General features: G+C 39.1%; 18 protein-coding genes and 3 long non-coding RNA genes across 64 annotated transcripts in view; 9 read left to right on the top strand and 12 right to left on the bottom strand.

Annotated features, from left to right (window-relative positions):
* LOC141950999 (uncharacterized) overlaps window positions 1–4,128 on the bottom strand; it is a 13,082-nt gene extending 8,954 nt beyond the window's left edge. Inside the window, exons 1-2 of the long non-coding RNA XR_012631236.1 lie at window positions 4,007–4,128; window positions 3,643–3,716 (exon numbers count right to left, since the gene is read on the bottom strand). This is a non-coding gene — a long non-coding RNA (uncharacterized LOC141950999). The remainder of the gene's footprint in view (window positions 1–3,642; window positions 3,717–4,006) is intronic.
* Window positions 4,129–166,940: 162,812 nt separating this feature from the next.
* GRIN2A (glutamate ionotropic receptor NMDA type subunit 2A) lies at window positions 166,941–359,359 on the bottom strand. 2 transcript variants are annotated; one of them, XM_074885902.1, is made up of 15 exons: window positions 359,048–359,359; window positions 357,954–358,212; window positions 356,060–356,482; window positions 255,824–256,416; window positions 242,168–242,282; window positions 228,986–229,191; window positions 226,861–227,029; window positions 226,583–226,736; window positions 221,836–221,961; window positions 219,003–219,232; window positions 212,440–212,600; window positions 195,693–195,880; window positions 180,921–181,159; window positions 177,688–179,348; window positions 166,941–174,128 (listed from the first exon to the last, which is right to left on the bottom strand). In XM_074885902.1, exons 3-15 carry the CDS (start codon window positions 356,462–356,464, stop codon window positions 174,113–174,115), a joined length of 4,263 nt encoding a protein of 1,420 aa, XP_074742003.1. In that variant the 5' UTR covers window positions 356,465–356,482; window positions 357,954–358,212; window positions 359,048–359,359; the 3' UTR covers window positions 166,941–174,112. The 2 variants fall into 2 exon arrangements, with proteins under 2 accessions (XP_074742003.1, XP_074742002.1); XM_074885901.1 differs by having other exon boundaries at window positions 166,941–179,348.
* Window positions 359,360–408,938: 49,579 nt separating this feature from the next.
* Window positions 408,939–430,920, bottom strand: EMP2 (epithelial membrane protein 2). Of its 3 annotated transcripts, none has more exons than XM_074886421.1 (5): window positions 430,698–430,920; window positions 414,705–414,816; window positions 413,645–413,738; window positions 412,109–412,255; window positions 408,939–411,522 (listed from the first exon to the last, which is right to left on the bottom strand). In XM_074886421.1, exons 2-5 carry the CDS (start codon window positions 414,780–414,782, stop codon window positions 411,338–411,340), a joined length of 504 nt encoding a protein of 167 aa, XP_074742522.1. In that variant the 5' UTR covers window positions 414,783–414,816; window positions 430,698–430,920; the 3' UTR covers window positions 408,939–411,337. The 3 variants fall into 3 exon arrangements, with proteins under 3 accessions (XP_074742522.1, XP_074742524.1, XP_074742523.1); XM_074886423.1 differs by lacking the exon at window positions 430,698–430,920 and adding an exon at window positions 422,807–422,825; XM_074886422.1 differs by lacking the exon at window positions 430,698–430,920 and adding an exon at window positions 418,147–418,165.
* Window positions 430,921–433,608: 2,688 nt separating this feature from the next.
* On the top strand, window positions 433,609–497,149 carry LOC141950918 (uncharacterized). Its single transcript, XR_012631202.1, has 3 exons — window positions 433,609–433,691; window positions 434,371–434,464; window positions 497,026–497,149. It is a non-coding gene; the product is annotated as an uncharacterized LOC141950918 (long non-coding RNA).
* A 445-nt stretch (window positions 497,150–497,594) lies between these two features.
* Window positions 497,595–523,344, top strand: NUBP1 (NUBP iron-sulfur cluster assembly factor 1, cytosolic). Of its 4 annotated transcripts, XM_074886413.1 has the most exons (12): window positions 497,595–497,672; window positions 516,648–516,735; window positions 517,720–517,824; window positions 517,921–518,057; window positions 518,332–518,400; window positions 518,928–518,960; window positions 519,742–519,832; window positions 520,181–520,335; window positions 521,434–521,544; window positions 521,668–521,770; window positions 522,510–522,593; window positions 523,176–523,344. In XM_074886413.1, the coding sequence occupies exons 1-12, from the start codon at window positions 497,610–497,612 to the stop codon at window positions 523,226–523,228; spliced, it is 1,092 nt and encodes a 363-aa protein (XP_074742514.1). In that variant the 5' UTR covers window positions 497,595–497,609; the 3' UTR covers window positions 523,229–523,344. The 4 variants fall into 4 exon arrangements, with proteins under 4 accessions (XP_074742514.1, XP_074742515.1, XP_074742516.1 ...); XM_074886414.1 differs by lacking the exon at window positions 518,332–518,400; XM_074886415.1 differs by lacking the exon at window positions 521,434–521,544.
* TEKT5 (tektin 5) lies at window positions 513,032–513,607 on the bottom strand. The gene has a single exon (XM_074886425.1). The coding sequence runs from the start codon at window positions 513,605–513,607 to the stop codon at window positions 513,032–513,034; it is 576 nt and encodes a 191-aa protein (XP_074742526.1).
* Window positions 523,345–523,797: 453 nt separating the features above from the next.
* Window positions 523,798–536,082, bottom strand: TVP23A (trans-golgi network vesicle protein 23 homolog A). Of its 2 annotated transcripts, none has more exons than XM_074886417.1 (7): window positions 535,734–536,082; window positions 535,571–535,650; window positions 530,817–530,961; window positions 529,766–529,855; window positions 526,665–526,790; window positions 524,878–525,007; window positions 523,798–524,461 (listed from the first exon to the last, which is right to left on the bottom strand). In XM_074886417.1, exons 1-7 carry the CDS (start codon window positions 535,740–535,742, stop codon window positions 524,400–524,402), a joined length of 642 nt encoding a protein of 213 aa, XP_074742518.1. In that variant the 5' UTR covers window positions 535,743–536,082; the 3' UTR covers window positions 523,798–524,399. The 2 variants fall into 2 exon arrangements, with proteins under 2 accessions (XP_074742518.1, XP_074742519.1); XM_074886418.1 differs by having other exon boundaries at window positions 530,925–530,961.
* Window positions 524,421–528,435, top strand: LOC141950917 (uncharacterized). The gene is made up of 3 exons (XR_012631201.1): window positions 524,421–524,503; window positions 525,621–525,732; window positions 527,677–528,435. It is a non-coding gene; the product is annotated as an uncharacterized LOC141950917 (long non-coding RNA).
* Window positions 534,402–584,093, top strand: CIITA (class II major histocompatibility complex transactivator). 3 transcript variants are annotated; one of them, XM_074886410.1, is made up of 26 exons: window positions 534,402–534,968; window positions 535,252–535,429; window positions 536,513–538,649; window positions 547,903–548,106; window positions 548,777–548,902; window positions 549,186–549,494; window positions 558,606–558,749; window positions 560,463–560,591; window positions 561,023–561,082; window positions 562,163–562,246; window positions 563,110–563,169; window positions 566,114–566,263; window positions 568,600–568,740; window positions 568,879–568,935; window positions 570,987–571,052; window positions 571,508–573,215; window positions 573,329–573,502; window positions 574,381–574,452; window positions 575,946–576,026; window positions 577,462–577,554; window positions 577,895–577,978; window positions 578,782–578,865; window positions 579,355–579,438; window positions 579,525–579,566; window positions 580,130–580,222; window positions 581,932–584,093. In XM_074886410.1, exons 6-25 carry the CDS (start codon window positions 549,194–549,196, stop codon window positions 580,200–580,202), a joined length of 3,687 nt encoding a protein of 1,228 aa, XP_074742511.1. In that variant the 5' UTR covers window positions 534,402–534,968; window positions 535,252–535,429; window positions 536,513–538,649; window positions 547,903–548,106; window positions 548,777–548,902; window positions 549,186–549,193; the 3' UTR covers window positions 580,203–580,222; window positions 581,932–584,093. The 3 variants fall into 3 exon arrangements, with proteins under 3 accessions (XP_074742511.1, XP_074742512.1, XP_074742513.1); XM_074886411.1 differs by lacking the exons at window positions 534,402–534,968; window positions 579,525–579,566 and having other exon boundaries at window positions 534,984–535,429; XM_074886412.1 differs by lacking the exons at window positions 534,402–534,968; window positions 535,252–535,429; window positions 536,513–538,649; ... (1 more) ...; window positions 548,777–548,902; window positions 579,525–579,566 and having other exon boundaries at window positions 549,161–549,494.
* Window positions 584,094–585,957: 1,864 nt separating this feature from the next.
* DEXI (Dexi homolog) lies at window positions 585,958–595,160 on the bottom strand. Its single transcript, XM_074885903.1, has 2 exons — window positions 594,172–595,160; window positions 585,958–586,617 (listed from the first exon to the last, which is right to left on the bottom strand). Exon 1 carries the CDS (start codon window positions 594,700–594,702, stop codon window positions 594,421–594,423), a length of 282 nt encoding a protein of 93 aa, XP_074742004.1. The 5' UTR covers window positions 594,703–595,160; the 3' UTR covers window positions 585,958–586,617; window positions 594,172–594,420.
* Window positions 595,161–596,555: 1,395 nt separating this feature from the next.
* On the top strand, window positions 596,556–972,848 carry CLEC16A (C-type lectin domain containing 16A). Of its 5 annotated transcripts, XM_074886665.1 has the most exons (26): window positions 596,556–596,766; window positions 607,379–607,507; window positions 608,825–608,958; window positions 609,668–609,816; window positions 610,487–610,592; window positions 612,495–612,618; window positions 613,529–613,703; window positions 615,305–615,358; window positions 616,959–617,072; window positions 622,322–622,550; window positions 623,929–624,058; window positions 628,149–628,249; window positions 632,533–632,655; window positions 634,277–634,386; window positions 634,878–634,922; window positions 636,362–636,412; window positions 638,669–638,797; window positions 642,725–642,845; window positions 655,735–655,886; window positions 656,598–656,802; window positions 657,673–657,843; window positions 667,677–667,823; window positions 673,601–673,720; window positions 677,937–678,101; window positions 970,156–970,169; window positions 972,772–972,848. In XM_074886665.1, exons 1-26 carry the CDS (start codon window positions 596,687–596,689, stop codon window positions 972,796–972,798), a joined length of 3,105 nt encoding a protein of 1,034 aa, XP_074742766.1. In that variant the 5' UTR covers window positions 596,556–596,686; the 3' UTR covers window positions 972,799–972,848. The 5 variants fall into 5 exon arrangements, 4 of the variants coding, with proteins under 4 accessions (XP_074742766.1, XP_074742764.1, XP_074742767.1 ...); XR_012631237.1 differs by lacking the exons at window positions 970,156–970,169; window positions 972,772–972,848 and adding an exon at window positions 681,893–684,776 and having other exon boundaries at window positions 677,937–680,110; XM_074886663.1 differs by lacking the exons at window positions 970,156–970,169; window positions 972,772–972,848 and having other exon boundaries at window positions 677,937–684,776.
* Window positions 748,675–751,825, bottom strand: SOCS1 (suppressor of cytokine signaling 1). Its single transcript, XM_074885787.1, has 2 exons — window positions 751,585–751,825; window positions 748,675–749,662 (listed from the first exon to the last, which is right to left on the bottom strand). Exon 2 carries the CDS (start codon window positions 749,585–749,587, stop codon window positions 748,964–748,966), a length of 624 nt encoding a protein of 207 aa, XP_074741888.1. The 5' UTR covers window positions 749,588–749,662; window positions 751,585–751,825; the 3' UTR covers window positions 748,675–748,963.
* On the top strand, window positions 780,855–783,961 carry RMI2 (RecQ mediated genome instability 2). Its single transcript, XM_074886673.1, has 2 exons — window positions 780,855–781,143; window positions 782,264–783,961. The coding sequence occupies exons 1-2, from the start codon at window positions 780,873–780,875 to the stop codon at window positions 782,410–782,412; spliced, it is 420 nt and encodes a 139-aa protein (XP_074742774.1). The 5' UTR covers window positions 780,855–780,872; the 3' UTR covers window positions 782,413–783,961.
* Window positions 786,287–875,499, bottom strand: LOC141950919 (uncharacterized). Its single transcript, XM_074886424.1, has 74 exons — window positions 875,463–875,499; window positions 873,708–873,868; window positions 872,104–872,174; window positions 869,935–870,100; window positions 868,825–868,962; window positions 867,790–867,979; window positions 866,631–866,758; window positions 863,274–863,377; window positions 861,588–861,753; window positions 859,979–860,161; window positions 859,285–859,437; window positions 858,036–858,180; window positions 855,055–855,213; window positions 854,215–854,333; window positions 852,862–853,143; window positions 851,906–852,061; window positions 851,266–851,450; window positions 850,444–850,626; window positions 848,941–849,032; window positions 848,593–848,762; window positions 846,143–846,302; window positions 845,004–845,083; window positions 843,606–843,786; window positions 842,385–842,540; window positions 840,274–840,407; window positions 839,124–839,282; window positions 837,844–838,024; window positions 835,806–836,017; window positions 833,880–834,068; window positions 832,857–832,996; window positions 831,290–831,452; window positions 831,093–831,179; window positions 830,463–830,597; window positions 829,953–830,072; window positions 828,936–829,153; window positions 826,969–827,162; window positions 825,995–826,297; window positions 824,976–825,205; window positions 823,767–823,928; window positions 822,888–822,965; window positions 821,235–821,591; window positions 820,313–820,669; window positions 818,908–819,258; window positions 816,816–816,947; window positions 815,745–815,894; window positions 815,155–815,271; window positions 814,394–814,489; window positions 813,326–813,553; window positions 812,410–812,620; window positions 811,028–811,194; window positions 809,530–809,642; window positions 808,383–808,464; window positions 807,620–807,757; window positions 806,731–806,890; window positions 804,783–804,933; window positions 804,142–804,238; window positions 803,722–804,039; window positions 802,570–802,683; window positions 802,039–802,167; window positions 801,388–801,549; window positions 799,324–799,485; window positions 798,066–798,231; window positions 796,575–796,759; window positions 795,891–795,983; window positions 795,416–795,620; window positions 794,285–794,472; window positions 793,504–793,601; window positions 792,918–793,102; window positions 792,467–792,669; window positions 791,787–791,976; window positions 791,017–791,126; window positions 790,074–790,193; window positions 789,494–789,633; window positions 786,287–787,261 (listed from the first exon to the last, which is right to left on the bottom strand). Exons 2-74 carry the CDS (start codon window positions 873,717–873,719, stop codon window positions 787,246–787,248), a joined length of 11,775 nt encoding a protein of 3,924 aa, XP_074742525.1. The 5' UTR covers window positions 873,720–873,868; window positions 875,463–875,499; the 3' UTR covers window positions 786,287–787,245.
* LITAF (lipopolysaccharide induced TNF factor) lies at window positions 886,670–902,627 on the bottom strand. Of its 7 annotated transcripts, XR_012631097.1 has the most exons (7): window positions 902,472–902,626; window positions 897,272–897,382; window positions 892,925–893,086; window positions 888,971–889,174; window positions 888,416–888,572; window positions 887,862–888,088; window positions 886,670–887,646 (listed from the first exon to the last, which is right to left on the bottom strand). XR_012631097.1 is itself a non-coding variant. In XM_074885690.1 (6 exons), exons 4-6 carry the CDS (start codon window positions 889,167–889,169, stop codon window positions 887,980–887,982), a joined length of 465 nt encoding a protein of 154 aa, XP_074741791.1. In that variant the 5' UTR covers window positions 889,170–889,174; window positions 892,925–893,086; window positions 897,272–897,382; window positions 902,472–902,625; the 3' UTR covers window positions 886,670–887,979. The 7 variants fall into 7 exon arrangements, 6 of the variants coding, with proteins under 6 accessions (XP_074741791.1, XP_074741792.1, XP_074741793.1 ...); XM_074885690.1 differs by having other exon boundaries at window positions 886,670–888,088; window positions 902,472–902,625; XM_074885691.1 differs by lacking the exon at window positions 902,472–902,626 and adding an exon at window positions 902,267–902,375 and having other exon boundaries at window positions 886,670–888,088.
* On the top strand, window positions 968,854–980,733 carry SNN (stannin). 3 transcript variants are annotated; one of them, XM_074886676.1, is made up of 3 exons: window positions 968,890–968,979; window positions 970,034–970,169; window positions 977,944–980,733. In XM_074886676.1, exon 3 carries the CDS (start codon window positions 978,020–978,022, stop codon window positions 978,281–978,283), a length of 264 nt encoding a protein of 87 aa, XP_074742777.1. In that variant the 5' UTR covers window positions 968,890–968,979; window positions 970,034–970,169; window positions 977,944–978,019; the 3' UTR covers window positions 978,284–980,733. The 3 variants fall into 3 exon arrangements, with proteins under 3 accessions (XP_074742776.1, XP_074742777.1, XP_074742775.1); XM_074886675.1 differs by lacking the exon at window positions 970,034–970,169 and having other exon boundaries at window positions 968,854–968,979; XM_074886674.1 differs by lacking the exons at window positions 968,890–968,979; window positions 970,034–970,169 and adding an exon at window positions 972,792–972,925.
* On the bottom strand, window positions 980,174–1,009,367 carry TXNDC11 (thioredoxin domain containing 11). 5 transcript variants are annotated; one of them, XM_074886667.1, is made up of 13 exons: window positions 1,009,140–1,009,367; window positions 1,005,070–1,005,144; window positions 1,004,566–1,004,782; window positions 1,003,724–1,003,821; window positions 1,001,656–1,001,785; window positions 994,228–994,321; window positions 992,877–992,989; window positions 991,474–991,674; window positions 988,252–989,035; window positions 985,750–985,895; window positions 984,396–984,505; window positions 982,416–982,496; window positions 980,174–981,388 (listed from the first exon to the last, which is right to left on the bottom strand). In XM_074886667.1, exons 1-13 carry the CDS (start codon window positions 1,009,283–1,009,285, stop codon window positions 980,761–980,763), a joined length of 2,823 nt encoding a protein of 940 aa, XP_074742768.1. In that variant the 5' UTR covers window positions 1,009,286–1,009,367; the 3' UTR covers window positions 980,174–980,760. The 5 variants fall into 5 exon arrangements, with proteins under 5 accessions (XP_074742768.1, XP_074742769.1, XP_074742770.1 ...); XM_074886668.1 differs by lacking the exon at window positions 1,005,070–1,005,144; XM_074886669.1 differs by lacking the exons at window positions 1,001,656–1,001,785; window positions 1,003,724–1,003,821.
* A 485-nt stretch (window positions 1,009,368–1,009,852) lies between these two features.
* ZC3H7A (zinc finger CCCH-type containing 7A) lies at window positions 1,009,853–1,040,063 on the bottom strand. Of its 2 annotated transcripts, XM_074885438.1 has the most exons (23): window positions 1,039,882–1,040,063; window positions 1,033,281–1,033,384; window positions 1,032,070–1,032,109; window positions 1,031,006–1,031,203; window positions 1,030,328–1,030,486; window positions 1,028,600–1,028,680; window positions 1,028,471–1,028,512; window positions 1,027,630–1,027,660; window positions 1,026,825–1,027,105; window positions 1,024,828–1,025,035; window positions 1,023,816–1,023,880; window positions 1,022,869–1,023,061; window positions 1,021,016–1,021,177; window positions 1,020,188–1,020,384; window positions 1,019,854–1,019,951; window positions 1,018,610–1,018,791; window positions 1,016,488–1,016,564; window positions 1,015,800–1,015,933; window positions 1,015,334–1,015,439; window positions 1,014,719–1,014,827; window positions 1,013,727–1,013,860; window positions 1,013,226–1,013,389; window positions 1,009,853–1,011,882 (listed from the first exon to the last, which is right to left on the bottom strand). In XM_074885438.1, exons 2-23 carry the CDS (start codon window positions 1,033,346–1,033,348, stop codon window positions 1,011,693–1,011,695), a joined length of 2,919 nt encoding a protein of 972 aa, XP_074741539.1. In that variant the 5' UTR covers window positions 1,033,349–1,033,384; window positions 1,039,882–1,040,063; the 3' UTR covers window positions 1,009,853–1,011,692. The 2 variants fall into 2 exon arrangements, 1 of the variants encoding a protein (XP_074741539.1); XR_012631059.1 differs by lacking the exon at window positions 1,009,853–1,011,882 and having other exon boundaries at window positions 1,013,251–1,013,389; window positions 1,013,727–1,013,876.
* Window positions 1,040,064–1,040,103: 40 nt separating this feature from the next.
* PLA2G10 (phospholipase A2 group X) lies at window positions 1,040,104–1,072,288 on the top strand. 3 transcript variants are annotated; one of them, XM_074885458.1, is made up of 6 exons: window positions 1,040,104–1,040,850; window positions 1,042,168–1,042,266; window positions 1,056,331–1,056,670; window positions 1,065,445–1,065,601; window positions 1,068,350–1,068,456; window positions 1,071,544–1,072,288. In XM_074885458.1, the coding sequence occupies exons 3-6, from the start codon at window positions 1,056,643–1,056,645 to the stop codon at window positions 1,071,687–1,071,689; spliced, it is 438 nt and encodes a 145-aa protein (XP_074741559.1). In that variant the 5' UTR covers window positions 1,040,104–1,040,850; window positions 1,042,168–1,042,266; window positions 1,056,331–1,056,642; the 3' UTR covers window positions 1,071,690–1,072,288. The 3 variants fall into 3 exon arrangements, with proteins under 3 accessions (XP_074741559.1, XP_074741560.1, XP_074741557.1); XM_074885459.1 differs by lacking the exons at window positions 1,040,104–1,040,850; window positions 1,042,168–1,042,266 and adding an exon at window positions 1,053,223–1,053,459; XM_074885456.1 differs by lacking the exons at window positions 1,040,104–1,040,850; window positions 1,042,168–1,042,266; window positions 1,056,331–1,056,670 and adding an exon at window positions 1,059,546–1,059,951.
* A 161-nt stretch (window positions 1,072,289–1,072,449) lies between these two features.
* Window positions 1,072,450–1,084,343, bottom strand: BFAR (bifunctional apoptosis regulator). 8 transcript variants are annotated; one of them, XM_074885453.1, is made up of 10 exons: window positions 1,083,688–1,083,772; window positions 1,082,560–1,082,678; window positions 1,082,046–1,082,194; window positions 1,078,465–1,078,795; window positions 1,077,420–1,077,621; window positions 1,076,890–1,077,059; window positions 1,076,088–1,076,232; window positions 1,075,665–1,075,835; window positions 1,074,912–1,075,114; window positions 1,072,799–1,074,005 (listed from the first exon to the last, which is right to left on the bottom strand). In XM_074885453.1, the coding sequence occupies exons 4-10, from the start codon at window positions 1,078,728–1,078,730 to the stop codon at window positions 1,073,813–1,073,815; spliced, it is 1,350 nt and encodes a 449-aa protein (XP_074741554.1). In that variant the 5' UTR covers window positions 1,078,731–1,078,795; window positions 1,082,046–1,082,194; window positions 1,082,560–1,082,678; window positions 1,083,688–1,083,772; the 3' UTR covers window positions 1,072,799–1,073,812. The 8 variants fall into 8 exon arrangements, 7 of the variants coding, with proteins under 7 accessions (XP_074741554.1, XP_074741555.1, XP_074741550.1 ...); XR_012631060.1 differs by lacking the exons at window positions 1,082,046–1,082,194; window positions 1,082,560–1,082,678; window positions 1,083,688–1,083,772 and adding exons at window positions 1,072,450–1,072,577; window positions 1,079,885–1,079,985 and having other exon boundaries at window positions 1,073,680–1,074,005; XM_074885454.1 differs by lacking the exon at window positions 1,082,046–1,082,194.
* PARN (poly(A)-specific ribonuclease) lies at window positions 1,084,307–1,146,436 on the top strand. Of its 9 annotated transcripts, none has more exons than XM_074885441.1 (24): window positions 1,084,307–1,084,470; window positions 1,085,069–1,085,146; window positions 1,086,002–1,086,081; window positions 1,087,891–1,087,958; window positions 1,088,053–1,088,134; window positions 1,088,876–1,088,936; window positions 1,089,652–1,089,817; window positions 1,090,067–1,090,132; window positions 1,090,910–1,090,948; window positions 1,092,854–1,092,896; window positions 1,093,551–1,093,631; window positions 1,095,669–1,095,725; window positions 1,096,774–1,096,851; window positions 1,098,035–1,098,078; window positions 1,098,569–1,098,611; window positions 1,100,310–1,100,385; window positions 1,102,540–1,102,650; window positions 1,102,734–1,102,803; window positions 1,108,841–1,108,896; window positions 1,113,614–1,113,700; window positions 1,120,869–1,120,943; window positions 1,135,883–1,136,072; window positions 1,142,773–1,142,966; window positions 1,145,491–1,146,436. In XM_074885441.1, exons 4-24 carry the CDS (start codon window positions 1,087,897–1,087,899, stop codon window positions 1,145,541–1,145,543), a joined length of 1,734 nt encoding a protein of 577 aa, XP_074741542.1. In that variant the 5' UTR covers window positions 1,084,307–1,084,470; window positions 1,085,069–1,085,146; window positions 1,086,002–1,086,081; window positions 1,087,891–1,087,896; the 3' UTR covers window positions 1,145,544–1,146,436. The 9 variants fall into 9 exon arrangements, with proteins under 9 accessions (XP_074741542.1, XP_074741544.1, XP_074741540.1 ...); XM_074885439.1 differs by lacking the exon at window positions 1,084,307–1,084,470 and adding an exon at window positions 1,084,580–1,084,672; XM_074885448.1 differs by lacking the exon at window positions 1,084,307–1,084,470 and adding an exon at window positions 1,084,641–1,084,659.
* Window positions 1,146,437–1,153,433: the final 6,997 nt, after the last annotated feature.

Raw genomic sequence — 1,153,433 nt, 5'->3', positions numbered from 1 at the left:
CTGTTTGGGAAAGACCATTACTACCATCTAACCTGGCTGCTCCTCAAGAAGATGAGGAGCTGTTTCAGCTTTTCATTCAGACACTTTTAAGAACGCAGGATTTACAATTTCCTTATCTGACATTTTACCACTAAATTTTGAGATTCAACATAGCAGTACACGTTATCCAAGAGTTATGTAGTTTTATACACAGAATCAAAGCAAAGAAGGATTTGGGAGATTTTAAAAGAAATCTGACTATATAGTTTCTTGCCAAGAAGAACCACAAGAACAACTTTGGAGCAGCTACATGTTCCACCTGAGACTCTCAGTGTTCCAACAAGAGTCTCTTCCCTGCTCTGCCTTTACTCTCTGCTGGCTCTAAGCAGACCTGGACACACAGCAAACCCTGTTGGCCAACAATTGATGGATGTCTTCATCTGATGAATTCAGCAAATCTGTTTTGGTACCTTGATTCTGTGCCTTAGATTCAGTCCAGTCATATGATATCCCTCCCTCCTGCCTTGCAGTGAACGATGCAAGACAGATACAGACTTTACAACACACTGCTCCCCACTCGAGAAGAGGGAAGACGTTTCACTATCATTTAATCCAATACCAGTTGGACCCACTTCAATATCAGTTAGTCATTAATTGGAGGCTTTCCAGCACGAGACGGAAAAATTCTGCTCCCGCCATGCACCTCTTAGCAAACACAGATTAGAAATGTGATCTACCTGAATTAGCCTTCCCAGAGACAATTCTGCACCTCTTTACTTGTGCAAGACTGGAAGCAGATGACCAAACTAAGCATCCCTCGGATAGCAATTCCCACAGCGGCCAACAGCAAGACCTGCACTGGGAGGTGGTGGCAAGAAGCTAAAAAATGATGTTTGACAGCATGTTGAGCAGTGCCCAGCCTGTGGTACAGGTGCTTGCTCTAAGGCAGGAAGGGAGCAGTGGAGTCGGAAGCGATGCACCCAACAGCAGGGAGGGCTGCGGCAGTGCCTAGCGCTGTGGCGTCTTCCCACTTTCCTTACAACAGTTTGTGTCTGTTGACAAGGAAGTTTATTCACACTCACACTAAAGCCTTTACTACTGTTCTGGGAGATAAAAGCATCTTAAAATGAGTGGATATCACTATTCCACCAATTTTAAACCACTTTTGAATCTCAGAGTGGTATAAAGGAGTTTTAGTGTAAATAAAAGTGTGGTAGTAATCTGATCTCGTATCCGTAGGGGGGCTGATTCTCTTCTCATTTACATCAGTTTTATTTTCATATAACTCCATTAGTTTCAGTATTTAGCTTTGCATGAGTGACAGTAGAATTATGCCCAGCATAATCACACATGAAGTGTAAAAATCCAACTTGACTAATTTCTAAGTATTAGCCACAAATGCTAGAAGCCAAAGCAGAATTGCAATGAAGTAGTCTCTCAGTCTGCTCTTATTCTTTTTTTCCCCTTCATATCCAAGTTGGACATGCCTCCGGCCTACAGAAGGAAGTATGAGGAGGGAGCCAAGGAAAAGTAATTACGACAACTTGGCTTCTACTCAAATTTAGCCTTTGAATAAAACTAGATTTGAAGAGACCTCTTGGGAAATTGTATATTCTCTGTGGAGTTCTGCCTTGTTCAAAATGAGAAGGAATAATGTTAGCAGTCTAAGAACACCTTGCTAAGGTGAGGAGTTAGACAGTTTTTCAACCTTTAAAATGATGAAACACTCACAAGCAACAATTTGCCCCTCTCTGGTTGCTGTTGGTTGGGTCGAGTTTTTATAGCTCTATACATGATGAAGAAAGCTCAGAAAAGGGAGAAGTTTTGAAGAACTTCTCTCCAAGAGCTGTTATCATGCATGACAGCAAGTGATGGAACTACTGGTTAGGCATAAGGGAGGCGGCCACAGCCACATTTTGGTACTCCTGGGAATGAGAGGAGACCAGGAACCATGGTGTACCACATGAGGTAGGGCTCTGACCTTCCTCCTCAGATCACAGCTTTGTAAGTGCCAGTCTCAGTCTAAACTAGCAGAAGCAGCAATTTCTCATGAGCTAGTTATTGACTGTCCCCTTTACCTAAAGTTTTAGGAAGCAGGTAAATCTGGATAAAGTTGTACCATAGAAATAATCTTGCACTACTGACTCAAGTAATGATATATTTTCTTTAAGAGAGTGTTTTTGTTTCTTTCTCCTTTCAGTTTTTAAAGAAAAAGCAATGAGTCCCTCACACAAACAGCAGTTACTGTAGGCCACAGAGCACAGACCCAGGACAGATTTTATGGGCTTTACACTTTGAACAACCCGCTTTTCTCTCTTTTACTTGTGAAATAGTTGTCCTGCCACAATAGTATTCCTGAGCTGGCACATGTCTGAACCGTGCTGTCTGATGAGGTATCCAGCAGTCTTTATGTCTAACAATGATCATTGCTTTCAAAAGCCTGCCTTTCTAAATAATAGATAAAAGAGATGAACCATGGTGTGGTTTCAGTTTTGAGTGCTTGATACACTGGAGCAACAAGCATTATGTTTTCAAGAGTGTCAGAAAGAAGCAGGTAATACAAAACAGGAATGGAGGAAAATGGCAAGAAAAGGAAAAAATAGAAGATGGGAAAGAGCCTCACCAAGCAGAAGGCATGGAATGGAAACTCTGGAAAATATTAAATTGCATTGGTACACACTGGTGTCCTGAAAGGCAACAGATAGTTCTGCGATGAGTGCAGAATCCCAGTGACTCACCTAATGGGAATGACTGAATCCTCATCCCCTCCACCTATCTCAGCACTTCATTCCAGCTCCCATTTATATTCCTTGTAAATGCAATCACTGGACATCCTTGAAGTGTTACAAATTACATGGCACTTCTTAAATCAATCCATTAGGATATTAGCATTTTCCCTGCCAAGGCAGTAACAAGCAGTGCCTTGCTCTCTTGGTGAAATTTACTTTATAACTGCCTTGTAGCACTTATTAATACAGCTATTTGACAATTTGTCATAAACTTTTCATAACAAAAAACCCCAGCTATTTCTCTAAAATCAGGATTTTAATTAAACAATTTTCTCAATAGCTCAGGAGGGGGGTTGAATGCAGAACATTCCAATTTGGTTTTCATCACTTTCATTTTACATTCACTTTTCACATTGTAATCATAATAATCAGAACCTGGCAGGCTTTCTAAAATCAAACATAATGAAAATTAATTACTAAAAACGTGTTTGATTACAAACTTGAAAAACTCCCATAGCTATTTTATGGATTTTTAAAATTCAGAATGAATCTATTTTTTAAAAGGATGTAAATTGAAATTTAAATTAACAATTAAAGAAATTTTAACAACCTTTTTTTCTTTCTCACTCAGACCCACAATTTTATATATATATATATATATATATATAAGAAGAGATATAGATGGTAGGAAATATGTATTTATTTCAGAAAGTTTAGAAAAGCACATCTGAATTTGTGAGTCCTTCAAACATCTTGGCATTTCATTCTTTGGTTTGCCTCTTCTTTCCTGCCAATAGCTTCTCTATTGTTTTTGAGAACAGTAACAAAAATAGAATTACTCTTTAAAAATTAGCTATTTTAAATGTTTTATTAATATCTACCAACTCTAGTCCTCTCTTTCTGGCATCTGAAGTGTCAAGATTGCTCTGCATACCTCTGATAGCAGACATTCTTCTCTCCAATACACCGTTGGGTGGGGTTACCAGCAAAGACATGCCTTTATGATATCTGTGAAAGATTTAGAATGGTAAATTTCATCAGTCTTTGAAACCAAATATATGCAAAATGCTTCAATAGTCAGGGGAACAAAGACTAGTTTCTTGTTCAGATAAGAGATTTCAATTTTTCCCTTTAGAAAACATTGCATGAAGTAACTAGGTCAGAGCTATGCTAAACCCACACTTCGTTTGTCTGATATGTGTGCTGCATAACAGTTCTGTTTAGTAGTTTAGATTTGACCTGAATTAAATATGAAGCTCAAAAATTATGATGAAACAATAATAAGAGATCTGACTTACCATGAAGCCAAAGCTTCCACGCTAAATATATGGCTATCTTCTCGCTGTTCAGTCCAACACAGCTCGTGGTATTTGTGTCCGCAGGTTCTGCAGCTGCTGGAGTCCTGCCCTCAGCTGCAGAGACCTGCAGCTGGAAACAGCAGGCTGAGACAAACACATCATGTTTGTGAGCAGGAATAGTGGTTTCCCCTCTCTGGGGTTTCTGCACCATAAAATTTAAATCCAAAAGCATACTGAAAAGAAAGTAATAAGCCTCAGTATTAGCTTTATTTCTGTAAGACTCACATCTGTTATTATCTCTTGCAATTCATGAGGAACGTTTATGCAAGGATCTTAACGCATGGGCTAAGAAGTGTGGCAGCAGCCATACAACAACTAAGAGCTCAGGTGTGGTGATGGCATTGCCCATTTGAAGTCACATATATGAAAAGGATCTACATGGAGACATGCCATCCCATTTGGAGAGCTGGAAGACACTTGGGTCAGTAAATGCAGGCATGTCCTGAGGATGGCCAACATGACCCCAGGAGGTCATCCATCCCCTCCAGTAGGAAGGTGTCCCTGAACTCCATCACTGTAATGAGCCATTGTCAGTGCAGTTACCCAGAGCCCACTCTCCTGCTGAAGAAATAACACTTAGACTTGTAATTTCCAAAGCAATCAAAGGGTGCTTGGAGAAGAATTATAACCCTTTCTTTGGACCAAGATACAAACAGGGACTCATATGAGGTACACAGCTCTTTATAGAAATTTCTTGAGGTAGATTCACACCAAAGGTGAAAAGTAAATTAAAATTGCAAGTCTCCTAGTGCGGATCATTTCTGAATGTGTACTTGTACTTACAATACCCAGAAAAGCAGCCAATTCTTTCCTTTCTCTAATACTGTGAGGGGCAACCAACCCTAAGGCAACAGACAGTAAAAAAAAAAACAAAAAATGAACTTTTCTTTGGAGAGTGATTTCAAAATCTTTAACAGAAAGTACAAAATGTTTTGCCGTGCATGGAAGTGGTATGAAAAAAATGTAAGTAGTTTATCACATTAATTATAATACCTTGTATACTAGGATGTTATGTGTTTTCTAGGTTTAGTAGCTGTAATAAAACTTTTCTGTGCCTTATAGACGGTTCTTACAAGGTATTTCCTTCCCAGCATCTCTCATTAACCTACTGCTCCAGGTCCTGGACTGTAAAAGACTGCAAATCAAACTCAACGGACCTTTTGTAATTAATACCTTTGTGCAAGAGAATAAATGGGGTGTCTTTCAGCTGTCAACCTGGACCTTCCATGTCACCTCTTTTTTTATTTCCTCTAGATTTTAAGGATATTTCAGAGATGTGTAAATCAAGAGGAGGGTGGATGCGTGCACTGACTGCTTGCATTAACATATCTCTGCTGTGCAAAAGGGATAGGAGTGAGAGCAGCTTTGCCTGCTTACTAGAATTGGGTTACCAGTGAACAAAAGACCTATGCAAATGCAAAAGACCTATGCCAGGGCACAGGAGAAAAGCTGGGATGAGCCCACCAGGCTCCTTATGTGCTGCCTTTATTTGTCTGCTTGGCCACACTGCCCAAGAACCTTTTGCAATGGCCTTCAATAACAAGCAAAGAAATCTACTTGTTGGCAAGCAGGTTTTGCTTCTCCAGATCTTGAAGATCTGAGCACAGCACTGTGGACACAAATCTGCTTTATGTAAGAGGAAAACTGCAGTAGTGGCATTTTCACTTTTAATGCATCATCTCCAAAATGAGGAAATAAGTCAAGTTGCTAATGTCCTTTTAAATGATATATGCTTATGTGTGATATAATGTATAAGCATTAGAAAACACTTTCTTTTCCATTTTGGGAGGAGGCAGACAGTTTTTCTTGTATTTCAGACAAGTTTACAGTTTCTTCCCTAACACTTAAAGTAGGAAACTGCAGCTGAGAGGAAGGGGAAAAAGTGTTCTTCATATTTTGTGATGAGACATTTCTGAATTAATCAATCTCCATTGTGGTTTTGGGGGATTGGTTTGTTGCTTTTTTGCTTATAATTAACTGAAGGTTTGCCAGTTAGTTCCCTGAGTCCTAATCTACCAGTCTCACCAAAGGAGACTAATCAAATACCTGGGAACTGAAATTCAGCACTCTCCCAGGCACTAAAACCCACGGAGCCAGCAGAGACCACGGTCTGGTGGTACAGCTTTCCCACCTGCCCTTTCCCAAGAGCTCTCTCCACACTTCCCCTTCCCTTACCCTGGCCTACAGAGGCTCGTTAGCTCATGACCTTTTGTTGGCATATCCAGATGCTCCTCTATGGCTAAGGAGTTAACCTTTTCTCTGCCTAATTGTCTAGGTGATTATCATAAGTTAAACACTAGAGTAATTTGTTCACAGGTTGGGCTAAACTTGAAGTTTATTGTTTTCTTTGACAGTAGAAGTACTTGCATATTTGAAAGCATGTCCTTTTTTTCCAAGCTCTATTAGCTGGTTGCATAAAAGGTATTAGCTGTTTTTTCAAATCTGGCCTTATCATTTTCTTTACTCTGACAACTCAGGCTACATCCAGTGGTCTAACTGTCAGTTTTTGCCCACTGTTTCCTCTTTCTTGCCTTAAGGTGGTTTTCTGCTCTGTGACTGCTATTCTGAGACCTTCAGAAGTTTCTTCATTGATTAATAAAACCTGGACTGAAGGTGGACCTTCTCAATATGACCTTTGAAGCCCACACATAGAATAAATTTTAATTACGATGTATGACTATGAGCAGATTATGGTAGTAGCATTCAAGCTTGCTCTGTTGACATGTCATGATTTCTTCTTTCCAGTTAGTAGTGACTATTCAAAAGTCAAGCTGGATAATTCGTTGGGGTAGTACATGTTGTTAAAGTATTTGTTTCTTCACTGAATAAGCACCATCTTAATTAGATCAAATCCCTAAAGACTTACCTCAGCAACTTTCTTAATGAAATAATTATGGGCATCTCCTTGCAGTGACAGGAACCAAGAAGTTGTAAGACTGATGGACCGTTAGACTTGAAAGACTCAACCGCCCACCCCACCCCTCCAAAAAAAGAAAAAAGAAAACCTCCCCAGGAATTTAGGTATTCTCCTGCAAAAAGGTAAAACACCAGGAAACAAAAATTTTTACATAAGTCAACAGGTGATTAATCATTGGTACAAATGACCAACAGAACAGGAAGATGTAATGTCTCTCTGGAAACCCTACTGTAATCAAACACAAGATGCTTCATTAAATGCAGAACTGCTGGAGTGAAACAGGTAAGATCATATGATCCTGTGGTTCTTTCTAGTTATAAATGCAATTCATTTTCTTATATAAGATCTATCTGAGGCATTATCCTAGAAAAATACATCATTGTCAAATTAGCCAGGTTCAGCACTGGAATTTAATATTCTCGTCCTCAGGATAAGTGTGATTCTCAACATGTGGGAGTACTCCAGAAATTTCTAAATCAGTGCCTGAGTGATAAAAATTGTGAACACTTATAACATATATAGGATTCTTCATCAGGAAATACCAAATGGTATTCATGAAGGAAATATGCATGGTTAACTCCATCTTATAGATGAGGAAAAAAGAGGTCCAGGCAAGTGTAGTGACTTTTTAATGGCTACTCCCACCCCACCAGAGCTACTGACAGATCCACTCCCTGTCCACTGCTCATTTTAGTCTCAGAAGATCATTCTTTAAGTTCACAAAAAAGTAAGAACAGTCATTGCCCAGTGATGGCAAAAGACACCAGAGAATCACAGTGAAATGAAGATGTGTGAAGATGAACAGCAAGTGAGTACTTAGGAAAGGTCAGTACAGGCTTTCTCATAATATTTTTGACAAGAAAGAAAATCAGCTGTCTACTCCCCCAGTCCTTAAATCTGATACTACTTGTTCCCAATTCAAACTCCTTCCAGGATATTTGATTCAAACACTGTTGGCACACTGCTGCATCGCCTGAAGCACATCCACTTTCCAGCTCCCAGTCTTCAGATTCCTTCATTGCAAATGAAATTCATTAATGATGGACATTCCAGTTTATCATTTTTTCTGCACAATCATTTTACTCCAAGACAACGTCTGGCATGTTGCACACTTCTCAGATGAGAAGCTGTTATAGGGGTTTCCATTTCTGCTTGTGTACCATCACCATGGGACAAAATCCATGTATCCAAACATTCCTAATTCAGGAACCCTAATTTTAATCTATTTCTTTTCTGGGATGTGAGAAAATGGGAACCATCTATGGCTCTCTGGGATCTGTGAGTTGTAAGAATGTCTACAGAAAAGACACTGCCCTGCCCTGTTACTTTGGTTTCTATCTCTGGAGGAAGCTGAGCTTCCAAGGGTTTCTCTGGCTTACACTGTAAGTCTGACTGTGTAAGAAAACAGACTTCTGTTGGCCTTGAACCCAGTATTATCACAAAACCTAAAGCTGGAATGTCAGCTGAAGTAAAATCCCAGAAATTTTTCTTCTGGAGAAGCCATCAGCTCCCTGTCTCTGCTCGTATCCTGATTCATGTTGCTGTAACTGAGCTTATTTCACCAGCACATGTGAGAGGAGTTTCAAAAGCAGGGAAGAATAGACTAAAATAAAGCAGAACAGGGCTCCCAGCTGAGAAGCTGTGCATGTGAAAGACAGGGAAAGAGATGTATGCAATTAAGTAGCTATTTATTCACAATAAATATACTTTAAAACCATCAACTAGAGCTTGTCATTACAGGGTTCCTGCATCAGATGCATTTCAGGCAACTAACAAGTATTAAAAACCTGCTTATTGAGTTAAGTTACTTTTCATTAAAATGTTCTCACGTACTGGGCATTTAATTAGCACACAATAAATTATCCATTTAAACAGCAATTACTTTCTTTAGTCAAGTGCATCAGAAGCAGTTATTTATGGACTCTTGATTATAATAGATCCAAGAAACTCACAAAACTACAGTGTGTGCATGAGTGTGTGTATATCATCACTGCTAAAGTAACGGCAATTACAGGAGGCCAGTCAGCAAAATGCGCAAGCTGGGCTGAAGTTCTCTGAAAGACTAACAGCTACAAGAGCTTTCTTGATGGCACATGACCGGCCTGGATTGCTGGAGGATTGAGAATTGAGGGACCAGCCACTGAGGTGCTGGTAAGGAATAAGTATCTGTGCTCTTGTGGGATGCCAGTCCTTTGTCATTACTAAGTTTGCGAGTGGCTGCCATCATCAGCTCTTTCTTAAGTGAACTCCAAGCACAGATCTGCACAGCGTTAGCTGGGGTGCTTCTGCCATGAGGAGCTGCCAGACGTACCATAAGGCTAGCACAGGAGGTGACATCCTTGCCCCAGGAGCTGGCCTGCTTATTGGGAGCACCACTGCATGCTATCCTGAGTGCCCAAAAGTGCCAGGCAAGGGGACCAGTGCTGGCTGTCCCCTGCCATTGCTCACCACGCAGTGCCAGCCTCCGCCCGAGGTTGGGAAGCTGTGGAAGTCTGTGCCACAGAGAGCTGCTGAGCCAAAACTTCACTCTTGCTGTCAACTGTTCTTGTCATCCTCTTCTGCAGCCCTCTACAAAAAAGAGTAAAGTACTTATATATTAATTTCTGATGAAAAGCCGAGGCTATAATTACCTTTATCTATACCTCTACTCCAAGCTGAAATATTACAGGCTCTCAGCAGGTGCTCTGTTTAGAAGACGCAAAGCAGGAAGCACTCTGAAGCACAGAAGAGTACCAAATGCACATGAGGAGAAGAGATTATGTGCGCAGAAACAGGCAGATGGTGTTACGGGCCAGGGAGGCAGTGGACGGATGATGCTGGCAGCCTTGATGGGGCAGGAGTGTCTGAGGACAGCCTCACCAAACACGAGTGAAACACAGGCAGGCCGTGTCCTTGGAATGACTGCATTGGTTTTGTGGCCACAGCAGATGCTTTCCCAACTGGCAGGCAAGGGGAGATGGCATAAGAGAGATTTCTTCATCTGTTTTAATAAAAGATGGCCATGCTAAGGAATGGGAGGAAACGCCCAGCCCACCAATGGCACGAGGGACACAGGGAAGCTTAATGGCCCTGTGACAGCACAGCAGGATCTGCAGGATTCAGCACGGCTGTTTGCAGGTAGTTCAGAGAGACTCCTAACATCTCCATGGAGATGAGCATCATCCTGAGAAGTAGAAAGCTTCAAGTGAGGACTCCTAAAGTTTTGCTCCTAGAGCACAATGTCAGGCAGAAAACCTTCACAGCTCATGCGAGGAACAGTTTGACGTACATCAGAGATGATAACAAAAAGTGCCCTTAGCTCAGGGATTCTCATAGAAATTCTCTTTTTTTTTACCTCTTGCCCAAGTTTAAAAAACTCATCATGATGCTCAGAAGACAAAATCAGAATACTTAAACCAGTGTAACATCCACCAGTGCAGATGAAGTTAAACAGGTTTATACATCTGTACCTTGTCACCAACTCCATCCTCCATGCTTCGAAAGCCAAACTAAGCTCAGTATATACCCTATTTGCACATACAGGGACAGCATGTCTTGTCTCTTCCTTTAACCCAACACCCACCCAGCCGGTCCTGGGCTACCAGTTACCAATAGCTGGTAGCACACATGGCTCTATGCTCTCTTATACCTGCAGGAAGCAGGGGTGAAAAAGCAGCTGGTACTAGCTATGACCAGAACATCCTCTGACCTGCGGATGGGAAGACCCTTTCGTCTTAGTTGTCTGCTCATGTTTACTTGATGAAGTTGTAAAATTTGATCAGACTAAAACACCCTCCTGGAACAAATGCAAAGTACAAAAGAGCACAGTTGCCAAGTGTCGTATAAACAATGTACAAACAGATTAGCATGTAAGCAATTTGGTGAAGAAGAGGATTTGGAGATCTATAAAAATAAACAGGCCCAGAACAAGCCGCAGACATAATTAAATCAGTGAAATGAAATATCAAATGCTGGCAACCCACAAACACTTTGATGATGATAATAATAACAGGGACTCAGTGGGTGAAAAGCAAGAGAGAAAATTGGTCCATTAAAAGTAATGGTGAACAAAATGAGGACCACGTGATGGAGAGAAGGGCATGTTGCACAATAATTTTAAATTTTGTCTTTTTGTGAAAGGGAGAGAGACCTTCTAAGGCAGTCATTTCTTCTGCATCAGTGAAGGGTAAAGTGCCAGCCTTGGAAAATTCAACATCTCTAGACAATAAGCCAGACTCTCAGCCAGGCTCTGAATTTGGCATGTCTCCTTCACTCACTTTCAAAGAGGTACATTAATCTGAAATAACTGGGGAGCTGCATCACTATATAAAAATCCAGAATATGAACCGTGTAATACAATACCCATTTATCCACTGAACAAGCAGTTCATGGGCATTTTCCCAGCTGGGAATAAGTATAGATTGAAGTATAAATTTTATTCCATTATAAATATACAGGGAATAAGTATAAATGCATATGACATAAATTAGGGATAGGAACAATGTATACTTCCTAGCAGGGTCAACTGAAAAATCTGCAAGTCCAGAAATATCAACATTGTATGAAATTTATCCCAGTGAAGCACATAACTAGATGGAAATATTTGTATGAGGAAGTATAGAACTTTGGAAGTCTGTGTTTTATTGAAGACTGATGATGGAGTCAGGCTACCTTGCTTGGCTAACACCCATACACATCCTTGAAATACCCTGGCTGTTGCTTCCTCATATTTATAATATTTCTCTTTCCTTTCACGGGTTTTTAGCAGCTGCTTGACACACTGCCCTGGGAAGCAGCTTCATCATCGGCCATGAGAGACCACAAGTGGGGCAGGGTAGGAGGGCTTTATCTCAAGGGGTGCACACATACGCCTCTCTTAAATCAAGTACCGTGATAATAAAGAGCATGAAAACATAATGCGTGAACATCTTTCTAAATTGACAAGGAATATACATCATTTAACCTGGTACTTTGTTTTATTCAGCTCATCTACCATTTGGGATTTGCTTGGTGTTTTTGATAACACAGAAAATAAATACAGAAGAGATTCTAGTTTCCCTGCTAACATACTCAAAACACCATATCATCACCAGTGCGCTGGGGTGAATGCTGTTGTTAAGAGGTCAGGATGGAGATGAACAACTCAGATTGCCATTGTCAGCTGCAGTAGAAACGTAAAAGGCAAGTTCTGACTTCTGCATTCCTGTTCATTTCTGCTCCTTCTGTAACTTTATCCTCCCACTCGCAGCTATTGGTATGTAAATCATGGCATCGTGTCTGACATCTGCAGCTGAAATGTCAGCCAGCATGAACTGCTGTTGCTCCTCTGGGCCCAGTGGAGACACACTGACTGACACTCCTTTAGGATCTGGGGTTAGTCTCCAAGAGGCACCCTCCGCTGTGCTAATTACCTGTGCAGAGCCTCGTACAATGGAGCACAGAGCTTTGATCCTCAGTTAGGAAGGCACCAACATATTAAAAATGTGAGTAATGTTAATGTATGTGATACGTTATCATGGAATACTTGAAATCAGCAAAAAGATGAAACAACATCTGCTTTATCGAAGAATGAAGGAGCTCTGTGCAGAGCAGCTGTTTAATTATCTGGCACTGTGTCATGTAATGATTTATACACCATACTCATAAATCCCAAATTTGCTCAGGAAGAAGAGTTGCTTTTAGGAACTAAGAAATAAAACTAGCACAGACATGTCTTGAATTGTCAACTTTAACGTTAATAAATAAATAAATCTAAATAACACCTGCATTTCCTTCCTACCTTCCAAGGAAGATACTCATCCTGAAAAATCCAACACATAGCATTTTCACTCAAGCTAGTCAAACCAAAGCAACAACATCTTTGGGAAACAAACTTGCAGTGAATGCATTTATCACAACATAATGAAGGCTATAGCATTAAAGTACCCTTTGCAAAGTTCATAACAGTAATTGCACTAGCTCTGAGTTCAAGTTTCTGAACTGATGATGAAAAGGCTTGATGAAGTCTGACTCCAGAATGCCCTCATAGGTTTTTAAATAGTGTTTGGTACAAGGAAGAAACTATCATTGATTAATGATCTGAGGAATTTCCAAGAAGAGATAATTATTAAGAATCATAATATTTTTATCATTTTTCAAAATATTTTCTTAAATTTCAGTGAGAGTAAATGGCAAAATAGGTCTATACAGCAGTCTTATGTGACTGATGTAAATGCAAGATGGGTATTTTTCACGTTCTGAAATATTGCATATGGTCAGTTTGGAACAGTCAGAAATTTACTTGATGAAAATCTTGTTGAAAGTCATGGTCAGTGAGTCCAAAATATTCCATGTGAAGATTTCTAGATAGGCACACTGTTGTGAGATCCACACCAGCCAAAAGGAGGATCTGCATCTCTATGGCAGACCAGCCGCAAAGACCATCCTGGCAATGCAGCCACACAGACAGCTCAGGTCTGGTGCCTGGGAACGTACCTTGGCACCATTTAATTTATTAGTAAGAAAAAAGCTTTTGAGTCCAAGAACTGTATCGCACAGGACTTCGATTTCCCAGGTTATTTATAAACACTTAGAAGCTGCCATTCATCCTGTATTTGACCCGAGGTAGTTGAAATTGGTCTAGGGGATAAATCATGTAGTAATTTGAAATGCAACTGCTTTTGGCTTCTGTGAAGTCATATGAGCTCACTGAAATGAAGTCTTAACCAGGAGGCTGCAAAGCAGTGACCCATCAGAGCGCCTAATGCGATTCAGTCTTTCTCCTTGCAGAGTTCCCAGGCTGCCTGAACGTGGGGGATGCAGAACCAGGTTTCCAAAGCTAATGCAGGCCATAGAGTCAAGTCCCTCAGCATCATGTTTACCATATTAATTTTAAAAATATCTGCCTGGTTTTGTCTAGTCATGCATTTTTCAGTTTTTACAAATTTATGGACTAATTTTCTCTTCAGTGTGCTGTCTCTGTTGCCCACATGTATTTATTTCCTCCCTAGATCTTACAGTCTTCTCATTTCAGCCCCTCTGTACTGTTTTTCCTGTCCTGTCCCCCTCTTCAATTACTCTTATTTTACTTATTGTCATTTGTGTCCCCCTTATCTAAATCCACATGAAAATAGCATGGAACTAATATGTTTACCTGAAAATATTTACTGTAAATATGCCAAAAGGATCATATTCCCTGTCCTGCCTGTTCCCTTGAGGAAATGTACTTATTAATTTGATTTACAGCTTTCATTTTTTTAAAGGGAACAAATGACAATTATTGTTTACTTTGAAGTGTGATTTCAGCATGAATAATTCCCCTAAAGAAACATCTGTTTTGCAGATGAGTTGTGACAGCAGACAATATGCTTCCATATTTTGTATTCATACTTTGGTGGCATGAGCTGGGACTGGGACTGACTGTCCAGCATCACAGTGCTGTCCCAGGAGGCCAAGATCACTCTGAAGAGTGTTTCTTGCTTTTAGGAGTAATTTGTAGCATTTTCTGGTGTTTTGAACTGTGGTTGGCCCTGACGCAGTATCTCTGGGCCTCAAGGAGTGTCCATGCACATGCCAGCTATTAAACATTTCTTGGCCTCTTGAGAGGTGCCCAGCCCCAAAATGACCTGCTTGTATGCCCAGGGACCCTGAACATAGATGTTTGAATGCATTTTGTCTTTAGCTACATCATGCACTTTCTATTCAGCATGTGAAACAGGTTTCTGCCTATGCCCAGTAAAGCTTGGCTGGCAGCCCGTCAATCCAGCTTGTTAAAGCTACTGTCTGCACACCAAAACGGATTTTAGCAACAGCTGGTCCTGGGCCAAAACTTATCATCGAAATTCAAGTCCAAAATTCTCCAAACTTTCAGGCCTTTTAGCATCCTTGGCTGACACTTTTTGAGCTGACTGGTAGATCAGACTGTTTTCATATCCTTACTGGTAGACACAATGCATTGCAAAATAAAGATCAGAGAAAGATCAGGTGTGCTAAATTGTGAGCTCTTTGTGGAAGGAAGGAAGGAATAATCTTTTTCTTTTTTATGTCAAATAGAGTAGTAGTACACAGAATATTCAAGATACATATCAAGAAAAACCTCTCATGGAAAGGGATATGGAAGAAAGATTACCTGAAGGCAAAGTGGTCTCCATCACTAGAGATCTCCGAAGACAGGTTAGACAGACAGCTGTCAGGCCAGGTGCAGTTTTCCCATTTGGACGAGGAGCTCTGGATCACCTCTTGAGCCTGGAATTTTATGATTTTATCCTTTCTAGCAGCAGTTCACCCTGTGCTGACACTGGAGGAAGAAGCTCGTACTGGAAACATCCTCCTGCAGGAAACTCCTTATCTTTCCTCCCTTTTGCTTTACCATAAATCCACTGCTGACCCTTGGAAGCTGGTGCTATCTCAAAACTGAACAGATAAGGAAGATTTGTCATCATATAGAGCAGAAGTGAGATTTAATCTCTAGCACCTTCAGCAGCCAGCCAGCCCCCAGGTCATACAACCTTCCCATCCCACCCTGTCTCCTGAAAGGGGCCTGGCAGGGGATTACAGATACAAATTTCGATGTAAAAAAAGAGAGAGAAAGAATACATGGCATCTATCATATGCTCTTTCCTTTCCATTCATACTCTTCCTACAAAAGAAAGCAATGGATATTTTGTCTTAAATATTAAGCTGTTTTATGTGACCGTGAGTACACTACCTTAGACTACCTTTATGCAAAGTGTTGTAGTTAGTAGTTTAGATTCCTTATGAAGCTATTTTCCTTGACATTTCCCAGCACTCCATATATAACTCTCAGCAACCACAGCACATCTCCAGGACCGTGCAGTAAAGGAGCCACCAAGCCCTACAGGTTTTACTGAGAATACACGAGAACTGGAAAGCCCTCAGCTCCCAAGGAATTTGCATGGGAGTTTGCAACACATCCTGCTTCACCAGCAAATACTCAACATTTTTTCTGGTAGTTTTAATACTTGTTATTATTCTCCTCACTGTTACTGAGAAGTGGCTATATTTATGTCCTATTACATATGAAAAATAGCAACATTTAAAGGTAGAAAGAGTAAATAAAATGAGAGGCATACAATATACAAAAGCACACTCTTACCCTTTATTAACAAGATGGAAATTGTGCAATAATGAAATATTCCTTATTGCCTGTAACAGGGCACAAATCTTACAAATTTTTTTTGGCTGCATTTAATTTTTTTTTTCTTTAAGAGTCTAGGAAGAAAATCTAAATCCTGGTGGTTTGTAAAGTGCTCTACCAACACAGGGAATTGCAATGCTATTTGAAATACACATGAGCAATTAGAAAGATGCTGAACATGCAGATAAGAAAATGTCTTCTTTTTAATGATCCCCATGATCCACAAAAGCCCATTTTCAATACAAAGCCACCATTAACTAGATATTTCAATACACTCGTAGCATTGTTAAGAGGTGTGTCATGGAGCTGGATGTTCTTTATTAAACTATGAAAATGAGCATCTCTCAGAAAATACAAGCAGTGCAAGAAAAACACAAACCATGTTTACAACCTGATAGCAGAGCAATTTATGAGATTCATCTTTATGAGATTTTGAAATTCAAATGGCTAAACTGTTGCGCTGTCTGAATATTTGATGTTACAGCAGATGCTGTAGGAGTAGATCCTCATGTAGCTGGTGTAACTCTACATTTACAGTCTCTAAACGTACTTATTTACTAGCTGAATTATTTACTTATATATTATCTGAAGATCTCAGAAGCTGGTATAAGATAACTAGCGCTGTTCACATCAAAACCGAGTGAAACTCCTACTAATTTCCCTGGGAACTGAATCAGAAACAACTGGCAAAGCTCTCTGTCCATATCATCATCTCTCTATGAATTCACTGTCCTGGTTCCACTTTTCTTCTATTTTGTTAAGCTTATTTTGCATAGTTTTATTTATTTAGTCATTTAATAGAAGTACACGTTCAAAATGAAAATGAAATCGCATGAAAAATATTTTGTATCTTTAACTACATACCAGGGGTTTACACATAGTTAAAGCTAGTCCAAATTGTTCACTGATGTGTACCCAACAACAGAGACCTGATCCAAGGCTCAGTGAAATCTTTCTAATGTCTTTTTCAAGGTTCAAATCTGTCTGTGTAGGAACTACACTATCCTCTGCATCTTATCACATTTTGATCACAAGAGAAAGAAAGGGAAAATCTGAGCTGATCAGAACACATTTGTATAAATATGTACATTTGTATAAATACGCCCTTTTTTAAAGCCATATTTTCTACAGTTTTATCTGTGAGAGGAACCTGACTTTGGGTTGCTATTCATTTTGATAAAATCCGAGCTGGAAAACTGCAGAGAATTAAAAGTTCTTTAAGGACATTTGCAATTGTACAAGAAATAGAGAAACTGTCTTTGCAATGTGACTAAGATCAAGTTTTCGAGACCGTTATAGATACCCTGAGCCAGAATGGCCTCTCAGAACCTAATAGCATGATGCTGAAATTTCACTGAGTCTTAGGGGGGAAAAATAGTGTTTACAACTCTAATAGAAAGTACTGGGACACTTTGTGCCTTTAAGCAAAGTAATCATTTAAAAACAGAAGAAATCTGCAGTGGGATAAGCAATCACATCTTTACCAGTGAATAAATCTAGTAAGAATTAGACCATCTTCCATGGGGAACTGAACTCAGGGCACTACCAAAAAATAATTGTGATCAGAAGCTGCACTTCAGTACTTATACAGTCACTTTATTGTTTCATCTACCAGCTATGTAAATATAACAAGGCTCTGTCACCGAATAATCTTTAATCACCTTGACTGTGATTAAAGATATGCTCCAGAAAAGGGACAGAAAAGCATCAAAGCCAACTGGATAAAGAACTAGTGTGGACCAGTCCTAAGCATTATAAATGACAGTACCATGGGAAAAAGAGATCTGGGGTAATTCATTTTACCTCTTTGTGTTTCAATTTCCTGCTCTGTAAAACTGAAGATAGTGATACTCATCTCTGCATTGCAGCTCCATGGCTCCTGGATGAGAGCTGCCTTGGGACCAGCCAGCTCAGTAAGCAATAGGAGCAAATGTGAAGGTGTGCATCTGCCTACTGCCTCTGCAAGGGTAAACAAGATGCTTGGTCATATTCCTACCACTGAAATATCTGAGTCTTTTTAGTGTGAGAGTAATAGATACAATAGCAAGCAACACAGTGATTTTTTTTCTTTTCCTGTGCCACATAACCATTTAACTACTTCAGTTATAATATTGAGTTTTGCAGCTCTTTGAGGGTTTATTTGTTCACTCTGTTTCTCTAGAGTGAAGAATATGACCAGTAGCTTTCAGGTATTTCCTGGGGAGTGCAATAGTGCCACAATGGACTGTAGACAAGCATGAGCTGATTTTAAAACAGCCAGCTCTAGTACCTATTAGAGGCTAACATAGCATAGAGACCTCAGCATCTTAATAGCAAGTACATTTTATTTTGCCTTTTGAGCAGCTTTTGTCACCCATATTGAATTCCATCGCTTCAATTATCCAACCTAGCTAATTTATAGCACATTGCTGCAATACAGAGATACCCTATGGGAGCTACAGAGAGATCATTAAAAATCTCTCACTCATGTTTTAAGCAGAAACGCAACTCTTTTCCCTCTCCCAGTCTTCCAAATTCTCCAGGGCTGTGTTTGATAAATATTTAAGTAAAACTGGTCACTTGGTAAAATTTATAAGGCTGAATCTCAGCTAAAACTGTCCAAGTACTTTGTTACTGGCTTTGAAATCACTCTCACAAACAAAGTAAGTTGCTTGTGGCAGTGACACAAGGAAATGTAGTCAGAACTGACTTATGAAAGGGTTATAAAAGTCTTTACTAACGATTATATGCCACAACTGGTTTTGGCTCTTGTTCCCATAGCATATTTCCTGCAAAATCAAATGTAGACTCCTCTGAGCATAAGTTGAAAATCATCCTGCCTTACTGAGCCTGGACCTCTCTCTTAAGTAGGACAGGACTCTGTTAAGACCTTGTGCCTGGAAATGACTGTGAGCAATACTTTCAAAGAGCCTTCAGAGATTTATTTGTATAGTTAGTGTCTCTTAAGAGAGATGAAGTTAATTGCTACAACTGCTTTATTTATGAATTTTAGAATTAATTTTAATCCAGGCTTTTAACAAGCGTTTGAGGCATTTTATTTATGGTTTTCAGGTCTTGAACCCTAGAGAAAGAGATCTATTTTTGAGTCCTGTCACTTCAGTCATGTCACAATCTGAATAATACTGCTTAAACAGGTAATTGGTGGAAGTAACAGGTCACAGTAAATCCCAGCAGCACTTACTAAAAAACAAATGATGCAACAAGCAAAGACAAGGCTAGTCAGGTAAGTAAAGACAATTGGAAATTAACTTTGGTGGAAAGAAAAAGTGGTTTGGTATAGTGAAATTGCAGTGCTTTGTAAGACTTAAAGTGCAGTCTATCACAAAAGAGTGATTTACTATATTACTGCTGGTGAATAACAGTACAACTTCTGTTCTTTAGCATCAAAGCTGTAAAAAAAACTTTTTGAATGGCCATTTACTGGAATTTTCACTATTTTTACTATGCTAAAATTGGAACAACCAGAAAGGTGAAGACCAAAAAAGGCTGAAAGAGTGAAATATTTTGCAATTTTGAAGTGTTTGATGTATTGAAGGTTTAACACCTTTTATTATCCCTGTACTCTGCAAATATTTTCTTTCATTAAGAGACTGAAGCAATCAGTCTTTCCAACCAACTCTAATACAAAGCATCCATGGGCATTGACATGCAAGTAAAATGCATATGAGAGAAACTGTTTGACATCTGTACCAAGTATCTCTCCAGTGAGGACTCTTTTTGCGAGACATCATATGCTTGTCTTTCATGCAATAGCTGGGAATGAAGCACCCTGATTCAGCTGAAGTTCAGATCCATACTTGATCTCTGCAGCTGAATTTGACATGCAGAACTCTTAAGCCTCCACTGCCTCTTAGACAGGACAAGTAGCTCATCAGCCCCAAAGAATATTGACCCTATCACTGAAGAATTATTTGTGAAACCAGCTGTTCTGGAGGTTTTAAACTGTACCATACTTTCAAAATAAGTTATGAGAAAGCACAATGAGGCAAGCAACAGGAATAAGGACAGACAATTATTTGGGAAAGTGTTAGTAAAGGTGGCAATGGATAACCAAAGAGGTCCTTTGAGGGACAGGGACTGCACCAGACAAGGGAAGAAGAGTAGCAGCCCTGTGGTCAGACAAAGAAAAGGGATGGAGGAAGGTGCTGCAGGTCAAGGAAATTTGCCAGCGTCAAGTGGGAATAAGTATCTGCCTGTGTGTGAGGCAAAACCCTGTAGAGGGGAAACGCTGGCATTTTTAAGGCAAGAGCAAGGCCTGTGAAACAGGTGACAAGCTAGGAAGCTGTAGAGTACTAAGAATACGTATGTGGAAGATATAATCAGAGCAGCAAGGAAGATAATTTGAGCTGGGGGAGATGAAAAGCACGGAGCTGACAACTGGCTCTCAATTCATTCTGTGTTTAAAGTTAAATACATGCTTAAGTGCTTCGATGAACTGAGCCTTCTGGAAGGATAATCTTCTGAGTAGCCAGTAAGAAACATCAGACTCCCTTTTATTATATATACACAATCCCAGAAGGATAAAGAAACTAACATTTCTTTCTAAGACTGATTTTATTCTCTTGAACATTTCAGTGAAGTTGCTACAGCTGTCATGTCCAAGCCACAGAAAAGTGGAAGACCAACAAAGTGCCAGGGCATTAATGTGGAAAGAGTTTTAGCAGACACAGAAATAAGTCTTGACTATCAAAGAAAGGGCTACTTTTGATCATGGCTACTCTCACCTGTAGGTAAGCTTTGGAGGCCAAGAATCATGTAGGAAGATGAGATGCCTTTTCACTGCAACTAAATCTTTTAAACCGTTTTTCCTTTTCCTTAATATTTTTCAGACATTATCCTTTGTGTTTCAATAGTCTCAGATGCTATTCTGAGCATATCACTTCCTGTTCATATCAGAGCAAGAATGAAAAGGAAAAAAAAAAAAATCACACATGAAAATGATACTGTATAAAAAGTGATTCCTAGTCAATTAAATAGTATCTAATTAAGATTAGGTTAAAACTTCAGAGATTTAGATTCAAACTCTTGCTTTACCACAACCTTCCAGTGGGCATATCACTTCAGTAGAAGGAGGAATTTAGCCAAGACAAAACATGCACCTCAAGCATAGGATGACAATATATTACAGGTGGCATAGGACCAGAATCACACAGGGAGACTGCACAGACACCCTGCACAGGGCATATGCTGCACTGGCCATGCCACCCACGCAGACCGGAGAGCTGGTCCTCCTGGGCCCACGAGCCTTGGTCTTAGAGATAACGCAGTGAAATACTGTATTTAGACACTGTTTCTTCACTGGAAATCTCACAGTAGTTCTTATAGCATCTCAGGATAGGCTCTTTAGTAGCTGCCAGTAACAGCCAGGAACAGTATTTCCATTTGCCTTTGCAGTCACAGTGTGAGCGAGAAGCACATCTCCTCCGTGGTTAGCCTGCAAGTCTTTGCCAATATGAGTGATCAAGTGCCAAACCTGTGAACATGCTGATTGGTGAGGAATTATCTTCATTGTGCTTCATGAGCAGGCAACACTGCTTGGAGCACACCTGTTCTATACACTAACAGTGGATTTTTTGTATTATTTTGAAATAGTTCTGTTAATTCTTCCCTTAGAGATATCACTTCAATAACCTACTCTCTGCCTGACCTCCAGTCTCAAGCAATTCAATGATTTATTCTAAATCTTTTGCATCCTGACTGAGGGCACTTATAAATTAACCCAGCATTGTGTTTAGAATACTTGAGTTGATTTATAAAGATACCTACAAAATAAATATCCTTGCAGACAGACTTTTTTTTTTTTAATGTATTTTCATATATCAAAGAAATGAATTGTGATACTTTAGAAAACACAGCAGTGAAACTCCAATCAAAAGAAATAATGGAGAATAAAATAAGAGGCCCATTTACCAGACAGCTCAGATGTGCAAAAGATTTGCTTCTGTAGATTAAAAATATAGGTTAAACTTTGAGTTCTAGGCTTTCTATCCAGTAAGACATTGTGATGTTAGCACACACAGGGTATATCTACTACACACAATATACACATTATAAAAAAGTACTTTTTAAAACCTTTCAAGATCTGAGACTCAGTCACAAGCAGAGAATTCATTTGTGTATTTAATAGAAGGTCTCGCTTAAGTTGGGCCAGTTGATCCTCAGAGAGCCACTGTTCTCTGTAAAGATGAAAAAATAGAGAAATGCCAAAATGAGTATGATTTTAGAAACATGACTACCATAACATTGCTGAGTTTCTCATGAATGACAGCACTATAGGACTGACATTTCATGTGCTTCTGCAATGTATGCTACATTTCTATTTAGAGCCCTTATAGAAGTTAGTGATGGAGGAAATGATCCAGAAACTATTCCCACTCCCCCACCATTCTCTTCAGGTTTAATATACCAGAGCACAGAATCAAGTGTTAGAAATGAGCTGAAGTGAATAGAATTGCATGGGCAGAATGTCAAAATGTTTTTAATGATTCAGTGGCTAACGTTGCATATAGAAAAAGACTCAAGCTACACCACTCAGATCCACACTCAAATTTCCCCAAAGTTTGAAAATTAGTTTCTGTCAACTGCAACTCACAATGTGCATTCGCTTCCCTGTAATAGACTACAATATACTAACAAGTAAATAACACAACCACTGAAAGCCCCTTCCCTCTTGCTACATATTGCCTTAGACTGCCAGCCTACGCTTTCTTAATTCACATATATCCATTGGTGATTTCTTTATATACTGAGTGTAGAATCAGCCCCAAATGTAGCTTTTGCATCATCTGAATGCATTACCCTCTCTTGGGGCCATTAATCAGTCTGACACCTGGTGAAACACTAGGAGAGGAAGAGATTTTTATGCCTAAATGTATAAGGACGACTCAGACTTCTCCTGTTATATTTTACTGATGCCCTCTATACTAGCAGGCAGAAGAGGAGTGAAAGGAATTCGGAGGCAGGGCAGCCCTACGTGGGCTATCTATAAGCCAACCCTATTCTGGACTTTAAAAAAACTGAAGCACACAGATAGTGTGGTTAGTACCCAGCATATTGAAATACATCTGTTCTTGTGCAGTGAATCCATAGTAACCATTTCCCTCTCTCAGTAGGAGATGGGAGGGCTGAGCATTTTTGGAAGTCAAGCAGCTGCTTTAAGGAATTTGATCTATGTTGGAGTGAGGGGTGAGAGAGGGAGAGAAACCAGCAGAGATAAAAGGAGACATTGCTCAGGTTTGCTTTTGCAGTAACCCCTTGCAGCATGCCTCCATGCCCTAGTTTGCAAAGGCTGGCCTTTCTGAAAACAATGTTGTCTGAAAGTCCCTATTCACAATATTACCTTCCTAAGAAGAGATGAACGCTTACCGCATGTGAAGGAAGATCTCATTCTGTACACTGGGACACACAAAGAGAGGTACTGTATATGCGAGGGCTTGGCTGGGGCTCCCTTTTTAGTTAGGTGTTTTGTACAAGACATTAATGATATTCAAGTTACAGGTCCCTGGGCAGTTGTTTTCTGATGCTATTCCAGCCTGGTTCATTTTCCACATTTTGTCTTCCAAGACTGCTCTAAGGAAAACTAGATAGGAGGTTTCTATTAAAAGCAACTCTCTTCAGTTCAGTTTAAAGATCTATTATAATTTATTTTGCTAAGAACTCATGTTCTGAGCAACCAGGAAGTCTGCTGTGGCTTGATTTAAGAAGATACTTTTTAAAACAAAGCCCCTATGACAGATAAGATTACAACATCAAAATATCCGAGTATTTGTGTTTAGATAATGAGCCATATAACATGTCTTATATTATTCTCCGATATCAGCTGAACCAGGGAAGAGATTAAACAGAAACCAGACAGTGATTAAATCAGCAATGAAGTCTTTCAACAGAAAAACATACCAAATAGACGTTCATTAGGTTTTTATATCGGTGGACCATAAGTTAATTATTGACTCGAAACAAAGCTTGGTGGTTAAAAACTATAATTCCTACTACTTTCATAATACGTAGCAAAAAGACACATAATAATTAAACTTCCAGTTAAAGATTGCTGCCTGGATAAGCGTGCCTTCAACTGGTTACTAATACAAAAATTCAGTGATTTCTAAGTGTTGAAAGCTCTCCATAAACATATTGAGGCTTAAGGAAACACAGGAAGAAGCATCCAGAGGCTCACAGAATTATACTCAACTTCTAGGGAAGTACTTGCTAACATGGACTTGAGCATATGCATATCTCTGTGTCATATCTCCACAAATTCTACATTCAGATTTCTTAGATTCCACATTTTACCTTGTCTTGAGGAAGCAGAGACCTTATGCATTCCTTAAGCACACTAAGACACCACTACACGAACCATTATATTCTAAAATATAATTTGTGATATGTGATTAGTAGACCTTTTATTTAGTCATACAGCTCTGTCAGAGCCCCAAATATTCCATCATTGGCTATTCACAATACCAAGACAATGCACATTAGACCAAATGGTGGATTTAAAGATGTATAATGCATCTCAGTCCATGCTTTTAATTTGTAAAGGAATACAGTGAGGGCATGTTGGAGAAAACATGTTTCTCGCACTCCTTGTCAAGAATGTACATGAATGAAATCCCATTTTGAGAGGAATAGATAAAAACTCTCCAACACAAGTTTTACCACTACCTGGTACTAACTCAATAACCTAGAAATATCATTCATTCATTTATCCTAAATCCACAGATTGATGGAGAGTTTTGATAAAGACCAGGATCTGGCAGTTTATTTAATTGCAAGTTGGGTACCTTGGAAAAATAAAAACCCCTTGCTGACTTGCAAGCTTGCAAAATTTATGTTCAAAATCGCTCTAAAAGCTTGTAAGCTCAGGGCAGATATAATTAATGCAGCAAGTTTAGCTGGAGCATCAGTGCGGCTGCACAGATAAATTAATTGTTTGGGACAAGTGAGCAGCACCGAAGGTTTGGTTTGCCACCAGCTTCACATGGAAGGGCAGCTCCCTCAGCACATACAGGCTGCTACACCGAACATGCTTCTTGTGCAGACTCTATGGACTAGGGTTCCTGTTGTTGTTAAACCATACTATATTTGTGTATTTGGTATAAGACTAATGAATATCCTACTCTGACCCCAGGAATATTTAAAAACAGCTATATAGAACCCAATTCCACAGGAAAATGTAGAGAGCCAAAGTAGAAATTATTTTAAGAGTGATTAAACAGATTTGCTAGGTCTATAACTACTTCCTAAAAGTTAAGACAGTCTGTAGCCCAAAAGCTCTACTTGGCATGATTTCCCTGAAAAAATCTCAATCAATCAACAGAATATCATATTAAAAACCAGAAGAAAGAATCACACTACAAAATCCTCGCCTTTTTATACTCATAGCAATCACTTCTGGCCATCATTAGGGACCATCCAGAATAATGTTGGTCAAACCTCAGTCTGAGCCAATACATTAGACACAGATCTGGTTCTGCTCACAGCCAAAGACAACTTTTTTAAACAAATGTTCCAACTCAGATGAAAAAAAAAAAATAGATTAAGCAGTAGAATAAAATATATTTGAGACAAAGGGAATCTGGAACAAAAAGATCAAGTAGACGACTAACACCTTCTGTAAATATGCAAGACATCTTTCTTTAGAGACCTTCACTAGACTTAAAATTCTGGAGGTCTCATTAATGGTACAAATGAGATGCTGAACAGTGAAAAAAGGAATTGTGTATCTCAATCCCAAACTGGCCTGTAGCATGAAAACCCTGTCAAGCACATTTTCCCTTCAAGTACAAATACATCAATGGAAGTATTTAATTTACTATTCCCAAAGAAATCAATCCAGCCCAATATAGTGTCTCAGGTCATAGCCAGCATGGAATACTATAAAGAAATAATCTCTAATCTATACAATAAGTGAGCATTATGGGAGCAAAATTGGAGAGCTGTTTCTTGGACAAAAGGCTATATTAATTTTCATTCAATTTAACTGTGTTTTGTTTTTCATTTGATTGTTTCTGTTCCCATCATAGAGTCAGAGAAATAGGCCTATAGCATTGTTCATTTACTTCCTCGTTTTAGCAACTTTCTACATTATTGTCTCCTCAGTACAGCCTGCTCCCTCATTCCATTTTAATTGTTCTTTTACCTCTGCTTATTCAGCAAAGATAACTAAGTGGTCCACGACAATATCACACCTTTTTTTTCAAGGTTTGCAACAATTTTGAACACAACCTTATGTACAAACATTTTAAAACTTCTTTCTCCCAATACATATTGCTATGGATTTGCCCACCATGTATTTCATCTAGCATCAAAAAAGATGTATTTTCTCTCTATAGCATGCAATAACCTATGCCCTCCACACTTAAATTCTAAAACAGATAAACTTACTGAGGCTGGACTGAGAGACCAAGTTGTTACCTCAATTCAATGAAGAGGCAGCAGGGTATGCATACTATTCCTGTTCCCTACAAAGCATTAATTTTCTAATTTGATGCATTAACAGCATTTCTGTAACTTTTACAGCCTCTGTGTTTTCTCTACAGAGCTGGTCATGGTTTGTTATTAAGTTTTTCATTACAACTGAAGCCCCAAACTAATAAAAGCTAGAAATTGTGAAAATGTTTCACGTTACCATGTTTAAAGTATAACACCAGAATGTGATTTCCTTCACACTCTTCTTCTTCCCCTAAATGTCATTTCATGCCAGGATAAATTTTTACTCATAACATGATCAAAATTTAAAAACAAATATTTCTTTATGTTCAGGAACTTGAATTCAATTAACCAATTCCATAAATATTGTTGAGTTTTACAAAGGCATGGAAGATCTCAATTCTCAGATATTTAAAAAAAAAGGTCGGAGTAAGGAAATCCTTTTTCTACTGCTCACTGCCCCTCTGTTTCAAGTTTCTTCAACGTCTTCATGTTTTCAAAGTGCTCCTGCACATTCAGAACAGGTTGTAGTTAGAATTTCATGTAGATCTCCTGGATCTTACTAGATGGCAGATGTTTTCAGGCTTTCATATTACGTTAGCGTGCTCAGGTGTAAATCCATCTTTCAGTACAAGATTTTCAGAGTCTTTTCCCCCTCTAGAGACCACCCGTTTGGCATGCAATTCACAGTAAACTGTCAGATTTATATTTTAACAGCCTATGTTAGGATTTACAGGTTTTGATAGACTGTGCGTGAAATGATGAAGCACAGAATACAGAATCACGGGATAGAAGGGACCTCCAAAAAAATGCCTAGGCCTTTCCCAAATCCAAAGCAACCCTACCTAACCATTCCCAATAGAAATTTGTCCGGTCTTTCCTCTAGCAAAAGATCTGTAATCTCTTCCACAGTAACACACTCCACTGTTTTGATATCATCACTGTAAGAAAGACAGTCTTGTTTCTTTCTGATCCTGAATCCAACCTGAATTTCTAACCTAATTTCTTTTAGGGGTAAACCCTGAGTAGTACAAATGCACTCACAAGTGTTAGCATTTGATTTCTTCCAAACATGGCTATACACTATGTCTTGGTAGCAGTGACCATGGGAACATGAGCACTAATGAAGAGGCTGTAGGATGTTCCTCTAAGGGATTTGGTCCATAGACATCCACACCCACATTAAGGACTCAGTACAATAAATGAAGAACATTTCAAACAAGTAAGAGTGATATGACAGGTATTATCTTCAGCAGAGTCACACTTTGATAATGCTTCTAAGTCTTTTTATCACAAGAAGGACTTCATGGCGTTAAGAAACCACCAACCCTTCAACAATGGGATCATGAGAAAATGAAACATGAGAGAATAACAAGAAGAAGAATGTGAGAAAATATCTGGTCACCAGAAAGGAAGCTGAAGACACAAATGAGCACATCTTGGGGACTCAGATATCTGTGAGGTGATAGCTTCATACAGTTCAATGTATCACATACAGTTAGAAATTATAACATTAAACCATGCAGACTTGCTACCTAAAAAAATCTTGCTCCTGAGGATATTTGTCTAATATCATTTGTTTCACGCGATATATAGCACGGATAACAACAGCAGACAAAGCGGCATGAAGATCACAACCATAGTACTTTACATGTACGTGAAAGATATGCACTGAAAGTGTGATTTTCTGGCAAATCTGTCTTGTCAGTAAAATCCTGCAACATAGACATGAAGATATCTGGTTGCAAAATGATCCAAGAGTTAACAAAGACTCACACTGTGGGCCTGACAGCGTTAAGCCCTTACCTGTCTGAGGTTTCCCAAAGCTTAATTTGCTGAGACAAGAGGATAACATGGCGTCCACTCTAAAAGCCAAAGAAAAATTAGAACATCACTTTCTCAGAAGCATGTGGGTTGTGGGTGCTTCTGTTTTCAGTTAAACAATCAACAAAACTGTCAATATCCAGGTACAGCCCTTTCCTTTCTGGTGCTGGAAATAATGTTTGCATAGACTACACAGGGCTCTGGCCCAGGGCAGGCAGCTTGTGCTCCCACGACTCACGGCTCCCAGCCCTACCTCTGCGCACGCTCTCATTCCACCACCCAGCCATACACATTTAGCAATTCTCTGCAGTACCACGTAAGGCCCCAGCCCTGCCAGCTCACTCTCAGATGGTTAAACTTGAGCTCTTCAGCAGTTCTTTCATTGTTTTTTTGTGCTCCCACTTTCACCACTGTCCAGCAGCCCTGGCTCCACAATCCCAAGCCTCACACACATGCCTTGGTGTTGTCCCTTCCCATCTCTCCTCTTCCTGCAACAGATTATCCTCATTTTAGCCCACTGAAAACAGGATGAGCCATGAAGTCCTCAGAGCACCAAAGCCCAGACAGTCCAAATACCTCATCTGCCACTGCCTGTCCTGATTGCTGGAGCATCCATCAGCTCTCATTTGTCATCTGACAGCTTTTACAGGGACAGCACAAAGCCAGGCAGAAACAGGGCCCCTGACACCTCAGGATTTCCTAGAGAACATCATCAGGGTGCTAGGCACGTCAGCAAGCGTGGCCAACAGAGGAGCCAGTGTGGCCATTGCAACCTGTGGAGAGCTGGCTGCCGAGGAGCATTGCTCCACAGAGTGCAGGAACCTTTGTTACCTTCAAACCACTCAGTTGCTTGTTTGACTTGATTAATTAATTCATTTGTATAAGGGCATGACTATGTAAATACTTTGCAGCAGGAAATATATAATACAGCACCTTCCCTTCATGATGTATTGCTCAGCATTTTAGAGGAGCCAATGTTCTTTTGGGGTACAGCAAGTGCAAACTCACACAGGAGCTTGTGTCAGTAATGCTATGTAGTCTCCAATAATTTAACTGCCTTCTTATTTGTGATGGTGTTTGAGCTACAGAAGGTACCTAATAGTGCATAGAGAACGGGAAAAACAATTTTCCTTGGTAGCAAGTGAAGTCACTCCACTAACAAAACACATACTGTGGGAAAAATATTTGAGGCATTCACATTTTATATTGTCTGGCCCTTGAATGCCAGCACTACAGGAAAAACATACCTAATCGCCTTCTCTGTATCAATTATTCTGATACTTGTTGGGGGTGGAGTTGTTGAGCTACTGAAATAAGTAGAAGCATAGAATGTTTAACTATACGTAATAACCAGGAAATACAAAGCACTGGCTTTCCCAATTATCTTGATAGTATTAGATGTATAATTATACAGTTCATCTGTGATGCTGGAAAGAGGGAGATAAGATTGGAAAAATGACAGAAGAGAGTTATTTTTTATGGTTAATACGTTCCAGATAAAAATTAATGGAATGGTAAATTGGTCCTGCAGTCCAAGAACCTTGTCTAAACATTTACATGGTAATGGTTTACTCCCAGCTCACCTCCTACCTCTCTCAGGTGGGGAACATCTATGGACAGGCACATGCACTGCAGTATTCAGTACGACATTGTGCAAGTTCTCTCCGAGTGGGAAATTTGAGGGATCTGTTGCAATAGTTTGAATATTTGAATGGCAGAATACCAAGTGGGTTGTTTCTTCAGAAATGCCTTACAGACAATAAACACAATGTTTGGCTTTTTAAAAACAAGTTTTCCAAACATTTTTCCAGCGTTCTTTATATAGGAAGAAAGTTATTTATTTCATATTCTTTGTGCAGTCTGCCAGATAAGCATGATGTCTGACAGCAGAAATAGACCCTTTCAGCAATGATAAATTTATAATGGCATACAAGACTTTTTGACTGCTTGTGAAGTTCCCTAATTAATTCTTATATAGAGTTCCACTGGCAACAAAATTTATATTTTGAGATAAAATGAAGCTCAGAGGAGTTAACTGAACACTCTGTTCCTTTTTGCAGATCTCACGTTTAATGTCATGTATTGTTAATCTCTTTGCTTACTAAGGGGGTTATTGTTTATCACTCTGATGACACAAACTGGCTTTTATTATCAGAAGGAATAACCCTCAATAAGGCTTACAGCTGCCAAGTGGCTGCACACATTTTAGATATGTCCTGAGGCAGCAACCTAAAGGTTGTCATTAACCCCCACCTGGATCTTATTTCAGGAAAATCACATCTCATGGATTTTCTTTATCTTCCTTTGAAATTGGCCTGGCAAATATTGCAGCCTTGATTTCACAGCAGATAGAGGCCTAACACAGCCTGAGTTGTGTGTAATTCCTGATATTACTCTAAAAATCATGACAATGAACATTTGGTCTATAATATTTACAGGATGTAAGTGGCCCAATTGCACTCTGTAAATAAAAGATCTAACACTGCCCTTTGACAAGGCTTGCTGCGATGACTCCAGTAATGCCTGTACTACACTCTGAAAAAGCAAATCACCAGCATTCCAGTTTAAAATCTTAAAAGTTTCTTAAAGAGGTATTTTAAGTATGTAATCTGATCTATAGAAATTGTGCCTTTCCTAACTGTCTCCTATAAGCCATGAAAATTGCACAGAAAAATGGTGTTCCAATCACTTTGCTCAAGGAAATTCTAGCTAAGATTGACATACAAAGAAGATATTAATATCACATGCATTTAGTGGGAATTGTATCCTGAAATGATCAAAGCTATTTTTGGTGCAAAGAGATTAAGAGCTTGACAAGTTTTTAGTGTTCAGTTGTAAAACAGGGAAAAAAAGTATCCATGGCCACTAATTCACAAGAGGATACCAAATGCAAAGACTTAAGTCTGCAATGGCAAACATATCAAAGAAGGTTGATGCTGAAAAGAAAATGATCAGACTAGCATATCCCTGCTGAAGGGCTACAATTCTTCTTTAAGCTTTTAGCAATTTGAGCAGTTTTAACCCCAGCTCTATCAAATTAAAACTTGGAAAATAATTTCTGAACCAGTCAGGAACATCACTCTTCAGTAAACATTTTTCTATGGACCACTCATCTACATTTTCAAAGCTCATTCTCCTTCCAGCAAAGCAAGTATTTGGTTTAAAACACATAAGCAAACAAATTTTGCAAATTTAAAGTGACTGATCCCCATAGCCTGATCCAAACTACAATGAAATCAGAGACTTCCCACTGACTTTAATGGAGGCACTATCAGACCAGATAGCCCCTCTTCTCTGTCTCCCAGAAGAGCTCTGGGATTTGGGACCATCTTGAAGGATGGAAAATACCTCCAAACACAGAGCAGGGAGAGGCAGAAAGGTCTGGGGGAGAAGGCTAGGAATTTCTTGATCAGTTTGAGGTTTTCCCTTTTGTTTTTGATGAGTGGATTTAAACGTGATCTGGAAGGGTTTCATCAGAAACTAGTACAGATAAAACTGGTAGTGACTAGGGCCAGCAACCAACACTGATGGTCCAGGGAAGAGTACAACAGAGAAAACATGTGGTAACACAATCCCTGGATACCCATCCATAGTCCAGCAGTCTGCAGCTAAACTTTCTTGAACCAGAAATGATGCGTTTAAAGGAAGAAAATTTAGCAGAGAGGTGTCCAATCCATTTTGAAACCCATATAAAATTTTAGCATCCACAAAGTGTAGGGCAAGAAGTGTAAACTCAGAAAGGTTAAGAGTAGAAAAGTAAATAGCTGAAGACTCAGAAATATTGTTAAATGACCTCTAATGCTAAATTTAAATGTCCACATTCTCCCCAAAGGTTTTTTTAAAAATGCAGCAATTTGATGACTGAAGCAATGAACACAAAGATGAAATCCAGCAGAATGCCAAGTTTCATATAAGATGACGATGCAAATATCAAGATAGCATCCTTTTTATACTATTTTATCCTCATTGCCTATGCTATTCAGCCTGCTTGACCCAACCTACAAAATCTGCCCAAAATATCTGTGTACTTTTACATACAAAAAGTTAAGGAAGAGCTAATACAAGAAAATTAAAGTGACCTGGAGGTGGTATACCAAATTCTCAAACTGCAGCCTAGGGTTTTTTGGTTTGTTTTTTGCTGGGGTCTTTCTTTTCTTCTAGCAAAGACAGTGAAGTCAGTTCTAAACTTTTTCCATTGCTGTATGAAAGAACAGCAGAGTTAATAAACTTACGTTTCCTATAGGTTTTGCCCTCTATCAATTTATTTTGCCATTTTTGCACCACCATTATCCCAATTCTTTCTGATTATGATGTCCGCTAATATTTCTAGTTGACTCATGTTCTTCCCCTAGCAACAATATTGTCATCTGCTTAGCACATCCCCTAACTATCAGTCAGGCAAGTGCTGCAAAACCTATAGATCATTCCAAGCTACATTTATACACTGACCAGTTGGATGCACATGCTTGCTTATTAACCAGTGGAGAGTGCTCCAGGCCATTTAAATATTGCAAGGCATTAAAAAGAAAAAAAAATTAAAAAAGATCTTTCCCCAAGAAGCCGTAATCTTCAAATAGAAAATAGAGAGTGAGGAAGTAAAGAAGGATGCCTCAAATAAGGGAGGTAATAGAGAGAGTCATCAGGTGCCTGATATTGGCATGGGTGGTATTTATCCCTATCTTTTCCTCAGACAACAGACTGAAGTCTGCCACTTTCTTTCACATCCTCCATCAAACTTCTCACTAAAATGAACAGAAGCAAGTGAGATATTCAGCAGGGAAAAATCTTAGACCCAACAAGTCTGACACATGAAGTTCTCTTTATCTCCCACTTTCTAGCAAGTTGCCTGAAACTGAATTGAAGGGAGTATGTGTGTCCATCCACGTGTGTTACTTGCTGAAGCACTAAGATTTCGATAGGTGTGCAGACCAGCAAACTGCTTCTTCATCTGCTGTACCCTCAAAAACTATTTTGATAGAGAACATGAGGGTACAGTTGTGCCTGTTATGTTTCTATACTACACTCTATAAAATGTGAAAGCTCTCAGAGCCTGCATGGGATTTGTCATCAGTAATCTACCTCGGATAAATAATCTAGAGATCTATTTCTACAAGAGTAATAATAAAATTCCAAAACATTGGGAACTCTCAAGGAACTGACCATACTTGATGCAGTCAGTCCTGAGATCAGGCAGTGAACAAGTAGAGTTTCTGCAAATGGGCCAAAACAGGGGTATTTAGGTCACACTGGGTTTCGTAGCTCTGCCATGACTCCCATTCTTATGAGCTTAAATCAGGTCTCCTGGGCAGCACGTGTTAAATCTGCTCAGACCATGCATGCATGGGGAAGGAGACATTACCCGGACTGCAGTGGTACTCAGGTGGGAGGGATGCACCTCTGTCCCAGGGCAGGCACCGTTCCTAAGCACATCTCACATTTCCAGCCTGAGAAAGAAGTCAAATTTCACATGACACTGGAGAATAAGCTTTCCATGAGGCTTTCTTTGATACCTACACTCTGCTGAAAAGTCTCTCATTGTACCTCATGTGCACAGTGAGGCCAATAACACCTCCTTTACTGCAAAGGGGACACAATATTTCATAAATCTGTTCAGGACTGATTCATCAGTGGTGGTTAAGATGGAGGATGTCCAATACAAACATATCCGACACCTAGCCACTGATGGCAGCATGTCCTTCAGAAGTTACTTCAGGCTTGCCCTTCACTTTCCTTGTGCTGCAGAAGTAGAACATTACTCACATTTCTTTGCAAGGTACATTGAGATCTCTAGATAGAAAACATTTTATAGGTGAGAACTATGCTATGCAGACACACACATTTACCTGCCATTGTTCATTTATAAAGTGAAATGCATTTGCTGTTAATCAGCTTTCTTTAAATTGAGATTGTCCCGTTAGCTTTCCTGCCTGCTCAAGACTCATCGGCAGTGTTTATAATATAAGCGCAATTTGAAGGATTTGTCTCATCTTTTTAAGTTGCTTGGAAAATGGGAGCAGAAGAGATGAGACTAATTGAATGGTTATAATGGGGGGAATGGGGTTTGCTTTTCAACACAGGAGATATAAAAGGCATTTGTTGCAACAAAAAAAAGCAACAGACAAATACAACTATTTCAAATTATTTTTTCCCCTAACAAAGCAACTACAACACCAAGTTGTAAAATATAAGCTCTTACTAGTCGTCCTTACAACTCCTAATACTTCTTTACAACAAGGATGTCAAAAATACAGCCCATGAGCCAGACTGATCCTTCCAAGTACTTTAATCCAGCCTGCAAAGTCCACAGAGCATTGTAATCTGGATCTGGCCTGCCAGTCAGCTCCGAGGTGTCTGTACTTGCACAACTTCACTGAGAGTAACAGAGGCAAGTCAGAGCGGGGCAAGGATCCAGGTGCATTTGAAATGGTGAGTACCTGTGAGGGCAGCACACAGAGCAGCATGACATCATCTCTGTGCAGTCCAGGACCCGGGAAACACAAGGGGTGTTCCAAAGGGCTTCCTGGAGTCCTACTGCTCAACATTCCTGATTCCCTGGGGAGGACTGGGAAGCAGCTTTCCTGTGCTATATAGCAGCCCAGTCTCCTTCCCCACACAGCTTCACTGTGGAACAACTGACAAGCAAACCATTAAAAAAAAAACCCAACCTCCAGTGCTTTAACAAAACTCCTCACCTGATACAGATTTCACAGCCCTGATTAAGTCCAGTGCTGCATGAACAAATACACACCAGCAGAAGCTGTGCTACGCAACAACATAATCACTGCAGGAATAAGCATTTCCACCCTTGAATGGGTGTCACTACACAATGTTAATTGCCACTGGTACTTCTCTAAATTAGCGGTCTATTAATAGATTGCTGCTGAAGATAGTTACACTGGAAAAGCTTTGAAAGGAATCCTTGTGCCTACCAGCTATTTAAAGAGTCAGCATTCTAACTTCAGACACCTAAATTCGTGATTTCTCACATGGTCTCAGCAGATCTAAGACCTCGGTGCTGCTGAACAGGCAGGCCTGCCCTCCCTGTACTGCACAGGAGGAACCTGCAGAGCACCACCTCTTCCCTTGCATGGCGGTGAGTGATCACTGAAAACAAACCCAAAGCACAGGTTTATTTTCAGCCAGATCGTTGAGCTGCCCTGACCCACTTCAGAATAATCCGGTCGCTAAAGCAACATGGATGATGGGATAGGAGTAACGGCCAGTGCAGAGCTGTACCAGACTGTCCCCTTCCACAGTACCATTTAGACTGGCTTAAGCTGACTGGCAAATCCTACACCAAGTTAGAAGCTGACATGGGATCATGCACCTTTCCCTCCCTAAGGTAACACAGTGTTGACGGAAGCAGAACTCAAAACCATCACTCTCACTGGAGCTTGAGGTTCAGCATGCACATCTGAAACACAGCAGAACATTTCTGTATCTAGCAATGCCATACTTCTACTTCCCCAAGTACTTACGCAACATTATTCAACCTTTTCTCTCCACTCTCATTTAGAGGATGCAAAGCTAGGATTGAAAAGTAAGGCAGAAGTAAGTGAAGTCATCTGACACTATCAGCCCTTGATTTCATAAAATATGTCAGAGAGTGGGTTATAACTAACAATAGGTCTTTTTTTTTTTTTTTTTTTTGGAGGTCTCAGGAGACGTCATTTGGAGGTGGTTAAAAGAAATAAAATAGGTTGTCTCTCCACGGGCAAAGTAGGAAAAGTAGGTTTTCATGTGGGGGTGCTGCAAAAAGAACAAAGGCAGAATATCTGCTGAATCACCACAGTCTATCCACTACACTCAAACAGCTCTAATTCTCCTGAATTTGCAGTACCCAGCAATCAAGCAATAGTGCTGCTGAAAGGAATTTTAACCAACACTATAGCAGTCAAACAAAAGCAACTCCACTGCAAACTAGCTCTTCCAGATGACATCTACTGCTATTATTCAGCCCCAAATAAATTTGTTGGCATGTAATAATAATGATGACATGCATCTGCTGAAAGTCAACACAGGGGTCTTTCTGCTAATGGAGTCAAATGATTAATTTCACGATAATCACTATGGGGAGTCACTTGAGAGATATATCAAGACAAATCTCCTTGGTCAGCATTCTTAAGAAGATAAAAAAGGAATAAAAATAATGAGTGTGGTCAGGAAAACAACTGTGACGGGGAAAGAAGAAAGCAGAGGGACAAAAGGGAGATATTTGCCATTACTTACAAGTAGTTAATTTTTTAGATATCAGCTATGCAAAACAGCAAGGGATCTCACAAGTTTCCATCCAGCCTGATAAACTGAGTTACTCTTTTTACAGACTTTACAATAGGTACAAAAACATGCAATTTATTTGGTTAACCTTCAGGATTAGGAGTGTTTGTATTACAATATTTAAAGACATATTTTACTTCCCTCTGGCTATAGAATTACATGCATCAAGGATTTTTGCGATTTTTTTTTTTTTAAAGAGGACAATATTGGTAATTAAACACCTCCTCCTTTTTGAGAGGAGGAGAAAGTCTTGCATGCACTGTGAGCAAGCACCCACATCACAAAGTTTATAATTTTTGGAAATAATCACTGCTAATTCCTTGCACCTTGTAAAGGTCTTGGTCTTGCAAGGTGCCAGCTGACATGAACTTCCATTGACCTCAGGGAGTACAAGTTTTCACTCAGTGCCACGAAAGTTCAGAATTTTAATTACCAAACAGAAATAACACATATGTAACATGCTGCTTAAAGTAATCATGCGAGACAACCTCATTCTTGGGAATTACCAGATTTATCTATGCAAGGGTGTCAGATTTTTGCCTCCCTGCCCCAACTTTGACAGAAGACACACCTGTTCTCAACTTTGCACTCTTTCATGGCTGTCACCACTACCTGTGTCCAGCCACATCCACATGGACATGCAGTTGTTAGTGCCTGCGTTTTCCACCCTTGAATCAGACCTGATGTGCAGGCACACTAAGGCTGACTTTAACTAAGTCGGATAATGATGGCAAGAAGTTCAGCCTAGCCTTTATAAGGATGTTCAGGACAAATGCAGATTCATTCTTCCAGCTTGAAACATCTGAGCAGAAAACCTAATTTAGGAGAACAGTCATTTTGTGCTCCCTCAATAGTAAATGCAGATAGGCAAACACCTCCAGAAAATTAGCAGATTGGAGACTGAGTCATACTCCGGGGGTGTTTGTCTCTCCAGTGACATAAAGGAAACCAAGGCTTTCACTCCTAACTGGCACAGCAGTGACTGCCTGATCGATAAGGCAGGACAGGCGTAGGTTGTGATGCAGAGGGTCAAGATGAACTCACCCCGCAGCTGGGATGGCTGAACTCTGTTCCCAGGATTTAACTGCTGTTGGTATCCAAGATATCAGCACAAGCCTGTCCTGGATGGTCTGTCCCAACTGGGGAATGCTTTCTCAAAGACACAAACAGCATAAAAAGAGACATTTTCATTACAACCCTGTAATGGATTTTCAGAGAAGATTAAGACGACTGCGAAACAGGCAAATTACTTTGTGAGAATTGTTTTTATTTCCTACCTTCAGCAACACTCACATTTGAGTATTTTAGTTGCCTGTTTTATAAGGTTTTGCAAGTTATTGTACATGGGAAACAAGGTAGCTGTGAGCAACAATGAGGAAATATAGCTTTATATTAAGGTACTGATCCCAACATGGTAGAAACTGGCTTTTAGTGTTCTGTTTGTTTGTGAAGAAAAAGTTGAATTCTGCTTTACAGTTCTCCACAGGGAGGTTTCCACCACAGCTGGCCAAGTCCCAACCAAAACCTCAAAAATATCTACTCATATTTGCATTGGACACATTGCTGAGGAATCCTTGCATCATGGTTTCTGTGGGTTTTGATAATGGTAAAGTGACAGTATTTACTTGTCCAATTTCCTTTTTTTTTTGCTATTGTTCTTGTTTAATACAAAACACATCTTTTTATGCTACTACAGCAGAGTCATTCCCAGCACATTCATCTGATCACACATAGATATCACACACAAGGGGAAATTTTGTGACTGCAAGTGTTGTTGGTGATATGCTACCGATTTTTACAGAGTCAGAAGGTCCCCACTGAATGCTATCCTTACAATAGCACCAAAAAAAAAAAAAAAAAAAAAAAAAAAAAGAGGTAACTACCAGACTGCAAAAGCAAGCACACTGATCCTGCTATAGCCCCCTATCCCAGCTCTTCTAGGACTCATTTTTCTTACTTTCACAGACCTTAGCTCAAAAGAATAACTGTCCTAGGAGAATATAATTGGATCTCTTCCTAACTATCTTTGTTCAGTACCAAAGGCTGTATTTTCTTTTCTAGAGGCAAAAATCAGATAATACTGAGTTTGGTGTCTCTCTTGCACATTTCCCACCTTCTCCCCAGTCATTGTCCAGAGGTGTGTGAACATGACCAGTAGCCTGCTCCTGCCAGGTATGGATTTGCACACGGCTGTTTTCATAACAGTTTGCATTAAAATCCTCTTCTACTACACAGCTGGCAACTTGCCACAGAAGAAAAGCCACTTTTTACAGAAGCTCCTGCTTCTTGTTTAAATGAGTTACCACTACACAGTCATGAAAGTGGTGCAAGTATAGATCACATATAATTAATAATACATCACAAATAATTGGTGATGTAGTAAAACAGTAGCAGAAGTCCAGGGGGAATCTGAAGTGCTGCTAACAAAGCAATAGACTTTGTGATTCAGTAAAAAGGAATTAATGACTTCAAGCCTGAAATAGAAATGTGGTCAGCTGGCATTAAGAAAAGTTTGCTCCTCCTTTTTATCTAACGGCAAATGCTCTATAAATGCACAAAAACTTCAATAGTATAAAACTTTGCTATGCAATTCAGTAGAGAAACAAAGTTTAAAACTTTTGTAAATTTTACTGAAAATTTTACACATTATTTTGCAAATAGATTCCTAGCTAGTGCCAGGCTTCCATTCACAGCAGCTGTCTAGTCTAGCTCAAGACATTTGTAAGAGACCATGGCTGTAAAGCCAATGGAAACCAGAGACAACTATTTGTCCTGTATATTGGAACATGGCCCCTTTGTTGATGCTTTTACATACTACAATAATACAAATAGTTAATAATAATTATAGACCCATCTTGATTTAAGTAAACTGTTTTTCTAGATTTTATTCTTCAATAACTAACTGAAGTGTTACAATAACAACCTTAATCTTTGCATTTCCAGTTTTGGAAAATTCACGACTATATTAAACACTATTTTCCATTTGGTATTTCCAGAAGATGTATAATAGATTTGTAGTATCATTTAGTAAATAAATTCATTATGCTTTTCATTAAACTGTACTAAGGGGAAGAGGGAACGTTTCTCTATTATTGATTCTCACGGGCAGTCTAGCATGAAATTTTTGGTGCGGTTTTTTTGAGGATTAAAGAGTTGAGCATAAAAATGTATTATTGATTGCACACTGCAAAGTACAGTAGCCTGCTCATCCAGCTCATATATTATTGATTAAAACACTCAACAGTTCTAACCTTTCACTCAGTTGCTCCAGGGTAAATTTTTTCATGAGGATGTCAAGGTGCTGTGTTTACAGATTGTACTTCTCAGGGAGTTTGGAAAACTCATGGAGCAGCTGCTGGACTTGTTTAAAACTGCTTTGTTGATAATCTTAGAGTCCATACATTCAAAGAAAGGACTCGTTGGGGTGGAAAGACACTTTGCATCTCACTCGCACCTTAGGTAGCTGATGTAGCTGATGGAGCACCTAATCCATATTAGCCAATAGAAACTTTGTAACTGGTTAGACACACAGGTGTCAAACGTGGGTCTGCAGATACCAGTCTGCATGCTAAATACAAAAGCAAAAGTTGCCTGACTTTGCCATTGCTATGCCTGGAACAAGAGTAGAATGTAAAGGAGATTTATGACTCAGGAAGCATCTCTGGGATCAGCATCTCAATGGCTTTTCCCAAAGCCTGGAGCATGTTATGCACCAGCAATTTGTCAGAGCAGAAATTGCAAGTATGACTGGCACAAATGAGGTCAAATCCTGTGGTTGTCTCCATGTTGCTGAATTCTTATACCTCACAGATTTGTCTTTGGAGCCATGGTTAGATTTTGCACACTGCATTCATCTCCTTTGCAGAAGTATTTAAAATAAAGTATATATATTTATACCATTTGGTACAAGGAAATAAAATACTGGATGATAAAATTTAAAACACAGAGTTACTACAGAGAATCCCTTCCTGAACTGGTCTGAGGCTTAGAAGCAGCAGTGGACAGGAACGTGACCTTTCTGTCCTGTGATCTGTAAGCAGAAAAAGCACCCTCTATCCATAGAAAATCAGTGGAGATATATTTAACAAAAACTCCTTTCCACAGCTATTAATACCTTACTCACAGAAATCATATTGGAATATTCTAGTCTGACATCATAATAAAAATTTAGTTCTACGTAATGACAGAAGTGACAAAGATAGCACCACCAGGGTGATGGCTACTTGATGGATTTCACGAAATGATTAATCCAATGAAAAAACCTGAACATTGCAGAATTGATGAAGAAATCTCTTTCTTGAGAGTATCAATTCACAAATGTCTCTAAATAACATAGGCTAGCAGCTCGCTCACAAAAAGACTATAAAATATTCGTCATGTATTTCTTGAATGATGTGAGCATTTTAAAATAAACTGAAAACTTCTTTTCAAATCATTGGCCTTAGTAAGAATTTAAAGATAGGTCTATCACAAAAAACAAATTAGAAATCCTTAAAATGCAACTTTAAAATGTCTTTTGTCTACATTTGGCATTATGACTTACGTTGGTGGAAAAATGCCAAGATGAAAAAACAGAAAAAAACCAGTTTCCCAAGTACCAGGCCAGCACCACAAATCATCTCATCATAGACTCATCAGTGGGACTTGACTTGCATGGATGGCTTTGCTGTTCAGGAAAGATTACTCAGATGCAGGGCCAAACTACCCTGCAGATATAAAGTTAAATTAGAAAATTCATTGAAGTTCAACTGCTTCATGGCCTGGCTACAGAACTATTGCAACTTATATCTGGTAATGACTTTGGTGTGAGTGCTCTGGCATTCAGTGATCCTTCCTCTCTGCTTAGCACTGGTGAGGCACATCTGGAGTGCTGGGCCCATTTCTGGGCTTCCCAATACAAGACAGACATGGACATACCGGAGTGAGCCCAGCAAAGGGCCACCAAGGTAGTTAAGGGTGTGCATCACCCCTCATATGAGGAAAGTCTGAGAGAGCTGGTACTGCTCAGCCTGGAGAAGCGAAGGATTGGGAGGGTCACTTTAATGTGCCTGAACAGCTGATGTGGGAGTGTAAAGATGACTGAACCAAACTCTGCTTGATGGTGCCCCATGAGAGGACAAGAAGTAACAGACACAAACTGAAACACAGGAGGTTCTGTTCAAACATGAGAAAAAACCCTTTTCAATGTGAAGGTTATCAAACACTGGAACAGGTTGCCCAGGAAGGTTGTAGAGTCTTCATCCTTGGAGATACTCAATACCTGACTGGACCTTGCCCTGAGCAGCCTGCCCTAGCCATCCCTAGACAATTTTCCAAGTCCCTTCCAGCCTCAAAGATTTTGTTATCCTGTGATTTCACAGGTCAAGCAAGCAGCACTGAAGATGCTGAGGCAAGCAGAATGGAAGGAGAGGGGTAAAAGGAGCATCAGACAATGAAAATAAAAAGCAGTTAAGAGTCCATGTCTTCCTTTACACTGATGTAAAACAGGACAACCTCAGCTGCAGCTGTACTGCTGCAGCAAGCAGAACAGATGCAAGCCCTAAGAGATTAACCAGCTCCCGGAACAGCACATTAATATCTACGCTGACTGATCTGCAATTCCTGCTTGTTTCAAGGACAAGGTACCCAAAGACCCACATTTCCTTAGACTCTCTGTTTCTAGATGTGGCTGGAGAGGCGGTGGAGGCACCTGAACAGAGAACACAGTGATCCAAGGCGTGGGCAACCCTCCTGCCTACTGCATGCATAGCTCAGCTACGAGAGGCTGCATTAAGCATTGAGTGCAGAGGCACCAACGAGGTTACAGTCTCATCCAGCCAACTATCACTTTTCTTTTTCCACCTCTCAGGTTCTCATTTATTTTTGCTCAAAATTATGCTTAAAGAACCCCTCTGTGTCCCGTTTGGAAGTGCACCCTTGCTGCTGCTGGGCTTTGACCAAAGTACCTATTTTAAAGTCAGGAGGGAATTTTGCCAACCAACAATCTGGACTGGCTTTTCACCCCTCCACTTCTCTCATGTCAGAGAGGCACTGCTGTGTTAGCAACAGCAGTATAGCACAGGTTGCCATAAGACAGGCAAGAAAGTCACTCCTCAGAGCTTGCAGCCTGATGTAGTAGAAACCTGAATGGGACAACTTCCAGAGAGAGGCAATAGCAGGGTTGCTCTGGCAGCTGTAGGAGGGGGGGAGACCTGAGATTTTCATAAGGAGATTTATCTACTCTGGCTACTTCTGCTTCCCAAGCCCCTCACACACACAGGGAGGCAAACAGGGGAAGGGCAAAGAGGATCCATCTCACACAACTTGCCGAAATCAGCTTTTAACCTCACTGAAACTAACTGAATTGCCAGACTTGGCATGTGTATACATGTAAAAATAAAGATGATGTAACTAGAATGGCAGGACATGCATACACCCCATCTGCCATGTGGCTGTTCCCCCTGCTCAGTTCCAGACAAGCTACAGGGAAACCAGAGCAGGATGTAACTGGATAAACTGGGACTGGGTGACCATACAATGACACTGTGAGTGTGTCTCCAAACTAACCAGGAGATCTTCAGTGAAACATGGATGGAGACAACAAACAAAACTATCTACAGTATTATTTCCTGTAGTGAGCTCAGACCATCTTCCCACTCCCTTTCATCTCAGCCTTAATAAAGAGATGTCAGATTTACAGGATCATCTCTCCTGCCTCTGCGTCAGTGAAACTGTACTACATTTTGCAAGTGAATCTCCCAGATAAGAAATGCAAATCAATTTGTCTCTTTTTCTTCATTGTGCCAGTACCCAAAATATGTTCTCTGGGATTAAGCAAAAGATTGGCAGGCTGCGCGAAGGCTGCGGGGGAGGAGAGAGGGGGCAGGAAGGGTGAAATAAGGGGTAAAGAGAAGAATCTGCAAACCCAAAGCAGTCTGTGAGAATGAACAGTGCTTCGTTTCTTCACAACATCTTGCAATGGAGATGAAAAAGCAACTGTTGGGTGAGCACTGACAGCAACATAAAGCAGCAGCCACCACCTAAAATACCCAGGTGGCATTTGCACTGTTCTTAGTTTATTTTTCAGTAGTAAAATCTCTTCTTTGTGATTCATTACTGTTCTTTGAAGTTTGAAGAATTATTTTCACTCTAACAGTCACTGAGGAAATCTTCCACAAGAAGAAAGAGAACAGGATCCAAAGGAGAAGCAGAGCAAGAGATTCACATATACTTCCAGATAATTTTTTTCTAAATATATATGTTAAAAAAAAAAAAAAGCCAAACCACAATAACTTATCTCCTCTGAAACAGTTTCTGCTTCCTGCTCATTTGTCTTGCAAAACAGCAGGACACCTTCCTCTTACTGAAGGTGTTTAGTGGCTCCAGACATAAAAAAAAAAGGCTCAAAAATCAAATGTGATGCACCAGCCCACAGCACTGCTTTGCTTGTTGTGCAATCTGGTATGGCCAAAGAAATTACGTCACCTAACACAAACTAAGAACTCAGCTAAACAAGGTTAGAATGATGGTAAGGTTGAACCACAAAAGGCACCCACACTCTTCTTCTCACCATCCCTTTCTTCTGGAACAAACCAGAACCAGCTGCGATCCTAAAAGCCTTATTTATTGGCAGTTATTCACTGCTATTGTACTGTGGCATTGGGAACTACCAGTCCGGGGGTTATTTCATTACAACCTTGTATAACTATATAACAAGAGAAAAAATATAGTTGGAATTCAATAACAAAAATATATTGGAACAGTTTTGATCATCATGAAAAGTAATAGGCAAATGTTTGGTATGAGAAGAAGCTGGTAGAAGAGAAGGAAGGCAATGGGGTAGTTTTCAGTTTGCAGTGTATAACATTCCCATGCATAACTTCTCTTTTCCCTTTTTTTACTTTCTGTGAGAATCACTATAGCTTCTCTCTCTTCTGGATACTTGTTCTGTGAGGACATGACAGAAACTTCCAGTACAATGTGAAGCACACACAAGCAGCTTAGAAATTATTGCTAGAAAAATACAGGTATAAAATATTTTTTAGCATCCTTTGCTTCTTTAAGCAAAATGAAATCCACAGGTTTCTCATTGGCATGAGCCTGCATATTATGCAGCAGGAATGGTAATTTTTATCCACTCACGGAACCAGATTTATATCTACAATCACAATAGAAGTTTGTCATATTAAAGCTGTCACTTATTCCATCTCCCCGCCCTTCCCAAATATCTGCTTTAGGGAATGGGTCAGACTCCTGGATCAAGTTGACTGCCTTAGTCTGCATTTCTAACCCACTTCCTATCATATCCAAATGCTTGGTGCTCATAACTTCTATGAAAACGGGGCGGGGGGGAGGGAGAAAAAAAACCAAAGCAAACAACCAGAACTACCTAGAGCAGCATTACCATCCCAGCTGCCTTAATGATGCAATACAAAACACTGGGGTTAAGAGAAGGTACATCAGCCAGAGACATAGCTACAGTGATAAATTGGCTTGCTTCTATCCCATGCTGTAACTATGGGGAAAGTCTGAATACCAAGGGAATAGGAAAACTGCCCTATTTCCCACCATACCTGTGTGAAGTTTCACTGGCTACTGACAACTGCCCCATGGGTTTGGAAGGGCCAGGAGCACTGCAGATGGTGGCAGTCTGGGTGCTAGCTGGCCAGAGCTAAGATAGGAAAGGGACTGATCTGGCTAGGTCTGCCTTCAGCTGCCAGCACCCAAAGGTATGAGCAACACAATACTGTGAAAGACCATAAGCGTTAAGTATGATCTACTCTTGCACTTACTGGCAAATTCATTATATAACTCCTACAGCTCAATTAAACAGCAGCGGCTGACTGATTTGCATGCACCACCACTCAGTCCATGATTACTGCTGACATGACATGAGCCATATAAAGGGCTCTTTCAAGAAAGGATTGTGTAAACTGAATAAAGGCAGTGGGCTTTTATTCTAGAGAAAATGCTGTGCATCAAGTCTATTAGATTTGCATTGCACAAGAATTACTCCAAATAACGGTTGAATCTTTAATACTGCTACTGAAAAAAAAGTATTTTTCTACCAAACAGAAAGGTAAGGCCAAGTGAGAGGGTAATGGAGATTTATTTTTATTAATCAGGATTCAGAGAGCAAAGCATAGGTTTTACTAAAATACTGCTTATTAAAATAGTTTTCCAATCAAACAGTTCATTGTATTTACCCAGCATTGCAAAGGTGCCTTCTCAGGTCAGCCTCACCTGGAAAACAGGTTAAAATCTTCTGACTAGTCCAGGCTGTCAAAAAAAAGCTTTGCACCTAATCTAACATCTTTCAAAATAAAGGGTACAATCCTGAGCCCACTGAAGTGGGCAGTAATAGTATTAGCCATGCTGGGCCAGGCTTTTCATCTGTTTTTAGACACTGGTAAACAAATACTCCTGTTGGATACAGAGTACTCCAGAGAAACAATAGGAATAAGCCCAGTGCGCTCTCAGCTCCACAGTGCAACATGCAGTGGAGATAATCCTAACCCCTAAGCAAGGAAAAAGCAAACCATGATACAAAATAGCTTTTAAGCAGTCAAATTAAATAATGCCGATTTAGGGCTAATTTGACAACATCCCTAGACTGTAAAAGCCCAGAGGGGAACTTTGAATTTGGAAGGGTTCTTGATACGGTTTATAGACAAGAGAGACATATAAAAATCTTAATGACTTAAAATGACATTTTGGATGGGCAATGACACTAAACAACTAAGCAAAGGAAAATTCTCATTAATTAATAGTAATTTTTCTGCAGATACCTAAGTCAAAACAAAGCACACCCCAAAACAGTGGACACGGATACATGCCATATGCTTGCTGAGATGTTATCTTAAATATATGAGGTGAGGCTGTAGGTGAGGGAATAGGAGAGAAGCCACTGCAATCAATTCATTTCTGACAAAAGCCAAGTAGGAAGAAAAAGAAGAGACACCCTGTTCGGAAGTAGCCGAATAAGCCTCCTACAACAGAGACAACTTGCAAAATTTTAGTCTGATTTTTGGCTGCATGTTCTGCTGTAGTCTCCATGCAGAAACCCATGATGGCATGGGCATTCAGGATGAAATAGAGGAAAGAAGTATAGAGTCAGTATTATAACATGGTATTTTAATTTCAAGCCAGTGCTCCAAACAGACACAAATCTCAACCAATTCTAAATGCTTAAAAATCATCATACATTTAGCCAAAACAAACTAATCACTGTCAGGGATTAATTGGGATGAATTGCCTTCAGGAAATGTTTGTCTGACTCCACTGACTGGAGGAATATTCTGTAATAAATCCCTATGATTTAAACAAATTGTCGTCAGAGTTATACTGGCACAACCTGTTGGGAAAGGAAACCAGCAGCCACTGTCAGCATTATCAGGACAAACATCAGCAGATCTGTGGTCTCAGATAAGCCACCACCAAGAGTGTCAAGAGAAAACAGCTTCTGATATTATAGTTCCTCAAGGCCACTCATGGCAAGATTCAGTACAGAACTATCAGCCAGTTTTATCAATAGGGGAAATGAGGTATTGAGTACAGGAAGGTTGATGTGGTGCTGGTAGAGAAATGAGCCTCCTGACCACCAGTCCACTGTCCTAGTTTTCCCTTTTATAGGATAGCTTAAGAAACAGAAAATAAACCAAACCAAACCCAAAGATATGCAAATCTTAAAATTATCATCAAATCAGCAGTGGCATTTAAAATAAAACCCACAGGATTTCCTGTGTTCCCTTCTCCCTGGTCTTTTAATTATTCATACCCAACATCAGAGAAGAGACAGAGCTAAACATTCAGAAGCTGAAAAGGTCAACAGGGACAGCAGCTTGCAGGAAAATTAAAGGGATTTCTTGTTCTCCTTCAGCTGGAAATACAGACGCTGGGACCCCATCCAACAGGGAGGACATCTGGGCTAAAGAGAATAGGCATATGGATTGATCTATGCAGGAATGGGCACTGCCAGCGATGAAAAACAGCTAAAAAGAAGGCAGAAGAGCATGAACTGGTTTGTTACTGTCCATAGAGATATATTCCAGGAAACTTAGGTTTTTGCAGTTGTCTGTCTCTTACCCAACACAGTAGGTATGGGAACACAGGTACTTTTTTGCAGATTGGGACACATGGGAAGCTTATGGTTCAGAGGGTCTTGATACCTTCAGCACCAGTGAGCTCAGAAAACCTGAGAAAAACAAAGTGGGGACATGCAGCATAGTGGGCTTGAGCTTGACTGCCCTTCCAGTACCCAACCAAATTAAACAGGAGCAGAATTAAGACGGTATTCCTAGCAGTTCAATCTTCTCACTCTTCCCCTTTTGCCTATTTTTCCTTTTCTAAAAAGGAAAAATTCTTAACTTAGAAAAAAAAAAGAAGCCCTTGTTCAATGCTTAACACACTGCTACCCACTCTACTAACACATGCCATCTCCTGCACCCTCCTGAGAGTCTGTTTCACAGTTCAGACAAGTGTCTGCTGACAATCCCAGCACCCAAAAAAATCATGAGTCAAGCATTAAAATCTATCAGATTTTTGATAGATATATTAATGGATTTCTATTTGACATTTAGATATGGATTTATTTCGGTTGTTAAACTGCTTAGAAAACATACCTTCGATTTCATTGCCTTAAACAGAAGATGGAAATCTGACCCACCATTTGATACCAAGGTTGACCAGACCAGGAAAGGACTCATAAACCTCAATAAAAGTCATAGCAGTGGGCTGTGATGGTTGCTCGGTGTAAGGGGTGCTCAGTCACTCCTAGCAGCTAGGCAGCTTCAGGCCTAACTTACAAACTTTTTGAGGTTATATGCTTGTGCCTTTTGACAAAGGACTTTTCTGCCTATCTCAACACTAAGATAATGAAAAATTATATGTAGCCCATCAATTACTTATGCATTCTCTATTAATATTTCAAGGTTTGTGTGCATAAATAAACCAAATTAATTAGAAGCTTGCAGTCTTTTTTTCCCCTCGATATTTTCCTTTGACACCAACCCTACTTAGAAACCCTCACATATAGATCTTTATTTGTCTGCCATAAATCATTCAATGCAATGTTTCAGGAAATAGAATAGCTTTCTCCTTACATTCAGTAGTATCAAATACACACGTTGAGAAATCAGCCATAGACATGTGGCTTAGCAGAGCTGCCAATGCTGTACCTGAGCTTTGGCAGGGAAAATTCATCACTTGGTCACCAGCATCCAAAACAAAGCCCAGGAATCATTCTAGTTACACTAGATACCGTGGTGGAAAGCAGACTCAAAGGTGTGGCTGTAGGACAGTGGCACCTCTTTGGTAATCATGTACTTCTATCTGGTACCTGGCATCTTTTATATATACACAGCTCACCATTATTTGATTCACAAAGACAAGATTAAAGCATGACCTACCAGCCAAATGAGTCATGCAAGCGAAGGCATTTATGTTACTACTTTCTCTCTGTGCTAACTATACGTCTGCCTGTTTCCTTTTTTATTCTTGAATAAAATTGGTTTTATTCTCTTACTTTAGATCTCTGCTTCCCTATGCTTGATTTTTTCTTCCATTCTTCTCTTCTTTCTTTTTTTAAATTTTTATATTTGTAATTATCAGTGCTCAATGCCTTCGTACAGATCAGCTTCTAGCCATGCATAACACACTCACTGTGCTCTCTAAGTCAAGTTGATAAGATTTGTTTCAACTCAGTACTTACTCCATAATTCTCCTTCACCCCAGGACTTGTATTTTGTCCCCTGTAAGCCCACTGGGAATTATTTTATTGTTCTCTAGGTTTTACACACATCATGCTCTGGTCTGTTCCCATACAGTCTTTCGCAGGGCAGAAATACAAAGTTACTATTGTTTCAGTATGAACTCCCGGTCCTCTTTCTATCTCCAGTTTGATAAGCCTTAGCCACTGAGGGCCCTGTCCCAGTCCTTAGAAAGCTCCTCCCTTGGGTTATCAGTTGCTGCTTCTCCCTATTTTCTTTTTCCCAGGCAGCTGAGTATCCCTAGCTCTTTCCCTTTCCTTTTAGTGTCTTTGGTTATCCTACCTAGCCAGGTAGGAACAAGACTCTTCCTTCTCATTTCCATATATAAACCCTCCAAACCACCATAGAAGACCCCTTTTCTGGCAGGTCACCTCTGTTGCAGAGCAGCAGGAGCAGGGCTACCCCAAGGATGACCCCGTGTTGCCAGGCACAGTCCCCACAGTACCTGAGTGGAGCTCACACAGCAGAGCCAGCAACAGACCCACCCTCAGCAGATACAACAAGGGAATGAGCCAGATCTCAAGTTAATCCAGGAAACCCAAACAGCAACTCAGGAGACCAGGCTGGAGACAGCAACCCCACAACAGAACACTAAACAAGCCCTAAGCTCAGCTGGAGCACCTGGATGGTGAGTAGGGAGTGGGGGATCCAGGTGAGGCTGCTCAGGGCAATTAAAGCCCATTAGTGCCCTCGGGCCCCTGACAATCTCCTTCCCATTTACAAAGCAACCAAAGTTTTTTTCAAGTTGTCTGTGGCAACATTATATATGATCAAGTACCATGCCCACAGCACAGTGACAGTATGCATGGCAGTGACACCTCTGAGTTATGCAGCTTGGGAAGAATTCACTTCTAAATTACAGCCATTGATCACCAGCTGTAATGTTTTCTATTGAAAATTTAATCAATAAAAGGGGGAAGTACAAAGTTTTATTAAATTGGGTCAATAAAGGCAAACATCAAGAGTTTCATTAAACTCACTGCAAAAAGTGACATTTTTGAGAGTATTATCTTTTCAGAAGGTTTGCCAAACAATTATTCTTTTTGACAACACATTTCAAAAGGTGCATTACAAAAATGACAGTGCTTTATTATACCACTCTTTGAAGAGAATATAAGTAGTCCCCTCTCGTGAGCCTTCTGACTGAGAGTATGTAAATTGCAAAGTATATAGACTACATGAGCATTCAGCCTACAAAAATGCCTGTCCATGCTTATTTTTTTTCTTGCATAGGCTTTTATTAGGGCAACTGTTTGAGAAGAGCCAGAGATGCCAGCCTCCCTAGCTAGAATGTTGGGTAGAGCACTTTTTACATCTCTGAGATCTTGTCGGCTTCAGTGTGTTAGTCTGTATAGCTCTGGACAGTTGCTATTAAATTAGACGAACTATCTAGTCTATCATCCTTTTTGGAAAAGTATTAAATAATATCTCCATTTTTAGAACATAAAAGTTAATATTACAATTAACTTTTCATCAAAAAAATCCCTGTGAATCCACTACAAGGGGAAAAAAATACTTGAGTATTTCTCAAGCCTTACTCCTTGTTGTTACTCATCTTCTTTTCTGCTTGTGGGCATATTCATTAACATGTAGAGGAGCGTTCTCCCTTTTTTCCCATTTGTCCCCCTGAAATGCCTTTAACTGTTTCTTTTTCCTTCTTTGTAAATTAACTTAGTCCAGTCCTGCTCAATAACTCCATGCTCCTTGTCTTTTAGCCTGTTCCCACCAACTGCAAACTTCTCTCCCATGATTTTCACATTCTTTCCCCAAAGTGATACTTTCCTAGCCAATCTTTCACAAAGCTCCCCTGCCTCACCCCCATATCCCCTGCCTTCCCTCTCACTTTGCTTTCTCTCACTCATGTATTCTACTGCATCCCTGGAGAGACATCAGCTTCCTCTGACATCCTTCCCAGGGGGAAATCTATGGCAGTATGCATGTAGAATGGTTGTTAACTGTTTTTTTCTCCATTAGAAAGACTAAAAATAAAGACTAAAATCTTGTGAAGATAGAGCATACAGCTTTGTTTATCAGTAGAAATTATTTTTATCCCAAGAGGTTTGGTCATTCTCTGCAGAAAAATGCTCTGCAGTTCTCACATTCAGAATATGTCAGTGTTTAATAACACTGCACAGAAATGAATCTGAGATGAAGTTTTAATGGTTCTCTGCAGATTTTAGCAGTTCCAGCTAGAATAATTGCATAAATGGAGTTATGAAAGGGAAATGCAGAGTTTATGACTTTGCAGAAGAAAGATATTTTTTAACTTGTAAACATTCATCCTAAGGCCCTCCACTTTCATTTGCTTCATTTTCCTTCCAAGTAATTCACATCCATGTAGTTTTATATTCTGTCTCCAAAATAATTCACTGATATTGTGTTGGTTTTGTCTGAGTACAAATAAGGTGAGTGTGATGCATAATTACAACTCTGCCCTTTGCCTGACTAGGATACTGAAATGTAAGGATCAAAAATCTCTGTAGAAAGATATTGGTTGTAACTACACTGGGTAATTATTTTAAATTATTGTTCCCTTTTTCATGCACTTCATGGGCAAATTTATAAGAAAAATAGGGTGTCAGTAGGATGTTTCTCTTATGGTGCTGAGTGTGCAGGCATCCATATGATTCACAATCAGCTACACATCTTTGAATTCCCTCTTTTCCGCTCACAGTCCCACCTGAGACCACAGCTTCTCCAAGACACTGCATTAAGCAAGATGGTATAAACAGAACTCAGCAAAAGAGTGTCCTCTAACCTGTGTGTCTAAAAAATCCTGATTTTTTAAATCAAAAGGAAAAAACAGAGCTCCTACCACATCAAAATATTTCTTAAAACGTGCCCCCTCAAGACTTAGATTATTTGGCCATGAACATCAGTCTCAAGTGGGAAAGTAGATATTTTAAAAACAGAATTGGAGAGAATCCACCTAAGGAATAGGGGTCTGCCAGTTAAATACAGAATATAGTTAACTAAGTATCATTAATGTCTTTATAGCCTTCTGTTTAAACATCAATAGCCAGGGTTGCCTTTGCCCACAAGTATAAAACTGAGAAAGTTGGATAGATATACTAATGTAAAGAGTTCATTAAATATGAATGAGAAAGGAAATGTCTGTAAAAAACTTCTCAAGCATTATAGAAATTAATTTACTAGGATTTACACTGCCAGAGCAGTAAAACATTGAAATTAACTACCACATGGATTATCCCAGTGTAACTTCTTAAATGCTAATTCAGTTAGGGCAGCCTCAACTATCAGAAAATGCAATTCTCATGGGGTTCATTTTTTTAGCTACTTTCTCCAACTACTAGTAGACCTGTTATGCATGCTAACAACATTTGGTCCCTTGTAGGGAGCAAAGCTCTTGTATCCAATGTGCAGGATTATGCAATATAACTCAGCTGAAGGATGTTAAAGTTACTGAAGTTCCCCAATATCTTTCAAAGCCAACACCCACAGCCTTTAGCTTCTGAGGTGGTTGCAGTTTAATCCTCTGCATGTCTCCAGAAGGAACAAATTGCAAATTCGAAGTGGGCCATTTTCAGTGCATAGTCTAAGTGACCATGTTAAGAATCATTAATTCCTGCTGCTGAAGGAGACTGAATCCCTGTGTTGTGATGAGTGGTCTCCCAAAGAGCTTGTGTGCTGTAGGGCACTGGCTTCCCAGGTTCCGACACGCTGTCCCATGCAGCTGATAACCAGAACCCCGGACACAGACGTTTCCGTCAATGGCAGTGCTGTCACAAGCTGCTCCTGTTGCCTCTAGCCTCCAATTCCTGTCCCAGCCCACACAAGTACAATTTGATGAGGCACATCAGGCTTATTTTTATCCTGGATCCGTTCCCCAGCTTCATTCACCATGTGGCCCTGCAAATGGCTGTCCTGGCAGACGCAGCAGCTAGAGCAGGGGACGGGTTTGGGGCCAGGCGGGTGCCCATGCCAGCACCACTGCCAGCCCAGCACTGGCTCCACTGCGTTGTAGTTGGCTGCCCAGAGCTGACAAGAGGCATGGTGGGAAGGCTGAGCCCCTTGATATTGTTCCTTGAGTTTCCTGCTGTAGCTCCCTCTGCCCCAGAGATGTTGGTGGCCACTAGAGAGAAGTTAGCTTAGGACTAGGGTAACCACTCGACATTGTAGATACCTGATGCTGGCAACATCAGGCCCCAATTAGGACTCTTCTTCCCGCAGAAATGGGGTGGGAAAAGGCCAGAAGCAGAGACTTCAGCTGATGCTCATGACTCCTACCACTGCCAGGCTTGAACCTTGTTTTCTGGGCTTTTACACAGGCAGTGCAGGCAGGAGCTCGTCCATACCTCTCTGCCCCAGCAGTCATGGCTTGGATGACCTGCCTGCATGTAGAGCAGGTACCACTGCCCTCAGCCTGCACCGAGCCCCATTCCCATCCTGCTCAGAAAGATACTCTCTCTGTCTGTGCTACGTTTGCCTACTGGAGAGGAGACAGATAGACAAGGGACAGAGGAAGAGAATCATCCAGGGGAAAACAAGCAGGGATTTTAGACTTCAGTCAGACTTGCAGCAATGTATTGAAATATAGAAAAATTACATTTACAGCCTCGTTAATTGTATTGTGTAATTTGAGTAGCATGAAGTGAATCAATGATAATATGGCTGGTTTATTCCATTTCTTTTTTTTGTTCTTACTGACTGAAACTTTTCAGTATTAAAAAGAATTTTAGCACTGAGTATTCTTGTCTTTATTGTTTTGGATTTTTTAATAAATTAATGAATGTACTAGAACTACCAGAGTCTAAAATTCAAATCCACAAAGTTTGTGCAGTGTGGTACTTCAAACATTGCTGGTTTACAATTCTGTGAACAAATAACTTCAGAGACAAGCACAGTGAAGCCCGTCAGCCCTTTGAGCATATGTTACCTGTTTATAGCCAAGAATGAGGAAATGCCAGTGGATAGAAGAAACAGAAGTAATGAACAATAACCCTTAGCAGATTTAAAAGGAAAGCCTGTTGAGCAGTCCACAAATAGCTGTTATTCAACACTCATACACTCCTATTTATCAGAATATATTTAAAATAGATACTTTGAATTCTTAGTTGCTTTTGTTATGTCATTAATTAAGCATGAGTTGCATACAAATGCCTGCAAGCATTCAATTGTAGTGTTCTACATTAAGTGGTATCTATTTACAGTTACCAGCAAGCCAAGGGTTTTTTGACTGGCTCAGCTAGATTTTATTTTTGTAGCAAAATGCCAGCTCAAGCTGGAAACATTACAAATAAAAACTAAAGGCCTGGCTCACCACTGTACTATTTCCAAAATATACCAAGATAACAGTATGAGCTAGATCCTGCCTTAGCTGCACATTCACATGTATATTTGTTTTGGCACTCCTATAAGGTAAAATGACTCTTGATAAGATTCAAAACATGCAATTCTCTAGATAGAAGGGTCCTAAGGTGATCACTCCATATCTGAATATCAGACATCTTAATAAAAGGGTCCCACCTTATTGCCACGTTATCACCTTTCCTGAGGTCCGTCATGCATCATTATCATGGAAGTGAAAGAAGCTGTTGGTGAAAAGCTATTTTTACTTTCTGTTTTCCTGTAGGAAACTACCAGCATGGAGAGCATCCTTGGGTACCCATGGCAGATGGCTTTAAGTCATCTGAACAACTGATCATCACAACAGCTCCCATGAGAGCCGAGCTAATGCATGGTGCAATGTTGTCTCTCTTCCCTGACTTTAGGAGAGTCATGTTAATTTTAGCATGTATCTCCTCTCATGTACAGGGATCGGAGTTATTTGATGAATATAGGTGATTGACAGGTCTCAGAAAATTTTATATCCCACAGAAGAAAGAGTCAATGCAGTCGAAGCACTATACAGTACTTGCGTATCTCAGAAAACTGTTCTTGAGTCCATTTTAAGAAGCATTACAGAGATAAAGCCATCAGGCAGCTTGAGGACAATATTGTCAATACTCCTTCTTCCATTGCTCTTCAGTAGAACTGAAACAAATAGTGAGAACAAGAAAAATCACAGATATTTTGTTGGAAAGACATCAGGCAGTGTATGACTATTTGGTTGTTAAACAACTTCTGCTATTACATAAGTTCGGCCTGTTTGCATTCTTCATCTCAATATTCAGGTATAATATTTCATTGACAGCAGTTTTGCAGAAAGGAAATGCAGCTCTTGTATCAGTGGAAAATTACATAGACTAGATTTCACATTTCCACACGCAATATTTTACCCTAAAAGTGCTATTACACCAATAAAGAAATGAAAATGACTGCCCTATTTTTAAACAATAGCAGCCATTCAGGTTTAAACTTGGATTTCAGAATAATTCCTTTTCTAATCAATGGCAACCTTTTTAAAACAGACAAAATTGTTTGAATTTTTATTATTTCCACACAAAAATTTATGCTGGAACAATATTACTTGAATACATTTGATTAAAAAACCTAATTTTCTTGAAACTGTGACATGCTTATGCCTATTCAGCCAGCAGAAAGAAAAGGATCAAAATCCATCAGATAAAAAATTTAGTGCATATCTCCAACCTAAAAGTTTAAGAGGTTTTTTTTAGAATTCCCATGAATAGAAGTTGTTAAATGCAAACAACTTCCCATGGAGTTCCCAGACAGATTCATCACTTAAACATTCAGTTTCTTTCCTAAATTTTCATTTTGCTAGCAAATTATGCTCAAGCCTTACACAATCCACATGGAGAAGTGATGTGCATTTGTATGTCTTTGAACCTTGTACACTTTCCAAATGAGAAGATGTGTATTTAATTTATGTTCTTGATTTTGAAAGATAATTTTTTAAGGGTCTAAAATAGCAATGGCCCTGATTGACTTCTGCCTGCCAAATCTATGAATCACTCTCATGTCCAATGATAAAAATAGAAAAAAAAAAAAGAGATCAAAAAATATCTCAGGAAATTCCAACTAGTCTCCAACATGCTACCACAAGTAAAGGTGTAGGAAAAGAGTCCTTTTCAGAGATGGCAGTTTGGCACTACTAATGCATTACATTCACTATGCAATAAGTTCCTTTGCTCTAAAACCTCCTCCATAGCTCAAAAATTAAAATAATATAACATAAAAGTGAATACAGCATAATCAACTCTAGCCCTAAATCCAGTTTTCAGTTAGATGCTTCCCGTTCATTTTGGCATCTCAACTGTATTACTGCCATGATCTCTGTCTCCTGCTACAACTCGCTGCTCCTGGAAGCAGAGCCAGACTCATTCCATGCATCCATACCGCTCACTGGGGGGGATTTGTAGCTGATGTCCCACTACCCATTCACACTGGGAGATGGGGTTCACCACCCTCCGCCCTGCAATGTCAGCATCCTGCCTAGCTTTAGGTCATTGGAGAAAAATCTGTGCATCTGGTGAATAATTCTATATACACTTTAGGTACGTACCTTTAGATGAGATGTATGATTGTGTAGAAGAGGAGCAAATTTCTTTCTGTCAACTGAAAAACGTGTTGTTCCTAAACTGATTGTCCTTTGGTGACATTATCCATCCACCATTGGACATTGCTGCAAGGATGAGTGGCATCTATGTGCCCATTCACACATAGCGTCCAGTGTAAGGCTGGTATTTCCAATCGACGAGGCTGGATTTTCTGAACACTGGTAGTCTTTTGCTGGGGTTTTAGTGCCTTTCTGCTCCTTCTTGCTGTTCCAACAGGTACAGTTTGAAGGTGTGTAGCTGGTTTTTCCAGTGTCTTCTCTTTGAAATCTCTTTTGCCTTTAGACTACTCAAAGCAAATTACAGCATGGAAGTAATATTTTACTTTGGAGGACTTTTTCTGCGTTTGTAACTTGTAGGTAACAGATAGTTTATACAAAACTTTTTTGGATTTCCTCCCTCAGGCACTTCAGGTATATAAAATCAGTAGCCCAGAGCTCTGATTGTAGTGGAGCACAACTGACAGCAGAACCCACCTAGCATCTCTCAGATGTTTTAAAAACATCTCTCTATCTCTCTTCTCTCACCAGATACTAAGTCTAGATTCAAAACCAGTGCCTCTCCTCTTGAAAGCTTACACATGATGCAAGAAAGGTATTTGACATCTCAACAGAAAAGCAGATATTTCTATTTCCTTTATAAACTTGCAGCTGGCATTTACCACCACTCATCTCCTAAAGCAGTTTCTGATGGGCATTATATTGATAAAATCTGTTTGTCCACATCAAGATGTTCCAATCAGTTACTGTCTAGTCATGAAAATCCAAATGTGCAGGAGAGAGACCTGAATTATAGCTTTAGTTAAGCACAGAGCCCCAGTGAGCCCCAGGGCTGAACTCCCAAAGGGTCAAACCCAAGGCTTCAGGCTGAATCACGGCCCTTGGGGAGCCCCTGGGGTTATGGCCATAGTTTAAATTTCAGGAGGCTGAAAGAAGCACAAGTCAAGGGAATATTTGCTCATCAAAGTCAGAATCCTGATCATCTAACTACTCTTAAGTCTTTTAAATAATAATATTCCTAAAGTAATTTTGCCCTGAATCCAAATGGCAAAGGGATTTTTTTCCTTTCTAGCAACTCTGGCAGATTCACATCTGGCTGCATGTGAGTAAATTTTCCCCGGGGTAAATGGTGTTTTACAGACTAGTCAAAAAGAGAAATTGTTCAAAGCGTCAGCTGGCAGGGCTTAGTTTTGAATTACACAACACAAGGGGACAGCTGCTGCTTCAGGAATATAGGTGAGCTGCTTCAGTAACACCTGGTGGATCCGTAACACCCATAAGCCTTGCAGCAATAATAATCAAAGAAAACAGTTAAATAATTAACTATTAAGCAGGGAATTTTTCAATAATGTTGAAGATGTTGTTTCTGCTACTCATAATGGCTGAAATTATTTCTGGTAACAACCCTAGTTCCCTTATTTCTATTTTTTTTGCTTCTGTAATAATTTCTTCTCTCTGTCCTTTCCTAAGCTTTCTCTTTCAGAGCTTCTTGACAACAAAACCTCATTGGGGAACAACATTAGTTTTTATTCATGGCAGCACTATGCTTTTGCCTGCCGTAGTTCTACTGTTTTGAAAGAAATGTCAGTCTATGAAGTTCACCAGACCATGAAAGAGAAGATAAGCAAGTTCCATTTAAATTTATACAGCCCCAATTTAGAGGTTTTATTGAAATATTTAACTATATTTAAAAGCCTACATTTTTGTCAACCATAACTTCACTCTCATGTGACAATATACACTGCAAACCATAAACTTCAAATAGAACAATATATTTTGCCTGGTGAATTTCTGAGAAACAGAAACGTTTACTTCTGTATTTATATCCCAGTTTAATGACTGCTCTAGCTTTACTGACTTACATTTCAGTTTGCAAACACGTGTAGGGGAGTGCATTATTCTCATGTGTGCTATTTCAGTGCAAAATTCAAATGCAGGTTTCACCGGGTCCATGTTATAGAAGCACATACAGTCCCTGCTCCCAGGATTCTGCCCGTTTAGAAAGCCAACTATCAGGAAGGAATACTGAGAACAGGGAGAAAATCTCATTTATCCAGGGCTGCACAGCAAGCCTGTGGCAGAGACAGAAAAAGGACCGCCTTTTCTACTGCTATATTCTTTATGCTAGACAACATTCCTGGATATTTTTTTTTTTTTTAATTCTGCTATATAAACAAGAAAAGGTCAGTAGGCAGGGTCTGTAGTTGGTGCATGATGTGTGAAAACAGACAGGTTAAACTTTGCAATCCATAATCATCCTACCATGGCCTCCTGCTACCTCCTGCAAAGAACTCAGCTTCTGCAAATATTGGAGGAGCCTCCTGTTCCCTTCGCACTTAAACTACTTTGTCACTTTTCAAAATTGTCAATGGCAGGCAACAAATATCACACAGAACATGAATAAAATCATAGTATTAAATTAGATCCAAGTCCTTATGCTTACAGAAGTTCCTTGGAAAACTTATTTTGGCCTATAACCTAACTAACCTTATCTACACAAAAAGAAATGACAGCAATCAGCATTACTATCACTAACCCATTTGTGGTTCTAGCCCAAAATGCCCAATCCAAATCCCACTACAGATAACACCAATAAATACATTCTTGGCAAATGCTACAACCGTTGCAGTTAAGCACTGACCACAATTCCTCCAGCTGCCCTCAGCCATTGTACTCCCAGGGGACAAGCACTGGCTGTTAAAGCATGTCATCTTTTATGGTCATGTTCCTACTAGTTAGATATGTTTAACTGTTCCTACTAGCTAGGCATGTTTAACTGACTGTTTACCTGGTAACTCTCAGAAACAAGTATCATTCAGTATGCATAGCGATTGCAAGGGAGGTTGTGCTTTTGAGATGCAGGTTACAGATCCATAACTAAAGTCACAATGAGCTTAATTATATTTAAAATATATTCTTTGTTAAACAATGGCTGACCCTCTAAAGATGATGGATTTAATTCACACAGTTGCTGCAGGTGCTTCTCTGTGAGATAGACCACTCAGCTGAGAAAGGGATGCAGGGACCAAGCATGTGTTTTATAGCACAGAGAAGCAAAAAAACCCCCCGCAAGTCTACTGTGATCAGGGGAATAATTCTGTTCTGATGTTACCTTTGAGGAACACTGTTGTGCCCACTCTTTGGCGGAGCATGGCAAGGACTTTGGTACAAGTTTGAAAACAACCATATGGCTCGAGCATACTTTTGACTCCCTCATCATCAGTGAGTCTAAAAAACTTGTCTTGGAAAACAAGCTATTTCTGTGCAAGAAAATCTGTTAAAATATTGATTTAAGCCCTAGGTAAAGACTTACAATTTATACTACAAATAAACTGAATAATAAAATCCACAGTTCAAGGGAAAAATCAGCGATAAGAAGTAATAAACTAAAAATAACAACCAGGTCATCAGCTTAAAACAAGCAAGGATCAGAAATTAAAATGGTGACTGTAAGTTAAAGAGCATGGCTGATTTTCAGCTACATGTGGCTGTGCCCAGGCAATGTTTACCATTTAATGTTTGTCCTGGGTAGACAACACAGAAATCTTAAGTCTTTTTGATTTAGAAAATTTAGTCATACTGAGATGTGACACTCCTTATATCTTTGTGAAACCTTTCCCTCGGCTTTATAATTTTAAATACTTGATGCAACTTGGTTTAAAACTCTTAGCTTCTCTTTCCTGAAAGGTCAGGTCTTAGCAAAAATATTTTACAAAACTGTTGACAACTAGGAATTTAAGGCAGTATTTGCCACAAATCTGGGCGTGCACATACTATCCCTTTAACCAATGCCATTTTTTCATGACTGAGGTGATGTACTGGCAGGAGACTTTACTACTGGCTGGGGAAGGAAGGGTGATATCATATATGTAATTTTCTACTTGCAATTCCCAGTATGAGCTTTACTAGTAAGACTCCAGTGGTCCCCTCTCAACTGCAATTCACTCAGGGACCTTCATGTCCCCTTCCCCAGAGCACTCGCCTAACCTGCTGTTCCCCAACCTGTTGCACGGATAATCATTCATCCCCAAGTCTAGCACTTTTTATTTGTCCTTACAGAATTGCAAACTAGTTCTCCCACTCATCAAGTTTTTTCTAAATGTTAAACCTTCTTCATACAAGCCCTACTACATTGAGTAGTACCTGAGCAGCCCACGGCAGAACTCACATGTTACAGCCTTTCCATTCTGACAGTCAATCATTTATAATTGTTCCCTGAGACTTGTTTCACAGTAAGTTTTGATCCCATCTAACTTTACTGTTATCAAACTGTGTTTCTCTATCTTGCTTACAAGAAGTCACAGGAGACAGTATCAAAATCTTGTCAAGATATGTGACATCTCCTATCATCTTGTTATAGTAGAAAGTTAAAGAGGTTTGAAGACCCATTGCTCTGTGAATATCTATGTTGACTTTTACTCAAGTTCTTATTGACTTTCATGCACTTTGCGAATAGTTAATCTGTTTCCCTGTTCAAATAAAATATTTTGTAAGCATCTGGGAACACTACAGATCTATGTACAGAATCACTTCAATTTTTATCCTGTGTATTAGAACACACAACAGACATGCACTCCAACGTCATGAAATACCAGACCTCGAAAAGAAAAGCTTTCCAGTGCAGTCTGACAGCCATCTCCTCCAGTCAGAGATAGCTTAAATTCTTTGAATTTCCAGTGCAATGTTGTCAATAATGAATCTCCTTGCCATTGCTGTTAATTCTCCCCATTCATACCTCTCATATTTTCACAGAGTAAGCATCTTGGCCTCCCTTAGAATATTAACAATTTCCTTACCAGTGAAGAACAGGAAAACCACAAAAGACTTTGTTTTGTTATAATCAAATAAATGTCAGCTTCTAAAACCAGGTTGTAGCTAGCTCTGTTAATATAATTCTTACCATAGTAAACCACTATGAGTTTGCTATCCAAAAGAAAAGAAAGAAAAGTTTTATGATTGCCTGTGGTAATGGATATTTCACTGGGCTGGTGTTCTTCACAAGAGCAGGATTATGTCATTCACAGGTATCCCTAGAATATTAACAAAATCAATCATTCAAAATGCCACAGGTTTGGTATTACAAATCACAATATTCAGGCCAAGTAGATAATACAGCATCATACCAATATCGATGTTTTTGACATCAAGAAAGATTAGATCCAATTGTTACAGTTACAGAGGAGAGCATCAGTGGCAACCAGAAGAAAGGAGATTCTAACTTACATGAACAGCAAAGCTGGCAAAGTCAAGGCTAAGAAAGTGATAGCAGACAGGGGAACAAAGGACTATAATCTAGTCATTTAGATTGGACACCTGAAATAGGTTTCCAAACAGCAGGATGGTATGGCTTTAGAAATAGTGACAGTGAAAAGAAGAAACAGCTTAGGATGGAGCTTGAGAAATCTGTTACCAGTGAGATGTGCCAAGCATGCCTGTAAAAGCAGGGGCTAAAGATGGTAACAGAAACACTCTGTGTCCACATTCCTCTCATCCAACTCTCTTTTCTTAGGATATATACTTGGCCTCCATGGATTTACAGTAATTTACACAAGCTTAAGATCCAGAACAAAAATGTTTGTTATGAAGGAAAGGTGGTATTTTTTATTTATGTTGACAACTGAGGCCAAATTCCCACGAACAGAGTTTCAGTTCTGTTAACCTCACTGAGTTTACAACAAATGCAAATGATGCTCTTTATGCTGAAATAGTTTCTTGACATAATTTGGATATACTAGTTACAACCAACAAGCTAAATGCCTGAACTCCTATTCTGCATACAACTACACCTTAATTTATATCATACCAAATTTAATCAATTTGACAGTTATATAATTTGCTAATATTTTTACACTACAGTTACCACTGTACTCTGCCTTTGCTCATTACATTTAACATCTTCTATAAAACATTCACTACACACAAACAGCAACTTTACCTCTTAATTACTCAGCACACATAGAACCTTACCATATAGCAGAAATAAAAAAAATTGCTTCAGAACAGGTTAAGTAATGAAGAGGAAGCCACGGTAATGCAAACTTCAAGAACAAGCTCATTCTTCATGTCAACTGTTTCAGGAGCATTTGTTTCTTAAATATTTTTTTAAATATTAATGGAGATCAGATAAATTGGTTACAGGTTTAGATGCAAAAATATGTGACAAAGTTCTTACCTTTAAGTGCACATGTGCACACATGCATTGTACATCACCTTCGCAAAGACATCACAGACATACTTTTCTCATCCATTTGCTTGTTACAACTGCAATATTAGGAACATTAATCCTACCATACTTTTAAATAACACTTTTAACTCCAGCAAAACATAACTTTTCACTTTGTGAATGGGAGGCAGAATATGTAACGTTCTTGTATATACTTTTCTTTGTGATACAAATCGTAACTGGAATATAGGTCCAGCTCTCAGATGCTATAGAGAGGAGATGAACTAAGAACCTGCATAAACAGAATTCCTTCACGAAATCACTAAACAAATTGCATAAAATGTTTCTTTGGGACACATCCAAGCATCTGATTTGCTAATAAATAGGAACATGAGTCAACCATAGCTCTCAGAGACATACAATCAACATCTGCAGCTGTATTTCACTGAAATCAGAATTCTAGCTTCTTTTCCTGAGAAATAAGAAAAATTTTATGAAAATAATAAAATTAGAGAAAACAACATTTCTTTCAGCAGTATTCTCCATGTAAAGAGCTAGCATTGCACTTATCAGACTGATGCTTAAAATTAACAGCAGTGCAAGTCTAAAACTCTTTTCTAACCATTTGCAATTATTCTGTCTCAGCAGTAATCAATGAAGTATAATTAAAGACTACCAAACATTGCTCTAGATTTTGGTATGTTTTAAATAAAATAAAGGTGCTGATAAGTTTTTGGTTTAGTACAACTTAAAGGCTTGAAGGATTTGAACAAGACTATATTGCCAATTAGTATATAGAGATGCCCCTACAAAGTATATCAGCTCATTTCTGAAATCCCCAGGTGCCTGGGAGATGAAAAAGAAATACCACTATTTAATATATTAATTAAAGAAAGCACACTATTCAGGTGTGTCCCTGCTCTCTCCCACATCATGTACCAATGAATGCAGTGAAACATGGGAGATGCAGCTATAAGTGGGAACCTTGTCTAAAGGAAGAACTGCAGTTGGAAACACTTGAGCTACAACACCCTGCAGTAAAACACAAAGCATCATCATCATTTTATGGCTAATTTCAGGAGGAAAAATAAAAGTTGGTTTTACATATACGTGTGTTTATATACATATTTTTGTATATACAATTATACATTTTTGAGGAAAGGAGGATCTTGGAGTTTTGTTCAGATCACATTTTAAATACTACAGAAGGAAGATAGATGGTATCCCAGATAAGAAATTTCTGCCTGATAAAATAGTGAAAGACAGACTGTGTGAATGTATGTCCTCTTTCCGCTTAACTGCTTTGAAGAAACACTGGTGAGTGTCAGCTGAAGGATGAAAGCTGCTCTTTTTGGTGAAATATTTTCATATTTATCATACCTGTTTGCCCAGGATGCTTTAAAGGGGTAAATTACATCTTTATCACTACATATACTTCTACCTAACTGCCTGAAGGGTAGACTGCCTGCAGCTACACCTAGATTTACAGGGAGGGCAATATCCCTGCATACATCCAGCATGATCCAGAAGGGTAAGTAAAAACTCTCCGGTCACTTTGGAGAGGTATGAGTTCCCCTCCCTGCAACCCCATACTGAGGCTGACCCCAGTTCGGAGGCTTCTCTCCAAGGGATATTGCACATTACCAAGGCAGCTGGCTTTACAGAGCTGCTGTTTCTGTAATATGCCCAGAGTATATAGGGTAGGTTTTCAATGGGATTTGAGCTGCTAATGCTCTTAGATTCCCTGGAAAATTCCAGTCCAGTGTCTTGACATTTACAAAATTGATTTCATGCCATGATGGTTTTAGAGCCCAGGGTGTTGGGTTTTTTTCTTTTTTTTTTTTTTTTCTTTTTCTCTCCAGAAAAAACATGATATATGCTAAACTAACAGAATCATCTTCATGCAGTTTGCCTCATTACAGTTTGCAGGACTGGTTGGAGCAGACCCTGTACCCTGTAATGCTGTATCCAAGAGTAACAGAGCCAGGAGCTAAGGGGAATTTTACGGTCTACAATTAAAACTTCCTAAATGCTATCAATTCAGTATATTAAAATTAGAGCTACTAAGCTCATCTCTTCCTACAAAAATGAAATCCATGCTAAGTGAGTATGGCACCTTTGTTCTGAAAAACACTTTTACTCTCCTGCATGTTTGTTGAGACTTGTGGACCATAAAAATAGACAGTAATTCCAAGCATTTTATTGAAATAGTCTTTTAGAACATTTAATACAAATGCACACAGATGTACCCAGCTCAAACTGCACTCTGCTAATTATCAGCTTTTTTCCACAAATTTGCAGATGGTGGAAACTATCCTTGTATTTTTTACATCTTGCCTATTTACCCAGGATGCTGATATGAAGTAAATAACATCTTTTTTCTTATGACACTATCACTATCATTGCAGCACAAGCTTTAATCAACTTTTATTAATTAAGCAAGGGACCAAATTTTCTGCCTAGTAACATTGCTTCGAAGTCTATGATCAAAAAAACCGTGATGACTTAAAAGATCAGAGAAAAAGCTAATAACTAACACTTCTGCATACAAATACAATTTAAAATTTCCATAGGAAGCCTCTCATGATAGGAACCACAAGACTCAGTTTACTGTTGCTCAGGTTTCTGCATTTGTTTTATTCCAGTCCAAGGTTGATTTTTAAATCTCAGCATGTCTCATCATCAGGGACATATCTTAGTGGAGATAAACTAGAAAGGTTTTGGAATTGAATGCCACACGTTGGAAGCATGCTGAGGATGGTAGCCAGTGCCCAGATGAATTTCAATAAACCTTCATACGAGACAAGCCTTCCTAGATACTAACAGCACTCACAGCTTGGGTTTTTCCTTACAAATATTTAATTGATCAGGCTTGCATAGGATGATAGCCTTGATACTGATCCTTGAACTTACTGTTTCAAGCAGGTTTAAAAGTAAGCTGTATTCACTGACACAGTAAATTCAAATAGATTTTAAATAATTGGTCTCTAAATAATAAATTATTTCTCAATCACTTCTTTCATGTATCATAAATCAATGTCCTCATTACCAAAATGTCTCATCAGGGTCTTTTCTGTACATTTACAAAAGTCTTAACTGACACAATGAGAAAACTGACACAGCTAACCAGATTTTGAGTTTGCATGTGTCGATCACCATTCTCTACTTGAAATGCAGCACTTAAAAATGTTAAATTACTTGTTTGGTTATTTACAGACTAGATCCTTCATACCAAAGGTTATTGCTATATATGTAGCACAAAATATCTCTACCCTTAGCTAGCTCTATTATAATAATTAATAAATAAGTTGGATATGCCAATCTTCTCATTATTTGTTACTCACCTTATACCAGTTATGTGTTTATATGGTAATACTCAATTCTTAATGGCTCTCCAGCATTTTGTCACGTGGGATTTAGCGTCACAGTTTATTCATGCCATAGGCAATGCAAAATATGTCCTTTTCCCCAGTCAGTCCAGCCAGAAGTGGTTCTGTAGCTTTATATCCCCTCTTTAAATTCACTCTCCCTGACATTTCAGTGTCCTTTACTACAGTTGTCTCAGGAAAATATCCTCCCTGGAACATGGTCTGAAATTTATATTATTTTATACCTTTTCATTAACAACTGATTGTAGATCTAGCGTAATGTGGTACCCAACTATGACATATGCACCACAGTAGTAATTTGTATTCCAAAAATATCTGGTAATATTACGTTTTTCAGTAGAAAAATTCCAAGGCTAGAAGACATACTCTGTTAAACTACCTGATCAGCTCTTTCTCTTCTTAGATAAAAAGTCATGTTGCCTTAGTCTGCAGAATCTCCTTGTGAATGAAATTCAAAGCTAACTGATCCTTTCCTGATTCGGGGCACAGGTGGAGAAAGGAAATTCTCACAGGTCTCTCTAGGCTGCTCTGTCCCCATCCTGAGTCCCAGTCTTAAAGACAGAGGGATACACACAGCTGGAAATGACAAATCCTGATCCAATGACACTAATGTTAAAATTCACTTTTTCACAGGGTTACAATCTATAATGTGGACGTTCTGCAGGACAGAAAGTGATTTTGATAGGATGTTGTTTTTTTCAGAGTAATTCTGCATCTTTCTCATTTGCCATCTCACTCTCAGGAGATCATCCCACCACCTTGACTTGACTCCATGCCTGTTCTATTTTAACCTCCTTTCTTTAGGCTACTCTATGTCTCACTAAATTACCTTCATCTGCAAAGGGATTTTTATGAGGAAAGGCTCACAACAGACAAAAAGAACCCATACTGCACAAAGCTACCTAATCCTACCTCTTCTCACGCAACCTAACCTCACCTTTGCCATGAAGAGTCAGACTCCCTCCTTTCCGGTCTTCTGTATCTTACCACCACTTGCTTTGTGGCCCACTGAATTTAGCTGTCTGAAACTACCATGTCTGAAAAATTGGCTATAGAGAGAAAACATTTCAGTTCAAGGTAATGTTTTTAATTTCCCTTTGGTGCATGAAAATCATTAGGAAAGGGACATTTAAAATATCATTAATGAAATCACAGAGATACATATAAAAAGTAAAATGAAGTCCTTTAATTAGATATTAGATTAACAACTCTTAATAAACTTGCATAAAGTTAGTCAATCAATGCTATTCTCTCTCAGTATTCCCAGAGCAATTAAAATTCAGTACTCTGTAAGATCCATTTAATGATTTGGCAAGGTCTCTTTTGGAACCATGTGCACAGTATCAGAACATTGTACAGGAGCCTATATACATTATACAAGATTCCTACTGCATCAGGTTTGTGGGTCCCTCAAGCAAAATGACTCACCAAGAGACCTATCTATTAGATCCCAGATGTTAACAAGAGGTACGTCCAGCAGGTCACTCCGTATAAATGACATAATGTGAACAAGATCATTAGAATATCCATCAACTGTATAATCAGCCTGACAGTGTGGATGTTGCGAGAAATATGGTTGTGAAATCTAAAATAAGCATGGCTTTTCTTTGCAATCAGATACATTCTCAGAGGTCACAGGACTGCAACATGTCATTTTTCAATTCTTTACTGAAAGAGGACAAAATAATTCACAAACATGCTTATTTTATCTGTCCCTCCAGCAGCTGCTGTATGTGTACAGCAATTACTTTGCAATATTAAAGTGCTTACAGCAGTATTCATCAGTACACACTGGTCCTTTTTAAAGCAGGTTTGAAGATAAAAAGTTCTTGAAATTGATGTAAAGCCATAATTAAAAACAAACTTAAAGACTAAAGTAGTTTTAGAAAAATAATTTTTAACAACCTTATTCTTGCCAGGATGTGTACTTGCTTATAGTCATTTGCTGTGACTGCATGAATGTGATTATATTTTGTAATTTTGTCTACATTCATTTACTGCCTATTATAAGAAGTACTCAGCAATTATTAAAAAAAACCGTAAGCTTTATGTGAAGAACGTCTTATCTGTCAGTTCAGCTCACAGGAAGCCTGTAAAGTTCTGTGGTGGTCTGTGATGAAGAAACACTTTTCTAGCAGCCCAAAGTCAAAAGATGTTATGGCAAAGGAAGCCTGAACTTACACTTTAAAATTTGTTGCTCTCCCTCACGAGGCCAGAACTAACAGAAAATTTGCTCCCTAACAAACTAATTTGAAAAAAAGTGAAGAGTTTGACAATCAAAACCATATCATAATCTGCCAGTAGGAAAATGCTGGATGCATAGTTAGTATTGTCCATGCCCCAGCGCCACTGCAGCTCCCTCATTTCTGGTGTAAGGAAGGAAGAGTGCCATGGTTATGAGGAACATTTATTTACTACTGAGAACAGTGACTCTGAACTGAAAAATCAAGGTAGGAACTTAGAGATAGTTCAACTTCCTCCATAGTAATATGCAGAATTGTTTGGTTTTAGGGTTGCTGTTGGGTTTGGTTTTAGTTTAAACAGCATAGTGGATGGAATCTGAAGGCTTTCTACAGCTCTGAAGCCTTATTAAAGACTGAAGTCTGTGAAGAACACATTGCACCACAGAATCTAATGGCTTCTAGATGCAAGGGAAGAAAGAATCATTGGGTATTTTCTAGCAATAAATCATGCTAAAATATTTCAGCATTTAGTCTAACCTCAAGAGATAAGCACAAATGGTGATTTGTTGATGCTTGACCCAAGACACAAGCCATAGAATGTATTTCGGAACTTCTGGTTCTGCAAAATAAGCAGCTAAAATAATCTAGAGAATCACACGTAATAATTTTGTGCTTTGTCAGGCTCATTTGAGTAGTATTTTCATAATGGCATATGAAAGCCCATTTGCCAAAGGGGCTGTTGTCCTAGTTCTAGAATTAACTGAAAAATTACTTCTTTTTGAATAATGCCTATAGTTTAATTCAAATAGGAATGCGCTTCAGGTCTACCGTTGAGAACAGAGAACATATGAAGATGCAACAGTAGTAGACAGTGGGTCTGTGGTAAAACTATAAATTGATTCATAATTTTGAAAGCATGGGTAAACAGATACGCCATCCATACTGTCATTGTAAGGACTGCTTTTGTTGGACTCTTGGAGCTTTGTCTCTTTAGCTGATTCAGACTCAGAGACCCATGGGTCCAGCTTCTCTTGTTTCATCTATACTATATCCACCTAATCCCTCGAGCACTCAGCCCACACTCTCTGTGTGATCCAGCAAGAGCATTGTCATTTTGTAAGCCTTAAAGCTCTGTGGTTTCAGTAATACATAGTCTCTCTCCATGAAATAAGAGTATGGGCAGACATTCCTTAAGATCCAACACATCAAATCAAAGAAGATATTTTAAATAACAAAGATCTAAGATTGCTGTGCACACAGCTGGAACTCCTTCATAAGAGCAGAAGTATACAAAACAGTATATTGTAGTTTGATATGTGTGCAGTCACAAAAAATAAACCACAGACCAGAGACTATTTTCCATTACATTCAAATCACTCTAACAGAGATACAAATTAAAACACATTTTGGAAGCTCCCTAAAATAATAGAACCTTTTTATCCCTGTTTCAGGTTATAAGTGCAATCAATCTCTGCTATGAATCTTTATATTTTCTCTAGCTTTACTCAATTTAAAAAAGATGGTCATTTAACTTCAGAAAAGATCCCACCATTTGTCCCCCCTATTTAAAATAAATGCTTTAGGATAAGGATGTTTTCCTCTGGTCTGTGATCAATGTCTAGCATAACAGACCCAAGATCTCCACTGAGATCATAAAGCATTAGGTAAGAATACTAACACCACATGAGTGGGTTAGCGTACAAGCCATACAAGCAGTAATAATTTATATGACCTTCTTTTCTGCTGATACTGTTAGCTCAGTTCTCGCCCTTTCCTCTCTCTTCTCTGCAGGGAACTTCAGAAGTTATTCAGCCCCAACAAGTTAAAAAAACCTTGAGCTTCACTCAAATTCATCAGGGGATCTGTGAAAGTTTGTCACAGATTATGTGTTGATGTAGGCACTGTTACTTAGAGGGTACATTATTGATAAAAGCTAAATATTTCATCTTTCTGCACTGTCTCTAAACAAAACTGGCATTTACTTACCAGGAGGCTGAAAGTTCAGCCTTTCCAATATTATAACAAGGAAACATGCTGGTAATTTCCCCTCTCAAGAAAACAGATGCCATGGCCTCTCTACAGCTATAACAGAGGAAAGTCACAGCATTCACTCCCTTCCCAAACAGAGGTCTGGAAATCCAGAGGGGTGTCCCAGCAGCTGTGTCTTGCAGCATGCTCAGCACACAGTCTGGGGTACACCCAAGTGGGAGGAGGGACAGCTACAATTCTACATTTCTATCACTCTTATAGGCCAACCCATCCTATTAGCTGCATGCAGGTGTTTCTGCGTGTGTTTGTGCTTTAATTATTCACAACATCAGCTTCATACTTTATGGATTATTCTGCATCAGTTCTGGTACTTGCCTCATGCATTATGCATGCACCTGAATCTGTTCTGATAGTAGGCATAAAAGACACAAAGCATGTCTCTCACCTGTGGGCTTGTGATTAGAAAAGAGCATTTCTAACCCTGAGCCTGAATTGAATCCCAAATGTGTCCTCCTTTGTCCCATAACTGCACATCCTCCAATGAACAAAAGGTAGAATTTTTTTCTCTTGTCTCTCACCCAAACTCTCCTCATTTTACTTTTTGGCCAATGTCAGCTTATAACGGAACAATTTCCCTTATATAATGCACTTTTTTCTGAGTGCTGGTTCAGAAGTACTGTCTACTAAAAAACATAGCAAAGACCTTTTTTAAAATAATGTCTCTGAATGAACCAAAGTCATCAAATCTGAAGTCTCAAAACACAAGCATTGCATAGTACATTGCTGTTTTACTCTAACAGGCATCAGAGAAGACAAGGGGATACACTGTTTTGATCATGCTAATGCAGCTTACTGTTTAAAAGATGCGACAAATTATTCATAAGTTTGAGTAGAAATCCAAGTGAAAGTCATTGGGTTTTTTAATTGCTAACTGCTTCATTGTGCCACACACCTTGTAAGCGATGCTGCATTCCTTTCTTCTCTTTTTCGTTGTAACTAAATGACAGACCTTCATTCCCACAGGGCCCTAACTTTTCAAAAATCAAAGACATTTTTCAAAGTTGTCCTAGACAAGAAGGAAATGGTTTTATGGCACAAGGAATACTCAGGTTGGATGGGGGAGACATGGGCTGGCGTTGCTCCTGCTCAGGCTGGCGCCCAGGGAAGGGCCATGCCACCTCCTCTCACTTGCCTCCAGGGAATGGCTCTGACCCCCACCAGCCCAGTGTCACACAGGAGGTCCTTTTCTATTTCCTTGAAAGCTAACTTTTCAGTAAAATTGCCAAGATAGCTCTAGTGAAGGATAACCCAGGAACGAGTTCTTCAATCACACAGAAATATTTTAAGAAAAACATAGCAAAATTATGTAAATAGATTTAAATAGCAGCCTCCTGCATTCTTGGTAATTGTTTTGCCTCCTACACCCAGAGCACTGAGTTCTGATCATGGAGAAGAGCCTGAAGCTAATTATAACCAATCGACATCAGCCCTTGGTCCAAGTAGACACTAATCAGCAACCTACATTCAAAATACTATGGGTATTCAACATGGAGAGAGCACTGTTTGATTTGGGGTGTTATTCTTCCCCATTGCCTTCAGCAGGACTGTTAGCTGCCTGCACTGAGGTGCCTGACAGGTTTTCTCTGCTATCGTAGCTGCTCTCCAGACAAAGAGAGAATTTAGCTGTTATATGTGTCTGCAAACCATAAGGAAATTATGTCACCCAGCAAATTTCAGATCCTATTTTTAATCCAGTTTAAATAAACTAAAAATCCCTTACCGGCCTTCTCTACTCATGCTCCCCTACTTGTTAGGTTGAAATGAACCTCAATGTGGCTGTCATCAAATTATGATTTTTTTCCAATCACACTTAGGAGACCAAAAAAAAATAAAATCTGTGCTTTTACTCATGGCAGACTTGACTGAATACCCTCCTTTATCCCCTTGCCACAACACAGTTGTGTGCTGTCTCATTTCTGTTAGCTAATGTGCACAGTCTTGCTCTAAAGGTGGCAGTGGTTTGCGCCAGTCTCCACCAAAGACAGCAGCTCTCTTCTCTGCATAGCCACAGTTCAAGCACACTATCAGCAACTCCATGAGATTCAACCTGATCTCCAGCCTTCCAAGGCAACCCTGGTCTCTTGCTGAACTATGTTACAATTTTTTTTTTCCATTTCTGTATTCTGCAATGTTTAGATATTCCCACCCTACTAGTTCTGACTTTGGGCTACCAGCTCCTATTTTTGTCTGTAATCTTCCTTCCTATCACTCTGGACTGCGCTTTGTTAGTCTTCTAGACATTCACCAATCCAGGGAAATTTGGGTCTGAAAACCCTACACAAATGGACACTGTACTCTCATTAAGCAACTTCACCATGTGGAAGAGGTCCATTGCACATACAATTTGATACAGGCTTCATCACTTTGATAGGCCTGTTTTAAAACACATCCATACCTTTTTAGCAAAAGTTTCAGAACTGGGGAGATTTATGAATAAACTCAAAGGTAAACACATGTTTAAGTTATTTTGCGTAATATGTTTTGATACTTGTTTGCAAGAAGAGAAAGGTTTTCAAGCAGAGAGTTTTAGGGAGAACATGACCTCTTCTAGATGGCAAAATCTAGGATCTTACCAAATAAACCTTCTCCCAGAATGTATGAATTGTATATTTTGACCCCAAATTTTCTAATGGCTGAGGAAAGTGCTATGTGCCAGCCAACAACTGAGAATTCTATTGACAAGAACGACACCTAAGGAAACAACTTTTGCTATGTTTCATCTCTTAGTTAAACCTGAACAGTTCCCATAGCACACAGGTACAGAAAGTAAAAGGAGCAAGTGAGACACGAGAGAAACAAACATTTTTCTTCTGCGGAGTTCATCTCACCCAGTGATTACTTACGTCTAGACTCAGTGGAGTACTCATGTACACAAGCTTCTTAATCATTCAGTAATGGTTTCATAAGTTGCCATTTAACTCTTGCTAACCTGTCCAAAAGAAACTCTTCAATAAGAAGGAGGTAGTTAATGGAAGGTGACTGCAGCTCACCCATCGCTTAAAAAGGGCCATATTGATCTTTTTTTAGCAATGCTAACATGCAGGAAAAACGTGCGCTTGACTTTTTTTCTATAACCATCCTCTTTCCTCAGTCCCTCATTAGACAGCAAATGTTCATTTATATAACTGCGTGAGGTAACAATGGCATCTGCAGCACCAATTATGACATGTTAATTAGCTGGCCAAATGTTCCCAATCCTGGTTCTAACCTAATTAGTATATGTTGCGGTTTGAGCTGTATACTCATTACCATACAAATGTTTCTATAGCGCAAACTTCCAACACAGGTTGAAGTGAATGAAAAGACTGTCACAGAGCTCAGTAAGTTTGGATATTTTACACCTCATATCAGAAGCATCAGGTACCTGCCTTTCCAGATAACGTGAACTGGTTCTCAGCCCTCCTGTATCCAACTAAGATAAAGCAAGGAGTAAATATCCTACATTTAGATTTATAGAGCACTTCTTATCTCTAAAGTGCTTTGCAGACATTAACCACATAATCATTAATACTGATATTTGCATGATTAATGCTTTGCTGTTACATTATATGAGAAAAAGATACAAATGTTGGGAGAAGTAATCTGCCTTGGAAGCAAGCCATGAATTTGTGCATAGTAACCCTGTAACTTGTGTTTCAGATGTGCTCCTATTAAAATTCTGGCAGCTTTAGAAATAGACTGAGGATGTTGTGATCCTGGTGTAATATCCTCAATTTACATGTCATCCTGTATCAATAATTTGGCTGAAATTAAAACATTATGCCTAGAAGAACTATTTCCCACATTCTTTGAGGATTTATGCAGCACTAAGTCTGATGGATCTCAGGTCAGCATCCTGGTTTGGGGATTTTATGGCCCCCATCTGCATCACATCTGTAACATTTCCTTTTGTACAGTAAAGGAAAAGGAGAACAACTGCTAATGAGACATTTTTCTTCCCTCTGAGTTTACTCATTCCTTGCATGTTCTATTTGGTGACTGTAGATGTGGGGTTTTTTTTTAGTCCATTGCTTACAGAGGGAAAAAATATACATATCAAAAATAGCTTCATTTGACTAATAAGTTGCTTCCTTGTTACTTAAAAAAGACAAAACTTAGCTGTACCAGGTAGGCAAAGTATAAAAACCAGATCCTCAGGTGTTATAATTTAGTACAACTTTGATAGAGTTATACCAATTTACCACAGCTGAGGATAGGGTCCTAGAGGGTCTCCTTGTTATTTATTTCTCTCTTACACATCTCTGCTAGGTCAGAAGGTTCCTGGTTTTCATTAATACAGTTCTTGCAAGAGTTACACAGAAGTAATAAATGAAACCAAAGAAGATTCTTTCTAATCTAGTTGACCTGCTTTATCCAGCTTCTTTCCCCTCCTTCTAATATTCCTCCTACAACTCAGTGTATGAAGAGCCCATTTCAGCTAATCACCACTTGAAGAGAAGCAACGGACAAGATTTTTTTTTTAAACTTAGTTTTTAAAACTCCACAGGAAGAATGCTAATTGTGAAATACAAGTGATTGTGCTGGTATTTTTAATACTTGGCCAGAAAGAAAATTGTTCCATCTTCTTCTCAATGACTTTATAATAGATTCTGAAACTAACAAGAACTACAGAATGCAGGAAAGTGAAGAAAAAATACAAATTTAAAGATTATTTAGATACCAGGTCATTGAGTGTTCCTATCAGAAATGACTAGGACTTTTTGCTACACTCAATCTGTAAATAGCCTGCTGCCTTACCCAACCCAGAGATTGCTCTTCCCTGGGGAAGCTCAGAGGTGTCTGGCTTAGCTTTGGGACTGCATAAATGGCAAGCCACAGCTCCCAGGAGGCCCTGTTGCATGACAAATACTTGTCACAACACAATAAGGATGGCTTTTACATTATTTCTAACATGAACTCACTTGCTTCTGTTTTTATGCATCATCCCTAAATATACCCTCCAAACTCTGGATAGAGGTAACAGACATATTTTTATGATTATGATAAACCATTAAAATGTGGCACAGCTAGTAGAGGGCTAGACACAGCCACTAAAATAATCCAGGAGAGGGATGGTAGCCAAGACATACTAGCTCTGTGACATATTATTCTTTAAATACTCTCTGATGCAAAATTCTTACGTTTCTTTCCTTTCTCTCTTAGCTTTTGACCTGCAGGATGGCAAGTGGCTTATGAGCAAATTACAAGCTTCCACATGCTGTTGGAGAGGTGTTAGCTGGTATAAATAACAGGGGTTTGAAGAGCAATTACAACAGTCTCTGATCTGTGCAGTAAGGAGGCATGCAGTAAACATGCCTGGCAAGTAGAAAGTCCAGTACTTTCCTGGTTTTACAAGCACTATAGAGTAGAAACTAGTGCTCAAAAAGATTTATCTCAGGTCAGAATAGAAACCCTGCTCATCCACACTGAACAGCTGCATAGAATGAACTTGTGACTACATTGGAAGAGCAACCCAGATATGTAACATTCTTTGAGACACACAACAAATTAACAGCCAGTCCACACTGATGGTTAAGTCAACGCAGGCTGTTGAATGTATTCTCTCTACTTATGTCCTTTCAGGGCAGCAGAAGACTTGCAATGATTTTTTTCTTTATATTTACATATTTTTAAGCAACACACAGGTTTTTTAGTCTCCACCATCACACATGGAAGCCTTACTCTTAACAAAGGCTGTTACCTGTACCAGCTCTGCCACTGTGATTTGGTTTTGTGATGATGCCTATTAGGAACTGTCCTAAATTGTATTTACAAACACCCCAACAAGTTTTGCATTTGGTAAGGAGATTTCTAAATGCAAACCAACATCTCAAAAGTGACAAGCTAGTTACATACTCAGGGAGTTCTGAAGGACACAGAACAACACTTCTCTACTGTGCAACCACCACCAGCACCATCCAAACAACTATTATTGTCATTCTTATTCAGAGTCACAGCATCAATTTCCCAACAAAACATGTCATTATAGCCTGCTACAATCTTGGCACCACTAGATTTTGCTGATATTATTTTTGGCCTGATAATGAGGGCCAAGGACAGCTGTAGCACACTCCTGATCTTGCTGATATTGGTGACAGGACCCCAATCTGTTGGAATGCGAGATGGAAGAAGCCTTTGCTACCCACAAGCAAACAGCAGAAAATGAAAAAGAACGGAAAAGCCCATCCTATCATATATTTTGGGGGTCTTGGCTGGACCAGTGTAATCAAATATGAATATTACAGTGTAACATTTTAATCAAAATACAAAATTTGTAAGAATTTCCTTATAAGAGTTATGGCAGACTTCCATTCATGCTCCTGGAAGAAGGACTAGTCAGCAGCATGTTCACACTGATACACTGTAAAGTGCTGTGGCCAGCAAAGGGTTAGTAGGACCCTGTTCACCATATGTTCAGGTTGAAATATCCTGTAAATAGGAATGTGAATCTGTTTGTAAGGGCTCTGCAAAGGGCTCTGCAAAGATGAGGTGAGAGCGATGCTAGACAAATGTGTTTATTCTTTAACCTTTGGTGGGGATTTGTGATTATTTTTTTTTTTTAATGAATAGCAAGCAAACTTTGAGGCTTTGAAAAGGCTGCAGTTTGAAGCATAGTTTCCCTTCCCAGAAAGAAGTGTAAGAGGAACAAGTACCAGTTTGTCAAATCTTGGTGTTCAACCATTCCTTTATTCCCCAAATAAGGCACTTCCTCAGAACCCTACATAGGTCAAGGCTGCTGAACATATTTTTCTAACCCATCTCAGATACATACAACATGCAAATCATCCCTAGAGCTCATAGAATTAAGAAGACAATAAATGGCAGGACAAGAATGCCAGCAACACTGCAAAGTTTAGCCGCTCAAGGAATATTATCCAAAATATGCCTCATATTAACGTCAACAAGCTCTACTTAAAATCTAGTTCTAAACTTTCAGAGGCTTGTTTTGATCAACAGTAATTAGCATTCATTCATTAAAATTCATTATTTACAAATACGCATGTTATGAAAGCAAGAAAGTACTGCACATAAAAGGAAATAAAATATTTCAATATGGAAGAATATTTGTATTTGTTGTCTACGTTTGACTTTATATTACAACTTTATTCTGTTATCTTGTTTAAGCATAGTGTTTGCAGCACACCATATAATCAGACATCACAGCTGTGGGAATCTGCTTCATTGCTACAGATTTACCCTGTGGCTCTCTACAAAGACTTGGGAGTGTAATGCCAGGATTTGTTCTACCCAACTGCTCTGTTTGACAAAGATGATACTCTTGTGACATGTGAGCCTAATAAAGAGATTTTAGCAAAAAGATTGTTTGTTTATTTGTTTATTTATTTAGCCTTGGATTGAAACATTGCTTTGGATCCCAAATATTTTTAACGATTATTTTCATTCTGGTCACCACTTCCAGGTTTCATTATGAAGAAATTAAAACTGGATAGTGCCTTTTACCTTCTGATATCTCAAAAAGCCCCACATCCGTAATTTTATTAGAAAAATATTGGTTAGGGAAATATATTCTAGTTTCCTGAAAAAAAACTGTTGACATTTTTACCATCTACAGTGATTATGTAAAGTTCTTTAAATCAAGTTTTATCTGGTTGTAACGGATTTGGTAGTCTGTCTACTATCTAAACAGCATTTTAACCTGTATTCCACAATCTATCATCCTTTTACAATTTATAGATTTTTAAATGCTATTTTTTAAAAGTATTTCTTCACAGCTTCTTTAATTGGACCTGTACTATAGTGTTTACTGCTTGCTGAAAGTAAAAAGTAACAGCAAATAAAGGTGAGATAAAACCCTAATATTTAAAATTTCTCATAAACTGACTTGAGATGAACATACCTCTGTAGGCATAGTAGAACAGTACATCATTAGGACCTCATTTTGAAGGACTTCGTTGTTTAATCTTTGAATTTCAGTAAAATAAATTATGTTTATATATGCCAAAGCAATTATCCCATCAAATGAAGGTGCTTTCATACAGCTCAAGTATAAGTAACAGTGGTAAGCTTTTCATATTTTTAATACAGTTGGAATCATTAATTTTAGTAGCTATTCAACAGGAAAGAAACACTTCATGCTGCCATTTCCAACATCCTTAAAGTATTATTTTTAAAACCACCTAAAGAATTCAGAAGAGGGGGCACAATTCTCTGTTGATTACATTTTATAAATTGCTATAAATTTTTTATAGAAAGGAATTGCTTGCTATTAAATACTCCAGGGTTTTAAAGTTATTTCTATAGAGCTATTTTTAATTTATACACACACACACACAAAAATAGCTACATTAAAGGACGCAGCAAAGTCACCCAATTGAAAGTTAGCACATGCCAGAATTAGAGAAGCCCAAGAAATCTTCCCTCTATCTGTTTCTATGTGCAACGTCTCTACTGCAAATAGCACCACAAACACAGGATACCATTATGGAGTTAGAGATTGGATCAGAAATGCTGGGGGAAGAATTAATGTTCAGTGGGAAACCATAAATCTAGAAATTTCTAACTTTTGAGGGTACAATGACAAATCCATTGGTTCTCAATTTACAATACTGTGGTTTTTTTAAGTGAGAAATTAATAAACAATCAGATCATACTGTTACAATTCTATTTCCTTAGCTACTTCCTTCACTTCAACTGTCCCCACTGCCACTGGAGGACCTCACAGGTGTCAGACTGGTGGGGCATGTGCACCGGGCAGGAAGCGTGTGTATGGGACAAGAGCCCAGCAGCTTCCCCTCAAACTGGGATTGCTACTCTGGTTCTGTGTTATGTGCTTTTTGTAGCATGCAGTGTTACTGCTGCTACTTTGGCTAAATTAAGTTTTAGCTCTTCAGAGTGTTTCATATTCATATATTAATTAGGCTAGATACCATAATTTTCTTGGGGAATACAAGAATGTGGAAGAGAAACAGCAACTTGTAATAGATCATAACCCAGTTAACTGGAATACACGGGAGAAGGAACTATGACTTTTTTGTAAACCCAGGGGCTTCCAGTTAAATATCAAACAATTCCTATGAAAGTCAATGACATTAGACATAGTTTATAAAAAATTTAAAAAGTCTTCTCCACTGGAAAAGGGCTGGGCAACCCCTGTCAGCAAGATGTTTTCTGCAGGTATTAACTTCACTTCAAAAAATTCTGAGCAAGTTTCCGCATTCCACACCAACTGTTACATGCTCTTGCAGAAGAACAAAAAAAGCCCAGACTGTGAAGATCAACTGCATGAAAACCATCTCTAGCTGAATTCCCCCCACATGCGGAGCATGCCAAGACCTGGCACAGTAGTCAAGTTGCGATTAACATGTACCATGACTGCAACTAGATTAAAATCAACGTGAAGGAAAACTGAGTTCAGCTGCACAAAGCAAAGTGCCCTATCACATACTGCACACCAAGGAAGAGCACAGTGCAGCCTTGAGAAAAGAGAAGTCAGACCTTTAGTTTTATGAACAGGAGTATGCATAAGATTAAGATGTAAAAAAAAAAAAATAGCCTTCTCCCCCTTCTTTTCCCTCTTTTCCTCTTTCCTTTTTTTCTTGTTTTGCCTTTTCTGTTCTAATTTATGGTGTTCTGCAGAAGACAAAAGCCCAGAAGAACTCAGTACACTGGCACCACGCCTGGAAAGGTGACATATTGCACATATATTTTTCATATGTTTTCAGAAATATCTGTGCGGTGGTTTCTTTGCATGAATTACTGTACAAGTTTGGCAGAGCAACACCCCTCCCTTTATGCTGGGCAACTACACAAGGACATTCTGCCTTCAGTCCCTGCTGAAACTTCCCACAGAAAGAGACTCCTTCAGAAAACCATCCCTTGCTCAGAGCAGCTCTGAACTATTCTTGTAACTGCCATCAAGAGCTTGAAAAGTAGCAGTGGGAACGTACTTATTTATAATAGATTGTGACCCAATATGAAGCAAAAAACAAGTACAGATTTCAGGGTATAGTTCAAATCACAAGCAGAGCCACCAAACAATACAGATCATGGATACAGAGTTCCTTATCTGAGAATTATCTTATCTTATCCTTATTCCTAACCTGCCTTGATGTGTTAGCATTAAAAAAAGGCCTTTCTTGAATAATAGTTGCATCCAACCTCTATCACCCAGATAAAAGATTTTTAAGCAAGTGAAGTAAAATCTACCTGGACTTGAACATTAATCTAAAACGTATCTGTGTAATTTTTTCGCAATTCTGTATTTGTCCTACTGGCACTCAAGTTATCTGAACACTTGCCAGGTTTCATCCAAAGACATTGTGCTTTAAGGCAGCTTTGTAAGCTTGTTCAAGTGCAGCGCTGACACATGACTGCATCCTCATGGACTCCACCTTGGAGCTGGCCAAGCTGTGCCGGGTCTCTACAAGATGCTGCAGACAGGCTGAACCCTCATCACACAGCTGCTTGGTTCCTCAACTCATGGGAAGGTGTGAAATGCTCATTTATTCAACACAGTAGTTCAGAACTTACATTTTACATCTGCCATTTTGATGCAGTGAGTACAAAAAAGTAAGTCAAAAATCCAGCACTGAACATGGGCATTTAGGAAATTCTAAGACTCAGTTTCTGTTCTTTGAAAGTCTGAAAACACATTCTCCTGAAGGAGCTTGTCTACAGTTTTCTTTGTTCAGTCCTCCTTCAGTTCACACTCCAGATGCTGGAGATCTCTCTATATATATCCCTCTACATTTCACTTAAGAGCCAAGATTGATATTGTTAAGGATATTGCCCTCTAATCTGACAGTGAAATTGAAAGCCACCACTAAGGTGTCTGAAGGAGAAAACAAAGTTAGTGTTGTAGTAAGTTTCATGAAGACTTAGTGGAGTCTAAATTTAAGTGCATGTAATGTCAATGGCTTTTTCCCCAGTGTCCAGGATTTTTATCCATAAATGCATGAGATCTGAAAGTTCTTGTATTAAACCAGTAAGAACAAATGCAATTTCCTTTTTGAAGTTCAGCTTTATGAATCATTGAGTTGTGGTTCAACTACTGCATAATACCTGTAGACAGAAGACATGGCAGACATAAAAGTACTGTTTGTGTCTCCTCAGCTGTCCATTAAGACATTTTTTCTTCTAACCGTTGGAATTATTCTTCAAAATCAGCCTAGAAGCCTGTACTTTCATATTTTTGTGTATATGCAAATCCCTTTTCATTGATGGCAAATATTCCCACCCAGATCAGTCAGTTTTGGATCAGACAGTACAGACCTCAGCAGATACATCCTGAAGGCAAGAGAAGAACAGTCAATGACTTAGAGCAATGGTAGATCATACCCTTTACAAGCAATAAGGAAGAAGACGGCTGCAGGGTGTAGGACTGCAATCTGCAAGGTTTGCATGCTCCTATAACATGATCGCACGTGGAGAGAGCTCAGTGTATGCTCCTGAAGCTCCAAACTCTCTCAGACTCATTCCACCCTGAAACCAGGCTTTCACTCCCAAGTTCTGCTCATCCCACTAGACAGTCCCTTCCCAGGCAAGGAGCCCAGTTCGAATGGCAGGTGCCTGACATGTCTTCAGGAGAAACCACCTTCCTGCTTGCCTTCCCCTTCAGAGCCATCTGCACAGACACAGGAAGGAGACTGAGGAGTAGGAGGTTTTTAGTTAACACACACAGAGATAAAGCAAAGGTAATGTTTCTTTCCCATGTGAAGATGCTTCCCATTTTCACATTTGCTCACACTGAATTTCATCTGCTATTTTATTGCACAGTCAATCAGTTTTATTTGCTGTACCCTCATAAGCCAGGTCCTGTATACCTGTTATAACTCTTGGTATAACACTGGATAATTTAAGGCTCAGGAGAAAAATAAGAAAAATATTTAAAAGTGTCTCTTTTCTGAGACAAGCTTTCCTAAGTGCACATGAGAATGATGGATAACCTACACCTACTGCATCCAGTGTCAAGGTCAGAGTGCTGAGGAACTAGCCCACAGCAGAAAATACTGCTCTGAGTTTTATTTACTGGGACATCGTAGTTACTCTACCAGTTACATCTTGCTATACTTATTTACTGTGCACTCTTTCTATTGCTTTATTTAATCTTCTTCATACTGATAGCTGTTCCATAGCCACTAAAGGTCAATATTAATTTTAAAAACAATATTGTATGAAACCAGCCAAATGAAATAAGGAAAACGTATTATGTCATCACCTGTACAGCTCTGGATTTTAAACTGTTGGAAACAAAACCAATTTATTTTTTTCTCACTAAACCAGCACCTTTGGGCTCACCAGACATAACTATAGAAATTGTCCTTTTTTGTTGTTGTTTTGGCTTTCTGTTGCAGCACTGACAAAGCCAGGGAAGTGTTTAATAATGAAAAAATACAAATTAGTGCAAGTATAACTTTTTTTTTCTCTGACATACACCTCTTTTGAAATTAGTCTGTACTGTAGAGTTTGCAGTCTCTGTTTCATCAGCATCATACAGGTATCTGAACACCCTGCCTTCAAGGAAGTAATTTATTTTCCTGAGTTGGCATGAAGTGGTTGTTAGAGGAACCCACCACACAGCAAACAGAAAAAGGAAAATTATGTTGACCTAAGAAAACAAAATAGATCACAACTTGTGTATAAAGAAAATTAATTCAAGACCCCAAACAGCTGAAAAACAGATTTCAAGTCTCTGTGTGTGTGTATATGTATATATAGGGATTGTTGGGCCTCCCTTCCCCCTGCTCAAAACACTGTATTAAAATAACTCCTGGCATGGACCAGCAGAAGCCAAATCAGCCAAAAGAATTACTACTGAGTGAGACAAGAGCCAATCTTTGGTGAAGCATGAGAAACAAAAGTGGAACAACTGGACAAAGTGATGGGCAGAAAGCTGGTCTTCCCTTCAGACTGCATTTTTTTTAAATTTTTTGTTGTTGTTTGGGGCTTTTTTACAACTAGAGATGAATAAAAACAGTCTTTGTTCATGGATTCACTGTGAACACCATCTGGCCATACAGATTTTTATATATAATTATCATTAAGCACCTTAGACCCATTATATCCTTATCCAGGTGGTACACCACAATTTTAAAGGATCAGTGCTAGAATCACTGACAAAATGTATATTCATCCCCTCCTATTCAGCCTTTCTTTTTACTTTCCAGCACAGATACTGCTAATCATGTAAATTTGGGTAGTTCATAGTTGAAAAAAGGCTTCAAAAATGAAATCACAGACTTGGAAAATCTATATGAAATAAAACAGAACCTGTGAAATGTCTTGTGCTGACAGGTTATTATTACTATTAATGGGGGAATAGGGGAAAAAAAAGTACATCTTATATCAACCCTGGACTATATCCCTATTAGGCACCTACTATAGTCCTAAAAGATTTAGGACAGGACATAGGGATACTGAGAGAGGCATATTGTTCATAAAAATGTTACAAAAATTAGTGTCTCCACAACAACTTCCTCAGTTCACCATGCCCGTAACAGCACATCCACCTCTGGAGACATGACACATGATGGTACATGATAGACCAGGGTCACTAAAAACATGGGCAGAGTTCAGAAACAGACCTTACATGAATCCTGTCAAAGGTTTATCACTGTTTCAGAGAGGTAATATATTCCTCATTCCCAGGGAGATTTATATTTCTTACTAGTGTCCCAGTATCTAAAGCACCACTCGGTCTAGCAGAGCCAAAGCTAGCACTCTACATTTTTCTGAATGCACCTTGATAAAAAAAGTTGACTGGATCCAAATAAAATCATTTTGGTAGCTGTGGACCCCAAAAGGCAGTAATAACTGATTTGATACTGTCCTGAAAAGGCACGTCATAACTTTTGCTGACTTCATCGAGAACTGCCCGACAGTGAGTACAGACTCTCAGTGAGTACAGCCCTACTTTTTCCTTACTGTTTACATCAACACTTCTCTGGAGAGCATCTTCCAGGTGTCTCACATGGCTGGTCCTGCTCATGAGGTGGTGCACTCCAAGTGTGCCCCATGGAGGGGCAGTGGGGCCATGGCACTATCAACCTTCCCTGGCTTTGGCACTACCAACCCTCCCACAGGTGTTCAAACAGCCACATTGCTGAAACTGTCAGCCACTTCGGGGTATTCTAGTTCACAAGTACAAAATATAGAAAATTTAAAACATGGCAGGGAGAATTCATACCAACATATTGGCCTCAGCTTGAACAGCAATTTATTTACACAGCTGAGGTAGTGTAGGTTAATGTTTCCAAAGGAAATATGGTATAATTCAGCCCAAATTACCCCTTCTTTCTAACACCATCTTCACAAAGATGTGCAGTTCTCTGATCTGTTCTCTCATCTGGAAAAATGCAGGGAATACTTATTTAAATCCTCTAGAAACTACATCCTTCCGCCATTTACCCAAAATGCAGCCCAGGATGTCAGTGATGTCATTTGAGAAATAAGTTGGTTCTGACAAAACCATTTCTACCTTCACCTCCTGCAGCATGCAGGATGCCTAATGGAGACAAAACAGAAGTTGACTGGGTGGGGAAGAAACAAAACCTTTATCAACAAGAGCAGAGGACCTGGTAAAGCTCCATCTGAATTTTTCACTGATAAGTCTTTATTCCCTAGAGATTTTGCAATTTCAATTTCCATTTTGAGAGACAGACATTAATTTTCATGGTATATTAATAACCACTTTCATATTAGGCTTATTACCAGTGTTTGCTATTCTTATCTGGCTTGAACAATATATGTTTATATGCAAACAAATATAACAAGCAGCCACATTTTGTAGTAACTGGTTTGATGATCTTAACGTTTTGTTTTTCTATAAGGAGGAACATACGGCACTAAGAAAATAAGTGCACCATTAAAAACATCCTATGCATAGTAAAAGCAGTGATTTTAACACATTCTGACAATTTAAAATCCTATTAGAGCATATATAGCCAAAAATACCCATTTCAAACATTTAATTGTTCCAAAAGTAAATAAAGCAGATCTCATTCTCCTCTCATGGCAATTTTCAGAGACGTAATTCTCCTTACTTAATTGAAGTCACTCCTGATTTATATTGATGAGAGTGAGTGAGAATTTGGGTCCATTATTCTTACAAGACAAATTTCCTGACTGGGTGACACTCTACTATTACGGCTCACACTGAGTAGTCTATTAGTAACCTTGATGACTTCAATATGATTGACTCATATTTCAAGTTTAAGATTCAAGACTTAAAACTTCAAGCTTTTGAATTTCAAGAACAGCAACTGAATGCTGAGACAGAAATGCTCTAACAGATACAAGATATATTACATATATTTTTATATATTTTTGTGCAGAAGTAAATTACACGCTAAGGGACTGACATACAGCTTTGCAAAATGCTCTTTTGTGCTCCTTGTCCTTGCAGGACTCAAAGCTCACTGTGGACTATGATAAATTGCTTCTGCCTTTCCAGGTCAGTGGAGACCTCCTTCAAACACATGCATTGTCAGTTATAGGACTGAATCAAAGGTAGAAACAGAAGTACCAAACAGACCTCCTATCACAGCTTCTGTGACCACAGGGGGTTATCACAGAAAAAACAAATCTGCTTTTTTTTTTTTGCCCTTTTTTTTTTTTTTAAAGACATATGGCATACTACAAGAGTCTACGTTTCCCGGTTCAGTGGAAAGTTCTCTAAATCATGCTTTTGTTTTCTGTAGAAAAAAAATGAGGAAAACAAAAAGATGATTATGCCTCTGTCATCTACAGTCAAGTAAGCAAGTCCTCTGTGGTAAGAGACAGCAGCTGCTCTAGATGTTTTGAACAAGAGCTTCCTGAGAAGCAAAGAGGAAATGAGACAGGCCTTGGCTGTGAAGAGAAAGGCAGGGCTTTTAGTCGCAGGCTCTGTTGCTAAGAGGAACAAATGTTTCTGTCCGTGATGCCAAATATGAAAAAGTTTGACAAAATACAAAGCCCTGAAATATCATATTCAAGCAGTTTAAAGAAATATTTGTATTAGTTCTAGATTTACCTTTCAAGATTTCGATTGTTTATAATTTAGGAGCCTTAAAAATGTGTCACAAGTACCTGATACATAGCTAATATGTGTCTTACTCACTGCTCCTAGCCAGAGGAGCAGCTGCTTTTTGCTCATTTTGCAGGGATTTCTACTGACAGGTGAGTCTAGGGCTCTAGAATCGGGCAAGACAAACACGAGCCCTCCACACAGGTAATTATGAAGATAGGAAGTACACAGTAATTTGGGGAGAGCAAACTAGTGCATTACTGCATTACCCTTCCTCCTCGGAAACATTTCCTTTAGGGAAGCCTCCTATTGCTTTTGCTTTTCTGCTTTTCAACTTTTGTAGGCAGAAAACCAGACACAGTTACATGCAGGAGAAAACTGCACTGAGATGTATCATGCTTGATTTGTTGATGCTGTCATGGAGTTAAATACCCATTTGCTGTTCTTTGCATCTGATTTGTTTGTTAAAAAAATGAAGGGCTATCATTCTTCTAAAATAATAGTCTATTTAATAGGAGACAGTGGTGTAATTTTATTTTCTTTTTAAAAATATAGCAACAGCTATGCCTGCCTATACTAGCATAGAATTTGTAATGATTAGAACCCTTTTTTCACACACTCAGCTTCCAGTGAGCATCAAGGGCAGAACTGTGTTCCAAGGACAGGTGGTAGTATCCCAAAATTTCTGATTTGGAGCTTTCTGCTTTTCCTTATGCTTCCTAATCTTCTGAAGGAGAAAACAAAACCCACAAACCTGGAAGAATGCAATTGCAATAGGGAGGACTTGAATGCACTGAAAGTCCCTTAAATCCCTTGGTTTATATTCTTATGTAAATAAGCGTGAGGTACATTCTGCTTTTTCTGTCTTGTCTTCTGTCAGTAAATACATCACCCCAGTCCCCACCAACACTCAGGCTACAGCAAAATTCTCTTTTCAGATAATCAGTTTTCATTTTCATCAGAGTTGAACATTAAGCCTGCGATACTGTATCCTGTCTACAAAACCACCAGGAGCTGATTCTCCAATTTGTTTACCTGATGCCTGCACAGCCCTTTGGAGGGGCTCTGCAAAGCACAGCACACACATTGCTATATGGTTTCTAGTCATAGCTTGAGCACTAATATATGTGTATTTATCTTTTCCTGTAATTCATTCTACATTCAGCCCAGTTTTTAAAGTGTATTTGTAGTCGAAGAACATAGAGTTAGACTACTAGGCTTTCTGCTCTTGTGAGCTAAATGTGTTTTGGCTGTGAACCCCAAGCTGACATTTGCCTATGTCACACAAATGCTATCTATCTGTCAAGATGGGCACCAGATTGTATTTTGATAGCTACCGCGTCGGTGGAATACTCTCAGCCAAAAATATGGGTGTCTGGCAGCTTGTTTCTCCTGTGTCCAGTTCACAAAATTGTCAGCATTTACCCATAAATCTCAAACTTTGATAATGTATTTCAAAAGCAGAACTAGATTTTGAGTAATTGAACTAGCACATAAGCAGTTTTCTGGACTGTATAGCAGGCACAGAGAGAAAGCCATTAAACTAGAATGACCAGGCAGGACTGGGACTGGTTTATCTGATGAGGGTCTGTTGGGTTGGTTATTTCTGTGTGTTGAATTGGATGCAGATGAATTTAAGGTATTTTCTTAATCTAATGTGTTTAATTTAAGACATTAATCCAGTAAATGGAGTCCAAAAGTACATGCGAATGGGCTATGATTACTGTCAAATTTTCCAAAAGCAAAATTAGGCAAAAGGAAACACAGCTTTTTGTTATAAATGGCTCTTAAAACTTTTCAGAGTACTACCTATCACAAGGACTGGGAAGTTTCTAGTTAGAGCAAAGCAAAAATGTCACACTGAAGCCTTGAGATGATGCTGTTTTACCCATTAAAGTCTTCTGGTGATGGAAGAACAGTGATTCTTCTCATAATTTGTCACCATGTTAATATATGACAGTGGTAGCCTCCTGCTTCTTATTATAAATATATGCCAAATGTTTACCATCAGCCATTAATTATGAAAGTGATCAATCAAAAAAAAAAAAAAAAAAAACACAAAAACCCTTTGGTTTACATTTTCATTTTGCCTTCATTCACTCTCAGTATAAGAGCATATGGTATCCTCCAGAGTAAGGCTACTATCTGTTCCCAGTGTCTTGATTAGAAGAAGTATTATATCAAGGTACCAAAAGAAAAAAAAATTAAGGATAAAAATAAAGAAAAACAAAGTGCTCAGTTGAAGTGGATATCCTTTCATTATTTATGATGGCCAGAAAATTTATTTACAGTTTCTGGGTGAGAAGGCGGCAATGTCAGTTGGAAGCCAATTTTTAAAAATAGCAAAAATCACACTCTTCCTTTTAATATCTTTCCTAGCATGAGAAATCCTGCAGTTATTTACACTAAAATAAATTGAAATGGAAAAACTGAAATAATTTAAATTTTTCCCCAAGTACCCCTGTTCCTGTCTGAAAGTTCAAGCAGAGGCCAAAGCCATCAGGGATCCAGGAATATACATCCACATATTTAGGAATCTCAGTGCATATTTCATAGAATTCTTGAAAAAAACATACACATAAATTGGGGTTTAGTTACGTACAAGAATGGAGTATGGAGCAATAGTATGGCACTAACTCAAAGCAAGCACATGTCCCCAGTATTTTTGCAATATTAATTACTATAACAAATCCATTTTCTCTGCATCAGAGGATACCAACCTATGCCTTTTCACTGAATCACAGAACCATCTAGGTTGGAAAAGACTTGGAAGATCATCTAGCCCAACCATTAACCTAACATTGACAGTTCTCAACTCCACCAGATCCCTCAGCGCTGGGTCAGCCTGACTCTTAAACCCCTCCAGGGATGGGGACTCCACCACTGCCCTGGGCAGCCCATTCCAACACCTGACAACCCGTTCTGGAAAGAAATGCTTCCTAATATCCAGTCTAAACCTTCCCTGGCGCAACTTGTCCTATCGCTTGTTACTTGATTCAAGAGACTCGTCACCTCCTCTCTGCAACCTCCTTTCAGGTAGCTGTAGAGGGCGATGAGGTCTCCCCTCAGCCTCCTCTTCTCCAGACTAAACACCCCCAGTTCCCTCAGCCGCTACTCATCAGACCTATCCTCCAGACCCTTCACCAGTTTTGTTGCCCTTCTTCGAACACGCTCGAGTAATTCAATGTCCTTTTTGTAGTGAGGGGCCCAAAACTGAACACAGTAATTTTGAACTGCTTGTGCCCATTAGCAGCTCCTGGGCAGCTCCTATGCCAGGGCTACAGCACGTGATGGTGGACTGGCAGCAGGGCTGAACTGACACAGTGGCTCCTGCTTAACATATCACCTCTGCTGGAAAAGAAAATGACCCAGAGGAACTTACATTAGCAGGATCTCTTAAGCATTAGCTTTCTTACCCTTGTACCCAACCTAACCTCACATGAAGCAGCTGGTGTCCTGACAAGCTGCCAGCTTTTTCCACCTATGAGTTATCCCTGTATTTCTCCTTCAACCAAATATGTGAAATGCAGATCTCTTCCTCTGCAGGTTACAGATACAGCCAAACCCATTTCACACTGCATACCCTGCCTAGGAAAACGGCAATCCCAAACCAAAAAAAAAAAAACCAACCAGTGCTGACTCATAACATTCATCACAAACAAACGAAAAAGTGAACAAGCTAAAGCTGTATAACCTCGTGTCAACTTAGTGCTGGTAAGGCAGATCAAACCATTTTTGATTCAGTATCTCTAATCTAAGTCAGCGAGCACAGATGTCGTCTAATACGTCAGTGAATCAGACTTTGCAGTTCCTTCTCCAGGAGGCTGACACATAGCACCCCAGGGAAGAGTCTAAAAGAAGTAACTGTAAACTTTAATACACTACCACATTAAGTGGCATCTGTGCTCCCTGGCTGGGCTTGTTTATTTATTTATTTATTACAGCATTCTAATGTTTGCAGAACTACGTGTTAAAGGAAATTCTTTTCTTTTAATCTAATTGAACCTAAATAGCACAGCTGCACTTGAAATTGGCAAAATTTGGGTAATTTCAATATTAAAGCTGCCATTTGTTTGCATTCCTACAGCTTGGTTTTATGTTACTTGTTTATCTCAGAAAATTCAGCATTCACTTTTTCACAGAACATTTTATTTGCATTGTCTGGCTTTGGTTGTTTTGTGTCATGGGTGCAGCACAGTTTAAAACTGAGAATTTCAAGAGCTCTCTGGAATCAAGGGCAATGGAGGATTCTCCAGTTTAGCAGAGCACAGTTAGACCCATAGCTACTACCACTACATTTTCCATCTCTAAATGATGTATCATTAAAGCAGAATATGTTTTCAGGCTTTTAAAGGCACCATTCAAAGCAGAAGTTACTTAGCCAAGGCATCCTCAGGAGTACAGCTGTGGAAAGGCAATATATCTTGTACCATCCCATTGATCATTGTGCCTCTTCACTAGAATTTGAGACAGATGATGTGCATGAAGATCATAGCAGTGTTGAAGAGATTTCTGCTCTTATTCCTCTTAGGCAATATCTCAGAGACTTTATCATCTCTGTAAACTGAACAACACTAGAGAAATTCTTTGTCACCTACCATGAAGTATCTTTGTGCCAGCAGTGCCTTCAGTGGTACTTCAAAACTCCACATTCAAACATGCAGAGTAATTCTGTTTCTCTTGCTACATGTGGTAAAAAACATTGTTCACAAAGACAAGAAGTGAGATTGCTCCCTGAACTACTACTTCATGAAAGGACAACTGGTCTGAAGATTACAACATCAATTATGTATACAGCACCAATATTATTTTTGAATTCTCTCCAGTACTCTGTGAATGACACCAATAACAGTGCCATGTGTCATTTCAATTTGTTGTTCCTTTATTATCCGCCTCCATTTTCATGGAAAAAATAAACCATTTCCTAAGGAGCTATGAGAGGATACCAAAGTATGGAGAAAGCAAAGTTGTTCACCCAAGCTGACAGAGTTGAAGCCAAATGTTGGTCTTTAAATCTGTCTTAAATACCATCTGCTAAATATCCTGCAGTGCTTCCCATTCTCTCCAAGGTAGCACCTTCATGCTACATGTTTCCATTTTACAGAAGTGTACTTGACCTCTAGGATCCACCAAAGTGCAGCAAATTACATTAATTTGAAATTTATTTTCACTATAAACAGATTTTTTTTAAAAAGAAATCAACATTTCCTGCTCTAATTTTTAACTACTTCAAAACAATTATTTATTTCTTGGTTATTTCCTGGTTACTTTTAAGTCAGATCAGTGTCTTTGAACCAGTGTATAAGCGTTAATGCTTAAATTATGAGACAGGACAGGACAAAAAACTAGCATCTTTGGATGTGCAATGAGAAGGGTGCAAGGGAAGAGCACTTCCACTGCGACCAAGACAACTTGCATTGAAGCCTGATCCAATGCACTCCATGTACCCATATTTCAGGTATATCTTCCAGTACATTTTACATTTCAGCACATATTATATTTCAGTAATATTTAATGTACACATGTGAAAGAAAAGAAGCTTTGATGTCAATGACAGTGACAAAAGAAAAGCAAAGTCTGCATTTCCATGGGCTCAGCTTTTTAAAAATACTTATGAAACAGTCACTGGTTTATTCTTTTTAGCTGAAAAAAACATAAAAGATATTTTATACAATGTTATCTGCAAATGGGGAGCTAACCCACTGAGATTAAATGATTCACCCAAGGTCACATAAAGGAGACTTTGGCAGAAGATAGAAGTGATTTTTGATCTCAACCTGATTCCAAAAGGCCATTCTCACACCTTGGGCCCAGGCAGCATTAACACAAACAAGCAGGATCGGGAATGGAAAAGCAGGAATTACTTTGTGTACTGTAAGAGCTAGCATTGGCCCATGAAATCACTTTATATGAACATTAAGTGTATAGCTAGAGATATTTCCAAGCTGACACTAATGCAACCAGCAATATCATTCATAATCTGAGCTGTGCAAAATACCCCAAGAATAAAAAAGTATCTTCACTTAATTTTAGCTTGCGCATTTCATGATATGAACCCAAGTCTTTTTTAACAGAAAAATACACTTGAAGTTGAACAATGTTGCTTAGAATTTTTTTTTTTAACATTAAATAGCAGAGAGGTTTGCAGAGAAATCTCTGCAAGTGGTTGTCAGACTTAATATGCAACACAAAAGAATAGCAAGTACTATGGGTTTAGATTCCTGGTGGTTTTTCACATTAATTAGATGTGAATCTTGTAAATTATTCAGCGTTTTTTCAGAAATACGTTATCCAAAGAGAAAATGGCCCTGAAATTAAGGTAGAACACTAACCGTTGCAAACAATTAATATAAACTCTGTGTGACCATGTACGGTACTGGTGTTTTCTTGTGCACAGTGTGGTGAGTGGTTCTTTGATATGGTAATATAGACAGCAACAAAAGCAAGTGTCAAAATAATCTGCTTAATAAAACCTTTTCCAGGAAATCTAAAATAAAAGGTACTCTCCAACTATATGATATAAATCAAATTTTCTAGAACATGTTCATTACCATGGAAATGAGAAGATTCTGTACCCACAGTTACCTCATCACTTCCAGTAGGAAAAATAACTAACATCTGCCATCAGCCCTTTCCAGGGGAAGAAATGTGAATTGTCTTTTAGAGTTCTTTTTCTTACCACTCACTCAAACATATGTGCACATGGACACAAATACAGAGACACTGCTGTAGGTATATCTAAGCAAAGACCAGTCAGAGAAATACACTGCAATCCTGACAGTGGTTAGTTCAAATCTTCTGCAATGCTCACCTCTCAGAAAGGCTCGTCTCCTCTTAGATAGGGATGCCAGCGAAGTAAAGCGTAGCATTTAGCCCGGAATTTCATTGGCTTTTTGAAATAGGACAGGTAAGCATAAAAAAACCCAAAAAGTAAAGAACTGTCTAAATCAACAACCACCATATAAACAGGCTATTTATTGAGATATATGCTTCATCAGGGGGAAAACAGGCAAACTGGTGACAGAAAAGACACACATTTTTAAATGCTCCTAGAAGAAAAGCTGTCAATTCTGCCCAGTGAAATTCCACCTTCTGAACAAAGTTAGATAAATGGTAAATTTTCAGAGGTGGGTTTACACTGCTTAATTTAATGCACCTAACAACAACTGTTAAAGCTAGGGAACTAGCCTTCCTGGGGTTCTTGCAGAGAGGAAGAAAGCAGACTCTCCAAAGAATGATTGGAAGTGATATGCTGACAGATTCTTACCTGCAGGTGGTGAGCCTGGGAGTGCTTTTCCTTTTAACTGCAAGGGTTTCACCTCCCACATCGTTCAACATTCACTTATTCACCACTTTCCAAAATCAATATTCCTCAACTTGGAGGTAACTGCCTGGTTTCCTAAGGAAGTTGTGTGCACCCTTTGATATGAAACAAGTTGTTCATGTTGACAAATTCAGCAGAGGTCTCAAAGCACTGAATTTCTACAAATACTGTCAAAGCACATGTCTAGGTAAAAGAGAGTGCCCCTACTACACTACATGCTGTGGCACGAGCACCAACTTTCTTAGGCATTAAGGGATCCATGCACAAACTCCACCTCCAAAGCAAACTCATAAGAATCCAGGGTTTGTTTTTTGCTGTTAATAAACCCAGTGCAACCAACAGAGCTGGACTTTTCCTCCACAAGGAGAGGAAATACAAATCAAACCTCAAATTAAACCTGAAGACTCTGTCTTGCTTTATCTTATAGGTTCTTTCTTTTCCTTATCATTAATTTTGCCTTTCAGTTATCTGGGATTATTTCTTTCAAACAGTACTGCCTATCTGAAGTAACACAGTCCAATAAGAACTTCAATGCCTATTTCCAAAGAACTTCAATCCTAGTGAATATAGGTTTACTTGACAATAAAATGTCTCCCAGCTAACCTTAAAACTTGGAATGAGAGCTTGTTAAGTTGTGATTTATTTTATATGGCAGTTCGTCTTAAAAAAAATTAGAAAACCGACCCTGGCCAGGTGAATTAACAACATTCAGTTCAAAACCTTACAAACTGCTAAATTTTGTCTTCCACCAAAAAAAAAAAAAAGTTTTATCTAACTCAGTTTGGAACAAAACCATCTCCTCTCTTTATCAGTCTACAGAACAAGCCAACAAAGCAGTAATGTAGCTGAACAAATTGAAGACATTTTCTTAGGAGATTCAATTTTCAGTTAATATCTCTTCTCTCTACCCTGCATATGCTCAATAAGCAGTTGAGGCCAAAGACTATAATGGCTGTGTTTAGCATCTTTTGCCTTTGTCTTAAGCTTCACTTCACTTGCTCCCTTGCAAGTACATCTGCCTGCTTCTATCATGAAGACATCCCCTTTCAGAAAGGACACAGAAAAGCCATTTGTCATCCCAGAGGGGCCTGTATCTGGTATCTAGCACTGTTCTCTCACTACTATTAGATCCCAGATTAAGTGCAAGTTATCAGCTAACACAAATGATTTTTTTTTCCTTCACAGCCTGTGTCTTCCTGGAGCATGGTGAGAGGACAGGACTCCTGCAGCCCTTCACTCCCAGGAGCTGTAAAAGGACTCGACGTTGGGATGCTTTATGGTTAGAGGCTTCTTTAGCTCCATAAAGCTGTAAATGTTTTTACCCTCAGATTTCCTCAGCAGCTCCTTGTCATGTTCTTTCCTGTCAGTATTGCTCAGTTTGTTGCTGTCTGGGGATGGGTGAATGCAAGAGCTTTCTACTACTTTTCAAAGTTTTCCTCCTGAGTGAAAGCAGATTCCCTTGTCCTCCTCTGACATTTCAGTAGCTTGAGTTGAATCTGGAAAGCCTCTGAAAAATTGGTTCATTTCAACTAATCACTCAAAAGATTGGAAACTTTTTGAGGATTATCCCAGACCGCAGGGTTTAGCTTTTTCTCCTCGGTATTTGAGACTTTTTTCTCCTAAACAACTCTCTTTCCCCTTCCACCTCATCTGTTTTCTTTCATCTGAGCTCTGCAGCAAAGACAAGCCTACAGCTTCCTCCATTCCTATGTGCCATATTCATTTCCAGAAGGAACCCAGGTACTCTGGTGTTTGTGTTTAACAAAGCTTCATGTGCTCTGCCTTGGAGGGAAGCAATACTGGTAAAACCTCAAAGTGGGCAGAATTTGATTTTTCAGCCACCCCCACAAAAGTCCAACCAAAACAATTATCAGCAGCAATAATGCAAATCAAAGAAGCTGAATTAAATTGTTTATCTGCTGGGAAAGACTGTTACATGGCAAAACATTGCTTGCTTCCTTTACCTAAGAAAATGCCCACTGATGGGCAAAACTGTTGAATAACTATTGATTTTTTTTTTTTTATGCAAAGAATTAGGGATAAGCATGCATTACTAACCCCTTAAACCCATTATGAAAAATTATTGTCTTCTTACAATCCAAATAGTTGGAGGCCTAATTAAATTGTCAATTTCTTTTAGCTGACATTCAATGTAGAGGCCTCGAAGAGCTGGTAAAGAAAATACCTTGTCACCCTGCCAGAAGCTCGTGCTGCTCAGCATGTCCTGTTATATGTCTTTAATCAGGAATGATGGCTGTTATGTCCCTTTTTATAAGAGAGTCAATGCATTAGACTACCTGTGATTTGGGCATTAGTCTTGACATTGTGGGATGTCAGATACAGGACAGCCACATACAGTACACATATTCAGGTGAAAACAAGAAGGGGAACATGGAGAAAATTGCCTAAATATAAAGGAGCTACTATCCACCTGGGTTTCTGCCTCACTTCACTGATCTCAGAGGGGCTGAACACTGCACAGGACAGTATGGAATTTGCCATGCTACAGATCCTTATTATACTTTTAAAAAGAAGGATGATTAGGCATGATCCAGGTTAAACTAGAAAGGTTTGTATTTTATTTCCCATATATGTGGTTTAGCAGAATCTTCCTTTCCCCCTCCTGACTGCTACACATTTACATGAGGGGATAAGACCCTTGATTTAACAGCAGGGCTAATGACTGACAAAATGAGGTTTTTCTATCAATATTCCAAAGAAGATGGGCTGCATCAGAAAACATGAACTCCACCCTAAATGTCAAGATTTCAAAAGCTTTCAACATTTTTTACTTAAAATGAAAGGAAACCAGAGATAAAAAGAGTAGGATCTGGAGATTATATTCAGGGCAGGGATCTGAATCTGTTTCCCCCATAGCTTAGTTTGAATATCCTGGGCTGTAAGCTAGCGTCTGTTCTGAGATCTTCCTCCTGTCAGTTGATATGTTTCCACAAAAAGTTTTCATTTTGATGAATTTGCCAAGGAGACAGTTCTGCTGAAAATGCCCTTACCAGGTTTGTATTCATCTCCATGGTAATTCACATGTTTCTAGTTTCCATGCTGGCATTTTTTTGTGCATCCATCACTAGTACCTGCTGCTACAGAAATAATTCCATCTGATCCCAAAGTTGTGATGCTCCTGAGTTACCATTTGTGCTTCAAAAATCAGAGCTCTTCTGTAGCAGGAGTCTGAGAAGGTTTAGCTAAAGCTGGAGGCGTGTGATCTATCACCCTTTCTGAGTCTGATGTTGGGACATGCTTTCCTGCTGGGCTCTGTCAAGCACCAGTGAGTGCACCAAGTAGGCTGAACTATGAATCACGGCATGGGAAATAATAATAGTCAAGACTGTCCAGTTTTCCATCTGCTCCAAGGGCTCAGACAGAAGTTATACTGCAGAAGCAGCATGCTGCTTGCTGTTCCACAGTGAGCAAACAGCAGCTGAAGACACCACCCAAGCCTGTTACCTAAGTTCAAACAGAAAAGAGCTGTCAGAAATTAGGAAGGATAATGACACTCTCTGCACAGTTATCACATAGAAAGGAAAGGATAAGGTCCGAGCAAGAGTGGCAAAAAGATCACAAAACAAAATACTGCAAGAGAAGGCAACTAAATTCCACCTCGGCTGACCCAGCTGCTTTCCCAAGGTAGTGACAACCCTGTTTTTCTCCGTGTCCTTCCTGTTTACCCTTTTCCACATCCCATTAGACAGGGATGTGTAAACTAAACTTCAAAGCTGCACCAAACACAGTCTATCTGCCCACCACACACCCGTGTACCTCTGTAAAAGGGTCAAGTTCAACTGTCATACAGAGCCCTCTCTTCCACACAACTTCTACTGGTATTCAGGACTGATTAAACACTAGTTAGCAGCTCCAGGAGCTAGGCAAAGCAAATATGTCAAGGCTAAAAGGCTTTCAAATGCAGTGAAGATGTGTTAGAAAGTGTCCAGAATTGAGCAAAGAGCACCGTCCATCCCTTCAGCTTTGCATGTTGATTCAGAACTTCCCAGAGCCCCTTTCAGACAAATTACACCTTGTACCCAAAACTGTATTTGGAAGTTTTACAAGTGGATATTAATCAACATGTCAGCTAATGTTGAATCACTGACTTCAAATCAGAAAAAGTGCTGTGCTCCGCACTTCTAAAGGATATTTCCAAGAGCCTTAGATCAAGATAAAAAAAGCTAGAATATTTTTAACTGTTACTGTATTTTCACTGCTAGAAACTAAACTGAAAGTTTGGTGATACAGTAAGAAATTAAATTTATAAATGCCAAGAAATAATAAAAACCAGGGAAATAGGTACCCATCCAAGAATTCTGCCAAAATAAACTACAAAACCTTAAAATTACATTAAGATGCTTGCAACTAGTGTAGGAATATAATGTATTCTCATGTGAAGTTAACTTAATACATGGAGAGCAAGAGATCTTTCTCTCTAAGCTTCATACCAGGCTGAACAAAGATTTGAAATGAGTAGCAATTAGCAAGCATTTTTTGCTTTTAACAATCCTCTTCCCTCCCTCTAAACATTCCTCTTCTAAACAAAAAACTAAATTATTTTGACTGTCAGATCACACACCACAGCAAGTCAATAGAAATGTTTGCTTTCCTCCATTATCTTGCCTTCTACAAAGTGTAGTGATAGGACACTGAATTCACTTATGAAAATAAATGCATCACTTTTAAATGTGTGACTAAAGCATAAAGAAGTTTAATAACAGACACCAGCAAAATATGCAGTGAGGGTTTAGTCATGCACTTTGATACACATGAATCAAGAAGGCTCTTTCTATAGGCTATTACAGCAAGCAGTGTGGTTATAAGTTGTCAAGCCTTAAAACACGGAATCAAGGCCCCAAAACAAAACAGACGCAGAGATGATAGGAGTGAAGAGTAAGAGAAGACACAAGACATTTGCAGCAGGATCAAACAGAAGAAGTTGCACTGCGTTAGAAGGAGCCTCTGTTTCAAGACAAAATATGTAACAATACTCCGAGGAATACAAAAAAGAAAGGCCTGGCTTTTCTTCTGTCCCATTTTACTGCAAAAGTGCCACCAGCATACAATTCAAATCTCCAGACTTTTCTGATATGCATTCTGGCTAAGACTGACACTAGTAGTAAGACTACTTTGAGCCAGACTGGAGAGCGCAGCAGTATGATGTACTTGCAAAGCTTATGAGCAATAGCAACCTACAAACTGGGACACTATTGGTATTAACTCTAAGAAATGTACCCAGGCAGACACAGGCTGGTAGGTTAAATAAGGAAATGGCATTCCCTTCCTCTAGATAACAGTGGTGAGGACTAAATGCAGCATTTCTTATTTAAATTATATACAACTTGTATCTATAAGGGATTTTGGAAGTAGGCCAGTAACAAACATTAAAGCATTAGGCTCATTTATGATAGCTGATAACTGAACTGGCAGTAAACAGTACAGATGATTAAAGGCATAAAGGTTACAGAAACATTAAGGATATACCAAGACTACATTTTAATTTTATTAAGATTTTTGTGAACACCAGCTTTATCAAGGGGACCAATTTTGTGCATTTCTTTTAGCATATGCCTAGACCAGCATATGTCTGGATGAGACAAACACCATGATCAGAGCAAATAGACTGTAGATTTTACAGGGACATGTGAATCGTATTGTTTCAAAGCCATTGTGTTTCACTCAGCATTACAAGTTAAGAATACAAGAGCTGCAAATAAAACACACTGCAAAATTACTTTTCTTGAGCATAGCTGTATAAATCCCTGGGCTATGATTGCCATCTCTGGAAACCATGACCAGTCTGATACAGCCACAATATCTCAGCTAGCAGTTACTGAGCACAGCCACATACAGATCTGTGCCATTACTTTGTGAGACCCACTGAGATCCCAGTGATTTCACACAGATTGTGGCCCTCCCTTTCCTCCTTCCCCTGTGAGCAGTCCTCAAGTTGGGATTTTCACAAAACAGACGTAGCAGAAATGGGCAGTGCTAGGAAATCAGTGTTTCTGTCACTCTTAATGTAAGTCCTGAAACTACACGGTCTTTTAAATGGCAGAGAAAAACAGACGGCAGCCCTCATTCCCAGCCTGAACAGAGATGTAGGTGTCAGAGCATCTACTCTGACCTGTGGGGGAGCAAACACTCTTCTGGGCATAGGCACCTACATCCCTTCACAACCAAAGGAGAGATACACAGGTGAGCAAATAAAAATTAATCATTCATTAAAGTAAGGCACCAAGTCCAGCCGATTCATATGGAAAAGGAAGCACATACACCCATAATTTGGTGAATTAGATGTTTGCATCAGCAGGTCCTTTTCAAAGACCTGTAACTGTCTGACCATCATGAACACAACATGTTTTTCACATCTACATGTCTGTCTGGTGAAGGACCCAAAGCAAAAAAGCAGCATTCAGCACAACAGCAAGACATCTTGGTGTCTGGGAGGGATGTTAATATAGCATGCCCATTACTCCAATTGAACCTGCTAGATTTATCTGAGAAGACTTGTATTCAAAGGAAGATCACTCAGGGAACCAACCCATGCCTATTCCACTGAGCTAATAAAAAATAGGTCTGTGATTCCATGACCATATTTGTTCCATTCAACCTCTTCCAGGTGTTGTGGCAAAATAATGTGACACCTTTTCTGAAAAAAATGGCAATAATAAAAAATTAAGTTATATGCTCAAAACCCCATAAAGCACCAAATATCAGAAGCCAATACAGAATGCATAATACCTACTTCATAGTCCCACGCACTGCCTATCCCCCTTATCCTGCACTTCTCACTTCAAAGAAGCTTAAAATACCTCCCTGACTGAAAATAATTTCCAGACTTTGCACAGAGATTATTTCACCCATCAGTAAAAGGCAGTCATTTCTGAAGTAGCATTTAACAGAGCACGGCAGCCTGGAACAAAAGGTGAAGAATAACTTATTTAAATGAAATGTGGGAGGAAATCTAGAAAGGCAGAACTTTCCTTTCAAAATTAGCTCAGGATATTGCGTTTAAAAAAAATCTGCACGTTGTGAAAATTACAACAAGCCGTTGAAAGAACAAGATCTGAGATGTTTCACGAGTTGATCAGTCCATCTCCCCCCACCATCCTGATATAGAAACTGCATATTAACTCCACTGCTGAAGGGTTTTAGCTAGAAAGCCACCAACTGCAGCTCAAAAGCATTCCTTGGTGACCCCTCATCCAACACTCACTTAGGCTAATTCAAATAGCCTGAGGAAATCAGACAACAGGCAATGCGAAGTATAACAAGGCTGTCATTTATATGGGACTTCTTTCTTCCAGCAAGTTCAAGGCTCATCTAACAGATTTGCCCACCCGATCATGAGTTTGCTGACCTGAAGCAAAACCCCATCGTTTCTTTTTGGGAAGCTATTTGTCATGTTGAAATATGCCCTGGATTCTCTCTAACATGTCCCTCTCAGCGTAGGTGTGGGAGCACACTGTGGGCAGCTGTCTGGCCTGGGAATCCTTCCCTTAATAAATGCACTTACTGCACACAAACAGCATTTCAACAGCTTAGAGTCATTCCCATCTGTCTGGATGGCATTTTTCCCTGCACCCCTATTAACAGATTTTTACTAAGGTATACAGCTACCAGGCTGTTGAGGGACTTTGCTAGTCATCCCGTTGCATACAGAATAAGACATTTCTATTAAAGGCACTCCCTGTGCCAGGAACCAAGGGTTGCTATCACATCCTTTGAGACTTTCTCACACCTGCTATCTAATGTAAAAACCACCGCAACTCAGCAGAGAAGAGGAAGGTACAGAGCTCATGGCCACTGCAGGCGGGCAAGAAGACAGCTTGCATTGCCTCACATGACTAGAAAAGCCATGAAGTTCGAGTCATCAGACTGCCTAAAGACCAACAATAGGAAGGAACACACTATAAAAGGTTCTGATATGAAATTTCATCACATAGCAGCATAAGAGAGACACAAGTTTTGGACATTAGAGTTAACTGTACAGAGCTGATCCCACACAGGAAAAAAAATGAAAGCTACAGCAAATGGACAATCACATGACACGAATATAACACACACTCTTTTTTCCTTTACAAAGTCTCTGTATTCTCAGTATTTAAACAGCAAAGCCAAAGAAAGGAAAGCTTTTCCTTTCAGTGGTAGTTTCTATGGTACCCAGACAATTGTCCATACTGTTATTTTATGAATTCTCTGCCACTTTTTTGTTATATTGAGATTTTGTGGAGTGATGAGGAGTTGCAGGATACAAAGCCTCTGGCAGGAGCTGTTTGATGCCTCATGAGGTTTGCCCTTCTGAGCAGTAAGAGCTCCAAGAAGTTGATCTGTTAATGACAGCTACTTGCTGTCAGTTTACACAGCTTCCCCCAGCTAGGGAGGATGAAGAGGGTTGCCTGGGATTTTGTCCCATGAAAGTTGGAGCTACTTCAGGGGCAATTTTAGGGCAAAGTGAAAGACAGGTGAATTTATCACTCTGTGTTAACAGGAATAGGTGTCTGTCTTAAAGATGTTCAAAGACATCTAATGTTAGAAATATTTTTATAGAAAAATCAAAAAAAACCAAAGCAGTAACAGTCTGCTCAGTCAATAATTCTTTGCTTATCCTGGATATTCTCAGAGATAATTATCCTTGAAAAAGAGGTCATTTATTGAGGTTTTCCCCTCCCAATTAATTTATCCTGACTGCTTTTGCAATGAAATTAAAATCTCTTTCTCTCTTTAGGATTTAAAATAATCTATTTCCTGAAACCAGGCATCAGAAATCCACATTATAATTTTTCTTGAAGAATAAGAGGACTAAATAGAGTTAAGTCCCTTCTTTGGGATACAATTATCTTTCATAGCTTAAAAAAACCCAATGGTGTAAGAAATCACATATTATAAATGATTAAACACTGCAACATGAAAATCAGCCTGTAATAAAAACCCACTCCAGAGAAAATACCTGAATACCAATATCACCACTTTCTCACATGATCAGAATTCAGGATTTGTGCATCCCTCCACATTAGGTGTTAACTATTCTAACTAAAGCTGATAATGTTTCTATCTTGCAGCAATAACAAGAAGCCTCAGGAAGGAACTACATTCCCAAGTTATGATGTTGCAAGTTAATTTCATGACTTTCATGGTTGGAATATAACAATATTATTTCATAATTAATACCATTTGCTTTGTGTCAAAGCCTGGACTGTTTTCCCATAAAAATAACAGGTGAAGAGTTGTTTAAAGGCTTTATTCTTACTGTTGGTGGGAAAAAAATCAGTTCAGTTCCAGCTATCGAATAACATAAACCTCTAACGTCGCCAAAATAATTCTAACATCCTTAACTCAATTGTGATGAAAAGATAAATGTCACAAATCACTTTTTATGAAATCCTTATCTGTGTTAGAATACAGTTCTTTATACTAGGTCTTTTCTGTCCTTGTCTTGGCCTACATAATTCTCTTGGCCTCTAACAGAGAATCATTTTACTTAACTTTAACATACCATTAGAAAGCTCAAGTAGCAGGCATCAAACAGTGGTTTACATGACTGGATTTACTGTATGAGTCCAAGTAGACATAATTCAGTAACTTCCCATAACAAAACTTCAACAGTTACGATACAAATACACATAACATCACTTTAGAATCACAGAAAAAAATAAGTTTGAAGGACTCTTTAGAGGTCTCCAACCCACCCTCCTGCAGAAAACATCTATGTGATTGGAATGGGAAAAATCCCATTTCTTAGAGTTCACCAAGTTCAGTTCTGGCCAGCCAGAAAGAAGTCCCCTGGGACACAAAACCCATCAGCCATCTCTAACACTGACAAAACCAATACAACTGATAAAAATACTAACAAGTGTTTCTTTTATCAAAATTCATCAACAAAGCTAGAATTGAAGCTGGGATCTTTCAGATATTTTATGACAACTATAGCTACTGTGGTTAGCGCACTGTAGTACTCACAACATACCCCTGGCTTCACTAATGGGACATGGGTGTCACTAGTTCTTGCATGTGTCCCAGCCCCATCAGGGTGTCTTATCTATTATAGAGAATCTGAAATGCCACTACTCTGCTATATTAAGTCTGCATCACTGAATCCTGAATACACATAGCGTATTTGTTAACAGCTTTCTTCTTGCTTGGACTGATGGGACAAACTCACCTAACATCCAGCTTTGGAAAACTATAGTTATATTTGTTCAAAAATGTGAATTTCTGACCAAATAGATACATATCAGGGGCTTTCATTATTTCATTTCATAATAATAAGGCAATTAAATCTTAAGTAGATCTTATGTGCAGGCTTCAAATTCTAATGTTTTGCAGAGGGGGTGTTTAGTGCATGGTGGTGTGTGTATCTATTGCAATCCACAGACTCCCTACTGATGATACTGAAAGCGTTCTAAGTGCCCCAAGTCCTTTCCTTCCTCATTTTTTACAAGTGAAAAGCAAAATGTTGTAATAGGCACTTCTCTGAAAGAGCTTCTTAAAATAGCATTTGTAAAATGGCCTTTGGTGGATTGCTGAGGTTAGAAGAGAAATAAATTCGGCAACATGAAATAAAAACCCAGATACGGGCTAGAAAAATTATTTCTATGTCTTTCTTAAATGCAGATCTACACAAAGTTATACATCACTGGGCTGTTTGTATGTAACTTCAAAAACCAAGGAGCATTGAGCTTGTGTGTGTGTCTCCACCAGCTGCACAGAGCCGTTATCATTTTCACTTGGTTTTCTTTCCACTCCATATTCTGGCTCTCAGCCTATTGCGTATCCAAGTCCTCCAGTCCCCAAGTACCTCTGTCATCCTTCTCCCACCTTCCTGGGGCTTCACTCAAAGGCGTGCACAACTATCAGCCAGGGTTTCACATGAACCAGATGGAACCTCTTGTCAAGTTCATGCTGGTGTCACACATGATTCAACTCAGAGGCCAGTAATTAGACCCTTTCCTGCTTCTGCCTGCATTTCTCACTGTCAGACATACACAGACATCTTATATAATACTTGGGCTGCCTCCCTAGAGGGTGTCCCTAGAGAAAAACTGCCAGTATGTACACAGATACCAATAGCCTCTTCATGTTCAGTACAACAATGCAAATTCATACTAGCAAAGGAATTGGTGCAATCACTTCAATCCACTTTAAATACAGAAGCACTTAATAACAAATTAACTCCCTGAACTGCCTTCAGCCCCTTCCAACCATCACTTACTCCTTTGCAAGGGCACTTATTGCTATGGTTTCTTAGCATAGTTTTATATTATCTGAAGACTAAAAATTATTTTTAAAATATTTTGAAAAGGCAACCTTTCTTCGAAGAAGTATTTCTCTTCTCTTGGTAAAACTGCTACTAAATATAAGCAATGCTGTCTTTGAAAACCTACAGAGAGCTAGGAAATGAGACATGATTCCTTAAATAGAGCTTCCTATTTCTGAAGTGTACCTTTACCTAATACGTCCATAATGGCTAGAAAAGAATAGGACTGTGTAGGCACTTGTGCGGTGCTAGGAATGGGGAGGAGGAGGTGTTGCTTGCCTAGACTATTTCTAATAATTAAAAGATTTTCATGCAGCCTTTAACCTACTAGAAATTATATAATACATATTAAATCTCCTTTTTTCAGATCTTCCATCTTCATAATCCATCCAATGAAAGTAATGCTATGATCAGCTGTCATTGTAGAGTTAATGATGAATTTTATAATTTCTTGGATGTTTTTTGAAAGATTATCCCTCACAAAGATGACCATTACTTCCTTCTAACACCATTTGTGGTAGTTCCTTCTTTAAATTGCAAATTCTCCCAGGAGCAGAGCTTAGTTCTGCTGACCATACCTCACTGCTGACAATGACTGTCTCAGAATTGCATCTTTTAGGACTTAATACATCAAATTCATACAAACAGGATTCTGATAGAAAACAGTTTCAAAAAAAAAAAAAAAAGATATTTTTTCATTACTAAATTTTTTTTTCCCCAGTTTTCCTGTCTGGAAGTATTTTGATTGTTAAACACAATATTTCAATTTAGGTCAATTCTACCCAAACTGCACTTCATTAATTGCTGTTTCTTGAAACAAACCATTATAATGCTGTGCTACTCTTACCATACCTGTTAAAGCACTTTGCATCATTAGTTCCAGCAATCAAACAGGTAAGGAGCAGGATCTGATGTGACCACAATCTACAAGCACCAACAGAGACACAAAATCAATATTTCTGACCACGGAGGATATTCTAGCTAACCAATATAAAACACAGTTCTATGGTTGGAAATCAAAACTGGAGAAAAGTCTTGAGGAGAGAGACATACTGACCGATACAGATGGCCCATTTCTTGAAGTTTTTCACTCAAGATTGTGTATCTTTCCAGAAGAGACACTAATTTTGGTATGAATGACCAGGTGGGATTCCACAGTGTGTACAGTACAGGGTGTCAGGGGTGATCACAGTGGTGCCTTCTGTCATTCATATCTCTGACTCATCATGGCTTTATCAGTCTCTCCCCTTTGCAATAAGCTGCCTTCATCTTGAAGACAACTTGACTCATCACACTCAAAGTCACCTGTCAGCTCCTGCACATATCCGTTTATTCAAAAGGGCTTGGCAGAGATGAGGATTTCTCTGAAGCACCAAAGCCACTTATCTCTCACTCCCTCCCTCTATCCTTCTCTCTTGATATCAAACCTTGCTGCCTGAATTGCTATCACATCCTATTATTCTTCCTCCTCTTTTTCAGTTCTTCTCATTTGGCCTTTCACAGAAAAGTGATAGACTGCATTTTTTTATTTATTTATTTTGCCTGAAAGTTAAGGACATGTGAAGTTTGACTGCAGTCTGAATTTCAGACGTGACTTCTGCAAATGGTGTTATAGTTTTTCCCATCCTGCCCAAGTTAAACATATAAGGCATTTGAAACGTATTGCCAATTATAAGACTGCTTAGAAATGCCATATTAGTGTATTCTGAAGCACATTGCAAATAACATTTGTAGTAGATTATATAAAAAGCAGCCATCGTTTTCTCTTTAGCTATACAGGCAAATTCACCTGCTGTTCCCTGTATAGCAATGAAATTCATAGTGATAAACAAAAACTCCCAAGTTCAGACAAGATGTCTCATTACCATGGCAATAATGTGGCCGATACTATTAGAAACTCGGTCTCTAGCTACATCCAGTGACTTCTGGGGAAGGAACAAATTACTAAAAATCAAACAGCTCCACAAAGGTCTATTGAGAGACAGTCACCAACAAGGACCAGATGAAAAATTTTAGCTCTTTTTATCAGTGAAAGACACAAACCCAGAGCTTGCTGTGTTGCTCTGTGATGTCTTATCACAGACAATCTGCTTAGATAATACACACGGTTCAGCTGGTGATTTCTGCTTAGAGGAATCTCCCCAGACTCATGGACTTCTTATTTCAGGATTGAAACTCCTATCTGGAAAGTGTCTGTGTGTGACATTTTGCACACTGCCTTGCACACCTGGCTAGGAGTCCCTGGACTCTGGGATGTGAATATGCAGCACATACTGTGTGCACCTTCTTCATCTTTCAGGGGAATTTTTTTTTCCCCTCAATTGACAGAGTCAATGAGTGCAATGTCTCAAAGAAAACTTGGAACTACATTTCCATTCTAGACAGAGGGGAAATCTGAGTAAGGGAGAAAACATGGATCAACACTCATGGACTTAAATATGACCTCCTAAGGTCCCTTCCAACCAGTTATCCTACAATTCTCTAATTGTTTCTAAATGCAAAAATCCAGGGTAGGAAAAGGCTTCCTTCTTGATTCTAATTTATGACATAGTGGCTGTTGCCAATTATGCTTTTTGATAGTTATGCTTTCTAGTGGTAACTATAAACTGAAAAATCAGAAAAATATTTCTCTCCCTGCACTACCAACTCCAATTGGCTTCCTAAGCTACAGACACTGATTCACACCTGTTTATAGGTCTCTCACTTAGTCCTGTCTGCCTCCATTTGTGTTATCCTTCTGTATCTTCCAATCTGCAGAATAGAGGAGGAAAGAAAATGTCAGTAGTTGAAAAGCCTAGTTATTTGTTTCTCAGTACAATCTTTCTTCAAGGAGAAGTAAGATCTTAGGCTAAAGATAGTCATAGCTTTCATCAAAGTTGGCTTTAAGTAGGAGCATTGTGACAATAACAGTGGATTTACTAGGTTTGTACTGCATGACCTGAAATTTTCTAGAATTCAGTTACTTCATTACTAAACAACTTGTTTTGTCAGTTGTTTCAAGGCACACCACTAAATTTAACCCAAAATACCCATATTCCAGAATGACTTATTTCTTTTGTTGCGCTTTCTTTACAGCAATAAATTCTTAGTAGGAATTATGGAACTGCTGAAAAATCTGTTTCTGCGGATTAGGAACAACCCAAGCCCATAATATGTATGCTACTTTCCAGTGTAATTCTTTTTACAGCTTTGATTTAGGTCTGGTAAGACACAGACTCCCTTCTCATAGACTTTGCCATGAAAAAGACACCAACCTGCTTGTTGGCTGCATCACTTAACCTATTTCAAAGACTTAAGCAGCAATACATGATCTTCAAACTACGGGAACACCGTTTCCTTGTGTTGTAACTGTGGTGCAGTCACTGATCTCACACAGAAACATCATCCTTTTGCCATCCACTCCCTACAATATTCCCCTTGCCCACGTCCCCTTACAAAACACCAAGCAACCTCCCTGCTTCCAGCCTATTTCATTCTTTCCATGAGCACAGGAGGTTTTCAATGATGTGTGTCAGCTTTGGCGTGCAGCAATAGCTCAGCTCTGAAACATCACAACCCTTTAAGTTCAAGAGATATCCCATAGTGAAATGCCACAGTGCTAAATCATGCAGTTTAAATCAAAAAATGAGTAACAAGGTTTCTTTGCATCATACAATAGAAGAAGTCGGTTAAATCCAGACATGGGGAAGGGGAAAAAAGTTGACTTTATGAATAAGTCCTCCTGAGCCAGCTCTGACCGCCCAGCCTAGGGCAGGAGGGCAGTGAGGCAGTGCTGGAGTGTGTGCCTGGCTTGTGCAGCTCTGGGACAGAGCCCTGGGTCACACAGTGCCTCTCCAGGTACACACAGCTCCTGGGGATGGCATAGGAATGACACCAACTCTGGGATTGCCTTTGGGTTGTTTTCTACAGCTCCTGCATGACAGCAGTTCAGTTACACACATACCATAGTACAAAGCTTTTTAAGCCTCTCCTTTCTGCTCTGATCCTCTTATATATGAACATGAGTATATCGAACACACATTGAGAAATTCCCTCCCACTAAATGGGCAAATTTTGAATGATTCAAACTTGGAAGAAAACTCTGCTCAGCCTGCCTGGTAAATTATCTAGCAGAGAAAAAATTTCTCCAAGCTATTTTATTTTTATGTGTTTTCTTCATTTCATTATGTGGTGGTTTTTTTTATTTATAGTTTCTTTGTGATGAAAGATGAGTAGCAAATATATTTTCCCTTTTTATGTCATAAATATCTTAGTAATACGGGTGTATATATCAATAACATAGGTATATGATAGAAGTTGTCTTTGATTTATTGATTAACATTTACCAATGCTTTAAGAATCCATATTCAGAATGTGATTATAGGTTAATTGCTTTCTTTATCATCTGCAAGGACATTGACTCTATATTCAAGTTAAACCTTATTCATACTTGCATCACAGCCTGATTTATTTATGATGTATCAATTTACAGACACAGGAGAGCACTCCATGCGACGCTAAACAAAAATGCCCAAAAAACAAAAAGTGGTTGTACTGAAAATGGCAATATAAGTAGGGAGCTCAAAAATCACAAGAGAAAAGTAGGCAAAAGAAATACAAGCAAACAACAGAGATGAGCTGACCAAAATACTGTACTGCAAAGTTTGTATCAGTCACCTTGAAAAGAAATCTTTTAGGTGAGCTTGTTCCAAAGAAAGGTGCCATGAGCTGAAAAGATTTAGGACAAATGCAAATGCAGATGGACTCCTGAGATGGTTAAGAATTGCCACAACCTTGGTTATCATTGAAGGTACAGGATAATATAAGATTATTCAATGATAATTTCACAATCAGTTTCTAAGATCTAGATTAATATATGCATTTACATAGGTTTTTCCAACCATTCAAGAATTTCAGAATCTTAAAGTGGGGGCAGCTGATACTATTTCACATAGATTTGTATATGCAATTGAAATAGTATACAGAAATATTCCATTCACTAGATGCACATGGATATGGACACTTCAGGAGTTGTAACTGGAACTGTACAGACTCAGTGCATGGTCTTGATCAGAGCCTTTTGAATTCAGTAGGAATTACAGATTTTGGTGTCTCCAAAGAACAGTGCCCTGGCTGCTCTGAGACTCAATTTAAGTTTAGGTTTATGTGAAAAAAACTTCCTTAATTACAGGGTCATTTTGCAGATAAATTTCTTAAAACTGTGATTAGCTAAAATGTTGTGATGATAATTACTAGGTATAGATTAGTTGTGAATAGGCTTCTGAATAGAATCTGCAGCTTCTGATTGGACACTCAGCCCTTTTTCTTCACTTAATTTTAAGGTTCACAAACCAAATTCTTTCTCAGTTGCTTCAAGGTGAATATGGAATAATCCTAGAAATCATCATTTAGTTCCTGAAATCTTGTTCTTATACCAAGTACAGATGACTATATTCAAGAGGACAGCAGAGTGCCTATAGTTGCTAAAGGAAAAAACCCTAAATTTTTAGGATATGAAACATGAAAAGATTCCAAATCTGAAGCCAAGTTAAGTTTTAGAGAGTCTTTCAGAAACTTTAACTCTAAAATTATAAATCTAACATTAGATGCTGGAATCTATATAAGCTACACCAGGTTTTCTTTTATAGAGTTCATAATAAGAAAAATCTGATGAAGATAAGCCAAACAATCCCTATTTAAAGATAACTTCTCCAACAAACATAAGTTCTAAAATTCACTTGTGAGAATTGTCTCATCTGCTTTGCATTCAAACTCTTGAACCAAAAATTCCACCATTGACAATCCTGAGATTGTTGCGGCAATATTTTCTCTAAGCACTAAGAAAGCACTTGACCACATGGACTAGCAGTCCATACTCCTTGTCAAAGAGTCTTGGGTGCAATTTGAAGCATGCGCATTTACTGTACTGAAACCACAGGAATCTGTCAGCAAAGGGTAAGTGATGACACTAGAAAAGGGTAGATTAAAACTATTTCCACAGATAAACTATTTCACTCTTCTCTTCAGATAAACACTGCCAAATATTAATTATTATGATACATTAATATTTTCCCCACTTTCATTACAGAGTTATTAAAACTAAAAGTCCATTTTTGTCAATACACTTGATAATTACTGGTATCAAATTGCAATGAAAAAGCTCAGAACTATTCAAGGGATATACTCTATGGTTTTAACCCATCAAAGTTGATACAAATCTTTCCAGTGAGTCAGATAGTGAATAGTCAAGCTAGAACTACATGAAGGTGATATATTCTTGTTCCATTCAGGCACAAACACATCTTTCAATAGGCCTTGTCTGTTCTCTTAGTCTTACAAAATGATGTATGAACTAGGATAAATCAGAAAAAGTTCACCTAAAAATATGTTATTTCCATAGTACTGGATACAGTGTAAATATTTGTGTACTAGGAGTGAAAAAAAATGCCATTTTTAGTATCAATTATAAATCATAGCATGCTTTAATATCCAAAGAGTATCTGACATCATAGATGTCTCTTTAGTTACACATTTTTCATACTGTGTCAGTTAGAAGAGGTACATTTTTGCATACAATATGACACCATTCACTTACACAAATCAATATGAGCTATGAGCTCTTTGCTTATTATGAAGTCAAATTTAAGGTCTTCTTACACACCTCTGTTTTATGCCAAACATGTTTCTCTTACATAAACTAATAAACTAATAAACTTACTCACTAGGCACAAAAAATAATGTCATCAACTGTTCTCAGCACTGTTTCGAGGTTTTGCACATCACCATTACAAAGAGGAACAGCAGGTTTGGGGCTGAAGAGAAAAAACAAAAAAGAATAAATCTGGTAGCATTGCCTGGTATCACATGCTGATTAGCATAATGCCTTAATCCCTTCTTGCTTATGAACAGTCTGGCTCTCTGCCCACTTGAGCATTTCTTGCTCCACATGGTCACCTAAATCGTTTGATCTTGGAGGTTTCTGGACAGCAACAAACCATAATCCCCAGTATTCTGGGAATCCTGAGATGCAATAATTACTCTGCCTCTGCTACACTGACCTATCTCACCAATTACTTTGGCACATTAATGCCTACTGTTGGCATTCTGCTGATAGAGCAGAAAGATCAAGGTACCATCTTACATGCAGGTTGCTAGTGCAACAAAGCCAAGTATTTATTTTTCCCGTCTCCTCATCAATAGAAATCCATAGTTGCTAATCAATCAGCCAGCTCAGCCTAACACAACTCAACAACCTCTTCCAGTCGTTGTCTCAACAGCACCCTTTATAAAGTAGCTATCATGTAGTCAAATACAGATTTTAGCTGCTGTTCACCCTGCAGCCACGGAGAAGGTTTCCACGATTCAGCCATTATTTGTTCTCACTATGGATTTTTTACTTTTTAAAAACGGAATATAGGTCTTCGTCATTTCTGAATTGAGGCTGCCACTGGCATTGCCAATCCTGTGACCCATGATGTTTCCACCTGAAATTCCCATGTCAGTCATGCATTCAAATCTATATCTAGCCATCCATCTTAATGGCACTTTTTCACTGCTCAGGGGAAAAGTGATTTTTACTTTTCATTTGATTGATGTTGCAATGTTCAGAATGAGAACAAATGATTAGAACCAATTATACAGTGGACAAGGATTCTCTCTCAGCTACCTGTTTCCTGAATACAAAGGAATAGCAACATTCATATGCCATAAAAAGGAGCTATGTCTGCACCATTCTCTGCTGAAATCTACCCAAGTATTATACAGGATAGGCAGCACATCACAAAATATCTATGGTGATATAATCTGCAGAGGCACTCACCCTTTTCAAAATGTTACACATTCCTTGCATGACGAATCGGTTAGAATCTGAAGACAGATGATGAAAAGAAACCTCAGCACCAGCTGTCCTAAATGTGAATAATTTAATTTGAAAAACTGTTTGGTGGGCTTTGTTTGTTCATTCGTTTCAAAATTTAAAAACAATCTTTAATTTGAAAAACATCAATTTTGATACGGTCAGGATTTTCCCCTAAGACTCCACGAATTAAAGGTCTTTATCCTGGAAATATTATCTCCACAAAACAGGCAAGACTGAGCATCACATATATCTGTTACTACCCTGTGTCATACCCTCTCTTCATGGAAGTCTGAAGGTACCATACCACTTTTCTGTGAGAGAATTGTTTTGCTATCAAACAGCAGTTTGCTCGCTACAGACGAACACTCTGCTACTTTGAGCTCATCAGCTAAGATACACATCCTTTTTGGAATATATACTCAAACAATAGCAATATATCAAATTCTTTTTTTCCACTGGCTTAAAATATACATGTGAAGAATCATTCTGCAAAGCTGAGCCTAGTATTGGAAAAATTAAAGCCAAGTAACTGGCTGGAATTAACTAATCCTCTCCAATATCACCAAATAATCTTCTACAATTCCAGATACAGCTATCTTGACAGAATACACACCTTCTTACACGAACTCAGAGTGAGATGAGAAAGACAGAAAGGAATACTTAGCTTTTCTAATTTTTCTTTTATATGATGATCACATAGAAGTTTACAATGGAGAATGAATAGTACTTTGCAGAGGGGGAGACTGAGATGGAGAGCACCTCAGGGCAAAGCCCAGGGTCCCATAATAATCCATGACAGAGCTGTGACATTGCAGTTCTACTGCTTGCACCTTTCTGCTTTCAGATCCAGGATTGTCTAACAGGATTCTGCAGGAGTAAAGTTAATAAACTAGCTAGACACACAAAAAAATATATGTTTTCCCTTTGAAGATACAGGACATTTTAATCACTATTATTATCAAATAGAAGATAAATATTATTAATCGTCCTTCATCCTGGTTGTGATCATTGTCACATAATTATATATGTAAAAGGTATGCAAACATGAAACATACATTAAAAAGTATGAAGATCCTGAAAAACTAAAAACACCACCACGAAAAAAAATCCAGTAAAACCAATCAAAAATACAACTATAAAAACAGAGAGCTAAAATGGAGGACTCACCATTTGATTCCCCCTGCTTCTCGTGTGCTGGCTGCTGCCATATGGACATATTCTATCTACTACATTCTGGACTCCCCACGTTTCATGTGAAGGGTGAGTGATCATTCACTGGTGGAAAATTGTATATGTCTAATACTAAGAAGAGATTCAACACATCCAGAGACTGGGGGGACTTTTTAATGGCCCTTTGAATTGCTCCTCCCTCATCAAAACTCTGACCTTAATGAAGCTGGGAACAAACCAATGCAAAGGTTAGCAGGTGAAGCCCAATTGTATGATTCCAGTGGAGCTACAATTCTTGGAAAATGGGTAAAACCAGGGATCATGGAAAGAACTCCTGCTATCCAGCTGCTTAAGTTTCTGAAACACCATTAAATAAGCCTTTGGCATTCAAATGAAACTTCAGGTCTTTCTAGAAAGCAGCAGAGAATGCAAACACAGTCATACACCATCTCTGCTGAACACCTACAGACAACTCTGTTCAGGAGACTTCTGAACATTTCTGAAGGGGAGGATGACTCAAGGAAATGTATTGCTCAAATAGTCTTTTGTCTTTCTTAACAGGCTGTTACTGCACACAGCAATATCAGCCAACAGCTGTGATTATATCACTGAATGCATGTGTCCATAACCAAGCACATCTTAGCATTTACTAGTCGTTTCTTTTAATGTAGGATTCTAATTCGCTAAAAGATAACTGGTTTTTACATCTGATAATGCCCATTAGTTTGTGAGTGGAATAAAAACACAGATTACTCAAATCCTCAGAGTCATCCCATATTTCTTTTTCTCCTACAGTGAAAAGTTGTTGCAACATCAGAAATATTGGGCCTCAAGACTATCTTCACAAAAGTGTGATTGTTTAGTTTGTGCTTATGGTGACAAGAATTGCCTCAGTACCAGACTTTTCCAGTAGACCAGCAACCTGCAAGTATTTGAGACCCTTTAGGAGTCTGCCTATCAGCTCGACTTGCCCGAAGAGGTCTTTCAGTCTCACCTTTATTACATAAATATGCTTAACCTAAATAAGGGACTGTTTCTTCTATTTCTCTTGACCCTTTCTATGCCTCTCTGCTTTAAGTCAACAGGCTAAAGATACTTTTTAATATAGATCTGTCCAAGGGAGTAATGCTAGAGGGCATATAGATTTTCAAAATCCCTCACCTAGAATCCACCTTTGAGTCTAAATTTTTAAAAGTTTACCACTCTGATGCATACTTAAAATCACTAATTTTGAAGCCAGATGTGACTAATATCAGAATGTACTTTGACCTCTTATAAGGAACAGGCTGTAAAACTTCAACCAGTAATTTCTGCATCAACCTTAGAACTTTCTTTTTTGTCACCTTATAGTCCTAATTTACATGAAACATGTGCCAAAATCCACTCCTATCCTTAAATGAATCGGTTCAATGGTGAATTTTCCTCCCTGTTAAATATTAAAAGATTTTCTATAATGTTCAGCCTTTAGTGGCTATCATTGAAACTTTACCCTGTATTTGACTATGTATGAAACACAATCTTGAGTAGGCAAGCAACATTAAAAATAATGACGTTGACCTAAGAACAAACCACTGTAATTTACATTTCAATTCTGGAGTCTTTCTTAGGGATTTACTAAACTCTAGAAAGAAATTTATTGAGGGAAAAAGAATAACTTTTCCTTTATACCTTCTGATTTTTGGTGTCTTGGTCACCAAAAACTGTTATAAAAACACTGTACTATATTGACAGAAATAATAAATCTATTACAACTATATAACATAACTACGTTGTGAAACTCAGAGTAATGTAGAGAACAAAAGTAAACTGAGGCATAAAAGAGACTAAATACCTCCACAGAGTAGACCACCGTTAAACACAGGGAGTAGCAGGCACAGTGCAAAGTAGCTCAGGAATTTCCTCCACAGGTCTCTGCTGGAAGCAGGGGAGGGAACACTCTGGACATGCCCTGTTCTAAAAAACAAGCACTGGCTGTTGGCTGTTCTTGGGAATGATCCACAGTGCTGGACCTACCTTTGCTCTGAGGCCACTTGGTATGTTTAGACAGACAGATCCTGGGGCAAGACACCAAGATTTGTCCTAATGCACTGACTTCAGTGGACCTTGGCTAATATCATTGCCTTCTGTAAGCTAATAAAATATGGTTCTTCTTTTCTAATACATTAATACAATTCTTACTATTTATATTAATATCAGCATATCTCAGTATTACCATACGTTGGCTTCCACCTCAAGAGATCAGCTGAATAAAGGGAAACCTAATAGCACTCATAATCTTCAGACAGATGCAGCTTGTTAAGAAAAACCATCTGCAGCAATCAGCTCCAATGGGTTCTTCTGTTTATTAAAAATATTTTTGAAAACATTTCCACAGATATAAAGAAAAACAAAGGCCAGATAGCTTTAATAATCCCTCTTTCTTTTCCAAAACATTTGTTAGTTATAAACATCATGTAGCTCACCATGAAAACAAAGGCAACAACAGTTCAACCCATGCCAAGACCACTCCCTATCAGTCTGACCAATTCTTTGCTTCCCTGTGCTCCCTTCCCTACCTGTTTCTCTTGATTTCTACAGAGATTACAATCTTCTGGGGGCATACCCTGTCTTTTTGTTCTGTGTTTGGACACAGCATAACAGGGTATCTAATCTCTTCTGTGAAGTACAGCACAAGTGTACTAAGAAACTTTGCTGAAATAAAAATAACGAGCAATTAGCCCACACTAGGTACAATTCCAATTCAGTGTCCTAGATCAATGCCAGATTTCTTTGTATGTGGAGATATGACATATGCTTAAATATAAGGAGAAAATCCTAAAACATGGACTACCTAACAATTGCAGGTAGCACAGCTAAAGCAACACTTTCAAGAGATGGAGAAACCAACATAGTGTTATCTCATGTTTTGAATTAAGTTATCACATTCCCCATGTTGATTCACTGTCTATCATGATTGGTTTCTTTCTGCTTTGCAGAAGTAATACCTGGATAGGCTTCTGCCTGAAAATTAACATCAGCCTGGTGAAGAGGAGTGGTCCAAACATCAATCCACATCCCTGAAGAACTCCTCCCAAGATGCTCACATTGAAAATTCTGACCTTCACATCCCTATCAAAGTATTTAAGGCAGAAGATAAAGGTGAGTATCAAGACACTAACAGCTTTTACTAAATTCTGTGGAACTTGGAAACGTGCATTATTGCCTGTGAAATGCTGTGCATTTCTTCAAATCAAGCCCTAGTTTAGGACTGGCAAAGAGGACACAGGTCTTTCTTGTGTCCCTAGACTATTTACAGGAGACTGGTTTAATTTTTAAGCAAGTGAAGTAAGAGCAGAGGTTGGCACTACTACATAATTCATTCAAGACTTATTTAACTTTATTCAACAGGGTCCTTGGCTACTGAGGTCAAACTATATGATCAAGGAACAAGCACTGTTCTGCTTAGGGAACCAAAGACTTCAATAACATTTTTGTCCCCTCATTTTTGACATTTGTTTTCTGCCCATGGTTAGATTTTGCTGTAATTTTGTCTCTGAAACAAGGATGATACACATTACCAAGAAGTTTTTTCACAGTAATTGCTTCAGAGCATCTGGGGAAAAAAATAAAGAAAAAAAAGTGCTGTTGTGATAATATTGGCTCAATTTCTCAGTGTTGGCAGATGACTGGAAACATACCCACATTAGTGGAGTGGTTTCTTTTCCTTTAATACTGTGTTCATATTTGTCAAATGAAGAGCCCAAGTTTCTTCCAGATGACAGAAAGTCTTAGTAAAATCAATAAGAAATTCCTAAATAAAAGAATCTGTGCACATGATACCATTTTTTTAATAACTGCTTCATTTCAGCAAGGCACAGACAGATTGATAGAAGATCCATACATCAGAATTTATGTATGCCCAAACAGTTTTGTTAGTTTTTGAGATGTTATTCCAATGAAGCATTTGAAACTGGAGCCAAAAAGTGTGTTGAGTTTACACATCTAGGCCATTCCTCATTGACAAGTTGATTATCTTTTGCCATAAACTTCTCCAAGCTACTACATGTACATTCAACATCATCCAGTGTGATGAAAAAGACAAATTAGTTGCCGTTTTCATCTAAAATATACAAACAATCATCATAATTAAAAAGATGATTATCAAAACAAAAATATATGTATTTTAGAAGCATGTGGCTTATTCTCTTAATACCTTTCTCTTTCTTCCTTGGTCTAGATTTGCTCTTGAAAAAGAAGCTCAAGAATATGGAAATGAGAAGTAGGGAAAAGAGTGAGGGCTTTGTGTTTCTTTTTTTTTTTTTTTTTTAAAAAAGCAGCATTTGTTATAAAGTTCTTTAGGGTTTGCCCCCCCGGAAGTCAGGATTATTCTTCACTTCTTTTCTATGAGTCTGCTTTTGCAAGTGGTTTTTTTTTTTATTTCTCCTTTTTTCAATAAGGGCATGTCCTGGTTTTGGCTGGAATAGAGTTAATCTTCTTCCTAGTAGCTGGTAAGTGCTGTGTTTTGGATTCAGTGTGAGGATAATGTTGATAACACACTGATGTTTTAGTTGTTGCTAAGTAGCACTTACCCTGAGTTAAGGATTTTAGTGCCTGTGTTCTGCCAGCAAGCAGGGGCACAAGAAGCTGGGAGGGAGCATGGCCAGGAGAGCTGACCCGAACTAGCCAAAGGGCTATTCCATACCATAGGGCGTCGTGCTCCGTACAGAAATGGGGGAGTTGGCTGGAGGGGACGATCACTGCTCGGAGACTGGCTGGGCATCGTTCAGTGGGTGGTGAGCAATTGCATTGTGCATCACTTGTTTTTCTTGGGTTTTATTTCTCTCTTTTTTTGTTATATTATTTTTCATTACAATTATTGTAATATTGTTGCTATATTTTAGTTTAATTATTAAACTGTTACTATCTCAACCCATGAGTTTTATTTTTTTTCCCTATTCTCCTCCTGTCCCACCAAGGTGGGGGGAGGAGTGAGCGAGTGGTTGCGTGGTGCTAAATTGCTGGTTGGAGTTAAACCATGACAGGGCATTTTAACAGTGTGCTGAGACCATATTGCTGTCACAAGAATGCTCACAGAAGAAAAATGAGAGTCATAAATCCATTCAAAATTATTTAGCCACTGTTTCTAGAAAAAAATTAAAAACCACCTATTTCCTATGACAATACTGATAGGTATTTGTGTTATCAGTTTCATACCAGTATACCAGTGAACCACACACAAATGGAAGAATTTAGTTGTAAGAATACATTTCTGCCACTGTAATCGTGTCCTTTTTAAGGACTTCTGTTGACAGAATGACACAACATGTCACCTCTGAATAATATCACTTTGCCAACTAAAAGCTGCTGCATATGTGTGGCCTTATTCAAACCTTTGTTTTATTTAAACATTAAATGAAGAAGCAATAATTGTTCTGCCACGAAATCAGTGTGATTAATGAATATGCCAAAGTTTATCAGCAGACAGTTCAGGTGCAGAGACAGAAAAATTGTCTGTGGCAAATACTGTGCCCCATTCTCCTCTCTAGAAATTATATCTCATCATGGTAATAGTAGAAATTATACTGCTACTGAGATTTTGTCACTAGGTTTAGCTGTTATAGTCATCTTAAAACACAAAGGTCAAATCTCCCTTGGAGCAAAACTTTTAGCAGCTAATTGGAGGTTTTTTCCAACAAACAATAACCGGTTAACATATACTGCTTCTACTTTTCACTCCTTGACAGAGAAATAGCTCTTGGATGTTTCCTTCTTGTTAATATGAATTAGAACTTTTTTTAAGGGAACAGGGAAATAGAAACTGTATAGCTCAGAAGTACATATCATCAGGAGGGGGAGAAAGTGGCATAAGAGTAACAGACTAAAGATTTTCTACAAATTTAATTATGGTGAAGGAGTTATAAGGTCATGCTGTTGCATTAACATGTAAAGATCAAGCTTTGCTAGAAGAAAGACCAGCTGCCTGCTGGCAATGCTAAAGAGACACCTCGACCCTCAGGACAGCTGTAATCCAAGAGATGTGGGTTATGCCTAAGTCACCTGCTGTCTCAGCCTCCTATCAGCCAGCAGGTAGGGACAATGAAAACAGTTCCTGGAACACCTGCACACCTTGAGGCTATGGGCATTTCTGGCATACAAAGGAAAAGTCGATTCAGATTACAAACCAATGTACAAGACAATAATCTTGCTCTTGAGTAGAACTGTGTATTTCAAGGAATCAGTGCTAAATCTGAGCCACAGATCTAGAGCTGGGTGATAGGGAAGTGTCTAGGCAAGATCTTCAAAACAGAGAGCACATTCTCATCTCTTACATGCAAAGCAGCAGATACCCAGTAACACCTGTGGAACTGCTTTCCCTGAACTCTGTACCCAGACACCAGATCTTCTATGACCATAGAAGAACTCGTTCAGATATTCCACACATAGTCCAGTACTCGACACACTCTAGATGAAGGTTTCTCACTCTAAAAATCATTTATGTATGATGCACCCTGACACAGTAATCCATTTACTGGTAATACAATTTCAGTGGCATGGACAAATAACCCGCATATAGTCATTTACTTTTGAAATGGTGCAGGGAATTTTCACAAGCTCAATTTTTCAAGGCAGATCCCAGAAAATGCATGCAGGTGTCAGTGGGCATGATGGACACCTTATGAATACATTTCCATGCATTAATGGCCGTGTACCATCTCATTACTTCTTTTCAGAAGCAGTCTTCTTTCCATGAAGAAATATTTCCTCAGTAGAACAAGTAAGCTGCAGTGGCTAGCTGAGAAAATCCTGTTCTGAACAACTGACTACTCATTATTAATTATGCCTTACTTGCATATTAAATTCTAGTGGTCTTAGAAAGGGAGACAAAAACATGACTGTTAACCCAGTCATTAGGCTGTTTTCCTCATTAAAGACTTTGCACACACCCACAGGATGGCAGAACAACTACAATGGCAAAGAAAAATATTGAGATGGATCTCATGAGACCCATCAGAATAACCCTTTGGAGATTTGCAGCCACATCACTCCAACTTCCCCAGCTAACTTGTCCTCTTCGTGACTGACACCCCTTCCTGGAGAAATCTTAGAAGAGTTTAAAATGATAATTCCTAAAAAACCTTCTAGGGTATTCATAGCTCACAAGTTTCAGGATAATGCAGTATTTTATTCAGCCAAAAACCATAAACAACTTTCTTTGATACTCCTCTTAGCCCTTATTTGGAGATTTCAGCATGAAGTTGCTTAAATATTTAGCCATTGGTGGCTTTGAAGATGTTCCAAGGGCTATAGAAGGATGCAATGCAGAAATGCTATTAAGATGCAGATACATCTACAGCTATATCTTAATGTTTCCACCAGCAGCACTGCAGAGAAGAGCTCCACAAGGTGCAGGAGCCATGAAATACATACAACATTTTTCCACTTCAACCTGGTTCTGCACAACCCATGTTGATACTGGCTTGCACAGAGGGGTATGGGCGTAGAGACCAACCTAAACCAATATCTATCACACACTTGTCTACTACACAAAAAAACATTGCATTTCTGCTGGCATTTGTTCTGGTACCAGAACCTCTGGCATGTCAAAAACTTCAATAAAACCAAACAAATTAAATACAATGCTGTCCTGTTTAACTGCCTCAGCGTGCATAATCTCTTACCTGAGGAATCCCTTGATTTTTTCAAAGTTGAATCAGGTCTCTCACCTTTTAGGGTTGGAGGTACAGGCTGGTGAAATCTCATGTAAATGGTTTGGAACAAAAAGATTTAGTGAGAAAAAATTTAGTAAATTAATGAGTCTTCCTTTCCAGAGACAAAAATAAATATATCAGAGGCAACATGAAATAGCTGAGAATAAAAAAAATGTTCTGAAGATATAATGGGCAAAATATTTTATCCCAAGGCCAAAGTTCACCAGTTTTCACTTTGATTTATTTATGCATCACCACTTTGGAGTATGGTAAAATTATAGAGCAACAGTCTTCTGAAATTTGATGAATTTGTCATGTCAACAGATGGGCTGTAAGAACAGAAGCTCTGAACTGGGATTAAGGATGATTTGGTCTTGAATGATTCCATCTAAGTGCTAGTTACAGCTAAAACAGCTAGATATAAACTTAGATCATTATCCATCTATTATAAATCATTCTGTTCATGATGTTGCTTGTTCAGAAAAACTACATATATCTCTCCTTGTAAACTTTCCCCCACTGTTCTGATTCTTTGAAAAAATTATGCTGGACATCAGATAGGGAGATTAATATTGGCTGACCAGAAAAAGGGATGCCTTCCCCTCTTGACATTTCAGCCATCACATTGAGTTATGTTACTTAAATCTAATCATAGCATGCTACCTTGTACCATGCTGTTACACCTGATGCAATAAATCACTAAATCCTGTTAGAATCAATCTATGCTCAGCTGCAGTACTGCTATCATACCCCGCTGGTTTGTGTTGTGTTTAAAAGATCCAGCAGCAAACTCACATTGTGGCAGAGTGCTCCATTTCACGAGTGTTGGAATTGGTTTTTGTTTAAGGGGCATGGATTCAGGTGATCCAGACTTCACTTTGTTTGTATTTTGAGGATGAAGAATTCCTGGGACTAAGGTCCTTGATTGCTCTAGGAAAAGTAGGTAGTACTTAGGTGGAATGGGCAACTTTGGGACCCTCATTGACTCTCATGTTTATGAAATCTATAGTAGGTTTGACCTAAAGCTAAACTTAGCCAAAGATTATATTTACATACATTCATGTATCCAAATACAACTCCCCTGGTTTAGAAAATCATATTCTTCTCCTGCATGAACCAGTTCATGGCTGCAAGCAGACAGACATATGAAGAAAGCTTCCCATACACCATGTCATTAATCTGTATCTCCGACTTCTTCTTCCAGTCAATACAACATTGCCGTGCTCATCTGAAACATACTTGTGCTTGTGTAACACTTCATAAGCTACCATTTCCCAGTTTGGTTTTCCAGAGTGCTTCTGTTGGAAATAAAATGTCATATGTCATACATATGTGTGTATGTGCAAATGCTATTTCAAGTCTAGAAATCTCCAAGTACTAGAATGACCTAGAGAAGAAAAGTTGTTACTTCACAGCAAGCCTAACCAGTAATCACACATGACTTTGGACTGAAGCATCAAAAAAACCCCAAAAACTCTACTAGTCTGTGACCACAGCTACCATAAATAAACCTCCAAAACCAGGCAAGGTAATAAAATTATCACAGCTGGCATTGGGGATTACTAATAAGAAAAATGACTCAAATGTTAATCTGTTACAGTACTTCATTAATTAGATCTTCAACTTGCAGAGCACAATTTGCAGAAAATACTGTGCAGTTATGTACAGTAATTTACACAAAGACTGCCTGTCATACTCCATTTGTTTGGCTCATAATTTTCTTCTCTGCTCTGTCTTATTCACCCATTAACTGTTATAATAATTTCCAAGCATGAATCTACTGTAGCTTTCAAACACTATTTGCACACCTCGAGGTATTCAGACACTGCAAACTGTATGGTCAATACAAATCAGCTTTATTGTATGTCAATGCAAAGGAATAAAACTTAATCCCAGGCTTTCTGAAGCCTGCCATTGAGAATCTCTCCCTAAAAAATAAACAGAAAAAAGCAGGCCAGCCATTAAAAGGAGATAGGACAATTTCCATCATCAAATGTCAAAAGCATTTATTGGAATCTCCTTCCTAGAGCTAACTCTGCCAGTGCTCTTTCGTGTTTTATTTTTTAACCCCCATAAGGGGAAGAAACATGCTAGACTCATCCACCAAATTAGCATATTTGTGTCTCTGAAGAGCCATGAACTCTATTCCTGGTCATGCTCATGTATCTGCAAGCTAGAACCATCAGTAAAACATGCATTACACACACGTCCATCTTCCAGTGCTTGTCCCACCCAAAGAGGATGAGTATGACCAACCACACCTAGGGACCAGGGATATTTAGCTCAAGCTGTAAAGAAATACAGCTTCCTCCTCTAGCAACTGCCACTGGTGAGGCATATGCTACCTCTTATGTTAGAATGTTTCTGGCTATATGCAAAGCTGTAGGCATTCTTTAGCAGAATTCGGAACTAATTTCAGATACTTTCAGTGAACAAAAATTTCAATGAATATGTAGTTTTCAGACCTTTTTTGACACAGGTCTAATCTAAACCATATTTTAAAGCACAACTGAGCCTATCGATAACAGCCTGCTCTTTACTGGAAGAATACTCTTGTGGTTTGCACAATGCTTTGCTGTACTGCCTCCTTTAGCCTTTTAAAGAATTACTTTGCTGCAGATGGTTTACGTTTGGGATTGCCTAATTCTGAATCCTCTAGAGAAGAGAGGACAGAATGGGTGATCCAAATGCTGTTTTCTAAAGCACAGGTCAAAACAACATAATCAAAGCATTCCTTTGACACATTTACACAAAATGCACAGCAGCTTACAAACAGTCATACAAAGTGAGAATTCTGCATTGCATGCAACTGTTTCCCTCTGCTAAACTGATCTCTTAGTCAATGTGGGGATTTTAGTATTACAGCACTGACCTATGACTCCTGTAACTGTATGAGTTTTCTGTCTCCTCATTCCAAACCAACCTGCAGCAAGCTTGCGGTAGCCTTGCCTTCTTAACAATGATCCAGTTAACCAAGCCCCTGGCCCACCACTCTTTGCCATTTGGGAACTGACCACCTTGTTAGCCACAAGTGTCAGAATATGAATTTGTATGGGGACTGTTCAATTCCTAGCAAAACTGCTCCAGGCCTTTCCATTGGATTGTTTCAGACAAGCCCCTTCCCTCCCCTCCCCCAGACACTGGTAGAGCAGCATTTACCTCCAAGGTGCTGGCTTCTAGGGCTCTCTGGAGCAGGTATCCTTCCCTGTCAGACCATGGGTCAGTAGGCTTAAACAAAAAAATGGAGGTCTTCAACAGCTACAGATTGAGTCACAACATGTGTGATCCCGTGTAAACAAACCTCAGAGGGGGATAATGAGTGCAGAACCGCAAAATTTAATTTGAGAAAAACATGATTTCACAAGAGTAGATGAAATCAGGGGCGTTTTTTGATGTATTACAGAGTGAGATGGAGAAAAGACTGGTTGTCTAAAGCTATTTGTTCAGCTTTGGATAATCTATCCTCAAACAGCATGTTCCAAGTCCTAACTCTTGAGCAAGTAAATATGCTGTCAGCCTTACTATACTCATGGGAATTGCCTGACCACAGCTAATAGAGTTATCAACTGAAACATTAGGAACAGAAAACTTTTTAAAAGTTATAAACAAGACCAATAAAAAAAAAAACAACTACTTCTATCCTTCATTAATCAAGTTCAATGAACTTCCAAGTTTAAACAGGAGTGATTTAAGTTGCAGAAATTTAGTACACCTTTAGAGGGGCATCATTGCAAGTAGATACTTTCCTTCCTTGCTTACACATGCCACTTTTCCAACTCATAGTGTTATCAGTGTAATGTCACTGACATCTATAATTCCCATTTTAATCACACTGGACCCCAAAACTGTATTACATGTGGCACTAGAGAGTGCATTCAGTGTATTCCCAATTAAACCTGAAGATTGACAAAGATGTATGTACTTCTCATTACAAAAATACATTACTCATCTATATCTGTCGTGGAATGATTCATGAGCAATTCATTTGTAAGCTATGCAAAAACTGTCCCTGTTCAGAGTTCCTTTCTAAATTTAGATTCCACAGCAGCACACTTTAAAAGAAATATTAAATCAGTGATGGGATGTGGAACAATATTCTTTTAGATAAAAATAAGTGGTTGTCTGGGGATTCTAATTAGTTCAATAAGCTATGAATGAGTATAACCAACTTTAAATACTAAGAATAATTTTGCATCCCTGCTCCACTAATTAAGAAATACCTTTAGTTGTAGCTGAACTGAAGAGCGCTGTTAACTGTAAGTAATAAGCCTAGGCTAGTTTCGATGACAATTGAGACTAGATAAACACATTAAAACTTTTCTCTGCCTTGGAAACAGTAAAGATTTAGCTTCACAGTCTTGCCTCCAGCAATGCTTTACATAACTGCATTTTATAAAATGTCATCAGCTCTTTCAGTGCCTGAGGACCTACCATGAGGGAATGCCATAGTTCTATATATGTCACATATTCTGACTACTTACCAAAATAATAGGAACATCATTAACTTGATTGACTGCATATGGATCAAGAAGGGTTAAAAGGCTCTTTATACAACTTGACCCCAACATAAAAGTTTAGAGAACAACTTTAGTTAGATTCAAATTTCCAAATGGACCTCAGTTTTGCCTTTGAATGTGTGTTGCAGATCTTGCATAAAATTGCGTTTACAATTGAATGTCAAAAAATCTTATTGTTCCTTGAAATTAGTGTATGGACAAATATTTTCTTTCCTTCTGCATACATGAACCCCAATTAAATATTCCCATTCAACAAGGAAATTGTTTAAATTCAGCACACTTTGATGGCAATAGAAGTCTTAAATTATACTTTACTTGCTAGGTACTTATAATCTCCAAAGTGGTAAAATTCCTAAGGATGAACCTGACACCCACTCAGGTTTATGGGACAGATTATGGGCTGTTGATCAGAAACTTCCTGATGACACTAAATCCCACAGAGCAGCTCTAGCATGAGCCTGCAGACATTCAGCATAAAATTGTTTCTGTCCTAAGCTTCTAGGTTTCCAGCTGTAGAACAGGAGCCTTGGCAGTCTTGGAAGATCCATCTTAAATAGAGCTCTCAGTACTTTTTAAAGTTATTTTGGATGCCCTTTCTGGATACAGGATATAGCACATTCCAAAATATCTGACTTAGTACCTCTAAAACAGATGTTTTTCTGCTGGAAGAGGGATTACTTAACACTTCTGGAAGGTAATTTTATTATAACATTTGTACTTTGCACAAATTTAAACAGAAGTGCAAATTAAAGCAAATTTTTAACTATAAATCAGTAATTTGGGAAAAATCTGTCATGATTAATTAATAATTGCACTCTGGTAACACTGTCAAGAAGGCCGTGTAGGTAAACAGAGATTTTATGATTCCATATTTCCAGAAGGGTGTGGAGGAAAAAGACAAAACAGGGAAATTGCATCTGAGAAAGAGACAGAAAAGTGTATTTACGTGGCCTTTCATTTCTGGCAGAAAACATGGTGATCTGGGAATTCACCTTAGCAATCTTACTATTAGCTCACAGCCTGCCAAAAATGCGTGGCAGACTGTGGAAGAAAAAATGCATACAGCTTGCAGAGAAAAACAACATCTTGTTTCAGTAAGATCTATGTATTGCCACAGGACAGTGACATTAAAAACCAGGAAGATAGCTAACAGCAGTCCCTATAGCAAGTTTATGGTAAGAGCTTGAAGGTATGTGAGCAGTAGAGAAATTCAGCAAGTAGCATCTGCTTCTTTGATTTTGTATTAGGCATTTCTAGTAATAAGCCAAATGAATCTGAAAGCCAACCCAAATCATATCAACTCTATGTTTTTTCTCTTGGAAAAAAAATTTGTACCAGGTCAAATATCTCAACCAATTGAGAATAAAATTGAGAACTACGTCAGTGAATAAAAAAAGAACTTCTGTGATCCTGAATAATCCTCTCCAAATGCAGTTCATAAAGCACAGTGAATAAAGCACATCTGCAGTCTATCCAAACTGCTTCCCAAGGCAAGGTGTCTCATGAATCCAACAGATAAATGTGTGCGAAGAGCTGTTTATTCTCACTCTAATTTTTTTTTCATTGCTTTTTTCATGTAATAGAAATGAGTACACTGTTACACTAGGGGACGCAGAATGTTGCTTTCTTTAAACATTTTATTTGAAAAGCTACATATCCACTCAGGAGTCAAAAGTACCAGTCATTGTCTTTCACCTCACAGGGTACAGGTCAAATCCTCTCCTGTGTCATGCCTCAGACTCATTCAAAAATTGTGCCTGAAAAAACCTCCAATTTCTTTCATACACAGCATTACCCCTACGAGCACAAAAGAGCACCCAAAACCCAAGACACTGGAAAAATCACATACTGGTGATATAAGAGTCAAATATTATAAGCTGTTCATAAGACCACGTTGTGATTTAACCCTAGCCAGCAACTAAGCACCACGCAGCCGCTCACTCACTCCTCCCAGCTCTCAGTGGAACAGGGACAAGAATCGGAATAAAGTAAAACTCAGAAGTTGAGAAAAGAACAGTTTAATAACTAAAATAAAATATAATAATAAAATATATTAATAATAGGAAAAGGAATATATACAAAAAGAGAGAAAAATAAAACCCAAGAAAGACAAGTGATGCACAGTGCAGTGGCTCACCACCCACTGACCGACGCCCCAGGAGCGATCCGCCCCACAGCCAACTCCCCCATTTCTGTACTGAGCACGACGCCCTATGGTATGGAATAGCCCTTTGGCTAGTTCGGGTCAGCTCTCCTGGCCATGCTCCCTCCCAGCTTCTTGTGCCCCTGCCTGCTGGCAGAGCATGGGAACTGAAAAATCCTTAACTTAGGATAAGCACTACTTAGCAACAACTAAAACATCAGTGTGTTATCAACATTATCCTCACACTGAATCCAAAACACAGCACTGTACCAGCTACTAGGAAGAAGATTAACTCCATCCCAGCCAAAACCAGGACATACCAGAAAGAGGAACACCTGGTGAGGGAGTATGCTGCTATTGTGCATTTCCCCAGAGCTGACAGACAGACCATGGAGGACGCTTGGTGAGAAGAATCAGTGGTAGAAACTGCATGGCATTACAGGGCAGAGATCTGCACAAAGGCCAAATGGCCTTCAGCTACTCAGCTCCGCCAGACACTCCTGCTAATACCATTTGGTTTCAAAACTCTATAAAAAAAAAATACTCAAAGGATTTTTAAAAAGAGAGCAGGGAGGGAAGCGAATAACCAGGCCAAGCTCATGGCATACTTAAATTGCCAGAGTCCGATGTCTTTAAGGTGCAACAAATATGAAAAAAAATTAAACTAAGAGAGCCTAAATTAACTAACATTAGTACTGTGCCAGAAGAGAATATGCCCATTGGCAAAGGCAAAGAAAGAGTTCATGGATGATGCAAGTACAGCAGCCAAAATATAAATCCCTATTCCCCATTCGAAATTTTTTTTAACAAATAATTTAGTCATGTCATCAAAGGCAGACATATCTGTGCTTCCATACTGGCTGCCCTACAGAGATGAGAGCAGATGATGTTAGACAGGACTAAGCAGAATTCAAAACATCGTGTTGTGTAGAGTCATCAGGAAACTGAAGTGTTTCTGCTCTTTCTGCTTTTGGTGCTGTGAAATCCTCAGAATTTACTGTTGCCTACTCACACCTTTTGCAAAGGGTCCTGAGCAATTTTTATCCCTAAATTATGCTTCCATTTCCCTTTTATCTTTTCATTCTCTCTTTTTCTAGCTTGAGTATCACAAGACAGGAGCAAAACTTTTTCACATTGATCTTCTTTCTAGACCCTAAGGACCAGACACAGGAACTAAAGAATTGCTATAGGAAAGGATAGGCTGCTGCTTTCAGTTCCAGCCTCTCCCTGCAAACACACTCCTCAAAAGAAGTTAATCTGCCTCTAAAGAGCAGCCTTTTTCATGTAAAAGAGGCAGGTGTGAATTTATAGCACAGGATTTCAGTTCTTGATGACAGTGGGTCTGCAACCAAGCTTGGTAGAAATGAAAGCCTGAAGGCTTGATCTTGAATTAACTGAAAGTTGGTAGCAAAACTTCTATTAATAAACACAGCCCTCTAGCTGACTTGCTCAATCCATCCACCAATACCCACCTTACTCCCTGCTTTCTATGCTTGTAGGAAGAACTTTGAACATTGGCTACTCTGTCCCTTTCAATATCATACTGAAGTGTGCAGAATAGCCTGTCTTATCCAACAGGAAGACTTGTTTAACCTGAAATTTATTCCTCAAGGCAACATTATCCAAAGAAAAGCTTATCATCTTAATTGAAAAAGATAAAAGAGGGCACAGGTGTGTTTCTAACGTCACCTATATCCCCCAAAAACCAAAATGTTACATCCAGATTAAGTGAGTTATAGCTTCCGGGCTCCATTTACCTAATGTGCTGTTGGAGATAATTCCCCATTTTCTGAATTGTTGTGCAGGAGTATAAACTCAGGTTTCATAAAAATTCACTCTGATTGCTAAAGCCATTTAAACTGTCTATGGTATCAATGCTACTAATCACATTTCCCATCCATGTCCCTCCCTCTCTTTTCCCTCTAAAATCCAGTGAGATGTTTCTATATCAACATTAAGTGAATTTGTTTGCTGCCCAGAAGCCAAATTAAATGTGTTCTTTTATATCAGCACTCACAGAATAGGGAGAAATAAGAATAAATGAGAGCCATTAATTAAATCTCACAGGGAACCACATTGCTGCAAATGGAAAAGAAAACGTATTTTTCCCGTAACTACTATTTTATGCTAAATGCATCATAATTGCTATTCAAGACCAGATTAAGAGTTTGTTTTTCCAGCATGCACTTTCTTTTTATTTGTGATCAGACTGAAGACTGACTCTTTGCATTCAAACCTAAACATGAGTTTTCTGAGTCATGAGTATATCTGTGGTGCATGTGTGATTGCAGAGACCCAAGCAACAAGGCTAAGCAGTGTGGTGCCGTATGAGCCTCCCAGCACAGGCTGTCATATAGGATACCATTGTTGGTGTCATTCTATGCTCTTAATAATAAGCCCTTTGCACCATGTGCCCCTTCCCAAGTTAAGGAGGGGAGAGTCTCTAGGAGTCAATAACCTGCAACTGCAGTACAAATGTACCTCTTGTTTTGTACACCTTTGGGCACATAGCTTCATAAACAGAGCCTAGGCCAACAGCTCTGCAAGCCTTAAAGTCTTCTCTAGGTCTGGCCTTAGAAAGACCCTTTCCTTGCTAAAAGCCCTTCAAGTTCAAACGCGGTTTTAACTTACCTAATTGCAAGACTTCCCCTTTCTAAGAACTTAGGGGTATATTTTGTTGAAATATCAAAAATGTCAGTTTTGTTTTATGTTCATTTAGGTATCTGTCCCAGTGCAGATCAGAGAGAACATCCTAAACATCTTAAAAATCACACCTTGTGTGAAACAGCTTTTTTTCTTTTTTTATGAAGAGATAAATCCATACAGTTCCAAGCTCATCCTCCTTCATTTTGTTACATTACACATATATGAAAACTTTTCTAAGCTTGCAACACTTTTATGACATAAATTACAGCAGACCATATAAAACCAAACACAAGACATGCTGGAAAGCACCAGGAATCCCACATTCTGAAAAGACAACCTGTGTTACGAGCTAAATAGGTATTTCTCATCTTGTTCTGGGGCAGTGGAATCACTCCTGCTCCCTGGGCCGGGGATCAAACTCCAACCAAAAGCCTGGCATTACTGTGACCTGCACATCCTTGCTTTGCATCACACAGGGATTACTAACAGACAGCAGTTGAAGACAATCTTTTCCCCATGGGCATGCTCAGCCCTTTTAATCCCTGAAAGGCTCAAATCAAGCTCAAATCAAGTAAGAAAGGATCTTTAATAAAGGGAGGATCCCAGATCCCAGCAGAAAGAATGCAATCCTCACATGCTTGTAATCACAGAGAAGGCCTGGCAGTGCCTGTGAATGTCCCAACAGCTGCACAGATGTTATTTCCAAATTGTACTTCCCATCCGAGCAAGTAGTTAAACAGTATGATCGTATCCTCCAAAGCAAATAAGTTTCAAAGCCAAGTTCTAACAGATGACAGCCCAAATGAGATGAAAGAAAATCTTCCACTGAATACACAGCAGAAAGAGACCCCATAGTTTCACAGTGATGATAAGTGACAAGTATAAACCAGTCTGGAGACTCGAAAATAATACCCAGAAATATGTGACTAGCAAAACAAAGATACTAAATATGTGTGTATGCCCCCAGCTATACTCATCTAAAGACAAAGCTCTCTTTCTGTTCACATGCACACAAAGACTACAAAATCCTATCATGAGTCTAACATTGTGTGTATGTGTGCATGCACGTGTATGAATTCTATAACCAATGATGGGTTTTCCCCATAATTCAAATTGTTCCTGTCCTCTCACAAGCCAGAGGACAGACTTTCCTGTTTTCTATTGCCTTAGGGCTTTTTACCCAGAACTTGCTTCTAAACTTCTTATTCAACAGCCCCCAATACAATCACCCCCCATGAATTTCTCTAATCCACTGTGAATCCCTATATATTTGTCTCTACAGCTCTTTACAAGTGGTTCCATAATTTATACCTTGTTTTACATGAAGAAATACTTTCTTTGCTTTGAACTTTGTGCCGTCTTGTTTTCCAGTGCAAGTCACCATTCTTGGTTTTAGAGGCAACTACAGTTTACCCACATACACAGTCTCTTCAAAGCCCAGTTTTTCTATTCAGAATACCTTTACTTTACCCACATACGGAAGCCACTCCATCTCTTTCATCCCAGATATCCCTCCCCTCTTTTCTTCTTGTTTTGTGAGGTGATGAAGTCAGAATAATGTGCTGTATTCTGCATGTGAATGTGTGAATGCGTTCTCCCATAAAGAGACAGAATGCAACTTTTTGTGTTGTTCAACTTCACGTAATGGTTTCTAAGACTGTATTTAGGTTCTGACTACCAAGAAGCTCAGGACTGATGTTTTCAGAGAAATACCAATAATTCAAGATCTATCTCCCTGTGTGTACACCCCATCATTATCGAGGCATTGATGTATTGTTATTTTTCTACCATGCATTAAGTCTGCATTTAGCCCAAGGTTTTATAACTCAGTATTGTGAGATATACATTATAATTAGAAAGCTTGTAATTCAATTAATGACAAAGGGCCACTGATTGTCTTCAGTAATCATTCCCTTCTTGCAGTTACTCTGGAATAAGGAAAGGGTTGATCACAGCATACAAGAAGAAATAACCTTCCATAGCCATCTTCTTTACAGGTCCATAGAATAACCTTTAAAGTCTGGTAAAGCAGTGTTTTACATGACAACATCAATTCTGTCAATACTTAACTGGCCAAAAAGAAAATAATTTCAGTCAATCACAGCTTAGAAAAATACAATACTATATTTCCTGAGCTCTTTTAACCAAATTGTACCAATAATCTTTAATGAATATTCTCAAGCCTTTAAGTGCTGCACAATTTAACAAAAACCAGTGACTTTTCAGTAAGCTGATCTAATTGTTTCTAATAACACATAAAAAGAGGGAATATAACTCCACCAAATAATTATGTAGGACAGTTGGTTGTTTGGTTTTTTTTTTTAAATGTGCAGAAAGAACATTCTCTGCCAAGTTAAAATCAAATTCCTAATAATTTAGAGATTTTAGGGTAATTTCTACTGAATCCTGTTGGGTTTATCCCTCGTAATGTGATTCCAAGGGACTTTCCAACATGGGATGGTAACATTTTTTACACCAACTCTTCTCATAAGTAAGGATGCACAAAAAATTGCATTTATCAGACAGTAATTCACACATTCTCAAACATCACCAGGAGATCATAGAAAATGATATTGTAATGCATTCAAATCTTCTCAGTGCAATTGCCTTTTAAGCAGTAGTTTTATTTTTGGTTTTCTTATAAAGTAGGATTGATAGCACATTGCAGTGCAGCTCTTGGATCAGTAGCCAGCTCCTGGATCGTGCATACTGCCATAGGAGCAAAGATAGGCTTTTCGAGTGCTCAGCACTGACCTAACCCCAAAGCAGCTTTATTATCAGTTTGAATGGAAGTAGCATTATTTTACTACCAGTTTGAATGGAAGTAACATCAGGCCAAGGGTATGTCAGGCAAAATTAAGAAATATAAGTTAGCTGCATCTGAGCACAGGAGTGCTGAAGACAGTGTGGATGCAGAGCCATAAAGTCTAATTAAAGTCTTAAGTACTTAAAGTCTGATTTACTGTACTAGAAATATTTCATTCTCTTAAAATTCTCTGCATTTCTTTTATTCTTATTGCATTTAATTATCATTTAAATATTTTTCCAGGCCAAGAAAACTGCCACTTGCATGTTGAAAATGTTGAAATGAGATGCTCTCAGCAGTTGAAATCTGTTTCTTAAAGCTTTTTCCACAGAAAAAATGGATCAAATCAGCCCTTTCCCACACAATTCCGGTTTTGACAAATTGGCATTTCTAGATGAAGTATGTTCTTCTAAAACATCCTGTTCAGTTCTATTTAAATACATAAAAAATGTGAGCAGTGAAACTATGTGATGAAGTATATTTTATCTGGGGCTCAAATCATGAAATATTGAACATGGCTACAGGAACCTTATTCAATAACAGCTCCAACGAAACAAACCAGACCAAATTGGTTTCTGGAGTTGCGAGATCGCTTAGAGAAAGTACCTGTGTTGCAAACAAAAGCATTTTCATGTCATTACTTCTCTCACAAAGGTGTTCAGAATATCTGACTGCTATTTCAAGTAAAAGGGGGGTAAAATAGTGTGTTTTTAAACTTGATAGTGTGAAGCTCACTGCTGCCCAAACACAGCCAATTTAGGATGGGGTTACTTACACAGAGCTGGGACAATATAAATAATTATACTCAATTTCTACAGCTAATTTAGATCTTATTACATGTTGCACAAAATAACATTCACAATTAGCATAGCACTGGTTATTGTACCTTAATTTTTTGGATGTGAATTATTTCTCCAACATCCAATACTGGTGACTGCCATAAGCTAATCATATCCATGAGGCTTCATGAGGCTAATCAATGAACACTGAATAGGCTGAAATTTTAATTCTCAAGCATTCCTATTTTTTTTCAGAAATGCATAATAGAGAACATAATTCAGTTTTGTAGATCTTCATAATTTGCTACCCTTCATTTAGTTTAATAATCATGTTATTAATTCGTTTTACAAATTTACTTATTTTTTTTGCTTATTGTCAAATAATATGATTAAAAAATTGTAATAGGCCTCTATATTGATGAAAAGATCTAAAAATAAGTAAAACAAGGAGGCGACAAGGAATACAATGCTTAAAATGTAAAATTAAAACATTAATTTAAATTCTTAATAATGTAGGTGACCTATTATGTGACTAAACCAATAGGAGATTGATAAAAATATTGGAAAAAAATGTAAATCAGGTAACTAAGATTCTCAATCATGTCTCAGGTAATAGACAATAGCAGCCTTCACCACAGTCGTTACAGCAATCAATTCTAAAGAAAGTTCTGGTAAAATCTAAGCTGTAGCAGCAGCTGACTAGAGACCAGTTTGCAGCAGTTTGAGACTGGCAATAAACATTTTCTTAAGATTTTTGAAGATTAAAGCAAAAGGCAATCAACAGAAAAACTCAACCCCTATACTGTAGCCACAGCAGTATGATAACAGGCTAAAATCGAGGAATAAATATCCAAGTACAGAAGACACAACCCTCTTAAATTAATATTGAATAACAAGCTTCAGTGCACCTGTTTCTCTCTGTATGCAAACTGCTAAACTTCGTTAGATATCAAATCAATGCACATTCAAAACTAATCTGTGTGTCCAATTGAAGCCAACCCAGGAAACACATCTCCTGTCTCTAGAAGATTGCCCAGAACCAAGGAGAACTAGGAAGAGTCAACAGCATAAAGACAATAGATATGAACTCCGGGCATAGAAACAGTTGGGGAAAAATCATAGAACATTATTGCAGTAAAACTAAATAAATCACTTCTTGGTTGCTTCTAGGTGGCTTCTCAGTGGTTGGTAAACACAGTCCACAACTGATCTGCCCTGATCTCTCTCACATTACTCTTTCCCCATTTTTCTCAGAGTCTAGACAATAGGAAGAAATGCCAGACATATGGGGAAGAACTTCCACATGTCTGAAAAGTGCTATTGATTTGCAATTGATTAACGATTTGTTGCAAAGGTCACATCAATAAGCTGAGATAAGGAGTAATGATACATTGTGTTGGGCCCCTGTTTCAAGGATGAACTCACAGGAGGGGTCAGATACAAGCAGATAATGAAGGACAGGAATGTTACTCCACTCCACATGCCCCCACCCACCCCTGTCACAAAACGTTTTTGCTCCACTTTTGGGACCTGTAATGTCCCTGCTCTAATTAACAAATTGTCATGGGTTTCTTTGACACATTAGCAAATATCCCCTCTAAGTGCATGTATTCTCTATATACCTGCGTATAATTGTATTTTCCTAGCGCATGCAAAGCAGGATCTGAGAGCATAATGTAGCCAGAACAGTGTCTCTCCTGAACAGAGCATCAGGAAGCAGTCTGCATTGCCATCTAACCTGATACAAAACTCACGACACTCATTTTCATATTTGCTGTTCTTTGCTGTGGATTATATTGTAAATGATTAAATTCTTAATTCCTCAAGCAGCGTTGTCTGCATGATTAGTCAGGGAAGTTGCATGGCATCATTTCAATCCACTTACTGCAGCACTTTTTTTTTTTTTTTCCTGCTGCATGTGTGATAGGGATTCAGACTGTGGTGGTAAAATTACTAATATTTACTATCAAGAGGTCTGGCTAAGAAGTTATCTTTACTAAAGGAAGATTCCCTTTGCCTAAAAGCTAACAGTCTGTGATTGTATCCAACAGCCCTGTTCTAAACTAAGTGAATACTGGGTGTGCCAGCCCAGGCTCCACCAAGAGCCATCTCTCCATATTGTCATATTATTAAAATAGTGGCAGTTAGCAAGGTATTTAAGTAGTCCATCCCACCAGGGATGGATACCTGGCTTTGTTAACATTTAAATTATTGTTTTTCCTCTCCTCTTTCTTCTTACTCTGACAGCATATAGGTTGGGTCTGCAATCACTTGGCAGAGAACAGGGCAGCGGGGGCGAGATGCTGTCCGACTGTTCTCTCACAATGATCTTAGTTAATAAAACTTCTGTCTGACCTGTCCTAAATTGCACTTGCTTTATTACACAGTTGGAGTCCCCAGATTCTCAGACAATATGTAATCACTGTTTAGGAATGGTAATGCATGCAATGTTGAAATTCATACATAAATTATTTATACCACAACTGATTGGTAAATTCACCAGATAAACTACTCGTGATTATTATTCTGCTGGTTCTAAATTTTTTCTGAATTATGTACCTCTGAGAACAGATTGCTTGTACTTGGGAGAGAGATCACTGAACCAGTATAATCTTTACTTGACATGTCAAGATATTGCAAGAAGTTTGTACCAATTCTTCTATGATATAGGAGTGTATATCTAACTGAGGACCCGTGTTTAATATTGCCATTAATAAATATTTTGTAAAGTGCTTACAGGCCAGGATGAATAAATACACGTTGCAGCCTATGAAAAAGTCAGATGTGGAAAACAGGCTATAAAATAAAACAATGATATTCATGAGTGGAAATACCTGTCTGCATGTGCAATTTACTGATTTTATTAGTTTCCATATACCTGTAAAATAAGTTTGACCTTGTTCTAGCCCTCACATTATAGTAGCTTGTGTTTGATCAATCATCCTTTTTATATGAATAATTTAGTTCCAGTAATAGCACATTACTCTGAGAAATATAACTGCAGGGATGTCTGTCTGTACTTAAGTATCACAATAACTAATGTTACAAAAGCAAGCTTATTTTCACCTGTTAATATTTTCAGAACTAGCAGAAGATAACAATATATGTAAATTTACATTAATTTTTTTTTCAAAAATATTTTCATAGTAAGGGCAAAAATACCTAAGCTTCAATGATTTTCTTTTTTAAAAAAAACTTACATATGCAAATATCTCTGGCACAGAGGTGAAAAGAAAATCTGGGCAAATCAGCAATATTCCTGTTTGCGGGACAGCTGGAAAACAATAAAACACAAAGCCAATTTTGTTTGGATCAACCTCATTCAAAGAGCACTTGACCCAGAATAAAACAGTAAGTTGCTTCTCATCAATTTCCATTAACATTTAATTAAAGAAGGAGAACAAAATACATAAAAACTAAGAATCAAACTGCTTAGGAGATTTTTATCATTAAAAGGAAAATCAATACTGCAAGGGGTACAATCTGTCTCTTACGATTCTCTAAACAACACACTTCAGTTTGCTTATTCTTCCAACCACGCTTTCATGAATATTGCCAAAGATCAGCAAAATAGTATGACATTTCAGTGGCCATTGCACAAATTTCTCTCTCATTCATCTATTGGGTCTCCCTCTCAAAGGAACCGCCTCATAATTGCTTCGGAACCGTTATTCTGTCATTCAGCAAGTTACTTAGGCCTAACTTCAGCCATTCTGTACTAAAATGTTCAAATGTGCCTGAAGGATGTAGTTCTGGCTCAGCATGACCCAAGCATCTTGCCTTTTACAGGTTTTGTCTAATAGTATCCAAGACTATTTAGCACTGCATTGAACAGGAACAGAGATATCTATCAATCCCACATCCATTTCTATTGCATCCACAGGAACACCAGCGTGGTTTAAAGTTAGCTCAGGATTCTTAGTATCCTTAAAGTTAGAGTCATCTGCTGAGCTCAGACTGCAACAGCAGACAGCAAGGTGGAAAATGAACATGAATAAATCCTTCAAATTAAGACAGAAAAAGCGAATGAAACAAATAGTATCATAGTAAATACACAAAAACCCTGCAGTGCTTCATCTAGCCTCTGCAAAGGACAGTAGATTCTTTAAATGAATTGCTGTATCTAATTGGCACAGCCTGCAGATACTGCAGGGAAAAACACTTCTAAATATATCCACCATTGATCATATTGGGAAAAAAATAAGAGATTCGGTAAAGCAAAACATTCATATGTGGGTTTATTTTTCCAGAAAAAATGACCAGTGTTCTTAATGTGTTTCTAATGCTGTATTACTAATTACCTTGCACACATACACTCCACACGCTCCCGTGAAGTATTTCTTTTACCTGTGACTCTGGAAACACAAGTACTGAGTTGTCTGGGGACTGGACTAACAAATCCTAACTCACCAGGCCTCTCCTCTGGCCCTGCCGCACACTTCTCGGCTCCCTGTATATCCAAGCTGCTCCTTCACATCTCCTCCTCCTCCTTCTCCTCCTCCCCACCTTCCCTGCCTGTTTTTCTGTAGCAGCACTCCAGCCACATCAGCTGGCCTGCCAGGTCTCAGTTACTCTGATGCTTTGTGCAGTTGTGCACCTACAAGTAAGATGAGCCTCCCTGCACCCTGTTTTATCACTCCTGAGGTTTTCCCTGCTCCCATCACCCTGCACCACTTGTTTTCAACCCTGTCCACTTCTACCTCACTTAACTGAGGCCTGTAACCTCCCTCCCACCACTCCTAGTTTCTAGCTCTCCTCAGCAGGCTGGCAGCCAGCTATCAAAGGTGTCCTTGCCCCAGCCTTTTCCAGGTGGATCCCATCAGGAGGAGGCCCCACCTGGGTGCCCTGCCCTGCCATTGACCTCAGGGGGATAAACAGGAGGTGTAATACCCCAGCGCTGGGCAAGCCCTAGCAGCCTTTCCACAGTGGCCTGGGAGCCCAACAAGCCCCCACACACCCCCAAGGGAGCAGGTCCAGGGCCTTGTGCCCTGCAGGGGGGACTCTGCTGCTACCACCCCTCTCTGCAGTGATGGTGTTGGGGTGTGGCAGATTTCACCCCTCAGTGACTACCAGGACACTGAGCGTCTTCTGCAGAGCTGCCTTTCACAAGGGCCAAGCCGCCCCCATTTTGGGATTGTCCATACCAAGCATGGCCGTGGACCTTCCTGCGCAGTGATGGGGGTTCAGGCACTGTCTGCCCAGGGTTCCCACAAAGATCCTGTCAGTCTCTATCCCCCGCCGCTGCCACCCAGCCTGACTGCCTGCTCCCTCCGCTCCTGGCTCCTCACCCAGAGCAGGACCCACAGGCCAGGGGGTCGCCCAGGCCTGCTCCAGCCCATGTGGCCCCCTCCAGCCTCAGGCCATCAGCACCCATGGGCCAAGGCCTCTGATGTGCCGAGGTGGCCATCCTGGCCGGTGCTCAACAATTCCCAGTGGAAAGTGCGGAAGGCCCCTTCTTGTTCTCATTGATTTCAGCGGTGCCATACTAGACTTGGAGAAGCCATTGATTTAGGCAGGAGCTGGGGTATTGAACGCCTTGCAAGATCAGCCTCTTTCACCGCAAAACTGTTTAGAAGAGCTCATGACATTCTCCAACTTCTAATTTGCTGAGGTAGTTTCAGCGAGTTGGCGTGCATCGCATGACTGCATTTACGAGCCACCCCCAACTCAGGGCTACCCAGACAGATCTTTATCACCAGCTGCATAAGCCAACAATATATTGGTCCAGAGATTTTTATTGATACAAATCCTCCTCCAAGGTAATTTGTCTGGATCAAACTTTGCCATGTCAATTTGTAAACTTAATTAACTGTGGTCTCAATAAAAGCCAAGATTAGGAACATAATGATTAATTAGATCCTTTTAGGTAATGCAATGGTTGAATTAGCTAAATAAAAATAGTGGAGAAGCTGGCAAGATAACGCTCCACTGATGGATGTAGGTTTGTCCTACAAAAGCAAATGCAAGAAACATTATGCATTAGCACAATAGAAATAACTACAACATTAATCATTGGAAGTAAGTTATATACAGCTCCTTTTTATATAAAGGCATAACTATTGTAATGATCTTACCCCAGAAAAAAGGGAAGATTCAGCTTCTCCATATGATGTCAGAATTTAATAATTATCTCAGATAAGGAATCAGGGACCAGTCCTACTAACCTAATATTTCTGAGACGAGACGTTACATAGATGAAGATAATTCACAATTTTTTTCTCTTATTTATGTGGGAGTAGTAGGCCTTTAATTAACCAGTATTGCACATCAATACCAATTATTATTGTAATGTTTTAAAGATGTCCTGAGATTGAGGGTTTTTTCTAAATCCTGGATTATTTTTTATTTATATATTTTTATAATATGTTAATATATGAACACACACAAAATAGCAATTCCAAACATTCTGGTCACTGGCAAGAGCTCTGGGAATAATGCAAACACTGACTGTTATAGCAGAAACCCTAGCAGGTCCTTCCTTTCAAGAGTTTAGAATTGCACCAATGCAGATTTCTGTGAACTGTTATCTGAGACACCAGTTCCTTTATAAGTTAAAGCTCTTTCCTCTAGCTTTTGCAAATTTTAGTTTAAAAAAAAAAATGACTCTATCCTCTGCTTGGAAAGCATCTTAAAAACACAGGGTATTATTATGTAGTTATTAGACGAGTTGCTACACAATGGTCAGAATTTCACAGGTGCATTAAGACTGGTTTACAGTAGTAGTGAGGAAGAAGCTTCTAAAGCTTAAATACTTTTGGAGGATTTAATCAAGCCATTGTATATCTTAGCATTTATCAACTGGACTACATTGGCAAATTGGATGGAGAATATTTATTTAGGTCTGCAAGTAATTGGTAGTAACCAAATGGATTTCGCACTGGTCCCAATAGTCTATTCTAGTTCTGCAAAGACCTTGCAGGCATCATTATTCATTCGTCCTTGTTTTCACTCTCTTTTCTCAGTATAGACAGTTAGCTTGAACTAAAAGTCTTTTTGATCTGGGTACAATTAAACTAAGTGTTTCACTCCTAGCAAAATAAGACTTCAGCCTAACTTAAGTTTTCTTATAGTAAGTATAATACAAATCAGAACATAAAAATGACTGATTACTTTCTATATGCAGGTAAGGCGAGTTTAATCTCCTGCAGTATTTCCCTATTTTCCACAACCATTCTTTAAACTAAAAAGATTTAGAGGATGGATATTTCTCATGAGGTTGATTCACAGTGGTATCTGCCTTACTTTGTTGAAGGAAGTCATGCCACTTGTTTTTGTTCTAACTCAACAACATCATCAAGTGAGTTACGGCGGTATGAATTTGGTTCCAGATGATGGGGCTATTCCTTGTGACAGGGATTGTTCTTTTTACTAGCCAGTACTGAAATTTACTGACATTACTGTTGTAGCATAACTATGCCAAGTAAGTTTAGTTGTGCTTAATTGATTCCCATATGCATTTAAATCTGCAATGGTTGTGATAACAGCTAATAAATTGTGAGACTGAATTTTATAGGTAAATTCTAAAATTATTACAGTCAAAAATGTGTGAAATAGATTGACAAAAAAAAAATCAAGAAAATCACAAATTTTGCAGAGCTTTTTAGGAATAGAAAAGTAAAACTATATGTGCTACCTCTTTTCTTTTATTCTCACTACAAAAACAGAACTGCAGCTGAGGAGCTGACTAACTCTATCATTTGCAATGAGTCACAATTAAATGGAGGTTGCCAGACTCAATTAACGTATCAGTTTAGTGCAGATATTGTTCTGTCAAACTGAAAGGAGAACTGTTTTTTTCAGGTCCCAGGAGTTGCCTGTGAAAAAAACATACTTCATTTGAGCATTTCCACCTCCTGTTGCCACTAACAGTATAGAAACAAAAGCCTAAGAACTGCAGTCTATTAAGACTCCACACATTAAAACACGTTGTCCAAAAACAGGCACAATAAAACACCTGCATGTCTGTCCAAAATAAGTCATCTCAATGTGTTTTAAAGTCATTGGCTATTATGCTTTAAAACTGATTAGTGGGGCTTTTGTGTGTGTATTCTGATGCAGTGGTTGTTTTATTTTTTCTTTAAAGCAACTGTGGTAAACAAATTAAGATTTACTGGAAGTATTAGACTTGCCCTTATAGGTGAGCATCTGAGTGGATTTTATTATGTCTAATAGGCATTGAACCAAGAGTCAAATGCACTCTGTAGGCAACCGTAGGGTTTTCCTCCTCCATCCAGCCACATTTCAACAAAACTTAACATTCTTTGCTAACTGTGGTTCAAACTGGCCAGCAGTTTGAATGTGCAGCGAGACACGGGGCCACTGGGCAGACAGAACAAAAGCCCATAACCCTCCTTCCCTCAAGGAATTGAGCTACAACTTGACAGTGGGGAAGGTGGTCAAAAAACGGATGACTCTACAACCATGTGGCTACAGGAGTCGGAAGGTGCCACAGCAACAGTTGTTATGAGGCTTTCTTTCATTCAAAGGCACAGCACGGGACTGTTTTCCCATAATCAATTCCCAGACCAATCCGTCCACGCAGCAGCCCTACTCTTTTCAAAACAGAGGAGTCAGCTTCTCCAGAAAGTTGAAACCCACCTGTTGTCTTCAGCTACAAAATACCCTACTTCCATTTTCATACATCACCTCAAAAATCTACAAGCAGTTTGAGCATACTTATCCTCCTGAAACACGGAGGAGGGGGGGGACGGGGGGGGAACAGACAGACACGGAAATCCATCACTTTCCTAGCTTCTTTTTGTTAGAAATATTTTACAGAATCTCAAGATTACCACATAAAGAGAGGATGAGCTGCCAAACAATCAAGTCCTAGCATATTGAGAAGACAAACTTGCACTCATAACTCACCCCATCAAGCTTTTGGTTCCATGTTCAAGTCAGTTTCATGTCAAGGACATGAGAAACAGAAGGGAGCATTATCTTCTACCCTAGGAAGGGGTGTGGCAGGACTCTAAAGGAGGAGCAAACCCTGATGCTGCCAAAATTTTTTTTTATTAATTTTAATGTGAAGTTGAACTCCCTTTAAGGCAGCCACATACTTGTAATAAGAAAAGTTGATAATTTAGCCGCTTAGCAGCACAATTTCAGTAAACCTGGCACAATCCCTACTCCTGAAGTACAATGACTAGTGTTATGAACTTCAGAAGAAAGCTCCCTCACCAAATAACTGCAGGGATTTTTTATCTTTTTTTTTTTAATCTGTTTTTGTTTACTTTTAACTGGAGAAGGAGTAGGAGCTGTAGCTGATGGCATTATTCTCTTTATCCGCTTTGGCAAAGAAGACACTAGCATTTCAGTGCCACTTACCCTGTCGCTTTTCATTTCCATTCCTCCCAGCCATACAGACTCCTACTGCTTTCCGCTTGCCTTGTAACTAAGGCCTGTGATGCTCTGTAAATAAGTATTCTGTCTCCCAGCTAATGGTCAGACTCCAAAGCTGACAGACAATTAACCGTCTTTTGGCGACTCTTGGAACATGTGCCTTTGCCAACGTTTGAACACAATCCATTAAAACCAGCTCTAGCTAAGCACAGATGTTTTCTTGATTGCTTTCTGCAGACACAAGAGAACAATGAAACTGGCTGCCTGTGTGCAAGTACATTTCCCAAACGTCCACTGGCCTCTCTATATGAACATGAATTTCATATGGGAACAGACATGAATTGCAAAGGTACAATGTATTTGTATTCATTACCCAAAGAAAATCTGGGAAAATAAAAAACAAAACTCACAAATAGAAATATTTTCAAAAGTCTTTAAAATCTTGCTACATTGTTAGTTTATAATTTATTGAACATTAGAAACTTTCAGTACACTGACCTCAAACACATTAACCCTAGGGAATCTCTTAATATTCATAATAATCCTTATTTCTCATTAAGAAACAGATAAACAATTCAGAACATTTTGATATTACCCTGTCACAGTTGGGAAAAGATTTTTACATTAACTGTTTAAATTTTATGGCACTGTCTGCAGTATTTTCTGCGTTGCTACAACAACAAAATTAAAGGACAGAGGAAAAACGATTCTTTCCAGCAGAACTGAATTCCAGACCACGCTTTAAGGCTCAAATATTATGCACTCATGAAAGGATAATAAAAATCTTTAATAACTACATGGAAGTATGCCCTGAAGAAATGAAATTTAGAAGACATGAATAGGTCATCTAAGGGAATTTCTTCGTGTTTGAAACTAGAGAAATGTTGACAGCTGCAAAGGAGTAGTGACTATGCACATTATCCAATGATGTATTTACACAAAATACTCAGACAGGCCTGGGAACAAGGGCCAGAAGATGGGACTAAGCAGCCTCAGGATGCACCTTCTCATTTTCTAACACTCTTTCTTTAGCAAGTTAACTTTGCATTCTTAGCTGTGTGGCCTCAAATGTACCCTTATCTCACTCGCCTTGAACCTAGGGCTAGCAGACTGCTTTTAGAAGCTTCTAAGTCCTAAACTACATAACATTTGCAAAACAATTAAGTGCTAAATTGAATGTTGCTTAGATAATAAGGGAAGAATGATATACATTCACACGTAATTTTTTACCATTTTTTTTCCCTCCTTCGAGAGCACAACCCATATAGTTTCAGTGTTTTTCCTTTTTATTTTGAAAAATTACTTAGAAAATGAGGAAGCAAAACCTCTTTTTCCCTAGTAAAATAATATCTTATCATTAGTTACTAGTAAAGGATTCAGCTAAGACTCTGCTCACACTACCCCCACACAATATATGAGCATACAAGTGGGCACGCACAAAACCACTGTTGGAATGACTGCAAATGTGAACAAGACCTGTTTTTTTTTCTCCTGTTGTGTCTGCTCACAGTGATCCACTGCCATGTTCTTACATAATGACTATAACCAAAATCAATGGGCTTTCCACTTTTTCTTCTATCTTCTGTGATCATTCATATAACCACTAGGCAACACCATCAGTAACAGAACACTCCTGTGCTCCACACACATTAAAGCCTTTTTCAGGTTTACAGAAACCTATCAAATACCTCCACCTGAGAAGACCAACTAACTGATGAACACCAAATTGTTTAAGCAGGATACACAGTTGAAAACCAAGAGGCATGTAAGGATGTTGCACTTGTTCAGATCAAGGGTCCATTTATCTCAGACTCCTGCCTTCAGCAGCGGTCACAAACAGGCCTTGATGTACTTACAGCTTCAGGTGCTTCATTCACTGTCTGGTATTTATTTTAACAAAGCCACGACATATTAGACAGTTTATAAGAATTCAGTCTATTTTCTGGGTCTGACCACAACATGGGAGATGCTTTATAAAACACAAATGTGCAGCATCCATCAACTTCAGTCATATACAATCTCTCCTAGGCCTTGGTGGCCATACAAGAGCCTCGACACAAATATCTTACATGCAGCTCAGGTGTGGTGTAGGACACTTCTGCTCTTACTGCAGGCCTCAGCAGTCACAAGTGCTGGTGCCAAGGAAACCCACTCCATTTAATTTAATTTCCCAGAAACAAGTGCTATTTATGAGAAGTTTCTCTTCCTAGAATAAAGGAAATTTATTATAGGAATGGAGGCCAAATCCAATAAGACCTTGCTATGCAGATCTTCCATCATGGTTCAATGTACCATGGAGTAATCAGTAGTATTTCCATCTTGCAGGATTTTATACATGAATTGATAAAAGGTTTTACTTCTTTTCAGACAGCAAAGATATCAGTCAGGAAACTTATTCAAAGAAAGTTTATAGTTTGAAATTAGTTTTCCTGGCAGTTATTGGTAACAGAGACTCCAACAGCTTGCTAGTTAAAATGTAATTTAAGTAGTATTCATATTTAAACACCAGCACTACTAATTTTGAATGCACATATTGACAAATATCAGCAAATAACTCACTATTGCAGAGAAGTTAATAATGCAGCATTAAGAACAGGTGTGTTGGTTCTAAAAGGTTCTCATAGTGTAGAAAGCAAAAGCTTCAACTAAAAAGAAAAGGCATGTTTTGAAATGCAGAACACTATTGCATGTGAGGTTCATAAGGGAATCAAATGAATGGATACAGCTCATTGAATCAATAGAGTTCATCAGTGGATTTGTCAGAGTATATTCTCACATATCATTAAAAGGCATTTGCAAATGTATCCAACAGAGCAAAAAATTATTTGCTTTTCCACTAATTCTTCAGATTTGTCCTGCTACATTTGGCAAACAATGAAATTCAAACAAAGGTCTGTCTTCACATACCATATTCATTTACATTCACATTTGGCCAGGGTGCCATAAAAATCAGGTTACAAGCTTAACCAGTTATGCACCTGAACATTTAGAATGATCAGCATTTTATCATCATGTATTTCACTTTTAACTTGAAATCAGTTCCATTTTTCAGTGGCAAACTTGGAATATTTTTTTAAAAGGAAGCACTTCTAACTAATTTCTTTTAAAGCATATAAACATGGCATATAACCAAACAATATTCAATTTACAGCAGGATTAGTGCCAAGCCTTCCTGACAGGTATGATAAGGATGGTTGTCTCTTTTTGGCCAGAAGGCTGTTAGAAGATAGAAACAAAGAGAAAACTGGAATTAGTTGCAGGGAGAAAAAGCAGACTAGTGGTATGGTGCACTTGGAAAACTGCATGCTTGTACAATTAGTATCCCAGGGAAGCCAGAGGCTGTGAGAGGATGCAGTATGTTCTGGAGAGAAAAATGCACAGACCTACACAGGCAGAGGCTCCTTGGAGATGACCAGCATGTAGAAGTCAATAGCTTCAGACTCTTACAGGGGTAAAGTCCAAATGAACTGTAATATAAAGCTTTTCTTCATTTCACCCGGTGATTAGAAAATGCTTTAGCATTTCTGGAAGAAGGAAATTCAAACCTGAGTGCAACATAAGTAATAATAAAATATATATGTCCTTTGAAGACAACACTCTTTCTCTTCTGCTTTCCACCCAATATCTCCATAGCCATACATAAAAAAATAAAGGTTTTTTTTAAAAAAATAAGCTGAAAAGCCTGGTAAAGTGATTTAGCATAGCCAATCTGCCTGTGTTACTATGAGTGCATAGAATTTGTTATCAGAAATAGTCACTTTTCCCCTAATCTTCACTGATTCCTAAGGCTTTCTACATGGCCACATCAAAGAATATCAACACTTAAAGACATTTGTATGATAATATTAATTCACACACAATTCACACCATCTTTTGATCAGGATTACTTTGATTATTATAGACAAGATGGTTTATATTACATTTTTCACACTCTCAACATCATACTGTGTAATTGTTTGCTCACCTAATTGCCATGAAAATCACATCAGCTGGAAATAGCACTGGTAAAAATATCTTAAATCTGATTTAAAAAAAAAATCAGTGTTCCTATAGAGTAAGGCTGAAAGTAGATATACATTCATAAATAATTCCAATTATGACACTAATGACATAAAATGCTATGGATTTCTCCTGGCATGTGCCAAGCTGTTAGATTACAGTGAATGGCCTACAGACACTACAACGTCCTAAAACACTATTCTTACAAACTAGAGCTTCACCATATTTTTTAGGATATTAGTCAACATATCTTTAGGATATGGTTCATCATATGTTTTGTGTGCAGGTGAAGCACTGCAACGTAGTGAACGCAGCATAGGACCAGGACTTAAGTTATGGTTTCATTTCTGTTCTTTGACGCATTTGATAAGTGACCTTACAAAAAGTCTTTACAATCACTTTGCACCCTGGGGACAGTGATACTACCTCTGTTATAAATGACTTTGAGATCAACTGACTGAGAAGTGCTCAAAAATTACAATTGTGAGAGACGTGGCACCAGCAATGGGCAGATTTTGTAGTGCCAGGATGGCACACTGTCAAGGTACATCATGACCAAGTGTGACCTTCTGGCTGGAGGCAGAGTGGGAATAGAGAGCCTCTGTTGTCCCATCTGGTTCACAGGATGCTGTAACTATGCTTGTAGGGTCTCCACAGAAAATTAAGCAAGAATAAGGTGCTCTTCCAATCTACAACTGTACCATTTTCCTACTCTGCACACACATGTTCTCATATTCTAGGAGCACAGGGAAAATGGCCTGAAGAAAAGCTTTTGGTTTCTGAGTGTTCACATTCCTGCATGCAGACTTCCAAGATTCATGGACTTAGAAGGCTCAGGTTCTGGACACTCACTCTGCAGACCTGGCCCTCAGTCAGTGCTGGCTGTGAATGCCACTGACCCCAGCTAGGCCTGTAAAAGATTGTCTGTCAACAGGCTAACCCTCATTCACTGTCGGAGATGGACAACACCCCTCTCACAATGCCACAGCCAGCTGGCATCTCAAAGGGCACCCACCAAAGCCACCATGTTCTGTGTGAAGCAAAACCAAGGTTACTGCAGGGTATTCACACCAGTGTAAAATCCTAATGAACCAAACCTCTGCAATACAACTCAACCTCACAGATTTCAAGTCTTACCTCAATAGAAAGCATATAGGCAAATACAATCACAGATCCACTTTAGTATGCCCACATTAAAAGCACCAGTAACACCCAGCAGCTTCACCAGTTACAGTGCATCAAGGAAAGGCAAACAGCTGGCAGATGGTCCACCATGAGGTCTTGCTCTGAATCAGGAGCTGAATTCCTTTGCTGTGGCAAGCATCTGGCACCACTAGAGAACAATCCAAGCGATTGTATAAAAAGTGCCAACAAGATATCCCATCAGAACAGATCAAGCAATGTCATGCGCAGTTCTCAAAGAGCTGGAGCACATCGCATCCCACAGAAAGGGGGACGGGACACCCATCCTGTCACCTCCCAGCACCATGTGCAGAAAATTACCTGTCTCTGCAGTCTGACACAATCTGTAGAAGTTCTCCAGAGGCAGAATGGACACACTGTTGTTATTAAACAAATTAGGGAAGAGACATATTTAAGACTCTTCTCTAATTTTTCCTCTGAAAATCCATAATAAACTAGCAAAGGATTAAGATTTAGTGATTAGCACCTAAATAATAACAAGTAATTATTTTTGAGCCAAACAAGTATAGAGTATCCTAGGTAATTTATAGTGGGTAATTAAGGTAATGAATGCTTAAGAGTCTATCAAATAAATAGTCCCTAAAAGTGTCATTTTAACAGGGGCATGATTATAGGCAGCACTAAAGAGGACTGAAACAGATACAATGTACCTGTTTCAGACGTGTTTAGAAAAGACATGAATCTCATCACTTAAGCTGTCATCTAAAGTCATCGTTGAACAGGGCCTGTTCCTCTAAGCTTGTTTACATGGGCAAATCTACCATCAAATTAACTGGTATAGGTATACCAGAATCACCACCTGTGTGAACACTTATTTTAGATGCTTTTTGTTTGGCTTGTCTTGCACCAATTGGTACATGATATAATTGGATGAAAAACGGGCTCCTGTAGTGTTTCTCCCCATGGACAGGTGAGCAGATGGAGGGATCCCAGTAAAAGAGTTCATCTAATTTGCTATCCCTTTTGGGATACAAAAGTAATATTCTACCTTTCAGTACAGTGACAGGAAAACAGTGCAAGCATGGACTAATGTTTCCAGTACTGCACTTCAGCAGGATAATAAAACAGGTAAAAGCTATTCAAAAAATGTGTCCTGCCACAGAGCTGTTGTGTACTGAATCTAGCACTGAATCATCACAGTTTTATTTCTTGTGTCCTCCAGATAGGTAGGAGTTGCTTAAGCAGCACTCTTTAATGCTCTAACATCCACCATGGGCAGCAACTCATCCTTCTGAATCCATTTGGGTGCCTTGGCCAGAGAAATGAAGCTGCAGTAATGGTGAGCTCTTGTTGACCAGCTCAGTGAGCCCAAATATTATTATGTTTTATAGCTCTCCTCAGCCAAATTATGGCCATTTCTTAGCACATCTTGAAAAGGGGATGACTCTTCCTCAACACAGAGTGAAGGGAAAACACAGCTACAGTGGATTAAGGAGTCAACGTACATGGCCAGGACCCATCCTTGCACCTGGGGCAAGGATAGGCATGTCTCCAAGTCACTATGGTCTGGGAACAGCATGGGTCACATCACCTAGCTCAGTAATATAACAATGATCAATAATCTGGGCTTTGCAAAGATGCAGTATGTCCCCCTGTGGTAGGACTGTATGTATAAGTTTGAAAGTGATAGCATTTGGAGTTGGCAAGTTGTTGGATTTAATATATTCCTCCTGCTAAATTATATTATAAAGTTGAAAGGACGGACTACATTGAAATTTCCTTAATGAAAAGCTAACTGCTCCTAATATGACCTGCTTCACCAGGAGAGTCTTATGTCCTGATTAATGAGAAAGCATTACTCTCATTGGTTTTCAGAGGTAAGATAAACCTTTAATATTTAATGAAATGTCTAACAAATATTAGAAGAAAACTCTAAGAAGCAACAGAATATCCACTTGCATGACCAACTAACCAGTTTGGATAGGTTGCCCCACACTAGCAACAGCCTTACAAAATGAGGGAGAAGGGGTTTACATTGTTCAGAAGCCAATCTTTGGGTTAACTGCAGGTTTATGCAGTTTTGTTTCACTTCTTCATTCATCTTCGTGCCTCAGTTTTATATGACCTCTTGGTATGATGAGTCTGGTCATGACTGATGGTTTGGAAGGTTTCATATATGGACTTTCATCTCTGCTTTAATAAAATGCCGAGTTTGATGGAAAATTAATTCACTAAGCCCCTTCGATCCTTCCTCAAAGACAACATAATTCTGGGTTTTTTATTACATTTTGTTGACTGATCAGAAAACTGGTGCTCCTCACAAAATTTCTCCCTATGTTTGCCACTTCTGTGTTTGTAAGGGTCTGGTTCAAAATTTTGCATGCCTGTTTGAAAGCATAATAAAGTCTGTGATTATCTATTTCTTCCAGGCAGTTCACAAGTGTTGATGAATCCTTACTATTACTTCCCATAGAAATACAGGAGAAAATAATTCTGTTATCTTAGAAAATACCTTACTTTTTCTCACATAAGCACAAGCTATAATACTCAAAGTAATTTATTTCTGTGAAAAAAATCATATGCTAGGAAAATGATTTAATACGCTAAACAATTAATCACTACGGCAACCCTACAAATATTCTTTCCTAACTGGTAATTAATATATTGCTGAATATTTTTCAATTTGTTTCTGGAAACAGTATTGCAGGCTCCACTATTTGCAGTCAGTAGCAGCACTATCCTTCAAGTGTTCATCTCAACACAACCAGTGGAAATGTACTTTCTGCTCTCTTTCTCTCCTTGCCGTGCACTACACTGTGTAGCACTTGCCATTCCACTCACCGTGAGTTTGAATCCCAGCACTTTCTGGTCAGGTGCTAAAATCCTCAGGTCAAATCAAAGGTGAAGGTGGCAAACATAAGTCATCTTAAGAAAAAAATGGGGGTATTTTATTTTCCTCTTTGAAGGAAAGTATAAAGTAGCCTAAAGTAGGAAATATTCCTGTAATTTGATGTTAGGATTTACATAAAGTGAGTGTAGTTTTGGCAGAACAATAAGATAAAATGAACCATGTAAGAAAGCTCCGCTTAGGTTAAATGGCTCTAATCCAATAGGAGCAAGAAGAAACCAGCAGATTGCATTTGGGAAAGAAAGCATGAGCATTCATCTGACAGTGAGATTTCAACAACTTCATCATGAATTGTCCAAGTGTTAAATGTTAGCTGTTTTTGCAGCAAAGTGTGGAAAGTGTTCCTTAGTTAAACAGCAGATTTTTTTGTTTCTTCATTTAATAACAAATAAATTATGAGGAAGCTTTTGTTTTTCATCATCTTGAGAATTGTATCACTGTTTTGCTGGAAATAAGAGCAGTTGGCATTTTCTTCATGCCAGCATATGCATGTGAGTTGAATTGTCTCAATTGCAAGCAATAACAAGATAGTCCTTGTGCCAGAAAGCAATTACTTACTGCACTGCAGCAAGGTTAATCTTGCAGGTGGAAGCCCCTATCCCACAGACACGTGGTAGCCGCATCTTCAGCACTAAAGTGGACTCTAGGGTAATTGCTTAGTCACTTTAAGAAGTAGAGAACTGCCCTCTGGAAATACACCACCTAATTTTATTAAAAAGAACCATCTTTCTAACCATATGGAGAAAACATAGAAATAAAAGGTGCAACCAGAAGACTATAAATGGATTTTCCTAATGTTCAAAAGGATTTAAGCGCTAAGGCGACTTGCCACTCTCATACAAATGACTTTTTGGCAGCTTTTTCTGTCTATTAGAGACTCCAAAATCTGCTGTGAATTGGGATTTACAAGACAGGCACAAAACTAACTTTTCCTAGAAGGTCAAAACCTATTGAAGTACTAGAGGAAACCATTGCAAACGCTCTCAGTGATGAGGCAGGAAACTCCAAGTCCTGCAGGAAACATTGCACCCTCAAAGCAGCAGGCATAGGGAGGGGGGCAGTAGAAGCCTTAAAAAAAACACTTCTGTTTTCACTAAGAGAGTACCAAAAGTTGATAAACTGTCCAATTAACTATGAGGATGAAAGCTTTTGTTCTGAAGCCTGCTAGCAAGAAGCCCTCCATAACTACACACAAACGTACAATGTATCATCAAATGTATGGATGTATCACCTTCTACCTCTTTAGCAATGATGTCATTCGGGTTACATAAACATGCTAGGCACACTGAATTTCACATCACTGGTGCTGCTTGAAGCATGTCATAACATTTTCCAGTCAAATATATACGATCCTCCAACTAATATACATATATCTTGACTATGCAGTTAATGAGATGCAATTATTCACAGCTGATAAGACTCTTGTTCTAAAACCCTTTACATGAAAGCAAGAAAAACTTGAGTTATAGGGAGACTTTTCCCTTTCATCAGTACTGTCACTTATAATTCCAACATCATGTAAGAAACAGGAGAAATTGGCTCTGATCTGGCTAAAGGTTAATAAATGCAGTGGTTCAGGGAACTAGAGCAGAAGAATACTAATGGCTCCTGCACCTGGAACGCAGCTTCCCTCTTCATCCTAATTAGCTTCTCCCACATCAGTGCATTTTCAGCGCATTTGTGACCAATGCATTTATGAAATAATGCAAGTCTTTGGCTTCAGTAAGTCAAGTTCAAGTCAAACAGAAGAAACAGGGTGTTAACAAAAGACTGACCCTGTTATCACTACTTAGATAGCATAAAATAATATTGACAGTTCTTCTGCTCCTCCATCCCCACTTTGTTTGTTTTTTTTTTTTTAAAAAAAGAGGTAGTTTTCTCTGGACTAATTCACAAATCCATTTGTTTATTTCCCTATGTTAATATTTTTAGATTTCTCTGTAAATATTCTTACTTCTTCTCATGCACCAACAGGTGACAAAAGATTTGCAGAAATGCTATATTTCTTGTGAAACCATATTCTCAACAAAATGTGAAAAAACTAAACTCAATCAAAATACTATAGCAAGAGATTTCCTGGCATTGAAGTGGTCAGGAATACACACATTAAATTAAATGTCTAAGGGCAAAGGCAAGGGAGAGACTTGAGGAGTGATGAACCGCTCATCTCTCACAGTGCTGTCAGCAAGTGCAACAAATTACGTGCAAGACATGCACAGGATGAAACACGGCTCCTTCTCCCTGTCAAAGTGTCCTCCCCTGCGGTGGCCTGGGGTCGCTGCCATGCAGCACCACGGAGCTGACAGTCGGCCATTGCATCCCTTGCAGCCGTGAGATGAATGATCTCTCCCAGACTCTGCTCACAAATTGTCACTTAATCAGCCACCTGCTTTTTGTCAAGTTAGTACCTCAACCGAGAGTGGCAAAGTAAACTGGTCAGAGAAGTTCAGACAATGTTTTCATCATGAGGTGTGCCGCATAATTTCTTAATTCTCATTTTGGGTCTTTAGCTCTATAAATGACTCCCTGGAGCAGGAGTGCAAATCCAGCTCTCCTGGCTGACCACCAGGTTTTGGAGACATGGCCTCCACCACTGGCTGAATAGTTTGTGATTGGTGGCACATGTTCAGGAGGAGAGACACTGCTGGTATAACCAAAAGAGGTTAAGGGTATAAATGGCACATTAAATTAGGTATCAGAGGGAAAGCCAGTGGAGAGAGTCTAGGTTTGGTAAACTGCTTTTCTCTGAGCACTGTCAAAGTGCATGAGATGATGCCCTTCAAACCAGGAAACCCTGAGAGGCAGGAGACCTCCCTCCCCGCTCGCTGGGGCTGCCTTGCACCAGGCAGTGACCTGACCACAGTGGGGCCATGGCCAAGGCTGAGGCATCACCCTCCAGCCCTCCAAACCCCCATAAAATGCCTGCACTATAAGTAGGACTGTTGTTTTCTTGATGTGCTTTTTTTTTTTCCAGGACAGGGAACCCATTCATTCAGCAATGGAAAGGGGATTTATTTTTGTAGACAAGATGCAGAGAGCATCGGCTGCTGCCAGAAGGAAATCATATGGAGAAAACCCACAGCAGCAGCTGGTGCAGCTGCCAGCATTCCCCGTCTGCTCACCACTTGGACCAAAGTCTCTCTTCAGGACTGAGGATCTGCCTCCTCTTGTGAAGAGTGCTTCTGCCAGCACAGCAAGCCGATTCCAGAGGCAGAGGTACATAAAGCAGCAATTCAGTGAATCCCAGGCATCTTTTCTAACTCTAACACCAGGGCAGGATATCTGAGAGTGGCTGAGGGAAATGCAGACCTTCAGCCAGTTCCCAGACATGAGCATGAATCTACTGAGCAAACAAATATTTACCTCTACAGTAATTGATTCCATGTTGCAGTTCTATATAAACCAGCAACTGTGGGTAGGGGCTACTTCAGGAGGAACTTCTGACTCTTGTGAGCATGTAATAGGTATTCTTGCCCTCCAAATGGTTTTGTTAACCCTCTGGAAGGGTTTATTTTGGTAAAGTGTGAGACATGAAACTTTACATACCTGGTGTTCCTGTGGCATTTGGCCAGGTATTTTCAAAGGGTTGCAAGCTTGTGGCCAGTGCTATGTAGAACCAAGCTTTACCAGCGACTTAGATCACATCCTAAAACAATGACAAACCTTTGGCAGCATGCAGATGTGTTTCAAACATGCACTAAATATATTTTCCTTTACTTCTTGACTGAAAAAAACCTAACACCTCCTGTCTCTATTTACCTGATGATGTCAGCTTGTGACCTGCCCCATACAGCAGCTGGTTTCTGCCATCTCTGTACCTGAGGTCCTCAGTTGTTGTTCCTCTCTACCTTCTTCCAGGCACATGGTGAGATACAACCATACACAAAAGTTTACTCCTTGCTATGAAATTAGTCACTGCTGCCCTTGACACAGATTCTTCCCTGCATCATAATGTTTAATACCAAGGAAAGATTAATTAAATTTTGTGGAACTATGGCTCAGGTAGCTCATTAGGGACTTGGTTGCTTCTTTTATTTAAGTTTTCATTAGTTCACATTAAGTTACATTACATGTTGTAGACACTTTCCCCTTCTTGCACTTAGCAGATCAAGTTAGACACTTCTAGGATTGTAAACAATGCAAGGTAATTAGCCCAAGTAACACTTGCTGCCTCCGGGAGCGATTTTTTTTGTGGTGTACCTCCTGCCAAAGGAAACCAGCAGCCCCATGAGCTCTGAGGAGGAGGGCCAGGCTGTGAAATTCCTCTTGGAGGCACATATTCACTCTACAGAGTCAGTACAACATGCATCCCTCTGAGTGAGAAATCCACCTCTCCCATTGTGGGAGGTGGTGAAAATTACACATACCACAACTTACATGTTTTAGAAGCCACAAACTCTGGAGACACTTTCATGCAGCTGGATGCAGTTACCAGCATTTGGGCTCTGTGTAATACCACAGTGTCTTTCAGGCTGAGAAAAAATGAGGACCTAGTGCTTATGGCTGTGCCTCCCCCAAGGCCACCTGATGGGGACACCCCTCGCTGCGGCAAAGAAACTCTCTTGCCTGACCTACTGCTTGGGCTCCTCTGGCACACACGTGTGTGCTGCTGAGCAGGCACCTGAGCAACTGTAACTGACTGGGCTGAGAAATAGCTGAGGAAGAAGTTAATGTAGAGAAATACTTCTTTTTTATCCTGAGTACAGTCCATCTGGTTCATGCCAGAGTGCTTCTGCACATGGGCAGGTCAAACAGAAAATCTCCTCAGTCAAAATATGGCAGAAATACAACTGTTCAGTCATGAATGTGACAGACCTGCCATGTTGCTCTTACAAACTTGGTTGAATGTCTTGCTTTTCCCACAACTTGAGGTCTTGATGGCAGACACATTTTCCATCTGACAGCCACAGTCCCAGACATGGCCCTTTGCACAAACAGCTCTCCACCTTGCAAGTTCAGGGTGAACCAGGAAAGGAAAAAGCCTGGCTAAAAGAAATAAGCAGTTTTATTTAGTTTTTGTTTCCTTTGTGAAGACCATCACCTGTATACCCAGTTCTCTGATGGCCTGCACAAGTGTTTGTGCCAGAAGACCAGGAGCTGAACTTTCCCAGATCACAGGGGAGCCTCTTCTCATGCTGCTTCTCCTCATCAGGGTCTCCTGAACTCATGCTGCAGTTCCCCAGGGTCTAACCATACATTGTCTACCCTAGTTTTTTCAATTTCTCTAAATGCTATCCTCTCAGTTTCTCCCATATCTTCTGTTTTGGACATGATGACCTACTACAGGGGTATATGACTCCTTCTCTCTTCAGATACTTCATCCATCTCTTCCCATGCACTCAGGCCAGCCTCCCCAAGCTGGTCCCATCAGTTCTTGTCACCGCCAACTGGACAACTTGAAAAATGTGTTTTGAGTCCCTGCACTTTCTGGAAGGTTTCAGCTGAGCAGGCCGGACCATAGGGCAAGTGTTGGAAAGAAGGATCAAAATGAGTGCTTTGGTTAAGCAGGAATTTCTATCAACTTGCATTTTGGTGGATGGGTTTATGTTATCTAAAATAATGGAGCAGATGGTTTTCAATATGAGAAATCTATGAAATCTACCTGGTGATTTGCAGGGAGCACAGATGAATGGAGAGTAAGAAACATTATTTAGAAAAGCAAAAAAAGAGTCCGTAATGCCAGAGAACAATGGAGGAATGTTTCCAGGATGGGGTGTTAATGAAGAGTTGCTATGAAAAATGATTAAAAGCTGGTAGAAAATACAGGCTGTGCAAAACTGATGTTATCAGGTTCAATTTCATTTTAGTCATTCAAGGTACTCAATCAGAGTTACTATAACAACCAGTCAATGGTCTCAATGGTTTTCCCTGTCTGCATGTTTATTATCAGTTTTTTCAGATTAAGTCAAGAATAGTGAGCAGCTCATGTTAAAATACAAAAATACAAGGTTATGAGCACATTTTTTATAGGTTATAAAAACTGTATTTGCCAGTCTTCCCATTGTCACGTTGCAAAGGAAAAAAATTAGAAAGCGTAAATCCGTTTGCAGCTGCACTTTTTTCCAAAAGTAACCATGTGGGAAAATACAGGACTTTAAAACATCTGCTACATGGTACACTCAACAGATAAGACATCCACACTGGGGAAAACACATTTTCAAAGTTTTTCAACCTGACACAGAAGTCAATGGAGTCAACGGCATCCTTGGTACCTGCCTGAGCAATACACGCACTTTAGCTTTTTTCTTACACTGCACACCCCAGCTGAACACAAAATCTGACAAGGCCTTTCATACCCACCACTTACAACCTACCCTGGCACTGTCTGAACTGGAAGATTTTGTTCTCTGTGCAACTTGTCCTATTTTTTTTTCAGGATCTGAATTTAGTGTTAGAAGAAAGAAAGTAGTTCATTGCTCACAGCTTAACTGAAGTATTTCTGCATCGGTACCTGCGTAGACAGTTTCTCTCAGAAGTATGAAAGGACATAACATCAAGGATGGCTGAATAAAAACCCATCCCTATGATGCTCCACCACAACTAGGACAAACCTGATGTTGCCAACAAGAAAACCACAGGTGAGAGCATGAGTCCCATTGCACGAGGCTGAAATTTAGTATCACATCACCTATGCACAAACCCTGAGGTGGTCCTGCCACCCCCACCTGCTGTTTTTCACCAGGGCCTCATTTCATTAGTTATTGTTGGAGATTTAACATAGAAGAAATACATATTTGAAGGTGGGTGCCAATGTTTTCAAATTATTTAAAGGTCCATGACCTACCTGAAGACAATGTTGCCAGAGTCCACTGCATACATATGGCTCCTAAAAACTTACCATGCTGTCTCTGTCTGTCAGGATACATTAGTCTGTATTCCCAGGAGGAGGTAAAGTATCACAGGAGAAAGGTTACTGGGGAAAATGAAAAAAAAAAAAAAAAAAAAAAAAAGAAAAATTAAGTGTTATTAATTCTGAAAAACTTGGTTCTTCAAAAGAAAAACACTTAATTTCATTGAGAGCTAAACTTCTTGATGACTAAGAAATTTGCCACGTGTCTTTTTCTTCCCCTCTATACATCTGAGGACAGCAAGGTGCCATGTATTGAAACAACTTAGGCCTGATTATATTTTACTTGAAATTATTTTTCACAGAGCTGGGAAGTTTGAAGAGAATTTCCACAAGTAGTTAGACTGCACTAAACCAGCTTCATTAATGTAATAAAAATTCAAAGTAGAGAATTTATTCTACCTGTAGCAATCAAAATGTAAATAAATACAATAATTCAAATAAATAATACAAATATTTGGGGGCATTATATCACTTTTGGGAGCTGTAACACACCGGCACATCAGGGAATGGAAAACTGGCTCATTCACACTCTGGAAATTCATCTGAATCAGACGGCAGCACTATTGAATTAGACGGTACGTAGCAGGATGGCACTACACCTCCCACTATTCAGACCCTAAATCAGTACTGCTGTTGTATAACATGTTCTGCAGCACCTCTTATTCAAAATACAAAAATTTTATTCAGCAGTTGGAAGCATTGATCAGTGTAAGGAGGGCTTTCTTCTGCTAGCTGTATGGGCTGAATGCTATTTTCCTTATTTAACAGAGAAAGTTGAGAGGGCCACTATCGGGTTAGATGCTATACTATGAGCAGCTGCTGTGTAGCTGCTCCATCCTGTCTCCAACACTGTCATGCTCTGACCACTTCTCTTTCTGCACTGGGAAACAAGTTTCAGTAGCAAATACAACTTCTTACTCACAATTTCAGTACTCCTGAATCAGGGTTTCTGCTGGGGATTCTTTTTTTTTCTTTGAAAAGCCATTTAATACTTTATTTTCTGTCAGTGGATGGACGGTTTGCGTCAACCTGTTGAGCTACCCAGTGACACTCGTTCCTCCTGTCTGTTCCTCCTCTCACCTGTCTGTTCAACGATGGGCTCCATGAAAAGATGCATTGTGGGTTTTGGCACAGGTGGTGCAGGGAAGGCAATTAAAAGACATCACAATATTAAAATAGGACTGTCACCATCTTACATCCACAGAGAGGTTTTCAGTTTGATTGGTGGACCATTAAAACGCAGGCCCTTAATGAAGATGTAACTCTGGCACAAAGATGGTTTTTGGAATATGAATCAACTGTTCTGATTAAATCTCTGAAACCACTACTACAGGACTTTTTATAACCTCTCTCATAAAAAAAAATTTGGATCCCTCTTGTTATAGTTAGCTCAAATTCTCTCATTAAGTCCTCTTTTATGCTCATTTTTCTCATGCTGAAGCTATTAAGAAGAAACAAAGTTGTTTCCTCCAAAGGGCTTTTCCTTTGTGCCCTTGTAAGGAGGACAGAGCAATAATGTTCAGGACAGCTGCTCTGCACTGTACACAGCCAACCAGCCAGCAAAAACAGTGAAAAATGAAGCCAAAAAAGGAAACATTTTCATATTCATGGGTCCCTGAGGACACTTCAATGAGTTCACAGGGCTCTAATAAACACCAAATGTCGCAAGCATGGTTCACTGAAAATATCATGTGGAAAAGTCTTTAAACAAAAATGATCTAACAACATAACTTATACAAGGTTAAAGGAAAATGAAGTTTCTGTGTAAGATCAGGACAAACAGTCCAACAAAGTTCAAAAAGACTAGCGTTCTCCATGTGTTGCTGTTAATTTCAGGTCTGCAGCTTTAAAAACGGTACTTCCTCCATCTGCTCACACTGCAAACATGTCTCTTCGGTATGAAGAGCAGCATGGTGTCGGTCCTGTCGAGGATTTGCAGTTTGTCTTGCAGGTAGTTGTGGAATGACACCAATTTGGAGGCTTACCTTTGTTGTTATATGGCTCCAGATATGTGCTCTGCTTTGTCACAACTCTCTGTACATTGGGCTTCTGCTGACCAATGGTCAGATACAGTGAAGTTATGCCAATAGCCTTCAAGGTAGGATAAAAATTAGTAATTGGGTATTTTTAACTATTTTATAGCTGGAAAGGCATTTGACCTCTGCCAAGACTTTAGTGTCTACTTCATATAATAAAATGGAAAGAGACAGTAACTCCAGCAAAGATCTTGCTTGCAAACTGAAGAGGAGATGGAGGAAAACCAAAGAGGTGAAGTGACTCACAAGATCCCATGACATGGCAATGACAGGACCAGCATTAGAAACCAATCTTTGTGATTCCCAGTCTGGCAATCTGTTTTGCTCCCAACCATAAATGAAGCAGGACTTTCATAAAATCCTACAGCCAAGAAGGCACAAGATTTTATATCTTCATCCCAGACCTACTAGCAGCATACAGACCAGACAGCTGTCCCTGGCACCTGGCATTCTCAGGGTCTGTTCAGCACACATAGGCAAAGTTCCTCTGGCCTTACTGACCACTGAGCCATCTGTCCCCCTAAAAATCATTCATATAATTGCTGCTAAAATCAGCAAATAAGGGTCTGTACTGGAAGCATTGCATTTACATTAGAGAGGATTTGAGAAGCTGTTTCTTTAAAATATGCACACACACGCACAAGCATGGGCACACACACACACAGGCACTAAAATATGGGCAGTCCTGACTTAGTTTCAATAACAATCACATTTCTAGACTGCTCAAGCCCTGCAGTGCCTGGTAAAGACTAAGAATCCGGGACCATGTTTTCCCCAGGGTACACCAGTATGATGAAGCCAGTGGGAACACTTTGCAATTAGGAGGATCGAAGGGTTCCCAGGTCGTAATTGGTCTTTGTGCACATCAGCGCAGCCGTTCGTGCACGGGCTGCCGAGCCAGAGTTACTCTGCATGCTCACTGGGGTAATAGACTGCAGTTCACTCTGAGTTAATCTGTATTTAATTCATTATGGGTTGCCCATGTGTAAATAACTACATCTCAACTTCCTATTTAAAACCATGGGATTTTGTTGTTACAGCACTGAGGCAAATATGGTAGCAGTAGACCACAGGCAGCAAGAGGGTACAAGCATCATGCTGCAGATAACCTCACATCCTACTTTCCCTCTCAGCCTCAGGAAGAAGAAATGTTTCCGCAGAAGTATGCAGAACCAGCTGGGGAATACACTGATGTGAGCAATGAGCTGGCATCTCTGGTTCATATACACTCCAATCTACCCACCCACTCCTCTGAGAAATATGTAAAAATACCACGATCAAATAGGGCTACTTTCACCATTGACTCAATTTCACCCTATAAGACTGGTTCTGCTACCTGCATACAGCTCCCTAAAGAAGTAAACCTATGATTTTTTTAGAGTGCAGTGTGAAAGAACTGAAAACATGTGCCATTTTCTCAAGGCATCAATATTTAATACCTTTCTTGATAACCTAAACTCATTCTCTGACTTCAAAGCATTTAATGGTCTAACCCAGTACATCACATTACATAATCAAGACTTTTTTTTTTAATGCTGAACATTAACTCAGAAAGTCCTCAGCACATGGAACGAAATACCACAACACATAGGCATTCAGGTCACTGAAGTATGTAAACCTATCCGACGTCCCTTAAAACACACAACTCCTAGCCCAAGCCCTGGTCTGTAGATGACCTGCCATTTCTTTGCTATTCCAACCCATACTGATTTGAAGGAGATCTAAAATGACCTATCAGACTCAAATATTAAGGAAAAAATATGTTAGTGTTTAGAAATGCCAGAAAATAAATACAAACAAGGAGAAATAATTTAAGCTATCCAAATGTTTTGAGTGCAAAAATAACATCTGGAAAAAAAAGGTTATGGATGTCATTATGCTCTGAATACTGAAATCATCTTCTCATTGCAGAGTAGCAGTGCAGAAATAATCAAAATGTTAGTTTTTATAGAGACAGAAATAGAAAAGAACATGGTGATTACAATGCTTTTAACTAACACATGGAAATGTGCTGACCATGCAGGTCGGTTCAAGGTGCAGCTCACACTTCCATGATGTTCTATCAGGGACAGAAATGGAGAAAACTGTTAGGAGTAGACAGAGGGAATGGGAAATAAGAAGGAAGGTGATAATATCAGAGCTGTTTAGTTCAGAGAAGAGACATGTGAAAGCAAACAGAAGTACAAATATAGTTAAGGTCACATTGGGTGGTCCCATTTGCTAAGATAATAGTGCATCCCTGGAAAGGAACAGCAGTGGATTTAAAGCTGAGCAAAACAGGACCTGATTATCATTCCAGCATTTCTATTTAGGGTAAAAATCTAAGTGGAGTAACAATTTGAAATTTGATTTTTCATTAAAAATAAATTATTTTCTTGGTTGGTTAGGACCTACTGTGAACTGTTCTTGCAGGTGAGGGGCATATTCGAAGAGATTTATGCCATTTTTTTGCAGGATGTTTAGAGTTGTCTAGAGTTGTCTAGCCCTGTTTGAAAGTTTCTCCCACAGCAAAAACCCTCAGCATCCTCCCCACCCCTATTTTTAAATATAAGCTCTTCACACACATTTACATATAAAATAAAAAGGGTAAAAGGAATTAACATGCACTTCAATTTTCAAAGCCCATATTAGGAAACACTCACTGTGGCCAAATCAATGCAACAGCAGTTTTGTTCTTAGAGGAAAATCAAAGTTATTCTAGTCATCCTCATTCCTACTACTTTTATCCTCTCCAAGGTACACAAATGGTTCTTCTTTTATAACTACAGTAAAAGAGCTCGGAGGCATTTCAGCTGCAGGAGATTTACACAATTTGCCATATTTCTCTTGCTGGGAAAGAGGAGGGTAAAATCAGCATCGTGATACTGTGATACCACATAGAAGCTGTTTCTTCATTTGGCAAACCGCTCAACTGATAAAACTATCCCATCTCAGAAATTGTCCAAGAAACGTCCAAGGTCTCTGTTTTCCCTTGAGCACAGAGAAATGCCTGTTATGGTTCCTACTTGTTTTGCTTTTCCCTGTGCTGCTCACAACCAAGCCTCTGAAATGCCAAACATCATCAGTCCCCAAAGTTAATAACGCTTCTATAATGAGAGGGTCTTAGACTTTCAAACCTAGTTAACTGTGGTTTTACTCTCTAGAGTCCTGGGCTCAGATTTTCTGTTCTTTGTATGTTTCATAGCTCTTTACATACAGTGTAAAATGTTACCAGCCGGACTGCCAGTATGCTGCGTATGTGGTCTTTGAAAATGTTCAGTGATCTCACTGACTGTTGCATCTAACTAGCAGGCTAAGGTCCACTCTAAGAAGGGAGAAAGAAACCACCAGACCTTGTGCTTTTGCAGTACAAAGGCGTTTTTAAGGATTATTGCTGTGAAATTACACCTGGAGCTGCATGGAGACCAGCGGAAAATGTCTTTGACCTTGCAGTAACCTTGTGTAAACAATGTTAATCATGACTGTTTTTCTGTGTTACTGTCCCCTGTTGCCTACTCCAAGGCTAAGAAACTTCAGTGCATTAAAATAGTTATTGCCATCACTAAGGAATGATCATCGCTTACTTTATAAACGTAGAATATTTTTAATAAGCAAGATTTGAGCATACTGATTTAAACAGAATGCAGTCCACCTCTGTAATGATCATTCTGTGTAAGCTAACTAGTTGCAAATAAATAAATAAATAGACAATAAATTACCCCCACAGAAAGACTTTTGGGGAACTTCTAGAAAGAAAATATGGAAATCAATGCAGAGACCTTCAGTGTGTGGTACTTCCTTTCTTCAGTGGAAAGAAGGACCCAGTTACAACCTGTGCAGTACATTGGGAAACGCCTGCTGAAGCAGACTGCTAAGTGGGAGAAGAATAGCAGTGACAGAGGATCGCATATTAGATCAATAATGCAATTTGTGGAAGCCATGGTTTGGGTTTTGTACTGCAACAAATCTGCAAGGGGAAACTAATGCTGACTGTAAACTGTTGGAAGAAGCAGAGAGACAAGAGGCTAATGTGATCAATGGGAAAACTCACCATGATAAGTAGGGTGGATGGTGTTTCTGTACATAGAGACGAGCAGACTTCATCTGTTGGCCTTAAAACAGGTGGTTTTGCGTCCAAATTACAGGAAGACACTTGCATTCATACCGGGTGAATTGCTCAGTTTGCTATGAATGCTGCTGGCAGTGCTATGCACAATATGTCAGACTTAAAAAGCTTCTGTTTCCCAGTCGTCACTTAAATTTTATTTTTTTTTAGTAAGTAAAGTCTTAGAGGACTGATAGTTGCCATAGACACATCAGCAAAGACTCAAAAGAATGATCTGGGAGAATATGACTATCTGTGAACTAGATCCCGAAGGGAATCAAAGCTGAAGCTGAGATGACTCATAGACACAGACAGAGAAATCGGCTACCCTGGCAGGTAGAGCCAGCCAGAAGACAGGAGTCACAACGGTGTTTCCAGATTGAGTCACAAGGGCTGTGTCCTGCATCATTCATGTCCTACAGAGACTCCTGTTTCTTTTATGTAACTGAAGGACTTGAATTGGGCCTTTGGTGGACATCACTGCAAGTGAACCAAAGCCATTCAGATTACCATGTGTTATTGTGCAGAACAGATTAGCCTGTCCCTTGCATAAAACTAAAGATTCAAGATCAGATAAATATTCTATAACCTGGGCACACTTAATTTTATTTCATTAAATGGGGATGTTTAGATAAAAATAGAGTGGGGTCCCTTTAAAGCAGCTGTCTAGCAGAGGACTAAGCCCAGCAGTCTTTACTCATTAAAAACCCCATTAAGGACAGAATTCCAATTTTATATCTCATAATATTTGTGCAGTCATGTTTATCTTGGGAACAAATAGACGGGACTGTTCTGCTGTGAGACATCTGTGAGTAACCTTTCACCTCCTGTCATTTTTATGTTCAACACAAAACACATTTATCAAAATGATGCTTTGGATTTATATAATGACTTTCATCCCACTGCCTCAAAGAACATTATTCTACTTGCCAAGGGTTTGTTTATGCCCATTTTGTGGAATAGAGGAAGATTTTCATTAGCTGATGAGACAACCTGGAAAATGGGGTACTACAGAACCACTTTGGTGGTCATGTGAACCTTGCTCCTCTAGCTCCCCTGGCCAGACAAATGGCCAAATCTTAGAAAAGATTTTAATTGCTCCACTGAAACCTCTATTTTTATTTGAGTCTTGATTAACAGATGTTAAACAAGCTTGCTGATATCAAAGTCATAGAAGATGTGAGACATCGCTGACACTTTTCCACCCCCTGCTTTGCTCTCCCCCATCCTCACCTGATTGACCTCCGAGAGCGCTGCCATGCCAGGAGCACCCCGCACCCCCAGCTCTCCAGCTCTTCTCAGGGACGGCATCATGCCTGGCAGGACACCGGCGCCTTCTCCTCCTCCCTGGGCTGGACACTGTCTCCACAGTTGCCCAAAGAGCTCCTGCATTTCTGCAGCCAAGATCACCTCTTCCTGCAGGCCCACCGTGTTTTGTGCATCTGATGTATTTCAGAATAGGGGAAAATGGTGCCACAGGTTAACGAGCCATCCTTCACTTAGCTCCCACGGCTCCCTCTGCTGAGGGACCACCATTCAAAGTAGACTTCTCACACTGAATGAATTTTTCATAAGTTAATTGTCTCCATCCTTTTCATGAATTAAATTAAACTGGGAACATCAAGCATATACTGTCAGCTTTAGCTTCAGGCATCTTCACCTTTAGATAATTTCTAACAGCAAAGGATGGCTCAAAACATGTGGCTGTTAACACCTTTCAAATCAAATCAACAAATAATGAAAAAACAAAGGTAACCCTTGTTCATACAGAACGCTTCATCTTGTACCATTTAACAAGGAAGACGGACAAGAATGATACCATTGTTCATTTTCATATCAATTGGCAGAAATTATCTTTATTAGAAAAATGAATTTTTCATATATTTACAATTTTTACATCATGTTATACTTGGCACATGTGTTTTCCCCAAATAGTTATATACATTTCGGTACACACAGACATTCGAGTCCCCCATTCCCTTAATGTTTTTCTACATATTTAACAAAAATGAAGAACACAATACAATTTGTAAGACAACCATAATAATTATATATTTCTCTATCGTAAAAAGTTTGAAGCAAACATTTTTTTTTAGATATGTTTCAAAATATTTATACAGTATTAGCACTCAGTCATGCACTGGGTTAAAATATGGTCGGGGTGAACTGCTGTGAGACGGTATGCGTAATGCGGGAGAGAAGCGTGTGACTCCCAGCTCCTTCAAGCTGCAACGTGTGCTGTTGGGTAGATCCCACCACCACCAGGATTTCAAAAGCAGGGACAAGGGGGTGCAGGGGCAGCCGGGTGTATGCGTGTCTCTGCAACACAACAGTTAAAACTGTGTGTGTACAGACACTTGGGTGTTAAAACTCATTTCAGTTCGCTAAACCTATCTAATAAAACAGGCAGTAATTGGAATGTCAAAACTGGTTTTTAATTATTCTCTTTTTTCCCCAAACCTTTTCTTTTGAAGAATGCATTAGACTATGAATCGTATAATGAAATTCTGGATTCCCTTAAACATTAATTTATTTCATGCTTGATTCCAATTCACCAATATTCTTTTATTTCTACTCTAACATCCTGATTTATTTCCCCAGGTGTTGAGAGGTCTTCAAACCTCTACTATTCTTTGCTATCAATTGGAAATTTATTACTTACCCTTTGGTTTGAAATATGACACTCTTGAGAGTGTTACAGTAAATTGCACTAGTAAATAACAGAAGTGATAGGCTTTTTAATTTACTGTGTATGGAATCAAATGATTCTAAGATTTCTGGTAAGATGCTATTTATGGAATGCAAATTTCTTCTACTGCAATGTAGATTAGTGCTCTGTGTAACCAGTACAAATTAGTACACTTGGAGTTTTTTTCCTCCCATCAGAACAAGAATACTTTTGCAACTGTACTAATAACTAATCTTCTTTCTGAGCAAAATCCTAAATTAATATTGTGAATTATTACTTTCTCAAGATACAAATGAAACTAAATTAGTCTCAGGATGATGACAGAAGATCCAATACTAATTTTGAGTTACATCTCATTTTTCAGAGTTCAACTGCAAATAACTTCTAACCAAACTCAAAATAGCAATACATTACTTGAAACTGCTAATAAATGGTTGTAAAATCTTTGTCACAATGCTGAATTTTTGCCTTGCCCCTCATTCTCCCCCAAAACTTTATACATATACATATATATAAAGCTTATCTATAGCTTATATATGTACATGTATGTATACAAAGACTAATCAGTACAACACATTAAATTTACATTATTCAAGTAAACAGGTAAAAATATTTTTAAAAGTGTAATTTGAGATTCTAAAATATTTCTGGTGGTTTTTGTTTAGCAGCACAGAAATATTCGTGTTTCATCTAAGCCAGCAAAAATCATTAAACAGGATGAAAGGAAGCACAAAATGCCCTTTAGGCTTTGTGTAAATTTGAATCTGATGAATTAAAATTAACATTATTAACTCACAGGTGAAGCGCTTCTGAGAGAACCTGATATGTATGGATGCAAATTTTGCATAAAAATAGTATACTTAGTTAAGAATCAGGTAGGAGTTTGCCTAACACATTAATGAATTCTGTTTGAACCTTCTGGTTTCAACAGGGAAGACACAAGATATACTGTGCATGTGCACGTGGGTGTGAGGTGTGAAGACAGAGAGATCAAGCTGTTCTTCATCAGTGCAAAATGGACGTTCTGAAATGAATAAGACTATATCAAAATATTATAGCTGATATGAAGTATAAACTGTAAACAGTTCTTATTAAAAATTGCACTAGTTACCTTCCTATCTGCACACAATTTTACATGATGCAACTTTCATACCTTTGCAACATGAGGTTTGGTTTTGTTTTTTTTAATTCTGAGCATGAGCTATACTAAGGATCTGCTCTCTCATCACTTAGACCTCCCTATTTAAGTCAAAAGGTATTTCGCCCAAGTTTGGAATCCAGACCTAGGCCAGGTAAAAATGAGCTAACCAAAAATTTTCTTCTTGCAGATGAAGGACTTGGAACCAAGTTCTTCTCCAAGACACACTTGTAACGAACTGTAGACGAAATTTGACCCTACAGAATTTTCTGTTTCTGGGTTAAGGTGGAAAAATTAATAACTATCCAACTCTCCCTTTGAACAAAAACTCAGGAATTACTTCAAAACAAATGATTTCAATGTATTTTTTGTCATAAGTTTTGGTTTAGAGCACTGTAAATTTAGAAAAGAAGCCGAATACCACAATCATCTCTTGGTCAAAATCTCTACATCACCAGTTACAGCAAGCTCGAAAGCCTGTGCACTGAGAAAAGTGATTGTGACTTAAACACCACTGCTAAATACTGCCTCTGTGTGCAAAACTGATTTTGAAAACGGCACAGTCTGCATGGAAGCATATATGGGTGGCCACTGGTACACACACCAGCTGATCTTTCCTGGAAAGTTTTGGGTTTTGGGTATCCTTCCTCAGCTACCTTAAGTAACACGTTTAATGACCAGATGATCTCATAAGCTGACACAGAATTTTAAAGTCAGTCACCAGGCCAACAGACCCTCTCTGGCCATGAATCTTCAAAACAGTATGAGAAGACATCATTTTCCTATGGCTGTGTTATTTATAGTGAGTATCATTTCCAGCTCTTTCAGACAGGAACTCTCCTCTGACATGTTTTCATGTGTCCTAGCACAATGCAGTCCTGATCCCAGCAAGTCCTTTAGTCTCTGTAATAGGTATCAAACACTACAACAATTTCTGCCAGAGGCTTTGTGGATCTAGGAGGTTTGGAAAAGAGAGAAGAGAATCATTTAAAATAAAGCACTGCTGAAATGTGTCCCACGGCTTTGGGAGATTGCTCACACATGACTAGGTTGGAAAGTGTATGCACGCACATGTGTGTATACTGTATATATATTTAGGTTAACAAGTTTAAACTATTAATAAAGAGCTTCTTATAGTATTTGGTAATTAAAATATCAGGCTTGTATCATTCAAAATAGTGCAACCTACATAGCAATATACAGGAAAATTACACACATTTTTTCCTATTACCATTAATATGCTTGTGCATATCAAGATGACAGGATACCCTTTTCCATAGGATTAACCTTTTGCATATTTAATTGTATTCTTTGGCCCATTTTCCGGTGAAACCTCGTATGACAACGTAAAGACTTTGGCTTTAAAAAAAAGAAAGCTCCCATTTTTTCAGTGACTTTCAGAAACTTAAGTAGAATTCAAATCACTTTAGTTAAAAATTATCATTTCCTCCAGAAACCACACACCCCGCAGCCTGTCACAGACCACCCACTAGTGTAGATAACTGTGAACCTCCAATTTAATTTTTTTTTTCACTTTTGAAGATCATCTACACTTCAAATGTTGCACAACACATCCTCCAAAATTTTTCTCGACTCCTCTAATCTCGTCCCAACAGTGAACAAGAAAGGTCTCCTTCCCCAACAGCACGGGAAGGCACGGCCACATCGTGAGGGCCTTTGACTGCATCACTGAGTCCAAATACAGGGTTTGCAAAGTGAAACAGAAGCCAAAATATATTCCCAAAAGGTTTTTGCCATTAAATGCCATTATTAAATGGGCTCAATAAAAAATTATCAGACTAAACAATCCTGTAGTAATGATGTAACACAAATCCCTTCAAAACAGCTACTCTTATGTACTGCAATGCACAAAACAAATTTTAAAATGTATTCTCATAATGCATTTGCTGAGAAAAACATACCATTTCTTCTAATAGTACTAGAAGTGCAAAACAAGACATTCTCCATTAAAATTTCATGTCACTGTAAATATTACCATTTGCCACATTAAAGCTTAGTACCATTTATGAGAAGTGAGGAAACCTTCATCAATTCCCAAGCAAAGTATCATCTCACTTGGAACTTTACAGTGCACTGAATAAGTATCACAATATTTATTGGTATTTATTTTCACAGTTTTCTAACGTGCACATAGAAATATAATTTTTGAAATATATTAGTAAAAACAAATACTAATACAAAAGGGAAAGGACAAAACATCTAGGAGTATAACTGCTTATCACCACTACTTTTTAAGAGTTGGAGAGTCAAAACCATATCTCTTTTAAATATGTAATACTATATTTAGTGTGGTTATCTACTAATAAAGGTATTGCATGACAATGTTACAGCATGTTTATATTCTCTACTAACTTAGCATTGTTTTCAATACAGGTAAAGAATTAAGCAAAAGGAGTAAAAAGTGTCATTTAAGTGCTAAACAACAAAAACCTGGTAAATAGTGAGGTAACTTAATTTTACTTCTATTATTTCTGGTTCTTAAATTATAGATATGACAAAATCATCACAAAATCAGCAGTGGATTCTTACAGTTGTTAGACTGGCATTCATTTAAAAAAACCCAGTTTCAACCACAGCAGATATATTCTGCAGTATGTAACAAAAAAGCTCAGGAACCTGCAAGAAGAACGAAGTGCATTTTCACTGCATTGCAGGGCGATGCACACTTGTAATCCTGACTTCCAAAGTTGCAGGACATTGGAAGAGCACATATTTTTAGAGAGCGTACTCTGTACACAGGTCAAGAGAAGCAGGGCAAAGAAAAGTTAAAAGCTTGACAGGTGAAATAAATGAGGAGCTTATTTACAAAGAGTGCAGTAACCCTCCCCAGCAGAGAAGAGAGAAGCAAGGCAGGATTTCTGCTCCCATTTAACAGGGCAATAGACACCAGAGAGCACAAACAACCACCTCTCCATCCCACAGACATCACTGCAACACTGTAATGAAGGTGAACATGGGATTAATTCTACAATGAAAGCTGAGCATCAACAAGAATTTTACACTATGTACAGTATGCGCACATCAGACAGAAAAGTCTGCATGATCAGAGGGATGTAAGAGAGGTGACAGTCTTGAGGATACTCCCATTTAACCACAGCTTCACAGGTGACTCCAGCCAGAGCAGGTTGAGCCTTTCCTTTATCATACCATATACCTGTCTGTACTTGCATTCATGTCCACAAATACATATACAGCTGTGATTAAACTGCACTCCCTCCTAGTGATAGTAAATATTAACACGTTGCTAATACATTTAAATAAGACAGTACAGGTGAGTTTGGGCAGGGCAATGATTCATATCACAGATCATACTTTAAAAAGCCTTTATGCTCTTTCAGAAGTTCCTTCAGCACTGTTATATTTTGAAGGCTCAGCCCTCAACAGAAAGGAAGTTTAGATTAAAAAAATAACATTGGTAAAACAAACAATTTATCACTGGAAAACTGCTTTTATGTTGCAAACCAGATTGCCCTACACAGAAAAGATTTCTACTTTAAGAGGACTTTTGAGCTAAGATAGGACTAGAGCTGGGAAAGGAAGAGTTTAGCAAGGGATGTATGACACTCCATTTTGAAAGAAGCACATGATGTGATGATCAACACTTAACACAATCTAGCCAAGCCACAGGAGTTACTGTTCTATATAAACTGAGAGAATTTTGCCATAAAAGGTCTGTTTTCACTAGGTTTTATATATCAAACATCTTAAATGCAATGTAAAACAACAAAAAGATTCACCTTTTGAATTCTTCCTAAATCCAAGCTGACTCTCAGACCCTTAGATTCGTACCAAAATTCTATATTGATGAATTCAGCAAGGGAAGGAATAGTACCAAAATCTTCCCCATCACTAAGATGCATATGCTACACTGCAGAAATAGGAAAATAGCAAGTTATTCTACAAGGAATAGATTCTGACACTTTTATTTCATGCTGGAGAGTCATGTGGAATAAAGAAAACGATACCAACTAGGCTGTGAGTACTGCAGAACCCACAAACCCAGGTGCTACTTTAGTAACTACTTGCATAAGCACAGGAACTTATGTGCACCTGCAAGGTTTAACTTGGTACTCACTTGCAGATTTAACTAGCAGATTTTTGAGGCTGGGGATAAATGGACCATTACTTTTTTAAGCCCACCTAACTGAGGTTTCTAAGTTAGGAGCCTATACTTTCTAAAAAGTCAACAGAGAGGTAAAATCTTTCAGGACACATCACACACACAACTGCTCCCAAGCCTCTGGTGCTCTGAATTACCTTCCAGAGGGAGCTTTCTCTCTCTCTCTCCCCACTGGCAACATAAGGAGCTTAGCCTTCCAGCACAGAAACCCGAAGCTACACACACAGCTTTAGCTTTTGCTTCCTTCAAAACTATGTTAAAAGATTTCTTTTCACCAGGAAAAAAACCCCACTCCTGACTTCCCTTGTGAGCCTTACTTCACCTCCTAAGTGTTCCTGAAAGATCACAGAGAAAGAGACACGTATTTATGAGATGCTGCCAAAACACGGTGAGCTGGCGGTGATTTCATTTCTGTTTGTCCACAGCACTTTTTCTCCTAACCAAGCTTCTTAGATAGCAGAATAATGAATTCTGAGCAAAAGCTGCAAAACATTAAATGAAATTTTCCAGAAATACAAAAACTCTTAATTTTCCTTAGTTTTATCTTATATATTAAAATATCTTATTTCCATGCGTTTAAGTCAGTGGGTGACTACACTGCTCTAAGAAACACAAGCAGAACACAAAATTCATTTCAAAGGAAAAAGGAAAATTTACTGTGGTGAAAAGGGAAAGACAAAAACATGAAGAAATTCTACAATGTCTTTAAAAGAGGAAAAAAGCAAGAGGCAGGTATGTCTATGTAGCTGTTTTTACCTCCATGTACCTACTCCATTCCTCAGCAATTCAATATCCTGCCTCCATAAAAGTTGTCGTCCAGGAGCAGTGTAACACTACAGGACATGCTACCAAGAATGGCCCATATCATTTACAGCCTGATTCAGTTCCAGCTGGAGTCACAGGAAATCTTGGTGATAGGAATGACCAACAAACTGCTAGAGCTGTAATCAGGAAAATGTAACAAGTCACCAGCACCATCCAGAAAGGTACAGAAAGGATGGCCACTTATGCAGGAAGATTCTTTTCTCCTCTTCAAGAATAGCAGCAGCTGGAGTGAGAGAGAGGGAAATACAGAAAGTCTTGATCTCAGTTTAATTGAAAGTCAGTGCAAATATATCAACAAAGCTCAGGCAATAATCCGAACTCCACGCGCTCTATGGCTGAGCCTCACAAGCTGTGGCTTGTGGCTGTACTGTTGAAGATTTTTCTTCAACTTCTCAGCTTCTTCTTCTTTACACATATACATCTGCAACCACACCAGCTACTCGCCTACAACCCTACACTTTAGCCTCTTCTTCCCCCTTTATTCACTCATTATATTCCAAGATCAAAACAACAAATGCATGCAGATTCTTATTCCCTCTACTTTCAGTATCTGGGGGTTTTTTCCTTCCTTTAAGGCAGCATCTTTTATTTCCATGTGAACAACTGCTGTGCAACATTATCAAGTCCTCCCTCTGTCTCTTTAATTTGTTTTGGTTTAGGGGAGGTGGTTGCGTTGCATATTTGCGGTTAATAATAATAAATCTCTACAGTCACCAGAAATCTGCTCAAATCAGAAAAAGCAAACATTGCAATATATTTCTTTGTAGCTAATTTGCTTGTACATTTCACCGAAGGATAAATCCACCTGGGTTTAGGATGTTTACATTTGGATCTCAACAGTTTACTTAGAAAATGTTGTAAATGGGAATTTTTCTTTCCCACAACTTCACATACAGTACTTAAATATATATTGAATTATGTGTGTCTAGTTAGATAGAGATGATACAAAAGACTTGGAGTGATCAGCAAATATTTTGAGAGCTTTAAGATGATGCAAAAGGCAAGAGCCACTGCTGAGTTTTATGATTCACTTGGTAAAATTCTCAATGACTTGCATGGTATTTTTGATATCAAAACTGTCAGTATGCTATCATAGCACTATAATATAAGCAAATACCATATCTGCTGAAACACAACAGATAGTGCAAACTACTTAATATTTTAATACACTATGATTTGGAAATTAGAATTTGCCTGAAATATTTTTATTAAACTCATTACAACAATATTCATGCCTTCAGTGCATTTGCCTTCCTGTAGACCTAAGACAAACAGTATACCTATGTCTTTGGGAAAAGGTTTTGGCTCATAAAAAGTGGTGTTCATCCCATAAACACCCTAGCCCTGCATAGGTCATACATCTATTCCTAAGAAATGTGAATCTCTCTAAGGGCAGGTAAGGATCTTCTGTTTAGAAAAACCACATCCAGTGAGGAATCAGAAAGCATACCATGTGAATTGGGGCCAATAATTGTGACCAAATGTTGAATAAAGAATACTCAAACCATATTTGTTTTGGACAGTGTATAGCTACCCATAGATATGCTTTCTGAACATACTTATAATAAAGTATACTGAGATTTTTGAAATCTGGGAAGGGACTCAGAAGCCCAAATCTCATTACTTTTCATCCCTTCAAAAATATCGTCCTTCACCATCATGGTAAATGTATAAATACATTTGTAAATACCAAGAACTCATTCTGGACTGTTTGGTGGTTAAGTCAGCTTAAATCTGTTTAATAAAAAAATGTAAGCCAAATTCAAGAAGCTATACTTTGTCTATCCCTATACATCTTTTCTGTTATCTCCCATCTTCGGAATGCTATTCCAAATTAAACAACTTGCATACTGTACCTCTGGCATGCAGATACTACAATTACAGCTGACAGGCATGATTCTGTTGAAAAGAGTTTCAGTTTAGAGAAAAGTTGGGGTAATATTCCCATTTTCCAGTTCACAGTGGTAATGGTTTCCCTGCTCAGTGTTCTTCAGTGAAATTGTAGGGAATAATGCTTGAATAATCTAAACTTCCTCTACACAAAAAACCCTAAAGCAATTCTCAGAGTAGCAGAATGGGAGAGCACCACCTGTTGAATGCTTTCAGTATTTAAATATATTAGCAATTGTATTTACTTCTTTAGTTTAAATTAAATTTACAGCTGTACACTCTACTCATGAAAGGCTTCCTCTCTTCTCTTCCACACTCCCTCATGGTTAAAATCTAGCAATTTTTTTTTTTTTTTTTCCAGTGAGGGTGAGGAAGGGTGTGTAGCAGATATTTTATTTGTGAAATAATCTGACTGAACTTTACTAGAAGTAAAAGTCATATAACAATGCATCCCTGTTATGTGAATATCTTTGTATACCAGTAAGTGATAATAAAGATACTGTTCCCTAGTTATGTGTGCATATATTCAATTTATATAACAGACTTGATCAGAGAGTTTAAAAAAAACGGTCTGATGTTTGACAAATATGCACAATATTCTCGAAGGAAGAAGTCCCTCAAAAGGTGTTAATCCTTCACTGTATATGCAAATAAATGGTATTGCACTCCTCACTGATTACACTGAACGTATGGCTGTCGGTGTTCAATACTGTATTAACAGCTTTAATACTATTAACATACAAATAATTAGATGTCACTAATATACTATGAACAAAGAACTACAGTTGGTTGGGATTTGGTTTGGGAAGTGAAGGAATAAAAGAAATACTATACAGCCCTGAGTAATCACCAGTAAGGGGCAAATGCAAACTTACGTACACATTAGGCCTCAAGGTTACTAATAAAGTCCACAGCTCTATAGTAAGTGCCATATAGTGATATCTAAAAATATATACTCTGGATTAGGCAGCTGTGAAATTTCTGAGAAGATGACTGCAGACTTTTCAATGAATTAGTTTGCAATGGTAAGTGCATGTGAAATATAAGAAAAGCATTTGTACATTAACATTAACCAATATCCATGGGGCTTCCTTTTGGTACACAGCAGTTCACATGTTTGGCCCTACAGCCTTCCCTTTTATTTTCTGTTAGTCTAGAGTGAACAGACTAATTTTGTGCTAACACACTGTATCTTATTTATTAAGGTCCTGGGGTTTGGGGTTCTTTTAATTATTATTTGGCTTTGAAAATGATTATGAAGCTAAAATATATTTCGGAAGTCTAGCTTTCTGTTCTCTTTGAGAGTCTTGCTTTTGAAACTGTGCAAATACATTCCTAATTCTTTTTGTCTGTGTCATACTACATGCATACCGTATTGCTTATCCAGTACTAGAAAATCATTAAACATTTCTAAGGACAAAAGTACATTGAATGATAGCAACATAAATTAGAATAACCAAAATAGTAAAATCATTAGATACAAAACAGCATAGTTGCCAACATATATTGGGGCTATTTCAGCACAGCTTGCCATTTATATATAAAGCATACATAAATGGCTGGTTTTTATCCTTTTCAACAACACATATTTTAAAAGGATAGTTAAGAGCATACTAGTTTACCTATTCATGTACAAAAGTACATTGGGAAAGGGAGAGGTTTACTTATCATTTACCATAGCAGGATACAGTTAAAGGATAAATTCTCCCTCTAAGATGGTGGCAACTATTTTTTCCCTATAGATAAAGTGATCATGGAAAATTTAAACATCTGATTCAATGCTAAGCATTTTCTTATACACACGTCTATTGCTACAGGAATTTAAAACCCTTGGAGTTGAGTACAAGCTATTCCTATTTGCAACATAAGGCAAAACATGCTCTGAAATGTACATGTCATTATGGATCCGACCATCCCTGGAACAGTATGATGCTGTAGACTTTATGGATGACCTTAAATAATTATCATTTCTTCCTCTTGTTGGTAATGAATGTTTATAAAGATCAGCTGGACTTCGCCTAAGAGATAAGTGCTGCTCATCACGATACGAGTGCAGAAAGGGATTATCATCCGAGTGAACAGTATACAGGGACTTGCTCCGCTTACTGTCCTCTAGAGTGTGAGTTAAAAGTGAGGCCTTGTTGCTCAACAGTTTGCTTGAGGGAACACTAAACATGCTTGCATATGGACTACTTTGTAGAAATTTCTCTCTTTCTTTCAAGCTTATACTACGAGAAGGCCTTCCACTATCCATTTCCCTGGACTTATCAGCGATATTATCAAAAGAATGTTGCCTGCTAATCCTCAACTTATTTTTTTTATGATATTGCAGAGCATTATTTTGTGACCAACTATGCTGGTATATTTCTTCAGGAAGTGATAAGTTCGTTGTATCCTGCAGCATCTGATCTTCTTCAATATCATAGAGGTTCCCCATCCGCAAGCATGCGTCGCATTTATAGGGAGATCTGGTCGTATAGTGTCCCGCATAAGTGGGCAAATTGGAAAGACAGCTCCTGCAGTGGGTAGAATTCTGTCTGTATCTATCATTCATGTCAACTAGGGAAGTATTTTTTTCTTTTAAAGTGTAGTGTTTTCCATAAAGTTTATACTGGTCATTATTTGGAAGACTGTCTTCATTATGCAAGGGAGTCCTGTTAGCATGTTCTGCTTTCCTGTAGCTGTCATTGTGATCTTGATAAACATCAGGGAACTCTATAGTTTCTGGAAGGACAATGTTTTCAATGTACTGAGGTGTGTCCAAGTGGAATCCTGGCTCCTTGTCAGCTTCAATTGTGTAGATTTTATCCCGTGGAGAGCTCTGTTTGGTTTTCAGATATGTCAGTTCCACTTCACTACAGTCTTTTGGGTATTTTGATGCTACTGTCCTTTTTTTAAAATTGTCCTTGGTTTTGTGGTGCTTGTTGTTGTTTTCAGGTTCCATATGGCAAGTAGCTCGGCTTGAAGTCTCTGATACATCTGAATGGACAACCTCTTCAGGAAGGTATCTTTGGCTTTTCACTGAAAGCTGCCTGTTTTCATCTGACTCATTTTCTCTCTGGGAACCTTGGCTCTGACGTACAGATTCTTGACGTAAAGATTCAACAGATTTCCTCCAAAGCTGCCTGGGTCTGGAGTTCACTTTTGCTTCTGTTGTTACTGCAACTTCTACTGTATTTGGATTGGACTCATTCAGTGTGAGAGGATGCTGGCCTTGGAAAACATAGTTGTTAAGATTGTCCTTGTGTCGATTGCCAGGAAGTGTCTGCAGTTCACTCATGTTGTCACCAAAAAAGTTGTCCTTTGTCTGAAAGGATCTGTTATCAGAAAATATCAAGTTTCCCTTATCCATGACCATGTCCATAATCAAGGAACCCCTCTGAATAAAATCAGCTGTTCTTTTGGGGGAGTTAATTCTTGAAGGATTGATATTGGTCATATTTTTTGCTGTTCGCAGTAGTTTCAACATGTTGGTTTGGGAATTGGTCAAAGTAAAGTCAGGAGACTTCTTTTTTTCTTCAATGTGTACTCCATGAATGCAGCTGTAAATACCCTGTAATGAGAGTAATATAAAACAAATTAAATCACTAGGTGTAAATTTTAAATACTTCCATTCTATTTTTAAGTAGCAATAAAAAACAATTAACCATTGCTTATCTAATGACTGGCAAGATTAAAAGTACATATCTATCCTTTTAGCATTTCCTTTCATCAATATGGAAGAATAATTTCTGCCATAGTGTTGGAACTGTAGAGGAGAAAAAATTGTCAGTATTTAACAAACCAGTGGTTCATGTTGGCTTCCCTTGCTTATTCCAGAAAACAAGATTAGAAGGGACCCCAGAAGGTTCCCTAGTCTCATCACAAAATTTAGCTAACCTTCAGTAACAAAAATTCTATTAACTTAAACCAGTGATTAAGTTACCCCTCTAAACAAGTCTGCAGTCAGGCTATTTTCTTGGAAGTCAAGGTACTCTTCACTTCCACTGAAATAAAAAGGCTTCTAGCCATCATATTTTAGCTTTTCTGTTTATTATCCTAGTACATATGAAATAATCCCAGCTCTTTCTAAAGCCTGAATTTGAGTTCATCTTGAGCCCATCTTTTAACTTCAACCTCTTCGGTCACTCCTGTGAGCAAAATTGATACTTCCGACACTGTGAACTTGTAATTCTCAGAAATTTGCCTTTGAAATAAGTAACTTTTCTCCCCCTGCATTGGTTAGGAGTATTTCACATGTAAAAGGCCAAAAGTTCAAATGTAAAATGTGGAGGGTAAAGTGTATATGCTTTTCTAGACAAACCCCAACAGGGTAGGGCAGAGTATTTTTAATGCAGTTCCAATACGGTTCAATTTACTCAACAGGGTAATTTCAGCACATTTTAAAGATTAGGCATTTTAGTATAATTTTCAATTCTCCTCAGCTATATAAAAAAATCTAGCAAAACCTACTACCTAATGAAAGTAGTATGCGTTCAAAAATAAAAAGACAAAAACCAACGAATTTGTCAAAAATACAACAACAAGCACATACTTCCCTTAATTTACGACAAGTATCAGTCATTTGGATATGTAAATCCACTTTGGGTTAGGTAAAGATGTCATTAAAGCCTGTCGTAGTGTCTAACCAAATATAAATGATACTTGTGTTTGACCTTTTCTCATATAATTTATTCAAGTTTGCTATCAAGAAAGTTTATAAAAATATTCCAGTATATTTTTAACACTTAAAATCCACTTGTTTAATAAATACACAAAACTGAGAGCTATGTTTGTCATCAATTTAGTATTTATTTTGTTTGGATTTTTTTTTGTGGAAAATAGTCCATTTCCTGCATGTGAACAGCTCTACCATTTCTTCAAAATTCCCCTAAATGTATTTGTTTTCAGCATTTGGTTACTGATTATCCTGGCAGATGATAATTCATAACCTAGAATAATCCAATGGAGAAAAGACTTCCCATGGAGTGCAAGTACATCCTAAGCCCATCGACTAGAACATCACACTGATGCTCTAACATGTATTTCAAATGTCCAAGTGGGATTAAAAGGAAAGATAATGTTTTAGGGAGGTAGCACTTATTCTGTCTGTTGCCTGAAGGGGGAAAATGAAAGTAATACTGACCCTGCTGATTGAGAACAACAATCCCGGCCTATCTGAGCAGACTCCAGTGAAGCAGAATCTAAGTTTCCAGTAAAATAAGTGCTCCCAGACAAAGGTTATTAAACTGAGTGCCATGGCTGCTGCAAGCATGTAAAACACTCCTGCCATGTTGTCAATGTCCAGCTGGCTGCTCATGACTTCATTCTTCTCATTGTGGCAAATACCAGTCAGCCACAGGGTTTCTAACTCTTCCATTTCCCCTAGGGAGAGCAAGGAGTCAAACCAGTTAGAATGCAAAAAATTACTGCTCACAGTATTCGAAAATCAGTTTAAAAATACAGCACCATTTAATGCTTCATTTGTGGAGCACTTTAGTCTTACCTACTAAGGATTTGCAAATATAGCAGATTTCATGTCGCAGCACCCTAGTTTCAGATGTCCTCAGATTTCATAAATTACGTGGGAAGCTGGCTGCTCTAGAAAGCAGGATCTGTGATTTGGGTAAAACTTTCTTCTGCTTGCTATAACTAGTATCACTTGTTCCAAAGAGTGGAACTGGAGGGTTCCCATCCCAGGGGATTCCTCCACCCCATCCACGAGAGCTGCAGTTGGTGCACACTCAGACCCAGGAGGCTCCTCCCATCCCAGTCCAAGAGGTGCCACCAGTGCTGCTCCTGTCTGCAGGTCCAGCCGGCAGTAAGCCTGCGTGTGCAGTCCAGAGGTGCCGAGGCACACACAGACCCTCACGGACAGCAGTGTGTTAGAGCACCTACATGGCACTCAGAAACGAATACAGAGGGCCTGATCCTCCTCCTCCTGCCCAGCTGATGAGGACTGAAGTTTGCTAGTGAAACATGCACACACCATCACTCATGTGATTCACAAACATCAGTATTTACAGACCCCTCAAACACCAGCATGGGCTAAATCTGCAATATCTGTGCCCAGACCCTATACACCCCTTACCCAGGCACCAGCTTGGAACTCAGGTCTTTACAGAGCCCCCCTGACAAATCACATCTGCCCCCATACTCATAAACACCAAACAGAAAACAAGATTACATCAAAACCAGCTAGGAACTGAGTTTAGTAAAGGGACAGGCTGCAGCAATTAGACACAGGGCTCAGTCAGACAAACATCCTGACACACAAACAGACCCTTTTATGCCCCCTCCTCTCCATTTTCCTACACTTGTTTCTCCCTGATCCACTCTAACCTCTCCCTTTGGTCCTTCCCTTATACATCACAAAATAAATTTCACATGTTCTCACAATCCCTTTAAAACATGCCATAAGAAGTTTGTTCTTTCTCGTGAGACCCATGATAACCTTATTTCCTCTTTTTGTGTAAGTTGCAACGTTCTGGCTGAACCTCTCCTGACATGTCTGGTCTCTGCTATTGTCTCTGGCATTTTTTGTTGCCTAGGGTTTGGGTACCTGGGGATTTGATTTATTAGTGTTCTGGTCTCTTGTTTTATTTTTTATGTTAAAGAGGCACTAAGCAGATAACCTTACAATCCAGGTATCTACATATCCTTTACATCCACATACCCCTTCCATATTTTGACTTCAGCCTCCCAGTCCAAGATGTTTCTGAATGTTAAAAGACAGACCATCCAAAAAAACAAAGATTAAATGGCAAGTTTAAAAACTCAGCACAAGTTTGGCTGCCCCTAGATGCTGCACCGGGCCATCACTGCAGCAGTCATTAGTCACATTTTCTCTCATAGTTGGCTGCATTTCAGTAATAGGTGAACTGATTTGGAGGTGCAGTTTTAAACCACTTTCTGATCTGCAAGCACTTTAAAAAGAAAAGACATTATTTAATCAAAACTTTCAGGTTTTCTTCCCCATAATAATTTTAATTATGGCAAAGCAATGACGATCACCAACACTGGATATAAAATCACCCAAAGCATTATGTCTGAAGGTTACAGTAATGTTACTTTGGAAATGGAAAGCTTGACTAGCTTTACCCGTACAACACATGCAGCAAGTGAGGAAAAATACTTGTATATGATACAGTATTAACAAAATTTACTGTGTTTCATAGGCCACCTGCTTTTCTATAGAAAATAACTGTCACTTAATGCCTGAATACTTCCAGGAATACAGTATGTCCCCTTTCCTGTTTAAGTTTCTTTTTTAAAAATGTAATTCTAACTAGCACTATCTTTCAAATACAGTTCTTCTCCTGGCTTTCTGCCCCTCTTCATTTTTTGTTTTCCCCAAGAGACCTGGGTAATGCAGTAACTGCAAACCCTTCTGATGCCACATACTGCCTCTCTCTCATGGTCCCCTGGACACCTCCCTCTGCTCCTTCCTGGCCCTCTGGATCACCCGGCCTTTCTTCTTATGGTCTCCTCTGGCCTGCTGCTGCTGCCACTGCCTGCTTCTTGGGCAGCGGCAGAAAAATAAGTAGTATCATCACATGCCTGAAGCAAAGCATCCCTGGCTTCTGGCTCTGGTCATGCCACATCCTTACTGCCATTAAAACATTTCATCTACTTAAAGCTATGGAAGCAGATCCACTCTCTCCCTCTGTTGCACATTGTTAGACTTAGAATCTGTATTTCACCGACGAGATCTGGCCTCAGATGAAGGACACTATCACTTAACAGTGGTTGTTACTGCCAACATGGACAGAGGTGTGCAAGAAATTGTAACTGTTCCTGCCAAGATTGCTTTTTATATTGCATGATATATTAATTTTCAAATGTTTAGTGTTGTTCTTACTGAAACATTGCATGTGCATACATGCCTTTTTACTCTCTTTGGGATATAGTCAGCTGAGTAATTCTATTATTATTTTTAATTACATAAACTTCACTGTTTCTAGAAAATACAGCAGGCAACACAGAGGGCCAGAAAGTACACTATTAACTGGCTTGGTGTGTTTCCCAGTTTAGGACATGGCTTCAATTTGGGGGAAGAATTCCCATGCCACAGATCCCGAATCCTTACCCAGTGATTAGGGAATACATTTTCAGTATTATAATCCCTACATCATTGAAGTAAAGATCAGAAAAAAATGGCTAGGAGCTATACTGACATTTCAGCTACCTTCAAGCTAGACTAGAAGATCATTGACCTGCTGTGCAAGAGCATTTTGCAGGATAGAGTGCCAGGGCACTAGGAAAGCTGCAGCCCACAGATAATTTGGATGTGCAGGTTGAAAGTGGAACACAAGACTGTGATAGAGAAATTGCTTCTCATGGAATGTGAAGGAAAAATTGAAGTAAAACGTAAAGTACTGAAGCACTTTAGCAAAGGCATTCATTTCATTTCAACAAATTTGTAAGAGATTATTTGGTTCCTCGTTAATTCTAAGTTTAGTTTTTCCTTGAAGCATGAATTGAACCTCTAAATCTGAAAAAGACAGTGTATCTTCTCCCAAGTGCTCCCAGCACTCAATCTTCAAAACACCTAAGAGCATCCCCAAAGAAGTAAGTAAATCCTAATGAATCTTTAAAAGTCTTTTAATCCAGGACATAGGGACAATGAATTATTAATTGTAATGGTATAGATATGGCACATTGTTGCTACATAGATAATTGGGGTTCATTATTGCATTTCCATGTCTTAGAACATTTGGATTTCTTTTCTTCTGCTAAACCTCAGTGGACTGTTCCCCTTGATTCTCTTTCAAGTCCTCCCTAGGGTCTGCAAATAAAACTCACAGAGGCTATAGAAAAGAACCCAAGTCCAAAGAGAAAGCAGTATTTCTGGTTTGTGCATTAGTAGCTGAAGCTCTGACAATCAGCCCTCATTACTTCCCACAGGAAAATTCACATCTCCCAAGATTGTCAAACATCAACTTAATTTGACTGCTGTGCCCTTTTACAATTCATAACAAAATTCACAAAGGAATTTAAACCTCTTTTTTATTACTGTTTCCTCTGCATTTCTTTCCCTTTGGCATGTACATCTAAAGTAACTATTGATAATCCACTAACCTTTCCAAAAACATCACTACAGAAACCAAGCAAGCTTGTTTTGAGACAAGATAAATGACAGTGCCCTGACAAACTACAAAGAACAAAACATCCTAGAGTCTCGCAGATCCTGCTGCTGCAATATCCCTTCCATTATATCTGACAATGACAGAAATCACTGTTAATTAATACCCCAAAGAAATCCACAATGTTATAGACCGCAAAGCACTGTGTTGCATTGTCATATTTATGAAATGATATTATCTGGGAATGGACAGATTAGGCTGGTAATTCTGGTCTATATATATAAATCAGTTAACATTTACAGTATATATTTATATACATGTGTGTGTATACACACAGAAACAGGGACACACAGACAAAACGGTTACTAATTTAACTGTAATACCACTTCAACATAGCTGACCCTATAAAACCAGCAAAAATACCCAATCTATTTATTGCTCTTCCTGCCCATTATGTTTTACCCAAGGTATTTACAGAAGGCATAACATTTTTATTACAAAATCCTCAGGTATGAGGAATTTTTAACTGGGGTGTTGATTCATTCCTTATAAAAATCAGTCACTTTCAAACACGGCCTTGAGTTGGAATTCAAAACATTGAACTTTGAGACCAGTTAAACTTCAGTTCAGAAAAAAATATTTAAAAGAATCAAGTCCTTCTGGAAGAATGCTGTTCTTTCAAATCCTTTTGGGTGGTCTAACCTGTGAGGTGAATGTGTAAGGTCATGATACCTATAGCAATATACTAGTCTTGGCAACTGAAAGGCCAATAATTTCTGATCACCAAGCACTGAAGAGTTCAGTTGTCTCCATGTGTGCGTAATTCTAATTGGCAAGTAAGAGCTCCAAACATTCCACAAGAAAGACCTTGGAAATCTGAGTCAGCAACCTCAATATATATAAATGCCAGGCCTCAATGAACCAAGTGTTAATGGAGTTCAAGTCTGCATCTAATAGAGGGGGTCTCAAGTTACTTATAAATATTAATCAGATTTATTTATTGTTTTCACTTCAGGCACTTACTAAAAGGAATGTAACGCCACAGTCATTTTCTGCCTTCATCCATGTGTGGACTAGATTAACGATTAAATGAATAGTTGCAGATTTCAGCAACAAAGTACATCATGACACCAGCACAAGATTAGAAAATGAAAAGTTCCAATATATTTGACAAAAAAATAGTGTTTATTTTCTGTTTAATATGTTCATAGTATATTTAACCTACAAAATTCACAAATAACTGCATGATGCCTACATGAAGATATTTTTAAAATTTCTGTAGCACTGTACCATAAAAAGTCTGCCTCATTGACAGTGTAAGAATCAGTATAAGCAAGTATTTTAAAGATCCATATTTCAAGCAGTGTTGAGCCTCTGCATTATTCACTCAAAACACAGTATGGTCTTCTCTAATAAAATGCAAAATTCTAGCGCTCTCAATGGCAATTCAAGACTATTTACAATGTTTTTAGGTTACAGTGCAAGCAGTACTTGGATCCCTTTGTATTTCTCTTGGGTTTGTTCCTATGGCTATGGTGCTCTCTGCTCTGACTGCTATTTGCACAGAAACGTGCCAGTTAGCCATTCTGACTGAATATCTCAGAAGTGCCTTTCCTTCTACATTTTAGTGCAACATTTCTAGCATATTTCACACTTTATCATTCTGGGAAGAAGTGATAAACTGTCCAGTGTATCCCCTGAACAATTTCTTCACAATAAAAACATCATTATCCAGACACAGAAAAGATACAGATCAAAGGGTAGAATTACATGCTTTTCCTCATCATAGTTCTTAGCAGCTTTTGCAGGCTGTGGTCAAGTGTCATCTGTCCCTGTCACCATCCTCTCAGAGGTGAAAAACATGCTGCCCTTTTGCAGTCTCTGCCATTGTCTCTAGAGATGTGTCCATTCTCAGCGATTCTTTTAATCTGGTGTCCCCAGATTCCATTCAGTTCCTAGGCTCAGCATCTTGTAAGGGTCTGGGATCCTCCCTTGGTTCTCAGCTTTTTCATTAAACCACCTTCCTGAAAGAGGCAGTGTCTTCCCAAGCGATGGGCCAGCCTTGAGGTAATGACAGTTAAAGCTGTCTAACTTATGGGTCATTCCACTGATGCAATTTTGTTTTCTGAGTGCTTTTTTCCTCTATGTCTACACGTGCATCCAGGAAGATGCACACATACTGAAAATTACATGTTATTTATAAAAAAAGAGAAATCTCAAACCCACATAACGCATCATTCTCCACATGTACTTACAGAAAAGCAGTTTGGGGTAAGATTATTTTTTTTTTTTTTGAGACGGAATAACAGTTTTTCAATACTTCCTCATGATTAGTAAAAAAAAATAAGATTTTTCATTATCACCCAAGTATGTCCCTAATTACAAACTTGCCAGAAAGTTTTATAATTACATCCAAAAAGAGAACAAACAGACTAGGATAACCTTCTTTGCTGCTTATTTAAAAAGCAAATAATAAAATCAACTTGCTGCTCTATTCCAGGAAAGAAAACAACACCTCTGAAGCTTGAGTGGCACCTGAGCATCTTCCCCTCTCCCTGAGGATACAAATGTGGGGAAAAGTGAGAGAGATGGGGAATCTAACCCTGTATCCTCCTGACGGCAAAACCAAGAGTGTGCATTGATAGTCGGTAAGTAACAAGCATCAGAAGTGCTGCATGCCTGGTAGTGCCTCCAGCCCCCTACTCCAAGCCACAAGGCTTTTATCCTTCTCCTCCCCACAGCTGCTGACATGCACCAAAGGGCACAGTCCCAGCCAGTACAGTCATGGGTTGAGCTTCATCCTGGTAGAAAAACTCCCCCAAAATCAAACAAAGCCCATGATTTACTTCCTTTGATCTTCACTCTTGGGAAGCCAAGCCTGGGCTGGCTTTCAGTGTGATTTGGGAATACAGCCAGATTAAGCCAGACTCATGACAGTCCAAAATAGCAGTCAGAAGCCTGAGACACCGCTTGGTTTTAAAAGGTGTGCTGCATTCAGCCAGCTCCAGGGGAAACAACACCAGCAGAAGTTTGAACAGGGTTTGATGGAGGGAACTTGAAGAAATAATAACAGAAATATGACTTTGGACCTACCTCTACACATGAAAAATGCCTGTCAAGAAGCTATTGAATAAAAGTTATATGAGGGAAGAATAAGCAGCAAAATATAAATAGGGATTACAGTCAAAGGATTGACTAAGTGAAAAAGGAAACAGAAATGGTCCTAGTGAAGAATTTACTATTTACTTGTGTTTCACTTATCTACATTCTCTGCAAGAACAGTTATCCTATCAGATGAGTAATTACATTAATTTTATCAGATCTGTAATTGGAAAATCAACTTTTTAATTTTGATTCTCTTATTATCCTCCAAATTAAATTGCTAAATAATTTGGTTTAATATTTTTGTAAGCGCTAAAGTCTATAATTCAGAGTTCTTATTTTCCTTCTTTAAAAGACAGGTGGTTTTCTGCTCTACTTTAACCATGTAGGTTAAAGCCATAGGTTCCTGGAGATAATCACTGATGGTTCACAGGCTGCCTCAACTACTTCCTTAGGTACTCTGGAGGGGTATTTTCATCAAGTTCTTACCTTAATTTTAACCTTTTTAATTATTCTCATACATAAAGGGAGAAGAAATCTATTTTATATGTCCCTTCTGGATCCAAGAAAAAGGCGTTTAACAATTCATGTGCTGTTCGGAAATGACAGTTTCAGGGTGGTTCAGAGTACCAGCCTGTACCTTCCCCTTATCGCAAACCAAAACCTGGCACTGAGGTGCCAACAGAACAGAAGAGAAACAGCAAATGTAAAACAAACTGAGGAAAAAGCAATCTAATGGGGGTTTCTCTGGCAGTGGCATTTCTAAAATGGGCTACTGTTCCCTTGAGCATGGGTGAGAGATTGGGTTTACACAGCGAGATCCACCGCACAAAGCCCGTGGAACCACCCGAGCTGTGAAAGCCCCAGTGCCAGACACGCCTGCACCAGTGCCAGGCCCTGCAGCAGGCGCAGCGGGCAACCGCCGCTGCACGGAAAGTCATCCTCCTCTGACTCCAAGACACATTGCCTCGCATGAGTGAGAGCTGTCTGCAAAAACTAATTCTCCCCTATATCGTGTTGCTTTACACACTGCAACCATCCCTATCTAAGTGTAGTCTGCGTATTTCGCAGGAGCATGCCTAGGACAAGCAAGGAAACGATGCTTTGTCCAAGCTGAGCTGCAGCTTGACGTCTTTGTTGTTTTACTGGTCAAGTACAACAGCCCTCTTGTGTCAGCCCATCCCCTAGACTTGTATAAGGTGCAGGGCAGGGGGAGGCCACCCCGCAAGAGGTCACAGTGCATGTGACAGAGCAGAAGGTGCAAAAAGAAACAGGCTGGTATTGACGGCATAAGGGGTGGTGACTCTTGCGCAAAGCGCTAACCTGAGGTTCAGCCTGAGGAGCCACCATGCAAGTAAAGAAAACTGACATATGCAAATTATAGATCTTGAATAAAAGAGTTAAATATATACTTTCAGATTGGTCAGATGTAGGGCATCATCTTAAAAAGACTGTGGCTGCACTAGCAGAATCATCTGCTTACTCAGACTGGACAAACGGCAGTCTTCAAATTTAGGAACAGTTTCCTACTTACTTTGGTGAGAACTCCCACTAAGCAATGGAGGAGGAAGGCAGCACCCCATCACTTGGAGACCCTAAAATAAGAGGGTCTTTCCACTGAATATAGGAGTCGGAAGCCAAATGGGTTACTGTGCATTTGGCTCAATAAGCTCATCAATTTCAATTTGACCTAGTTAAACATGCAGCATGTTTCATAGAAAAGATTATATAAAAGCACAGCAACTTTTTGAATTCAGTCTGGATCCCCCCAAACAATCTCTCTTACTCTTGTTTTCTGAGTTATTTACCCCCGTAAAAATAGCAAGAGGAACACAGATGACTGACAGCAATAAACTTATTGTGAGTTAATGACTGCACTCTAATGCCCCCATTAGTTAAGGATGAATTAACAGAACTGCTAAGCACAACTTTCAATATTACAGTCCCTCTAACTCTTGTACAAACACCCTCCACTTATACACTCACACTCTCCAGTCACATTTGTTCCACCCACTGCTTAAGGAGGACACTAAATATATAAACAGAAATCACTGGGATTGTGGGTGTATTCTGCCTGAGCAGCACGCACTGAAAATATGTCCTTATAATCGCATATGTATTTCCTTCTTGGTCTTTAACAGCCAGCGTGAGTCACACTGCTACACTTCCTTATAATCTAGACAGTGATTTGGAAGGCTTATGTTAAAATATGAAAAAAATAGCAATGAGCTTTCCTCTTACAGATGTAAGGGGGCAAATCTCATTTCCACAGTTACCTATTACCCATAAGGAGTGGGAAGCAATTATCCACCCAGGAAAATAATTCTTAGTGTACTAAGCTATTCTAAAAGCATATAAAGTTTAACCAGAACTGAAAGTTATTAGGAAGGGGATAACAGACTCTCTGTGGAAACTCAAACCAAAACCAGTTTTCTTCTTTACATCTCCGTGTCTCTAATTGCTTTAAAGGATGCAGCTTTAAGGGTTAAGGGCTTAATACAGGTGCCCCTCTTTTCCTGGAGATCTCTTCCAAGACCTTCTAAGCTCAGAACCTGCAAGCAGTGCAATACGTTACAAATACCTCACATGAGTAGATGCTTAACTTGGCCAGCTGGCTGATATTCTCCCACTCCTCCCCAAACTTGCTCTCTTTACCCAGCATTTTTCTGTTCCTCATTTCCATCCATTTCTGCTGTTATGCATCTTTCACCCCTCTATTTCTGCTGCCTCCCCCATAGCTAAAGGCTCCTTATTGTCTTTCTCTCCATCCCATGCACACCCTGAAACCTGCTTACCCTCTTAATCCCAAAGCAGTTTTGTCATTTGCAGTTCAATAATCTCATTTGCTCACAAATGAAACAAAAAAAAAAAAAAAAAAAAAGAGAAAGAAAGACAGGGAGAAAGACAGAGACAGGAAAGGGAAAGGGAAAAAAGGGAGAGGGTGGGGAGGGAGGGAGGGAGAAATTCTTCTCACCTACTAGGCACCAGTGATTCTGCTCCAAATCCCAAAGACGCGATGCTATAGTTTCAGCAATGTCTTTTGAACTACTTTGCAGAATATTTTTTGAAAAGTACCACTCTGCTTTAAATGGCACCATGCAGCCCAAGCCAGGGGACTATTAGCAATACTTGGGCCTTCAGACAGCTGGCCAAAAGTTCCTACTATTGAAGGCTGGAGGAGCATGGGTGCCTTCACAGTATTGCAGTCCAGCAGCTATAGACTGGCTAAATTACACAGGTGGTGTGCCTGTGCGTTCACTGCACTTATCAAACGGCAAGCTAACACAAAAAAGCAGTTGACAGCTGCTAGGGTAACATGCTGGATTCTGGGTATGTCAGCCTGCCCAGCTGCACTTTACAGAGGTTTATAAAAGAAATCAAAGCACGTATCATGCGACTCTTCAGTGCACAGCATTTCTGTTCTGACACATTCCTGTGGCTGTGGGCGGAAGATCCAAACAAAATGATGCTGTTGCTTCTTAGCAGCCATATCATTTCAGTTGCTTTTGAACTCCTGAGTGCTTCTATTTCTCAACAGAAGATTGAGAAATAGTCTTCTGTGTCTCAGTAGAAATATTTTTATTTCTCCGCTAAAAAACAATTAAAGTTTTGTCTTGTGACCACAGGAAGCCAAAAAAAAAGGACAACCACCACTGCGCTTCAGAGAATTACCCTGATCATCAACTATTTTAAACAAAACATCAACTGGAAGTTTTTGCAGATAATGAGATGCGATGTACAGATAACAAGATGTAAAAAGAAAGAAATTCACTAGTAATACACTTATATCCTTTATACAAAAAAAAAGCAACTCCTAACTTTACATTAAAATGATTCAGTGTTCCAAAGCAATTAATCTTATACTAAGAAATGCATATTAATCTCAACTTCCTATGAACTGGGTTATGTATATGAACCTGCAGAGAAGCAGTGATGAAACATTTTGGGGATAATTCTATTTCTGAGACAACTGAGTAGCTATCCTTTAAATTCCTCAGCAACTCCTTCCCATCCTCCTTCTCTCTGTCTCTTTTCCTCTTTGTTAGAGTAACAAATTTGGTGTCTTGTAGCCTGCTTCCTTCCACTGAGACTTCAGAGTCACTTTCATAGTGTAATTGTTAATTGTCAGTATAATTTGTCTACCCAGTAGAACTATCCTCAGGATCAGAACACTACTCATGTAGATATATAAGTCACCCAGTCTAAGCTTAAAGCTATCCCTACCACAAACCTACATCCCTCTGTATTTACCTTATTTTTTTTCCAGTGCCAACAAGATAAAAAAGAGGGTTCAAAGCCTTTGTCTTTAATGCAGAAAAAGCATCATGCTCCTGCATGAACAAGTCATTAATACTTCAACTGGATGTTTTACATTAGCAAGGAAGAGGGAAAAGGTTCCTATCCACTGTACAAAAGTTTCATTTCAATGTGTAAGTGAACTGGCTTTGATAGGCAAATGATATAGAGGAAGCAGGGAAAAATCAAATGGGAAAAATCAAATGAGAAAAATCACAGGAGAAAGACACATGCAGAGGAAATCGAAAGCTCTAAAACACATTTCAAAAGGCTATCTTAGTACTGTGTAAATGTGAAAGAGAGATGAGATCATGGCTTTTTGTAGGTGCAATCAAGTATACTTTTAAACAAATTACTTGGCCTTATCCAAATATCTAGTTTCATCCAAAAGGTTCTCTCCTCTTATTAACATAACACTCATCTGAAGAAATTGTGTTTGTTCAACTCATCAGTACTTTTTTTCTCATGTTTATGAAACTCATTAGATTTATAATCATTCATTGAAATTATTCAATACTGTGATGAATGTTCTATAACATATGCTTAATAATTCAATACTATTAGACACTTTCTGGTTTATAGGCTTAGTCTTAGAGAATAATGAAGGTTGTAGAGGTTGCAATTGGCTATACATGTGAAAGAAGTATTTCTGCCTTCATTTGTGTTTGTCTATTTACTTAAACAACCTCATCCAGACCACACTGAGGTTTTCCCAGGAGTATCATCTTAGGATGAAACTTTCCCCCCAAACACACTTGCTTTTAGTCTAGATAACATCAAAGAGATTTTTAGTGACACGGCAAAGTGATGTTGGTCTGCACTCTAGGTTTATCCCTTCTAATTCACCAAAACAGAGTTATGTAAATTCACAGCTAAAAAGATTACTCCTCAAACTACTGGTTGGACATAGATTACAAAATCAGGTATTGCTAGTTCCAAGCAATCACTCTTTACACTTAATTTGTTGGTGTTTTGTTCCAGTTCACCTGCAATGTACTTTATAAATCAGTAGAAGAAACTTCAACTTCAGTATCATTCTTAGGGGGTTTTTTGGTGTTTTTTGTTTTTTTTTCTTTTTTCTCCCCCATTTGGTTGGTTGGTTTGGTTTTTTGTTTTTTAAATTATCACCTAGATCTGTGACACAATGAAGTGAGACAAGGTAGCAAACATTTCTGGGACTAAAGGAAGCATATCTACAATGATTCCTACACATCGTATATCTCCAACTGTTATTCTCTTTAATAGTGCCCACACCATTTTCTGAATGAACTTATGGATCCTTTACAAGAGAAAATGAACATTTTAGCATTCATGGGTTGTTCAGAGTACCTTCTAAAGGTACTGAAAAATACCACTGAAAAAATGCCATAAAGACATTCACAATCCCCATGGTTTGTGCATTCAAAATTTTTGCTTATCTTCTGAGGTAATATCTGAGCAAGATGAACATGGGAGAAGACATTTCCTGACAAGGTTTCATTCACTTGGGTGCCATCTGTATCTACTGCAATTCTATAAATTATTCATCTGGAATTTTAATACTGAGTTTTGTACACAATTCATTTGTGTTATTTTCAGCAACTATAAATGGGTTAAAGATATAAGCATTCATATGCTATGTAAATCCACAGGTGAAAGTGTAAACAGATGATAAGATTTTTCCCTCTTTCCTCCTATCCATTTTGTTTTTTCCCTGATACTCGAAGTGATGCATAAAAATGCACTACCTTTGGTATTTTGATGAGCTTTTTCTTGAATAGCTTCGCATACTTTCCCTTCTATTTAATTTATTTTCTTTCCCTGTGATTTCATTCCTTTTTGTTGGATGAGAAGTATCAAAAATGATGAAAGAGTAAGCATGAAGAAAAAGCAAGGTGAAAAGAATGAAAAACTTCAGGGATGCTCTGGCAACATCTAGAGGGGCTAGCCCAAAACTGAGAAAGACACCTCAGATCCTCCCTCAGGCTACAGAAGCCTTTTTTTCTTTAGCATGGGACAAATAATTCAGCTTCTCTGATTTAAGTTCCCCATCTAAATATGGGTCAGATTTACAACATCTAACACTTCTTAATAGTATTACACAAATAGAAAAATATTCTATTCACAAAATATTTGCAAATTGGAAAATAAAGCAAATATTTTAGCCAATTGCAACTTTTTAAAACAAGAATATGCAATTGATTGAAACCTGGCTGTTATAGGTCATAGATTCATTCCTTAGCAGAAGTAAGCAATGTTTCTTTAATAAGCCTCTCTAAATCCAACAGTTCAATAATGATGACACTAGTATCTCTATATGTACACCAGACAAAATGCATCAGTCATGATGATTACATCTCTGCCAGTTGTTTACTATTATACTAGGAATAAATCCATGTGCTGGAAGACTAACACACTCACTGTCTCCAGTCTGAAAACTAATGTCTTGGTTTTTATGGAACAGGAGGCCACTATGCTAAGGTCTGCACTTTGCCATTTAAACTGTCCTATTATACAGAAATTTACCACTTAGTCTCAGTGACATGGTATTGGTGACCTTAAGTGCATATTTATTTTTCAATAAAGCCCTCTTTTTCACTGACAGAGAAATGCAAAGTTAACACATATATCTATGTAAAAAAAAAAAATATCAAAATTATCATGTAACACACACCATAATTCCAATCTGATGGAGAATTTTAGTCAGTCATAACAGAAAATTTTTAAACCACCATATTTTTATTTGCATGCACATATGAAAGGCATGAAGTTTCACTGTGGCAAAGACACATTTCTACAATCAAAATGTAGTTGAAACACTACGTGGAGAATGAGTCATTATTACTGTCTACAAATATATCAAAGATGTGCAGTAAGTTTTCTTCTCCTGCAGGGCAGAAGTGCCAAGAGGACATACAATTCTCCTATTTTTGTGTTGGAATGAAAAATAGGTGTTTGAAATCCAATAAAACCAGTCGTCCTACTTCAATTCCGTAAACATTCTTTTACCAGAAGTTTAAATTAATCCATCCTGGATTAGGGATCACTCACACCAGTTCAGAACTGAGCTAAACACTTTTAAATAGCAAAACAGTCATGCTGAAAGATCAGCTCATCTACCAAGTGAAAACTCCTCCAGAATTGCTCAAAGGCAAAAATAAAAAAATAAAATAAATAAATTTAGAAATGCTCTCTAACATTGAGGCCAGTGTTACTTTGTGATGTATATGAAAACACTTTCTGAAAATAGATGTCCGCCGTCCTTGGTGGTGAGGTGAGTTAGAACAGAGTGGAAGAGAATTCCTGTCTCAGCATCGAGAAATAATTTTACTCATTTGTTTCTGTTTTTTTTAAAGACTGTAAGAGAACAGTAGTAAAAGGCGCATAGCTACTAAGATTGAATTAACTGTGCATACATAGAGAACAAAAAGAAAGGAAAAAAGATTGGTCCCTACCATCTCCAACAAACTGAAGGAGGGCTAGATCAATTTGTCTCTTCCAAGGTGATCCTTTCTGAAGTGCTATTCCGTAGCCCGTAGTGGCAAAGATGTATCCACTCCCTATTGTCACAAGTTTGCAGCCTTCATCTCTTCCAGCCTTGTAATTCAGCACCGCTGCATCATAGATGAAAGCATCCAACTTCCTGAAATAAAAGAAAACATTTTACAAACCAAATCATCAGGGACAGCTGTTGTCAGACTTCTTTTCTCCTTGATGTTAGGACCTTGTTGAATATCACATGGATTCTTTGATATCATTAATACATCTACTGCTCCACTGTATCTAAAATTAACAAAAGGCATCTATTTTAGTGAGGGGAAAGTAGGACACACAGTTTTGCATTTCTATTTTAAGGGATGCTGTTAAAAAATACTGAGCAGGAGAAACCAAGCTACAAAAAGTCTTGCCCTGTTATCTTTGTATCTTTGCTCTCAAAATGGATAATAAATATCTTGAGGTGCAAAATGATCTCCAAAAACAACAGAAATGACAACAGAGAATTTAGAATTGAAACAACAATAACCAATTAGCTTATTTAAAATACTGAATGAGACTGAAAATATGACTTCACCAGTTTTACACACACTCTTATTTTATGTCTCTTTCCAAAAATAAACAATGAAGGTGGAGGTTAAGTCCTTGCTAAGACAGATGAAGGTATTGGAGCATATCTGATACAGCTATCTAAATCCTGCTTAAAAATTATAGAAACTATTTCTTTATGATTCGCCGTTCCAAACATATTATTTTTGTACTTGGAGCACGGCAGGAATAAAGGAACTTGTGGAAAAGGTTGAAGCCTTTCAGCCCATCTTTCAACTCCTATCCATCTCACGTTAAACCAAGAGAAACACCAGGAGAGAGTGAGGTTGTTGGACTTTGTCTGCTGTCATGAAAAAGTACTGTAGTTTATTGCTTCCCTACTTACCCCGACAGTCACCATTCAAGTCATCAAATTGGAATTCAGTGAAGTAGTTAATTTAGAGAAAGTACAGGTGGCTCATGCAACCATTAAAAGAAATATCTGGGACACCATTTCCTTTGTTTTTCCACTCTTCCCTAAAACCCAGTGCAATCCTCAGCCTAAAAGTCAGTTTAGCTCCATCAGTGCTAAAAATCTGACTCGCTCATTCCTTTAAACGGGTAATCTAACATAGAGAAAACAATTGCTAAACATCGGTAGGTGATGTGTCACAAATTCAATCTGGAAATAAAATATGGATGGCTACCTAGCACTGAGGGTAACTAAACTGGAACTAGGCAAGAGGGTGCTGGGGTACTGCCCAAGCCTGCAGTCTTCAACACAAGATCAGACAGTTTTCTAAATGATGTGCTTTGATTCAGCACTTGGAGACAATCTTTGGTTTGTGTAGAAAGAACAAAAATCCACATCCTTTGGGTAGGCACAGAAGGGAAGAAAAAAAACCTGCTTGCCATACCCTCAAGCTGCTTATAACATTTCTGATCTACAGCAGACATTTACCATAATCAATACAACCCAATCTCATGCTTTTAGACCTCCACAGTTATCTGTGGGGAAGGAAGGATACTTCCCCTCTCAGTGGCTGCCTTTGGCTCAGGCAAGGGATTGGAAGGTAATACTCCTCTCTGTGGGTACAGACACTGCTGCAACCAGACAACACTATGGAATTTGTCATCTGTTTATTCTGGGATTTATAGTTTTGCAATGTAAGCATATAAAACACATGCTGGTAAACACAGAGAAAATATAAAGAGTCAGCTATTCTTCTGTCAAAACAGACTCCAGTTAGAAATACAGAGGAAAAAGATATCTTTGCTAAAGACTCCAGGGCAAAAGCCTTGTGCTCCCTCAGAAATCATGCTCTTCGTATGCAGTTTGCCTCCTTAGGTATTGGCCAGTGTAATAAAACCTTGTGACAGAAAGACGAGGCACAATTGCAGTTTCACTCACTCACTGTGGACCCACATCCCCAGCTTCCCAGAGAGTCAGGTGTCAGCTGCAGTGGGTACACACAAGGAAAGCAGGTTCTGAAGATGCACAAGGCTTTACTTCTGAGGGTTTTCTCTATACTACTTCTATAAGGTCACAATAAATCTCAATACACAAATCGATTTAAAAACATGAGGTACTTTCTTGACAGATGCTGAGTGCTGAAAGGTTCTGTTATCAGGTGCTGCCCAATGTCTGAACTGTAAATCAAAAAGTTGATTGCCCTGAAAAAGTCTGGCTGTCTACAAGTACAAACTCATATTCAGAATACATTTTCTCCATTTCCAACATAAATCTTATAAGCTCTCAAGGCTTAATTATCTCTTCATCATGTGCTGATTACACAAGTACTCTTCCTTGCAAAGCAAAGCTTCAGAACATGATGTACCCCTGCAGTGTGGGCAGGGAGTAACAAGCCACGACTGAAGCTCTCAGATGTTAGGGCATCCAACTCTTCCACCACTAAGAGGTGAACTTCCCAACACTCTGAATTTTTAAGAAATTTCAGGCAACTTTAAACATTCCTCGATAAGAGTTTCCAAAAACTGAGACAGCAAAATCTGGGCAAGTCTGAAAATTTGACCCCTTCTGAGTTGTTTGCAAAGCTGGCAGTGAGCATAAGCTCTGAAGACAAAGCGGGCATTTGCACAGGCCAGCAGGCTGCTGGGGCCACAGAGGACTTTCCTTCCTGCTATGTCTGCGTGGTGAAAGCCACATCTGCTGTTTTGCTTGGCACTGAGGGAAGAGCCAGGCTGCATGCGTGGCAGGGATTGCTGGACGCAGTAGCACATCCTTGTCTTGTCATTCTCAAGGCAGGACTGGCAAGCCTGGATCTGTGCTCCAGCTCACTCCTTTCTTCTTTCTCTTCTTTCTCTACAGATGGGCTGGCAGGCCCCAGGATCTTTGTTCTTGTGGCAGCAAAATTCAACTGTGCTACACAGCTGAGAAGCTTTGCATTGGTCTGAGTGCTGACCACTCTGCTATTTAAGTTACATATTCACTGTAAAACAGCTTACACACACTGAGTACAGCTCCTCACAGCAAGAAAAGCTCAAAGCCTCTTGCAAACCTTAGTCATGTAAAAATGAATCAATTAACTTGTCATTTCAGTGCAGCCACTTCAGTGGGTGAAAAGCTTTGTCATATTGTGTAGGTTTAAATAAACTGCTAAGAATTATTAAGAAGATGAAAGAGAACTATAGAAACTGGAATGCAGCAAGAAACAAGATTTATAACTGCCATGAACGAGCCAAACGCGCCAGGCATCTTCAATGAATGCAGAGGAACAGGACTACAGTGTTATGACTCATCTGAGCAACTGGCAGGTTTGTAAACTTCCTTGGAACTACTGCAATAATCCTAGCTAGGAGAGAAAATAAACATTTGGAATATTTATATAAGAGAGACCACAAAGGCAAATGTCCTTCATTACCTAGCAAGCACAAAGAGGAAAGGGGGTGGGGAGAATTTTAGCTCACACAGCATAGGAGAACATCAGGTGTTATAAAATTATGAATTGGAATAGTTCTAAAAAAACCCAAAAGAGTACTACTGAATGTAACGATTTGAAGTTGGAGATCTGTGAAAAACAAATGTGGACAGTCTTGTACCTAAACATATATGAGTCACCAAGAAGTATGAGATCTGGAAAATCAGAATAGCTATTGCAAAACCCCATTCTCTGAAGTGTAGCTGTACACATTCAAAAATGCCTGTGTAAAGAAAATTAAAGGTAGAGGAAAAGGTACAGAAAAGCAATTTCAGAAAAGCCGAAAACACTTCCCTATAATTTTCCCCATCTTTATTATTGGCACATACTTTTCATCAAATTCCTATAATGAAAATTGAACAGCAGGATTAGGAAAATGCTCCTTTATTAGTCATAGCTTATTCCTCAACAACAGAAGCATAGTTCGCTTGGAAAAACGGTACTTTGCTTCCTTAACTATATGATCCTTCAGCAATTTTGTTTTCTTGATGGAACAAGAGGGAAAAATCTAAAATGGCAATCTGCTTGGTAGTTCTGGGGACACAAACAGTAATCCAGCACACTAGAAATCAAACTCTTTCAGTTCCTTTGTGTCCGGCTACGACCTGTGTCTTGGTACTCAGAAAATGAGAGAGATGCTTTAATACAGTCCCGTTTATTCACATTCTTCTATTTTACTGTCAAGCACTGGAGTCTACGGAACAAATGATGTGTTTCCATTGAGGATAAGAGAAACTGCAGCATGACTGAAGTCACCTTCCAGTTTTCAACTACCGCAGTAAATCCAAACATACAATATCTACAGCAGAATTAATTTCTTTCTAAAGTGGGTACCATTCAGTGCAGTGTTCATCTGTCAGATCCAGGACATTAACTTCAGAATCCATTTTTCCCACCCTCATTTCTTTATGTTTTCTAACACCCTAAATATGTTCTTTTCATGGCCAGACAAAAGCTGTGGATTATTGCTAACACAGATTTGACTTACACAAAACCAGAATACATGTAATACATGAAGTGGACCATCACAGCAATTTGCTTGCACTGCATTTTGCTGTAAACAGGTGTATCGCAATGACTTTTCTGCATCATTTTTGATGAAGAGTACCTTTTAACTCAAATATGCACCTTCTGGGGCTTGTTCTGAAAAATCAAAGGTCAATAACATATTTAAGAATAAGTATTCATTATAAATTATATAAATTTTATTCTGAGGAAAGATAGTTAATGAAATCTGATCTATTTTTTATATTTGCCTTGGTGACTTAAAAACCTAAGACATGTTATTCCTCAAATTTGATTGCAAATAAATGCAAAAGAGACTACAAAGATTGTTACATATAAAGTGTCATACCTGCTTACCAAGGCTCCAGTCATGTCTTTTGAAAGAACAATATTTGAAATTACTGTTTTATTAAAAATATCAGACAGCAAGTCAGTGACTCCTCAAACAATAATTTTAACACCACCTTTGCCCTCACCTCTTTAGCCCCACTTGCACCATCAAGAACACTTTTACCCATTAAAGCTTTGTCTCCTGAATGTAATTTTGGAGAGACAAAGCTCATTTTCAAAACATTCTGGAAAAAAACCACTACTTTTCAGCTTTTTTGCTTTTAAAAATGAATTGCATAGTCTGCAGAATAGATGCCTTACATGACCCTTAAAGTAGTATTCATAATTTGATATTAGGCAAAAAGCTGGTAACCACTTAAGGCTGAATTAAACACAAGCATGTATTTTAGAGACCATCTATACCATTGTTGGAAGGCAGGAAGCGCAAAAATATTGGTTTTAAAATATGATGGATTTACATTACAGATTGTCAGATGTACTACAAATTTAATAATTTACATTTTATCCCTTCTTTATCCAGAGAAGGAATAAATGAAAATATGTCAAGAGTGCACAATGAGAGACACAACATCATTTGCGCATCTCTAAAACTATGTCCAGGGGATCTAATGCCAACATTAGATGGGATGACGCAGCAATCAAAGGGAAAGAAGGCTGTTCTGAAGATGAGGCTTCAATGAAAATGCTCTAAAGTGACACTTTGATATTGCTGGAGCAAGAAAAGCAGATATTTAACATTTAGCGTGAAGGACTGAGTATTTCTTTTATCCAGTTTTGACTAAAATGCATTTCAGGTTATCTGATGGCACTTCATCACCAGCAGTGACTTTATCTTTTAGCACATATTCAAATAGCTCCATGCAGATCTTAAGTTCACATGCAGTGGATGGATTTCTTGACATTGCCAATTCATTAGGGGAAAATTTAACAACCACCCCCCTGCAACAACGCAGGTTAGCAAAGTTTAACCCAGTTAAATGATGAACTCATTAGCAAGAATGAGCTTTCAACTTTTCTCCCAGCTCAAACTGCCCTCACTTCAATCTTCACACAGAAAACGTAGACACAAAATTCGAAAGAGCAAGCTCTGACAGACATCAACACCATCATGAAAGATTGTGGAGGCTTCACCTCACCTCTCAGGGCAATCTCAGGCTGCCAGAAAAGCCACTGTGAACCCTCCTGCACCGCTTGGATGTGGTTGCCTGAATGGACAACCCTCTTCACTCACAGGAGCTCCCATTCACCACCCCTCTGAACAGCCACCTTCCCAGTCTCTATAACATTTCCCTTACAACAAAATAATGGAAAATTTAGTATGCCTTTGTGATTAATTTATACTATGGAATAGTGTCCCACTTCAGGTCTCAGAAGCCAAGCAATGAAGTACTTGCAAAGCATCAGTTTATCAAAATATAAAATTTGAAAAGTCAAGTAGGGGGAATATATTTTTAGATTAAAGGTTTTGTCCCAGTTACAATAGCATAATGAAGGATAAATTCAGCACATTTCATCAAGCACCTGATCTCATCCCCAAATCAAACAAATATTAAAACTTAGAATAGCTTCTCGAAAGAAGAGGGGTTAAATGGGATATAGCTACTTTCACCTGCTCATTTTATTTCCAGGTATGTTGTAATATTTAAAAACATTAGATAGATAACTGCATTACCTAAAAAACGGTAATATAGACATAGGAGATAAGCTTTTTAAAAAAAAAATAAATTAGAAGAGCACTCAGGTACTGAGTAAAGGAATCAGAAATAAATTACTATAAACCATTTTTTTTTTTCCTAGAGGCAAGTTGCTATGGATCAGCTGAACAGGAAAGACAGATTTTTTTTTTCTTTTTTAAAAAAAGGCGGGAAAAAAAAGCAGCACGTTTATATTATGGCCATGATGAAATTCCTGAGAATTGTGACCCAGCTTAAAAGGACGTGATGATGTCTGGTTCTGTTTATAGATAACATGAAACTATTGAGGTATGAGCTTCCCCAGACATTTCAGTGAGTGCCTTCTTAGATCTCAGTAACCCTCTAAATGCCAATATTAGTGTTCGCCCGTTCTTGAAAGCCTGTAAGAACAAACCTCCCCCAGAAATTCCCCTGGAACAGCACGTTAAGTTCTACCCAGTCCATTATTTATTTAGACTAAACACATGTGGATGAAATATAAGAATGTGAGAATAACTGCATTTCCTGAAAGGACAGTAAGTGACGGGGAAACAGGGATCAGCCATCAGAAAAACTGATGCCAGAAAATCCTGCCACAAATGGAAATGCCATAGGAAGTCTTATCTCTGTGCTGCCAGCTTGTTCACTTGCAGTAAAAGCAGGAAAGCTATGCTGATTCAGGCACACATTTATTTTAAGTTATTAGCTTCCAGAATTGATACTTTAGCGAGCAGATCATCTGAAAAATGCACCTAGATGGAAGAGCAAATTTCAATGGTTTCATATCTCTGCAGTCTTTCGGCACAAATAGTAGTTGCCTAGTTGCAAACCAGCTTTCCAATTCCTAGCTTGGGTGACTACAGTTATAACATCAATTGAAAATCATTCCCCTCAGAGTGCAATACCAAAATGAATCTAAGAATGAACACGGAAACAAATATTAGATTGAAGTCCAAAAGAAACATCATAAGGTAAGTAGAAATTAAGCTACCCCAGCCATCTGATGCCAGACTGGATGAAGCTATTGATTGCAGAAGTTGCCTGAACACAGTCAACCAGGAGAGAAAATACTGAATGGGCCAAACTAGTTTTTTTACAGAATGTCAGAAAGAAAATCATTACTCACATTATTAGCTCCTTCAGATGGTTTTAAGGAAAGTGTATTTGTACAATAATTTAGTACTTATTGTTAATATTGGTAGGGATAAATAGACATTCTGGAGCACAGCAAACATCTTGCTCTCCCAGGTAGTGTTGGATCTTTGTTCAGTGCTGTTTGACTGCTGTTTCCCCAGAGGTGTATATGGTTAGGAACACCCATACATGGGCAGTAGATCCTCACTGGCATAGACTTAGGTCCCAATAATCTATGACACTAGCAATAAATAGATGCTTAAGGAGGAATAAAAGAAACAAGGCATAATATGGATGCTATTGTCACTGAATATATCTTCTTGTCTTCAGATGAATGGGTATTTCATGAGCTACAGGCTGTATTAAGCCCCATCAAGTTTAAGAGCTGCCAAATGATTCACCTTCCACCAATTCCTTCAGTTTCTTTCTGAGCTTGTTTTAATTTTGGTATTCACAACACCTGATCTCTAGAATGTAACTATGCAAATTTAACTCCACAAATGCAATATTCTATCAACCACTACTGAACTTTACAAAGGTCTGGTGCCAACCAAGGAAAAGACACAGACAGACATGAAAAGAGAGAGGAGAGAGTAAAGATGAGAGACCGACTGATGTTCACTTTTACTTCAAAAAAAGTCTTCAAGTATTCTACAGTTGTGATTATTTCAACTTGTCAGAACTAAAGAGTACTACAGAACAACAATTTCTGAAAGTATTTTACATTTCTGTTTCCACTACAGCTATGAGGCATAAAGTATTAAGGCATAAAATATGATACTCCGTATACAATTTATGGCAAAAGTTGCCTGAACTTAGTGCTTCAGATGCAGTCTAGCTCGGTTTCAATTTTCATTTGACTGAGAAAATTAAAGTTTGGTTCAGCTTTTTTCTAAGGAGTTCCCATGGCCCTGTCTCATAGCTCTATTGATTTTTTTATTTTGTCTTTCAGACCAGCTGCAGAAATGGATGCTTCTAAGTGTCAGCATCCAAAAACGTCCAAAAGTTATATCCAGAAAAATGGTCTAATGGGTGCCTTTGTACAGAAGTAGAGCAATCCAGGAGCTAGTTAAAACACTCCTCTAAGTTATTTTATATTCCTGACTATTAGTTATAAGTACCATTGACAGTGAATTATCTGAAATATTAATTTCTCATCTTATGTCACACATTCACATTTTGGATTTATCACCTGCTTGAAGGAATGATCACCTGGCACAATAATTTGCCCTTTCAGGGTCTGGCAAAAATCTTTTAAATTAATACCCTACAGATTTGATGAAAATATGGACAATAATTTTCTTAAACCTTTCTTCTTAATGAAATAACATTTAGAGATACAAATTGGATTCATCACTCAGTACTTTCCTTTAAAAAAAAAGGCTAATTCCTATCTTAGATTTTAAGTTTTGTTGTAATAACAGCTGATGCAGACTCAGAAAATTATTTTTCCTATCACATGTGAATAAACAAGTTTCCAATTCAATAGTTTAAACTGGTGAATTTTGAGTATCCCAAAAGATCTCTAAGGTTTTCATACTTTGAAAGACACCTTGAAAGAGGAGAACATCATTCCCTCTTCATTAAGATCAGTACATAGTTCCATTACAGGCTGCTGTTTCAGTGACATCTTAAAAATGTGACTGGACCAAGGATCACCCATCTAAAAACTGATTATTTCAGTTGCTGTATTTGATTTTTTAAATCTTGTTTTTGAAGCTTATGAGAAACAGGAAACCCAAGCAGGCTCAGAATAGAGAACTTTGATGAGTAGGCCATGAGAAAGCAGAAAAACATCCAATTCTTAGAAGGATAGCTGGATATTAAGGATTTGATACATCATTTTAAAATTCAGTTGCATAAAGTAGTGCTTGTGCTAAAGCTGTCTCCAGCATAGCTTCCGTATTCATGTATCATAACAGGCATCCAACAGGGTTGCAAGCAATAAATTATTACAGACTACAGACATCTCACGCTGCCCACCAACCTTTCCCTTTCTCCCTCAAACATACTTCAGAGTCAACCATCTCTGGCAATTTCTTAAAAATTTGGTAAAAGAATTGCTATATGTACTGCAATTAAAAGTCTAAGAAAAGAGTGAATATTCTCCATTACAAATACTGTAAGGTGTTGTCAATCAGAAACAGCCAAAAAATATTGAGCCACTAGATTAAAAGTTTAAAAATTTATGTCTGCTGAACATTTCTTTGAGTTCTGGTTGCAGGCTGTTATTATCTGCCCACAGGAATGATGAAGAACTTGTGCTTTTTATGAAAAATTAAAATACATAATTTTTCTCGCAAACAGGTAATTTCTCTCATAGCTTTCCCTCCTCTTTTTAGGTGAAAAGGTATGAACCACAGAAAGAATAAAAACCAGAAAGCTTTTCCTTTGATGAAAATTTTTATGACAATTTTTCTGTAAAAATAAACTGAAAATACTGCAAAAAAAATTGAAATTGTTTTTGCATCCAAGTGGAGATGTCAGCTGGTTGCTTAAAAGACGAGTTTGTTTTGTGTTTTACTTTAGGCACACCACCACTTTAATTGACAAACCTAATTAACAGAAGGACCTGCTGGGCACAATCTGAAATGTGTTCCAGCTGACAGAAATGGAGATGTTTGCCTCCTGGTTATGCCTGTGCCACGCTGCGGAAGCTGCCAGCACAGCCGCTGACCAGTTTGTATCTGCTCAGCAAACAACAGAGTGTGCAAAGCTGTGAACTGGATACAATTATAAGCACCGTAAGCACAACAAAAAGCTAATTCAGGCCGATAAACATAAAGACTGAGGGTTAAAAGGGCATCAGAGCCTTCTAGGGTCTTTTCTTGCACTTTCTCTGCTTAGTACCATTAAAAAACCTCAACATGTTTCTCTGCTTAGTGCTATTAAAAAAAATAATTCATAATCATATTGTTGTTTTCACATGGTAGAGTGTGCTTCCAGGGAGGAAATAACTTCTCACGCCATTCACAGTGTTCAGTTAGATACTTTCAGGTGTTTCTTCCAGCATTATTATTTATCATTTAAAAATGCTGAGCATTAGAACTATTACATGTTCCTATCAAAGCAACTAGCAGCTCAGGACACGTTTGCAGGCCGATAGCATCTTCTCAAAGGACAGCTCAAATCTGATAATCCCCTGCATCTGAGGCCATCGCTGCCGAGGCTCCGGCAGGGGAGAAATGCCATCACCACAGCATTCCTTCCGAGCAGCTTCGTACTTCCACCAGGCTGTCACAGACGACTAGGGAATAAGGTATTAAACTTGATGTGTATAAACTACCAAGCACAGCAATCTTTAACAGGAAGGCAGATGGAGTCCCAAGTAAACTTTAGCATCAAATCCCTGAATATATAGTGACAGCTGTGGCTGTAAATAAAAACTGAAAACAACTCACGACAGCAAGGGGGTCTGCAGCTGTACAAGGGGCTGCTTGCCTGTGGAACACAAGGGATTCATTACTGCAGTTTCCATGAAGCAAGTTATATTCTTAGCTTTTTGCAATGAAACTGAAATAAAGTCCTCACATCAATATGCTGCTATAACACAGCATCAGTTAGACCATCTCTTTTCTTGAAACAAGATATACACTGTGTGATACTCAGCTGCAGTCCTCATATCCAGGAAAATTAAGGAAGTGAAGAAAAAATTAGATGGATTCATCAGTGACAGGCTAGAGACAAGTGAAAGTTTCCCATTTTAACTCTATAGTAAGAAGAGACTTTCCCAATTAAATTTTCTAAGTTCAGCCATTAGCAGTTAAATCCCAGACAATATTCCAGTGTAGGTGTGCTGGGGAAAAGGCAGGAACACGAAATGCATTTCCAGTTTACTGCCATTGCATTTTCTCCTCTTGACAGTTTTAAAGCAGCAAACACTCATACACAGAGAAACACTACATGCAAACTCAACTGCTATGAGCTCATACAGCCCACACCAAAGAATTACAACAGGTAAGGTTGTTCCGCTTGCAAAAAGATAGCATTCTTCACTACAACCTCTTCTGGAAAAATATAGCAAGGCAAACAGAAGCACACAAACCCAAACAGCCACTGTAAACATAACATGATAATTAACTACTTCCTATTCAAAGACTTATTCTATCTTCAAAAAGCAAAATCAATAGGATCTGTCTCTCTGGTACACAGAGTTCTAGAAATGTAGATTAATTAAACGCAGCATAGACAGAAATGCTTGCAATGCATTTTTAGAACTTTATTTGATCAATAAACATCTGAAGAACACAGAGGAGCCCCTGCAGCTCTAACAGAGCTGGACTTCACTCACCAAGGATACATTAGCTAATGTCTTACAGACTTTACTCTTCTGAATAATGCTCAGGAAAATAACTGCCATTTCTGTTTTCATTAAAGAAAAGGAAAAGAAACTCTGGAGCATTCCTGAGCTCTTCAGTCCTGCCTAAAGAGCAATCTGAAGCTCTGCAGGTAGCACAGCACATGTGGTTCAGCTGATCCCTTATATGCATGAAATTTAGGGAAAAACACCAGTACATTTTTTGACAAGCTTGTAAAATTGTGATTACTTTCAGTACTAAATTGCATTGAAGGAGGGACAATATTTTGTCTTTTTGAAAAATATTAAGTGTTACTTGAGTAACAAGATGCATGAATTTTGCTCCCTTTTAACAGGCCTGGTTGCAAACTGACACCTTTAATAAATACAGAAAGTTCTGCTGTTGTTCAAATGGTATTTCAGCAGCTTTCTGAGAACTGTATGTGCGAATGTCAGAAATAAGACACTATTGACAAGAGGTAGATATTACTGAGACTTTACAGATAATTCTTTTTTATTATTTTCAGAAAAAAAGGTTGATTTCTTATCAAACAAAGGGGAAAAGCCAATATAGATGATAAATTTGCCTTCACCATTGATAGCAACAAGCCTTCATGAGTAAGCTGCAATGAACCCCCCCACGGGGATTCACCTGAAGGAGTAGGTATATTGTCAATGCCAGTCTAAAGCAAAAATCTCATTTCCATTTTGATTTGCAGTATTTCCTAGTTGATTCCTTTCTAGAATGATCTTAAACATTTTCAATGCTAATTGAACAAGATAGGTCAAAGCCTATTGCCCATGTAGTGAAGTTGTTTGTTCTAATTTAAAAAAAAAAAAAACAAATGCAGATGCTTTCCTGGTAAGTAAATTTTTGAAACACTATTAGCTTCACCTCTCAAAGATGAAAACAAAGGGGCTGGGGATTTTTTTCAAGGCTTCCCAGACACGGATGTGTGCACACATCTCTGCATGTACAGCAATACTCCAACACAAGACCTATCTAACCCCTACACCAGACCAGGAAATAAAGGCAGGAACATAATTTATTTTATGAACATTTCTATCTGTATTTCTGCCCTTGAGGTTTTTCCTGGCCACATTAGCGACTGGACTGAAGCAGCTGACTTTTGACTTCTTGTGAGAAAGCAAGATAAAAAACCCAGATTGTTTTTCAATTTGTTTTCAGAATGAGGAAAGAGACATAAGCATGTCTCCAACAAAAAAGAAATCTGAGAGAAATCTGTGCATCTGAAGGTTTATGTTTGTCTCCTTCCCACCTTCCCCTTTCAGTTCAACTCAATAATATTATGTATTAAACACAATGGTCTCAAGGATCAAGATATTCCCATACATCTCAAGAGGCTAACACTAATTAAAGCTGATCGAAAGACTTAAGAGTTTGAGATACAGCAAAACCAGACTGAACTGTGACAAGAGACTACTCAGTAGTTTGATTCTATTTAGATCAGATGCCACGTGTAGCATTATTCAGTCATTAAGTATTGCCTGATTGCTAGTATTTTTTGCTCCACTTTAAAATTAGAATCAAACACTATATATAACTAATTAAAGGGGACTAAATCTTATGTCTCCAATTAAGCAAAAATAGTTTTAAAAGTGAGATTGGAAATACATACAGGTTATACAAACATTCTTCAAGAATAACACAGGTACTACTTGTTTTGACTCGCAGCAGCCGTTATCAACCGGACAATCTCTGCAAGTCCTTCCCAGGTCTATAGTCTATGACTGTACAACTACCAGGTAGTTCACATGTAAGAAAAATTGCTTCTTGTATGCTACCAATGATGAGGATGAAAAAAAAGACAAAAGTACAGGAATAACTTTAACAACAGATAAAGATGAAAACAGTCAAAATAGCTGTAATAAGGTAAACAGAACACATCCATACTGAAGAGGAAAACAGAAATTACATATTTGCTTAGAAGCAGTTTGAGGAAGGACAGACAGGTCATCCTCAAAACAGAAGTGGCAACATCAGCTCCATGGGGCAAGATGTATTAGAAATCATGGGATCAAGCAAAGTAGGAAAGGTGAAAGCTTGCTCAAGTCTAGATAAGGATGAAAGGGCAAACTTTACATGGAAGAGACACAATCTGATCAAATAAGTCATGAGGGAGAAAGGAAGAAGATACAGCATGGGTATATAAAAAATGAGGAGTATACTGAGGAACAGAACAGAAAATTTGGTAGAAAAAGTGAAAAATTATGGTTTTGAAGAATATGAGTCTAGAGAAGAAGAGGTAGGGACTACCAAATACCTATTCATGCTTTTATATTCTCCTCTCTACAGAGAATGCAAGTTATTACAGTCCCACATTACACAGTCTCACCTCTTTTGCTCATGACACTTTTAGCTCCAGAGATCCCTGAGGTGTCAGTCACGTGAACTGCATCACATCCTCACTAAACATCTTAGCCAAAAGGAAAATGTGGGTGGGCTCAAGGTGCAAATGACAGGTGAGAATGACAGAGCCTGATCGGTTTGGACACCTAAATGAAATCATCTTTCCAGAGAGAAACAACTCTGAGGCAAAAAGAAGGTACAATCCTGCTGCACGATCCGTAACCAAGTTTACTGCCCACAATTACCACATTGATTGGGTCTTTGCACAGTTCTTGCTCTGCAGAAACTGAAGGCAGAAAATATGTAAGCCCACTTGACACTACTCTCCTGCTGGAATGTCCAAACCTGCGATATAAGCAAACACAAAGTGACACTTCTATTGTGGGAAACTGCAGCAGCTGATGGCACGCTGTTTAATCCTTCTGTAGGTGCCATCAGACAAAATACTAAGGAGTGCAGCTGTATGTAGCAGTTACTTATATTGATCTGGAAAACACCGCACATGGCAGCTTATTTGCACCATCTGCTGCAGAAATGTCAGTCACAGGGAGCAAGGCAGACACCTGAGGGTGTCCACACTGAGAAATCACTTAGAAGAGGAAAGAAACTCCAGCAGGGGAAAAAAAAATCTATAAAAAATTAATAGCTTCTGCTGTCAAACGGACTAAAGCTTTTGAGGAAGAGCAACTGGCACAAGAGCAGCCAGCCTGAGTTTTAGTGAATGTCATGAACTCCCCTGCAGTCAGGTAGCAACCTCCCCCCCCAGCCCCTCTTCATGCTTAAGTGTCTGACAGGTGGCCTGATTTTAAACCTAACAGCAGTTTTCCAGGGCTTTCAGTGGCACAAATGGTTGGTGAAAAGTACAAGGAATATAAATGCCCTAAACAAACTATCCATCCAACTGAAGAAGCCCTAGCAATGGCTGAAATTAAGGATATCATCTTCTTTAAAAATTCACAGCTGGAATGGTAGCATTCAGCTGACTATCTATAATGCCTAATCCAGCTGTCACCCAGGAAATATAACTTGCACAGGCTGGGGCAGAGCAGGAGCTCTGCCTCCAGTTTGGAGGACCTTGGCCAAGGTTCATCTCACGTTATGTTACGTGTCTATGTTAGGATAGGACAAACTGTGACTGAGAAATGCCAGTCGAGCATGCCGTGAGCAGTGACGACAGAGGAAGTCCAGACAGCAATATGGAGACAGCAGAGAAGGAAACAGTAGGAAGGATAACTTTTTAAAGAAGGGAACTGCACTCTAAGGAAAGATTTGGGGACTTCAGGGGTTTTTTCATAAGAAATATGTTATAATTCCCTACATGTTTGGGAGAAGGAGAGTAAAAATTAAAAGGACAAGCAGTTACCAAAAAAGGACCAAAAGTGACAGCTTAATTTAGTATAGGAAAAAATGTGTCCTGTGTTCACTGTAAATAATAGCAGGTGAGATGTCCCTGCCTTGAAACAGTCACTAGAGTAGATGTACTTAAATCCACTATGGGTAATTTAGCCTTCCCACTTCAAAAAACCTAAACAAACTATATTGATAAATTATGATTATTGTAATGCAGTATTATTAACAAAAATACAGTCTATTATCAAGCCTATATGTTTAGAAAAGATTACTAGAGCTAACACATTCCTGTCACCAAGATGAATACTGATACAAGCAGTGAGTCACTCTCATACTTTTTGATGATTAAGAATGAAAATTCAGACTCTTTGTCCAACCAGGCAGAATGGGCTATTCCAGAGGGATGGATGGCACTCAAGCCTAAATCTCAGATCTTAAGGAAGAAGGACAATAATATTTGCCTGAATATTTACCAAGATTGCCACAAGCAGGATTAGATCTCAACAGATTTTCTGAAGATCAAAGTCAATACTTCACATGTGACAGTAAATGTACAGGGCCTGCTAATTAGAGGAGGGAAGAAAATGTAAGAGTGGACCTAAAAACATACTGAAGGGATAGGAGGTTGAAAAGAAATAACAAGTAGTTGAACACTGGCTAGACAAACAAGCTTTGTCAGAAATTCACCCTGTGAAAGCACATTTCTGAGAGAGTTCTGCAAAGGTAATGAGGGACTGTGCTGTTGAGCTCCCACCCAAATCCAGGTCCACCTGTATCATCTCTCTGTAAATTTGAGAAATACTAATTCTATCCTTTGAATCTATTTTACATAGGACATCAAAGCTCCCATGAAATTTTAAAAGTCATACGAATCACAGGCAATCATTTTCCTTTCTGATATCCATACAGTGCAGTTGAAAAAAAAAAAAACCAACCCGGTCATGTACTACACAGCATGCCTGACATCAGTCTGTTCTGCATCACTTTAAGTACAGATCAATATTTCTCAGTTTCTGCAAAGTCTACTGTATTCTTTAAAATCCATGGAAAAAAGCTTACCCAGTTTTCAAGCTGACCAAAGCATCTTCAACTCCTTTCTGGTTATACTTCGTCATGTAAAGGTGCATATCAGGGTAGTTGTTTCTGATATTCCTCTCTGTGCTTCCATTTGGGACCGTTCCAAATCGAAAAGGAGGTGAATAATCATGCGGCCTTTGAAACTAGAGAGAAAAGGTAAAAGCAAAGTGTTTAAGGCATTCAAAACGTGAAGAAGGGCAATTTCAGGTTGAAAAAACCCGGAGTTGTATAAGCTGCCTCAAATTTCTTCTAGGCAAATGCTGTGGGTTAATTCAGCAATATTATACCAGAAAGTGTGTCTTCACACTGACTGAACTTACAGAAACATCTACATCCAAAGTAAAAACAGCTCAATTTTGCCACTCTAACGTGACTTTCTCCCACGCATTGTAATATGGCAGGACAGCAGAAACTGGAGCAGATACTGGAAGATGTTCCTCATCCGCCAGCATCTCCCTAGAGAACTCAAACTACAAGCAGACACACTGGTAAACAGCAATCAAAAGAAAACTATTTTGTTGATAGTCATTTCGCGCTACCTTCTCAGTTGAGACATTGTGGGTCCCCACACAAAGAAGGCAAAAGGATCATCTGCACTACTTGAAAGGGACCCTAACCCACTGCTCCCAGAGGGGGCACAGGGTGAGGGCTGCCTTTCCTTCCACCGCCCTGATTCAATGGGAATAAAAGTTCCTGCATCTTCTGAGGGGCTCAGCAGCTACATCACTTGACAAGAAAAGGGTTTCTGAGACCCTCACACTTATAATCCCAGTCCCTATTTATTCCTACAATTTAAAACTACAAATTATTTACTTGAGGGCACACAGGTTTATTCTACAATTTTACTCTCTATATTACTATTGTATCAGCCCAGACAAACACGCCAGGGAATATCTGCAAAGGAATAGCAAGGCATACTCAGATTTCAGATTTGGAAATCATTCAGACAATCTCACATAAAATTTTGCTAACAGACCTGAAAATTTTATATGTGCCTTTTCAATAACTCCCTTTAAATACCAAGTGACACTTTAGGATTAAGTTAAAATGTCTCTTTAAGAAGTAAATGAAAAAGGCCGCTCAAATTAGGGAAACTATTGGCTAATAGTCACCCATGAATTCCACAGTAAAATGCACTCTGTCTTTACTGTTGGTTAGAAGAGCAATCTATATACCCTGTGCTGCAAGAGACAGCTAATATTTATATAGCTGCTGCTTCCTTTGGGCTACATAAGTAACACTTCTCTTTTTAAAGTTTGGTCTAAGGGCATCAAGAATTCCCAGGACTCAGTGCCAGTTTGCAAAGAGAATACAAATAGGCTTATACAAAAACTGGGAGTATTTCAATTCCATCAAACCTTGACTGTGAAATTATTGCTGCAACAATATTTTCATGTTACAGAACTACAATTAAATGCTTCATTTCAATTAAGCATATTTTGACAAAGCATAAAGGAATGAACTCTACTTTTCTCTATTCGTTTAGCTAACAGATGTCTTGCTTTTCTCATTTTCCCTTTTCACAGCTTTACTGTTTAAATTATTACTTTGCTTCTACTTTACACATACTAATTGACCCATGCACTAAAATTACACTGTATACTAGTCATGGTTCTTAGTCTGTATCTGCTATCTCCTTTTTTAAGTTTATTATGCAGCACTGAAATAAACCCTGCTCTTAAATATACGTCCAGAGATTCTACTGATACAGATGTAGCTTGCTATTAACTTTATTTAAATCTACAGATAATTAATCCCTGAAGTAGTGAGATGGCTTCCAATATCTCCCAATATCTGTATCAAATTTGCCAGTCAATAGAACTGGAAAAAAAATAATTAAAGAAACTACGTCTATTTTAAGAGCTGTAAAAATTGCTGCTGCTCATACAGCTGACATTTTTTTGAAATTCAGCTGTGGTGAGGATTCTGCAAGCTCAATTCCTAATCCTGGGGTATATCAGTGGAACTGGGGGAACAGGGATATTATGGTGGAGTACCCTGGTAATTCAGAAATGGAGTTTGGTTCTGAATATTCTCACTTTTCAAGGACATTCATATGAGTTTAAGATTCTGGGAGCAGTTTCCTCCCATAGGAATAGTTGAAGGAGCTGAGGTATCTGACTCAAACTGAACATTTGTGGAACACAAAAATATTTTTGCAGGAGAGCAAAGATTAATAAAAAGTACTAGTTCATTCAAAGATCACAGGGATCACAAGCAGATGAATAGTTCCAAACACCATACACAGACTGGAGTTTCTTGGCACAAGACACCCAACCAAAAAATTTTCAGAGTCACAAGGAGATTGTCTGTTACTACTGCCTGCCCACAGATTATTTGTAAAGAAGAAAGGGTTTAAAAGCTTTTTAGTAACAATGCACTCATATCTAAGGCGTACAAAGTTCTCATCAATAATTTTGAACTTATATTCTGTGAACTGACATGTCCTGGAGAAGCATATAGGCTCTGTGATTGTAGCAAAGGTCTACATGGCAGGCATGAGACAAGAAAGAAAAAAGGATCAAGTCTCTACATGCACTCACTTTCCCTGAAGCCCCATGATGGGAAATAAAATATATCATCACTGCTAGGAAGCAATTTTCTTCCTAGACATTTTCTGAAACTTTTATTTTTTTAAAAATCATTAATAAAATCCTTAAATTGAATGCACAACCCCTGCTTGAATCATAATTGTGGAGATATCTACTGTTATTGAGAAGACTAACCGATTTGTTCTTGTATCCCCATGCTCTGCCAGCTGCTAGACCTTGGCACATGGCAACAAAACTCTGATATTTTGCTTTTATTTTGTTTTACCTATATGCCTTAACAAAACTGACAATTTCATTAAATCAGTAAAGTGATCTTTCACAAACATGAAATACTGACTTAATCTGAAGTTTTGCATGCTTGCCTGAAAAGGTTGGTATTCAGAGCAATTGTTATCTTTCTGGAGTATTTTAAGGAACTGTGGAAAACATTACAAAAATAGTAAATATTAACCCTCTGCTAACACAGATTTTAGCAGGAATTATGGCTGGTTTGGAGTGATAGAAAAGCACCCATATTTGAACTCTTTCCTTTCTTCTTTTACCAGATGGAAAACACTGACAATCTGATCTTTGTGATCCTTGAAAAATATAGCTATTAGTAATTCCAAGACTATTATTATAATCATCATTTACTGAAATGCAGTTGATATTTATGCCTGACAACCCTCAAAAAGCCCTGTAAAGGTCTAATGTTGAAGTGGAGAGATGGACTGGGGCAAGAGGGTCACCCTAACTACCCCATCATCCATGCTGCCCGTTGACCTCAGCCTGCTCTGTTTTCACACAGATGTATTTCTAAGTAACTATAGAACTTGTGACATCTTATTGCACAAAAATATAATGCCAAACTGCAAGAATACGGTGAATCTTGCAAAAATAAGGAACCTGTAAATGGCATAATTAAGGCTTCCTAATAAGGTTGAAGAGAATCCCCTAGACCACATGCATGTGGGGCACTCTTAAAATGTTACTGTGCGGAGGAATCACATCAGATAAACACTCTGCAAGAAAATTCTGTCCACTGCTATCTACTCTCCCTTAGTAATCTTGTCTCTAGTTCATTGCATGAAGGAGGCGTAAGTGATCTCAGAAGTAACAAGTGCTATGAATGCCAGCTTTGCTGGATGCTTTTGGACTCATTTTCTGTACCGTTTTGTGAGCACAAAGCTCTTAAAAATCTTTTACATACACAAGAATGTCAAACTATAATTTTCTTCTCATTTTCTGAATCATTTGAGTTTAGGAACACCCACCCCTAGTAACTCCAGTACATGCTGTGCCATGTACTTCTGGGTGACACATAGATGACATGGCATTCAGAAATTCATTAGCAACATTATGAATGTTGAGGAAACTATCAAGAAGTCTTAAAGTGAAGAAGGGTAAATAGCACGTTATCATGTGTTCAGCAAATCTGGTGAACCACATGCTAGAGCATAACACATTTCCTGAATGGGATGATATTGACTGCTGAGGGTCAGGGATGACTGCTTCAGAGAGAGAAGGGTTTTTTCCTGGCTCCTCTTCTCTGTAGTCTATCACATATGGAGCTGGACTGAGAAACCCCAGTATCTCTAATTTGGAATACTTTATTGCATTCACAATACAGCACTGACAAAAGAGCTTGACTCTTCAGTCATGGCAGTAGGAAAAAGGGGAGAGCAGAAGAAAATCAGGTATCAGTAAACTGATTTACCAGCCCAGAAGTTTTTTTCAAAAATTTATTGAACTCCTAGATATTATTTATTTGAAATTAATCTTATCCATACTTCTGGCCCTTCTCATTGGTCTTTGCCTACTACCGCTTTGCTTGAAGCAAGGATCAGAGCTCTCTGCTGAAAAAAAGTAAAATTGTTGCAAATTCCTGAACTGTTCTCCTACTAACAACACTGCAGCAACAAGGCAAAGAGGGAAGAAAAACAATATAACATGAATCAGATTATATTCCCATAAATTATCCTAAATTATTTGAATTTCTAAAATCCGAGAAACCACGCAAAACCTGTGTATGACAAGAAGAATGTTTTGAAATAGACCCTTGCTTTTCTGGACTTCTGGCTTGTTAAATTTAATCAGAAAAGGCATGGCTCCCCTGATTTATCTCTATATGCTTCAGGCAAAATTTGAAGAACTGTAAAATAAAAACAAAGGTAGCAGATCAAATAAATGATCAGCAGACCACACAAAAACAGATGGTATTTTCTGATTCAAGTATTTTTCTATTTTTGTTTTGCTTTTTGTGTAAATAACATCCTACTTAGGAGAGAGAACAGAAAAATGACAAAAATAAGGAAGTTATTAGCCAAAAGCTACAGAACAAATACTGCCATTTTCCCAGCCCATAGGTGAGAGTGGCAAACAGCCAGCAGAGAGAGGAAGATAAGGGTGCACTGGCAGACCCGAAGGCTAGTGCTGTGCCAGGTGCAGGCCAAATCCTGCCAAAACCTAGACTTCCCAGGAAACGCTCTGTACTTTCTCACAAACATGAGAAAGACATTTCTCAAATTCTTTCTTTTTATCCTCAAGAGAATACCTTTTATCTGTCTCTTACGAAGAATGTTATCGTGAAATAGAGGTATATTTAACAGTCTTCATACTCTTTCAAAGGTTTTGCGACAACACAACTTAATGAAAACAAAACTACTATCATTTTTTTTTCTTTTTATCTGTCTTTCCTCTAGCCATGCTTGCAATTCATGCTTTGATACTTCAGGCAATCAATCAAAGGCTGGTCATAAAAAGCAGTTAAAACAAAAAACAGACTCAAGGCCATCTGAGCTGTTGCCTTCTTTTGAATAACAATTTCCTTTATTTTCTGTCTTTTGAGAAAAATCCCTTTTGAAGTTTTCCCTTGCGCTATACTCAATTTAAATATTACTTCTTAATGTCAATATTTAGTTTCATTTTAAAACAACTGGGTACAAACTTGAAAACAGCATGCCCTTCATGTATTTTGTGCATATCCATCACATCAATAATTTTCCAAATGGACTTCAATCCCTGCATGCAATACCACTATTGCAAAGCAGCCATACAAATGAAATAAAAAAGAAGTGATTGCTGGGTTTCTGACTTATAAGGCTATTGATTAAAATCCACAAGTACAAAGATCTGGGAAGTATACCTTCAGCAAAAGAAAGTTCAGTCAAGCTAGAACACTATGAAAAATAAGCATATTTATTATTTGTTATTTTGTGTGAAACTCAAGTAGGGTTTAAGTGAACTATCAGCATCTACTGCTCAAAGTGAAATTCTCACAAAAGTTCTTGAATTAGGAAAGCATCTTCCACAAACACATCAAAATTCTGTCCCTATCCTATGTAATTTACATCTCACTTCAATGTGATAACACAAAACCTGAACTTTTTGTATGTGTTTATTTTTCCTATTTACTCTTGCCATTTTACAGAAGGAAAACATCTACACACAGTATGTACCACTTTTGATCATTTCTCTCTTTTTTTATTTGTGCTGGCACCACTTTAAATCTGAATTCTTTCTATTACTTCCTTGCACACTACATAGAAAGCAAAAAGACATATTTTCAGGAGATTAACTGGCTTCCAATAATTACTGGATGGTTGCTGGTTTTATGAATATTTTGTCAATTAATATATTATTAATATTCCACACAGAGATGTTCAAGTAATTTTAAATATGCCTTCCCTGCAATCAGACTGACTTTTTCATTTTTCAAGCTTTGGTATATTGGTGAGGCATTCCTTTTAATCAAACAGGAATTGATTGCCGTCACACAAAATAAAGGCACTTTTCAATTAATGGAGTTACTTTTGAAAAGGCAACTCAAAGACTTTGAAAACAGTCTGATATTTGCATGCTTTGGGTTTCAGGTTTGTTAGTAAGGGGTTACACTCAGAATGAAATCATCCAGTTTTAGCTTATTGTCTTGGTCACAGTTTTTTTAGCACAAAGTACAAATTTGTAGAAGGATTATGAAGAATGGACTCTGGCCTCTTTGAGCTGGAAACTTACCTTTTTATCACTCAGTCCAGTCACTTGATCAACAAATTCCTCTTGAATCATAAATGCAGCTAAGTTGGCAGTATAACTGGCCAGGAAAATAACAGCAAAGAAAGCCCAAACTGACACCATGATTTTACTCGTTGTCCCTTTGGGGTTTTGCACAGGCACAGAGTTGTTGAATACCAAGCCCCAGAGTAACCACACTGCCTTTCCAATGGTAAAGGATGGTCCATGGGGATCTGTAATGGCAAAGAACAGTTATTGTAGTTACAGTTAAATCAAAACTTGGCAAGATACCCTACATAATAACAACAAATTACTCACAAAGACACGATTAAAAGATATTTCAAATACATATTCACTGTACTCCCAATGGAAACACAGGATTTACCATAGGGACTCTCTATTGTAATTAATTAATTTCCATATTTGTAAAAAAATAATTCAACATTTTTCTATGTGGTATTTAGTTCAAAAGTTTTAAAATGAAAATGGAAAGCATAGGTTTGGAGGAGAAGCAAACTGGTATGTCTCTTGCAGTAAGGTGTGTGCCATGGTATTGCCCCTTTCAGTCTTCTGTGCCAGTGGACATGGAAAATGGAAAACTGTGGGTTTAAGTCTTTATGCTTCAATTCTAGTACTTTTCTTGCCCAAATTATTTTTTGTCATCTCCAGTCTTCCATTATGTAAACGTATTTAAGATCAAAATGTGTGAATACATCACCTACTTTTAAGCAACTTTGCACTCAGAGGGTAAAGCAGTAAGTCAACACAAAGGAGCTACCTGTATAGACACATAACTTAGAGCAAACCAGACTCTGGTTACCTCACATGTTCAGAGTCAGTTCTGTAGCTTCAAATGTGTTAGCATTACAGGTAAGAACCTATCCCAGCTAGTCCATTCCATAATTTTTGTTATTCCTGTTTTCAGTCCGCTTTCATTTCATCCCAAATCAAGAAGTGGTCAGCACAATGCCCTCACGCCTGCATAGTGGCAGAAGTGGATTAGCAATGCTATTATCCACGTAAAAGGCCTTATTTGTAAGGCTCTATGAGAATAAAGGGAATTTTGTTCTTACCCAGGTAAGTACAGCGCAGTCATCACATATTGCTCGTCATCTGGACTCCCTTTATCCTCAGTGGAGAGAAACAGGCCTCCCCTGACTGTGATTCATTTGACCTTTTGATAAGTATCTATTTTTCAATTAAATGGCAGTTCAGACAATAAACTCTAATGAAGACACCTGTACTATCACCTCCTTCCCCACCCTCTGCCTTTATCCAAGGGGATGCACATTACAAACTCAGATTTAGTTATTAATTTAATTATATTTTATTTTAATAATAATTCCATTATTGTTAAAAGAATAAAACCCAAAGTGGGTATACTCAGTGCATGTTCTCATTTCAGTAGAAATGCTCTCTAATACAGTGCAAATCTTTCATGATACAATCAAGCACATCTTAGATTATCCTCTTCCTATTCTACAGCAGTGCTAAGAAGATAGAGTGCAGTAAAATAAACACAATGGTGCTGACTTTTGGTTTATGAAACTACCTTCTAAAGCCATTTAAGATTGAGCTGATAAAGGGATAATATGTATTTTCTGAGCAACAATGATAAGGAAAGTATATGCCATGAATGCAGTCCAAAGTTCTGTTTATGCTACTTGAGGTTGTATTACCATTGAGCTTCATCCTGCCAATGCGTAAGGAAAGAAATAACCTACATAACGATTCCTGTTCATTTTAAACTTCCCACATTTCAAATGAACAGCAGCTGGATTCATGGCAAGTCTCTAGAGCTAGGTTAGGATGGGCTAGTGCCGTAATATGCCTTTATAGCTGTACGTACACTAAATAATCAATTCTGGAACATGAGGTGGTACAGAAAAGAACAGCCTAGCCCCTAGATCCCCAGTGTCTATATTCACCTTTGATTTCCCATTCCTAAACACAGTGTTTATTTTGGACAGAGATTACACGTTTACCACCTTATGGAAAGGATGACATCACCTGAACATTACAATAACCCCCTTTTTCAGAGAACAAGTCAATCATAATCTAGAAGAAACCATTAACTTGTAAAAGTCTCCAGAACTGTGTTCACTAAGTTGGAAGATCTCTTCTTATAAAATGGGGAAAGTATGATTTAGAAGATAAAACCAGGCTGTACTCTCAACTGTAAGTAAAGAAAGGGAAGGATGATGGCACCACAATACATGGAATCCTCATTCTCAGGTCAAAGTACTGATAATATACAACTGAAGCTTTCACTGAGAAAGGCAAGCTCTGTATTAAATTTTTTGTGCTGGTATATTTTGAAAATGAAGTTTCTATAACCATGGATGCTACACAGAAAAAAGTGATGCCTTTCTGCCACTGCCCTCATTTCAAGGCTGAGTTCATAAGATTTTTTATAGGAACTACATAAAATTTTATACAACGTAACTGCTATTTTTCAGATTATCCACCAAACCACACCACTTTAGCTCATTTTCTCTGAACTAACCATGAATTCATGAGTCAGGAGTCTGTAGAACTTATTCCAATCCTTTTTTGAGCTGACACTCTACAACTGATACAGTGTACTAACCAAACACTGCCTGAATGCGACTCTCTCTGATATCACTTACCCTTCTACATGTCTTTATTTCAATGAATTAGAATACAAACATGAGCATATAAGCCCTCAAGAAATGATATTTTAAATGAAGAGCAAACATAGTTTCATAGCTGCTTTTACTGCTTTATGCCTGTTATTTTAAAAAGATCGAGGGCAAGGGATGGGAAATACATGATTTTTTTATAGCTTTAGGGTTGTGTAAAATGGAAAGCTTACCTCTCCCTTGTGCTAAGTTCCTGTTATATCCTACAGGACTGAAGTACTCAAATATAAAGACAGCCATGGCGGACACAATGAGAAGCATCACAAACATCATCACCCAGACAGAAGCACTAAAAGGCTCTGCAGCAAAACAGACAAGAGAGACAGAAACACAGTTCATTAAACCAGTCGCAGCACAAGAATTCTAATGTCTTTGGCTAGGCAAGCCCAGCAGCTTTCTTTAAATTAGCTTTTACCAACCAAAATGCTAGCAAATAACTAAATAGCAATATATAAAGAACTGCTGTTAGTATATACATGTAAAATTCATAAAGTCAAAATCTTAAATGTAAGTTGCAATTCAAAAACAAAGGCTGCACACTTTTCTTTGACAAAGACTTCACTGACACTGAGTGGCAAATAATTGGTTTGACTCGCTGCTTATTCAGTCTACAATCAGGTAGCCCATTTCTATTCATCCTGTATGTTATCAACAGGATGGTCCAACCATTATGACTGTGTTTCTGCACAGCAAAAGCAATTAAGCATATGTTTAATACATTTGGTAATTCAGTGAAGTAGACTTCTCTCTTGCTTTCTATCCAACAAAATGTGTTAGGGAAAAAAGCTAAATAATTGCATTCAAGCTAATTTTTTTTTTTTTTCCTCTGTGTTCACTTTCTATCTGCAATGAAAATGTTGTTTTTACCAATTGCAAACACATTCTTTTGAAAGTCTCATTCTCATCTAGGAGCACGTTTCTGAAATCAAAAGATTTTCATGGAAAACTGAATGTCAGTTTGAATGACATGAAAAACCATGATTAAGTAAAAGAAGTAGGTTGGAACAGAAAATTAAAAGCAGTTTCAAGTATCAGACTAAGCACCAACTTTTTGAAAGGATTGGATATGGTAACTGTATGGGATAACACAAAGTTCTTAAATGTCATCTTGCCCAATCACAAATTCTCTGTCTTTTCAAGAGTCCCTGTGGTAGCTATCATGGTGTAAGTGTATATGTAAGAAAGGTTTTGTATGGCAAAGTAATATCTCTTTATCAAGGCGGATTATTTGGGGGCATTTTATATCCTAATTTTGGTAGATAATGCAAGTGTGAGTGTGGTTTGAAGTTTGAGAAAAAAATCTTAGTATACTATTTCAAATTAGGACAAAACCAAGAAGCACTTGAAATTACAAGGAATTAGTGTGTACCAATGCTTTGTCTGTTTTTGAAAGCCCTCCATCCTGACTTCTTTGTCTTTGAATTTAAATTAAGATTTGAACTACTGAAAATTCTTCCATCATTGCAGGAAACAACTATGAGTGAGAGTTGAGGTGTGCTAAACCCATATGAACCTTGCCCAACTTAGCACGAATGATTCACCCAGAACTAGAATGAAGTCTAATAATTTGAGCCCAAGCATGGAAATCTCATGAGATCATTTGCCTTTACCAAAAATTTCTTAAGAAATTTGGAACCAAGAAAAGACCAAATTCCAAACAGCCCCAGGTGATTTTGGATGCTAAACTAAACTGGAACTAAAAGGGCAGGGAAATTTTAAGCCACTTTTTATGGAACAGCATATTTATTTTATTTTATTTTTAAGAGAGGTTATGAAGTTCTTTCAATTACTATAATTATTTGTTTGGAAGAGAATAGTAAGTTTGCAAAATAACAGAATTCTTAAAAGGCAAAGAACAGGTAAAGGACATTATGTAGCCAAATAGAGTTAATTAATAAAAAATATTCTATGAATTCACATATTAATTCTATTCAGTTGGAATTAACATAAAACTATCATACAATTTTGACAGCATTCTCATAGAAGAAAGCAAGGCTGATAAAATTTATCAAAAGCAACAGTGTAGAAACAGCAGCAGTAATTTGTCAAAATCTAAATAAGGCAAAGGCCAAAACAAGCTGATGTGAAAAAGTGAGCTATAAACAACAGTTTAAGCGGAATGCTCTTTAATAATTTAAGCAGTCTGGTAATGAGGTGGAGGATTAAAAGGAGCAACAGGAGAATAAAAAGCTATTTAGAATAGCAAGCAGTAAGATTGAACAAGTACAAAATAAACTGAATAACAAAGTCGATCCTCCTGTCATATTAGAGATCAAATTACATATTCAGCACTGTTCTTTGATTCTCAAAGGACAGAAAGAGAACCTCCCTCAGGCAAGCAGCAGGTTTTATAAGAATTTTCAATAAAACTATGATTCGGCAGAAAAATACTAATATATGACTTGCCAGTGTACATTTCAAATGATTGGCAATGGAGAATATTGAGCAATTCAGAAAGATGTCTTACTCCACTAACTTCAAGTTTTACCTCCCACCACCAAAAGTAATGCTTAAACAATACATCAAATAAATGGGGGCATAGATTTCCTATTCCACCATTGCCTTCAAAAAAGAAAACTGACCTCACCTATGAGCTTTCTCCCTCTTAATATATAGACATTTGTATTTGAGGTTTCCCTTATTTTGTTTGTTTAAATAAGGTTGAATCAAATCTCCACAGAATAAAAAAATGTATTTGTGGATCTAGTCTATATGAATGTTAGTATGATATGAAAATGACTTAATGTGGATAAAATTCTCATTTGAAGGAGACACCCACATCAGAATCAGAACACAGCAGATGAGGAAGAGGCTGTCAGCCCATCAGTTACTTAGATCTATTGGATACAACCACCAAATGGAAAATCTAGTTCAGATAAAATCCTGTATTTGTCTACATTCATAGTAACAAATAACAAAACCAGATATTTCATGAACTCTAATCAAGTGCTATTTAAGAAAAAAATATTGTATTTGACAGATTTTTAAAAAAATCTTCTAACAGGATTATGTAAGATGACTCTGTTCTTAGACATTCACTTAATTGAAACAAAAATCAGTCTGTGAATAAATTCAGTTATCTGCCTGATAGTATTTTGCATAACAAAGCATTTTACTACTATGCACACCTCATCGAAACACACAGTCAATTCCAGTAAAGTGGCAGTTTCATCAACATCTAAAAAACCAGAACATACTTCGGAGAGCACAGAGTTGATTTATTGGTGCACTAAATCAGATTTCTTCAAAGTAATGCTATTCTATAGAGCTTTATAAGAAGGGGTTATTTTTACTTTTTGAATTATATGTACACCCAGCTAAACCAATAACATTAAATGCATTTTAGAAATCTAATAACTATGTTGTTGTGAAAAATGCAAAAGCAGCCTCTCTTTAGATGGTAGCTGTAAGCAGATTTTTAAGAGGTAAGCTGAGCCCGTGATAAAAATCAACTGCATTTGCAGCATATTTAGAAAACACCCCAGTACTTATATTTCAAATTATCATTTCAGCATGCTGCGACTGCAATTTAAAAAATGAATTCACTTTACAAGTCAATGACTTATCAAAATGGAAAGACACTATCTGAATATTTTCATTAGAAGTATAGCCTCTTATAATTTCATTTAAAAGTCTTTCATTCAGTAAACAAAAACATTAGCCACCAACAAAATCTGTTTAGGTATCACCATGTTTGGGAAGTTACTTGATTACTCACTGTGTTATATTTATTTGCATCATCTCTGTAATGTGCCTTTATGGAATAGGTATGAGAAATAAGCTCTGTGGCTAATTGATGATTCTTGTGCAAGAAAACCCAATTATTTGCTCACTTGTAGCTGACACTACACCAACAATCTGTTCCTCAATGGCTACAAGTGATTTCAGTGGAACTGAGGAATGTACACTTAGCAAGAGTGTTTCTTAAAAAGAAACCACATAATTGGCAATGCAAAAACGGCATCACTGCTGACCCAATGGACTTAAACGTACTAAACCATTCTATAAGATATCTGGAAAATACTGGGTGTTCTGGGTTTTGGTTTGGGGTTTTTTTTCAATTTCACTTAAATTATTTTAGTGTCACTAGCATTATTTTCCTGTGCAAAATATCTTTAAAAATACTGGGCCCAAATACACCATGAGGAACATAACAGCATTGTGGGCACTTTTGATCCATCTCATGGCTCATTCTCTTTTCAGCTTCAGGTAAATTCAGGCTAACCACCAAATACAGAAGTAAACAATAAGCACTAGAAGAGAAGGAGAGGGAAATAACGGAAGGAGAAGTGAACAATTGAAACAAGAAGCAAACAAGGAAAGAAGACCAAAGTCCTTGTTTCTTTATATCCCACCTCCTTTCTGCTATATCTGCACTGTTTAACTGCATCATCACAACTCCGCTGCTCAGTTGCATCAATGGAGAAAACACTCAGAAGTTCTCCAGTGAAGTATAATGGTGTTCAGAAGCCAGAGGTAACTGTTGTCAAATTAGCTGTCAGATCTCTTCTAACCATAAGGAAGTCTCTTTTGCTTAGCTATTCTACAAGAGTTTTTTAAATTATTTTGTAAATGCGAATGTTAAAAAGATATGAAACCATTTACAAAGAAGCATAAATTAGTTTGTAAAGAAGGAGTTTTTGAGGAAGTAATTTTTCCAGCTGAAGATTTTGGGGGAATTTCTTTGCATATTGAAATCGCTATCATTGGTTTTCACTTACTGCATCTGAAACCAACAGCACTATCTTCTTGTGCTAATAATCATGTTAATCAGCACATCAACACAGTACAAACCTCCTAATGTAAAATTCAAAACTTGACAGAAACATGTCAGTGCACTATATAGCTTAAAGAATAACAAAACCTACCCAACTCTATAGAAATGCAATTAAATGATCTGGATGGGTTGGAGAATCATACCTAGAAAAGCAGATGGTGAAACTGTGCCATTGCTCCGTGACACCATGACACTAATCCCAGTCTCAACAAACGGTACTGAAAAGTCAACCACTTCAGAGCGTTCTTCATTAATAGTGAGAGACCCCACAGCCATAACTGCACGATGATATACCACCTGATCCACAAAGAGAAGACACCACCAATATTACTCAGTAGAGAATACCTCATTTCTCCAAAAGAATTAAAAATAAACATTGCTAGGTTCTTACTTAAGAGCTCTTTTACCTAACAGAACTTACTTCACCAATCATTCCATTCCACACATTATTGACTTTTTTGCCATGTTTCCCATTAGTCACCAAATACAGGTCATATGTGAACTTGACAGTTTTAGACAACTTCTTCAAGATATCAATGCAGAATCCTTTGCAGCACTTCTTTACATTAGTTCCCTCATTAGTTGAGTTGCTGTCAAGAGAGAAGAAAGACATAAACAATTCTACTGGGAAAACAGAAGAACCACAACAGCAAGATTCAGCATACTGCAGAACAACGTTTTGTCATACTTGTGAGTGACCATGTTTTTTCTGAATTGATGGAGAAATTATCCACAGGATGATTTATATGGTGTTTGTAGCTCTTACTAATCATAATGCAGTTGCTTAATATGAAGAAAATGGTAGACCTTGTATAACATTGTATGACCTTGAGTATTGTGTCCAGTTTTGGGCACCTCAATACGAGAGAGATATAGAGGTGCTGGAGTGAGTGCAGAGGAGGGCAACGAAGCTGGTGAAGGGCCTGGAGAATAAATCCTGTGAGGAGCGATTGAAGGAGATGGGACTGTTCAGTTTGAGGAGGAGAAGGCTGAGGGGAGACCTCATCACTCTCTACAACTACCTGAAAGGACATTGTAGAGAGGTTGGTGCTGGTCTCTTCTCACAGGTGATCAGTGACAGAACGAGAGGGAATGGCTTTAAACTGCAACAGGGGAGGTTTAGACTGGACATTAGGAAAAAATATTTCACAGAAAGAGTGGTCAGACAGTGGAATAGGCTGCTCAGGGAGGTGGTAGAGTCACCATCCCTGGATGTGTTTAAGGGTCATTCGGATGAGATGCTGGGGGATGTGGTGTAGGGGAGAACTTTGTAGAGTCGGGCTGATGGTTGGACTCAATGATCCCAAGGGTCTTTTCCAACCTGAATGATTCTATGATTCTGTGACATGCTTTCTGCTGCAGTATCCAGCCTACTGCACTTCACTTCTCCACCAAGACATAGTCTTCTCTTACTAATGTCTCTTTTAGGCTCAGATTAAACATTTATTATTTCTACTCTCAAGACATAAGACTACACGTCATTTAGCAATTGCAGAACTTCCCAACATGTAAGCTATATAAAGGCACAGCAGTTCACTGTAATGAAAATATATGCTGGACCTTTTTCTGCACTTTGAGAAAGCGAATTTCAGGCTGTCCTTGAGTGCAAAGATGAGGGCTTTCCCTTTATTTTTTTCTGAAATGTTCGTTTCATGACCTCTAGAACCTTTTAGAATAAGAGACTTCAGAAGCCAAGGCAATATTTTATGGCCTTTGAAAGAATTCAAAATTAAAATAAAACTAGTTTAGAACTTGACTAAGTACAGTTATGTAAAAAAAAAAAAAAATTCTCTGGACTTCAGGAAGCATATGCACAACCATTTAGCAGAAACAGGCATTATATTCCCTAACACCTGCTCAGTAAAAAAATGTTATTATAGTCAGTTCATAAATACATAGACTGAAGCACAGAATGGGTGAAACAACACTGATAAATGCACAAAGAGAAATTTTCCACTGATTTCTAACGACTGCTCCAAAGTTATAGAGCAATCAAAGCAGGAGACTTTTCTCTAGATGGTACGTCACAGTGATATTTAATGCTGGAGTAGTTTATCCTGTACAAAATTTCAGCATAAACATACATTTTCAACAGGAGACATTCTCAAATTGTTAAAGACTAATTAAAACAGGCATATTTCAACATAACTGGAAACAATTCAAAGAGGACTCATTAAAGGAATCCTATTTTAGAACAAATCTTCTTTCATGTGACTGAAAAGGGCTAATTCTAGTTGACTTTGAATTCACTATAAACTTACTGTGTTGTCCTTAATTCAATGTGACTTACATGTATATAACCAGAACCTTTCAACTTACTAAAAAGGAAGATGTGCAAACAAGAGCATACCATGTGGTAATGGGAAAAAGAAGGAAGAAATGAAATATAGAAGGAAGAGCAAAGATAGGAAGCAAGAGAAAAGGAACAGCAAAGTGTCAGAAAACAATTATACAATGAAAGAAGCAAAGGAAAGAATTAGTGTGAAAATAGGGGAATATATTTTGCACTAAGAAAAAAAAAAAACGAATGCTGTATATTTACTTACTTAATTTTGACAAATTTACGACATGGCACAGTGTTTTTTTGGCAACTTTCCATCAAAGGATCCACATCCTCAACAATGACAAAGGGAGCCTCCTCCAGGGTGACAATACTCAAATGGTTATCATCTGGGTCGCTGTCTGCGAAAGAGCTGTACCTTGGCCAGACAGAGTACTTCAGGCTCAGTGAGTTGTTCTCCCATTTCCCCACCTGAAATGCCAAGACACACAGGCTGCTGGTATCTGCTTGCTTGTTTTCAACAAATGAGATCTAATATTAAATGTGCTGGGATATGGGTACAGGAAATTACATTGCAGAGACAGTTGTCTTGGGGTTTTCTTATCAAAATTATCTTAGAACTTTTTAAGTAATTGCATGAAGTGAGAAAATGCACTGTGGTGCAGACAAATAAGGTGCCATTATTTTAAAAGATAACAGCTTTATAAAGACTGGATAACATCAGGTAACACTATCTACCACCTGGCTATAGTTGCACTGAAATTTGATATGCATCATTTCCATCTGAGCCAGAACCCCAATCAGATACTCCATTTGTAATCAGGACCAATTTGCAGTAATAAGAAATCAGTTCTCAAAAAAATCAAACCAAACCAACTAAACAAAAAACCCTAACCCCACATCCACATACACATCAGACTGATAACCAAAGTATCATATCATTTCTATATCTTCTCAAAATAGAAGACTCTTCTATTATGTTTTGAAAGCCATTGTGAAAGCCTTTACCTAGGGTTCCATTGTACCTGAGTCAGGCCAAACCACGTTTTTAGTAAACACAATTCAACTGTGCATGATTTTGTTTTTATTGGAAATAATGTATTTTATTTTGCTTTAGTTAATGCCAACTGTTTGGGAACTTTAAGAAAGCACAGCTCACTTTAAATTAAAATTGTCTATTTATTATTACAAATTATCCCTTCTAAATTAATGTCCTTTTCTTTCCACTTCCAGAACACCAGAGAGGACATACAATTTAAATATTTTGAAAACTCTAGCATTTTCTTCCTCAGATTATGTTTAACTACTTTGTATCCATAACGCTAATTGCATGTTTTATCCCAGTAGCGATGACAGATAATATAAATGAGCTAGCAATCCACAAAATTTATAACCTAATGCATTTTAATAATTCTTCAGTCGCTTAAGCTAAACAAATTATAACAATCATGAGACTGCTAAAATATTTGTTTTGCAAGGAAAATGGTGGGAATTAACAGTACAATGAGACACTCAGGTCCTAAAAAAAAAAACAACACATAAAAAAATTGTCACCTACCTTCTGTCTTCTAAAGACTCAAAAATGAATCACAAAAATTCCCAAAGAACATGATTTATATCCATTTCTATTTAGGGAAGCATATAAGTACATGCCCTTTGCGGTTTCCTTTCCATCCTGTTTATAAGTCAAGACGTTTTGCTGAACTTTAATGTAGGAGGCAGAAATGTCAAATCTCTACACCCTTAAATTAGGAAATTCAAAATATCTCAAGGGAATTAGGAATTCACACCTAAATCAATGGGAACCAGGCACAGGATTTATACGTACAGTTCCAGTATGAAATTTAACCAAAACACAATGGATGAAGCCTTTGTGAGAAAAACTATTTCATCACAGGGAAATAAATCTACTTAACTCTCTATGAGGCAGTTGCATTGCAAAAATAGTTTAATTGTCAAATTATGGTATATAATCGCATTCACAGCAGAGTCTGTGCTGGTTTACGTTAGCTCACACAGTGTCGTTCATATCTATGCCCTAAGTGCACCATGAAGTTGGCCATCTGGAATGGGGACATTTCCAGCCAGCTCAGTACTTCAGTCAAACAGCAAATGTGCCAAGTAACACAATGAATTTCAGAAGTGGAAAATGCATCCGACCGTCTGCCTATTCCAACCCGCAAGAAGAAATGAAATGTGACTGAGGCCCCATTGCTTTTGGGTGTTCAGGACTATACCAGGGGCACACCTGCCCTTCAAAATCCCTCGCTACAGGATTCCGGGAGGAGGCAGGTCTGCTGGGTCCTGAAGCACTTCCCTCTGCAAGCCACCCCCTGTGTTTGCATCACTGTCACACAGACCAACAGGAACACGAGTTGCCACCACAATGTGAGTTCATCTGATCCTACCAAAAATACAACAACTGTTTTGATGCTGTTTAAAGAGAAATTGTGGTACTCTTTCATACTTCAACTGGAGTAACTGCCATTTTATTGTTCTGAGGGGAATATAACCGGTCATATTTTTAAAACAGCTGAATTCAGAGAAATGCTAATTTCTTTTGACATTTGTATCTGTATGGAAGTGTTACGTGTTGAGCAAATCTCTGAAGTTAGGTCCAAAATCTTCTATCTGTTGCCTTCCATGGAATTATCTTAATATTCACTTCTTGTATCCTTATTTTTAAAAAAATTATTAAAAATTAAAACCTTGCCTTGGGTCTTAGGGGCATCCCTACTTCTCTGTCCAAAGAGGTCTACTGCTGCAGTCCCAGGCTGTCGCAGTGACTTCATCTGGGCTTTATATGGTGCACAAATCACATGTCTGTTGCTGGTCAACCCTGCTACCACCAGTACAATGAGTAACCCACAGTGTCAGAAAGCACAATGAAAAAAAAAAAAGTACAAGAGAATGATACCAATGTCAAGAAGAGTGGTAGAATAGCAAAAGGCAAAAAAGCTCTGAAAATCCTCACTGGTGGGCTGAGAATGGCACATGAGGAAGAGCAGTAATTAGAAAGAATCTGTAGGTCACTCCTTTTGTTTGGGAAATGTTTGTGTTGTGTTTGTCTGTTCTAATTAATAAATGGTTAGCACAGCCGTTGGATTTGCTCTGCTGCTGATGCTGAACTCACAAGTGAACTCACAAGTTCCCATGTTTATTTGGTATTTTGATTTTAAAATAGTTATACAGTTGAAGATTACATGTTATACTTCTATCATTCTGCTACAGTTTTGAATTATCAAAACACTTTTTCATTTAAGTGGAGGGAAAGAATTTAGTTCTACACAATTAAAGCGAGTAGTCAAAATATGGGAGGATTTTTGTATTTGTATTAGAAGCCTTTTAGATTGTGCAGAACTAATTATAGCATTGTTATTAAGAATATGAATGGTATTAATTATTTACACAATGTTTTGTATCTTCATATATTATTTAGTTCTTTCAACATCCTTATGCAATATCTAGTATCCCTTTTTTACAGGGTGAAGGGTTGGAATGACACAGAAAAATTGTAGAATAAGAAAAACTAAAATATGAGCACGTTCACGTCGCAATAAAGAGAATTTATGAAATTGCATCCATATGTAGGTGTCCTGCAGGATCAGCATTTATGTCACTTATGGAAGTCAGATCTAGTATTAGATCCAGTCCATATCTGTTTTGAATACCTTTTAAACTTCAAATGCTTAGGGAAAAAACAGCAGGTTATAACAACTACACATGCTCGCTGTATTTCAGAACATTATAAAGAGGTCTGCTTATGTGCAAACCCAAACGTTAAGTCCTTATTCAACACTGACTGTTAAAGTGGCTTATCTATGACAAGAAAGTGAAATATGTGAGTTGAGAAAAGCATGCCAAATCCTGGTTTCACCTGTGAAGGTCATTATAAATGCTGTAGAATATGAAAAAGTTTATATGTAAAATATGAAAAATAGAATATGAAAAGTTCAGTTTCTGCTCTCAGTAGGAGACAATGGTGATATACAAATAAACCATTTCACAGTGAAATAGTTTACCAACCTGGATAGCTTCAAAATTCAATTACCTCCAGTGTTTTGCAGCACTCATTTTCCGTGTGCTACTTCATGATCATTATAGCTACTGATGAAATCAACTAAACGTGGCATCCTCTGACCAAATCCAAGCATCTAGATTTGAAGTAGAAGGGGTCTGTGTTTGAATTAGCATACTTACCTACCTAGTATTGGTATCCCTGATACAGAAATTCTTTATGCAGCATCTTCTAAATTTAATGACAAAATATTTGAACACTAAAACACATTAACTTGCAGGTGAACCTACAAACCTCCAATATGGAACAGTAGTGAACAGTAACTCTACATACTCTTAGCAGAGACCAGAAACAATTTTCATAGTCAGTCTATCAAAGACTAACAGGTCCACAAAAATAAAATAGTGGTAAATTCACATGTAGGATGGAAACACACTGCCTCTACTGTGAAAATATTATCACTACAGTGAAAAATTACTATCTTATTCTTTCCATCTGCAGCCTAAAACTTCCTACTTGTACTCAATCAATCTCAAGGGAACTCTTTGCCATTCAGAAGCTTTTTCTTATCTCCTCAGACTCCAAGCCATCACTGCTTGGAAAAGGGTAGCCAGAAGACAACAGGGAGTTGAAATACTGCATGGGTCTGCCAGGTTTCCAAAATTATATTTTGACAGAGTGGGAGACGAGTAGAAGAGAATCGTTTCCATTGTCCTAATTTCTTGAAAGAAAACAGTTTAGAAATTGGGCTTTTTACTATTCGAAACATAAAACCACCATTTGAAACAGCTTGTAAACAGAAATAAAGATGTTTTAATAGAGACATTGCACTTATAGCTCTGGACTTGCTATCTAGAAATACATGCTAATTTATCAGAATAGGTAGAGATAAATTTGAGGTGAAAGAATTTCAACTACTCCATTCTATTATTTTGTTTTGTTTTGATTACCGATTCATAGAAATTGAATTTTTAACTTTCTTTTCTCTGAAACAGAATGGAAACATTTTTAAGATTTCAAAACTTTGTGTCGGTCAGGATAACCAATTCCCCTAGCTCCTGGAAACAAGACTACTGCCCCAGAGAGCTCAGCTGAAAGCACAGCTCATTAACAGTACACAGCCAGAGACAAGTTCCTACTGCATTAAGAAGAATCTCACGTATTTGAGTTGGTGTGGCAGGCCCAGCCATCCTGAATTTAAAATTAAGCCAATATAAGATAAAACATTTATACTTGGTGTAGCCACTTCCTAATGACAGGAAATTTAGCTGTAGATAAATCAGGGCAGTTTGCTCAGTCCTACCTGCACCCCTTTCCTCACCTATTCTTTTCCTCTTTCCTGGAAGATTAAAAATATTTAAGATCCCCATCAATCCCAATTTTGGTGTAACACAAAGTCATCTTCATGTTCAACCATTTGCTGTTTCAAAACCTCACGTGGTGAGGAATTGTTTCCTTAGCACCTTTAGGCACACGTAGCACATGGGAAAACTATAGCTATTTTTATAAAATATGTTCTGTAAAGTCTCTTTTTCATTTAGGCAACATGACTTTTTTAGAATGACAGCCATTTAATAGAGCATTAAAAAATGTACAGGAAGAACATTTGGACTTCTGGATTATGCAACCTAAAAGATGAAACTACTGAATAGTTCAAAGACAGGTCTGAAAATTTGATTTATGCTCCAACCTTAAACCCAATTAACTACATTTAGTTACGGTCTATAGCAAGTCAAGCAATGGAGAAGAGAATAGCATGCTTAGAGTGCAAAGAGCACAAAAGTGTGTCTAGAAAGAGAGCTCTCCTGCTTAGACTTCCTAAGAATCCAATTAGTAGAGAAAGTAAGAATCTCCTACTAGTAGAGAAATTAAAAGTGAAAATGAGCTTACTCTCAGCAGATACAATGGAATATCTGTGTTGCTAGATTCAAAAATGGAGGGGGAAGGTAAAATGGCATTAAGAAAGATTTTAAAGTAATAAACACAGTAGTGTGTATTTGTAAACCAAACATTTTTTAAAAAGAAAATTCTAGCTGAGGATAATGCTCAAAAAATGCAGACATGCTCTATTACAGAACTGTCAAAAATCGCATGCAAATACATTTACTCTAGAAATGACACAAAATATCCAGAGATATATGATAAAATTCTGTCATTCCTAGTCAGACTGATAACAATGTGGGCTCAATCCCAGAGAAATACAGAAGATGGCCCTCACTTGAAAAGAGGGCAATAGTACAATTTTTGGGAAAGATCTTCGCCCAATTATAAAAAAATCCTTATTTATGGCCAAAAAAACAGGACTCGCATAAAAAATACAGTCTCAATAGCAAATCAAATCTTTGATTCACTATTGTATGTGCAAACTCAGCTTCAAGTACAGACTTGCAGTGGTACGCGTACCACCATATTTCTTTTGAACGTGTACATTCTTCCCTATTTTCTCCATCTTCAAATGCAGTCTGGAGTATTCCCTTTGGTTTAATCTCTACAGGATACAGGAAGGAAAACAGAAAATAGCTGAGAGCACAGAAGAGCTTGTTTGATGTCAGACCGAATTAGCAATCATAGGATCCTCATCTCATCCACCATTGTCTGAAGCACCTTACAAACTCACTGTATTACATACATCGTTTGACCACCTCATTTATTTGACCGCCTATTTATTTTTTGAAGATTGCGGCTGAGGAGGGCGATAATGAAGTATTTGGTGTGTTTCTGTGTAACAGCTAGATAAATATAGCTAGCCTAAGACAGTCAACTTGCAAAGTTACACATTTCTGTACCTCACAGAGACCCCTCTCCCACTGCACTCTAAAGCAGTCTCTAAATAATACAAGGATGACTGACATAATCCTAACCACACAGCCTCACAGAGACCATCAAATCCAAGAAAAAGAGCAAGGCCAGATCCTGAGCAGAGAAGGAAAAGAACAGAGCATGTTCTCCCTTGCGTGCCAATGCTGGCATGAAAAGAAAGTCTGTCACACCAGCATATCTCACAGAAAACAAACAAATAACTCGGTCCTATCACCCTCTTCCCAGCAGATGGGAAATGTACGCAATACACAGTCATCATCCTTTTGTAAGGAAAAATGTTACATGACAACATGGATACTAAATGCACTCCCAGGACTACTCGACCAAACCTTTGAAAAGAGAAAAATTCGCAGGGATATTCTTTCTACATTAAACACATATTGCAAACTTACTTTTTGAGTTGTCTCACTTTTGTGAAGAAAATAAAGCTGAGCCAATGCAAAATCTAATTCACCTTGATTTAAAGACAAACTATTTATCAATTTTATTTCATCACACTTTTCCACTTACAAGGAAGAGCTACTCTGGCAAGTTTTAAGTCAATAACTAGAAAGCATAAATTGAGTTTGTTGGGCTAGCAAAACCAGGCAGCTGCAGAATAAAACACCAGAGCAAAATTCTTCCTCCAGAAGCAGCATCTGTTGTATACCTTCTGCTGTAAACCTTCGTGTCGCTTCGTGCTTCTGAAGGTCCATATTTCACAATGACACTCTAAATTTAAATGACAAAATATGATGTGAGCACTTTCATGTCTTATTAATAGGGAGTGTTTTACAGTCCTGTGTGCTTTGAAGACGTCCATTTAAAGACTCTGAAGTTTTCAAAATTTGCTGCAGAATCCCATACGGGGTATGCAAATGTATCGCTCTTCCCTCACGGCTGCTCCTTATGCTGACAGGAAGGCACCAATGCTGTGACCAGCAGGGCTCAAAGGCAAACACAGTATCCAGAGAGATTATAAACAAACAGAATGAGAAAGAAAAGCTACCACCTCCTGTAGCCTCATTTTTCAATACAGAATTAGTAATTAGCACTCACCAAATCCTCAGTGACTGGTATAGTTTTGGTACTGGGAAATGTCCCAAGTAACTCCATGTAGCGCAGGAGTTCAAACCCATGCCAGGGAAGCCATTTAAATGTTGATTATGTCATTAGAAAGAAAGAGAGCTAAAAAAATTGACAGCCCTTTCCTCCACCTCCCAGCTATGGAAGACTTTTTGTCACCTCTGCACTCAGTGAAGATCTTACAGCTCTCCAGAAACATCCAGATATCCATACCTTTACCTCCAGAGAGGAAGAGCTGCCCAGAAAGTCTTCCTACTCTTTAATCTCCTCTCTAATATTAGCTGTAAAGAACAGGAGCAAAGCACACTCTACCACTGCTTTCCATGGTAGCCGCAATTCCTGGGAATACAGGATTTAAGAAATGCTGTATAATAATTGGTGTAATTCAAACAATTCAGTATAGTAAAGGCCTTTAGGCTAAGTAAAGGAAACGCATTTAGGCTAAGTAAAAGCTCACTGGTACAGAAACAATACACAATTTTCACTCGACAGTAAGTGTCAGGATAGGCATATTTACAGGAAGACTAAATACACTAAGCAACAAGGATAGAACAAAGAAAATGACAACCCAACAGATGTTAAAGAGCATGCTGTTTCTGCTATGGGCAAAGATAATATACCATGCTAGGCCACAGAGCTACTGACAAAAGATATACCAGCAAATGGATGATTAGATCGTGCAATTTCATCTGTTCTAGTTAAAATATATGCATTTCTTCATAACTTTTAGGGAATGTCTATCATGAGGCATAAGGATCCTTCCACTGTCATAACCCTTGCTCTGAAATCAACAGAGATTTTGTAAGAAACTACCCTGTACCATCTCAGTGACCTTTTATTATCACAGTATTCTGACAAAAAGTTCTGTCAGAAATCTGATCAAGTGTTAGGTTTTTGTCCAGTGAAGTTTCAGCTACACCATTAGATATGATAGCTGTCTTTTCTTGGCTACATGATGGCGGAGTTAGTAGCCAGATGGAGCTCTCTGTGAAGACCTTGGTTCATTTATTCCAGGCAGGAATCACACACCCTCTGCCCACTCATTCCTACTTAGATACAAATGTGTACAGCCTCACACAGAGCTTGTAAATCTGGCATATGCTACATAATCAGAGCAAAATCAAGTTCTACATTAAATCCTGCATTAATAGAAATTTAAAGATGATTCATTACATTTAGAATAAACCTGGATATAAGTAATGGTTCTCGCAGTGGCATTTAACTAGCAATTGTGGTACACAGTACCTGCTACTCTTGCTTCTTGTAAAAATTCATTGGCTACAAAAATGCAGGACACTTATATCTCACAAATTCACCCAGAATATAGTCCACCATGATAATTTTAGCTGTATCTCTCTGGGAGCAGCAGTAAAAATTGTTTTTACCCTGGAATTCATCTTTACACATGGAATACACTCATCTTTAAATGCTATACAGTCCTCCCTACCTTACTTAATGTATATGATATGCACAGCTAATTAAACCACCTAATTTTGCCACTGCTAATTATATACTATTTTAATATTGGATTGATTGGTTTTATTTCCACATTAAAAAACCTAAAAATAAGAAAGACTAACAGACTGTGACGTTCACAATTCAGTGAAGTTAATGGGCCGGGTGAGACACCCAGGTCACACCTCACTGAGATAAGCTTAATGGGGGAGTTGCAGCTGGTACTGCTGGACCTCCGAGGATTTTTTAGCCCTAGCACAGTGCTCCTGCAGTGCTTTGATGATATTTGGGCAACACTGTTAACTCCGGCAAATTTATCAAGTTTCACTGAAACAAGCACATTAAGCTTGTCTTCTTAAAAATCTCTTGCCTGAGAACAGCAGCCCCTTTGCCTGTCAGCATTAGCACCAAGAATATGAATGTTGATGTCAGAAGTTTGAGCAGCTGCTATAGGATCTGTCAAAATATCTTGCTGGATGCCTGATGAACATGCCCAGAAGTGATTTTCAGTCTTCAAACCATTATCATCCAACCAGCTTTTTTCAGAATCTGATATGGGACAAATCCCTCAATCAACCCCATTTACATGTGAAGTTACCACTTCAAAGTTTTGATACTGAATAATTTGAAAAGGAAAAGGAACTTATTTTCCTAGAGGTAAGATGTACGCTCTTCAACTATGGTTGAATGGATTTTCTATAACCTCAAGCCTCAAGTCAAGTATATCAATTTGGAGACCAAGGAAAAATTGTATTTAAGAAAAAGCCGATTATTACACTAAAACTAAAGAGAATTGAGTTTTAATATTAAATCTTGTATTTTCAGGAGAATATTAGGTAAAAAAATCTTCATATAAACCACAATTACTCTTTCTTACATAAAGTAGCTACTCGCAATCTCTATGTACATTAGTTACATTACAAGGATTAGCAGGCTGATGCATTGTGAGTTTTTCCATGAGTAAATCATTTAATTAGATTCTAGGACTTGATGTTTTACATATAAGATTGAGGATGTTTAAGAAGACTTCAATAAAACAATTCTGTGATACTCATTGCAATACTGTAATTGGAAGTAAAAGCATGCGCCTGGCTGGAAACTGAGAGCAGGAAATGTTAGTTCTCAGATGAGTAACTTTGACAGTTTTGAAATTGAGCAAAACAGCGCAGGAAGAAAGGAACAAGGAGACAGAAATTGGCTAAGAGATACGGGGTGAGAAATGCAACTTGGAAAGAATGTCAAGACGACACTGGAGAGATGTTCAAATAAACCAGGGGGTGGGCAAGGGACTTCTCATGTCTCTAAGTCAGAGGAACTGTCCTATTACTTCTGAAGAGCACAGTGACGCTCTGCTGATATAAATGCGGGGTGCTCCGAGATAGCCGAGAGCTACATCCAGCTTGCCAGGAAAATTGATTAGTCAGTTTACTTGTCTTCATCCACAGAGGCAGGGATCAGCTTGTGGTCAGAAGAATAATTCTGGTGGTGACAGCCCGTTCTTGGCCGCAGTTCACTTCTCCCCTCTGACATAATTAAACCTGGCCCCCTTCCCACAGTCCTACGCCAGAGCAGCAGACACGGAAGCCGCAGCTAGGGGCAGGCTGTCTCTGCCCAACTCCTCTGACCTGCTACCAAAAGGGCTCTAAAGCAAAGGGGCAGCTAGGAGCAGATGTATAATTTTTTTTCTGGGCGGGAGCCTTCCTTCAGTCACTCTTTTATTCCTCCTAGGAGTCCCTCAAACATGACAATAAGCAGGAAGGGATTTATCAGATGGAAAATTGTGCTCAGACAACGTAAGCATCGGCCTACTGAGAGTCTTGTAGCCCAGCGCAGCAGGTGGGGCGTGCGCTGCTGCTGTACAACATGCACAGTTAGATACAGCAAACCCTGCACTAAATCTTCCATTCTCTGATAGGGCAGACGCTTGAAGGTTAAAACAGGCTCAAGTTATTTCTTGGAAATAATGCCAGTTCATATATCGGGCATTTCTTAGCTGCTGTTAGCTCATTTTTCAAAAACATCAAACCTATCTCCCCTTGTCCTTTGAATGGTCTCTTTAAAGAAGTTTCAAGGTACAAAATGTATTAAATCATTATACCATAAGCATTGTTGGCTGCCTCTCTTAACCATTTTCTCCCTTTGGTGCCTCATACTAATATTCCCCAAGTAGTATAATATTCTTTTCCAGAACATTATATATATGCAATGCAGACTGCTGAAGAATTTTAAAATAGGGTAAGAAATTTTCATAATGGTTACTGAGCAAAAGATTCCTTCAAAGATTCTGATTGACACATTTGGTTAGGATTAAATTCATCCAGAGAATTAAATTTGCATCAAATGAACATAAAGAATTACATAGCATAATCTAGGACTACTCTCTGTGTTTTTGCATGACTAGCATATTTACTGAGATGTCCTTCAGTAATTCTTATTTTGTCATTATTATTCAACATCATGAAGAGTCTTGTGGTTTTATAAACTGGAGTTTTAAGTTGATTTTATGGGATCCTAAAACTATAAGAAAAAGAGTTTATAGATTTCAGCAGCAATTTAGATAATGCAGCATCATGTTTTATGAATTTAAAATACAACTGGTGGATGATAAAGATGTATTTTTTCCTACAGTCTCATATCATAAACATTTTCTAAGGTCCCCTGTTTTTAAAACATGGGACCACAGATAGCCTGAAAAACTCAGAGCCGAAACAATAACAAGCTGAGGTGTGAGTTTTAAAGAAAAAAATGCTCATGATAAAGTCTTTTCTTTTATTACTCGTATCTGTGATTATCTCTGATATTAAGACACTTTTCCTTCTAGCCTATATAGAGATTTACGGAGATCACTTGCCTACCAGGAGAACACAAGTCAAGATTCTGAAATTTTTAGGCAAATGTTATAGGGACTATCTGTCAATTCAACAGGAATTTCACATTCAAAAAAAAAAAAGTGTACTTTACTGTAAAATCTGCCAAAGAATACAAATCCAAGCAAATAAAAGGACTGGAGGCAATCCCAAGCACAAACACAGGCTGGGCGAGGAGTGGATTGAGAGCAGCCCCAAGAAGGAGGACTTGGGGGTGTTACTGGATGGAAAACTGACTGTGAGCCAGCAATGTGCGCTCGCAGCCCAGAAAGCCAACTGTGTCCTGGGCTGCATCAAGAGCAGTGTGGCCAGCAGGGTGAGGGAGGGGATTCTCCCCCTCTACTCTGCTCTCCTGAGACCTCCCCCTGCAGTGCTGTGTCCAGCTCTGGGGGCACCAACATAAGGACACAGACCTGCTCGAGCAGGGCCAGAGGAGGCCATGAAGATGCTTGGGGGGCTGGAGCACCTCCCCTGTGAGAACAGGCTGAGAGAGTTGGGGGTCTTCAGCCTGGAGAATAGAAGGCTCTAGGGAGACCTTATAGTGGCCTCCCAGTACTTGAAGGGGCTACAGGAAAGGTGGGGAGGGACTCTTGATCAGGGAGTGTAGGGATAGGACCAGGGGTAATGGTTTTAAACTGAAAGAGGGTAGATTTAGATTAGATATAGGGAAGAAATTCTTTACTGTGAGGGTGGTGAGACACTGGCACAGGTTGCCCAGAGAAGCTGTGGCTGCCCCCTCCCTGGCAGTGTTCAAGGCCAGGTTGGACGGGGCTTTGAGCAACCTGGGCTAGTGGAAGGTGTCCCTGCCCATGGCAGGGGGTTGGGACTAGATGATCTTTAAGGTCCCTTCTAACCCAAACCATCCTATGATTCTATGAGTTGTCAAGATATACAAATCTATCCAAATTTAGGTAGTTAGGCCCAAGTTTCTGGACATTTTTCAGTCATCCATTTTATTTTACTAAATTGTAATAATAAATGCAAGCGTGTTTCACAGAAATCTTCTGAAATGCACATGGCTTATCTTCACTGATACGTTGCTTTCCCTTAGACCGACTCAGAATAAGGTAAAATTATCTTTTCTGAACTGTTGTGACAAACCTGCTACAGTAGAATATCATCATTGACATTCATGACATTAATCTGTCTATTTGACATTAATAGGGTTCTACCAAGTCTCTCCTATCTCCTCTCACGTCTCTTACCCAGAGGTCATGCTCACCTTTTCCCATTCACGATCGTTGTTCAGTACTATCACCACCAGCCTGGGGTGTGCCTGATAACCATCTGCTGTGAAGGACAAATCTTTACCTTCCCAAGTCACATTCATCATAAACCTAGAAGGCAAGGAAAAAAAGTTCATTGAAAAATTAATGAGCTGTCCAGCAGTTAATGAGCAAGCTAGTTCAGTCATCAGAACCACTGATGAAATACATGCACCGAATCCTGCTATTGCTGTGAAAAGCCTAGGTTTGCAGCATGGGGACTCAGCATTTCAAGGCAGTCCATAGCAGAAGACAAAGGAAAATACTGTTTACATATGATTTTTAATGCAGACATAATTTTTAAAGCAGCTTCCACATTATGTATGACCTGTACACTCCATGAATAATCTTTCTGGCACATTGCACAAGCTCTCCAGTTTTTCAGGATCATTTTAAACATGTCTACATCAGCTCTGTATGTAACATTATACTATTATCTCACTAGACTAATACATAGAGTAAGTGCATCTCCTCTGGCTTCACCTGCCTATACCTCCAGGAGTCCTGTCAGCCCTTTCCGACACTGTAGCTACACATGGTGTCTTTGTGACACTTGGATAAATTCCACTAATGCCCTCAGCCAAAACCAGACATGAAAACTTTGAGGAAGTTGATAACATTTCAGTTCAGTAATTTCAAAAAGAAAAAAGATACATAAACTTTTCTTGTATTTAGGTTAATTTTCAATGGTTTTCAAAAGATACATAAATTAATTAGCACTTTGAAGAGAAAAAAAATATTAAAGGGACTCAGAATAAAATGTACAGGAGGATTTTTAAATTTTTGTTGAAAATGTCAGTTCAATCCCAAATTTCCTGCCTTTAGACTTAGCAGTTTGAGCATTGAATCAATAAAACTGTTTATTTACCACAGGCTCTTTGTTCAGCTACAAAAGAAAAGACTTACTTAACCAAAAATTTTGTACAAATTTATGACAACGGAAGGAAATTACTCAGTGCTACAACAAGAGGTACCTCTCCTAAGATGTGCTACAGTACTCTTTCTTGCTTTCTCTGTTGTCCTGTATTGCCACGCTAACATGCATGTTCTAAGGACAGAATACTGCTTCTAAGTAATCCTGTCATTAGCAATGATTACATCACCTCTACTGAGTCATTGCTCTGACCTGGGCTGTGCCCTCAAGGGACACTTGTGAACTCGGTGAATAACACCACAGGTGGCTTCATGAACACCAGCCACGGGCCAGAAGTGCTCCACAGCCAGACACTGCCGAGGACCTGATCTACCCTGGGGTAAGGATCTCATTACTCTACTCATCACCTTAAAGACATCCTTCAACTCTGTAGATTCCTACAGCTTTTCTAGCCATAGATTTGCCCCTAAAGGTCTTAAATTCCTTACTGAGTTTATACAAATTATAGTATAGTCTACTTAGTTCTTCCATTTCCTGATTAATATGCATAGTTTTTAATTTCTAATTATTGCTTTCCATTCATCACTGAACCATGTACCCTCCTCTCCAAAGCACTGTCCTTTCATTGATTCAGAAATGCCAGCATTCTGGCCATCTAACAAAATTTACTTTCCTCAAAAATAATTTTCTCTCAAAATTTTCCACAGACTTATAGCATAAATCCATGTTTACGTTTGCTCCAGTTCCACATAGCTTCAGTGTTTCTCAGTGAGAACAGATTGTTTCCACCGCTCCAGGGTCAGAAAGAGTGATGAGAAATTGCAGTTTTTATTTAAAGCACAAATACAGGGAACTTACTGCCAAGAATCTGAACTACCACAGCACACAGGTCAAGCTCCCCGGACTGTGATATTGAAAAAAATCTATCATTTTATACATTATCTGAAATTCTGTCACCTATGAAAATCAGGCATGAAAGGGAAGAGAGTAAAAGGCTGGTATTGGCATTGGTGTTCTTTGGTCATGTTGAAAAACATCAAAACTCTGTCTTGACTGTCAATGTGAGCCTGACAGGGCTATCCTGCGGGTGAGAGGTAAAACTGCAATTCAGAATCTCGGAGATCCCACGACACAACCAGAAGATAATGTGCCCTCCCACCTCACATCCATGGTCTGAAGTTAATTGCACTGAACTGCACTGAATTCTCAGCATATTTCATTGAAAGAAATTCAGTCCAAGTTTTCACCTAGGTGCTCTCCCTTCTGGAATTCAACTCAACACCAATATTATTCAATCCTGTAGACTGATATGTTTTGAAGGGTGTTAAAAGTACTTTAACTGTTCTTCGTACATCTCTCTGTAATATTTTATCCACAAGAAACTGATACTGCTTTACATGTTTCTTTGTTTCATTGTTTTTGTAGCAGTAGTAGTAGCATGGTCTCCTGGTGAATCTGACATAGGCAAAATTCTTCAGCTCCACACTCAAAGGAGAAGGCTTTGAATTGACACGGCTGCCCAAAAATCCCAATAGAAGCAGCACACTAAATAAAACTATATAGACCCAGAAGAAATAATGGCATTGTATCATATCAGTTAATAATTAAATGTGCACTGCCCTAAACAGCCATATTAACATCATTCAGCACTGGTTTGACAGCAATTTGTAAATTCACCCATCGTAATAACTCATATTTTGTGGCAGACTTTCGGCGTGAAAATTTTCCCCTTGGCAGAACTTTGCTTTTCAGTTGAACTAATTTCTCATATATTACATTTTTCATCCAGCACTGAAAGAGCTTGCTTAGGAATAAAAAGCTTGTTTGCCACCTTGAAAGGAAGTGGTGAACCACCGAACAGAATTTGCTTGTGCACACATGTAAGAAACCAGCATAACGTTTGCTCACTTCTGAAAATCAAATGCATTGTGTCCCAAGGAATAAAATGCCCAGGAAGTCACTGCAAGGGGAAAACAAGGACATACTGTGAAAACGTGTACTACTTGTATTTGTACTTTTGCACCCTCCCTCACAGGTTCCCTCCTAATTCATACATGTGGAATAACATCCCCCACAATGAACACATCCTCTTGTGGGGCCAGGCAGAAATCACCTAATTTCAATAAAACTGAAAGCTGAGCGTTTTGTGTCCTCCTAAGGGCTGGACCACAAACACACATGCTCTACTACATCAGGCTTTTGTGTCCAGCTGGGTTTTTAATTACATTGGTGCTTGGACTTCAGTTGAACCCGTCTTTCATGTAGTTTGGTAGGATCACTACCCCAGATTTCAAACACTCATCATACTTTGGGATTAATTTCCAAATGCTCTAGGCTAGAAGCTAGTCAAGGGCCATCACAAGATGCAGTGCTGTAGTTGCAGTGATGCTCAAATGCTGCAAAAAGAAAGATGAACCACAAATCTAAACTGAAAAACTGAACTCAGTATATTTTTTAAACTATGTGAATTTACCAGCCATTTAGTAGTGAAACTACTAAAACTTGCAAGTTAAAGAAAAGTCTCTAATCTGTAAAAGTCTCTTCAAATTGTATTGTCTGAGTCATATACAAAGGTACCAGTGAGTACCAGTGAGTGATGCAGTCTGAGGTACCCCAGTTTCTCAATGTTGCAGCAATAAAATAGGACTTGTTTTCCCAAGCACCCTTCTGTATGAAATCCATCAGCTGCCTGAGTTCTTCAGAAACCAATGCCTACAATCTACATTCCCTTTTAAATTGTCATATTTCTTCCACAAAGGACAGAAGACCTGCTCTGTTTTTACTGGCCAAGATCCTAAACTGCTTGTCTCTACGAAAAACAACCATGTGCTTTTCTGTTTCTGATTTTAGGAAGAGTGAGGAAAAGAAAGTATTTATATTACACGTTATGCTTCTAGAGTTTTAAGTTTGCCCAAGATTAATTCTGTGCAAGATGTCTTTGGCTTCTGAATTGGTCAAAAGGTATTTCTGAAGAAGTTTTCAAATTGCATATTCCTGTTCTTAACTAAATGAGGTGCTTGATTATTTAGGCTTGTTACTTTAAGGGGGCAATTCAGAATACACCTTGGATTAGTAGTTAATCTGTTTTCATACCTCATTAATGCTGTAACCTTTGCAAAGACATGATAGCAGAAAGCCTTGTGATAGTATTATGACACTGAAGTCTTAATTAACTTTTGCAAAGTTTGTGAGTAATATTCCTCAGGTGATACACGTATGAAAAATGAGATTTTTGGGGGCAGAAATTAAGCTACTCTCACACTGAATCCAAAACAGTTTTTTATCATGCAAAGAACCAAGCCTGTACTATATATTTCAAAACACTTTTAAACATTTATACAATTCTTTTTTGCTTGTCACCTTCCCCAACAAAACTGAAAAGATAAGTGTTGAAACACCACAGCAGAACATTTCCATTGTATTTACAGCAAGCCTTTGAAGCACCAAGGTTACAAACCACTCTCAAGGTTTCCAACTTAATTTTTATAGACTCAGAAAGAGTAATTCAGATAAAGCCTCAGATTAAGGCCAAAACTGTGCAATATTTATCCATGTCAAAAGTATGACTATCCAGAAAGACAGAGCATGTTTGAATAAGGTGGGTTTTCCTACCCTGTAAATATTATATTACAACTTAATTGACTCTAATTTCCATTAACAAATGGGGGAAGACTTCGCCAAAAGGATCAGACCTCAGTTTTTAGAAGACCATTTGCTAGGGTACAATATCACTGAAACAGAAGCACCTTTCTGGGCAGTCTCCTTACAGAAGACATGGACTTTCTTTGCCCATAAGGTGTTTGGTGAGGATTTCCCATAATGTGTGAAAACAGTTGAAACCCCAGCAAAACCGTGACCAGTCCTGGAGCAGACTTTCTGCTTCTATGTTATACAACAGCAAACAAGTTTGCAAGCTATGGGATTTCTGTTGATGTTTACCATATATTTTTATATACTTATATGCAAGATACACAAGTGTTCCCCTAATAGATGCAAGGATTTGAGAGCAAAAGCAAGAAGGTTTAGTGGTTCTGTGGTGGGCATTTTTTTAAGGAAAAAACCCAACCATGTAAATTATAAAGATGACTTTGTTTCAAACGAGGATCAGTCCTAGTCCTGGCTTCATAAAGTTCTGTGGGGGATGTGAGAAAACAGAGACAGAACAAAAGCACAACACTGCACAGGAGAGCAATCCTGCAAAGCTGAAGCAGATGCGATGTCACCTCTAGAATGTCACCAGCGATGGTGCTCAGGGAAGTTCCCACCCGGCAGCACCCTCCACTTGCTGTATCTCTAGGATGCAAGGCAGGGAGCATCCTCCCAAATATTCATGTCCTCAGGATGGGCACTCTCACGCCCACCCACCTGTGTCCCAGAAGACCCTGCAGCACTACTTCACAATTTATTTCTCCCTCAGAGCAAGCCAAGCTTACTCCTGATGACCCTTTAAGAGTAGTGAGCCAAGAGACTTATCCCCTTGTTTCTCCCTTTCAGGGTAACTTTTGCCACGGGCAGCAGCATATGAACCAGTCCCTGAATCTACTGGCTTGTCCAGGGGTAAGCCAAGCTGAGGGAAAACCCTGGCCAGAAGACAAGGGGAATGCAGATTTTTGAGATTTGTGGGGCTAGAAATAAGTAAAAAATATGGAATACAATCTGGAACCATCCCTCAGAAGCATTGCACAGCCAGGAGGAAGTGCTGCTGTAGAGACAGGATAAAACTAGTCTACACACTGAATCAGCGGAACTCTGTGCTTGCTGAGGCCAGACAGGTCTACTTATGCTTAAAATAAAACTGAAATACTCTTCTAGAAAGATGCAAGGATCATAACATTAAAAAGATGTCATATGTAAGAAAATACTTTAACAAATGTGTAAAATTTCAGGGCATCTAGAAAAGACCCAGATTTTAAAAGCTAGCAATTGTGTGCATGTACATACACTGACCCAGGAAGTCCTTGGAGCAGTGCAATAAATTAAAACTTTTTAATTAATTGATCCCTTAAAAATAAATACACACAATGTAGTTGTGATAATTATTATACATATGACAAAAAATGCTCTCACCAAAACTAAACAGTAAAAAAAAATTCCCTCTTCTCCCATCCAAACTGTTCATTTTCATGTTTTCTCCACTTTTCTCTATTTCACGTTTATTTTCTTTCCATCTATCCACTGAAATACAAATATGAAACTGCCTGTGCTAGGATCAAGTTGTGCAACTGAACACAATTAGTAACAGCAGCTGTTTTTCCTACAGAAAGCATCCTTTGGTTTCTCCCCTGCCAAGGTTTAAGCCGCCTTCTTCACTAGCCTCTTTTCATAACATTACAGTATCTAGCAATAAATAAATCGCCAGACTAGGCAGGGGGGGAACACGTTGAATTCCCAGGGTTACCTTTAAAACTTTAACTGTGGCGGGTGCAAGTGTGATCATGAGGGAAACCGTGGAAGCAGCAGGGGCACCCCAGGGTGCAGGGGGAGAGCTGGCCAGGGGGCCTGCAGAATGGAGGGACTGCACCCCATACAGGAATTACACCTTTAGAAACCAAAAGGGTCACGCAAACACCCTCAGCAAACGTCCCCGTGGTTTTAAAGCAAGTTCAGAGACAGGAAGCGCAAACTGGCTCAGATGCCCTTTCTTTTGGTTACTCTGCTATTTGCTCCTTCCTTTTCTGCTTTATAATTTTATACAGATTCAGACTTTAAAAGTAGAAATTCAGACTCACTGGGCTCAGGAACAGAGCCAGCTCTCTGATAACAGGCTGGTTTATAATTAGTGTGAAATCCACCTAGTATCCAGCTCCCAAACAGACCACTGCCTGGGAAAAATATAATGGGTGAGGCACAGGCATTAATGAAAACATATCACTCCTAAGCTACCTCCAAAGAAGAGAACTTAGTTACTAGACCTGTAAAATAAAGCATGCAGGCTGAGCTGCAGGGAGCAGAAAGCCTGCGGGACTCCCCATGGCCTTGAGTTGAGACCCACATTTCCTTCCCTCATCCTGCAGCCCAGATCAGATAATCAAACTTGACAAATTCCTCAGGTGCCATCACTGGGGACTATCATTTTTTATTCAGTCCCTTCTTCACCATGGAGCAGTGTTTCAAATCTGTGACAATCACAGGCAATGAACAGCAGAGACTTAGGGAAATACAGGTTTCATAAAAGAAACTCCCCCTTCTCTCCCAAAGAAGGAATTTCCAAACTGAGATTTAAAGCAGATAAAATGCCTCACAAGCAACATGTCATCTGGTGATATTTCTCTTTCCTCCAAATAGTATGAACCAACTATTTTAATAATCTAGACAGCCAGCCTGTCTGGGTTTGGCATTCACCCAGCATCATACCTAAAAAAGCAGGAGTGAATCCAAATTTTGTCTTTTCTTCATCTTGTTGAGGCTCTGAACTACTGAACTTCCTTACTATCATTCTACTGTGAAATTTGAAAGATACTTATCAATGGAAACCCCAAGACAAATTATTTATCATTAAGAAATAGATTTCCTAAAAAGGTCTATAAAATTAAATCAAGAAACCCTGAATGTAGACTATACAATGTGTGGTCTGAAGTCCATACAGAAATAGAGATAGGTCTGAAACTGATCACTTTTAAACAAGGTAGCAATACATTTTTCAAATAGTGAAGCTTTTTTTAAAGACAGTTTTAAACCTTAGGCTATGTAGGACTTTTTTTTCTAAATTCAAATCCTTTGCAGTGATGCAAAGAGAATCCTCTTTCTCTTTGTGCGTACTCCTCCTCCTACTCCACTTCCCCCAGGCCTTGCTCTCCTGAATATAACTCCACAACGATACCCTGCTTTGGAGCTGTATCTCCCTAGGCCTTGAGCCAGCATGGATGAATTAAATTTTGGGAACAATATGCTCAGTGACTGTCAAAAGGGAATGGCATGCCAACTACTTGCATCTCCTGCCAGCTGCTCCTTAAAGCATTAGTTGCCACTAGGTCTGGAAAAGTCATTTTGCCCCAATTCTGCCAGACAAGTGATAAAACTCTTGGGGAGTCCTTCTGAAAGGGAGGCAAGGGCAGGAAGCAAAATTAGAAAGGGCCCAGCCCCCTGGCAGGGTGCCACAGACCAGTGTAACTAAACACCAGAAGGGTTAGTGAGTTAACGTTATTATTAGCAATAACATTTCATAAAAAGCACTAATATGGTTACATTTTGCTACACCACCTCAGAAGCATCCCAAACTCTCCCCCGTGAAGCCTGCTTGGCTTCATGCAAGGGGATGGTGTCTGCAGCAGCTCTGTCTCCCAGAACCTTCACTTATATTTTAAATTTTACATCTTGAATTTCAAGGCCTGCTTTCAGCCCTGCTCAACTCCAGAACAGAGGCCATGCTTGTTCTCTTGTTTTAAATTTTTTTTATCACAAAAAGGTGGAAAATGTTCTAAAAGCCCCTAGTCTGGTAATTGTTTGGTACCTTCTGCTTCCTAAACTGACCTAACCTGGGAGAAAATTCTGATACAGACTTTCCATAATTTCTTGAATCACTTCATCAGTAAACCAGCACCACATTGGGATCTCTTGGGTGGAGTGTTTTCTTCCACAACCCCTCTTTTGTTGCTGGTGAAGTTTAGTTTTACTTTTGAAGGAACATGACAACAGTTTCATAATTCAGTTCCTGCGGTTTAATGTAACTATATGGAAAATGCCCTCATAATACAGAAGGGCAATTACAGCACATGAACTGCAAATATCTAGTTGTTACTGTTTAAAATCTGCTCATCAGCAGTAAGTTAGAATTCGTGTATCCCTATGAACAAATCCAGCTGCTACAATACTCTACTACTGGGTGTCCTAATCAGAAAACATTCCCACACAAATTAATGAGGCTAAGTGGGATCCTGCCACTGATAAAATTTTTTCTTGTCTTGAGTATCTTTTGTCATTCATTTTTTCATGTTGACAATAATAATTTCTTGTAATTCAGGACACCTGAAATTAGTTGTTAACATTAAACCTAGGATTGGCAGCTTGGTCCTCATCTGGAGATGCTTCCCTAAATATATCGTCCTCCCTGGAAATCTGCTGGTCCCTGCATCCCTGTGGCCTCGGCGCTCCATGAAGGCTTGCAGCGTTTAGGTGCATCATCCTCATCTGTTTCCACAGAGCAGCATTTGCAGTAGCGAAGGAGAATAAGCAAATCTAGCAGCATGCAAAACCTGAAACTTCCTCAAGCTTTAAGTTACCAAAAATGAAGTACTAAATTGAAAATATACTCAAATTAGCTGTTTGAGTAAGCAATGTAAGTGACTACTGAAGCTTGGGTTACAGTCTCAGATCGTCACCCTGCATGCAATGCACTCCTGTAAGCACACACTGGTTCCAGTAAAACCGCAGTGGGATCACAAAATGGGAAAGACAAACAAAATATCCTGGAGAGTCTGAAAGTAAATAACATTGTTTTTCTGCACAGCAAGTATGCTACTAGTGAAAAAGCATTTTGCCTCATATATAATTAGTTAAATAATGATACATCTTCAATCATACAATAAAGCAGATCATACTTATTTTTCTCAAGTCTTTTTACAGAACTTAAATGAACAAATCCTCTGTAAATTGGCTGTTGATCTGTATGCAGGAAAAGATTAAACAGATTTGCTGGATTATTCATCAAACTATTGTGTCCATTTAATCCCTGATTTTGCTCAAAAGAAAAAGAGGAAAATTTATCTGTCACTGCTAAAAGCTGGAATCAAAAGACTGAACTTGATGAATGAATATCAGGACTAGAGAGACAGCACACCCTTGCCCTCCGAAGAAGACGCTGTTTCGTAGCCATGCTGTAAACTAACAGCAGCACATCAGCAAGGACAAGAAAATGAACTGTGCGGCTGTCCATGGAAAGACAGGAACATTGGGGAGCACATTTCAAAACACTGTTCCCACCAAGTCCCCAGGTTTTTAAAGGCGGGTGACTCAGGGCAGGATCAACTAATGCATTTGCACCTGGCCTTTTGCACTTCACATTGCTCCTGCTCGGGTGATGACGAATAAAGGAAACTATGCTTGGGAAGGGTATGAAATGACAGCCTGCTCAGAGCAGTTTAGACAGCTTTCTAGCCCTACACCTTCACTACTGAAAGTAAAATGAGTCTCTAAATTGTGCATATTATTTGGTTGCATTTGGTTAACTGAACGTAACCAAATATAAACACGACGTGGTAAACGCCTGACTACCTATGGATAGACACATCTTTTTGCTTTTCGGGATAATGACAATAGAGCAGCAGCTTTGTCATCCCCATCCATCCTTGTTCAGATCAGAGCAGTTGGAAATGTTGTGAAATGTATCTCCCAGGGTTATGACTTCTATACGCAACATGAGTACTCTTCTAGACAAAGTAGAAGCATTTCTATTCACAAAGCAGCAGCATTTTTCATGGCGACTGGCAGGGTTATTTTGTTTTGCTGTTTGTTTGCTTACTTGTTTTCCTTTTCTGAGAGAGAGCAAGCATTTGTTCAACTGACATTACATTAATGAGCTGCTAATTCTATGTATCCTGCTGCGCTAGTGCCAGTATTTCACACAGTAATATTTTCCTGCCCTGGGAGAATCTGGGTCTTACACAGATGGGAGAAGATGATCTGAATCAATAGATATATATATATATGCATGTTTTCTTAATGAATTGAAAATGATCCCTGTATTTTATTTTAAATCCTTTATTCACAGGGAAAAACTAGTTTTCCCATGTGTATCAGAAATAAACATTGATCAAATCATTTCAAAAACTAAAGCAAACCTGATTTTTTTCTGGATCTAGAAAGCCAATAAAAGCATCTTAGAACTGTAGCAAGAGGGGAAGGATAAATTGTGTGCTTCAAAGCATATATATCTTCAAACCAATTTAATACTCAATGGATTTGAGAACGAGGAAGGAGGAGCTTTCACTTCATGGCTTTCTTTACATAGAATTTCTTCATAAATGGAGATGAAAATCACTATCTAGATGTGGGAAGTCACACATAAAGCATTACCATCTTCCATTTACAAGCAAATTAGTTATTATGGCATAGCCTTAGAATACTATACCGGGTTTAAAGATGAATTAGACTGTCATTATAATGGAGTCTAAAAATTCTGGGGTTTGTTCCATTCTTGAGCTTGGTTTTGGTCAAGCATCACCTTATAGAGCCTTTTCCCTGATTTCCACTGAGCTGTCTCCTCCTGAGCTTGCAAGAAGTGTCCCTTTGTGCAACCCTACTTCTATGGCACCGATTTCCAGCATGAACAGGGAGGCACAGTACAGCAGATCCCTAGTCCATAAGCTGTTTATAATTACTTTAGCCCTTTTCACTGTGAGGATGTTCCAAAACCCTTTGTTCAACTTAACTCCGTAATACAGCATCATATACATTTATCTTGTAGTTTAAAATACAAAGCTGCACTACCTGTGACCTGAAACTTTGAAGATTACATTTCAGGATAAACCTCCAATTTAGGCATTAATTTGACATTTAAGGAAGAAACCTACAATTTAGTGATGAGGATAAAAAAAGTACAATGAATTTACGTAATCCACCTTGGCATGGAGAGACTGGTCATCTCCCAGAGATTACTTAGCACTGCTAAATGCTTGTATATACTTGCTTTTCTTGCAGATTATGTGACAAGAATAGTCTTGGAGAGTTATTACATAAGAAGGACTACTTAAAGTTTATTAATTTTAGTGTAATTCTGACATTTCTAAATTAAAACCAGCCTGCTTCTTGTTCTTGTGGTGTCAGAGAAGCTCAACGTATCTCCAGTACGGAAAGTATATTCTCACTTCATAGCTCAGTGTTTCACTTTGGGAAGTGACTTTATTAACCACAGTGCACTATATTACAACTTCTCCTATTAATAATTTCTATGTGCATCATGCACTGCACACTGCAGAATCTCCTGGTGAAGTCTAATTTCACTGCCCTAACACTCACAAGTCATATTCTCGTAGTCGTACGGATTTAATGAGAAAAAAAATGATTGTTTGAAGGAAGACAACTTATGCTGAATCCTGAATACCTAATTCAAGTCTACACTAGTATATTACCCAAAAAATGGGGTAGGAGTCCTTTTGAAAACAGGTTCAAGTTTTTGTGGCCCTTCCAACTGAGTCACAGTATCTCAAACAACAACACCTCTGACAACAGAATACTAAACAGAATTTAACTTTCAGAGAAACTAGTGTTCAAATATTAATAGTGGACTTCTTTGCCACTGTTAAGGCACAGAATTTGGTTAATGGGATGCTATTAGCTTTCACTTTTATCTGGCATTGCCAGCACATGCATTAAGAAGCACTACAGGAGGATCACACACTAGGTGTGGGTAGGACAGTCATCCTAGCAGTGCCTCCCAGCTGCTCTGTCCTGACACGAGTGACCGTGTGAAGGCTTTCCCAGAGCCATGCTGGACCAGAGAGCCACCCCAGTGCTGCCTCCCGGCACTCCCCAGGGGCAACTGGGGCAGCGGGAAAAGAACTGCAGATTTTCTGCAATGCCTCCCATGAATTTGTACAGTTTTAGAGGCAGAGGCTTAGAAAGAGTAAAGGGGAGTCCAAATAGAAGTGGAAATGTCATACCAAAGGCAAGTCCTCTCTAAGGAGAACTGTGCAAGTTTCTGAACTTTGGTCACACTGTTTATAAAATGCATGTATGAAATGTTAACATCTATTTACTTGGCAATATTTGGCTTTTAAGAAAGCTTCTGAAGAATGCTGTGCACAAAGAAGCCATTTTCATGGAAAACAACTGCTCCAGGACATCATATGGCAATCAACTCCTAATCTAAATATGCACGTACATCTCAGAAGATTAAAAATGTTCCACAATCTCCTATATGAAGTCAGCACTGACTTTCCTTCTTGTGCCAATGTCATCCTGCTTTTCTGTAGAAAGCACTTCATCTGCAATATTTGATCAGAATAAATTTCATAAATACTGCTCAGTAGCTTCCATATGAGATATTGTGAGGAGTTATTAAAAAATATGCAAGATTCCCTTCACTTCCTCTCACAAACCAGATAAAGAAATATATTACTGTGTAGTAGTAATCAAGAGTACCACGTCTAAAAGGGATAATTAAAAAGGAAAAAAAAAAAAGCAGCAAAGAATCCTGATACAAACCTTGGCAGTTCCTATATGACAAACTGTTTTGAGAAAACATCCACATCAACTTGGACTAATGCAGATTAATTTTTGCAGTTATTCTAGTACAGGTGACAAAAATAAAGTCCTCACAAGCAGAAGTGACAGATTTTAGTCATTAGGTGACAAAAGCTGCCTAACTCATCTAATACTTCCGTAATTTCCAGGGACACCTCTTTAATGTTGCACATCTCTTGTCTTCTAAAATACTACCAGGTTCCTGCTGATGCGATTCAGGCATCGACTCCAGAGCATTTTGGCAATTCTACCTCAGTTAAAGTAAACAATGGCACAATTTTATTAACTCAGCATCATATTCTCTAAGACCAGTTTCTGTAATCTTCTACATCAGATCCAGACCAGTATTTCTTCTCCACAGCACATGACATCATTTACATGTGCAGAGTTACTAGTGCAACACGTCCTCTTGCATTGGAACACCTGAAAATCATTGCTTAAAAAGGGCATGATGGGATTAACAAAAACCAATATTCTCCTCCAAGAAACATATAATGGCAATAGAATGGAAAATTACCAAGGTTACATATGGAAAAAAACCCAAATCACTAAGCCTTACTTGTGCAAGGTGTGAGATGGCCGGTCATTTTTCTCCAGTTGTCCATAGCAGCTAGTTTTTGCTTCTGGAATGAAGGAGTATTTTTCCAGCATGGCTGATGCAGCAGTGGCAATAATCCCAAGGCCATCGCGTACCCGAGCTTCTAAACTGTAGTCCCATTCATCATAAGATGCTGAAATGAGTCCTGAAGGAAACTCCTTGGGAGTGATTTCTGTGTTACCACTAACAAGGCTGGGAACTATCCAAAAGAAATCATAGCCAGTAAGGCCCAGGGAACGAGCCTCATCCAGTATATAGACAGCTTCATCCTTGGAACAATACAGCAGGATGACAGATGAATGGATTTTCTTCAGCTGAATTTGGGTCTTGGCATCTCCAAAGGCAGTATCGAGTACGATGACGTTCTGCATGTCCCAGCCCACAAAACTATTTTCCACTGTGGTCTTAATGACATTGATGAAGTCTCGATATCCAGGGAATGTGGTGGTCACCAGAGAGAACACATGCCAGTCATAATCTTGCATGATCTTCAGCATGATGATGGCTTCTTGCTGGATGGAAGCCCCAAACTGGAAGAACGTGGACATCACATCCTAGAATACCAAACACAATGAAAGATTTTGTACAAGTCTGAAGGGAACAGAATCTCTAATTCTTCTGCTCTCTTTGGTCCACCATTGCTACCAAACTTATGTTGCATTCCAATAACTTTATGTGCCATATCATATTCATATCATTAATAAACAACACTGATCATAAGTACCACAGCTAATTGAGATACTTGCCAAAAAGTCACAAACAGATATTTACGTAGGAAATTTCTGAGTGCCTGATCACTTGAAGACAACTCAAATCAGTACTTACTGAGGAAGCTCCCTAAAGACAGCCACCCACTGTTAAACAACCCATCTCCAGCAGGCAGCTTTAGATTCATCACACTTATTAGGATTGCAACCCAATAAATTCACACCAATTTTTAGTTACAATGGAAATAAATTGCAATGCACATGCTGCATATATATGAAGAAGCTCTGTACTTCAGGGTCTAATTTCTGCGGGAATACTTCATTTCCACAGGTTCATTGGATTTGGTGGAAGCTGTCAAACCCTGCAGTAGATTTATCATCCCCAGGTACTAAGTTCACTACTATTCCTGGGCTCGCTACCGATCATGCCCCATTCAGAGTACATGGCCCATTGATGCCTGATGTAGAATTAACAGGACAGGACTCCAGGGACAACCAGCAAGCTGCCGGTGTCCTTGTTAAAGGACTTAAATGGAAAGAAATCCAAACAATGGCCTCACAGTCTGTGACTGGTAGCTGCACTGCCTGACACAGCTGTGCTGTCAGTTTGCTAGGAGACTTGTTTCTAATATTTGTCTTAGGCTTTTACAGTATTCATAACATTTTATACAGCAGGTGCCTTTTATTTTTAACAACATCTATCAGAAATAGGCAACACAATAATATATTCTGTTGGCACTAAATTTATGAACATTTTCATTGGTCTATTTTTACAAAATTACTGTAAGATCTAAATTTATTTTTGAATTTTACATTCTAGATTTATATACATCACAATTATTAGAGTACCAAAACTATACACAGGAAACTATATAATTCTTTATTTTTACTTTATTTCAGTATTTATTCCTGACCAGTAGGGGCAACTTATGTGCATCACTTTCAGATAAAGAAAGCATGAACTCCTGCTGAAATAAAAGCTTACGATTTAAAAACTAAGATATTAACCATTCAAGATTTCTTACACAGCATTTACAGGAAAGACACACATGGTGCTTTTAACTTAAAAAGTTTTATGAACATGGTTGCAAACTGCTATCCTATTTTACACATGGGAATAGAAACAGATTAATTGACCTGGCAAGATGGTGTTAAACATACAATTATTAGTGAGAACAGTAACTCAGCTCTACAAGTTCTATATCTTATCTATGGAAACCTATTCAGAGCAAACTGAGTGCCTATTTTTTTTTTTTTTAATAGAAGATGAGGAGTGTTATTACTTTCCAAGTGTTAAGAACCTGACACCAGGATTTTACATAGCTTGACAGCAATAAAAGTCTTATGACTTGTGTCAGACCATGAAGACTGATATCAAAGGTACAAAATACACACTACCTGTGGTAATGAAATCATTTGCCATGGCTTCTTTGGTACCTCAAAGATGTCATTTTGAATGCCAGTGCCAGATCTGAAGTAGGTTTTAGTTAATTACAGATGTTATAAAACATATTTGGGAGATGAATTGAATTAGGAAGATTTGATAGCTGAATCCTTCTAGGAGCTATTTCCTGGTGGCCTGCACTGTATACTTAAACAAAGAAACAAACAAGCTTTTTCTCTGGGGATGCATACAGCTAAAGAAACCCAGCACACAGAAAATATGCTCAGAGTCAGCATTTAATGGTTTAATTACTGATTTACTATTACAAAGTAAATTAGATATCTAGAGACAATGCCATGAAACCAAGTTGGCTGTAGCTTCCTAACTGAACATAAAAAAAAAATTGTAATGAAAAGTCAATCACTTCAGTTTTCTTCTCTAGCTCTTATCCTGATTTTTACTTGATATTATGCTAAATAACAGTAAAAGTAAGTAAAATACCTTACAGTAAATTAAATAGATTATTTCCATCACATCCTTTCACTCTACCTCATTTCTATATGTGGCTTACGGCTACTAATGTAGTGGAAAAATTCTTTCCAACAATACATACACCTTTGGTCCTTCATGCATCACAAGGAACTTCTCCAATAAGGCAACTGAAATGAAGTCTTTTAGCGCAAAAAACAATGCACGTGGACATTGCCAAGTATGACCATTCTAACTAGTAAATACAGATTTTTAACCTAGAGAAGTCGTTGTCTTTCCTGGCAAAGAACAACGGTCTCGTGCACAACAGCCTGTGTTACCATTACAGGAGTCTGAGAACAAAAGAAAAGTACTAAAAATAAATCCTTTCCTTTTGTAAACATTTTGTTAGAAAAATCGTTTACGAAAGGAATTTTATTTGAACATTTTTGTAAAGTTCACACCAATATTACATGAATCCTTTTCACATAATTGTGAATGTGAACTTTAGTCAAAATCAGGCAATTAATATCAATTTGTGATCAGAATGGTGAAAAAATTGTAATTATATGGTGAAAACAAGCTTGCATTCAGGAAAAGTGGAAATACAAATATCACAAGCAAGATTCTCATCTGAAGAAATTCCATATAGCTCCACTGACTTCATGTGATGCTTTTATAGAGCTGAAGATCTGACTATATGTGTTTACAATGAATTTGAAACAGATGGAAGATTACAAGCAAGTTGCAGCCTTAGGAACTTCAGCAGATATTTAAATTCCTATAAGGAGAATATTCAAGGACATATTATCCATTAAGTTTAGGGGAAACAAAATAAGAGGAGTTTAGTGAAGATCTAGCAAATAAATAAATAAAAGTATAAGGGATTCAACTATATATTGTATCCTTAAACGTCTACAGAACCGTTCATTTTGGGGTTTTTAAAGCTCCACATTCTTCCTGAAAAGCATTATCATTCCTCTGCTTTATACAGACTTAGTATTTTGTGACACATATAGAATTTAAATTCTACTTTTCTATATTCAAAAGCAAACTAAATTGATGTTTGTAAAAAAGCAAAATTATTCAGTTATTTTCATTTAACTGCCATCTTGTCATCTATCAAGACATCTAAGTCATTGCTGAAATAGGAACACAGATGTAATATCAGATGTGCTTTAAATGCACATCAGAAATATGTTGTTTTGCTTCCCTCAGTGGCCCCATCTATTGACATTATCCGTGGAGGATGGAAGGAAGTTGTACCACTTATCCAATACAAGAAACTTTTATACAAAGGAATTCCACAAATAAATCTCAAAGCATGAAAATCCCGAGATGTTACACTGATATGAACAAAAATTTAGTTGTAGTTGCAGAAATTATTAAGTAATGCTTTATTTGACTTTTCTGTTCTAGTTTCTTAGCTGGATTCTACCACAGCCATGTAAACAAAAAACAGCAAAGAAAAGAGAAGGAAAAGAACAAATGAAAACTTTTTGTTTCTTTCTGTCTTGTACATGAACACACAGTTTATAGCAAAACATCTCCCCGTATGTTTCACACCAGAAGGAAGTAATCCTTCAATTGCTTCTTGCTTAACATTATTCGTGAATTTTGTATACAATATAAAATTCTGTCATTTCAGGAGAAGAGCACTTCAACGTTCCCATGCTTGTGCACAAAACAGAGCAGCTCTTTCTGGTGTTGTCATTTCACAGATTAATATAACAGAGTAAATTGGTTTTTAACTAGTGTACCAAGTCTATAATCTGTCACTTGTCAGAATTGCACATTTGACTTCCCCAATTCCAACAAATTACAGGAGTATTTCTTTCGAAACCTCAACCTCAGCTATTTTCATGATATCTTCGTTTCCTAGCTCTAGCGTTTCCATGAGACCAGCAGGGCATATTCACAGCTGCTCTAACAGCTGAGGTAAGTCCTGACAGCAGTTTATGCCTACTAGGGAAAAAGCTGCAGTAGCTGGTTAGTTAAGGAAAGAAACATTTGTTATCTAAAATAGTATACCTTTTGTTAAATGAAAATTAAATTCTAAACCAGAACAAAATAGGGGTCAACAGAAGACCAAATTGATTTTTCACTTGGCAGACTTGTTGAGGACAGTTGTTTTGCTGGTAAAACAATATTATGACAGGAAACAAAAAGCAATCCAGAGGATGATTTTATTCAGCTAGAAACAAGCTTATTATGACAGGACTACAAGCAGGACTTTAAAGTTATCTTAATTACCTCATTCTTACTCACTCTGTATCTTCCACAGAGATCCAGCAAAAATTATTTTTCTCTTATTTTAAACCACTGTAACTTAGATATTCCATTTTTATAAGAGATTTAAGGCATGTCGTGCTAGGTCTACATATACAGTGCAAGCTGTTTCCTGTTTAATGAATTATAGTAGTTATTTGGCATTTTAGGAAGACTCAAAAAACTGAAAGCCAGAAATTAGTCATGAATTTAAACTGAATAATTTAGCATCACATCAGAAATACAGAGAAGGAAATTATTTGTACCAATCTCAAATGTAGGTAAATAATGTAACTTGCAGTGTGTTAACTTGGTACCATTTCTCTTGGATTACTTTAAATGATGTGTTGATCCCCTAGTAAACATCAAGTGAACCATTATCTATCAGCAATATCCAGGTTTCAGCCATACAATCTTCCTTTGTGGTACTGTACAGACCCATGCAAAACTTGCAGTAAGCACAAACACTGAGGTGGAGGAGCTGAAAGGAAAACCTTTCCTCCCAAGATACCCTGCACATTTCTAAACTCTTAAGTTATTAGATTCCTGCCTCTATTCATTAACAGTATAGAACATGCAATTCCCAACACAAATATCTCACCGAGGCGCCCAGGGAGAAAACTCCCCCATTATCACCATGGGAGCAATTTGGTGGAAATTAAACAAAATTATGTACTTTCAGGCAAAGCACAGCAACATGTGAGGGTGGAAATAATTTACTAGTTATTACAAACAGCAGAAGTGACTCGCTTCCCAAGGACCTGGCAACTCCCTGGCCTCACACATGGCAAAAACATGCACGATCCCCACTGGCAGGTTTCTCTGCTGCTACCAACCTCTGTTTTAGGAGCTGCCCCCCTGCCCTCCCACATGGGCTACAAGCTGCCTGGACCCCAGGCACCCCCCAACAGTGCCCTGCATGGGACCCCCCAGCTGCCATCACCCGAGACAAGCCCAGCTGCAGTGAGGCCCATGCCCAGCCCCAGTGGACACTGACGTGTTCCTTGTACTCAACCTGGAGCCTGACTCGTCTCCCCATCCTTGTCCAGCATCGCCTGAACCCCCCCATGCCAGCCCCCTGAGGCACGGGCTGAGCTGGCTGGGACGGAAGGAGGGGGCAGCAGGGCAGGGTCTCTGCAGAGGAGGGTGCGTGGGCTTCTGCAGACCTCACCCAACAGGTTTTAAGTTCTCCAAATCTGTCCACATAGACCTGTGAATGTGTTACGCCATTTGTCACTGAGAAGACTAAGGTCTAGCAAAGCTAGAAAAGGGATAGAAATTTTCTTACTTTGTAATTTAACTGGTGCAAATGCAGAACCACAAAATGTATAAAGGTCAACAGAAAGGATGAACCTAGGCCTTACTTTTTATTTCAAAAGTTTGCTCTTGGAGAAGAACATTCAAGTTAGAAAAGGGCAGTAGCAAGCAAGGGAGTACATTATGGCTTTCCAACACCTGACATGTCCCCTTTTATTATTTCAAGGAATAAATATCAGAGAAACATGATTTTGAAAGGTTAGCACCAGCTTAATCAAGCATGTTCTTTCCCATTTCTAGAAGGAGCCTGCAGGGATTCATTTTGCAGAGGCTTCTGTATTTTCAGTTCATGGTTTTATCCTAAGAAATTTGCTAGATAGGCTTTGTGGTTGTTTTTTTTTCTTTAATACATCCATTTAATTTTACACTACCTGCTTGGCTTATCAGGGCCTGCTACAAGAGTTGAAGTTGGTCACTATTTTTTTCTATACCAGAATAGCAATTAAACAAATACAAAGGAATATGAACAGGGTTTCTACAGATCATTGCAGAGTCCACTGGTTTTTGATCCCTTACATTCTTTGAATAACACAGTGTCATGTCTAATGAATTAAAGTAACCCAACATGCCATTACAGTGAAACAACATAACTTAATTATGGAAGACAACTAGCTTTGCACAGAGCTCATGAACCATTCCCTAGGCTGCAGCGCACTGTCTGCGTTTTCAACACACCTGGGTTTTCTTTCACAGATTGTTCAAACATTGGAAATTGTGGTGTCTCAGTCAGAACTCCTATTCAACCAGGACAGGCAAGTAAAAAATGCTTTCAGAGGCTGAAATGACGTCAACAAGCCCGTGACCGAATTTGGTAATATCCTGAAAAGATTCATGCGAACCAGCAGGGATTTTTGTGTGGTCATTTGGTGGAAGGTTTATACATAAAATGCCTCCTTTCTAGATAAATTTCACCGTCCACAGTTTCAGAAATGTCTTACACTGTGAATATTTCAATGAGCAAGGGCAAAATTGCAGTTCTACAAAAAGGCAGTGAGGAGCTGGCTGTACCATAGCTATTTGGATGAATAACAGCTATTGTACAGCTTTTGTGTGAAAGAGAATCGCAACATGTAAGAAGTAGAGTACTGAAGCCTGCAAGAAAGATAAAGGAGAATAAGAAGTATTTTCAGACAAATTATATTTGCTTTATATGTTCAAATATTACTTGAATATAAATCAGTCACTCTTTAACACATACAGGATCATGTGGTGCTGCACATCAGTGTAAAGTGTTAGCATCATCCTAAAATATTTTTCCTTTATGAAGAACATTAGATATGTACAAAAGTTTCTCATTTCCTTTAAGTATTTCACCGTGAAAATAAATATTGAAAAATGTGACCTAATATATCAATTAGCCAGGAGGACAGATTTTATGCCATAGACTATAGCTGAGTATAATTCCTCTTATGCCCCTTGTCATGACTGCAGATAAATGTTTTGACATTTTTCTAAATTTAGGCATCTGATTTCCTCATGGTTTGTACAAGCAGCATCCTTCTGCCTTATTCATGTAATTAGTCAGCACTAAACTAATGCAAGTAAATAGTGTCTTGAAGAGCAGAAAAAGACCTCTTTTTCCATGGGAAAATGACTTTAAATTAGCCATGCAGCACATCTTTCACCTCAAGGAACACCTGAGTTCATGTGGAGAGCTCCTGAGTTTGTCACAGAATCATTCAGGTTGGAAAAGCCCCTCGGGATCATCGAGTCCAACCATCAGCCCGACTCTACAAAGTTCTCCCCTACACCACATCCCCCAGCATCTCATCCAAACGACCCTTAAACACATCCAGGGATGGTGACTCCACCACCTCCCTGAGCAGCCTATTCCACTGTCTGACCACTCTTTCTGTGAAATATTTTTTCCTAATATCCAGTCTAAACCTCCTCTGTTGCAGTTTAAAGCCGTTCCCTCTTGTTCTGTCACTAATCACCTGTGAGAAGAGACCAGCACCAACCTCTCTACAACGTCCTTTCAGGTAGTTGTAGAGTGATGAGGTCTCCCCTTTCACTGTCCTTTCAGTGAAAACTCTCCAAATAGTTGTCATGAATGATGGGGCAGCAATTGGGAAAGTTAATGACTTTTCAAAGACAGAGAAGGCAATTGCTGTGAAGATACTCCAACAATGCTGGTGAAAGTAACTGGCTTTCTGCTGTATGGAAACATTCATCTGCCAACAATTCACATTCGATATATCACAACAAAGTTGTGGTGACAGCATTAGAAGAAAAGGGGATCCTGTTCTTGTTCTCCCCACAGCAACGTGAAAAAGTTTACAACAAACTGATGATGATATCTTCTGTACAGGTTACCTACCTGGATGAGAAAAATTAACAATGAAACAATGCAATAAAATGAGGTAGAAAGAAACCCAAACCATGATTTTACCACAAAACTTTCAAAATGTACTTGTTGGAAGAAGGAAAGCTTAGACTTATTTTCAGAAAAAAAAAAAAAAAAAAAAAAAAACACAAAAAAACCAAACCCACACCATTTTTCAGAATCATAGAAAGCTTTTCACGAGGTAACAAATAAAAAGCATTAAGAGAACAACAGTGAGCTTGTAAATTAGCCCAGTGAAAGGCCGAAACTAAGGAAATCCAGCAGGGATAGACACAGATGTCCAAGGAAAGGAAAAGTCTGGATAACTTTCCTCTCCTAGTACTGGTATTTCATTGTAACTCACATAATTTACCTCTAGAGATAAAATACCACAAAGACATCAGATGGATGAAGAATAGCAGCCAAATGAGCCAGCTGGGTTTCTGGAAAATAAATAAAAATCTTGGTATATAGAGTATTCATCCCCACTATCCTGCTCTCTTATATTCACACTGGGGCTTTATTTACCAATGGTCACAGTTTCATATCAGTATTGAGATACTACATATTTTACTAACAAAACAACATGCTGGGCTATGTGGAATTTCTCACCTTTCTCAAGTTTCAGTCTGCGGCTATAAAGAATTATCTATGAAATCAAATAGTTAATTTACTTTGAACCACATCTGCTCCTGTAAGGCCATCAGAGATGAGCTTCTTTTGATTCACTGGAATTTCACTGGGAACTTTAATGGATATAAAATCAAAGCATTTAGGTTACAGTGAGTTATCTCTTGGAGCAGACAGCTAGTTCTCATCATAAATCTTGAAAACAATCCCACTGTTAACGGCGGGATTACTGAAACACTTGCTGAAAACAACCTTGTATATGGGGTTTAACTGTCCAGTTTCAGAAGGAGTCCCTGATAGCCAGGTTTCGGTACAGGCAGATGGATCTCTGACACAAAGGAAGATTCTAAAATTTCCAAGGAACTCCAAAAAGAGAAGCAAATGAAAAAGCAGTGGTTTATATTCCTCTTTCAATAAAAAGTGAACCTTGCTAATCTGTATTTTTTAAATTTTCAGTAAATAAAATTTCATGCTAATAGTTTAGGCATACATATTTTACTGCCCCGAAGGATTATATCATTAGTCTTTAAAAAGCGCAATGGCCATATTTTGTCTGATTAACAGCTTTTTACAGCACCAGCCTAACTAATTATTTTTTCAAAATCAGTCACCTAAATCAATTTTGCTCTATCCCAGCTATAGGTTTAAACATGCACACAAATTACCTTGAGCCATCCACAGAATATGCTGGAATCCAATCTACTTGACATCTTTTTGGGTATCTGCTAAATTAAAATATGTAGATCCGGTAGTATTTTTTCAGTTTAATGGTAATGGTTTAGCTAAGCAAAATTTCATGTGTTTACATTATTATTGCTGTGGAATTCAAAAAATTATGTTTTTTGAATAGCTTACAGAAATTTTCAAGAATCAATGCTATGCAATAACTCATCCCTGAGACAAATTTTCATTTCAGCTATTTAGTGTCTAACACACTAACCATTTCACTTAACTGTAAGATGACATTAGAGAGTAATTTAGGTATATATTGTATACCCCGACCTATAGGAAAAGTTGTTCAGAGCAAGGATTTAGAGTGGCTGAGGACAAGTATGATTCTCTGTTGAAATTTTCTATCTCATCTAGTACAAGTATTGCACAAGAAGACCCTGCAGTAACAGACTGGTTACAGCTCATGCATCAACGAAATTTGTGAAAGAATTTTCATACGGTTTTTGCCATTAGGAGCTTTAAAACCAACACCATCCAAACTTATGAATCCTGTAAACAGAATCAAAACCCTATTTACCCACAATAATATTTAAATATGCTATGGCCAAGAATCCAGCATTAAATCCAGAATCAGTAGCAATTTATCATTTAATGGCAGCTGAATCAAGCCAAATAGGCTGATTACTTATAGTGTCTATTGCATGTGTGCCTAAATGCCATAAACTATATAGAAAGATATGCATAATTAAATATCAATAAAAATGCCTTAAGACATCATCTCCTTATCTGAAAACATTTGGTCTCAATTGAATGCTAAAATACTTCTCACTTGTATTGATGATGAGAAGCCAGAAAACCATTAACTAAGTCATTTCCATACATCTACACTTAACAAGTAAAAATGAAGGCAACAAACAACCTCCCCCTCCACCCCCTTTCACCAAATGGTAAGTATAAAATATTAAGCAAATAAAAGAAATATAAAGCAAATTTAATTTTTACTGTGTGCTTGTAACTGTGTGCTTTTCCTTTATGAGCCAGGACTCTTGGACTAGTCACCTCTATGTACCCAGACTGCTTCAGCAACACTGGACTGAAGAGAGAAATCCAAGAGCAAGAGGCTAGCTGGGGAGGACAAAGAGATAGACAGATGGGAAGGCAATTTTTTAGGAAGAAGGCTGAACAGAGTTCAAGGAGCCATTCAGAGCAGCTTTCCACAGCAACAGAGATCTATGGGATATATTCAAGTAGCAGAGGAAGTTGATGATAAAATGAGAGATTCAAGATTCCTGACCTTTTCAAGAACACACATGTATTTTGGTTTCCCAGGTAGTTTGGGTGCTAAACAAGATGAGGTGCAAACCTGACTCACCTGCCTTTGGAAGGCAAAGTCACAAAAACACTGTAACTTATCCAAAGCCTGCATGCTGCTTTGAAATTCTTCTAGAAGGAAGCGTTTCAGAATACTTGGTATGCTCCTCTGCTCTTATGTACAATCAGCTGATCTGAAGAACAGAGGGTACTCAAGGGAAATACCATTTATGCTTATCCTTTATATTATCCTCTTTAGGCATCATCTTTGGCCTCTGGGCAAAGCTACAGCTGCTCTTCTGTTATGCTAATAGAAATCACATGCTTCCTCAGAGTGATCTGCCCACCAGTCTAGCAATGAATATCCTTTTCCATTGTACATTTAATAGCAGCAGGTCAGAAGCAAATTCAGTTACAAAATTTCTGATATGTATGATCTATATCAGTATTTACATATCACCCTAGCTCAAGATGAGAGGGTGGATAACTGTATATCTTATCACAGAATCATAGAATGGTTTCGGTGGGAAGGGACCTTAAAGATCATCTAGTTTCAAGCCCCCCTGCCCTGGGCAGGGACCCATCTTAGAATGAATGCTACTGATAAGAACATAGCCCAGAGTACACCAACAATGGATGATATTTCACTGGTATTCATTGCAGAGTCTTTGAATAATCATAGCTGAAATCACAAAACAAACCACATTTGTGTTAAAGGAGTTGCAAAGTCTCCAGTACTCAGAGCTACTGCATCCATATGAGAAGGAAACAGGAAGAATGTGGAATGAGGAAGAATGTGGAATTCAGCTGTAGGAAGATACAACAGTTTTGCAGTATCAATGTGCTAACCAGAGGAGGACATAAGCATTTAACATTGCATTCTGTGACGGATGATAAGTAAGGTAATATAACAGATCTACAGACAAAAAAAACTGTTGCACCTACTTTTTCTGACTCTACCCACACTGTTCCACACCTTTGACTTAAATCTACATTTTCTTTTTGGCATTCTGTTTAAGGATGCATCAACTTATTTAGTCACAAGAATATCACACATCAAGAGATTTGCCAAGCATTACTCCCATGAGCAAATAATATTCTGGGCAGAAAAGTTTTACCAACATATATTCAAATTACTGATGTTTTTATATGGGCAGTAAAACTATTTCTTCTATGAAATAGCTTAGCTCAAGTTACTTTTCCTTATTTAAATAGAGGCAAAATATCTTTAAGCATGCTTCTGATTTACAGTAAATATCAGAGGGAAAACATAACTTCAGGAAAGGAAATGTTCAAAATGCTAAGTTTAGGTCCTTACAAGGCATAGTAATTCTTTCTAGAAATTATTACAGATTTGACAGTCATACTAGATACAGTAAGTACTGCACTGCTATAGCAAACTGAGTATCTCATTTCCAGCTATAAAAAACCATGTTTGTACAATGTGCAGTACAGTGTGAAGAAGACTGAAGCCATCTTCCTTAACATGCAGAGTATATTTATACTTTGAAGAGACACACATAATAACCCTTGTACTGAATACAAATAAGTAACAAAGCATATTATTTGGCTTGATGTTTTTAATGCTTTATTCATTGCATTTGGCAACACTATGCATACAGCTATTTCCTAGATAGGTGCAACACCACACAAATCAATGACTTCTATAGATTCCTATGAAAATATAAAAAGAAACTTCAGAGTTTTTCTAACCTAGGTAGGAAACACACAAGATTTTAACTATTCTCAGTATAAACTACAACAGTTAATAGCTTTCAAGTATCCATAATGCAACTTAATTGTAAGTAGCCTCACATCTAAATTCAACAGGAGTTCAACAGATTCCAAAGGCGAGTATGCTCGGGCAGAAAGGAGCATCTGCCCAGATGGGAGTTCAGCCATGCCCATTTTATTTACGCTAATACATGTGTCCTCAGAAAAGTGTTTAAGTACTCAGCTAACTGAAATAGATTGTCTACCAATATGAAGTGGGGGTACTTGCTCATTTTCATTATGGAACCGTGCACCAAAAGGATTTAGATGCCAATCCTTTGGGTTCCTTTTTTTTTTTTTTAAAAAAAAAAAAAGCCTTTTGTGTAGGAAGGCTAACAAACAAAACACCTGTTCTTACAAGTTGTTAAGTGCCTTCAGTTCCACACATAAAAGATGTGTACTCATTACATTTCAGGGACCTTATGTAACATAGCTTGTTAAGAAAGTTGCAATTGCAGGTTAGATTTCAGTGTAATAGGCACAAGGGATCGTGCTTTGCCTTAAACTAGTGTATCTTGAATTGTCTCCATTTGTGTTCCCTAGTGCTATACCCTAGAACAGCAATTTTAAATTTAGAGACTACAAGATTGCTCTTCTTTTGCAGGTCCTTTAGAAATAACCCATGGACCTTCTGATGTCCACAATCCAGTATGAAAAAATACTGAGACTCGAAAGCAGCATCCTAGCCATTTCAATCTGACACTTGCTATTCACAGAAGGGATAATATTTCACTATGATTAAACTTCTTCTTAAAATAAGTATTTTAGGATTGATCCTCAAACTTGCCATGGTTTACCGTGACACGATGTACTACCAAAAAGGAAAAAGAAAAACCTGTGACCTGATTCTTTGCAATATAAATAGACTCCACCAAAACTCCTGGAAGATGGGTGAAATGTGGAAGAACAGAGGAAGACTTCACTGCACAGCTCTCACTAGGCAGTTCTGGCACTCCCTTCCACGAATCATAATTCTCTATATAAAAGCAATGTGACCTCGAGTTTGCCAGATGATATTTCATGGCCAAGAAGATGAATAATGAAGCTGAACTGAATCTCCCCCTTTTGTGCAAGGAAGATGGATCAGTGGAGTAAGCAAGGATTGTCCTAAGTTCAGGAGCAGATACAGCTTATTTTAGGGAGAAAGGTGTTGATTTTTCAAATCCCTACTAAATTAGGCAGTCTTCCTGCACAGTGTGCATTGAAAATTGGGAAAGAAAAGAAAAACGAGATGCAAAAACTATGCCATATCGCTTGACATGCTCCATTCCACAGAAAGTAGAATTTCTCCCACACATGAAAATCTTCAGGAGATGGATACCTGGCTGGCTGGAAGTTCACATGAGTTTTGTGATTCTTCTCATTGGACAGATGTTTGTTGCTACAATTGCAACAGTCTGTCAGTTCATTAGAAATCTCAGAGAAATAAGCAGAAACAAGCACATGTAGAGAAAAGCTCTGTTCTGATCCTCCCTGATTTCTATGGGAGTAAATGCAGTTGCTGAAGATCAGGACAGGAGCAGGTACTAAGAACAAGAGTGTCACCACAAAACATGGAGAGAACAAATGACCATGTTTGCATCACCAAACACATGCTGCAGGGACTGGGTCAACATCCCACAGTGTGCATCTTTTTTTCTCTACTCAGCTTTCCTTGCACAGGGCAGCCTGTCACAGACCTCAAAATCACTTGCAAGGAATTCAGAATCACTGAGCTACCACAAAGGACCTTGGATAACAGGAGTGGAGGAGGGGAGCAAAATTCCATCCATTGAAAAGTGAGTAGTGCCTCAGCATAAGCCTAGACAAGAAGGGGAGCTGTTAGAAAGCCCCACAAGAGACAAGGAGTTGGGTATGCAAGTACCTACTGACCCATGGGCTGAGCTTCCTGCTCCTAACAGACACCTTGCTAGGTATCCCACAAGTAAAAATTTCATCTACAACACTGCCTCTGAAAGCCATTTCTGGTGACAGATCAGCTATTTCCATCACAACTTATAGCAGTTCTGCTGTCGAGAGCTGACACAGAGCCAGAGAAAAACATCCAGCATGTTGGAAACACCATTAGAAATAGATGAATAGTGCATAACAAATTATTAACTCCCTCATGGGGATCAGCAGATATTTTTTTTCTCTATTTGTGGATTATGTATTATTAATAAATATTTGGACAACCACTGGTCCTTTATAAAAATATTAAGTATAAAAGTTTTACCCAATTTTAAACAAAACACTTTCATTTGAAAACATAAACTTAAAATCCTCTGTCACTTGAATTCGTACTCTCAGAAAATATAAAAAAGCATAGAGCAGAAGTAATACAATGTGACAGGCGACTGGACACAAATCACAAACAGTTAAGGAATACCATTCACAAAAGCCCATTTTCTTAAAGTTAATCATCCTTATTATTAAACAAATACTAAGAACAACATGACTTTAAAGAAAATCAGTGAGGGCCAGTAAAAGTTTAACTCACTAAATTACAGCAGTAATTATCCATTACTCTTAGCAATGCAGTTTAACCAGCAATAATCTATTGCTTCAGACTCTTATTTGCACAATGACCATATCATGAAAAGGCATTTTCACAAAAGCTGCAATTCAACAGCTATCAATTTTCAGAGATACAACAGGTTTCCTTTGTAATAAGAAGTACTGCCTTAGAATAAGGCAGTATAATGCATTTCCTTGTAAATCTGCTCCCTGGAAGACTTACTTATCCCCAGTGATACGTAGTACAAGTCATGTTACAATGTCACACCTCATGAAATGTCTTTAAACCATCCACACAGTAATAGTTTCTAGTCTCCTCTTTCAAGTGACCATAAGTCTGGTCCAAATGTGGTTTTACTACTACATATGGATGATCATGTGTTGCTATACATATTCATAATACAGGATATAACTTTACAATACAACATCACTCATTTTATCTCAGTGTATCAAATGATAACACATTATCTGACTGCAGAATAAAAATTAAAGCTGAAAAAACTGTAACTTCCACGGTAGTCTGATAAAAAATTCAAACCTGTAAAATATACTACGTATAGAATTATGTACACTGAAAGGCTTCTGCACACTGAGTGTTTCATGCCTCTCCAGAAGGTTAAGCAGCACATTTTCCTTTGATTTTTTTTGCCCAACCAATCTCATAAAGGAGTTATATTTATTATTATACAGTCACTTCATAGAAACAAGACACACTAACTATTTCTTGCTTACTATGAAAATATCAAGCAGCTTGTGATGATCAGTTAAAATACTCCATTTGGTTTTTCTATAAAAAAATTGTTTTTCTTACAACCTCACCTAAACCCACAAGAAAGAACAGATTTTATGAAGTATTCATGAGCAAAATTCAACACAAAGCACAGAATTAAGTAGAAATAAAAGTAACATCATTAAAGTAATATACAGATGCTTGGTGCTATGGCAGAAATAAGCATATATAGAAAACTATTGTCTGCTCATAAGAAAGGACTCAAATTATTACTTGAAAATGAGACTACTACATCGAAACAAAAGCTCAACTCAGCAGTGATATTTGTACCTACATTGGTGCATTAGAAATGGATGCATAAGGGATATTCTCATCAACTCATTCATATAAATTGGTATACAATGTGCAGAAGAATTTGAGAAGACAGTGCTAGAACTGATTGTAGTTTCTTCATCAAACAAGCAGAAGAGATACAAATGAGATACAAAATGGGGCATGATTGCTAACACCACTATCTGGGAAGACTTTGTCATCTCTTCAGCTTCTTTCAGAGAATCAGTTAAATGCACACAGGTGCATTATGAAGCCCAGCTAGGTGCACATTCCTACTCATAAATATGAGGTAATTTCCCAAACTAATTAAACATTTTCACAGTTTCTTAAGATGTTTAACACAGATCTCTTCCTACCCCCACCAAGAAGCAGCTGAAGAATGTGTTTATATGAAAACAGAAGCATCTTTATTTACTGCAAAGCTTAGGACAAATTACTGCCCAATTCAGAAAGATGGTGCCCATGCACTTAAACTCTTCAGGATGTCAGACAGACTCAGGGTATTTGATGACTGAGAGGAGCAACAGTTTAGTTAGTGAATGTGATTCAGTTGGCTATATACTCTTAAACCAGTTTCATTTATTCCCTTCACCACACAAATCAGAGAAGTCAACCTCTTATGCTCATCCCCTGGTTTTCGGAGCCCTGTCTTTACACAGAGACTAGTATGTGGTCCCATACTCACCAAGAGCTTAATGTACGTTTTTTTGAAAGGGTATGTTGACCAACTTCTATGTACTTGAGTACTATAAAAAACTGGGAAGGGGAGGGTAGGGATTGCGACAGATAGATGTCAAATCTAAATCATTACAAGTAAGCCATGATCTTTAAATAACTGCTGTGGGAAGGCATAGCAGTCACACCATTACCAATTTATAACTAACTGTAGGACATCTTGGCTGAATGGAACTTTCTACAAATTATGTTAGTCTTTGTATTATTATTTGGACTACCATTACTTTCTTGGCAAGGTATGGGATTCAACCACTAGACCTTCAAAACAAGTCTTCTGGCTTCTAATCAAAGTTTGGGAGAGCACACTGCCCCAAGACCTTCTCAGTAACATGTTTTGCCATTGCACAAGTTCTGTACTCCACGATATATCTTGTAAATCATGAGAACAGAGAGCTTGGCAGACTTTGCTCAGATTTCTCAGGCCAATGAATGATAATCAATATTAAAGCCTGTCGTGTTTAAAATTATTTATCCGATGTGTCCCATCCTTCCCTTTTTACTGACTTCTAATATGTAACATCCCATTGGCAGTAGTCACCCTTGTAGTGCAGCTGAAAGATTCATCTGAATACTCCTTGTTTGCTTTGGTGAAAAATCAGTCAGGTTGTCTTAAACAGGCTCTTGTGTCTCATTCATCTTAAAAATGGGCAACCCTGCTCTGAAGATGATGAGGGGTGTGCAGTGATTTTCAGTGCTGCCAGAGCAGTAACCTCGAAGGAGAGGGATGATACTGCGCACTGCAGGGACTGGAGCAAGGGATGCAGACTAGAGTGAAAGAACTTCTTTCTGCAATTATTATCTGATCATAGACTTAGTCTCCTATTATTGAAATTTATTAAACTAATTACACCTCTAAAGTTTAGGTTAGATTCAGAGATTGTACTGACATTAAAAAAATTTGCTAGTGATTATACCATTACAAATGTCAGATTCTAAATTACTAACTGCAAAGCAAAGCAAAAATTATATCACATTTCAGTTCAAAAAAATCAGATCAGGCAGACTATCTCAAAATCATGTCTGACTATTTAAACTCATATTCAGGATTTATATCTTCTATCTCTGAGCTGTAGCACAAAGGGACTATTTGGAAATATTAAACATATGCTAACACTTTAAATTTAAACAAGCTTTGCATTTATTTAATGCAGTATTTGCAGGTAATGTATTACACATCAGCTGTTCAGCTTCATTCTGCTTTGCACTCTTATTAAGACCTTGAAATCAACAAATAATGATTTCATTTTTGGTTTTCCTGCCCAGCATATAGAAATGACATCCTCTTTTCATATTCTGAACAGACAGTCCAAGTAATGCTGTTACACTAGAAGACAGCACAGGTCTCTGACCATCCCTTGGTATTTCTAATTTGGCTATACAGACCAGCCTAAGAAGTGCCTTTTTTGTTTGGGGTTTTTTGTTTGTTTTTTTTTTTTTTTTTAATATCTCTGCAGAGAGATATGAAAACCAACATTTAAGAACAAATACTAATGATGCAACCAATTAATCAATGTAACCAACTGAACATGCTGCGTGAACTACATGAAAAGAATAAGCCAAAAGAGAAACAAATGTAATTTCCATCAAAATATCACAAAATCCATACACCTTCCAAACAAGTACTGGTGATGGCTGTGACATAAAGTCATGACATTAGGCATGATTAACATACCTCCCTCTTGCATAACTGAATGCTCACCAGTATCCAATTAATTTGAGGGTTATGAGTGACACCAGCTAACTGGAGTTATAGGACTGAAAGTAAAGACTACAGCTACAAGAACCTCTGGAATAATCTGTTCCTCAACCAAGTTCTACCTTCTGAATGGTCACAAAGCTGTCCAATTCCCTGCAGGATACCCTCAGTCTTTTCCAAGTCATGTCATCATATATAACTAGGTACTACTACTACTATTACATCCAGCATTTGGAGGCCATGTAATAAAAGTCTGTTTCAGAACAAATTTGTGGACTCTATTTGTTACATAATATAATTACTGCATATAAAAAATATGAACAATAACACATAATATACAATGCACAGACAGAATCCCTACATATACCCCAAAATACTTGTATGTTTATACACACACTTATATACACAGAGCAACACATATTCCTCCTGTCATACTAACTCCATCATACTAAGTGGTGTCTTAGTAGTTGTTAAGTAATTTGAAGAAACTATGAAACCACTGCATAACCAAAGAAGTTTACTACTTTAGTCATTAAAAGTTTAAGTATCAGACTTTATTGTAATCAAGCAAGCTTTATAATGCCAAAACTACTGGGGTTATTTTCCAGTAGAGGGCAAAACCAGTGATTTCTAGTTCACTTACTACCAGAAGAACATTACCTATAATTTACCATCAGTCAAATTAAGCACTAGAATAGCAATACTAATCTAAATGGATATTTTGAAGACTTGTGATGAAGGTAAGCAGTGATAAAGCATTTTGTTGCTTGCTTGTTTGTTTTTTTTCAGAATCCAGATCATGTTCTGAGCTCTGCATGTATTCCCTCTCCAATGCAGGCCACAAATCCTCTCCATATCCCAATTCCCCTTCCACGACCCTGCTGCCTTCCAAGTTTCTTTCCAGATTACACTTCAGACTTGCCAAAGCCATTTAAAGTTAATGAAGGTGGACTGGCTGAAATTTTCTTCAGGCTACGATTCTTCCACAGTGCTTTCATCCCTGTCTCTCATGTCAGTAATACTCTATCTACTGAGAGAAATTTAACTTAACTTTACTACACTTGCACATAGGCAGATTGATGAAATACTACAGAGGGGAGTAGCAAGTTTCATAACATATCATGCAGATCAAGCATACGAATACACACCTAAGATTGCAGGGATGTTCTTTCCTTTAACACTGGTAAGAAATTAAAGACTTCATCAATTTCCAGAATAATATTTCTAGCAGTTTTTCAGAAGCAAAATCCTAAAACAGTCAAGGCCTGATCCAAGATCTCAAACAGTTCTACAGCTGGTCAACATCCCTGGCCATAAAACCTGCACTTCTAATAGTAAATGGAAAGCGAATACCCGTCTTACTATCTGTTACAAATTATGCAAGCCTTTTCCATGATATTTTAACCTAAATGATTTTTTAATTTCTAGATCTATGAGGGATCCCAGTAGAGTCGTTATGTTAGGAGTATATTTCTCCAAAATACAGAGGCCTTTTTCTTACGATCAATATACCACATTCATCACCAATAACAATATCAGAGGTGTTCAACTGTTCAAATTTGTCTCAGGAAAATATGATCCAAAAGACCAGATAGTGTCATCAGAAGGTGGCAGGGGTGACAGTGGGGACTACTGGAGTTTAATGGCAGAATTATCCCAGAACTGGCATACGTTCATAACAGCTTCCAAACATAACCCAAACACATTCTAAAGTTTCTTGACCAGGAAATGCCATATTATGGTTCATTTATTGAATTAAACTTCAGACAACCCTTTTTTTTCCCAGATTTTTCAAATGCACATGAAAGCTTGCAAAATGGTATATATAAACAATAAGTGGAAAAAAACCCCATTTTTTCTTCATCTGTGCAGATCTGGCATGCCCTGTTTTCCATACATGACAAATCTCAGATTAGAAAAATCTGACATTCCAAACTTAAATTTAAAGCCTTGCAATACCTGAGTGCTTAGCTGGTTGACATTGAGGAATAAGAAAGCATTCACTTTTGCTAAAGAAAAGCAAGTATCTGTCTCTCTGTAACAAAAAGGGTGAAAACCTCTTCCATAAGACTTTAAAAATGTGAATCTTAATTTCCAGATCTGTGAGGGACCCTTTAAAATCTGCTGGCATGATGTTTTCTTGGGTGAGGAACCTTGCTGTTTTGTGGAAGGCATTTTCTTCTGCCATTAAAAGGCTATGATAGAAATCACTTTTGGGCTTTTTGCAAATAATGAAGAGAAAATTAAATTCCTCCTCTTTTAAATGAGTTGTTTTAATTAGAAGTGAAAGAGAGACATAGCTCCCAAATGACCCATAGTGCATGGATCCTCGTTTGAGACAAACAAAAATATCATCTGCAGCAAGAAAAGCCTGTTTGTGGGTGTTGAACCCCACGTGTGCTGAGCCATAACGATGATTTCTGGAGTGCTCACAGCTAATTTCCAGGCTTACCATAAACATAGCATTATAGTGTTTGAATGATTCCTAAACATAGAGGAGTTTATCCCAACACGTCTGTCTGTAATTATCATGTTGAAGGAAAGCAAAGCAGACAGAGTAATCACATATTAGAAAAGTGATTCCTGGGAAAATGCCATATAAACCTTTCCTATTTCTGTCCTCTCTTCCAAAGCCATTTCAAATTTTTTGTTACTTAAAACATATTTAAAAATTTCCACTTATTACAATAAATCCTTGTCTTAAGTTTAAAACCACTTGAGTTTTGGGGGGGAAGCTCATTGTATAGGGAAAGGTCTCGCTAAGCACATCCACCTTAACGATCAGTTTGAATCAGAACCCACATCGCACAATAATTTCTGCCCTCACTTTTGCTTGACCAAAAACTGGCACATGCTAAGTTATCTGTTTCTTGTAGGTTAAGATAAAATGTCTGACTGGAATTGCTAATTTTTTAGCAAACAGGAAACCTTCATTTTTAGATTGGAAAAGCAGTGCTGATTAGATGGCAGTGATTATAAAGTGGCTCAGCCAGAGATGCAGTGTTTGTTGCAGATACATGGAAAAGTCTCTCACCAGAATTTATTATACTAGGCTGTCTGGATCAGCCTGCTCCCAGCCTTGCCAGGCTGTCTAATGGATCCAGAAAAAGACAAAGCAAGTTCACAAGTAAAGATGAGAACGTCCTGTATCACTCCCATCCTACTCCTCACTAACCAGGTATTTAAATTCAGAGGGCATATGTCTAAGCTGCACAAGGCAGCGCTTCGGCTGAAGGGCAGGTACTAGGGGGGTATGAAGCACACCAGGACTCCAGCAGCTGCCGCTCAGCCTCCTCCCCTTGCGAGCACAACTTACCAATGTGGCACATTATCTCTCACCTTCAGAGACAACCCAATCGTGCTCACTACCACAGTGCTCTGGGCAGCATCAGCCTTAGTATACCTCCAGTGAAGATAATTCAGAGAACTGCAGCACAGTTTTTTATTTAAAATTTTTGGGGTTTATTTTTTATTTAAAAATAAACATGTTGGCAGATCTAAATCATATACCAAAAAACTTGACTCAGTTTTTACAGGAACTAAATAGTAGGTAGCTAGGTTTCAACTCCACGTTCTACTTAAAGAAAAAGTTCTCAGCAACTTCAGCATCTGTCATCTTTGCCTCTAGTGTACCAAGGAAAATATATACTCTTTCCATAAACGTGCACTTTTAAAATTTATTTATTACTATTTATTTTATATGACATTATTTAGTACTTTAGTATAGTACTAAATAAAAAGTAACAATAACGTATTATTTATTATAGAATTACTACTATTAACAGAAGCAGTTAGTGTGATTTACTACCTCTGCTATGCACTGAGTTTTAACTATAGCGTTACTGTATCATCACACCTTTGATTTGGCTGCCCAATTCAATATAACAACAGTTCAAGCTGACAAGTCAAGCCAAAAGAAACACACACGCTCAATGCTTAAGCTGTCACCAGGTCTTCAGGCAGAATAGAAGGGATCTCTTGCTAAGAAACACTTGCAGTTCTGTTCTCTTGCTGGCATCCTACTCTTTGGTCATTGCCCTCTTTAGTTCCCTGCTGCTTTCCACTATAGTGGAAAAGATATAAGTAGGAAAAAAAAAAGTAAGGTTTCAGGGTTTGCTGGTTGGTTTTGTGTTTGCATTTTCTCCCCCAATTTTCTATGCTTTCATATACGGTTATCCAAGTAAAGAGGCAAATATAGCCACTTAGCAAAGCACATTCAACAAAGAAAACATGATTTTAAGAATGTACCTGTCTCTTCAAAACTGTGACCAAACTGCTCTCTCCATTTAACATTCAAGATTCTTTACATCAGCTTGGAAAATGAAGAGGAAACAGGCACACAAAATTAATTAGGTTGCATCGAACTTTCATTATGAGAACGTATATAGATGCACCTTTATTCAAACCAGTTGGAAAGTTACTGATTTGCCACATTTTCACATGTGGGAAAAAGCTATTCCATAATACTCTCAATTTCTCTCTCAGGGTCCTCAACCATGAACTTTTCTAATAGTCCACCAGCAAAAATCGCCTTCTTCAAAGCATACATTCCATATATTTACATACATAAACCTTCCCTATATACATTGCATTTTTTGTGAAAAAAAATTCTAATAACAGAATAGATTCTAAAAACAGGTATTAAGCGTCCTTTTATAACTCTAAAACCTTTTTACGACTGCATAAATTAATTTGGCAAGGTCTGTAAAGCAGCCTAAAAATCGATCTCTTAGAATTTCAGAAGACACCTACATATTTATTTGTGCTTTTGCAAAACGCTACATCAATGCTGAACAGTGCAAGAATTTAACATGATATTAGTTTAACATAGCATTGCTCCAATCAATAAATAGAATTAGAATAATTTACTCTCCCATGACTAAATGCTGAATTTAGCAGTTTTTCCAAATACACAGCCAGATGAGACCAGAGATTTAATTTCATTAGGAGTGCTTTTTGCTGTGCTCTTCTAAAACTAAATCTAACTTTTCCATGAATAAATGCAGCCATTAAAACTGCTTTGTAATTTTAGAGAGCAGTGTTAGAGCCAAACTGTCCATCAGAATCAGGTTAACAGCAAATAGATCATATTCACTTTTTGTTTCACAAAATAACATTCAAAATAATAAACATTTAAATAAATAACTCAAAGCATTATTTACTTAGTGTTAAGGAAAATGTCACATTGGCCCCACTTGGCTATGATGGCCCTTGAATGAACCCCATTATCTTAGGATCCACAATACTTTAAATTGCCATCAGCATGAAGCATCACAAGATCAGCTGTGGTTTGAATCAGGGCAAACGAAAGAATTTCTGTGCCACCATTTTCAGCATGGAAAGCTTTCCTCTAAAGTAAGATGTTGTCTGTCACTTGGCACAGCAGGGAGACAAAACTGTCAAAGAAACCATCTATCCTTATCTTTTTCCTTTGATACTTGTAACTCTGTGCTTTGCACTGCTAAAGGCTTTAAATTCTTTTCCCTTTAGGAAAAAAAAAAAAAAAAAGAGTGTTTTACAAGAATAAAACATTATTTGGTTTAATTCACTCTACTGGAGAGAAATTCCTCTGAAAGCTAAGTGCTGTTCTCAAGGCTACATGCACTGCAGGAGTAAAAGGTCCTATGGGCTCAAGGCTCAAATCCTTGAAGACATTTAGGTAGGTGCCTGGTTTGGTTAAGTTCAAAGGGATATTGGAGCCCAAATTCCTTTGGGATGCAGGCCTTGGTATATTCCTAACACATACAGTATTTTCAAAAGTGTTCTATGTTTAATAATTGTCAGTATTCCTCTGAGAGAAATATCACAGTTATCTAACACCATCTACGTGTATAATTTCAATAGAGCCAACAAGATACAGTAACTGTGAAAGCTGGTGTATCCTATGGATTACATTGTAGCATCCAGGGAAGTAAGTGTATAAAGAATACAGATCTTAGGTGAATCCCACAGCTGGCTGCTTTTGTAGTGGAGATAGAGTTTTTGAAAGTTGCCAAATGGCAACTGCAGAGCCTTAAGGTCCTTAGAAACTTCAGAAGAGGGACTGGTATAAACAAAGCTGTAGACTTTACTTTGGAAATCCTCCCCTATTCTTTACTGTTAAGTGTAGCTTTACAGATCATGACATCCCTATGAGAGCCAACTGATATCACATACTGCTATTTATCTTGTACTGGACATACGCTAGAAGCACGACATGATTAATTACAGGTGGTTTTGTACTGCCACAAGGAGTTTTCAAACCAGTTTTAAATATGACAGAGTGGGGCTAGAAGATAAGGAAGCACAAGCCTCAGAATTACAGAAATCATAAGCTGACAATTAATCAGTGCGTATAGAGAGCAAACAACATTCATCTGTTGTGCAGGTATCTCCAAAGACCACCAAAAAGCAGATCATCTTAGTTCACCACTCAACTTGTGTGAAAGTCAGACCACTTGCAGAGAGGGATGGCTGGAAATAAGAACACACAACTGAGGTACCAAGACCTCCTACCTCCACCAAGGAAACTGATAGTATGGTCTTTTGATGTCAAAATTGAATTCATATTAAATCCTTCACTATTAAAACAAGTTGAAAATAGCATTTCTTGCTCTTATGGGAATACAGTAAGCATAAGAGCCATTCACAGGGAGAAATGTTTCAGCAGAAGGTTGGAACTAAGCCAGAGGCAGGGCATAGTCTCTTCCCAGCAGTCAGCAAAGCTCCTACTGAATAAAAGATTGAGTCATGGCTGTACTGGCCAAATCCCTATCACTTCCTTGTGCTACAGGACTGAAGAGCAAGAGAGTAGAAATCCAGCATTCCCCATGTTATGCAAGGAGTCTCGCCAGCTCCTTTGATTGCGTTGTAACCATTGGTTTAAACACTGACAATGCATCTTCGTCTTTGCAAGAACTATCTTGGTCAGCAGACGTTGTGCTAAAGTGAGAGAAGAGCCTTTCTCACCAGCACATAAGCCTCCTGGTATGAAAGTTGGGATTCTTTCCTGGACATGACTCTCCTGTGAGATTGTTAAAAACACTTTAAAGCCCAGGACTGTTGTATGCAAACTCCTCACAAATTAGAATTAGTAGTTGCCAAGCAACTTTGAAAAGATTACCATAAAAATTGTATAGAAAAATAATCACTAATGCATACAAAAAGCACTGGAGGAGTAGAAGAAAACAAGGCAGAGAGAGGAAGGACACCAGCAACACTAAATTTTCAAGCTTGTCTTAAGCATCTACTGTCACTAAATGCAGTTCTGTAAACAAACCACAGCTCCATACCCATCTAAATATTTGGAAATTTTGCCAACAAACAGGAATAGCAAGCTTCTGAACCTTAACTGGAGTTCATGCTTTTGGAAAACAGCTGCTTAGCCTTCTCAGCTACTACTGTCACAGATCTGTATCTTAAACACATATTGAGATATCTCTCTCTCAGTCCATCCCATCAATCAGTCCTTAACACCTGCATTTATAGCCTCATCCTCCTTCCCCCACCCTCTAAGCTGACTTCCCTAGGGAAGACCTGGAATAAACCTAAAGGAAGTTCAGAAATGGCTAACTCAATAACTACAACACCTTTTTTAGAGATTTCTACACTCTTCTTGGAGGTTACTCAAGTTTGAATTACATATATAGGCATTTCTCATCCTCAGCTAAATCCACAACTGTTACTGCCCTATGGCCTCAGCATTACTGCCACTAAAAGGACAAATTTAAGTACATTGTAATGCACAATCTGTTCACTGGTATGCTAAAATGGTTTTAGAATGAAAGACACCATCTCATAAGACAAGGCAAAGGACAATGGGCTTCAAAATGTTACAAACTGATTTCTCATTAAGAATCTTACTAAAAATCATTCCCAATAAAAACCAGTAATTTCTCTTGCAATAAAATTAAAAAAAAAAAAGCTTTTCCTATTCAAAGAAAGGAAATGCTTGAAACATCAAATAAAAGCTAAATGTTAAAATGGAAAGGTTACCTTTCAGTTTAAAGGCGAATCAAGACATGGATACGTACGTGTCTGAGCATGTACAAAGACTCATTGGAAGACAGAGAAAATATACATTACTGACTAAATAGCCAGGACCACAAAGTACACTGTTAAATTACACGCTTTCCAGCCAGGCAGAACAATTCCTCTGGAAGCAATATGAACAACCTGAAGCTTTTATTACCTCATTCCAATTCCTTGGGGCCTTAAAGAGAAAAGAGATACCAAGGAGTGTATCATCTGTGTGTCCTGTTTCTTGGATTTTCTGATCGTTTTGCTAAGCACACTTTGAAACAAGAGTCCATAACACACAAAACGCGTTTTCTAACACTGCAATAGAGGCATATTTCCTTGCTCCCACTTGTCACCATTAAAGTAGCATATGGTCAAAGGGGAAATGACTTTGAACCTGCCACTTAAGGACTACTGCCCTAAGCAGGGGATAATATATGCCTGAAAATAGTCAGATGCAGGAGTGCTTGAGAGCAGCATGATAGAAGAATATTAACCTGAACAAACTTCAGTCACCTCATCTCTGCTTAACTTTTATTGGTGCTGAAATTCAACAGGTTCTGAGGTTATATGGTTACATTAATCTAGATAATTTGTATTTTCACAAGAGGGCACACAAGGAGGTTAATATTTCATGCTACTTTCGGGAGGACCAAATGTTAAAATCTCAAGCTTCTAGGTCCTTGGGGCTGCAGCTGTTACCAGGCTACAACATGTACAACAAAGAGGAGATTCTGCTCCCTCAGCAGAAAGTAGAGAACTCAAATCAAAACAGCACAAATCAAATACAGTACCAAATCTTATTTCTTATCCCTGGCAAGAACTGAAGAATCCAGGCAGTACATTACCAGCTACCCGGGTCTAAAAGGCTATGCTGGTTGCCAACTCTTCTTGACCTGCTTCTTCATAACTTGCCAGAAAAGGAGAAACAGTATGAGGCATCTGATTTACTGTCATGCAGGGTATAAATGTTTGCTGACTGCATAAGGTATAAATTTTCCCTCTGTTCTTCATATATATTTCAAGGTGTTAAACTGAATTATCCTCAGTAACATAAACTGTGCATAAACAGAGCATTTGTGATTATAAAGTCTGAAATAGACCATTTTGCAATGAAATAAAAGGTTGCTATTACGAGTTTCACAAAATCAGTCTCACTTGTCCAATGTCTATCTTTCTAACAGCTGGATGCTTAGAGCAGAAGTGTTTATTCTGCTTTTTCTGCTAAACCTTCTGCAAACAATTTAGCCTCTGGTGTTCTAGTTTATGCAAGAAAGAAAAGTGTCATAATACTGAGATCACTGCAGTCAGAGCTACAGATAGATTGCAGGGAATCAGATCTTTAAATGGAAGTACAGCCTTGGTATCTAGATGGAGAAGATCAAAGAGAACCTGATAAAACAGTAAAGCCATGTAAGTGTGCAAGCCACCTGATCTCCAAAGTCAGCATTGCTTTGAGCAGGTGATTGGACCAGATGACATCCAGAGGCCCTCTTGAAGCTGAATTTTCTTTGATTGTTCAATCTACATATCAACTCCTCAATGACAAAGGAACCCTTTGTGATCAACAGAATTTTGTTAAACTTGGAGACTTATATACAAATGTGTTGAGCTATCACAGTACTCTGTTTCAAAATCTTACAATACTGCCCTATTTTGACACCCGCTGCAGTTTTACATTTACATCATTGAAGAGGGGTAGCTAATTGCAGTGTGCTTACACAGAACCATTCAGAGGACAGCACAAGAAAAATCAGTTCTTAATCAGCTTCAGAAATACTTCCTAAGCAGTCATTCTATTACACCAGAATTTCAAATCATTTTAACAAAGGGAGCATATATCAACAAGAAGTGGTGCAGCATCCATAACTCCTATGAGTTGAGCTAATTTGTCAACTTAAATTTGTGGAAGCCTTTTCAGCGCATGGGAATTTAAATTATGATTATAGCAGCATGCAAGCTCTCTGCAGAAAGTTGCTGTCACTGAGGTGACACACAAGCCTCCACAACTCAGAAGGTTGGTGCTCCTGTCTCATTTCACAGTGATACAGCAATCATCTGCAATGCCAACACAGAATGAAGCCCCAAAGATGATTAGTCCCTATAGACTAAAGCTATTGTATTTGGCTGAAAAATGCTAGATTTCCTCATGCAGTTTTTACAGCTATGTGCCTCCACAGCTTCCAAAGCTCTTCATTCTTCCAGCCTTGGTGCCCAGTTTTGAGGCATGATCAGGAGAATTACTCAAAAACTCTAGCAATTATCACAAAAAATAGTTACTGAACTCCCCAGGACAGCAATGAAATGCATAGATCCTTCCTAATTATTGAGTGATATTCCACCCATCAGCAGACGGTATAAATGGCTTAACACCCATCCAAAAACCACTGGAAGGAAAAATACAACTGTAGCTGAGTTGGGGGTCATAAGACAAAACAGAAAAAATATCTTAGCTGAGAATGCAAAATGGTTCAAAATACTGGTCTTAGACCTTCAAGGATAGCCCGTAATTGTTGAATATATTGTATCAGTATCAAACAATCATGCTCAAAAATAATTACTTTTTCTTAGAATATTCATACAGACACAGAGGCACAGAAACACAGATATAGATCAAAGCACCGAGAAATTTGATGCATTTGGTATCCTGTCACAGGATTTCACACACATGAGCTGCACACGAGTGAACAACGTTTCAGTGACAGGTGAACTCAGCCTCACCCCTTCCAGCTCAGAATATTAAACCGTTCCAGTCCAGTGAACCTGGGCAGTCGAGAGGCTGGCCACAGGCTGCTCCTTGGATCGGTGTCAACTGAACACAAGTATCTGAAAACAGAAATCTCCAACTGCTGCTTTTATACTCTTTTTAGTGAGAAGCAGAACAGTTGTGGACACCAAGAAGCAAGCACTGCCTGACTAATTTTAAAAGTCTAAGCAGGTCTTTTTGGAGTACAGAAGGAGACTGTCTCTAGGAAAGAGCTACAAGGGAGCAATGCTTTAATGAGGAGGGTCAGTGGTAGAGAACAAAGTGGTAGGAAAACAGTATTTTTAAACCAAGTAAAATGTGGACTGGATCAAATGCACAGTATATTTGACTTGTGATGGTATCTATCAACCCACTATGAAAAGCCAAACATAGCATTCAGACATCAGCGCTTTTAGGATTGCTGGATCCTACCAGGCATGGTAAAGAGAAAATTACCATTAGCAATGTAGCATTATTTTTAATTGACCCAAAAAGCCAGCTGTCAAAATGTTTTCAGTCTGCCAAATGAGTTTTTAGGTGTGTGGGAGGACACCTAAGGACTTTAATATGTTTCTTACAAAGAAAATATCCATTATAGTGGAAAATAGAATGAAAACTTAATCAAATAGATGAGAGTGAGGGAAAGCCTCCAGCATATTCTGATAAATTAAAGGTTACATTCACAAGAGTATTACACTGTGTCTGTGATCAATTCCCATATTAGCTATAGATCAAAAAACAAACAAACAAAAACCCAACTCCATGCCTGTGACATACCCCATACAAAGGTACCCAAACCAAGAACCACCAACAATTATTCTGTATGTAATTTCTTCAACTATGAAGCTTAGATTGGTTGAAGAGTTGGGAGGGAGGGTCAAAATCCACCAATATAGTCAAAGATCTAAAATTAAACTATTTCCTCCACAGGCGATTTAGAAACTGGCAGTAACTTGTGACATCAGTGGGTTTTGGCATTGCAGGGTTTTGTGAACATCTATTTTCGTGAGCATAAAATGTTCCAAGAAATTTTCTCAAAATGATGGGGTCATCCTCACTGTTCCCATCTTAAAATTTTCTAGCCTCTTCCTGTAAAACAAGTGAATGAATTCATTGACAGATGCATCCTCATCCAACATTAACCAATTCTCCCACCAAGACAGAGGTCTCAAATGCTTCTGGAACAGAAGAACTTGGGCTTTCATTTTGATCATGTTACAAGTTCATGCCATACACAGGAAATACCTATGTGGGCACATTTTTCCACAGTCATTGCCTTTTGAAATTCATTCATATTTTGGAAAGAGGCCAAATACCATATACTCTTTACAAGGTTGTTTTATGAGCTAGATCAGTTCCTTGATCTGGTTCACGGCACAGCCGTACAAACATTGTGCTGGCACAACAGATGTCTGGGGGAAGGTGAGGAAACAGGCATGCTTCATGTTGTATTGCTATCAAAAACAACTTACCATGAAGTCATAGCCTCTGTATACAGACAATATACAAATAAATCCAAGATGAAGTCATTTGAAAAATTTACAACACCCTACAGACACAAAGAAGCAAAAGTTTTCTAATACCTTCCATTTTCTGTAAAGTCTATTGTTCAAAGATAGTCAACTGACAACAATTAAGAAGATTCCAAATATTAGCTTAAATGAAAAGAAGCTACACTACAAAAAAAACCAAGGGAATCCAAATGCTATCCTATCATTACAGTCAAGAGGAAAAGCACTAGGCATGAAGGCACGATACCAAAAAATCTGACAACACTGCACATAAGAAGTGATTGGAATACAAATCTATTATATAACACTGATATTAAGCAGGGTTCCTTCTAGCCTAAGATCAGACCATGGAATGTGCTATTTTTGTTTTGTAAAAGACATGTCTATCTGAAGCCCAGAAAAGGCCACTGATACCTAGCAGGCTTTCTCTGGCAGACATAGTCCTTCCTTGAATTTATTCCTACTTGGACTACATTACATACTTTGGAAGGAGACGAACCTAGATTCTCACATTTTCAGTGAAGGAGTATCCATCTCAGTCCATTCATCACATTAGTAAAATCTTCCAATAATTAATCACTCTGAGTTAAAAACTTGCCTGTCTTCTGTAAATTTAAACTCAAATATCTTTTATTGCAAATGTTTGTTACTCAACTGAAGAGAAGGCTCTGTTGTCCATTTAATTATGTACTGTGGTCAAGACACCAGCTCACTTTATCTTGGCAAATAAAATATTATCTTTTAATTTATTGCTGAAGCAATGTTTCCAATTTTTGTAAGTCTTATGGTTCTTGTGGGAAAGAACGGTGTGGACTGGTAGCTTTTCCCCCCACCCCAACAGATTGCCTTACTAAAATCACCAGAACTGGACAGGCAGCTCTTAAAGCAGCTACCCTTGGCCAGGAACAGCTTCACTATTTCCTACTCAGAACTCCCTCACTGTAAAAGACTGTCTTTGCTCTTTCACCCATAGCCTTGGAGTTTCTGGTGGATAATCAGCAAATGTAAATTTTCTTAAGAGTCACTGTTCTGAACACGTGCCCATAATTTTGTTCTAGATGCCCAGCTTAATATTTGGTCCCAGGCCTGCTAGAATTACACCTATTTAACATGGATTTCCATTTGGAATTATATTTTGTCATAGATGACTGTAAGATATCAGTGGTGTTAGTCAACTGAAAGTATGACTGCTGGATGCTGTGTAACTTTTGTCAAGAACTCATCAAGCATAACCAAATTAAAGGTCTTACAGAAATATATTTCATCAATACTATTAATTTCATTACAAATTAAAAGTAGCTTATTTTTCACTTTAATTGACACTAATTATGTTACTCTCTTAATTTTCTATTAATAAGTCACATATCAGGTGTTCCGCTATTTTACCTGGAACTGATGTAAAGCTGAGCCAAGAAAACCCCAGGTCCCTCTCTTTGCCCCCTCTGGTACATATTTAGTGCTCCACAATTTATATTATAAAAAAAACCCAACAACAAAAAAAAAAATCTCTCAGCTGTAACACTACAGAGAACAACTCCTTGCCCACTTCTTGGGTGTTAGATATGTGGAACTACTGATTTTAAAATGTCTTTTTAGTAACTGTTATGTAGCTTGTGAATAACTGTATTTCACTATCATTATATGAATTCTTCTGCCATTTCTCATTAAGTTTGCATGTCCCAAGTTTCAGACAGAGGAGTGCCTCTAAAATACTACAATTGCACTCATAACCTAATTATGTTGATTATACTGAGATCAATTTATATAGGAGATGCATTTTTACCAGTCTTCTGTGCAATTACTCAAAATGTAGGGCTACCCACAACATATAATCATCTCAAATATGATTTCTGAGGATAACAGCTATAGAAAAGCATCTATCCTTCTTGCTGTCAACATGCCACAGTTCACAGGGTGCAGGAGCACCTCAGGGAATGGTTTAGCTGCTGTGGATTTTCCCAGCATCAAAACACATTGCTGACATAGTCCATTCCCTCAAAAGTATATACATATAACAGTAAATATACTGTTAATAAGCTATGGCTTAAAACTGCTTATTACTGATACACAGACTGCTGACTAGGAGAGAAGAAAAATATTCTGGAGGGGAACAAAGAAACACAACCTACTTACCCAGCCTGCCTACAATGACAAGCTAAGTAAAAAAAATATCTACAGAGGCATCAGCTCAAGCAGAAGGTTCAGTACAAATTACTTGCTCCTTAACCTAAAATATAAAGGGTTGTACTTTTATTTTCATTTCTGGAATGCTTAAATGCCCAAACGTGAAATACAGAAATTAAACACAGATTAATCTCTTGGAAGCAAAGTCCACCAAGTGATCTCCTTTAGCCAGAAGCAACTGATTGTACCCAATACATGCACTGGTTATACGAAAAACAAGATTTTGACTTAGATGTACTTTATATACATTAACAACATCCTCATGACTAGAATCCTACCTCCTATGTAAACTATTTCACTGCATAAAAATAATCCTGTATTTAGGTGAATATGGCACAGGATTTTTGGACTGTCAAATTGCAGGAAACACTGCTCTGCTTTGCTTCAGGTGCTAGTTATATATAATTGGACCTTTGATACATTGAGACAGTGAAAGCATTGTTCAGATATCAAACTTCATGCCCTTATTTAATTATTCTGCACCCTCAAGCATAAAATGCATTATTTACACAAAGTGCTTTTTATTCTCTATTGATAATTTCCTGATTGTACTCACTGACTACAGCTTTACACCATGAAACCTTGTTTTTAACTTGTCTATTTTCTGCAAAATAGATGTAAATTATAAGTATCCACTAAGAGAACAAACATCTCTTGAAAACTGTGTGTTTGATTACTAATGATAGAAGACTAAAAATATTCCATACCTTCTTAACTGTAATTACCACAGCAACTGTAAATCAAAATCAGCTTCAGAAGGCAGAAGGAATAAACACAGTAGAGTCCCTGCCTGGAAGACCTTATTAAGGAGGGGCAGGAAAGTTTTTGAAGTAGTTTTACTCACCTGATACTCACACTAGTTAGGATCTCTCTTCATGGTATGGCATTGCACTGTGCAGACATGCCCAGAAAGTAGCTGGTCCTAAACTACCAAAATAGATACTGAAAACATACGGATGAGTGGGAAACCCTTTTCCCATTCCATCAAAAACTTGAGGGGAAGAAAAATCCCAGAATTGGTATGAAAAACTAATCTCAAAATTCTAGAGCACCCCAACTGAAAAATTAGCATATTTAAACAGAAGTGCTCTATTTTAATAATTGTCACACATTCCATTTTTACATTTTCATATAACTAATATTCATAAAAGTTATTTAAACTGAATACTTGTGTAGAAAGTGCATAAAAGGTCTGTCTGGGTATTTCTGAAACTTTCATAATTGCCTCAGGAAATCTGTGGAATCAACGCACTGTCCACTATCCAAGTTCACAGCATTTCCACCCGATCAGCACAGAGACCGACTTTGCCATTTTCTGTGCAATTTTTGGAGGATGGAAGGTGGAGAGAAACTGCTATCACTTCCCTTCTTTACATGGTTTTTCATAGTCTCTACCTACACCTGCCATACTTCTTTTGCTACTGCTTTATTATCTTTAAGACAGTTTCCTCTGAAGCACAGATAACTTCTTTATTTTGCCTAAACACTCATCTAACTAGGAGCAAGAAGTCTCCCACTTCAGAAAATGTCTTGAATTTCAATCCTGTGTTTCTCTTCCTCCTATCCATTCAGCACCTTTGTCCATTAATAAAGCCTTAATACAGTGTTTAATCTTTCATGATTTCAGGAGTTAGGAGTGATTCATTCAGACCTGAGGGTTCTTGCTTGTACTGTGCGGTGCACCAAGAATATAAACCCATTATTGTGGTGTTTGGGTTTTCCATCGTCAGATACTGCTACTCACTTACAGCTGAATTCCCCCAAAGAAAACACAGCACTTTTTTTTTTTCCCTAATAAAGAAAATGTCAAAACCCCTAATCTTAACAAGTCATTTTGGTGCAGAGTACTGCACAGTTCTTGTACAACAGCCTGTAAACCAAGTTCTGCTAATTACACGTTTAATTGTCCCCAGAAAGACTGATAGGAATTTCTTCACAAAAAAAAGTTGGCTGCATACTGTAATAAAAGATATCTGAAAGTGTTACTGTAATTAAAAAGTCTTGGAGACACTGAAAAGATCATGTTGTGGCAAGCATCCAGTATACAACAACCAGACGCCAACTCTGAAACTCCTTAATATATAAAAGAATAATGGGACTGAGAGATAAATTACATCCAAACTCAATCAAGCCTAAAATTAAAAAAGCCACAAACCAAAACCAAAATACATACACCCCCCCAAAAAACCCAACCAGACAACAAAACAACAAAATAAAACCCCAGCCTTTTACTCGACTTGTAAACTAAAGTTCTCACAAAAAATCCCCAACATCCCAATGCTCTGAAAAGACAGCTGCTCTGATTATAAATACAGATGAAGACCAGACATTATTTCTTAGCGAAACTATCAGAATGAGCCTTTTATGTTCATCTCATATCGTCCTCTTTTCTGCTGTGCCCTTTTTGCACCAAGTCATGCCCCGCTCTCAGCCACCAATCCTCTCATGATTGCAGTTGATGAAGAGATGAGTGTTTTCACAGCACTGCGAGAGTGAGGTCCAGACAGGACACATCAGCTGACGGTCTTCAGGCTCCACCCAGATGTTTGATACACAACAGCAGGAAATGTACAGAAGCACACCTGGGTGAAAACAGGCGATTAAAACAGATTTCCTTCCTTGCCACTCAGCATCTTCAGTTAGCGAAGACTGTGCACCTCGTTTAAATTTGAAAAGAATATTTCTGGGCATTCACTATCCTTACTTATTGCTTGTCTTTCCCCACCAGCAAATGCCAGCTTATTTATACTGAGACCCTGACAAAATCTGTGCAACACCTGTCACGCTGGAGTCTTCCCCAACTTTTTCTAAGCAGAAGATTCTGATGTGACTTGATATTATACAAAACTCACTTTCTACTCTGCTACTAAAAACTGCCATGCCAGTTAGAGAATTGCCCAGACAACAACAAAGACTGCTTGAAGACGGTAGTTCCCTGAAGAGCCACATTTTTTCACCATTCTGTGCTCCACACTGGATGGCTCTTCACAGCAGTCGCCATCAGATCTGACAACAGCAGCAGTCAGCATCCGCCTGTTACACAGGCTTCCCCTTCAATAAAGCTCAGAGTTTGAGAGCCCATCCTCAACACTGCTATACCAGGTGTGCAGAACATTTAGCTGGTGCCACACCACTAAGTTTATATGTTTTATCTGCAGACTTCCAAAGATGCAAGAGTTTTACAGAAAGTAATGCCCTTTAGACTGTTTTAATAAAATGATACTATTGCTTTTTTTTAGCAGAGAATGAAATAAAGGAAGGAAAGTGGTGAACTTAAGAGAATTTCTTTCAGCATTGTACTTAAAAACACCAATGAAATAAAGACAACTCATGTAAGAGCAAGGAAGAAAAAGTCAGCATTAATCTGAAGAACAGAGGGTTTAAATAACTGACAAATGTGACCTTACAAAACTTCATACTTATAACAGTACCAGGAGCCCAGCACTGCTCATCTTCCACATACTGATCTGACCCCTTGAGAAAGCATCCGCTTTCCAATATTTACATTATTTGTAATAACTCGGGGTTTCCTTTTCCTAAACCTGTGAGTTTTCTGCTCATATCCCAGCTCCTCAGGATAAATATATTTTAGAGAGAGGATTTCAAACAAATGGAGCAAGATGTTAAGAAAATAAGATGATCAAAAAGGAGACTTACGACTAAAAAAGAAAACCACTTTAATGACTGCTGAGTGGGCCTGGGACCCAGCAGATCTGTTTCTTCTCCCAGTTTCCCATCCCATCACATTAGTAACTGCAAATTAACAGCTTCTACATAAATTACTTCTAAGAGCCAGATTACCTGATTCTTTCCTGCTGAGATCTCCACCTAGAAATGCACTGGATGCAAGTGATTACCTGGTACCAAGAACAGCCAGCACTCGTGGCAGCTGCCAGGCCGACAGGGACCAGGGCTAGGGCTCAGGGGGAAAGATTTCACTGCACCATTGTCAACTGGCATGTGCTGCTTTCTCTAAACCAGGGATTTCATGAAATTTTGTACAATGTAGCTCTTGCAAAACAGAAACAGACATCCTGGTCAGGCATTTTCAGAAGCATGGGGAAAAAGCTTCAAAATTAAGAATGGCACTACAACAGACAATGATCACATCTGCTTTTTCTCCAGGATTCCTGCATTTTAAGGGTTTCCTTGTCTAAATTATCTTAGACTGCTGAACAGTAGGGCATATTCTTCTAGACTTTCAGAGTGGGTTTTTAATTATTATTATATTTTTTCCTCAAAAGAAGGCAATGTCAAGATCTTTGTTTTATTATATCCACAGTTATCACTACGGTCATGTGTAACGTCAGTTCTCATTTTCACAAGGCAGTTCTGTGACAGGCCTAAACTAAGAGACATGCCAGTCCAAACAGAAACACCTACTGAGCATAAACAGACCAAATTACTTTGTCAGTGCTACAAAACCATTTCTGGCTATTTAATAAGGCTTTTTAAGAAAAAAGGCACCCTAGGACCAATGTCTTTTCATTCAAAATTCATGAGCTCTATTAATCTATCAAGTATGTATTTTTATTGGATCTTAAATAGCTCCCTGAAGGCAAGGACATTTTAAAGCTAATTAAATAGAAACCGCCACATTCACTGTACTCGGTGCTCAGCTGAGGATACTGCTTCCATTCCTAGTTACTGAGCCTTTTCCATTAACATGCTACCAAACTTTCTCAAACGACACATAAATATACAAACCGATTAACAAATCAGCAGGTACTCCTTAATTTTTATACATCTACCCATTAAAAATATAATAGTACTGATTTAGGTGATGACCAGAAAATGCTTTCCAATATTTAAACCACATTTCCTCTGACATGCACAGCTTTCTAAAAATAGATATAAAAATGCCATTCCAGGGCTGACATGTCATATGAGGTTCCTGCTCTGTGTGTACGTTTATCTGAATTTCTGAGCAAAACCCCAGCATCATTTCAGAAGGTTGAGAGGACACTACTGTCAAACGCTTTCCCAGGAAGATGAATTGAACAGGTGAACTACTGAAACTGCCTTGTTAATAGTACCTATATAAAAGCCTAAAAAACACATCTTGCATATTAAAGGTATGGAATAGCTATTGGCCATTACAGATGGAGAAAATAAAAATAGGTATTTATTATTTATAGATGAGGATGGGGAAACTCATTTTTTTAATAGACACAGCTAGAATTCAAGTTAGTTTCTTTTCTTCAGTGACAATTTCACTGAGAATTTTCACTAAGATTATAAACAATGGACCATTTTGCTATGGAGCACAAGGCTTCGCAAGCAAGATACCCAACGAGGAGAAATTTTGCCTGTCTGAAATCAGTCCTCATGTAATCAGACTAAACCTCAAGGCAGTTCTACTACTTCCAGAAACTCACTGGCTCACTCAAAGGAAAAAGTCATAGTTCCCTAGCACATATTATACGTGAGACAAAAGTGCTAAACAGCTTACCAAGCAGCATCAGGGTAATTAACATCATATCAGCTCTAATTGGAAGCGATTCAGCAGTCTTAGCTTTGTAGCAGAAGTCTCTTCAGGACTCACTGATGTGAAAGGCTAATACTGACACCAGGGAGTGTATAGTTATCTAGCTCTCAAATCCTAGAAGAAAGCTGTGCAGTAATTGTTCACTGGAGAGTGGTCTGGAGTCACCAGCAAGAGAAAATCGAGCAACTGTGTTGCTATTTTTTTCATGTTACTTTATTCAAACACCCTGTTGCAAGCACACAGAACTACATGGGCTGGCTAAGCCATCTCTGTGTCACTCGGGGGGTCCAGAACAGGAACAAGATCAGAACCTCGGCTCCTTCAGTGCTTGGAGGTCCTCTGTTCTTTCGAAGTTACTTCACGCAATCTGCAATCTAAGACACATATCAACTCAACTGTCCATTTCTTACAGAGTAATACCAATCAACATTTTAATTCGTTTAATGAAGACGTAATTAATGCTTGCATTTGTCAGGTCATGCAAACCGTGACCTGCTTCTTTGCACTACTGTGAGTAGTGAGAAACTTATCAATTTGACAAACTAATTAAAGGTAAGTTCTGATAAGAGTCTTTGTCTTGCGTGTGTGCATCAAGGAGGTTGCCAAAATAAGCAAAGAAAAATGAGACACCTTTAAAATCGAAGGAACTTCAGCAGCCTCTTACTGTCTATTTTCTACATGTTACTGCTGTCCAGCTAAATAGAAAGGGATGATGAAGACTAGCAATATAAAATGCTCACCATCATCAATTTATTAAATCATATTAAATTATCCCTTCCTTGCTATCAGATACAACTTTTAGAGGATTTGTTCTAAAGACACATGAAGGACTGAGACCTTTGCACAAACCCATACAAAATCCTTTAACTTACTGTGCTGTGGTATAAACGTGGCAATGCCTACCTTCCTAAATTAGCTGTTCAGTTAGAAGAGTATGTCAGGGTTTTTCTTCCCCATAGAATGCCAATAGATAGTGCTCAGGAAAACTATTAAACAGGATGCAAAACAACTTAAACCCAAACCAGCTTCTAAACTCGAGCCAGTGTGTTAAGGCATGTACTTAAAAGTGAAGGTATCCCACACCTCTTTCACCCCACAGAAGTAGTGCTTAATATATAAAAAAATTGTTCCAGAAGAGAAGGTCCAGAAGCACTAATGGAAGTCTGAGCTATTTTACAAAAGGATTTCTTGCACAGAAGGAGTACACCACTATAAAAATGAGCTCCAAGGACACATTTCACATTTAAGTAGAGTCCATTATCAAGATATAACATTTTCATGCATCATTTTATATTGAGAGAAGCTGTGTAGTCTGAGAAATGGCAGTGTCTAGCTCTTGCTGGCATAAAAGTCTTCTGTGCTGTGACAGTGATACGAGCCACAGATGAAAATTTAGCTTCTCTTTTAGACCTATTTCCCTATCAAGTGTAAAAGTCCATAATTTTCCAATTTATTTCAGAGACAGTAACAAACAGATGGACAAAACCTTGGATTCTGTCATGGTATTCACATGCCCTGTGACAGCCTAGTCCTCCACTGGGGCATCAGCAGCCCTTCACTGTCACACTTACCCAAGGGAAATGTGTCACACTGAGTGACATGTCATCACAGAGCCCCAATTTCCTTTTTCTTCCATCTCCATCATTCCACAGGGGCCTTAAATATCTACATTAACTGTCTTGTTCCCTATTTGATAGCTATTTTAAGCTGTATTTCAAGATGAAGCAGTGACTCAAAAGACTGAGTATTGCACTAAAAATCTAGATCTAAATTCTAATGCTCTGTCACTTAGAGTAATGCCTCTTGGTCCTGGTCTCTACTGCAGTCCATTAAATCACTGTGATGGTAAAATATCTAAAGTAACGAGGAAGCATATGATGTAAAACATGGTCAGAGTAGAAAGATTAGAAAGGAAATATGAAAAAAGAAATAATGTAAGTCCATCTCAGGAGAGACAAACTGTGAAACTGTGAAAGCCAGACTGCCCCACAGAACACGGGTGATTCACAGCCGCTGCACCTTCCTCGTACCGCAGAAGGCAAGCATCACCGCAGTGAAAAGCTTTCCGTTTTCATGCATAAGACTGATACAGCACTGAGGAAACAATGGCAGAAAGCTCTTAATGCCTAAATAACTTAGTACTAATCCTGCTGAAATCATTTGCCATTTTAGGAAATCCCACTCTAATTGATTTAAGTAATTAGCTCTGCTAATATTAGAGGGTTCTTCTTTTGCCTTAAAATGATGCAAGGTATGTAGAGGGAGCATCACGTACTTTAACAGGGCCAGTCCTCTCTCTAGCTTCATTCTGAAATCCTCTTCCCTGTTGTTTCTCTCCTATGACCTTACTTAAAATACTTCAGCCACGCTATAAAAACTGTCTTAGAAAAAGGCAATCACTAGCCCATTGGACAAAAAATAAAACATTTTTGATGCTTACCAGTTAAACCAGAACTTTCCACTGGAAAAATCTGAAGGTCTCAATGCACTTCCAAGCACCTAATCCCTTGGGCTGAACACCTCTTGTTAGGAGATAAAAGGTCCAAAACTGAATGACCCCAGAGGTACTATTATCTCAGAAATTTTAGAAGAGGGCCCTGCAGGTCAGACTTCAGGAGAATACACACGGTTGGATGAGAAAATATGGCCTGTTAATGCTGCTTCTCTATCTGTACAGTATACCAAAAGGGCTTCAGTATGCAGAGTGCATGATGCTGGCTCATTTTTAAACTGACAAATCCAGCTCCCAACTTATGCTCTAAAACTTACTCAGGGTAACGTAGTCTCAGAAGAAAAGGCCAGGAATGCAAATGTTCTGCACCAACATACCTGCAATCACCTAAAAAAAAAAATCTTTGCTCTCCAAGCCAGGAAGTCTTATGCAAACTAAAACGAACACAACAGACTAACAAAAAAAATAGGGCTTATTATAACGAATAAAACATTTCAGATTTTAGCATGTAAATATTAAAAAGTTAACATGACAAGAGGCAACTGAAGTTCATTTCTTTTTGGATTGTGCATTTGTGTCACTTCAACTGTATATAAAAGGTTCTTCCTTAATTCATACGGCTTTTTAGTAGTTTGCATAATGCAGAAACTAACAGCAAAAACTAAGCAGAGTCTATAATATGACTTCATTGCAGTTGATAGAAATGGAACAGTGAATGAAGCATCCATCCAATATCTGCTCTGAAATGAAAGACATTATGACTTACCAAATTATGTTGGATCTAATTTGGCAAAAAAAAAAGTCACTATAAGTTAAATCTTCCCTCAAAATTACTGTCAGAAAGTCCATGTAGGCATCAAAGCAGTACTATGATGAAATCCTAAGTCCTGTTTTATTATTAATACAACTTCATTAACACCTTTTGTAGTAGTGATTTCTACATATCTGAAGAGGGTTTTCATTTTTAATCTCTGTACTTCACTGCTACTCAGTCCGTTCTGTGGTGCTGTGGCAGAGCAGCTGCTATTATATTGATTTTACCTTCATATCTATATTTTGTCTCATTGATTGAAAAGTCACCAAAACAAGTTTATGCTTATTTGAAGCTAATATGTAGGCTGCCTCCCTTGTAAACAAAGGTATAAGCAGACTGTTTAGCATGTTAATGTGCTAGCAAGCCAAGAACATTCCTACTTCATTCTCAGGGAGTCTCATGCTCTAAGCATTTTCATCAGTGATTAAAGTATTAAAGCTTACATTGCAACAAATAATACTTTTCAGGTTTTTGTCAGTCTTCTGACTCTTCTGTCTAGGGTTTCAAAGCAATTTACTGATACAAATAAATTAATTCTCAATACCCTGCAAGGTAAGAAGTATCTTTGTTTTTCAAGGGGCAAAAGCAACGTACTGAGCAAAATGCAGTCATGTTTGGAACTGGCCTAAAGTCCAGACTGCAGACCTGGAGAACTGACAGAATATTTAACTTCCAGCTATGGTTTAGGCTTTGCATACAGTCCATACTTCTGAGGATCAAGACCTATATTTCTCAATTCATACACTGAAAATCAGAAATGACTGAGGGAATCAATCAAATGAATTACAAAGGCATATCGGATTTTACAGCCAAGCATCAATTTTTTAATCATAAAACTCTGACCACTTTCCTATCTCCAAATCCATTAAGCATTATTTCATTTGCATTCTCAACTCTGATACTTCAGAGGAAGTGTAACTGCCAAGGCACAATGATTAAGATTCTCCCTTGAAAATAAAATTGTGTGAATATAAGCGGTCACAAACTTTGAAGCCTGAAAACAGAAAAAAAAATAGCTTCACCTTTTCAGCATTTGTATTTTTTCCAACACACACTTAAGGGTGCAACTTTATGGAGTTATAAGCATCCAAAAGATGCTTCCAAAAGACGCTATAGTGTTTGATAACCCCACTAAGTTTAGAAATAATATTAAGAACACAGTAGTGTTCAGATGACCCAAAAAGCAAACCATGGTTCCCTACCCTCTAGACAGAAACAGATGACACCAAGCAAGAAGAATATAACTGTTTCTTACAAACAGATGACAGGAAAATTGACTAAATGCATTCTGCTGTTCATCATTGCCACCACTAAATGCCGGATGCCAAGCAGAGTCCTGAGTATACATTTCAAGATGAATGAAAAGGCTAATATGAGTGATATAAAGACGACATCTCACAGTATCATACAACTTAAAGGGTCATGCAGCTTTTAAGTAAATATCTAATTAGTCAACTTATTTTAAGCAACAGCTATCACTTCCTATAAAATCTCTTTCCTTGTGCCCTTACAAAATCCTGCAGCTGCTTCATGAAAGACCAGCACAAGATAGAAGCTAAGGTTCAGTGCAGACAAAAAAGGAGTGAGGAAACTAGAATCACTGCAAGGATCTATAATTTCAGTGGACATGATCTGTGGCTCCTGAGTTAGTATGCTATGTTAATAAATAAGTACTCTCTCTTTTCCTAATAAAGCTCATTTGATCCTTAGCAAGAAAAACATCTTAAGGTAGGGGAACAGCATCTTGAAGGTCTAGGATTTTACAATGACTTTCACTATTGCTCACCAAAAAATAGGATGTGTGAATGCCTGAAAACACTAGGTATAAAAGAATTCAGCAGGAGTACACAGAACAATTATGATGCCTGTGATCATATAGTATGCAGAGTTATTTAAGGAGTTTAAGCCAGAAAATCTTTCATAATATATCTAACCAAGAGGACCAATAACTGATCTCATTAATGCCTGCTTCCAGTCTCACAAATAAAATTTATCACGTCCACTTTGAAAAAAATGTGTCCCAATAAAAGTGGAATTTGTAAATTATTAAAAAACTTCTACCTACACTAGCTATAGCATTGAAATGAACCTTAAGTCACTGGACTATGAAGCAACTTCAATTTATTATGTAAGCAAAATGCCAAGTGCTACTTCTATATTTGTATTAAAAAAGCCACTAAGAAAATATGCCTTCAGTTAACTGCTCTTTTGCCACTTTTCATTTGAGAGTGAAAGCAAGTAAGGCCTCATCAATGCTGCCATCTACAGAGCGCCTCTCCATATCAAAAGATATTTTTTATTTCAATTAAGACTTTGAGATGTTCATTGCCTGATAATAAACAGCTTGGAAACCAAATATACACCACCTCAGTTTCTACTTGCAGCAGTCCCAAATAGAGTTATATTCTATTCATTTTTTTCCTGGGGGGGAAAGGAGGAAGAGCCACGAGATAACCATGATTTCCAAACAATTTCAGAGACAGTCACATTCACTCACACTGCTGTGGCTAATGTCACCTGCAGTAGTAATGCACCACGCACTTCAGCAGTTTACAGGGAATATAAAAATCAAGGAAGAACAGAGAAAGATTGGCACAGAAATAGCTGAACTAAAACTAAAAAAGCCTTCAGTGTATCCAGGAACATTTTCACCTTTCTTTTGCTTCTCCACATATAAAAAGTAAATAAACATATGAGTAAGATAAATAACTCATTTTGATAAATGCATTCTATCTCAAAATATAACATTTTCTATTTCATCTACCACTACAACTGCTTCATGTCACAATTTCTAACTTTCAGAAGGTATAAGCAAATCTCTACATAGACAAAGTTAAGTGAAAAATATGATAAAAATTAATATATAAATACAAACAAAAGTAGATGAAGTGATCTCTCCAGCAACTTTTTTTTTCTTGTTTTACAGTAGAGACAATAACCTATATAGTTTGAAAAAGTGTTTTGAATTATATTTACTACAAATTCAGGCAGCTTTCTTTAATATAGACAAATCTCACTGTAGAAGGTACAATTATGGTGAAAACTTTGATTTGTGTTGTCTTCAGTCAGGTCTTCTGTAAACAGCAGGTTTCACTGTGTAAAACCATGTTTCAGCCCCAAATACACTAAATCCCATTTGGTGTGTTCTCTTCTGTAATCACAAAATGCACTCCAGTGAGGAAATTAAGTCATAATTATTCATGCATTTCCAGTGCTAGACCTTTAACTAAATATACAGTGCCAGGTTAGCTCCACAGCCCCAGAAATATTGTTTGTTCTGGCAGAGAGTGCAGGCCCTGCTCCAACACCTCACCAGTCCGTTACAGACATGGTAACTGAATGCAGAAAGGACTCATTTTCTTCTGTGTGTGAGATTCCTCATAAAGTGTATTTGGCTATTCAAGCTGCACACGTTGCCGGGACAGGTTGAAAACCAGGAAAGAAAATTAAGCCTTTGCCATAAAGCATTTCTGAATGCTGCTGGGAGAGCGCAACCACAAGAGCTTGGTGCTGTTTCCACAGCTGCTGCTTCCCCTACGGCACAGCTGACTGTCCTCTCCCTCCCCCAATCCTCCTGCCCAGGGGAGCCCTTCAGAAAAATCGCCCTGCCTTTTCCAAGTCTTCACCGTGTTCACAGCCCTGCCCAGACCAACCACTTCCTGCACTTCCACCATGAGGCACACTCATATTCAAGATCTAACATGATCACCCTGATGCCTGTTCAGAGGATCATACAGGATCTGCCAAAAATTCCAGCTGAATCCTTCAACGCCATGTCTGCTAGTCACCCATACTGTATTTTTTTAATTCCAGCAAGTTCATGTTCTCCTGCTGACCGGCATCTTAAGCGGACAATGATCTGACAGCTAATAGTGACCATTGTAAGGTAAGGTAAGTGTACCTACAGGATTCATGGCATACATGGTGAAGCCCCTGATTTTCCACACAGAGCACCAGTCTGTTCTGAGAGGGGACTCAGCAGGGTGCTGCAGTAAGCACACGTATCTTAGAAACTGAAAAAGTTTATGAAAATGTTAGCAAAGCATCTACATTACACGATTTAGTTGAACCCAGCATGTGGGTACCTGATCTCCACAGTGGGTTTTACAGGCACACATATGCCCTCTCATTCCAGTGGCCATCAATTCCAGTAAAGGACATTCAAAAGTAGAACTTGTCAATAAAAAGGGTGGCATTAACAGCTGTATACTTTTAAAGTTTATGCTCACTAACTTGCAAAATTCAGCCACTGGACAGTAACATTCCAGTCACTTTTGTACAGCTATGAGATGTTAGGGTAGATCAGAGACCCGAGCTGTACACACACATGAAAATATAATGGTGTGTCACACACGCTGAGCCACTGGACATCTATATCTTTCCACTGGTTTTAGCAAAAATAAAACTTACTATGACTACCAGGTGAATTTTTCTACCACTTGGCTGTAGCACCACATACCTGAGGCTGTGCAAAAGATGCTTCTGCAGAGCATGGTGCAGGTACAAATAAACACCTATCAGGCTGACATGCAGGGATGTATTTCCACTTTACCACAACACTGAACAGGCTCTGAACAGATTTTAACAACTTGCCCATTTTACAGAAAACTTGAAGGAAGAAATCCAAGATACTAAAGGCCCTTTTGACCTCTATTTTTAGCTCATTCCCCTGCATGCGTGATATACCACACGACAGAAGGGTATAACAACACAAGCAACAGTGAAGCACAGAAAATGTTCTCCCTTGAGCACGTATCAGGCACCATGAGGAAAACATGTCAATAAGCTCAAACAACCAAACAACACATTTGCTTTAATTTTATATATAAAGTTTTGTACAAATTATAGATTGGATAGAAGTTGCTTCTAGTCTAACTTCATATGAATTTCAAATACTTAGTTTTATTTTTAAGACGACAGTTATCTAGAAGCCAAAGATTTAGGCAGCCTATCTTAAGCCTGAAAATACGAAATCTGTTGCAAGCAAAACTGACTAGGCCAGCTCTGAAATTACCAGCACAGAGGATATGCTTTAATTAGAAGGTTCTTGAGGACAACAAGTACCTGCCTAAAAAAAAAAAAAAAGATGTAAGAAGTTGCCAAAACTTTTCAACAGACATGCAGACCTCACATGGATGAAAGGCAAAAATGTTTTTAAAAGGTCATGGTAAATAATCAAGTTTGATGCTAATCCTGTAACCAAACATGGTTACATATGGAACAGACATTGGTAGAAGAAACCTTTATGTAAAAATTCACTCCACCTTTTTATTTGCCTTCATTCAACTTTTCCTTGTGTTTTTACATACTTGCCTCCCTGCACAAACGTTAAAAACATCTAATAAAAGCCATTCAGGCACTATTTTATATATTCAGCCCAATGAGAAGCAACTTTTCCCTTTTCTTATATTCTCCAACTACAACAGAACAAAATTATAAAACAAACTATACAAACCACTGGTAGAAGTATGCCAGCCCATATCACATCCATTTCCATTTGTTCAATTTTACTGCAAAGGATGCCCTTTGGCAGTTCACCCCTCAGAGCAAACACTAACTGCTCTGTGCATGTATATGTGCAATCTTTCTTAACCTTTCAAAAGCTTTAAGCACAGGAATTTAGATAGTTACTAACAGCATTACAACACAAAGTCAAATCATTTTGCTCCATCTGTATGCCAGACTATAACTGTGAAGGAAGCTGCAAAAGTGGATCTTTTTGCTGAAGGTCTGGGACAGAAGAACCACCCAATAGTTATGTGCAGGCTGAAAGTTACTTCTGATCCACTTACTGAGCATTAGTTTTATTTCCAATCCATTGACTAGTGCACATTTTGGGTGCACTAGTCAATGCAGGATCCAGGAACAGAAGACATAAGAGGTAATGAAAATGTATTATTAAACCTCTCAAAATCCCAAACATATATGGAATATACATAACATCAAACAGCCTGCTACATCTCAAGGAGGTAGCAAACACCTGCATGTAAGTCTTTTTGAAAATAAATTTAAATGCTCGTTTTTTCAAGAAACTATGCATCAGCACCAAGTAATGAGTGAATTCTCTGACACTGCTGAATTGCCATCTGCCTGCAGAGAGAAAGTCTACACAGAAATGGCTAATGCACCAAAGCACAATGAGGTGAGCATCTAACAACACGAGGCACTCCATGCCCTCGGCACACGTGGGATGCCAGGTGCAGAACAGCCTCTGTAGCTCCCCGGGTAACATCATGGCTATTTCAGTGGGAAGCTGGCTACTTACCGCCATTTGAAGCTGACTGCTGAATTCAGTGTGACATCCAGCGTAAAACTTCTGTAATTGCTCAGTCATAACCAAATATCTGTAACAACATCGCTACATTATGACTTCTGAGACTCACTGAAACCCTTCCTTGGAGCTGGACGTATCTCAGTTCTCCTGACTGTGAGATCACTGACCACCAGCTCAGTAAGACTGAATCCTCCTCACTTTTTTGTAAACACCTTCAAGGTCTCCACACATAAGGCACTTAAGCAAAGACTTACTTTAGGATCACTGACTAAGAAGACGACCTGTTTGTTCCACTGCAGTGAGTAAACAGTCTTTGCATCTTCGAGATCTATCAAACTTACACTTGCATCACAGTCTGATCCCACTAGCAATCACTGAACCATCACTTCTCCAAGTCATTGTCACATTCATTTTGCCCACTTCCTCAAATAATATAAAAACACACTTGCCAGTATCCAGTCATATTTCAACAAATCTTTTTCATATGTTAGATGGTATCAATGCACTAGCCCTTTATTTATTTAAATAGATGCAGTATTAATAGGTTTTCTGACCAGAAAATAGTTTGAGGGGTTTTATGTGAAACATTAACAAAAAAATTACTATTTGATCTAGTCTGCAACTCCTTAAATATTAGTGAGAATTCATTTTAATAGATAAAGGAAATAGCCAAATCAAATGTGACATCTATAAGCAACCTTCTAATTTTTAACCTCATAAAGTGATCCCTGTATGCTGTTAGAGCTAACATAAGCTCAGTGACCAGTCCTTGCCTCCAGAGCAATGAAACTCAATTATCTTACTTGTATCTATTTGCATCTTTGTGCTATAATAAAAATGCGTTTGATTTCATGCAGAATTTGTACGCTTTGGCAAGCTCAGCAACAAATCACAGTTTGCATCTAGAGCAATGTTTAAGTATTTTAGCATGAAGCTGCACCTATAGAAGACTTAGAGACTTTCAAGTCTGGGACATGCCTTGCCTCTGCCTCTCGGGTGTCTTTACTTCCACAAGGTTGCACTTCATTGCAGGGTTGACTGAGCAAAGGCTTGTGAAGTTGTCCCTTGGGTGCTCCCTCATCTCTGATCGTGCCTGCCTAATAATTTCTTTTTTCTGAGATAACCATGTTCTCTATCTTTCTGTCATAAGGAGAAAAAAAACAGCCAACCAAACAAAAAGAATAACTTTCAAGGTTATTAGAAGTGCTTTATAATTAATAACTATGGGTATTCTCCCCAACATTTGCTTGCTTAATAAAAATTTGCCCTCATTTTTCGTGTTGACTTTTAAGAAACTTCCAACATTTCACCTTTGTGTGAATTTGTTGAAAATAAAAAATTTAATGCTATCTTTCTTTACATAATGGTAATACACCATACAGTTATATAGCACATTTAGTTTGTATAATAGCTCTTCTGCATTTTTATCTGCACAGTTGTTTGAACAGATCTTTAATGTATCTCAGAAAATGTGAGAATTAACTGAGAGCAGGCAGAAAAACAACGCTTATACAACCCTAGCTTTGAAATGAAAGACACTTATCTCCTAGTTCAGCAAAAAGGGATAATAATATCCACTGACCTTTTTACAGTGTTTTTTCAACATAGAGATCATATTCTTTTCTAGAATTTTCCAGACAAACTTGTACATGCATTATACAGGTTACCCATCTGGACAGGAAATCTAACACATCAGATTATGATTCATTTACTGTATAGCAACAGGTCATCTGCACAATTCAGTGGATATACCAAGGATTTCCAGGTGGCTTGGGCAAAGATCCCAGATGCTCCAATTCTAGCAAGGTAAGATTTATGGATTAAAAGAAGACATTGAAAACCTGTATGTACAGTAGCCCTAATTATTGGTATTCTTAAAATAGTCTCTATTAAAGCAGAAATTTTTCTAATGTTAAATGTTTAATCATTAAATTATTCCTGTTACAAACATAAAAGATTGTTTTACAAATGTGCCGTGGATTTTGGGGGGAGAAGCTCTACAAATTCTTCTTACTACTGTTCTACTACTTTAATTATTTCAACGCATTTTGATTTTTGACAACAGTATTTTTGTTTTATACCAGATTCATATTTCCAATTTCAAGCTAATAACCCACAAACATATGTCCAGCATTTGCAGCTTTATAAACCATTTTTAAAGCCAACAGGTGCTTCCTGATAGAAGCAGCTCTCCTGAACCAGCTGGACCTGGCTAATAGGTGGTACAGAAGCTCATGATCCACAACACTGATCTGTGAGAAGCAGACACTAAATGAAGCAGACTTCTTCCGGCCTCCTTGGCTCAGAATGATTACTGAACAACAGATCCAGTAAACAGCGATCTGCTGCAGAAGCTGGGAATAACTTGGACTCCTACAACTGTGGTTATACACTACAGCTAAATGACTTGCTCAGGTTCACATAGGAATCAGCAATCAGCAGAGCTCTGGTTTTAGAGTCAACGAATGCTCTGTCCTCTTCCCTCCCTGCCTGCCTTGATCTCAACGCCTTCATTTTCCCCTAGACAAACTGATAAATCAATAGAAAGGTCTCTCTAACCTCTGTCAGGTGACAAAATTGAGCACAAACTTTGATGTCTTCTCTCAAGACATAATTTTAAAGATCACAACACAAAACACAGTCATAACTATATATGTAATAGCAATCCATTTTTTGTAAAGAAATCATATAGTTACAACTCTGTCACTACATTTGCAGCAAATCAAACACACTGACTAGTTTTGATCTTCTAACAGAGCTCACACCAGCAAATCACATTAAAAAAACAGCAGCATCCTTTCCACTAGTGGTATGTCATCTCATTACCCTGAACAGGAAAAACTTTGCTGCAGCCCTACATGGAAACCTACATTTCAGAACAGAAACTCTTTCCAAGAGAAAAGCAACAATATAAATGATCAGTTACTTAAAGAATTCTTTACTGAATCAAATCTTTCAGTTATATTTTGCCACAGGTGGATTCTGGCCAGACTACAAATGGCCCTGGATAACTCTGTATTTAAAGAAAATGATTTTTTGCAACAGCTGATATGTATGTAACAAAGCCATAGGACTTGGCACAGTAGGTGGTGACATTAAAAACTAACTCATGTTGTTATTAAATTTCTATTTTTTTTTTTCAAGATTCCATCTGCTCAGCTCTATTCAAGTCTTTTAAAATATATACAGCTTAACTCCTGATAGTAAGATGTAAAATAATAACTACAGTGATTTTGGACCAGGAATCTCTTGATAATTACTCTTATAATAGATTCTATGTGTTTGACCAGCACATTAAGTACCAGTATTTTAGTCAAGTACTTACAGGTTTATCCCGAGGAAGAAGCACCCAGAGGATTCATTCTTGTTCCACCTCTTTTGTGCAACACTTTGTAAGGCCCTCTGTACAATTCTCCTCTATTTTTATCAGACAAGTACAGCTATTGAATAATTCGGTCCTACTATTATTTTGGTAGAGAGAACACTAATACAGACCGAAACAATCAACCATAAATGGAATTCAAAAAGACAAAGACGTGGTGAGGTCACTAAGGTTTATACCAAAGAAGCATCTGCCTGTGGTCAAGTACACTGATGAAAAGGTTGCGTGTACCCCCTCAAAACTATTCATGATGACAGCAGAAGCACAATTCTCATTCAAGGTCAAGAAACGGGGCAAACAATCCACAGGCAAACAAAGCTGCAACTAACATACAGGGTGAGCAGCCATGCCCAGACAAATGAGAAAAGCCAGTTCTTACAGATCAGTCAAGCATTAACCATATGGTTTCACGGAAGTTAGACAACCAAAAGCAACCTGGTGAAAGGGGTCTGGGGGTGCTGGTCAGCAGCAGGCTCAGTGTGAGTCAGCTGTGTGCCCTGGCAGCCAGGAGGGCAAACCACATCCTGGGGTGCCTCAAACACAGCATAACCACACGGTCAAAAGAGGCGATTATCCCGCTGGATTCAGCGTTGGTGCAGCCTCACCTTGAATACTGTGTGCAGTGCTGGGCCCCACAATTTAAGGATGTGAAGGCCCTTGAATGCATCCAGAGGAGGGCACCAAAGCTGGTGAAAGGGCTGGAAGGCATGTCCTGTGAAGAGCAGCTAAGGACTTTGGACTTGTCTAGTTTGAAGAAAAGGAGGCTGAAGGGTGACCTCATTGCTCTCTGCAGCTTCCTGAGGAGAAGTGGAGAGGGAGGTGCTGAGCTCTCCTCCCTGGTATCCAGTGACAGGACACGTTGGAATGGTTCAAAGCTGCGCCAGGGGAAGTTTAGACTGGACATCAGGGAGCATTTCTTTACCTAGAGGGTGGTCAAACACTGGAACAGGCTTCCTAGAGATGTGGTCGATGCCCCAAGCCTGTCAGTGTTTAAGAGGCATTTGTACAATGCCCTTAATAACATGCCTTAAATTGGTCAGCCCTGACTTGGTCAGGCAGTTGGAATAGATTATCATTGTAAGTCACTTCCAACTGAAATAGTCTAGTCTGTTCTATTCTAAAATTGGCACAGCCTGACCAGTGCAACACTCCAGGGTTTTCTGCTATGCACACATATACAGCAGAAAAAAACCAGAAGTCTAGTTTCTGGACTTATATTTATGCCATTTCTTGTCCTATATCCGAGTGTGGAAACCATTCTTAGAGTTACAAAATAAACAGTAATCCACCTCCATCTGAACTGCGGGAAAATAGTCTTTCCCCTGGAAAGGAACTGTGATGGAAACCTCAAACCACCCCACAATGGCAGTCAAAGTGCAGGTGAAGACTGTTCTTGGCAGGATTCAAAGTAATGACTCAAAAATTAGTTCCACACTCACCTTTCCCCAGAATCAAGTCCCTTTTCTTTGTACCAGAATCAAATGTTTTAAAAAATTAAAAAGGTCCACTCACAGAAGGCTTAACAGTACTTTCGAGAAATGCAAAAATGCAGTATTTCCTAAGTGTTCCCTATGCAAAAGAAGGGACTATGTAGTCTGCATGGAAGCAGACTTTTATTTATCATGTAATTTTACTACAATCAGATCTCTTAAATAATTGCAAGATTTTCATATTAACTCTGCCTTTCCAGCTGCAGGATTCACAAGGGAACTTGCTGCAACAAGCAAGATTTACAGTGCACCTGGTAGGAAACAGATCTGGTTACTGATAAATGTTACTTGGCATTCTAGATGCTGTGCAAGTTTGTTCAGGGTAGTTCACTGCTCTCCTGCTATCCATCATTCATTCATGGTACTAATTTAGTTAACTCCAGCCCAAACATGGTCTTATTTTAACATTTTAAAAATTTTTATATAACCTCTGCATTCTAGTATATTAGCATTACTTGGGTGTACATACTTCAATTCTGTGTTGAATTCAGATACTTCAGAGGCAAACAACGACAACAAAAGATAGTTTGGAAAGACTTTGTTCATACTTTTTGCAGCATGAAAACTGTATATGGCTTGTACATGTGAGACGAGCAGTTCGCCAGGGCATGCTTTGCTATAAAAGCAGACGCCTGACTTATCTATTTTATAAACCTAAGGGACTTTATTGTTTTAATGACTTATTCACTGATGACATTTAGATTTCTTCTTTTGCTTCTTGTAGTGAAGAGTAGTACAAGAGATAAGGGATGCTTGTAAAAATATTTTGGCCAATTATGCACCCAAATAAATATCCTCAATTGCCTATGGCACATAGATGTAATTACACACTATATTTCTTCTAAGGCATAAGGCTGTTTAGAGACGTGGTTGAATAAGCACATCAAAATATGGAGTTTCTCAAGAGCTGAGATGGAAAGGTCAGGAGAAAACTATTAAAATCTGGGACATCTTTCACTTTGGAGAAAAGAGAAAGTATGGCAAACCATGGGGAAGGGGCAAAGAGGAGAAGGAGATGAAGAAAGTTATTATTGTAGAAATAGGTTCATTTGTCAGAAGCAGAAATTGAACACGAATGTTTCAAATTTATAATATAAGTCAACCATTGGTATTGATTCAATCGTTGGTATCTATCCTCTATCTGTCAGACTTCCATATGCATCATCAGGGTTTTGCAACCTCTTCTATCAGGGTTTTGCAACACTTCTATTTTATGCTTAATATTCTTGTCTAGTTCTTTAAACTACACAAAGAACCCCCTCTAGAAAAGCCACATGTTCATATTCTATACCATATTCCAGAGTAGCAAGTGTGCTACAATGACCATCCCTCTGCTACCACTGAGGAAAGTGAACCTCTGCACCTCAGACACTAACACATTTTCTATTACAGGCTTGAGCAACAAAGGTGAGATTCATAAACAAATACCAGGCCAAGTGCACATGATGATACACTGCTTGGTGGATTGCATAAACACCTCTTGAAACACTGGATATACTAAGGAAACTGTGCTATGTGATGATTGTCTTGAGAACACTTATAAGAAAACATGAATAGAAAAGTAAAATCAGGAGAGACAAGACCAGTGTGGCTCATTAATAATTCCACTTAAACCTAAGAGAGGAATCATGTAGAATGCTTGTTGGTTAGGTAGGTAAATATATATATCATGGAATATTTTATATTCTGCTAAGATGTTCAAGTCCCTTAAGACATTCCTCTTGGCCAGTCACTTCTATTTCAGATCACCAGTCTATAAAAAGAAAGAATATATACTAGCATACATGCAGCAAGAGCTAGTATCTATATAAATATCCCTCAGAAGATAACTGCCCACTCCCTATCATCTCATGCAAAGACACACAAGGAAATCTAGGAGTTTGCAAGAAATCTGCTTCAGTACAAAATTCTGCTCGAAATCCTTTTGCAGTAGGTTGGAGGGCAGAAGTACAAGTATGAAAGAAAGTCACCAGTTCTCCATCCAGTAACCTCTGCAACACTTTCAACATTTGAATTACCCAAGAAGTATGCTGCAGAGTGCCCACTTCACAAGTACACCAAAATACTCACAGCTAACAGATTTGGTTCAAAAGAGTTAAGAGCAGTAAACCAGTTAAACCAAGCCAGCATGGAGGCAATGTTGAAAATAACACAAATGTCTGGAGCTGAAGTCATTTACATGGCTGCATTTTTTGCTGTTCTCAGCTTTCTCCACAGTGCTAGACAGATTTTTCCTGAGGCACAGAATGGTCTTTTCCTCAAGAATGCTTGATCAAGCCAGTTCTCAATAGTGCTGAACTCTGACACAGCCATGTGGACTGTCAGCTAAGGCAACAGTGAGAAGGATCCTCCCACAGTATGGAATCAGCCATAAATTTTGCTTTAAAAGCCTTGTTTCCTTACAGAATTTAAACTCCAGTGCTTTGTATATTTAATTCTTTCTTAAAGTGTTCTGCTTTTGACAGTTAAATGAAACTAAATTAAACCTGAAATTTAAACCAAACAAAACCACAAACAAAAAACAACCTTTAGATTCCAGACCATGAAGCAGGGAAATAACCACATCCCTGGAATGACACTATCTTCTGGAAAGATACTTTATGTAACATCAGTGGTCTCCAATGGTGTTTATGAATTCCCCCACTAATGAAATGGATAACTATACTATAAAGAGGTAACTATAAAAACTGCAAAACAGGGTTTTCATTTTTCTCCAGGTGTGAATTCCAAACAACAGTATCATTAAACATATCTTTTGCCCAACGAAGATATTATTTTATTGCATGCAATAAACTCCATCCTGGTCACATCAAGAGATTTCTTAAATGACTGACTTGTCTAACTGTCTAGCCACTAACCTCTGTGGGCTTTGTACCCAGCTTGCATGAGAAGGGTGTTTTTTGGAGAATGCTGAAAGACAGAGGGAGTTTTACTAATAGCTATAATTACATGCTCAGGGTAATTTAGTTGAAAATGAGCTGCACAGTGTTTTCATGTGGCTCTAATATTGCTATATCTCACAGTTAGGGAAGAAGCAGGAAGTCACAGGGAACCTACAAATTAGATAAATTGGATCAAAGCTAAGAAAACCATCTGCAGATTTACCTGTGACAACCTGTTTGCCCAACAACACAGGCAGTGATGAAGCAAACAAGCAAAGCACAAGCATATGCTGCTCAAAAGACAGCAGTAAACCACAGTGGAAAGCAAATTTTATTGCTATGTCCTGTTCCTAAGTACCATCAAAATGTTTTCATATTTCATCACTGAGAGCGTGCACTGTGTATTAACATAGTGGCAGAGCTCCACAAGTTAGCACTGTGGATGACGCTTAATCATTCACCTCTACTGTCCAGGCAGGCAACAAGTTCAGAATAATATGAGGATATGTCTGTTCCTACTGTTCAGTCTTAAAATACGAAAATTATATCACTGAATTCCTGAACCAGGTTAAAGATCTGCAAAACTCTCAGTCTTAAACACCTCCATTATTTCTCTGCTTGTCAAATTCTAAGCCTGTGATTCACGATTACTCAGAAATCACTCTATGCTGGACACTCAAAAGCAAGAGGGACAAGTGTGGAGGGAGCAGTGTCAATACAGAAGAAAAGCCAAACCAGAAAGCAGCAAAGGTCTTCCAAAGAAGGCTTATCTATATGCAGTGATGGCTGCCTGCTGTCTTACTGAAGAAAAAAATCCTGCTCCCTCCTTTTCACTCCATAGAGGTTTCATTTGTTTTTCAGAGAGGAATGGTGCAGCAGATATTGCTACAACAGCCTGTGACATTGAACATTTCCCCCAGACTCTTTTCAAGCCCCACAACCTTGCAGCTGTCCGGCACACAGGTCATAAGGTTGTCATATGACAGAAGCAGAGAGAAGCCTTTCACTGCTGTTTCTTTTTCTCCATCAGCAGTCAAGGGTTGTGCAAATGCCCTTCTGTCCTAAAAGTTTTTATGTGGATTACCACACAGTATATATCCCATCATCTAGGGTCTATAAACAAGGTTATTAAGACCCACCAACATGTTTGAAAAGATGCATTCTCCAATAGAAAGCCAATCACATCCAAGCAGAAAGGATCACTGGATGTTTCCCATGCCTGTCTCACCACGGACAACACCCATCTCACCATGTTTCCTGTGTGCTGTAAACAAACCACAGGCTACAGCCCATAGATCTTTCAACTTAAATTGGAAATTATTCCATTCCATATGACATATTTCATTTATCATTACTTAAATTATTACTGCATTTTCCTGGAGCTGCAAATATCTTGAACCAGGCTCTTCCCTTGTCAGGAGACACTGCAGCAATATCCTTCTATAGAAGGGTCAGAGATTTCTCTAAAATCTATGATGAAATGTATGATGTTTTCTTCAGCCTCTCACTAGGTACGCTCAGTATGCCTCCATCTGTGACAGATGCTCTAGGCACACAGCAGGTATTGTACTCATATTTAACATGTAAATTGGCATGGCTTGCCCAGGTACCACAAAAATGGACAACATTTAAAAAATTTACATTTGGAACAGGGAAATCTCTCCTACCAGATTTCTCCCTGGGGAGGACAAAGCTCTCAACAGAGAAAATGAAGAAAAAGTCAGCAGCTATCAGGTGAAAAAAATGCACCTCCTTCAGAATAAATCATATCCTTTTCCATATCTTTAAAGGGCACTGCTAAACATAGTGACTAATATTTGTGATCAAGTAAATCTCTACTGAGATTGCTCCACATGAAAGCAGCTTCAGAGGTTAAATGTTTTAATTCCAAGAGAAGGCTTAAAGATTAAGCAAAATTGCATTGTCGTGCTTTGGTAATGACATCTTCATGAACGGAGTCTATACTTCTGCATAACTGCCTGCATGTGCACATACACGTCTGCTTGTGTATACATGACAGCTCTCCTTTCTGTAACAGAAAATGATTACATCTCTACATTTAGAATCTTCTCCCAATTCTTAATATTGGCAGATGTTTTTACCTTTGTTGCAGAGAGATTAGTCTTTGGCAAGTTGCAAACTTGTAAGTTAAATGAGAACACTGCAGAATCATGGGAATACCAGCACTGGGAAACAGAATTATATAAATTCTCTAAAACGAATTGCAAACTTTTTGAATTACTAGAACTGGGAGGGTTTTTGACAGCTGACTATTGAGTTCTCATGTTGGACAATGACTTGGAAGACCATCTAGAGATCTGGCTTCTGCCAGCTTTGCCTTTACATCAGTCAGTATTTCCACAGTTGGTGACAAAAGCAAATCCTATACTACATCCAAAATGATCATTCAAATATATTTCACCAATGCTAGAAAAAGCTGTTTACACTAGCCTTAAAAAAAAAAAAGTCCGATTTTTACAGTGGTTGAGTAGTCAAGAGTATCAGCAATTGTTTATATATTTTTGGGACTATAAGATGTATTTTTAAGAATGGAGCTTTTTTTCAAGCTTCACCTCAGACCAAAGACCTCCTGATACGTTTCCAGTCACAAAAGCTTCAACACAGCTCTTGGGCTAGAAGGTGGCCTGTTTTAAGCAAAGGGTTGTTCAGTGATATGCCACTGAAACTTTTCTACGAACTTCATTATATTTTTTGGCCAACAAGACAGAGACAAATCTACAGAATGGACAATGAGATAGGTAAAAAAGTTCCATAGAGAGAATCATTGTGCCTTTTGTTCAAGGTCTAGGACTCAAATGTTCATATCGATTATATTCCAACAGCTGTGCATTCAGCCACTTGCTTTCTCAGCACTAAGTAAAGATTAAACACCATCGGCTTTTTGAACATGGGAATTTTTCAGTAGCCATTTAACATTAGACCCAGAGTCAACAGTATACTCTGAAGCGTTGCCTTTGCATGAATCGGGGCACCTTGTAGATCTAAAAGACGGTAATAGAACAGGAGAGGCTAGACAACAGCTACAGAGCAATCCAGCCAAAGGCCAATGTCAACAGTGAGATTAAAACATAAAACTTGGAGTAATTCAATAGGTAATAGAAAACAAGATACTGAACTTAGATTGTCATAACAAGAAGCTGTAAGCCATTTTGAATGGTGGCCCATCCGAAAACTATAACTGAACGTGTCAAAAAATGAATTCTCTGAATATTGATGGTAGTCAGAGAGTTCTCACTTAAACATCTTTCTATTTTCAACCAGCTGTAAAAGAATGTACCAAAAGGTAGGAGAAAGCCATTATCATTTTGTGCCACTTTTATAGACACGGCACAAATCAAGACAATCTCAGTGAGGCACTGCTAAGATTTCACCTATAAAACTGTCTGCCATTTCAAAACTCAGTGGTAGAAGTGTCAGACAAAAGAAGGACACTTAAAGAACAGAAAATTACTTAAATGGATAAAGAAATAGAATTATGAGGAATATATTAAAGAAACACATTTATACTTCTGTAGTTAATAAAAAGGATAAGGGGGGACTAAAATTTGATTAACTGCTTTTCAGATCTCAATGTGCTTGACGTACTACATTACAGAACTGAATGGAGCGTCTCTGAACATGTTCTGATTGTTATCAGTGCTGCAAAAACACATCCTTGTGTCAAGAAAAACAATCCTGGCTAGCCAGAGAAAAAATATTTTAAGCAGTATATTCACCAATGAAAAAAGAAAAAGCATTTCTATAATAAACAGAGAAAGGAAGATAATATAATCCTCCACTCTTGATTTAATTGAAATCATATTAAAACTAGCAGATAATAAAACTTTACAACACTGAATTAAACTCTAGTAGATTATTAGATTTTGTGTTTCTGTAATCAGGTACACTGATACTCACTTCAGCTACTGAGTTCCTATTATGCTGTGCACTTCTTTCAAAAAATCTGCAGTTCTGGATTTGGATTATTTATACATTTACCTCTTCACACATTCCAAATTATTAAAAACATATTTGGTATATCCAGAACCCATGGATTTTTACAGTTTAGGAAACTTCTTGCACATAAGGTCAGAGAGAAAAGAGGAAAGTTTAGAAGCTATATTGGAGCAATTGTTTACCATACTAAAAAGGGGTTTTAAGGTCATTATGGAGTCAAATAAAGGAAGCGGTATTTTATTTAATGTTTCTGTTAACAGGTACTCACATATATGCAGACTATCTCTACTTGAAATACCCTGCAGAGCCTGATGGAGTAGTTGAGTAGACCCAAGTGGAATTTGATGATCCAAGCTACTTTTAAAAAAGCTGTTATTATATTATTTATTTCTCAGAGATTATATCAACTTCTCCCAGAACTTTTATTTTCTAGCACTTGTAAGACTACCATTAAAAAATATACTTAGACTGAGTTATTAGTAAAATATCAGATTTGGGGGATAGTCTTACACTTTTTTTTTAAGTCTTTTTAATTTCATGCTCTAGAGCCTAAACTTTTAAACTATGAGCTTATCCCCTGTGGCATTTTGCAGTTCTCCACTTTTTGGCACAAGATATGCAAATGAGACCCAGTCCATACCATTGTATAAACCAGTCACATCTAATTTTCTGTCTTGGATACTGAGTTTAAGAAAAGTTTTCAAGCCAATTTAAGGTTCTCCAGAATTCAAATGGAAAAAGTGCATAAAAACCTCTCAAAAGTAAATAAATAAACAAGCAAATAATCCCAGGACTCATGCAATTCTTATTCAAAGTCACCTGCAGTCCACTGTATTTACATTCCTGCTCTACATAAAACCATTTTCAAAGAACACTTCTGCTTGAAAGACAAAGGAAGGAAAGACTTGGTTCAGACAACAGTAGCAAGTGAATGCAGATGCCATATTCCAGGCATGGGGGATTCATTCCTTGCTTAATATTGCATTCAGTTACGTGATTTTTCCTTTATGTACATAGATTTGCAGAACTCACCATATTTCAATCCTCGCTTTGTTTTGCTGTCTCTCACTGAAAGCACATCATCCTTGAAAATGCTCAGACAAGAAAACTAGGACAACTGTAACACTTGATCATTCCTGTATCATAATCTCAATATAAACACAACAGTGAAAAGATAAAAATACATTTAGCTGAAATACATTTCTGTTGAAATCTAAGGAAGGTGTTGCCATCTGTATGTATCAAATACCAAATACTAAGATAAAACCAGATAAAGACATCAAGGTAGGCAATGCTTATATCACTTGAAATGCTGAAAACTTTCCCACAACCAATTCTGAATTAGCTGCAAGGGGTACAACAGCAATATCCAGCTTCCGCTGTCCTTCCACTTTTGTTTCCAATCATTTCTTATTAATGTTTCTAATTGTTTCTTATTAATGCATATAAATACTTGAAGGGAGGGTGCAAAGATGATGGAACCAGGCCCCTTTCAGTGGTGTCCAGTGCCAGGACCAGAGGTGAGGGGCACAAACTGAAACACGGGAGGTTCCCTCTGAACATCAGGAAATACTTTTTCACTGTGAGCGTGACTGAGCACTGGCACAGGTTACCCAAGGAGGTTGTGAAGTCTCCATCCTTGGGATATTCAGAAGCTGTCTGGACGCCGTCCTGGGCAGCCTGCTGTAGGTGGTCCTGCTGGAGCAGGGATGGACCAGACAACCTCCAGAGGTTCCTTCCAACCTCAACCATTCGGTGGTTTTGTTTCACTGATCCAACAAATCCTTCAAATAGCCGTGCACATCTCCATGAATGCTCTGTGGTTAATGGTGCGGCAATATTGAAATAATGAAACTACAACTGATGAAAGCCATGTTAAGAGAACAGAATGAGGAATCATCAGTCCTCTGGTACAGCAGTCTCAGCCCGTGGGCAACTTATTAGGGCAAATTAGGCTAACAGCTGAACTGCAGAAAAGACTGATTTACACAGGGCTGTTAGTCTGCCAATGATATGGTAAAATACATTTGTTCTGAGGTGTATATGTCAGAGGCTATTTCCTCAAAGTATCTAATGAATAAAAGGGTAGGACAGTGCTGTCATTTCAACTTGGATCAAATCTTGCATTTTATATACCTTACAGGACTCTTTATAAATGTAAGCAACAACAGTATTTTGTTATCTAATAAATTAGGTATCTTCACTGATTTACCTGAACAGTGCAGAGGTCTAAAGAAGAAGCTAGTACATTCATAGATGGGATATTCTTTTCCAAAAATATCTTTTATATGCTGATGGTCATGCTCCTGCAATGTGTGAAACTATGCAAATGAGCATGCTATAACCTAAATTTCTTATTTAACATCTAAGACAGCTCCAAATGAATCAGAACAACCACATTATTTTTATAGTAAGGGTGACCACAGAATAAATACCACCGTTGAAAAAAATGATTCTGTAAGTAAGCTTCAGCCATGAGAGAAGACTGATGTAATGCACCTGGCGTGCTTCTCATTTACACACCTGAATTATGAGAAAATGTTCTATATTTCCCCTTGGAGAAGAGGTGAAATATGCTCCACTGAGCCAGAAACTCACTGCTCTTGATTCTTCTGCCTCAGGTTGACTTGACTTGGATATTCCCTCTGTAAAGCTGGTAGAGTCATAATGGGAAGTTCCAAAGGAAACAGTAACATTTCTTCATGTCATGTCATAAAGTCATGGTGGGGTTTTTTTTTTTACATGTCTCTGTGTGTGTATATGTGTATATATTTTTTACACACACACACTCTTCAACAACACTTCATTCTGCCTTCATTTCAGTTTCCCCAAAAGGAGGTTCAGCATCGGGCTGGGGACTGCAGCATGCCTAGCATTCAGTAGCCATTTCAGAGCCAACAAACACGTACATCAGCCTGCAGCAGAGGAAGGAGAAAAGCTCCTCACAACCACCTGCCTCCCCATACTGTATGCAGCATGACTTGCACTCCCACCCCGCACTGTCCCCTTCATCACAGCTGCTCTAGTTGCTTCTCCATCAAAATAGCCTTTTACAGAGACCAAGTTTTCACTCTCTTATTCTTGGATCCCTCTCACGCTTTGGTAACGCTGAGTGAGGTGCAGACCTGAACAACAGATCTATCACAGGCCAAGAAGCAAAATATTCCTGGACTTGTTCCAGGTTACACCAAAGTCCTTAAATGGTTTGGCCTTGCTCAGTACTTCACCACTTTGCTTTGACACATATGCCAGACTTCAAAAAGTCATCACTAGTTAGTATCGCATGTCCATATAAACAGATGCAACCTATATTGTCACCAGTACTGTCTGGAAGAAAGAACAAATGGTGCCAAGCCCTTTTTTCTACTACTTCAAGACATTCTTTGACTTGTGAACAAGAGCTCATCAAAACAGTGCACAACTTCAAGTTACTGAATTGGTGAATTATTTCTCCAGGAAACTGTCACATTCTCAGGACATGATTTTCCTTGTGACTTCAGTTCTCATTGCTGCTATATTAGACTACAGTACCTCTGTACTAACAAGGGGATTTTGTTTCCAATATTCTAAAGGATAAAACTCAGTGAAGGTTCTGTTATACATAAGAACCATCCCCACGTAAAATCTTGAGCAGAAAAGATGCAAAATCAACAGTATCATACACTGTCACAAGAGAAAATCCATTAAAACAGTTATCCTTCTCAATATCTGTTTTACAGATAGGAAATTTAGTTATAAATTATCACAAATATCCAGGGCCATATATAAATCCAGCATGGTATTGTTACTCCTAGAACTAATGCATGTAACCAACGCTTCTTGTGCAGCTGGAAAATACTTCCTCTAAACCCATTATGTCTTAGTCTACTAAGAAAACAACATTCTTTTATCCCTCTACTGAAAAGGGGGGAAAAAAAAGCAAAAATATAAATCTTGCATCTGAAAGCTTAAAAGTTATAGTCCAGTCCTCCTCACCAAGGTCCTGCTATTCTCTCTAAATCACTTTGTAATCTAGACAGTCTGGCTACATTGCCAACACATCAATTATACTTTGCATGGTTTGATTGCTAGATTTATTAAATTCAATACAATTAAGTGTGAACCTTTTAGTATGAAACCCATATGCTCTAAGTACAGGAACAAGTATGTCTGAAACTTTTAAAAGTTAATCTTTAGTAAAACAAATGTATTATTTTAGATCTATAAAACAGTTATACAAAGTTGGCTACATTTAACCTTATGGAAGCACAGTGGGCCATGAAGTACAAAGCAAAGATCAGTATTCCATGAAGTTATAGATGAGGCTAAAATACAGACAGACATACTGACTCCTGGAAGATCCAAATTTAGTCCATTACAAATCATGAGTAGACTAGAATAGTAACTCATTTTTCTGCTAGAAATAGCTAATTACAGATTCAGAACCAAGTTCAGCAAGCTGTGCAATTACCAAAATACAGACAAATTGAATGACAGGTGTAATTTCAGTTGTTACGCAACTGGAAGAGTGCAGGAAAGACCAAGGAAAGCTGCTCTTGGCACTTGCAGAACTGTTGTAAGATAGACAGTCCCATTCTCGGTAAACAGTCATTAGTAGCATTTTGATAGGTTGACCAAAAGAGATACTTATTAACATAAGGGTTAATTTGGTGTTAATGACCGTTTAATTTCACAGATCTTGCCTGTACCAGAATACCAAGGCTAGCTTATTAAAGCAGCTATATCCATTTTTTATTATTTCTTCTTTGTAACCTTTACAGTGTTTTAGAGATTTTTTTTTTTTTTTGAAATCTCATGATTTCGCTAGGAAATCTTGCAGAATTTGTTATATCAAAAAGTCATAAACTTAGTTGCAGCAAGATGATGGTTGGAATCAGTGCTGTCACCACTGCTTTTAATGTAGTTCATATTTTGCCCTTTTCAGTGATAGTTACTGGTTTTGTGTCAATAGTTTAGAGCCAAAATGGTCAGTATGATTCCCTTTTAATATTTACATTTTGTCTCACTACACACTGTTAAGCATAAGACAAGCTAAAACTGATAAAGGTTAAATTATTTTAAAATCAGTTTAAAAACAGTTCACTATTTCTCTAATGAACAAAACAGTCTATTCTTTTTGATACATCTTATCTGGTTTTTTAATAATATTTATATAATGAGGTAATAATAATTACCTCTCATCATCTAGAAAAGGGAGGACAGAAACAATACTGCTAATTTTGTAGCCCTGACCAATCCTCCCTGCGCAAGCCCACAGATCTTATGGAAAAGAGTACGTCCCAGAAATTTCTCAAAAGTTATAATGAGAAACAGATAAAAAACTTGCATTGATCTTAAACCATTTAGTGCTTTTAAATCATCATCTTATTCTAGCTGTTCAGCTAGAAGCATGAAGGTGCCATGAAGTTACAGTATTTTAATTAGGGAAAACAGGCTGCCTTCAAACAGTAAGTCTCTGGATACCACTCTGAATGCACTGAAAAGCGTTATGGTGGGATTTTCAAATTAAGGATGGGAACTGTGTTGTAAATGTAAAGAAAAACGAGGACAATCTGAAGCAGAACCAGGCTCCCACTTTGTTCCCTGCAAATAAAAGAAATCACAGCCTCTTACAATGAGCATTTTCCTGTAGAATATGTTGAATTCAGAGAAGAGCTGTACATTCAACACTATCTAACATTGAAAAATCCTGCTTTGTAAGTGGTAAAAAAAACTACTCTTGGTAAATAACATTTACTGCAGAAATAAATAGTGTATATTTGTCTTTGTAGACAAGGTAAACAATATTAAGATACCTCACATTCATATCACTGAAATAGTGTGCTATTTTATCTCCAAAATATATAACCTGGCATGAATTATATTAATCAGTGATCATGATGTAATGTGGTCCTTGAGAAAGAAAAGTTCATCTCAGGATGCATTGGTCAGTGTCTGCAGCACAGCTACAGAAATATTAGTGCTAGTTGACAAAGCACTGATGAACAATCATCTGAAATACTATTTTGTACAATTCTTGTTACCCACATTCAGGAAAGATACTTGAAACTGTACAAGTATAGAGAAAGGTAATAGGAATAACAGGGTAAATCAAGAACCCATCACACAGGCTGGTTTAGCCTAGCAAAGTGAGGGCTGACAGAGACACTCTTGTCTGCTGTGTGAATGGGATGAAAGAGGAGCATTAGAGAAGTGTAAGAGCTGTCTAAATTTAAGAATGCTGCTTATATAGTCACAGTGTATATGAGGTAACCCTGAATAAATTTAGGTTCAAAAATAAAGGTGTCTAACCATGAAAATAAAGAGACTATCAAACATCATCCTTTTCAAAGAAATATTGTGTGCACCAAGCAAACTTTAATGTCATATTTGCACAGTTCATGAGAGGGATTTTGTCACGCAGTTCTTGAGATGGAAGCAGAGTGAAGTTTTTGAACAGGAGAGGAAATTTCCTGATAAAAACTAGTAGAGTTGAAATGTAAAGAGCTAACTTTGCAAAGAGATTCTTTGACTGTCAGTCACAGCCAACTTGGAAACAAGCTCATAGTAGACCATGAGTGCGTGGTCATAGTGCAAAGGTTTTCCAGACCAACCAAAACATTCCTTTCTCATCTGAAGAGGAAAACTAAAAAGATGCTGTCAGCTTCTCTGAACATTCAGCACCAGGCAGAATTAGAGGACAGCTAGTCTAGCACTATACTATGCTATTATATTTAGATTTCAAACCAGATGGACACTATCTAATACTTAAATATTAGAATTTTCTACTTGAATTTTAAATAGATCATCTCAGTTCTGACAGTCTCAGACAAGCGGTGGCAGTAACACTAGAATTTACAGAAAAGAAAACCACAATGGATTACAAATTCAGTGAGAGGAAGGCAAACCAGACATAAGGCTGAAAATTTAAAAACTTTGCACAATAACCTGAAACACAAGTAAAAGGCAGAGGGCTTTCATCCAAATACAGTATTTCACTATGTCAAAACCAAAATTGAGTTATAAGATGAACAGAAACAGATGATGAAATAAGATCTTATTATGTTCTACTCCACTAGAAAACAGCAGGTAGAGCTGCAGAGAAAAATCAAGACACAAACCTTTTGTTGCACCTTAAGCCTTTCAGGTTTGCTTCCTTCCTCCTCCAAAGTAAACTTCCCTTAAGCTGAAATCACGCACAGATATATTCACAAATAGATTGTTAGTTGTATACAGAATTCTGTCCAGGGTCAAGTTTGGCAGAAGCTTGACATCTCTAAAAATGCATATTTTACAAATGGCCTTCATTTTAAGCAGTAAAGACATCTGTTTGTACAAAATTACTCAACCAGCACACTTCTGCAAGCATCTTTTCTCATGAGAAGACAGCTTTATTGGTTTTCTTTACATTTAACATAATGTTAAGAAACATAAGAATTTTTCTAAATTTGTTAAGCACATTTGAAGGAGTATATATTTCATTAAGACAGCATCTTAAGCCAACAGTAACTCGGTTTCCACAGTGATTTCTGACACACTAGGAAATATATGCACTACAAGTAGCTAAGTACTGTACTCTAACAACTACTGGTATGCAAGGCCACAGCTTGGACACTCAGTACATGTCCTGACAGAAGGGAAGAAGTAATCAAAAGAAGCTTACCAAGCTTTCTCATAATAATCAGCCAAAATCATTCCTTATACTAACGCATTGTCTCATGTGAATTGTAGCTTTATAGGCAAAAAGTCTTATTTTATTGATATGCCAAAATCAATAGCTAAACTAGTTCTTCAACAATCAAAAGCTGTCTGCCCTCCAACTGGTAGCAGATACAGTACTGACTTTTCTTTTAACTCAGGTTTCTGTGGCCTAGATCAGCGCTGTGGCAAAACTGGAGATGAAACTAACATTAGACATTGCAGGAAAAATCCTTTAACATTTACAAAAGAAATTTTAAAATTAACCAAATTCGTTCAGCCTCTTCTAAAGTGATTATGCAACACACTATAAATTTGAGCAGTACCATCTGGTAGGAAGATGTACAATGCACATGCATCCATTATTCGCACATTTTCACACTGTACCAAGCCTCTGGGGGAATATATTTTACCATGATATTTGAATTGGAAAACATCATTTAAGGTCTCAAATTTGAAAGGAAATGGTTTGCATTTAAATGCAGTTACAGAATTAAAAGCTAAACTCATAATACAGAGTAGCAATGATATGCACATTTTCTAGTAAAATGGGTCAGGACAGAAGGGTATTTACATCACCATTTTAAACATCTAGTTAAGTAGCTACATTTCCTACATGGACACTGCACAAAGTCTGACTTAGGTCCACTGAATGACCTACTACTCTTCACTATCTGTTTGGGGACATTAACTTCAGCACAAGCAAAATAACTAAGGGAGCTGCAAATACTATGTAGTAATTAGATCCGCATCCCATAATGCTGAAGGCTCACTTGATTTCAAGATCTCTTTCCTTCATTGTGCAAATATCTGAATTGGTGAGTACAAAGCCAGTCTAGGGGATAAAGACTAGAAGAGATTATAAGCATGCACTGCAAGACAGAAGGAAAAAAAAAGGCTTCTGAGAAGCCTGAAAAGATTCTTTCTTCATACAGGATTTATCAGAAATGTGGCTGGTATTGCAAACATCAAAATGCTGGGCAATTCTGTTTCTCTGCATATAGCCAGGTTCCTTAGAGTAACATAGGACAAGTGAGACTTATTCATCACATTCCCAAATATATTTGCAACCACACACAGAGGATCCAGCAGACTTCAGTCTGAATGTAGCATCTCTACTTAGCTGACTAAATCATGTTCTATAGATGCAGATAAGTATCACTGATGAGGTTTGTAGATAGGAATGAGATCTTTACGTGCACCAGTTGAGGTGATCTAATAAAATAAACTCCCCTTTGCAGCAGATCTAATAGGAAGATAAATTGTTTTCCTTGCACCACTCAAATTATCCCCACATTCTTTATCTTCAGAACTGAGAAGCAGAAGTGGATTAATGGTTGACTCATGTCTCATTCAAAAGTAGAGACTAGAGGGCAGGAACAAACAAGACTTCATTGGAAAAATCCAGTTTCTATTTACAGGCAAGATCTAAAGTAATTTCCTAGATAGACTTTCATAAGCTCCTTTGCTACAAAGGTATGAGCTTTTCTTTGTCAGCAATTCTTTTTCCTTGGTCATTGCATAAGTATAGTAGCCCAACACTCACTTCAAAGGATCATGCTGAAATTTTGCACTGAAAACCAAAACATGGGGAATTTGGGTTCAGATAAAAATTATGTGGCTTACTTTCCTATTTTTAGACAGCAGTTCAGCAAAAAGGCTATTCAAGGAACTCTATAAAAAATTATAATGACATATTTACAGCTATTACCTATCCAGCTAATTGTCTCAAAAAGTTTGAAATAATATTAATTTAAAATATTCCTTGAGTTAATGGATAGAGCTTTTTCTCCCTGGCCATTTCGCCATGGACTAGTATCCAGTTTATACGCCAAATCCTACAAAAAACTGTAGAGGCTTAAATAACAAATAATCAGAATAGCCATGGGTTCAATACCTATTGTAGGAGCCTCAGGGCTAGCAGTCTTCATATCTTTTTTCTTATCTATATTAAGAAACTAGGCAGGACCAGGTGGCAATTTTGATGGACGTTTAAATAACACTTTGCTATATTTATGAAGTTGCTTGTGTATTTAGTCTAAAGCAACCATTACTTAAAATCAAAATGCATATCTTGTATTTATTAAAATAGACATCAGATGGGAGTTCTTGTTGTAGAGTCATGAAAATTTAGAAGACTGTGAGAACATGTCAAAGAACCTCTAGTGACTCTGGCCTATTTCTCTACAGAAGGCTGCTTCACACTTCTTTATAGAGTAAAGAAAACACTATGAGAAAGCTCAAACTCATCTGTTCAAGAAGGTGTAAAATACATTATAGAAGTGTGATTGGAATCAGTAAGAGAACTGTTGGGATTTTCTCACTGGGTGCATTTATTTGAATGTCAGCAACTTTAATCTAGATCACTCATTATACAACAGGACCCTACATGTTCAGTGATATTATTGGAAAGGCACCTTTTCAACCTGGATGTGTTGCTTCTCTGTTAGTTCTCAACATAGCTTGCAAAGCCAACCATCTTTATAAAACTCAGAAGTAACTTGCACAAATTAATGAGTTTTATCATTAAACACCATTTTAAAATATCACTCAAGGTCATGGCTATGACATGAAATGTTTCTCTACAATGTACATTTCCTTTGCAGAAGCATATTTGGCAGGTAATCTCACTCACAGTACAGTGAACTTCCTTCATCATCTCTGGTTTAATTGTTTCTCAACACACACACTCTTTCCTATTAATGCTTTTTGACAAATTCACTGCACAACAATTTTCATTACTTGTTCTCTCATGCAAAATGGGCCATTATTTCTCAACCACAGTAAGTTTTCAAAATGAACCAGTTTCTAGTACAGATGGGTGCGGGTGTTTGCAGCATAGCATTTGGGATATTACCTGATTATAGCTGATACAGTTACAAGTTTGTCAAGCACAACTGAAGTCAGAGTAGTAAGCAAAATAGGGTGTTCTTTACCATGACATTACTTGAGAAAATACTACCTACTGTTGTTAAAAGTAACAGAGAAGACCAGGGTTTTTTTCACAGACATGTTTTTGAGCCATCCAAATGGAACAGGAGTAGTTTTGAGGACCATTACCACATAACCCTTCTGTGATAGGGAAAACATATCTGATTGTAGAAATAGCCCAGTGAAACAGCTTATCAGAAAAGGTGATTTACTGAAGCCTTTCTTTTGCTGTTTCTTCAACTCAGGTGGAATTCCTGGAATTAGACATGCTTTCTCTGCTCTACCAGGATTCAGCTCCTACTTCTCTCCAGGAAAGGCTCCAACTTTCTAGTCAATGAGTATTTACTTACACAAAACAGAATAGCACTAGAGAGATCTCTGTAAGTCCACCCACCCCTGCCCCCAGCCTGGAGTTTATGCCCATTCTGAAACACAAGTAGAGTTCGTTCCCAATTCACTTTCCCGCATGCCAGGTGATTAACACAGGCCTCTGGTTGTTGGTCAAAAGTCACTCATATTTAACAGTAGAATACTGTGAGATTTTTTTAGGAAACTGCAGGAAAACTTTGTAAGAAGAGGATAACTGAAGGGAGGTGACTTCTCATGCATGACATGCAGTACTGGTTTGGTGTTTGTAAAACCTGAAAATTTCATGAGCAATTGCGTAACCAGTCCTTTAAAGTTATGGACCCTCTTCACCTGCAATCTAAATTACACACAAAAAGCACAACTGCAGTAATGAAATAGGTAACTCTACATTTGTGCGGCCAGATAGCAAGTTTAAGAACTAGGGTCCTAGACAAGGAAGATGAGTTTGCACAGGTTCCCATCTCTCAGCAAAAGCAACAGTTACTAGGTTGTTCTTAAAAGTATCATTCTTAATTTAAGCTGCAAAATAAAACCTCTCTAGTGATCCATTTCATAAACAGCTCATTTGAATTGATTCAGACTTGCTCTGTTTGCCTTCTGGTCCAGAAATATGACATCAATGAAGCTTTCAATGAGGTACTTAGGAAACACCAATAATAATTTACACTTGAAAAAAGATGTAACCTATTTTTTATATAGATGACTATAAAGCTGCAATTTTTCCTCTCTGGAAACTTCGGGTAGTTATATATTGTATTAAAGTATCAAAAAAGTAATTTTAAAAAGTTTTTCTTTTCAAGTGTTTTTTTCCAGCCATTTTAACAGGGTAAATTAAAATCAAACTTTTCTATGAAAAATGAAAACATACCTCTAAAGGGAAATGCTCAATTTAAGTTGATCCTTGATCACAATACTTACTCTAACATTCATACTAATTCTTGGACAGTCTTAATTTCATTACATTAAGGCAGAAGGCAACGCTTGAGATACCTACAGAGGCTCTAGGTAATTGTTTATGTTCTCTCAACTGCAAATTAACTTTATTTATATATATGAAAACTCACTCTAAGGTAACAGATGGGAGCTTCTGTGGGAAATATGCACATAAATTTTAGGTTTCATGTGAACTGTAGATGAAAACAAGCATACTGCCTCGGATTGAAATCTCCCAGCTGTATTGATTTTTCAGAATGGAACATGACTAGAAGTTATTCACAGATGCTCTCCTCCCGCAGCAGCAAGCTGCTCTCCCTCCTCTCACGGGAAAAGGGGCACCGAGGAGAAGCACTATTGATGGAGCTGGGGAAAAAAAAGACTCCAGGCATGAGCTGCAATGGATCTGAATGAAGAAAGAAGGAAGAGGACAGAAGAAAAGCATTTGTTCAGTAGTCCGGGAACTTTTTTTTTTAAACAATTTCATTCCTCTTCTCCTTTAGCCATCTCATTCCCTTCATCATATATGTACATATAACTCCACTATGTGGCCTGTCTCAAAGAGCCCTCCTCTCGTCATACACAGCAACACTAACCATCTCCTCTTTCTCTCCCCCACCCCAGAAAAGTCTCAGTCCCAACTATCACCAGACACTTCCTTCATCCTCTTCATTGTCTAGTTCCCTGCAGCCTTCCCGAAAGCCTTGCACTGAGGCTTTCTCCTCCCTACCCCAGTCCCAGAGTCCACTGCAGGTTCACTGCAGGTCCCACAGTGCATTCCCTACCTGAGCTCACTGCTACCCAGGGCAGAGGAAAACCAAGGATGCGGGGCTGTCAGTCCATACCAAAACAGTTTGCAGAATAATCCCAATCCAATCCCTGCAGATCTCTTCAGGTTGTCTTGTCTCCCACCTTCACAAAGTATAATGTTACGCCCCTTGCATGGTTGCCAGAGAACTTTTAAGAAGGGACTGAGCAGCCATGCATGTGTGGTAGGAAACATTGAAATAATACTGAAGAATCACGTAGATGCCAGGTTTAGTAGGCTTACAGAAAGAGACTCCAGTTTAGATTCATGGTACTGGTGATTTACACAGGGATGGACACAGCTGACCTTTTCTTTTTTTAGATCCATTGACCTCAGCTGGCAAGCATCCCAGCAACTGAACAAGTAGGGATGCATACCCAGTTAATTAACCCCTTCTCAACAAAACCCCTGTACCTTCAGGCATCATTCAGTAACATTATTATTCAGTAACTATTATTCAGTGGGACGTCCACATATACTCTGCACCAAACATCATGCTGTAATAGCTTGCAGGAATTGTGTTCATGATCTTAGGACAAAAGGATATTAGTCAGCAATAAATTTTGAGCAGAAACATTTGATACAGTCATAAAACTCTGCCAAGGAAGATTTACTTCTTTAGTGAGGCACAAGATTGCAACTGCTGGAATTCTGTCTCCTAGGCATTCAAAGTCTATAGCACCTCCACAAACTCTAAGTTTACTCAACTAGAAAAACTAAAAATAAACCCAAATATTAATGATGTGGCAGACTGACATTCATAGATGCTGAAATCTAATGCACATCAATGCTGACCTAGAACAGCCAACGTTACAAGGGAGCAAGCACATTGTCATTTCACAACCCATAGTTTGCCCTATATAACAGAGGCGCACTTTACTGGCCATAAATTGCAAAGAAAACCAGCAGTCAATCACTGTCATAATTACAACTCCTTTTTCTCTTACTGCATTCCTCATAGCAGAGGAAAAAAACTTCTGCAATTCCTCCTAAGGTTATTCTGCACACTCCCACGCAAGAGAATTCCTAATCCTGTAGGTAGGGATCAATGAAGTTATGAATCACACAATTTTAGAAACAACCAGTAGACTGTCAAGAGTTGGTACACGCAGTTGGTATAGACACCAATCAACAACAGCTTCCCTTTTAACTCTGCTGCCAGTGACAGAGTTGCTATCCCAACACAAACTCTTAGGCTGTTTTCTGTTATCATTAAGACTCCAATGGTGGAACCAGTCCCACACCTGGAGACAACCGTTCTGGTGTTATTTATACACACAGACATGAGACCCACATACCAGATCAACTGCACAGAAATGGTACACAGTGGCTCCTAAGTGTACAGAGCAGCTAGGGTTGCAGTAGGAACAACTTCATATAGACAGACTGATTCAGATGTTCCTACTGGATGGTACTTTAATTTTTCTATTAAATAAGCAGTTCTGACAGTCCCTGAAGTTTGCAGCTGAAAGCCTCACATAGGCAACAAATGAAGCTACAGCAGAGAAATGATGACTGCTAAGTCATCATCTTCAGAAGCAGGAATCACAGATGTAGCGCTCCTGTGATGTCACATTCAGACACCTGCAAGCTCTCAAGCAATTTGCAAAAGAATTAACTGTAAGATGTGTAAGATAGGTCCTTGCTGTAATAAACCGGGGGATTCCTTTTGTTCACCTTCAGTGTACAAAAGGATGCAAAACAGACAGTGCAAAGGGAACTCTTCTGCATGAAAAATTCATCATCTTTTGCAAAATATTGAACCCAAGTCCCAGCTTTCAGTTTTTGTAAGGAGTTTTATGGCTAGCATACTGACGCAGCCATCCTTAAATGCATCAAGCAGATGTAAAATGATATAGTAATATCTTCCTGAATATTCAGAAGATCAGTTAATCAAAACTGCTCCATCTCAGAGGAATCATTAGGAAGCACAGTTCTCATTTCTAAATTGTAACTTCCAATCACTACTGATCATTCTAGCAAATATACCCAACTGTTATGCTTATCCCACAGCTTAAGTCATCTCCCCAATGACTGCTGCAGCTTCCAGTTTCACTTGTTATTTCTTCAGTGGTGCAGTTATGCATGAACTAATAATTATGGCACAAAGAAACCCAAAGTTATGAAAAACATCAAATAAATGGGATTTATTCATACCAAAATAGTTTATATGAGGTAAGGCATAAAGTTATCACATTAAGTATAAAGTCATATCCATTTTCAATTTAAAACCCCAGTTTTAAAATAAACCTAAAATTGATCCATAATGTTCAGTTATTCTTAATGTTAGTTGCCTACAGCCTCAATTTCCATTTCAATTGTTTAAATGCACAGGATGTATGTTAAATGTGACAAAAGAAAGATGCTTATTAAATCAAAAGTACTTCCTCTGAACTAAAGCAGAAATCCACGCTCTCCCCTTGAATGCAAACCTCAGCACACCTTGATAGATTATCTGTAAAGGAACTTGCATGTTTTATAAGAAACCTCCTTCTGATCTGCCAGCCTTGACTGCACGCGATAATGTGCTTACTTTATACCAGCACCTAACTAAAATTTGGAAACAGGTACTAGTGGGAAAAACAGGCTTGTTACCACACTGTGTAGCTATGAAAATTTATAGGGTGGACTAGGAAAAGAAGAGCTCTATTTACCTATCTGAGCCCTTAATTCACATTAAAATTAAAAGTGAAACACTACACCTGCCACAGAATAAGTCTGGCTAATCTTCAGGGTAGCTGCATATGAAAAAAGCAAGATTCATTTACATAGCTTAACAGAGAAACAGTGAACCCAGAGAAGTTGTCCCATATACCACGGACAAGTTATTCCAAAATGGGCTCTTGGCATAAGAAAAAAGTTAAAATTTCCAAGAAATAGGAACCAGAAAAAGCTACAACCAAAAGTTTTACTTTCCTGATGCTTGTGTGTCTTCCCTCTCCTCACCATTACGTAAAACACTTGAATACAACATACTTAAAGTCATCTCATTCAGTAACCTCTAGCAGGGATCTAAAGGATGCAAGAGCTTTTTTACAAAACCTGTCTTCAAGTCATCAACTAAATAGTCTACAATCCATGGGTAACAGTCCGGAATAAAACAGCATGCCGTATTCTAGCTTTGTGACCCTGAAGCTTTAAGCAATTGTTTACATATTCATGAAGATCAGCTTGAATTTCAGAGATGTTGCTGCAGAAGATCTACACCCGAGAGAGCAGTCATTGCAAACTCCTGGGAGGAGCTCCTCGGGAGGGTAGAAACCCAATGTTGTGAGAGTCAATTGCAGGAGACTATGAGGAGATGGTGAAGTGAAACCCATTGCCCAAATAACCTCCCCAGGTGCAGCCTTATGGTGTAACTAGGAGGTAGGGCACAACCACGACTAACTGCAAATAAAAATACTGGAGTCAAAGAAAAAGGTGGAACCTAACTGCAAGGAAACAATATATGAGTTTTCACCACTTTGAAGTGCTTTGGCAGAGGAATCTAGTGAAGTGCAGAGCCCTGAGGCTCTCCATGTTGCAGGGGAAATGCTGCAACAAGAAGTGCAAAAGAAGTATTTTAAGGAAAGTCACTAACATGAAAAGAAGAAGTAGTCATCCCACATTTCCATGCCCTGTTCTATACATCCTCTCTGAAAAGCTATCTCCCACGCACAAAGTAAGAGGAGGATGGTCTCACATATTAAATTTTACAAGTTAAATTAGGAATGTAATAATCCTCACTTTTTTTGTTACATATTTTAAATAATTAAGCAATGGAAGCTACTTGACATCAAGATACCCACTCCCAGTATAAAGCCACAGCTTGTGCCCAGCTGTGCCCTCAAGGCACGTTCCACCTGTGTTCCCTCTAGAAAGAAGGCAATTGCTCTGAAGGAACTGTCACCATTAATGTCACTGTAACATGCACTTTTGATGTGTCACCAATTTGAATCACCAGGAGTGAGAGTTAAAGAAAGCAAATTTCACTATGCTTACAGATGAACACTTTATTTAAAAACCTTTGAAACAAAATAACCACTGGCCAGTTGTTATTTTGTTCCCAGTCATATCTATTCAAGGAAGCATCCAAGTACCTGTTTATGTGTCATTTTAACACTTGTTGCATTCCCTACAATGAGCCATGGATGTACAAATGACAAATGTCAAACGCTTCCACTTTTTTCAACTTATACAAAGCATATGAATCATCACACTATCATGCACATGAAAGCCAAAGCCAAATAGAGTTTATTGCTTCAGATCTCTCTCTAAAACTTATTTTTAATCATCATTCTGGAAGTCTCTCCAAAGATTTAGCCACATCTCAGCTGCCTCCCCTTGACACAGACCTTGTTACAAATTGTGAACAATGATAGGTCTGAGGTTCTGCCCCATCTCAGAGACTGTACCTGTTGTCTAATTTTCAGGCATGTTCAATCTTGCTTGTCAATACATAAGCTATAAATCCAAAAACGTTGGGATAAGAGTTATATATCACTTGTGTTAGCTGGCAAAGTCTTGAAACTTACTGTCCAGCAGCTACCAAGGCTGGGTAATAGGTTCTCACCCTCTATTTATACTTTGACTGACAGTCATGCCAAGCGGGAATCCTTTTCACTAAAACTAATTGTTTTACCAAAATGCTGCCAGACAGCTCCATTACACCCCTGATGTGCCAGGGGGAATTATAGCTTTTATTTGCACTTTCCTCAAAATAGCTCAGTAGTTCATGCCAAGATGGGGATCCTGACATTATTCATAATTTGAAGGAGGCAAGCTATCAGTTATCTTTAAACAGAGCACTGTTCCTCTTTCTTTTGAGAAAAAATAATCTATTCCAAGAGAGGGACAGTTAATTGTACCTACCACTTGAAGGGTATTCCAGACAAGAACAATCTTTTGTAAATCCCTAAACTACCTGCCAAAAGCATACAAACAGGAAGGATCAGTTGAGATCCCTCTTTAGAAACTCCTTTGGTAAGTAGCTGCTGATTGCTCTTTTATGTAAATGCACTTCATTTTCACCTTCTTTTAATATGACACAGAGGAAAACACCTTTAGAATGGGAAGTACTGCTTATGTTATAATGCATTTGCATACAATGTGCAGCTACATTAACTAATGGATTTCATAGCATGAACTATATAAAACACATTTAGTAATTATAATACCTATTCATGTGATCGGCAGAAAAATACATTTATGTATATGACAATATCAGTTTTCTCCCTCTGCAACAGTATGTCACATCCCAGTTTTTTCCCCCATAACCAAGTATCTTCCCATGGTCTCACTTCCTAAACCTCACTTCCCATAGTCTCATTTTAACTTTGATAGGGTGAACTAGTATTAATTATCATTAATAATGATGAGCAAGTTTAAGGGAAAAGTATAACAGACAATAAAAAGAGGCAACAAGAGACCTTTTTCTGGACTAAAACCATTTCATCCAATAGCATACTACTTGCAGGACTTATTTTGCACACTGTCACATTGCAAAAATTCTCAGTTTTATCAATCATCTACAGACATACTGGTATTATTCACAGATGGGACACAAATTGTCTCTCCTTGAGAGACATGGCCACCACACAATGAGCTCCATTTGCTTTTTAATTTTGCACACATCCACTGTTTCATCAGCTAACTTCAGTTTGTGAAGCCTTCTTTCAGGGCTGTTTGCTTCATTTCAGATTTCAAAGCACAATGATCTTTTCTCATACTGTGTTTTGCCCAGTGGTTCTCCTGTGCTGTGCTTACCCTTCTCAAAAAGTAAAGAATAGAAAAAGTTGCAATGATATAATGCAAAACCTGATTGTTGTGGTACTGTGTTGGAGTCTGTATGGTACTAACATGTAAAGTTTTCTGATTAATGTTAGATAGTGTCACACATAATGTTATGAACTTGCCCTAAACAATTCAGTAAATTATTGGTATTATGCAAGAACAATAATTGAAGATCAGGGATGAGATTTATTTCTCATCTTTCATAGGCCAGTGACACAGAGGTAAATACTCTTACAAATATGAAAGGAATAAATACTTTAAACAGAAAAGCATCATTCAAGACTTCAGGTACTATTCTGCTTTTACTATATGATATGCATATCCACAGTTTAACTCACAGTGGATTAATGCAGCCTCACATCAAGAGTATTTTCACAGAAGAACATGCTAACACTTGCTTAATAGCTCACAGTATCAATATTGGTATAATATTTCAGTAGGTTCCAGCATATATCTCTAGCTCAACTGATCTACTCTAGTAAGGTGTGCCTCAGCAGAAAAAACATGTTTCCTAAGTTGGTTCTCAGTGCACATGCAACCATGTAAATGCTAAATTAAGGTAAAGAGAAATAAACAATAGTTTGTTTTGTTTGTCTTTTACAGTAATGAAAAACTATGTTGTCCACAATGAGAGGCCCAATCAAACACAGAAGGGGAGAGTTTCATAACCTATACATTATTTCATAGGTACTTGTTGCCATATTGATTATTCAGACATGAAAATCAAGTTACTTGAACAGCTAGTGGATTACATGTCTATTGGGAATATTTGGTAATGCAAAATTAATACTCAGACTCAGTACCCTATTGATCTTAGTTGGGATTTCCAGCTTATTTACCTGATGCTCTTTTTGCAGCGTGTGCTGGTTTTGACTGGGATAGAGTTAATTTTCTTCATAGTAGGTAGTATGGGGCCATGTTTCGGATTTGTGCTGGGAACAGTGTTGATAACACAGGAATGTTTTGTTGCTGCTGAGCAGCACTTTCACAGAGCCAAGGCCTTTTCTGCCTCTCACCCCACCAGCGAGCAGGCTGGGGGTGCACAAGAAGCTGGGAGGGGACACAGCCGGAACAGCTGACCCCGACTGACCCAAGGGACATCCCAGCCCATGTGGCATCATGCTCAGCAGATAAAGCTGGGGGAGAAGGAGGAAGGGGGGGATGTTCGGAGTGATGGCGTTTGTCTTCCCAAGTCACCGTTACGTGTGACGGAGCCCGGCTGTCCTGGGGATGGCTGAGCCCCTGCCTGCCCATGGGAAGCGGGGAATGAATTCCTTGTTTTGCTTCAACTTCGTCAAGGCAGTTCCCCAAGAGAAACAGATCATCAGGATTTTAATCAACATGGCAGGTATTCTAAATGCCAGAGGAAAATATGGATTTTCATATACCTGGTGTGGTCAGTAAGAGATTGTGCTCACTGGACTAACTTGGAAAAAATGGGAAAAGTTAGAACAGTAAGCACCAGAGTGGGAAAGTATGTTGGGTTATTGATTTCCCCCCCTGCCACCCCTAAGACTAAGATCATACAGCTGGCAGAAACTACTTTTCTGACAGCATGAATAATAGTATCCTCTGCTTCATTCTGTCATAATGCTTTTGTTAGTCACTTCTTCAAATCTGTGTGTCTGTTAGTGTCTAACTGCTTCAACCCTAAATATTACAAATATACACAAAAATTATCTATGAGCAGAGAGTACATGGTATAAGCTAACACTGCAGCACAGTTCAACAGTCCAAATCTGAAATAACAATGAAGTAAAAATTCCTGCTATTCCCAAACCACAGATGAAGTTTGGGAAAGCAGATTTCCTGTCCCTCAGACAAAGCACCGAGCTCTTGATACCTACATGAGCAGAGAAACCTGACCCACATACCCTTCTCTAGGAGTCATGCCTGCAACCTTTCAAATTCCTCCCATGTCACAGAAATACCTCTTCATTAGCAGCATCACTTTCTGAGCAAATTTATCACTTATCAGGACTAGTTAATCACCTCTTAGAGAAAAGCAGCAGAAAATAAATACATCAATAGAGGAAGACATCACAGAAGACAACCCATGTATCTGTTGTTCATATGCGAGCAACAATTATTTACACCCTCGTATCTGCCTTTGTATTGTACTTAAGCCCTTTGAGGATTACAAATTTTTCTGCATGTCTATTCAGGCACTTGGGTACTTACAAACTTAAATGCTCACTCTGGGAACAGGCAAGTCCCAGGGTCTGATTTTAAGTGCATGTTTTACTTTGACTAAAATTAGAAACTATGAATACATGGTGGGTTTTTTTCCAAAGTGCCATTGAACAGAAGAGACTAGACAGACTAGACTTCATTTGCTGACTTGCTAGATGTTTCTTACTGTTTTGGTCTCTTTGCAGCATGTTGATCTTCGCTTTGGAAAAAGCACATGGTGAATTCTGCAAATTTGCTGTCCAAAATAGCACACAAAGCACAACTGCCATTCCAAGGCATTTCCAACGAAACTGAGGCAAGAGGCCAACTCTCACTTTTAGCAGAGGCAGACCACAGGCAACTCAGCTGAGGCCCTGAGGGCTTCCGTGTGCCAGTCAGACTAGATCAGATGCAGCAAAGGAGCAAAGGAATGTAAAAGACAACTTAAACTCAAAATACCTTTCCAAAGCTCTCTGTGTATCTGCAGAGTCAGGTCTAGGACACAAAGACAGTGCCAGCATGGGGGAGGAAGAGGGGAATTAAGGCACAACTGATATGAAGAACATACAGCTGAAAGCAGATGGTGGTCCTCTCAAAATCAAAAACCTAAACCTCAACTGATAAAGGAAACAAGGGGAGAAAAAAAATCCAAAACGGTAAAAGCATTCCCTATAGCATATTTATAAGAATCAGGGGAACTATAACATTACACAAATAATTATTGCCATGCTGTAAGAACTACATTTATGAGGAAAATCACAAGTGGGGTCAAGTTCATGAAGCAGATTCTTTTGTGGGGAGGTAGAACTATTATCACAAAAATGCCCCAAGCAGAAAGATACCAACTGCCCTGCAGAGTCAGGGAATGAAGCCCTGGGTGTTCAGAGGAACTGGCTTTGTTGGTGTACCTGGAGGCAGCTCCAGGAGTTTTGGCTGTGCTAGTAACACAACTTTGTTTCATGACTCTGCACACGCTCTCTCTCTTCTGTTAGGTAAGTCGGTAAAAATGGAAATCCTAAGTGATAATGGGTTCGCTAACACAGAGATTAAGCCATGTACTTCAAAAAGAAATCCATGAACTTGTACTTGGACACAAAACTACACTTTTTCCAGCACTTCATACTGCCTTATTTAATGACATGAGTAGAAACAGAGCACACACCTATTTTCTTTATCAAACTGAGGATTTATCCTTCTTTTTACCTCACTCCCACTGCAAGAAAGCAAGGGTCATCACAGAAACAGCAAAACAACACTAAAACCAAGGATGTCGCTCTGACTTTTTTCTTCTCTCCCAAAAGCACATCTAGGAGTGCCTTAAACTTTCTGAAGCACTTTTCACACCTGCACTGGCCTTTTCTTTCCACATGGCCACATATTCTCATTAGTAAGCACTTTATCACAAAATAATTGGCTTCTGCAGGTCCCTGAAAATGAAACAGCTGTAAGAGGTAAACAGATTATGATAATTCCAGTATTAATGAAGTCTGGAAGAAGTCTGTATTGCTTCAGGGAAGAAACAGGCTTGGTCACTTTGAAACAGAATTTTATTCAACTTGCTGTTCAGCCTTTTTTGGTGGAAAAAATTATTTATAAACAGTACTACCCATGTGTTATAGACCATATGTAGCATTCATTAGCACATCACTTTAACCTTCCTCTGCAGACACAGTAAATTATCAGTAAAGACTTTGGCCGTTTCATTAAAGTATTTAAGGAAGAATATTCCATTCCTGTAAGGACACCATTTCAGTTCTTTAAACCCAGCCACACAGAATGGCAAAAAAATAATGCAGCATAACTAATGTTTTTATAGTCTTCCTTCTCTAATGTTCTGCTGTATATGTATATCATGTCCTGCACTTGGAGCAGAACCTCTCTTTGGAACTGAGAATACATCCTTACCCAGCTTGAATCTGCACAAAAAATTATGGATTCTGAAATGCATTACCTTCTGTAGCCTTTTTTAAGAGCTATTCAATAATAAAATCAAATTCTCAGTGTTAGTAACACTCATTTCCAACTGTTCAGCAATGCCAGATGAAGTACATTGTCTCTGAGGAACACTTCACAACTGAAGACTGTGCAAGCTCTGTGAGCAGACACCTGAAATCATCAGTTCCTCAGGACAGCTGTGTAGAAAAACCACAGTAGCCCAGGGGAAGCAGCCAGGAGAGATTTTCAAAGTTTAAAAGGATATTTATCAATATCTCTAGGTCTCATTCTCTGTCTCACTGAGTTTTTGAAACTCTTTCTCACAGCTTAAGTCAGCCACAGATGGAAGCGGCACCATCTCCATTACTGCTGCTCTTGAGCCACAGGGCAACTGCTGGCTTCCAGGCCCAGGGCTGTGCTCCCTGGCATGCCTGTGAGAGCACATCTGCTACACACACATCACCCTCAAGGAGCACACCCAAGAGCAACCTATCATACCTCTCATGCTCAGGTTTCCACCTGGAAGGAAATAGTTTGCTCCAGGTACAATCTCAGGAGTGAAGTAGCACCAACAAAGTGTGGGCAGACAAAGGACTGGGACCAGGACCCTGAAATGAAATTACAAAGTGCCTAAAATCCAGAAAAATGCTTATCTGTATGCTTATCTAGATTATTTTTTCTTTAAATCTAGGTAATTTCTTTTAAAATATATCCCCAGATATGAAGAAACATAGTTCTTCTACATCTCTTCACAGATACCATTCCATCAGCTTTGCTCCCTCACTAAAAAAAAAAAATCATTGTACTTATACAGCAATTTCTACTTCCTTGACCTGGTGACTTACAATAATCACACTGTCATTACCTCTCTCTATTCCCTACGTACACATCAGCTCATGCCATATGACATATCCCCCGCGTGTCATGGACCTCACTAGAAACCCTTTCTCCAGAGCACAAGAAAGAACTAATGGATTTTGCTCTATGAATACAAGTCAGCATATTCAGCAAGTCAGTTCTCAGTGCCAAAGGCAGTTGGTGGGTCTAGAACTCCTGATTATTTAGAGAGACAGAAATATCACCACAGGCTTGAACCTGCAAAGGCTTATTTAATCATTAAGAGGGTTTTAAATCTTTCTGGTATTTGGAGGTCATAGCATTAAGATCCTTGGAAGAAATTATCACAGTAACTGATAATAGGCAGAAGCAATTGGGTAGGAGTAAGAAACTTGTTAAACCTGATAATCTGCAAGAACATGAAAAACATGAACACTTTATGATTTGCTTCTACATGCCTATGTAACACAGAAACCAAATAGAACAAAATTAAAAGCATCCTGTGGAACACAGTCATGCAAATGCAGCACTAGTGGCTTGGTTTTCCAAAGGAAAACAAGGCCAGTCAGTTACTAGAAAAAAGCACAATGTGAATCTGTTTTTTACATAATTATGTACACATTGCCATCAAGCAAAACATCAGATATTCCCATGCTTGTCCCACTTCGGTCTTCAATACACAGAATGGGAATGAATGTCCAGCACAGCCATTAAAAACTGTAGCATTTTGTGTGTCCAGCTGTAACTGTAACCCAGACTGCCCACAAATTTATGTAGTGTACACCACTGCATAGCATGTCTGACATGCAGGCAGATTATGGTGAGACTCGAACACAGAGCTCACAAGGCTTTCACTGTTATGAATACTGTAACCTTCCAACCATGCAGCTCCATGGCTGTTAACAGGTTCTCTTTTTTTCACTAATAAAACAGGATGACATGTGGCAAACAGCACTGTTTTTCCAAGTCGTGAATATGTCTTCATCACATCTCTCCATAATTCTGCTGCTGCCTGAGGCACAAAAGAATAAAATACAAAAAGGCAGAAATACCCAAAGAATACTCATAAATTCTCCTACTTAGAATGAAAACATAAAATTAACATTTTCCCAAGAAATAAAAAGTATATCCTTTTCTAGGAGCTGAGGCTTTATAAATTCTTAGAACACAGTTTACTATATTCTTACAAGGATCCCAAGGCCAGTCTGTCTTTCCAAGGCTGATAAGCACAGTCCTTGACTTTCTAATCAGCTGTACATCAGGATTCTACTCATCCCACTTCTTCACCAAATCCAGCATTTATATAAGCCTGGCTAGATTTGGAGACAACCTTATTATGGTATTGGATGGTTATCTCAAGCTTTTAATAAATGTAAAGAAGAATGTAGGATTAGAAAGAACTTTATGCTGCAAGTCCTCATCCTTCTTCATTCATTGACCAGTTTCCATCATAACACTAGCTGGCTTCTTGCCATTCCTCAACTTTTTAATTTTTCTTCTAAATACTATTCACTACTATCAATTTCCCACCCAAATGATGCTCACCTTAGTTTCAGTCCTCCTATCAACTCATTTTATATTGTTTCATCAGCTTTTCTTCATCCTGTATCCAGCTACCATATTTGTCTCCCAGGCTCATTTTTACTAGATTAGACAAAACGAACTCACCTCATCTCCTGCAGGTGAGACTTTCCATTCCCCAGTCACTGAAGCAACTAATTGCTAAACCCGTTACAAAATTAGCCAGGGTTTTTTAGAATGTGAGAGACTAATTGCAGACAGTGTTCCAGGAGTTCCTCTATTTCCTGCAGTGGAGTGAAATTGTCTCTATTTCCAATAGCAACACTAACAGAAAAAATACAGGAACACCCTGCCAGTTTCTGGCCCAGAAAAGTTTGTTGCATGCAACCAGGTCTTAGCAAGATGTTACAATTTGGTCCTAGTAAACATAATGCATTCTTGTTTTACCTTTTCATTTTTTCTAAAATATCTATTTTTACAGTGTCTCAAAGCTGATAAATTTATTAATACTGCAAACTGCAAATTTAATCTACAATATGCTAAACTATATATTGTGGTTCTATAAACAGGCAAAGCACGGGGTTTTTTTTAACTGAAATACAACGCAACCCAGTGACTTCAACATACTGTCCTTTAGCTGTACTCTTATTCTCAGAAAATTTCCAGTCCTGGTCAACAGACATAATTAATATTCAAAAACTGAAATAAACAGCCACAATGAGCAGCATAGAGATTTTAATCCTATCCAACCAGCCATGGAGAGAACTGCTAAAATCTGGGTTAATCCTTCCAATCCTTAGTCAGAAATTAAAGTCTGTGCAATTGAAATGGTATGGCAGAATTAGATTTGCTTGTGGTAAGGATTCGATTAAGTGAAAAATTAAGATCTGAAATAGCTTCAGTTAAAATCAAAGTAGTGCATTTCTACTGACAGATATTATAATCCAGAAGAGTCATTGTACTGAAACCAAACTCATAGCCCTTCTCTCCACAGGAAATTAATTTGGGACAAATCCCAGACACTGATTTTCAGATAGGAGTTTTGTCAAAAAAGAAAAAAATAAATCAGCATTTCTCCAAAACGATAATGACAGCTGCTGGACTGGAATGCCGTGAATAAGGCACAGCCTCCAGTTAAGAAAACCACAGAAATGAAGACAATTACTTACATTGCAATTTTATGAAGCAGATTCTCACAAACACCCTAGTGGCAATTTTAACTATATTTGTTACTGTACTCAAAAACACGACATACCCATTAGATGTAAAATATTTATCTCATATCTATTTATCTGTATTGGGCAGGGGATAGTTTTTATTTTTAGCAAGCTGAGAGATTACACATGTCAACATAGAAAATTTTAAAAATGAAGAAGGGAAGACACCACTCTCCCAGGAGCAATTTCTCTTGAAGCTTCTTCATCATTTGATTAAAGCCTGCACAAATCAGGCTGGATTAAATCTAAAATATAACAAATAGTCTGTGCTGTTGCAAGTCTTCAGACTTGTCTATAGACAATTTATGTCAAGCCTGAAGTTTATGGTCGTTTTCTTGATGAAGTTACATATGAGATCACCTCAAGACCCAGAAAGGCAGAGCTCCCCTTGAGCCTACAAATGCCATGTCTGTGCACTTACGTAGCACATCACACTGCACAGTTACCATGGGAGGCAAAAGCAAAGTGGCAGTAAAACTTTCAGTTACAAACATTTAAGGTCTATAGCAACAGAACAACAGAGGCAAATATTCAGCTGTGGCCCCCATGCCGAGACAGCCAGAGGTTTCAAGCTATTGCATAAGCATATTTCTGTAATCTTTGTTGCTCCAAAGCTGGAAGCTTTTACTTGGGCAAGGCTCTTTGAAGTTACTTTGGGAACTGGCTCTCTGCAGATGGAAAAACAAATGATTAAACCAGCTCAATAGGGAGTCAGACTTACTGTACATACTTGATTTAAAAAGAAGCTAAGGGAAGGAGAATGTGGGTTTTTTTAATACAACACTAGAATGCTTGTTAAGAAGAAAAATATACCACCATCTGAGCTGAATCAGAAAAGCTGTTTTAATAACAGAGTTTTTAACTGGGTCAAACATGCAAATTAAATCTTAAAGTGACCTCGTAAGACAAAAATCTAATTACCAAAATGAAGTTTAAATAGAGTAACTTAAGTAAAACCAAGTAACATGTCAACAAGATATTTCACCAGCAGTCCAGTTAAGTCATTTGAAGGAGAGCACCCCCAGTACCCTTACAGCCCTTAATGTACTAAATCACTCCTTTAACTAGAGATTGGTCTTCTAAGCAGAATATGCCTTAAGTCTAATGTGTTGCTTGGACTTTCCACCTGAGATATTAAGAGGCTATGTCTGCATCTTTATGCCTTCTACAGAAAGAACATATTAAGCCCCTTACTAGAAAGGCAAAACCCCCTCCATCTTCTTGTTACATTGCAGCATTCAAATCTTCAGGAAAAGCATTTAAGTAGGCATTAAAGGACTAAATATTTAAAGTATTTGCTTAATTTGCACTTGCTCGTAGTCCTCTACTTCACAATGAAATCAATCATGCCACAGCCAGGATCCCACAAGCAGGATTTTTGCTTTCCATGTGGGACTCGTACATGACCTGGATGCTCTCTTTTCCTAGTAGAAGTATGCTCCTTGGCACTAACAAATGCCTTTGCTGACCTAGAGAATTGTTTTCCGCATAAGTTATTTAAAACCAAGGTTTTGCGTGCCTATAACTTACTTATCAGACAGTAAAAAAAGCAGTAGAGGGTGGGAAATGAGCAAAGTATATTCTTATTTTGGCTTAAGTTTTCCACTGCTTTCAGGCAGTGTTCACTGAAGTGTCCACTGCAGCTTAACAAATCAAAAGGACTTACATTGGAATAAGGATTGCTGAGCTGGACCGTTACATTTTATTATTGGATGAAATAACTCACTATTTTAAGATCTCCACCTTGTACGGTGAAAAAGGTAAACCAGAAAACAGTTCCTCTCCAGCCAACAGTCATCTCATACAAGGAAACACACTTAAACAGAAATAAAACAACTTAAGCACACAAAAAAGATTGGTAAGGCTTTCAATGACCATTAAAGGCATACATGTTGCAGGTGACAGCTGGCTCCCATATAAACTTCCCACATGTTCATTTAAGTTTTAATTTGGAGACCATGGGACATGTTTTTACAAGAAATTGAGAATCTGAAAATATTTTTATATAGTGAGAAGCTACTGAGTAACTGTTCAGGATATTTTAAATGTGAAGATTTTTTATTATGTACACCTGTCCTAAGTCAGCTATTTAGTGTCATTTCACTTATTCACTGACCACTGGAAATAATATGCTAGAAGATGGTGATGGATAGTAAAAAACAACAACAGGAAAGCAAAAGAGATTGTAGCCAGAAGACTGTATCCTGGAAAAGGTTAGAAAAGAAAGTGTGCGACATAACTTTTAAAATTGTTAAGACTGGAAAAGTGACAGGAGGAGTATATCTGGAAATGGCTATTGAAGATCATTTGTTGACTTTAGCCAACCTGGGGGCAAAATCATATAAACTTGTATTTTTCCTTCCACCAGTGAGCTTACCCTGCAAAGAGCCAAAACTAACCTTGTCTGACACTTTCTTATGCTCTGTTCTCTGAAGACATTGCTCATTTTCAACCTCATGATACAACCAGTCATTTAGACAACATCAGCGCTTATGTAATTCACAATCCATAACTTTGTTCTGTGCACATAACTACAATTAAGTAAGTAAAGTAATGGCCAGTAAACATGAGTCTCTCTCTCTTTTAAAGCAACAGCAAAACACATTCACATACAGGGGAGACTGCAGAATCAGCGAGCTACCTAACACTGTGGAAAGCAATTTATTTTCATATATTTTACCTGTCAGTCTGTCCTGTCCCCAAGTATTCTGAGGCCCCTAATGAGATCTGAAATTCAGATTGATTGAATTGAAAATCAATTATAAAAGGGAATCATGAATATATTTTCAAATGCTAGTTTCTAAAAATCCAAGGTAGTATGCACCCCTGCAAAGCACCCGAACAGAGTGAACATACATACATAGAAAAAAGTACATCTATTACTACAAATCACAGATTTAAAAATCTTTCCATTTTCTACAGAAATGGATGTTTACATAGAAGGACATCAGCACTGGACACAGTAGCCAGCCAAGTGCATAGTAAAATAAAGGGAGGGTTGTATACAGGAAAGCCTGTAGACTGACCCTATCCCAGAGGTTATACTAAAGGAAAAAATAAAAGCAGTAGGGCAATTTTAAATTACATTAGAAGAGAAACATGCAGACTCCAATACATCAATTTCCAGATACTTAAATACAGCTTGGACTCCCTACATTGCACCAGGAAAAGCAAATGTCCCCCTATATGAATATGTAAAGCTGGTCAATGAATGCAGAAGGAATCACACAGGACAAGAGAAGAATTGCCCAAGGCCAGGAACCCTGAAGAGATACCAAGACGGAAACTGTTCAGAGTTTTGAATACTTTTGGTTTTCTCATACTTCTTCCTTCACAAATAGATCACTTTCATCAGCAGTGATTTCTATTGCTTGTTTATCACTACCTCAGCTCTCCACCAATGCTACCCTAGCTCACCTGGTTTAGTTTCTCATCCTTTCTCTGTTTTCTGTTTATTAAATATAAACAGGCTTGCTTTAAACTCATAAAAGTTTTTACCTTCTTGGGATTCCAGAGAATTTTTATTTGCTCCAATTAATCTTATTTTAGCACAACTATCATCTGTGCTCTCTGTACACTGAAAGACTCCCAGTACTCCTAACATTAAGGGATACATCATTTTGAGCTGAGAGTTATATTCTCTCCTAGCCAACCTTGCTTATGCTAGATGTCAACTAAGGCAACAAATGGAACTAAACCAAACCCCCACCCTAACTCTAACACCAGGGTGACAGTCAAGTATAAAGGAGAATAGCAAATAGATGGGACACAGATGAAGGCAGCATTAAATGGGAGGGTGTTTTGAAGCAGCTCTTTGGTGGAAGATTTGCATACAGAATGGACTGGATAAGAAAAACACAGTTTAAGAACAAGCAAAGGAAACCAATGTTTCTTCTTACAACTTTTGTACCGCTTTGCTGTTACATAGTTAAGTGATAGAGCTTAATATTTCGCATGCTAAGCATTGGAGTCATCCACATCTTTCACTAGAAACCAGATTCCATAACAGGAAATTTCAGCCTTTTTGAAGACAACAATCATTAAAATGCAGATGGAGAGAGGAGAGAGGAGGCGATGATAAACAGAGCAAAATGAAACAAAGGACAGGGTTGGCTTATTTACTACAAAGGTAATGTGACTATTGAAAATAAACCAGACCATCCTAAATGGTTCTTGACTAGAATACAGACACTTTCCAGAGTTTTTGCATCTGTTTTCTTACGATGAATTCGCAAGCCTTATCTCTTCCCAGTTAGGTACTTCATATAGCTCTGGTGCCTCTGCCAACACAATTTACCCAGAACTCTTAATTAGCCTCACACACAAAAAATAACATGTAATTTGTCTGGTAATTATATGTTTCTGTAACTCCTAAAAGTAACTCATTACAGGAATGTCACGCACTTAGAACAGATTACCTTAATTCTATTTTCTGTTTATTCAATTATAACTGTCACTGCTAATTGTATTGTAAATTGTGTTGAGCTGGAAGGTGGCTACAAAATCCCAGCTCTTTTCTCTTTCATAGTGGTTCTACATATGCAGTGTGTTTCCACTAGACACAAAATCAATGTAGTGAAAACAAAGCAGTCCTACTGTTAATTCTAGTCACGTGGAGAGACAAGCTGGTCAGCACAAATAGACAAAACTTTGTATTAACAAAATTACAGGCAGAAATCTTGAACCAAAAGTTAGGACACTGAAAAAACCCCACACCAGTGCCAAGATAAGGAAACAAAAGGAAGCAGCAATCCCTTGAATGAAATCCCACCCAGCAATCCCTGGAATGAAACATGTTCATAGAAATATCTTGCTCTGAGATGCACAAAAGGCAGGCTATAAACAGTTACACGCCCTGAGCGGAGGCCATAGAGCGAGACCAGCGTTGGTGTTCTCAGTCATGCTGCAGCAGGTAACTTGTGACAAGGAAACAGTCCAGCCTATCTTCATTAAAAGCCTAAAAGGAAATTACTTTCCCAAACCTATGTGATAGAGATAGAAAGCCTAAAACACTGACTGAAGAGTTATCTGGTAATAAAACACCTCCCCATGAGAGCTTACTCAAAACCTAGATTAAAGGATACATAATTCTAAAGTTGAAAGGTGTACGGTCTCAATCTGAAAAAAATCTACTTTATCCAGGCTACTCAGAGATGGATGTATGTGATCCTGCTGGGAAATTACACTACCGACAGTCAATTCAACACACCAAACCACAATTACTTGTAGGCTCCATCATGAGGAGCAGATAAATTGATGTACTTGAAAAATATTAAAAGCATGAGGATGACAACCTTTTCTTCTCTCACCATTCCTCTCCACCTTCAGCAAGGGAATCTGGAAGAAAGCAGGGAGAAGAGCCTGCATGTATACCAAAAAAAAAAAACAACAGACCTAGCTTTCTCAGACCTGATCATGCCTAAATACGAAATAAAAGATGACTTCCAAAAGAAATGGAAGTAATTTTGGAGCTGTATGCAGAATATTAGTGTTTTAATCAAATCTCATCCACAGCCTTCCGGTGTGCTTCTTAGTGTATTACAGCCAACAGGGACTGCACTTTTGCTTTGAATTTGCCCCTGTCCAAATACAGGTTAATCTTCCTAAGCATTCCCTGTTCTATAAATGCATAATCAAATGGAGATATTTCACTGTTGCCCATGCTCTAGAAGTTTAGGACCAGTCTATGACCTCAGATGTGTTCCTGGATTTTCTAGGTCAGTTTTAGTTGTCTCTGTGGCTGTTGAGGAGATGAAGGGAGTAGGAATGGATTACATGAGCTATATAGATATATACATTTATGAATTATTAATTTGCACATGAAGCTTAAAGAGTCAGTATTCAAACAAAACCTTAGTCACAAATTTGGACTAGAAACTGTTGATTTTTTAAGAAGTTTAAATCAATCACAAAGGTTGATTAGGGAACCTTCAGCCCTGTGTATTCCTCAGCCCACCCCAGTCAACACCAACGGACCCCTCATGCTCGAGGCCCAGAAGGCACAGACCTTTCTCCAGAGGAATTTTGCTCTTCCCTAAATAAGAGGTAATTTGTACACCTGGGACTCTTCTCCCTCCAAACACTTTGATCACTTAAGCTTCATGTGTATGGAAAGTACAGGGGAAATGGCTGTTGGGAAAGGTGAGACAACCTTTGTAAGTTTGCATAACACAAACTTACAGCTGCTGGACATCAAGTAATGTCCATGTGCAACTTCGAGTATCACATCTGCATATCAGGAAAAAAGATCATTTTCCTGTCAGTTGTTCAGCTTTTATACTACATTTCTTCTACATGCTTCAATTTCTCTTTGAAATATTCCCCCTTTTAATCAACCTTATTTCCAGTTCTGGTTTCACACTGAGCCTATGAGTCCCAACTCCTCCCTGACCCAGTATATCAAGTCTCAGGATAGAGGAAGATACATCACTGTGGGCCTTCCAGCACAGCTTCTTTGAGTGCAAATGCTCAAAAAGAAATGCTTGCTAGCTCCTATGCATTTACACAAGAACACAAAACCTTTTCCTAGACACAGTGGGGAGACCCAAGCATAGTCTGTGAGCAGCACTGTCTCTCTGGGGCCACGAGACCCCCAGCCAGGTCTTGAGAAGCCAGAGGGGCCCTTGGTTGGAGGGTGAACATGCAGCACAACTGGAGTTCTGCACTAAGAGAATAAAACCATGTCCATTTTTACAAACCACGCATCTAGCTTATGCACCTCAATTGCAAGCACACGTTTTTTCTCTCAAGGACATTAAGTCTAAATCTAATATAAATAGCCAAGGATGCTGCTACAGTTTTATTTATTTATTTCAGTGAAGTACAGAAGAAAATATCTCAAGGATTTAAACAAACAATATGGTGACAGATGGTATGGAGACAATCCAGACTGGCCTCCCTCAGTAAAATCCACACAACCTCATAGCTCCAGGAAAGAGGGGAGGCAGGGGAGTAAGAGGAAGGGGGAGGAGGAAAGACGGAGAAAAAAAGAGTACATGCAAAGCTGGTCCAGATGACCACAGATTTCTAACAAATAAAACCAGTTGCAGACTGCAAAGTTTCTCTGTTCATCTATATAAAGCTCTTTGTACCATCACTGATGTAAGCTGATCTACCCCAGATATCTTCCAAGCAAGTCCAAAAACAGTATAAAGAAATTGTTGAAATTGTTAGTTCAAAGAAGTGATAACTAAAACACATTATTAAACTGTCTATTCAAATAATCTAAGCATCCTCTCAAAAATAATTAATAGATGAAACATGAAAAATATGTTTGACATGATATCAAGGCCTTCCTGTTCTGTTCACTGCATAATTTTATTAGGATGAATATTTTCAGGTATGTTCTCTGGATATATTCTGATTGCCAGACATAACTTATGTGCTTTATAATAGCCTATTATTATTTTGTGGCTTAAAGGGAATAATTTTGGATTTTATATTTGAGAATGTCCTTGGGAAAAAAATTCCAAAGATGTTACCAGGAAAGTCTGCAAGTAGAAAATTATGCTGAAAGTCTGGTGTCCTACTTTTACCACTCAGGAGACTGCTGTGTTATAATTACCTATAGGCAGGCAATAGTCTGGAGATACTGCATGGATGATCTATAGCACTGACTTAATAGCAGTTTTAATATGTGGCTGATCAAAACAAAGACACTTAAGGATTTCTATTTTCAAGAACTGTAAGGACAGTTTGAAAAGAAAGCAAACAGTACCTTTGAGATGAAAGTATATTGCTCTTACTGCAAATGACTAGATCCAAGTGAAGCCACTTATCTCTCTTAAGTAAGACTGGTTTATAGGATCCCACCCTGCACCCTGGGCTCAGCTGCAACTATGTCAACTCAAGCAAGCAAGCTAAAAAAAATAGGAAGTTACTCACACCTTACACTACATCAAAAATCAAGTAAACTCGAGAAGACTTCCATTTCCTACAATCTGCTTAATAGCTACAGAAATTCCCAATCTCTGCAAAAGTATCTTCTTAGGAAAATTAAACCAAATATCCTTCCCTACAACTCCACAAGAGTGACAGTTCAAATCTACTCTCACAGTATTCCAGAAAATCCTCCATGTTTTTCTTTGCTAAATAAAGAGGGAAACTTTTGTGTGGACAACAGTGAGGAATATAATCATCTCAGAAATAGCTAGGAAATCCTTTAGAAAAGAGAGTGGGAGAGAGAGCGAGAGAGCAAGAGGGCAAGGCTCACGTCATTAATATATGCTCCTCCAAGTTTTGAGACACAGCTCAAAGCAGCGAACACTGCAGCTCTCGCTCTTAAAGCTTTACTTTCTCATACCAATGACAGTACAAGAATAGTAATGTAAACCAGCATGCTGTATCATAACCACCTCACGCTCCCAGAACACTGGCTCTTGTTGAGGAAAAGCACAAGATATTGTTTCCGCTCACCCCATTCACCTCACTAAGACAGATTTCAAGCATGTTTTTAACCATTTAATAACAGTGATTATGGCATGTATGCTTAAAGGTACAACTGCAGATTACGAGCCTAGTTCTAAAAATCTTTACGGATGTGCAAGACAATTTATTTTTCAAAAATACATATAGATTGACTTTTATGGAGATAGTCAAGTGAACACAGATTTGCAAGAGGAGGTCAACTGTACATTTTTATTGCAGTTCAAAATAAAAATGAGAATATCTAAAAGTTATGCTTCCCGTAGCAGCATTAGTAGAGCTAGAAGGAAAGTCAAATTCAGATGCTTTTTTTAAGAGGCAGAAGCTGAAAGTATTGCATGCAATGAATAGTGCAAGCTGCTGTACCTAGACCTGAAACAGCAGTTACATGAATACAGATACTTTTGCACCAAAGCATGCAGTTTAATCTTCCAGTCTTTTACAGTACCAACCAAAGCTAAAGTTAATATGCTCAGGAGTATAGTGCCACACACATGCTAATATCAGTTTCAGTAAGGGCAGGAATGAAAAGTTACAAAATTTAAATTTAAAATTTTTTGTAAAAATACAGGACTGCTTTTACGAGCCATCTAGATGTGCTGGACAGAAATCTACATAATGCATAGGGAAGACATGCAAATTGATGATCAAACTCCATGAAGTATGATCTCCAGAAAAGATTCTACAATAAAAAAACAAACCCAACATCCCCCATTCATCTCAATAATTTTTAAAGCATAAGAATTGAAGCACAGTTATGCATAGTGCAAGTGTGAAGTGTGGCTTTTTTTTTTTTTACTCTTTTTTAATAAGATCACTGCGCTATGAGGACACATGGCAAAGAAGTTGTAAAATGTGTAAATGGACCTTAAGAGCCGTGTACAAAGTCATGTATGGATAAGCGAGTGTAAATCCTCAGTACCTGAGCCAGGAGTCTGGGTGTGCTCTGATCATAGTTACAAGGCTGGGCCTAGAGTTCTGGTTTGCACAGGTGCAGTATGGTTTTTGTTTTTCAGGAATGAGAAAAAAAAGAGCAATTGCAGCTATGTCTATAGTGAGCTGAAAATGACAGGTAATGCAAACATCTGCAAGTATTTCAGCAAAATACCTGAAAAATATCCCTCAAAAGAATGAACAAGATTTTAAAGTACAGTTTCACTCACTGCTTATTCAGTTAGATGTCGTAACAAATACCCCAGCAGCACTATAGGACACGGAGGGGGGGCTGGCAGAGGAGTTGAACATGAGTCAGCAGTGCACCCTTCCGGTGATAAAGCCGAACCAGGCTGCAGGAGCGAGAGCACAGCCAGCTGCTTGAGGGGAGGGATTATTCCCCTTCGGTACTCGTGAGGCCACATCTGCAGTCCTCGGCCCAGTTATGGGTTCCCCCATCAATATACCTGAGTGAGTCCAAAGGATTGGAGCATAGGAGGTGCAAGCAAAGGCTGTGGGAACTCTTCCCCAGAAAAGAGACCGGTACAATTGCAGCCTACAACTATGCAGAGAAAGAGTTGGACCCAGGCTCACAGCAAAAGAACAAGAGCCTGTGATCACAGCACTGAGGGAAATTCTAATGCAGCATAACAAAAATAGCTGCATGGTGAGAAAGGTTAAATACCGGAACAGATTGCCCAGAGAGGCTATGGTATCTACATCCATGGAGCTATTAAAAATGTGACTGGACGATCTGATCTGACTTTGATGTTAGCTCGTCATTGAGCTAGGGTTGGGCTAGACAGCCTCCAGTGATCCCTTCGAACCTCAACTGCTCTGTGATTCTATGTTTACTATTTAGGAGAAGGATGGGAGTAAAAAAAGAAAAGCCAAAAGGTGGTGGTAGATCCAAAAGGGATTTTATACTAAACAATTACAAGTGTTCATTGCCAATATTATCAGCAGAAAGAATAATAAAGAATGATAATTTAACCATATATAGTACTTATTTTTTGGAAACGCAAAAGAAATCTTTTGAATAACATTTCCAGAGCTGTTTCAAGAAGCATCACGTTGTAATAGCCCTTCTGGAAAACTCCCTTCACCTTTAATGCTGTTTGGCTACGCAGTATAACTGTCAGTACTTCCACAATAATAAAATGCTTCAAGTTATGTATTTCAGAAAGATTGATAATGAGAGGTTAGAAAGACTTGATTTTGCAATATGCAAAAGCAGTATGGTTCAAAGACGCTAAGGATTCCTGGATGTATTTATAATACATAGGGGCTTTTTCCCCACTTGTGAAGGAAACAAATCCTTTATTTTTGCAACAGAACTAACCACATTGTTCTGTTTTAGAAAAGTATCACAAATACTATCCCTATAATGATAGCATGTGGTGAAACAAACATAACTAAGTTTAAAACCAAATGCTCAAGTCAGGAAACGGTTCCTATGTTTAGTTAGAGATCCCTCAAATGTCAACAGATACAGGATGAATGAACAGCCAGTCTGTTTTCAGCATCCTCCAAGGGATGCTGATGCACAGCAGGTTGGCACAGATGCCCCAGACAATTCTCATCTTGTTTCAGTAGACTATCCCACATCTGAATATGTTTTAAGACTGTGGCAGAATTGGGGACCAAAGCCAAGGAGCAGTTCAAGTGAAGGCAGATCAGCTAGGTTCAGAAAACATTCCACTTTTGTTGGCTTTACATGACTTGTCAATTTTCATAGTCTATATCAAGCAACACATCTCCTGAGGTGGTGCAGGCAAACTTTAACCAGCCTGAAGCAGAGCACGGCCAGCTGCGCCAGCAGAGGAGGCAGTCTACGCAACACCCCCTTCACAGCACATGTTCGCATGGGGACTCAGTACTTCAAAAGCTGTATGTCCTGCATTAATCACTGCATGCTCCAAATGTGGGCATCTCTCATATTAAGAAACCCAGAAAAACTTTTTCTTTTTTAAAGAGATGGCTCATCGTTTCAGATTCACATTGACATAGTATTTATTAGCCATAGAGAATATGGTGAGCTTATCTACTCCAAGTCATTCCAGTAAAGTCTTTAGCTGTATAGAGCATTATAGACGACTTCTCATTTCTGTGCCTTCAGTTTAGTTCATGTTTAGGACAGTTAAGCATCATACAACAACCACCTGGCACAGAATTCACTGAACTGTTTGCCACCTTTGTGTCAGCCGTGCTTGGTAGACTACAAAGAAGCAGGTACTACACACACACACTTTGAAGTAAAAGTCATCTAAAACACAGTACCAGCAGAATGCCACAAGGGAGGCAAATATCTGTTAGAGCCACATAAGGGCATAAATGAAATGGCCTTATTAGAGTGCCAGAGCACTACATCCACAAGCTGAAGTGGGACCAAGCATCTTTTTGCATATCCAGCCATCTCAATGTATGAGACAAAACAGAAGACTTTAAACACTGATCAACTTCACAATTTAGCCAACATCCATGTGTTTCAGCTAAAATCCTGACACTGACTTGGAAGGCAGATTTTACATTTGCAGTCCTTCTCCCTCAGACTTCATCTCCTCTGCCTTTATGACAGCACTGTGAATTTCACCTTCAGCTCCCAGGAGTTATTTCCTAAACAAATGGTTAATCAAGTGTCATATGCAAGCCTCATTACTGTGATGTTCCAAACCCAGTTGGAAGACATCGCACATTGCAAAAGCCAACTTCAAAATAAAGGCAATTTTAGTTACATGAACAAACAATTCCTTCAGCCAATTCAAGCTACTGAAGACAGCTTTGTTAGATTGTCTTAACACAAAAAAGAACAATTTTGATTTCCCAAGTGGAAATCTTAGAAGTCAAGTTTCAGCACAAAAATGTTTTATTAGCAAACTGTGATAACCCCTAAAATCAAAGACAGTGACACAATAATGACAATATTAGCATACAATGAAAATAGTATTAACTTACTGAGACAAGAAAAATACAATCTATTTAATTTTCTAGAGGCTCCTACATAAAAGTAAAAAATAGATCTGTATCAGTGACATCCTGCATCTGCTACTGAGTGTGAAGTCGATTCCATAAGGATTTCTGCCAGTGTTTCATCAGTCAGCACTGGCTGGGATCTTCAAATGTTCTTATACTGGCATAGAAAGTTGAGTGAAATATGTATCAAATAAAATTCCTAAATATATATAAAGCCAGCTTTATAAAGATGGGTAAATCTGTACAGTAATTTAAAAGTACATGAAATAACTGCCTCCATAACTTGGTCACTGCAATTACATTTAAGATAGTAGCACTGACTGTAATGATCTTTCCATATAAATCAAGATGTCAAAGCCATTGTTATAGATTCTCTGCTATAATTCAGCACTTACTGTCCTCCCCTTGTATGACAATTTTAAAGGAAGGCCATTCGAAATACCAAGAGAGACAGGTCTCTTATCCCAGTGGAAAAAGTCTTTCCCAGAGGTGAAAACTTTCAAAAGTTCAAAGCTGATTCCTCAATTGTAACTCATCATTGCATCTTTCCTGCTTCTTTTTCCCCCCCTCAAGTTATGAAACAACATATCTAGACCACTTCATTTTTAGATGGATTCAGACAGCACTTTACTATTCAAAAGCCACTTATAAGGAATAAAAATATCTAATGAATAAGAAACACTAAAGGGTACACATACCAGGAAATAACTTACAATTAACATTGAAATGCCTTGTGTGCTGGAAAACCAGTAAATGACTTCCCACACTTGAACTCCCTCTTCAGCTATCCTCTTTTACAGCCCGGTGGGAGCTCCTCTCAGACTTTCAGGCCAAGCAGCAGCCCATGACAGAGAGCTGTCCTGCACGGTGCTAAGCACCTGTTTCAGAAACAGCAGCGATCACTTCACTAGATCAGTGCTGCAGTGCCAGCAAGGATTTTTTTAAAATTCTTACAATGTTAAGGAACATGAGCTGGGTACATGAGTCACTTTTGTCATTCCAGTCTCACAACAGATTACATAAAGAGATGTTTTCCAACAAAACAATTTGTCATTCTCTCCAGACTTCAGAGAAGCCCATTGTGGATTTTCATGAACTATAGTAGGAAATTAGAAGTATCTGGTTAGCAAAAATCCAATGTAATAAATACAGTGAATACAAGAGCTGGTTCAAGTTTGCAAGACTACTTGATTTATAACCTGTAGCCCATCTTAATATGTTTGTCCTATCACTACTATTGTCCTCAAATACATTCAGGTCTATTGTTTGCTATTTCTTATAAGAACCACAGAATATCTGCTTATAATTTTACATCTTATGCCTAAAATCATTTTATGGACCTACTATTTTGAGGTTGTTTTTACAGCCATAGGTCATATTTGCTAGTAAAATTTCTAAACTGACCAGCATTCAGTGTACTGGAGAGTAAAATTTCATTAGGACTGCTTTTACAATGGACAGAAAGTTGCGTTTCAGGCATGAACCTCAAAATGTTTCAGAATATTTGATGAGTGATCAATGAGGACACTGTTCCATATATTTTTTCTTTTTTAAAGTACAGAGCCACAATTGGAAGCATCCTTTTTGAACTGCTTGTAGTGATTATTCACAATAGAGACCAACACAGTGAAAAACATTACACTAGCAAAAGCTTTTGGTAGATTTTCCTACCTTATCTGCCATTATCATGGAGGCCCCGCCATGAATTCCAAGAATTGGAATAGAAGTCTGAGATGAAATAAAATCCAAAATCTGAGCCACTGCCTCCTGATCAGTATCATCTCCAAAAACCACTCCATGGATCTTGGTGCCTGACATCAGGTCGCAAACATGTGTTATGATGCTCTTAGGGTCAGTCTGGTTCACCAGAAGGGTCACTACATTGACATCAACAGTCAGGTCTGCTGACATTTCTCTGGTCCAGAGAGCTCTGATATCTCTCTCTGTGATAGACTTGGTCCTTCCCAGAATCACTGCAATGTTCAGGATGGGATAACTTTTCTCCGCTCCACGAACAAGATCCAAAGGCGCCAGAAGAGCTTGGAGTACCAGGAGCGCACAGCCAATTTTCCTCATCTTTGCCAGCTTTATCCCCTGTAAAAGCGATCACATTGTATGAGAAAAACAGAGAGGAAAAACACATACACTCTATATATCTAATGAAGGTTTTAAACAGAAAGCTTCTGGACACAATGCAAACTTTTGCAGCTTTTTATAACACATTCTTCACCTTAGTTTCAATTCAAGTCTCATATGTCCTCAAAAAGTTGTCTTGCCAATGACACTATTACAACTGGTCTCCCGCAAACAAGGCAGAAAATGTAGCACAAGTTCAGAGGAAAGACCCATTCAAATTCTTCCTGGATGGCCAACAAAATTAAAATGACTGAGATCGTTAAAAAAAGACATTATCATCCTTCTCTGTAACCTTGCTGTTCTAAAACGGGTAAAACACAGAAATCTATTTTCCTTTGTCCTGAATGTCTATTTAAAATTTAGTCACAGTCTAACAGGAAGAGGTGCTTTAGCTCAAAACCAGAGAAGCAAGCCAGAGGTCTGCTGGAAACCCCAGTCCATATACTCCATACATCTCACAGCATCCCAGAACCATGCTGTTTTACTTCCGAAGATCTCTCCTAGACAGCTGCTGCTCAAGCACAGTCTACTGCATTTCTGGAAATGATTCAGAAGCACAATATTCTATCTTAATTCTTCTCCCTCCTCTTACGCAGCATTCACTTGAGCATCTCAGAACTGCTGATCTCAGACACAAAGTTGTCACTGGTGTTGAAGGGGAGGGTGTTCCATAAATGAGCATCACTGCATTGGTTTACTTCATGTCTTCACTGAATCTCTGTAGGGGGCTGAATATAGACAGAGTAGGACGGGGAGAAAGATGAGCCACAGGAGTGATCTGAACTATCTGAAGGAGGGAGAAGAGGGAGAGCAGGTCTGACTCTGCAAGATCACTCTCTGTTTTCGTGCCCCGGGGGATTTCCACCCCCATAACTGGCTCTCTGCTAGCTGCAAGAAGGGAGTCCCTGTGCCACATAAAGCCAAGCTTGTTGCAAAGCGTCACGGAGAAAACAGTAGCAGCGGGGCTGTCCAATCAGTGGTGGCACTTTTCAGATCTCCCCTCTCATCCTGCCAGCCCTATCTCCATCAATCACAATCATCTGCTGCTGAAGCACACACCAAGGCAAGGGCTTGCTGTATCATCACCTCCTTTCGAGGCAGACAAGGAGATGAGCACTTCGAGAGCCCATTTAACCGCAAATCCCTGCCACTGTGCTTCCCAAGTCATTGCACCGCGGGCCAGATTCCCACCGCTGCAGCACCGGAGGTAGCAAGGAAGCGGTAGAAATACACACCCCTCCACGCCCGCGGACCCCAAGAATCAGTAACTGTAACCCTACACACACACACCCACCCACTCCCGCCCCGGGCCCGCCCCCCTTCCCGGAACCGGCTGCGCCGCACCGGGCAGCGCCCGCGGCTCCCCGGGCCGGGGCGGGTGGCGGCGCCATGGCGCCCCCTGGCGGCCGCGGGGCGCCGTCCCACGTACCCAGCGCCTCAGGAGTCGGAGCGGCGGCGGGTGCCGGAGGGGCCGGTGCGGCCGGAGAGGCCGGTGCTGCCGGTGGAGCCGGTGATGCCGGTGGAGGTGCAGGGCATGCCGCGGCCGCGGGCATGTCGCGCCCCTCGGTGCCCGGGCTCAGGGGCGGCCGCCGCGCCGCTGGCCGCACGCGTGATCCCCGCCGCAGCCTGCGAGCGACATCGCGTCCCGGGAGAGCAGCTACGCGGACACGGAGACAGGCAAAGGGGGGCTGGACACGGGGGGGACGGGACGGGACAACGGCGGGGAGAAGAGGAGACGATGGAAAGCCGTTAGTCGGGCTGCAGATTGCACAGGGGAATAAATCAATCAATATATATCGCAATCTCATGCGGCATGTGAACCGAAATAAAGTGACTAGACTCAAAAGTTCCCCCCGCCCCCGCTTCGCTTCGGAATAAATTCAAGCTCTTTCCCAACAGCAGCGCCCGTGAGCCCGCAGCCGTCCGGGAAACGTCCCTCATCCTATCCAGGTCAGGAAAATCCTGGGCTCCCAACTGCCCGCTTGCTCCCGAGAGGATCGCACGGGCTTGAGAGACATCCAGCCTGGAGCTAGAAGCGAACTAATTCACATGATCAAGGGCAGTTTTCTTGACAGGTTCAAAACAAGCATAATCTGGAAAACAGCTAAACCGGTGTGGGGTAAAGCTCTTTTTGATCTTGGAACGGAACAGATTCATTCTCAATTGATCATAAACCCAGGGGGACACACTCAAGCAGATCCCTCCACGAAAAGCTCGGATTGCTTTGATTTTTCATTCACTATTTCCATTAAATACGCATAAAGATACTTTTCCAAGCAACCCCAGTCAAACGTAGGACGCTGGCGAGCCAGGCGAAGGGAGCCGGCGTTCCCCAACCGGTCCTCGGTGCTGGCCAGAAACTGAGCCGAGCACCGAGCCCGGAGAGCCCGGGGGAGCCCGGGGGAGCCCGGGGGAGCCCGGGGGAGCCCGGGGGAGCCCGGATCCCTGCGCGGCGGCCGGTGCCCCCAGCCCGTTCCCAACTGCCGGGCGCCGATCAGTGCCCGCCAGCAAGGCAATACTTACTGCATTCTCCCTCCACATAGTTCCAGTTTAAAGATCCTCAAAGTCATTTCAGTAGATTCCTCTGCAAACAACGAAGTGGAAAATAGGTCCCTTAACGCCTGGATATCATCCTGCAACTTGTTCCCACCGCAGTAAATACAAGCCCGGCAGCCCTTTATCGCTTGAAATCCCGCATGATCAAGTTTTAGCTGAGCCATTGCAACTGAGATTTGCTCTTTACTTTTGGCAGGAGGCATTTAAGCGTCTTCATTTTTTTTTCCTCCCCCCCCTTTTTTTCCCGCTGTTTAAAGGGCAATTGCAATGTTGCTGCAGCAGTTCCCCAGGACGGCAGCCTCAGAGCCCCCGCGCTCCTCTCAGCTTCTTGAAAGCGGCGGGGACTGGCACCGCCGGTTCCTGAAGGTGCGGCGGGATCCACCCGGCGGGGGCCGCCTGCGCGCCGCTGCGGGATGCGCGTTGCTCCGCGCCCCTCCGCGCTGCGCCCCGCCGCTTCGCCGCCCCCGGCCCCGCCGCCCTTGCAGGGGCGAAGCTCACGGGCGCCTTGTCAAACCGAGACGAACCGCGGCTACTTTGAAGGCTTCCCCCCTCCCTCCCCTCCCTTTCCCGTTCTGCTTCCACAAGCACCAGCGAATGAGTCAGACCCAGGCAGCCGGGGGAGGGGGTGTCAGATCTGGGGGAACAGTGAAAACGCCAGGTTTGGGGCAGAAGAGTGGCAAACTTGAGCACTCTTCCCACGTTAACAGCCCCAGCGAAAGGCTGGTAGCCCGGGAAACCCCAGAGTGTTCCTTCCCTTGATGCAGGGGCTGTCAACCAGAAAGCCCTGCCGTGGGGCTCCGGGGAATGAATGTGGAGCAGCAGCTTCCGCACTAAAAGCAGCCCTAAAAGCTCCAAGCCGCAGCCAAATATCACAAAAATGCTCTGTAGGAGTTGGCTCCATCTGGGCATCCCCGCTGCTCCATCTCCCCTTCGACACCCCGCGACACCCGAGCATTTCCCCGTTCCTGCACCCCCGCTGCCGCCCAGCACAGCCCTGGTGCCGGGCCCACCGCGCTGCCGAGCAGCTCCTTCCTCCTTACCCAGCCCGCACCGCACCCCCTCCACCTCCTCCCCTGCTCTTCTGCTTTCCCCTTTCCACAATCCTGCTCCAGCTGCCACAGGATAACCAACCACCACACAGGTGACGTCCTCTCCCGTGCTCCAGCCTGTACAACCACACCTATTTCCACACCGAACCCTTCAGAGTAAAGGCCAATTCACATGCTTTGACAGACCCACTCAACAAGGCACCTACACCAGAGGAAACCTTTGGGCTCAAACCGGATAATGCCAAGTGTCCACTCACTGAAGTTTGCTTTTCACCACATTAAGACACAGAATACTGAGAACTCGCTCCCGAAGACATTTAACAACGCATCAGTTTTACTGCTCTCAACAGTCTCTTCATAAAATTCCCCAATAGGTCTGTGTTTGGGGTTTTTGTTCTCCTTTGAAAGATCTCATCTCCTAACTTGGAGATTTCTTCCTTAGACATTGCATTAGTCTTTCTAAGCAAAGCAATTAAGCAGCTACAACTGTGCCATTTTTAAAAAAATGTTTGATGTTTTAATGCATCTTTGCATTTCACCTTTGATGCACGCTTTTCTCCTGCAAATATTTCAGTGATGCTTGTAGTCATTACTGGAGGTGAGGTTGCATCTCCATCCTTGTGTAAGGGTTATTTCAGTGTTATCATTCAGTAGATTTTACTGAAACAGCCGCAAAACCAGGTATTCAACATCCTCAAATGCAAGTGAAATTTACAATAACAAAAAAAAATGTGGCTGACATCAGCATATATTTAAAATATTAAAAATGACATGATGTCTTTGGAAAATACTTGGTATGAAGTATGCTGTGTAGAAAACAGTGACTGAATTTAATAGTTTGAAAGACCAACACAAGAAATATCCAAGTTTTCCAACTTCAGAGCTATATGATTTTCATTAATCTAAATGTAGACATATTTTAGACAAATTTAGCATTAGTTCAAATATTTTTCCTCAATTACTCTTATAAAAGTTAGTGAAATATCACATTAAAATTTAGTCCAAATTAATTTACAAATTAGAATTAAAATAAAACATAAGTTTGCCCAAACACATTGAGATCAATCTTGGCAGTACATATGCAGTCTTCCCAAAAGCCTCACCAAATTCAAGCAGATTACTGCCTACAGAGTTGAGTAAATGCTGCAAAATTAGACTGCTATTTTAATAGACATCCGTAGTCCTTTTCTAGATATATTTGCACAGTTTAATTTAAGATTAAAGAGAAGAGCTGCAAACATGGTAAGAAATCAACTTCACTCAGCAGAAACAAGAAAACAAAATTTGCATCTAAGTGTCTAATTTACCCTCATAATTTGTGTGTAAAAAGGGAACACTTACTTCAAAAGCAGTGTAACAAACACTAACATCCCTGCACTTGGGAGATTAAGTTACAGATTTAGTATTTTCATGGAGAACATTTATTCCAAAAGGCAGATGGATTGATACATAAGTGATTTCCTTCTCCACACAAACAGCTGCATACTTATCTAAAAGAAGCTACAACATAACTTCAAGAAGTTTGGAATCCTGCACTTCTGAGGATATTTTCTATCTGGGGTTTCCCTACCTCCTGCCTGCTACATAAACCCGTATTTAAAGGTCAGAAACTTTCTTCTTACTCAGTCCCTTCCAAAGCAACACTAAATCACAAGAAGGTTTCCCTTCTCTGAAAATTACCTGTTGCAGAGTACAGTTGTCAACAGAAACAAGCAGCCAAATTATCAGGTACAAGAAATGCTTCCAAAGGAGGCAGGAGAGGCAGTGGGGTCTAATGGTCTGGCACAAGGCAGATTTCTGTCTCTGTTGCTGACTCATTAGTGACATTGCATCTATTACTTTCTCTCCATTTGCTTTACTTTACCAGCTGTAAAATGCTTACCTCAGACATGACAGACAGCTAAGGTCAAAGCCAGATTTCACCCCCAGATTCAGGAAGACTCCATCATTTTCCTCTTGCTCTTAGAAAAAGCAGTGTTAAGTAAAGTAAGTACAATCACCCTTTTTAGAAAGAATTTGTTCTTATGCAATGACACCAACGTTAGCCAAGAAAAATACTTCAACACGTTAGATATCAAATTATTGCCACTGTTTTCAATAGAGGTAGTCTTTGTTGCAAAAGTTTAAGCCATGATTGAAGAGATCTCTAAAACAAATTGCTGATCTACTCAGTAGCCCTAACTACCTGGAAACACCATTACACAATACTTCCTATGTTTTGTGACACAAAATGGTAACGAGATTACAGGTAACTGGCTAGGTTAAGGGAGAAAGGCTTACTTAGAATTCATTTCAACTTTAAAAATGTTTCTAGTTCCAGCAATAAACTCCTCTTACATGTAGGGAATATTGCTGTAACCAGTAACGATATGTTTACATACATCTTATTTCAGCTACCCTGAGAAAACTCTCCAGCAAGAGTCAAAAGCAACATTGATGCAAAGTCATTTTTCAGTATCACACAGAATCAATTCTGAATGAAACCACTTGACCCAATGAAAACTTAATGCATAGCAAACAAGGATACAGTAACATAGACTTACTCTTGGGGGGCAGCAAAGTTACACATGTGCTAAATGAACTCAAAGTAAAAATGGGAAAGAACTCAATTGTTTTCAAACTAAAACATTTGGTCACAGATGGCCCTCTTACTGAAAACTGGCTTAGCTCCTCATTTGGCAGTGTCCTTTCTTGCACAATTTACCAAGTCATGCATGAAATGATGGCCTTAAGCTACTCTCAGTTTTGCAAAGGACATGAGCTGGCTGCCACAAAAAAAAGGAGGCAACATCACTGACTGGAGCTTGAGGCTGTTACAGCACTTCAGCTTCTCTGCAAACAACCCCCAGCAGGGAAGGAACACCCAGGGGCAGTTCAGCCAGAGTTCCTCCTTCCCACCTCACCTCTGATTATCAGACTTCTTCGAGATTCACCAGGATTGTGTCTTTGCCTCTTTTGTAATCAATTTCCCATATCAAATTAATCTTTACTTCCAAACTCTGCTATGCAGTTCCCAAGAGAAATTATCTCTGGGTAATCACTGAATTAGTCAAATTAACTCTGAGGGTCAAGCCAGAATTTCGTCATGAACTCTGTACTTTTTAATTAAAGCTGCTCTATTAACAAAGAAATCTTTGTCACAGCAATGCAGCCCTGTGAAGACTGTGTCAGTAACAATCCCACTACACATTCAACTCTCTGCACAAGATCTGGACTTCAGGGAATTGAATCAGGTGTAAATACCTAGTTTAAGACTGCTTCTCTTCTGCCCTTCCTGTTCTCTCCCCGATCAGGAATTGTGAAATATCAGTATCTTTCTAATAAAACCTTCTAGGAATACCCAAGAAAACACCTGATCACTGACTATACTGCATAGTCAGTACAGCTTGTTCATTAATAACTAGAACAGTAGAGGAACAGTCAAAAATTGCCATTATTTATTTAGGGTCAAAATATGATCTCCTAACCCTCACTGACTTCAGTAAAAGTGACAAGCCTTTATGAATCAGAATTTTTTAGAATACTATTTTAAGTCTTCTCTTCACTTACCCCCGAACCATATAAATCCATCTCTTCTGTACCTATTCCCGGACAGCGAGACGGGCCTCCTAGCCAAGCTGTTACTAGCTTGTATTAGTCCATCTAATGGATGCTCAGATTCTTGAAGTGTATAATGACAGGAGTAGTTTTACTCTTGCCTCACATGGAACATTCTCTGTGTCTCCACAGTTGAGATGGACTACATTTATACAGATTTTACATACCTTAAAAAGCCCCTATGTATATAGCTGACGAATCTTTTCAAAAGTTTTACCAAAAATTTGTTTTAAGTTGGAGTTTACTATCATTCTGATCTTTTGAGGAAACAATACATAGTTCTAAAGCCTAGCCCCTTGAGTAAGTACACAGGTATTCAAAGGGCTAGAGAGACTTGTTAGGTTTGAAAATATTAATCAGAGAAATACCTTATGAATCCTGAAGATAGGTGAGCTACTAGTCTTACCGATATTAGTATCACCATAAAACAAACTTTCATGGAATATCCTGATGGTATTTCACTTAAAGTTTGATTGAACACAAGGAAAATTACTACTTATGACTGATAAGACAGCAGTGACCTCTCACACATTGTTCATTGGTGGTACTTGTTTGCTAAAAGAAAACTGTACTGAGTGGGAAGCACCAAGATGCCTACACTGCATCTGCTTCTCAGGGCTTCACTAAGCAAATTTTTGCTTAGGGAGTTGAGACTTTTCTAAATCCAGAAAATCAAATTTAGTAAAGGTCAATGGAAGCTTCTTATCAACACAAAGTTACCTCAGCTCTAGCTGGAAGATATATTTAAGATGAGTAGTATTTTGCTCCTTGTAACCAACCCAATTCTGTTGTAGGCACTAGGTATATTAAAACTAGATGCTAGAGGTTTATGAGACATCTGAGCCAGTAGGAATAGATCCAAGATAGAAAAATCCCCCTTGAACTTAAATTACAGTTCCACATGATGAGTCAGAGCCTTCTGTCACCTATTTCTACCATACATGTTACATGGCTTTGGTTCATATACAGGAATGCTATTAAGCCACTTGAGTGTTAGTTTCCTTTAAACTGCAATTGTCACCATTCTTTTAGGTTCTGCATTTAGTCTGCTCTTGCTCCAGTCTAAGTAAACCCATTCCTTGCTTCCTATAGAAACAAAGCCTCTTGCTTTTTCCTGCCCAAGGGGAATTCTAGGCTGCAGTTCTCTCTATACCAACTGTGATTATTAGTAGATCTAATTAGTTTCATTCTATTGCATTTTCAAACCTTGCATGGCTTAATCTCACTGGTGGGAACAACAAATAAGACAAAGGGGCTTTAAATAAACTAACATATTAAAACATATTTGTCTCCTACCTAAAATGCAGGCTTAGCTTACCCAGATGACCACATTTCTAGGAGCTGATATCCAAAACAATTATTACTATAGTTCTGGAATCTCCCTCCAAGAAATGCAAATGCTATTTCACCTACCTCCAAACTTTTGTCTGACTGACAGTAGCTCTTAAGCCTGAAAGAACTGGCTTCTGCTTCTTATGGCAGGGGAGATCAAGTCTGATGGCAGAAGGAAGGATTCAAGGAATTTTTTCAGGTTGCTAGAAATACAGGAATTGTCTGCTCTCTTGCCTACCTGCAAGGTAACTCATATGGAATTAACCCTTAGGAGGAGACATGGCTTTTGCTTGTGGTTGTTTCTGTACTGTCAACAGTTACAGGTTTAAGTAGGCCTTTTCCCAGAAAAGTTACTGTTGACAATCCTGTTCTTTCCTCCTCTCCTGCCCTAAGGGGATAAAAAAAATTCATTCGTGTATGAATCCTGCAGAGAGAGGTCAAGGACTGTACAGGCTCATTTTTAGCTTTTATACATCATTACTTCTAAACCTCAAAGGTCACACCATTGCTTTAAACACTTGACTGGAGATGGGAAGCTCCTAGTTCTCCAGGTGTCACACAATACAGTTCTAAGTTGCTTTGCAAAGGAAGTCAAGTTCAGAGGTTGAGATTTATGCTAGTCCTACACTTGGGAGCCTCAGTTACACCGGGGAGGATACTGCTGACCGCAGACTTTGCTTGCAATATTGCTATGATCTGATCTTTCCAAGCTGGTTCAGTGTTCAAGACAGTTCTGTTCATATCCAATGATGTAAATCACTTGCACAAAGATTTGTGCTGTTTTCATATTTGAACACAGACACCCAAATGCGTTTTATATTTAAAATACACATAGGTGCATCCTCTCTGATAAACTTTATTATGATAGCCATTAAGAAATACAGAAACTGAAAGCAAAACAAAAGTAATTTTTTCCAAATAAGGAGCCTTCTATGATTTACTGGAATGACTTCATGATCATCACCTCATTATAGCAACTTATATGGATATGAATGAAATCTATGCTTACATTACTGTCATTCACTAAATTGAGTTCAACTACTCTTTGAAATACAGCTAAACAATAGCACTGATATATCAACACAAGTATTAAACTTCTTTTCACACTCATAAGATAGACTCAACTATATGCTCAAGTATATATTCTGAACTATAAATATCCTCGGTTTTGTTTTACCTGACCTTCTATATACTGTGCACACATTCAATGACATTAACACACATACAGGGTTAGAGGGTTTTTTAGGCAACAATTACATATGCAGAATCATCTAGACAAATATAAACATCTGAAGGTATTTTACCAAGCTATTGAAAAAATTGGTCCCAGACCCACTTTCTGGAATTAATATACAATTGCTTAGTTTTTAGAAGCCAATTAACTGGAATCTTGCTTGGCAGACAGTTGTATGCTATCTATTCTCACACAACCATTTCTGTTCCCACCAGTCCTTTCTATAACACAGATTCCAAAATAACTGTGATATATGTAGGAACACGAATATTTTTCTTGTTTAAGCTTGCCAGATCTTATCTTTCATCTGCAAAAATCAGACAGATTTCTTGCTTTCTTGATTTTAGCCAGAAAGCTAAAATGCTGGAAGATGGTAACCAAAAAGATAAAGACTTCTTAGACCTTCTTGCTAAGTGGGGAACAATGCTCTCTTCCAAGGTACAGAACACTGGGCAAGGGTTCATGAGCCACTCCATCTGTATTTACCCTGTATTGCGTTCATCTTTACATAGCTGATTGACTCCCATATCAAAATCCACAGAATATCCGAGTATGTGCAGGAGAAACAGCATGTGCTTCTGCGGTAATCCCAAGTTAAAGATACTGACTATAAAAGAGCTATATTCTTTAAGAAATTTCAAAACACACTGGATTTATATTCACTCCTATGCAAGTATTAAAGTAATATCTGCTTGACCTCACTGATCTCACTGTTGTCGTAGCCCATCACAGATTTATTTCATGGTTCCAAGTTCTCCTTGACGCAATTCTGAAAAACTTTAAACATCATATTTTTTAACAATTGACTTTTCATCTTTGCTGGTTATCAACATTCATCCTTGAATGCAGGTGTAAGAGAGCTGTTCATCCTAGACAAACACTTCAAGGTTCAAAACCAAAATGAAAAATAGACTCCATGTTTAGTCTTTGCAGATTTCCCAGCCATTTTCACCCCAGTTCAACAAAATTGTTATTTTAATAACACTAATTCCTAGATGGGCCATTTTTTTCCAGAAGTGAATCATAGAGTTGATGGGGGGGGGGGGGGAATTTTTCCTCAGTAACTCCATTTGGGGGATGGGACAGGGACATCATAATGCTCTGAAGTAGGAGCTGGCTCAGTTTCTAAATAGGAGGCATGGGGTGGGGTTTAAGCAATTCATTTTAACTCTTCATTATTTTGAAAATGTCTTCCTACCATTTACAAGGGTTTGTTTGGTGTCTTTTACCTCCTTCAAACCTTTATCAGCTCCACTAGCCATCAGCATGTATACATGCATTAAGGACAGATTTACAGATGTTCATTTTAGCTCATCTAGAACATCAGTTTCAATTACTCAAGTTGCTTTGCCCTTGCTAACATTATGGCATTTGAAACATGCTCACAGTTAACATAATTCCCTCATGTTGACAATCCTGAGAGCTTTGATGTTTGGCATAGCCAGTTCCTCTAGATTTAGTGTCATTAAAACGTCACCATCATCAATTACACAGGCACTCAAAGTTAAAGACAGTACTTACAAGAGCAGTGTTATTAAAAAAAGTACAGGAAGATGGAGAGAAAGACTTTCCAGAATAAAAATGACAAAAACAAATTCAAAGGTAATAGGGAAGAGATTGTTTCAGTATGCTTTCTAATTTAAACCAAGCATCTTGGTTTTTACCTACTACTATTCCAAGTGATACACTTCCACCCTTCCCCCATCATTCAATTTCAATGTATTTAGATTATGCCAAACAAATACAGAAACATTATCAACATCCTCACTAACATCTTGCACTGCAACTTCAAACCACTGTCATTTCTTGCCACACTGAAGTCATGCCTCAAGCCTGCACTTTCTTTCTGGTTTCTTGTTCTTCAGAGGATTACTAGCTCTTATAATCTTAACTACTCTACAACACAGTGAATGTTGTCATCTGTGTATCTGCAGAAGGATAACCAAATTTAGCCTCAGATTAAAAAAATTACAACTTTCCACTCATTCCTCCACACACCTTATTAGCAAATACATTAGTTAAGAGAAGCAGTGAAAACCTGAAGACCATCTGACTATCTTTGTGCAATAAGTCACCTTCCCACAGCAAGGTAAGAGATAGATTTGCCTTCTATTACATCTCCTTTGACATCTCTGGGGTCAGTTTGAAAATCATAAAACAGAGCAATGCATCTGACAATACAGAACACCAATAATTACAGTACAATTGAATAAGTAGTCAAGGTAAGGTTTTTTTTCCCCCCCTTCAAGTACAAGGTTGATCCAAAAGAGACATCCTCCAAGAATCTTAGTGGGGCATATTCTGAAGAAAAACACCCACTCAGCTATCCTCTTAATGACAGAGGCTTTTGGTTCTTTAAGAGATCACCTAAATAATCCATTGTTGTGGTTTAACCCCAGCCAGCAACTAAGCACCAGGACACTTGTATACAAAACTGCTATACATTTACTATTTCAGAATACGTCTTTTCATGCACACAGTATAATGTATATATTGTAAATATATCACATCAGACAAGATTGCTGAATAATTTCGACAATTTTTCTTTTCTCCAACTGATCATAATAGGTCCATGAAGGTTTGGTACTTTCAACACACGTTAAGCTTTTATATTTCTTCCTTATAAGCTTTGAGATAATCTGCTTTTTACCTTGATTTAATCATATGTTTTGTCTGTGAATTGTTAACTCAATGCAGTGGAGCAGTGGCAGGTCCAATGCCTTCACAAGTACAACAGCACTTTTGTAAACAAAAGTGTATTTTGCTCCCTGAAGTTCAATTAACTGCTGAGTTAAACCTCATCTCAAGGTGATCAATTAAGGCACTTAGACTGCTGAAAGAGAAGAGCATGGGCATGAATAAGGCTCAGTTTCTAGGGATAAGTGAATAGTATTTTATCATTCAGACTGTTTCCCAAGTAAGTTAATTTTGTAAGTATGAAGAATAAACACGCACTTGATCTGAGAAATCAGCACAGATTCAGAACCTTTGATTTAATATATAGATCCATAAAAGACACTAGCTTATGATAGGAGGGAGCATTAAGTTAAAATTCTAACTGAACTTATAAACTTTATAGTATGAAGTACTCAGTTTCTAAAAGAAAGACTAAAAGGTAATCAATAAATTCTTCTCTAAAGGGCGAGTGATTAATCCTCTATAAACCCAGCTGATATTTTACTGAAACGGCACCAAGTGGGATTGCTGCAGAAATAAATTGTTTCCCTTATATTTCTTATATTCAAATTATTTTTTGTGTGTTCCTGTAGAAGGCGGCTATGGGCCATAATAACCTGATTTGTCATTTAAAATAAGGTTCTACCTGACAGTTGTTCACTTATCCCAAGCAGACTCAATCTATATAGCCATATCTCAACCATGCCCTGCTGCAGCTGCAACCAAACCATGCCCTGCTGTAGCTAAATAAACACACTGACCAGTGTCACACAAAGATGTGTTCTAATGTCTCCAGAGAACACAGAGTCCACCACATCTCATCTTCCAGAAGCACATGCAGACTGAAACAGATTGTACATGTATTGCCTTTGGAGCATGCGATTGTTAATCTAAGTACATGAAATCATATCTATTTTTAGTATCAAGTATGTCACTGTATAAAAATGCTCCTCTTGAAGCGTCATATGCTCAAAATAATTTACTTCATTCACAAGGGCTTCTGAATAGTTAAAGCTCTGGCTAAATCCCAAAATTCCACTATGACTACTCTTATCAAGCTGAACAGCATCCCACTGTTCGACATCCCTCTGAGAAAAGGAAAGGGAACAGCAGGATATAATCTACTCCCTAAAATGGATGGAAAGGTGGTCTAAAAGTCAAAGGACATAAGAACTACTCAAGGGGACAAAAGGCAACTCCATACATTGTCCAGAATGGCAATTACCTAACAAATGTTGCATGTCACCAGGGTACAACAGTCTTGCATAAGCACAAAGCAACTGCATGCTGCATGTTTTTCTATAGGAAAGGTAAACTTAGAACATGAAAACAGCTATTTCAGCAGTTACCATGCCTTCCAACTGCAGCAGAAGAGTGACTAAGCTTATTAAAACTGTGTACTGTACAGACTGCTTGTAGAGTCATTGGTACTAGTTCAACCCAGTGAGAACTCCTCTGTTCCCATGTGGTGTGAATGCCAGTCTTCAAGTTTCTTACACTTTTGCAGGCAGCAGTGAAATAATGTATTGAAAGCTTGAATTGTGATCAAACCAAATGCTTAAAATTGTCTCAGACTAGGTTTAAAATCTAGCCCTGCAACAGTACTGCAGTTTTCTCAGTTGGATCTAGAAGACTCTAGTGCAAAGAGCTTCCTGGTTGGACACTTCATTGTAATTCCTGTTGCACGAGCTAAGGAAAAATTTCTCTGTTGTTCTGTCTAACTGTCCAAAAAGTCAAGTCCAGAATGATACCAACCATATGATGGGAGCATATTTGCTCTCAGAGCAAAATTCTAGCCACTATGTAGAAGAATTCCCTCCAACTGTACTAATAGTTGCAGAGTATCAGTTGGACAGAACACCAAGTAAAACAGTTGATTCTAGTCAACTGCCTTGTTTTGCAAAATGAAGTCTACCCTGTATGAAACAGCCCAAAGCTAATGTTCAGCCTAAGTAAGTTATTTTAGTTTGTTTCTGCATGGAAACTACATTCAAAACTGGGTTGAAGACTTCCAGTGCACAGCTATATTTATGTTGTTTACACAAAAACTGTTTGAGAAGCTATCCACATACTGTCCACATCAAATTACTTTGTCAAGGTATGATCTGTAACTACTCTTGAGTCGTTAGCATGCAGTCCTGATTACTTAGTAGGCATCTAACCACAGGAAAGGAAAACAAATCATGTAACTTCGTGCTGATTTAAAAATTGTTACTGGTGTAATGTGATGTAAACTGACAATGCACTGCAGTTCCAGCACTGCATTGCATCAGAGGTGAAACAAGCAGGCAAAGAAACAGATAGAGCTAAGAATAGCACATTTAATTCTTCAGAGATGGTCCCAACAAATAGGAAAAACAAACATAAATTAGCCAGAGCATAGCTAGCATTGAAGAAAACCTCTTGTTTAGGTCTTCAGACTAGTCTGCTTGTGGCATGGGAACATTTATAGAACATAACAAACATGCAGTCACAGCATGTGTGCACATGAACTGCCTTCAAGTACTCTGGAGTATATACACAAGCAAAACAAATTACAGATGATGCTTCCCTTCTTCCCTGACCCTGGTAAAAAGTAAGTCTCAAAACCTTTCTGAATAGAGACCAACATTTCAGTTCACTGCCTGGAGATTTGAGGTTTTTTTGCTTTGTCAGATGCAGCACTGGGATTGCTTTATTTCTCCTGATGCTCTTCTAATCAGTTTGTGAAGGCTGTGGACATATACTCCAATACTGGTCATCTATTTAAGAGCCTGCCAAGTTTATAAGTGGAATCATAGCTTCTTTCCCTCTAAAAGTTTACAGCTACATCACTGCCATAGCCTGCCTGGAAATGTATGGGGGGGTGGGAAAAACAAAGAACAAGAAGTAGATACCACTCTCTTTGTATCCCTCTTCCCTCCTCTACACACACAAATTGCTCAGATCAAATTACTCAGGTTTTGGCTGCCGTTCCCAACTCATAACTGAGTTTGCACTTTCATTCCACTATCTAAGTTTTACATTCAGGTGTTTTTTCCTTTATAAGGTTTTGAGGAGGACTTGAAGGGGAACCTAAGGTATAGCCAAAGCAAGCTGGGTCTCACTGAAGCACAGGTTTCAACTATTGCACAACTTCTTGTGAAGCATTAGTACCAGCACTTGTGAAGAACCAACTCTGCTTTGTATACCAGGACAGACGGAAGAATGGTTTTACCAACCACTTTTACCCCAACATTCTTCCCACTGCTTCAGCACTGGGGCCATGGATTCACTTCCATGGGTCTCAGTTTGTATCTCAGTCCTGACTATTCCCATCACTTTAAATAGGTGAAAAGGCACTAAGTGGAAGGGAAAGACGCTGCAGCCCAGCCAGGAACTAACCTGCCTATAGATCCTAACTCTTTCACATCACATCCTTCTCTTCCCAGCATACTAGCATTTCTGTATGTGTAATCACTGTGAACCAGAACTATATTGCCTTTGCAAAAACTTTAAAAATTTATGACTGAAAGAAGTTAAGTGATCTCTGCGCAAAAGTCAGGATGGAAGAGAAAATGTAATATATGGGATTTTCTCTAACCAGAGATATGTCCCCCACTTGTATTTCAACATCTCACAATCTCTTAATATGGTTATCCACAGACTCTTGTGATAGAGAAAAGGTGCAAATGTTTTTTTGGTGATGAGTCATTTAGTCTTTCTTCCTCAGCTTCTTTATCTTTACAGAACATTACATAATAATATAGAAGTGTTCTGTTTCCCATCGAGGAATATCTCACATGTTTTTTAAACACATTAAAGCTGATTTACTTTGAAGCTTTGAATTGTTTGTCGCTTCCCCCAACAGAAGCATCACAAATATTGCTGTGCAAATGAAGGATATTTTCAGTTCATTGGTTAATCCAAGATAGGAAAATAATTTTGTTCATTTTAAATCAAAACTTTATTTTGAAGGAAATGCTGGGATATTAACCTTTTAAATGGATATCTAAGCAAGATAACATTGTTTCAGAAACATCAGGCCACAATTATTTCTGCAACTGGACAAATTCAATAGGATTACATGGCAATCCGATACCTTTGGCTGACCCAAATCTGTATTTTCTACTGAATAACTAAGTGGCCAGAAAAATATGGCCCAGTAAGTAGCACACATTACTAACTTTTCACTTTGTGTGCCCCTTTATCTGTCCTGGTTCCTCAAAAGAACTGCCGGTCCTGTAGGACCCCAGTGAAGGCTCTTCTGCCTTCTTCATGAAGTATTTTGAGCAGACCAGAGAGGAATAATTGCTGTTAACCTCTAGAAGTATACCATAGTATCTACCTCATAGCCTTACTCCGTGGGAGGGCAACTTTTATATGTACTGACTATTAAATATCTTTCTCCATCAGGGCATTTTTGGGAATGTTAACCCATAATACGGTCTATGAACACTGCCTCTGATATCAGAGATGATAAATAAACAAAATTCCATATAGAAATGTATTAGTTGTAGAAGGAACTTACACTTTAAATTATAAAAATATTCCCCAATAAATTCAGTTCAAATTAATATGACAGAGCCTCCATGGAGGGAATGTATAATTTGTGTGAAATTTCAATAAAAGACAAGCTCTACATTATAACCTCAGAGCAACAGAAGCATCATCATTGTTGCAAGTTCAAATTTTTAAACAACTGTGCAAAATGAAAATAAATTCAACATTTTATTTTACCCAGAATAGCTATACTTTAAATACAGACCCAGTAATATTAGCAACTCCAAGATGTAATAATCTCATTACAGAAAGGGAACAGGATTGGTTTATTTATAACATTATCATGGATACTAGCAACACATTTAAAAATATTTAACTGTTTTAACGCATAATCACAAGAAATTAATCTACTGATGAGCAAATTTTCACTGTTTATAGTGTAGACCGCTGTGCATTAAAGGAAGCCAGACAGTTTCTCTTTGCCAAGTTCATTTCTGCTCTTTGAAAGCTACAGCAATATTTGTAGATGTCACCATTCTAGAGCCCATACTGAAAGGGCAAGACTAAGCAATACAGAACTAACAATAGTTACTAAAGAAAACTGCTTGAGTGTGTCTGTACAGCTTCATTTGGTAAATAGCAGTAATTTGTTCTCCCAACTCATGAGGTGCTGGCTATTTTGTTTGTAATGGATTATTCGTCTCTCTCCATACTTGAAAAGCTGCATTTATTTTTTGTTTTGCCCTAGTTTTGTTATTATAAATTATTACATTTGAATCATTTTCTGACCTAGATCTTAAGAAACAGAATATTTCCAAGCTAGAATTCAGACCTTACATATTCTCACTGACAGCCACAATTCTAGGACACAAGCTTAGATTAAGGGGGGGGGGGGGGCGGGGGGGGGCTGCACAGGGAAGGGGTGTGAGGAAGTATTGGAAAGTGGGTATTGACATTTCTTTCAGCTAGGTGTCTGGAACTGAAAGGGACAATAAGCAAACAAAAACACTGCAACCATAGTGAAGAAGTGGGTGAAATCAGCTAGTAGACCCAATTGTACTAAATAGCTACAATCCAGAATGTTGCATTCAAGGCCAGATAGAATAAATCTCTTTGCTCAGCAGGAATGAGAAAAGGTCTACAATAAGAGCCTGGTTTTGTTTTCAAAACTTAAATCACACATGGCTAATTTCCAGGGCTAACAGGACAGCAGAAACAAAAAGTCAGACGTATAATGGTTTGTTCAGAACCCCAGTTTTCATCAGCTAAATAAGCCAGTTTCCACACAATCAGTTACGATACCCAGCAGATAAAACAGATGGGTAACTGGCCATTCACAGCCCATTTCCATGATATGCATTCTTGTGGTCTATAAATAACAGAGCAGGGACACCTGCTTCTTGGCAATGCAGTAGAAATGCCTCTATTCTCTTCTACTTTTATCTTGTTCATTATGGATAAGGATGAAAAGGGATAAAACAGAATTAAACAATAAAACTTTTCCCTTGCCAAGACAACGCATATTCTGCCACTGCAGCCTCAGCACAACTGGCAAACAGCAGGTGCCATCCATTCACTTGACTGAAAACTACTCACCATCTCCAAAATTAAACATACTCTCAGGGATTTCATGTTGGGTTTTGTTGGGGGGGTTATTTTATTTTTATTTTACAGATTCGCTTTCTGGTAATTGCACTGAAATCACTACTAAACAGCTACCTATCCTTCAACTAGGTACACTTATTCTATTAAATATTACTTGTTCTGCTTTTTAAATCTGTTTAAGTCAGAAAATGTCATGCTGCAAAAATTTGGAGAGTGACTCTGGCCAATTCATCCATTCCTTCTCAGCAAAAACCCATAGGAGCCATCCTCCAGGGTAAGAGGATGGATAATTTCTGATGGACCTGCCAAAGGTGACTGTGGCCTTCTGTTGTGGACACAAGCAAGCTGGTAATGCAACCTGCTCTCTCAGGAGTCATTAGGATTTCATCATTTATTCAGCTCCAACCAACTCACATCTTTGTGAAATTTATGAAGTAAAAGAGCACCTGAAATCCACTGAGCACAAGCAACTGGAGGAGAGGAAGAGATTTCTGCCACTGAACACAGATGCGATTAAAGAAGAGACTGTTTCAGCTATGCAGGTCCCACAGCTGCGTTGTCCAAAAACAAAAGCCAAGAGGCAAAATTCTTTTGCAGTGCAGAAAACCAGCCAGCGCCATCTGCCAAGGGCCCTTTCTATGGTTGTTGTATTTGTTTTATTCCAACCATATGCACCTTCTTTGCAGATCTGGATGAAACAGCTCCTCCCCCTCAAGATTTGCAACCTCATAATCCATCAGTCCAGCTTCTTCACATCTGCCACTTGAACATAATCTTATTGCTATGTTTACCTCAGATGCATTTCTTTCAAACTCCCCAATGCCACTTTGGTCTATTTGTTTTCATTATGAGCTAATCATAATTTCATTTCCCTTCTGGTTTGTTTTCCCCTCCTAGGTATTCTCAGTATCTACCTACCCCTCTCACTTCATAACAGAGAAAACATATCAGAAATTTCTCAACAGGGTGCTCTTCCAGTAAACAAATGTTTCCATAGGGAGTACCAGCTCTAACAAAAAAACCACTGCTGAATTTCCAGTCAGAACCAGAAACTGGACCAGAAAACAGTTTACTGACACTAACCTGGAATACAACCCCCCCGACTCAAAGTCTCAATTTACATAACGCCAAAGAGACTGGCTTCCAATTTAAGAGCTTTGGAAGAAGTTGATTTACCTCTATGCAGAACAGGAAAAAAAAGTAAGCATCAAAGTCAGAAACCAAATTATGGAAAATGTAAAAAAATACTGAAAAATACAGTTAACTCATTCAAAAAGGAAAGAAAAGGATGACCTGGGGAAGAAATAATAAAAATCCACATTCTTCACAACCAATACAACCACAAAGAATTTGGTCTTCACTAATGACCCATGTGAGTCTCCCTGTAATACCACTCTTGCCTACTCTGTTCTCCTATTGGTCTATGCACTTTATTTGTTTTATGTATTTTATGAATTTTCCTAAGTTGAAACTTATTTTCTAGAACACATCTATGAAGTTAACATACCAACAATTATAATATATTAAACAAACTGCAGACCACAATTTCCATGTTTGCTTCCCAACTCCAGCATTTTGAATCAGAGGCTGCCCTCAGACAAATGTGTCACACACTTATAACCGAAGTTGTTACTGTCATCATTTGGGCTGTCAGGCCAATTCCATGCAAAATTAAATGACATGCGACTAAACCCCTTAAGACTAACCAAGTTTAAAAATAGCCAGCATACATTCAATCACACCACTGACAATGGCATTAGACCAATAAACTCAGATTCACAGACTAATGGCCTTCAACAAGCAAGGAATTCTGGCCAAATCTGGATCTGAGATCAATGGTAATACCCTCTATTGCAAAACTTGAGCTTGATTTTTCTGCTTAATTGTTTGAGCAAAGAGTATTTAACCTTCAACAGTTTCATGTAAGAAATAAAAAAGTTACTGTTCCGTTACCAAAAAAACCCTCTTGTCTCTCCACATTGTTTAACTATTATATTGAAAATTTAAAAGTTCAGATTTTCAGAACTGCATAGCATGAATGTCATGGTTAGAAGTCAGTTCAATAACCGTGATTGCTTTAAACATTTCTGATCAGGTACTGATTCCGCAGCACTAGAAAACACTTATTTACCACTAAAGCAGTTCTGAGACAAGTATAGTGAACCATCTTAACATTTATTCAGCACTACAAGGTAGATAAAGCATTTTCAAATGTTTATCTTCCAGCTCTGTATGAGTTCCTTTTTAGTGATTTCTTTAGCTTTTCTAAAATTAATTGAAAAGGTAATTTCCAACCTACATTCAATATCCTGTCCTTACAACTGAAAGAATGTTTTAAAGTAAAAGATGGATAATTCCCTTCAATGAATGATGGTGCTGAGCATTGCAATTGTGCATGATTCACACCACAGACCATGCTCCAGTTGAATTTATGTTACTTCCTTGAGATGCTAGGGACACATGTAGTAAACTGCCACTGACTAATGGGCAGTTTCTCTATTTTTATTTGCAAGCCAAGTAATAAAGCAAAGGGAATTAATTTGCATTGCCCAAGGATTTTACTCCCTAGCTAACTCTCCCTCTCACTTAGATACGGTTACCTATATGGAGAGGTACACATAAAGCAAGCTCACGGAAAAAGGTTACTGAATTTTACAGGTTCCACAGTCAAGCTGCTCTGCGGTAACTGATAAAGCAAGACACACCTGAGTATGCATCTCAGCCCCATACCCATCCATTCAAAAATATATTAGGAACCTCACTTAGAGTTTTTATATTTTTGCTATGTACAATTTGAGGCAGTAGAACTCAACATTTCAAGTCAGAGCTTCTTCTCAAATTCAATATAAATTTCACCAAAAGTAGTAAAAATTGAAATGTGACACCTTGACATTTCTGTACCTTCTTTCTAGGAAACACAATTTGTTTTCACTAGATCAGATTTTGTGTATTTTTCAGCCCATACCTTATTTGACTCATGATTAGATTTCTGGGGGTTTTTTTAAAATTTTTGGCCTGGGGTGGGGCTTGGATGTGGTTTGGATTTGGAGTTTTGACCTTCACCTATTCCAATAAAGGGAATAGTGAAGATTTCTACCTCTGCATATTCAAGAATTAACAAAGCCTGGACCTATGATCAGTTAAGAGCTCTGGTATTCAAAAGACCCTGATTATATACCCATGCAAAGTCAAAGAAATTAAGTATTAATTCATATTTATGGCTAGGCCTTCATATTTGAGGGCTGACCTCAATTTAGTATTTTGCTTCATTCTACTGTGTATTACTTTTTTCCACATGCTTCATTCTGTTGCAAGTTACAGCTTAGTGATTTTCAACATTTAAGTGTTAATTATAAATTGACATTCTTCCAAATGCTGTATCAAGACCTTTAAGAAGCATGTCAGAAATGACTGGCTCATCTAAAGCATTCATGAGACGAGATTTACACAAGATGTGAAAGCAACGGATTTCTGTATACCAGAGTTAATCAGATCCGCTATATTAGTATGAAAGGGGACATAATTTAGTATACATTAAAATAGATATTTAATTAATTACTCTGAAATTCAGTTGTCTTTATTAAACGGTCAAAATTGACATCTTTCACAAACCTCCTCCTCTTGTCCCTGTGCCCACAAACCCACAGTTTCAAGGAACTCTGGAGTCATCTGTAAACACCATAAAAGCATCTCTCACCTGGGGAAAAAGGTGCACCACACAGATTTTGGAGATTAGATTTCCTTTACTTGGATAGGCTAAATTTCCTTGGCACTCTGTGGGTTTTTTTTTAAAAAAGTGGAAAAGTGCCTAAAAACCCCAGATGCTTCTAATGAGCTTCCAAAAGCTGATGCTGCATAGTGTAGTCAGAGTTAGAAAGTGGCATCCATGTGATGTGCTACAGCAACTTCAGGAACCTGGTATACAGAATCCTCAACAAAACCATCGCAAGTTGTGCAACAGTAAAGTCTCAATGCTTATTTAATCTCAGAAGTACTTCTATTAAAATGGTTAACTCCAGAACCACTGCCAATAACATTTACATCTTTATAGCAAAATCAGAACTCAGGCAAAGGACAGAGCAATAGAAAAAAAAAAAAGCAGCCGTAAGCTGAACCCTCAGTGCTTTGAACAATTTACAAGTGTAAAAAACAAAATGCTGGAGATTGATGTCTGAATGCTTTGAACCCCTCTGCTCAGAAAAGAAAATGGATGGGAGAATACTGCTAAGGAAATTTCATCAATAAATCAAATCTCTATTGTCCCATAGTCTGAAGTACATTATAGCAACCAACCCCATCTGAAGTACGCTCAAGTCCAAACAACCACTGTTTCCTTCTAGAACTATGGAAACATGAACTTGTTATTCCTGATACATGGCAATTCTCTATTTACACCACAAAACGCCAGCCTAATCTTCCACCAGTCACCTCATCCTTAGCTTCAATCTTTGAGCATCAAGTTAATCTATAAATGAACTGCTTTATGTTAATTCTGAGACATTAAGATGAGTCAAGGAGGTTGGCAGGCAGTCAGTTTCTCACTGGCCCATAAGCACAACAGGAATTTTAATACCTACTTTACTCATTTAGCTGACCCAATCCTCAACAGCACACTTACTAATTACAGCTTTAAATCCTATAAAGAAGTTTATCTTCTATTATAATAGCCTATTACAAACACCAAGTTGTAGTATTGAACATTTTTGGAAAACTGCTTCACTACTAGTTTTTCGGACAGTATCTGCATTTCTTCCATGAACATGAAAACATTGTTTGCCTCTCACAGCATATTAAGAAGGCACATAATTAACTCTGTATCAAAAGCACAGCCAAGATCTTCAGAAGTGGTTAGCGTTTTTATGAGATATGAAAAATAAAATATTCAGGATTTTTCCTAAAGTTAAGATACCTTTTAGTGCATCTCTTAAACAGGCTCTAAAGAAAAGAAAACACTGGAGAATCACAATTGTTTTTCAAAAAGCTCCTACCATGTCCAGGTTAAATGAACAGAGAGATCAGAACAGAGATGTCATGAAAGCCAAAAGCATAAACAAGAAGATGCAAAAACTATTTATGGACTGCCTCTTTCCTGCAGAATTTGAGGGAAAAGGTACTTTTACTGTCTCCTGTATCTCCTATTAGAGAATGTAACTGTCCTTGCACACTCCACATTAAGTCTCAGTTTAGGTTTGGTTTTTTTCTTGTTATTGTCATGTGCACCAAAACTGAAATCAACCTCTCTTTAAATCTAGGTGCCTTCTCTTCAACCACCCCCAGACAAGTAGAGAAAAGCATCCCACCAGAGCAGTCAGCCAGCAAACAGGAGCTGTGAGGATGAAGCCCACATCTACCTGCCACTGGAGCACCTCTCTACGAGGCTGTAGGCTGGTCTGAACTCAAAACAGTGTTCAGCAAGATTCTGCAGGCCTGAAGCAAAAGCAGCACACTATTGCCATTGCTAGTCATGGGTCACAGGCTGTGTATTAACTCATCCTTGCAAACCTCAGAACTGTCAGTCTTTGTCTGGACTGGTCCTGGGTCTATCTGGAGATCAAACAGGAGGTGGCTATTGCTCACTTTGTTTTAGTTTTAGCTTAGCTTTGTGCAACTGTGTGATGTAAGACCTATTGTTACAGTAATTGTGAGACATTTCTGCGATTAATGCAGCATAACAACAAGTAGTTGTTCTGTGTAGAATAAACTATTTATGACCCTAGAATAACAATGCTGTTCAGGCCCAGGATGACAGGAAAGGGCTTGAAAGTACAAGAACAAGAAAGTAAGAAAGATCTCAGCTATATTCAACTCATGAATACTTGATTACTGGTCATTAAATGCATGCTAATTTGGGAGCTGGGTAAAACCAGATATAACAGAGAACAAAGAATAAGCATCCAATATACATATGTATACAGTATATTTTACATTTGGGAAATTCAGCTGTAATGTGGAATTCCAGCCACACGAAGAAAGAGTAAGGTGTAAGCATGCATAAGAAAACAAGAATAGCCCCAAGAGGGCTCTAGAACAAAAAAACACCACCATCAACATCAGTGCCCTCTTTGTGAAAAATTGCCAGGCTGTAACTCCCTCCCCATTGCTTGCTGAGGAAGGCTTCGACTGTTGACCTTAGGGCACAGAAGGGTAGCAAACAGATGAATAGAACACCAGGGGAAAAAAGAGGGGTAGATACTAGGATGCATGTGAATAACAAGTTTAACTGTATTATGACTGAGACCTTTTCTACAACGGTACTGTTTCTTCCTCTGAAATAATTATTCCTAGACTAATAACTCTTTGATTAGACTGTTAAGACTTTAATTAGGCTAACAATAAACTCCTGGCTTTGCCTTTGCATATGAAGTGTTTCTTCAGTCCACAAGCTGCACAAGGTGCAGTGCAACAATTCATGCAGCCAGAGGGAGAGTGGACCAGAAGGAACAATTTCAAAAGAGGTAATTCTGAGTGACAGTGCCTATTTCAAAGCCTGCTCAAATTTTAAGTTAAGCAGTCAAAAATTAAAAAAGAGATAACTTTGTAAACAGTTGAGCCACTGATAATAATTGTTTTAATTTCAAGTTTTTTCTGCGTGTGAATGAAGTATCTAAAAGTGGTTAAAATCACATATAAAAAGTTGTATTTTTATTACTTAAAAACAAGTACACAAACTGCTTATTAGGACAAAAATTAATCTGACTTAACACTTATTTATCTCTAAATGAGAAAGAAAATCTGATACTAGCTGTGCAGTGAAGAACTGAAGACACATTAAAAAACTGAAGTTAATTTACTTCTGTAGCCATGTGTCTATAAAGCACTCATTTTGGAGATACAGCTCAGTATCTCTTGATATTCTTACCCTCCCAAAAAGTTCTCAGAAAACCAGTGACTCACTGATAGCTGAAAAGTGGGTGATGACTAGAAACACTATCCTTGAAACAATACATGGGGCTTTTGCAGAAATACCCAGCAAAATTGTTCTGTCTTCTGTTTTTGAGTAAGGGTTCCTACTGTTTGAGATATAACAGTTAAGTGATTAGCATACATATGACTTTGTGCTGGCAGAAGCATTTATACTACCAAATACAAAAATGAAATACAAGAATGATAAGCAACAATTTTATACTTACTTTATTCTATTCAAATATCAGTAGCAAACACTACCTGAATAACACAGGGATTAGTCAAAATAGTTTTCAGGTTGGCGGATTTTTTTTTCTATGCACAGTGGCAGAGCTAATGGGCTTCTGTTTTCACAGGCACATCCATTTTCTCTGCAAGTAAGTTTTGTTCAAGCATCTCAGAGTTTCTGTTTATCCAGTTACTCAGCTACTTAGAGATCCTTTCAGGTCAAATAACACCACACACAGAAAGTAGCTTCAACATGATTGCCAGAGGTTAAAATACTTTAAGATGTGCAGAAAGTATGGGCAGTAGGACAGTATAACATATACACTGTAAGACCAATGCCTCCATTAGCTCCACAGCAATGCAGACATGGCTTTAAAGCAGCATACATGGGCACTACATAGTTTTTCCATATATTTCAGTAATGGAATCAAAACCAAAAATAAGATAGTCATGTGTATAAGGAGACCAACTTAGAAAAGGCAATTATGTTCAGAAAATTTAGACTAGTAATCCTGAAAATTGTATTTGCTGATATATGCCTTTTTATATGCATATACACCTGTGGTAGAGTTGTGTTGTGCTCTCCCTCTTAGAGTATTCCCCATTCAGAGCAAGACTTAGTTACCCCTAGAACACTGGGTCTGTAAGGTCTGGCTACCAAAAAGTTGGGAGCCCCTTACAAGCACAATCTTGTGAAGTATTCAGTTTCATTGAATTTCAGGAATCACTTCTGTAATTAAGGTGTTTTTAAAGTACAACTTTCACCAAAAAATTATGTTTGTTATCACTTTGGATGGAAGTAGAACGAAGGCACAATTCCAGTGGTTTCACTATTACAGACATGAACCCTCAATTACCTGGTATTTTTCTTCCTATGTACTCCTAGTGTGCCCAAAGTTGAAGCTTCAGTGCATCTTATGCAGCAGAGGGGCACCCTATGTGCAATGCAGCCTTTCAAATTCTCCAGAAAAATAAGCTCTAATCTCATTTTAGAGACTCAGAAGAGCATATCAGAGAAAAACAGGCAAAAAAACTATACAGATTTAACTAAAACAATAACCACTGTCAAATGCAAGAAGGATTTAGACCTTGGAAGCTGCTGACAGAGTCAAGATACTCCCCTCTCCAAAATCATGGAGATTTAAAAATTCAGATAGAAGAACTGGATGGCCATAGCAGGCCTCTAGTATTCAGCACTCTGGTTTAAATAGCATTAGGAAAAGTATATAAACCAAAAATTTCACTGAATTTGCCCTTACCAAAAAGAGCAATAAAATGTTTAAAAAGACCTATCTATGATGCTAAAGAATTGGCTATTTATATATAACTAATTCAAGTCCTCTTTCCTTCATAAAGTCATCAAATAGTCAGTAACAACTGAACTCCTGCTGTACCTGCCCTCTGGTAGCAGTATTAAAGCCTGATTTCAGACCAATTCAATTGCATCTACTGGTCAGTCCGTTCTTAGCCATGAACTGAAAGGGAGAGGTAGGGCTGAAAATGTACAAAATCCTAAAGAACAGATTTCCTTAATTCAATTGTCACCATCCGAAGCAGTGAAAAGCAGCACAAAGATATCCTCTGCACCACACTCCCAGCCCAGCTGCAGTTGAGAAATCACCGTATTACCTTTTGATCAGAGATATCAAGAGTATATTGGGATTCTGCAAGATCTGAAGACATCCTGAACCTCCCCAGACACTCCAATCCACAGAACAGAAGATGGTTGGATAGTCTACAGTGGGAATCCTGCAGTTAAGGATTCCTGATCAGAGACAGTAAAGATCCCTTAACCTACCTACTCTCTAATTAAGATGCAAGTGTTCTGCACTTCAGTGATTCTTTTTCCAGAAACTTTACCTTACCATCCAAGATTTGATCAAAAAGAGGTAAGGAAGAGGAGGAAAACAGGATGGTAGAAAAGATATATAAAGAAAGTTCAAATTATATTAATCTGGTTTGTTGTGGGGTTTTTTTTTCCAACTCTGAATTGTACTAAATTTTAAATTTAAATATCACTTAATAAATACCCTAAGTACAGAGATTCTACTACTCAGTGTCCAAGATGTTTCCTTTATCTCACAAATGAATCCTTATATTTATTTCTGTTTACTGAATTTTTTTCTCACCTGCCACAATCCTGGTTCACAACTTCAGTGCCTGCAAGTAGGACACTGTCCAAGCAATGTACTGAGACCAATTATACTTCAGAAAATCCTGTCCCTTATAATACTTGATTAAGTTCAGATTCTGAGATTAAGTACAGATTCTGAAATAAAGATTAAGTTACAGATATTCTGAATGATAATTCAGAATATATATAATCATCATATAATTCTGAAATAAAGATTAAATACAGATTCTGCAGCATAGATCATAAACACCTGAGGCACAGCAACTGCAAGCAAGTTAGCACCATTAATACACTTGAACACTTAAAAAGTATTCACTATCATGATGCTACGAAATAATTTGACTAGAAGCAGAAAAAAAAATCCGCCTGAAGCCTTAAGAACATTATGACACATCCCATAGCTCTAACTGTTCTATATAAAAAAGCATTTTTTTGCCTAGAACAATAAGTATATGTAACTGTAACCATTCAAAAGTAGGGTGAGAAGGCAATCACCTTTAATTTCTCCTGACATAGATTAATATTCAAGTTTAACCTGCTGAAAAACACAGCAGACAAGTGCACATACAACCCTAAGATGAATGACAGACTGCACAGTGCTGTCTTATGATACAGGAGCTGCCACACAGCCTGAGGTATTGATAAAGGAAGGAGTGTTCTGCTCCCTTCCCCCCTGCCATTAAATCCAAGTTTAGGACAGGCTGAATTATTTTGACAGAAAAAGTGCCATGCCAATCCTGCATGTTGTATATTACAGAAGAATTCATAAAACTTTGCTTGAGACAACTGCATAATTTATATAAAGAACTAGATTACTGTGCTGTGTCTTACATTCATGGAAAGGAGGGCTGTGACAAATCCACACGAAGGGAATTTTATTAACCCTTTTTATTTTAACTGTCATCATAAAGGAAGTGTACCTGACTAGCACAGACAAAATCATCTTCACTGTCTGCAAAAACATTTCATCAACTAAACCACATAAAATGCAGTAGTAAAGAGTGTGTTAAACTTCCTTCTAATTTGCAGTTAACAGAGTAACTGCTAAGTTTCACTTGAACCTATGAAAACCACTGCACATTCTCCAAAAGCTACAGCCATTAAGCAAGAGAGGCAAACTGTATTTTTAGTAACATGACAACTTATACACAATGTTCTTCTGCAACCAAAGCTCTGGGAACAGGAATGATAAGTAAAAAAGGGAAAGCAATAAAAGAAAACACTGTTAATAGGAAAAAAGATCAGGAAGGACAGTACTGAAGCATGATTAATAAGCACAGGAAGGTATAGACAAAAAAAACCCAAACATGGCTGCTAAATCTTGGGGGAAAAGGACAGAATTAGAGGCCAACACATGTAACAGTGTCAGAAGTTGGAAACCACACCTTTTCGAGAGAGGCAGCTGCTTCTTGCTTCTTGTTCCCCCTGAATTCCACAATATAGAGGAACTGGGAGCCACCATCCCATACAAAGAAAATGCTGCCCACTAGTTTGTCAGCAATGTAGCATCTTACAGCTGGCCAAGGCAACAGCTCTTGGCTCACATCGATTTCAGGAATAAGAAGAAACAATTAAAGCCCTACTTTGAAGATAAAAATATAGATTTGCTCACTGCCTTTGAAGCTGCCAGCCTCCCTACTTTCAGACTCTCACTCCAACCTTCATTAAGACTTTTTTTAAAAATCAGGAAAACTGTAACAGTCAACAAAAGCAAGACAGCCAGATGTTCTCTGCAACAGCAGATCATATAAAGACTCTGGAGACTGGTGACTGAGGATGAAACTAACCTCATCACAGCCAAAAGCAAATGGTCACAGCTCCTGTTTCTGTTCCCAAGACTCTTTGCTGAATTCATATAACTCCCTACCCCCAGCAAAAATATTTAACTTCTCTTGAGTCCGCAGCTCAGCTGAATTGGCTCAGCAAGGGGTCTGACAGCACAACACTGGACAAGAGGAAGGAACTGCATACCTGGAAGAGGTGGGGGGGGAACATCCTTTTGTCAGGGACATCAGGCTTTTAGATCAGCTGTTGTGGTAATGGAATACTTCACCCTTTGAGATCTAGAAGAAAATGACAAAATTGCATTATTCCCTTGCTCTGTGGAGAACAGTCACAGTAAAAAGGTGACATGATTAAATGAGGGGAGGAAAGAACATTGAAAGTATTACTCAGATATGTTTCACTATCATATACTTTCAATAATTCATGAACAAGTTAATTTAAGTATTTTAGAGATGTTATAATCAGTCAACTATTCAGTGGCAAGTCACTACATCTCTGCAATCACATCTTCAGTAGCTTTTATTTATCAGCAAATATGTAATGAACAGACACTTCAAGTTTTTAAGTTGCTTTATCAATGTTATGACATTTCAGTAAAACTGGGACCTCATTTTCAGTCTTTCCTATGCTGCATCTCATGGGGAGACACATGGTAGATTTTGTACAGTAATCTCAGTGTGGTTATGTCCCCATTGCAATCACCAACCAGTTTTGAAAACATTTTCAATCCTTCACTCCACATGGATCTTCCTTAGGATCTGTTTATTCTAGAGTGACTGAAATTTTTGTATTTAATGTAACTCTGCTTATGACTTTCCATTTTCTGCAGTATGGAAGTAGTATATTGTAAAAAGACTTTAAGGTGGTAACTTCCCACAAAAGACCATGATACAGTACTACTTGAAAATCTAGAAGGGTAGAGAGTAACACAAAAGGCTCACTGTTCCTCAGCAGCACAAAAAACCAAGCTTGCAAACTTACTCAAACTCTCTACTATTAATCTAAGGGTTTAAGAAACAACTGTACTTCTCTAAGGGCAGTGAATAAAAGGAAGAAGAACAGGAAGCTTAAGAACAAGTTTGCAAGTTACTTCAATCCCCTAAATCACAGATAAGGAAAGCCAATCTGAGCTCAAGGTCCTGTACTAGGACAGCAATCCCAGAAGAATACTAAGACCTGTTGGCAACATAATATGGTATTTTAGTCTGGCTCTGGTTTTCTCCTTGTAGGTTCGCAGCCCAAAAGCCAATTAACTAGACTATCTTCACTATTGCTTCCTGTAGAATCCCTAATACATTAGGGCAAAGTCCCCAGATAGCACAGTTCCCAGGTAGTTTGTTTCTATTTTGACTCTTTGAGCTGTGGTTTTGATAAAGTACTTTATTCATCGCTTCCAGCTAATTCTAACTTGCATAAGGCAAACTCTTTCTTCTACCACTGCTGATGACCTTGTTACTTGCTCCACCCTTCTTCCCCATCCACTGTAATACTTGTTGGTAAATATGAGTATATACGACTTTTTATTCAGACACAAACTAAGCAAAGAAGTTTGAAAAGTGGAATACATGTTGCATTTACACAACTTAAAGAAAATGATCCCTTGTACCGACTTATTTTTTTAAAGGGCCTATCAAACCAGCACAAGACTGAGCTGTTTATAGCGTTGGTTCACTTTCTAACACTATCAGAGATCTGAAGTTCTATATAACCCCTAGAATCACCCTCCCATATCTCACCGGGAGATGAGTAAAGCACCCAGTTTCATGAGTAAGCACATATCTAAAGCTGAGAAATAATTTAAGTAATTGCTCATCTCGGCAGTGTGTTCATAACATAGCTGAAGTATGCACTGCACCTCTGAAACTGGAGGATGGGCAGGATTAACTGCCAAGGTCAGTCTACAGATAAAGCTACCACTGGATCTAAACAATAGCTACTGAGCTAGAAAGCAAATTGAAGTCTAGAAGTGATATTCTGAAGTACTGGTACTTGCAATGTCAGAAACAGTAGCAATTAATGAAAGCAATTTAACCAATACCCACATAAAACAAATGCTTAAGACCATGTATTAGCTATTGTATTTGTAATCCCATGCCCTATCTCAGTCTCCTAAACAGAAGACTTGCAAGGCAGAGCCTGCATACCCAGCAAAAGACTAGGGTCATGGTTGATGCCTCTGCTATTGCTTTACCATTTATCTTCACTTTAATGCAGGCTAGTTAATAGGACAGTTTGATGTATCTTTTGGACAGAAGAAGCTGAGCAGAAAAATCTATTCTGGGGAATAGAAGTGGTTTTTTGCATTGCGTAATTAGAAGCAATAGAAAAGGCACCAAACATATCTTAATCAATTGAAGACGTATTTCATTAAGCATTTAACTTAAAGTCAGGCACACTTCCTCTAGAAAGTAGATATACTGTAAATGTAGGAAGGAAACGATGTAATATCAAGGCTAGCTCTTCTGACAAAGAACAAATGAATACAATAAGCCTTTTGCAAGGTACTAGTATTTACAAAGGCTGAAGTCTTTCTTGCTGAAAAGTCATACGTTACTAGAAGAATGGAACAGACTATAGAAGTGACTCACTGGCAAGAAGAGCTCTGTATAACTTAACTGGTGAATGAACTAGGTCTCAAGATCTAAAGTTTCTGCAAAGTAGCATAACTTGTGCTTAACGACTTAACATGTTAATAATATCTGCTATACAGTTTCAGCTGAAATCTCTAAGGGTATTAAGAATACAGTTTCAAATACAGGTAAGCTGTCATAAATGTCAGTACTTGCAAACTCTGATCTGAGATCATGGGCTACAGTACCACTACTACTCTACAGACATCTACAATTAGACTCCTCCAGCTATTACAACAACATACCAAGTCACACATCTTGTCATTAAAAAACAGCTCATTTTAGCAGAACTGTAGACCTAGAAAGGGTGATTATTGAAAATGAATACCAGTATTTGGGAAAATTGCCATGTACTAATATGATTTTTTAACGTCTTTCATTATGCAAGGAATTATTGGAAAGATAAAAATCCATGAAAACAGTTCACTTCTAGAAATGGACAGATTCCCTTCCGCCAACCTAATACTTCAAAAGAATAAATAAAATGGAAATTGATGATTTTCCTTGAGTCTACTATATTCCAGTCAATACAGCAATTGTTAAGGCACAGCAAAGGCTGGTTACTCCCCACAGGACAGGGAGCCAAGCTCGGCAGCACAGTCAACAAGGCAAGGGCCTTGCCAGCCAAACCTGCACCCAAGCAAGGGAGTAGGGCAGTTTCAGTCAAGAGCCCAGATCATCAGGCAAATCCAGGATGACAACACAGGTCTAAGGTCAAACCAAGAAGTCAGGCCACACAGCAGGATCAGTCCAAGGCCAGGATATCAGCCAAAGAGTCAGGGTCCAGCTTTGTAGGACCCACAGCAAGGCAGGACACAGCCACAGCTAAACTAGAGACTAGCACAACTAGGGCATGGGCTGAAAGCTGAGTTTAAATAGGGTCTGGGCCCATGGGAGTGGGTGGAGGCCACAGGTGAGGCTGGTCAAGGCCATCAAGGCCTATTAGTGCCCTGGGGGCCCTGACAACAACAGTCAAAGCAACAATTCTAAAACCTGCACTTTCCTCTTTACTGGTTTTACTTGTTTCTCTTCAAAGACTGCCTTCTAAAATAAAGCAAAGACAAGGAATCTCATTTTGCCTTTGATATTGCAGCTATGGCATACTCTGGTGCGTCAGCTTGTTCTGACTCATCTGCATTTAAGTTTGTCCTGGATACTGTTTGCTTGCTCCACTTTGCACTTTATTTGCCTATGATTTACTCACTCTTCATCTAACAAAATCTGTTAACCTTTTCTGATCTTCCACTTCCAATTTCCCCTACACATACGTTTTTGTCCATTGCTGTTATTGCCTACAGCTACACTCAACCACTTTCTGCCCTAAATGTTTCCTGCCATGGTCTATCTCTCTCTTTGTACCCCATCCCCTCTGATAATATATATGCTGAATAGGAATATCAGCTTCTTAATAGGTGAAATACACTTTGGTTTTGCCTCTTCTTAAAAATAGTCTTTTTCAGGGACACTCTTAGTAATACCCCTAAGAGCAGCCCGGACCACTGATTCTTAGTTCTGAATACCAATTCAGATGCTAAATGATGCAGTAGGTGGATTTTTTTTCTCACTATTTAAAATAACCATTGTTAACACAAGTTAGTTTCTCCCACTTCCAAGTCTGAGATACTATTTAGCAACGTGTTTAATTTCTTGAAATATAGTATAATGTAACTGAGTGAATTCAGATTTCACCTTTTCTGAAACTTGCTGTTCAAGCAATTTTGAAAGCCCTGGTGCTATTTCAGTCTATATAATTCAACAGACATAATTTGGCACCTATCTCATATAATAGCATCCTAGTTTGAATGGGCTGAAATGATACCTGAGGCAGACTCCAGAGCAGCTTTCCTACCAACAGCAAGTTTTTTCCTAAGAACATGAATTTTCTTTACAAATATGGACAGTCACACATACTAGCATTTGTATTTTCTTCCTCTTCTGAGTGATCAAATTTCAATCGCTGAATGCAGAAAGCACTATCATTAAAACGAATTGTACTGTGCAGTGGTAATTTATCTAAGGCAATCAAAAAGGCTTTTTCCCCTGAGCCGTAGAAATAGCTCAGGGATTAGAAGTCAAGATCTCTACTCCCAGACTCCTGCTCAGCCCATTAGCCAGTGTACTTCCATGTCTTCATTTTGACAATATCCAGTGAAAGAATATACAGTGCAACATAACACCCAAACCCATACAGTTCCCTGAACTCAAAACAGTGGCTTGAAACTAAAGACATATATGATCCCACTCACATATCCGTTTTCTTTATTGTTCCACAGTACCTCCCAAGAAAGCTTTGTATTAGACACTATATGTAAGTACTCACCTTATTTAGCCCCCTGTACAAAACAGTAACACATGCTTCAATGACCACATGACTGGGAGACACTGAGTCCCTTGTAGGAAGGATTACAGCACAGACCCTTTGACTTCTGCAGTCAAAGGAGGACATACACTCTCAAAAGAAAGCAGCCCTGATCCCAGGGTTCTCTGCGTGAACAGGCCAATCATGCCAAGCTGATTCAAGGATATCTTTCTCTTGCCTGTTTTTTTTTCTAGTAGAAGATCAAAGTAGGTGTTAGTGGGAGATGAGAATTTTCATCAGTCATGGTACTTTCTCAATCATTAAAAGACACATAAGTCCTTCTATCAAAGTTTTGAGTAGAATACTACCTTTTGATCACCAATTTAGACAAAATCGTCCCTTTTTTTTTTTTACTTTAATATTTTTGAAGGTAAAACATTTTAAAAAAGCAGTTAAAATACATGTACTGCTTAGTGTCCTTAGAAGAGATTAGGAAATATATATAAATCAAAAAGCAACCAAGATCATTGTTCCACCATACAAAATAATATGCAAATCAGCATAAGAGCCGGGGGTCATGCCCATGTCTTCCCTGCTTTCCCAGAGCCAGAAAGCATGTCTCAACTGCAACAGTACAACAGTATCCTTACTAACATTTACCTTAAGACAGGTCACACACAAAGCAATTCCACTTTCCAAATGAAGCCTATGCAAGGCAAGATGGACTGGCATCTCCACACCCTGCAACTTCTGGCATGAATGTCTAGTTGAGAGGAAGACATGCAGGATCGAAGATATGAGCAATGGGAAATTCTAAACATAATAAACAGGCAGAATACAATTCTCGACCTATGTGAACACACAAGTATAAAGTGCCAAGTTAATCATTCTAGCATCATACATTGTCTTTTCTCCGACATGCAAGGCCCAACCTTCAGATGCCAGAAATTCATTACCCACCAAACTGCACAAGTTCAAAGCAAATAAGGTAAACAGAAAAAAGTAGGTGCCTAAATCACATTTATCCTTTAAAGGCCAGAGTGACTTTTTCTGAGCAGTAAGTAGGCCCATCTAATAATGTTGCATGACACTATTGCCGTGAGATTTGACTTCACAGTAACTCATGGGTTTTGCTCATGTTGCTTGATTGATCTTTTCACTTGCTTTGAGACTTACTCTGAACTGCTCTGTAAAACCACAGGCCAAATGTCACTGATCTGACCAGCCATACTCAAGCTCAGACACGTTTCTTAACTACACTCTACCTATTAGTTCACTCTCATTCAGAGGTACCATCCTGTCACCTCCTTTTCTTACTCCCTTTCTGCACTGCCTCTGGAGTCAATCTGAATTTATGGTAAACCACATCACCCTGTCAACACAGAGCAAACTACTTAACATCTTGGGTTATTTTTCTGTCTTGTTAGCAAATTCATCAGCACATCACACCATCAGACTGACTCCAGAACTGACAATGAAAGCAGGAAGGGAACATAGCCAAGTGTTTGTCTACTTCGGGAACAGGGGAGGAGAACTACTACTTTTTCCTTCCTCCCAGCAGCAGCAAACTATTGGATTAGCTTAGCCATTCATGAGTTTCCAAAACAGCTATCATAATGTAAATCAGCACTACCACCACCTAAATTATCAGTCAGTCCATCACATGGGTGCTAGCTCTACACTGACCCAACAAAGCTGACCTGTAAAAAAAAAGCACAATGCACACCCTGTTAGTCAGCTCCCTACTAGCTCTGCATGGATTATACAGGTGCCCTGTAAAGAAGACTATGAGACTGTGTCATGTGGAGGGAAGGGGAAACTGCAGCAGTGTTGACTTGAATTAGTTTAAGCAGTTGTGTAACAGCATGTATAATCATTTATTTAGTAACTTAAAGTGATTAGAAAATAAAGACTTGAATGAATTGGATTCTGTCAGACTGGATGCATACTCAAAAATTGCATAGATGGTCTCAATATGCACTTAGGCTACCCTTGGCCTTGATGTTTAATATTACCTAACTGATGGTATTAAGGACAAGCTACACTGTGCTTTCTAGATGAGATACAAGTCTTTCAGTTCAGGCCTTTATCTTAAAGAAAAGTGTGTCATCCACTGCCATTTCCCAAGCCAGAAGTTTTACATGGCTATTGTATTATTGCCAGAGGAAGCAAGTTAATGACTGAAAGATTAGACAACCCAGAGGAAAGAGCTACAGCAATAAATCAAAGATATGAAAACTTGAGAAAATGATGAGAGGGTCAGGAGAAGAAGTTCCTCAGCCTGGAGTATATTGGATAGTGCTAGGCTTCCCCAAGGAAGCCAGCCATGAAAACCTAAGACAGAGACCACGAGATTCAAATTCTCACTGTGACCATGTAAGCCAAAACAACTTGAAGACTTGCTAGGACCTCAAAAGCTAGTGCCTTCTCCCCAGTCTGCCAACATCTTCATGCCATCTTTAAGCAAGACACTGGGCAGGTGGTTTTGAGGAACAGTGTCAAGTCTTCTTAATAATGCTGCCATATCCCAGTGGTTACTTCCCACCTCTACTGCATAAAGATAGCATACCTAGCCTCCAACTGAAGGTGGTCAAAAAACCCCAAACTTCATAATTTAAAAGACTTTTACTGATTATACTCTGATGTAGATGGAAAAGGTATAGTTATTTTGAAATTTATGCACCTGAGTAGCATGTGTCTTTGTCACAGCTTACTGGTACTTGCAAAATGAAGGCAAACATACTCTCATTTGCTTCTATCACAACACTAACAGATGTTGCAAGAAGACAAAACAAACGAACAAAACATATGGAAAAGTTGGAAGCTGGTCCCTAGAAGAATGACAGATCTGTAGAGAAAAGTATACCTTAGAGCATGCCAGCATCCACTACTGGTGTAACAACAGCTCTCAGGGCTTCCACTTGGGAAGATGTAAGAAAAGTGTTTTAAGTGCACTTATACAGATGAGGAAAATGACTTTTCATATTATAGGCTAGAAGTGCTCAAATAGAATGCAAAGGAGTCAGAATTATACAGAGAGAACATAACTTATTTTTTTTTAAGTTGACATAGTAGCATCATGAGGTACTCGTAGCATTTTTCATTAGTATTCTCAGCAGTCATTCACTCTGAGCACAGTGCAGTTCATTACTGCAGTTCAAGGAAGGGCACGCGGTCAACAAAAACAGCACAATGAACTCTCAGTTATTTTTATACTGAGATCCCAAGTTTGTGATCCAGACAGCGCCGATTTTAAGGCCCAGTTAATTCTGGCTATGCAATACTGAAGCTTGAAATTTCACCTTCCACAATATTTTGACTCCTGGCATTAAAACCAAACAAACACACACTTTTACTGGAACAGGTCAGAAAAGGTATTTTTGTTTGTCTTTCGTAAGTACAAAAGAATGAAAGTGCATCCGCAGTATGTTGTAATGCAGGAACAACAGCCTTCTGTTGAAGAAAATGTGGCCAATTAATCTGATTGTAGATGTCACAATGATGTTACTGACTTTACAAGAAAATATTAGCCTTTAGGGATGACAGGAATTTTCTGTGTGCCATCCTCTGCGCATTTAAGCATAAACTAGGATGAATAGTTACAATTTGTATTAAATTTTGCTGAACTTGTTTCCTTCCTTGTATATATACTTGAACTGTAACTTTTTCAAATTTGGGAGTCCCTGAATGAAGTAAGTTTGGGGATTTTTTTCCCCTGAAGATAAAGGTAATTGTCAAATACTATGCTTAATCAATGAACTGGTCTTTTTTTTTTTTTTTTAAATAGCAATGGGATCCAAGAGTCACATTACATTTACAATAACTACTAATGTTTATTTTGTTAGGTCTGACTGCTGTCTGCAGCTAGCACGGGGGAAAAGAAGCATCTTAATACAGCAGTTACAGATTATATCATAGTTTACACATGAGAACTGATATTTCTTGAAGTACATTTCATGTAAGAAGTTCATATTTTAGCAAGTAATGTCAAACTTAACATTCATGACAGGGAAGATAACAAATACCAAGCCGTTAAAGACTTTAATGTGCCAAACCAGATAATATGCACCACAGAACATCTGAAGAATATGCTGCAGAGCTCCATGAACTATTTATAATTATTTTTAAATCATTCTTGAAAAAACTGGGGAAACTCCAGATTATTTCCAGAAGGAAAGTGGAGGGAAGCTTAGTGTTGTATTTTTATGAAAGGAAATAAATGGGAGTTTCTACGAAATCATGTCATTTGGCCTGGAAGTGCTGTTAAAAAGCAAGTAATGAAATTATAGAAGGTAATCAATAAAAAATAGAACAATTTTTAAAAATTATGCTACTTGGCACAATTTCAAGGAAGGTTACTTAATACAACAACTAACATTCTGATGCAATAAGTTTCCCAAAGTTTTGAAAGAAATATCCATACCCTACAAATTTATGTAGGACATTGAATTATTAAAAAGAATTATTTTCATTTTTTAATCTGACTAATCAATATAGACTTTTCAATTAGTTCTCCCTTAGATCTCTTTGTACTATTCCAGACCTGTATTAAGAATTTAGACAAAAAAGTTGAGTTGGTAGATAACCGTTAAATTATTTATCAGCACTCTGCCACCACCTCTTGACTTATTTTCCTTTCATTTCCCATCTCTCATCTTACTGTATGACATTGCTTGTTAAAACCACACTAATTCTAACTGAGATGCTTGATAGGCAAAAGCATTATGTAAAGATCTGTACCAGGCTACTCTACAATTCAAGTTCTACTTTTCTACTTAACATATAAAGTTTACTTCCTTTCTCCATTTTCCTCCTGCCAATAGGTAAAGAGGAAGAATCAAATACATTTTCTTATAAAAGATTCACACTACACTGAACTGGACTTCTGCAGTTGGTGAAATTTGTTACGGTTAAGGAGAACAGCTGGATATCTTCTTTTTAGTAATACTTCAAATGTCTCCTAATTTTAGAACAAGTTTATATTCCCCAATAAATCTTCATATATTTCTCTTGTATCTGCCAGCTCTTTATCTGGAAAGTATATTTTTACAGTTTGGGTAGATTCACAATTATTAGTCATATTTAAGCATCCACTTTTGCTCTGACGTATAGATGCTGGCAGCCATATTGACTCTTCCTACAGACACTATGTAGTAAACTGCTAAAAAATACCAGCCATAAGCGCATGTGGTCAATCTGATTTCTGTCTCATTCACACTTGTGCAGCTCATACGGTAGCATTTATAATCAATGGCTGATCACCCTCTCTGCTACTATACCAAAGTCTCCATGACAGTTAAAAACAGAAGTACATGTCGTACCCTCTCTTAGAGATGTGGAGTTGAAGGGAAGATGGGTTCTCAGATTTCCTGCATGAAAGGCTTTTATTTTCCTGGGTGTTTATTGCCTTATGCCGTAGGGAAACACGTTTTTCTCTAGCTCTTAGGGATATTTCACTTAGCTCTGTGGGTTATTTAAATCTTTTGGACAATGACAAACTTTAGCATAATGTACCTCTGAGAACCTCTTAAGGATAATTTTGAAAAAGTCTCACATAATATTAGGCTATTTCATATATTCTTTTGAGTGTCTTTTTAAAATAAAAGCTACACAAAATTATAACTTCTATACAAAACTATTCCATTATCATTTTATCCCTTTCCTCCCACACAAGAAAATAGCTCAGTACTTTTAATTTCAGCACAAGAATTGGGAAAAGTAAGATGTAAAGGTTCATCTGAGTGATTGTATTTCTTTCACGATGCTGAACGCTGTCTTCAGTCCTGATATAGAGAGTACTTACCAGTACGTTCAATATTTGGGCAATTCTGCTAGTTCATTCTTGACTGTTAAGATAATCTTTTGCTGTAAATATTGTTTCAGAACTAGTGCTCCCTATTTAAGAGATTAAATTTATTTGTTGCAGGGTGGCATTCCTTTTTAGCTGCTTTTTAGTAAAATAAGAGGATGACTACATTTACTCCCTGCTCCCAGCCTTTGAAGAAAAATCTTGTATCCAGCCCATGCAGCAATTGCACCACCTGATGGAGCTATTAGTGGAATCCCAATTATCCTGCAGATTTTTCCCAACAGCAGGTCAGAACTTACCTTCAATTATTAGCCTGGTTAAACATGGCTTCAGAAAATTTTTGAGCTAAAATCAATTTAAGAATAGAAGTGTATGTACAGAATAGCATGTAGTAGATATTGCTTATGTTCTTGATGTCCTGCTTGTCATTACAGTTGGTAATCAAGTAACATGAATCTGGAGCACAGCACGTATGTTCTGCCACATGAAAAGCTGCAGTATGGAAGCTCTGTGTATTAAGGCATGCACAAGACAAGACAATACCATGAAAAATCAAAAATCAAGAACACACATTCTATATCCTGATTTATGAATATAAGGTTCATGTGATTTTAAGCCATTTTTTCCAGATCTGTGTGTAAATACCACATCACAGCATTACTCCATATATCCATACAGTGTCCATCTGCTCTTCACTGGTGCAAACCAAGTCTGTTTCTGCTATCAAAGACAAAGAACAAAAAGCCATATAACTGAAGCCACAGCAGCCAACCACCCCTGGCTAGATGTTTTGTTCTATTCAAAAAGCATTAACATTTTGAAGTACTATGGACCCAAGCATATCAGACATATCTTGCTTATCTATTTCCCCAGTAAATTAAGAAAAATTAAATGAGGCCCTTGGACAGTAACCTCACTACAAACTAAGGATTAAATCAACTATCCAATGTCAGAAGTATTGCAAGCAACCTCCTGAATCTGAAGAAACATATCAAAATCCAAGAGCAAGGAGGGGGGAAGATAAAAATTCCCATTTTCTGACAAAAGCAAAGAACTAACTCCAAAAGCACAGACACCACAGCCAGCATTAGTCAGCACATGACAGGACAGCCAAATTTGCAAGATTCAATCAAAAGAAAATTTATTTACGTCAGAAACTTTAGTTATTTTGCCTAAGTCATTTAGAAACCTTTTGTAACTTACTGTTATCAGTGGCCATTCAGATTCACCCACTGTCAGACACCACAGCTGTCTAAGATTGGGAGCCAAAATCCAATTCTTTCCTTTTACCTAAATCTGTTTGTTCTGCAGGCAACCTGCAAGTGCCTTTCTGGGTGAAAAGTAACTGAATATGACCTTGAGTACTACTTCATATTTTTAATACTGATTTGGAAAATGTTAAGACCTACCTGTGACTACTGTTGCAAAATTAATTTTCTTTGCTTCAGGATTTTTTTTTTCAGTGTAGGTGAATTCAGGAACTGCATTCAATTTTACTTAAAATGTTCTTTCCATCAAATTCATGTACTTTGACCTTGTTATTGTTTCTACTTTTCCCTATAGAGCAGGGCAGACCATTATAAATGTGTCAGAATTCTGGAATGAACTGCTGGTGTTGGGGCCTCTGAGGATCAGCTTAACTTCATAAAAATGACTTTAAACCCTAATTTCAGGACCTAGGTTTGAAATGTGGTCAGAGCTGAAATTTTCAGTACATAAATGTTAAAAAATTTGGGATTTGGTCCCTAAAGCTGGAGAGAGTGCTAACACTGATTCATTAATTGATAGTCTATGCCTACATTTTTAGTCATGCTTATTTTTTCTTTCATCCTTTTTCACATTTTGTCACTAGTCAAACTGACTAGAAACTGATAAATGCCTGCTTTCTTATTAATGCAATTTCAAAACTCTGGCACTTTTTTAAAACCTTGCAATCATGAATACACTTGGCTAGAAAGATCATATAATGGAAAAAAATTCCATTGCTATTTTTAAAGACCTCTTGAAAAAAAGAAACAAACAAAAAATAATTTGTTTGGCTAATGAGGATCAAAAAACCACATATAGTAGGAAAGGAGGCAAGACAATATGGATGACTGGTAAACAAATTTCTCAACAGAAACCCTCTAAGAACATGTTCGATAGGACTCATAATTTTTAGATAAATGGAGAGGAGAAGCCAATGAGACACTCTAAGCCTGTTAAATGTCACCTCTTCTCCAGAAGATGGAGCATCATGCTAAAATATTACAAACCATAAAGCATAAGTGAACTTCAGAAAGTACAACATTATCCCATAGATCTTTGCCTGTTTCACTACTGCTGAAGTGAATATGGACTAGGGGGCAAACACAATGCCTCCTGCGCGGGGAGAAAAGAAGAGGGCCTGGCAGTGTTCAAGCTGGTCCGAGCCTGCTGTCCCACCTTGTCCTTCCAGCCAACCTTTAGCACTGTGGAGTGGGCAGAGTTGTGGGGCAAACTTCCTTCATTTCTGATTCTTCCTACAGCTGCCCCAGCAAATGCTGCCTAGACACGGGGATATGATCACTCTAGAGTGTAATGAAGCATCTCCAGTGAGAGCTCCAACTACTACTGCCTCTCCAGAGCTTCTGTGGGCAGATTCAGAACCTAATGGGCTCATCAGGCTTCAAAATTCATTTGGAGCAGAGTTTCTGGTTTCCTTTCCTTTGCAAGGAATCTAATTTATACATGCAAACATTGCTTTAAGAACTGAACCGACACAAACTAAATTGAAATAATCAGGGCATTCCCTTCAAAACTGCACTACTGCTCTGAACTTAATTGCTAATGCAGATAGAAGCCAAAGTCTGAACTGAAGTACACTGAGGAGAGACAAGTGCTTTTACCTCCCTCCAGAGGACAGAGAAGAGGAAATGGCTGCATAACAGTTTAAAATGAAAAGCCAAACCAACTTCAACTGATCTATGCTTATAAAACTTCTATTTGATTTTTTTAAAAAGCTTGAAAACAGCCACTCAAATAACGTATTCAATGTAATACAGTGAATTACACAAGTTTATCATGCATTGGGCACAACGCAAATATAATATTGCATATGAGGTTGCTAGTATATAAGCTTGTATACTTAAAAAGAAACAAGTTCTGAAAGCAGAAACTCAAATTCTTCCCTGTTCTATTTTAATTTTAAAATCGAAACAGAAAGTAAAAGGGTATTGTAGTTTAATCCAGGAGGGAAAAAAACCCCAGCATATACTGTGCCTTGCAAAACAAATTTTAGCAAGACAAAGTTTATTTTGCAAGGCTAGTACTAATACTGAAATCTGGCAGATGTTCAAAGCTTAGCCTGTTTCCTAGCGACGTTGTTTCCCTAGTCAGTCTCTCCTATACCTAAATTGAACAAGTCCAAATACTGGCTTGTCAGCTTAGCAAGCAGAGTTACTGTTCTTCTGCTTACAAACCCTTTCTAAAGACATTTTCTTCTTAGGTAGAGTTAAAACACCTCTATCTGGTCTATTCCAGTGTTCATTCCCTGTTTGCTAAAAAACGCCAACCTGTGAGCTTCCATTCCTAGAGAAAAGCTGTAAATCACTGGCACAAATTATTAGGCTGAATTGGTTTAGGCTTCACTGATACGACTTTTTTTTTCATTTGTAGGTTCCAGCAATGTTAATCAAATAGCTATATAGCTTCTGAGCAACTTTTCTATAAAAATATTTGCTTCTAACAAAAGCTACATGCTGGAAAAAAATCAAGTAGACCTAGACGGCCTTGGTCCACAGAAACACACTTTAGTATATGAGACTGATAAGGCTCAAGACTGTATGTAACAATGCTGATGTTAACTGTTTGCTACATAATCCTAGTAAGAAATAGCCAAACCAAAGTCATATGAGTTTCTCTATATGTGGGGGATTTGTTTAATAGTCACTGAGGAAAAATACACGACATTTTATGCTCTAAATACACTTCCTTGGGAAATGAGAATTACTGTGTAAGATTAGAGTCTGAGCAATGATGGAGCAGCTAGAGAAACTGGAAACAATAAATCATTTAGATTAATGAAAATCATGTATGTTATAGACCTTTCAGAGAAAAATAAAAATAAATCCCTCCTCTGTATTTCTAACTGTGAGTTTGTAACTAAACCCAGCAAGACAAAAGATTATAATTTAACAAAGCTCATCCATCATTCCTCTGTGCTGCTACTTTTCACCTAAGGATAAATCAACAAAAAAAACCTCTGAATGCAAAGTATTGTATTTTTAAGTGTCCAAACAGCCTTTCACCCCAGCTGTATTCATCAACGCTACTCACAGCAGACTGCATTTGAGAATCTCAAATAATTTTCCTTCCAAAAAAGCTTCACAAGCTGCTTGTGAACTAATAAAATACTATGCATAGTTATGAATGGAAGACAAGTATGTCCTCAGACTTACATAGTCTCTAAATTACTGTTCTAATCTTCATTAATAGCTTTATATATGTATGAAAAGATGTATAAAATTAATGTTGCTATTGAAAATGAATGGCATCATTTTAGACAATGAAACGTTCTTAAATTTTAAACCAGCAACAAATTCTTAACTCTTGACATTCAAAAGGCAGCAAGTGACGTTACGTTCTTCTGAAACTTGACCCTCATCCCTCCTCCTCCTCCCTGAAAAAAAAACATAACAGCAAAGCTTGCCTTGTAAAAAAAGTAAGTTTCTCAAAGTCCTGCTTCTCATGGAGTTCTAAGGAAAATGAGCCAGACCTCCTGAGCTTGGATCTCCCAATTCCTCTACAATACCATCAACACAAAAACATTCCAATTAAAAGTGACAGTACACTAACTTCAAAACAGCTTGATGCTAGCAGAAACTCCTCTAAATTTAGTCATGCTTTTCCTCATCTTTGGAACCAGAACGATCAGGATGAACGACTTAAATCAATGCTTAGATTCGCAATGTGAATTCCAGTGTGTTCAGTTCTTGTTTGTCTGCACTGCTAAACATTATTATGAGAAAAAAGAAATCTACTGTCGGCCATAGAAAGACTAACTATCAATTGGAGTTAAAATGCTGATCTTCCAGATCTTTTCTGTTACTGGGTGGGCCTCTTGTCTTTAAGCAGCATTTTAGAGAGGTTAGTGTTAGTGCTGTACTTCCTCTCAGCTCCTCACACAGTTATGCAAAGGGGCATCCTCTGAAGCCTCAGCAAAATCAGGGCAGAATCTTTCCTCATACATGGATAAAAACAATAGCCCTATTTCTTAATGCAGATTTGAAACAGAACCATCATCCTTGTTTATTATGAAGACTCAGACTGCACAGTGGACCATCTGAAAAATTGCCATAGAGATAACAAATACGCTCAGAATATTCTTATTTCCAAATCAGTTATTGGACTAATGCATTAGTGCAGTACAAGCTGTAATGCACTACGACACCATCAATAAAACATGTCAGTGTTCACAGTTTTAGACTACCCTGTTATGCAAGTAAAAATCTACTAAAACTAGGCATCTCAGGAGCCTGTTTTCTTACTGCAATACCAAATGCTTCAATATAAGCAATAAATCATAAAATGTTCACTAGGTTTAACAGAGCAACAAAATTCTCATAATAAGTACCAGATATCCTTTAGCTATTAGTCACCATTATTACACTAATTTATTAAATTAAATACCTACTATATTTCAGTGATCAGTGATACAGTAACATTTAACCAGCATTTCATGTATTGATAATGTTAAAATCTAACTTTAAGAGTGAAAAAGCTAAAATTATTGTTACAGAAAAAAGTGGCAGAGGATGATATATGATAGCCTAATCAGATTTGAAGCAGATGAGACTGATTACTTTTAGAAAAGAGAGCCCAAAGGAAAAGCTGAAGAAGCAGCCTTTGGTCAATCTGAAACATTTGTTGTCCTTGACACAAGAAAACTCTTCTAAAATTGAACTTCGCTGTTACAAGAAAAACAAACTGATGGGTTTTATATTGTATGGACAAAGACTAATATAGGAAAGAGACCCCTACTTTTCTATTTCTTCAAAGCTAGCCCACAATATTAATCATACTTCTGTCAGTCACTAAATTTTACCTCAGGAAAAAAGTAAGAAAAAAACCCAGAGTTCTAGATTCCTTTCACAGATGGTCTTTCTGTCCTGTACCAGGAGGTCTCTTGATTTTTCCTGTGTTCCAAATAGGAAAAGCTTGAGGCTATACTCTGAGGAACACCTAACCGGCATTCACTGGCACTGATGCTAAAAGAAATAGTTCTGTATGTCCTGTCATCCATGGAAACAAACAAATGCCAATACTAGGAGGAACCAAATGGGTTTATATTTGTAAACATTGACAAAGCAACATTCAGACTTTTAAATTCAGGTTTTATGAAAAAAATGAGTGTTGTCTTTTCATATTTTTAACTATATTTCATAGTATTTTCTGCTTGTTGAATCCATCTTCATGTAATGGACGTAGCGGTACATTACAGAGACAGGCTGTCTTACCTTAGAATTTCACACAGAGGAATTTTCCACGCCTGGAACCAGCTTAGGACAGCTGGAGCTTTGCCACTGCTGTTCATCTTCTCCTGAGAGAGGCATTCTGGGTCCAAGATCCCAAAGCTTGTACTCACTCAAGCAGACAGCAAGAAGCTACAGTCTGTGAAAACTTCCAGGCCTTTCTCTTTCCTGAAGCCAAACAGTGAATCCACTCGCTCTGTACCCATGGGGACTTCCAAGTATCTTCCAACTCTCTGAACAAATCCTCCACAAAATTCCCTCCTCTGCACCGCTTTTAACATGGTCTGGCTTGCAATTTGTCAAGAGGTGGAAGCACAGAATCAGAGAGGCATGAAATTACTTGGGTTGGGAGGAACCCCAGTTCAAGTGGGAATCTGCAAAGTGGGTCCAGCTAGGTCAGATTGCTCAGGGCTGTGTCAAACAAACCCATTTTCCTCAGCCTCTTCTTGTACATCGTGTGCTCCAGCACCATAATCATCTTGGAAGACCTTTGTAGGTCTCCATTATGTCAATCTCTTTCTTTCACTGGCAAGCTGAGACTGCACATAGTAGTCCAGATGCAGTACAGAAGTGTCAAACAGAAGACAAGAATCACTTCCCTTGATCTGCTGGCTACGTTCTTGCTAACACAGCGCAACATGTGATAAACCTTCTTTGCTGCAAGGGCACACTGCTGACTCGTGTTCAACCTGCCCACTGTGACCCCAACGTCCTTTTCTGCCAGGTTTCGCAGCCTGGGAAGTTATCACATCTTTGTATGACTCTGGACTCTTCCTCACTGTGATAAATGTATGAAATACTACTTCCAGTCCAGACCTTGAAAGTTAATATACTGCCACTGAAAGTAACAGCAGATAAACCAAAACTAACATGAAACGACTCTGAATATCGAGAGTAAGGCTGAAGCAATGAGATCAGAGAGTCTTGAGTTTTTAGGTAAGGGGGAGTGTCTTAAAAACGAGACTCTCCTGCATACAAGGAGAGAGCTATCCTTACTATAGTGAGCTGCAGAGGACAAACGTTAGACCTGTATTTGTTATACGAGTTTGTTCATGGGATCAGATTTGCCAATTTTCTGCACTAAAGAAATCCCAACTTGAACTGAAAATCAGTATATAACAATTGCATGTATTTATTTTCAAGAAGCAATAAACATTATTTTAGAAAGAAAACATAGAAAGTATATAAACAAATGTATGCTGACTTGTCACGTGCAGCAAGAAAAACACTATCTTTTGTATCCAGTTCAGCCTTTTAGTAACGCTCATTTCTAGTAGGACAATTACTGAGGAAAGAAATCATTCCCACCACTGGGATCTGTCATTATGTTCCCCTAATTCCTCCTCTAGTGCGTATCTTGGATAACTTCCACCTGCTGGGTCCCTTCTCTCAGATCACACAGCTGGGGCAGACACCATGGAATTGGGCTGAGCTCGGCCCAGAACGCTGGTGAAGGCCAGTCCATGGCCACAGCTCCCTCACAGGCAAGCAAAGCAAGGGCTGGCCGGGCTCGGGATGAGCCTCCACCACACACGTGTTGCTGACCAGAAGTGAGAGAAAATAGGTGCAAGAAGACTCCATTTCGCTTCCAGTTTGTGACACTGTGGAGCTGGCCTTCGCCTTTCAGTGATTAAGCCAGCTCGCGCTCAGTCACCGCCTTGGCTGCACCGCCATTTCAGCACTTCATGCCTGCAGGTACCAGGTAATGTCTATGGCTCCGGTAACGCTCGAACTTGTACCCAACCGCTCCCGAGGCCGCCTGGGGACGTCGACAGAGCCGCGACATGGCCTGGGCGCCGCTGGCGACGAAGCGCCGGGGCCGCGGCAGGAGGCGCGCGCAGGAGCGAAGGGCCGCGCGCGGGCGGGAGCGGCGGCGGGCGCGAGCGCGGGGCCCCGGGCCGCGGGCGCCCCTCGCGCGGGTTCGGCGCCTCAGCGCTTCGCGCGGCGGCCGGCGGCAGCACTGCCGACCCCGGGGACCCCCGGGGAGCGCCCGGGACAGGCCCCGCTGGCCGCCTCCGCCCTCCTCCGGCCCTGCGGGAGGCGCCCGGCAGCGCGGCGGTAAGAGCCGTGCGGGATGCGTTAGTATCCTTCTCGTGTCTGCATGAGTGAAAGATGAAAATCAGTGGCTACATGAATTTAAGATGGACTCATTCTGTTCAAGTTTCACTTAATAATAATCAAGCTGGACTACACTGAAACAATCTTCCAGTTTCAATAAATTTTCACTTGGTGGATTGTTTTGTAAAGATAAGAGTCTTAGCCTGAAATTAACACGTCTCACAATAGGGAGAAACCCACAGCACATAGAGAAAAATAATTCATATATGAAGTAAGGATTTTAACAAAGCTGTCTTTTGAAAGGTAGAAAAATAATATTTAAAGCTTACATCTTGTTTGCAGGCAGAACAGAAAAAGATCAGAAATACTGATTGAGCAAACAGAATTCAAAGCCAGTGTGCCTCAATTGAGGGTTCCTAGAGCTGAGAGAAGAAAGATCACATGAGGTACTTTTATTGAACTTTTGCACGATATTAATTTTTAAATTGTGGATTTGCATATTGCAGGATGGTTTAGAACTTGATGGAAAGTTAGACTTTTTAAAGACCTTTTTAAATGGGAAAGGAACAGTGTTTAAACAGTTGGGCACTGAAGGAGTAGGTTTCTTTTTGGCCACGAGGAGGCTCTATTGTAACAATACTGGAACAGTAAAACATTTTTCTATAGAAGTAAGCAAATAAGTAATGCCAGGAGATACCATCATTAGAAATAAACACACTAAACCCCATAACCCCGAAACCTGTTCTAGTCGTCCTTCCCCATTTATCTCGTTTTATCCTCTACTTTTTTTCCTTCCTTTCCCTCCCTCCCCCTCCAAATTTGTCATGACTAAAAATGTGTGAAGACATCATTTGCTAACAGGATTTAAGCTTTTACCCTATGAGCTTTTAGGTTCCAGAACAGTTTTAATTCTTCAATACAGATACTTTAAGTATAAGTGAGATGTTTCTGCTGAAAATACTAAAAAGTAAATAAAAATATCTGACGTAATATAAAAAAATTCCTCTCAAGAAAATATGGCACCTTTTTTACTTCTTGATATATATTAATAAGGTTGAGTCTGCAAAGCAGTGCAGAGATGTATTCCTACCCTTTCCTTTGTAGCAATGTGTGCATATTTGGTTTAACTGAAGTTTTTTGAACGTTAGCATTTATGACAGTAACACAACTGACTTTTTTAGAAATATCATTTCACTTTTCTGGGTTTTTTTGAAGATAACTAGAACATGAGCTTTCTTCTCCAAGCAGCAGCAGTAAAATAGACCAAAATCTCCATGACATGATATAGTTTGGTTATCAGGTTTGTTTCATATCTTATTATAACAGTTGAATTTCATAAAGGCACCTGCAATTTTACTCATCTGTGCAATGTACACCTGTTTTAAAACTAAGTACATGCACAGGTTTCTGGCTTTTTGGCTAAATTTATTAAGGGAAAAAAAAAGAAAAAAGAACACCCCCTCCCCATCTAGAACTTCAGTCAGTGCAATAATGATCCAAAGTAAACAAATATCCCTCTCAATGTAATGGTAACCTCTTCAGCGCTCCTTCTGACAGCACACAAGTTTTTTAAGTTATTACTAGTGTGTAAGGAGTATTTTCTACTCGGGGAAAGTCTTACTGGTCAGATAGAAACCAAACGTCAGCAACATACTGAGTATTAATACATGAACATCAGGTAATCTGTGACACTCCTGTTAGTATGGAAACTGTACAGACAGTAACAATCCAGAAGTTTATATATTTACGTAAAGCAAGTTAATGTGAATAAAAAGTAGTGTAACTGGCTTGTTACTGTTGTTTAAATAACAACTGGTTTTGTCTTGCTGCCTAGGCTTTCAGGCAATTTCCACATCTTCCTCCACTGGTAAGGATCCCTCTTTGTCCAGAGCTTGCTGAAGAATGCAGAGACTCTCCTCAGAATCCTGAAACTAAAAGAGGCTTATGTGCAAAATCATGAACTCTTACAGAAAGGGATCTGAAGCGTGCTTCCCTACACAGTGATCGCTTGTATCTCTTCCATGAAAACCTTCGTAACAATTCTGCATCACATTAGGAGAAAATAAGCAAAACAAGGGCTTTGCCACGTTCAGTGCCTTGCTGTTTATCACAGGTTATCATCCCAAAGAAGTACTACTTTGTCGTTCAGTGAAAAGATGTATGTGGATGTTACGGACCACTTTGTCATATACAGTCTGTAACTCCTTAAAAAACACTTTAGAAAACCCAGACTACCTTAACAAGTGGTCTACTATTGTTCCACTATTAAGTACTATATGGTTAGTTGCTTTGAGTTCTGAGTCAAAGCATTATTTGTACTGCAGATGGTATTAATTTCCGTTTCCTACTTGTTACAGTCTGTTACGAACTTTATTCCGTTAATTCTGTAAGCTTGTTTCTACAGCCTTGAAAACGAAGCCTTGCTTTTAAAACTAATTTAATTCCACATTTCACTTTCTTTCACGTTATTATTTCAGAGAGGATTATTGCACATATAAAGAAATGAAAAATAGAATAAATTTTTCATCTTCGTTTTATTTCAGTGGCATTGATGAACCATGATTTTAGGGATCTTAGCTCTCTTTAGTGTTTGGAAAGGTAGTGGCTCATCTTACTCCTATTTTTAGGAATTATAGGAAGGATTCTTTTGTTTTGTCTGTTTAGCTAAATGGCACAAGCTTCCACAATGCTGAAGACAGGACAACACTGCTGTAATCCCTCCATTACTTTGAAGCCATTAAGAACCTTGTAAAATGAAGTGTTGAAGTAGCTGGGGTAATAAAACAGTTAATGCCTAAGCAGCACAGTTCCTATCACCTGCATATCTCATAGCAAAGTAGCACAAAAGTAGCAAAGTACTTCAATTTCTCTTGTCCTGGATGGAATAGATTAAAAAAATACAAAGTATATTGACCTATTTTCCAAGATTGTTTCCTGTACTTCCTTTCAGATGCTTACTTGCTGGGTAAAAAATGTCAAGGTAGATTCACAGCTGCTAGTGAATATTTTAATAATTTGGACTTTTTTCTTTTGTTCACTGTGATTAGAAGGCAGAAGTTTTATGGGGTTTGGGAAACTGTTTCTGGGGAGTTGGAGGGGTTGTTTTGGATCAGTCTGCACAAACCCATCTGTGTTGTTTTCATCTCAGTGCAAACCTGAAGCTTGGACCAGAGCAGATATAGAAGTAACTAATGTTAATTTCTAACATTATTTTCTCACATGGTCAAGGCACACAACCTAATCTTAAATACACAGCCGTTTCTGCAAATGATGAAAAACAAATTTTACAAGTAAACTACTTAGCAGAGTATCTGTGAATCTTGCATTACTCAGTAGCTATTCTTTTGACATCATACACTTAAATGTTCAATACACTAGTATTTTTCCTCCTTACCCTGGAAGGTCTTCAACAAAGGACAAAAATAACCAGCTTGTGGTTCTAGTACAGGCAGGAAGAATTTAATTTTACCTGTTCACACAAATACTCAACTATTTCTCATCAAACATTGTGTAAATATATCCCAAGCTTAAAGAAAGGTCAGATTGCTAAATGTATCAAGCTTGCTATTACAGTACAAGAATTTGTTTTAACTTTATTTTCATGTACAGTTTCAGAATATATAGAGCATAGAAAATGGTATATTTTAAAGGCATATCAGGTAGAAAGAATATCCTAAAATATGTTTGTCCTGTTAAAACTCTAGTTCAAACTGGTTTGGCATTTGTTTTCTTGGTATGCAGAACATTCCCATCTGTTCTATGTGGCATCATGCGTATGCTGCTGTTTGTACAGCATGGTGTATGTGCTTTTCACTTTTAATTAAAGGTTTTACTGTGGAATTAAGCTGTGTGTTCATGTATATATACATCTTTACTTTAAATATTTGCTCTATAAATGACCCGAGCATTATCAAGGCAAGAAACTGAAGAAGCATCTCTTCAAGTCAGTGGCATAACAGCTGAATTTACAATTTTACAGGACTGTCTTCTAGCTTTAATCCATATTTGCTTAAGAATTTCCCTTACCATTTCATGTTTGAATAAAACTAGCACAATGCCTAGCTAATAGTCTGTCTACTTTCAACCTTACACCTGCATCTGCTTATTTAAGACAAATTATGCTTGCTAGCAAAATTCAGGTTTTGAATCTGAAACGTATTCAGCAAACTGTAGAAACACTTTTTTAAAAAGTAGGATAATAATTCTTGACGTTCAGAGCATTCCCACTAAGAAAAAAAAACCCTGACAAAATACTAGCATCATGCTAGACTTGGTGAGAATGCATTTTGCTCAGACTGATTTGAGTTTTTTACTGTTATTATTAATGTGTTGTCCTGCTTACTTGTCTAATTTCTCAACAGTCTTGTTGGGCTTTCTTTGCTCCCAAAAGACAAGCAGTACATGCCAAAGCATTTTAGGACGTTCAAGGAATGGATATGGAGCTATACAAACTATTACTCATGTTGGAGACAGTTCCTATACTGTTAATTCACCTGAAGTTTTACTTTGTGAGAAATCAAGGATGAATTATCTGAAGGAATGGGTCAGACCACCAGCTGATGTATAATGCAGTAAGTATCAACTTCAATAGAGCTACACTACTTTGTAATAATGAATTTGTTCTATATTAAGTGTAAGACCTCATTCAAAACCTATTTACTTTTTTATTGTCTGTATATTGGGCCAGCTGTGGTGAATATACTGAAATAAATAAATGGTTAGTGCTTTTACAAAGTCAAATCTATATTTAAGCATCAAAGCCGTGACTAACCAGAAAAAGCCACTTCATTCATTGTCCATACTGATCTCCCCACTCCAGAATCACCATCAGCCAAAGCCAGTATTACACTGCTGAGCAGTTAAGCCTGGTATTACAGTACAGATTCACCTCACAAAATTGTTGAAAAATAAAAATAACCAAGTCATTTTATCTTGAAAAACTATCCTGAAATTCATAAGCATAGTAATTGCACTCTGATTTATTTAGTAGGAGTGTTTATTTGAAGTAAAATCCACAAAGGAATTTATTTTAAAGGCCAATTTCCTAATGGGGAATGCTTTTGTAAATTATATATTAACCATGAAATCACTATATAATAAAAGCCTGGTGTAATAAACATGTTGAGTTTGGCCATAAAATCATAAATTTGGCATTGCTTGATCACTAATTTCCTTAGAAATCTGCAGATGTAGGCAAGGTAATGCTTTATTTTCCCCTTTTCTTCCTTATAGAAAGACTATGTACAATGCAAAAATAAAGGGATAGAGCACTTGAGTGGGGTATTTGTTACTGCTCAGACTATTCCAGTCCCAAGTTGTGCAGTGAATTTGCCGGTAAATTCTCCCGCCAAAAGCTCTGTATGCTTAAATTAAATGTGAAAGAGAATGATTTTCTGGAGTACAAAAAGGAGTTGTTTACTTTTGCAAAGCAAGTGGTTTTAATAAAAGCTTGATGACACTTACTGCACATTATAAATAGCAGAACACTAGTCCTCTGCCAGAACAGACGCACCGAGTGCAGCTTTGGGCTTTTATAATTGTTTGCCTTTCCACTGTGATCTGGGCCTCATCTTTTACTCCCCCTGTATTTAACCCATCCCACAGGAATACATCTGGTCCAGGAATATAGTTAGCATATTGCTTACAAATTAATTTTCACGGGCTTTATTTGTAATCTACTAAAGGCCAGGAACAAACTGTTAATGTCTAGTAAAGGGAAAACCATTTATGATGATGAAATATGTAAAAGAAACAACTTGGCTCTGTCCTGCTCAGACCCCTGACCTGTAGGTGCCAGGCACTTCCATTAAACCTGCCATTTTTTTAATTCTGTTTCATATCAAGAACACAGTACATTTTTAGAGAAACAATACCTTTACTACAAAACCATGTAAATGATTATATACAAAATGGTTACTGGAATTTGGTTTTGTACTGTAGTGACAGAAATAACTAGCTGCTGACATTTATTTACGCTTCCTTAATACTAGGTACATAACACCGCTGATCAGAGTAAAGGCAAATGCAATCCAGGCTAAGACGAAGGAATAGCCATATTGGCCTTCAGAAACTTCAATGCTATATTCATGGCTCTTGTGTAGTTCTTCATGCCTATCTGTATAAATGGAAGCTGCAATCATAACACACAGACCTGGAGGAGGAAGAAAACAGTAAAGTTTAGCATCTTAAAATATTATCAATATGTATAACAACTATTCACCACCTCTCTTCCATCAGCTGCTTCCACCAACATCCTTTTTTTTACAGACACGCATTTTCCATCCTCAAACTAAACTGGGAGCATTTCAGGACACATTTTCAGTTTCTTTGGCATGGATTAAATTTCAAGTGCTGTTATGTACTTATGTCATTTGCAGTGAACACAAAATGATTCTAAACATCTGGATAGTTTTAAAGACTAACAAAAAATTAAAGGAGTACCTGCCTGCAACAATTACAGAGTTATTTAACTTGTTCAAGAAGTTCAGAATCTCAGATTCTTTCCCTTCAAAGTTTAAATGACTTTATTCTGAGCAGTGATGTCATCCATGTTTTAACTGCCTAAATAGTACCGAATGGAGCAGTTCACAGTTTAAACAAATATGAAGAATAAGCTATGGCCTCAAGAGCCCTACAAATTTCTCGTGCAGCTTATTGTTTTTGAACCATTTTCCCCCTTTGCCTTCCTACTTTCATGTAAACATCATTAAAGTCACAAGTGTTGAAAAATCACTCACATGACAGGAGCTGGATAATAGAGGTTAACACAAATCTTTCTCCTTGCTTTAGGCGGAAGAGTTGAAGAATGAAAACCAGAAATCCCACACAACAGAAAATAGTAGATAGGATCATGGTGGCCTGAACAGCCTGAATTGATTGATATTCTGCAAAAACAAAAGCAGCCTTGATTAAAAGTACAGTTTCTCTCTTTGCCTACTCCTGCAATGAGTAGAGAGGCAGAGCCATGTTCTATAAGCAGGAGTTCAGCAGATACAGCACACCAGTTGTGCATGCATTGCCTACGCTGGTTCTTCTCTGCTTCCTTGGTATTAATACAGCCAGTGGTTTAAGGACTTTCAAAAGCTTTTCATAAAACAATAAAAATACCGAAGAGACTATTCCTCCTACACCACATCCTTTGCTACCATCAACATACTAAGAGCACAGTGAAACTGCCAGGTGTCCCAAATGGCTGACAAGTGCAAACCCGAGCCTCTCGCCAGACCTGGAGACAGCTCTACCCAATCCCATGTAACCAGACAGGATACCCACACTGGGCACTAAAGATTCCTTTGATTCAGGTTTTTCATCCTGTCAACGTTCAACCTGTCAACAGTTACTTCCCTGTAACTAGGAGCTGAAGTAACCAATGAATTTGTAACGACGTGTAGCTGCTTTGTGTAACTTTGCTGCAACATTCAGACAAGCGAAGCTACACAGATGAGCCCCTTATGGCACCTCTCCTCTAGCATAGCTACACGGCGGTTAGTGGGTCTGTGAACAGCAGATGTACCTGAGCTACTTACAGTCTCGCTAGTTCAGGTACCTAATGTCAATGAATGTACAGTAATACAGACATCAAATGCAAATTCGTTAAATTTGTGTTAGCTTAGCTATGCCTGTGCGTAATGGATCATCTCACTGCAGCATAGATATGCCCTAAACCAGCTCGATGCTTGGAAAGCAAAGCTACTTTATGGGTACATGGCTCTTCAAATCATCTACCTCTTTAATATACACAAAGACTGAAAGTGTAGAAATAAAGTAAATGTAACAGTTGAGATTTATTTTTTGTAAAGCGCGATATTAGGCTGTGCTGTATATTAAGTCCTCTTTGTAAAACTCCAGCTTGTGTTCTGACTTTCTTCTACTTTTCCTCCCATTCCTGTACTCAGCCAGTATTTTTTGGTTCTTCTTTGAAAGTTAAAGTTCAATTCTGAGGCAAATTCTCACTTCAGCCACGCTTTCAGACTACTTCACTGTTTTTACCTGATTTAATTTTTAAAGAACTCTTCAGCACTCGTTAGTTTGTATTTACTCTCTTGCACTGGGCTTTCAAGTGCACCTGACAGTTCCTTCTGTTTTCCTCTTACATAAATTGTTAGAACAGTTTGCTTTTCTGAAGTAAGAAGCCAATATTAAAGTTTTTAGAAGACCTGAGTAGTTAGAGCATGCAGATTTTTGAATAAAGATATTACTCCTGCAAATTTCATAGCGATTTCCCCAGATCTCCTGATAAAGGATCTGAGAAATGGACACAGAAAGACACTCACCTCTGAACTGATCAGTAATAGCCATACAGGTGCTAGTATTTGTGGAACACACTCTCCAGACATCTGTAGAAAAATTATCTCCTACCCACCAGGCCTGCAAAATAAAAGGGCTCTTACAAGAAAAGAAACCAAAAAAACCCCACAAAACTCCTTAGTTGTCCAAGTATATCCTGATCAGATACATCAGCTAGAACAAACTTCTGTTCCTTATTGATACTTAACCACTCAAACTAAATTTGAGATCTAATGTCATTTTGAAATAAGGGGTATATTATTATTCAGATGTAATTTTCATTTTAGACCAGTCCGAAGTAGAAAAGGGAATAGATAGCAATCTTAAACATCCCAAAGGACAAGGGATTTTCAACTGTTCGGGCAGAGATTTTGGATAGTCAGTGATTGCTCACTCCTTAAGACACCTGCTTTGTTCATCCAGACCCTGTTTAGTATGTAAAGCTCTTTAAAGACACAGCATTTTTTAATTCACAGGAACTAGCAGGGTACACATCTATGAAACAGAAGCCCTTTATAAATCTTCTGGTCCCTGACACTGAATTGAATTAATCCCAATTTAATGTAGCTGTGTGTCAATGTGCAGATGCAGTATGTACCTATGGCATTGGACTGGAAGTGGCCAGTGACAAATTAAGATCCTCCTGTGGTATTTCTATTTTGATGTGTTAACATTTAATGCAGAATGGTACTACAGTGCCTGAATAAGCTGAACCAAGTCCCATAGCTCCACCCTGCAAGCATGGTAGTATCTGTAAATACTCCCTGGCCAAGCTTTCATAGGGGAGAAGATTAGCTGCATAACATGGGCTTGTAACATGATGCCATACAAATATATGGCTTGTATAGTCTTGGAATCCATGTGTACCAGAAACATGCGTATTCAAGGCATTTTTGTTACAAAAAGGTATAAGGAGACCAGTGTGCCTAACAAAGTTATGTGCTTTCAATAAGCAAGTTGAAGACAACTAGAGAAGAGTAACTTCATTATTATGAAGCAAAGAAACACCTGTGTGTTTGAGAGAAAAAGAGAAGAAATGACACTTACATTGTCAATAGTTGAGATGAACAGCAGTGCTGCTGAGGTTATGTGAAACACAATAATGAAAGCCAGAAGAATCAACATCCTTGATCTGCAGAGGCTTTAGTCAGAGATAAATCTGTTAAAAATAAGAGCGTATATGAACAGTCTTTAAAAGCTGTCAGTGGATCAACCTGTCATTACGCTACTTCACTGTGGCTGTGAGTACTCAAGGTCAGTGTGAGCGTATTTCAGAGTGAGGTGCTGTTAGAGTCAGGAACATCGTATGCAGCTTGAGTTTACAGCATGTGTTCTTTCTCCAGAGACAAAAAATTTCACTTAATCAGACTTTACATCAGCATTAACAGCTTTCTGTTTGTTATATGTGATACATAACTAGCATCACTGCTGTCAAAATGAATCACAACTTGAAAGGAAGCCAAGAGGTGCATTTTGCAACCTGCCAGTGGGGATGGCTGCAGTGAGTAAACACACAGAGAAGTTTCTTTTTGTGTGCTTCTCCAGCAAGGATATACAACTCCTCCATGCTGGCTTTTAGAGAAGTTTTAGAGAAATACTTTTCAAATTACAGCCTCATTTGCATGTGATGCTAGAATGTCCACTGGCTATAGTAAGTAAGGTCTTTTCAACAGTGCTTTCAAAGTAGGAAGAAACGCAGGTTTCAAAAGGATGCTTGTAGAACAAAATTAAGTGCATCAAGAACTACCTCCTAGATTTAGTAATAGCTATGTTGTACCTTAGGTCTCATATAGGTTGTCCTTTGTTCATATGCTTACAAGTTTTATCCATTGATGAATGACTTAGGGCTACAATTTTCTCCAATATATTGCTCTGAGTGGTAGGGTTTAATAAACCCATCAGTCATGTAATAATCCAGTTAGTTATTTTACATTCAGTCACTTAATACTCTTTCTAATCTACCTATTATCTTCATACTCTATCTAACCCATTTATTACCATTTCACATCTCAAATGAAAAAAAAAATAAATTCTTATGTACAAATGCACCACAAATTCTATTTGAACTGGAATTCCCAGGAAATCTGTGGGCACATAACAAATAGGTTAGGGAAAACTACTGTTGCTGATACACAGAAATGTCCATGTGGTATCATGCTCAGCAGATAAAGCTGGGGGAGAAGGAGGAAGGGGGGGATGTTCGGAGTGATGGCGTTTGTCTTCCCAAGTCACCGTTACGTGTGACGGAGCCCGGCTGTCCTGGGGATGGCTGAGCCCCTGCCTGCCCATGGGAAGTGGGGAATGAATTCCTTGTTTTGCTTTTGCTTTCCCTCCATGCGGGGCTTTTGCTTTACCTGTTAAACTGTCTTTATCTCAACCCATGAGTTTTCTCACTTTTACTCTTCTGATTCTCTGCCCCACCCCACCAGGGGGGAGTGAATGAGCAACTGTGTGGGGCTTAGTTGCCGGCTGGAGTTAAACCACGACAGACACATTCTCTTATGCCAAATGATCCCATTCATGTAACACAGCCAATATCCAGAAGAAAAGGCAGTTATGATTTTTTTTTAAGACTTCTATGATTTTTTTTCAGGTCTAACCCTCTCTCTCCTACTGCCATTTATTGGAATCATGAACCACACGGAGAATTGAACCAAATAAAAGGACTACTTCGACAGCATTTTTAAAGCAGCTCCACTGGCATTCTCATCGGGCCAAAATACAACTACTCTGCAAAACTTTAGCAAAAAGGTGACAGCATATAAACACACTGAATAGAGGCTAGAAGTTCCAGACTAATCCTTTACATCTACACTGTAGTATAGTGTTTCACTGCAGTACAGCGTTGTAACAAGCACAAAGCCAAACAGTATTAAAGTGCTTTTGAGAAAAGGAAAATTGGTTGGATAACCTTATATCCATATCTAATTGGAATGACTGTATGGGAAAGCTAAGTCAAATCCTAAAATAAGGAAAGCAGCTACTCAAGTTCTTATTCCTTCCCATTTTCTCATTGTTAAACTTTGCCTTCTCAGCCACAACAAAGAACAGAAGTGGTAATTTCCTCCAAAGAGCCGATTCTGCTGTATGACTCAAGATCCCCTGAATCTAGACCTGCTTCTAGAAATGTCATTGATGGCTCTCTATTGAGCCTTTCTTGAATGAAAGGGAGGAAGAAGGAAAATAAATATATTTTGTGGTTTTGTATAATGCCACATCAAAATATTTTCATTGTGAAACGTATCAGTCTTCACACAGCACTCTCCTGTTTTGTGGTTGGGTTTTTTTCTGAGTTTCATTTGCTGCACAGATGGTATCTAAGCAGACAATAATGCAACAGTCATCTGCCATATAAGGAGAGAGAATCAAATTGTACTCAGTATTATTTTAAGAATAACAATACAATTTCATCTTATTACATGAAGCATCATAAAGTAAGAGAGACAGAAAAATGTAACCTAATTAAAACCAATCTTGCAAAATCAAGACTTGCCAGCACAGAAAAATCCACTTAATCTTCAGTCAAGTGAATGTTTTTGTTCTACTGCTTTCAGCCATAAACAGAAGTGTTTCAAACAGGATGGATAAACATGTATGGGTGATGAGGAGAAGATATTTTATGTTTTACCCAAATAAAGCCACGGTTGAATGAAAGAGCTTTTTGTTTTGTCTTTACAAAAAAATAAAGGACAGTAAGAGTAGTTTGATGTTCCTGTTGTGAAGAACCTTCCTAACAGCCATTTTTAGATACCTCCTCCTGACTTGCTGGCAATGGCTCCCTTCATGAGCAGCTACAACTTCTGTGCACACTGTGCTACAACAACTATACACAGATATGGGAATCAAATACGCTGGGGGAAAGGAGGAAGACAGACCAATTCCTCGTAATTAATACCAGGAAAAGACAACAGGAACTTGCTACCCAATCTGTCATGCCTGAGCAGGGATCCCAGAAGTGCACAGAAAGACCTGTGGACTTCAATCACTCCTAGCAACTTTCTCTTCCCATGGAGACAAAGGATTGTCTCTGGTTCATCACAGCCTGCACAAGGAGTAATGAGGGGATGAGGGTCTCCCAGCTAAACTCTACATAGTCTGTGCGCAGGAAGCAAAGAGCAGCTCCCTTCTAAGATGCAGCTAGCAATGACGCAGAAGCTCCTACAGGATCTACGTCCCTCTCAAGGCATAAATTCTGGACTTCATCTCTCAGGGGGGACTATTAGCAATCAGTCCTCCCCCACTCCAGACAATGCTGGAATTTAAAAGTTTGTTTTGGAGACTCAAGATCCTTCCACTCCCTCAGCAAGAAGTTCTTCCTTCCCCGATCCTCTGAGGACAGCCTGCCTGGGTAGCTCTCCTAGCAGCACGCAGCTCCTTTCCTCTCTCTGTGAGGAAGGGAAGGACACAGTTACGGTTTCACGTGGAGAATTTCTGAGAAGGCTGTTTGCATTAACATTCAGAATTCTTACTTTAATAATTTATTACTAACCAAACACTTTGGTAACATCCTATTCTGCATACTAGCTGTAGTCCTCTTGGTTTCTTATTCACCATTTCTCAAGGGCTCTCTTCAGGTTTACAATTGTTCCCAGTTCTTTTAGCAGCAGCTGAAACCCATGTGGAAGCTTGCCAAACCAACAGCATGCCACCTGGCAGTGGCTTTGGCCTCGCTCTTTCAAAATGGAGGGTACCTGCAAGAACAAATAAGCTAGCACTACTGTTTAACCTGGCTGAGCTATTCTGCTCAACAGAACAACCAGCAATCCGGGTTAGATGAAAATCCTATCATCTCTTACATTTAATTTATGCAGCCACAAGAAAATATTGCTTAAAAGGGGTTGTCAATAAGAACAGAAAATAAATTTTAAAATCACATAAATTTGGGAATCTAGTACTTTGTACTATTGCACTGAACACAAATCTGCAAACAATTTTATTAAGAAGATGCACAGAAATGACCAGGCTCTTCAAGTAAAACTTTGGTATCATTGTGCGATGTGACAGGGATTCTAGAGTCTCTTCTTCCATTGCTGTTTTGCAGCTTTGGAAGCACTGCGCTATTATCAGTGCTAACACATGCCACCAGGAAAAGGTTTCTTGCTCTTACAGGAATGTTGCTCTTAAATGAACCATTTCTCAACTCTTCTGTTTTAGTCTCTTGATTATAGGTAAGAATTTTTTTTTTTTATTGATCAAAAAAAGTTTCCTGGGCAGAGTAATTTTTTACTTTCAATCATTTGAAGTAATATGCGCTATGCTCCCAAGTCAAGGTGTTTATGATTTTTAAGTACACTGCCTTTAGACATGGATGAATACTGGGATGATGCAACTAATATTGTTCACGATTCCCCAAAATGGTTTGAATTCTGTAATAGTTTTTACACATACACACACACACAGAAGAGAAGTTTTTTGGACACATTATAGTTGTCTTTTCATAGAAATGATGGAGCCACTCTTCTCAGAAGTACATGATGAAAAGACTAGAGGCAACAGTAACAAGTTGCAACAAGGAATAAAACGTATTAATTGCATTCAGTGGATATGATTAAGGTCTGGAACATGGCCCAAGAGGCTGTGGGATCTCCATAACTGTGGACATCTTCACAACTTGACTGAAGCAAGGCCCAGAGCATCCTGACCTAACTCCCTGCTTGGAGCAGGAGTCTGGACATGACACCTCCAGAGGCCCCTTCCAGCTCTGTTCTCCTCCTCCTCTCAATCCGTAGCTACTTCAGGAACCTCCCTGTACTAATCTCCAGCAAAGCTCTGACAAAAAGAGAACAAAAAATTTTACTCAGCTCATCACATGTGACATTAAAAACAGATTTTGGGGTTATAGTAAGAATGACATTGGATGTCAACATGACTTCTTCAATTGCAAGACTCAGCATTTAATACCACTTTACAAAGTATGTTGTAAGGCAGGAATGTACAGGTACAGCTAAGTTAGAAGTGCAGACTGCCACTGAATCAAGAAAGAGTAAGTTATGAGAATCCTACTGAACACATCCAGATTTGCTGTGGTAATAAGGTTTCCCACAAATGCTGTTAAGCTGCAGGATACTTACACAAAACACATTGAAAACAGAAGGGCAGTTACATTAACAACAAAGATTTTTTCAATTAGTGCAGAAAAAGTGTTTCTGTGTGATGCTCCAGTGCTACCTTATTTTGCACAGGGAGGATAAATACAGCAGTCACACTGATCTTTTCAGTAATGCAGACTATTGGAAGCAGTAATTTGCACTTCCGTTATGGAAGCCTGATGTGCTCTCATAGGTGAGAGAGGTGGCTACCTCTCAGAGGTGGCTAAGAAGAGCCTCTGCTATAATCTTCTAGACATGCAGAGGCAAGTACCTTTCTACAAGATAAAACAGTACAACAATCACAGAACTGCAAAGTAAAAAAAGGTATCCAGCCCAGGGTTCCCAACATTTCTCTACTGTAGTAAGCAAACACAGTACAAAACTGGATTGCCTCCCTATGTCAGACTTCACACCCCCTGCAAAAAAAGCCTCAGTTTATCTTTACGATAAAGTTTATCTTTAATGTCCAGCAGTACAAAGAAACATGCCTATTTGATTTTTTTCTGCTGTTTAGTACAGCAAGCAAGCAAAAAGGAAAAGTCTGTCTTTGACAGCTCTTAGCAGAAGGTTTATCATCACTTTCCAGTCCAGATGCCATCAACCCATGCTTTTATTTCTTCCCATGCAGTTAAATTCTGCTGCCAGGCTATTTCTCATGTTTGTGCATACTTGATTTTTGCAACTAGAGAAACATGTACATAGTACAGTATGTTTATCCTGTGCTCATTTGCACTGAGAAGGCTTAAGCTTATCCTATAACATTGTTTGCTGCCCTCACTTCCTAAGATCGAGTCAGTTTTTTGATTCATCTTCATCTGAGTCCATGTATGAACAAGATCTCAACACAAGACAATCTGGGTTTATACTCCTAGAAACATGGTCAAAACACTGCAGAACAGCTCCTGCTCCGCACAGACCAAGGCTGGAGGTGTGCAGACTGCTCGTCACCCACATACAGTGTGCTGAAAAGACACACCCAAAAGAAGAGGTAGAGGATCCTGCTGAACAAGTTACCATACCTGCAGCTTTCTGCACAGATTTTTCATTGCAACTAGAACAGCAGGTCTTTGGGCCATCCATAAGCACTTGATTCAGCTGAACTTTCTTGAGGTCACTGGTGTAAAACTAAAAGCAAGCCTTCTTAATTATCAATTCTTCTGCCCCTCAGTACTATAATTAAGTCTGTATATGTGAAATTAGAAGAAAAAGCTTGTATACTGGTGGCATGAGAAGTCTGTCATCTTGTGATGCATCATAAAGATGTTTGGATTTACATGATAATCACTTCGTTTTGCTCAGTGTTCCTGTGCCACATCTCATGGTGTCTCGTGATAGAGAACTCGGGAGTTGGCTCATGTTTTGCCTGTACGACTGTCTCTAAACTTGCATAAATTTCCCTGGTTTATAAGGAACAGAGTGATACTGTTAACATTTTTCTTTCTTTTACCAAATATGAAGCGTTCTGTTTTTCTTGTGTGATTCTCAGAACCAGAACCCTTTTGGTTCAGACCAAAAAAGTTCAGACAGCAGAGTTTCTCACAAACTAGCAAAAGCTTTGAGGATTACAACAATCCTCTAACGCCTAGCTATCAAACAACATAAAGGACAAGAAAATCAGGAAATTTAACACCAAGGGAATTGTTATACTAGTTGAAACAAATTACTCCGATTTCATTATTCCTTCTGCCTGAGTTAATTTAACAGTTGGGAACACCAGCATTACAAGATACAATTTACTGAGTGATAGTCCTTAAAACAAGGCAGGTAATATCCAAACTCATACTTTCTTTCTACACTTTGCCCTTTCGATTTTCTCCAAGCTGACTATTGCTCCGACCCTATTCACGGTCTGCGGTATCTGTACATTAACCCATTACTGGAGTCATTTCCACCGGATCACCTGTCTGTCATTTTTTGTTGCCGCAGGGTTACCCTGGCCACACGCCCGAGCTGCACGGCTGTCCTGACACAGGTGCCCAGCGCAGCAGCCCCTCCTCACTGTCCTCAGCACTCCTGTGCACCCCTGGGTGCTGCCGTGCACACGGCCCAGCTGTGACACATCTGGACCCTTTCCATGTCAGCTACAGAAGAATCCTTCCATCATACAAGGAGACGTCTGGAAAGGATAAGCACATCCCTGCACCTTTCTTATTTTTTCCTGTGTCATCAATGCCTATTGGAAAAGAAAAGAAAATACAACTAAAGCAATCTAGTTCTATTTTAGATGATGACTCAGGAGCCTTACTTTAAGGAACCAGCCTTTAAACATTTCATAGGGCAGGAGTGCTAATCTTGAAGCTAACATTGCATGTAGATTTATAAACAGCATGCAAAGGTTTTGCTGCCAGTAATCCCTGAGAAACGTATTGATAGTTCTCTGGTGCATGAAGTGAGCTGCTACTGTTAGAGCTCACAGGTGTACAAACTACACAGAAAATTGTTTTTCTCTTTTATTAAAGTCTTATTTATAAGTGTAATTCAGTAATTAAAAATATCGGTCTACCAACAGATGTGGAAGTCTCTGTGCTCACATATTCTGTTCTTAGGGAATCAAATATATTGTAGAACTGGACCCTAGCTGACTTCATGTTCAGGTGTAGATTCAAATTCTGATGTGTTTTCATGCTCAGGTATTACAAATCTAACAGTCAATACAGAAACAGCATGTTGTCTTTCAACCAGGGAGCTCTTCAGCCATGTAGCAAACCTCTAAGAAGTGCTGGTTGGCTCTGACTAGACCTCTACAATATTGAATGGGAACCTGGGAGGGAAGTGCAAAATACGAGTAAGTCTACACAGCAGACGGGCTCCCACCAGGTATTTTCCTGGTATGAAGCAAAGCATGAAGAACAATGTACGCTCTTCAAGAAATAAAATGTCAGGCCCCTGCTTCACACTGGACTTGGAATCAAGAGGGCTAAGTCTCCTGTCAGCCCCTAGACAACACAAACACCATCAGCTCTTTCTGCTTACGAGCAACTGGTTAATTGAGAACACACTCAAGCCTGTAGCTCTTTGTGCTACCTATTTTATGTGGAAGGAAGAGAGCTTCTCACTTACACTTCCAGCTGCTTTTCAAAGTCCTTCATCACAAAATAAGGAAATCAGAAGGAAATGAAACAATGTTCCTTGCACACAATCACTGTATGTAAGCAAAAAAAATCAATACAGCAAAAATTAATTCACAGTATTTTCTAGAGCTCTATTTGAATTACAACATTTATGCTTTCTTAAGTCAATGGCAGAAAATGAAAGCAGGGTCATTCTGCCAGATCTAGATTTGCTGGTGCCCTTGCAGCAGGCTGTGTTAAGACCCAGCACAATTAAAGCAGTCGGCCTGTTGTATTTTGATAATGAAGTACAGGGGCTTGGAGACAAATTGGCAAGATATGATATGACCTAGTTTTTATCCAGCTTCTTTCAGAAAATCTTGCCTTGCAATCAAAGCCATGAGGTCTGCTTTTTATGTGTACCAAGACTAATATAGATGTGCACCTATAGCTTAATAAAGCCTTTTGTTATTATGGCAGTTGGGTTTTGTCCATCCTATTGGCACTGTGTGGGACTGCCAGAACAACAGTAAACTTACAGTGAATAAGCTCATGTTCTTGGCCTACCTATCACCTGTGTGTGAGGGGATACTGAAGCACCCTTTCAGCTCTTTCTGAATCCATTTCATAAACACTAAATGTTAGTGTTTATGAACAGAAACCCTACCTAGTTACCAGAAGTAGAACAGATCATGCTTACAGTTAGGCCTGGCAGATCTTCCCTGGACTTCCTCCATTCCTCCTCACCCTGTCCTCCTCATTAGATCTATGCTATTAAGCCAGAACTCCAAATTTTGGGAAATTATAACCCTCCTATCCCATACACTTCCAAACAAAAACAAGAAAAAAACTGCAGCAAAAATGCGAAGGACTAACTTTGAGTTCTGAGACCCAAAGAAGCTGATGTTTCTAGTTACTTAGGAATGCTTTTAATAACGTTTTGACCTAGGGATGCCAGCATTGCTGCCACTTCTGTAACTGTCAGTCATTGATTTGCGAACAAGTTTGGATTGGGTTTAGACTTGCCCTAGCACTCCTTTCACTATGGCCCTACTGTGTGCATTGCAGAGGGAAGTCACTCTGCCGTGAAGCCTTTGTGGGCAGCCTGAGCAGAAGAAAACAGGCAGGACCTATGGGAAAACACAAACACAATGCCCTGTCGCAGGGTAGGGAAGTGGCACTTATGGGGAAAGAGAGCCTTGTGACATCTCACCTGAAAATCCTAAAAAAACAGCTTCAAGCTTAAAAGATTCAAGACATATGTATCCAAATACTCCAGCAAAACAAACAGAAATCTAACTGCCACTATATGCTGAGAAGACAATTTAGCAGGTACAACAGGTTGACAGACCCTTGATTACAGGCATATTTGAATAATAGTCTTTAAGCCTTCATCTTTTCAAAACTGCTCTTTAGAGGTTTTGGTGTGTTCAGCAGAAAGACAATGTTTGTCCTCCTCTAGCAGCACAAACCAGCATCTTCCTCAGAAGTAATGATATAGTCTTCTTTTTCCCTAAAGCACTTTTTTCTTGTAACTGCACTCTTACACTAGATAATCATAAGCTCACATTTAACCTGTTGTATGTCTGCTTCTAAATCCCAACACAACCCACAGCAGTGTAAGGTAGGCTGCTTTATTACTAAATAACACCTGAAGTGGTTACAATTCATCTCTAATTCTCATCACAGTCATTGCTTATGCCCTCCACCGTCTGCTCATCCACCTTCAGTTTATGCTGAGAGTCACATGGCTTTGCAAAAATGCTAATGAAAACTGGTCTTCAATGAACGATACCTCGTGGAGTCAATCTGTTCAAGAGATCAGTTCTCAAAGGGCACATACTGTTTGAGAAAACCCAGCAGTAATTTGAAAGAAGGAACTGCTTGTATACTGTAGTTTCTGGTTTCTTACAAAACATAAATGTATTCTCTCAGCTTTCACAGAAGCATCTGCAAAACATGTGACAAAATGTTTGTAACTTGACTTATGTATGGGTAGAGTTTAACTGTATGCTTAGAAATTGAAAAAAAGCAAACATCATTTCAGGTGTTCAATGCATCCTCTCTGTTCAGCCAGTCTGCTTTAAGTTGCACACCAGATACCACTTCAGTATAAACAAAGTTGTGGTATATATTAAAACCTTCTTAACAGTCAAGATGGTCTGAAGGTACTAAAAGCTTGTTTTCCTAAGCTAAACAAGACAAGAACTTCTCGTTCTGACTTGTTTGTTTTCAAAGATGAAGACAGACTGGGGATATACTTGCTTGCAGGTCAAGGCAAACACATGGAAGGAAAAAGAATTGTTTAACCTAAAGATGAAGATAAATGGCTATAAATCAGGTGTGAGCACATTTAGGATGGAAATTATAACTCTCAGAGCTGTCAGGTTCTGGAACAACTTTACAACCACCACAGCACGGGAAAAAAGCCCCACTTCCACAAAAAGGGATTATGTGATCCCGTGAGTGTGCTAGCAGGGCAACAGACCTGGTGACCCAAGAGGTCCCTCCAGTTCTGCCCTCCTGTGAAGGCTGTCCCAACAGTTTCTTTGAGGTCTCCGTATGTTTTGCAACATGCTTTTGCGTGACACGCATGCCCTTGGCACTCTGCTGAATTCTCTCCTGTCTTTCAAAGACTTCAGGTAACACAGGGAGCAGTGCCGACTGCTGATCTGTACAGTTGAGAAATGCAAGTAGTGATCATGGGACTGACGACACACAATCAGCTTTAAGGGAGGATTCATTTCTCAGGTGGGCGGTAAAGCTACAAAGAGTGAGCGAGGCCTGTCCCCTTTTCTGAGGGTGACTGAAGGGCCACCGTTGCCTCCCAACGCAGTGGTCAGGAACCACAGAGCTCTCTGCAGCCCGCTGGCACAGCCCTGCCTCTGCCTCAGGGAATCAGAGAGCTGTTTCATGGAGCTGGGACAATGACGTGGGGGTGTACCAATAAGCTATTCAAGCTATGAGAAGCCTCCTGGGAACCTGCTTCTGAAGCAAATAACTGAACTGAGGTGTGGCCTGGCCTCACCCCTGCTCAGTCACTGTGTGGCCACATTTTGGTGTCAAGGTTGTCCCTGTTCAATACCTCGGCAGGGCAGGGAGGGACAGGCCAAGTATAATACCAGACCTTTTCATCAGGTTGACAGATTAAATGTGTCCTCAGTCTGATCCAAAGAAAGCAAAATAAAAAGCACACCTGCAGCATTAACTCTACATATTATTAGAATTCTGAGAGCAAATCTCAGACCCCAAGCTCTACTGACTACAGACTGCTGCTTAACCAGAGTTTATTTCAAATATAACAGAACAGCTTGAGTAATTTATGTTGTTCCACCTAATTAACCAACAAACAAAGGCAGAAGAGGTCTGTCTTTCCAGATTGAAAGCAATGCATTTAATTCAGTAGAAATGAAAGCTGATATTAACTTTGGCAGATGCTCTATAGAAATTGCTAGCAATTAAATCTGTTACATTCACTGTTGTAAAATTTTCAAACTGCTTGTTTTGATTTGGCTTTGACTAGCTCTGTATTGAGAAATTTTGGTTTTAGTTATTTCAGACTTTAAACATCATCTATCAAATGTGAAAAAACCCTCTCTACTGACAGTACAACAGTTGGCTATAAAATAAGAAGAGCAGACTTTTCCACAACTACTACTGTTTTGTTTCATAGCAATACTGTAGCATATGATTGGATTTAATACTCAGCCTACCTTCAGAATGTCATTTTTACACGCTAACCTGTAATTAGTGCAATGTAAAACTTAAAGGTTGCCATGTGAACTTTACCAGTTCAGGTAGGATTTCTAACACTTGTTTCACTGCACAGTTGAGCACACCAGTTGCGCTGCTCTTCCACGCTCCGGACACTCTATGGAAACTACCCTGCGGCTTCACCTCGCCCAGGCTGGCTGCCCGAACAGTGCTTGGTCCCTGCAGAGCCACAGCTCTTCGTCGCTGCCACAGTGCCAGGCAAAGGCCCCGTCAGGCCTGCCGGCATGTGATAAATGGACAGGCTCAGCCAGCTCTCTTCAGCTCTGTATTAGACTCTTCTTGCAGTCCCTAGACTTTGGTTTGTTTCTGTGTTTGAATTAAGTGGCGGGTTTGTTGCTTCTGCGGATTGAGAACTGGCAGCCTTAGAGACCAGAAGAGTCTGCAGACTGACTGCAGAGAACACCATCAGCACATGCACCTCCACACGGAGATCTGGGGACTCTGGAAGGTCTTTCTGCCTGGAAGAAGGCCCTAATTTTCATGTATTTCAGGACACTTAACACCTGCATTAAAAACCTGAGGGAGTATTCATGCTGCCCACCTTGGATGTTTGCGGCCTGTGCCATTCCACACACAGTGTGGTGTTTAAGAATCAGTGAAGTAAACCATAAATATATATCCTATAGCCATCTCTAAGGGGTGTTTGAGTCAGTCCACTTTCTGCCCCACCTACAGACTCCTGTGAACATCTCTACACAGCCAGAGGGTTGTATTTTAAGGTCACACCCAAATTATGAGGCTTCACCTGGCATGCACATACCATCACTAAACCTGCCCATGAAACTTCATAGGCAAAATAAAAAGGCGTAATTACATTTTCCCCATTCAGTGAAGAAATAATAACTCCTTTGATGGATGAATTCAGGCCATCAGGCTTTCTCTTGAATCCCACCCAGCAAGATTTATTTTCTAAAATCTAAAAATTAAGATGCTTATCTTCCTAAGCATCACCTGACATATTGAGATGTGGTTTAAAAAATTACCTTCTCTCTAAAATAGTAATGCTTTCAACAAAAATAGCAAAGACTGAGAACCCACCACAAGGATCACTGGTTTGCTTTGAGCATCCAAAAAACAAACCCTAACAAAAGCTGAACAGCTCCATGAATGGAATTCCTTAGTGCTGTGCTTATGCTTCCCCTGCTTTCCCTCTGAGACCAACCTGATTTCAATAAAAGCTGTGCATTCCTTTCTACTTTCAAATTTGGCTGTGCTGAAGCATCGCATGGATTTTATAAAAGTGTTTGGTACACTTCAGAGTAAATCTCTTTCTTATTAGTTCCTGTATAACATAGTGCCTCATTCTGCCGGGTCTTCTTCCAACAGGAACATGGCAGTAGGATGTGGAAAGTACATCTTCTGCCAGCAAGAAATATAAAAGATCTTGTCCCCAGAGACCTACTTATCTCTTTAATTAAACACATTCTTGTACTGATTTATGTGGTGGTGTCATGTCTTACATGATGCTCAAGACACAAATAGAACATGAAATGTAAGTGAAAAACCAAAATATACCCAAACCACTAAGGTGAAAGGGAAGAGTCTCCTTGTGCTGCCATCCATCTCATTTTTAAATGGACAGGGAAACAGCATTATGAAAGGAGACGGACTACGACTAATACACTTAGCAGAAGCAGGGGAAAGTCTTGCTCTAAATATCCATATGGCACTCATCAGTAAAACATTCTTCTAATCATTGTAGGAATGCCAACATGGGAAACAACCTTGAGACAAACAAGGCAACAAAAGAAAAACCATGGCAATGGAAGTAAGAGAAAGATACAAGGCAACTGTGAAGCGAGAGATGCTAATAAATCAAAGAGTGAGGAGTACAGTAACTGAAAGTGGGTATAAGATGAAGGTAGAGATGTTCATTTCTTTTAAGCAATGTTGGCCAGAAACAATAACTACAGCATCTAAGAACTGACCCAGAACCCTTGTCTAAGCGAATGACGTTGCAGCAGCCTTCAGTCTTGACCTGCTCAGTCTGTCAAACAACTTCCTTTATTAACAAGATTTTAAATCTGTGTAAGCAAATAGAACACACTGTTTTCCCTCACTGGCAGATCCACAGCATAATCAACACTGTTTGGGTGCTTATGACAGAAGTCTTTCCAGAGACGACAAATAAAGGATACAACACCAGTAGTGTCTTGTCTACTGATACTATGTTGTTTTTATTTTAAATTATATTAACAGAGCATTTTCCTTCCCAAATAAGCATACTAACAAGAAACTGATCATCTCCTAAGAGTTTTCATGGTATTACTGCATTTCACCTTGAGATAATGTTGATGGCTATCACCAGAATCATTCCTGGTTTCCTGGCTGGGCAGAGAGCTGACCTGGTAACTCAGCCATGCACCTGACACGATAAAATCTGTACACATCTTTATTCAGCATGGAGGATGAATCCTCCCCCGGGTATCCCAACAGTCTACTCTCCAAGTTCACAAAGGGATGCAGAGGACAGCAAGAGTTCTTGCTTTCTGTGTTTTTGAAAAAAAGGTGAAGTCCTTACATCTCACACTGAATAAACTCCCATCAGCTTCTGGTGAACATCTTCCACATACTTTTGTTTCCACTCCCACTTTGATTTTACTAGCTGTGGTAGGTACCTATACCCCAGCTGCATTCCTTAGCATGGCATTTAATTTGTCACATGCTCTCTTACTTAAAAGTAGCTGGACTCTCCAGTAAACTTCAATTCAGGTTTCCTCCCTCACTGAGCTCAGGCCCACTATTTCCCCACCACTCGTGTGGGTTCCTGCCTGTCCGTGTCTGCAGCCACCTGCCATCTCAGTCCTGGCAGCCCAGCCTTGCAGCTCTTTTCCTCAACTACCCGACCTTGCCTGGTCAGCAAAGCCGTCAAAATCGACATCAGAGAGCAAGTCTGGATGGAAGAGTCATTACAGAATATTTTATTTGACTGAAAAAACATCTGCTCAGGCAGGCAAGAAAGCTTATTTTACATAGTTAACATACCAGCACTGTATGTACAGAGTCTGAAAGTGAAGAGAAAGTGGTACTTTTTGTTTTTTGATGGAGATTAGCCAACCACAGCTGTTTACTTCCAAAGTTCCTAAAGAAAACTCTAAGGCATTTTACAGCTATTCGGTGGGTTTCTTCTTAGCCCTGTATCAAGTCAGAAGATACTTCTAAGATGCTCAATTGCAATAATTACCGATCATTTACATATTATTCCCAGGTGCTGGGGAAAAAAAAGACCTTCCTGCACCATGTGAACAAAGTGTTTCTGCCAAGAAATTAACAGAGAGGCCAAACTGCAGGTTTCTTGGAAGCAGCATTCTGTGAGTAGAGCAAGCCCTGGGTATGTCTGCTGAGGAGAGGACAGCAGAGCACTAATCTCCCTAGAGATGTCCAAACAAGGAGCTGACCTCTAAAATTCAATACTCAATATTACAAGCAACCCGTGTTACTGAAAGCTGCCTGTCTGGTATCTGGCACGTAACCTCCCGCGTTTAAGTTGGATATAACAAACAGAAAAAACCCACCAGTGAGAAAGACAGACTGGCTTATTAATACTGTAGTTCGACTCAAGTGGAAAAACGTTTAACGCTGGCAAGAACTCATAAACCGAAATCTGCACTGAATTACATACAAGTGTGTTTTCCTTCCACTGGGGGGGGTCAGCTGCCAAAAGCAACGAAACGTTATTGTACTATACGCAAACTCCACTTAGAGTACATTAAAAAAAAGGCACTATCCTGTGGAGACAGCGAACTTTCTGCTGGTTTGGCCCAGCCTCTGAGTCACTTGCGACGAGCCCGGTTTTCCCGCCCCGTCCCGCTCCCCCACTGCCCAGCCGACTGCGCGGGCCCCGCCGCCGGAGCGCCCCGGGCAGGGGGAGCGGGGCCGGGGCTGGCCCGGGGGGGGGCGGCAGCGCTCCCCGGCCGGCGTTAGAGACGGCCCGCCAGCCCCGAGAGACGGCTCGGCACAGCGGCCGCCAACGTGCCGGAATAAAGTTTGTTTCGTAGTAAACTTGATTTTACTCCCCCCCCCCCCCCCCGCATTTTTTTGGCGGTTTCCTCCTCCCCTCGTTGGCAAAGCCACCCCTCCCCGCGGCGGCCCGGCCCCGCGCCCCCCGCCCGGCCGAGGCTACTCACGGGCGCGGGGCCGGCAGGCAGCGCTCCGCGCGGGCTGCGACCGTCTGGCGGCGGCGGCGGCTGCCTCCCGCCCGCCCTCCTGCAGAAATGATGTCAGAAGCGAACGGGGTGTGGAAAGAAAATAATGTTCAAAAGTGCCCCTCAGCCGCCTGCGAAGGCAGAGGTGTGCGCGGGTGAGTGTGTGTGTGTGAGCGAGCGAGAGTGCGCGGGGAGGGAGGGGGGGAGGGAGGGATGGGCCGAGCACGGGAGAAACTTTTCCCCGCCCGTTCCCCCTCGGCGGCGGGCGGGCATCCAGGCGCGCCGCCGCCCGGCCCTCCCCGGGGGCGCTCGGCCCGCCGCGCCCTGCGGCCGGGGCCGGTCCCGGGAGCGAGCGCTGCCCCGGCGGCGCCCCCGGGTCGCGGCGCCTGGGCAGGGCGGGCCAAGCCCCGGCCGCACGGGATGCCCCCGGGCGGCCCCCGCCCTCCGTCTCGGCGGCGTTGGCTGAGGCGGCAGCGGGCCGGGCACCGGCTCTCTCAGCGCCGTGACCTCTCCGCACCGGGTAGCCGGGGGGGGCTCGTCCCGGAGCGCCGCGCACGGCGAGGCGCGTTGCCGCCCGCCAGCCTCCTTCACCGAGGGCGAGGCAAGGGGCGGCAGGGCGAGGGCTGTCCCCAGGACGGACAGGGCAAATGTCCCCCCCATTCTCCCGGAACCGCCTGTGGGGAAGGGAGCCGCGGCTCCCAGCGCGGCCGAGCCCCGCGCGGGGACCCTGTCCCAGCCTCGCAGGCCCGGAGAGGCCGCCTGGGCGGCGGGAAGGCGCCATTTGGAGCCGGTCGTGCCGTCCCGCCGCGCTCCTGCCGCTGGCCCCGCCAGGGCCTTGCGGAACCCCGCCCGCCGCGAGCCGTAACGCGCCTCTCCGCGCCGCCTCCCGCCCTGCAGCGCCGGGGGTCGGCGGGGAGCGGCCGGTGGCTCCGGCGGGGGGACGGCGGGAAGGGCTCCGGGCCCCGGCGGCGCCGCCGAGGGCCGCGTTAGGGCAGAGCAGCCCTGGCGGGGGGCGTAGCGCCGCCGGGACCCGGCTCGCAGGAGTCTCGTCTTCTTCGTCAAGGAGAGAAACTTGTGTGCGGAGAGCTGAGGAAATGTGTTTATAAAGCCATCTGCGGGCAGTTCAGGTGAGCCCCAGGGGCAACTGCTCGCACCTCACGAGTCTCCTCTCCTGAAGAGGTTCGCTAACCATCAGCACTGCTAGCAAATAGGCTGTGTCCGTTTTCAGCTTAGTTTTCACAAAATACATGACAAAGTAGAGGAAATCATGACCATCGCCAACTGGGTGATGCTATTTACTCCTACTCGCAAGCAGAATGAAAACTGTAATTCAGCTTTCTGGCTGCCTTGCAGGGTTTAGTGTTGGTACAGCCCCTTCGCTCGCTCAGAGGGCCAAAAGGTCTCACCTGCTGTTCAGGGTTAGCTTGTACCACCGCGGGAAGGTGGTGAGGAGATCTCGCTACTCCGCTGTGTCTGTCAGGCTGTCTGCTTCATGTGTCTTCTGTTACAGTTTTGCACAAGTTGCTGTTAACGTTTGTCTTGGACATTACCTAAAAATCAAGTAGACCATGACTTTGGATTCAGACTGTATGTGCAACTTTATGGGCAGTGTTTCCCAATCCCAGAGATTACTTGTTCTGTAAGAACTGTAGTGAATTCCAGCAACACGTTCCTTATTCATAAGGTTTCACACAAGACAACTTTTACGTTGAACAAAACACTCTGTTGGTTGCTACTCAAAAAATAGTAGCACGACCTTACTTCATTACACCTTCACCCCTTCTGAAGTGCAGCATTAGTGACCATGTACAGCCATTAGGAATCTCATGTGTTGCTAAAAAGCAAAATTACAGAAACATCATGAAAGAGTTGCTTCGGCAATCTAAGCGCCACCAGCTCCACCAAACACTACAAGCAATTCAAGCAGAGTAAATGGCATTTGGTGGCATGGTAATCCCCCTTACAGTGTCATTTTCGCTGTTAGCTTTAGGTCTGTTACAACTACCAAACGTCAAAAAAATCTTGTGTTCATAAATCATTTTGGAATCATACATAAGAATATCCAGTGCCATAAACAGTCCCCACTGTTCACTAAAACTTTAGGTTTCTATATGCTGATACATTCCAGGTTTCTGGGTAGGAGGGACTGGCAAAGACCGCTAGTGGCTCCTTCCTTTGTACATCACCTACATCACCTATTTTCTGGTAATTGCCTTGTGGTTAGACTGGAATAGGAGTTCAAAGTGGCTCTCAGGGGAGATGCTTGTAGCTTTGGGGCTGAAGTGAGAAGCTTGGGAGTATCGGTGGAGGAGGCAGCCCTGCTTGTTGATTCCCAGGCATTTCAGGAAAGAAAGTGCTACCTCAAGCTGAGCCAACCACTATAAGCATAAGCAGCCTGACTTCCACTGGGCTGAAGCATTAGAGCTGAAGTCACTTAAAACATTCCCCTCAGGTTTGCCATGTTTGCTACGTTTGCCAGTGCAATTGTGGTATGAAGCAGAACACTTGATTTTTAAACAAAAGATGTTGTTGCTTACAACTTAAGTGACTAGAAAGAGGAAAATTGACTGTTCTACTTCATCATGTACTGCATTAAGGGCACTGCTTGCTAGTAAGTGTATAATATTGTCCCTATATGAAAACATTTACTGGTAAAAATAGTCTCCCTTCTCCTCACTCAATTTATCTTACTTGTGTTTTTTATTGTTGTATAGTTGTCAGAAGCTAAGAATAAATATTTTTAAAGCAATATCAACACACTGCCAGATGACTTCAGGCTTTTCCTGGAAACAAATTATCCAGGTTCTGCTTTTCAGACTTGTGTTGGACTGATGTGGTTTGAGTGAAGTTATTTTTTTTAATGCAGTGCTGAGTCTCTGAAAGTGGTGTTGACCTTTTTCCTGGCTTCTCCTATTTGTGTGAAGGATGATGGTGTGAAGGAAAAGGTGGCATCTCCAAGTACCTCCTTCTACCTTGGTAAGCTTATCTTGAGAGATGAGCTATTTGAAAGCAAAGTTACTGACAACAGAATTCAGAGTGGGCCAACAAGACAACTGTTCCATGCCAGTTCTTCCTGCTTGTCTCGCCATATCCTAGACTGTATCTTTGAAACCAGATGGAATTTATAAATGAACAGATGTATCTCTCCCTCTTCCCACCACCAGCTGTTATACAGTGGACACAGTTTGCTTGTATATCTGAGATAAGCCTTTATTCCAGTAGTTATAATTCCCTTTTATACATGAGGAGCTTTCAGAGCAAGGACTGAAAGTGCAGGCTGAGTAGCCATCATGACAAAGAGAGACCATATGATGGAAATACAGGCTCAAATGCTGATCTTACTGGCTTATGCATTGAATGTCGAAATTTCGATGTGAAACAGCTTACAGACAATTTGGAGGTATGTAGAATGGGACAGTGGTATGAGTGTTGGTCTCATTAATTTGTAATATAAGGACTGAAATTATAAATTCTCTTTTTTTCACATTTAGTGATTACATAGCTACAGGTTTTGCCTTATCATGTATCTGTCAAAATTACCAAACAAGTTCAGTATTTACATAGCTAGAAGAGATCAGGACATGCTTTCTGCTGTGCAATAAGAAGTTGTAAGTAAAAACACAGGCTAACAAGATCTTTGGGTTTATCTGAACAGGAATAGGAGTGAACCTGCAAGAAAGGAACCTCATGATTGCCAGCGACTGCAAGAAAGAGAAGCCTTCAGACTGAGGGAGCTGCTGATCAGTCAGGTAATTGAGTGTCCAAATCTTAAACAGCTTCTGATAAAAATATCCCTGCCTAGATAGGCTGTAATCTGACCTCTCTTAAAGTGGAAATACTCTGCCAAAACTCATAATAAGAGGAATATAAGGCAACATCCTCTATAGGCGTCCTTGTGATACCAGCATGTTAGTTGCAATGTACCAATGAAAGACTTGTAGCACAATAACAAAACTGACACTATTTTTCTTCAAGAATCTGTGTAAAAATCCTCCAGATTATTGATTCAGAGTATACAACACTACCAGACCATTTTCATGCTTACTTTCCAAAAAGAAGTTACATTTACTGCCAGTATTCAGCCATGTAGACATAAGTAATACTGATGAACTAGTGCTGAACGGTAAGACATTTCGTCAGTGAAACAGTTCAAATGTAGGCTTGTACAGCTGTGCTGCCATTTTTATTATTGAATAAACTGTTCTTAATCTGCTAGGAAGAGAGATATGGATGTATGTATTCTGTAAGCAAGACTGAAAGCTGGAGCCTTGATTTTGTTCATTGCCGCTGATAGGAAAGAGGCTCACAGGCTGAAAGTCCCAAAACTATGTATTTATGAAAAAAAAAACCAGGACTATTTGCAGGCACAACTGATTTGAATCTAGGGATCTGAACAAGGGTATAGAAGCCTTAATTTATCATTCAGAAAGGAAGTTGAAGACTCTTAACTTCCATAAGGTCCTTCAGACATGAGGTATCATTAGTAAAATAAATGGGACTAGAACTTTAAATCACTCCATTTTCCATTGTAATAAAATACCAGTGTTATTTTGCTTTAAAAATAGCTTGTCTTTTTCATCAGTTTATGGAAAACTTTCCTTAATGATTTAAGGGCAGTGTGAAGAGACAAATAATATACTTTCCATAACATGTATGAACAGTATTATGAATCTTTTTCATTTTCACCCATTAGGTTTTTTTTAAGTGTTTGCACATACAGAATGATAAAAAAGTCTAGGCTGGAAGATACCTCTGGAGATCACCTGGGCCAACCTTCTGTGGAAAGCAGGGCCTTAGATTAGGGTATCCAAGAGCCTGTCTAGCTGAGTCTTGAGTATTACCAGTAAGGTAGATTCCACCACTTCTTTGGGCAACCTCACAGTTGTTTCTCACAGTGAAGATTTTTATTTATATCCAGACAGAATTTCCCATGAAGCAACTTTTGTCTGTGGCTTCTTGTCCCTTCACCATGCATTCTTGTGAAGGGAGTACCTGTCTTCTCTGTAACTCTTTTAGGTATTGGAAGACCATGATTAGATACTCCCCTGAAACTTCTCTTCCCTAGGCTGAACAAACCCAATTCTTCCAAGCTTTCTTCTGAAGTCAAGTTCTCTGACCCTCTAATGATCTTAGTGGCCATCTCCTTGACCCTCACCAATTTTTCAATGTTTCTCTTGAACTGGGAGGCCCAAAACTGGACACAGCATTCCCTAGGTGGGCTAAAAAGTGCCAAGTAGAGTGGAATAACCATATCCTTTAGTCTACTGGGAACTCTTGCTAACACAGGCCATCATGTGGTAAACTTCTGCTGCAAGGGCACGCTTCTGCCTCGTGTTCAACCTGCCCATCACAACGCCCAGGTCCTGTCCTGCAAAGCTGCTCCCTAGCCAGTTGGTGCGCAGCCTATATTGTTTCTTGTGCTTATTCAGTCCACATCACAGGATTTTGCACTTTTTGAACTTTGCTGAACTTTATGCAGTAGCTGTAAGACCATTTTTGCATTCTGTCAAGGTCCTGATTAGCAGCCCTGCCACCCCGCTTATCAACCATGCTTCCCAGTTTGCTGTAGTCTGTGGACTTCTTGAGTGTGCAGTCCATGCTATCAACCAGGTCATTAATAAAGACATTAAACAGCATTGGTCTCAATATTGTCCCCTGAAAGATGCTGCAGGTCACCAGCTGCCAGCTGGACATTGCAGCACAGGTCACAAACTTTTGAGCCTGGCAACTCATCCAGTTTTCCAACCACTGTATTGCCCACTTCTCCAGTCTATATCTCACCACTGTGGTGATAATATCATTAACAATATTAAACCATTTGGACAAGGCATTTGGGGGCTCTGGTGATGAAGGAGCATTTCTCTTCCAATAGTTGTTTCTTTCATTCCTGGTTAGTTTTATTTTACTTAGTATTTACTCCATTTCTTGTGTTGGAATATAGGATGGTTACCACTATTAGAGCTGCTGATTTATGCATTATACCTGTAAACAGTAGCACATGGGTTTTTATAAGAAGTTTGTATAAGATGACCTAACAAACTCGGTTCCTTTTCAGACTGATTTTATGTTACAAAGTTTTTAATAAGACACTTCTAGTTTTACATCTGAATTAGAAGAATGAAAGTCTGACTGTAATGGCTTTATTTAGCAAGCTTAGATCTGTTTTTTTCAGTACCAGCAGATACCTTATATATTCCTCAGGATGTGAGGTCAGTTAAAGTCCAATAGGACAGTGAACTCTCACTCATCTAGTCTTCTCTAATGCCAAAAATCAGACCTGTTTGAAACACCTTATTAATTTTTTTTGGATATTTTTCTTGGTGATTGTTGTGTATAGATGAATGAGAGAATACCCCTTTCATTGCAATTTGCCCATTACATTTTTTGAAAGTGGCTAGCTAAAAAGTAGATTGTATGTTGTTAGATTTCTCTTAGTTTCGTCTTCTGGCAGAATTACACCAGCCATTGCTTCCTCTGGCTGCAAAAAAACCCCACTGTTTGAGAATGAACATATTCCTGTTTGAGCCATGATTTTTCCCTATTAGTTGTTTGCATGAAGAGGCGGTAGTTGCCAGATACTTAGGGAGGAGTAGAATTCACTTCAAAGCATTCTTAAAAGAGCACTGATGGAATAAACCTCATGTGTTTCTTCCATCAGTACCTACCAGGTACAGTAGCATGGGGAAAATTAGCATGCAGCTTTAGGGAATTGAAAGGTCAACTTATAAATGTGTCTGTTACAGTCATTTGTAATACTTTGCCTAGCAGCTCCTGTGAACAGTAGAATGTTGCCCACAATTCACAGAGCTGTCACGCACAGAGCTTTCCATGCTTCAGCTTTTATCCTTCCATTGTTTTTCACCTTTTCTTAACATAAGGTCTGACAAGCAAAAAAACTTTGCAGAAATACTAAAGTGAGACTCATATTTTGTTTATTCAGATTTAAAGATTCTTACAGGAAATTCTATAAAATAGGGCCTGGAGAGTTCAGAGCTCATGTGAAACATAACAGTAAATGCATTGGTAATTTTGAAAATCTGGACCTGAGATTCCTAAACGGCTTGCTTGGGAAGCATCCATGCCTTATCATGTGATGACATAGTGTTAGGGATAGAGAGACAGGAATACCATTCAATTTACCATAAATACGTGTTATATATCTTTCGGAGCAAAATCACACTCTACTAAAAATCCAGACTAATATGACCATAGGAAGTATGCTGTAGAATGATTCCACCGTTGGACAGTTCTGTGACGGGAGGAATGGGAAAACAATGAGAAAGTAAAGAGTGAAATGGACTTTTCCTCTCTCATGGTTCTTTAAAAGTCCATACAAAGGGAGGTGCCATGCCCAATGTAGAAAATAATTTCATTAGTCACCTTAAAAACCACTGAGGCACATCAAGGTTCTCGCAGCGTTGTTCCCCTTCTCCTTCCCCTCTGCAGGTGTCAGAGGGTACTTTGCTTTCATCCCTGAGAGCCCTGGTATACTCATAAAAAGTGTCTCAGATCTTTACAAACCTTAGTGTGTCCTTGGCAGACAACCTTACAGACATACGCCTTCCCACTCCAGCCTTGGGAACATTTCCTCCTCCCCCATGAAGAAACATGATGAGATTAAGTAAGAGCAGCAGCTTCCCAACAATCCTTAACTCCTTGAGAACTGAAGTCCTTGTTTAGGCTTGCTGAGCCTAGAACAAGGAGCTTGGAGGGAGTTCTGACAAGCTTATGAAATCTTGAGGGATCTGAAGATACTTCCTTCTTCTCATTCTCTGCTCCCATCTCAGTGTTCTTCTCCACTGCCTCTTATCCCACTGTCATCCTCCAAACCAAAAGCTACACGAGTCCAAAAATATTCCTGATAATGAATACCTTTAGTTAGCTGCAGTAAGTCTTTGCTGAAACAAGTGAAAGACTTGGGCATAAACAGCACAACATGTGAGGGAGCTATGTTCCATGGTTTATACAGCAAACAAATATAGGATATATTAATTCAAAGTTTTGTTTACCATGCTGATCTGCAGGACCTGCAAATCTGTGGAGATGACATTAAATGAAAAGAAAGTGCTTAACCTTCCTTTTTTCCCCACTCTTGTGTCTTCCCCACTCTGTGTTCTCTTGGAAAATGCTCTTTTTATATTAATGTTGTAATTACTTTAAGAAAACCAATAAAACCTTCTGGCAAAAACTAGCCAAGACAAACTGTAGTGCTGTCCCTGGAAATGTTATTACTGGATCAGACAAAGCTTTTTGCCAGTGCAGTGATCTCATTATGAGAACTTTTTAAAAGCAGTTATTTCAGAAAATGGTTATGGATGATGGCAGCAAAAGCCTACAGTCCAGGGGCCTTTAAGTCAAGAGGGTATTTTGATGCTCTTTGCTAGTGAGTGATGTCTCTTTAGCCCATTTACAGTTTTTCTATTTAGTCAAAAGTTGTACGCACAACAGTAAATTAAAAATTAGCTCCATAACTGGATCTAGCTATTAAAATTCTTTAACATTAGGATTTAACAACCCTAGCTTTGTTTTGAAAAGGAAAGGAAATAAATTGGCAAGGACTAAAGGCAAGCCGCAACAAAAAATAAATTGTGGAGCCTCTGAAGTACAGTACAGTATGTCAAGGACTTAATACATTACAAATAAACCTGTACGTTGCTTACCATCCTGCCAAAACAATTGCAATAGCAACCCAACCCTCTAAACACATAGCTTTACAAGTCAAATATATAAGAAAACAACTTCTAACTAGTCTCTCTGTTAGAGATATGAATACAGGAGACTAAATCTTATTATTAAAAAGCAGTAACAAGGGCTTGGCCACAGAGAACTTACCATTGTTTGAAATCTGCAGGAGTGTGTGGTTAAAATGGCAGGACTAGGATTTCATTGTACAAACAAAATCCAAAACAAGGTCAAAGTACCCTACAAGAAGACACTATTTTGAAAAGTAGCCACTTGTACTGCTTAGAGGAAGAATATATTTTGTCACTTTGGTTACTGACCTTGTAATCCAAAAAAGCACAAATCTTTAATCACTCACAAATCATTAAGAATTAATTAGAAAATATGCCTGTTTGCTCCCCCAAGAGAACTGGTCACTCTCAGCACATTCCAAATAACATCAAATATTTAGAATGTAAGGAATGAATAAATTACATTTTCATCTGATCTGTAACTTAGCATTTTTATTTCTTATTAGTGTCCAAACACACAAGGAGACTTACCCATTTGCAGCGAAAGGTGGGTGACAAACAGCTCCACCAGTGAGGACGCTATCTTTGTGTATGAATCTGTTCTGCAAAACACACATGTAAATAAACAGCTCTAGACTCTGACCCATCTATAAGATGGTTCTGCTGCCCTCCCCATGGAGCAAACTGCAGCATTCTTGCAGCTTTCTCACTTAAATAGTGAGCCTGCTGTGAAGATACACTTCTCTTCATGTAAATCTGTGCACACGTACACATGTACACTTGCAAATACGTACACATAAAAACTCAAATCCAGGAACGGGGTCATCTGAAAAGAATTTTTGGATTAGCATATTTTCTGAGGGTCAGCACACACTACAAAGGCTCTTATTCTGTACACCATTTGGAAATTCATCATCTTTGTTTATTATTATGATATGTCTCCATGCATGCGTTAGCTCCTTCTAAGGCTTTCTATTAGAAGAACACAATATTGTTATTCCTACTGAATTCTTACATAAATTTAAGTATTTTAATGACCATTTATCTAAATCTCACAGGAAAAGCAGTAGAGAACAGGGAGAAAACTGAGCCTCTACAGATTTTGACACTTGCTGAAGTCAGTGGAATATGCATTTAACTCTTCATGGGAGCACTGGGGTGCTGCATGAGACACAGAAGTGGCAATGAGCCAGATTCTGCCTGCAGATATGCATTTTTTAATCTCATTGACTTAAGTGGATGTTGCCACAGGCAGGATTTGGACTTGTGTACTCTTAAAGTGAAAATTGTTTTCATAGTGATTGCAAGTATTAATACTAAATGGGCACAGCATGAGCCCTATCATTAATAAGAGCTAAGTTTTTAGTGAATACAGACAATTTTAATAAAAACCGTGAAACTGAAGTATTTATGATTCTTACAAATTTTACAGTTTAACTCCTACGTAAGCAGTGCATAAGGGTATCAGGAAACAGCAATGTGTTGTAACTCTTGCAACATTATTAGGACTCTCAAAGCATTTAGTGTTTTCTCAAAGGCTGTCATAGGAATATGAGGAAGCCTTTTACCCTCATATTAAGAAAAAGGAAGAAAATATATTTGTCATCTAAAGGAAGCCCAAAATTCATTTTTTGAAACCTATCATTTTTTAAGCCATGACCTGACTCATGGTTTTTGAATGTAGGTACTTGCCAATACTAAGATGTTATCATACGGATCTTCATCCATATAAAAAAAATTTAATAATTCCACAAAACAGGTGAAGCTGTATTTGTAATAGCTGGGATCTGTATATGTATTCTGATTTTATGTGAACTTTGGGAAGGAAGTAAATGATACGGCATTGCAGCAGACTGTTTAAAAATCAGGTCAATCTAAAGGGAATGGACAAGAGATACTGATTAGTTCAGACAAAAAGACTGTTAATGACTGGAAGAAGATTTGAAGCTGAGAAGGAAAGTGCTAATCAGAGAGTTAGGTCTGTCTGTATGGGGCTTGCAGACCTGGGTGTGTACAGCCCTCCTCCCTTTTCCCTCTGACCTTCCTGTTTCCATAGGAAGGAAATACATACATGTAAGTCAGAAGGAAATCTAAGCGTGCTCCACCACGCTGACCAGTTGTCTGAGACTGACATCTGTCCTTCCTTACAGGTAATGAATTAGTTGAGCAATTTGAACAGCATCATTAGGAGTAATCTGAACAGTGATAGGATTTAGATCAAGGAGCAGGACTTTGTTGAAGGCAGGAGTAGCATTATCAATTTTAAGTAGGAATTATTAAAGCTGTATTTTTATTTTTAATTTATAAGAGAGAGTATCATTAGGATGTTCAGGAATTGAGATGAGTCAGAGTATGGGATCTATGCAAATAAGTTTTAGATAACTGAAGGGGCATCAGGTATATACCTGCAAAAGATGGGAAGACTTGGGCAGTAGCTGTGTTCAGGACTTGGCTTTTCAACATGATCTGCACACACTTGTGTTAAGAAAGTGGGAGATGTATTTGTCTAACAAAGAGGAGAGCAAACTTAGCTACGCTGAATTTCCCCACTGACGAGAGGTGAATTCTCCTCTGGAACCAAGTGCACTTCTGGGAAAATTGTTTCTTTCTCCCTCCCGCCTCATTCCAAGACTTGTAACTGTTCCCTTGCCAGGCAAATGTCATCCACCACACAGTTGGATCCACTTCTTTGCTTCTTGCATTTATCCTGCGATCAGTCTAGACTTGTCTAGCATTGCTTTGCATTCCTGGCAATGTTAAGGAAACATATGTCTTGCTGGCTGCATGTGGGCTGCTTGGATTGAACAAGCTGTGGCTGGAGTGCCCAGGCTGGCCTGTTTTCGGAAAACCACAGCAGCTTCATCTCTCTTCCTGTGAAGAATTCCATCTAAACTGTCTTGTGTTCTTTTCTTTGTGGTTAAAACGTCATGTAGGACGCTGTTTATAATGTTATATGTGGAAAAGCATATTTTCATATAATATGTAGCCTTGCAGTTCTTCCTCTTGCACTTAAACTGAGTGGCTAATAACTACTAAGATTCAAGGAGGGGCACTAACTACTGAGAGAATCTGTATCTCATTTTTGTTCCTGTATAAAACTGTTTTGTAGGTGTGTATTCATAAAGATTTAATAGCAAATAAAATCCAAAATATTTCAGAAGGAAAGGAATAACAGGAGTTCACATGAGGTTTTGCAATTTATTTCCACATGAATTATGTAAATTACTTGGTCTGTTTAGCCTATAGAGTAACCAAAGGGGCCAAGTGCATCTCTTGAACCTGTCCTGAAGGTAAAAAGCTTGCTAAAAGGCCACTTGCAGCAATGATTAGAAGCCTCAAAATCAGATGATGATGATTATATTTTGAGATTGGGCAGGTAACCAACTCCCCCTCTTGGGGAGCTCCTTGAACAAAGGGGTTTAGAGATTGCTTCTCTTCTGTGGTAAATTATTCTGTTGGCTAGATCGCAAGTTGAAGACTACAGAACCATTGCTGGCTTTACTGTTCTCATAATGTTTAGCTGGTGACTTCACTTCTTACCTGTGAAATGGACTCAATACTTACCTGCCATCCAGACTTGTTACAAAGCTTAATCAGCCCATGTGTGAAGAATTCGATGAACGTTTCAAGACCATGGTTGTGATTATTTCCATATACCTGATATGGTTCTTATTGTAGTACTTTTCCATTACTTTCATGGTGATCTGAGATTCACTTGCATCTGAAGAATGGTAGTCAGAAAAACGTTGATAGGAAGGCTGAGAGAGACTTGCCTAGCTAAGTATTTAAATCCTCCAAGGACAGAAATCCCACCATCTGTCAGCCTGTCTCAGTGGTGCTCTACCCTCCTGGTAAAACAGGTTTTTCTAACGTTGAATCCGCACCCTCAGAGCTGCAGTTTGTGGTCATTGTCCTTGCTATATTGTTTAGCACTATATAGGAGAGTTTGGCTCTTGTGTCTTCACAAATCCCTTTCAAATAGTTGTAGGCGATTATTAGAATTCCTGTTAGCCTCCTTTTCGCCAGCCTAAACAAATACTCTCTTTGTAGGACATGTGCAAAATTTCCTGCACAGTACAGAATGAAACCAGCAGGGAGAGAATAAGCAGGAAAGCCAGATGAGAGTGTGGTGCCACAGCAGCTGCCTCTGGTGAGTAGCTCTGCACCACCTGCAAGGAAAAGTGCCTGACTCTTTGCTACGCACAGTTCACCAGAGGGTATCAGGTATTGAGCTTGCCAAGAAGTTTCTTAGCAATGACCGGTTTTTAATGGTCTAAGGATATATTTATGTCATTAGTTCCCTATTTATTCAGGTTTTATACACAGAAGAATGAATCATTATATGCATATCGGGAAGCTGAAAACTCTAAAAATGACAGCTGTTCATCAAATGTGAATAGTATGTGTCTAACCATTCCCTACTATTTCTAGTTGAGCGTGTTAACGTGTGCACAGATTACTCTAGGAATAAAGATCTGTGAGCCTGCAGGGCCCATGGTCTGGATACCTCTATGTGAAGAGAATAATATCGAATATAAAATCTATCAGTCAAGACATAGGATAATTTACATTTTTGTATAACCTACAGTTTCTTAGGAATGAAGAAACTGTGGCCCTTAATAGCACAAAAGCAACAAGATTGTCTTGTTCCCAGTTATGTATAAGTTCATCATTTAAAGCTCAGTGTTTCTTTATGTATGTAATAGTATGCATTTGAAAATTATTCCCTGTGGCACAGGGCCATATGTTAGCATGAACATGCTACAAGCAAGTTACACATGAGCTGTTTGGCATGGTCTTTTTTTTAGCTGAAGCTGTCACTGCATCAGAGTGAGAGAGTATTTCGGTTTTAGTAAAGTTTACAGGTTTTAATTGCTCTTATTTTGGCCCTATGCCAGCATGGTTGGCAGTACATCCAATTCAGTAAATGAAGCCCCTAATCTAAGAGGGTTTTAAGAGTGGAGCAAAATGATTTGTTTACATGCAGCACAAAGCAAGGGGGAGCTAAGAATATAGGTGAGATAGTATACTGGAATTGACCTGATGTCAAGGAATATATGAATAATATGAACTAATATGAACTGTATAATAATATAAACTAAACTAACATAAACTGTATGTTATTTTTCCAGTATGTTCTAGTGATAAGTTTACAGAAAAAGAAATACCTTGGCATTTATTTATTTGAAATAATGATTTGGCAAGGAACTGTCTTTACTCCTTGACTCTTGCAACATTCAGTGTGATGAAGTGCAATGGGATAAGGAGAGCTCCTAAGTACCAGCTGTTTTAGTTGGAAAACACTGACAGATATTTTCCTTTATGCTCTAATAAACTTTTCATCTACCAAGAGCATAGTCCTAAATATCATTCAGTAGTTCTGCTTGCCATACCTCCATCATTTTTGACTGAGAACCAAACATTTTGTTTAAAGAGCAAACAGTGGAGCAGTCTGTAATGTAGTATGTGTTTAGTTTAAATTCACGGGAGGGGTGTTGAACTTCTTTAGGGTCTCTCATATTCAACCTTTTGTTGATAACAGTAATCCCTCCTAAAGGAGATTTACTGCTTAACAAACACATTTCAGTACATTAACGATCTACAAAGTATGAAGTCACTAAATGCATAGACAAGATCTCTAGCCACTCACAGTAGGGCTTGTAAGAATTGAACTTTCAGATCAGTATAAAAGTAAGAAAACCTTTTGTAAAGAAACGTGTACAAATCTATGTTGAGTTTTTAATTGCTTGCAGTGCACTTCCATGGTAACCTTTGTCCACCAACAGATCTGTTCAAGAAGCTCTTTAATTATTTATCTGGTGCATCTACTATATTCATAGATTTTTCCCTTCTTCGTGCTGGAGGGGTGCGAGGAAATAAGTGCACCAAGATCACATCACAAAGCAGAATTTCTCTCTACATAGCAGGAGTGCATAATGCCTAGTCTGCTGTTGTGCCTGCCAACTGCTGTCAGACAGACTGCATTGTTGAGCAGAGTTGGAAGAGATTAGACAATACAGGGAATAAATAATAAAGTGGGACATGCAATAGGTTTTTTTTTTCCCCCCAGTAATTTCCACTTTCTGCTCTTGTACTAGAGAAGTGAACACAGAGAATGTCTTAGACATCTCACATTATTCACCTCCTCCTTTACTCCACTCAAGGAGTTAAGGCTGGTCTGCATACACAGAGTGAAAGGAAGAGTACTGCTGGAAAATCAGACTGTACTGGCATTCACTCTAGTCATTAATAGTGCAATAAATATAAAAATTTAAAATATTTAGGTATCATATGGTAAAATGTCTGATTTTAGCAATGCTATTAATGTACTACCAGTTATGCTACTGTTACTACTGTGACAGTTCATTTAACCTTCGAAAGGCCAAAGTTCTTCCCATTCCAAAGCTGAAGAGGTTATATCACTTTCAAAGCTCTAGCTATTTTGTAATACTTATTTTAGAACTGTAGATATTGCTATAAATAGAATCATCTCACCCATTTCTGAGTCCAGCAAAGCAATAAACATCAGTGATGTTTTCTGACAGTGAGTCAGCTATGCACTGCTGTACGGTGTTACTTTTTCCAGCTATGAATTTGTCACCTCTTCTAAAGTGAATATTCAGTACTAGTAATGCAAGAAATGTTTCTGAAGCACATTAACTATGTAATTCACTAGTTTGTTTACTTTTATTCTGTACTGTGCTACTCATCTTTTGTTGATCTAGAGACTCATTCTTTTCCAAGTGTCCTCATTCAAGATGTTTCCCGTGCCTTGATTTTTGTTACCAATCTCAACGTTTCGTCTTCCTAAGAGTAACAAAAATTACCTATGTTTAGTAAGTAACAAAATCTGGAGTCAAGTGATTGTCTGGAGTCTTCCAGTTTCAAAAAACCCAATAGCCTTAAAAAGGGATGAGCTGGGTTTTCTCCCCTCTCTCCTGAACTAGCAGCTGATTTTCATGCTGATAAATGTATATCTGATTGAGAGACAGGCACTTAATTCAAATACGTTTTTTTCTTTTTAAATCTTCTACCTGTTACTTAACCATTCTCTTCTTTCTAGTTTCCTCCCTAAGACAAACAAAAATGTTTTGCCTGGAAACTCTACATAGTAATGACCACTTTATACATACCTCTACCTGTTAGTGTTGTCTGTGAATCTGCATCTTCACAATGAACCTACAAATTACTAATCTTTGTCAAAAATCTTTGGGTCCTTTGAGCAGACACGGTGTAGGTAATCAGTATTGGGTCATCCTTTGATTCTGGAATTTCTGTCACTTGTAGACCATCTCCATGTCCATAGCAGATCCTTGGATTTTCTCCAAATCTTATTCTCCATTTTTTCCTAATGTCTTCTTTTTCTAGTTTATAAGCACACTTTTCAGTAGTGTCGATGTACAAACTGTGGGTGAATGTAACCTGAAATTCACACATTTGCAAGTCTCCACTGGCTATTCAGGAGTATCATAATGTATTTCCCTTTCTTTGTGAATTTAAATTTAATCTTACCAATCAAGGTCTGGATAAGCTTCCTTTTATCATCTCCTTGGAACTGGGTGAAGGCTTTTCAAGTGGTGTTTTGTGAAAGAGCTACAAGTGCTAATTGTAACAGTTTCAAAAGATAAGGGGCGTGTTGAAACACCTTGGTCCAATCTAGAGTACTAGTTAGCTATTTTGGGTCTTTTGTAGTATTAGTTCTGTTGGGCTGAATCTTTCTGATTCTTTTTTGCTCAGTAAGTAACATTAATGTCAACAAGTGACTCTGCAATAAAGGTAGGACTTTCTAGATCATTCATCAGTGGTGTCTGAAAAGGTAAATCTGTAAACTAGAGATGCTGTAACTTGTATAGCTGTGTCTAGGCTAACTGAACCAGTTATCTGGAGTACAGAGAAGGATAATCATAACATACCAGATGAGCTATTGAAGTTAGCTCTGGACCTGGGATATTGAAATCTGAGCACGTGCTGTTCCTATGCTATCAGGGCACCCCAGCTGTATAGTGTAAATCTATTTGGGCACAGTTAGGTGAGCTGCAGGCTGGAGGGGATGGTGGGAGGAAGAGAATATTAATGTCTATAGCCTGAATTGATCAGAGGAATTTTGGTAAAGTAAGTAAATGTTCGGTTGGTTTTTTTTTCTTCTCTCTGTCTTATATGGTGAATGCTGGGAAGGCAGGGATGTGATGGCAATATTCTATTAGATATGAAGCATGTGTGGAGTGTGCATGCTTGTAGATTTAGAAGTAGATATTTCTTTTCATTGGATTAGGAAAAAGGTCATCCTAAACATGATGGATACTTCCCAAACATGTGATGAAAGAGCCATGTTCAGAAGCTTTTCCATTGTGAGGCCAGTCATCTTCAGTTTAGTGATAGCATGGCCATTTGTTGTGTTAATGTTCTATTCATAATGTAATTCACTTAAGTTGGAAGTTTGGCATCTATCATCTTCCCTCAACATTGGTGATGCAGTATGAAAAAACAGTGGGTTTTTAACTGTTGGGGGAAGTACCACAACTTCCCCCTGAAAGAACCCACTTTACAACACAATTAGGATATTTAAAATATAATGTTTTTCCTAGAACAGTTATAAGCATATATAAATTCACACTTGCACAGGAATGAGAGGGTGGAGAAAGCTACACCTTGGACAAATGCATGTCATGTACTATTAACTTCTGGAGAGCTTTGTTGTTTGGCTTGAGGCAGTAGAGGACAGTGTCTAAACATGTCCAGAGTCCATGGCATCATTAAGAAGCACCAGGTATTTGGAAGGATTGTGACAGGCAATCCCCAAAAATATTATCTTTGGGGAAACTTCCCCTTAAAGGAGGAGAATAGAATATTTCTATCTGCAGATATTCTATCTGTAACTTCTGTAAGGCTGTGGTCCCTGAAATTCTGCTTTTTCCAGGATTGGGTGTTGGTTGATTCTCTAGTTGAAAGGAAAGGAGGGAATATTCTTTGCTTTCTTATTCTTCTATTTAGTCAAAAGGTAGAAGCTCTTTCTGTATCTTCTCAATCCCTCTGGTTTTTTCCTCCTCACGAACAGGACAAATCAGCTTGTTCCCTTGCTGTCCCACAGTCTTATAGGACTGCTCAGTGCAGTGCTGCTTTGCAGAAGGAGTTGGAAGGTAAAGGTCTTGTCCTTAGCAGCCTTTTATGTATGTGGAAGCTATTGTAGTTAGCAGATCAAAACAGACTTTGGCTGTTGTGAAAATATGGATCTAACAATGCTTTGTAGGTACAAATGGTTGTGGGTTTGGTGGGATGTAGCAACATTCTGTCAGCAGCATTGAAATTGCTTGAGTTCAAAAGCTGTATGGGATTTCTGAACTGTTCCTGAAAGAGTATGTGAAGTCTGTTGGGATGAGTCATTTATCCAGTGTGTTCTCATCCGAGTTTCCCCATTAGTCTCATCCACTGATGTTTTTTGTCTTAGGTTTCTTCATTCAGTTCAGGATGGTGTTGCAGAAGCTCCTGGGGAGTTTTTTACCACATCTTAAGAAAATGTTGCATTGGCTCTCAGTTTGCAAACTGTTTCTAGGTGCATTTCTCAGTTCTGTTTTAACAAGCTTTGTCTGGTTTGAACACAGTATGAACTGAATGGAGACTGGATTTTCATGTGTCAATTCCTCCCAGTGGGCCCATGGTCAGAGTTGCTTACATCTGTTCTTGGGCTCTGTGTCGAACACTGCAATACCTGCTCTGCCTGAGAGGCTGCTGTCACCGAGAGGTACCTCCAGTCATCACCCCAAAGGGGATCAGTTCCTCTCCCTCTTCACCCACATGTCCTCTTTTCTTAGCCACATGACCAACTTCTGTTCAAGCTCTGTTCTGTGGTTAGGAGGAAGCTAATGTTGCCCATTCAATAAAGAAGCTCTGTTGATTTTCTTTTCAATGATCTATTTAGAATTAAATGTAGCTGGTATTCTGCCTTCACTATGCCAGGTTTGACTGAACCCAGTAAGAGCAGCTTTCTGTTTAAGCCCTGGAAGGGCACAAATATGAAAGATCCTAGAGCAGCATTAAGTTTCTTTTTCATATATTCTCTTTTCTTGCACGTTCTAGCTGTCTTTTGAGACAGGCTGTGTCTGTTACGTGAGAAGAGCAGAATTCATTCTAGTCAATGTGTTAGGAAGATAGTACTAAAGTTCAAAAAGATCTGGAGTCTTTGAGAACTTTGAGCCTTTTATGTTACTGAAGTCTTCTGAATGAACCATATCAAGCAGTTTATTTTCCTTTCATTGGGAGCCTATTTCATAGTCTCTTAAACTATAATTGAAAAAAATGTTTCTGTATGTTATTATTCCTTTATTAATTATGCACAAACTTGCTGCCACCATAGTGACTTACTGCCCCAATTTATATCAGTACATTCCTAATAATAATATATAGCCATCCTCATTTAATTGCAAGAATATATATATTGCGTTTAACCAGAACATTTGTCTAACTCCCCTTCCTCTCAGGTTTGCATACATTGCTGACTGCTTGTCCCACTAGTTACAGCCCGGGAGCAAAGAGCTGATCACAGCTGCTGAGACAGCCCAGCTGAGTGCCCCGAGACTGGCTCTCCATCTCCCTGCCTCGCTTGCTCAACCAGGGGCTGAGTTGACACTGGCAGCAGCCTCGGGGTAAACAAGGGGTGAAAAGCAACCTGCAGTCCTGAGGTAGATATGAAAGAACAGGAGACAGAGAGTCCACTGAGGTGCACAACACTAGTCATTTTCTCCAGTGAGGCTTTACTATAAACAAGGAGCTGCTTCTTGCTAGGACTGTTATCAGCATTTTAAAAATCAGCTTCATCTTTGGAGTTAGCTGCACTTACTGCTTGCTTCAGGCACTAACTTAATCAAAACATGCACAGCAAAAGCTCTTATCTCTTTTTTGTAAACCACAAGATATTGTACAGTGTCAGTTTAACTTCTTCAGCCCAAAGCATGCCGTTGTATGTTAGCAAGGTGCACATGCAAATAATTACTTACACCTGAGAACAAAAATTACTTCAGTTACCCTAATAAGACAAAAGTACAATACTTCTAAAAAAAAAGAAACTTTAAATAAAACATTTTTTCCCATAAATAAGAGACCAGCTATGAGTGAGGGCTGTTGTGAAGTTCTGAATCCAGATTCATGTGCATTTTAAATGCCATAAACTCTCATCACATTCTGTACAAGATGATTCACTTTTTCCAACCACTTCAATGTTGCACATATGGAATCTGTTGTATACTGTCAGCCAGTACTGCACTATGTTTCATCCACTTGTGTATATAAACCATGCTGAGTCTTTCAACCATTCCTTAATATCCTTACTTCTGCAGTGTTCCTCTCAGGAGAGAGAAGGCAAGGCTTTTTGATAATTTATTTTGCAATCTCAATAGGGGTTCTAATAATATATTAAACTTGATTGTAATAGCTACTACAAGGACACAGAAGATTGCTTGATGCTGTGTTAACTTAGACAGTTTGACTTTAGAGTGCTTAGCTTGTGATCCTAAAGTTGTGTTCACTTTTGAGATTGTAGGTTCTGGTGGTTTTTTTTAGTCATAACAAGATCATATTTGAGCTTTTTAATCCCCTGCAAGTTTTGACAGTCACATTTGTAGAAGATAAAAGCTTCTTCCTGTGCTGCAAGGCCTTCTCATCTGCCTTTAACCTTTCAGTGTTTGGCAAATGGGATTAAAGCTTTTACTTGCATCAAAACAAAAGTTTAAAGTAATCAGCTGTCAATAAACCTATTGGCAGTTGTTCCAAAATATTCACAACAGTTTATAGATTGCTATGGCTGATTGGCAGTGTTCACTGAATTCCTCAGGAGGGTGGAATTGGAAGCAAGACCTGGTGGGTGTGTTGCTAGGAACGAGGGGGCTGCCTGGATGTGCATCTTCACACTTTTCCTGACATCTAACCCAGAACTACAGCAAGCTCTCATTTTTTTTATTCAAACCTTTGGGTGTTACAGTTTTTGGATTTTTTTGGTCTGTATTCTAAGTGATAGCAGCATCAGCTTTCAGATTAAGCCCATTTTTCAAATTTTCTGTGTGACTAGCTGTTGCAATCTCCTTCCTTTGGCTTATGTTTGTGACAAATTAAGCATTTGAAACTTCTTGTAGCTTCATCCAAACGGAATTCACAAATATATGCCATAAATTAAGGCATAGCATAATGAAGTGACTCTTAAAATGTTGAATCACTTGTGTTGAAAACATTGAGGACTGATTGAACTCGTTGAAGAGCCAGGGCTGGAGAGTCATTCCCTCATCCTCCTCCCTCATATGCACCTAAAACCAGCCTGACAGGTGAGGAACAGGCTTTCTGGTGTGGGTTTTTTTTGCCTGCTTTGATAGTGCCTGCAGCTCTGCCAGGTGCAAGGTGTGGCTGCATGGGAGCTGAACTGCCTTGTGCTGAGTTGTTTATCTTTGCTGGGAAACCTGCGTTTACCAACCTGTGGTAGAGATCTTTGAGCTTAGACATTGTGCTCAAAGAAGACCACCTGTGGTGAAAGCAGCCCCGTCTGCTGTAGTGGAGATACATCAGTTAATACTGAATAATTAAACCTATAATGGAAAAATAAGAATTCATCCCTTTGGAATATCACTTTTTTGTTTTCTCCTAATGGCTAAATGTAAAGATTAGAGGCTCCATTAGAATCTGAGGGAACAATGCTCTCCACCTTTCCAAAAGCAGAATTGTTACTTTGTGAACTTCCTATAATCTCACTGTTTTCTGCATATTCAGAATAAGCAGTGATGTGGTGGTGGTTTTTTAAAAAAAAAAAAATAAATCCCCAGTGATAGTCTGCCTTGAAGGCCTCACTTCACAGGCCCATGACCAGTAATACAGCCAGCTGAAAAGCAATTCCATTGTATTAAACCCTGTACTAAAATACTGCAGTAGCTTTACTGTTGAATGGGATATTTGCATGTGTCAGTTGATACTGGAATACAAACTCTTACTTAATAAACAAATTCAGTTTTTATATAAACAGGTTTCTATGTTTTGTTGTGTTAATGGGCTTGAGGACAGCAAACATTTTAATTTGTTTTTCTTTTCTGTCATCTCTGGGTTGTGTCCTGTCTCCCCCCAGTCTCTTCTTTCTTCTCCTACGGAAAGACAGGATTACACGAGAATCAAAGTTTTCATTTAAGAAAACAGAAAGAAAAGCAATCTTGTCTGGCTTTTCAGAAACATGAGGAAACCAGCCTTATAGGTTTATCCAGTAAGTAACAACATATAAAACACTTATTTATAAATTACTTCATATAATGTGAAGAACTGCAGGAGCCTGTTTCTTTTGAAATCTTGCAGAATGCAGTATTGCCTTTCAGATCTTGAACTTCTAGTGGAATACTAATATGAGCTCTTCTGGGGAATTTTCCTAATGGCTCTACCTAAAATGACTGTTTTACATAAATACATAAGGGAAAATACTGACTTGTCAAAATTCAAATCATTTTGTGGGAACAAAAAATTTTCTTGGGGTTTTTGACAGGGAAGGTTTCTTCTCAGTTGAATGAGAGATCTTCCACTGCGTGTCCCCCCTCCATTGAATTGGTCTGTCCTTGAGTCTCTGCTCACAGTTCTGCTGGCAGCCTTGCCTGGTAACTTGTATCAGATTTTTATTCTCTCCTACTGAAGCTGTTTTCATTTCTTATCTGTGATAAACATCCTTCAGAACAGAGACTGACTGCATGTAGTCTGCTTAGGCAACTCCCCAGGTTCAAATTCCTGCGCTGCCATTCCTAGCACATGCCAGGTATCTGCCTTGGGAAGTGTTGGCCAATCACCTGGTGGGTGAATAGGGACAGGCTGAGGATAAAGCTCCTGTTCTGAACCGATCAATCCAATTCATGTTTTATCCTTACCTCTGAGCAGCCTATCTCTGAGGCTGTTACCCTTCTAGGCTGGATCAGCATACACATGTTTCTTTTCTCTCCTGTCTTCCATTAAAAAAAAAAAAAAGCGCTTAGTGACACCTGTTTCATCTGCATAGAGAACAGGGTATCAAATCATGTGGCACCATGACAGTAAAACTGTTTCCTTCTCTGAAATGAGCATGATTCCCACCACCACCTCAGTCTTACCACATTCAGTTCAAATGCTATCAGAGTTTAATTCTGTCCTTTTGGACTCCGTCACAGGATCAGAGGCCTGAATATGCAAACATTTTCTTGTAGTGCTAGTTCTCAAGTTCATAAAGGTAATAGCTAGTACTGTTTTTCTCTTAATTGAAGTCATGTGGTAGAATATGTTCAATAATTTAGGACCACCAGATACTTTCTGGCCTACCAAGAACGATGCAATTGGAATAGTTTGACTTGCTGTCAGGAGGACCTGCCAGTGAGCTGTTTTATATGTTTCAACATTTCCATTTTGCAGTTTTCCATAAGACGATGAATATTTTTTTTTTCTCCTTTCTTGGATTAAATGTAAGTCACACACTTGAAATGAAACCAAAGCTGAGGAATATTAAATGCTGACTGGAGCAGGAATGTCTGCTTTTAGTTTGTTGTTTCCTGTTCTGATCATGAAATTTGAATCAAACTTGGTTTAAAGATAACAGCAATCCCACAAATCAGTGTTTGGTGTAGCTACTTCTGCTAACGCTTCCTCTGAAGAAGGGACCACTATAAACTCTGTCTTTTAGGGCTTTTTAGTACTGTGAAGACATTGTGGTTGCCAAGATCATAGTTCTTATTCTACTTTTTCATTTTTCCTGTTTTGAATCAAGCAAAGAATGAAAAAGTTCTACGCAATTCTCACTAAAATTCATAGACTACACATTTTCTTTTTCTGAGGAGATGGTGAAGATATTAGTCTGAAAGAAAAAAATTGTTTTCTCCCATACTGAGACTGACCCTTTTGATTATGCTGAAAAAATAGTTTTAAGTAAAAAGACCTATTTTATGATTATCTGATACTAAAACCTCCATTAATTTGCTTAGCAAGAATCTTCTAGTGCACTGTAAAATGTTTGTAATCAGAGAAGACTTAGGAGGAGATTTTAAAGAAATGGTGATATTTATCACAGAAGAGTGAGAATCCTACAAAATGGTGTTGGGGTTTTTTTTCCTGTAAATCATGGGAATCTTTCTTGTAGGATCATTTAAATAAAAGTGACTTTGAGTACTGTGATGCTCAGCAAGATAGCAGTATAACTTTCTAAAGGCATGTGAACAGGATTAAACCCAACATACAGTCCTCTCTAGGTGTATGACAAGACACTTGACTCACAAATTCTTTTGTTTCAGTATTTTCCTCGACAATGGATTTAAAAATTTTGAAACTTGGAATAAAAGATGAATTTGGCCATAACAAATTGTACTTTCAGAAACTTTATACTTCTGCAGGGTAAGCTCATGCTTCTATCTAAAAATCAGTCTGCCATGCTGCTTTTGGAGAAATCCTTTCAGCTCTGCCCCTCCCCGATCACTTATGACTAGAAGAGTTTAATTTGCACTCTTGAACTGTTGCATTGAACACCTGCTGGCTGCAAATCAAGAGTTTTGTAGTATAACCACAACCAACTTTATCAAGCCTTTATGCACCAAAGTGCTTTTTTTTAAGTGGAAGGGGAGAACAGAACTCAGCTCCTCTTCATTGAATGACAATAGAGAGTAAATCTTCCTAAGTGGATCTATGTTTAAAAATCATCCAGGCTAAAGCCTGCTGACTTTCAGCTTCTGAAGCACATTCATAAATGTTAGGCTATTAGGTTGCAGGATTGCTGGAAGCCCTTTCTGCGTAAATTCCAAGTGGCTTTCTTAGATGGTACATCCTCATATTTGGGCTGAAATGTGAGTGGGTGTGGCAAAGTGGTGATGCCTTTCTTTTCTTTTCACACAGTGATCTCCAGTGAGGCTTGAGCGTAGTTCATGGTACATTCTCAGTTAGCACTGAATATGATATTACACGGTGTTTTCTGAGCAGCATGAGCTTTTTAACCCTGGTCTCCATGAGATTTAATAGAACTTTGAAGAGTGAGCATCCTCAACCATTCAAGTATGGAAGCAGAGGAATAAGTAGTGCTCTTGCCAGATGCAGCACAAAAATAAAATTATGTAGAGCAGGACTCCTGCTTCTCCTTTTTACATGTATGTTTTTTGTGGTTCTAGCCATTTGTTTGAATTTTCTGTAATGGCATATGTGCCTTGGTAGTTATTTTGCAATAACAGTTAGAGACTTCATAATTTCCAGAACCTCAGTTTTTGCTTAAATATGTGGTAGAAGATTTGTCACTGCTGCCTTCCAGTATTATAAAGCAGAAGAGAATGTGAATATGTTTTCTTCCATCCAGTGTGAGGACACTGAGCTGTTGATTAAAGGACACAATAACTTTTTTTCTCTTCCTTCTACTGAGGAAACTGCTTCATATATTTTTATCTTTGGCTGAAACTGATTTTCAGTGCTGAACACTCACTCTGGTGGAAAGTTATGACATGGCACTAATTTAAACAATCTCTAGTGTCAAGATTTCATGTGTTTGAAAAGAAAGCCTTGCCAGTTTCAGCTATGATAATTTTAGTATCACTGTCTTCCTTTTTACCCAAGAAGAACTGGGGAAGATGAAATGATGAAAGACAGTGTTTGAGTTCTGGACCTGTAAGTTTTTCTGTCGGGCAGGTGGCTGCAGGTGGTGCAGCCTTCCAGTTTTCTAAGAACAAGAGGTTGTTGGAATTCCTGCTTCTATTTAACTACTGTAAAGAAGAAAAGTGAAGGTTGAGTTTCAGTTCAATGGGTGGCCCACTGGCCATGTGGCCCACACTCACCCCTGGGGTTGCAATGCCAAGAGGCTTTCAGTTGATTCCAGTTGAAATATGAAGGAATCAGATTTAAAAGGCAAGTGAAATTACAGACATTTAACTGTAAGTATCCTGCTGTGCAATGCACAGGGCTATGAAATAATATGAACAACACTTGGATGCCTGCAACTATCCATTTTACCAGCTATTTTTTCCTATTTGTTGGTAACTAAGTGTCCTGTAAAGTGGTAACAGTAAACAAAAAGTAAAAACAGTAAAAAAAAAAAAAAAAAAAAAAAAAAGGGTAATGCATGTCTAAATACAAACTGTAGAGCACCATTAATGCAGCAATAACCTTTGAATAATGTTAAAAGAAGACATCTAAATTAATTCATTATTTAGACAGTGTCATATAAAGACCACTTTTTAATTGTCTATCTCTTTAACCCAGTTGGCTTCTAAAGTACTGTCATCCTTCTGCCATTTGTAGCCTTTGGTAGTGTCCACCTCTTTCAGATCAAGTTCTCCACCTTGCCGAAGTCAGTGACTGGGCTCCTGTCTGTGTTGCAAAGGCAATGTTTGGTTTTGATTGTGTGTGGGACTGTTGAAGGACTGGTTTAAACAGCAGGCATGCAATTCTTGAAGGAGGGAACAGCATTATCAAGACTCCTACTGGCTGGTTTATAGATAATAACTTCATAGCAAACACTGTCTGTAATTACAGGAGAACAAAGAGAGCTCTTCCTTGCTGCTTGCCAAAGCTCCCTCAAAACTTAATACAGATATGTGTTAAAAAATTAAGCTTAATTTGAAACCACAGTAAAGAAACTTAAGCCATGTGTGGCAGTGCCACCTAGTGTAGTCTGTTAGTCCTTGGTTTTCAGGGTTAACAGAATTTTATTCCTGTTGTATCTTGACTCTAATGGTTTGGAAAAACAAACATTACCTCTTTGTTGTAGAAAGTATTTTAAAGGTGATTCTCTTGAAATCTGGGCCAGGGTATCTTCTTACATGAAACAAGCTCTTACCCAATGGCTTGTTTCACTCTTCCTTGCAGAATTAATGATAAAATATTTTTAAGTAATCCATGCACAACAGGTTATTTCCGTTTTATCATGTTTAGGTTTTGAAATGAAATAGACAGGTAGGATGGAGCAGTGATTGGATACTGCTCTTGCTCAAGAAATGTCAGCTTGATATTGTGCATATTCATTGAGGATCAATAATATTTTTGTAAAGTTATTCGTGGAATAAAGTAGCAATTATTATTACCAAAATTGGTAGAATTTTTGACTGCCAATCTACATAAAACTTGATTTGGGCAGTGGAAGAGTAGAAATAAGGATTAGATTACAGGTTTCAAACAGTAAATGGTTTATCCTGTGTGAGAATTCTGAAAAGAAGTGTGTTTAAACTTGCTGTGGCTCTTAGCAAATTGTTGTAATTTATAACTTTTAGCCTAACAGCTGTTATTGCTGTTAAGTTTTGTCTCCTAACTGGCAAAGAATAGCCCCCACAAGTCTGAATCTTGTTGTTATGACAAAAAAAAAAAAACAAACATGGAGTGAATTTTTATTTTCACTAAAATACCTCTAAGGATTGCCTAATGAAATGTAAAGAAGTTTATCTGGATTTTCACTAGTTTTAAGGAAACAGATTTAGTTCTGTGTACCTCTAACCAAGTGGAAATTCATTACTGCAGCTGGAGCTGCTGGGAATTGCATGTTTTCTCTAGATTCCCAAAGGAAACACTGTCAGCCAAAGTTAGAAATGGCAGGAGGACAGAAAGCAAAAGGCGCAACTTGCTGGATTTATACTTACATAGGATTTGTGCTGTTTCGTCTTCTGACTTAGCTGCGGAAGCTCTTTTCCAGTTAAGAATTGTTTATCTGGTGCTGTCTAGTTCAATACACAGAGACACTTCTGAGGCCATCCATGGAACATGAAGATTCCTGTCTTAGTTCATGTGCGCAGATATGCCCTCTTTGTCTGCTGATTCCAGACGTGAGATGGGGAGAACTCTGCCAACAGGCTCTTTTGAAGGAAAAATTACATATGGAAGGATACTACTGAGTGGAGAATTTATAGCATATTGATCCTCAGAATCTTGCGATGTTGTGCTGTACAAACAGCAAACTGCTCAAAGATATCTCCGGATAATACTGCCTTTGAGTCCTTTCTTTGAAGAAAAAATGAGATTGTGAGTACTCCCAGTGCAAAGGCCCAACATCACTGATACAGGCGTGGTGAAAACTAAGTGGGTATAACCAACACTGTCTTGTACATGGAGATCTCACCTGTTTCTGAAGAAAATCAAACTGTGGACTTGAAAATTTGGGCACCCCCTAGCCTGCTTTTGTTCTTAATAGATTATGAGACAAATATGTTAACAATACTTCTGTACCCACAAGTGTTTTCTAGTATTATGAGCCAAAAAAATAGTAATTAACCAAGTAAATTGGAAACAGTCATCTCATAGATAACACAGTATTTCTCTTACCTGTTCTGATACAACACATTTTGCTGAGTCCAGTCCTTTACAGATGAGGTACAATGAATTCGCCATCGACAGCAGAGTGGTACATATTGCTCTTTGCCTCACAACAAAAGGATCAAAAGGTAATTCAGCAGTTGCTTCAGCTCAGAATATGACTACTCAAAGCAGGTATTACTACTATCTGAGCATGCTTCTTCAGCAGCAACTACTGGGATTGTTTCACTGCTGGTGAAGACCCCGCTGTGTGCTGGAGACTGCAGAACTACCCATCCCAGAACCATCTTGAAATGTTGCCTCAAGAATGCACAAGACTGCGCTGTGTCTCTTTGTCTTGTTTTTTTTACTGAAAGGTTCCTTAAATATTTGTATGCCATTTCACATTTCTTAAATAACATAGTCACTGAGCCTTGCAGAGAGTACTAAATCCTGCTTATGTAAATTAGGTTTCTTTGGGACTCCCCAGATGTTCCCTGTTCCCACAGCATCTTATCTTCCTCTTTCCCGGTTACATAAGACAGTGTTTGAAATATGCATGTCACTCCCCATCATCTACTTTCCATTCTTTCAAAAAGTAGTCCTGCTATAACCTGGTCTTGCATGTGCCTCAGTATGACTTTTGTTAGTTTGATCTAATTTGGAGCTTTGTTTCTACAGCACTTTGATCAAGAGGGTCCTATCTCCAGAACTTTGAGCTGCGTCCCTGTCCAAAGAGTATTACTATTTTGGCTGTTATCAGTGGAGAGAATGGACAGTTTCTGACTGGGCTGAGTTTGGTATTTCACTAGCATCTATATAAGGGTTTATTTTATTATGAGTTTTAATACAGTCCATTAATGTAGCAGTTTCGGAAGCCCTGGAGTGGAAGGATATCCAGGTAGCCTCAAGTTTGTGTAGCTGAAGTTACTTATTTTTTTAAAAAAGTACATAACATGTATTAAGGCATCAATGGCCCTGGAGCTGGTGATTCTGAGCAAATGTTATCAATGGCAGGAGTATTTCAGAGTGCATCCTAGCACTGATAGACAACTGATGGCTTTGAAGACCAAGGTCTTCAGGTAGAATCTGACACATACAGGAAGAAGGGAGACCTTTGCTGTTGTTAAATGTGAATTATCATACTCTGATTTTACTTACTAATCTAGTGGGAAGCAATGGCTTATACAGAAAAGAAGGTGACCTCATTCCTTCCATTGTTCTCTGTTAACATGCTTCTGTGGTGTGTGGGTTTTATCACCAACTAATAGAGGAACATTTCAGGGGACTCCTTGTTAAAATGTTGGCATTGCATCATAGGCATGCTTTTTTGCTCCCCTGGGTTATGCAATAAAAAGTTTTGAAAGTGCAGCAGAGGTGGCGATCCTAATGGCAATGTCTTCCCAACACTATAGTAGCCAACCTGGTTTGTTTTGGTGCTGCAGTCTGCATTAGGTCCTTCTGCAGACCCCTTCAGGGCAGTCTTCTGCCACCGTCAGCACAGCCAGTTAGCTTTGGAAGGTTATTCCTTGAAATCCCATCTCACAGCTTTGCTTTTATTCTCGAGAGGCAACCACATCAAATGGTAAATGTACTTACATGGTTCTTTTAGATCCAGGGTAGATTTGTGGATGCCAGACTGACGTATACAGTAAGAAGTATGTGTTTTGGCCTAGGGAGAATTAAAACAAAACTAAACAGCAAGCACAAGTTAGGCAGCCTTCCAGGAGTCCCAAATCATGACTGGTGCTTACTGTACCTCACTGGCCTTGCATCACCAATGGCAAGACAATGTGCAAAATGCTGTGAGGTGGCATTGTGCTGAGGGCTCCAGTGAAGATTTCACCTGGTAGAGTATAACCAAAATGTTTATTTTAATATTTGGCAATATTAAAAGGCCTCCATGGGAACCTAGCAGAAATCTTGTGATTTGAAAAGTTGTCAGTTATTCCTGAAAGCTGGAAAAGAAGTTTTTCATTTGCTTCCTTCCAGATGAACATTCTTTGTTCATTTAACTCCTGCTGGTGGGTTGGGCTTTGTGGCTTTTTTCCTTATGTTCTGCTGTTTTAAGTGAAAGCAAAATACTGATGTGATCTTATCAACAGGGCTTGATTATTCTTAACGATTTTAAAGGGAAAGTTCAGATAATGTGTAGACATGAAGGTGGAGTGTGGCTGTGGTAGAGCTCAATTGGAGCAGAGCTGAATCTTTGAGGCAGTGACAGTACTTTGAACCTGTGTGGAGCTGGAACTTCGCCACATGCAGTATGAGTGGCAATGTTTTAAAACAGGCCATCCTTACCAAAGGAGTGAACGTTTAAATTCTGACTATAAGTGGAGCAAAGCTGTAGGAAAATGAATTGCTTATGTCTACTTAACAACATATTTCACAAGCAGATCAGAAATCTGGTCACTTGTAAGAAACTTCCAGTCATGGTTCTCTGAAGTTCAATACTTAGCACAGCTGTTAATGACCAAAAAGCAAAGTGAATGGTCTTTTAAGGCTACATCCATTTACTGATTTTATATTTTTATAAAATTCTAAATGTACATAAAAATATTATATATCCTTATATGCTTTTGGGAAAGGGAAACAACTTTGTTCTTTTCTTGTCTGAACCAATTTTTTGCCTTTTGAAAATCTCATTCATTAGCTCAGAATTTCAGATTAAGGAATCAAAGGTTTTGACAGACTTCTCTTTGTTTTAGTTCAGATATTAAAGGAAGCAGTGAGAAAACGTAGATCACACTGAGTAGGAAGGCGACTCCAACACATAGTCTCAGTAAATTCCCTATTTGAAATCCTTGCAGTTGCTTATATGAAACTGAGAAGGGGGATTTTCTGGAAGAAAATTGCTTCCTATTCAAAAAGGCATTCTGCAAATAGCAGTTTTCTTTGTCTTAAAGATGCTGTGAGCTCTGCTACATTTTGATGATGGTAGAGTAGGTGACAATGTCGTTCAGTCCATGACATATTTTATTCGACTGTAGTATAAAATCCCAAAGCTTCTCTAGATTGTTAATAAAAGCATAGATACATTATCCCTCGTACTTTATAAAGAAGTTAAGGTTTCATACAAAATAAGGCTGAAAAATGTTTTAAGCTGAAGACCAGGTTTTGTTCTCACACTTGTAAGCAGCACAAATGCAATTAGAAAACTAGATTAACATGTACAGCAAAAGATAAACATTCTCTCCCTATCTACAGCAGAAATGGGCATAAACAAAAGGAGGCAGTGCCAGTACCTAGAATGCACCTCTTTCCTCTGGCCACATTTGGTTTTTTCCTCTGGCTGATAAGGAATAGTTACAATAAGACCTCATGGTGACTTCAGAGGGAGCTGCCACAATCCATGTCCTTGGCTGATCTGCTGCCCCAGCTGGGCTGTGACCCGAACAATTTGACTGTTACTTTTTTTCGGAGTGAGCCTAGCTGTGGCATTGATACTAGGACTGTAGATGGACTTAGCTGTGTGTTGGCTTGAGCATCAGTATTGACTAGACATGAAAATGAGAGCAGAATGAGGTGAAGCTGGATAGTTCCTCCCTCTGAGTTGGCATTACTTACTTTCTATGATACCAGCGTCAGCTTTAAACTGCCTAACTTGGGCATGGCTGTGCTTTGATTTTTTTTTTTTTTTTTTTTTTTTTTGGCATTACCATATCCTTAGTCACAGCATCTTGCTTTGAGATGCTGCTATGCATTCCAATTGGGTGTAATTTAACATTTAGATTTTTAGCTAAAGTTAACATCCCTAGAGACTTTAGAGTTTGAAGGCTTTTTTTTTTTTTAAATTAAAGAATTACAATTCCAGTCAAGCAGTATTTTCCCAGGCTGTTTGCTGTTGAAAAGTGGCACACTTGGTTTGCACATAGCATAGAGTAATGCCCTACTGAAGGAATTGCACAATTCAGTGGCAGAGACTGAGAAGCACCTTGATTATTAGTCATCTATGTAACAGGAACTATTTGAAATCTTGGCTGGTAGTCCAAAGAACTACTTTAAATTTTTTTTTTTTTTTTCAAAATCAAACACGTGCCCCACCCCCCCAATCTACCACTCCCACACAGAGAAACCCAGTTATGATATTGATAGAGTAGACAGGGTGAAAGTATTTTGACTTCCCTATCATGTAATGGGTAAGAGAACTGGATTTCCACTTTCTTTTAGTTAGACAAGCACAGTTGTGTTTGTTGTTCTGAGTACAGAAGTCAACACACTTCAGATTTCTGGAAAACGTTCAAGGATTTGTATTCTGTGCAAAAGGCTTTAAAATGAAAACCGCTGCTTGTTAAAAGCAGCCTATCCCAGTTCCCTCTACAGCCAACAGTCCAGAGCAGTGGAAGCCAAACCAGTGTGTTACTGTGAGGGAAAAAGAGGGAGAAATTTAAGCAACAGAAATGCATATGCAGGATTATGTCACATGATACCAATGAGAAACATCTGTGAATAAAACAGAGTTCAATGCAGAGTCTTAATCATTAAGAAATGTTGATGCACAGTCCCTCTGTGAAGGAATGTTACCTTACCTACTGGAAAATAGATACACAGAGTCCAGTCACTGAATAGTACAGCAGGGATGGAAAATAACTCCCACTGTTTATTCTGATATTTTAACCACAAGTGCAGTCTCCTGTCAGTAGAAATTTTTCTGAAAAAGTGCGATTTTGTCAAAATGTGCATAAGATGTAGAGTAAAATGAGACAAGAAATGGAAAATAATGGGAAAAGTACATAATCATGCACAAGTATTTAGCATGTTTCAGCTGTCTTGACAGCATATTTATGCTACTAGAGGTGGGTGAATGTAGTTGAGTCTTATGTGAACATCCATGGTTGGTCCAAAGTTATGGCAGTTCTCCTTAGATCTTCACTTGGTCACTTATTTGCCTCTCCTCTTACAGGAGACAGGGAGCATTTCTGTGGGATGTTAATTTTAATTTTTATGGAAAAAATAATGGGATTTTGACTCAAACATTCTGCCACAGTGCCAGAGAGCCATGAAATCAATTTCATTAGCACTTACAGGAAACGTGAGCAAGTGCAGCTTAGATAGAAGTAGAAGTAGGGAGGTGATAGTCCCCCTGTACTCTGCACTGGTGAGGCCACACCTTGAGTATTGTGTCCAGTTTTGGGCACCTCAATACAAGAGAGACATCAAGGTGCTGGAGCAAGTGCAGAGGAGGGCAACGAAGCTGGTGAAGGGCCTGGAGAATAAATCCTGTGAGGAGCGATTGAAGGAGATGGGACTGTTCAGTTTGAGGAGGAGGAGGCTGAGGGGAGACCTCATCACTCTCTACATCTCCCTGAAAGGACATTGTAGAGAGGTTGGTGCTGGTCTCTTCTCACAGGTGATTGGTGACAGAACAAGGGGGAACGGCTTTAAACTCCAACAGGGGAGGTTTAGACTGGACATTAGGAAAAAAAATTTCACAGAAAGAGTGGTCAGACAGTGGAATAGGCTGCTCAGGGAGGTGGTGGAGTCACCATCCCTGGGTGTGTTTAAGGGTCGTTTAGATGAGATGCTGAGGGATGTGGTGTAGGGGAGAACTTTGTAGAGTCGGGCTGATGGTTGGACTCGATGATCCCAAGGGTCTTTTCCAACGTCAATTATTCTATGATTCTATGATAAGTATGCTCAAGCATTGATGAAGTCAGATTTTCACACCTTTTTTTTATCTTACACCATTAGAAACACTGGCAAGATATGTTGGGGGGAGTTGTCTTTATGTGTATAACATATCAGAAATCTTCCTATGGGTGAAGTTATCTGCATTTTAAAAAAGCAAACAAACCTACATGGAAATGAATGTTGTAAACGAGATTTCCCTAAATCCCAAATAGGACGCCTATGTTTGTTGATGATGAAAACTAATCCAGTAAAGGTGACTATCTAGTAGAGTGCTTTCCAAAGGTAGTGAATGCCCTCATTTGCCTTTTGGAGTAACTTGTGGAGAAGCAGCAGGAAAGCTTCTGAATGTTAGATAACTCTACAATGGACTAGAGCAGAAAAAATAACTTAAGGGGGTTTTTATTCTTTTGCCTTGCAATACTTCTGGGCAATGTGTCTAGGTAAGTCTGGGAATTTTCACAACTCTTCTGTTCTAAATTTTTTAGTAGTAAAGTTCCTCTAATATGATTCTCTTCAAGCTCTGCAGTTTAAAAATGCAAGTAGTTCATGGCTTTTAAGAACACATATGTAATATAATAATAAAATGCTTCTGTCTTCATGTGTGCTTGAGGAAGTAATAGCAAAGTAACTCTGAGGTTTTGAACTTGGATTCTTGTTTATTGTTGTAAGTTGACCAGCCAGTGAATAGTTTAAGTTTGTTATGCTGATGTATGGGATGAGTTGAGAAACTCTTGATGTTGTTTTGAAACTAGGGCCCGAGTACTTCTCAAATTTCATCATCACTTTCCAAGAGACAGCAGTGGCAAAGAGTTATACAGAAAATTACTGGTAGCCTATTGTTCAACCCGAATGCATTCAAGTTCCAACAGCACTCATACTGCTGGTTCTCAGTCCATATTTCTGTTCTATGGCAATGCTGTGACCTGTGCTAGTTATTCTGAGAGCGCCCAGTCTGGGCCAGTTGAGATCATTAACAGATTTTAATAAGTTAACATGAAACCGATTTGCAGTGTTCAAATGATCTAGGAGATGGAGGGAAATAAAAGATAAACAGTAACTAGCCTCCATTATACAGCAGCCTTGAAAAGCAAACTAGTTTTTGACTGAGGGGATTGATTTTTTTTTGTTCTTGCTGGGGGGAAGCAGGGTGGCTTATTTTACTTTGCTTAAATCTTGGAAGAATTAAATCTATAGCTAATCAAAACAAGCAGATGGCTGGTGTTACAGTATTAGGTCTTTTTTGCAATTCGTTATTAAGGACTATACTTGAGATTTGCATGTGCTGGAAAATAGAAAATGTAGGAACTGCAGTACAACTACATCTTTACAGTCTTAGTTCCACTTTTGCATTATTACAGTTCTGTGTGATGGGGCTGAGTACTAAAGCCTTAAGCCAGAAGGTTGTGTTCTACTTCTGTGTGTGTGTGGAAGGACCTTGACTGCCAAGGAAAGCATCTAGGACTTGGTAATGGTGGTTTACAGGGGATCACTGGTAGAACAGAGATGGTGCCAATTAGATTTCATGCACTCAAGATAGTTTTGCAATCAAGTCATTGCCTGAGCCTTCTGTAGGCTAGAAGGGTTTGACTGGACTTCATGAAAAATCAGAAACTGTCCCTATTGCCTTGCAGACCCTCAGGAAGACTTTGCTTAAAGACACATGCAATTGGAAATGTGCCAACTAATGACATGAAAGACTGTCTGAAATGGAACCAGGGAGCCTACTGTATATGTGCCTCCTGTCCAGCACTCTCATTACCAGACATACCCACTACTAGAGAGTTTCTGACAAGTCCTGCCTGCTTTACAGCCTAATGAAAGAAGTTGGTCTTTTAACAAATATCTCATGTTTAGACATCCCCGATTTTCCTGCGTAAGTAGGAAGATGCAAGTTTATAATACTCCCCATGGGAGTGGCCACAACTGCTACCAAATCATTTCAATGTTTTATCTGATTTAAAGAGGAAATTTAAATATAAATAATGCTATATTCTTCAGCAGAAAGAAGCTGTGATGGAACTAATAGTTTAAAATATGTCCAGTTGCTCACAGTAATTACGCAGACAGTATATTCTCTGTGCAAATGCATGGTCCAGGGCTTGTGGCAACATCTTAGAATGTATTACTTCTGTCAGCCCCCATGCTCTCTTCTCCTATAAAAAATGAATTCTAACTTTGACAAACTGCTTCCCTATCTTATTTTTAGCTTTAAACACTCAAATGTAAAAATGCGTTTTTAACACAACGCTTAAATTCAGGAGCTGAAAGGAATGGGTGGTTTTGCTTTCATTGGAATAGGAAATTACTTTTTCATTTCTGTATTTCTTTACTTATCTTTCAGATTTTATAGTTCAAGTAGAATTTCATTATTGATTAATGGAATCAAGGCAGCATGCTTAGTATACAGTAACTTCTTCCAGTTGATACATGCTTTAATGAACTAGTTAGTGGTGACTTGTTCCTCTGCCAGATTCCTTTGCCACTGGCTCTCTTGCTGTTGTTGAGCAAAAAAAAAAATCAGGCAGTGGTTTGGATACCAAAGTCTTCAGAGAATAGCAAATGGAGGATGTGCAAGAGTATCCAAGTAGGAACTGAGGGTAGAGGCCAGAGAAAAAGCTCCAAAAGCAACTGAACTAGTAATTAAGAACAAAATAAACCCTTAAATAAATTACTGTTGGCTTGGTACCTAAGTGGGACTCTGAACTGCCATTTTTAAAAACATAATGCTTTAAACATAGATGTATCAATCTTTGATTGCACTGTCAAAATGAGACATTCATAACCTGCATGTTGCAAAGGAAAAGTCAACCAGTTGCCAGTGAAAACAAACTGCAGTGCAGTGAGATAAAACCCCTAAACTCGTCACTCCCTCTCATTAAGATTAATTAGTTGCCATCAAAAACATGGGAGAACAATATGTATAGGCTCATGTAGGTCTCCAGGGCACGTGGGAAGATTAGTGGCATATATTAAGTGTAATAATTTTCACTGAGCTAGAAAGAATGTTCTCTTCTTTATCAGAACGGTGATCCACCCCTTTCTTTACATGATCTCTCTCCATGGAATCTTAAGCAGTTTATTCCATCAGTCCTGTTCCATTTCCACTAAGGAAATGATGAGTCTCTTTCCTGTCTCTCTTTTAGCATGTAGTTGTAGCAAATAGTTCTCATATTACAGCCAATAGCTAGATCACATTTTTCCAATATAAGCTTAAAATCCATCCACTAGTGTGCATCCAGTGCTTTTGGACTATCAAAGGTAGAAGCTGCTACGTACCAACAAGAATCCAGTTAATTTTTTAGTATGTAACTAAAGATTTTTTTTTTAACGATTATAAGATCAATAGATGAAACTATTGCTTTTTCTTCTTGTCTCTTGCCAGGTTCATTCAGTATATAACTAACTACTGTATTGAACATGTTCACCCAGATACTTAGTTAAGGGAATAGAGATGATGAATATTTCAAAACTTCAGGTTTATGTTCTCCTTCATTAATAAACTAGTAAATAGCTTTAGATGTACTCTTCTACCAAGTGATGTGACTCATACCAAAGACAGAGGTTCTTCTGCAATCTACATCTGTATGCATACAAAAATAAATTTTTATCATCAAATGGAAGCAGTATGAAATCTTAGTTAAAGTTTGTCTTCCATGAATAGATGACTTCAAGGAACATTTGGCTTCTGTGTACTATTCTGTGTTGGCTCCCCTTGAATACAAATACATACCAGGCCAAAGACCTGTGACTTTCCACAGGGTTAGTCTGAGTGCCTAAATGATCAAAGCTCCAGTGATGGCTGCACTCTGCTGGAACTAAGGAACTGCCAGCCACGGTGGGAAATGCTAAGGTAAGGAGGGAAGTGACTTTTCCAAGAACAGACTTAACCTGTGAATAAGGGATAAGCAACTCGTTGTGTAGCTTTCAATGACAGATCAAAATTTATTTTTAGTGCTTTCAAATAGAAGCTCTTTTGCAGATGCTAATTGAACACAGCAGAATTGTCCACAACATCTAATAAAAGTTGATAGTGCTACTTTAGATGACTGGAATATCCTGTCTTAACTTCAATTCATCTAATAGAAGATGTACTGTGAAGAGTAGTATAGTAGGGAATAATACACTTAAATATTAGTATTAGCAGGGAATAATACACTTAAATATTGTGGCTGTGTACATTGTATTGTTGAATTCTAAGTGGCTTCATTTCCTTTTTTAATTTTAATTTGTTCACATTCTTGACCTAGCTACTGTTATCTTTGTTCACTAAAACAATCCCTTATTATGCAGACATTAGTAATGGCTTTTAGGTTAATTAAAAAATAGGCATACAAAATATTACCAAAACGCTATAAATATTTCATGTAAGGTAGACAAGGTTCAACTAGAGTTGTTACGGAACGAAGCCATCATAGCATTAAAAATACATAGCTGCATATGTTCTAATAAGACAGAACCTGAAGTGTTCAGTTTGTAGGGAGTTGTCTGCTTGCCAGTAGTGGATGTAGAACTGCAATGTGTGAATGAAATTGGATGAAATAAGGCACACTGACTGAAGTGATCTTTGACTTGCTGGATGGGGGTACTTTTTGACCAAGAAAAGAGGAAAAATCTTTCCATTGAATGAAGCACACTCATATTTATGGGATTAGAGATATGGATGGAAAGTGCCTCTGGCCCAACCTTTTACATGAAGCGGGGCTATTGCTGTCATTAGGTCAGATCAGCTGTAGCAGAGTCTTGAAATCTTCAAAGATGGAGATGTTTCTCCTCTCCCTCCAAAGGAGAAAAGATGGCCCTGCTTGTGAAGAGGTTGAACCAGATGACCTCTACAGGTCCCTTCCAACCTCAGCTGTTCTGTGGTAGGGGAAAGTGGAACACACCTTAACTGGAGACCCCTTCCCTTAAAAGTTAGGGAGGGAACACATGTTCACAACCAAGTGTATCATCTGTGTGATTCATGTTGTATAGTGACCTCTCTGAAGCTATAATGACCTACTAAAATGTGTTCAGTTAAAGAGTAGGTATAGTAGGGTTGCTTGAGATGTGAGTTAGTGCTGTATGAGCCTTGAAGAATGTTATCCCTCTTGAAGATCACTTCAGCTAAAAGAATGTACAAAGACAGATTGTAAAGTCAGAAAGTCACCCAGACAGTGAAAAATGTTAATATCATCCAAGCTGGAACAAAAATGAGGGGGAAGAAATGGATATTGCATGAAGAGAGTGGTAGCTTCAGTCTGAGCGACCTCCACAGAGCTAACTCTCTAGTTCCATAACAATGTGAGACTATTTCTGAAAGTCAAAACTTGGGATTTGATACAACTACATTACATCTTCTCCCACATCTGCTCCTGGGACATGACTCAGAAAAGTCTTGAGACAGCTGGGAGAATTGAGCTGTTTCAAGTATGTTCTGTGTCTTGTTGTTTTGTTTTTGATAACTTTCTATTTCCTATTTTGTAATCAAGAATGTAACCCTCTGCTTTGCTAGACTAAACTTATTTGCCTTTTTGGATTTGTCTAGCATTAATGATTGCCTCCTACAATTGTGCCAAGTATAAAGCATCATGTCTTTTTCCCAAAATAGCTGTATTTATTATAGTGTAATAGAGAACTTGAAATCCAGAAAATGTTCAGGAAGCTAGTTCAGGGTGACTTTCCCACCAAGCTGCAGAGGTTGCTTTGGTCACTAATATAACCAAGCATTGAGTAGGAGAGAGAAATACCAGTCAGTAAACATTCTTTGACAAGGACCAGTCAGAATACAATTCCTTTGACCACTACTTCCTATATTTCATACAGTCCAATTTCTGCTACATTGTGTAAACCCCCAGAACTGACAAAGATGTGCAGAAGGGGAGTAGTTGTTTCTAGTTCTTATTTCCAAAGACTTTTCTGGAGATGATGTGATACCTTTGCCTGATGTTCTAGAACACTGTAGGCAGGTGAATTTCACCCATTTAAGACTAAATAAAAGAGAATTGTTGGGAAAAGCCTTATTGGAAGGTCTGGAAGAGTAAGAGGTACTGGATGATCCCATCACTGAGTGAACTAGCCCAGGAAATAATCCTGTTCTTCTATCAGAACTGTATGTATGTGGGCAAATGTTTATACCCCTATATGGTGTACTTCCATGTAATGTCTATTAATGATACGTCAAGGCAGGATTGGCAAAGAGGATGGTTAAAGAGGGTTGTTTTCCTTCTCTCCCCTTCTTAAGTATTTGCTTAGCCTCTAATTTCAAGGCAGTCTCAGTGGATAAAACCTGTTGCGGAAAATAAGCAAACAACATGCTTTCTTCTGTGTTGCACTTCTGTGGGCATATTTACAATAGGAAAAGAACTCACACTTGTGGTATACTATTGTAATATTGTTAGCTGTAGCATTTTGTGTGTATTACTGTTGGTAATGCAAATTAAGGTCCTGCTCTTCTCTTTTAAGAAGAAAATTTTAACCCATTGGATTGAAAAGGAGCACCTGGATTAAGTCAGCCTTGCAATCACAGGTAACAGTGCAGAAGTAGCCAGGTCAAAAGGGTATAAAGGAGTTAACTGTACAGGCCCCTGGACTGCAAAATTGTTTTCCAAAACCATATAACAAATTCTGGATCAATAAAGAAGATCCCAAAGCCACAGACAGCACAAGAGGATGAAGTTTACCACAAGTTTTTGGGCCACTGCAGTAATTAGGAAACTTGCTAAATAAAAGTTCAGAATCTTCCCAAGAAAGGACATTTCCTGTGCTGGAGAGGACATCTATATGTGTGTCTCAAATCCCAGCCTTAATTTTTCCAGATTTGTAATCACAGGGGAACTTCAGGATTTTGTTGTAACTTCTTTTATTTTTTTTTTTAATTTTTTTTAAAATCATTAAACAGATAAATTCTTGACTTGCATGTGAGCTGCTGTATGTTGGGAGCCTGTATCTATTTTGACTGCTTTTTCAATTTCCAGCTGCAAAAGAAAGAATTGCAGTCTGTACTACTTCTCTCACAGCACCTCAGTGTGAGTCCTAGAAACTGCATATTATTCCTGCCAGGTCATGCAGCTATAATATCATGGCAATCAGTAACAATACTTCTGTTGTTTGAAGTATGAGTTTTTCAGACTATTAGGAATGCTGGTCTTGCTGCTTCTTTTAGTTATTTAATGTTTTTCTAAGTCAAGAAACAACTTACATTTGCTGTATACTGAAAACTAGTTAGAATAGAGGATATTTATATAGAAAAGCGTGTGGACTGGGCGTGGATTTAACAAACTTGTAGATTTAAGCGCTATGTACATGAAAGTGACTGAAATCTGAGTTTAGGCACAGACCCAAGCTCACGAACCAGTATTGCTTCTAAACTCTGGAGTTCTAGTATGGTCCTGAGCTCATTTCTTACCTGAGAAGCACCTTAATACCCATGATTTCCTTATGTCTATAAATAGTTATGCTTTATTTCAGAACATTTCAATTAGTGCAATTATGAGCTAATTTTTCCCCCCTCCTTGATTTGCCAGAGCCTCTCTAGCTTTTAGAGAAGAGGGTGCTTGTCTTTGGGGAGAGGGATGATGTGAAGAAAGGGATTATGATTTGGGTTAATGAGTTGTGGTTCTGTCTGAGTGTCCTTAGGTGCCTGAGACCTGTGGACGAAGGTTGTGATGCAGGACTTGAGACCAACACCCTTCCAGCACAGTAGTAAGAGGCACAGCAGGTAAATGACACTAGGAATATCACGTGTAGGCAGCTGAATCCTGATCTTAGAGTTCGGTTTGATTATTGTCTAAGCTTGTGATGCTCTTTTGAGTTTACAAAGACAGCAGTGTCACTCTGGAAATAAAAAGAATGTATTTTAAGCTTGCTATTTTCACTAGGTGCATTGGGTGATGTGTCTGTCATTTCCTAAGTTTTCCTCTAAGTATTGCATTTATGATCTGTTAAGTGCTTTTGTCTTATGTGGGTAGAACTGCTTTATGATCAGAAAGATACAGTAGGCAGCCTGGAGATGTCTCCTGGTCTTCTAGGTTCCTCTTTAGATGTCTGTGGAGATCCCAAGTCAATGCTTATGTGTTTGTCCTTTTCTGTTAAAACCAATTGTCCCTGCACTTTCTCTACCAACACAAGTCCTGATGTGTGAGGGGAGCAGCAGTCAATAATTTAGGGGATCCAAAGGGAGAAGTTAAGGTTGCAGAAGCATTAGGCTATGGGATTTGTCAATAAAAGAAGTAGACCAGTTACCAAAGAGGCTTTATTTGGTTATTCAATGTGTGTGTGCATAATCGTACCACTGACAGTGCTATCTAGAGGCTGATTTTAATTTAAGGTTCTTCCAGTGGAAAAATAAAAGATCTAAGAGTTTGGTTTGCTTGACAGAGTATGGTTAAGTGATGTGCTGTTAGGATTTGCATAGGAGTATATAGGTAATATGCTGATGGAGATTGCTTTGCCTGAAACTTTCAAGTGGTATGTACTTACTGTCTCATCACGCTGTTAGCAAGTGTGCAGGAATTTTAAGGGTATGCCATGTTTCTCACTTTTGCATATCTAGCAAGGGTCAGCTTGCAAGCAGCTTTTATCAAAGGGGGAATACAGGTATGAGTAAGTTTACTTACAGTGGGTGGGTAAACAGGAAGAGGGAGAAAACCCTTGGTTAAGAAAGGATAACTTCAGGCATACCAGGATCTGTGAGGCTTCAGATCTGGAGGACACAAGGCAACAGTACAAGGGGATGGATTCATGATATGATTGGTCTGTAAGAACTGGCTTTTAAGCACGATCTAGGGACCATCTATAATACTGCTTTGACAAACTGGACACATTATTTTAGGGCTGTATGTGTTGGCAAAAGCAATTCCACTTAAAATATATCTAGATTCAGTCTCAGTGCTGCATCTCCAGGATGATGACATCCATGGGGCACAGATATCCACTGCCACTTGGCAGAACGTCAGACTGACATCTGGGAGAGGGGGCAATGCTACAAGCAAATGCAGACAGTTCAGCAACTGGCTTGCTTGACCTGGCTGCTGCTGTGGGAGTGCAGACCTGACAGGTTCCTAACCAGGCTCCCTACTGAAGCACAAAGTGTTATTAGCCAGGACTCTGCATTTCACCTGTAAGCATGACCTAGTAGCAGTCCTGTGGGCAGAGCAGGTGGGGAGGCAAAGGTGATCACAAGCCCAGGCCTCCGGAGATGTGGAAAGCTGCCAGGTTCTCGCTGCTGCTTGCTCACCGGTGAGTCATGGCTGGATGTTGTCCTCAGGCTGGCAAGGCTGTGTGCTGTTCCAGTTTGGTCTGAGGGCAACCCCAAGCAGAGAATTACTTTAAGGGCAATGACTACTGATGTTTGGGGTTTTTTTCTTTTTGTAAGCTTTTAATGCTCTGTGTATTTGGGGTTTCCTTTTTATTTTCAGTTCTAGTTTTCTTAGTGTAAGTAAAATATTTCTCCTCTTCCTGCTTTCCATCTCATGAATTAAGCATCATCTTTTGTAACAAAATTAATATCCAGTTATAAATTAAGATGATGCTTGGATAACAATTAACAGGAAGAGCACTCTTCTTTCTAAAATGAGTAAAACTTCAGGAGTTTTGGGTTTTGGTGCGTTTTTTGGGTGTAGAACAAGATTCTAGTTAGTGGAAGGTGTGAAAAGAACAACATTTGGTTTAACCCATTTTAGTTGTGAGTGTCTTTCTTAAAAATAACCAGATGTTAACAGGAAATAATATTTGACAAAATTATAATAGTATACATGGTATAATAGTCATAAACTTGAGTCTAACCTCAAGATGCTGTGTGAAAATTATGAGAATGTTTTTTGTAACCTTAGCCATTAATACTCTCAGTTTGTGGGTTAATATCAACAGAGTTAAAGCAGGCTTAGGACCTACAAAGACATTCTGAAATAAACAGAATTTGGACAGCATGACCCAGGAAGGGGGAGGAAAGGCTTCGTTCTGTATGAAATGCTGAGCTGTAGGAACTGTCTCAAGGTATAAGGCTCCATGATCTCTAATAAAACTAACACAAGTAGTGATCCATTAGATATGGAGCTCCTCAGAGGAATGCACATACAGCAAACCTAAGTAAAATGGAAGTTTTGGCTTGTGTTTCTTCAGAGGAATGCTAATTTAAAAGGGAAAAAAAAAAAGGTGTTAAAAAGCAAAATTTAGGTTTAATTTTTCATTGGTGAAAGTAAAAGACTGGAGAAGTTTTGTCTCGGGAGGCTGTTACCTGTGCCCTAGACTGACTCATATGCTAGTGCTTGATTGCTTGTCTTCTAAATTAATAATGTGTAATATCTTTCTTCAGAAGATTCTAACATACTTTATAATAGAACCTTAGCCAGTGCTGCAAAGGGAAAGGCAGAGCAGAAGCCTCTGGGGGTGTCAGGCATGTATATAGGTGCTAAATGGTCAGCATGCAATCAGGGCATGTCATTTCAGGACATTCAGGATCTTAGAACTGAGGCTTAGCTCTCCTTTTATGTTGTTGAAGGCAGGATATAATTAACCTAAATGCACCTGCTGCTTTGTTAGCAGAGTTAGCCTTATGGCTGTGCTTTTCACTACCTGAGCAGATATGTTTCTTTTCTCCTGTGTTCATGGCAGTGTGAAACAACTGTTAAGCACATAGTCACCTCCTTTCTAACCCTGTGACATTCACTGTTTTGCATTAAATGAAGCTTGCATTAAGCCCATGCTTATTCTTTGTGCCTGTCTGCATTAATTCATGACAGTGCCACTGGGTTTGGGAGGACAGCCTGACTACAGAAATAAGGAGGAGATAGGTATGTGTACACATATAGACGTTCACAGCATAGGAGAGGTGTATTTTTTTGAAACAGTGCATTCATATTTTCTTTATACTCTTCTTCTGAATGAAAATTAAAGCATACAGTCAGATCACCTTTGTGGCTTAAAATTCTGGAAGAGTGCTACAGAAATCAAAGGGTTTGACATTTTACTGGTGTGTATATATAGTGGAATATCTTCTGTCCCCCCCAGTCTGAGACAGAATTAAGTGACTGAAATAATAAGAACTTTAAAATCCTCAATGAAACACACATTATACAATGTTTCATGAGAGAAGTGGGACACTGTAATAATTATGAAAAAAGTAGATAAGACTAATAAAGAATGAGTGAGGACTGGCAGGTGTAATATTCCACTGTATGTTAGCTCAGTTTAAATCCTATAAATCCTGTTTTTATTCTACTGAAAGAGAATTTTTAAAAATGTGCCTGGGGGTTGTCTCTTTCCCCAGCCAACAGATGACAAGCAGCTCTTGGAATTTCTCTGTGCAGTGCTAGATATTTTTCTGTCACTAAATTTTTGTCTAGTTTACTTAACCTGAAAAAGAACCCAAATCTCACTGTGTAAAAGTGATCTAGTAGCATAACTGTTGTCCATTTGAAGTTAGGCTCTAATAATAAATGAATGCAAAGATGGGGAGATAAAATATGTAGTGAGCAGAAGGAAATCAAACAAAGCAAGCAAAAGAACAGGGCAGAGAACCTGTTGCACCCTTCTGCATGTAAAACAGATCATTGGTGAGACTTCTCCCTGGTGTATAACCGTCAATTAGAGATTCATAAGTAATAGCGTGGTATTAGAATGGTAACTCGCTCAGTCTCCAGTAATGGCTGTCACCAGGAAGGAAGAATAGTCATTCACTCAGGAAAAGGAAACTTGATTTTTATTCGTAATTGCTTTTGTTTTTAGCTGTTAACATCAGTGTCCTCAGGCTCTGACAGTCCGTTAAAGAGAGCTCAGTGGAATGGCTAAAATGGAATTGCAGCTGGGAGGAGCATGTGGCAAGACAGCGAGGACTGCCAAACATTGTGTAACAGCATTAGCACGGCAGCTTCCACAGATCTGTACTGCATTCTAAAACCGACCCTTCAAAATAAATTTTAGCCCTCACTATAGATCAGAGGTAAAATTTGGACAAATGGGAGCTTTTATTTTGCTTTCCAGCTGAAAGTATCATCCCAGAAATTCAGTGGCTCATAATATTTAAGGAACTTCTTAGTACTTTTTAGTAATGTGAACATTCCTTCCTCTTAATGAAGTATACCGCATGCTGTACAGCTGAGCTACGTAAGTTTCCAAGACGTGTGAAGTCTTAAAGACATCAGTGATGGCCTGTGAAATCCAGTTTGATAGTGCTAAAAACATGAAACTACCTTCAAAAATATACTAATTCCTCCTTCCCCTTCTCTTCTCAGTTCTGGATTGCAGGACAGCCAAGAAAGCATTCCCAAGAGCTCTCCTCAGTCTGAGTCATTTGCAAACCTGTTTTAACTTATTCAACAGATTTAAAATAACTTTTGAGGCTCTGCATCTGCCAAAGATTATATTGCAATGGTTCATATAATTTTTTTTTTAAAAAAGTTGACCTCTTATTTTTTATCTTGCATGTACGTCTTACATATTTGAGTAAGGAGTGAGAAAGCAATACTGTGGCCGCTTTATATGGGAAACTGCATTGGTGTACTTGTATTTATCATTGCAGAAAATTGGGATTTTATTATATATAGGATAGTAATTAGGCATTTTATGCTGGTTTAGGATTAAGTTTTCACTATGAGAAGAAATTGATTCCTGAGGGTACCTGTCAGCACGGAAAGGAATTGGGTCTCCAAAGGTCTGCTGAATGCTTGAATTCTACTAAACAGCTAACTTTACGATGATCAGCTATTTGAAAATTAATCTTTTCCTAGCAAAGTACCATCCTAAGTGTTTACCACTTAAAAAGTTATATAAATATTTGCATTTCTTTGATGCATGTTCAAATTTACATCGTGCTGTTTTGATTACTTAATGTAATCATGGAATTTACATAAATGTGCATGAAAGGCAGTGCAGCTCATATTTTCCTCCTCTCACTGTGTCTTATATGCTTTAAGTTTAATGTACCAGGAGAGGGATGTATACTTTGTAATTCCAGTTAGGGAGGGTGTGTTGCTGGTCTTACATGACTTGCAGTATGGAGGCAGGATTTATAGGCTACTCTTCATCTGTGTTTATTTGGGTTACTTGTTGTTAACCAACTCTTTGTGTAGAGTGCAACGTACTGATCTATGATTTTTGGTTTTCCAGTATTATAATCTCATCCAAATTAAAGAGCATAAAAACACTTTTTTTCAAAAAAGCCAAAAACTGAAATGGAAAGTGGTCCTCTGAGAGACTGGAACTTGTTATACTTTGTATTAGGGAAGAATTGTACTTTCTCATATTACTATGGCAATTGGGTTATAAAGGATGGGATAAACTGATGTTAATATAGTTACCCAAAGAAAATTATTCCCATAGGATGTAATGACCGAAGCTTTATTGAAAACTTGAAGTATCTAAATTGCAACTTGGAAGATATTTCAGGAATCTGTTGAACTGGGGAATGGGGTCTGTGTTGATAGCTATGCCAGTGGTACAATAAGGGGTTAAATTGTGAATGTTGAATTTCAACACCTAGAGTTTTTGGTCCATCTCTGAACTTGCAGCTTGTTCTCATTGACAGTAACAGCAGAAAACTCTGCTTTGACTATGGTATCTTTAAGACAAGAACTGTAATTAACCTCCTGAGGCAACTGAGACAGTTTGTACAGTGGTCTAATGGACTGAGGGGCCATTAGAAGTGCTGCCATACCGTAAATAGCTACATAAACTTCAGTTTTGACTGAAGATAGGGGAAAGTGGGAGAACAAGGATGCGGCTTAATATCATATGGGATGAATCAGATCTGGGAGGACTTGCAGGTGACTCCCAACCTGCCAGTTTAATGTCAAGCTACTGTGTTTGTATAGTTTTAATAGCAAAATACTACATTTCATACTTATGAAGAGATACCATGCCTTTGATCTCCCTGCTTTAGTCTGTGTCAAGAGGGAGATGTGGACTTGTTCCTTTCTATGCTGCTTCCTTGAAAAAGTGTGCATGCATGTGCACAAACATACATGCTGGCCTTGGAGAGGGGAGGAAGAGAGGCAGGTCAGTCTGACTCCCAGAAACTTGGCTTCTGTTCCACCCCCCCAAAAAAGCCTTTATAGATAAATAAGCAACTACATAGCTCCTACTTTACCTGCCTTTACTTCTGATAATTCTGGAAGAGAAAAAAGACTAATTGTACATTGACTACTTTCTATAGTTTGGTTTTCCTTAGGAAGGGTATAGATTGATCTCAGTTGGTACTCATCTACTGTCTGAGTGACAGTATTTCTGGAAGTAATCTGTCTACTGGCTTTGTCCAGGCAATGGTCATATTTTATAGTGAACATTCAAAATGATTTAAGGGAGTTAACCTTTTTCTCTGTCTTTGGTACAAAGCCCTGCTTTACATTTGAATGTGGCAACATTTTAAAGGGAACTGCAATCCACTGTTCATTATTTGGATAATTAGCATCAAGTATGTGGGAGCTGGGGAGTGTGGAACAAGGGAGAGCCCAGCAGATACATACAGAAATAGTTTGGACCCATTTCTGCTCCTTTTCTCTAGGTTTAGCATCAATCCAGCCACTTGCATATCTCAAAGATCTGGGAAGCGTGGTGTAAATTAAAGAATAAGGCAGTAAAATGAGGTTGAGGCAGTGGGTGTAGTTGATCCAGCATAACCAAAAAATGAGCAATAAGTCCAGCTGGACTCAAGTAGGCTCCATATTTTGGTGTCTCCTTACAGCACTTCCATTGGGAAGGTGGTATTGAATCAACATAGCTGGCGCTCTATCCTGCGACTTTTATTAACCTGGGTTTCGTGCAGCCTTACCAGGGAAGGGGGTTTGGTCTTTTTGTGAGTGTGGTAGATATTATGCTGTACTCTTATAATGGTAATAATATAAAGAGAACATACAATTAGTCTGTGGAATGTGTATGTGATCCACTTTCCTTCTTAAGCCTGTGAGGATAGATAAAAGGCTTTTCTAAACTATCAATGGATTTGTTTGCCAGATGCTTTCCAGATGAGTATAGTGAGGGTGGAGAAAGGAGGACTTCTGGCTCAACACAACTCCTTTGATTCCTTTCATATTTCTTTCAAAACAGGCTTTTGTTTGTTTTTTAAGGAACAGGGAAAAAAAATCTTGGCAAGTAGAAGGCTTTTTAGGGGGAAGATTAGTTTGAGTAGTATTGTATAGAAACATTGGGCATCTCTAGTCCTAGAGAGATGGAGGAAATTCCTCAAGGCTTTTTTATAATCTCAGAAGGATTTGATTTTTAAAATAAATGGGAGTTAGCTTTGCTAATGTTGAAGAATGTTCTGTATGTGAGAAGTCTGAAAATAATAAAATTGGCATTTTAATTACTTGCATCACTCTTCTCCTGTGTCCAGTATGTAAGAGGCCGCTTGTTCAGTGCACTCTGGGAAGCAAAAATGGAAACAAGCTACTACTTTGTTTTCGGGTTACACCCTGACATTTCTAAACAAGAGAAGAATGCAGAACACTTGTAGAAGAGACTATTTTCTCCTAGTTTTGCAAGAAATAACAAATGAGAAGTTTGACTACGGTGATTTTGATTTGGTAATGATACGGCTTATGAGAAATATTCAGAACAGTTAGAAATGCCTAGAGAGTCAGACATTGTAAACCTCTCTACCCAATATAAATCCCAGACTGTGTTTTTTTCTGAAGAAAGAAACGTCACTCATACTTTGTGTGTGACAAACTACTTCAGCATTTGGACTATTGATGAATGATAGCACATAAATGATAAAGATTGAAGGGTCCAGTGGGTAAAGGAGCAATTAAAGAAGCAATTGACTATTCATTACTGAAAGTGGAGCACACTTAAACAAACCAAACAAGCAAAAAATCCACCTTATTCCTGTATAAGCTTGTTCAGAGGTTGTTCACAGGTTGGGTGCTGAAGGCCTTTAACAATAATAGAATAGGACTTTCTATCACAAAAAATGTGCACCCATAGCTATGGTACTAGAGCCTATTGCACCCAGAATCCCTATTCAGCAGTCAGGAAGATAGAATTCTATAAGCAATGGCTGGTTGGTTGATAACTAACATCAACAAAACTTATTCGTGAATGATTCTCATTGATGAGCTATCAGTGTAATTTCTTTCTGCTCACAAGGGAAGGATACATGTTTCTCTTTACAAATTGACCTTTGTATGATTGGCCGAGTATATTATCCAGATCTTCAGTGTGCCTATGGAAGTGCTTTAAAATTGGCATTCAGCTGGAACTGTAAGCTTTTAAGTTTAGTGCAGCCTGTTTTGCTGTTCTTCTATAGTGGCCTGGGAAAGAATTGTAAAACACCTCAACATGAAGAATCATGGGCTAAGATCATGATCTGCTGTTTACTGTACAGAAGCAGGCGAGTGAGGGAACAGGGTGGACATAATAAAGCACATACGCTTTTGCAGTGAGAATGCTTAGCACAACTATATACCACAGACAGAATTCCAGGTCTGGAATATCTCATTGCCAGCGCCCAAGACTGAAAAATCAGTATCTTTACACTGTAGCTAATGCTATTAATTGTAATTCTTTCACTTCATTACTGAGACAAGCTGAAAAGCAAAGGTCACAATTTGCTTAAGCTGCCATTGATGAATTCAACAGGCAGGAAGGAAATGTCTTCTGCAAGAAAGAATTTGGATGGTAACTATTATGTTCTCTACTTCACTTGTGGATATGATAAAACTATGCTGATTCCTGTAACTCCTCCTCTTCCCCTGTCCCTGTATTGCCAGTATGCTTTTTTCCCCGTCCTATACAACTTGTTCCAAATTACTCTTCCCACTTGGTGAGATCTCTTCCTTCCCCACCACTTGTCCTTCAAAGATAGCAGTATACCCATGGCCTTCTCTCTTAAAAGCCTTCTCAACACTTTCTATGCTCTGGGTGGTCACTGCTTGTTTTGCCAGGACCATATGCCAGGGAGCAGCAAAGTTAGTGCATGGCTGCAAGTTAGTGACAGAGAAAAAAAGTATTTTCCTTGGGTAGTGAAACAGTTTGTTTGGTGACTCCAAATATATTAGCCCACTGTTAAATGAGTATGTCTCAGTCTCAGCGTCTGAGATAAAGTGAGCTTGCAGGAAGATGCTTGTGAAAAACTGTGGATGGGCATTTCAGATTTTGAGTCCACTTCAATGTAGTAAGAAAATTGCAACTACTGTTCTTTGGAGCAGTAAAATGATTGGAGCCTAGGGAAGAAAAAATCATGGCACTTCATATGTGTAACTCCTGTAAGTCATAAAGACATCTGCAGAGCCAAATAATTTTACCTTTGATTATTTTTCCCAGTCATGTCAATCTTCCTTCAGGAAAAGACCAGGTAATGTGGTGCTAAACACATTTCAGATATCTAAAGTCCATAGCTGTGTCAGTACTAAATTCAGTGGTCATTCTTCTGTGCCTTTTGAATTTTTCAATGGTCTGTAAAAGAAAACAGTAAGTTAGTGCTACTCTTGTAGTCTGGATTTGTTGATTACTACTTTTGAGCTGGAAGGAGATACTGATTCCAGTGAAAGGCATCCTAGAGGTTAAAGTAGAAACTGTCTTTGGTCAATACTAGTAGTCTATCTGCATTGTTTTTTTAAGACTTGTACATATCTGCTGCTGTTGAATAATAATGAGATAACTTGACAATTTTAGAAGTATCTAAAGCATGAAAACTTAATCAGCAAACAAGGGAGACTGGTTACTCAACCTCTTGTAGGGGCACTGTAACCTGGATTCTGAGCTATTTTGGGAAATCAGTTTCACCTGTTTGGGAATAGTCTTCAGTCCTGCTATAAGCAGTTGTTCTAGCATTGGGCAGAAGTCAGTCAGTATCTGGTCTGTTGAAAATTATTTGTGGTTTAGTGCCTGTCCTTTCAGTACTCACCACAGCTACCTCATCTAGCTCCGTGAATGTGTTCTGGATAGAGTTTGGTTTCAGAAACTCCAGCATGTTCATGTTTTTCAAATGAAATCTTAAGATTTCCATTCTAAGATTAGCATTGAAAAATGAAAGTAATCTGAATTTGGAATGAAAAGAAAAAACCCCCACTTGTTGCAGAGCTCTAATTTCTGGCTCATTCTTGGAAAACAATTTTATATAAACACAGTGCTACTGATGCAGGATTTAATTTGCTTCAGTTTACTGCATATTTTACTTGCTGGGTTAGATTTTTTTCATTATAAATTATTTTGGAGGGTCTTTTTGTGGTTACTTAAAAAGCTGAGAGTGTTGTAAAGTAGTTTTCCCAAACACACCCCAAGAGTAATGGTGAGAATAGATGCTTCCTGATGCCTGATAGGATCACAGCATGCTTGTTAGCTCATGCTAGAATTAGTCTCTTTTTGGCTTCTCTAGAGTATCTGCAGCTGGGTCAGGAATCACATTGTGGGATAAAGCCTTCTCCCTCGCAGTAACAGCTAGCAGAGTCTTACTCTGATGAGAAGTACCAAACCACGAACCACCTGATATAAAAGGAGAAACACCACAAGCTCCATTTCAGGCTTTTTTATGCCTACAATATAGAGCAGGAATGCAGAAAAGCAAAGAGAGCCTAACCCGTCAAAACTGATAAAAGCAGATACAAAGGCAGGCTTGGACCTCACCTGGGCTACTCCAGCCTTCATGCTTCTTAGTTGATGGAAAATTACCAGGAAGATGACTGTTCACTGCAGTCCTTCCATATTTTTTTCTGGAATTCTTCTAAATCAAACAGTCTTAGCTCAGAAACAAGCTGTAAGGATAAAATGTAGAGCAGTTCTAACAAAGTTCCAGCATGTACTGGGGAGTGTGCTGGTGGTATGGGGAAGAGGATACATAGCATGATTCTAATTAAGTGACTTCTAGGCAGATACCCAAACCTGAAGGAAATAATTTGTTCCAGAGGATGCATTCAGGCAACTTGGCACTCAGTTACTTGACCAGCTGTTGCCACTGTGCTGTGCTTGGTTGATCATATGCATTTCTTGTGGGTTGGGGGAGAAGCCAGATCAGTCCTTGCCCAGCAGCCCAACCAAGGAACTAGCAGAAGCAGGAAACCAGCAGAGATGAGAGGGGGAAAGTGTGGCACCTGACTGTAAAATTCTCTTCCTGTTGGCCAGATCCTTACCTAACAATTCTTGTATTATTTAGTATTGCCTTCAACAGAGTTAATTCCCTATGAGTTATGAAGTCTTACACTAAAAATCCAGATAGGCTAGATCTACTACATATCCCTAGTTTAAAAGAAAGAAAAAAATGTTGTCCTCTCAGGGGAAGAGACCGGGTTGCTGGATGCATTGTGCCTGGTAAATCTGTATCATTTTGTCCTCTTTTCAGTTGCCCCCATATCTCTAGCTGTTCTTTTTTTGGAAGCTTGTTCTAAAGCCCTGCGCATTGCTCAGCTCAGCAAAACAAGTCTGTCACTGTCTCATCAGTTGTTCCTCCTTCCCCTCATCTGTGCCTTGAATATTCCCCAGTCAGAGTGCCCTGCCTCTGCTTTGCTCAAGGTATTAAACATCCTTGCCACCAGGCTCAGTGCTGTGTGCCAGGCGACTCTCCAAAACTATGACAGGTCTAAATACATAGTGATAGCCTTAAGCAGGTGAATCTGGCTGCATAAACTCAGTTGTAAATGTTGTCATACCAAGAATAGTTCTGCTGATGCTCTTGGAATGTGAAAGGTAAATGAACATTAACATGCTGGAGCTATCTATTAGTAATAAATCACAGTGCTTACGTGTTTACGTACAGAACTTGTGGAGCTCTGCAATGCATAGGTATAATTTAACTGCCGTGGTGAGTATCAGGTAGCAGTTCTTTTGCATAAGTCTTTCAGTTGGAGTACAAAAAATAATGGATCATTTAGGGCTGTCTGTTTGGCAAGTCTATCAACTTTACTGCACAAACTGCAGATGAGGAAAAACTAATATTTTTCCACCCACCCTTGGGTGACCTGTTTAGCAGCAAAGCCTTGTACATCACTTGCAGGTTAATAAACAAGCCAGACTTGCTCAGCAGTCTCCCCCTGATGCTTCTTTGCTAAGCCATATTATTCCCAAGTTTTTCCTTTGTATAGAGTTATGACTTAAGGAAAGTGCCATTGTTTGCTCAGGCACTTGCCTGTTCTGTGTTCAGGACACAGGAAACCTCAGCTATGCCAAAAATCTTTAATGAAGTACTTGGAGTACATTTTTAAAAGGTATTCCTCCATCTAGCTGTAAACACGTACTCTCTCTGCTCAGACTAACAAACATGAGGAGAAATACATGAACTGGTATTTTTATTGGGCAAATCAATCCATTCATGTGAAGTTCAGTGCACGAAACTAATTCTGCACTATGTTGTACAGATGAACTCTTCTTTTCTTCCAGTAGACTTAAGGAAAAAGCTCAGCTTTAAGGTTCTGGAAAAGGGAGAAATATTTTGTGATGTGTGGTACAGGGCATCTATTAGTAGTTAGTCATAAAACTCTCTCCATTTTGAACATGGGTTATATGTCACTTAATTTCCATAGCACCCCTGAACCCACGTAGCTTGGGGTGACACCTTCTAGTTACAAATTTCAGCTGGAAAGCTAATCACCCTTTGCACTTGCCCTCTTCATAGGAGTATGTATGTCTCTGCAGACACTGAGGAGGCTGTACTGTGCAGCCAGAACTTGTGATGCTGGCATCTAACAGCTTTTTCCCTGAGTCTATTTGATACATATTTTCCTGCATGAAATGGAGGCTTGGTTGTGCCCTTTCTTTTGTGTATGGGATGGCGGGAGGGAGGGGCCTGGCAAGGGTTGTACTCTCCTATATATGAGAAAGGTGAAGTGGGGACACTGAGCCTGAGCAAGCAAAAGGAGTAACAGCAGGAAGAGAAGCACTGTGTGTTGTAGCTCCTGAGAAGAAGGGGGCAGGGTAGGGTGCGTGGATAGCGGCTAGAGCTTGCTAGAGGCAGGTTAGAACAAGCAACTGCAATTTCAGCAACCAGTTCAACCAAGCTAAACTGAACCAGCGAGAGTACAACCTCAGTTCTGCAATGGCTACATACATAACTGAGCTTCCTCAGTGGCTCCTCACTGCTCAGGCATGGCTCTGTGAAACTCTAACAAGAGAGTGTGCCCAGGGATCTCCATGGACGCCCCCCTGCCCCAGCCCGGCAGGGAAAGCAGTTTCTTGTTCCTTCCTTCAAAGGGTCAGAGGTAGGGCATGTAGCAGTCATCCTAAATCCATTCTTGTTTGAAAAGCCATTACCTGAGAGGGGGGTGTTTGTTTCAGGTACATCGCTAGTGCTGACAACTTAAAGGTAAACAACATTCATAACAAGTCTCCACCACAGCTAGAACTGTTGACCTGCCAATACTGCCAAGCGGTTGTCATGGTATCTGAGGTAGCTAGCCAAGATAGCTGGTTCCCTGATAACAACAGTTGTCCCTTTCAGTACTGTCGTGATTCACTCAAATACATACTCTGCTACAGGAGAATGAAGAGAGGTTTCTTATTGAAGTCCCTGCAGATCTGATGCATTATGGAAAAGTTCATGAGTGCATGTCTCCAGGCACTGGTAATACCACTGTTCCTGGTGAAGCCACCAGCAGCAGTGAAACACAAATGGCTATGTTCTTCCAAATGAGGTTTTTCTGGTGTCTCTTCACCAGACACTTCTTGTACCTTTGGAAAATTCTGGACCAGTGGTTACAGTAGACCTTGGCATAGCTGAACTGTAAAAACTGTGATAACCAATGGGGGAACTGTCAGCCACTGCAGATCCCTGAAGTACTCTGCATAGTGCTGTGTGATGATGCTACGCAATGTTAGTATTGACAGGCTACTGAAAACTAGGGACCTGTAGCTCAAGTTAACAATATGTATAGATTGCTTATAAGACAGGCAAGCTCCAAAAGCAGCAAAAAGCACATGGTAAAAAAATTATTTGTGTATGCAAATATGTCTTTTAGCCAGTTAGCCAACATATCCTTCAATCTAGTAAAATGTGTGTAACGCATAAAGGATGCTTGTGGGTAGTTCAGTTTGAATTCCACCTGCTGGGTTTGGCCACCCAGTTGTTGTTCAGCCATTGATAGACCAGCTTTGTGGTTGCTGCCTCTTGTGCTCCCTTAAAGGGTGTCTGGCTGAGCCCTGCAGCTGACCCTTTCTGTTCCTCAAAGGAGTGGGATTAGGAATGGACCCTGGAACAAGGAACCTGGGGCTGGAGGAAAACAGCAGGACTGCCACTGCCAGTTATGGGTTAGGATCTTTGAGGTCTAGAAGATGCCGATGCTGGAGGAGAGAGTGGCCAACAGAACAGATAGGCTACAACAAAAGCATCCAGCACTACTGCAGCTGATGGACGTAATGCAGCAACCATAGTAGCATGGAGCTCAGTTTTGGCTGTAAAACATGTACAAAATCCTTGGTTAACACTTAATCAGCTCAGTCCATGGGCTGAAGTCACAGCAGCATCTGCAGTGCAGAAGTATCACAAATGCCTGGACACAGGGCTGGCTTAGAGCTCTCTCAGGACTGAGCAGCAGCACAGCCCTTCCCTGAGAGCTTCTGGAGCACCAGCATGTTTAGATCACAGTGCTCCTCTGCATTGTACGCAAAGGAACACAACAGATGCAAATAAAACTCCCAAGTCCATTTTCATGTTTACCTTATTTTCCTGTATGGCGTGTTTGCAAATGCTTGCTAGTTAAACACAGCTAGTACTGCGTAGGAACATTAGGGGATCACGTACACATTTTCTGGCACCCTGTCAGGCCCTGGGAGAGCCAGAGCTGAGACAGTTATAGGTGGAGCTGTCTGAGATAGCTGCAAGTACAAGTTTCACAGACTTCTCTCAGAACATTGCCTGCAGGGCACAGATGTGATATGAGGGGATGAATACACTTCTCTGTTGCATGTTTGTAATGACATGACTGTTTTTGTTTCTGGAGCTGAGTTTTTAAAACAATGTTGCTGTTCCTCCTGCAGTGGTTTAACTACACCGGAGCATACGAAGTGCACAGATGCTTAGCCTGAGCCCTGCTGTATCAGATGCTTGTTCAACAAACGCTTTTCCTTCTTGCATGCTAAAGCAAAGGGCCAAATGAGGATGCAAAGGCCACAAGGAGCATTGTGCAGGGGTTGTTGCAGGATGCCTGTGATCTAGGCAAGCAGCAGCGTGCGGGATGGCTCTCCTGACCGTAACTGCTCAGTGTGTCAGCCTGTGCTGCTCAGTACCCCACAGCGTCGCTGTAGCTCCCTGCTCTTGCTGTGCCAGCTCTGGTTGTGAAACAACTCTGATGAGCTTTTAGACTCTGGAGAGTAGGGACCCATTGACACTCACTGTCCCATCACCTCCCTGATCACACTTTGCTTGTTGCCCTCTGACCTGAAGATTATTTTCACCACCATCTTTTGTTTGTTTAAGGCCCGGTTTTCTTGTGCTGAATTTTCTTATGAATGTTTGTTTCACAACATTAAGAAATTTCTCACTAGAAGACAACCTCTGCCTTGTTTATTTAGACATACTTCCCTTCAATTTTCTTGACACTGAAAGTTCCATTCAATAGTGGAGGCTTTGGTGATAGTCATACATCAGTAAATGCCTTTAAAAAAAAAAAAAAAAAAAAGGCAACTCAAACAAAAACAAAGAAAAAAACCCACAACAAAAAAGCCCCAACGAACAACTGATCAGGAGTCTAATTTGTATAGCATAGGTCTGCCTTATAGTAAATACATCAGATCAGCATGGGTATTTTATCTAAGCTTGAATTTCTTTGCATTGGCAACCAGTGAAGGACCGCCTTGGTGTTTATAAATACTGAGAGAAAATCCAAACAAAAGTTCAAACCACTGTGTTGTCTCCTCTACTTATTTGTCTAATACAGATACAGGAATGTTATCTGTGTTCTTAAAAATCAAAATGTAAGAGATCAAAGGACATCATAGGAAGACTGGATAAACATTTATGGATTCCAGTTGAAAAATAACTAGAGCTATAAATTCCAAATATTTAGGATGGGCTTTCCTTCACCAAATAATACTTAGACCAGCCTGACCTGCATCTTATTCTCCGAAGTTTTAATAGAAGGTTTGTTTTATAGCATGGTTTTCAGCAGGCCTGAGGCCAGAGAACAGATCTGAACTGGTAATGCATGTAATAAGGAGGCAGCAGTTATTTTACGACTTGAAAAGAGCAAGCATGTTCTTACACGATGTGAGATCATAATTCAGTAATACTGAAATTTCTACCATTCGTTAATACTTCAAAGAAATTTGCATTGGAAGGAAGATTTGCTGGTTTACATCCTCTACAAATTTAAATTCTTTATTGCACAGTAAAGCATTATTTATTTATTTGTTATTGATTATTTATTTTTCATTGTTTGAATTGGTTGTGCCTTTACTTGTAAGAATTTAATCCTTTGATTTAAAAAAGAAGCCTGTAATCTGCTTGAGATGGGTTTCCTTCTTAAAAGAATTTGGGGGGAAGAAGTGCAGAGATAAGCTGAAAATTTCACGGTAGTTTGTAAACTACTGTTTTGGTGTTGGAATCTAGGTCCAGAGCCATCTGCTTTTGGTTTTGTTTGTCACTGGTATATCTACTTCTACTATGTGGCAATTCTGCTGTTCTCATGAACCTCTTCAATAGAATGTGTTGCCCTGTACGCTTTCCCTCACAACAATGAAAGAAAATGAGCCAAAAACATTGTGTGTAGTGACAAGCATGTATCATAGCTGCTTGTGGGTTAAAAACTCGGTCATCTAATAGAAAATTCTCTTACTGGGATTCAAGGAGACAGAAATTTGAAATCTCATCTCTGCTGAACATAGTTTAGATGCATGCACTTTGCCATAATTTCCAAAACCTATCAGGAGTTGTGTTGTATTAGGGAAATGCGTGATCATAATGCTTTAAATTCATGCATGTAATTTCTAGGAGGGGGGGAACTTGTGAAAATCCTTTTTTGGTCTGTAGATCTGCTCTATTGACCATCCTGCCCTGAGGCTCATGCTGTCTGCGGTCGTTAACTTCCAGGCGACTCACTGATTCTGACCATGTTTGTGTGTAAGAGTGTATCGTTATAATGTGTTTTGCTTAATGATAATGACATTAGGTCTATGCAGAATGAAAAGTACAGATCTCTTATAGATCTGTGTGTTACTGCTGTACAAAAATAAGCTTTGATCATGTTCTGAGGCAAAAGTAGTAGCATAGATTGGGGATGTGTAAGAGTTCAGACTGTGTCTAGATTCACATTTAAAAGGCCCAAGGACATTGGTTTAGAATGGTTGGACTCAGTATGGCTTCAGAAATGGGTCTTCTGATAGATTATTATTTTTCCAAGTCCTAATACTTAGTTCCCCCTTACTAGGAATGAGCAACGACTTCTGATTTAAAACTTCCAAGCTGATACATGGAACGAGGAAGATTTTAGAAGATAGTTTCCTCAAGAAGAAGGGTGGGTGCACCACTTCAGTATCAACCTACAGTTTTCCTTCCTATCTCCTAACAAGGATGAATAATAGATGTGTAGTTCTGCAAACAATGAGTGAAGTAAAACAGGCTTGGAGGTCGGTTATGCTGAACTGCTGTATCTGTCTCAAGGTACAGCATATACTCTGAAGAAGAGCATGCAGAACCATGCTGAAGAAAAAGCTCCGGTCACTCTGCTCCACCAATAAAAAAGAAAAACTGATCTGAAAAGTAGAGTATGAAAGGGGAGGGTTCCCCAAGTTGTTCTAACTTAATGATACCCACCTCTGTTCTCATGGGGAAAAGGAGGGAATTAGTATCTAAAGAACAGACTTAAATAATGTCTGTGGGTTTTTTTCTGTAGCACCACCATCAGGAGAGGATTAACTTCTTATGTTTAATTTCAGAGGTTTCACATGAGAGATCTAGGTTGTGGATTTTATTATTTCCTTCTTTCAAGGATCATAATTCTGAAGATCAGGTTCTGAAAGGAAACAAGACAAATAGTCAGATCACAACTCTGGGCTTCAGGAGAGCAGACTTGGACATGTTTAGCAATCCCATGGGATATCGTCCTGGAGAAAAGAGGGGTCACTGAGATCTTACTGATTTTTCAAGGATGACCTCCTCAGAGCTTGAAAATGGTCCATTAAAATGGGTGGGAAATATACAAAAGGTGGCAGGAGGCCTGCACAGATAAACCAAGAGCTGCTGACAAAGCTCAGGCATGAAAAAGATGCATACAAGAGGTGGAGGCAGTGTCAGGTCATGCAGGAGGGGTACAGAGACGCTGTCCAAGCATGAGGGGATGGTCAGGAGAGCCAAAATCCTACAAAGGACATGAAGAGCTACAGGAAGGGCATCTTCCAAGTGTACTGGCAACAAAAAAAAAGACTAGGGAAAATGTGGGCCCACTGGATGAGTGGGGCAGGGGACTTGGTGACAGCAATATAGAAAAGGCTGAGATACTGCCTTCTTCACACTTGGTCTTTACTGATAAGGTATGTCCTCAGAAATCCTAGGTCCTTGAGACCAGTGGGAGAGTCTGGAGTAAGGGAGACTTACGCTTGGTAGAGGAGGATCAGGTGAAAATACAGGAAATCCTATTTGAACTTGAGAAAAACCTTTTTTACTGTGAGGGTTGTCAAACACTAGAACAGGCTACCCAGAGGGGTCATGGCATCTCCATCCTTAGTAATATTCAGAACGTGACTGGACATGGCACTGAGCAGTGTGCTGGTTGACTCTGCTCTGAGCAAGGGGATGGCTGGACTGGATGATCTCCAGAGGTCCCTTACAACATCAACTGTTCTGTGATTCTGTGAAATCAGTGTTGCTGAAGCAGCTGCAGAGTGAAGGCCTGAAGGTTGACTCCAACTTCTTATCTTCAGATTGGATATTGCAGAGGTCTAAGCGCATAAAATTACCAAGACAGTAGCTACTTACCAACCTGTTGGCATATATTCTTGATTTGAATCATTTGATTTGGGACTTCTTCTTATATCAGTGGGCCTGCATGTGCTGTAAGTAAATACAGAACTGGACATTCCTCAACTTTTGGTAAAGATGGAAATGCCAAAACACACCACTAGGAAGAGTGCGGGGAAAAAACGCAGGTGTTGAGAGGCACCTCCCATGCTATCCCCCTTAATAAAATTAAAATACAGTAATGTTATGAAAAAAATGCAATTGTTGCAACTGTATTACCAAACTGTAATGGTATTTAAATGCAAATTGCCAAACTCAACACTCTTTTGTCTCCATAGTTAATATTCCTTGACTCCTGTTATTTGCACCTTAATATCCTGTGCTGAAAACACATGCCAGATCTTACCCAGGTGACTAGCTATGCTGAAAAGACTCATCATATGAGCACCATTACATACATTGTCTGCGGACACCATCTGTAAATTCTGTATGGCAAGGAATTTAATCTGTACATGACAAATTCTGCTTCTTTGCTGTTGATTTTAACTTTTTTTTAAAAAAAAGGAAGAATAAACTACTAGTAGATTTAGGTAAAATAAGCTACCTTCACTATAATCAATAACTGTGTGGCACTGAACTGGGATTATTGTTAGTGAAGATACTTAGATCCATTGTTTTCTTACTCTATTTAGAGGTTGAGTCCATAAACTTTTATGAGCTATAGTTTAGATAATGTTAGGAAATAGCTCGTCTGGAACTAAAATTATCTCATTGTTTGAAACAGGCAGGGACAGGTCTTTTCTGCACTAGTCTATTTGCTATAAAACAGATCTTATCTTTGAAGTATGATGGAACTGACTGTTAAATTTCTGGTTTTATACATGGAAATACAGTAGATCTGGCTTCTTGATGTCTGTGGCTGCATGTGAGTACAATAATTAATGATCTAGTTCATAACAAGAGAGATCTATGGCAAAAAAGTTGAAAGAATGTTTATATTCTGTTGGGATTTTTAAGAGATTCTTAAGTTTATCTGGGTGAGTGACTTTGTTAGAAACTTATTTCCTTTGACATATTCCCATCACAACTGAGATCTGGAGGCTGAGTGTAAATTCATTTATGAAGTAAATCAGTGGCAGAACAAGACTACAGTCCAGGTTTTCTGCATTATCCATCTACCTTGACTTCTAAGAAGCAAATGGTGACTTATTTGTAGCCTTTTTGGATTTATACAGGTTTATAGCCCAAGTCCGTGCAAGTGTCCTCCTTTTCAATAGCCTAAAGAAAACTGTTTACTTTTTAAAAGAGGATGTACACTATCTGCAAACTGAAATGTGCTGTATGTATGGACACCACTAACGAAAGACAAGTGCACTTTCTTCACTGAATTATATTTTTTTTTCTACTGGGGTAATATACTTAGTATCTTCTGGTCAGTTATAGTTAAGGAAGATGATTTTTATACAGTGTTGTTATTTTTGTAGTACTCGGTAAAAATTTATTGTTGCTGTTCGTAGGTGAATCTCAGGGAATTACTGTTCCCATGCAAAATGATGCTCTCAAAGAACAGTATTAACTGTCGTAGATCCATGGTTTTGGGCAGTCACTCTTAGTAGGAGTTCACACTGTGTTCAGACAAGTTCAGTGTTGTTTGCACTGACAATGTACCAAGTGAGTACTCCACCCAAAAGCAGAGCTGAGTTCTTAGAGAGAACATTGTTGAACAAAGACACAGTCAGGAAGGAGCTGGAATTTGTGATGTTCAGAACTATTGTTCAGTCCCACCATCTTCATCCCAGAGCCCCCAGAGTTTCAAATTCAGCGCTTTGATTCAGGCTGACTGTTAACTGATGCTGTTTTCAGACAAAGATTTATATTTTTTTCCTCTTTTCTTCTGTCAAGAACTGTTAAAAGAATTCAGCTCTCTTAGAAGTGCCTCCCTCCTGCTATGTATTTCTTAATTGAGTTCTTGGCATAAGGGAGAAACTATTTCTAGCTATTAGAGTAGCTGGGTGAATTGGGAAAGCCTCCAACTTCCAGAAATATGTTTAAAGGCTTCAAAAAGATCCAAATTTCCAAATAATTTTTACTCCTTTGTTTGGTCAGCTGTCAGTATTTGATAAATAGGGTGGGACTATTGTCAATTTTTAACAGCTCAACACAAATATTATTCTTTGTACATTGTAAAAATAGTATATGAAATGCAAATCAAGTGCTTTATTCTAAGATTTGGTAGTAACAGAAGCAAGTGATAAAATCTCCCATGCCTCCATACAAAGGCATAGAGAGGGAGGAAAATGTTACCATTGGTAACAGTCTTCCCTGCTGGGAAACAAAACAGCAAGATTCCTCACTCCTCCCACCTACAGTCATGTCCCAAGATGGGTTGTGTTTGTTGTGAAGTGTTTGAGTAAGAAACAGCAAGGTGTGACTATTAATTCAAACCAGATTACCAATGAAGTCTTCAGTAACAAGAGTCCTTCCTATCTCCAGTGGAGGTCACCAGGACCCCTTGAACTGCTCTGCAGTCATATATTGCAATATAAAATCAAATTAGTTCTGGAACTTTCCCTATATTCAGAGGAATTCCTCCCCTAAAACCACCATTTGGCATTGGCTTGTTGGATGGAGCAGCCTGCCCTCTCCATGGTCATGTACACCATGACTACGGCAGTACCCTCATTTACAAAATCAAGATGCAGTGTAGTCAATGTGAGATGGATTTAATGAGCATCAGAAGTAGACCTGGATGTCACTTCCCAATCCTGTGTTCCAGAATGGTTTCCCATGATTTTAAATCTTTAGAAACATATCACTGTGCAAATGATTTGACACAATAGCCAGGAGATAATACTTTTTTAACTGAAGGAGAGAAAGAGAGTGTAAGATGGCTCGGCCACAGTCATGTTCAGTGCAAACGGAGGTTAACTCACAAGGAAGTATCAGCCCCGCTCAGCCCGGCGTGCCTCAGCAATGTTACTTTTGTTGGTAGCTAGATTAAGCCACCACCCACACAAAACAAAGGGTAAGGATCAGAGCCAGTTTATTCAGGAGACTTTCAAATCTAGCATTGTTTTGGATTTGGCTTTGGTCCAGTGTAAAATGCGTTTTGTGTGTTCCTAGAGCTGCCCTGTAGAGAGGACCCTGAGGTAGCAGCAAACAGCTCAGTTATTAGAATCGTAGTTTGCCAGTTACTCTGTAAATGAGTGTGAGTAAATGCAGGAAGAAACACAAATAACAGTAAAATATTACTCCACTTAGTCCAAAACAGACTGCTTTATCATTAGTTAAAACTAGTTCTTCTGCAAATCCTTTACTAAGATTACTGTTAATGGGTTTCAACTGTCATCCAGAAAAGTCAGATCTCACAGCCCACTGCACCCTTCTCCTCGCCACCACACATAGTAGTGCTCCACTGAGAACTAGAAAGCTGAGCAATCTTGACTTACAGACTGAAGGACAGTTTTAGCGTGCTTTAAGCACATCGTGTTCCTGTACACTGATTCCATTCCTACTTTGTCTTAATTTTCTCATTAGTCACAATAGAGCAATGGTACTGTCTTTGTTCATGAAGTTCTTCTGAGATCTAATGATAGATAGTACATATTTCTAAATAGGTAGGAACTTTCAGACTTAGACAAATATCACATCAGTCACACATAGTTTATATAAATAGACAAATTTTCTTCATACTTAATTGTATGAAAAATCAAATTGAAAACAAAAGGTAGAGATGGAAAGATTCCCTCTCAGTGAACACAGGCTACATGTGTACCTGAAGTGGTTGCACTGAAATTGCCCTTCAGCTTCTGTGAATCAAGTTTGTTCAATCCCCTCTAATTCCAAACACCAAAACTAGCATTGCTAGACAGGAGGAGGGTGTAAGGATTGGGTAAGCATTTAAACTGGACTTTTCCAGACAGGGACTGAAACACAGACGGCACATTATCCTGAACAGTTAAATCCTGTATTGTACTAATTCTGTTGAAGCGTGGTGTTTCAGTCCAACATTTTCTCTAGCCTAGTAACTCACATATGCCTTGCAATATTTGTCTGGCTATTTTAATGTGGTCTGATTCTGTTAGAGTAAGTCTACTAATTCTATTTGAATTAGTAGCAGCTACAGCTGAGAATATGAGGTTGTTCAAAGGGAAGAGGCAAGATATTAATTTTCATGAGTTTATTTCTATTATTTCTAGACTTTATTATTTGAGAAAACAGAATAATAATGATTTCCTTCAGGAAATATTTGCAACTTTTATATCATGTGCTAAGATATTAAAGGTTACTATTCAAGTGTAGACAATGAGCTGTGGGATGCTGGGGAAGACTTTGCGCATGTCCATACACTTCTTGTCAATAAAGAAGGAGTTTGCCTTCACAGAAATTTCATGTTCCAGCTTTGATCTGTAGAGGTTCAGCATCTGGAGAGTATCATGGGCTTCTTGCAGATGTCGCTTTAAGATCTGTAAGGTGTCATCTATAGCGTAAACCTCAGTGACAAGTCCGAAAAAAGAGAAGGGGATAGGTTGCTCACATAACTTCAGCAGTCCCTCACCACGTTCCTTTTTTGACAGTGGACAGGTCATGCTTTCAGGCAGGATTTGAACAGCTGTCTTGGACTGAATCAATATGAAACGTATTTGCCAAGCTAGCTTGCATAGCACCTGTAAGAAGTGATGATTTCTTGCTTGTGTTGACCTTCAATAGCAGATTAAGCCACTCTGCTTTGCTATATCTAATTGCCATCTTCTTCACTTGCAGCCTCTCATTTGTGTAGCCTCTCTAGGGCTAGCATGGCTGTGCTGAGCACTTGCATGTGGTCCTGTAGAATGTGTTTGGGATGGGTGTTACTGGAGAGTGTTGGTGTAGTTCATGATAGCACATCCTGCTGCACAAGTTTAAGCTAAAAGGTCTGCATTTGGCACACAAGCATGTTAATCAGAACAAGAATCACTTACCAGAATAACCGCTGAATGTAGAGCTCTGAAATCAAGATTTTCTGTGAGCTGATACTAGCTCATCCGTGGAGATGTGGCAAATCTTGTATAGTCACTGAGCTGGTAAATTCTTTGCAACTGTCAACTTTGTGTTTTGTCTATTAGTTGCTCAGCCTGCTACAGACTATAAGAAAGATTGATTTTTTCCAGAATCCACTGTAACTTGTTTTGGGATAGCCCCAGTTGTTTCAGTACAGAAAAACTAGACTCTATTAATTTGTTTTCTGTCTAATCCCTTCAACTACAAAGTTGGCAGCACACACAGAGAACAAGTGCCAACATCAGCACTTCCTTTTAAATAAACAGCAAACTCAGATAACATTTACGTGTTACAAAGAAATGGTTCATTTGATATTTTCTTTCCCTGTTACAGTTGAGCTGTTGGGCTGAATTCCTTCTTGCTTTAAACCACATGAGAGAACTACACTTAAGTTATTTGAAAGTGAATTAGCAAATAGCTTTACTTTCTCAGATAGGATTTTGTCTCTAAGAAAACACTTTTTATTTGAGATGTGAGCTCAACCAAATATTGTGATAGAAAAAAGTGTCCAAATTTCAAATACCCTGTCAGAATTTCTATTTCTAATTGCAGTTATGATGAACATAACTTTCAGTTATTTGGATCAGCTAAAGCATCCAACATAACCTGGTCTGGATTAGGGAGCTGTGGTAGAGCAAAATTCGTATGCATTAGAGGAAGGAGAATGAGATATGTTAATTACCTGTCAATATAACTACATCTAGTAAACAGTGTACTTGTATAAACACTTTGATTAAAATATTAGAAATCATATTAGACTGACAGAAAACTTGCATGTATGTTAAGCCCAAAATACTTCTGAATAGCTGTGCAACAGCTTGTGAAGCTCTAGATAAACCTAGAAGCTAGTAGGAGTTAGATTGATTCAGAACCCCTGTGTACTTCTTGGTTTTAAGTATGCCATGTTAATGTCCTTTCACTCTAATTGAAGAAGATATTCAAAGACATTCTGACATTCCAGTGACTTCAAATGAAGCTTCCAAACTTTTTTAGACGGGACCCTTTGGAACATCAACAGCATCACTGTCAGTTGTGGGAAGAAGAAGATATAATGTGACACTGCATTTTTGATCCTAAATCAAATAAGTTTTACATCTTGGATACATGCAGTCCTGCTGACCAGCCTGATATCAATCATAATGCTGCAGATATTTTTGTGGAAGAGATCTTCAGGGAGGAAGCAGAGAATAAGACTCAGATTGAGTATAAAACTGGAGCTGTGTATTGATATTTAAGGCCATCTTGGTCTGTTTTTTTTAATAAAATGCTCATACTAGCTTACTTGCATACCTAATTGATGGTGTGGTGGTAACTGAAGTGGCAAATGATCTGCTCCTATAGTAAATGTAACTGAATGCTACAGTGTAATTGGAAGTTTTTCTGGTTTCTTACAGCTGAACTCCTGCATCTAGAACAGGCATTATTTATGTGATATGAAAGGCCACATGAATAAAACTATCCAAATGGATATAAAAGAATTCAGATCCATTGTGACAGAATGGATGTGGAGAGCAGAGCATGAACTTGAAGAAATCAAATATATGGATATGTCAAAGGAAACGTCAAGATCCAATTAAGGAGGTATGAGGCTGAAAAAAGATATATTGCATTGTACTATTTATGTTTTAAAGAGTTAGAAAAAGTGAAAAGATGCCAGTACAATAAACTATGATTTATTGCCACTTCCTTGTTTGAATAGGAGCTTTCTGAGCTGATAAAACACTGCTTAGGAAAAATAATATAAATACTCAGTTTAAGAATTATGTACTTCATTAATTTCATTGTATGTGAAGCTGTTGTGTACAGTGGGATTTGCTAGAGACAAAAAGGGAATAGTTTTCTACTTGTCATAAAAATATGCAAAATTCTTTTACTGGACTGTGAAATTCACTCCAGCTACGGGAGGAACCCTGATGCAGTATTTCTTGAGAAAACCCCCACAGAGCACTTTGAAGACAGTATTTCTGATGTGTTCCAACTGGATTGGAGGGAGATAAATGGGATTACAATTCGGAAGACCCTTCTTCAGTTATGAGGGAAGGAAGGCTGGTATCTCAGACATCCTCTTGTATATCCCAAAAGACACACTACACACTGTCCGATGGATCATAGTACAGGGATGACCAAGCTGATGCCAACATGTGCTGGGAAGCCCCCGCAGCTATATAACCAAAGTGTATACCAAAAGACCTGAAAATTAGTTGAGGCAGTAAGAGATGCTGCCTCATTCTTATTTGCAATTAACTTTTTAAGGAGTTTGACCATTGGATAGAGGTTTTTTGCATCAAAAGAAAGAATTTTTTCTGGGATAACATGTTTCTAAAATTAGGTATTTCCTAAAGTGAAATCTTGTGTTTCATAAAGAATGGGATTAAAATCAATTCCTAAGTCCCAACTCGGACATGAGACTGAATGCCAGAAGATACCAGCCACCAAAACCCAACTGAGCTATTAACTGTCCTGGGAGAGGGACTCTAAAGGCAGCTACACACATTGAACATTAGATGTTTTGTCCCATTATTTCAACATAACTCCCTGGATTTGACTTCTTTCTCCCAGAATTTGTATTGCAATGTAATTAATGCAATTCTAATTTCATCAGACTGATTCACACTGTCATTAAATTTCCTGTTCTTGAGTGGCTGATGAAGGAAGGGACAGAGTAGTCTGGCCTTTACTTACTGAAGCTGAGGTGCATCACGGCAAAGTTCTACATTGGGTCGTTTAGTTCTTTCCTCCAGGCGGGTCTGAGCCACTTTCAGTGGGTACTCCTTTGCCTTTATAGATCTCTCCAGTAACATGACTGTATCTTCTGTCTGGAAGATTTCTTGAAGTATCTGAACAAAGCAGAACATGTTTGCAAGCCTCATGTGCATATGAAATCAGAACTCACCTCAGCTTTTAAACACTCCTGTTGGAACTGCTTCCATTCTGACATGTCATTTTGCTTAATTTAGAGGAGGAGATTACTATAAACTCACATCAATCAGATGGATTTGTATAATGTTGCCTTGATCTTGCCATTTCTTTAAAAGGACATACGGTAATTAAATCTCATAGGAGAGCCAGGAGGAGTGGGCCATACACTCGTACATCACATGAAAGCATTTAATGAAGTTATTCCTGGAAAACAGGTAAACAACTTCCACTAAGAAATGCACTTTCTCTTTCCTGTTATAAAATTAAGAAATTTGTAGGCAAATTGGAATATAAATTTATTACAAGCAGAAGAGAACCACTGAATTATTGTGATGGGGGAAATTCCAACTGTGTTTTTGTGATAAAGCCGTTTTCATAGAGGCAGTGTTTATACCTCTACAGGGACTTATTTCCATTTTGCAGCACTATCTAATTTTTTTCCTAAATAAAAAAATCTGCTGCTTGATCTATGAATATTTTGCAAAGGTAAAAATCCAATAAACTGTCATTTTCATTTAAACCTTCATTCAATTCTTATTTCCTTTTGCCTCATAAAAATTCATTAGCAATCAAATATGTCCCCTCTACAATTGCTTCATACTCCAGGTATTGGGGACATGTGCTACAAGAACATATGAACACAAGTCATTTTCATACTGAAACTAGATTCTCAAAGTTTTGAAAACTCCATGGGGAGCTGTAGAGGGAAGACCAACTTCCTTTAAAGGCTTTTTTTCTGTAAATGGAGAAGATAGATTGAAAGATCACTAAAAAGGAGAGGCCCATGGAATTAGTTTAGCAAAGTTTGTAGTTGCAGTGCATTTTATCATATAATCATATCACCCCTGAGAATCCTGTAAGTGCTTCCTATATGTTTTAATATGTATGAAAAAATGAGACAAATTGCAAGGGAAAAGTTTTGCTAGGTCTTAAAAAAGAAAGAAGGAAGAAAATGTTTATATTCAGGTAACACTTCCCAGCCAGTTGATTATTATGTTACTTTCATTTATCAGGATTTATTGCAGCCAATGTGGTGCACCTGTTCAAGCTTTTCCTGTAGACAGCTTTAAAACGGACGAGAACAAATTGAACTAATGTAGTTTCTCAGCCAGTCTACTAAAATCAAAGCAACATGAATTTCAACAACCACTAAAAATGGCATAATGTGATTTAAATTATGCTGCTATTTAGATCTTGCCCACACACTAAGTTGTTACCAGGTTTGCTAATGATGTGTGTGGTTTGAAAATTGAATTAGTTCCTGCTCCTGAAAGGTTATTTATAGACAAATCCCAAAGAGTTAAAGATGCCAGAAACCTGCTCCCCAGTCCAAATCCTTAAGGGCTTGTTGACACTGCATAGTAGAGCAATGTGAAAGGTCTCCTGGCTAGCACTGTCCAAACCAGTTCAACCCTTACAGCAATGCAAGTTTCCAACAGATGAATCATCTTGGGCCCTGAAGCAGCAGCGTATGAACATGACTGTACTGATCTGAAGCCAGGTCCTCACACTGTACTGAGCCCTTTGGGTCCAAGGTTGGTCCTCACAGAGCTAGCTTGAGAGCATCTTCACCCAAAAAGCAGCCTTTATGGCTTATAGACTGCAGGGAAAAAAATCTGGTTTATTATGAAGGGAACACAGTATGGAAGAACATGAAGCTAACAGTAGTAAATTTCTCCCTATAATTTTATTCTGCAGTGGTTCCTTCTTAATTAGATAATCACTGTAAGCTAGCTGTATTTTAGAGGAAATATTTATGCAGGTAATGCAGTGCACTTTGTAGCTATTTGTTTTGCAGAGTAACTACTTATGATAAGAGTGTACTGTTAGATACATCATTTCACATCTTTACAATTTTACCAGTTAGATGTACTTATTTCTAAAGATAAAAACCAAGGGAAAGAGACTTAATGAAGTTAAATGTCTTCATTATGCATCAAGCCCACATCCTTCCTTTTCCCTGAAAATACTTTTGGGTCTTCTGCTGCTCAGAAGCTGAATTTATGCTGTTTTCAGAACTTTGCTATTACCTCCCTAAGAGGCGTGTGTTCATCTGTACGTGATAAAGGTGAGATCCAGCTCCTAGGTAGGCTACTGGTGATTAAGAGGATGTATGTCAGGGAGAGTTTTACAAGCCTGTCAGTCCTATCCTTTGCTCCCACTGTTCACTTTCATTGCTAAACAAAAACATCAACCTGTGGGGACATACAAGGCTGTGAGGCAAAGAAAATACACAGTGCTTTTAGAGGTCACCCGCTGCTTAGCAGGGTCCTCCTTTCCTGTGTTTATGTTATAGCTTCTGTCACTACAGTGGTGTTTCCCATGCTACGCCTTACAGCATGCAAGTGAGCCAAATTCACTGTGACATAGTTCTGTTACCTGCAGTGGGATGTTGTGAGGATGTTGGCCTCTTAGATTAATTCTACTTACAATTTGGCGCAAGCTGTAAGCAGATTTAGTTCTTTTTAATAAAAAGTGTAATTCAAAGTAAAAACAATGAAATGAAGCAGCACATATCTCAGTCCAGTAAGAACTGGGCAAAGTTCTGTCTCAATTTCAGAAAGGACTGAGTGGGTTATTTGTTTTCTACTTCTGGTGGAAGAGGACTTCCACTCAGGTCAGATTCTGGGTAGGACCTTTGTGGTTCAGACTTTGAGCTTCATTGGTAGTAACACTTTCTCTCTTGGGCAGCAGTTGGAAATGGTGTGACTCACCTTTGTGGAGCAAATCTGTCAATGAAACCACACAATTAAAGCAGCCCAGAGCACTTTGTTAGAAATGAACCATGACTGTGAAAGCAGCTCCCCAAAGTGATGCTGCAGTTCATAAATGTGCTCATTATGGTAAGCATGTAGTGTAGTCGCTGTGCTGATACCTTCTGTCCTGTGCTAATACGAATCAAAACTATTTAATTTATTCAGTGAGTGAAGTTAGGTTGCAAGCTCTCTTACACTTAATTAGTGCTAATTGTTCTAAACAGGTTAGAGAAGAGGATAAAATTAATATTTTGTACAAGAAATTTTTTCCTGCCCTCTTTTTCTTTGAAAGCAGTATAGGTATCTCATGTTTATTCCACACATGGAAGGAAAGCAGAAAGCCATCAAAGGGGAAGCAGCATGTACACAGAAACATACTGCAGCAAACTGTGGAAGCATTACACAAATTTATAAGAGGACATGGGAAGAAATTTAGTAGTCTTCAGTATTTCCAATAACAATGCCACTCCTCTGCCACAAATCCTTATTATATAAGGGTTGCCTATTGCAAACCATGGTCATTCCAGTACTATGTGACAATGCTGCTGTAACGGTTGGGTGCCCTTTACTCTTTCATTCTGCTTGTGTGAAAAAATAAATTACATATCAAGTGGTTTCTTAACATGCAGAAGGAAAAAGCTGATTCAAGTACAGACAGCACTGAGCAGATTGCCCATGTATAAACTGTCCTCAGTCTCTTGGAAAGGCCATTTTCATTAAGCTCAGCTAGCAGAGAGAACTTTAGAAGAGTGGTTTTCTGAACCCCCCACTTTTCTCAAGTCGTTTTCTGATGCATTCTCAATGTGGCAACAGTGCAAGTACAACCGCCAGACCACAAACCCAAATTCAGTAGTAACATTTCAAGTGCAGGAATGCTGATAATCATCAAACCTGAGGTTTGTTTCTGTTCCTTTACAGCACTTCTTTGTGCTGTGTTGTCAGATAGCACCTGGCTGGGCCTCACTGACCACTGTACATGTAGCAAACAGGTGTTCCCTTAGTGACACAGGAGCAGGAGACTGTAGTGTTCTCTCTTTTTTAGAATATGGTCATGTATGCACTTCCCCCATAAATAATGGCATATAACTGACATAGGACAATAGTAGTTTTGTATCTAGAAGTGACTCAAAGAATTTAGAGATTGCACAGCCTGCAAATTCACACAATGTTAATGTTTGAAAAGGGCAAGCTCTGAAGTCTAAATAGAAAATGTTTCTTTTTATTGAGAATCCAGTAGTTCGTTAGTCATGAAAAGAGAGCTTTCATCTAAAGGTCACTGAAAACTCAGTTTTATGTCCAACGCTTATAGCGCTCTGTGTTGGCAAAATGTGTAGTAACTACACTCCTGTGCCACACGACTTCACTAGGTGCTCTGGTGTCCTGCTCATAAAGGTAGGAGCTACTGAGCAAACCCCTCATTCACTAAAGAAAAATATTGTTTAAACCTGCCTGTGAACTCAAAATTCAAACATGAAACTATGCATCCATCTTTAAGCTGTGCCTGGCTGCATGTCAGTGGATGTGGTTTTAGGTTCATTGTGTGTTCTCAAATTATTTCTTACTTTTTTTTTAAAAGCACTGTCATGTAAGACATACAAAGAAAAATGGCCCCGGGGGAACCACCTCCAACGCATCGCAGAAGCTTTGTACAAACAGTTTTTGATTACTCATTCTGGCCACACATTGGATAAAACGATTTAGATAATCTGCTGTACATAAACGGATTGGTGGGGAGGATCACCAGATAGTGTTGCACCAGTCTGCGTCATTTCTGGATGACCTCCAAAGCCAGGAAGCAAAAACAACAAATGCTGAGCAGCGTGTTCCTAAAAGAGCCTGGTGAGGCACTGGCTCAGGCAGCTGCCCCTCCGGAAACTTTCCCTTCCAGGACATGAGTAAAGTTTTGTGCTGCAGCATTCTTGAGGGCTTGTAGAAAACTGCGCTCCCACTGTTCTCTCACTTCACCAAGGCCATGATTTTTATAGGCTGGATACAGTTAGAGCAAGAGAAAGAGCAGCTGAAGTCACACGTGTTTCATCATGTAATCGGGGTAGTCTTATGTACAACATAAGCGTTTTTAAAATGCTACAGTCTGACAGCTATCCTTGTTTCTTTGTTGTTTCCAAGGTTTGCTCAGTGTTTAGTAATCCAACACAAAAAGCAGCAGTCAGGTAATATGGTGGGAGGAACATTCTTGTGTCTCCTCATCTTGTAAATTTCTTTAATATTTTGCCTCTCAGTGAGTTTTTTAAACTTTTTTTTTATCTGTGTTTCCATACTTAATCCAACTTAATTTGGATTAAGTTACATTTGTTGAGGTTATCATACTTAATTGAATGAATAGTGTAATTGTGACCAATTTCACAATTACATTTAGGATATATGACCACATTATTTGAAAGTAAAACAATGATATCTTGCAATCTTTGGATTATAAGTATAACCCGGATCTCAAATCTGAAATTAATTTGGACCTGACAATTTTTACTATCATGTTGCAGACAAATTCTTGATAGAGATTACCATGTCCCTTGCTTTTGGTATTTTTAGGGTTTGGTTTTTGACGCTTAATTACAGGTCATTGTTCTATGACTTATCAAGCTTAGTTTTGGGGTTTTTTAATTAGATGGTTGTGGGGAATAGCCCAGGAATCTTAAGAAGAATAACACGTTTAAAAGAAAAAAAACCCACATTCCTCAACAGAATGTGACATCAGCAGGTAATGCATTCAGATAGTTTAACTGTATTGAAGCAGAGTTAGAATCATTCTGAGCAGTAACTTCTGTGTGTTTGTGTCTATACTCATATGGGATGACAGAGTTTTGTAGTGAAGTGCCCAGAGAAAATATCTTCAGACCAATGCATTGCACAATTCATCAGATGTATCAGGAGTCGGGAGAGTGGTCTGGATCTGGAAATATTGCAAGCTTTTATGTATAAAGCTTCATAACAATGGGAATACAGCTGGCATAAATACAGCCAACAGATCTGAAAGCTAAAGCATATTATATTATAAGTTCTACATGTGCTAAAGGATACCTGTAGAATTCCCAACATTTTCTTTATAACAGTCTTAAATATGACATTTTCACAGAAAAGAGGAAACTATCAGAATGTAAATAGTATACTTCTGAAACAAAGGCAGCTTTAAATATATATCTGGACATTTAATCTGTGTCCTTACACAGATTGGTCTATTCAGCAGAGATTGAAACAGAGGACCCAGGGACCCCGGGCCTTTCATTTGGTCAGTATAACAATTTACAGTCTTATAAAAATCCTCCTTCCATTGAATTCCAATATGTATTTTCTTACTTTAATCTCTGAAAATAATCCAATCGATTTCACAGTTATATGCAATCAGTTTCTATTTAATTTTTTCTAAAAATATACAAGATTTTTATTTTAAAATAGTTTTATTAAAATTAAAGGAGGAAAAAACATGGGATCATTTAACTTGGCCTGGATTTTCTAATATATTTTCAAAATAACAGAGGAAGCCATAACTATACATAAGAAAAGGCTTAACTCTTTCATACTTTCTTGCTACACTTTTTACTCTTGAAGAACAATAATAAGTCTCAGAGTTCTGTTGTATTTGTCCATCTTAAACTGTATTGTGCTTTCAGATGCTATAGGACCAGCAATTTTAGAGTGCATTATCATTTAGGAGAACAAAATAAAATGCTATGTTATTAATGTATTTTTAAAAACATTAAACCTGTTCAAAATAACAACAAAACAGGTAATTTGGGCCTTGTGCATGCTCTGTTTCGAATCAAGTTACCTCATCTGAAAGGATATACATCCCTTTAACAGAGAGATGTCTCTAGATGGTGCCAGAGAGAAACAGCTGTGGCTCACGCAGCTGCTCCAGAATACTGATTCCTGTCAGGAATTATATTCTTTTAGTCATTAATGAAATCTCAACCCAGTCACAGTAGGCTAAATTTGTCCTGACTTTAGAGTCAATGCAATGCTTTTGTCTCATGACCCTTTCGAGCCTGAAAATGCTTCTTTTCTAGAAAAGCTACTATGTATGTCCATCTGCAAGACAGCCCTTTCTGAAAATAAGCAACAGTTTTATAGATATATATGACTACTGCTGCCTTGAACTAAACCCTGTTTGCTCTGCCAAGCCCATATGAATTCCCTGAGTGCAGATCGGTTGCAGGGGAGGGAGCAGAGATAGTAGCAACCACCTCAGTTTCTCACACATATATGTTGTGGCAGAAAGAAGTTATCTTCTATATCAATGCCAGCAAAGTCTCACATCCATTCAATCCAGGCTCCCTTTACTTAGCAGCTGTGTGTCCCTCAGTGTGAGAAGAGATTTCTGTTATTTTGCAAATAAAGACACTTGGATTCATGACAACCTGAATACATCCTGATGTGCAGTGGCTGTCACTTGGTTATGATAACTCTAGCCTTCCCCATTTCATGTTCCCCTTACCCTAACCCATGAAGTGGGCCATTGCTGCATGGCATGCTGAGGAGCCAGGCCTCTCCTACATGGTTTCTCCACTTGCCCATAGTTTGTACTCCAATGTAGTCTATGTAAGTCTTCATGATTTCATGAGATTAATCATGAGATTAAGCAACAATTTTAGGAGAGTGAAATCTTTTGTCTTCAAGTGAGTGCCCTAGCTTTCATCTGTAATTTCTCTTAGTTTCTAGGCAAAAGTCTATTCCTATCTTAAATAACTATTTCTTCCTTCGAACAGGTTTTTCCAGGCAAGTTTGAGCTGCCTACACCAACCAGCATGCATCTTCCCACCCACTTCTGAGTCACTTTTTATTAATCTTCTGAAAACTTTACTCTCAAACAAGTTCCAATATTAAATTATAAGATTAACTGTATACCCGGCCTCCATGAATGGGCATGAAAAACTGTAAATAACTGACATTTGAAGGCATAAGAAGAGGAAGGGGGGAAAATGATCACCAAAAATATATTTTAAAAGTTATGTGAGGATACGCTGGGGGCTGAGATGAAAGCCTTTGTGGGGCAAGTGCCACGGGGAAAGTACTCCCTCTGCTAGATACATACTCCTTCCCACAGCTCCCAACACTGCTGCACCTCTCCTACACACTTCTTGCATGGGCATCTCCTGTTGTAGTTTAGTATTTCTTTATGTTCCTGTTCAGAGGAACAGGCTGTTTCCTTTTCAACAGCGATAGGAGTGCTCCTTTCAGAACTTCTCAGGTAAGTTTGAAAACTCTTTCAGAGGCTACTTGTTTATTGGAGTGGGTGGTTATTTTTTCATGGTTTTACTAAACATGTACCTGCTTTTCTAGCTTCTTTCTGATCCCTGTGCTCCTGGGTAGTGCAATAGCAAGGCTTGCCGGAAGGGTGGTGCTGGGCGCTCTGCCACTGGGCACAGAAACACTTCTGAGCACAGTACAGGTGTTGGAGCTGGCAGGGATAATCTGCCATTTAGGCATGGTATAAACACTGGACTATGCAAACATGTCACTTGCTGTCTGGTCTGACTGATTCCCAGAGCTAATGTACATAAACATCCTGCCCCATTGGTTATTTCCAGGAGACTGATGCCAAGGTAACTATTTATGTTAATATTAACTTTATGGAAAAGAGATGCAAACATATTAATGAGGGCCTGGCACAATGATTAAAGGTTTTCCTTCTTTTCCTAAAGATTTGTGTACTTTTACACCAGATGTAAAATATATTTATCATAATGTCTCTTGGCATAAATTGAGTGTTTCTTGAGCCATGCTGAAGAACACATACCACCCTCTTCTACACTGAATTGTGTACACTATATTTTCTGTTCACCAGCCTAAAAATCTGGTCCTAGAGGAGCCCGGAGCCTGACCAGAGTCATACAGCGTGAGTAGACTCTTGAAGAATATTTGCATCCCCAAACAACCACATGCTCTGTGAGCCCAGTGATGATGAAACACGGTGGGGCTGTAATACCTTCTTCGGGTTGTGATCTAACCCTTGCCAAATACCTAGCTAGGGCTTCTAGGCTTCTGCCTCCAGCACCTCATTTTTCCAGGGTTCTGCTATCCAAATTCTGGATGAACCTTGGATTGTTCTGACCAAGATTAATCCCAGAACAAAGTAAGTAAATTAATCGACTTGTGCAGTTGGGACAGAAATGGAAATGGGACATTTTCAGTCTTGGGGTCAGAAATAAGTCTTAATTATGCACTAAGTCTGCACTGCCTGCAGATCACTACACTGCCCTGTAGAAATTCCTCTTTGTAAGCTAGTGCCTGCAGAGATCAGAGCTTTCAGGGAGAACAGCGATCTTGAGTTCCTGGTGCTAATGAAGCCATCTACCTGTGGTAAGCTGTTGCAGTGATGAATTCCTTTGTTCTGAAACATAAGTGCTTTATGTTATCCATCTAGATTTGTCTGGCTTTTGTCTGGCCACTGCTGCTTCTTTTGGTTTTGTCTGCTCGAGTAAAAAGTCTTCTATTGTGATTCTTTTTTCTTCTGTATAGATACTTGTGGATTTAGCATGTTCTCTGCCCCTACCCCAACTGTTACTTGGATAAGCTAAATAAAGCAGTGTCGTCAAGTGCTACTAACATCACCTTTTTCAGCCTGCTAAAGAGAAAGTTGAGGAACTTATTCTATCAATTGATTGCTTTCCAGTCCTTTAATCATTCTTGCAGCTGTGACGACTTCCAGGCTTTATACCACACCCTTGCTCCCACAGACTCAGTTTGATTGCCACTGTAAAGGTGGCAAATTGTCTTAGTCCTCTAGAAGAAAATCAAGCAAAAGTGGGCAGGGAATAATTTTACATAGAAGCTCTACAGTGAACTGGACAGGGACAGATATAAAACAGGTTTTCCAGGACAGTATTTCCCTTCTGCATTTGATAGTTTCCTGTTCAAAATTATACAAAAGCAATTTAATCCTTTTTTACTGTTCTGCCATGCAAATCACTTCCCAGTCTTCTGATAGACTTGAAGTTGTCAGCCTCACCAGCCAGCTTCCCCAGAAGAAGTGGCAGGCAGGAAAAGCCAAATAACAGACAATGAAAATCTGAAGTCAACTCAAGACAATTTCCTGAATACATCAGTGAAGTAACAGTGAGAGCAGACAGCAGCTGGACTGAGAATGCAGAAAAGCAAATGGGAATCACTGCAACCAATCCTCTTTGAAGACTTCCCTTGTGCTGACTTGGTTACTTAATCTGTTTTTGGAGCCCATTCAGTATTGGGGTTCAGACAAAACTCCAAGTAGAATAAAGGGTAAAAATATATCTGATCTGCCCCAAGACAAGGTATCTGTAAATTGCTAAGCCATCCCTCTAACTAAATGCAAATTTTTGTAGGTTTATAGTAAAAAATGTGATGGGACAGGTGATATATATTATAAAATGATGGTGTATGCATGTTTTCATCATGTGTGTAGTCTGATGACTACAAATTGAAGGCATTTGGTCTTATTTGGACTGTTTTAGACACCATCAGAATAGATTCAAATACCATCTACTTTTGTGAACCCTTACCATTTGTCCAGGGGAAACTCAGTTGTGTGTCACCAACCACCAAAGAACGAGAGCCCAACCTAGTTTAGGAAAAATGAGCAAGAAAGCAAAGGAGGATTGTTACACAGCTCTTCAGACAGCTCTGGTCTGCTATCAGAGCAGCCCTACCCTAAGAGATATGTAGGACTTACATAATAAAACATGTGACTCTAGCCTAGTAGCCTCATCATCAGAAAGAATGATAGCAGGACAACGGATAAGGCATGGACTTAGGAGTGAGGAGAACTGGAATTTTCTCCCAGCCCCAACACTGTCCTGCTGTGTCATTTGGATAAGTATCTCCATCCTCTTATTTCTCCATGTATTAAAATGAACACCTTTGCTTTAACTTACAGGGCTATTACAGGTAAATACAGTAATATCTATGAGACAAGCAGAAATAGCTTTACTATGATAAAGCCTATGAACATACAGAGAAAGATTGAATATAGGGCTCCTATGCTGCAAAATGCCACTCATTAATGTTTCTGCTGCAATGTCCTGTACATAAACAAACTTTGGGATGCTTGGCTTCGTGTCCAAGCTTCAAAGATGGCCATCATTATCATAATTAGTTGAACATAAATCTCGGACTCAGATCTTTCTAAACCAGAAGTCTGTGAGGCTCTAAACTTGCAGCCTCAGCCTCTGGCTTGAAAGCTGCTGGTGCAGTATAAGCTACTCTCTCTGGAGTTAAATTCACCACTTTCTTTAATGCATGGCTTAGCCTACTAGATCACTTCTCTCTTCACCCAGAAATATTTAGCGTATTTTATGAAAAGGTACAGATATTTTACTTGCCAAATTGAAAGGCTGAGACAAACTTCGGTGTTTGACTTCTTTCTCCACACAAAACTTTCTTCTAAGAGTTATGCCTGTATGTTAAACTCTGCAGGGATAGGTCACTATTTTTTGAGTTTCACATTTACTCTAGATTTTAATTGAACACTGAGAGTAAATATTAAGGGATGCAAAAAGAAAAAGCTAATTTTGTCATTTACTGTTTTCTCAGTGGCCTTTTTTTCAGTTTTTCATAGGGTATTCCTCTCTCTCCAAACTGAAGTACTGATCTTCCTAAATAATTTGGAATTCCTTAGTGCTACACATTTATTTAGGCTGTTGCCCTGAAAAGTTTCAGGTAACCAACCTGATACCATAGTAAAGTGCATAAATCAGTGTACTAAACCCGAGCTGACATTGCTTACACCTGCAGATCCAGACAATCTCAGTGTACTTTCTGAAGGGTATTTGGCTTGGGGTTTTTTTTCCCCTCTATGCTCTGATGAATTATATTAATTTCCTCATCAGAATATTAAATTTCTAAGTAGGTTTCCATCTTGACTATCTGAAATACTTAGTACTTAATCTGTTCTTTAACATAGCTTTTTCAGACTGTAATTTATCCAGCTGGTTCTGTTGAGGCAGAAAACACCTGCTCTGCTCCTGAGTGCTGCAGGTATGTCTCAGTCTGCCAAATGGTTTCAGGAAAATGTTAATGAAAAATGGCATTTCTTTGGATAATGGTTGGTGAGAAAGGAAAAAGGCTGTAAAACTTATCCACATGAATCTGCTTTTTACTAGAGCTGACAAGAATAATTTTATTCATTGCTAATCCTAAAAGTAGGTAGTGTTACTAGAGTCAGCAGAATGCCTGCCAAGTTTCCTTCGGATATGCCCTCATTTTGGTAGTGAATGAGGTGATCTTTTAATGAAAAGCAGAACATAAGTAAACAAATAATACTGATTTTTTTTTTCCTCCTTCCAACAAGACAAAGTCGTTATCATTTGAGATTGTGAAGTACATTCACCACTCACATACTGCTATGTTGAAGAGTGATAAGGGAACTAACAAGTCATTAGCACAAAAATACTGCCCTCTATTGCAAGCTGCTTTTCTTCTGCTATCGCATTTGGATTGGATGCAGTTCTTGGTGAGGCCACTACTAATAAAGAGTTTCAAAACCGTATACAACTGGGACATTTTAGTTCAGCCTGTAATGCTAAAGCTGTGCCATACCTTTTTGATCATTCTGTTTAACACATATGTCTGTATAGCTTGATGGACTAATTTCCAAATAACCCAAACTGTTTTTACAGAAAATATATATAGTCTGTGCTGTACACTTGCATGCTGTTTACCACATTGCACTTAACTGCACACCTTAGCTGAATTTTGATTTGATTGGATGTGGTTTTGAAACCTGAAGGCCACAGAACAGTGTAAATCAAAACCGTAGGAAGACATCTGCACAAAGGAGTTTGAGAGCAAGAAGTCAGCTACAATACAGTTGTAAATGATCGTCCATGCTGAAAAACACAGCTCACTGCACATCAGTGCTGTTGGTGCTGCAGACTGCCAGCTTCTGCCTGGCCTCCAACAATGACAGCTGTTAGGAGGCAAGGAATAATTAAGGATGATGGAGAGTTTCACACCAAGGGAAAACAGGGCCATACAGAGAGAGAAGCCACTTCTTTCTATATCACTTCTCAAAGATAAGGCTAGGACTTGTGCTGTAATCAGGCTCCTACTTACAGCAGGGAGCACAGAAAGAGAAGGCTACAATGGCCACTCATATTCATGTCCCATCTGCTTTTTTCACGCCATGGTAAAAGTTGATGCTGTCCGATGTGTTCCTCAGTTTAAAGCACTTCTCATCAATAAGATGAGCTGAGTTTTTGTCACAAAGATCCTGCTCCCAGACATGCTGTGCATCTCTGTTGATGCTGTGAAAGGGAAAGACCTTACTCCGAACCACCGTTAGTGCTGTTGTGCTAAATAGTTAATTGCTTTTGTTACCTTCCTCCAATGCTTCATCTTATAGTTTGTTGGCATTTACAGTGGCTTGAAAACACTTGGTGCTGTAATTTAGCTAGAGGAAGCTGCTGTACTACTCATCTCTTCTAGCCTCTAGTGAGTATTCCCCAAAGAATTGTATTTAACTGACTGCATTTAATAATGTTTGTCATTTTGATGACAGAAAACCAAAAGGGTGAAAAGCAAGAGGTGATTTTTGTGTAGTGTGAAGAAAAGCCTCAGAGCAAAGGGAGGAGGTTTTCAGTGATAACCTTCATGCCAGCACAGCTGTAAGTGAGAAAGAAGAGGGCAGACCAGACTTGTGGTTTCCCATCTCTCCTGATTTGGGGGACAAATTCACTTAGCATAATCCAATTTGGTTTTCTATTTGTACTTGCCTAGAAACATGATAGACATAGCTTCTATCAGCAGTATTGCAGGTGTTTATGACAGAACTTTGACTCTAGTTTTTGCATGTTTTGAGTTTTTGCTAGCATCATTCATTGATTCTCACATTACTGTGCCTTCTTCTGTTGCAATTAATTTGCCTTTAAGATTCTGGAGAACTTCAAAATATAACACAAATTATATGCTATCCTAAGTGAAAACATTCTTTTCACCAAGCAATAGCAGAAAATTCAGAGCTAGGTAAGAATATCAGGATATTGCAGTTACAAGGCCATCTTCGGCTCTCCTGTAAAGTACTGAGCTGACCGGCCAGTGCCTGAGGAAGACTCAGTCTCCTGGAGCCTCAAGCAGAAAGGAAGGAAAAGAGAGCATAGAAATGTCTGGATAGGTTCCTTGGTTGATTTTTATATATAGCGCCCATGGTGGCCAGGTTTCCGTCTTACTGAGGGTAATGTTTCACCAAGATCTGTCTTGATGATAACATTAAAAGTCATACTAGTATTCAACAGAGAATAAAGCCATTCTGCAGTACAGTCATGAAATAACTAGCTATGTGAAACCTGCCTTCAGTGGCTCTTTCACTTCATCTGCAGCACAGTCAAGCCGCTTCTTTGTTGTTTCCAAGTCTTGGGTCTCTTTCAGCAGACTCTCTAGCTCATAGATGAGCTCAGATCTCCAGAAATCAGTGGTGGAGATCCTCTCTCCCAGGTTCCTTCTACAGTCTTTTTGCATCTGATAAATCAGTTGATCCTTATCTTGCATCAGTCTCACTGAATCAGCATTCAGTCTACCAGCACATTCCCTGGAGTCTTCAGAGCTTTTTAATTGAACCATGTTTGCATGGTGCCAGTCACGAGTGCTGCAGCGGGCGTGCAGGGCAGAGCATAATGAAGGCACAACAGTGGGCGGCTGCCCGATGGGATTAAATTGCTTGTCAGAGCTGGGAGGGACCGAAGCCACTTTGTAAAGCAGACTGGGCCCCCAGGAGCTGAGGTAGCGGTAACCTGGTAGGTAGTAGGGCTGATAGGCGTCCTTGGTGGTGCTGGTGGGAGCTAGATCTGGGAACAGGCAGCTCTTCTTTGTGCCACAGTAACTGGCTAGCTGCTTGGTCCCCAGAAACTCCATCCTGCACTGGGCTCAGGCAGCCGCCCTTGGGCTGTGTCCAGCGTCCACAGCCGCTCAGAGCAACCCCAGGGCCTCTGCCACCTGTCTGGGGCTGCGCAGGGCCTTGAGACACTGTGGCCGTGTCACAGAGTTCTGAGGGCTGTTCCATCTGGCCAGCAGGCTGAAGCCCCCTGGGTCCCAGCACTCTGGGGGCCTCCATTCATACCTCCTGTCCTAGGGCACATTGCGTTTCCTGCAACGAAGCAGTGCTTTCCCCCGCAGAGCAGCGCTGTGTGTGTTGGGACCCAGAGGTCTACACACGATGTGAGACTACTTGGTTATAGTGCAGAGGAATTTGCTGAAGGCTCACTCTGGTTGGGTCTGTAGGTTTACCTTCAGTGAGCTTACCTTGAGCAAAACAAAATAAAAGTTTTACTTCAGAGTGGTTCTCATGTATCAGTTAGTGGCTGCAGGGAAATGCAGCAGTGGAGACAAGCCTTTCGAACCAAAACACAGACTCTGGGAGTCATCTCTTACAATTGTCTGTGATCTCTGCAGATGGTTTGGTCCAAATGGACAAAAAAGAAAGTATAACCATCTTGGGCTTTGCTCTTCCCCTCAACTGTATTCACCTTCCATAAAAAGTATAAAAGATGGGAGAGACCTTTGTCTGATGATGATTTTTCTCTAGTTTAGAATTATGAGTAATTTCTCAGATAACTTTTCTAATTTTTCTTTTCAGCCTTCTGGCCTATCTGGCAAAAAACTGTTTCTGAAATCCAGTGCTCTAAAATTGCATCGTGACCCATCTTCTGTGCCAAGAATTTTGAACATAAATAATTATTTGTAATTAGGCACTGTATTTCACTATCCTAAGAGTCCTTAAATCAGCACAGATTTCTTCTAGGTTGAATGCAATACAATTGCAATAGTTTCCTCTTCTCCAGACATGTAACTATGAAACAGCTTTTTAACCTTTTTTTTCAACCTGGGGAAATAAAACATATATGTATATATATATGCATTACATTATCTTGTCTCGGAAAGCTAGCATGATATTACACCCCAGCTAAAAAAAGTAGATGTAATCTTAAATAAATGGTCATTGTAAGTTAAATTTATCTTCCCATGATGTTTAAAATATATACAAATGTAAGTGCTAACTGTAGGGAGGTGAGGTGCAGCCACACACAGTGGACAGGATAAGATCGATACTGCAAATGCTCACACACACAAAAAACTTTCCTCTTGCAACAACTAATTCTCAGCAGCTGCCCAGGAGGGTAAAGTTATTCCTGAGCATGAGAGATTGCAAGAGTGCTGGCAGAGTTCACTGTTGAGTTCAGCCTAACTCAAACACTATAAAGCCTATTTTTTTCCCAGATACCCCTGCACAAAGAGCCCTTGCTGGCTCGGAGGAAGAGGGGTTCTGAGGAAGAGATTTACTTTTCCTTTTTGGTGCTTTTTGTGGGGAATGTTCTGTACAACCTCAGGAACAGGAAATGATCTGTTGGCCCCAAAAGAAAAATATTTGAACGCGTACCTGCTGACATCAGTGAATCTAACCCGTATGTTTGAAAGGGAGCACAGACTTAAAGTGCTGTACTGAGCTGTGGTCTAAAACAGCGCCAAATTTTTCATAGGGAAGGTACAGTATAAATTTCTCAGATACGTTTTACTGACCAGTTCCTCTCACCCCCGACATTCAAATTTGCTTAAACATTTGGATCCACTTCCACATAACAGTTTTTTCATCAGTTTCCCATAGAAGATAATTACAGAGCAGTAAGTACAGAAGTTGTACAAGTATCAAGCAGTGATGAGGATTTACCTGAGGTAAATATACTTGAAATGAAAAATGGGCAATAGCCTATTTATTAATGATGAAAAACAGAGGCCAAACTCCTTAAATACCTTAACTAAATATATTTTAAGATTTTTTTTTCTAGGGTTTTTTTGTAGCTGGACAGTTATTCAGAGGTTTTTATGTTTGGAATTTTTTTTTTCCCTCCAGAGTGTTTTTTCTAAAAATCTTGTGGTTGTTGAAGTGGAGAGTTCATTAAAAGTTAATAAAAAGATAACTTTGCATTATTTTTCTGTCAAAAAGACAGACTTAACACCAGGATGTGCTGGTACCTTTCCAAATATTACCAGATACTCTTTTATAGATGTTGTTTTTCCATTATGAGACTGCCTTAGATAGTAACTCAAACACTTGTATGTTAAAATGATCAAGATTTGGGACTAATCAGTTCAAAATGGGAATACTTGAGACTCCTAACTGTGCTCAGATCAGAAAAATACTCTTTTCACAGCACCCCCAACCAAAGCAATAGAGGGAGGCTTTGTGCGGAGGAAACGTGCTGGTTCACTCACAGTTCCTCCAAAAGCACCGCCCTGACCTGCCTTTCTCTCAAGCTTGTGTTATCACCAGTGTTTTTAAACTGGAGTTCACGGTCCTGCCTCAGGAATAAGTCAGTCTGTCTCACGGGCAGTAACCACGACAAGAGGGACTGTTGTTTCGAGGCTCGTACCTGTATATGCATCTCCAGGAGAAAAACTGAAAACTTCTTTAAAGGATGGGAATGCACTGTGTGCATTTTCCAAAGCAAAGTGGTTACACTCTTGAACGCCTTACTCTGAACATCAAAGCTTTACTCATGTAACAGCTGTTCAGATGGCTGTTGCTGCATCTACAATGGTTGGGACCCTGCCCTGTTTTAATCATAACAGTATTGTGGGAACTTTATACATCGGAAACGGGAAAATGAAGGGAAGGTGAAAAGATTGGAAAAACATTTTTCTCCTCATAAGACTAAATATGGTTCCGTGATTTTCCGCTCATTTCTATACAGACTGGAAGCATCTTTGAGGCAGGAATTGTCTTTTGCTGAATGTTGGAAAAGTATTCCCTGGTGGGGATTCTCAGCTGGTCTCTAGGTGATTCAGTTTTACAGTTGCAGTTTACAGACAGAGCTGTTAGTCAGGCGTACTGTCAGTTTGTGCTGGGGTGATGAGCAGTACAAGGAATTGTCACTGATGTTTGCAATCTGTAATTCAGTTCTTAGGCTGGGATGTTACGGATGGAAAAGAGGACAAGGCCATCCTCAGGCAGCCGTGGGAGAGACAGAAAGGGAGCAGCGATTGGGGTAAGGTGACCAGCGATAAGGTCCTGATTATGTGACTAGCTGGTGCACACTTACTTGCACTGGTCTGGAAAATTAATTGACTAATAATTTATTTCATTAAATTTTATATACCAAGTACAGTGGCTATCTGATTGCTCAGAAATTGACTGGCCAAGTGAAGGTAGAATAATCTTCCAAATGAACGTACCCATTAAATTAATAGACATTGTCTACCAGCAGGGTACAGAAATTAATATATTCAAAATTGCTATAAAATATAGCAATGTCATGATTTTACTGAAATGATACATCATCTCCTAGGTATAAAACTTGTGAAACACAACAGCGAAGGGCATTAATCTTCACTGCCTTCCCTGACCGTTGTAGGACCCTGCGCTCCCAAGGACGCACCTCAGCCGAGGGAGTCCGGCTCCTTCTAGTGGCTGGCCCGGGCGAGCGCCACGAGCCCCGCGGGGCTTCGCCCCTCGGCGGTGCCAGGGCTCGGACACGGCCGGGGCTGGGTAGGGGATGGCTTTGTGGCGCTGCCGCCCGTGCGGACGCGGGTCTAGCGCTGACATTCCAGGGCAGCTGTAGGGCCATGCCGTCCTCACTAGCCGCTCGCCCTCCGCTCGCCCCCCGGCAGCCCCCGTGGGTCCCGGGTGGGTGGGGCGGGGGGGGGGTCGGGGCGGGCGCGCGCCCTCGTGAGGGGCTGCCCGGGGGTCCGTCCCGCCTGCCGAGGCCGCCCCGCGCGCGTGCCCCCTGCGGCCGCGCGCTGCCGCGGGGCGCCCCCTGGGGGCCGCGGGTAGCGCCGGCGCATGCGCGCTGGCCACGAGGCGGCCTCTCCCAGCCCCGCCTCTCGCGCCTGGGACGCGACGGCGGGCGCCATGGCGGAGGCGGCGGGCGGGCCACGGCCGGAGGGTGAGGGGCGCGGCGCGGCGGGCGGGCGGGCCGGCCGGCCGGCTGTCCGGCCGGCCGTCGCGCTCCAGCTGTCGTTGTCCGTTGCAGAGTGCCCGGGGACCAGCAGCGCCCAAGCGGGCAGGGCCGCCGCCTGCCAGGGATGCCCCAACCAGAGGCTCTGCGCTAGCGGCGCCGCCGCTGCTCCGGACCCGGGTGAGGGAGGCCCTGAGGGGGCCGGGGGCGGGGCTGGGGCGGGGCGGGGCGGGGCGTGCTCGGGCAGCAGCTGACGGCGGCCGTGTGGCCCCGCAGGGGAGGCGGCGGAGCTGCGGGAGCGGCTGCGCGCCGTGAAGCACACGGTGCTGGTGCTCTCCGGGAAGGGCGGCGTGGGGAAGAGCACCTTCAGCGCCATCCTGGCCCACGGGCTGGCGGCGGACGAGGCCAAGCAGGTGGGCTGCGCGGGGCGGGGCGGCCGGCCGCTGCGGTGTGGAGCCGGGGGGCGGAGGGCACCGGAGCCGCGGGTGGGAGAAGCTGGCAGGGGCGAGCACCCGCGGGCAGTGCCCCGGCACAGTGGGCTCACCGGGCAGGGCTGTGCTGGTCCTGTTGCCCTTTCGTTAAGGGTTTGAACTTACTTCGTGTGATAAGTGCGCGTGACTTAGGCTTCGGAGACAGTCCTGTGCGAGCTCGTTTCCAGTGGGGTGGGCTGGTTGGTTTGTTTTCCAGGTTGCTCTGCTGGACATAGATATCTGTGGGCCATCAATCCCTAAAATGATGGGTCTAGAAGGAGAACAGGTAAGTGAATACTCGAATGTGATGTTTAAAGGATTTCTGTTCAATTTTTCATTAACATTTCAGGGTTTTGTAGAATTAAAGCTTCTATAAGGACAGCTTCTTGGGAAATGTGTGGTAATGGGTAGGGAAATAAAGGTGAAATGGAGAAGTTCAGTATAATTTAGTTCATACGAGTTGTCTGCTTTCAGGCTGACCAGTTCTGCAAACCAACCTTTGCTGCATATCAGCCACATATTCATGACTACTTGAAACTTAAGTCATGTAGCATGATGCTCTTTATCAGCCCTAGAACATTTATATAACCATATAAAGTCACGGGTACATTTCTTGCAAAAGGGTTGAACAGTTATTATTCCCTTATTAATGCAGATGTGGCTGTTCTGTGGTTTTTAACACAGCTGCCCCAATACAGCAGTATTGTACCTATGGGCAGGGTATCTATTTACCCAGTTTCAACTTACAGTTGTGTTTCATGTAACATCTGTATTTATTTCTAACGTAACTTTATGTATCACTTCAATTTTCAGGTTCACCAGAGTGGATCTGGATGGTCTCCAGTGGTAAGTTGGTGGAACTGTTTCAGAAAGTTTGTTGGGTTTGTTTGGGTTGGGCACTGTCTTCTAAGGTGAAAAATGAGGGAGGGAGGAGCAGAGGGTGCTTCTATTAATCTTTTTCTAATGATGCAAATATCCAGATTCTGCAGAATCTGTAGATTCTGTAGAATCTACATATAGGCTATATAGATCAGTGTGTTAAATTTCTTCTGTTAATCATAATACTACTATATTTCTAAAATAGTTTGATTATTTGAAGTATCTCTTGTTTGTTGGCTTTCCTACTATACTATGGGCAATAAATAGAAGTTACTGGATTTAATTTTTTTTTTGTTATGCAGCTGTGTAGTATGTCACCTTTTCAGTAACAGACAAAAAGTATCTTACACACAAGAAAAACCTCATTAATCTTTAGAAAATGCAGGGAAAGTTTTGCAGGATTGTGGTTGTCTAAAGATCACCTTTAGTGTGTATGCTGTTAAAAAGAGAGCTTGATGCTGAGAGGGAAAGCTGCCTTTATCCTTACGCTGTCTGCGGTGATTTCCTAAACCCCTGTAAATCTTACTACAACTGGATTTTTTTCAGTCTCTAAATATAATTGGTGAGCATTGGATAAAAACTAGTTTTTAATGCCCTTTGGTAAGAGAGATGCATAAGGTTTTCTGCCTTTATTTTCTTAATGTCTTTACCTCCCAACCTGCTTTTTCTATAAAATTTGGTTTTAGGGTTGGTTTCTCTTTCTTTACTGTTCTGTAAGCTCTACTGAGTTTCTCTACTTCTCTTTTAGTATGTTGAAGAAAACTTAGGTGTCATGTCAGTGGGGTTCTTGCTCAGTAGTCCTGATGATGCTGTTATCTGGAGAGGACCAAAAAAAAATGGTATGTATCAAGTGTTTTCAACAGTAATTTATGCACTTTAAAGATTTAATACCATGAGCTTGCTTAATAGCACAAATATAGTATAGAAGTTATAGGAAAAAATGAGTGAATGGTTACTTACTTATTTAGTTGAACATATTCATTTGATGAAGTTAAAAGGTCAAATACTGCACTTTTTGTTTGGGGTTGGGTTTTTTTTAAGCCTTGGCAAAATAAGCATTTCCGTACTGAAGTTGGCAAGTCAGAAGAATCTGCATACCTAGACTATAAAAGTTGAAATAGACCCTAAAATTTGAAAGATACGGATTTATTTTTACCTTTCTTCTGCATTCTTATCCTTTCTTTTAGGGTTGATCAAACAGTTTCTCCGAGACGTGGACTGGGGTGAAATCGACTACCTGATTGTAGATACCCCTCCAGGAACATCAGACGAACACTTATCTATAGTGCAGTATCTCAGTGCCGCACACATCGACGGTGCTGTTATAATCACCACCCCTCAGGTACGAGAAGTTAATTTCCATTGATAGAAGCATCGTGGCAGTTAAAGCCAATCCTTGGCTTAGAGTCCCTATTTAACCTCAGAGAAGTGATGGTAGCGGAATCTAAGGGAGTTGACTTCCTCGGTTTGTGCCTACAGCGGGCTGGTTTGTGAGTTAGGGGGGTGTTGTGGAGTAGGGGATCTCAGCGGGTCACTATGAACCACTCAGCAGTTCACAGCCAAAAGCTGTCATGATCTCTGTGGTGAAGGGAAATGCAGTATTTCACTTCTTCAAGACTAGAGTTCACATCATTGTGAATCTGTAATTTACTCACCAGCAGCTTAATGTTCAGAAGTCAATAAGAAGTTTAGTTTTTAAGTGTTTGACGCCATGTGGAGTAGCCTGTTGCCTCCAGTAGGCAGCTTTGTGATGTGCGTTTTTAAAAGAAAAATCAGCCCCTGGAGAGCTGAAACTCAAAATACATCAAATTCAAATGTAGGTTTTAATGCCTGGTTTGGAAAGGAACAGGAGAACAAACTAGTGAAAGACACGTCGTATTTCTACAACAGCTGAAAAAATAAAATGTACAGGAAGTGAAGGAGTGAGGGCAATACCAGATGGGTGGTGAGGGAAGGAGAAGGGAACAGGAGAACTGAATGAGGTCAGGCATATATGCGAAAAGTCTGAGGGGATGATAAGCTTTTCACTTTTAATTTGAAAAGAGAGAGCAAGCGTAAGCCTGGCGGTTCTTGTCCTTCCCTGCTCTGTTGCGAATACTAAGGGTCTTTCTGTAAACTGAAAATGTGAAAAAGTTACATTTAAAGAACTAAAGACAGATTAATATAAGAGATAAAACATAAACATGGCTGAATCTTTACTAGAGTCAAGTCAGAGTTCAAAACAGAACCACAGTCAGTAGGCTAGCACTGTTGTACCAGTTCTGTTGCTACTCACAGAGTTGTTGCTAGAGCACAAAACACATGTTTATGTTCCTCAAAATATAAAGAGAGCAATAATAATCCATTATGAACTTCCTTTAAAATAGCTCAAAGAATGTAACTTAATGGGTTCAGCATCAAAACGTTACAGTCAAATAGCAGCATTTCCTAATGTTTGTAGGAAGTGTCACTTCAGGATGTTCGGAAGGAGATCAACTTCTGCCATAAAGTGAAACTGCCAGTCATAGGGGTTGTGGAAAATATGAGTGGCTTTATATGTCCAAAGTGTAAGGTAAGGCTGGCGGTATATTACAGCTTTTTTTATGTTGACATTGCTTGTATATAAAACATTGCTCAAAAAATGCCTTGTTCTCAGAATTGCAGAATTTTAACTCTCATTTTCCTGTTGTCCCAGAATGAATCTCAGATCTTTCCCCCAACTACTGGAGGTGCAGAGAAGATGTGCCAGAACTTAAATGTTTCCCTCCTGGGTAAAGTGCCTCTAGATCCTCAAATAGGTAAAGTTACTGCATTGCACTAGGTTTAAAACAAGTTCTTCCTCCTATACTGATGTTATTACTGGAAAACCCTGACTCAGACACTGATAAATTAGAATATTAAATATTTTGTCTCTTAAGCAAAGATCCACTTTTAGATAGAACATTTTTTTGAATCAATACTGGAACTGTGATATAGTGTGGTGTGAAAAGAGGAGAGTGTTAGGGTAATGTCCTTAGCCTGAAACTTAATCTTTATTAAGATTAGATCATGCATCTTTTCAGCTTTATAATTATATTTGAAGTACAACACGTCTTTCTGTTTGGTGTCATCACCTGGAAGTGCAGACTGAATAAAATCATAACCACTACGAAGAATAGTATCTTGCAAATGTCAAGCATTAAAACTAGTGCTTTAACTTCACTGTTACTGGCACCACCCAGATTCTGTTGTGGCTAGTGAGGCAGCTTGCTTCCTTGCCCGCTAGCTATTACCAATTAATACTTGATTTAATGACATCAAGGAACAGGTCAGTACTTCCAAAATAATGATTGAAGGTTTGTGCTAATAGCATTCCTTTGTAAAACTGTAAGGTGTAGCTCTAGTTATGTTACTGACGTAAGGACCTTTTAAAAGTCTTCTTAAAAGACACACGTGGCTCTTTGGAAGGGTGTGACTGGGAACAGAATAAAGGGTTAAACAAAGAAAAGTTCATCTTTTCCCATTGCTTTGCTTTCATGTTTTTCCCTTTCCTTCAAGGAAAAAGTTGTGACAAAGGTCAGTCTTTCTTGTCTGAAGCACCTGAGTCTCCAGCTACATTGTCTTACAGGAATATCATTCAAAGTAAGTCTGACAATCACTCTGCAAAAGCATCCTCTCAGCTCTCAGCACTTCTGCAATATATAAAGGTTCTAAACAGAAGTATGTTATTCTGCCATAAATAATAAAAACAGTAGATGTGCATAGCAGTTATGAAAGTAACAGGTGCAAATCCTATGTTCACTTCTGGGCATCAGTTATGACAGGCTTTTAAAGCAGTAATGAAATGGTATTTTGTAGCTGGTTTCGCTGTCTGGCTTCAGTCATCAGTTTTCAGAGATGTGGGTGTACTTGCTCTCACAGCAAAGTTCTGCGATTCTCAAGCAGGCCTGCAGAGGGGCGCTCACCGTAGCCCAGCATGATACAGCTGGTGAATTACTGCCTCCACTTCTACCTGTAACTGCACAAAAACCCATACAAGAACTGCCTAAAGAGCTGGTGACATACCGTTTAAAAATAGAAACAGCTGGGAAATTCCTAAAGCCGTTTTCACTGCAGTAAAGGCCCAACTTGTGATATTGTACCAACGGGGGACAGAGTGATGCAGCAGTAACTAACTCCTGATGCACAAATATTATTTATATTATTTTTTCCGTGTCTTTGCAGGGATTCAGGAATACTGTGATCAACACCATTTTCAAGAAGAAAAGATTATCTAATCTATGAATGGAATAAAAATGTAGTTCATGTTTAATTACAGAAAAGTAACTTATGCCTTGATTTAATAGGAGGAATGTATTCTTTTTGTATATTGCAAATAAATTCTTAATATAAATATTCTTGCCTTAGGTTTTTTCTGTAGTTCAAGATTCTTGTAGGTCACAGGAGGTCTCAAAGTTTGCTAGAAGGCTGAAAAACTGAGTCTTCATCTGTGTTACATAGGTGCAGTCCACAGCCGGTGTCATGGTACTAAAAGCCTGAATATGAAGTTGGTGTTTGAAGACAGGCAGGTACAAGACTTTGTTTAGAAAGTTGAATATAAAATGTGCTCCGCTGGCTGCGGGGCGTCGTATTGGATGTATCTACCGTGCGCATGCAGTAGGCCTTGTCCTGCCTTCTGCGCTGGGTTGAATTGTAATGCCTGCTCTCTCTTTCTCAATAACACCATTTCAGTGTCTCTCAGTGGAAAAGATTTATATTTAGAGTGAAATTCAGTATAGTATTGTCTCCTTGTTTTATAACTGGCATCAGTTTAAAAAAAAAAAAACACCTACTAGAGTCTAGACAATTATAGTACAAGCACTGTATTTTATTTATTACAGGTATCAGAATAAGATTAACATATTTTAACTATTTATACATGACTGGTTGCTTCACACAAGTACTGTGTGAACGTGCTACATGACTCTTGTTCTTTCTTCTAGTCAGCCCTAAAGCTGAACACTAAAAAATAAACCTTCGTTATCTTTAGTAACTTAAGAGGCCCTTTGTGATTGCAATTCTGCTTTTTATTGAGCAAAGCTTTGAGAAATCACTATTGTGTACAAGAGGGAGAGGCAGTTTGATTTTTGTTTATTGTAGTTCCAAAATTAAGCCAATGAGCATTGTCTTTTGATTACATTCTAATTCTCCGTCAAGATAATCTAACAGTTTCAGGTTAGTTGACAGATTTTTTCTTAGTGTGCCCTGTATAGACTATAAGCATTGTTTTAACTACCTTGTGATGAAACTTTTAAGTAAAGGCTCTAAACCTTTCAGAATCTAAAGACTCAAACACAAATGACATAAAATCCTTATTCATGCAGGCATAACTCTAGAAGAGCTTTGCTCAAGTATCTTCGTATGGAGAACAGCTTTCATAAATAAGTATTTTCGTTCTTCCTTATTTGATTATCTAGTGCCTGTCTTCCCGTGTTCTTCAGTGCGGTCATCGGCAATTCTCCTTGCCTGCCCTGTGGAACGAACACAGGAAGCGTGGCTGTTAGCACAACCTGGTATGTCAGGATCTTTCCTAAAAAGCAGGGAAGAGCCTGCTGGAAGCCGGCGGGTTGCAGGTGGCTCTCCCAGCTGTGCCTACGCAGAGGCGTTGCGATGCCTCGGAAGGTTTTCCTCCCAGGCCTGAACTCGGAGGCTGTTTGTCGTGGGGCTCGGGAGCAGCCCAGTTGTGAAGCTTCAGCAGCTTCCAAACACGAGCCAAGGGAGGGGGCACGGCCCCTCTGAGCGCCTTCCCCAGGAGAGGCTTCTGGGGGCAAGGTGGCCCTGCCAGGACTGAGCTGGGCAGAGAAGACCTGGGCAGAGCCGAGCCCAGCGGCGTGGGCAGGTCAGCATGTCCTACTCCAGGGGCTGCACAGAACAACTCCGTACTTACTCTTGGGAACGTCTGCTGTGACAAAAAACCTTGAAGTTACTCTGCTGGTGCTTTTTTGTCCCCCTAATTTGCAGTGGATGTAGCCATATAAATTAGCAGTCTGAAGGGAGATCCCAGCTATCACAAGAGCCTGTGGATAAACAGAAATTCAGCGGGGACAAAGACACTGTTATATATAGACTATGGGCAGAATATCTCTACACACGTGCATGTACACGTGTATACGTACTATTTAGATAGACATACGGGCTATGAGAGGGGGATATTCCTTCCAATAATAAATGACCTTCAAAGAGATCCAATTATGTCCAACACACACAATAATTACTTTGTACAAAATGCCTCTCTTTTTATCAAAACACTGATACATATTTTTTTGGTCATTCTGTATCTTGAAAAGATTTCATTACTTTCCTAAAAGCACTTATTCTAAAAAGGACCTATTCAACCAATTCCATAATCATTTCACTTTTTTTAAGCCTGATTTGTACCTAAAAGTTTCTCATCTACATACATAGCAAACCTGCAGGCTTGTTTAGCTGACAAATGCCTTATTACATACAAATAAGATTCTGTAACTTAGAGGATTTACAAAGAGGATCAATAGATATGAATTGATACCTAGCATTAGCAGGCAGTGAAAATAATTGGATCCTTTTGTGGTACTACAGGCTTAGCAGCAAGCAGAACCTGTCTGATCGACTAATGAAACAGCTTACAAAAAATGTTTTTCTTACCCTCAGAAACAGTCTCCTGGAAGTTCCTGTGTTTTCATTTGTGTAACTTGCCTTTTACAAGCACCCGAGCAACCTGCCTCCAGTGCTAGTTAGGGTTCCTTCTCCAACCAGCTCTTTGGTAAGCAAACAATCTCTGGTTTTCAAAAATAAAGGTGGAGCCATGGAGAAAGATTGCTGGTTTAATGTTAACTACTGCTTGTTTAGCAATGCCATTTTTGGGCACTAGAAAGCAGTTAATGATTTGCAATTGATTCATACCTATAGCTGAATTCCCTGTTTCATTTAATAATAAAATGTAATCTTGACTGTTACTGGTTATGTATCTGCACATGTCCAAGATGCTTTTATCTTTTCAAACTGAATTAAGAAATTCTACTTAGTATGGCTTGGAACTTGACAAAATTAATTCTTTGGCACTTAATGTTTATAGGGGAAAACAAAGATTTCATAAGCAAAAATGTCTTCACATAATGTAATATATGGGGTAAATTTCCTCTTGTATTTAGAAAAATGTGGGGGGGTTTTTTGTAAGCAGATGGCTTATAAATACAATAACTATAAAATACATACTTAGAGCTCATTTTATCAAGGTTTTAAGCACTGTGATACTGGTTCTTTCAAAAGGGAATGATACCAGAGATCTAAAATCCTTACTTTTAAGAGCAAGTAACGTTCAAGTCCCAAGGAGATGTGAAAACCTGAGAACCAGCATCACTGATCCATTTTTTGTCCTCTCCTATTAGTTTCCTTTGACTGAAATAGGTTGGGGAAAAGTAAGTTGCTACAGTTAAAAAGAAGTCCATAATTTTGCCAACCCCTTAAGGTTCTCAAGTTAGATGAAGGAGTTGACATCTGATATCAGCAGAAGTGGGGCTAAAAATTACTAAGAGGGCAGGGCTTGACTGCAGAAAAGTCCTTGTGATTTCTTGCAGCTGTTAGTGGAATTTTTGTATTGGTGGAAGATTTGGCTCCAAAGGCTGTTGCAAAACTTAACAGATCTGGGTTTTCCCTCTAACAACCTGTCAGGTCTTTCAGTACCCCCAGACTCACCAGCCATTTCAGCTTCAGGGAGAACAAGGTGCTAAAGAAAAACACTGTCCAAATAACTGGGCAGATAATGAGACCAAGCCAAAAGATTCGAGCTTCAGCTTCAGTTGAGGCAGCTATTGTAGGCACCTAGAAGGAAAATTATTGAAACTACTGGTCACAAAGACAAAATCCACAATAGATAAAAAAATCATCAGAATGGACAAAATTACTTTTTTACCTAAATTTCACTTCTTATATGCCTAGAAGGACAATTGAATAAGAAGAGAAGTAGCTAATGTCAATTTTCTGCCTGCTGCCCTACTGTACATGACAGCATTTTAATTTCAAAATGTTCTGGTGTCCGTTCACATTTAAATGAGAAATATTCCTTTCATCAGTGATAGCTCTCATGAACACTACAGATTAGTAGTATTTTAAAGTCAAAGTCCTGTTACACTGACAACGGCTTCTAAAATTCAGAAATACTAAGTTAACTTTGACATTAGATTCAAACTTTACCAAGGCCTTAGAGAAGTGTGAAACAGAAGACACTGTTACAAGCAGAACGTGCGTGTGAGTACTTCACTGTCTGTAGTGTAGGTTTGTGACGTGTGCCCTGTTCACAAATCAAGAGTATGGGGGAAAATTCAGTCCAGTATTGGAAAAGCTATTGTATCTAATGTGGAAATTCCAATGAGCTGTTGCAAGTGCTAACAAGCAAACTTTAAAGATCCCCCACAGGATTTATCAGTTCCAGTTCAGACAATGGAATCCTCATAACAGTGCCCATTTCCATACATTTTCCTAAAAATATGCAGTATCTTAGCTTAATTTAAATCTTGCGTGAAGCTCAGTTTTCTATTATGTAAACCAATACTTCAATTTTGCTTATGAAGTCCACTGATATTCCAGAAATTAAGAACTGTGGCTTTGAAAATGCCTCTTCTGTAATACTGGTGTTGGACACCATAGTAACTGCTGGCATCTCTGAACGAGGCATCATTTCTCACGGCACTCTATTTGTGTTTTTCAGGGAGAGCAAAAAACCTCAAAGCAAAAGCCCTGCAAAAAGCCCTGGTTATAGATTTCGCCAGGTCAGCACAACTCACGTGTCTCTATCTACACTGAAAGGCTCACTGTTAACTCCTAACTTTTAAAAGAAACTAGAAAAAGAGAATAGTTCAGAAAGTTCTGATCTTTCCTAGGAGACCAGAATTCAAAATCTTACTCCAAACCGCAGACCACTCAACCGCCACTAGTGCTCGTTTCTGAAATACAAGCTTCACAGCTGGAAAGGAAAGCCCTGTGGACATTCCCACTCCGAAAACTGAAAAGCCTTTTAGTTCATTTTCAGTATCTTGAATTCTCCATGTAAAAATAAGACACATCCATTCATCCATCCATCCATCCAGAGACAGACAATGGCATCCAACTTGTAAATACAGTTAAGTTACTCTATCTTGCCTAACAAAACACTGAAAGATGCAATAATTACAAGATATCTTTAATTTTTTCATGTACCCTCTAAACCAGTGATGTTGCAGAGGTCCAGAGAATAATGTTCTGTGCTTTCACAGTTACAGAAAAAGACAGATGTTCTGAATTTAATCACCTGTATCACCTGAAAGGGTTTAATCACCTGTATCCCAAATTACTGACAAATTACCCAACAGTGACATTGCATTAGCACTATTCAGGAGGAAAAAAAAAAGTCAATACTGAGAAGTCAAGTCAATAACCTGAGAACTCTGCACCTAAAAAAACTAGTTAACTTGATGAGCAAGATTACAAAAGGCTGCAGTCATCCCAAAGAAAGGAGAGGGGAGTTGTGATGTTTGGAATGTAAGTGTAAAAGCTACTTTTCTTCCAGCAAACCTCAGCAGAAGAGAGGATTTCAAGGTCAAACCTCTGTCGCATCAGCAGCACACCAAGAATTTGCTCTTTATTGTTGGTGAGTGACTTGGAATATTTCTAAGCAAATTTACCTGTAAAGCAAGAGATCTTAAAAAGTTGCCAGAGGACTGGCAAAGGTGGGGAATGCCTGACTCTGGAAAGTAAAAGAATCATGTTCCAGAACCTTGCCATGACAAAGTATTTCTCATGGATAAGCCATGACAAAAATGCAATCCACTTTAATTATATGTTTCTTCTTGTGGTACTATGATTTTCACATTAATCAAGCTACCATTTGCCAGATTTTTTGGGAGGCTTTAGCTCTTGCTTACTGTCTCAACTCGACAGAACTCAGAAACTCTGAAGGTCTTCTAGGTTCTTTGCTTTCCTGCAGCCTTGCCTATGTTCTCTCTTTGGGTTCCACTTGCCTCACAGGGAGTTCATTAACATCCATTACCCTCACACCGTGCGCAGGCCCACTCTGACAGTTGTGTTCATGTGTGGCCAGGACCGGCCACAGGGCTGCAGAGGGCACCCACCCCAGACCTGCCCCCTCGGGGCATCTCACGCTGGGCTCTGCACCCAGGGGTATGCGCTTGAAGTGTTGCTCTGCCAGGCTCTGGCCTGAACGGGGCTGTGGAGGGTGTCAGCAAGGGAAAACAAAAGCCTGCAGTCTTGCCTCTGGCAGTGACGCCAAGTGCCGGTTTATAGCTCTTTTGCTCAGTGTGTTTGGGGGAGCACGAGCAGTGTCAGAATGCTCTGTGATACGGGTTTTATTCCCCACTGTATTCCAGGAGCATGAATAAAATACTCGTTTTAAAATACTGAATTTGAACTATTCAGCATTGCTTTCAACAGAGTTCTTCCCTGAATAGGATTCTGCGTTGGGATTAACTATGGGAAGATGTGTTTATTACAAGGTGTTCTCACTAGAAAATAAAATGGAACTACCAGAACTGTTTCATACTGATAGTACCATGCTGGGAATTCTTATTCTGCTGATGCACATGATGACAATGTTGCAGGACCAGTTTTGTCCTGAATGCTTCCAGGATGTGACAATCCAGTGTGTTTGCAACTGAATACTTACGTTATCTTCTATAGAAGCTGAATTAAAAGTAACTGTTACAAAGGCACTCTATTTGTTGCTTTATTTGACTTAGTATCAGCTTTACAAGCTTTCCTATGGATTCTGTTTGTCCTGTGCCTACTTTTATTAACATACTTACCCTTTTTGCTTCAAACACCCAGTGGCTTTTTCCATCTTCATCAATCTGGTTCCACCAACGCAAACCAACCAAGAGTCTTCCTGTCACATTCTAGTGACAGAAACAGTTATTTGCATTAATCAGTAGCATAATTCACTTGTCAGACTAACATTAAAAAAAAAAAAAAGGCAAGCATGTCTGAAAATCATATATTTTATCAAATACTAAAATTAGTTCTAGAAGCCGTGCTAGATTGAGCACAACAGTCATTAAGGGTGGATGAGTTACCACAAATTTAGAGGCCTGTTCTCCTCTTCTAATATGATAGTTAGCACAATAACATTGATTTAGGTAAGAAAGTATAGGATGTATTTTTTCCAAGTCAGTTAGTAGGAGAAGCCCCCAATAAACAAATTCTCTCAGTAAGAGAGGAGAACCGAACAAAAACACACTGGAAACAAAAAATGGAAAATTGATTATAAGCAAATAAGCTGCATGTACTTTCTTAATTTATTTGCTTGATTCCTTCTGTGCCTGGGTGAATACTAGAAGTTTTCAGCATACTGGAGATACATCAGTGCTTCACTTCTACAAAACAAAAGCCTTGTTCCACATGCGGAGCCCTGGGGATTTAGGCTGGCCTGATGCCCCTGCCTGCACATGACTGGGGCACCGGTGCCATAGCTGGGCTCCCAGGAGCCTTCTGCAGCTCCTGCATGCTGGGTCTGGGCACAGTATTGCAGCTTGGGGCATCCTTTGGCATCCATCAGTGAAAGCCAGTATTACTTTATTTCTTTTTTTTTAAGGAGGAGATCATACAAACAAATCTACCTATGGCAGGGCAATTTTCTCACCATATTAGTAGCTCACATCAGCCATAGAGAACATGGTGATAAGCAATAACAGTAACTAAGATATATAAATGTCTTAATTAAAATGGGCTAGACATTTAATAAATTCAACAGATCACAATGTTTTTGTCACTTTTGCCAGTATACTTGTTTCCTTTTTTGTTTTATTTAATGGCACACAAAATAGTTTCAAAGGTAATTACTATTCAGGGTCATCTTACCTTAACTGACCAAAAGTCAAAGGATAGAAGGAGGAGAATAGTGACAAAACAGGCAACAAAGCTGTTGCTGAACCAGTCACAGAACAAGTAGGTAATAATAGCACTCACTCGGAAAAACAGGTGGAAAAAGGTGGCCAGTGGGTGCCTAGAAAAAAAAAAAAACACAGAGTGCTTAGGAAGTTATAGGACAAGAAGGAATGTTACAGTATTTGTTAACAATGCAGTATAACAGCTATTTCCAGTCTATAAGGGTATTTTGGTTTGTAGCTGCTATTATCTCCTATGTTGATGTATATCTTCATTGTCAAAGCAATAGTATTTCCAATAGCCAACCTTCAATCTAAAGCTAAAAGATGGAACATGTTGTTCATGTCAAAACCTTCTCAAAGATAGAACAAAATCTAGAGACTTCCACCAGTTTCTTTGGTACTGCATGAAAGAGTTTAGTGGTGCTGTTCAACACTGTACCCTAAAATCCTCATCGTTTCATGAAATAAATCAGCATTGCAAGCCACAAAAGAATTGAGACAGATCTTATGTCTTTCAGAACTGTTTTGAAAATAAGGACAGGAACTCTGAAAATAAAAAAATAAATTTAAAAAATATAGCTGTTTGGTATAAGACAAAATGAACCTTCATATGTAATATCTGAAACCAAACACCTTCCTTTTACAGAGGGAGTATGACTTAGGAATATAACAGTTCTTATGAATGAACGTCCATTAATTTCACTAGATATTTGTGCTTTGCTCATCAAACTAAATTTTGTCTGTAACAAAGTAAAGGGGAATTTCAGTGGAAGAAGTAACTGTATGGCATGGAATATTGGGCTGTACAGTAAGACAGGGGCTTTGCAGAATGCTATAATGAGCACAGTACAATTTTCAGAGTAATATGCCAAGTACAAAAACTTATTTGGTACAGTTGTGTTTGTGTTAATTAGTTTAAAGTTAAAATTAACTAGAGGCTATTGCACTAAAGTAATTTCTTCCCTTGAAGCTGAGTGAATAAAACTTGTTTTCTGAATAAGATTTTTTTAAAGTCAGCCATTGTCTCATTAAGCTCCTCTACCCCTGTAAACGATTAACAGTAGTATAGCCTAGATCATAATTAACTATTCAACTATTAAATGTGTTATTCTATTGTTGTGTACAATAAAATGATGCATATGATACACCATTATGTTTATTATAAACTTAAATTATAGTTGGATTTTAAATATAATCATTATATTTTTATCTTTATTGTAATATTATTAGTCTATAGCTGTTTAACTGTTCTAGTAATTATCTATTCTATAATGGCAATATTGTGCTTGTAGTACTACATACACATGACTGGAGAAGCAAGAATGACACACAGCTGTAGTTTATATTTACTCCTGATCATGCCCATGTTAACCTCAAAGTTTCCAAAAGCTTCTTCTGACTTAAAACTAAACATGTGACATTTTAAGTGAGAGGAGCTTTTTCTGCAGTAAGCAGACAGGTGGGTGGATGGAGAGAATATTGTGAACTGTCAAAAATAGATAGTGACTTGCTACTTCAAGTCTGGATCTCATTCAGTAAGATGTAAAAGTTCATTACAGAAGTGGATACAAGTTAATCATAGATCACAACCCTGAAGCCCAGCAGGGTGAGCTGAAGTTTTATAACTGTATCACGCTTCAAATGTGAAAGTAACTTTGCAGTAGTGGTGTTTCATTTTGGAAGTCAGATGATGAATTACTGTTTGGATGCTGAATCTGTTCCAATATCAAACTCTGAAGGGTGTTTATAAAAAAAAAAAAAAAAGTACATAAGCAAGAGGTTCACATTTATTACAGCACTAAACACTTGACTGAGAGTCCAGAATATCAGTCCTCTCACAAGAGTATGGCTAGCCAAGCCAAAGACACAGACTTGCAGGTTCTTGGCGTAGGGGAGGAATAAGGAGACATATCAAAACTTGCACCTCATTGGTGCAAGTTGGATAACTCCCTCAATCTCAGAAAATGTCCGCCTATTTAGGTTTAAAAAAAAAAAAATCCTGAAACTAACGGAATCCAGTAAATAAACTGTTCACATCCTCACTTAACAGAAGAAATGTGTTTTCTTAATTTACAACCATGAGAAGAAATTTATAGCTCCTATCATATACAAACAGAATTTTAAATGTGGAGATAATCCCAGATAGATAAAATTGTCTTTAAAGCCTGAAGCTAAACTATCTGCATCATTTTTGAAACAAAAAAAACTTTACAGCTTTTCTTAAGTGAATGCATTTATACTGAATTCAGTTGTATTTTAGAAACTTTCTTAAAAGCTAATTTCCAGAAATATGATGGCATTAAGAAATAATTGTATAAACTAACATGATTTCTTGTACTAATGAAAGACAGTAGAGGTTTTAAAACATAATTTTTCTTCTTTTTTTTCTTTTTTGCATTCAAATCCAATAAAGGATGGAGGTAACTAAAACTCTGCACTGGCTCTGCTTGGCATGCATTTGCTCCTGAAAGCATAGCAACCCACTTGCTTGGACTTTTAGTTATCCTGTTGCAGCTAAACGTTCATATAGTGTAGAACTGGAGCCTTGAGGCTAAATGATACCATTTATCTTGTTACAATCACTTCTGTTCAGTTTGCAAGCACAATGCCTATTAGGATAGGAATGAGCTGTTAGGAATGTAGTTGCATTCCGTGTTAAGGAATCAGGTTGGGTCAACCCTAAGCTATACCACTGAACCACAGGAGAATCACTCCTAGTACCTGCTCCGAAGTGCCACCACAGCACTTTACATGCTGCTTTTTATACCTCTGTCTGGAACTTCAAATGTATCTAGGCAAATTTTTAACAAACAGGCTTGCTGGCTTGATCATCAGGTGTTACCTGGCTGATTTGAAAAAGAAGCGATCATATACTCCTAACTGTTCCAGATCAAGTGTTCTGGTACTGCAATGAACTGCAAAGATGGTGTATGTTATCTTTTTCCTAAGTTTCTTATGAAAGCCACTAACTAAACCACTATTCACGTACTTTTTGCTTTTAAGGAGCACTTGCATATACCTTGGAGAATCACAAAAGCACAACTTACCATAGTTTATGCAAATTCTAACCAAGTTCAACATATATGAAATTGCAATAAAGTTAAAAACAAATCCTTGGAACACGTTGTTATGCCCTCTAATAAGACACAAAATTTTGCAGCATGTGGGTGTGTTCCAGGCTTGTCTGCACAAGATTCTTCAGAAGTATAAAAACAAACTTCTGTGTGAACAATGTAAGGAGTTTCATTTCTGTATTCTATAGCAGAAGATTTTTCGGTATGAGATGATCTTTTAGTATTGTCACAATGAGGGCAAGAAAGAGCACTCTCAAATGAAGTAAGTATCTACACAAAGTGGATCAATTAATAGTATGGTTTACTGATACTTTGCATGTCTATGTTGTCAGGTAGTATGAACCAGTAGGAACAGATCTCTAGAGTAACTGGTGCTGTGGACCTCCTACAAACATTTCAGGGTGGTTTCACTTCACGCTAATTCTAGTCTGGTCCCATAGACCAAATCTATGGCTCACATGCTCAAGACACACTCCTAAACTGTATTTCCCAGACTGCACCAAAATATAAACCTTCATTTAAAACGTGTGCTGCTAAAGCACAGAAACAAAGCAACTCTGGGAATGTTAATCTTGTGTCATGGCTGACTCATCATGTAGTTACAAAGTCTAACGCACTGGAAGGGCAGAAATGCTTCACCAGACACTTGTAAAACAGTAATTGTATTGTAAAGCTACGTGATTGCTTGTTTATGTATCTTGGATAAGAGGTGTTAAGTCTGACACAAATGTTATTTTTCTTTTTTTATGCCTACAATATTAACATTGTAATGGATCAGAATAAACTGGGGTAAGGTGGAAGGAAAGAAAGCAATGTAAATCAAAGCTGATTATATGTGGTATTGATGAGTGCATACATATGTATAATTCCTTTTGACATAAAACTCTTCCCTTGACAGTTTTTGATTAGTTTCTTCAAAAGCCACTGATGGCACAACAGCTCTGTCACTTGGGACCTGGGTGTGGACAGAGCTGCAGAGTGACACCGCTGGTAACAGCAGACTGCTTAACCTGACAGATAAGACGGACCAATGGGTTGGGTTTCCTTAGGTAACAGCTACAAGAATAAGATATACTGTATTCCACATAACATCGCATCCCATGGTAGGAAAACATGACAATTTTATTGCAAATAACTTGCTGTTTCCCTTCAGCTGGGTGTGCAGTGCAACGCCAGAGCACCTGGCTGCACAACTTGTTTTGCTAAAGGTGGGAGCTCTCTTCATTTCCCCAGCTCTGACGAAAATACTGTTTGGTTGGGGTTTTTTGGGGTGTGAGGGTGGTGTGCGATATGCGGGCTTTGGGTATGTAAAATTTCCGTTTCCACCGGCAGGACGAGGCTGGGCCCACCGAGCGGGCGGGCTGGCAGAGCGGCAGGGCTGGCAGGGCCGCGGGCCTCGCTGCTCCAGCCTGGGCTGCTCGGCACCGGGCATCTCCCCGGCGGGGGCTCCACAGCCTCCCCGGGCAGCCTGTTCCAGCGCTTGACACACCACCACCCCCTGCAAAAAACGGTAATTCAGTGTTTAAATGGAGTTTCTTGCATGTCGGTGCGTCAGCCCAGCTGGAGCAGCAGGGGCTGCCCGGGCCCGGTTACCTCAGGCGGGCGCCGCGCCGCTGAGGCCGCCGCGCCGGGGCCGGGCCCGCGCCGTTACCTGATCTTTGCTTTCCGCAGCGCCAGCTCCTCCTCGCTCCCGAAGTCGAGGGACACATCCTCGGTGTCGTCCACCAGCGCCTGCGGCGAGGAGCCCGTCAGCGGGGAGGGACCGGGGAGCCGCCCGCCACCCCCCGCCCCGCACCGCCCGCCGGCGCCTCTACCTGCTTCATCCTCCGCCTCGGCCGGCCGGCCCGGCCCCCAGCCCGGTTGCCAAGGCGCGGCGGTCGCCAGGGCCCGGGAGGTGTTTCAGGGAAAAGGGTCCGGGCTGCCGCCCGCCCGGGGGCGAGCCCGCGCCGGGGCCGGCCCTGCCCAGCCCCTAGCCGGGGGGCCGAGGCGCGGGACTCCCCCTCGCCCAGAGGCCGCTGTGCCCACCCCGGGCCGTGCGCGGGGCTGGGCAGCGCCGCGGGGCCGCACGTCCCCGGTCGAACTGGTGGCAGTGCCGGGCCCGGCGGGGGCAGCTGCCCCCTCCCTCGCGCCCGAGTCGCTGGGGTTGCCCTTAGCTGCCCCCCGCTCCCCGTCCCGCTCAGACTCCGTCAGCGGGCCGAGCCGCGGGCCTGAGGGGCCGGAGCCCCCGGGGCAGCCAGAGCCCCTCGCTCCGCTGGGCGCTGCTCCCAGACACACCCGCCTGGCCAGGGCAGCGGGCTCTTGGTGGGGAAGATAAACCCCAAAAGGAAAAAGTAGTGGGGAGAAAGGCACAACTGCGAAGGTGATGCACGCCCGAACGTCTCCTTTGAGGGCTTCAGCTGATACCAGCGTCTGCGCTGTCAGTGCTGGGCCAAGGCCCGAGCGCTGTCCCTGCCTCGCGTGGGCCCTGTCCCCCTCTTGCGGTACAGCTTTGGGGACACTCCTGTGACCGCAACACTGCGGGCGTGCGGCTAGTGTAACGTAGGTAACTCAGCCCTTTAACTGAAGATTTCTCTTGCTTATATTTAAATTGCAGATGGATTATGCAGCAGAGTTAAAGGAAGTGGGAAAGTGAAATGAGACAACTGAGCTTCAGGATATGGGTAAGGGTTTCACAATAATGGGGAGAGATAGTCCAGTCAGCTAAGCATGAAGTTGGAGGATCAAGGAAGATCTGATAAATCACAGTCATCTGTAGATCTAACTAGCTACTAGCATTAAATTAGCCTGCAAAATAATAACTTCCTAGTCTTTTCTAAAACATCTATCTAAACCAGAAGGTATCTGAGTAAGTACACAAGTTACTAAGGTGAACATTTCAAAACCATTAATTGGAAAGTAGCTTTGTGCAAGACCTGTTATTAGAGCAAGACAATACCTAATGCATCAGAAAAACTGGTAGGGCTGTTCTTAGTAGGATTTGTAATTGTAGGTGGGGAAATGTGTATTTTATGATTAATAATGTTAATATTGTGGCAGTCATATTTTGGCCTTGGTAGTGTTAAAACAATATAGCATGTCAGTAACTACAGCAGACTTGCACTGAAAAACTGAATAGGCAGTCTGTAATTTCATGGGATGGCTCATGATAGCCTACAATATTCAAATATTTAAGTAGGCTTTCACTCCCAAAGAACATAGAAACTGAGAGCTATCATGAGACACAACTTATTTAATAATTACGTGCATACCTGAAGCTGACCTCTACTTCATTTACTGTATCAACATGCACTTCTGCTTACGAGCATAACAATAACTCAGATAGAACCGGTTTCTGACTCAGAAGCAGCTCCCAGAAGTGCACTGATAGAAACATTAAGCAGTGGAGGGAGGTCTCGCATCTTCCCGACTGCAGATTATTCATTTCAGCTACTGTTTCAGCTCTTTCACCTCTCAGCACAGTTCTGCCAGCAAGTCTGACGGTTTGAATTTAGTAATTCTGTAATGTTGCTGTATTGTCTGAGCCATCGCATTTTTGTTCTAAGGACACAGTTAGTTTCTGGTGCCTTATCAGATAAAACAGTACTTGCTTTTATGGGAGAGGTGACAATTATACTGTCACAACATTAGGTATCTGATTTACTACGCTGGTGTTGCTACCTGATTTCATTAGAGGTGAAATAATATAACTCAAAAAGAAACAGAACCTGTGTTTTGTTTTTTAATTTTAAAACAGATAAATGTTTCTTTAATATTCCCTCCTTCTAGGGCTTGTCTCTACTGATTTACTATAAGGATTATCTGTTTTCCTAATAAATTCTTTTAGGTAATCCCACAGAAGACTATCCCTATACCATGCAAGTGGTTTTAGTAACATTCTCTAAAAAACTATGTCAAATTATGTTGTGTGATTATTTAAGGTATTGTATGGGTTATCATTTTCTTTTAGAGCAAGTTAAGAGCTACAAAGAATCCTTGGTCACTAGAGGAATCATTGGTCGAACTAAGAATTTCTTTATTTTGGGATTATTAGAAACGCATCTTTCTTGTTTTAAAGTAAATACATCCAAGCAAAACCTCATTAGAAGTTTTCAGTGTTTTCTAGGATTTTGCAGAACAAACTGTTCTATTTTCAACATTTTTTTTCAGTGTTCTGATTAAACTACAAATTATTTGAACATTGGAAAGATTAGCAACACCCTAAATGTGATGTAAATCCTCAAATACTGCTTCAACAGCACAAAATTTAAAGATAGTTACACTGAATTTATGCATTGTGGTTTGGTTTTCAGGTTTGTACACAGGAAAAACTTGACCATTTATGAAATATATTGAGATTTCATTTAACTTCTGACTGAAACATATAGCATAAAACAGTTCAAAACTGTATCATTTGCTGCTGTGCACTTGCCAATACCTTACAGACTATCCTCTCCCCAGAACAAATAATAACCTTTCTATTGAACAGCACTATCCATGCCAAAGGCTTGATATGAATAACGGAGAAATCTCTCTGGCTCTCTGTTTCAACAATAAAGAGAACCTCCTCCAAGATGAATATGGTGTTTTATTCACATGATTAACATAGTCAGCTGATTTCTCTTTTTCTTTGGAGCATTGCCCAGAATCTTGCACTGGCATGGTATCAGAAACCTGCCCTGTAAACTGCACAAGGATATTTTGAGTATCTTGGCAGTTCTTGCTGTGGTTTAAGGATCTCAGTGGTGTTTACAGTTAAGTATCCTGTTCCTCTGAATATTGGAAAATACTGTTAATCCAAAAATAACTCTTATCACATAAGATACACTTTACAGGGTTTGTTGGAGGTTCAATAAAATGTTTAAGTTTTGAGGAGATAGGCCAAATTACAGAAGGTATTACATAGATAACTTTCTAATAGTGTCACCTTCTAATTAATTTCTAAAAGACTATTTCCTGCTTTTGCCCAGAACCAGTTTCTGTGGAATTTCTTGGCTGTACGTACCTGAATTGTTGTACTCGGTAGCTCTGTATTAACAGGGAAGAAGCCACACCATTTACCTGACAGATCAGAACGGTGTCTTTTAGCTGGGTGATAAGTAGCAATATATTCTCAGGAGAGATCAAGTCCTGTCATCAGTAAGAAATGGATAATTGAAAGATACGTCAAAGCTGAAGAGGTTTGGACCCTAAGTATAAATGGAGGTGGGAAAAAAAAAAAAAAAGTGGTACTGGTCCTTCATTCAGTTATGTCTAAAGAGATGAAAAATTTTTTGTGTGTGTGTCTCAAGAGAGGAGTATAAATACCCATTATTGCACAGTAACTGGTTTTGATTCTAAAAAAGTGCAGTGGTGTCTGTATTCCTTTCAGTTAGGAAAAAATCAAGAAACCATTACATATTTTTATTAAATTGATTATTTTATGTCCTGTATTCACTGCATGGCTTTAGGCCTTATTTAACTCATGCTGTAGGAATCTCTAGTGTGGTTACCTGGGAGACAAAATGCTTTGTTAATGAGTTTTCTCATGTTGAGACTTGCAGTGGTCACTTAGAAACAGCCAAGACAAAGTCATCATCTCTCTTGCAGCTTGGGGTGCATTGCTTCCCAGTGTTTGGATGCAGACTTGTTAGTGTGTTCGGCTTTGTGTATACCTTGATATGTTCACAGCTTCAGTCATTCTCAGCTGCAGTTCTTGGTACTTGTTACTTCTCCAAATCATCTCTTATTTTGCAATTTGGGAACTCCAAAAATAAGGAACTTGAGCTGTCTGGACACCTGTCAAAAGTTTGGTTTAAGTGGCTTCATAGATCCACTGTGGTAAGCAGGGATAGAATCCGTTTCCCAGAGTGACAGTCTTCTAATTTCACCAGAAGAGGTGCTTGGGGTCCCTTCCCTCCTTTACTACATCAATTTAAAAGGTCTGTACACGCACAAGTATCCAGTGCCTTTACTGACTTATGCCAGTCCTCTATAGGCTTGCTGAGAAAAAATTAATATAAAAGGAATCTAAACCTATTAAATAAAAGACCCTAAAAGTTATCAAACAGTTGACAAACAGTACAACAGGAGGTTAATATGAAAAATTTAGTACTGTTGCTCCTACTGTTTTCTCTGCAAAAAGAAAAGTTGAAGTTGCTGATAAAATCTGTAAGCTGCTTATTCATTAGCTTTTTTTAAAAAAAAAATTTTTTTTCTTGCTGCTAGTAATATCTACATAATCTTGTTCAGATTCCTGAGGTTCTTGTGGGACAATTCTTCCACCACTGCTTTCACTGGCAATGTCCATATCATCTTTTGTTGTGGAGGCTGTGGTTAAGCAGCTTTTGATATATTTGCTTGCATTTGTTGTTCTAATTTATTCTAAATTGGTGTCAGGGGGGTGGTAAGGGCAGTAACTTTCTCTGGAAAAAAAGCAGAATACAGACAAAACAAAAAAGGAGTTCCTAATCTGGTGATGCAATGAAGTGAGAAACCTGTACCTACAGTTCTTAGTTCCTTTGATCTGCAGATTTTTGTGAAGCAGACTGTGGTCCCTGCTTCTACAGCATTATTGTTTAATAGTATCTTCCCTTAATCTGTGAATACATTTTTTTAGTTCACTGAATAGCTTCAGCTCCCTAAAATTCCTTGTACTCAGTCACAGAGAACTTGAAGGGGTGTCTCAGGAAATAAAATTCACAAAATCCATACTGTTTCTGTAGGCCTGAATCATACAAAGAGGTAGAGGTGCTGAGGATTGGTCTTTAGGTAGCTGGATCCCCCATAAAAGCCACAGGAACATTAAGTGCCCTGGAATGGGGTCTGGCACGTTGACCGCGTGTTCTTCTCCAGATGTGCCAGGCGCTCCTGGAGATAACTCATTCTATATGCAGTACACAGCTCTGAATCTCCCCTCGAGGTAGGGGCCCAACCTCTTTTGGCAAAACTGAAAGCAAGGTTCGTATCTGTGGCCTATGAGCCCCTTTTACAATGGCTCAGGAAGAGACCACAATTCCCTCTGCTGCCTGAAAGGTGACAAGCCTCATCCTCCCAGCTTAGAAGAGGAGGGGAAGCTCTGGGGTATACTGGAGGTCTCCACAGCTGTCCTTGTGAAAGCTGTTCTGCCTGGCTCCCCAACCGGAGGGTGAAGCATTTGTTTCTTCTGTGAATGGGCCTGAATTCATGATCCACACATCTTTAAAATCACCGATTAAAAATACTGAAATAAACCTTGGAAGAAGGGCAAGGACCCAAACCTGTTTGTTTCTGAGAGAATGCACCGTCTAGCTTTCATCCTTCACGCAGAGTACAGCAGCTTCAGCAGAAGGGTTTGAGAGTTCCCCTTACCTGTGGCTGAGCAGCCCAGAGACCATACTGCAGGACTGCTGAAACACAGACCTGAAGCTCCTGAAAAAGAAGGGGGTGTCTATGATACCACATTCACTGTTTGCAGTTACAAGGATAACAGCACAGCTACTGGAATGAAAGTCATGGTAAGTGCTGGTTCATTCAAGTGACTAAAGGTAGAGTTACTGCGTCTGATGTGGGTTTTAGTGTCTTTTGTGTGTGGTGTGTGTTTTAGTTGACAAAAATCAGAAGTGTTCTAGGGAAGCCCCTAAAATACATGGTTTCTTCAACTGTCAGTGTAGTATTTTTGCCCAATTTTCTTGCTTCCATCATTCTGAAACTTGACACAGGCTGTGGTTTTGCACACGTCCTTTTCCTTGTTGGTTTGGGTTTGCATTTGTGTTCTGTTTCCCATTCTTGCTTTATTTTATTTCAGTGTAAGGGGAATTACAGGTTTTTTCGTCACATGCTCCAATGTACCAGTATACACAGGGGTTTTTTGTCACAGGCTCCAGTGTACCGGTGTACTGGTCTAGTTACATGAAGTCCGTTGGTGGTGACAGAAAGGATATTAATTGCTTTTCTTTTTTCTTTTTTTTTTTTAATTCCTCTCAGCTATAGATAAATGACAAGTTCTCCCATTAACAAGATGAATACTGATGTTCACTTTCTGTCCCAAAACTACTGCTAAGAGATCTGTGCATTTGTGATGCTCACAGACTTCTTGAAAACAAAGGGAAGGAATAAGAGCTTTTCTCAGTGTCTTTTCCTCTGTCTGTAGGCCAGGCAGCAGCCAGATGTTGCTGCAGGTCCTGGTGCTCGTGGTGTGCTTGCAGAGCATGCAGCTGCAGCCAACTGCTAGTGAAAACACTTCACACTCCATCTTGGCTTCCTGATGAAATACCTCGTTCTAATAAAACTACTGTAATAAGAGAACAGCATGCTTATAAATCAGCAGTACTTCAGCAAAATATTTCTAAAACAGCAATATTTTTTTAAATTTTTAGTTGTTTCAGGCATTTTTTTTTCACTGGGAAGTTCCAGCATGTACCATAGCACAATCATTCTAGTCCCAGTGAAAATAATGAATCACTGGTATTCAGGTGAGGAAGAAAGTGGTGGAATTGATAGTTCAAAGTGGGCTTGCTACTGAAAACAGCTTCATGTCTTTGTCTTCATATACCTGCCTAATTCTCCACGGAGAGCTTTGTGGTAGCTGTGTCCTCTTGGCACAGCAATGAATCTGGACCACTCAAGCTAGGCTGGCAAATTGATGTTGTTATGTTGTTACTATTATTTATATCACTAAGCTAAAATGCGAGGGCTATGAGGTTTTAACGTCTAATATTTTAGAGAAACAGAAGAATTCCATTGAATGTTTATGGTGGACTGGAAACAAATTTGGAGTATAAAATAAAAGTAGAATATAAGTAGAAACCAAGGTCATTTCTGAGGAATGCCTTTTGAAGTTAGTCTATCAGGATTTTGCAAAGCAGCCATCACAACAGGTCTTTTGTTCAGCCTGCCTTGCTCCATCAACCTCCTGATAATGCTTGTCCAAAGTTCTGTGAGATTCTGAATGACCACAAATATTTGAGGCCCTAATCTTTCTTTGCACCTACCAGATTGGAAATTGCCAACCTTTTGAGTTCTTATCCTCACTTGAGAAAATTATGCTCTGGGGAAGCTGCCGGTATGAATTGAAGTGCATTACCTTGGGCTCTATGCTGTGTCTCACCTGCAGTGTTCATGCTGCACTACTGAGGATCATCACAGTGTTTGGGAAGCAACAGGGTAGGTGATACAAGAAGTGTAGGTGTGGAAGGATGCTGAAGGAATTTTACACATCAGGAGAAGAACAGCTAGTTTCTGAGGTGAGAAAGCAGGGATAAGATTTGATCAGACAGTTTTAAAAACAAGCTCTGGGGGGGGAAAAACAACTCGGCAATCTAGAAGACAGGCCTCTTATGTTCAAATTCAAACCACCTTCCATAATATCACACCTTTACTTTCCTACAGGAAGTCATTTTCATAATAGACATAAAAGATTTTACATTAAGTGCTGTAAACCTTGGCAGAATTACTTAGGAAATCCTGTGGTAACCAAAGTCTCCATTCTAAGATTTACTCAAAGTAAGTTCCTGCAGTCCAGCTTTGCAAAATGTAGCAAAGTTAGGGGATAGGCTGGTAATTAGTTATTCACCGAGGGCAGCATTCTCTAATGCTCAGGGACATTGCTGCAAAGTCCCTATTGATTTCAGTGGATACTGTATTATGAATGAACTGTACTTCCTTGAAAATTTCTTTCATGTTATCTAAGCTGTTGACTCTCTTTGAGCTCTGGTTTTCCAGTCAGCTAGTGTCTTTGGCCTCTCTGGCCGTAAATTGGATCCAATACCAGAATTTTTGTTTGGGATTCCTTCTGTCCAGGCTGAATAGCTTTGATGTACTGCTGATTGAGCAATTTTTCATAGACTGGAAGTCTATTTAACAAATTTCCCTACTTTCCAGTTGTAATGACTCAAGCCAGTATAATATGTAGGCATTAGCATTTCACTATTTTGCTTCACAGATGAATGTACGTATTTAACTGCACAACTTCCCTTCCTGTTCTAAGGATTCTCTTTAACTGACACGCAGCTTATGTAGATAAGCATGATGTTTCACAGCAGTTGTATCTCTTTTTAAGGATTGTCAAGGTAGTCTTCCTCTCAAAGTCCAAAGAAAAGACATGTCTTAGCTATAGAAAGTGCTAAACAATAGCAATATAAGAAGCAACAAATAGTAAAAATGTGTAGCCTGACTTAGTTCTCTTTTTCACACACATTGTTTGTGCTACGATACATTTTAAAGAGGAAAGTTAGTTGAAAAGGAGAACTTGTACTTTTGATTTCTCTGCATTGAGGGGAAGTATCACTTCTAAGTAAATATGATGCTGCCCAAAGTCTACAGCTAATTTTGAATTCCAAATAGTCTTAGTAAAATCTTTGCAGTTAATTTCACTACTTTTCCTGGGGACAGTGAAGCAGCTGAAAATGTACCAATGTAGGCCAGGTTGTATCCTTCAGTACCTGGCATCTGGGTATGTCATGAGCTTTAGTAGATTTTATCTAGTGTCAAGATATTAAGGTGGGGTTTTTTATTTATGCAAGTGCAAAAACAAAAGCAGAAATAGAAATTACATTGGATTATTTTAGCAAAATTGCAAATTAGGACTGCAGGAGCACTAGAACTTAAATTAAATTTTCAAAGCTTCAACCACTGTAGTTGCCTTTCCCTTATTTTGGCCTTAGCTACAAGATAATCAGTTTTGAGGTCAAAGGCAGAGTGCTTCTAGCACATTATTGCTTGGTATGTTTGTCTATAGCCCAGGAAAAGCCAGGGACAGCTGTATAGAAACCATGCTTCCTCACAGATGATGATCTTGCAGAACTTTTTGGAAAACTCAGGAATCCTTAAAACGTGGGAAGAGTAAAATGGGAATCAACTTGAAATCTTTGCATCTTAACACCCATGCAAAGGCAATCCAACTTTTGATATTTCTCAAATCTAGACATAACAGAATACAAAAAAATTGTATTTGGGTTGAAAAGCCTATAATCTCCTATTCTCAGAAAACTTTGCCTGGGCACATTTGCAGGTGGGAATTGCCTAAGGTGTGAAACACTTGCAGAAGATCCGCTTTTCTCATGCTTAAGGTGGCAATCATGAGGATGTATCACAAGGTGTTTGCTCACTTGCTTGTCTGCTTCTGGAGGGAACTATTTTATGGAGGGGAGTTCTTTGCCCACAAAAAGAAATCTACCATTCCCATATTATTATATCCCCTCACAGTCAAACACACGTATGCCCTGGAGCACTGACCAAGGCTTTCTGTATCTGGCTTTTGCAGAGCTAAGGTGCAGCAGGTTAATGAGTTGCAGAGACTGGCTGAGGATGACAGTTTAAACTGAGTTTCTTCTTTTAATACACAGCTTCTCATGTGGCTCTCCCGTCAAGAAGGAGACATCTTAGTCAGGAGAACTGCTGCCCAGAGGGGCCTTGAATGTGACTGATGATGCTGAGAAAAGTTTCTGAAAACCTCCCTGGCCAAATAACAGGGACAATACTTTTTTTTGTTTGTTTTAATCTGTGGCACCCATTCAAGAGCACACTGACTGCAGGAGAAGCTGAAACTGAGACTGTTTCTCTTCCCCAAGCTGTGGTAAACTCATTCAGATTTGCCATGATAGCAAGCAGTTCTCAACTTTCTCCAAGGCAAACCCCTACCTGCCTTCAGCACGTCTTCTGGTCCACAGGATGGTGAAGTGCAACTGGAGGCATCTTATTCAGTGCAGTTTTATGTTGATAAAACTATGGGAAACAGTCCTTCCCATGTAATACCCCAGGAGAAATGCTACTCTGAATGAATTGGAGCTTATTCCTACTTATACTTCAGCAAAACTAATGTTGTCTCTTCTGTTTTGAATTTTTCTGTTTTGAATTTTTTGGGTTGACATAGTGCTTAGAGATCTGGTGGAGTTGAGAACGGTCAGTGCGAGGTTAATGGTTGGACTAGGTGATCTTCAAGGTCTTTTCCAACCTAGATGATTCTGTGATTCTGTGAATCAATGTAGGCAACAACTTTAAAGGAAAATATGTTTAAAAGACAAGTTCTGAGTGAGATAAGAATATGCAACAAAAACCCAAGGGATTTTCTTTTCCATAAAATAATCTGCTTCTCTTAGTTGCCATTTTTATAGTTAGAGTAAAACTTCGTACCTACCTGCACTGCAAGTCAAAATCATATTATTGGATAATGAGATAGGTTATTTTTCCAGTGTTTTGCATGCATCTCCTGATATTGAACATAACATGAATGTTTGGAAAAAGCAGCAAATTCTTGTTATTCTACAAAGATATTTTGGATCTTAACCAGAATTTGTAGTAGTGTACTTCGAAGTGTTATAAAGATTTAGCAAGTTCCTCTCAGTGCATTGCTTCTTACTAGGTGGAATTATTGTTCCTCTTTCAAATGTGTCTGATGGTGAAAAGAAATCATGGCAATATTCAAGGTAGTAAAACCTAGTAGCAAATAAAGAGAAAAATATTTAGATTATATTTGAATACTTATCCCATACTCAGCCTACAGGCCTGTTTAGGCAGCCATGTAGCAGACTGGATTTTAAAGATCCCATCTGGAAGCCCCCAGACAGCCCTAGAACTTTTGCTCCAGTATTTATTTCAAGGCTGTAGGTTCTTCTATAAAAATCAAGTATCTAAGAACAAAGTAGAAAAATACTATAGTGTAAACTGAATTGTTACTAGTTGGTAACGGTTTATTTGGCCACTGCCATCTTTATAACAGTGTTGCTCCTATTCTAAAACACTGAACAGTAATAATGCCTAAACACAAGCCACTGCAAAACGTTGTACAGATTATTAAGTAGAAAGTTTTATATAGGCATAAGGAAAATAAATCAACATTAGGAAGCACCAGACAGAATCTGTTTAATTTTAGATATTCACTTTTTTACATTTGAGCCTCATAAAACACATCTTCATGATCAAAGATCTGGAAATGTAAAACATATTGCCTTTAGAAGTTTTAGAGATGAGAAAATGAGTTTCATTTACAGTATTTTTTGTATCTCAGCAAAATTGGTAGTTTACTTTGCATCTGTAACAAATTGTTAGCAGATGTAGTTACTACGAATAAGAACCAAGTTAATAGGTTCTAGTTAACCCAGCTCATAAATTACATACTTTATTTTTGTTTACAACATGACTGATGTTCATATTCGGCTCAGAAGTGCTTATGTTAAACACATTAATGTTCTAGTAACTAATGATATTCTTTCTCCCTTTTGATGTTGGCTTTGTAGATTTATTCTGTGTTGTGCAGGCAGTCACAGTATACAAGACTGGTTAATAATCTTTGCACTCTTAACAAGAAAAAAAAATACTCCACTTGTAGCTATACATTTTACTGATTTGATCAAGACAATTTGCTGCATTCCTTTTACTCTGCTCTTACTGAAAACTTGGGTAAAACTTTTTAAAATTCTCCAATCTGAAGGCACCCGTTTTTTATTTTACTCCCTGTTAGAAAATGTTCTTATGACAAAGGTAAGACACTATTGATTGCATTTAGAAGTCTTTGAAGTGCCTTTATTAGACATTGCCTAGTCTTGAGCTCTACAACAGAAGAGCAAGAAATGACTCAAGAAGGCAATATTAAAAAAGACTTCTGAATAGTTTTGAGCTGAATTGAGGGCTCAGGTTGTAGTAGGCTTGGAGCTGTATTTTAACATTGTGTTTGGTGGTATGGAAGATTTGCTACTTATTTAAACTGGGGGCTTGAAAACTCTTCTGCTTAAGGAATTTAACTTCAAGTTTCTGTAATTACAGATTCAAGAATGACAAGATTCATGCTAACTTACTACAAGGTATTATAAATCAAAGTGTATATATATAAACACAAAACATATACACACAGAGAGAGCATGGAAATATTCGGATATCCAGTGAAGTATATAGGTTATATATACTTCCACATCCACACTTGTGAAGGCAAATCTGTGTATTTAAGCACATAGATAAGTAAAGAGGTGAATGGAAGAGGTTAGCCTATAGTTAAAATTTCCCTCTTCTCGAGTTTGGAGCAAATACTCACAATGCATCGGTATTTCTCAACAGGTGATAATTGAGATTCGAGAAGAAGTCTGACTTCACCCTGACTTTCCATCAGATTTGTGGGCAGACAATCTTCGAGGAGTCTGTGCCTGGGAAGCGTCCCAGCTCGGGAGAGATGCTGGTCACAGCGGCTGCGATCCAGGAGAGCAAAAAGTGTCTCGCTTAGAACCGCTATTGATAGGGACCAAGATAATTGACTTTTGTCAGGTACTTTTCCATTTCAGTCCAACTCAGATGGCAGAATATTCTGGTATTTTCTATCAATTGTGCAAATCCAGAACTTGCTAAATCTTGGAGTTCTGGTATCACCCGCTTTGGGCCACAACCCCAACACAGCTGTACTAGGCTGTGATCATTCCTATTGTTCTTAAACGATAGGGAGGGGGGCAGAAACCAAGTGCGCACCTCAACACTCTGGTCTATTGCCTTTCCTAATCTGTTCTGAGTTGGCATGCAGTCTGTTTCCAGGTGATAGGGGAGATAGGAATCCTGCGCACTAAGGGAGTGCCTGAACTCGTCTCCTCCACTATCTTTCCTATTCATCTTGGGTTGGCATGTTGCCCAGGGGGGAAAATTGCACTAAGTACCAAGCAGCTCAAGAGAGGGGGGAGCGTTGCACCGCCACAGTCTGCCCCGGGAATACGTTAGCTTTGAATAAGAATATGTAGAAATCACACCCAACTTGTTTCCTAGTTATTTTTCTTCCTAATAACGTCATATATGACAGAAACCAGAGCCAGATTTGGGATATTTTTTTACCCCAGAGTTTTTACCCTGGTTCTAATCCATTTGACTTTCATGAAAGCAGAATTTATTCACAGCCTAATTTCTACTCTTGCATTGGAGTCTCCAAGTTTTACACCTGTCCCTCTTGCAGAGGATGTGTTTTGTGCTGAAACTTTTGGTGCTGTTCTGATTCAGCAATGACCTTGCTGCAAATGAGCCCACACTCCACCTTGGCCAGGAGACAAAGATCTACCTATAGCAATCCTTCTTTAATGGGGTAAATATTTTTTTAAATTATTTTTTCAGGTGACCACGTTGCTGACCGGAAAATTGTGTTTTATGAATGCTTGGAAAAATTGTGTTGCTGTGTCATTTCATCACCAAGTTATTTGTTGTTGGAAATGTTATTTAAAGGCTTCATCAAATGAGGAAATACCTCTGCTGTTGTAGGCCAGTCTCTTAACTTTTTTTTTTCACTTCATCTTTTTGATGCTGAGTGGATTTTTTTTATTTATTGAAACAGTTCAGATTTTGCTCAGACCTTCTTTAAACATCTTCAGATGCAGGTATGAATCTCTTTAAGGAGATCCTGCCTAGAGTAAGGAAGATTCTTTCAGCCACTACAGCTTCTGATGACCACGCGTTGCTTAACCTCATGCTGAAAGAAGATGTGATATCCAAGGAGTACCATCAAGCCTTGCTCCATGAAAAAGACAGAGAGGACCTCGCAAGGAAGATATCTCTGATATTTGTGGAAAAATGGGACCTGTACTTGAACACTTTGGTTCCTCTCTGTTGTTTAAACCTCTGTGGCAGTAAGCCTCAAAACATGACAGATAATGAGCCAACAGGAAGCAAGTACATTTCTGGTAAATCAGCCTTTTTTTCTTTGTTGCTTTGTTAAAGATTTACTTTTGTTTATTATATTTTGATATTGCATTGTGGCATAGTGCAAAGTACATCAGTGGAGAGCGGGTGGGGAAGAATGTAATGCAGAATGTAATGCAAGAGCAGCTAAAAAAGGATCCACCCATTCAGGGTAGCTACCGGATACGCATTTTCATAGCCAGGCCATAATAAAACTTGTTCTTTGCCACCTTTTGCAGAACCAGAAATGCAAAGTAGATTAAAGAGACCGTGATAAGGTCAGTTTTTCTCAACTGACATTCCAACTGTTGATAGTCTGGGTAGCATTTGTTCGTGGCACATGCTGGCAATTCATGTAGGGAAATCTCTTATCTTTTTCAATCATATATGAGAGGAATGCTCTTCACTTTAAATTCCAGATGTCTATAAGCAACAAAATTGCACTGCCTACAAAAGACTGCTGCAGATTTAAGGAGGGGAAGTACTTAATAACTTATGAGGCTGGATTCAAGAGTTTTGAGTTTTTTGGTGGGCAGCAGGAGAGCTAAAAATGCAGACACCTTATAATTCTGAGGTAGTTAACTCACTTTTTAGTCTGACCCACCATAGGATTAATGTATATGTTGAAGAACAGGGACAGCTCTGGGACAATCCTAACATTGTCCATCCTATATAAAATGACGGAACTCCAGTTTAAATTATAGCATTCAGAATTACTTTTACAAAACCAATTGTAAAAGGAGAGTAAAATAATGCTTAGTAGATAGAATATTGGGGTAGTCCTGTAGAACTGATGGAAGGACCTTGGGCTGCAACATAGTGAGGGGTATAAATTTTTTCCTCTCCTAAAACACGGTATTGGACATCCCTTCTCAAGGCATGGATGAAAGTATCAGAGAAAATGCTGGAGAAAAAAAATTAAGATAGTTTCTAAGAGGGCAAAATACTGACCTGGAAGATTTTAGCTCTATTATTACACACATTCAAATTAATGCCAAGAATTCATATTTTAAATGTAGAATATCATAGCAAGTGGCCTAGTGTCCCTTATGCTGGGAGTATTTATAGTCTGGTTTCTACTTTTAATGAAATCCCTGAAGTGCTTGAAAAAACATCTGCTTCTTCTCATTTTTGTAATGGTAGCACCTAAAATCTCCATTCAAAAATCTTGATCCTGTCATGCCTGGCTCTGTATCTCTGTCACAAAGCCAGTGTTTATTTGAGATGTGACAGAGGGAAACTGAAGTGCATCAGAAGAAGCATTAGTCTTCATCCATCACCTGTTCAACCATTGTCACTGTTCTCTAGATAGCAGAGATAGACTTAAAAAAAGTTGTTTCAAAGACATTAATTCACCAGGAAATGACTCACATTGTATGAGAGACTCCAGCTTCCTTCAAAGCAAATTCTTTTCTGACTTTCGTTTTGAAATTTGTTAATTTTTCAGCCTCATGTTCAATCATTGTTTCACTCTAAAAAAGCCTTGCAAAGAGAACTTGGATCAGGAACAGATTGATATCAGCAGGTTTCTCACTACTTAATAGCTTTGCAACTATTTCTTCTACCACAAAACAGATCTTTACAATTTCTGGACAAATAATCCCAGCTTTGCCCCTCTTGCAAAGTGCACTATTGACATCCGTTTTGCAGTGCTTCCAATACTAATCAATATGTTCTGTTCTCTCCTTTTGCAGTAGGGCAGCGTATCAGCAAACATTGAAGCAAAGAAGCTGAGAGGCTTAGGCAGTTCTCAGCTGTCTTGTTTTCCAGTCTGCTTTTCCCCTCTAAGACCATCTTTATAGACTAGTCCACTAGATCTACCCATACTCTGATTTGCTTCAGCAATTCCTTTCTGCTGTTTCTAAGCAGCTATGGGTCTTGTACAAAAAGTGGACAACCAGTATTTGCTGCAGTTGTGAACTGGAATCACAGTAAACAGCTGAACTCTTTTGTTCCCCAAACTTTCATTCTTGAAGTATATAGATTGCCTCATGGGATTACAGCCTCAGAAGCTGGTAAAGAAATCTGCCTGCAGGGCTGGTAAAAGAGTTTAGAACTTGTGGGTTGTGCTGTGCATTAGAATAGGGCTAACAAATAACCCTCTTAAATTCTGTTGGGATTTCTCATGCAGTGATTGTATTACTGTCTCATATCAAAACAGAGCACTAAAATACAGAATCTGTATTTGTGAAGCCTTTCGTTATTTTCTGCTCTGAATGCTGTTATACCGAGATGTTGCTTTTCTTCTAAAGTGCTCAGAGGAATTCCAAGAACACAGCTGCCTGGTTTTGGGTTCAAGAGGCTGAAGAGGCTAGTGCTCTTCATTGCAGGGTGGGCCCTGTGTCTCTAAATACTGGGAACAGATCAGCCACTCCCAGGAAGGAAACAACTTTATCTCTTTTCAGTGAGCATGTTCCCATGGAACCTGGTGGAAGTGGATCTCCTCTGCAAAGGGAAAAGGCTTACACAGGTCAGCAGCAGCTTTGCTTATGGGACCTGCTGCCTTGTGCAGAAGCCATTTGTTACTGAGCAGCTGATTAAAAACTTGCCGTACTGAAGCAGCAAGTCCTGGATGTCATTGACTTCATCAAATCCCACTTCCTTTCCTCTTCAGACTCTGGTGGAACTTTTGTTATAAGTTATAGCCAATGGAATAATAGTAGAAAAAGTATTTTCTCACTTGAGAATATATTTTCTTTCATAATTAATTTCTAATTTGTATAGGTCTATGCATGATAAAAAATTTATTTGCCTGGTTTTATATTTGCAGAGCCACACAGAAGCAGCTATAGGCATCATGACAGGGACACTCATGAATTAAGTTGGTTTTCAAAAGGTCTGTCTTACACCAGGTAGGCGCTGGCAGGGTAAGTGATGCTGCTACAAGCAGACCCTGAACACCATCTGTAAGCCAGACAAGATTTATGAGCTCCTGTTTTGTAGAACATCTTACTTGTCATTTTGGGCCAATGGCAAGAGACGCTTACACAAGATACCAATCTAATTTTATATTGGTAGAGTCTGTGAGCATGTGAAGGAAATACTTTCACTTCTGTTACACCAAATGGAGCTGCAAGGTAAGAGTGTCTGCATGCTGCTTGGTTTATGCTTACTGATGGACTGTTTAACAGCATGACTTCAAGACGGATTTGAACTGGAATAAAAAAGGAGAGGAAGAATTCTGGGGAGCACCAGAAATTGCTGCCACTGGGTCTCATCCAATTTTGGCTTCCAGCTGAATAAATGGATCTGTTCCTAACTAGTGACAAGTGCAAGTTCTTCTTAGCGGTGACAAGTGACCAGTAAGGTAACAGTGCTTATTATACCAGGGTTGTTAGAAGGCAAGTTCTTCTTAATTTTCCTCTTTGGAATTCCCCCTGAGCCTTTAGCTTTTCTGCAGTGACTGTTCTGGCTCATTTCCTCCTTTCTGATGTCACTTTCTATAAGCCCTGGACAGTGATAGCAGCTCTCCTCATTTTTCATACTGAATCCAGAGTGGAAGAACAGGAACTGTCCAGTTTCCTAAGGTCAGTTTTAACTCAACTCTTGAATGCAGTGCTTTTGTCATGGTAAATTCATCTTATCTTACCTTTTGTAGATATTGGTAACTACAGTGTGTCCGTATCTGGACTTGTATTGCTTGAAATATTAGTACAATGAAGTCTGAATGTGGGTGAAATTTTGAAGAATTTTTAGCAATTTTATTTTGTGGCTAGCCCTGTTACTTGCTCAAAAGGTTGCTCTAGTCAAAAGTTAAAGTTTCAGACTTGTTAAGTAAGTACTTGTTTTTTGTATAAATGTTGCTCCTACAGAAAGTGAAACAGGATTGTTGGAAGAAACTGGCTTATTATTCACAGGTCTGGCAAGACAACCCGGAGCTCTTTACTTTCACATTTAGGAGGACTGAGGTTCCGTCTTGAAGAAAGTCTGAGTGCAAATGTACTTTTTCTGCCGAAAGAGCTTATAGGCAAGGTGTCTGCTGTGCCGCGTTATTTCATCTTACTGCTGGGATGGGAGAGCTGGGCATAGCTGTGACATGCAGAGGCGATACTGGATATGAAAAGTCAAATTCTGCTCTCAAAACACAACTCTGACATCTGCAGGACAGTACATTATTAGTCTGCCTGAACTGAGCTGTCTCCAGCGCAAGGCTAGTAACATTTCTTTTATCTGTTGTGTTGGTCACTATACAGCTAAGTTAATTGAAAGGCAGAAGCTTCTTTTACCTGAGATTTATACTTTTTCTAACTTCTTTAAACTCATCTCTAAGAGAAACAAAGGAGAATGTGGCAGGTTATAGAGCACGTCTTTTTCCAGCATCATCTCTGTTCTTCTTCATTTTTAGACTTTAAAGCCCATGGAAAGTAACACACCACTCCATCGACAAGATGAAGACCATTGGCAAAAGTAGTATCTTTTGTTAAATTAGATAATACAACAGGAAAAGTTAAACTGTCTTTCAGATGTATAATCCTTTCATAGATCTGAACTAGAAACTGAAACCTTCAAAGCTAAATATAAACTGAGCACCATTACTTTCAGTTTACGAATAATCGGGCCGTCTCTGAAAGGAAGATCTGGTTGGTACCTGTGGAGCAGAGGAATTGTTAGTGATAGATTTGGAGAGAGGAAAGGGAGGCAGGTCACTGTAGCATGGAGGGTTCTTCATCCTTCCTTGCTGCTGGCTTGCCCACCTCCCAGAGAACATTGCCCCAAAACACTGCCTGCGGCAAAAGACAGGAAACACATCCCTGCCTTCTGGTGTGTGTATTGTGCACCATGACATATCCTTTGGGGGCACAGAAGAAGAGAGACTTCCTGAAGTTTTTTTTTTTTTTAAAAAAAAAAGTCTTTAAAATTGTGGCTGATGATACTGAGCTTTTAGCTCAAGATATCAGTGTTTCACTGGACTCCTTAGTCTGATATAACCTGGGTTTTGTCAGCTTGCTTCTCTCAGATTCATGTGTAGCACTTAAGGGGTCTGGTAAGAAAATAGCATTTCTTCAGCAATCTTTCTCTTTAATTTTTCAACCTCCTGTGTCCACAGCTGTTTTATTTTTCTGTAATCTAAGACTTGGAGCTGTAATGTTAAGTCATCCTCTGGTTAAGAAGTGTGTGATTTGCATGGGACTACTACTATTTTCTATGAATTATCCTCAGCTTCCTAAACTAGTACAAAAATTAAATTGTGGAGTGGGGGTTTCCTCTGTTCCTGAAATGACTTTACATATATTCGTTTTCTTAACCTCTGTACTCATGTGGGAGATTTTATTACCTGTCAGTTCAGATGTCGACAGAGTTTTGGGAAGGAAACCCCCTAACAAATGTCCTCAGAAGCATCCATCTTACTTCTGAAGTAAATGTTACATTATTGTCTGTATAATTTTCCTCCGTTCTCTTAGATACTGTTTGATTTTAGTTTATAGCAGAATCCATTGCTGGGAGTCTTTGACATGTTGATCCTTTAAAATATAAGGCATGGTTAAATCAAATTATTGGGGCAAAATGACAAATCACCTCCCTTACCTTTAGGAATCTAAAATGCCCCATCTAACCCTTAAGGCTTGTATGTGATTTAAGTGAACACCTCCTCCTTCTTTAACTGGATTCTTTGTCCCGGTATGGTGATGTTCACTATTTGTTTTACTACTTTTCCTGCATTTTTAATTCATATGGTATCACTTGGACTCTAAAAGAGCACTGAAAAAAACATTGAGAGTCTTAGAAGTGAATCATATTGTTGTGCTGTATATGCAGAATACAGCACTAAAACAAATGCATCCCAAGTAGAAACCTTGCTGTAGCAGGCATGAACTGAATCATTGCAGAGGTAATATGAAGGGAACACAGGTCTACCGAATATAGCGATGCAGCTGGAGTGTATAGGCTGCTGCAGAAAGGAGGTGTTATTTCAAAATTTAAAGAAAAAAATCTGTCTTAACCAGTGTCCAAACAACAGAGACTGAACTTTCTGAATGGCATGGAAATACATTCGGAAGTACGTCCTGCCTTCCCCCCGCCCTGCACCTGCACTCTGTGCATGGAGGCGTGCCACAAAGCAAGAGCGCAGGCATTCCCTGGGGTCTTCAGCCCTTTGTCCTGCACGTCTGTGTGAGGTCTGTCTTCCTCCTGCTGGGAGCTGGCTCTAGTGTTCACAGCCCTAACACAGAAATGTTTTAGTCCTCTGATGTGAAAATGTGCCAAATGCCCATTTTGGCAGCACTGTATGGGACCCCAAAGGGAATGTATTATCAGTAAACTAAGTTAAAATCATGTATGAAACAACAGAGAAAGTGCTGAGCAATATAGAGCTTATTCATCTTTGGTGTCAGACAGAGGACTGCTGGGATTCTGTGAGAAAAAAGGGGAAGCTCTGGGAAAGGAATTGCTGTTGTAAACAAGCTTGGTAACGTCTGGTTTCATTTTGCGTGCTTCAGTTACAACAAGCAGCAAAACACTCACTATCCCTGAGGTGTAATTCTCCTTGCCTCTGGCTCTCTCGGTGTAGAAATTTTAATCTTTCAAAACCTCACTTTCTTTTTCCCGCACCCTTGGACAGTGTGCTTTCCATGGTGGCACCAGGACTTTAATGCAGCAAAGCAGAGCTGCTATTAAGAAATTGTTGGTTCAGCTACAGAAAGAAATCACAGCATCCCAAGTCCAGTGTATTTGGTAGAAAGACAGCTATATAGAGATTCATGTCAAAACCAAAATAATGAAAGAAAAAAAAAAAAAGGGTAAGCTGAGGGCTGTTCAGACCTGTGAAACAAAAAAGATAAGTAATTAAGTTTTTCATTCTTGAAAGAGCATCAATGTTCACTCTTCCCAAGGAAGAAAGCCATGTTTCTCTCACTCCTGTGTTCCTGGGTTATAACACCTTTTATGTTCTAACTTTCAGCTCTCTAGCTGGATTTGGCACCAGCAAGACTTTCTCTTGGTTGCTTCCTGACTTCTTGACTGTTGTAGCTGAAAACATTTTGTATTACTTATATATTTATCCACAGGGAAATGCTATTGAAAGAAAGGTTTAAAATAACAAAAGCTCTTATGACTATGACTTAATCAAAACTTAGTATGAAGATTAAGTAGGCCTACTTAGTCTCATTCCATAGGACTTGCCCTTTTCTTTGTCTGCTGTAATCAAGCAGATTTACTAGCAGAATTTGCTAATCACTGAACTTGGAGTGATCCATTTGTCTGTCTTGCATTCCCTTTATGGCTTCTGCCCAATTACTTCTCTGTCTCTATCCCCAAAATTATATTGACTCAGGTGATGATTCAACAGCGTTATTGACAAAGTCTGGCAACCTGGCATTCAGAAGGCCCAACTCTGTTTAGATTTTACATTAATTCAACAAAGGAAGGGGCAAAGCAAAATGTTACAACAAACTGAAAATTCAATCTGGTATGTTTATAACCCAATTCTTGGTTCTTATGCAGGTTTGTCAACTTCTGCTTTCCATTTATATCACAGCAGGCAATAATATCAAAGTTTTGTCATCTTGGTAACATAATGAGGCCACACAACATGAAAAAGAGAACCACCTGAGTGTAGGTGTTTCCTACTCGTGGGACATCTCGAGCCCACCTGCTCTTCTAAGTTCTGGCTCTAGATTCTGGTGTCTTCTGCAGCAGAACACAGAGGTGCCTGTTTCCAAGCTGTTCAGAGGGACAACCATGTAGAGGGGGGAGAGGAATGATGATTAGTTTATAACAACGCAGCATGTAGTAGTGTGTGGCTAGGTCTGCTCTGCCTTCTTTCATCAGAGCTGCAGTGTTAGCTGTATTTCTTTTTTAATGGTACAGCAGGTTGCTCCACATTTGCACACTTCAGAAAAGTAGGCATGTGCAGCCAGGAACATAGGTGGTGTTCTGCTAAAGGCAGAATATTTGAGAGCTGTATTATAGATATCCTTCATTGCAAAATATGGTGCTTGATGCCAAGCTGAAACTTTTCATGGTTGTGGTGTGTGGACACCTATTTCAAAAGGATATGGTCTGGAAATATTGCTGGTTGTTCATTTCATGCTGGCATGTCAGTATTATGATGGAGAAAATAACTTGGATCATGAGCCCAGGTGGAATTCATGTCAGTGATTTGTAAACGCTGAAGAGGTTTTGAAATAGTTTGATAAAGGGAGCGAATAACCAACAAGTAGAGTTATTCCACTACCTGTGGAATATACAGGAGAAATGTTTGGGTTTATTCTAGTGCCTGCTGCACTAACTGGAAGGAAGTAGAAGGGATTTAAAATGAGGTGGAGGAAGAGACAAACTGTATCAAGAAATGTGGCTGCAGCAGTCTAAGCAGCTCTCGTATAAACATTGGTGGCTGGAACAGGGAGCACCCTAGACCAGCCAATTTGTCTGGATACTGTATGACGCTCTGCTTGAAAGGCTATAGCAATTCCCGACTCATGAGTAGGTATGCACGTGAGTTCTGAGGGGGAAAGAAAATTGATTTGAAAATATTTGTGAGAGGTTCCAAAATGTCAGTGAGTGCCCTGTTACCATAGACTAATTCCCAAGGTGACCGTGTCATTCTGTATGCAATCGACCATATGGTTTGGGAAAGAATTATATAAATGTTCTACCTTTCACTGTTCCTTCTTGTGCTGAGGGGATGTCTCCTAGTGCCACCTCCAGGACTTAGCAGCTGGGTGTAGCATCCCAGCCAGAAGCTGCTTTCCCTGAGAAGAAATTGTCCTGACACTAAAGAATGGTATTCTCCTTTCATCCTCTTCACTGCAGTCTTCTCATTTCCCCGATACCTGTTGGATATGTGCTGCATCATTTATATCCTGATAAAGATACAGGAGTTGAGTTGTGACTTACTCAATACTTAGCACTTTTGGTCCAGGTGGTCAGACTGCAGTATTCCACTCCCTGACTGGAGTAAAAAATAGACAAGTCTCATTGCAAGCTGTGTCAGGATCTGTAAGTTTAAGTAACTCTGGGTTATGACTCAACGCAAGACATGGTAATCAATGCCAGTTCCACAGCCTTAAGATCTCAATGTCTTGTCAACAGAAGGCCACAGTGCAGGACTTGTAGTTTTGGTTGACAAAAGCTGTGGTTTTGTCATAGCTAACTGTTTTGTAATTTGATTTCAGACAGCAAGAGGCAAATCATGGATTCAGCATTTGTGTCTGAAAATGGCTATCTCGATTTGCTGCACAGTGATATTGATCCATTGCATCTGTATACTCTCCTTGATCCTAAGTCATCTGGAAATGAAGAAGGTGCCTTCTCTGTAGGTTAGTAAAACACTAAAAGATGCTTGATTAGTTTAGTCACCATGCTATAAGTTATTACCATCTCCTCTCAACTACGTAGCCATCTAATGGCAGTTTATCATGGTGGCTGGACTAAATTCAACAGACAATTAGTTTTACAATATGATAACTTTGTCTGTATCTGTATATAAAATAGTGACTGCTTCCAGAAACATTTTTAAAACCATACATGTTTACAGCTTCCTGCTCAGTGAGTCTAACAAAACATACTGTACATGTCACTCATCAAGGTGTGAGGCTAATGTCTGTGCTTTGGATATCATTCCTGTAAGTAGTTCATTTGCAAATGTTCCTATTGTAAGATGGCCATGTGTAATTGTCAACACTTTTTGTAGTTTCAAGCCAAAAGCTTTGCAAAACAGAGACTTGTGACGAAGCCAGTCTGCAAACAAACTAGCATTTCGTTTCCTTCTGAGATCCTAAGGCACTGACACAATGGACTTTCATTACCAGATGCCATCTTACAGCTTTTGGGGGTACAGACCAATGATTTTAGATTCTGTGATAGAGGAGAATGCAGAAGGGCCAGGGCATAAAGATGATAATTTCTTGCACATAAATTCCTACAGGTAATCAGATTAGGAGGTTGCCCTGTCTCTCAAACTTTCTGCTCCTGAATTTGTGTGGAGGTTGTGAAACAGTCTGCTCTCCCTGAGTTTCCTGGCATGAAAGTACAAAAGCGTATCTGTGCTGACGACTGTGTTGTGGAACAATAGCTGAGCTTATTTTAAACAAATGATCTGGATTGTGGGTAGAGAGTGGCAATGAAAGAAGAATGAATGTATGCCACATATGAAGTCCTATAGCTCTGTGCCCGATAGGTGTAACACATTACCGGATTGGAGGACACCACTTCACATCCTTGTTGCTTTTATGAGTGACCAGTGTCAGCACGTACGTGGGCAAATCAGTGGAGAACGGAGCACCAGAATCTGGAATCATCTTTGTGATGAATTATTTCCCAGGTTGAGCATTGCTCTCTCAACTTCTGACAGCTAATAACACCTGCAGGACTCTTTCTTCACTTCCATGGCCTCACTTGCTCCGTGACTGAAAGTAGGATGAATTAGGGATCAAGGACTGACTCTTGTTATATCAGAGATGTTTCACTGATTTGAATACTTTTGGGGCTTAGCAATGTCTGAGATGATGTAGATAAACTGAATATTGTCAGGACACGGTGCCAGTTATTGGAAGCTGGACATCTCTGCTGGGAAGATGTTAGTATGGTCCCTGGCATGCTTTTGACCTTGGCCAACTAGCAGTTTCACAGACAATTTTAGTTGCAGCTCAGGGGTTAGCTTGGACCGAGCATCATTCTGAACAGGGAATTTGGATGGTACCACCATATCATGAAGAATAAGAAGGTTTAATAGTATGGATGAGTCCAGGCCGTGCATGTAGGCCTTAGTGTCATAGAACGGATTCTGGAACTGTTTTGTTTTCTAGGAGAGATGAATTCTCCGAGTTTAGCAAGAGAAAAGTGTTGATTTCTGGCTAACTATAAATTACTGAGAGTTCAGTTCTGTTCCTACTTAGACAACATACAATGAAGAGCCAAAGCCTTCTGCTGAAATAACAAATCTGCCTTTTCTGCATGTCCTGCTATCTGGTTTTTTTTACTCCTTGGTTATGGTATTCATTTAGCTAATGCCTACTCCTTTTTAATTCTAGATCCCGAAGTTGATGCCAGTAACTATGATCAGCTCAATAATATGGATTTCCTGTGTACAATGGAAAATGGTGAAAATGGGGATGAATTGTATCTCTGTTCCAACACGATAGAAGCTTATGCTAGAATAGGTATGAAAGCAATTTTTGTTTTTTAAATCATTATTTTCCAATCACTTGCTATAGCTATTTCTTTCAAATTCTATTTTCAGTCTAAAGCAGTGGCATATACTCAAGTGGCCTGTCCGTCATAGATGGTAGATCTAGCCAGGGTACCTAAACCTGTGCATTGTGGGGAAACAGATGAACAGTAGCTTGTGGTTGTTGGGGGAAAATCTCTCTATTAATGGCTCCTTCTGCTTAATACTTCCTGCCTCAGCTTCTCCTTTCTCATGTTCTTTATTTCCTGAACAACAATTTACAAGAAAAACTTAATTTAACTCTTCAATTTCACTTGTACTGCAGAATTCTGTTAATGAGGGTAAGCTTACAAGTTTTACTGTGAAATTTACTGCATTGTTACTGTGTCCCTTTTTTTTTTTTTTTTTTTCCCTTCTTGCTAGCTGAATTAGCAGAATATGTGCTCAAAGATCAGCAGGAGAAGCAGGTGGAAGACACTTTTGGTAAGATTTATGGGGCAAAGATTAATTTTCTCCATGACAGTGTTCTGGCTAACATCTGCACTGTACTTCATCCCCACAATTTGAACACTAGTAAGGTTTCTATACATCTGGTATCCTATTCTCCCCTGGGAACTGTGTCCCAGGATTTTCTTGGCGAACTTTGAGGATTTTCTGTATTTTTGCAGGCCTTTCTCAAAGATGGCAGTTTTATTTCTGACCCAGTTGCTGATCACATCACCATGGCCATAGTGTATGCACAGCTTAACTGTCCAGTGCAGTATATGCCCTCAATTAGCATCAGACTTCTGAGCACAGCATGGATGATAAGTTTATTAAAGCTGACCCACCCAGAGGACTTAGCATGCATATAAACACAGTTCACTCACGTTTATTTCTGTCAAGGATACACAGAGCTGCCTGAGGAAGCATGTCAAATTTTACTTCTCGCCCTGCTCAATGCAGCAACGGCATAATATACATGTAATAAATTATTATTTCATTTCCTTCTTTCAGTGCTTGACCAGAGATAATTGCTTGGCTTTTGGTACTAAATAATTGTTTTGGTAGTGGCACAAACATAGCTGTTTACTATTTCAGAATATATATATCTCAATATGTGGCTGTTGGGAAATCCATAGAATCAGAAAGATTCACAGAATATCTGTATATCCTGTTTTATGTTTGAGCAAAGTAATTTGAAATAGCTTACCAAAGGTCACTCCTTTCCTAGGACAATTCTGGCTACAGGAAGCTCACATGACTTTTTAAATGCTTTTTACTGCTTCCTGGTGTGTTTAGAATTTGGGGTTTTTTGCATCTAATGGGAAAACTTATATTGGTTTTAGAGGAAACAAGATACAGTATTAGTACTGGGTGACAGAATCTGCACTCAGAGCTCTGTGGACTTTCTAAATCATATCAATCTGGATATGTGTTTTATTGTGTGATTTGTTTTTTCTCTTTTCTTTGGAGTATATTTCATCTTTGCTGCCTGTTGGTGTGTTTCTCTTGCTTTTACCTCTTTCTATAATTTTTCTACGTGAACAAAGGTTGACATTTGGCAATATTTCATGTTTTTAGCAGGGAGCCTTATTTTGGATGAAATAGCTGCTGAAAACACTGAGAAATTTACTGACATAAAGATGCAGAAATGTCACAAACGAAGTAAGTGAAAAACAGTGAGAATCTGAAAGGCTGTAGTGTTTGAATTGAAGGGGGCTACAGGAAAGCTGGGGAGGGACTCTTTATCAGGGAGTGTAGTGATAGGATGAAGGGTAACGGTTTTAAACGGAAAGAGGGTAGATTTAGGTTAGATTTAGTAAGGAAGACATTCTTTACAGTGAGGGTGGTGAGGCACTGGAAGAGGTTGCCCAGAGAAGTTGTGGCTGCCCCCTCCCTGGAAGTGTTCGAGGCACATGGCAGGGGGGATGGAACTAAATGATCTTTAAGGTCCCTTCCAACCCAAACCATTCTATGATTCTATGAATTCTAAGTTTCTATTACGGTACTTTGGTTTTAACACAGCCTCAATGCATCTCTCATGTAGTTCTTCACTGATACAGCCTGACATGCTTCCTCTGACTTGGCTCATTCTGTGTGGGCTGGAATTGAAAACAGCTTCCCCAAACACATTGTTTACAATTCACAGAATTTGTTGTTCTGTAACATGACGTTAAGCATGTTACATTTCTTCCCTCTTTTTATCATCTGTCTGACAGTGTTAACTTTGTTTTCAGTGTATCTATAGCTTAGCAAGCATTAGCTGAATGATCCCCTCTTTAATAGCAAGAACAACAGCAAAAATCTTTGGTTACTGGAAAAAAAATTTCACAGTCAAGGTGAAATAATATGAGGCTTTTCACATTCATGTTTTATACATTGGACCTGTACAGTTCTGAAACAGCTGAATTGAAATGGATAATACCCCCTTCTACTTCAAAAAGTTAAAATAAATCTCCATGATGGAAACTTAAAATTACCAAACTGGTTCAATTTTTGTCACTTACAATCACCTTTCTTTCTTTTAGCCTTCTTAAGCTCTGCAGAGAGTTGCTCTGGTGCTTCAGAACCCAAATACAAGAAAATTGGTGAGTTATTGGCTGAATAGGAAAAGAGTATTCAACATATATTGTGTCATGTTCCAAAGTCTCATCCTCTGTTAAGTATTGTAACTTTACCTTTTAGGGAAACTTTGCTTTCATAGATTTGGTGATACAGCATCATCATGCATTTTCATGTTTCTACTTCCAGCAGAGCAGAAATCACTGTAGAATCACATTCTTATACACCTCTGACTAATTCATGATGCGACAAATCCATGTCCTCGTATCAGTAGCTATTAAACTGTACATCTTAGGACCAACTACATGGTAGCCTGGGAACAGTTGGATCCTTCTGCTTCAAAAGCACATGTTCCTGCCAGGTGATAGAAAATTACTTACCTAGTATCAGCAGAGGCACAGTTGGGCTTTTCTAAATCCATCTGAGAGAAGAAAACAAAACTGAAGAATTGAGTCAGTGCCAAATTTTGAAATTTTTATCATGTACACCTTTTGTTTATGATGGGTAACATGACTCAGGCCATAGTTTGGCATTTCCTGGGTTTGATCATCTTTGTTTCAAGTGTGACACCTGAAACATCCTAATGAAAATAATAACAGTGAAGAGACAGCTTCTTGGCCCAGCCCATGCCATACAGTCCTTTAAATCAAAGTAAGAATGGGAGAAAGGGAAATTTCTAGGTGTTGTATGCTGTAACCATCTACAACACAGCACCTGTGGCCAGCAGGCAGGCTGTAACTTGTTCCCTAGGTGTAAACTGGTGCTAAAGTTCTTACCCAGCTGTAGCATAAATGGGTGTCTCAGGCATAGCTAAACCAGCAGAATACTCTTCCAAAATCCATGTGAGAACAATCACCTTTGGATTAATATATTATACGGTGTTTTGAAGTGATACATGCATTACTGTATGCTAGCACACTTCCCAAGCCTCCTAAGGGAAACTGTACCAAACCCTATGGGCTGTGTACAGGTCAGGGCGGGCAGCCAAAACCAGTGTGTAACATAGGGAGCCATCCAGAGTGCTTGGATCATGGCACTGCACCTCAGCAAAATTCAGGTCAGCAATTGCTAAGGAACTGGCATGAATTTGATGAAAGTCAGAGAGAGCACACACGTGCACTGTGGCTGTGACCCGAGATGGTTTTCCAATGTTCATGCGGACTTCTGGGGGGTGCTTGAGCAGAATTAGCTGTGAAAAAAATACATTTGCTGGATCTGGAAAGATAATCAGAATTCCTACTGAACTGATACCTGCTGGTTATAGTTATTCATACACCGGTAAAGTTCCTGGCAGTTAGTAACCATTAAAGGTGGATTATCTTCTACCTGTTTAAATGCCTTTATAGATTTGGCACTTCTAAAGCTTATGTTTATGCCACACTAACAGTGAGAGTTTTCAATAAGGAAAATGGCACATCAATTCCTGATTAAAAAAAAAAAAAAACACCCAAAACAAAACCGTAAAAATTTCTCACCCTACAGAACTTGCATTCCAGTCTGCAGTATCATCACAGAGCTAACAAGTGCTTTGTAAAGCTGCACCTACCCTTTTCCAGGAAGTGCTCAGAATATTATCATTCTCTCTACCTTACTTCACCCAATGAAGGTACTGAGGGAAGAGATATATATATACACACATAAGGCAGTATAAGTACTGGGTACAAAAATCTAATTAACAGAAAGATTAGCTACATGACAAAATCAGGAATTTATTTACCCTGTCATAAAACGAGTGTCACAGTATGATCCTGCAAAGGCAAATGCATTAACTCTTCAAAAGTGTAAGACTATCTACAGTAAAGAGGATAATGTGTACTAAAGTTCAGAGTGGTAAGCCAAAGATGAGAATCTCTCAAAGGAATTGAATGAAATTAAACTTTATATTTGCCCAACTGCTTGTGGCTAGCTGTAACGGTACCTAATCTTATCTGACCATCGCAACGCAACAATCCTTGGATAGGAAATTAACAGGAAATTTAGGAATGTTTTACACACAAGCTGAAAAACACTCTTTAAAGTCTGTTTTTATACCACAGTAAAAATGAAAGATTCCTATAACAAAATAATCCATCTGTTCCTGATAAACAATGTAAATACATCCCAACCTAAAGAGCCTGCATTCCAGATGATGGTGTACACTATACTGGCACAAAACCCACACAGGTTTGTAGCTCCTGATAAAACATTAGACTGCAGAAAGTGGTGAAATAGAGACTTAATTGTTGCTGCTATAGAGGAGAGGGAAAGAAAAGCAAAACCAACTCTGAGAATAAGGGTGTGGTAAAACCGAGAAAACTAGCAGACTAAATCAAAATAAGTAAGTGTATCTTACTTGATTTGTAAAAAACTTTCCATAATCATATAATGCACATGAGTCTCCCTCCCCATTTGTCCTCTTCTTGAAAAAACAAGTGCTGCAGGCAAGTTGTGTCTTTTAAAACTCAGGTGTTTGTGACTGTTCTTTGGGAAACCCTCTTAACACAGATTAGTTATCCTTACAAGCACTGTAGTGTCTAAGTAGAGTCAAGGTCCTCAGTGTATTGTACTTGGGCCTCCCTAATATTGTGCGATATTAAGGTAACACACCATGCCTGGGAAACACTACAGCAGTGTAAGACCTTGTTATGTCTTATGTGTCAATCATCCATCTGTAAGATCATTTATATCTAAACACGCCTGAAGGTTTCTAGAAAGAAGACAGGCCAAGAAAGATGAAGAGAAACAAAATGAAAAGAGTGAACTGCAGAAGAAAAAAAGTGATCTACTACAGAATTTCATAAATACATTTTGGATTTTGAGACCTGAGTAAATGTCAGAAAACTACTGTGAATTGTTCTTGCTTTTGAAATCAAAATACAACCGATCAGAATTAAGTTTATGATACTTATTGAGACCTCTTCTTTGGCCCCCTTAACTTCTAGCAATGAAATAACTTTCTCCTTTCATTTTGCTTTTTTCTTTTTTTTCAAGTGGGAGTCCCTGCAGTGTCTTCAGAGAATGGCAGTTTTTTAGCTATGCCTCTCAACAGCCATCCAGGTAGCTGCACTTCACTAACTACCCAGCACGTGTCCTTTTCTGTTCCTGCTACCAATGTGTTGGAAAGAAGTTTCATAATTCCTGGTATGTACAGTACAGCTACAGGTGTGCACCACTACACAGGTTGATTTATACAAGGGGAAAACTCCCATATAAATCTGGTCATTGACCATGAACAGTGACGGGGAAAACAAGTATGGCAGCTGTTTCAATCAAGCACTTAAAAGTGTGGCACTCACTAAAAGAATGAAAATAATCAGAGGAAATTAAAAGTGCATTGCCCCTACTGAAAATGAATTATTTTTTCATTTAATTGGTGAAGTATATGTTAGTAAATAACAGGACAGAGTTATTTACTATGTGCTAATCTAAATAATTACTTGTCTTAAAAATAGGAAATCACAAAATTTTCATCAGTGAACTTTGGTTTAGTTTCAATTTCTTTTTCATCCAGAGGTTTGTAAAGAGCTGCAGGATAATTATAAAGAATCATAGAATCCCAGGTTGGAAGGGAGCTCAAGGGTCATCTGGTCCAACCTTTCTTGGCAAAAACACGGTCTAGACAAGATGGCCCAGCACCCTGTCCAGCTGAATCTTTAACAGTGTCCAACACTGGGGAATCCAACACTTCTCTGGGGAGATTATTGCAGTGGCTGATTGTTCGCATTGTGAAAAATTTTCCTCTTGTGTCCATCTGGAATCTCCCCAGGAGTAACTTGTACCCATTACCCCTCATCTTTTCCATGTGACTCCTGGTAAAAAGGGAGTCTCCATCTTCTTTGTAGTCACCCATAAAAACTGGAACATGGTGACAAGGTCTCCCCTAAGCCTTCTCTTCTCAAGGCTGAACAGACCCAGTTCTCTCAGCCTTTCCTCACATGGCAGGCTTCCCAGTCCCTTGATCATCTTTGTGGCCCTCCTCTGGACCCTCTCCAGCCTGGCCACAGCTTTTTTGCATAGCGGGGACCGAAACTTAACACAGTGTTCCAGGTGTGGCCTGACAAGTGCTGAGCAGAGTGGGATGATGACTTCTTTATCTCTGCTGGTGATGCCCTTGTTGATGCAACCCAGCATCCTGTTGGCTTTCTTTGCTCACGTGAGGCTTGTTGTCCACCAGGACCCCAGGTCCCTTTCCACAGATCCCAGCCTGTGCTGCACTCCTGGATGATGTTTTCCCAGGTGCAATACCTTACACTTGTCCTTGTTGAACTTTATAAAGTTCTTGTCAGCCCGGTCTTCCTGCAGGGTGGCTCTTCCTTTGGAGGTGTCCGCTTCCCCACCCAGTTTGGTATTGTCAGAAAACTTCATCAGGGTACACCTGATCCCATCACCCAGATCACTTATGAAGATATTTAACAGCATTGGGCCCAATATGGATCCCTGGGGGACCCCACTTGTGACAGGTTGCCAGTTTGAAAAGGAGCTATTTACCTCCACCCTCCAGGTGGGGCCTGGCAGCCAGTTCCCCACCCACCCACAGACCACTTGTCTAGACCATAACACATCAGCTTCTCTAGGAGGAGGCTGTGGGGAACCGTATTGAAAGCCTTGGAGAAATCCTGGTAGACAGTGTCCATCCATTGCTCACCCCACATCAGCCACATCCACTATTTGCAATAGCAGAGTAAAATCTAGGTTGAAATTTTGTTCACAAAATCTGAGTACTAACCCAAGTGATGGGCTGTGTAGCCATCTTGCCTTCATCATGTTGTGTAGCAGAGGGTTCTCATGGTACACTGGTAAGTGCTAATAATAAAGACACAGTTCATCACCTTTCACTGTTAAATTTATGCTGGAAAGGAACCAAAAAGCAGTGGGTAAGTTAGAAGTCTTGAAGTATCTGATGCTAGCTGAAACAGCACAAAGTAGCAGAAGAAATTCTGTCACACCTGCAGAAACTCAGAGCTATGGCAGATCAAATTGCAAGCACTGCATCATCAAAAAACTTCCCAGTGTGGGTTCAGAGGGAGAATGCTTGCTAGCTGCTTGTACAAGCTGCATGATGTGCAATTATGTGGGAAAGATGTAGTGCAAAGGATGGTAAAATTAATTCAGATACATAATATTTACACATTTTCTCTATTCTGGATCTCTGATCCACACATTTACAGACTTTGCCTTAAGCACTTTTCCTTATGTTAACAGGATTTCTCTTTAGACTGCCAAAAACCAGTGGTCCCTAAAAGCTGGGTAATCCCTTGTATTTGACATTCATTGTACCTTTTAAGAGTTTTTGTTTAATGGATTCTATGGACCTCCTGATCCTATGAATTCAGGTTCATAAACTCTCCACTGGGAATATTTGTCCAGAAGCTGCCAGAAAGGATAAGTAGCTTTTAGAAAGCTTTTTCTTTCTTAGAAAACTTTAGAAACCAGGAGCCTTTAAAAACAGAAGAGTAGTTATTCTGCACTCATTTCAGGATCTTCATCACCTTTGATTCCAGAGTGTCTACCTGTCAGCATGAAAGGGAACCAAGAGAACACAGGCTTTGCAGATCCTCCTCAGCAGATATTTAACTTTGTTCTTGGAAATGGCACATCTGATGTTATAATATATCCGGGTAAGAGCAATAACCTTTTATGCACATAAATAGGCAGAAATTACTGGAAAATCAATGCTGTCAACAAAGTACTAAGTTCCCTCATTTCAGTTACTGAGAGCTATGATAGACTGAAAACTATCGTTTGTTTCTTGCCAGTGCTGAGTTCTTCCACGGCAACATTGATATCCCCAAGTTTTCCAGTTAGTTTATGTGGTAAGTAGAAAATGAATTTTTAAATATACAGTACTTTGGATTGGGGGAGGGAGCATTTTTCTTCTACCCAAAGCCAATTCTCCCCTCCAGGCTTTATTTATACTGAACTTACTGAGGAAAATAAAAATTAATGGCATTTCCTTCTTTGTATTGATCACTGGCTGCTTAGTCTAGTTCAAAATACAGAGCAGATAAGGGGTTGTAGAGCTACAGGTTCAGCTATGTATTAGCAGCCAGTCCACTGTGTTTGCTATGAAGTCCAGTTTCTGGAAGAACTCTTCTTGTCTAGTTAAAACAGTAAAAAAGTCCTGTGTGCTTGAGCACCATCAGAAGTCCAAGTTTTGCTGGTAGTGGCACGGCTTAAACATCTTAAATGCTTGGTGCTGGAAGCCAGACTGCAGTCAGCTCACATGGAAGTCCCAAAACCAAAATGATGACTTATTTAACTAAACAATACAGAAGCCTAATATACAAAAAGGCTTATAAAGAAATCAGACCTTTGGTCAGGGTATAACAGTCTCACCTGTGGTAGCAAACTTTCCTCAGACACTTTTCTTCCAGCCCTCAGAGAGCTGTTAGAACAGGGAACTTGATTTCAGTGGTTATTCAGTTTGATCTCTGTGTGCCCTGCTGATTCCAGCTGCCTGCAGCTTAGCACAAATGGTTTGTTGCCCTCTGGTGGCTGCCACCACCCAAAATAGCAAAATTTTAAGGTGGGGATTAATAAGCAAATACACCTAAATTTGGGGAAGTATTTGTAAATTATACATCCTGTTTATGTGAATACACAATACTAATAATTCTAACTGATTTACAGCAGCACAACATATGTGAGTATGTTGCAAATCTCAGAATTCCAAATGCAGCAGAAAAATTAGCGCATAAGCTACCAAGCCAGTCTCTTTTCCTTTTTAAGAAACTATTAACACATGATTGATTTGACCAGTGCTGCTTCCCATCTAAATGTCTTATTACAGCTTTTCTTGGTTTTCCATTCTTTGTTTTTATTTAATATAACAAATACTAAACCAAAACCAGACACTTCCCTGAAAGCAGGCATGTTCCCTCTTTATTTTAATATCTTAAGTCATTTTTTCTTCTACAAGGAGGAGAACTATTTCTATATCAAAGGTATTCTTTCACTGGAAAAAGGACTTACTTATTAGAAGTCTGTGGGTGCTTCCCTGCTAGAAGCAACTCTGAACTCTAACCATTCCATCTGTTGCTGGCACGCAGGGTAGGAATTGATTCCCAGATCTCTGAACTTTAAGATTTTTTTTTTATACCACATTCTACATCAAGATGAACCAAATATTATGGTAATAAATACATTTGTAGAAAACTAGGGAGGTTAACCTGTTTTGGTTTGGGGTTTTTTCCACATCTCTGCTGAGTGTGGTTACCACAAGACTATTGATGAGGTTGGGTTTGTTACAGTCTCTGTCAATTTAAATTCTGTCCTGTGTCTGCAAAGCTTTTCCTACCAAAAGTTTTGTCAAAACTGATACTCTTTGTGTATGGCAGACACTGCTCATCTGACCAAGTGCAAAAGTCTGCAGTAGTTTGAAAAAAGGCAAAAAGAAAGAAAACAGGACAGTGACAGTACTTTGTCAGGAAGAGTAATGGATAAATTCTGTTACCAATAGCCACTACTCTGTCTTTCATCCCTAATGCTTTTAGAATAATAAAAGGAAGCTATTGCTTTTGATGACATAAAGAAGTCCTATGTGTGATTGTGAATTTATGCAAAGAAAAGAACAGTGGATGTCACCTTGTTATGATAGGTCTTCTGCTTCATACAACTGTAAGGACAGCTGTCATCTTGCTTGATGTCATACTGCCTGCAGCAGTTCATGTCAGCTGAATTGTACTTGTGTGAGGATTTTTTTTTTTCTTTCCTTTGTAAAATGAAATATCTCTTTCTCTGGAGGATCTATAATATATGTTACAATGAACTTGCAAATTTGCATTACTCTTATTGTTTAAATTAGTAAAGCTGAATTGATGACTATCTAGGTGTCTTCCTCAAGTATATTGTTTTGTTTCTCCAGGTTTAGAAATGTTCAAAGAAGTCCGAGTTCCCATATTTCCTTCTGAAGAACCTTTCAAAAGACCAAGTGAGTTTAGATCTCTTGAACTTAAAACTTCCAGTATTTTTTTGCTAATTTTTCTGTGTTTCTTTCCGTACAGAAAAGCTACTTGTAGGAATTGTCATTCAAGAATTTTTGAAGCTGTTCCAAGTGTCTGAGCACAATTCCTGTTTTTAAGATGTTAGACTTGTTTACCTTTAGATATCTAGCTGTAGTACCTACTTAGAAGGTCAGTGTACTTAGCTGGTTTTATCATATGTGTAGATACCTCCAAAATTATTCAGTTCATTCTGAAAGTGTCTATTGTACCTGCACTCCTAATTTAAGTACATGCAGTCACATGGGATAAATCCAGACCTACATGCTTTATGGGAACTGATGCATTTTGACCGTATTACAATTATGTACCTAAACCACCATGAAGCAATGTTGTAATTTGTGGATTGGTTTCTTCAGTTTGTGTGTGCTTTTTATTTCTCTAGAGCCAGTGGAAGCTTTCTGTATATCACTTATGGATTATTTCCGAGATGTGTGCAAATCTGTGGCCATGGAGCGTGAAGTAACTCTTGATCACCTGTTTATTGATGGGACACTTGTTCAAAGCCAAACTGAAACTAAGCCTGGGAAGAATAGCATAAAAGCAATGGAAAAGGAGTTGATAACTTGCAGTCTGCAAGGGAAAGAAAAGGCAGCTCTTAAAAGAAGCCAAATATTTCAAATCCCAGGAGGTAAAGACTTAGAGACTAAAGTGATTGTGGTGCTGGGAAAAGCAGGAATGGGCAAAAGCATTCTTGTTCAGAAGATCTGCCAGGACTGGTCCAATGGAGAGTTTTCTCAATTTGAATTTGTATTTTGGTTTGACTGCAAACAATTAAGCTTGCCTGAGAAGCGATATAGCCTGAAGGATCTGCTTCTTGAATTTTTTGTAAAACCTCAAGAGGGAAGCAAAGAGATCTTTGAGTATATATTGCAAAATCCTGCTAAAGTCCTTCTGATTTTTGATGGTTTTGAAGGGTTGCATGATCATGAGACTTTTCCTCGTTGCTCGGCCAGTCAGCCTGAGAATGACTTGTGCAGTATAAAGGAGCTGCTTTCAGGACTCATCCAAAAAAAGATACTTAATGGTTGTACTTTATTATTTACAGCAAGACCAAAAGACAAGGTGTACCAGTATGTGTCCAAAGTGGATAAGACTATTGAAATAGTAGGATTTTCCCCTCAGCAGAGAGACTTGTACATAACCAAATACTTTGAAGGATTACCCTACTGTGATAATGCACTGAAATTAATCAAAGAGTGTGAGTACTTGTTCAGTCATTGTTACAGTCCTGTTATGTGTAGACTTGTTTGTTTTCTCTGTGAGACAGTACTTGAAATGGGAGACAAAAGCCTTCCTTCAACTCTTACTACAATCCTCCTGAAATTTGTTCAGCAAAAGATAATACCTATGCAAACAGATGTTACAGCCATGCAAAATCAAGAGAGTCTTGCTACGCTAGCCCATATAGCCTGGTATCTTGGAGAAAAACACCAAAGTGCCATGAAAAGTGATCTTCTTCCTTCTAAGGACGTTAAAGAGTTTGCTCTGAAATACGGATTTTTCCTGCCATTTGCATTCCCCAGACATTCAGATAGTGGCAAAGAGGAGTTTGGGAGCACGTTCTCTGATTTTGTCATTCAGAATTTCTTGGGTGCGCTTCACCTTACGTTAGCAGAAGACATCAAGGATAAAAGTCTAACAAAGTACCTGTCTTTTCCATTCAAGAAGAAAAAACGTTATAACTGGTTAGATTTAGTGCCTCGATTTTTGGCTGGATTGTTGTTCCTCCAGGATGACCCCTACTTCTACTCCCTTTCAAATAAGGATGTGAAACAATCAACCAAGAAGCAGAAAACACTCTTGAAATATATTAGAAAGCTGCAGATAGATGAGCTCTGTCCGGAGAGGTTGCTCGAGATTTTGCATTGTATTTATGAAACACAAAGCGATTCTCTTTTGCAGCATGTGGCCTTAAGGCTCAAGCCAGACCTGTCTTTTCTGGGCGTAGCTCTTGCACCACCTGATGTCCATGTACTGCACTCTATTTTAAAAAGGTCAAGAAAAGAGTTTTCCTTGGATTTGCGAAACAGCAGCATTGACATGCAAGGGCTAAAAGACTTGGTTGGCCTAAAGAATGTGGCATCATTCAGGTTGGTCATTCTTTGTAGATAGTAGTGTCATTCATAGGACTGTATGTAGATGACACTTCTATGCAACAACAGCAGTCATATCTGTTGGTTTCATGTGTTTTGTCACTTCACAGGGCCTCTCTCAGTGATACAGTCAGGCTCTGGAAATCTTTAGAACAGACAAAAGACTACGAACTGCTGAGAGCATCAACAGAGAAATTTGTTCTTGATCCCTTTAAGGCAAAGACAATGAAAGACATCAGTGACCTTTCAGACATTGTAGAGATGCAGGAGAAGATGGTTAATTGGTAGGCTCCTTTATGATCAAAAGTCCTTTTATTATACTAGCAATTTAAGAAAATGGGGGCTCGCTGACACTGCTGGAGAATGGAGTCCTGCTTGTCCAAAGGAGAAGTAACTAAGGCAGTGCAAGCTGTTTTATTATCTCAGAGTGTTCTCCTACCCCGATGTGTGGTGGTTGTCATGGCAGGGAGGAGCAATGATAGCACCATGCGGATTGTTTATCAAAACTGCCAATAGAAAAGCTAGCTGTCATTTTTTTTCTTCAGATTTCTTTTTAATCTCTGAGTATACTATCTTCAAATTGCTTTCCTTTACATAACTTGGGCTAACCGATTTTTCCCCCCTGTAGCACCTGGGCCATAAATGAAGGCTTGTTTTGCACTGGTCACAAATGACCTGAGTCAGTCCTTTAGCTCAGGAGGTAAAAGCTTGTGTTATGTGATCTATAAACCCTGTGTCTCATCCCTGCTCGTGATGTGGCTAGGGGATTGGTTGCAATTCAAAGCATGCATAAATAAAGTATTTTGGTTGGGGTTTTTTTAAATAAAAATAGTGACTTCCATTTTAACACGGGCAGGGTATTTTGATTAAAATATACACAAAATAAGTTTTGTATTTGTCAGAAAATACTTAATTTACAATAATATATTTTTGAGTTTTATTGGAAAAAGAGCAAACGTCTGCACTATGAAAGGCAGTTATCAGATTGAGATTAATCAGATGAAGAAGGGTTGGAGCAGAAGTTATTCTGAAGTTTCCTGGTTCCTCAGTTAATGCAGCAGTGGTTTATCTCCTGTAAAAGTTTAATAAGAAATTATTTTTAAATCACTGTTTTGGTTGCTAAAATATTTATCATACTCTGGTTCTACTGTGATTTATTCAGCGTGCAAGATTCATCTGGTTGCAGAAGCTATGAAATTCCAGCCATCAAAAACCTCAGAAAACTAGAATTTGCGTAAGTGATGTATCTCTCTGTTGATTGATATATGATTACATTTAAGACTAGGAAGAGTCAGTGATATTAGCTACAGCCATTGAACTGATGTATATGGTAAACTATAAAGTAAATTGCATTTATTGCTATTTTGCTTTTCTCAACTAGATTTAATAAGTCATGGCCAAAACTTAAAAAACATAATTTCTGGCTACTGCAGTGACACACATCAACAGGGTTTTATAAATTTTGCCTGATTTTACTACAGCTTAGCTCCCTGTCACCAGATCACACTTGTCCTTGTTGAACTTCATAAGCTTCTTGTTAGCCCCCTCTTCCAGCCCAGCCAGGTCTTCCTGCAGGGTGGCTCTCCCTTCTGAAGTGTCCCCTTCCCCACTCAGTTTGGTATCATCAGAAAACTTCATCAGGGTACACCTGATCCCATCACCCAGATCACTTATGAAGATATTTAACAGCATTGGGCCCAATATGGATCCCTGGGGGACCCCACTTGTGACAGGTTGCCAGTTTGAAAAGGAGCTATTTACCTCCACCCTCCAGGTGGGGCCTGGCAGCCAGTTCCCCACCCACCCACAGACCACTTGTCTAGACCATAATGCATCAGCTTCTCTAGGAGGAGGCTGTGGGAAGGAAGATCAACCTGGAAACACTGACTTTAAAAAATGAGGTGTAATAATGTTTCTTTTTTCCCAAAAACTGTAAGCAGCCTCCAAGGATATTGTATTGCTTAAAATATCCTGCCATAGTCTGTGAATGAATTTGGTCAGAAATTGCACCAGTGCAGTGGAGAACTTTCATCAGGTCTTCATCTCTTTCCTGCTTTTCACATCTGACCCGGTCTGGAACTGCTATGCTTGACATCACTTCTGATTTTATGCCACTTTCTCTTCTTGTTTCCACTCCAACTTTCCCTTTATTTTACATTTTTGGTTAAAATTCTGATTCTTTTAATTAGGCTGAACTTGTTCTGGTACCAAGAAAACTCCAAATAAGAGGTTAGCATCTGAGGGACAAATGCTTGGAGCTGGAATATTAAAGTTCAATTTATGCTTTAAGCTGCAGTAACATATTGATCTTAAGTTATTCTGAATTGCTAATAGTTGGGGGGGGGGGGGAAGATAATATTTTTTTCATCTCAGTTATCAAGATTATAATACTTAGAATGAAAAATCTGAAAAAATAGAAAAATAAGAGAAATACAGGAATCTAAAACAAATGAGATGAGTCTTGCAAAGAGCAAAAAAAAGGGGCAAATGCCTGTACAGCTGCTCTGTGCAAGCAGCTCTGCTCTGTCTTACCTTAGCCCTGTGGGGTCCTCATCTGGAAGCTTCAAAGCAGAAATCCTTGCTGCAGATTGTTGGGGATGTCTGCTTCTGAGGAGTGTAAACTAGCCTGCCTTTAGGGTTGCAGGGGGACAACTTAAAAATTCCTAACTTTTGCTGTTTCTGAGCATGTGAAAAAACTGCTGCATGTCTATATTTATTTTCTTCCAGACTGGGTCCAGTGTGTGGCCTTCAGGGATTCCTAAAACTCGTGGAAATTCTTGCAGCATTTCCATCCCTTCAGCATTTAGAGTGAGTAGTGCAAAGATTAACTTTGCTAATGCTGCTCGTCAGCAGCCCTTGATGATAGGGGAGCTCATGTATCCAAGAAACATTTTATTTTCCAACAAGACTACTTGCTTTGAACAGACTGAACAACAAAAACATTCAGAGAAAATAACAGCAGACTAAAAGCTAGCGCTCTTCATCCTCCCTTAAGACACTTGATAGTGGTTTGTTCAATACCCCTTCAGCCACTTTCCTGTATGTTCCACAGTGGTTAAAAGCTTGTGGGAAGGGTTTACTACAGAGCCCCACTGGGTGCCCCTTCTTGCCACGACACTGATCAAGACTGCCTGTGGATTACTTATTCCTTCATTCAAGCTCCATAACGTGCCCAAACACCAGGCTCCCTCATGATGAGGTTTTTGAGGGACTTACAGTCATGTCTGCCCCAGGAGAGAACAGTCTCCCTCCTGAACCAGAAGCAGTGCTAAATTTGAGCTTTAGCTTCAGTCTTTGTGCCGGTGCTGTGCACCTTCTGATGTCAACAAACATCCTGAACTTCCGGTAGAACTTGTAAGAGATTGAGTTTTGTGGATTTGATTCATATAAAAGATATAAAAAAGCCATACTCAGCTAGTACCTGGTTTTGTTCTGCCCATGTATTTTGACAAAGTCTTTGTCCCTTCCTTTACCAGGAACAGTATTAGAAATAGGGTTATTAGAACTCCAGTCACTGTTTGTTCTCTTGTATCCATGACAAACCAGCTGTTTCTGAATTTTAATTTTCTTTAAGCTAGAAACAATTGTAGTAACAATAGTCAATATTTTGCTGTCATCTCTGTGGAAAGATTACTAGGGTTTGAGAGGGCCATTGGCATTACTGGCTCAGCCCACTGCCTGTTTGTCTGTATTGTATCTGGCCTTTTCATGATATTTGGAGAAAACAATAACGCTCCAAAATTGGAATGAGTCCAACGAATCCCAGTGTTGTCTGTCAGATTAGAAGGGGATCCAGTATCTAAAATTATGACTATCTAAAACACCTTCCATCTGGATGCCTGAATGAGGAAAAACTTCATTTCTAGTACTCCCTATCTGGAGAAGGAGCTGCTTAGGCAGGAATTTAGAGCATCTGCTGGATTTTGTCAGTTCTGTATTTCTGTGTGCACAGGAAATCTCATTTCAGCATAGCTGGAACACAGCTATTTCATAACTATTTTAATAATCTTGCATATCAAAGGAAATGGGTCAAGCCATCCAACTAGTAAAAAAATTCTTAGGCTATAAATTTGGGAAGCAGAAAACTGCTTATTAGACAAGCTGTAATTTGTGTGATGCTTCTTGCTGATTGAGGCTACTGCAGAGAAGGAGCTTCTCAAGATAGATAGAGTGGTCTCTGAGGTGAATAAACCACAAAAATTTAGATTAAAAGGAAGTTAATTCTCTCTTTGTCGTCACCCAGCCTTGATGCTCTGAGTGAAAATGGCATAGGAGATGAAGGAGCAGAGAGTCTATCTGAAGTCTTTCCAACCCTGACATCACTGGAAACATTAAAGTAAGTGCAAGGTTAACAGTTCTGGGAAATTTTGAAAAGAAATAGATTAAACCTAGAGCCTACAGGGACTGTGTGTTAACAATTATGGGCACAACTAACCTATGGGCATGGAAGACCTATGAGTCTGTGGACATACTTAATCTGTACATTCGTTAGAGAAATAGGTTAATCCTATGGCATTTCCTCATTTTCCTTCAGGGCGCATAACTTGTCTTTTTCGTTGCATTTGGTCCAAACAGACTGTCCAAATTATATAATAAAAGACATCAAAAATTAATTTTCCTCACATTGTAATAAATTAGAATATATGTGCTCAACTAACAAAGCAATCTCACTGTAGTTTATCACAGAATAAGATAACAGATGTGGGTGCGGAGAAACTAGCTACAGCTCTTCCTTTCTTGTCTTCATTAAAGACACTAAGGTAAGTAGTTGTATCCTGTTCAGTTGTTTCATACAACATACTTTGCTATCTCTGTCAGAAATTACTGAACATCGAACAAATACGTACAATGTGCAGCAGCCAAACTTTTGACTTCATTCTTGCATAAAGCCTTTAGAGAGGAGAGAAATGTATGACCCAGTGTAGACATACATAACAATATCTCAGAATATAATGAGGACTGTACTGATTTTTAAATCTAATCCATAATACCCACTTATGAATAATACCCTGTACAAACATGCACCCAGGGGCATGATCTACTGCAAGCTTATGCGGAGCTTGCTAAGCGCAGTGCTAAGTCCTCAGCCGGCAATGAGGTGGTGTGTGTTTGCTGATATGGGACCAGTGGTCCATCCCACTTTATTAAAATGTCTGGCATAGGCCTGAGTGACATGTCTCAGTAGGGAATGCAAGAAACCGTGGTGTGCAATTCTGGAATAATTTGCTCATGTGGAAATCTTTTGAATGCTGTGCCCCAAATCTTAGAACTTTATTTTCTTGCAGATTTTTAATTTGATCTAATGTAGACAGAAATGTTCTCATTATTCATTAAGAATCTAGAGCTATTTTTGCTGTAGCTGTGCTAGCTGAAGAAGGGACGTGGCCATTTGCCTTCCTTGATACAGAAAATAAGAAACTGTTTTAAATATTAACTGCAAATAGATAAGGATAAATTGAAAGTTAAGATACACCAACCATATCAGAAATTCCTTGATCTAATATATAGTCTGCTTACGTTATCCATTATTTAGTTGTGACTATACCGGTTTGGTTTTCCGCAGCTTATACAATAATAGCATTTGTGATTTTGGAGCAGAAAATCTTGCGAAAGTTCTTCCTGCGATGGCATCTTTAAGAGTGCTGGAGTGAGTATGCGAACTTTTGAGATGGCCCAGGAAAGCTTACTTCCTCAGATACTGAAAATTCAAATCTTCTGTGCTTGGGGTAGAGGAGAGAGAAATGGAGGAAGAAAATTTCAGGGAAATTTCACAGGGAAAATGTGCTTATGCAGAGTCCAGATAGTCAGTGGCTAGAAAGGATTAAGAAGCAGTTCACCATAAAAAAATAAAAAATCATTTTTAAGATGGGAGAAAAGGGTCATGGGGAGTTGGAGAAGGACCTCAGGTACATAGAATAAGGAATCCCTCATATGAACTAACTTAATAAAGTTCACATTTGACCTTTTGAGTATTTTATTACAGGTGTTTTGAATCAAGGATTTATTTTGTTCTGTTTCTTTTTCTTTCTTGCCCGATCTGGAAATAAGCCTGTATAATATTTTTGATTTTTGCATGAAATGTTTGATTAAACAGCTACGTGATGTGATCTGAATTAACAAAGTTTTTTTTCCTCAGTGTTCAGTATAACAAAATAACTGGTGTGGGAGCCCAGCAGCTGACTGACAGCCTACGAAAATGTCCCCATATAAAGAACTTGGTGTAAGTCTCTTGATATGATGTTCGCTGTATCTTCATCTGTAAATTGGGTTAGAATTCATGCTAAAACTGTCTTCTGTATTTGCCAGATTTATAAGAGGCACAAAAAAGGACATCAGCAAAATACAAAGGTAGTAAAAAAAGTAAAAAAATGTTAAAAATGTTGACTCTGTTTTCAGCTGCATTAATTCCCAATCATCCCAGGTGAGCCAGCTTGTCCTGCCTTAAGCATAGTTTACACTGAGCCCCCCCTTTGTTAATCTTTTACCCTCCCAGAGTACCTGACCTACTCTGTGATGCAGGACTTGCATCTGAAGGATAAACAATGAGCAGCCATCATTAGAAGTTAAATAGACTGAAGCTGCCAGTACACATTCAGGGGAAAGTAGTTTGATAGAAAACTAAAGAACAGTTATAGAGACGGGACTGTAGTGTGTCCTGCAACCAGAGTCAGCCAGGTTGTGGAGGAGTGAACTGCTTTCTTCTAAATGAAAATGCATTTTCATTTGTTCCATAGCTTAAATACTTTTATAGGATGATATTCAAAAGGGAAAGACAACTTTTTTAAAAAACAAAACAAAACAAAACCAGAAAAAATCCCCCAAAACACAAACATACCAAACACACCCAAAAAAATCTGTGAAGCAAATTACGCTTCTTAAAATCTTGTTCCTTTCTGAATTTGCCCTTACAGGATGTGGAATCCCACCATTCCCTATGGAGTTCTTGAACACCTTCAGCAGCTGGACTCTAGGATCAGTGTGTAGATTCAGATGTTCCCATGAAGGTAACATAAACCCTGGCTCCCTGAGACAGCAAGATTTGTTTCTGTGGCGGCTGTTGATTCTGGTCTCACTGGCAGCAGGCACAGTAACAGCATCAATGTGTACATGGCTAAGTAAAGAGATGTTTCCCTGGAGTGGCACAGATAATATCACATCGGGGCCCCTTTCCCCCCACTCACCTTGCAATCCCCATCTCCCTGGCACCAGTGCTAGCAGACTGCAAGAGCTGCATCAACAAGAATGGACTTCCAGGACTCCTAGCTCAGCCCAGTGCAGTGACTGGCAGCTGGCCTGCTTACCTTCTCTTTTTTGTTGCAGAAAGCTAAATAGCTCTGTGTACTTCTCGTGTTTAAAGATGAGTTCTGTACCCCTTAGAGATTGCATTGTGTTCATATTTAGTAAGTCCTTTCATTTTCCCTTTGTTTCATACAAATCCTTAGCAGCTGCTTGTCTCACTGTGAAGCTGTGCCTATGCTGTACTCAGAGCAAACCATTGGTTCCTACAGTCCTTGTTCTCAGTCTGGTTTGCACAGTTTAGCCACTGGCAGCCACTTTTACTTCATTGATTCTGCATGCAGAGTTTCAAGGATCCTTGAAATAATTGCATTGTTAGCAATTTGCTAACAGTTTGCTGATGGTCACTGGGATCTGACTGCCCTCGTGCTCTTGGACTGAAGGAGCTGCAGCAGACATGGGAAGTTAGGGGTTTGTGTAGGATTTCTGCTCCCAATTTTCTGCCATGTGCTTCCTCTTGCTCTTAAAAAAAATTACGCAAGATGCATCAATGAAATGATCCCAGTGAAGAATGAGAAGCCAGAGTCAAGCCAGACACCAGATGCCCTCCAGTTTTCTTTCGGATAGCAAAAACACATCGCAGTGATCGCCAGCTGCTTGAGCTGTGGTTTGAATCATCCTGGCAATGGCTGCAGTTGCCAGTGGCTCCCTAAACCATGCAGTGAGCCAAGCTTTTGCATGACTCTTGCTGTCAGTGCACTAATCACCCGATGTAGACAGAGCTATATATATGGCACTAATCAGGCTACAGGTTGTGGAAGACTCAGGTGCTGTTCCAGCTTCACAGACTAGCTTTATATAGCGGCGGTGAAAAATTGTAGTGATTCTTATTAGCCTACAGTACAACTAACTCTTTGAAAGAAGACATTAGGGGTATGAACACTGCCAGGAAACCTTAGAAAAGCAAAGCTTTCTCTAACCTCCTGTATCTGTCATCCAAGGGGAGCACCTGTAAGAGTCTCTGAACATATAGGTCAGCTCCCAGATGACCTTGGTTTTCCTCTGGACACAGAGTAATGGCAGGCAGTGGTAGAGAGCTCTGCTCTGTCAAAGTCAGTGATTCTTGGAGACTGGCCAGCTTTCACACCAAGCAAAAGATGTGTTTAATGTAGCTCTGCATAAACAACCCTTTGCATCTCCCTCCACTGCTGTTCTCTCATGTCTGAGGCACGTGCCTTTGGCACCGGCTACCACAGCAGTGTAGTATCTGAGTATGTGAGGAAACCTTCTTCTTCATTAGCACTGAGGATAAGTAGCAGCAGGAAGTCTAGATCCTGTCTCTCAGACTTGAAATATCCAGCATCTACCAGTCACTGTCGTCTGTTTTCAGAGCACATCAAATATATAGTTTTGGTGATGTTAATGGTGATTAAGCTGATGGGCCTACATCTAATATTCTGTTTTCATCATTTCACAGGTAACATAAAGAAGAGAGGAAGGTGTCCTCTGTATTTTCTTATCTTCTTACTGCTTTATGAATTGGTGGCTGATTTTCATGATAGTGGCAAAATGAAAAAAAAAAGCCAATTTAAGCTTCTGAGTGATGCTTGAAGTGGGTGGATGATGGAGTTCAAATTTTTTAAGGGTCATTTAAAATGCTATTCAAAGACCCAGTTGTGTTTCTACTGAAGTGATAAAGAGTTAAGCAACATCAAGTTTCAAAGATGAAAAGAGCATCTGGATATTGTGATCACCACTAAAGGTGACCAGGAATCACCAGGATATTGATAGTACAAAATTCCATCATCAGTTCATCAAAGAGTAGACTGCAAGCTGCTGGACCTGCAACATCTGAAGTAGTGGCAGATCAAATCTAATTGTTTCATGGCGCAAGTGGTAACTGCGATCAAATTTGGTTTGATTATTTCTGGACTTCTAAAGCTCAGTGTTACAGATTTCACCTGTCTGTCTGGACTGATCTGAAGCATTAGGGTCGGGAGCATAAGTAAGAATTACCAGTCTTACAAAACAGTCTGATTCTGTAAGATTATCCGTGATAATCTAGAAGTGGCTCTTGATGCTAATCACCAATGCTGTCTTAAGGGGTAGAAAGATACTTTCTATCACTCTCTTATAAAATCCTTCAAAAAGATTGGAAAAAAAAAAGAAGAAAGAAGAAAGGAACTAAAACTGGAAAACTATTAAGAATTTTTGTGACATTATCACAGAAATTCAAATGCATACAAATAGCTTCAGTTTATTGCACAAAAATCTTTGAAGTGACAGTCTTCAAAGGTTTTTACTGTCTCAGATGAGAACTTTAAATTCATATACCTGGATTGGGATTTAGTTTTCACTTGCAGGTGGCAGCATAAATGTACAAGCATCGATTTTCTACTTCACAGTGAAATCACAGCGTGTGGTTTATGTGGCCTTCTTTTACAGAGTTATGAATAACTAGGCAATGGCAGACTATAACATATTTCAAAGCATTATCATGGGTCTGTGCTGCTGGTCTCAGTGATATGTGGGCCAAATACTGATCCTGCTGACTGATAGAGCAAAACAATTGTCTTCTTTTTTCTTTTATTTCAGCTCTGTGAATATGGAGAGAACTTATAATCCTACAGAGACAGCTGTCAGGACTATCATTCTGGCTCCTTGTCCAGATACAGTCTGTAGACAGAAGAAGGGATGGACAAAGTTAGGAATATTCGATATGCCACAAATTGGGAAGGGAGATCTCTACTTCACGGTTAGCTCAGGGTCAGCTCAACAACCTCTTTGAAATCTCTTCTGCTAGGAAGCACTGACAATACTGACCCAAGGATCTATGCAAACTAGAATCTAACTAACCTCTCAAATACTCTGTTACTTGGTTTTAAAAAAGTCCCCAATTTAAACATTTCAAAACGACAATCTTTATGTTCTTTCCAGCAAATTATACTTCTCTGCTAAAACTTCAGTGCCTGCTGAATCTTGACAGCAGGAATGGAGAGTAGACAAGTTAAAGAAAGAAGGAAGGATGGAAGGAAGGTCTGGTTTGTTGTTTCTGTTAATCAAAGGAAAGCAGGGAACTGGACATAGTATGTGAACGAAATGGTACAAGAGAGCAAGGTGGAAAAACTCTACGGAGAATATAACTAGAAGGTGATATTTTTCTTAACTATCTGCATGGTTCTTCTCTCCAGCCAAACTCTAGCCAGAGTCATGGAAAAAAAAATCTCATTTACAGTCCCCTCTTCCAGCGGCTTGAATGGGAGGTAGTTTGAGCCAAATCTTGTGTGATATTCCCATCAGCCTGCGGCACTCCAGCCACGCAGATCCATGGTGAGCCCTTGTTTTGGCTTCCTTTAACTAAGCTTTGGATGACAAATGCCCTTTAGGGACATATTCTGCAGCTACACTTCCCTGTGACTAAATCTGAGAATGTGCTGAATATTACACAGGCAGCTGAATGTTACAGGACCCTGTCTGGACTGATAAAATCATGTTTGGTATACTGCTGTTCTCTTTCTATGAGTTAGTGGGAGATGTATGTTTATAATGTACAGATTGTAAATTGTGATACAGTGTTCTGGTTGTGTTTATGCATCTTTTTTAAAGTATTAATAAAAGTGAGTATTCCTTTTTACAGAAGCTTGTAGTACCTGTTGAAAATTATTTTGATTTTTCTCTCAGAAGCACTATGAAACCACTGCTGTCTTCTGAACATAATGATGTGCTCAGGGCTTCGCACTGTAGGGTAACAGAAAGCACTGTGTGTGAGGGAGACAGGTTGGTCCTGCTGGCACTTACCAGTTCACTGGTCTGGAAATGGAGAAATAATTCTTTCTTAACTGGCAATGGGATCTTGAAATGCCAACTACAGACTGTAAATCCAGAATTAGAAAATATGAAAGTGCTGACTGAAGACACCTTCTAATAACAACAAAAAGGGTTTTTTTCATCCTTTCAGACTTTTTGCAGTTAAAAAGTTCTAAAATTAATCAGGGTTCAAAGTCTGGATATTCTGTGACACAAAGCTCATCCAAAATGCTTTTGTCAAATGAGTGCCTTATGTAGGGAGGACTGAATTCACTGGCTACCCTAAAAAAGCTGTTCTGATCAAATCTGTGTTCGAAACATCTTTCAGGATGAGAAAAATGCTACTCTCTTTATGCCCATGCTCTTTTTGTTGTCAAAGAAGCCTTGTTAAAAGGCTAAAGTTTGTGTTATGATGGTAGTCAGATCTTGTAATCTGAGTGCTCTCCCCATGGTTTAAATGTATGAAGCTGAGCTGTTCTGAGAAGTCAGAAATCTTGATCTAAGATTCAAAATCTCCAAGGTGAATTACTTGGTGGAATTTGTATTGCTTGATCTGTGCATCGTGTGGCATAAACCCACTGCAGGGAAATGATTACAAACTGGTAGATACTGCAGTAAGTACCTATAATGACAATCTGAACCATGTTCTTAAAATGGCTTACATGTGACCCTGAAAAATTAGTGTAAGCAGTCTCTGTGAACAGTATGAATTTCTAATTATACAGGCAGCAGGAATGCTGCCTTCAGTAGCAAAAATCAGCCTTTCTTGTGTTGGGCATGTGAACACAAACTTAACAAGTTTTTCAAATTGGCTAGTCTTTATATAGGTGCCTACATGGGGATTTAGTTCCCTAAATGTATCTTTACATGTTAGAATATTACATCCTAAGTGACTCCATCCCTGAATGGCAGGCCAGGGAATGTATGGAACAGAGCACTTGTCAGTGTTTTAAGGTCCCAAACTGTATCTGATGGAACCTCTCTTGAAGAAAAGCTGCTTAGTTCAATGACAGTGCTTCAGGTCTTGCAGGAGCAGCTGAAAATTGCATTTGGGGCACAGAATTTTGGGGACTGGGAGCTAATTTCTACTGCACCAGGAGTTACAAAATGCCGTTTAAGTGCAACCCATTGAGAGCACCATGAAAAGAGATTTTGACATGCAAGTTTCTTTGTCATTGTTTCAAGGGGGACCTAAACCGTCACCCTCTTGTTCCCTCATACCAGCTGTCAGAAGACTCCCGACACTGTCTGCTGTGACTCTTTTGCCCGAGCTGGGAGCAAATGGTAGAGACACACATTGCAGAGGACAGACATAATGCACAGAGAGCGTTCAGGAGAAGTGTTTCCAGTTCTGCTTTATACGAAATGTTCTTGATACGCCACCTCGGCTTAACAACTGCACAGTTACAAAAATTAGACTTTTCTAAAAAATATAATAAGACAAAACCAGTACACTACCTGCCCTGAATAACAGGTGGGCTCCCTGCCCCCCCCGCCACAGTGCACAGTTCCTGGTGTTTCAGTTCAGGTCTGATTTTTTAAGCAGCTGTTCCTGAGAAGAATTTCCTACGTGCTGGCCATCTCAACAATCTGGAACTACTTGTAGGTACCTGTAGGAAAACTGGAATTTCCTGGAAAGCATATTTAAATTATTTTCCATTCAAACTGAAAAAGAACAAGTCCAACACATGACTGCTTAACTTTTTCATGGAAAAGGTCAGTCTTTATTGTATTGCTTTCACATCTGTACATAGGAACATAAGCTTAAACAATCTGCAAAGTATCCTGTGTTAGATAATGAATCCACCTGACATATAAAATTCACTCTCTGATCTATTTCAAAACTCACAATTTAAATAAAATATCTTACTAGCACAGTTCTTGCCGTAATACTGCCCTGAACAGAACACCCTTGCAGTCACTCCTGCATATTTTCCCCTGAGAGAGCACTGTCTTTGAACTACTGGCTGGTAGAGTTTTCAATGTATAATTGTAAAACTTGCTTAAGCAGTATGTAGAGCATGTCCATTCGGGTGACATGATATTTATTCAAAAGTTTATCAAATCTGAGTAACATCTTGATTTTCTGTTATAATAGAACATAGCTTATATTATTTGTTCATACGGTCCATCTCAGAATTACCTATGGAAGCCCAGTATGGTGCATGAATCACTGCAGTTAGTGCACACTCAAGAGGCAATGACCATGGAGAAAAGTCACAACTGAGAAGGTCTGATGACAATTCTTCTTGTTGTCCCCTTGTCCTCCTTTTCATCTCTATATTTCAGAGTATAGTTTCTTTGCATGACTTGATCCATTACTGTGGTCATAGTCCATTTCAGGTATTTAATGAATCTGTTTAAAAGAAAAAACATAAACACAGAGTAATCCTCTATACTTAAAACGAACAGAGAAGTCACTGTGTATATTAAATATAGCACCATGCCATTGAGGTCTTTTAAAAATAAAAAACAAAAAAAAATCAGAATGTTTTGTGACTATGGATAATAATTTGAGAAGTAAAGGCCCGAACAACTTTTCAGAGAAATCAACGTAACAGTTCCTGTAATTGTCAGAGCACATTAGTCCTTAGTGTAATTTTAACAGAGGCACGGAGGATATTAGTGTGAGGGGTATGAGAATAAGCTGTCAACCACAGTCTATCACATCAATTAGTAAGGGTTGCTCTTGAGTACAACCAGCTGTAAAATACAGCAGGATAGCCTATTTCATGTGAAGTTTGATATCATTAGACCTACCTATTAAAACTGGTTTTTGAACTGGCTATATTTTCTTAACCAGATACCATTCATTAGACTGTTGCTATTTTTAGTATAACTGTGTTAATTATGTATTGCCTATGTTTGACATAGCCTCTGATTTTTGTCACTTTTTCTTCTTTAGAGTCACTTTGTTCAAAGCATTTTGGATCCACTGGTAAGTAGTTATGGAATTAAATAACATGTTGGGGTAACTTCTTGATCTTACTGAGCAGACTAAATTACTGTTATATTGCTTTATCCCAGTTTATCTAATTTGCCTTCACTGGGTCAAAATATCTAACAGCTGTTAAAAGGTGATTTTTTACTATCATCAGAAGTAAACACAAGGCTGAGAAGCCTTCTTTAAGCAGAACCAGAGCTGTGGATTATGAAGTTACCGGGCACTAGTGACTATTTGGTCTTGTGATCTTACAGATGACTAATTAATAGTGTAGAACAGTGCAGCTCTGAGAGGGGATGAATCTGTGTTGAAGAAGAGTTGAGGTACAGAAGACCAAGAGCAGGTCCCCTGGCTGCCACAGCTCAGGAGATCATCTGTGCTGTGTGGAGCAAGTATCTGGAAGGACAGACAGCTCTTCCCTCCTTCCCCTTTATAGGTGTCACAGCCCTCCAGCGCAGCGTGGAGAGGCAGGGGACCCTACAGTAAAAGTGCTAATCCTGTTGTATAATGGGAAGGGAGTTTGTGGTACAAAGCCACAACAGCCCTGCTAACAGATCTGCTTTAAGCACGGAGCTCTACGAAAAGGCACTTGCTGCACTGCAGGGCAAAACACAGCCTCTCCCTGTTCTTTGCTTTCCATGCCTGGAGCAGATGCTCAGCAGATCGTATGTCAGGTTGTCTGGCACAAGGGGTCCTGAGGCAAGAGGGCTGCCACCATTTCAGGTGCAGAAGGTGTAACAGAATCTCTGAGGAGTCTGAATGAAGAATGAAATGCGATGGTCACATGTTCTGCATGAGCATGGACAGATGGAGGAATATGGTATTAGCAAAGGTGTTACGGGAACCTGAATGACACAGTACTGGGGGGAAGGTTCTTCTATGGATTGAAAGCAAATTAAAAGGTTGGAAGCAAAGAATAAGACTTGGTAGGAAACAAGTCAGTAGCAGGGTATACCAGGGACCAATTTTTATTCAACGTCACCATTAGTGACCCAGAGAAGAGAGTGAATAGAGAAATCTTCAAGACTACAGAAAATAAGCTCTTTCAGGTATTTAGATGCCGTACTGATTGCAAGGAACTCCAGAAGGATTTCGTAACACTGAGTGGGCAAAAGGTGGTGGGTTTGAAAGACATTTGCTAAAGGGCTGGGCAGCAATGCACCCTCCAACATCCCTTATTCTACCATTGTGGATTCTGGAAAGTACAAAGAGACCAGACTGTAGATTTTGGTCAGGGTCATGTGCTCTCCCAGAAAGCATCCCCTGCCCCTGTCAGAGGCAGAACTTCTGCCTTTGGCTGGGTGATCATGGTCCGACTCATCCTGACATTCCATATGTTCTTGTGTGCCATTTACTGTAGATGCTAGGTCAGAAACAAGAAGCATTTTTGTGTCCAGTGAGGTATTTCTGTCAAATGTCTATCAGATACAATGTCCTGCTAACAATAATCATATGCTCAAAACCCTGTCTCTTAAACTGAGAATAAGAAAAGGGGAAACAGCAGCTCTAACAGGTTATTCGTGTGACGTTTATCTGTTTGCTTTCCAAGTTGAACTAAAAACTTTGATCTACAGCAGACAGCTCAGGGAGATTGTTAGTGTTCTGCACTGTAGATCAAATTCTAGGCTGACTTATAAATAGCACAGCAAAATGTACTGGGCCTCCAAAGCAAAGTATAAAGCTGTCTAATGGAAGTTTCAAATACTGCTGTAGGGCTGCTAGTCCAAGACTGTAATTTGTAGTGGCAGATATTAAATGGGGTGTGAATGATACAATTGACCAGGATATTCAATCTTGCCTTTCTATTCAGCTGATTAAAAGTCTGTCCTTCAAATTTCATGTGAACCTAATTATTAACAGAAAACTTAAAAATTTAAAAAAAATGGAAAATGAAAAGGTGGCAAATATTTTTAAAATCTCAGAACTATAGTCTTCTAATAGCCTAAAAGACACCTGTAAGCATTTAAGAGTATGGCTATTATAGCGTAACTCTAGCATTAGAAGAAGAAACTCAGTCATGGTATTTCTGTTAATTCTGTCTGTGAAGTTATTGTTCTTCACAATTCAGGCTGGACCAAAGGAAACACGGTGACTCTGTTTCGTATCCTGACATTGCCTGCTTTCTGTTTCCTGACTTTCTGCAAGAGTGTGTTTCAGATCTCATGGCCTATTTGGGCTCTACTGTCTGAGCAAGCCTCGGGTCTTTTTTTCTGGATAAAGAGAAAGCCTTCAAAGAGCATATAGCCTTAAGTCTATTAACTGAACTAGAGCTTTACCCAGTAATAGATCATTTAGTGCACGTCATCATTTTCCATTATACTGTTATTTTCCATATATGGCTGCTTTACCCTTCTTATCACATATATTAGAAACATGTTTGTGTCCTCAGAGAGTGTCATTCAAACTATTCAGCTATTTTTGTCCCAAGTTTGTGGCCAAAGTACTAAAACTCAGCTGGGAAAAGAAAGACAGCTTGACAATTTCCCTGAAGAAATGGAAAGATTTAGCCACTTCTGTGCACTATTTAATTCTTTGGGATGGTCGTACTCCCTATAAACTAGAATCATTACAAAGGGACAAATGCAGAGTTGGACTGGACAGACATACAAACTCAATGTCTCTAAATTATTCTTTTCTTCTATTTTAGGATTGCTAGTTGCTGGATGAACTATAGTGTCACTTTGCCCCTTCTCCAGAAGAAACAAACATGAAGAATTAAATTGGATTAATTTCTTAATTCCTTTGACAGTTTAATTTGCTATTGCCACCTACTGAAGCAAGTTGATTACAGTAAGCTTCATTTTTGTAGGGAAGAACCACAAAATTTAATGTTTTTAAATTATTCTTTTAAATCACTTGTGGCTGGTGCTTTTAACATATGAAATACTCAGGCCTGAACTTTTTCTATCCTAAATTGAACACCTCTTTATTTTCTATGCCTCATTTTAATTCACGTTATTAACAGCAGCTTTTGGAAAACTTTTTTTTTAAAATTTGCCTCCTCTCTTTGCATTATATAAATGAATGCATTTGGTAGAAAATCACTTAGGACTGGACAGTCTGTGGCTGTGGTTTATGAGCCTGTATGGACCGTTCATCAGTTAACCACGATTTTGTCTTCATTCCATCTAGGATGGAAATCCTCTTAAAAGTCAGAGTACAGAAATATCTTTAAAGCAGAGCTATCAGGTGAGCTTGAGAACTCAACTTCTATTAATTTTAATAACATCTAAGAATTCAAAACACAGTTCTAAAAATCACAGCTATTGCCCTTAATCCTGTTGTTACTATAACTCATATAAAATAGCTGACTCATCTGTATCATGGAGTCAACAAGCCACCTTTTTTTTTTTTTACAGGGAGATTTCTACAAATAAGGGAAGAGCATAGTGAAAAATGGCAGGGTAAAATAAGTAACAGATCACTGTACTCATTATTTTCAAGATTCAGAGTCTGAAAAGGAAGAAGTCAGGAGGTGGATTCTGATGCATTTATCCTGACTCTGCTAGTGATAACATTCTTCTGATCTGTTCCTTTATGGAACGGAGGCATGAGTGAGTTAAGCTCACAGAAGACATCAGTGGCAGACAGAGGAAGGAGTCCAGCATGCTTATTTCCCTCTCCACTGGGCCATGCTGTCTCTCACAGACACTGAGCCTGAATTTCTAATTGGCACTATATTGATGAGCTAGTGAGTGAAGCTATTTCTTTGATTCAGGTTTAGATGCTGGCGTTCAGTAGAAGTGCTGAGTCACAAGTTTTTGAGTGCTGGATTCTGCTCACTGAAGACGTTCATCATAATTCACCCTGATGAAAAAATACAGGTAATGCTTGTACTGTAAGATTAAACAAATCCAGCATTTCCTATTCCGTTTTCATTATTTATTACTTTTGCTCATTTTCTTTCTGATTAGAGTACTTCATGATGAGTCACATCTGATTTTAAGAAAGTACAAGGAGAACAGTCATATCACCTTATTCCAGGGGACTTCAAATATGATAAAGAACCTGGCACACTCACACTAAAACAGTAGATAACATGAGCAAGCTCAATTCTGCTCAGTTTACACAGATGGATTTCTCCATTTGAATGGGAGGGGAAGCTTTGAGCTGCTTAGCTGTCTACCTTCAATCTCTGCCACCAACTATGCTCAGAAACCTGGACATAATTTTGTTCCTATTGAGTTTATTCAAGTGAGAGTTTTGCTGCAAAAGAGAACAGAGCTTTTCTGATTCACACGCCCTTTTATTTTTACATCTAAATTAGCCTTTCCACATTTTGCAGAATCGCCTCTTGGGATTTCCCCCCTTTGTTTTCCTGTCATGCATGCCACTCACCTCTTGGGTGCAAGGCATCGCTTTCTAAATGCAAGGAGCACATGCAAGGTTTCAGCTAAGGCTAATCATAGCTTTTTAGTTGTTCTCAGTAATCATTGGTGAGTCACATGAAGAACACTTATATTTAATGCAAAGAGCATGCCTATGTATTTTTCATCTCTGCTGGTAAAACTGAGCCCCATTCTTCCTGCAGTGCCTTGTGAATCCTGAGCACTTCTAGGTCTAAGGGAACAGGGCAGGTGAGTAGCCTTCCTAGGCCTGTGGAGAGCACAGGTAACGCTCGCACAGAACTCAGGTCACTGCAGGCTAGGCACCGAAGGGATTTGAATCTTCCCATTCAGTGCCTTACTTCTGCTCCTGAAGCAGAAAACACAGCTCCAAATTAGGGCCCTCCTCTGCCTGCCTTGCTAGGGAACTGGTGAGGAGGAATGGCACAGAACAGTGAAGAAACCTGTAACCAGGATATTAACAAACTCCTTTTCATGGTGACATGCTGAGTTTTTGCCTGATAGCTAAATAATTATGCAATTTGTGGCCTTGTTGCTGCATATATACATATAATTAAATATATAAATAGATGAAGCACAGTAATAGTATATTTTTTTCTCTCTAATAATCTAATTTCAGGGATTTGTGATTTCACTCTCAGTGGAGTCCACCACCTAACATGACAACTTCCAAATTAAAGGGTCAAGGCTGGAGCTGGTACCTGTACAGAGCTCCATTAGCTCAAGGTGGATATAGACTAAGACTTACTTCTGAGCTTTGTGGAGACCTCTGCATTTTTATTTCTACATATGGAGGTGACATGGTTTTACAGTTAGAATATCAAAAAGTTTGCAGAGCTGCTTATCCTATTAATATAAAGGAAAATTTTAAGAAGCCCATTTATCTACACTGAACAGAATTGTGCCCTATCAAACTATGTGTTTGTGTAGTAGGGAAAATCCACTGAGGAAAATTACGTCTGTTGTTCTCCTAGGTCTTCCTGAAAACTAGATGCGACCCATCGTGACAAATCCTAGTCAGCAAAAAAGCGATTAAAAAGATCTTTTTAATCCCGGTATTAGATGGTGTTGGAGTAATAAGATTTGGGGTTTGGGGAAAGGTATTTGGGGGCAAAAAATGGCTAGGGCTTTGTGAGAGATGAGATTTTGCCAAAGTCTCTTTCACCAAAGACTTTGCTTAAATTTCCATTAGTTTTTATGAATTTCTTTCCTGGGATACAGAGCATGTGTGTTATTTACCCAGCTGAAAAGGGAGAGGAGGAGACAGCCACAAAAGCAGCCAATAGTGCTTTGTGGGATGCTTAGTTCTGCTCCAGACCTTCTGTTCTAGCAGAAGTGATTCTAATCCAGCTGCTTGGGATGGACCACCAAATGTTGGCATGGACACTTTCATTTGCAGTAACTATATGCAGTGGGATTTCTTCAGTAGCAACAACGTTTCCCACTGCTTTTTATGCTCCCATCTGCCTTTGACCAAGCCTTGTTCAACTGTGTTTGTGCCATCAGTGTTACTCCAACAGCAAAAATTTCTAATTTTTCCTTCTAAACTATTGACCAAAATCACCTACTATTGCTTTATATGGAAACTGAATAGAAATATTTAGGAGATAGTTTCAACCTGTATGAAAGACAGCACTACAGGAAAGGCTTGGGGTTTTTTTTAAACTGGAAGACTGACTAAAATAGCTTGATATTAAATGCTATTTGTATAGTATGTTCACCAAGGTTATGTTTGTAACCTTACAACAGAATTTGCTATTTCCATAATTTCAAATAGAAAATAAAAAGGTATCCTGAACTGATTTTCAAATTTACAGACAATATTTTGCTAAAAATTCTACTGGCAGATTTGCTAACACATTTTAATTTAAACTGTGAATGTTTTCATTAACATACATTTGGCACAGAAAGTCCTAGCTAGAAATAGTGATTTTCTTCCCAGTTGCATTTCAGTGTTTTAAAATGCTAAATCCCTACAATATTTCCAGAGTTTTAGTATCACTCAAAACTACAATAATAAATTGATCAAGCAAACCCTCGTGCTGCGAATAACATGAGAAGAACGGTGAGCTGGGTCGGTTTCTTATTATCCAAGACAGAGGTTTTAAAGGGCACCTGATCGAGATGTGTTTCCGGCTCGAGTATGGTCTCTGAATTTTAGTAAGTATTAGCCTGGGTGTTCATTCAGAGTCGGAGCTGCTTTCAAGACCGGATTTGCAAAGTTGTTGCCCAGCCGTAAGCGTAACACCTAGCGCAACCGCGGCAGGGGCTCCGAGCGGTGACATTAGTCCTCGGGGAATGCCACGCTCCTCGCTGCGCAGCGGAGGTCACGGCGCGGCCCCCCCGGCCCCGGGCTCTGCCCGGCGGGGAGCAGCGCCCCCGCCCTCTGCCCGCAGAGCTCGCCCGTGCTGGGAGCTGGGGCGGTGTGTGTGTCCCCGCTGCCTGCCCCTGCCGCCGCGCTGCCCCGGGAGGGCCGTGCCCCGCCCTGCCGCCACCTCCGCGGGACGGGTGGCGGGACGGGCGGGCGGCCGCGCCGGGGCACGGCGGGCCCGCGCGGGGAAGGGCGGGCGGAGCGGCGCCGGGAGCCGCTGCCCGGGAGGAGCCCGAGGAGGTGACTTACTTCCCTTGCGAGCCCAGTGCGTGTCCGCGGCCCTGCCCGGCGGCGGCGGCGGGTGCCGGCCCCCCGCCTCGCCGCTGCACCGGGGGCGGGGGCACTCGGGAGGGAAGATGCTGCGCAGAAGGAGCCGAGCCGCAGCGAGGGCATCCCGGGGCCGCGGCGGTCCCCGGGCCACGGCCATGCCGGGACACCCGGCCCCAGCCCCGGGCCGGGCGGCGTCACCCCGCAGCCGCTTCGGAGCGCCCCGGGGCGTCACTCCAAGTAGCCATCAAAGACATCCAGCTCGCTGTCCGTCTCGTAGAGCACGGAGCCAGGGTCGGAGAGCACCCCCAGATCCACCAGAGCCTGGTCCATATCCTCCGGCAGGAAGACGATGCCTACATTGAGAACGATGTACTCCATCAGGAAGGCATAGTACAGGATCAGCACGTTGACAAAGAACAAGCCCACGTAAAACATATAGGGCAGCACCAGCAGCGCATGGAAGGCCCAGGACTCCAGCGAATCCAGACGTGCCGAGACCGCGGCGGGCATGCAGCCGTGCGGGGCTGCGGCGGGCTCCGGCGGCGGCAGCGGGCACCGACCTGCCCGGCCGGCGCGGGGGGGCGGCGTGGCCGGGAGCGGGGCACGCAGGACCGCACTCCGCGGCGCCGGTGGCAGGAAAGGGCAAACGCCCGGAGCCGGAGCGGGACCCCTGGAAGAGGCGAGCCCCGCGGGGGCGGCACAGCCGCAGAGCGGCCGGCTCGGTCCCTTCCTTCCCCGGAGGAAGCGGCGCCCCGGCGGGCGGCCAGCGCGGGCTTCAGCGGCGCTGCCGCAGCCCCGCGGTTCGCAGGAGGCTCCTCAGGGGCATTTCCAGCCCGGCTGCTGCAGTCCCGCCGCGGCTCCCCTCCTCCTCCCGCCCGCAAACTTCGCGGAAGGAGCCCGCAGGCGCGTTGTGGCGGTCGGCGCGGAGCACCTGCCGCCGTCACCGAGCCCGCCAGTCCCGGCCTGCGCGGCAGGACACCCCCCTCCCCCGCCCGCCCCCTCGCCTCCCCGCCCCGCCGCCTGCCCCCGCCGCACGCCGCGTCCCCTCGCCACGCCGCCCGCCCGCGGGCTGGCCTGGACCGAGCGGCCGTGAGGGGCGCCGGAGCCTCCGCCGCGTTCAGCGGCAGCCGGGTCCCGCTCCGCCTGCCCGAGGGCCGGCCGCAGCGGGCTGGCGGGGGCAGGAGGCGCCTTGCGGTGCCCGGCCCGCGCCTCCTCCGGGCACTTCAGCACCCGCAGCAGCCCGGGGCGGGGGGGCAGCGGGGGCAGGTTTTGTCCTATTCTTTGCCCCTGGAAGCTGTTTTCTGTCCCCCTGTTGTTGAACGAGGCCCTCCTGGGGCAGCTGTGGGGGCCTGGGCCCTTTGGCTTCGGTGGAGGCATTTCTTTGCTGACCAAGGTTTTACTTATATCAGAATACAATCAAAGGCAAGATTTTAAACTTGAGGGGGAGGTGTTGGCACTGGCTGATAAACTCTTCAGCTTTTGCTTAGATTTAGCTTATCCGGTTAAAGAAAAAAAAATCTAAAACCAGGGCAAGACAGTCATTAATGGTCCTATTCTCTTTGTTCTGCTTTAATTTAGTTTTTAAGCCGATTCAAAACTAAATATGCAGTCCTGATTGGCAAAACCTTAGCCAGAGGAATGTCAGCAGTGGAACTCCCATTGCTGCGTCCTGCAGGATCCTGTTCTCTGCTCAGAGCTGACCCCACCAGAACCGCTTGATTTTGAGTTATGGGAGGTGAAAGGAATGCCCCTCGGAATCTCAAATTACAGTGTATTGGAGAGGCAGATCCCCACGTTAAAAGGCTGTGTTTGGTTTAGGCTGAATTTAATCTTTTATATTAACACTCCTCTCATGACAAGATCTAACTCGTAACTGCCAGAGAGGGAAGGAATCAATTAAATAAAAAACTGAGCCAATTCCTGCGGCTCGAGGAGGTGCGGGCAGCCCTCAGCCCTCGAGGCCCAGCGCTGCGCTCCGGCTCAGCCATGGCCTCACCGAGGGCTGAGCACCTGCCCGGCAGCGCCACTCGGTTTAGTCTGAGGCAAACTCGGGAGAGGTCAGCCCAGGGCGCGCATTCCCACGGTTCTGCAGAGATCCTGACAGGAAAGGAGGAAACCCCGGGGCTGCCCCGGGCCTCTCGCGGCGGGCGCCTTCCCCTCTCGGGCGCGCGCAGCACGCGCCCGGCTCCAGCCTGACGCGCGAAGGCGGGAGCCTGGCGGGGCCCCGCCCGCCCACGTGACGGGCAGCGGCCCCGCCCCGCCCCGCTGCCTGCTGGGACTTGCAGTCCGCGCGGCGCCGCCGGGGCGGGGCGCAGGACGGCGCTTCCCAGCGTGCCCCGCCCGCGCATGCGCCTTGGCGCTTCTGTGCGCCGGTGCCGCCGCCGTTGGGGCTCCTTCCTGATCCGTGCCCGTCCGGGCGCCCCTCGCCCGCTCTTCCCCGCGGGGCTATGGAGTCCTAGAGCCCCGTGGGCCGTCGCAGCCGTCCGCCGCCAGCATGTTCGGCCGCTCCCGGAGCTGGGTGGGCGGCGGGCACGGGAAGGCCGCCCGCAGCATCCACTCCTTGGACCACCTCAAGTAAGCGCGGGGCCGGCCGCGGGCGCGGGGCAGCTGTGAGGGGAAGGAGAGCCGGGGGCGGTGGGGCTGGGAGCTGCCGCGGGGAGCCGCGCTGCGGTCGACTCTGCCGGGTCGTGAGGGGACTCGAGGGTACGAGCCGGCGCGGGGGACGGCAGGCGGGCGGGCTCCGTCTGCGGAGCTGCTTGGGGTAGGGTTTTCCCGCGGAGAGGGCTGCCGAGCGGGGCCGGGGCGGCTCGGAGGCGTCCCGGAGGAGAGCGGGCGAGGAGGGAGGCGGCTCGGCAGGTGCCGCTCCCCAGTCGCTCGCTCTCTCCTCGCCTGTGCGTTTTGGCGCAGCTCTCCCGAGCCGAAAGTTCCCGGAGCAATTCGCCAGCGGCGAAGGAGGCTCTCCGGGCGGTGTGGGTTGGTGTCTTTCTCACGGTAATCTGCCTCTTCGTCCCAAAACGGCTTCAGGGCAGACGCAGTTCCGCGGTGTCATGTCACACTCATGGCTGCGGTACGTGTTTGTTTGATTTTTTAATAATGCCACAGACTCATTGAGTGGAGTGTAAGAGGTGATAAATACAAGAAATATATTCCTCTTGAGGGAGAACTTTGTTTCCTGGTAGTGGCTAAGATGTGGAAGTGAGGAGTCTGGTCCCAGCCTGTAAACAATATAGACCTTTTGAGGTGTGTGTGTGTGGATCAGTCAGCAGTGACTCATGGCAGTCAGGATGGTGGTTTTGCAGGTCCAGGGGATGTACCCTATTTAGAGGGCTCAGCAGCAGGCCCAAGTGTAAAGCCGCTGAGCTTGAGAATCTTAGTCTTCAGAATCTGATATCCTTGCATTGCTGCTGACTGCAGAAGGTGGAATAGTTTTTTCAAGCTCTGCCACTGGAGAGTTGGAATGATGGCAAGGGATAAAGCAATTTAAAATTCTCTGTTCCATTTTAGGGGTTCTGCTATTGCAAGAAAAATGAGATCCACTGTTATAACTTCTTTTTCTACTGAATGAGAAAAGGAGGTCATTAAGAGGAGAAGCATTTTCTAAATGAAATCACTGTGAATACATAGTTTATTGAGAAATAAGTGGTTGGTAGTTTTTAACAATTAGTCAAATTACAAGGAGGACACAAATGGCATCTGACATTAATGAGCAAGATGCACTTATACAAGATTTGGTTCTTGCAATTACTTTGTCAAGATGATTTATGGATTCTGGTCCTTGTCTCTAAACTGGAAAAATGTTCAAAACCAGCAAGACTAATTGAAATACATTACTTTTTACCCAAGACAGGGAAATCCAGTCCATAAATACAAAACTGATGAGGCAGTAGCACTGCAGAAAGTAATTTTGAAAGCATGGTAGGTCAGACAAGTAAATCAACATGATCTAGCATCGCAGGAAAGAGAAGTCATGCTCAGATACAAACAGAGGACTGTTCTATTTAACGTACAAGGGGTTGTCATTGGGTACTACTCAGCACTAGTGGAGCTTTAGATCTGTCTGCTTTTGATATTACATTGGAAGATAGAGCAAGAATGCTGATGCATGATGAAATTTGAGGAAATTCAGTTTAAGTTTAGAAAAAGTAGGCTGGTGAGAGAGAGACGTTAGGATGTTGGAATCTTTCAGGCAAGAAAAATGTTTTCTTGGGGCCACAGACGGTAGAAAAAGTGATAACCGTGTTTGATCTGCAGCAAAAGGAAATTTGGTTCTAAGTGTTGTGGCTTGGGCTTGACTTCTTATCTGAGAATTGAATTATATAGTTGTCTACCACAGTACTAGTTTTAGTTTGTTTGCTTTTTTTAATGTGATTTCTTTAATTATGAAATCTAAAATGGTAGTATGTAAGGAACAGCCAAGACCTTTGTCCTGTTTAGACTATGTACATTTTAAGTGTTTGTTTAGCTAGGCTGTATGAATTTCAGTTTCTAGCTAGATGTCAACAGCAAAGGTAGCTACCTAGTGGTAGAGTGAGATTTAGGGCTTTTCTAAGGTAGCAGTTGAAGTAGGAAAAGCAACAGAAGGGAAAAGGGTGAAGAACCTTCATTTTCAGGGTCCTGAAAGAAAGTCTATAGTAAGTTGTAATAAGTTGTAGCAGCCAAAATAAACGAGTCACAGTGTTCTTCTTCCTTTCTGCAGGGCAGGGGTCATTTATTTTCTTTAAACTCTTTTTCTTCTTACAATAATACATACTTATACAATAATACGTACTTATGCTCTCATCCAAGCTCTTTATAATAAGCAAATCATCAACTAGACAGTTACCAAACCTCTGTCCCATCAGACAGTTCCATCCACCTTAGCGCAGCCTCACAGTCCCTTATCTCTCTTCCAAGGCCTGTTTCTCCTCAAAGCCTTTCTCCTTCTCCAGGCCTGCACAGAGCAGAGCTGGCACTTCTCTGAGCCAGCTCAGGACAGAGCTGACCTGAGCAGAGCTCTCTGGCCCATGTTGACTTGGCTCTTAAATTATTGAATCTCCCACAGCTGCACAGGGCTGACACTCCCACATCTGCCCCTTCTTTGTTTTACAACTGCACCTGCAAAGGCTTTAGCAATTAAGGTTTAGACAATGTTCAGAAAACACAATAAACATAAAATAATTACAAAATAAGGAAGATAACTCCTTGAGGGGCTTATCACTCCAGTCACACAAGCAGTCTCTCTGCTGGTTACACACTTTATTAACATCTATGGGTTCTCCACTTCTGCACTTGAATTTGCCAGGTCCAAAGCACTGAATAACGCTGTTATGACTTGCTTCATCAGAGCCATCCAGACAGTCTCTCACACCACCATCACTGCCAGCACCACTTTTAGTGGCTACATTCACCTGAGCTGCATTACACCTTCATCACACTGCCATCTATCAGATTCAGCGCACATATTCACCACACAGGCAGTCTCTCATTGGGCGCCGCCATTTTCTTCACCACACGGGCAGTCTCTCATTGGGCGCCGCCATTTTCTTCACCACACGGGCAGTCTCTCATTGGGCGCCGCCATTTTCTTCACCACACGGGCAGTCTCTCATTGGGCGCCGCCATTTTCTTCACCACACGGGCAGTCTCTCATTGGGCGCCGCCATTTTCTTCACCACACGGGCAGTCTCTCATTGGGCGCCGCCATTTTCTTCACCACACGGGCAGTCTCTCATTGGGCGCCGCCATTTTCTTCACCACACGGGCAGTCTCTCATTGGGCGCCGCCATTTTCTTCACCACACGGGCAGTCCCTCATTGGGCGCCGCCATTTTCTTCACCACACGGGCAGTCCCTCATTGGGCGCCGCCATTTTCTTCACCACACGGGCAGTCCCTCATTGGGCGCCGCCATTTTCTTCACCACACGGGCAGTCCCTCATTGGGCGCCGCCATTTTCTTCACCACACGGGCAGTCCCTCATTGGGCGCCGCCATTTTCTTCACCACACGGGCAGTCCCTCATTGGGCGCCGCCATTTTCTTCACCACACGGGCAGTCCCTCATTGGGCGCCGCCATTTTCTTCACCACACGGGCAGTCCCTCATTGGGCGCCGCCATTTTCTTCACCACACGGGCAGTCCCTCATTGGGCGCCGCCATTTTCTTCACCACACGGGCAGTCCCTCATTGGGTGCCGCCATTTTCTTCACCACACGGGCAGTCCCTCATTGGGCGCCGCCATTTTCTTCACCACACGGGCAGTCTCTCATTGGGCGCCGCCATTTTCTTCACCACACGGGCAGTCTCTCATTGGGCGCCGCCATTTTCTTCACCACACGGGCAGTCTCTCATTGGGCGCCGCCATTTTCTTCACCACACGGGCAGTCTCTCATTGGGCGCCGCCATTTTCTTCACCACACGGGCAGTCTCTCATTGGGCGCCGCCATTTTCTTCACCACACGGGCAGTCTCATTTACCACAGATCCACAACTCCACACTCTGCAGCTGGGCTGTCTCACACATGCAAAACAATCACACAACCACACAAAGAGACCCCTTACACTTATTACCCACACAACATAAAATGACAAATACTACAAACTGCATTAGAGACAAACTTCCTTAAGCTTCAAGACTTTTAAACATCAAAACACCATTAAGAATATATAAAGCCATTGCTTGTTGATCATGTGGTGTATCCAGAGAATTCCATCTTCTTTGTTTTTAAATCAAGACCTTCAGTATACAAGTTAGTCATTTTAGAATAGACAAGGGACGCCACATCACAGTGTCAGCACCTTCTGTAAAAACTGTAGCTTTTGGTGTTCAGGGGAAGCCGGGACGGATGAGCGCGTGCCTTGGCTGCAGGCAGTCACTCCGCAGCGGCGGGGGGGCTCAGGGAGGCCCGGGGCTGCCGCTGCCTCCATGCTTGCAGGTAGGGGGGAATGAATCCCCAAGTCCGTCCTCATCAATGCTCCTCTGTAGTTCTTCTCTAACAGAAAAATAAAGTCCTTCCCAATGTGGCTGACATCCTAGTTCATACATTACAGCAGCAACTTCTGGGGGTGTCTCAACCACAACTATAGGATCCATCCGAGATTTGGATCCGCTAGGTGACCTGGCCTTGGCTGCAGCTGCCGCAGCAGTCCAATCACTTTTTAACTGTTCCAGGGAATCATTTACCAGTTGCCATGTAGTTAAAGATGATGCAGCAGGGACCCCATTCCTTTTGCACCAAATAAGCAAAGTATATATCACCTTTTCCTCATCTTATCAAAATATATAAAATAGACTTTTTCTCTGCAGAAACTTTTGCCCCCATCTTTAGTCCCCAGCTGCTCACCTTCTATCCAGGTGCCTTCAGTTACTTGTCTGGACTAGTTGGCTCACCTCTGCTGATTGTAAAGTTCAGCTGGGCTCTGCTACCACTGCTCAGCTTCCACGGTCCTTGCTCTGTCCCAAATGAAGTTGGGATTCACATGTTGGGGTCACCAGTTATAGTAAGTTGTAATAAGTTGTACTAAGTTGTAGCGGCCAAAATAAACGAGCCACAGTGTTCTTCTTTCTTTCTGCAGGGCAGGGGTCATTTATTTTCTTTAAACTCTCTTTTTCTTCTTACAATAATACATACTTATGCTCTCATCCAAGCTCTTACTTCATAAAAAGCAAATCAACAAGTAGACAGTTATCAAACCTCTCTCCCATCAGACAGTTCCATCCACCTTAGCACAGCCTGACAGTTTCTTATCTCTCTTCCAAGGCCTGTTTCTCCTCAAAGCCTTTCTCTTTCTCTGGGCCTGCACAGAGCAGAGCTGGCACTTCTCTGAGCCAGCCTAGGACAGAGCTGACCTGAGCAGAGCTCTCTGGCCCATGTTGACTTGGCTCTTAAATTATTGAATCTCCCACAGCTGCGCAGGACTGACACTCCCACAAAAGTCAGTCTTGGTAAGGTCACCATTGTGTGAGCTGCCTGCGTTCTCATCTTTTCAACTCATTGAAACCCCATGTTGTGCTCCGTGTGAATGAGTGGAGTAGAATGCACTGTCCTTGCTATTACAGGTTAGCTTAGCTCATAAAAGATGTATTATGCTATGCTGCAAGAGTGAAATTAGCCTGGGCTATCCTTATGGGAATATTTTTATTTTTTAACATGCATAATGTAGAATTTAGTCTAAATTGTAACTAATACACCTGTTTAGTAATACCGAGAGACTTACTGCTTTTTGTCAGTAAATGTTGGATCTAGAACTTCCTTTCTCATCAGCTTTAATGCAGTTTGTTTGAGGCTTGGTTTTGAAATTTTACTATTCAGTCTTTTGCAAACATGCAGTAAAATGGATTGGCTAAAGGAAAATTGTGAGGCTGGTTGTATTAAGTGTTTTGATACAGTCTCTTGGTCTAGGAAAACAGTTAAAATTTAATCCAGCTTTCTCATATCTTGTTGAATTGCGATCTAGAGAGGCTATGAAATAGCCTCTGTGTGCTGCCTGCATGGACAATGCACTGCCTGAGTGCATCTGACTATTATTTTTTGGAGAACTTGATATTTTTGTTAATTTTGGTTAGTGATTGAGGGAATGTCCATAACTTAATAAGTGGAGAAAGCCTAAATATTCTGGAAACAGGAATAATGTTAGTGACTGCTTGTGAAAATGGTCTCAAAGGACTTATCTTTACAGGAGATTGTCTAAAACAAGGCCAGAATCCATTTCTTAAAGGTGGCATCCAGGCGTTTAAAATGAGACCTTTTTTCCCTCCCTTTATATAGTCCTCTGCTCTGTTTATTATATGCTTCCAGTTCTAAAAGCAAATACGTCACGTCTGGTTTAGGCAACAGTTTTTCCTGCTACACAAACTTGAAGTTCGTGCTTTCTCACGAGCTGCATGTTCTTCTCTTTCTCATGGCCTGCTTTTGCACGTATGCCAGGTGTTCCCGTTGTAGGTCAGGGTTTCTTGCCGTTCTCTCCAGCCACTGACTGTGATAGTCACTGTACTCTGCTTCTGCAGCTCCTCACCTTAGGAGCTGTGACCTATTGGTTAAAGTACCAAAAAGTCTTTCATATTGCCCAGTTGAGGGTAGTCTAACCTTAGCAGAACTCCTTGAGAGTGTAACTGTATCTTATTTCCCCATCTGTCCACAAACTTTGACTTTGCATTGGAATGGAGGAAGAGGATTTATGTAATTTTTCCCAGTATTTAACTGGTGATATCATAACCATTTCTGAAGAGTTCATCTGGTAATATTTCTGGTGTTCTTGCTGAAGTGAAAGGCTTTGGAACTTAAGCTTAGTATCTTTGTTTCTAGATGCAGAATTTTTTCCTACTTTTCTCAGAGGTATTTTACATTGCCCTCTTGTTATCTTCAAGTATGTTTCCTACTGTTGCTTCTACACTTGGTATTTTAATTGCATACTGATTCCACAAAAGGTTTTATACCATTAGAGTTGGGTGCTGAACATTTCTCATGACTTGGTCAGATGCAGTGTCCATAAACATGTATGATTGAAGACTTGTTTCACAGCTGATTCATTTCCTGAAGTACTGTCCATCCTATACATCGAATTTCCTCTATGAGAACAATATGTAATTACACAGTTACAGGCAGCATGAAGAAGCAAGCATGTTATGATTAAGTCTGGGGGTTTTAAATTTGAGTGCTTGACTTTCTAAACTCTGACCTGTTTTAGGGGGTTTTTTTAATAAATAGGAAAGTCATTAATACACACTTTCTATATTCCTGAGTTATGTTATCCTGTTGAGCATGGTTTCTTACCAGAAAAATGTTCAGAACTTTGTTTGTCTTAAGTTGCTGGCAAAATCTCTCACTGATTTTGATGGTATCAGGTGCTTTGTCACAGTGGGGTTTTGTTAGGTGTTTGTTTGAACCCAATCATCAGCTAGAGAGAGAGAGAGAGATGACAAAAACGTCCTCTTTGAGGGTTTAGCATTTTGGAGCACAAATGACCCCTTTGTAGTCAGCTTTTAAATATAGGCTTTAAAGATATATGTAAATATAAAAATAGTGGGTTTGTGTGATACTTTATATTCTCATGATATGGTATGTTGTGTGTCTGGTAGGAGAAACAAGTATGTGTGTGCTTTTTCGTTCATTTTCAAGTGTATAAAGGAATAGCTTGAAAGTGAAGCCCAGGTTTTCTCTAAGTGCATCAGTGTGTTAGCAAATCAAGGAGCTTTGCAGTAATGTTGATATTAAGTAAATTAATTTGCAGTTAATGTAGTCCTGACTACTAAATGTTTCTTGCTTTTTGCATCTGTAATGCTCTATGTCCCATAGACTCCTGAGGAGAGGTAACAGCATGTAATTCTTCCCACTGCTTCCCATTCCCAGAGTTCTGCTGTTGGAGTAAACTTTATTCCCACGTTTGCATAATGTAACTTATTAATGAGAAATATATTTTCACAGATACAATAATTTATATATGACTTTGAATAAACAGGCTAAAATATGTGAAGTAGTGTAGTATTAATTACTCTCTTTAAACTAGCTCTCTCAGGAAAAATACTTACCATACAGATTGCTGTGGAATGAACTGTTCTGATTTAATTGCCTTCTGTCTTCAGCTGTTCACTGTTCCATTAACTGATGCATGCTCAGAGCGGTGACTTAGTTTTTGCTCTGTCTTTTCACTGTCCTGATAATACATATAGTGCTATAATGAGAAGTTTTTGCAGGGCTTGTGTGCCATGTACTCCTTTAGAAAGCCTCAGGAATTCTCATAGGTGGTCAGACCTAAACTCTTGCATCTTCACTGTGAGCCATGGTGCTGTCAGTGTCCATGGAAGTAATCGTGAACCATGATCCTCGGATTAGTTGAAGAGGATTTGCAGGTGCTTTTAACCTTACTACTTAGCAACTTCTGTTATGGTATGGCATGTGACCAGGCAGTTATGGCTGTAGGAGATAGCTATGAATCACCTTTTCCTAGAATGGTTTCAGTCTGAGCAGTTTCTGCTCTGGATTTGGAAGATGAGTATTGATTGGTGAGGGGAAAGAATGGGGTGAAGAGGGAGAGAAAATTTTTTACTGCAGAGAAAAGAGTATGAAAAGCCAATCTTTTGACCCCCTCCTGCCATCTCTTCCCTTTTTCTTCCCTTTTCCTCTGCTCTCTGGTAGGTTAACCTTAATATGATGTAGACTTTATCACATCGCTGATTTTGGCAGGGGGAGGGAAGGGACCGTGTGGTATATCAAGTTTGTTAAAACTGTGAACATCTGAGAGTTGTTTACTTCTCAGTGTCCTCAGTGCAGCAGTACTCAACATGGTATGATGATTAAGCAACATCAAGATTAGCAAGCATATAGTATTTTACTATAACAGCATAATAAACTTCTCTGAAATAGCTTCTGCTTCCTGCATGGCTTACGAGGATGGACTATGTCTTGCAACAAGTCCTGTGAAGCTCTGGTCAATTGAGTGGCAGCTCAGTGGTTGAAGAAGATTCCCCAAACCAAATTTTGCAAATTTGAAATAAACTGCAAATATGATCAAACTTTTAAAAACTGAAAGTAGGTAATATCTTATTTTGTCTTTTGTAAGTCTAATAGCTAGTTGGAACAGCCTGATATGTGTGTGGCATTTTAGTCTCCAGGTGCATGTTTGCCCTGTGCAGTGATTCAGTTTCTTAGTGTAGATAAAACTGATGGGAATACTGGTTCTTTTGAAATGTGATTTCGAGTCTATTTTTGACCTAAACTTTTGAAACTTACTTTAAACCAGATATCCCCAAATTTTATTTTAGAAATGCACAGCGTTTCCTGGAACCCTACAGTAGCTTGGCAAAATTGGTATTTTTATCTTTTACATAACAGCTGGTTGAGGTCTTTGGGTCTGTTGATTAAAAATTGGCTTCTTGAACTTTTAAACTCCTTCATCATACTAATAAGATTCCTAAAATTTCAACCTGAATCACTGAACAAACTTTCAAGGAATCTGAAACAATAAGGATAGGCTGCCCCAGAGTCAGGACACGCAGACTGTTTTCCCAAAAATAGATCCTGGGAGTTTTGATTAACTCCATTTTTCATAGGAAGGTTGACAGTATGGAAAATCTGTCTTCCTTCCCAAACACTTGTGAGTATATTGCCCAGATAATCCTGAATGCTTGTGTGTTGCTTCCAGTTTTCAACAGATTGCAGTATAACAATATATGATGTGTTTAGTAATCTAAACTCTTACAGTTTTAAAATGACAGGAAATTTCTGTGATTATATTTTTTATTTAATTATGTCCATTGTTGTGCACCTTTCTTACATCCATCCTTTTTCTTTATTGCTATATAAAAGCAAAAAAACCCAGAGAAAAGCAGTGGTGATCCTTGTGCTTTTATTAGAATTTGCCTCTTCGCTCCCCCTTTTAATTTTTAGGACAAAGGGAGGTAATCTTTGATGTAACATATTATTTTGGGGAAAAAAAAAAAAGTGCTTGCTTGACTGAGCAAAATTCTGAGACTTACAATATAAGCCTTTCAGATGTCATTTAGCTTCCTGTCACCTGTGTAATTTTTTGAACACCTGTGTTTTTTTGAACTTCACTAGACAGCCTTGAACTCTTGCCCTTTGAGATGGTAAGGATGGAATTTGACACTTTTCCGATCAGTAGTTCTATGCTTGAAGGGCCAGAGACCTGATGATTAAGCTTTACCAAGATGAATGAATAGTCTTTGACAGTCCTGATTATTATCCATCAAATTGATGTGAGCTTGTAAAGTGTCTCTGCAGATAAGAGAAGGCATCTAACTTTTCTAGTTAAATCTGTCTGTGTTTCTTTCCAGAATTACTTTCCCATGTTAGTTACTGCATGCTTACCTGTTTCTTCTGTTTCTCCTTTTTCTTGCTGATCAGTCCTTTGACTTTAACATACTTCCAGAGAAATTCACTATGTTGCCATAGGAAGCACCATGGGACAAGTGTTACATAATTTGTAGTCTTATGCCAACATATGAATAAGCATTCATAACTCACCTGGCTAGTTATGGATTTGTTTCATTTGTCACACACTCTGTTTAGCAATTACTTTTCTCTCTGCATCAATATGAAAAGGAAATGTTAGGATTTTACAATAGTACAGTGATTAGACATAGTGTGTGTGTATACGTGTGTGTCTACACTAAGTTACAGTGACTAAAGGCAAACATGGTGCATGTGAAAGTGGCAGGATAGCAATATTACTTGTAATTATTTTTTCTTTTAGGTACATGTATCATGTTTTGACTAAAAATACAACAGTAACAGATCACAACCGCAACCTGCTGGTAGAGACTATTCGTTCTATAACAGAGATCCTGATATGGGGGGATCAGAATGACAGCTCGGTATTTGAGTAAGTACTTGTATGCAATTTTGACTCTGGTTTTGAAGAATGATTAGAGTTGCATAGAGATCTAGTTCAAAAGTTAACACTACCAAGACTATATTTCATGAATGTAGGTAGAAAGCTATGTTCTGTAGTAGATGGGTAAGCAGGATCGTGTTCTTGTCATACAAAGAAACAGAATTTGCTTCTGTTAACAAAAAAGTGTTCCAAGTCCAGAGCCCCTTTCATGTAGTGCTTTTGTTTGACTCTTGAATCTTTAATATAAATACAAAATCTAACCTATTTTAGGGCCCAGATTTACTCAGTACATCTATTAATATCATATGACTTTAATTTGTTCATTTCAATGTATATAAGATATTAATAGATATCTTCATTCTAGCTATGATATTTAGTTTTTGTTCAGATGTTATTTTAATCCTCATAAAATAGCATGAGAGAAAAACAAACTTCAAAGCAAATAATCACAGCTGCAAATCTAACTATTAATGCCTGTTTCTTGACTGTTTGCTTTAAGACACTTCTTATAAAGGCAATTTGTGCTTGAGATAAGTAAAGCTAAGGTGTTTGGTGTTTTTAATTACTTATTTAGGGAGTGGTTGGTTTTATTTTACAAGATTATTTCAACATGATTGGGCTGTGATGTGAACTAAGAAAATTAATTTATTTTGATTATATCTATACTGTAACTCCATCACATTCTTCACTGTCTTCTCTGCTTGGGACAATTTTAAGAATGATGATTTTTTTTTTCTACAGTTAATGTAAGAAAATTTTCATGGATATGTATTTTTGATGGCCTGGTAGGAAAGAGTTCACACTATTCCCTTCAAATAGCATGCATTTCTGGTTTAAATACAGTGCAAGCATTCACTTCTGTTTGAATCATACAATAAACCATTAAATCCTTGCTTCTGGTGTGGAAAAAAAAAATAAAGTGGATCAAAAATAAGGTCTACAGTGTTGAAGACAAAGTGTATCAGCTTAAAAGGGGCAAGTGAACAAAACACAACCTTCATTTAGAGGCTCTCCCCTTCAAAATTATGATTACAAGGTAGGGAAGCTGCCTGACAAATTTAATATACTAAAAATAGAAAAGGCCCTGATTTCTTGACATCCCTTTTCTGCATAATTTGAATGTTTAAGTGCCCTTGTTAGTATTTAAGGGTTTTAGAAGATATTCTGTTATAGAGATAAAACTTTGCAAAATAAGTGTAAAACATGCTGTTCATCAAACTTGCCTAGAATCATCCCTGATCCTAGTAAAATTATGTTCCTGTTAAATACAGCAAGTGACTTAATGACACCTCTATTTTATTTCAGCTTTTTCTTGGAGAAGAATATGTTTGTTTTCTTCTTGAACATCTTGCGCCAGAAATCTGGTCGTTACGTGTGTGTACAGCTTCTGCAGACTCTGAACATCCTTTTTGAGAACATCAGTCATGAAACTTCACTGTGTAAGGGCATGCTTTTAAACTGTTTAGGATTAAGTGATCAGGATTTGATTGAATTCCCCTTCATTTAATGAAATTCTTAGTACCCCTTCACAGAAGCACTATATGAATTCCTAACAATCTTTTTAATTGAACACTACTGAAGATACAGTGTAATTTGACTCCAAAATACCTTTTAATGTAAATTTTCAGTAGTACAAAAGTAGTTGTTTGGTGCTTCTGAAACACTTACTTGGCATGTTTCAAGTCATTCTTTAGGTCAGCAAATTAGTTGTGGTCTGAAATGTTTGCCTTGCATATTATGTGGCACTCATAATTTGTACTGGAACTGTTCTGACATCATTTGGGCTGGCATTCGGCCACTTGCACTTATCTCAGTGTTTTTAGAAACATACAAAGAGGACAGAGAATTAATAGTTTAAAGTACTCCACAACTATCATGAAGAGGGGAGGAAAAGAGTTGTTTTAAGTGTTGTTAGCTGCAAAGCCTACATAAATTAAGGAAGGTGAAGTATATCCTCAGTTGTCTTGTTCTTGGGAGCAAAGACCTTTGTAGGAAACAATTTCCTTATATTACCACTTGAAGCCATCACCTGAGTTGTTTGGTTTAAAAATTAGAATCTTCAAGCATCGGGTAATTTGTTGCTAGCTGGTACTTAAAATACAGCTATTTAGCTTTCTGTTAACCTATGTTATGTCTCTTATTTTTCAGACTACCTGCTCTCTAATAACTATGTAAATTCTATTATTGTCCACAAATTTGACTTTTCTGATGAGGAGATCATGGCATATTACATATCATTTTTGAAAACTCTTTCCCTGAAACTCAACAATCATACTGTACATTTCTTTTATAATGAGGTAAGTGAAGAAAGAGTTGCAGTATAACAATAAGAGGACTTTAATTAGAAATTGATAGCAATTTGGCACATATTCTATTTAATCTCTTGTCTCAGTATGTCCTGCATTTAGTTTTATAATGGTAATATCAGTGATTGAGAATTCATTTGTGGGGATCTCTGCAAAGCATGATAAAAAAGGTCTTTGACCTCATACAGCTATAATAAAATCAAAATGTGGAAGTTAGTGTTAATATTGGACTGTTTCAGTAGTTCTGAAGTTTTCTTCCCTGAGAATTCAACTTGTTTATGCCTTGTTTTCTCGTGCTTTTGTAAACAGGATCTTTTCTGTTGCACCACTTGTTTCTAAGAGACTTAGTCAAAGTCTAAAAAAAGCCTGAGTAATCAAAGGCCAATTGGATTTTTCCTCGCTCCATTCCACTTTTTGCCAGAAGAGGGCGTTAAAGCACTGAGTATGTCCAGAGTAAACATGGAAAGCTCTGACGCCTAAAACATTTTATTTTAATGTAGAGCTGCAAATGCAGCTGACTGTGCATTGTAAAATCATTTCGATTATTTAAGTAGAAGGTAAAAAATCAGGGTAATACATGGAAAAAATTTTTCATACAGAATCCCAACAAATATTCTGTACATATTTTGATTAATTCATAATTACTTTCCTCTTGTTACAGCACACTAATGACTTCGCCTTGTACACTGAAGCTATTAAATTTTTTAACCACCCAGAAAGCATGGTCAGGATTGCTGTTAGGACTATAACTTTAAATGTCTACAAAGGTATGCTTTTTACCTATTAAAAAAGGCATGTGTACAAAACGCTTGTTTCATTGAAGCTTAATCTTCAGTTATTTACATTTAAGGGCTTTCTGTCTGTTTTATGAGATTGAAAAGATTAGCATGTTGACATGCTTCAGATACCCGTTTTGATTTTTATGAAACAGAACCCCAATTGTACTTGTAAATAGTATTGTTTCCTCACAGATGAAACCTGGTTTAAAAAAAAACCAAAACAGTATCAAGAATACATAAGGAACTTTACTTTCCCTTCCAACAGAGATCAGAATGTGACTTTATTTAAAAAACAATGAACCAAAAAAACCCCAATCCCAAAACCAAAGTGCTTTAAGAATATCAGATATCTTTTACTTGTGAACTTGAGCTTTATAATGTATGAAGCAATAACCTTGCTGGCTACATCACTTCCTTTTGGATTTGAAGTGCCTTAGAATATGATTGTAGAGCTTCTAGGTGCAGCAGTCACTCTTGTCTAACAAAGAGCTAGATCATTTCCAGAGGTGCCCAGTGAAGGCCAGGAGGCTGCATTTGCAAATTCCTGTACTGGACATTCCAGTAGGATATAAGGGAAAAAAACCCAAACTTCACTGTGAGAATTGTTAATCACTGCAACAGGTTTTCCAGAGAAACTGAGGAATGTGAGATCTTCAAAACTCAACAAGGCCCTTAGCAACCTGGTTGAACTTTGAAGTTAACGCTGCTTTGAGAATGGGTTTGGGCTAGACAATGTCCAAAAGTCACTCACTTCCCCCTAAATTTTTCTTGGGGTCTATAAAGTCTGTAATAGATGGAAAATATCACAGTGGTCTCTGTAGAAGAATTGGTATGTATTCAGAACTTCGACCTCTGAAATCAGCATGCCGTAAGGTAGTATGTATTAGGGAATATGTTCCTGCAAGATTGCTTATTCTTTAATCCATTTTAAATTAAATTACATTTGGTATTTACACAACTTTATGAATTAAGAGAAGCAGTGATTTGATGATAATCTTCATCATAGAAGAACATAAGATCCTTTTTAAAACAATGAAAAATTGGCTTTGCAAATAACTGAATAGTCTGCATAACAGATAGGTTCTTTATCATGCTCACTACAAGGGACAAACGTCTTTTGTATGTTGAGAAATAGGCACTTGGTACTTGTTTTTTACTTCAAGGGAGCTGTAAACCCAAATATGAGCTCACAAAAAGAGTAAAGTGCAGGCTTCATATCCTATTTGTTATTTATGTAACTAAATATTTTTATGGTAAAAAAATATACTTGTCTAGAATTTTCATTGAATGTTGCAGTGCTATAAAGGTTAGAGTTGAAAAAACACAGCTCAGATGTGCAGGTTTCACAATTTTCTGACTATCCATTTGCATATATTCTGATCTAACACCTGCGCTGTATGTTTTAGTTTAGATGCTTTGTGCTTTAGCTTTTTAAACCCTTTTGGAGGATGTCACTATCCCAGTTCCTAATCCTGTTAACTGTTGTCTGTTTCTTTTGCCCTTCCTTCACTGATGATTCCTGTGTTCCTTAATGCAGTGTCATGTAAGTCTAATTAGCTTGACTTTCAGCATTACTGCTTTATTCTTACGCTTTTTTCTCTTCTTTTTTAATAAAGAATGTGCTAAAAAAACCTTTCTGAATTCCACTAGATTCGTTTATCTTCAGGCCTATGTAAATATATCAATATTAGGCTCATTCAAGCCAATTTAGAAGTGATATGACACTTTTGTAGATGTCCATTTCATGCATAAGATCATGTTAGGTATAAACTTGTATGAAAAGCTAGCATGTAATAAAAATTCAGAAGATAATTTTTAAGAAATACAACAAATTAAGTAAAAAAACCCCAACCTGTCAACTGATTTTTCTTTTTAACAATTTCTCTTCAGTGGACAACCAACCTATGCTGCATTACATTAGAGATAAAACTGCTGTCCCGTATTTCTCCAACCTCGTTTGGTTTATTGGAAGCCACGTGATAGAACTGGATAACTGTGTGCAGACTGATGAAGAGTAAGCTTTTACAAATGCTGAGTATTTAGTGGAAATGCTTTTCCCAGATGTTGATACTCCTTATTTTGTCTGTAGTAGTCCTGTAAAGTTCTTTTCTCAATATGTTCCCTTTTAGACAGTTCAAGCTTTTCATTCTTGCAAAGTTTTTTTTTTAGTGATTCTTTGAATTCATAGTGGTTAGTGCTGTGTTCCCTATCTGTGCTAATATCCGTACAAGTAAATTAATGTTTGGCAACGTGCTTTTTCTTCATCTTTGTTTTAATGCTTCTAAATTCATCAGACACAAAAGGTATTTTGTCCTTCTCAGTCTTACTAACTTTGTCTTTTTAATGTTCCTTTTCTGTGTATCGTCTCAATAGAACAGCTTTCTGAAAAGATTCTAGGAAAAAAATTTAAACTGGAAGGGTAAACTTTATTTAATATATGAACTGTCAGACCTGAAATTCCTGTGTAATATTCCACTATCAACTACATAAATATTTCGTTGATTCAGGTTGTTCTTGGTTTGCCTTCCCGCCCCCAACTTAGCACAGGAAGGCAAGAAACAGCTGCCCAAAGTGAAGAGGTAGATGTTAAATACAACATAGATTTCTTCTTTTATTTTTGGAAACAAATCTTACAATTTTTTATGGTTGGCTTGTGAAAAGGCTCTGGCAGTGGAAAGTGAAGTTTTGTAAAAACATTGCTTCTGAATACTTGGGGAGGAACTTGATAGGTGCGTTCTAAAGCACATACAAACCTGAATACTGTTTGCTAGCTGGATTAGTTAACTTTACTGAAAATGTCTTCTTTAGGCAGTCGATCTGTGCAAGGTGATCTGTGGGAGGGATGAACATTAATTATTTCCTTAAGTTTTTAAGTCTTTGATAATTGAATATATCTGAGACTTTCTTTCTGCTCTCTTCTTTAGGCACAGAAATAGAGGCAAACTGAGTGACCTGGTAGCAGAACATCTTGATCATTTACATTACCTTAATGATATCCTTATCATTAATTGTGAATTTTTAAATGATGTGCTCACAGACCACCTACTTAATAGGCTCTTTCTTCCTCTCTATGTGTATTCATTAGTAAATCAAGATCAGGTAAGCTAATAGCTGCAAACAATTAAGTCTTAAAAGTATTACTTGCTTTCAGTATGCGTAATGATTTGTTCAGCAGATGTATTCTGTAGTAGGGTTAACACTATTGATATCTATGTTTGTGTGTTTTACATGAAACAGTTTAAGTAAGGTAACTGTAGGGGGAGATACCCTGAGACTGAATTTAAGGGCAGAATAGATGAAATTTTATTCACTGAACAAATACCATTTTGGATGACATGATTGTTAAATGCTAACAATAGCGGAGGCAAGAAGAGCTGCAGATTTGTAACAGGATTTAAATTTCTCTGATGCTGGGAGATGTGTGATTTCCTTTTCTGATGTGGTAACTTGTCTCCTGGCAAAAGCATATTATAATAACTTTTCCCAGTATACGCACAAATTTTCATGGTGTAAAAGTCCACTCCAGGTAGAAAACATAAACTTTTGGTTTTGATACTTGACTCTTGTATTTGCAGATAAGCTGTGTTTGAATGTGATGTAGTTGAATGTATTTTTAAAGCATAGCGTTTAAATTTAGTGGAAAGCTAATTTTTAATGAAATAGGAACTGTTCTTTTAAAACCTGTACAGGTTCCTGTATTCACTTGTTTTTTAAAAAAAATAAATACATTCACGGTTTAGTTTATTTCTGGGGGTTTTTTTGGCTTGGTTCCCTCTTCTTAAGCTTCTGTAGTGGTGTTTGTTCTTAAGTACACAGTGCTGTGTGAATTTCAGCATGCTTTCATTAACCAGAGGTCAGGTTTCTTGCAAGTTCATGAATTCAGTATATTGCGTGTGCACTGAAGATTGAATAACAATCAGCTTCTTGTCTTGCCATTGATAAGGCCATTGAAATAGGGTGAAGCAGACTTCCTGACTTTTACTTTCATTTCAGCTATTCTCTTTCCATACACGCATGTACAAAAACCTGCTTGTCCTGTTTTCAGGCAGATATGTCTATTATGAGGTCAGAGATATTTGCGAACATAAAATTGGGCTGTTCTTACCTCTTGAGATACTTGATTAATTTATTTGGTGATGGTTTTTAAAGTATCAGTAGTCTATTTTTAGAAACACTTTTATTGCTACTGGTATGTAAATTTAGCACTGTTGTGCTCAAGTTATACTTCGAATATTTTTGTCCAGTGTTATTTACCTGATTTAGAGAAGTGTCTGTCAAGAGTATGTTTTTTATTATGTGGGCAATATTTCATTGTTTCTGAACAGCTAATTTTTAGAGCAGACTTTAATGAATGTTAACTGAGAAGTACTTTTTGAAGGAATAGTAGCATAGCGAAAACCAACGTACTTCTCAGATACTCATCTGTTAAATTTAAATTGTTGAAGTGACTATGAAAGACAGTAATCAACAGCGATTTGTTTTTTAAGCATGCATAGTAAGGGATATGCTTATTCGGAGAATCGTTATTTAAAATAGTTTACAAGAAGTGTTATGTTAAAGAGCATGATACTTTCTGAAAATTTTGTAGCAAAATGTGAAACAATAAAATATTAGAATTTTTGCTTTAAATAAAATATTAAACAGTGTAAATGCTTCAACTTTGTATAAATAAATCAGCATTTTTCATGTTTTTTCCGTAGGGTGGAGAGCGTCCAAAAATAAGTCTCCAAGTTTCTCTCTATCTTCTTTCTCAAGTAAGTATTAAGTATTTTGTCCTATTCCAGAACATGTTTTGCAGTAGTGTTATGATTTATAAATTACTGTATTTTCATCTATTTTGGCAAAGCCATTAAACCTCTTTGATTTTAGTGGAAGTATGGCTAGGTATCACTTCAAGATTTGCATCTATGTTCTTTATTGTTTTTAATAAAGAAAATGGAACTTTTTTCCTAACCATAAAAAATTGGGAACAAATTTTTTGTGTATCAGAATGGGATTTGATGTAGAAAGTCAAGCTACTTTTTCTGTAACTGGCAGAAACGCATATTGTTCCACCTCTTTTTAACCTAAAGTCTGTCTTTGAAGTGGGATCTAAAAAAGTGTACACTGAGTATCTGAAAAACCTTCTTAGCTGTTTCTGTTATTGACACCAGGCATATACTTTAGGCATTACTCATACATTGGAGACAAGTCTTGAGAGAATCATAGTAGCAGCACACACAGCAGTGTTAGCTACTGTTCACAAAGTGAACATGTGACGTACTTATGCCAAAACATGCCTGTGTATAGTTGAGCTGTGCTTTCTGAATTACAATAAGCTTGGGTAGTTTCAGAGGTTGTCTAAAGCATTTCTGAATTGTGTTGTGACCTTCAGAGGTTTTACATAAGTCATCACTGCATACTAATAATCACTTCACATTTGAAGGTCTGATATGGTTCTGACTAATCAGAAAACCTGTGGAGATCATGTTTAGCTAAATATTGTCAAAACAATGATTAGGTTTTACTGAGTTAGAAATTGCTTGGGAATTTTTCAGCTAGAACCATTGTTTAGGGATCCAGGTTTGGTATTCCTGTGAAGAGAATGGATATAAGCTGATATGAGGCTATTGCAGCTGGACATGAGCTGGTTCTATCCAGAAGCTAATTGCTGGCCCAACCTTGTAAGCTTTCCCTCCAAATAGACTGGTTAGTACAAACAGAGAACTCTGTTAAAGCACCAAAGCACTTCTGGATAAGTGCTGTAATGGCATAGGCAGTATGGCCCTTACTGCTTGTGTTATGTAGCTGCTCTGTAACTAGACCAGAATTCATTGCAATTTCATAGCCAGAAAAACTGCTTCTGATGCAATTCAGCCTGTTGCATGATTCACTCATGAATCACTATGAAGTAATTGTGTGCACAACACAGAACTTACTGGAGTCCTGCTGGTCGTTGGCATACAAGAAGGTCAGTGGATGCTGTGTACCATAATCAGTTTGTGTAGTTTCTCAAAAAAAATTCTAGAGCAGTTTTGAGTTCCTTGCTAGAAAAATCACACAACTTTCATCTCAAAGCTGATGAGGAGAGAGAATTTACATGTCTCAGAAGAAAGGAAGAGTATGAAGAATTATCAAACCTAGGTAGCTTAAAATGTAGAGAAAGGTCAAATACTTATAGAGGGGATTATGGTATCCTGTGTTTTGAAGTAGGTTTCATGAACTATCAGTGTTACCAATCGTACTTTACTGTATATGTAAACTTAAGATACCAGTTTAACAAGGTCATAGAAGTATGTTCAGTGACCGAAACTGTGAAGCTGAATGTGTTCTGTAATATATGTCTGATATTTCTTTCCACCCTTCTTTTAATAGGTTTTTCTAATTATACATTACGCCCCTTTGGTGAACTCATTGGCTGAGGTTATACTTAATGGTGACCTCTCGGTGTTTTCTTCTAAAGTTGAGCAAGATATACAGAAAAACTCAGTAAGTGGCCAACTAATCTTTAATACACTTTTTTTAGAGGCAAAGCAAATATTTGAAAAACAAAATCAGGTATCTGGAAACTGGTAAGGTAAGGTGATTGTGTTTAGGAGAGAAGAGCAGCAATAGGAGATTTCAGCTTTTGTTGTTGGATATGATTCCAAAAAAATGCTCTGTGCAAGTTACAGTATTATGTTCTTGTCAAAGTTGCAATATTTTTGTGCATGCATGTATGTTTCAGGTAGTGGTATAAGAATATGTAGGACACAAAGTAGAATACTTAGTTGCTTCTGTGGGGATCAGACACTGCAAAGGCTTCCATCTTTTTGATGGGACGCTTTTGTAATCCAGTCTTTTGTGTTCAGTTTTTGTTATCAGCTCTTTGGTGGTGAAGTAGAAATAAGTCATCACAACTTTTCTGTGCAGTTATTTCCTTATGCAACTTGTAGTAGAAATGAGAGATTTAAAAAAAAAAAAAAAAAACCCTGGCCTTGGTTCTCTACATCAAATTATAGCAAAAAAAACCCTTGGAGGGGTAAATTCTTTGGATACAGAAGGAAATAAATATTTTTGTCTGAGTATTCCCACTGTTTAGCAGTAAAACTGATCCTCTCTGAAAGTGTGTGTCAGTGTGCACAAGAGAATATAGACCAGCCACAAATAGATGGGAGTGCTATCACTTTGTTATTGTCCTTGTACCTTCAGATTTAATCCTGTGTAGGTGTTGCTAGATGCTGTTGTTAAGTGTTTTTCTAAGTGTCATGTGTATGATTTTTTTTTTTTTTTCCTTTTTGTTGTGGGTTTCACAGTTTGTGAAATGCTTGCTTGTTACTTTTTAAAGTCCTGTTTGGGGATGGTAATACGAAGGGGGTATGACCTTACTTTGCTTAAGATGCTTCTGACTGTAGTTCTGTCTAAAGATTGAACATGTCCCCCTAATGTCTGACTGGTCAGCAAAGAGTTACTGACTGAATGTTTAATTTATAACGAGCAGTAGGTTGATTCTTATGCACATTCTTTCCTAGCAGTGACTATAGCTCTTAGAGTTTCAAGGGAGAGATACAATTCAACTCTTCCATGATACAAGTCAACTTTTCCAAATTTTTTCCTGCTGTGCAGTGGAAGCTGTGTGGGCTGTTCTTAGCCAGTAGCTCTTGGGTTCTTGTATTTTGTACTGTTGACCTTGATATTTAGAATCTAATCTTTTTTAGAAAAAACTACAGTGGAATGTTAGAGCTGACCAAATGCTTTAAGATAAAGCAACTTCTTACTTGTGTTAGCAAATGTCTGACCTTCTGCTAGCTGTATACTGAATGTCATGTGTGTTACTTGCGCAGAAGCGGCTTTGTTATTAGGAAGTTTGTGGTGGGAGGGTGGGGCACCAGTTGTTGCAGAACTGAGATTTTTCTTTTTCTCTCGTAGTTGCTGTACAGAGTTGCAAAATATCTGTAGCATATGTCTGTGTGCTTGCACTAATGTTAGGAATATTAGGGGTGCTGTATAAACTTCTGTTCATCTATTCTCTTATGTTTGTAATACTACTTACGTTGCTGCTTCTTACTGGTCTTAAAGATGGGTCCCGTAAACTGGGAGTTCTGTCATACCTGAACACGTAGTAAATAGGAGGGGTAATGACTTTCTAGGGTAGACAGTGAAACAGCAGAATGGTGGCACTTTTGCTGCATGAGGAAGAAACTTCCATGGGAACAACCTTAGTTTTTAGTAAATTCAACCATATTCCTCGGTGAAGTCTTGGAGGGAAGAACATGTACTGTCAGAAAGCCTACTGCTCTCAGTTGAGTATGAACAACTACTGCATATATTGCATGTTGTTTTCTACTAATATACAGCTCAATGCAGTGGGGCTAAAGTCAGCTGTAGATATGGAGGCATAGACAAGTAAAGGTGAGGCAGTTTCTTGTTGCTCTGTGATAGGACTTCTTAGAGCAGAAAGTTGGTTTTTGAGCATTCTTAGCCATTTCAGGGGCTGTTCTTTAGACTATTAAGGTGTATCAGGATCATTGCAAAGTTATTACTGTGGTGTATTATGTTGCAAAGAAATGACAAACTTCTATTGAATAATGGAAGCTATTTCAGAAGCTACTTTAGAATTGCTTGTTCTGGGGTTAGTAGAGACAAGTGATGAGCAAGTTTTTTAATTTTTGACTGAGTTTAGAATTGTGTTTGTTCTCAAGTCAGACCCAAACTGATCTTTTACTATTTCCTTTCTGTAATAATTTCCTATTCCGATGCTCTCCTAAGCTTGTTGTTTTGGGGATATTTCTGTATGTTATGGTGAGCCCCAGTTATCTCTAAACCCCTGCTCTGTAGCTAACACTGCTCATCTCTTGTAACTGAGATGTCTTGATATATTTAAATTGAAATGTAACTGTCAGTTTCCAACTAACATGTAGTTTCTAAAACCTGAAGCAGAACCTCATGTCTATATTCATCTTCCTGATGATTAATTAATCTTAATTAAAGTGGAATGAAGTATGCAGACTACAGACTGAGATTACCAGAAGCAGGGTCACGTGTCCTCATTAGGAGACTAAATGAGTAAAGAATACTTAATTAAAAGCTGAGAAGGGTTGCAGTTGCTGTGTATAAATGCAACATATCCAGAGATATTTAGGACAAAAGTGCAATGGTAGTTGTCATGACAGGAACAAATGGTACTTTTTACTGGAAATCAATTTTTCGAAAAAATCAGCAGATTTAACTACTGATAGTGTTTGAATTGGCAATAACCTACCAACAGAGATGTGCTGAACATCACAGGGCATTAATGATTGCCCAACCTCCGTTGCACAGGTTCTCCACCTCAAAGTATAGCAAATTAAGATACACTTTTCTTTTCATATTTTTTCTCTGTATTTCTGATTTTAGGTGGCATCAGAAGAAATACTAACTCTTGTCTCATGATGAGAGTTGAACATGTGTAGCCAACAGAATGTATTTAAACTTGTTAGCTGTCATCACACTAAGGTTTACCTTACTTCCTGTGAGATATTTTTCCTGCGTAATTCGGATGTGGGCTAGTTCTACCTATTTCATGTTTCTTGGTTTCTTGTTTAACCTACTTTCTCCTTCCTGTAGAATTTGTTACTGGTACTGCCTTATTTTACCAGCACATATTGCACAAGACAAACCATAATTGAAAATACAGTTGAAAGACGTTTTAAAAGTATAAAATAGCAGTATCTCAAACTGTATATTAGATAAACCATATACTATGTAAATTAATTTTAAGTCTGATTTTAGAATGTTTTAAGTATATAGCCTTGTTATATTTGGCAGAACAGAATATATATGTTGACTTTTCCTCAGCATTCTTTCTTGAGATGGACCAGACCATGATTCACTGCTTATGAGCACATCACTGCGTACTGGTCTCTTCTGTTATTTTGCTCATATGGTTAACAGCATATTAGAAATTTCAAGAATGTTAAGTACATGCATTCTTCATAAAGAAAGTAGCTACAGGATTCTAGGAAGCAGTTGTCAGAAGTGAATGCAGAAAGGGGATAATGCATTATGCATCTAGCATGCTACTTTTTTTTTCCCCTAAAGAATGAGACGTAATGTGTTCTTCCCTTTTCTTATGACTTTTCTGACCAGAAGCCATCAATAAAAGGTAATCTGGTTGTAACTCTGTTTTATAACCTTCCTATGTTGCATTTTGATCAGACTAAAAATATATCAGAGAGGTTACTGGGGGACATAAGTGTGGTAAATTTCACATTGTGGGTTTTTTCCGTATTGTGAAAGATTCCTCCTACTATATGGTTTGTTTCAGTGCCAAGTTAAAGTGACTGATGCAAGGTTTGTATAAAACCTTTCTAAAAAGTCAGAAGATTCAGAGAAACTTTTTGGCCTTTTGACTTATAGAAGGTGTCTTCCCAGATATTCTCCTAATCTCTTAATTTTTATGTATAGGTAAAGGGAGGGATTTTTCCAAACTTTTTCTGAGGTCTCTGCACTCATTTTCAATGCTTATTGTACTTGAGTCACCTAAGGCAAGGAATGGAATCAGTTTTGTATATTTACTCTAGTCTTACTTCTTTTCTCTTGCTTGCCCTTAAATTTTTAACCCTTTAGCTAGATAAATGTGATTGAAAGTATTGAGGTCTGAAAGGTAATGACGTTTCTGTAGCAGTCTTGATCAGCATAAACCTGTGCTGGCAGGAAGCCCCCAAACCATGTGTTTAACTTCTCAGTATCAGAGAGGTTTGGCTGATCAATGTTTATAGCTCTGGATGAGGGAGAGTATGTACTCTGGTCATCCACCTGGCAGGCCTGACAAGTGGGAAGGGAGCGCAAAGCATCACAGCACAGAAACAATCTGCAAGTTTGTAGGAAACAGTTTTGTTAGTCCTGCTAGTTGCAGAACTTGTACTGTCTTGTGTCTTTCTGTATGAACACATTTTTCTCTGTTAGGATATCATGGACTTTTGGAAATAGTTATTTCCTCTGGGAGAAATTTGTCATCTAAATTTATTTTCTTGCTCTGTAAATTAATAATCAGGAAAATCAGGTATTAATTGAATACTGTTTGCTGCCTTGTCCAGAAACAGTGTTTTGACTTGAAAGATAAACTTCTGATATCTTTGGGTAGAACACAAGTATATTAAAGTCTAACAAATGAAGTGGTATTGGTTTTCTGGACTTGGTAAGTCAATGTCTGGAGGCCCAAAAAAGGTTGATGTGAGTGCCATTTGTTCCTTGTTGATACAAGGACTAGTAGGCTGTTGAGGGAAGCTTAAGATTCAAAACAAGCTCGTGACATAGAGCGTTGTTGTTTGTTGTCCTTGCTACTGCCAAAGACATTTAAAGAGTGTATTTCGTATTAATACATTGTTGTCAACACACACTTTGGATTTTGCTGCCTTTATCCTTTTTGCAAAAGGTGTCTTAATTTCGTATGTACTAGCTGTGTCACCTGTTAAGAAAGTTCAAAGAAGGGAAAAAAATTTAAGAAACTTCTATTGATGAAGTAGGTGGTTCTATATCTTCTTGACTCAAGATGGCATAGTTTTTAACTGTAGATCTTTAGGATATGTTACTTTGGAGATAATTGTTGTACTGATGATTTGATACAGCTTGAGCTCTGCTTCCTTGTAGTTTAAAATGGATTTGAGATTTGTAAGTGGTATGCTAATTTACCATCTTTTATATGAACTGAAATTTCTTTTTTTCATTAGAGTTAAAAATGTCCTGCTTAATTCAGTGTAAACTCTTCAAATTTACAGGCAAAGTCCAGTATCAGATGTTTCATAAAACCAACAGAAACACTTGAGAGGTCTCTTGAAATTAACAAACAGAAGGGGAAGAAGAGGGTGCAGAAAAGACCCAACTATAAAAATGTTGGTGAAGAAGATGAAGAGGAGAAAGGATCTGAAGATAATCAAGATGATGCAGATAAAACTAAAGGTACAGAAGCGAGTTCAAAGGGGATCAGAACAAGCAGTGAAAATGAAGGTGAGTATACTAGCAAATAAAAATTATGCTTACACTTTGGATACTGTTATTTACTGTATGGACCTAGTTGTGGTGTGTTACATGATTTATTCTCTTGTTGTATTAGGTGAGCCTGGGACTATTAAATTTGTTCCAGTCTTTGGCTGTATTTTTTTCTCATGTTAAATCATTCTGTCAGAACATGTACATCTAATCTGATTAAAAACTATAAAAGTGTTTTCATATCTTCCTGTAGCCTTTGGCCCTTATGACAAATGCCTTGCACCCAGGTGTACATGATTATGGGCACTTTATAAGTAGACTTCACAACTTTGTAACTCCTGTGGTAAGGGAAATGGTGTAGCCACTTTGTCTTTGTAAGATGGTCTAGAGTATTTTGTGCGTGTTTCAATGATAAAATTAAACAAGTGTGCTAAAAGTGACAGTACATGGTAGAAGATGATATTAAGTAATCCAAAACTGAAGACAAACCTCTAACTTTTAAGATTTTTTTATTTGCACGTTTTCAGGATTTTTGATGTAATGCTAACCTTAAGAAGAATTGGTTTTATAGGATGAGTGGTCTTACAGCATATCGTAACTGTTTATTTTACTAGTTAGTAACTATTAGAAAGATGTACATCAGAAAATAGTCTTTGCTTTAGACATTAATTGAGAAAAATGTGGCAGAATTGCATGCAAGAGGTTGAAAACAAGGTCTTTATGCTTTGACAGCCCTCTCCAAACATAGTTGCATTTTGATTTAAACAGTCTGAGAAGACTTTTCGTAAATGGTGTCAAATAACTGATGTGTTGTCTACCATGATTTGAAGAAAATACGACACGATCTGCTGTTTAAACTGGTGCATTTACTAGTCATCTTTGTCCAAATTCTTAAGCAAAAGCTAGATTTAGTCCTAATATTTCTACTTAAAGCCAATAGATGTGAAACACTCGGGACCAGGTATCCTGTTTGCTATAACTGTAGACACCTATTACATCCTCTATGAAACTTGATGTCCACCCATGCCCCAATGTCACCAGCATTGTCACAGATTTCTCTTCCAGAAAGAGGTTCTACATTTTTTCTTCCTGTGGTTTGGAGAGGAGGGGATTACTGTTGCTATTTGCCAAAATAATCTGTGTATTTTCTTTACACATACTATGCATATGTATCATTTTCTTACAGCAGTTAAATTCGTTAAATACAAGCAAATTATTTTATTAGGGAGAAAATTGGCCTATATCCATTCACTAACCTTTCTGAGGTTATGGTTATAGCTCTTATATATAGTTGCATAAGTCACTTTTAATACAAAACAGAAAATACAAAAGAGCTTGCAATAACTTTGTTAAAAATATAAAATCTGGGGACTTTTTGGTTTTGTTTTTTTTTCAGAAATAGAGATGGTAATCATGGAGAGGTGTAAACTGTCAGAATTGTCTATCTCTACTGTGACAGAACAGAATACAACAGATGAAGAAAAGAGTGCAGCTGCCTCTGGGAGTGAGATAACAAACTGGAACAGGTATAAAGGAACTGTAATATATTTTGCTGGATTACTTCGTTACGTGCCCTCCTGATAACTCTCTCACTTCTCATAAGGGATGTTTCAAATCTGCCTCCAATTAAAATTACAGGGGTTCTTGCAGATCACAAATAAGTGGGGCAACAGAAAAACAGGATATGGCCCCTCTACTGATCACTTCCGGAAATGATCCTGTTCTTTTGTAAAGCTTGTGCTTTCCTGTATGGTAACCATGATGCCTTAAGTTGGTAAAGTTAAATTACAGAATATTAACACAATAAAACCAGAATATAAATGTTTTCATTCCAGTATTTTTGTAAACCTCTTAAATCAAGGCAGAAGACATTTTCTTAGTGATACTTATGGTCACATCTGTCCATTTTATATATACCTATAGGGGAAAACCAAGGAAAATCCCTCTGTTCAGGGCTGAATTTTACAGAATTGTAGTAGTAGTTACAAGTAAACCCTACTAACCTATGTACGGTTGCCAAGGTCCATTAGTATATATATTAGGGTTATTGAAAACTTCTCTTGGAAATGTAGTTTTTAAGGGTTTCAGGGAGCAGAAATTGCCCTGACTTCAAAATTTAAACTTGAATATATTAAATACCCATAAGACACTTTATCAGTAAGAATTTTGTGTTCTTGTAATTAGAATGCTAAAGAAAAGAAACCAAAAGTGCCATCTCTGACACAAAAGTAATTGCAAATGTGTCCCTTGGGGAAATGCACATGTTTAATAGGATTTCAGATTTATTTTTAAACTTGGGAAATGCTGCCTGGTATTCCCAGAATTTCATTCTGTCTCTATTATAGCTTTGATGTAGTTTAGATTATATTCATTAATAAAGATAACATTTAATTTCATTGTAAAAGTGAAATTAAACCTTGACTTGAACTGGTTTTAAAATACATTGTTCTAGATTATTGATATTTTGACTAAAATATGTGCTAAATGGCTTTTAGAAATTGGCAATGACTGCAGTGAATACTAAAGCAACTAGGATGCTCAGGTCTTGAAGAGTGCAAAATACTTACATGTGAGATGCCAGTGCTCTTGGCAAATGTCTGCATTTCAGGACTCTTTTGATCTGTAGATATGATCTGGCAGCATCCTGCATCTTTTAATGAAAATAACAAGCATCAAAGAATGTGCAGAGCTAAGGATATTTTTAGAATAAGGATAGACCTTGTGTAGTGCATTTCTGGCCTTAGTTTTGTACACGAATTTTTGGAAATATAGGTGGATAATCTGCTACATTTTAAGATTTTGTGTTATTCTCTATGCCAAATTTAATATTTGAAACAGTAGCTAAATCTCAAGAAATTTAATCAAGTGTGTATAGTTTCTTTCTTACACTGATTGGAATCACTGAGCCTTGTGGATAAGGTACCATGTGGTAGTGCAAAATGCAGTGTTCTTTTATTCCATGCTTGAAGTGGGAGAAACTTCCATAACTGGAATAATCATTAATGACTGTGATAATAGTGATTCCTAATGTGTTGCAGTCTTCAGTTGCAGACGCACTCCACAAGAATAAATGATTTGAAGAATACTTGTATGACATTTGATCTGTTTCTTCTATCAAGTCACTAGTAAAAGGCTAATAAAGGAAGAAAATGCTTACAGAGTTAAGAAATAAATTTGAAAATACTTGTCATATAGCCTTTAATATTAAGTGGTTTTTAAAAATTGTCCAATCATTGTTGAAAAATAAATGGAAAACAGCCCAGTTTGCAGTTAAAAACTTAGCTGTAAACAGTAAGTTAAGTTTTCAATTTCCCTTAGTCCTTTTACTGCTGTGAAGGACGTAAGAGAAAGTTTAAGTATTGTTGATGTTATTTTATTTTGATGTGCTTTACTGCTGGAAAGTTTAAGCCTAAAAGCTTGTTTTAAATTAACTTCTTTCTATGATATGCTACACAGCAGTTTTTTCCAGAATGAGAAACCTTTCATTCTACGTTGTGCCTTCTGTTGCTACTTTCTTAACAGCTGAAGTTTTTCTGCGTCTATCCTATGTTTAGTCTATATGAGGACCTGTTGATGAGTGGGATTCCTAGAAATTGTTTCAGTTTTAGACTATTGCAATGGAGACTTTGATAATGCAGATAGATAGATGCTGTGAAGAAGCACCTGAAATGAAAATTATCTATCTCACTGCTGTAATCTTTTCCTGAAGTTCTGTAATTTCACAAATCTAAGTAATATGTGGGGGAAAACCAATGAAAAATGCATTAGAGATTACAGAAGTTGTTTAATACCATGTAATATCAGTAGCTATTCCATTAACAGCAATATTTCTGCAGCTTAGATCCTAAAAACATTGATTTTAATAAAATAATATTACTTCTGTGTTGTAGGTCAGTTTTTAGGGTAATGACCATCTGTGGTGGTCTGACAACAGACCTAGTGTTATCTAGCATTTAAGCATTTTAATACTTGAACCTGGGTATCTTGGTCATCTTTCTTCTTTAGGCCTTGAAGCTGAATTCCCTTCACTCTGTGTAAAGCACCCCGTTTCAGGATGTCATGAGGCTTGTAGGGCTTGTTCAATGCTTAGGAAGACTGAAGGCACTCTTAGCTTGTTTTCAACATTGCTAATTGTTTAGGCTGGTTTTGCTTGAATAGTTAAATGTTCTTCTGAGATCTACAATAGGAACATCATGGGAAATTTGGCTTAGGTACATAGAGCAGTGCTGAACTTGGGCAAAGAGGGATCATAACTCAGTGGCATTTAAGTGTGTCATAGAGGATGCTTGTAATCCATCTTCAGAAGTGCACAAGCATATGACTGCAATGTCATGAAATGAGCAGAGGAACAGTGTGTTCTGTTATTCTTGTCATAGCCTTGTTTTAAAAAAGAGCATGTTGTTGACGTGTGTGGAGCTGATGGAAAGTGTAAATATATTGTTATGACCATTATATATAAGTGTGACCACGAGGGTGCCACGGGTCTGGGATAGGTATAGAAGTATGTTGTCTTCTGACCCTTAGCTAACCACAATGATGAGTCTGTAGTGGATGCTGCCTGTCTGCTAGGTCTGAAGATAGGAAAGTGTATTTGTTTTTATGACTTCAGGTGTTACTTTAATGTATGTATTTGAATGTAGCTTAGGTATCATAATTTTTTTTTTTAAACAGTAAAAGGAAAAAACAATCCTTAAGAGGTAGGAATTATCTCTTTTCAATCAAGATTCTAAACTCTCTTCTTCTGGTGACTCTGACATTTCCCTGATACTATTTTTTGGGGTCACCTGTGAAAATGGATTTAATTTCTACTTGTGCTCTGAACTGATTGGATTCAAGCCAGTTTAAGACAAGAGGCCAAGTTGCCTTGCCATCAAGCTTGTGCTAATATCAGCTGAATCTCAGCCATATCTGATCTGTCCAAACAGCTTCTGGATTAAATGGACTTTTCTGATCTGTTCAGGGTAGAGGTGAAGGTGGACTTGGCACTGTTTGTAGCTTCCTCTATAGGTGGTGTTGGTCACACATGCTTAAACGCAGGAAAACAAAGCTCATCTGCAGTGCAAAGCTTGCTTTTTTTCCATTCAAATGTTCCTTCCTTGTTTATTTTTCTTTCCTGTAACTTGCGGTAAAATTTTTGACTGATTGTTTTAGAATAACCTAGCTGCCTCCAAACTTTTGGTGCAAACTGCTTTTTTGTATTAGTAAAAATTTTTCAACTCTGTTTAGTACAGTTTTAAGGTAGTCTTTTTCTATGCAACTGTGATATCAGCTCCTTGAAGTTCCTTACATATATACTTAAAACAAGCGGCACAATGCTTCTGCATACATACTAAATGTGCTACAAACAACCCAATAAATGTGTGAACAATCCATTCTTGGGAAGTATTATGTAACAAAGGCCATTAAAACATCAGAATTAATGTCAGAATGTAAATACAAAGCATGGCTGTAATCTGGCTAATCTTAACAGGTTAATTTTTGTTTAATGCCTGAAAATGTACGTTACTATAAACTTGCCTCTTCCATTAGCTACATGTAGGACAAAATGTTTACTCATTTTTTCTGTAGATGTTGTCTTTTTCTTCTTATCCATTTAAAAATTGCTCCTTTCCACAGGCCTTTTCTTGATATGGTCTATAATGCACTGGACTGTGCTGAAGATGATTATTATGCCCTCTTTGTGCTCTGTCTTCTATATGCAATGTCACATAACAAAGGTAACCAATTTTTGCTTTTTCCAGAGAAAACTGAGGCACGTATGGTTTTAGACAGGCACGATCTGTTTGTAACTGTATGTATGCCTTGAACAGTGAGAAATTCTTGACATGGGGGAGACAGAAATAAGTATACTCTAAGTAAAAATGGTTGCTACAGATCACCTTTTTAAGAATGATTTGGTAGAAAGTTTTGTGAACATCAGATAACTTTTCTTCCATAGATTTCTTGGAATTGGAGTAGGATTATTGTGTTTCATTTTTAATCTCTTAATATCAGTTGAAGCCCTCTATATTTAATCTACATATATATGGGATCCAGTTCTTTCCCACTTCACCCATACTGTGATTGCTACATGTAAGCCAAGTGTAAAATGTTGTAAAACTTGTTCCCCTACGTTAAAACTAAATCTTTGTATACTTTAAACATATAGATAATGCACAAGACCTGAGAATCAGATGTGATTATGAAAATCATGTATTGCCTATTTCTCTCCACCTTTGGCAGTCCTTCAGTAATTCTTTTTATACTATACAATTACTCAACAGCCTTCTCATCCATTGTGCCATAATTGTTTGAAAACTTATTTAAACGGTCAGCATTCTATGTCATAATACATCTTGCAAGTCTCCCAAGAAGCCTGAACTCTTTTATAAACTATCAAAACTATGTTAAAGGTGTAATTCATTATAATTCAGACAGTATGAGAATATGTAACCTTTCCTAAGGGAAAAACTATGGTTAGTTTTGTTGCTGTTTATCTTTGTGTGCATTTTAAATAGATTCCTTATGGAGCAATAATGTAAATATCTCATACATGTGAATAATCATGTGTTTCAGGAATTGAGAGCTGAATTTAAGTTATTTTCTGCTTATGAGGATAGTTTCTGTAACATACCAGAATTTAAATGGATCAACTACTGCAGTAAACTGAGCAAAGAGTGTCAGGTGTGTGGTGGTATGCTTAAAAGTAAGGATTCTGTTCTAGCTTCAAGGTACCTCTAATGGGCAAGTAGAGTGGAAATGAGAGTCTTGAGGGAACTAGGTAAGCTGAACACCTCTTGTCCTTCTGAATCCTCTTGATGGCTTTACCTTTTTTTCAGGACTGAAGGAATGCTTCTCAGATTATAATTTGCTGACAATTTCAGGGCTTTCGCAGTCTCTTATGACAAGAGATAATAGTGCAACTCGTATCACCAAAGATAGCACCGCAGCCTTGCCATGCTCTAGCCCTCGCTGACTTGCATCTCTGATTTCCTGCTGCCCCCCTGCAACCACTATAGTTCTCCCAGAAAACGTCTTTCCCCAAGGGACTTTAGAGCATCACTGTGCTAGAAAACAGTGATGTCAGAGATAGATTCTCTTCTCTTAAAATTCATTAGTTGAATCTGTTAATAGCCAGAATCATTAGTTGTAACTGTTGCAGCTTCAGAGAGTCCCTGGAAGTCTTTCAATGGTCATTGTAAAGGAGTAAGCCTGCACCCTAGGGTTGTATTTCTTAAGAATTCTTCTATTTAAGACCATAGTCCTGCATGTATTTGCTGTATCCCACTGTATTTGCTTTCAGTGTAATTAGTTATTCTTCAATATCCTGTTCTCAGAAAAGAAGTCTGATATCCTCTCTTGTTTCAAAGATGATTTGCTTACATCTATAGTATTGCTGTAAACAGTGAGGAATGCAGCCTTTTGCTGCTTAGTTTCATCTATTTCTGTTCTGTTTATTTTTCACCCAATATCCAGGGTTGCCAAGAGAAATAGAATGGGCAGTGAAATATCTACCTTTTAAGAGACTAAAAGTATCCTGGCCCTAAAACTGGTGATACCTTTTATGCGTTTAAGGGGTCAAGATCTATACTTCATTCCTTGGTGGTCACATCAGCCCTCTCTAAATGAAAAACTCTTTAGGCTATACTCATAGGCTTTCCTTGTCAACAATTTACATTAGCCTGTTGCTCTTTGGAAGTTATTTTCCTTTCTCCCCCTATCCTTGACCTTAGATGCTAGATGGATAATGACATCCGGTTTTGATCTTCACTGTCTTTCACCAACCCACTCTTCTTGTTCCCTGTAATAGACTGCTTTTAGCCTTGAGGGCCACAGAATCAGTGCCTCTGTGTCTTGAAGGAGAGTTGCTTTACAAGCTGGTGATTTAGTGCCCCGGCTTGATGCAAGAGCAGAATGTTCTTTAAAAGCTCAGGAGCTACACAACTGCTTGTTTCTACACCAAATTCAGTATCAGTCAGGATAGAACTGGAGTCAATGTTTAAATCTGAATTCAGTATAATGCAAGAGATTGGTATGCTTACAGGCTTTCTCAAGGTATGGGTCAATGATCCTTTTCTTTTACAAAAGGGCATGAAAGTCTCTCTCCAAACATGTTGGAGAGGCCGGGTTGTTTTCCCAGTTTCAGGAAGTAATAAATCTCTAGAAGTTGTGTGTCTAGGATCTATTTACTGTCTATCTGATAGATGGTAGATACTGTAGTGAGCACTTGAATCAGTTCAAACAAACAGCTAATGAATTGAAAATTTAGGATGATTTCTTGTGATTGGATGCAACACAAGCTTGTCCTCTTTACGCTACAGGAAAATGAGTTGCAGTTTTCTATTTCGGTATATTGGCTGTTTAAGGTATGTTTCTGATTCTCTAGCTGGTTAGTTTGAATTTCACCTTCCCCGCCCCCCTTACTCATTCTGGCACTATGGAGAAGGCTAGAACAGAACACATTCATAAAAATCTGAATTGCCTTAGCTTAAACAAGAACTTTGGTTTCAGGCCTTGCTTCTAAGGGAGCAGCCTTCTCAGTCTCTGTCACTAAATGTAGACACCCTGTTGAGGCTTTTGATTGTGACTCCTTCCATTTGGATACTGAGTCTGCATTTTGCTCCATGTTCTTGAACGAGTTTAAAGACAATGTGCTTGTTTTTCACCAGCAAGAAATATCTCTGTGAATAGGAAGAAAGAATCCCAAGAGGTACACATATGCAGCTAAACAGATTTATTGCAAATTGTATCTGAGAGACATTTAATACTAGAAGCCCTTCATATATGTTGCTAGAGTATATACTGTATCTGAAGAATGCAGAACTCTGCATCGTTGACAAGCAGACAACCAAATGAAAGATGGCTGAATATGAATTCTTTCACTGTGATTTCAATTTGACCACTTTGTTGGACACCTGCATGGTCCTGCCTCATTTCCTCCTCCATGTTTTCTTAGTCTCCTGAATGGTTTTCTGCTGTTTAATGACCATGACCTTCTGAGAGCTTAATCTGCATACAGATATTCTCTGAGAAATGTTACTGATAAGCAGCATTCCTTTTGAGAAGTAAAACTGTAGCTGTTTAGTAAACTGTTAGATTGTTGTGAACGCTAATAACTCCGATTGCCCTGGTTCCTTAAAAGCTTCCTTCCCCCCCACCCTTTTCTTCAGCCTCATGACAGAGAACATTTGTATCACTGTTATTAATCTTCAAACAGACCCTTTGTTAATTGTTCTAAATACATATGCTTAGTGAAGAAATAAATTTGATATCACAAATGATGTTGTTATGTAGTTAACTTCTTCCCACCCTGAACTTGTAGTTATAAACTGCAGTATAGTCATCTTCTGGTTTATGGGGTTGTTTATTACCATCCTTTAGAACAAGGACAGGGAGATCCTCAGCAATCCATAACTATGTTTTGTTCTAACAGGTTTTACAGTAACCAGTCTATTCTGAGAAATAACTTTGCTATTTTGGAGGATTATGTTGAAGAAAGATGGGTTTAATTTCCTTATATAACACATCAGTGAGAATCTGTGATTTGCATTGGGGAGGGTGGGTCCTAAATAATAGGCTACCAGGTACAAAATAAAATTAATATCTTTCTAAAACATATATGAACTGATCCCTTACTACCAAAGCGGAATTTAAAGTCAGACTTTCATCTTTTCACCTTTAGGCTTTATGCTTTTCAGATGTGTGGCTTGACTTTTTAATTTAGATACAATCAGTCTCAGAATTCTAGATGCAGCAAAGTGGTTTGGATGTCACCAAACTTTGGGATTTGAGTGTCTTCACCCAGTAGGCACCATTTAAGGCCAAGATTTTTAAGTGATACATAAATGTGTTTAGTCTTTCTGTTGTTCCTCTTCTTGTAACAGAAATTCAAAACTAACTTGTCCAGTTTTGTATTTCTAATTACACTCTTCTGAGAAAACCGCTACGATCTATTGAATACTTACCTCGAAGCATACTCCTGTGTTCTAATTCACCTTTCTTCATTCATCCCCCACAAAAGGAATTGACCCAGTCAAGCTGGAGAGAATTCAACTTCCAGCTCAACATGCTGAAGAGAGAAATTCATATAATCATGTACTTGCAGAAGGGCTTATCAGGATAATGAATTATGCTGCACAACCAGGTATCACTTTTCCAATATTTGATTTTTTTGCCAAGGTGGAATTTTTGAAGATGAAAAAAAGAATGCTACCTAGCCTTTTGTCTTTGAGGGGAAAGCATCTGTTTAGCATGCTCTTCAATGAACAATAAGTTCAATCCAACAGCGAACAATAAGGTATGGTCTGTGAAAGACAACTATCAGGTTTTCCTTGGTTGATGAAGAATCAGAAACTCTGTATTTCTGCTGAATAGTTGTTTTTATACTCAGAACTATACAGGGATCTATTGTTTTCATTCCTACTTTCTGTGTTTTTGAATAAACAAAAATGATGAGATATATAGTGATTTCAGCTTAAAGTAGAATTTCATCCTGAAAATATGATCTGTGGCACCTTTGCTTGTAAAAGTAATTCCAGTGGAGAAGTTGTCTTGAAAGCTAGATGGTACCCTTTGCTTATAGCAGTCCTTCGTCTCTAGAGGTGATAGCAAATTTTCCCAAATTTTTTTTTAATTGCAGATTGTATTTTTAGTTCTGAACTGTTTTGCAGAAAATGTGGGGTTTTTTCCTGACTGCAACTTTTTTGTGAAATGAGAGATACAAGGCTTAGTGACTTGTTCCACAGAAACATGATTTTTGTTCAAGCCACAGCTCTTCTCCCTGCACTTCCCCTCTTAAAGCTTCAAATAAGTAGAACTGGTTTTCCCCTGAAACTGTCACACTATCAAATTCCTGATTGTCTGCAGAATAAAATCTAATGTTTGTTTGCAGGATTGATCTACAGAATATTAATTTGTTATGCTGATGTGCCAGTCACAGATTAAAAGCATGTTTATGTATAAAGAGTTTGTACATACTGCAGAAGGATAGAGTGCAAGATGAGGAAATGCATTTATTTAAACAAAAGCACTTCTTGGGAGGGGTGGAAATAGTGGGTTTTTATTAATCTTGCTAAATGTAGTGTAGAACATCTCCTTTTCTGGGGGTACTAGCCTCAGTCTGTACTTTTAGTTTCTGGCAGCATAGTGCTAACTCGAAAATTGTAGGTGGGAGCTGGGGTCAAAAACTAAGATGTCTGTCTCCTTGGGTGTATTGTCTTAGTTTTGATCACTGAGCTCAGGCTGTACATTTCTAATATCTGTTTTTTTAAATCCTTAAAAGCTTAAAATTTAAATGCATTCTTTCACTCTTACTTCTCTGGATTCTCCCATCCAGGCTGTGTCTGAATCCTTTGGACATTTTTTAAGGAAAAGCTGTGTCTTATCAGTATGCTATATACAAAACTTCCTTTCATCTTGTAACTTTATCCATGCCAAATTCTGTGATTCTTTTGTAATTTTAGTGTAATTCAACCTGTGCTTCAGGTTGATCTAGGCATGTACTTGGCTTCTTTTCTGATAGTATTAATCTTTATTGCCTTCTTATTGCATGGTTCTGCTTTAAATTTTCTTCTGCTTTAAATTATTCTTCCAGCTTTTTTTTTTATAGCCATCAGCATTGTAAACCAGCATCAGCACTCATCCTTGTCAGATAGGGGTTGTATGACAATTGCAGAGAAGAGTAGAAACATTTAAGGACACTGGATAATGAGAAGAGCAATACTTAAACTGCTACTGTTTTGTATATTGAAATTTTCTTTTCATAGATGGAAAAATCCGTTTGGCAACTTTAGAACTTGGCTGCCTGTTGCTGAAGCAGCTTGTGTTTTCTAAGAATGGCAGCATCATAAAAGATGTTCACCTTGCTTGCCTTGAGGTAAATATTTTCTTTCAAATTACCGGTCACAGCACTACTTTTCTTTGAGTCTTGTTGAATAAATTTGTTTCATTTCTGATTGTAAGCATAAATGCAAAATTTGAGCTTCTAGAACATATTTCTTCTATTGGTGACTCTCTGCAGTGAATGCAAAGAATCAATACCCCATGTTCTGTTCTCAGCTTTGCTGTTACCTTGCTATTTAAACTCTTAACATATCAAGCAGGGTTATGTTTGATTTTCTCTCTGAAATTTGTATGTCATCCATCTCAAAAATGTAAAGAAAGTGTTTTTGAGACTAACAAGCTCACATAAGCAGTATTTTCATAAGTGCAAGAACTATGTTCTATCATATTCTGGGCTGAAGGCTGTGAGTATGGGGATATTAATAGACAGTCTCTTCTGTATGAGTTTTTGGGTGGTTTTTTTAAATGTAACTTGAGTAAATGGTGTATTTATTCCCTGAAACACATTTATTTTATCTTTTCTAGGGTGCAAGGGAAGAAAGTGTTCATCTCCTTCGTCGTTTCTATAAGGTATATATGCAAAATGATGTAAGAAAACATCCTTTACATAATGTGGAATTAGAAGCAAGTCTGCAGCCCAGTCTCTATGCACTGGCCAAAGCAGTACTTTTCTTTTTAAGATGGGAACTCCGTATTTGTGATAGAGAAGGAAGTGTTTCGTTGGAGGTTTCCTCTCCTTTCCTGCCCTTACTGTACCACACTGACATACGTCAAAAAAGGCTGTTAGAATTCTCACATGGTTTGTACTGGAGGTCAAGTTAGCAGTCATGTGCTTTTGTTGCAACTGCTATGTATTTCATGGACCGGAGCCACACTATTGGAACATTTCTGGGATTTTGTGATTGACACTAATACAGAATGTGTTTCTTTTTGGCATTACTTTTAATTTGTGTCTTATCTGAAATGATCTAAAATTTTACTTAATCTTTTTTTCTTACTGGATACCTCTGCAGTGCTTTGCTGCTTTTTTTTGTATTGTAAACAACTAGAGAAATAAAATTTTTAGCCCTAGGTGTTAACTTCTATATAAGGACCAGTAAGACTTCAAGTGTCTAAAATCTATTTTGTGTTAGAATTCTCTTGAAGAATGTTTTCTCAATGTGGCTTACAAAAAATAAGTAACTTGTGGTGGGTTGACCTTGGCTGGCTGCCAGACATCCACCCAGGTGCTCTCTCACTCCACCTCCTCAACAGGATGGAGGGAGAACAGAAGATGAAAAAATCTTGTGGTTGAGATAAAGACAGGGAGATCACTTACAATTACTATAATGGGCAAAACAGACCGAACTTTGCAAAAATTAATTTATTGTCAATTAAAATAAACTTAGATAGTGAGAAACAAAGACAAATTAAAACACCACCTTCCCCCCCACACCTCCTTTTACCCAGGTTTAACTTTGCTGCTTCATTTCCACCTTCTCCCCCTGCTGAGTGGTGCAGTGGGGTTGGGAAATGGGGGTTTGGGGTCAGTCCATAATAGTTCATTTCTGCTGCTGCTTCCTCCTCAGACTTTTCCCCTGCCCCAGTGTGGGTCTTCTTCTCCATGGGCTGCAGTCCTTCAGGAAAAAAATCGCTTCCTAGCGGGTCCTCCACAGGCTGCAGTTCCTTCAGGGCATAACCACCTGCTCTGATGCTGCAGTGTGGATATGCTCCACCATGGTCCTCTCCGTGGGCTGCAGAGGAACCTCTCTCCTTGTTGTAAACCTGTTTTCCCAGTGGTGCCATCAGTGTCACTGAAGGGCTCAGCTGTGTCCTGCAGTGGGGCTGTTTGAGCCAGCTGGAGCTGTCTGTGTCCAGCATGGGGCAGCCCCGGCCTCTATTCAGAGGCCCTGCAGCCCCCACTGCCAGCACCTGGACAGGAACACTCAGTACATAATTAAACAAAAACAAACAATCATGGCTTCATAGCTGTAAGGATTCATGATATGTCCATATTCCTTTTTTGAAAGGGAGAAGAAATTTTTCTGGATATGTTTGAAGATGAATACCGGAGTATGACAGTAAGTGACACCCCTTCCACCCTGCCAAATCCTCAAACCCAGATACAACACGGGAGCAAGAACAAGTATTTACTGATGACTACAGAGCATGCTGGTATCTTTATTTCTGGGAGCAGAATAACAAAATGTGGGTGGGTTTTTTGTCTCTGAGGAGTTGTGTCTACACTTAAATAAATCGTTTATGTGGAATTTCACAGCCTTTATTAAATAAAAGTCCATTATTTTATGAAGGCTAGTACACAAAAATTACTTCATCCTGGAAAATGGGACATTGGATTAATTAGGTTTTTCTAGTTATTAAACAATGTGAAAATCTTACTATATCTTTCTGAAGCCCAGCAAGGTTTCAGTTTTGAGTAGTGCCTCTTTACTTACCAGTAAGAGAACTGGGTTCTAGCAAGCAATTATCAGGGCATTTGTCTAATCTGGGAGAGTTACTGCCTGTGCCACAGTACTGGCTGTGAAAGTTCTAACAGATTACTGAACTTAAGTTCAGACAGTTCATATCTAACCTGTAAACATGTTTTAAAAACAATTATCTGTTTCACATATTAGGTTATATTTCAGACAAAAATACTTTGTGTAGTCAGTATAGGTTTTTGCCTCACAGTGGTACAGGGATTTAATGAGCAGGCACTGGTTGTCTTTTCTGAAAAAGCACAATCTACAATTGGCATGTTGCAATAAGTCTTTTAATACAGGAAGCATCTTGCATGTATCTTACCAGCTTAAATAATAGAAGTATTTAGTGAAACATTTACTTTTTTAGTAGTTAAATATTGCTATACTTTTAGTTTGAGAAGTGACGCTGATACTAGTGTCACTTTTATGTTGCAGGTTCAGTATATGTGTAGGTTTTTCTGTTGTATATCCATTTCTGAGACTACTTTTTTATTTACTGTAAGAGACAGAGCTACACCCTGGAACTTGAACTTTGTTTTCTTTAAAGCATATTTATTTGCCTAGCTAGCAAATGACTTGCTGGGTGGGCTGATTTAAGAGCTAAGTAACACCGATGTTTTCTTGTTAGATGAGCTCTGTAAATAACATGATATAGAGCAGCTACAATCACAGAAGTGTACTTGCTCTGAATGAAAAAGAAGGGGAAAAGTTGTATTTTCATTAATGATAGATGAGAACAAGTTCAGAGGAGCAAGTAAATTGAACACTGTAGTCCTTAGTATTTTAGCTTTCAGCAACGAGTTTCCTTTTTTAACATTCTTCACCTGTATGATGTAAAATGCTGTTTAAACCAGTGTACACTCATGTGAATTACATCTGACGTGGTTATTTCCTTGTTAGAAATCTTAGTTCTGTGTTCTCATTTTTTCTTATTGGCTGTGTAGATTTCTGTATCTTTCTATACAGTAATTAAATTCGTTAATCCAGTGTTTTAGACACTGAAAATGAATTGTTCCAAGATCAGAAAAAATGGCTAAACACTATTTTTGAGTTTGTACATGTGCAAGGCAGCAGTTCAAGACTGCACTGTGAAAATTCTTGACCTTGTTTCAGTCTGCTGCTTTTATGGTATCTGACTATGGCAAAGTAGCCAGGAATGCTTCCAGTTACAGTTGGCTATTTTAGAATGGCCATGTGACTGCATTTTTGTTCTGTGCAGAATTATTGTACAAGCTATGGGAAGGGCTTTCTATATTTTAGACATTCCAGCTGGCTTTGTGGCAAAAAGAAGCATATGTCTCGTGTGTGTGTGTGTGTGTGTATAATAGAACTTGGATGAAATTGCCCAAAGGTACAGAAGGATAGATATTTCAGACATCATTTATTCATGAAAAAAAGCAACCATGTAAGGGAGAAACTCTTTTAGCAGCAAGATTGAAGGGAATTGTCTAGTGTGAAAGTTACTGCAGTATTAGAGACTAGAGATTTCTTTTGGGGGAGAAAAAGGTATGGGAAACTTTTTTCTTGTGACTGAACTAATTACAAATTTGAGTCAAAACAATCAAACTTGACAGACTTTGTTTTTTAGTACTTGTAAAATAGCTTTTCTGTAATCTTTCAGAATTTTTTCCTGTGTTTTTTCAGTATGGAAACTTCAACAGTGTGTTAGGGAACGATGAGCAAATGTAAAATAGAGACTGCATGTCAGGAGCTTAAAATAAGATGGATGGTATTAAAAATTCTCAGACCTCTATAAGAATTCCTTCCTCTTAAAATATGCAACCATGAGTTGTATTTGAAAGTAAAGATGCAAATACTTATTGTTCTGTAATCAAAGTTAAAATATTTTTATAGATTAAACCTATGAATGTAGAGTACTTGATGATGGATGCCTCAATCTTGTTGCCTCCAACGGGGACACCACTGACTGGTATTGATTTTGTGAAAAGATTGCCCTGTGGAGATGTGGAAAGAACTCGAAGAGTGAGTAAGACTATTTTTCTTACGTTTGTTCATGACAGAATGATTTCAAAGGCTTTGAGCAATTCTAGAAGTACAAACATTTTTCCTTGAAAGCTGCTTGATTGGAAGTTTCATCCACAAAATCATAAAGACTTGATGAAGACAAACCTGTGTGTAGAGTATATTAATATGTACCTCTTCCAATGGAGAAACTTTATGATTTCTTGTGTCTATTCAATTCAGTATGTTCTTGCACTGAAGTTTTCATTTTTTAGACCATGGAGACATCTACATAAAAAGGCATTTTGCTGACATTCATTAATATATTGTCAGTTTCCTTTCGTGATGTGATATCTCAGTCTGTCTTTCATTATATTCCTGTAGAGGGAATTGCCACTGGAAGGCTGGCTGGCTTCATATTGCTTGTGTTTCTAGACATAGCCAAAGGTAATTCATGATAGATATCTTGAGAGTGAGGAGAAAAATAGCAAAATATCTATTTCTGTGACTGACACAATCTGTAAAGGTGATACTGACCTGAATAACATCATTGTCAGCGTTCTTGGCCTTTATCTAGCAGTGTCCTATGAGCCTTTGCAGTGCCAGTAAGTCTTAAAGATATGCTGTTGCATGACATTATTATTTGGAACGTGCTGTTCTTTGGGTAGCTTTGCATTTATGTAAGTGTGTATGTAAGTATATTCAAGTATTCTTGAAGAAAAAATGTATTTCCAGGAATCTTCTGAAAACTTTTGTTTTCATTACTTATTATAAGCCACATAACTTTTGTTATCACAGCAAGCTGTTTGATAAAGTACAGTGTATTATCTTGAAAAGTATTGTTCTTAGGAAGCAAAAATGCTTCCTAGAATTCTCTCTGAGGCATTTAGCAGAATGATACTTAGAAATGCACATTAATGGAAACTGAGTGCTCCATGGTTTTTCATCTGCAAAATAAGGAATAGTTTAACTTCTGTTGGTGGAAATGCAAAAATCAATACAGATATTCCTGTAAATTCTTCGGGGTGGAGGGGTCTTTCTTATCAGCAAGTACTCCCAGAATGATTCCTTGTTGGTCCTCCGTCCCCTGATCTCATCGCTCTGGAAGTTTTAGAATTTCTTAGAATTACTAAGCTACTTTTTTTCAGCTAGGCTACCTCTGTTAGGCTGATTTGCCTGAACAATATGCTGAACTTCAGGTGTATCTTGTGATATTGCTGCTGTCACTTAACCTGCTGGAGTTCCTTTTTGCTAACGGTTTCAAATGGATGGTGATTCAATTATGAGCATCCCATGGCATGATTTTTAAAAAGTACTCAAATTTTATTTCACTAACAAGTGAAGAAGTTCCATACTTTGATTATCATGAGTTCTTAGCTGGTAGAGATCAGATGTTTTTAGGCTGTCACTGCTTTTGCTGTAGGCAGTCCCTCTAAGTGGTAATTCTTTTCATCTAAAGAAAGGAGGAACTCTCAGAAATCGGGTATCTCTCGAGTTATCAAAGGAGTATCTCCAAAATCCAGATATCCAACCCCTCTAAGTTAAAACATTAAAATGACCAGAATTTGTTCAACTGCTTTCTGAAATCAGCTACTACTGCCTGCCCAGAATCAGATGCTCTTTTGAATTGTTGATAGTCCAGTTACTGCTTGTTGGTTGCATCTCTTCCTTCTGATTTCTATAATCCTAAAGATGGTACTGCTTACCAGTCACCCAGAATAATGCAAACTCATTTACTGCTTATTTGGGAAGTAGTGAACAGTATGGGTCTTGAACTCTGCACCTTGGAGTACACAGCAACAAAGACTGAGAGAAGTTTTTGAACTGTGAGAATGCTATTTCATGGGAAAGTAATAAGGTACCGGTAGGCTTCCCTGCAAGTTGCGCTTTTTTTGTACATGGTATGTGTGTATATGAATGAAGGAATTGGTGTACAGTATACCTCATTGTAATGCGTAGTTTCTTCAGTGTAGATAGCAATTCATATTTGTTCCTACTTAACCAAGAAAACAGAAGTCAGCTGAAAAAAACTGTAGGCCACTGAACCGCTCTGCTGTTTTATTGAGATCTAATAAAATGTTACAGGAAGTCACAAATCACATGCTTTTGGGATTATATTGATATAGCAAACTGAGGGCTATCAGTATTGAAGGAATCAGAGTGTAGTTCCCTTTTCATCTGATGTTCTTGATTGTGGTTTTTTTTATTTTCTTGCAAAGGCTAAAGTTCTAATTTTTTATCCTACTCCTGTAGATTATTCTGCAGTAAATGTGATTACGTGTTTGGAATGAATGACATTAGTTTTATAGGGAATGTATGTGAGGAAAATTAATGCTGTCTCAGAGGCAAAGAGGATTGAGGGGAAAATAAGTGAAGGTAGGCTGAGTGATGGCTGTCCTCTGAATTTAAAAAAAAAAAAAAAAAAAAAAAAAAAAAAAAAAGGCAAACCACCCAACTATTGGGTTTGACTTTTGGATTACCAAAAATGCAAGGATATTGCTGTTCTTGATTGAATTTGGAAACTTTTAAACCCAATACCATGAATTCTTCTTGAAGCATCTGGTATTAGAACTGCTTTGTGGTAATCCTGTTTAATTTCAGTAAATCCACAATACATTAGAATGCAATCTGCCTAAATGAGAGAGATCATCTCCCATTATAAAGTGACACTCTTCTTATTCATAAGGTAGTTTTAGTATCTTATTTTGGTAGATACTTTTGACATTCTTTGCTCTGAGTAATCATATTGCCCTCTTAAATTTCAACAGCATACTGAATTCATCTGCTCTGGCATCAGTTCGTGGAAGAGTCAGATACATGACTTTCCTCTCTTCATCCCTGTTCTGCCAGAAGTTTCTGAAAGCACCACCAGTATGATAGCTGGCCAAGCACTCACATTTCTGGTTCATGGGAGCCACAGTTCTGTTGATGTTAAAAATAGAGGGGTGAAGGGGTTTGCCCTAAAGCAGTGTAGATTTGTTTTTCCTAATAACTTCCTGCAATCTGGGAGTTCCTGGGCACTGCAGCTGTTCCATGTATTCAGTGCTTTTACTGTAAATTAACTGCTGCCTTACGGTATGCCACAGAATTACTATGTAGGAAACTATTCTGAAAAACAAAACACTGGAAGTAATAAAAAATGATTTTTCATTTGCTGTACTGAAAATACAGTACTTGTAGTGGAAGAGGTTTATAAATGGTGCCTTTCAAAATGTGGCTAATAAAATTATGATTGTTCTTTGGCCCTATATCTAGTCTTTGCATACCATATGTCATTAATTTCTAAATCAAAACAAGAATATTAATTTCACAGAGCAGCTGTTGAAAGTTCCTTGGGCCTGGTGCAGCTTTCAGAGTGCTTTGCCCTGATGTAGACCTTTTGAGAATATAGATGAAGTTCTTCAAGAATGCTGTATGGCACGTGGTTAGTTTTGATGAACACAGCAAATTAAAACTCAGAAATCCCCACTGTTTTCTCTTGAACTTGTAGACAACTTAGCTAGACTCAGCCAGAAAAGTTATTACTCTAAGTTCAGAATGTGAGGGTCTCTGAGGGTTGGTTGTATAGTTGTCTGTGACGTATGGGTATTGTAAATGCAATCAGTCTTAAAGTAATGATTAAAAAAAAGAAAATCCAAGATTGTTGTTTTTACTTAAACAGCTCCTGTAATCATTTGCCTGTCAGTCACAAGCTGTGTAAGTGTGCCAGTGGGATAAAAGCTCTGCTGCTTCTACTTCATTGAAAATAAATAGCATGTTTCAACTTCCTTCATAGCCTTCTTTAACTAGCTCTGAAATTGCATTCTACTTTCTCAATTTAAAAAGTAGATTTATTGCATGACAATAAACTCAGGGGTTGTAAAAGTGAGTATACATTTGTAAGATTCTGTTAAAATATGTAGTATTGAGTGCAGCAATATTTTAATATTCTTTTTTTAATTTCTCAAGGCAATCAGAGTTTTCTTTATGCTCCGCTCACTATCACTGCACTTGCGAGATGAGCCAGAAACTCAGTTACCACTCACAAGAGAGGAAGGTCTGATAAAGACAGATGATGTTCTTGACTTGAGTAAGTAGTCCCTCAATTTCCCAAATAGTCTATGATATGGAAAAATCGCTAGCTTTATTCTTTTAAAGTAAAAACCCCAAATAGCTATCTTGTTTGTGTAATTGACTACCAAAAATGTATTAAGTTTGTCTTCTACTGGATTTGGAACACTTCTTGTGGGTTTATTTTTTTTAAAGACTGTTAGTAAATATTCCAGAGCTTAAATATGAACACATAAAGGATTTAGAGTCCTTCATCAGGTTTCCTGGTATGTTAGTTTTGTAAATGAACTGATCCCAGGAGGATTTTCTTCTGTTCTACTTTTATCTATTCAAAATGTACTTAAACCATTCATGAACTTTAAGAGACTGGAGGTAATTACTTGCAACAGTTACTCTGTGCTCTTTTACTGATACTGGGGTTTGCTTGTCATCATGTCCCCATCCTGTCCTGGAGTTATTTTTCTTCACATCTCTTCTGTCATTTTAAAGTTGGCATATGGAAGCTTTTACTCCCATAGCTGAACAGGATCCTGAGCTGTTCCCAAGGGGAATCAGTCTGTAACGTCCAGAATGACCTTGTGATATTCAGTACTACTTCTTAGGAAGTAAAGGCACAATGCCTTCTTTCTGCCATATCATAGAAAACTACTGCACTCTCCATAATGAAGAAACAAAAAATTAGAAGGAATAGAATCATGAAGTATGCTATTTGTCTGCAAATTCAATATACCTATGTTCATTTAACATCAAAATATACATCTCTAGATGACCTTATGTGTTACTAAACAGTACAACTGCTAGAGTAACTCTGGCCTAAATCATAAAGCTGTAATTTTACTGTCTCCAGCAGTGATATTGTTTAAGAAAAAGTAACTTAATTTTATAATAGTGTAAGACACTTGCTTTTTGTTTAAAGGTTTAAAATATGTAGAGAAGGCTAGAATTGAAAAGGAAGTGCATGATAATTGTATCAATTCCATTTCTTGTAATCAAGGAGAATTTGACATATTGGTGTTAGCTGATACGTAGTTAACTTTTCAGGCAGTTCTTATTAAGAGCTTGCAGGTACCACTCATAAACTTTAGAGGGCATGCGGTTGCTGATTTAGAGTATGTATTTGCTAGGGTTTTAATTTTTGAAGGTTCTTTTTCTTACAAAAGGAGGAAAAAAAAAAAAGCTTTATGCTTCAGATGTTCATTTTTTTATTCTCTGTGTTTATGTACTTGTTGATCTTACTCCAACTGAAAAAACCAGTTGCCCAAGTTGCCTTAGATGTTATGGGATTATGTCCGCTATCTCTGAGACCTTGTGCATCAAGTCCGTCAAGAATATTAATTGTCTGAGTGAAGGGAAAACACTGAAAACAAGTGAGTTGAGCAAAAGTTTAGTGATATCAGAGCTGCTGTGCAGTAGCTTAATGGATGAAATCCAGATTAAACCTTAAATAAATTATTTCAAAATTATTAAAAATTCATTACATTTAATTTTTAGAAAATATATTTGTCTGCAATACTGAAAATGTATGAATGAGCTTAATGCAAACTCATCACTTCTGGTCATTCCCAAAAAACTTTCCCAAAGAGAATGAACAGCACAAGATGTTGTTATACACAATTACTAGTTATGAGGTAAAAAATTATGTCCAGAATTTAGTTACTTGCTAATCCTTGCTAAAGGATTAGTAATATAGAACTGACTCAATTTCCTGTTTCAAATGAATTTGGTATTTATTGTAATGTTGCCTCTTTTTCCAGAGGGTGAAATGAAATAATGAATCAGCTTCTACTGAAAAAAAAAGTCTTTTTCTTAAATTAACTGGAGTTGTTAGTTTTTAAGAGCATACTGAACAAAAGGTACATATGATTGAAATACTGTTTCCAAATGTTATTTATTCCTCCTCCCTACCCCCCCCAAAAATGAATACTTTTTGTCCTTGCTTATCTGTTAGTCCAGAGATATGCTGATCGCTCTCATTATAAAATGTAGGTAACTGCACCGCAGGTGTTGTGCAGTTCGTTGCAGGTGTCTTTTTCTTCATACACAGCATAAAAGGTATACTTTTCTTGGAACATGTAGTTTAGACCATAGATTATTAATACTTCACTCTGTTATGTATAATCGTTTGTAATTTTTATTACACGTCCATAATGCCAGAGTAATTGCTAAAGTAGCAGTCCATGCTCTGTATATTTAATGGTGTCCAAGGTTGTTTCCTTTTTCCAGCATGGGATGCTGGATATAAATGGTTAAAAGAGTCTATACATAGAAAGGATGTAAAAAAACCCCAAAAACCTATTAGCCTGAAAATTATCTGCTTCAATTTGAATAAAGTGTTCTAAAATTTTCTGAAAAATTTTTTTAAGAACTTATATTAAATTAAAATTGTACTGTTGATTTAGAACATCACCCTTTTAGATTTAAACTCATTTGCTGCTTTACAGAATATTATAGTCCTTAACTGTATAGTCATTAACTTAAAATAGGAATTTATACTGACCAGTATGAACTAAGGCAACAGTGGTACTGAATGGCTGGTCGTGTGGTACTCGTACGCATGTGCATGAAGCTATTATTTGTTAATATGTGTATATATTCATATGTGTTTGCACACGTGTGTATATAAGTAGAGAAGAAAAATAGGTTCCATTGCCCTACACATGGAACCTACGTGCTGGTGCTCTAGAGACCCTTATATAAGAAGAAATCTAGTGGTTAACTTAAGCTGATTTCTTTTTAAAAAATTAAAAACTTTAATTAAGAATTAAGATCACAGCTTTTCTTTACCAAGTAGGTGTTAACTAGGACATCAGTTTTCAGTGTGACATAAATCAGAAGACGGATTGATACAGGACTTTCAAAGTGGCTGAATGCACAAATGTATGTGTTTGTATTCTGTGGACAGACGGAAAGCTGTTCTAGATTACATCAGAGTTAAACCTGAACCTTTTGCAGAGATGTTTTGGTAGCTCCAGGTACACTCCTGAGATACTGTTTAGTAAATGTCTAGTGCAGATAATAACAGACTTTATGAACAGCATGAATTGTAGTAAGAACTGTTACAGAATTGAAGAGTATTACAGTTGTATCTGTTCCTTGTGTGCTGCTGTTACCTATTTAAGTTAAATACAGAGTATCCACATAATGATGGTAGTTCTGTGCTTTAGTGTAGTCACTGCTTTTTGATCTTTTTACAGAAAGTTTTAGACTTTATTTTGGGACCACAGTATGTAATTACAGCCGTAGATTTTTTTTTTTTCTATGACTCTTTCCATATAGTCCAGCATTTATTAGGAAACAAAGATCTCTACAGCTGGCAGAGTTACAGAAGTTGAGTTCAACACATTGCTTACAGACAGTTTTCACCAATAGTAGGGTATCTGAAGAGGGAGTGAGTCAGTCTGGGATCTAAAAATTTTGAATAGAGTTCTAGCCTATTTCCAAAAACTAAAATAAATTGGAAAAAGGCTGTAAAAAAACCCCTTCCTGTTGAGTTTTCTCATATCCTGTCTTTGAGCCAGAATCTCTATTGAACAATCAGTGCCTGGTGTGGAGTTTCATATGTTGGCTTCAAAAGACTTTTCTTTCCTGTTTAGCTAGAAAGGCATAGAGTTATTTCATCTTCAGATCAAGTTGACAGGTGTAAGACTTGTTCCAAAGAAGTGTCACTGTGTGCACAAATATGATCATGTTTCAAGTGTTTCCTTGGGAGGAGCTTTTCTTGTCAGTAAATTACTAAAATAATACTGTGTAGCACAGATATTTGGTTCTGATCCTCACAGCAAATAGATACTATTTGGTTTTAACAAGTCACTTGCTGAGTATCCGTGATTACAGGTTTGGTGTTAGCTGTTTTTTCCCTGTTTTGCTCTGTTGTTTTGGGGTTTTTTTTAACCTTTTCCTTGGGACATTTACTTTTTTCCTCCATCACTTCTTCCCATCTATCACCACACTTTTTGTTCAAAGTCATCAAAACTGTTTTGTGATTTTTTTTTTTTCTTTTAATTTTAATATTTTTAAGGCTACTAGCAAATACTGTGCATTCATTGGGGCTTTTGAGTGAAGGTCCCCATTTACATGTGCATCAGTTTACGTATTTCAGTTGGTAACGCTTTCTAAACTCTTATTGCACCTATTGTTACTTAAACTACCTGAATTGAGGTAGTACAGTGATGAAGTTCTAGTGTGTGTGGTAGCATAAAGACAGTTTCCAGTTCAAGTCTTTTGCCCAAGAAAGAGAGACAAGAGATTATCAGCATTTTGACATAAAGCATATGGGATACATGCCATTGCATAGGTGCCATATCTTGGGAAGAGACTTAGCAGTTGGCAAAATGTGACCCAAAAAACTATAATTGTGTGCGTTTTTTTAATTATGACTTTGGAGATATTTTCAATCTAACAAATTTTCATCAATCTGTGTTATTACAATGCTTTATACATTTTTCTGAACATTGAGATGCCTCCAGTGGTTATGCTCATTCATATACGTAGAGTGTCAAGATGTAGAGGTTAACAAGATCCAGTAATTATTTCAACTACTGTTTTGATTTTGAAAAATCCTGCAAAACTCACCTGATCAAAAGAGCTTTTTTTGCCTGAATGCAATGCTGGTGTTTTATGGGAGCTTGATGAGAAATGCTAAAGTTTCTTATAAGGAAGCATTTTAGTATTTTGATGCACGTATGTTCATTGTAAACCTTTAAGTGTAGTTGCAAGGTTGTCAGCACTATATATGACTGTACATTTAGAAATGAGTCAGGTATTCCACAGAAGGTTCATTCCATATTGCTGGGTATGCTGCCACCAGAATAATATCTACTGTTACTTTTACTGTAAGTAGTTTTGAAGCACTCACGTATTATGTGGTAACTGCCTGCCTTAGACTGCACGTGAGTTTGTGTCTCATGTAGGTGGCTTCTTTAATCTTATTCAGCAGCTCACTGTTTGTGTGAAATTCACTGGCAGCTCAAATTAACAGCCTCGGTGCTTGATTTTCAGGCTGCTGATCTGTTAGTGACTATGTTTTAAATGCTGTGGCCAAGATGTAAGTGATGATTCATTTAAAGCCGTTATTTCTTTGCTAAAACTGAAAAAAATAACATTATAGCTGTCTCCTTGTTCACTCTTGTCTCTACCAAATACTCATGCTTTATAAAGGCCATCATAGTCAACATTTTTTTTTAATAAGATATGCGGAAAATTTGTCATAAAATAATTAAGGTTGGAAGGAACCTCAGGAGATCATCTAGTCTGACCCCCTGCTCAAAACAGGATCAGCTAGAGCAAGTTGCCCAGAGCCCTCCCTAGTGAGGTTTTGCATATTGCCAGGGACAGAGATTTCACAGCATATGCAGCTTAATAAACAACACAGTGCAATTTTTTTCTGTCCCTAATGTCACAACTAGATGTTTAGCTTTTGACATTGTTTTCATAATGGCAAAGCAAACATCACTGAACTGGATTTATTGATTTGAAAACTGATCCCTCTGAACTTTATGCCAGTGTTAAAATCCAGATACTCATTACAAGCTGAAAACGAAGCTTTTATCAGTTCTCATTGTCTGCAGAATCATGTGGGGTTTAGATAAATTGAAATGACAGCTTATTTCCCTGTATACTTCTCTACTATTTTTATAATGCATTTAAGAGAAAAAAAATACCTTTTTAAAGGCATCTGGTTTTTATACACACACACATATATATGGAAGAATTACGTATACACTTATGTTAAAAAAAATGCAATTTGAGCAGAAATAGCTAGTCATTTTAGGTTTATGATTTGTAGAAGAGAATATCGTATCTGGTTTTGTCTTCCTGCATCACTGTAGGTGCTAGTAAACACTAGTCTTGAGGATTTTCCAGATGGTCACAAAACTGAGATGAGTGTGAAGGTTTCTTGATACAACTAAGTTTTTTCACTAGCCTACACTAGTTAAGTTGGTGAGTACTAGCACACATGGTACAAGAAAGTGGAGTATGTTCAGTATGCTTGAAACTTGATAAGCGTCTCAGAGGAAATCCCATCTTTTATAAGAAATTCCAGCAGATATTCCTCCTAAATGCCAACATCCACTTGCTCCTGAACAGCATCAGGAGGCAATACTTTTTCTGGACTTAGTGGCATAACTTATCTGTAGTGTGTGTGGTGCTCAAATCATATATGTATTGGTGGTAATGTGAAAGAGCTTAATTGGACTGTTTTGCTTGTCTCTAATAGTTAATTATTTAATGTTTTACTTGTGATAGTGATCTTGTCTCTGTTAGACTTAAGTACTAGCTTGAAATATTTTTAAAATACACATGCCTGGTAGGAGCAAATGCTAGATTTGTATTTAACAACTTGGTACCTGTGACAATCTTGAGACAATTCAAGCAAATGATGGTGTAATACAGCGGTAATACAGACAATACAGTCCCTCTGCCTGGCAGAGTAGTCTTGTTTACAGGAAAATAAGTTTTAGGAGCAAGTGTGCTTCTGCTTGGTTGCAGTACTCTGTGTGTGATTAACACTTATAATATGTTGCCCCTTTTTTTCAGTTATTTGGAGGTGTACAGAAATAAATTTCATATTCAGAGGAAAAAAATCACCAAAAACAGTAATGGGGAAAAAATGTGCTCTCAAAATTCTGTGATGGCTACTAGAGTAGATGTTATTTTTGTAAATGTATTTGTTAGCTACTTTCTTCCACTAGATTTTTGAGTATACTCAGACCCAGTCTAATTTTTTTTTTTACCCCCACATACTTAGTGATGGTTGTACATACTTTGTCAACAAGAGTTTTGAAAGTAATTTTCAAAAGGCAGATTTTTCATATTTTTCATCTCGCATGGGGGGGGAGGTGGAGAAGAGGGGGGGAAAAAACCCCCAAACCCATATCATCTTTACCATGACTTATCTTTCGGTTTACATTCTGAAATGCGTGCCCTGGGTTTCTCCTCAATTTATTTTGCCTTCTCAATTCATGTGTATGTGGTTCTGTATTTTTTCCCCTCTTTCTAAGGTCATCTTATACCTATTTGCCTTTTTCCTGAATCTTTTTGTTCGGTGTATCTTGACGTAGTCTTTTTCTTTTATAAAAAGTCTTTAGCATTAAAACTGTCTTGAGACCTATTTATCTGAAACAGGTAATGGTAATTTCACTAATTTCTTTTTTTCTTTTAAACTGTTGAGTATTTCTTACAAGAACAGAGCTTTCAAGTCATTCTTAGCAGTTATTTCCCCTCTTTTCTGCTGTTCCTGATGGGAACAGCGCTCCCCTGCACAAGAAGGGTGGTGGCATCCTGTCCTGACCAAGAGGAGGGACTAATATGTGAACTGAGATTCTAGCTTTCTGTTGGACTAAAGGGAGGTGGAAGACATAGTGAGAAAGTAATTCTGAGCCTCTCTGAAAGAGGGCTCTTTATTGTGAGGTGTAACAGGAGTAATTAATTTTAAACTATTCAACAACATGGTCAAAACATAAGTTGTCAAAAACATTTTGGGTAGAGAATATGGTGCAGATAATTGTTTCACAGGATTTACATAAAATTTGAAATGGCTTTGTAAACTCTGAGTATATCAGGGGAATATGTTGTAGTTCTGTCAAGGATTGTATATTCCCCTATAAACTCGTTTCATCAAAGTGCAAAACTTTAATTAAAGTTCTTTGCAATTAAAGACTGTCATAGTAAGTAATAAAGCAGAATATCGTACCAAATGGGCTACATGGTGCTGGGAAAAGTTCTTTATGTAAAGTGGGAGGTGGTGCATTAACTATCTGCAGCCTAATGTTTGTCTTGGACTGCCAGCTATGCACAGAAAGTTCTAAAAGTTTTCTCTAAGAGCTTTTAATGTCTGCAGATGATTTCTAGAATTGTGATGACTGTAAACTATAAAATCACTAAAGATCAAGTCCTGAGGCAGGTCAGGTACATTTAGACCATCTCCTAAAGTAGCCGTTATCTTTGTAAAGACTTCATATAATACAGTCTTTACAGGCAAATAGTTGCCTGTGTTCATGCAATATTTTCACCTAATTTAAATCCTCTTCACTTCAAGCAACTGAAGTCTTTGAACTCTCCTTCCTAGGCTGTGTTTCTTAAAAGTTGTATTTTTCTTGGAGAAAGTCCAGAGAAGTCTTGAATCCACATCTTGGAGGTGTAGTCTCCAAACTGGTTACAAGCTTCATTTTGCATGAGGAGAAATTAAGCATTCCTGTTTAATCGCAAAAATGACATTTTTTGCAGCAGTGTCACATCAGTGAGCCAATCAGTCTGTGGTTCACTTTAATCCCCAGATCAAATTTCAATAGTACTGAAGTTTACTGGGCTTGAAATTCTTTCATCTAAATGTGGTTGGGTATCTGTAACTGTTTTCATAGCATAGCTGTAAGTATTCTCAGATCAGTTCACTGGAAATGTGTTTAACCACACTTTCTCTTCTGTTTTTGTCATAAAGTGTGACTATAGCTTGTGACCCTTCAGCAGCTGTGAACTAGAAACAGTCATGTAAATGGGGTACATTCAGTTGTATAAACTCAAAAGATTCCTGTAACAGTTGCCTAATAAATGAGTAATTTTTCCTTCTGTTCTTTGATAAACTTTTACAGTAATACTTCAAGTTTTTGTCAGATCTAAAATGAAAACTTTCTGATCTGGGAAACAGCTTCTGCCCTTTGAGTTCTTTAGCTTAAGTACTGCATTTTTGTATTCAGTTGCATTTGTACAGCAGTAATTCCAAGTATTTTAATCTGCTTGCTGTTGCACTAAAAGCTGTATAAATACTGAACAAAACCAAGTATTTAAGAATTTCACAACTCAATTTGGTGCTGTGGCCTATGTGCTGAGAATCTCACAACAGATTATCCACAAAATTCAACAATCTCATCTTGCGTATTTGGAGGGGTCCAAATCTTGTTTCTTCAGGTCCTGAGAAGAATAGGGCTATTCCAGGAATTCAGGTCGACTGAAATAAATATGTTGATGGACTAATTGGATTAAAGAATGAAAGAGGCAATAATAAATAAAGGGTCCCAAGTTAAGAAGTAACTAGACATGTTCCAGAGTCCTGTTTTGGAACACATCTGTAAATGCTGAAAGCCTTAAGGGCTCATTAACACTGATAACACTTTATGCTTTTTATTGAAACGGCTTCAAAAAGGTATCAGCCATAAGAGCTTATGCAGTATAGAGGATAGGCCATATAGTAAGCCCATCCTTGTTTAGTCATATCCACTCTTTGAGAATTAATTCCTTCTCAGTTAATAGCTATATTCATGGGGATTTTCTTGTTTTATTCTTTTTCTATGGCTTGGAAAAAAACATTGCATATATCCTGTGCATTATGTACAACTTTCCTGAAGCTACTTCTCTTTGAACCAAAGTGTATTCCTAGAAAAACATTAATTCTTGATTAGAAACTTTGTCCTGTGAAGGAACAGACTACCAATTGTGTAGTTTCATCAGTCAATTATTTTCACCATGGTACTGCTGCCATTTGTAGCTTTTGTCTATTAGCCTTGGCCTGATGTTAAATTTCTTAGCTGTTTGTACTATTTATGTATGAATTAGTCTTCCTGCCTCCCAGGTATTCTTTAAGCTAAATTAGTTGAATTATTATGCTTTTTGCTTTAAAAAACCCCGTATTTCTAATTTTCATGACAGTTTTTGTTGTGGTGGTCTTCGCAGTTTCTTTCAGCCTGCTTCCTTAAAACTGTGTGTGTGTACCTCAGCTGGCACAGTGTTGCAGTAATACACCAGTGTAAAGCAGAGGTATTACCCCATTGTTTACATTCAGAGATCATATCTGCCGTTTTATTGTAGAAATACGTTCACTTTGTTATCAGCTGTAATTCCACGTCTTTGAAAGAATTTAAATCCTGGCTACAGTTTTTCCTACTAGAAGGCCTCTGTTTTTCATTCCCTGATGTATATAACGTTGCACATTTCAAAACAATCAAATATGTTCAGGTGTTTAATGCTTAAATTCACAGGCCAGTTCAGAATAAAGGACACTTGCATTATTCTTGTTTTCCCGTGACTTAGAAACACTGATAATAACTTTAAGCTTTCCAGTTATAAACAAAAAGGGGGAATAATTTAGGTATTAGAAAGTAAATTCTGGAGGGATGTATTACATCTGTACCTCTGTTACCACTTCTAGATGTGTATGTGTAAAATATATATGAATACAGATACACTTTTGGATCCAAAATTTAGATAGAGCTTTTGATGCATTTAATATGTATATATAATCTTTTATTGTTTTAGAATATTATTAGCATGTCATTGATACAATAATATTGGACTAGGATTCTTTTGGCTAAACATAACCTACATTGCCATTTTAGGTCTCCTGTGGTTTTCTGCCTGGTGTCTCAGTTTCTCTAAAAAGAAATAAATCTCCCATAGGCTCCTATAGTAATACTTGCCAATCCTGTATGGATTTCTTGAGCCTTCTAGGGCATATGAGAAGTTAATAACAATGAAACCTCATGTAACTGAATCACGTCCTGTATGTATTGCAGAAAAGTAGCAGTGTTGTATTTATTGATTAAACTTGTTTTCTCAAATTTCAAAAGCTTACTCTAAATTCACACTGGATTATTATTAATTATCCTCTTTTAATTGTATTAGGGTTCCATTTTTCTTCCCTTTCTCTCCTACCACTCAATCAATTTTGAATGGATTCTGCTGGTAAAGGGTAATTGACAGAATCACAGAAATGTTGGTTGGAAGGGACCTCTTCATTGGAGTGGGGGGGATAGGAGGTTGGTTTTAGAAGGACTGTTTGTTTTGGTTTTTTGAAACTTGAAAACCTTTGGTGATAGAAATTCCGCAACCTTTCTGGGTAACCCACTGTGCTGTATTACACACGAAAAAATTTCCTCCACCTCCCAAATGATAATTTGTGGCTGTTGTCCCTAGCTGTATGACCTACCACTCCAAAGAGCTGTGTATGCTTCCACTTGTAGCTTATATCTATCCCACAGGTGTCTCTAGTATGAAATATAGTGTTAACTACTTGTTTAGGTGTTTGGATAAGTAGTAAGTTTTACTGTTTTACATAACCTGCAGCCTCATTCCTATCCATTTAGCTAATTCTTCTAGTTTTTATTTTTAGAGTTAGTTTCTTCCATGGGAAACTAAAGAGGAGAAAAGTAGTAGTCAGATATTTTTCCATTGTTTTAATTTGGATACTGGACATAGAGTTGAACTTTAGCAGGATTATTTTTAATGCATTGTGTAAATAATGTGAAAAATACTACAGCTGGGTTTCAGGTGCAAGAGCACCTAACATCAGTGTTCAGTACGGAGATATAGCTATAAGTATTAGAGATACATTGAATTCTGTGTGTCAGAATAACTCCCTTCAGATAAATATAAAAAATCTGAATAAGAAGGCAGCCTTTTTGAAAGATACTTCCCATACTGTAAATGACACCATTTATCAAACTGATAGACACATGTCTAAAAATACGGCATCCTTAAAATAGTATGTCTACGTGGAATAGGAGGGAAAAAAGCCTCGTACATCTTAATAGCAACTGATGCCTACATTGAACCCTCATTTTTTGGAAAGGCTATTTGAATGAATAACTCCAAACTGCTGAGTCTATCAATACCTTAGTGATACTAAGGAATGAGAGTGCTAAGGAGAATGTGTTGAAGAACCATGGATAAGGTAGAAGAAGCAAAATATGGAATTCATTGCTTTCAAGTTGGATAGTTTCTATTCTAAAAAAACCCCAAATCAAAACAAACAAAACAACCCAAAACCCAAAAAAACCAAAACCCAGCCAAAACTATTGCAGAAAATAGTTAAAATGCTGCAACTTAGCTGGCTACATCCATCAAATTATGTGGAGTATCATCTAGAATTACAAAAATCATGAACTTGGTAGGACAGCATGCATGGTCACAGAATCTTTTACTTGCAATAAATTGTACTAGATGAGAGAGAGGAGAGACCTGTGTGTATTAAGTATGTGAATGAAAGAATGAATTTGAAGCAAAGGTAAAAACAACTCTAGTAAGATTAGCAAAGGTTTGCTAGGAGGTGTCAGTGCCAGTTTATGGGGTGCTGAGTAGACTTCAGCTGGTGTAAAGAAGGTGATTTAGTCACTTTTCAAAAATGATGGGTTTGAACTGGAACAGGTGCAGTGAGGAGATGCAGGGGGATCAAGACAATGGTGTATTTACTTCTTGAGATCTGTGTTTTTCAGGCTTGTTTGAGGGGGTCCTAGAGTAATGGTTAAGAGAGGATAGGTTTATTCAATATAAATTAATAAAATGGATGGATAAAGGGAAAAATGTCACCTAACTTAACAAATATTGCCAAAAACCTGATACAATTTACCTGGAGAGTCCATATAGTCTTGAAGTTGAAAGGCTTCCAACAGTCAGAATAGTCAGGTTTCAGACCTGTAGAAATGTAGCTCGTGTCAGAATGGAGCCTAAGTTTATCACGAGGTAGATGTCGTTGCCTGCAGTGGCATAGGACTGTATCTCTGGTCTTTCAACAAGACTTTTTGAGACTTCCACTTAGTGAGAGAAATCAACACTGCTGCAATCTCACCCCTGAAATGAAGTGACCTTTTATACTAAAAGGTAATGAAGGTGGTTAGAGAAAGCAGAGTGCATTTAATATACATCTTACATGTAACTTATAAGATATCTGAACCGCTGTTGTTAAAATATTTCCTGCCCTTTCTATGCAAATATAAATATGGTGGGGAAATGAAAAATACATATGTTAAAAAAAAAAAAAAAAAAAAAAAAAAACAAACCAAAAACCAAACAAACCACCTTGAATAACTTTAAACATGTGTTGTAAAGATGATTACCCTGTTAACATTTTATGTTACATAAAACAACCAAAACCCACAATCTTTAACTTCAGTAGCTATGTAACTTTTTTCTTCCCTCAGATAATAGTGATCTCATTGCTTGTACGGTCATAACAAAGGATGGGGGTCAAGTTCAAAGATTCCTGGCTGTGGATATTTACCAGATGAGTTTGGTTGAGCCAGATGTTGCCAGACTTGGATGGGGAGTAGTCAAGTTTGCAGGCCTTTTGCAGGTAAGAGAAATTTTAATCTGGGTGATTACTTTTTCTCAGCTGAACATCTACATTTACATTGGAAATAGTAATACCAATATTAACTTACATATTTAAGCTCTGTACCATGCTTACTTGTTTCTTCTGTTACTAGTGTTTTTCCTAGTTCCTGCCTTTTAAACTATTTCTGGTTTTCTGAAGAAATTTCATAGCTAACTAGAGGCCCACTTGAAAATGAGGTAACTTCCCCAATATATATTGGGCTCTGTTCATCTGAACACTGAAATTGTATACAATTAGGATTAAGTCCCAAGCACTTTCCTTAAGTGACACAGTAATGAACTCACCTACAGTTTTCCTCTTCCTACACGGATAGGGAAGGTGACAGGCTGTAAATTTAAAAAGATCCGTGTTTATCCAGTTGATTTCAAAACCTTTAAGGAGTTTCTCTCATTTATGTTTCTTTCTTGCCTTAGCCAACACTGTTTATTTCCTGAAAATTTGCTATGCTCAGGACAACTTAATTGACTTCTAAACTGACTTAATCTCTATGAGTACCAATTTCTGAACAACTAAATCCAGCGTTGTACAACTTGCATAGTCCTTTTTTTAAACATGGAAACTTCTTTTAGGAGCTTTAGTGAAGCATGTGTTCTTCTAATGTTGGTATTTAATCTGTAGTTTAAAAATGTCAACTTTTTCGCTCGTTACTTGCCTTCTGTTTCTCTTTAGGATATGCAGGTGACGGGAGTAGAGGATGACAGCAGAGCTCTGAACATAATAATTCATAAGCCTGCCTCAAGTCCTCATTCTAAGCCCTTTCCTATCCTTCAAGCTACATTTATTTTTTCTGATCACATTCGCTGCATTATTGCAAAACAACGTCTTGCAAAAGGCCGTATCCAAGCTCGGCGTATGAAAATGCAGAGAATAGCAGGTGAATGGTTATTTTGAAATGATTCTGAGAAACAAGACTTGTATGTCATAGCAAATCACTCTGTAACATAAAGATGTGTTAGAAAAATCTGAGTAGTAGTGTGCCATAGAAAACTGTAAACCAGCGTTTAGTTTCCAAGCAATAGATTTTATTGGAGTAAAATATGTGTTCTCATATTTAATGATAGACACATCAAAGAAAGGATGAAAAAGAAGGAATTCTGTATGTTACCCCTAGTTGCCAACCATTTCACAAACTCAGCACTTCTCTTTAAATGTGATTCAGTGATTCAAAATTCAAATGCCCTACTTAAAAAGCAGATGTTCTACTGCCTTAGGACAAAATTGGCTTGCTTCATGTTAAAAAAATTCAAAGCAAGTTTGAGGTTAATACAGGTCTATTTTGATATTAAAATTTTAGGTTGAATGGTAATGCAAAGGCATTTTTTTGCTAGTTTAAAGCAGATTGTCTCTTTAAATGGCTTTCAGCAGTGTTCGGTTGTAACTAATGAATGACTTTATTTGTACAGGAAAAAACAGAAGGTTTGGGGTTTTTTTTTTTTAAATGACTCCTATGGCTTGTTTAATACAAGAAGCTTACTGCGATCCCTTTTTCTACTCCGTTGTATTCTGAGGCTTCCTTAGTGTGAATGTGGTGTGGACAGCAGTGGTAGAAAAGGTTGCCAGAAATGTTGTCTCTCTTCTTTTCCAATGCAATTGTAACCATCATTAAGAGGTAAATGTGGGCATGCTGTGTTAAACAATCTGGTTTAGTCTTAAGATTCTGAGAAAACTATCGATTTTATTTTCACCTACTCTTCCTTTTATGTATTTTTGAGTAACAAAAACTATCAATTGTGATTAAACATAGCACTCCTGGATCTTCCTGTTCAGCCTTCAACTGAAGTTGTTATGGGTTTTGGACACAGCTCTTCAGCTACAGCCCAACACCTTCCATTTAGATTTTATGATCAGTCACGACGTGGTAGCAGTGATCCTACAGTACAACGTTCTGTTTTTGCATCTGTTGACAAAGTTCCAGGTAAGATTAGCATTCCTTATCAAGCCATTTTTGCTTTGTGATTTTTATCTGCAAAAGCTGAACTGTAACTTGTACAAGCAATAAAAATCTTACTGTGATCTGTTTCTGAACACACAACTCCACGATGAGGCTTATAGAAAAATTTACTCCTAGAGAAACCTGGGGGTGTATTCCAGGTACACTGTGAGCAATACATCTGTGGCAGTTTCTCCAAATACACTGGAAATGTCTTAATATTTTGCCTTCCTTTAGAAATTGAGTTAAAGTTTTGCATACTCAATATTTATGCAACACATCTGTCAGTTGTGCATAGTTCTTCCTTTAATTTGGTTATGATAATTTTCTTGCCAGTTTGTAAAAATAGCTGGGATACTGTGCACTGCTTCGTTTACCTAGCAAGACAGAAAAGGGCCACAGCTACTCTTAAAACATTAGCTTGGAATTGGAATCAAAGGAATGATTCTAAATCAATGAGCTTTTTGCTGTTTTGTCTCCTTATTATCTATTTCACAAATTGACTTCTCTGCAGAGTTTTTTTCCAGATGGTGAACTTTTCTCCTTTTGGATTGAGTCATTTTAAAGTTGAATCTCATACTGCTTGCAAGTACTTAATTTTGCTGTATTACACAAAAGGATGCAATCTTGTTACCATTAGCTGCCAATCATTTCACAAAACTCAGCATTTCTCCTTAAATGTGATTCAAACTTCAAATGCCCTACTTAGAAAGCAGATCGTATACTGCCTTAGGGACTAAATTGGAGCTCAGCTTGCCTGAGTCCTGAGCCTGGGGAACAAGAATCATAAAAGCATTTATATTGCTGGTCAGGTTTTTCAAGAGTATGTTGTATGATGAGAATATATTTCATTATTTGACATGAGTTCCATGGAAAAGGTGTGCTTGAAAAGATGCCAGGGTTCTATTTTTTTTTTGAGGGGGGGGGGATACTGGGGCTGGTGCAACATGTTAGTTTGTTCAGACAACCACATACTTACTTAGAATTCCAGGAAATGGACACTTCCATTGTATGCACATGCAAATCCAGAGGAAAAGTATTCTGAAGCTTTTATTTGATACCAAGTATGAGAAACCAGGCACAGAACATGAAGTATTGCAAATGCTGCATTTTTAAAATACATTTTATGGTAGCCAGTAACACAACAAAAATGGATAAATGTTTTACATGTGATTACAAAATAAATATCAAATGCCTCTTGCTTCTCCCCTTATCTTCACTAATGAATGAGTGAGGTTTCCTAGTTCTGAGTGATTTTCATGGGAAGCTATTTGTGTTTATCCCTTAATCAGGCTTGGAGTGAATTTTACTTTGAGAGGGAGATTTTGTGCCTTTTAAAAAAAATTATTGAACAAGGTACAGTTAAATTACTAGCTTCATGTATTCATTTCTTAATGCTACAACTTTTAAGTGGTTAAGAGTTCTGCAAAGCTCAAAGTCTGTTAATTTGATTGTACTTGTAAGAAACAAGTTATGCTTTCCCTTGATGATGGTGTGTTTTGTTGATTTAAAGGAGAGCTATGTTTCTGGCAATAATTTTAGAAGATTAATCACTTTTTTATTAGGACCATGTTAGCTGTCAGTGCTGTACATCCAGCATGGTTTTCAAGAAATTCACAATGATACAAATGTTTTTTGCCATCCTGCAAATTTCACTCTGTGGAGAATTTTAGTACAACTATTGAGTCAGTTCCCTAATTTCTCTTCTCAATGAATTTAGAATTTTCACGAACACTTACTTCAGTCTGGTCTGGTTCAGTTTCTATTGTAGTGCATACCTAAAGCTCTACATATTTCACTAAGAGAGCATGCAGTTACCTTATGGTACTCAAACTGTGCTTCACTTTGCTTTATTGTTTCATGGTCCAACATTAAAATCTGTTTTGAAAGCGCCGCTTGATATCTGGGGGGGAAGAGGATGAGGGTTGTTATAGCTTAAAACCAAATTTTGTGCAAGACTGGTGAAAGCTGACAAGAACCTACAGACCATGCTTCAGAACATCCCTGTTAATACTCTTTATAAAAAGTACAGGTTATGCAAATGCAATCAGATGAGGTAATCATCCCCGGTGGCCGGAAAAAGGGCAATTCTTATCAGAAAAGAACAGAAGCAAAGTCCTTCACTTGATCAATTTTATCATCATGAAGTCATGACCATCAACATACTTCAGGGTCTATTTTAGGTAAATGGCCTTTGCCAGCATGTTAGAGCATTTAGGGATAGTTTAGTTGGCTGTACTGTTCACCATCGTATATATTAGCTATGTATTTGTATGATGCTTTTGAAGCATCTTTATGTAAATAATTACATTGTTTTCAAAGAAACAAGCAGATTTGGTAGGTGTCCTGTGAACATAGGTCTTATATTGAAAGTAAATAAATAATCACTTCCTCCCCAAGCAAACTCAAATATTAGTTTCAAATCCCAGCTGTATACTGAGATTTATATGCTCAGTGTGTCTTAAGGGAAATCTTAACGGTTTCCTGCAAAACGTACATCTAAATATTTTAACAAGTGTGGTCGCTTTCCTACTGAGAAAATGTATTTTGGAAAGCAAAATTAATCAATAGATCTCTCTTACTGTTTTCTCCATTGTTAGTATCTTAGTATATGATGATGATGATGATAAGATTTTGGGGGGGAAAGTTGGAAAAAAACTTTTTATTAATATTAGCCATTGCATAGCTATCTTAATTTTAAAATCCAAAGGAAAAAAATGGTCTTTTATAGCTTTGTAACCCTTAAAATGAAAATGTAGGTGAGATTTCTGTATAAAGTTTGCATCACTTCTTGGGGATAGGAAAATTAAACAAAGCCTAAGAATTGTTTAAGCAGTGTTTAAGATTGTTCAGATTTATGTGAAGAAAATTTATTTTAGTTTTGTCAAATATTATTCACTCTAAAAGAATATTATACACTGTAAAAAATGATGTGCTCTTCTTAGGACATAAAATCATAGATTATTTTTTAAATGAGTAATAGACTGCATTATTGAAATGTGTATAACCTTTTGTTATTTGCCTTCTCCATCCACAGTAAGAGAACAGACCCTTTTGATCAAAGAACTGATCTTGACATTCACAGCTGATGGGCATCTGCACTTGTTACTGATTCTATGATGTTAGATTGCTCAGCAGATCTGAATGTCATATACATGTTATTTTGGAACTGTACTGTGGGACTCTGATCAACCCTTTCATGTTCATCATCAAACATAGCTACTGTTGGAACATCAGATTGGGATACTTTACTTAAGTAGTACTAAATTACTTCCAGTGTGAGATGGTTGAAGTGTCCCATGCTCAGTAATTCTAGGATACAGGTGCTTTTATAGCCTATAAGCATATTTAAAGGTTTTTTTGATTCTTTTGTTCTGTGCAAGAATATTGGAGGATAACTGTGAACTCAGCTTATCACCTCAGTTTGTCTTTTCTAATTAATATCCTTTGATCCATTCCAAGTTTGGTGTTTAGTTATGACTGCTGCTTTTAAAGACCTAACTCTGCTGCCTTTTTTTATACATGTTTATATTGCCTGATCATCAGAATTCTGGGTTATGAACTAGATACTAATCTTCCTGTCATCATTGGAGTGATGTAGAACTAAATAATTTCTGTGCAGAGGTATTCAAGCAAAAGTGCCCTATTAAGGTAGCTTGACAGTACTAAGATTCACAAGATACAACTAACTTGATTTATGCAATATGAATTACTGCTTGTGTGCCAGAAATGAAAGATACCATTGAAACTGAGTTAAATATGCAGGTCTGCTAGTTAGACTCTTATGTAGTGATAAACAGATTTGAAAACAATCTTTGACTGTTACCATTTGCAGAGTTTACTATTTACAAGGATTATTTTTGGTAAAAAAAAAAAAAAAGCACTTCAAACTAGCACATTCTAAGACTGAGAATTCTCAAGTCTTGTGTCTTAATGCTGATATAATTTAACTCTCTCCATGCCAGTTGAACCACAATAACTATTCTAATTTCTTTCAACTTGGAGAAAAGACTTTTCTAGCTGATGGAAGAAATTGTGTCATACTTTAATGCACAAAGGAACTCTAATATTAAAGGACAGTCAAATTAAATGCAGTCTCAACAAAGTATCACTCATAATGAGGATGTGCTGGCAAGGCATAAAGAGTATCAGCCATGGCAAAGGATTAAGTCCTCTGGTCACTGGACTTGAAACTACTCTGCTGAGTATATTAAATTGGTGAGAACTGTGAATAAAGCTAAGGCCATCATATATTGGCATTGCACAGCAATTGTGGAGACTAAAAATGTCACTTAATCCATTTTTTAATGCTGGTTGAAGTTGAAGCTCTGCTGCCAGTAGCTGCTGCAAGTGACCAATTTGTTTTGTAAAAATTTTTGCTTGGCGGCAAAACCATTTTTTGCATTAAAAGTTATTTTTCAGTTTTATGAGGTTGTAATGGAGTTTCTTAAATGTAAATAATCTCTACAAGTTTAAATTTTTAAAAAGTGCATCAGGTTTTCTGAGGCAGAATAGCACTTTGCAAAGATGCAAAGTAACTAGTGAAAGAAATAATTTTAAGACATGTAAGGGATTTTTTCATTCATACTTGGAAAAAAGCTTGAGTTCAGCATTGCCTTGATTTGATTGGGGACCAACACATGGAAAGACATGGGAATTTTTTATGAGATAACTATACTTAAAAGATCAGAATAGAAAGAAATTGGGAAAGACAGTTCATGAACTCTTCTTTCAGAGCGTGTTGTGAATTCTAGCAGGTAATTCCATAGCATTCTAATGGTAGAATGCTACTATGCTAGTAGATGCTAGAGTTTTAAGGTTTTGATTCATCTGCATTTTTATAATACCAATGTGGTTCAAGATCAAACCGTTGACTTTAACAACAAAAAAAGACATTGGGGTAATGAAGATATGGTTTACAATGAGAAAACAGTTTCTGCTTTCTTGACCAAGGTTTTATTTCTACTTCTCAGGCCTTTTTTTTTTAATCTTGCTTGTCCTGTTCTCTGCAACCACCGCCCCCCTTCCCTTTCTCCTCACCTTCAAATTTTATTCTTAGGAGATCTTACAGTTCAGTCTGTCTTTTACATGAAATCATTTCTAAGACAGTAGGAGGGTTTTCTCCAATTTAGGAGAAAGATTTGTATTAATTGCTTAAGAAGGATGTTCCTTTAAAGAAAACCTAAGAAGTTATTTCAGGTTTTGGTGTGAAATTTTGCTGCTGTTATGTAAAACATGGCAAAAGCATAAATAATACATATTTTGTGAAAGAAACACGGCCTTATGAAATGTTGTGATTATGGAAATAAGATATTCTCCAAGGAACTGGGAAGGTACATTTTTATAGTAACACCTTTACTGCATCTTAAATAGAAAGTTATGTTGAAGCAGGATTATGACTATTGGAAAGGAAATATTTGGAACTAACCTCCATTGCAACTTGGGAGTCATAAAGTAGTAGCACCTCTAGAACCTTTGGAGTGTATTTTACTTCCCATAGCCGTGATTAATTTCGCTCACCTTTTCTTTGCAGATATTTCCTGAAGGAGTTTCCTGGTTAGAATATTTGTTCTTGGTCAGTAGTTCCCCAGTTACAGTATTTTGAATGATTTAGGCAGCTTTCCCTGCTATCTAAATTACCTTCCTGTAGCACACTCAAAATCCTTCCTCTGCAGTTGTATTGGGAGAGAAAATATGTTAAGATCATTTGCAAGTACATCCTTCAGTGTAAGGACATGAATCCATGAGTGCTGTTCTGCAGAACATTTAGGCAGGCAATCTTGCTGAATCAGGCCAACTATTCCTATGGTGGTCACAGTAGACCTTGTTTACTTTTTCTACTATTTCTAGTATTTTGGTAAGGGTGGAAGATCTCCTCCCTTGAAGTGCAAATCTTTTGTGGATATAGAATGCCTTGGATGGGTACAACTTTATCCAGCACTGTAAGGGAAACAATATATTGATGTTAGCACTTCTATACCAATGTCTTTAGTAACTGTTCCAAAACTAAGTTTCATTCACTTTAACAGATGGCTTTGCCTCACTTCTGTGGTCACAAGTCCATTGATTATTCCTTGTTTTCCATCCTAACTGGTATTTCAAAATATGAAGTATGTATGAGAAACCTAATGCATATTTGCTGTATTAAAAACTATATCAGTGGCCCTGAGTGCTATAGAAATCTTTCACATTTGAGGTAGTTTAGTTTGTGGTTAACTTTTTGCAGACAATCAGGCGTCACTGTGTGTAACCTCAGTTTAAATGATTGTAGAAGATCAATCAGTTTGGTTTCTGAAATGAAATATATGGATTTATTTACGTTTATGGAAAAATTAGCTGCTTACCAAACTTTTGTTTTTAACTAAAATAGATGTCTCCTGCCATGGTGGTCATTTAATTCTTTCAAGTGGTGTTCATCTTGGACACAATGAATTGTAACTTAAAATAAGATAAAAGCTTGGTAAAAGTGGCATTCACCCATCTAAAACTATGATGCAAGTACTACAGCAATTCAGGTAGCATTGTTTTCTGCAAGTGGTTTTGAGTCTAGTATAAGTATAAGCATGGGAGGTAGAGGGTAAGAGGTGCGACTGCGGATTAAGTCAGATTATTAACAGGACTGATGTTTTTTAGCTTTTTTCTGTGCCTTCCTTTATTCATCCATTCTGGTTTTTTTTCCTTGTAACACAACCTGTCAGTATGTGTTGCTGCTAACAGCATTTTCCTGACTTGTCATGTCTGTGGTTTAAAGCCTTAATATGCTTCTTGTAACAAGCCCATTTAAATTGAGTTTTGACTGGCTGCCTGCTGCATGGCACCAGCAAATTCCCCATATAGGAGATTCTCTGTAATGAGTGAATCATCCATCTAGCACCATGGGAAATTCCCCATATAAAAGAATAAAGAATTGTGTGATGCGTCTGCTTTCTCTCATACCTAATTGTCAGATGCTTTTCAGTGTCCACTATGCAGTGAAGGCAACAAGTAGTATATTGTTAGGTGTTTCACAGTGCACATCATGGCTACTTCCAATAATTCAGGGGACTGCCAATAAAAAGTAAACTTTTTGCATTAATACTTTACCATGGGAGAGTGAGGAGGGCTGCAAAAGCAGCTGAGTTGTGTGTGGCATCTGACATACAGCCCATACCGAAGATACTTGTTTTGCTCTAAGAAGTGCTTCAACTTCTGAGAAGCTGCTTGCTATCAAAAGCTGTAGAGATGACTAAAAGCTTCTAAGTGCTAGGAGGAATGTTTGCTAAAGGAAAGCCTTGCTAATGAAATCGAGACATTGTCACAGGCATGTTGTTGTGAGGAAAGTTGCCGAGGACAACGTCCGGGTTGTAATCTTCCAAAGAAAGTAAGAGATCAAGGAAGTATAAACAGTGCAGTAGTAGTTGTCTTGACTGGACTTGTGTGGGAAAGACAGTTCATGAACTCTTCTTTCAGAGCATGTTGTGAATTCTAGCAGGTAATTCCATAGCATTCTAATGGTAGAGTGCTACTATGCTAGTAGATGCTAGTTTTAAGGTTTTGATTCATCTGCATTTTTGTAATACCAATGTGGTTCAAGATCAAACCATTGACTTTAACAACAAAACTGGGAAAACTATGTTAGAAATTCAGCTGAAAAATCAGAGCAAAGGGGGGAAACAACTGCTAATTGAAAGATACAGTAAAGGGCAAGTTACTGGTTTTAATCTCATGAGTGATATCCTGACTTGTTCAAACAGTCTAATCACAAGTGAGTTAGCAGGTCATCCCAAAGCAGGGATCTTCAACGTATGGGGAACAACAGTGAACATGAAAATAATTTCTGAAGTTTTTCAGAACTGGAGTATTTTCACTGTAAGTCTTGGTATTCCGCACTAGGGGTTTTGTGCAGAAGCAAACTTGTTAACAAGCCTGGTGTCCCTTTAACTTTTTTCTGATAATCTGGCAGAGGATTAATGCAAGAGGTAAGTGCTCTGACTTTCTTGATCCAGAGCCTGCTGAAAGCCAGAGCAGTGCTTACTTGCTTTTGTCCCAGCAGTGATAAACTCATTTTGTTGTTAAATGAAAATACAACCTTTAAGAAAGTCTTAACAATCACTGGAAAACACAGGATGTTTTAAACAACAAACAAACAAAAATGTATTTTTCACATATAATGGAATTTGAGTACTTAAGAAAAATTTTTAAATATTTGTTAAAGTAACATGCTTTTGAAACACCCAAGTGGCTTTTCTTGTTTTCTTTCTTTTGCTCCATATTGCAGCTTTCCTTCTCAAATACAAACTATGTTCTTACAAGACTGATGTTGTAAAGTGTTCTGACTCTTCCAGAGATACTCTTGTATTTCTGTTTATGCTGAGGTGAAATAATGGTCAAGTGTATGCCTTCGGCATTTAAATCTGTGAATGTCTGAAATTTAGTATTTAATTTGAAATTACCACAAGTGACTCGTGTCAACCAGACACATTGCCTTAAGGCAATACAAAAATTAAGGGTGTTCATAAATCCAAGCTAGTTATGTCAAATAAATTTTTAATGTAGTATTTGTTTTGTACAAAGTTACCACATAATCATTCTCATCCATAAAAGAAGAATTTATTAATTGTTTTACTAAATGTTCAGCATATGTTTGCATTGCTGCTGGCCTTACTGGAGAGACCTTTGTGGGCACTTATTTTAGTAGGATATGACTTGATGGACAAGATAACACATTCAACAATAATCTGAAGAATAAATTTCAGTTGTCTTATGGCTCATAGCATACTTCTGCACAAAATATTTTGCACAACATACATGGAATAAGTATTGTTTACTTTCTGATTCCATGTAGTTTTATGCAGTGAATGCATGATATAGATTCTGTGGACTCATGGCTTCTCATCTCAACTAAATCAGTGAAATTAAATATTGCCAAGTACGTCATTATCAGGTTGTGAGATGTTGAGTTTGAGAAACCAGGGATTTTAATATCTTCCTTGCACTTTCTTCCCCCAGTTGCATACTTCAAATGGATTTCCCTGTGCTGCAGGTCCTCAATACTTTCTGAAATTGTATCTTGAAAGAGAAAGCACATGAGAGATTGTATGTGAGAAGGGAAGGAACTAAAATGAAGAATTTTTTTATTTTTTTTTTTTTTTAAGGCATGTCAAAGACTGAAGCAGGGGGATGCAGGGGAGTGAGAAAGGAATGAATGCAAAATCTTTTTAGGAAAGAGGAGGATGCTGGAATGTAATGAATTTGAGGAAATATTAGACTGAAAGCCAGAAGAAGACTTACTTAAAAAGTGCTGTCAGACACTGTATAGACCTTTCCAGTCTTCAGACTGGAAAAAGTTTGACTTGTGAGAAGGTGGATGAAATCCAGTGCCAACATTAGATTTGATTGATTAAAATATTCTGAAGTTATCTCTGCAATAAAAATGCAGCCCTCTTATCCAAGAAGTTTTTTGTTCACTTTTGACTTAACCATTTTCTTTATCATGTTAAGGTCTGTGACCCATGAATTTATTGAATATATCAAAAATTGAAGAGTTTTGACATGTTTTGATTGTTGGTACAAGCTCTTAAGTTTTAAAAGGTTTTGAATCCCTTAACCTCTACTTTCTTGTTCATTGATCAGCATTTGCAGTATGTTTTCAATAAGATGCATTCAGATTTTCAGGCTTCTGAGATGAAGGTGGAAGAGAGTGCAACATCTGGGACACAACATGAAATTAGTGACACTTTGATGCAATATTTGCTTTTACCCTTTCTCAATTTGTTCATGTAGGTTAACTCTTTCAAGCTTATTATGAACTCATAAAACTTCATTGTCCTGTTTTGCAGGCTTTGCTGTAGCCCAGTGTATAAATCAGCACAATCCATCACCACTCTCATCACCATCACCTTCCAGTGGCAGTGGGAGTACAGGGCGCTGTGATTCAGTGACTGCAAGCTCAACATCCACTCCTTCTGCTGCACAGAGCCCATCAGGTATTAAATAACGATTTTCAGCCTAGGCACTGAGGGATGTAGAGTAGCTTACTGTAAAATTAAGTTACTATGTTATTGGATTAAAACAGTAGGGCTTTATGTTCTTAGATCACTTGATCACTCAACTACACCAGTTAAAGTTGTGGTGCAAATTTTAATCTCTTCAGCTTTCTGGAACTCTAATAAATACTTGGCATCTTTCAGCAGTAATATTAAGTACTGGTGAAATAATGTCCTATTTGTCTGACTTGTTTCCTAGCAGATACAATTTTAAATGTTGTTGTTTTCGTTTTGGGTTTTGTTTTTTAAACTGAGGTATTGCTTTGCATAAATTTGTAATGTAAACTGTTAGCATTTCACCGTAGTGGATAAGTTGTCTCCACATGAAGCATCTTTTTTGAACTGGATGATACTTGCTTTTGTATGTTTATCTGATACTCATGTTAATTTGTAACAATGGGCCAAATACCAAATATTTGAAAATAGTTATTCAGGATGCTAGTATTGTAAAAGTTTTTTCAATAACACTCTTCTAGCTGAACACCACCACTGGAAGTTATACTGACAGTATAACTTTCACAAATGTAGCTACCATGTGTTTGGTCAGTTTATTTAGTGGGTATGTTTATACTGGGACTTCTTGTTAGAATGCCTTTATTCCTCCTTCTTTTGTGTAAGGATTTGTAGAGAATCCTGTAATAGTGTTTTGTTCTGAGTGCAAATTATGTGTGAGGTAAAGCCTCAAACTGGAGACTAAACAAGAAGTAAATCCTGAAGGCTGCATACTTAAATGCTTTCATGCTAGAACTGACCTACTCTTATCTCATTTTGGTTATAAAACAATAGAAGTAACTTGATTCTCAAGACCTTTTCAAACAGCCCTCTCATTTTAACAGTCACTTCAAATGTCAATCACTCCTTGAAATGGTTGTCATGGTTCCCACTTCGAAGATATATCATTTTGCCTTTATTTGGAAGCCTCATGTAAATCTAAACTTTTTTGCAGTCCTACAGGAATTGATGCAGTCTTTGTTAGGCATTCAGTGTTTTGTAGGTTTCACTGAACAGTGTCAGAACATCAATGAACATTATATGTCCAAAGTGACTATCCTTGCAAGAAATATGCTGCAAAGTGTAAGTTTATGAATTATATGTAACACATTCTGGCACCCAGACTGGATTAAAAAGCAACTGTTACTGTGAGAGACTAATACATAGTCAAAATATTCCTGCGATATGTGTAATTCCAGAATAAAACTTGGAATGTTTTTCTATATGCAATCTGTTGCAAACTTTGGAAGGACCTCACTTTACTTTCTCTGTTGGTAAGCGATTGCTCTTGTCCAGTCTCTTGATGGCCTAGACAATATATGGTGATTACATAGAGAAGTGGTATCGTTTGTCATAAGTCTCAATATGGATTGCCACTACAAGAAAACATTTATTTGTTTACATGTTTCTCCTGAGCAGTGTAAAACGGCTTATCTGTGATGTCCTTTGCTGCATCTAAATCTTCTGTGATCAGGAAGTGAAATGCAACTACAAGTTCTTGGCAATAGTGGCTAAGAGAAAACTGGTAATGAAAATAAAAAAATCTAAACTATTTTTGTTGCTGTAAGCAACATGCTAATTCACAGAAATATCAAGCAAGACTGTCCTACATATTTCAAAATGAGGTCCTTCAAGCACATATAATCTGACTTCTATGAAAAGCTGGGTAGATCCAGAGCACATAGTTACTCATCTAGCAGACAGAAATAGTGCTTTGTTGAAGAATAATCATAGACTGTAGTTAACGAAATTAAAATGTACTTACACAGTATGTTGGCATTTTTATAATATAAAATTCTGCTTATTTCTCCTGCAATTTAAAAAACCTGATTACAAGCTGCTCATTGATTATTTAAAAAAAAAAATACAACCAAAAAAACCCCAAACTCCCCCACCCCCCCAAAAAACCCCACAAAAACAAATAAACAAAACCTCAAACAAACAAAAAACAGAAGAAAGTTTGGTTGGGTTTTTTTTTTTTTTTAGATGCCTGGTTTCAGTCTGCAGTCTGGACTTTACCAGTTAGATTGTGTGAACTGTCCATGCTTAGTGTATGACCTTTACTGTGGTTTAATCATAAAGTATGTTCAAAATGCCACATATCATGCAGGAAAACAGTCTTTGGGTGGGTTTTGGTTTTTTCATGGGATCTAGGCCCACTGATGCAGATGCTTTAGCTAGTCTATTTGTGAGGATACAATTCTGTGCCCTACTGCTATGAGCATAGTAACCTTCAGCAAAGTCATGGAAATGAATGTGAGAATCTGCATCAGCTACTTCAGTCCCAAGTCAGCAGCTTGCATTAACCTGCAGCAGGGATGACTTTTGAGCTCAACTCCTGGATTTTCTTTACTTGGAAAGCTGTAACAAAGAGGAAGACACTGACTGTATGTGCATGAGCAGGTACTTCAGTGCAACAGGACAATGACAATGAGTTGGTACTGAGGTGGTTATATATAATCTGCATGTGGCCTAGGGGTTTTGTTGTGGACCATATTTAGTTTGACTTTTAGGACCAAGCATCCCTGCCATGTATGTGATTGTTTGAAGGACCAATTATTAGTTTAGGTGTATGTTGCTATTAATATTTGATGTGTATTTGGTGCATAGTTGCAGCATATCTTATAGTTTGGCTTCCTTGTGAAAGAATCTCATTAATGCACAGAAAGTGTTCCTAAAATCAGACTAAAGCAGTAAGTGTGCGTAATTCTTCGAAGCTGCTCTATTGGTCTGAACCAAACTGCTAATGCAGTTGGAGACAATAATGAACAAGTAATGTTTTAAATAGTTATAGCTGAGTGTGTCTGAAGGTCCTTATTATAGACTAGAGAAGATTCCGAAATCCCTGGAGCTGGGTCTTTGGTGGGTGGGGTTGTGGAGAGCATTTTCTCCAACCCAGGGACCTGCTTTGACTCTTTTTGCTAATCTTCAGTGTCAGATCAATACTATTGTCTGTTCCTGGGAACAATGTTTCTGCATTAACTGATTTGACCAGTTTACTGCAAGTTTGTAAGGAGTGTTCTCATGAATGTTCTCCCTTTTATAGTATTTGTACATAATTGTGATCTGTACTGGAAACCGTTGCCAGGAATATGACTGTGAAAGAGATTATCTGTTTGGTATGTCCAGATAGCTGTTCTGTAGGCTTCTGCATGAACAGAAGTACAATGCTGAAATAAGCAATAGTGTCTTGACCGCTGTCTGTGTTATATCAGGTCTTACTGACCACTCAGCTGAGTTACAGAAACGGGTGTTGGTATTCACCCACTTCAGTGTAAAACAATGTGATTTTTCCCTTAACCCGTTGAGAACAATTGAAACTCAACTGCCTTACTCTGCTGTGAAGCAGAAGGGGAGGCTTGCATGATGTGAAGTAGCTCCTTCAAGGAGGAAGTAACAAGTAGCTGATGAACAGCAAGAAGTTACCAAGATCTGTTTTATGCCCCAAGGTAGCACTTGAATGCTGCCACCATCTGTCACATTTGAATCTCCCTTCTCATTTCCCATTCCATTTTAAACACACTCATGTGAGCACACATATGTGCTCTCTGTCCCTCCCTCCCCCATTCCCTTGTTTGTTCTGGCAACTGCTCAGGTTGTTGGCCATGAAGAATGTAGTAGGTTGCTCAGGAACTTCAGTCAGGAAGGCCAGACAAGATAAAGGGGAAACGGTGTATGTGGACTTAAAGGAAACTACCTTCCTTAAGTGCAACATCTTAAACTGTGACAGCAGTTTCTACTGTAAACTTGTGATTACAGTGTCCTAAGCTACTGTCTGTTGACAGATTTAAACTGTTTAGAGTTTGATGTATTTGAGATGGTACTTGTAATTGTCCCAGAGTTGTGTCAGGAAATAAGATTTGGAACATTCATGCTGATTTTTACATGAAACAGTGATAGATGAGAATAAAATAAAGACAAATTGCATAATTGTTAGTTGAGAGAAAACAATGTTGCAATAATGGTTAAACAGTAGAAGAGCTTTCAAAAATGTATCACAGGAAAAAAAATTAATTTGGTGTTTTGTAAAAATACTTTACTTGCTATCACTCCTGCCTGCATCAAACAATCATACAGTATCTTAATGTGAGGAGAGAAGTTAACTGAACTTACATGTAATCACATGACTGCTGTGCATGTTTCAGTCATTGTAGGAGAACAATAGTTGCATTAGCTGCTTTGTCCTGAGTAAAATAAACTCTTATTCCTGAGTTTGACAACTATCCTACCTAATAACTGCCACAATACTTAATGGCACAGATAATTTAAAGCCTAGCAGCTCCCCCAATTGCAGTATTTGGGGATTAAGTTTAGCCCTTTACAAGATCTCCATTCCTTAAAACTGAAAAAGTAGTCATCCCTTAGAGAAAGCAGAATCCCTAACAAGACAAAGAAAGGTTCTGCAAATGCTGCTATCAGGTTGAGTTTTTTCCTTTGTATTTACATGTTGGGGTTTTTTTTAATTAACACGTCTGTCTAAAGTGTTGCTATGCATAAGATAAAAATGTTCTCTTGCTAGGCAGATTTTAATCACCAAGCTTAGAATACAGTCTCTTCTTGGCTACATTTGTTGGAACCGTGCACTACTACAAAGTGCTTATTTTTATATAGGCCAATGATTAAGATAAAGAAGCTCTCTTACTGTAAGTTAGCAATCTTCCAGAATTATGTATGTGTAATGTAATCTATGCTGTATTTTATCACTTTTTAAGTTGTCTTAAGCTTTATAATGCAGTTGGCTTCAATACTTAAGAAAATGTTTACATCTGAGCAATGGATATTGAGGACTTCAGAAGGCATTGATCTTCTATGCCACTTATGCTGTATTTCACACTTCTGGCAGGTATTGATGGTAAAGGTCTAAAATAAGTACAAAGAGCTGTCCCTTGTTGCAGAGAATATATTGGATTCCAATCTGTAAAATAAAATTTATGTATTCCAAGGGGAAGGTGATTAATTGAACATGGAGAGCCTGTAAGAGCAGTGCCTGCCATCTTACTGAAACCATCCCTGTCTCTTCCCTCTATAACCAGTAATGTAATTGTGGTTTGATCTCTTCTGTGCTATGATGCTAGTAATTTTCTAACTAGGTGAGGAAGTACTTTTGTTTCTAGAAAGTTTCAAGAAAAGAAACTTTCTGTGCACTAAGCATCATCATCTGAACTGCTGCTATCTTTTAAAACAGTCTATCTGACTTTGTTATAAACCAAATCTAATACTTCAGTTTCATATGATAGAATAGTAGGGCTGAATGGTCTGAAGTATTGTCACCTGCACAGCAGTGCACCTCTTATAATTTATGGCCAGTGGAAATCAGAATAATTCTGTCTCACCAGAATTTGTGATAAATAACTTCTCTCAAGATTTCTAAAGCATGCGAGTAGATTATAATGCAAATAAATGTGTGCCAGTCCCTCCTCAGTGTAAGTGCTGTTGGTATTGCCAGACATAGTCCATTTCCAGATAAGTAAGCAAAAAACTTAATTCAGTTAAACGTGTTTATTTCTAAAGAATGAATACTTCCAGCTTCAGAAGTATTTCCAAACTTAAAAGACTCTTGGTGTGGTGTAAAATTGTATTCAAGATACCAGCAGTTATGGATGTGTCCTTGTCACTTATTCTTGTTGCTACTCTAACATTTATCCTTTGTCTTCATTCCAGTTTCCCTTCCTTGTTTCATTGTTAAAGCCTCCGTATGATATATCGCTGTGTTTTCCTCTAGTAAGGTCTGGCAGGAAAGGACGTCGGCGGGTGTTTAGTCTGTCGGAGGCTGACAGTCACGGTGGACACTGGGTTTAGGTCTTCGAGCAGCAGCTGCAAGAGAAACTCGCGCAATATCAATTCAGGCAGGTTCCTCCATAAGCTTTGAAAAGCCCGTAACAGTTAATAGAACATATGTTGTTTCCATGCTGACATCAATGACAGTGAGGTAGGAAACTGAAGAAAGCATCATAAATATTTGTCTCTACTGTTTTTTGGGGGAGAATTGTAAAGCAATAATTAGCTGTTTCTGAAAGCCTTATCTACAGTTTCTCCCATATTTCTTGGTCCTCTTGCCAAAGATGAAAATTCTGCTATCAAGCCTCCAGCTTCAAAGCAGCTATGTCTTCATTTGCACAGGGGCAGCCATGGCTGTAGTGGAATTTAGTAAGCACAGGCTTCTGAATGGACAGTAGTGCAGGTACTTGGCTAGCAGCAAGAAACCTGTTTATAGCTCGGGTAAAATGGACAAGCACTCAGCACAAGACTGTCCTTGGACTGTGATGGCACAAATGTAGTATTTCTGTGATCATCGAACTCAGGCAGCTGGCTTTATGGACTGTTAACTGCCTGAGGAGGGGAAGCAGAAGCAAAAAAGATGGAAGTATGCTTCAGGCTACCTTATTTATATAACCTGTTTTAACTTGTATCTAATTTTTTTTTTTTTTTTTACTATCATGGCATGAAGATATTTTACTCTGTTAATATTATATAAATGCCCTTTTTCATCTTTATAGATATACTTTGCATCTTTTCACTTAATGTCCTGTTACTTATATTTTTGTTATTCTTTCATAGTAAGTTGCTGTACAGCTTAGGACATTTCTCTGTAGGTGATATTCATTCTTTCCTTTTCCTGTTCTTTGCTGTCGTCTTTCACTAATAATCATCCCTCACATAAGTTAATATAAGAGAAGTTGAGTCATCTGGTTTGAATTTCTTTGCTATAATAATAATCATGGTAGCACTGTAGAAGTGCTGAAAAACATCTTAAATTTGCTGAAGCCACTGCAACCAGAGAGAGCTACTAATACTCAAACACTTGCAAAATGACACCCTGTTTAATAACCCTGTTTGGTATGTAAATTTGGGGGTAGGTGGGGGGTGTTTGTTAGAACTAAAAGTTAACATTAAAACTGTTTTAAGAAACTGACTTCAGTTTCCCTGGTTGCAGATTGGGTTTATATTTTTTGCCAGAACACTCTTTATTTAAATACAGGCGGGTTGGGGAGGTGGTAAATAGAAATGCTCTTTTCCCATATTAGATGATAACTTTTTGATATTTAACAGTAGAGCATATCGTAGTGACTGGTGATTTTATTCAGGTAAAAATGACAATTATTTTTTGCTCTTTCTATCCAAAAGTCAAACTGGAAACAAGTGTTAGGAGTTTGGGGTTTTTTTGAAAGCCAGCTAGTATTTTTATGTGCAATATAGACAGAATTTCCAGATAATGGGTAGAGGACATACTCTCTAAACATACTGGGTGCCTGGAAACTTTTTTGAATTAAGAGCTTGGTACCTATCTGGATTTTAGAGACAGACATTCTTATAATAATCCCTTCTTGAGCTTTTTTTTTTTGAGCTAAGTTGCATCTTTTTGCCAATTATTTATTCCAGACTATAAGAATTCAGATCATACATAAATACATATTTATCTACTTGGATCCTTCTCTGAATTGAGTATGGCTTCAAAAGGCTTTGAAACTTTGAGCCTCAAAGATTTTCTCATTAGTAATTACTGCCTGAAGCCATGTATTCAGTTGACTGGGAGATGTTACATGTGAAAACTTTTTACATCAGGAGGGTTGCCTGATTTTTCATTGTAATGCCTCTTATATACGAAATTTTCATTCCAAGATGCTGGATCTCTGTATTCTGTATTCTACTTAGTTTCCTTCTTCTGTGGTCTAGGATTGTTTTCCCTGTCCTTGTATGCAAAAGATACGGGAGATGATCATGCTTAAAAACTTACCTAGCACAAGCTTATAGTTGCAGTCTGGGTTACATAAATCTGTCACTGCTACCCTTAAATACAGTAACAGAGTAACAGAAGTGAAGCTCTTGACAGTAACTAATTAACTACTGAAAGTAGAGAGACTTACTTCTATCAATAGTAAATAAAACTGGGAGGGAAGCACAGAAGAGCTCTTGTTTTGTATTCTCTGTAAATACTGCAGCAAAAATACTGGACAAAGTATGTTCTGCTTACTTTTTTTGATATTTTTATCTTTTTTCTGAATGTTTTTTCAGACTTTTGGATAGAAAATTGGAACTTGTTGACTCCAGATACTTTGGATTTTTTATGGACACTTTTTTCAAATAGTTTCTTTTTCTTTGTGGCATTAAGAAGGGAGTCACTTTAGCATTAATTTAGATCCTATGTGGAAGGATTTGGGAACAATACAGCATAACAAAAGAATATGTCTGTCATGATTTCAGTAAACGAAAGTATTGAGAAAATCTATTAGTATTTTGTTGGGAGAAGGGGAGGAGTGATTCAAGAAATGAACTGCAGAATCAGAAGTGAAATAGCAGAACTGCAATAGAAATGTCCTGTATAAAACATTCCTGAGCAGAGTGCCGTTGATAATACTTCATTTACCAGAATGTCCCAGGTTTCTGAATCCTGAATTTTGGTGAATATTCATACTATAATTAAGATAAATAATCTTGGCAAAGAATGTTTGATATTCTTTTAAGATTTTATAAATTCAAAAAGTAAAATCACTGCGAAGACTCACTATTTTGTGCGTACTTAGATGTTAGTAGCTATCTTGGAATTCAGAGAAATGAGACTTTATTTCAGTGGTTTTGGCAGTTCATTTTCCATGCAAGTCTTGCATCACTTCCTCTGTTATCAATGGCTACATTCTCGCTAAAGCTTCTTGACAGCTAAAAAGAAGAATCTGCAGTTACTTTGAATCTTTATTTTTCAAAAATAACCAGTGATGTCCCTTTTATTTAAAAGGAGACTTTTTTACAATCTATAAATTTTGTTTTGATTGAAGCGAGAAGCTTTAGCCACCAATTCAGCAAAAAGTAAAATTGAGTGGTTTTCTGAAGTGAGAATGCACTGCTGTTTGGGGTTAATTTACCAGAAAGGTAAAAGCCAATGATCTTACTGTTACCCCACTGATACCTTACTGATATCCATTCCATTCTCAGCTTTCTTTTTCTTTTTTTTTTTTTTTTTCCTTATGTTCATGCTTTCTGTTCTTTTACAGGATTAATTGGAATCATACTGAAACTGACATTTTTAAGGTCACTGTCTATTAAAAACAGAACCTAATTCTTAGCTTCTGTATTCACTACATTGCCTTGTAGACTTTTCTGCAGATGCCTGTACACTTGAACACATGCTGTTTCTTACAACAGCTCTAAAAATGGTCTGTCTTGAAGCTGGATACCTGTTACTTTAATGGCATCTATTCCTCTAGTCTGAAAAGAAAAAGAAAAAAAAACCCTGATTTTTCTGGGTACTTGCTCATATAAGGCTGTATTGCCTCATCCCCTCCATTCACTGTCCATCTGAGCCAAATGAGCAATTTACTTGATAGCTAGCTAGGATTTTAAGGGGGAAGAGGACAGTACAAATAGCTGTTAATGGTTGGGTTTTCTCCATTGTGTGGAAAGGTGTAGTAGCATATCAGTTTCCTGCAGTATGTAATGCTGTTTTATGAGTTCCATGCTCCATGCTTAGGAGGGTATAACACAAGCCTGTATAAAAACAGGCCTATTTTGCAGCACCTTTCAGTTACAGTAAGCACATTATTCTCCTTCCTGTTCTTCCATATTTCTGCGTTCTGTGGTTGAGGTGTCACCAAAATGTGAGTCTGGAGAATGAAATGAGAGAATGAATTCCAAATTTTTGTAAGAAGCAAGCTACCTCTTGGCAAAACTAGTTACACAGGGGTTCTTTTTTTTTTTATTTCTAAAGTGCTTCCTGGTACGGGGTGACTATTCGTTTTAGTCTATACTAAACACTGGAGAGGCTTTCTTATTCTTCCCTTCAATTTCCTCTCTCTAGGAATGTTTCAGATATTGCTGCATATTCTAATACTAAATGTGTAAAATTTTCTGGTTCGTAATTTGAACAGATTCCCACTGGCATTTTGTCATGCCTTCATCATATTTTGCTTTATTTCTAATTACTAAAAAGTGAATGTGTAAGCACAGTGCTTCACAAAACTGCATTTTCCACCCAAATATTCTTAAAATGCATAAATGATAGTATGCTGTTAGGCTTAACGTACATACTAAGTTGAATATTGATTGTTTCTTGGTGTTTTCTTTTATTAGATGACACTTCAGCTCCAGAGCAGCCTCAGATGACCATTTCTGGTCAGATGATCATTTCTGGTCAGACGATGTTGACTGATGAAACTCTTTCAGCTGTTTCCAAGTCTAGCAAGAATGCTCTAAAAAACAGTGACATAGAAACAGCAAACCTGTCTCCTAGCCTGATTCCTGCACAGCAGCCCACAATATCATTAATAACAGATGACAATACAGATGCACTAAGCGTAGAGTCGCTTACACTGGTGCCACCGGTTGATCCACACAGCATTCGAACATTCAGCTGCATTCCTCAGTCCTCTTTGCAATCTGAAGTTTGCAAGGTAAAAGAGGTAGAGGAAGAATGTTCTGACTAAAGCCAACCTGAAGACTGTGATAAACCATGAAGCAAATACAACCAGATTCTTCGTTGTTTTTCCTTTGGGAATGCAGATACTTCCTGAAGCCGGAGAGGCCATCTGGTCCACAAGTAGAGGCCCACTGATGAAAGAGAATGTGGGCAGCTTTTAGAGTAAACATGAGATGCTCAGCATATTTGAACTGGAGAAGAAAAAAACCAACAAAACTTTTGAATCTGGACTGGTGTTTTCCTACCAATTTCTGTTATACAAGAACACGAAAGTATTTCGGAGCACCTACTTTCTATCACAGAGTTCCAGCTGCAGGAACTAAATTAATTGTAAAAGGTCTACAGTATTATAGCAAAGTGAAGAGATTTTTGGATACCTGGCTTCAGGATATTGTGTCATTACTTCTCTGAAACTGGAGACATACTATTAACTAGAAAAAATTATATATTGTAGTACAGAGATAACATTTCCATTTGAGACACGGTGTGGTTTTCAGTTTGGGTTTGGGGTTTGGTTTGGTTTTTGTTTTGTTTTTTTTAAATCCTGATGTCATTCATCTTTTGGAGGTCTGCATGATAACAGCAGGCTTGCACACTTTCAGTGTTGTCTTCATAGGACTCCAGACTTCAATATTGTGTTTTCCATGTGTAATATTTATTTCAAGGTTTGATTCAAAGCAAAATACATATCAAAAAATTTTTTAAAAGCTAAAAGCCTGAAATTTAATAACAAATGCTTATTGAAATTAACATAAGGGATTTTTGAGACTAGTCTTTGCTTAACCAGCTACAGAGGAATGTGAAATATTTTAAGATTGCTATAGCTTGTTTGCTTCTGGCAGTCAAATTGCTACACCTCTGAGGAATGATGATATCCTTTCTACTGAAGGACAACTTCTTGAAGCAGACAGAAGCAGTTTTACTCTCAAGAGTTTTTTTTAAATTTTTCACGTAGGAAGAAGGTCACCACATCTAACTGATAATTCCTTTGCAAGTCTGAAACTCAAAAGGAAAGGTATTGTGTAGTTTTCTTCCTATCTGGGATAGTATCACAGTTAAACAACATTGCTACATAAAAGTAATTCTGAGTTTATGCTTGCCTTACTTTGCTTCCTAGATCCTGATACCAAGTTGACAGAAAGTAGTGGAAAAGTGTTGATTAAAGTTTGGAATGTTCTTTGGTGATTTGATATGTAATTTAACATCAATATAATTTAAGATTTCTCATCAATTTCCATGTGTGTTAAATTAATAATAAAATGAGCAGATTGTCATTATTGGTCTGCTCATAACATTGAGTGCTTTCTGGCTCTCAAAGGTTGAAGACTGCTATTTACTTTAGTTGGTATTGTGATTTCAGTCATCAGTGCAATCTGTTTCCTCATTCTGTCTCTACTAATGTTGATTTCATATCAAGTAGGTGAATCTGAAAAGTTTTTACCTACATCCCAGTCTCTTATTGTACCTCTTCCTGGATGTCAGGTGGAATACTTGAAGTGATTTTAAATGTTATATTTATATATGAGATTGACTAATCCACAAGTATAACTTTGCTCACTTTTTCCGTCTTTTCCGTCATGTAATAACTTAATCTTTGTAAAACATGTATAAAAGGTGTCTGCTATTGAACACCAGCAATTTTTTTTCTTCCCTTATTAGCTTTTGCATGAAGTTTTGTTGATTTCTAGTTTTCTATGACTTCTGCATTCTCAAATTGAATTAACCAATATTCTGACCATTTCAGAGTGGCCCAAACTCTAAATGAATTCTGAGATTAGACGTCCTCAGCACTGCTGCGGATATGGCATGAGAATTTGGCATTGCTGAAGTAAGAGCCTACCTAAAACCTGATGCCTTACTTAATTAGAAAGCATTTTATGTTAGCTGTTAACCTTAACTCTTGACCTAGATTACACAAAATGTCACTGTGCAGGCTGAGTTCCCATAAACAGAATTCATTTTAGACAGGAAAACCTTGATCTTTATTATCTAATTTCAAATTCAGTTCTAGCAAGATTAGGACCATGCACAAGGAGTCTTTTTAATGGGTATGCATAATCTCACCCTTGAGCCATACTGCACAAAAAATAGGACAAAGGGAAAGAAAGCTGACTTTGTGTTTTTCATTGCCTTTGAGTGGCTTTTAAGTCTCATGACCAGTTGCCTACTGAGAGCTTCACAGGAAATGACTGAGATAGATACTATTATTAGGAAAACAGAAGACTAGGTCTACTGTCTAGTCCACTGCTGGCAGAGCCTTGATGGTCAAGTCGTGGTAAGGTGGGATATTTTTTAGCAGTTCTATCAAAAGATCTCTGCAAAGATGGAATTATACTAGGAAAGCTCTGACTACACCAGCTCTACCAATGTTGTGCTGTTATATAAATGCTACAACTGGTACAGGTCAACCCAAATCTCTGAACGGTTATGCCACAGAAGCAATTGATTTTTGCCTTGTTTGCTTCTAATATTAAGGTATATATGCATACAATTTGACTATGCTTCATGCTGCATTAGGACACTTCAGAATGTAAAAGCTCTGGAGATGCTGAAATAATCTGTCATCAGCAAACTTATCTCTGCAAGTATGGTGTTATGCATCTACAATTCCTTGAAGAGTATCGTATCTATCTCTCCCTTATCAGAAAAACTCAAGGGCTTGTTCCTTATCCCCCTTTCACTGTAAAAAGGAAACGCCACCAAGAAAGTATTAGCACATCAGCCACAAATGTAATTTTTTTCTAAACAAAAGTTTATATGAGTCAGCATAACATCGCTCTTTTTAATGAAATTCAAATACTAAGTTGCAAATGAGACCAGCAGCTAAACAACTGACCGTTCAAAAGGCTCACTATTTCAGTGTAATACTGCAAAGGGAGGTAGAATCACTCTAAAATAAATATAGCATGTTCCAGAGCAAAATGTCAAAATTTTGGAGAGATGCTAAATTCTCAGTGTTTGTTTGTAGAGGCTAGGCCTATCTTCAACCATACTTTGATAAGATAAGCAGGTAAATTTTTCTCGTCCTTTTGTAAAGTGAAGCCAAAGAAGACAAGGCATACTGAATGTTACTTTGCTATTTTATGGTCTATGCATCTCATTTTACCAAGATACTACTTGCTTAACAAAAGAATTGTGTTGCCTTCACTGTTAGGTCTCACTGCCTCTGGCTAGTCCCCTTTTGGTTTTGTCATCCAGTGTACAACAATGAACAAGACTCGAGCTTTCCATTTGTGCAGAAAGTAACGGCAGCATACACTTGGTAATTGGGTAAAGAGGGGGAGGGAGAAAACATTAATGCCCAATTCTAATGTCTGCTTCACCATGGAAGCAATGCTTGCAGTGTAAAACTTGTGTGCAAAAATCAATTGTTTTGCAGAAGTTCTTTGATATAGAAAGAAACCAAAGGTTAAGCTTCCTGCACTTTATTTTACAAGCTGTGCAGATTAAACCAAATTAATTAGAAATGTGGTCACATATATTAATACTAAGAGCTGTATTTTGTATGTGAATTCATGAATTATATACAATATAAGGACTGAACTCATTTGTATTCTCTACTGCTAATTCACGATAAACTAAAATTCTGACTTTTCTTCTTTAAATTAAGCTGAGTTTAAAAATAAAAGATAAAAAATTACACCTGTTAAAGAAGCTCCTCAACGTTCTTCGCTTAAGATACAGTTGGAATTTTCCTTGAAGTCACTTGGTGAGGAAAAATTAGGAGTACCTTCCAGAATTCACTTATTCTTTTGCAGTGTTGTTGCTCTATGACAGGTATGTGACATTTGAAAACTGTTCTTCCATACTGAGAATTTAAGACGCAAATCTAGATCAGTATTCAGAGTTGTAAGTCAATGTCCAGTGATTCATATGAACCCTTTGCCCAATAGAGACAGAATACAGGGGACAATAATGTTCCTTTGTGGAGTTGAAGTATTCTTGTATGTAGAATTTTAAAACTGATGGTTAAAATAGTTTGTTTATAGCAAAATCAGCAGTCTTTAGGATTGAAATTACTGTGTGTTGGGGTTTTTTTTTTCCTAATTAAGCAGCAAGACATGGGTGACTATAATTTCCACATTTACTGCAAGTGGCCTGAGATGATTAAGCAGTCTAGGAATTCAATAATTGCCTGGCAATTGAGTGTCATTTTACTTGTAGTAAATTAAACTTAAAACTGTATGCTTGAAGACATAGGTAAGCTATCAGACAAGCAAGTCAAACTGTATATATAAATATGAAGCCACTTCACATAAAAGTAAACACTTTAATCACATAGTGCTGTCAGTGCTCTAGTGTAATCAGTCACTCTTTTTGCTGCACGTTATAGGTAAGTAACTGCAGAATAGCCTAATGAATAGTTTCACTAACCTGTATGTAGTACTCTTGCGGGGGGGGGAGAACAAAACCACCATGCTAAACATTCTGATGTTGTCTTCACTGACCAGCTAAAGTTAAATAAGGAGTTGCTTCTAAAAGAACATTGCACAGGCAGCAGTCATCTAGGGAGCTAAGTGTGTTAGCCCTACAGCTGAATCAAAGATTTGTGAAGAGACATCAGATGGGGGCATCAGTGAGATGTAGGCATTTTGCCTCAAAGATAATGAGTCTCCTTGATGACTCTCCTACTTATTTTTCAGGCAACCTAATGTTAGGCATCTAAATATATGTTGAAAATTCTCTTCCTAACTCTTACCGTCACTCTTCTTGAAAGAATTTTTGGTATGTCACTGTTTAACCATCACTGGCCTACCTTAGGATATCACTAAACTGGGCATTGCACTTTTGTTATTTAGAAGTCTTTGGAGTGGTTCTCCTGTGCTTGCCTGCTCTGTTGCTCTGACCTTTCCCAACGTTTGCAGCATGAATTTGAAACAAATATAATAACTCTTACTGTCTCCTGATAATAACTCTTACTGTCTCCCGTTGGCTTCTGAAAAGCAGGGCTTGCTAGGGTGAGATGTTTTTAGGGAATGGGAGGGGGGAAGTGCTTGGGCTATTTTCCTGCTGCTCAGGATTTTTTGAGCAGCAACAAAGATATGGGAGATACTGTTCTAGACTGAGTCTCAAATAGAAGGTTCTTTCTTACGAAAACATATTTTTATATTACATTTGTACAGAACTTTCCCTATTTTGATCTCCCAAAATTTTTAGATTTGTGCATTGCTCAGATTTTATTTCTTTTGCAAGGTGTTATAAAATATGTATTTTATGTTTATTATTGTATTATAAGTGTAAAGCTAAATTTTGCTTGTCTAATAAATGTGCACTATGGCCATATCTGTTTTATTGTTTTGATAAATTGAATTAATTGGTTCTTAATATGAAAAGGAAAAACTTGAGTCAATGTTGTGACTGTCTTGTTAGCATAAAAAAAAATGTGTGGAGCGCATTTATTTAAAAAATAACTATAAGGGCTTAAGAAGCAGGTCATGACTAAGAATACTTGTTGATGACAAAAGTTAGTTAAATAAGGTTCAGATTAGTATATAGTGTTCCCAGGATTCTTTTAAGATCACAATCTTAAGATATGTGAGATTTTTTTTTCATCTTTTTCTCCATTACTTTTGGTTATGGGTCACACTAAAGTGAGTTTAAAACAGTAATTGCAATCTGATAACTTAAGTATATTTGAGGAGATGAGATGGTCTGAGGTTTTGTGTTTGAGTGTATTTAAGGACTAATTGTGGCAGAAATATTTACAATGAACATGATAATTTTGCAAAGGATTGAGAATAGATTCAAGTGTGTGAATTTATAGACTATTACAATTTCTAGGAGCTTTGTTTCACCCAGTGGTAGCACTCAATAATATACATTGTTACAACTCTAGGGGACCTGTTGGAAGCATTTTAAACTTTAGGGGATAACTAGACATCTCCACTTGTGAATAGGTGTGTGGATATTTTTGTTGCAAACTTCTTACTTCATTTTGAGCTGGTTTGTAAATTTGATTGTTTTAATTGCAAGGAGGGGGAAATGTATTTTTCTAGAAGAATGGATGTATCCGGGATTTAACATTTACATTAACATTAACATTAACATAAAACATTTAAGGAATATGAAGGACTGTCCTCCTGTGAAATATATTTCCATAAAGTTGGTCTGAAATGTGGTTCATTTGGCAGGGGGAAGTCCTAAACATGCACTTACATTTGCATGGAAAAAAGCCCAAACATGGGGTGAATTGAATTCTGAAATGGCTTTCTACAGACAATAAGTATTAATTATTTAATGTAAGTTATGTTAGACATTTGGAGTAAATATGACAATGTCTCATGTTAATTTAAAGAAAAATGTAAATAAGTGTCTGGGAAGGGAGTCAAATTAGAATATATTGGTATATGTTTCCAAAATCCAGATTTCTATAGCTGAGTCTGTATTTGCTGGCATTAATCATGTGTCATGGCTATGGAAAACCTGGACAAGAATGAACAATAGACCTTTCTTTGTAAATGGAACTTGGCAATAAAATGGTGTTACTAAGAAAACTTCCTTCCCTTTCATGTTCTGTTGCTGGATTTGATGCACAAGGACATTCAATAACAGTGAAATGCAAAATTTGCAAGAAGCTTGCTTTTAAGAAGAATAGTGTGCACATGTGAGTGTCAGGCATTTTAATATTTAAGCTGAAAACTTAGGCAAGGGATTTTTGCATTGTGTATGCAGGAAAGACATAGTATGAGAGAGGGAGGAGAAAAGAATCCTGTTGAGGTGATGGAAAGTAGATGAGACTAAGGGTTAAGAGTGACTGGGCAACATTTAAAATGTCTGTGAACACTTTGAAAGCGCCTGTCATGTGTGATTTCTTCCCCAAATATATCCTTGCACCCTCTGTCTCATTCTCTGGTGCATATTGCCAGTTCAGTATATGGATTAAATCCAACCGAGTTATTAGTTGGATTCTTGGTAATTAGCCTCTCCATCTATAGGAATTAATTTTAGTCAATGTACATTCTTGTGAAAAGTTATTTCTCAAATTAGGCATTGCTCCAGAAGCTTTCTTAGGAAGAAACTAAATCACATTGTACTGTGAAATAAGCAAGCTAGGTATCATAGGTAGGAGACAACACTGTGATTTACTATAAGATGCAAGTATTAAAATACAGTATATTGGGGAAAATGAGCTTAAATCTGCTTCTGGCAGTCGGACTTTCTACATCATGCCAATAATACTGTTTAAGGATACAATTTCTATAATTCATGGGCAGGAAGTTCCTTTCTGTTTGAAACTGTTCTGCAGTTCCTATTCTTCTGATACCTCAGAACTTTTGCAGCCTTTTGTCTTGTCACTTTTCCTGTTTCTGTACAAGATTTTTTTTTTTTTTTTTTTTTTTTTTTGACTTAGACATTGAGTCAGGTTCAGCATCTTGCCCTGTGTTACTAATGGTCAGAGATGGAATGAAAGCACAGCCTCAAGCCCTCTTCCCATTCTGACTGGGATGAAAATGAACTTGACAGAAATGCAGTGTGTATTAGTCCACTCTTTTCTTAGTTCCCGTGATTAGCTAAGTGCAGCCACTTGAACAGTCCATTAAACATGGAAGTCACATCTTTAAGGTAATTAATTCCAGCATAGTTATATAAATAAGAAAGTGAAATTGTGTCAGTATATGTCTTTATCAAAGTAACTTGTCTAAGTAAAGATGCAACATTTGGAGATTGACATCTTTATTCATTGACACCTAAACTGCTTGGTTTGTTTCTATATCAAGGCAAGAGTTCACTGGGATTGCATGGATGCAGCTGTTTGGTAGGGAGGAATAAATTGCATCCCTAACTGCTTTTTTATGCTGCCATGTTAGAGCTTGTGTGAAGACAAAAGGTGTATTGGCACTTTCTGGTGATCTTTTTGAGTGTGATGCATAAAACTGGGAATGCAAGCTGGCTGTGAGCGCATTCCCTGAAAAGTCTGTTGAATTTAAGCTGATACCTTGTATCTTCTCAAATAAGGGGAAGTCATGAGAGTTGCAACACCTGGAGTTGTAACTCTCCACTGGCAAAATTAGAAGGAGGGTTTCAGGCAAGTGCTCACACACAGTTAAGCAGTTGAGCTGATGGGGAGTAACTCAGTCAGTCTGGTTGGATGGTGTTCAGTTGTGTGTCTGTTTTTAGCTCTAGGATTCTACCCACAGCTTATCTGCAAATATGTCTAGGTCTTGAAATTATTATTACTTTTGGATGCCAGTTCTCTAAAATGGATTTTAGGAGGTGAAATTTTTAGATTATCAATTGCCTTATTCAGGCTTAGATTATGAGATCTTTTGAAATACATTGAAAGCTTTTGCCTGTCCTCAGAGACTCATTCTACAAAGTTGGGAAATGTTGTGCTTGTTGAATGGAAACTGCTGATCTTATCATTCCATCCTCACTATCTTACCCCCAAATAAAGGTTTGTATTTCACATTGGCCACAGTTTCATTTTGGTTTTGGCCTGTTTGGATAACCAGTAAGGACAGATGAATACTCAGGCTCTTGTTTCCTAGTTACACATCATTTTTCTTGGCTTTAGTATGCAATAAACATTGTGACACAGGATGAGAAAACAAACTGTTTTACTGCAGAAATAAATTTTGACTTTTAAGTTAATTGGCTCAAGGCATCTTTGTGTAAATTTGTCCTCATTTTTGGATCATTTGTTTGAAGCAGATTTAGGTTGCTGAGAGGCTTAGAAAAATGTCTGAAACTACAAGGTACGCTTAAAACTTACATAGATTAAATGAGTACTGTGAATAGTTGTGATGACCCAATTGTCTGAGCTAAGCTGATTGCAGGAGTTAACGTGATTGGCGCAGGAGCAAAGAATGATAATTTTTTCTAGCCTCTTGCCAGGAAACTTAAAACGATTGTTACAAAATTTGGAAATGAGGTTTATTTTAGTACAACTGTTAATAGTAGAGTGTTTCCTGAGGCTTCCTACCTCTGCCAGTCTTCCAAAATGGGTCATTTATTCCCAGGAAACATTTGGCTCTTTACTTCAACATTGCTCTTGTCAGTGATTTAAATGGGCTGTAAACATGACAGACTTTGTGAGACTCCTATATGAAGTTGAACGAATAAAATAAAAGTCTGCACAAAACTAAGAATTTAACTGAAATCTGAGCTACCTCAGTGTACGTACCAGTATCAGCATCCCCACAAGCTCTTTTTGGAAAGCTGTAGATGTTGCAGTAATATTTGAAATATATCAACTTCACCCTATTTCTAAAGGGCTGGGAATTGTCATGTTGATCTGGTGGTAGTTGCCAAACTGGGAGTTATGGAAAAGTTGATTACACAGTTATGCTAACTTGCTCTTTATTTCCAGCTGCTGTTTGAAATTGCATGTTGATGGACAAGTGAGTCAAGGAGGCAGCTAGTCAGACTATATCACCACTACAGAAGTAGTTCTCTCCCTCAACATTTCTGAAGGAGGAGAGAGGCAGAACTGCCATCATGTCTTACAGAAAAGAATTTCAAGTCAGTAGAGGGAGACAGGGCCTACAAAGGACAAAAGTAGTCTCTCTCTTTCCTCAGAGAACCTAGTTGTAATGATAATAGGCATATGCACACACTTCTGCCCTGAATGGTGATAATGTGTACACGCTCTGTCCAACTTCTAACATTGAGAGGAAGTTGCGTCTGTCCTCTCTTGCACAAAAGCAGTAAAGAAGCCAGTAGACTATGCAATAACAATCAGACTAACTCCTGGCTGTCACTTGTGAACTAACTGCACTCCTATTTATCCCATGTGCTTTACTCCTCTTGACGCATCCCAATACTAATTAATACTATAATATTGTTAATATACTATTAAGGCTAGTAGATAAGGTCTTTGAAATTACATACTGCCAAGAAGGGGAAGAAAAAAAAGCCAAAGTAATCTCAGTGGATGATAACAGGTACTTCTTTCAAATTTTGATAGTTTAGAGGCAGAAGTTGCTTGCAGGTGAGTATGTCTTACCACCAAATGGAGCATTTTTCTGCCCCCTCCTGCCCAGTCCTCTTGATGTCTCAGTTCAGGCTGAGGGAGGTGGAGAGGCAGGAGGTCAAGGATGATTCTACAGTGTCTGATCAGTGAGGAGATCCCTCACAGCAGCACGAATTCCTTCAGAGATTCTAGAGTCCTTTGTATTGATGCTCTTTTGTGTGAAGATTTCAATTTTCATTTTTGAGCAGATTTCCAGATCCTTGTTTTTCTGACCTGTCACAAAGGCTAGAAATGTTTTTATTCAGTAAGAGATGAGGTTCTCAGGTAATTATGTTCCAATATTAGGATTCTGAGAACCCTTCTATAATTAAAAGACTCATAATAAAATTACAAGAGTTGGCAGGACCACATATTGTGTTAGTGCTTCTTTGACTCTGTTTTGCATCTTGTCTTAGGTTAGGTGTAGGAAGGATGCAGCTGTGTATTACTTTTCATTGCAACAGATTTTACGCACTTGGTAAAGCAGAGTTCCTCTTGCAATTTTTGTCACAGATTGGGGTGAGATGAGTAATAGCATGCACAGAAAATTCTACTCAGTAAGATGTACCAAACAATGAGCTTTGGAGGTGGATTCCTCAGTAGGGAGATGGCATGCTTAGGACAAGCTATTTGAGTAGCGGGAAGGACTGGTGAATTATGGAGATAAGGCTTGCTTTTTTGAGTATGTGACAATGACTATCTTCACTGGGGTTTTTTTGGTGGCCAGCATTCAGTGTTTTGGTTTCAACAACTGTCCATCCTAAAATTTCTTACAATCAGAAGGTGGAACGTTTTTTGGAAATATCTGATGATGAGTAAATTTAGCCTCTGTTTTTATGAAGTACAATAGGTTTTTTTTACTGGAGAATAGAGAAACTTTTTACAATCAGAATGGTCAAAGTGGAAATAATAGAAAGTTCTGTCAGCCTCTCTTATTTAATCTTCTAGTTTCTTAAAGGGGGTTACTTAAATTTGTAATTGCCCTTATTCTCTCTGCTTTTATGTAATTTTTTAGGAGTGGAAAGGAAGCTTGATTTTTATTTTTTTTTTCTGGTTTAAGGTTTTAGAAAATTCACAAGGTGGAAAAAAGGCTGGTAAAATTGAGAAGAGCAGAATCTTGATCCTCTGATACTTAAAATCTTTCTCATGTAAACTATACTAGGGACTTTCTGTTATGATTTTAAACCGTGCAGTTCAGGAAGAGCTGGTTTTTCGTTTTCTTTTTCTACCAAAACACTTAATTCTGTGAGTTCATTTTGATGAAAACTTTAGGAGTTTCTCAGCTTGTTTAAACTACAGCGAACATTCTAAAAAGGGACAAAATATGACAAGAAGCTAATAAACACTCATCTGCAAGAGGTAGTGAGGTTTTTTAAATACCTGAAAATGGCTTTGCAGAATTTTCCTACCAATTCCAGGCCCTAGTAAATGCATTGGGTTTTTATAGTTTTGTTTTAAGATAATATTCTGATGGTGGAAATTCAGTTTTGGGTGACTAAAAGTGAACGAAGACCCTAATAGTTCTACCACGAACTGGAGGTAGGAAGAAAAATATCCTCATTTGGAAGAAAGCACCTCTTAATAGTAGATGCCCCTTATTAACAAGTACTAATTGGGAAATAATGGTTAAGGTGAGAACTTCAACAGTTTTTGGAAATATCTGATGATGAGTTAAATTTACCCTCTTTCTATGAAGTACAAGAGGGTTTTTTCTGGGGAACAGAAAAAAGAATAGAGAAATCACCAATGCAGTTGATCTTTGAACAAAAAAGCCACTGTTTCCCATTATTATTTCTTAGTGTATCTTTTATTGGCCACACAAAATAGAGGATTTTTTTTTTCTTTGCAATGTTGCTTCATTCGCTGGTCTCTTAGTCAGAGTCTAGGAGTGTTGTGACTCACTGTTGATTCAGTGTGTGAAATGATTTGGCATTTTTCTGTTGTTATTGGTGTCTACTTAAGATCTTTATCCTCTTTTTCTGGGGAATGAGTGCAGCATCATAAATGTGGGTAACTATATTGTTCAGGTGCACCTTAACTGGCTGGTGTTCAGTGAAGCAGGTTAATTGCCTTTTAGGTCTGCATCCATTGTGAGACAGGAGAAGTTGCATAAGTGGTTGTTGTAGCACATCTGGTGAGGGGAGGTTGCCAGTGAGTAAGAACAAAAACATCAATAAAAAGACTACAAAGTAGATTCAGAATTGGTCTACAACCCGAATGTTTCAAATTTGGTGGGACTGCTGGCTTTCTAGCCCTAAGGGGAGGCTTAGGATCAGATAAAGAAGCAGTTCATTCTCAAACCTGCCTGGGTGTTTACAAAGAACAATGCTGGAGAGCCTTGAAGTATTTTTTGATGTAAATTACTTCAAAAAACTAATGGAGTTATTCTCCTAAAAAGAAACTAGACATTTCTGTCAGCAGTGTTCACCACTCGGGTTGAATTGAGTTTGAAAAGTTTTAGGTTACTGTACAGCTCTGCTGTGATAAGTGGTCTAATAGGACCCACTGCCAAAGCTGTCTGCAGCTTGATCTTGTTCTTGTAAGAGTTTACAAAGCATCAAAGCAATCATGCATAGTTTACAATAAACTCTCATGCCCTATTCAGGGGAGGATTTTCAAGTAAGACATTAATTAGATTTTACTTTGAATTTAATTTATTGTTGTCTATTGACATCCATGTGCAGATGGAACAAATTAAATAAAAATAACTGAAAGCAAAGCACCATAAAAAAAAAAATCTAGCTGGCCAGTAATCATCTAACCTTGTATTTCTAGTATATTTTACCTTACTTGATACATCTCTTAATCTATATGAACACAGGTTGGGATATGTTACAGTTTAGGAATACTTCCTATGCACGTCTTGTGATTTCTGTCTGATATTCTAAAGTTAAATGAAATCAGTGTGTTACAGAGGGGTTGTCTGAATGTGAGATTTACCTGCTGCTTGTTAGCTAACACATCCCTCCTAATGGCATTGGAAGTAGTAACTGTTGGTAAGGATTACAACACCTTAGGATAGACAGTTGGCTAAAGGCAGAAAAACTGGCTTGCTTCTACCTCTTTTGGTAGAGGCTGTATCGAAAATATGAAATCGAATAGTGGAATTAACTCTGCCTTTTTCTGTAAATTATTCCTGTTTCTTGAAAAGGTCCCAACAAGCAAAGTGAGAATTGTTAGATGGGAGAGACAGTAACCTGAGAAATGAGCACATCTTGCTTGGTGCTTGCAAAACAAGGACCAAAAGGAGCACATTTCTGAAGTTCACCCTGTGTGGTTATTCTGTTCCTGACTCCTGGTAGTACTGGCAATCTCCTTTCTGCACCCTCCCTAAAGATGGCAGAGTGGAGATAACTTTACCTAAGGCCTAAATGGGTCTTGTTCTGCTCTGTGACTACTGATTCACTGTTGCTAGTGACACCTGTTAAGAGCTATTTAAATGTTTTGGAGTGATTTCAAGAATTTAGACCAAAAATCTTGGCTATTTGGTGTATAATTTTGGTAAAATGAAAGCCTGATACAAAATTTGAAGTTAACATTTTGGAGTCTTATTTTCTGTATAACCAACTCGGGAGGTTTACATACATTTCTAGTGGATGACATTTCAAAAGATTTCTTATATTTAAAAAGAAAAATTCCAAGTGTCTTAAAATAATACAGTAGTTTCCAGAATCTTTAACAACACAGACATATAATGTTGCTTATGTGCTTAAAACCTTTTGAATGTTTAGGACTGCCCCCATCTCTCAAACCAGAGCTGTTTTCTCCAGTATGCGTAGGCGTGCATTTTTCATAGTAGGTCATACCTTAAGGTCAAAATGAAGTCCCTTTGCTTTGTCTGACTGGTCACAGACTTTGGTGTTCCATTTTGACTTGTCTCTGATAAGAAACTTGAAACCCTTTTTTAACTATTGTGTAACTAGATCTTGTTTCAGTTATTAAAGTTTTGAAGCTTTTGGAGGGAAGACTTCTAAGTCATACAAAGAATGAAAATAGTAGCTCATTTGACAGGACAGTCCAAGAGAAAAGAAACATCAGTATATAGCATTTTGTATGTAATTCTGACCTCTATTCAGGATATCGGTTACTTAACCGATACTGTAAAAAACATGTCATCTGTAAGAATATCAGATTTAATTCTCCACAGCCACACTTGCCTTTAAGTCATGCTCTTTCTACACCACTTGCATATTATCCTATGCAAACCCTGTTGCTGATGTGAGAAGGGTGTAACTTAACTCCAGAGTTCTTGGGAACAAGATGTGAGCAGCTTTTCTTTACTGCTTCTCCATCGTGCAGTTCACTTGAATTTGCTTATCACAGTTTATCAGCTTCAAGGCTTTCCTGCGAAAGTGTTGTTTGCAACCACTGTCTGCTAGATAACTTGTAATTCTTACATAGCTGCCAAAATGCTTTGGAGGGAAATAGTCTTGCTTGGCTCGGCTGAATTTTTGTTAAAATAGGTCTTGCAAGCTTCCTTGCGAGTTTCTGAACGGCTCTTCATATTAGATGTTTTGTGGGGGAGGGAAACTTATCAAATTCTTCAAAACCACAGATCTCTTTGAACCACAGTCTTTGGAGCTAAGCTTCCTCTGTTTTTTCTTTGAATCTGAAAAGAAAATCAGACCTGTTATGGGAAATCAGACCTGACTTTTCTATAGCTGCATTTAGATTAGTTCATACTGAGTGCACAGTGTGTGTGTTATCCTGGCATCAGCAGGCTTCACCTTTGCTTTAGCTTAATAGGACTTTGGACAGGTCATCAGCCTGTCTGTTCCTTAGTTCATTTTCAAATATATTTATATCAGACAATTAATGGTGCACTTGTGAAGCGTAGTTCATGTTTGTAAAGTGATTAATCTTTATAACTCCTTGTCATAAAGGAATGTTGTAAAATTACTATTCCAGTCTTACTGCTTGCAGCAGGTAATGTAGTTCGTGGTGAGTACCTGTAACTTTGAAAGTCGTCACAAAAAAACTTCTGTTTTTTCATTTGCACCATAGCTCTGAGTCACCTGAACAACTTAAAAATGTTCAGGATCTTCCTCCTAGCTTCTAGGATTGATTGATTTACGTTCTGGTCATAATTTGCAATGGTTCGCTGTTGTCCAGTCTGATTCATGGCAAGAGTTTTGATGTTTGAAAAGAAGCCTGGTTTCTTTTTAATTTAAAAAAGGAAGAAAAAAAAAAATCAGTATTTCTAGAATCTTTTCAATCCCTTCTGCTTCATACTAATGGTAATAAGGAAATTATTTCTCCTCTAAGAAGTCAAACTGAATGTGTGAGTCAGTCTTAGAATGTTGAAACTGTTTTAAGAGTCTGTTTGAATATAGGCTAAAAGAAGCATGAAACCTGAGAAAGAAAAAGAATTTCATAAGAACAGCAAGGTACTGTGAAATGCCTTAAATTTGGCCATAGCAGTATGATGTACAGGCCACCTCTGCAAAAGCCTCAGGTACTAGTTGTACAATTATTTTGGGAAAAATAAAATGCAAAATGGCACAGTTTAAGACATTACAGTACAAAAACAATAGAAAGGAACATGTGAATGCTTTTCATCTGCTTCAGTGGCAGTCAGATGCCTTAGCTGCAACCGATAGAAATGTATTTTGAAATAATGTGGAAGTGTTGGTGTAGGTGAGTAGCTCTCAGATATTCCTTTTTGCTGTCTCTGAGTTGGAACTGTGACAAACTTCCCTCTAATAGTGCCAAGGATGAAAGTGTTAAGTGTTGGTAAGCATGAAGAAATCTTTAACTGCTCGAGCTTGATCAGTACCAGTACTGAAAATAAGCATCCATGAGCATAGAAACCCACAACAAAGGTCAAATACAATATATAACTGTTCATCGGAATGGCTCTGAACAATCCCACTTGATCAGTCTTGCACAGAGTATCTGTCAAAGACCATGGAATGCCTCGTTTCTGTAGTTTTTCATGTGGAGTCTTGTCATTTAGAAAAAGATTTCTCAGGAAGCAGCTGAGAACAACTGGATTGGGAATAGAAAGTCTGTATACAGAAAGACTAGAGACTTCCTTGTAAAGCTTTTTAAATATTCCAGAATGAAGAACCAGAAGTGGTCTGCAGTCCAGATCCTATAAGGTACTATTAGCAATGAGACTTAACCAAGACTCATTCATTATGTATTTTCTAGAACAATAATTTAAACATTATCCTGAGTAAAGGAAGTGAATCCATCTGAGGGAAATTGGTCTGTTGATTTTCAGTATTTTCACAAAAACAAACGCAGAATTTGCCGTAGCCTGATGTTAGAATGTACCCTTGTCTGTTGGCAGGATTTCCTTAGCTCCCTGGCTGATAATGTACCATTCATTCTGGAAGCTGAAATTTCTGGATGGGCCAATGACTAACCTTATTAATGTGAAACACTTAATGCTGTATTCTTTCTTAATTCCTTACTGACTCTGAGCTGGATGACCAGAAGCTGATTCAGGAACACCTCATTCTCCACCCTTGTATTGCACAGATGTCCCTGATCACACTGAAACTGAAATTGTGTTGTACTAGGTGCTGTACAGATGTGAATTAAGAGTCAAACCCTGTTACAAAGAGTTCACAGTCTGCAGTGATGACTTGTGTGTAAGGTAGGCTGTGTGACTTGTATGTGAGGTAGTGGCATCATTTCTGTATTAAAGATGAGAAAAGCATAGCACAGGCTGATTACTCAAAATTGTACATGAAGTCTGTGGATGACTCAAGAACTGAACCCAAAACAACTGCCTTTACTCATGACTGCTTTGCATTTCCAGTGGTAAGAGATTCTATGTAATATCTGGTGTTAAAATAAATCTTCTAGACAGGATTTTTTTCTAGTATATATGAGGAAACTTTTCCATGTAATGCTATCCCTTAGAATAGTGTGTTAGGATGAGTAAATAGATGTTTTAAGAAAAGTAATAGGACAAACCCAGAATGATTGTTCATCCAGTCTGTATGAGGATCATCTGGAATATTGCCTCAGCTGCCAACAAGCTGATTGAAGAGCAGGTTTGCATCTCTTTTGTAATCTGAAAAGTTCAGAAAAATATTAACGTTGACACAGTGATGATCCCTAATCAGTCCAACTACACTTCTGCAGAGCCTCATGGGAATAGTAGCTGAGAAGTCTTCATACCTTTATGATCATTTATGTCTCTTCTTTCCTGTGCAGATAATGTATTTCATGTCATGTGGTGTCTTACATGCAGGGAACAGTGCTGTGCCTAAAGGGGGCTACAGGTAAGTTTCAAACATGACTCATGGCTTGGTTACATATGAAGTATCTAAACCAACAAATTTTAGGTAACACTAAATGAACAAAATGTATAATTTCAAGCTTTTTGATGGAGAAAACAGAAATGGAGAAATGGATATTTCATGTTTTTTAATGAGACAGTATTTCATTGAAAGTGTATTAAGCAACTTTCATGCAAGCCTTCCTTAGCCAGAATTACTCTGCTGGAAATCTTGCAAGTTAGTTCTTCTGTCCAAGCAGACCGGAGACACAAGGTGTCTTTCAGAGTTCAGTAGGATGCACTTTTCCTCTGAAGAGAGCCATGTCAGCAGGGAAAGGCAGGCAGACATACAGACAGATTTAGTTCTGGCTGGGAACATGTCAGTGTTAGCTCTTGTTATTCTGTTTTACACATGGAGCTTTCATGTCTGAATTGCTTCTAGATTAGGGAAACAATAGGAAAGAAAACCACAATATTTCTCAACTCTGAGAATTAAAGTATAGTTAGTTCCACAAATGGGCAATTTTCAGACATTGCAGTACAAAGAACAAAATGCGCTGGTTTTGTCAGTGTTTGAGATACAGCTCAGGCTTGAGTTCTAGGCCAGTTATTAGTTTACTGTTGTGATTTTAATTTTGCTTTGTTTGGGGTTTTTGTTGTTTGTTTCAGTGTAAGAAAGCAAAATAAACATAATGCACCCCATCTGAAACCAGAAAGCTGGGACATACTTCCACAAGCTCTGCTCTGGGCCTCTGTAAAGATACAGTTGTGTGTTTGCACTGAGATTTAGATCTGCAGTTCCACCCAGAGAAGTAAACTTGTATGTCTTCACTCAGATGCTTCTTTGACTGTGAGAGCGAGCCAGCCTTCCAGGTGTGTTTGACTCACAGTATGGAGGGTTCATTATGGAGCAATTCCAAATCTATCTGCACAATAACATGTTTCTGTAAGATGTTTTGTTTTATTTTTAGGTGGTAGATCAAATAATCACTTCCATATAGTGAACCAAGCAGATCTCTAGCAACTCTAACCTGACAGGCAAGGAGCAGCTGCACCTTGTTTTGTTAGCTTTCCTCTTCCATTCCAAGCGACTCGGGAAGATGGATCCTCAGCTCAATGTGCAATGTGAAATCCTGTTCTTTATATTAAAGCAGGCAGTGAAGAAGCAGAGTAAAGTGGAAATCTGTAATTCAACTTGAGTCAAAACAGAAAAACAAAACCTGTATGTACAAGGCATAAAATAAGTATGTGGCCCTCAACGAATATTGCAGTGTTGGAGCAAACAAAGCAGTGTGTTGCTCCATGCTGCTTCCAGAGTCAGTCTGGAACGTGTAGTGGTGGGAAGGTGGTTGGGAGCTGTACACTCTGAACAGTATGCAGTGGAGATGGCTTGTAAAATGAGGGGATTATCTCCCTGTGCAAGAGTATCATAGTGCTGAACAGCACTGCAGCAAGGCAGAGGCATCCGCAATATTACTACCTACCATGCCAGGAAACTCCTAAACTTTTCTGCTACCTCCTAGGCTTTGAATCTGCAGAGTGTCCTAGCTCTGTGGCTAACAGGTAAGCTTGTTTATAGCCTTGCTGATTACAGGACCTAGGTGTGTAAGAAGTATTTTTCTATCTCTTTCATTCTCTGAGGATTTGTTGCCTGTCACAGAGGAGCATGTCTGGAGTAGTCCAGCCATACTGAAACTGCAGAACCACATTCCACCTTCCACAGTATGGTCACTGGCCTCTAATGTAAGATTCAGATGTAAGATTTATGTGGGGACATTAATTTCAAAATTTTTATTAATAGAGGCTATTTATTTGTGTTTCTATTAGTGCACTAACTTTAATAACGCTTTTGTGCCTTGGGGGTAGTGTATCATTTGGTACACAAGATTACAGCTTGCAGTAAAATCTGCAGCTTCTTAAAGTAACAACACTGGGGTTTTTTTAAGAAGTAGATTAATAAGGATGATGATAAGTACATGTGTACATACATAAGTACATACACACTCAGGAATGTTCTCTTTGTATCTTTGACTTCATGTAAGTCAACAAGAGCTAAAGTAGAAAGCCCAGTGAGGAAGTAGAGTGTTACCTGCTTAAGGCGTTTGGTACAGAAAACTGACTTCAGTGGAATGGTTCTAATTCTCACTGCAGAAGGGAGACCAGCCAGTTGGATCAGTGAGCCTGTCCTGACTGGACAGATACTCTGGAGTCTGTTTTGTTTCCATTTTTTCTTTTCCAGCTCCTCTAGGATGTGGTTAATTCTACAATGTTGCAGTGCGGCTACAGGGGCAATTATTGTTTGTGTGAAACTGGAGCGAAATGGGTGGTTAAGTCTGCTTCAGATGTAATTAAGTCTGAAATGTCTCAGTGGTCACATTAGAAGCACTAATTTTAAGCTCTCTTATTGGTTTAGGCCATAGCCATTTGTTACATAAAAAGGAAAAGGGTTTTTTTGTCCTTCAAATGATTTTCTGTGGGAATATGAAAAAAAAAAAAAAGTGTTCTCCAAAGTATCAAGACAGTAATACCCACTACAGACTCCTTGTCCTGCCAAAATAAATTAGGTAAGAAACCCCAAACCATTTTTTGAATGGAAAAAGTATCTAATCATCCTTTTTTGTCCATTGGTGAAACAAGCCATGTCTGCAAGTTCATCCTGCAGGGGACTATTTCACTATTTGTTTTCCAGAGATGGACTTTCAATTTCAAGTTAGTCATGAAGAAGCTTAAATTTAAATTACACTCAGGAGTGTGTTGTTTCAATATGTTTTTTCTTGCATAAAATGATTTAAGAAGTCATATGTTCCTGCCTTTTTCCTTACAACTTTCCGTGTCCTTGTATATATTGATGCAACTCTTCTTGGGTTGTGTGTGTTGCAACCAGTTTTGATTAAATGAGATGGATTTGAAAGGACAAGAACATAAAATATACTAGATGGGAGAAAAAAATGTGGAAGTAGCTCATGTGAAATTATTGGTAGGAGTATTTTTGTCATGCTTGTCCATCAGTGAAAACAAATGTAACACCAGACACAGATTTAGCTTAAATAAATGGAACTGTGTCCAGAACTAAAATATCAAAACTTCTGTATTTTGAAGTAGCTGGGGCAGGGGGAGAAGTCTGTTTTATGCATTCCCTGCCAGTGACCTTTGAACACAGTGCTTATGTCATGGAAGTTTGCTGGTTCCCATCGCAAAGTATGTTTTGGGCTGTTTCAGCGAAGTGCAGAATGTGTATAAAGACATTTAAAACTGACCCACTGCACTGAACAATTGCTGTGAAGGAATGGCCTTGCACCTGCTGCTCCATTGCAAACAAGAATAGATGCAGGTGGTCAATGTTCTTGCTTCTCCTGAGGAGCCTAGGAATGTTTGTGGAAATGTTTAAGAATCCTTCAGTTTGGAAACATTCCTCATCTGAGTGCAGGAAACCTAAGGGTGAAGAGGCTGTTACTGAGAAATAGAAACTGAGCCTCCTCCCTTGGTGATGGGCACAACAGCTGAACCAGGAGAATGAAAAGCGAAACTATCATTGTCACTTCAAGGATTTCAACAAAGTTGGTGATAAACAGCAATTTGAAGTTTTACCTGAGTTTGAACTCAGAGCTGGCGCAGCTCCTACAAATTGTTACTCTGCTCGTCCACCTGCTTGCTTTCTGCTGATGCAGCTACAGCAGCTAATGGCTCAAAACACAGGAGTCAACAGGTGGTGAAAAGCCTGTCTGCAGACTGTGCTGTCGCATGCCCACCACTGAACTAGGTATGTCATTTCAAAGTTATTTCAGTTCAAATTTGGGTTTTTTATTAACTCCCTGTGAAAATTTATTAAAATATATATTTATTCCTTTTTAATGTGGTTTCCCCTGTCTTTCAGCCTTCACAGAAGTTACTTTCACCTTTATATGACACTACATGCTGATGTGGTGATGCCAAAATGTTCACCTGATACAGGTTATGGAATTAAGCCTAAGCATCATAAACAGAATTGAGTTGATAATGTTCCATCTAATAGAAAGACAGCCCCACAAAGGTGTCTGTAAAAACCCCAGTTCTATAATCTTAAAAATGTCTTAGATTAATCACTCAGCCTCCAGGTGGTGGTGGCTTCTGTTCCCCTTCTCTCCCCTGGCAGAACTGAATAAACCACTGCATATAGTTCTAAGAAGACACCACTACCAAAAGAATATGAGTGAGATGGCAAGTAATATGAATGATAAATAACTGGAAAGGTGTAAGGGGCATAATCAATAAAGCAAAAGTCAGGAATTGGCTGTGTCTAGAAAGCCTGGGGTTTATTCATTTCCAGAGCGTTCTGAGCTCCTGTGCCACTGCTGCTCCTGTAGTTCCCTGCTGTTCCCTCACACAGTTCCTCAAAGCCTCTGACAAGTTTGAGTGACAGGACAGGGTATGGAGCTTTTTGCTTCATTTTCCCCCCACACCATCTCCACGGTGTTAACTTCCTGAATTTGGTGCAATGGAAGCAAACACTTCATGGAGGAAAGTTTAAGAAATGAGTGATATTTTTTTTTTTTTTTTTTTTTTTTTTTATTAGGAGCTAGACTGTTTGATTTCAAGGAAAATGATCACTTTTTTTTTCTGGAAATTTTCCTACAGATGCCTGCCATCAGATTACTGAATAGGCATCCACTCAGCTGATAAGTCAAATTAAAGACACGTCATCGTGTGTAACCTCTGGAGGCTGAGAAGGGCATTTTTAGCTGTTGAGAGCACTTAGATGACAAAGGTCTGAGGAATCTGGGAGCCAGATACACTAAGATTCGTTCAGTGTCTTCCCATTTTCACCAGCACAAGGCTTTTTGAAAAATGAAACAGCAAAGCAAAGGGAACCAACTAAAGTCTAAAGCCAGAAGAATAGCTGTTGAAGCTTTTCGGAAAACAACCCTTTGATACTGCTGACATCCTTGAGTTGCTTTCAGAAGCTTTCTTGCTGATCACAATCTTACTTGAGCTGGTTGGTCTTCTGCTCTCTCACTCCAGCCCTTTGTTTAGCTAATGTATTTTGACATGGTTTCCCAGAAAGAATTTAATCCTAGAAACAAAAAGTACTTGAAGCAGATGGGCACTATCACATCGATATAGATCTGCTTGTCTTTTGTCCCTTCCCCAGCGTGTGTCTGTTCTGCCTGCTTAGATGGGACACTGCTTGTACAGCACCTAGCAGTGATCCGTGTTGGTTTTTCTTGGACCTTCTCTAGGAAACAGTGCTCCGACTGATCAAGTGGGAGGGGGTAGGATGGAGTGGAGGAGCAGATTGAAACTTTCATTTCTCTGTTTTGTTGCAGGTTTGATGGTGTGGAGCAGTAATGCAGGAAAGGGAGAGGACACAGCAAGAGAACTATGGACTTCAGAGCAAACAAGAGAGGAAACAGAACACTAGGAGAAAAAGCACAATGTCTTATTTAGATACAGCAGCCAGAATATGCAGATCAGTGGTGGAAGCATCCTCCTATATGTTCAGTGTGCCCAGAATAGGGAGAATCAGGTATTTATGCCACACATCTTTGAGCCCAGATCACTCATATTGTTTGATATCTTGTCTTCTAGTCACTGAAGATAAGTCACGACATTCTTGGGAGAGTAATGTGCATTGGATGTTCAACTTTCAGCATGGAAGGGGAAGCATCAGTAGCACTGGGAGTAGTTAAACATATGAAATTCTCTTCTAGGTGTAGAATTCATTCAGCTTCTCACCCAGGAAATGTTCATTTATGCTGTCAGGCAGGCACCTCCTGAGGGCACAGTTTCAGCTGACCCATGGAACCAATCACATGCCATTCTCTGACAGCACTTGTTCTTTATCAGCCCATTAAGCATGGGCTTTCAGCCAGTGAAAACATCAGATATTTGGCAAAGCATTTATAATTACTAAGTGTTGTGGCAGAATAATGGAATCTGAGGTCTCAGAAGCCATCAAGTGTGCCCTTTTCCAGCTGATAATCCCAGGGAGACAACAAAATGGAAAGTGAAGAATACCAAATTGAAGGAGGCAGTATGCGGTGTTTGGATTTACTGCAGAGTACTTTGCAGCAATCCAGACTCTTTCCAGAGTTTGATACTCCGTGTCTGAAGACCTTGCAGAGAAGGATATTTCCCCCACTACCTTGCCTGTGTTTTACAGGCATTGCTGTGCCATCTTGCCTGTACCATTTGTTTCTGTCCTGTTCAAAAAGCTTTTTGTGTTTTGACAAGAGGTGCACTTGGAGAACACATTTTCATAATCTTGAAATAGTTTGATATTGAGGACATGATCACATTGTCAGGAGGGGAGCCAGACAGAGACTTGAAGTATGCTTTGTCTAGGTGTGGCTGTGCAGTTTTCCACTTGGTCTCACTGTTTATAAAGTGAGAATCTCCTTCATTTGTTTTGGCTGATGATATAGGACCTTTCTGGCCAGCCATCAGCCACTTTCTGCTCTCAGGCATGAGATAACAAGACATGGCCGCTTTCTGTCAACCATGTTTTTGTTTTTCACTCTTTTGGCATGCATTTTGACAAGCTTGCTTTGGCATCTTCCATGTCTCGCAGCCTGTTTCCTAAGAACTGGCTTCCAAGCTTTTGACATTCTCTGGCTAGATGTCATCTTCCCATAGCAGAAATTCCTCTCCCCTCACATCACTGTTCATTTGGTATTGAGAGCTAGCCTGTACGGCTCAGATGAAAAGCTCTTCTGCACTCAACTTGAAGAGTCCAAAGACAGAGTACTCCAGTGGTTCAGTCCATTAAGGCAATGCTACGCCTGTTGAACCAAGTGGGTTGTCAGTGTTTGAGATTTGGATTATTTTATATTTTTTCTAGAAGAGTGAAAAGAACTGAGGAAAGGACTTTGTCTGTGAACTTCTTTACTAGCAGAGAGGTTCAATATCTGCATTCTGTGAATAAAGAATCAAGTGACAGCAGCATGATTCCACATCAGCTTCAGCTGGTCTGCTTTGGGTCCTGGCAGCTCTTTCTCCCTGGTGTCCACTGTACAGCCCTGCCTGTCCTCTCCTTTGCATTTATAATATTGCTCCTGTGACTGTGGTGAGGGAGCTAATCTGCCTGAAGTCTAACTGAAGGGAAAAAAAAATCCAAAATAACTTATTTCTTCTTACTTTGCCAGACCTTTTTGTTATAGAGCCGCATGAACTTTACTGCTGGCACAAGAGAGAGATGGGGAGGGAGGGACAGGCACAGGACGGCAGCATGTTGACTGAGGTTCACTTAAACTTCTGTGAGATCTTACTCAAAACTGTCAGCATGTCCGAGGCCCTGGGTGCCAGGCATGTGCTTTCCCTAAGCTACAGTTTTTACTACTGCTGCTGCTGCTTTCTGCTGCCCCTTACCTCTATAATAAAACCTATCATTCATTTTGTGCCTACTGCATCGGTATGTAGTCTAAAGGAAGCCCTTGAGAGCTATGATTTAGTCCTTCTCAGGACTTGGTATGTGCACCAGTACTGTAGGCTGTAGCCTCCTTTTGTTTTTATCTATCATACAGATATCTGCATACAAAGGGACAAGATTACTTCTGTTCTTAGTCTGAAGTATTGAGTGAAAGGTGTTGAGCAGATCTGTGGGATTTACATGTCTAGGGATGAAAACTGTACTTGCAAGTACTCCTTAATGGCATGACAACAGTATCCTTCCCACTTAAAACAAGGACTCAGATCATATGAAACTCATTTCTTCTAAATGGCTAGAAGGGGGGAATGGGAAGGGAGGGGAGAAGGAGAGAAGTAGAATGCCTTATTTTTGAGCTGCTATATCCAGCATCAGAGCCAGCAAAGTCTATACTCACACCTTTTGTTTTGGTTTGGTTTGTTCTTTGGAGCATGAGGGATGGTCTAGTGAGGGAAGATATGGGCTCAGCAGATGCAGAGTATGTGGTCCAGGGGCTCAGTTCCGAGTGCAAAAATTATAATTTCTCAAGTGTTCATTTCTGCACTAACACAAGAGGCATGACTGGGCTGTGCGGTTACCTTTAGACTTTTCCCTCTGAAGTCTGGACAGTGTCTCCATCTGTGTGTTGCCCACAGAATCCAGGCCCAGTGCTTTTGGAGCATGGTGAGGTACAGAGCACCCCTAAGCTATGCTGCCACAGCAACAGCAAATAAGTTGGAGTGAGTGCTGGAGGAGATGTCTGGCAGGTCATATGAATATTTTGCAAAACTTTAAATGCAGGAGTGGCAGTATGGGCTAAGTACAACTGTATCAGAGTAATGCAGGTGCTATGATTACAGGCCAGACTCTTACCATTGTGCCCATAAACAGCACTTTGTGCTTTTTTTGTTACAAATGGGGTGAAGCTCTTCTCCCTGGTGAGTATTTGGCCCAGTCCTAGATGTTAGAGTAACTTCCTGCAGAGCAAGCCCAGTTGTGAGTTGTAGTGATGTTTTATTTTCAGGACTTGTGGAAGATTGGCATTAGCACTCTCAGTGGGAAGGCAGTGTTGGACAAGAAAGAATTGCAGGGGGTTTTTAGCAGGGTAATTTCAGTACTGGCTAGTAATGTAGCCTGGATCTGATTAAGCCAGCAGTAAACTAGACTTACTCATTTTCCTTGCCAAGCTTGTAGCTATATCACTTTAACTTTGATATAACCAACAGCCACGTCATGGGGGTGGCACTGCAGCTCTAGTGATAAACCTCCTTTTGTGCAGTCTGGGCATTAACCATACCAATGTATACTTGCAAGACTGTGACTTTGGTGCAGCTGAACTGATCTCAACGTTGAGACTTGTTCCTCCAAACTTTTGTCCCCTTCTCCCTCAGCACCAAGCAAGGCTGATTCTATACAGAAGCTTTTCCCCAAACTGAGAGTTATTTTTCCTCTGAGTGTTTTCTTGCTTACCCACTGATTGATTTAAGATGTCTGTTGCATTGCCACTGAACTGTTTTACAGCAGCTTTGGGGTAGGAAGCCACGTGAATTCTTTTGCAGCTGTTTTGTATGTGTTTGGCTGTTGAAAACAGGCATGAGTGTTCTAGTAAATGCCTCAGTTTCTTTTCATCAGTTCTTGAGATGCTGCAGCTCAGTGGAGTCAGTTAATTTTTTCGCAAGACTGTAAGTTTCACTTTCAGGTTCTTGGATTTACTGCATTTCCCTGATGCAGTAAATGGTAGGGCGCTTCTTTAAATATAACTTTTCTTCTCGAGTTTTGAAACCGAAGTAGTAATCTTAAATCTTTCTATTCAGTTTTAATAAATAAAAACTTGTTTTCATGAAATAGAGGTACCTCTTCTGATTTCAACATGCACGTCTCTTGTTTAAAAAAAAAAAAATGTTTAGAAATATCTACTGCTGTGACATTTTGTAATTGGCTCACAATTTAAGTTAACGTTTGTAGCCTTTTATTTCCCAACAGGAAATTTCTGAACAAGGCCTATCTCATTGTCTTTCTCCTCACTGCTTATAGGTATAGCCTGATTCATTCTCCTTGAGGGAGTGAATGGAGATACAAATGTCTCCATAGTTGTGGGAGAAAGCAGGCAGAGAAAACAGGGGTAGAAGCAGACACAACTTCATTAAGAGAAAACAATAGATAAGCTTTGGGGTAAATAATTAAGCAAAAATTATCAGGTAGGATAAGGGGCAAAGGCTTATTTGAACAGAGACAACCTTGTTCTGGAAAATGGTTGATGAATAATGGATTATAGGAGACCAAACTCCAGAGAAATAAATCCACAGATGCCTAACTATAAACATTCTACCTCTGCTATACTGACAGCATTAGCTGTAGTTTGGAACTCTGTTATAATCCCATGCTTAGAATCAGATTCAAACCCAGCATACTGTCTGGAGAGGTGCTCAACTCAACACACAGTATTTAAAATCTGTAGAAGTAAAACCAAAAGTAATCTCTGGAGTTAAGAGCATCTTCAGGGCCCAACAATTGTTCTGCAGAAGTGCACATTCATGATCATAGTTTTGAATTTAGGAACACAAATTCTGCCATAATCTCACTTCATAAACCTATATTTCTTGCCCTGCATGCTGTTTGTTAAAAACATCTTATGAAAATGGAAGTGTCAGTCTGTGAGAGAAAAACATGAACATAAATTGTGTGTCTGATTTATCAAGTGTAAGCTAGGAAAGAGCAAATATGCATAATATATGGTAAGAGTAAGAAAGATACTATTACTACCCATCTTCATGCTTCAGGTCTTCTCAATTTTAATGTGCTTTAGAACAAAATGAAATATCTGAATAACATGTAGTTGTGACTGAAGGACAGCAGGCAAGTATCTAGAGAGCTTAACATTATACTGTAATGCACCAGCAACAGCAAGCAGGAAAGGCAATTGTGAATTTCCTTTGTATTCAGTTTTTTTTCCTCCATAAATTCCTTGTGAACCCCTGGTAAAGAGAGGAACTACAAAATGAGGCAGTCTTTTAAAACTGTACAATGCTTCTGGCTGTGATGTATTGGTATTTATGTAGGAATTATTTTACCAGAAGTACAGATGGGGGAGGGAGGGATACATGCTATATTATTCCCTTACAGAAAAGAAAAATCAATCCATTCTCATAAATAATATAGAAAATTCTCAGCAAGATCTAAATTCAATACACTTAAGATATCACCAGGGTTCTAGGCCTGACTGGCCAAAGCTGGCGGGGGAAAGGCTTTATTCAGTTCAATTGTTGGCAAAATCTGGGTGGACCTGATCACCCTTACTGTCCATCACAGGCTCTGGAGAGAGGACAGTTTCTCTCTCTGGATAGCTGAACAATCAGTAAATCGCTGCAGTAGGACATTTGGGGAGGGCAGAGAGTTGCTTCTACCTACTTACTCCAGGAGATTAAGCAAAAGAGTCAGGTGGTAGGTTTTCAACTGAAAGAATGCCAGACTTGTATAAATACAGAATTTGCCTATTTTAATTCAAGAGTTGATGATGTAGTGGTTTAATTAACACTAAAAGAAGTATAATGGGCCAATAGCTTTAGTGTTCAAATTATAAATTATAACAGGCCTTGTTTACTGAGGTTGGGAATTCTTAACCTGCAAATCCAATGTTAATTGCCCCATTTTAGATCTGCCTTGCCACTTTTCCTCTGCATTTGCAGAGCAAGATAACTGAGCTACAGGTTGTTATGAAAAGGCCATATACAATGACAATATATTTAATTGTTTTCTGGATAACTGGCTAAATCAAGACTTGAGTACATTCAAATGGCAAAATGTTGAAATTTTTCTTCTCTTGGACTTCAGTGCCTTTATCAGAAATTTCATTGATTGCTCCTAGCCTTGTTTCTGACGTTTGCTTTTAAATTATCTTACAATGTTTTAAAAGCATTGGAATTTAAATCTAGCAGTATAGGGAAAGTCAGTAGATCCTAGGCTTTCCATCAAGTGTAGTTAGTTTAATGTTTCTACTGATTCTGAGACTAATTGCCTGTGATGGCAAACTAGGAGCGCACAGGCTCCTTAAATGGGTATGCATGTTCAGGTGTTCCTTACTGAACCTCCTTTGAGTGCTAGCTTGTTGAGTTTTGGTGGGGGCTTTTTATGATTGCTGAGGTAAGTCTGTTGCTATTGGTGCTTCTCCCTGAGTGGTTAATCTGTTGTTTAGCAGCAGAAGTTGTAATACAGCAAAGTGATAGATTATTCATTTTCCAGGGCTAATTAAGAAAGAGACATGGCTTTCTGCCTCTTGGGTGATGAATGTGGTGGGAGAGCAGCTAGGCCGTTAACAGCAGGCCTCACAGAACTGCATCATCCTATGAATTTGTCCTGCATTTCTGAGCTCCACCTCAAGTCTTGTGTAAACTCCTACATAGATATACTTTTAGCTCCCTCCCTGTCTCAGTATGTAGGAGGCAAGACCACTACTGTTGTCATGCACATGTGCATGCACAGACACACATTTGCCAAAAAAGACACCCAAACCCTCCACCATCTTCACCTACCTCTATTAGCTTGCTCACAGGGCAGGAAGCAGCACGTCCTCAGGCTGGTTAAGAGCTATGGAGATGCTGGCTGTTGCCTTCCAAATATGAGATGAGCCATCCCAAACAAATTTAAGTTGAGCTGTTTGTACTTTTTTCTCTGAGATTGGGTGGGTATAGAAAAGAATAGTTTCCCTTCTCTTTACAACTGCAGGTCTTCAAAGGGCTGGAGTCAGCTAATAACTCTGGTATTTCAAGCTTTGTAGCAAACTGGATTGGGATTGACCAACCCATTTGAAGCCTTCATGGCAGGAATAGGAGGCAGAAGAGGCAGCACAATAACATGAACTTCATTTTCACAGAAAATCAAGATGACAAACAATGCACTTTGGCAAAATTCTGCTATGTGCATAAGCAGCTGCCTAATTTAAAGCAAGGGAGCAGTTCCACTGAAATTTCCTGGCTGTCCCATGGGACCACAATTCTGCCTACACTATATTTCTCCTCCAGCTGTTTTTCTATCCTAGGCACTCTTTCTAAAGTAAGTCAACACTTCCCCCTTCCCCACTTCCCCCCCCCCCCCCCCCCCCCCAAAAAAAGACAAACAAACCCTCCCTCATCATTTTCTAGAACTGAGTATGTTGCAGGTGGTTTTAATACTGTGTCCTTTTGTTTAGAAACTAAAGCCTCTTCCTTATCTCCAGTCTGCCAGATCTGTGTATAATGGACTTTTTTTCCCTGTACTAGAAACTTTTTTAAAGCTATTCAAAGAGACCTTGGCAAATATTTCTCTGTCAGGCAGTAATTGAATAAAGTCCCAAGTTGTTTAGTGCTGTCCCTCCCTTTTTCCCTGAGTTTTTTGTATTCACTGCTTTTTGCCTATAAATAACACAGATAGCTAGAAAAGGAAACCTTTTTTGGGAGGTAATATTGTCATCTGGCAGCTACCCAGTAAGGCCTTATGTGCTGTAAGTTGGTGCTGAACTCCCCTGAGAAAAGAGAAAGTCTAATGTTAGGTTACAAAAAAAAAAACCCAAAAAAACAAAAAACAAAAAAACCAAAACCAAACAAGAAACAAACCCAAAACCTCAATCTTGTGTTTGCTGTTTAAAGGGAAAGGAACAGAGAATGTTTTATCTTCCTGTGTAAGCAGGCATGGACAGACTTTAATGCTGCAGCTGAAAGCACTTCTGAATCCCTTTTATCACTGGAGATTATGTAGATCTGTGGATGGTACTTAATGGCAGATAGATGAGAGCCAAGCACAAAGAGCAGTTCTAGGTTTTTGCTTGTGCAGTGAGTTCCAAGTGCTGGGAGTAGAAACTCCTCAGTACTCTGTGCATCTGCTTGAGTCTAAGCCTGCATCTCACTTGACTCTGTGCTTCAGCTGCCACACTGCAGTTAAAATGAGAAACCCAGTAGGCCAGAGAGCTTTGTGATGTTTAGCTAATAGGCTATGTCTTCCATGCTATTGTAACTGCCTCTGTGCTCAAAACCAATACAGCAGAAAACTTGTGTGCCTACATACAGACCACAAAATGTAAATGAGTGCTGATTTAATGGTTGAAAACACAGCAGGTCAGCTTACTGCTGCTAGGTGTTTTTACTTGCCCATGCCTAGGAACTGAAGTTGTGCAATAATCTGTTCTGGTCAACCAGGAATCCAGAAAACACTAACTAGTTTTCCTACCTCTTGTCCTGTTGTTTTCTTAGTTGTATTCATGCTATTTTTTCTAAAACAGCCTCCTCTGGTTAGTATTATTTCATCGCATATTAGGATTGTAACAATAGCGTTTTTAAAGATTCTTGAATTCAGAAACTCCCAATTAGAGTGAAATGGTCACAATGACTTTGAAAATGGCCTCCTTCCACCTTAAAATGTGAAAAGATGAAGTACCAAAGTTAATTACTTAGTCAGCTACATTTTACTTTTTTTTCCTCTTCTCTGCCTAGATGTAATGCAATGGTATTAGCACTCAAACAGTCATAGTTTATATATAAGTTAATGAGTTTGACACCTTCTCTGACCTTTCTTTATTACATAGACGCTTACCTTGGATTTCCAATTAGATATTACCATAGATATACTAAGATTATTTTTTTAAATTATTTTGAAAAATATGGAGGGACCAAATAGCACAAACCTACTCTCAGATTTAGACAGGATCCCAGCCTTAAAATAACTTCATTTTTGTAGTTTGGACATAGCCAAGAGCTCATTGTAAACTTAGATATCAGGAAAGAAAATTGAAAAAAGAAACAAAGTTGGAATCAAACACTAAACATTAAATTGATCATTAGGCTGTAATCAGATTTGGTCATAGTCAAATAGTAATCCTTGTTTGAACATGAACTCCTTGTTCACTGCCCCATATTAAAATTCAGAACTCTGAAGCACAAATAAGGTAATATTAAGTATTTGCATTAAAATTAAATCAGTATATCCATATGATGATTTCTGGCCCAGTACCTTCAAACCCTTAATGAGTTCTGTAAGGCTCATCTCCAGTTCCCCCTCCCATACATCTTGCCCTTAATATGAAGGCAGCCTTTCACCAACTGCCAATGTTTCCGTGCAGTCAAGGACCCAAGTGCCATTGGAAGTTTTCTGATTACAATAGATTTCTGATTACATCTAACTAAAATCAACACACAAAAGCTGCTACTGGGAAACAAGGAGGCCATATAACCCATACAACAGAAGGGCCTAGATATTTAGACTTGTCTAGAGGGTGATCATGGCTAGACAGAGCTATATGAGCTGCCACCTCTTTTCTCTCATCCAAGCCATTCTCTCAACCAAAGCCATTCATACACTGATACCTACATCCTGAACACAGCAGTAAGATGTACCCCAGGTTCTTTTATACCGTGTTTTCCCAAGGTGCTTCTGGTTTGCACCAGGATGGGGAGAGGAGAATCAGAACTTAGGTGCGCTGGAAGAAGGAAATAATAGACTGGGGTGAAAAGCGTCTAGAGAAAGGTAAACTCATCCTTGTATCCAGAAGGTAAAAAATTTTGAGGGGATGGCTTGGGCTGCCACTTGGAGTTTGAGCTCGAGTTTTACAGTGCTAGTATGACTGAAGGAGACTTACAGTGTTGATGGATATCTGGTGTGGATGAATGTGTGGATTGGCCTTAACAGTAAGGGATATATTCAGCAGAGACTTTGTTCACAATGTGATTTTTGAAATTAAATCATTGCTGCTGTTTCCTCTTTTCTGGTTAATGTCACCAAAATTCCCTAGGAAATATTTTCTGAAGAGGGACTCTCTGCTTTCTGTTTCTGCTAATTGTTTTCATTCTATGAAATTAACTGATAACTGCTAGCTCAACTGAAGCATTTGGAAGCACAAGTAGCATCTGATTCATCAGAAGGTGAAACTTGCTGTTCTTAATTGCTGTTAGGTAATAAAATGTGACTGTATAGGCTTTGTAACCAAATTCCCAGTCCATGATAAGCAAACATGGCAAGGCCAGGGAAGAGTTGGAGTTTTAGACAATCTTCTTCTGGAATGAGAATGAAATAGATTTCTTTGTTAAAGCTGGTACAGCTTAGGGTTTTGTAATGGTGCATGACACTGCAAAGACAATGCTGAGACATGCAGTTACATTTTAGGAATACAAAGCCCTGGCTGTTAAATGGAAATTGTAAGCTAGGACCAACCCTTGATTATAATAAGGAAAGGAACAAAAATAAGCCACGTTTTCTGCAACTTCCCAGTAAGTGAGTAGAATGAAGCCCGTAACAGAGAGATTTTCCTTGTGTAAAGCAATGCCAAGATAAGAGCATTCCATTCAAAGCCACCACAATCCCTGTCCAGAGAGGGACTTTACCTGCTCACTTTAGAGGCTGAGCTCAGTGTAAGCATTATGACTGGGGGAGAAAAAATGTTCCTGTTCTTCACAAAATAAAATAAAGTGCTCTGTGTATGTTACAGTGTCCCTCAGGATCCTCCTGGTTCTGATACGCTTCTGTGTCTGTTGGGGGGTGAATCTTCCTCCCAGTGTGTGAGCGTTCCCTGGGCTCTGGCTGCCCTTTAGAGGCCACACAGGTGCTCAGAAGCTGTAATTGCACCTCCAGATGTAATTGGGAGGTGGGGAGAAAAGGGGAGATGATCTTTTGAGGCATGGGCCAATTTTATTCTATTTTTTCTGTTTATTTTGGATATTGAAAATAAGCCAACAGAAATCATAGAGTAATGCAAAGGATGTTTCTCAAATTGCTTTTTAGGAGGGAGAGAAACTGTGCCAGAAAGACTGCTGGAGAGTAGAGCAGATGAGCCAGTTCAGCCTATATAAATATGAGATATGTGTATGTGCACATCTCTCTCTTTTCAACAAAACATTTTAGCAAAAGCTGACTAGAGGGAAACTTCTACAAGAACACAGAAGGTAGAGAGAAGTCAGAGGGCAGTAGAATGGGTCAGAATGATCAGGAGACCAAGAAGCTCAGAAAGCTACTGAGGCTTTGAGAGGATTTCCCATAACTTCTCAAAGAAGGCTTACCTGCCTCATCCAGCATACCAGCAGTCTAGCTGAGCTCTGTACTGTGCAGTGAAATAGCAATGAGGAAACAGTGACCAAATACTATCTCAGTGAATTTAAATTTGAAGTACATCACCAGACAGGTATTTTGGGGATAAATAAAGCATAAGGCTTGAGTCTGTGGGAGGCGTGACAACATCCCTTAGAGAAGTTCATATAAAACTCTTTGTATGTGTGCAGTCTGTTATGTAAGCTAATTTTTCTCATTCATATAACGTGTAAGGTTTATATAGTGTCTTAAGAGCTGGTTAGCTTTGGTTCAGGCAAGCACAGAGTAGAAAGTTATCAGTCAAAACTGTTAAAAAATTATTTGATTCTCATCTAGGACAGTTTTACTCTCCTCAACTTTCTTTCCTTAGTTGATTCACTGAAAAAAATTAACCTACTTCTGATAACTTTTTGAGTAGAAACTGGTGGATATGAACTACGAAGCAAAGTCAGTGAGCAGCTTGTTGCAGACTGTATCTTGTTGTAAACTTGGTATTCTATATTGTATTGAATTGTTTATCAGGAAGGAGCCTTTCAAGTGTGGCAGCAGAGGTCTAGCTGCTTCTGTTAAAGTCCACAGAAAATTTCCCATCTAGCTTTAATTTCAATTATGTTAAACATTGTTATGGTATCTGAGCAAAGTCCTGTGAAATCAACAGGAGTTCCTTCCTCCTGACTTAGTGGGAGCTACAGTATCTTGTTAGAGAAATCAGTGCAAACTGTGTAGTTCATGCTAAGCTAAGGTTTATGTGGTTTGAAATTATCTGTGCTGACCATAGTGCATCACCACACAGCTGAACGCTGTAGACCTGCACTGATGTTTGTGTTCAGCACACTGCACAGTAAACTAGCGCGGGCTAAGGCTCATGAGGCTGTTTCTTCACCGTACAGTAGCTTGATGCTCCTCTGACTGCTGTCTCTTATTCTATGGCTAGTCTATTAACTTGCCTCAAAACCAGTCAGTCTGTGGCCATCCTTCTGCATTAGTCCTTTATTAAATCATTGATTAAAAAACTAGAAGACTGTCCAGACAATTGCAAAAAGCCTTTGTTAATAAAGTGCTGATCATGCAGCACTTCGATCAGAAAGTGTCCCAAGGAGACAAGTAGATGTTACATCCGTAGCCAGCTGCTGCCTCATATCTTCCTGCTGCCACACAGCATGCTGTAAGGTATCTCCATTCCCAAGGACCTATTTTTGTTGTAGAGATGTTTCCATGTTAAAGATGTTAACAGCTGGATTAAATTCCCTTGAACTAGTAGAAGCTTGTCATCCAAATATTTCTAGATATTTTTCAGATATATCTATTTACATATTTTTGGCTTCTCAGCCTGGGCAGCACCCATATGTATTTTAAATTAAGTTCATTCCAAAGGCGATTACATTTTTTTTGGCTCTCTAAGCTTTTTTTTGAGGTAGAATAGTTTTCTGAGAAGCTTGGTAGAAAGTTTGGCACCAACTTATATACAATCAGAATATAAACCACTTTGTATGTGGTCTAATTACGGTGTGTGTCAACACTTACATGCATCTGCTCTGCTGGGATTGTGTTGTATTGCATTACCATGCTGTTTAAATACTGCCCAAATCAGGCTATTTACAGGTGCTTTTTCTTGGAATTAGCAGTATTATGTCATATTCATCCTGGTACGTTACTGATCAGGGTATGCTAACGGCCAGCCTGTCAGGAACGCTATAGAATAGAATAGAGAAGCAGAGTGGGTGTGATACAGCTCTTAGGATCCAAAGCTAAAATTCTGCATCAAGCAAGATCAGGGAGAGGAAAAGGCATGTGAAAGCTGGAGGGCTAAAAAAAAAGAAATCATAATAAGACAGACAATAAGCTGTTGCTGAAAAAATGACTATGTGGAACCACCTCCAGGATGCAGGTTGCCCAGCAATATCAGATTGAAAATGGCAGAAGATTCATAGTTACCAAAACAAGTCCAAAGCTTCATTGACTAATAGTTGAAAGAAATATTAACTGTACCATACAAAAATATTTCGGCTCTATCATTGCTGGAAACATTTGTTATGTAGCAGTTACCTGGGAAATTAAAGCAGTCCACAATGAATTGGTTCCTCACAGTATCTCTGTCTCTAGTAAGAGAGAACTCTACCTGTAGCAAGTCTGGAGGTGTATAGCACTGTCAGTACTTTCTATTAGATCCACCTTTACTGACTTTCTCAAATAAACTTTGTCTTAGGCAAGCCTTTTTCATTCTTAACAGCCATCTTATTTTTTTTTTTACAGTTAATCATATCACTGAAATGAGTCCTCTTTCCCTTGGAAGAAGAAATTTCATTGCAATTCAGACATCTTCATAACATAACAATGTATAGAAGATTAAGAGGTGTCATGTCCTATCAACCCAAGAGACCTCAACCAGTAAGTGAGTTTCTTGTTACATATTGCACTGTAAGTGCCTGCTGGATGCTCCCATCTTGTTAAATCAGTAGCCTTTTTGAATTCTGCCTTCATGTACTTCTAATGGAAGTCACACAACATAAGAGTTTCTGGTTGTAAAACAGTCTGCTGCAATGAGAATTAAAAAATCCACTAGTCACAGACTCTCTGTTCTTCTTTGTCTTTAGGATGGTTTGATGCTATGCTATATAGAAAGGTGGTTGTTACTGTTGACAAAGTAAATACACATATAAATAAGATGTGTACAGGTAAATAGGAAATTAGTTTTGGTTGCTATTACTTTGTGCTTTTGGATTCTGTCCTTGCCAGGAATGAAGTGTTTAAATACTGAGTTGAAAACAGAACTCAAATTGCTATTCTCTTGTTTATGGATTTCTACTTGTACCTGAAAATTATATTTTTAAGTTCAAGGAGATATAGTTCATCTACTTGATTCCAGCTAAGACAGAAATTTGTTCAGACTTGATGGAATTTGAAGGAATTCTTTACTTAGAATATGCTCAAAGGTAGCTCTTAGTTAGGCTTACAACTGCTGATAGCAGAGTAGGCATAGGAATATTTGTGCTAGTGTTATTGGCTGGGTGATATTGTTACCACAGAATTGGACTGGTTGAGGTTGGAAGGGATCTTTGAAGGTCATCTGGTCCAAGCCACCTTCTCAGGTAGGGCCACTTAGAGCCAGTTGCCCAAGACCACATCCAGACATTAAATATCTCCACAACCTCTCTGGGCAACCTGTGCTAGTACTTAGTCACCCTTCTGGTAAAAAAAAAAAAAGTGTTTCCTAATGTTCAGAGGGAACCTCCTGTGTTTTGGTTGGTGCCCATTGCCTATGGTTCTGTCACTGGGCACCACTGAAAAAAGCCTGGCTCTCTCATCTTTGCACCCTTCCTTCAGGTATTTATATACATTAATAAGATGCCCCTGAGCCTTCTCTTCTCCAGGCTGAACAGTCTCAGCTCTCTCAGTCTTTCCTCATAGGAGAGATGCTTTGTTTCCTCATTCATCTTTGTGGCCCTTCGTTGGTCTCTCTCCAGTATGTCCATGTCTGTCTTGTACTGGGGAGGTCAGAAATGGACAGAGTACTCCAGCTGTGGCCTCACCAGTACTGAGCAGAAGGGAAGGGTCACCTCCCTTGACCTGCTGGCAATGCTTTCTCTAATGCAGCCTGGGATACCAGGCACTGCCTTTGCCACAAGGGCACATCGCTGGCTCATGTTCAACTTGGTGTCCACCAGGACCCCAGGACCTTTTCTGCAAAGCTGCTTTCCAGCTGGGTGGCCCCAGCATATATTGGTGCGTGGGGTTGTTCCTCCACAGATGCAGGACTTTGCACTTCTCTCCCTGTTGAACTGCATGAGGTTCCTGTCAGCCTAGCTCTCCAGCCTGTCAAGGTCCCTCTGATTGGCGGCACAACCCTCTGGCATACCAGCCACTCTTCTCAGTTTGTGTCATCTGCACACTTGCTGAGGGTGCACTCTGCCCCATCATCCAGATCATTAACGAAGTTGTTAAACAGGACTAGGCCCAGCATTGATGCTAGGAGTGCACCACTAGTTGCTGGTCTCCAACTAGGCTTCATGCCAGTTTTCAATCCACCTCAAGGTCTGCTCATCCAGCCCATACATCAACAGCTTCTCTAGGAGGATCTTATTGGAGATGGTGTTGAAAGCCTTACTGAAGTCTAGGTAGACAATATCCACTGCTTTCCTCTCATCTACTAAGGCGGTTGTTTCATCAGAGAAGGTTATAGAGTTGGCCAAGCATGTCTTCCCCTCAGTGAATCCAAGGGTGTAGCCATTCTTAACCGCAGTTCTCCGAACAAGTGTTAAAACTTGATAAGATATATTGTGATATTACTGTTGAGAGAAGGACAGCAGGAACAGAGAGTGCTTCCAGCCTCTGATCCTGACTGGCATTACCATGAGGGAACCAGACATTTTTGCTAGGCCGGGTTTTTTAAAAGGGGATAGTTCAGGTGTCTGTGTGAGGTATGCACTATATACATTAGTAAAATAGATTATGGTTTCAGTTTATGCCATGCCTTTGTCACCATTTTCTGTCCTAATTACAAGCCGGTCTCTAAAACCATTACTTCTGCAGCTTCCCATACTGGTATCACTGGTGCCAAAAAGGGTTGTGTTCTCAAGAAAAAAGGGCTTTTATGGTTGTACCCTTGAATTGAGGAAACAAAGACTCAAATTGTTTAGAAACTGATGGGAATCAGAGTGCCCTTGACTGGGTTTCCTGCAGGAGGCAGCAAAAGGAGAGATATTTTGTGTCCATAGCTTTTCTGCATTAGCAATCAGTGCTGCCCTTCAATGCCTGCCACAGTGTCACCTGCACAGCCACAGCACACTCCAGTGCCCTGGTGTCTTCGTCTTCCACTTCCCCTTTCCCCACTGCTTTTTGCATCATGTCAGAGAGCTTCTGCCTCAGTTGAATATTAATAAGACCACCACGTTTCTATTAAAACCATTGTTGGTTTTTAAGAAGTGCTTGAAGGAACCATAGAAAATTCTGATCACTTCTCAGAAATGAGACTGAATCGCAGAAATGCCTTCAGTGGAATCTTTTCCTGGTGTACAGCAGCATCAGTGCAGCCACTCTGGCTGTGCAGGGGATGTAAGGACAGAGCATTGCATAGCGGTGGGAACACCGTGTTTTATTGAGTTGTGCCACACAAAACAAGCAGTTGCATTTTACAAGGGTTCTTGCTGCAGTTTACTTTAAAGCAGTTCAAATGTGTAACCTGAAACATTTATTTTCTGAATTAAACTTTCTGAAGGACAGGACAAGAATTCACCGGAGAACTTTTTAAACATCCTACTCCCAAAAGCTAGTAAGTTCTCTGCATCTAAACTTAGGTTATACAGCAAGGTGTAGAGATGTACAGAGAAACATGAGGCATGGGGATACAGTGCTCTCCAAAGCTAGACAATTTTGCTTGAAAGCAACTTCAGAAGCAAGTTTTTCACTACAGCCGTAGATTATGCAGTGAAAACTGTTCTACAATGCCATGCTTCTGTGCAAGGGCTTCACCTGTAAAGAACTTGCCTTGCAGCTGGAAAATTAAAGCCATATGGTTTCAAAGAGACACGAGGGGGTAACCAGAGGGAGATCAGCTTAAGAGAAGTCTGAGGGCCAAGCAAATGCTATTGACAACAGAAGAAAGGCAGTGTTAAAGACAACTGAATATAAGGGCCCTTTAGGTTCCTGTTACAGCCCTAAGCACCCACACTGGCTTTTGGAAGGATCACTTTGTTTCTTGGTGTTTTATATACCTGGCCAGAAGTGTTGACCTTCACAGGGGCCTCTTTGGTTGCAAACCAACAGATACCTGAAGCAATGCACTGATGGGACAGCAAAATTATGTATGAACAAGACTGTGTCTTTCTGTGCAAGAGAGAGTGGGGCCTTCCCTGGCTTCTGGAGGGAGAAGCAATGCTGGCAGTGAGCAGACCCAGCAGTGAGGAGAATGGTGAGAGTCAGAGGAAGGACATTTGCCTCACTTTCTCTCTCTCAAGCTGTCTGACAATGCTACACTAAGCACATGGTTGATACTGGAAAGAGGAAGGGCAGATGCAGGTGAGGCTGGGCACACAGGCAGGGGGGACCTTTCCAGGGACAGGAAACTGGCTCTGTGATGGTGCCCTCAGTTTCCAGGGAAAGGCTGAGCCTCTGAGAGTTTTTCTGAAGTGCTGCCAGATCCTTGCCTATGATCAGGTGTAGTGTTTCATAGGTTTATTAGAGGATTTGATTAGCAGGTGCGAAGGAGTTTAGCTCCAATGCTGAAAAGAGATATATTAGTTCAAAACATTATTTGGATTTTATTGGTATTTACACAGCCCTTTTTCCAAGACATTTAGATAATCTGCAGTGACTAGTGGTTTATTGTGGTATGTGTAGGATGAGCCATGATGTCTGTATGTCAGTATCAAAAGTTACTGATGGCCTATGACTGAGCCTTCCACCCCCAGAAACAAAGGATATGTGACAGCTTAATTGAGAAATTAAACATTCTAGTAGAGATGAAATCCTGGGAATTGCAAGCAGAGGCTCTGAATAAAAAGGCTGAATCAAGGACAAAGCTGGGGCTTTAATTGCGAGTTCCCTCTGTGATTGGTAGAGTGAAGGGTCTTGAGGAACAAAAGTCTGATGATTCATCAAATTACTGGCTGCCTGGAGTGTCTTTGGCTTGCAATGTAACAGTAACTTGGGATGTAGTGAGAAACTGTATTAATCCCCTCCCTACTGCCCTCCCTTCAGCAGTAAAAAGCCAACAGTGTCAGTTTTGTTAAGAGAAGCTGCAGAGCATGAGTGACGGGTTAAACAAAGATTAGATGGCAAGTCCTTTGATTTTTGAGCTGCTTCTCTCAAAATCTAGCTGCAAATGGAGGTCAGAGCAAAAGACAACTTGCTCCTGAAGGAATCAGCTGTGTGAGGGCTGTGGGCCCCCTCCCGTTGCGTGACAGGGGGCCGGCACTGACTCAGCCCCTCTCCTGGGAGCTGGGATTGTTTGCAAGAAGTGTGTCAAGCCAGCGCCTAGCCTGGTTGCTCCCATCTGGGAACCTCATCCGAGCATGAATGCTGGAGCTATATTGGTCTTCCAGGCCAGTGAGTTAGATTTATGCCTGCTCTGATCTGCTTGAGTTTACTGGAGTTATTCAAGGACAAGTGTGACAGCAGTATACCTGGCAGAACATCAAATTTGAGGATGGGGGAATACAGAGGTGTGGGAAGAAGGAGGGAAAGTTGGGAAGGAGCCTTTTTCCTCCATATTATCAGGCAGATAGCAACCCCGTCCTCAGACACAGTGGATCAAGGACTGCTAGGATTAATGAGGCTTTTCTTCCTCTACGCTTCACAAGTTAAAGCTTTCATTTTGAGGGGAGTACACATAACACTATGAGTCATTTTTCCTCATATTACTATTATGCACTTCTGAATCTACCATACTGACAACGTACTCTTCTCACTGGCTCGAAGCTTTGACCCCTGTTGGCATCTCTTCTGAGCAAGGAAGGCACTGACCTTGACTGCCAGGCACACAGCAGTCGCAATTCCTGCCGAAGTACAGTGTCTGGAGTAGGGCACAGAGGATGGTCCTGATTTCACTGTGTATTGGCTGCAATCTGCAGGGAACAGTTCATTTGTGGCAGATGCAGAAAAGGCTAAAAACTCCCTCCTCCTATTTCAAATTAAAAATCCAGCTCTGTGTTTTTGTTTTTTTTTTTTCTGAATCCAAGCCCAGCAAATGAAGAATTCTGGCCAGGATGCTGATTTTACCCACTGACCACAAATAACAGTAGGAACAATACACTAGTGGTCCTCTGTGATACTCAGTCCCAAAAGACTGGCCTCTTCCTTATTTTTAACAAGCATATTTATGTGCTCAGAACCTCATCCACAGGAATGATAACAGCATCATCTTAAATTCAGGTGGTGTGAGCATGAATGACTGTCTGAAAAAACAAAATTTGCTTAGATTTCTAAGTATGCTTTACCAGTCAGCTAAATAAACCTTTCTTGCAGGGGAAAGCGGGGGTTCAACACTCCCTGCCCCCCAACACAAGCACAGATCTCCTGTCACGTGAATGAAATAGGCTTGATGCCCTGGTGATAGAGATCCCAGCTGTTTCAGGACTTTCTGTTGGGTGGGAAGGGACTTGCAAAGCAGTCGTGTTTGTGCAGGGATGTATTATATCAAGAGCAGGGAGAAGAAGTCGGTGTTTGTCCTGGCATAACAATGACTTGGCATGGGCTCAGTTTTCTGCTCAGCAGCTTCATTTCTGGGGCCAGCCTGTAAGCTCAGGAGGAAAATAGTCAGCTGGTCCAACTGCTGTAGGGTGGTTTCTTTTTAAAAACTGCCATCAAGTTATAACATGTGATTTATCTTCTAATGAAATAACATCCCCACCCTTAAATCATAATTTAAGGACACAGAGACTCTGATGAGCCTTTTTATAAATAACATTCATAAAAGTATTTACATGTGTCATATGAATGTGTTGGAGGTTGCTAAGATATTACCCTTTTCTTGAGAGGAAGAGGCTGAGACAGGGTTTGAGTGTGTGTGTTGTGTCACACCAGGGAGGTGTGATACATAAGGGTGTTGATTTGCAGTACATTTTTTGCATCCCAGTCACCTGAGCTGGAACAGTTACAAAGCTGCATAAGCTGAGTTCATGCATAGCAGTTCCAAGGGCTGTCTGTGCAGCACTTTTTTTTTTTTAAAAAACTTATTTTCTTTTCCAATTAAATATTTTTTTTAAAAAAGCAGCAGTTAAGAGAGAACTGACATTACAAACTAAATTAGCAATAATGGTGAAAGCAGGAGTGCTGGGGAAGCAGAGTAGAGAGCAGGATACAACAGAGCAAACAAGCTTGAGAAGGAGTCAAGGAACAGGAGGTTTACAACATCCTCTCTTAGCCTTGCTTAAGCCTGCCTCTACATGTGATCGGTGAAGGTACCTTGTGACTCTAAGCAGACACCCACAGCAGTATGCTGCAGGGCAATAATAAAATTGCTTTCAGCTAATTATCAAAATGGTGTCCTCTGACAGAGTGCCAGTAGTGGAAGGCCCCTGAATCACTCGTGCCGTGTTTTGCTGACTGTGTTCCAGCAGTGTTCAGGGAAGACTTCCTTGCAGAGCACTAACAGCTGTGCTGGTGTATTAGTTGTGGTGATCCCCGCTCATTTGTGGCTTATTCTAGGCCTCTTCTTGGGGCCCAGTGTTGTCATAACTGATGCACAACTGAGACCTCAAGGTTTAAGAAAAAGGGAACTGAATTTCTCATTCCAGACTTCAGTTTTAATCCCTGTAGAAACAAAATATTCTTCTCTCCTCCCCAAAATACAAAGACTAGCTGCTGAGGATCTGCCAGGTAATATGTCATGCCAGGAGCTGATCAGATCACCTGAAGGGATGTTTGTGTGTACCAGCTGCAGAAGAGAGCAGGTGGCTCTGTGTATACCTGTTAATGGCTTTCCAAGGAAAACAAGGGATCTTCAATATCTGGAGGGGCCACCTAAGGATCAGGATGCTGGCACATCTTTGCCATGAGCTCAGAAAACTTCTCAGAAGAGAGGGCAGTGTTAGGAATAGCAATTCCTCTTGAAAGGAAATTCAAATTCCTATAAATCACATGTTCTAACACAAAAACTGAAGTAAACCATATGCCTCTCCTACCCATGTTTTTCTTCTTCATCTTGGTCCATTGTTTTCCAGAGGCCAAGTTTTCCTCAGGCTACTTTTTCTTTACTTTTTCCTTCAGTTAAATTGATTCTTTGTTTTCTTCTTGGAAATGGCTTCCCTCTTCCTACCCCCATATTTTTTTTTTTTACCCCCTTTCTCCTTTCCTTCTCAAAACATGCAGCTGAAAGAGCTGGCACACAGTGCCTGCTTCTGGGGTAGGAGAGACCACTGGACACTGGGATGCAGGAGAGCAGAGGTGGGATTCCTCTTCCCAGCCAGTAGCTACTTACAGCATGGATGTTTGTACCCTAAGATCTCCTTAGTGGAGAGAAATAAGCATTTTGAGGACACAAATGCCCCAAAGTGTGTTAGATTATCCTAGATTATGCTTTAGGTTGAGATGAAACACACCTAGATGCTTTAGTGTCCAGATTTGTGACTATATTTAATCAGTACCTCACTTTTATTCTACTATTGACCTAATAGATGACTTGAGCAAGTCACTTATTAATCTGTAAAGTGGAATAATGTTGTGATTTTACTAAAGACTATGACTTGGTTAAGTTTTACTTTGGCTACAGCAGGATTTGGCTTTGTGTAGTGCTGTTATCCTATGTTACTTTTGCCTTCTTTTTTAACCTTTGGACTCTTTTGCAATAGGAAGTTGTGTCATTTCTTTAATTGGCAAGGGCTGGTCCAACATCTGCAGCCACAGGGATCAGAGCTGGAGTTTAAGACCCCTCTCTTTACAGGCCATAGCTTCCTTCATCCAGAGAGCAGCTAACCCCTTTCTTCCCAGAGGGCTGCTGCCGTTCTGGGGAAGAGATCAGCAGAGGATGTCGAGTGCTTTTCTCTTCGCTTAGCAGCACTTTTCTGTCCTCACTACAGGAGAATGCTAGAAAGGTTCACTGCATCAAAACAGCCCTCCAAGCTGTGGCAGGTAGGAGAGGTGGCAGCAAACTGGCAGCAAATTGGCCAGGGTTTGTCCCTTGGTTCTTCTCTCCTTGAGGAAAGGTGAGGGTTTAGGTCAGCTGGAAGCATCAACAGATCACATAGTGTCCAGAGCACTGCAGTTGGGCAAGAGTACCTGAACTCAGACAAAGCACAAGCATGGGTGAAGGACTGAGCAGAATGCTCAGCAGAAGACCTGCCTGATGCTGTGGCTTTGGCAATTTACCAGATCTCTCGGTTTCATTATGGATTAATAATATTTAGTCATATAAAATTCTCAGTATGTTCTCAAAACCAAACATACAAATCCCCCAAACAAAAACAAGGTTTTGTCAAGGAGAAAAAGCTGGCAAATACAAACCATAAAGTCTGAGACTCCAGACCAAAAAAATTGTTTGCCAGCAGGATGCAAAGTTAACTGTGAAGTTTCACATTTTTACACAGTCCTATCAATTTGTAGGGTCCAATTCAGAGATTTTGAGCATTCCTGAGCCTCCTCTGTTTTGTTGAATGTTAAGACACATCAAGGTCACCCCATGCTATTTTCTCTCTTGCTGTTTGCTTTATCCCATTTTTTAATTGCATCTCAGATCTGAGGTCACCAGATGCAGCTGTGCTTGCTTTTGCACGATTAATGAAGTGCAGATTAGCACAATTGAAACCATTCTGCTATTTTTATCCATGGTGACTTTTACCCAACAACATTTATATTCTTCATTTTTTCATCCCACAGCTTTACCAAACTCTTCTTTTTCCATGCAGTTCTCTGCTAGGTTGGATTCTACCATACGTGATTTCCCCACGGGAACATCCTCACTTATAAAGGGAAGGACTCTTCATCCTCAGTTTGAGTGATTGGCTGGGTTTACAGCCTCTGTAAATTGAGATGCTGGTAATGTCCTTGGGAAAAAAAAAAAACAAAACAACCACATGTTCAGTTCCATGCATGACAGATGAAATAACAGGATATCTAGTTATTAGTTTTCTATACACTTCTGGCTTTTGGTACAGGATGTACCCAAGGGAAAGATCTTGCTCAGTCATTATTATGGTGACAACTTCGTACATCTGCTTACTGTAGAGGCATTTGCAGGGATTCCCTGCTCTTTCACCTTTCCCTGAAAGGCAAGATACTGCACAGTTCAAAGTGCCCATAGTTAGCAGGTGCTCTGCTGTTCTAGCAATCTGCAGTCTAGCTCACCTATGTTAGACCACAGGTATGAAAATGGTACCTGTCAGAGCATCAGCATTTAAATAAGGTGTGATGGTTCTGATGTTGTGCAGTGTACTGTGGGATAGTGTTTCTAACCTTGTCAGTTAGGTCTTAAGGAACTTTGATCCTTGTTAGTCCAAAGATTTACAACTTTCAAAGTATGGTGCTGGAAAAAATCTCATGCTGTGATGGTGTGAAAAAAAAATGCATGAGAAAGAACAGCTTCTTAGTGCAAACCCCTTTGGTTACATCCTCTCTCCTTTCACTTCCTTCCCATCACCTGAGCAAAAAGCAAACACAGAACAGCAAGGACCACAAAAGCAATTGTAGTGCAGAGAAGCTGTTTATAGTTCTAGCTCAGCTGGCTAGTTCAAGTGCTTTCAAGCTAAAGGAGAAGATGATGCAGAAGATATATTTTCCATATCCTCAGATTTCTGGCAGTTGCACACACTAAAAATGCATATGAGCAAAGAGGACATAGTCTGAAACCAGCAAGGACTGCCTAAATTTGAGGTTGCAAAGTGACTGAGTTTTCCTTATATCATTTGGGAGTGGGCACCAGGACTGTTAGAGAGCTTTCTTGAGTTACATTTGAGCTTGTGGGTTCAGTTTTAACTCCTAATAGTTAGCCCTGCTTGCAGAATTTACTCTGCTAATACTCACAGATGCCTTTCCTTTATAGAGTTCTTTAATTACGTGGAAACACACTCTAAATATGAATATAAGTTAACTCCTACTCCCTATGCTACTAGCAAAGCTTCAGCTGACATATGGAGACAGCCTTGGAGTGTTCTGTTCTGAATTGCCAGCTGTTTTTCCCAGGAAACATTACTGTAAGAGAATACATCAACAGTTCACTGCAAGACATTTGACTAAATCCTTTAGCACACAGTGCATATGATATCTGTAAACTTACCTCTCGAGAGTGCTGTAACATCTAGTAAGCTGCTGTTGCCTGCACAGAGCATACTCTTCTGGCTGAAGTTCTTGTTAGTACCAACTGAGCAATACGTAACCTGGGAACGATCTGTGTTTCCTGGAAGATCACTAGGACAGCTGGTGGCTCCCCGATACTTTTTAGTTTCTGGGATTTTCTGGATCACCTTGAAAGAGGACATCTGGAAAGCTGTTGTAAACAGATGTGCAAACAGCTTTGAATTGGTACCATAAGCCTTTAAGACGAAGATCAGTTCCACGCTGATGCAGATATGCAGCCCTGCAGGCAGTGAAGAAAATGTTCTTTGAATGACAGTCTCTGCCACAGTTAGGAGTGGGACACAGGAGTGAGAAGCATTGAGAAAAGTTTTGGGTTCAGGTTGATGCTAGCTGGTTAAAACAAGGTGTTCTCCAGGAGTGGTTGAGTCTGAAAGTGAAGTACATAGAAAGGTCATTAATAATATTAATAACAAGGATCTTGCAGCTGCCCAGGATGTGGGAAAATAAATGTGGGTTTTTTCCAAAGATCATATCTCATCTTTAATTTTCATGTATAAAGCCCTTTCTTTATAGTTTAAACAAATTGGTACCAAAAGTTTGAAGGAAAAAGCTGTTCTTAAGCAGAAGCATACTTGCATAAGAGGAGGTATTCATAAGTACGAAGCTGTTACCCCTTTTAGTTTCTACATCTTGTTCTAGAATAGAGACCAGTGTCCCATCGAAAGGCACAAGTCCTTGTTCATGATTATAGGGTTATCATGAAGGGAGTCCAGCAGCATTGGATGGTTAGAAATGCACTGAGCTAGAGGTGCCTCAGGCTAGAACAGTTAATTCCAACTGGAGTGGAGAGTGGACTCCATATTGGGGCTTATACTGGTGTAATTATTTTGACCAAGTAATTGTAGCAGTATAAAACCAGGCTTGCTTAGGCCAAAAATTAGTATGGAAATTCATTAGTAGTGGCTGAGCTTGTAGAACAGTTTGTTCTTCAACTCCCAGTTCCTGCACAGTTGTCTTTGAATTGTCACCTGGTAAGGGTCATAAGGCTGAGAATCAAAGGCTAAGAAGACAGGAAGAACTTAATGTATTTTTAATGTAGGCAGACTTTTGATATAATCTTATCTTTGAGACAACTCAGATGGTTTAAAAGTTTGCTTGCTATTTTTCCCCTCAAGGCACGGGGTGGATTTTGGTTTGTTGCTGTGTTAGGCCCAGATTAAAGCCATGGGAAAGGAACAAGGTATGAAGCTGTTAAGAGACAAGGCTGAGAGCAGCAAGCTGAAGAAAAAGGAATGTCCCAGCTGAATGACAAATTTGTGTTTGTGCTGAAGTCTTTCTCTTTTCACCCACAACCAAATCTCTGACTTGCCCTTTGCTAGTTGGCTGTCTTGTGATTAAAGGAGCAGTTTGGCTTGAGGATAAGACTTAAGATCCTAGGATAGATTAAGCCTTTCATAACAAGTTTGATCTCGCTGTGGGAGGGCTAATGCCTGCTCTCCACACCTAATACCAGGGAAAGAGTATAAGCTTTATAAACAGTGGATTGTTTGCTAGTGTCTTTAGCTTTATCCTAGAACTGTACTTACCCCTTAGCACTGTACTTCTGAAGATCTGGTGCTGCTGCCATGCATAGGATTCTCTTCATCAACACACAGAGCTATGTGTCCCTGAAACAAATGGCTGCTGCCTGTGTGTTAATTGAAGCTGACATCAGAAACAGCAAACAGGTCTGAGTCAATCTGTTCCAGACAAATGCAGATCAGGCAGGTGACTACCCTAAGTAGCGGCTACTGTGATGAAAAAGGAAATGTCTAAAAGGAGAAGAAAATGTTTTGCTACCTATATGACTCTTGGCAACCTCTTGCTTGTTTAATTGCAGAGCATGTTCAGCAGATGTCACTGAGTTAACCTCAGCAGGTGACTGTGTGAAATTGTGCTTTAAAGTCCTGCTAGATGCATACACATTGGCTGTTCAGAGCAACCCAACATAGCATTCCAGAAATCCATTTAATTGCACTCTGATATTCAATACGATTTTCTCCACCAGAATCTTTAAAATGTCACTTAGCTAATACCCAGCCCAAGTTTAGGGCTGTTGGAGTGCCTGTGCCCTTTTAAGTTTGAGCTCCAGTGACAGAAAAGTTCTGTTATGTTAACCTTCTTCCAGGACTCTGCAGCATACATTCTTCTTTTATACTAAAACAAATAAAGACCATTTTTAGAATAATAAGAAACTGTTTGTACTAAAAGAAATGCAGAAGAATGGTAGTCCTTGTAGGCTTCATAGATAGGACATCTTACTATTTTCAAATTAATATCAGATTCCTTCTCATCTCAGACCAAACTGTATCTCATAAAAATGCCAAAGTAAACTAGGGATAATAGCTTTACAATGGCTATGTTCCTGGAAGCCGCTTCTTCCTTACCTGTGTAGTTCAGTTTTCTCTGCACCTTCTTTCTTATTTCCTTCTCACCCCTATTTTTGATCATATCTGGATGATACTCTCTTTCAGTCCTCTCTAGCTTTTTGCTCTGGGGTTCACTGTAGACACTCCAAACTCAGATCTTCCCTTTTTCATATTATCAGTCTCTTCAAACATTTATTTTTCACTTCTCTGGACCTACGTGCATTTCCCCTGCTCTTAAAATATTAAAGCAGTGTCCTTTTAGATATAAGTTAGCTAAAAGTACTGTATATTAGTTTCATTGACTATGTTCTATAAAAAGCTGTTATAAATATAGCTTTTTCCAAAGGAAGTATAAGCAAACTAAGAAATTCAGATCTGTCAGATATAAGTATAAATATCCAGCTATATTAAACATATTCAGGAAGCTGTGAATAGGAGTATTTACCATGTGAGTTATTTCAGTTTGTGATTTACTAGAGCTAGACTTTGTGCACGTTTTCTGTTTAATGTGATCTTGTTACTAACTGAAGGTGTATGTGTCAGTAGGAGTGAGTGACACAGTGTGCAACCTAGAGTGAAAATAGAAATGATGTTCAGCTTGACTCTGGCATAGCAGCAGGATTTCCCCTTCTCTCTAGTATGCTTCCTGCTGCTTTTTCTAATAATTTTAACTACCAGATAAGGGTTATTCCTCTGGGACATTTTCCCAAGCTAGTTAAGCTCAGTGGTATTGAATTATTTTTTCCTTTGGTGATGTTGAATTCTTCTTTGCTTACTCTTCTATTTCTCATTAATCTCTCCACCAGACTATTTGTCCTAATTGTTGGTTAGTATTTACTACATCAGGAGGATTTGTTCTGGAAAAGGGCCTCTGTAGTCAAGAGGAGTTTCAACCCACAGCTGGTAGATGCACATCTGAATGAGCAGACAACCAGAATTAGCACCACTTAGCATACCCTCTGCATCTCATCCACCAGCTGGTTTGGCTAAATGGCTGCTGGGTGGTTTAGGTATCCACCTGGTTGAAGAATTTGCATAGGAGACAGGACGTGTGTGCATGAGGTATAATCTGACTAGGTAGGTAACTTCCTGTTCCAAAATAGGTTGAGTGGCATGAGTTCTGAAGGGCTCAGCACTAAGGCATTGCAGCAATACATTTTTCAATATTCCTGGTAACAGGGCTTGAATGAAATGCTTTGTCCCTAAAAATTAATAAATTATTTCCTTCTTCCTATACTCAGTCAACATATAAGCGTGTAATCCGCCTTTGAACCTTGTTATCTGTTGCTAAGATGTGGATCGTGTTTCCAACTGTTGCTAATTCCTGTAATTTCTATTGAAGCATTGAAGTAGCCTGTCAGGCAATGACCTGAGAAGAACAATACTATCTTCTGACGCTTTTCATCACACTGAGTCAGTACCACAGAGGATATGTTTTTTCCAGTCTAGCTTTTTCTGGTCATAAAACAAACCCTTGTTCCATTACTGACTAGTTCTGGTGTTTAAGTCCAGAGTTTCCTCTCTCCAACTAGTGAATATATAGATCTCCAGAAATGGCTAAGGGTTAACGAGAAATGATGATGAGAACAGGGAATTTGAATATAGGAAGGAAGTGAAATGTAAGTCAAATGTAAACTACTTTTGAACGTTAGTGAAGGTGGTACTTATTCAAAATGTTCAGACTTTGAAGTGCGCTGGATAGAATCATTCAGTGAGGTATGAATTTTGGTTGTGGGCTGAAAATAGCTGTGTCTGGAGAAAGCTGAACTCAAGTCCTGGTTAAAGACTTCAGCTTAGAATCTGTATGTTAAAAGCTTTCATCAAAAAGCCTTTCAGCTCTGCCCCAGTCAGACTAGGCTGCAGAATACTGGGATGCATTTTGTTACTTTCTGTGTTGCACTTATTTCCTGGAGGGGGAGATTCTCGGCATGTCAGTAATTTGCAGTGAGGTTACTGCTTAAAGGAAAGTGCCATATGACTCAATGTGCTTCAAAATCCCCCTGGATTTTGAGGAAAAACAGTATTTGTGTCAATCAGTGCTCTCAGTGATCATGAGAGTTCTTGAAAGCTGCCAACTGAGGTGGCTTTAGAGTCCTGTGTTTTGCAGAAATCGACACAGAGAGATGCTTGCTTAGTTTACTGAGTTTTAATGGAGCTATTTTAGGACCTGGAACTCCTGCTCATCAGCCACATACTTCTGTGCTAAATCATTCTCTCATCATATTTGTTTCAATTAAGCTATTCTGTGTCTAATGGGTTGTGGGCATTGTAGAGTAAATCTGCTTTGAATGAACAGACACCTAACCGACTTGTTCCTACATATATCTCTAGCTTTATGTATTTCTGATATCGGATCATACAGTGAGCCTATACGTAGGCTAAAGAGAAGTTTGCTGTTTGTTTCTCTTGTCTCAAGGCTATTGCCTGAACCCTCTCCCATCTGCTTGGCAAAGATGATTTGAAGTGGTTATACTCTCCCTGGACACCATATCTGGGATAGTCTTGTTCCTCTAGACTTACAGAAATATTACTACAATAGTAAAGGCACTTGTGAGTCAGATTTAACCTGCAGGACACTTGCTTCTGGTCTGTCATTTCTTCCCATAGAAGACATTGAACGCACAATAAATAGCAGGTATTACCTAGGCAGCCAAGCAGCACCATAATAGGAGATAAACAGAGATCCAGGATGCTTGTGGCTGCCAAAGGGAAGGATGGAGGGAGGGAAGGAAGAAAATGTAGTCCAGGTAATGTAGTCATAGCTGCTGTTGTTTGAGAGTGCTGGTATCTCCCAGCAGCAGTGCCAACATGATGAGGGTATCTGCTTGCACAGGAAGGAACTGTGAGCAGGAGGGGGTTGAGACAAAGCCAGTTGTAGGTCTCTGGAATGGGGGAAGACCAGCCTGGGTGTGTGTGGAGGAAGAAATCTTAAAATCCAAGCTGACTGACACAGCTGCTGTCTGATCCTTTATGTAGGCAATAAAGAGGTCATAACACAGCTGCAGCAAAGCTTTCATTCATCTTCAGTTGGACCATTCCTGTAGAACATGGCTGTGCTCTAAAGGAAAAAGAAAGCCAATGCACCACTTCTCTGACCAAGATCAATATGTATTTTTCCCTTACTTATCAACCCTACAGGCCTGACAGAGAGCTGTGTCTAAAATCTGCAACCAAGCTCTCACCAGGCCTCAGTTTTGTTGACAACATGTGAATCCGTCTGTGCAGTCCTGAAGTGTCCCAGTAAGGACAAGTTTCACTGGGGTTTGGGACCCTCATTGTACACAAAGTTGTTTTCGGGACAACTGGATGACTCTTTACAGTACAGGTTCTTGAATGAGAACATTCTTTAGCCAGGGAATGATGGTGAAGATTTTGGGGTGTCTGTCAGTATTGGAAGGTGGCCTCTTGGCCAAACTGTATCACTGTAAATTTTGACTGGTTTTGCTCTTCATATTTTTAGCTCTCTGCTTATAAACCCAGATTTCCTCTACACAACAGCAAAAGCCTCTGAGGGAAAAGAAAAGGAAAGTTACAACAATTTCGTGTTAGAAATCTTTTGAGATTAACCAAAATAGCTTAATCATAAACTGTGTTGTGGAAGTGTTAAAATTCAATTATTCTTACTAAAAGAGATGAGTCTCTTAAAGGAAAGCTTTGGTTGGATCTTTTTCAGATTAAAACTCCCATCTTCAGCTGCTATTTCTGCTCTTGACAGTTCACTCTGTGATTATGACAGATGAGGCAAGTAAAACTTAAGGAAGCAGTCCACATTTGCTGGTGGTGAGGAAAAAGAAATATTTAGCTGGGTGAATTTTGTGTTATGGACAGGGCAAGGGGCAGTTATGCCCATGTATGTCTTACCTGGACAGAGCAGAGGGGCAACTAGTGGCATTTATATTATGGTACCACAATACACCACAAAGCCATCACCTTATTTGTAGCCTAAACATATATGTAACATTTCACAAAGCAGATGAGTTAAATTTTCTTTTAAAAAAAGATGCAAGACAAACCAAATGCAACAATTTGCCTTGCTGCAGTTCTTTGCCCACAACTTACTCCCCCCAACCCTGTCACCATATTTCTAAGAATATGCCACTCTCAGCTTTTCCATGTGTCACTTATACTGTGAACTCTTTAGAAGTTTTATGCATAAATCATCTTCTCCACAGTACTAACAGAAACCTGGCTTGTCTCTGAAGTCAGTTGATATTTCAGTTAATTTGGATTATGAGAACTATCAGCAGTACATTCACTTTCAGTGCTCAGTTCTTTGAGTTCATGCTGTGTATTTCCAGGGAAGAATCAAGCCACCCGTCTGCACAGCTCCAGCTGCATCAGGGAGACTACCCTGAATCTTCAGCGGGTGAGGCTCTGGCCCTATCTACTGAGAAAATTTCTTAAATTATGTCCAGACTTTTGCAATGCCAGCTCTTCCTCTCAAACCTGACACTTCTGGGGGAAGAGGGAGGGGGGTTTCCTGAGGCCTCTCATATATCTGTCGTGATGACAAGCTTCTTAAAAAAGAAGTAGGATTACTATAACCCATTTACAAGCCTGTTAATAACAAAACAGAAACTGAAATTACATATGCAGTTATGCTTATGAGAGGTTTGAGGTTATTTTGTTTTAATTCAATGGCCATTTGACAGGAGTGAAATCCACTGACTCCTAAGATCTTTGTTTGTTTAGAGTCTCTAAGGTGAAGTAATTAAAAAAACAAAACAAAACAACCCACTTTTCTGAGTTTTCTTAGCCATGCCACTAACATGTCACTTGAATCACTTGATAGAAACCCAATGTTGATCTAAACCAATATTACAAGTAAACAGTGAAATGCTAGAAAAAGGCAGCTACTTTACTGGAAACTTCATCCAAGGGCTATTTCTGCTGCATAGGCTCCAAGCAGCTGCTGTGCAATATTACGTGATTATCTGAAAGGCTGCACCTTGGAGTAAAAGGAACACTATTGATTTTCGTTTTGAAGACTTACTGAAACCTAGGAGGAAAGGGAGTGAGGGATTGTTAAGTTCCAGGTAAAGTAAAACAGAGATAATGACAACTGCAAGGAAGGCAAGTGGATGTGCAGCCAAAACGTCTGGCTGTCTTTAAAGCTGCATAATTTTGTACCAGCAAACTTCGGGGAAACAGTCAGGTTTGTTTTCCAGGAAGAGATAATAATGTAGAAACCTCTTTCTTGTGGCTTTCTTTAATCACATGGAGGGATGGTGTTAAAAGCCAAACGGCACAGAGAGGTGCTCCCTTTGAACTACAAAAGCACAACATATCCCAGGCTCAGTTCACTAAACAGGTGCTTTACTGAAAGTTACAGTCATCTCTCATGTTGAGCTGACCTCCTGTACCTCTTTTAAAAACAACTATTTTAGCAGCCTTTGCTGTTACAGTATTGTCAGGACAATTCAAGCATGCAGAGGGCATGTCACTGGAACTGATACCAACATGCATGTGCCATGTTGCATGTTTCTCTTCAAACATTTTTGAGCATATTTACAATAGCTGTGCAAAATAATTTAAAATATTTTCACTAGCTGAGTAGTCATTTCTCCAGAACCGTGGCTAGGAACATTTTGATGATGTACCATAGTATCCTATTTCATTTCAGATTTGTAGGTCACCACTTGCTTCTAGTACAGATTGAGCTGTCATTTTTTGCAAATGTATGGGCACAAGTAAATCCCTGTCTTGTATCCCTTTGGTGTTTCTTAGGAGGACTGAGCTGTTTGGTACTGTGTGTGCTACACCTGGAGCACCTTTAGAAAGCACTGGTATATACCAAGTTCTACTACAAGCAGAAACACAGACACATCTATGATCCTAGCAGGGATCTTTGTGTCACGGAAGTGCACTACTAGTCAGCGAAAAAGTTAATTTGCCCTGCCCCAGCCCTACAAGGGCTGTTTCAGTTGCATTGAGATGAGGTAGGACCATATTGTGACAGAGCAGTTGCTTTGCTAAGTTAGTTCTAACAGGGGGAATGGGTTATAGCTCCTTTTGTTCCCCCTCTGGCCCTCATTAAATCTATGCTATCTTCTTCAGCCAGAAGGAATAACCGAAGCACAGCAGACTCAGGCACCCAGCATCAGCCCACACCTCCTCACTGCTTCCTTACATGGGAAAGAACATCCTCCAATGAGATACTAACTACCTTGAGGGGTTCCTCTCGCAGATGCTACTGTCTTACCTCAGGTATGTTCCAAACACTGGGAAAGCTAAAGTTTTTAAAAAGTATCCTGTGGCAAGTTGAAAGGACCTAACAGCTCCTGTGCAAGAAAGTAAGAGCATACTGGCCTAAAGCCTACTCTTTCTTTTCAGGGAATTACCAACAGGCAGATTACAACAATCATTTTCCCAATTATAGTAACCAACCACATTTTCTGTGAAGATGATCTTGGATTCCAGTAAGTAAAAAAAGTTACTGTTGCTTTTTCCCCCTCCTTTTTTCCTCCTCCTTCCCATTTTTCCAAGAACTCAGTATTGTCTTGTATGTCTGATTTGAACCAGTGATGGTCTGTATGTACAAGTCATCCAGACGAAGCCTTGTGGTAGTCCCTGCATGTGCCTGATGTTGGCTTTGATTCTTCATGCACTCAGAAAAGACTGCTATTTCTTCCTGTTCTGAGGTCTAAATCTCCACAGATCATTGGAAACTTTCTCTCCATTGCAAGTGGCCTTTGGATCAGATGCTTAGGCTCTTATTCAGCTGCGGCCCTTCCCCTGAGGAGAACTTAGATTCTGGAAAGCTAACATCTGATGGCCCTATCCATGAAATCACAAATTAAATCTGACTTGATGCAGAAGATGTAACTAAGCAAATGAAATAAGCTGTTTTCCTCCAACCCCTGAATTACTTTTTGTGCAAAGGGGATTTCTCAAATCCTTTTGAGATCTCTTTTGAATTCAGTTTTGCAATCACTGTCAACTTTTTGCGGCAACTTCAACAGGAATTTTGCCTAAAAAAAACTCTGAGGAAAACTGAGGCCTTAATTCTGTATTGCTTGCTAATGCAGTTCACCATAAACCTGAAATGTTCTTGGATTAGTCAGTGGCATGTTTTTCTCTTGGTCAGTCTTTTATTTTACCCTATAAATACTCAGCATTAATTATACGTGTTTTGGTTTGGGTTGGGTTTTTTTCCCCAATGAAATCTAAATTTAGCATTTAAATTTTTATCTTATCCTCACTGGAGAATTAATGGAGAGAAAGTTTTGCACTCAACCCTTTCTTCAGCAGGCTTTTCATATCAGTAAGGCTATTCCCTTTTTGTGACAGAAGCAGCAAAGTGAATCACTTTACATGTTTGTGTACTCCTCCTGCTGTTTTGCACCAGTTCTGACATTTCTTGTATGCTTTTTAGCCATTTTAGCTCTTTAATGTGACATGACTGGATTATTTTTTTTTCCATAAGACAGCAAGTTGTCTTGGCTCTGGAAGGGTTCAAGACCCACCATAAAGGATGAGGTGGGATTCCATGGCCCAGGAGCAGGGATGATGGAAGAGAAAGGCCAAGTTGTGGGGGAAGTTGCTGGACTGTCTCAGCTGTCTGTGACACCACACTCTTGAGTTTTTTAAAAACCACCCTGCCTACATTGTTTCTATCACAGAAAATACACAGCCGGCAGCCTTCTAGTTACTGTCTCACAGGAAAGAGCTAAAATTACTGAGAAAAATTTCACTTTCAGAAATGCAAAATATAGATAGGGACTGGTTTTACTTACTAGGCTTGACCAATGTGCTGAGAGGACACATTTTGATTTAGAGCAATTCAAAGGAAGGTTATACTTGCCATGCTGTTGAGGGTCTAGCTAGTTGGACTAAGTCCTTCAGGTTACCTTTAACACTTCAGCATGGGGGCTATGTAAACAGTATGGATAAGCCTGCTTTTTCAGGGTGTCTTCTACCTGCTTATCAGTTTCGGTCTGGAGGGTCAACCACTCAGCACAATGTATGTGTTACAGGAATGTACTGAAGGCACTGTAGTGTTTATGTAACTCTAGGAGGGAAGTGGAAAGAATTATCTAGTATAGGTAGAAAGAGGAGCAGGATCTGCCATGTACAAATGGTTAAAGGAATTACCTTATAGCTCCTTCGATGAAATGAGACCTATTTTTACTTCCCATGAGTAAATGCATTTGTCCTATCAAGTAAGGACTTCAAAGTGTATCAAATCACCATTTTGAGGGAAATTGTGGAAATTTCATATAGCAACATCGTAATGAGTGAATGGGCACCACTTTCCCAGTGTTAAATGTTTCCATCATTCCTTTCAAACAGCTTCAGCAATCTCTGCTTTGGCTTTCGCTTACCTGAGTATATTCCTATTGACTCACCAGATATAGGAAGAGTCATCAGCCCATCACATGTCTATGTGTGCTTATCTACACCACACACACCTCTGCTCTTTTGCTTTTTCCCAGTCGCTGGCAGCATATGTTTCAGCTGATACAGGTGCCTGGGACTCCTGCTATCAGAAGTTATGTCCATGGCAGATAGATTCAAGCTTGCCAATCAGTAGCTGGGTGGCTGTATTTAGACCATTATCAAGTCAAAATGATTAATGCCTTCTGAAAGCCAGAGTAGGCTGGCTCAGAGCCAGCTCCCCCTGGACTACATAACTTCTTACAGGTGCCAGTATAGACACAGGGCAAGGGAGTCTACCTACCTCTGCCCTTTGCTGCCATCCAGCTCCAGCAAGTCTGTACTTGCCCCCTCTCCCACTGAAATGGCAGGGCAGATTTCACAACTTATTAAAAACAATTCTGGAAATCCCACAGGAGGGAGACACACAGATAGGGAAATGTCATGATAGTTTCCTTATAGTTTCTCCTCAGGAAGAGGGGGGGAAATCCCCGACTCCTTACAGGTGAGGTCATGGCCCCCTTCACCTCCAGATTTTCCAGCTTTTTAAGGGTGAGGGAGCCAGGACAGCCACGCTTGTCACTCTGTTCTTTGTCTGCCTTGCTTACTTCCAGCCTGGTTGGAATGCAGTAGTTTTACAAGACTTCTGAAGCCAGCAGAGTTTTTTTGTAATGGGATTCCCATCTCACAGGTTGTGTGTGAGTGCAGGTAAACTCTTGAGCTATCATTGGGATGGGGAGAAGGTGAAGGGTGGAAAAGAGGAGAGAATGGGTTTGTGATGCTTTCCCTGTGTTGCCCTGTGTAGTTCTCTGCAAAGCCTTATCTGTTCACATAGAGCAACTGAGCCCCTTTCCATAGGAACTAGTAGCTAGGTATTGGTCAAAAATCCAGCTGTTAGAATTATAGGGCATTAATAGAATATAATACACAAATTTCTCTCTGATTTCCTCTTCCTGCATCGAGAGAGAGCAGTGGCCTTCATGGGACAAGGTGTCCTCCCCGTATACCAAATTCTGGCATTGAGGAAGGGTCTCGACATAAGGCTGTTGTCTGCTAGCTGGAGAGAAGAAGCTGTTTCACTGTTGGGAGTATGTCTCCATGATCCACAGCCCACAGCAGATCAGGTCATTTGACTGCATGGTCATCAGTTGCAAAGTATGGGGCCACAGAGCAGAAATAAGTCTACATGGAACAGCAAAAATGTATGATGAATTTCTGTAGGGGCCTAAGAAGAACTTCAAAGAAGGGGCCTTATCCTCAGCATGGGAAGCTTAACAGGTGTTTCTTAAGTCATATAGCAAAGCAGTCATCCACATGACCATACCTAAGCCTGAAGTTCCTTGTGCTTTAGGGAAGGCATATTTGAATTGAAGAATTAAAGGACTGCAATTATGTGAGTAAGAGCATTCTGTGAAACAGAGGAACAGAAGAAGAGAAGGATAAACCCTTCATAAGACTAAAAAAAGTATGTTCAAACAATAATATTCCCAGGCAAATCATATTTTCAAGAGAATTAATAATCAGATGTGAAAATCCTGAACCAGATATAACTATGGCTTTTAGCCATGTCCTTTGGGATTTTCAAAATAAAACAAAGGAAAGAGCAAAATCCTGACATGAAATCTCACTATTACCCATATCACGTGCTAAAAAGCAGAACAGAGCCTCTAAATGTCTGAGCGCTGGCAAACTGCTGAAGTATAAGAGCAACCAAATTCAAGTTTATCATTGATGAAGTGGCAGATGGAAGACTAATATCCTGATCTGCAGTCTGATTCTCCTAAATTAGGTCATACATTTTGTCTGTGTGCAAACCCAAGAGTTGGCAAGGAAGCACTTCTGACTTTCTTGTACTCTTAACACCTGAACTTCCTGTCAACTACCAACATCCTGTTTCTGTTACTGTCAGAGCTACGCAGCCACTTTACAGTCAGATCTGATTAGTGCAGGCCAGGTGGCATTATTTGATGGGTCATTATACAGTGAGTAAGCCTTTCTACTGAAATCAAGGCTCTTGACTAGTCCTAGGAGGGAGAATACCTGTTGTGCCAGCCTTGTATGTACACAGTCTAGTCCTGCTTTTGCTGCCTCTATGATCAATAGCAAAATTCCCCCAATGTCAGTAGAGATTTGTGGAAGTATTTAGTTCTTGAAAAGTTTTCCTTTTCGTACTTTTGCTCTTGGGAGATGGTTGTCTTGAGTATATAGATGGTCTTGCCCTTTCATGGTGTTCCACAATCAAACATTAAAGTCCTGAGGTGGTAGTTGTATTTGCCAAGAAATGCTTCCCACCACCCTGCTGCCCCTCCCCCGCCCCCCCCCCCCCCCCCCCCACCCCCGCTACTCTAGTAGCCAGAGCACTTGCTTCTGAACAGATTCAGTGCTGGGAGAGGATTTGATTTAAGTCCTTATTGTCTCCCTCAGAGGCAAAGGTCCTGCACTACACAGGCTTCTGTGGAGGAGGGGAAGGCACTTTGGTCTGTGGAGGCTGTACAAACAGTAGTGCATCTCTCTGGGCTGAGGAGATGAGAGCAGGGGAGGTCTGCAACCTGCTGCTTCATTTGCTCCCTGTACCTGAGAAATCCTGTGATTTAGCCATTGCTCCAGAATTATTTCTGGATTTCAGTTATTCACTGTTAAATCCTTATTCCTTCTCCTATGGACACTTAAGTCTCCTGGACTTGCTCCTGGGTTATCAGCTCCATTTCCTGAAGTGGCTGAAGCAGAGGTCACAGACTGGAGTATTTGCAAAGCAGGACTAGTGTTTGCAAGTCTGAGCTCCAACTTGATCATATGAGGATATTTATTTCATTTTAGCTTACAGTAAGATTATTAAAACTGGACCAGATTTGGAATATGACTAGCTCATCCTCCTCAAACCTCTGAATACTGAGTTCAGTGAAAAGCTGGCTGTTCCCCTCCTCTACCATCAATAGTGTTAGTAAATACTGCTTGATGATGCTCTTTTCCCCTTCTCAGCCTTTAATTTCCTGGATGATCATATCTGACCAGCAAATTTAGAGGACTGTGACTGTGAGATATGTTCTTTAACTGCAGTGGTTCTGGTGTGGTTGTTTTACAGTACAATGTGCCGTTTGTTTTACACTGTGCATGAAATAGGCCACTGGCTGTTCTGTTTGGATTTGTAAGCATTTAAAATGACATTAATAGCAAACAGCATTACCACATGCTATTTAGCTGTTTAGTAGTTACCAAGAGGAGATCATATTTATGCCAGCTTTTTCATGGCAGGTCAATTATTTTGTTAGCACAAGCAACAGTATATTTGTATTGTGCAACTCTTCCTAGGAACTGAACTGCGCTGGAGTACAGGAAATCATGGGAAGCAGGATGGACTCGAATTAAAAGGAAGGGATTTGTTTTTCTTGTGTTTGGATGCCAGTGCCTGTTGAGCTAGAGTGACATACTGTAAAATCTGTGCTTCTCATTATGCAACTAAGCAAAAGGAAGAGCTGCAAGAGATTAAAGTAAAAGTGAGTTAGACTATAGTTGTTCTTATTTTGAGTTTAGTTTCTTTTTCCTTAATCTGTTTTGACGGGGTGACACGTGGTCTTCACAGGTTAAACCTCTAGATTCTGGAACAATTTTGCAAGGTGCTGTTTTACAGAACTGCCTGAGCTGCATTTGGCCAAAGCTGTCTTCATCTAAACCTATATATGACCACCTAACCCAATGGACAGTATTAAAATTCAGCCACTTCTGTATGTTTTAGAACTAGTGAGGCCAAGCTACTTTCATAATCTGCCTGCTACATAAAGACTTTATGACTCAGACTGGAGGAGTTTCATAAATACTTTGCTCATGGTTATTAAAAAAGACACTGTCTGATGAAGGTGTTTAATAGGTGTCTCTTCCCCTCCTTTTTTTCTCTACAAACAGCACATTATCTTAATTCTGCCCTTTATGTAGGTTAAGCCTGAATAAAGGAGAATTCAAGGCAAGGGTAAGGGCTCCAGCCACACCATCCAAGACACAGAAGGTAAAGGCAGGGACTGGGCGAAGGAAGAACCACACACTGCATGAGAAGAGCAAGTTTAAGAACATCTAAGGAACCTGAAGGTGCACAAGTCCATGGGACCTGATGAGATGCATCCATGGGTCCTGAGGGAACTGGGGGCTGAAGTGGCTAAGCGAGTATCCGTCATATTTGAGAAGTCATGGCAGTCCAGTGAAGTTCCCACTGACTGGAAAAGGGGAAACATAACCCCCATTTTTAAAAAGGGAAATAAAGAGGACCTGGGGAACTACAGGCCGGTCAGTCTCACCTCTGTGCCTGGCAAGATCATGAAAGAGATCCTCTGGGAAACTATGCTAGGGCATGTGGAAAATAAGGAGGTGATTGGTGACAGCCAACATGACTTCACTAGGGGTAAATTGTGACTGACAAATCTGGTGGCCTTCTACAACAGGGTTGCAGTGCTAGTGGGTAAGGGAAGAGCAACTGATATCATCTGCCTGGACTTGTGCAAAGCTTTTGACACTGTCCCGCATGTCATCATTGTCTCTAAATTGGAGAGACATGGATTTGATGGATGGACCACTCAGTGGGTAAGGAATTGGCTGGATGGTCGCACTCAAAGAGTTGCAGTCAATGTCTCGATGTCCAAGAGGAGAGCAGTGACAAGTGCCATTCCTCAGGGTTCAGTGTTGGGACCGGCGCTGTTTAACATCTTTGTGGGATCAAGGCACCCTCAGCAAGTTCACCAACGACACCAAGCTGTGTGGTGCAGCTGACATGCTGGAGGGAAGGGATGTGCCATCCAGAGGGACCTGGACAGGCTGGAGAGGTGGCCTGTGCAAACCTCATGGAGTTCAACAAGGCCAAGTGCAAGGTCCTGCCCATGGGTCAGGGCAATCCCAAGCACAAACACAGGCTGGGCGAGGAGTGGATTGAGAGCAGCCCCAAGAAGGAGGACTTGGGGGTGTTAGTGGATGGAAAACTGACTATGAGCCAGCAACGTGCGCTTGCAGCTCAGAAAGCCAACCGTGTCCTGGGCTGCATCAAGAGAAGTGTGGCCAGCAGGGCGAGGGAGGGGATTCTCCCCCTCTGCTCTGCTCTCGTGAGACGCCCCCTGCAGTGCTGTGTCCAGCTCTGGGGGCATCAACATAAGAAGGACACAGACCTGCTTGAGCCGGTCCAGAGGAGGCCATGAAGATGTTCAGGAGGGCTGGAGCACCTCCCCTGTGAGAACAGGCTGAGAGAGTTGGGGGTGTTCAGCCTGGAGAAGAGAAGGCTCTGGGGAGACCTTATAGCAGCCTCCCAGTACTGAAAGTGGGCTACAGGAAAGCTGGGGGGGGACTCTTGATCAGGGAGTGTAGGGATAGGATGAGGAGTAGCAGTTTTAAACTGAAGGAGAGCAGATTTAGATTAGATCTAAGGAAGAAATTCTTCCCTGTGAGGGTGGTGAGACACTGGCACAGGTTGCCCAGAGAAGCTGTGGCTGCCCCCTCCCTGGCAGTGTTCAAGGCCAGGTTGGACGGGGCTTTGAGCAACCTGGGCTAGTGGAAGGTCCCTGTCCATGGCAGGGGGGTTGGAACTAGATGATCTTTAAGGTCCCTTCTAACCTAAATCATTCTATGATTCTATTCTATGATTGCATTCATTTCAGCTTAAGCACTATAGGCTGTTAAAACTGACCTGCAATAAGCTCAAGCTTTAAAAATTTGGACCAACAGTAGCATAACTAATGATTAATTAAATGGCTTCTCCAAGTCCTCAATAAGGGCTCAGGCCTTCACCATTGTCAGTGGAAACTGAGCAGTTTTAGGACTATGCTGGATTATGTAACATGTCTGAATCTTGGAGTAAAAAGCTCTAGACTAGCTGTACAACTGTTCTGGACTTGGAACACCTTTTTTATAACAAAGATTACAGCTGGCAAGAGAACTTTGGAGAACCACCTGTATGCCCTTGCAGCTGTTATTCCCTCTGTGCAATTCTTTCAAAACCCAGCTCATGTTTTCTCTGGCTCTCTCAAATGCATTACCTCCTTCAGAAATTTCCCAGCCTTCCAGGATGCCTTCCTCTGACATGTTACAGTCTTCACAGATTTTCCTTTAGAGAGAAAACATTTTCTCTCAAGGTTAGTTTTGAGCTCAGTTCTGTTGACTTCACTAAAGATTGAATTAGGCTCTGTAAGAAATCCTGAAGACTGCTGGCCATTAGTTAAACCTGTCATTTGCTTGAGTATGGCCCTGCAGTAATTTTTTTGTTCCACCAATAGTCAGCATTCAAGCTAGTGGAATTACCCATGCACTTGTAAATTTACTCAAAGCCTATTTATGCCAGCCTGGACTATGCCTATGGTTGTGTTTAGCATTGCCTTTGGGCTTCAGCTGGGCTTGTATACGATATTAACAGATAATGGTTTGTATACAGTGCAGCTACAGCAGACTGTATGCAGCAGTCAGCCTTTCCTTTCACCTGGATCAGAAGTTCAGGTCTGGCAGATGAACTGTAGTATTTTAAACTTTTAAGGAGTCAGAAGAGATTATTCTTCCCCAGTAGAAGTGTCACTGCTGAAACCTATCTATCTGGGCTTCCAGTCCCAAAACATAGTTTGGACTGATGTGAAATGTGCTGCGTTTTTCTTAAACTGTATTGAAATTACAAAGGAAATGAGATATGTAGCAGATCAAGGAGAAAATAGTATGGATGGCTGCGAAAGGCAGCCTTGGACTGTGTAGTCCTCACTTTATACTTAGTATACAGATATAGCCTTACCTGTACCCTTCACTGGTGTCTTTTAATGCAGATTTGGAAGTCCTAAGCTATTTCAGTATCTGTGATTGAAACTGTTGTTGTATTCACCTTGGCAATGAGCTTGTGTATGGTTTTGCATACCGCGCATAAATTACACTTATCAGGAAGAGAGATTGCATAGGTTTTATTAGTTCCAAAGCATAATAAAAAGATACACAGTACAGGTTGCACAGTTCATATGAATAACTTCTTCCTTGTTGGGTATATTTGCTTTAAAAGTAGATATAAAATAATACTTAGACATGTGAGAAAATGGTCAGCAAATACTTCTTGATACCTAAGCCTTTGTACTTTTATTCCCTAGAGTTAAAGGCTCTCCCTAAATACATATGTGTATTACAGTAAACTTTCCAGGATTAGAGCATGATACCCATTGCACAGATAAGGGAATGAAGACATAAAGAGATTTATAGACTCAGAGTTAGAATCAAGAGACTTTTATCCTACTGTCAGAAAGATGTGAAATTTGTCATGGTTTCAGCAGAGCAGCTGTAAAAGGACTAGAAAGAGAATAGGCCATAATGAACTAAAAAATGCCAAACCTCTCTTTACTGAGTCCTCTGTTATTGTAACCTAATGGTCAAAAAAAAAGATGATACACATTCTGTTTATGTGCTGTGGAAAATCAGTCTAAATTATCCATACAGTTAAAAGCTGGAGGAGTTTACAAGGTAAAGTAGTATGACATATAGAATACTTTGTTGGCAAAGTCCAGAATGAAATTAAGGGTTCCTACTGCCTTGGAAAGAGCTCTGTCCATGAGTCTGAGCTATAATGCTTCACTCAAACTATTTATGAATAGATGTTTTGTACAAACTATATAATGCAAGATTCCAGAATCATAGGGCAGGAGATAGTTTCCTTGTCTGGAGTTCAGTCCTAGGTCTCATTTCAGCAGTACTTCACCCAAAGGCTGAATTTCCATTCTTTGCTATTTCCTTTTCCTATCCCAAGTACTTCTGTGGCTAAATGGAGCATCCTTTGTGCCTTATAGCTTCAGTAGAACATGTGATTTCACATTCCTTCTCACTCTCTGCTTCTAAAACAAAAGCTGTCCTCCTTTATTTGTGTTTAGGCTCCAGAGAAAATCCCTCTGACCAGGGACTATACGACTTTAAGTATTAGAAGATATGAGGTGTTTGCAGTGTGTTCTGTACTAAGCTTAAAGTCCTCAAAACTGTGTGTCCCTGTCAGAAAGTTGAAGACATTTAGTCTCACCAGTGCGTGAGACCTTTACAACTGCAACACACAAATTAAGTGAGATATTCTTATTTAATTCCCAAGGACAAATGACACTGCAGCCTGTTGAAAACGCCATCCATTAAAATATCCCTTATTTGCCCATCTGACCTGGACTCCCATCATGACAGTCAGTCTGGCCCTAAAGACAAACATACTAGCTGAGAAGGTCATCCACACCACCCAGTGAGATGCTTAGTGTCTGGCTTCTCAGGCTTTAGCGAAAGACAGAGAAACCCAAGAATCACTCTCCCTGTGTGCAAACACTCCTGTCATCTCTGAGCCGCCTTCTACACTCCTGCTGCTTCAGCTATCCACTCCAGAAAGAAGTTAACTGCTTTTTACAGTGAACTGATGAATTGCAGCAGGAGATGTACACATATTAGTTGTTGGAAGTGTATATAAACCCAGTGTACAACAGCATACTGAATGCTATAAACCTGTTTGTGCATAAGACTTGAGATGGTTTAGACAGCTCTGCTCTCTGGGCCAGTAATTAAGCCCCTGAAAGGTCTAAGATTTCTCTCATTGCAGCCCTCTTTTTTTTTTTTCTTTACTGAATGGAAACTTAGAGTAATCATTTGGCATAACTGACAAATTATAAGAATAATATTGGCTGTAAATGCCATTGTACACCTGGACCTTTGTAATTAATGTAAATAGAGAGGGAAACTATAGCATGCATATGCGGAAGAGCAGGTTGATTGTATGCTCTGTTAACACAGCTCAGCCAGTCACTGGCTTTTTCTGTGCAGCAACAGTAACGAGAAAATTTACAGCAGCCAGAAACTCTTGTATGAAAATGGAAATTACATTACCAAATGTGCTGGACTGAAAATACTGGAACTGAAATTATCACCTTTAAGAAAGGTACCATCTACTTTGCATACAATTATACAAATATGGTACATGCCAAATACATATAGGTGATAGTTACATGATACGTTGCAGATCTGTGAACTACAAGAGTGTAGCTTGTGCTCTAGACTACTGCACTGTTATACTGTCTTGTCTGAGAAAAGCTTCTGTTGTCAGAGTGTCTGTGTAAAACTGGCAGCCAAGTATTTTCTCCTCTTCCTACAAAACCATAATTCTTCCTGCTTTTTCCTTCTTCCTGGTATTCCAGGACAGCCAGGCTCCATCACACGTAACGGTGACTTGGGAAGACAAACACCATCACTCCAAACATCCCCCCCTTCCTCCTTCTCCCCCAGCTTTATCTGCTGAGCATGATGCCACATGGGCTGGGATGTCCCTTGGGTCAGTTGGGGTCAGCTGTCCCGGCTGTGTCCCCTCCCAGCTTCTTGTGCACCCCCAGCCTGCTCACTGGTGGGGTGGGGTGAGAGGCAGAAAAGGCCTTGGCTCTGTGTAAGTGCTGCTCAGCAGCAACAAAACATCCCTGTGTTATCAACACTGTTCCCAGCACAAATCCAAAACATGGCCCCATACTACCTACTATGAAGAAAATTTATCCCAGCCAAAACCACCACAGGAGGAAAAAGTCAGATACAGTGACAGGATCTGAGTACTGTGCAGAAATATGACAACAGACAAGTCAGTGGCAATGAAAAGTCTTGAACGGCACTTCCTTGCAATTGGGAGAAATATCCTGGAAATACACTGCACATGCAGTTGTTAGATTACACTTTGCACAGAAAGCAATGCAGAGTCCAAATTAAGTTGTTGTTACATGGCCTTTGTCGCAAAGCTGGAATTAATGAATAAATGCATTGCTCACACAGCTGTCAGCACCGTGAATGGAGGGGTGGAAGGAGAGGCAGGGACTGAATGACAACCCAGCACAGCAGAAAGGGCTGACACTGGCTCTGAAGGAGAAGGCTCAGGAGGTGGATACATTGTTCAATAGAGGATTAAGTACACGCAGGGTGCAGAGTATTGATGGGTAGATACGGTCAGTGTGTTGCCCTAGGGGACACTTTTTTTCTTGACTGTTGAAAATAGCATCAGTGCTGACTGCAGCTGAAGCTTCACTTCTTGTAAATGACTTCAATCATAACAGAATTAGTTTGACCACACATTCACAGTGGGTAAGGTTGTGCTTGTCATTCAAGATGCTCCTACTGAGCATTCAATAACTCTTCATGGCTAAATTAACAAGGTTCTCTGAACACCTGCAGTTCTATTAATTGGGTCTAGCAAGTGTTTTACAGCTGCAGCATGGTATGTAAATTAACCTACTCTGAAAGCAAACGTGTGTTTCAGTCTTTTAAAAAGTAAGGAAGCCTCAGTCTTGCTGCCTGTACATTCACAGGAGCATTGCAGTGGTGCACTGCACTGGAGCAGGGCTGGGTCGTGTCCCAGTAGGACCCCGCTGAACAGTTCCCACCCTGCTGCTCTCTGTGGGACAGAGACTCCCAGGGTCCTTGTGGGTGCTGCAAATGGTGTTATTTTAAAGCTGTCCCTTCCCCACTAACTGTAAATATTGCAGTGTCTTCAGAAAATGTGGCTTTGCTCTACTCCTGAGCATGGCTCAAATTCTTCCATAGCCCTTTACCAGATGGACTGTTTACTTCACTTTCCAGCCACAGCCAGGAGTGAAAAGGTCAGAGGAAAGAGCTGGGCAACAGGGGGAGGGACTGGAAACACTAGTCTTCATGTACTATTTAACAGGGAGGATTAAAATCACTTCACTGTTATGTGTTTCCATTGCTTTAGGTGCAGAATACAGAAAATTCCCTGTTTGATCTTGCTGGTACTTTATTAAATGGAGGATGAGAGATTTGACAGCTGGAATTACTACAGAAATCTTCAGGAGACTCCTACTATGCCCCTTAGATGTGACAGAGTCCTTCAGTCAGTGCACACAGGTAAGCATACGTTTTAGAGTGCCCTTCATTAGCTCTTACAGAGGGCAAGTCCGAGCGGCATTGTGAACGCACATACTGTGGTTAGGATTTCTTAGTTGCTTTGGAGCAACCTACATATGCCTGCTAGAAAGAGGATCTGTCTGGCCACTGCTGGAGAGAGAGAGAGAAAGAGAGGAGAGGAAGAAAGGGGAAGAATAATAAGGCAGGTAAAAAGATATGTAGTTTTAAAATACAAGCCAGCTTTGTCTCCTCTTTCCTTAAGAGACCTTTTATACAATTCTGACCTTCTTGTCCTTATTCATAGTTTTGATTCTATTTTTTCCTGAGCTATCCTACATTTGCATTTCATATTAAAGACAAAATGAAGGGATTTAGACACTTCATGTGGGAGGATATGGATCATTTCTGCAAAATTTACTCTAAAGCAATAAAAGAGAGAAAGAGAGAGTAGGTTTGTTTCTGCCAGGAAGAAAATTAAATGGGCTCAATCCTTATGCTTTTCATTCCATGCCTCTCAGTGGGAAGCCCCTTACCATATATCTAGGTCTAGTTTTGTTTATTTCTATCAGGGATAGTGGAGAGCCTTCTAAGGTACATAGTGCTTGTTCTACCACTAAGGCTGTCAGATGGACACTCATTTATATAGCAAGGCAAGAGTCATTAGTTTGGGGCCTGAAGGGTTAAAAGATACTACTGTGTGGGGCTGGGAAAAGAGGACAGGGAAAGGGATAACAATCTTTGCTGACAGCAAACCAGTTTGGCAGCCTTCACCCTACAAAGACTTTTTTTTTCCCAATTTAACTCCTTAAAGCTATTCATATTCAGGCAGTCCCTTTGCTCTGCTCTGGTTCTGGTATGTGCTGCATAGCACAGCATTCATTACTTCCCCAGTTTATATCCTTGTAGCTGCTGTGGGAAAGTGCATCATTTGTCAACTAATTCCAGCTTTAGAATTAAGCAGAAATGTTGTCTGCTAATCTCAGCCAGGGATGGCTGACAAGGAAACTGGGAGACTCTTATCCAGAACCCATCCAAAGAACATTTCTAGGGAAGCAGCACAGTAAAGGGTCACATGATACTGCCTGTATGTTCTTTCTTTCTTTTTCCCTTTTTCACAATGTCCAGTGCACTGAGAGTGATCCTTAGTCATGTTTGAGGAGAAAACCTATTTATTCCAAAGAAACATCAATGATGTAAGAGTTGATTTTGTAGAGTAAATGATAGTAAACAAATTACTCAGTAAGGAACACTATATAACACATACTCAATGTTTCCTAAAAGTGGCTTTAGCTTTAAAAGGAATGTCAATTACAGTAGAGGGAGAGACCTTTTATCTTCCAAACTCTACAGATGACTTCATTTACTGCTTACAGTTACTGTAAGCACCATAGATCTGTGCTGATAGACTACCTTTCTGTGAAAGACTCGGTGCCTTCTTTGAAGTGATTCGGTTCAGCTGGTTTTCCAAGTCAGCTTTTCATGGATCTCAGGAAATGCTTGGGGGAGGGGAGAATCACTCTATCATAATGCAGGTGACATTTTGCCAAATTAGGCATCTCAAGTCATTCATAGTTACAGCTCTCTGGGGCACTGATTTTGTATTTTACAAGCAGATAGAAACCCAGTGGTACCTTCACCCATTTCCTACAAATGGTATTACAAAACAGTCTAATGTGTTTTAATTTTTTTCTGAATGCAGCTTAGCCATTAGAAATTACAACTGTGAATCTATAGGGTTATGTTTTCTGGATCCTGTCATGGAGCTAAGTCATAGAGTCTTTTAAAACACCAAGTCTGTGCTCTGTAGAGCACCAGGAATTTAAGACCAGAAGCACCTTTTTGAAGTCTAAAGATGCCTGCACCTTCACCATTTTGTGTATGCCAATTTAAAGAGAGAACTAAGCTATCCTTTCCCCTATGCATCATAATGATACAGTGCTCACAGCCTTTTAAAGGGTGTGGATGGCTTTTCTGGACAGTTTTACTTTTTCCCACCGATGTTCATGTGGTTTGGTTATATCAGACAGCAACCTCTTCTTGCTTAGAGCCTTGTAGCTTTTAAAAGAAATAAGGCAAGTCAGAGTTGGTGCAATTAGCCCAGCCAAGGGTTCAATTCACTCTTTCAAAAACTATGTACCACTGTAGTCTTTAACACACTGTTCCTGCTCTCATGGATTTAGAAGAGAGCTAGATTCCTGGGCAGATTCACCCTGAGGACATTTTCTGCTCACTTGCATCTTTCTGCTTTAGGCTTTTTGGGGCAGGAATCCTCTGTTTGCTGGCCTAGCACTAAAACAGACTAGTTTGATAGGATAAAGAGCAGGACCACATAACGACCTGCCTGCACTTACACTCTCGATTAGCAATTAAAGTTTGTCAGCAAGATAGGTACCAGAGCCATTAAAACTAAAAACAGAGATGCTGTTTTTAAAAACTTTCACAATAAAGTTTATTATGTTAATATCATTAAAAATATTATAAAATAATAAAATATTCTGCTTGGCAGAAAAATTATGCCAGGGTTTTAAAACCCCAGGTTTGTGCAAACAGTTTTTGTAAACATAAGAAGTCAAGTGTTCAGGTTCCATCCCAAAATACAGTAAATTGCTACAAAAATAAGTTTGCTCACTGTCAAACATGTTTAAAAACCCAGGAAGCTGGATTTCTTTACACATCTCTCGTGTGTCCCTATACAGTTAATGCTGTACTTATATCTGAAATGGGAAGGATTTCAGATAGTCCTTTAAAACAGGATTGAGAGGAATCTGGTTTAAGTTCTCTCTTCCAAAAGTCTTCACAATGCTCTTCCGGCAGAGCTCCTGCAAGGGCTGCACACGGACTTTGCGCAGGGGGGTAACCAGTACCTTCCTCGGCGAGCTTAGGTAATGTTCCAGCAGCTTAAAAAGACAGTCAAAAGTCTCTTTGCTGCCATCGAGGCTGAATCGCCCAGTCTGAAAGTTTATCCGGATGCTGGTGGGCCCAGTGGCAGTCTTAACACTGATGGCAAAGAAGCAATTCTTTTGTGTGCTGTCCCTGATGAGGAAGGTGCCCTCAGGCTCAGATTTCAGCTTCTCGTGGGCAGCATTGACAGTCAGAGGTCCCCAGTAGAAGCCACAGGCATCCAGCAGGCTGCTTGCTCGAGTGATGCTACTAAAATCCGCTTGCGAGCGAAAGGTTCGGAAGTGCGTGTTGCTCTGTGCCTGCACAGTGCTGGGCCGGCCTGGGCCGTGGTAGCCTCGAGCCTGTGAACGATCCCGTGCTGGAGGGTCAAGTAGACATCTCGGGTCTGCTGCAACTGCATTATCTGCTGACACCTTGCTGTGCGCTACCATCCTACAGCCTAGACCAGCGGATGCGGTCTTCCATAGCGTCAGCGGCTACGGCAGGGCAGCTTTCCAGCAGCTATTCTGAAATGCCAAAGAGACACAGTGTGAGATCCCCAGAGAAAAGCGGCTGCAGTCTCTGAATGACCAAGTCTTCCATTCACATGCCTCCCACCCATTATAAAATAATAAAATATTTATTTGCCAATTTACACTGGGCAAACAACTGCTCCCTTTCTGACAAGATTAGCAGTCTGTCACTATGACAAAGTCCAAAGCTCCAAAAATATTTAGCAAGGACATCAGTGGCTACAGAGGATAATGCAGCTTCCCTGCTATGAACCCACAGAGGCATATCAGGACCGAGAGTGAGTCAGCTGACAGGACCCTCTCAGTGAGAGCTTATCTTGTGTACACTCCATCAGATGCTCAAGTTTTCAGAGAACAAAGCAACAAGGTTTTACAGCTGGCTTACCAGTTTCTCTGCACATCCCTCCTTCCCTTCCCCAATCCCAACTGAGACGTCAGAACTCAGACATCATTATTATTTGGTACATTGTGTGAAAACGAGAAAGTGGGTGAAGGAAATGTAAACTCTGCAGCTGGGTATGTCTCAGGATAATTGGGGAAGAGGGTGAGGTGAATAGGTGCCATTGTGTGACTAAAGTGTAACTTGGAAGGGCAGCCTGTAACTGCCAATTTACACGGTAATCCTAAAACTACTTTTCTCTCTCCTGTTAACCTGAGGCTCAGCCATAATAGGCAATTTCCCATTCCCCCACCTTTCCCTTGGGACAACAACACTACAACCTCACTAGCATACACAAATCAACCTCTGTGAACCCTTAAAGCATTACTCCTCAGTCTCTCTCTCTTTTTTGTATTACATGCACTTTAAGTGGCCCAATCTAAATTGCTTCCTATTGATATATCTTTCAGCATGAGGGACTAAATTCATCCCTCGTGTTACTTCAAAGGAATTAGCAGTACTGCACCAGGAATGAGTTTGGCCTGAAATGTCTACCTCTGACAGTGTGGTTCGATACATCTCCGCTGGCTGCCTTGACCTTACTGGCAAGCATAGATTTTAGGATTTATCCCTATAGTCAGATATAGATCTGCAGCAGCAGCTTGTTGAGAAACCTTGAAGTGTTCTCAGAAATGAATCCCTCAGCCCTCTTACGGTTCAGGGTAACATGCTAATGAGGACTTCAAAGAAAGTATGCAGCTGGATTCCTGTCTGTGCTAATTTAACAACTTGATGTTTGGTTTCATTTAGGTCATATTACCTCCTGAAACAGCAGAGGGTTGTAAAATCCTTATGCTGGCAAATAACAGGCTGAAAGTAGCATTGGGCTTTCTTTACAACCAAAAGGAAACTGATGTCAGTTTTTCCAATTACTGAGCCAGGATTATCGCGCAGTATTTAAAGTTAACAAAAAATTAAATTTCAGGGCACGCTGGTGAGAAATAACCTCTAAGCCCGAGATGTAAAAATCGCAGGGCTCCCTAGCAGGAGCCGTCCATAGCCAAGAAAGAGTTTGCGGTGCGTTTCCAAAGGGCACAGCGCGGGGCACGCCAGTCTTAGAGCCCGAAAGCCAGAGCTGGCGGCCGGTACAAGGTGCCTCGGCTCCGCCGGCCCGGCCCGGCCCCGGCGCCCGCCCGCCGCGCTCCGGCCCGGGGCTGCTCCGGTTCCCCCCGCGGAGCGAGGGCGCGGGGTCCTCGGAGGAAGGCGGTGCCGTGCAAAACCCACCGCGGGTTCGCTTCACTGGCGTTCCCCCTGGTTTATGCCAGACACGAGAGCTCCGTCTTGAGCACGGACACTGAGCCAAAAAGGGAGGGGAAAGAAAAACCCAAAAACCAAAACACACAAAACCAGGCAAACCCCCCCAAGCCACCAGGCTCTTGCACAACAGGCAGGGCTCCCCGGCCGTGCCTCCCAAGGCTGACCTCTCCTCCCCGCGGCGCGGCAGCGCTCCGGCGCGGCTGGCGGGACCCCCCCTTACCTTCGCGCGGGGCGCCGCGGACGGGGACCGTCCCCGGGGCGCGCAGCATACGCGCGGGCTGCGGACAGGGGCGCGCCGGGTCCGGCGGCCGGGTCCGGTGCCGGTGCTAGTGGTGGCTCCGGCGGGCGGCTGAGCATCCTCCGCGCGGGGGCCCTGCCTGGCGCCGCAGCGAGCCGCGGCTCCCGCGGGGCGGGCGGGCGGGCGGCACCTCCAGCGCTCTGGGTCCCCGCATCGCCTCTGCTTTCTATTTAACGCCGCGGCGCTTTTCTGCCGGCTCCTCCCCCGCCTTCTCCGAAAACACGTGGCCGCCGCTTCACTTTCACTTTCCAAATGAGTCACGGCCCAGCCAAGCCGAGCCCAGCCGAGTCAAGCCGAGCCTAAGTGCCCGGGCATCCCGCGGAGCGCGCCCGGAGCCGGCGCGGCAGCCCCCGGTGCCGCCGGGCGCGGGCAGGCGCTGCCCCGGTGCAGGGCCCGGGCGGGGGGGCTGCGGCGTGTGCCCCCCCGGGCTCCCCGCTCCGCTCTGGTGCTGGTCTTTGGCCTCGGGTGCCCCGTTTCTTCTGACTGACTAAATCTGGTTTTACTCTTTTTTCCTTGGGTTTTTTGTTGTTTGGTTGGTTTTGGTTTTGTTTTTTCCCCCGGGCAGCCCCAGCGGAGCGGCGGCGCAGGAAGCGCCCGTGGGGAGCGGCCGGGCGCGGGTGCAGAGGGGGCCCGGCCCGGCAGGAGGTGCTGCCCGGGCACAAGACTGCTCTGAGCCCCAAGGCAGGCGAGGGGACGCTAGAGGCAGGTGATGAACAAGGCTCTGACCTGGCAGCTAGCTCAAAACGTGGGGAAAAAATGACAAGGAAAGTGAGCGAGCAACCAACGCGGGAAGTTTTAACGTGAAGATAGCTGCTGTCCTCAAAGCTAACAGGTCAGCATGGACAGAACAGGTGAGAGGACCTAATGTATAACTTAAATGTCCAAGAAGGGGAGCAAATTTAGACCAATATTAACGTTAAAGTGAGAGAAACATTCAGAGATTCTATGGTCCTTCCTTTGACAGGGCTGTGCAAATGCTACACAGAGTTTTGAGTTCTCAAAACAGAATTTCCCTGGGGTTTTCTACAGGGTAATCAGTTTTAAAAGTAACTGTTCAAATCCCCGGCTGTATTTTTAACCTCACCAGCAGTCAGTGCAGGAGGCTTGGGATGCTGTTCTGCTCTCCCAGAGGGAGATTTGAAACCTCAAGTACCAAACCAGTGTCTATGTGCTCCCTTAAGCAGGCTCCAGTAAAGTGTGCTTTCTTCCAAAGAGGATGTTTCTTAAAGTAGTAACCAACATCTGTTTAAAAGACCAAGAAGCATTTCTTCTGATTATTCCTTGTCTTTTTTGGAAGCCAAGTGCCCTAATACATGCCTTGTGCAGTACTTCATCTATGTAGGCAAGTGCAAAAATGCAGAAACTTTGTGAAGAATTCCACTGACTTGAATCTGGAATCAAGACCTGAATGCATTGCTTCCACAGCACGTGCATTTGGGGGCATGCAGTATGACATATGGGTTTTGCAGCCAGAATGCTTCTTTACATCAGGAGTAGAGAGAGGATGTTTTTCCCCTTGCAGTCAACACGATGCTTTGTGACAATGGAAGGGAAGTGTTTCTGTCAAATTATTAAGGGGACAGGGGTTGGGAAGGACTTATGAGTTGTCCTTTGGGATGAAGTTGAGGGAACGTATTTCCTGCTTTGAGAATGAATATTCTTTTCAAAATCCAGTGTGATCATAGACTGAACTATCCTGATGGCTATACAGTGCCTTACAGTGATCTGCAGCCAGTCTACAGTAGGTGAACCTAGAAATTTCTGATGATGCTTTAGACACCAAAATTTACTGCATATGTTCTGTCATGTGATAGTATAGTTGTTGTGAATTTGGAGAAACAGAGCTCGTCATTAATTTTAAGAACTGGCACAGAGATTCACTCAGAATCCTCTTTCAAAATCTTTTTGAGTAACTGAGCTTAAGCTAACATTTGGCATAAGCAGCTGGGGGAGGGAAGCTCAGCTGCTTTTCTGTGTAAAACAAAAGCATGAAGGAATGGTGGAACTGAAACTTACTTTAGAATTTGAACATGCAATAGCGAGAAATGTTTTGTCACTGTCTGCTCTGGTGCAGCGCGCTCCAGGCAGCAAGTAGATTCAGTGGCTGTTTTGTGTAAGGCACTGTGCATGTTCAGACAGGTAGTACAAGCAGGCCTTGCCCCTTAGTAGCTTAAAGTCTACTTAGGCAAGACAAAGTCCTGTTCCTCCCTGACACCTCTCCAGAGAAAAGAGGTTTGAAGTGCTTAATGTGTCACAATAAGGTAAATCAGCCAAAAGTACAGCTCAGATCCTCTTAAGTCCTCACCTAGCCCCTGAGGCGCCCAGCAAGCTCCCTTCCTGCTACTGCACCACTGGCTCCTGCCATCCATTACTGTGGCTTTAAGGAGTGGAGCACGGCAGGGCTGTAATGCAGCACAGTGATACAAGTGTTTTTCAGATGAGATGGAGGTTGGCTGCAGGTTGCTGTAGGCGTGCCAGGAAAGCTGTTCCACTCTCATGTAATTTTTAATTTTGTAAGATCACAGGGGAAGGAAAGATCCTCCAGGTGCACGTGCAGTCTGTCTGCCATGTAGCGCAGCTGACAAAGCGTCTGTCCAAAAAGTCTTCTTCATTGAGCAGGAATGTGGTAATAATAGTTGCAAAACTTCAGAGCTTGGCAGGGCTCGAATAGGTAGGTGAGCTCCCAGACGCTGAGGAGAGTGATGGAGTGAGTTTGCCAGCTTGGACATCAAAAGTCAAGTGCGTCAGGCTGCTGCTTATGGAGTTTGATACCATCTCTATGTGGATCACCATGAGTGTGGTCTGGGGTGCTCCATAAGGTGCCTTAAAAAGACTTGCCCAGGAGAGGTGGGCATCAATCGTAACGTGTGAAGGAGATTTGTACAGTGAGTGAAGATTTTGTGATAGAAGACCTGGGGTTTTAGACTTGAGGGTCCCACAAGATGAGCTTTCTTGGGATATCTTCAGTTTTATCCACTCATGTTTCCTTTTGCAACCCTCCCTTCTCATCCTTCTGTTTCCTTTCTCACCTCCTCTCCCTCTACTTAAAACCCCCGTAATCCAGGCCTTGAACAGAGCTCCATCCCAGCAGGGGTGGGTAAAACAGAGTTACACTACCCAGCAGAGGGCAAGGTGTAAATCTGGAGCCAGGGCAGAGCTGCTGGGCAGAGCACACATCGAAAGAAGGTCTCTAGAAACAACTGAAGTTGAAAGCGCTGCTGCCAGTTCAGATGATTCTGACATGTGCTCTGTCACAGCTTAATGAGCACTTACTGCTTATTGCAAGGTGAATTAGAGTCTGTTTGGTAAAGTAAAGCCTTCCTTGTGAAATGCCTTTTTTTCTCCTCTTCACAAAGTACCATTTCAAGTGGAGAAACAAACTGTGTTCCCTTTCTTCCCTGCTGATGGTCTCAGAAAAGAAAGGCAAAGTCTGGGGAGAAAGAAAATGATTGGGAGACATTATCCCATACCCCCTTCTCCCTTGTTTCTTGGGGCAGGAAAGTAAATGCTTTTGATCTGAAGGGTTGTATCAATAAATCTCTGAAGGCTCGGATAAAGAACAAACTCGGCTTTTGTTAAAAGTCCTTACCCCTGTTTTGTGAACATTGGCTTGGAAAATGACAGAACATTCAGAGGAATCGCTAGGCATTTGTGCAGCAGGAGCACAGCTTACTGGCTAGAAACAGGGCAAAGGCTAGAGGGAATCTGTTCAGAAAGCACTGGGAATATGGATGCCAGGAGAGGTCTGCCAGGAGGCAGCAAGGGAAAAAAAACATTCTTCTGGAGACGGTTTTGAAGGTAGGGGAGTACTGTATCTGTTGGGGATACAGGAGACATTTGCCTGTTTGATTTTCAAAAACCACACTCTTCACCCTACTAGCAGCAGTGTAATGCAGGCAGAGCTTCCTTTATTTATGCTTCAAGCCTTTCCTCACCCTGTGAAACCACCAAGAGGGAGGAGGTTGTGATACCGTGTATGGTATTTCCCAATACAAATTCCCTTATGGGGCACTCCACACCCTGCTGAATTCATCCCCCCTGCAGGGACAGTCCTCTGAGGGGAAAAAAAAAAATCAAAAAAATTGAAAGGCTTAGAAAGTCAGCAGACACTCCCAATTTCAGCCTTGCTCCTAATTTTTGAGAATAGAAGCATTTTGAGAATAGAAGCTGGATTAATTGGCAGGCCAGTTGTCTGTGGAATAGCATGTTGTTTAGGATTTGGTATAGTAAGTAGGTGATCAGTGTGGGAATTAATATGGGAATATTAAATCAGATCAATTGTGTTATTGTTATGAAGACACTTGTCAATGAGTAATCAAAATAGTTTTCCAAGTCTAATAAATTACTATTTTCTTGTAAGAGCGGTTCAAGTAAATAGGGTTACATATTTTACTATTAGTGTTTTGAGATTAGAGCCTCTCTTGTGCCCCTATTGTAAATGGTAGCTCTAAACTGACCAAATCAGCAACATCATCTTTAGAAAAGGGGAACTGAAGCACCAAGAGATTCAGTGATTTGCTTAAAGTCACAGAGCAAGATAGTCTGCAGAAGGGCTAGGAATGGAACATAATTCAGGTCTTCAGAGCCCCATACTAGAAACTTAACCACAATACCATCCTTCCTGTTTTAGTGGGTTTTGTTTTCTTCTCCAGAATCTGAATTTTCATTTAAATGAAACCCCTGAAATCGGAATTCTTTGATTTTGCAAGTAAATTAGACACCACATTGTTTCTGAGTCTGCTTTCAGATGCACTGAAACCACCATCACTGAGAGAAGTGTGAACCTCCGTCACCAACTTTAACTAGGTATTAAGGTCAGAGTTTGACGTATTTAAATGGGACATACGCTAAAGATCTAACTGTTGTGACTAGACATCTCTATTTCCCTACTATCCATACTATCATTTTCTAAGTTAAGAGATAATAAAGTGGGCCTAATGAATACAGCTCATCCTCTTACCCTTTTAAGTCATTTACTTCCAGGTAAAATGGCTATAAAAATGACTCGCTTTACACTGATGTTAATTATCATGCTAGATATCACTGAAGAACAACATATGTATGGCACAGTTGTCACAGCATACACCAGTCATTATGCCAAGAACAAAATATATTTTGAGATGTCACCAATTTGTTATGAAGCATTGATAAGCATCATGCCTAATACCTAGAAAAAGGGCTAGCCATCCGGTACAGAATTAGTACTTTCTGTCTGAACAGGAATTTGTGCTGTTCTGCGGATAATATACAAACCAGATCCCATCCAGCTAGGATAGATGACAGAAATTAGCTGGGTTTGTTTTCTAAAAAGGATTGCTGTGGGTATTAGTTGTGAGAAAGTGCACATCTACTGGCTAGGATGAAAACCTGTGGCTTTTGAAAGTTGAGCAAATTAAGCTTAACTGTGTACTTAACTGAGTAAGAGTTGAGCCTTTCCCTCCTATAAGTTCCTTTGAATAGTTCAAATTGTCTGAAATGTATTTCTCTAAGAGATATAAACTGTTATATAAATAATAAATTAACTGTCTGAGGCTATGAGGAAAGTTTCTTTCTAAGCTGGCTATTCTGGAATTGTTTATTTTAAATTACGTTAGTTCCTTGTTCCCTTGAGGCCAGACTAAATGGACCCTCTCTGATGTTCAGTGGAAGTTCTTTTATTAACTAAGTCAAATCAAGATTCGCATTAGTCTCATGAATTCAAACGCTGAACAGTTAAGCATACAAAAATGTGGTTTGGGTTTTCCACATTTCAGTAGTTTAGACATCCTTCTTGGTAATTAGTTGAGTGAAAAAAAAAAAAAAAAGGAAAGCCTCAAATTGTTGGTAAAAGTGTTGTGAAAGGGCAGCCTGCTTTCTGGTGTTTTTTTCATATGAATGAGAGATTTGTGTGGCTTGGTTGTATGTGTGTGTATGTATGGGAATACCCCACAACTGATGGAGGAACTCTGCATCCCTAAAAAGAAAGTCGGTGCTAATTGCAGAGGTAGCAGGCTGCCATGCAGACAGGGGAACTGCTGCTATAAATACTGAACTGGATATTTTAAAGCAGAACCATATGAAGGTAGTTTGGCTTCCAGATACACTTACTAGACTACAGAGGTTTCAGTGCTGGCTGGAGCATCGTAGACCTTGATTTTCAGAGCCAGTTGCTAATTATACTTCAGTCTGTCTACTGCAATACCTGAGTGATCCTTTCCAAAGTAAGCCGGTACAGACCTCTGCTCCCTTTCTACTGCCTCCCTCGCTGCCCTGGCAACTCTCTCCCTTGCTGTTGAAGCCACATTCTCTGTTTCTCCAGTTCCCTGTTCTCATGTCTTTTCAGATCCCAAGCCCCTGAGACTGGTAACATGGCACAGGAAAATCAGCCATGGCACTGAACTGTGCTGTGGGTTTTGGAGCCAAGGTTACTGTGTGTACATGCAGTTAGAGTCCTCAGGCGGTTATATATCCAGGTAATATGGGAAGGGGCAGCTGACTGTAAAAGAGACCACAGGAGAGGTCATAAGCTTTGGGGAAAAATTATTTTTGAGTGGGAACCTTGATGACATCAAGCAAAACATCAATTCATAATCCAAAAAGGCCTCCAGTGTCTCTTTATTACCATTTTAATGGTCTCTTTACCCTCTGCTCTTACAGTTTCCCATTCTTACAGGCATTTTCTACCACTTCCCCTTGTTTTCAATGCCTGTTTAGATTGTGTTCTGCATGATTTATGTGACTACAAATTTGCATTTGCTGCTGCAGGTGAATGGTGTTGATGCCCTTTCTGGTACTCCCATGATTCCATCTATTCAAACCACATGCAAATGCTGAGCTTCTGCTGAAATAATTCAAAGGTTGCGGAATCAGTTTCTGATGCATTTCATTCATGGGCATAATCACCACATGAGGAGATTTTTATGGTTGGGGTGGGGTGGAGCACATGACAAATGTTCCCTCACCTTTGGTTTTCAGTCCACAGAAACTGGTTAAAATGTATTCTTAATACTGTCAAATGGACCCAAATCTCCATTCTATTTCCTTGAATACAGAGAGACTCAGTAGTCCAAATTAAAAGGAAAAAAGTGCTCTTGTTCTTAAAGTGAACAAAGACCAATAGAGTGCTATTATAGGAGACAGAAGTAGCCCATAGGAAGCTGAGAAATCAGGTGATGGCATAGCAGTACGTTACAGCTTCTCATCCAGATCCAGGTAGACAGTCATACTTGGTTGGATTTTTAATACTTGAAGTCATTGAGCCTGGATCTGAATAAATCACCATTAATACTCAGCCTTCAGAAAACATCTTTTGTGGGCTTGCCTACTGCATGGCATGCTGACCTCCGTATTCCTACTGTGATTGTAATCTATCTTAATTGTCAGATCTTTTTTGCAGTTAAATCTCAAAATCATAAACCACCCAAACTCTTATGATGATAGAATATATTAGGGTCCTGCAGTATCTAAGAACTCCTATACCCAACAAATAGAAACTGGTGAATGTGCATCTTTTATTCTACTGTATGGATAGATCCTATATAGATTTTAATATTGTCTTATGGCCTTGGCTAGTTATGTAACATATGTCTGCAAAGATCTAGGCAAGAAATAGCTAATATGAATTTTAATTTCTCAGTTTCCAAAGTATTGCGAAATTAGCCAGATTTCTGTTCCTCCTCTGTCCCTGGAGAAAGGATAGGTCCTGACAGGTGGCTCAACAGCCTACTTCAGAATACAAATATTAATTCCTCATTTGCCAAGAAAAGGAGAGGAAAAAAAAAAAAAAACCACCATAATTGCTTTTGTGGAAAAAGAACAGGATTTTTTTCTCAGATATTCTCCCTCTCCAGATTTATTGCAAACCTCAGCCAATTTTACATGTGAAGTCAACAAGTTGTGTTCAGAATAGATTACCTTCACCATATGCCAACTCCAGCAGAATTTCTAGGAATCAGGAGGATAAGCTGGCAGTTTGTGACACAAAATAAAAGTCCTTTAAATGTAGAATTTTTGGCATCTGTCATTAAAGTGGTAAATTAGAAACATCATCCAACTATATTAATGAAGCATTCTCTAATTTTAGAAGGATCTATATTAGTTAGATACAGACCTCACCACACATGCTTTTGGATTAATTAAGAAGACATACTACATTATGTAAAATTAGTGTAGTTTAGCATGCAGGCCTTGATGTCCCCTGTCAGTAAATCAGGTGGTTGAGAATATGAATGTGGGAAGAGTGCCCAGCCTGGAGGATTTCCTGCTGGAGTTCTGGAGACATCTCACTGAATTGCTCGTCGGGAGGTTTGACATCTGTGGTAACTCACTTTTTAAGGGCAGCTTTGTCCTCTGACACTGTGAGAAGTTCTATTATCAGCAATCTTAAACTGGAAAGAAATGCTATGCTGTATTTCAATTGCAGATCTATTTCAGTTCATAATAACGTCAAAATACTGGTAAAATGTCTGATAATGAGTCTAGAGGAAGCATTAGACTTAGTCACATACACAAATTTAATTAAGCCTGCCAAGGTGACCTTCAAAAACTTATTGAATGTATGAGTAGTGACATATGATGACCTCAAACCACAAGTCATTCTAATACAACTTTACTCACAGAAAAACCTTTTGGTAAGGTGGCTGGAGCTATTCTTGTATGACAACATTTTAAATTTGTACTTCTCTTTAGTTCTTTGCTCCAGCTGTCCTGTTCTGTCTCTGTCTCATACCATGACTTGGAGTATGGCCTGAGTAACCTGGTACTGCAGCAGTACCAAAACTACATCCATGACTTTCTGGGTTTACTTCTAAACAGAATGGTCTGTATATTCCTGATATTACAGCCCCATCCAACATAAATTAATGCAGCCCTCAGGGGATTGCTGTTTTACTATATCTCTAAGCTGAAGTTCCGTAATTAGATTTCTCTAATCACCAGTATAAAAACTCAGATTAGCTGGGTGATAACTTGTCAAGAGAAAGCAGATATTTTTCTTCAAATGTCACGTGTTGGGGCATTTTCCCTCAAGAACTTTTATAGGCAAACAGATGCAATTAAGCAGCTACTACAATACTACCAGGAAATACCAATAAACTTATGAATGTGAATTTAAATACTGTACTCTCTCCCATGATTTCCCATATAAATAGGTTTACATCCTCTCTCCCTGAGTCTATAAGGAAAGGTTAAAATGCTAACAAGGAGTATAGATTTTCCCGTTAGTCAGTCCCTTTCTCATGCTCATGGAGTGCTGTGACTTCCACATGGCAAAGGTGGAGCACACACTTACAGGCAAGGTCCTGCACATCCTGAGAGCTTTGCCTAGCTTCAGAGGCCTGCTAGAGACCCAGAATTTCTGGGTACATTAAATATGCTCCGGTATCTTCCCAAGTCCATACTTACAGTATATGCTTTGGTCAGGAGGAAATCTTTTGTGAGTTTAGATTTCTTTGCTAAAGGCTTGGCAGGAGCTTCATCAGAGCCCTTCAGAAGATTTCCAGTTATAGTAGTATATAAACACAGTAACAGTGGTACAATGTCTGTGATCTCAGGATGTTTCTCAGGATTTTTTTTCTTTGTTGAGCAAGGTAAACATTCTGTTCTGTAGTATGTGCTGGTTCTTTAACAGGAATGTGATGGATATGCTGTGGCTATGGAAGGATGCAAACGTGACTTTACATTAGACTTGACTTCTGCATCCAAAATGCTGTGAGTGGCAGTTGGGCAAAGATCTCCAAGTAGATGTTTTCAGTAAAATGGAGAAGCAGATCTGCACTCAGAATAGAGCAGTGGGGTCCAGACCTTAGCTTTACTGCTAAAAATAGCTTATTTTTGAAGAGATGAAAACCAAAGACATTTGAAGCTCACTTCTAGATACATTTGTGTTACAAATTTTGAATTATCTGAAAGGATACCACCTAACTCCATCCATTTTCCTCCCTTCATTCTCGCTTTATATTCCTCGCATATTTTACTCTCACTTTCTTAGTGTCCCGTTTTCCCTCGCGCAGTCCTGTTGGGCTGCAGACTGAGGAAGCCCAGGGCAAGGCTGTGTGCTGTGCCAGTGGAGCAATGCCAAGGGATCCCTGCACTGGAGGGCTCCAGGTGTCAGGGCTGGAAAAAGCAGCTTGCCTGGATCAAGCATTGGAAAAAAAAAAAGTCCTCACTTCTTGGTTGCTCATGGGCCATACTAAAAATAGTTCACCATTGATAAGTCTGAAATATATAGCAATGTGGCATTCCAGCAGTAAGTTGCGTAGCATTCTACACTTTTCTTTCTCTGTTTCTGTACGAAACTCAATAAAAAACTTAGTCTGATATGCACACACAAACACACACACACACAAGAATGCATTTACTCTCAGTGGCTGCATTTACCATCAAAGTTGGTAGTATTTCCTGAAATTGGTTTCTGATCCCCCTGAAAGACTCTGGGGTTTTCTTTTTTTTTAAAGGTTAATTTCAGGGAAACTGAACAACATACATGAAACTCTGAAATATCAACTGTGCAGATAAATTGTGGTATCAAGGGTGTAATGCATGTGACCTGCCTCCAGTTCCCTGAATTCCAGTGAATTCCCAGTTTCCACTAGCGGGTGGCAGGCAGATCTGAGTGTGGTTATTTTCTGTTCATTTTGTGCCAACATGTGGTTGCGATGGTGGTAGAAGGGTAGGAGTGGTGTGATTTGGGGGGGGAGAGGGAAACACTAGACTTGAGACTGGGGAGGTAAACCTATTGGTTTTTACAGTGTTGTGCTCATTGAGTTGTTTCAGATCACACATGAATCCTCTTCATGTGACAGACCCACTGCATAAAATACCAAGAATGGTACCACCTGCAAATCTTTGGCAAATAGATCATCTCCTGTGATTCATTCAGCATTCTTTCTGTGCTCTGCGTATGATGATCTCTCAAATGTGTGCTTGAAGGGCAGGGCTAGAGCTGAATCCGGTTTTAAAAGATGAGCCACAAGCAGAGTTTTGTGCAGCATATAAAAGAAAAAGTGGTGTCCAAAGCTTCCAATGTAGGTTGCCAAAGCAGTTGCTGCTGGATAGAACTGGATGTTTCTACTGGCTATTTAGAAACAGCTTTAAGAGACTTCCCTCTCTTAATTTCACTCATACCTTAACTTTGAGACACTGAGAGTGTCACTGGCAACTTCCCAGAAGTCCTGTGGCTGATTCTGATTTGCATAAACTTTTCTGTGTACTGGTATACGCAGAGAGAAATGGGTCCAACTGAAGTATTTTCTTGTCTTTATGTCTCTTCCCTTATCTCCTCCCAGCTTCCTTTTTCAGGGCTGGGGAAATACGATGGCATGCTTGTGCAGGAAGAAGCAGATTTGGGAGGGTCTGTGTCGTGGTGTTGTACTCTGCTGGGTTTACTATGACAGGGAGCACTCCATGAATGGAGACAAGGCCTCATCACCAGGGATTCAGCAGCCATTCCCTCTGAAAATGGGATTTTGGTGCAATCATGAGGCTCTATAGAGACCCCATCACTGTTCCAGAGAATCATTACCCCATTTCCTCTTCTGTTCTCCTAATTAGCAGTTTGCACTTCAGTACAGCACATACCACAGCCTTCCTCCCGTCTTGCACGCTGGCGCGCACGCTGCACTGATGTTATGTGGTTTACAAAGCCAAGAACTGAAAAATTGGGCAATATCAGATTTACATTTGCATACGCAACCTGAAATCTGCCCACTCATACATTTGTACACTGAGCGATGCAGGGGTGCTGGTGAAATGTGTGATCTTAACTCTTTCACAAAACTAGGACAGAATTTGCAGGAAAAGACAAGGAAGGCCCTGTCTAAATTTTAAGGGCTGGAATGTGCACTTACATTTTTTTAACACAGTTTTCTATAGATAATTCTGTATTTTACAAAGAAGAAGGGTATAGAAAGAAACTTTGCTAGCATTCCAGAATGTTTTTTTGATAAAAACTTATTGTTGTTTTAGTTATGTTAGTTGCCAGAAAGATAATGTGCTGTATGTGGGCGAGCAGAACTCCATCTCCAGGTGCTGAATGTAGAGATCACTGAATTGAGGCAGGATAGGCTGGCAGAACTATGGTTCCCCCAACCGATTCTGGATCTTTGAGCTCCTGCCTTACTTAAGACTAATGATGAGACACCAGAATTGTTCAAATTTTGAAGATAAGTGCTTTTGTGCATGACAGCATATGCTAGTTTCTAAACAGATACAGTTCAGCAATGCAAAGCATGCATGCAGGCCAGGTACGGCTCAGACAAATCAGAGTGGATGGAGATGGAGTGCCCCTTCTACTGGGGGTAGAAGGGGCAGTATTTCTTCCATCTGAAGTGAATATATAGAAACCTCATGAAAAACCAACGCTAAACATGTGTGGCCTTTTGGAAAGTGTCTCTCTGCAAATGCATCCACAACATCTAGAGTGATAAAAATCATCTACTGAGCTGAGTCGAATGGCGTAGTTGAAGTGGAGCTGTAAATAAAGTGGTAGGCGGTTTCCTGCTAAAACTCCCCTGCATGTCCAAGAATGCACTGTGACTCAGCCATTGCAGTCACTGGGAACTCAGTGCAGACACCCTTTTCTAGTGGGCATTCTTACTTCTCTTTTTGCACCATATCAACAGGGGCTCCATTCATCCCTGGAGGAATCAAATTGACAATATGACCCATTATTTTTTGTTGTCTTAAGGTAATGATCTTACAGTAGACCAATGAGACTGTTTGGACTTCTTGTTAAGCTTGTCATTTATCAATGACCCATGCCTGCAAAACAGTCTCTCTGCTTGGACCTTTGTTAGACCTGCACGTGAAAGTTCTTGGGACTTACACTAGCATACTTTAACTAGGCTCTTATTTGCATCTCTCAACGGCCTAAAAATCAATTTTTTGTTGCTTTCATTTCATGCGCAAGGAGACTCAGGAATGACTGGATTTTTTTTTTTAAGAGTATGTGTGTAAATATACTGAATGGAAGGGAGACAATTACGTATTTGCTTATAATACATTTTCTAATGTATCTACTGTTCCTTCAAAGAATTAGCATCTTTGGAAAGATGAACTGAGCTGGGAGAAGCTATGCCCTTGTTAAAATAACAGCAGTAGCAATGTCGAGTAACTTTTAGGTCAGCAGCATCTAGAGTCTCACTTGCCCTAGAATATTTTATGTTTGAAACTGTCAGATGTCACCTTACTCCTCTAGGCTCATAGTTTTGGTACATCCTTTGTCATTAAGATGATGCTTTCCCCGGTCCATTTTGAACCTGCACTGATAGTTGCCCCTCCAGGTGAAAAGTTCTGTACCCACATGGCTTTAAACTTGGCATTGGCAATTAATAAAGCAGATTTGGGAGATCTGCAGGTTCCCATGAGCTGAGCTAGAATGGGCTGTTCTGTTCTTTTTCCCCTCTTTATTCCATGCAATTGTTGCTTCTTTCTTTCCTCTTTGATTTTTAGCCTGCCTCTTCTCCTCCAGTTCACAGTCCTTTTCCTTTTTTTTTTTTTTTTTTAAAAATGTATTGTACTCCCTCTGTGCTAGTCCCAGCTAACTCCTTATTGGCTTCTTCCATAATACTGCTGGAAGTTTGTCCCCATCTGACCTTTCTCTCTGTGAACAAATCCCAGTGTTCCAGGTTTAAAATCTACTCCACTCTGCTTTTTTGCTGCTTTCCAACCTGTTTTCTAATTGCTTCCTGTAATTTCTGTTTAATACCTCTTTTAGTTTCAAAATGCTCTCTGTCTTTTGCTTTCTTTCTCTCTCTCTGATATTAAGTATACTTTGTACAGGTTTTTTTCTGAGAATTAAGTGTACCTTCTCCTCCAGAGTTTTCAGTTTAGCATCTGAAAGTTATCTGTGGTTCCTTATTAGTGAACTTCCTTTCTGGGAAGTTCAGCCTCCTTGTATTTTGACTCAGGTCATTAACATCACAGTAGATTCTTTTTTTCTTGCAAATTCCCATAACTGCCCACCTTTCTTCTCTTTTCTTTTCCTCAGTCCTCTCCAGTACCACACACAGCAGTGCTATGCGGGGCATTGCTTTATGAAGGCAGACACCAGGTTGCTTTCCCTCAGACAAGTCCTCTTTTGCTGCTCTTACACCTGTGAATGGTGGCAGATTTGGTATGTTTTGGAAACCTCCCATCTGAAAAACAGGAGTCAGGGTTTTCACAAAGTGCACCTGAGGAGGGGATACCCAAGGAACTGTTGCCAGGAAGGAGCTCAGATTGTTGCAGAGGCCAAAGGCAACCGCGGGGTAGCTGGCACGGGGGGACCTGACACTGGGGAGTGGGCTGAAAGGCGAGGGCAGCGCTGGCAGTGCCTGAGGGTCACGAGAAAGCAGCTCTGGGGTGATTCCAGGCAGGCAGAAAGGGAAGGTCCAGGAAGCATATGTAGCCCAGGGTTCTTGAGTCAGGGAGGGGATGCTCTGGTGTGGAAGGCTGGATATTTTTATTTTGTGACAAGAAAGGCAGCTCTCTAGAGGAGGGAGAGGTTTTGAAATGGGTTTGGAGAAGTGGGGTAAAAGATATGGAGGATGCCAGGTCCAAAGTCTGGGGGAACTGAAAGCAATGGGTGGAAGTGTTGCAGATGAGGGGACTCAAAGGCAGGAGGGGCCATGGATCACCATCTAGCAGAGCTGGTGCCATTAACCAAGGTCCTGGTTTGGGGACTGAGGATACACAGTGACCTGCTGCATCCCCCTTCCTCCCAGTGGACTGCTGTAACCCTCACAGCCCATCATTTTTGTATATCAGAAATATGGTGGTATATAGTATGTCAGTACATAGTACATGCACTTCCAAATAGAAGGTTTAACAGACAATCTGATATCCACACTAAATGATAATCAGGTGACCAGAATTCTCCTTCTCCTCCTCCTCCTCCTCCCCCGCATACTCTTTTTTAAAGTGTACTTAAGGAAAATTACTGGGCTATGTGGGTGGCGACTCTTGTACCCCACAAACACAGCGGCTGCTGAGATCCTGCCTTCTGAGAAGAGCTCACCAGAATGACCGTCGAGGCCAGTGAGTAGGCAGCGCCCCAGGCTGCTGCAGAGCGCTGCACCTATCAGCGTCCCTGCAAGGGGACTGCTGCTGCGCATGTAATAGGGCAGCCCCTGCCCACGTCGGCGAGGGAAAGTGTTGCACCCTCACTGGTCATGGTGAGTCATTTGCACCTTCTGCTACATCTGGCATGAATTTCATTTTAAGTTACTCTAGTGCATTGTTATTTTCACTATTTCCTTCACCAGAAGCTGGAGCGCACAGAGGTGAGAATAATTACATTTACCAGAATCTGTCATTAAAATTGGCAGCTACTTCTCACTAGAAATGAAAGAATCAGATTTTGAACAGACTGAACAGTGCCATTCAAGTACTCACACGTGGAGTAAAACTCTTCATCAGAAGTAATAAAGTGAATGTATTTCCCAGGTATTCAAATGTACCTGCCTGCACTTTTCTTCTATGCAAGTGGAAATTGAGCAAGGAAACAGTATTTTCGGGGAGAAATCCAATTAACTATGAAAAAGGGGAATCTATCAGAAGACTGGCCAGCCTATTTTAATTTCAAGAGAAATCTGTGTAATTCTTTTGTCTTAATGCTTTGTGCAACTTAACACTAACCATTAGCTTTAAATGTGCTTCTGTACACGACCACCTTGGATTACATTCATGGTTTTGGTCTCACCCATATTGTGAGGTTGCCAGTGGCTCTTGTGGCCATCCGGATTTATTTTTTCTCTTTAAAACTACAAAGTGGCCTCAAATAATTAGATAACTGTGCTGTAAACTCCCGGACCACTTGGATTACATGTCCTGCTTTCAAATACACAGCTTTGTGGTGGCTTGGAAAATTTACCACCAGGAGCTTACCTCAATATCTTTCCTGGTTTTTTCTTGTACGTTTATTGAAGTAGTTTACAGGGTCAGGTTTAACAGAAACTTGGACTTATCTTTCCGAAGGAATTAGGAGCAAAAACTTCTTTACTTGCACCCTGTGCCTGTCAGGTATTAACTGCAAGGGCTTTCTGCTGAAATAGAAGTCTTACTGAGAAGCAAGGGAAGCAAAGATAGCCAGAACAACACTCAGTTTGAATTGTGTCTGTTTAAATCTCTTGTTTGTAGGAAGTTCTGTTTTTATCTATAATACTATGCAAGTTCCTATGAAAGTCAGTTTAATTTTAGTATTACTCAATTTCCAAAGAAATAACTTGGGTTTGTGTTTAGAAAACTTACTGCCAAGCCCCCTCTGCTGGACAGAAAAATCATGTTTTCATCCCTCCATGCTGAAGACATCTAGTAAAACCATTCCAGTTTATTACTGTTCAAGTAATCACAGGCTCAGAGTTCACAAGATCATGACTATCTTTCTGTTATTATCTATCATTATCTGTCATGAGCTTTAGGATGACATGCTGCAAATGATGCCAGGATGATCGCTGCAAATGTGTTCAAATCCTCCCATTTGAATGAGTTTTCAGTCAGTCTGTTGAAAATTCATCCTGTCGTCTGATTATTTTACCATCCAAGTTATTTGCAGTAGTGTCAGCCCTCTTCACCCCCCCACTATATCTCATATGTATGATTTACATCTTGTGGCAGTGATCTCATTGCACACAGTCAGTGTACTTGCATAATATGTCTATACAGAAAAGAATAAAAATCTGAATCCAAGAAGTACACATGCTTTTCCAGGGCAATTCACACTGCAAAGACCTGCTTTGCTTGTCTTTAAAGTGTGATAAGGGAAGTTCGTTAGGTGAAAGACAATACTAAGTATTGTTTAAATCACGCTTGTCATTTACGTATGACAGAGCCTGTTTTGCAGGGACCAGCTTTATATGTATAGATCAGGAAACAGGCCCAGCAAGGAAAGACAGTCCATTAGCTTCAGCACTAAGTTAGGACATGGATATAAGCCCCGCTCTGGAACAGACTGCCTTGTGACCTTGCACTAATTAATAAGGCTAAAAGCAAAAAGAAGTGTGCCACAACATCAAGCATTGCCCAACAGAATTTTGAAGTTTCTGAGATAAAGTGTTGGACCCATTTATGGTCCCCTGTGGTGCACACTGAGAGCTGAGTTTCTTTGAAAGGAAATCCAAAGCAGCCAGTATGCCATGCAAGGAGCCAGTAAGGAGCTATTGCCTACAGAGGTGTGTCTGAAGCTTTTACCCCTCTTGAGCTTGTTCAAAAATTGGTGTTTGAAGAATGGCAGTCTTTTAAAAATGGAGCAAGCCAAGAGAGCATTGTTTGGGCAGCTGATTAATACTTAGAAGACCTCTTTAGTATGTGGAAAAGTGACATTTGTGTCCGTGCTTGGCAAGAGTACAGTCAAACTTTGGTTCCTCCCTTTTTTGGAAGGTGTCCTAACTACTAAGTAGAGGTCTGTTTTCGTTGAAAGGGAAGGAGGAGTATTTGTTAGCCAAGAGGGACTTGGAGCTTAACAGCTAGAGCACTCACCTATGAGTGGGAAACACTGGATTCTGGTGCCTCCTCTGAGTGCTGTTACATATGGCACATTAAGCAGTTATTAGATAAGCTGCATAAGTGGTATTTGAAGCTGAACCAGAATTCAGTGGCTCACCTCTCAAATCAATGCCCCATTCTGCAAGGCTTAAAGGCAAGTACCATTCTTCCCGCAGGTCAATGGCTCTTGAATGCCTTTCTGTGAACTAAAGCAAGTTCACAGGAAGACCAGAGAATGTTGCCTTCTATAGGCTTGTGGTGAGGTCTTCATTTCAAAATGAGCTTGACAAGCATGTCCTTGAGTCCCTCTATGTCAGGAAGGGATTTGAGCCTGAATTTCCCACATTTAAGCCTGAAACGCCCACATTCCCACAAATGATCTCACTGGTAAACTGTTAGATAAAACTGATGAGGTTGAAAAGCTGATGGTACGCCTTTGAAAAAAATGCGTGTAATGAAGTCTCTGAAGAGATGAGAACTATTTCAAAGCTCTATTATTTCATTCAGTTTGAAAAAATAGCAAGAATTGTCCTGTAAAAATCAAACTGTAGCAAAACTGAGGGAAGGAAAAACATTCTGAATTGGTGTTTTATGTTAAAAATAAAATTATGTGATTGTATTTCAGATGAAAGTGTGCATTAATTAAAGTTTCCTAGAATATGTCGTAAGTACAGCACGTTTCCTGCTGAGGTTAAATGAGTATTCAGTCTTAGCTGTAGTAGCCAATAAATGCTGAAATTAACAACAGGTTTGGACCAGAAAGAAGTCTAAATAGCCCTGACTTCTAGGGAAGATAGAAAACTGAGCCTGTGTTTGGAATTTATGTCCAGCCTCTTCACTCACAAGGCAGAGGGTTAAATACACGTAGTCTTAGTTTTTGTGCATGCAGCATTTTGTAACTATGCAACATTTCCTGTCTGCTGAAATGCAGCTGCATTGCCTCCCAGGTTTAAGTCATCTGTTGCTTTATAACTGCAGCTCAGCAAAGAGTTCCCTTTCCTTCTGAATGAGAAGGTTTTATTGCAGGGTCAGTGCACGCTGAGGGAAGAAGAGAGGAAGGAAAAAAAAAAAAGGAAGCAGGAAGTACTTCAGTCCCAAGCAGTGGGTAATCAGAGACAGCTTTGCAACCCGGGGAGCACTCCTTCCTCCTGAGGCATTTGGCCAAGCTTAGATAAACCTCAGAGTTTTCTAGGTCTGCAATCTAGATGTCTCATCCCACCTTCACAGGAATCTTGTGCTTTTATGATCAGAGCTAACCTGCTTCCACAGAGGCCAAATGGTCAGCCAAGCTGTAGCACTTGGTAAAAGGTGGGAACAGGAGGCAGAAGCTCCCTCCTACCTGAGTGGGATGGAGGACCAGGGCTGACCCAGGATATGACTTGCCACTTTCCAGAGGCCTTTTCACTTTAGAGCTGTTGAGGGGCTGTATATTCAGACATTTACAGATAATATAAAAGTGTGAAATGAAAGCCATAATGGAAACTTGTTCTTCAGTATGTGCCTGCAGGAGAAGTGGCTACCAGGAAAGATAAAAGCATTGCTCCTAAAGCATCTGTCTGTAACTTTACTTATGAAACAACAAGCTAACAGTACACCCTTTCCTACTCACATACCAGGAATTTAATGGGGATTCATGCAAGATTGCAGACCATAAACCATAGTTTGAGATCATTGCAAAACATGCAAACTGCTTTGAACTCAAGAACAGAAACTTTCCCCACAGTTTAGGAATAAGAACTTCATGCACTGCTTCTTTTATGACTCTGCAAGTACTCTTTACAAATGTTATCAGTTTGCAACACTCCACAGCTGTGTGACGAAGATTGCAGAAGTACTGATGAAGGGAGCTCTAATGTTTTACAGCTGGGAAATGCAGCCTTTAGAAGGAAACGTATCTATCTATTTTACAGATCAGAGGATGAATGAAAAGGTTCTGTAATTACTTTCAGTTCTGTTTCCTTTGGCTGGAATTTCTGTTTTCAGCAGCCAATCATGTGTCCAGCCAGAATCCAGGGTAGTACAATGACATTTATAAGAAACAGAAGGGAAAGTAGCCACAAGCAAAAGGGACATTCACTGAATATTGCCAGCTTTGAGTAAAATGTGCACTGTTTAAATGAACACTCCTGTGACTGTGAACTTCAGAGGTTTTTTTAATAAGGACTGTTCCTCCCAGCCTTGATTTTTCAAGTCGCTTATGACCATTACTCAGGCTGATACCAAAACAGTCTTAAAGTATGTAGCATGTCTCAGAAGGCACTGTGTACCTTTCAGACAGGGCCCAAGTCAGAAGAATCAGTAAACTGATACTTGAACGGTGCTGGGTTTATAGGTAACATACACTGTAATTTAACTGGGCCAGCCAAAGTATTTTATGAATTCTATCCACATTATATATGCTGAATCTACCCTATATACCTGAATGCTTAATTTTACCAGGCAGGGTGGAGCACTGGAACGGGGGAGTAATTGGGGCCTGACCAATTGTATTTGAAAAATGTCTGCCCTAAGCTATTAGTTCCTTCATCAATACGGTTAACCATTGTTAACCAATCTGGATGGAGGGAAAAAAAAGGGGCCTGGAGAATATTTTTGCCATTGCCCAGATGTTCACCCAAATATTTGATTTGGCAGAAATAAGCGTAAAAGGGATTGCATCAAATAACAGTGTGAGTGCAATACTGACTGTGCTTCAGCCTCCTTAGCTCCACTAGTGAGTGCTGGAGTGCTCCAGGCTGGGTCTGGAGTGGACCAAAACACCACTGAGTTCCCAGCAAAGGAAGAGCCGAAGGTACCAGAAATCAAATAAATCAGTGGTCTCTGTCAAACAGTAGGTTCAAGTATTCAGTTCTCCCTCTGCCTTAAAATCTGTGAAAACAATGAAAATGAAAATACCTAACCCACATCTGTTAGGATTTTGTTAGTAATCACAGTATTATCTATTGAAAGAGTCTAGATAGTGTATAGTCAGACTAGAGAGATCTGTAGATAAGAAAAAGAAACTGCTTTGTGCCTTTCACTTTCAGCCTGCACAGTTTCTCGTAAATGAAGCTGTAACCGGCAACAGAGCTTTGCCTTGCAAATCCGAGGTTGTGTGCTGTCCTTTTCCGTTCTAAAGTATCTATTGCCTGAAATTAATATCTGTTCAAATTGTAGCAGAGCTACAGATCTTCTACAAACTCTCCTGTATAAAATTTGAAATTATTTGAATATAACTGCTTGATGTTTGGAACGTCAAAACTCCAAAGGTGCAAGCAAAAACATGCACACATTGTCATGCCTGCTCTGCACAGCCACTTTATGCTACGTGACATTTGCATGAATCTTAGACACCATCTACACTGAACTGATGTCTCCTAGTTGACTCTTAAAGTATTGACAGTTTCTATTTTGAATAAAAAAGCACTGTTGGCTTTTGCAACAGAGTGCACTATTGCAAGCCTGGTTTTGTGGGCTCGTCAGGTTTTGAAAATAAGGTGTACTGGTTTTGCATTTATCATTTATTGCTGCTTTTCATGACAAGCTGAAAGCTTGCTGAGTTTCTGGGTTCAATATTTTTTAATCCCTGAAGAGTTGCTTTTTGGTTGTATTTGAATTTCAAGTCCAAGTTTTGTTGTTTAGTTTGGAGGGCTGTCCTATATAGAGCTACAGTTAGAAACAACCATGTACGTACAACTATGTACGTTTTGGCCATCCTCAAAAAGTCAAATATATATTTTTAATATATCTCAATAATTGTTTAAATTTATTCGGATAAACAAATGTTTGTATAGTTGCCTCACTGCAGTCTTCATCACAACCATTAGTTCAGTAGAAAGGTCAGGTTACCGTACATAAGATGTGATTTTAATATTCTCCCTTGAAGTGGGTTCTTTTCACAATTTCTTTGTATGTTCCTCTGGTTCATTTTGTTTTCCTGTTTAGTTCATAACGTGAGGTCTAGAGTCTCACTGGAATGAGCTGATGAAAACCTTTTAGAACCAGTACATATATTTACCTTAACAGGTACTCATGGATAAGTTGTCATTAATGGTTATTCAAGACTTTGAATACCAGCAATAAAAGTCTGACCTTTCCATCAAATTCATATCTAACCCCACACATTCTGGACTTAGGGGAAAGAAATGGGTCTTAATTAGAGAGTTTCAGTATAGTGTTTAATATAAGGTGCTGTATAAACTACAAACTAGAACGTGTGATTAAAATCACTTAAATCAAGAGGTGGAGGCAGTTTGTGACATTTTAATGTCAAATTATATTTTAAAATGTGACATTTCCATACGAGTCATAGATGTCTTTCTAGACTGAACTGATAAGATGTCTCCCAGTTGGCTCATGCAATCTTTTGTCTTTTGATTTTTTAATAAATTAAAGAAGCCACCAAGTTGGGTGGGAGTGTTGATCGGCTCGAGGGTAGGGAGGCTCTGCAGAGAGACCTGGACAGGCTGGAGCGATGGGCTGAGGCCAACTGTAGGAGTTTCAATAAGGCCAAATGCCGGGTGCTGCACTTGGGCCACAACAACCCCCAGCAGCGCTACAGGCTTGGGGAGGAGTGGCTGGAGAGCTGCCAGTCAGAGAGGGACCTGGGGGTGTTGATTGACAGCCGGCTGAACATGAGCCAGCAGTGTGCCCAGGTGGCCAAGAAGGCCAATGGTATCCTGGCCTGCATCAGAAATAGTGTGGCCAGCAGGGACAGGGAAGGGATCTTACCCCTGTACTCGGCACTGGTGAGGCCGCACCTCGATTACTGTGTTCAGTTTTGGGCCCCTCACTACAAAAAGGACATTGAACGACTCGAGCGTGTCCAGAGAAGGGCAACGAAGCTGGTGAAGGGTCTGGAGCACATGTTGTATGAGGAGCGGGTGAGGGAACTGGGGTTGTTTAGTCTGGAGAAGAGGAGGCTGAGGGGAGACCTCATCGCCCTCTACAACTACCTGAAAGGAGGTTGCAGAGAGCTGGGGATGAGTCTCTTGAACCAAGTAACAAGTGATAGGACAGGAGGTAATGGGCTCAAGTTGTGCCAGGGAAGGTTTAGACTGGCTATTAGGAAGCATTTCTTTCCAGAACAGGTTGTCAGGCATTGGAATGGGCTGCCCAGGGAAGTGGTGGAGTCCCCATCCCTGGAGCGGTTTAAGAGTAGGATTGACCCAGCGCTGAGGGATCTGGTGGAGTTGGGAACTGTCAGTGTGAGATTAGTGGTTGGACTAGAGGATCTTTAAGGTCTTTTCCAACCTAGATGATTTGTGATTCTGTAATGTAACAACATATTTCAGCAATTATACATTGAATGTCCTGATTTAGAAGGAATTCTGTGATTTTACTTACCATTTTATATCTTCTCTTAGATCTCTTAATAGATAAATAGACCTTGTATAGCCCATACATTAATGTGACTTTCATCCAAAATTAAGGCTATTGTACATGCCAGCACTCATTCCTTCATGCCAGTAGTTGGGGGAGCAAGCTGCTATTTGTAGGCGGTATGGCAGTAAATACATTCTAGGCTTGTAACTACTTCCATTTTTGAACCTTGCTTTACAAAATGCATGCCATAATGTGAGAAATTGAAAAATCAAGCTTATTTAGGCCCCAGTCCATCTAAGTACCTAAAAAAATATAAGTGCTATCATTGAGCAGCTTTAAACAAAAGTTTCGCTGCTGCTGATTTCCTCTTTACATTATTTTTGCCTTTTCAGTCATTCAGCTGTTTGTTCTAAATTCATGCTCTGCTTCCCTGCTGCAGAGAAGCACAAGGCTTCCTTCAGCTATGATTTTAGCTTTTGCTTTCTGAAGTACCAATACTAGTGCCTTCCTGCTCAGCAGTTAGCAGCGTTCTTCCCATTCAGGGCCATCTCTGCTCTTCATCCCAGTATTACCACCAGCACCCGGTGAGTCAGGACACTAGTTGCTCACAAGCAGGTTCTAAAGAGGATGCCAGTGCTGCTAGTGCCCTGCGTGTCCACTGCAGGATCCTTTTTGTCTGGAATCCCCGGGCATTCACATGGGCAAAGGTTTAGTCACAGCTTCATAGAAAATAAATGCAGCCATTTTACATGGAGATTCTCTGATCTCAGAGCAAAATTTGGTTAGTTTAAGGACAGTCACCACATCTGTGTCTTAGGTGATACTCCATGGGAATACAAGTAAAAAACGCTGACTAAAGCATAAGGAATAGTGAGGAGTATCCACTTTCCACACAAATTTTCAGTGACTAGAAAACACCTGACAGGTCTTCTTGGTTGTGTGACCTGAAGCTGCCACCAAACCTGCTATCGAAAGTCTGTCTCCTGAAGACTCTGCAGAGTGCTCCCTCACACAGCAACAGAGATGTGGCCTTTCTCCTCTCTGGCTCCCTATGAACTCTTGGAGGCTCTCCCCAAACTTTCCTCTTCAAGTAGCTTGATGTTAATCTTAAACATCTTAAAGTCTTTTCCTGAATGAGTGCAGGTGTGTGCTGAGTTTGAGATTGGTATAATATTCCTGAGGCATTATATTAAAACTCTGAACTCCTTTTAATCTTGTTCTAACAGTTCATTAATTTCAAATTACCTTGACTGGTGGTAATGTTGCTGTGATGTTCTCAGTTCAAACAAGATAAGGCTCATAGGGAGAAATGGTCTCTTTGATTGGACTTGAGAAAGATCTTGCCTGCTTGAAAATTTGACTCTTAGTAAAAGCCTCTCCCTACTAAGCACCAGAAATTTATTTCATGAATCTTTGAACAGGCCCTGAATATTGCAGAACCCTGCCAATGTATGCTCTGGAACAGCTGTAACTTCTCAGCCTTACTGGCCTCTATGCGTATTTCTAATATTTGACATCTCAGATTTTAAGTTTTCAAAAATAAAATGCTACTCTTCTGGCTACTTTTCTTTGGGAAAATTATTCTGCTCTCACTTCACTGGATGAACTGGATGCTGACAATGCTAATCAGAGTATATTTATGCAAAGCCAGCAGCTGTCAAGGGAGGACACCCTGGTCTTTATTTCCCTACACTGATTATAGGGGCTCTCTGGTCCTGTTAAACTTCTCCTAAACATCCAATTCTTTTATGAAGTGAAACGAAGTCAGCAAAGCTGAATGACTGAAGTCTCCTAGCTACTGGCTTCACTTCAGTCAGGACAAAGATCTAACGCTTTGGATGCTATTCATATTTCCTGTTTAAAAAGAGGTCTTTTTTTCTTAGTGCAGGAGTTTGACTAAGCTCATCTGGAAGCCAGCTTTACAGACTATTTCCAGAGCAGCAAGCAATACTGGTAAAGTAAAGACTATGAATAATTCCTTTTTTTTGCTTTCATCATGTCATAGTCCTATTCCATAGAACACTGATGTATTTCAGTTACATACCAGCATATTTATAGTACGGAAAGAAATAAACAGGTGACACCCACTTCTGCAGAATGTGACTGGAGCTCTCTAAGCATTTCCTCTAAGTATTCTTTGTAAATGAAATGAGTCAGCTAAGCTGGTGAGCATCGCACTGTTTTCATAGCCTGTAGGCTACCATCAGTAGGAATGTGTGGTGAGTAGTGACAGGAACTGGTTAAGTTTGCGTGATGGTGAGAGCAATGAATTTCTCATGTTAAGGCTGGCTGTACAAGCTAAGGTTTCCACCCTCTCTGAGGTGTCTGAGCCAGATGCTGTTTTCCCTCTGCCACACACTGGGTGCAGCTGACAGCTCCTGGCAGCTGCAGGAAAACTCTTGCCGTAATCCTCTACTGATCCCATTAAGCATAAGCTAATATGGAATGTATAGCATCTGTATTGGGTTCTCAAGAAAAAAAGCACGAGAGGGTGCCTTGCTAATGCTTTACTTGATAGCATTTGCCACAAAAGTTAGTTCATCTTATCTTAGAGTGACTCCCATCCAGTTTTGGCAGGACAACACTATAGGAGAGGCCAGATTCTTGTTGTTAGTAGTAGTATTATGATGTATGTCGCTCACGTTTACCTGTCTTGTCCAAGTCACTTCTAAAAAGTCACTTATTCAGAGCTACCTGCTAACTAAATGCAGGTTGCACCTAGAGTTTTCCTGTTCCAGCAGATGACTTGCCTGGCTCCAGGTCTTTTGAAATTGCTGGTCAAACATAATTTAGCATCCGTACTCCAGACTGATCAGTCCCAAGGCATAAATTACAAGCAGCTGAAGTTCAGGTTAGAGATGCAAATACGACTGACTTCCAACCCATTAATTCCAACCCATTGATCCATTAATTTCAAATCATTAATTAAATTCAGTGATGATGAGATAGCCTAAAAAAAAAAACCCTGAAGGGTGAGGATGGTTTTCCAGTCTTCATCTAGCATGTCAGCATGTCCACGTTGCATCTTTTAAGCAGTACAAAACAAACACCAAGAAACAACTAAATTTTATATTCTTGTGATGGTTTCATATAGTTCTGCATGCAGTATAAGAAAATAAGCATAAACTAGGGTGAATCTCTTTAAGGTGAAACTTGACAGTTGTCTGTGCTAAAAGTTGTCCTTCAGTGAAGTTTCATACGAATACCAGGGAAAGGAAGACAGTTTGTCTCAGATCCCTCTTCTCACTTATGGAGTAATGCATTTTTACAAAGTACTCTTTTCTTATCTTGCTTCTGTCATGCTTAGCTCCTGTACGCTGCTTCCCTTTACTGGAGGAGGATATAAAAGATACAGTCATATCACTTTGCAGTTTACTCAGTGATTGTGGGCAGCCAGTGTCTGCAAGAGATGCTGACACAGAGCAGCGCCCGCCAGCCGGCTGCAGAACAGAGCAGGGGGAGAGCTGCCTGGCCTGTCCCCATCACACTTGAATCCCCAGTGTTTTTGGGCTGCCACGGACAAGTTTTTCTATAGTATCTGTTTCATGGACATTTGTGGGCCATTCAGACATTACCATTATGATCCATGTATTTATTAGCTCCACACTTCATGACTTCTTCCATTCACCTGTGGAGCTTCCAGGTAGCCCTGTTTCTAAAGCAAGTATTTAGAAAATACTAAAAATAAAATTTTTTCAAAAATTGATTGCTTGGATTGCAAATCTTAGAAAAAAAAAGAAAATTAAAACAAAACTTCTTTTGAAGTCTAGTTAGTGTCTTCTCAGTACTATGAAAGAAAAACTGAGAAATGAAACTGAAGAACCTTTTCTGTACATACTAACCAAGGGACCGGGACAGAGACCTTTTTTAAAACTTTTGGGTAGGATTAAAGACTGCAAAATATCAGAATCTCTGGCCAAGGGAAAGAAGGATTTTTCTGATTGCATAATATCAGCCTTTTACCAAAAGGGGAGGGGAGCAGAGAATCGCTTCCATTTTAAGTAGTACGGTCAGTGGGAGTGTGAAAAGGTCTGAGCTGGATGGAAAATTTCAAGTTGCTGCTTCTTGGGAAATCTCTTTTCATGGAGATCTAGGGTCAAATTCTTAGTCTAAGTTCTTTTGACACCATACCAACAAAACAGTGCCAGAGTAATTGAGGGAGACCTGGCTCCTGATACGCTCTGGACTATCTTATCTGCGTGTAGTCTGACCTTTTTTTTTGCCCATACTGTGATAGCATCTCACGTGCATGTTAATGTGAGGAATAACGTCCTTGAAGACTGCCTTGAGAAAAGGTGCATATTGTAGTAGCAGGCAGAAGAAGATTTGATTCCTTCTTTTTAATCCGTGCAAACCAAAACTGTCTCATCCAGCATGCTCTCAGAAAATGTGCTCAAGTTTAATCCAGTCTAATTAACAGCCTGTCAGACACCAACTCATTGCCTTTTCCAACTGTGTGCTGGGCTTCCTCTGCTACCCATAAATCAGAGTATGATTGCTGTGGGATCAGCTCCACAAAACAGTCTGTTGAGGCATCAGACATTTTTCCTGCAGCTGCAGAATGTGTCTCCATGCTGAGCCAGTTCTTTGATAAGGCCTTTGCAGATAATTCACTATAATTTTGCATTTTACTGAAAGATAAGGATTTTCTGCTTTAGGAAAACAAATCAATTTCTTGGTGCTTATCGCCAGTACTTATGCCCTTCTTCTCATAACACAGTTTCTTCAAGGAAAATCTTTTAAAAGGGACCTTTTAGTCTCTCCTGGAGATTACACTCTTGTAGGGGTCTTGCCTTCATCTGTAGATTTAATGGCTTAATAAGCATTAGACCCTCCTATTATACAGTAACAAATAGGAATACAATACTTCTATCAATATTTGGCACAATTAGGTTTTTTTATGTGAAACTAAATATTGATGCTGTCAAGTGTCTGCAGCTTAGGGGCATAAATTACAAATATTCTTCTGTGAGTCTCGCTCAAATTTTGCATTCATATACAGTAACCATCTAATGTCTTTCTATTCCTGTAAGCCATATGATCTGATTGCCAGATTACATGATTTGGTATTGTGCTTAGATGTCAGTGTTTTTATTGTTATGACCAATATTATCTTTTATTCTTACTGTAAATGGTAACAAAAAGTTAACTGCTTCCTCACACTATAAAAGGAATAAAGTCCCATTTACAGAATTTCTCTAAACAGAAAATATCTCTGGAAAAAGATATGCTGAATAAATAATTCATAACATGACGCGTGAGTAGAAAAAAGGTCTTTTGATGTATTTTGCTACTCAGAACAAAACTGGATTTTTTAAACAAAGTAACTGGCTATTTTAATAGAGAACAAAATCTGCTTTAAAGAATGATTGCAGTGGTGTCAGTTCTCTATGTATTTTTACCCATTTTGCACTTTTGTAGGTAACAGAACTTGTGAAATTGAGGACTCCATCCCCTCGGTTTTCCTGATTCTTTTCTTTTTCTTTGTTCATCCTCTTGTTTTTTCATTAGCTTATTTCTCGGCTTATTTTCTAAATGAAATGTCAACCCACCCACCTAGAGGAAACCATAACATTTCAAGGATTTCAGATTGTGGCAAAACGAATTAGCACGTCTGTAATATAGACAGACAGAAAACAAACTCTTACAGGCCTCGAGATTAAAGTCTCCCAGTTTAAAGCTGCCTATACTTTCAGTGCATTATGCTCCAGATTTCTACAGGAGTATATCTCAGCATCCCTGAGAAAATTAGCATGTGCATTTTCTTTTTTTCTCACGAAATGGGAGGATCTTCATCAGCTAAACAATAAACATTAAGCGATCATTTCTTGCTAACTAGTGAAGAAATACTGTGGGAAAATATCTGGGGTGGCTCCAAGAGCCGGGGAGGCGTGGGGAAGCCTTACCCCAGCGCAACCCTGGCGGGGGGGCGAGGAGCAGAAACCGCTCTGCAGGGCGGTTAGCAGAAAAGTATTTGCTGATCAAACCTAATGATTGAATCAGATTTTACACTGGTTTTTGCACGTCGATCCTGGATTGAGTTCAGGTGAAACGAGAACCAGCGGGTCTGGAACTCTGGTGAGGCTCTTACTAAGGGATGGAGGGTGGAGGCGGGGGTTCAGCAAGGCCCGGTTACAGCTGCGGCGCGCTGGGATCAGGTGAACCGCCTGGGAGGAACTTGTTTGCAATTTGCATCGAAAACAGCACACCTGTGCCAAGTCCTTGACTGTCCGTGTAAGCCATTCTTGTGGCAGCGCAGAAGAGGCGGCAGCGGCTGGGCTGGGCGGGCTGCGTGGGGCGGCGCGTCCCGCTCTGGAGAGGCGGGTGCTGGCGCTGCCCTCAGCAGGCGGAGCGCGCCGCGCGCCGCTTCCCGCCCTTCGCCCCCCTCAGCGGCTGCGCGCCGCGGGCACCGGCCGCCCGTCACCCGCCCCAGGCCGCCCGCGGCGGCGGCCTCCCGGCGCGACAGCATGGCCGGGCCCGCGCCGGGGCCGCCGGTGAAGGTGCTGGCCGCCCAGCTGCGGGGGGCGGTGCGGGGCGCCTGCGGGACGTGGCAGCTGGGGCGGGCGGAGGCGGGCCGGGCGCCGCTGCGCCTGCGGGCCGTGTGGATGCAGGGGACCGTGCTGGAGGTGGAGCGCGGCGGCGGCCACGGCGGCTCGGCCCGGCTGCAGGACGGCAGCGGCCCCTTCACCGTGCTGGGGGTGGAGAACGTGCCCAAAGGGCGGCCCTGCCTCAGCGCAGGTACCGGCCGCCGACGGCGGGGCGGGCGGGCGGGCGCTGAGTGGCCCCCGGCGGGTGGGGGCTCCCCCGGGTGGTGCGGAGCGCTTCCCCTCCCCGTTTTTACTTTAAAGTAATTCAGCAGAGCCCCTCCCGGTGCCGCCGGGTACCTCCCCTCCCGCCGCAGGAGCCTGTGGGCGGTGTCGCTCCCCGGACGGGGCAGGTACACGGGCGTGCGGTGCCCTGGGCCGCTGTGGCGGCGCTGGCCGCCTCCCGCGGAGGGCCGGGCGGGGCTGGGCTGCCGAGGTTGGTCTCACCCGCTGACGGAACGGAGCCTCCCGCACGGGGCTGGGGGCGCTCCCGCTGGCTGAAGGCGGGAGACTTGCCGGCCTTCGTGCCCGGGGCCTACATGAATTGTTAAGACTGGTTCTTGCGTGCCTGTTTCTGGATGGGCACGCTGAGCTGCGCAGCTGCACTGAGGCCATGCTTTCACACACACCGTCATTCACGGAAGAGGCGTCCGGAACGTGCTGTGCTGCTGTAGCAGTCAGAGAGAGCAGCGTGTGCTGCGGCGGGGGAGTGTCTCTGTGGCTGTCAGTACGAAGGTTTATGCTGTATTCCCCTAGGAGTTCCAGTAAGGGTCCAGCCCTGTTTTCAGTTCTCCACAGTTAGAGGAAATGTTTGATCAAACTGGGGTGTTGCAGAGAAGAGCTGTGAGTCTGGGAATAAGGATAAGGATTTTTCTTTTTTTTTTTTTTTTTCTTTTTTCTTCCCTTCACCAGTACTGTTAATTCAGCTGGAGAGGTGCTGGACTTCAGCATTGCAGGAACTGTGGTATAAAATAGTCACATTGCTTAATTTGCAGTCTTCAGAATTGTCCTCCCTCCACTTGCACAGCAGAAGGAGGAGTTGTGCTGGTTTTAACTCTTACTGTATATATCTAGTAGAATCTATAAAAATGGCTGTAAAGATAATGAAGCCTTTTTCTGATATTTCGTTCTAAGCAATCTTAGTTCCTTCAGTTTTCTTGCAGGTATTGGCAGCTTTAGTTCAAATTAACTACTTGGTTTTAAATATTTTGCTTTCTGAATTAAAATGAAAATACAAAGGTTAATTAAATTTCATGTTTGCTTGTTTTTTTTAGGGAAGTATGTAATGGTGATGGGTGTGGTGCGGTCCTGCAGTCCTGAGCCTGTTCTTCGAGCGATAAAGATGACAGATCTTTCTGAAAACCCTGTGCATAAGAATATGTGGAGCCTTGAAGTGGAGGATTTGCACAGAGTCATCCCCTAGATACTTTTTCTTCTGCCTAAAATAACTGGAAATGTACTTTTTTTTTCCCTTTGTTTTTTTTGGTGCAGAACATTGGGGCATTCTCTGTATTTGTGTTTTCAAACAACCACCAGGTACTCTTGGAGTAAACTGAAGTGAGAAGTCAGGCTCAGAGTTAAGTGCATATCTGATAATAATCACAATGTTCATCTCTTTCACAGTCTTTTTATACCAACAGATTTGAGAAACACTTACTTGATGCTTTGAGTAACATGTCTGTGCTGTTCAGAATACTACATGTTCCTACACACGTTAGTTGCTGTTTCTAGGAACACGTGTTTAGTCATCCCTGTAGTGGCGCATTGTTGGCAGTGAGGGCTGCACAGAACTCGTGTTACCAGGGTGAACTCGATACGTGGAATGGAGGCAAAACGTGTCCATTTAGACTGTGGTTGGAAAGAACCTCTTTGCCTTTATTTTCTGTTTCAGTAATAACCATGTCAGTAAACTCTACTTGTAAGATAGGTGTGTCTGTCTAACTGTAAGCAGTCTTGTACTTAAACACCTCCCTGTTTTCTGTGTTTCTGAAGTACTGAAAGTGGTACAGTAATAACCCCTGTGTTCCAGTGAAGTGAAGTGAACTGAAAAGCTGCAATGAAGGATTCCTTGGAATAGGTTATCCACGTTCAAGATGCAAATACCTTTACCACCTCATGAAACAAACTTGCTGTGCCAAAGTGCATTTTTCTCTTTGAAGGTTTCCTTTCTTGTTCCAATGTATGCTATTTTTAATTGTTTAAATAATTCTTAAATATATTTTATTTTTATATTTCTTTCCTCTTCCTGTGGGGAAAAAAAACCTGACGACTATGAAATCAAATCAAAAAACCTTTAAAAAGCAGAACTATTACTACTTTTTATTTCTCCTCTTGTCTAACAAGAATTTTGAGTCCTGAAGAAAGCCTTGTATTATCCATGTGGTATGGCTTTGTAGTTTGGGACTATATTGTCCAGTTATGTTAATGAGGAATGCATATAGGAAGGGAAGATCCTCTCTGATTGTACAATTTAAGACAAGAATCAAGTGGTGGCTAAATTTGAAAACTGTGGGATTATGTTTTCAAAGCGTATGGAAATTAAATACTGTCTTTTTAAGTAGATCTTTAAATGAGATCTTTACAGTTTAAGGACTGGATTTCGGAGTGCAGTTCCAGCCTTGAGTTTAGTATTCCAATCCAGACCACATCAGAGGCTGTTGTATAATGGAAGTACTGTGCTCTGAAACCCTGCTGATGAAATGCCAAAACACATGTACAGATAAAATTTTGGCAGTCTGGGTTTATTTATTGTTTTTAATGTTGGGAAAAAAATCCACTTGTGGAATGCTGTGGCCTTTCAGAAATGATCCACGTGGTTGACATACTGGCTGGCAACTGGTTTTGTCTGGTGATGGGATACTTTTCCATCTGAATGCTTATGTAAGGAACGAGAAGCTTGTTCCAAGTAAGTTCGCTTTGCCTTCTAACTAGGTAGCAAAACCCTGGAAATAAAGAGCTAAAAGTCTGCTGCATCCTGGCCAGTGTCAGTCAGTTTACAGCAGAACTGAGTATGGCTTGTAGCCCCTGTTGTACAGCTGGTGGGCGCACAGTGTAGTGGCTGTCAGGGGTGGAACTGCTGTTCATCCATCTGGCAGTGATGCACAGTCACTGAGTGCATCTGAAAAGTTGTATTTATATCAGATTGGATTGGATTTACATAGGGCTGCATTGGATTTGTGGAGGCTTTCTTTGCATCTTTCACCATCCTCTCCTATGCAGAGGCTCATGAGTCAAAGAGCATCTGGCGTTTCTTTGCTCCCTTGCTAACAGGCAATTCCAAGCATAATAAGATGTAGATCTCTTCCGTGTCTGGGTGGCTCTATACTGTACCCTCGACCTCACTAAAAACCCAGGCATGGGCTCTGGTTCCAGCCCCCAGCAGGTTTCACATGCTTATCAGTACAAAGCTATCAGTGTTGCTTGGCAGTTGAGTGGAAGGAGATCTGCTCCTGAACTGAAGTAGTGTTTCAGAAAGGCTGGCAATTACATTAGTAAAACTGTAACTTTCAAGGGTTTTAAAGCCAGGACTGGATGCTTTTATGACAGTTTACATTAAAAAGTGCTTTCCTAGGAATTCAAAGCAAAAGATGCTCTTGGCAAAGTTGAATGTTGAGCTTCTAAACAAAAGGTGTCTAGTGATTGCTTTGACTTGAGTTTAGCTGTGCTTTGCCTAATGAGTAGCTGATGATGCTTATGGCTGCTGGTGGCTTCTGTACTGCCTAGGTTTAAGGGTCAGGCTGAAGTGCCTTGCCTCGGGGTTTCCACAGTTTGGCACCCTCGGGCTCTACAGGGTGGTGGGAATTCTCCCTTTTCCACATCTTAACTCATGTCTCGAGTCCTACAGTAGCATGTGGGTTTGTGACTGGCAGCTGTTGTACAGCAGAGCCACACTGAGAGGTTACAGGGTGAGCGCCTGCTCTAGCCTGGTCCTGGGGAGGGGGAGGTCACAGCTGGGACCTAGAGTGCTTGGTGTTTGGGCCTTGAAGGGGGCAGGAAGGCCTCTGTGCACTCGGTGCTAGCTCTGTTCTGACTGGAACCAACCTGGATTTATCCCAGGGTGCATGCCAGGCCTGGGGAACCCAGCTGGTGGAAGCGTGAGGCTCTCTGTATGTCACACTTAGTCTGTGGTAGTGCCTCAAAACGTCAACTTCGCTGCTGAGTTCTGGGACATACGAGCTTGTGTGGTACATGTAAATGTCTGTGACCTTTGTAGAGCTGGAGTCTGTATAGGGCCTATATAAAGGCCATGTTGAAGGTGAGTTGTAGGCACTTAAAAATACTCTTGGAAGAATGACTTACCCTCCCTGCGCTCCTGCAAGGACAGCTGGGTGTGGGCGGGTGTCTTCAAGGTGCTCTGCTCAGCAGGAGTTACAGGTGCAGGCGTTCTGGTCAACAGCAGGCTGGGACGCGGGCTCAGAGCTGTTTGTGTTGTGTGGTCTGTAGGTCCATCTGCTGTTTGGGGGGTTTTAGACATTTTCCATAGAACAACATAGTTTGTACTGCGTTACCTTCACCTGAGGCATAACCGTTTCAGATGACTTCAGTCAAGGTGTCCTGGAACGGGCGGTATTACCAGTCGTGTTATACTAGAAGTTTAGTGCTGATAAAGCCGGGGGTGGCGCAGAGGAAAAGGCCAGTTTTGAAATACCAAAGCTGAAGCATCGAGCTGAGAAATGATGCTGTCAGATCCTGCCGAGGGGATCTTCCCGGAGGATCGTGTCTGTGAGGAAGCACGGGCAGGTTTTAGCTGGGTTAAGGGATGCTTTTGGTGCTGGTCATCACCGCCTCTCGGCACGCTCCCTGCGGGGAGCTGGGTGTGCTCCCCCGCACCCCTCTGCTGCCTTCCCCTCGGCCTGCGGCTGCCACCCTGCGTGGCCGGGGCGGGGGGGGTGGTGGCCCTGTTTCTTAGTTCCCAAGACGAGGCAGCACCGTGCAGCGATTAAGACATACTTAAAAATCATTGGGATGGCCGGTGCCCTTGGTTCGGTAAAGGCTTTGCAGAGGTAATGAGGAACCGCTTGGCCTCTGACAGGCCGGCGGTGGGTCTGTACTGGGGAGCGTCGTCAGGCGGGGCTGGACGACAGCTGGGAGCGCGAGACCGGGGGGCGCAGGGGACGGACGGACGGACACAGACAGACACACACACACACCACCACCACCCCCCCCCCCGCCCTCCGCGGGGGCGGGAGGGGCTGCGCGTTCTCCGGAGCCGGGCGCTGTCGCCCCCTGGCGCTGTCCGGGCGGCCCCCCCCCCGCCCCCCACCGCGTGCAGTAAAAAATGTACTCCAGCATAAAAATAAGGAAGTCCAATGTTTATTAACGTTATTTCATCATTCAGAACAGCATTATTTCAATCTTTGCATATTTTGCAAAGGCATCTGCAGGATTTTGCAATGTTACTTTTTACTAAGGAATAATTGCATTGCTGGTACTGTATGGAGAAATGCATTTTTTTAATCAATAGACATACAACTTAGTAATTTAACAGATGAGACACTTTCACACAACAATATAACACTTTAAGACTACTTGTAGGATAGGTATCAAGTCACCTTTTCCCAACACGTAAAGTGGTATCTGAGAAGGGGCATCTAAAGACACAGAAGGAGAATGTGAAACGTGAACAGATGCCAAGAAGGCTGTCTCTCATTTAACACGGTACACATCAATAAGGGAGAAATCAACCAGCATAAAAATGAGAAAATTATTAAATGCTTTCAATTATTTAACTGTCTCACATCTTAGCCCTCTTGTGTGCTGGGGCACTTCCCTGGAAGAAAAGTCGCTTTCTCCAGAATTTACTGAACAGCTGAGTTTCAGTTCTAGAGGAAAAAAGAAGTCAGCATCTCTGCACAGGTTCAAAGCCACGAGTAGCCCACTTGTACTAATCTGACCTGGAAAAGACCTTTTGTCATCTTTTAGATGTATTCATGCTATGGTTCAAGGCTTGTGAAGAGGCAGTTTTGCCACTGAATGGGAGAATTTTTTTAAAGTAACTGATACTCTTATGTCCAATTTCTTCTGGTTGATTATAGTGTCTTGGCACTGTACTGAAATCATTCCTCTTACCCTCAGGTGTTTCTGTGTGAAAAGCTTTCCTTTTATACTATATATGCTTCATTATATTTGGAGTCCTAACACTAATTCATTCACACTTTCACTGCTGTCCCTACTATTGCTTCTAGCTTGTCTACCTACAACAGCCTGTTCTGGGTGCTGAAAGGGTTCTTCCATCTTCAGGGCTGGTGTCTGCCATTCAGAACTGGCTCAAGCTGAAATGACGAAGAGATGAAATCCAGTTAAGTGGTAAGTACTTAAGGGGCAGAAAGTAACAAGCGACATGTAATACAAGCTGTTCTTATGCTGAATTACAAGAAATCTATGAAGGGAAAAATAACATCAAATATATTTATGACATCAAAAAGCTGTGGGAAAAAGTATTCTAGCATTTTAGATACAGTTCTATCTTAGCTACACTAAAAGGAAATAAAGATGTAAGGTTCGTTCTTCATGTTTGATGATAAATTCACATTTAGGAGAAAAAGAACAGCATTATTACTAAAGTTTATGGGCTCTGGCTAGTTCAGTTATCCAATGAAAGATCCTTGACAAGATGAATTTCTAGAAAGTAGTGTGGAGTCAGCTATTACTGACTGCAGTTTTCTCTTTTGTTCTCATGACCTTAGATGGCTATTGGTCACCATGCATGACAAGCCTGGCCATTACAAACTCTTTCACAATATCAAACCTCCCTTACTGCAGTGTAGTCTGTTACACTTCCTTCTCTTTAGTGTGTTTACATATTTAAAGATTTAACTTGCATCTTTCCTCAACCCTTCAGTTTTTTCCCCACAGAGAGACCTCCAGACTTTTCTCAACTGATCCACAACTTAAGTAAAACATGGTGCCCAAAACTGGATACATAAAGTAAGTTGAATAGAGAAGAATATTTCTTGTCTTAAATGTTTATTCATGTGTACATCCCCAGTATACTTTGCTTGTTTAACAGATACTTTAATAGCATGTTATTATTGTTAACTGAGCTTGTGATCCACTGTAATTCCAATCCCTTTCCGCAGAAATGGGACACTGTAAACTAGCAGCACTAGCTGACTTCAACCTTTTGGCTACTGAGCCATTCTAAAACTCTGTTTTCAACTGAATATTCAGGCTCAGATTTAACAAAATTTGTCTCTATGTTTCATACTCCTCTGTTGAAGAATTTATATAAACCATCGGAGCTAAAACCACTTACTGCCTATGAGATACTGCCCAGAAATTTCGGGGCCATTTACTGCTTACACACTGGGTGAACTGAATCTGTAAGGAAGATAATGACACGTGCCATTATTACTGCATATGGGAGTGTGATGCATGCACTTACATATATACTAAGTGTTCTAGGTTTTTATTTTATGGCTAACATAATCGTATACAAACTCCTGATAGCTATTCCCTTCCTTAGTGGGTGAGAATTCAGCAAATAATTGTAAAGACTTTTTTAAAGCATACCACAAATATGTTTGTAGTCACCAAATCACTCTTTTGAGGTCATAGTGAGTTTACAAATCAAATGAGTAACATTTCATTGCATATATTAAACCCCCCCCCGTTTTCTCCTTACTAAGCCTTAGCAAAGCATGGAGCCTAAGCTAGGAATGTAAACCCAAGTGCTTAATTTTAACCAAAAGCAGAACTGGCTTTTCTGTGTGATCCTGTCATTTACTTAGAGTAAATGTTTCCATTGCAGTCTTGTAAAAATGTAATTACATCTTAAGTTATTACTTGGGCAAGTGTATCAGTAATTAGTATGACAGTAACTTGTATGTGTGTTTCCTTTAATGTTCTCATTCAATGAAAACATACAAATGTAGCAAATATCAGAGAAGGTTTTGTCCTTTTTTTGGTCTAAGGAATAACATCATGCAGATGAATGGAAGAGTTAAGTTCTGGGGATGTTCTTGGTCATCTCTCAAGACAACGATATGTGAACAGCCAGTATTACTCAAGTGGTACAAGTTATCATTGTTTATGTATCATCATTTATCTAATAATTTGTAGCCAATAAATATCACAGTTCAAAGAAGGTACTGTATACAGAATATCCAGTGGAGACAGAGTTTAAAAAAAAACCTGTAGAAAAGATATATAGTGCAAATTAGTGAATGTACATAACATAGAAAATGCTGAAATATACAGCCACTATCATCCTTAAATGGTAAAGTTTCCGATTGCTGCAGTGCTCCAGCCCAGCCAGCTGCTTCCCTTCAGGTGCTTCTGTTGCACAATAGCTCAGTTGGGCTGGAGTAAGGTAACGCATACTGGAAATGGCAACTGCACGGCTGAACTGTGCAGTAACTCTGCACTAGTAATAATATAGTAACTCTGAAGAAAATAAGCAAGAGAGGACTAATTTTATTACTAAGAAGTATTTTGGGGCTGTGGACTTTTATACAGGTTTTTTTCTTTACAGAATACTCAGGATGAAAAGACACAAAACTTACCACTGAGGAGGAATTTCCACAGGGACAAAATTTCGGTTGCACAAATGGACAAAAGCTGCTGCTAAACTGCAGGCAGCCTTCAACTCCTGTGAGTGACAGGTGTCATAGGCACACATGCTGTAGAATGGTGCAGGGTCCACCTTTAACACAAAGGGGATTGCTCAGAGGAGTGGTGTGCAGCCTGCCAGCACACAGCTCTTCTGGAGACAGCAATCTGGCGAGGCCCCTGCCCATAAACTGAAAAGGAAGTTGGATTTGTGTCTCCCCCTGCCCACCCCTGTTAGGACCATTCACAAACCTCTGTTCTCTTCCTATTACTGAGGGGATTGTTTTATATTTCCAAATTCTAGACCTGTATGCTGAAGAGTGGTGCAAAGTCATGCCACTACTCTGTGGATGTCAAGGACCTTGATTTATATTTATGGTGACAGAACACCATTTTTTCTGTCTGGGTTGTTCTGATGACTTCTAAAGTTACCTGCAACTAAACTTCTATACCCTTGCAACAATTACATGTACTCCTTTGAAGTATGACATCTGGGTATTCAGATAGTCCTTTGGTGGCTGAAGTTATACTTACAACTTTGAAGCAGTTCCGAAGAAGTGAATGTGATTCTTCAAAAAACACTTTACAGACTCCTTGGCTAGCTGTAATTGGACATGGCTTCACTTTCTTCTGTACCAGACTGCACTTGTTCACCTGGGAAAACAGAATTACCAAAGTTGGGGTTTTTTGTTTCTTTTTTTTAAACATCAGTGTAGCACGAATTCTTGATTTCCAGTATGAGATGGTTTGAAGGAAGATATGGACAGCTCAGTACACAGCTCTGATTAGCATTTATTAATATTGAGACTACCTTGCACTCTTCTTAAAAATGTATGTCTCATAAATATTACACATTACAGACATTGTTTCCCTTTTCTGTTGATTTTATTATTCACTGAAGGATTTTTGGTGTGTGGCTGCTGACACAGTAGGTAGTTGGCTAGTTGTCTTAACTTTTATTATCTATGACAGATCAGAGTTGTGCTTTTCCTAGATCTTTTTGTTGGAGAAAAAAAGTTTCAACACACCCAGCTACAATAAAACAGCTCTAAAGAAAACTTCAAGAGGGAAAACTTCCTGGTACAAGCTGTGGCTCAACTGATGGACATGTGGATTTCTCACTGACCAACTACCACCTGGCTCTGCATTCCACAGAGAGGTGCTTTAAGTAGGAAAACATCAAAGAGACTTGGTTCCAACATCAGTTCCTTCTACTAGCAGAAGCAGCCCCTATGCTTCATCTTACCACTTAGGCCAAAAATGCTCAATGCCTATCTACAGGGAATTCTTGTATGGTTGTTAGTAAATATGTGCAACCTTCTCCCTGGTTAAACACAGGAAAACAAATTACATACAGTATGTTGCTGTTTTCACTATCTAGCTCTAGTTCACTGAAGCCAGAACAGTGTGTTGGAAGTTGTCCTTTGTGCTCCAGACCACTGGTATCTGCACGGGCAGCAGCCCTTCAGCTCCTTACCTGCCAGCTCTGGGTGAACTCCTGCATGTTGTCAGTGAAGGAACGATTAGGAAGTACCCATTCATTTCCAGCTTCATTATCATTGGTACCAAAAAGCCCAGCTGAAATACCTGGAATTAAATTGAAATGGAGTAAAATAGTAGTTGTCAGGAGTAGACATGGGAAGATTTTAAAAGCTGTCTCTGGGCTCTGATTATTCTGTACAGCAGAGCTCAGCTGTAATGCAGAAGAGGGAAAGTCTGCCCAGGCATCCCTTATGGATTTGTCTCAGACTGCATTGCCATCTCATTTGTTAGTGGTTCATTTGCTTCTCCTGACCAGATCAAGGCATCGTATCTGTTCTCTGCTAATCTCAGGGGTCTGAGTTTTAGAATAGTGTGGGGCACATGGATAGGAATGTATTCCTAGTATACTAAAAACCCTGGAAGCTGTTAGGCCTCCCTCTTCCGTGCTCTTGCAGGTTGGACAAGCTAAGCCTGCTATAGAGCAGCCGTTCTCAAACGGGGTTTGGGGTTGGGCTGACTGCATTGCATCCACCCCCTATTTCTATCTGCTTTATTGCATCGAAACAATAGTAACCCAGGCAGACACTTGCTGTTCTTCCTGGAATGATGCATACTGCGCTTTATTTGGCAATAACTGGGGATGCCGAGGGCCATTTCCAGGGTGTGTATAATCAAGTGGGGAAGAGCAAGTGAAAGACAACCCACGTGCTAAAGATACAGAAAAAATGACTAACAGCTGACAAAAGCTGTATAATGGATACTCACCATGGTGCCATCCAGCCAGAGTGACAGTACAGAGATCATACTGAAAGTCACAAGAGACAGAAACTCCTTTCTGATTAGACACTTCTATTTTGTTGGTTTCTCTCCTTGAATTAGTGGTATTCTTTTCAAGGTGTTGATTCAGTACTTGGCAGTTCTCTTCCATAAAGGAAAAGTTATACATCTTGGCTATCTGTTTTAAAATGAAAATGCAATTTCAAACATGTCACAATGAAAATTCAATGACAGGCAAGCTCAGGCTGGGTTTGCAGGTGGGATGGGGTCAACTTTGCTGAGCCCAGAGTTATGAAGTAAGAACAGGGTTGTCTTAAACTTCTGCAAGAGCAGGAAAGCACAAAGCCTCCCAGGTGCACTGAGGCTATGGGCCTTATTCTCCAGACCTCTCTGACTGCCATTCTCTTAGACCATGTAAGAGGAAAGCTGGAAAGTTCACCGAGCCTCTCTTATTTTAAGTACCCAGAGAGCAAAGAGGCAGCCCCTGAGTTAAAACTGGTTTTGTTTGGGGGACTTATTTCCTAATCAAAAAGTGGTTATTTTCTAGCACTTAGATCTGACACCTGTTTTGAGCATTAATATTTTGAAGACTCTTTTTTTTTTTTGGTTGGTTGGTTGAATATAATTTCTGGCATGGAAGGGAAGAACGTTTGACTTTCTCCTCCTACCTTCAGTCTTGGGTAGATACTGATCACGGTCTGGTTCATCTCCACATACAGTGATCTTAAGTTACGAGTTTCCTCGTTTAGTATTACAGTGAAAGTATTGCGAACAAAATCCTTGGCAAGAAGTACACTGCACTTTGATGCCAAATCATAAAATTTTCCATCAAAAGTCATAATATGCTTGGTGCCCATTAACATAGCATGATCTAGAGAACGATATTTCAGAAGAAACATCAGTGAGTTTTCCACAGAGCAGTAAGTGCTGTGCTACTACTTGCATACTGCAACACAAACAGCTTCTGGCTGGCATACTCTTAAAATAACTTCTCAAGCTATTATTACATTTTAGCTACAAGTTGCTCTGCAAGAAAAGTTTCTCCAGAAAGGAAACAATTTAATAATTTCTTAAAATGGATCCAGTTACAAAACAAAGCATCACTTTGAAAGGGCTTACATTCAAAGGGACTCTCCATCATCCTTCGTTTGAATCTATAATACTCTGCAACTATGTTGATACTATAGAGGTCTTGGAGAGGCCTCATTAGCTTTTCTTCAATGAGATAATTAGTAATATTTGCCAGATCCAGGGAGCGGTCTGCTTTAGGAAGTACTGGCAGTTTTATTGCCACCGAACAGTTCCTGTAGAATACAAACAAAACAGCATGTGCCCTTATCTGCTAAACTGATGAAATGCAGTTGCTTTATTATTAGAAATGTGGAAGTGAAATATTCATAAGAACTGTAGCCTGGTGAGAATGGCAAAACAAAGACACACGATGGCTAAGCCCTGCAATACACCGTGCCATATAAGGCCAGTTATCACAGTTATTGCTAGTCTCTTTGCTACTGAGTAGCTTCCTTTGAAATGCAGCCTGTCCTGGCAGCCAACAAAAACAACCGTTAGGGTGTGATGCCATGTGCCCAAAGCAGAGGATGGTTGTCCACACCCCTCAGCATACCAGCTGATAGGAACACTAACTATGCACAGACCCGTTTAGAACACTACCGGCAACAGGGATCCTGCAAAAAACACCACTTACCTGGCTGAGAAACTGTAAAGGTTGAGTAAAGGCTTCCGGATCTTGCTCACAGCTCTAGAAAACATGGCCTCTGCCCACCTGAGCATCTGCTGTGTACTCTATTGGAGAGCCAGAAAAGGAGATTACACACCTGACTGGAGTATGCCTTCAGGGCAGGGTCAGTACTTGATAATAAGTTTTTAATCCATAGTCAGTGAAACAGCACTTTAGTCTCTTGCATTTGTCACTTGCCTGACAGCATCTTGTCATTTGGAGGTTAATATCCAGAGGACAGACACTAGTCATTACAGCAATAAATGATGGACAGGAATGACATTACTTAAAGTATACCAATACTTCACTGAGCTAATGTGCTTCAGTAGTTTGCAAAGGACTGATATCTTCAATATATATTGGTGTCATGATATATCCTTTATGCTCTTCATTTCAACTAGAAGAGCCCAAACCCCTCTGTACATTATTTGTTGGAATCATAATCCCTCCCTCTCTCTGGAAGAAGAGCAAAAGCTACATGAATGACAGATTACTGCTCCTGTGATTTCAACCAAAACTAGTAAAGCAACCTCTCCTCTAGCTGGAAAAGTACTGCCTTCAAAGCAGGACAAATATTTCAAGAACAGGAAATCAGCTGCGCACAAGCTTGTTATGTGGAAAAATAACCACGCTATCTCCATAAACAAAAATATTTAACTATTTTTTTATCCATAGTTCAAAGCTGAGACTTGAATTTGTAGACCTTGCCTTTCAAACCATTAAAAATGGAGAACTGAGTTATACCAACCATATCCAAGCCTGCTTTCACAACCTTTAATGCCACCTGGATTGGTTCCATTAGCCACACATCTTTTACAATCTTGGGTAAAAAAGCCTGGATTTTCTTCATGTACTCTTCTGTCTTCTCTTGCCAAACTTCATCCAGTGGCTTCAAGGTTACATCATAGTAGGCATCCTTCAAAGTTGCTAATGGCCCTGAAGCAAACACATTACAGGAAACAAACCTCAGCTAGTATGTTACAAAGTGGCTGTTTGTTTGTCTGTTCACCTGCAGCTTCAGCCTAGGTGAAGGAGGGACACACAAAACGGGGAAAGGCAGCTTTGCTCTCATGGCACATGGGCACATTTCACAGCTGTTGCATGGACACAGTGTTATGAAAAACTGAAAGAAGCATTTAGCTATATAACCCTGATCCACTCATATGTCTTGTATTATAAATACATTGCTGCTTTCCAAAATAAATGTACGGAATGCTTTGTAATTTGCCACCATCAGAGCTGTATATAGCTCAACCTGCATCTGCTCAAGGAATAACAGGATGGTTTGGTCACAACTAATTTCAAACACAGTATATCAACTAAATCCCACTTTTGAGTGGGAAGAGTCTAGAGGTAAGTGGCCCAAAGTGAGGTTTCAGTCTTGTGAGAACTGAAGGTTCCCTCAGTTAATTACACTGATCACACTTCTCAGTGGTTTCAATATGGGCCATAGTCCTGCTGAACAGGTCATTAGCGGCTACTGAACAGACTTGGGAAAAAACAATCAAGCAACTCCCATCAGTAGGAGCATTCAAAACTCAGGGATGGGTACCAACAGCCCTCCAGGAGGAAACACCTTCCAGGGGACTGTAAGCAGAAATGCTTCAGTTTAGGAATTAGGGCCCTTCTCATCCAATGGAACCCAGACTCCTGTGTCCGAGACAATGCCTCTTCAATGATTTCATCAGAAAGGCGGTGACACTGAGCTTACTTAGAGCTTACTGCATCAGGGCTCCCACTCTGTAAATTAACAGCCAAGGTCAGCACTTTTTGCTAGATCAAACAGAAACATTTGTGCTGTTCAGTACTTTTATACTTGTTTGGTTTGCGCTGCACTGACATTGTCCTTATTCTCCTTGCTTTGCATGGTTTTACTTACTTTGCAATTCATTCTGCATTTGCTGGACAATGTCTTGAATTTTATTCAGGTAAAGTGGGAGCTTGCTTCTCAGTATCTGCCTGATTCCACTTTGCTTCCACACCTGGGCAACAGCTCTACCCACACTGTGGAGGAATCCTGCTATTTTTTGCAAGGCTATCGAAGGCCAGCCAGCTGCTTCAGACAGAAAATCAATTTGCTGCACCTACAGGGGTTCCCAAAAAAGAAAAAATATCAAAATACGCAGTGATCACAAGCAGAGCTTTGACTCCCTTCCAAAGCAATTGTGAACTCCTCAGTGTTGGTGCAGGGATACTACCACGAAACACGGTTTTGCCTATGTATGAACTGCAGCTTAGCACAGGATTAACCATTTGAATGTTTGAGGAAAACAACTGCATTTAATATAATGATTTTTAATTAACACTGCATGAATATTTCATGGTGCTTTCATAGATGATGTACAGATACTTACTGATCTCCTGAATCTCCACATATATTCGTCAAACTTCTTTATCTTCTCCAGCAGTTTGGTTTTCAAAAGGCTCCCAATTTCATTAAGTTTGTACTGTGAGAAGATGAATAAAACCCCTGAATTTATGATTTAGGATTGCTTGTGCTGGGTCCAAATGACTCAAAGTTTGTACTAGTTTAAATGCCAGCAAAGATCCACCGTGGCATCCCATTTCTCAGGGGAAATGAGTTCTGCGTTATTCAGTGGTTAGAAATGGGAACAGAAGAGTCTAAGGATGAAAACCCAAAAAGCCTCCTCCAAGCAAAGTGTATGTGAAACCCCATTAGAAGTAAAAGCACGTTCAGGAATTCTAATATTGGTTTTGTAACCAACATGCTGAGCAGCCCTGGCACATCACTGCTGCTCTTGCTTTAGTTACTTCTCGTCTTCAGAGGATACATCCTTTAGGAGAGGGTCCCGTATGTTCTATGCTTTCTAGGTATGGCTGAACTTTTTAATTCTCACTGTAGTATCTTTTCACACCAAAGTGAAAAATAATGTTATTATGAGTTTAAAAATTGCATAATTCCCTTTTTTTGCCTCATTACTCACCAAAACTCACACCTGAAGCCTACTGGAAGACGTTCCATCAAACTGACAAGATTAAACAATATTCTGCAATTAACTGCCACTGAAGGGTCTCACCTCAGCCTTAAGAACTGGATCCCTGCATCCATGAGCCAGAAAGCTCAAGCTTCCATTAACAGCTGCTAGAGTCACTTGTCCCATGGTTTCTTGCCTTTCACCATTAATGTTGAGATAGGTATTAACGGTAGCTGTCTGCTGCCCATCAGTACAAGCACCGACTTCCATTCCTTCTTCCACAGCTCCTTAGAGAATGAAAAGAGAGAGCTTCATTTACAGGAACAACACTGACAGGCATTGTTTGAAACCCAGCTTTTTAATTACTTAGGTGATCAATCAGTGTCTGAATGGTGTTTGTGGAATAAAACCAAGAGAGATAAACAGGGGAAAATTACATCAGTGTCAGTGTTTGATTGTTCTCTTTTGTGTGACTTGTGAATGATTTACAAATACAGATTCGCTACTGCAAAGCAAGTACTGGATTAATAAAAATCTAAATAATTCTCTCAGTCACAGTGATTTACAGGCTTTTTTGTATTTTAGTCTTCCACTGTCCCCTGTCGCTGATGTTTCAAAACTGCTTAGACCACAAACGGAAGTGTGCCAGTCACTCATCCACCTATCACACACGTTAAAGTTGTTTCTGCCCAAGTACTGATGAGCATAAACAGAAACGGTTGGCAAAGTGCACACAGCGTTTGGGTTGAAAGAGTTGAGTTGCATAATTTCTACAAACTTCTGACTTCAGTAATTCACAAACTAATGGTCCTAATCTCAAATACATCACAGCACTTACAAGTGAGGCCATGAACCTGAGAGAAATTCCACTGCAGAAGTGTGGAATGGCAAATCCCTAACTGAAACTAGGACTGGGATTGTCAGCAACATGACTTTGAGACAACTGTCATACCACCAAATCCACCTGGTTTTCATACAAATCTGAGGTACTTGAAAGGTGGATGAGTCACAACAGAAAGCACTTGCAGCAAGTCTCATTCCACCTAACTCTAGTCATCTAAAAGTTAGGCACAGTCTGAGCCAACAGCCCTGTTTCCTCTCTGTTGTCAGGCAGAACTGACTGTTGCTGAGAGGATCACCTGCGGAGGTCATTTCATGCCTCCTCTTTCATACACCTGTTTCAGCATGGGGTGGAGTCAGGCTCTGGAGGTGCTTTTCTCTGTCCCTTCATTGAAACTGGAATGTAATGAGTATCTTAAACGAGGCACACAACTTTAAGATGGCTAGATCAAGATGAAATGAATCCTATCTTGATCACCACCTATTACAATCCTTCCCTGGCTAGTAATCATACAAATGCCTCCCAAACTGACCCTTGTAGAACAAGTTTTAAGCTTCAGCTAGCTTGGCACTAGAGAGACATAGCCTTTATTCCTGCCCCTTCACGCCAGTGACAGCTGTGAATCACAGAATCATGGAATATCTCTAGTTGGAAGGGACCTGTAAGGATCACAAAGTCCAACTCCCTGCTCCTTGCAGGACTACCTAAAACTGAATCATATGATTAAGAGCGTCGTTCGTGAAGGTACGTACCTTTCAAATACCCCATGTAGTACTGAAAACATTCCTTTCCTTTAGAAGCAGCTACTTTTACTTTTTCTTTCTGATCAATAATCCCCTCCACCAGGATTTGGCTCTGAACAGATGAGGAAGTAGCAGTTCCTGTCAGGCCTAGCCAAATATCTTCAAAGGCTCTTAACTGCAGCCATAAAAAAAAAAAAACATTTATTCAAAGTCACCACCCAGAATTAATGAACATTCAGAGACGATGCTCATATATCAGTGCTTCTCACAGAAGGGTAAGTGGTGAGGGAAATGTTTCCCAATGCTTGTGCACTACACAGGAGTTACACTCTTAAGAGAGGCACAAGCATTAGGATGATTGGTTCGAGAGCTCAAGGACTGGATAGCACAAGGCTTGTGGACAAAATTTTAATGGTAGCAATGAAAGAAACATTCTCTAACAGTCAGTTCCCTGTGAGGCTGCTAATTTGTGCCATTTATTTAAAAACAGAATAGAGAAAGACCAAGTAGAGCAGCTGATACTTCTTTCCAAAGAGAGAGGGAAAAATAATTTAGTATTTGTCTTAGCCTATTACTGATTAAATCATCATCATTTTGTTAAGGGATTGCCTATAGTCTCAGTTAATTACAACTCACTACCCACATTCCTTCTAATAAAGAGTTTGGATGGTGCTGCCCACATTACTGTTCTGCCTCACTGTTGCCACCATCAGCTTTCTCCACCTTATTAATTTCACAGAAAATCAAGAGCAAATGCGAAATAGAGGGGGAGAGAAAAGAAGAGATTTGCCTCAGAATGAGCATCATATTAGCTGTTCTGTGCCTTTCTTAAGGCCAGTTCTTTCTTCTGGCAACTGATGAGTTGAGTCTCACATTTTGTTTCCCTCTTTTTTTTTTTTTTTTTTTTTGCTATGGTGCAAAAAAACATGCCTCACCAAACAGACCAGTCATGCTGAAGAAGGTGAGCTACAATAACACACAGCCTCTTAAAACTTTTATATACTCCAGTTGATATACACTTACTATATTTGTCACTGAGCTCTGCAGATAACTGATCTTGGTGCTTTCCTTTCTCTCTTATCATACTGTATGTACACGGCATAACTGCTCCTTTAAAAACAGAACTAAAGAAACCAGGAGTATTTTATGTTGCCTGTACTTGCCTGCTGTTTTAGTCACTGGCTGCACCTGATCAGTTTGGAAGATAGATGGCAGTAGGCCTTTAAAAACCGAAAACCAAAACCACTAAAATAGAACAAAAACTCACTTCAATTTCCAAAGAATAGTTCTTCACATCAGCTGTACTCCTATTTTTTAAGGCTACTCCAATCAATCCCTCATCTCTCCCATCAGCAAGCTGGAATCTGCCCTCTGAGTGCAAAATGATGTCGTCTTTGTTGAGCTGGTGTTTTCCAGAGAAAACAATTACCTAAGCATGAACAAAAAAGGTGTTAAAGCTTAATTCTTCCAAAGAAATGGGCTCTGCATAGAGTAGTATGAGGTTGTACAATGTTAGCATTCTCATGAAATTACACATCAAAGTGTCAGAAACCAGCACATCCTCTGTCTCACAGCACTGTTTTAGTTCATTACATCTTCAGTTTCTGTGGTATAACAAACCATGTTCAGTGGTTACAGCCTAAGACAAGATGAACAGCTGGAATAACTGTATTGTATTAAAACAAGTCCATTTCTTTTTTGGTTTCTTTATGCTTCTCAACTACTCTAGCTAGGCATTTTGATGCATGCCTTTGAAGAAAAGGATCCAAAAGAATACAGAGGCACCTGATTTCAAAGTGACATGCATATACATTTTTTGCATTATAAACAGGCTCTACCACACTTTAGTCTTGGAAAAAGTTTTCACTGGCATCAAAATTTGCCTGCTATTTCCCATTGCTAACAGAGGGTGACCTGCTCTGAAGTAAATGAGGAAACCAACTGAGATGCATTTTAGCCACTGGAAACAGACCACATTTATTATGAGTTTGAAGTTTTGTGCTTGTTGTGAATACCTACAGGCAACTCTGGGGTCCAATGGGCACCTAAGGAAGAGCATGGATGGGTCTTCGGTCTATGTGTGTAATATAAAAATAAATGACAACAATAAGGTTACACTAAGGTTCAAAAATCTATCACTACCAGCAGGGCTGTGAGAGATGACTTGTAACTCCCAGAAACAGGGCCTGAGAAAGATATAAGGGATGGGGGGGGGAGCGGAGGCCCTCTGAGCTGAGGAATGTCTCAAACACTCGAAAGTAACAAAACTACAGTCATGGGGTGGATAGTGAGGAGTTTAGAGCTGATCAGGCTGCCTGGATAGCACAGGATGCAGCTGGAGGAGCGAGCCCTGTGAAGGCAGGACAGTTCTACTCTGGTGCATCTTGTCAAGTTTGAAGGGCCGTCTGTCCAGTGAATGACCTTTGCTTCATTATCCATGAAATGCATATTAAAGTTAACATCCCTGCATATGCTAATGAAGATTAACAAGATCTTGCTAATTACATCATCCCATGAAGCACCTTACCCCTCCCTATACATGGGATACGTAGACAGGTAGGTCAACCTAAGGAGGGACCCAAGAAAAGTGTATAAATTGAGGGGGGGCAAGGAGTGAAGGAGAAGAAGTGAAGCGAAGAAGATGGATGCATCCTTGAACCCTCATTGGTGGGACTGACACAGGAACCCAGGCCGGTGATCTCTATTTCTACCTCTCTCGCAGTCTTTTTTTTTTTTTTTCCCTTTTTCCTTATTATCATTAGGTAACGCAAGGCATACTATATTGCTTGCCATAATTTGTTATACACTTAGCCAATTATCGTGTATCCAATTGGTACATTGTGGGAAATTAATAAATGTCTGGACGTTGAGACTTGTCTCACCATTGTCCACTCCGCTGGGGATTTACAAATCTAAGTCACTCACCTCCCTCGTTTGAGTGGGACGTGAGAAGAGCAGCCATAAAAAACAGTAAACTTTTACCTACAGTGGAAGGAAAGCATTTTATTCCTCTCTAGTTTCCTTTTTGATCACTTATGGGCCTGTTTTGATATTCTCCAGAAACATGAAATTAAAAGACCTTTGAGAAAGGGGTAGGGAAGAAAGAACATGGATGAAGTGGGAATGTTTGCAACCGTACTGCACCTACAGAATATACTACTGTGGCAAACACAACCTTTCTGCCTCAACCCATCAAAAGACACTTTATGGTTTGTTAAGTTAGAGAGGTATGGCAATTCTTGTGAAAAGTTGCTGCTGAGGAAAACTGAGTTTCCAAACCAGTAATTACATTTGAAGTGACCTAGGTTCAATACATTTATGTGAGACTTACATTTGGAAGGTCACAGGACTCAAAGCTCATATAATAGTCCAGGCAAGAGGAGTAGTTTGTTTCTATTTTACCCAGAATCTTCTGTTTGGTGCATGAGGTCAGGAAAATATTTTCCAGAACAGCTTCTAACTGAAATTTATCAGCATACAAGAATTGATTTCTCTGCAATGCACCAAGAAAACAAAGTTAAAACATGATAGCAGAATCTTAGACACTTCTCTGTGCCCACTCATCCCAGCTCTCAACTTCATCCTGTCCCTGTACTGGCTTTTTTTTATTCTAGTAGCTTCAGTTTTAACATAACATTTCCAAAACATAACATTTCCACCTGACAATGTTTTGGCTTATCAGCACAGTTACTGATCCCCATCCTACAGAATTAGCTCAACAGTTTTGAAATTTAGGGCACAAGTGAGGCCTCTAGTTTGTAAGAACTCAGTTTTTCTTATTTATGCCACATGTAGCTGTCTTCCTATGCAGAGAAATATGTAAAGGTAAAATGAAATAATGGTATTTCACAGAAAGTGGTACTCTACAGAACCTTTCTTAAAATCCACTCAAAATTACATATAAAAAATAAATAAATTCCCATCTATTAAGAACAGCTTCCATAAAAATGGTGAGTTAACAGATACAACTGCCTTCTCTTACCTCATACGTTAAATTGTGTTTGATTTTTTTGTCATCCCAGTTCAGATCCAGATATTCATTAAACAAAGCTGATCTTTGCTCTAGAGACCCACATGCATGCAGGTGTTCCATACTTAATACTCTCTGAAGCTGGAAGAGGAAAAAAATTATGACACACATATTAGTAATTTTCTGAAAAAACGTGTTCAGTATGTACTAGAGGAGTATACTTTCTGGGCAAAAAACCACCCCTGTGAGAACCCCTGAATGATCTATATCCATAAAAGACTGCTTCAAGAAAAGACTTCTACCAAGAAGCCTAATGGGTTGATGATTCTGTCCTGAGGGAAAGCTGCATCCCAAATACAAACATATCTGACAACATGAAACAGAATTCTTCAGAAGTTTTATTTTTCTTCCTCTGAGATATGGAAAGGGTGACTTCAAGTAAAAGGTAACATATGGTAACAAGTGCAGAAAAAATTCAATCTGTGAGAAACAAAACCAGAAATTTAGCAAAACCCATCCCTTCTTAGACTCAAAGACTCATACCTGACCTGAGGAGAGTGTCATACAGCCATTCCAGGCAGTGATGTTCATCTTTGATTTATCCTCCAGGGTCAGTCGGATGTCAGCAGGCTGCCCACCATTCCCTGTGAGCTGCAGCTGAAACCAGAAGAGAAGGATTTGTCCAGTGAAGAAAAACTAGAACTAGCAGAAGGCCCTGCAGGTGATCTAGCAGAACGATCTCCACCCAGTGGAGAAAAAAAGAAACACAATTAAAACTGCGACAGAACAATGTTAAAACTCCACTGAACTCCACAAGGCCTGGAAGCTCAGGGCCTTAGACAAACCCACAGGGAAACTGCACTTTTACAGCTGAGGTAACATTAGTCTTTCTGTTATCTTCTCTGGAAGCTGCATTGGGTCTATCACGCATAACAATTAATGACACCAATGGAATAACGACACTACAAGAGAATTTATTCCTCTGAATATGTTTGAGACGTATTGACTACTTTGTGAAAACAACCCGAGAGCACTCTGTGGCACCACTGCAAGTACCAGAAAGACTCCAGGTGACCAAACAGAACACTGTACAGTTTGCACAGCTTATTACTGAGCAGAAAGTCTTCAGCCTCAGCAACTGGAGTCCCTGGCCCACGCAGTGCATTTTCAGGCAGAAAATATTTAGTCTTTGATCTTGAAGGATGATTTATGGAGTTCTTCTTCCCCATATATGATTTGCAAGTGAACCTCACAACTGTATTTTAAAGCCTTTCTAGTCTCGCATATTTTCACACTTGTGTTGCAATTTCCTATACAGTGCAAAAACGCAGGTTTGCTCTAAATGGGTACCAAAGGGTTTCTGACTTTCTTTTTGTGGAATAGGAGTTTGGTCATCAGTTTTTGGACAAAATTTGCCTCATTTTCATTGTCAGGCTGGCTTCTGTGCACTTCTGGCTTCTTACCACCCAACATGGGTCAATGCTAAAATTGCAAGACAGATACCGTCTGCTAGCAACAGTTATGCTTGGAAAAGGAGTAAGTGCTGGTGGTTTGGATACAAGGAGATAACAGCACTTGGTGCTATTTACATTTTGCAGAATGGTATCTGGTTCTGCAACTCTGAGATGAAAGGTACACTAACAGTAAATATAGTATTAGAGATCTGTATTTTGCAGGCCTTTCTCACGATCTCACCTGCTGGTTGTACTTTCTGCCTCTTCGTTCTGACACGCAATGGATCTCCAGTTGCTTCAGAGTGTAATTAAATGGGTGGGCAACAGTGGCTCTGTAGTTCGTATGGTCTCTTCCAAACTTCAGAGAAGATGACACTGATATCTGATCCGTATCAACAGATGCAAAAGGAACTTGTGAAATAAAACACCTCTCACACACTGACCTCAAACATACACCCAGTAAGATTTCCCTACACCTTTTCCTCAGATGAATCATGTGCATAATAAAGTCTTTTTTGAAGTAGTGAGGCAAATTAAAGTTCAAATGATGACATTCTTGCTACTTGAATTTCCTATGTGGCACAGCTGAATGCAAAACTATTCTCTGTATTTTTTAGTAAAATCATGAACCATGCTTAAGTTTGGTCTCATGTTTAGGTACTGTAGGCTCCACTGCTGCAGAGTGCTTAGACACAGCTTGCAAAGTTGAAGCACAAGAAAAAACATTTGCAGAATCAGGAATTAAATTCTGTAAGTTGCTGGGAACAAAATATTTTTCTGGCAATTTAAGTAGTGGTGGTATTTAAATAGTTCTGGTAATTTAAGTAGTAGTACAAAAATACATTCTATACAACTTCTGAAGTAGATTTTTCAATTTTTCAATTCTAATTCTTTCTGCAGGCACATTTATTTCTGTATGGTAACATTGCCTTTCATCTTTCCTTTATTCAAAAAATAATGTAATATTCAGCCAAGGTGCTGCATTTCAGATTTTTTATTTCTTTTTTATTTTCCTCCCCATCCCACTGGGAGCAGGGAGGAGTGAGTGAGCAGCTGTGTGGTGCTGAGTTGCTGACTGGGGTTAAACCACAACAGCATTTCATTGCCTTTGGTTATGCAGAAAAAAAAAAAAGTATTGCTTGAAAATGCCTCCAACAAGAATATTGGTTGCTCATCTTTCATAGTCATAGCCTTTTATACATCCAAAAAGGAGGATAGTTTGTCTCCTACTTGAATTCCCTGGCTTGCTTAATGCATTTTTTTTTTAAAAAAAAGAACCACTTGATATTCTTCTAATTCTACGGACATTTATTTGCTCTGGGATGCTGTACCTGGTCCTTCTCATTCCAAATGACAGTAAGATCATCCCGGTGATTGCGTGCCGAATGTTTCACATATAGGTTGACTCTGGCATGCCATGGGAAAGGGATGGAGAGAGGATGGAAAAGTTCCACTACAAGATAAAAAAGCAAGTAAGTTTCCCCCACCACAAATCACGACTGTTCACTTTCTGATAAAGAAAAAGGGATAGGACATACTGTCCCACAGGTAGCAGGGCAACAGTTGGTTCCCAGAGAAAACATCGTCTTTGCTCACACACACACATGCACCTACCCAACAGCCACAAGGACTTTAGTCTGCTGACTTCTGCTGAATATGAACAAATGTAAGGGAAAACAGGAGTCTTCTATTTACCAGCAAAATAGTAATTACCTGCAGTAATCGAAAGATTGATACCTATACCCAAGCAAGAACAGCCAGGAAAGTAATCTTCAAGAAGCTGAGATCACCTTCCACTGGAAGAGGAACAGCTTACAACTCTCAAACAAGTGCATGCAGTTATTTTCTCCATTTTCAGACAACATAGCCTCAACATAAGGGTTTAGCCTTTACCACTCAGGGTAGTGGCCTGCATGACCAACGCTCCCCGCAGTATCCAGTGCAGCAGAGCAACAGAATTCACTACAGTTTCTGAAAAAAGCCTCAGAAATGGTGACAATAAAATAAAAAATAAAATTATATCCAGGAGGGATAAAAACATAAAAAGGAAGAAGAAAACAGAAAAATAAACAAAAATGAACTTAAAAGGAAATATTTTTACTCTCCAAATTCAAAGGGATACTTGGGCAACATTCAGAAAAAATGTTATCTGTGGGATGTGTCTCTGTACCTCTAGTGCAGTGACTGAAAGGGTCGGCTCAAAACCCTTTCCTTCTCTCAACTGAGACAGATTTGCACTTAGGTACCCACTTCATAGTGAACGACCCTGACCCTGGATTACTGGCTATTCAAGGCTGAATCTTCCTCAAGGTACACATGCACTTGTGGAGCTGGGAACATTTCTGGCTAGCAGGTCCAGGTGTACGCCTCACACATGTGGCAACCTCACAGCATAGTAAGACTACAGATCCTATAAAGCTCATCCTCAGCACCTTGAGTCCTTCTGGAAGGAAATATATACCTTTCTTTTCCAGTACTTTCCAACTGGATCCTTAAATCATAAAATCACAGAACCAGGACCCTGATCTGCACTGCAGAGTGTACCACTGTTCATACTACATTCTCCCCCCTCTCCCATCAAAGTTGTTTGTGTTTGTGAAAAAAAATGAACCATTCACTGGCACAGAACTATGGAACTGGTTTATTCAGAATGGAACTACCAGGAAGAAGAGAAGCAAAACCCCACACATTGAGATTTCTCATTCAAATCACCGCCCCGAATGAAACCAAATGCATATGTGAACCCCAGTCAGCCACCTCCCAGCTAAGTATCCTAGCACCTTGGCTAGAATGAAAGTAGCTGCAATACTTTAGCTCTCTTCTCTGTTTACAAATGGTGTCTACTCTAAAACTAGTTCCGAGGTTTCCTGTGCTTTTCATTAAATATTTAAAATATTCAAAAGCAAATATAAAAATAAACCCAAATGTTTCATTTAATCCAGAACATTTCTGAAATTTGTTGTAAAATAGAAATGGACATTTTAATTTGCTGATGACTTCTCACTCTGGCCAAACTTTTCCCTGGCACTACTAAAGTTTATTTAAGCTTTACACTCCATATCCACAAAGTAGAAATAGTGTTCCGAAGTGGACATTTGTAACAGCCAGACTTACAATGAATTTAAAGCAAGTAAGATCTTAGAAGGCCTGGATTGAAACCATTTGAATATGCATTTTTAAATCAGATTTATGTGGTTTGGTTTATTTTATACTCTACTATCAACACTAGCAAAAGACTTGAGAAACCTACCCTGAACATCATGACCTCCAGGCAACTTTGGAAAGAGTCCAGTGTAAGTGCCTGTTACCTTTACCTCTTTGCCATCCCACAGAGCAATGTGCCTCAGCATACGTGTTCTGTTGCCTTTTTGGTAAACCGTCATAAACACAAGCTGCCTTGGAAGAATTAACTAAAAATAAAAGAGGGGAAACATATTAAATCCTAAATTCTCCAAAAAATTAAAAAGCTAAGTGTGTAATTTTGATACTGTAAAGTTCTGTGAAATCTAGCTTTAGAAATGTTGTTATAAAAGGTCTAGTACATTGATATCCTAAAGCCCATTGCTTTCGTATAAGCAGCTATTAATTTCTACTTGACTTCATTTCTATAGTAAGTCATCTTCTCACATAACAGAACATACATAAACAGCTGACTATCCCCTTTACAACAGTCTTTGCTTATTACATATTTTCATTTTCTCTTTTTTATCTCACTGAATAGTTCTTACAACATCAAGAGCCCCACTATTACAGAATAAATCCAGCAGATAGCACAAACAATAATATCTATTTGTGACATCTCTTCTTCCTTATTTAGAAAAAGAAATATGTGTGGTACCTGCATAATAAAAATTGCAATTGGTCAGTTTGTAATATATTATTTTTCTTATTTCTTATATATCCTATATATGTGCTTCATCTATAGGAGCAAGCAAATATAAAATGAAACAACAGTTTTTACCATTGGACACCCAACCTGCAGTTGACTGTTTGCTCATGCTACTGGAGAAATCAAGGGCAAAACACCTCATAGCAGCTGGAGCTGTATTTGACCTTCACTGTTTGCCATCCCAAAAGCCATACTCTAGAAATAGGGTAGTCACAGTTTGCCTTTTGCCATCTGAGTTGATGATACCAACCTGGGACATTGTCTGTATTACTTCAATGACATTAGTGTAGCTGGTTCCAATGAAAGTTAGCTTAGCTGTAACATTGAAATCCCTTTTTTCCATCCTGAGGTAGAGTTTGCCTTTTGCTTCACTCATATCATAATTTACCTTTTCAAGTTCCCATTAAATTAAAAAAAAAAAAAAAAAGAGAGAGAGAAAGAGAAAATAAACTTAAATATTGTGCTTGCATTCTTTGCACAGTACGTTACATTATGGTCCTCAGGACCTAAGAGAGATCTGATTTTCCCCTATGTTCATATTACAGAAGGCACAGCTACAAAATAGCATAAACTGAGTAACGTGCATAAGAAATTAGTTTTTATGTGAGTAGGAGTAGCTGTGCTGCATTTGACTGACAAATAACCCCATTCATCTTCCTTGCTTATCCTTGCTGTTGTGTATTTCTGCACTGCAAACAGCCAACATCCAGAACTGCTTTCTGTCCTGTCTCTCTTTTCTTAGTAGCCAGAATAATTAAAGACATTCCCGAGAGGAGTCTATCAGAAGTCATAATTAGTGTCGAAGCACAGAAGCAGAATCAAATGGAATAAATCCTTTCTAGTAGGTTGGGATTGTTAGCATCTTTGAAATCGAACATCCTCAGCAACAACAGAAAGGTCAGAGTACCAGAATACAGAGTACTAGTACTGGAAATAATGCAGCTTGACTCCTAAAATATTAGACAAGTCTAATTTGTAGTGATGTATGTGACAGATAACTTGCAGATAGTTACCTTAGAAGACAGTTCTGCTGCACTGGGGAAGTACTGTAGAAAGAAGGGATGAGTCTGGAGTGCTTTTATATTCAACTCTTCACTAAAGGGAAGAAATGTACTTTTGTTCAACAGTATTTCAGAAAGTCCACTCTCACTGACAGCACAATGTCATCTGAGTAATCTCTGAGTCTGTCACAGCTTTTAGAGTTACAAATTGCAGTACCGTCCACTGAATGCTTACCCAGCCCACATTTTTTGATGTATTCATACAGAGGTAAAGGAGACCAAACAGCACTGTCATCTCTGATGTCAGTGAAAAATCTGCATATGGATCTCAAGGACAGAATGTGGCCCACTGGATCAGAAATTACTTTGGCTAGCAATTTGCTAGCCACAGTAAATGCATCAGCTTTTTTAAAATGAGGGGTATTTTTGAATCTGACTTTGCAGGCACTGTCATGGTTTTCAGACTCATAATTCACAATTATTAGAGTTTAACAGAACTTATAAGACCTTTCAGTGCAAAGGTCCTTTGCTAGAAACTTAAGAAATACCTGAAATACTCCAAGGCTGAAAATACTACACCTCTTAAACACCCTCAAAAGCTCACAGTTTTGTTTATATGCTATACCAAATATTTTTGTTTAGACGCTGATTATCAGACACTTTTGAAGTAAAAAATTATTCTATTCATCCTTCATTTCTTTAAAGAACTTAGAAAATTTTTAGAAGACAGAAAGAATAAATTAGCACAGCAGGTACAGTCATACTGATACCAACTTAGAAAACTGAGTGAGTCTCCATATTTTTACAAGGTTCAACTGTGCCAAAATGATTTAATAACATTTAAACAGTTATGTCAAGTTAGGGTATATTTTTAAGTACTTGTCTGGCTCAGACCTAGAGTTTTCTGGATTATTTCACTGTCTGCTACTTCGATGCTGTGGAGGCAGGCAAAAAGACAAGCAAACCCCAAGCTGTGAGGAAGGGAATCGCTCTGCAGCCCTTCATAAACTTCCTGAGGTACACAGACTGTTTGGTGTGACTATTCATCAAAGCTTTGTTATCCATTTCACCAGTGCTTTGGTGACTAAAACAGTAACATTTTCCATGGAATCACAGTGGCCTAATGACATTTTTACAGTGCTCAGAATGACCCTTTTACCCTTGCTGGTCTTTTTTCCTACTGATGGTAAAGGAGAAGGTCGTGTTTTGTTCATAGGTCAGCCTCAGAGCTCCTTCCACTTCATTTTCAGTCAGGACTTCTTGAATTGTCATCTGTGCAGGGGGGAAAATAAACAAATCACACACCATAGCTTCTACCCAGCATTTCACCTAAACTGAGCACAATCTCTTGACTGACTTAAAACCATCATCTTGACTGAAGTTTATCTTCTAGAGAGGCCTTACAGATGCTTACTAGACCTAAATCAAAAGCATCAAGAGATGTCTTCCTTTTTTCCTGTATGTTTCCATAGCTGCTCATATGCATTATTGACAAATATTAGCCTTACTTTCAATGTACCCTTATCTGGTTTAAGTCTAGAGCCATTAGTTCTTGTTTATGTCTCCTCCACTCATATACTGTAAAGAAACTGTCTTTCCTTCTTTTTTTGATGAAACAGATGGAGCTCCACAAATCTTTTACTCCAGGGTATTTTCTTCCTCCCACAGCTGCTAGCTCATCTACAGCTTTATCCTGAAACTGCTAAAGAATCCCTGTGGGGAAGATGAGCACCACCTTCCACGCTGAAACATCAACACATGTTGTGTTTGCCAAAGTCTGTAGGAACAGTAATTTCTGAAGTCCCATAATTATACTCAAACCTTATATATGAATAAGGCACCTAAAGATTACCATCTCTGTTTTTTCTTTTTTTCACTCAAACATTTAGAGGATAAAAGACATTTCACTAAAGATTAGGGAGGGAAGAAACAGGGGATATATATATAAAAAATACATTTTAATAAAATGTTGGCATTAAATAGTCTCTTGAAACACTGACACTTAATATGCAGGTTTAATATTGATTTAAATTGATTTAATGTTTATTTTCAGCAAAGTCTACCTTTGATTTTGCATCCTAACTACATATCCTCTTGTCTGAAGAGAAGGTCATGGATTACTTGGATGTGCTGTTCTACCCTCCAAAAGGGAAGGAGACATTTCAACTACTACTTCTTTCTCTCAAGGGATGAACATGTACAGCCTTTGTTGATCCTATCAAGTAGTCTGGAATACAAATCTATTTGTTTATTCAACACTGAAACATTTTAGGTATCAATGGTACAAATGCTTTAACCAAGCCAAGGAATTCTCTGAGTACAAATGACAGCTGTTTTCTACCAAAAGTCCTTTCTACTTTAGTAAACCAGATCAGCTAGGAAGTGACAATAAATGAGTGTCTTCCTGAAACGATTAATCCTGAAATCTGGGATTTCAGGTACCTGCTGAGTTTCCTTGGAAGCAGACCATTAGAGCATTAGCTCTGAACTTCAATTAAACAAGGATTCAGATAATCTGGGCTAAATCACCTCTCATTTGCATTTGTATAAACCTGGAGTAATTTCACTGAGGCCACTGGAAGTGCTCTGGGTTCATGCTAGTGTAATTCAGATGACAGCTCTAATCAAACCATAATAAAACATCTATAGTTTATTACCTTAAGAAAGAAGGGAAGTCCCAGATGATGGAGAAGTGATATTGAATGCTTCACCTCTGCCATGAATTCAAATATACCACAGAGTTGAAAGTCTGTGTCAACATCCATAGTCACAGTTATATCTTTGTCATCGTATTGGATTTCACAGATAGTCTTGGCTTTGTCTTCTAGATAGCAAGAACAAAGTAATGCCATTTTGAGGGGATCATTTTCACTCTGCATAACATCAATCCAGCTAGCTTTTGGGTTAAGACATTCATTATGACAGTCATCCATTCAGGATGACAAGGGCTTTGGCCTGTGCTTGGAGGACTGCAAAGTGTTTTGGATGTCCTTGAACATACAAAGTCTTGAGCTAACAGAGCTTGTGTGTCCATGTAAAAGTGTTAAGTGACAAGTCAGTTCCCAACAGTAACATGTTTTTGCAGCTAGAGCTGACTAGCTTACACAGCCAACAGTAGCACTTGGCAGACTTGGCCACTTCTTCTAGAGAAGAGCTCTGAGCTGTTTTACCTCTGATGACTCCTTCAGTTCCAGCTACAACAGACCAACACTGCTCAGACATGACTTGAAGACCTTTCCCCCACTTTCCTACCAGCTTTTCATATTTGAAAAAGAAAATATAGACTGCTAAGACATAAAAACAAGATGAGAGATGTGAAACCCCAAAACTCTTTACAGAGAAGACATGTCTGGAACCATACAGTGACCACTCTGGCAGCTGTCCTGAAAGTCACCTGTTGTCCTGTTGCTTTCTTGAGAATGGGTGAAAGTACATGGTGCCACTAACATTAGTATTGATTCAGTGCCTGCTAACCTGAATAATTCCTACTCTTTGGTGCTCTCACAGCTGTTGGGGTTCTCTTCAACTTGAATATACTCCCACGTGGGCATTGAAGGTACTTGACCACAGTGTACCTCAGCAGTTGAGGGACATGCAGATAGGATTTACGTCAGGGCAAGTTTCGAGGACAGACTGGCTTGTTCAGGATGGGTCTGCCTCCTCTCCACAGTTCATACAACAAAAGCCATTTAGAATTATTTTCAAAGCCCACTTTAAACTACAATGGAATTCACATTTTTTTGTACTTTGTAACAAGGTTTTTATTTTGTAACAAGTAATCTTATTTTATGCAGCTAAGTATCTTGGAGATCACCTGTTTTACCAGGTGTTGCACCACACGAGATCTTCCCTGGACGATCCCTTACCAGATGTAATGTAACAGTTTAAGAATGACAATTATACTTACATACAAGAAAAAGCGTCTTTTTAGGTATTTCCTGCAAATTTTAGTCAGTCTGTAGCTGTTGAAGGAATAGCTGAAACATCCTCAAAGAGCTATTATATAACAAGAAACCTGAAAGGAATGGCAGGTACCTACCTGATTTCTGTAAACTGAGAATCAAGTTGATTGCCTTAGGGTAGCCAAACACCTGTAGTGCCTCACTACTATGTACACTTTGGCAAAAGATATCCACTTGGTGACCAACATAATAGGAGTTTATTATGTATGTGATCGATGTTTCTCCAGCTGCAATGTGTATATATCTTTCTTGAGTAGTGTTGTCTCTCCCTTGAAAAACCACATCTACCTAAAAAAATACATGTAGATATGTTCTTGAAACATTTAAGTACTATTTAATTTTAAAACAGAAGACAAGTGGAAGTGAAAGTTCTTTCTAGTCTATACGTATGTCAAAAATCTACCCATTAACAAAAAAAATCCCAGCCTTTCATTATTCACCTGCGTCTTTCCAGTATGAAATCCATTTAACTGAATGAACTTCAAACCATGCCAGCCTCGTTGATTTATGTCCAATTCTCATTAGGTTCTTTTTTATCCCACAAAAACATGACTCCCTTTATAGAAAGGATCCTTGATCCATGCACACTGCCAATATTTACCAGATAGTAGGTACTCCAATACTTTCCTGAAAATAGCACTTAAAGAAGTACTTTAAGTATAAAATTCCCTTTAAAGAACATAGAAGCAATATTCCAATTCCTGATGTGACATGCTGAAACTATTCTCCTGTAGAGTTACAGTATCAACAATACACAGTGTACTAACACTGATCAGAATGGAATAACCTGGTCCAGAAAGCAGTCAAAAAGAAATTTTCTATTTCAGTAGTTCAGGTTTCAGCCATCCATAGTTTTTAAATATCAGAAAATCTCAGCTTTCATCCTGTACCTTACAAAACAGTAGTTTTCACTCAAGCCATGGCCTATTACATTATAAGAAAGGACAGTAATTTTAATGAAAAGGGGAAAAAAAAAAAAAAAAAAGAAGCTACCTGTAAAGATGATGGGACTCTGGCTTGTAGCAGCCATGGCCAAGTATGATGGAAATTTCCAGTTATGTTGGTACTTGTTTCAAACTCCTGGATTTGTCCTTCAAGAACTGTTAGGTGAGCACCATAATGCGCTTTCATACTAAAGCTCTTGATCACTTTCAGGTTTAAGATAGCCTGCGTGCAACAAAGGTAAACTGTGAAAAGACAGCTTTGTAAAAGGTAAAGCTCCTGTTAGTCAGGGTTCTTTCTTTGATTCAGGCAGTATCATCTCAAAGATGTGTCAAAAAAATTAATCTCATGTAATTTCATAACACAACACAGTTACAGATGTCCCTTTTATTTTTAAATTGAATATTTTAACATGTATTCTCCAGTATGGCCATGCCTTAACCCTATTCAAGCAGTTACATGGCTAACAAAGAGTAAGTGTTGCTCTGCAGGCTTCTGTATCTCAGATAAAAAATATGCCAGTATCAGTACTCACCTCTGCCTAGTCTGTACAAGGTACACTGCAGATCTATCAGACCAGGCATATGAGCTAAAATGCATTGTCCTCCTCATGCAGCACACGCTGCAACCTCAGCTGTGACTTGGGCTGTTCACACACTGGGAACCAATCTCCAACCTCTTATTCCTATGGAAAGTTCTGGTCCAGCAAGCTATTCTCCCAACCCTTCAAGAACAAACTGAGCTTCTGGACTCCCCTCAAGAATAAAGTAAGCATCTGGACTCCCCTCCACCCTGAACTTTAGGGAAAAACAAGACAGAGAGAAATAGAGCAGGAAGGAGAGGGAGGAGGGAGAAAAAGAAAATATAAACGTCTTTAAAACAGAAGGAGGCAGTACGACCCATGTATAATAAGACAAGATGCATATTCAGAAAAATCTTATTCCATCAGGAGCATAAGGAGAAATGTGCTTTTCTGTCTCCACGCTCCACCTAGACAGACAGCACCTTCCCCAACTTCCTCTCACTTCTGATGGGTTACAGAACTCAGGAGTACAATCTGCACAGCAAAGAAGTGACTGATCTGTTATCTGTCCATTGCAGAGTGACATTTCATTTTACCACCACCACACTTCTCTGCCTCATCTTATCGCAGTTCTTTCCAAGATAGTCCTTGTATGCACAGGTACAGACTTCCAATGTCCCAGACCATTCATTCTGCACAAAAAAAATTACAGTTCGCACATCCTGCAATGCACCTTCATGAGGAATACCATCATACTTCAAATTACATTATGAAGGACAGAAGACTGCTGCTTTCTCTGGCAACTGAATTAAAGGTAAGGAAGGCCCAACTTCAGTAGAGTATAGGTAAAGAAGAGCACTGGGTCTAGAAGTAATGATAAATGAGAATGAAAGCTGAGGTGGTGTGACAGTACAGACACCTTGATTCAGAAGGATACTTTACTGAAGGTTAGATTGTATTTTAAAATGTTGAGAACAATCTTTCCCACTTGCACCTGCGACATGAGGTAGATTGTTTATGGTTCTGGTTTGCTCCACTAGGGCTATATTCTGTAGCAATAAGCTTTTTCTCCTGTATAAATCTTGACTTTTAACTGAAGTATTATGAAGCAACTTTGAAATCTGTGTTATGTTCTTACACAAGATGGCATAACAGAACAGATGATAAAATTAACAACTGAATTAGTAAAATTCTACCCTCCTTGACAGAGAGACAAAAATTTCACCTAAATAGCAAATGCACAAAATCACATCTACACCGTCTGTTCTTTGCCATCTGACTTCTACAGCTACTGTTTCTGTCATGGCATGATTCCAGGCTGGATTCATGTCCCCCCTGTCATTGTCTGCTAACTTACCTGCAACTCAATCCTGTCTTTTATTGGCAAAGTCTTCAGTGCCTCTATGTTATGAGTAAGCTTGTAGTTAAGAGACACAACATCCAACTTCTGGACAAAGCTCAGTTCTTCTGTAATCTGTTTAGTCCAAATAAAACATGACAGAAGTTAACTGTGACACATCTCTGATATTGAGACTGCTCTGATTATTGTAATTATTGTACTAATTACACATTAGAGTAAAATTATGAAAACTATGAAAAATTTATGGTGAAGAACTGTCTGATTTTTTTATGTCACGACTTTGTACTGTAATAGGGAATATGCTTCACCAGTGAAGATACTTGCTAAGAAAGGTCTGATACAGTTTGCAAATGGGAGTTGTAGATCATTGCTGATGTCAAATTTGTTGCTGAAAGTGATTGCACAGGAGTAGCTGAAAGACACTGCCTTCATTTAATTAAGGTCTTTAAAACCAAACCAGCCTCTGCAGAGTATTCCTATAACAGTCTCATGCACAGCTATTTCAAATGGAGAAACAGTATTTATCAAATCAGTTAGCTCACTTTAACCTCTATTTCACATCTTACTAATATGGAGGAGACACTTACTTGCTTGTTGTTCACACAGAAGTGAATAAGTCTTCTATAGAAGTTGCTGGTTTTTTCTGATATCACATCAACTAACATCCTTGTAGGAATGCCAATGTCAGCAGCTCCTTGAATGTTATGAGTCAGCACTGCATCCAACTCTTGTCTTTCCTGTTAATATTTCACAGCATATACAGCAAAGCATGTGTATAAACTAAAGCCTGCCACAACACACAGCTCAAACCAGAAATTTAGCAAATCTCTCTGTCCTGCATTTAATACTAATTAAAACCAATTGCGTTGAACTTAGGGAAGTTACACTGGGAAAGAGAAAAAAAAAAATCAAGCCTAACATAGGATAAAAAAATATATATTCCAGCTAAGAGGGGAAAAAGTACAAATGTTTCTCTCTGGTGGCAAAAAACTCCACTAGGTATCTGTTTATCTACAGCACTGGAATACGGAGAAATTACCAGTTATGGCAAGAAAGTGAATGATCACAAGGAAGAAGATACTTCTCTCTGTATTCTACTCCCCTGCACTGATGACAAGAGAAGCCAAACTTATAATTGTCAACAAGAAAGCAAGAGATTCAGAGCCTTTCTTGTGCTGTTGTCTTACTGAAGAAACAAAACAGCAGTGTCTCAATGAATTGCTGCCTATTACTTTGCAACATAAATCACAGTGATCACTCTATAAACTGCAATCTTTTTTCTTCTTGTACGTTGCTGTATACTTTCATAATGAATGAAGAGGATTATATTGGAGTACCTGTTGTATATGTAGAGTGAGATGAGCATTTGTGGGTTTGCATGTCTTATCATAATGAACATCAAACAGTATGATACAAAAACAGACATACATATACACACAAAGAGCATAACAAGGAAATGATTCAGGAAGTGTCACAGCCTGCATCCTACTATCCTATACATCTGTTTTACTGCACATTACAGGTGCCAGATTTTCAAAGACTTCATTTTTATTCCAACATTTATTACTAAAGCTAGACTATTTGTTCCCAATAAAATAGTTTAAAGTATGTCACTCAGTACTTCATACATGCAGTCTAACAGTCTGCAGGATACTTACCTCAGTGACTTTTAGTATAACGAGTCCTTGTAATTTACTTTCATCAACAGTGATCAGAGTCTGTGAATCTAGGTTCATCTTATCCATCAAAACATAGCCTGAACCATCAATTTTTAGTGGTGCTCCAAGATCCTGTCAAAGCAAAAAAAGTAAATTAAAAAATTTACCACTTTTACACTTACCCACAGATACACTATACACCTGAAATTTTTTATTCCTAATAAGTAGCTCTAATAGCACCCAGCTATAAATCTAGTATATCAGGCAGCGTATCCATAGGATGTTTCAGAAATCTTGACAGCTTTTTATTACATTTTATACATTTTGTCTTTTTTATTCTGAATATGTCTGACATATTTTTGATAAGTGAGCCAACACAAACAGAACACAGGACAACGTGGCAGCTCTTCCTGCCTAAGTGAAAAGTCAATTAATTTTCTATGCTTGGCATTGCTCCAGTGGCCCAAAGCATTCATAAATCCAGTGAAACCAGACAGTATACATATGTTTCTTTTATTATGGCAGCTCTTTTTTTGGAAGAGGGCAGGTGAATCTCATCTTTGTATATTCAGATTTACCCTGACTTGCATACTGAATCCACAGATCATTCTGTGGTAACATCTCTCTTAAACTTCCCATATACTTCTCCTGTCCTTTCCACTCCTGCCTATATAGCACTGACTGGTGGGATCTGTGAGAGGCCAAGCATCATGATATCAGGATTTCCAATAGCAACACAAATTTTCAGTACAATAAGTCAGTGCACAATCCAGCTAAATTCAGAATTGCTACTTCAGGAAATCCTGCTACAGAATTTCTCCCCCTCTACCTACCTACAACAGTCTGCCCTGAGAAAACAAACTACTAGGCAAGAATTGAGGGAAGAAGTGCCATTTTTCACTCCTCCATCAAAAGGCCAAAGGAGCTCAGCGTGTCATGCTAACTAGCTGAGAGAGGTCACGGTGCGCTGCCTTTCTTTACTTGGGAAGCTCTGAAAGCTGCCTTGATCCCCAGCTCACACAGCTCCTCCCAGGCAGCAACACTGTGGGCTCCTTCAGAGATGGGGATGTCTGGTGACAACAGATAAGTGCTCTCGATAGGTCTCCCAGAGACAGGGCTTCACTTCCTTTGCTCTGTGTAGAAATGAGACTGTACTGCAAACGATGGCACATTTGTGTGATATGGAGTGATCTTCTTCCACAGAACTCCAGTTTTCACTGTATTTTTCTACTGGCTGAATCTTTTCAACAAAGAAACTACTGTTTTTCTTGTCCTGCTAGTTGCTGTTCAGACTCAATGTCTATAGCAAGACTTGCACCAAACCCAGAAGTTAAATCTCATTAACGAAACAGGAGGTGTGATTTGGTGGTGGTCTGTCAGGCACTGTACATGGTAAGATTCAGCTCAGGGACAATTATATGACCAGCATTTGCAAGAATTAGTATAGAGAAATGGCTCACCAGGGCAGACAAAACCAGCTTGTTCAAAATGTCACTTTGTTTTTCAGCTAAATTCCCTGAAATATTTCTCAACTGAGGTCTTACAGGAAATCGTAACTATTGTTTAATGCTGGGTTTTTCACTCTGTGTGTTCTCTGCAACAGTCTTCATACATTACGTATTGGCTGGTTAGCAATTTCAATTTTTTGTACAGCTGAGTGGAAATTTTATGACTTGAAGATTATCTATTTATTTTATATATTTTTAAACTATTCAGAATTTGGTTGTCAAAATGCAGAGAAACTGTAACTGCTGTTAAAACCAAAGACAGCTTTGAATACTCATTATTTCTGAAGATTAAAACCCTGCAGGTTTTTCTCAACCACGCTTTTGAAAAAATACATCAAAGCTAGTACAAGCGAGTCCATTAGCTGTAGGTACTGATTCACAGAAAATCTGGCTTATACCATACAAACATAGAGTGAATGACTGGCTCCAAATGTAAGATGTAACATTAAAAGAAGAGAATGTTTTTCTTGTTTCTCTTCTACCATTGAAATCATTAGGCTATGTTCTTGTGACTTTACTAGGTGCAAAGATCCTGGTTTAGATGTATAAATTCAAGAGTAAAGTAAAAAAACTCCTTCCAATACCTGAATTGTTTGGCATTTGTTTTCTATAAATATTTTCCACTGAAGGTTCTTTTCAGGATTGAAGTCCCCATTCATTTGAAGCTCACAAGCACCTGATTTCATTCCTATTCCAATATGATATTTTAAGTGGTTTTGTGCAGTGATGGACAGCTTATTTTCCCTTGAGATTTCCTTCAGTTGAGGGAGATCATGCCTGAATTGAATTGCCAGTGTAATCTTTGGCTTGCACTCTGCTCTCACTTCCAGATGGGCAGTCTTGCCTTCTGTTTCAAGGACACAGAGAAGTTCCGCCTGGCACTCGTCTTTCTGAATAGATCCTGTGAGCCGTGACTGAGTTGGAATTCTGAGCTCCTATCGAGATTAAAAGAAAAATAAAAATCCTTCAGATTATACATAAACTTTAAGACAAGTCAGTATTGAGTCTTTTTTCTTCTCCTTTTAGCATACAAGAAAGGAGATTTTATGTTACAATATCAGAGACAAAATCTATAGCCTCTGCACTGACATTTTTCTCTCTCCCAACACTAAGATGGCAATTCTGTCTGAATAAGGTCTGAGGGAAGATTTTAGGACTGCTCTGCACAATTTACAACTTCTGTATCTATTTGAAGTTTTACGTTTACAAAAATACAGAATGCCTTTTTTTTTTTTTCAGAGTGAACATCCTCTGCTTCATTCATACAAGACCAATCCCCATTTTCAAACAAACTAAGCCACAAAAAATAACAGGCCTAACAGACATTCTTGCATCTGGTGTTACAAGGTTTTTTAACACTAAAACTTCAAGCTTGTCTTGTGCAACATCCCAAATTAAATGTTTCCTCTCATGCTTTCAAAGTATTTGTAAAAACACTGAAAATTTTTATAAATGTTTAATATTTTAAGTGGTTTTCATTCCCTTTTCATTATGGATGACACACACTTTCCTGTCATTTTTGGTTTTATATTGCTACTTTGTAGTTGAGGAAATTAAAACCGAGGAGTTAAAAGCAAAACATAAATGACTATGAACATCTATAAATAACCCCTAAATTCACAATAGTCATTCTTTCTAATGAAAATGAGGCTGGATGGAAAAACCAAGGAAATTACACAACTTCTACTTTGATAAAAAAGACAGACCAGAGAATATATTTTTTGACAAATAGTTCAAACTAAAACTGCTGTTCAGCCTTAGAGGGCAGTCTTGGTCTGCAAAGGCAACAAGCAGCAAACACTGAACTAATCTCAGTCTACAGAGAACACCTATGAACAGGATACATTAGACACTTTCTTTGCCTAATGCTGTAAGACGGGTATATGTCTTTAAAGTGGTTTTCCAACACTCAAACATTGTTATTTTAGCTAAAACCCTATATTGCCTGCATTTATGCCAAATCTCCCTTTAAAAGCCTCCAAGAGCTACCTGCAGAAGCTGACATTCTGTTTCTGTTTCCAATGTCCATTCAGCTTTTTTCTGAATACAGAGATCTCCTCTAGCCTTAAGTTTGCATTTGCCAGCCTGCAGCAACAAAATTCCCTCAGTGGTGGAGTCTGTGGCTGCAGATAACTGGACAGAGTTTTCAAAAGGCAGCCCAAGCTGACTCAGCCAGTGAACTGAATGCCTGAGCATCCCTTGGAGCGTATATTCGTGTTCGCAGGAAGTGTCTATCTGCACATCAACCATTCTGCCATCACACTGGAGGTTCATTAAGAAGCCAACATTGCAGATGTTCTGTTGAAATGAGCCCCCAAAGGCTACAGCATGAGGCAATCCCATCCTCTGCAACAGAAAAAGATTACACTATTTAAAGCACACAAGGTAAAGCAACTGTCTGCCTAATTTGTTTCTAATTAATGAGAAAGCATTTCTTTCTGAACCAATATGCTTTTGGAAAGGACCATACCAGACAGCTTGTTTCACAGAGAAATCAGAAATTTATCTGTGAAACAAGAGAAAAAGAAACCAAAAAAAAAATGGTAAGGGAAGAAAATAAAAATCCTACAACCTTTTTCTAATTACTGTAGAAGAAAAAGGTTGTAACCCCAAAGAAAACCTCCAAAATTTCAAACAGAAAGGACATGCTTTTCATTAGACTCTAGGACAGAAGTTTATTTTCATTTAAAAGCTATTATTAAGCAACTATTTCATGGCAACAGCAGTAACATCTACTATTTTATTACTCAAAATTCTCATCTTCAAATACACTCCCTCTGCAAGTGCTCTGACTCACTGCTCTGCCAGAACAATTTTCATGACCAAAACTGTCCTCTCCATAAATAATTGTGTCAGGAGATGATCAGAAATACACAGATATAATGCCATACAGAAAACAATCTAGGCTTACCTCTAGACTGACGCACTTGTTTCTAAAAGTAAGTACCCATTGTGTATCTGTTTCATTGCTTGCCAGGCTCACTTCTCCATCAGCGTTTAAACTGCAAGGCCCAAGGACAACACCAAGCATGCCCTTATACTTGTCACTTCTCATGGCTGACACCTTCACTTGGTTCTCTCTGGCAATTCCCAGAGACTGAAGCAAAGGCAAAGAATGCTGGAAGTCAATTTCTAAGTGAGGCTGGATGTTAGTGGTGGCATTGAGTTGCAGGCAAGCAAACATGTCATGAAAAGAAACATGTCCAAAGAAGATGACAGTAAAGTTGCTGGTAAGCATTGACCCATTCAGAGAAACTCTTGCTGGAGTCTGAAAAGTTACAGGAAGAATTGTTGTCAGGTTTGTTTTTCTGTCAGGAAACATGCTCACGTTACTGAAAGAGAACTATTTCCCTATTACCCTGACACCATTTTGTATTCATCTTACATATTTAGAAATGCCTAAACAAATGGAGAGATGGCCTAAAATCTTTATTTTACAGTTTCATAATAAAAGTAACAGAAAAAAACCAACTCCACAACTGTTAAAACAATTACTAATACCAGAAAAATCAACTGTTATTGCTTTTACTATTATCACTTCTGTTTTTACTATAAGTAAATAGAGCTCTAGCACTGTGAGAATGTGTTCAATCACCCTCAGACCTCAGCAGGAGTGACAAGTGTTATGCATATTGTACCCATCTTACGTGAGGGAAGCACTGAAATGCATTTGTCTTTTTTTGTCATTAGAACATACATGGGAATCAGAGTCTCCGTGATTACTGTCTTTCCAGAGACAAACGTAATCTTCTGTACTGTCACTCACAGGAGACATTTTTAACACTTCTTTAAGAATATGTCAGATTATAAGGTTTCTTTCTCAAACAGTTCAAGAGCCACAGGGACTTTCACAAACAAATGGTTAGATAGAAAGAGCAGAAAATAGAGTAAAAAGTAAACCGCAAAATTCTCAGCTTGTGCCTCCTATGCTCCCTTGTCCAGTTCACATCAGGTTGGTTCTTCAATAACAGAACAAGACCATTTATACTGAGTTCAGTTCTAACTGGCAGAAGATAGAGTTTGGAGACTTCAGTTAGAAACATTAATGTGACTCTTGCCTTCTGCCTGGTGCACACCTCTCACCACCTGATATTAGTTTTCTGCTAGGTGCAAGCTCTTGCACTGAGCTCTAAAGCAGCACAACTTGATTGTTTGCTGTAGGACACAGGAATATCGCCTTTAAAATTGGACCTGTTGGGCCCATAAATATCCCTTACGTCTACTTTGTATTCTGCACTTGGTGCACAGCTGTGCACTAAAGATGTAAATCTGTATCACTTGAATGCAAGTTTGTTGACAATTCTGATTCAGAATAAACAATCCACTGCATAATGGTGAAACTGAGTGCAACCTCCCCCACAGCCTTGTACAGTTTTTGATGGAGAAGTAATCTGACCTGTTTGAATCTGTGAATATTAAGGGAGTGAAAATATCTGAAAGTGTGTGCAAAACTTCCAGCTAACTCAAATCCATTTCTACATCTCTGACACCTTTCAGTACTTAAGATTCCCTTAGTGGTAGTGAAGACAATATGTTGTTGACTGCAGAGTCATGAAGCCAGTACCTCAAAATGTTGAAATGCAATTGCTCCATTGCAAAGGCCAGAAAGTTGTTTGTTAGCAGATTCTCCACTGCAAGCAACCTGTTGGCATTATCAACAAAGCACATTCAGAGCATGAAGAAAAGCAGAGAGGACTAAAATAGAAAGGAGCAAGCTAAAAGGCTGCTTTCAGGATAAAAAGCATGAAGACACTAAAACATAGCTTTAAGATTAAAGGTTAGAGATCAGTTTTAAAAAGATAAACAGTTTAGTGATCTGAGGCTAAATCATGTCTCGTCTTGCATTATCATACCAAAATATTATCAGCATAAAGACAGAAGAATATCTTCAAACAGTAGGAAACCATCACTTGCTAGACAGAACTATTTTTGATACTCTGGCTTTTGATTTTGACAGGAGATAGGGGCATTTCTTATGTTTGGAACAGAAAATACCACTGTCACAAGCAGACATTCAGTGTTTCAAATGCCATCAGCTGTATCCCCTGCTGCAGAAAGTGAAGTCCTTGGGGAGTGCTGTTGGCTGTCTGAAGGCTACTGCCATTATTCTTCACTCTGCTGTCAATACCACTGCACCCACAAACAGCTATGCGATCCACCTGCAAACTCTGCTTTAGCAAGATGAAAAACTCAGGACTGCATGTTATTGTGCCTGGGCCAACACCCACTCCAGTTTCATGACATAAATGTTTTGTTATCCACCACATCTTGAAAACCTGCTCTTTATTGTTAAGCAAACAATTTTTAGGCTTTCTGTACCGGCCTTGTTTGACAAAAACCCCTCTCCATTCTGATCTGCTAGCTTGCTCTCAGGTAGTAAATCTGAACAGTTGAGAATGGCAGAAAGCTATCAAGTACACTATATAGCAGGATTTCTGCTAACCTCTAGTACACGTGGAACAATGTCCATCAGTCCTCCCACGTCGTGGTGAAGTGAAAGAGAAATTTCCATAGCACTGCCAGTGGTTTTCTTCTCTATTTCAATTTTGAGCTGTTCCATCTCCACTGTGGTTGTTATCCCTGCAGCAATCTTTTTGGTGAAATTCTATGCACAAAAGAAACCAAATCATGGAAAGAAACAAACAACAACCTCTCATCAACAACTGACAAAGGCAGAGTCTGTTTCACCATGCTTAAACAGCACAGACTGTGTGAGGGCAGCAGCACTGGAAATAAAAGTGCAAATTCATCAAAGAGGCTTCATTTCAAAAAGAGATTTTCCAATTATGCTAGACCTTCTGAATGCTGTGTACCAATAATTCCTTCTGGCTCCAAAACATGTTGAGACCATTCAGTACCCTAGAGGATTTGGGTCCTAAGGCATACATGATTAAAGCACTGAAACTTCTAGTAAGCAGGGCAAGGGAAACTGCATAGAGTTCTTCCTCCCCTCACCTCTGTGTCTCACTGTACCACAGTGGCTGAACCCACCACAAATGTTACTATGTTAGCAACTTGAGCCTTCTCGCATGTGTTTGAACAAGCAAAATATTTGAATACTTCTTTTATGGAAGGGTAAGTTGAGATGCAAAAGCGCTATATGTTATTCAGAGATCTACAGCAGAAATGCAGATAGAGAGAAGAGTGGCCAAGCAACACAGTACCAGGAAACATGATCCGTGATGCTTCTGTGGGTAGAAATTTCCAAATGGAAAACCATGCTAAACACTCTTCTTGCTCTTTAGCAGACATCCAAAGGATCACATCAGAACTAGTTAAACCCAGTACCAGATGCAATGCAGTACCTAGGCTCACTCACACTTACCTGATGGCTACATATATTAGGCCAGCCTGTCCACTTCCCATTTATAGGGGAAAACCAAAATTGGACAAGACTCCTGTTCCTATGCAGCAAAACACCTCACTTAAATGAGAACTGAATTAGCATCTCATTTAGTCTAGATTCAGCTCCAGGACTTCAGATGACAGGTACACAGCATGACAAGAAGCCAGAAAACACCTTTCTTTCACACAGTAATTTAGTACATCCCAAAAATGCAGATGCTTTTGCAATAAAGTGCACAGGAATAACCTACAGTTATTAGAAATGGTTCTGCCAGAAATTAAATAATCACAGGCACACTCTTCTTACCTCATAATAGCCAGCAGCTTCCACAATAAAAGGGATCCCATATTTCTTTATCTTTGAGATGTTGTGCTTTAAACTCACAGACAGCTGGGATTTAGGAGGCTCTGTGGACAGTCTGTGACCTCCAAACACAGCAGTAATCCTTTCACTGCCACTCTGCAGGACTATAGTGATGGTGTGATTTCTTGTGCCATGGTCACACACGGCAGTGAGAATGCCATCCAAGGGCAATCCTACTGACAGGGAAGAGAGCAAAATCAACACAATACTTCTGGGTTGTCACTGTAAAATACAGAAAAGATGTATTACAGATTAAGAGAAGCCTTCTATAGCTTTTCATAGGACAGACTTTTTTTAAAGTGTGATCATTCAGTTAGCTGCACTTACTGATATTTATAGTAAGAAAGGATATTACCTACCATATGAAAATCATATTGAAAAGGGATTGTTAAATTAAACTGTGGCAGATGCTTTGAAAGTCAAGGATTTTTCTTTTCTTAATAAAGGATATCTGTCAGTGGGTACTGTGTTCAACTCCAGTAGTCAGCTGTTAGAAAGTTTCAAACTAGACTTCTTCAGTCCAAAGGGACAAAGGCAATTTACCCATTCAAAATTATTGATAACTTCAGTTCATGAAAACACTTGGTTTTGCTTAGGAAACAACACTTGGCATATTTTAGTCTTCAGTATGATTTATTCAATGACTTTCAATGTTTCAATTCTGGCCCAAATCAAAAGAGGCATAAAAATTATGTTCAGAGGAACTGATCAGCATGCAGGAATACAGATGTACAAGAGAAATAATTTACTCTGAAGTAGTTCAAAGAGCTTTTAAAAAATTTTGTATCCATTTTATTGTATTTTCTCAACAGTATTAAAAAGAATGTTGCTAAGACTGGATCACATTTTGTTCTGGTCTAAGCAAAAGCAACTCATCTATTTTCACTGGTCTGCACTCATTTAGATAAATTCAGCTTGACACTGCGTTACACCACACCATCAAGTAGAAGTTTTCTTCATACCTGCATTTTTTAAAAAGCTGATATTATGTGTGAAAGTCCCACTGACTCTGCTGTGCCCATGACTCATGATATTGGCAAAATCTACAGAAAGGGCTTTCTCATCCACCTGGAAGATAGCTAGCCCCCTTTTCATCTCTTTACTCAGCTCCAGGTGTCCTTTCAGTTTTGCCTCCATTGGGATTGCCTGACTGCCATTCTGAAACACAGCAAAAGTGATATTGTGTACCGTGGTATTCCCAAACACATTTCTGTTCCTGAGATGGAGTCCATACAGTGTTTTGTTCACCATCACACTGATGTTACCTGTAACAGGCAGAAATGATTACTGTGGAGAGAGTCCTTTGGGACAGAAATAACCAGAATTTTATAAGCAACATATAAATTAACCATTAATTTAATACCAGGAGGAAATAAAAGAATTTCCATTTATTATTATAGATAATGTAGCCTAATCTAGAGAGCAAATCCAGTATTGTTGAGAGAGTTTCTCTACTAGTAGAAGAGTCTGTGTTTAAAACAAACTACATAATACTATTTCTGGCAGTTGTTTCTTTTTATTCACCAAGCTGCTTGTGCCTTTAAGCCATGGACTACACTGCACTGCCTTCTGAAGGAAAATTTACAGAGGGACTATGACCTATTACTTGTGTAACTCCAGGCTAAACAATCCCTCTGGAGCTGTGCAGTGACCTACTCCACCCATGGAGCCATTCAGAAGAGTAAGGGCCTCAAGCCAGCCCCACCTCATTTCAGAAGACCTGCATAGGAAAGATGCCACCGACTATTTCCTTCAACCAATGAAAATATGAAAATTACAAAACACCGTTATTTCGCTAAAAAGTTGTTTCAACCCAATGACCAACAGTTCGTTTTGCATGCTAAACACTCTCTTCTGCATTATACACAGATCAGTAAGGAATACATTAAAATTAGATAGCTGCAGACTTAGCAGTAAAACACAAAATAAAAAGTACCATCATGAATGTTGTTTTTGCACTTCAGTAATCCATTCAGAGAAAGAAGATGAGGTATGGCCTTTAATCCAGCAAATGTGTGTCGGACTCTTCCACTTAGGGACAAAATAAAACCAACTTTCCGCTCCCTGGCTCCCATGAAATCCATGCGAAGACTATTTTCATTAAGCTTCATCTCAGAAGATATCAAAAGTCTAAAAAAAGATAAAAATTGCTAGTAAGATCTTATTATTATGCTTAACTCATGACTGTCAAGACAACCCCCCTCTCACTAAAAGCAGGATCAATGAGAGCAGGGTGCTCAGGAGCACGTGTGGTCAGTTTCTGAGTATCTCCAAGTATGGAGACTTCACAGACTTTGTGGGCACTTGTTCCAGTGTTGTGATTCAGTGAATCTGATGCCTTGCACTAAGTACATGCTATTCACCAGATGTTTATAAAACTACTCAGTAAAACTACTCAGTAAAGCTTCACAGATTGGCAGACTAATTTTTCTTCAAATTGACTGGATGCTTTTGTTATGATCCCTAATAAAAGAAAAAGAGTTGGACAGAGTTCGAGTTGGAAATTAACTCTTCTCTGTCACAATACGAAATCTCTCTTCAGTGCTGATTTAAAAGCAGCATTGAGAATTCAGTTTAAACAATAATTTTAAATGCCACCGCCATTTGAGTTTGGTAAATGAACCAACAATTATTTCTTTGTATCTCGGCCCTGAGTTGAACAGTGTGGGAGAAACACAGCACAGCTTTTTGAGAAACCTGCTGGAGCAACAAGAAACTCAATTTTTAGTGTTTCAGGTATAAGACTGAGATAGAATTTTCACATTGTCTTCAACAAACTGTCCATTGAAATGTCTGAATTTCTAGACCCAGGTATACTACACAAAATACTTAAAAGTGAGGCAATCATCTTTTCATATTGTTAGGCATCCCTCCTACAAATTGGAACCCTCTTGAAAGACTGATGATGAGTAAAACCTCAGTGAAAATCCACTTGATGTGAAGAACTGAACTACATAATTCAGGGAAGTAAGATTCATTTCATCAGTCAGCCACTGAAGTCTGCACAGACTGTATCTTTTTAGCAATTCCCCAGAAATATTCAATCTTTTATTTTTCTCTCCTTTCTCCTGGTAAAATAAATCTGAAATAAATTGTCATTCCAGAAATTTTAAATGTTCTATTTTATCTCCTGTGAAGTGAGCTGCAATAAATTGCTCTGTTACAGCCTACCCCAGTATTTAAACAAATGAATGTACTATTGGAAGCCCAGAGCTGCAAGTAAGCTGCAGAAACACATTAAATATCTTTCCTGAATCTTTTATATTATTTCTTCTTTTACTAGTAAATCTAATGAGCTTCAACTAAACTGTAGTAACTTCTGATTTAACTCTGTCTCCTCATTCTCCTGAACCCATCCAACTCCTGAACTGCTAAACACTAGGACCTCTACAAAAACATCAACTCCTTCACTGCATACTTCTGTATTTGTGAAATTTGAAAAATCAGCTGGAAGACAGCTGAAACTTAGGAGGGCCAAATTTCTATTTCCCATCCCTACCACCTCAGAGCTTTCCATAATACTTAATAAAACTTTATAATAAACACTCGGAGGTTCCCTCTTCCACTGGCATATCTTATAAATATTAGTTCTTTACTTCTGAGAGAACAAACAAGGGGCGGGGCGGGGGGGGGAAACGACAACTGCTGATCGAAAACCCAATAGAACACTACCACCTGTTCATTCAAGTTATCTCCATACAAAGTCCTAGGAAAGCAACTAGAACACATTAACGTAACTTATACCGACTTATGAAACATAAAGAGCAAAAGTATTTCAGGGGATAACACATGAAATGGCATTTGCTACAGTGGCTTCTGCTGCATCTATATGCAGTTACATTTAAATACGTATCACAGAACACTCTTCAGCTCCTCTATTGACCAAGATTCTGATTTCTCTACCTTGATGGAAATACTTTGCCCATGAGCTGTAACTGTATTGATTCTGGGTTTGTCAGGATTGTCTGATGGAGGAAAGCCCTCAATTCAACAGCTCTGGCATTCTTCCTGTTTTCATTGTTCATATCAACCTCCAGCAGGAACATGTCCCTTCCATTGGAATGAAGGTAAAGAGAGCCATTCAAATTGCTCTCACCATATCTCTTTAGGGCTGCCCGGGCCTACAGATAGAGAAAATGAAGAACAGGACATTAAGGATCTTAAATCATAAAACAGAATACCGAAACATCAGTTTAAGGAGTAAGACTGCAGACTACAAGTTGGGCTTGGGAAAAAGCAGAAGGGGGAAGCAGAGGGGGAAAGGTGTTTCTAGTTTACATCTTTGTCTCTCACCATCTAACTCTACTTTTATTTGGCAATAATTAAATTAATTTTGCCCACGTTGACTCCATTTTGTCCATGAAATTAATGAGAAAGTGACTGCCCTATCTTTATCTCAACCCACCACATAGGATAAAATTAATCCAAGAGAAAGAACCTTTTGAATTGGTAATAAAAGCTACAGATGACACCTCATTTTGCATATAGGACTGTCACCATGCTAGAGCTTTCAACAAAAAATTATTAACTACGTTGAATTTTAAGTACAATTTAACTTGACTTTCAGAGTTTTCTGAATTTCAGCCAAAACATAAGCCACCTATTCCAAGTGCATGTAGCCATCTAGCCAGAATAAACTTTAATCATAAAAAGTTAACTGTTTCCCTAACAATTTACACCTCTCCACTACACTCACTGAATTCTGTGTTAAGTTGACCAACTTTGTAGTATATGCACACATTTGTGTTCCCATGCTTGAAAGTAGTTGCAAAGCAATTTACAGCACAAAGTTAAACAGGTCCCAGGTTAACATGTATTCCTAATGCATGCGACAAGCAAAAGACTCAGCACAGGTCTGAGTGTATGAACTGCAAAAGCCAGCAGTTCAAGCAACAAGATTGCAATAATCATGGAACTGACCTGTGAAGACATGTTCTTGTTGATGATGGCTTTTACACTCACACCATAGTCAAAGTGGTCCAATTTAGTCTGCCTGGAAAACAGCTCCCCACTTAGGCCCACTGCTTGCGGAAACTCAAGCTATTTGACAAAGTAAAATGTAAACACAATCACTGCATTCCCATCAACTGCCTCATGTGTTTTGATGCCTGAACTTTTAGCATGAAGTAGAGGATGTGTATAAGCAAATGTGTGTATAAAATTTAACCAATTTTATGCAACGACACTGAAAATTAAACTAAATGCAGTAAAAAAAAGTATAAAAATGAAAGGTCAGTGTGTTTCTCACAAGACATTATTGATACAGACTATGATTTGAACTGCTGAGGGACCTAGGGTCTTTGTTAGGGCCAGGACTTTATTGAACTAGGAAGTTTACAACCATGAAACAATTATAATTCTAAAGACAATGCACTAAAACAGCCACCAAGACATAAAAAATAAAACACCATAAATGAAAACCACCAATACCTGGAATGAATGTGTCATATCCATGTGTAAAAGGTGTCTAAAATCTGCCTCACTGGATTTGTTCTGATATCTCCCTAGAAAGCTGAGAACATCTTCCTTACTGACCTTCAAGGTAGTCTCAAGCTCATGCTCTGCCTATGTGTTAAGAACATGAATAAGTGAATTGCATTGAGCATTAACCCCATATATTATGAAAGATGAGAGAAGTCATCCCTACATGTTACAAAAAATGAAAAGAGTTGTGAGCTGTTACATTGTGGCTCAGAATGAAAAATGAGCAAAGCACAAAAGAATAACTGCATTTGGTAAGACACACCTAGGTAAGAATGAGAACCTTGAATCCATTCCTTCTCAGTACTTGTTATTATTAACAATATTCATGCATAATAATATTTTTAAAATAATGTATTAGGTATTATTATCATATATTACTACACAACATATTATTATATAAAACACTGTATTAGGGAGGCACCAACCACATCATTGCTCTCTGAACTTTCTGGTTGTAGCATTTACAGGTGAGGAACTAAAGACCTATAGCAAGTCAGGTCTGAAAAGACAATAAACTCTAAATAAACAGGTAATTCATCTCTCCTTCTAATTGAATTTAACAGGAAATTTACTCACATTTTGGTGACTTTGAGTTAAAATGCATATTTCAACATCTCTGGGGAAGAGGCTGTAGTTATAAGGATGAGTTAACCCAGCACAAATCTAAAAAAAAGGTTGAGAGGAAATGCAAAGAACATAAGATATATACAGTAAATCACTCATTTGCTGGCTTTTTTGGAGTGCCAGATTAAGAAAATTCTTGTACAACTCACATACGGGTTTTCAGGTTGGTAACCAAGTGTAAGAGTTTGAACTGTTTCCTTCACCTCATTTATCAAAACCTTTGTTTCCAAGAAATAGTGCTTTTGCTTTTTGTCAACAGTAAATGTCTCCTGCAGAAGGATGCTCTGCAGAATGGGCACATTAAAAGGATGCCTGGAACAAAACAAGCATTAAGCAAAGTGTAAAAGATCTTAATAGACAACTACAAAAAGAAATCATGCATGGTTCAACTGGAACTCCAAAATGTTCAGTTGCAGATATCATCAGGGTGTCAGGTACAGAAGGGACACATAGGACCAGGACCTCTAAGAAAATACTAGAGCATAATTACAACTTCATACAAACTACACATTTACCAGAATTTCTGATACAGCCTTTCCATCCTGGGTTCAGGAAAGGCTTGAAAGAGCATGGGACAGGGTGATACTCTAAAATTCTGACATGCATAACCAGTACATACACTTTATATATCTGCATAGCCAAGACTTCATTTCAAATAGGGACACTGTCCAAAAGCTTATGGCAGCTTTGAATATCTCACCTATCAACCACATTTTATGTTTTCTGTAGAAACGGTATCTACATGCCAAGAATCCTATGCAACAGATGTTCAGCCACTACATAGTTTGGATCACTTTACTACTTCAGAGTAATGTTTTATGGACTTTATTAAATATTTCTGCACATTTACTTAGTTGGATGTCTTGGAAAAACGCATTAACTTTTATAAGCAGACATTGGACTCACTTTATGCATGTTAGGATATCTGGTACAGCTCTTCGTTCTTCATTTACATATTTTTTCCATTACTGAAAAGGCATCCTGTAGTTTTTTAGCTATCTCCAGGTTGCAGAGTGGCTCCTAAGGAAGCCTGTGCACTCCTCTTGAACCTACTATGCCTTAAGAAAGCTGAGATGTCCCCAGAGATGATACAGATGTCTCAAGTCTGAGCACACATTTTTACCAAGGCCTTCAAGCTGTGCTTCAATAATGGGTAATGAAGAAAGAAATTTCAGACAGCCAACATCTAGAAGCAGTGCACTCATTCTCATCAGGAAATGGAAACATGTTCCAAAATCTAAACAAGACCATTTGTTATGTGTTTTAAGAGGGATGCTTTTGGCTTTAGGATGGCTATATTATTCCTGAGGACTAGAAAAAAGGCATCTGGATGGCACAGAGGATCAGATCTGGATTTTGGAACTTCTCAGCATTTCAACGTTTGGACACACCATCAATCCTGCTGTTTTCATGAAAGGAGGCTATATGCCCAATAGAGTTGCCAACAAACACGTTGCCACAGTACGCATGGCCTGTTGCCTTTGACAGCTTTGCTCACTACCATTTCAATAAAGAAGGCAAAAGCTAATAGATGCAAATAACCAGCCCATAAAGCTGGTGTGCTTTAGCAGGTTTGGAGAGCCAGATGGGAAGAAGCACAGGCTTTGTGCATGCAGCACTTCCACTTCGTAAAGCCCAGAACGTTTTCCGAGAGCATGAAGATGTACATTTAATTTAGGCCAAAACACTCTTCAGAGATAGAAATGACTACTGAACCTGAAATGGAGGGTTCCACGTTTTTGATAGAGCATCTTCTCCTTCTTCAGCTCTTCTATCTGACCTTCAAACTGCAGCATGACAGGTGGACTTCTATAATCTCTCCATACAGTCTTCACAGAAAAGTTTGTCTTCTTAGGCTGTACTCAAACCATGAGACCAGAAGGGGAAAGACAACTGCATCAGATTTACTGCATTCATATTCAGGAATGTCAATATAGAAACCACATTGTTCAACAGGCTGCAGCAAGGCTGTCATTGAACAGATCAACCCCATTCTGCTTCAGTTTAAATCCCGATCTCCATTTATATAGGATTAAAAGTGTCATTAGTAGATAACTGACTTCAGCAGAAGACAAATGCCCTATAATGAATCACCTGAGTGTAATCCATTTGCAATATGAGCAAACTTTTAACACTGGTACCAGTACATCTACATACAAAAATGGATTGGATTTTCAAAGCATGGAATTCTATGACTAGAAAAGCACTTTTTGTTTTACGACATCTTGCAAGGAACTGACCAAAGAAACTGATCAAAGTATCTCTTTGAAGGACAAACTGCTGTTTACCCTTCCTGTGCTGCAGACATCAAGCAAAGCAAAAATCATTTTAAGCTTGAAAATGATGTAGAGGCTAAAACAGCATATAAACCCAGGCTGTTACTCTGCTCACTAGCAGGCAAGATATTTTGATTCTCCAAGACAGCAGAATCTTCCACACCTGCCTTACATCTGCATCAAAACATAAGTAATCACACCTACAGCCCCCTCTTTCTAGCCAAGTAGTTTCTCTTTGTCCTCTCCTCCCTGACTTTCTGTCTGTAGTTGGCCTCCCAAATAGGTGAGAAGTACTCAAAACTACACCACACAAGTTTTTGTTTGTTTTCTCTTTGGACAGAAATAGAACCAGCAACTAGAAGTGTTTAAGTTTCAACACTAGCAATAACATCTCTCAGAAAGGTGGCAGACCTGAAAAACACAGTGCTGAGTCAAAGAAATTGCATTTGTATTTCTTTCTTACCATTGGCAGATTCTGATAGCTGGCTGTGAAGTTAAATTCATGTTTTGTACACTTTATCTTAAAGCAGAGAAACTTGGCTTGTTCATTATTCTCCAAAAGAATCTCATTCTTCACAAGGTGATTCCACAGAGATATCATTTCACTGTAGCTACGCAGAACATTCCTCCCAAGATGATTAAATGTGGATGCCTGAAAACCAAAGATGAACACGTTAGTCTGGCTGAGTTAGGACAGACAGGATCCTATTGTGCCAGCAGCACAACATAGTGGGGAAAAGAACACATCTTCTTGGAGACAATCGTTACAAGAACTATTAGAAATAGTGTGCCAGCTTTTCCATTATCAAAATATTTTGAATTGCCATAAAGATCTCAAAGTTTATTTTATCCCCTCTAAGCAAGAAAGAGAGAAAAAACTAAATAGTTGAAAAGAAAATAGTCGATGAACATTTTTTCTCATTCAAGAATGTTTCTCACAATCCTCCACACTGTGCCTGAACCAGCAGTGATCTAACGAGGGAAAGCTGCAGTTCAGAATAAAGGAACACCTTAAACATAAACCTAAGTTAAAGATATAGACATCCGCAGTGGATTCTAAAAGAAAAGCAAAAATTCCAAGCTCTCATCTCATTTATACAGAGGCAGGTAAGAAGTTAAGCTTTTTCAAGACAACTCCACACTTTGCATAGTGGCAGAGGTTTATCATATTGCTAAATACCCAGCAACTGTGATGAAATCAGTTTTAAACCTCTATAGCATAGCAGAGTCTAAAATAAATTAGGAGGAAGCTTAGAATCCATAGACTCAGGGCACACTGATTCCACCCAGTGGATATTTAATAATTTTACAGAAAGTAAAAGAATTCCAGTATAAAAGACAGAAGACTACACATTGAGAACCTGCTATTGAAGGGTCTTTCACAGGTTTCTGAGAGGCTGAAGTCATTCTCTAAGTCACAACAAAAGAAATCACCTTTCATTTCTCAGGATTGCTCTGAACCACTGAGCTATCCAGTACTCTAGCCTGCCACAGGATTACCATTCTGCTACTGAATCTGTTCCTATTGCAGAGTTACCTGTACAAACACTTATCCACTTTGTAGAGATACAGTGGGATAAAGAGTAGCAGCAAAAACACCTCAGTGGCAAAGGTGTTGTTTTGCAAGATCAGAACTCTAACATTAATGGAGGTCCAAATACTCATGGAGAATTTTTACAAACCATATCAAGAGGCAGCAAGTGCTATGAACTACATGACAGCCTACTGAGCAGGATACTCTCCAGGAAGAGGCAGGTTACATTCTTCTCAGGCAGAGGATGCCTTTAAATCTAGTGCCTCAAATTTAGGTGAATGCTGTAATCACTGGGCTCTTAGTTTAGAAGTTTGGCTATTGTTCTTCCTACTTTTAGAATGAAAGACACTCTCAGCTGTTTCATAAAACTAAGGGACAAGTTTTAAACATTTCTTACATGATGATCCAATTTTCCTACTTCCTGAAACTGTTAGCTCATGGGGTTGGGTGGTGGGGTGGCAGGCAGGGGAGAGAACTTCAAAATAGTAATTACTATTTGTACACTCCCAGGCAGAACTCTGCCATCATGTATTTGGGCTTTGTGTAGGGAGTGACGGACTCCTATTCCCAAGAGGGGCAGCGGTGGTGACCCTAACATTTTTTTAAAGCTAATAAAGAGACCCTTGCTGTGATGATCTGGCTGTCCCAGAGGAAGAACAGCTCATCGTTCAAGCACAGAAAACAGATGAACATCGGCATTTCAAGATCTTATCTCATAAGCTACACAGTGGTCGAACAAGCTACTTCACATAGCACGCTGAACAAGTGTTATTTCAGTATGATGACGGTTCTGTTGGGTATCTCACTAAGCTCTCTCATCAAAGCTGTACACTATAGGAACATCATGTTACTAACCTGCAGGTATGTAGTAGCTGGCGTGTAAATGTGAACTTTCCCTTCCTTTTCATTGCCTTGATCTTTATAGAACAGTTCTGCTACGAGATTCTTAATGGAGAGAGCTTTTCCAGTTGTCAGCTTCATAGTCAATAAATAAGTAAAATGCTGAGGCTGATGTAGTTTGTGGGCTGCATGTAGATATAGCCATGGGGTGTCTATATTTAATCCACCTGGAAGAAACACATATTAAAGCTGGCAGAAAAGTGAGATTTCAAGCTACCTGGATTCTAACTCCATAACAAAGCTGATAAGATGTCAGGGTTCTGGAATGAAGCTAAAATGGTACTATCTACCTACTCTCTTCCAATTGCCAAAATCTCTGGATGGTACATAATGAAATGAATGTCCTTCACTAGCATAACATACTGCATAGTGTAACACATACGGAGGTTTGCTAATAAATGGAAATTTAAGAAGTCCAGTACTAAATGACACCAGGAAAGGGTTCTACTGCCTGATCTGCAACAAAATGTGAAATCTTTACCTGAACTGTAAGCCTGTAACCATTATTCACATAATTACAATAATGACCTTAATCAATGCTGTTCTGACATATGCCAACACAGAAATTCAACACTGCAATAAATACATTTTGAACAAGATTTGTAGGTTATTTTGGAAACTAGTTTATAGACAGCTCAGAATGTTTATATCTGACAAGCTGCTGAAATTTCACTAGCGGACTGCTGAAATTTTGCTGGTTATTTATCAAATTACACCATTCACTCATTGTGATACAGTTCAGTAACTCACGATTATTTTATGACAGACACCCACAAAGTAATCTCCAAATTTTTAAAACTTCAGAATTAATTTAACCTTAGTTTGTTGCACCTTAACAAGCAGAAAAACATCTGTTAATTCAGTCCACTGTATCAAGCCAGCTGTTTTGCATTAATAAGGATCCAAGTTTTTGCACATATGGTGCATACTAGACTCGAAAAAATGTATCTCAACAGCAAATCTACACACTGAACCAATCATTGCACTGATTTATACAGCTTCATCCACTAAAGCATAAATGTGGCATTCAATCCATCTTAAGAACTAAATGTCAGAAAACTGATTTTTGGCACACCACTGGTAACTTAACCCCTATTTGAGAAAGAATTCTAAAAATGTAAAATACAGCTTATTATTATAAATGCCTACTCCCTGCTGTACTTTATGAAGCAAAAGGTCTAAGATAAATGTGATTTTTAAAAAATATCCATATATATACACAGGTGTTTAATTTATAGCTTAAAATACACCATTAGAATTCTGCTCAGTGTCCCATTTTCTAATGTTCTTAAAACAAACTTTCTAAAGATTTTTTTTTTTAAAACATGCTTCACTTCTTGGCCAGTTATCTCAGTCAAAAGCTAACAGGACAATACTGGTCTACATTAGGAGCATGGCTATCAGACAAAGTTATCCCCCTCTGCACAGCACAGGAGAGGTTATATCTGTAACACTGGATCTGGTTTTGGAGCACCCAGATCAAGACGGATGGTGAGAAACCAGAAAGGCTACAGCAGAGGGCTGCCATGATGATAAAGGGCCGAGACAACAAGACCTGTGACAAGAGCAGGAGCTGGGCTTATTTAGTCTGGCAAAGGAACAGGGGAATCTAATAGCTGCCTACAGCTAACTTGAAAGTAAATGGCAAAGATGAGGAACAAAAACCCTTCAAAAGAGGCAGACAAGGGACAATGGCCACAAATTGCACTTTGAGAGACTAAGGAATTGCTGGAAGAGGCTAGCCAGCTAGGCTGTGGAAAGTTGGAGATTTTGAAAACTCAGCTAGACAAAACACAGCAGATGTGATCTACTGTTAGGAACAGTCCTGATTTGAGCAGGAAGCTGGACTAAATAATCTCCAGGGTCTGTCTCTTCCAACCAACATTTCTATGATTCTGTTACACCCCCACAAAACTACCTCACAAAATCTCAGCAGCAACTTTCAGTGCCTGCTTTTCTAATCCCAAACTGGAAATACTTTGTGGTTCTTCACCTTCCCAGTTCTTCAGGCCATTTCTGGATGTGTCTTTCCACTGCAGCCCAACCACAAACGGCACGTGGTCATTATACTGCACCTCAAAGTTGGTGTTGCTCTGCAAATAAACCTGAGAGTTGTGTGAGTGCTGCAGCTGGGTTCTATAATTCACCTGTTTTTCCGGGACTTGCATGGTAAACTGGAAAACAAATGAAGCAAATTTAAATAAAAACAGGATCCCATCTTCCAGGCTGTCTAAGCTAACACACACACCCACACATAGTAGCAAGAAGGTCAAAGCTAGTGCCTCTGCTCTGCACATTTGCCATTCACTTTATAGCTTTTCACGCATGGTGACCAATTACAGAATGGGATTTCTTTAATATGCATTTGTTACATCTACTGGGGATTCAAAAAGGAAAACTTCCACTATTTTTTAGACCATTTACTTTCTGGGGAAAAAAACCAACCATAATTCTAGGTCAGTCTATGCTGGGATCACAGATAAATTCTATGCTTACAGGTGCTCCTTATGGAAATGGAATGACAGCCCATCTCAGAAAACTATTACTTAGTCTAAGACAATAACAGAGAAGACCTGCAACTTCTAAGAAATAACACAAAAATTTATAGGAATAGTTTCTGTAGCTTCTCTAAGAACTTTCTACAAAAGATAACAGGGTATGCCAATACAAATAATTATTTTATTTCTTTTTGTAGCCCATAGAAGGTGCTTCAAAAGAAGGCATAGCCCCCCTCTGAGGCTTTTAATTATACTTTACTATATGGAAAAACTTTCTGCTGATTCAGGGTAGAAAGCAATTTATAACAGAAAACACCAAACAAACAAACAAACAAAAAAATGAACATGTCTGATCTTAGCTGAACTACTGTATTCCATACCAACTTCCACCTAAATGCTGTAATATTCTGAGTTGTTATAACCTGCACTCTCCTTCCACATTGTGTGAGCAAAGCAACCTTCATAAAACTCTGAGATCATTTTATATGTGCAAACTCTGCAAAAAACTCATACCACATTACACCCAAATGTTTTCAGTATTTGAAAAATCCATCTACTGGCTATCCCTTGTTCATTTTAAATGTCAGTGATCTCTATGAGACTGGGTTAAGACCTTACCTAACTCAAACTTATTAGGTCTCAATATCTGACTTATATTTTTAATACATAACACAGAAAAAAAAGGTCTTAATAAATAAATTAATCTCAAATTTTTTCTTAGTTTGTCTGTTAAATATTTGAAGTGAAGGTCTTACTGTTCAACAATCATGACTACCTCCATGAAATAGTTGACTAGAGATGAACTGGAACTGTTCTTAAATGCTTGGCTGATCAACAGTTTCTTCTTGTTGTTTATTTCATCCCAGTGTTTCCCATAGTTCACTTCCATCTGCGAGGAAAGCCAAGATGCACTTGCTTCATGTTTCAGGTGAACCTGAAGAACAGAAATTCACCTTTTTCCTGTAAACCATGCCTTCCCTTTTATTCATTGCTGTTAACAGTCTGCAGAAATATTCCCAAGCAGCAAGCAAGACTAAAGCAGAAAGGGCTGCAAATTTTCCAAAGAAAAATCACATTCCATCAGAAGATATAAATTCAGTGTACAAAGCCCAAAACTGTTAGTCTATGCACTGCCAGTCAAATTGCTTTTCTTAAAAGCTAAGGTAATGGGACTCAGGTACTCCTGATGGACTGCTTCACATGGATTCACTGTGCAGCTGCAAAGCCTGGAAAGATCTTGCTCCATGGGAAATACTAACACTTCTTGGCTTCAATCCAACTTGGACTAAAAGCAAATCTGAAAGGATACAAAAATTCCCTTTAATTCAGAAGCTTATTTTTCAGCCAGCTCTCTGTTCTGCAGCAAATACCTAGTATTAAAGGTGATTTGCCTTTAAGAAGACCTTTGTGCCATCTGTAAAGGAAGAAATTTAAAACAGATCTGCTTTTCTGCATGAAAGGATCATACACACTGAAATTTCTAAGAAAGTATATAAATCTAAACCAGAATATAAAACATTTTAAAATGCCTTATTTTCCAGACATACAACTTCTGATGAATAAGCAGAGTTCCTGACTTTTAGTTACAAAGATAGAACAAGATAAATCATAAACTTACTAATACTATTGTTTTATATCTAACAAAAATTTTAACAACAAACATTCTGCAGAAGTTGTGTGAATTAATACCTTAAAAATTACATCACTGGAGAGTTCCATCACTTACAGCTGTAATGGACTGCACAAATTTGCAAGTTGACTAGATATCTTTGTCTACACAGAAAGTGAAGAGAAACAAGATGAGAAGAAAAAGACTGATCCAAAAATGACCTCTTGGGCACCGCTCAGTTTAAGCCTCTCAGTACCTGAGTTACACAAGGGTACTCAGCACACAAGTACGTAAGTGCTTTGGTCAGTATCTCTACCTTGTGATTATAGGTCGGAGTCTGCACACAGTGAAATTCATGCCCAATATCAAGTTTGTACACGCCATGTGCACCTGTCTCCACTTTAATCTTTTGTCGCATACTGCATTCATGATGAAGATTTTTTGCCTCTCCTGTTCAAGTTAAATCACAAAGTTACCTACTCAAAGAAATCAAAAGTAAACTTTCAAAATATTAATAGTATAAATCTTGTGCTTTCAAGGTTTCTAGTTTTCAAAAACATTAAAGTGAGATTTGTCAATTTTTACAGATATATATTTGAATCCAAAGAAAAGCACACATTTAAAGAACTTGCACTTAAGAACAGTGAGTTTGCATTTGCTAGGTAAGTGATTTACATCTATGAAAATGAAAACACTACCACAGTAAAAAGTAAAAGACAAGTAGATATTTTATTCATGTAAAAGGCCTGGCAGTATGTTCTCCAGTCTAAAGGTATGACCAAAGTTTGTGAAGATTGGTACCAATACTGGTATAACTCCATTACCATGAAGTTCAGCTCAAGAATTATCTTCACTATCTGCTCAAGATCTAGACACATTTTACTGACTACAATGTTGTTGTCAAAGCACTGTTTCTGACACCTAAACTTATTTTCCTGCTACACGTATGGCCATCCTAACAGCAATCAATAGCTTCGCACTTTCTGACTCCAGACATGCTGTATATGCAAACAATTAGTAAAACTTTCAAAAAAATGTGTTAGGCATTGCACATTTTTATTTTTTTCCACAAGCTGTACTACAAAGGAAAAACCTAGGAACAGCCATGTTACAGGCTTTACATATGAGTTTGGGCCTTTGTTTACTCTATTAAAATTTAAGATGTTTCTAAGTTCAGACAATTGGAAACAGCTGGTTTGTACTAAGAATGGAATGAAAATGATCCCATGACTTAGGCCAATTTTTTTTAAGAAAAGCAAAGGCTCTCCTTAGATGTTTACCATGTTTCCATGTTCTTTCACTCACTTTTTCTTCAGAAACAATAGAGAAATAAGTAAATAAATAAATAAAAGCAGGCACTAAGTTTATTACTTAAATGGAATTTTACTTGGGTGAAGTAAAAGCACTACAAACTAATCATGATCACTCTTTGCAGCCTTCTTGGGAGTCTCACAATATTTGATGATTTTCTGTTACCACTCAGCTCCTGACATCATGATATTACATGACATTGCATCTTAAACAGAAAAAAATAATGAACTTCTAGCCCTTGTGGTCATGAGATAAAGCTTAAAATAATGAATCTGAAGTTTCAAACAATAAGTAGGATTAATTTTTTGCCTTTTTAAAAAAAGAAATCCAGTACTTCTACAAGGACTCACTTCCCTACCACTTCAGGTAGAACAGTTGCCAAACTGGGTTTATATCAAAATATGACTTAAGCTGTAAGTATATAACTTCATAGTTACATAGCTATAGCTACACATCATCTAATACTGTTATAAGTGTTCAGGTATGTTTCTGTTTGTGCATATAAAATACTCTGATCAGCATGCCATTTTTAGCAAAATTATGGGGTCGTACCTGCATTGGTTTAAGAAAACTTTTCTACTCATATTCCTACATACTCTTTCTGAATGTACAACATACTTTATATAAACAATCATCCTATAATGCTTATCATGACTAGTTACTCAATAGTTACTAGTTATTCAATACCTTGATATAGTTGTACCAATGTTCACCTGCTTTGTCCAATAAAATTAACACACAGTTCACACACTGCAGCCAGAACACAGCTAACTGTTTCCTAGAAAAGTCCCTCATATTTTTAAGTTTGCAACCATTCATTTTGTATAAATATCTGAGAACACAAATTAACTCGAAGCATTCCCACTGAAAACGTGATTTTTTAATCAAATGTTGGACATGCTTGTAGAAAGCACATTTAAAAAATTGTTTTTTATATGCAGACTCGAAGAGTAAAGTTTATCCAAGTGAAAAGAGAAACCTGTCCTAGGTTTCAGATCATAGTTTAAAAATCAGCTGAAATCCTTCTTGTTAAGAGTGTCCTAATAATACAGGGAAATAACTTGCAGAAAAATATGACAAACAGAATGCTTTTACTTTCACTCTTCTTCACTGTACCTAGGAGTCCATATTTTATCCTCAAACCATGAGACCACAATCCCTCACGTTGCTGGAGAAGACCAATGATGTGAACTCCAAGAACACCTGGAAGGTAAGTCTCCCCTTCCAATGAATATTGTCTCATCTTATCATCAACCTTTTTCTCCAGAAATGCTACAAAAAGAGTAGAAGTGATTATGCAGTGGTAGAACATGAAGTTACTTCAGCTAGTAAAAGGAATACTACAGTGGGAAAAACACAAATCTGTTCAGTCTCATCCCATCTAACCGAGGAATCTCATGATGTACTCCTTGTGTAGTAAACAAAAAGACAGAGCTGGATGTTCAGTTGTCTTTCTCCAACTACATATACAGCCTGTAGATCATATTTCTCAGATACTGCTTAAAGTTTACGGATATTAATCCAGTCAAAGCTGCTTCTAAAAGGAAATAAATTCCAACAGACTGATCTCTTAATTAACTAAGACCTAACATGCGAACATGTGTTTTACTTCTACATTGTCACAGCAAGGTTGTGGCTTTGCAACAGAATTGGTGCAGCCTAGTTCTCAGGGTGTAACAGTTTGAAACTGGACCACAATCGTTTTTAGATGCAATCCATGTGAAAGCTAAGAATGAAGATTTCACCAAAAGATGATCTCCCACAAACTTAACTGGCATCCTCCATTCCTTAAAAGTTAGTTTTATTTGAAAATACTGCGCAATCCTATGACATTTCAATGTCTTTGCCACATGGAGACTACAGTAAGAAATACTAAGGAAAAAATGAGAGCCTTAGACTTAAATTACTGGTTTATTCCATTGTATTGATCCACCTTTTAATGAATTGATGCTAAATGAATAAGAAAAAAACAATTTTTAGAACAACAGGTCTTAAGAGACATTTAGCTACACATATGTGTCTCTGCACTGTTTTGTACTAAGAAAAGTGAAACAGAATATTCTAAGAGCTGTTATTGTTTTGGCGATTTTTTTTGTTAAGTGACTCCTTACATCTTATTTCCTCCACACTCTTCAACAGTAATTAAAAGCAGACTTTAAAAAAAAAATTATAATTCCTATTATTCTGAATTACTAATTTACCAAGGATAATCATTTTATAAAGCAGTCTTACTGATTTGAAAGGAACTTTAGAAATATGTCTCCAAATCCAGGCAACCCTAATGTATAAGGGCTCAAGAACTTACATTTGTATGGCAAATACTTATTGTCCTCTAACCTGAAAGAAACACAGCATCCTTCAATAAATTATTCAGGGATACTGAAAAAGCTATCTTCTTGCCAAGTTGTTTAGTGATGTTTCCTGACAGAATGATAGGACTGCTTTGCTTTACCAGCTTCACCTCCAGTTGGGTCATGTATCTCTGCTCTCCACTCAGTGTCTGCAAATCTGTCATTCCCTAGAATAAACAAAGAAATTAAAACCCAAAAAATCAAACCCAAGCTGCTCAACAGTACAAACTTATTAAGTTTTGAGAAAGCAACAGTACAGACTTGGCCATTTCTGAAATTAGATGAGAGGAGAAAGAAAAGAGATTTTTTTCTATACACCCAACAACCCCCCTTCCACCTCCCCAAACCATAAAACTCGCTGTTAGTAAATAAGGGGGAGGAAGGATGGATTTGTTTTTCCACTTATACAAAAATCACAGCGGCATGAGATGCTATTTCCTTCACCTCCTGCTGGCTTCAGTAGTAACTGAATTCTTTAATAATGTTACAGTACTGGGCCAAAAAATAATACGATGTTGCTGAAAATATTGGCAGTCTCACAGAGGTAACTAGATCTAGGTTGGACTAGATGCAAATGAAACAATCTGCAACACTAAATAGTGTTTGGGTTCATGAGAAACATCCAAAAAGTCTGTTGAAATATTACTGTAGAAAAAAAGTAATCTGTTAAATAATGTGCTCACTGTAGGAAAATGCAGTGTTTGAAACCAACTGGCTTTGGAGGCCCACATAAGACATGGCATCCTACTATGGGTATCAATTGCATAATGAAAAAATTGTTCAAGTCCTGGAATATAAACAAAAATGTCAGTAGAGTTTCAGTGATAAACTCCCACCTGCATCTTTGTTTGCTTTTTCATTTCAGGGTTCAAACACTAGCATTCTCCTGCTTCTTCCCCAGTGCTCTAAAAAACCCACAATTTCTGTGATGTAAAGAACAGTATCTTAGACATTTTTACATCTATAGAGTCCACAGAAGTGAAGAAATTAGCCTGGGCTTACTCAAGGGTCTTTATGCATGGTCAGAATACAGGTCTGAAAAACTGTGTGACTACACGTGCACATAATGAGCCAAAGTCCACAGGAGTCAATGTGATCTTTTTTACTGACTTAACACTGGAAGCAACCCAAAGGTTTTGAGTACATCTGAATGGGGAAAAATTGCTTTAGATTACTTGCAGAAGCCATGGCTTAAAAGCTTTTAAAACACAGCAATCTAGTACTGAGTCTATCTCAAAAATATGTAATAAAGAGAACTAGTAATTTCTCTGATGGATTGCTCACAAAACTATTTTTCAATATGCATGTTTTTCATTGCCTTTCTTTTCTGTGCTTTTATTTAAGTATTCGTCCTAGTATGAGAACTTATGACCTGAAAACATACCTTAATGTAATATACATCTTGGTCATCTACTATCAGCTCCAGGTGGCCAATTCGTGAATTTTTAGAAAACTCAATTCTCCCTTGGAGAAAAAAAAAAACCTGTTTACTTTATCTGGACATATACTGTTCAGTGATGCTTCATAATACTGTATCAAAATGATAATTGCTATTGTTGTGAACACTATGTTTAGAGAGTAAAAACATAATAAATATCAGAGTAAAGGAACAGTTAGGAAAAGTTAGGAACAGAGTTTGCAAAGACACTGAAGTGTCCCCAGAATACACATCTCATTTTGAAAGGACATTCTGAGAACACTAATTGAGAAGAGATAACGAAGCTGTCTCCAACAAACCAGCTTAGTTCTGGAAATGATTTATACACTTCCTTCAGGCCTCTGCTAAAACTTGTAAGCTGTGTTGTGCTGTGAAGACATTTCATGAGCTCAGAACACTCTGCAAGCAAAACTTTGTACAGTGTAGGTAAATCTTCCATGCAATCCATTTGAAAATAACTAGCATTAAAAAAAAATTAAAAATCTGGAGGGACAAATTCTAAATCTGTGATATGGTAGAACACATCAAAACAAAAACAAACATAACTCGACCAGCGTGTCAAAGAAGCTGAAATATGTTTATATTATTGCCATATATTTATCAGATTATATTTCATCAATGTGTTTGTTGCTTTTGTTTTCTATGTTACACTGTGATTGAAATATTACTTTTTATTATAATGCACAGTAATATTATACTTAATTGATTTGGCAACAAGCAATTTTGTATCAGAACTAACAGAATACAGTAAATGAAAATTCAGGAACAGTTCACCATATGTAAAAGATTACAGAACAATCCACTGCAGTCCTTAGCCTTAACTTCATCTATACTGGTAACAGCCTTCCTCTTTAACATGAGTTTGTGAATCAGGTACTGAACCTCTGACTGCAAAACAGTCTTAATCAAGATGCAAAAACCACTAGGAATGGCTATTACCTAAAGCAGTAAACTGAATGGCTATCACACAATAACACAGTTTTAGCATTAGATTATTCACTGAAATATAATGATATTACTCAATGCTAATGAAGTTCTCCTAACTGACATTAACTGATGATCTGGTTCATAGTCAAAAAGCCTACCATCAATCTCGATTTTTTTTTTAGGTTGTATAAATTGGATTCTGAATTTCTTCTGTGGGACACTAAAATTTAGGTCAACACCAACATCCCTTTTCAAGTCTGACTTTGGAGTCCCAATGAAGAAGTGAAGGACAGCTTCATTTGGGATCCATGAATTGTCCTGAAAGAAAGAAAGAAAGGATAACCATATTTGCAATTGGCACAGCATTTACAAAACAATCTATCACACTGAGTTACATCACATGATCATAGTCATCTTCACTGCCACAATAATTTTTCACCTATCTGCTTTTCAAGACTTTCAGTAAGAAATTTCTACTTTTCCCAGGCTCTGTTTTCCATTCCCTGTGCAGTGCCTGTCTTGGGAAACACTGTCTGAACACCTTGAATTTCACACCATACTGACCTTAAGCATTGGGTTTGTGGGGCAAGACTTTGGTAGTGGGGGGCTACAGGGGTGGCTTCTGTGAGAAGCTGCTAGAAGCTTCCCCCATGTCCGACAGAGCCAATGCCAGCGGCTCCAAGATGGACTCACTACTGGCCAAGGCCGAGCCCATCAGTGACAGTGGTAGCACCTCTGGGATAACATATTTAAGAAAGGGGAAAAAAACTGTGCATGGGCAACAGTATCTGAAGAGAGGAGTGAGAATTTGTGACAGAAACAGCTCTGCAGACACCTGGGTCAGTGAGGAAGGAGGGGGAGGAGGTGCTCCAGGCGCTGGAGCAGAGATTCCTCCGCAGCCCGTGGTGCAGCCCATGGTGAAGCAGGGTGTCCCCTGCACCCACCTGCAGCCCGGGGGGGACCCCATGCCAGAGCAGGTGGGTGCCCGAAGGAGACTGTGACCCCGTGGGAAGCCCACGCTGGAGCAGGCTCCTGGCAGGACCTGTGACCCCATGGAGAGAGGAGCCCACGCTGGAGCAGGTTTGGTGGCAGGACTTGTGACCCTGCAGGGGACACACGCTGGAGCAGTTTGGGAAGAGCTGCAGCCTGTGGAAAGGACTCACTTTGGAGAAGTTTGTGGAGAACTGTCTCCCATGGGGAACCCATGCTGGAGCAGGAGGAGAGTGAGAGGAGTCCTCCCCCTGAGGAGGAAGGAGCAGCAGAAACAGCGGGTGATGAACTGACCACAACCCCCACTCCCCATCCCCCTGTGCTGCTGGCGGGGGAGGAGGTAGAGAAATTGGGAACAAAGCTGAGCCCGGAAAGAGGGGAGGGGTGGGGGGAAGGTATTTTATTTCTTTGTTTTATTTGTTTTATTTCTCATTATCTTACTCTGAATTGATTGGTAATAAATTAATTTCCCCAAGTTGAGTCTGTTTTGCCCATGACAGTAATCGCTGAATGATCTCTCCCTGCCTTTATCTCAACCCATGAATTTTTTGCTATGTTTTCTCTCCCCTGTCCAGTGAAGGAGGGGGGAGTGATAAAGTGGCTTTGATGTGCACCTGGTGTCTTGAAATTATGCTGAATCCTGCCAAATTTTATGCAAAATCAGACCACACTTCCAGTTATAAATTTAAGCTCTACAGCTCAGGCCTACGTAACTTGAATTTGGCAGGGCTGCCTTAGGCCCTTACACTCTGGTGTCAGCAATGGGATGCAGTACACAGCACCATAATCCAGTAGTGGGTGCCTTAGTTGACAGTTTTGGCCGGCCAACAGACATCAGATTCTCTGACAGAGGAAAATGCCTGTTCCATTTCCTGCTTTTATTAAAGAAAGTCAGAAAAACAAAATCATGAAGGGGAAGTTACTCTGCTTATTGCACTTATCTCACTGTCTTAGAGATACTGAGCAGTGTTTGAATACAGCCAAAGCCCAAACTGTCTCCCAATAAAAAGAATTAGCTCAAGCCCAGCAGCATACTTTGGCTGTGATAGAAGATAAGACTCCAGCCACTGCCTGTGTTAAACACCTATAACTATAATTTTAGAAAAAGCCATAAATTCTTCCTGTCCCCTGCAGAAGCTGAAAACCATTCCTTCCTGCAGCTTGCCCAAACAAACATATTAAAACAACTGACCAACTTCTGGAGTGGATTCACTGGAGCCTAACTTCTGCTTTCAAACAAGGTGTTTAATGCAAATTAACCATTTGGGTTTTGAGGTTTTGTGTCACAAAGGAAAACAAGTCATCCAAGTGAGGTTGGTTGTCTAGTCCTGGGCACCAATTCAAAAATCCTGGTCTCTACTTCCAGCTCTATCAGTCTTATCTAATCAAATAACTTAACATTTGTATGTGCTGTTTTGTATTTGGAAATGGTGTATACCCACTATCAGCATCAGTGATTTGCTTTCAACATATTTTCCCACTATAATGGGAATGGAAATAATAATAATGTAGACCTTGAAAGCCAGTTAAGTTGAATATACAGTACTGAGATATACCATACTTTCATTAGCATAATAATCTAAAACTAAAGCCAAAGTAAAGCATGCCATAATGGTACCTGAGGAATATAGTTATATGCAGCTTCCACAATGTACTGCTGCAGGCCTCTGTCTTGCTTAGTTAATGTCACAATCACTCTCAAAGGTCCAGTAAGGGGGAAAACCAAACCGCTAGCTGGGTCAGGATACGACATTTCAGAACACAGCTGCCAGCCAATAATCTCAGACACTGGTGGAAGACAACAATTGAACATTCAGTTAGAACAAACAAAGAAAACATGTAAATGAACATTGCACTGAAGACCTTTTAGAGCTAATACGTAAAAAATAAATTCTACTGAATAAAATGATCTGTCATGGATATTTCAGAATGACCAAGCTTTCTAAAATATAATAGCTAGACTCACCTTCCTCCCTAGTGCAAGATCTGGTTTCTCTGTGGTCTTGGAAAACATCTGTACCTTCTGTCTCATCCACCATTATGAAGTAGAGTTTAGAACTACAACCAAGAATTTCAAACAGTCACTTAAAAACAATTATGCTAAAGTTACAGCAATATTTAAACAAAACGCTCAGTTACACGACATCTTCTCTCAGATGGGAAAAACAAGAAAGATGAAGTTCTGCTAAGATCAGTCTACATTTCTACTAATTAGCACTGATTTTTATCCACAGTTCCCATGTTTATTCCGTCACTGTCTTGACATTCTTCTGAAGTTCTTCATAGTGAGTATTAAATTTCTCTGTTCTGAGCAATTTGGTATGGTCAGCATATTGCAACTCCACTCTCTGGATTCTAGACATTTATTTTTTTTCCCTTAGGGTATGTAGTGACATCAGTTTCATTCCAGTCTTGAAGTTCTTCAAGAACTTCACTAAACTGCTTGTACAAGAATCATGGTCTCTGCACTTGATGGGAGCAAGCGAGTTAATTCAATATCTAATAGACTCTACAGTTAAGTCTTTCATTCAAATAATGCACAATACAGGTGTGTAATTATTTTGACTTTCACTCTGGTCTGTCATCCATCCTAGCTGACAGAAATAAAATTACATCAGTAAGTTTCCCAGAGTCCTAAGGGAATGGATGGTTTAAATGCAAAGTCCAGAGACTTTTAGCTCTTTTCTGAACTGCATATCCTATAGTACCACAATGTCCCAAGTAAAGAGAAACACAAAGGAACGACAATCCACATACTGTAAACACTTCATTCATCTGTTGTCATGTCTAAGAGGCATGTAGTTGACATGTCATTTACAATATGTGCCTTCTACCTGGATTTCTATCAAATGTAAAAGTCCAAAGAAAAGAGAAAGTCAGCAGAAAAAAAAAGAGCTAAAAAGCCTAGCTTGCATTAACACAATTAATTAATTTTCTTAACATCTGACAGTTGTTGAGATGGTATTTTACAATGTAAGCTTTACCTAACATTAAACAACCTGACTAAAAACTCACAAGAAGAGTATGAGCACACATTGTTAGTACTATATTCCAAATTACTCAAGTGTTTTGCTAAATACTGTTCTGTACCCGATTTTGCTAAATGCCATCTGTAGAAGTAATGCTAAGCTCTTCCTCCACCACTTCAATACTCTGAACTAGATTCTTTGGGCACTAAAGTTCCAGAAACAGCACTGACATTCAGTGGGAAAAAACTGGGGAGTATGAAAAGTTCACTTACATCTTTTATCATAAGGCTTTGATTTCACTGTATGTTTTTACAGTAAACATGTAAGAAGCACAGAATAATTTCCCCTTCTTTTTCTTCTGAATGGCAGATTTGGAGTATGTCAGACTTGTTTTCTGACAAAATACATTTCTGGTCTATTAATGAGCCTGGCAGTTAAGTTCTGATTCAAGAAAGTTGTCACAGTTACTATTTTAGAAAGATGTCCTTGCTTAATCTTACCTGAAATTAATTATCTCCATAGATTCTTCTGGAGTGTTCAAAAAAACTTTGAGCTCTTGCCCTTTTTTAACCTGGATTCCCCCATCAAGACTAGTAGATGTCCTCATTCCTGTTAACCAGCTTAGGCCAGCTTGTCCCAGAGTCCCCACAGTTCCCATTCGGGCAGAAAGCTGGACAAATGCACTGTTGAAAGATTCAGATACATATTCTTCTATAAAAAGCACTTTCTTTTTAAAGCACTTAAAGTTTTCTATATATCCTAAGTAAGGGATTTGAACCCCAACTTCAGCATGAAGTATCAGGAAAGAGAAAGCAATTAGGACTGAGTATCAGGGTGTAAGTTTATCTCTGTCTATACAGCACTTAATGAATTTTAGTAAATGTATTCAGTATGTATAAAAAGCTACAATAGCCAGGTAAGGAAACACAGGGTTAAATCATCCATTGGTTTGTAGATTCATAACCTGTAACTACATGTCTGATCCTGAGAAAAATCCCAAATGCCATCCCTGTAACAGGTAAAGCATTCAAAAATGCAAGCAAGCATTTAGGAATTTGATTTAGAGATAGGGAGGAATGGTCAGCTTAAAACAGTACGGGAAAAGCACAGCAATAGAGTTCAAAATCAAATAGGCAGGATAGGAAACCGCTGGTGTCCTTACAGCATAGCAACCATTCAGCAATACAAGGCTGATGACTGCTTGAGTTCTTCAGGAATCTCCTAACTGATTACAACAGACATTCGCACCAAAACTTTCACATCAGGAATTGCTACTTGACATCAGGAATATGTGAAAGTGACATATTTGCAGCGCTTATTACCTTGGCTTGATATAACCATTTAGAAAGAAATTTGACTGTTGTTTGAAATCCGCATTCCCTTTGATTTTTATGTTAATGGCTGCTGAGGCATTGACTGCCAGCTGAACAGGAAAGCCTGAAATTGCTGGAAATTGCAATTCTTCGGTGGCCAAACTCAGTCTTTTATTAAACTGGACCTCTTGCCCCTATGGTGAAAAAACCCAAACAAACAAAAAACAGAATTTTATTTTGCATAATAAAGTCAGCATTCAAGATTTTTTCCCAGATATAGCTATTCACTACATTTGTCTGCTGTGAAAGTGTTTCCAACTGAGCTGATTTGGGAAATAAGATAGAAAGCAGCCCAAAGCCTGCATCTGGCCAGGGCATGAGTTAGGCACTAGTCCCACCCCAGTTAAAGTAAGAATTATTTCTCATTTAAGCATGGATGGATTTGAATGAGAAAAGCAAGTGATAAGAACCATCAGACAACAGAACAAGTCCTTGCCTAATGTACTGAATGCCATTTAAACCCAACATATACTGGTGTCTTTTAGAGTTCAATTTAGAGAAATAAAAAGTAGTATTTTTTTAGCTTTTACATATCTGTCAGAATTTCTCAAGGCATTTACTTTCAAACACGTAAAAAGGTTCCTTTTACCTTCAGAAGTTTGACAGCCAATTCGGCCAGATTTAAAGAATAATGTTTCATTTGTTTTCTTAAATCTTCACAATCCAAGAAACTAAGTTCATTTCCAAAGATTTTCATGCTTAGCTCACATTTCAGCGCCTCGTTTCTCACCGTTGTCTCAGTGAACTGAGATGTGATAAAGAAATAAATCAGGAAGAGAATGATGTTTGTATTAATTTCCTTTCAAACTCATAATAAACAATTCCTCAGTGCAGGCTATGATATTAGCAAACAGACATTAGACTCCATTTTATAAATATTTCAAGACCACTTAAGACCCTGGATTAGTACCTGTTCTTTTCAGCTAAACTTCAGCAACACAACACAAACTTGAGCTTACACTGTAAGAAGAAACTCTGAGTCCCAAGAAGAGAGATGGTCTAAGACACTAAATAAATCATAGTCCCCAAGTTTTCCAGATAATACATCAACAATTGAAGCCAATTCCCAAATCTTTCCTGTTATATACATAGAACATAGCTCTCTCCAAACATGGGTAAATTCACAAAGGCTCAGTGTAACATCTGACATCAAACTGGGAAGTCAGATCACAAACAGCGTGACTCAGGAATCTAACATCAAGCAGCTGTTTATAGTGCAGCAGAAGTCAACAGACAAAAAGACATCAGTATAAAGAGGATCAGAGCTCAAAATAATGAGAGGAAGCCCAAAACATAGGCAACATACTCCCCTGGCTGAGAGTCATTGTCTTAAGACAATAAAACAATCTGAAAAACTGGAGATCTGGCTCTTCTGTTGCTTTGTATTTTATGTAGCTATTAAGTTCTCTGCAAGTAAGTGGAACAAGTTACATACTCCTTACGTAAAGGAGTCACAGGAATACAGAGCAGTTGTCCAGTGCTAGATGGGGCCCTAAGTTTAACTGGGGAAAGTCATTAATTTTTCCAAGATCTACAGTCAGTTACCTTTTTGACTAACTCACTCATCTTACTGTACTTTCTACCAGGACAATTCTGGTTAGCTTTTCGCAACTTTGGCTTGCCAGACTTGGTCACAAGATGATCAGTGGGGTTGTATCGCTTTGAAGTCAGCTTCCTCTGCTTGATTTTTTCTGTTGTTTCCACTGGGTTTTCTGACTTGTGGTTTCTTTCGTTAGTGTTTGCAAAAAAATAGTCACTGAAAGTAGCAGACTTCTGCCCAAAAATCTTCTGCACAAGAGCTTCAGCATTCTCTAATCGTACACCAACCTAGAGGAAAGCATACACACTAAAAAGCCTGACAATGAGATGCATAAGCCACATCCAGTCCTATAGGCAGAAATTAAAAACATACATCCAGATTCAACCTTTAGGATTTGTACAAAGAAAGACTTGCCATACAAGATCACAGTGGTCTACAAAGTTTAGTATCCTACCTCAGGCAGCATCCAATACTGGATATTTCAATATTAAATCTTCCCAGTAAAAACTCTTTAGTTTGTTGACTATGTGAAGCTCAGTACAAAATAAAAATCCTTTTTTATTCAGGTATTGGTTCATTTACACCATGATGGGACAGTTTGAGCTACTGCTATTTTAGCAGTTACAAACAGTATTTTGGTTAGAAAACAGTAACTCACCCTTTTAATACTCCTGAAATAAGATTCTGTTTGGAAGTCTGATTAAAATAATATTACTAACACATAAATCCAGGCTATATGATACTGAAAAAAAAAATAATTGTTCCCTTGCAAGCTTAAACTTGAGATCTGAAGGCCACATTAAATTGTCACAGACACATTTTTACCTGCGATAAAGAGTCCATATGCCAAAAATTGCTTTCTCTTGGAGGCACAGTAGAGGCACAATTAAAGATGATAAGGTTGCAGGCAGGCCATTTAAATATCCCAAGCATTAGATGCTCAGTGGGACTAAAACAGTGACTTCAGTTAGGTATATATGACTCTATCTCCTGCATTAAAGGAATGGTGTACCCAAGCCAACTCATTTTCCACTGTAATGAGCTGAAGGAATCTTACTATCCTAAACAGGAGCTAGACCAGTGTCTCGGAAAGCACTGACTTCTATCTTCCATTTGATTCAACAACAAGAGCTGAATATAACTCACTTGGCTAGTGTATGGTACTATCAGAGTGAAAGTGGTTTTGTTATAAGTCCATTACACACAGGAGTCATCAGTCTGAGGCAACTTTGCTGTAGCAGTGAAAAGCATACCTTGCTAAAGGAAATGTAACGGAAAAACAAAAATGATTTCTTTTTACGTCAATATACCAAGTGTCCCTTGAGGAGGGATATAAAAAAAAAAATCCATAAACTTGCCTCCAGTAGATTTACAGCTTGCCCCATAAGGTGAACAGTCACATTTGTCATGACTGATCGTGGTAGAAAAGATGCAGGAGAAAAGACCACCGATGCTTCCATATTTGCACCTGCACCAGCTGCAATAGAAAATGTCAGATGTCTGTCATTTGGAGATCAGCTATTCTCAGGTATTTTGCAAGTCTCATAATTCTTTGGAAAACTGCAGCCCTGCTCATTAAGATGGTGAATAAAACATTAAGCCAACAGGTGAAATTATGTAACTTTTTACTATAGCAAAGACTTTAATGGACATTACTGAAAGCCTATTATCTGACTAACACTAAAAAAGCATTTACAATACATATCATACACAATTGCATTGGAAGAGATGGACAGAAAATCACAATGTTACTCTGAAAAATATTATCTAGCATTTTTGTTAAAAACAAATGATGAACAGATAGTAAAACAGGAAGGAATCAGTCGGAATCTTTTCTTATACCAAGGAAAGCACATGAATCAGAATAAAAAATACATCCCAATTCCCTGTTGTTGCAAAGAAAGCTCCCTAAGGAAGGAATCAAAACTTGATGTTCACAAAAATAATCTAAAAAGTTCATTGCTTCTTATTCTCCTCTCTCACAAAAAGGCAAAGTTGCATGGTACCTGGCTTGCTGGAATTACATCTGATATACTCCAAATAAGGTCAGAGCAGAATCAAGCCTACATATGCATATCTGGGTGCTATTAAGTCATAAAAACTAAAATTCTCTGAAGCAAGATGTAAAGGACCAGAAAAAACGTGGGATTTTAATAACCCATATGCTACAAAGCATTAAGTTCTAAAACTCCACATACCTGAGTGGAACGTGACATCAGAATATGAGGAATATTTCCATGTCTCCCGGTCAAAATCTCTGCTAAGGATTTCATCAGGAATAGAATTTCGAAGGTGCTCCTTCAATGGATCATCCGTCTCCAGGAGCTGAGAGAGATGACTCCAAACAAAGGAGCCCACTTAAATTAAATGATAGCATTTGGAAGTTAGAGAAAAATTAAAACAGTTTTAAAAACTGATACAGGGAACCTTTTTATTTATTTATACCAGAATTAATCCTAAACCATTCCCCTGACCATAACAGAATTAATTCATTTTCAGTGCTATTAAACTCAGTCTGATACACCTATCTTTACCATGGTCAACTTATTTAATACTGCCTTATTCTTTTGAATATGGCATGTGAGGGGCCATTCACTCCCTAGTTTCATTTATGCCTCTCAGCTGACCTGGGCAGGCAAGGAGGTAAGGTTAACCTACATATTTACTGTTTGTAAAGGATCTTCTATACTAAATTCAAAGGAATGCTGCAAAAAAAAGATACAACTCTAACACAGACATCAGAGGCAGGCTGTGCAGCTCAAATAATATTGGACTGTTTCTGTTCCTTCTTCAAAGAACAGATGCAACAATTATTTAAAAGAAGGTTTTAAACTTTTAACTTTGGCAGCATCACTCATTTTGTTCTTGAAATATCACTGACCCAGTGTATTGAAACTTAAAAAAGTCTGGGATAGACAGCAAGCACATAAAAGTCTTAAAATAGCAGTTAAAAAGTTTTTAAGCAGGAATAAACAAAGTCTTTTAAAGGCAAGCATTAAGCAACTTTAAATGTAAGGAGGTCCAGTAGTCAGATACCCTACATGAACACTGGCAACAACATTGGTGGACTTGTAAAATTGGCAATAAAGTTTCTCTACATACAGCAAACAAATCATCCCAATATAAAGTATCTTTCTGTACTGTGCAATGTACATTTCCAAAAGCACTTCCACTCCCCAAAAAAAAGCACATACAGTTAAACGGTTGTGATTCAGAATTAATATTTCTGCATGACATTGTGTTGATTCATGGTTTGGCCATGTATGCACTGCGTTGTGGGGGTCAAACATATTCTGTGTGTCCTGAAGTCTGGTTCTTAAATAGAGGCTTTTTTTTCTCCTGAAGATAAACAGTATTAGGCTCCAGTGCTAGTCCAATGAATACTGATATAACTGCAGTTTTCATAATACAACTTCTTTTTCTCGTATTGTTTTTTCTGAATGTGGCAGCTAAAGACTAGTATGTGCTCTATGCCTTCAAGAGCACTTGTTACTCAAAAGTCTTATTATATCAAGTATTTAGGTGTTACATCAACCAAAGACAAAGGAAGGAAATTACCAAAATTCATGAGTACTCCATTAAATTGTTTAAAACACACAACATTTTGGATGGACTTGTAGAGCTCCTTCATAAATCAGACAAATTATTTTTTCTGCATGGAGCCACAGGGAGGAGATTCACTGAAGGTACACCTTGACAGTATTTTGCAGGCTGATGCAATTTCTCTCTGAACTCTAAACAGAGGGGAACAAGTCCCTTCCCCACCATAAGCCACATCATCAGGTGAACACAATGCTGAGCTTGAACTCATCATCACTGCAGGATATACTGGTCTGGACATAACATCCTGATAAAATGGATACACAGCTTCAAGTGCAGAGCTGGCTGGGATCCAGACACATCAGAGTGCAGACAGAGCCTGCTTTCATTTGCCTGCAAACAATCTTACAGATACCCCTTTCATTTTTGCTCCTTCCTGACAGATTTAAAAGCAAAGGATTAGTCTAGAGGTATTCTTTGTTGAATGTAGTGAAATCATTTAGAAAAAAATCCCTCCTTCACCCAAAATATGGGATCAGCTTAAAGATCCATGTGCTTTGCTAATAAAAAGCTGATAGGATTCTGTGCTTTTATAGAACCTACAGTTTCACTTCATACTAGCCCAAACAGCTTCCCTTCAGATAGGCTACTTAAGTAAAATGATTATTTTCAAAAACAGTATAGAAGATTTTCTACTCGGCATCAATTCTCAATTCAGTCTCTCATGTCAGTAATCTGTCTCAGATCAGACAACTGATCATGGAACCACAGAAGCAGGAAGCATAAATCAGAACAAACTATCAATAATTAAGACATTATACCTACGCTGACCTTTTCCCCAAATGACTGCTACACTGTTAGCCAGCTATTACACATTTGGATATATGATTAACACCCTTCACAAAGTCCTTTTCACAACATTCCTAACACAACACATCCCAGTTCCCACATTTTGCTTTTCACCTAGCCTTGATGCTAACTGCAGGAAGCCTTGAAGTTCCTAGGTATCTTAAATCATCTAAACGAAAATCAACAGCCCTTTCTTTGCAGTCTTCGGATCTGCTTAGTTTCTGTCTAACACTGTCTTTAAAATACTGTGATGAATATTAAAAACATATCAAAACCGATGTAAAATAACCGTAAAAGAGGACAGTACTAAAGCCAGAACATGGTAGAAAATCCTTATAACAAATATTAGTATTACATCAAGTAAATGAACAGTAAATGTGGAATTTAGAAGCATTAAAAAGGCAATTAAGAAATAGTTTACACCTGCCACTTGCTTCTTTCTCAACAAAACATAATTTGCAGTTATCCATTTGTATTTCTAATGGACTAAACATCAAAATGGTTCCATATTTCTCTTTCTTACTTAGCATTTCATTAGCACTCAACTAATGAAATGTTGCCAGTAGAGGGAACTAATTTTGTGAAGTCACACCTTAGTGACTATTACTGAAGCAACAGTATCACAATTCCACTACAAAATGTGGCAACCATACAATCTTTAAAAACAACCTATAGAGTATTAAGATTAAATAAAAATTGATATAGATTGATACCATTACACCTGCAAAGTAAATGTTACATTGAAGTATCCTTTCGGAATGTGTAAGACTTCAGTAGTTGCTTGGCTAACCTTGACTGGATGTTTCTTTCAGCAAAGTCTTTTGTACTTGTTTAAATAACTCTTCATGTGGACATTTCATTGCTATATAATAAGCAGCAATCCTTATTTCCACATCTTCGCTGGTTGCTTGATACAGCGGAACTAATACAGCATTCTAAGAGAACAAGATAACCAAAAAAGATAATTATGAGTTACTCCCCTAGAACACCTCAGAAATGCACTTTCAGCTGCAGGTGGGTTTTCCTTTCTGAAAGGGATAACGACTGCTTTATACCTGACAAAGTCACTTCACGCAACACGTATACAAATGTATGTATATATTCTCTATACTACCTTACCCACAACTTTCCAGAACAAACTGAACATTACTTCTGGTCTCAATCAAAGGGTAGGCCTGTAACAAATTTATTCTGTTCAATACTTCCCTGGTATCACCAAATATGAGTTGTCTGGTGAACTGTGAGGAATTAAGACATTGGTGACTGATACCAGTAACATTTCTGTAGCATTTAATACCCCCAGTCCACCCACAGGGTGTCAGTTTAGCAGTTCATTTTCTAGACAACGATGGGGCGTATGACGACATACCGGCTTCATACTTTCGACAGGTCTAAGGAGCAACACCAAGCTTCATAACTACAGAACAAGCAGATTACATCAATCCATGCTGTGATTAAATTTTAAAAATCCATAGAAAATGCTTCTCCAAGTGCAAGTCCACGTGGAACCTCTCATTCTTCTGGAGCAGGAGTGCCAGCTTTGCCCACACTAGCACTTCTGGCTTTGCCATTCTTTTTAGTATCGAGTTATTTGAGATAAATAAATTTTGTCTTTTCTTCTGTTAAAACATCAACAAAACGTTCTATGACAGTGTACTGCCAATCACAACAAGCTTCTCACATTAATACTTTGCATTTCAGAGAATGACACAGAGGAACAGACTATAGGAAAAATCAAGTACTGCAGGTTTTCAGCCATAACCCACAGAGACATAAACCACCCAACTGAAGTAACTTTTTAAGTCGTCATAAACATTACCTCAGTCACTGGATATGTTACCTCAACTATAGCAAAGCACATTATAGGTCTGTTCATCGGGGTGGTCCCACCAACGTATCCACTAGCAGAGGAGCTCTGCTGGAAGACACGTTCCCACTTGTTCCTTATTTCTTGCATGTTTCATAACTATTGCAGAAAGTCAAAACTCTAGGACAGTGCCAGGAAGCCATCAGTCACCTGCTGGCAATAAAGCACTTACCCTGACAGAACAGGGAATGCGCCTGAAGGCCTGGATAGCAGCTAGACGAATTTCAATCGGATTACTTTTCAGGGAAGCACACAAACTCAAAACAGGAGCTAGTGAAGCTGCTGCCATTCCCGCATTTCCAATGGCTTTTAACACCAGTTGCATCTGTAAATACAAAGCAACGTAGAATAAAAACTTCTTCGCATGTTGTCAGCTGTACATGAAATTTTATTGCATTAACATTTTTTGTGCAAAATTCTCTGTTTAAAATGATCACTGATCATTGGGGGGTTTACTGCAGCCCCTATTGTACCATCTATATTCTGGCTTTAGTCTGAGGACAAGACTCTCATGAGTATGCATGGCTGTTCTTATGCCATGTAACACTTGTAAGTAAAATCTGGCTTAGACCTGGTGGAGTACAAAATCATTTAAAGAAAATTGCATTGCAATGGAAAAGCAGAAGTCATGGATTTGATGCACAGTAAAGGTTTCTCAAGTACTTTGATACTTTGTCCCTTTTGATCTTTTGACCTTTTAGTGATTCAACACAGAGTTCTGAACACAATAACCAATTTAAAATAATAATTTGTCAACAGATGCTTTCTGGAAATCCACTGAATGACATTTTCATTAAACAAGTTCTAGATCATAAAGGGGATAGAAAAGTAAAGCATTATATCATATGCTCCCGTATGACTGATACTTTGCTGAGTCGTTCTGAATCTTGCACAGTACAGTTTCCTCCCAGAAATTTCCCAAGAGTCCTCATCACACTCTGCACAGCAGGTACACCACCACAGGAATTGTAAGCTGAACAAAATCTATGTAAGAGAGCAGTTACTCCTAAGAAGCAGCTCTGGCTTGCTCCCGGTGACTCCAGCAAAGGCTGTAAACAAGCACAAAAAGAACAGGGTGTTTCAGAAAAGTCATTCTCATGATTACTGTAACACACCATAGAAAATAAATGTATCAAAACATTTACATACCAAAACTCAACCTCAACAATGCATATTTTCAAACAGCCCTTAAAGGATTTAAAGAAACAAACAAGGACACCCCTGCAGGGATATAGTGGAAAATTCTTCTATGTTCACATGTAAACACACAAGCTAAAATTAGTGTCAACGTGATACAGACCTCAGTTCTTTTCACAAGAAATCATGCCCTGCCTGCTTAGGAAGGAGTGTGAAAACAAATCTAAACTACTTTCCAGGACCCTCAAAATAGTAAAACCCTCACCATTACACAGTTTCTTTAAGTCCCACCTCAATACTTAGCAAAAAGCACTGACAGCTCAGTAAGTCATGGACAGTTTACTCATTTTTAGAATGAAAATTAGTTTTTCTGTCCCATAAACCTGCAAATTCCAAATTTCTGTATCCTCTGAAGCAAGCCTGTTACTGTTGAAAATCCCACCACTGCAACCAATGTTTGCGAAGCCCAAATGGACTCAAGATGAACTATTTCATGCAGATACTGTGGAAAGCCTGCTAACACTGAGAGCTGTCTTTTGTAGTCCTGGTTGGAACCTGTATGATTTGGAACAGCAGGTTGTGATATACTCCACAAGATTCTCCATGGCTGATCAATGGCTCATGAGCTAAGCAGGCATAATATTTTACTTAATTAGTGAAATATTCTTAATGGCTTATTTAAGCTACAAGACTATCTATGATTTTACCACCCAAAACACTGCAGCTTCACAAAAAAAGTAGCAAGTCCAACTTCACATTTCAAGAGCATGACAGATTACACTGTATAAACTCAACAGAACAACAGATCTTTAAAGGAAAAATATACTATAAAATGGAGCCAGTATTAATCTGCATACAATTAATTTAGTTAAGAAAAATGGCAGAAGCTGCAATAGTGCTGCATATACAAAGGACTGAAATGTCTCCAGGTGCTAAGTACAAAGCTTGTAAGGGACTAAAATGGAGAATAAAGCTCTCTATACACCACAGGGAGTAGCTGCAACAGCATAATTCTCCTCACACTGACCTGACCTTGAACCTCAAAACTAATTAGCCCAAACCAGTCTCTGGAATCCACAGGGTACTTTACACTTCTTTTTTTTTTTTTTTTTTTTTTTTTTAAAGTCTCTAGGCTACAAATGCAAATCAAGCTCTGCTGACCAAACATGATTGCATTCTCTTTTGGAATCTAGATTAAAATAGCCACTAGTTTCATCAACAAAATTACCTGGACATGCAGAGTTTTGTATAAATCTGTGAAAAAGACTATTACTGTAAAATACAAAAATTATGAGGCAGCTAGATTGATGATAAAAAGAAAAAACAACATCCACTCACAGCAAGAGATTCAATCATGCCTGAGGTGGGTTTAGGAATGAATGAAAATGACCAGAAGAAATACTCCACTTTGTCTTCCTCAACTTCTCCAGAAGCTATAATTTCTTTCATTAGGACAACACATGCCTCTGTAGCACAAGATGGGAGAGCATCTATTAGTGGCTGCCTGTAACACAACAACAAAGTACAGCAAATCTAAAATGACCAGAATACTCCAGAATCAAATAACAAACACATTGAGGTTGGGCTTCTTTCAAGATAACTAAAAGTCCACCAGCTTAGCAAATGCCAGATTCCATAGAAATCAAGACTATCCTTTGGTTTAGTGACCTTACAGAAACATGCCTCAGCCAAGATGTGATGAAGTGTACTGGTGTTTCAAAAACTGTATGTAACCAGGCTTTTAGGAAAATATTCTGTTGCTTTCTCTGAAAATGAAGCCAAAACATATCCCAAGTTTGACTTCTAAAGACTGAGGTACCTTAAAGCACTGATTTGTATTTAAGGTGGGTTTTTTTCATTTCACCAATAAAAAATGAAAATAATAAAACGGAATTGACTATCTTTTACTTCATGTGCTTTTTTAGGTCTTATCTAAGTGGAAAGGTTTCACCAGCATGACAGACAACACACATTTCAGCTCTTAAGAGTCCCTCTGTAAATATTCTGTACCAACCTCCTATACTGGTGGATGGACACTTTTGCATTAACTAGGAAGTAGTTAAACTAAACTGGGTAAAAGCACTTGCATCAAAGAGTAGTCTCCATGGGATTCTTTTTAGCTCCTAAAGTTAATAACCTCGTCCTGAGTAAAATGAGTCTAAAGTTAATATAGAAAGAGGCAAAGTAGTTTAAATTACTTTCTAATATTGAAAATATTAGCATGACTATTTGTCAAAAGGTGAGAATAATCCTAAACCGAAACAAAGTTTGCCCCTTTTGCATGAAGTAAAGTTTAAGATACTGTTATAAACATAAAACCTGGCATTAGATTAATTTCAAACAGGCTGATGACATTTTGTACTGAAACCAAGTAAAAAAATCTTTGTCTATACTTTTCAGAATACTGATTTTGGAGGGAGGAAAAAATGATATTGATTTTAATAATACTGGATTAGTAGTTCTGAAAGTTTCAAACCACTGGCTCAGAACTATTCCTGACTGCAGAGGTGTGGGGGCCTTGATCTTTAAAGCTGCAATTCTGTGGTTGGTATAAATCATCCTGAGATTAGGCTGCTACTGAAAGATGTAGCTCCACCATGTCCATACTCCCAGCCTAACATTTGTCTCCTCTCCCCCATGAGTACTAAGAGCACTGAAGGTACAGATCCAGGTAAGCTTTTTCATAACAAATGGCAGTAGATGCTTAAAACCAGCAGCATTGATTTCCATCTAAGCCATGACTCGAGTTTCCTGTTCACATTGTTCCTCAAACAGGAAGTCTGTCTGTGGGAATAGGCACGGGACAGGAAAGTCTATTTTGTACGCAACGTTCATTCAGTAAGGAGAGAATATCATCCTTCTGTCACATAAACAAGATCTGCAATACACATTCTTCCTTTAAAGTGCTCCAATTTTAAATCCAACATTTGGGCATGGATTTAGAACATGAATATATTTTAAATATTTACAAAACATTTCTTTCCTATATATATACTTTTAACGCAATTACTAAAAGGACCTTACCAGTTGTCTCTGCATTTAAACGAAGATCTTTGCCATAGAACTTTTAAGGCCTCAAGAGAAAGATGTCGAAGCTCAAAGACAAGAGTCATGAAAAGGTCTGCAGTCTGTAAGAGAGCGCAACAGCAAATGTTAATATTACAGCTGTGCAGAAACCAGCTTTAGAGAACAGAGCACAACAAAAGACTTTGGGTTATAGCAGCATTGCCACTGATTTACAGTGTAACCTGAGAGTAAAACCTCCTCCTTCTCTGTGCCCCTATCTTCCTTCCCTCCCTTGCTTTTCTCTTCAGGCTGCAAACTTACAAGAACACCCAACTAGGTAGTAACTAGCAATTAGAAATGCCTTATGAGAAAAGCAAATGGTGAGACCATGCCCTAAAGGTAAACTCATTTGGGTCTGACTGGGGTACAGGAGTTGGGCAGAATGAATCTGACATACTCTGACATACTCTTGCCCACACTGCTTAATGCATACACGGCCACATTCACCAGAGCTACCAATCCAGCATCAAAACCCAGACGGCGAAATGTAAATGCAGACCCCAGCAGAAGCTGTGTGACAGGCTTCCTTCTCGCAAGTGAGGGTCCCTTCTCCCCATCCCTTTGACCATTCTTTGTCAGTATGCAGCTTGTTCACTTAATGGTCCATTAGCCATTCTACATTCACATAGAAATTCAATCTTGTTTCATAATAGCATTAAAAAATTAAACAACTTTGCTTCCTTGGAAATGACAGTTTCCACCCCCATTTTCTCATCCCTTCACTGTTTTCCCTAGAGTTAGGGATTTTTTCTTCCATTTATTCTTGGTTTTGTGTCCTGAAAGAAATGCATAATCTTGCCTCATTCAGAGTCAAACAATAAAGGGACAAACAAGCTATACATGCGTAACAGCGGAGCTGTCTCCCAAGCAACGCTGTGGGCATTCCCACAACTTCTTTCCTGGCCCAAAGGACATTTTATTGGTTGGAATGAGGGATAATAAAGATCCCCTTTGAAATGTCTTGTCACACAGAAGGAACACCCTGAAACAGTGAAAATGGCTGACAACGAATCGAACCCTGTGCTGGGACAGGCATATGATGAATAATTCACCTCTTTTTTTAGGCAGCGGCACAGACAGCAGCCACTTGTGCTAATCTTAGTAATTTACAAAACAAATTTCCCACACATGAAGTCAGTGGGCCTCTTTGGAGACAGAAGTGACATCCCACTGTTACTGGGAAAAATCGTCTACCATTCTTTCAAAGACACTCAATTATGGGTGTTCAAAAGAAGGTAGGATTTGCAGAAAGTTTCTCAGGTCCACTGCAGTAGTTTCTTTTTTCAACAATTTCCAAGTGGTAAGTAGCCCTCTAGTCTGTTCCTAAATGCCATTACATACTGCTGTTACAATGACAGTCACATAGAATTAGGTTATTATCATACCCAAAGAGGTTGCTTTTAATCTACATTAGCAAGAACCGTTATGTTTAGGGCTCTTTTAGCTCTCTGTAGTCCCAATCTCCCTAGCATGCAGCTAAAATAGATGGCAGACTTGCTTATAACTCAGAGAGAGAAACCTATCCCAGATACCACCACCCAGAAAGGCCACCTGCTGCTTTCTCCTCAGCCCTCGCTGAGGTCTTTGTCAGGCTGTGATACCAGGTCAGAGTATGATCACCATTTAATAAGTTGGGAGTAACTGCTAGGGTTGTAATTTATCCTAGCTGACTGAAGTTGTTGTGACTGTGATCTTTCTCTACCCTGTGCCTTCGCCTTAAGTCTCACACCACACTAAACAAACACTTCCTTGTGCTCATTAATCTCAGCAAAGCTAAGAGAAAGGTGAATATACATAGTATATTAATTTCTAAACAAGCACCACTGGCCTGCAGAGTTGTAATCTGGCAGTGCACTCTTCCAGTCCCCATAAAGCCTGTACTCCATCTCCCAGTATCTGTGTGTCCCCCAGGGAATAGACAGGCAGAGTTTTTGTTCTTTGACATGGGACTTAACCTAGACAAAGAAGTGCTTTCTCCTAGGCTAGGTCTGAAGCAGTGTTAACATCACTTGTATCCACGTGCATTTACAGGAGAGATCACAGCCCCACTGCACAAGAAATAACCTTTCTCCAAAGCACAAGCAATCTAACAAGACATTAACATCAGAGGATAGGGAATATATCAGGAATGAGCTGACTAAACCCATCAGTGGCAAATTCATGGAGGCACCAAGGCTCAGTTCAGCGCTTTCCCCATTAGACCATACTTGTTTTCTAGTAATATCCTGACCACGAATGACTTAAACAAGAAGTGTGTTCTTCTATTTTCAAATTTATGGTTTTTTCATGTTGTTCTATATAGGAACTTCATTACTAGCAAGAACGACTCTATCTGAAGGATAATGGGATATGAAGTGCCCTGTCTTTTAGGCCATTGCCCTCAGTTCATCTCAGGTCAGCAGTGATTAAGCACCATCATCTGTCGATCATTCTGTATTGCATGTAACAGGTGTTCTTGATAATCTCTGAATTTCACAGAAAATAGGGATCTTCACTTCAAAGACAGTGACAAATACTAACTGATCCAGCTGTTGCCAGTATCAACAAAAATTACAAGACCTGTGTGAGCTAAGGAGACAGGCAGACCCTCAGCTAGAATGATGGTCATTATAGAAAAAAATTAAGCCACTGTATGTTCCATATGACCAGAATATTACACTCTATCTTAGCAATATTCAGCAATGAAAATGGTTTAGGTGAGAAGAGATTCCCCCTGGACCCAAGCAGCATCTCGACAAAACATGATGGTTATTACAAGAATTAATCAGAAGCACGTGGAACTGACCAGCCAAGATCTAGAGGCGAGGGTTTCACATGCAGACTGTTTTGAGGGGATGAGGCACCAGGAGAAGGACCACAGAACTCCAATAAAGAAGGAAGCAACAGCACTACCAGAGCTAGTATCCCACACTAAAGCTGTAGAAAAGGGTTTTTGCAATTAAGCATCAAAACCATCAGTGATAATCCAAACCAGACACTTTTTTTTTTTTTTTTCCCCCCCCCACAGCAAAATGAAAATTCAGAACATTTTCTTCCAGGTTAATTTAGAATACGGTTCAAAATTGGTTTTGCCCAATATTCAGGGACCATACGATGTTTTGACTCTTCTTCTCAGTTTGATTTATTGCTTATAGAGGAAAATGACACTTCAAAGCATTTTATCTTTCTATAATTCCACATTAAAAAATACCCAAAACAATGTAGGCTTCAGTATTTCAAAATTGCTGCTCTCCTAGTCACCTCCTATCTGTGTGGGAGAACTCTCAGACCACAAATGGTCTTACAAGGAAACGAACATTATATGTAAAAACTTACCTCAAAACTTGTACTATGTGCCAAGCAAAGCTTCCACACTAGTTCAGTTACTTCCCCTCCAGTGACCTCCCTCTCAGTTTCTTCCCTTTCATAGAGCATGCTGGTCACATACAGATCCTCATAGTCCACTGGAAAGACGTAAGGAAAAATCAGGTATCTGGTGGTTGCTGGCCATTTGCTATGTTTAAGCCTGAATTCTAGGGGAAAGTTTCTCTCTGAGCCTTTATTTCTACATGTTAGAATCTCTCTAGTCTCAGTAAAGCCATGGATGAATATGAATGCCTGCAGCCATGTTGAAATTAAGAACACAACAGAATAAAGGCCTAAAGACAAGTGTGACCTGAAAGAAAGAGCCAGAGAAACAAGACGAAGAAGATACGCATGAAAAAAGTCAATATGCCTCTTACAATGGCCCTGCTACTTTACATTCATTGCCCTTTCCAATTTTATCTAATCACTTGATCCGTTCCACACTTCAGTCTCCTAAAAACTCAACAGGAGATCTAGGTGCCAAGAAAAATAAATGGCTCGGCTCTTAACCTCTTCCTGAGGAAGAACCTTGTCATCTTATGTCAGCATAACTATAAACAAAAAGGGTCCTGGAAATTTGGATTTTCCTTTTAAAAAAACAAAACTAGAAGCAGACAAAAAATAGTACAAATTGTTTCTCAACATTTAGAGCTCAACTTTAAAATCTTTCCTCAGGCAAGCCTCCCACTGACTTCGGTAAAATCATTCTCCTACGGAGAAGCACACAAGAACAAAGAAGGAGCAAAAATTAAAACAGTTCTTAGTTCCATTAGGACTTGCATTTAAATAACTGCACTTGTACTCCATTTGTACACAAACTAGGAACTGTCCACAGACACAGAAAGGCTGATGCTCTGCATACAAGGGGGCTAGGTATGTAAAGTAGGTAAAAAGAAGTTGGCCATTACGGAATCTATCACTTCTGGAGACCCGCTCAGCTTCATTATAGCAGGCCCCAACTCCCAAAGAAGGGACAGCTCTCAGCAGTCCAGCCTGTGAAAACATCCACTTTCACATAGTTTAATACATTAAAGGAAATATCAGGTGCAGAGTTCTCACAGGCAAGACGCAGTCCCAAGACTTTTCTAGCAAATAAATTTACTTTATTTTAGCAGAAACATCATGTTACCTTTTTTGTACAGTGTCTCTGTTTCCACTTGAAAGAGTTTCAGTGAAGACTGTGTCTGCGTCTTTGCCCCGCTGCCCTTCTGAGAGAACAGTGCAAGAAGGTTGGACTCAGCACATTTGGCCTCTGCCAGGACTCCATCCTTAATGCTCTGAACACATTCCAGTTTGGAGGACAGGATCTGCTGCTCAGACTGAGAAGAACACACACTTCAGGTAAAGTCTTGACGACCAATGTCAGCCTACCCAATCCTTTTACTCCCAACTTCACAGAGGATTCCAGTTCTGTGATACAGGGTGAGTCTCTTGTCTAGACATTTGACAGCGCCCAGCCTGTGGAGGTTAATACTCTTTATTTGCAGTCTAATTTTTCCATCACTGAAATGCAACTGCTACTAACTTTCAACACCAAATGGTCTCAATTCATTTCAGTTCACAAAGCATCAGTGTTAAGCTCATCTTTTTGGTCAGCAGAGTTGAAAAAAAAGCAAAAGGCTGGTAAATTATGACTAGCTAGTACAATACAAGAAACAAGTAATATTCTCCTAATAAAACCAGCACAAAATATCAACATTGACTATATTTGCTGTGAACAGTGGAAAGCTGTAAGCTTAGATTTTAGAAAAGCTTCTATCTTTCCAAAGTTTTCTGCAAATAACATCCTTCTTTGTATAATGTACTTCTCTTATCCACATCTTTCTATTCCTCTCTTTCATGCTCTACTTTCAGTTTACCACTACACCATGTTTTAATGACAGAGTTTAATCCAGGCGCCTAATAACCTCTTGCATTTATACGATAATGTTCATCAACTACAATGCAAACCTGCACTGAAAACAAATTCTGTGAATGACAGGCATTGCAGGGACAATAATCATCATTTCTTTGCTAAGGATTCATCATTTCTTTGCTAAGAATTTGCTAAGGATTGGGCAGACACACACGAATATAACTGAGCATAAACAACTATTCAAAAATGTTTTCATTTGCATTATGACTCTTCAGAGTGGAAGGATCAGTGTCATTCCCCAACACCTACCGACATATGAGGAAGAACAACAGACTGCACAGATGTAAAACCAGAATACCGATGAGAACAGAGGTTTAAGTCCCTTGTCTTGATAAGAATAGGACCTTTTCGCTGATACCTGGTTGGACATATTCCCAGAACATCCACCTAATAACAAACATACAGGGTTGAATCACACATGCACACATACAATACGAGCAGCTATTATGGGCTGTTACAATTAATTTTAATAATTGTTTTGTTGTAATAACAACACAACAGAGATCTAAACTCTCCCTTGCAGGACACTGGTTTTGCCACAAAAGCCACGGACAGGCAAATTTTAAAAACCTTGGTCACACTTCATAATAGCCAGGGTTTGTTGATTTGTTTAATTTCAGTGTTATTCTGAATCAGATCATTTACAGATGTATGCTTTTTCATATAAGATTTTGTGGGTTTGCAGGGAAGCATTAAATCAGAAGAGCATTTCTACTCAGAAGAAATGTATTACATATGGGTGTCCCAAGCCTTATTGCAGAACATCTACTTGAGCACTGATATGTAGCAATGGCATGAGAATGAGTTAGTGTACACCATGCTGAAGGTCAGCCTAGAGATTGCTCCACACAACAGAAGTGCAGCCATTGAGGTATATCAGTTGCACTCATGCAAACACATGGGCAACACTGGGGTACCCTGGACTATTATTTCAGTGTAACAGCAGAACTTGAGTTTAAGTATCCAAAAAAAAAAATAATGCAAAGAGCCCTGAGAAGCTTCATCTTAAGGCCTCCTGAAATTAATGAAAAAAGTCATGATGAATAATCATGAATAATGAATACTGTACTTTCCCCAGAAAACAGGTAAAGCACAAGTCCTGGTGTTACAACTCTTCAGAGAAAATTCTGCAATACACAGCTTTTCCTCAGGTAACTAAGTAGTGAATTCCAACCCTCAACAAGAATGCAAATTATAGATAATTTCACAACATTCACTACAAAAAGTAATCAGACAACCACCACTGGCTGCTGACCAGTCACCAAGCAGCAAAAACCTTTAGTTACTTACAAAGGGAATAGACTTAATGTGTACAAGGGCTAACAGCCTCCCTAGAGCATGACTCTACCAACAGCTCACCTCTTCAACAACTGCACTAGCAATGGATGCTTGTGACGTCTGCAGGACACTGAGAATGCCTCGCTTTATGTTCAGTGCCCAGGTCTGTTCACTCCTCACAGGACAGAGCTTCAGAACTTTCCCATCATGGAAAGAAAAATGAAGAGGATGCTGTTCTAGTATTTTCCTGCAATAAAATAGTTTATAGTTTCTTGCTTCAAACAGCGGCTGCAAGTCAGTTTATGGCATTAAACTCAGATTTTCTGAACAGAGCTGTACCTCCACAATGGATCTATCTTATTCTGTATCACTATTCTTTATAGCAAGCCTCCATTCTTCATGAATTCACCCTGACCCTAAGAACCCTCAAACACCCCCCCCCCCCCCCCCCCCCAAACTAACCCTATCAAGATAATCACAGCATCTTTGACATAACTGTAATACTTAAAAGCCAACTCCTGGTAAATTGTTTACAAGTAATTACACTTAAGGGCAACGATTCTTGTTTAATGTAAGAGAGAAATTCCATTTTATGATTCAGGGTTCCTTCAGCATTGGTAAGCATGTCTCAGTTGCAAAGTAACTGCATGTACTCTTTATCATTCCTCTTCAGCTGTGATACACACAAGAACAACTGCTTTCCAATCAACCCCTCTCTTCCTGCTCTGCTAGGTGTACATACTTGGGCTCTATCTCAAAGTCATCCCCCAGTCTCTGTTGTCAGTCAACTCCCTGATTGCTTTTGGTATCCCAGATTGGGAGTACAGTGTTTAAGAGAGATCCCTTTTCAACATTGATTTTCACTGCTAATATAATGTACTTTAATCATATGTTTCCCCTCTAGATGGGGAAATATAAATCATCCAAATGAAAAATTCTACAGTAGCCCAATGGTCAGGTCCCATACAGGGAGATGCACAGTTCATCTGCACATTAACTGTGGAACTAACTGTTCATCTAATCAACCGGGTCATAGAGACAATGTAGGAGAAAAATTTTTAATGCACCAACACCTGGATAAAGTGTTTCCAGGAGAAAAGACTGTGCACATGGGATAAGGGTTTCTGAACTCCTAGACAACAGTGGCTGCTTTTGCTGCTATCTGTGGAAATTACATGCATGTTCAGAGGACAAGCTAGACCACTGTATATTCACAATAGGCTGAGGCAAATGCTAATAAGGTTCACTCATCTGAATAATTATTTTCAACAGCCAAGCTTCACTGAATGCTTTCTTTCCTACCTCTATTTTTTGTCTTCTCCGCCAAGAACAAGACACAGCTGCTCTTACCTCTATGAAAATCCTACAAATAATTTCACAGATGTGCCTGTCCTCTGATTTGAACTGATACCACTACCTGTGCTGTGAAACACAAAGCTCTTCCTGATTAAAGCAACACATTTACTCCAAACTTGGAGTAAACTTTTTGACCCTTTGAATTGAGTCAGTTACCTCAGTTCTCAGTGTTGTTTAAAGGCTGAGAATCCAAGTGGCAGGACAAAGAGGAAGATTACAAGGCTGAGCTTAATCAGACAACAGAACTGCTTTTTTTCTGAAGAAGCATCAGCTCTCTGGGAAAACACCAGACCACCACAGTTTGAAGAGACCTTTTTGTATAGGCATCTTCACTAGGATCTATACCTTTGCAAGTCAGAGGGAAACACACCAACATATGTTATGAATGAGCTACTAAAAACAAAAACATAAAAGGAAGAAAATGACATTAGATGAATAAATACAGATTAAATATCCTGGAAGAAAAAAAACAACATTTTGCATCAGGAGGATCCTCCAAACCAAGAACTTCTGAAATGTATTTCAAAATTTAAGAGTCTGTACAAGTAACAACTGCAACTCACAAAACTAGTGAGCAATTCATACATGCTGCTAGACAGCTACAGGCCTGATAATTTGTACCCAGAACAGTTTTAATTGTCTACTCTCCAAGTGTTTTTACATACAAAGGGATGAAAATTAGGTTCAAAGAAACCTTTTTGAACAAAATGCCTCTCATTTTGCTGATGGTGCTCATATCTCCATTCTTGCTTTTTTAAAAAAAAACCACCAAAAACCAAACCCAACTAAAACTAAACGGAGTATGAAACAGAGTGAACAACGTCCAGTCAAGCCGCTGCAAAGCCATACAGCTTCAAAAAAACAAGAACTAGACTAGATTAGAAGTTTTTCTACCTTAGATTGTCCATTTCCTTCAGAGGTTCCTCTCTGGATACAAGATTTTTCTTAATCTGTACATCTTGCACCTAGGAGCAAAGGTTATAGAGCAACAAATATCATTGTCAATAGGAACTTGTGGACTTTGTCACATAAGAATATCTACACAGAATGTCACAGACTACGAAAAAAGGCTCAAAAAAGACTCAGTGTTGCAAGCAACACAACTGCATAGTCACATCTTCAGGTTGCATAACTGAGATGGTTTCCAGAAATTTCTTCTACAAAGTTTCAGTCACTATTAAATACATTTTATATGGCACTATTATATCCCTTTCATTTTCAAGCCAGAAGCAATTACCTACTCTGGGGTAAAGTAGGAGCCTGGATAAACCTAAGTTTTTTCTACTCCAGTTGAGAAGCAAAATGACTACCCATCTCAGTTGACTCTTGAGACTATACCAGGTAAAGTTCTCAGTGTTCAGTAGCCATTTCACAGCTTACTCTTACTGAATTCAGAGAAGAAAATGCATACTTAAGTTCATTTTGGAATTTCCTAAAGTACTTACAATTTGGCTGGTTGTGGTAAGGAAGAACTGTTCTCAAATGGTAGATCAAAAACGGTGGCTCTCCATCCCATTTTAAGTACAGCATAGAGTGCAACTTTTTCTTAATATTTTCTATTTATTTTTTGTAAAGACAAGCATTCAACTACATATTGTTTTGCCTATCTTAGGAGGCTTCAAATTAAGATAAAGAGCTAGAAGTTGTGGAATCCAGCCACTGATATCACAAGGCAGAAGAGAGTGATTCAATCTGAAGACAGTACTCAAATTCTCATTTTTCACCTAAAGTCAGGGGACCACTGACCAGCTAATTTTATCCATATGGCCATGTTAGGACAGGGATAACTATCCTATTCTTCACTGGCCTCATGTATATGTGTATATAGTACACAGATGTCAACCCCCCACAGAACCCATGAATTATCCCCTCTGTTAACCTGAAGGAAAACCAAGGCAGATGAGAGTTTATTTTCCATGCTCCCCCTGCTAAAGCACTGTAGTTCACAAACTGGCCTACAGCAGGGCTCACCCCAGGGAAAGGTCTGTAATTTGAAACTGCTCTGTTGCTCTTGTCACTGAGAGAGAGATCTCCTGTCGAAATCAATGGAGTGTTTGTTACAAGACTGAATTTTACACTGGGTTAGGAATGGCACCAATCCAGCATATCACACAAGTTTGTCAAGTTCTCTTTAAAACACTTGCTATTTTTAAATTACTGCCACAGATATGAAAGTGATTAAAAATAAGACAAGCTCCTTTCAAAGGGACTAGCTCCATTTCCAGTTCTGCAATTCATGTGACAAAACAGTGCAACGGTCATGTCACTTAGGAAAGAAAACAATGATTTGTTTAATTTGCCCTGTAAAACTGGCAAATACTGAATTTGAAGCTGCGTCGCATCAAAGCAATTCTGTAACTCTCATTATGAGATCCAGAAATAAACTCACTTTTAATTACAAGAAAAACAAGTGGTTTAAATGTAGCAGTAATCCCTAAGAAAGATACAGTTCCACGTCAGCTCATCCCCATCACTCAGATGATTTTGACAATACTCACTTTCAAAACCATCTGGCAGTTCCCCAATACCTCAATGATCACTGTGCTCTCCAGAGAGATGCCACTGCTTTTGTAAATACTTCCCTGCAGGAATGTGTTGGTGACTGCTGAATACCTGTAGCTGTATCTAGCGCTTTTGGGAAAGTACGATGCACTGTGTCCTAGGAAACAAACAAAAATATGGTTTTTAGTCTGTTAGGCTTCCCCTACCCCTATTTTTTTTCTACTTTTTAATATTTTGGCCACTGAAATCACCTAAACAAAGGGATGGATATTCAGAATGTTCCCTTCCCACTTGGACTTACAATTGGAAGAACGGGGTTTCTGAAAACACCCTGCAAGCTCCTGTATGGAAGGTAAAAAGAATTTCCCCTCTCTCCTACGCACATAACCTCACAATTTCCATTGAGGCAGGAATCTAATTTCCAAGAGCAGAAAAGGAATGCAATGCATTTACAGCATGATGCTTTTCTGACCCCTTTCAGAGAGCAGCAAAGCAGGACCTTTGGAAAAGCAAGATGAAAAAGATCTGCTGATGCATTCAGTGCTCTTCATGGCCATGCTGTGAGCTACACATATTCAGACAAATTAAATTACATGTTTTTTAAGAACTTTGGTTCTGAAAGCCTGCCCAAAAAGATTCAGGCTGAGGAAAAGAAAACAAGGGAAGACAAGGATTATTTATATTTGTATGAAGACATTGTAAGGACCTGGCAAGCATCCATGGATAGCACTGCCTTCTAGTAAATACAATGTCAGACACCCTCATGCGTGCTACATGGTCTCTGTACTCCTCTAATCAAAGGAGATTCTCTTCTAAACCAGATGATAAGAATTAACCCTGACAGGATGAGATCAGAGTCATAGTACCTTCAATACCTCACATTTTGGTGGCTGTGGTGTGTGAGATTATAACAAATAAGGTGTCCCTAAAAGATAAGACATCATGGTACAACCTTAACTGGGACCACTGAAGTGCACAAGAGGGAAAAATCAATGAAAATACTCTCCCTTCCTTTAGATGAAGAAGACAACACTGTGGCTCTCATAATACCAAGCTTCTTTTTCTCTGTCTCACAGCGGCACTGCAACACTCAAGAACTTTCAATGACAAAGCCACACAGAGATGAAGTAATGCTGAATAAATGAAGGGTCTCTGAGCCATACTGTCTGAGTAGGTAGCTAAGAGCCCAAGGCAAGATCTCCTCGGGAGTAGAATATCCATGTGCTCTCCCTTGTTGTTACAATGAAAAACACTTGCACATTCAAGTACCTGCTGGCAATGTAAATGAGACGCATACGTTACAAACTATACCTCAAGCCTTTAAATCAAACCTTTTCAGGTCAGTTCAATATCCTGTCTTCCCATCTGTCCCTCCTTTACAGAATGTAAGTTTTGTGCCTGCTTATACAGAAGGAGAAGTCCTTCATCACGCCTGTTTCAGTATGAAAGGAGCTAAAACTGGTTACTGGAAAAAAAGACACTCATACATGGCTGGGTTTTGTCCTGCACTGGTTTAGTAGTTTGCTTAGCTCTAACGTCCATGAGTTTTCTGAGTTCACAGAATGCAAACTTTAGGCAGGTCTGGGCCTGGTAAAGCTTAGTGGAACTTCTCCGCTACTTCCATGTATGCTGATCACTCTGACATAAGTATCATTCTTCTCACACAACATCCCTGCTGCAGAGAAGAAAGTTTTCAAATCCCTCCTTCCTTATCACATATGAGGCCTATATAACAGTCTTGTTTTACTCACCTACACACTCAGCAAAACAGGAAGGTCCATAACGTAAACTCTCCAAGGATCCTGCAATGACAAGTAAGATAATAGAAGAGCACTGAAAATTTGTGTACAGCTCAGGACAGACCTGCTGATTTTGAAATAACTGAAACCAAAGCATGACCCTTAAAAAAAAGAAAAAAAAAAAATCTATGAGTTTTGCTACCAAGTGTACGGGGACAAGTATTGCTCTTGCCCCTTTCCACAAATCTATACCACACAAGCACATACATAAAGGAATGACATGCCTTAGTGTATTTATTGAGGTAGGTATGGAAATGCAACAATACTATGGATTACCAAGTAAATTAAAGAAAAGGGGTTCTTAATCCAAGAAAGAAATACACATTTTATACACCACACTTCTTCACATCCATAGGTTTTTAATGTTATTGCAGTTAGGGAGAATTTATACTTAGCTAAGATTTTTATTGCACACAGCATTCAAGAAATCATAAGTACCATTTAAAGCAGAACAAGAGCAAGCTTTACTGCCCAAGAAAAACTTTTCCAGCACCAGCACACTAAGGAACACTTACACATCACAACTCAAGGGTGGCAGGTGGTTAAGACATCCTTTAACACTGGAGAGCCTGTTCTCCAACATGACTTTCATTCAGACTTTGACTGGGAGGGCAGCGAATTCAAGGGGATGCAGAACACACCTACTCCATACAAATGGATTTGCTTCAGATTCACATTGGCATCAACAGGGGAAACAGTTGGGGCTGCCACGTACAGAGCCTCCATTCCTTCTCTTCACTCTGTGCACACACATCTGCACAGTAAACAAGTAAGACTCTCACCCTACTGCTCTGACACTGAACAACCTTAAGTAAGTCTGGCAGAATTAGAGTCACCAGTTACCGCAAGCACTGCTAGACAACATGAAAGTCCATGATGAACTGGAGTTAAAAGTCTGTTTGCACAAAGAAGTTAAGCAACAGTGACATTTTTAGGGTATCTATTTCCTTTGCATCGCTGTGATTACAAGCATGATGGCTGGGCACTCCAAGGGCTAGACTGATATAAATCATGCTTCAGCACATGAAACAAAATCATTGCAGATTGCTTTCACCCCTAGCAAATACACAGATATTATGCTGAAGACTGGCCTGCTGGTCCCCATCTCTTGAGAACTTCTGTGATAAACCTAAGCTGAATTACAGGAATGTTGAGAGAGGAGCCCCATGATGGACACATGTGAGATGCACTTAAACACAGAGCACTTGTATGTAGCATAGTGAAAGAAAATGCTACGTTATTGATATATCATGTAATACATGTATTAAAAGCATTCAGCCCTAACTGGCCATAACTGATAAATCTTTCTTAAAAATAACTCCCACAAGACGTTCCATAGTAAGTATAATGGCCCCCAACCTCTATGCTACACTATATGCTAATGAACCTCCCTGTTAAGTGGTAACTAACATCCCTGTGTTGCTCAGCTTTGTCTCCCACTGGAGACAGAAGTTTAAAAAGCCTCTTTATTCCAGTTCTGTGCTTTTGGATGTTTTATATATGCCACACGCCTGAAGGAAATGCTCTTGTCAAATTACAACATTTAAAAATCCATGTTTATATTATTTATTGGAACCATATTTTCCATTCTCTTAATCCCTTTTTTTTGAAATGTCAAAATTATTGGCAGGAGGTAAGAAGGGAATTCACTGGCTTTGGAACAAAAATAAGAAAGTGTTTGTTTCTTTAGCACCCACTCAAGCTTATATGTATTTTTATTCCCAAGTTAAAATTTAAGTTTCTGCAGAGTAGAATTACATTTTTCTTGGAAAGGTCTTACCCCCACATTTATATTTTCCTCCCAAGAAATGCTCCTTTTTATTTTGCAGAACTAATTCTCTGTATGGAACTTCAGATTTTACCTTTAAAAAGTATGAATAACACATTATTTTCAAGCAAACGTGGTCTAGTGCTACAGATATCTGCAAAACTAGAAAACTTTCTAGCATAGAGAGACCAGGTCATGTAACATATGAGAATTATCACTCGACTATTAATTTTTATAAATATATCTATCTATACATAAAACATATGCACTGACTTTAACATTTCAAACACAGTGCACTTGGAGAGAAAGAAATACACTTCTCAATTTCACTGGGGAAAAAAATCACCCCTGAGTATCTAGTGGATCAGGTAAAAAAAGTGCTATCTAGCTCAGCCTCTAACAGTGGAAAAAGGCAGTGTTAAGTTAATGACTTTTAACAAAGAAACCAGTACAACTTACTCAAGAACCTTAAAATATATATGGTAAGACAAACTTGGAAAAGTCATCTCTGTCCTGTAGCATCAGATTTTTAAGATGTTGAGCACATCTCTCCAGGACCAGATGTAAGAGCTCTCTCAGCTCCCCTGGTTATACCTGAATGCTGTGCTCAGAATTTTTAAACATGCTTACCAGAGACAGTGTGGTAGGCTGAGCACCCTGGACAATCAAGACACTTTGTTAACTTTGCAAAGGTGCCCAAATTTAGAATTTTTGCTTATTGCTTTGTTCTTAAATTTTCTTCCATTTACATTTTCTTCCATAGTTTATTTTCGTCTAGAAACAGCATGCACTTATCTCTTTTCAGTAGCCAAGACTGACAAAGGACCACATCATTGACATTTCATGATCTATTCACACTTTTCAGAGTCCTTCATCTGCCAAATACCAAAGCGAGCACAATTTTAGAACATGACACTAACATGTTATTTCCAGGTGACATAATGAATTGACTGGCACAACCTCACTGTTCCTGTTGCTTTCCCCAGTAATGCTGAAGGAATATGCACTATTTAACTGCACTCCTTCGGGCAGGATGCCCTCCCACCTGCCCACTACCACCCAGAAAGCTCAGTAAAGTGTATTGCTACACTACACTGAAAAGCAAGACAAAACTGCTACAAGAATTACTGCAAACCTACAAGTTGTAACATAATTTACAGCATCTCAGAAGTTTTGCTAGTGAGATCATTCCCTAGCAGAAGTATTTCACATTGAGAGAGATCAATCTTTGCAGAGGAAAAAGTTTCTTCTACTTACTCCCTGAAGCTCCTGCCACAACAGCACAGAGTAAAATGATGGCATGCAGTCCCATGGCCATCGAAATCACCTCCTCAGCCCAGAAGTTAACAAAACCACATCAGTTCTCCTCTCAAAGGCACCTCTGAGCAAGGCAATGAAAGAAAATTTCCTTCACAAAGCAGGAGCTCACTATTTCAACTCCCCTCTTCCAAACAGAGGAGGGGCTTTGGCAAGGCAGCAGGCAGAGGGGAGGGGGCACGCGTGTAGCAAGGGGGAGAGAGAGATAGACACATTTATCCAATCTCTAACAGCATTTCAGCCTTTTTGCAAAAAAAGAGAGAGAAGTTAACCTATTAGAAATTCCACAAAACTGCAAGGAAAAGAAATCAAGTATATGGCATCACAATATAGCAAATGCTCTGAGCAATCCCACACAGTAAGTTTAAAATAGATAAATAAATTTTAAAATCACCCTAGCAATCATTCTGTGATTCAAAAAATGCACAGGATGAAAGCAAAAGCTCTGGGGCTGAAGGCAAGGTGTTTCCATTGGGTGCAAGCAAGTTATGGGAGGCAGCTCATGCCTTCAACCAAAGACCCAAACCTAAGATGGATGAAATTGTGTGTAAATACACAAAACCACTAAACTACAGTCCTTCTGGTTGCAATCAGGCTTTTACATAGGGCTTCCAGGATTCACTGAACTTGTGATAAAGACCTTCCACTCCTGCTTGAAGGAGATTCACCACCTACCTCCTGTTGTACTGACTCATTCTTCTAGAACTGGGGTTCTCATCAAAGGTTTATCTTCTCCTACTGCCATGTCTTAACCTGCTGCTCTGGTTTACCCTGAGCTACTGTTTACTTCAAACCAGATTCACAAGTAGAAATCATAGACAACAATCCCAGTCACTGATACTACTCTCCCCCACTGTTCATGTTGTCACAGCCTCTTGCCTGAACTTACTTTCTCCATCAAGTAACATTTGCTCAGTTCAATATGCTTACGAATTTTACTTAAAGGGAAAGCAACTTTTGACATGTGCTTTGCATAGATTATTGACCAAAGATGAGAGCAAGCAAGTCTAAAGAGTTAATAAAATATTCCATGATGAAAGCTGGGCCACTCTTATCAAAATCCCAGCTCTACCAAATGCCAAACTCTGGGACAGCTCAGGTCTGAAACTGAATTTAAAAAATCTTACAGATTTCATACAGCAGCCCAGATTTCCTGTGATCAACCCAAAGTGGTAACTGAGAAAGCCTTCTTCTGTCTCCACTGTGATTTTTCAGAATATTCTCATTTTGAAACTGCTTCAGAGATTTCATTGTGAAAATCTTGCGACTTGCTGGGTTTGCCGTTTTTACACTGCTGAATTACTCAGTCTTGTATTCATTCTAATTTTTCATTTTAAGATTACAGCTCATCCAGGAATAGTACATTAGCCTGCAGTCATTCAGCTCTTGGTCTACTATCAGCAATATGGATAGAAACAGGTATGTTAATAGCCGGGCATGAATATAAAAACATGATGAATTTACTAGAAAATTACTATATTGCAACAATTCTTTTCTTGAATCACTACTGCTGCCAGTTCTCCAAGTAGTCTGACTTTTAACTCTTTATATAGCAAGATTTTTCAACATATTTCACATAGCTATTGCAAAATAACTTAAAAGCATAAAGCTTATACTGAAGTCAGGGGAAATATCAAAATCAGAATTAGAGGGAATTTCTGCCTTATCATGACTCTCCTAAGAACCACACAGCCCAACAAGTTACAAGCAGTGTTTGTGTGCTGAGCATTTGTAGCCCTACCTTCATACTAATGCATTTGACACTTTATAGTAAGTTTTCCACTTAGTTTATGTCAGCCTCATGTATGGCACCAATTCTGGAGTCAGCAGAGTACATAAATAGGTGCTTAATTTTAAGCATAAACACACCCCAAAAATTAAGCATGTGCTCAAATCTAAATGCTTTCTTGGAACAAGGCCGTTCTATTAGTCATTTTATCCCCTACTCAAACACCAGAAGCTCTTTCAGAAACCTTTTTGTCTCTAAATAGATACTTTCCTTATACCACTGTGGGCGGATTTCTCATTTAAAAAAAAAAAAAAATTACTCAAATTTTCTCTTTCAGTTACATTTTTAATTTTTACCGAGAATAATTCATGCAGGTCACAGGCAACTCTTCCCACAAGGAAGCAGCCTTAGGAAAGAGGGTGGCCAGGAAAGGTTGTATGAACTATGCTGGGAGACAGTCTGTGCCCAAAGTCCTTGAAACAGAACAGGGTCTAATCAGATGGACCAAAAATGTCAGTCCTTTTCACAAGGCTGCGGCACACTAGATTTTGGGATGCCTCAGAACTGCTGCACATGTGCAGACCACCAACACTGCTTGTATGTCTTACCATGTGCCAAGAGAGCATCTAAGAGGTTACACAACAGGCATCACACTAAGAAAACTGGACTCTTCTGATGAGATTTTTGACAGGGTGCCATAGTGTTTAGTAAGGACATATTTTATAGCTTTAAGACAAATACTTAGCTACAGATATTAGTATTTCAATCACAATTTCTAGAGTAACAACATTTTCACGCAAAAATAGTCATGTGTCATAGAAGAAGGGTTCTCTTTAAGGATTAGCAAACAAACTTTCTCAAAAGATTCAAGAGGGAGCAAGTTTTCACTTGTAAACACTGGACATCAATGCAGTTATATACACACTTAATTTCAAGCACAATCAATCTTGTTAAATGTAAAGGATCAAATACAGACACACAACACATGCTTGAGCAGAGTTAACAGACATTCAAATGTCTGTAAAACAGAGCAGCAGCTATTCAGAAGTTTCCATCAGAACTCACCAGTGATCCCGGTGTCTGAGAACTGGACAGGCCCAGCTTCAGACATCAGCACAACGTGAGCGTGGCCGAGTCTCTCCCTTTCTGATACCAAACTGAGGATCAACAACTGGTAATAACACTGTGAGACACAGACTGAATACTGACATAGAAGATCCATGCAAAAAAAACCAGATATGGTGAATTTCTATGTAAAAACATTAATTACAGAATGGGCTACATGACAATACATTAAAAGATTCACAAATCAGGCCCACACTCAAACTCAGATTCAGGCTGTAATCCCAAGGTATGTTACACATGGAAAGGACTACTGAAACAAAGAGGCTCGAGGATCTGGGCTTTAGCTTGGAAAAAGAAAACAGAATTCAGTGTTACTTGGTAACTACATCTAATTTTCTATTTTGTTCAAATTGTCCTGCTCTGCTTTTTCAGTTACAGCTGTAAATCACACTTTCCAAAATAATCAAATTTGCATTTTAATTTCAAGCTTTAGCTTTGCAGCTTCCCATTTCTTAGAGAAGAAACGATATTAATAAAAAAGAAGAAAAATATCTTACTGTAGGTGTATGAGCACATTCAAGAATTTATAAATCTGAGCTTGCTTGAATCTTGACAATTTCATAGACTACAGAACAAAGAAAGTCACAAACAAAACTCCAGGGCTTTTTTGTCAAAAATATTTCAAATAGTTTTTTTCAGTATATCACAGATTTTGGGCCCTTTGTGTTGAAACTTCTAATCTAGGAATTAAATGCCTGATTTGCAGTAGATTCTTAAATGCATGCTGAAGCCAAATCTTTAAGATAAAACAAAGCATAACATTAGTGTCCTGGGTACCTGACTATCTCCACTCATTTGAGTAGGTTGGTAAGCACAGAATGCAGTCCAAGACTGAAAAACAACCTCAACACCTTTTAAGCATTTTTTTCCTACCTCCCCCAAAAGGAGATTTTTCTAAAAAAATCAAAACACCACCCCCAAAGCAGGCAAAGAATCTCCCAAAGAGAAAATTCCACCATGATGCTGTCCTAGATAAAATATGGAAGAAAATCAGGCACATGTGCTGCAAACACACTTTAATGACACACAGGAGACGAACAATGGCAGTAAGTCTGAGAAAATATTAATCCACTTTGATAGATATTGTACTCAAGTTTGCAAATTTAATCAAAAATGCCATCTAACAGACAACAGGGTAAGGATATCCATGGACACCTGAAAACGCTACACAGTATTGGCAAGAACATCTGAGCTTTAAAAAAAGGGTAAAGTCTGTTCTATAAAGGCCCCAGAAGTTCTTTTACACTAATATTACCATAAAACTCACGTTTAACCCCAACAGCCAAAAGCGGGAGGAAGGTGCCGCCGGCCCTGGCTCCCGCCTCGCGCCTCCAAGCGCCAACGCCTGCGGGCCCGTCGCCCTCCCGTGATGGCGGCAGCGCCCTCAGCGCCCGCCCCGCGTCGGGGCCGAGCAGCGCCCGGTTCCACCGGCCCGTCCTTACAATCGTGCAGTGTCCTGACGGGTTGTACTCGTCCCGGAGCCCATAACGAGATCTGAAAAGACGCCCGCCGCCGCGGGCCGCGGCCGGGCAGACCCTCACACAGCGGGCCGCCTCCGCGGGCAGAGCTGAGGGGAAGGGGTTGCACGCACATTATTTCCCTGGGAAGAAAAAGCCGCAAAACCGAGACACACTCTGAAACACGCGCGTTTCTCAGGCCGTTTACTAAGAGGAGATCAAGCGACGAAGGGGCCAAGCGCCTTCCCCAGAGCAGTGGCAGCGCGCGGCGGCGGTCGCTGCCCCTACGCGCCCTCTCCACAGACCGACCCCAGACGCGCCCCTCACCCGGCGCCGGCCGCTGCCCCGGGGCGCAGAGGCGACGCCGAGGAACCCGCCGCACGGCGGAGGCGAGAAAGCGCCCTGGAGAAGGGGGGAAATGTGAGGCGAGACGGCCGCGGCCCGGCCCGGGGCGAGGGGCAGCAGCCCCCGGCGGCCCCGCCGCCCTCCGCGCGGGAGCGCCCCCTGGCGCCGCAGCGAGGGCCGGCCGGGCCCGGCAAGGGCCGAGCAGGGTAAATGGCGGCCTCGGCGCCCCGGAGCGGGGTGTCGGCCCGGGCGCGGAGCCTGCTGCGCGTCAGGGCCCGGGTTTGGCTCTTCACCATCAAATACATATATACGTTTATTATCCCGGAGTGAAAGAGTCTTCAGCGCTCTTTTGTGAAGAACGAGGGCACCTTCTGAAGCACTAGTTGCCAAGACACAGAGCGAGCGGGGCCAGCTCAGGGTAGCACGCCAGGAGAAAGGGCTTCAGAGCCTTCCTGGAGCAAGAGATGGAAACTACTTTGGGTTTGTCGTCTTCTTCTCTGCCCCGCACTGCTCTTGTGAAAGCCCTGATGTCACATTCAAAGGCGCCATGGCTTTAGGTCCCAGAGCAGCAGCTGTCATACACCCCGTTAATGCAATAATCCTCAGGAGCTCACTGAAACTGGTTTTTTTTTTTGTTTTGTTACAAAGACCAAGATGTTGTATGAAGCAAAACAGCCAACCACAAAAGGACTTTGAAAAAGCCTCCCACTCACTTGGGGTTTATTCTACAGTTGAGCACAATTATGTTTAGCATCTCCAGACCACAGAGGCACCTGTTCAAACAGACACTAGATTTTCAGATTCTTAAACAAACAAAAAATATTCCTAACAATCAATTACATGTGGTAATAAGCACTTCCTTTGAAATCAGCAGGTTTCACCATGTACTTTTTGGAGTCCTGTTTTGAAAAACTATTAAGACACTCATCAGAGAATTTACTTCTATACTGTATTCATGTCCAGCACATCATATATGAGGGTATTCACCTCACAAAAATACATTAAAAGTCATCCTAAAGATAATGAATTTGTATCACGTTGCAGGATCTTATAAAGAAAATAGGAACACAAAGGTTAGTTTGCTGTAAAATACAATTCACTTGGACTATAAACACTTCACACCTTTGTCACAGTACTTGCACTTCTCAGTTTTTATTCCTAGGATGACAGTGTATTACTCACCTTGTGCTGCTCAGTTATGAAGAACAATTAACTGCGTTTAAGTACACAAATCAACTCATTTCTTCAAAAAATAACTTGTGGTTATACTGTCAGAAGTGCTTTCACAAACACTGCAATAAATAGCACCTTTTTGAAACCACTCTGCTCTTGCTTAACAACTCCCTCTTGTAAGGCTATCAGCTGCTTTTTACTTGTTTTAACACCTTTTATTTTAGAGCCTCTTTGCATGCCAAAACACATGTTATTTCCTTCTGGCTAGAGCCTCATCAGAATGAACTCCGTTTGAACATTGTGCTAGTTCCATCAATTAAAAATAGAAGTTGAATGGAAATAACACTGTCAAAGTGTAGCAGAAAACAATGGCATCCTGGAAAGCTAATGATAGTGAGGGTAGGGGAAGGCTTCACCCAAATTTGTCATGTGAGGCTGGAGGATTTCAGGTGGTGTGTGCCCCTTCCTTACTTATTTGAGGAAATAGCATGAGCATGTAAAGACAACATGTCACTTCTGTATCTACCAGTGGAAAAGCTTTCTTCACAACTCAACTTATTAACAAATTAACCAAAAAGTTGCTTAATAAAATATCAATGCATTAGAACAAAATTGAAGTCTCAATCTTGCCTTCCTGTATTCTCTGCACCTCAGAAGAAAAAAACCATAAAAATTAAGTGCTTCAGACATTAAAAAAAGCAGGGTATTCTCACATGATTAATAGGGATTCTTTCTGCCTGAACATAATGATATTTGCTAGCTATTTTCTCCCTACCAGTCACTGATATGTAAACATGTAGCCATATCCATATGTGTTTGTTTAGTTGTATTGCAAGTGAAAGTTTAACCCGAAAGAGTTTTAACTTAAAAAATAAATATATATATATATTTAAAGGGCCTGAGCTGCAGGAAAAAACCCACATTTTTCAAATGTGGCTCTGTGTGTAAACAGTTGGTCTGCAGGCCAGAGAATGCCATTTACCAGAGACTTGGCCCAAGTGAGACTGAAAAATGTCACCCTGTAATTACATTTGACTCAATTTTAACATTTCAGCTATTCATGTATTTGGAAACATTCCAAATGTCATAATTTTCCCATTACAAGCACTAGATACAAAAGACAAAGTTTTTATTTTAAATATAGTCAGTTTTAAAAACAAACAGTAACTTCAACGTAATCAAACACAAAGCACTTTCACACAAAGCAAGTTATATCCTGCATTTGTTTGTCTAAAATAAGTTTAACAAAGCAAGTTACTTTGGCACATTCTGTAGACAATTTCATACACAAGAGAACAAACACAGGCTTTGTATTTAAGGAAATTTAAGTATAGAAAGAGCAGCAGAAAGTTTTGCAGAATGCTTAATTAGATAGAATAGCTGCCAACATTATGTGTCCTATTCTCAATCCATATGAGGAATTTAAAGAGATGCAATGGACTGTGCCCATAAAACAAAATAAAGAAAACCCCACTTTTTTTTTTTTTTTTTTTTTTTTTGTGAATGTTCCTCTGCATTCTGGTGCCACCACCTCAGATTTTCCAACCATCATTTTGTAGAGAAAAGGGGAGGTAAGGGAATAACAATTTGAAGATGTACTCACCAAATGAATCTACGACAGGACTATCCAGACCAGACTGACATGGGTACTAACTAAAAGAACTAAAAATCCTCTCCACCACACAAGCAAACATCAAGTTTGGAAACACTGCATGCTTCATTGCTTCTTCCTGTCTTGCTCTGGTGATAAACTGACAAGAAGTACATTTTCTGTGAAATCCATGGATCAGGAAACGCACGTGACTTGCGTAAGTTAGAATCGGTGCCTGTGTCATCAGAACAGAAAACTCAATGGATCATCACCCAGGCCCTTAAAGAACATGGAAAGCATTAGGGTGGTGCAGCAGCAGCAAAAACCACAAGCTAGTACCACATCATCAAAGCAGAAAGCTACAGAACTACCAGCTTTTTATCTCCATCATTCTCTTGCCAGTCAGTAGCTACTGATGTAAATTCTTATAGTACAGGGAGACATACGATCAGAAGCCTCTTCCAAATGCACCAGGAAGCTCTTAAACCACTTGCAGACTGACAAGCAGCAGCAGTTTACAAAAACTAATTAACACAAGGCCTAGAGGTTGTATTTGTGATCCATAAAACTGCTGGATTTCAAACATGAAGTGTTGAAAGACTTGAAAAGTTAACTTATACCAAATATTTATAGAAGGCACATTTGGCAACAACAGTAAATGCAGTATTTTTTTATTTGTATTTATTTTAGCCTTTTACTTTTACAGAGATTAATACAGTGTTAACATCATAGCCTTGTTTTAACGCTTGCCTTTTCTAGACAGGTATCATTCAAATGCATCAAGCTGTTATTTGGACCAAGGCTGCTGTTTATGACATGGTAAAATACTTCAGATTTCAGAGCCTCATTCCCTCATTTTTTTGTGATCATCATCTTCAATAAGCATAACTAGCTTAAATTTCTGAAAACAGAACTTCTCTTTCATTTAGAAAAATCAGAGTACAAGTCTAAATGATCAGAGAAACTTCTTAACAAACGCATTACCTTCTTAATGAAGAAACAGTAATTAACAAACAGATCAACAATTAAAAGCTCAGGTGCTGTATCTGTGTTTTGCAGGTGGAATTCAAGCCTTAAGATAAGGCTGAGGTTTATGATCTATCAGTTGATTTACGTAAATGTACAAGGAAGTTTTCCAATGCTATAACCAAAGCTCTATGGGCATTTCCACTAGGGTGGAGAGAAGAGAACACTTCATAGGCTTATAAATCAGCAGTAAAAAACCCCAACCAATCAAAAAACACTGAACAAGTATCCGTTAAAAATTCCTGTATGAACATCTTTACTGCAGAGCAGAGATATGACTAGACTTGAAACTGGCAAGGAAATTCAGATACCAGATTGAATCACCACTGATGCACAATAACCTGAGTTGTCCATTTGGTAAAGCAGCCTCCAAGAAGGAAGAAGCCTTTAGGTTTGGTTCTCTTTCAGCTAAGAAAGTTTTAAAGTGAGTTTTAGTGCTCATGAAAAGATGCCAACAAATCACTTCTTTTGTCAAAGAGGGGCACCTGTCTCAGAGGCAAGCAACTCCCTGCCAGTTTGTGAACAGTGCTGTTGCAAAAGCATCAACACCAGGCATGAGACTATACAGATCTCCATAGACGTTCTCCTCTTGGTCTGCGCTGAGCCTGTAAGCAAGCACACCAGAGTGCAACACGATTCAGACAAGATTAACTGAAGAACATCACCAACATGTTTTGCATAAAGCAGAAAGGGAAAACATTTAGTTGTATCAACTGGTGCTGGACTGAGTGGCCCATAAAAATTAAGTATACTTTTTACAGACCTAAGTCAGATTGCCCTCAAGCAAAGTCTTATTCAAACAATCTAGCATAAACATTACTTTTGATTGGTTTCCAGTGACAGGATGCACAGAAACAACCAGAAGTCTCCATGAAGCTTCAGAAAGGGCTTGTAGAGGTGCTAACCAACTTCATCAATTATCAATGTTTAAACACTGCCTATAGACGTTTGTAAGAACCAACAAGAGCACTGCAGTTTGGGCAGGTGTGATCCACATCCTTTAGGGCATCAATGCAGAAGGGAATTAAGCAGCAGCCAGCTATACACCTGCAAAGGAAAAAAAAAATAAAAATCTGTTTTATCTCTTGTTACATACACAAGAAAGTAAAATATATTTCCTGCAAAAGCCATCAGTAAAACTGGTGCCATGAAGCTTTAGGAACAACACACATGGCTATGGAGTCCATCACTTTAGTGTTCCACAGCTGCTTTAAGGTCCTATAGGACTTAAACACAGATGTAGGCTATTCAAACCACAAAGGGTCAGGTCCCACACAGAATGAGAAAGCACAAACCTGAGAGCTTTGTTACTCCTTAGAGCTATAAAAGGTCATGTAAGAAGAGAAAATAAAGTGCAAATTGGTATCAACCTACCCCAGCAGGCAAAGGCCACCACATGACAGCCAAGTCAAAGCTCCTGAGTCATACGAGAGACGTGTCACTATCATCTGGTTACAGGAAGGGCAGCACATCTGAACTGGGCGGTCATAAAATACTACTGGTTGCTGCACATACACTGTCTGAACTGTAACTGAGTGGAGAAATACGCTGTTTACTCAATGGGTAAATAAGAAAAAAAGGGTAGTTAATCAACTTCCTCTGAGCTAGAACCAGCTATTACTCCGAAATATTTGAGCCTCAGAGCAATGAAATGCACAATGACAAAGAGAAATCACCATGGCATTTCCTAATGCAGAAACACACTGTCTTAAGGCTGCATTAAAAACTGCAGAAAGCCAAATGGTGTTATTGACAATAGTGCACACTGAAGGATTCACAAGAATTGATTCACCTTATTCCCTTCAAAAATATTGTTTGGAAGGTGAGGAACACCTGTGATCCATGATCTTTCATCTTCTGGACAGAACCTGTTACACAGCCACTTGACACCTCCTTAACATGAGGTACAGAGGAGTTTTTGAGGCTTACCCGGGTTATTCACTGGTGTGGGCTGCCCCATGTATGGGGGAGGGTTCATTCCCTTCCCATCCAGTTTCTGGCCAGGTCCATCCAGTTTCTGGCCAGGTTCTGGAACAGGATAGGGGTGAGGATAGCTCACATTTATTCCTATTGTTTCTTCATAAGAAGGTGGTGCAGATGGTACAGGGACACCACTCGGAGCAGACATTGTATCTAAAACATAGAGAGAAAATTATAACAAAATACATTATTTATTGAGGGTAAGTAACAACTAGTTAGGGTCTATTCAGACAGAAAGCAAGAAGATAACTAGATTAAAATGCACCTTTACCAGTATAAAATTTATTGACTGCTATTTGTTTCTGGTAGTATTAAATGTTAATCTTAATTTCATTGCTGTTGTTGCTTCCTTCCCTCTTCCTTTTCACAATTTCACACCACCAATTCTTCCTTTATAAATTAAAAATGCTAAAACAGGGACATGGGGCATCTTTATTAGTCTACTAAGCTATCTGACAGTTTCTGCCAGTTCTCCAAGAACAGTACTTCAGACCCCTCTTGTTCTCCTGAAAAATCGAACAGTGTAAGTCACATGGTAGCTGCTAACTAACATGAGCCTGGTTTATTTTTTATAAACTCAAATATTTCAAAAAATACTATTTATCTCTAATGTGATTTCAGACTTTAAAAAAAATATATATTGAAAGAAAAAAGAAACCCCGAACAGTTAAGTGCATCCAACTCAATGCTTTTACAACTCTCAAATATTGCCATTTTTGCTGCTTACCAAAGTTCCAATGAGTTTGTTAATGTGACTTTCCTCCACCAACTGTTATTTCATTACAGATTACAAGAACGTTAACCATTGCCTTTCCCCAAAGAGGAAAGAAATTATTGTGATTTCAACACAGACTTCCTCTCTTTCTTCCTGCCTACCCAATTCCTATACTCTGCCCACCCATTTGTTGAACAATCTCTCATGGCATCAATGCTGATTAAGTATCTCCCTTTTTCTCTTCCTCGTAAGGACCATCAGACAGCTCTCTGAGAACCACACTCCATTCTTTGTTGTCGCACATTCGATCCCTCTGTATACATGCAAGTCTTTTCACTCAGTTCTAGCTAGGAAGGGCAATCCATATTTGGCATATTAATTCTATACTCTTATAGTAATGCAGAAGCTATAACTAACCATAGCACTAGTATGAATAAAAGAAGAGAAATTGCACTGATGAGGGAGCAAAAAAAGACAAAAAGTATGTTAAGAAATAAAAATACCCACAACAACATAGCATTACTTCCAAAGCATGTTGCACTGAAAATGGCAGCTTGCTGGATATATGCAGTGTCTTGTGGTGCAAGACATCAGGCATTATAAGCTCAACCATTCTCCCCATTGTTCATATCACATCTTGGGACACCACTGCATTGCATGGTAGTAACAGGACCTAAACATACACAACTTAGCTAACTATGTAGTCACATAATTCAGAAAACTATCTGCAAGGTTCACAGTCCAACTTTCTTTTTCTAGCTTAAACAAAAGTGACACCTCCTCCCAAAACTAAACTGAACAGGAACGTGGCTAAGTGCAGACACAAGCTGATTCAAAGCTGAGCATTAAAGATCAAAGTTCAGACCTGGTTAAACTCTCAAGGCCAACCAGTGAATAATCCTTTCCTCACAAGCTACGCTGGGGATTTTTACAATCCAGGAAGTATGCTGTAACTTGGCTTCCCAATATGCAGAGTCACTACACAGAAGGACAAGGAAAAGAAGAGGGAAGAATCAAAGAGAGTAACACTGTCCATGAAGACCTTGTTGGCTTTCTGGCCCAGAAGACAAGAGCAGGGGGAAAAAAATAATTATCAGCATAAAACCTGTCTACTCTTTAAACTGTTAAACTGCCTTTGGGGAATTTAGTTCCTGAGAAAATGGAAGATCACAATTTCTTTTACACTGAAATCAATACATAGTCACAGCAGGCAGTGGAGGAACAAAAGTCAGTGGAGAACCAACCTAGAACTGTTGTGCAATGACCTAGTATGCAACAGTTGCCCACAGTGGCCTGAATAATCCTTTTAAGATAGAATGATTACTTTATCAGAGGATTTATTACTCCAAAGTAGAGAACTGTTGTGAAACTACGCATCTACAACCACCTTCTCCCAGATTACCTCATTCCATTCCGTTTACGTGCGCAGCTGAAGTCCAGAATATGTTTGCTGTTTTCAGTATATTGTAATGCTTAAAAGCACCACTTGAACAAACAATCGCATCAACAAGATTCATCCCAGGAAATAATGTAGCTATTTTGTGCACAGATCTGGAACTTTTCCAGTGTGAATTCTGAAAAAGGGTCTTCTCGTCACCATTTCAAGACATCCGTGTAACAGCCATCCTGGGATCAAAGCATCCTGGACCATGGAGTCCTACTATTAGTGAGCTATGGAAGAACTGCCTAATGAAGCCCCTTTTTCCTTTGGTCTCCTAAAAATCTGGCTTTTTGTACAGTTTAAAATGCACCTCTTTCCACCTATCACCCAATAAATATATCACATTCCTCATCAGTACAGCTGATCACTTCAGCAGCTAGACTGCAGAGAAGGATCCAGCAGATCTACTAGACCAGAAGCTGAATAAAAGCTGTCAGTATCATGAAAACGGCAAACACCATGCTGGGATGCGTAAGCAAAACCAGTATCTGTACAACAGCTGAAAAAGTTCTGCTGCTCTGGGAAAACCCCCATGGGAGTACAGTATCTAAGAAACAAATAAGTGAACAGATTCCAAAGAAAAGCACCAAGAACAGTCATAAAGGCTAGAAAAGAGGACTTCTGAGAAAAAGCCAAAGAAACTGAGTTTTCTTAGTTTCAAAAGACCAGAGAGAATAATGAAGACAGGCAGAAGAGGAACTAAAACTTCTCTGTGAGTAAACTTTAGGAAGTTTAAACTTTTACTCTGAGAGTAAACTTTAAGAAAAACTGTCAGAAAAACTTTTAAATAATAAGCTTTTCCCTATGTCTATTAATAAGGCTATTTAAGCACTAGATAAATTGGCAAGAGAGTTGTGGAGCCTTCCCTCCTGAAAGTTTTAAGAAGGATTACACATCAGAAATTGTATGTCATTCAGCACTAAGTAGATTAGACAACCTCTTCACATTCCTTCCAACTGCATTTTCCATTATTTCAACACTTGCTTTTGAAAACAAATGCCACACCTTTTAAACACCTACTTTTACGTACACTTTCAGAAGTGAGATACTACGTCTTCTGAAGAAAGCAAGGCCCAATCCTGAAAAAACTGCTTGCAGACCCCCTGCCCCTAGAGCTCATTGCAAGACAGGGTCTAGAACTACCTGAAAATCAACAGCTTCTACTTAAAAAAACCCAACCAAACAAAAAACAACCAAAAAAAACACCCCAAAAAACCAAAACACAACCCCAACCAACAAAAAAACCAAACTGACCATGATTATAGTTTCTGAGTATCAAACTTATTCAAGCTTCAGGTAAGACAGTAACTGCAGTGAATTGATATGGCAATAAGTATTAACCCAAGGATTAGACAGTAATAAAAACAAAGGTGAGAGGGACATTTCAACATTTTATTTTAGCTTAGGCAAGACTTACATCCTGGGTTAGTAAATAAACTGCAGATTATACTTCCCTATGCAATCTCTTAAGGCACTAATAGACTTCCCATAGTTTCCATTTGCACTTTGCTCCCTGCAAACAGGTACAGAGCAGCTTATCACTTTCATATGTTTCACAGATATATTCTTATATAAAATACCACTGATACAGACACATCTGGGAAGAGCAACTAATACATAATGCCTGGTTACAAAGAGGACAAAAGATTAATATGTCAAACCAAGTGATACAGAATCTTAAGCATGCAGATAGGATAGAGAAGACTTGAATTTCTAACACCTTAACAAACTGTACCCAGCTACTTACCGAACAGCAGCAATTTGCTACTTGAAAGATAAACAGGCACAAAAGCAAGCTGATGGCAGAATCAGAAACTGAACCCACAAGCTTTGTCTTCTCAAAGCAGACTCTCAAATGCTGCTCCCAAATAATTCAAAAAGGGAAGACTGTTTGGTGACAGGCACCCGACTGCAATAAAAGACAAAGGATAAGACAAGTAACAGAGATGCCAAATGCACCTAAAAGTTATCTGCAGGTAGCATATATGCAAACCATTAGGCAACATTAAAGCTATCTCAAGCCAGGATATGCAAACACCAAAAGACCAACAAGCGCACTAAATGCAAGAGTGGGCCTTTTACACTGATACACAAGAAGTTTCCGTTTACATCTGGAAGTTTCAGATCCAAACGCCATTAAGCACAGAGAAGAACTGAGCAGTTCGAGCTTCTGTTCCCAGACTCTCACTACTCTTTTGCTTTGAGTCTTTAGAAATGCATGTGGTAAGACAAAGACCAATGGTTTCAGCTACCCATCCCACATCATTCTTCTGCTCTTCATAAAAAACCTCTCACATTTCAGGTACACAATGGTTAGGGTGGACATTGACTCACTGGGCCCAGCTGCACTCTAACTTTGGGCAGATGAGTCACTAGACTCCAGAGAATTAATAAAGCAGCAAAAGCACCAGCTCCCTCCTCCAGATTTTTCTTTTTTGCTCATTTGCTCAAGAGAAAGAATCACAAGTACACAGAGCTGTGAGCACTTTTCTCAGCCCAAATAATTTCCTTCATAAGCACACACTGGAACAACACTGGCATGGGACAAAGCACCCTTCCAGTTCATTCCTTTCTGCAGAGGTCTATTGCTCTACATACAGAAGAAAGTTAGCATAAAGGGAAGGAAAAGGCTGGTAAAAGCCACAGCATTCACAAACCACTCTATTCTAATGAAATCAGATTAGTTACTTACACTAGCTGGAGAGACCAGGAAGAAAGTTAAATTGTACTGACAGAACAATGCATGGATACCCTTCTCTCCAATGGAGAGTGCGGCACAGCTCTGTCAATTTTACAACTGCACTAAAGCCACATGAATTTGGGGGAATGGAAGCCTTTTGAAACTGATGAAAATTTAGTAAAACTCAGTGGTGTGCAGAAGTTTTTGCAGGGTTTTGTATTTTGCAAAATCATATGTCAGCTAATTCAAACACTCCCCTCCCCATTTTAATTCCTAAACTCTAACTCCACGCAGCAATCTGAAACCAGAAGCAGGGTTTGCACCTGCTCTTGCAACACAGCAAGAGGATTTGCAGGCTGTACCTGAAAAAAAAGCACAACACCTGGCTAGACTTTCCTTTTATCTTGCCATTGGAAAAAGTGAATTAAGTGAATCAGAACTTCTAAGGTAACTTATCTGAAGAACTCATTACCCAAGCATTCATTATAAAGCCAGGATTCTTACAGCCTTCTATCATTGGCTTCTGGGTTTGTATCTGACTAAAATAATTCAAGATAAAACTCTGACCTGAAACTAGCAGTATGCTCAGAGGCAGATACAGATTGCAGAAGGATTCAGCAGGGTTCTATCTCATTAGACGAGACAACTTTCCAATAGTGTTTATGTAATTAATTAAAATATAAGCTATGACCTATACAATTTTTTAAAATATCTGCATAGAGTTCCTCAGTATACCCTCCCACAACATGGGTTTGTAAAAAGTTGGGCAGTTTCTTCAGAATGCTAATTGAAATATTAAACTGTAAAACCTAGTGTAGATGAGGAAGACTCTTACTCTGACCTTCTTCAAGATGCATACAGGCATTACAGGGAAAGCAAGAAAGAATGTACATTTATCACAGTCCAGAAGTTACACAGGTCTTACTCAACGTGCCCAAAACAACAGGTTGCCCTGTGATAACCTACACCTGCTACATCTGCCAGATATTCACACATTAACTTACGCCATTGTCTGTTCTAGGAAGGGAAATGTATTCAAGATTCCCTTCCTCCCAAGGGGCAGATTTACTGTAAGGATGTTAGGGTGCCATTATCTGTGTCATGCTCCCAAATACAGAGACAGAGAGCGCTACAGGGCTATAGCCATCTTCTCCTTCTCTCCCTCACACTCCATTCTTGATGCAGACCAGTCAGGGTCAGAGTCTGACTCATGTGCCTTTCGTGCATCTTCACCTAGAGATAATCACTGTAACAACAAATTGTCCTCTCCACACCCAGAACTGAACACATATTTATTACCATAAATGGGGGTGCATCCCTCATCTTATGAAAATTTTTGATGTTGCCCAGATTGGTATGTTAACGTTACATAGTTTAAAACTGCGGCCTTTGTCTGAAGACAGGATGCAAATGCGTATTCTAAGGATACAGAAAAATACTTTTTGCCCAGGGACAAATGGAAAAAAAAATGGAAGGGGGAACAAGCCAAAAGTGGAAAGGTAAGTCAAGTCATGCATGCCTTACCCAACAATTACAGATGAATCATTAGGCAACAATTTTTTTAATCCTAGATGGTTTCCTGACCCACACAAGAGTCTAACAGAAATGGATTCCACAGCAGCACACGGATAACAGCAGCAGCAGTAGTAAGTAGATCATCTTTCTGCCCTTTATCAGGATGGGAGAAAAAAAGATCTGCACAGTCCCCACACTAACACAGCATGCAAGGAGAAACTTATGCACAGAAGTGTTGCTCCTGAGAGGCTGGAGAAGATGGCAGAAACTGTAGAGTCATCCCTCTATCCCTGTCCAGCCAAACCTGAGCTTGGCACCTGCTTTTAATGCAATAGCTAGTACCGCTCTTCTAAGAATAGAAGAGCAAATACACTTACTACCTTACAGAACAATTTTCCTTATCAGAAATCTTCCTTAGCCACTCAGGTATGGACCAAAAATGCTCTGCTTGCTTTTAAATTGGCTCCCCTGAAGCTAAATAATTTCGTCTGTATTTGCTTGAAGCCATTCCAAAACAAAGCTTAGTATAAAGAAAATATAATTTTTAGCTTAAATCAGAGTATATGTCCATCATAAGAAATTTTTATAGAAGATAAGCACAGTTAGCTCTATGAAAGCTTCAACTAAGAACATTTTCTTTGTTTGGTATGGATTTACAACTTCCCCATTTTTATAAAAAGAAATCTATATCCTTAAAACAGTGCAATACCAAATGTCGTACATCAATCCAAGACTATTTCTACAAAAGAAAGATCCAACTTGCCACTTCAGCTGCCTACCACTATGGAGTGTTTTCAGCTGCATGAGTTCCTTGGTCTCACTGGCCACACAACAGCATAAATGCTAGTGTTACAAGGGGAGATGGCAACAACATTCATGCAAGAGATCGTAAGCAGCTCATGAAATCAGACCCAACATCTCAGACCATCTGTTTTTACTTTCGTAGAGCATCATTCCAAAACTCAGAATTAATACATACACACGCTCAGCAAGAGGAGGGACATTTCCGTTACACACATTTTTGGGGATGATTTTGAAGAGAAGTACATAGTTTATCTTCCACTGGAAGGAATGTTGCTGAATGTGAACTTATCTGAACACATTACATCAAATTGCTTTCTAGAGAATTTTTACTAAGAGGTATAACACACTAGCAAAGATCCCATGCAAGACAAGGCAAGGACAAGAAAATAAAGTAAGCCTGTATCTGGCTATCCGAGTGATGAACAAGGTGGCAATATCATCAAGAAAGCATACTTTTTATGAGTGTAAGAAGTGATTATTTTCTTAGCAGTTTTAATTTTTTTCAGGGACTTTTATTGAATGGTATATATTTTGGATGAAAAGAAACGACATATGTAAATTCAGTCATTCACATCTGGGTCAAGACAGCAGATCTGAAGCAGGGACATCGTAACTTCTACCCAGGGTGAGGGCACAGCGCTGGGCACCACCTGTTGGCAGCACTGCAGAGGAGCTGGCAGCAGAAATGGGGCTGGAGGAAGCTGCCAAATAGCAGGGTGTGTAAAGGGCTGCAGCTGAGCAAGGGAGCAGACACCACTGAAAACAAAACCAGAAGACACACATGGCTGCCGGGAGTGCAAGAGCCAAGGCACTGTCTCCCTGCCATTGCCATCCAACCCTGAAAGTGTGCAGCTTGTCGCAGAACTCCTGCTGCTCTACTGTCAGCCCAACCGCCTTCTCCTGGATAAACATCCTGCACATATCCCCACTGCCCCACCTTATTCCAAGAAGCTATGCACCTCAATTTGAAAGACATTACCTAAGCAGGCCTCACGGTGTACAGCACAGCCTGCATTGGGCGGGGAGAGAAACATGGAGAAAAAAGTCTCAGGCCCTAAGAAAATTAAAAAAAAAATAAAAAAATGTTTGACTTACTTGGGTCGTTGTACGTTTGTTAAGACACAGCAGAAAGTTGGTGGCTATAGACAACCGTGGTATCTGATCTTTTAAGTCCAGGAAAACACCCACTGGGAATACCAGCAGAATCTGTAGGCAACACACACAAGGGCAGAGAACAGTTTAGTTGGAAGGAAACAGAAGCTACGACTGGGCAGTTTTTATGAGAAATGAACAAAACATACAGTAAACGAGCCAGATAATAATGCAGCATTTCCCCATCGGGACTGTAGCTGGCTGTAAATAACTCCATAACAAGAACAGAAGTCGGAAACACACTTTGTATTCTGTTACAGCTTTCTATTCCAAAGTCCAAGGGCCTTGAACAACTTCAGCTAAGTAGGTCGTAAGCAGGTGGCTGATCCAAATGACCTCTGGAAATCCCTTGTCCATCCTAAATTACTCTATAATAACCCAGAAAACAGAAGTTAGGTTACTATACTAGAAAAAGGTTACAAAGGTCCAGTTCTGGTTTCATCCATACACTAAAGACTAAATACTAAGTTATGACAAAACTCATGCAAAAGATACCAGTCCTGACGTAAACAAAACAAACTCATTTGCTTTAATCACTTCTTCACTGAGGACAATTCTCCAGAAAACTGCCTTAGTTGCTGGGCTGTCTCCATTGCTGTCAGCTTGGTTCAGGCCAGAGAAGCACTAATTCATCCCAAGTACAGAGACTGGCAGCAACAGTAGGAACTGTATGGCTATTAAATACTCCTTCTGCCCCAAGTACTGTTGTACACCTAGTGGAATGCAGATTCTGGATCAGTATCTTGATATCAAAAGGAAGGTGGGTTTTACTAGTAGACCTATTTTTTTTCCCCTCACAAGACATAATATAAATATATCTATTTGCTAACACAGGAATTTCAGACCATTTTAAGACAAACTTGATTTTCCTGCTTTTTTTGTGAGATGCTCTAGAAACTCCAATCTATCATGGTTCCAAACTTTCTAATACGTTTTAGCCTTAAACATAACCAGCTTCTCTTGTGCCTACATCATTCTTTGAGCAGTTCTATATCCTAACGTTCATCTCATACTTCCACTACCATAACTTCTCAACTAGAGTTGTCAACCACTGCCTCCTGTCTGGTAAACCTCTGCTGTTCTTGCAACGTCCATGTTGCCTCCTCACCACTCATGCCTGTATCTGTCCCTGTCAACATCGCTGCCCTCCAGGATCACCCATCCTTTCCTTTCCACACTGTACCTAGGCATAACCAACTACCGCCATGCACCAGCTGAGTGCGGAGCTCAGTCACGCAGCCAGTCACCCTCAGTGCCCCTGGAGCCGTGCAGGCCAAGTCCTCAGCTGAGTCAATAGCCAGAACTCCCTTTCCTCTTCATATATACCACCTACACACCTGTCCACATACCAAAAAGGAAAAAAGGAATCTGAAACTGTTGTTGGTTCCTGGTCTGGTATGCTATTTATTCAGCCTTTCGCTCACCATCCAAAAATCTCTCCCTTAAACCTTCAACTACAAGGATAAGGCTCTGTGGACACACATCTCCAGGCTGCAAAACTCAAAGTAAGCGTTATTTCTAAGCAACAAGTTCATTTATAATCATGACTGCTCTTCTCCAACCAACCCAATTCCTGTACATGTTTCCATGGTCGTTCTTCAAAGTTTTAAAATAGGCTTCAGGTATCATCTCTTGATTTTACACTTTTTCTGATCACATCTCTCAAGTCAAAAACCCTTTCAACACCTGCAAGACGCCTACACAGACCTTTGCAGGTAGAAGAGACAACACACAGAGAAAAAAGAATTTTAGGCTTAAATATCTGATTAGGGCTGGAGTCACTCCATCCACACAAAGTACAGCCAAGACCCAGTGCACAAGCTTCCCAACAATGACATGAGCCTCTTTGCTTCCCTGTAGCACAGAAAAGTCTCTGGAATACTGCTGATTGCCTTCCTCACACTACACAGCTTTCATCAGGATTTCAGTGAAGTCTATAAACATTTCTGTAAAGAACTTGTCACAAGTTTGTTCGCTCTTCCAGGTTACACAGCACTAATATGCTGCACTGGAGGCATGGTAATATATCGGTAAACACCACAAATGTCTACGCATTTCATAGTTCCACTGTCTTCCCAGCAGACTAAGCAGAAATGCGGAAGGGTTTATTAGAAAGGAAATTGTGTACTCAGTCCAGTGTGGGTTTTACAGTAGCCACGTAGCTAGGACAAACACAAGAGTTAGCACAAAAGGACAGACGTGGCTACAGACGCAGTGTCTACACAGGAACAGTAATTGTGGTAACCTATCACTTCCTTGAGGACAGGCATTGCTCTTTCACACCATTCTCATTTTCACACTGCAGCTTTGGCAGACTGAGGGAACAAGACAACAGTCAAAAATTACTAAACTCAGTAAGTTTTTGTGACAATATCTGTAGTATCAAATATTCCACAGGTATATATTTAAAAACCACTGACCTCCTGTTTTCTTTAGAAAAAGAGAAGTTTCCCCTTGTGACTAAACTGCAGAGCTGCATGCTGATAAACTGCCCCCAGTCACAGCGTGCTGGTTTTGGCTGGGGGTGCACACAGCCAGGACATCTGACCCCAACTGAGCAAAGCAATATTCCAGACCATATGACGTCATGTTTAGCAATAAAAATAAGGGGAAGGTTGGCAGGGGGGCTGCTGCTCAGGGACTGGCTGGACATTGGTCGGCTTGTGGTGAGCAATTGTTTTTATTTGCATCACATGTCTTTCTTGAGATTTATTTCTCTGTTACTTTCCTTTTTATGACACTGTTTATTATGTTATTTCAATTATTAAACTGATCTTATCTCAACCCAAGAGTTTTCTCACTTCTACCCTTCCAATTCTCTTCACCTCTCGGGGTGGGGGGTTGGGGTGGGGGGGAGGTTAGGGAGTGGCTGTGTGGAGCTTAGTTGCTGGCTGGGGTTAAACCATGACACACAGCTCCTTCTGCTGTGCAGACACCACCTGACCAAAGACCATCCTCACCTCTGCTTTACGAAGAGTGAATTCTAAGTCAACACCCTTTCATGGATTTCAAAATGGTCATGATCATAACTTCCAGCATGGACACTTCTAGTCTTGATATTTAACATTCAATACTTATTTTTAAATGATGTTGCATTTTTCATTTCTTACCACTGACTAGTTTTGGACAGCTGGTTCAATTTAAAAATGACTACTATGCTTTTTCGCTTTCCCTTCCTGACAACAGATGCAAACAGGTCTCAGGTCTTTGCCGCACTTGGCAGCATCCCTGTCATAGCAACCACCTCTCCTGTGCCTGCCTTTTATTCAAAGTTAAAGATTCAAATCTGCAGCACAGAAAACATTTACCAAGTACTACAGTGAATGGTATAAAACAAAAACCAAGTATCAGTCCCACTAAGTTATCTACCAAAGCAGACATTCCTAATAAAGAACATGATAGCATCAGGACTACAAAACAGTCTCTTCAAATTACTGAGTATTGTGGAGGTAACCACAACTTCAGCTTTTCAACTTAATTTTGCTAATGTCCCTTCTGCTTTAAATGTCAACTTTGAAGAGATATTTGAACTATTACTTCATACAGCCAGTGCAAACATGTGTCTCTCAATCCTGGGAACTACTTGAAGATTAGCCTGGGGACAAGAAAAAAAGAAGGTAATAACCCACCTCTCTGGTTGGTATAAAAAAACCCCAAAACATAAAAGCACACCACAGAAAAGAATTCCTTACAAACACAGCTTTCCTAACCTAGCTTGGCCAGGCAAATATGTTGTTGCCCTTCCCTTATTCTTCATCTCTTGCTAAGATTTGACACAGTTTAATCCCTTAAATTAAACAATTCCTACTCGGTCCTCTTCATTAGAAACCCCCAAGTTGCTCTCCAACACCACAGGTAATTACAGGGGCTCCCTGCACAGCAGAGTTTAAGACAGCTGCTGATCAGCACCACCTGGAATGAAACACAGGTTGAAGGCTAATCTTTTTTTTAAACAATCAGGCAGGATATACAGGTTTATCAGAGCACTCGGGATTTCTGCAATGCGCAGCAGCAAGCTGTAATGCAGCACTTGCTTGGGCACCATCTTGGTTACCTGAACTCCAGATGGTAACGTAACAGTTTACCAACCTGCCGAGAAATGTTATTTTAAAGTTGTGTAAATTTCTCAGGCATTCATGAGTGAATAAAATTCAGTAATAATTACAAAAAAAGAATTCGATATATTATTATTTTAGTAACACAACCATTCAGGTCACACTGAATTTTATACTGGTAAAATAGAAATAGGACCACACAGCGTGTTCTCCCCAGCAGCAGAGGTTGCAGACGGTTAGCACGTTACTTTTACCAAGCGATCAACAATCTCAGACGAATCCTGTGAGGGGCTTCAACTCGGGTCCTGGTGGGGCCGGTAAACCCCCTCCCAGGGCAGGGCCGTTTGGAAACGAGCCGCCGCTACGCCGCGCTCCAGCCCGTGCCCCGAGGAGCGGGACACTCGCCGCCCGCAACAGTTGGGTTTCGCCTTCTCTCTCGGCTGCCGGCGGCGGCTCCGGCCTCGCCGGCCCCGCGGGCAACAGCCGCCGCCCACGGCCTGTCCCGGGCCGTCTCCGGACCCTCCCGCCGGGGCTGGGCCGGGGCCGGGGCCGCGCCGCTCGGGGCACGGCTGACACCCGCGAAGCCCCGGCTTCCCCCAGCGCCCCGGCACCGGCCCGCCGAGCCGAGGCGGCTCCCCCGCTCCGCGGCCAGGCCGGGGGTTCCGGCCCTGCCTGGGGGGTCCGGCCCTGCCTGGGCGCCGCGGGAGGGCTGGGAGCGGCCCCGGGAAGGGCAGAGCTGGGGCCCGGGAGCGGCGGCCGGCGCTGCACCCTCTCGACAGCGGCCCCGGCAGTGGAGCAGAGCCCCCCCCCCGCCCCAGCCCCGGCCCGCCCGGCGACAGCCCGGCGCGCCCAGCGTCGCCCGCAGCGGCCCCGCAGCCCTTACCGCTCCGTACCCGCTGCCCGCCCGTCCTCCTCTCAGCTGGGGTGAAGCCACCGTCCCGCAGCGCTGGTCCCGTCCCCAGCCTCGTCTTCCCCCGCCCCTTCCCCCGAGGGCCGCGAGCGGGCGCCCGTGGGGGACTGCCACGGGAGGACAGCCCCCCCCCGCCCCCCCCGGGCCCTGCCCGGAGCCCCTGCTCCACCGGACCTACCGGCAGCGCCGCGGCCGCTCCCCGCCGAGCCGCGCCTGGCCGTGCCCGGGCCGCCAGCGGAGCCGGCGCGTCCCCGCACCTGGGAGCGGCGCGTCTGAGCACGGGCGGAGGAAAAGGAAAGGGCAAAAAAAAGTCTGTGGAAGTACAAACATGACTGACGCACACGGCCGTAACTTCCCCGCTTTGCTAGGCGAACGGCCAGACCCGAGTACCGGGAAACTTCGCAGCTCTCGCCGAGAAGCCCTCTCAGAGACTGACAAATTAAAACAAGGGATCTTCAACTTTCCCGTAACCGGCGTAGCCAGGCTCCGCGTTTTGTAGCACAGGAGGAAAAAAACCTCCTCTAACTCTACAACACCCCTTATCTTACCAAGTTTAGTTATTTCTGACAACCCGACGTGCAAGAAAACATAAAATTATCGAAACCTTCAACAGATTTAGTAATTTTAACTAGTGCCTTCACAGGCAATTAAATCTGATTCAGTCTTTGGAAAACACGGGGTGTGTCACCCCCTTCCTCTATCCAACCCACCAACTCAAAGGTAAAACAGAAATTAACTACTGGCCAGATCCCTGAAAGGGATTCAGTAAGGAGTGCTTCACCGGCTACAGTTGAGGTGAACCGTTGGCAAGACCTAGTATTTAAGTACTTTAATCTACTTTAGACTGAAGGGAGTCAGTAACCCCTGAGGGCTCAGCAGGGATTGTGCATTAGGCTTTTTGGCTGGAAGCATCTAAAATCCGTTAAAGTCCTATTTTTGTGTTTAAATCCTTCCTTGGATCTCATCGTAAGTAACATGTCTAAAGCTGCTATTCAAACCCATCCCAGAGCCAGGATTCAGATTTCGAAGGACAAAAGGGGCTCTCACCCTGAGCAAGAATAAACCCGACAGTGAGCTCTGCAGTCACAGTAGTCTACTGAGTCGCCTGCAGGTACGGGTACTTGGGGGTTTCATCAGATGTTGGAGTATGAGAGCTCTGGCAGTGTGAATACCCCCAGTCCCCTGATTTGGGGGGAAGTGGGGGCTGTGATTCAGCAGCATTCAGTCCTTCCTATGAGTTAGCATTTGAACCCGAGAGTAGAACTAGACTTAGAGCTGAATATATTTTCATCATTATCAAGAAACCACATTACATATTATATTTTTCTCAGGAGTAGAATACAAGTAATTTTTGCTTTTGGGTTAACTAAAATTGGAATAATTGTTCTCTTTGTAACTAAATCCCCTTCCCCAGGTGGCTCTGAGCAGCTTAGAAGCCATATGAGAGAGAAACCATGACTGAACACATCTCCCAGGGTGAAATAAGGCACGGCCTTCAACTGAAAGCCTTCTGCCATGCTCTCCCATGTTTTTTGCTTACATCTAGTCAGAGGCTGGCTCATGCTACAGCTTTTACTCCTCCTTGGGGACCTCAGTAACATTGTCCCTTTTGCCCTACTACTGTTTCCACCAAACGTCCAAATACAGCAGGTGGTCAGCATCCATTTACCAGTGCATGAGCATATTTCCTCTCACTACCCCTCCTCCTTCCCACCTATCTCACCATTCACCAGTTCCTCCTTTTCCAGTCCTTTGCTGGCTGGCACTGGAAGCATCAGCTTTAGTTGGTCTGCAGCTGGCCAGGCCACTGCAGCATCTGTGAGACGCGGCCCGCTGGCCCGCCTGGGTCAGGCAGGAGTCCCGGGTCAGGCAGGGAGCTTGCCTGCCCTGTAGGGCAACCCAGCACAGCTTCCTGGGCACAGCCGCCTGTGCCATGGGACCCACAGAAGCTATCTTCCTGCAACAGACCCAGTGACTGGGTGGGGACACAGGCAGCTTGAGGAAACATGGCTAGAAATTAAGATAAATCTTTATTATTACCTCTCCCACCCTCCCCATGAGCGGTGTACCTATTAGAATATTTTTGTTCTGAAGACTATAAACATAATTTATTTCAAAAAAATCATAAGAAAAAAGGCCACATGGCAGTTTCAGAAGCTTGAAGCAAGTCCGAATGCAGCATGCTGTACTACGAGAGCTCTACTCCACCACCTCGCCAGGGGCACACAATGTGCTAGGCAGCCCCACCCGCTAGTTTGGCTGTTACACTTTTCTCCACCCTACTGTCAACAACAGGGCTGCTAACAGCATCAGGGAAATGGAAACGTACACAGAATATTGTGTATATTTTGTCATTGTGCTAATTGCATGTATTGTATTACAGAACACCAGTAGATGTCAGTTCAGTCCAAAAAATGAATGCATGCTAAATTTATTAGCTTTTGCTTTTACAACAGTAAGTTTCCACCAAAGAAACTGAACAAAGTTTAGAAGTTAATGCACATTTAAAAGCCTGTTAGCCATAATGTGCCCTCAACGTGTAAAATAAGTAAATGTCACCTTTTCTGCTGCCTGGAAATCATAGGACTTGCACACATACAAACCAATCTTTGCGTGTGTGTGTGTAATTTTGCATATACCAATTTGTTGAATTTCTATGAGTTTTGATAATTTCAATAATACTAGACACTTATGTAGAGTTGTGCCAGAACGCAGTGTCAGACCAATGTACACACATAGGTTTACAGAGACAGCAAGGTAGATACATTAAACCAAATAATCTGAAAGAATGATGGTTTTTTTCCTCACTGTTGCGATGGCTGATTCAGGTTGCAAAGCAAACAGAACAAGAACTCCAACACAATTCGAACAGTTAGTACAAGCAAAATGCAGCCAGTCATTTTGGTATTGCAATTGCCAGTCAATATCCTGACCTACAATAACAGTTAAAATTTAAGCCACTCATACGTTTGCTTTTCACAATATAAATATTTTTTAAAAGAGAAAAAGCTAAACTTGATGGGTTTTAAAAAAAGACACAAACAGCAGTGTCATCTAGAAGATTAACACTTTAAATATAAATCTTCCAAAACATTTGAAAGTCATGAACAAAGCCAAACCAGACCAAAACCCCAGAATTATCATTTCTACATAATTCGCTGCTGCAAGCATCAATTGGTTGAAGAAAACCTACTTCAAAGTCCCAAGGGCATGAACTTCCAGATGGGAACAACACTGATGAAGAACGAATTATTTACACTTACAATGTCAGGCGGTACTCAATGAAAATTCAGCTTCTGATCATGGCAGTGTTGACTGCCTGAGAAAGCAGAGCTTGAATTTTGGTTAAAGTGGTAGAGCTTAGTACCAATTTTGCTCATTCTAAATCTTCTCTGAGCTTCATAGCAAATTTAGCTCACCTATGAGCTAATTTTTTTCTCATGTAATTTTGTGTATAACACTGACAAAAAGTTAACAAAACTGGAGAGGATTTATATGCAGTTATTTGAGTCAATCTCTTCCCCTCTACTCCTTTTACCCTCCATTATCAGATACTGTTCTACTAGGTTGTTAGTGATAAAGAATTTGTAAAAAGAGTTTTCTAGGAAGTAAAATAAGTTAAACAAATTTACTTGTACATATTTGTCAAAACAATCAGTATATAGAATGCACAGGTTTTTCTTATGTTTCTCCTTAATTAATAATACTGATATGAAGATCAGTATATTTAGTCTGAGTATTGAATCTCTTCAATTATGGAATAATAGAATTTCTTCAAGTTCAGAACATTATTGTCCTAAATCACTCACTGGATTATAGGGGGAAAGTATCAGATGGTAAAGAGCATTTTAATCAAAGAGAGAAAAGTATAGTAAAAACCTATGTTCACAGAACAAAGCTGGGAAAATGAAGATTAATGTCTTATTTTTCCATTTCAATAGTTAGGTGATAAGCAAGTGGAATAAACTGACTAAAGAAGTAAGAGATTCTACATCTTTTGATTACTTCCAGACAAACTCGGCTGACTTTCTGGAAAATACATTTAAGACAAGCCTAGATCATAACAAATCACGTATCACCCACATGGTATAACGCACCCAACTGGTGAGCTAATAATCCCATCTGGTTTAAGAAATAATGCATCAGTTAAAAAACAAAAACCATACACAACACCACAAAACAGTAGTACAACTTGCTATTACGTCATTTGATTTCTAGTGACTTTTGCTTCTTTAAAATTGACCTGCATTTTAACCAATAATAAAATACACATACTATCAGTGCCATGGATGTAAATGAATACAGGTCCAAGGTACAAACGAAGACGTTGCGCTGCCTCTCCAGCTAACAGCAGCTAATCTTCAAGGGAGATTTTCTCTCTCTGACTAGCCAAGCGACCGTGTGACATGAGTTTTGAGGTTCACACTTCAAACCTCAAAGCTGAAAACAAGATATACATCCCACATTTCAGTGTAAAGTGCGCATTCACATTGCTGAGATGTCCTCGAAGCACTGGTAATACTTAGCTGTCATGAGCTGGGCACACAGTTTGCCCAGATGAGATTCAGTTGCCTAAGCAGCTCCTTCATAGTAGATGGGAGCATGAAAACAGGAATTTGGGCTGTCTGAGAAAAGCCTCCCTGTTGTATTAGCTGCGCTTGGAGACTGGAGTGCTAAGGGGACGGAAGGTATGAGCCTCTCTGAGACCTCCTGCTGACAAACAGGAAAACCACCTATTAGCCCCAGCAGCAAACTCACGCTTTGTGAGGCACTATGGCTTTATAAAGGTGGTATTTGCATACATACATGTATTTGGTAGCCACAAAACTCGATTTGCATATCCCTACTAAAGTACCAACAGGACCCCTATTAGCACCCTGTAGAGTCATTACAGCTATCCTGGCTGAGGTTCCAAATGCAAAACACTCATGGTAGAATATAGAGTCCCCTTAACTAATTCTATGGGGTTTTATACAATGTTTTCAATGGTTGGCACTCTGGGTGTTTTTTGATCAGAAAGGAAAAAGATCGTGTCATTGACTTTTGTTTTTAAATACGTTCTCATGTAGGCTGGACATAGGGCTTCAAGCTCTGATAAAACAAAGACTGGGACAGCGTATTAGTTGATTTGGCAAATATTAAAAAAATTTAAAAGTCTGCCAAATGCTTCATGAGTCAAGGTAATGAAGGATAGACAAGAGCTACATTTTGAAAGAATAATGTTGCCATGTAATAATTCTGTCTACTCTAAGTTAACTCAATTAACTTCAGTGCAAGAGAAAATAATTTTGACTTCTACATGGTCCTCTCCAAGCCTGTTGGGCAGCAGAGCAATAGCGAAAGGAACCACTGGAGCCTCAAGCTTTTGAGCTCAGGGTTTCATCAGCTTCCAGACCCACGCTCTAGTAACTTCAGCACTTTCTGACTGTACTGTGAAGACAGCTTCAGTTTTATTCTCTAAGCTAATTTTAACCTGAACGCACATAAAAATGTCTGCAATAATTAAAACTAAGTACTGCCATAATATCCTTCCTCTCCTCTACTACTACAGAAGTACTAATCACAAAATACTTCAGAGATAACAATGCAATAATTAACAGCTTGCAGAGACAGGCCTAGATAACACTGTTGTATTGTTTCTGCTTGAGTGAGCACTAGTCCTGTTCAATATACAACTATACTGACATGTGCAGTTATCAAAGAGTCTGGCATTATAGGTGCCGAATTCATTTGAAAGTATGGTGCAGTTTGCTTGTGTGAACATGAGCAGAGCCTGGGTTTCAAAGCGGCCAGGAAGTGGGTTACCTTAAATGCTGGTTTCCAAACACTTGGCTTTTAAAAAAGCTGTGACAGGGGGCAGGGGAAATGCAATGTTGATTTGGGAGTTAATAACTTCAACTTAAATTACCCCTGAATAAATTCTGTGTGTGACAGAGGGGGCAGGGGGGAAAAAAAAAAAAAAGAAGGGGGAACAGAGAGCCCACAAATACACCCTCCCTTTCAGAAACTACTTTGTGAAGTTAAATACCCTGTGACTGACAGCATCATTGCTTAGGTTCATGTATCAGAAGAAAACTATTGCTCCACACCAGTATGGAACTGGGAGGGAAAAAAACAAAGGAAACCCTCATGATAAATAATGACTTCAAGTCATCTCTCAGACACATGTTATCTTACATAAAACCATCTTCTTTCTCAGTTCCCATTTTCTTTCAGTGTCTTTTACACTTTCCTTCGTGATCCCACCCCCTTCACCTCACCCTGGGTACTGGAAACCGATGGGATAAAAAGGGTAAACTCTCCCAAAATTTGAGCTTTTAAACTGCTCTCAGGTCTCTTCAGCCCACACACTCCCTTCACAGCAGCCACTTGGACACTTCTGCCTGGTGCTCTCCAGTGAGGCAAGTTTGAGGCTGAGCTTTTCCTGGCTGCTGCTGTTCTCTCTTCTGAGGCTGCAGCTGCCCATTTACTCCCATCTTGGCATGTAGAGAACTCCTTACCCTGTCTGTGTGCCAGGCAGATGCATGGGGGTGGGCTTCCTTGCCTGCACAGAGCGAGGGCAGAGGCTGTCCCCCTTCCCAGGGAGGCCAACTCTTCATTTAAGGTATCACAACAACTCCTTCCGATACTAAACATCTGGCATCTTCTTGCCATCCTCTTTCCCAAGCATGCACCCTCATCACTGTACGTACCTTGTTTAGCATGACCATTAAGGAAAAAAAGACCTATTTCTTTCATTTGCAAGTTGGTAATATGAGGGGTAATATGCTTGTGGAAGATTGGAATATTAATGGATTTATTACATGAAACAGAAGTCGCATATCAAGTCTGAAACTGCAAATGATCCCCCAGGATGGCAATTGGTTGATAAAACTGCTAAATTAATCCAAACCTAAATATTAATGCTTTACTGTCCTTCTCTTAGTATTGCTTCCTTCTTAATTACCAACTCCCATAGTGTTATTGGATCATCATAACAGTTAATAACAGCCACCAAATTGGAAAACACTATTTCACACTACAGCAAAACATTTAAGTATGTAAATCATATCATCTCCCCTAGAGAGCGACACAGCAGTGTAGTGTCAAAACAGGTAACGATGGATTTATTTTTCCCAGAACACTTGGCACTTCATGCAAAGAATTACAAGGAGAATAACAATTCACTGCCAGTAATGGTTCTCCTAGTGTAAAAAAAAACCCAAGAAGAAATTATTGTGATAGAAAAGCTTCACATTTAAAAATGGCAGATCTGTCCTGATTAAATCATCCATTATTTGATGGATTCTCTAATAATGCCATCAGAAAACAGAGAGGAAAATTATGATTCTCAAACCATTTACCCTTCAAATCCATCTTCCTACTCACTTGACAGGGAACAGGAAGGATGTGATTTTAAAAATAAAGCTGCCTGATTATTTTTCCTATAGACAGAACTGAAGCATGATTTCAACTGCTGTGATGCCATTGCTGAACACAGTGGTGCAAAACTCCCATCTTCTCACCCTTCCTCCAGAATAATGCCTGACCTACTGATTGGCCAAGCTGTGGTATAGTCTTGGCTGTAAGTCAGTTTTGCTGGCTCGTGTTGTATCTGACCACTGAAACCACTGATCTAAATCTTACATTTAAGCTTTCTGTTGTTTTACTTAAGGCAGCAACCAGACTTATCTTAATGAACTGCTTTGATCCAACTCTGTGAATCTGGAGTGAGTAAGGAATGATACAGTAGTCTCTTGTGCCTAATTCTGACATAATAATCTTTCACACAGCTGTCATCTGGACACCAGAATTATCACAATCTAGTTGGGATATAGGCAAGAAATACAGAAATATGTACAGAGATTAAGACCTTATTGCTAAAAATCCGTAGTTATCCAGTGAGGCTCTCCTTAAGGCCTCAAATATCCACTTCTTAAACTCTGTTCCCAGCATCACTCACACACATTACATGTAAAGCCAGATGCCAGTAAGGATTTGTTTTCTGATGCTCCTCTCACTTCATGCTACAAACGTTTGAACTTAGCAGTAGTAATACTTGCTGCAGTTCTGGCAATTATGAAATTATTGCTATTGAATTCTGTCTTGGTTTATAATCTCTGGTTGTTATAACTTATGTTATATGATTTAAGAATAGCTTTGACAATGTTTAATATTTTAGTTCCCCACCTCTGGGAGGACTGCCTTCATTAAAGGTACTTTAGTGATCTCTCAAGTCCACATATAAATTAAATGGCCAACAGTCTCAGCTGGGAAGGTGTCAGTTCCTGTTCCAGAAATTCAGATATTACATATCATATCTTGTCACTTGATATTGCTTATCTGCAGGAAGCAGCAAACCAGAAAGCTTACCATCTGGGGACAAAAATCAGCACAACTGTCATAGCTACAGAGCTAAAACAGCAACAACAGTGTGAGGATTAATACCCATTTACCAAAACGATGACTAATTATAGTGAAATGCAATCTCAACATCTAGTACTACACATTAAGAAAGCATTTCACCAAATTTGCTGGCAGCCTTGAGTAGCTTTGTTACATATGGATGCCAAATGTTCGGGACACTCCTCAGTTGAATCCTCTGTCTTTTCAGACTAATCCTTTGTGACAAGCAAGGCAATCAGAAAACAACTGAATATCCTTACAGGCAAACACTAGCAATAAAAATAAGTGAACTAGAAACCCTCATGTGATGGTTGAAAGCGCTTGGGGATTTTGAGAGCTGGCTGATCTGCTGTATGCATAGATTCTGCTTGATTGTATACGCAGTTCCTCCCAAAGTTGCCCTGCAGCAAAATCATGTGATCTGTGCCAAAACCAGAACAGAATCTACAGTAACTAAACTGCTTCCTCGCAAATTCATGGCTCAGTTTACTCCAGTTCATAAATAACTTTTCAGTGTTGGTCAGCATACACAGATCCTTATGATTATCACAATGTGCATGACCTCATTGATTGTCATATGGGTGGGCGAATTTAGTATCTACTTGGCTTTGGTCCCAGATGTTTGTTTAGTAAGTCATGAGTTCTCTTATCAGCTTACATTAGCCATATTTGTGCATCTCAACAGCAGAACAATCTGACCCAGCTGCTTTGCCACTTGCTTGAGAGCTTGCAGTACTTCAGAGGTACCTGGCAATATTGGGTGACAAATCTATTACCAGAAGCTGCTTACACCTCTGTAGCACTAATTCTCTTACACATGAATGGTGGGAAAGCTTATTAATCAGCCACCTTTACCATACCTCTGCATGACCAATTAACATCTACCATAAAGAAATGGCTCTGCCTACCTGCAGGACAGACAGAGCTATGAGCACAATGAATGTTAAAGTTTCTTTAACCAGCATGTGATTGACACTACTCTATTTGTCCAGCAATTTTTATTAATTAAATCAAATTTAAATTACAGTCTTTTTTTAAACATAAAATTGCTTCTAACTGAGCTCAAGTTAGATTTTAAGTTAGATCAATTTATTTGAGGCTTTTTCCTATTAGAATCGTATTTTCAAGCAAACAGCAAAAACTTCACTTCTGTAACCATCTGTTTCACTTTTCACATACTTGTTTTTGGAACCATTTACCATAAACTTGTCTTATTTTAAAATTTGGAAGAAACAGGCAGTGGGCTGTCTCTAAAGGACTTTTACAAGACAAAATCTGTTGATCTCTGATCTCTGCATGAAAAGGGAAATGATCTCATTCAGCAAACATAACATTTTGACAAATGTTGAGGGTTTTGGAGCTTTCCCTGTAAAACAAATCCTTATTGCTTTTGGAAAGGATCACTAAAGAATGTCTTAAGAGTTGTCACTTGCTTTCTACTGAGAAAGAATCAAACTAGTATGGGTCAATAAAGAGTATAGATATCTTAATTTCAAATAGAAAATACTTGTACAAGTTGCTTATGTCTCTAATAAGAGGAATATTTTTGCTCTCATTATTGAAGCAAGAAAATGTCTAAAATTATTTTCTTTTTATTATTATTGGCACATAGTAATTATGCTACTTTGATAGAGTTTCTCAGAATTATTTCTGATTTGTTCCCAGAAGAACATAATTCTAGGTCATTGATTTAAACTTAATTAAGAAGAAAACTGCAAAGAATTTTATGTTTGACAGTTTTACAAGTGGTAACAAGTGATTCATATCCTAGCAAAAGAAATTCAGCTTCCTCAAAAGGGAACCAAGAAAACTCAAGTAACTTCAATTACAAAATCAGCGTCCCAAAAGAGGGATTGTTTGCATTAAGCTACAAATATGTACTATTTTACATATTCCACAACTAAGCAATTTTACCACACAGAGACAAGTATTAGTCTCAAGGATTCAGACATAATATGACTTGTCCACAAGATGGCATACCCTGTGTCCAAAAGGAACTGACACAGCAAAATGCTTTGCAACATCTATGGAACAAAAAAAAATCTTCAATGTAATTATCCTTCTTCATTTCGTTATCCTTTTAGACAACCACAGAAGAATATCTGTCTGTAATTATTTTCATGATTTGCTTATATAATCTAAAAATCTGATTGCCTCAGAGGTAAGCAGAGACTTCACACAGAAAACAGAAAATGTCTGTCATCCAGGGGAACCAGTTTTTCTCTTTGAGATTTCAGGTGGCTTTAACCAAGTTAGGTCATACACAGGAGGCAAAGGTACTGTAGAGAGAAGGATTATAACCTTACCAAATGTCTGTTTTTACCAGCATCTATCTCAACTGCCCAGGATAAGCAGGCAAGAGTTGGAAAAGAAAGAGCTTAGGGTTCTGAAAGGATTGACCAAACCCCCAAAAACTCAGAATGAAGAGAACAGTGCTTCATAGGAAGATGAAACTAAGAACAGTCTAGAAGAATTTATCCCTACATACCAAAAAGGCATCAAATTCTCAGAGCTCTCAGTAGGTCTGTTCAGACTAAAAATAAAACAAAAAACACAGCCCCCCACCCCACTCTGCATCCTGCCACAGATGCTGCCAGAAATAGAAATATTAAATGAATACAAACTGACCCATCTGTCCCCTTTGGATCTTTTAGTTATATTGGACTATACTGTTTGAGATAAAGTTTGCACAGAGAGGTAATATGCCTCTTTAAGACTTACCTATGAAGCTCATTTTAAAGTCTACATGCTCGACTACAGATGAGGTCCTATGTGTCTTAAAGTCCCTTTGTTTACGTCAGTTACCCTAATAAAAGGACTTACTACTCTGCAGACTTGACCTCATTTCCATCTGTCATAACTTTAGCATTACCATTACCGTAGAGACAGCATTCCACTTTTTTTTTTCCTCCTTCTTTAAATGAAACCACTACAGTTTAGGATGGTTTCCAAGCCACAACTAAGACTGAAATGATCACAGGCATATGACCATGTCCTTTTGACACCAGACTGAAGACCCAAAGGACACGGAGCTATCTGGACTCTAGTACAAGTGTTTCCCAGCTAAGCTCAGAAACACTGGAACTGAGCAGCTGAAGCATAAATATTCCGACAGATACAAGTTGCCAAAGGCTTGGGGCTTTGCTGTTACAATGTAAGTACTTTCCACTTTTTTAATACAGTGATCAAATAATAATCAAACCTCCCTTATCATCCACCCTCCAGCCTTCCTCAGTTTGTTGATATTTATACACATCTTTAACAAAATTAAAAGCAACCAAAGATCCAGGATTCTGAAATTAGTAATGCAATTCTTCCATTTCTGCAAAGCAGCTAAAAGTCCTTTTGTTTTCATACAAGTAAGGAACATATCCCATTCAATTACATGCATATTTGTAAAGTACTTTTAAACTAAAGGCAATTGTACCCAAAGTACAGCCTGAAAACAGGAGCACAGGGCTATTCTGAAAAAAGAATTCAGAATAGAATATTGGTTCTATCCCAAATGACCTGGCATTATTTGAATATGTTTATGAATAAACTCTTCATTTAGCATTTTCTGCACCAGTTTTCACCGCAACACACTTAAGCTTAAGGCCCATAAAACCCTAACACACATGAAATTCTAATCGAAAGAGTGGGATTAATTTTTTGATGATAAAGTCCTGACGTCCAAGTTCATCCAAACCCTAATTTTGTTGAAGATATTTTTGAAGGTAGAAATAATGACCCTTCTAGCCACACATTCAATATGAAAAACTCTCGTATATTATGTGAAAATAACATGCGCCCATCCTTTACTCTGCCTCCCACAACTGATTCCACCACCCACAACCAATGCAGCTATCCAAGTCCTTCAGTGAAGCACAGCACTGTACAGTCCTGCTTTTTCAGCAAAATGGCAGATGTGACTTCCAACCCTGGTGATTCCAATTCAGTAAAAGTCATACAATGTCAATTTTTTTTCCCACTAGACTGACATTGTTGTCATTAGCCTAAACCAAGACCATTGGACAGGTTCTCCTACCCAACTGCTTTAAGCTAAAGAGACTGTGGAAACCTGGGGCTAAATTTCATCTTACACAAGGTTAGGACTCTGAGATTGAAGCAATATTATTGCTTACAACTATCACTCACTCCTCCAACTCCTACTTTGCACCCCTGTGCTTTATTCCAGCTAGTAAGTTCACTTAAGCATACATCAGGTCTGCTTACAGGCTTGGGGAAACAGGAACAACTGAAAACCCCCAACAAGAAGTACTTGAAATAAGAAAGCTATGTGAGGGGACAGCTGATAGGTAGAATAAAATATTGGGAGTCAGAATATCCAAGTTTAGCTTCCTACTTCCTTTTCTGAAGCGGTCTGTAACAGAGCAGGTAATCCCACTGCACAGTACTACCACTGACAAAACAAGATTAATTGCCTTTACTCAGAGAGCCCACAAAGCTGACCTCCAGCTCATTACATGGGAAAGCCAAGTCCACAGTTGCGAGATGAGGTGAATCAATAAGGTAAGAACATGGAAGTTCTTCTGTTGCAGATGATTATTATGGAACTGTGTTTCTAGCAAATGTAATGGACAGTCCATTATTTATTAGTGTGTTTCATGACAAAGAAGAAGGGAAAAAGATCAATTTAAAAATAACCCAGGTATAGAGGTGGAAGTTACACTAATTGTTCCTTAAAAATAAAAAAACCCAAGCCCACCATGCCCCCAAGCCTCCCAACAACCTTATATCATGCATATATACATATATATAAAATATAATCTGGATGAATTATTCCAGCTCTAAAGTGGGAGCTACATGTCTGCATAATGTCTCCTCTCTGTTTCAAACGTAGGCAGATTTACAGTGTGCAATGGAAAACACCCATCAGAAAAATCTTTTACTCAAGCACACAAAATTCTCTTCGGTATTGCATCTTATTTGAAGTTATACCGCTCCATAAGGTTACTAGTGACTTGGCAACAATATCAGTATGCTGCCTGTCCTGAGAACTTGAAAAATTAGATTAAAATTTGCTCTAAGAAACCAGGCATTTTATTCTCTCTTCTAACAATCAGTATGCATGGACCTATAACCGTATATGATAATATTAACACATTCTGTATTCACATATTTCTGAGTTGGAATATGCCTACTTTATTCCAGAATGCCCACACCGCTCAATGTTCAGCCTTTCTTGATTAGTTCAGACACTGCATTTGGATACCCAGAGGAAAGGCAGAAATGTCAGTTACAAGAGCAGACTGGAAGAGCAGTGTTAAATCAGTGTGAAATCAGCATCTAATTTCCCCCTATAAAGGAATAATTAAAAGTATGTAGCATTGCCATTAAGTGTCAGCCTGTCGATATTTTTCAGATTAGTTACAAATATGAAAAATTCCTAAGAAAATTGAATTAAAATGGACAAATTGGTGAAACTCCTGCAGATACATTTAATTTCTATTCTCAGTGTCCTACCATGAGCATTCTAAGAAACTACAGCATATCTTTTTATTACAGTAATGAATCAACTTACAGATTCTGCACGCAAGGCATAGAGCAGATTGATGTATTTATTCCAGTTCTCTCAAGCCTACTCCCACAAACATCTTTTGCAGTACTGTATAATAAAGTGTGGTCTTAGGTCAGACTTTATTACAGATTCAATTGTTAGTTGTTCTTGGGGGTAATGGAATGGGTCCCATTCAATGTGAATGAGTTAGTTATGGTGGAGAAAAATGAAAAAAATTGAAGCATCTTTTAAACTAAATTAGTGGGAATTGTGTTTTCTTACCACTATGCCTTGTACCTTCCCTGAAGACAGGGCTCTGTACAGCAGATTGGGATCAGAAATTTGTTTCTACCTGCAGCTTCTGCCAGGTCTTATTGTTGCTACAACACGGAAAGATTCAGGCTTTTGGTTTGTTTCCAATTCGATTGCCTGAATGAAAGAACTCCATATATTTGGAATTATTATTTCAGAAATTGTACAAGATATACTCTTTGGGGATTATTATCAAGAATCTCCAAACACTTTGAACACATACAGCTCAATTACAGACATCTTTGAAAGTGGTAAAGTTACAGAGGTTTCAGACTCAACTCTATAGAAATGCTCAAAGAGACAGGCTGATTACGGTGTACCAGGAAACAACCTGCAACTGCAGCTGGTAGTGATGGCCAGCTATTACATTATGGGTCAAGAATAGAGGACAAAAAGGAAAATTCAGGATAGATATTATGAAATTACTACTTTCCTCTGCATACCAGAATTTAAATTTAGTAGTCCTAACAGCATATTGAAACTTTCAAAGGAAGCAGTCAGCTTTCAATGCTGCAAATCTCAGTTTAAAAATCACAGGGGAAAAAGCATACACTTTCACTGATTTAATAACAGACATGAATTTGCTCCAAAGACTCTTACTAATTTCCCAAATTCAGACTAATGAGATTGAGGCAGATTTTGAGATACCCACCAAGCCGAGTTCCACCACATACAGGGTTTTACAAGATTAGTCTGTCAGAAGGGAACGATGTTGTAGAGTAGGAGACAGCTGGCATGGATCAGGAAGAATCTACTTACCTGGCATTATTTACTCCCCCCCATGCTATAGGTAGAAAATGGATGCAGATATGAAATATTACATCAATTCAAAGATTTTTGCTTTTTTTAAGAAGCATTAACCAGTGTTGTGTTAGAGCAGGAGGACCTAAATCTACTTATTAATAAACACAATGCAGTGTTAACAAGCTGCTGCTGGACTATTTTAGTTTGGTACTAACAGACCTACACTGAGGCTAGAATTTATAGTGCCCTAGTGTTAAACATTTAAGCTGCAATATCATCCTTCTGGAAATGAGCCTGTGTGTTCAACCATATATTATTATTCTGGGAGCCACTGACCTGAAAAGAAAGAAAAAAAACCGCTTGTCTTTCCCTCAGTACAAGCACACTAGATGCTTTTAGCTGTGGTTATCTGAAGCATTTACAAAATCTCAGTGCAACTCAAAAAACTCTCTCTTTCTTCAGCAAGAGCTGCACTGAATTCTCAATTATACAGCAAAAGCTGGATGAGTGATAACAACCCTGCCAGGACTGTAACTGCCAACACTTTAGTTGCAATTCTGCTCTTTCAGCAACTATGTGAAAGCAAACTTGGAAATACAGATGATTCATTGAAAACTGCAGGATATGTTAGTTAAAGCTGCCCTATTCGGGTTTCCAGGATAATGCAGATAGGCTTCACAGGTAACAATTAGAAATTATCACACCATCTTTTTTCACTTGAATTAGATAAAATTAGCATCTGAGAAATATGATACTGCAAAAAGATAGAGCACTTCATCAGGACACTGAGTATCAGAATCCTACCAAAAGGACTCAAACATCAGCTTTCAGGTCTTCTTTCAGGCATTTATTTGCAACACAGCATTAGATGTTCTTTTAAGTGAAAGGCCAGAGTGCTGCTAGCAACTAAACCCCCAGACGATTACTAAAGCTCACACAAAAGTAAGAGATCAGCACTAAAAGAAGTGGGTGAAAGATTCTTGAGAAAAAATAGTGCTTAGGGCAGAAGGGGGGAATCTCTCTGCTTTTCTCATCCTTCAGAGGTGTGTCTCTGTGAGCACCAACATACCTCCTGACCCTCAGTATGCTGCTAAAATTGGCAAGTGCACGAGGCTCCCCATGGCAAGATCTCCCTGGTGCCTCACTCAGGCCGATGCCCTGTATGAATACCTCTTGGGAGTACTCCACGTAGCTGCAGACTTCACAAGAATGTGGCAGCACAATCCACAGCAGGAGCTTCCTCTGAGTTTAGAGGAATCGCCCACAGGCAACTTGCACCCAGTTGGAGAAGCAGACAAGAGGTGCTTAAACACTTGTGCTGTAGAGTAGCATTTGACAAGCCCGAGACAGCAATAGAAATGGTAAAGGCATACTTTTCTCCTCTGAAAATTCTGATTACTCAAATCAGCAAGATACCCGTGGTCTCCTTTCTCACAATACATGTCTACTTTTTATATAAGGGAAATAGAGCGGTAGTAAGTCACTTGCTTCTATCCCAAAGAGAGGCTGTACAAAGGAAGTTAAGATATATGTTAAGACATTCTGGTTGAAGGTTATACCAAGTAAAATAGCGCCCTGCTACTTTCCTATCCCTGCATATTCCCTCTGAGTTCTCATGAAACAGGACTGCCTCTGTCTATTAAGGAGAGATCCAGTAATAGCTTTCTAGACGCCTGCTGTCTTTCTGGTCGTTTCTTCTTTGCTATTATACAGACTGTGCACCATTTGTTATCTTCTATAGCATATGTCAGAGCACGTTTCTGCTGCAACATGCTGTTGTTGAAGGTTTAGTTACTGTGGTGCCAGACTATGGGATAAGTAACAGACGGAGCTGCGTCTGTAAAAAAGCCAAGTGACCGCATCACTGCCAGAAAGCACAACAATTGCGAAGTTGCCTGGTTGCTTGTTTCACAATGAAAAGTGAACTCTGCTCAACACCAGAGGCTGGATTGCTTGCTCCCCTGTCCTCTCATTAGATCGTAACCTGTGTGCCGGTAAGCAAGCCTATTGTGTCCGTAACTACCAGTTAAACAGGATCTGTAAGGTTTTGCTACTGTGGCTGCAAGGTCATGCAGCACAAAGGAGCCAGTGTGCCTGGTCCTTGTGCACGCAGCAATAAATATTTTTAACTCTGTGCAAGATTGCAAACCAGACAGATGCACCTGCAGTCTGAGTTGGAGAGCTAACTGAACGTTTTTACCTTCTTCCCCAAAAGAAAAAAACCCAGACCCCAACACCTTCAATCTGTTAAATTCAATGTCTTTATTAGGTGATATAATTTAAAACAGATTTCTTGCCTCTGTTGACGAGAAGTCACTATTAATGATTAAGGACCAAGGGCACATGCACAGCTGTAGATTCTCTTGCCTATTTTATTTTGTATGAATTGCCAAAAAATTGCAGTGCTGCACACAGTACACAGAGCTCCTTGACAGCTTATTGCCCTGTTTTAAACTCAGCTCCGCTTTCTAGCAAAGATGCTTCTGCTTAGGTGGAAAATGAAATTCCTTTACCCAAGATACAGGTTTTTCAGGCTCACAAAAAAAGCATCAAGGCAAAACTCCATCTTATAACATCAACTTGCAGAGTTATCTTTGCATCTGAAATGTAACTTCCCAAAGAAAAGACATATAGCAAAATGCTAACTATAGACAGCAAAGATTTATTAGGTCAGACACAGTTCAATGGATTCCTACAACTATTTCCTTCCTGCATATATTATTTTTTAAATGGATTTCTACATCCTTTCCAAGTTGTATGTCATCTATTTTTTCTCCAGCTGCAAGAGCTCTTTATAGCTACTCACATCTACTGGCTTGCTAGAAAACAGTATTCCATATCACCTATGCTCCTTTTAATTTTTTTTTTTTATTTTTAAACTTTAAAAAATAGATTCTTTTCAGATGATACAAGCTATTTCCTATATGTGAGCTCAGTTATCTTTTTCTTCCTTCCTTATCTTTTTCTTCCTTCCATCTCCATCAGGATGGCAGAACTACCATCACCCTTTCTCACCTTTAGCTTCTTTATTAACTAGACACAAGTGTATGACAGCTACTAGTAATTAGAGTACGACAATAAAAAGTGAACTTAATTCCACTTCATCCTTTGCTTCCACCATTCATGAGATATTATTCCCACTCCTGACAAGGCCTTTCATCAACTCCTGATCCTTCAGTCATCCTTCTTCCTCCACCTCGTGCTTCCATGCCACCCCACTTCTGGAACCACAGCAGCTCTTCCCTGACCTGCGTTCCGCAGCACACAGGGCCTGCTGGCCGTGGGGTCTGCAGCAGGAGAGATGTGGGAGCCAAGAGTGGGACAGACTCTGGCCCTTGTCTTGCTTTGCCTCACAGCACCACTCTCATATTCCCATTATGTGGGGCCTGCCTGAAACTCCACAAGGTATTGTTGTTTCTTCAAACCATTAAATGCATGTTCAGAGGTGAATTTATACTTTCAAGGATCCCTGCTGACATCAGGACTTTCACAGGTTGAGAGCTAAAGAACCTATTTGCAGAAAATTACTGTGCAGCTCCTGCACAGTAATTATTCTGACAGCTCCTCAATGATCTCTCTCAAAGTGACACTAAATGAATCAAAGCTCAATACCTGTTTTAAGACCATGAGAGAGTATATGTAACGACAGCAACAAAAATGTAAACACATGAAGGCATTCTAGAGCAATAATACAGAATGTTACCCTCCTAGGCAATGAAAGTGTCTGAAACTCATCAGCTGCCTCTAAATAATTCAGAATGCTGTTTGACCACATCTAAGCTCAGCGTTAATTTGTACTCTTGCTTTCCTCCTGAGTTACAAATAACTGAACATAGATTAATTCAGTGATAAATCTCAAGTAGAAATAAAGTAAAATAGTTTGAAGGGAGATGTAACATAGTCAGAAGTGGGCTTAAGCATGGTAGCATGCAGCCATTTACCAATGAGGTTCAATTTCAGTTTATTAAGCTTTGACTTAGATTCACCCTAAACTGCATACAAAAATCTTCCTCCTTTTTTCCCTTTAGAAATCCACAGGGTTATCTAGACAACGCATCCATAGATACAGCAATTTGGAGAATCTTTTCTTTACTTTTATAGTAAAGGGATATTACAAGTGTATGTTCTCATAAACTAAGTTCTTTTTTCCAAAAGAAAAGAGATCCAGTTTGTTATTATTTTGAACTTTAAAGTTATTAAGGATATACTAAGCAACAATAGTAGATGAAAGAGAATTCACCAATTAAGGTGGATGATAACCAATTAAGAGGGTGATAAAAGATGTGCATCAAAAAGGCAAGTTTTATCCAAGGAGATACAAGAAAGGGGTAAAAAACTTCAGGGTCAAAAATACTTAACTTTGCCCCTAGAGAACGCAGATTATTTTGTAATTTAGGAAAGAATTTGCTTATCATGCACAGATGGATGTTTACTAAAGTCACACCACAGTAAACAAAGTGGATGAAGCCCATGTATCAAAAGTAATGGAAGTAGCATTTCATCACAGATCTTAATATAGGCAAGCTTTACACTCCGGTGATATGTCCTCAAACAAATGACTGCAGGAGACATATTTCAAGTCATGAAAAGAGAACACAGCATTCTGTGAGAATCTGATTGTGCTTCCACAAAGAATGGCAGCATAAAAACACCTTTTTAAGTTCTTAAAGGATGGGATAGAAATACTTTTTTCATAGCACCCAGTCACCTTTCCAGTGTTACTGAGAAGTCTTCTCAATCATAATTCTTTTGTAAATACAATACACGTCCTCAGGTTCTCATCTAGTTACTGTTGCATGTAACACTCATCCTGTATCCCAAGCTGTAGCAGAATACTGGCATCTGCTCAGCCACCCACCAGGACAAACACCCTGAGCTCTCACAGAGCTGTTGGGCTGGGCAACTCTTTAGAGCGGATGACGTAAGGATTTGCAGCTGAAAGGATCTGTTTGAAACAAGCTGGTTTTTTCAGAGCTGTATACAGCCTATTTACTCTGGTCCAGCTCATCTGGAAAAGAAGAGATAATGCAGAAGTTCCCACTACTCTCCCATGAATTGCTTGAGTTATAGTCCTGGACATGAAAAAAAAAAAAAAGGACTGCATAATTTTAGGTGCTAGGATTGCATATATTAAAATATTTTATTTTTAATCACAGGAAGAACTAGCGAGAAAATTTGGGAGTTGAAAGCAGATGTCTTTATTGATTTTCTTTCTAGGGCATATAATTCCCCATCAAACATGCTTAGATAATGCCTTGCAAGCCAGTAGCACCAAGACACATACTGTGCTTTGTAGTGCATATAGGCAGAGAACAGGGTAGTTTGTATCTAGGACATAATTGCTTAGCAATGTTTTAAATAACATTTTAAAACCTTCAATAAAGTGAAAACTAGGCTTTATGTATTAAAAGCCTGTTTAGACTTAGAACTTACAGAGACCCAGTCTCTTTTAAATTCAACAAAGCAATTGCAAAGATCCTTCCTCTGAATACCTTATAGTAGGTACATTAAATTTCTGGCCCTCCATTGCTTTCCTCCCACAGGAGAAAACATTTGGATTGAATGAGCTGTGCTAGCAAGTCCCAGGGCAGCAACTCTTCAGGATCTGAAGGTGCACAACTGAGTCAACCCTGCAGCAGAGCTATTCTACCCTGTCCTTTTTGCCTACCTCACTGACAGCAACACAGCATGAGGAATCTCTGTTGTCATCAGTAGTAGTAAAAACATACACTGGCTAAAAATTAGACTAGAAAAGCAACATCTGGTACATAGGTTTGCTTGGTATTAGGAAAACTTGACAAAATTATTTAAAAGAGCTTCAAAGCCCTGAAGAATTGTCTCTTCTCATATCCATAGCATTCAGCTGACACTGATAACACTACAGATAAACCTCATCAACCTCTCTGTTATGTTCCATACAACTAGACTGACTGTATATAGGTAAACACTTTACCCTTTCCAGATTTTTAACTGTAAAATGAAAGCTTTCATATGCAGTTTCTGAATATAAGAGTTAGTGAATAATACTACTCCATGAAACAGTCCAACAAAAACATTTTAAGACAAAAAAAGACAAAAAAAGGAAGAGCTACACTTCCAAAGCCAATATACAAGCCTAAAGACCTAAATTAACCGCTCCCTATTATCTACTCTAAATGCCTGGTGACTGTACAAAATTAATAGCATGAATTTTTCAGTGATGCCCCTAATAAAAACTGAAGATACCACTACAGCCTGGACCATAGATGAGAGAAATCAATTTAAGCCTCACAGGAATTATATATATATATAAAAAGAGGTTATTTGTATAAGTACACTTCTTAGTTATGGCCTGAAACTGGTTTTTGTTCCACCCAAAATAGCTAAGCAGTATGGCATACAATAAAATCACAAAGTCGCATCATGGGCTGAGTGCATTTTTTAGATTAGGGAAATTGCTCAAGTTTTTCATAAACCAAACTGAAGCCTTCCTGGTGTTGTTCCCCATTGTTAAATTACAACAAAAAGCACTGTATAAAGTTCTGGTATAAGTACAGGCACTTGTATCAAGCATTAGTACTTATTTATCTGCTAACAAAAATCTAATGGTAACAGCATGTCTTTTCTTCCCCTTCTCAGTCAGTTCAAGTACCTGTTCAGTCAGAACTAACTATTCAATTCGCCTTCCACAGAAATTAGCGCTGACAGTTCAGAACTTGCTGCAGTGCTCACACAGCACTGGCACCTCAGGCAATGATCCAGCATGCACTGAAAGTAGTAGTGACTCTTTGTCTGGCATAAACCTTAAACATTGGTATATTTGTGTGTTTACTTGGTTGCAGACTTTATCTTTGCTACAGTCATTTTTAAGCACTATTAGCTGCAGAAACCATAGCAAATCATGTAATTAGCTTAAACTGTTTTAGACCTCTATTCATCCCACCCAGTTTCAGGCATCTAAGGCATCTGAAGTGTTAATACAGTCACCCACATTGCACAAAATAGATGCCCAAAGACAAGCTTAACCCAAGCATTCTTTAGCAAGTGCTAAGCTTTGTAATTTATGATTTAACACACTCTCTCTGTACTTAAATGGTTTGTTTAATAAAGGATGGGAGCTATTCTTTTCTACAGCAGTTCTATCATTTGCAGTTAGAATTTACTGCATCACTGAAACTGGCATGTTTGGAAAGTACTTGAAGTCTTGTACTCCAACAAAATACAGGCACAAAGTGCCCTAAAGAGAGCACACCCATACCTTAAGCTTAGACCACAATCTTCCTCACTTCTAAGAAACTTCTGGGAAAAATCCAAGTATGTCTGCAAAGAAACAGAAGAAGAACGTTGCATTGATTCACCCACTAGAATCATACTACCAGTTTCCTTGCTGCCAGACTGTAGAGATGACTTAACCACAGGTCTTGTGTTGTGACTTGGCACTTATCTAGCACCTCCTCATCCTGTTAGAAAAAGATGCAATTTGGAAACAAGGGAAGTTGAATGTGCTGGGCTGAGTTAGGTTGCATTCTGGTGTACACTTAATTCTGAGGCCTTGCTCACACAAGAAAGTTACAGAGTTTAAACTACAGTTTAAATAAAAATAAAATGAGTCATCTAATCTAGTGCAAATCACTTCAAGGGTACTAATTTCATTACTACAGTTTGTGTTATTGCAGCTCAGCTATTACTGATACTCATGGTTAAACATTAAAAGCTGCTTCAGGCTCTTTTAAAAAATGAATTTCAGTGTGATTTGGGCTGTTTGAAAATTCTATTTATTCTAAGCTATAGATATCCATATACCTTCTTGTACTCTAATGCTAAAAAATTACAAGCTGAACAAGTGTAAACACCTTGTTCCTGGTAATAACTAAAATTGTTACTGGTGCTTTTTCATTAAAAGATCTTCCAGACTTTCTGACAACACTGGATTATACACATCTACTTGACTTACACATACACTTGATTTACAGACATTCATTATTTCCATTTACTGTGAAAGTGGAACTTCGCACCTGTAAGTATGGATGACATGAGTACAGAGACCTATGTACAACATAATTGACAGAAGAATCCCTGTTAAAATAGGAGAATGTGATAAAAAGTATCACAGAAATGGACACAGTTAATGTGAAATTCAAATCTACATAGAGATCACAAAGAGGTATCTGCAGCTTGAAGAGTAGGGATAAAGCTTTGTATGCATCCTGCTTCTGCCACATAGGAATGCAAAGCATTAGACCTCCAACCCACACAAATTCTTTCTTCTGAAGAAGCAAAGGCCCCAAAGGCTTCTGTGTGAAAACCTTACAAACGCCCCCAGGCTCCAGTCTCTGCAATAGCAGTGTTGTCCAGCCAGCCACCTCCCCTTTTCAATCCTGTAGATTCCCTTTTCTGCAATTTTCTCCACAACCACTTGCCCCTTTCTCAGTAATATCACTTCATCTTGTTAGTTTTCACCATGTTTCTTGGTTCTTATTTGGTTCTGATTTTTTTCCTTTTTATTATTTTCAAACTCAATGTACTGGATTCAACAGAGGCTACGAGGAGTAGCAGGTATCTCCTTCCTTATACCAGTGCCTTTGCATTGGTCATAGCATATTGGGTTGGGATTCTTTTCTCTCCTCATTGCTTCCTTCTGGGAATGAAGAGACAAATTCTGCCTGATCACGTCAGTGTAAATCACACTCTGCTAGTGCTAATGGTATTACTGCAGATTTACATCAGCATCAAAGAACTTGGCTTTAGATTCTTTCATATACTTCCCAAACTCCTCTTTTTTATTGGCAGCAACTGCATCATTCACAATCTTCCCTCAAGAGTATTACAAGGCATACCTAGACTTTAATAAGATAAAAAAGTTTTAGGTACATAGTATATTGCCTATTGTAAGAAACTTAGAATGCCTTAGTCTTTTAAATTGTTTCTGTCTGCATGTTTGCTTTATAGAAGTGGAGCCTGAATCTACTTTTGATGCTTATGTAGGGCTCATACATGCGTCCAACTGAATTGTTTACAAAGGGGAGTCTCTCTCTGGAAGTAGAAAGCCATGTTTGAGGCTACCCAAGTTGCGCCCAAGACAAAAGTAATACTGAAAAAGACCTTCCTCTGTTTCCCTTCTTTGTATAGTTGGCCTTGTAGGGCTCATGCAGGACAGCAGCTGCCTGCCCTGCACCACGGACAGGAATTGTTAGAGAGTGAGGGCCAGAGCATCCTGGAGCTCAGCACTGATTAAGGGAGGAAATGCATGCTTGTATCATAAGCATCTTCTGCCACTAGCAAAGGGTTAAATAACTTACCCAATTGCGGTCTTCTTAGACAGCATTCATCATAAAAGTACTACATAGGAGCCAAAAGAGCATTTCCCCCAGCTGCAGTATATATACAGAGGATTTGTGCTTTACAAAAGATGGCAAGAGAGAAGCAGCACAGTAGCGGGTCTGATTAAGGGAGTAGGCGTAACAGAGTAGGTCTGACCTCACACAGAGTGTGAAACAGGCCTAAAACTGTAACATGGAATAATTCAAGATCAAAGGAATTCAACAGTAACATGCTAGACAGGATCATAAATTGGGAAGTGTGCAAATTGTGTCTTTTGCCAGTATTAGACAGGATTGTGCACATTCCTTAAGCCTCAAAGAACTTCATCCCAGAATTGGCAGGAAGGGTGAAATCCTTTATGTGGTCTCCAAAGCACCTGGAGATACTTTAGGAATTGAAGGGAAATACATAAATGCAAGTTATTTTCCCTGTTAAGGGAGTTGCCATTCATCAACTTTTGCATCATATCCGTTGCACTTAATTTTCTTAAGAGCCTTTAGATTCTCTGGCAGAAAGATGGCATGGAGAAAGAGGGCAGCACAGTAAAGTTGGAGATCTAGGAGAAATGGGTTCACTTTCAAAAACATGTCAGTGAGAGCTTTAAACTCTTTTACTTTATATCCAAAAAGCATACTAAAATTGGAAAAAAAAAGGTGTCTAAATATATAGTGTACTAATTTTGTTCCCTATCTGACAAATTACATCTTCTGTTGGGCTGTAATGAAATCTGAAGTGAAATGACAAGCTTCGTTCATGCTGCCAAGATCCTAATGAGCTGTGTTCCCAGGTTTCTGAATGAGGAACGAGATTCCTTTCCCATAGGAAATGCTGGGGAGTGGAGGGGCAGCAGAGATGACACAGCAGTGGCAGAAGGACTGCATGAACTGCAGCACTGGCCAGGGAATTCAGAAGGCAGTGGGAAAGGAACATTGTTTTCCCCACAAAAGAGTCAGTTATAATGACAGGAGACTCACAAGTGAGGATTAGACATCTCTGCACCAAATGCACAATACTCAGTTCATTCCTCTTGAAGAAATGAATTACTTTCACCCAAACACAAAAGAAAAACTGGATTCCCTCTATGAAAAGTTTAGTGAATGTAAAAGCCTACATCACTGCACCACTGATAACAAGCCTTGAAGTATCAAAAGGGACATACCTTTTATTTTGTTGATGGATTGCAGAAACATTTTGCTTCCTATATAAAATGGTAAACAGGACTTTGTTTCCACACACATACATATGTAGAGACTGGTATGCTGTGATACCTAAACTCCACAGAAAACAGGCCAAATGCTACAGGAAAATTAGGTTCTGTCACATTTATGGTTAAATCTCTTCTTTGTAGAGCTCTCCTTCAATTGTATAACATACAGTCCTAGAAAGAAGAGTTGAGGAGTAACATCCCTTGAAATTACAAATGAAGGAGGTCTCTTGTCTTATGTTTTTTATACATGGACTCTTCAATAAGCTAGACCATGATCCTCCCATGTCCATGAGCCATGCCTACATTCACTACTTCCATAAAACTAAGCACGGTGGTTTTAGAACCACAGGGATTCTCACATAAGAGCTTGACTCCAGGTGTGTCATGAGTTGTATGTATGTCATGTTCTTTGGAGAAGCCTGATGTACAGACTGAACAGATAAAAGTAATGACTGTACTAGGCATCGGCTAAAACAGTCTTTCTCCGTCAGTTTATCACACCTTAGCTGGATAGTTCTGAATGTACAAACAGCTTAAAAACAAACAAGCAAGGAATTTATGGAATAGTTTTGCACATGTTCTCACAATTTCTTACAGCTTTCAAACACAGAGTGTCTTCTTTAACTCTACTAGGCAATTTGGAAGGAAATATACTGGAAACAAACTGTTGATGTTTTGTAATATCACTACAGAGAATGGAAGGCAGGCAGCAATACTTATTGCTATACCTACCCTAGAAGATCCTAAAACAGGAGATGCCCATCAGTGTGAATGAGATGTCATCCTCCTTCTTTCCTAATGTTCTGTGAGTCATTTCCAACAGACACTACAGGCCAGCAACAACAAATCCTGTAGGAATTATTCTGAAGATGGACATCTCTCATTTAAAGAAACCTTTCTATATCACATCATTTACACAGAGAAATTAATTAACTTATATCAGCATTAAATTATAGGCTGTAGTAGTATTGTAACTCTGCTGGAAAATCTCCATTGTGCAGTTCAGTTGCTAATCAGATCTTCAGTTTAATAAAATTGTTTCCATTTAGTGTTAATCACATTTGCAGTTTGCTGCTGACAGTGTTTCTAATTGCTGGCAGTAAGGGCTTTCAGGACACTGGGGAACCGCACATTCAGTTCTTGATCTGATCCTAGTTTGTGCTACATCATACAATGGACTACTTAAATAATTATTTTTAAATCATTCTGTGACTATTCAGCTGCAGTTCTACATCATAGGCTATAGGGAGATTGGATGCCCTTTGAATACTGATGCAAGACCAAGATCTCTACTAGCAAAAATAGTCATGGAAAGTGAATTTCAAAGCATTTGCAGCATGCTGACAATCTGTGTGTGATCATTTAAAGTGCAACCACACGATTCCCAATTTAGGACTAGTGTCTAAATGTAGAGATTGTGATTGAAAAATTGGAGAAATAGCTTGGAGTTACTTCAGGGTTGCAGAAATTTTGAGTATATACAAATTCATAAAAGTAAATAAATAAACATTAATTCTGTCCAAAAGGTCACTAAATTGGTAATAGTTTTCTCAAATCTTTGTGTTTGTAACTGCAAAACTGTGGCATGAGTTTTCCCCTTACACAAGAATTGCATGATGAATATATAAAAAAAAAAATCTCTTCTGATAAGGGTACATTTGAATTCAGAAGTATTTCTTACACCTTGTGCTTGAAAATGTATGACCAAAGCAGAAATTAGTCATGGAATGCTGCTAAGGCTTTGCTCAAAATACCAAACTTATCTATGCCTTCCTTAGTAAACCTGGTTCTGCGCTTACAGAAAATCTATGTTCAGACTTTGGATATAAAATTAGTCCTGTCAGCAATGATGTAATCCTCTAACTTATTTTTCCAGTTCAGCCTTCAATAGTGGTTTATCACAAAGACGTAATTGTACATGACCAATCCTTTGGAATCAGTGACAATGCTAAGATTTCTACAGGATTGTTAGCTCAGCCTATTTACTCCTGTCTTGCATACAAATTTCTGAACAAATTAGAGTTTATTTATGCTAGAGCCATAAATTTTGCTATTAAGACACTGAATGTCCTGTGAATAATTAAAAATATTTTTCGTTCCTCATAATTGCAAATGTACCACACCCTCCCTCTTTCCAAATACTGTAATTAATTTTGCCCTCAGCTGTATCTATTCAGCTTCCACGTACTATACCTGCTGCAGTTAGAACTGCAAGGGCCTTGTTTTGCTCCACTGAAGTCAATACTAAAGCAGCAATTTAGCTCAGTGACAATGTGCACTAAAATCTTTGCTACCTATTGAAGAGAGAGGCTAGGAAATGGGGTCTTGCAGCTCCCAGCTAACTATCCCTGTATGAGCTCCTGCATGACTGCTCAGGTCTTCAGCTTGATGCTATAATGGCAAGAGTATTAGCAAACAGATGGTATTAGAGTCAGCCTGCCTCAGAACTTCTTCAAAATGCTTTGAAATAATTACTGAAGGCTCATATTCTCTGCACTTTGCTGTTTGACATACTTAGATATCATCCTACCCTTACGTTTGTGGAGGTTTTTGGTTATTTAATTTCTTGCCATGCAAGAAGCTTTGGAAGCCTCTTACTAAGTATAAGTGAAGTTGACAGAGCTTCCTCTCTCTCCTTTAGTTCTGTTTTATTCTGACAAAGTACTTTCAGTACCTGTCAGGAGAAAAGTCCTCACACACTGAAAGCCACCAAAATATGTAGAACAGAATGCTAATGCAATCTTAAATAAACAAAATCTTGTGAGCACAAACATTATTTCACTACACTAGTTGCTAGCTTCTCATGCTTTAGAAGTTACTTCATTGTCACAGAACTACTCAGGACTCCTTCTCTTGAGAAACAAGCCAAATCTGCAGTTACAGCCAGTATCAGACCTACCAACAGAGAGATGCAGCTAAACACACTATCCTTCCTTCTGCATCCCTGAAATAATGAAGACCTTTGTAGTGCATCAAGATGGGGCCAAGGTGACAGTGCCACCTGATTGTGTTCCCCAGGTTTCACCACAGTGGCTGCAAATTATAGCCTGGAGCCAAGCGGGGGGCTACTGCTGTTCCTGAGGTACAGTTTACTGCGTTTTTGAATGACCACCATTTATTTAAAAAAAGCTAAAGGAAGAGGAAATAAAACTAATTCTTTTTTAGGTTCATTAGAAGTATACTGTGAAAAACTCTCAAGTCATTGGCTTAAGAACTCCATTTTAATGTGTGGTGTAGAGAAACTGATATCAGACAGGAAAATGCTGGAGGATGAAAGATGGATAAATTCACTGAGTATTCAGAAAAGCTTCTTTCCTCTGGGATAACAAAAGCCTCGTTTCCAGTGCAAGTTTAATGCACTCTAGTCTGAAGAAGAGCTGTGTGCATTTCCTTGCATTTCCTCCACAAAGGCTGCAGCCAAGAGGCTGAACTCAAAATCCGGAACATGACCAAGGAGGTTTGTCTCGCTGTCTCCCACTTGGATTCTGTGCTTTAGAAATGAGCTATAACAGTACATAAATGGCATATACTTGCTCTGTCTGTAGCCAATACTTGCTTTCCTGGGAGGTGAATAGTATCTTGTGGGCGTTTTCTGTGTATGGCCCTATGGCTTATATGATATTGCTATATTGTCACAAAATCCTTTGAAATGGACCCAAAATCACTGTAACGAAACGTTTCTCTACACTAATATTCCACATGACAACAATTATTAACCACTCCCTTTTCCATCATAGATGCACATAGACACTACTGAACACATGCCAGAGACATTCATGAATCATAGAATCATTTAGGTTGAAAAAGACCCTTAAGATCATCGAGTCCAAATTAAGAAGCTTAGATGCACTGTGGAATGTGAAAATATCTCTCAGTCTAAACTCTCTCCTCCCGTCAAACCATAAAACCATCAAAACTCAGGTGGAAGGAAAGCAAAAATGGACGGATTCTCTCTGTACATGACAACCCCAGAAATTCTTCATTAGGCTCTCTTCCAGGGAAAAATGAACAAAACATAATTGACACTAGTATTCTAGGAAGCACCAGTCACTAACCTATCATGTTTCTATATATGTATATGTTTATGTGTATATACATATAGACATTGTGACTGCCCCTCAGTTTTGTTACGCTAACATAGCATGTACATATGCTAACCTATCAAAGCCATGGGGTAGTTACACTGTCAGAGCGCAGATATCCCAGTTACATGTTAATTCACTCCTGTTTCTAGTCCTAGGTCTCTCTATAAGAAACCAGATGTGGAATAAAAGACATTTCTCTCTTTACTTGGCTCTAATGTGTGGACACTAAAGATACAAGGACATCGAGTGGCTAACAGTCAGGGCTTACTCGGGACATGGACCTCAAAGCACAATATCACAGTACAAACTACAGCTCAGGCCAAACATTCCGTAGTTCACTCTACAATGCAAAATCTCTGTCAACTCCATAGATACAAGCATAAGAAGTTGCTTTGTTAAAAAAACAAACAAACAAATAAAAAATCCCACAGAAGTTCTAATATTATGGGCCCACCAATGGGATTAGGTCTGTAGTTAAAGCAGCAAATAGGCTTTGTTAATGCATAAGTGTTAAGGACTCACAGCTTCCACTACAGCTGCTTAGTTTCCACTATCTACTTAATAGAGAAATGACATTTGATTGAGGCTTGGGCTGTTCATATTGCAAATATTAGTTTGGACTCCCTGGTTCCACTATCTCCAAATACATTGGCAACACATAAATTTGTATATAAAAACCCCAAGTGCTAAAATATGTAAATATGTAATGTGTTTGTATCACATTTTAAAGATAAATACAGAATCTAGTAGTCAACAGTACAATATCAAGTCAAGAAGTCCCTTAAACAATGTGGAGCTCCAGCACTAAATATTACTACTGTTACTTCATTTTTATTCTGTCAAGACATCCAAGCCAAAACAGATCACAGGAATTCTTGTGACTTGAAGTATTAGTCATAGCTTTATTCAGGGAAATCACATCTTTGATCTCTGCATGTGAGATGACCATGCTGCGCAACTGTTCTTTCTGATAAAGTGTGTGTGTGGGGGGTGTTATAATAGCAAATGATTGCTGCCTGAAATATCGCAAAGGAAATAGGTTTATGAATCCTTTATTATCTGCTATTGGGTCAGAAATTGGTTTTCCTTTTGATGTTTCTTGCCAGTTGGGGGATAATAATAGTTCAGGACTTATTTCCAGGTATGTTACTATGTTAGAGTAAGGCACATGCGTTGTTAAACTTGCAGTAAGATTTACCTCGCACATAATTCTAACACAGCAAGCACTAACTTTGCTTAGGTGGCAGCCTGAGATGTTTGCTTTCATGTGAGAGAATGAACAATGATATTTGTAGGAATCCTGACTGCCTTTAGACTGCAAAAGATTAAGCAACAGCAGAAATGAAGACATGTTTGCATACTCTATTCATTGCTAATATCCTGCCATTAGGCAAAGTACTAGCAATAATTCTTTGGGAAGATGAGGGTCCATCAGGATTTAATGAGGATCAGTAACTGCAAACAGCACAGCAGTGCTGGAAGTGAGAGTAATATTTTTAGAGATTATCTCAAAGTTACTGCCAAAGTTTCAAAGAAGAGGCTTTCTTTTAACATGAGACTCTGGAAATTTGTGCCCAAGCAACTAGAAATTTTTGAACACGAGTCTTTTCTACTCCAAAAGTTTCCCAGAGCTTCTGGTTGGGGACAAAGAATGACTTCCCCAGCACATCCACTGTGGAAGCGCAACCAATCTGTGCAGCACCTATTGTTCATTACTGTGGATGTGAGAGTGACTGGTATCTCCACTTATTCTTATGAAGTCTGCATCTGCACATGGATTTAGTCTTAATTGGCACAACTGGAAATTGAATCAAACCACTTTTTTCTGCTGCTGGAACATATGATATCAGTTGCATACAAAGTGCACAGGAATCACAGATCATCAGCAATCATGTTATAAGTGAGGGCTGGGGTAAATTTAAACTAGAGAGAAAATCTGATTAGTATCCTGGTGGCATTAATTTGGTAACAGAAATCTCTCAGTAATCACACACTGGCACAACATCAGATTTGGTTTTGCCTGAGGACTGACACGGAATAGTGAAATATGTTCTCCTCCACTGTACAAGATGGCCAAAGTGGCATTGGCTATATACGGATGCTGCATAACATGGTTGTACCAAAGTTTAGCTTAGCTTTTGGTAGAGAAAAAGGACAGACCCGGAAAACTGAAGAATATCCTTTGAGCAACTGGGCATTTACAATGGTATATGTAACTATCCCACAAGAATGTGTGCACATGTACTTTATATGAAGAAGATTCAAACATTCAGCAGCAGAGCTACTACTAGTAATTACATATTCACTGTTGTAGTAGAAAATGTCTAATATAGAGTCTTTCAACATGATTTAATCTGCTGCATTCCTACAAAGGTTTATTCACTGAAGTAAAGCAATGCCAAAAAGTTGGTTATTTTCAGCTGTGAGTGTGAATGTTACCCTGTTCAAAACGGGAAGCATACTTTCATATCCTTTGCCCACCCTTGTGAGGTATCACTATCTTCTTTGCATCAGCTGAAATTAGCTGCCACTTGGGAGCCATAAAGAGCTATCAATTACTTTTTCTCTTTTGTGTTAAACGAGCTATGGCTCTTCATATTAGCTGAGGAGTAAGTTTATATCAATGCGTATGTTTCAAGATGGTTCATATTTATACCTTATGAACAATAACCTGGCTATGATGATTTGGATGCAAAAATCTTGCTAATGTCAAACAAGTTGATACCATAGTGTACTAGAAATTTTGATATCTACTAATCATTTATAAAAGTTTTGTCTGAAATCTGAAGTTCAGCATGGCTTCATGCAGATCTTGAACGGTTAGGTCAGAGATGAAGGCTCTTCAAACCCAGTGTGCATTTATCTGTGCTCCAGGCATACTGATATCCCAAAACAGCCTCCAAATATTTCAGACAGTTTTCTGCAGGCATTCAAAGTGGGGGCCCATTCTGCATCTCCCTTGGCAAGTCCCAAAGTCCATTTGGGGAGCATTTGCACTAGAAGCACCATCACAGGTGTCATGCTCTGTAAAGTTAACTTTTTAAAAGCAATATGTATGATGGATCTATGTGCACCATTTAAAAATTGAGGGCCTCGTTTAAATGAAAGTGTACTTTAAAAATTTTGTTAATGGAAAAATGTTGAAAATCTACAAAAAAAGTGCTTTTGCTGTAGATTTAATACAGTGGACTCAATTTTTAATTTTCCTTCCACATCTGGAAAAAATAGACCTCATAAATGAAGCTTCAACAAGCTGAGCAGATCTTTCATGACCTTTAGAAACAAATTGGCAAGTTGTTTAAAAGCGTTAATTATCCTCAGTCAGGCCATAAATAGAAAGGAACAGATGAAGACATTGTCCCTTTAGGCACTGACTGGAAAGCAAAGTGCAGGCAGGCCTGATGTTATTTTCCACAAAAAGGAAACTACACAGTGATAGTACCAAAAATCTATTTCAAACTTTCTCCTTGGTTTAAAAGACTCTAGACTTCTTTGTAGCATGGCAAAAATAGAACAAATATATTGATTCTACTGCCTAATCCCCCCTGGTACTAAATTTCTGATTCCTGTACAAAGCAGGGCCAGGCAAGTTCTGGGCACCTTCTGCAGACTGAACACTTTCTTATCAAGTTCTATGAAGCAGAAAATGCAAATCCATTCTGCTGGCTGGGATATTTTAAGCAGCAGATGAGGAGAGGGAAGAGAATAAAAATAGCTTTATTATTATAGCCCTTGAAAGGCTAAAGTGACATACAGCAAGCTTAGAAATGCTCTGTAGATAAATTAAGAAAATTAAATCTTTTACTCTTCCACACCTATACTTTAGGTATGGGTTTGTTTTTTTTGGTTTTTACTGCATATTTTAAGGTTAGTCTGGCAAGCAATGCGTTTCACAAGAAAGCTAATTCTTTTACACTGGTAGAGTCCAAATTCACATCAGTCCAGGGGCCTTTCCAGGAATCCCATGGAAAAGGCAGACTTTTTCACGTGTCACATAGACAACATTTCAGTAGACTTCATGTTGTTCCTTCCCCCTCCTTCCTCTCACCTTCCTCTCCCCTCCATCAAAATAAAGGTAGTGATGACTGTCTTCAGTCACAGACTGATTAATAACATTTCAGATCTGCTCTTTCCCCATATTAAAGCAGATTGTATTTACAGCTCTGATCTGACCTGAATGATTGAGATCTATAATTTGTACATAATTTGTCAGCTCTAGTACAGTATTTTAGTTATTTATCATTGAGAAAGAGTCTTCCCTCCAAATGTATAAACTTAGATATTAAACCTAGGTATAGATGCTCCCTAAAAATCAAATTAATCATTTTTATTTGAAAATATCAGCATCTGTTGAGACTGCAAAATTAAGGTCTAGTTTGGAAGTGGACCAGGCAAAATAAATCTTTACAACTGAAGGGTAATATGACAGCAGAGGTAAAGCTATGCATTAGGAACCAAACAGTTCCTTTTCTGGAAAGTACAGAATTTTAGATCTCATACAAGTTCTTATTGGTCTGGACTTCTCAATACAATATCTACATTTGGAATTAGACATTATATGGAAAAGAGAGGAAAGGGAAAAATAGCTAGTCATTGAGCTTTGTTGTTCAAAAAGGCAAAGTCATTATATTATCTAAAAGATGGAATGAAAAGACATTCTTGACAAAAAAACTAGCAGAACTGTAGAACTATGTTTGAAATTTGCACTTAATTTTACTAGTTTATCTATCTCTGATTATGTACTAACTTCCAGAAGTCAGCAAATCATTACAAAGTGTTTTAATTAAAAACCTCTCCATTGACTGAGTGCATGAAGCTCTGTGTAACACAGTATCTATATCAGTAGAACCAATATAGTTTGACCTGCCATCTCTGTATAGGGCAGATGGAATACAACCAAAAAGTACATTAGAACAACACAGCTCAATAAATATTGGATTCCAAGTCCAAACCAGTTCTCTTCTTTAACCAAGTAGTCTAACAAAACTGAAATTTGATTGGCTTAAAAGCAAATAAAATTATGCATTCTAAAGGAGAATATTTTACAAATGTAAATCCACTCCACTGAGGACCAAACTACTATCTTCACAACTATTTGGCTTATATTTTTCTTCTATTCACCCTGGCTTTTAATTCCTGCAGGCAGGATTATAATAACAAAGAGCTGATCAATAAAATACATTTATTCAGATCTGCTGGTCATTAAGGAATAGGAGTGTTTTGGAGCTCAGAATAATTTAGATTGTTCACATCTTACATTATGTGGTCATAAAAGCATGTCTCCTTACGATGTCTATGAGGTCAGCATTTCAGTTTCAAGAAATTAACATACAGAAGGAAGATCAGGCACATGTTTATTGAAATTACTGATAAGCAGTATGAATACACTTTTCATATTTCATGCTTCTGTTATGTTGGTGGATTGACAAGACAAACCCAGTAAACCTATACTTTGTACTTTTCATCTGAAAGTTTGAAAATAAACATGCTAGTATATTTTTAATAGAGCACTTGGCACATTTCTAATTGCTATGTAAATAAACATACTGTTTTATTAACACCTCACAACAACCGGGAAGGAGGAACACTGATGGACAGCCTGATTTAAACTAAACCCATGGATGGTCACATACAGATTGTGTTAGGGACAGAATCAGAAAATCTGTTCTGCCTAAGTGCTAGCCAAGAGCCATGCATCCGACAGAAGAGAACTGGGTTTCTTTGCCATTTGCCACACCTATAAGAGAGTCAAGTTAAAACATCTCATGGATGTATCAAAAGTAATTTTTTTGACAGTTATTTGTGAACAAGCCCCATTTAGGTCATACTTTCTGGAAATATTTAATAAGAGAATAATTTGATTGGATAACGTGCAAAGTAGTACCCATCCAAATGAAGAGAAGTGACCTACTTTCACTTTTATTTCAGGCCCCAAGGAAGGATTACAATGTTCTGGCAACAATATGCTATGAACAACTAGCCTTCCCCCATGCTAATACAGTCCTGCATCTTTTAGTTGAATTGAAGGCTTTTAAAGGTCATGGCTTAGATCCCAGAAGCAAACTTTGTTGCCTCTTTTTAATTCCTGAGGAAATCTACAACTCTTCAAATCATCTCCCTTCTCTCTCACCAGCATACTTAACTACTTGTCCTAACTGCATATTAGAGGACTGACTGGCCATTACTGTACTGCTAAGACTTAGACTCCCTGTGCAGTTCAGAAGAGCAATGCCTAATCATCAGCTCCTTGTACATAAATAACGTTACTTCTTTTATCTCCTGTCCTGTCTCCCACTATTTACTCATACCTACTATAGATTATGTCAGTTAAAGTATGACATAAAGACTCAGCCATCAACTGATTCAAGACTGGTTGCCTTGACAGATCCAAGACACATTTTTCTTTGATGGCTTCTTATGCGAAGCCAGATTCATCCTTGGCATCATTTCACTGGCTTTGCTAAAGCCACAACATGGGTTACAGTTTATCTGAATTGAAAAGCATATTACTAACAAGTGTTGAAGAAAACTGTAATTAATACCGACTCACACACATGTGGTATGAAGGTTCTCATTATGAGGAAATTCTGTATCTCCTGTTTGCTTTTGTAAAAACAGACACTTTAAAGAGTCATAGTATTTTCTTCACCAAATAAACATGGAAATTACCTGTCTTGCCACTTTTATTTTTACTTAACTGTCACACACATGGCACTGTAAAAATAGAGGAGTAAAGTTACCTAGTGTTAACTAAAACTTGAACTTCCAGAGTACTTGTGTTTAACAACAGTTTTTCAAGTGGATTTAAATAATATCTAATCTAGTTAATCCAGCCTCACATCTTGATAATATTTTGCCTTTGTGGAATTTTGTGATCAGAATTAAGGTAATACAGCATTAAACCTCTTTGGTGTAGAAAAAGTGTCCAGAGAAATCCTAAGTTCTTAGAAGACTCAGACCAGAAATAACACCCAGATACTCTGAGATCTAGTATATTTTTCTAGCCAAGACTTTTTTGCTCATAATTTCATACTTCTATAAATTTCTGCCTCTCTGATGATGGTGTACACATTCCAAAGCAGCTGTGTTTCCTGGGGCGAATCAGCTCCACCTGAAGACTTTTCTTTTTTTTTTTTAATAACTTTTGCTGTTATTTTAATAAGGCCAGAAAAATCCTTCACTATAAAATGTCTACATAGGTGAATGAAAAAAGCATATAAGCATTTTTGAAGAATATATTAAACAAAAGAGATACATAGACCAGTTTTGTGGAAAGAAAAAGTGTTTATTTGCTTTTCTATATTCATTTTTCATTCTCTTTTACACCAGAGAGCTTTGATCATGACAAACTGAATTCAGTTGGCTCAGCAAAAAGAAATAAGGCCTTAATGAATAATCCAGAGGAAATTCTCCTGGCTTTAAAGAGAATATTATAGTTGTTGGCAATGTATGCTTTTGTATTGGTCATTATTTCTTTTTTGTTAGAAATAACTAATTTGGATACATGTTAAATCAATCAGATCGCTGGCTATTATTCAGCAGAAAATTATCAAGGCACTCCCACGCCTGTGGTGGACTGGCTGGCACTAACTACTGAGAAGAAAGGTCAAGCTTAAATTGACTTAGCTCCTGGGGAAAAAAACGTAATGGAAAGGGAGATGAAATGCTGGTAAACAAGTTTTCCTCAATACTCCCTATACACCACCACTGCTGCCTTTATTCACTTCAGCAAGCACTGAAGGAAGCCCCAGAGGAAACTGCATAATATTTTATGTGTATCCACAAAAGAATGAAATTGATTAAAGAGGTCTAGAGGAATGTGTAGATTTTTCCCCCTAACAACTCACCCCTTCTCTGAACTGACTTATGCACATTGATTTTTTTTCTGTGCAATCAATTTAATTTTTAAATTGCTTCTAGCAGTTGGTTTGTTGCTATAGGAGCTTCCACAGTTTCTCCAAACTACACTGGTGTGCAGTTCATCTAATTATTTATTCAGCTTCTCCTGTTAAGCCCATGACATTGAAATCACCTCATTCCAAATGTTTTAATTTCTCCTACTTTCTTTGCCGGGCCCCTTGCACACAAACACTACAAAAACCTCCCATGCACAGTGGTCTTATTACATTCTGTACTTTTCCTGGTTTATTTACTGAGTCTTTCTTTACTTCTGTTTTTCTGTTGATACATTAGGGGTATAACTAAAACTGCTACTTCAGCCTCTTCATACTACTGACTTCCTTCAACAACGCTTCTGCTCTGGTAGTCTTTAATCTATTCAGTCAAAAACTGCTTGAGATATCCTTTTCTGGTTCTCCTACCTGCATTGGATCTTCATTCTCCAAAACCTTTCCTAATCTACCCCTACCTTATTTTCAACTCATATGCTCCTATTTCTGACTGATTGTTCATATTCAGTTGTCCAGCAAGCTTCACTGTTCACCTCTGCAGCCTGATGTTTTCCTTTCTTTTGTTTGAACAGGAAGGACTCATACAAAATTCTGCAGTGGAATATCATCAAACATTTACTTAAAATTCTACTGTGTCTCTTTAAAAACCAGTCAATCGATTTATATAATTGCATTCAGATCACTGTCTATTATGTTGATGTTTCTTTCCTGGTCATCCTCTGCTGTCTCCTGCCTTCAAGTCGGGGGCAGCCATGAGTTTGTCTGTACAGCACCCAGGGTTCATGGTGGAACCTTCTGAAGCCACCCGAAAACCAGTAAATCACAAGCACTGATACTATTGGTTGGTGAGTGTGCACCAGCTGGGGACAGTCATATTCTCTTTCTCGCCAAAACAAAGACTTGCTCATTTTCAGAAACAGTTTCCTGATGCACATTATCTGTTTTTAAAAATAATCTTTTTTCCCATCTAAACAAAACCTGCCTTTTTAATTCAAAACCCATATTTTTGCTCAACATCTTTGCAGAAACAATTCAGCCAGCTCCAGTAATTCTGCATGTAATTAAAGCCTTAAGTACATAATATAGAGATAATTATGAAACAAAAGATTGTGTTGTAATAAGACCAGCTGAAGTACTTGTCAAGTGCAAACAAAAGCATAAAATCCACTTCATGCCACTTAAAGCTTTTGCAGCCTTCATAACACTATGACTGTTTTGTCATCATTTTTCCCATTCATAAGATCTTTCTCTAAGCTAAGAAAATTAGTGAACCTCAGACTATTGGGAAAGAGTATAATGAAAAAAGCTGTGTGTGCAACTTTTGATATACTATTTAGTGGGACAGATAAACCCTGTTATTACCTCTTGGTACAGAAGAAATTAATATTAGATTAAACCAGACCTGATTTTGAACAGATTCTCAAAACAGATTCTCCTGCCTTTACAGCTAAGTCTAGAAACAGTTGATCCCGTTTGAACTCTTGTTCAAACCTGCAGATTATGCACATAAATATATATATCAGTTCCAAAGAGGGAGCCAAATCAGTTAAATGCTTAGTAATAAATGCAGAGTTATTGACAACATTAGTGTTTGTATACATGTGGCTTGCTGGGGCCTTTTACACGTGGATGCAAAGGAGGCAGAGTAACAAGCAGCAATATTTAAAGACAGAACATGTGCCACATTGAACTGCCAGTATTTCAACCTTGACTTATTTCCTGTACAAAGGAAAAGAAAGCACGATTCTTGCTTCCTCCCCTGAGGTTGTCAGCACACTATTAACTTCAGAATCTTTTAAAATCAGAAATCAAATGGTTAGTCTAGGACAAAACATGGAAACATCTGTCAAAATAATAACTGCAATATCCACGTCTTTGAAATGAATTCTGGAAACCTCTTGAGTCTATTACTCCTTGGTGTTCTGCATTCTTCTAAAGGATCATAGTAAGTAAGATTAAGCAAAGGTTAAGGGTTTGCAGAAGATATACTAACTGGAGATAGGCCTCTTGCTTGTACAGAGCTAGGTATGGAGCTCTGATGCCACTGAGGTAAAATACTTCATGCAGCTGTGAGAGTGGCTGAAAAGAACAGATGCAAAAGAATAAACAGTTGCAAGTTGCAGCAAGGAAACTTTCTGTTAAATCATTAAAAAGAATTCTACACAGTGAGGGTGGAACACTGGAACATATTTCTAATTGAGGCTGTACAATCTCCAGCCTGGAAGATATTCAAAACTCAACTGGACAAGGCCTTGAGCAATCTGCTCTAATCTTGAAATTAAGCCCTGCTTTCAGAGGGGGGTTGGACTAGAAACCTTCCAAGCTGCCTTACAAGCTGAATGATTCTGATTTTATGCCTGTTATTGAGTAAAGGAACCACCTCCTCTGTTTGATTTATGATACTCTTTTATATGCTCTAGAATTAAACTTGTCTTTATAATGATTTCTTACTGCCTTATTCACTCAGCCAGTGACAAACTGTCAGTGGTAGACTATAGACCCATCTTCCTTTTCTGCAGTTCTGTTGCCTCTTATATGCTTCCCATTTGCATTTGTTTATAAGCAAAGTTTTTAAACTACTGTGACAGATGTCTTGATTTCTACTATTTACACAAGTGAACATAACCTGAATTCATTTTACTGGAATAACAGAGATAAGGTTGTCCCAAGAAAGGTGAATATATATTGACGGTCCTAGGAGCTATCCACACACTGAACAAGGACACAAGTATTTCCAACCTTGCATTTGCACAAGGACTGTCTCAACTGTCTCCAGTGAGACCAGCTTCAGGAGTATAATTTAGTCTCTTTGTCTCTTTAGTGTCTATATTCTTCACTGACATCATTGACAAGTCTGGGAATTAATGCCCACCATAATGCAGTGCTTCTTTTCTGACTGTAATTTCAATATCCTCCTAAATGAAGGAATTGCATCCTTCACAGTAACAGGATGCTGTATGGGCAGCCAGTTTTGTAGCTGCTGAGATCCCTGGCTAGAAGGCACTAATTTGCATTGCTCATATTGTTTCATCTTGAACCCAATCCTGCAGCATTTTCCTTCATACCAGCTCAAAATAAACTATCTGTAGGACTATGAATGTAGCTGCCTGAAGACTCCTCACACCTTGTGCCCTCAATAATCGTTCTGAAAATGTCACTATGCGCACAGCGCTACAAATGAATGACACCACTTTCCCCTTGCTTGGCTTAGAGTGGAGGCAGTTATTGCTAATAAGTTTCTCTCCCTTCTCAAGTTTTTTATTACATTATTTTTCATTTTGTTCTGCAAGACTAAACACTTGGCATTGCATGGGTCTGGGTGACCAGCTACACCTGGGCAGTGGAAGATGGTAGCTAAAGTAGGGCCATAGCACAGTAACCATAGGAATGTCTCAATCATATAGATCAGCCAGTGATTTTCAAGAAAATCTTTCTTGCCTTTTATACACAGAATGCCCTAGTACCACAAAATGATTAGAAGGTGGCAACTGCAGATGTTTATGGGGCAGGGAAACAAGAATGAAAAGAATTCTTCTCATGAATAGGTTACTAGAGGGGTATTAGAGATTAAAGCAGGAAGATGTGGAAGGCTGGCCTGTCAGAAGGGTTTGGGCAAAGGAGAGCAGGAGTGAGAAGAAAGAATGAGAAAAGCGCCTTCTTGATCTACAGAGATGACATTGTTAGCCCCCATTTACCTGAAAATAGTGAACACTACACAGCTTTATCCCAACTATTTCCTTTCAGACATATGTTACATTTTTCAACTGTTACCTTTGCACTGAAGAAGCAAGAGCTGAAATGCCCCATTCCTGCCCATCTGTACAAAGTGTTGTCACACTATTCAGAATTCCATCACAAAACACAAAACCACCAAGATTTCCTCTCACAAAGCTCTCCTTAGGCTGGCACCCCAGCACTGCTGCCTGTGGAAAGCTCCTGCAGGGCAGAGGGCACTAGAAATCGGCTCCATGTGAGACAGGACGTTTAACCATAGCTAGAAATAGTGGTGAGACTCCAAAGCTCATATTGGTCATAAAGGAAGGCAGCAGTGTGGTGAGCAATGGTTGCTGCTAGCATCCTGCAAAGCAAGTATAACCCGACCAGGGGAGTCAGCAGGATTGCTTGTAGCAGCCTGCAGTGAAAAATGCATGTCATCATCCTAGCTAATAAGCAGAGTCACTGTCTGTTGAATTTAACAATGAAGAGGTTTGTTTTTCACTTTTTAAAATGGTTAGCTTTCACATCCTGTGCTAGGAAGTACTAATTTTTCATAACATCTAGCTTTTTTTAAAAGAAAGGAAAAAAGGTTTCAGCCTTGACAACTTATTGCAACATATAAAGGATGAAAATGCCTCTCCTCGAACAGTCTCTTCCATTGATTGTCAGCCTAGTCACTTGAAACTCTTGCAGCTCACATTACCTTCATGAGCTTCATCATTTTGGCATAGTTAATTTTTCTGTGAATAAGAAATAAGATCTGACAGCCATCAAAACCACCAGGATATCTGCATCACCAATAAAGGACTGAAAAAACCAGCTCTGTTCATTGTGGAGGGCTCTGATATTCTAGGGTAACATACAATGCTGCCACAGTACATCTGCATAGCCCCTTGTCTGGTTGAATTGCTCAGCCATTCACGGAATTATCAGCTTTCAACTACCATATCCCACTTCAGAGCCTTGGGAAGAATTTAATCGCTGTCTCTGCCCATTGAGGGCTCAACATCAGTCAAAATGCAAAAGCAAATACTAAAGAATAAAAGGGCAAGTAAGCTAAAGCTGACCCAAGGATACAGGAAAGGGAATGCTAATCCTTCCTTAGGAATTATCGGTTTATCTCCCTCTCTGCCAGTGGCAATATTTTAGGTACTTCTTCTAAAGGGTGCTCTGAGTATGAAAATCCTCACGCTATTATCAATTTCTTTGACATTAACTGAATGCCTGTTTGAGCAGTTTCTTGCAAGCACAGACTCAGACATTGGACTACAATCACAGGGGCACGAGATTGTCTTGCTCACTGCACACTGTTGATCCAACACAGATCAGAAACCTTAAACGTTTCTGGAAACATCATAAGACAACTACTATTTTTGACCTACATCCGCTACTCTACGTAGTTACCAATGCAGGTAATAAGAGTATAAAATGAGGGCCTTGGTATTTCCTTAAAATAAATAGCCCATTTAAATATAAGTATAATTTGGATTTATGGAACTATACAACCAGCTTCTGCACAGCCTTGGGATAAAAAGTGATACCAGTTAGTTTGATTAGTGTCAAAATACAGAGATGAACGTTTAGGACTGCTATGCCATCCTCAAAAGGTACCAGCTGCAGAAATATGCAGGGATAGGTTGGTGGGTGCCTCCTCTCTTTAGAGAAGCTGGCAGATAGCAATTTTCTGTACTTGCATGTGCATTTCTTCACTTGATAGATAATAAAACTGCTTCCTTTAATTTAGGAAGCAGCAGCTTGTGTGCTGAATTTAACTCTATGTAGTGTCTTCCCAGTGCCCATTTAGGTACGCAGTTATCCAGGGCAGCCATGGGTCACTGCAGGCAGTCTAGGGTCAAGAGACTTAGCAGAGCTAATTACAGAACAGTATAGAGAAAATTAAGTAAATCCAGCTGCTCAATTTCTAACATTTAAGATCAAAATACCAGTATTGTGTTATTGTAGCAATACTTCAATGCCTCATTATTTTCAGAGAACTTTCAGTTCCTTCCAGTCAGGTCATTCCAGTAACATTTATGTCAGCATTTCTATTCTAATAGCCTCCTATTTTAGAGGTTTTATAACTCACCTACCTATAAAAATGTACTTCAGACTCAGGAAGTACAGTATCCTTTTCTTGGTATTACTTATGAATGTAGCACAAACTTTATTTTAACCCAATTCCACATTAGTTCACAGGTGAGTTACAAAAGCAGAAGTCTTTAAGATGGCATTGAAACAGCATCAGTTGTATAGAGAGGGAAAAACAAGCCATGGAAAAGAGGAATGAAAAGGAAAGTAATATCAAATTAGGATGGAACAGATATAAAAAATAAGAGGAAAGGAAAAAGCTAGTAAATGAAATGTTGTTCTCTACATCTTCAAAAGCACTTTTTTCCAACCATTAACCAGTCTCCCAGTATCCCCATGCAACAGATCATTATTCCCTGAGGTAGAAGAGAGAGAGGAACAGTGTGAGACATTCAGCATTTTATTGGCAAAGTGGTTGGTTTCATACTGAAAGCGGATCCCCATTTGTTTGTGATACTGTCTGGTAAATAAATGTGAGGTATCAGTATGTGACTCTCTGCAGTCTTTTCAGTGTGCTTCAACAGTGAGGAAAAGCAAATTCACTGCATATGCAAAACATACAATGGTCTTAGTAAGACTTTTCCAGGGGAACTGCATGTAAATTCTGGGACCTGGTAACTTATATTTTAAACATTTATATCATATCAGGCATCCAAAGAAGAAATCACACGATACCTTTCTTATAGGAAGCATAAATTCTGAGAACTTTATACCTTTTCTGTGAAATTTCCAAACAAGTTGTAGACGAAAAAAATATAAGCACTGATTTAAAAAAAAAAAAAATCTGATTACTTTCACCATGCATCATAAATAACATTTAAAGAATATGAATGTCCTTGATTTGTCATATTAACTATGAAATTCATCACAACTACCCAGGGGAGTTACAGCTAGTGAAATTAATTGTATGTAATACAGGATATGTATCTGAAGCCAAACAGAGTATTAGTCCAAACTTAGACAGTCCCAGGTCTCCATTAAAAATAATATAAATTAAAAGTGGTAAAGGCAATCACAAATGAATGGTTTGTAAGCTATAAACATTTATTTTACAAAAACACCTGGAGGAAAATGCAAAATACAGAAAAATCCTATTTTTTTTTAGAAGTTATATTCAGGTTTTAAGTGAAATGTTTTAGAAGTTTCAACTTCGACAAGTAATTTTAGCAATTTAAGTAAAAAAAAACCAAAAACCACAAAATTTGGGATTATAAGGGAGTTGAATCTGATATCTCAAATATTAGGTATAGTGTGTGTAAAAAGTTAATGTGAAGTGACATTGAACAGATCAGTACTCTGGCATGCTAAGCATTGTATGAATTATGCTGTAAATATAGTCCCTGCTCCAAAGAATTTCTATACTACGAAATGGCTAAATCAGAGAAAAGAAGGTGCTTAAGAAATAAACTCTTAATTTGGACTGGCTGTGCAGGCAACTGCAGACTAGTGGGTAGCAGTGAAAAGAAACAATTATTTACATGAAGAGAAGGAGAGACAGAAAAGTTTGTGTTTATCGTTCCTGAATTGGCTTTTCTTCTTGGGCTTGTCAGGATGAAGAGGTTGCAGAACTGTCTGAAGTGGCCTTTTGGCATTTCCCTAGCTGGTACTGACCCTTTAGAACAGTTCTATTTCTCTTTTGTCCCCCACACACCTCCCATCAGAGGCATGCTTCAGGGAAAAGTCAAAGCACTTCTACACTCAGTGTTCAGTGCAGAGAGGATAGCCTAAATAAAAGCAGCCCTCTGGAAAGCATTTTGAAAACTGACAGTTCAAAGAGAGTCAGGAAGTTCAAAGCTGTGGAGTTGTAAATTAAACATTTTTCATCCAGCACATAAGTGCTACGTTTTTACTGTGTTTCTTCTTTTGATGTCAGCAGTCTACCATATCTGTTAGGCACAGCAGCACAGAAGTTCATTCCCCATGATAGTAATCTGACACTATTAATTTTGTATCCTATCGCACATTTTAGAAATACATACATTTCACAGCTTGTGTTTCTATTTTGTTTGAACAACTGTGGTAAAAATAAAATAAGAAGTTGTATTTCCCTCCCCTCCACAAAATACTGATCTTAATTTTGAATTTCATTCCTGTTCATGTTAGCATTTGCTTTCCTAATTCTGCAGTATTCGGGCCTGTCATGTTGCAGAAATCAAGACATACATTTCCTATGGAGCCAATTACTTTCCATAAATTTAATTGTTATCTTTCAGTCTTTTTAGTAGCATGCAAGAGGGCTCAGTGCTATTTTTATGCTCTGTGTTAGAAACAGAGAAGAAAAATAACTTGCTTTCAAGAGGTAAAAAATTGCAATGGCTGGGATGTATTCTTCTAATTGAGGTCAAGTAACTGGAATCTGTGTCTGATGTAATGCAGAACAGGGATGTGTTGTGGTTTAGAGTTATATTGCAGTGGGGTGAATTTGTAGAGGATCTGAGCACCTGGAGGTCTCAGCGGCTGCCTGAGGAGCTGCGAGAGCTCAGCAACTCCAAAAATCAAGAGGGTTGGGTTCTGTAGGATCATATCAGCAAGCCATTTCATTCATATGAATCTGTGTGATAATACCCTGTATGACAACTCTGAGTGTTGTACACTGTCACCTGAATCTGAGTCTTGAGTTAGTAAATCTGTGTTTGAAGTCTCTGTTAGAATGGTATTTTTTTTAAGGAGTCAGTAAACAGAAACCTAGCTGGCATGTGACATATCTAATAGAAGCACTAAAAAGTAGTGTTTCTCTATTCATTAATAACATGCATACAAAGAATTATTTATATGTTTGGCAAGTCTAATTTATAACTGTAGAAAAGTCTGACTTCCTTCCCACATACATATATCCACTCTTCATACATCAGACAATGATGCATCAGATTCATTCTTATTCCAAACGCAAAAAAGCACATATTTCTCATGATTTAAGCTACTGCTTTTGAAACTCTCCATGTTTAGTCACATATAGCAGTCATTAGCTTATTTGCTTAATTTATCAAAATGAAAGTCTGGACAAAATAGCACATGGTATATAAATATAAAGAGATATTCATTATGCATTTAAATACTTTCTATAGCAAAGAATGTCATGGAATTACAGCCCCATTTTCCAGAAAAATCAGTTTAGACATCCTGTAGTAATTATCTCTTCTGTGCAGGCTAGAGAGATTAACAATTCATTAGAACAAGACAGTTTGATTAAAATTTTCTTAAACTCTTGCTAAAAAGCCAAATTGCCAATTAGCTAAAACTACTTAAAGTTTAGCGCACTAAAAAAAAAAAAAGGAAAGCGTTATGGTAATCTTGTCTACAAGTGATTAAAAGTACCCCCACAGATTGTGTTGCTGCAGCCTATTTTTAGGTAGAAATTTAAGACCTAGAACACTCAATAAAGCAGAAAAACTGTGAATCATTTCCACATATAATGAACCTTGCCTGCTTATAAAGAGGTCAGCAGGAATCAATCCAGAACCTTCAACATGGAAACTGCAGACTTCTCCCGTTAAAGTCAAAACAAAGTGAATGCTGTTACAGTCACTATAGCCAGATTATAGAAGGAGACTCAGGATTGCTGACTGACCACAAGAGTTCAAAAATCATTAGTTTTTAAATGCAAAATTATGTAATTTAAAAAGTTATAATCCATTTAACTTTTTTATTAATCTATGTGTATGTGGTGGCTTGACCCTGGCTGGACACCAGGTGCCCACTGAAGCCGTTCTGTCACTCTGCTTCTCAGCTGGACAAGGGAGAGAAAATATAACGAAAGGCTCATGGATCAAGATAAGGGCAGGGAGAGATCATTCACCAATTACTGTCATGGGCAAAACAGACTCATCTTGGGAAAATTAATTTAATTTATTGCCAATCAAATCAGAGTAGGATAATGAGAAATAAAACAAATCTTAAAACACCTTCTTCTCACCCCTCCCTTCCTCCTGGGCTCAGCTTTGCTCCCAATTTCTCTACCTCCTCCCCCCCAGCAGCACAGGGGGATGGGGAGTGGGGGTTGTGGTCAGTTCATCACCCGCTGTTTCTGCTGCTCCTTCCTCCTCAGGGGGAGGTCTCCTCACACTCTTCACACCTGCTCCAGCATGGATCCTTCCTCACAGGGTGCAGTCCCTCAGGAACAGACTGCTCCAGCGTGGGTCCCCCATGGGCTCACAAGTTCTGCCAGCAAACCTGCTCCGGCGTGGGCTCCTCTCTCCACAGGGCCACAGGTCCTGCCAGGAGACTGCTCCAGCACAGGCTTCCCACAGCCTCCTTCGGGCACCCACCTGCTCCAGCGTGGGGTCCTCCCCGGGGTTCAAGTGAAATCTGCCCCACCGTTCCCCTCCATGGGTGCAGGGGACACCCTGCCTCACCACGGGCTGCACCATGGCCTGTGGGGTAATCTCTACTCCGGCACCTGGAGCACCTCCTCCCCCTCCTTCCCCACTGCTAAATGTTGTAAGAGTGACGACAATCAGCATGGAATTGGTACGGCTGTCTCTTTTCACATTCAAATGGGGTCTAACTAATTTTGCTATAAATCCAAATACATTCCTAAACCATGTATGCAATACATACAAATCCAGATATTTTTCTGGTGACATGCACAAAAATCAACTGTTAAATGCACCCAAATAGCAAAAAAGGAAGCAAGGTTCCCCTCTAGATCCAGCCATGTCAAATGAGTAACAAAATGAACTGTGGAGTGAATCTGGCTTTACTTAATTGTCCTTTTCACCGGAGTTCAAATCTCCTGCTACCTATAAGCCATTCACATTCTCATCTTTTTCCCATGTTTTCTGAAAAGGGATGCAAGCAAATGGCCACCTCCAAGCAAGTATGGGCAATAGTCAGAGTGGAGGGCTAGAAAGGAAGTAAGAAAAGAATTTAAGCCATAGATAAGAACAGCAACAAATTGCTAGTTGCCTAGTGTACGTGAAGGGTCGTAAAGTGTGCTCATATATCCCATAGCTTAATTCGACCCAATGATTGTGACCAAGAGCTTGTCACTGTTGCAGACATGACTTGGTTTGTTTTGAAAACAGATTTACAAAACCAGCAGATGTATCACACATCTGATAAGCGATGTAACTCTTACAGTTCCCAGACCATGGTACTGGTGGATCCCAAAGGGAACTCCACTACACTTAGTCCTGTGCATGATAGGTTCTCCTCTCAAACCTCTTCATTCCTGGATGTGCCACCACTCCAAACACTGGTGAAACACAAAGGTATTTGGAAATAGCTGTTTCAAGTTCATGTAGCAGCACAGAGCTAAAGTTTCCCACAGAGAAGCCTGGACACCTCTAACACTTGGCACAAAGTAGAGGCAAGGTCACTGTTGTGGGAGGTGGTAGTTGGGAATCTAGTGTCAAACTGTATTATGTGAAAAACCCAGACATCATCTATATTTGCATGGGTCACATCGTACACAGTCTTTCATGCTGTGAGGAGAAACTATTAGTTTCATTTTTCAGATTAAGGCACGGAAACTAAGTCCCCATGGGACTTAGTGGCAGTTAGGCACCTCAATCTCTTTGGGGTAATGAAATATTTCAGCGACTACGTGCAAGACCACACTGAGGCAGAATGGGGAAATAAGTGTCTGTGACCTGACCCCAGTTACTGAAGTTAATGGCACACTCTGTGTTTCCACAGGTTCATGTTCCGGTGAAGTCCTCTTTGCAAAAGACTCATTGATAGTAAAGATTACTACAACCATTTGAAATGGTACTTCAGGACATGTCTTTTGTCATATAACTTATACAGATCTTCTGTTTATATCCATAATTTATCCCCCCTCAACCTTTCCAAATTACAAATGGAACCACTTATAAAATGGGACTTTCATATATGAAAAGCTCTAACTCAGTAAATCCAAGTAAGGACCGTGACCTTACTGCAATAAGGAAACTGCAGACTCTGTCCATATCTGTACCTAAACACAATCTGTCTTAATACTTGCTTATGCCATGCTCATATTTTTCAGGACTCTTACTCCAACTTCAGTGACATTACATAACTGTATTATACAATGACCAGTTCTCTGCCTACTTCAAAGGCTTGTGTATGCATTTAATTTTATTTCTACAGACATAATGGAACATTTTCTTCTAAAAATCCTTCTCAAAGTTTTGCCTCTGGTCACACTTAAAGGAAAAGCATCTTTACAGATACACAGATATAGTTGATTAATTGTATCAATCTTTCAGCTGGGCAAATGAAAACATTTAATGAACTTATATTTTATAGTAAATTCTGTGGTTCTGCTTCAAGAACTCAAGTGTATCACACAGCAGCAGAACTGTTTTAACAGAAGCTACAAAAATACATTCAATGCCTAACCTCAGACAGAGTAACATTTACAGGCTTCTAATGCACTATTTGTTGTTTTTCTGCATCCTTCTGTGTGTATGTTTAAAAGCCATATTCATTCCTCTTCAGTATATTAACATATGGCAATTCCATTTCTGTAAGTGCTGATGCATAAATAATTCATCTGGCATTAAAATCTAAGCTCTCCCAGAAGAACTGTATATTTAGTAAGACTTTATACACAAAAAGAAATGCAGTAGCAGAGAAAGACATCTCATTCTAACTCAAAGGCTGGAAAAATATCCACAGTCAGAAGACACATCTGGTCAAGTATTGTTTAGCTACAGGTATCTTCAAGAAGGGATTTTTTCAGTGTATTAGAGAGACAGCATGTTATCTAATCTGTTAAACGTTATGAATGCTTCATAGAAAAAGGTTAATTAATATAAATGAGAATTTTCCTAACAATGGCACAAAACCCATCCCTGAACAAAATCTGAAGAGAATTAATAAACAGATAACTATTCAATTTCATAGATTGAAAAATGTTTCACTTATCTTCATTTACACAATATCCAAACAAGATGAAGAGATGTTTACCATAATTGCAAATTTATTTGTCCTGTAAAGGGTTGTGCTATGGAGAGGAGTGAAGGAATACGGAAGAATAAACCCCTATAATTAGGCATGAAGCAACACCTGTGTCTTTTCAGTACAGATCAGACAGTTTGCAAACACTGAACACTAAGCATAGAAAACAGAAGAAAAATTTATAGCTATATAGGCAATATTGCCTCGTTAGCTTGCATAAAAGTGACAAGTTAAAAAAATAGCGCTGTGTAAAAAATTCCATTATTTTGCCAAAAAAGTTTTCTTGCTGTTTATTGCAGTGTCTGTTCAGTCCAAAAATGTCTCTCTGGTCATATTAACCTTCCTCACAGCTATTTCTTACTGCAGGGAGTAGATCCCATTTAGAAGCCTCGGTAATATCACTAGTAATTTAACTTTCAGAAAGCCTCCTAAATATGTCCCATTTCCAGACCCATGTTCTCTGGTCTGCCTTGAAAACACCACTAAAAGGACAGGCTCTGGGAAGCTTACACTTTTGTGCGTGTGTTTTATTGAGTAATTTGGTCTGCTACAAAAATTCTCTGTGCAGTTTGTCCTGTCAGAAACTGCAGGTGAAACTAGTCTCAGTTGACAAATTTCTCTTCTTCAGAAGATCACATTCAACATGAATTGCACTGAAACAGTTGATATGTTCCTTCTGAATAGTTTAGTACGTGAGCAGGCAATGGTACACCAGCTCTTCTCAGGCTCCAGGGCTCCCAGCCAGTTCTGACTGTGCTGGCCTGACAGCCAGTGTGCATAAGTGGCTTCTGGACCAGAAGTCCGTCACACTTCACAAGCTCAGAACCTAGGTAAATCTAATACATGACTCTCTCTGCTTCACACCATAAATATGTCTTCTGCCATCTTTACTTCTCATGTCATGAAAGTCTTAAACAGGTGAATTGTTCAAAAGTTTCTAGGTACACCAGAGTGAAAGGTGCAAAACTGAGTGAGTAGAAAACCCACTACTCTTCCCCTAAGCAAGCTTTGAATCTTTTCTACTGTTTGCATGGGTACCATCACCTTAGCTTCATAAAGTCATAGCAAAAGTTCTGGCTAAGGAAAAGGAAAAAAAACCCAAACAAGCCAACAGGTTTATACTAGCTAACTATAAATGTGGTCTTCACTGGAAGACCCTCACATGACTTTCACTTACTGATTTGCCTTTTTAGTACAGTAAATTAGCTAATATAAGAGTGTGGGCCACAGTCTCTGCCACTGGCTGCTGCTCTGTAGACAGAGACAGGTGGTGGTGGTTATTTTTACTAGGCTATGTATTACGTAATCAGAATACAAATGTAAATTCAGTTTTGATGAAGCGAAAGGATAGGTTTGGAGGCAAGGAGAAGAAAAAATTCGAGTCCTTAAAACTACATACATAATCAATAGTCATCTGCTACAATAGGAAAGGGGATTCTAAAAAGAATCCCATCCATGGGTTTGAAGTCATCAATTTGGCTGCAAAACTAGGATTCTGTCTAATTTTAGGGTTGACTAATTATGGTAGAACTGCATGCTGAGGCACATGGAAAAGGGACCTTGAATGCAAAGTCCAAGTATTGTCTAGCTGGTGCCAAAACTCACTGCTCTGACAGTTTTTAGTGTGAACACAGGATGTGCCTGGCTCAACACAGTCCACTGCACCACTAGCTTAGAAGTGAGTTGAAGTGTTTGGTTTTAACACAGACTGAGCATGAGTGTGAACTGTTAATGTTTTGTGGCAGCACCGTAACGCTGCATGGCTGCTACGCACAAATGCAGGAACTGCACCAAGCCCTGCTGTACACAGCTAGTGTCAAGCAAGAGGTGCTATTTCCACTATAAATCCATCTGTATTCACACATTTTAAAAAAGACCCGCAAATTTAATCTTGACAGCTACCAAAACATGTGAAGAGCTTTCACAGTCTTGCTGTTAATCTTCTGGAAGTGTGACAATCACTGTTTTATTTAAAAACAGTGCAGGCAAGGATTTCACTTTTCTCACCCTTCTGACACACACAAAATTGTTTGCAAGGAAAAAGGTCAGCTTATTCTAGGGAACACAACCAGCCTGCACTGGAAGAAAAGTGTTTCTGCCAGAAACACACAGGTCTGCAGAGATGGGGACTAATGCAAAGAAAAGGAACAGCTAAGGAACAAATGAATTGCCTTTTCTAGAAGTTACCAGGCCATGCCAAGAGATGCCTACATAGATTTGGGTGAGATTTTTGGTCACAATCTATGGAAATTTTACTGAAACAAATCAGCAATGGAACCAATTTTGTCACTTATTAGCCTAGTAGTGATACAGAGCTGCTACCTCATCTGCAGTCATTCACTCTACTCTTGGGTCAAACACCTTCAAAGACCAAGGCCTCTATCACCAGACTAGTCTATTGAGTCCCTATCAACAAAAAGGGTGAAGCACTATCTATTGATTTGTTGCAATTCTTTTCTTTCTTCAGAAAGGTTATCTTCCAACTATGGTCTAGGCCCAAATCTGCCTGAAGTTAACTATTAACCTTATTTCACAGAATGTGCAGCCTGTAAATACCGCTGCCAGATCCAGTTCAGAGAGAGGCTTAAGTATGAGTCCGATTTGCTGTTCTGCTGTTTCCTCAACTCTGTTTTTGACAGTTTGTACAATAACTCCTAATACAGGCTTGTTCCCTAAGGAGAAAAATCTTAAAGTTGACTGAGGCTTAACTCAAGGGTTTTTAGACACTGCTAGAAAAGGTTTTCCAAATTCCCTGTGCAAGAGTATACTTAATAAAATATTATCCTGAAGAGAAATTCACTGAGCCTTGAAATTCGTTGTAGTAGTTAGATACCAATGCCTGATACTGAAATTGAGAAGAACTTAGTCACATTTGATTGAAGACTAGGATCTTTGGGAAAATTTAATTTAGCAGCTCAATTTAGAATTGTGGTCTCTTGCTACTGTCTCAAGCTTTCTGATATATAGTCATTTCTTTAAGTCCAAGCCCTTGGAAAGACAAGAATCTCAGTTTTCATTATTTTCAATGTACTCTTCCAATCTTCCTGGTTACAAAGGAAATTTTGAAAATGTATTCAAGCTAACTCTTTAAATGGAAGGAAATAACCCAATATTATTTTTTTCTGGCATTTTAATCCCCTCTCTAGGGGCATTTGGCAAGAACATATTGACTCATTGTCATGATTTAATCCCAGCCAGCAACATGCAGCCACTTGCTCGCTCCTCCCCAAGCGCAGTGGGATGGGGAGGAGAATCAGAAAAAAAGTAAAATTTGTGGGTTGATATAAGAACAATTTAATAATTAAAAGTAAAATATAATAATAACAATAAAAATAAAAAATATAATAATAATAGTAATGAAAAGGAAGATAAAAAGAGAGAAGGAAATAAAACCCTAGGAAAGACAAGTGATGCACGATGCAATTGCTCACCACCCACTGACTGACGCCCCAGCAGCGATCCGCCCCCCAGCCAACTCCCCCATTTCTGTACTGAGCACGACGCCCTATGGTATGGAATAGCCCTTTGGCTAGTTCGGGTCAGCTCTCCTGGCCATGCTCCCTCCCAGCTTCTTGTGCCCCTGCCTGCTGGCAGAGCATGGGAACTGAAAAATCCTTAACTTAGGATAAGCACTACTTAGCAACAACTAAAACATCAGTGTGTTATCAACATTATCCTCACACTGAATCCCAAACACAGCACTGTACCAGCTACTAGGAAGAAGATTAACTCCATCCCAGCCAAAATTGGGACACTCGTGGGTTTCTGAGCCTAGCAGTATGGACTGAAATACACTCCTATGGGAATACATACAAGAAAGCTGCAGATGGATTGTCTAGTTCCTGGAAACCTTTGAAGTTATTTGGAACAGTACTGGTCAAGCAAATCATGAGCTTTCTACAAAAGAAACTAGAGGAAAAAATCAGAGTGAAGGGCCTAGACACACATAATTGTAATGGGAGGAAAAGTCAGAGGTTCTGAACAAACTACTTAAACTGTTATAGGCTGCAAGTTACCAGCCAAAACAGTTATATACTTTTTTGTCATCTTTGAATCAAAGAATAGTTTACAGAATCTTGACTCATCTAGACTGTGATTCCAGCTTCTTCCAACCTGCAAATGTCACTGCGGGCCTCTCAGCAGAGCCTGCAGTGCAGGAAGGCTGTGTCTTACAACACCGAGCCGCCAGGCATTCTTGTTTGGTTGCTTGTTTTTGTTTTATCCATAGGTTCCAGTCTATCAAACACAGGTGCCAAGAAAATCTGATAGACAGTAAATGTAAAGGACAGACAGACACCACCAAGAAAATTAAGACTCAAATAGTTCTCTCTGCAGTTTATTCTGTAACCTTTGTTCTGCTTAGTACTATTCATACTAGAGGTACCAGAGTTTCTAAGACTGGTTGCATTATTACAGGACCTAAATTGCTTACTAATTCAAAGTGTGAGACTAAGTTTCAAAATGTTTCCAAAATGATGGGAAGAACTGAAAGCCATTGAGAACAGCCTCACTGGGAGCATTTCGGCCCTCATTTCCTCAATGAGAAAGTGGGTAGATAAAGCTTTTGTAGAAGGTACTTAACAAAAACAGAAGAAAAAAATTGCTGCCAAGGTGTTTATAGCTTTTCATAAACTAAGCCATCATTGTTTTTTTAAACTCTTAATGGGATACCACAAATCTTTACCTCTAGGTCTCTCTAGAATGAACTATTTACATTTCTGCCCAGCACTGTAAAAAGAAGGATATCAGTTGTGTCTAGGAGGATTTCCAGGTGTCTTGAAATTAGCTGGAAACCTGGTCTAAATACTGTGTTGGGTCTGTGATAATCTTTCATGTCACTTCCAATTTGATTCTTTTTAGAACTGGCTGTTGGAGTCTAAACTGCCACAAGCTAATGGTAAAACCATTGGATTCCCTTGTCTCTCTAGGTAATACATTGATTTCTATTCCAAACAGTTCTTGGTTTTGTTTGTTTCTAATAAACCTAAATAGCATTTGAATGGCTTAAGAGCTGTATAATAGATTTCCCCAACAGTTTCTTTTAAGCTTTTCTACCCTCTGAACTGTACCATCTGCTAGTCTGGAGATCACACTCATATTCTCTAGTGTTTTGACCCACTATCTACATTTCATTCCTATCAGCCATCTGAACACATTGTAGATCTCTCAGCTACAGCTGTTGATCTGTATTTAGTAAATAAAGTCCCCTTAAACAATCAGAAAATACATGACCTGGTCATATACCAGAGAAACCACAGAAAGAGCATTTCAGGCCTGTCTGCATCGTAAGAGGCTGGAATACCAACTCCATGGAAGCTGCTAATTTAATTTTTTCCTCTATATTATTCTGGATTCATAGGCGGGTTAAATGCATCCTTGAAACATATACATAACACCAATGGGCTGAAGGTGCTCTGTGCTATATATAGGCTATACAGGTCTATACTAGCCAGACTTGAGTAACAACTAGTAATCTGAATAAAACAGTGAAAAGCAATTTAGGCTATTACTACAATCTAAGCCATATGTGTAGACATGCAGCTTATCTGGCTACCCATTGACAGTCCAGCAAACAGAAGTAACCTGTTACTACTTAACATGGAAATATGAGAGAGAAATAATCACACTGGTCACAGCCCTGTAAGAAATAAGCTCCAAGGGAAACCATACACTATATAAAGCAAAGCTGTTTGCAGTTATAACTGGTCACAGATGTAAATTGCACCTTAGTACCTTTCATGTTTAAATACTTAAAAATGTTGTTCATTTTTCTGTTAAAAAATGTGTACCTAATTCCAGAATCACTTCATATCTGATATCCTATATCCCACCTGAAGCTACGTTCAGAGTCTTTCCATAGTTATGATGCTCCAACAACAAGTAAAATGGAAAGGGGCTATCATGTTTGGGGTAATCTGCACAAGTTGCTGGGGTGGTACTGCCACTGTCTCCCAGTGCTCTATATTCTCCTTTAGTTTTTTAAGCATTTTTCTTGTCCTTGAGATAGCCTCTTTGCTGTTTTTCCAGTCAATCTTACCATAGAGTTCTTGACTCTTCACAAGCCTCAAGGGATTAAGGGAATGGTCCTGTATTCATAAACAACTGCTCTCTCCAGCACCACCATTCACTGTGTGTTCTGTTATTCAGTTTGCAATATCCTACAAGCCCCAGTACAGCATGCTGTCTTGGCTAGCACTCAGCCAGTGCCATAGGCCAGCTGCTAGCATGGGAACAACTAACTCTGGAAAGGCCAAGGCTATCCAGACTATCTGTTATTAGTATATTCTGCAATAACGAATAATAGCAGAGAAACTTCACAGGAAAGTCTAGTAGAGATGAGACTCTTCAAGAGACACAGAAAATGGAGAGCAGGTATTCAGTCAGGGTATAAGAGCACCTAGCGAATAGACAGCAATAAGAGATATGTCTTCATTGTATTTAAAGGATAACAGACTTTTCAGTGTAGCAAAGTGATGTGATTTCTTACAGCAGTTAATATCAGCTTCAAAGAATATGCACCTCCTGTTTTGGAATTCTGAAATACAAAGAAGTTCAAATATTTCCTACAAAAGTTGCCTTCCAGGGAATAACTGCTGACTGGAGACCTCACCATGAAGAATACTGTATAGGTTTTCTTTTACAGAAAAGTGCAATGCTGTTTTGAAGTCTTGTGCATTCACCCTGGGGAATCTGTAGGGCACTTTGCACTGTAAGAAAGATATCTTGTCGTTAATGACTAATGACTGGTGGGTAATCCTGCAGCACAGTCCCTTTATCTGACAGGACTGCACACATGGATGATTTGCAGCAAGATTACCCTAGCATGGTTGCTAGGCGGCGAATGTAGTGCCTAGAAAACATTTGATGCTGACAGCTACTGTAAACTGTTTTGTAGGGAACAGCTTTACCAGTGCATTAATTCTGTTGCAATAAAGGATTTTCTAAACTGGATCTATTCCAAACAGAAACATCATAAAAATCAAATTTACACTGAACATTTGACATATACAACTTAACTCGAATTTCCCAAAAGAAAGACTTATAAAAACAGAATTATCTAAAAGCTGAGTCACCAACACAGCTAGGTCACTAGAGAAAAGGCTGTTCTGTTCCTTACCCAGAGGTTATAGGCCTGGATCACAGGCACTCACAACTCCGCCCTCCTTGAACTTTGAAGGGAGTTGGCACTGTTCAAATAAGCATCTTAACTGATTAAACAAGGATGTAAAATTTTACTTGCAAAACAGTCAAGAACAAATGTACACTTCTTGTGCACTGCTCACCATGCAGGGTTAACACCTTGAATTCCTTTATCTTCAAACCCCCTCTCCCCTAAGGATTTGCATATGTTGGTAACCACAATACAGCACCTCTTTCTCCCTAGATTCATCAGGTTGAACTCCGGCACCCTTGCAGCTTTCTGGCCTTCTTCAGGAGATGCAGTCCTCCACACAGTGACCAGTGCACCATCTGCCACAGCTAACTTCCATTTAACACCCTCTAAGGCCCTGCTACTCCCGTCTAAACTGGTCACAGAATACTACCAATGATTATATGTAGCAAAAATCACGTACTCTGACATTTAGGATTTAACATAGCATAATGCAGTTACTGCAGAGCAGAATCAGTTCAAATTATGCCCACCTGCAGATTTTCAGAGGGAGAGTACACTTAATCCTAAAAAAGAAATAAAAATGTCTTTACCTGAGACTTTAAACAATGGAAGTAAAAGGAAGAGGGGAGTTACAGATAGATTAAGTTGCAAGAATGCGAAGGAGAATGAAGTCCTTTGCACAAACAGCATCAGAACAGCTTATGGCTCAGCTTCTAGTATAGTGAGTAATTGCTGGTATTCAGGAAATTAATCTGAAGATCTTAATTGCAACTAAAACAATTATTCATAATCAGACTACTATATGTAATAGTCTTTCCTACTAATAGATAAAATAGCTACTTCATGTATTAAATATTGCCTATGTTAAATGTTCTGATTGTTCTGATGCAATATTCTGTCCTGGGTTTCATAGGTTGTGGGTTGCCTTCCAGGATCCCAGAGGAGTAAACAACAACGTCCAGACAAATTTACCAGGAAACTTGTAGAAAAAATTGGTGACCAGAGTTATCAAGTGTCTAGGTGGAGCTGTCTGAATTGATTTGTCAATTTGTGTTTAGGTTTCCAGATTATTTCCACCTTTCCTGTTTACATCACTCAAAACCCATTTTGTCTCTAAATCACCTCTAGCTTCTCTACTAACATCAGGCAGTTGTAATCATTAAGTGCAGTAGCAAATGTTTTCATTAGATTCCTTTTCTTTGTAGGTATCAGCCTTACAATGTTTTCTGGTTTTCTTTAATGGCTGACACTTCCGTCTGAAGTGTTAACTGTGATTTGGTTTCAGGAGTGCTCCTAAAATTCAAAGCAAAATAAGGCAAGTTGGCACAAATGTTGAGATAACAAGAGATTTCTTTTTCTCTTGGCTTCAGTAGGGAAGGTTCAAACTAGGCTTCATTTGGAGAGAAGTTCCACTGCAAGACAATCTGTCACAATAAATGCAATACACCGGTGTATACTATGATTTGCATTAGTGCATTTATACTGGTTCAGGAAGTGCTTGCAGTAAAAAGCAGAACTATGGTGATAAAATCTAGTAAGACTGTCAAGAAGTTACTAAACATTTGACTACCCAGTCTCAAAAAATTTTATCACTCCAATCTGAATTTCTAGCCGTATGTGAATGGAGCTCAAGTACACTGTGAAGCATATGGATCAAATAGCTATTCTCTCTGTATGCTGAAAAGGTAAAAAATGAGTTTTAAACATGCAAATTAGCAATCTAACCAGATTTTCTTTGGGTTTCCCCGGCTAACACATTCAATATGTGACTTGAAGGCCAGACAAGAAATACGGCCCAAGTAGGGGAAGGAGTAAACAAGGAAAGGGATAAAAACCTGGTAGATGTTCAAAACCACCTTTTGTTTATTTGATGAAATACACTTATAGTGGTAAACTTGAGAGAGAAAAGCTTCAGTTTCAGCATACAGGATGGGGTATTTACTTGTCTGTACCTCCAAAACTGCTTGAGGACTTATTATTAACAAGAGCCATACATACACACTAGGACTTCTTTAAAATTGGATTTGAAGGTACTCAGTAAAATTTAGGGGTCCATAGTCTCAAGGTCTTGGATTCTTAGGGACAAATCTCCTCAGCACTACTCTCCCTGTGCTGTCCCCCTCATCTGGATTCACTTATGAATGTGAATCTGTTGTTCCCTTTCACTCATAAAAATAAAAGAAAACTTGGAGTCTTCTTTACAATGTGTAATTGAAAATGTGGAAAAATGTGACTGCAGCTTGGGTTTGTTATTGTTTTTTTTTAAATACAGGTAATTTTCTTTAGGTTTTTTTGTATAAGACATCCTGGTATTATAAAATTTTCCTAGGGGAGTCTGTGGTGGTCTGGAGAACTGGAAGAGGTGTAACATCAGAAATAAATCAATAAATGAACATGAAGCAGAGAGAATGAAAATAGAAGAGATTTACAGCCAAACCATTTTGGTTGTGTTAATACTGTAATTATTTGATCTGAACAGATTAATACTTTCTCAAACCTATACACCTGCTTCTTTTCCACAAAGGGTGGGGATAGGAAGAACACAACAAGGAAGTCCTTCAAGAAGATTCCTGTGAAAATCTCTATAGGGAACAGGCAGATCAGAAAGCCTGCAGTTCAGAAGTACTATAAGCCTCTGCAGGCTTCAAAGAGGAAGGAATTAATAGACTAAGGTTAGGCCCGAACGACTAAGAAGCAAAATCAGAAAAAAATGTATTTTGATTTCTTGGGCGTGGGGCGTCACATTTACTGATTTTACAGTCCTAATAAATCCACCATGTTGCTAATATTATCTAGTAAAAGAAGGGTAATGTCCTTTCTCTTTACATATTTCCATACTATTCTATAGTAGTTCATGTGGTCATCTCTTCCAGAAAGTAGTTCAATTACCCCATTTATCAGGAAATGTTTCTTCATAAAAATGGAAAAAAGAAACCCAACCACACACTTTACAGTTAACAATGTCATCTTTTAAGCCAGCTTTTTCATTTTGGTCCTTGTTCCTCTGGAGTCTCTGCAGGCTCTGGAGGCTAAGCTCTTACTGATCCAATCATACCCATTTTTGCAGTCCTCCAGTTTCATACTACGAAACTAGTCAGGAGCTGATTGCAGACTGTTTGTCCTACAAAAAAGAGATCGCTTTGCCAAAGTAAAAGCATATTCTGGGCCACACTACTGATGACAGAAGGAAATAGGAGTGTGCTAGGTTTGTCAAGAAGGGGAAAAGGCTGCTACATACAGGAACATAAAATATGCAGTCTTTTCCCATGGATGAGAGACAGAACTAAAAAACTTTTTGGCTCTGCCTCCAGTCTTGGAACAGGGAATAGCTTTGTTGCATATGTCTTTGTGGTAAAGTTAAATTGAAGGAAATGCTGAACAACTCTACCAAATGTGATTTCCAAATGTATATCAAGGAATCTATTTTTCAGCATAACACAGTCACCTATACACTGTTCCTGTAAAGTGAAGTTTATTACACTGCCAGATCTTTCTACTAGGAACTGTCACCTCTCATGTCTGCTACAGACAGCTCCTGCAACCTAATTACAAAGCAACGTCTGATTTCACTAAAACCTGTATATTTAAAATAACGTGTTTCAAAATAACTGTTGGATTCAAAGTAGTAACCTGGAAGGATGGGAAACTGTCTGCAAACACCCAGATACACTGAGTGAGCCTGAGATGGTGGCACTGTCAGATTCTTTTTCTTAGTAGGCTTCATAACTCTGGCATAAAGCTTTATAAATAACTGCTGCAGAAAGGAAATGCCTTGTACCTTGCTCATCAGCCTTCAGATAAAAAAACAGCCTTCAAAACATGGGACAAAGATGTTTCAACAGAGCAAAAGACAAGAAATTTATCTTCTTGCATATTTTGAAGCAGTAGAAGTGAATAGGAGATAGCTGTGTTGAAGCAAAATAAAGATGAGGCTTTTCTATGTCAATATGACATATAGCACTGTTTTCACCTTTCTAATTATCATCTTGGTAATTATGTATAAAATCTGCTCTTTCAAGACAGAAGGCAAGGCATGCAAGCAGAAACACCTCTTGTCCCAAGTTAGGTTCTATGCCAAAAACGGTTTCAGCCTTCGGAAGCCTGAAGCTAAGCTTATGCTCAAATGGGTTTTAAACAATCCTTTTTTCCTGGCCTGGATTCACAGTCTGTCATCATGAAGTACCACTTGCAGCACTAATCAGAATAAGAGAATTCACCATTGCTATTAATGCTTTCACATAAGGACTATCTTTTGAGGGTTTTCTTTTAAATAGATAAGGTGGGTATTCCTGAAGGTGGCATTAATGCTGAAATGAATTGGTTCTACTACTCAGATATACAGGGAGTCTATTCTCACGCTAATCTTAAAAGTGCTTTTACACTTTGTGAGTCATAGCAAAATGAGAGTATGGTGCAGCATGGACACAGGAATATATATGTATAATTACAAATGGGTATTCAGACCTGCACAGGATAACCAGTGATGTTACTTTGTAATGACTGCTGAACACTTTAAAATAAAACATGCTCATTCCCCTACTCTCAGGAGTATCAATCGCCTTCATTCTCTCATCACTGTAGTGCAAACACATCACATTTTCTGAATGCAATGGAAAATGAAAATAGTGGTATTAGTGGAAGCTGTCTGATACTTTCATTATCCTTCCTTCTTTCCTAGAAAACGAAATTCGTTTCCTTCACTATGGACAAATACCTAGCCTTGGGCCTCAGAGTTTATCCACTTCTATCTAACACACTAAAGCTGCAATGACATTATGTCACTCCGTAGCTATAGCTTTGCAGGCATGAAAAAAATGCCCCAAGTTTAGTGGACATGATAAGCAGACAACTTTCTAACATACTAAAGAGGTCAGGTCAACCAATATGTGATGTGTCAAGCAGCTGAAAGGTAAAAAACAACCTCAGACTTTCAGCCAACAGTTGGGGCTGTGGAGATCTCAGCTTCATCCATGACTGAGTACAAAAAGCAACAGAAGCTTTCTTAAGTGTGAGGCTACGGGAAACTGGTAGGGTTCCACAGTGGAAGAATGCAAGAAAAGCTTCTGGGACATGTACAGCACACCCTGGCAGAGGAAGCAAGTCTTGCTTTAGTATTATCCTGTGGGTTTTATAAAACTTTTAAAAACTAAACTTTGACCTGGACAGACTTTTCATATACTTTCATTCCTCTTCATGCACAGAGATGGATTAATAATTTCTCATTCCCTTCTTTCACATGAAATAAGAAAAGATAAAGCTTACCTGTCCAAGCTGCTGGAGAGATTCAGCTTGGTCCCCTTTTCTTTGCGATATGTGCTCTCCAGTGGACTGGTAAATAAAGGTGCAAGTTGTCACTTACACCTCCTTGAATAGAGATAGTGGCATTTTGTCCTCTTAAGAATCCCTCTATAGACTGGTAAAACAGCTGTTTCTAAGGAACACACATATGAAAATGTTCTGTGTGTTCTGTGTGGACCAGTCTGTTTCCCCAATATACTTTCTGGGGTGCAAAGATGATTACTAAACACATTTTGCAGCAAGGGGTGCTACAAAACAACAGAAGACTGAACAGGTATTATACATGTAATATATATCTGTTGCATATTTGTTGTCTTTCCAAGTGGGAATGAAGGAAGCAAGTGTTTTGTTCTCCTAGTTACCATTTCAGAAGTAACACAATATATGTCCCTAATTAAAGAACAAATATTGACAGCAACCATTCAAAATTTAAAGTTAATGGATATATTTAGAGGACACAGGGTGCAACTCACAGAGGGAAACTCCAAAAAGAGGTACATTAGGGATATGGTGTAGCTAAGAACAGTCACTGTTAGGTTAATGGTTGGACTAGATGATCTGCAAGGTCTTTTCCCACATAGATGATTCTGCGATTTGCAACAATGGAAACAATTTCTCTCTAACAAAATAAAATACAGGCTATTATTAATCTGATCATGAATTTCTCTGACAGTGGTATAGTCCCTGAAGAGAAACCAAAGAATCTCTATAATTAGTAACACTTAAAATCAACATTGCTGGAAACTATGCTAGGGGTCAGAGTAGCTCCAGCAGAGATCCAGATGACTGTGACAATGATTACAACTGACCCCAGAATTCTTCAGCAGATAATTCCCAGTGAAGTCAATAAGCATATGTAATGGTTTAAAATGTGGAGTGCTGCGATATGAAACTTCAAAGCAAGAGCGTATGCTTTAAATGATGGTATAAAATTCAGAAAATTGTTAAATCTGTTTATATAAGTTATGAATATTGGGGGGAAAAATCTTATCAAAAACTTGCAATTTTTTTCTAGGAAGAGAAAACTATCTCCTATACTAGCATGTTGCATGTTCACTATTGTACATTACTTATGCACAGCTAAGGAGCAATAGTAAATCAATGAGAGGAAACTCAATTTTTCATCCCTAGCCCAGCTGAAGAGAATGTTACTTGATTGCTCTAACTGAATCTGCCACTATGCTTCACAAGCTCCTGGTAAAATATAAAGTGGGTTCTTTCTGCTCCCCAATCGTGGGGATCAGAGGTCACTAGAGCCTTGCCCCTGCTATAAGCCTTAAGCATTAATTGGGAACAGGTGAAGGTGGCAAAGTAGGAGAAGCTTTCAAGTAACTCTGAAGGATTAACAGCCCTGTACTCTCTCCACAGCAGACTGGAAATTTCCCATGCTGTAAGCCTGCACAGATCAATCAGCCCATTTGCAAAGATAAGAAACTGGTGTGAACAAACTGGCTTTGTTCTCTGTGCAATTTACTAAATATGAGTTACAAAACCACTATTAAAAGTTTCTCAAAGGCAAAAAGTTTTCAAATTATGCCTAAAGAGATTGCTGGTCTTCTCTTAAGGCTGTGCTATTACTGGATGGCTTTTACCAGTTAGCTCTGTCGTAATTGCATTCATGCTTTTTGTACAAAAGGGCATGACCCTTCCCACTGAAGTGGGTTAGGACACTCATATACAGTGGAGTCTACATCCACAGTTATGTAAGTAAAACAGGCATCTCCACAGAGATTCAAATATCTAAATGGGATTTAGACATCTTATTAAAATACTGGCCCAAAGGCTACCTCTGCATCTGCTCACTTGACAGAAAGGTAAGTTACTGCCATGGCCAATGTTGCTTTGCCAGCCCATTAGTTACTAACAGTGAAAGTAACCCAGTGTCAGTGCTTGGTCTTCCCCTTCCTTTCAAAAAAGTTCTGAACAATTAAGGATGTGTTTAGTAGTACTTTGTCATCTCTTCTATGGTGGCTGATGCATAAAGACAATAGAAACTGATGCTGTGCTATACTCATTAGATCCAAAGCTTAAATAAAACATTAATTTTACATTAAAAAATGACTTTTCTAAAATGTTGTTAATTGGCTATGGTATGTCAGGTATTCCATGCCACCATGCATTTTTGATTAAACAAAACTACAAGGTGGTGTGCTTAGGGCAGTCTGTACTACAGACAGCTTCTCTGCTAATGCTGCAAACTGGCTAGATCGGATGCAGGAGCAGTCCAGAGTTACCTGTCATCTTAGGAAGGCCTCCTGAGACATCAAACTGCGTGAGCGGCACTGTACAGCTTCCAGGCAAAAGATGGTTCATGTCTGGATGGCTTTGAGAGTGAGCAGGGGAGGTGAGGCATCCCTCTGGGTACTGGGCTGTAGCTTTCCACTGAACGAGAACAGAAAGGGACAGTGCATCTAGGATTGTCACATGCTCATGGTGGACACTGCATTAATGCAAGGAAAAATTACTTTTACTCCCTAGAAAATGGTGCACAATTGTGCTGGTTTTGGCTGGGATTGAGTTATTTTTCTTCATAGTAGATAGTTTTGGATTTGTGCTGGGAACAGTGTTGATAACACAGGGATATTTTGTTGCTGCTGAGCAGCACTTACACAGAGTCAAGGCCTTTTCTGCCTCTCACCCCACCCCACCAGTGAGCAGGCTGGGGGTGCACAAGAAGCTGGGAGGGGACACAGCCGGGACAGCTGACCCTGACTGACCCAAGGGACATCCCAGCCCATGTGGCATCATGCTCAGCAGATAAAGCTGGGGATGTTCGGAGTGATGGTGTTTGTCTTCCCAAGTCACCGTTACATGTGACGGAGCCCGACTGTCCTGGGGATGGCTGAGCCCCTGCCTGCCCATGGGATGTGGGGAATGAATTCCTTGTTTTGCTTTTGCTTTACCTGTTAAACTGTCTTTGTCTCAGCTCAAGAGTTTTCTCACTTTTACTCTTCCAATTCACTCCCCCATGCCACTGGGGATGAGTGGGCTGTGTGGGGCTCAGTTGCCAGGTGGGGTTAAGCCACGACGAAGATACAAACCAGCATCTATGTTGTAAAACAGGTGTGGGTATGAGTCATGGTAACTTCTGAACTTGATCTTCTGTCAGAGGCTATTTCCAGAACTCCTTTTGCAGAAACCTCTTAAGACTTTAGGTGAACCTCAAACAAGTTGGGATCCGTTTTGCCAGCAGCTCTACCACGTCAGAGGAATTGCAATGCGCCATTACCTTTGTGCTCTCTGGCATCAGTAAGGACCAACTTCAGCAGAAGGGTGACAAAACCCTGTGTTGGCCAATTTCCTAATGCATTTGCATAGTTACTGCACCACCACGGTGGGAGTTACTAAATACAACGGAGATGCTGGCGATGAGATCATACTAGCCGTTAGACGACCTTACTGAGAGTCAGGGAGGCCTGTCGCGCCGCCTGCGCCGAGCCCCCGGCGGGAAGGCCTGGCCTGGGCCGGCCGGCGGCTGCCAGCGCTCACCAAGCACCACGGCGGCTCTGGGCTGGCCATGGCTGTACCGGCGCCCTCGCCACACTGCTGCGCGGAGAATCGAGAAAGGGCGTCTTGCGGGGTCAAGGCGGTAGCTGAGGGGTTTGACCCCCGCGAAGGCTGGCGAGGGGAGCGCTGGGCCCGGGGCGGAGGCGTCTGGCACCCTCAGTCTCTTGGCGGGGGTGGCTGCGGGGCTGCCCAGCACAGGCGGCGTCTTCCCGCCCGGCCGCAGCTCCCTCACGGCCCCGTCGCGCCGCCGGGCAGGGCTGAGGGCTGAGGCGGCCGAGCGCTGCGGCGGGAAGGGGCGCGCCCCCTCAGGGGAGCACTTTACCTCGGCTTCGCCTCCTTCGGAGCCCCAGCCCCCCTCCCCGAGACCCGCCAACCCCTCACGGTGCGCAGCAGGGCAGCGCGACCGCCGCTGTCAGGAAAAAAGAAAAGGGAGGGGAGAGGGGAGGGGGGGGCCGAGCCGCCCCGCCCGTCAGCTGTTGCTGGCCGGGCCCTGCGCGCCGGGCGCCGATTGGCCGCCGCGCGGCGCCGCCCGGCCCCCGATATAAGGCGGCGCGGGCGGGGAAGGAGCCGTCGCGCCCGCGGTGGCGTCGGTGGGTGCGCCGCGGGACGGTGCGCGGCGGGGCCGCGGCAGACGGTGAGCGCCTGGGGGGGGTGTGCGGCGGTCCCGTTCCCGGTCGGGGGGCGGAGCAGGCTCGGCCGGGCACCGTGCGGGCCCGAGCGCTCGGGTCGGGGCGGGCCCGCCATGCTGTGAGCCGGGGCGGGGGTCGGCGGGGCGGGCGCGGGCCGTGTCTCGGGGAGGATCCCGCGCTGGGGCAGGGCCGGAGCCTGGGGAGCAGCTGGAGGGGCCGCCCGTGCTCCCCCCGCAGGCTCCGCCGTGCCGGGACCGCCCCTTCCCGGGCCGCCGCCGCCGCGGCGGAGCCGCTCTTTGTGTCTGCGGCGGCCCGGCGGGGGGGGGGGGGGGGCGTTCCGTGCCGGCTCTGCCGCGCTGCCGAGCGGTGCCGGGGCGCCCCACAGGCCTCGCGCAGGCCCCCGGGGTGGCTCGAGGCTTCCCAGGCGGCGGCTCTGTCCCGTCCTCCCGAGCGGCCCGCGCCGCCCGCCCGCGGGCTCGGTCCCGGTCCCCTTCTCCCGGCGCGGTCGCAGCTGTCGCTACCGCGCTGCGGTCACACGGTGGTGCCTCACGGCTCGGCGGCGGCGGTGTCGGGGGGGCGCGGGCCGTGCCCGCCGCCAGCCGGGCTCCGCTCGGCCCGAGAGGCTCGTCCCCGCTCGCTCGGCGCCGCAGAGCTCAGTGCGAGGAGTTCGGTACGTGCTCCGGAGTGAGTCCACACCGGCCGTTATGGTGACAGTCCTGGGAGCTCACGGTAACGTGAGTTGTTCAGAACGAATCTTGTTCCTTCCTCTGAGCATCCGCAGTGTACCGTGCTGTCTTGCGCTCTTCCTTTTCCTGATGTGACTGCAGGTGTAGACATCTGTCAGTAGATGTTGCGTTTGAGTAGACCTAAAGAACTTGGAACAACTTGTAAGGCTCCTGCCTTGATTAGCACATAGGTGAAACAGTACCGGATCTTCTTTCTCCGATGGCCTGTACCAGAAGCTAATGGTTAGGCGTTGTTATGTAACTCTGGAAAGCCAAGAGCAAAAGGGACTCAGGACACAGAGCATCTAGAGACCAATGTGATCCCTCTCCACAGGGGAGGCGTGAGGAGGAAGACTTGCCACTTGCCAGATGAGATCCAAAACCACTGTGACCTTCACTTTTCTAATAAGGTGATTCTGAAACTCTGAGTAGAGGACTCCTAGCCTGAGCTCTAGAGCTACTTGGTACAGGTATGTGATAGACTTTTGAGGTGTTTGCAGTCTGAAGGTTTGAGCTGTTGATAAAAACTGCTTGAATATCAGGAATGTATGGGTGCTATCTAGCTGCTGTTAGACAAAGCCACTAAAAAACCCCAAACATTTGGAGAACTACCTTGAATGTGTAAATAGAATTTTTTTAATCAGCAAATTTAAATTTGCCATCTCAGCAGTTTTTTTATGTATTCAGAATTAAGCTATGCCACAGGATTTAGACAGCATGTTACTTCTGATAACTGAATGTCAGAAGTGACCCTGTTATCTTATCAGGACAGACCTTGCATTAGAGTTCCATGTGGATGTGACACTGACAAATATAGAGTGTGACAGATGCTTTACCAGCCATGCAATTGCCTCTGAAACAAACATAGTCTTAAGACTAGAAATCTGCTTCTAGTTCTGCATAAACTGGCTGACTTGCCTGACAGGCAGTTACAGCATAAACCTATTCCATTTGCTGTGCTATTGCAAAGGTCTGCCTACTCGTGAAACTGTTGCTGTGTCTGGGAAACTTCCTAGCCTGCTGCTCTCCCCTCTCTTCATTTTACTGTCTTCTGTAAAATATTAACTTCTGTGTGGTTTAGCTTGGTGTAAAGCTTTAAAAGTGATTCTTGATTAAGTGTAAGGTGCTACTACACCTCATGTGGAAACTAACTGCTATTCTAGTCAACACTGTTAGGTATTGGTTTTCATTCTAGTGTTTCTAACAGTCTCTTGAATGCTGAGTTGCTGGAAGACAGTCCATAACTAAGCCACAGGAAAGCCTTTTTTAGCTGCTTTCCCTGATCTCTTATTCTTCATCACAAGTATAATAAAGGCTGGGAGAAGATTTGCTTTGAAGACTTCTATTAAACAGCTTTCTGCTTCTAAAATAGCCTCTGGCCAAGCCCCAGTTTGTGCAAGGTATTTGGCTTTATCAGAAAGAGGTGGCATTAACTAGAGTTAATTAAGACTAATGGTGATCCCTCTGTTTTTGGAAGTGGTGAAGCCTGAGCATTCCTGTTTTGTAAAGGTCCTAACTCTCTATGGCTGGGTAGTGTGGGTGCTGCACACACTTGTGCGCCCCTGGTAGATTACAGCTCTGATTTCCCCAGAGGGTTTTCCCCTGATCTTCCATTGGCAATGAGTATGCATCATTCCTCAAAAGTAATTAGAGGCACATAGAGGAAAAAGCATTTTTCACAATTAGTACCATGTATGCAAGCTGCTGTTACTTTGTCTCTTAAAGGTCTTAACATGGAGGCTTTTTGACTAAACAGTCATTACTAAATATTTTTAAAATTTTTTAAGCTGAAGGTCATTCTAGTAGTTTTATTCTCATTTCCTTTGTCCTGCCCCGTTCAACCTACTTTAGGTGAAGTACTGTAATAGAAAGTAGACCTACCACCTTCTGCCCCAAACTCAAAAAATGAAAGCCCAAAGAATTAATACTTGCACTTTAAACACAACTGCTTGAGGACTTTGGTATATTTGGGTGAACTACAGTAGATTTGCTATTGAAGCCTCTTCCTATAGCTTTGGCTTCTATGGTGGCAGTTATTTTTTCAGAAATGTGCCTGCAGGCATTAATGATAGTGAACTTAGCAGCAGAATGCCTAGAATCATAAAAAACAGTTTAGAAACTAATGCCAACCTTGCACTGAATTTGTCCCCTAGCAGCCTTCTGCAATTTAAACTGCCTTTCTGTTTGTCCTTTACTTATAGCTTCTGAATGGGATAAAAAACCCTTCACAATTGAAGTTCTGAGTAGAAGCTTGTATTAGGCAAAAAAGAAAAGAAGCTATTATTTATGGAAAAATGGTTAATAGCTGATGTTTTCATTGCTTGATTGCTTTAAGAACTGAGATAGGTTATTTGCAGTTCCCACCAGTGAATCTGACTAATCTTGCTAATGAGTAAATATGCTTAGATGCTTGCTTTGATAGCAAGTGTGGTGGGAAGGCATGTAGCACTAAGAAGTGCCACCGAGTATATATGGCTGGTGTTAGCAATCCCTCTGAAGATTAGGAATTTACAGCTTTTAATATCTTACAGTAAAAGTGATAAATTAAGTCAGTGCTGCTCCTGGTATGCATGTGGGCTTTTTTAGCTCAGGTATGCTTTAAGGAAGAAGTGAGTCTGAAAGCTACTTGTAATCTCCCTACAGAATGCAGTATTTCTCCCATCAAGAAGTGGACTGTGAAGACAGCTTAATCCTGATTTCAATTAGTTGCTGGTGGAAAAAGTAGTGAGGTTGGAGTTCTGTGTCTAGAAAACAACACAGAAACCAAAGGCCTCTCTGGTAGTTCTTACTAGTATAGTTTCAACATGCAAATGTACTGTGCTAAGGATAGAATTAAGGCTGCAGGAGAGCTTTAGCTCTAGGTATACAGTGACCTAAAGCCAGAAAAATCACAGCAAGAGCTAGCAACTACACTGTAGCTTTTAGCACCAGAACACTGCAGGTGTTTGAAACAAAACTATCCAAACTAATAAAAAAACCAGTGCTACCATCCCAGTTACTATCATACACTATTAACTAGCTGTTTGTGCCATTGTAAATCTGTACGGATGCTTAATACATGACTTTATATAGGGTGCTGACTCCAGCCTCCTTGAGTAGGAAGGATAAGAAGACATGCCTGCAGAAGGAATGACTCCTACACTTTACCTTTATCTCATTGAGAAGTGGAGTTGAAGTGCTTTGAGAAGCGACCTTGAATTTCATCATGGTGTCCTTTTCCTAGAAGGTGAATGTCCATGGAATAATCTTTCCAAAGATATGTAGGCTTGTTTTCTCCTACATCTCTTAGCATTAACTATGGTATGGTGCAAAGATGTGAGGAGCTTTCCAAATAGAAGCTGGGAAGGGCTTCTTGGTACAACCTGATTATCATGACAGTATTAACGTGAGATCACAGTTGTTTCTGTGCCTAGAGAAAGGAAATTTACTGGACAGTACCTACAGAGGAAGTTGTGCTCTTTTCTGTCCCAGAGTCCCAACTGATGCAGATCCTTTGAATTTTTAATCCTTTGAATTTTTTAAAAGCATTCAGAATTTTAAAGGTAAAAACCTATGGGTTTGGCTGAGAAAGATCTTTAAGAGGAATCTGCAGGTTGCTGTGTTGCATTCAAATTTGGACTGGAAAATGTTTAGAAAGGGTGAATCAGTCTCATGCATCCTGGAGGTCCTAGTTCTCCATCTCTTAACACCTTCTACCTTGCCATATTGAAGCAAAATCATTTGAAACACAGGAGAGCCAAACCCAGCTAGATGTAACTTTAGTTTTACATAAACACTCACTCTGTTTACACATCCTGCCTCAAGGACAGGTCTGGCAACTTTCTGTTCTGTTTATATTTACTACTGTTAACATCTCAGTTGTCTTAAAGAGCTCTTCTAGTTAGTGATAATAAATACAAATGACTCCTTAGACTGGAAGGATGAGTCTGATAATATTCTTCATTGTGTGTAAGGTTAGGAGCAAGACTTCTACGAGATGATCTCCCAGTTGTTAAATCTGTCCTTTTGTAAAGGATTCATGTGAATTTATTCTAGAACGAGCTGTTATGACTAAGCTGAGTTGACTTGCTAGAGCAGAGGATGAAGAAACAAAGCTGTCATATCCAAAGTATAATCAGCATGTTCTTCCTGGCCAGCTCTGCACCTTGAAACTCTCTGCTTATGCTCCTGACTGGCATCTGCTGTAGAACTTCACATATTCTAGAAGCATCAGCTGTGTGGGAAGTCACCCACTCATGGAGAGCATGTGGGCCTGGAAAGTTCTTCCCAGTGCCTGCTGAGAAATAAGACTGATGGAGACTTGGGTCTAATCTTTGTATAGTTTAACACCAGATTTTTCCAAAAGGTGGAAGTAGGGGTTAAATTGCCTCACAACTTCAAGCAAGTTGTAGCAGTGTTATTAAGCAGTAATTGTGGCATTAAACAGAAGTGTCCAAGAACAGTAAATAAGAATTAAGAAAGTACTATGGAGCTGTTCACACAAGGACAGCAATAAACTCCTACCTCCTTGTTCAGAAAAAGCACCTTTCCAAACAGTGGGCTTCTGGGTCCAGCGGTACTCAGGATCCCAAAAGAAATGGGAATGATAAGAACCCAGGGTGTAACCTGATAAGAGAAAGCCTTGTCTCAAGATGGAGGTCTGCACCCTTAAAGAGCCCTGTTTTTCCCTCACATAGGAACTCACAGACCTACCTGTTTTCCAGGTCAGACATTGCAGTCTGTGGCTGTTAAAAAGGCAGAGGGAGAAATATATTCTCTTAAGAGTCCAGATCGATGTAGGTCCTTTGTTACCTGAATCTAACATCTAGCTCTTGCTTTCAAATTTCTTTCTCAAGACTGCTTGCAAAGGTCTGTGCCTTGCTAGCTATTATGCTGAAGTCTAAAAACAGCTTGCCAAAAGATCCTGGCAATACGGAGGACGGTGATGTGCGAAGTTTCATACCTTTGATGATAGACCTCTGATGCTGTCTACTCACTTGATGTGTGGCGGAGGGGTAGCACTTGCAATGTTAGTCTCCAGTATTAAAAGCTATTTTCTAGGTGACAGTAACTGTTTAGTTCTAATGTAAGGTTATGTGCTGCACTAAACTGCTGTAGGGAACCAGTGCTAGTAGGTTGTCACTGCTGCTAGCAGTTGTGCAAGTTGCAGAAGAGGGCTTAATGTGGACATGCAGTGTCTGCATGAGAAGCAAGGTAAACCATCTTTCATGCTGATGCTGTACTGTTGTGGCTAGATCAAACAGTGCTGCAGTTTAAACATGCCCTGAGGAAAATGAACTACATGAAAGTCACTCTTAATCACCCTCAGCTGATCACCCTGTGTTGAATAAGCATTGCAGAACCAAGATGATCATGACAAAAGTCATAAGCTTCTCTGGCTGTGGTGGGCACACCATTCTGCTGAGGATGTGTGGTATGGTTAGTTTTTGTTTTGGTTTTCTTATTTGGGCAAAATCAGGTCTGCAGGCTTGGTTGGTTCTATCAGGTATGCTACAAGCTATTGGTTGCTGTATTTTACAGGGCTGGAAATGTAGCCAGAGTGTGTGCAGGTTAGTATGTGACACTGGACCCTAATGACACTCATGCTGAACTTGAACTTCAGTGGATGTGTCCTTGCTGAAATGGCTACATGGCAGTGTGCCTGGGTCTGCTGTTCCATGAGATGGTAGGGAATAAACTTAGTCTCTAGCTTGAGTTCTGTTTGTAAAGATACTGCACTGTAATTGCCTTGACTCCTTCATGTTGAAATGCCAGTGAGAATTCAAGTGCAGTAGATGACACTCACAATCACCTAATCCTTCTGGCTCAAGGTTGGTTAAGACTGACTTCTGAGGGGTTTGTATGAAGAAGCTGCTGTTGCAGCTGAGAGACTGCAATAAGGATGGCTCCATGTCCAAGTGGAGAGCAATGACAAGTGCCATTCCTCAGGGTTCAGTGTTGGGACTGGCGCTGTTTAACATCTTTGTCGGTGACACGGACAGTGGGATCAAGGCACCCTCAGCAAGTTCACCAATGACACCAAGCTGTGTGGTGCGGCCGACACGCTGGAGGGAAGGGATGTGCCATCCAGAGGGACCTGGACAGGCTGGAGAGGTGGCCTGTGCAAACCTCATGGAGTTCAACAAGGCCAAGTGCAAGGTCCTGCCCATGGGTTGGGGCAATCCCAAGCACAGACACAGGCTGGGCGAGGAGTGGATTGAGAGCAGCCCCAAGGAGAAGGACTTGTGAGTGTTAGTGGATGGAAAACTGTGAGCCAGCAACGTGCGCTCGCAGCCCAGAATGCCAACCATGTCCTGGGCTGCATCAAGAGAAATGTGGCCAGCAGGGTGAGGGAGGGGATTCTCCCCCTCTGCTCTGCTCTCGTGAGACCCCCCCCTGCCCCTGCAGTGCTGTGTCCAGCTCTGGGGCCCCTGGTAGAAGAACGTGGACCTGCTCAAGTGGGTTGAGGAGGCCACAAAGATGATCAGGGGCTGGAGCACCTCCCCTGTGAGGACAGGCTGAGAGAGTTGGGGGTGTTCAGCCTGGAGAAGAGAAGGCTCCAGGGAGACCTTAGAGCAGCCTCCCAGTACTTAAAGGGCGGGGGGGAGGGACTCTTGATCAGGGAGTGTAGGGATAGGATGAGGAGTAGCAGTTTTAAACTGAAAGAGGGTAGATTCAGATTATGTATAAGGAAGAAATTCTTCCCTGTGAGGGTGGTGAGACACTGGCACAGGTTGCCCAGAGAAGCTGTGGCTGCCCCCTCCCTGGCAGTGTTCAAGGCCAGGCTGGACGGGGCTTTGAGCAACCTGGTCTAGTGGAAGGTGTCCCTGCCCATGGCAGGGGGTTTGGAACTGGATGATCTTCAAGGTCCCTTCCAACCCAAACCAGTCTATGAGGAGCATTTCCTGGAAAGGTATGTGGCCCTCAATAGACTGGCACTTAGAGCAGCCAGAAGATACTCCTGTTACTCCATTGCCAGTTAGTGGCTATGTGTCAGCTGAATGCAGATGTTGTTCTGCTCTTGCAGCTGATGTTAGAACCACTAGGGACTATATCTATTGTACCTGAAAGTGTAATACTGAGTCCTAACCTGATTCCTACAGCAGTCCAGAAATATGTTCCTGGGTAGGACTGGTGGTGTCTTCTAAAGTCTTCCATGAGTTTCTCTTGTTAAAGAGCTAGGGTAGTAGGAAAGAAAAGGTAATTAATGACTGACTGTCTTATGTCCCGTCTGGAGGAATGTAAAGCTACCAATGTTGTAAACAATTAACTTTGAAATTTAAGGCAAGGCTCACATGACCCCTTAAATAATGTTGTGACTTTGGAAGTAGCAGAAGACATTCCCTATACACTTTTGTCCTGCCAAAACTCTGCAGCAGACTAAGGAAGTCTTGGAGCTCCTCCTCTCTCCCATTTTCCTGCCTGCTGCCTCTGTTCCAATTTCAGCTGCAGTCCTAACACATTACCTTGCTCTTGTGGTTTGAAAGCCACTAAGAGGAGCAGAAGATTAAAATAATGATCTTCCCCTTGTTTTGTTAGTCTTCAATAAATCTAGCTCTACCTGCTTTTGAAAAATGCATATAAAGCAACATCTGTTTTTATCAGCTCAATGAACAACCAATTATCATGTAGTCAACCCTTCTAAACAAACCAGTGTTACAGACAGGCTTATAGTAATGCATTAGCATTGCAATTGCCTTTGCAATTAGCTTACCAATCCTAGAACTGTTAGTATGTGAGAAGGATGTTTATAAATTAAATTTAAAAAATGGGCCAGACTTCTGACTTGCAAATGTACTGTCTCTGTAGGATTCTGTCAGGAAAACTAAAGGTTGCTGAACTGCTACCTTGTCATGGATTTAAGAGGCCACCCATGATTTAGCATTTGTATTAAATAGTCTTAAATCTCTATACTGAATTGAATAGCTTCTGTACAGTCTACTACGTGTCTGTCTTGTCTCCTCTTCTGTCTCCTAGTAAAAATTGCTACCTCTTAGCAGGCTGACCATGTGTTATTTTGGCAAGCACATCAAGAGTTGAAATAAGTTTAGCTTTCATTTGCTTTAGTTTGATGTGGAAACCTGCACCTTCAAAGGCACTTTGTTGAAGAATGGCTTAAAATGAGTACAAACTGTGGGAGTGCGAGAAGCTCAAAGCACTGAATGCAAGAGTGCCATTGCAAAGGACACCAACCATGGATATAATGTTGCTGACTATGGTAAAACTGCATAACTTCATTGTGCGTTTATTTTTTTTCCACTGTAGGAGTTTGAAGATGCAGCAAGCCTGATAGCGAGGACAGAAGAATCTCCTTGACATCAGACAATCTGAAATACTGACCATGTCTATTATGGATCATAGCCCCACCACTGGAGTGGTGACCGTTATTGTTATTTTGATTGCTATTGCAGCTCTTGGTGCCTTGATACTGGGCTGCTGGTGTTACCTGCGTCTGCAGAGGATCAGCCAGTCTGAAGATGAGGAAAGCATTGTGGGAGAAGGAGAAACCAAAGAGCCCTTTCTTCTGGTGCAGTACTCTGCTAAAGGACCTTGTGTAGAGAGGAAAGCTAAGCTAACTCCAAATGGCACAGAAGTACATAGCTAACTTGGAGCAACACATGTACATGGACTATGCTTACGATGTGTGTAACCAGCAGCAGAATCTCTATACTGTGAAGAACCTGGTCACATGCATGCTACTTGTCAGCAAACACCCTGATGAGGATTAAATAAGCTTTGTTTGCAACTGCATGCACTGAGAAGTTGCACTTTGCATCAACTGTGTATCCTAATTCCTCTGACAGGAGCTGACTCACCTGGTGTAATGTCCATTGCCGGCGATGGACACAAGGATATATAGGTGTGAAGAGACTACTGGTGTGTTTTGTTACTTGAATGTTTAGCTGAGCCTATTTTGATGGATCTACTACTGTAATGTGAACTACTTTACAACTGTGAACTGTAAATAGGCTGCCAGAAGCTTTTTGCTTTGTGTTCCACATCATATGGGAATATGATGCAACTATCCATAACACACAAGGGGACTCCTGAACCACAACTGTAGATGGGATTCCAGACCTTCAAAACCAAATCTGCAGTTAAAGCTTGCTCCTGCTACTAACTTGAGTGCACAGTCATAAAGTCAACTCCTGCTCTTAACAGTTTATTGGACTGATGCAGAATACTTTCTTTGAAAACCAAGTATAAGCCTTCAGTAATATGTTGAGGGAGAAAATACAGGAGCTACAAGAAAGGAAGTGATTGCCTTTAGTTGCAGCTTGGTGGGTTAAGCTTTTGGCTGCTAGAACTGAGTTCTCTAACTATGTAGCTACTGCAAGGAAACTGCCATTTTGATGGATTCCAACCTGGGAACTAATGATGGATACTGAACCCTCAGGGTTGGTCCAGAAGGTTTCTGGGAGTTTGAAATGGCAGCAGAGCAGGCTTTTCTCTTCTGTAGGTCTGCATGCTGAAACTGCAGAAGTGGTTACTTATTAAAACTGGCATAAGTACAGCTAGTATGAATTTTTCCTAGAACCCCATAGCAGTTAGGGTATATGTTAACAGCCTGTTGTAAAAAGGCACTTTAGTCTACAGACAGTCAACTATAGAGTTCAGTTAATGTATCTTGTAGATAACTCTCTTGATTTAACTGTACTACTACAAGATAAGTTTCAGTCTTTCCTACAAAAACAAATGCTGATGTGGGCAAGAGATTGCTGGTCAGTTTGTAAAGGTTTGTAGCTTCCAGATAAGGACACCCCTTCCATTTCCTGCTCTGTGCTACAGTTCAGCTATAGAAACTGTAAAACAATGTGTTAAATTGGGAGTTTTGGACCTCAAAGGTTTGGGGGGAGGTGAGGGGGCAGAAAGGGGAGGAGAAGGAACAACACTGAGCCACCAGTGGCAGCTTACCTATTCTCTTAGGATAGGCACACATGGTTTGAGGCCACTGACCTGTTTTCTACGACTTTGTACATAGCTTCCTTTGCCTACTGAAATTTTTAAACAAATTGCCTAGAAGAAAAAAAGCTACTGTAAATCTGCTCCCTGAGATAAATTACAAATAATGAAGTCCAAGTTCTTCAGCTCTATAGGAAGCATTAGACTTGCTTCTTGTACCTGTACATATGGAATAACTAAGTAACACAGGCCTAGCAAGCTTGCTTGAGAACTGTGACTGTATGCAAGACAATAATGGCCTAGAGAAAAAGTCTTGTCCCTTTCTTCTACAGTAAGATGTTGACTTGCATTTTTAGTGCTACATTTGCTTTTTTCAATTAAAGGCTATAATTTGAATCAAAACTAACACTGGCAGTAACAAAAGGCTCCTGCTGTTGCCTCTTGAGTACAATATGGGATACAGCTGATTAGAGGGCTGTTCTTGCCCTGGCTTTTTTCTGAGATACTAGTCTCATGAGACTTGCATGTATAGCCAGACCCATACACTTATACTGCTGTATTCTAAACCTTTTACAAATCAAGGAGAAAAGGATTAATTCAGTAAGACTTTTAGTTTTCAGTAGAGAACAGTTCACACATGGCTCTTGCAGGTTTCAAGACAGTCAGATAACTGGTATACAAAAGTGATACAAAGTGCTGAAGTTCTAGAACAGAATAGTTGTAGCAAGATGACTTTTGTCCATTCAAGTTTACTGATTACACGGATGAAATATCTCTATTTTAATTCAGCAAGAATGCAGTGTGAAGGGTAAACTTCAGAAATTATGGAAAAGTATAAATCAAAAGTCTAATTTCTCTTCTAGCAGCTGTAAGAGAAAGCCAGTGAAAAATAACTGGTCCTTAGAGGTGCTTCACACTGCTGCCCCTAAAAATCAGCATCTTTAATTTAAATGGATAGGTGTTGGCAAGTTAGTGCAATAGTAAAGTGCAGAAAGTGTTTTCCATTCTCCTCTTCTCTTTAGATGTGGGTATCTAATAAGTTGTTCAAGTATACAAAAATATTCCATTTGATTTTCTTTTTCTAGATCATGTGGGGGAAGAAGTCTTTATTTACAATGAATTTCAATAAAATTTGCATAAATACCTACCCAATACTGCATCATTTGACTTTGTAAGCAATCATTCTGTCCTGTTTCCACTACTGTGCTCTGTCTCTATGGTATCAATATTATCAATCCTTTTTTCCTCTAATGTGGCAGTAGCTGTTGAAACTGATATATCATTATCTTCAGAAAGTGTTTGCTCTGACTGAAGGGATTCTTTAATTTCATCTTTGCTCTGCAGCCTTCCTTCCCTCGATGCCACCAGGATTCTCAGTAAAGTATTTTCTTTGAGGAGGTTTTCTGATGCATCTGCTAATTCTTGAAGCTTTTCAGCCATTTCTAATAATTCTTGATTCTTCTGGTCATATGTGGCCTGTAACTGCTCACTGTGGAGCTGCAGAGTCTTGTGCTGCTTTTCCAGGGCGTGCTTTTGCTGCTGTAGCCTGTGTTCCTCTCTCCTAGCTTCAGAAAGCTGTGCTTCAAGCTGGTCATGGGCCTGATGGAGGGCACTGATTTCTGATCTTAACTTCTGAATTTCTCTCTCTAAGTGGGAGATGTGGCCTTGCTGCAGAACTGTCTCTTTATGTAGGCATTCTTTGGTACAGGGCTCTGATGAAGAAAGACTCGAGTGATGTAAAATAAATTTAAGGAGATTAGGAAGGTTAACCGAAAAGTCTTCAGGGAACTTCACACTTTGTTCCTTCCTAGAAAGACATAACAAGTTAATATTAAAACATTCAGATAAGTAAGCAATGATAACTTTATGTAAGCATCTGCTGTTCACCTCTAATTTGATATCTTGGTTTTTATTAGAATGGTTAATATAGCAACTAAGAGAAACCTGAACTCATGTAATAAAGACAGAGCACACAGTATTTCCTTTTGATGAATCCTTTTACCTCTGTTCCAGTCTGGGTGCTGTAAGCATCTTACACTGGATTGGTATATGTCTGAGAGCAAAATTTCTGTCAAATTTCAGGAAACACTTTTTAAGAGTAAAATTTATCCCAATTATGGGTTATGAGCTTGAAGTACATACAGTAGCATCACTGTTGGGCAGGTATGATCAGTGTACTGATACTAACATTTGTTAGTAACCGGAAGGAGAGCATTTAAGTGTTCTTAATTCTATATACACTGTTAGCTGTGTACATCCGGACTTAACTTCTATCTGATGAGAAATTACTATTTTGAGCCTATATGTTATCCTGCAAGATGTAGTTTCATGTGTTCCAAAATCAGAAGGGTATTGCAAGAAGCAGAAAAGTACAGTTTGCTTTTAAACAGCAGTCACTTTAGGCAGAAGCAAGGCCTTTTTGCTGTCAAAAATCCAAATCTTTTTACTTATTCCTCTTACTTCTTTGTCTTTATGCCACTGAGGTGATCAAGTTTGTTTTTTTCTGAAGTTCATTCTATGGCTGTGAATACTCTGCCCAGCATATGAAGAGGTAGGCCCACTGCTTTCTGCAACAGCACAAACTGTTACTCTTAACCTGACAAGAGTCCAAGCTGCTTGAAGATCACTAAGTACCAAATTTCTTCAAGAATACTAACCACCAAAAGGGGTTTTTTTGTTGATGGTGTTTTTTTAATTAGAATATGCATAAAGTAATAATGAATATATGGAAATTAATTACTGTTTGGCTTTTTGTCTCTACTAAGACATGTAACCAGATGATTATTATAACTTAGTAAAATGAAAGTTAAACACAGGGAAAAGAACTACATTACCTCTGATGAGGAAAAAATAAAATGGTTGGGAGACGGTCTGTCATAAATTCCCATGGAAGGTCATTTCGAGTGGTATCAATTCTGTTGAGAAAAGACACACTATGAAGAGAACAGGCAGATGAACAATCTGTATTTTCTTGTAAAAGGCCATTTTAAGGATTGGGAAGAAGGAAATGCAAGTATCCATGAAAGTAAGTCTAAACGTGTTATGTCAAAAATATGTTGTGCATATGAGTCAGTAGAATTAATTACCAATATTCAAGACAATGAATCTCAGTTTAACAAATCTGGGGTTTTTTTCCTAGAAAAATAGGTACAGTATTCCAGCTTCTCTCACTCAGCAATTAAATCGCTCATTATGTACACATCTTCATTATGTACACACCTTCCTTCTCTGAAGCAAACAGACCTGCCTAACAGTTTCAATGTGAAACTTTTTTCTATTAATTAATTTGTTCCTCAAGTACAACTCTGAATATTTTCCCCTTGAGTAGTTTTGGCAGTAAATTACTTTGCTTCTTCCAAGAACAAGCACATTCTTAAAGGCACAATTTTTTCTAAAGCTCTAGGTAGAAAGGAATACAAGATTTTGTGAATGAAACACTTGTTCAGTTGCTTGTTATGTTTTTCTCTGCATTTTTAGGTTTTCTTCAATTACAACAATTTTATTATAGAAAAAACATCACATCAGTAATACTGCAATAAAGGTAATGGAGCAAATGAGAGAACTTCAGGGTCACGAAAGAGAAGGGGTGTAGATTTGAGAGTAGCATTACAACCGTGGAGATAAAGCCGCAGTTATAAACGGGTGCTAACTCCAGATTTTTAACTGAAATTTTTTTCCTATACCTCTCATGCTGCCTCCTGGAGTAAGTTCAATCAGAATGAAACAAGGATGCAATCAGAGCAGAAATTGTAAGTAATGCTGTATTGAACAAGAATGTTTGGTTTGCATTGAAACATTAAAAACCCTGGAAACGCCACACAAAAACATGTCTTTTATACATATATATTATATATATAAAAATATATATTATACACATGGATATATGTGTCTATAAACTGGTTTTGGCTAGGATTGAGTTAATCTTCTTCACAGTAGTGTGTATGGTGCTGTTTTATATTTGTGACGAAAATAATGTTGATAACCTAGGAATGCTTTGGTCATTGCTGCACAGGACTTCCACAGCATCAAGGCCTGCTCTGATTCTCACTCTGCCCCCACATTGGGGAGTGCAGACACAACCAGGCAGATGACCTGCACTAACCAAAGAGCTATTCCATACCATATAACGTCGTGCTCGGCAATAAAAGGGAAAAGAGGGGGTTTTAGCCATCTTTTACTTGGGAACCATCTGGGCATCAGTCTACCCACAAGAGGTGCTGAGGGACTGCCTTTGCATCACTTGTTTTGCTTGCTTCTCTCTCCTTCCACTTACATTTCAATTATTAAACAATTTTGGTTTGTTTCATCTTGACCTCCATGTTTTCTTGGGTTTATTCTTCCTTTCCTCTTCCCCCATCCCGCTGGGGATGGAGAGGGGAAGTGAGCGAGGAGCTGTGTGGTGCTTAGCTGCCCACCTGGGTTAACCCACAACAATGTGTGTTTTGCCTATCTCAAACAATTTCTCAAATACAGTACTACAGGATATAATTATTTGCCAGAAATTATCCGAGGGGTAAAAATTATTTTCTGATGCTGTTTTATTGATTCACCTCCTGAAATTAGGAAGCTTGAAGGTTAATTGCACTGTATAAAAAAATCATTTTCATTAAACTGTGTAACTACTGCAGTGAGATTGAAAACCACCAAATTTATAGAGGTAAACAAAATAATCTATTCAAAGAGAAATGAAGCAGATGACATTCACATCTACTATTGCAAGACTGTAGAGAGAAAAAACATAATTATTTTCTAGGCTGATGACCTCAATGAATTTACATAATTCTAGAGAGATGAAATTAGACTTTTTTTTTTACCTTGCCACAGTGAAATTATCTGGAGGCAAAAGACGAGCAAGTTGAATAAAGATGTGATTAAGAGAAGCACAGAATCCACACCACTGTGCGTAATAGAGCAGCAAGACATTCTGAAAAATGAAATGGAGAAGAGTTTGATTATCTATTGTAGTTAATCTGTAGTAAAGGAGAACTAGTCTTCACAACATCTAAAACTTGGAACCCTTAAAGTGTGAAAGGAAACTATATCCAAATGTTAATAAACTTCATTATAAGCTATTTACTGATGCCCTCTGTCTACTGAGTTAACACACAAAGACTCTTGGGGAATTCTCCTCCCATAAAGAAGATGACAAAATGAAGAGGATTATTTTGATTATTTAGTTTAGGATCATTCCCTTTAAGTAAAAATGCATCAAATTTTACCACACTTCCCAAGATTCTTTTGCAATCTCAAATTCCTATGTATCTAACAGAGACTGTATACTTTGGGGGGGTGGGGGGAAGAGATGATGTCTAGAGCTTTGCCTCTAACTAGCAAAGCAGGAGTTAGGGCTGCTGGAAACCAAATACTGGAGATGCATACATTCACTGCAGGCCTGAAAGACAATGGGTATTGATCCTTACTATCACATCCTTAAGAAATCAAAGTAGTTTAACTTCTTTTCAGGATGACATCTTATGTAAAGCAATTTCATGGCATGCAATTGGAAAGCTTTTACCTGTGAGAGTTTTGGGGGTTTTGCTGTGTGGTTTCAAATAATGCCTTGGGTTTAAAAACTTTTTTTTTTTCCCCCATTATGTCTACATTGCAACATTTTTAAACTTTTTTTTAAAGTAAGCTCTTTAAAAAATGTAATATATAGAAAAAATGTTGTGGTATATTTATTTCCTTTAAGGTATGAAACACAGAAATCAGAATATTCTTCAATGTTACCTCAAACCCTATGTATTTAGCATGTGCTCTTGCTACAGTGGAAGAAAGGAAAAGGGAAAAATCAAGTCACGGGCACTTTTTTTTTAAAATTAAAATCTATCTTTCAAGTACACAGGAAAAAACATACACCACCACCCCCCCCCACCCCAAAAAAAACCAACCCTAAAAACCCAGCAAACCTTGAACTGTGGCACAAACCTGTCAGGGAATCAGTTGCACTGACTTTTTGATTATTTTAACGCCAGAAAAAGATCTTTTCAGATCACACTATTCCAAATTGCCTTTTTAAAAAAAACTCCACAACTTCTGAAGTGTTAAAAAATAACGTATTTTATCGTACAAATAAGCAAAGTACATCAATGTAAAAAAAGAATGAGACCCCCTCCTCAAAAGCCTGAGCAATGATTTGCAAGAAACCTTTTCAGTAACAAGGTGTACCTTTTCACTCAAAAACACAGTATCATGAAAGGTATTAGTAGTCACTTCAGTGATTACACGCTGTTCATGAAAATGGACTGAAGGGTCATCAACAAGATGCCTTTTCAAGGGACTGTAGAGAATACTGAAATTTTTTATGAAGTTCTCTGAAATGAAATTGACACAGAACAAAGTTATTTCAGTTTCACAAATATGTGATTGTGGCAGTTTTTACTTTGGAATTCAGAAGAACTTACAAGAGAAAATACAAATTCAAACCTGGTTTCGTGTCATTAAATTTTGACAGTTTGGTATCAACTCTTGAGTAACCACCACTGATATGAAAACAAGATAAAATTCCACTGTTTTTTTGTTTTGCTCATTACAGTCTTCACTTGCCACACTACTCTCTAATCTTGCTTCTACTCCTATTCAACGTACTATAATAATTTCTCTACCCTCCTAATCTAACCATACTCCTGGTAGATCATAATTAGTATCCTCTCACCATTTTTCACTTTCTACATAGCATCGAAGTATTTGGCCCTTATTTTGAAGGGTCCACTTAATTTCACATCTATTTACATTCTTTATTTTTTATTACTTTCTCTGTAATTCTCCTTTTGCTTTAGACCTTTAAAGACTGTGCTATTCCCATGCCAGTATGACCAGCCACCTTTTGTTTACCAGTGACTATCTTCCTCTTCATTCAACTTTCTCCTTAGTTTTAAGATATTTAACAAGTAGGTGGCCAGTGGTAAAAATGTAAAACAAGCTCCAAAGCCCTCAACTACCTTCAGCTACACCACTCTGAGCCTCGACCATGTTCTCTAAATTGCTGCAAGATACTGACTGTATCCTTCTTTTCAATTTAGATAGAGAAATATTATTCTATGCATTAGAAAGTAACAGTATTCCATAATCAAGACAAAAGATATAACATCAAACACACTAAAAATAATTATCCGATCAAACAGAAACATCTCGTGCTGGTATTTCCAGTCCAAAAACTAGGCCCAAGTAAAACGGGCGCTCTTGTGCATACATTCAAAATACCAGATCAAGTTTATCTCTGAAAAGCAAACAGCAGTACATTGAAATTTTTATTTACTATTCAGCATTTCATTCAATTCTCACACCAGACCAAACCAGTTTTTTTCTTTCTAGATCTCCAGATTGGGAATATCTATGCCTGATTAAGTAATAACTGAAAGGAGGGGGCTAATTAAAAGACACACTCCTGAATTTTTAGAAACCATCTGTAAAAACTGAAATCTATTACAGGTATTAAACACAGATCTGTTTCATTATTTTAAAATACCAAAAGTTAAAGAGGCTTTAGGAAGTAAAATAAAATTTAAAAAAACCCACAAAAAAACAAACAAAAAAATCACAGTGACTCCTTGACAAAAAAATGTAGAAGCAAAAATTTTCCGGAAGTTCAAATGACTTGGAATAGAAACATACTGAGTGTTACTCAGCAAAGAAACTGTCATCATGCTCAGGAAATCCTGTGACCTGAAAAAAGTTTGAAACAGAAAGTACCTGGAGCAGAAAGGGGAAGGAAATTTGTATCTCCTCACTCTGGTCTTAATTCTTCCTAAGCATCCTTTTATGGTCACTGGAATTTTTGTTTGTTTTTCCAGAGTTTTTCTGGGGTTTGGGATGGACACATGATACAGGGCTGGATGGGATCCTTAATAAGAACATGGCTATTTGTTCTGTGTTGTGCATACTTTTGTACTTACAGATTTATGGCAAAATGGAAATGTAATTAATGCTATATTGATATACCTTCTTGAACAATTTATTTTAATACTAAGTTCACCTGAATTTACTTCCATGCTTATTTACACTGCTAACATCAAAAACCCTGCATTTTCTGTAGGTGGACTCAAGTTTTGCACATCATCACGACAGGTTGTCATGAGAGCATGTGGTTAGGCATGTGGTGTCTTACTGAATAACTTGCAAATAAATCAGAACTGCTCTCGTTGGGTTGGTTGGTTTTTTGGTTTGGGTTTTTTTTTTTTCCTCCAATTCAGCCAGGAAATAAAAGAGTATTGACAGATTTGGCCAAGACCACTTCAGAGCTCTATCTTGAAACACACATGCTTTTCAAAAACAATTTAAAAAAATTTTTAAGTTGGTTTCAGAGAATAAGGGGAAGTGCTAATCTCTGCTGATAAGTGGGCAGTATCTCATGAATTTCTGGGATATTTTAGTACACAGAACAGCTGAGCAAACAACACCACCACCACTAATATACTAATGTCTTCTGTAATATCAAATGTGTTAAATGCAAATTAATTTAGATTTTAGCAATTCCTTCAAAGCATCAGGCAGTCAAAAATTTTGAGGTTCACTTCTTAGTTAACTTAGTTAACTACTAAAATTAGAATAGAATAAATTATGATTCACAATGTTGACTCACTTTTCAAAATAGCATTAAGTTTTCCATTCATAAGCTTACTTGCAAACTTAATTTTCTTATTTCAAGCAATTGCATAGTGGATACCATACCCAGGGTAGATCCAACAAGTGACCGATTTTGATCCAGGACATAGTGCACTTCTTCTTTCAGGTCAACAATGGCAGCAAATTCCTTAAGATGAGTAGATCTTGATGCTCCTAGTCTCTCTGCGTATATCCAAAAAAGATTTGAATCCAGTAGATAAAGATTCAAGGTTTTGTTGGTCCTGCAGCTCAGACCAGTAATGTTAGTGCCAGTAATATGAAGGTCAGGAATAAAACAATTCCTATCCTCAATGTGAGGAATAGAATGTTGGGTGTTACCTTTCTTCCCATGGGAAGAAAATGCTACTTTGGGGGTCTGAAAGATGGTCTTCTCAGAACTGATGAAACTTAAAAAATGCCTGTTTACTGTCCTGCAACATGCAGTGTAATAGCTAAAGGGACTATAGAAACTTAAGAAATTGCTGCATTCTATGGTATTTGATATAACTTGAAAAAAGGTATGTTCCTGGAGGTAGAAAGAGTCCAAAGCTGCTTCTATCTCTAAAAAGTTGCAGTGTGGCACATGGACTTTATTTGGTTTGACACCAAGTGTCTGGTTAATGCAAAGCTCACAGACATTGTGAGTTCTAGATATTGAATGCCACTGCGGAAGCACCACTGTGTTACAGCATGGGTACTTGGTTATAGAAAATGTTTCTGATAATTTCATATGTGCATCTGGTACAGAGGAATCAAAAGCTGGTGAATCAGTGTCTCCTAAGTGTTGAAGATCTGGCTCAGCTGCCTGGCTTTTATTACAGTTGTGGTATTCCAAGGCCACTTTGGTAATCTACAGGGGGGGAAAAAAAAACAAATACAAAAAGCAAGATTAACTGTACGTAGTTCACTCAAACGCAGTTATCTGTTGCAGGTTTAACGACATATGTGCAATTAGAGATGGAATTTCAGAAACATGAAGTTGACTGCTCTTCTCCTTTGTTCTTACAAAAAAATTACAGGAGGCTCTGACTTGATAACAAAGTTAAATTTTCAGATATTTTGGCATGTGAGAATTAAACATACAGAACAACAAAAAGCCACTTCAGATTTTTTTCAGCCCACTACACTGATCTCAAGGTCCTCTTTGCATCACATTTATCACAGTGCAATAACACTACATTTTAAGGTTAAATCCCACTACGTGAAGCGTTAATCAGTACAGGTTCCTGAATTTCCCTTATTTTCCAATACAAGGAGAAAATAAATAAAAGCATTTCCATATGAAAAGGGAATACTTTTCCTGTTACAGGTGGTGCACAAATGTTGTAACAATCACTAACAGCGTTTAAAAAAAAAAAAAAAGCAAGCCTGCCTCTCAGTGCAAACATTCCTGTGCTGCATCACCATTTTGTTTTTCATAACCAAGGGGAAACAAGCAGGGAAAAAGGCACGTGTATGAACCATAGCAGTAATTCTCTTTCTAGGAGATAAATAACAGAACACACAAGAAAGGAAAATGACAGAGGAAGTTTCCCTTCATCCTCATCTATGACATGAAACGTAATCAAAATACAGAACATTCCCACATTGCTTACACAAGAACACTTCGATAGGAATCATTATAATTATCAAAGGGATGTCGAAACGTCACATTTAGGAGGGGTGCTGTGTCACAGGACCATCAGTATTAAGATGTGGTCTATAGCAACAGTTTGTTACAGCCTTCAAGAATTCATTGTGGGATGTTTTCATCCCGGAAAGGCTCAATTAAAGACCTGAAAGAAACTTGACCCCTCATACTATAATCTAGTCTGAAGATTTTGACTACCTACATAGAGAAACATAAGAAGAAATCATGAACAGAAAACCAGATTTGTGATAAATCTCATTTCAGTGAGCTATTATCAGAAAAAAATGTTTGCTCTGAGAGCATACAACTTGACAGCCTTGTTCTTTGCGACTGCCTACAGTGAAGTGGTTTCATTGCTTGATGAAACCCACAGGACAGCTTCAATAAGCATCTCTTCCTATGGTAAACAAGTTGCATAATATCTCTGTATCAAACTGAAGCTATACAAGATCAACCGGAATATTTTGTATCTCATTTTACACTTTGATATAAATACTGTTATTTAGCAGAATGAAATCTGAAACGGAACATCTTATGTTGCACTGATTTGATCTAAATAAGTGGTACCTGTTGCTACAATGCTTAATCTGTGACAAGCATCACTGAATTAAGTCTGCCAAAAATAAGACAGGTTAGTACAAGAGTAATCACAGTTCTCTGCTGGTCTTTCCGCAAAGATTTCCCCAACCCTATCTTGTAGCAGTCTAGCTTTTATTGTGTCTATTTCTAGTTTGGCTAAATATTGTATCATAAGTTCTTTTCATTTTTTTCCTCATCGCTTCAGACATGGCAATATTAATTAGGCCTCCTTGTGGAAACCACACATTCCAGGACATAGATGCCGTGTATGTTAAGTCAGCATTCCCACCAAAACTTAGCCCTGCTTTTCATCTTCCACAGATGCTTGTTCCTTGTTCCACACTGGCCTTAGCACTCTGTGATCACCACTGTGTTGTGCAGCTGCGTGATATACTAAATGGGACAATGGGTTCCAGCTGAAAAATAGCCCAGGGGAAAAAAAAAAAATTCAGTCAAGCTAGTTTCCCTATCTCATTTATTGCACAGCTACACAAACTCCTGTCCTAGGCAGTTCAGAAATGGAAATAATGGCAGAGAAAGAGAAAATTGGAAAGCAACTAAGGAACGCACAGGATATAAAAATCAGATTAGTTCCGAGTAGTTTTTCACTTAGGCTATATTTCAAACTACACTGTCTGGTTTAATAAAAGGTCCATTCTTATGTATGTAACCACCTCTGGAAAGACAGAAGGAGAGGAGAAATAGAATGGGGTGGACTAAACACAAGTCCTGCAATACTCAATACATTCTCACTCATAGGTTTGAGCTGTGTCAGCTGGAACAGAAGACTCATCGCAATCTGCATTTCTCACACAGCACTCACCACAAGGAGGAAGTCAAGGAAAAGAGTCAGGTGCTTGTTCTAAACAACTGTTGACATGAGACAAAGGCATGTTGTGTGGGATATAAACCAGCATAAGGGAGTTGTGACAATATGGCTTGAGAAAGTGTTTTTAAACAAAACTGAATACTTGGAACAGTGAAATAAAATAAGGTATGTCACAACTAAGCTCAGAACCCTGACTATAGTTCTCAAGTTCTAGTATTTATGAAGTAAAAAAATAATTATTTTTACTTACTTCATCTAAAAGAGGATGAATTTCTGCTAAGGGATTGTAAGGTATAAATATGAGAAGTGCTGGTCCTTTCTTCAGCTCATTGTTTAGAAGAAGGCTTTTTCCACCATGTGGTCTCAGCCAGCGTATGAGCATCTCTCGATTTTCTAGAGCCCACTTGCAAATGTTTTCAGCAGTATAGTTCATGATGTCATTTGGATAGATCTTAAAGGGGGGGGAAAAAAATTATTTGTCCTCACTTGGTTTAGTAATGAACGCAGTTCTCAAATATGACATGCTTTGTTATTGTAATGCCTAAAACTCTCTTTCTAAATTTAATGACACTATTCAGTGAGCTTCAGCATTTCATATACCCTTCCCTCTTGGGAAATCTTTCCAACTGCTCACCAGATCACAGTAACACACACAATCTTTCAGGAAAAAAGTATTCTACCAGAGAAGCTCCTCTTTCTTTTACTACATACTTATAATCTTTTCTTACTACTATAGATTTTCTTTCTAAGTGAAAGAGCTCAGTCTCTAAGTTGGTATCATCACATATCTTGATTTACAGCATATTAGAACACTTTTTTCCATTACTCATTCACCATATTCACTCATTTTAAATTAGTCTTTTAAGACCTCAACACCAAGACTGCGTTTAAAACTTATTTCTGAATGCAGGGAAAAGAAATGCATAATAAAAAGCGCTCACAGCTTCTAGGGTCATTTTAATAAGTTAAGGCAAGTTTATCTTAAATCATTTGCACAGACAGAAGTAGTTTTACATGTTTACCAGTAATTTAACCTGAAAAGGCCACATTTTCCCTTGTCTCAAGTGAATAAAATACAGGTTACAATACTTATCTTCACAGTTTCCACTCATGGTAGCAGTGTGGATAGATAAGGTCTCTATGCCAAATAGCAAATACGAAAGTTAGTATTTTCAGTCTTTGTCTTCCAAAAACAGGCACATGGATTAAGAGATACTATAAATTTTCAATTAAATTAATTTGCATGATTTTTCTGATCAGTGTAATGTCATTCCTTTAAACTGAAATGCAAGTTTTCACTATTCCTGCTATCTCTCCACAAATTCTTTGTCCATATCCTCATTCAAGCAGCCTTCTAATTCTGACCCATTGAAAGAGGTAGAAACTTTAGGAAAAAGTCTTTGTGTAGTCATTTCTGAGATGCTTGGGTTGTTTGGGTTTTGTTCTGACAGAGATGATCAGCTTGGGTCTTAGCTACTGTTTAGAACTGCTGCTGACTAGTAGAATGAAAATGTGTATTACTTTACAAAAATATCATTCTTAAACATCCTGTATCCTAAAGTTCCAAGAAACACTTATTCATGGTCTACTATGACAGAGCTTCAATCTCCATATACTGTCTCAGAGTCACTACGATATAAATACACTACTCACAAGAGACGTGTTGACATGTCTGTGCAAATACACGCTGCCTGAATGCACCAAGGAGATCTCCTCTGCAACATGTTTATCCGTGATCACTCCAAAGCGTATTGTTCCAAGGTAATCTGAAAGGGCAAATTTTCAATTTTTAAATACAACTATACACACCAAATTTCTCTCCTGAAAGCCTTAGAACACCACCTTCAAACAAAAACACAGCAGTTTGCTGTGTAAAAGCACAGAAATCTTACTGAATAGCAACTGCCAATACTGGTGATTAAGTGAGGTAGAAGAAAGATGACCAGAGCTGGCAACAAGAACAAATGTGTTCCTCTTCTGCACCCAAGGTATAGAGAATGTTAACCTGAACCATCCATTTCTTGATATGCTTATTAAATATAGAATCTGGTACCACCTTGCTACGTGTTATAGCATCTCAAAAGTCAAGGTGAGATAGACATATAAGGAAGAGGTATGAACATTGACTGTTTAGATTATGTACATTTACAGTAAATATATATTATTTAAATATGTATTAGAGTATTTCTAAATTTATAAATATTTGCACACAAGAATAGAATGCTCCTCATCTTTATGTTGCAAAGAACTATTCTAACATATAAATGGGGAAATTAAAGAACAAAACATAGGAGAACAGGCTCTATATCATATACCAAGTCAGTGGCACTGTAAAAATCAAAATAATGGTATCAATTTCCTTCCTTTGCTGACAGGAAGAAATATCCATAAAATGTGCTAGTCTTAAGTTTAAGAAAGTTCTATCCAGAATTTATGACCCCCCAAAAAAGGTATTAATCATAAAGTCTGCATATTCAAACACAAGATTTTTTGTATTTTAGATTATTAATGCAAAACAACAGAGGCAGAAAGCCCTTCTCATCATGCTACCCTATACCAGCTCTGGAACTCCATCCAGGAAAGAACTTTGTTGAATTCAGTTACTAAGTATTGACAAAGTCGAGTTCATCCTAATGCCTCTGAACCTGACATTTGAGACATTACACAAGACAAACATTCTTGGATTCAATTTAAGTAAGTGCTAGTCTGATTATGGCTCTATAAGGGTTGCAGCTACACATTTAGGTTTTTGAGGAAACTATCTTAATGTGTCTTTGAATAGCAGCCTGTCATATACTTTATTCCATGATGACTGATCACATAGTAAGCCTTTAATGTAAGCAATCCTTGCACTGTAATAAAAGATAGTCTCATATCTTGATCAATATCAAGAAACGCTCAAAGGGGATTAATTCCCAAGCTACAAAATGTTGCAAAACACCACTGAAGCCCATATACATAACTCATTCACAGATGCCTTAAATTATGAAAATGAAGCTTTTACCTTTCTTTAATGAATGTAATGCTGACGTGAAGAATGTTAAATAACCAGGAGGTTGAGGTGAAGCATTGAACTCAAAATATCCTAGAACTCCAGGCTGAAATAGTAAGAATTAGAATTAGTTAAGCTATTTTCAAGTATAAATAGATGGGGCACAGCAATTATTTGCCTACAGTAAAACACAACAGATTTTAAAAAACAACATTTACTGAAGAACAGTCACTTTATGCTGCAAGAAAAATTTTAGTATTAAAAGACTGAATGGTAATCAGTCCTAAAGTTGTCATTCAGAGCTATGTATGAGACACAGTTTTTATGACTATAGATGCATAAGTTTCAAACTGTGTATTTCCCCTGTCAGCTATTAAAGCTCACTAAAAACAATATTTGCTTTGCAACTATTTTATGAGTCAGTTCCATCAACATAAGAACTATAAACATCATAAAGACTTCCTTTAGAATTAGAATATCAAATGTGATTTTTCAGAGTATAAACAACTTAAACAGTAACACTTTTTTGCTATGTTGCACAAAATTAGCAAATACATATGAATTCACGCATTTTGTGCGTGAATACTTGAACTGCTAAGACAACTTATCTCCCATCATTAAGCTACCAGTCATTGTAAATTGTTGCAGTATATCCTGCAAGAGTCAGTGAGAGACCAGCTGCACAAAAATAATGAAAGAGCCCCATATCCCACCTGCATATCCATAAAGTTCTTCAAACTGCCAAACAGACAATTCAAAATTTAGACACATCCCTAAATAGGCCTATTGACTTTGCCAGGTATGAAGCCTGAATGGCTTCATATTAAATTCAGGAAGAGAATCTGGGAGAAGCTGACATGGAATGGAGAGGTGCATAGTCTTTAGACTTCTCTTGTTCCAAACTTTCAATTAAGTTTTTGTTTTAAATTTTGCAAGATATAATCCATTAAAAATTATTATTAATTATGTTTAATGCATCACTCAAATTGGCTTAATAAACTTTAAGGACAGAGTACGTGATGGAATTTCGTTATTTTGTGTTATTTGTTTCCCAGTTCCACTAGTGCATACAGAAAGAGCATTTGATATACAAAGCAAGAGCACTCTAGGGATTGGTGTGGAACAAAACATTCCAGACTCACCGATCACTCATTTGTGTGGCAAATATATTCCCACAGAAGTATTTTCATTTGGTATTTCAGAGGCTGCTTTATTGAGTTTTACTCAACATGTTTAATTTATTTTTAAAACATGAACATATATTTTACCTGTTACTATCATCAGTGATATGAATTCAGTTATTCATACCAGCCATAGAATTGAGCTAATTCAGTATGAATTAGCGATCTCAGGATGTTCACCAATAACAACACTGGCCATTCCAAATAATGACCTGCTCTTTTTAGGCAGGAATTATCTTTCATGAATGAATGCTAAACACAAGACCCTTGTTCATAAAGATTCCTTATGAGGTACCCCAAGAAAATTATCAATAATCAAAATGAGAGACAAGAAATTATTAAATTTCTGCAGTAACAATTGCCAAGAAGGAAATAAAAATATAAACAAAATAGCAGTAAAAAACAACAGCAAAATAATAGCACTCATTCTTCTTTTTTAAACAATAAGTTAGTAATTAGTGTTCATCTTTTTCTCCTAGTAGCAAATTAAGACAGTAAAAAGAAACAATCCATTATAAAAAACTTTTAAAGCATTCAAGTGAACCAAAACAAGGGGACAGATAAGATAACCAAATCTTTAGTTTCCCATTTCCTAGGACTATTTTTTGAATACCATTACTGTACCAAGTGAACTTACGGCACCAAATAGTGAATGAAGGAAGTGTCAAAAGTGAAAGTAAAATGTGACAAGAAGCCAAAAGTCAAATCTAGAAATGTTTATAAAGTTATTCAAAAAAGTGATGTTCTGATTCTGACTGCCAGTCCTGTTGTACACTAATAACAGCTCAAGACTTCCCGATTGTGAAGAATACGATGTTTCTATGAGACATTTATGGAAAGTGCCTTTTCAACATGAAAAAATTGTAGTTGGAGAATATATACTAATGCTCTATGTCTAATCAGTAATCTGGTTAATTAATGTCCTTTTAATGATCATCCCAGAATAGTTAAAATTTCCTCCCTGTTACAGGCTGCAATTATAAATACGAGCAAAATGTCTAGCATCCTGTATTTCAAGTACCACACACATTTTCCTGTTCTTCTGTCAGAACAAAGAGAATCACTTGCCAATACCAACTACTTTGTTCATTTTAACAAAACTGAACACTTGCAGGTGCTAGCAACTAACAAGGAATCTTCCTCCATGCAAGCGAGATTCAAGTCTTACAGAAGAGATAATGTAAATAAGAGGTTCCCAGTTTTGAATACAAGTATGCAAAGAGAAGCTTGATGGCAGCAGCTCCCACTTCCTTTCATGGAAGAACATCCAAAACTGGTGTAGAAACAGCTACCTGCATACAGTTTATGCGGGCATCTACACACAAGCTGTTATTGATGATCAGCTGGTTCCAGGCAACAACCTCTGTGGAGTTATGGTTAACTACCTTCAGGCAGGCAGTTAGGAACAATCAGTTGAACAGGATATGACTTGCTGCTATATAAAGTTGGAGGATAGAGTATTGGAATGTGACGTAGGGATAGTTTAAAGATACCGCATTGAGAGTGTTGGCATTGCTAGAGTGGAGCTTACTGGAGCTTTTCGTTCCACGAAACAATTTTCAGCACCCGTCTCGAACCCAGTGTCTGTAGAAAAGGTTTTAGAACAAATCTGAACATGTCAGTAGTGAAGAGTCCTTAGTACCATCTCCTAATGAAACTCACATATGGAAATACAAAGTCATTAATTGTAGTGTAGCCTATTTCTTGCTTAGTCTCTACACCAGAGGAATGGGAAGTGATGTGTGATGCCAATTAAATCAAATAACAGACTTGACAAGAATATCAACAATTACAGAACAGCAAGTTCATAGACACTTTAAGAATTAACAGAGATCTTCAGGTGAGTAATTATTATTGGAGAACAGCCAGCATGGTTTTATTACTGAACCGTGCCTCAAGTCTACTGCAATTCTTTGAAAGATTGAGCAAGCATGAACATAGAAGTTACTGGTTTTCCACAGTCAAAGCCAGCCAGTCAGGATGTGTACTGATGCTCATACAGTTCAACGTTTCTAGAAACGCTTTAGAAAAGGGAGAGAAGGGTAAGGAATAAAATTTGCAAAGGTTATTGGGACTCATCAAAACTACAGCTGACTCAGAAGAGTTGCAGAAAGACAGTATTAAATGACTACGTGATGAAAGAGCTCTGAAATTCAAAGGCCAATAAATGCGAAGCAACAGAGAACAGAAAAAAACCTCACAGCTACTGATTAGCTTTTACAATTAGATAACTGCTTTTACTACTCAAGTAAGTTATTTCTATCCCAATTTGCATTTATTTATTTTTACATTGTATAGAGGTAAGGGAGATGATTTTTTTTTTTTTTCAGAATCTCAAGACTTATGCAGGCAGGCAATTCCTGCCTCGTTTTATCTGTGAACACAGGAAAGACAACAGCAAGAGGAAAGAAATGTATTATCTCCGGGGAACAGAAGAACCAATTACGGCATACCACTAATTCTACACTGTAGAAATGCAAAGAAGAAACTGTTGACTGATATTAGATTAAATTTACAAGTAAAAGCCTGTTCATTTTCTAACAATGTTAAAAACATCGTGTATCCAGAACTGAAAGTAAATTCACACATCATCATTTAACATAGCCACCACAGTACCCCACACAAGAGCAAGCTATTAAGTCAAATCCACTTCTGGGTCAGACCCTACACAGCTGGTTAATGTTTAAGAAGCATTTCTACACAAAAAGAACAAAGAAGAAAGCTGACACCGTGTTAAGACACCATGCCAGCTACCTCCCAGAGAGACTAACTCCTCCCCCACCTCTCCCAAAGCCAGAAAATTATGAGCTCCCTGGGCACATTTGATTTTCGTAAGTGAATGAAGCTTTCTGTCTAACTACAGAAGCTGCATGTTTTCCTCTGTGTCTCAAAAGGATGAGGCCATTTCTAACAGCTGGGTGAGTCAGATCAGGAATGAGACATGACAATTTGGATTAAAATGAAACTGTTACATCTCCGCAGTTCAGAAAACAAAAGAAGTCTGATTATAGATACTTACAGGTACTTGGAGTTATGGTAGGAACTCCGTACCCTTCTCCTAATGTAACTTAGGTCTTCCTATACAATCCATTATTTTAACTGCTTTCCACATGGGATTTTTTTCCTTGTTCTCAAAAAACTAAATAGTTTTGCACTAGTATCATTCCACAATCACAAAAAAACCCTTAAATAGTATCAGAAAATGCAGAATCTTAACGTTCGAGTCTACAACTGAAATTTTCACGGGGTTTGAGCGCCCTCTTGTGAGAGCAATGCAGCACCTCACGATATTCGTAATTTGGTTGCGAAATGGACTTAACACCGTAGCACCACTTGCTCTTACAATTAGTTGGATTCTGCTCATCGGTATTTCTTAGAAATAAAAAAATGCTAACTAACATTTGAATACAAGATGAAATAATGCTATGTTTCAGTATCTCTTGGTGTGGTTAAACTTCGGAAAAAATGCTTATCTTGTTGCCTTTACATGCTAACGTGTTTAATGGATTTCAGTATTCAATTGAGTGTGGGTGAAGCTCCTGGTGTTCTTTGCTAGATGCTTTTTCTGTCAAAACTGGGTACTGGAATTTGAACACAAGATTAAAGCACCAAAAGCTTCACAGATTAGATGGAAAAGGACATCTACGGGCTTGAAGTCCTGGCTATCCGTAAACTGACAGGCAACAACAAAAGAAGTGTGCAGTAGCTCTTTTAAGTGTGAGGACACATGTTGAGCAGAACTTCAGCTCAACATTATGCCCTGCAAATGAATCAGTCATCTACCAATAACTTACCAACCCATCGCATATTCCAGATTATACTACCAGTGCTACCCTTGGACAGAGAAACAAAACAACGAGGACTGAAAGTGAGCAACAGACAACTGTGCTGTGACCTACTGCTTCCTTAATATGGGAAACCTTAATACAAAAGTAGAATGAAACAGCCAGGGAACAGAATGGGCACTGTCTAAGTGCAGTCTGGGGATCAGCTACGAAGAGGTTCTTTTCAACTGAAATTTTCAAGTCAAAAGTAAATACCCCTAACGTAAGTTTGCAGAACCCATTCCTTAGCAGAACACAGGACTGAAAACTAGATACTGATGATGAAAAATCTTTCAGAAAATATTCTGAGCTTCAAATTAATTAGCTTTTCAATGAAGAAATCACAAAAATCTGATCAAGCATCAGACAGCGGTCAAAATGCCCAATGATCTATCCTTTACAATCTTCTCGCCTTTCCCTTCTGCTAAAAATTAACATTTTTTTATATATAAAAGATCAAAAATCAAAGGAAGACACTAACCAAGGTTCCCAAAACAGCAATTAGTTTGTGCCATATATGCACTTCCTGTAACCTACTCTACTCCTCAAACCTTCTTAAAAGACAGGAGTCACGTCCTGGATTGTATCTTCTATAAAAAGTATGAAGTGCCTTGACCTGCATGAAAAACATCAGAAAACGTTCACATTTCTAACTGTTTAAAATGATGAAACAACATGTTTATTTCTGGTTTATAACTAACTTTTCCTTTGTGCCTGTTTCCCTCTCCATCCATCTTCATATACGATTCTCTATTTCTTAGGTCTTTTCTTTATCCCATCACTTGGCATTTGCTTTTCCTGTTGCAGTCACCTGCACTTCAACTAGCTGGTGCCCTGCTCCCTGAATGGATCTTACTGCATGAGTTGGCTGTTATTTTTGTATCCCCTTCTCCCCCTTGCTTAACTTTACAGAGGCAAGACACTGAGCACTTAGTGTCACAGTCTGGGAAATAACCTCAGCCTTAGATGACTGTGGGGCAGCATGACAGATCAGACTCTACTCTTGGGCCATTTCAGAAAAAAAGAACAACGAATGCTGAACATAAACAGAGACTGGGCATTTGGAGCCACAGATTCTGAAGCACCGGAAGGGGGAAAGTTTGAACATAGAAATAAAAATATCTGTTCAATTACTAAGCAGTATTTAAAAAAAATATTTTCTGGTTCCCCCATAAATTTTCTTTTATCTTAGTCTTCTTCCAATGGAATTTACTCCTACTGTAAAGCAAAGTTAAGCTTAATGACACTATACTTATTAATTACCTTTTGCAGACTACCAAGAAGTAATTCATGTAACACAGACCAAAACCCAAGCATGCCTGTTTTCAAATCTCTATAGGAGGTAAAAAAATAACAGAGTTTTAGAACGGCAAAACCGAAGCAGTGAAAGGACAATTGCTTGTGATCACAGAAAGTTATCAGCAGCACAGACAGACACACAGCCCACTACTCCTGACTCAGTGCCCACTTAAAACACTGGAAAACTAAACCCATGAATAGCTCCTGAGGGATCAACTGAAGTGTGAACAGCACAGCACCTACCTATGGTAACTACCAGTGTGCATCCCCTTACACTACAGCAGCTTTCATTTAACAGCACAGGTCCTGCTCCATCCTGCAGCAGAACCAGTCATTAGAACATGTGCTAATTCAAAGAGGAACTCTGCTTCACTCTGAGAGACTGCAAAGCCCCTCGCATGTTTTGGCCACTACTACAGCATCAATTTGTCAATCAGGTTTCCCATTCTGCTCTAACAGCTTGGTGTTTAGCAAGACTATGGTATTCTCCATTGTGCACTACAGAAATGAACAGTTATAAAGGGATTATAAATGGTTCTGTTGTAAGTGCATTTTGTCTAATTGGAAGTTATTAATCCACTACTATTGCTACCAATCTTGGCACCTCCGAACACAACAGACCAAAAATTAATAAAACACAATGTACCAGTGGATTAAAATCATGAAGTTACATCATACAAAGCAGTTAGGAGCCGTTATTTCAACTGATTTCACATTTGTTTTTACTTAACAGACTTATCTTATTAGAAAGGTTTAATATTCCTTTAAAAATTAAAGCAACAAATATGTATTTCTCAAATGCTTTCCCAACTTAGAGTGCAAGATTTTTGCAAAAAGATTTCTCCCTTCTTTCTTGTTCATATGTAACCTTTTGATGAGGTAACAGCTTTGACTGCTGTCTCTACATACTAAAGTACTGTAAATTAAAGCATCACTAAATCATAAGAGTCACTATACAGGGAACCAACATTATGAATTTGTCGTATCATATTTTTATGATTTTAACAAATTTACAGGGCACTGATTTCAGGATCCTGGAAATAAACTAGTATTTTGGAGCAGATCAAATTTAATCGTGAAACAAGTCAAACTCTTTCTGAACCACAGTGGTAAAGCTAGAGAAGAGAGACAAGTACCTCATAATTTGAGAGGAAATCTAGTAATTTTGATCGAGACGAGATGTAGAGTAGTGGTGTCATCACCCGTCGAACAAACTTTTCAATATAAACAGCACTCATAGGGCCTTTGTATTCAATTGGTCCAAAACTAGTACCAAAAAAAATAATAAAACATTAAGACTTAAATTAACAATAGAGAGAGTCCCTCCTGGGGGTGGCAGAGATAGGAGTTACATAGACAGCATGCTCAGCCTCTAGGGAATTGCTCTCTGCCTTAATTACCAGTGGCTTCTGTAACTGATAGAGGAGTTGTGTTACCAGACTTGAAGTACAGCACAGAAACTGCAGTGACTCTAATGCAGTGTCTATGAGCAGGTGCAGTGTGTTGGTGGGGACAAAGGGATGGAGACCACTTCTGAGTCCCGTTAAAGAAGTTGGTAAAATGCAGGTATGAATTATATGATCACATACATATCTTCCTGCTTTGTCCGAAGTAAATACGTGACTTAAAAATACAGATCTGAAAACTGTCACTATTTTCAGTAGCTTTTTAAACATCTTTAGAAAGTTCAAACAGTATCAATCTGAAAAGGTGCAATATTTTTACATAGGCTTCTACAAGTAGCACTCAGTAAAGCAGGGACAACAGATTCAGCGAGTCTACAGTTTCTCCCCCAGCCATCTGATAAAACAGCCCACACCACAGTAGGTAGTGCTAAAACACAAGGTGGGCTGGGCCTTGTGGCTACGATTTCCAGAGCTTCTCCTTCATCCCCTTGAAATCCTGCATCTGATTTATTATTATTAGGTTGGACAAAGCATCACAGTCCAAAATGAAATCAAACACAAAAAGCATGAGTAATTAGTCCATTCCCACTGAAGAATTTAACGTGATGCATTTTTTAATATAGTTTATACATACAGACACTCACTGAGACACTTATATTCAGATGCTTTGAAATGATTTTCTAGAGCCCACTAGACTATTCTACATCCTACACTGGTTCATTACAAGCCTCTGCCTTAACAGCAACACGCACTGCTTCAACATGTCACATGCCCAGTACACAACATTTGAGGTTTAGTATCTCAGGCATGAGGGGTGCATTGCCCTTCGGGGTTTTTATGACATATCAGTATGAACGTACTTCTCATCTTGTTGCAACTCTATTTAGGGTTACCGACAATACCTAAGTGTACCCATCTATTGTGTTCTAATTTCAAGATTAAGTAAATTTAAGTCAATATACATACAAGTGGGATTGTTGGGGTTTTTTATTACAGTTTGAATTACGTCAGTACCATATGTGTCTATCCCAAGTTCAGCTGACAAAGATCAGGATTTTTCCTCCTCAATACATAAATCCCCCCAAAAAACAAAATCAGCCTCTGTAATGAGAGAGAGCTGCAGTTCAAGACTAGAGTACACAAGTAAAATGCAAGTGATAAACTACACAACATCCAGCTCCATTGTACCTAGCATTAGAAAACTTCCTTACCTTCTGCTCCACACACAGAGGAAAAAAAAACAAGAAGAAAGGATAATACATACAAATACTAAAAAATAGAACTGAGATTATATAAAATTTTATACAATGATATCTTAACATTTGGAGCATAAAAATGTGAGTGTAAAGTTCCAATTTAGAAGAAAGTCTTCAGTACATAGTGTCACTTCAGTATGCACTTAAATTCCACTAACTTCAACAGCCCTTAAATACATACTTTATTGCTGTCACAAATTCGGGCCAGTTGATATAATCCATCTACAGAGCAAGCAGACAACTGAAATTAATATATAAATCTGAATTCTTTACTTTTCATTGGAGGCAGAACTTCCAGGAGATGCACAGGCAAAAGAAAATTTCCTTAAAGATGAAGAACTGTGCAGCATGTCATGTAACTGACATTTACAGCCCTTCTTGACATCTAAGTAGCATACAGGATGAGCTTCACCCAGAATCTCCTCCTCTACAACTACGTGCTATAGCCATAAATATAACAATTTCAAAATGGACATTTCATACAGTATCTCTGTTCCCAAAACAACAATAAAAAAATCCAGACTGTATGTATGAAATCTTACCTCCGATGGTATAAGTGTATCACAGGAAAATAAAAAAAATGCTTCTGCTTCCTGCATTTCCCCTGGTTCCACCAGCAATTTACAGCCACAAACAGCACCTGCAAAGCAGGTAAAAATTCACAGCCAACAGAGTACCTTACCGTAACCTTCTTTATCTAACATATATTTTTTCCATTCCATTCCATCTGCTATTTTCAGTGCCTTTTCAACTCAGTATTCCATCTCTGCTCCTCTTAATTCTATCACTTTTTTAAAAAATAATTATTGTTTTAAAATATTTTTTTGGTCATTTTGCAACAGCAATCCTTTCAGTCACTTTTCTCTCTAGTTTTTAAGCTTCTTAATCTAAATCCTTCAAATTTGCTAACTTAGTCATAATCCATATTAATTACTTTTTCTGCAGAGTGGAGCTCAATGAGTGGAGGTTTAGGACAGCTGTACCTGTGAAGTGTTCACAGGTAACCAACTGTAAGAAAGCAGTGCTACGGATGCAATCTTATATGATTACCAGTGTCTCCAAGGATCCTGGAACTGGAAGCAAGCTCCCTGTAATTCCTGTTTGAAGGCAGGTGAGTATATCCGAGAACACTTTACAAGAAGAAACTTGGAGAGTTCCCCATTCAGGAACAGAAATAACAGACAACTGAGCAGGAATTCCAGGTTTTCTCCATTTAGTCTAACACTCTGCATGTTAAATTAAAATCAAGACAACTGGCTGAGTTACCCTAGAATGTGAGCATTCAAGTCCTACTGGTTCCCATGAGGTGACAGAAATTAGCATCAGCTTGGAGACTAAAAAGCTGTCAGGTCATGTTTAAGATCCGTATCTTCTCTGGAATTACCTGGTCTGACAATCTGCTGGCCACATGTTCTATTTCTTCTCTTGCTGCAATGGACTGGCCACACCACGGCGCATAGAAGAAATACAGCACAATTTCAGAATCCTGACGAAGGTGATCTGCATAGTCTAATTGTCCCCGAAAAAGATCAATGACTGGAGATCTTGTGGAGAAAAAATTCACTGGAAGCTTTGCTGGCATTGTTACATCTTTTGCTCGGCTGCAGGAAGGAAATTAAGAGTGGTTATTGAGACAGTACAGCAGTAGTTAAAAAGTGTGCCCAAAGCCCTAATTTTTAATCTTAGCAAAGGTCATGCAATGACAAAACTAGAAATTGATACAAATGACTACAACTGACATTATCTGAGTTAGTTTCATGAAGTACCATAAAAATCTGAAGATCACCCTTAACAAGCTTTAGAAAGTTACACTGTGATACCATGCACCATGTTTATGGGTATGTTAGCTCACACTCTTATTGCTGGTTGCTACAGAGCATAAAATTACCAGGAAGAGTGATTTCTTTGGATTTCTTCCCTGGCCTCATCCTCTTTTAACACTTGTACTTTAGGTAACAGCACCCTGATAAGAGAAGAGACACTGGTCATAAAGTTTTGTGATGTAATGTTTATATAAACAGAGACTATTGCCCTGCCTTACGCTTTGCTTTAAAGTATTCTACACTTCTATTCTTTTATACTGTATTAGGAAAAAATATGTGAACATGTGTTAGTTTATTTTATCAATCAGACAAGGGACTGCAAACTGTTCAGTTCACATTTCCTCTTCCATGTAAGGACAGTATCAACAAATAGTCTCGATTTAAAGAGATTATGACAGATTATGTTTTTTGAGAGAAATTAGTTTGACCAATAGTACCAAGAACATAAACCAAACACTCAGGAAACCATTTTCTATCAAACCAGCAATCAAACAATCCACAAGTTGGCATTTCCAAGGTGTGCAGAAGTTGTTATGGTATAAACTGCCTTAAATGTAACTGAATGATCATATTTTCTTTTTTATATTCTCTTCATTCCAAAATTTTCCACTAGCTACACACTACAGCAAGTCGAATTAAAAACGGGACTGCAGCACTGTAATGCTCAATTTTGCTGTGGTTCCTTATGTGACAGGAAGTTTTAGGAAAGACTATGCATTCCTTTACCTTGTATCTCAACAAAAAGCTAATGCAAAAGTCTTTTTACCTGATATTTGATCCTTTTCAGGTTACAATCTTAGTAATTGTGATAAAATTATTGAGCCCTGAACACTATCAAAGTCACATTAAGCAACCTCCTAATAATGCTGCCACATTTTCAAACTTTACAATCATTCTGGTCTGTAAAGAAGCACCTTTGTTTTTACAATACAGGCCCACAAAAGTCACAGCTCTTCTCTCATTTCCAGGTGACTGAGCATACACTTAAAGCTCAACATTTAAGAATCATTTCCAGTATATTTTCTAAAAGTTATGGAAATTCTTAAATCATATGTTAAGAGCCAATATTTGCTTCAAAAAACAGAATTTTGAGAATATTAACTGGTTCCTCACGTTTACAATTCATTAATTCCACTACTCACAAAATTACGCTGGCCTAGTTTCTTCTATGGACTTCCACCTTTGTTCCTTTCCTTCTCCCCCAGTCAGTAACCCACTAACTCCTTCCCCAACTCTTAGGTTCTTATGTCACCTCACAACCAACACCTCTGGTTCCCTCCCATTCCTGCACCCTACACTTATCCAAACTGCTAACTTCTTCCCGTGATTTCTAACTGCCGGCTGGGCAGGACGCAACACTGATGCGCTACAGCTCTAACTCACAGAGCAGCACACGCACGCTGATGAGCTGCTGAAAGCAACACGCCGCTAAGCGTTGCAATCACACTAACACGTACTTCTGCAGAGACGTTAACTAGAATTTCTGCTCTAACTAGTTTAATGAAAATGGACAACCTAAATATGTTTAAAACCTCTGCTTCCTCTACTGAATTAAAGTGAAAGTGGACAATTGGTTCAAGAGTTACAGTGTAAGCCTTAAAAATTGGCTCCAAATTGCAAGGAAGTGTAAAACAGATCAACCGAAGTCCCATGACATGAATGAGATGGGAACTACATGGCTACCTTCAACTATGACAAAAACCTCCAGTAATTATTAAAAAACCAAACACAATACATCAACAGCTACCAGCTTCTTAAGCTGATTTGCTCAGTAGTGTCATCCTCTGCAATACCAAATGCATAACAAAGTACTGCGACGTAATTCCCAGGTTTACAAAGAGAATAGTGCTCTGAACCCTGAAAAATTATACAAGTGTAAACTGAGGATTACATAATAAATAATTATACAAGCATAATAATCACATACCGCTTACTAAAACACTGCATTATTTACCTACCACACAGAACGTATAAAAACTTAAACTCATTTCAAGAGAACAACCCGGTAATAAAGGAAAGCACATGCCTGCAGGATCAGTCCCTCTGACTGACAGGTCCTTAGAGTGGGGTTGTCCCCAAAGACATTTGCATAGTGCCAGAAATAATTCAGGTTCTAAACCACAGACTTTCCATAATAATACATGTTAGGTCAGACTTCATTTGGCTACTCCTTGAGGCTCCTGCTGCAATACCTCAAACCCCACAAATGGACTCTCTTGTAGTAAAGGAATTTTCTCTTTCCATACTTTTTATCCATTGGTCTCAAAAGTTATGTCTTGCAAGCATAGTGGTAGCAACTATACTCTGGTGCTGAGACTTACTTGCAAACCGATGCTGATGTGTGGTGAGAAACTATGTACTGTAGTCATAGCTAAGATGTGCAGTTAACATCCTCCAAATAACATGCGGAATTTTTACACTTGAATTTTCTATGTTTCTGACAGCAACAGAATAGGGAATACTTTTCTGATATTAGTTTGTCTATTTAACTACAACCTGAAGAGCCAAACCCCTTTAACCAAACTTCCCGTACAGAGTACAGGGTGGTGAGAAGCACATTCCATTTCTGGGTCTTCAAAAACACAGCTAACAGTAAAATGAGAGGTACATGCAAGTTTTAAATAAAGGAAAGCAGGTAGAAAACAGAAGCATCATTGTAAGTGTAAAAAAAATAGTTAATTTTTTAGTAATGGACAGTAAAACAGGAAGTTAAGTTCTGCAATCCTTCACCATATGTTCTGTAACATCGCAAGAGCTTTACACTTTCATCTAAATTATCTGGTCTGTGAGACTACTGGAACAGAGGCACTGCTGTGAGCAGCACAACTCATTCATAGACTTAAAATTCACTCCAAATAATACATCCTCTGTGGACAGGTGAGAAAAGAAGGTCTTAGTACTTCTCAGAATCAAGTTTTCTTGGAATAAAAATTTGACAGATTCTGGAGAATAGGGAAGTAATCAGATCCTTGCAGCCTTCTCCCACTCCCAAAATTACGCTCCAAATGCAGTAGATGTTCTTAAATTAATATAGTACAACTTGAAGACGTAGCAGTCACCTTGACCTAAAACCCATGCAGATCACCGAGATCCCAGTTTAGGCTCCAGCCGCGAGCTGCAGCGCGTTTACGTGCCCACGGCGCGTCACTCAGCTCCCCCCACACCTCCAGCTACAAACATCTTCTGGCTCCATGTACCCACGAATACGCCAGGCCTCAGCAAAACAGAACCAAAGAGACTTTTGCAATGGAGAAAGTTCCAGCTCCCAAGAGCAGCACCACTAGACTGGGGGAAATAAACCCACGAAGCATCCTTCTGTCTGAACCAGGGGCAGGTAATGGGGGTGTCGACACTAACGCGTGAGCCAGAAAAGAACCTGCTTCCCCCCACTCTGTACCCGCCATGCCAACGTGGCCGGCTGAGCGTGCTGAGGAAAGGGTTTCAGCCCGGTGCCGCCTCAGTCCTTCTGTGGCGACGCCAGGTACGAGTTGTTCTCTGGAGATGAGCAAACACAGCTTTCCCTCAGGTGCGCCTGCACCCGTGCAGCTACCGCCGCACCCCGATGTCCCCCGACGAAGCACGTCTGTCTTAGAAATACCCTCGCTTCTTCCCCACCCCTGGATTAACGCGGGGAGCGGGGGCCTCCCCCCGCCCCGCCAGCCGCTGCCCGGCGCGGGTCCCTGGGCCCCGCGTCCCCCCGCCGCCACACCGCCGAGCCGGCGGCCGCGCTCCCCCGCGACGCGGGAACGGCCGCCGTTGCCATGGGGATCGCGTGCCGGCGGAAGGCGCCTGTCACCCGCCCCGGGAACGGCCGCTCCGGACACGGCCCGGCCCGGCCCCGCGCGGCGCCTCACGGAGCCCGACCATGGCGCGCAGGGCGACGCGCGGCCAGAGCGGGCACAAGGGGTCGCGCCCCGGGAGGAGCCCCGGCCCGGCCCGGCCAGCCCCGCCCGCAGGCCCCGGGGCGGGACCCCCGCCGGCCGCTCTGCCCCAGGCCCCCAGGGCACACACCGCCGCCAGGAAGAGAGGCGGGAGGGCGGGGGGGGGAGCGCTTCCCCCGGCCGGGCCCCGCGAGCCCCGGGTCCGCCCGGCCCGGCCCGGCCCGCTGCCCCGCAGCCGCCCCCCCCTCCATTACCTGCAGGTGACTTTGAGGGCGACGAGGAAGGCGCAGCCCAGCACGATGGCAGCGCCGCACAGCAGCTCGGGCCGCCGCGCCATCTGGGCGGCGCGGGGCCGCAGCCGAGGGGCAGCCGCGGGGCCGGAGCCGTCGCATAACGACATCGCCCCGGCCGAAGCGGGGAGGGGTTCGGGCCCCCGGGCCGCTCCCGCTCGCACACGTCTCCCTACCGCCCGCCTGCCAGCCGCGCCGGGCCGGGCGGGGCGGCCCCTCCGCCGGCGAACCCGCCGCCGCCACGTCGCGCCGCACCGAGCAGGCGCAGAGGCGGCCGGGCCCGGCCTGTGCAGGGGGAGGGGGGCCGGGGCGCGGCCCGGCGGCGGCAGACGGGACCCCCGGGGAAGGGGCGGGCAGAGCCGGGCCCGCCGGGGAAGGGCGCGGGGAGCGGGCCCGGCGGCGGGAGAGGCCGTAGCGGGGCTGGCAGCGCCGTGAGGGCAGCGGCGGGCGGCCCTCGCTCGCTCCCCGTCCCACCCGCGGCCTCAGGAAAAACGTGGTGAGAATTATTTCGCTCGGCTCCTGCTACCTGTGCAGGACAGCGTCAAAATTTCCGTCACCGGGATCCGTGAGTAAATAATCGCCCAGGAACTCCTCCCGTTTCTGCGAGGAGCGAGCCCCCTCCGGCAGCTCTTCCCCACCAGCCCGCACACTGCATCATTAAAGCTCTCACACCGTCCTTACAGAATTTCATGTTTAGTTTTGTCTAGAATTACTTCCAATAATTTACAGAGCACTTACATTAAACAATGACAGCATAAAATTCAGAAAACAATTCAGAAAGGCACACGATACAATCAGGTTTTGTCACAGAAATAACAGTGTTCATAGTACTCGATTTTAAGCTCAGTTTATTACAAACAATGTAAAAAATTAGCATTGCAGCAGGTGGTATTTCAAGCACCAAGCTAATTTTGTATGCATACTGTACATCATACTCAAATGTACTTCTGCCTAGCATGTGAGGAACAGTTGCTCTGCGAGTTCCCCTAGCTCTGGCTGAAGCATAAGGTGTTGTTTTAATAGTCGTTGTGCTTTTATTTTGTGAAGTGAAAGGAACACATCATCCAGGCTTGTCATGTGTATGGGTATCACTGAACTTTGGTTCAACACATTTTACATACACAATATATGGCCAATGACTACATTCAAACTACAGAAGTCATTCTTAAAGCTCTTCTAATTATATAAGGTCAGCCAGTAAGAGAGAAAAATACTCTTGAAAGGATGGAGAAATCACAGGGGAAAAAAAAAAACGTAGCTTTAGCAATTTTGAGTGAAAGAAGCTTAGGTTTTTTTATTAAAAAAAAAGGAAAAAAAATAATTAAGTGAACACACAGAGAAAGGTGAAAACATGATCTGCAGAGAAGCCAAAACACAACACAAGCTCCAGCGACTGCAAAGCCAAAAGGCTCATCAGTCAGAAGTCACCTCAGGCCCTGACTGGTTTTCCATTTCCTGGGGTCTGCAGGAAATGCAGTTGGAAGTACCATTGACCTTGCAGCTGAGGTGGCTGTTCATGCCTAAATCAAAAGGCTGAAAACATCCCAGCACCACGTAGCTCCAAAATGCTTGTCTACTTTGCAAGTTAGTTGGCTATTTTTGTTATTTTAGTGATGTGATGAGCTAATGACAATACAGAAAACTACAAACAAGCAGCTGGAGACACAAATACCAACTTACTAAGTTTTTAGCTACAGGTGCTCAAGCTTTTGCTAATAAGCAAATCATTGTTTGTTTGTTTTTACAAAATCTCAATCCTGAGAGGCTACATGCAGAAAACAGCTTTGTGTAAAGTTCTCTTTATTACAGGCAACATTAGTCCATACAGTAATACACAATACTGACATACAAGTGTAATCTTTCAAAATCATCATTTAAACAGCAAAGACCAAGAAACAGAATTTTAACTACTTCATTTTCAAAAATTAACTTTTTTTCCTCCCAAGATCCTTTTTCAGTAAATTATATTGAAACATAGAAATAGAGAAAAAATACCCATTCAACATATATTGCAGTTAAATGGTTATTTTGTTTAAAATCTTTAATAAGAAAATCCTTTTTAGCAACCTACATATAGATAAGTAGCAAACTTTGTTTTAAACAAATCCTCTCCATTAAAAGATCTGAAGAATTTTCATCCATCATTTTCTTCTTAGCCCATAACACTCAGTTTTGTAATACCTTGATACCTTAAAGTTTTTCAACTGAAGGACTGATACTAGGGGGCTTCCTAGATATTATAACCTCTCTTCCCCCCCTTCTATTTCCTAACTTTCTGTCCAACAGAAGGTGAGTAAGCACATAATACTTCAGATTTTTTTAATCACCACTCTGTTTCATGAGAGCATAGACAGGTCTGCTCAATCCCCCTAAATCTACTATATTTTGCTGTTCAGGAGGAACAATATATGCCAATAAAAGCAGAAAACCTGCAGCTTTTCTGTCACATGCTTTTGATTATTGTCAAATTTTCTGGTTTATGCTTCCAGCTGATAACATGTATGTGTCATCTCAGTATTAGTTTAAATCTTTAAACAAAAAACTATATTTTCCAAAGTCATTATCGCTGGGAGCAATCAAGTGGTCTTTTCTTGCTTTGCTGAGCTTCATTCTTAAAACTTGTCTTCGCTCTTCCCACTCATGGAGTTCAGCATTTCCATGGGCAAATTTACAGTTGTTTCCTTCAGTGCAAGTACCAGCCATATATCTGTTAAGACAGATTTCAAATAGTGTTTTCATAGAATTATCATGATCACTATTGTACCTAGGTATTTTTTCCTTTTTCCAGACATGTGTTTCAAATACACTAAAATATTAAGGACAAAAAAGAATTGTAAGAGTATTTACTTTTTAAGATGATACTAACTCTGTTTAGCATTTGATTCTATTTTTCTTTCCCGGCTGTCAAGTATTTATAGAGGACAGGAGATGGCTCTTTTCTTTCTGTTCTTCTACTCATACTTTAGTAAGTCATTTAATGCCCGAAACTTCTAATTTCATCAGGTCAAATTATCAGGTAAATGAATACCTTATCATTTAACTCATTAAGCTAAAGAACTACTATTGTTAAAAAAATCCAACTAATTAAAAACCAAATTTAAGTAACTAAGGGTAATTAAGTACTCAATATGACTTGAAAATCTGTTTTATCCTAGTATTTTTGTATTAAGTTATAAGCATGCCAGTTTATATTCACTTTATACTGCATCTCCAAAGTCTGTTAGTGTTCAAAACATGTAAAAGGGGCATGTAAGCTTCTATTCAAAGACTGCAAAAAAAAAAAAAAGATCTTGCTTTATATATGCTGGGCTATTTCTCAAGATCTCTAAGGATTCAAAATCTTTAACTTGAAATGAAGCAACAAAGGTATCCTACCAGCAAATTGAATCTTTAATTCCAGAATGCAGATTCCAAAGTTTTTAGCCTTCCAAAAAGATTCCAACAGTGGAAAGAACTTTCAACTGATTTACAAAGAATCTACTGCAGTCAGATAAACAGGCTGAATTTAAGAATTAAAGGGTGCAGCAAAACATACAACCCGTGCTGAGGAATACCAACAGGTCTTGGAAGTTCTCTTCCACACATTCATTAACATTTCCAATAACAAATACTCGATTCTAACAAATTTGTTTTGATGCTAACAACATTTCTACTTGCCTTAAAGCTCCAATGTCACTGTCCAGCTAGGTGCTGTTCTTGTGTTCCACCAGCAATTAATATGCAGGTGCCTAAACTTCTAATCATACCAACAATATTTCATGCATCTGCAATAAACTTGCAACCCTTTATTAACATCACAGAAGCAATTAATTTGGTTCCACAATTAGGTACCTTGTCACTCCCTGAGTTCTAACAGTATTAGTTATTAACAGTGTTAAAATACAGTGTATATTAACAGTGTTAAAATACTGTTAATTACTTACTTTCTTGATGAAAGATCTATGCAAACCAAGAAATACTAGAAACATTGTCAAAACTAATAACTGCCTTAATTATTTACACTATGAACTGTTATTTTTAAGCATTTTTGACATCTTAAAAACCACATACCTATCACAAATGCTAAAATATCCAGTTGGAAAGCGATACTGCCAGCAGTTTTGATCGTCCTCAGTGTGGAAAACCTTCTCTTTATGCTTTTCAGAAGAAATGTGACCCTGCCATTGCTTCTCACTATTACAGTTCTTCCCACACATCCAACAGTGAAAATCCACCTGTTTTAGAGAGAATTTGAAACAAAACATTAAAAATGCAATACTATAAGCACAGAACTGCTCCTAATACATTTTGAATGTTTATGTTCACCTGTAAACTGTTGTTTACCTAAACAGACACAGTTACTGAAGTTTATGATCACCACTGGCTTTAGAGAATTCAGAACTACTGCTTTACAGCATCAGTCAAAGTTTGCATTTAGTGTAGCCAGCTAAGATCTAAGGAAGCACCAAGAAACTAAGGACACCAATATATGTTGCTGACTGGGGAAAAAAAACCCAAACCCAAACCTAAAAAACCACATTTGCATTCAGAATTATAGCTACGATTACTTACTGTAACTTCAGCATAGTCAGTTGGCATGTGAATTTGCTTCCCATTTTCTTTGTTTGCTTGAGCAGCTGTATCATCTCCTTTTTCTGGTTTTTGACTTTTTAGCCATATGTCATACAACTGCTCCAAGTCTTGAACTAATGAGAGCAGAAGCTAAAATAAGTAATTAGCAATTAAGGCAAGAGTTTGAGAATACTAGATAAATGACTGAGTTAGCAAGCATAATTCAGTCCCCGCCTATTGTAAGAAGAAAAAAGGAAGGACACAATGTAGACAATTACACAGTTTAGAGATAAAAGCCAAGGGCAACGTGAATCTCTGGCTACTTACCAAGACCCATTTCTGCCTATCTAGGGGAAAGTAAGATGTTACACATTTCTGAACAGGCACCCAAAGTACAGATGAAAACTGTGCCACTGTGTATCAGTATCTAAATTTTGAAGTACTAACATAAAGTGTGCTACAGTTTTTGGTAAATTTAGTCTGCTTTCTTGCAGACCATGGTAATATCATTATGTCATTTATTACTTCCAATTTTTGATTATTTCTCCCCAGTAACACTCTAATGGGATAACAAGTCAAACAGAAAATAAATAGTAATTCCCAGTAAATACACTGGGGGGGAAACTCTTCCACAAATAGCTTTCCTCCATATGTTATCAACAGAATCCTATTGTGTGTGCACATGGCAATACAGAGTATAAACACCAAACAATATTGCTGCATGTATCATACTATTTGTAAGACATCTAAAAAAATTGATACAAACTATTGTTAAAAAACACATCAGGCAACAAATATATAATACAGTTATTTTTATTTAGTACTGGTTTTGAATACCCAGTCTGGGCTTATTCAAATTTTTTTAAAAAAGGCAGCTGCAAGGTTTACTACAAAAGACAGTGAAAGAAAGTGGATTAAAAAGTAATTGAGGAAGAAGAATGAAAAGCAGAACAGTTAGATTTATAACATGTTAGATTTACTCTTCTACTTACTGCTGTTCTCCTTCATATAGGTCCACATCTCTCTTTCCTCAGGACTGTGAGCAAATGAGCAGTTTCCATCATACTGACATTTCTTGCCTGAAGCAATATGATTACACAACTAGAATGTGAATTAAAAAAAAATCCTTATGAATATAAAGTAAAATAGATGATAGTAGAAAACAGGGTTTTCTTCCAGTCTTGGCTGGTGTTTCCCCTCCCAATCAGACATTTATATCATTTGAAAAAATAGAATCATGTTTATTTTATAAAAAACTCATATACTGTAGTTAGAAAAAGCAAACTTCTGGAAGCAAGTTCTATGACTGCTTTTTGCCCCCTACCAGATTATCAGACCACAGATACGTTTAATCTGTTTCTGAAATATTTACTGGAAACAGTAAGAAGTTATTTAAATCACTAACTTCCACTGATGAGAAAGGGCTTCAGTAATAACATGCGAGACCAGTGCTTCTCTATGGCTGAACTCTGTAAAAGAAACACTATAAACATATCTCACCAAATCCCATGGGAATTTCTGCAGAACTGACAAAACCAGCCCAGTTACTAGTATTTTCCAGGTACCCTATTTTCTTAACTAAAACGTTAGTTTTCAAGTTAACATACATCAAATTGCAGAGGCACTTGTTTCTTCGTGGGAAGAGGACGAATGGTCATCCACTTCTTACGTTCATTAGACATTACTAGCACCACACGGCGATCTTTGGTCCATCTAAAAGATGCATTCAATGAAAGAAAATACTATTAAATAAAGACACACTGTGTACACAGAAGCAGAACCAGGAAAGTTCAGAAAGGTTCTTTATAAAGCTTTCACCATACATTTGAGATTTAACTAAATTCTACTGAAACTTTACCATAACTAATAATTTAAAAAACCTCCAAAAACAGCCACTGAAGTGTTTCTCATTACCAATTATTAACATACTACAAAGAGATGACTGCGTTCTGCTTCAATGGGTTTTTTTTTAATTCCTTGTATGACTCTTTCCCAAGCAGTAACAAAGTTTCCCGAAAGAGGTTTTAAATGGCTAACAAAACAGTAAAATTTTCACTGTTTGGTCTTACTTACGGGTGTCTTGCCTTTGCACTACAGTATTTTTTGTTTCTGTCTGGCTCATTAACTTGACCATTTCTCCAGCACTGACCACAAACAAACTTCATCTTCAAATTAAGTGATCCATATTTCATTTGGTTCCCAAGGATCTTAAGCCAAAAAAATAACAATAATAATAAGAGGTATTTTGTATCTGTAAAGAAATCCATACATAATTATGAATTACCCCCACAATAAAAGTTTACAACACATGTCCGGAAGCAGATGTTACACTGCATGCCTTGTGAGAGTTTAGCTTGTAATTTCAAACTAGACATTTCTTAACAAGTGCATTGTTATTTAACTTATTTCTGATTTAGGTGTACGTACCCAGAAGTTGTGATAATATATACAAACTAAACACATAAACGTCCTACGTATTGAAAAGATAATTAATTGCCCTATGGCAGCTGACTTTGAAATTATATTTAGGTTTTATATTCTGCCTATGACAGAATAAGCAAAGCAAAAAAGGAATTGCATAGAAGCAAAGGAGGCATTTTAATGTACATGGAGCAAGCTGAAGAAAGCCTACAGCGAAACAGATTATTTGAAGAGAGCATTGAAAAAAACTAGTTTCTGAAATAAGCTACATTATACACAGATATAGAAGAAGAATTATCAAAGTCACTGTAGAATTAGTTTAATGGAAAAATGAAAATACCTGTGATCCATGTGCACTAGCTTCCATGTTCTGCCAGTATTTCTTTGATTCTTGAACAATAGTATCATGTGAAATACCTGTAAAAGAAGGGAAAAAGTTCTTGAGCACTATGACTGTTACAGAATTACAGACATGCTCAAACTGGAATGCTATTGAAGCCCTAAAGCTTTTATCTATTTTTCTTTTTATGTATCATATACATACATATACACACACTCGTGTGGATGTGGATATACATTTACATCCATACACTCACACACATATATACATGCACACACACACATTTAAGAATCTCACGAGGGCCTCCAAACCAGAAATGTCTGTATTGTCACATTGAAAAGCAAACATAGGTTTTTTTAATTACATATTGCTCAAGTAAGTTAAGGTGCATCTTTGAGTATTCATTTAAACATAATGTACTAAACATCTACTGAAAATCTAATCAGAAAAGCTACACTGTGTTACCCAAAATGCAAGCTGACAGACACTAGATTGCCCCTGCCTTCTTTACAAAGGTTTTAAACAAGCACTGTTAATTCGGTTTCAGAAAAAAAAAAAACATTCTTATAAATACTCTGGCTAAGGTTCCTATTGGAGCCATATTGTAATGCACATACTGTAACATTTACTGCTCTAATTCCACACAAATACAGACTGTCATCTGTGTTTGGATTTGAGGGTTGGCAAAATGTTTCTTTCCTGAGGCGGCATTCCTTTACTTCCCACACCTTACATTGAGAAGAGGAACCTCATTCAAAGAGCGGAGACTGAGCTTTAACTGACTTTGGCAAAGCATGAGGGCAGCATGAACACATCATAAAGTAAAAAATATGCCTGCTGTGGCGAATCAAGTTTCTTGGAGAACCCAACCCTTACTTCAAAATAGAAATTACAGTGTAAGCATTTGCTATCCTTGACTTTGTAGGGACAGCTGCTAAGAAAATAACTGTTTTACTTTCACATAGAAACTTCTAAAGGCTCATCCCAGGAGAGACACAACAGGAAAATCAGCAAAGAAACAGTCATCTCTTATCTCTATTTAACTTTCTTACCCCAAAATTTTCAGGTCGGTATGACATCTTGTGTCAGTATGCCTGTACAAAAATCTAGATAGAAAACTGAAGCAACAAGGAGCCGCCTCTTCAAAGAAGGGACAGGTGAGGAGAAATCATAGACATAACAGGGCAAAAATGCCAGAAGCACTGTAACACATTGGGATTGCCACATTTTCCTTTTTCCACTATGCATCGCAATGATCCAACGTGATTATAATATGTAAAGTACTGCTGTCACACAGAGCAAGGTAGGAAGAATGAGCAACTGTTATGTGGTACAAATTATTTACTGCTAACAGTTTGATTGCTTTTAAAAAAAAATAAATCATGGAGTTTAGAGCTCATGACCAAGGAATGGACTGTAAGTACAGAGACATGTTGTTCAAAAGCTATCAGCTAGAAATGAAGCAGTAAAATTTGTTATCCTCAAAGAAGTCAACAAAAACAAGCAAGATGAACAAAAGGCAGCCTAAATGTCCTGTGTAAGCAAGAACAGAAAAACAGTTAAGTTTTATCAATGCATACACTAATGAGACACAGAGGAGCAAACTGGAAAGATTTGTTTTCTGACTCATTATGTAAGAATATATAGAATGGCACTAAGCTAAATGAGAGGTTTAACCGTGGAAAAATTTCATTCCTGTTCTGGGGGATGGAGGGAAATGATGGCATAAAATATTTCAAACTTTTCTTTCAGTGCTCTGTGAAAAAGAAATTTGATCAAGATCTTCCAAACTTTGAAGGTTTAAAAATAAAAACAAATCTAGTTTGACTTGGATTTAGTATCTGCTTAAGACTTCTGGTTTTATTTCAAGAAAAAAAAAAATGATCATAATGAACAGTTTTGACAGGTTTTATCATCAAAACCTTGCTGATTTTGAACAGCTAGTAGCCTACTCAATACTTTACATCGTATTTACATTCCTGTTTATTGAATATGCTGTATGAAAGATTCCACCAAACTAAGTTAATGCACTGATCCCAAGTTGCTAATTTCAGAAGGGAGCTAAAACAAGGAAGAAGTGGCATTACAATGAAGAGTAAAGCAAGCATTTTAGCAAACATACCTGTTTCCTTTTGCATTATCCAGACTTTAAGCTCTACCAGACTGTGAGCATAAAAGCATTTATCCTCTCGTAAGCAGCCATAATGCACCTCATGTCTGCACAGGTCAAGCTGACATCGAACTTGAAAAGGGCGGATTTTGGAATATTTCACCATTGTTTCTCGCAAAATGTGGACAAGGCACCTGTTTTGAAAACAGTCTATTTTAAATATTCCTTAGAATTACTTTGTTCATCTGTGGAAAATCACAGAAAATAAACACCCTTCATCATATCTTATTCAAATGTCTTTTTAATACTTTTTAGTTGAAATTAGAAAGCCAAAAAAGTTTCCAGAAGGAACAAGTATCTAATTATCATTTCTAGGCTGAGTAAACCAACGTCACGAAACAGTATTCTTGTGAAATCCACAGGTTCCTCTTCTGCAAAGCATTACTGAATTCAATCCAACTGGATCACTGGTTTCCAAGAGGAAAAACATATCATGTCCACTTTCAAGTATATATCCTGATCTAATTACAAACACAAGTACTTACTCTTCTGTACAGCACCATTAAAGAGCTGACGCATCACAGTAACAGCCTAGCTCTTACAGCTGTAGTATTTCCTCAGTATAGGGAAGTGGAGCACAAACAAAGCAATTAAAATGCTCCCACTTATGTTTCCATCATATAAAAATGTAAGTCTATTAATTCTCCAAAACTTATTTAACACTATTACCACTATGAAGCCTTTGTTAATTTTCAAAGGATAATTAAAGACACTTTCCTCACACTATTTTTTATCAACTGAATTAATGAGGACTATGATCTATTTCAGACACTGTAATTAAAATAAACCCGTTCTTAACTGAGTGAAAACTACAGCAAAATAAGTAAAACAGACTGAAGAAAGAGCAAACTTAGGAATTCCTATATTAATTTCTCATCACACTTCTATTTACATCAATGCAGCTCACCACATAGATAAACTATTAACAAACTGACACTGAAACCAGTAAGATTCAAACACGAAGGTGCATACCACTAATTCTGAATGCATTGATAACAAAATAGTTCACTTTCAATTTAGTTACATGAGACAATCCTTATTCAGTAAGTTTGTCTTATCAACACTGCCAAAGCATAACAGTCAGTTAGCAAGGAAGAGAAGTTAATCAACAGGTGAGAAATGAAAGTCAATATTCAAAAAATGCCCTGAAACCTTTGCTTTTAATTTGAAACTTAGAGATAGTACTTCAGACATACTTGTTATCTTCAAAGTCATGCATAGCAGGGTGAGAACAAGAAGATGAGTTATCCTTGTTCCTTTTGCTTATTATTCTGGGTTTATGATCAAAACATTTCTGGAATACAAAAACAAGTAATTATAGAGTATGTATTTTATAAATTTAAAAATATACCTTACCTTACAGCTTTTAACAAAGACTTCAACTAGTCTCTAATCCAAAACTAGCCACATTATTATTGATTATGCATTTCAAAATTTACAAAATAGTCATGTATGAACCAAAGCATTTTTTTACAGGTACTTTTATTATCTATTATCATTTTTATTGTGTCATTAGAAATAAAGCAGCACCTCACAAAGAAACATAAATAATCCATGATGTTCTTGAAGAAGTCGGGACACAGTCAAGTTGATCCTTCCATTTCCTCCAAAAAGAGCTTCTCGACTAAAGGCTCCTTTGCGCTCCAGTGTCCACACATCAATCTCCTCTTGGCAATATGCAAACGTGCAATGACCTGGGTATCTGCATTCCTCTTCAGCAGCAACATCTAAAATGATAACATTGAGTATGACATTGTGTTTACACAATTTTCACTGGAAATTCATCTTAAAACTTCCACTATCTCAACTTCAAATGCTTTTAATAAAGAAGCTACTTCTTGTTGTAAACATCTCACTTAAGTCTAGCATTCAGAGGCAAAACATTATGCTGAATGACTTGCCAAAAATGTAAGACTTCTCAGAAAGGCTGATGCACACCTCCATCAACTACTCCTTTCTAGTCTAAGGCAACAATGCTGAGAACCCGAATACCCTTTGCTTAAATACAGCTGTTAATTAATCCACAAGTCATCTTGCTTACTTTGTAAGCAGAGGTTCATACTGCAAAAGTCTAACAAGAATGCTTTTTTGTTGTTGTTTGGAATAGTAGCCCAGCACTTGGCAGAAAAGTTATTCATGATGAACAGTACAAAGTACAGTGCACGTTCTCTAAATAATCACATTAATGGTCAAAATATGGCTCTGCTTACAGCCTTTGAAAATATAAACAAGGCAGTGAACTTCCTTCTCCTCCTCCCAGGAGCAAGAATAAAAACTCATTCTATACTTCACTGTGGAAAAGCTAAACTATATTACTTCAAGTGTAGGCATGAACATCTCACTATCTGTAACACATACCTTTACATATATAATATGGTCCCACATACTGTGTCTTTGTTGGTCTTGGACGTATTTTCTTCCATGATTTATCTTCAGAGTTTTTTATTCTGCCAATTAGAATATCCTTCTTACATTTATGTTCTAAACTGGGATGGTAAGCATAATCCAGTAATTTAGGACCTGAAACAACAACAGAAAATTGCTTATATTTGCATAAATTGCAGCATACTTTTAACATTTCCATACACAGACTGGCACATAAGACCAAAAGCAGAGTATACGAACACACTGTATAGAATTCCTACTTGCACCAGCAACTCTGAAGAACCAAAAGTCATTAACAGTCATGTTGAGCAGAACAGAAAAAAACTGAATACTTACAAAAGGACCAGTCTCAGCAAGAAAAAAACCCACAAGTTATTTGGGGAGGGATGCTGTGTTACAAACCTTAAGATTACTTTGGCACAGCAACAAATTGCTGTCTTTTTTTCAAATTCCAAAGCATACATTTCCATAACTAATTTAAAACTTAAATTGCTTATTTATAATAAGTCAATGCAGATGAATTCCAAGGACCAGTAAATGGATCTCTTAAACTTCAACTTTTATTGTATTAGATCAGTTACGATGTTCAGAGACAAAACACGCTAGGTAAGGAGTACACACGTGCCAAAAATCTAAATGCCAATCCCAGACCTTTGTGATTTTGGAAACAAAAATATGCCTAGCTTTAAACTCTGTCTTTAGGATGATACTCAAGTTAAGATTACATTACCACCAAGATGAAGAAATCAGGGAGAGAGTCCGAAGACAAGCAATGCTCAGTGAATTTTGCTATTTAAGGGACTACAAAAACAAGAGCGTGACCCAGTTTCCCTGGATAAGAAGCTGATGAAACAATACAATTTCAAAAGTAGGTAATAAAAGCAGGGGGCACTTAAAGGCTTTGATAGAGATGCAAAGAAACAGAAGAAATAGATGCTTTGATACAAAAAGTGAAGCTAGGAATATCCTAAGTACTTCCACCAATATTTTATAGCTCCTGCTTTTAACAGAACGTGTTCTATAGTTTTTCAAACATCACTTCATGGATTGTTCTTGTAAAAATAATTTTAAACTAATGTAAAAGTTCTCAAAACTACAATAGTCAGCCCCTAAATATCCCAATACAGTTCTTTATTAGTATATCAATATCAGTGACACCTATAACTTGAAACATGATGCTTACTTTTAAGATTAGTCTTAATAAAAGCTATTGCCTCTAGAATATGGCTCTGTTTAACAGCAACAGCTCAGGCCTAAAAGATTAGTTATATTAAAGCCTAATACTGGTTAAGATCCTTTGAGTCAATACAGTGGAGTTAATTATTACTAAGGTTTGGAAGCCTCAAGATTATGATTTAGAATTAGTTTGAAAGAACAATAAAACAGATGGGATGTGAAGGTTACCAGGTACTTTGAACTGCGGTTCAATTCCCCATGGCCAATCAGAGAGAGTATTGCAAGTTTTTTTTAGTCTTGAGCAAAGGTGTCATTCTTCACAGTACCCTGGGGGTTGGGAGGAAAGCGAATACAGAATGTGAACGACCTTACATAGTAAACCTACAGGTTGGGGAAAGCGTGTGGTGATTTGTGGTGGTTTTAGGAATCAAGAATCTATTAGGACAAGAAATAAGAAGAAAGAAGATAAAATAGCTGTTGAAACATTTTACCAGTTCCTTAATTGTAAGATTGTACTACATCTGCAAAGAACAAGTCAGGATTAACAGTTTAGAAGTCAACAGTATTTTAACTTATGAACACTAAAATTTTAAATGATGCTTTTTGTTTTTTTTAAAAGGTCAACCCAAGTGAGTCCAAAAGCCCCTTACCTTTTTTGACAAAACATAACTGGCAGGCCTGTCTCAGGTCATGTGTGCCTTCTAATGGGTTTCTTCCCGCAAGTGCTGAAGATACAGGTATATTAGCAGTTGCACTGCTAAAAACATTTGAAAAGTCATTTCTAGTTTGGCCTGCAATTCCCATGTAATTTTCGGACCCAAACAAACTACTGGGGCCATTTATCTGTTGGAAGAAAGCGTATTTTTCTTGATCCATATAATTTATCTACAATTCAAATTTAACCTACTGATATTATTCTTCAAAGCATAAGAAAGACTACACACAAAAAAAATCATAATACAAACTTAATCACATGTCTTAAGAAGGGGACACCGAGATCTTACAAAAGCTGTATACCCAGCACAGACTAAGCATGTAACAAGACCCAATCAGGTACAGTGAGAACAGCAGCACTTGCCAGGCTAATTATTACTCCATCCTGGTTCAAAAGGATGCAACCCTTCATGCCACACTTGCCCACATAATCAATGGCCAGCAGCATGACTGAAAATATACAGCATGACTAGAATACAGAGACAAGACAGATTCGCAGACAAAAGACGATCTCTGCTCTGCTCCTGTGCTAGGACAGTTCTCCAAGATTCCTAATATTTGGCACTTAGACCGTAAGAGATTTTCTGTTTCTTAGGTTGGTTATTTTACACCTCCACAGTATTTTACAGCAAGTTCCTCAGAATGGGAAAGTGGCTATGACAGCAGTCAAAGTTTGCATACAGAAAACAACCTTTGTAAATCTTTTCTTGTGTTGAATTGCTGTTGCTGTGAACTACTGTACAACTGTTTTTCAAGCCAGATTCATATTTTAACAGTAAAAGTGCCATTTTTAAAAAATAGAAATTTCTACTGTAAAAATTGAGATCCATGTTAAGCCTTCAACATTTGAAGTGATGTGAAAGAAAACATGAAAAATACTTACAAACAACGGGGAATTATTGCTGCTGAGTGTTGGTGTTCCATCTCTAGAAGCTGAACTTGAGAGGTCTAAAGGAATAAAAAGAAGTTTTAAATTATTTCAGTTCCCCAGAACATCCTATGCAAAAAATCATTTACCATTCCTGAGAACTACAATTATCAAAGGTTTGGTTTTTTGACAAACACCAAAGGTTTTTTTATTGCCGATTATTTTTTTCAGTAATGCAAAAGCCCCGTGTAAACATCTGGGCTGAAAAATTACTAGGTAATCATCTTCAATATAACCATCTGATTAACATCAGCAGTAGCTTCACAGATATATGCTGAGGCAACATGAAGATACTTGCGCAGTACAAAAAGGGTAGCTAGATAAGCAATTCCTGGCTATCAAAAATGAAAGATGGTTAAGAGAATTCTTCTATTTTTAATTTTATTTTGTAAATTTGGCTTCATTCTAAAGAGAGCATGCTCCTGTAACACTAGTAATTAAAGATAAAAATTTTATTTCATCTTTTCTAGTTCATTGACTATTTATATCTTGTTATTTCACATACCTGATTTCACTACATAATTATAGTCCATAGAGTCTGAACCCAAACATGTAATACCGGTATCTTTTCAGAGTACACAGTTATACTAGCCTTTTAAAATTCCATTGCCAAATCATCAGAAATGGTTTAAGCTGTAAGAACAGCTTTGTTTGGGGAAAAAAAAAAAGTTTGAAGGAACACAGTTCCTTCTTTATACTTATTCACCTGAAACAAATAACTTACACAATAAATGCAGAAAAACTGACCAGTAGGAGCTTGGAGCATGCTTATGCAGAATCCAAGTAAAAAAAGCTGTATTTATAAATTCTTATGTACAACCAACACTGATTATCAATACTCTCAAAAACTGTGAGCACAGATCAGATGTTATGCGTTAAATATTACTGAACAGTTGTGAAAACTCATTTGTTAAAAAAAAAGCTCTCTCTCATCATAAAAGGTTAAATATTAAGACTCATTTCTCACCTCTTTTTGGGTCACTGATTGAAAAGGTGCTTAATGGTGAACAAAAATTTTCCAGTGAAGAAGCCAAAGGCTGTGAAAAGATTTCTGAAAGAGAAGGTGAAGGAACAAATCCTGCACTAACTGGCAGTGTCCCCAACAAAGATGCAGAGAAAGGTACACTAGGAGCTACGCTTCCTGCAGGAATAGGTCCTCTGGCACCTGTAGTTTGCTGGAAAAAATTTAAAAAGAATGTCCACACACGGCAAAAAAACTCTTAAGAACACAATCTGCAATAGTGTTTCTTTTAGTAAAGTTTCTGCAACATTTGTGTAAACCTACTGAAAAACAATAATAAAAGGTACACTACAGCACTGTTACAGAGCTACAGTACACACGAAACTACAGCAATCAAACCCTATGCAATGCCCTACTGCCAGAAGTTATCCAGGAATCAACCACTTCAGATTTCAGTTAGCTGAAGTTCATTAACTTATTAACAGATTTGGATATTTTTATGAATCAGATCAGAGCTGAATTTCCAAATTATGTTAAAAACATAAGACAACAGGGAAGAGTAGGAAGAGTCAGAAATTGACTTTTTTTTTTCCTAAATAAGGAGAATATAACTCTTTACTGTACCGCAATTTGAATTAAGAGTTAGCTTTGAAATAGATCTTCGGATATAATCAAATAATACCATGTTCTGCAAAGACCAGATCACATTTTTTTTCCCCTCCATGGAAAATAACATATTCTTCTGCACACCTTTGCTAAGGACATTCCAAGTGGGGCAGTTTCCCTCCATTCTCCCTGTAATCCCAGGAAGCTCCCCCCTTGTCTGGAGGGTGACCAAATAGGTCTGCACAGAGTTTGGCCAACATGAAACTCCCTCTGTTCCCCAAGTTGTTAGCCTACAACTCATTCAAGATTCTACACTACACGAAACTGCAGTCTATCTTGGAAGATGGTATTTCCTCCTGTTTTCACTATGGCAGACTTCCTAGGAGCTCTTAAAAATAATTATTTTCTACATTTCTGAAATACTTTCTACAAAGCAAAGTGCATTAAATAGAAAGTTAGATGCCCAAGCATTTTTAATTTAAAAATTTACAACTGCATCCACAGCTGAATGAATTAAAATCACAACTAATTGAAGAATTAAATATGCCACAGCCTCATTTAAAACTGCAATACTAAGGGCTTCAAATGACTGGCAGGGCCACAGCAGAGAGTCAGTAACCTTGCTGATGAGTTCAGACATCTCTGCTCATCAATCAGAGCTCTCATTCTGAGTAAGAGGTGAGGAACTGTGTACGCTTCACAGTCTGTTCTAGCTCTGCAATAATGGTGTAATTAAGAACAACTTTTCACGTGTCTAAATTTCTCTAATAATCTCTTCTAAAAATGTAAAAAGTTAAATTCATGATGGTCTAACTATTTCCAGTTATCCAGGAGGTGGATCTGGACAAAGCTCTGATCACAAACATATTAGTGAATGCACTGAATGACCATGGTGCAAGTACTACTGTCCTGCAAAGCTACTAGTGTATGTTTAACTATAGTTTATACAGCTACAGGGGGGCCCCTCCAACATGCTCTCAGGCTGTGAGAGGGTTTATTTGAACCAAAAAAATAATAACAAATACACACTAGCCTAGACTTCAAATGCCTACTTCACTTTTCACAGTACTTCCTGGAAGTAGTATCCCTCCCACTGTGGCAGCATTGATAGTAACATAGCAGTATTTCTGAAGTAGTATCTCTCCCCCAGCAACCTCACTCAGGTTTTCCAACATACAAAGCCAATGTCATTGTCCTTGTAGCCCTCCTGGGTCCTGGTATCTTTACAGTCACATTTACAAGAATCTGCACCTGGGAAAATCAACCCAACTAAGCACAAATACAGCTCAGTAACTAGGAAAGGTAACACATTTCACTACCAGCCCACTTGATAAAAATACAAGATCTCACTCGTAAGGACAGTCTTTTGAGAAAGAAAACAAACAAAAAAGTCTTACCATTACATTTTCATCTGGATCAGGCACAGAATCAAGTAATTCATCAAGTTCTTCCCCAATAATTATATCTCCATCTCCACAATCTAAACATGCTTCTGGCATAGAGAAAGAAACATTCCCTCCATTTGCCAACACTGCAGAAGGCAAAGAAACCTTTTCCACTTGCAGAGGCATAACAGAAGATAGAGATGGTACAGGTACTGATGACACTTTAGACACTTCAGAAGCAAAGTTTGATGAAGAAGCAGCAGAAACCTTCTCTTGCTTCTGGTCAGATAAATCTGAAACAAGTAAGATGGGAATGACTGGAGCTTTTGTTCAAAGATGTAAAAGTATCTTGCATAACCTTTACCCTGACAATGGGGGGTGGGGAGGGAGTGGAGAAACACGAAGAATGTTTAAGCAAAACCACATTAAATGTTTTCAGCTTCCACTAACCTTCAATTCATGTGTCCCTATATATCAGTGTTTATGTATTACTCAAACTATACAAGACAGGAAAAGTTACAGACCTGATACTTTACTAAATCTTTGCTATATTCTCCCGTTTCTATTTTTCCAAGGTAAGGAGAACAGTATGAGACTATCACTATAGGAGCAATCACAATCACATGAGGTTAAGGAGACCAAAAGGAAATTTGCTCAGCCACTTAAATACGTAGTTTTAGAGGTAAACAGATCAGACTTTACACTACAGATCTTTCAAAGGACACGAATTGTCTCACAAAATTTTGTAACAAATATAAAAAGATATGCATGGCATATCTACTTCCTACCATTAATATTGTAACATAACAAGACTCACCTAACTCAATATCTTCTACAGAAGAAGAATTCTGTAAGTGAGAAAAAAATACCTCTCAGCACTTTGCACAAGAGCCATTAAAAATTTTCAAATACATATCTACAGACCAAGAATGTAAGTTCTCAAATTTAGGTTTTATAAAATTTGAAATTTATGAAATCTTAAGGAATTTAAAGGTCAAATAATTTTTTAGATAAAGCATCCATTTGCAGACTGAAATTCACTCACGGTATCACTAAAAATCTGCAACCAACCAACAAAAGTGAGAGTGATACTTCAGGGAATGAAAGAGTCTAAACAGTATCTTAAATGAGCTGTTCCTACATTTCCTCATTCATTTACAGCTAAATTGTCTACATCCCCATGAAAAAAGTCTGTAAGATAAAGATGAACTCCTCTTCATTACTGCTAATCAGACACATTACAAATAGCAAGATAAACACAAGTTCAGCTGCTAGTGAAGGACAAATTTGGACAAATGCATAAACTGAAAGGGATTTTATCCCAGCACCCTTCACTTTGATAACTGTCAACAAAATAAATAAATAAAGCACATTAACTATGCCCTTGCCTCAAAATGGTAAAAGTAAATATATTCATTGCACTGCAGTTAATATTGTAGCTAACATTTATTCTACAAAGGTAACTTGGATGATAATCTTATGTACTAGTCTGCCATAAATATAGAGCAAATCTGAAGATCGACAGAACCCTAAAGTCCAAAATAACATCTTATATAAAATGTCAATTACACCATTTTCACTTCATCATCACAAAATTATGAAACAATTATTCCCCTCAGTTTAAAATCAGCTTGCACTTGGAACATGTAAAACCTTACCTGAGTTGATACATCACTACAAACTGAATTGGAGGAGGGTGGCTGCAATGGAAAGAATACCTTCATTAAATACAAAATTGATATAAAGAGAAGGAAACCTCAATGTAAAATGTTAAAATAAAATCTTACCTTTGCTCTTACATATGCTTTCCTTATTTTTAACCCTAGTTTTTGAGCTAGTTCTTGGGTAAGCTTAATCACACTTTCATCCTAAAAGACATAAATAAAATTTCATCATTTACATGTACTGTCATCTAGTCAAGACATCTGTTTACATCTCAGTCTATATTCTGCAAGATCCCTATATGCAGGATGTCTCATAATGCATTTTTATTCTTTCACAAACATATGGGACTGCAAGCTAATGCTGAAAAATACATCTACCCTCAAGCAAAATTACTCCAATTTTTTGAATTAAAAAAAAGCCAGAAAATAGACAGTATTCTTCTATTTATTTGAATTTTAAATAATGTACAGATTTTTCCAAAACCAGAGAAGTTCAGAGAAGTGGGTTTTGTGGGTGGGTAATTTTTGTTTATTTTGAGGAGGGTGTTTGTTCTTTGAGGGGATGGGGTTTTTTCTGACGTTTTGTTTTTACACAAATTGAGGGCCACATTTCTGATTACCTTAATGTCAGTTACCACATAACGCTGCTGAATATTTAATGAGAACTCCATATTTTGGCAATAATTGCATCACGCAGCTAGAAAAGTTGAGTTAAAAACCTGGTCATATTTCACTCTGTCCTATAGTTCTAATAACTATCCATTTAAATTAAAGACTTAGTTTTCAGAATGTGTCCTACAGCTAGAAAAAGCTATTTATAAAACTTATATAAAGGCATATAAACCTTAAGCGAAAACACTGAGATCTGGAGGTGCAAAGTGAGGATCCAAAGTACAAGTTACACATTCAGACAAACCGCTTGTATCTTTGGAAACAGAACCAAAACCTTCTCTATATCAATAAATAAACCTATGCTCAACAGTTGTCTAGCCATTTCACTGTAATTTTGATGTAGAAAGGTGGAAAAAATGCAAGACAGTATTCTGTCCTGTGATCAGTCTATTTTGAGCAAAGCATGTAAAGTTTCATCAGCAGCATTTTAGTTCAAATCAGTAATGCACTTCTGAAATGAAATCTTAACCACCCTCTCTCACTGCATTGTAGTTTGCATTATGAAGGGTCTCAAGAGAGCTAAATTAGATTCATGTTGGATGAAGTAAATCGACAGTTCTGCAGGAGTGCACTTGATGCGTCCCGACTCTTTAAAAAAAACCCCAACAACCCAAAATGCCATAAACAACCATGGAAATCAGATCCTCAGGACAAGCATTTCAGGCTAAAGGTCCTCTCCCATTATACCACACACTGCTCACTAGTATAGGTGTAGCCTAAGATTAGAGGTGCACAGTAAATGATTCAGATGAAGGACAATGCACAGATAAGAATGTTACTAAATGCTTGGAAAGCTAAAATACAGTTATCAAAAGAATCAATATTGTACATTATAATTACAGGTGGGTTTTCTCTTTATATTATGAGTATACTTCTGTCTGTAGAGAATTTTAAACAACTAATTCAGTGGTTCTAGTGTTCACTGCAAACATTTATGGCACTTGACCTTCACTGCAAAGTGACGATTTCTTTTGCTGAAAGTTAACACAACAAACCGAGCTTGGGGACTATAATCTCTGCTATCAGTCTTCACTTCCACAACAAAAAATAACTCTTAGAGGAATAAAAAAATATTTTACTGCATTAAAAAAACAAAACCAACCAAAAAACCTTCAATGTTGATGTAAGTATATGTTTTCTGTACTAAATCTTTTAAAATAATCAATATAATTTACCTACCTGCGGCACAGCAAGAGAACATTTTGCTACAGCATCATAAGCCTTCTTATACCTTCCTAGCTCATTCAAAGCTTTTGCTTTCCGATAGAGAGCTCTGAAATTGTTTTCATTCAATCTTAATGCTATCTCACAGTCTTCTAGAACTTTTTCATGCAATCCCTACAAGAAGAAAAAAGAAAAAATCAGAACTATTATCATCAAAATAGCGAATTTAAACTGTATTAGATGAAGGTATTGAGAACATTCACCAAGGCCACTGCACACTGCATGTACGAGTTTTGCCAAGTCACCAACTTACACAACTTAAAACAAGCAGGGTCATCATTCATGCAAAATCCAATAATAGTTATAAAGACAATTTAGCTCTTTCACAACAGCCATCTTATTCCACAGAGAAAGCAGAAGACTCAGGTGCAATCAGCAGTATAAATGAATAAAAATACTGTTCCATCAATTTCCAAGCTGTATGACTTTTATGTTAATATTCTAGTAACTAAAAATATCTTGATGATTATACTTTTAAAAAGAAGCTATTAAAGAATATACCAAAATGATGATCTGAAACATGACAATTCTCAAACCAACACCAAGAGCTTTTCACCCACTAGGAAACTTTCCATGTCTCGTACTGTTAGCACATTGTTCTCGAGAAATCATACAGTTTAAACAGAAACTTACCATATTTGAAAAACATGCTATCCTGTTCACATGCAACTTCTCTAAAATATCATCAGAAACATGGATTTCCTCAGAATTAGCATAATCAGCTATGTTTATAGCTTCAGTATAGTGACTCAGTGATCCTCTCCAATCGCCTTCTCGATACACATCATTCCCTTCATTAAAAAGATTTCTAACAAGCTCTCGTATAAATAACTGAAACAAAGAAAAGAAACTCATCAATAGCAATTGTTATCTTCCATATTTCCAAATAGATTTTCAAATAGAAAATTTATACTTGTAACTTCACAGAATCAAAATTAAATGCAAAACTGTTGTCTATATTAGTATTTTTCTTCCAACATTTTTCCAAGACAATCTCTAATATCCAACACCACAATACATGTAAATAAAAAAGAGGATGAACTACCAATAAACAAATTACTTTGTATAAGTAACTTTAAAAAGACTTTAAAAAGTAACTTAAAAAAAAAAAAAAAAAAGTATTCCATACATTCTTTTAGCAAGCAGCAGTCATAGCAACTGGCCAGCCAGTAGTTCACGAAGGCTGCTTTTGCAGAACAAAAGATTTTTTTTAAATCTAAAATGTGAATGATTGCATTTTTGTCTAGTATGTTCTCAAATCCAATGAAAACACCTACTATTGGATAAAAATGCTAAAAAAGATGAGTCTGAAAAGATAAGTTAAAAATTACACAAAATAACATGTACAGAAACAAAATATGTTATGAAGACTTATGTGACTGAGATCCTTTTATCTCAATTTTACTGTGCTACTCTAAACTTTATTCAGAATAGCACACTGTTTTATCCAATGAATGCCCCAAATTCATCCCTAACACCAGTAGAGAAAGAGTTAATCTGAACTGATATATGAGTGAATTCCAGGCATCCAATTATCTGAGTATCACAATGTAAGTAGTCCTCCAGTTCCAATACTCAGACATTGTAAATTACCCTTCGTACTGTATCACTTAAATGATGATTAAAACCAAGAATAAATATAATATGATAGGTCCATGTTAAAAACCCTTCTGGAAATGCAAAAGTAATTTCATTACCTCATATTGTTCCTGCGTCCCTGGATAGGGCAAAGTAGATCTAGAAAAAGAAATTACAAAATGTACTTACTATACATACTGCTTAAAAGACAATCACATTGGAGAACACTGGTTTTTACTAAAAGTAGTCTCACTTGCTGCAACAGGCAAATCTCTATAATATGGTCTATTGCCCACACTGAACAAGGCAGGAGTGCTGTAGAATAGTTTTGATTCAACAACTGTGTTTTCTTATTACTAATGACTCATTTTCATTTAAAGTTACATAGCCAGTCTTAACTCTGCTGTTCAAAATGTATTAAGGTTCTGAATACTTAGAGTTTAAAACCTCAATGTTGTTTGTTTAAAAACAATTTCCTTCCTCTCCTCCACTGTGCAAAACCAGATTATACATAAGGAGAACTGTAATCTTTCTTCTTGTAAGTATTATAAAATGACAAATTATCTGTCAAAAGAACACATCAATTTTAATTAAGTCATACCAGTGACACTACAGGAATTTTAAGAATCCTTTTGCATGACACACAACACTTCTCTAGCACAGAACAGAGGTATGTGCTTCTAACTTTTCAGGAAGAAAAATAAGAACCCCTTTCCCTTCCTACATAGCTTACCTGAGAATCTGTTTCTAAATAATTTTTTAAAGGGCAGGTTTTTTTTGTTCGTTTGTTTTTAAAAAAAGAATGCCTTATGTGAGCAGTAACTATTGTGAAATTTCACAATGATTTTAAGCTAGCCAGGATCTTCTAGAGAAGAATTTGGCACTGATCCAAATGAAAATTAACTACTAAGATTATTTTTCAATAAGTTAAATTTTACCTCCAGATATTTGAAACATATAGGTAGTGGCAAGCAAACTCACCCCTTTTCAGTAGCAACCTAGCCTAGCCTTAGGTGTAGCTATTGATAAGGTGGATTTGCAGGCTATCAACATTTTCCACCCACCAAAAAAATTCAACGCTGATTTTTCTCAAAGGCAGAAACGGAATACCCTCCCACCTTCAATCTGCTCTGTTGGGGCACAAAGATGGGTACTGTCTTTTCCTTAAGACTGCTCCCCATTTCCATGTTAGTGTCAGCAAATATTCTGAGGAGAAACACAGGTCTTCTTCCTTCCTCTGCTGGTGCTATATCAAAAGGACTTTCCCAGAGCTAGCCATTTCATATATATACATGTATAAGCATACAAGAATAAAACCACAAAATCATACTCTATAAACTGGAGTCCTTTCTTAATGTCCTGTTGTCTAGTGCTTCTCTCTTCCGACACATTGGACATGTTATCCTGAACATCCACTTTTCGGATATGCCACTCCTCAAAAAGGAAGAAAGATAAATGGCTGTTAATAAATTAGCAGTTTGCATTTGGACCAGAAGGATCCAGTCTCACATCAATACTAAGTCCATCACACAAAGACAATACTGCACCATAGCTTCAGAGAACACGCTCTGAAAAAACTTCAGAAAAACACTGAAGTGCCCACAGCAATACAGGTAGAAGCCCCAGGTCAGAACCAACACCCACGTACACAACGCTTCTACAGAGAACCTTTCTTCCAATTTCTACTTTATCTTTGGTTTTCCACTTATTTACTCTAGATGATGCAGTCACGTTAGTGAAACTAAACCCAACTACAAGCACAGCTTGCATGCATTACTGCTAAACCAAGCTTCCACACTGTCCCCTTTTAATAGCTTTATACTTATTTTATTTGTTTGAAGTAGAAATAAACTCAAGACCCTGGTATATTTATTAATAAAACCCAAACTGATTAGAAAGCTACCATTAGGTCTAATTCTAGAGTAGCGCATCATCGCCCAAGCACTAAGGTGTAATTAGAAGCAAAATGCTACTGCTTTAATAGTATCTACCAGCTGACCTAGGCAAAAACCTTGGAAACTTTACCAGTAGCAAAACTACCTACTTCATTTGAAAAACTGAATTACTTTCATGTAAATTCCACATTGTCAGCCTGACGTTTCCATGCAATTTAAGTAGTCTGATTCAGCGATTATTTTTTTTTCACGTCTTTCATTTACTCGATTTACAAATCAGGTTGGGCAGGCTAAAACAATCTGTATAACCTTCAAGAGAAGGCTATTTGGTTTCACAGCTGCATACAGCTGTGACTAACTGCAAGATAAGAACACAATTTCTTTTCACACAAAAGATCAGTAGGCCAGTTTTATTCTGAAAATACTGAAATTCAGAAAAAGGCTTCTAGCTTGAGGAAGTACTTTTTCTTGGTGAAGAAAATTACTTTTTGTAGGAATTTATAGTTAAAAATAATTGAACTGCATACAGTACATTTCTGTTTGCCTTGAAGCTAAGCTAAAAAGCCAGTATTTTGTGCCAGGTTACTCCTTCACATCAACAACGGATGCAAACAAAGTAATACAAAAACCAAAACAACCCCCAGCAAACTCAACAAAATCCCAACTGAGAACATAAACCGGCTGGAGAAGCTGCCCTACTTTCTCCAGATTATTCTGAATAATGAAACAATCTGAAGAGCTTTCAGCTCTAATAGTGTTTACAAACCTTTCCAAAGCATGTTAAACGTATTTATTAAGTCTACACCATTTCAAGTCATTAAGTTAGTCCTATTGTAACACATTCCTCAAAAGAGCATAAGAAAGTGAATAATTTTCTGAAGGTCACTAAGTAAATTAATGGAAGCACTCCAAGGTCCCTATTTCACCTCACTTCCCACTGTGACCTCTACTATCACCAAGCTTTAAAAAAAATAAAAATAAAAATCAGTTTGTAGATAAATATCATGGACACCTACAATAGTTCACTGACATGAACTGTTCAGATATTGCTTGTTCAGGTATATAAATAGCACTCAGTAATCTACTCTTCAGAGAGGAAATAACCATGAACACATTTGTAACTGTTTTTCACGTTATTTTCTGGATCATCTTTTCTTCCACAAGTTAGTAATACATACTGTGCTTCTGGCATATATATGAAAGACTTTTATTATAAGATTTTAATGCATAGGAATAGCATATCTATGAAGAAATCTAAATATAAACGCCAAAAGGAAATTTATTGGGCATCTTAATGTTTTTTATTGACTCACTCATGGTTTAGGTTTTAGAATTCAAACGAGGGCTAGTAACAATAAGAAACGCTCATACTAACCAAAGACAGCAGCAATATCAGCATATGCTTTCCCACAAAAATAAGCTATTTAAAACATATTTTAGTCCTGAAATAACAGCTGACAAAGTAATACCTTGCTATCACAAGAGTCTTGCATATGTCAAGATCTGGGCAAGTATGAAGATCCGCTTTACTCTACTAATTTTAAGCAACCCCAATACTCCACACAAACAACTTACAAAGAGATGAAAAAAGTACAACACAGTAACAATTGCATTCATTTATCACCTCTAGCACAAATACTAAAGAATAAATAATATATTGAAACTTGAAGATGTGCAGATCCATTTTCTCCATAATAAAGTTAATGGAAACGTTACAAACTGGCATCACAGATAAAATAATAGCTAGCAAGTGATGAACATATGTGAGTGATGTAATTGATTATTCAAAGCGGTTTTCTGTTTTTCCCACTTACTCATTTGCATCCATAAGATGTTCAGGCAAAAATTATCTTTTCTTAAAATAATTTGACCATTGCATTGTCCCAATATTTGATGATTTTGCAGAGGATTTTAAACTGTTTCAGATAGCATTTCTAACAGCATCTCTCACATCCAAATTACCCTTAGATCCTCTTGAGCAACCAGAAACACGTTAGACTCAGTTACATACAAGGCAAATAACAACCATATCTTGACTTTTATCGTCATTCATCTACTTTCAAAGTTGAAAAAAACCCCACCTATTTAAGCAACAGCTTTTCTCCTCCATCTGCAGGGACAGAATGTAAAACAGACAGACGTGTACATACATTTAAAAAGTTAAAATGTTGCTTTGTTTCTTGTGACTATTACTAGAAAAGCAAAGCCTACACCATTGCTTTACTCTGTGCAATTCACTGAAAGAGACAAGCTAATGGAAAGGAAAAAAAAATAGTATGTGATCAAAAAAAAAGGCAAACTAACGTATTGGTAATTAAGGTCATAGGCAGAACCGATTGTTACATTAAATGTAATATTTCTACAACTGCTGCTACATGACCAATACAAGTCTAATTTATTGAGTAAAGCAAAAAAAAAGCTGCCTAAACCCAAGTAAGTTAAAGAACAATTTATACTGTTTTATCTTTATCACAGGCTTCAACTCATCTTGTTTCACAAAAGCAGAAGCCAAGTGACAGAAATTACACTGCCAGTAGCCAATGTCACCTTTTCTGACAGATGCTGATCCAGTTATACAAATAGGAGATACAGAGGAAAACAGATTTGTGCCAGGTCTGGCAGACAGGCATACCTATGCTTTTCTCTTATACAAAGCCACTTACGCCTCTTACTGCTTTCCTTCCAGCAACAGGGCAAGACAGTTTTCTTGTTTTCTAGATTTTGGCATTTCTAAGGTATTCAAGATAAGTTTTAAAGGGCATTCACAATATTTAGGATGCCTGGGATAATTCTTCAGGCACAACAATTGCTAGACTATCTTGCAAAACAAATTGATCTTTGGAATGCAAGTCAGTAAAGTCACACAGAATGCAGAGAATTGAGCTTTTCTGTAGAAGGAATACAGGCCTTGGTTATTCCGGAAAGGAAGGTCACACTGCTTAAAACTTTGGACAGTCTAGCCTTTCCATTTCTAAATTGCAAATCCAGGGAGCAAATATCCACCGTTTGCCATGCACACAAGTTCCCCCAGTTAAAAATTCAGTCCCAAAGGATAAGGAACTTTGGGCAGGACTAACCCTTTCTCCTGCTGCATACAGTTGTGCAGACAGCTTATTTAGAGATGGAGAATAGGGGAAAAATGCATAACATTATTTGGGGAGTAGAACTACCACCACTGGGAATTAATGACCTTCAGCTGACCAAATAATTCTGTTATTGTTCGTTATTGACATTAATGGTTCCAGCTATTATAAATACTTCAAATAAGCATTCTCTGCACCTTCAGGACTAAATGCTGAAAACAACTGGAAGTCAGTGGTGCTTGCTACACTTCCTTCTCCACAGAAAAACTAAGTGCAGTGTATAGATGTGTTCTTTTAAGATACAGCATATCATCTTGCCACGGATCACTGACTTCACTATTAATGCAATTACTGGGTTACAGGAATCTCAAATTAGATCTTTGTACAGTACAAAGCACATTGAAAATTTTATCATGATTGCTGCTGATAGATCTCTACCAGCCTCAGTGGCTCAGCTGAGTTATGAACCTTGACTGGGGTGCAAGTCTAGTGAAAAAATCACACTGAGCAAAGAGACCCCCTTTCATATTGTAGCACCAGCCTTCTCCCCCTCTATGACACAGGCAGGAGAGAAGGTAACAAACTCAAAATATCAACTCAGTCAAAAATTAATCTATCAACTGCACAATCATATGTCAAAACTTTGATCAGCAATCAGAAGTCTGTATATAAAAGGAAAACATGAACAGTTCATCAGTGTTTCCATATAGGAAAACCATACTCCAGAAAAGAGAAGTTACACGCTGGGTGCTAGAATAAAGAGAATACTGCAAAAAGGATGGGAAAGACTGAAAGAGAACAGTAGGAGTGAATGTATGACTAAAAAGCAGGCAATATAAATACCTTTCACCTATAAGAAGAGAAAGCCCATCTCTGCTGCTACCTCCTGCACCATTAACAGCAGCAACAAGCATAACATGTTCAAGCATCTGGATCCAAAAAGCGATACACACGTAACTCCCACCCCAGGGGCACAAGAGAGCAGGCCCCTACCTCAACAGAGACAAGTGAGAAAAGGAAGTGGCACACATGCAGCTATACTCTAACTGCCTCCTAAAGAGATGTCACTGACAAACACATCTCCACTACCCACAGTTCCAACCCAGCCAAGATTCTAACTCAACATCAAGCACCTGCCCAACATAGAATAAGCCTGACTCAAAGCAGACTTCTCAAAGCAATTTTATTGCCCATCCTAACCGTCTGACAGTTTAAATGAATAATTACAGATAATAAACTACAGTGCAAATTAAAGCATGCCTTACAGAGATTGTAATCTGCTCAGACTTGGTACTGGCATCAAAACGAGAAAGGGAAAATAGAAATCTTAATATAAAACCTTTTTAGAAATACCTTCCTTTCAGCAAAAGCACAAAAGATTTAATATTCATGCTCATGCATCACTGGGCCGTTGCATAAGACGTTTCAAACATGTAACATGCTGGGGGGGGACAGAGAAAACAGTACACAACACACATTTCAATAGTTTTCAGTTAATTCCTCTGCTTAATCTAATACTTCTGGTCACAATCACACAATTCTGTTATGTCAGCTGAAAATGCCACTTAACATAGACATAACTCAGTTTCAGCTTTTATTTCTGTAAAGGGAAACAAACTTGACGCCAAAATGAAGTATCTAAATAAAACAGACTATACATCAACAGTTTTACACCTATTCATTCCACATTCTTTATTTGCCTTAAGTATTTAGTTGCATCTCCTCCCACTCATTCCCTACCCACAAAATAAGAAGATACTGTTCAAGGCTTGTTAGCTACTTTCATAGCTTTTCTACATTTTTTTTTAAATCCATGAAAGAAATAGGAGAGAACAAAGACGCTTTGTAAAGTCGCTTCATTTCCCTAGGAAATTAAGGAGTGGGGCTGGATGGCTTTGGTTTATAGTTCCCTTAGACATTTTAGTAAAGAACAGATCCAAAATTCAAGCTGAAGAAGTAGTATCTTATCAATAAATCCAGATTTATCAACAGAATTCAAACCAAGAAAAGCTTTAGTAATCGATTTTGATGATTGCAATCGACAGGCTTTGGGATTTGTGGGTTTTTTTGTTTTTACTTCCTGTAATACAGTTATGACTTTCTGTAACGAAATAGTAACAGTGCTGCCTAACCGGGAATACGGACTCAACACGTTAAAGAAACGGAAAACGGGTACTGTGTTCTCCTCTAGTTGGATGAACGCCAGCACAAGTTACAGCCCACAGAACGCCCGAAAAACTCGTCACACGCGAAACCCGGCGGCACGGGAGGACGCGGGGCACAGGACGGAGCCCGGCCCGCTCCCGGCCGCTGTCACCGCTTCGCCCTCCGCTTTCCCTGTCAAGCGCCGCGGTTTTGTTCCAGCCACGACGCAACAGGAGAGCTCTCAGAGCACCTTTTCCCGGAGAGCGGCCGCAACAAGCCCGCCGGCCCCGCGGAGCGCACCCGGGGAGCGCAGGGCGCGGGTCAGGCCGGGGCTGAGCGGACCCGAGCCCCTCGGCGCCCCCGCCCGCACCCCGCCGGGCAGGGCCCGCCCGCCGCCGCCTTTGTTCGCTCCAACCGGCTCCCGAACGCCGAGGGAAAGTCTTTTCCAGGGGCGCCCCCCGCCCGGCCCGCCCAACTTCTCCAGCGGAACCGACACCGGCCGCGGCCGACCGCGCCCGCCGCCCCCTCCGCCAGGGAGGCACACGCGGCGGGAGGGCCGCTCCCCTCCCCCGGGAGAGGCGAGACGGCGGTCCCCGCGGCCCCACCCTCGACCGGGGAGCGGCCGGCACCCGCGAGGAGGGGCGGGAACGGCTCCCCCCGCTCGCCCCGCCGAACGGAGCGGAAAGAGAGCGGGCCGGGCAGGCGGCGCCGCCCGCGCCTAGGGGCCCCTTCCTCAGGCCGAGGGGCCCCGCCGCGGGCGGGGGAAGCGAAGCGCGATTCCTCCCCTCCCCCGCCGCGCAGCCCCTACCTGCCGCTCAGGCCCGCGGGAGCGCAGCGCCGCGGAAGGCGGAGCCAGCGAGCCGGGCGCGCGACAGCGGCGGCGACAACGACGACGACAACGGCGGCGCCTCCCCCGCTCCGCCCTCGGCAGCGCCGCCGCTGCCGCCCGCTCCCGAGCGCGCCCCCTGCTGGGAGGAGGCCGCGGGCACAACCTAGGGGCAGCCTGACTCCATTGGCCGGAGCTCTAGCAGGGCGGGCGCTGCCATTGGCTCGCCACCCTTGTTTTGGAAACCGGCACTTCTGATTGGTGGCGAGTGGGAAAGTCTTTGCTGCTGATTGGCTGGCTGCCTAGCGCTCCACCCCCGCTCCTTTTCCCTTTCAGCGGGCCGTAGCGCTCGCCCTTAGGCCTCTCCATCGCCCTGTGCAGGCTGCGCCGTGGGACTGCCCGGGCAGACAGCGCCCGCGCCACGGGCAAGCCCGTCCGCTGCCATCGCCGGGAGACGCCGCTCGGGTCGCGGCCCCCCTTCCCTTGGCTCCCCCGGAAGCAGCCTGACGTGGGCAGCTGCACGCCGTGCCCCATGGGAGCCCTAGCGCTTAGTGACGTCACCCTGCCTCTTCCGCTCCGGCGCAGGGGCCACTGCGCATGCTCTGGGCTGGCGCGCTGCCGCGCTTCCCGCCTTGTGCGCGCTCCTGTGCGCATGCGCCCTGAGCGGCCGCTGCCCGCCGGGGGGTGTGAGGCGGCGGCGCCGGTGTGCGGGCGAGGCGGTGTCGTGTCCTCTGGGATCCGCTAACGGCCTTTGGGCGTGGGAGGCGGCAGCAAGCGGGCGTTACACCGAGGATCGGTGTCGGGCGCTGCGCCGTCCGCCGTGTTAGATGGGGAGTGAGGCGGCGGGTGCGAGAGCCCGGCGGGGCCGGCGCTCGGTTCCGGGAGCGGCAGCCTGGACGCTGCCCTGCGGCGCGCGGCTTCTTCCCTTCCCGTGCACCGGCACGACCCGAGGTATTCTTTGTCACTCGCCTGGGATGAGTATTCATGAGGCCGGGAACTTGTTGTATCTTTTGACTCTTTATATTGGAACTCATAAAATGCGTTTTTGAAAGCTCTTTTGCCAAATAATAAAACATGAGTAAGCGGGAGGTGTAAGGAACGCTGTTTTGTCATTACTTTCTCAGGGGCTGATGGCACCAGTGGCAGGTGAGGGCAGGAGCACGGGCCTTTGTGCCAGGGGACAGGTACCACTTCTGCTGGCGCACATACCCTGCCAGGGAATCGCTGAATTACAGACCTGGAATGCTCTCGAGCGTCAGGGGTTGGGGGTTTTCCCCTCTTGCAGTGGACATAATTGGTGTTATAATAATACTCTTTCCTTTTTTCCAGTAGCATTAGTGATGGCAATGTCAGTAGTGCAGCTGACCAGTCTTGTACAGATGTCCCCCCAAAGAATGTGATAAAAAATAATTTGAGACACTGATGTGGCCTGTATGGTAGAACTGTATAAAGAAAAGCTTTACAGGTTTTAACAAATACAGTATACAAATTATACTGCCATTAATTGAGACTGAAAGGAATAGAGGCAATTGGTAGTTTCTCAGGTGAAGTTATGCTGATGGAAGGCTCCCTGACCTGGTGAAGCACACCTGTATTAAACTGTTCCACTCTAATTACTGTGGAGGCACTGTAAGAATAAATTGTTGAAGTTCTGCCTTGAGGGTTTTCCCAGCTCCAAGGGACGCATTACCTCCAGTTGATCTCAGTCATGTTGATTCTTGAGACTAAGTGTGACAATTTAATGGAAGTAGTCAGATATTAAATCATTAATGCTTAAGTGTGTAGAATGAAATTTAAAAGTCCCATAGGACTCAATGTGAAATTGGGATTTTGCTTATTTCAGGAACTAAAGGGAGGTGAGAGAAACAAAAAGAGTAAAAAAAATCATGCATAGAACAACAGTTATACCCATGAATCATGAACTATGAAATAGACCCAAAAAATGGCAAGAAGGTTTATCCAATTCCAGATTACAATTGTTAGAACTCTGTTGAAGGGACACTCAGGAGTATTGACCTGAATTAACCAGATTGAAACAGTTAAGCCATATTATATCTTTGAGAAACCTGCAGAATTAAAGTGAACTAAATTAGGTTATGAACAATTCCCTTAACCAAAATAATGCCCTCTAAATAATCATGTATAGATTAAATATAGTTTAATGTAATCCATTCTAAAAGTCAGTTTGCAGTTGGTGGGTTTTTCTGGGGTGTCCACACTGTTGTTGTTCTATTTTCTGCTACTGCTTGACACCACTCTTTCACTTAGGATACCCAGAGATGAGTGAGCAGTGCTCTGACCAAAATAGGAAGACCTATTGCACATTTTTGTAGCCGGCCAGTGTATGAAGGAGGACTCCCACGAAAGGTATTGCCAACATTAAGTTTTGTTTCAGCTTTTTTGTTGGTAGTGATGGTTTCTTAATATCTCCATGATAAAACATTGAGTATTGTATGCAAGTTACAGTCTCTGTGGTATTTTGTCTGTTCTGTCATGTGGATACCATGCTGTTGAAAACCTTAACTGAAGACCTTTCTGAAACAGAAAAAGCTTTTCCTTTTTAAATGATGATTAAATGGTACATTGTCATTTCCAGTAGTTACTGGTCAAATTATGGGCTTGAGCCTTGAAAAGAAGATTAACTTTTTTTTTTAACAGCAACTACATCAGTCTATACTTTTTTTTGAAAGCCATGCAAGAACAGAATATCCTGTACTAGACAACACTTACCTCTGTAGAAATAAAATTTTTGTTGTTGTTTTTTTGATTTTTTTGTTTATTCTTTGTTAAACATCTATATATTATTATTATTCAGTTACCCTTAGACTTGAGCTAAACAGTGTAACAGTATCTTCCTACACAAATGGCATGTTGCAAAGCTGTGTTTGTGACTTGGTACTCTTAACAACGATGTCTCAGCTATAGTTCATTTACTTTTTGCATACAGTGGTAATGCCCTAGCAGAGAAGTGATTTCTGCTATCACTAAGAAATTGATGGTGATGGAGGGGCAGCAGAGTATTTGGAGAACAGCTACAAGGCAAGTTAAACTAACTTTTGAGATAGGAGCCTGATGTTAGCTATGAAGATTTTTTTTTTCCCTTAGGAAACTACTCAGCATTTTTAAAATTAATTTAAGATTTCTTGCTTGTTAAAACATTGTTGAAGATTATTTAAGCCAAATAGACACCTATGGGGTTTTGCATCAGAGTTAGTGTAGGAATCTATCAGTCAGCTACTTTGCATAAAAATTATTAGTTTACAATAGAGAGCATCTTGGGTTTGTTTCAGTGTTTCAATTGTAATCTGTAGCAAAAGTTGAAAGCTAGTAAACAGTCATTCTGTAATGCTTCACCGTAACTTCTAGATTATTTTACTAAATCTGAGATGAATTTTGCCTTCCGCAGTAGTGGAGTCCCGACCCAGTAGACCAGCAGAGGGCATGAGTCCCCCTCCTGCGCTTCCTGGGGTGCTGGCCAGGCCCACCCTTTGTAGGAGCTGAATCCTGGCGGGAAGCTACAAGTTTGTCTGACCTGAATCCACAAAAGTAGGAAGATAACAATTCTTTTAGGTTGAAAGGTTCAAAATTAGACAGAACTTCTTGAATTAGGAAAAGTCAAGCAATTTCAGTGCAATGTTTTAGCCACGTGTTAAGCGAGGCTAGTTGAAATTTATTCATGCCAGCCACCATCATGAGCATTAGCTTCAGGCCTCTGAATAGCCTCAGAGGATAATCATGAGTAAAATACGTTGCAGTGTGATGAAGTTATGGATAACTGATTTAATGAGGATGTGAGCAGAAAAGTAACCATTTTTCAAAAGGATGACCTGTTAGAGATCTTCTGTTAGCCAGGAAAAAAAAAAAAAAAAAGGGCGGGGGGTGAATCCCAGACTCTGCTTTTAACCTTCTCTTAAGAGTAGTAAGAGTTGTAATTGGCAGTTGAGAGATGGATCTAGGGGGTTTTTCTCCAGCTAGCTTTACTCTGTAAGGTATCTGAGTTACTCAGACCTCTCAGTATGTTTGGAAACAAATCAAAATGCACCACCTTGCTTTGGCAGGGGGAAGAAAAAGGGAAAAAATAGAGACATGCTTGTTAGGCTGTCAGTGGTATTACAGTTTAGACTGTCTCCTGATGTCACACACGTTTAAACGGGAAGAGTGGTAAAGCTGGAACCATATGAAGCTATACCTGACAGTGCCTCTAGAGCAACTACCCAAACCCACTCTTCAAGCACACTGCCCCAAAAATGCAGCAGCTAATTTTTTAATCATTACAATCAAGGTGCCTAGCTAAGATATCCTTCCTAAGTGTTAGTTGTCCAAAGTATGTAAAAATATGCAAATAAAACTTGTCGCTGTACTAGAAAATTCAAGATTTGTTTGCAGAGCCACACAGAGAGCTTTGAAAATGTGACTGGAAAATGAAATGGAAGATGTAGGGCATTTTATATTAATCAGACTAGAAATACTAAAGAGTAAATAAATTTGAGAGGCTGACGGAAATAAAACTTCTGCTCTGTAAGCTCTCAGTAGATTAAGTTCAGTTTTCCAGCTTACTGAGCCTTGACACTGCATACCCTTAAGATCTGTAAATCTTTTAAGGTGCTTTACCATTTTTTAAGGGAGTCACACATTTTCAGAATTTCTTATGATCGGACAAATGTATCTGCCTGGACATAAAGGCTGTATTTCAATAGGAATCATACATACATTGCCTCAATTCTTGATTTAATGATATATGATCTATTCCAGCTGATTATAGGTAATTTTGGCCAGGGTAATGAGCAGTCAGTTGTTCAGATAGTTCTGTGGGCAGTTCTCACAGCACCTCACTTCCTGTCCAGTGAGCTAAGAACACTTTCTGAAAGTGCAGAATATATCTTGAAAAATGAGATACTGACTTATAGATACCAAGATACTTTAGGGATTCAAGGAAGGCACATCATGAAGGTATTAATTTGTCAACTCTCTTTTTTCTGAGAAGATTTTAATTTTAGTTTTGTTAACATTATGTTAGTCTTTACAGTTTCCCTGAACAAAAGAATACCCTTTAGAAATAATATTTTTCTTATTATTTATCGTGGTTAAGAAGGTTTAAATGTAGCAATCTATACCCACTTAACGTGTTGGATTATTTTATTCTATTCCATTTTCTCTATACTGTTGTTTAACTCATTTGTATGTTATAAACAGGCATTGGAGATTAAACTGAGGAAAATTACATCTATTTTCTGACCTATTTGCTAATATAATATTTACATCACTTGTTACTAGCTAACCCATTATCGTGAGCTTCAGCTGTTTACATCAGGTCTTAATTTTATCATTTTCTTGTCTGTAACTATGGCTGCACTGATTAATTTAACAATGCAAGGTGTGTCTGATTACTTCCTTTGGAAGACAGAGAATGTCACTGCATCCACTGTAAGCATGAATCTCAGGAAGTGTATTAATCAATGTATAATGCTTGTTGTAGCTGTACTTTAGAGCTATGTGCTCTTGTTATATTCAATATCTTGATTTTTTCCCCTCAGTAGTCCTGTCCTTATTTGCTTGGCTTTATATTTAGAGGTTAACTACTACAGATATGCAGAGCTAGAGCATTCTAGTGTAACTGAAAAGATGAATTGATGTCTTTTCCATCACAGGTTATGTATGAGATTTAAATCTGCCCATAAAGATGGGGGAGGGGAAAACAGTGGTTTATAATCCAACTCAGTTAAAGAACAGTGCTTTAGCAAATAACACAGCTGGAACTGGAGAATACCTCTCTACACAGCGAGAGTTCCTTACCAGAATAGCAAAAATCCAACTTTTTTTTATTAGCTTTCTCAAGATCTAGAACGTTTCAATCTGTTAGTAACATAAAAGCTAAATTAGTGTGACTTTTAGGGCGTACAGTTAATAAGAGTTGTCCAAGAGAGGCCCAGGAGCAAGGTGTATGCTGACTCAGCTGTCTCTGCACATACTCGTGTCTGCTTTAGAAAGTAGATTAGTCCAAAAGAAGCCCAGTTGCAGAGCAGAAGTTGTGTGAATGTCAAATGCCCAGCACCAATGCACATTTCAGGGGTTTCACTTTGGAATAGCTTTGGTCTGAACACATGGATTGAATGTAGTGGTTGGAGCACCCCTTCCTGTCTCATTTTACCCCAGAGGAATCCAGGTCACATGCTCTGAGATGACTCTGTAAAATGAACCAAAGCACACAGTACATGGGGACAATCAATTTGGCTCACTTCTGAGCCAAATGCTAACACAGACACACACTTTGCCAGTTAGATTACTCTTAGCAGGAATGATCTCCCCAAAGAAAATTTTGCAGGAGACCTTTGCATAAACAAGCAGGGATCAAGCCAGATTTTCTCTTTTTTGCAGTCAGGTATCTTAATCACAAGCTAGAGTGTCACTGGTGTATGTTTCTTTTTCTGTCACTAAATAAGAGACACTCTTGATTCTTTTCACAATTTCAACAGAAAGAGTAGAGGCAGTAGTTGCTTACAAGCCTCTTTAAGCTGACAATCAGATTTTCCTTTTCATAGGTGAGCTAAGTAGGTTAAATATCTTCAAAGCCTCTAAACTGTATCTCTCATATGCTGAAAGCTATTAACATATTGGCGCTGTGTCTGCTCCCCTGCAGTCTTAGGTCAAAATGGCTAAATGTTATGCTTCTCTGCCTTGCTTAATCATATCCATGTGGCTAAAATAGAAAGTCCCCAGTCATCATATTGGCTCTTAGGAATTCTTAACTCTTTCCATATATTATGGAGGAAGCTCAGGCCCTTCATGTAGAGAACCAGCCACCAGAGTGCTCAGTCACAGACCAATACCTTATTTCCTGCAAACAGTATTTCCTGCAAGCAGTTATTCATCAGCTGATCTCAACTGTCGTCCTTATTCCAAAAGGTCAAGCAGTCACACAAAACTCAGGTTTATAAGCACTAGTAAAAATGGCAAAGTATTTTCAAGCAGACTGAGTATAAGAAATTCTTCGGGTTTATCTCTGACATATTCCAAGAAATTGGAGTTTCAAGTCCTTAACAGTAGCGTTTAATTTTTGCTTTGTATCATTCTACTTCGTGTTGGAGAACATACTGAAAAACAAAATCATTTTAATAATCTGTTCACTAAAACATAGTGAAACAAAAGCCACGTTACAAAACTAACAATTTTACATATACATTGAAAAACTGACTGAATTTAAATAAAAGTTTAAATAAGGAGTGGCCAGACTTGACTAGGTTCTTTCACAGAAAATGCTTTTGACAGAAAAACAGAGGAGAATGAAGTTGGCATTCAATCTAGCTTATTTCTGGTTTTATATTGCTGACTATCAAACCGATGAGAGGTTTTTCTGTTTTCTTTACAATCATTACTGAAATACAGGATTCAAAATACAACTTTTTCAGAGGACAGGGGAGAGAAGAGTCTTCCCACCTTCCCAAAACACACACGCACACTTTTCCAGATAAAATTTGCTTGTGGAATTCACCTTTTATTCCTTCCAGGCAACCTTCATTTCAATTCTTGACTTTTCTTGAGCAACAAACTGTTTTTAAAATACAAAAAGGATAAATAAATATAGCAATTTCTTTTTAATGCAGAAATTACTGATAAGTAATGCTGCTGTGTATTAAGAATTATAAATGGGTGTAGGAATATTTTGGAAATGTATAGATCAGTGATCATCAACAGTCATTTCACTAAGCAACTGAAACTTTAAAAATGTGTGAAAACTATATATTAGAAACTTGTACATTTTCCCTTCACTTTTCTCTTTTATGGAGAAGCAGGTTGTTTGCTTCAAATTAGAAAAAAAATACAGAATACTTCATAACTGAGATTCTACCAAAAGCAAAATATTTTTAAACAGTATTTTAACTGTTGTTTGTCAGACTAGAAGAATCAACATTTTAAGGAAATCATAGAAGTAGAACAGAAAAGCATGAGAATACTTTGGACGGGGCTTTGAGCAGCCTGGTCTAGTGGAAAGGGTCCCTGCCTGTGGCAGGGGGGTTGGAACTAGATGATCTTTAACGTCCCTTCCAACCCAACCCATTCTATGATCCTATGAATGCTGCCATAGGCACCCCCAGAAAGTTTTTCCTTTAAAGAATCGTACATTGCATCCCTCTCTCCAGCATCTTGGTATTCAAGCCAGTATGACTCTAATATTATAAAATCTCAGGGATTTAACTGATTTACCACTAAAGTTGCTATATAAGCAACACAGTCATTGGAAGTTAGTGATTCCACAGGGAATTATTCTTAAGAAATTAATATCTGGAAAAATAAGGTTAACACATTTTCTTCTTATCTGAAAGAATGGGTATTCCCCAGTACACATATTGCTCAAGAATTCTGGGAAGCAAGTGTAAACTGCTTTGTGCTACTGCTGCCTCATTTAGTGCTGACATGACTGCAGCTGTGAGCTGTATTGTAAGCATCTAGGTATATACAAATTACTCCTCTAAACGGATGCAATTTTGGAAGTGGTAAGAGTTCCATGACAGTGGACTAACACAATACACTTAATTTCACAGAGTTCTAATTCTGAAGTATGGAAGAGAATCCAGATGAGCAGGCAGTTTACAGTGGCCATTAGAAATAATGGCACTGATGGAGCAGCAAGACCTTTCACAACCATCTTAGCCCATATGGGTATTACAAGGCGGGATAGAGGATACATGAAGTAATGGAGGAATGTTTTTAGGAAACAGTTGGCAATAGCATTGCACTGCCATTAACATAGAAGTTGCTACAACAAGGCAGAGTCCTCCAGTTTCTTGTACCTTTGCGCTAATCAACTTTTCATTTCTTTCATGCTCATTTAATCCGTTTTATAAATCCATTTTTGTATTTCTAGCCTCTTGTGCTTCTACAAAATTTGAGTTTTGAGCTTGTATGCTGTAAGACTCAAACCTCAGATGGTTGGGTTTTTAACTTGAATGCTGTACTCTAAAATGTGGCACCCCACCCATTGGCTGTATACAAAAGAAGGTTTTAAATTAACAGGAGAGTTAACATTCTTCCAAACCTCAGTCTGGAGCATGTATAATTATTCTAAGTCATTGTTAGAAGCTATTTTAAAAGGAAATGTTGCCTGCCTTCTGAGGTTTTTCTACGTACATACACTTGGGCATGTCAGCCTTTCTTTAAAACTACAGCATTATTATTCTTGGTAGAATAAGCAGCACTAGCACACTTCAAAGTACAGAAAATAAGACAAGCAGCTAGGCTCTTCCAAGTTTATATTTCCACCTTACCACTGACATTGTACAGAGCTTCAGTTATCCTGGGTCTCATTATTTAAATCTGTAAAATTGAGCTTTCAGTTTTTAAACCTATGCAGCTATTGCAGTGATTATTTGTTTACATAAAAATGTACTTTCTTCGGTAAACTGCTGAATCTCAGGTATTAGATAGTTTTACACATTTTTCTTTGTTACCTTTTAGAGACTCTAGGAATGTACTGGTTTAACTGAGGACAGAACCTAACCTGTAGTGAATATTGATTACATTTTATTTATATTTTCTCAAGACTGAAGTTTCTCTGGCTGTCAGTTGAAACATTTCAGTATTGAACTTACTGCCATTTCTTCCTTTTCTCAAAGGCTCTCCCAAATTATTACCTCTAACAAATATTTTAATCAATAGCCCACTTCTTTCTTGCTGAGAAAAAAAGGTTGTCTTTATTAAATTTTATTTTTACTATAAAAATATGACCCACTTGAAATATGTATAGTCCCATCTTATTGTAAGCCAATCAGTTTTAAATAAACCCTCCCCTAACTAGGCTGTCTGATCTTTACTTCTGGTGCCTACTCTTGATTCAACTTTTTTCCAGCCACAGGCCCCTTACAAGACGTTCTTCTGTTAACAGAACAGGAAGTTCCTTATCTTCTAAAATTGTGTGACTCCAAATTTAATTATATGCTTTAAGTGGATAGAAAATATGCCTTGCTCAAAGAGAAATTACTTGGGCTGGTACAAGAAATTTCAGGGCCTACGCCATACAAGTCAGATGAGATGATGTGACCTTCAACTCTTTGAATAAATGACAAGTGTCTTAAGAAGCCGAAGAAGAAAAGATGATGTGCAGAGGCGAAAACCAAGTGATGAAAAACAAAATTCAAAGACCAAAAAAAATTGAAAGAAGCAGCCTACCAGTAAGCAGTTACACCTGTTTCAATGGCGAACCCTCTCTAAAGGATTGTGCTGCTCAGTGTTCTCACATAGGTTCCTAAGTCCAGTATTTCAAGTAAAATTAGGACTGCTGCAGCTCCTCCTCTTCCTTCAACTTGCAGTCACAATGGTCATAAAAGGAGCCACCTAATTCCAGTCCTTCCAGTTGTGGGGTAATCAGCTAATTATGCAGATTACAAAAAACTGAAGGGGGATGCAATATATGTATTACGGTACAAAATATTTCTTTCTTTATGTGAAAAAAAAGTGATTGTTTGGTGCTTATATTATTTAGTGTTTGCTTTCTGTGCAAAGGAAGATGCATTCCCTTTCCTAGGATCAGGGATGAAGTCATTACAGAGAATTAACTACTTTGCTTTACATTTTAATTCTACTTCGTTGCATGCATATGCAAAACACATTTGCACACATCCATAGGCAAACCATTTATTACTCCAACAAAAAATAATAAATGAAAAATACTACTTGATTGGAGGTGAAGAAGATGAACCTTCAGCAGCATCTCAACACACAATTATCCTTGAACATCCATGCATTTGAAAGAGTGATGTTAGTGACTTTTGTTTTTTTAGATAAATACTATACAGATATTTACTTTGATGGGTATCAGAAAGAACAAAATCTAAACAAAAATTCAGTATAGTATTTTACAGAATAAAGATTAATTAGAATTGCTTATGTAATTAAGTTTGGGTATGCCTCCCCTTGACCCTCCATTCTAAATAAGACTTGGACACAAGCAAAGATTATCTGTTCCTGGCAAATCCTTCCTAGGGATTACGTGGCGCATAAACTTATAAGGGTTTATCTTTTCTTCTGTCTGAGAAAGGAAATAACTAGAGCAATATTAAAACATTAATGTGGCATGAAAGAATTCCAAACAGAAATAAGAAGTTAAAAGGTTAGGATTCTCACAGCAATATCAAATCTCATTAACTTTAAGATCTTATGTGCAGACCACACATAAAATTCAGAATACTCCATCTATGCAGTACTGTTTTGCTCTGTGAAGTAAAAATGCATAAGCTGTTTATTTTTAAAGATAATCTGAATACGATCGGCATAAAATTTTGTATGCAGCACCATACTATTCCTATTTTTTGGGATGCCATAGTCACAAAACAAAGCTAGGCAAATTTTCTACCATTCAGCATAATTTAAATTAAAATACGGTAAAGTAACTGAGACAATTAGAATGCGCTAAGTTTTACACCATAAGAAGGTAAAAATATATTTAGTACTTGCCATCTGAAAGATTTTCATGATCACTGTAAAATGGCTATTTGGGAATATGTCTGTTATTTCTGCAAACTTTAAAAGGCTAATCAGTGAAAGCTACAACCTAAATTTGAAACTAGGAAGTTACCAAAGAAGGCCTCAGAGGAATGAACTACTTTGTTACTAGGCACCGTTTGACTGCTGGTTCTTGAGATCATCTATGACTTGATGCTATATATATTTTAGGATAAGTGCTTTAAAGAATTTAAATCCATTGAGCAAGATTCACACCTCTAACAGTTGAAGAGAAAACTATTCTTTTTAAAGCTTTACTATGACTGATTCCTTACTCCTGTTTTTTTCTTGCTGTCTTGTGCATCCTGATGCCAATTAGCAAGGCTGATTATACACAGGGTGGCAAACTCCCTTATTCTGTATATTAAATGCAAAAAGAATGATGGTTCCATCACTACTAGTACAAAAGAGGTAGTTCATGGCATTTGATATATTGATTTTAAGATGGCATCTCATATGCAGTTAAAACTTTTTCTCCTTTATACATAGGAACAAGATTCTTCATACATCTGATTTTAAAGCATGCAGCCCATCTATGTGTTAGGATGGTATGAACTTTAGTAGTTACAGGACCTGCAGAGAAGAGTTTTTCTTGATGGCTCTCTATGGAATTCAGTAAATACAGTATCACCATTAGGAATTTGTTTTATTTTAAAGCAAGGAAGCAATTTATGTATTTGGATCAGGTCATCTTGTATTAAAACAAACAAAAAAACAACCAAGGGTTAAGACTGCCAAGCCCATTGATGTCCCAGTTTTCAATTTGTACAATGGAAATTATGCAACATTTCTCTATGTCTTTGAAGATTCAGTGAACTCTGTAAGAGTTAAGTATCATCATCTTCCCTGAGCACTGTCATATTTACAAGGTACCGGGACTTCACTTCAGCAGCTACCTTCAAACTCAACCGTTTTCTTAGCTTTTTCTGACAATGAGTCTACAAGTCTTCTGCTCATAAGTATCCTGAACATGTCTTCCCATGTCCATGACTGATCACTTCTAAGGAAATATAAAGCCCATAGAATCATAAACTCTTTCTTAGTTTTAGGAAAAAGTATTCTTAAGCCAGTAATTGATACTGCAAAGAAGCATAAGCTTAAGTCTTTATAATTACAGGATATATAAATTGTTCTAAATTGTTTATATTATATAGTACCCATGCATTTGCTGCCTTCCAAATGCAGTGGAAAACAGGCCTACATAGAAAACTTAATAATATGTTTGTCACGACAGCCCAGATTTGAGAATGCATTTAAACTCTCACCTTCTCTTGAGATGAGAGTCCTCACTTCTCACTGGAAATCAAAACAGCAGCTAGTGGCTAAGCAGTAGCAGCTAAGCAGACATTTTACTGAACATCGACCTGCATGTTGTGCACTTACATTCTATGCATACTCCTCAGCAAATGGCTATTACATCTTTTGGCTAATTTGGAAGTATCTGATTTATTTCAGGTAGGGCAAGTCATGATGTTAGTGCTGACAGTTCTCTGGTTCAATTACTCCTCATCCTAACCAAAAGCAAAGAGTAAAGATAGGAGACAATCCAACAGCAAAGAAAGATATCCAGAGCCTGCTTGACAAGTGATACTCAGTTCTTCAGCACTATTGAACCCCTTTTTGATCCCATATGTCTTAAGATACCGGATTTCTGGTATTCACTTCTTTCCTACTTGTAAGTTCTCTAGCAAATCCCAACGTTCCCCATCCCTCAGTACTTCCAGGGTTTTTTTGTCTCACAACAATACATTCAGTAACTTCCCAGTTCCCAAAGCAGCCTGAATGGCATTTAAGCTGTTTAAATATAGATAGCTCTTGTGCTGATTAGCCTGGAACAGCCAAGGGCTACGTTCTACTCACCTTTCCTTTGAAGGACACATAACTTAGGGGTTTTATCCTCTGCCAAGTGTCCAATCACCATAAAACTCTTCTCAGCTGTGGAAGCAGACATCATGAACAGAAGGGTCCTGAAAGCAAGCTGTAGTACAAGCAGACCAGACCAGTAGGGTGTTGCACCGTTGACAGGGTGAAGAACAAAACAACAAGAGGTGAACAAACAAACAGGTAAGAAAACCCTGCATTTTATTTTAAAGCAATTTAAAACAATTAGAGACAACAAAGAGCAAGTAGACATACTAAAAGGAAATGTTACACAAAGTTATAATATGTGCATTTCTGTCTCTTCCCTCTTAGTGGAATGTAGTCTGCACAGTCTCTATAAATCCATGTTCTATCTTCACCTTGAATACTGCCTACAGTTCTGCAGCTTCTCCCCCATCTCAGTAAAAATACAACTGTAAGAAGATTCAGAAATGGTCAACAAAGACAAAGGCATAGAAATGGAATTTCAGAACAGTGAGTTAAAATGGTAGGAAGGTAGTTCTTTATGAAAAGGGCACTGCTCTGTTTATGACAAAGCTGTCCAGATAATAAAAGTAGTCAAACAAAGTCTCACCTGTCTTTGAATTCAGTACAGATGATTTTCCCTGTTCATATACATAGCTTAGTTGGTGATACATGGAAAAAATATTTATCAATGAATTTGTTATTACAGAACAGGCCTATTGCCTTCCCTGTCTGCAGGGCATAGTTTCATGAAAACTTTTAGGCAAAGGGAAAAGTAGTAGTGGAGTCTCTTTCCCTGGCAGGGTGGAACTGCTAGTTTGAAGCTATCTGCTATCACATCACAAAATCATAGAATCACGTAGGTGGTAAAGGACTTCTTCAAGGCAGGTCCCATTAAAGCAGCTTGCTTTGAGCCGTGTCCAGTTGAGTTACAAATGTCTCTGAGGATGGAGTTTCCATAGCCTCTCTGGGCAAGCTCTTTCAGTATTTGACAATCCTTTGTAAAAAAAAATAAGTTTTCTGTATTGAATTTCCTATGTTGTCACTTGTGCTTGTTGCCTCTTGCTCACCTCTGGGAAGAATCTGGCTCCATCTTTTCTACACCCTTCCATTAGGAAGCGGTAGACAGCAGTTTGACCTCACCTCATCATCATCTTTAAACCTGAGCAAATCCAGCTCTCTCACCTTCTTCTTGTATGTCATGAGCTGCAGACCCTGAACAGTTTGGTGGCCTTCACTAGCCTTGCTTTAGTATGTCAATGCCTTTCTTCAAACAACACACAGAACTCCAGATGTAGTCTCACAAATGTCAAATAGAGGGGAACAATCACTTCCCTCCAAACCTACCAGTTATACTCAGCCCAGTATGCAACTGGACACATTTGCTGCAAGAGCACACTGTTGACTTACATTCAACTTGTGCACCACGACCCCCAGCTCCTTTTCTACACCATTCAGTTAGTTCCCAGCCTGTCCTAGTGCATGGGGTTGTGCCAAACCAGATGCAGGGCTTTGCATTTGCCTTTGCTGAACTTCATGAGATCCCCAACAGCTCATTTTTCCAGTCTGACTAGGTCCATCTGAGTAGCAGCCCTGCCCTTCAATGTATCAACCACTCCCCCCAATTTGGTATCACCCACAAACTTGCTGAGAGGTCACTCTATCCCATCATCCTGGTCATTACATCAGCCATTTCAAGAATCCACGTTGATGTAACCTATAGAAAAGAAAGCAAGTCAAACATCCTTCCAGAGATATGCTAGAGATTTCAGATTTTGTTTTACAAAAATGCAGGAGTTACATTGCTAAGTATCTTCTTCTCTAGATATAAAAATAAAGAGTAGCCATAGGTTCCACAAGAAGCAGGCCCTGGCTTTTTTTTTTTGGGTGCAAATGCTGAAATGTAGAGCTTGACTTACAGTGTGTAAGAGGTCTTCTGGAAGGCAGAGATGACTGTCAAAATTTAAGAGCTAAGCAAGCCAGGAATTATTTATAGAGTCCTTCCCCAGAGTCTTCTAGTCTGTGGCTTTGCTCAGAGACAGATGATATATTTCTATATCATAAAAATGGGCAGAATTGCATCAGTATATACATGGTACTCCAAGAATGTACTTGCAATCTTGTTATTTGCCTGGGTGATTGTACGCACAGGATGGACTCTGTGCTAGTAGCCGTTATACTTAAGGAGCAGAGGGTAGAATCTGGAACAGAACAAAACCAAAAAAAGACAGATGAAAAAAGAAAACTGTAGGAGTAATTTAGCTCCTCTGCATACATTATAACTGTAAACCAGTTTCAAGAACATTTATGTAATAACAACCTTTCCAGCACACAACTGTCTCTTACGGGCAATGACACAGTAGCACAGTATTTTTGCAGAATGGACAGAATAACACTGCTGCCAAAGGACATATAAAGGACAGTGCTACAAACATGGTCCCCAAAAGTCTCTCAGAACATACTATGCTACTCATAGGCTTACTATTACCAAAGACATTACAAGTTACACTATAGGCTGATATAAAGTTGGATTTTGTTCTGTATGCTGGACATAGATGTGAGATAATACCACGTACGTTGGAAAGTACTATAAAACGGTTTAGCAGAATGTTTTCTCATCTTCCACATGGAGCTTGCCTCTCCAAACTATGCTTTATAACTCTCAACTTCCCAAACAACATGAGCTGAAGAAAACACTGGTAAACAGGAAGCATCACTTGTGAAAAGGAACTAAGAGAAGATGGAAGGACCTGAAAGAGAAGAAAGCCAGCCAAACCTCTAAGAATGGGAACAAAGACACTGAATGTTTCCAAACAAATACTTGAATAAGTAAGGCTGGTGGTTTTTTATGAAGGCAGTGATGATAAAGTTGATAGTTTACTACTTGGACATTCAGTATCTGAAGGAACATACACCTGTGTCCCAATCCAGTGTTTTAAGAAAATGTGGGGTAACTTAGAGACATTTACCAAGTATAGCAATCGAGTAAATACAGCCAGCTGACTTACTGCAGAGAAGCAGCTCTGCAGTTCTAACTATTCTGGTACCTTCACAGTGAGGCATGTTTTTTCTTTCCTTGTCTTCCTCCAGGAGTCAGTGCCACAGAAAAACCCAATCTGGAACTTAAGCTGGGATGCCAAACACCAAGGTGCAGTTTCCCAGCTCTGCTACAGCCATCATACAACACCTTGAGCAAATCACCTGGCCCCCGTAAACATCTGTAACAAGGGGAAAACAATTTCTTTCACCATTCTTTATTAGTTCATTAATTCAGTGGGGCAGGAAATATGTCATGTAGCTTAATGTAGTAGGATCCTAATTTTGTAGGACTTCGCTTAGATACCTACAGACCCTAGTACTTCTATACTCATCATCATTACTACAGATCTTCAGAACAGCTGAATGCAGAGTATATATAAATTTGACCAAGGTAGGTGGTCAATGCTTTTTCATTTCTCAGTGAAAATAACTGCTGTTACTAAATAAAAAGTGTTAATGGAACCAGCTTCTATTACTACACAAATACAGCTTTGCAGCTGTTTAGCCAGCAGTAAATATACTGTTCTCAAAATCACTACCTTCAACTGCTCACAGGAAGTGGATAACTTGCACTTACATTAACCATATTTTAGGCCATTTTAGCACTTTCCATCAATATTTTAACATTTTGGATTAGCATACTCTATCAATTTCTTGCATGTACAGAATGACGGACACTGAGAAACCCGGCTTCTACAACTAACTTAGCAAGTTTGCCCATAATATTGCTATGCTGTGAGAATGCTCCTCAGTACAACTATGTGTCTCAATTTTATTAATCTATTCCTCAGATGTAAAAACAATTAAAGCAACAATTGAGCACGTGCAACCTTGTTTGAAAAAGTATATTTGAAAAGCAAATGCTTCTTCCTGCCCCTGCACAGCTCCAGTTGACAAAAAGAAAGAATTCATCAGTAAGAAGGAAGATGCTATTGGTCACATATGACTTACACCAGTTACCAAATGATTCAGGTGAAAGAAAAGAAACAGTACAAAAAGCAAATACAACAGGTCTGCACTGCCACATAAGTTTTTCTTTAACAATGTAAAGGGAATTTTAAATCTCATTTTAAAAAGAGATAAATATCATTGTAATCTCTATTAACTTCCCATCTGTTATTAGTATATTTTCTAAGCCATATGCCATGGCAATTAACTGGACAGCCTAACTCCCCCCAATAAAAGTATTATCTTCTATCAGATCTAACATATCCCTCTGCCCCAATTTCACTAGATGTTCTCCTTTGAACTTTTGCTACAACTTGTAGGAAATAGAACTCCTGACTTGCATTCCTCACTTCATACAGTTTTGGTCACTTCACATCTTTGTCTCCTTTCTGTAGTCTGAACATTTAAGTCTCATTTGTTTTTTCAGTGGCTTTGAGATTACTTTCCTTCCTTCAGAGAAAAACATATCAAGCACACTAATCCAGCATCAAGTGCGCTAACACGTTGCATCAGTCAGGTCTCCTGAAGAACAAACATGAAATATAATTCACGTTGCTCCCCTGGATACTGTTTTCGTTGTCATATCCAATGGTATGCTGGATGGGATACTGTTCAACTGGAAGTTTCACCAAACAGCTGTTGAACACTATTAAAACGCTCTAATAGGTGTGACTTATTGACCGGAAGAGTCGGTAAACAAATGCAGTATAAGTGACAGTATGAAAATAGAGTAACAGTAATTAGCAATGTGACTCCATGACTAATAGGAAAATTGCTTTGACCCAGTTGATGGCAGTAGCAACAAAATCTTTAAAAAAAAATAAATTTCAAAATCTATCCCAAAGAGATGGGTTTTCTGTTACGACTTGTACATTATCAAGACTTCTCAGGATCACTTGACAACATTTCTGGTTGCCACAGATCCTATTTCACTAGTATTCTAGACCATTTCTGTTGGGAAACACAGTGATAGCTGTGGTCCACTATGTTCGTAAGCCCCAAAAGACAGGATGGAAAGACGCTGGCAGCGTCTCTGAGCACGGTGTATCAGAAGGTCCTTGGCATCCATCAGCAGGAAGCCCTGGTCACACAGCAAACCTCAGCAGCTTTCACCCCTTCGCAGAATACACGCTCTCGAGCTGGAAACCCTGATTGCTTCTGGTTTGTTGAGTTCATACCATGAGCCCTTCTGCTTGTACAAGCACTGGGCATGGTTTTGACCGGGCTAACGTACCATTCTGGTGGTCTGCGTGTCGTTGCACAAAGGCGCACCAGGTGTACAAAGGCACATCAATATCCTACCTTAAACCGATGTGCTTCCACATTTATCCCACGCTACCCTATCGCCAGTGCCAACACAAACATTTCACAAAGCATGGATTAATGAGAGCATAACAAAAACAAATCTGATCTGTCTGTGCATGCTTTTTAATTTTGGAAGACCACATGTGATTTTCCACTTCTGACTGAAGAGGAATGATGTAACACAGAAATTGGACCTGTTTAATGCAGAAGTAGAATTGTTCTTCAGTATGAATATTAAAAAATTTTATTTCTTTGATGAAGATACCATTTGCTACAAAAAAACCCCTACCAGCTGCTCTCCAATAGTAAGATGACATCACCAAGAACAAGTTCTTGGTAAATTCTGTAAAAAATCTTTGGTTTTATCTATCCTTCCTTAACCTAGCAGTGTAGCAATGGGATCCAATGGGGGTCACATCCTGGAATATGATAATGCCAAAAAGAAAAAAGAAGAAAACAAAACAGATGCACAAAAAAATCAATACCCAAAATTTCAGGGGTCCTGATTGCTTGAACAACTGACAGGAGATGCACTGGTTTCAGTGCAATAATAAAAGGTCTGATGAAATACTTAGAATGTATGAACAAGGAGAAAGATCCCATAAAAGCAAGCGGTATGGTCTGTGCGCGGAGAGGGGCAGTGAAACTGCCATTGCAGTATGGCGTCTAGTTGTAGGTTTTACAAAACACAAGGGCTGGAAAGGGAATGGAAAAAAATATGCAAAGATTACACAATGTACAAAAAATACTTAGTATAAGACTCTATTTTGGTTGACTGAAGGTTAAAAAGTTCTTTTGATCAAGCTACAACTATCCATAACCAGCAGAGGGGCTGCTTGGTCTTCAGTCCTCCAAGAAGAGCAGCGCTCGGGAGATGGAGTTGGGCAGATGGCGAGCAGAGGTACCGCGGGGTAGGGCTCCGGTTGGCATTACCCGCTCGAAGCACACAGCTCGCTGCCGGCTCAACTCTTCAGATCGAGCTTAAACTATCCGGGAAGCGCTGTGGCGCCACGAGAAGTGGCAGCTCCCGGCGCGGGAAGGTCCTGGGGGCGCGAGCGGAGCCCCCTCCTCAGGGAGCGGCCGGCGGCCTGAGCCCCGCGCCCGCAGCGCCCGAGTGACAGGCGGCGGCGCTCCCCCAGCCGGTGGCGGCTCCTCCCTTCGGCCGGCCGGGCAACCGCGGGGCGCGGGCTGAGCCCCAGCTGGGGGGGCCCGGCGCGGGGCCCGGAGCAGCCGTTTATAGCCGGCCCGCAGCTGCCCGCGCGCACACCCGCCCGCCCCGCTCCCGCAGCCAGGCGCTCCAGCCGGGAGCCCGCCGCCGCCCGCCCGCCGCCGGGAGCCGCGCAGAGCCGCCCATGGGACCCCGCCGCCCGGCGCTGCCCCCGCTGCTGCCGCCGCTGCTGCTGCTGCTGCTGGCGGCCGGTGAGTAGAGCGGCCGCGGGCCCTCCGGGGCTCGGCCGGCGGCACCGCTCCTCGCCGGCGGGGAAGCGGCCCCGTCCCGCCGCGCCTCCCCGGGCTGAGGCTGCTGGGGGCGTCTGGGGGGAGGCGGGAGGAGCGGGGAGAGGAGGGAGCGCCGGGAGAGGTGATCCCCGCCGGGGGCTGCCTTCACCCCGCGGAACGGGCGCTGCCGAAGGCCGGCCACCGCGCTCGGGCGGAACTGCCGCACCCCGCGAACGCCCCGAGCCGCCGCTGGCGGGTGCAGGCGGCAGCTGCGCCCGCAGCCCCTCCCGGTGCCACCTCCCCGCGCAACGGCGGAGCCGCGCTGGGCTCTCACGTTTAAAGTTCAGGGGCAACGTGTCAGTGTGTTTAAAAGTTCGATATTTAAACTCAGACTGCAGATTGCATGTGTAATAATAATCTTTCTACAAAGCCAGGCCGTTTACCCACACTCTTCCCGTGGGTGTGAGAGCGCTGTCTCGGAGCACTTCAGTTACAAAGCAGTTCAAAAGCCAGGAACTGCCAGAACTGAGATCGCCTACAAACCCCGAACTGGGTTGTTCTGGAAGAATGAATCAGTCTTTATGAACAAGTTATGATGCGAGAATGTAATTAAAGGACCCCTGCCTCGTACCTGAGCAGAGCCAACTACTCACTTGGCAAATATTTAATTATTTTTTTTGGTCTCCTATGTCCTATTCATTAAGCAGTACTAAAGACCAGTTGTCATAATTCACAGTCCATTTCCTCGTAGGTTTTCTGAGGTATTCATCAGTATAGTATCTGAATGTACTTACTTCTGTGAAACTACATTATCATCCCGCTTTTTCAGATAGGTAGGTGGCTGACACAGAAAAGCATCCACTATCCCTGGTGACACATTGGTACCCGATTTTACCTACGACTACTTAATATTATGTGGAACTTTCCAACTACTCAAAGCTTGGCTCCCACAGAGTATTGCAGTAGTTTGGTACTCCAACCCAAGGATAGTCAGCAGGCTGGGAGCGTGCTATTAGTAAACATCAATAGGTATTGTTTTAACATGATTAACCTCATGCTGAACCCTTCTGACAGCTGCAAGGATAAAATCCAGTTTTGCAGAGTAGCATTCAGCTGCCTTAAGAGATTCTCTTTGTAGTTCTTGCATTTTTTTATACATTCCTACACAGCTTGCAAATTCGTCAAATCAAATGCTGCAAATAGAGGGATCCTAAGGACAGGAGCCTCAATTGATTCTTTTGTTCTGTGCACAGAATGAAGCAGGGGCGGGGGCAGGGTTAAAAGACCATAAGGTAGGGTGCTTGCATAATGGGGCCGAGTTAAGGTCCCACCAAGCTCACTGCCCCAGTTCTACTTCCTGACCTCAGCATGCCCCTATTATTCCTTCTGCATTTTGATCCTCCTCCAGACTTCATCCTTTGCACGGCACAAACCTCAGCAAGAACATTAAGGAAAGCAATGAAAGACTGTTTCACTGCTTCTGCCAGCCTAGAGTGATCATTACAGAGAGCCTGGCTCCGGTCCGATAGCTCCGAGTCAGGCATCACAGTCACCCATTCCCTACGCAGCGAGGAGGAAGGGAAATGCAATTCACCTGTTTCTCAATGCTTAGTCCACAGTATCAAAACAGGCAAATTTATTCTTTAAAAAAATTTACACGTGACCACAGTGTGAGGTGATAGCACATCAGTAGTCAGGGCAACAAGATGAGGCAAAAAAGGCTATTCCTGGTGGCTTATGAAACCAGAGGAAAAAATCCAAGCAAAAATTTTAAAAAAGGTTCTATAATGCATACAGTTCAAACATTTCCACTTCTGGCAAGATCCTGGAGATGCATTCCCAAGTTTCAAGTTCTAAATTACTGGAGCACTATGACTGTACAAAGCAAATATCACTACAGGAAATCTTACACATGCTTAACACCAAAAAATGTTTCTGTAGCCTCAGTCTTTGAAAGAATGGCTTAAGATTTCTTTTAAACCCCACAAAACATCATAGACTGTATTAGTTGCTAATGATTAATGTAGTTATATATTATAATTATGCAAAGCTGTGCATCTCAATAAAAATATAATTATATACCTGCAAAAATAATTATTATGTTTGTGTCATGCCCATTGCAAAGAGCACAATGTTATGGGAAATAGGACCTTTCACAAAAATGTCACGTTTCTAAAATGTTTTTTTAAAATGTTTTTTTTAAATCTGAGTTTGCTGAGGGACTAATCTCTTTTATTTTTTTTTCTTCTCCCAAATATGTCTTTAAAGTTTTCTTTCAAGAATGAGCACAGTTGAAACTGTAACAAAGTTCCAACTCCTATTGTGCAATAATCACTGGAATTAAATAGTACACAAATATTAAAAGCCATAAGACTAGACTCAATTGTCTAACTGTAAATTTTTTTTTGAACACTTAGTTGCACTTATTTCCTGTGACCTCTAGATATCAAAACAATGTGGTTTTGATTTTTTCATACACATTATAAAGCAGTGAAATTAAAATAAACACAGTCTGTTCCCTCCCTTTTCCCCACCCACGATACTGTGTTTGATAGAGCTGCACACAGTCTGCATGACAAAAACAAAAAACAGACTAGACATAGAGCAACGACCCTACTCTTTCAGGAATGCATAATCAAACCTATAGGAATACACTTGTCCATAAAGATAAATGTGAAGTCTGCATAAAAACAAAAAAAATCACACAGAAGATTTTAAAGACATACCTTAAGCTTGAAACATTCGGAAATATGCAGAATGTCACTTCACTCTCTGACTGTATTCCACAGAAGTTCTGATAAAATAATACTTTGGAAATTTTATTACGTTGCTAATACACTACATCAGCATACTGATACTCTTATTGTTTGCATAGTTCTATGCATTCTAGGATGGTCTTTCATCACTTTTATTAAAGTCAGGTTAAAAAGCTGTTGGGGACAGACTTTTCCTTCAGTCATATTCAGAGTATCTACAGTACAGTATTGGTTTACACCTGGATGTCCAGATGCTGTAACACAAATAAATTGCAAGGATAAAAAGTTCATGTCCTTTTCTTTAAATTATATGGCACGTTTTGAAGATTTATACTTGAGCTCCTCAAGGGAGCAGACAGTTCATCACTTCCACTTTACATGGATTTAAATCAAGGGACTGGGATTTGTCCAAAGCTAGCAAACATTTCTTCCATGAAACCAGGAATATGACTTGGAAATCCTTAGTTTCCACTTCCTGTCTTGTAGCTCCCCTACACCATCCTTCCCCAGTTGCCAGAAGCTGAGACACAATGTAAAAATTCTTCACTTTCTTAAGGGATTTCTTCAGAATCCTAACGTCATGCAGAGCAAACCCAGGTTTGCCATTAACCACTAACGTGTTCCTTCAGACATTCAGACAACAGAGTCTAGCCAAATCTTACTAGACATTTAAGAGTATAAACAGTTGTCATTTGTAATGCTGCAGCCTTGCTGCATTTTTTTTTCAGCTGGGAATTTACTGAGCCTGTACTGACAGTGAAGATAACACTTTCGATGCTATCGTAAAGAAAAGAATCTGGTTATACTCAAACGGATGCTTCTGCTACCCAGAGCTGAAACATATATTCAGAGCTGCAACGGAATGGGAGTTGATCATGTGTCAGTTCCACAGCATGACGGTTATTTTGACACCTAGAACTACAGGTTCCAGGGAGTCCACTCAGTGCACCTTACAGACCCCTTGGGAAAACGTGAGAGGATCTTTTTACCAGAAAACCTATACAACTAAACAGGAGATAATATCCTGGAACAGGAGCCATGCCACAATAGATACTATTCACTATCTTAGCAAGGAAGTTTTAGTGCCAATGGAACAGTTTTAAAATGAAACTGCAAGTGACTACATAGCCCAGGAAGCTTTTTTAACTCCTCAAGATGTGACTGCTTTTAATCAATGGCCAAAGATGCATGTGCAAGTTTCAGCACTCTTGTTTCAACATCCTCTCCTCTCCCGGGATCACGTGCCCACAAAGCAGGAGGGAACAAGATCTGGGAGTAGTCGCCAGTCAAAAAAGAACTAAATATTCTTAGGCAGCCTAGCTATTTTCATAAGTAAGGATTAGCTACAAACATTCTTTCTAAAGCTTTTTTTTACCATTCTCACATACAAATCAAATCTATTTCTTAATGAGGTGATTTCACAAGATGTTTAAATCCCTTTGTTTCATGAAATTACAAGTGCTGGAGGTCACCAGCATCCCACACATTTCAAGTTACTCAAATGTGCTGGGAACAATATTTTTCTAGCAGATCTTCCATTAACTGATTACAGTTAATCATATGATCTATTATAATAGATTAGTCTATTAGTTAGTCTATTATAATAGATTATATGATTATAAAGATTATATACAAACTGTATAATCATATACTTATTCTGTAGGAAAATACATACCAAAACCTTCAATGACAAAGTCTAAATATTTTTTCTGCTCTCTCACAACTGTTACCAGTTATTAAATCTTAACGTCTTTCCCAATCTGTATCCAGTACTCGGAGTTAAGGTTTATAAACTGTTCTCCTCATACCAAAACAAATCATTGGCTTAATTAGTAAGACAGCTCTTATCAGCAGCCTTCCACTAATTTGTTTTCTACTCATCCAGCTTCTTAAAAATTGCTGCAAATAGCTTGGAGCCTGCACTGTAAGGAAATGCTGCCCATTACCATTAAGGGTCTTCGATCCGTTAGCTCAATCTGAAGGGTGACATGAAGCCCTAAAAAGAGTCATCTGGTGTCTCAACATTTGCCTGCTGCCCTGGACCTACTGCTCTAGTACTGACACAGGACAGTTAAAGTTCCTAAATATAGTCTTGTTCTGGAGAAATAATGGTGACAATCCCTTAAACAACAACAAAACCCAAACAAAATGAAACAGAAAAAAATTAATTCTTCTAATTTCCCTGGAAATGACTCCAAGCACCCACCCATTTCCCTGCTCTACACCCACCCCACCACCCCCACCAATTATTCAGCTTCTTTGTCTAAAAATTAGGAAAACCAGAACCCCATCATAGAGGACATACTTGTTCAAATGTAAAGCATTTCATTCTACAAAATAACAACATGGGCAAAATTGTGTGTTAGGAGAAAATACTGCAACGCTTAGGGCATCTCATTTTAGCAGATTAGTGGACCTAGCCCACAGAACACATGCTAGCCCTTGCCAGTTTTAAGACTGGAAATGACTCAAGTCTGCCCCTGTATGCTGCCTTGATGGGAGGAAACCACTGCAGCTATTCAGAACGTTGTTCAGTATTCTGCTCACCGCAGATCAGGGTGAAAAGGGACTGGGCCAAGCAGCGTGGCCTCCAAGTGTCAAAAGAAAAACTGTATTATTCTCAAGTACTGACATTCATTGTCAAAGTTTTAAAAAAACCCAAACTATTGTATATCTTCATGTTTGATTCAATAAAAAATAAAGAGTTTTTCTTCCACAGTTTATAAAGGGGAAGCCCACTTCAGAAATCGAAGAGGAGTTATTGAATTAGCCGGAGCCATTAGATGTACTACAGGACGATCTCCTTTTGCCTACCTACGTTACGGATGCTACTGTGGTCTGGGAGGAAGAGGATGGCCCAAGGACAGAGTAGACTGGTAAGAGTAACTATTTATCTGAGTAATTAAGTGCTGAATGTACGCAGATGACAGAGTAAAAGGACTAAAATATTAATTAGGCTTATTTAACATCCGTGAGGGAACTGAATTTAAACACACCTCAGACTGCTAAGAAACTCTGAAGCATTAAAATTGTGTTACTATAGATCTATACGAGTCCTACTTGCCTTTAGCTCAAACTCTCATCGCATTAATACTGGATTCACAGTACAGTTGAGTTTCTTTGCTGTTGCTGTTTGGCCAACAGCTGAAGAACTAAAGTCTTCCTGGAGAAGCTTTAAAGCTCAAACATTCAAGCTATCCATAAAAGTAATTTTTTTTTTTTTAAATAAAAATAATCACAGTTGAAAAATCTTTTGATTCTACTACCATCCATCCCATTAGTATTCAAAATAATACATAGAAAATTATGCAAAATTCAACCTGTTGAAAAATAACTTGAATAAACGTAATTATGAATTGTTACCAAAATAATTCTAAAAACAGACCTTTGCATTTAGTACTAAATCTCAGCATATTGACTACCATCAATTTAATTTATAATTGAACATTAGCTGACAGAAAGATGATTTGCTGGTCACAGTAGTTAAATAAAGGTTTTATATTTTCAAGTTTATCATTATAATGATACATTTCCCCACCATATGGGACATCTCAAATTCTGACTTATCAGATATATTGTAAATTAAAAGGAAAACAAATGTCTGATACTCATATCTAGGGTAAAATACATGGAAATCTCAACTCTGATTTTTTTTTTTTTTGTGTATAAAGATTCTAGTCGTGATTAGACCTAAAACTTGTAGAATCTTTGACTACATATTTCAAGTTTTTGGATGTGTAATCTGTTATTTTAAAGACAACTTTGTAGAATGTAATTGCTACTTTAATGACTGGGAACACAGGCAAAAAGAAGGCACTATGATTAGTTCTGGTCATCTGTATACTTAAAAGATAATGATGGAGAATCTGCAGTTTGCCAGTCTTTCACTGGAGGCCACTTCTTCATTTGTAAAAGTCGCACAGTAGCAAGAAGCTGTTTCTTCACAAAACACACTTAGGTATTTGTGGTCTGGGTTTTAATAGCTACAGAACGTTAAGAACAAGCCAGAGTGAGTGCACTTACTCTACCACATTTGAACAGAATCAAGAATTGCACCAATTGATAGCCACAAACATTCTTACCAAGTTTGATTTCTTAAAAGTTTTGAGCTACATTGTGAGCTGTTTACGTTCAGAATTATGCCGCAAACAAGTTAAGTGAAAACACAGAAATACTTAATCTGAAGTAAGATCATCTGTAATGGAATTATTCAAATAATAGTTATTGCAATTTAGATTTTTGCCTGCCACTTACAAAAATAAACTTTCACATGGAGACAATCATATATTGCTTTCATAAGATAAAACAAAATCCTTAAGCATCTATTTTTATTTAAAATGCTTAAGAGAGGACTAAAGTAATTCTAAAAATTTTTGTAAACACGTGAAGATAGATGGCACTATGGCAAAAGAAGCTGTATTTCCTTGTTTATTTACCTTAGTACTGCTACAAAGACTCATTAGAATTTTACTTTTTTTTATTTCTATGCATGAAATGGATGTAGTAAGCTACTTCAGGAGCATGTGCTGTTTAACTATTACATACCGCATGATCTTTAAATGGCGATTCATGTGGAATTACCAAGTAATTATTTAATAAGCATAGGGGAAAAAAAAGTAATTGCAAGTGAGAGCTCACAGCATTAACTTTTTCTATTGCAGATACAAATTCCTCAGGCAATCTAAACACCATCTAAACATCATGTGCCTACTGTAACATGATGGTTTTAGGCTACCAGGAGGAAACTGAATGTCTGAATGCAAAGAGCTCACGGATACACCCTGTTCTTCCCCTAAGTAAAAATGCAAAAATTTACAAGCTATCTAATTTCAGGTCATTATTACCTCCTCTACTTGCTGTTCTGGGCTTGCAACGACTCTACACCAGAAAGAATGCTTACCTGTACAGTTCAGTTACACAATGTAATAGAAACTATATGAATTCATTGCCCCAATTATGACAAGAACAATTCTGAAATCATCATTTTGGGCAATTTTCAAATTTTTCTCATGATAGTGAGCAAACTGTTTTACTTATATTATGGCATTAAACAGCACCCATGCCTATTCATTACTGAACATTTCACCTGCTCTCAGCCTTTCTGCCACCATCTAAGGACTTTGCTAAAAGATGACATTTCTGATAGTACGCTATGGCCTAACAAATCTTCTTGTCTCTTCCCTGTTAGTAACTGTTACAACAGCATCAGTAACTGGCAGGAAAATACATCATTTATTATCTGACAGACTATTCTGGCATTTAATCTTTTTCTTGGAAGGGGTAGGAGAGAAGCATATCCACATAAAATTTTATTGTATTTAAAACAGAGAATGCTTTAAAGATTCCTTGTATTTTCATCTATGAGGAAGTTCAACTAGATCAATGTGTACCGGACATTTTCCTCATCATTGATTACATGAAAAGAGTAATAATTTTTTCCAGGTGATCTCTTAAACAATTACCCTGTTTTGATTCCTGAGCAGGTAACTGTTTCTACATTCACGTATGTTGACTGTTTTATTATTTCACAGCCTGTACAAACATGCTGATAAAACCCATCCACATTATGTGATCATAAATCACCACAGCACGAATTAAGGCAAGCCCCTTTCTGTTACTCCCAGGTGCTGCTTTAACCATGACTGCTGCTATGGTAAGGCAGAACAAGCAGGTTGTCACCCAAAGACAGAAAATTATTACTGGGAATGTGACGACAATGCTGCTGTGTGTGGTGAGTCAACAGTTCTAGTTGGGTTTTTTTGGTGAGGTTTTGTTTTTGTTTTGATTTTAAAACTTCTACAGACTGTCTCATTGACTTAATAGAAAGATATTTTCTTAATTAACTGTAAAATTCTTCCTTTACCATCCTTCCTTTTGTGACTTTTTTTGCCAGGATAAGCTGTGCTTCCAGGAAGCACATGCCAACCCAATGAATGCAGTTTCCTTTTAATCCCCACCTACTGACATACATAAGCAAACAAAATTCTGATCTACGTGTTTCTATTACCATTGCAGAAAACACTACCAAAAACCCCCCTCTTTTTACTCGGCATTTGCATATGTTGAGGAACCTATGTTATGCTACTCCCTGCAGGTCTCCAACTGGAAAATAACAACTAACAGGAGGCAAGAAAACTGCTACTTTTAAAAATATTATACTTAGCAGAAGTATTTCACACCATTTATAAGTTTATGATGGACAAGTTTCTGGCATACTTACCACTGATCAGTTGCACAGCCCACGACTAGTGGCTGCAATTTATGAATGAATTCACAATTACAACTCACGATTTCAAACACTGAGGTAATAAAATATTTGATGAGTATGTTTATTTATGGAAGTAACATGTATACCAGCCATAAAATGTTAATTTGAAAATATTTACACGTTGCAATAGGTGGCTGACCACATCCTGCTAAATTTTGTTCGATTGCTCCAAAATATGAATGTAATATATGTGCCATGTTGCAGTATAAAAGAGAAAGACAAAGAGATCTCAAAGAAACAAACAAAAGATGTTTAACAGGAAAAAGCAGCACTTCTTTTACATGATTTCTTCACAACTCCCAAAGTTTTAGCAAATATTTTCCAATATACTTCAAAGACTTTTCGAAACTCTAACTTCTCACAAGCCCCCAAAACTTGCAGTGTTTTTTCTTGTTGTTGTCAGGTTTTGGACTTCTTTTGTTTGGGGTTTTTGGGGGGGGTTTGTTGTTTATTTGTTTTAAATTGGGTGCTAGGTCAGTTACGTTGCATGTAATTTTATGCTACAACCTAGCATGCAAAGCAGCTTGAGAATTGGTTATTATCTGCACCACAAAAATGCAGACCCTTACATTAACTTATTTACGAGTCTGAGTTTCTGACTACCATAGTTTATAAAGGCAACACAGTAGGCCATTCAGAGAAAACACAAAAACTTCTTATTTCATAACTCAGTTTAGAATTTGCCTGACCCGAAATCAAATGAATGACACTATTTCCTTTCCTCCTTTCCATTCAGCCTTTACTTTGCCCAAGTGTCTACTTTATGCAGAATCTCTACTTGCTAATTTCCTCTTGGGTCCAGAAGTACTAAGTGTCTTCTCTCTCAAACTCTTTAATTAATTGTCAAGTTGCAGTCCACCTATATTTGGCTGTAAAGGTTCTGCTCCTGTTCCATCCAGAAGCTGACAATATTTTAAAATACTGGCCAAGATAGTAGGCATGTCATCAACAAACAAAGTTGAAACAAAGTCCCCAGTGTACCATGGAGAAGATTAAGCTTGGAGCAATAAACAGAGAAGGAATATTCTCAGTTAATGTTTGAGGGTTTTTATTCTATCATATTTTTTATGCTACTTATGCTATTGAGTAGTTCTTAGGGTAGCTAGTTGCAGTGTCAACATATATACATTGAGAACACTTCCATTTCATAGCAGAATTTGGGTTCATTCACAAAACTGAACACTTGTTCTGCTTGTAGACAAATCTCAAGCAGAGAGTCAGCTGAGCTTTCAAAATGTTAAATACTCAGACAAAATATAATCAAGGATTCTTCAGTTTACAGAGAGTTGCAGAGAGAAAAAACATACATTTCTGGGTTGGCACAATAAAACCAAAATATATTGCTGTAGAAAAAAATGTTCATGCCAAGAAGAAACATTCACGCCAAGAAACCTGTTAAGTTACAACACTACAATCATAAAACTACTCTGCTCTCGTGAGACCCCCCCTGCAGTGCTGTGTCCAGCTCTGGGGCCCCCAGTATAAGAAGGACATGGACCTGCTCAAGCGAGTCCAGAGGAGGCCATGAAGGTGATCAGGGGGCTGGAGCACCCCCCTGTGAGGACAGGCTGAGAGAGTTGGGGGTGTTCAGCCTGGAGAAGAGAAGGCTCCGGGGAGACCTTAGAGCGGCCTCCCAGTACTTAAAGGGTGTACAGGAATGCTGGCGAGGGACTCTTGATCAGGGACTGTAGGGATAGGACCAGGGGTAATGGTTTTAAACTGAAAGAGGGTAGATTCAGATTAGATATAAGGAAGAAATTCTTCCCTGTGAGGGTGGTGAGACACTGGCACAGGTTGCCCAGAGAAGCTGTGGCTGCCCCCTCCCTGGCAGTGTTCAAGGCCAGGTTGGACGGGGCTTTGAGCAACCTGGTCTAGTGGAAGGTGTCCCTGCCCATGGCAGGGGGTTTGGAACTGGATGATCTTTAAGGTTGCTTCCCACCCAAACCATTCTATGATTCTAAAACAAATATAGCCAGACATGGATTTTATTTTATTTAAACACAGTTTACTTCTTACTGAATGCCTTAATAAATAAAAGTGGGTGATTTAAGATGAACATGGAATATCTCTGCATCCCTTATTTCACATACATGATTTAATGCTACATGCTTTAGTAGATTAAAGCATATGTGAAATGGAAAATATTTTCCCAAACTCAAGTTTCACTAGAGCAACAGGGGAGGCAGGAAGGGTCTTCTAAAGGGGAATCAGTTATCAGAGTTCCTTTATTAAAGAACATGAAGAGGAGTATTTAAGTCTTTATCCAATTATTATACTTTCATCTGCCAAGATAGTTCCACTGATTATCAATGGTCACTAAACCAGACCATGCTTGTATATTTTCTGTTGCTAAGATGTCCTAGCATGGAGCTCTGTCTAAAAAACTTGGAAGAAATATCTTAACTAAAGCTCAGTATAGTTCCTACTGCACTTGAAATATAAGAGCCATTTATATGCCAAATACGGAACATGAGGTAGCAATTTTTGGTATTCCATCTGGTATTTTTAATTACTTCAGACTAACATCAAACTTACTGTGTTTTCTTTCAGAATCACTAGAGGACAAGTGTCAAAAAATGGCATGTGAATGTGACCGTGAAGCTGCCAAATGTTTTTCTAAAGCTCCCTATCATACAAAATACCTTTTGTGGCCAGACTTTATGTGTGGCGAGATTCAGCCTTTGTGCAGGTATTAGATATACAGCATCAGTCTTTATGAAAACTCCGTATGTATTTAAATCTAAAATGACTCTTTTTTTTTTTGGTCACAGTAGTGACAACAAATTATTTTCCCCTTTCTTGATCCTCCTTCCTGCCGCCTCAGCCTCTCCACCCCACAATGGCCAAAGTAAACATTTATCCCCTTAAATACTTCTGCAGTGCACAGACTAAAAGCAAGTTCATTATTTCTGTGTAAGCTTTTATTGACTGAACAGGAATTCATCAGTTTAAGGAGTAACTGACTTAAAATTAATTTGGTTTATATTCAGATTCACAGATTTTTCAGATTCGCAGTATCATTCACTAAACTTTTCATCCCCCCTCCACTGTCTCCGAGATACAAATCAATCTTTTACACTGCTTACCTTAACATTTGTTAACTTTGAACTGACTGGAAGAAATGCAAGTGACAGTGTCAGCACAAAGAGCCCTCTCATCTGTATTAAACACTTACTATGCAGCCTAATTTAACTTTTGCATCTTTCAGCTTAAGTAGTCCTACCTGTATTAAAAAATGCCTAATATAATTCTTTTTTTCTAGTATTTACTTTTTAAATACAGTTTTCTAAAAAGTTGTTGATTTGATATGATTCAGGCTCCCTACTGTATGTACACCTTGTGTTTCCTGTGGGCACAGGGAGAAGTTCTACCCTTAAAACTTCACAGCCAGATTTAAAAGTGCAAATGCAAACCATCACCAAGACAGATAGATACATGAAAAAAGTATCAGTCACTGGGACCAACTGCCCTTCCCATAAGCATTGGATCTTGGACACCATGAGTTTGCAAAGTCCAGAAGTGTATATACCTCATAAGGATGTAAAGATGGTTTTAGTTAGAGTCACTTCATAGTTTTTTGAAACCTTTTAGGAAGAGAAATCAGTAACATGAATTGCTGAATAATACACTTCTTCATAACTTCCATTTTTAACAGTTTAAGATCCAGGAGTATTTTACGTCTACTTTCACCCACCTCAACTTACTTAAAGATGCAGGGCTACTGAACAAGTTTGCACAAGTCAAAGCTAATGACAAGTACTTCAATATATATATATAAAAAAAAAAAGCACTTCTTTAAGAAGGATGAAGATTTCAAAAGAGATCTTTAATCTTTAAAAATATTCCTAGGCAAATGTAAAGTTTGTATTAATGATACAAATGAAAAAAACCCAAACAAACCAATGTCGAATGCAAGGGGACAAAGCTCTTGAAAAATCCAACTTTTGCTTCAGTCAAAAAACATACATTAACAACTGGCAATCCCATTTACACAAAATAATTTTCCAGTCAATATTCGCTTACAGATCTAGATACACACATTATATTGCAGCAAGATGTAATTACAGTGTCAGGTCACTTTTCCAAAATAATCCTTTTTAAGAGATAATCCTGAATTTAAGAATTAGCAACAGACTTCAAGAGGAGCATGTTAAAGCAGCTATTGATGAAGTCTAACTGATCTGAATAAAAAAAATTTGAATGGCAATCACCACATTTTCCAAAAGACAAGAAAACTCAAGCAGTATTTGCGCCTTCAACAGTGGGAATTTTAGAACAAACTCTCCTGTGAGACTGTGTATTTGACAATCACATCTTTACATGTAAAGTAGACTGGAAACACTGAAGTACTTTCAGTATCAAGCCTATCCAGGAAGAGCTTTCCTTTGGCAAACTTCAGTTGAGGAACACACCACTAAGTTTTAAAAAAAAAAAAATTTAAAAAAAAAAATCATCACTGTAGATGTTCAGAAGACACTGATTTTAAGGCAGGCTTGAAAACAACCAGAATGCTCAAGACAGAATAAGTGAGTTTGATTTGTTTAAAAATAGGGTGATATGACTGTCTGAGTTTTACATCGCTAAATCAGGAATGTTTTTACTGGTTTTTTTTTTTAATAGAAAATTCCTTTCATATAATAAAGCCCATCCTCAGATTTGGAATCAGCTGGTTCAAGAGTAACTTACCTTAAGGCTTTTTTGTATGTTTAAGTTAACGTAATCCACCACTTTCACTGCCACATATATGAAGAAGAAAAGCAAAGCTTATTTCAAAATGTCCATTTTTAGAAGGTAAACAGCTCAAAAGTTCCAATGCCAGTCACTGCACTTGTGTTTCCAGACGCCTTACTTCTTTAACGACAAGATCAATGTTTATAATTGGGTTAAAGTACAAGGCCCAGTAAAACAAACAATTGCAAACAAACTGAGGAATAAAAGGCCAAAAAATGGCAACAAAAAGACCCTGGGTTGAGACTTTCCAGAAATGTCTCCACATTCTGTGAGGAATAGTCCTGTGAAAAAGGAAAGGGAGAGGCTTAGAGGAAATTTCCATTTTGTTTTTACCCATTCTATGAAAAGCTAGTACGTGCTGCAGCCTCAAATTATTTAGTAGTTACTCAGGTACCTGTAAAACGTCATTTCGCACTCCAGAAAAACTTTCTTAAAATACAGTAATACTAGATTTTAGATGAAGAGGCATTAAGTCAATTTATTCAGACCACAAAGCACAGCAAGTTAAAGTGGTCAAACTCCCGATTTGTCACAGATTATTTCCAGGTCCCCTGCTCTCCCTTGAAGAGGTTCTGCCCCCTAGCTGCTGCAGAGGCAGGGAAAACCCAGTACACACCAACACAAGAATTTCTCCTATGCAAGTTTTAAAAACTATAAATAAAAGATCACAGCAATTATGAAGTAATATCAATATGCTTGAATTAAGGCTAAAACAGTAACTGAAAACAGCAATTCTGATCACCTATCAGAAATAATATTAGTGTAACTAAACTTATTTATGATCCTGAGGTCTCTCCTTTAATAACTATATTGTAAGCATATAATGACAAAGTTCTTATGTATTGAGTTCTCAGCTGACAGCTAATACCAGTTATCACAAAAGGCAATTCTCAAGGTAAAAGTTAACATTTATCCGATGGTTAAGAACATGCTTATTTCCGTTACTACATTTGGTACATCTGATCAGTAAAACCAGCTGTAAGAAACCCTTTCAAGTACTATCAGAAATAAAGATATTAAAGAGTGGGTACAGTATATGTGCAGGTTCAGATTCACACATTCTTGTTAACCTCAGAGTTGTGGTTAGACACTGTCATTTCAGTGATCTACTGTGAAATAGCAAGACTGTTACTTTCTATTTATAAGGCCATGTACTTCCTATCCTCAAGAAGCTCCATAAGACTTACTTCAATTCTCTTCTTGACCAGAGCCTCCAAAAGGAGAACAATTCCAGAACAGAGAGCAACATGGCATTTACAATTATAAATCTTGATGTCCAGTAGTGCACATCCAGCCAATCCCAAGCAAACTCAGCTATCAACTGGTACGGCAAAAATAAATACTTCACAATGAATTCTCTCCACTGTTTCCAAGAAGGATCTTTAAGGTCCTGCAAATGAGGATAAAAAGCCTGTGAATCAATTTCCTATTAATCAGACACAATACTGGCTTATTTCCCCTACTCTTTTATTGAAAAACTATTTTTTCATACATTGAAAGCAGCAATCTATCTTTACTATACTTTCTGGTAGATAATACCAGTAATTTCCATATACCAGTATAATTTCCATTATACCCAGTAATTTCCATTAGATTAGAATAAAACAACACAGACAGCCAGACCTTATAATGCCATTTGTTAAAATACAGGTGGTTTGAGGGAACAGCCTTTCTATAGTCATGTGAACTTCAAAAAAAGTCAGTTTCACAGATTTAACGTATTAAAAGCCTTAAATTAATCTTATAATAAGGTAATGGTCCCAGCTCTGGGGATCACATACAATAAAATCAAGGAATCACTTATTTTGTAGGACTTCTATTTTTTTAAAAAAAGTTGTAAAAAGATGAAATGGTGAATAATTACATCATATTCTTATGCTGCCAGTCTTAAAATGCTTATAACTAAAGCAAGTAGCACATTTAATGTTTTGAACACTTACTAGTAGTTTTGTGACAGTATCTTCATACTTATCTTCTTGTGTAGGGCAAATTGTGTGGATGAAAGGTAGGAAAGCTTCTGCATAATCAAACAAGTAAAGGTATAACATACTGAGTCTTGGAGAACTCTTCAGTGCATAGAGAAGAAAGAGTGCTTTTCCTGGATTTACTGCCTGAAAGGTATCAAATTATCAAGTTTCAAACAATGAAAAAATAAAATGAAAGGGACATGCCAATTCTTAGATTTTTCTGACAATCATTTTTCAAAGGATCATTTTTCAAACACAACAGTTCATTGAACTGAGCAGTTTTTACAAGGGTAATTCTACTACCTTAATGCTCCTCCTGGCTTTAAGAGAATTTTCTTTTAAAGATATTATTTTAAAAATACTTAATATACATGACAGATTTTATATAAAATTTACCTTATATTCCCAAAGGTTCTGTGGTGGTTTAACACCTAAAGTTTTCACACATTCCAGTTCTGCCACAATAGCTTTTCTATGGTTACTGTTCTCTATACTGTAAGGCTCTTTTGTGAAATCCTCCTCTGTCAGTGTTAGAAGGAGTCTACAAAAGCAGAAGAATGCAGAAGGTAAACAGTGCCTCTTCACCAAAAAGGTACGACTAACAAATTAGCAATTACATACTGAAACAATAAGCTACTGATAGAAGGTATCACCTTTTGGATTACATTCCATATCAAGTGTTCTGAATCAACTGCATCTCAGAGCCTGGGTTTTAAATATCCTTCTTTTCAAGTTTTCTCTTGCCTGCTTTCAGCATGCAAATTTATCAGCTTGTTGGCTATTACTGGACACAGTTCTTCAGTACTTCACAGATCTAGTCTGGTCTCCTGAAATCAAACCTAGAGCTCTTGGGTGGAATGCAACAATGCATATAGCATATGATTATTTTCACAAGAAAGAAAAGGTGGGAGGGGTGGATAATACACAGTAGAATTTTACTTTCAGTATCATTTCAGTCTGCATTGTCAGCATTTAAAAAAGTTCTTAGAAAATTTTCCGTTAGCTTGCTTAGTATCTAGTACTAAAGTTTTCAACTACCAGTATTAAAACTTCTCCTGAGTTTTATTCTGATACATCAACAGAATATTCCCACAATCTATGGAAAGAAATACGGTCATTTCACAATACCCCGTTCCTAATGAAAGCTATCCAGTAGTCCAATCAAATGACAGCTGTTCTTGACAATTAGGCCTCTCACCTTCCATTCACCTTCTCCAGTAAAAATCTTTCTTTATAATGTGAAGCCCATGGGCCCAGCTGCTCTAGCCAAAGTATCACTTCCTCAGCAGTCCATTTAGCAACAGGCTTGTGGACAAGAAGATCTTCTTCAAATTCTCTGCTACTCCAGTGATATCCAAGTAGAACTACCTATAGGTAGATGAAAAAAAAAAAAAGGAAAGAAAAGAGATCCTTTACCTGCAAAGCAAATACATTAATGATACAAGTAAACACACATTAAAGGGCCTGACATGTAGAATCCTCTGTTTTATAAGCCCTAGAATATTCAGGTTATAAGAACGGATCTTGAGGTTTTTACCCAATTTGTCTAACTTCCATTTGCTGTATATTGCAATTGTAGTTCCCGACAGACAACTCTGAATGCTACCTTATTTACTCTGCTCAGCTGAAGTTTCTTCTGTGCTGACGATCTTTTTTATGTGTAAGTTAAGTATATTTGATTGCATACTTAATGAAGTAAATATGGAAAACCAACCAGACGAAACTTACTGCTACACAAGTTAAAGCTGTCAGAACGCCTGAGAAAAACCCTCCTCCTCGAGGATTAATTCTTCCTGTGTTCGGAACTGTAGGGATCTGGTCATTCCCATATTTTTGGAAGGTTGCTAAGCTGCGTGCTACATCACTGCTTTGTTGAATATCTTCTTTTCTTTGTTCAATGGCATCAGAAAATAGCTTTTCAATAACATCCCTATTGGGAAAAATATTTGTCATTGTACTATAACCATTGAGGCTTAACATTCAGAAAAAGGACTAATTTTGGGGTTTTTGTTTTCCACCCTCTAGTAAAGACTGTCATCTTTGAAAGCAAGAAAACATTAGTTATTAATACTTAGTAAAGTTAAATTTAAATCAATTACTTCCTAACATTTTCCTTTGCTTTTAAAGATAGGAAGTTAAAATATCACATTCAAAAACATAAAAATCCTTGGGTTTATATAAAACTACAATTGTGTGCGCTACTGGCAAGCCCTGATTATTCAAAAATGCTAAACAAAAGACAACAAAAGCCTACCATCAATCCTACCATTTATTAAATATTTATTAAAATATTATTAGCCTAAGATTAACACAAGAACTTGTGGGTAATTCAAGACAGCAAATTGATATTTCTGGCTTTGTTCTGCAATAAGATCACATTTCTTCCTACAAATAATTCCTATTACAGGAGTAATTACACAATTATCAAAGATCATTCTAACTTAGAAGTATTAGGAAACAACCAGCTGTAATAAAAGATGCAAGTGTCTCAATACTAAAAAAGAATTCCTCCTCTCCATCCCCCAAAAAATTCAGAAGAGGGGAAAAAAAACCCAAAACCAAAACCAAAGCCAACCTACCCACCCCTCAGTTCCATGCAGAAAAGTGTGCTTGAAAGTTCGGTACGAGTGCAGAACGTGAAAGATTTCAGGATTTAAACGTCCTTGCAACAGTTCAGATTACCAATAAACTACGAAAATCTACAGCAAACTCAAAAAAACAGACAACTAATTTCGGTGGTTTTAAAAATCAAAAAATGGTGTAGTATATTCACCTGAGGAGGATGTTGACTTTGGGGAATCCTTCCCATTTTTCTCTGCATTCAGGGCATTCATTCTTCTTGGATGATACCCACCACAAGGCTAGGCAATGTCTACAGAAACTGTGCCCACAGTTCAGGGTGGTGGGATTGACCAGAATGTCATAACAGCAGTGGCAAAGGAACTCGCTAACTGATATCTGCCGACCAATCTCTGGAGTAGCGTGTGTTTCAACTTTTGCCCTCTCCGTTTCACCTTGTAGAGTCTCATCTTCTTCCATTTTCTTTTATGCCTTATGCAAACAGAAAGCTCTCTCAGATCTTCAAACCAGGTAAGGCATTACTTCTGCAAAGCAAGAAGTTAAACCTCATTAAGAAAAAAGTTACTACAGAACTTTAGAATTGCAAGCAGTATAATTTATCATTGTAATTCTTTTGTTGGTCTTATGGTTTTAAACTTTTAAACTAACAGCTCTCCCAGAATGAAACATGATCTTCTACTTTTTCAAAAACACATTAATTGCAAACTACAATCAAAACCAGATTCTGTATGTAAACGGTGAGCTCAAGCTCCCTGTATTTTCTTTTCCTATGTTACGCAACACAGAAAATGAAACAAAAAACCTCACTATAATTCAGATGATTTTGACAGTATCTTTAATCAAGATTTTAGTAAAACACACCAACCAAAAGAAGTATCATTAGAAAATACCATCAGAGAACACAAAAAGAAAACACCGGTATAACGTAATGATCTAATTTACTGTATTACTATTCTTTCCAAGCATATGGAATAAAGCATTACTAAAAAAGGTCAATGATAGACATTGCTGGCCAATATTTAAAAGAAAAGAAGTAAAAATTAGATTCCCAAATTCATATGTTTAAGAATTATAAAGGACTGGACTGATCTGCTTGCCATCTCAGTGAAGGACTGCACTCCGTATTAACTTTACTGGTAGTTACTCTTTGCTAGTATTTCAGAAAATGCACAAATGAGAAGAGTTTAAGATTGTTCCAAGCTTCCCAAAACTATAAACCTATTTGCTCAATGTTCCTACTATACTCTCTCGGATGTCTGTATCTAGTTTCTTAAGAAAAACACTGACACAGAATCACCTACCTACCAGTCATGATATGTTAGAAGCTATCAAAAACTACACAATTTTCTCCTCAGGCACTACAAAACCAAAATATGCTTATGCTCTCCACCATGTGGCTCCTGCTTACTACTAAGTTACCATCTTTCCATCCAGATCAAGCACAAAGAGGTAATCATGCAAGTTGGTAAACAATAAAAATTTAAAAATTACAAGCAGTACAGAAATACAAACCAACAGTGCAACTAGGATCACAGACCACTTACGAACATGTCTTTTCCCAGCAAAGCAAAGATTGTTGGTTTTCTAAAAGACAAACCCTAAACTTCACTTACAACAGGAGAAATAAAAACAAGGTTGTGCACCTAAGAACATTCTTCTAGTTTTCCTTGAACAACGGTTTGTGTGGGTGCAAAAATATTTCACCACTCGGCCTCTGCACCAAAGAAGAGAAGGGTCAGAATCCCCCCTGCCTCCTCCCCCCCAGCGCTGCTACCGCAACCGCGGCACCCACGGTCCGGGCCTGCAGCGCCGTGCCGGCCGCTTCCTCCCCCGGGCAAGGCAGGGCCCATCTCGGCGGCGTTACCGGCCCCGCTCCCAGCTGCGGCGGGCAGCCCGGCGGAACGGCCCCGCTCGGCCGCCCCCGGGCAGCAAGCGCAGGCCAAGGCCCCGCGGCAGCCCCGCCGGCCGAGGGCAGGCAGCCGGCCCGGGCCGCGCCCGACTCACCCGCCCCGCTCCCGCGGCGCTCAGCGGCCTCCCGCGGCGCTTCCGCCCCGCCCGGCTCAGCCCGGCCCTGGCGCCGCGCCGCTCTCCGCCCGGGGGCCGGCAGGGTCGCGCAGCTCCCGCGGCTCGTCCCGCCGCCTCCCGGGAAGCGCGGTGAGCAGCGCCTCGGCCCGGGGGGTCTGGCTGCCAGCGGCCTCCCCGCCGCGGCCCCGCGACGGGCTCCAGAGCGAGAGGGGCGGGCGGCGAGGGGGGGCCGCCGCAGCCTCCGGCCGCGCAGCAGCCGCCAGCCTACCGGTACAGTCTGTGTTAGCGCAGCCCGTTGCCTTTTTATCTTCAAGCGTTGTACTTGAAAACTGCTAAAATCACCGGGCAGGAGCACTACTGCACTCACGGTTTGTTTAATACACCGTATTCATGAGAATTGAGCTACGTTTGCTGAAGGTATGTCTACAAACCCAGCTCATCTTCCTTCACAGACACTTTGTCAAGGTTTATTTTACAAGATCTAGAGGTCTAATCTCGGAAGTAAGTTTGACTCTTCGATGGCAGTCTGACTGCAGTGCTAACACATACTGCACCAGGTCGGGTCACACAGGGACTATTTTTATCACATCAGGGTGTATCTATATATACACACATTCACAATTGTTTATATCAGCCTCTGTTCCCTTACTGCATTTCTTTTTGACTAGAGTCCAAAGAAAATTGAGTGACTTTTTAAAGTACTGTTGAGATGTATTTTTTCACTGTGCAACACTGATGTTTTCTTAAAGATCTTGTTCCAGTTTGATACAAGCCACAAGTCCAGTTCAAATGACATCTCAGTTACCAAAACCAAATAATTAACTTTTTAAATATTCTGTCCTATCTCAATAAAGAAAATAATAGTCTCTCATTGTTTCCTCTCTCATATTATCCAGATTACTCCAGAGGACAATTATTACCATGTTGACACATACATAGGTCTCGTTTTGTTTGCTTTAGAGCTATCCTGATCAGATTTCTTATGGGACAGAAAAACATGTAGCTGAAAAGCCTGTCAACTGTTTAAGCAATGATCCAGTATTTGTATATCACACTTTCCTATTCAGTTGTTTTACTTAACAGTTACTGCTTCTTTATTCTCACATGGAGTTCCCTTAGCAAGACTGCAGCATTACTGCTCGGATCCATTTGTGCCAAAACAATCGCAATCCAATTCTGGCCACCTTTAAAGTAATATATTAAAGGCACCAGACAAATTTTCTGTCGACATGGAATAAACAGGCATTTATGCTTAAGCATACATGCCACTTCAAGATGTTTTTTTAAGACAAAATTCTAGCTATGTTCAGGGATCATAGGAATGACTATGGATTCCACAGCGGTTTTGAGCTACAAATACAAGTTAAAACTCCACTAGCAGCACAGAATCACGGACATGCAGGTTAAGTCCATACCAACTAGCTTCCAAGGCTTATTTTATGACAAGATCTACCAACCAGCTCAAACTGATGTTTATTTGTAGTTTTAACTAAATATTTGAAGTCTCAATCAGCAAATTCTGAAACTACGCTAGCATAAAAGTATTAAACCTCTTTTAGATCAGAGAAAGTTCATTTAGATCTACCTTAGTACATGTGAGGTGAAAACCTGGCCTAGAATATTTAGGCCTTGTTCTAGAAACTAGTTTTTTACTACTTTTTGGTGTGTTTTCACTTAACTTCACATTTGATGTTCAGTAAAGTAACAGAACATACAAAAAGCGTTTGATACAGTCTGCTGCAGACTTACACGATGTTGTGGAAATGTAGCCTTTTTGCCCTAGTTTATAGAACTTTGATGTGTACAAAAGCAATGTAGTCCTGTAACTGGCTGTTTGAACTGCGCTCTCCCAAGAGTACCCAGTAATTTGTAAAGCAGCCAACCTCTTCTGATGTCATCTAAAAACAGAGATTTGAAGAACTCTGATTACAAACTACATATTCATAACTGCAGTTGCGTTAATATATACATGGCAAAGAACTAAGCAGGTACTTAATTAGGCAAATATGCTATCTTCTGAAACTATACAAAAGTGAAGATGTATGCCCTATGAAACATTTCTTGACATACACAATTGCAAGCAGAAAACTAATTAAGGAAAACTACACAATAATGGGGATTAAAACTTGAGTAAGTATCATGAGAGTTCTAAATTATTCTTAACACATAATAGCAATTCATTTTTATTGCAATATATTATATACAGGAAGACAGTAAATATCAGACTATTCCTAAAGAGGAACAAAGCCAGAGAATGAGGCACCTGGGCTGTCAGCTGCACCATCAAAAATTAGATTTTTCTCCAAACCAGACCTTCTCAGCAAGGAAAAGGAAGGGAAAGCCCTCTCATCTATTCAAGCTCTAGTTGTGCAGTTTGGGACACTAGCAATGCAAACAGAAGTAATCCAGCAGTTAAAAAAACCCAACCAAATAAACCAACACAAAAGTAAACCTGAGGGGATTAACTGGACGTTAGACCTTCAAAGAGAAAAGATGACTAGTATCAAATAGTGGTTCTGACTACTATTAACTAGGCAGAAATTGGTTGAGATAGACAATTGTCCTAATTCAGCAGAGTACTTTGCTGTTACTGTAAAAAATTACTTTGTATCCTACATGCAGGGCACATTTCCAAGATGATGGCACCAGAAAAAGACGGAGCATACAATACTATATCCAAGATAAAACTATATTAACTCATAGTGTAGATTATTGCACCACATAAATATTTTTGAAGCTACTATCACCAGAGTCAATGCTAACTATAATCGAGCTGGTTTAGTCCTGCTATTTAAGTTCTTTATATTTTTTCTCCAAGTTAAAAATAACTTTTTTTAAAAAATAACGAAATAACTTTAAAAACTAAAACAAAACCCCCCTTAAGTGTTTCAAATTTTCCTTCGAAATATGTAACATGTTGAAGTAGAAAATGTCTAATCTGTAACACATAATAGTTCAATTCCTATTAAGTAATGGCACTTTATTACAGCATCTTACATTTCTACTTGAGTTTAGCTTTATTTTGTAGGTGAATGCAGCAAAGAGTTTCTGGCTTTGTCAGCTACTTGGGGAAAAATGTCAGGTTTTTGAAACAGCCATCAATCACTTTAAAGTGCCATGAGCGCTTTAACTAGAAGCTGCAGGAGCATTTCTTAAAAATTAGAGTAAGATGAAAATTGTAGGCTTCAGCCAACTTACTGAAAAATAGAAAAATGTCTACTCTTTTAACAAACCTCTTACTGAGCACCATTTAATCTTACAGATAATTTGCAAGGAGTGCATGTAGAATAAATTGCTTATACTGAAAAGGCAAAACGTCATCTTGAAGAATCTTTAAAAGCTCTTTAAAGTCCTGCATAATTCTGGATCTTCTACTCTATGCAGAAATTACCTTCCAATTTATGGAGAATTTTTCATTTAATTCGGCTGGAATTCTGTACAATATTCATCTTCTGTGTGAACGCTAAACCTGCAGCACATACACTAAACTCTGCATACTGTCCTTGCTCAGTTTCTGCGCTTGTGGAACACCTTGTGTCCTGGGCAGTTGTTTCCTTCCACCACACCGGGGTGGGGACATCCCGCTGGGCACTGAGCTTTGTTTACAGTTATTCTCCGATGATGTGTGAAAATGCTGGTTGTATCATTTTAACAGGAGGACAAACGCTTCCATAATACTTCAAGCCCACCAGTTCCTCCAGACTTTTCATTGTTAAGACATGATCACCAGTAGTTCCCCACTATCCTCCCGGCATCTCCTCAGCAAATCCCCATCCCTTTTTTCTTGCTTGTGCTAGTTCTGCCTTTCTGGTCCGAAAGGCAAAGGCCGCGTTTTCCAACATCCGTGACATTTCAAAACACCCCACAGAAGAGCACCTGTTTTGGGACTCCCTGCTGGCAGCCCTATTACAGCTCTCCGCTCCGCAGCGGCTGGCAGGGCCCTCCTCCTCCTCTTCCTCCTCCTCTTCTTCCTCTTCTTCCTCCTCCTCCTCCTCCCCCGCCGCCACAGGGCGCGGCAGGCGGCTGAGGGGCACCTGTCAGGCCTAACGGCCCGCTGCAGCAGTGGCGGGGCTGTGCCCGTTCACCCGCTGGCGGACAGCCCTTCCCTCCGGGCGCGCTTCCCCAGCCGCCACGCCCGGGCGGGCCCGGGGCCGAGCGTGGGAACACGCAGCCGGTAGGCGGAGAGACGCGGGGCCGCCGGGCGCCGCCCCGGCAGAAAATGGCGGCCGCCCTGCCCGCCGCCTCCGGCGCTCACGTGGGCGCTCACGTGCGGCGGGGCGGTTTCCGGAAGCGCTCGGCGGAGGCTGCGGGTGGCGCCGGGCCGGGCCGAGCTCCGGCCGGGCTGGTGCGGGCGGGGATGGAGGTGATCAGAAGCAGTGAGTGACCAGCCGCCCCTTCGCGCCCTGCTCGGGTCGCACCTCGCGGCTGCGGCGGGAGGCTCCGAGCCGGCGGCGCAGAGGACGGCCCGGCTTCCCTTCCCTGGGGCGCGGCGGGGTCCGGCCTCGGCCTCTCCTGCAGGGGTGAAGGGGGTCCCCGCTCCTCCCCTCGCCGGGAGGGACAGCGCTGAGGGGGGAGGTGCGGCGGGCGGGCCTCCGCCCGCGCCCCGAGGCTGAGGGCGCGGCGGGCGGGCCCCGGGGCGGCAGGCCCCGCCGGTCCGGCCCCGGCCCTGCGCTCGCTGGCAGGTGCGGGCCGCCTCCGCCCGCCTGAGGGGTGGCGAGCTGCTCTAGGAAGTCGTTAGTAGTCTCAGGCGTGTTTTACCCCTTTACCCGCAGATTTTAAGGATAACCTAAACAAAGTATATGAAGCTATTGAGGAGTCGGACTTCCTGGCCATTGATGGGGAGTTTTCAGGTACAGTCGCACCTGTTTTGTGATTGTGGACCGTTAGCAATGTCTGTGCAGGCTCCCAGAGTTTGCTCATGTAATGTGTATCAGTGTTGGCTTGAAAAAGCTATAGCTAAGGCCACCACAGAATGATTAAACCGCTTATATGTGCGATAGCAAGGTTTTGATCAAATAAAGATACATCTTACTCATGCTGCTTCTCCCTGCCCACAGTAATCTTTTAACATGTTAATTGATTTTCAGCTGCAGCCTAGGAAAAAAAAGAGATGATTTTATGTGTCATCAAAGCAAGAGATTGGAATAAATAAGGGAGGCCCTGCAAGTGTTTGGAAAGGGAAAGACAGCAGTAAGAACTGCATTTGTAAAACCCAGAGGGTCTGTGCATCGGAGAGATGCCTTAAGTGCGTTAGCTTTGGGATACAGAGTTCAGTCAGCCATGAAACATAAATGTGCTCAAGGTTAGGTTTTGTTAGATGTGGTGCTTATAGAAATATGGTGGTGTTATGTATTGCTTAAGGTGACTAATTCAATAAATCTGTGGACAGCACTCTTCCCACTTTTAGTTTGACTTTGGTCCTGCATTGTGTTGTAAAGACCCACCAACGTTGTTACTGGTAGATCTTTTCATGTTACTATCACATAGAACAGGAACCAGAGCAGCAGAGCTTTACTGATAGAACACTACCATTAAAACGGGTGGCTTTTACGATAACATGCATACTTTTATGCAGTAGAAAATCTTTCTCAACTTAACATGTACTTTAAGTGAAAACATTTTTCTTAAATTACCAGTTGTTGCATTTCATTGCTGTGGCTAATTTTGAAAACTTACCCAGTGCAAAATATATTCTACTTTTTCAGGGATCAGCGATGGGCCTTCTGTTAGTGCATTAACCAATGGCTTTGACACTCCAGAAGAAAGGTACCAGAAGCTTAAAAAGGTAAAGATGCTGGAAAAAGGTTAGAACTCCTTAGTTCAAAATAGAGACAATGTAGGGAAATATGAGAGACATTTGTAAAATTGAGTTATGTAGAGCAGATGGGGATTGCTTTTCTCATTGTCTCTACTAACACAAGAGTTGAGGAGTGTTGCCTTAAACTTGCAGAAGTCATGATCAGAGCAGACAGACATTATTCCTCATACAAGAGTTAGTAGATGTGTAGAACTTGTTAAAGGCTGTTGAGAGTGTTAAAATTTATTAGTTCAGAGGGGGACTGGGCAAGAGAAATTCAGTGATAGAGAAACTGCGTCGGGACTAGGGTCCTTTCCAGACTACCTCCCCCTGCCAGCATGTACTGTCCCTAAACAAAACTTAAATGCCAGCTGCCACCTCCACCTCTGCCTCTCTGCAGCACACACACAAAGAAAAAGTCCTGGAGGGCGTGGAAAGAATTTTGAAAACTGGCCAGATGACCACAGGAAACAACATGTGGTGTGTGAGGGTCAAAAGGTCAAAACTGTGGTGTTTTGGGTTGTGGGTTTTGTGTTTGGGTTTTTTTTTTCTGTAAGAGAAAGGAATCAGAAAAGACAAATGCTAAGCATCTCAGCACATGCTGTTTTCTGAAATGTCCGAGGAGTCAATAAATGCTGTTTACTAGTGTTCTGTTAAGAGATACTGTAGGATGAGGGAAGTACTGGTTAGTGCTCCTACTGAGAAACGAGGACAACAAATGGCAAAAACTTGAGAGGAGGCTGTAGCTAAAAAGAAAACCTCCCAAAAACCAGAAAAACCAAACCCCAAACACTAAAGGAGACAATGGGAGTAGAGACCAGTTTCTTGAAGAGCATCCAAGAAGCCAAAGGATGCTGTATTCTGTTCATCTGGCTGAATATGAGCCTTTGCGTGCTTCAGGGTAGCTGGCACTTCAGGCTCTGCAGGCACGGTCAGTCTCTTGCTCGTTGTAAGAGGTCTGGTGTATCAGAAGCCAGCCCCAAATTCTTGGTTGTCACCTTCTTAAAACTTAACTCTTACCAGCTAATAAATTAACTTGATTATTGATATTTTTGATCTTTGTAGTCAAAGATAAGAGGACTAATTTTATATGTCTTCTTGCCACCCATTATTTTTTCCCTGTGATAGAAATGAATAATCCTATGTGTTCTTTGTGTTTAAAATGGGTGTTTGGCCCTCAGGAGCAATGAGTCTTTCAGTGAGACTACAATGCTTGTTTATTTTCTTGTACACTTGCAGTGGTGTTAAAAACCTTTCCAATATTGATCCAACAATTGTGAAATACTAGAGGACATGATGATACAGCACCTAGTGACTATACTAGTACATCTGTCACATTTTCCACTGTTAGCTACGTGGTTTAGAAGAATATTAAATGTATTATTACTTGTATTTGAAAACTAGATACAGCTAGTGTCCATCACAGCCTGCTCCCAGCCTACGGGGAATGTAAATGAATGTTGAGGAGGAGACTGACAGCTGCTTTAGATGCAGCATCTCGTGTGTGTGAGCAACAGGTGGAGAGATGGGACTTCCCTCAGTTCTTGTCTGTTTACGGAAGTGCATACTACAAATCATCTTTGGGCAGTAGTAAGATGATTAAATGGGGATGAAAACTAGTTGAAAAACTCTGGTGTATTTCTTTAAAAATTACCAACAGAGAAAACATTGGTAAAGAAGATTCAGATTTGCTTAATTTGGAAATGGAGAGAAATCATATTTATTGTGGATACATCCTGGTTATCTTTAAATGTGTACGATTTTTATTCTCATGCCAAGTTTTCCTTTCCTTTCCAGCATTCCATGGATTTTTTGCTCTTTCAGTTTGGCCTTTGCACTTTTAAATATGATCACACAGAAGAAAAGTATGTTACTCTCTTATTTCTTGTTTTCTTAATTGAGGAATTTATGAAGTAGTATTGATAAGCTGTATTGACAGGCAATTCATCTTTTCCACAGGTATATAATGAAGTCATTTAATTTCTATATTTTTCCAAAACCCTTTAACAGAAGTTCACCAGATGTCAAGTTTGTCTGTCAGGTTAGTAGAAAAACAAGTTTGATTTTGTTTGGTTAAGGTATACATGCAGCAAACTTCTAAAAAATATTTCCAGGAAACTACATCATTGTAGAGGGAGAAGTGGTTGGTTCTTTTAACAGCTTAAAAGGCAGAAGAACATAAGTTTCTGGGGTTTGGGGTTTTTTTTTCCCTTATAAAAGAAATAAGCATCAGTTGAGAGCAATCCCTAAAAATGAGCTTTAAGGGAATATCTTTGACTTCAGTTTTTAAATCTTGTTATACACTACATTGTGTGGTTTCTGGAATTGGAGATAATGTTCCAAACCTGGCAAGGTGATTCTATTTATTTTTTTTTTTTTCTTTCTTGTCTGACTTCCTGCTCCCTTGCTTTTTCTGTTTGATCCTTTATTTCCATCTGCTTATCTTGCTTTCACTGCTTCCCAGGCTATTGCCAGCATTTTTCTGGTCTCAGATTTGTTCTCCTGAACCACATTTTGCTTTCTTTAGTTTCCTCTCTCCACATAGCTTGTTCTTTCATCTTTATACCTTTAGTGTATTTATTGTTCTTGTACTTTATGGAAGTTGAAAATAAATAACTAAAGTAGCATAGCCTAAACTCTGTGTGGCTTCTTTAGGGTCACAAGCTTGGTTGCTCTTGACTTTGGACTTAGTATAATTTCTTTAAAAGTGAAAAATAACTGAATTGATCTTTTTATGCCACAGATGCTCTTGCCAATTGTAAGCTATTTTCTTTTGTTACAGAGTTCAAGTATAGATTTTTTAGCAAACCAAGGATTTGATTTTAATAAAGTTTTTCGCAATGGTGAGTTATTTTGGTGTGTTTTTTCTTTTGATGTCTGCAAAATTTATCATGACATCTTTCTTAATTTCTGAAAAAAGAAGGCAGCCATTCATAATACTCTTTTAACACATAATTAAGTTCTTCGTATTATTCTTATCCCATCTATAATTGTGCTGATAGTTTCTCCCTTTCCAAAAATTCATTGTATAGATTCAACAGAATAGAATTCCTATTTAGATAAGTGCTTGTTTGTTTATTTTTGTTTGGTGGCTAAACATAAATAGGTAGAGTAACAAGTTATGTAGCAGTGTAATGGATCATAGCAATATTTTAGAAAAGGTATCAGTGCATTGTAATAGGTGCTGCTGCAGTCTATTATTAAAGTGATGCAGATAGCAAGGAAGGGGAGTGCTAAATATTTTTGTGATCGTGATTTACAGCTCTGCAGTCCTTAGGCTCCTGCCTTGTGCAGATAAGACATACAGCTCTTAAGAGTCCAGTGGTACCAGCTAATCTGGCATGTGCTAGAAGGAAGCCTGTATAGACACAGATGAACAATGGGGTCTAGAACAGATGACTGAAAGGGAAGGATATCTTTTGAGCCTTTAGGGGTGTAACACTGGCAGATGCTTGGTTAGTAATAACACTTTGGTAAATCATACATCCCTAATTTGTCTCTAATTATGATAAGCTTTTAAATGTAATTTAAAATTTTTTTTTTAATTTTATTTTCGAGGGATTCCATATTTAAATCAGGAAGAAGAAAGACAGCTAAGGGAACAGTATGATGAAAAACGTTCTCAGGCCAATGGTGTGGGATCTCTGTCATACATTTCTCCTAATGCCACAAAGTGTCCTGTAACAATTCCTGAAGATCAGAAAAAATTCATTGAGAAAGTAGTGTAAGTAAAATTGTTCAATATCCTCTGATGTTGTTGAAACTAAAACATAAAGCGATAGTGACATGTTCATATGTTGAAGCTATTTTTATTAGTTCACTAGTTGTGAAATAATTCTCATTTTGTTATGAAGTGTTTTCTTGTCTTTTGGGGACAGCTGTAAACAATGTTTAAAAAAAAAACCAAAAAAACAAAAAACCAAAACAAAACAAAAACCAGTAACTATAGAAGCAAATAATCTATTTCTTCCAGGGAGCAGATAGAAGACTTATTAAAGAATGAAGAAAATGAAAGTTTGGAACTGGAGCCATGTACAGGGTCAGTTTCTGAAGTTACATATCTTTAAAAAAATGATTTCTTTTGGCCATATAGAACTAGGGGAGTGACAAGGAAGAATAATATCTTTACTTGGGATAAGTGTAGCAGAATCTACATTTGACTAATCTCCGAAGGTTGAGAAAACGTGGTAATTTATATTGATGTCATACTTTGTTTTGTGAGCCATAACTTCTGGATGTAGTGACAACATACTTCAGCGTAGCCAAGAAGTGTCTTGCATATATGAATGTCCTTTTACTATTGCTGAAGTGCTTCATAAGCACTGGATACGCATTTTATAAACAAATTTCTCAAATCTATTGAGCTATAAGTTATCCATAGTTGACACTGTGTATTGAAACTGGTTTTAGTGGGTCTCCTTCCCAAAGTCTATTTAGCTTTGGAGTCCAGATGTTTGGAGAGTACAGTTATTTAAAAAATAATTAAAAAATTGAATTTAGAAATTCTAGAACATTGTATTACTGGGGGTGAGGTAACATCACTGTATATATGTTCATTAATCACAACCACAAATTATTTGCTTATGACAAGATATGTGGATAAATGTACAGAATGGTGTAAATGCCTTTACAGCTTGGCAACTGAACATCAAAATTCAGTAAAACCCTTCCAAGCCTATAGGTTCTGGTAGCTGTGACTTAGGCTTTAAAAATCTTTCTCCAAATGAACATGGAGCCAGCTTTAACTGAACAGTATTACTTTGAAATGCTTTTGTAAGAGGAGTATTAGTAACACAGTTGTCTTTTTGATTTTTAGATTTCAGAGGAAATTAATTTATCAGACCTTGAGTTGGAAGTAAGTTACTGGTAATACTGCCTTACTGCATATTTTTAGTATTTCTGGTAAGAAATCTGGGTAAGATCTGATCTACTTAACCTCAGAGGTGAATATAGACTTCTTTTTTCTCTTTTGACAGAAGACTTTTATAATGTTCTGGAGATAAATTGCATTAAAATGGTTTGTGGTGATTCATCTGAATATTTTAAAGATTGGTATTTATTCTATCATTCTTAATCTAAAATCTGTGAATAGAAGATCATAGCCTAGACTTAACTAACAAATGCGACTTGACAGGTTTTTAGTGAATAGAAAGTGCATGTGCTCATACAGATTGTGGGTTTGGCTTGGAAAACTACTAGCTCTATAGTAGGTACTGGTATGTTGATAGTTTTCTGTTAGATGCCAAGTATAAGCATTTCTGATGACTTAAAAATCCTAGTTCTAGTATTAATTCTCTCCTTTCTTGGATTACTTTATCCCTTATCTTTGCCGAAATATAACCCTTAAGGCCTTAGAAGAAACTGTAGGCTGTAGAGATGAGATTTTTTCATTGTTCTGACTGCACTAGTAAAATGTGGAAAATACAGTGGAAATACATTTTTTTTTTTTTCATGCACATTTAGTTAATTCAGTGTTGCAATAGTATGGCACTCAGACTGGAAGTGGATAAAATAAAGCTGCTCTCTGTAAAATGGAATCACAAGAAGGGAGCTTGAGAACTAATCTGAAAAAAGATGTTTTCAAGAATTTTTCTGTGTGAATTTTTTTAATATATTGATAGAATATCTATAGATTACAGTAGCACATAGTATTATGTTTGACACTTATTTGTGCATTTTCTCTCAGTGGATGGAAGAGTGTGTTCATGAGTTGTATTTTTTTTAACATTCAGCTGTGTTGCTTTATGTGTGTGCAGCTGTGTGCATATTGGCGAGAGAACGCAAAGTTGTGAAGTTAGCATGGAGATAATTAAAGCAGCAAACAGTAAGGATATTGATTGCCCTTGTGTCCTGAACTCTTCACAGGTCATTTTCTCTAGTGAAGTGGTGTTCTGTTGTGCAACAGTGTTTTGATGCATCCAAGGTCTGTGACATGAAGCAGCTTGAAAGTGAGGTCTAAGTTCAAAATTTTGTGAGAAATCAGGGTGGAGAGGACACAATAGTACTCTTATATGTGTTCTCTAGTACTAGATTTAGTAGTAGCCAGAGGATGAAGGAAACATTCTGCTTCTGTGGTGGTTATATAATTGTGGTGAGTTTATTAGAATGGGAAGATCAGAATAATCTCTACTTGTTAAGCAGTGGAAGACAATATTCTCTGACCTCGCTATCGGTTGGATGCTCTGTGTATGGTAGTACTTTGGTAATTGAATGTGATTGTGGTGGTGTGATGCAACCCTGTAGCAGAGGTAATGACATTTGTATTAATATTTCCTATTAGAGCTTACTGTTAGCAGGAAGTTCAGGGTTGTTTATAAATCCTAGAATGAGTGACCTATTAAAGTCATGCAGTCACCAAAGAAGCTGTCTTGTGGCTGCAAGTAAATGAGAACTTCCTCAGCAGTGTTTTGGTTTTGGATTTCTTGAAAGAGATGCTAGATTGTGATGAAACATCTAGATGATGTTTGCTTGATATTGCTAAAATAAGAAGTTATAAGTTCCACGGCAATAGGATGGGAATTGCATAAGAAAATACATTTTAATGATAGTTACTGTTAGGTAAGTAAGGAGGCCAATTTAACTAGACTATTGCTTCAAATTTTCCATTAGTTTAAATAAAAAAGGAACTTTTAATAGTTCTTTTGCACTTAAGACATAGTAATAATGAAACATTAAATTACTGAATCACTGTTGTGGTTTCAATATGCTAAATGCCAAATTAATAACTAATTATACTTACTTTTCATTTGTTTTGATGTAGGTATCCAAAAGGTATCCATGTTGAAACTCTGGAGTCAGATAAGGTAACTAGGCATGTTACTGCCTGTAAAATTTGCTCTGTTTAAAGGAAATTGTACTTAATCTTTCCAAATCCCCAAACTTTTACATCTAACTTGAGTTTTGTTATGCAAAATGTGAAACATTTTAAATGGAATACAGTGAACTAGTTTCTAAACACTAAATCTGACCAACATATGAAGTGTAAGCATGTATTTGTGTGCCTTCATAGTATTATTTTTTTAAAAGGATACAAAAGGTATTTTAAGATGTAGTGGATCTGACGTTCAGTATTGGTGAAAAGTAAGTCTATTGGTGAAAAGTAGATCTTGATCTTAGAGGAAAATTAGTGACATCACATGCTGTATCCTCAATTCCCAGCACAAATCTCTGCTTCGAAAGATATTTGAAATCCACTACTTAGAAGGAAACGCTGATAACCTTTCCTCAGAAGTAGAAAGTGGATTTAGTAAAAGTTAGGTTTTCAATACAGCTTTCTAAAGTAGGCTTTTGGTAGTAGGGTGATAGTGGTGCTTACAGTAGGGACAGTCATGTTGCCACGTAACTGCAGCTGAGGTATGACTTAATTTTCTTTTCAATGTAAATTTACAGAAACTTGTAGTGGTCTTAAATATGAACTTCTCAGAGTCATTCCTCAAACTATTCATTTTTGATTTTAGAAGGAGAGATATATTGCTATTAGTAAGGTAAATGAAGAGGAACGAAAAAGAAGAGAACAGCAGAAACAGGCAAAAGAACAGGTAAATAAGTTCCATTTCATTAGTTTACCTGAAAGAGGGAGGGGGAGAATCTATGGTTTCAGTCAGCTGCGCAAAATTGTGTGATAGGGTTGGGTAGCATTTCCCTTTTGTTTGGCTGTGGCTGTTGTCTGAAATTCATCCTCCAAATTCTATCAGGTAACTTAGGCTTTGAAGTAGAACAAGAAGAATTGCAAGACACCCTACGAAATTTTAAAGAAGGAGTAATTGTAGCATACTGAACCAATATTCTGGAGCAGTGAATTCCTCCTTATATGAACCTGCTCTTATCAGAGAGGCATGGTCTAGTAATAGGAAACATCAGTGATTGTATTTGTTAGTGCTGTATAACAATAGTCATTGCAAAAAGTCTTGCAGCAATTCTCAAGCAAGTTTTCACGTTGTCTGGATTCACAATCTGTCCTTGGAGTAGTACTCTGTTACAGAACTTGCTTGCTCTTGATTGTCAGAGTTAGTGTCCTGTACAATTAATATGTCATCTGACTTTTCTGGATGGAAACATGCTGCATATGACTTCTGTAGTAACAAGTTGACTGGAACGTTGTGTCTGGTATATTCAGGCACCCTCATCATTGTTTATGGGACTTGATATTTTTGCTTAGTGAGTCTGACACAAGTTTCAAGAAGTCAGAGACTTGAATTGGGGGAATTCTTGATCACGCTTGTGATTTGTGCTTATGTGTTTCAAGATAAAGTCAATTTGGGTGGGGTAAATAATACTTGCACGTAGAATGCCTATTAAGAGGGAAAGGACTATCTAACAGAGAACTTGACTAACGTGACATCTCTTTTTTTCCAAAAGGCAAGTTAGGCACAATTTGCTGCTACAGTAGACTTTTCTGAAGCAGTCTTTATAGGTGTGTTACTCTGACTGTGGCATTCTGAGCTGAATTAAAACAACAGTGAATGTTTTTATTGAATTTCACTTCTGTTTGAACAAAGACAGATAATGCAAGGCAGAAATTACTTCCCTAGACCTGAAAAAGAAAAATGTTACAAAAAATTCAGTGAAACTAAAATAGATGCTCTAGTCAGATCCCCCCCAAACCAATCTGAGTCCGTTTAAAATGTGTAACTCACATTATACAACTACAATATTACACAAATACAATTTATATAATACTTCTTATTTTTGTTTATATAAGTAGTGAAGAATGTTTCTTCCCCAGTGTCAATGTTAGCATAAAAATGCAATCTGATTTAATAGAAATAACAATCAGAATTCAACCTGTTGCATTGTATGACAACGTAGGTAAAAAAAGGGGTTGAAGATATGTGGCTTAATTTTAATATCTTCTTGAGCTGTTTGCAGTCTGATAGCTGTTGAGCACTGTTGAAGATAGTGTATTGAAAATGAACTGACTACAGCTGTATTGGTCTGGTCAGGATGAAGTTAACTTTGTAGCAGCCCATGGGTTGCTGTGCTTTGCATTTGTGGCTAGAACAGTGTTGATAGCATACAAGTGTTTTGGCTACTGCTGAACAGCGTTTGCACAGTGTCAAGGCTTTCTCTCTCTTTTCCAACCTCCCCCAAAACCAAGTAGACTGAGGCGGGTGGGCAAGAGGTTGGGTTATGGTGTTTATATTCCCAAGAAACCTTTAAGCATGCTGAGTCCCTGCTGATGGGAAGTGATGAATGAATTCCCCTTTTTGTTTTGCTTGTGCATGCAGCTTTTATTTTCTTTTTTTTTGGTTTTTGGTCCTCTCTATCCCCAGGGAAAGGGGAGTGAGCAAAAGGCAGAGTAGGTGTTTGACTTCTGGTCAGGGTCAACCCACCACGATAGCTTGTGGCTTTTCTTACTTTACAGTGGACTACAGCTACATATAAAACTGGAATTCTGTCAGCAGCATCCTGATTTGACCTCGTATATCTTCCAAATATTGCTATTTCCTCTGTGGTCTGTTCTTGGTTATGTCTGAGAAATGTTTGAGCCAAACTGGTGTGTCTGCCAGTTCGCAGGTACAGTTTTGACAATATTTGTATTTATGTTTTACTAATGTCAGAATCTTTGCTTGCAGGAAGAATTGAATGATGCGGTAGGATTTTCCAGAGTTGTTCATGCCATTGCTAATTCTGTAAGTTAACGTGATTTTTTTTAATGCACCTTTGGTAGTCAGAAAAAAAATTAATTAATTCAAAGAAAGAATTCTTTTGCTGTTACATTTTTCGAGGATAAGATGAAATAGAAGTTAAAGTGGCTTCTTCTTTTGTTTTAAGTTGATGTTGCTTCATGTTTTACAATGGTTGAATGTGGTAGCTTAAGTAAGCTCTTAAACTAATGACACAAACAACCTCATTATCCATAAGAGTCAACAATACCAATTTCTTAGGGTTCTTAACAAGATTCTCTTAAGTAACTAAGCTTCAAGGGCTTTTTTTTCTCTGTCCCGAAAAGATTGTTGTTTTTATTTTCTGGCAGTTAAAGGCTTAATCAGAGAAGGTCATCTGGTTCTCTTCTATACTTCTTCATAATTAAAATAGGCTATAGTTTTACATCGTCCATTTCAGCCCAATTATTTTCACGCAGTTGTTACAGCCTGCTTTGTAGAAAGAAAACACGTATGCATATTGTTTTCTTTAGCAAATGGAGGATTCAGGGAAGCAGAAAAGGTTGTCATATCAAGTCAATCAAAGTTAACATTTAAAAAATTTCTTGTACTTTTTCAGGAAGGAACTTGCTTGTACATCTGGCATGAAAGGTTCTGCGCTCCGAGAAGCCAGATCATGCCCCTAATAACTATCGTATATTACAACCGTAAAGAATATCTTGTGAGTTGTTGCACAAGCTGTAAATTAAAAGGTAGTGGACTGAGAAATCACTTGACTCCAATCTTAAATAGATTACATTTGGAAACCAAGTTGTAAGTAGCTGAACAACAAGCTTCTCAACATTTGAAGCTGCTGCGGAAGGCTGTGCTAAGTGGTTGAGAGTAGAGGAAAAAGAAGTGGCTGCTCTGAGAGAATGGAGGAGTCTGTGGGGCAGGCAGGGAGCAAATGGGGAGGTTTGCTTTGTAGTTACTCCCAGCTGCCCTTGGCTAGCATCTGGGATAGGTGCTTTTCACATAGTGCCCTTGCCATGGCCATGATTGGAAATGTAACTGACATTTAATGTTCTTTTCCCAGGGCAAGCTTGTTATTGGGCACAATATGCTACTGGATGTTATGCATACTATACACCAGTTCTATTGTCCCCTACCTGATGTAAGTAATCTTCTGAGTGTTCAGATGATGAAATAAATGCCTTAATGTATTTGCCTTTAGTCTTATCTCCAAATTTTCTTGTGAATGAAAGCATATGACAATCTATTAAGAAGAACAGAAATGTATTTTAAAAAGAATGCTTGTTACTTCTGGGCTACTGCCTTATTTTGTTAAATCTTCATGTAGAAAGCTTAGTTCAATTGAATTCTTTACATTTTTAAAATTTTCACAATTATTATAGGAATTGAATTGTGTTTTCGGCTCATATCTGTTAGTCCTTCAGAAACTGCTTGGATAACAGCAGGTAAATTTAACTGACTTGTGAAGATACTGGTTTGGAGCTTCAGCGTTATTGAGTGGCATTTTTTCCCCGAGTGTACAAAGTGGAAATACATGTTTCCATGTAATCTAGTACAATTAATAGAATGATAAGAAATCTTGTAGCAGGATGATGTTCATTGGGGTGAAGAGGTGGAATATCTGAATAATTGGAGGGAGCATACTTTCATGACTGCAGTAGGGCAGTCTAGCAGATCAGGACTGCAATAGTCTTAACTATTAGGTTAAACCAAGCAGTGTATTGACACTGAGGACATTGGCTGAAGAGGTCAGAGGTCTCATTGGAAGGATGGCCTGCATGATGGTTATGTTACTTGCAATCCTCAAGGGCTTGTGGGTGTTACGGGAAAGACTTGATTATGAAATGGAAGAAAGAAGTTTGGGACCTGTTTGAAGGGTGTTGGAACATAAGCAGTTGTCAGTTGTTCCTGTACTTTTGACACTTGGAAGATCTAAACCTGTAGGGAGTCAAGTATCCGCCTGGAGTGACTGCTTATATTCCATTGACACAATAAATGCTGGGAACATTTAAGTAGAAATGTTAACACAGCTGGAATTAGAGGTCGTCTAGGTTATAATATAATAATAATAATATAATAGGATAGGATATTGGAGGTGATATAACATTGCTCTTACGAATGAAATAATTAGTCTGTAGTTCTGTGTAATTGCAGGTGGTATTTATGGTAATGCTACAAATACATCTCTTAGGGGGTGAGAATTCAGTCACTGCATCTCAGTTTTAGAAGGTGATTGAATAATTGTAGCTATTGCTATCTATCATCCGAGACTGATGAACACTTAACTTATTTGGATTTTATCTTCTGGTTTAATGTTAAATTAGGACCTGAGTGAGTTCAAGGAAGTAACATCATGTGTCTTTCCTCGGTAAGTTCTTAGTTCAAACTTTCAACTGTTTTAGTATTGCTTTAGCAAGCTGATACTGTTTGTCTTAGCCTCATAACCTAGCAGTTACTGGAAATAAAATTGGGAACAAGTTAGATAAATACAACTTTTAAAGGTATTCTGTAGCATCTCTTTTTCAGAACAACACTGCTATTGTTCTACTTCTTGGCAAAAGACGCAGCTTTGCCACACCCTTTTTTTTGGCATGATGTTTGGTGTTTCAAATCTGTACTACATTTGGAACAAGATTTATTTGCCACTTATTGTTTGCATCTCTTGCTATTGCTTAGTTGCTGTCTTTTTTTCATGCTGAACAAAGCCAAGGAGTGTTTTGGCTGCTCTAGGATCTGAGAGTAATTTTTCAGTAGGGTGAAACTGTTGTTTCTTGGCTAATACACCAAAACATTTTTGAGGATTTGGCAAAATGGACATTCTTCCATTTCAACTTATTTAGTTCTTACTTTGTTTCTAGGCTATTGGATACTAAACTGATGGCAAGTACACAACCTTTTAAGGTAAGTTAATATAATTATAGAACGATTTGAAGATACAAGTTTGTATTAAGTGTGTGTTGAAACAAATATTTTTTTTCTTAGAGAAAAATGTCTGTTTTCTGTGATGTTCCTTCTTTGTAAAAGAATGATTTTTCTTCACTCTTTAGATAAACTTTAACTTTTACAGTATAAATTTTTACTTTTGTACAAGTGACTTCTGTGTTTGCAGTTTTGAGGTAACTTAGCTTTGAATTCCAAAATAGGTACCATTTATGTGACTTAAAATGTGAATAGCAGATTTCTTGTCTTGTAAATTAGCACAAGACTGCATCTTTCCTCAGGAGTAAAAAAAGTGTTATTCATGAACAAATAGGACCTGGAAGCTGCTTGTATACTCAAAGCTTTAGAATATTGTGAATGCTGACTTAGTTTTGTTTAGAAAAAGATGCTTGAACATCATCATTAGGTTCTGTTGTGACCTGCTGTTCAGTGTGTAGTCAGCAGGAGGAAGAAATTACAGGTGTCTCTTAAAACCTCTTGCAACATGAGGTTTTTTAATTCTTCCAAAGCAGTAATGAGATGAGTGATCATACTCTCTTGTGTGCCTTTGGAATGAATTAATTAAAAAAACCCATGCTGATGAAGCAGCATCTATCTTTCTGCATACCTCTCTGACTTTAGAGCATTGCATAACAGAAAATCTCATTAAAATGTACTTAGTAGATATTTTCAGGTTTGTCTTGCATACTGCTGTATTGTACTCTGAAAACTAATAATGCTGAACATCCTGAAGAAGTTTTATGTTTGGTACAGTTCTGTTGATACTTGTAACTTTTACAGTAGATGCTTGGGTTTTAGGCTATTATTACCAAGAGTGCCTTGGTATACCAATATAATGCATCATTTGAGCTTGCTCATTGTACCGAGTTTTTGATAACTTTTCAGGTAACAGACTTGATAACTGTCTTGATTTAGAACCAAAGGAAACTTGTTCCTCAGATTTCAGACAACTTCAAGAAACTTTTGTGCGAGGCTTTTCACTTCCTCACTATTGATTCTGCATGTTTTTTCTATTGTACTGATTGTCAAGGTATATTTGATAAGAATTTCAAGAAGTTTGAAGAAATTAATAATCTGTGTATCTTTGAGTTTTATGTATTGTGAGTATATACGTTTTACATACGCATATATAGATTCAGTAATGCAACTCAGCTAAGCTGAAATGTAGAAGCAGCTTTCTGATTGTCAGGCTTCTTTCACTGTCCTTTTATTACTTTAAATCAGCGGTATTTACACTTACAAAACTTCACAAGAATGTCCAGTCAGCAAGCACACTTCAATACTCATGTTGAATACCTTCAACCATTAGCATCAGTATTTAGGATATTTTTGCCTTGCTCTTTGTGCTGCCTTTTCCCATGCCACGTGTACCGTGCATGGAAGCAGATTCAAATAGGAATATTAGTTTGGCGTAATTCATCATCAAGAATTCTGAAAAGTATTAATAAATGCTTGTGACTCATGTTGCAGGTGAGGCAAGTTTGTTTTTTAAAACTTGTCTCGACAGACTTCTCTGGTGTATTAGTGTGAAATGAGGCTATGTATATATCCTTAGAGAACAGAAGATGGCAGCAGTAAATACTTATTTTATTGTATTTGATTTTAGTTTCCAGGGAAAATGTGCTTGGCTTTGTCAGTTAATGGTGTCTTTTCTTGCAGGAGATCATTAATAATACATCCCTTGCAGAACTGGAAAAGCGTTTAAAAGAGGTTCCATTCAGCCCTCCTAAAGTTGGTAAATATATATCAAAATGGTCTTATTTCTGAAATGTTTTCCCCTTTCAGAGAAAGGAGAGTGTTTAGATTTTTTTTTTTCTTGGTCTGAAATGTGAATTCCCCTATTAATACTTAGTGTTTTGATGAAAGGGACTTTAAACAAATAGTGCATATAGTATACATATAGTGCAGTTGTATTTAGAACTATTAGTGGAAGTGAGCAAAAATCCTTCCACTTTATTTCAGATAAGAGAAGAATGGATGTATTCAGTGAACAGCAGTTTCATCACCTTCTTTGTTTTTTAGGTTGATTTTTGGTGAGTAACTTGAAATTGTTTTAGAACTGTTTTGTTTGGTTATTGTTGTCCTTTGGATCAAAGCTGGGGCACTCTAACAAGCACTTGAACAAACATAATCAAGAAAACTTACACAGTAGTGATTAGTCATGTGTGTTCTAGAAATTAAAGTTCCTTTAGAGCTCTCTTTGCTTTGAGGTGAACGAAAGGCTATCTAAGCAAAGGGCAAGCTTATCTCAAGGTTCTGGAATTTTTCTTAAGCTGCTGATGTAGAAAAGGGAGTGCAATACTGATCAGTAGAGTATGCTGGAAGGGAAAGTCTCAATGCTTAATCAAAAACAAGATAAGTGATACTTTTTTATATTGCTGACTGTGCAGAGCAGATGCACTTAAGCTGTAGTAACAAGAGAGATAATAAGATGGATAATCTACAACCTTGGACAATGCGCAGGAGCTGTTGGTGCCTAGATCTAAGTAGCACTACACTTACGAAGTGCACAGTAATTGCATGCAGACCTTTTAGTGTTGTATCCTCTGTAGCTTCTCGGGATGTAACATAATTTGGCAGCTGTCAGGTACTATTTTTTGCTGATGTAATATAAAATAATAATTTTACCAGTATTTTTTTTGGAGCAAAATAGGATCATAATGGTTAACAGAATCAGAAGTGTTAATATTCAATCAGAGATGATTAATGTGGTTGAGAACATCCAAAGCAAAGCATGTTTAAAAATACTAGAAGCCTTTTGTTAATTGTTCATTTGTTTTCTTTTGGATATGTATCTGTTAAAAAAAATAACGTTAAGTGCTAAGAAATGTCCTTTTCAACTCAGCCAGTATAGCTTAACGTTGTCTGAATCTCAGCTTTATTTTTAAAATAAATATAACAAGGGCTTATCTGAAAAAAGGTCTGATGTTTTGCTATTCTAGTTTCGGATATAAAAATTTGGATTTAGGTTTCCTTTTACAAAATACAAAATTTCTTTTTACAAAATATAACATGTATGCTTACATATTTCCATTGTATAAGTTATGCTAGTATTTCTGTATCACTGTTTTAAATCCTGGCTATATTTCATCATTGTTTTAGCTTCTTTTGCTAAGTTGAATGCAATAAATTAAATGGAATTATAGAGTTCACTTTTCAGTCTGTACCTTAATGTAAGAGTCATGATTCTGGCTTTTTAAACAGTTAATTTTGTTCTTCCAGTCCTATTCTCAGTATGACTTCTAGAGGAAAATGAGCCAGCTTTCTAGAGGTTGAGAAGCTAGCTACAGAGGTGAAATAACTTTGATGCTGGAAGTGGGGAAAATTTAAATGATAAAGAAAAAAGTGTGAAATGCACATATTTCTCTGTTTCTGAGACTTGGGCACTTTCGGACACTTTTCTTCAGAGAAGTGCCTATTAAGATTTCCACTTTCAGATACTTCTCAAGGTCTTCATGTGAACACCAAGCATGATTGTAAATAATGTTGTCAATAAAGACATCCTTTAATCACTTAGTTCCATCTTCACCATTTAAATACCTTGAAAAATCTGACCATAGGTCAATTGGATGGTTAGCAAACAGGTTAATAGTAGAGTTTTCAATTAGCCTGAGTGTCTGTTCTTTTAAATGCAAGAGAGGGAAAAAATATGCTGTGTGGGGAATCTTGCTGTCGTTGTGTTAGAATTAATACTCCATTTTGGCTAAGTAGGTCTGTGGATTAATAGCTTTTTAAGAGAAAGGAGTTTCTGTTCTAGGAGAAATTCTGAAAATTCTGAAGAACTTACCCAAATGACGTTATACTCCAACTAAATAAGTGTGTGGGTAAGCATACAAGGCTGCCTTTAATGTCTGTGACAACGTGTTTGCAAATTATTTTTTCTCCTCAGAAAGTGCAGAAGGGTTTCCAAGTTATGATACAGCTTCTGAACAACTTCATGAAGCAGGATATGATGCTTACATTACTGGACTGTGCTTCATCTCCATGGCTAATTTCCTAGGTAACTAAGTGTTTTTTCAAATCTTATCCTTAGTGCTGTCTGTAGCTGCTTTTTACATACTGAATTTCTTCTTCATTCATCAGGTTCATTCCTCAGTCCTCCGAAAAATCACGTGTCTGCTAGATCCAAACTCATTGAACCTTTTTTTAACAAGTAAGTAGCTGCTGTATTAAACTACCTGCTAAACCATGGAAATAAAACACTAGCCTTCGAATATATATTTCTAGCCTCACAATCAATGGCTAACTACATTTTTCTTTACACTTCAGTTTTGACTGGCTTTCTGGTTCATGCTAGTAATGCTGCAGAGAGGCCATAATTCTTAAAGTAAATACCTTTCCTTCTAAAGAGAATGGCTTACTTTCTGTAACCTGTAAAAGGACGCTTCAAAGAGTACCTGGACTGCTTTGATGGCCTTGTCCATGTCAGTGTTGAGAATATGTTTACAATTTAGAAAATTATTTCTGGAGTAAGCTTTGGGAGTAGTGGAACTGAAGGAAAACTGGTCAGGTGTTCTTTATGCTGTAGGACACTGTCAGAAAATGGTGATAGTTAAAACTGAGTACGCTAAACAGGCTAGAAAAAACAAAATATCCCTACTGTAAGATTAATCCAAATTACACAAAGCTATTGTATTAACATTATCAGGTAACCCATTTTTAAGAAGGCATAATAAACGTGTGATTAGTCGTTTATGGGATGATGCTATGATCAGTGTTTTGCTTTGAATTGGATCTTCATACAAATTACTTGAACAAATTGAAGAAAGACTTGAGAAATCTAGAAGTCTTTATGCATATATTTGATTCTTTGCATAATTAATCTGTAGATTTTACCTTATGAAGCTTCTAAAGATAGTATAACCTGTCACATAAAGGGAAAGGAGTTGAAATGAAAAAGCTGCTAGTGCTTTAGTCTGTTTGTTTAAATTCAGGAGAAATTCCATCCTTTCAAACCCTATCATATAGGAGTTGGCAAAATTCATTCTTTTAGCTTCAGATGGCCCACACAAATGAGGAAATAATTGTGATCAATGGCTTTCAACTTTCAGTGATCTGGAAACCAAAATACTATAGTGACAGCAGTTAGCTGGTTCTCTTGACACTCAGACATGTGAGGCAGTAACTTCATATATTCTAGCAGATGTTGTATTTCGTATGTATGTTTCTTAGATTGAACATGGACCCGCAGTGACCACTTGATTTGCATGTGAAGTTGATGATACAATTGATCAGCATAATTTCATTTTAAGATAGGATTTATCACAGGGTTGTTTTCAGAAACACCAGCACACACACATGCCAACTAGTAGATGCCAATTGTGGGGGCTATTTTTTCAATCATCAACCAAAATGCTTTCAGTTCTTTCTAGAGATGCATATCTGCATCAAGTACAAACTGAAACTTCTGAAACTGTCATAATAATACATTAAATTAGCTTTTCAAGTTAAGTTGTGTACTTCAAATGTGATATTCCTCTAACAGTGACATATCAAAGTTTTGAGAAGAAGCCTGCTGTGTCTGTTCTGGCTTCGGAGATAACGCTGCCTAACTGTAACAAAAGGGAAAGTTAACAAAAAATTGTAGGGAGAAGAATGGCTTTTTTTAAGCAAGAACTAAAAATTGCTGTTTACAAGAGAAAAAGTTTATCCATTCTGTCATTATTCACAACTTGTAGCTTCTTGTTTCAGAAAAGCTGTGTATTATTTTTAAATCATGGAAACTTGGAAGACATGCCATGTCTTTCACGTGATCTTAGAAGCTTTGCCATATTCTAAATAACATCCGTGACCTCAGCTCAGTCAGAGCTTGGAGATGAGACTGTCTCACCTTTTCCTTGTAGTGAGCAGGTCAAGGCTTGTATTTTTAAAGCTGGGTTTTGTACTATAATGCAAAACAACAAACCAGAGTAAGACAACTCCATTTATTATTTTTTTAGAAAAGAAAAAAGATTTAAGTACATGTCAGAAGTCAGAGCTGTTAGATATTTAAATGAACAAGTCTCTCACTCTGGTATGTCATTGCAGACCAGATCTCTATTTCCAGCACTTGGTCTGTTTAGCACCTGTAAATAGCATCCAGGGCTTGTGCAATTCACATAGTTATCTTAAGGTCCCTAGTGAGTACGTTGCTTCTGGGGCTTTTTTGCAGGTATGCTCTGGGCTGCCAGCTAGCTTCCTGCTACACTAGTTTTCTCTAGTTTGTGGTCTAGAAGCTTTCCCTAGCTGAGCATCCTCTCTTCCTCTTGGGGAGAAAAAAAACTATCTTCCTCCTTCCTCCAGAAGTTCTACCTGATCCTGTGGGCAGCAGTCAGAACAAGGAAACCTTTTCCTTTGTGCTGTAGTCATGTTCTTCAAGCAAAACACAAACTACAACATGCAAACAGTAAGCTAAACAAATGAAAGTTATACTATCTGTCACAAAAGTTTTTCCTGAAAGAAGCGGAACAGAGTAGTTTATTATAAGTCAATTATTTAGAAGCAATGTTCTCAGTTTGAACTATTATCAACATAGCCTTGAAAGTGTTCTTTAAAGCAGAACACTTTATCATTCTTTGGGTTGCTTATAAAGTCTTAATTTCAAGATATCTGAATACTAGGTGTTAATATTTAAATACAGTTTCGAGATTGAACTTTTACATGATTAACGTGCCTGATAGGTTTTTGGAAATGTTTTCTGTTTGAATAGACTTGTCACTAATGTGAACAGTGGGAGTAAATTTAAAATTGAAAAATCAAGCTTTGAAATTTACAAAATTAGCCTTCAAAGGAAGGTAATACTTTTTTCAGTAGTTATTTTGACCTCTTTCATTATGTCAGCAAAGTTACAGAACTTCTTGGCTTGCCATTCAAGGATGGTGGCCAGCATGTAGGTTAATGTTCATATAGGTTCATGATGGACATAGGTAAAATCTTTACTTTCAACTTCTTGAAAGAGTGGAACTGATTAAAAACAGACTTTGCCTTAGGGTTGTTTGGCTCTTTTAGGCATAATGCAGTAAGTTATATGATAAACAACTCAATAAACCAAGAATTCCAGAGATGTATTTCTGTAATCTTTATGCTTCACTGTATATACAACATCTTTGAAAAGTCGTGTTCATGTGAACAACCTGCTGTGAGTAATCCTGATGAACACTTACGAGTTGAGATGATGGGACTTTTTATATTATAATATCTAAACTCTTATGTGTATAATTTGGATGCTATATTGTGTTATATGCTTTGGAGTTGATTGGAAACTTTTTGACCTGTTTTGTTTAGAGCAACATCTTCCATGCATTTCTGCCCCCACCCACAAGCCCCTCCCATACTTTTAATGTCGACTTTATTTTGGATCTCTTGGGTTGTTTGAATGTTGGGGTTTGGTTTTTTTGATGTAGCTGGAGGCAGGGGGTGAAAGAGGTGTAGAGAAATGAAAACACCATGTTTATTGAGCTGAATAACATGATGGTCTGTAGAAATACAAATTATCGTCGAAATATTTTTTTCATACAAAGGGTTATCAGAAACCAAAATTTGTGCAAATAGCTTGGTTTTGTGCTGTATTTGTGGAAAATGTCTCACCAGGGAGCTAGGTTCTCTGGCATGTATTGCAAATCAGTTAATTTCTCCCTCTGCTTTTCTATATTAATTTAATTTTCTTTGCAAAATTTTTTCAAAAGAACATCGGTGTGCTCTTCTGCAGTTTGACCAGTAACTTTTCAATCACAGTGTAGGAGTAAACAATTGCTGTCCTTGTGCTTTCAGCCACATGTGGCTGTACTAGTGACTGAGCTTGATCGGTGAACTGATCTGGGTTTAAAAAGATGCCTTTTCTTTTTTCAGCTGGATCAGTTTCTCTACACAGCTCTGAAAGCTTTCATCCTAGCTCAGTGCAGAGGAAGACTGTTGACTGCTTGAGACTACTTCACTTGCTGTGAAGTGGCATGATCATAGTTTGCTCTCCTTGTTTACTTGACTTCCCACAGAAACAGTTGTCTTCCGAGTGGCTGCCTCAAAATACCTGAGTTCCTAGGATGATGTTGTATATGGAGAAATAGACCTCTGTCCTCTGACAGGCTGTATTCTTTAAACAGTGAAGGAAATAACATTTTTTTTAGCTTGGTCAGTATAGCTTTTAAATAATTGTGAAGTAATGTATTGAAAAGCAGTGTCATAGCTACAACTTCATGGATCTAACTAATTTCATATAGAGTAGGCTTCATGTTGTCGTACAGAACAACCTTATTTGAATTTTCCACAAATAGGTGAGGAATCTTATAACCATAACTATGGATACTTAATTATGGATTACGCTGCAGTTCAGTGTTTATAATCCATGTGATACGTTAGTGCTACAAGATGCAGTTGCTGTTGTAGTGTACTTTAAGTGCACTTAATATTAAAATCAGTATTTATACTGTCTCTTTAGGGAGTGTGTGTGTTTGGGCATGTATGTGCTCTTTAGAGACACAGTTCTTTGACCAAACAATAAATGTAGGATTTGTCTCAGAGGATAAAAAACTCATCTTAATTAATCTCAGGTATATGCGTGTTTTTGGCATAAGTCTGTTCTTGCTATTGGCCACTGTATTGCTTTCCTCAACATGATAAAACCTGAGGGAGGGCAGCTTAACTAGTATTCTCCCCAGAAGTTTTTGTTGTATTTTTAGTAAACTTCATCTTTATTTTCATGAGAACTGCTAGCTAGGAAAATAAACTAGTTATTTGAGTACTAGTTCCAAGAATTCTGTGAAAGCTTATTTCTTTAGATGGCTCAACTTAAACCAAATCTTTTTTTTTTTCAAATTTTTGCTATCCTGTATGGATGATGGACATCCTTCATCCAGTGAAGACTAAACTGCTTTTACTGACTAGCTGAAATACTGTGTATTTAGTCTGAAGAAAGCTGTGACTCCTGCTAACAGTGACATTGATATTAAAAAGGCTAAACATAAGAAGAAACTCTGGCTCCTTAGTAAAATATCTTCGATGTTCAGTGCTATGCTGGAATTGTTAAAGTTTCTAAAGTTAATTGATACTGATGTTTCTAATTTTTATTGATAAAATTCCATTTAGGTTCTGCAGTGCTTAGGGGAACACAGTGCACACTATACCGTATCTTCCCTGAGATTCAGGAAGAGAAATTAGATGGGACGGTGTGTATTCTAAGTAGTGCCAGTTCTCTGAAGACCCTCTGGCTCACATGTGAACCTGTCGTATAGTATATTTTCTTCCCAGTAGTTTTATTTTCTTTCTTCTGAGTATTTATAGTAAAGACAAGTTATCAACCTCATTCCTGTAGACTTTTCAGTGATACAAGTAACCATGAGGACATAACATTCAAACTCTTAAAAACTAATGGTGAGTGTGGTATGATACAAAGAATCTCTAGGGACTTATAGATCCCTTTGCACCCTTAAAATGTTTTTATCAGCTGTTTATATCAGTTATTACTTAGTTGAATACTGTAACTGTTGTCTAATAAGTATTTTAGAAGCTTTTTGAAGTTAGATAGAAAAGTTACTTATTTTAGCTCTCCAGTGAACACAATAGACAGCAAATGTTTTGTAACAGCAATGTGGCATCTATACCTATGACAGGATTTTAGGCTTCTTATTTTGGAGAGAAATAGTTTTCACAGATGAATATGAGCTTTTATTGAAGGCATTTCTTGAATGTTTTGAGAAACTCTTCAGTTACATGTTAAAGGGCAAATGACTCGTCCTGGTTATCTCCACGGAAGTGTCATGACGGCTTTTGCAGTTTTAGGGTTTTAAGATGCATTCTGTGTAAAGCATGATACAGTGCTCAGAAAATGGGAACATACGTGTGTATTTAGAATGACAGCTTTTGCACTATCCACTGTGTAACTGGCTCTTGCTGTGCAGAGCCGCTGCTTTCTAAATGTTCATTTCCCTACTTGTTTTAATTGTTTTCAGCAGTAACAGTTTGGGGCTTCTTTGTTCTTGTTTTGTTCAATAAGCAAAATCACTAGCATGATGCCAAGTAACTTTTTGAATCTGGATTGTTAGATAATGGATTGGACTTACTTAGAGGGTCTGTTTGTTTTAATATCACTTAAGATATGGTTGGGATGATTAATTCTGCTTCTTCAGAAGCAACATCTAAAAAACTATAAAAAGGAAAGCTTATTAAAAGGTCTTTAGGCAGAAATTTGCTAATGGTGCTTTTCCGTTTTGCTTCAGGCTATTTCTTATGAGAGTAATGGACATACCATATCTCAATTTGGAAGGACCAGACTGTAAGTAGCTTATTTCATTGCAAGCTTACTACCATTCTGACAAATTTCCTGGAGGAGGAAGTGTAAAGATTAATTATTGTATATCTAAAACATGGGACATCAGCTGTGTTTAGGTTATTAGCTGCTTATCAAATGATCTAAATGTTCCCTTTTTTTTTTTTGAACGAAATAGTAAAATCTTAAGTTTTTCAACTTTGACTAGAGAATCTGCATTATAAAGGGGATTGGCTAGATCAGATTAAACTATCATAACTACATGTTAACAGTTTGAAGCTAACAGCTTTATGGTTATTTTGGGTCACTATGCTTATATGCCATACAACATATAAAGTGGGGTCTTAACACTTTGCCCTCCTCCCTCACTCTAGCAGTAAATACAGGATGCAAACTAGTGAATAGGAGATGGTTCTGAAAATCTTCTGGCTGCTTTCCTTCACAATTTGCATGCAGCAGTACCTTTACTCCAATCAAAACATCAGAATTCTTTTGTCACATGAGATTATGATTATAGAAATGGAAAAATATTACTTGAAATATTTTTACATTTCAAGTTATTTCAGGTTACAGACCTGAGGCTGTAATAAGTTGTTAATACATTTAAATGAAAACAGATTTTACTAATCTAAAGGTCGTTACTGTTATGGGATGTTATACTATGAGGAAGAAAACTTTGTATGTTACCACTGATGTCTTGATTTATGAAAATATGAAGCCCTGGAGGTCAGTCTAGTCCTCAACTAGATGAAAGCTTAATTTTATACTGTGAAGTCAGGTACATGAATGTCTTAAAAATGATACCCATCTGGAAGCAATATTGATGTGAAGACATTTTCCACTCCATGTATCAGAAAGCTTAGACTGCAGGATGACCCTTTATTAGATGCTGGTTTACTAGTAGCAGAATGCAGTTCTAGAAAGATGGAAGTAACTCCTGGAGAGGAAAACATATGCTGTAAGGGCATATATTTAATTTTTAAATGCAGTTAGGTAATCAGATAACTGAGCTTTGGCTCTGCAGATCTATTGGAATGGTTATCTAATTATGTTGCATACTCTTTTCCCCAAATGTTTGATATTGAGTGGAAGAATGGATAAATACTTTGGGTCATTGAGAGAATGCCAAAGCTACTAAGCTGTAAAGATGCTACTTCCACTTGCTAGCCAACTTACAGGATTGTTTTGATACTTTGCCAAGAAGAGTTGCCAAAAAAGAGTCTGCCTCTGAAAGTCTGTCTCTTTTATCTGAAAGCCACTCCTGTGGAACAAACTGATGCAGATGTTACAGCAAAATCTGAACCAGGATGACTTTCTAAGCTTCAAAACAGAAAGTACATGTAGGGTGGCATGTTTGGCAGGCTGCTTTAGGAACACTTATTTCTATTTGGAGTTTCAAACACTACTATAGGTTGAGGAAGCTGTCTGGATGTCTGTTGTCTTAGGGGGCATTTTTTGCAGAGAAGTAAAGCCGAGCAAAGAATAAGGCCACACTTCTGTGGCAGATATACTTGGAGACTCTGGAGAAAAAAAAAGTAAGGTGCAGCAAACCAGGTGACTGTTGTAAGTTTTGTTGTGTTTGTCAGTTTATTTGTCCTGTAGTATTATAGCTACTTTGTGCAATTTTTCCAGAAATAATGCAGTTTGGTAACATATGCTAGGTAAATAGTATTGAATAGTGTTGAAAGTGACTCTCATCATTATCTTTTCTTACTGTGTATTAAAAACTCCTTTGAAAATAATGAAGTTGGACAAAATGACTTCAAAGCAGAATATGAATCAAATATTTCTCACCTGAGTAGGTAGAAGGTACAGATGTTTAACAGAGGGTTCAAAATGAATTTAAGAATAAACAGATACTGGAGTGTGGGTTAGAAGTAGTTTCTGGTCTCTAATCAATAGAAAAAGGGTGTTGTAACATCTGAACCTGCAGTTGTTACAGTTACACTTCTTGACTACTGGGTTGAGTATACTTAAACCTTTGAATTGCTAGCTGTTGCATAGGCTATACTGCAATGAATTGATCTTCGTTGGCTTGTTAAGACAGCTTGTGGGGTTTTGGTGTTTGGCTTGTATAGTGCCAAAAAAATCGAGTTCTGGTGCTTAAAAAATGTTGTGTCCTTTCTGGTTTTTTGAAGTAGCAGATTTAAGGAACAAGACTTCACCTGTGCTCATAAAGGGATTGCTTTCTTAGCTACTTGTGTCTCCATCCAATCTGATGCTCAAGTACTCACACAAACCTGTAATTTGTTAGCACGGAGTTTCTGATAAACTCATGCAAACCTGGCTTGTTGAGTGAAACAGATTAAAGCACTTAGAAGTAAATCACAAGTCGCTGGAGGCTGGCAGCTTCTTCACTTAATACTGTTTCATCTGGAAAAGGCTATATTCCTGCATACCTGTGTCTAGTATCAATTTAATTTCAGCTGATATGATCAGATGGGTGAAAAATTTACCCTTTTCTAAACTGCCTGGGTTCTGATGACCAACTATTTAGACACCATGTTACAACTTTGACAGGGTCGTGTTCTGGTTTTCCATTTTTTTGCAACTGAAAAACTAGGTTCTTTACTTACATGGAGCAAAACAAGTAGTTACTCAAAACAAAACTTATGAAACTTACTTTCCCCTGACTTCATGAAGCATTTCAGCTATAAGATGCTGAGTTACCACTGTATTATTTTTACTGTTGGTACATGCATAACAGTGCTTTCATGAATTTTTTTTTTTTTTTGTATTTTAGTACTATAATTGAGTTCATGCTGCAAGCTTTTCCTTCAAAGGTAGATGCATTTGGAAATCTCTGTCCTAATTTCATGACGTGTTTTGGTTAGGAACTTGAGTTTTAGAGGCCTCTAACTGTTGTGTTTTCTTGAGTTTATGCAAGATGTTAAAAAATTATTTGGGAATAAAAATTCCATTAAGCCTTTGGGTGGGAAGGCTTTAAAACCAAAGCTGATAAAAAATCTCTTCTATCTATTAAGGAAACACTGTAGCTGTTGAAAGCTACAGTTCTCAAGTTCATGCAAAAATAAAGCCTTACTTGTGGAATGGAGTTATACCTAGAAATGTACATGCTTTCTACTATAGAGCACATACCAGGCTGAGGACACTACCACTTCCTGTAATTACTAGTCATAACTAAGCTGTAGTAATTGCCAATGCTTATCTGTATTTATGAAATTAACAATGCACAAGGCTTTCATCAGAAAACAGTGTGAAATTGCACCCTTAAGGAAATGCGGCAAAAAAACCTTGCAGGTTTGTCCTTGTATAATGGGGTCAAGTGCACATGAAAGTCTGATGTAGCAATAACCGGTGGTTGATGGTCTGAATTTGGCCACATGTGCTCCATGAATGAGATCTGCCTTGAAAGCCTCCTATTTTAATGCTGAAAGCTAGGGAGATCAGAAACTAGAAAAGTTTGTATCACAAAAGAATTTAGGAGGGTGATTCACTAAGATGAAAGTCAGTCCTTATATCTCTATACCCAAAAAAGATGCTCTCCCTGGGAGTGTTTCCATGTGGTCAAGTTAAAATCTGATCATAGAAAGCTGTGTGTAGTTAATCCTTGAGTTACCTTTAACAAACTGGAGCAGTAAATTATAAAGTGGAACACTCCAGTGGTTCAGCCTCTGTCTAACATCAAATGTAAAATGACAAGGGAAGATCTAGCAATGTGTCATGCGTAAAAACGTAGATCTCTGCAGATACCTGTGGAGAGGCTCAGTTAATTATTTGTAAATAGTTTTATATGGAAATGGAAAATATTGAAATATCTTTGCACCTTAAAATATAGTATTCCACTTGCTGCTTCTTAAAATATGATAGGAGTGCACAGGTTCTAAAAGCTCAAGTGTCTAGTGAAAGGAACTTCAGTTGGATGTACATCGTGGTGATTTCTTATGAAATGATCTTTACTGGGTGATGTCAAAAGTCCATCTTGTTCAGTAGCCTGCCTCTGATGATGACCAAAATCAGATGTGTAGGGGGAAGTGTGTAAAAGTCAGGCGAATATATAGTGTTAATTTGTGCTGTACTCTTACCCCGTTTAGCAGTTTGACTTGGATTCTCTCTCTCAAATTCACAAAGCTCCAAATAACTTTCAGCACACACCAAAGACTTCTTTTGTGCTGCTTCTTTAGATGTTGGTTTTCATATGCTATTTTTTTCTTGGTGTAGTTTTTAATAAATAAAAAAGTCTGTCAGTGTTTATATTCTAACTTGTACCTAATGTTATATGAAAACTGAATTGAATGTTGTTTCACAGCTTTTTATTGACAGAAAAATGGCAACATTGAATTACTGCTAAGAATTTTTTAAAGCTGGAGCATGAAGAGGCAGTTGTTTTTTTTTTTTTTTTCTTTTGTTCCTGAACTTGGTGCAAAGGATGTGAAAGACTGGATTTGTGGGCATTTCCCACTGCATGTAATGCTGTTTTAGTTTCTTACACAGATAAGCTAGTAGGATTTAGTATTGCTATTTCATTTAGCATGTGATTTCATGCATAATTACAGGCACGTTTTCGTTGGTGCCTGGTGTAGCTTCATAGATGTTGTCCTGCTGTCTTATTTAAAAAAACAAAACAAACCGAACCCCAAAACAAACACAAAAAAACCCCCAAACACAAAATGCCAAATGACCATATTGGATAACATTTTTAGGATATTCTAAAGATACTATTAGTGACTCTTATTTTAACAGATGCTTTTTTGTTTTGCAGTGCAGCCAAAACGAGATCATGTTCTTCATGTTACTTTTCCTAAAGAGTGGAAGACTAGTGACCTTTACCAGCTTTTCAGTGCCTTTGGTGAGTGATACAGTGTATCCCTTCCTTATACTTTTTTTTCCCCCCTCTTTGTCATTAGCAAGTACCTCTGGTTTTGTTTGTTATTTTTATCTGTGGATGCAGATTTACTCCTAGTATAAGTAATGATGAATCACTTTTTGTAACTTTTGAATGGTGTCCTGTGGACTTTCTTTGTAATGATGTGTAGAAAATGTCTGCCCTGATGAACTGCTCTTTAGAAATCTTTTTATGTGGTGCTTGATGAATATCATGGACCTTTAGTCCTTTTATTTACAGCCCCTCCTGGGAGGAGGTAAGAGTTTATATAAGGTGGGTAAAAGGAATGGGGATTAGTGTGAAAGGCAGATCAAGGTTTTAGGAATAAGGTTCATCCTGCAGTCTGCCTAAAGCCAGATGCTAATTTATGTGAGTCTAGGTGAGCACCAAGCTAGAAAATAACCAATTTGATTTCAAGATTGTGAACACCAGCCAAGTCAGAAGAAACAACAAAAAAGCTATTTAATAACTGGGGAGTAGTCCTGTTGTTCCTTTACTAAGTATTAGTATATAATGTAAGCATATGGAGATCCTAATTAACTGACAGTGATCTCCTGATACCTGACTCTTGCAGCAGAAAGCAGTGGTTATGCTTTGCGTCCCTAAATCAGAACAAGAATGATCTTCCATACAGCCCTGTGTTAGCTGTTGTTTCTAAGATTTTTGTTGCAAATTGGTTTCTAATTTTTTATTGCCTGGTAAGGTAATACTTCAAAAGAGATCTTTTGGGATTGCAAATAATTTCAACTTATTTTTCTGGGGCTTTAATTTTTATTTTTTTTCTGAAGACGTAACTCTTTTCATTTCTTGAAACATTTAATGTAAAACAAAAATTACATTCTTACTAAAATATTTTTTTGCAGGATTTTCCAGAAATACTTGCTTGCAATATTTATAGTATGTTATTGAAAGTAGCTTATTAAATGTTACATATAATAGACATTTATGCATCTTGTCTTCCTCAAATTTTACAATAAGGATTTTAATGGGAAATTGCTTTTTTTTTTTTAAAAAAAAGGAAGCTATTTATGAAAGTGTTTATTGAGGGAGTTCACTTTCTCATTTAGAAAAAAAAAAATCTTTGCTTTACGTTACGTTAGTCTTGGCAGCTCTAAGCAGAGCATGTATGACTGAATTTGTAATTTCCCTATTCCTAAAAATTTTCTGCTTGGCACTATAATTTCCCATTTTCCTGCCCCCAGTCTTACTTAAAGCCCCAGTACCTTTTTTTTCATTGGAGTATAATTGCTGTAGAAACTGGGCATATTTTTCCACATGGTTTTAAGCAGATAAGTGGCTAGTTGGCTTTCTGTTAAACGGACCTTTCTCCTTTTGGAGACAAGCAAATGAAGAGGTGTCTGTTTAGCTAGTACTTGATCAGTGTACTGCAGTTGTTTCAAAGTAACGTACCATGCTCAATGACTTAAGTCAGGGTTTGTAGTGTGGCAAACAGATTCAGGGCAAACTTCACCCTAACCTTCATTGAAATAATTGCTGTGGTGTCCATAAGGACGTTTAATCACCAGTAAAAAGATGGAAGTCCCTCAGTGTACTCAGTCTTGGCACTCCCGTGCTTGCTGTGGGTCACCGTGCTAGTTTCCAGAATGTTACCGTTCTTTTCTTCACCTGGAATTTTGACTTGCTAGTCTGTGCAGAGTCTCTGGACCTGTATAAAATCACTTAATTCCTTCTGACTTTTTGATCTGTGTTGCAGCATGATGCCAATATAATGCTGGTTATGATTTAATATTCCTGATTGGGAACTCTAGAATGTGAGAATCTAGAAAGTTACTGAGATTCTTCTAGAGCTGCTATTAGAGGGGTAAGAAACAACACAGTTTGGACACTGTTTCTATAGGCTTTTAAAGATTCAGCCATATAATTTTTCATATTTTATCAACTCCTCCCTTCTGGTCTTGGTGTGAAACGCAAGCACAGGTCACTACCACCAGGGGTCATACTTACACATCACAAAACACTATTCAATTTTGAAATTCCCATTTCTCTCACTTCTCCAGATTTCAGACCTGAATGTTTTCATACCTGGATTTACAAACTCCTGGTATTTGGGTAGTACTTAATCTATATTTTGTTTTAGGTCTTACTGGCATAGTATCTCAAAATGAACTGCAGATTATTCCTTCCAAAATTCTAGGAGCATTCATGCTTTTTCAGTGGTAGCTGGACACAGAGTGGCACAATGTGAGTTTAAGTGATTTGCCAAAAGCCAAAAAAATATGGCAGTAACAGACATGAATCTATTAGACCAGTTAAACGAAAGTGGGTTTAAGTTAAACTTTTAACTGGATTAAAAATCAGTTGTTAAATTGAACAGCAGCATTAATCTTTTATAGAAAAATTATTTTGAAGTTGTTTTAGCCTAGTATGAGTAGAAGCAAAGTTGTAATCTTCCATGAAGCTTCTAATGAAAGCAGTGAAACAGCTGAAGGGACTGCAGTGTCAGACTTGGAACTGTTTTACGTTTGCTACTCTAGAAGGGGTGTTCGTGATTCTGAAGTCTTTCAGTGCTGCGTGCATACCAAGTGGACACCTGTTCCTGCAAGATGTTTTTATAGTCTCATGGGTGAATGTAGTTTCACTGTACAAGTACTTGCTGTACTATGCAGTCTCTTAGAACACTTGCTTTCTTTAAATTCTTAAATTTGTGTAGTTTATTTGGTCATGCTGATGTGAAATACGAAGGTATTGAAATAGTATTTGTTGGAATACAGCTTTTGTATATAGCCTTCACTTCTATTTGGGCTTTAATTAAAACACATACTATCAAAGTATTATAAAAACTGCCTCTTAAAAATTTTATAAGTGAGTGGAGTCAAACCTATGCGTTGTATTTTGTGAGAACGTGAGAGTCATCTTTAAGAGGGAGGTGAATGCTGACGTATTTGATGGGAGTCAGTCATCTTGAAGATGCATAAGTTACTTTTAAAATGTCCTTTGTGTGTTTAAATCTTGTTCTAGTAGTCCAAGCTGCTATATAGGTGAGTTTTAAGTGACTCTTAAATACATTTTTGAGACTCCTTTACAAACTATGACATCTGTTCCTGTTAACCACTGTACTGCAAACTCACTGTTTAACTTTTCTTAAAAAAAAAAGTGGACCTTGAAAAACATCCTTTTTGAAAGTGAACAATCTAGTTTAAGGAAAACTTCTAGTACACTATATATATGTATAAAGTATTCTTCTGAGTTCATATATTCTCCATGTTCATATAGACGTGAGCTTTGACTGTGTTTTTGGTTTGTGGGGGTTTTTTTGAGTGTGGGTGCATTTTGTGGTGTGCGTTTCTTTTGTTTCGTTTTTGCTGGTTCTGGTTTTGTAGGGTATTAAAAATTTTAATCCTAATTTTCTCTATGCGTTTCTGACCTTTCTTCCTTCTCGTGTCAATGTTTCCTTCAGCTGTTCTTGCTTTCTTTGTACCCTGTCTTCCTGCGAGAAAGGTGGAAGCTCTGTTAACCCTTCTCAATTAATTATTCACCAGGAAAATGTTGTTTGTCTTTAATATGTGCTTCAAACCTTGCTCATAGAATGAAAGTTTCGACTGTTTCTATTGTCTGATGCAGTCAGTGTCCAGAAAGTGTTAGTAATTCTATCATGGTGTCAATGTGGTCAATTTTTTTTTTTTAAGAAAATGGAATATATTAATAAGCTTTTTCAGTTAAATGAAAGTCCATATAGTCCTAATACCCATCCTAAGTGTTTAATTGTCACTAACAGTTGTGTAGGAAATGTGTAAGAACAGAGCCAAAGTAAAACAGTTTCCCTGCCTTCTAGCAATCTATAACTTAGGGACTCATGAGCTAGAGGTCACACTTGGATCTTTTATTTCAAGCCTTTCACAGCTTTCTGTAAGTCAGTCTAAAACATCCTTCATCCCATATATATTCTTGTCATCCACAGCACTTGGCAGCATTTCCCTAACTGCAATTAAGCATTATGTGAAGAATTGTTTTGGTTTTAAAACTTCTGTGTATATTATATGTCTCTTAGTTGTTTTATAGCGAAATAGTGAATCCCCTCTGTATGTCTTTCTGTTCTCATATCTTCTCCACAGACGTGTGTAGGCATCTTAGAATTTTCTCTTGAATGCTGAATCCTAGTTTACTTAGTCTTTTATATGGAAGCCTCTCCATACATTTGGTCGTTGTGGTACAAAAACTTGAAGGAAAATCTGTTTGAATGACATAATCCATTAGTATATTTTTATTATTTAGATTTTAATGTTGTTTGAATGTTTGTGTTTTATATAGAGAGAATTTTCAAATTTATTTGTAGAAAAAAAAATGTTACTTTGTGCCTTCATTTCAGAAGCAACAGATCAAATTTTCATCTACTCCTCTTTGGGTGAAGATGTTTTATTTCACTTGATAAATTTTTACTTTTTTAACAAGGGACATTGACATTACATGTAGTAGCAAATAGACAAGGGGTCATATAGGCTAACAACGGTGTTCTTCAAAGTACTGAAGACATTTGATCTACTCTAGAAGTGTAGAGAGAGAAATCTTCTGTTTTATTTCTCTAGAGCTGGTATTCTGTTACACTGCTGTATATGGTTTATTTGCATTAGCCTTGCAGTAAGCTGGCGTGCGGCTGTGTTGACTGCTAAATATTGTACTTCAAAAGCAGATGCATTTGCTTTTCATATCTTTATTGCCCTTTCACCATACTTTTGAAATGCACAATATTTACTGAATGCTTAGCAATATTGCTGAATAATCTAATTTATTAATCTTGCCTCTCTTAAATTCTCATTTCTTAATAAAAATGAAATGTGACATAGTCTAAAAAGTATCTTTTAAGCATGGAGAATTGCATAAGAGCATTTGCTGCAGTTCTCTTCAGATTGCAGCTCAGTGTCCACTATTTAATGTTTGACTTGTCTTAAAATTATATATTTAAAATGTAGGAGTCTGAGCATAAAGGCAGCATGTGTTGGCAGGTATCAAAATCCTTAATTATCTAAAATATCAAAGTCATTTAGAGTGCAGCAGCCTTTCTGCAGCAATGAATAAGTATCTGATACTGAAATGATGTATTATCAGTAGGATGGACTTTTATTTGTTTGTTTTAATTGGGACTTAGTGAAAATATGGGCACCAAAGTCCATTTGACTAGTAGCTGAACTCCTTCAGGAGATTTTAGCCCATCACTAATCCTCTTTGATATTTTGTGCTAAGGGCACGCTTGCAAGATGTTCGGGAGAATTTTTCTTTCTGATCTTTCTTTTGGTCTGTTCAGGGTAATTATGGAATTAATTATCTACATATATAGGAAAGGGACAGAATCTGGATAGCACTTCCGTGTTAAAGAATTACAGAAGAGTATTTTCTCAGGTGTTTCAAATGATTGCTTAGAAAATTTTGCAATTAGTAATGCAAAAAAAGAGGACTTGATACACAAAGAAATTCAGAGCATTAGTTTGTCAATGCACTTGGAACAATATTAAATCGTGCTGTGGTTTCTAATATTTAAAGGGAGCTCAGTGTCAGGGTCCTACCAAATGCACTACAATTTTGAGTTGCAATCATAAATCAGCTTGGGCTTTTCCTGTGTTGTGAAATCTTAAGTGTCCTGCCAAAAGCACGTGCTCCCTGTGGTAAAGACCCTTACCCATACGCAGCAAAGATCTATGTTCTTCAAAGACTGAATTACTAGAAATTGAATTTATTTGCCCTACAAAGTGTTTAAAGAAATTCTGACATTTGATTTCTCAGTGTAGTCTCTTCTTAATAGCAGCCTTAGCCCTTTAGTATAGGGAAATGTCAGAAACCATACTGAATTAATTATGGTTTTGGCAATGATCAAAATGATTATAACTTAGTCCTAAATAGGTGGCTACTCAAATGTATAGCATGCAAACTAAATCTAACTAGGCTTTTTTTTTTATAATTAGAAAATCTGTTTATTATCTGGCTGAATTTCAGAAGAGACTGTTATAACCTTGTAACCTGTAGGCTAAATTAGATTTAAATAGAATAAACATCTGAAAATAAAATGCATTTTAAGGCATTTTGAATCATGTTTTTAACCTGGTAATGTCTGAAGGTTAAATGGTGGTGTAACGTTATGTATAACTTGATTTCCTAGTCTACCTGAAAAAAATTGCACCAATTTTCAGTATCTGAATTGTACTAACAGTAGAGTACTTAGATGAGGACAGGAGATGTAAATGGATTTCAGACTACAGTAAGACCTTGTGTCTGGAATGGGAATCTGCTTTTGCTTGATTATGAGCTCTTTTAGTGCTAATGTGACATTTTAAGCCATTCACATAGAAAACGCACTAACTGCTGATGAATGGAGGGACTTACTTCCAGTCACTGTTCCATTGTAACAGCTTCTAAATGAGGTCCACGATTTTACACATTTGTCCTCATGTTTACTCAAGCTGTCATTGCGCATCCAGGAAATGGTGTATAGTGGGATCCAAACAAACCAGAATTTGAAGATTTAGAGGGTCGCAATAACTGGAGTTCTCCACTTGTGCAATCAATCCCTCCACCACAGCTCTACTGGAATTACGTATCTTGGGTGTCTTGTACTGGTAGAGAAACAGTGAGTGGTAACTGGAGCTTGTCCATGCTGTGTCTGTAGGAAATGATGCAGTTCTGAAGGATGGGTAGGTTTTAAAACACAAAGAGCTGTTCTTTATTTTAGCACAGAGATAAAATTTCCCGGAAAAAAAAATGCTTCCATTTCTGTTGTAGAATTATATAGAATACATGACGGGAAGACTAAAAAAACCTCTAAGATTACTTAAACTGTTACAAGATTTATTAAAAAACAGACAAAACAAACTCTATGAAGAAGCAGAAGAATACTCTGGGAGTGAAAAAGGTATTACATGTGCCCCTTTCCTTTTGGTCCTTACTCTAGTGGGTCTGAGGGTATACAGGATGCATATGCAGCCCTAACAGTCACTGCTTTCTGAACAGTTCCAGGCTCATGTACAACTGTGTATGCACTACGCACCTTTACAGTGGACAAAAGCATTCTCAGGTGAAGTTACTCTTAGTTGACTATCTTCTTTTATGTCATGGCACATCAGATAAAATCTGTGACTAAGCCTAAGATAAATATAGTCATAATAATTTCTTTTGCCTTTTCTAGGTAACATTCAGGTTTCGTGGATTGATGATACATCAGCATTTGTATCATTGAGCCAGCCAGAACAAGTACAAATAGGTAAGTGTTTCTGAATTTACTTCAGTAGTAAGATTTGACTTCAACTGGCTCCTGCAAAATGCTCTCAGCCAGCAGGGTCCATGACTCTAATAGTATTTGAACCAAGTCAGTAGTTTTGCCATAAGAGGAACTAAACTTTTATAGTACCAGCACATGCGTTGCAGCAAAGAGAAGCCTAAACTGGGCTTGGTTGAGAGTTTTGTGTTTCATTCCATGACACTCTAAGTACCTGAACCTGTAGTTAGAGTAACGCTAGTTTGTTCACTTCACGCGGTATTTATTGAGGTTACTTGCTGTTACTTTGCACAGAGTAGAGCTATCAAAGACTTCTGTGGTCTTTGCCTTCAAATATCCTTTGGACTGATACACCTCTTTGGTTTGGTTTACATTTGGAAGTAACAAATGCAGTGGAAAGCCTTTTGGTGTATTGTAGAACACATGCTCCTAACAGTTTGGACTGCCAATGTGTCTACAGTTTCTGTATTAATAATTTGAAATCTCTCCAGACCTTAATTTTTTTAATTTTTATTTGAACTTTTGAGCTTAGTTTTGAAAAAAGTTCATGGACATAACTTCTACAGGAAGTATACATGTTTAACTTTTTTCCTGAAAGTTCATTGGTTTTGAGTTTTGGGGGGGGGGGGTTATATATTGCTTCTTAGTTTGGATTTTAGGAGAGGGATTAACTTAAAGAAAAAAATTTGTGCATGACTGCATAAATACTCTTAGTGAACCCACATCCCTAATTCACATAATTAGGACAGATAGCAATATTTTACTATGTACAGTTGTGCAAAGTACTCTAGATAAAGAACCATTTCCAGTATAAGAAGCTGGCTGATAGCACAGAGCAAAACATTTAGATATCATAAGAAAAATACAGAATAAGTAACACTCTTGAAAAACCAACAAGAATTAAGTAAAGAATAAAGGAAGAGACCAACACCTCTGAATTTACTGAAAATACTGCTTCCAGTTATGAGGAAAAGCAATCTTTTTGGGGTGTGGGTTTTTTTGGCTGGTTTTGGGTTAAGTTTTTTTTCTTGTTGATGTTTTGTGTTTTGGGGGGATGGTGTTTTGTTTGTTTGGGGATTGGATTTTTAAAGATTTTTAGTTGATTGTAGTTGGATCCACAAGCTTTTAGTGTTTTTTGTAGGTTTTTTGGGCATATATTTGAGGACTGACCCATAAATTTACTGCTGGGAGCAATGACTGGGAGTGGACCATTATACATGATTATTTGGAATACAGTAGTATCATCCCTATTTACTAAAATGCTTGCATCAAATGCTGTGGAGCCAGTAAGTACAGCAGTATACATAGCACTTTTGATTAAGTGGCTGAAATTCTGTGGCACTTAAGAGCTATCCTGCCACAATTCCCATGATTAAGTTCTAAAAGGAAAAAAAACAAATTGGAAAACCCCACTGAGTTTACCATCATCTATCTTACAAAGCTCAAAAGAAGCAGCTTTCAGGTTCTGTATGCATAATCAGTGCACCTCTCTAATTCCTTATTAATATCCTCTGAGCATTTATCATACTTCCTTATACATACATATCTCTGTGGAAGATTTTGAGTGCTTACCAGCAGCCTTCTTACAGCAAATGCTCCATAGCAGCAAGAGCCATTGTTTCTTCATCTATGTATAGATATAAGGACCATATAACTTCTAGTGAGAAGTTCCAGATAAAGAATTTTGTCAAAATAAATGTGGCTCTATTTTAACTAGCTCTGTAACTCAGGAAAGCATTGCTAGCACTTCTTGCATGTGTCATCTTAGCTTCTTACCTCCGAAGCATTCATGGTTTGTAAACTGTATGTATTACAGTTAGTGGTGATACCAGCACACCATCAAAGGCTTGAGGGAAATGCTGTTCATGCAGCAGCAAGTACGTTACAGGATTGGAGAGAATAAACCTTAATCTAAACTATCTTAAGTAAAAACGTACTCTGGGTTGTGCAATCACAAATGATATGTTTGTGAAGTAGCAACTCATCTGAAGTGTCTGAAGCTTTTTACTTCAGACCTGATTACTCTTACTCGGAGTTTGGTCTCAATGAGGTATAGGCTGAGGAAAAAATTGAATAAAGGGTTGGAGTTGTTACACCTTCTTGTCTTTCCAAGAGGATACATCTTTGTGGTGAAATACAGCAAAGTTGTGTTTACTGCTTTTTTGTTCAGATACCCTGATGTACAGAATATATATATAGGTCATTGTAGGTTTATATATCTGTGCCTTTTTTCCTTCCTCTTCTCAAGCTGATTGTTTGTTTCTCTGAGTGGGACTTGCAAAACTATTTGTTTTCAATAAAAACCATGTGTTTTATGCCACTTCATAAGCAGAAAGCCTTCCTAGGTGCTGCTGTGATAACTTCCCCACTGCTGTCACCTCAGTTACTTACCTAATGTCTGAATGCTTGGCATACACATTCACCACTGCTATTTCTTTTTTTTTTTAAATTTTTATTTTTTGTTATGGCAACTACATATTGTGGAAAGAACTGAATGTCTGCAGAATATTTAAACTGAATCTTTCCAGCACTGCTCTGTGTGTGTGTGTCTTTTTTTTTATACTTTGACAAGCAGGGAGGCTTGTTCTGTGTGCTAGGAAACAAGTTATTTGTTTGAAAGCTCAGGTGATTATAGTCTTTCATAGATTTTTATGAAACCAGGTTAGCAAAATCTCATATACTGAAAGCCAGCCAAGCTGATAAACTATAGCAGCCTCAATTATCAAAAAGCTGTGCGATCTTTATGTAAAATCACTTAAACTTCTTGAGGTTTTTTTCCTGTAATAAATACATCATAAAATCAAATCTGTTATTCTGTTTCCTGATCTTAATTCTTTAATAAACTGCTTTGGCAATAAAAGTCACTATTTATACTTGTGATTTAGTGAGCTGTGTTTAAGTGAAGAAACTAGGAAAAACTAATCATTTGGCCTGTTTTTTAACCTGTTTATATAAATATGTCTGTGTTTTCTGGACTGTATAAAAAGCCTTGGAGAACTGTCGAACAACATGATACAATGCAAGATATTGCTGCAGACATATGTTTATTCTTACCTCTTAAATATGTTTCTGGCTTTGAGCTGGTATTAATATGTGTAGTTAAGAAGGCACATGTGCAACAAAAACATTTATGGAAAATAAATGGGTTGAACAGGAAGGGTGTGTGGAAGCTTCCCTGTATTGATAAAGTGGTCAGATTTGCATTATATGTGAGTCTAAACACTGTAAAAACATCCAGACTTATTTTGCATCCTTTTAATAGGGGAACTGTGTGGGAAAAGCTATGAAAATAGAATCAGTTTTGTAATAATCTGCATGGAATGTTAACTGATTCTAAGTCTACCTGATTTTTTTTTAAACTCAGTTCAGATCTGGGAGGTGTCTTTATTTTTCAGTTGCAGCAGTGATTCAAATCTGAATATTTGGCTGAACTAATGTGAAGTTACAGAATTGAACAGCAGATCATTTAAAGGCTGATCTGCAGTCATCCCTTAGAGGATCTTTCATACATACTCATACTGAGTACATACTCAGGATAACCAGTTGATGAATCCGGCTTGTTTCTTAAACTTTTCTCCAAAGCCTTTTTTACTTTTTTCAGCTTTGTTGGTGTTAAAACCAACTTTGCATAGTACAGAAAGACTTGGTCCATCTTCCACTTATTTCCTTCTGAAAAAATAAGTAGGGGAAAGGGCAGTATTTTTATAGACAACTTTGGAACTGCTTCTAAGTTTCAAACTGAATATAGCATGCTTAAAACACATAAAACAGAAACCTTGGGAAACAAGAAGCAAATCCCTTAACCTTCTCATTTTGCTGCTTATAATAATGTCCAAGAATCTTCACTTTATTTGGTTATTCATGTGACTCAAATATGGGCAGACTCTCTAATTTAGTATGAGTAGAAAAGGCTTGCTCTTATATAAAATCTTACTACTCTTTACAGTTGGAACATAAACTTCAGCTTGAAGTGGAAGCTGCATGAAGACAGATTGTTAGTTAACTGTTTCATAATCACCGCAGAGTTCGGTGCCTGCCGTGTCTATATATGCAACTTGTACCTTGTGTATTTAGTGAGGGAGGATTGTTCTTGAGTTCTAGTGGGCTGTGTTCTCTGTGTCAGTTATCACTGTTGAACTGCTGCGTTGTCATGTTAAAGTCAGTAACGAGTTTGTGTAAGTGGTGGTTTAGATGGCTCTAATGTGTCACTTTTTGCAATACACTTTGCTGTAAAGGGATTTCCAAGTTACAAGCACCTGAAAACAATAATGCACAATAAACAGTCTATTTTCTGTTGCGGTTTGCTGTTCAAGGTAGGTAATTAATAAAAATTTCATAACCCTCTAGTTGGACATGTGGGAGATAGAACTTAGTGTTGCCATATTGTACTTCAGGTGGTCTCAGCCTTTCTGTCAAACATGGAGCACATGCTTCTAAAGCATGTGGTGAAAGATAAAGCAGTGTGTGTTCTTACAGTCAGAACTAACTTTTGGTGTAAAACTTCTGGCTCTTATGACGTTAAGCTTGCTAGATAAGTGTGCTTTTGGATGCTGTTCAGCTTTGTATATTTATAAAGTTGTCTTTTTATCTGGAAAGGTTGGTATGAAGTAAGTATTATTTCAATGCTTCTTGACTTACAGGGATGTAGACTTCTAGTCTGGAAATGGTGGGGAAGATGGGAGAGACTTCAGCTTGCCTTAAATTTAAACTCAGTATTTTATTTTAGTTAATAAATTGATGTAACCTTAAGTATTTGAGTGTTTTAACCATTTCAGTATCTCAACCATTCTGGGCAGTTAATCAGTTTGAGTCCTCAGTTAATGCTTTATATCATTTGTAAGCACTCGTTATTCATGGTTTCCTTGAATTTTGTTGCCAGCTAACTCTCAGTGACTATTTAGGTAGCTGGTCTAAAAAGAACTTAGATGCACTCTTAAAGGGAGGTTTCTTTAGATGTTTTTGCACTTGTGGAGTCTTTATAGTCCATCTAAAATATACTCTTAAAATAAATGATGTTACTTGAGTGTGGATTAATTTCTAAAACATGGGAAAAGTCTTATAAATATGTTAGATTTGTAAAGTGCTTGAAAGTAAAATTGGATTTCTCTTCTGAGACATTTGATGTAGTTATATGTTAATGGAAATAATGGACAAGTTTATCAGTGGCACTTCAGAATATACCTGTTTGATTTTTTTTTTTTTTTCCTTAGCAGCTAATGCTTGCTCTTAATTCTCTTTACCTAAGGCTTAGGTGCAGTTTAAGAACATCTATGTTCTGATTATGAGCAAGTTCTACAATATTTTAAGACCACTGGTTCAATTTAAGAGTTATTTTAACTTGAGGATCTTCCCGAGAGTGTTTTTCTTGCTGTTTTAAAATGCAATAAATACACTTAACCTGAAATTTTAAATACATGTGAAAAGCAACAGCTTGTCATAAATGGCAAGCATTGAAATAATGTTAAGTTGTTCCATGTGTTAGTGCCTTGATATATGAGCCCATATAGAATTTACTGTGTGCAAGATATCTTCTTCCTCTAGGCATTGAGTAGACCAATGTATTTAGTCAGCGGGGGAGCAATGGACTAAAGCAGCTGCAGCAGCTGAAATTGTGATGGTCTTTCAATGATTCTTGTTTAAATCATTAATCTTTCTGAACTTGTGAGTTTCTCAGACAGGGCTGAACTTCGTGGTTTGTTAGAGTTTTATAAGATTTACTATAGAACCCTTCTATTTAGCATGAATGCTTACCACCTCGATTTAAAAATGTACACAGGTATTTTGAGATTGTGTGCATCAGTCTCTTCTCACTGAATTTGGGGAAATGGCAGGTAGTATCTAATATATTACCCAGATTGTTCAAAAAATTGTTTTGCATGGCTGTGTTCTTACTAATAAGATGATGTGAAATTCATGTCAGATACATGCTCTGGACAGGAAACTTCCTTAATGTAGACCAAGGAAGCTGGAGTCATACTGCAGTATGCCAAATCCCAGCCATTACCGTTATTTTACTTTTTATTCAAATTATGTGTAGTTTCAAACAGTTTCTCTAGCTTTTTGTGATTTCCCCTCTCTTCCCCCGCATCAAATTTTGGATTCTTAAGATCCACAAGGTTTTGATGTTTTAGGAAAGTCTGGTTTATATTTTGCATCACTGACTTTGCTTATGATGCTAAGTTTGCAGTGTTGAATCTTATGTGCTACATATAAATACATGTGTATGTATACACATGTGCAGAAATATATAAAAAAATTTTGGTATTTCTCATGTTAATTTTGAGTGGCTTGAATTCTTGTGCTGCATCAAAATGGCATTTAAGATGAGAAACTAATAGTTGTGTAATAATTGTAGTAAGATATAATCACCTTGTAGATGTGTGCTTTTACATTATTTTCATGCAAGTTGGATTTTTTTAAAAACATACATTACCTGTAAACTGCATATAGTTTTTCAAAAGATTGTAATGATTTGTTATATGTGCCTGTATGCTGTGTAAGAACTTGAATGAAATGGTTTCACTAGGAAGACCTAAGCAGTTAGTCTGTAGGTTTATCATGGGTAATAGATCTAGTTTTATTTGGCATGTCTTTTTAGATGGGACAGTATCAACACACTTGTTTGATGCAGTGGTGAATATGTTAATACTGGCAATTGGATGCAATCATTCCTGTAGCAAACTGTATCTGATGGGTGAACTCATCACCTGGATAGTTCTTTTTGAAGCACCCAACATGTGGAGCATTAATAGGCGCTTCTGCTGAAAATACCTGTGTTAAGCTTGAACAGTTTTCTGGACAGCACTGCCATGAGGATGTCTCTAAGCTCAGTTCACTAATTCTTGTTCTGAACGTCTAAACAAGTATCAGAAGTGTAATCAAATTTTGCAGGAGTGTGCTTCCTGCAACTGCTCAGCCTTAGCTGAAATGTTTAATTTGCTGGTATTAAAATACAGCTAATGGTTTGTGCCAGTCTTAATCCTTTATGGTTACATAAAGGAGATGACTCTTTCCTCACTCCAACAGTGAGCTCTCACTGGTTTTCTTTTGCTGCTTCTGTGTCCAGAAAAAAATAATAAAGGAAAATTCCTGCTGGTTCAGTGAGGGGAACTGGCTCATCAGCAGGTCAGTAAACACCAGAAACACTAAAAGAGGGCCCAGGACCAGGTGGCTTGGAGCAGGGGCTGAGGAGCAAGGCATGGGATTTCATCTAACAAAGCTGTTAGATGAAATCAGCTGTCTAGCCAGAGCGTGGGTTCCGTTTCTTTCTGAAAAGTATTTCAGATCTGAGTTCTCTGTGCTTCGAGTAGTAACAGACATTGAGACCTTCTATCTGACTAGGAAAGAAACGTTCTGTACACTTTACACTTTTCATTTGTAGATTAACAGATCTGACCACTTTACTAGTACTCCTGGAAATTAAAATTCTCCAGTGTTGATATAAAAACATTTCTATACTAGTAAATGCAGGAATGAGATGTGGCAAATTTCTACTTGTGTTGTTCAGGAATCTTGACTATAGCAAGAAAATGAATTGCTGGCTGATTATATTCTAGTCATGGTTTTACAGTGGAACCTGTGGTATAAATCGTACTATAGCTATTTTACAACTTTCAGCATTACTGATGCAGAATTAAGAGGACTGATTATAGACTTGCCTTCTGGTTCCTGCAGCCTTATTTTTTTCTCATCAGTTGGAAAAAACAAAACAACAACAAAACCCAACACTCTGTACCCTCTAAGTTTGAATAGAGTAGATTTTTTCTTAATACAATGTTGGAACTCTTTTGACTACCTTTTCATTTGATTTGGACTTTTTGAAATGAGTTAATATATTTCACAGCTTTTGTTTCAATTACTGAGGTATTTAAACAGGGTGCAAAGGTTAAGTAGCTTGAATTCTTTCAGTAATTAAATAACTTCATCTTTAAGAAAGTTAAAATCCTTTGTAACAATCTGCATACATGTACATAGTGTGAAATGTCTCAGTGGACTGTACTATCATCTGTGTTCTTTGTCAAGAGAAATATTTTGAGTTTAAAATGCTGTCCTCTTTCTCTGCCATGCTTCATACTTGGCATTTTTTTTCTTCTGTAAAACCATTTCCTTTCAGATCACCTGTTCACTTCCCATTTTCTCTAAAATGGAGAGTGAAATACATACTTGGTTTGCTCTCTAACTTGCCATCCTCATTTGCAAAGTGAAGAACTGCTTTGTCACCACATTGATACTGGTCCCTGCTCTGGATTCAGATGTCGAAAGAGATTACAGTCTTTGTAAAACAGGTTTTTTAAAAAAGTATTTTAGAATCCGTATAGGCACCTTCTGCAATCTTAGGGTAATACAGGAGAAGAAAACAGAAAGGGATGGTCAGCACCATGTACAAATTGGAGTTTTGATACAACCTGCAGATAGTTGCTATTATCAAATATAATTCAGAGACTGTGGATCCTTCAAATTGTTAAATTACTTTTCTCCATCGGTCTCTAGTATGCAGATTCCTTGGAGCAAGAAAATACATCTTCACCAACCTTCATTTGTTGTTTCTGTGCCATCAGCATGCAGCTTGTGAAATTGGGTACAGAGTTAACTAACAAAGTGGATATATTTTGTGACTTGGAAAAACGTTGTCCTAGCATAGTGATTTGTCCTTGAACATTTTGTACTTAATTCTGTATCTGTGTATCTGAATAAAAGTGGTTTTTACAAAATTAAGATTTTCTTCATGGGTGCCAAAGATTGATGTAGTATTTTACCTTAGTTGATTTGGGATTTTTTTCCTAAAAAAAAAAATTTTTAGTCATCTAAATTTCAAAGCATGTGAAAATGATCAGTTAAATAGTGTTTGTTTTATTTTAGTAAATGCAATACAGATGATTTCAAAGAGCTATGTTTTCTTAGAGTAGTTTGAACAGGTGTTCTGTGTTGATGAAATAGATAAAAACTTAAGTTCTCTGACAAAATGTTGAGACATGGCATTTTTTAAATACAGTACCTTCCAGCCTGTTTAATGTTTGGGCAACTGAGGAGCAATGCATAAGCAAAAGTTCAATTAAATTCCCTTAGGAAAGGGGGGGAAAACAGTCATGTTAAGTGATTGAAAACTGGTTGAAGCACACATTTTATGATTGAATGCTACAACTGGTACTAAGAGACTTGAGACTTCCTAATAGTCACATTGAGGCTACTTTCCTTATCACTGAATTAAAGATGGAATAAATCATTCTGCTGACCTCTGAGACAGTCAACTGTAATTATATTTCTGGAAGTACATTGACTAAGTAAATACTTTTTAACTTCTTCAGGGCTTTTGAATTTTTTTTAAGTGATGCTGGGATCCAAAATTACACCGCATTATAGGTTTCAAACAATTAGGCTCTGACTTCCACATGGTTAAATGTTTTTACCAGTAAAATGTTTTTACCAGTAAGTGAATTTTAATGATCTCCTGACCTCAGAACAAACCAAGACTTTCCTGTCATGATGCTTCAGTGCAGGATGATCCTAGATTCATGAGATCTTGATACCTCATTTCATTTAATTCTCAGAAATATATATTTTTTTTAAATAAACTGTTTGCAGTGAGGTTTTTTTCTTCTCTTTAACCTTACTTGAGGACAAGGATCTTGAGAAGCACACTGATGAAGTGTCACTTCATTCAGCAGTGCTGGGCAAGTCTGCTGTAGTTACCTTGGCATGTGCAGAAAGGTTTTGATGCAGCAGCGCAGCTATTATGGAAAATGGAAAGCAGGCAGTCAGGCTTTTTGTAGCTGAATTAGCAGTTATTTTTGACTCCTTTCAGTTACAACTGAAATAGTTGTTTGACTATTTGAAGTAGAACTGTGCAGGATACTTCTGCTGAAAGTGGAGAAAACTATTTTCAGAACAAGGTTTCATCTCAATAAAAGCTTTAGCAAAGGGTATGCTGAATACATCCAACTCAACAAAATAGCTGCCTTGCTAGTGTGGGTTGATGACCAAGGATTTAAAGAAACCTGTCAGTCATATGTAGGTGTCTTAAACTGGTAAGTTAATGAGGCCTTAGATCTGTTTTGACAGTAACAGTGTTAGATGGATGTACTTTCCTAAAACTTCACTGTGCTGTTGAGCTGATTGGTGATGCATTGGTGTGAGCATTCCAGATGAAAAGAATTAAAAACAAACAAAAAAACAAGCCCCAAAACAAAACCACAAAAGAAAACACAAAAAACCAAAACCACAAACAAAACTGCAGGATTTAAGGAACTATTCGGGTTTTTCTGTTGAAATACAAATGAATTTGAATCCTTCTGACCTGCTAACTGTCAAAAGTAACACAGTTTAGCTAAACATTTGTAACCAGATTTGAGAAAATGGTCTAATCCACTACATATAGTTGTTTTTTTAAAATTATTCTTTTGTTAGGGCTAAGAGTAACATACTATATAAGGCAGTTATTCCCAGGATCACTTCTTTCCTGCTGAAGAAACATACTTGTTTTGTAGTCTTCTCGATTCTTCTGCATGCCTTTTGCAGAAATTTTGAAAATCACTGAATAATACAGTAAAGTACCCAGCTAGTTTAGAACTTCATTCTCTGTGTACTGGGAGAGAAGAAAGCACAAAGATTGTAAGATTGAATCTGCACTACATTTCTGTATTAGAACAAGTGCCATAATTCATAATTAGCTCTGGGGTTCTACATGGACTTACTTCAATTGAAGAAACATTAAGAAAGAAAACTAAATACAGTAATTTATTGGTAGGAATCAGTATAACCTGCCTCCTTCCTAATCCTAAAAATTGCTTAAAGAACTGTTCATTTAGTCTGGTGAGGAAGGGAAAGCTGTCCCAGTGCTGTCCTTGCTCTTTACAGTGTTTTTTGTTTTGGCTTGCAAATCAGACCATTTTAAGAAAAAAAATTAATGGTAATGGAGTGATTTGTATCATACGTTTTTATTTGCTTGTTTGGCATGTGCTGGTCCTTTTGGAGGTGTACCAAAGGTTTCATTTCTACCAAGGTTTTTTGTAGTACTACATAGCGCGTGGTTCCAGCCCCCTTGCCAGCTTTGCTTCCTTGTTTTAGGCAAGGGGTAGCCAAGGAACTAGTGGATGGGAGTGAGATTGGGAACAGGCTAGTTTACATGTTTAGATGGAGCAAAGAGGCTGTGAAGGGACCAGGTTTGAAAATGAACTGGTTTGACACTAAGGAAAAATGCATTTGACAAGGCCTACCCTGCATGGAAAAAAACCACTGGGATAAAGTACCAGAAATGGTTAAGATGGGGAAAACTGGTGCCTAATGGTAGTGGAGACAAACAATTTAAAAAGGAAGATAGAAGTACTGCCTTGCCAGAGAAAATAGGAAACAGTGAGTTTAATATTGAAGAACGTTTAGGGTTATGATAGATTGCAAGACCAGTATGAGATAAAGGCATACCCTGAAAAGATTGAACTGGGAAAAAGACAAATTAGAGAGGGGTAGGATAAGAGCAGAAATCAGCAGAAATGTTGGCTAATTAGTGAGAATTCTGACAGGTTTGTGCATCTCTTTCTGAGAGAAGCCAACAGAGCGTGTGCCCAGTGCTTTTTATATAGAGTCAACACTAGCAACTCTCAGTAACCTTTGTAATTCTAGTGAAAGTGGCTGGAGAAGTGCCTTTAAAATTTCTGGTCTAACTAATTAGTTGTGTGTGTAACCGTGATGCCTGGCAGCAGAAACTGTCCAGGTATGCTTAACGGTCTGAAAACTGCATATAGGCTAAAAAAAAAGAGGAACATTAATATTGCTATGACAATTTCACTAATATTTAACATAATATAGGTGAATTATGCTTATGCATTGATAAAGTCCATGGTCGCGTGATCACATACTGTTTCTTTTGGATTTATGGCTTCTCTGGGAATACATTAATACATTTTGCTGTGTAGAAGACAATTCCATTTCCATTAATTTAAAAGATACCCTCTAATTTGGGATGTTGAGTCTTCTGCTGTTTATAAAACACACACATAGCACTGCTCCAGCTCATGAACTTTACTTTGAAACACTGGACAATGTCATCATGAAAAAAGTACACATGCAAACTTCTGGTTTTTTAAATGCAGTGTGAATAGGCCTGGAAGTCAATGAATAAGGCTTGTGGAACCATACAATGAGTAATGAGAATAAAACAAAATACTGAATTAGCTACTCACTAATTGAACACTGTTGATCCGACTGAGGCAGCAGTCCCATGTTTTAAATAGAACATGATCAGATAAGATTAATGTGGCATCTATACAGAGGTTATTTTAAGGCTTCACAGGTGAATTTTTACTTTAGTATTTCATAAAATTGAGTGTTTAGTATTGCAGCCTTAATCTGTGTAGTTCTGTGTATTTATTTTGTTTATATATTGTGGGTTTTTTACCTACATAGTTCACTTACATATTTGTCTGTTTATTAAGAAGCTTAATATTGTCAGTGGCCATCTGTCAGGATTTTGCTCTGCATAAGAGTGAGGACTTGGTGAAAGAGTAGCTTTGTACCACATTCCTCTTGGATCACTCAACGACAGCCTTTTTAATAGCTTGCCTAATAACTAGGGAAGATGCCATCCTCTAGAAATGCTTTTCCTAAAATAATGTGCAATTACTGTTATTCTATTATGAGGCAGAAACTTAACTTTACAGCTGCAACTAATGTAATGAAATGCAGCTATGTGGTGTTGGTTACTAGGTCAGGTTTCTCACAGAAAGATTTGTCTTCTCTCTTATGATTTAAATAAGTGAATAACCCCCCTAAGTTCTCTTTAGTTTGTTAGAATTCACAAAGCATTCTAGCAATGCATTTCTTCTATTGGCAATGCAGAGCGATGTAACTGTTTTTGCTTTGTTTGGCAATATGGACAGCATTCATCAAAAAGCATCAGAGAAAATGTATTTTAAACTTTTATAGGGAGCTGCTCGTCAGTTCAGGACCCTGCAAGACTGATTTATCTGCGTGACTCCTTAGACTTCTCCATATGCTTTCATTTCACTTGTTCAATGCATGAAGAAATATATTCAGTATATAACTTTTTATGTTACATATATATGTACATGCGTATATTTGTGTGTCTATGTGTAATAGGAATGGGTTGCTATAAAACACAGGCCTTATTTCAAGAAAGCAGAGTTGTCTTTGAAAAATATTGACTCTTACACAGGTTTATTTTAAAATTGTCTTTAGGCTGCACAAGGATGTATTTTCCCCCCCCTCCCCCCTTACATAAAGGGTGGGTTTGTCAGGGAATTAAATGGAAGAGCCATAACTTTGGCTCTTGGTTTATAGCAAAACAAATAATGTGAAATGGTTATTGTGTTTTAAGAAATCACTATTTATCAGATGATCCATGGTAACTGTGTGCTTGATTTTAGCAAGTAAAAACATGCTTGAGTTTAACTAAACAAATTTTACCCTGAGGAATGTCAGCTGGCATGCAGTAACTCCAGTGAGCATTATTAATTCATTCATGATGCCTGCACCATAACTTCATGGGCAATAAATATACTCCTAATTCTTACAAACAGATCCTATAACTTCACAATTCAAAACAAATACAAGGAGTGTGAAAGGAGGTATGCATAACATCTCTTTGGTTAGTGCAACAGTCTCATGAGGCTATTAATCGTAATTGCTGGTATCTATTTTTGGGATTAAATATACAACAATGTTGCCCAGTTTTATGTGCGTTGGAAAGACTTTGCAACATCTATATGCCATGACTGGTATTATAGGTAATTCATTTCACAGTAGCCTGGCCAATATGCAGGATAGATCATCTATTCTGAAAGAGGAAAAAAACCCAAATCCACCTATCTTCCTCACCTTTTCTGAATTGGGATGTTGGAGCTTGCTATTTCTAGTGCTTGGGCTAGAGGTAATATGGAATAGCTGTGTTCAAGATGACAACACTTCAACTAGAATCAGAAAGTTGAATACACATCTGAAATTTCTACCAAAAGATTGGAATTACATAATAAAATCAGGATTTTTGTCTCCACTATTACGGTATTTTAAAATGTGCGGCCCAGGTATATGAAAAACAATCGTTTGTTTGTTTGTTTTATGTTTAAACTGGTTTACTTGTAGGTTTACAATACTTTCAGTGAGTTAGGCTGAAAACAGCAGAGGACATCAGTTGACAGTTTAATTTGCTGATTCATCTATTATAGTGATGGCTTCAGGCCAGAGCTTGGCTTGCAGACTAAAGGCTGAGAGCTGTGAAGATGCTGGGACTTGAAGGAATGTTGGTAAATTGTTGCTGAGTGAAGGCAGTGAAAGTTTGTTCTTTATTTTTGAAGTGATTCTAATTTTGCATTGACAGAAATCCTTCAGCCTTGAACTTGCAGTCTTTTTTAGTCAAATGGAGACCAAACATTAGAAAGATACAAGGATGGAACAGCTGGATATTAGTTAAGTGCTGCTTCCACGAATATCTTGTGCAACCAAAAACGCAGCTCAAATAAGCTTATGTTTCACAGCAATCAAACAGAGTTTTGGCAAAGGCTTTGCAAATGTCGTCTTTTCCTGGCAGACTTGCAAAATAAACCTGCTGGGTTAAGTAATGAGACTAAAAGGGAAAAAATCCAGGAAATCTTTTCTTGCCAACAAGCAATCTGGAAGAGGGTTGTGACTGAAGAATTGATGGTTTCTAATTTAAAAGAAAAGTCTTAAGCAGATTTAACCCTTTTTGTATGAAGTCTGGCTCTGAGAGTAGTTTTAAATATTGAATTCAAACCTACCATGTGAATTTAGAGTATGGCATTTTTTTTAAAAATCACTAACAACGGAACTAGAAGTTGTTTATATGAACAGAACAAATAGCTCACTGCCTTCTGCTTTTCAAAATAAAATTTCAGGAGAGGGCATGCTGTCATTTAACAGTGTTTTTTATATAACATCACTCTTCTTCCCCATAGCTGTAAACACCAGCAGGTATGCTGAAAGTTATAGGATCCAGACATACGCAGAATATGTTGAGAAAAAACATGAAGAAAAACAGGCAAAGAGAAAATGTACGGAAGATAGTTGGAAGGAGATGGAGAGAAAGCGGTTAAAAACTCAATGCACGCCTTACGTTTCCCAGAGTCGATACTACTGTGTTAACAGGTGAGACTTTTCCTGCGTTGCCAGCTCTTGTATTTTTATTGCATTTTTATTAGAAGTCTAGCAATTTTCAGGTAGTTCTTAACCAATAGGTGACTCATTTTCTCTACATATTTCTTTGCATATAAATCACTGGTACATCAGCTGTCACAAGAATATAGGTAAAGGAGCAGAGGGAGTTTTGTCACAAATGTGATTAAGCAAATTTTTAAAATATTGGCATCTTGAGGGCAGGTTGAATCACAGCTTCTGAGCTTGATGTAGCAGTACCATTTCTTATAAGCAAAATAAAACAAGTATTTTCTTTATTCATTTGACACCTCTGAATGGCTTGTGTCGTCTGGAAACTTAGCTGTCATCTTACAACCTTGTAAAGGCTATCTTGGTTTTTGGATGACTTTCCGTGGTGATAATACTGCCACAGAGAAGGGTGTAAATTGCCATCTTGAGCAAACATGATGAAGTCGTCCTTATGCTTCAGAAAAAGGAAGGCAAATGATGCTTCTTGCATGGCTTTAAGATTTCGGAGTAAAACTTGAAAAGGGTTTTTGTTCATTATTTAAGGACAATTTAAGTCAGGAGATGCCGGTTTTGATTCTAGTACAGTATGTTGCTGTGTCTATTTCTTGTTCCATTTTTACCCTCTCATATTAATCACAGGTTTTGGATATGATGGTAACAGGAAGCTTCTTTCTCAGTCATCTGTGTAGCTGTGAATGGAGAGGGTCTTTTAGTGTTAATGTAATTGTGTAAGTAACCTATCAAGTTACTGCCATTCTTTCTCCTCCCCTCTGCCATTCTATTGATTCTATACAAAAAGAAGTTTCAGTGGACTGCATAAGTTACATTTCTGTAAGGTGGTGTTTCGTTTTTTTTGTTGTTTGGTGGGTTTTGTTGGGGGGTGGGTGGGTTGGGTTTTTTTTCTCCTGGTTAGACAGACCAAATGAGATGGTCATAAAACTAACACTGAGCTCTTTCTGCTTTATCTTTCTTCGGAATGCTGTGATAAGTTCTAGCTCTCATTATATCTTCCTGTAAATGTTATCTGTCATGTAACAAATATACTAAACTTGTTCTGTTCTTCTCACTTACATGAGCTTATGATTTGCCTACTTTGTAAAATTAAATGCAGGTGTGTATTTTGGCTAGCTGTCAAATGTTCATGGCTTTTGTCATGGTGGGAATTCTAAATGTGTTAGAGACATGTTTGATCCCTAAAAACCATATGGAGGAACCTGGTGATAAAATCTGTATCAAATGAAGTTTAATTGAACTGTTGTACTTAGGAAAACTTGGGGGTGCATCCTGTGAAGAGTTGAGGAGCTCTAAAGATCGTCCAGGCACTGGTTTACATGTGGCTAAGGTTTAGGTGTATAAGTCTGTATTAAATAGTCTCAAAATACTTAACATATCTTGAATCTACTGCAAAGAAATACTAAGTCCTAGTTTTATTTCTACTAGAGGGAAGTATCTCTTCTCAATGAACATTGCGTTTTGGGTATCTCACAGATTCTAGACAGATGGTAAGAGTGGCAGCTTATGGTTTGAACCATAGACAACTTAATCTTTTAACATATACTTTAGAAAACAGTAAATGCAGAAAGCTGATTTGTTGTTATCTTGCAGAGAAGTTTGAGGACTACTTACAAATGTATAATTTGGAAAAATGCTGAAAAAAATTTTCTGTGACTTCTTTCCTTAAGATATACCGCAGTAAGCACTTCATCTCCTTGAAAATTTTTAATCTATATTCTAGTGTTTTAAAATTCCACAAGAGCAGCCTTGGTTTTAGATGATCAACACTTTGATAGCCTTGGAGAGCAGCCTTTATTTTGTTGATAGAACTTCTTTGTCATTGATGTTACCTAAATTTTTGTTCTCTTATTATTTCATTAATAAAGATGTTTGGTTCTGTCCTAAGTTCCCTTTCACGCAGATCTTTTGACATGTTTTTCTTATTTTTATTTGTAACTACTTAGATTGTGTTCTCTTGTCAACTAGTCTTTTGTAAATGTATCCTCTCAGGTGTAATCTGGTTAGGTATAATGTGGAACTGCAAACCTAGTGGTCTTTCAGTTCAGTCAAGATGAACATTTTTCTTTTGTTTCCAAAGATACCTCAAAGCTATTATATTTTTATATATTATCTATAACCATTTTTATATAAGATACAATAAATATAAATATTTATATAAAGCAATTGGGACAAATATATATGTGTGCATGTATTTGTGTGTCTATTTGTCCAGATTGATTTGAATCATATATAGTTGAGCACTCAATACTGTGATGTATCTAGCAGCTGATCTCTTATAATAGCTTCATGTTACTACATCCTTTATTTATTTATTATTTAATAAGCTTGCTGCATCAGTTTCTGCCAGGGAGCACAGCTGCAGAATAGCTGTTCTTCTCCATGATGACAGTATATCCTGGCTACTTTTTCATTCAGTAGTGAAGTTATTGGGTATTTCTTGAAAGGAACTTTTGTCTTAAATTGACAGATTGTGAAGTTTGCAAGAGAAGTTCTTTAATGCCTTCTCACTAAAAAAAACCCCTATAGTCCCATATTTACTCTTCAGAAAATATAGTATAATAGTGTTAATAGCAGTCACAGGGTAAAATCACTTATAATTAATATATACTGCTTGCATATAACTTATTACTACTGCTAGATATCGAAGTTAATTTTAATAGAAACATGCCTGATTATTGTCAGGTGGAGAAGTAGAGGAAAAACTGATGCATTTGACAAAACTTCAGGTAGTTAGTAAGATCACCTTCTCTAGGGCTGTTCACTATTCAGAACACACTTTTGTAACGGATGTGTCATGGCCTCTTGTGTATTATACAGTACCAGCTATGCTGTGCTTAGCAAATAACTGCCTGCCAGCTCTGCCATGACTGCTAAATCCTGCATGGATTTAAGATCTTTTCCTTAGCTAAATAGTGTTAAACCATAGCATGAAAAATCAGATAGGGTACATTCTGTGTAAAACTAGATATCGTGCTCTACTTGTTTTGACTTACTCTAATTTTCCTGATCATCATCTAGGAATGAGTAAAATAGAATAAGGCTAATGCAAAAGACTTACACTAGTATGAAGTACAGAAAAGCAATAATGTCATTTTGCCTTACAAATTTTCTAGCTAAACCCAGGAGTTCTGCATCTTCTGTCAAGTTGGGGTGCTGTTTGTAGCACCCCTTCCTTGAATGCCTTTATTTTGCTAAGAATAGTTTATCTCATTTTTGAAATGTCCATGTATTTCTGCTGATGATTTTTGGGGGGGGTTTTAATAGAAATGTGTGTTTATAGTGGTTTATTACTAACTAAAGGATAAGAATTGGGAAAAGCTGAGCATCAGATATGGGTAATAAGTATTGCAAGCAAATTATTATAGTATTCCAGTATTCTAGTGTTATTTCAGGTGATTTCACCTGCTCTTAAGCTGACATGACTGATTTTTATGATGGGTCAGTAACTACTCCCCCATACACCCCCAGTGTTGTTCAAAGTGGCAAGAGAACACAGGGTTTATGTTTTCTTTGAATGAAATTTGCTTGAAGTTGGAGGTCTGAATATATCCAGGCCGATTCAAGATGCTCTGTTGTGATGACAGTGGTCCTTTTAAAAGCAGGACATGCATTTCCAAAACAGAAAATAATGTTACATCATCATAATTGTTTTCCCACCTTTTGCCCCCCTTCCACTTGCTGATTCTTTCAAAATAATTACCATGGTGTACTAGTTGGATTGCTGCTATTTAGTAGCTGAAATGATATTACAAAATTCATGGGCGGTTTAATCAGATGGAGTCCATGGTCTTTCTGGCTGTAGAGTGATATGTAAGTCCTCCACATCCTGTTGATTCATCAAATTCTGTTTAGTACTAATGTTGCTGGTCATACTGCTGGAATTTAACAAAAATACTGTATTTTTTGTTGTTAATCTTAGGATTGTACTTAATGGCAATAGAAATCAAGAATAAAATCTAGATTTTCTGTTTCTACCACCTTCTTCCAGTGGCATTCATCCTCATCGGATTTGCCAGTGGGCTGGCATTAAAATAAGTCAACAGAAGGGAGAGGTTGGGGAAGGAGGACTAGTGGAAACTGCTGTCATTGAAGAGGCTTGAAACCCCACCTACCATCATCACTGACTGATGGGAAAGTTATATTGTGTTCACTGAGTGGATTTGCCAACTGGCAGTGTATGATAGGCTTTTCTTATGGTGGGGTGTTTTGGTGTCACCCCTGTCCCCCTTCCTCCACGGTCTGCCCCCCCCCCCCCCCAAAATAAGCAAACAAAAAAACCCAAACAACTTGGCTAGTAATTTTATTTAAAAAATGAGAACAATCTCAATTTCAATATACAGAAGAAATTTCAGAACCTTTTAAAATATATTCTTTAAAAAAAAAAATAATTACTGCCTGAATCAGTTGAGGACGCTAAACAGGTATGTCTGAATTGCGTAATTACTGATAGCTATTAGTTTGTTTGGTTCTTCCACTTGGTTTAGTTGTTTCTCAGAGTAAGGAAATTAAGACAGGAAATATTCCAAAATAGCTGGTATAATTAGAAAACTGAACTTTCCTCTGAGTAGTGCTCTGACTGGTATATACAACCATACTGATTTGCTACTGTTACCAAGTGAAGAAATAATGTTGCTGTAGTCCTTGAATCTTATTTTAGGTCAAAGAAGGAAGACACAAAAAAATCAACCGTTAGCCATCTAGAATCCATGCCACCAATGAACGAATGTAGAATAAAATTAGTATTTTGTGAGAAAGTAAGACATCAACAGTTCTTGATTATAAAATATATAGATTTTTGATTTTGTGCTGCTGTTTTTTTGGTTTTTTTTCCCCCTTAATGTATCTGCAGGAGGAACATAAGGCCTAAAATTAATTTTTACTTTGTACTTTGGTACACAGCTAGATGTGCACTGAAGGTCAAGAACTTGTTGCTTCTTATTTGCAGTAACTTCTAAAGAGTCTTGAGTTGAAAAAAATTACATGCAGCCATAAGATCTTTCAAAAAGGGAGCTTCTTCCTGCAGTGAATGTAAGTTCCCTTCTAAGAGCCAAGTGCTCATAATATGTCTAAGAAATCTTGGGCTAGTGAGTTTTGATTCCTTACGTATTTTTCAGAATATCTTTTCCAAAAGTAGAATTCTTACAAACTTTTCTAAACAATGTTTTAAAAAAATATATAGTGGTTTTTTATTTTCTAAATGCTTTTTTTTTTGCTAGACTTTTTCTCTTTCCAAACCTAGTTTTTGCCTTACAATATTGAAATGTGTGTGTAGGATAAACAGTCCTATCCAGCTTTTTGGCTTGCATCTTTTACATCGGTAGGTGCAGTATGACTCGAAATGATGATTTGTAAGAAGTCATGCAAGAAGGCCTTCTGTGTGTGAATGTTTGGAGGAAAAGCCATCTATTCATCAAAGTAAATGGTGTTTGTGCTTCTAAAGTGGAAGTAAGAGCATGAGGCGTAATCATATGTTTCATGTTTGTTTATTGCCTTTGGATATCCCAGAAAGAGTCTGTTTTAAATTGCAAAATGTTCAGCTGAAAAAATTCTACTTCAAAGCCAAAACTATATAGCCAAATTTAACAGTCCTTTAGCTGAAACCTTATTGAAACACCATAATTCCCTGCTATTACTGATCAGAAAGGAAAAAATAAAGTAGCTTGTAAAGTTTTGTTCTATAACTCGGTATTAATTTGTATTTAAATAAAAGAATAGAACATGACTTAGATGCATACAGCCATTTTGTGTAGTTCTTAATGCAAAACTAAAGGTTTGTAAGTCTAAAACTACCCTTTTTTTAAAAGTTGGTTGTTCTAAAAGAGCGCTAAAATAAATATTTGAGTAGCTGACATTCACATATCTAGAAGTTTATGGGAACTCTTTCTGTAATTAGCCCCTTTGCTACTGCATTCTTTCTTATACTCATGCTAATTTGATTTTAATATTGTCATTTGTCTTTCAAGGAAACTTAATAGCATGCCAGTTGAACAAAAATCTATGCAGTGTTGTTTTGATGTATGCTGAATGAAATGGAGCTCTAAGTTCATCCTCATACTGTATTAGTCAGGCTTCATTCAAATACAACCTATGAAATGAGTGTGCAATTTTTTGTGCTTTTTATTTTACTGGCCTGTTGGATGGTAGGACTCTTCAGTTTAAGGCCTGATATAAAGTTTATTGTATGGATCTTGATAGTTTTCTCTACCTTTATATAACAGAAATGCTTTTAAAACTGCATATAGTTCCAGGAGAGTTAGCATGCAGAATCCTTCAATGTCAAGATGTGTGTTTGAGGCTTAACAGTTGTGTATAACTTAGTGTCTATTGAGAATTCTGTATGAGAGCTTTCATAACTAGAAGAGAATAAAAATTAAAATTAAGCAGGGGTAGAGAACGGCTTTAATTACATTGAGTTGAGTGATCTCATCAGAATAAGAACTAAGCCTGAGACACCTATAGCACAAAGAATTAATACCTTCATCTACATAAGATTGGATTAGATAGCAAATTTATGAACTTTATAGTTAATTCAGGTCTTCCAGATAATGTAATTTTGTGGTACACCACTTAATACAGTTTATTCTACTACCTTCCTAAGCATTTAATAGATGTACAACGACTAGTACCTTCTTGACTTGTTCATAGTCATATTTCTTCTACATTTCAGTTTTACAGGTACCAGTATGGTTGGAAAGAGAAGCATGAGTCCTATTCAGGAAGAAACTGGTTCTGATGATATGGAAGAGGAAGAAGGCCAAGATCCAGAATATGATCAGACTGAGTCCTGTGCAGAGCCACTTCCAGATGGTAAGAAGAGAGCCAAAAAGTTCAAAAAGATCAAGACAGAACAAGTTCCAGCAGGTAAGCACAATGTTCATGCGCAGGGTTTTCTGTTCTGTTTGGAACTGCCCTAGGCCTGAACAGGATTGAAGTTGTTTTCTTGAATGTCTTAACTTATTGCAAAATAACTTATGACAGTGACTTACTCTGACATATGTAGATGTAATAGATTTTTTACTTGCTTTCTTCCTTAAAATAAAGATCTTTGAATATTTTTAGCTATTCTTAATCTTTTTTTTTAATGTGACTTTCTAGTTAAGGTTACCCAATATCTTTTGCATATTGTGAGCAAAGTTGAAGGAATTCTGGAAGTAGGATGTTAAATAGATTTCCCTGTTAATCCAAAAATTTATCACGAAATGTAAGGTTAACTTAACGTGGATGTTTTCTCTTAAGCTTGATTGGATGGAGTCACAGCATACTTGAATGCACATAGTTTGACCTGCCAGATGCATGTCATTAGACAACCTCTGTTGCTTGCAAATGAATCCAGTTTTAATAAACCTACCTGTTGCCCTGAAAGCTAATATATGTGCCCTTTTAATTATTAGCACTTTAAGACTGCATATCCTGATAATGTTGCAGTAACATCCCTTATTTACAGTTATTTGTGAGATAAGATTTTTCTGTAAGTTGAAAAAACAATGGAATTTCTCAGTCTGGTCAGAATATTATTTACCTCTACAGTTAAGCCAAAACTTTGACAGTCTACCTGTGTGCCCCTCACCACTCTTCTGGCACACTGCTTGCCATAATGCTGTTTTAGGTTGAGTGCAGTTTGACCCAGTCAGACTGCTGTTTTATATCCCCCAGTATGAATAACTAGGCTGCAACTCTACTGAAAATGTTCCTCTCTAGAACATTTCCTGAGAATGTGTTGACTTCCTGAGACAATGAAAGGAGTAAGCTGCCAGACAGGTGCTGATCGACTGGGCCCTTAAACTTATGCAGGCCCTTTAACTTTCTGGGTGCTTTGTATTTATGATTCACTTAGCTGTGGGGTTTTTTTCTGATAACATTTGGCAAGATGGTGATGAAAAGTGAATGTATTTAAAATCCCTTCCAAACATACTCACCCTTAACAGTTCTTGTAGTCTAGCACACACTCCGAGTAAGCCTTTGCTTATTTGAAAGGCTTACTGAACTGTGAGCAGATCATTCACATTCCATGGACTGCTAGTTGGTGAAGCCTGAGGAATCTCACTTTCAGTAAAAGAAATACTAGGTTTTTTGTTGTAAAAGTATTGAATTGTGGATTTGCTCAGGTGCTAAATTTTTTTTCTTTCTTCTGTTATGTATTTTATATATTTTCTTTTTTTTCAATCTGCTTTAGAACTCACAATGTAATGCTTGGAAAATCAATAGTGTTTCTAATACAAATTACAAACCCAAATAATCTTTTTCTTCTAAAAACTGTTTTGAAGTATACATTAGTATATGCAATGTTCTGTGTAGTGTTTGTAACCATAGCCTTTATTGTTCTTTATCTGGTTGAAGACTTTTCAGCTAGGGTTGATGTAAGGGTTTTTTTGCAGACTTCAATACTTACATAATTTTTAGCCGAAGTACTTTGAACTGTATGTCTGACTAAACACCGGCAGGTGAGAATCACCTTTTTCACCTGATGTTTTTGCTAGGTTGTGTGAATTACTGCAGCCTGTACAAAAAATAAAAAAAGATTAAATAAATAGGTCACATAAATTTAAACCTGAAAAGATTTGATTTTTATTGATCTATTTATTGTTGATTCTATTTCAACTTGTCTTAGTAATTTCTGACAGATATTTATTATACTATGTTAAAAAATTAAGTCATATAACTATTGGTCATCTGGAGCACTGCCTATATTGAAGTATATTCAAATATTAATATTAATAGTTAACACTTCAGTATCTGATTTAGTCACTGTTATCCGGAAGGTGGTATTGTATACCAAACATCCTTTCTCCTCATTTGATAGAGGAAGATCTTTCTTAGCTGAAGCTGTGCTTGGAAATGGCTTTCTTCTTGTAGTTCAGTAGGACAGTTGCAAAATGACAAGACTGTCTACTGTAATTCCAACTATAAAATTCATGCTCTGTATTTGGCATTATGGAAATATACATTATTGGCATTAGTGTGATTCATCTTTCTTCTCCAATGAATTTGGGCTGCAAATATTCTTCACTGTCTTAACTGCAAGACTTAAACAAGACTAGCTGCAAGTACACTTGGAAAAATAGTATTATGTGACTTTATCATGCCACTTATTGCAAAAACAAATTACTTGGATCAAAAATATTAATTGATTGCAAAATATAATATTTACCATTTGGGTAAGAAATTTGACATTAACCTTTTTTTAAGTGCCTACTCATAAATGGTTTCTTGGTTTCCCTTTGTAAATATTGACTTGCCAGTAATGTATCTAGAGCCTTTCTCTAGAGGAGAAAATACGTCTTTGTATGCTCTGAAAGAATAAAATGATTCTTGATTTAATTTTTATTCCTTTCAGCATTTGTATATTGAAGTCTTCAATATATTGTTCCATGACTCTGTCTTTTAGGAAGCCTCACAACTAGTTCCACTGGAATTTTTGAAGTCCCTGAAACATGGTAGGAAACAACTGCCTTAACAAGTGGAATTGATTGAAAGCAGTTGCGAGAATACACCTCTTGGAAGCCATACTTTATTTAAATAAAGTGGTGTTAACAAAGCAGTATGTGTCCTGAAAATCAGTTTAATTATTTTAAACTGTTTACTGAACAATCATTGTCAATTTTACTTGTGTGTATATTAACTAGTATATGATTTGTTGTTGATCATGTGAAATCCTTGCTGTCGTAAATGATGTTAGACTTAAGAAGCAAGACTAAATGTATTTTGGTAACCTACTTTGGCATGCTAGCTATGAAATGTACAAAAAGAACTGGCACTCTATGATTTCGTGCTAGGCTGTTTCCTGTGCTTGAAGGGAGTTACCACAAATCTCCTAATCTTAAGCTATTTTTTCACGCAATATCAGTATGCTGTCAGCATTCTTGAAACAGGTAGAACTGCAGTTTCACATATTGGTTTCTACCAGTTAATTTATCTGGAAATCTTTTTCAGTTTTCCATTCTCTACCCCCACCCCCTGTGCAGCCAGTATTCATCTAAATACCAAGTTTATACATACCTTACCCTTTCAAAAAACTGTAATTTACAAGTTTCTCAAACATTAATTTCCTGGTGGGAGGTAGTTTTTCTTTGTTTTCCAATCTATTGCTGTTTTTACTCTTAAGTCTTGATCTGTTTCTTCCCCCCTTCTTCCCCAGCTTGTGGGGGTTTTGTAAAAATGTTTTTTGGTACCTGTGACAAACCTGCTAACTGCACCAGCCCTTTATTTGTTTAAAAAAGGATCTGCATTGGTAGACTTCAGAAAATGTTTGATATTTAACATTTTTGTATCATGGAAATAAAAACAAAATATGTATTTCCATAAAATGAAAATTAAAGACATTTTCTTAGGAACTGGTTGGTTTTATTATTTATTAGCTTCTGAAATTTTTTAGTGAACTTTTTTTTTTTCCCTTCAAAAATATAACAATTTTTTGTCAGCCTGTGATTAGCATACCCTTTTGCTCCATGGACTACTTTCAAGATGTCTGTGATATGTAACCAAGAAAACAAGGCTGTTGTCATAAGATTTAAATCGCTATGCATTTCCCTTGGAGGGGGGACAAATAAGAAGAGAGTTCTACAAATCAGCAAGTTCAAAACCATTGCTGTGGAGGAGTGCAGTATTAAGAACGCTTCATCAGATTTTATTTACGTTAGAATGGGAACCACGGTCATTTAAACAATGCAATAACCTGTTTCAAGGTATGTCAAAATTTGTGGGTTTTTAATGATTGAGAGCGCTATCTTGAACTTGCATTGCAAAGGGAAAAATAATTTAAAGATGTTAAATGTGAGATGTTTTATTTCTAACCTTGGAATAGTACCAGAAGTAGTATAATTAAGTTGTTGGTTTTTTAATAGCAGCCAAATCATCACATTCTCACACTAAAATGTGGGAAAGAAGATAGTGTTGTTAGTGATGCAAAGGGAAATTAGTAACTGAACTCTTCTGCTCTCAAGGATCCAAAGACTTTTCTTCTCTGAGACTCATGACCTTAGGAGTAAATACTTAAATCACTTTTGAGTATCCAAACCTACAAAGAAACTGCAAATTTAGTTCTCAGAATATATGTAACACTTAAAGAGAAGTTATATAAAATTCTCATGTCTTATGGAGGTGATCCAGGTAATTTATACAGTGTTCTCTCCAAATGTTGAGGGGGTGTTATTAACTATATATCCTAAAGAACTGGCATACATGATTTGGAAGGGAGCTTAGAGTCATGTCAAAAGGCTACAGAAGCGTTTATAGGTTAAGAGGCAAGGAAATCTCTGCTCAAGAGCTATAGAGGCCTGTGCTGTCACAGAGAATCCACGTGGAGTCTTTACCCTAAGGCCATTAGGATCTCCATGGTACTGACTTCCTCCTGAAGGGCAACATTTACATACCTGCAGGGAAAACAGAAGTCTTAATTGCATTACAATACAATCCCTTAAAAACTTGTTTCTTCAGAGTAGGACATGTATATCCTTCTCTAAACTACAAAGGTTAATAGATATTTCCACTTTCCCAATATTTCAACCCTCCTCCCCTTCCAAAAGGTCATTTTGAGAAGCAGGATGTTATTTATCTCTACCTGTAATTAATACCTCTTAAGAAAATAGTGCTCTTAATTTTCTAGTCCTTATACGTGTTTGATTTTACCAGTTAACACCTAGGTAAGCTTCTGAAATATGACTGGATGCAGGACTGTAATATTTCTAATGCTAAGTTTGGGTGGAGAATGTAGGGGTCAGTGACAGGTGGTGTCCGAAGAAGGAGCTGGCCTCATTCTTACCACATCAAACCTCATTATTCTGTGGGGTTTGGTACACTTCCCATCCTTTTAAATGGAATCATTAATTCTAGAAGAGAAAGAATGTAGCTTCTTCCATTTAGATCCACATTTGTTTCCTAATGTATGTTTAAAATATGTGTGTAGAATATAGATCTTTACAGCATTTGTTTCTGCAAAAGCTGTCATCACTAGTCTTCATGGCTACAGAATTTCCTGGGTCTTGACCTCTGGGGGTTTTATGTACGAGTACTTCGCTCCAGAGGTGTGGCGAGGCATCGGTCTGGCGTGGGTCTGGCTGTTTCATTAGGGAGCTGGGATAGCTGGTAAGTTGCTGAGAGGCTATGTTTTGGCCCAGTAAAAAGTCAGTGTAATCTGTGTAATACTTTGATTGCTTTTTTGAATTACTTTTTTTCTTTCATCCCCTCTTTCTCCCCGGGGTGGGGGAGGAACCCACGGATCCGTTCACTTTTGGAGCGAGTGTTTTACTTTCTAGTTGGCGGAGCAGCGACGGCTACACCTAGTGCGGTGTCCTGCAGAGTTGCGCCTGTTGAGGGCCGAAGCCGCCCCGGGCAGGAGGACCCTCCTCTGTCCCTTCGGGTTTGGCGGGCGGTCGGGGCGGCGCGGGCTCCCCGCTCCCCTCAGGGCCCGGCGGGAAGGGGCGGCGCAGCTGCCCTCCGCGCCGCGGGGTGGCGGGCCGGGCAGGGCCGGGCTGAGGTGGAGGCCGCGAGGAGCCGGGGCAGGGTGAGCCGTGTGGGGCAGCGCCTGCAGCCGCCTCAGGGTTGTTTCTGCTTTCCAACTGTGTAAACCAGCCCACATTACCTTGCTGTTAGTAGTACTTTGTGAAAGATCTTCAGCAAATGGCAGGGGCTTTACAGTGACCTTCCAGGTGACCTCTTCCCTTCCTTGTGGTGAGTTAGAAGTGGCCTGTTCCTCACCTTTGGCTGTGAGGGGGGCGGGAGATGGGAGCTGCGTGAGGGTCGGGGTTGAGGGGAGGATGTTAGAAGCAACAGGCAACAATAAACAAGTGCTGGAAATAGGGGTTGAAAAAAATTAGTAATTTCCTTGAGAAAACGAGGGAATTTTGTGAGTAGTGTTGAGAAGATGAGAACTTGGGAGGGTAGACCTGAACATAAGATGATCTGAAGAAACAGTGTGGAGAACATGGGGGAAGTCTGTATCAGCAGGCAGATGAGGTAGGTGGATTGAAATCCTGCCTCTTCAGAGGAATGCCTTTATTTCCCTGAAACTTAAACTCGACAATGACCATTTATCAACGGTGATTGAGCACTTCATTGTTTGCATCAGAAAGCAAATTAAAACTGTATTTGAAGTACTAATTTTCAAATCAATCTCAAGTATTTATGGGTGAGAAGTATCAACTTGTGTCAGGATGCACAGGATTGACAGCAAAGGATATAGGAAGTTGTTGGTAGACAAGAAATATGGAGAAAAAGGTAATTGTGTAGCATAGAGTAAAAGGGAAGAGCATGAGTATCCCTGTAGTGTGGATTTGAACGGCAACAGGTAAGAGAGAATGAAGACTAAAGGAGAATTAATTATCCCACATAAAATTAAGATTGCTGGGAGTGCAACAGTCTATTCTTGGTCTCAGTTTTGAGCTAATGGTTTGGAACAAAAAGCTAAATGCTTCAGATAATTTAGGTGGAGGACAAAATTAAACTAAACTATCCATCCAGTGGAGAAATCAAGAGAGATGTAGAAAGCTAAACTTTCGATGATTCTGGGGAAAAAACAAAAAAAAGTTATAACTCTTACTTCCTTTAAACTTTTGCGTTCTGTCACGGTGCCCGGAAAATATCTAGTACCCTGGATGTGTTACTTTAAATCGTGGTAAACGTAATGCAGACAAAAGTGTCCTCTGCAATGAGCTTCAGAGCATATACAAGAAGACTCCTGATAATCAAAAGTTCTTGGCTTCTGAGGTGTTTAGACTATTGCCAGCTGACCAGATGTGTACATTGAAGAAGATTCCTCAAGTTACTCCACAGTACATTTAGTAAATGAATAAACACTTGTCTCTATTGTACTGTTGTAGCTTTAAACTTACTCTAAACTAACGATCCCCGTGTGCTTTACAGAAATACTGCCACACTTTCATTGGATGAGGAACAATAGATGGTTGGTAAGGCTGGGATTTATAGGGTCAATATACTCATAATTAAGATGTTCTTTTTGCTTTAATAGGTATGCCTGAAGCTCCTTTAAAATGTATTTTTTTCCAGCAGCATAATTATTGGCAGCCATGTGCTTCCATGAGCACAGATCACGGGTCAGTCCCAGCTCAAGACGAACTCATATGAAACACATCTATACATAAATGCAATATAGAAAACATTCACATAAACCGTGAAAAGTTAGATTTCCCTGCCCTTATATGAATCTCTTAAAAATGGCTTATAGTTGTATTTGTACATGAGCAGTCTATAGTCTGCAAGTTCTTGCAAACAATTTTCTGGTTTATGACCAGGGTGAGCCTATACGATGCAATTGGTATTGGTGTGCAGCTGAATGTGAAAATCTGGAGGTTGTGGCTGTGCCAAGCCAGTTGCACCCTGATCTATGATCTGTTTACAACCCATCAAATGACTGAAAATACAGTTGTGTTGAAGCTGATTACTTCAAATTCAGCCTTTGAATTTAACAATTCCTTATATAAGCCTCAAAAAAACTTTGCACTGTTACTGTGCTAAGAACGGCTATTTTGTTTGATTCTAAAGACTTTGTGAATAATTTTCTCTCAGTAATGAGTGTAAGTGTTCATACATATGTACATATCTATATATTTTAATTTTTGCCTTGAATATCTTTGTCTTTTTCAAATGTGATTTTAAACTTAGAATGTTTAAGGAAGACTGAACATGCTTAGTTCATGTATATACTCAGTTATCTTTTTTTTTTTTTAATTAGAAGTTAGATGACTTCATTGTGGGCTGTTTTTACTCTTCAAAAATAAATCTGCTCCAAGCATATACAGTATGCATGGCTGTAAGTCTGCCATTTAATATTTTTGTGTTAGGGGAAGTTGCTTGCTGCATTCGTAATAAATAACTGATACATATTTGTTAACAATTCCACAATAATTTAAACAATTCCATTTTGTTTGGAAAAAGTCTGCACTTTAATCTTCGTTTTTAATTCTCTCATGTGCTCTCATGTGCTTTAATTTCAGTTATCGTATTCTTTATGTGCTGTTGAGAAGCTGCCAGTTACCAATAGAAACTATTTACTGCAGTAGTGTAGAACTGCTGATGATTGTCTGGTCCTATGATGACCATATTGTTTTCAACTAATAATGCAGTTTTACAAAGAGATGATTTACCAGAGAATTTCACTTCAATCTTGCTGGAGTCCCTCGCATGTAGACTAATAACCCTTTCTGCTGGATTGTACCATACTAGCCTGGGTGTTTTAGGTAATCGTCACTAAAACAGATTGAGGAATGGTTATGGTGGTACTAAATGATTAGTCTGTGAAGAAGTTAATGGGAAGTGTTTGTACTGGTAAATTTTAGGAAGTGAATGGAGTGTTGCTTGAAATGTTTAATAATCCATTCTCCTAAAACAGATCACTGTATTTTCAGTACTTCAATCAGGTTTCTTAATTGAAGTAAATTCTTTGGTCTCTTAGACGGTGCAAATCTAAGGTGTTCTAAAGTGCTTATAACTTATGAATAATTTGTAACATATATTTGCAATTATGCACAGCAGAATGTTTGAGACTCACACCTTTGGTTTGAGTTAATGCCACAGAACAGTAATTTAACATCTCCTTGATCATCTAATACATGTCTAACATGAAATGTGGGGTAAATCCTCAGTAGGTTTGAACAGAATAATCTTTTCTTTCTGTGCATCACCTCCTCACATGTCAGCAAAACAGTCCTGTCCTGGAGTTTTCTGACCCTTGTCTGCGGGCAATAGCACACACCCACACACACCCCCCCCGCCCCCTCCCCAACTAAGCAGCCAGCCTATGTTAATATGGTGTATGTGTGGTACATTAGATACAAAACACCAAACGTTATTATCATGCTCCCGTTCAAAGGCCTTCAGCTTAGAAATCTGTTAGTCCATAAACTATATGTACATGTACACAGTGCAGTTGTTCAAAACCAAAGCTAAGTGTAGAGAAAGGAACACTGCCTTTACAGATTGTTAGTTGAATTAGTCTGGTAAAGGATGTGCCTAAAGTAAAATGGAGATTCAGTGGGAGAATCGCTTGGTTAGTACCCTTTAGTCTTTGTATGCCTTGCTTTTTTTTTGAGGAAAGAGCTCTAAGAATTAGACTAAATGTAAACTAAATATGAAACATTATTTTAAACTGACAGTTTTAACAAATACTTATTTTCCTTACAACTACTCTAAAAGACACTTTTAAACACTTGTGATGACAGTAGGAATATGCTGATTGAATGTGATTACTAGCTCATACTAAAATCTAAATTTAATGTAGCTTATCTTAAAGCCTTACAATAACAGCTATACAAGCTTTAAGAAACTGTGTTTATGAGAAGACTAAAGAATAGAATGATGCTTGATTTAATATATTTCCATACTAGTACCACTCTAAAGTTAGCAAGGTGGAGCTATTTTTTTCACCTTGGAAGGAATCTGTAAAAGAGATGCTTCTTAAATTACTACTCCAACATACAAAATGTCTAATAAGTAACAGTAGAAAGTAGCACTTTTCTGAGGAAAGTGCCCTATTTTTCATGGCAAAAAAAGGATATAGTGTTATGAGAGGATTCTCAGTTATAGTCTGACAGTTTTCAAAGACTTGATGAATACACAAATTCAGGTCTGTGTTTTTAGAAGAGAACTTGCCTGGTTTCTTTTTGTGTATATGATACACAATCTCAGGGTACATGTGTTATGAGCAAGAGCCAGAAGCTTTTATACACGTGTTCCAGTATCTTAAAAAGCAGGCTTTCTTACTCTCTCTTGCCAAAACATGCGCTCAGGCCAATGTATTTTAGTGAAACAGAAGATTTTCAATCTAGTGTTTCTCAGTTTAAATAAGGAATTTGGAAAGTTCTGTGTTTTGCTTCTACAGGAGTTGTGATACGTTCTGAATTCCAGTTTCTTAAATAAAGGTAGTTCCCTGCTTTCCTTCCCATGCATACTTCAGTTTAAGTTAATGCACATCAAATTTAACTATGGCTACCACGTTCTCATCTATTTCTATTTACTAAAATGCTCACTCATGTTAAATAAATCAAACACCTTCGTGTTCCTTGAATATTTTCCTGAGAAACACACACATAAACACGGCTGTACTATTGCATTCAGAATGCTTTGAAAAATGTTTAATGTTTACACTATGTGTAGTTTTACTTGTGTGTATATTTCCTGTATATTTAGGAATAAATTATTGAGATAAAAATACTCCTGTGAATTGAACATAGAGTGCAATTTCAAATGTAGGCATACAATCTAAGGTAGATTTGTGAACTGTAATCAGTATTTAGATCTCCATTATTCATTTTGGCAAATAGATTTCAGCTTGTTTCCCTCTACAAGAACTGAAATTATCGCTGTGTTTGGAAATTG

This window comes from Strix uralensis, chromosome 16 (assembly GCF_047716275.1).
Source record: "Strix uralensis isolate ZFMK-TIS-50842 chromosome 16, bStrUra1, whole genome shotgun sequence".
NCBI lineage: Eukaryota > Metazoa > Chordata > Aves > Strigiformes > Strigidae > Strix > Strix uralensis.
Note: the sequence above shows the minus strand (reverse complement) of the source record. Positions and strands in the feature narration are given on the sequence as shown.

Excerpts from the sequence above, each read along its gene's own strand:
- GRIN2A (XM_074885901.1), bottom strand. The coding sequence starts at position 356,464 with ATGAGGAAAATTGGCTGTGCGCTCCTGGTACTCCAAGCTCTTCTGGCG. Across the intron at positions 195,881-212,439 it reads TTGGTCAGCTTGAAAACTGG|GAAGTTGGATGCTTTCATCT; the intron begins GTAAGCTTTTTT and ends CTTTTATTTCAG. Across the intron at positions 179,349-180,920 it reads TGTTGTTCTCAATCAGCAGG|GGTATTTACAGCTGCATTCA; the intron begins GTCAGTATTACT and ends CTCTCATTACAG.
- EMP2 (XM_074886421.1), bottom strand. The coding sequence starts at position 414,782 with ATGTTGATTCTTCTGGCTTTCATTATTGTGTTTCACATAACCTCAGCA. Across the intron at positions 412,256-413,644 it reads TATTACTGATCAGTTCAGAG|AATATCAATCAATTCAGGCT; the intron begins GTGAGTGTCTTT and ends TTGTTTTTGCAG. Across the intron at positions 411,523-412,108 it reads TATTATCCAGCTCCTGTCAT|GTCTGTGTGTTATGATTGCA; the intron begins GTGAGTGATTTT and ends TTCCTCCTCCAG.
- NUBP1 (XM_074886413.1), top strand. The coding sequence starts at position 497,610 with ATGAACTTGAAGAAATCAAATATATGGATATGTCAAAGGAAACGTCAA. Across the intron at positions 517,825-517,920 it reads CGCCGCTGCTCCGGACCCGG|GGGAGGCGGCGGAGCTGCGG; the intron begins GTGAGGGAGGCC and ends GTGGCCCCGCAG. Across the intron at positions 521,771-522,509 it reads GCCTCTAGATCCTCAAATAG|GAAAAAGTTGTGACAAAGGT; the intron begins GTAAAGTTACTG and ends CTTTCCTTCAAG.
- TEKT5 (XM_074886425.1), bottom strand. The coding sequence starts at position 513,607 with ATGGAGTTTCTGGGGACCAAGCAGCTAGCCAGTTACTGTGGCACAAAG.
- TVP23A (XM_074886417.1), bottom strand. Across the intron at positions 530,962-535,570 it reads CTGCGGAAAGCAAAGATCAG|GCACCCACTGGCCACCTTTT; the intron begins GTAACGGCGCGG and ends TTTTTTTTCTAG. Across the intron at positions 529,856-530,816 it reads TTGACTTTTGGTCAGTTAAG|AATGTGACAGGAAGACTCTT; the intron begins GTAAGATGACCC and ends TTCTGTCACTAG.
- CIITA (XM_074886410.1), top strand. The coding sequence starts at position 549,194 with ATGAATCTCTTTAAGGAGATCCTGCCTAGAGTAAGGAAGATTCTTTCA. Across the intron at positions 549,495-558,605 it reads AGGAAGCAAGTACATTTCTG|ACAGCAAGAGGCAAATCATG; the intron begins GTAAATCAGCCT and ends ATTTGATTTCAG. Across the intron at positions 571,053-571,507 it reads AGAACCTTTCAAAAGACCAA|AGCCAGTGGAAGCTTTCTGT; the intron begins GTGAGTTTAGAT and ends TTATTTCTCTAG.
- DEXI (XM_074885903.1), bottom strand. The coding sequence starts at position 594,702 with ATGCCCGCCGCGGTCTCGGCACGTCTGGATTCGCTGGAGTCCTGGGCC.
- CLEC16A (XM_074886663.1), top strand. The coding sequence starts at position 596,687 with ATGTTCGGCCGCTCCCGGAGCTGGGTGGGCGGCGGGCACGGGAAGGCC. Across the intron at positions 632,656-634,276 it reads GAATTATGCTGCACAACCAG|ATGGAAAAATCCGTTTGGCA; the intron begins GTATCACTTTTC and ends TTCTTTTCATAG. Across the intron at positions 673,721-677,936 it reads CTCGCGCAATATCAATTCAG|ATGACACTTCAGCTCCAGAG; the intron begins GCAGGTTCCTCC and ends TTCTTTTATTAG.
- SOCS1 (XM_074885787.1), bottom strand. The coding sequence starts at position 749,587 with ATGGTAGCGCACAGCAAGGTGTCAGCAGATAATGCAGTTGCAGCAGAC.
- RMI2 (XM_074886673.1), top strand. The coding sequence starts at position 780,873 with ATGGCCGGGCCCGCGCCGGGGCCGCCGGTGAAGGTGCTGGCCGCCCAG. Across the intron at positions 781,144-782,263 it reads GCGGCCCTGCCTCAGCGCAG|GGAAGTATGTAATGGTGATG; the intron begins GTACCGGCCGCC and ends TGTTTTTTTTAG.
- LOC141950919 (XM_074886424.1), bottom strand. Across the intron at positions 826,298-826,968 it reads CAAAAACAACATTCATGATG|GTAACATCAGTGTGATGGTG; the intron begins GTACTTTTTATT and ends TGCCTGTTACAG. Across the intron at positions 825,206-825,994 it reads CAGCTTTTTAAAAAATGCAG|GATTGCCCTTGGATGGCATT; the intron begins GTATGAAGAAAA and ends CCCTGTCAGTAG.
- LITAF (XM_074885694.1), bottom strand. The coding sequence starts at position 889,169 with ATGTCTGCTCCGAGTGGTGTCCCTGTACCATCTGCACCACCTTCTTAT. Across the intron at positions 888,573-888,970 it reads CACACCAGTGAATAACCCGG|TTACAGTTCAGACAGTGTAT; the intron begins GTAAGCCTCAAA and ends TTCTCCACTCAG. Across the intron at positions 888,089-888,415 it reads GGTGGCCTTTGCCTGCTGGG|GTGTATAGCTGGCTGCTGCT; the intron begins GTAGGTTGATAC and ends TTTCCTTTGCAG.
- SNN (XM_074886675.1), top strand. The coding sequence starts at position 978,020 with ATGTCTATTATGGATCATAGCCCCACCACTGGAGTGGTGACCGTTATT.
- TXNDC11 (XM_074886667.1), bottom strand. The coding sequence starts at position 1,009,285 with ATGTCGTTATGCGACGGCTCCGGCCCCGCGGCTGCCCCTCGGCTGCGG. Across the intron at positions 1,003,822-1,004,565 it reads CCAGCAGATTGTCAGACCAG|GTGCTGTTTGTGGCTGTAAA; the intron begins GTAATTCCAGAG and ends CCTGCTTTGCAG. Across the intron at positions 992,990-994,227 it reads ATTACATTCATTAAAGAAAG|ATTACCTTGGAACAATACGC; the intron begins GTAAAAGCTTCA and ends TTGCCCTTTCAG.
- ZC3H7A (XM_074885438.1), bottom strand. The coding sequence starts at position 1,033,348 with ATGTCCAATGTGTCGGAAGAGAGAAGCACTAGACAACAGGACATTAAG. Across the intron at positions 1,031,204-1,032,069 it reads GGACGCAGGAACAATATGAG|TTATTTATACGAGAGCTTGT; the intron begins GTAATGAAATTA and ends TCTTTGTTTCAG. Across the intron at positions 1,021,178-1,022,868 it reads GTTATGTTTTGTCAAAAAAG|GTCCTAAATTACTGGATTAT; the intron begins GTAAGGGGCTTT and ends TTGTTGTTTCAG.
- PLA2G10 (XM_074885456.1), top strand. The coding sequence starts at position 1,059,885 with ATGGGACCCCGCCGCCCGGCGCTGCCCCCGCTGCTGCCGCCGCTGCTG. Across the intron at positions 1,059,952-1,065,444 it reads GCTGCTGCTGCTGGCGGCCG|TTTATAAAGGGGAAGCCCAC; the intron begins GTGAGTAGAGCG and ends TTTCTTCCACAG. Across the intron at positions 1,065,602-1,068,349 it reads CCCAAGGACAGAGTAGACTG|GTGCTGCTTTAACCATGACT; the intron begins GTAAGAGTAACT and ends TGTTACTCCCAG.
- BFAR (XM_074885449.1), bottom strand. The coding sequence starts at position 1,078,730 with ATGGAAGAAGATGAGACTCTACAAGGTGAAACGGAGAGGGCAAAAGTT. Across the intron at positions 1,077,060-1,077,419 it reads CAGCTTTAACTTGTGTAGCA|GTAGTTCTACTTGGATATCA; the intron begins GTAAGTTTCGTC and ends ATCTACCTATAG. Across the intron at positions 1,076,233-1,076,889 it reads CTGGAGAAGGTGAATGGAAG|ACTCCTTCTAACACTGACAG; the intron begins GTGAGAGGCCTA and ends CTGCTTTTGTAG.
- PARN (XM_074885439.1), top strand. Across the intron at positions 1,089,818-1,090,066 it reads AAATTCATTGAGAAAGTAGT|GGAGCAGATAGAAGACTTAT; the intron begins GTAAGTAAAATT and ends TATTTCTTCCAG. Across the intron at positions 1,090,133-1,090,909 it reads GAACTGGAGCCATGTACAGG|ATTTCAGAGGAAATTAATTT; the intron begins GTCAGTTTCTGA and ends TTTGATTTTTAG.